Source organism: Bombyx mandarina, chromosome 26 (assembly GCF_030267445.1).
Source record: "Bombyx mandarina strain Sakado chromosome 26, ASM3026744v2".
Classification (NCBI taxonomy): Eukaryota; Metazoa; Arthropoda; class Insecta; order Lepidoptera; family Bombycidae; genus Bombyx; species Bombyx mandarina.
The window spans coordinates 6,165,600-7,191,222 of NC_143232.1; the positions used below are offsets into that span (position 1 = coordinate 6,165,600).

Below are 1,025,623 nucleotides of genomic sequence, written 5' to 3' on the forward strand. Positions count from 1 at the left end.
GTTGAGTCACGTGAGCTCGCCTACACGTTCGCTGAAGTTAGCATAACCCCCCGAGGTTGCTAACAATAGATAGGCAAAAAAAACTCAAAAAAGCCTTTCAAATATGTAATATTTATTGTGTAGAACATCTCGTCCATTTAGGTATTTCAAGATGCTATTGGAGGTAGTTTTCCAATTACAGAGCATAATGCGACTCAGTGGCACACAATGCCGAATTATGCTGAACCTTAATTGGAACGTGAATTAGTTTTCAAACGCATCGGCAGTGTGCGCTAAGTTCAACGTTGAAAAAAAAAATTCATGGAGCTACCTCATTAATGTATAAATAATGTGGTAAACAATAATAATTGGTTGAACTTTTTACGGTTATTTTAAGTAATTTGGATTTTGATTATTTCATTACAATTTTTTTACGTTTTGAGTAATTTTTTTTAAATGAGCCCTAAGAAAATTATATACCTACATACTTTTGAATTGAATCATCTTATCCAGATGATAGTGATGACGATGATTTATCGAGTGCTCCGAGTTTAAATCAATCGATTATTTCATTATCAAGTGATATATTTATTGAAAACATATATGATAATGAAACAGACGAGTTACTTGAGCCATTAATAAAATATCTGATGACAGACAGTACTTTTGAGAGTGCTCGATTGTGCGAAGCGTTGTTGTAGTTGGAACATTCAACGTTGAGCATTATGCCGCATAATGCGCTCTAGTGCTGCAATTGGAAAACTACCGGAGTCTATAAGACAGTTCACAGACAGGAGTTCATAGTGATAGATTCTGCGAGGCACTGCTCTTGCTAGGGCTAGTGTTAGCAAATTCTCTCAGGTGAAGCCCGTGAGCTCACCTACCCGTCCGGACGTAGCTGGAATAGCCTCAGTTCTTGGCAAATAGGTATGAAAAAAAAGGTCGCCGCCGGTCATAGGCAATGCCATAGGTAAGCCGCCCCCTGTACGAGTAAAGAATAAGTCTGACCTGATAAATCTGGTTGATAGCTCAACCAGTGAAATAAAACCTGCTCTCCGAAGTGGACCATGGGATCTGCTATAACTAGACTGCGAATAGCTAAAGTTGAAAATCGACATTTATTTATTGGCCCTATAGGAAGACGCGCATACGGTCCACCTGATAATGAGTGGTTACCGTCGCCCATGGACTTCAGTATGCCAGGGGCAGAGCCAAACTGCTGCCTACCGTTAAGTACTCTCCAGAAGCCTCGTTTGAAGAAGAACATGTAATAGCGCTCGGAAAACACCGTGGAGGGGAGCTCATTCCAAAGCCGGATGGTACGTGGCAAAAAGATCTCTGTGGATGAACGCAGTGACTCCTGGTAGTTTGGATGAACTCTACTCCAGTACGAGCGGTGCTATGGTAAAAACGAGATGATGCTATCATCTCAAACAATTCCTCAGAGCACTCCCCATGGAACATATTGTAGTCGTCCAATTACCGACATTTCGAAAATTCACAATTAAACGAACTGAAAAGGCGCATAGAAAACTTGTGGAATATATATATTTTTTTTTTTTATTGCATAGATGTGTGGACGAGCTCACTGCTCACCTGGTGTTAAGTGGTTACCGGAGCCCATAGACATCTACAACGTAAACGCCGCCACCCACCTTGAGATATGAGTTCCAAGGTCTCAGTATAGTTATGTAGTGTGCAGCTCGCCTAACCTTATATTTGTAACTGCACACACTAAATTATAACAGTATTACATGAATTGTCGACTTGAACAGTTCTCTTTTATTTCACCTACAACACTCCAATACAGTTACAACAACAACAAATACCAGTGTTGTATGCTTTCGTTAAATCGCCCAAAGCTTAGTAGTGTGTTGTTTCTTCATTTTCGCTTAAAGCAGACTCCGAGAGTCAATTTAGAATGAGGAAATATAGTTTGTATAAAATAAAACATTTTTAAATATTTGGTACAGTTTTATTGTATAATTGTCATTACAAAAAAATGTCAAAACTAGCATACAAACAATCACAGTGTAACACTTTCAACGTACAACAACTTAACGTGTAGACCGTTCGCATCGATGTTAAGTGCACACCGATTACTTCGACCAACCAGAGTAGACATTTGCGTGAAATTCATTTAAAAAAATTCATTAAAATCGATATGATTCAAAAATTATCGATAACAGTGACACCTCGCACTTTGTATCTAAATAATTACGCCGCAATTAAAACTAAACATATTCACCGAAGTCTATATACCGTGCTAACTGTACAATTACTAAAGTAAGGTTCTATTTCACTACAATTATGAAATAAAAGTCGATCAGTTTCACAAGGAATCTGTCAAAAATATTTACTAGTACAGCATAGATAATCTAAATTGATTTGAAACAAACTTTAATCAGCTTTATTAATTTCTAAGTAATCGACCGATTGACTTCAAATATCCTTTATTTTTTGCCAGATTTGAGTCTGGTGTATTCTTATTTAAATCAATAATAAATTGCTTTAACACAGATATATTAGAATTGAATTGGCACAGCCTTTGAAACAAATCGACTAAATTATATTGTCGAATTCAAGATGGCGTTTTCTTGATGATGTCTCGATTAAATCGTCTTTCGGTTTTGATTGAGCAGTATTCGGATAACGTTTGATGCAATGCAAGTGAAGTTCGCGGGCGCGGATACAGGAAGGCTCCACTATGGTTGAACACCTTATTGTTACTAAAAATCGTTCAACTAGCAAATAAATTTGTCGATTTTACGTAAACATTCAAACATTGCAAATGCGATATTCAGTCTTGACAATGTTTTATTTATTTACGGTCCTCCGGTAATGGTGAATACTTAAATTACACAATACGAGCTCTGAGAACGCAAACATTTATAAGATTTACATACTTCACTCCGGTCACCGTCCTCGTCGAACCCGTCGCTTGCGACGAAGGGCTCGACGAGCGAATTAACCCACAGACACAGCCCACTGAGTTTCTCGCCGGATCTTCTCAGTGGGTCGCGCTTCCGATCCGGTGGTAGATTCTGCGAAGCACTGCTCTTGCTAGGGCGGTGTTAGCAATTCTCCGGTTTGAGCCCCGCGAGCTCACCTACACAAGCTAGGGTACGCTGAAATAGCATCTCAAGGCTATCAGCACAGGTAGAAAAAAAAAAAAAAAAAAAACGTACTTCACACAATTAAAGAAAAACATCGTCATAAGACGATTGTAATACATATTAGATGGTTCTTTATGACAAAAAAAATATGTAATAAAATGAGCATCTCAAGCTTTTTTTAACGAATTATTACTGAATCTTGTAATGCTATGAAAACTCGTGAAACTTAAAGGAAATTCGACTATAAAATTGTCCCCAAACAAAAACCCTGTATCCGCTCCCGTGTAATTGTGATGGTTCTTCATAAAAACCACACTCGTCTATGGCACCATCTTAATCTATGGTAACTCACGTGTTCAATTATCTCTAACATTTCATGTCGATACAATGTTCCTTATATTACAAAAAAAAAGTCCTTTACCAGTATTATTATCGTATGTATTAAATCCACAACGTGCTTCGTCGCTGCGCCCTGCCTATCAGCCGTTCACATCCCAGTAACGTTTCGATCGTTGAACTAACTTCTAGAACGTTCTATCCGAAATTAAAAAACTAAAAGCGTCGCCCGGGTACCCGCTGAGTACGTGCGTACTCTACAGCTCGTTTATAAATACAGTTCTACTATTTACATTACGACTAAAGTCATTTAAGAGACAAACAGCAGCCTCGCCCGCCAGCCGCCATGCGCTCCCGAATTACTATTAATATAATCCAGTCGAAACACTCACGGGGTAATGTTTCGACTGTGATCATACGGTACATAAGCTAACACCTCACCGCGTCACACAACCGAGTCCGTAGCGCGATCCGTCCAGGATTTCGCATTTAATTCCGTTTGAATTTCAGGATCGTGAGGGTTACGATGAGGAAGAGCGCGATCCAGGCCAACGTCGACACGAAGCCCATGTACACGTCCGAGTCCGTGAAGGGCCAGCCCCGCGTCAGGATGGACCGCAGCGAGTTCGTGGCCAGGGTGAGGGGCAGGCAGAGGGACACGTAGCGCAGGATCCAGGGCATCCCTTCGATGGGCCAGATCACCCCGCTCAGCAGCAGCGTGGGGTAGAACGAACCCAGGGCCAACTGGATCGCGTTCCGCTCTAGCTCGCAGGCAGCCGATATCACGAACCCAAAGCACATGCCGCACAGACCTGAAGAGATAGTGAGATTGAAATGGAAGTCCTATACGCACCTCGAGCACCACAGTCCTCTCGCTACGTACCTTTTTTATTTTTTTTATTGCTTAGATGGGTGTACGAGCTCACAGCCCACCTGGTGTTAAGTGGTTACTGGAGCCCATAGACATCTACAACGTAAATGCGCCACCCACCTTGAGATATAAACGCATTACTGCTTCGCGACAGAAATAGGCAGGCCGGTGGTACTTACCCGCGCGGACTCATAAGAGGTCCTATCGCCAGTAAAAACCTTGTACCTTGTACAGTAAAAACCAGTACCTTGCAGCAAAGTCAGCATGATAACGAAGACGATGTTCCCATTATTCTTGACGCCGAACACCGATATCATGAAGATGAGCACCAGCGCCGTCTGTCCGCACATCACCACGAACTGGGTGACGACGTGCGAGAACAGGATCTCTCCGGGAGACACTCCGGCCACCCAGGATCGGTCCAGGAGACCCTCCATCCGTTCCACGATCAACGCTGACGATGTCAGGGCCACGGCGAGGAAGAATACGATGCTGGAAGACGTCAATATAAATCATACAGTTAATAAACAATACGGTGTTAGGTCAGAGGTCGTCCCGCTGTTCTGACACTGGGTTCGATTCCCGGATGCACTCAACTTTGGGAAATATATTTGATATTCTCTGTGTGTGATTCCGGTACCAACAACAACAGCAGGGAATCGTAGCTTGAAGCCGCATTACGTCAAACATTCATTTCCAACACAGTCTTTTTAAATTAACTGATAAATGAGGCTCTCTCTCTCTCTTTCGCTCTGTCTCTCTCGAGAACTCTCAATTGCCTAACAGTAATCGCCCGTCTAACGAATATAATATTATATTGATATTGTAGCTATGTTTCTATTGTAGGTATTTAATATTTTTCTTCATTATTTAATAATGCGCATAAAGGTTTTTAATAGTCCACTCTCTAAATATTGTTTAGCGATAAAACCGCCTATTGTACAATTATACCTGCCTCTTGTTAATTATGTTTAAGTGTGTAATAAAGTATACTACTATTTTTCCCTATAATAATTCGCTTTGCTGTCATCAATGTGGATGAAAACAGAAGATTTTTGTATAAACAAAACGCAAATAGCTAAATAAATTAAAATTATCATTAAAAGCTTGCAGGCGTCCATTGGTATAGGCTCCTCAAGGTTTAGCACGGTGACCTTCTGCAGGTCGTCGGTTGTCGAAGTGCTCGCTATAACCTCAAAATCCTTCCAGCTGTGCGGTAACTACGGTTCTTTTGAGAATCTCCTCATCCCTGACTCAATCGCTTTTTTTTATTTATTATTTAATTACGGTTACCCTATTCCAGCGTAACCGTAACTAGTAGGTGAGCTCACGGGGCTCAAAACTGACGACGTTGCTAACACGAACCTTAGCAAAAGCCGTGCTTCGCAGAATCTACCACCGAATCGGAAACGCGATCCACTGAGAAAATCCGGCGAGAAACTCAGTGGGCTGTGCCTGAGAGTTAATTTACTCGCGCAAGGAAACTTCAGACATATCCCTTTGTAGATTGCGCTATGAGGTGCCCCGTTAAAAATGCAAAAAGTCAATTTCCGGTAAGCAGCGGCTTGGCTCTGTTGATTGCTGATGTCCATTAGTGACGGTGATCACTCATCATCAGGTGGGTCGTGTGCTTTCTTCTTCTTCTAAATTGTATCACTCTTGACAGAGTGGTCGTGATCGTCATGTAGTGTTGGAAGGGGCAGACTAAATGCGTCTCACGATGTCGCGCCATCTCTCCCTGCTCGAGACCATTCTATTGCACTTATTTAGGGGACCTCCCACTGTTGTTTTAATTTGGCCCACCGCATTGATCGTCGAATGCCTACAAGGGCAATAATAAAAACTAAATGCAGCGTTGTACTCACGTTAATATGACGCCGGGAGCTACGAAGTCTGTGAACGAGGGGTTCTTATTCCCGTATATGGGGTCCATGAAGTCGATCGGGATGTCGCCCAGCTTCGGGTTGTAGTCGCAAGTCTCCAACAGGCCCTGCGGATTGAAGCTCATGGTACACCTGCTGCTAGTGGAGTCCACGGACATCACAGCGAAAATGCCTATACCCACCTAGATACATGAGGTTGTATCTCTCATAAGGCATCGCAAGACTCTTAGGCGCCTACAATGTGACGTCTTTACAAATACCCTCAATTTTACCGTATTAAATTCCACTGTATTGCTTACGTCAGATTTTTATCTTTTGTTTTAAATGATTTGGAAGAATGATCATTATCTCTAACAATATATGAGCATATTATATTGAGCCCGCCCGATATTGACATCAGATTTGAATATTTTCTTTTAATAATTTAGAAAAATAGTCATCGTCTTTAATAATATGAGTATATAGGCATTTTATATTGAGTTCGTCCAATATAATTAATTACATTTTATTGCCTTTGTAGGTAGACGAGCATACGGCCCACCTGATGTGTGGTTACCGTCGCCCTTGGACATCAGCAACGCCAAGTCCCTCCCTACCATAAAGGTGGACGGAGACAACTTTGGTCTTGGGTAGTTCACGACACCAGCGCATTCGACCGACTAGCACTACGTAGGAGACTAGCGGACCCGGCGAACTTTGTTCGTCCACACGGTTTGTTTCAAACACATCAACCGGTCAACTTGTTACAACCGGTTACGTTTGGCTGTCAGTTGCGTTTTTTTATACCACGTTTTATGTCACGTCTCACAGGAACGTGATAAAAAGTAATCCTATGTCCTTCTCCTGGTTCTAAGCTACCTCCCCACCAATTTTCAGCCAAATCAGTTCAGCCGTTCTTGAGTTATAAATAGTGTAACTAAAACGACTTTCTCTTATATATAATATGTAGATTGTGCGCTACAACCCATCAACAACTCTGCGTTACCTTAGCGAAGTCCCTGTACGAGAACTGTATGTCCCGGTTGAGCATAAGTCCGATCTGCTGGTTGGACATGTCCAGCCAGACTTGAACCTCGGACGACGTCACCGTCTCTTCATCGGCCGTGTCAGCTGCGGGGTCATTAAAACATTCAAACATACAGACAATAGGTTTTTGTCATAGGAACACATTTAAGTTAAGGATAACTACTCCAAGTGGCTTCAATCAAGAACCGAACCGGGAATTTGGAGCAGTGATCACTAATTTCCCTTAGATTGGTACATAAATAAATAGTCTAAGTTATTTAACATTTGACGCTGACGAAGGTGATAGGTCGAAGGTCGAAGTTGGTTAACTGGTGGTAGGACCTCTTGTGAGTCCGCGCGGTAAGCAGTTATGCGTTTCAGTTTGAAGGGTGCGGCAGCCTTTGTAACTATTCTGAGACCTTAAAACTTATATCTCAAGGTGGGTGGCGCATTTACTTTGTAGATGTCTATGGGCTCCAGTAACCACTTAACGCCAGGTGGGCTGTGAGCTCGTCCACCCATGTAAGCAACAAAAAATGTAAATTTCTACCCTCCCCCCCCCCAATAGGGGTCTGAAATCTCAAGAGACATGAAAGTGAAGTCTACGAAGTATTAGATGCGAATAATGGCAGGCAACGGTGGCAACGGTAGGAAACGCGTTTTGCCCATTCCTGCCGGGAAACTGAAATGTGTTGGCACTGCAGCTAATATTTCCACCGCTTTTTTTTTATTGCTTAGATGGGTGGACGAGCTCTCAGCCTACCTGGTGTTAAGTGGTTACTGGTTACATAGACATCTACGACGTAACTACGTCACCCACCTAGAGATATAAGTTCTAAGGTCTCAAGTACAGTTACAACGGCTGCCCCACCCTTCAAATCGAAACGCATTACTGCTTCACGGCAGAAATAGGCGGGGTGGTGGTACCTACCCGCGCGGACTCACAAGACGCTTACGTTTAATTTGAACTCTTGTCCATGCTGGATGTAGCTATTCCCGTTGTAATGTCTGTCGGGACCGTTAAGCACAAGGTGGTGGATATGCCCTTAAATTATCGTGTTGGTTGACAGTCACTGCCAAGCCGTTAGATGGTATTAGAGTTAAAATCTTACCCAGAGCCAATCTGGCGACCAAAGAATCCGTATAATTCTCATTGAAGTACAGAGCGCCCCAGGCTTCACCCTGACGGACAGCGTCCAGCGCTGACGACAGATCAGCGTAGTACTCCTTTATCATGTGGTCGCTCAGGTTGTCCAGGTATCGACAGGAGAGGTTCTTCATAGAGCAGGTGTGGTTGTAGGGACAGTCGCCGTCTATTATCCTCACGTCTTCGTTGACTACGGCCTGTTGATGCGATTCGGATTATTGCAGTGGTTTACGACACATCGTTAGTGAGCTCCTTGTGGCTTAAAGTATGATGCGACTGTAGTGGTGATCGCGCTCAACATGTACTCACGAAGGACTTCCACGATGAAGCAATAAAATCGTGCAATAAAAATTAAAATCCCAAGTTTTATAAGTCTTTGTAGTCTCTAGCGTTTCTTTATTAGCTTAAGTTAGTAGACGAGCTCACGGCCCACCTGGCGTTAAGTGATGACCGGATCCCATAGACATCTACAACGTAAATGCCGCCAACCACCTTGAGACATGAGTTCTAAGGTCTCAGTATAGTTACAACGGCTGCCCCACCCTTCAAAGCGAAACACATTACTGCTTCACGGCAGAAATAGGCAGTGCGGTGGTACTTACCCGTGCGGACAAACAAGACGTCCTACCACCAGTAAATGAAGGTTTGAAGAAGAAGACAGTAATTATTCAAATCAACTGAACTCAAGACTAATTTGGCGGACAGGTTTTCTGTCTACCAAGTGCGAGTAGTCACGATAGACTATTCTAGCTTCACCCTGACTTGTGGGCGAGCTCACGAGGCTCAGCCCCAGAGAATCCGCTAATATTACCCCTAGCAAGAGTAGTTCTCGGCTGAATTTACTACCGGATCAGTAATACAGCTCATTGAAAAGATCTGGTGGCTCATGTTGTAATATTTATAGATTCCGATAACCACATAACAGGAGATGGAGGACTGGTTCGTTCTCACAACCATGCAACAAAAGTCGTATTATAAACTCCATTCTTGTGTTCACTAAAGAACTAATAACAAAAATACTCACGATCCGTAGTCCTGTCGGATCCCTTCCGATGGCCAGACAGAAGAGAATGACTTGCATCACTGGGAGAACGAAGATGAACAGCATCACGCCGATGTTCCTCCACATGCGCAGGAAGTTCTTCTGGATCAACGCTTTTATCTTCCCTCTCGACGTCAGCTGGAATGATCACGTAAGCTTTGTAGTAAATGAGCACTCCCTTTTCGCTGTGAAGTAGCCGTGCGGTCCACTCGTGGGTCCACCGGCCGAGTCTTGGGTCTTATGTGTCGTACAGACATACAAACAGTCATGCTATGATTCAGCAGCTGTGAGAGCTCGTTCTGCTGCTAATTCCCTACTTATAGTGTCTGTGTCTTTACTTTATTTCCTTACAAAAATGATTAGTAGGAGTTTTTTAAGGTTTATGGGTGTTTTTTATATATATTTTTTTTTTTTTTTTTTTATTGCTTAGATGGGTGGACGAGCTCACAGCCCACCTGGTGTTAAGTGGTTACTGGAGCCCATAGACATCCACAACGTAAATGCGCCACCCACCTTGAGATATAAGTTCTAAGGTCTCAAGTATAGTTACAACGGCTGCCCCACCCTTCAAACCGAAACGCATTACTGCTTCACGGCAGAAATAGGCAGAGTGGTGGTACCCACCCGCGCGGACTCACAAGAGGATATATTTTATTCCGCTACATGGGTAAAGGACACAGAGCGAATGGCCAGTTGAGTGTTTGAAGGTGAAGAGGAGAAGGGCGGAGCAATAAAACAGAGGATCCCAAGCACCGAGAATCGACAGATTATGGTAGATACCTCAAGCATATCTAAAACACTAAAAATCCGCTCATAAATAAATCATCACCTAAATCACAGTGACTTTACCTAATGGAGAATGTTGGCGCCAGAGTCATGGTCGTTTCTATATGCACTCGTGAGTGTGCGTGAGCATGGTTATGAAGTGTTCTTGCGTGGGCGTGTGCGTGTGTTTGTGTGTGTGTGTGTGAATACGGGATTATTATTGTTGTTGTTAATTGACTTTATACTAACTTCGAGACCGCTGATCTGCTGGCAATGCAAAAACACGAAGAGAAACATTCGCTTTTAAACTTTTCAGATAGTTTTGGATAAATATTTGTTTGTAAATTAGAATCGAACTTACATTGAAACAATTCCCACAGTCTTCGCACTCCGCGGCCACGACCTCCGTGACTTTACCGGGAATCTGAAAATAAATTCACGATAAATCGGTTATTTTTACTAAACACCATTATGTCTACTCCTGCCGACTACCGGTCGCGTTTTAACGCTGGTGACGACGTTCGCGGCGATATCCATGGCCTCTATTAGTTACCGAGCTATAAAAAACGTAATAAGACATTTGGAACTCACGTCTCCGTTAGACCCAGCTCCGTGGTCTACAATGAGCACCTCTTTGGACTGGTGGAAGTTCAGGCCCACGACCTGCCCGTCCTCGGCCGCGTAGGGCGCCTCCTCGCGCTTACACATCTTGTTCAGACCGAGGGCTCCTCCGCCGGTCACGTTTAGTTCCACTACTTGATTCGATTGACCTGAAAAGAAAAACATTACTCGTTCAAGTTACTTAACAAGGTCGGTATTGTATCTATCAAAGTCTATGTTGCTTTTCGATGACAACGAAAACCATATTAGAAACACCATTTTGATGTTTCATAACGATGTTTCTCATTTCTCATAACCATGATCAAAATGATGTTTCTAATGTGAAATTTCTATTTGAAACATGATTTTGACCCCCCTTAAATCGTCGGACTAACTCGAAATTTGGCATACTTATTAAGGACCAAAGACAATTCAATATATATAAAAAATATATTGAAATAATTGAAATCCAACTAAAAAATAAAAAAATATTTTATTGTAAAAAAGCGTGGGTTGCTATTCAGGATATTATCAAAATAACCCTTCTACATACATCTGTTCATAAAATATTTATAACTACTGATACCATGCACCCCACACTTTGTTTTTACAATAAAAACATTTACACTATTTTTAATTCAAATTTATTAAAATTTATTTTATGTTTTTTAGTTGGATTTTCTATAAAAAAAATTTAGTTTTTTTAAACTATTATTTATTATCTAATGTGTTACGTCTGTGATAGAAGAATATTAAATGTAGTTATAGGAAAAGTTAATTTTGTGTTATCGGCCTATCTTAATCGGAAACGGTCCTGGGACTCAATCTAGGAAAAGGAAGCTTAGTTATTATCTCATGTTATTATCTCTGTGGACTCTGGTAACTACTAAAAAACAAGCGGCCTAGGAGAAGGTAAATCAGTTGAATCATACGCACGCGTTGCAAGCAATACCTTCAGGAGTATCCTTTATTTGTCTGCTTAGTGTGAGTTTTTTAACGTTCTCGATAGCGTAAAAGTTAACTCAAATTTGTATGCCGGGTAGGTACCACCACCCCGCCTATTTCTGCCGTGAAGCAGTAATGCGTTTCGGTTTGAAGGGTGGGGCAGCCGTTGTAACTATACTGAGACCTTAGAACTTGTCTCAAGGTGGGTGGCGCATTTACGTTGTAGATGTCTATGGGCTTCAGTAACCACTTAATACCAGGTTGGCTGTGAAATCGTCCACCCGTCAAAGCAATAAAAAAAAAATTGGAACAGCGCCCCTAGCGGCAAACGTAGGCAAACGTTAGGAGAACGTTAAAAACTCGCACAAGTACAATGATTCTCCCGCAGGCTAAATCCTATTCATGTATATTAATACAGTCAAAACCGTTTACTGCGACATCGTTTAATACAACATACCGGTTATAATAACCAAGAACAAAGGTCCCGGCTGAATGCCATATGACCGCCTTATTAAAAATATTGCTTTCTACGACATTGGTAATAACGACATACCTCATAAAACGACCACATTTAACTAATATTTCGGAGAATTAGATCTGTTAGAACGACCGGCTAAGCTGTATTGTAAACAATTTGAATAGGTATCCACATTTGTCTTCAATGGCTTTTAAAATCAGGAAAAAAAACAATAGGATGTAGTTTGTGTAGTAGTGTAGGGTCTTTTCTAATTCTTAGAAACAAAACACGTGCATGCGGTAGGTAGTCAAAGCCCGCTTCTTCATATCTCTTCAGTTAGTTTGTTACTTATCTATACACAAGACGCACCAAAACTTTGTGGAGTTATTCGTGAAACTTTCAAAATGTCCCAAATAAAAATAAAACAAATTAATATTGAAGAAAAAGCGCGTATTATATAAATATATTTTTTCAATACATAATTCCCTATCGATTTGTTTGTACTTGCACGATACACATTAAACATCACCGGTTGTTACGACTATCGGTTTTTACGACTGAATATGAGCAGTCCCTTCGATGTCGTTATAACAGATTTTGACTGTATATACGATTCATTTTGATGTCGTTTTTTGCATCAAAATTCAGTGACTGTACTAAATAAGTTTCAATTTCAAATATACATAATAATATGTAAATCTTATAATATTGTGTAGTACATTTATATGTAGAACAACCTGTTTCAAAATTCAAAGAACATTAAGCAGATAATCATTTATTAAAAACGTTCGAGAAAATTTCCAACACGTGAATGTTTTGTGTCGACAATAATTTACGTAATTCCCCGAGATCGTAGTCTTAATTATACGATACGACACGATATAATATACGATTATCGTACGAAGTCAGACGTCATCATGCACTTTAAGTATTGAATTATTTCTACTTTATGAGTATAAAAAGAACGTGAGAATATTAGAGATTTTTTTTATTCGTTTGATGGGTGGATAAGCTCACAGCCCACTTGATGTTAAGTGGTTACTGGAGCTCATGGACATTTACGACGTAACTACGTCACCCACCTTGAGATATTAGTTCTAAGGTATCAGTATAGTTACAACGGCAGAAATAGGCAGGGCGGTGATACCTACCCGTGCGGATTCACAAGAGATCCTACCACCAATAATTACGCAAATTATAATTTTGCGGGTTTGATTTTTATTACACGATGTTATTCCTTCACCGTGGAAGTCAAATCGTGAACATTTTTTGAGTACGTATACCATTAGAAAAATTGGTACCCGCCTGGGATTCGAACACCGATGCATCGCTCAACACGAATGCACCGGACGTCTTATCTTTTAGGCCACGACGACTTCTAATAATATATTTCGATGTTAAGCTTGTGTGCAATGTTTGAAGCAAAAAATAATTTACATTCCCTTGTTTGTTAATAAGATTCTTATTAATTATATAGTAGGTGTCTATACTTTTTGTTATTGTCAAAAAAACTAAGGATTAGCGTTTTAAAGTTAAGAATTATCAACTTTATAGCGCCAACATTAACCAACTATTTTTTTTCTAAGTATATATTTGGTTATTAATTAATATTTTTCATCATCATCATCATCTCAGCCTGTCCATTGTCCAATGCTGAACATAGGCCTCTCTAAGTGATCTCCAGTGCGGCCGGTCCGTTGCCACCTGCATCCAACGTGACCCAGCGGTTCTTACCAGGTCGTCGGTCCATCTCGTAGGTGGCCGTCCCACACTGCGCTTGCCAGTACGTGGTCTCCACTCGAGGATCTTTCCGCTCTTTAATATTTTTACTAGTATTAAATATGAATTTCGGATTTGTTTAGCAACACTGCCATTATGATCTTGTGACATGAACGCACAATGAGGTTACATGTAATATGGCTTCCGATGTATCCAATTCTAGCAACGTTTCACAAATACGCAGCCTTGTGTTGCGACGTTGCGAGGTGTTGCAAGGCGCGATGCGACGCTCTGCTGCCTTTGCGCTCGATTATCAAACAAATTTATTCTAGTTTCGATTAAAATCATTTTACTATCATAAAAAACTGTACGATATGTCGGAAACAGTAAAATAAAATTAAATACATTAAAATTCAAATGTAATGGTCAAGTTTTCGTAATCCGTAAATGTCGATATACATTTTTATCTTCTAATTGTATAGTCACAGATAGTGTTGGATCGGACGGGCATTGAGATTCGGGAAACATTCGAACTTATTTGCTTGGATTGAGTGATCGGTCATGAGTTGAGGTCGGAGTAGGTGGATTGATTTAAGGTCGTTGACGTCAAACGTAGAGGATAATATGGATATGCCTCCAAAATACCGAAACTTCATGTTTATAGTGATATTTGTTCCGGAATTTTGAAATTAGCATGAATCAGTGTTTAAGGTGAAAAACGTATTAATAATATTAATCTACACTACCAGTGCTAGCGAATGGTGAAAAAAATCAGTATTTTATTTTATACAAAAACACCCTGAAATATCAAACCCGCGTCGTCATGAAGCCTTATGCTTGACTGCTTTTTATCTGAAGGGGCCAGGAACTTTCGTATATACAAACATATGTTGTACGTATGATCGGTTCGTTGACCTAACCGTGCCACTAACCACCACACCGCGCCATCCATTCCCGGTCGCATTAAGGCTTTTAATACGCTTTTATTAGCTTCATACGTATGTTAGTATGTAACGGAATCTTTGAACATGATTCTGACCCTCTTCAAAACGTCGGATTAACTCGAAATTTGGCATAATTATTAAGGACCGATGATAATTCAATATTTTTAACAGTTTGATCCGTTATCCTTACGGATTACGGTTAGGATAATCAGGATTAGCGATTTTTTATTTTCCTGAAACTCGGAGTGTCTGCGTCAAGACCAAGAAGGGAAACTGCCAGGCGCGCGGATCATCTATTTCTCGGATAAGTTATCAAATGATTCAGATGATATTTATGAAAAATTCAATTAAAAAATTCAAAATAAATAATTGTTTAAAAAAATCTAAAAAAAATACGCTTTTATAGAAAATCCAACTAAAAATTAGGAAATAAATTTTAATAAATTTGAATAAAAAATAGTGTAAGAAAAAAATATTTTATTGTAAAAAAAAAGCGTGGGGTGCTTGTCAGGATATTATCAAAATAACTCATATTTGTTCATAATACATTTATAACTATTGATGCCATGCACTCCACGCTTTTTTTTACAATAAAACTCATTTTATATTTAACATTCAAAATCGTGTTTCATTTTCTCGTTTGTTTATGGTGGTTTCAAGTCGACAATTGTCACAAACAAGACTCGATTATATTTATAATATATAAGCCCTCGCTTCGCTTCGGAAACTGTAATTTATTATTGATAGCGGCCCGCTCCGGCTCCGTTCGAGTCTAACAAAAATTTCAACGATATTTGACGTTGTTTTATTTTTTTAAATAAAAGAACACTTATTGCGGCATAACTATAATAGTTAGACATATGCTATCGCGATACTTATTGTAATTAATAATGTGTTCTACAAATTCGTAGTACATTATTTTATCCTATCATCAATAGTTTTCTCAGAGCACGCGGCGTAAAGAATATTTTAGGTAATTTTTTTAAAGCTTGGGTTACATTATTGGAGTTTTAGTAAGGATCCTTAATTTTTTCAAAATAGAATATGGCCTATGTCACTCGGGAACAGTGTAGCTTCCAAATAGTGTTTTTTTTTTTAAATTGGTTCAGTAGCTTCGGAGCCTATTCAATACAAACAAACAAACAAATATTTTCTCTTTATAATATTAGTATAGATTTCTCCACTATTTAATGGATGTTGTGGCGGGTAGCCATCATACAACGCAAGATAATTGACAGATGCCTGAATCTCACTTACGACGTTTTCAAGATAAAGCGCATATATACAAGTTCCGAATCCGAACAACAACATTCGGACCGTCGGTCTACCGAGCAATATCACCCGTTCGGTGGAAGATCTTCCCTTTGTCGTATATCTCCCCAAAATGTTATTATACATATAAACCTTCCTCTTCAATCACTCTATCTATTAAAAAAAATCGCATCAAAATCCGTTGCGTAGTTTTAAAGATTTAAGTATACATACGGACAGATTAGGGACAGAGAAAGCGACTTTGTTTTATAGTATAAAGTAGTGATTTCGGAGGTTGGGAACTATGGTGTTGTGTAGAAACTAGTAGCAATGTGATACGGATCCTAGTGGAAGTAGGTCGAGGAGCCGGATTACCCCTATCTTATGTATCAACAGCCGGACGTAAATCACGTGAGGTCTATCCTAAGATGATATACTGAAAAGTGTCTCATATATCAAAGTTGTTCGCTCACCCTGTTTTCTGGATAGTTTTAGGAAGACATCTTCCAACGATATGCAGCTGTACATTCTAAGTAAGGCCTGTGGGGACTCCTCGGCGAGGAGACGACCGCTCCTCATCAGACCAATCTGAAATAAAACGAAAAATAAAAATTAGGAATATTTTATTATTGAACATGTATTTTCAAGTCAATCGGATGCATAGTTCAGTAGTTATAACGGAACATCCGTAAAAACCACTGTAGATTTATATATTAGTATAGATTGTATAGATGGGTGGACGAGCTCACCGCCCACTTGGTGTTAAGTGGTTACCGGAGCCCATAAACATATACAAGGTAAATGCCGCCACCCACCTTGAGATATGAGTTCTAAGTTCTCAGTATATTTACAACGACTGCCCCACCCTTCAAACCGAAACGCATTACTGCTTCACGGCAGAAATAGGCAGAGTGGTGATACCTACCCGTGCGGACTCACAAGAGGTCCTACCACCAGTAATTACGCAAATTATAATTTTGCGGGTTTCATTTTTATTACACGATGTTATTCCTTCACCGTGGAAGTCAATCGTGAACATTTGTTGAGTACGTATTATATTAGTTAAATTGGTACCCGCCTGCGGGATTCGAACACCGGAGCATCGCTCAACACGAATGCACTGAAAGTATTATCCTTTAGGCCACGACGACTTCAAACATTTTCATCGCCATACGTAAAAAAAACGTTGCTTTGAAGATGTTCACAAATAGGAAGATAAGGTCTGGGTTTAAATTAAAACTAATTAGCAATTTTTTATCTCAATTGTTCTTTTGTTCGTTGGAACGTCACGCAAAAAAAAATATTGTTGTATTCTAAAGAACTTGCGACTTACATTTTAACGGAGGTGTAATTATAAAAACGACCATGTCCGTAAACCAAATAAGGCCAGTATAATGTGAGCTCTCATTTCTAGTCATTTCATAATGTTCATAATCGCAAAAACTTTAATATTTATTTTTGTGTTTTAGAGATCGACCGATATACTATCTTATGCCTCTAATGTTCTGATATATCTTATTACGCAAACATAAATATGTACATGCATTTATTTCGATTCAGAAATGTTAAGATTAAAAATAAAAAATCATCGGTCATTTTATGGTTAATTTTAGCGGAAGATCAAGCACGGAAACTTTTGAATTTCAATACAAAAAAAAAAAAACATCAAGGATACCTACATACATTACGTTATTACTTTTAGCGAAAAAACAACATACCGTATACAAGGCTGATCGCACGACGAATATAAAATGAAACAAAAAATATGTTAATTTCCACGAAAACAGTTGAATAAACTTATCTATAAATATATAAAAATGAATCGCTGTTCGTTAGTCTCGCTAAAACTCGAGAACGGCTAGACCGATTTGGCTAATTTCGGTCTTGAATTATTTGTGGAAGTCCAGAGAAGGTTTAAAAGGTTTAAATAAATATGAAAATGCTCGGATTATAAATAAAAATAACAATCTTGTTTTTCCTTTGATGTATCCCCGTCGGACGGATTCCTTTTGTTTGTTTTAAGTTTATTTTATACAAAAGTTTAGGTCTTTTATTTAACGATTGAAGCACTACGAAGTCTGCCGGGTCAGTTACTAAGCTTATAGATTTGTAATACACAAAAATCGCATGATCATGTCCGTTTGTTTGTTTAAACCGTTTTTTTTTATTGCTGAGTTGGGTGGACTAGCTCACAGCCCACCTGGTGTTAAGGGGTTACTGGAGCCCATAGACATCTACAACGTAAATGCGCCACCCACCTTGAGATATAAGTTCTAAGGTCTCAAGCATAGTTACATTCTGGCATAAAAGCAGGCACAACGATACCACATTGGTGCATGACATGCCAATCCTGCCTGAGCTTTTGAACTATTTGCAGGTGATGAGCTTTTTGGTGCAAGCTTCGTTCGGTGCTTCAGCAAAACAGAACTTGATTGTTGCTACCCGATTACAGTGGATAATAAATAGTTGTATGTCAATTGTAGTTAGCCGTATTGACGACACGCAGAGAAGTTAATTATTAACAATTTACATTTGAGAATCAATTTACTGGTGGTAGGACATTTTGTGAGTCAGCAAGGGTAGGTACCCTGCCTACTTCTGGCGTGAAGCAGTAATACGTTTCAGTTTGAAGGGCAGGGTAGCCGTTGTACTGTTAAAAGTGAGACCTTACCATTCATGTCTTAAGGACCTCTTGTGAGTCCGCACGGGTATGTACCACCCTGCCTCTTTCTGCCGTGAAGCAGTAATGCGTTTCGGTTTGAAGGGTGGGGCAGCCGTTGTAACTATACTGAGACCTTGAACTCATATCTCCCATAACGTCCATGCAATGTATTACAATTAAAATATAGTCAACAGACAAGATCAACGACCTCGTGCTGAAGCGTTCAACAAAATCTGCTGATACATACAACTAGGGAAAGACCAAGTAAGTACCAATTTCTCATTTATTTGTCAACCATTACACATTTATTTTGTTATTAATTATTAAATAACCATTACCGAGTTTTAGTGCTATCAATTTAATTTTGAGAACAGCCTTTTCCTGTCGTCACCATTCAAAATATAAAAAATAAAAGAGAAAATATAACAAGGCGCTAAAGAAGCTGTAGTTGTTATAATAAATAATAAAAAAATTAGGCGAGCGAAACCAGCGGGCAAAGCTTTGTCTCTTAAGCCAGTTCAACTTCGGAGCTCAGACGTCACGTGTACGCGTGGAAAATGCGATGAATTAATTAGCAAAAATATTTAATTTGAAAAACGATTTTATTTTAGAAGCGTCTCAATTAATTCAATTATGTATATCATATAATTTAATGTATGTATATCATTTTATGTGTATGTATATCATTTTACTGGTGGTAGGACCTCTTGTGAGTCCGCACGGGTAGGTACCACCTCCCTGCCTATTTCAGCCGTGAAGCAGTAATGCGTTTCGGTTTGAAGGGTAGGGCAGCCGTTGTAACTATACTGAGACCTTAGAACTTATATCTCAAGGTGCGTGGCGCATTTACGTTGTAGATGTCTATGGGCTCCAGTAACCACTTAACATCAGGTGGGCTGTGAGCTCGTCCAGTCATCTAAGCAATAAAAAAAATCCTTAATCGAATGTTTTTATGATTTTTTGAATCTTCGAGCGACTTTTTTAATTGGCCACTGACTGAGTCAAGCTGACGTTTTCTCTAACAATCTTACTGACGTCAGGATAATGTCACGTACTCTCATCATTTGTATAAAAATGTTATGCTCAATACACGGCTTTGGAATGAGCTCCCCTCCACGGTGTTTCCCGAGCGCTATGACATATCCTTCTTCAAATGAGGCTTGTGAAGAGTACTTAACGGTAGGCAGTGGCTTGGCTCTGCCCCTGGCATTACTGAAGTCCATGTGCGACGGTAACCACTCATTATCAGATGGGCCGTATGCTCGTCTGCCTACTATATTTTTTATATAGCTTAGATGGGTGGATGAGCTGACGCATTACTGCTTCACGGCAGAAACAGGCATTAAAAAAACGTTCTTCTCAAATAATTTTTCCCCCTAGACCCCCCAATTCCCCTATTCCCCCCAAACTGTATCCGGGTAGAATAGAAAGATGACTAAGGCTGACGTTCTCTGAGCATCAAATTTTTTTTAAAGGATTTTATGACCTGGTTACTAAGACTTTTAGGTCATGTCTTAGTTTAATTTATATTTTTATGAAAAATGATATAATAATATGGAGGGATATGAAATGAAGGTGATTAATTTGAGACATTAATCAACTGGGATGAAATTAAATGAAATGAGATGAGTCTGACCATCACAAATACCGATTTAATATTGCTAGCGCGTATACAGCAGTTGTAATTCAATTGACAGTTGAGCAATGGCTTAACAACAGAGGCTCCGTGCTGCTTGTTTTCATCGCGAAGTAATAATGCGATACGTATATGATGGGCTAGGTATACCGACAGACAGAAGCGATTCAATGTTCACTTACGATCTAAAAGGCCGGCATATCATGAACACTAATGAAATGATTGAGGAAGTTTTACGCGTTTTATGTGGTCAGTTAAAAAAAATTAATAGCTAACACAAAAATTAATTAAGTTCTCAATAATTGTAACAACCTATCTTTGTTTGATGTTCTTTTAATTGAATCCATAATTAATTTCAAACTATCGTTTAACGTATTAGGCGCGCCCCGTGGTTCCATCCGTGTTCGATTTGTAATTTTGAAATTATGAAACACGTTGCGTTGTCCCGGTATAACAAACTTACTTGTTGCTGCACGCTCTGAGGGGCGAGCACGAATGACTATCGAAAAAGTATTCGTATTGCTATCGAGAAAAAATGTTATATGAGTTAACTTTTCCGCTATCGACAACGTGAAAAAACTTGAACTAATCACACTGGTCCGTAAATTACCGTCGATTTATACTATACTTAGTCTGGCCATAAATACTGTTACAATTAAAAATAAAAAAAAATTCTATTGCAAATAACTTTTACAGTGTGTTAGTTTAATACATAAATATAAAACAATTTAAAGTATAAAAAGCTTATTCGAAGCGGTCTCCATTGGCTGCAATACAGTTCTTTAAACGTTGAGGTCAGTTATCAATAGAAGCACGCTCTCTTTCCATGGGAAAATTTTTCACTGCCAATCGTACGGATTGTTTTAGGGACTCCAAATTATCATGGTGTTTAGAGCAAGCCGTACTCTCTAAAACTGACCATAAATTATAATCCAGCGGATTAAGATCGGGACTAGACGACGGCCAGTCTTCCGCTCTGATGAAGTCCGAAACGTTCGTTTCCAACCAAGACTGCGTAGACCGAGCTTTATGACCTGGCGCCGAGTCTTGCTGGAAGGACCATTCTTGATTATTGAACATGGTGTTGTTAAGGGGCTTCACTACCTTCTCAAGAATGGTATCTTGATACACTTGTGCCGATGTTTTGATACCTTTTTCACAAAAGTATGGATCAGTCACTCCTTCATAGCTAATACCCCACCAAACCATTACTGAAGTCGGACAGTGCCCACGTTTCACCCTGTCGACTAACTGGGAAGCTTCCTTAGAGCTTTGAGCATAAATAAGGTCATTTTGTTTGTTAAAATGTTGCTCAATCGTAAAAATTTTCTCATCCGTAAACAAACTTTTTCTATGACCTCCCTTTGCGTACCGCTTCAGTAGTTGTTTCGATTTTGCCACCCTATTCTCTTTTAAATTATCAGTTAAGAAATGACCAGTACGTCTCTTATAGGCTGCAAGTCCTAAGTCATCTTTTAAAATACGCGACATGGTTCTAGGTGCTATCTTCATCTCCCGAGATAAAATCTTTTGCTTTCGGACAAGATTTCTTCGAATTCTTTCCCTTCATGCTTTGACCACCTTTTTCGTACGAACACTACGTGAACGGCCAGATCTTTTTCTGTCACAAACAGAGGAGGTCTCATTGCATAGCCCGGTACACAAACATTTTACTAATACCAAGCGTATGGAGAGTTTTAAAAATTGCATTTGGCTTCATACCTACTTTGTGTAATGCAATCACAGCGATTCGGTTCTCTTTATCACCCCACTTCATTTTAATATCGCAAAATATTGTACAATGTATTGGCGCCATAATGAGAAAACTCAATGAGCAATCATATAAAAATGACAGATTCCAAATTCAAATGTAATATTTTGTTTATTATTAATTGTAACAGTATTTATGGCCAGACTAAGTATACAATACATATACAACGCATCGCACCTTTAGAATCAAAGTGGCTTAACTAAATTTTTTATAAATTTCATTTTATACTTCGAACGACCTATGAACATGTATTCTGCGAGTTTGTCCAGAAAAAAAAAAAACTTACTCTTTCCGTCACTTTTAAATCAAGCGATTACCAAAGTATTTTAATCGAAAAACTAAGAAGGGACAATTCTTCAATTACATTTTTGGCGCTAAGCAATAAAAAAAAAGATAGTCGACCACGCCTCTTACGTATTCAAAATAGAATATTAATTTTTGTAACTAAACGTAATTACTTTTCGTTTAGACGCTTGATGACACAGCTCATTTTGAAATTGTTTTCATTGCGTGCACACCGCAACTATCAGATGTGACATTTAAAATGTCATCTATATATTAATACGTGAAGCAAAAACTTTGTACCCCTTTTTACGAAAATTGCGCGGACGGAGGAGTATGAAATTTCCCACACTTATAGAGAATACAGAGAAGGAGTGCACAATTCTAATATTTTTTTTAAATAATGTGTAAAAGATACATTAAATCAATTAAAAAAAACATTACACACACTACATACCATGTATTTGACGCACACACGCATGCATACCTACTATTTATTGTCAAACTTTTGTTCTTCACGTCTGTGGTCAAATTGAGAATAGATTAAATATTGTTTGTCTTTATTAATATTTTTCTTATTTATATTTTTCTATTTCTATTTTTTTGGCGAAATTTGTGATTATAGAAGTATAAAATACAATCATAATAGTGTACAAACTTACAATTCCAATTAGTTAAAGTCGAATTTCGACTACTGCGGGACGTCTAGTTCGATTAGTTAGTACAAGATACTCACGCAGTGCGCCTGCCTGGCCTCCTCAATGTAATGAGTGGTGATAATAACGGTCTTGTCTCCGGAGCTGGTGATCCGAACCAAATGGGTCCAGATCGACTGCCTCAACAGTGGATCCACTCCGACCGTCGGCTCGTCCAAGATCAGGAGTTCGGGGTCGTGCATCAGCGCTACAGCGAACGAGACTCTTCGTTGCTGCCCTCCACTGCGAAACAGGATTTAAATAGAGTAAGCCATACGAGTAGAAGTCGTCGTGGCCTAAAGGATAAAGACGTCCGGTGCATTCGTGTTGAGCGATGCACCAGTGTTCGAATCCCGCAGGCGGGTACCAATTTTTCTAATGAAATACGTACTCAACAAATGTTCACGATTGACTTCCACGGTGAAGGAATTGACATCGTGTAATAAAAATCAAACCCGCAAAAATTATAATTTGCGTAATTACTGGTGGTAGGACCTCTTGTGAGTCCGCACGGGTAGGTACCAGCGCCCTTGCCTATTTCTGCCGTGAAGCAGTAATGTGTTTCACTTTAAAGGGCAGGACAGCCGTTGTAACTATACTGAGATCTTAGAACTGATATCTCAAGGTGAGTGGCGCATTTATGTCGTTGATGTCTATGAGCTCCAGTAACCACTTAACACCAGGTGGGCTGTGAGCTCGTCCACCCATCTAAGCAATAAAAAAAAAGTTTGTAAGAAGACTGAAATAAATATATTTTTTGCTAGGACAAATTTGAACCACTGTCCTGTTTCCGTTGCAAAACAATGCCGTGTTTTCCCTACCTATGCTGATAGCTTTGAGAGACTATTTCAGCTTCTCCTTGACGTGTAGGTGAGCTCACGGGGCTCAAGCCGGGAGTGTTGCTAACACTGGCCCTAGCAAGAGCAGTACTTCGCAGAATCTACCACCGGATCGGAAACGCAACCCACCGAGAAGATCCGGCGAGAAACTCAGTGGGCTGTGTCTTTGTGTTAATTCACTCGTCAACTCGCAAGCAACGGGTTCGACGAGGACTGTGACCGGAAATTGACAGGCTATAGTTTCATCGAATGGGAATATGATTATGAACCGATTTCAGAGTGAGCTGCGTCTCGAGATACCAATATTCATCGGGCGCCATTTAACAATTAATCAAAAGCACAGATTGTCTGGCCCGTCGTGAACTCGATTTATTGACCAGAAGTAAATAAAGGAAAAATCACGTACGGTACTGATGGAATGGTCCGAATGATCGCTACGTGACGTGTTTATACGTTCACTTTACACGGACATGTCAATAATTAGATCGATACCGTGAACGAATTAATTCAATTAATAAAAATATAAATGCCGTATTTTTATAGTACAAATAATAATGTAATACGACGATAATGTACGATAATGTAATACGTAAAATAGTGTAATACGACCACAAACCTTAGTCATGAAACGTATATTTTAGAACAGGATTTATTAAAAAAAAAATTGCTCATATGGGACGAGCTCACAACCCACCTGGTGTTAAGTGGTTACTGGAGCCCATAGACAAAGTAAATGCGGCACCCACCTTGAGATATAAGCTCTAAGGTCTGAGTATAGTTATAACGGCTGCCCCACCATTCAAACCGAAACGCATTACTGCTTCACGGCAGAAATAGGCAGATTGGTGGTGGTACCTATCCGTGCGTACTCACGAGAGGTCCTACCACCAGTAATTACGCAAATTATAATTTTGCGGGTTTTTGATTTTTATTACATGATATCATTCCTTCACCGTGGAAGTCAATCGTGAAGATTTATTAAGTATGTATTTCATTAGAAAAATTGGTACCCGCCTGCGGGATTCGAACACCGGTGCATCGCTCGACACGAATACACCGGGCGTCTTATCCTTTAGGCCACGACGACTTAACGACAGATTTAACTATATATTTTTACACGTATCGCATATTTTTTTATTGTTTGTACAATTTCCTGACACGTCACGTCCGCCAAGGATATGTGTTAGTTTTTTTTACACGAAATTCATATTTACACTGTAGTTTCCTCTGTACATTGAACGTATTTGACCAAAATAATGTTTGTTGAGTACATTTTTTTGTCAGTGTCGTTCGGACGTGCGTCGTTTGGTGATAATTAACGGAAAACATTTGAGGTAAAACGGAGCCATCGTGGTTTGTTCCATGACGAATTATTTGAATATGCAATTTCGAAAAGGGCACCTGTTGCATATTTTGTCAAATACGTTTTTTCATATACATGTAGTTTTGAGGCTTACTCTCTATCCATTTTATAGTAATTCCAGTAATTTTCAATTGCTAATTAACACTAAAATATATCTCAAAATTAATATTTTAAATTTTACACTGATTTAGAAAATATTCAGTTTTTTTTTCATTTCCTGAACATTTTACATTTTCAGAGATGTACCCTTTTCGAAATTGCATATTCATTTGGTTGAAGCATTATTTTAAAAATAATAAATCGTATCAAAACACAATTTTAGGATTGAATAACATGAAAAAGCCCGAGTGAATAAGAAAATTTCTACGTTTTCTCGACTTTATTGATTACATGTTTGTGAGCTTAAGTAGATTATCATATTAAGATTATCATATTTGTAAGCATAAGTAGATTATCATGCATTAATTTAAGATCCTGTTTGTGTGAAAAAATCTTTAGCAGCCCCTATTTATTACGCCAGATCCGATTCTCGATTCTATATTTGTTAATCGATGTGCTTGTGCTTGTCTCGTGTGCATTTCCCAAATTCACACACTAGAAAAAATCATAGCCTCAAGACAGTATTTAAAAGAAATAGTTCAGTTCACACGCAATAATAGCGTAACATTCAGAAGTCTTATATCTCGTTTTCCCGTAGGTAAATTCTATAGATGAACACGTTTGTCTCTTTTTAGTGTCGCTTATTGAGTGTCGTTTCCGTTTCATCGAATTTTAAATCACCACTAAGGTTGTCAGTACAAAAATACTTATCTTATCCGTAGCTACCGAGACCACCAAAGGTTTTTTATTTTTTTATTGCTTAGATGGGTGGACGAGCTCACAGCCCACCTGGATTTAAGTGGTTACTGGAGCCCATAGACATGTATAAATGCGTCACCTACTTTGAGATAAGTTCTAAGGTCTCAGTATAGTTACAACGGCTGCCCCACCCTTCAAACCGAAACGCATTACTGCTTCACGGCAGAAATAGGCAGGGTGGTGGTACCTACCCGTGCGGACTCACAAAAGGTCCTACCACCAGTAAGAATATAGGTATCATTTACGACAAAATGAGGAACACCTGCATTATGTTCTCCAGCGCTATAACACACGTGGCTTAAGAAAAGTAGCGGTTAACGACATCCTAGTCGTGCCACTGACATTAACGGTGTCCATTCCAGCGGCAACCAGCAGTTAAGAACCGAACGCAAACTATCCTTAGATCAAACCATGCGATAGTTTTAGTAACGTTACAAGACTTTCGTTGCCAGATGTCGTGTGTAACATGCTCAAAATGTCGAACGTTTTACGTAATAACACTTTCACATTCATCTCATACACTCTTCAGTTTAGGAACAATGCACGTTTTATTGTATATATGTAACGTTATTAATGGTTCTTTGCGTCTTTGAATTAAGTTTTGTTGTAGTATTATCGAGGCTCTAAGCCACAATGAGTAGTAGTTTGACGGGAGAAATATGAGGGTTGCTACACGTCATACGATCTCATTAGCATATCGTAAGAAGATAAGTGATGTTTAAGCCATTGCATAGCTTTTATCGCGGGCCTTGAGCGCGGCGACCGAATCATGAAATTCCGTAACGAAAAAAACCTTACACCCCTCACTCCGCCTACCATGTAGCTCGCGTTCAACACATTCACACGTTGCGCTTGTGTAGTGTTTGTGAATAAGCGCGTGGCGTGATATCACACTGCATGCGCATCATGAAGTCTGCCCATCTCTCTCTCGCGCGGTCTAGCTTATGAGTGTGAAGGGGACAGTTAAGGTTTTGCTTTTATTAATGTTTAATATAGCGTGGTCTTGTTTTATTATTGTTTTAATATTAAATTATCATTGTCTAATTATAATTGCATAAGTTGATAAAAAATGCTATGCAATAGCTTTACCGCGGCAGTTCCCGAGTGCCTAACGTTTTTTTTTTTTTAATGTTACCCGAACGCCTACAAAAGCAGTTTTTAATTTTCTCGACAAGACCATTCCATCCAATTACTTGTGATGCCGGTGAGTGGTTAGAGCTCACAGGAGGAAACCTATGCGACGGACTAATCAGGCGATATAATACACCTCACTGTATCAATGTACTAGGGCCACTACAGAACAAGGTAGACGATGAGAATACATGAGGCTCGAAATTTATAAATGGAAATTTGCCGGACCGGCACGAGCGTATAATATGCGGCCGGACTTAAACGTGACTCGTCCGCCAGCTATTATATAGAATCGTATTCATATAGAATCGCGTATCATGCTTACATACTTTGTTGCTTCAAAATAGCAAATCATTGTTCGGATTTGCCACTTTCGAGCTTCAGATCGTCTAAATATACTTTCACAAAAACGTTTTCATTGTTCTGTGTGCTTAGCGCGAGTTTTTTAACGTTCACGATAGCGTAAAAGTTAACTCTAAATTGTATGCAGTTGGAACAGCGCCCCTAGCGGCAAACGTAGGCAAACGTTCCAACTCCATACAAATTGGAGTTAACTTTTACGCTATCGAGAACGTTAAAAAACTCGCACTAGGCACACTGTAAGATGATGGGAGGCCAACATGTAACGTTGGAGACGTTAGTTCTAGACTGTACCACGGCCACCACACAAGTAGTCGTGGCCTAAAAGATAAGACGTCCAGTACATTCGTATCTAGCGATGCAACGGTGTTCGAATCCCGCAGATGGGTACCAATTTTTCTAATGAAATACGTACTTAACAAATGTTTACGATTGATTTCCACGATGAAGGAATCACATCGTGTAGTAAAAATCAAACCCGCAAAATTATAATTTGCGTAATCACTGGTGGTAGGACCTCTTGGGAGTCCGCACGGGTAGGTACCACCACCCCGCCTATTTCCGCCGTGAAGCAGTAATGCGTTTCGGATCGAAGGGTGGGGTAGCCGTTGTAACTATACTGAGACCTTAGAACTTATATCTCAAGGTGGGTGGCGCATTTACGTTGTAGATGTCTATGGGCTCCAGTAACCACTTAACACCAGGTGGGCTGTGAGCTCGTCCAACCACTTAAGCAATAAAAAAATAATAAAAAAAAACATTGTGTAATAAAAATCAAACCCGCAGAATTATAATTTGCGTAATTTCTGGTGGTAGGACCTCTTGTGAGTCCGCACGGGTAGGTACCACCACCTTGCCTATTTCTGCCGTAAAGCAGGCTGTGAGCTCGCCCAATAATATAAGCAATAAATAAATAAATCCAACTGCAATGCGTTATCGCTTCGCTGCAAAAACAGATATCTTACAACTAACTTCACCAATAATATTGTCACACAGTAGGTCATTGACGAATCAAACCACTATAATGATTCACACATATTACATTCTAGAATCAAAATAGAATAGTTATTAGAAATAATAGAAATCTATATATATAAAAATGAAACCCGTTTTCCGTTGTCACGACATAACATGAAAACGGCTTGACCGATTTGGCTAATTTAGGTCTTGAATTATTTGTTGAAGTCCAGAGAAGGTTTATATGAAGATAAATATGAAAATGCTCGGAATTAAATAAAAATAACAATTTTGTTTTTCCTTTGATGTGTCCCCCGCCGGACGGATTCCTTTTGTTTTATTTTAAGTTTATCTTAAACAAAAGTTTAGGTCTTTTATTTATCGATTGAGGCAGTACGAAGTCTGCCGGGTCAGCTAGTAGTATAATATATTTAAAAAGGTTTAGCATAATTAGAAAGGTTTAAAATTCGACATGTCACCCCGAACGTCGAGAAAGAGGTAATTTGGTAATTGTCCAGGGAGGAAAAAGAACTAAGCGCAGTTTCGTGTTACCTCATAACTAACAATTTATATAATTTTTTTTTGCTTAGCTTTGTGTCGACAAAGCTCAAGGCCCACCTGGTGTTAAGTGGTTACCGGAGCCCATGGACATCTACAAAGTAAATGCCGCCACCTACCTTGAGACATGAGTTCTAAGGTCTCAGTTTTTATAGTACAACGGCTGCCACACCCTTCAAGCCGAAACGCATTACTGCTTCACGGCCGAAATAAGCAGGGTGGTGGTACCTACCCGTGCGGACTCACAAGAGGTCCTACCACCAGTAATTACGCAAATTATAATTTTGCGGGTTTTACTTTTCCTACACGATGTTATTCCTTCACCGTGGAAGTCAATCCTGAACATTTGTTAAGTACGTATTTCATTAGAAAAATTGGTACCCGCCTGCGGGATTCGAACACCGTTGCATCGCTAGGTACGAATGCACCGGACGTCTTATCCTTTAGGCTACGACAACTTCAAAATATGATGTATGTGTATGGATGTATGTCTGTTTGCCTTCTATGAGTAACCTAACCTAATCTGCTCGTTCGATTGTGATGTGACTTGGTACGGTCATGGTCGCCACTCCAGGGTAGGTCTTCCGCATAGTACAACCAAAGATCGCAAAATGGCGTGCGAGTAGTTTTAAAAAACCAATGTTTTTCATACAATTAGCGGTTATACAACAGAAATGGTCTCCTATTTAGCTTATTCGTCAACGATATTCCCCGGTCGCCGCCGACCCATTTAGCTTTATTCGCCGACGACACGACTGTTTACTATTCTAGTAGAAATAAGTCCCTAATCTCGAAGAAGCTTCAGAGCGCAGCCCTAGCCCTAGGACAGTGGTTCCGAAAATGGCGCATAGACATCAACCCAGCGAAAAGTACTGCGGTGCTATTTCAGAGAGGAAGCTCCACACGGATTTCCTCCCGGATTAGGAGGAGGAATCTCACACCCCCGATTACTCTCTTTAGACAACCCATACCCTGGGCCAGGAAGGTCAAGTACCTGGGCGTTACCCTGGATGCATCGATGACATTCCGCCCGCATATAAAATCAGTCCGTGACCGTGCCGCGTTTATTCTCGGTAGACTCTACCCCATGATCTGTAAGCGGAGTAAAATGTCCCTTCGGAACAAGGTGACACTTTACAAAACTTGCATAAGGCCCGTCATGACTTACGCGAGTGTGGTGTTCGCTCACGCGGCCCGCACACACATAGACACCCTCCAATCCCTACAATCCCGCTTTTGCAGGTTAGCTGTCGGGGCTCCGTGGCTCGTGAGGAACGTTGACCTACACGACGACCTGGGCCTCGAATCAATTCGGAAATACATGAAGTCAGCGTCGGAACGATACTTCGATAAGGCTATGCGTCATGATAATCGCCTTATCGTTGCCGCCGCTGACTACTCCCCGAATCCTGATCATGCAGGAGCCAGTCACCGTCGACGCCCTAGACACGTCCTTACGGATCCATCAGATCCAATAACCTTTGCATTAGATGCCTTCAGCTCTAATACTAGAGGCAGGCTTAGGGACCCCGGTAACCGTACTCGTCGAACTCGACAAAGAGGTCGACGTGCAACCTAAACCATGCATCAGTCCGCTGAGTTTCTCGCCGGATCTTCTCAGCGGGTCGCGATTCCGATCCGGTAGTAGATTCATTCGCGAAACAATTGCTCTTGAGTTGTTAGGTCTCCTTCGGAGGCGCTCGGGCAGTTGTTAGCAAATCCCACCCCTTTTGGCTGAGCCTTTGCTCGCCCACCTGTCCTGGTGAAACTGGAAAGGCCTTCGGGCCACCAGTAAACTTTCAATCATAAAAAAAAAAAAAAAAAAAAAACAGAAATGGTTTCGCTAGCAGATAAAAATGTAGTTAACTAATATCTATATATTAATACGTGAAGCAAAAACTTTGCATCCCTTTTTACGAAAATTGCGCGGACGGAGGAGTATGAAATTTTCCACACTTATAGAGAATATAGAGAAGAAGAGCACAATGCTAATTTTTTTTTTAAATAATGTATAAAAGATACATTAAATCAACAAAGAAAACATAACACACACTACCATGTATTTGACACACACACATATACTCTTTGTTTATTGTCAAACTTTTGTTATTGCTTAAAATCTGTAGTCAATTTGAGAATAGGTTAGTATTGTTTATCTTTAATATTGCGAGTATTTGTCTATAGTGTAGTCTTGGCGAAATCTGTAACAATAGGACCATAATAATGTTGAAACTTATACCTAATTTCAATTAATTATAGTCGAATTTCGACTACTGCGGGACCACTAGTTAAAGACAAACATACAAACACGTTACTTAAGTAGTATGTTTCAATAAATGATATGTTAATTATGACAATAAAACTCTGAGAACGGTTCGTCGAACAACAATTATTATTCTCGTGATCCACTTCAGAAAACTAAATGCCACACCTTTCACATCCTTATTTTTTTAAACGTTGCGACGCGACCGAAAAAAAAGATTATCGTATTTCATGAAATGCTTTAGTTTCCTCATTAAAATCTGCGTAAAGAAGTTTTATTTCGAAATAGTAGGTTCTGTCAATAAATACTCGTAAATATCTTGAATTTCATAGCACAGTTATCGACTAATTCTGAAACTTGGTGGTAGGACGTGAGTTCGCATGGATAGGTACCACCACCCTGTCTATCTCTGCTGTGAAGCAGTAATGCGTTTCGGTTTGAAGGGTGGGACGGCAGTTGTACTGTAAAAACGGAGACCTAAGAATTCAAGGCGACATTTACGTTGTTGATGTCTATGGGCTCCGGCAACCACTTAACACAAGGTGAGCCGTGATCTCATCCACCCATTTAAGCAATAAAAAAAATGTTACTACGATACCAGCGTCCATCAAACTCATTGTTCGCAAAAGTCAGACAACTTTTTCCTGACTACAAAAAAAACGTTCCAAGAACCACCTTGGGGATCACCATGTCCACCAGAATATTAAGGGATCGGGTTCCATAATGCTTACAAATAACAAAGCTAACAAAACTGATAGCCAAATTTAGCAAAAAATTTAAAAACTAATGATTTAAAAAAAAACCATAGCATATTAAAAAAAAAAAACCGAGCTCAGATGAATTCGTGTGACCAATTTGTATTTACATTGTTTTTAAATAATGTTCGACTTGTAGTTTATTTCACGGCTGTTTTGTTCTGTAAGCACGCGTGGAGAGCTAAATCCTTTTGTCTAGAAAATTGGGGACATCGATCTAGATCTGGGCGTTGCATCGTCTAACTAACTTTAGAAGTAGGGAAATAGGATTAGACTATTGTTTCCCCATCGCTGCGACCGAGTTAATTTTTTATTTTTTTTATTGCATATATGGGTGAACAAGCTCACAGCCCACCTGGTTGGTGTTAGTGGTTACCGGAGCCCATAGACATCTACAACGCCACCCATCTCGAGAGTTGAGTTCTAAGATGAGGTCTCAAGTTTTCTTTTAGGCTACGATAACTTCAAAATGACACTTAGCTGAAGTTATTTTAAAAGTCGTCGTGGCCTAAAGGATAAGACGTCCGGTGCATTCGTATATAGCGATGCAACGGTGTTCGAATCCCGCAGGCGGGTACCAATTTTTCTAATGAAATACGTACTCAACAAATGTTCACCATTGACTTCCACGGTGAAGGAATAACATCGTGCAATAAAAATAAAAACCCGCAAAATTATAATTTGCGTAATTACTGGTGGTAGGACCTCTTGTGAGTCCGCACGGGTAGGTACCACCGCCCTGTCTATTTCTGCCGTGAAGCAGTAATGCGTTTCGGTTTGAAGGGTGGGGCAGCCTTGTAACTATACTGAGACCTTACAACTTATATCTCAAGGTGGGTGGCGCATTTACGTTGTAGATGTCTATGGGCTCCAGTAACCACTTAACACCAGGTGGGCTGTGAGCTCGTCCACACATCTAAGCAATAAAAAAAATAAAAAAAAAGTTATGTATTTCTGTCGGTTCCTTCATAGTTCCTTAACTAGTTTTTAATTGCTCCAGATTAGCGCGTTCTTGACGCATCTATTCCTAATGTTTTTACAGAAGCACAAAAACCTAAACTGATATAATCAATCAGTCAGGGTTCAGATTATCCAGTCAAGAGGCAAACCCAGTATAAACAATGTTAATATGATGATAAAACTGCACAATATATGTACAAACACCGCCTTAGAACGAACAAGAAAAGGGGTATATTTGTATGATCTTAATTTTATAAACATGGTGCTTGCTACCGCCTTGAAATATGTAGAACTGAATGAAATTCTAAATCGTGGAAAGAGCCCGTGAAACAAAACTATTTCAATACTGGTGGCACCGAACACGTCAAGGACAGATTTCGTGTATCGCACTGTCACAGTCCTTTACCAATGTTTCTTTTTTTTCGATTTTAAAATTAGATATGGGCCCGTAGAAGCTTGTAGGAACCAAAAATGTCATTTTTGTGTCAAAAATAATTTTGACAAAAATGTTGATTTCTCAAAAATCATTTTTTTTTTTTAAAAAGGGGAGTAGTGATGTAGGGACCAAAAATGTCCCCATAGCAACTAACAATTATATGTATGTGTTAGCGGTAATTATATTGCAATGATGATACGTCAGTCTCGGGATTGTCGGGCTGTCGATAGCACGTTAGGTTGTAATCCCAATATACGTTAGTCACTTAACTGAGCACGTGTCTTGTTAATCCTTGCTCGATATAGAGATTCAAGCTTATAAACAGACAACCAGTAGATAAATATATGTAAGTTAAAAACATAAAAAAAAAACATTTAAAATGAGTACTTTAAAAGTCCCAACCTCAAGTTCTTGACCATTCGGTTCTCGCTGGGCAGGTCCAGAAAGTCTAGCAGGAACCGAAGACGATCCACGATCTCCTTCGTCTCCATGCCGAAGATCCAGCCGAAATACATCATGGTCTCCTTGATGGTGAACTCTCCGTACAGAGCTATCTCCTGAGGCATGTAGCCGACGCGTTTCCCGGGGACACCAGACCCTGAGAGGACGAGGAGATGTTTATTAGCATGTTTTCAGCAGACCAGCCTATGCCTGATTTGTGTTCAACTGGTACTAGTGCCTAGGTTTTTTTTTATTGCTTAGATGGATGGACGAGATCACAGCCCACCTGGTGTCAAGTAGTTACTGGAGCCCATAGACATCTACAACATAAAAGCGCCACCCACCTTGAGATATAAGTTCTAAGATCTCAGTATACTTAAAAATGGCTGCCCTACCCTTCACACCGAAACGCATTACTGCTTCACAGCAGAAATAGGCAGGGCAGTGGTACCTACCCGTGCGGACTCACAAGAGGTCCTACCACCAGTTTGTTTCAGCAGACCAGCCTCTGCCTGATTTAAGTTAAACTGGAACTAGTGCTTAGGAACATTACCAAGTATATATTGCACCTTGAAACAGCTAATGGAAACCTAAGCTGTATTAAAATAACGACTTTGCAACAGGAGCAACTAGAAGGGTATGCCTTTGCGGCCTGAAAATTCGTGCAATAGGTAAACACAGATTCAGAAATTGTAGATGGTATTTGGGAGTTCCGGCCCAGAGGTGCAAGCAGTACTCCACGCGAGGCCGGACTTGAGCTTTATAAAGCAAAAGTCTTTGTCCAGGCGTGAAGTACCGCTTCGCTCTGTTGAGGACTCTCAGCATTTTGGACGCCAACTTGGCTTTGCCTTCCAAATGACTCCAAAATTGGACATCGCTCGAAATGTCGACGCCAAGTATCCCAATACTCGTGAAAGGTTGCAGGGATGCTCTTTGGAATTGCGGTACCATAACAAAGGGGTCCTTCTTAGCTTTTACGGTACCTACTGTCTTGTCTATTTTTACCGCGAAATAGTCAGTCGGTTTGAAGCTCACGCGGACCTATACCACAGGAAGCTCACGCGGACCTATACCACAGAATTGAGACCACAGAATCGTCGTGGCCTAAAGGATAAGACGTCCGGTGCTTTCGTGTTGAGCGATGCACCGGTGTTCGAACCCAAGGCGGGTACCAATTTTTCTAATGAAATACGTACTCAACAAATGTTCACGATTGACTTCCCCGGTGAAGAAATAACATCGTGTAATAAAAATCAAACCCGCAAAATTATAATTTGCGTAATTACTGGTGGTAGGACCTCTCGCGAGTCCGCACAGGTAGGTACCATCACCCTGCCTATTTCTGCCGTAAAGCAGTAATGTGTTTCGGTTTGAAGGGAGGGGTAGCCGTTGTAACTATACTAAGACCTTAGAACTTATATCTCAAGGTGGGTGGCGCATTTACATTGAAAATGTATATGAGAAAATGTATATCCAGTAACCACTTAACACAAGCTGGGCTGTGAGCTCGTCCACCCATCTAAGCAATAAATAAAAAAACCTACTGTTTTGCCTATTTTTACCGCGAAATTGTGTCAGCTTGAAACTCACGCGGACCTATAGGTTCATACCAGCAGGAGTTCGAAGACTATTCCATGGTATATATGGTAGCGATAGCAAGTGGTAGTTTTTACGATCATGATGAATTTTCCACCTTTTGTTCCAGGCTTCCCTCCGAGCACCCATATCTCGCCGCTGTTTAATTTCCGTCTGCCCACGATGCAAGACAGAAGCGTGGTCTTCCCACAGCCCGACGCACCAAGTAGACCGTATCTGAAACAAGAATTAACATAAAATTTAAATTGGTCAATGATTTGAGTATACTTTATAAAAAAATGTTCATTTTGCCGAAAAACTTAGTATTTGTAAAGAAATATGTAGCTTCTATAAGTGTACCAAGGCCGCATTATGCTTTTTCACCTTGAAAGGCAAACGAGTACACGGTCCTCGTGATGGTAAATGGTAATTGTGGTTCATGGACACTATAACAATAATTAGGAACAACTCACACACAGTCATCCGACCCCAATTTAGGATTCCCTGTGTTATAGGAATCAGAGGCTGATAAACATACTTATATAAGTTTAAATATATTCTTATATAGATTTAAAAAAAACACCTAGACAAAGAGCAAACATACCTATTCATCACACAATGTTTGCTCACTGTGGGAATCGAACCTATGACCCCCGGCGCAACAATCAGCGTTAATTACTGCACCACCGGGTCAATCATTGTTAGCAATGTTAGAAATCACGCTACTGCCTATCGCAGAGGACGCTGGGACGAGGAATATAAAAGTTGCACACATTTAATAACACGATTAGCGCGCCACCTGTCTTACGTTAATGGTACTATAAATTATCAACCTTCAACATTCCACGCCTCCAAGCTAGCATATCGTCGTTGTCAAACCAAAATCTGCTATGTGCACTTTTTGAGATATTTACTTTTTGACCTTTTCGTATAGTTCACAGCCCTATCTACCGTATAAAAAAAACTGTTAAGTGTCTATAGCTTTAATATTTATCTATAGCTTTCATTTGATATAGTTCTTAAAAATTCACCTTCATATAAAATATTATACGACCATGTTTTTACTCGTTAATTCAAAATAAAGTTTTTGCACATAGCAGATTTTGATTTGGCAGCGACGATATACAGACGCACGAATAACAAATTTTTCTAAAATCATTGACTACAGACTTCGTCACTCTTTAAATGTGCAATAAAAGTTACAAACTAATCTACAAAAAAACGCGCAAACGAACGAACAAACAAAGCTATTTATATATACGGAATCATTTTAATTCGCACCGCGTATATATGGTGTGATTTTACGAGGCCGCCCACAAAAAACCTACTTTTTTATTTTTATTGCTTAGACGGGTAGACGAGCTCACAGCTCATCTGGTGTTAAGTGGTTACTGGAGCCCATAGACATCTACAACGCAAATGCGCCACCCACCTTGAGATATAAGTTCTAAGATCTCAGTATAGCTACATATATTTTATTTGGTATTTTCTTCGGTTTCCGCGAGTCATCATACAACTACATTACAACTATTTTTATTTGTTTCATTTTGTAATGCTCTGCACAGCCGAGTCAGTTGTTTAAACAATCTGACAAAACCCAAGCTGAAGAAAACAAGTGAATATGCAATTTCGAAAAGGGCACATCTCTGAAAATGTAAAATGTTCAGGAAATGAAAAAATACTGATTATTTTCTAAAGCAGTGTAAAATTTAAAATATTAACTTTTGAAATATATTTTAGTGTTAATTAGCAATTGAAAATTACTGGAATTATTATAAAATGGGTGTAGGTAAGCCTCAAAACTACATGTATATGAAAAAACGTATTCGACAATATATGCGACATGTGCCCTTTTCGAAATTGCATATTCAATTAAATTTTACGTTCGGTGTTCGAGGTCTTTCGAATTAAAAAATATCACAATTTTAATAGAGAAGGTGTATAGTGCTTATCAAACGCCTGGGACCATCTTGTAACGGAAATGAAGAGCCAAACCAAACAAACTGTCAAATATAGGTCTTTCATCGTCGTGGCCTAAAGGATAAGACGTCCGGTGCATTCGTGTGTAGCGATGCACCGGTGTTCGAATCCCGCAGGCGAGTACCAATTTACCTAATGAAATACGTACTTAACAAATGTTCACAGTTGACTTTCATGCTGAAGGAATAACATCGTGTAATGAAAATCAAACCCACAAAACTATAATTTTCGTAATTAATGGTGGTAGGACCTCTTGTGAGTCCGCACGGGCAGGTACCACCCTGCTTCTTTCTGCCGTGAAGCAGTAATGCGTTTCGGTTTGAAGGGCGGGGCAGCCGTTGTAAATATACTGAGACTTTAGAACTCATATCTCAAGGTGGGTAGAGGCATTTACGTTGTAGATGTCTATGGGCTCCAGTAACCACTTAATAGCAGTGAGCTGTGAGCACGCCATATTAGCAATAAAAAAAATAAAAAAACCTGTGAACAAAAAGCTACGGAGGGTGAATGATTAAAAAAACAAGTACCATAATTACTACTACACTTCACATCAATCCAGCACACTTCTGTTTAAAGCTGCTATGTTGATATCATTTCCATTTTCTAGACTAGCCCTATTTCCAACAATAACTTGCTTTTTACAGGAGGACACTTTTTAACTTGCCCCAATACAAAATGGTCCTCCATACAAAAAACATAATGCATTTTTTCTTAAATTAATGCACGGTAGTCTAACCCCCGTGCGTCTTTTTATAAAACTACTACAATATTCATGTGTCGACGAATAACACTTTAGTTGCCCGAAACCTCGAAAGATACATAAAAAAACTCACAAAAATTCACATGTTTTTACCGAGAATAAATAACTATAGAACAACTTCATAATAGTTCCACTACAATAACGTATTAAATCCAATTTATTTAAACTTCAATTGTAAATCTTATCTTGTTTGAAGTAAGGTCGTAGCGATCGACGTTAAATAGAAGGTGGATTTGCGTAATCGTATCGTCCTCGTATTGTTGCAGTAAGCGCGCAGCGGACCGTCACATTCATAGCTGGGTTTTCTTTTTAATCATTCGCGAAGGTGTCTTAATATATGTCGTCCGTGATTCACCACGAAAGCAATCCGACCAATGTAATATGCGCCATTGCTAAAACGTCCTATGTATTTGTATTGTTACGCCGGTAAGAGTAACGTCATCTATCGCCGAATAGTCGAACGAGTATCGAAGGACCTAGTAGCACCTAGAACGATCGAGAAGTACAACACCATCTATTGTCAGATAGTGGAAACTACTACTAGAGATGTGTGGAATATTCTCGATAATTCTAGGGATGAGGTATCGGCTATAAAAGCGTTGCAGAGATGGCACGCAGTCAGTCAGTAATCGGAACTAATCGAAGCGAAACAGCGAACAGATCACCTAAAGTGTTGAGTTGAGTTGAGTGTTTTAAGTGTTCTAAGTGTTGAATACAGTTTTTTAAGTTTTACCTCGGTGGAATTTTATTTATCCCGAACCCCAGTACAGTACTAAGTGATGCGACTACCCCATGTGGGGTCGGGGCAGCATGTCCTTCTTTTCCATTCAGGTTTATCATACATCATCTCTGCACTCACACACTCTTCCCTCGCATATCCTCTTTAACCTAATCCATTCAAGTATTTTTAGAACGGCTTGCTAAAACCAAGCCGAATGTACAGTACAAATAATATGTTCATTTTGCGTCGAACGAAAGAACGGGTCGTTGTACCCCCTGACAGGGGCACGGGACGAACCCCACTGCCCAGGGATGAACTCCCTGCCACTCAGGGCAGGGAGTTCAAAATTCCTAGAATGGGAAAGTTCCATGCTAAAGGCTGATCCATCCTGCTGCAAGAAAGTCGCTATACGTATTGGAACTTCGCACCACACCCTAAATTACTGCCGACATCCAATTCAAAGGCTTTTTATTGTGATGGATATAAATCTGTCGGGTTTCGTCGGAATTATTGGGGATTATGAGAGGGATTTTTTTTTATTTATTGCTTAGATGGGTGGACGAGCTCACAGCCCACCTGGTGTTAAGTGGTTACTGAAGCCCAGAGACATCTACAACGTAAATGCGCCACCCACCTTGAGACATAAGTTCTAAGGTCTCAGTACAGTTACAACGGCTACCCCGCCGAAACGCATTACTGCTTCATGGCAGAAAATAGGCAGGGTGGTGGTACCTACCGGCGCGGACTCACAAGAGGTCCTACCACCAGTAATAGCACCAGGTGTGCATGGACCTACAAACTACACCACCGAATGTTAAATTATTGTTTCTCGTAGAGGTCTCGGTACTAAGAGGAAGCTGCTGCAAATTCTCCAACAATCCTGGCTTCTAATCTAGACCAACACATAGTCATAATTTTTCTTTTCCCCTTTCAACTGTCCTCGACATCAACTGTATTGATGGCTCCCATGTCCATCCACGCTAGTTTAAAAGTACATACATCATTCCAATGCCCCTTATAAATAAAAGCCTTTGTCCTGTTGTAACACAGTCACTAATCTGGCACTATGCCAACTCCCCACAAAAGGTTAAAGAACTTATATTTCTATGCAATTAATGACACGTCGCTTTTGTGTGCGAAATTATTAATAATTGTGTGAAATTCTCTTTGTCTTTGTTTAATGTGACGATGTCTTTGAAACTACACAAATATATTCACAAAGAAGAATAAACTCGTTAGGTTTGACGTAACTTTGAGAGCCATCGTCCGTGAATGACTTCAAAAATTACATGGGAGGGTGAAAGGGCATTTAGATTAAGCGACATTTTTGCAACTTTACAGCAGAGCCATTGAAAGTTTAACATTTTGAAAAAATATTAACAAAAAAACTTCTTCAGCTTAAATGGAGAAAATTTGAAGTTCAATTAAAAACATCGAACTGTTGATGCTAATCTTTATCTTCTTCTTCTATATAACTAGTCAGGTCATAAGTATTGTCACACAGTAAAAACTTTTCTTTTAGAATGCTAGCCACAAAAAAGTTTATTGAATTCGAATTTCGAATTGTTCATGAAAATAAAAAATGTATACTTTTAGAATTTTACTCATTTTTAAATATGGAGTGGACGCTTAAAGAAGACCGTGTTGCAGTTATTGCGTTGCATCGTTGCGGTTACGCGCCAATTCAAATTTTTAACATACTGAAAAATTTGAATATAACCAAAAGATTCGTTTATCGTACCATCAAACGATACAATGAAGACTCTAGTGTAGATGACAGGTCAAGAAGTGGTCGCCCTCGGTCTGTTAGGACTCCAGCAGTGATAAAAGCTGTGAAGGCGCGAATTCAAAGAAATCCCAAACGTAAGCAGAAACTGTTGGCCCTTCAGATGGGGTTAAGCAGAACCACGGTGAAAAGGGTGTTAAATGAAGACTTAGGGCTTCGGGCATATCGAAGAAAAACAGGACATCGTTTGAATGCTCGTCTAATGGACTTGAGACTGAAGAGATGCCGCGCTTTGTTGAAGCAGTACGCGGGAAAAATATATCGGGAAACTATTTTTACGGATGAAAAAATTTTTACCGTAGAAGAGAGCTACAACAAACAAAATGATAAGGTGTACGCACACAGTAGTGAAGAAGCGAGCAACCGTATTCCACGTGTCCAACGAGGTCATTTTCCATCCTCGCTCATGGTATGGTTGGGAGTTTCTTATTGGGGCTTAACAGAGGTACATTTTTGTGAGAAAGGTGTAAAAACGAATGCAGTTGTGTATCAAAATACAGTCCTGACGAACCTTGTGGAACCTGTTTTTCATACCATGTTCAATAACAGGCACTGGGTATTCCAACAAGATTCGGCGCCAGCTCATAGAGCGAAGAGCACACAAGACTGGCTGGCGGCGCGTGAAATCGACTTCATCCGGCACGAAGACTGGCCCTCCTCCAGTCCGGATTTGAATCCGTTAGATTACAAGATATGGCAACACTTAGAGGAAAAGGCGTGCTCAAAGCCTCATCCCAATTTGGAGTCACTCAAGACATCCTTGATTAAGGCAGCCGCCAATATTGACATGGACCTCGTTCGTGCTGCGATAGACGACTGGCCGCGCAGATTAAAGGCCTGTATTCAAAATCACGGAGGTCATTTTGAATAAACTTTAGTGTCATAAGAATCTATGTTTTGTTAAGTTCATTTTGGTATATGAATGGTTACATAATGAATAAACTTGTTTCAATTATTTTACATTAAACATGTGACAGAATTTATGACCTGACTAGGTACTTAGTCTGGCCATAAATACTGTTACAATTAAAAATAAACAAAATATTACATTTGAATTTGGAATCTGTCATTTTTATATGATTGCTCACTGAGTTTTCTCATTTTGGCGCCAATACATTTTATAATATTTTGCGATATTGGAGTGGGGTGATAAAGAGAACCGAACCGCTGTGATTGCATTACACAAAGTAGGTATGGAGTCAAATGCAATTTTTAAAACTCTCCATACGCTTGGTATTAGTAAAATTTTTGTGTACGGGGCTATTAGTAGGTGCAATGAGACCTTCTCTGTTTGTGACAGAAACAGATCTGGCCATCCACGTAGTGTTCGTACGAAAAAGGTGATCAAAGCAGTAAGGGAAAGAATTCGAAGAAATCCTGTCCGAAAGCAAAATATTTTATCTCGGGAGATGAAGATAGCACCTAGAACCATGTCGCGTATTTTAAAAGATGACTTAGGACTTGCAGCCTGTAAGAGACGTACTGGTCATTTCTTAACTGATAATTTAAAAGAGAATAGGGTGGTAAAATCGAAACAACTACTGAAGCGGTACGCAAAGGGAGGTCATAGAAAATTTTTGTTTACGGATGAGAAAATTTTTACAATTGAGCAACATTTTAACAAACAAAATGACCGTATTTATGCTCAAACTCTAAGGAAGCTTCCCAATTAGTCGACAGAGTGCAACGTGGGCTCTATCCGACTTCAGTGATGGTTTGGTGGGGTATTAGCTATGAAGGAGTGACTGAGCCATACTTTTGTGAAAAAGGTATCAAAACATCGGCACAAGTGTATCAAGATACCATTCTTGAGAAGGTAGTGAAGCCCCTTAACAACAACATGTTCAATAATCAAGAATGATCCTTCCAGCAAGACTAGGCGCCAGGTCATAAATCTCGGTCTACGCAGTCTTGGTTGGAAACGAACGTTTCGGACTTCATCAGAGCTGAAGACTGGCCGTCGTCTAGTCCCGATCTTAATCCGCTGGATTATGATTTATGGTCAGTTTTAGAGAGTACGGCTTGCTCTAAACGCCATGATAATTTGGAGTCCCTAAAATAATCCGTACGATTGGCAGTGAAAAATTTTCCCATTGAAAGAGTGCGTGCTTCTATTGATAACTGGCCTCAACGTTTAAAAGACTGTATTGCAGCCAATGGAGACCACTTCGAATAAGCTTTTTATACTTTAAATTGTTTAATTTATTTATTTATTTATTTATTTAATACAAGGAGAACCAACAGCCAACTAACAAAGTATAATAATATAACAAATAATAGAAACAAAAAGCCAATTAAAGGTTCTCACCAATATAAACAAATTAAAAACACTAGAGAAACAAAACCATAGAAACAAAAGAAAATTAAAGACAATCAGCAAGCAAGAAACAACATAAGGAACCAGACTAATTTAAATGTACACTTATGTATAAATGTCACAAATTAATAAAAACTGTTGTGCTACACATCACCGGCACATGGCCCCGCACCCTCTGCCCCCTCATCGCTTACGAAAAATCGGGCACTAAGCTGACGTCTTAGTCCTATGATAGAGGAATAAAATGGGTCTAAATCTAAGAACCTGCCAAGTCTGTTGAGGTCACCACCAACACGTAAAAAGAATGAGTTTTGCCTATAGTTAGTGGAAGCTAGTGGCAAAGAAATTAGATTTCGATGCCTTAAAGATATTCTCTGTGCATTGAAGTCAACTTTGGATAAGAGCTCCGGGCAATCCACCAAACCTTTAACAATCTTTAAATAATATATAATGTCGGAAACCTCACGCCGCAAGTAAAGAGGAAGTAGATGATGTTTTTTACAAAGGTTAGCATAATTATTAGAGTTATAGGCAATATTTAATTTAAAACAAAGGTACTTTATAAAGGAGACTGAAACGATTACATACATTTTTGGGCCCGAATGTAACGTGATGAAACTAATATGAATTAATGGATTCAGATTTATCAGTACCTTGCTGGAAATTATAAAAGTTTTCTCAATCTGAGAGCCGAGTTAATAAAGATTTAGTAAAAGTTAGGTTATGTTACAATCTCTTTAAAAGAGCTGAATAATAACTTATTTAAGCATAAGTAAATGTTTATTATATCCATTGGATAATCCTTTAAATGTCATATTGAATGAATATCAATGATATATATCAGGTATGGAATATGGAATTGCTATCCCACAATTCACACAGCGATCCATAATTTCAACAGTATCCAATGCAACAATTTCAAGTCAAACGTGTGAGCGATCTTCGGTGTCCAGTGTAGAAGCAATTGTCGTACAAGGCTGGCAGAGTTGGAATCCGTAATAATAAAGCAGTGATCGTTGAAAATATAAAAACAGCCCGATAGATACACACTCAAAATGCGTCGAAGATACAAAACGAGTAGAGCAGAAAAAACCAACAAGCGCCAAAAAATAATTGTATAATCTATGAACAAACGTCATGTCAGCTTACTGTCAAAGCTGTCATCAAAAATACAATCAATTTTAATCGATTTGAAATCGATAATCATATTACTTTGTTAAGTAATAATAGACTTTTTCTTCATTTATGTATATAATCGCAATTAAATCTGGCGTATACCGCACTAGTATACAACAAGTATAAATCGCTCATTTAATTACTTTGCATTAATTACCTAGTGCAATGTTTTTCTTTTTATAATCCTGTAATCGATTAATTAAAGCGATCACACCGCTAAACCGACAAAAACTAACTTTCTCATTTTTCTCCGGTCCCAGAAAAAGGATTGAGGTGATTTTTTATATTCTTATATAAAAAAATATGACAAATTTTTTAGACTACATTCCAAGTTATTACATTTTTGGCCCACGATTTTCCGTCTCCTTTACGCTGAATCCTTTCAATTCGTTCTATATAGATATTATATCGAGGATTCCAAACTTGTGAAGCGTAATATTTATGTAATGTTTAATATTTATGTATTAAGCTAACACGCTGTAAAAGTAATAAATTTTATTTGCAATAGAATTTTTTTTTCCTCTGTAACAGTATTTATGGCCAGACTAAGTATGTATATAAAAATGAATTACTGTTCGTTAGTCTCGCTAAAACTCGAGAATGGCTGGACCGATTTGACTAATTTTGGTCTTGAATTATTTGTGCAAGTCCAGAGAAGGTTTAAAAGGTAGGTAATATGAAAATGCTCGGAATTAAATAAAAATAACCATTTTGTTTTTTCTTTGATATGTCCTCCGTCGGACGGATTCCTTTTGTTTGTTTGAAGTTTATTTTATACAAAAGTTTAGGTATTTTATTTATCGATTGAGGCACTAGGAAGTCTGCCGGGTCAGCTAGTCTATTTGATAAGTAATAACAACCCAGAGTTGATGTCTAATAGCTCTTCTTCTTCTTCAGTCTCTGTTCTCGTTATCCGGGGTCGGGTCTTCTCACTCTACGGCGCCAGGCCGATCTGTCCTAGGTTGTCGGTTTTGGCAATTGGGCTTTCTTAAGGTCTTTTTTGATGTTTGACCACCAGGTCGATGGCGGGTGGCCTCTATCTTTCTTTTGTTCTGTTAAACAAATTTTTATCCGAAATCCAGGATGCTGACGTATTTGCCGATAGTTGGGGAAAACTTTTTTCCAAAATAATGTTATTTTTAGCATAATAAATAGTACTTAATGATTTTAATAATGTTTTTTGTGTTAACGAGTCAGGCGTTTTGGTGCAAACTGTAAGCCTGACTTTGTATTGAATGGAATAAATATAAATAAATAAAAGTTTATGTCTAATAGCTAAGAATGATATTTGGATCAAGAGGAAGTTTGATTATACATATTTGTACTTACATGGTGCCTTTAGCGACGGTCATGTTGAGGTTGCTGAGGACGTGGTTGGGCCGTTTGTTAGACCCGTAATGTTTGAAGGCGTGCCGCACGCAGACTGCTTGCTGTCTCTTTTGCCATATCTGTCCAAAAATACGATATTATATCATTGATGTTTTTGATGTAAAAAAAACGTGTCTTCTATAGCGTATCGAGAGCCCCGAAACTGAAGTCTCAGAAGCATAGGAATAGCAGTTATCTAAGCTGGAAATTATCTCCAGTACCAAAACATTCTTTTTTATTGCTTAGATCGATGGACGAGCTCACAGCCCACCTGGTGTTAAATAGTTACTGAAGCCGACATCTACAACATAAATGCCGCCACCCACCTTGAGATATGGGTTCTAAGGTCTCAGTATAGTTACAACGGCTGCCCCGCCCTTCAAACCGAAATGCATTACTACTTTACGGCAGAAATAGGCAGGGTGGTGGTACCTACCCGTGCGGACTCACAAGAGGTCCTACCACCAGTAATAGAAATTTATTGAGTGGCCGTTATTGTCAAAGAGGTATTCCAATTTTGAAACCTTTCGATAATTTTTAAATAAGAATCTTCCAGTTCGCTTAGCGATTAGTAGCGCTGCATCAATCGATCCAAGCCCTAAGGTCACAAAGACATTACCACACACATCAAACACAACAAAAGAATTACAACGACAAACATGATTCTATAAACACACAGCCTGACGAACAATGTGCGTCTTCGTTTTACGATCGCCTTTTACGTGGTAAAGTCTTCATTGAATGAATACTCCGAAACGCGACGTCGCATAGCCTTATACAATGGGACATTGCAACTAATGTCTGGAAAACATTTTAGACATCGACTAACTAACCGCATTTGTTTGAGGGAATATTACTTTCAATAAATTGTGATATTAATTACTTCTGTGTTAGTCTTAGTGATCTCAATCATCTTATGAGTATGCGACACTGGTCTCTGAAACTACCCCCACAGCTCGATCTATATCAATAATAATCTTATATCTTCTTAGCGGGACGCGATTCTGATCCGGTGGTAGATTCTGCGAAGCACTGCTCTTGCAAGGCCTAATGTTAGCAAATTATCTCAGGTTAAGCCCGTGAGCTCACCTACCCGTCCGGTTGGTAGTTGGAATAGCCCCTTAGGCTGCAAATGGGTAGGAAAAAAATCTTCATCTTCAGTCGAAGCAAATTGACGAGTAAAGGCAGAGTGGCTTTTTTGTGACAGAAAGAACCCAATTAAGCACTTCTTGCGAGCGAATATTCCTTGAAAACTATTGTTTTCGTATTTAAGCAATTTGGACAAATTAAGCTTGAAGAAGTAGTAGTTAGTACCTTATTATCCGATCCAGTAACCAAATAACAGGTGAGACATGGAGCTATAGAACAACGACTACTTTACAAACCCACTTTTTTTATACGGCCCACCTGATGGTGAGTGGCTACCGCCGCCCATGGACTTCAGCAATTCCAGGGGCAGAGCCAAGCCGCTGCCTACCGAAATTCACATTCTATGTCCCTCCTCAAAAGGCATTAGGATCGTGTGCCCTTTTATTCACTCCCTCAGTTCTAACTAAAGGCAGAAGTCGAATGCTTTTGTGCGGTCAGCATGAGACAATTCTAATAAATTTATAAAGGCTTCGAGGTAGACTCATTTAAAACTAGTATTATGCGAAATTGATTCTCCCGATTTTTTTAGATATCTTCTTTAATTTTTTTTAATGCAAGAGGTTTAGTGGTAAATATTTTAAGCTTTAAAATGCCTTTCTAAAATGACCTTTAAGTGACTCTCTGTTACTAATTATAGTCACATAATCTGCACCTGCTCTGCTGTTGGTATTTCATAAGGAATTATTAAATAAAACACGAAGGCCAATCGAAACAACTACAGGACCTACGTTATTTTAATTTTATCAAGAACGCCTTCGACTGTCCTTCTCATTGATATTTTATTTATTTGTTTATCACGATGACAGACATGGTGATTTCACTCGCGTCCAACTTTAGAACGAATGAAACACGTTGCATTTTCCCGAATATATAGCTGTTTGTGTCCCTGGTTCAGACTATAAACTATTGTTACGCCGGTAAAAGTAACGCCATCTATTGCCGAATAGTCCAACGAATATTGAAAGATCTAGTGGCATCTGGAACGCTCGAGAAGAACAACTCCATCTATTGTCAGATAGCGGAAACACACATCGAAGCTACTCAACTTGCGCAGAATGTTCTCAATAAATCTAGGGATGAGATATCGACTATAAAAGCTTTTCAGAGATGGCACACAGTCAGTTAGTAATCGGAACTACTCGAAGCAAAACAGCGAACGGATCAACTGAAGCGAAGCGGAAGAAACGAATTGAGATTTTAAAGTGTTAGTGAAGTGTTTTAAATGTTCTAAGTGCTAATAGACTGTTAACTTGTAATTCGGTATGAATTTTATTTATCCCGAACCCCAGCGCGCAACACTATGTTTGTACGAGACTGCATCCAAACCCGTTCTTCTATTGTTCTATTATTGAGAAACAAACATTTAACCTTTCACATTATAACATTAGTATAAGCTGCAGATTTATTGTGCAATAACAGATCAGAAACAGTATAAATTGAATGGTAAAAAAGCGAGATTAGCTCTTGTGTTTTCTTCCAGCAAACCGAAATAGGTTTAGCTAGAAAAATATACAAAAAAAACAACGAAATAAACATTGACATAAGTTACATGTTTCTGTAATGTGTACATTACATGTTATGGTCTAGCAAATATATAATTATCGATAATAGTTTTAGTCAAACATACCGTGCTTTCCTGTTTGTCGATCGATACTGAGAATTGTATCTGGCCTATTTTGGACTCCTTCGCATCGCCGATGGGCGACGGAGGCGAGGTCTCGCTGCGAACAAAAGGAACAAAAAGTTAATATTACATAATAATAATTAACGTGACTACATAATTATTGGAACTAGAGGTCCCGCAGTAGTCGAAATTCGACTATAATTAATTGGAATTGTAAGTTTGTTCAATATTATGGATGTATTTTATACTTCTTTAATCACAAATTTCGCCAAGACTACACTATAGAAAATATTAACAAAGACAAACAATATTTAATCTATTCTCACTTTGACAACAGACGTCAAGAACAAAAATTTGACAATAAATAGTATGCATGCGTGTGTGCGTCAAATACATGGTATGTAGTGTGTGTAATGTTTTCTTTATTGATTTAATGTATCTTTTATGCATTATTTAAAAAAAATATTAGCATTGTGCACTTTTTCTCTATATTTTCTATGAGTGTGGAAAATTTCATACTCCTCCGTCCGCGCAATTTTTTTAAAAAGGGATACAAAATTTTTGCTTCACGTATTAATATATAGATTAGTACTGTTTCTCCCGCATCCGGATATCTGTTCAAACGTCTGCTATCTAATAAGTAAGATGAATTATGCGCTCGTATTAATGATGCCATATTAAATTACTTCGTTGTGCTAGTCGTTAATGACGAAATGACCTGATTAACTGCTATAAGAAGACCTGAATCTAGTGCTTGAAGCTGAGCTTTCGTCGTCAAAGATTTAATTATTAGGTGGTCACATTATTATGTTTAGTGGTTAAAACTGGAGCCTAAGCCCGCCACAAAGTGAGGCGTCTACGTAACTTTGATTGTTGCAGCTTAATTTATACAATAAATTCTATTCTACCCTCCGAGCACGCAAGGCGGCAGTGTGGTATCTATACCTATAAAATGTATTTTCCAGGGTTATGGATGTATATTAAATATATGTATGTGTATAATAAAAATCTTACATATTATATTTCCGTTATCTGGTACTAGTAACAAAAGTTCTTTACGAACTTACCACGGGACCAGTTAACGTGGCGTGATTGTTAGTTTGGAGTTTTGGAGGCAAGGTTAGGAGAGTCTGCTCCGCCGTATTCCAGTGTCGCAAGATGGGCTTCTCAATTTCGAGTAGGGAGAACGAGCACGGAAGACGAACATCGTTGCGGGCGTCCATCAACGTCACTCACTCAAGGAAATGTTGCGAAAGTCGAGAAAATTCTATTGAGCGAAGAGCTACCATCTGATACTTAATACAAGACAGAAATAGCGGGGCCGCCGGGAACTAGGGGCCTGGTCTCTCTGTTACTATTCATGGAGGTATTTAGCCACTGTACCACGCTGGCTAGACGGGTTGGTACAGGGTTTAATTTCGAGTTTTCCTTCTCTGGCACTGATGTCTTGTGCATATTCCCATAGTCGGGTCTTACGACTCCCTGGGATAGTATAGGGTTGGTGACACTCATTCTTACTCCGTCACCACTGGACATCAGTTGGGAGGTCTATATTCAGCAGTGGACAGTAGACAGGCTGAGATGATGATCACTTAATACAAGAAATGGGCATTTCATATGGAAGTCTTCAATCCATATTGAAACAATCTTTGAATATGAGAAAAGTCTCCGCAAGATGGGTGCCGAGAATGTTGACCGACAGTCAGAAACAAAATCGACTTGACTTTTCGAAGATATTACTGGACAAGTTTCTAGAAGATTCAGAAAACTGTTTGTATTGTACTGTATTATTTTATCACAAATTGACCTATCCGTTAGAAATGCTATCTTTCAAGTTTCAACGACCCGACACAAGGCGTCTCAATTAAGAGTGGTACCTCTGGGCCAGTGCGAGAATAATCGCTCAGAAAACAAATAACCACACGATCAAAACAGACACAAGAAGCAATAAAATGTAATTAAGTGACGTTATTCCTTCATCGTGGGAATTAGCGAAATATAATTATTTAGAAATAGCTGGCAACGTTCGATAAAAAAATAACATGACTAATTCGGCCCTGCTAGCTTGACGAGAGCAAACAATTTATTTTTTTCAATACGTAGAACCCGATCGATGGAATTTACCGATACGAAATGAATGAACCGATTAGAAGAAAAAAAAAACAATTTAATTGACTTATTATATCTTGAAACAGGGTTCGGCGAATGTTCTTAACAGTTTGTATAAAAAAAAGATGTCATGGGACACCGGATAGGAATGAAGTTCCTTATTATAAAAATATTAATTTTAAGTTCTATTCGAGGTATAAAGAAAATAATTATTCGGGTATACATTTTTTATTGTGATTTTTTTATTGATAAATAAAAACTACTTTACAAAGTTATCAACATTATTTTATTCATAATGATTTATAAAAAATATATAATAAAAATATATTATCTTTTGTACGTTATTACAAAGTAACTGTGCATTATTAATAAAAATCTTACGTTACGGACGTTTTTTCCCGGCTACACTCTCTACACTCTAGCGTTATATGTCTATGGGCTATGGTAACCACTTAACATCAGGTAGACCGTAAACTGGTTCGCCCGCCTCTATCCAAGAAAGAAAACCGTGGATACTCGATACATCACATTTAGGAAGCCACGTAACTTAATGAATTAGATTATTTGGTTCAGTGTCATGCGTGCCTAATCAAAAGGTCGCAGCGTCGAGTCTGAGCACGTACCATACTTTTTTTAACCTTAATTGAAAGTCACGTTTGCCTAACTTAAAGAATGTTCATTGAAAACGGAGACTTTGATTCATCACAGACTTTTCCCGTGGCTTAGTAAAGCGATCGCTTTGAGACTACGACTGTCATCTATTTTCTTTACGCTAGTGGAAATTGAAAAGTTATTGGTGGTAGGACGTCTTGTGAGTCTACACGGAAAGGTACCACCACCCTGGCTATTTCAGCCGTGAAGCCGTAATGCGTTTCGGTTTGAAGGGTGGGGAAGCCGTTGTAACTATACTGAGACCTTAGAACTCATATCTGAAAGTAGGTGGCGGCGTTTAAGCTATAAATGTCTATGGGTTCCGGTAACTACTTAACACCAGGTGGGCAGAGCTCGTCCACCCATCTATGCAATAAAACAAATAAATTAAAATTATAAAGCTTAGTGCTGCAGTTTTAAGGGTCCCTTTCTAGCGGATATAATGCCTGAACTATCGAATAGGATCTGCGCATTACATATTATTAGGAATAAGAGGAATACGGCTAAACGTAAATTCACTAAACGTGACGTCATTTGAGGCTAAACAGCGGCAATCGATAGACTGTACCATTACTGTACCGGCAAAATTATAATTTACGTAATTACTGGTGGTAGGACCTCTTGTGAGTCCGCACGGTTAGGTACCACCACCCTGGCTATTTCAGCCGTGAAGCAGTAATGCGTTTCGGTTTGAAGGGTGAAGCAGCCGTTGTGACTATACTTGAGACCTTAGAATTTATATCTCAAAGTGGGTGGCAAACGAAAAAAAACAATAAAACGATTAGTGATTAAAGTTTGGATTGACATGAAAAAAAATTGTTGGATGTTTTTCTTTAAGGTAGACGCGACCGTAGTGTACAAATCAAAACTGCTCACAATCGACTGTAATTGAATTTACGAACAAGTACTATTAGCTACTAAATTATCATGCTATGACGAAGCATGCTTCTATCGTACGCAGCTACCCGTCCTAAGTATGGTGGTGTTACGTAAAACTAAGACAGATACGAGCCTATCGTTTCGTCATGAGGCCGTGAACGATATGTCAATATGGAAACTCATTTTGCATTAGTAGCCGATGTATTGTGTGATCGGAATCAAATGAGCCAGCCCACAGAACGCCTTGAGCTAAAATGTGTCTAGCTTTGATAGTATTTAATGTTATGTTTAATTCAACATTCGCAATTAATTTCATCGCAATTATTAGGGTTTAATAGTGGAACACGGTCACTTTCCGCTGTTAGTTAAATGTTTTAAAAAAAAAACATTTCTCAAAACTGTGACTATACTTGAGACCTTAGAACTTATATTTCAAGGTGGGTGGCACATTTACGTTGTAGATTTCTATGGGTTCCAGTAACCACTTACCACCAGGTGGGCTGTGAGCTCGTCCAACTATATAAGTAATAAAAAAAAAAAAAACTGCTCGCAAATACTAATTAATACAGTGGGGATACGCGTTAACAGATATTTTGGAAATCGAAAATAAAATTTGATTAGCGATAGAAAGGAGATTAATTGATAAAAAATCAAACATGAGTCGTCGTGGCCTAAAGGATAAGACGACTGGTGCATTCGTATGTAGCGATGCACCGGTGTTCGAATCCGGCAGGCGGGTACCAATTTATCCAATGAAATACGTACTTAACAAATGTTCACGATTGACTTCCACGGTGAAGAAATAGCATCGTGTTGTAAAAATCAAATCCGCAAAATTACAATTTGCTTAAATATTGGTGGTAGGAACTCTTGTGAGTCCGCATGGATAGGTACCACCCCTGCCTATTTCTGCCGTGAAGCAGTAATGCGTTTCGGTTTGAAGGGTTGGGCAGCCATTGTAATCATACTTAGACCTTAGAACTTATATTTCAAGGTGAGTGGCGCATTTACGTTGTAGATGTCTATGGGCTCCAGTAACCACTTAGCACCAGGTGGGCTGTGAGCTCGTCCACCCTATTCTGTCGCAAAACATACATTATGTACACATTGTTACGTGTCCGACTGTGAGATAGTTCACACTACGCAGCGACATAAATTATCTAGACTCTTCCAAAACTATCAAGTTGAATGTCGCCATTCGGAAAGAATCAGGTTTACATAATGTCTGTTGGAAATAAACTTGTTAAAAACTTTTTTTTTATTTAATTAGGGGCACAGACGAATCAACTTATGACGCAGCTAATATTGAACGATCAGGAGAATTGATAGTCCACGATAACGACCTAGGGACCCATCCTACAATCTGTTACATTTATTCACTAAGTATAGCATAGATATATACAGTCTTCCAACAATATAATGACCAGGAAGTAGCGAAAATAAATTTTTATGTCAACATTATCCTCGACTTTGTCAACCCTGAACACAGGTCACATGGTTCAAAGTCGTGTAATAACAACTATGAAATTAACTAGAAAAAACATACTTAGTTACTAGAGGCATAAATGACGCTATAGTGAACAACGATTGGTTTTAATGGCTTTCAGGTTCACTTAGTTTTTTCCTACTTATTCGCTGGTAGCCTAAAGAATTATTTCAGCTCAGAGAGAACTTTCTAACACTAGCCCTAGCAAGAGCTGTGCTTCGAATCTACCACTGTAACAATAAAACCAGATGTTTCCCATCATTAAGTTAGATCTTTGTCTTGTGATCATGTGTTTTTATCATACTGTCAGTTTTATGTGTCTTTTTTTGGACGTTTTATAATGGAAATCTAATATATTAATACGTGAAGCAAAAACTTTGTATCCCTTTTTACGAAAATTGTGCCGACGGAGGAGAATGAAATTTTCAACACTTATAGAGAATATAGAGAAGTGCACAATGCTAATATTTTTTTTAAATAATGCATAAAAGATACATTAAATCAATAAAGAAAACATTACACACACTACATACCATGTATTTGACGCACACACGCATGCATACTATTTATTGTCAAACTTTTGTTCTTGACGTCTGTTGTCAAATTGAGAATAGATTAAATATTGTTTGCCTTTGTTAATATTTTTTATAGTGTAGTCTTGCGAAATTTGTGATTATAGAAGTATAAAATACAATCACAATAGCGTAAAAACTTACAATTGCAATTAATTATAGTCGAATTTCGACTACTGCGGGACCTCTAGTTAAGTTAGATCTTTGTCTTGTAATCATGTGTTTTTATCATATTGTCAGTTTTATGTGTCTTCTTTTTAGACGTCTTATGAATATTAATGGAAAGAATTCTTAATACATCAAGAACGGTTGCTTCATAGGTAGAAAACTTCGCAGTCTAATGAATATTAAGATCCATGTTCCGAATGATCATTGTTCTATACTCTTCGTATATACTGGGTTACTTATAATATTTTGTATTCAAGCTTAACAATAGTTGCTATGTGTATGTGCATTACTATGATTCTCATGTTGTATTCGTTATTTTAGCTGTTCTACACACACTCATCACTTTTAATTATTATTCTCATAATCCTCTCGCAGGTCTGCTGGGAGAGATTTCTTAAAGAAATAAGCAGTGCCTTTGTACGTAATTTTCCTATTACTCTGTACTAGGTCTTCTTTTTTGTGTGTACATAAAGAAATAAATTAATAAAATAAATAAAATCCATAGAGTTCGCTCCACAGACAGCTCACTTTGATTCACTATTAGATAGAATTAAACGACTAATCAATTTCATACGTGCTTAACATTTATAACCTTTATTTCCATGTCAAAGAGTTCGCAGTTGTGCTCATCGCAAAATGTAGTTTTGCGTTAGTTGATGAAAATAGCGCGCCATCTACCCGTACATTAGTCCAACTATCACAGAAGACATTCTCGTGCCAACGAAACCCAAACAAAGACAAATTCAATTGAAGGCAAACTATTTTGTAGGATCCGAATATAATAGGAACAGCAGTTTGATAAACTGGTATTATATAAATAGAGATAAGGTCTCGTTTATCAGCAGTCTATTCCTATCGGGACCGACGGACGTGGGCGGTGACGATCGCGTTGAAGCTTGTATAAGCGGTTAGCTCCTTGACCTGTGCCGGCAGCGCGTTGAAATGCAATAGCTGATACGCGTTATTGTCAATGTACTATTACTGATATAAGCAGACGAACTCCCGGGGCGATCAAAGTTACAGGTGTAAATCACAACTGAATACCACCATTCATTTTGAAGAATCAGTCGAACTGCTGGTAACTCCTATGTGGGATCACTATACGCTTTAACACGAATAATTATGCAAATTTATATATATCGGCGCAACCCCGCGATTTAGTTCACTAAAATGATTAGAGCTAACTGTTCCCTCAATGTTAAAATTGTTGGATAACTGTTATAAGTTCAACGCAAGTCAACAATTGTTTTATGACGGTATTCAGGAAAATTAATGAACAAACTACCTCACTGTTCTACTACAAATGCGAATTACTTTTGTCGCACAACACATTCCGGCTCGAGCAGTCGAACGGAGCGGAGCTGTCTATTGTTATCGCTGTACACTTGAAATGTAATAAAAGGAATTCATTGGAGAGTGAGTCTTAATTACAGTCACTATGGAAGACAATGATAATGATGAAGAGATTGGCGTCAACAACGCTGACGTCATCATTTTAAAAACACCACGGAACCAGCCAGCTCCGTCATATATATTCCGGGTATTTCACACGATAAGGCTATTTCTTCGTACGTGTCAAATCGTCATTAGGAATATTGTAAAAAAAAATTGTGCATGTCTGCGGTATTCGAACACTGACACAGTCGCATTACTAAAAAGTGCAGTCTCTCTTATCCTTTAGGCCATGACGGCTAGAGTGAAGAGAGATTGGACGGCAGTTGCTATTTAAAAAAGATGCTAGTCAGGATTTTAGAGCGAAATTATACTTTATTTTTTACTGGTGGTAGGACCTCTTGTGAGTCCGCACGGGTAGGTAGCACCACCCTGCCTATTTCTGCCGTGAAGCAGTAATGCGTTTCGGCTTGAAGGGTGGGGCAGCCGTTGTAACTATACTGAGACCTTAGAACTTATATCTCAAGGTGGGTGGCGCATTTACGTCGTAGATGTCTATGGGCTCCAGTAACCACTTAACACCAGTACCCACTTAACTTAACACTAAAAAAAGAAATTGTAATATTGAGCCCTCCTCCTCCTCCTCCTCGCTTCGGTTTCCTCAACGCTGAAGGTCGTGACCACCCTCTCTCAACATGAGTTTATTGTGGAGCCACTCTATGCCATTTTTTCCTATCTGCAGCCGAGTGTAGAGCATCGTGGACTGTGCTCCATCAGTACACAAATTTTCGAGGTAATCAGACGCTTGAATTCCGCGAAAATGACTTTCAAAAAGATTCCATTACACAAAAAACATAGAAGCTAACGAAAGCTTTTTCAAAACCGCTGTTCTGAATCTAAGCACGGCTTGTCAAAAGCAGCACTAACATAATATTCAAAGACACAAGACTATTTAAAACAAAGAGAATGAAAAATTGATTGTACGTGATAGCAACGAATGTGGAATTGCGAATGGTGTCTCTTAGCACACAATGAGAATGACTCAGCTATTTACAACACGTTTGCTGAATTGGCATTGCGTTTTAAAACGATTCTAATTGCTTGCCTCGTTGGTCTGGTGGCTGCGAACAGTTATTGACAACGGGGTCTTGGATTTGATTCGGGATTGTCACTTTAAAGGTAATATGAGATCGGGTTTGACTTCTTGTTTTGTATTCAGTACGGCACTCTATACAGACAGTACATTGGTTTGTTGTGGAAACTCTAAATAAGCTACGGATCTAAGGTGATGCTAAGTGGTACCGGATAAGTATTACAACGTAAATACTTTTCCACGCCTTGTGAATGGAGGCGGAGTCTCAATAAAATTATGTCTAGTTAGCTGATTAGACGAATTCAAGGCCCACTTAGTGTTAAGTGGTTATCGGAGTCCATACACATCTACAATGTGAATGCCGCCACCCACCTTGGGGCATGAGTTCTAAGGTGTCAGTAACAGCTTCACAGCAGAAATAGGCAGGGTGGTGCTACCTACCCGTGCCGACTAGCAAGACGTCGTCCCACCAGTAATTACGCAAATTATAATTGTTATGTGTTGCGGGTTCGATTTGTTAAGTTACGTATTTCATTGGAAAAATTTGGTACTTTCCAGCTCAATTCGCCCACCGGTGCATCGCTAGATACGAATGCACCGGGCGTCTTATCCTTTAGGCCGCGACGACTACAAAACTCAGTTTCGTGGAGGCAATTGGAATTTACGAACGTCTATACAACAAAAAATTCAAGCATTCATTTCTATTTGATACTAGCTGACCCGGCAGACTTTGTAGTGCCTCAATCGATAAATAAAAGACCTAAACTTTTGTATAAAATAAACTTAAAACAAACAAACAATAGGAATCCCTCCGACGGGGGACACCAAAGGCAAAACAAAATTGTTATTTTTATTTAATTCCAAGCATTTTCATATTTATCTACCTTTTAAACTGTCTCTAGACTTCCACAACCAATTCAAGATCAAAGTTAGCCAAATCGGTCCAGCTGTTCTCGAGTTTTAGCGAGACTAACGAACAGCAATTCATTTTTTTATATATAGATAGATTTAGAGGGTAGATACGCAAGACAGAAGAAGATAGATAGCGACGGTTCTATCAACGAGATAGCAGGATGGCTTCGTTCTAAAATCAATACCCGTCCGTACCATACCCTATGGCCCGAACTATTTAGATAAACCTATTGCAGGCGACTACGACAACAGAGTGCATAATTAAGATGTGCGCAAGGAATGAGTTAGCTTAAGGGCCTATTGTCTCAAACACAAACACGGCGTTACAAGGAAATGTCATTGATCGTGTATTGTTTTTGTTTGATTAATGAACTGAAATAAATGCGTTCTTTACACCGCAGGATGAAGAAGGTGTCGCCTTAAATAAAAACTTAAAAACATGACTTTTACTAGTCTGTTTAAATCTTATTTATATTGTACCCATTGATTGTATATAAGATCTACTAGCTTTTGCCTACGACGTTGTCCGCGTGGTATAATTACTTTGGCATAACGCTAAATTTTACCCCCCACTTCATTTACGTAAAGGTGAAAATATTTTCGAATTTCAGAATGTTAATAAGCTATTTAAGCCCTTACTTTGAAACATTCTTTATTGGTGCTCCAATTGTATTGGTTTTACCTTGATGTTATATAGCCTATATCCTTCATCAATAAATGGGCTATCTAAAACTGAAATTTTTTTTAAAATCGGACCAGTAGTTTCTGAGGTTAGCGCGTTCAAACAAACAAACTCTTCAGCTTTATAATATTAGTATAGATAAACATCTAATTTATACTTATTGATATAATTTTAAATAAGACTTCAATAAGTTGCTCTGTAAAACAATGTTTTTTATTTTATTTATTTCAATTTAATAATAAACTAAAAATTTACTACTGTAGCAACGTGGTATTTTTCAATACGGAAAGAAAAAATGTCCAATACCCTCTTATCACACTAAAACAAAGAAACGACATTCAAAATCTATTTCTATGGTAAATTCTTTCAAATTCTACATACAAATTAAGTTTATTGTTTCACACATCGATGTAACGAACATACACACTTTCATTTACATATATGTCATTTTTGTGAATAAACTGTCCGGAATGTTAGTAATAATAATCTTATAGTCAAGTCATTGGCCTCGTTGAAACGTAGTCATGCCAAAAAAGCATGACCTCAAAGATACTATGTATTATTAAATATGATCAAAATATATCTACTAATAACTTTGTTAAAATTGATTTGATTGGACGTCCGAAAAAGGCATGAAGCATGATGAATGAATGATTTTCCTAAGTTTCTGATTTTAATAATCAATAAGAAAAATAAAACTCTTTGGCGTAAGTAAAGGTTTTCACATAAAGAAGAAATAGAGAAGCAGGTTGGTATGGAGAATGAACAGTGCGTGATTGCTCATTTAGTATTCTCGTTCGAAGGGTAAGAGTCCTTAGTACTACACACCTTTTAATTTTTTATTTTTTTATTACTTAGGTGGGTGGACGAGCTCACACCCCACCTGGTGATAAGTGGTTACTGGAGCCCATAGACATCTACAACGTAAATGCGCCACCCACCTTGAGATATAAGTTCTAAGGTCTCAAGTATAGTTACAACGGCTGTCCAACCCTTCAAACCAAAACGCATTACTGCTTCACGGCACCTGACGCTTGGCCCTTGACGCTTGGCTTCAATTAGCAGACCGTTTTAAGGTAGACTTAGTTTTTCTCTTCACTAATCTAGTCCCGGCCAACAATTGAGTCGACTATTATCAAAGCCGGCAATGTGACTTTTGGACAATTATTGGTAAATCAGAAAAACGAATTATTGACTTTGTATTCTATTGGCAGTCACAAAACTCTTCTGAACGACATCTTAGATAAATAACAGGTTAAGTTAATACTTTATTTGATGCAGGTTTTGAACCGTATTCTTTGAAGGAGACGATTATATTCAAATCAGTCTGTATTGCTATATCAATAACATTTTGGCCGTCTGGTGTAGTGGTAAGTGACATGGTCACTACACAAGGGGGTCGCGGGTTCGAATCCCGCCAAGGGAAGATATTTGTATGATAAATATAAATGTATTTTCCAGGGTTATGGATGTATATTAAATATATGTATGTGTATAATAAAAATCTTACATTTATATCCGTTATCTGGTTGGTACCTGTAACACAAGTTCTTTACGAACTTATCACGGGACCAGTTAACGTGGCGTGATTGTTAGTAAATATTTATTATTATTATTATTATTTATTATTTTTTTGTCCAAATGCACAGATTGCCACCTTTGATAATAGACGACTCAATTACAAGAGGCGGCATGTAACAACGTATAGACCGGAGACCGCGATCGACATAATCATTACGCAACCAAAAAATTATCATCGGGTGAACAGTGACATAATGCTGACGAAATTTTAATTACGTCATTCAGTTTTTGAGGCTACACAGCGCTTATTAAAATATATAATTCTTTGTTTTATTTTTAATGGAACTAATGAGGGATAGCACAAGGCTTAAAAAAACACAAAAACGCGAATACTAATCTATAATCTCGAGACGTAAGATTGAAGTTTGTTTTAACTTATCTGCTATAGAGAGAAAGCATGCATTGCATTTCTTTTATTGCTTAACCGTAAAAGGAGCTTACCGGCCACATGATGTTTAGTGTGTGAGTTTAATAGTGAGGTTGTTTATGGTTGTATGTATTGTCCTTTAAAAACCTCATCAGAGTGGTCAATAAAACAATACATAAGGATAAGCATATGTTTAATCACGTCAGCGACCGCGGTGGATCACTTTTGATTTTTATTTTTTATTGCCGCGTAGGCAAACGACCCACCTGATGGTAAGTGGTTACCGTAGCTCATGGACTTCAGCAATGCCAGGGGCAGAGCCCAGCCGCTGCCTACCATTTAATACCGTTAACAAGCCTCGTTTGAAGAAGGACATGTCATAGCGCTCGGGAAACACTGTCGAGGAGAGCTCATTTCAAAGCCGTATGGTACGTGGCGAAGGCTTGTGGAGAGTATTAAACGGTAGGCAGCGGCTTGGCTCTGCCCCTGGCGTTGCTGACGTCCTTGAGCGACGGTAACCACTCACCATCAGGTGGCCGTATGCTCGTCTGCCTGCAAGGGCAATAAAAAAGATATTCCTTTGTCGTGTAACCCCACAAGGTTAATGAATTGCATCTCTGGAGCGCTGTGCTCCCCTGTCCCGGGAAGCCAAACAAAGTATGACAAATGAAGGATTAGATATCAAGGATTAGATATCATCTTTCACGCGCTAGCCCTATATATGTATAACTAAAATTATATTTACAGTGGAGTCTCGCATTTTTATTGTCACTATATTATTTTTGACGTTTCGAATGCTATACCATTTTCGTGGTCACGGACGACCAGTGTCCTTAGTGCGAGTTCTTTAACGTTTTCGATAGCGTAAAAGTTAACTTAAATTTGTATAGAGTTGGAACGTTTGCCTACGTTTGCCGCTAGGGGCGCTGTTCCAACTGCATACACATTAGAGTTAACTTTTACGCTATCGAGAACGTTAACATTACTCGCACTAAGCAAACTGAACTACGGGCTTGTTTTCCGCGGTAGAGCGCTAGTCGTACGAAGCGAGTGTCAGCATGTTTGTGTATTCTTAGAAATGAGTTGCATTTATGCTAAACAATTATAGGTATCTTATTGCTTAACAGAATCTAAGTTAAACGATTTAAAAATCATCATTCATCATTATCCTGCCCTTCTCCCAGTCACGTTGCTGAAGTCCATGGGCGACGGTAACCACTCTTCATCAGGTGGGCCGTCTGCTCGTCTGCCTACAAGGGCAATAAAAAAAAAACCTGGGTTCGGCGCAACATGTTTTCTCCTTCCACACACCTCTATCATATACCATTTCTTCGATCACTCCCCTCTTACACATATCGTCTTTCACGAAATCTATTCATTTCTTCTTAGGTCTACCTCTTCCTCTTCTAATATCTTCTAATATCCATATATTAAATGGGTCGTGGGCTCATGCACCCATCTATCTATCTATCTATCTATACTTATATATAGGTATATAAAAAAGAATTGCTGTTAATTAGTCTCGTTAAAACTCGAGAACGGCTGGACCGATTTGGCTAATTTTGGCCTTAAATTATTTGTGGAAGTCCAGGGAAGGTTTAAAAGGTAGATAAATATGAAAATGCTCGGAATTAAATAAAAATAACCCTTTTGTTTTTCCTTTGATGTGTCCCCCGTCGGACCGATTCCTTTTGTGTGTTTTAAGTTTATTTTATACTAGCGACCCGCCCTCGCTTCGCTTCGGAAACATTAAAACACACATGAAACAAAAAAAATAAAATAAAAAAAGTAGCCTATGTTCATCAGGGACAATGTCGGCTTCTAATGGAAAAAGAATTTTTCAAATCGGTCCAGTAGTTTCGGAGCCTATTCGAAACAAACAAACAAACAAATCTTTCCTCTTTATAATATTAGTATAGACAAAAATTTAGGTCTTTTATTTATCGATTGAGGCACTACGAAGTCTGCCGCGTCAGCTAGCTGTACAATAAAAATTCCAAAATCAAGTAATGAAGAGCACAAACATTACCCAGTGCTTTAAGTTATCTTGAATAACAACAGTTCCACTAAGTGAAGATTAGCATGCGTCCACATTTGAATAAATGAGAACCAATTAATTCATTTAATATTTCCTTGTTTCCTTAATGTTACTGTTCCTTTGTCCGGTATGTTGTATCCTCGTCACATATGGTAGCAAGTGCGTATCCTTACAGTTAAATCAAACCTATTTTGGAAGCTATATTGAGGATAACTATAAAAAGCGTATCCATTGCAGTGATAAAGAAGCAGTAAAAAGCCTTAGATTTAAGATTTTTTTTTAGTTATTGCTTCGAGATCACTAACAACGGGGTCTCGTCAGCCCAGATTGGAACGATTGCATTAGAAATTGCTGCGAGGAAGCTTCTCCTTTCCTTTCCCGTCCGGGTCTAAAGTCACGAACCTAGCTCATAAGGATATTCGACGTTGTATGAAATCGCATTTGAACGAATTAATAATACGATTTTTTTTAATTGCTTAGATGGGTGGACGAGCTCACAGCCCACCTGGTGTTAAGTGGTTAATGGAGCCTATAGACATCTACAACGTAGATGCGCCACCCACCTTGAGATATAAGTTCTAAGGTCTCAAGTATAGTTATAACAGCTGCCTCACCCTTCAAACCGAAACGCATTACTGCTTCACAGCCGAAATAGGCAGGGCGGTGGTACCTATCCGCGCGGACTCACAAGAGGTCCTACCACCAGTAATTACGCAAATTAATTTTGCGGGTTTGATTTTTATTACACAATATTATTCCTTCATCGTGGAAGTCAATCGTGAACATTTGTTAAGTACGTATTTCATTAGAAAAATTGGTACCCGCCTGCGGGATTCGAACACCGGTGCATCGCTTCAACACGAATGCACCGGACGTCTTAACCTTTAGGCCACGACAACTCAAACTGCGAGCAAGATGCTGTTTCACTCTCCCGTTTGGGTCTAAAGCCACGACCGAGCGCATGAGGATATTCGGCTTGGTATGAAATCGTATTGAACGAATTAATAATACGAATTTTATAATTAGAATCGTAGCGACGCGACGCCTCGTACCGTATACGGGAACTGGGTAAGTGTGTCGAGCTATCACATCCGAGGCTTACGCAACGTAACCTTTCCAGTTACGAGCAAATATTTGGCAACGTCAAAAGCGACACGTGCTCCAATCGAAATTCGCGCAGTCGTTTGGCGAAATACACGTGTATAATAATTCTTCTAAAACACGATATTTTACAACACGGTTCCAGTGTAACACGAAAAGAAAAATTTCCCAAAACCCTCTTGTAATTTTTTTTATTTATTGCTTTTTTGTAAGTTCTAAGATCTCAGTATAATTACAACGGCTGCCCTACCCTTCAAACCGAAACGCATTCCTGCTTCGCGGCAGAAATAGGTAAGGCGGTGGTACCTACCCGTGCGGACTCAGGAGAGGTCCTACCACCAGTAATAACACGGTACTTCTACAACACGATAACGAGATTTTTGTTTAAGATTATTAAGGAAATAACATTATGTACTATGATCACGCAATATATTGGATTAACCAAAATTTTCCTGCTCATTTTTTATCTATAATAGGTAAATGAATACATACAAGCACAGTTGAGATGTTTCATTCAGAAAAAATACTCTCCTTTCTGTATTACTGGCTTCTCTTTCTAGTCTCTTTTTAGGACCGTATCTTTTTTTTATTGCTTGGATAAGTGGACGATCTCAAAGCCCACCTGATGTTAAGTGGTTACTGGAGCCCATAGACATCCACAACGTAAATGCACCACCCATCTTGAGACATGAGTTCTAAGGTCTCAATATAGTTACAACGGCTGCCCCACCCTTCGAACCGAAACGCATTACTGCTTCACGGCAGAAATAGGCAGGGCGGTGGTACCTACCCGAGCGGACTCACAAGAAGTCCTACCACCAGTATCTGCCGTGTTATAAGAGGATTTCAATGAGCAACTAAATATCGGTCCGAATTAGTTTCGATAGATTCTTAAGCACCGCATCCAAATTGGTTTGGTCATTACGGCTGTGTACGTGCATTAGAGCAGAGACCAACGGTGTGTTGTCACCCTTTCTATTGTTTACTGAAGGTGGGGCGTTCTGTGAACTCGACCGGATAGGTACCACCACCCTGCCTATTTCGGTCGCGAAGCAGTAATGCGTTGCGGTTTGAAGTGTGAGGCAGCCGTTGTATTATATAAATAATAGTTTAAAAAAACTAACAAAATACGCTTTTATAGAAAATCCAACTAAAAAAAAGAAAATAAATTTTAATAGCAGCAGGCAGCGGCTTGGCTCTGCCCATGGCATTGCTGAAGTCCATGGGCGACGGTAACCACTCATCATCAGGTGGGCCGTATGCTCCTCTGCATAAAAGGGCAATAAAATAAAATAAAAATAAAAAAAATTAATTAAAAATATTATTGTAAGAAAAAAATATTTTATTGTAAAAAAAGCGTGGGGTTATTGTCATCGCTCCTTAATAAGTATACCAAATTTCGAGTCAATCCGACGTTTTGAAGGGGGTCAAAATCATGTTCAAAGATTCCGTTACAAACATACATACGTCTGAAGCTAATAAAAGGGTATTAAAAACTGGGAGTTCGAACTCATGTTTAAAGCTGGGTGGTGGCGTTTTTGATATCTATGGGCCATGGAGCTCATTCGTTCGTCTAGGCAATAAAACTAATGCCTGTAGTGTTTTTTTGCCTCCTAGGTGGGCAGAAGAGCTTAGGCTCACCTGTTGCCAAATCAATATTCCTTGTCGTATGACTCTTATCATAGCGGTCATGGTCGTAATTCAGTATCATTGCTGTGGGCAGATGCTATGTGTCTCACCAGCAACCGCCACTCCTTACAGTTTGTGGTGAGCGTGGAACAGTCATATAAACAACTGACAATCAACCGAGCAATCTTAAAATTGACAAGGACAATTCTGTTATATGTGTAACTCCACTGAGAGATTTAATTTGTATCAAGCGTAACTTGTGGCTGTATCGTCTAGAACAGTACTATGCTATTCCCTTCCGCAGGTGAGGACGTCATGCGTTCCAGTTCGAAGGACAACCGTTATACACTTCAGATTTCGACCTGATTATTCCAGTGCAAGCCGGTTTTCAATCGCCGATACCAGAGCAACAAACAACTGAAATCGCCAATCGCTAACACGCAAACAATCATACAAGTCGTGCCGAAATCTCCAATCAACATTACGTGAACTGTACACTTGTCGTTGGAGAAGAACCAAAGTTGCTGACATAGCCCGTAGGATTAGCACGCTGAAGTGGCAGTGGGCAGGCCACATAGCGCGAAGATCGGACGGCTGGTGGGGCAGAAAGATCCTCGAGTGGAGACCACGTACTGGCAAGCGCAGTGTGGGACGGCCGCCTACGAGATGGACCGACGACCTGGTAAGAACCGCTGGGTCACGTTGGATGCAGGTGGCAACGGACCGGCCGCACTGGAGATCACTTGGAGAGGCCTATGTTCAGCAGTGGACTGATGATGATGATGTCTATCTTTGAATTTATTAAAAAGGTTTTTCGAGAAATAGCTAATATCATCCTCCCTCTGCTACTTCAGATGAGAAGCGAAACATATTGGCCACGAATTACTTACCAATAAATTACATAGGATTTATTATTTGCTTTGAACCAAAACAAACATTTCGTTTGGCATTATAAGACACATTGTTTGATCGTTAAAGTTTACGCAGGTGTAACACGAAATTAACTATAGAAAAACACATGATTTTTATTCTTAGAGGTTATATTATGTGATACGTGGATAGTTACGTAGGTTCGACAGCGCAGAAATGTTGGACGCGTTCAATTAATATTTTATTCTGGTTATTAATTTACTAGTGGTAGGACCTCTTGTGAGTCCGCGCAGGTAGGTACCACCACCCTGCTTATTTCTGCCGTGAAGCAGTAATGCGTTTCGGTTTGAGGGGTGGGGCAGCCGTTGTAACTATACTGAGATCTTAGAACTTATATCTCAAGATGGGTGGCGCATTTACGCTGTAGATGTCTATCGGCTCCAGTAACCACTTAACACCAGGTGGGCTGTGAGCTCGTCCACCCATCAAAGCAATAAAAAAAAACGTGGATTGTTACGTAGGTTCGACAGCGCAGAAATGTTGGACGCGTTCAATTAATATTTTGTTCGGTCTTCACAAGCCGTAGACATAATTGGAATCTTAATCTCTGGTTATATTTACGTCTTCCGTGATTACCACGATAACTGTAAGGTATTCGGAATGAATATGTTAGAGGAAGTCTGAAAGTGGCACCTGTGACAGAGAAGCTGAGGAGTGCGCGTTTGAGATGGTATGGACATGTGATGAGACGAAATGAAAATGAGGTTGGTAAGAGAGCGTTAACTATGAATGTGGAAGGATATAGAGGAAGACCTAATAAGAAATGGATAGACTGTGTGAAAGACGATATGGGTAAGAGGGGAGTGAGCGAAGAAATGGTATATGATAGAAGAGTATGGAAGGAGAAAACATGTTGCGCCGACCCCAGGTGACTGGGAGAAGGACGGGAGAATGATGATGATATATTCGAAATGTTGAAAATAATTGAATATGCAATTTCGAAAAGGACACATCTCTGAAAATGTAAAATGTACAGGAAATGAAAAAAAAAACTGATTATTTTCTAAAACGGTAAAATTTAAAATATTAACTTTTGAGATATATTTTAGTGTTAATCAGCAATTGAAAATTACTGGAATTATTATAAGATGGGTGTAGGTAAGCCTCAAAACTACATGTATATGAAAAAACGTATTTGACAAAATATGCGACATGTGCCCTTTTCGAAATTGCATACTCAATTGTAATGACGTTTAAAAAAGCGAGACTAAACTGTAAAATCAGTTTTAATTACGTTCAATTAAGATTAAAATCACTCGTGCAGAAATGTATCGGAGCTAGTAAAGTGTAAAGTAACGTTCTCCAATCAACGACCACAAATTGTTTCAAACAGACTTCAGAAAAAGCGGAGATACCTTTACCATTTATACCTTAAATGTTTGTTCGCCGATTTGTTTGAAAGGGGCTCCTATTTTGCTAAATGACTACTATTTTTTTTTATTGTTAGATGGGTGGACGAGCTCACAGCCCACCTGGTGTTAAGTGGTTACTAGAGCCCATGGACATCTACAACGTAAATGCGCCACCCACCTTGAGATATAAGTTCTGAGATCTCAGAGGTCCTACCACCAGTGAATTCTCTAACGCTCTCTAAGTAATTTCTCTAACTTCTTCTATGTGTCCACCTTATCCCACTAGGTGGGGTCGGCACAACGAATTATTCTATTCCATTCTCTTCTATCACCCGTAATCTCAACACTCACTCCTCTCTCTCAAATCGTCATTCATCCATCCATGTCTTCTTCGGTACCTCTTCCCTCTCTACCTTGCACTACCATTTCCATACATCTCCTAGTCACATTCATCTCCTCTCTACGCATCACATGTCCATACCACGCTAACCGTCCGCTCTTTATTTTATCAATCACCGGTGCTAATTTCACACTTCCTCTGATATACAATTTTCTCTAACATAAGAAATATATAGAAAAATCATTAGATGCTTGCGTTACTCCTGGCTATCAAGGATTAGTGGTTTTAAATCGAGTAGGTCTCGTGACGTGCTGTTTGCTAGTAATAAATTAGAGTATTCCAAGTGAACTCCCTTCCAAAAGCGTCTTGATATGAGAAATTACGTATCACATAATTAAATCTACTTTTGAGATTTTCCAAGTAGCAATGGCTGGCTTCTCCGCCTATTTCATGTCTCTTTTTATTTTCATAGGCCATTCCAAACAGGTTACGCCTCCCCACAGAACGAACAAGAAGAATGACCAGAAAAACGTTCCAAAGAAAAATACGTGTACACAAAAAACGCGAAACACGTTACAATCTTTTTTGGGCTGTCGGTTAAAAAATGCAAATATTCCACGAATGGTATTTGGCAAGAGAATTTATAATGGCTTCAGACAAGTTATTCAAATGTTTCACAAAACGCGTTGCTAATTGATTATTGCATATACATATGTACATATCGTAAAAAAATAAGTATTTTTCGTGTAACGATTATTAACTGCCTTCGAAGTCAGATAGGCTTGCGGATAATCGTCGATGGCTCACCGAGGCTCATCAATGCAATGTCGGGGGCACAGCTTAACCGTCCACCGCTGAAAGCTCTGCTCAAACATAAATTGACGAAGTATTGGATGTGCCATTCAAGAAATACAATCCAGACAAATAACATTTTAAGGTCGAATCGTCGCGGCCCTATCCAGATTTCGTTTTATGACATATCCTTCTTCAAACGAGGCTTGTGGAGAGTACTTAACAGTAGGAAGCCGTCCACTGAGTTTCTCGCCGGATCTTCACTGTGGGTCACGTTTCCGTTCCGGTGGTAGATTCTGCGAAGCACGGCTCTTGCCAAGGCCAGTGCTAGCAACACCTCCTGGTTTGAGCCTCGAGAGCTCACCTAACCGTCAAGGAGAAGCGGAAATAGCCTCTCAAGGCTATCAGGTTTCACTGGTGGTAGGACCTCTAATAAGTCCGCACGGGTAGGTACCACCACCCCGCCTATTTCTACTGTGAATCAGAAATGCGTTTCGGTTTGAAGGGTAGGGCAGCCGTTGTAACTATACTTGAGACCTTAGAACTTATATCTCGAAATGTCTATGGGCTCCAGTAACCACTTAACACCAGGTGGGCTGTGAGCTCGTTCACCCATCTAAGCAATAAAAAAATAAAAAAAATCAGCATAGGTATGAGAAAAAAAAAGTACGCAGCGGCTTGGCCCTACCCCTGGCATTGCTGACGTCCATGAGCGACGGTAGCCACTCACCGTCAGGTGGGTCGTATGCTCATCTGCCTACAGGGGCATTGCTCTAGTGACGATTGGTCAGATGTGAGAACGGGCATAGCGAGATTATCATATACAATTCCTGAGAGCACCAAATATTCACTAATTACTGGTGGTAGGACCTCTTGTGAGTCCGCACGGGTAGGTACCACCACCCTGCCTATTTCTGCCGTGAAGCAGTAATGCGTTTCAGTTTGAAGGGTGGGGCAGCCGTTGTAACTCTACTGAGGCCTTAGAACTTATATCTCAAGGTGGGTGGCGCATTTAAGCAATAAAAAAGAACATTATTATTTCCTAAGAAGTGTCAATATTATTAATCTTAATCTCTGTGAGCTTTTACGTTTTTCATACATAACACTCTTCCTGGAACACATTAACGGGTTAAAAACCCTCATGGATAAAGTCTTATATCCAATTATAGTTAACTGTCAAGGTTTAAAATATGACCGGTTGGCGTGGGCCGGTGAAGGTGACCTGTTATCGGAGATTTGTTTTCTTTGTACGTCTCAAGCCGATTCTTAATATAGAACTCATCAAGTCTAATCCACCTTGAAAGGGAATGGAATCACAAAATCATTAAAAAACCCTAGTATACCAAGAGTTTTTGGGAATAATGGCGGTACCTTCCCATCCGAGGTCGCGCCCTGCCATTAAAAGTAGCTTTTTTTATTGCTTGATGGGTGGACGAGCTCACATCCCTCCTGGTGTTAAGTGGTTACTGGAGCCCGTAGCCATCTACAACGTAAATACGCCACACACCTTGAGATAAAAGGTCTATGATCTCAGTATAGTTACAACGGCTGCCCCACCCTTCAAACCGAAACGCATTAGGCGGGGCGGTGGTACCTACCCGTGCGGACTCACAAGATGTCCTATCACTACGTAAATGAAGTAGGGGTAAAATTTAGCGTTATGCCAAAGTGACTATTCGACGCGGACTGAGTCGCGGGCAAAAGCTGGTTCTACATAATTGGCATTCGCCCGTGAAGCCCTTTCCCAATATCCGTTCTGATTCGCAGTCGGCACGTACCTAGTCGCCGCCCTTCGAACCTTCTAACGATTATCCGCATCCGGCTCCAACTGCCACTTTACTATTTACAAACTTGAAGTCAATGCGTCATTGTAGAATTCGCAAAGATACCGTAAGATATATCGTCTTTTCGCATTACAAGTGTACAATTTCCAAAAATATTCGAAATTGAGTTAATATGCGTAATCATTTGGTATCTATCACCAGTATTTTCCTCATAAATACTGTGTCAAAAGACCGTAGTTTAGTTTAATTTTTTATTTTTTTAGTTTATCTATGTTTTGACTACTATTAACAAAATTAATACATAATTTTATCTTACTTTAAAAGACAAATAATGTAACTGGTAAAAAATAAAAAATAAATGTCGCAAAAGATGATTAACATAAAAATATAACATGTTAAACCTTTAAAACACTCTCCTGTAGAATTAGTAAGTTTTGAGATTATACAGTTTTAATGCGAGAAAACGATATTATGTATAACGTTTTCTTGGAGATGATACAGTCATTTTAAACATTCATATCTTACGTGTCTACTCTACTCTGCCTCTAATAATTTTGTTTTTATTGGTTAGTCGACTGGATAAACTCACTTGCATTCTTTCTTTTTTTTTTTTTTTCGGGCCGAGTGCCGAACCTCCTACGAGGTCCCCGCGCCTAGGGGTCTGAATTAAATGAATTTTATTTTATTTTTTTATTTTTATACATGTCGTCTTATTGTTTGTTGGTCTCCAGCTGCCAGCGTAACTTGACTGATTTAAAGAAACTCAAAAAAACTGAGCACAGCAAATGTAAAGGTGCGCGTAGTTTGGACGGTTGTAAAAGCGAAGGTGATTCAACCAGGCGTTTACCTTCGGATTGAATCGAGCAGCTGAGGCGAGGGTCGGCGGGCGCGGGCGAGGTTTTCACTAGCCTTGCGCGCAGTTGCGATACAAGTCGAGTTAGCATGCGACACGACGGCTCGACGAAGGTTCCACGCGTTACCACATTAACGCGATGTCGTCACGATCTCATCGAGAGGCTCCAGCACGAGGTAGGAGATATGAGACGAGTTGGTCACCAAGCAACGCGACTGCGGTGTGCCCAGTGAACAAATATCACAAAACAACGAAGAAATTTTATGTGAATTTTTAACAATCGGTTTTTTTTAAATAAATTGTTACTAGAGCCATTAGACATCTCGAGATTTAAGTTCTGAGGCCTCAAGTATAGTTACAGCGGCTGCCCCACCCTTCAAACCGAAACGCGTTACTGCTTCACGGCAGAAATAGGCGGGGTGGTGGTAACTACCCGTGCGGACTCACAAGAGGTTTTTGTATTAAATCATTTATTTTTCTTTTGTTTTTTGTTTAAGCTAATCAATCAAAAATGTACCACCAGTAATTATGCAAATTATAATTTCTGCGGGTTTGATTTTTATTACACGATATTATTCCTTCACCGTGGAAGTCAATCGTGAACATTTGTTGAGTACGTATTTCATTAGATAAATTTGTATCCGCCTGCGGGATTCGAACACCGGTGCATCGCTCAACACAAATGCACTGGACGTCTTATCATTTAGGCAACGACTACTTTCAAAATCACTTTAATTTGTATAGTGATTTATTAGATACGCACTAAAATCTAAACGCACTGCTATATGGCTGTATTTGGTGGAATGGTCGTATCTATCGACCGGTTTGGTAATGACTAAAATACAACATATTTATTTTTTATGATACATTTTTGATTGAATGGCTTAATCAAAAAAAGCAGAAATAAATGATTTAATACAAAAACGAATGTCAATTATTAGTGGTAAGACCTCTTGTGAGTCCACACAGGTAAGTACCACCAGACTATTTCTGCCGTGAAACAGTAATGCGTTTCGGTTTAAAGGGCGGGGTACCCGTTGTACAATTCTGAGACTTTAGAACTCATACCTCAAGGTGGGCGGCGGCATTTACGTTGTAGATGGCTATGAGCTCCAGTAACCACTTAACATCAGGTAGACCATGAGCTCGTCCAACCATCTAATCAATAAAAAATAAATTAAAAAACGGCTGTAATCACTCTAATAATTCTAAAACGGAATGGAGTGAGAAAGATAACTGAATTGCTGTGATAGCATTACACAAAGTAGATTTTGAGCCGAATGCAATTTTTGAAATATTTCATCCTCTACAACGGCGGGTCGGATACAGCCCACTGAGTTTCTCACCGGATCTTCTCAGTGGGTCGCGTTTCCGATCCGGTGGTAGATTCTGTACAGCACTGCTCTTGCCAGGGCCAGTGTTAGCAACACTCCGGTTTGAGCCCCGAGAGTTCACTTACACGCTCAGCATATATAGGAAAAAGCATATATAGAGAGATTTTCTCCTACTTATCCACTGGTAGATTAAGAGGCCGTTCCAGCTACGCCCGGACGGATAGTTGAGCTTACGGGATCAACCTGAGAGAATTTGCTAACACTAGCCCTAGCAAGAGCTAACAGATAGTGAAACGTTTTCTATTTGCGATAAAAAACACTAATGTAAAACTAAATAAACATAAACAAACGCTGCAATGTACAAATGCTTTATGCAATACAACATAAAGACGTTTTTCGTGTAACTATAATATTCATGGTAAGACAAAGTTATTGCTTATTTAAAAAATAACATGAATAATCACTTTAACAGATTACATACAAAATAATAAAATTACATGTGTATTTATTGCTTAGCGTCTCGTAATTACTCAAGTGTTTAAGTAATTATTACGATTTACAAAAAAAACCGCATTTTTTTTACTACAGCATGTTCATTAAAATTAAAAGTTTTTATTATTATTAATCTTCAATTATTATATTTGATGGGTACACGAGTTTTCGGCCCATCTGATATGATGCGGGTGCCTATCTTTACTTATTTATATTGTATGTGATACATTTAGTAGTAGACACAATCTCTTGAAATACAATCTCTGACATAATAGAAAAATTTGCTTTAAGATTCAAAATGACAACTCCTAAAAGACAAACTCTTCAGTTTCCGCACGAGTAAGTACCACCATCTTGTCTAATTCTGCCGTAAAGCAGTTTGAAGGGTGTGAAAGCCGTCATACAACACTGCAGTTATATCTGCTATACAGCTCTCTAGCTTGGCGCTGACCAAGGACTCAGCTGGCTACTACGCAATAAAAAATTAAATCGGAATTATTCACGCACCACCTGTCGTATTTTTTTCCTACCTATGCTGACAGCCTTGAGAGGCTATACCAGCGTTACCCTAGCGTGTAGGTGAGCTCTCGAGACTCAAGCCGGAGGTGTTGCTAACACTGACCCTAGCAAGAGCAGTGCTTCGCATAATCTACCACCGGATCGGAAACGTGACCCACTGAGAAGATCCGGCGAGAAACTCACTGGGCTGTGCCACCCATATGGGTTAGACCACTCGTCGAGCCCATCATCGCAAGCGACGGGTTCAGCTAGAACGATGACCGATGCTTGAGGTACCTTAAAGCACCGTTAATGGATCGGGAGTATCCGTAATGACGTGTTTAGGCCGACGTCGACTGTTTACCATTTGGTTCAAAGGATCGGGTTTGCCTGTCGACGGTTGATCGTGCCACGACAAACTACTCTCATGAAGACACAGACAAATAATCACTTTTATATATTATACTAGCTGACCCGGCAGACTTCGTAGTGCCTCAATCGATAAATAAAAGACCTAAAATTTTGTATAAAATAAACTTAAAACAAACAAAAGGAATCCGTCCGACGGGGACACATCGAAGGAAAAACAAAATTGTTTGTTTTTGTATAATTTGGAGCATTTTCACATTAATTCACCTTTTAAACCTTCTCTGGACTTCCACGAATAATTCAATACCAAAATTAGCCAAATTGGTCCAGCCGTTCTTGAGTTTTAGTGAGAGTAACGAACAGCAATTCATTTTTATATATATAGATGTACAAGGAGGTCAAGGCACTGCTTATGGCGTGCAAACATAGTGATTATAAACAAACACATTATTACAAAACGTCGGAATATGTTTGTAAATGTTTACTCAAAGCTTCGGCGGCTTTAGGCGAACCTACCTACGTAGAATTTAGATACTCTATGACTTACTGTATTGAACTATTGGCCATACTAAAAGCAACGTCCAAAAAGCTTCATCAATCACTTAACTTCATTAACTTAATAATCGCTTAATGAAGTCGTCGTGGCTTAAAGGATAAGACGTCCGGTGCATTCGTGTTGAGCGATGCAACGGTGTTCGAATCCCAGTCGGGTACCAATTTTTGTAATGAATTATGTACTCAACAAATGTTCACGACTGACTTCGACGGTGAAGAAATAACATCGTGTAATAAAATTGAAACCCGCAAAATTATAATTTTCGTAACTACTGGTGGTAGGACCTCTTGTGAGTCCGCGCGGATAGGTACCACCGCCCTGCCTATTTCTGCCGTGAAGCAGTAATGCGTTTCGGTTTGAAGGATGGAGCAGCCGTTGTAACTATACTGAGATCTTAGAACTTATATCTCAAGGTGGGTGGCGCATTTACGTTGTAGATGTCCATGGGCTCCAGTAACAACTTAACACCAGGTGGGCTGTGAGCTCGTCTACCTATCTAAGCAATTAAAAAAAAAACGTGACATGAGCTGTAAGTAGTCCGAACATTTTAGCTCATAAATTAACAGTTGGCACGCTTAATATTACGCTGCTTATGACGTTTCTGCTACTGATTTAATAGCATCGAACCAGTGACCTCGGGATTCAAAGTTTCACTGAGTCACTAGGCGAGTCAGTTACCAGTTTTGGGCAAATAAATGGTCAAAAATAAATCTTCACTTAACTACAAAGCGCGTTGATGTCTTTTATTCGGGAAAATGATTTTTCTGGGCGAACACTAAAAAACTGGAATAGGTTTTTTTTTATTGGACATTTTATATTTATTGAGACATTACAAATGATCAGATAAGTGAGGTATTGCGATGCAGCCAATTACATGACGATTATTACGATAATTATTTTACGACATTTTTTTTGGCTCTACACGGGCGAAGTCACCCCAGTCAACCTCCTAGCTGAGCCCTTGCTCGCCCACTTGTCCTGGTGAAATTAGAAAGGCCTCCGGGTCACCAGTAATCCCCTAATTAAAAAATATCTATACTAATATATAAATCTACAGTGGTTTTTACGGATGTTCCGTTATAACTACTGAACCATGCATCCGATTGACTTGAAACTTGGTATCCATGTAGAAAATACATGTACTTAATTGATAGGCTAATATTTATATGAATGTTGGATTCCCTAATAATAATGTTAATTTTAAATGCCCAGCGAAGGGGGCAAGTACGGCTAGTACTTACATAATAAGACTGTCCTAATAAGATTTTAATACTCAAAGGCTTCGAACCTAAATTAGGTGAGACGGTTAGTTACCACTGAGCTACTTTCCCTATTATAAACGCGATTACATATATTACTTTAATTGTAACCTAGTAATTACAGTACGTGATCATAATCAGAGCGGAGAAATGTATCTCTTTTCATTGCGCAATCATTACGTAAGTCAGAAAGAGAGGGTCGAATGAGTGAACAGCTACGAATGACGCTTTGGTGTACTCAACGATGTTACCCAACTACGACAAAAGAAAAGAAAGGTTTTAGTTTTAGCATTGTTTATTTTTAAAAAAGTAATAGGGACCGACCAAGTCCCTGATGTTAGGCCTTAGATCAAAAAATTACTTTAAATTAAAAAATAGTTCGCCCATCTCTGAGTCGCCCGTGGACATCATCGATGATTAATGCAAACGAAGGATTAATCCTTAGCGGCTTCATTGTGTCCTTAATACTGCTGTGGGCAGTATCACAAACGAAGGAGAAAAAACATCACTCGTCAATATAGAACAAAAATTTTTTGAGTTCGTATCAAACCCACGTAAGCAGCTTCCGTAATAATGTTGACGTGAAATTGGTATTTATTTATTATTATAGCTTAGATGGCTGGACGAGCTCACGGCCCAGCTGGTGTTAAGTGATTACCGGATCCAATAGACATTTACGTAACGTAGCAATGTAACGTAAATGCCTCCACACATCTTGAGATATGAATTGTAAGGTCTCAATTTTTACAGTACAACGGCTGTCCCGCCCTTCAAACCGAAACGCAGTACTGCTTCACGGCAGTAATAGACAGGGCGGTACCTACCCGTGCAGGCTCACAAGAGGTCCTACCACCAGTAATTACGCAAATTATAATTTACCGGGTTTGATTTTTATTAGACGATGTTATTCCTTAACCGTCAATCGTGAACATTTGTTGAGTACGTATTTTATTAGAGAAAATTGGTACCCGCCTGCGGGATTAGAACACCGGTGCATCGCTCAACACGAATGCACGGGACGCCTTATCCTTTAGGCCACGACGACCTGTTTTAATCCGACTAGATACTGATCATGTATTTTATCTTTATTTAAGGAGATTATTCACCTAGTGAATATGCCACTCCACTGTGCAACAAAAGAGAGTAACAAAATAATTATATAAAAAATAAAGAAAACTTTTATCGTCTCTGAAGGCCCACCAAAACTTTTTTATAAAGTTACTTAGCCATTTTTGATTCCGGAAAGGCTAATATACATAATTTGCACATCCAACTTGTCGAAAATCTGTATATTTTGCAAAGAATTGTTGTCTCAAATCATCGTTCCGCGCACACTCCATCATAATGTGAAAAGCATCTTCCAGTACATCACAAACTGAACACTTAGGGTCATGAGCCTTACCCATAAAATGAGCAAATTATTTGAGTGAGATGTGCCCGCAACGAAGTCTGAAAGTAGTCACTAGGGTAGTTCTATTAAAGTTACAAGAATCAAACCACGGCATTTTTCCATGGCAGACTTTGAATTGTTTTGTAAGATACTGATCATGCGATACAAAATCTATGGCATCACAAAGCAAATGCTAACATAAAATGTCTTGAGCAACATTTACACGGAAAAACCGGAATGGGCGGACATGCGTCATTGAAAATATGTTTTTAAAATAGTTATTTTTACCGCGAAATCACTGATGAGCGCTCGCTAGGTATGTCGTCGCGTGACCCGTGGCTGTATCAGACGTAATGACTTCCGTGACCAGTATTTTAGTACTTGTATTTATCGTTGACTCTGGTCTCAAGGATGAACTTGAGATTTGCAAATTATATTCTGTATACACATCAGATAATAAATAAATAAATAAATATTTACTAACAATCACGCCACGTTAGCTGGTCCCGTGATAAGTTCGTAAAGAACTTGTGTTACAGGTACCAGATAACGGATATAAATGTAAGATTTTTATTATACACATACATATATTTAATATACATCCATAACCCTGGAAAAGAAATTTATATTTATCATACAAATATTTTCCCTTAGCGGGATTCGAACCCGCGACCCCCTTGTGTAGTGACCATGTCACTTACCACTACACCAAACGGCTGTTTAGGCCAGACGGCCAGGTAGGATTTATTGCCAGAGCTTACGGGTATGTTATAGTAGTGGATGTGGAATTATTAGCCTATTTTGAGGTTGTGACTATACTGAGACCTTAGAACTTATATCTCAAGCTGGGTGTCGCATTTACGCTGTAGATATCAATGGGCTCCGATAACCACTTAACCCCAGGTGGGCTGTGAGCTCGTCCATCCATCTAAGCAATAAAAAAAGGGTAGGATGACTTTTTTTTTTCAAAGATTACAATTGTGTTTTTTTACACGAGCGTGAAAAGCGACGCGATGTGATTAATTGAATTTTTCCTCTAATACAGAGAAAAACAGCTGCCTATATGAAATAATAACAATTGTACACAAAAAAAGAGTATAATAAATAAAGCATAAAACAGGGATCAAGAGTAGGGAGAGAGAGAGAGACAGACAGAGAGAAGAGTACTGAATGTTTTGATCATTATTTTGTTTTAATAAAACACATTAAATTTCCATATTTTCTTGTTGATGTATGTTTTTATCTCTTCTCTGTGGGGCAGTTTTAGGGTAGGGCAGTAGCGGTTCGCCTTCCCGAAGGCATTATTTAAGGCCGCGACTCAAATCGGTTTGTGCCATTAAAATCATATGGCCTTGACGTGCAACAGGTGCGCATTCACAGTTTTGATTACAATTTAAGGTCACATATGTATTTCCTTAAGATGTAAAGTGTATCTTAAGTTTCACTTGTTAAATAATCAACTCACCCATGGTCATCTGGTCCTTAAATAGTGAATGAATGTGAATCAAGGACTGATTTAAATTATACGTTAATATTTTTTACTGGTGGTAGAACTTCTTGTGAGTCCGCACGGGTAGGTACCACCAACCCGCCTATTTCTGCCGTGAAGCAGTCACGCGTTTCGGTTTGAAGGGCAGGGCAACCGTTGTAACTATACTGAGACCTTAGAACTTATATGTCAAGGTGGGTGGCGCATTTACGTTGTAGATGTTTATGGTCTCCAGTAACCACTTAACACCAGGTGAGCCGTGAGCTGGACGAGCTGGACGAGCCATTTAAGCAATAAATAAAAAATTACAAATCCAGATGAAGAGCAAAATCAACCTGTTTGTCATACGAATGCCTGCCGAATCGCATAATCAAATGAAATTTAATTTCTATTAGATACTAGCTGACCGGCAAACTTCGTAGTGCCTCAATCGATAAATAAAAGACCTAAACTTTTGTATAACATTTTTTTGTTTATTGCTTAGATTGTTGGACGAGCTCACAGCCCACCCAGTGTTAAGTGGTTACTGGAGCCCATAGACATCCACAACGTAAATGCGCCACCTTGAGATTTTTGGAGAGTACTTAAGCAGCGGCTTGGCTCTGCCCCTGGCATTGCTGAAGTCCATGGGCGACAGTAACCACTCACCATCAGGTGGACCGTACGCTCGTCTGCCAACAAGGGCAATAAAAAAAATAACTCAGCCTTCAAGAAACATTCCACATACGTACGTACGATCGAGCAAAATAGCAACCTTGTAACAGCTGTATTTTTTCCGCAATATCCAATAAGAACAACTAGATAAACAAGTTCGCTTTATTAATGTAGTCTACACGTCTTGTATACGATTTAAATAATTACTTTTTCGCCTACTAAATTAATTACAAGCGAACGAACCCCGAGTAGATACTTCGATACGCTACATTCCGGATCGGGTAAAATTATAGTCACTAGAGGTCCCGCAGTAGTCGAAATTCGACTATAATTAATTGGAATTGTAAGTTTGTACACTATTAAGATTATATTCTATACTTCTATAATCACAAATTTCGTCAAGGCTACACTATAAAAAAATATTAATAAAGACAAACAATATTTAATCTATTCTCAATTGGACCGCAGACGTCAAAAACAAAAGTTTGACAATAAATAGTATGCATGCGAGTGTGCGTCAAATACATGGTATGTAGTGTGTGTAATGTTTTCTTTATTGATTTAATGTCTGTTTTATGCATTATTTAAAAAAATATTAGCATTGTGCACTTCTTCTCTATATTCTGTATAAGTGTGGAAAATTTCATACTCCTCCGTCCGCGCAATTTTCGTAAAAAGGGATACAAAGTTTTTGCTTCACGTATTAATATATATATTAGTAGTTGGAACAAAGGAGACCTACTTAATCTATACTAATTTTATAAAGCTGAAGAGTTTGTTTGTTTGAACGCGCTAATCTCAGGCACTACTGGTGCGATTTGAAAAATTATTTTAGTGTTAGATACCTTATTTATTGAGGAAGGGCTAAGGGGAGGAGGCTATATAACATCACCAATACAAGTGGAGCACCAATAAAGAATGTTTCAAAATAGGGGTTTAAATAGCTTCTATAACATTTTATAATTAAAAAATATTTTCACTTTCTACGTAAATAAAGTGGGTGGTAGAATTTAGCGTTATGCCAAAGTAACTATTCCACGCGGACGGAGTCGCGGGCAAAAGCTAGTATAAAATAATATAATAGCTTTTTGATTTTATAGCAATCTTGAAACTCATTTTAGGGCATGTGTGGGAAGATTATCCGCATGTTTACAAGAGATTATCGGAAGAGATCATATATTGTATACAGGGTTAGACATCTCCATGTTATTCGTCTTGAAAGCAGAGATGGCAATAACCAATATCTACATTTTTTTATTTTTTAATGCTTAGATGGTTGGACGAGCTCACAGCTCACCCGGTTTTAAGTGGTTACTGAAACCTATAGACATCTACAACGTAAATGCGCCACCCACCTTGAGATATAAGTTCTAAAGTTTCAAGTATACTTACAACGGCTGCCCAACCCTTCAAGCCGAAACGCATTACTGCTTCACGGCAGAAAATAGGCGGGACGAACTTACACGTATATTATTCACCTACGTGAACCGCTTAAGTAGGAAGCATGTGAACTCGTCTTCCGAACGCTAAACCAGCTTACGAAGATGATACACGGCTTAGTCGACCTAAATACAAGACCACATCCGGCGTCTTACTTATCAACAAGTGGAAAATTATAATCGACGCGCTTGTTAAGTTAAGCAATGCTTCTAATCGAGTTAGCTTATTTGTCACACCGTTGCGTAATGCGAACATTACTCTCACGGAAAACTATAATTAAAGAAGCAGAACTAAAGAGAAAATTTAACTGATTTTTTGCTTTAGATCAAATAATTTGCCTGTTTGATTTTAAGACGTCACTGTAGACGTCATAACGTGAACGCTGTAGCGTCGTATAATAGTGTAACAGGTATAATGTATCTTAAGCGAATCGAAATAGGTTTCATTTTTGAAGTGAAACTTCTTTAGGCGCATGAGGGTAAAATTTTTACAGAACGTCACGCAGGTATGCAACGGAAGTGACATCAAACTACTATTGAAATTAAGTACTTGTCAAATGTCAGTAGTAGTAGTTGTTGTATTTTTCCAACTGGAAAGGCAAATGTATCATACCATACGGCCTAATATTTTATATTTTTTTTGTGAAAAATGTTAATATGAATTGAAATGGAATGAAAATAATTTGGAACATTAATCAAATAGCATGAAATTAAATTAGTAAATTCAATTAGCAAAATATTAGTCATGTACAATTTAGAAATCCAAACATAATGTGACTGTCAACACTGAGGTCTGAGATTGACATTTGACATACTTTTGGCGGGAACATATCTTCCTTTTTCCCTTCCTCTAAGTCTCGGAAATCTAAAGTTTTAGATTTGTATAAATATAAGCAAGACTTATAAATTAGTTCGCCAAAAAAGTTTCACTTCTGACATGTGTACTTTGTACGCACGCACTTTTTTGTTTTGTCCGTACGTCTGTGTAAGTTAATCTCCGAAAGTACTGGATAATTTCATTCGAACAATACCAATGGTTGTCGTATTCATGAATCGATTTCTAATGGAATTCAGTCAGCGTAAGGTCTCTGTCAATATTTACCACGTTTATGATAATTCGTGGGTATATTACATTAAAACGCGAACTTTGTACTGAAGACGTAAATCATTTGCGCAAACCTCGTCCACTTTATGATGCTCTGCAAGAAAATAGCATGTTTCCAAGGTTGACAATGAAAAAAATAATTACTTATTGATGTTGAGCGTCAGTTGTATCCACGTAGATGTATATAAAAATTAGCTTTAGGGACTTTTTGTGCGAATTGTTTTTAATGTTTTAACGAGTGAATGTGCTCACGACTTACCTTGTGTTAAGCGTCTACTGGGGACCATATCAATAACGGAAATGCCGTACACATCTTGAGATATAAATTCTAAGTTATGTATTTATTTTTCAGCGTAACCTTAACTAGTAGGTGAGCTCACAAGGCTCAAACCGGCGTGATGCTAACACTGACCCTAGCAAGAGCACTGCTTCGCAGAATCTACCACCGGATCGGAAACGCGACCCACTTAGAAGATCCGGCGAGAAACTCAGTGGGTACAATGGCAACCGTACTCTCCGAATCGGAAGGCATTGCTGCTTCGTGGCAAAAATAGGCGGGCTGATGGTAAGTCGTGCAACTTCGGAATCCCAGTGTGGCTGTTGGCATTTCTGGAAACGTTTCTGTCACAGAGCCGACAACGGACAGCAGGTGTCGCAACCGTAGTTTCAAGCAATGTGTGTATATAGTTTCGTAACAGCCAGAGCGAAGCGTGGCTCGATTTCACCGATAGATGATATTGCATTTTCTAAGAAATTCGCGAATCGCAGACATAATTTTAAACGCTATTTCTATATGAACTAGCGTGTGATCGTTAGAGTTCTTTTTTTTATTGCTTAATTGGGTGGACGAGCTCACAGTCCACCTGGTGTTAAGTGGTTACTGGAGCCCATATACACCTACAACGTAAATACGCCACCCACCTTGAGATATAAGTTCTAAGGTCTCAGTATAGTTACAACGGCTGCTCCGCCCTTCAAACCGAAACGCATTACTGCTTTACGGCAGAAATAGGCAGGGCGGGTACCTACCCGTGTGGACTCACAAGAGGTCCTGCCATCAGTAAAAAAGGCCTTTACTAAAAGGCCCGTAATCGATTTCATTATTTTTTCCTGGAATTCCCACATTTTTAAGTGTCTATTATATCGCAGGAGAAGTGTGATAAATTTCAACACACGCGATTTATACATCTTATTGGTAACAAAGCCGCATGGAGGAATGTAATCGTAACTAAATTCTAAAGAAACAGTGAAGCTCAAATTCTATATAAAATTTTAGTCTAGCCATTCTTTGGTGGGAACGGAATCCAAAAGGGTAGAGAGCTTCTAAGACTGTCACATTCAAGTGTTCATAAGAATTTGTCAGAACTCACTCTGACTTATTTTACTTTTTACAGCATATAAAAAACAAATTTACTTGGCAGTTCACATTTGTTTTCAAGAAAGGCAAAGGGGGCACTTCCATTTTTATTTATTAGGGCCCGCAAAAGCCGCGTTGCACTATTTTTTCAATTTGACATATTACTATGTCATTTGGCATTAGTTATGGCGCTAAAACTGTGTGTGATTATTGACGTATACGTAACCTTTGCACACAGAAGTAGCTTAGTATTAAATCTATTGATATGCTAATTGGCTTTGTATTTAACGATGCTATATAATTACATTATATAAGTAAATTTTAAACTAAAATAAGAATAATGGTGTACAAAAATAAATGTATGAAGTTTTATTATTTTATTTCGTTGCATTAAGTATTATAAATGTTGAACACAAGAAATATTATATTTAGTTTTTGTCAGCCATTATTAATTTTGACAGTTGATGTATTGTTACGCGGGAAATAACATAGACAAAGAGCATTCGTTTTTCTGATTTAAAAAAAAAGGTTAAGTGCTTCTTCGGTTTGTGTTTTGAAATTTTGTTGTATTATTCGTGTTAGACCGTTTGGCATAGACTATCAGAGGCAAAAGCCCACCGCAGTATAAAGCATTTTCGTATCTAAGCTCTGAAGAGAGGTCTTTCGAAGCGCTCAAAGAAAGGTAGGCAGCGGTTTGGCTCTGCCCCTGGCATTGCTGAAGTCCATGGGCGACGGTAGCCACTCACCATCAGGTGGGCCGTATGCTCGTCTGCCTAAAAGGGCAATAAAAAAATATAAAAAATTGAGTGGAGTTAGTTCAACGAACTCTGGGATCACACTACACTGAAGTAAGTGGTTCCAATTGAAACCGCAGAAATCTATTGCTGTGGTGAATGTCACGATGGTAAAAAAAAGAAGAAAAAAAAAGGCAAATTTTTCTTAAGCTCTCCAGAATACATTTCAACGAATGTATTTTAAAATCATTTAATGAAAAATTACGCATCCCGGTTTCGCTTACGTCCACTTAATACTCTTTTTTATTATTAACTAGCTAACCCGGCACCCTTCGTAGTGCCTCAATCGATAAATAAAAGACACGTCAAGGGGACACATCAAAGGAAAAACAAAATTGTTTGTTTTTATATAATTCCGAGCTTTTTTATATTTTCTCACCTTTTAAACCTTCCCTGGACTTCCACGAATAATTCAAGACCAAAATTAGCCAAATCAGTCCAGTCGTTCTCGAGTTTAGCGAGACTAACGAACAGCAATTCATTTTTATATATAGAGATTATGTTAATACTTTTTCGAGATACAAAATAACCAATTGTATTTAATCTCCTGTTCGTAATAATTACTATCTGTTTGCATAAAATCGTAAGCCCGTTGTGTGATTATTGCGTAAAAGGACAAACCAACAAACCGCTTTCGCATTTAGAATATTAATAATTATATAAGCAGTTGTAATAATTATACTTCACACTAATGTATTTTATATAGTTTAGAGTTTGGAAAATACTCATTACTTTAGAACAGAAGTGGTACTTGTGTGGTTGGTCTTCTATAACTCAACATAAAGGTTCTGATAAAAGACATTAAATGGATAATTCAGGTTAAGACGAGATAAAAAAACAGACTTTTGTAATAAAAAAATTGTAATTCAGTTACTCTATTGGCAACAATTATTACATCTTACAATCATCATCAAATGTAAAGTCCGATGTTTGTCTGTAGACAATTACGCAATAACGAAATAAGAATATGTTGGCATTCTTTAATTTATAACAAAAAGGTCATACTGGGGATAGCATTTAAGCTGGCTGCATACACAACTGCAAACTTGACAAGCAAGCTTGAGAATTTGCATGATTCTGTGCGCGCACGTAGCCAGTTTGGAGTTGTGCAAGTTTGAACAAATATCTGCTCATGCAGGCCTATTAAAGCTACAATTACGTATGCGGCCAGCTTCAGACTAATAATCTTCTTTCCACACTAACTGTTTAATGTTTAACCATGTGAATCTAACGGGAATAATTATTGTAATATCATAACGGAACAAATGTATTTTAATTTAAATAATAATAAGATAGTTGCGTAACGCGAATTTTTATTGGTTAGCAATTTAAAAATGCTAATATCTAGTAGTGAGTATTTTTCAAAGATTGCTCATGGGTGCTCACGGGTGTCTGTTAGCAATTTATTGTGGCTAGTATTGTTAATGTAGGTAATTGGGCCTCACGTTTTTGTGGTTTTCTAACACTAATTACTTTCATGACGTATAACCAATAGAGAGATAGATAGATAATGCTCATATTTGGCTCACAATGGCTCGGCGCTGCTTGATGCTACAAATTTAATTGCATTATCGAAAGTCACGCTTTATTAAAATTCAAAGGCCATTTACCATCGAAACGTCTCGGAGGTCGAAATTAAACCTTAATTTTAAACGCAATAAAACAATATGACTCACATAAAAATCCAACTAAAAATTACTTATTATTATTCTTCACTAATTACATCAATTAATAACTTACTTTATTAGCATCTCGTTTCGTTCTCTCGTTCATACACTGAATCACAGACACAATTACACAATAATAATTATACATACAATAACACTTCACTTATATTTTATATTTTTAATATGTTTTTTTCGAGAATCACGAACTTTCTAATCGTTGTGGTCGCGTACTCCGTAAGAAACATGCGGCTGAGTCCGCGTGCGGCAGTCGACTGACTTGTTTTTTAGGCTACGTGTACGATATTTTTTCTTCGTTTCGTCGCCAGCCAGTTGTCCGACTCCTTGGTCACCGGTCAGTCCGGTATGTCAAGATTGAATGACGCAAGGAGTTTCGGCAATGTTGGCGCGCTTGGGTTTTTTTGGACTAGTTGCCACATTCGACGCGAGCATCGGGTCGGGTTGTAGTACTGCCTGATTTCGATGGATGTTTTTAATATAATTACAGGAATGTACGTATATTGCAAAAAAAAAACCTCATCCTTTTTTTTTGGTAAACTTTTTGTTTGACTTATTGACGTAAAATGAAAAAATGGGGAGGGGAAAACATAAAAAAACTTGCATGATTTCCATGTTACCGTCCTGAATTTACAAAACTTTCATCATCATCATCATTTCAGCCTATCGCCGTCCACTGCTGAACATAGGCCTCTCCAATAGATTTCCAGTGCGACCGGTCCATTGCCACCTGCATCCAACGAGACCCAGCGCTTTTTACTAGGTCGTCGGTCCATCTAGTAGGTGGCCGTCCCACACTGCGCTTGCCAGTACGTGGTCGCCACTCCAGGATCTTTCTGCCCAATCGACCGTCCTCTCTTCGTGCTATGTGGCCGGCCCATTGCCACTTCAGTTCACTAATTCTACGGGCTATGTCAGCAACCTTCGTTCTTCTACGGATCTCCTCATTTCGGATTCGATCACGTAGAGAAATGCCGAGCATAGCCCTCTCCATAGCTCGCTGCGCGACTTTGAGCCTTCTAAAAAGATCCCTAGTGAAGCACCACGTCTCCGAGCCGTAAGTCATCACTGGTAACACACATTGGTTGTACGCCTTTGTCTTAAGGCACTGAGGTATTTTGGACGAGAAGACGTTGTGCAGTTTACCGAACGCTGCCCAGCCGAGTTGGATCTACTGACCCCTCTCTCAAAGTTGGACCTACCTAATCGGACTGACTGTCCTAGGTATATATATTCGTCAACAACTTCAAGAGTAGAACTCCCAACAGTAACTATGGTGGGTGCAACATGGACATTGTACATGATTTTTGTTTTGTCCATGTTCATTTTAAGACCCACTTGTTGAGAAACCCTACTGAGGTCACCGAGCATACGCCCTAAATCTTCCAGCGACTACTACAAAACTTTGTAGAATAGATATTGTAATACCTAGCGTAAAGGGCGCAGCCAAGACTACCTACTTACCTGCCTACTGCCAAGGACCCTATACAAACCTTGTTTGTAGGACATCTACATAGTGGTAGGGAAACACAGTGGAGGGGAGCTTATTCCAGAGACGGATAATAATGCTTGAAGTCATCTTTAAAGTGTCATATATGGGCAAAAGAACGCGATGTTAGATCATAGAACAAATTTTACCAAATGCACAAATTTTCCATATTGACCTGACGTCTAAAATTCAATGAAAATTACGCTTAAATATTCTGTTAGTGTGGCGGGTAGCGCTCACCAAATGACACGAGCGTCGGGGTCACCAGTTTGGGAAGTTTAACTACAAAGGGAAGATCTTCCACCGAGCGGGTGATGTTAGCTCGGTAGACCGACGGTCCGAATGTTGTTGTTCAGAACTTGTATATATTGTAGTGCATCCATAATGTTTGCGACATCTCACACCGATGACTTCTTTGCAATCATGCGGAAGAGAAGTGCATCGTTATTGCGTCAAGTCAGAGACAGTAGAAGCAGTTTTCTGAGAATCATATCGAGCAAGATCGAGGGACTGCTGATTTATTAGCCTTTGCAGCAGGCACTTGAAAGGAAAAAATGTATGTAATGATATTTATGTGTTAGATTTTTTATGTTACTAACATAGATTATAAGTAATTCTTACTAACAAAATGTTATGGTTTTAAAAAAATAAAAAATAAATAAAGTATAAATAAAATAAAGGCAAGCGTATCTTGAAAATGTCGTAAGCGAGATTCAGGCATCTGTCAAATATCTTGCGTTGTATGATGGCTACCCGACACAGTTAGACGTATGGATTCAGTTCGAGCTAATGAATTTTAACAGGTCCACTGTTTACTATCTACACAAAATGATTCTACTGAGGTTTCATAATGCATAAGTGACTCGCGAATAAACTTTTATCTTTCCGCTTGCGCTCGACTTATCTGGGGCAAAAACGTTAATTCACATTTCGTTTGTGTGCGAGAAACGAACATTCGGATACTAAATTGAGATAACGAACGTTTTTTTTTTTATGATTGAAAGATTACTATTGGCCCGAAGGCCTTTCCAGTTTCACCAGGACAGGTGGGCGAGCAAAGGCTCAGCCAGGAGGGGTGGGATTTGCTAACAACTGCCCGAGCGCCTCCGAAAGAGAACTAACAACTCAAGAGCAATTGCTTCGCGAATGAATCTACTACCGGATCGGAATCGCGACCCGCTGAGAAGATCCGGCGAGAAACTCAGCGGGCTGATGCATGGGTCAGACTACACGTCGACCTCTTTGTCGAGTTCGACGAGTACGGTTACCGGGGCCCCTAAGCCTGCTACTAGTGTTAGAGCTGAAGGCGTCTAATGTAAAGGTTATTGGATCTGATGGATCGTAAGGACGTGTCTAGGGCGTCGAAGAAGAGATAACGAACGTCAAATATAAGCAGTGAATGCACTAATCAATTATATGTGTAGTTTAAAACTAAAAGACACGTTTCCATAGCCAGCCGTAGCAATTAGTAGTTAAATCCAATAACCCTTGCATTCGACGCCTTCAGCTCTAGCACTAGGCTTAGGGTCCCCGGTAACCGTACTCGTCGAACTCGGCAAGGGGTTCATCATGCAACCTAACCCATGCCCGCTGAGTTTCTCGCCCGATCTTCTCAGCGGGTCGCGATTCCGATCCGGTAGTAGAATCATTCGCGAAGCAGCTGCTCTTGAGTTGTTAGGTATCCTTTGAAGGCGCTCGGGCAGGTGTTAGCAAATCCCACCCCTCCTGGCTGAGCCTTTGCTTGCCCACCTGTCCTGGTGAAACTAGAAAGGCCACCGGTAATACTTCAAAATAAAAAATTTAAAAAAAAGAAAGGAGTAGTAACATTTTTTTGTTTTTTTATCCTAACGGTACCTATCAGCGCATTAGAGGGAAGTTAAAAAATCATTGTCTTGCAATCGGTCCTTGATGCGTGAGCAAATTTTCAACTTAATCGCAATCGTCTTGAAGACCATGAAAATGACGTTCCAAGATTTATTTGAGAATACGGAGTACATATATGACCAAAGTATTATTAATTTTTTGCATAAAAACACACTGAGCTAATAAAATAGTGTCAAAAAGCGTTATATTTCTTATAATTTCCCCATGAATACTTCATTGCTATGCCTCAACGACCATTTTGAGATAATACTTCTTCTTCTTTCTCTTCTGCTTCTTTTTTTTCCTACCTAAGCTGAGAGCCTTGAGAGGCTATATCAGCGTCGCCTTAACTAGTAGGTGAGCTCACGGGGCTCAAACCTGATGACGTTGCTAACACGAACTTTAGCAAGAGCCGTGCTTCGCAGAATCTACCACCGGGTCGGAAACGCGACCCACTGAAAAGATCCGGCGAGAAACTCAGTGGGCTGCGTCTGAGGGGTGAGATGAGAGGGATGAGAAACAAGTATTAATAGGTCTTTGGAGTTGGAACGTTTGCCTACGTTTGCCACTAGAGGCGCTGTTCCAACTCCATACAAATTTGAGTTAACTTTTACGCTATCGACAACGTTAAAAAACTCGCACTAAGTCGTATGTGACAACGAGAACTTTGAATTATTTCGAAACGTTTTATACGAAGTGATTATTGAACGAAAGCTTAAACCGTAACAGTAGCTTTTATTTATAGATATTGTTGTGACCGAAGTTCCGTTTTATTCGGACGATGAGATCCTTTCGTCTCGAGATCGGGGTCCGTTATCCGATCCGCGATCGCACCAAAACAAAAACACACATTCGAACGAAGTCTCCAAGCTTATGACGCAAATAATGGTCATTCAACTCTGTGAACGTAAAAACTAAATGCGATTAAGGAAAATTTTCATAACAATTTTGTTTATTAAGAGCGTTGTAATGTTTTTAAGTAATGTGTAATTAAAGTAAACTAGAGGTCCCGCACTAGTGGAAATTCGACTATAATTAATTGGAATTGTAAGTTTGTACACTATTATGATTGTATTTTATACTTCTATAATCACAAATTTCGCCAAGACTACACTATAAAAAATATTAACAAAGACAAACCATATTCTATTCTCAATTTGACAACAGACGTCAAAAACAAAAGTTTGACAATAAATAGTATGCATGCGTGTGTGCGTCAAATACATGGTATGTAGTGAGTGTAATGTTTTCTTTATTGATTTAATGTATCTTTTATTCATTATTTAAAAAAAAAATAGCATTGTGCACTTCTTCTCTATATTCTCTATAAGTGTGGAAATTTTCATACTCCTCCGTCCGCGCGATTTTCGTAAAAAGGGATAGGTACAAAGTTTTTGCTTCACGTATTAATATATAGATACATACAGTAAACAAGTAAATGCGTGTAATTTTTTTAATGGAAGCAGCTGGGAGACGCCTATGTGTCACAGGACACGCTGATCACGGAACCGGGAAACCTGATGTATTAGATTTAAGTTCAAACAATTTGCTACTGTATGTAAAATGATTGTTTAGTATCAGCCATATATTTTATTTTTATTTCTTATTGCCTTTGTAGGCAGACGAGCATACGGCCCACCTGATGGTAAGTGGTCACCGTCGCTCATGGACGTCAGTAATGCCAGGGGCAGAGCCAAGCCGCTGCCTACCATAAAGTACTCTCCGCAAGCCTCGTTTGAAGAAGAACATGTCATAGCGCTCGAAAAACATTGTGGAGGGGAGCTCATGCCAAAGCCGGATGGTACGTGGCAAAAAAAGATTTTTTTTATTGCTAGATGGCTGGACGAGCTCACAGCCCACCTGGTGTTAAGTGGTTACTGGAGCCCATAGACATCTACGACGTAAATGCGCCACCCACCTTGAGATATAAGTTCTAAGGTCTCAAGTATAGTTACAACAGCTGCCCCGCCCATCAAACAGAAACGCATTACTGCTTCCCGGCAGAAATAGGCAGGGTGGTGGTACCTACCCCCACGAACTCACAAGAGGTCCTACCACCAGTAATTACGAAAATGATCATTATGCGAGTTCGATTTTTATTACACGATGTTATTCCTTCACTGTGGAAGTCAATCGTGAACATTTGTTGAGTACGTATTTCATTAGAAAAATTGGTACCCGCCTGAGATTCGAACACCGCTGCATCGCTCAACACGAATGCACCGGAATTCTTATCCCTTAGGCCACGACGACTTTATAAACGATTGTATATTGGAATATGAGTTATAAGTCTCCGTTTTTACAGTTGAATTGATGCCCCACTCTTCACACTGCTTTACCACAGAAATAGGCAGGGCGGTGATACCTACCCGTGCGGACTCAGAAGACATCCTACCACCAGTGAGAGCTTTTTTTTTTTTGTTATTGCTTATGTGGATGGACGAGCTCACAGCCCACCTGGTGTTAAGTGGTTACTGGAGCCCATAGACATCTACAACGTAAATGCGCCACCCACCTCGAGATATAAGTTCTAAGATCTCAGTATAGTTACAACGGCTACCCCACCCTTCGAACCGAAACGCATTACTGCTTCACGGCGGAAAATAGGCGGGGTGGTGGTACCTACCCGTGCGGACTCCCAAGAGGTCCTACCACCAGTAAATATCTATTATATATGTATTATGAACTATATCTTTGTGTTTTTATAGCTATGGTTTGCTATCCGCGGCCGCTCACAATGTCACCGGTCGTTTTTAATTAGCACTAGATTATAATTCAATTCGACTTATCTGAACCAGTGTCAGATATGTACATAATCAATGTTATAAATAGTTTTGATTAATTTCTGTTTTGTCTGTTTGACCTCATCGTTCTTGAGGTCGACTACAATCCCATTTCGTTGTTGAGTTTAATATATTCATAACATCAGAACTCGGTTGCTATTTTAAAGGAATTTGAACCTAAAACCGGGGTCATATGGATGCAATGAGTATATTAATTATGTGAGCAAAGTATATAGTATTATTTCAATGACCGAACGAAATGTCAATGGAATATACTGCCATGTTTTTTTTTGAACGAAGTTCGTTATGGGACGATGCGGAGGGGTACCCTAACCGGGAATAAACGTCCGTAACGTTTTTTATTAGTAATGCATACAGTGTACGAATTAACTTTGTAATAACGTACAAAAAATAACATATTTTTATTATAATTTTTTTTGGTAAATCATTGCGAATAAAATAAAGTTGATAGCTTTGTAAAGTGGTTTTTATTTTATTTTTATCAATAAAAAATCATGATAAAAAATATATAATTATACCTCGAATAAAACTTTATATTTTTATAATAAGGAACTTCTTTCCTATCCGGTGTCCCACGACACCACGCATATTTTTTTTGAGCTAGGGTTATAGAGCATGGAAGTCAGTAGAGGTGCTTTTTTTTTCCTACCTAAGCTGATAGCCTTGAGAGGCTATTTCAGTATAACCGTGGCTAGTAGGTGAGCTCACGGGGCTCAAACCTGATGACGATGCTAACACGAACCCTAGCAAGAGCCGTGCTTCGCAGAATCTACCACCGGATCGGAAACGCGACCCACTGGTAGATTCTGCGAAGCACGGCTCTTGCTAGGGTTCGTGTCAGCATCGTCGTCAAGTGCCTTAAATGGGAGACGAATTGAAGAAGTGTTCAAATGTAAGCAACAGATTACAGAACTACTCAAGGACCCATCAATATAGTCCTGTCGCATAAAAATTGCCATGGCTCATCGAAGGGCGTGGCATAAATGTAGCATATGCAAAAGGATTGAAGTATGCAGGGTTGAAAAAAAAAGTAACTTATAATGCTAACTTTGAAATTACACCGCTCATATAGTTTCATTTAAATTCTTGCCAATTGATTACAACCTCAAATAAATGAACCTCAGCTAGCTTTATCCACATCATATTGCACTCCATATTATTTTTCATTTAACTTAATATTTGGAATATTGGGCTGTATGGTGTGACACCTTCGCCCTTCCTGATGGAAAGTGAAACCACTAGTTCATGTAAGTATTACCCACGACTTTTTGGCGGGAACGCCAGGAGTGAAGTTAGATATTTAAGAAAGTAGTCATCATCTATAATCTATAATAATAATAATAATAATATTATAAAGAGGAAAGATTTGTTTGTTTGTTTGTATTGAATAGGCTCCGAAACTGCTGAACCGATTAGAAAAATTCTTTCACTGTTTGGAAGCTACACTATTCCCGAGTGACATAGGCTATATATAATCTTTTTTTTTTTTAATTTGAAATCCTTACTAAAACTCCAATAATGTAACCTAAGGTGTAAAAAAATTACTTAAAATATTATTTACATCGCGACAGCATATGTCTAACTATTATAGTTATGCCGCAATACCAAAGTGTTTTTTTTATATAAAAAAATAAAACAACGTAAAATATCGTTGAAATTTTTGTTAAAGACCCGAGCGGAGACGAGCGGGACGCTATATGATATACATAACACAAGATTTGACAGATGCCTGAATCCAACTAACAACAATATCAAGATAAGTTTGCAAAGTACAAGTTTCGTACAATAACATTCGGTCTGCCGCGCGATTTCACCCGCTCCGGGGATGATCTTCCCATTGTCGTTACCTTCAAAAAACTCAAGCAGGCCCTGCTGTCCCTATCGCTAATTCCCTCAAACACAGCCCACTGAGTTTCTCGCCGGATCTTCTCAGTGGGTCGCGTTTCCGATACGGTGGTAGATTCTGCGAAGCACGGCTCTTGCTAAGGTTCGTGTTAGCAACGTCGTCAGGTTTGAGCCACGTGAGCTCACCTACTAGTTAGGGTTACGCTGATATAGCCTCTCAAGACTATCAGCATAGGTAAGAAACAAAAACGCTAATTGTTTACAATTCTACAATTGTTTAAAATTCTACAATTAGCGAGATTGTAAGCATCGACTCGTTGAAAGTACTCGCGCCCCACCTGTCGCACGAAACCTTTCAGGAATTCCGACTGCAATTTTACCAAATTACATCAGAATCGGTTGAGCGGTTTCGCAATGCGTACATAACAAACGAACAGAGAAGGGTGGGGCAGAATTTGTACTCTAGAACTTTTTTACTGGTGGTCTTGTGAGTCCGCACGGGTAGGTACCACCACCCCGCCTGTTTCTGCCGTGAAGCAGCAATGCGTTTCGGTTTGAAGGGTGGGGCAGCCGCTGTAACTATACTGAGACCTTAGAACTTATATCTCAAGGTGGGTGGCGCATTTACGTCGTAGATGTCTATGTGCTCCAGTAACCACTTAACACCAGGTGGGCTGTGAGCTCGTCCACACATCTAAGCTATATAAAATAAAAATAAAACTGAGTCCTAGAACTCATGCCTCAGGGTGAATGTCGATTAACACATCACTGATTGGTCAAGTTACGCCAACGACTTGGCAATGTGACAATTAAGGTGTACAGCTCCATCTAGCGAAGCGGGGCAACACGATAATATTACTCATTGGACGATTATTAGTTTATTCCCTGCACGCTAGATGGCGCAATCAAGAATCTCTCATTTACGTCCACAGGTGGCGGTATAACCTAATGTTCCCAAAAAGGAAACGACAAAAAATTTACTTACAGCCAGATATACAACACATACAGGTAAATCCTTCGGTTAATAAGCTCTAATTTTGTATAACACGCCACACTCATTTAGGTTACTGGGCTCACTTCACGACCTCTCAGACGCATGCGAAAGTGGTTCTTACGTCACACAGCATCTCATAACGTTTGCATCATCTGGAGGAAGTTATGTATGACCACACTGTTTATTTTGTGTCTTTATATTATTATCAACAAAAAGACTATTGAAACGAGTTACGCATGAGCATAATTGAGTGCAACTATCACGCAATAAATGCTCATTTTGTAACGTATAAGAACATCGTGAATGAGCACACTTCTGGTTGAGCTCTTGCTTTCTGGCTGAGCCCTTGCTCGCCCACCTGTCCTTGTGAAGTCGTCGTGGCCTAAAGGATAAGACGTCCGATGCATTCGTATCGAGCGATGCACAGGTGTTCGAATCTCGTTGGCGGGTACCAATTTTTCTAATGAAATACGTACTCAACAAATGTTCACGATTGACTTCCACGGTGAAGGAATAACATCGTGCAATAAAAATCAAACCCGCAAAATTATAATTTGCGTAATTACTGGTGGTAGGACCTCTTGTGAGTCCGCACGGGTAGGTACCACCGCCCGGCCTATTTCTGCCGTGAAGCAGTAATGCGTTTCGGTTTGAAGGGTGGGGCAGCCGTTGTGACTATACTGAGACCTTAGAACTATATCTCAAGGTGTGTGGCGCATTCACGTTGTAGATGTCTATGGGCTCCAGTAACCACTTAACACCAGGTGGGCTGTGAGCTCGTCCACACATCTAAGGAATAAAAAAATAAAAAACTGGAAAGGCCTCCGGGCTACTAGTAAGCCATCAATAATAAAAAAAAGAATGAGCACACATTTATTGTTAATCCAGAGTTTAATTTTAACCGACTTAAAAAAATGGAAGAGCTTATCAATTAGATTGTACTTTATATGTATGTTATCCTTTTATTTATGACTTTAGAGTATTAAACGGTAGGCAGCGGCTTGGCTCTGCCCCTGGCATTGCTGACGTCCATGAGCGACGGTAACCACTCACCATCAGATGGACCGTGTGCTCGTCGGCTGCCTGCTCGGGCAATAAAAAAATAAAAAAAAGAGTAAGCGATATTGATAATTTTTATTTGAAAGCTAGTGCTTCCCAGGTGATCGCGTTAAATTTTTAAATAAAGATGAACCCAGTACTTTGTAGTGTTATCTTTAATAATACATTTTTAATTGGGTTCTTTTTTTTTACAATCACGCCACGTTAACTGGTCCCGTGATAAGTTCGTAAAGAACTTGTGTTACAGGTACCAGATAACGTATCATACAAATATCGTTCCTTGGCGGGATTCGAACCCGCGACCCCCTTGTGTAGACCATGTCACTTACCACTACACCAAACGGCCGTTAAGTTCGAATTGATGATATTTATTTCGTCTTTTTTTTTTTGTAAAAAAATTGTTTTAGATTCATGTAGAACTGAGCAATTTCGTTCCATGATTAAGCGCATTAAGCGTTGTCGTATATTACTTAATCTATGATTAAGTGGAGTGTTCAAATAATTTCTTTTAGACCAGAAACGCGATGACGTAGTGGAACTAAAAGTAAAAAAAATCACAAATTTGTTAATACTGCGCGCACGCTCAGCTGTGATATAACCCTTCCCCTTCTAAAACAGTAAAAAGTGAGTCCATTGATTTTTTTATTTCAACTCATAACTTCACTTTTCTATACACAAATCTACGCACATTATTTTTGGACTTAATTTCTTTCCCCACCTATGCGCTGGTAGCCTAAGAGGCTATTTCAGCTCAGAGAAAGAATGAGAGAATTTGCTAACACTAGCCTTAGCAAGAGCAGTGCTTCGCAGAATCTACCACCCGATCAAAATCGCGACCCACTGAGAAGTACAAGCAAGAAACTCAGTGCTTTGTGTCTATGGGTTAGTTCGCTCGTCGACAAGACATTTCTCGGACGATAGCGGCTTTGAGTTGCCTCGTCCCGGTCGGTTAAGTAATTATTGGCGGCCACGATAAGAGAGTTTTCATGTCGTATCGCTTTGTCGAAGTAGCGTTCTGGCGCTTCCTTAGGTTTTTTTCTGTTTTTATTGCATAGATGGGTGGACGAACTCACAGCTCATCTGGTGTTAAGTGGTTAGCCCATAGACATCTACAACGTAAATGCCGCCACCCGCCTTGAGTTCTAACGTCTCAGTATAGTTACAACGACTGCCCCGCCTTTAAACTGAAACGCATTACTGCTTCACGACAGAAATAGGTAGGGTGGTGGTACCTACCCGTGCGGACTCACAAGAGGTCCTTCCTACCCACCAGTAATTACGCAATTTATAATTTCGCGGGTTTCATTTTATTACAAAGTGGAATTCGTATTCCTTCACCGTGGAAGTCGATCGTGAACATTTGTTAAGTACGTATTTCATTAGAAAAATTGGTACCCGCCTGCGGGATTCGAACACCGGTGCATCGCTACATACGAATGCACTGGACATTTAGGCCACATCGACTTAAATATTAGTGTAATAATGTACATCTGGAAACCAAACTGTAGGTTTGAGATAATTTGAGCCTAAGTAGTTGCAGAATGACAATTCGAATTTGACGCCCTGACCACAGACTATAGTATAATAACAGATGTTTGTCTGTGTGCGCGCGTAACCGTAAAAACGACGCAATGTGAAAGTTACAATTATCGCTTTAATGACAAACAAAAAAACGGATCGTTTACGTAAAAGTCACGGTCCGCCACGGTGCACCTTAATAAGGATAATGGAATTGAAATAGCTTGATTGCCTCCACCTTTTCGGATGTTATCCATGTACGTAATTATCGCGACTGTTAACACTGGCTTGAAAGAAATCGGCATTTATTTTCGGTTTTAAATCCACTATTTTTTTTAATCCTCAACAGACTTCAGTCTCGGGTTACAATGGGAGTATCACGTCCTTACGGATCCATCAGATCCAATAACCTTTGCATTAGACACTACTGGTGGTAGGACCTCTTGTGAGTCCGCACGGGTAGGTACCAACGCCTTGCCTATTTCTGTCATGAAACAGTAATGCGTTTCGGTTTGAAGGGTGAGGCAGCCGCTGTAACTATACTTGAGACCTTAGAACTTGTATCTCAAGGTGGGTGGCACATTTACGTCTTAGATGTCTATGGGCTCCAGTAACTACTTAACACCAAGTGGGCTGTGAGCTCGTCCACCCATCTAAGAAATAAATAAAAACCTTTAGCTCTAATACTAAGTGTAGGGACCCCGGTAACCGTACTCGTCGAACTCGGCAAAGAGTTCGACGTGCAACCTAATCTAAATATCAGCTTGCTGAGTTTCTCGCCAGATCCTCTCAGCGGGTCGCGATTCTGATCCGGTAGTAGATTCATTCGCGAAAGAGCTACTCTTGAGTTATTAGGTCTCCTTTAGCAAATTCCGCCCCTCATGTCTGAGCCTTTGCTCGCCCACCTGCCCTGGTAAAACTGGGCCACCAGAAAACTCTCAAACATAAACAAAACAATGCGGGTATCGGCGTTCAAATTCTGATGTCTATTAACTATGTAATATGAGAAGGGTTATTACCTCCAACTAGAGGAATAAAAAAAGCTTAATATAAAAGAAACTCACCCCGTAGTCCAGCTAAACATCCGCTTCACTCGCTCAGATTTGAAATCAGTTGGATTCGACATATTTCTATCTGAAATTAAGATACGTATTTGTTAATACAATATACAGTTAAATCAATCAAATCGAGGGGTGAAAGAGTATTAGGCTTAAGCGACATCTCGCATAATACGCAAAAAATTACAATGTTAAAGGTCCCTTTTATTTGATATTAGCGTCAACAACAACTTCAATTATGTTTCCTCATTCAAATAATTTAAAAAGTTTTTTTTCTCATGATATTTTTATTCAAATTTTAAACTTTCAATGGCTCTCCTGTGAAGTTTCAAAAATGTCTCTTAAAATAAATAAGCTTTCGCCCCTCCAAATATCCATATCTAATATTTTTATTCCAGTTTATAGACAGACACCTGGTGTCGATTGTTCTCGGGAGCACTTAGACATTACGACGTAAATGCTGCTACTGACTTCGAGACATGAATTCCAAGTGTGAATAGTTTAACGCCTGCCCCACATTTGATATCGACACGTATGATTACGGCAGAAATAGGTAGAAGAGACTTCGAAATTCAAAACTGGCGACTTTTTTTTATTGCTTAGATGGGTGGACGAGCTCACAGCTCACCTAGTGTTAAGTGGTTACTGGAGCCCATAGACATTTACCTACAACATAAATGCACCACCCACCTTGAGATATAAGTTCTAAGGTCTCAAGTATAGTTACCATGGCTGCCCCACCCTTCAAACCAAAACGCATTACTGCTTCACGGCAAATAGGCAGAAATAATTTTTTTCCCATTACAATATTATTAAATTATTTACATACATTCTTAGTTTTATTTAAATCTGACATTAAACTCTATAAAGATTCCGAGGTTACAATTTACGCACATTTAAACAAAAATTAACTTATTTATTTCCAGTTTATATTCAAAATTATGATTTGGGAAACAAATGTATGCGTTTTATAAAATCGTTATTATATTTTTTGTTCGCTTCTCAATGTACTCTCAAAGGTTCACGACGTGTAAAAAAGTGAATAGATGTATGTTTTTTGTATTCGATTTCCATGAAGTCATAATTGAACCTTCCTTACGATTATCCTCGCGAATTTTCTTTTTGGAACAAAGTTCCTTATGGGACGATGCGGAGGGGTACCCTAACCGAAAAAAAACGTCCGTAACGTAAGATTTTTATTAGTAATGCACACAGTGTACGACTTAACTTTGTAATAGCGTACAAAAAATAACATATTTTTTTTATCATTAATTGACCACGATCTCAGAGCGTTCGTTTGCGCAATACACTAACTCTTATGCGAACAACCGTGAATGAAGTGTACCACAATAAGTTTGCACGTCACCGAATGACCGTGGGTTGTTGCGATACCTCTAGTTTTATTTTCTTTATACCTCGAATAGAACTTATAATTAATATTTTTATAATAAGGAACTTCGTTCCTGTCCGGTGTCCCACGACACCACACATCTTTTTTTTATTACACGTGGCCCGACGAAATCCCTACAACTTGGAAGAACTAATAGCTGTAGGTCACGTGGAAGGAAAGAGAAGTCGAGGAAGATCGCCAACCACATGGACAAATCTATATATTATAATACGTGAAGCAAAAACTTTCTATCCCTTCTTACGAAAATTGCGCGGACGGAGGAGTATGAAATTTTCCACACTTACAGAGAATATAGAGAAGAAGTGCACAATGCTAATAGTTTTTTAAAATATTGCATAAAATATACATTAAATCAATAAAGAAAACATTACACACATTGCAATCCTCCAATCCAATATTTGACGCACACACACATTCATACTATTTATTTATTGTCAAACTTATGTTCTTGACGTCTGTTGTCAAATTGAGAATAAATTAAATATTGTTTGTCTTTATTAATATTTTTCTATAGTGTAATCTTGGCGAAATTTGTGATTATAGAAGTATAATAGTCTTTGAAAATAGAATCTTAATAGTGTACAAACTTATAATTTCAATTAATTATGGTCGAATTTCGACTACTGCGGGACCACTAGTATTGTAAAAGAGGCCAGAAACACCAGCGTCCCGGGCGCCATTAAGCAAGCCGAATGCAGGTGACGTTGGAGGAAGCTGGTGCAGAAACTCGACCAAGGTGATCACGACCCTCAGTAATGAGGAAGCGACGAAGAAGAAGAAGATTTCCTACGTTACGAATACCTTACAGCTTTTGTGAACGATCATAAATTACTCTGTTTGTTACGTCTCACGCCCTAATCACGTACACAATTTGTACGTAATTCGATATAGAAATAAGTTGATAAAGTACCCCTGAGAGAAGACAATATAAACTTAAATCTATCCAAGTTTTATTAAATTTTCCTGCTTCAATAAGGTGGTCTTAAATTTTTGGCCGGCAGTGTACATAGCTAGAGTAAGATTAAGTGACCTTAATCAAAATATTAAAAAAAATACTATTTTTCGAAAAGTGTGTCATGTACTTAAGTATTTGTGAAAAATCATTTGAAGATTTAAATACGTACAAAACTTATGAAATTGAACAATGCAAAAACTTGCGTATCTTAAGTGTATATACGTATTTTTTTCTATTTAAATAAATAATATGTTTAGTTTTGTACCGTTTTATTAAACAATTCGTGTCAATCGTTCTGGTAATAAAAAAGGAGACTGTCTCATTATAATTGAACACGATTCTTATGAGTAAGGGAGTACAAGAAACAAGAAGAAAAATGGCTTCCAGGGCGCTGACCTTTTTTTTTATTGCTTAAATGGGTGGACGAGCTCACAGCCCACCTGGTGTTAAGTGGTTACTGGATCCCATAGACATCTACAACGTAAATGCCCCATCCAACTTGAGATATAAGTTCTAAGGTCTCAGTATAGTTACAACGGCTGCCCCACCCTTCAAACCGAAACGCATTACTGCTTCACGGCCGAAATAGGCGGGGTGGTGGTACCTACCCGTGCGGATTCACAAGAGGTCCTACCACCAGTATCACTGTGGGGTCTCCGTACAATAAATTGTGCAAATTCTTAAAGTAAGATGGTATCCTTCATTACATGTAGGTATGTCATCTGTTAACGTCTTAGACGCATATTTGCTTACAAAAATGATCAGTGTGACACGAAATGTCATCGCAACTAAATTATATGCATTATAAATGTTCAGAGTAGATCCTTCATAACACGTATTTGTCGTGTGCAAACCATTCAAAAATCATTCAGATTATTTATTAAGTATAAATAAATACACATCGACAATGACGGAAGGTCGTTATAAAAACTTGTTTTTGACAAACCACAAACGACAATTTGCGTCTTAAACGATCGTGATAAGGTTGAGAATTTAACACGTTATTGTACTTGGTACCAAAAAAATACACAAAGAAAAAATGTTAAAATTAACTGCAAATTTCATTTTCGTTACCATGTTAGGTCGTTGATGATTATTGAGTTGAGGTTGGGCGAACAATTACGCCACAACTCAGCCCTTCAGATGTTTTTCTTGCCCGCTAATAATTATAGGTGCTGTAACTTTTTTAAGCTAGCTTTAATGATCGGCTCAGTCTGCGTGTATTATGCTCTACCTTCAGCCTATACTACAATTTTTTTTTCCTACCTATGCTGATAGCCTTGAGAGGCTATTTCAGCTTCGCCCTAACGTGTGTAGGTGAGCTCACGGGGCTCAAGCCGGAGTGTTGCTAACACTGGCCCTAGCAAGAGCAGTGCTTCGCAGAATCTACCACCGGATCGGAAACGCGACCCACTGAGAAGATCCGGCGAGAAACTCAGCGGGCTGTGTCTATGGGTTAATTCGCTCGTCGAGCCCTTCGTCGCAAGCGACGGGTTCAACTAAGACGGTGACCGGACTACAATATGATCATCAAGTGTTATACTATAGGGTAGGTATTTTGAGCCTACAAGAGAGGTCATCCTGCCTCTTTTTTCCAAAAAATATTTCTATTTAATGGGCGAGATGGCTACTAATTGTACTGTGTGCTTAGTGCCAGTTTTTTAACGTTTTCGATAGCGTATAAGTTAACTCTCTGTATGGAGTTGGAACGTTTGCCTTCGTTTGCACTAGAGGCGCTGTTCAAACAGCATACAAATTTGCGTTAACTTTTACGCTATCGAGAACGTTAACAAACTCGCACTAAGCACAGACTTAATAAACTTTTGTAAAATATGTGAGTGTTCCACATATCTATAGGATCTTCTTCGATTTTAGTCGTAGTCATAATAATTAAAACTGCTTAACGGTTTTGATCACGCGTATTTTTGTCATTGTTTGTATATTCCTAAATAAATATTTACTAAATGTGACCCCATCGCGCAAGACATTGCCTATCGGAAATGTCGTTGGATAGGACACACTCTACGGCGCAGCGGAGTCAACGCAGCATCAATCGCGTTTGAACAACGTTTGGCAACCGCTTTGCAAGAGAAGAATTGGTCACCCTGTTATAGTCGTCGTGGCCTAACGGATAAGACGTCCGGTGCATTCGTGTTGAGCGATGCACCGGTGTTCGAATCCCGCAGGCGGGTACCAATTTTTCAAATGAAATACGTACTCAACAAATGTTCACGATTGACTTCCACGGTGAAGGAATAACATCGTGTAATAAAAATGAAACCCGCAAAATTATAATTTGCGTAATTACTGGTGGTAGGACCTCTTGTGAGTCCGCGCGGGTGGGTACCACCACCCTGCCTATTTCTGCCGTGAAGCAGTAATGCGTTTCGGTTTGAAGGGTGGGGCAGCCGTCGTTACTATACTTGAGACCTTAGAACTTGTATCTCAAGGTGGGTGGCGCATTTACGTTGTGGATGTCTATGGGCTCCAGTAACCACTTAACATCAGGTGGGCTGTGAGCTCGTCCACCCATCTAAGCAATAAAAAAAAAAAAAAAAAACACTTGGCGACGCACCGTGGAGATGAGGACTGCCGACGTGACCTGGAGTGATGTCAAGGAGCAAGCGCAAGACAGGGTCAAGTGGAGACAGCTTGTGAGGGCCCTATGTATCAGCGGGGCACCCTAGGACTGCTATTACTACAACATTTATTTCCCAGACGTCTCGAATAGTTTACAGTTTCCGTGGTCACGAACGACTAAGGTGTAGTCGTCGTGGCCTAACGGATAAGACGTCCGGTGCATTCGTATATAGCGATGCACCGGTGTTTAAATCCCGCAGGCGAGTACCAATTTATCTAATGAAATACGTACTTAACAATTGTTCACGATTGACTTCCACGGTGAAGGAATAACATCGTGTAATGAAAATCAAATCCGCAAAATTATAATTTCCGTAATTACTGGTGGTAGGACCTCTTGTGAGTCCGCACGGGTAGGTACCACCGCCCCGCCTATTTCTGAGGTGAAGCAGTAATGCGCTTCGGTTTGAAGGGTGGGGAAGCCGTTGTAACTATACTGAGACCTTAGAACTTATATCTCAAGGTGTGTGGCGCATTTACGTTGTAGATGTCTATGGGTTCCAGTAACCACTGAACACCAGGTGGACTGTGAGCTCGTCCACACATCTAAGCAATAAAAAATAAATGAATAAAATCATCAATGACAAATTATAATTTACTATTGGTCGCCCTGTGATCAAAACTCGACCATAATTAATTTAAATTATAAGTTTGAACATTAGTATGGTTCTATTGTCACATTTCTATAAGCATCGTTTCTGTGTATAATAATCATTGTTCTATTTAAAAGAACAGATGTCGCCAAGACTACACTATAGGCAAATAATATTAAAGACAAACAATATTAATATATTCTCAATTTGACCACAGACTTTTGCAATACATACTCTTTTTTTGCGTGTGTGTCAATAACATGGTAGTGTGTGTAATGTTTTTTTATTGATTCAATGTATTTATTATAATAATAAAAAAATATTAGCATTCTGCACTTCTTCTATATATAAACTATAAGTGTGGAAAACTTCATACTCCTCCGTCCACGCAATTTTCGTAAAAAGGGATACAAAGTTTTTGCTTCACGTATTAAATATACTTATGTAGATTATGCAAGATGTCGCCGATGTCGTGTAACGACATGTGTCAGCACGTGTATGTTTATTAGCAGGCTGACATTATTTACAACTAGACAATCTTCACGCTATCTATAAATGGTGTGAACAAAATCGCTCTCAAACGAGACCGAACTTCCTCACGGATCCATCACATCCAAATAACATTAGACGCCTTCAGCTCTAACACTAGGAGCAGGCTTAGGGACTCCGGTAACCGTACTCGTCAAAGAGTTCGACGTGCAACCTAACCCATGCATCAGCTCGCTGAGTTTCTAGCCGGATCTTCTCAGCGGGTCGCGATTCCGATCCGGTAGTAGATTTATCCGCGAAGCAGCTTCTGTTGAGTTGGTAGGTCTCCTTCGGAGGCGCTCGGGCAGCTGTTAGCAAATCCCGCCCCGCCTGGCTGAGCCTTTGCTCGCCCACCTGTCCTGGTGAAACTGGAAAGTCCTCAGGGCCAGTAAAATCTCAACAAAAAAAACAAGACCGAACTGGTACCCTAGTACGGAAACTATTAACATCCAAGGTAGATCACATTGTTATGGAAAAAGGCCTTTAATATTCCGGGCTCGCTGTTCATGTTGTTTATTTCGCGTATTAAATGTTTCCGGTACCATTAACGAGCTAGAGAATCCTAACTTGGGCTCAAGCTTGAAACGTTAATTTTTTTATTGCTTAGATGGACAAACGCGTCCAAGGTCGGATGCCACCACACAATTATTTTTTTTGTTGCTTAGATGGTGGACGAGCTCACAGCCCACCTGGTTACTGAAGCCCATGGACATCTACAACGTTAATACGCCACCCACTTTGAGATATAAGTTCTAAGGTCTCAGTATAGTTACAGCGGCTGCCCCAGCCTTCAAACCGAAACGCATTACTGCTTCACGGCAAAAATAGGCGTGGTGGTGGTACCTACCCGTACGGACTCACAAGAGGTCCTACCACCAGTACATCCTCTCTCTTACCACGCATTCAATTCTCGAACTTATCGTAAGCCATTTAAACGTAACATACAAAATGACAAATGGCCCCCACTTTTATGATCGGATGTGACAAGACAGTTTGAGAGCCACTGAAGCTAATAAAATGATGGCCGACATCTGCATAATAAGTATTTTCGCAATTTGCGTGACTTCTTACAAGGAAATCTGTTGCACGTGTTTATGTTGCTTATTGTGGTAATTCAACGTGAGATTCTTTGTTTTATTTTATAGCCATTCTCGGGTTGATGAGCTGTGGGCCAACCGGTATTGATAGTTTTTCTAAGACTATAGACACCCAAATTAAATTATAGCAACCATCACATCTACACGCATGAAATCTACAACTAAGAAATATTTTTTTCTGAATCAGATCAGAATCACGACGCCATTCCGTCGTGCAAGTTATCGAATGTACTAGCTACCTAGGCATTAAAATTTAAACACCAGTATAAGTCATTTCTTGAAACAGAAGTTAGATAGGTTAGATAGGAGAATCATCATCATCACCAGGACATAGGCATCTCCAATTGCTCACCACTGAGCACGAACCTCGGCTTCTCTAATCCAGCTTTTGCTAATCACCCCAACATAGATCGTCACTCCTTCGAGCTTGAGAACGACCAGGACTAGGTTTCCCAATTCGCGGTCACCACTCAAGAAAACGTTTATACCAACGGTTATCGGTTGTCCGGCTAATATGGCTAATCCATTGCCACTTCAGCTCACTAATCCACTGAGCTATGTCGATAGCTTTGGTTCTCTGTTGGATCACCTCGTTCCGGATTCGATCCTTCAAAGAAACTCCAAGCATAACCCGTGGGGCAGCCGTTGTAACTATACTGAGACCTTAGAACTTATATCTCAAGGTGGGTGGCGCATTTATGTTGTAGATGTCTATGGGCTCCGGTAACCGCTTAACACTAGGTGGGCTGTGAGTTCGTCCACCAATCTAAACAATAAAAAAAAAACATTTGTTCATAGGTCCTTGCTTGGTTTTAGGGCTTTGTTATTTACACCGGAAATATATACGAGACAATAATTTACGTAAATACATCCGAATTTCAATTACTAAATACAATTTTACTGGTGGTAGAACGTCTTGTGAAACCGCACAGGTAGGTACCACCGTCCTGCCTATTTCTGCCGTAAAGCAGTAATGCAGGGTGGGGCAGCCGTTGTACTATAAAAACGGAGACCTTAGAACTCATATCTCAAGGTAGATATCGGCATTTGTAATGTCATTTAACGTTTAAAATCCAGCCAGATTCCACAACACAACCTTGTTCAAACAATGACTTACACGTATGATGAATAATTTAGCAATCACATACGAAACTTGATACGTACACACGTCAATAGAATTATTAATCAGCTGCGCGGAATTGTGAGCGAATCATTGTCGTTGCGTGAACGATATCATTTTTCAACCGATGGTTAAGTGGTTACTGGAGCGTATAGACGTAACGAAATGCTAACCACTTTAGGTGGAACCACCCTTGAGATTGGAAGGAAGGTCTGCTTTGCAGCTGAAATAGGCAGAATGCGGGATTCCGCTCCGTTCCGTTGTCGAGACCACACGCTGTCTGTTGCGCTCCGTAGCCGATGCGAAGTCGATGCGAGTCCCAATAGCCCTACTCCTCCTTCCCTCCTTTTATTAGCCGCAGCTAGGAATGCAAAGTATGAATGGAATGAATGAAAGTACGAGAGGAATAAATGCGAGAACTGGTATGATAAAGAGGCTCGGAATGAATGCGTGACCTAGTTTTTAAGCCCCCTATGGGCAGGAGTATCAACTATAATTAAAATTAAAACAAAAAATGTAAATATGAATCTCTGGCTTTTTTGTTTGCTAGAGGTACGAAAAAAAAAATTAGGCAGAATGCTGGTATGTATGCGGACACACTATATGGCCTACCACCAGAAAAAACCACATCTCGCGATGAAGGCGTAACGTGAAACGTAAAAATTATAAATATACGAAATTATTAATGACTAGCGTCCCGCTCCGGCCTTTCTCGGGTCTTTAACAAATTTTAACGATATTTGACGTTGTTTTATTTTTTTAAATAAAAGAACACTTATTGCGACATAACTACATAGTTAGACATATGCTGTCGTGACACTTTTTGTAAACAATAATGTGTTCTACAAAGTCGTAGTATATTAGTTTATTCTATCATCAATAGTTTTCGCAGGACACGCGATGTAAAGAATATTTTAGGTAATTTTTTACATCTTGGGTTACATTATTGAAGTTTTAATAAGAATCCCTTTTTTTTTCAAAAAAGATTATAGCCTATGTTACTCGGGAATAGTGTAGCTTCCAAACAGTGAAAGAATTTTTCAAATCGGTTCAATAGTTTCGGAGCCTATTCAATAATTAATTAAGCTAATTATTAATACCTTACAAATGTTTTGGTTTATACTGTTAATTTGTAAGTAGACTAATTAAATAAATAAATAAATAAATAAATAAATAAATAAATACAAACAAACAAATCTTTCCTCTTTATAATATTAGTACAGAAGATGTATAGAAATAGTTAGTGCGTATTGTGGGTCGCGCAATGGATTGACTTTTGTTTTACAATACAATTAAGACTTATAAACTCACTAGCTGTACCCGTCCGCTTCGCTGGGCATTTAAAATTAACATTATTATTTCTCACCCCCACAAAGATTCTCATCATTAACGCCCCCGCAACTGGTGTAGGGAGTCCAATACTCATATAAATATTAGCCTATCCATTAAGTACATGTATTTTCTACATGGAGTTTACAAGTCAATCGAATACATGTTTCAGTAGTAATAACGGAACATCCGTAAAAACCACTGTAGATTTATATATTAGTATAGATAGTACGGTAGAAATTAACACACAATAAACTGAAGACAATAAACCAGAATGAAGCTATTTCCATTTTGGACGCGAAAGCGCGGAAAGCTAGTACCTACTTCTATTGCACCGATGGCTCTCGTCACTAGTATCCTCTTACGTTTGCATGAAAAATAAAATACAGGTACCCTTAGATACGCTTCTACAAAGCAAGTACAAATAGGAGAGTAATTTTTCTGTTTTTTTTTTTCCATACCTGTGCTGATAGCCTTGAGAGGCTATTTCAGCTTCGCCCTAACGTTTGTAGGTGAGCTCGCGGGGCTCAACCGGAGAGTTGCTAACACTGACCCTAGCAAGAGCAGTGCTTCGCAGAATCTACCACCGGATCGGAAACGCGACCCACTGAGAAGATCCAGCGAGAAACTCAGTGGGCTGGAATTTTTTTCTGAATAAAACATCTCAACTATTGTATTTTTGTACATAAAAAATAAGCAGTAAAATTTCGGTTATTCCCATACATTGTGTGTCTTTCTATAGTGCGTAACATAATTGTCTAAATAGTTTTAAATAAAAATCTCGTTATCGTGTTTTATTTATTATTTAAGTTTTAACTGATTTTCTTTTAATATTAATAATTAATTGATATTATGAGTCAACTGTAAGAGAGAGATAGAGAGACAGAGAGACAGAGAGACAGAGAAGTCAATATATCCTAATACATGTCTCACTCAGTCTAATGCGCGTGGATAATGCCCTCGCGCTCTTACCCACAGAGGTATTAAATTCATTCAAATAAAAGTAACGACACCCGACGACCATAGGGCCCTCTCAAGTTACCTCCGAAAGGAGCGTATAAGTTTCCACACTTATACGCTCCAGGAGGAGCGCGAACTCCGCGTTGTCATACGTGGAATCCCGAAGGAGCTAGATGCCGATCTCGTCAAGGCAGATCTGATAGAACAAGGCCTACCAGTAAATTCCGTGCACCGCATGCACACCGGCCGCGGTAGGGAGCCATACAATATGGTTTTAGTCGCCCTCCAGCCTACCCCCGAGGGTAAGCAAATTTTTAACATTCGGACCGTCTGTAGGCTCTCCGGTATTGCCGTCGAAGTCCCCCATAAAAAAGGCACTCCTAGTCAGTGCCATAACTGCCAACTGTACGGGCACTCTTCCCGTAACTGTCACGCGCGCCCCCGATGTGTTAAGTGTTTGGGCGATCACGCCACGGCCCTCTGCGCTCGCGACCAAAAAACCGCGACGGAACCGCCTAGCTGTGTCCTGTGCCGAACACAAGGTCACCCCGCGAACTACCGTGGATGCCCCCGAGCTCCAAAAATAAATCGCCGCGTCGCCCGTCAAAACCGCCTCCGAGCTTCCGGCCCAGACATCAAAGCCACGGTACCCTCTGTGCCGAAGGCTAAGCCTGCTTTCGTGCCGGCGTCGGTGCCCAGCGTCTCGGCTTGGGCTAAACCGTTGCCGTACACGAACACGGCTACAACTCTCTCCCCCGCGACTCGTCCCACCCCCGCGATACGTCCCTCCCCCGCGACCTGCCCTCCGACCGCGTCCGAAAATCTCGCTCTAGCGATTGACTTTTTTCAGTCGATCAACTTTGAGCGTGTTAACGCTTTGGGTGACGCCATTCGCGCCGCCTCCACTGCACAACATTTCATCGCCGTTGTGCAAGAATACGCTGACGTATACGCGTCGTTAAATACGTACGTCCTCCCCTCACTCCGCCGGTAATCAATGGCGTACATTAGTAGAATAAAACCCTTATCCGTAACAATAGGATTTTTTAACGCTTACGGTCTCGCAAATCAACGTGATCAGGTTTGTGATTTTTTGCGTGACCATCAAATTGACATTTTCTTAGTGCAGGAGACCCTACTTAAGCCCGCGCGCCGTGACCCTAAAATCGCGAACTATAACATGGTCAGGAACGACAGGCTCTCTGCCCGTGGTGGTGGTACCGTTATTTACTATAGAAGAGCCCTGCATTGCGTCCCGCTCGATCCTCCCGCGCTCGCTAATATCGAAGCATCAGTGTGCCGAATCTCACTGACGGGACACGCGCCGATCGTTATCGCGTCCGTTTATCTTCCACCGGATAAGATCGTTCTAAGCAGTGATATTGAGGCGCTGCTCGGTATGGGGAGCTCTGTCATTCTGGCGGGCGACCTAAATTGTAAACACATCAGGTGGAACTCACACACCACAACCCCGAATGGCAGGCGGCTTGACGCGTTAGTCGATGATCTCGCCTTCGATATCGTCGCTCCGTTAACCCCGACTCACTACCCGCTAAATATCGCGCATCGCCCGGATATACTCGACATAGCGTTATTAAAAAACGTAACTCTGCGCTTACACTCGATCGAAGTAGTTTCAGAGTTAGATTCAGACCACCGTCCCGTCGTCATGAAGCTCGGTCGCGCTCCCGATTCCGTTCCCGTCACGAGGACTGTGGTGGATTGGCACACGCTGGGCATCAGCCTGGCTGAATCTGATCCACCATCGCTCCCGTTTAACCCGGACTCTACCCCGTCTCCTCAGGATACCGCTGAAGCCATAGACATCTTAACATCACACATCACCTCGACATTAGATAGGTCATCGAAACAAGTTGTAGCGGAGGACTTCCTTCACCGCTTCAAATTGTCCGACGATATTAGGGAACTCCTTAGAGCTAAGAACGCCTCGATACGCGCCTACGACAGGTATCCTACCGCGGAAAATCGTATTCGAATGCGTGCCCTACAACGCGACGTAAAGTCTCGCATCGCCGAAGTCCGAGATGCCAGATGGTCTGATTTCTTAGAAGGACTCGCGCCCTCCCAAAGGTCTTACTACCGCTTAGCTCGTTCTCTCAAATCGGATACGGTAGTAACTATGCCCCCCTCGTAGGCCCCTCAGGCCGACTCGCGGCCTTTGATGATGACGAAAAAGCAGAGCTGCTGGCCGATACATTGCAAACCCAGTGCACGCCCAGCACTCAATCCGTGGACCCTGTTCATGTAGAATTAGTAGACAGTGAGGTAGAACGCAGAGCCTCCTTGCCACCCTCGGATGCGTTACCACCCGTCACCCCGATGGAAGTTAAAGACTTGATCAAAGACCTACGTCCTCGCAAGGCTCCCGGTTCCGACGGTATATCTAACCGCGTTATTAAACTTCTACCCGTCCAACTCATCGTGATGTTGGCATCTATTTTCAATGCCGCTATGGCGAACTGTATCTTTCCCGCGGTGTGGAAAGAAGCGGACGTTATCGGCATACATAAACCCGGTAAACCAAAAAATCATCCGACGAGCTACCGCCCGATTAGCCTCCTCATGTCTCTAGGCAAACTGTATGAGCGACTGCTCTACAAGCGCCTCAGAGATTTCGTCTCATCCAAGGGCATTCTCATCGATGAACAATTCGGATTCCGTACAAATCACTCATGCGTTCAACAGGTGCACCGCCTCACGGAGCACATTCTTGTGGGGCTTAATCGACCAAAACCGTTATACACGGGAGCTCTCTTCTTCGACGTCGCAAAAGCGTTCGACAAAGTCTGGCACAATGGTTTGATTTTCAAACTATTCAACATGGGCGTGCCGGATAGTCTCGTGCTCATCATACGGGACTTCTTGTCGAACCGCTCTTTTCGATATCGAGTCGAGGGAACCCGCTCCTCCCCACGACCTCTCACAGCTGGAGTCCCGCAAGGCTCTGTCCTCTCACCCCTCCTATTTAGCTTATTCGTCAACGATATTCCCCGGTCGCCGCCGACCCATTTAGCTTTATTCGCCGACGACACGACTGTTTACTATTCTAGTAGAAATAAGTCCCTAATCGCGAAGAAGCTTCAGAGCGCAGCCCTAGCCCTAGGACAGTGGTTCCGAAAATGGCGCATAGACATCAACCCAGCGAAAAGTACTGCGGTGCTATTTCAGAGGGGAAGCTCCACACGGATTTCCTCCCGGATTAGGAGGAGGAATCTCACACCCCCGATTACTCTCTTTAGACAACCCATACCCTGGGCCAGGAAGGTCAAGTACCTGGGCGTTACCCTGGATGCATCGATGACATTCCGCCCGCATATAAAATCAGTCCGTGACCGTGCCGCGTTTATTCTCGGTAGACTCTACCCCATGATCTGTAAGCGGAGTAAAATGTCCCTTCGGAACAAGGTGACACTTTACAAAACTTGCATAAGGCCCGTCATGACTTACGCGAGTGTGGTGTTCGCTCACGCAGCCCGCACACACATAGACACCCTCCAATCCCTACAATCCCGCTTTTGCAGGTTAGCTGTCGGCGCTCCGTGGTTCGTGAGGAACGTTGACCTACACGACGACCTGGGCCTCGAATCAATTCGGAAATACATGAAGTCAGCGTCGGAACGATACTTCGATAAGGCTATGCGTCATGATAATCGCCTTATCGTTGCCGCCGCTGACTACTCTCCGAATCCTGATCATGCAGGAGCCAGTCACCGTCGACGCCCTAGACACGTCCTTACGGATCCATCAGATCCAATAACCTTTGCATTAGATGCCTTCAGCTCTAATACTAGGGGCAGGCTTAGGGACCCCGGTAACCGTACTCGTCGAACTCGACAAAGAGGTCGACGTGCAACCTAACCCATGCATCAGCCCGCTGAGTTTCTCGCCGGATCTTCTCAGCGGGTCGCGATTCCGATCCGGTAGTAGATTCATTCGCGAAACAATTGCTCTTGAGTTGTTAGGTCTCCTTCGGAGGCGCTCGGGCAGTTGTTAGCAAATCCCACCCCTCTTGGCTGAGCCTTTGCTCGCCCACCTGTCCTGGTGAAACTGGAAAGGCCTTCGGGCCACCAGTAAACTTTCAATCATAAAAAAAAAGGTATTAAATAGAATTTAGGGGATGATTAGCCCTTTAAAGTGTCTGCGAAGCAATTCGGCCGACGGAAAGTGTCTGGGATTATTGGCGACTTATTTTTAAGGATATTGCCTAAAATATACGTAAAAATCAGCTCTCAGAAAATACGTGAAGTAGGTCATGATTTTATGCACCTTGAGTACCTGATACCTGAAAATTGGCCGTCTAAGCAAGGTAGCAGGTAGGTATGCGTTCTTAGTACATACTAACACTACGCAATCGGCCACATTTCGTTCGTCAGAAAATAAGTGACGTCTGGGGGCCCTGGGATCTTACTCTATTAGGTATAAGAGGGGCTTGGCAAGTATTTATTTTCGTGTTAGAGTGGAAGGATTTTATCCTGTACACCTTGTCGCCTTAATTGATGCGGACTTCCAACAGAGAAGATTTTACTATGAGATCAAAGATCCAGTATTAACTAAGAATGTATTTCAATGTCATTAGGTACATTGTGTTGTTTGAAACGATAAAATTGCTGTATTATTCCTTTGACCATTGTCAGACATTCAATGAGATTATAATGAGAGGATAAACTTCTAATTGCAATTTCATAATTGTTGTGATTCAAACCTTGATAATGTTTTTACACACTTATGTTTAATGCTAGAATAATAACAGTAAATTTATTTAGCTATTTCAATGATATTACGCTGAATGGTAGTCGGCAAGGTTGTCGACATCGCCCTAAGAACGTCATTACGGATCCTCCCGATCCATTAACGGTGCTTTTAGGTATCACAAGCACCGGTCACCGTCATCGTCGAACCCGTCGCTTGCGACGAAGGGCTCAGCGAGCGAATTGACCTATAGACACAGCCCAATGAGTTTCTCGCCGGATCTTCTCACTGGGTCGCGTTTCCGATCCGGTGGTAGATTCTGCGAAGCACTGCTCTTGCTAGGGTCAGTGTTAAATTTACAGGGCATTCTACCTCACTTCAATCATCAAACCTCATTGAATCATTAAACTAAAATAAATTAGTATCTTTATATAGTATTTTTGTCATTATATTGTTATATTCTAGATGTTTCGAATACATTACAATTACCGCGGTCGCGCGGACGACCAAGGCGTTATTCGTCGACACTTCGTCTTTTCGCATTGAAAGTGTACAATTTCCTAAAATATTCAAAATTGGGTTAATATGGGGGATCATTTGGTATTGCCAGTAGTTTTCTCATAAATACTGTCAAAAGAGCGTAGTTTAGTTTTTTTTTTTTTTAGTTTACCTATGTTTTGACTACTATTAACAAAATTAATATATAATTATAACTTAACTTAAAAGACAGATAATGTACTGGTAAAAGATAAAAAATAAATGTTGCATCTTTGCAATTAAAATTAAAAAGATCACAATATGTTAAACCTTTAAAACACTCTCCTGTAAAATTTGTAAGTTTTGAGATTATTTAACGCGAGAAGACGACTTTTGACTTCTGTGCTGACTTCGGTCTATTTCAAAAGAAAATATCCACATTACAGACCGCGGTGTATCATCTTCGTACGATTGCCATCATTATTTGAAATGAGTTTACATGTTCAATAGTACAGCTGTGTATTTATCACGGTATGTGCTTGCGACGAACGCCCACTCTTGCGACCTTATTGAGAATAACGATAATTATGTTTACATTTGCAGTCTCGCATTTTTATTGTCATTATTTATTATTTCAGAATTTACCGGTATTTACCGGTACCGATATTTTACGGTTTTCGGGATCACGGATTACTATGCTATTTACGGCAACACCGTAAAAGTAGTTTTGTTTCTGCGACTTGCGAAATCCGGTTAAAACACTTTAAAATAACCATGTTGTGAATTGTACCAGCGATGTGTTAGACTGCCCGACTCTTCAAGCAGCAAGTTCACAGGATATCGGTGCCAACCCGTACGAGCACATGACGTGCCTAATTACTTGACAGGAGATGCAGTGGGTGTTCGAGATTTTGGAGAGATATACGACAAAAGGAAGATCTTCCACCGAGCGGGTGATATTTGCTCGGTAGACCGACGGTCCGAATGTTGTTTTTTTTTTTATCCTACCTAAGCTGATAGCCTTGAGAGGCTATTTCAGCGTCGCCTTAGCTAGTAGGTGAGCTCACGGGGCTCAAACCTGATGACGTTTGCTAACACGAACCCTAGCAAGAGCCGTGCTTCGCAGAATCTACCACCGGGTCGGAAACGCGACCCACTGAGAAGATCCGGCGAGAAACTCAGTGGGCTGTGTCTGAGGGTTGATTTACTCGAGAGAACGATGACCGGTGCTTGAGGTACCTAAAAGCACCATTAGTGGATCGGGAGGAGGACCGAATATTGTTGTTCAGAACTTGTATATCTGCGAGCTTATCTTGAAAATCTAGTAAGCGGGATTTAGGCATCTGTCAAATATCTTCGTGTTCTGTGATGGCTAAACGCCACGCATCAAATTGGTTTAGCAAATTATTCAATTAACGGGTGCATACGCTGTCCGCAATCCAAACAATTCGATGTTATTGCGTAAATAATTTAACAAGCAACTTCCATAATTTTTTTTTGTATCGGATATTGCGCAAAAGTATTCGTTTCACATCATAGTTAATTAACTGCAATGATTTCTGTCTGCAGTTACGAATGGGAGCAAGTCCGGCGATCTGTTTTATAAAACAGCAGAAGATTGATGTTATGAGGATTTCTGTACTTATTTCTTTATTGCTTAGATGGGTGGACGAGCTCGCGGCCCATCTGATGTTAAGCGGTTACCGCAGCCCATAGACATCAACAATGCCGCCTACCTACCTTGAGATATGAGCTCTAAGGTCTCAGTGTAATTACAACGGCTGCCCCGCCCTTCAAACCGAAACGCATTACTGCTTCACGGCAGAAATAGGCAGGGTGGTGGTACCACTTATCCATGCGGATTCAAAACACGTTTTACCACCAGTAATTACGCAAATATAATTTTGCGAGTTTGAATTTTATTACAGCACTAGCTGACCCGGCACACTTCGTAGTGCCTCAATCGATAAATAAAAGATCTAAACTTTTGTATAAAATAAACTTAAAACAAACAGAAGGAATCCGTCCGACGAGGGACACATCAAAGGAAAAACAAAATTGTTGTTTTTATTTAATTCCGAGCATTTTCATATTTATTTACCTTTTAAACCTTCTTTGGATTTTCATAAATAATTAAAGACCAAAATTAGCCAAATCGGTCCAGCCGTTCTCTAGTTTTAGCAAGACTAACGAACAGCAATATATATATATATATAGATGTTATCCCTTCACTGCGGAAATCAATTGTGAACATTTGGTCAAGTAAGAATTTCATTAGAACAATTGGTACCCGCCTGCGGGATTCGAACACCGGTGCATCGCTCAACACGAATTCGCCGGGCGTCTTATCTTTTAAGCTATGACGACTGGTAATACTTAGTACTTGGAAACCAACAAATGCTCATATATGCGTCCGCCTCATTTACTCCCCAATGTAAATCACGTTATTTGAGTACCTGCGTACCATAACGTGATATAGTCATATAATACATTTAAATTTACTAGAGGATTATGATTGTATTTTATACTTCTATAATCACAAATTTCGCCAAGACTACACTATAAAAAATATTAATAAAGAAAAAAAATATTTAATCTATTCTCAATTTGACAACAGACGTCAAGAACAAAAGTTTGACAATAAATATTATGCATGCGTGTGTGCGTCAAATGGTATGTAGTGTGTGTAATGTTTTCTTTATTTATTTAATGTATCTTTTATGCAGTTTTTTAAAAAAATATTAGCATTGTGCACTTCTTCTATATATTCTCTATAAGTGTGGAAAACTTCATACTCCTCCGTCCGCGCAATTTTCGTAAAAAGGGATACAAAGTTTTTGCTTCACGTATTAACATATAGATGCATTTCAATATGAAATTTATTTAAATATATTTATGTCTTTGTTCATTCTAGAGCAGTTAGGATTTTCCAGTTAAGTTTTCATTCGTTCGTAAGGTGAATTCACGAACATGGAAAACGTGAATCGCGCTAACAATAATTTCAAGAAAATTCGCTTTGTAATTTCTCCACATTATGCTCCCTTAAACACAAGCTTACTGAATATTTACTGGTGGTAGGACCTCTTGCGAGTCCGCGGGGAGGTACCACCACCCTGCTTATTTCTGCCGCGAAGCAGTAATGCGTTTCGGTTTGAAGGGTGGGGCAGCCGTTGTAACTATACCTGAGACCTTAGAACTTATGTCTCAAGGTGGGTGGCGCATTTACGTTGTAGATATCTATGGGCTCCAGTAACCATATAACACCAGGTGGGCTGTGAGTTCGTCCACTCATCTAAGCAATAAAAAAAAATACGGTTTACATGATGGATGAAAGGTTATTTGGTTTAAGCGACAATTCGCGTAATACGTGACATTTATCTTTGTAATTAAAGATCCGTTTTATTTTGGTACTAGCTTTTGCCCGCGACTTCGTCCGCTTGGAATAGTTCACAAATAATGCTTTAGAACAAATTTGGTTAGCATAAAAAAACGTTATAGTGAGCCAACCATAATATATAGACATATGCTGTCGCGGACTTATTTTTAGACGTTTAAAAGGGGAACAATTCTGTCATACATTATTTTAGCGAAGCTTTAACCGTTTCTTTAGCGCACGCAGCGGAAGCTCTCAAAAGGTTAAAATAACCCCGATTTTGAAACATTCTTTATTGGTGCTCCGCTTGTATTGGTTTTAGCGTGTTGTTGTATAACCTACAGCCTTTCTCGATAAATGAGCTATCTAACACTGAAAGAATTTTTCAAATCGGACCAGTAGTTCCTGAGATTAGCGCGTTCAAACAAACAAACTCTTCAGCTTAATAGTATTATAAATAGTATATATAATAATAGATACAGTATAGATTAGCATCAACAGTTAGATATTTTTAATTGAACCTCAAATAGCTGAAGAAATTTTGTTATTATGATATTTTTTCTAAATTTTAACCTTTAAATGGCTCTCAGGTAAAGTTGCAAAAATGTCGCTTGATCCAAATATCAAAAAATAAAAAAATACCAAAAATCATCGCTCGATATTTAATTACACATTCAAACTCCCAAATACTATTACGATAAGTTTTGATGGATCAGACCTACTAGAATTTCATTATAAGGAAGTAATTACGTGTACAACTAGAAAAAACTATCTCGAGAAATTGGTAGTAACAATAACACGAATTGTTGTAGCATTTATCTCTGTTAGTACACACCGCTAATGTTGACCCCAACGTCCGCCATTACACAACTATAGACTATGGTACAGATTAAAAAGGATCATAGACAAGTGAAAGGAGGTCCACGTTGTCCGTTACGTAATGCTTCAAACCAGTCTGTTTGTGGAGCGCGTGCTGTATTCTACTTATAAAAACGTGGTTTATATTTTGTTTAACACGTTAGAATAGTAAATATTGTCTATTCTTTCGTGATCGCCTTTATTTTATGAAGCTATTTTTAGAAATCGACTTAGAGGTAGTGGCTAGGCTCTGCTCCTGGCATTGATGACGTCCATGCACGACGGTAACCGCTAGCCATCAGGTGGCCTGTATACTCGTTTGCCTACAAGGGCAATAAAACAAACATCCTGTGAAAAATGTAAAATTATATAGGTGACTAGCTGGCCCGGCAGACTTCGTAGTGCTAAATCGTATCAGTAAATCAGTATCGATAAATAAAAGACCTAAACTTTTGTTTTTGTAACTTAAAACAAACAAAAGGAATCCGTCCGACGGGGGACACATCAAAGGGAAAACAAAATTGTTATTTTTATTTAATTCCAAGCATTTACATATTTATACCTTTTAAGCCTACCTTTCAAGCCTTCTCTGGACTTCCACAAATAATTCAAGATCAAAATCAGCCAAATCGGTCCAGCCGTTCTCGAGTTTTAGCGAGATTAACGAACAACAATTCATTTTTATATATAGGTGATATAAAATATACTTTGATTACTGGTGGTAGGACCTCTCGTGAGTCCGCACGAGTAGGTACCACCACTCCGCCTATTTCTGCCGTGAAGCAGTAATGCGTTTCGGTTGGAAGGGTGGGGCAGCCGTTGTAACTATACTTGAAATCTTAGAACTTATATCTCAAGGTGGGTGGCGCATTTACGTTGTAGATGTCTGTTGGCTCCAGTAACCACTTAACATCAGGTGGGCTGTGAGCTCGTCCACCCAAAGTAGCGCTCATGTTTAGCAACCTATGAGCAAGGCATCTACTTAGCTAATAGTAAAGGAGCTTGCTACTCTTACTCATTTGTTTTGCCAGCGGAGGCTAACATTTTTGCTGCTGGTAAATATTCAACTAAAATTTAAAAAGCAATAAATCAAATATGAAATGAATTATTGAAACAGTTGTTTAAAACAGTTACCTATACTGAGAAAATGGAATAAGGATGTGACACATTTTTCGACAAACCTTAGCTTCGATAAAAGTTTTTGATTTGTCTTTAATTGTGACACCTTTAGCCGTTTTCAGCTTGACCGTGTCCAAAGTGAAACATAAGGTTACGCTTCCTTATAATATCCCCCATGTCATTTTTCACATTTTGTCTAAACTATAACAATCAATCAATCCGAACTCCCGTCGTAGGCATACTAGAGCTAACAAAATTGAAAGTTTACCAACAACATTAATATGCTTTATTTTATTCATTGGGTACCAACATGTTATACATCAGCACAGAAAACAACAGGTAACAAAATATACATTGATCTCACGCTAAACTAACACAATTACAGATATCGACAGGCACCCATGCATGTAGCATTGGTAAAAATAAGCGGTTCATTGTATAATAATAGCAAAAAAAACCATATAAGATTGCATGAAAATTTAACATTATTACACACTAACGACCCGCCTTCGCTTCACTACGGGAACTGTGATCTCTTATTATCTTAATCATGAGTCTATACTCCGGTTCGAATTCTCGATGAGGAACCAACATTTCTAATTGAGCCAGTCAGCGCAAACGTGGCCTAGTTAGTATGGAGGCAATTATGTTTGAATTTTCATGAATTTAAATTTGAGTAGGCAAAAAAACAATACGCGTAAAAATAATGTTTACAAAGCTATCTCTTATGTATGGGTGAAACTTTGGATAGGCCGGTTTTGCATCAAAATTTATTATTTTTTCAATAAATTCCAATATATGTACATATTATAAAGTTGAATATAAAAAATTGTGGGTTAGGCCACTTTTGCGCTGACGGGCACAATTAAATATCTAACAAACGTTTACAACCGACTTCCATAACGTATGAGTGAACAAACCTCGCAAAGAAATGATTGCATGTGTAGCGGTATTATCAGAATGTATTTGACAAAAGCCTGGATCGTATTAACGAAATTTTCATCTCGAAACCTTCCGTATGTACAAGTTCTGAAACATTTCAGCCGGTCTGCCGAGCGAAGCCACCAAGTTTGCCTCTCCCTACACTGATGAGTGGTAGCACTGTGGTACCCTACGATTACTTACCGAAATTCGAACCAGATTTCAATAAAATATCTAGAGGATTTTAGTAGCTCTAGACGGTCATGGCGCGAAAGCATATTTAGATTAGCATATTAGAAAAACATAGGTAGGTACATAAGAAACTATACTTGAGACTTTAGAACTTATGTCTCAAGGTCGCTGGCGCATTTACGTTGTGGATGTCTATGGGCTCCAGTAACCACTTAACACCAGGTGGGCTGTGAAGTCGTCCACCCATTTAAACAATAAAAAAAAACACCCCATCACTCGAGTTCCAGTTTAGACAGTTGTTCTAACTAGCCTCACTATGATCTAGTCTAAAGAACAAACGTGCTAAATGCAAAATAATTTGTAAAAGAGAATGCCATCCCGCCTGTACTGACAATAAAATAGCCAATATTTCACTATTTCAGTCAACCGTTTAGATACGTCGTTACAATAATAGAAGGCATTAATACAAAGGTAAACATCTCTTGTTATTTTATGTAGCAGCAAAATTAATTGCAGAATGTAACAAACAGTCTTAAATCATTCATTTATTATCAAACTGTACAAGTAAACAAACAATAATTCACAGGTGGTTTTTATTAATACCATTGTCAACGGTGACTGGGGCTTGAGGTACCTAAAAGCACCGTTTGTGGATCGGGAGGATACGTAATGACGTGCTTAGGGCGACGTCGACTGTTTACAATTCGGTCCACAACCCATGCATCAGCCCGCTGAGTTTCTCGCCGGATCTTCTCAGCGGGTCGCGATTCCGATCCGGTAGTAGATTCATTCGCGAAACAATTGCTCTTGAGTTGTTAGGTCTCCTTCGGAGGCGCTCGGGCAGTTGTTAGCAAATCCCACCCCTCTTGGCTGAGCCTTTGCTCGCCCACCTGTCCTGGTGAAACTGGAAAGGCCTTCGGGCCACCAGTAAACTTTCAAAAAAAAGGATCGTGTATGTAGTTTTCGGTGGTCACGACAAGAGGGTTTTCCTGTCTTGCCGCCTTCTTAAACTGGCGCACTGATGCCGACTGAAAATACTTTCTGATGCAGTCAAGCTCCAGATCGTCGTGGAGATCCACGTTCCTCATGAATGACGGTTTAATTTTTGGGACGCCCGTTACTCCTTACAAGGACTTGGATTTCATCGAATTGCGACATTAACTAAGTCGTCCATTTTCTTTGATAACTAGCTGTGTCATGAGTTCATCCATTGTTATAGTTTATTTTTGATTGCTTAGATGGGCGGATGAACTCACGGCCCACCGAGTGCTTAGTGTATACCGGAGCCCATAGATAACAACGTAAACGCCGCCACCCACCTTGAGATATGATTTCCTAGTCTCCATTCTTTAATACAACGGCTGCCCTACATAACGAAACGCATTACTGCTTCACGGCAGAAATAGTCCGGGCACCTACCCATGAGGGCTCAGTAGAGGCCTTTCCACCAGTGGTTTAGTTCAGAAAAAGGGGTTTAAATATCTGATGCTATGTGAACATCACGTTCTGTAATGCGTATTCAGATTACAGAAAACGAATACAATCGTATAGAACCAAGGAACGCTGGACCCTTGCATTAGACGCCTTCAGCTCTAGGAGCAGGCTTAGGGACCCCGGTAACCGTACACGTAGAAGTCGGCAAAGAGTTCGACGTGCAACCTAACCCATGAATCAGCCCGCTGAGTTTCTCGCCGGATCTTCTCAGCGGGCCGCGATACCGATCTAGTAGTAAATTAATTCGAAAAAATATTGACCGCGACTGATATTAGTAATCTCAGCAGAACAGATAACTTTTAATCGTGTATACCTTGTGTAATCTATGGCTCACCAAATTCTCCTGTGTTCTGACTTTTTGGCGGGAACGCGAGAAGTGAAGTTGTGTGATTTATTTTATTTTGTCTATTTAGTGTTTCTTCAGGTGTAAATGTGTAATAACGGTGGTTTATTAACTGTTTAGTATCTGTGAAAGTGCACAAATGTGGGAAAATGAAACAAAGCCGCTGAACGTAACTTCTCGGGATCCTCCAAAAAGTCCACTGAAAAAGTCTCAGTAAATGACCACCATTTTACTGAGATGATATTACATCCCATATCATCTCATCTCATTTCATTTAATTTCATCCCAGTTGGCTAATGTCTCAAATTAATCATCTTCATTTCATTTCATTCCACTCCATACATTATTCATAAAAATAAGAATATGAATTAAAAAAGACATGACTTAAAGGTCTTAGTTACCAGGTCATAAAACCACTTTAAAAAAATCCTGTGTTCTAGCTTTTTGGCGGGAACGCGAGAAGTGAAGTTGTACGATTTCTTTTATTTTGTCTATTACTCGCTTGCTCTATTAGTTGCTTTTGAGTTATTAGGTCTCCTTTGGAGACGCTCGGGCAGCTGTTAGCAAATCACGCCCCTACTGGCTGGGCATTTGCTCGCCCACCTGTCCTGGTGAAACTGGAAAGGCCTATGGGCCACCAGTAATCCCTGATCCAAAAAAAAGGAACGCTGCTTCTAATGAAAGCACTAAAAGCTTCGATGTTCAGTTCAAGTGAATGACTTACGTAATGTTTGCAGTAGGTATATGGAATGACACTTACACTTGCGCAACACACGTTCCTACGTCTGAGTTCAGTTCGTGTAATCAAAATCAAACCCGCAAAATTATAATTTGCGTGATTACTGGTGGTAGGACCGTTTGTGAGTCCGCACGGGTAGGTACCACAACCCTGCCTATTTCTGCCGTGAAGCAGTAATGCGTTTCGGTCTGAAGGGCGGGGCAGTCGTTGTAACTATACTTGAGACCTTAGAACTTATATCTCAAGGTGGGTGGCGCATTTACATTGTAGATGTCTATGGGCTCCCTTAACCACTTAACAGCAGGTTGTGAGCTCATCCACTCATCTAAGCAATAAAAATAACTGTTTGTGCTTAATATAACTAAAACAATTGAGTAGCAAAAAATGAGAGTACACACAAGTTATTAATATAAAATACGTCTTATTTATGCGCATCTATCCTCTGGACTATTATCAGAAAATAATTAAATAAAGCAAGTAATAAATCATCATATTATTATGAAAAATCAACGTATTTCGGTAAAAAAAGGATTGAGGCAGCCCTATCTGCAACCTGAATTTCTCCTATGCAGAATAGTTCGTCCTTCGGGTTTTCCCGGCCGCTATCAAATATCTTTTATAAACCGATCCTCACAAATGACCTCAAAATATTGAAAAACTTAAGCCACGGTCTGTTATTACTGAAAAACCGATGTCCATAGGCCACAGAGACCGTTTCCGACCAGGTGGTCCGCTTAAAGCAATAAAACAATTAATCTCTTATCAAACGCCATCAATGGAAATACTTAAACGACACAAGTTCAACACCTTTTTTATTATTCAACAAGGAGGCCGCAAAATATATTTTAATTTTAACATACCAGTTTTTAAAGTAACGGAATAAAATATTCTTACAACATTTTATTAACAAGTTTGTGATTTGTTTAGAAATATTTTAACTATTAACTTAAGGCATTTATCTAGTAGAACTTTGGACACAAAACAGCCAGGTCTGCTGTCAATGGTGGTCAAGGGTGGACGAGCTCACAGCCCACCTGGTGTTAAGTGGTTAATGGAACCCATAGACATAGCGTGCTGGCACCAGGAGGACGGGGCGGCGCGTCGGCGGCTGCGGACTGCAGTGCGGTCCGCACTTTCATCGTCGCTGTCGTCGCCGAACATACTGTGGAAGAGCAACCCGGTCGGCGGTGTATCGCGTTCCGACCCGGCAGGCTGGTTCTGGCCCAACGGGGTATCCCGGAACACCAGCGGCACCGCCCGGGCGGCCTGGTGGGGCCGCCGTACCGCGGAGACCGACGTCGTTGGTCGTCGACTATCGCCTCGACGACCCGTCGGTCGGGCATACTCGGGGTGGCGCCGCATGTCTGGTTGTAGTGTTGACCGCGGGAACCCCCTACTCTGACCGGGTTCTGACCCCGGACGGAGATCGGACGTCGGGTGTAAGAGTGCAGGGGAGTCGTTTAGTGGGTGGGCCCTAAAATCCTTGGTCCCGCGATCTGCTCTCAACACCTGCAGATCGTTGAGTCTCACATACCCAGCGCGCCCCCTAGGCGCGGGGACCTCGGAGGAGGTTCGGCCCCCGGCCCGAAAAAAAAAGAAAACCCAACCGAAACGCATTACTGCTTCACGGCAGAAATAGGCAGGGTGGTGGTACCCACCCGCGCGGACTCACAAGAGGTCCTACCACCAGTAAATATGAAAATGCTCAGAATTAAATAAGAATAACTATTTTGTTTTTCCTTTGATGTGTCCCCCGTCGGACGGATTCCTTTTGTTTGTTTTAAGCTTATCTTATACAAAAGTTTAGGTCTTTTATTTATCGATTGAGGCACTACGAAATCTGCCGGGTCAACTAGTATTTTTAATTAGCTTCGCATTTCACCATTCTGGGTTTTCCTCGATGATTAATATTGAACGGGTACGGCCGGTTTCTTGCGAAAACTAATTTCCTCGCCTGGCTTAGTTCACTTATAATACTTACGACCGACGTTACAAATAGCGGCCATTTTGTAAAAGTATTTTTTTTTATTAGCCTACGAACCAAGAGCATAATGGCACGGTTATTTCTCGTTGTGGAAAGCCGCATAAAACCCTAATATATTTAATGTTTATACCGAATTAATTAACATTGGCAAAAATAAAAATTTTCATTATATATATTATAAAAAATCAATATCTATTAATTTCATAATGTAAGTAGGTAGGTACTTGTGTGAGATCGTCCAAAGTATGTTTATGCAAATTGTTCTTTGTTTATTCTTATGATCATTGAGATTCCGTGTTCGGTACAAAGATTAAATGGTTATGTAAACTACGCTTTTTATATATATTTTTATAGCTTAGATGGGTGGACGAGCTCACAGCCCACCTAGTGTGAAGTGGTTACTGGAGCCCATAGACATCTACAACGTAAATGCGCCACCCACCTTGAGATATAAGTTTTAAGGTATCAAGTATAGTTACAACGGTTGCCCCACCCTTCCAACCGAAACGCATTACTGCTTCACGGCAGAAATAGACGGGGTGATGGTATCTATTCGCGCGGACTCACAAGAGGTCCTACCACCAGTCCACCACCACATAAACAATAATCGGTCTTAACGGTCACAGTTTATTACGTGCTGTGATTATAACATAGTAGTAACAAGACTCAATTTCTATGTACTATCCCGAATGATCAGTCACGTCTTATCTAATATTACTAGTTCATAATTTTCTCACCATCTGTCTATTCACAATTACTTTAGTGCTTACAAGAACCTGGTTAAATGGCAGCAAATTTGATTCGAAATTATTCGATCGGTTATTGCTCAATCAACTGGAAAACCGTGGACCGATTATATTTTACATGATGGATGAGATTGAGCCATGAATAAAGATAATAAGCAACCTGTTTTTTGGTATACTGTTTTCTTTTATCGTAAATAATTAAAGATAATTAAAATACACAGTACAAAAATGTCTATATAACGACAAAAAAAATTGCTTTTTTTTAGCCTGTGTGCTTAGTACGAGTTTTTATGTGTGCTTGTTTTTTACGTGCTCGATATCGTAAAAGTCAACTCAGATTTCCATGGAGTCGGAACGTTTGCCTACGTTTGCCGCTAGGGGCGCTGTTCCAACTCCATACAAATTTGAGTTAAATTTTACGCTATCGAGGACGTTAAAAAACTCTATAAACTTAAACTAAATATACTACGTATTGAACACATGTTCACGAATTACTTCCGCGCTCAAGGAAAGCAACATCGTGCAATAACAATCGAACTCGCAAAAAATATAATTTGCGTAATTACTGGTGGTACGCAGTCTTTTGAGCCTTTTTACCACCGCTCTGCCTATTTCTGCCACGAAGTAATAATGCGTTCGGATTTGAAGTTTAGAGATTTCAACCTCATGCCCACTTAGTGAGCTCTATCATCGACTGTGCAATAAAAAAGGCCAAAGTAATGAAAATCGTTACATTATCATCGACCCTTGATACATGTGAAAATATTCAAGTGGATTATTCAATATTCAAGTCTTGAGGCCGATGAAAATTACTTTTAACGCTTGAATAGCGTTTTAAAAATACAAATAAAAATCTAACAGCCTCTGATCTTACGATAAATTTCTTTCAGTTTGTGCCTCAATTTGGGTTATAAAACTTTAATATGGAATCTACACTAAGCAACATATTCTAAACAACTAGACAACGTTCTGTCTGCTTAGTGCGAGTTTTTAACGTTCTCGATAGCGTAAAAGTTAACTCAAATTTGTATGGAGTCGGAACGTATGCCTACGTTTGCCGCTAGGCGCGCTGTTCCAATTGCATACAAATTTGAGTTAACTTTGAGGCTATCGAGAATGTTAAAAAACTCGCACAAAGCACACTGAACAACATTATCTGACGGGAGCCACGCAGTGAACCAACTCACCGGTTACGGAGATCGTCTGAAAGATTATCGCATAAAACATTAGCACATTCCCGTAAAATATCTGACTGATACTCTCTAGCATAAAATATTAGTGTCCTCTGCGCTAAAGACCAATGGAATAACTTTAAATTAAACACAAAACACAAAAACGCCCTCAAAAAAAGAAGAAAATGTTTAAATTATCTATGCTCCATGTATAATCTGCAATAATAATTATAGTAATAATAGTATATACAAAGTAGTAGTATAGTAAAATCTTAGTAAGATCATAAAAATGTATCTTGAAACTGAGTACAACATAATATTACAACTATTTTATTATTCTGTAGGTCTTTTAATTGCTGTTTTCATTGTGGCAATTCTTACATTTAATTTAATTGTTTATTGTTTCTATTTTTTGTTTTCATTTTTTTTCGAGATTGGCTTATGAATCAACTTTTAATTTGAGATAATTGGATTTGGCTTTTAAATTATTTTTTTCCTGTATTTTTATTACTTTATTTAGTGTTGGCTTAATAGTTATTGCTATGGAACATCTTAAGATACATTTGTAAAGTGGATGTATGTTTCGAAAAAATATGTCAAGTTATTCCTTTTTTATTGAAACTTGGATTGTATGCAACAAGAAATGTTGGAAATGACAACAAAGAGAAGATATTTCACTGAGCAGTTTTAATTACTCCGCAGATCGACGCGGCGACTCTCCGAATGTTGTTGTTCAGAACTTGTTGTTTAAGCAAACTTATTTGTTGTAAAATTGTTGTTAACGAGATTCAGGCATCTGTCAGATATCATGTATTAATGTTAAAATAGATCTTCTCTGAACATCAACTTCCACAATGCCCTTCATGAAGCTAAGGATCGCAGCAGATGAAGAGAAATCATATGGGAGAAACTGTTGCAGCGGGGGAGTCATGACCCTCAGTAACGAGGAAAACGAGGAAGAGGAATATCAAAATAAATTTTAGTAGCACGGCAACTGGTGGTAGGACCTCTTGTGAGTCCGCGCGGGTAGGTACACCACCAGTCTGCCTATTTCTGCCGTAAAGTAGTAATGCGTTTCGGTTTGAAGGGCGGGGCAGCCGCTGTAACTATACTGAGACCTTAGAACTGATATCTCAAGGTGGGTGTCGCATTTACGCTGTAGATGTCTATGGGCTCCAGTAACCACTTAACACCAGGTAGTCTACCCATCTAAGCTATAAAATAATAAACATTTTTAATTTAAAACCTTTTTACTCCTCTGCGGCCTGAGTTCAATAGTTTTCTAGCATGTACTTCGGTTTTCGTCTTAAGAATTCGTAGTTTCGACCCAACCAAACAAAAAAACGTCCGTAGTTATATTATTATATAACTAATATGTATTAAGTAACAACGTAACGTTTTAAGTAAATATTTCCTTCGTATTCTCGATTTAACGTCGCATTTATTATTTACATTTTAGTATTTAAGACGTTTCGAATTCATTACGGTTTTCGTGGTCACAGAGAACGGTGTGCTTAGGGCGAGTTTCTTAACGTTCTCGATAGCGTAAAAGTTAGCTCATATTTGTATGGAATGGGATCGTTTGCCTACCTTTGCCGCTAGGGGCGCTGTTTCAACTGCATACAAATTTGAGTTACTTTTACGCTATGGAGAACGTTAAAAAACTCACACTAAGCACACAGCTGATCGGCACGCGAGAGCGACTCGATCATATTTTGATAACAACTGCTCTTTCTGCTCACGTACAGTTAGATCATTAGGCAGGTAGGTGTTTATATAAGTACAGTATTGTGACTCCGAGACTCTCGTAATTCGAATGGTTTAATGTTATTGCGGGTCGCATAGAGGGCAAGCGTGCCGTGGACAGAACACCAGCCAGTGTTGTGATCAGTGTGCTTAGTGCGAGTTTTTTAACGTTCTCGATAGCGTAAAAGTTAACCCAATTTTGTATGCAATTGGAATAGCGCCCCTAACGGCAAGCGTAGGCAAACGATCCCATTCCATACAAATATGAGTTAACTTTTACGCTATCGAGAACGTTAAATAACTCGCACTAAGCAGACAGATCTAGTAAGGGAAGCACTTGGTGGTAGTCTGTACCATGCGGTCCGTGCCACCCATGATCGAACACAGTGGAGGAACGTCACATGTGGTCGCGATCCTCAGCAGTGAGGTAACGACATAGAAGAGAGAATATGTTATTAAAAACAAATAAAACTTGTGGTAATTCTGCGACGGGACCCTTTGACTATTAAAAAAAAAAAAACGAAACATTCCACAAGATAAGTGATATCCTTAATGTTCGTTCTGAAAACAAGTTCGACGAGTTCTTACATTTAATATTCCTTCACTGATTACCCTAGAATTAATTTTTATTATACTATTATTGTGCTGTTCAATATATTTTTTATAAGTAAATATATTTTCTGTAATCAGTTGCCTGGAAGAAGTCGCTTACAACAACAATACCGCCCATTGTTCTCATTGTTTATTTTTTGTAGTATAAAAATACAGACAGTGAGAACAAAATAAAGTATCATTGTATGTATAAATTAGTACATATTATTATATTACTAATTTTATTACTTTATGAATACAGATATAAAATAATTATTTTTGAGCGTATGCTTAAATTATACTTATACCGTTAATAAAAAATAGCATTTTTGATGTTACTTAAAGATGTTTTTATGTTCCCTGTATCTTCGTAACTGATTTAAAAAAAAAAAAATTATAACACGGTCTGTTTAATAATGAACGTTCGGCGTACGTGTTTAAAATCAAAGTACCTTAACCGGAACCAGAGACGTTACGAATAACTTATTAGAATCATCGGACACAGCACAGCTAGCGCGCGCTCAGTTGGGTCACTTTCTCCTACCAACCTTGATTTCTTGCTAGCGTACGTTAACACCAAAGTTAAACTGATGACATTTTCGTCATTGCAAGAAACTTTTACTTTTTCTCACGAAGAAAGTTTACATTTCAAAATACTTTCCGCGTTCATGTTGGATCAGGAAAAAGAAATTATAACACATATTTTAATTTTTTTGTTATAAATTCCTTCGTTATATTACGTTAAAAAAAAAACTTACCAATTATTTTATTTTTCAAAAATTATCCTTCTTTTTTTTTAAACTTTTATAAAGTCACAGAACACAACACTTGCACAAACAATGTGAAATATCAATCACGTCACATTTAGAAATTAATACCCATATTATTAAACTGTATAATTTAATAATGGGTGAGTGGATTCGCCACGTTCAACGCGGACAGTGGCTACGCCGGTAGTGTTGTATTAACTTAAGACGTTTTCGTGTTTACTATGTTTACACATCAATCAGAGAAACTTGAAATGAATACCCGGACATTTAAAATAGTGCGTAGAATAACGCGTTTCCGCATTGCGCCAATGTTGTTTCAAAACGGCTGAATAATAACAGCCGGATCGCAGTTATTTTGCAATAGTTGTCTTGGCCGTTTTTCGCATTAAGCAAGTACCTAGGTAAACATACCCGTTTAATAATAATCATTTGGAGAAGTTGTATTTTTAACACAACTACGCAAATGGTATGTTTTATTGTGCACTTGTCAAATTAATTCACACATAATATATGTATATTCTTTTTCTATTTTTATTACTAACTTTGCATTGTGTAATTCAACAAAGATATTAAATTGTGCTCGTTTTTTGTCATAGAGTGGACAGGACAACAGTATTAAGATATCACATATCGTCGACGAAGGTACTTAGCTACCTATATTTTATTTGATCTAAACAAAATCTGAAATTATTAAACTATAGAAAGAAATTTTTATACAGAAAATGCTCGGAGAATCGATGATTGAGTACATACTGATGTTTACAGTAACTTGCTAATGTCGTTGATTCAGGCTCAATGGGCTTGGATACAGTTACATGCTTAAGTAGATTTGAAACGAGTCTTCAATGGCAGGCAATTACTTGGCTCTGACTTGCAAAAACAACAATTACACAATTTTATGTGTATACACAATATTATCTATGATTGTACAAAAAATCTGGAGAACAATAAAATACTGTTTTTTAATGTAATGTCTTTTTTTATCCATGAAGGCAAAAGGATATAGCGATAGCTATCATAGAACTTAGGTTCCATGCCTGAATCGCTTTAACGACATTTTTTCTTTTTTACGGATTTTAAACATCAGATACTGTTGATTTAAATTTTTTTATCCTGTATTAAAATTTAAATATTTTTTTTTATAATTGAATGTTTACTGGTGGCCCGAAGGCCTTTCCAGTTTCACCAGGACAGGTGAGCGAGCAAAGGCTCAGCCAGGAGGGGTGGAATTTGCTAACAGCTCGAGCGGTAAAGGACGTGTCTAGAGCGTCGACGGTGACCGGCTTCTGCGTGATCAGGATTCGGAGATTAGTCAGCGGCAACGATAAGGTGATTATCATGACGCATAGCCTTATCGAAGTAACATTCCGACGCTGACTTCGTGTGTTTCGGATCGACTCAAGGTCCAGGTCGTCGTCTATGTCGACGTTCCTCACGAACCACGGAGCTCCGACGGCTAATCTGCAAAAACGAGATTGTAAGGATTAGAGGGTGTCTATGGATGTGCGGGCCGCGTGAGCGAACGCCACACTCCTTCATAGGATTTAAATACTTAAACTCGAATCGTATTTGCTAGTTTTTTCAAATTTTACCTTTAAACCTATCTAATAAACTTAGTTGGTAGAAGAATTGAATAAATGAACAGAATGGGTGCCATCGTCATATCCAAAAGAAGCATAGAATTTATAGGCTATTATCGCCAACTGACCGGAACCGATGGAGACTGACAGTCGACAGCCGAAACTGAGTCACGATCCTCAACAATGAGGGAGCGATGGAGAAGAAGAAGAAGAGGAATCGCCAAACATTTACAAAACTGTTAGGAGTGGCGTTTTGAAACGAAGAGTATTAGGCAAAGAAACGGTAAAAATTGCAGGGGTAGAAGTGGCAAGGCAAGAATTTACCGTGCCCCCTGTCATTTAAGATACATTGTGTAAATTCTTAAATAATGCTGCGAGTTTTTTTTTTCAAGTTTAAAGTAAGTAATGTTGCGAATTATTTAGCGTTAAGTACCTGTAAGCTCGCCCAAGATTATGACAACGTAACAGAATGGTCGGACGTTACTTTTTGGTAATATTTCAAAAAGTCCATTGAAACCATCCTAAGTCCAACTAAGATAGATTTGCAAAAACCAGAGAAGAAACTAAAATTGGTTAGAAGGTCCGGTAATGGATGGCTATGAACGAATTGTAGGAGCTGCGTGTGGAAAATTAGAGCAAAGGCACTGAAAAAGCTAGTAGCTAATCGGGATCTTCCAGAAATTCACTAAAAAGTCTCTGTAAATAACCATAATTTTAATGAGACTATAATTCATCCCAATTAATTAGTCTCAAACTAATCAATTTCATTTCATTTCGATATATATCATTTTTCATAAAACAGAATATACAAGTGATTAGGCAGCCTGGTATGATACTCTTGCCTTTCCAGTTGGTAAAATGAAATTACTAGGTAGTACTGCCTGTCAATGTCATATGTCAAACTCATTTTAGGGTTATGTACCCCATCTTTCTGTTCGCAATAAATTTGTTTACATGTCTGCATATTTCTGTCAATAAATACCTACATGAAAATGGCATTATTTAAATCATTTTTTGCCCGGCAAATGTGTAAGTAAAATGTTCTGAACTTACCCAAACCTCATTCATATTATATACGATGGGTTCATTAAACAGTAATTTTAAGCTTAATGTAGATCTTTCACAACGGGTAAAGCTCAAACTAGAATGCAAGCGCTTAGAGCAGCAGTAGTAAAAACATTTATAATATTCATACAGCTAAAAATTCCAAATTAAGATGTTTAAAAGGAAACATTACATTCTAAAGTAAATGGGTACATTATAATCTAATACATTTTTATACCATTCCTCAGTAAGCACTCATCAGGCAGTACTCTCCACAATCAGGACACAATCCACCAACCTCAAACCAGACCCAGATGCCCCAGTTGAAATGGAAAATCCATTCAAAAAAGAACTGAAACAATGTATACTCTGTAAACTTAATATAGATCCCGATTACAAGAATTACAGATTATTATCGCAATTTCAATCTCCGTACACGGGCAGAATCTACCCGAGGCATATAACCGGTCTATGTAAAAGAAAACAGATGCAAGTGGAGCAGGAAATAACCAAGGCTCAGGATTTAGCCTATATGCCGTACACTTACAAACATAAAATATTTTTGAAAGATCCAAAATTGTTTGACCCTGAAAACCCAGTGCGTTCTCATAGATTTTAATTTTCAATTTTTTAAGTTAATGATATTTAGTTAGTTAATTAGCGTAATAAAATGTTAAAATAAATACTTGTTTTTTTATTTATTATTGCCCAGTAATCAATTGGTATTACATCTAAGATTGAACAAAGCTCAGAACAAAATTAAAAAGCGAAATTTATTTGAGAATTATACTAGAAATCTAGAATTATTTCAATTCATTTAAATGCGGTTCTATAAAAAAAGTAAAATGCCATTCTGGTCATATAGATTGGCTGCAGCTCAGTGCTGGACTTCTGTTTTAAAGAAATTAGAAGGTCAATGGCAGTATGACATTAGTTGAAAAACTCTAATCAGCAACGGTAGTATCACATACTACCACTATCACCACCATAGTAATAAGAAGTCATACTTTAATATGAAAGACAATTATTCTTTAGTAATTATTAATGGAAGCCATTATAATACTTTCATCATCAGGTGTCACAAAGCAGTCATTCTCTGCATCATAACCTACTAAATTCACTGGTATCTTCAAAGCTTTCAGTATCTCTGTGTAATCCATATTACCTTTGTCAGGACATTTCATTTTTATTAAATTCATTAACTCTAGTAATGCATCTTGACATCCTTTCTGCCATCTTTTAATTAAATCTCGTAATTCTTTTGTATCTTCTGTCATTGATTTAGCCAAAAGTTGTTTCTTTTTAGACTCTATCCGCAACTTAAGGTCATCAATATCCTTTTGGGTTATTGAGCCTGTTGATTTAGCCTTTGATGGTTTCATAACTTTATCATATGTTTTACGTATGATGATTGTTTTCTTACTACCCAAATCAAAGTCTTCATCATCATCAGATAGATCCTTAATTTGTGAATTTATTTTTGAAGTCATATTCAGAGTCTTGTTTTTAGTTTTTTGAGATCCAGAGCTTGTATTTTGTGTATCTTTAATTTCTTCGCAGAGTTTTGGTAGTTTAGGCTTACTTTCAATAAAGTCTGCATCATCATAATTATCAAGTAAATGCTTTTCTTTATTCAAGTTTATTAATGGTTCGTCATCAGAATCAAATAAAGTTTGAGATGTTTTTTTGTCATTTTTAGATGTTTTTGTAGTTTGGGCAATAGTCTCATTCTTAAGTAAGCCTTTGAATAAGTTGTTCTGTAAAACTACTATACATTCTTTGGATAAATCATTTGGACTTGAAATTTTCTTTTTTTCTTTTATATCACTATTGTTTATGTTACAGCTACCATTTATTATGGGACGTCCACTACAAGTATTAAACTCAAATTGTGGTGTACTGTCCAAATGACTGGATATCTTCTTCGATTGGTTTTCAGTACAGTTCTCATTGGATACCTGCATTTTACATTTAGATTCTATATTGTCATTACCAGTTTTATTTTTTATTTTTCTCTTAGTTTCATTCATACTTTTAGTTCTACTAAATTTTAATTCATTAGGTGATCCTAATGTTTCATTTTCATCTTGATGCTGATCTTCTTGGTTGGTTTTGTATTTGAATGACTTTCTTTTACCTTTGGATAAATGTGATACTGGTGTAGAAACATCATTTTGATTAGTCTCTTGTTGTTTCTCATTTTCTCTCTTTTCTTTTGGTGTGGATATTATATTTTCTACTTGCTGCTCATTTTCTAAGCAAGAAGCTGCTGAAGTGGCGCTTTGATCATTATTCTCATTTAAAGCTGTTAGTAAAGTTCTAGAGCGTTTTCTAAGAGGCTTTGTAACACATGTGTCAGTTTTGTTGCTTGTATCTATAGAACTACTACAATTAATATTTTTAGAATTATCTTCAGGTGTATCTGATGATCCTTTTCTGTCTTCAATTTTTTTGTTGCTAGATAGAGGTGATATGAAAGGAGAAACTCCACCTTTCTTCCAATTACGGGATAGACCAACTCTTCTGCAGGGCGTAAGTAATGATTTGCTTATACCACCTGGAGTTTTGGGTTTGGGGGAGTCATTATTATTTGACGGTACGGAGTTACTGATGTTCATAATTTCATTAACAGTTTTACATATTTGAATCAAAATTATATCAATGTTAATCGAATTCTTTTAACTGTACTAAATAATATTTACGTCGTACCTATTCTTATAAAGGATTCGCCAATTTTTTCAATGCGCAATATGTAATGTTTACAAAATAACAATTCCTCTCACTACTTTTTACTTCCCAGTTCCCGCTAAAACACAAATTAATAAGGGTGAGACCGATATATTAGTATTCATTATGATATTCGTAATACAGCTTGTATTCGTGTATCGGTAATCCGTCGAATTCTGATATGCTAATATTCCGTATTACTCTATTCATAATATTAGCCACCTCACATCGGTCGGGTTGTATCTATCACTCGAAAATATAGTGGCATTCGCCGTACGTGTCTCGCGGATATCTGTCTATCACATTCATAACAATACTGCATGCGCTAAGAGTAAGTGAGATAAACTACATGTTTACATATTGAGCAATGAAAATAAATACATATCATTATGAGTATAAGGACTATTTTTTAATTCAACTTTTTACATGTCAAAGATGCTAGTGGGAATTTTTAAATGCATTACTTTTTAATGTTTGAACCTTCATTTCTTGATTCAACTAAAGATTCTACTCAAGGCAAAATAGTGCATTTTTACATTTATTTGAATAAAATCGGTGAGCTTTATTTTCATTATTTTAATTTTATTTTCTGTTTCCTTTGAATTAGTTGGTTTTAAAACGATGATTTGAAAAACGAAAGTAGGTACGGTAGTTGACATTATTACCAATTTCATACATTAATTTTTTTTTACACAAAATGTAATACTGCCACAACTAAATTAAGTGTTTTTACGTAATAAATTATGATGACAATATATTTTTGCGGTGGTATTTAATTATCTTCTACGGACTTCTCAAAATTTAAATAAAAGTTTGATTTTTTTGATTTTTTTTTATGAAGTTTGATTTGAATCGAAATGACTTTCTAAACAAACGGTTCGTGGATTATAATATTATAGATGTTGTGTACCCACTAGCCACCTCAGTACCATGTGAGAGGATTTTTTCAAAAAAAATTCAAAAAATTTTTTCAAAATTTAAACTTATTTCTGACCGACGTAACAGGCTTTCGGTAGAAAAAGTAAAAAAAGCTGATATTTTTATGCACCAATAAGAAATAAATAATATTACTAACTTGTTGTTTATATTAATGTACAATGTTGACCAAATTCTGATTTAATAATAATATTAATTTTAATGTACATAATATTACTTGTAAAATATTTAGTGTGAAGTCAAATTCCTAGATACAATATACTATTTATATTATTAACTAGCTGACCCGGCAGACTTCGTAGTGCCTCAATCGATAAATAAAAGACCTAAGCTTTTGTATAAAATAAACTTAAAACAAACAAAAGGAATCCGTCCGACGGGGGGATATCAAAGGAAAAATAAGGAACTTCGTTCCAACAAAATTGTTATTTTTATTTCATTCCGAGCATTTTCATATTTATTTTAACTTTTAAGCCTTCTCTGGACTTCCACAAACAATTCAAGACCAAAATGAGCCAAATCGGTCCAGCCGTTCTCGAGTTTTAGCGAGACTAAGTAACAGCATTTCATTTTTGTATATATAATACCTTAACTAATACGTGAATATCCTGATATCTTAATATACTTCGATAAAACGGATAAACGAGTTAAAATTAATACGGTACGAATACCGTATTAAGTGTATTAATAATCATTAACTTATTTCACGAATACCGTATTAAGTTTAACTCGTTTACCCGTTTTATCGAAGTATATTAAGATATCAGGATATTCACGTATTCGTTAAGGTATTATAATATTACATCATGGATATATTAGTATTCGCTAATATTGATAAATATCGGTATTAACCCATCTTTACAAATTATCCTACCTACACCTACCTACCCACGACAGCTGACAGATAAGTATATACATAGATTACACAGTTTTTTTTGTTAGACAACAGTGTCATCTTATAAAATTTACGTCCATCTCTTCTTTCCATCCGGGCGTATCTGAAATAACCCCCTAAGCTATCAGCGAATAGGTAGAGGAAAAAAACCATAGTATTGCTACTCTTCCATAAAATGCCAACAAAATTGAACGAAAGCTATATTTTTGTACTTTAAATCATAAGTTCTTCTCTTCACTGAAAATATTCAAAGGTTGAAGGCATGTATTCAAATCCAATCAAAAATCAAACTCGCAAAAATATTAATTTGTGTAATTAGTGGTGGAAGCCCGCGTTTTGTGGGTCCGCATGGGTAGATATCAGCACCCTGCCTATTTCCAATGCGAATTGGATGCCAACCAAACCAATAGCGGGGAGAACAAACAGTATATTAAACAATTGAGACTTAGCCATGACTCAAAGTAGGTGGTGAAATCTTTTTTGTTAGCTTAGAAACTAAGAAGAACTCATAGTCACAGTGACATGTTGTGAATTAATTGTAAGTTCAATGTACATTTTGAATAAACACAAACAGGAAACATAAAATAATAGACAGTATTGTAAAATTAAAACTTATTTATTGGAACGAAGTTCCTTACGGCAGGCTTGGAGGGGATAGGGATTTTGCTGCGCGACCGAACTGGAAAAAATGTGATAGTAAAACCGTAAGAAAAAATCCGTGGAAAAAAGTTCGTGGAATAAAACCGTTAAATGAGACGTGCGCAGGCGCGACAGTCGTATACACAAGCGAGTAGTGTATAATACCTTTCTCTTTCTCCCTCTTTCTTTTCGTTCTCTCATCCCTTCTCTCTCTATTTTGTAATTATTTCTATTTCTATGTAATTTTATGTTGTCAAACAAAAATAAAGAGACATATTTTGTTACTTTAATTGATAATTTGAATTACGATTTTATTTTTATTTTACGTAATTTATTATTTCCTAAAATACTGAATTTCCTAAATACTTTCCTGTACTTAAATAAAAACTAATCAGCAAAATTTAAGAGAAAAATCAAGAAAACTAACATAAACTTGAGCACGATTTTTTTTTTGCAAATTGTGTCGATTCTACATTAGCCGAAGGAACTTCGTTCCTACCTGGTGTCCCACGACACCACATCTTTTTTTTTTATAATTTTATATCTATTTAGATCTTGTCAAAGCAAATGAATCTTAATTAATATCCTATACCGCCAGACCGCAATACTTTTCCAGAATGCAACGTATCAAGTTGTATTGATTTCTGTCTTGTAACTGATTACTCTGATTTATACATTTGATAATTGTCGCTTATCTGGTTGATTTAGCGTCTATAAAAGTGCACAAGTTGATAAAATAAAACAAATTGTTAGACAAGGCTTCTCGAGATCTTTTGAAGTGAAAATTTCTTTAGAATCGTTGTGATTTCAAACCGGATGCAACGGCAAAAACGACAGGTAAGAGACACAAACACAAAAATGTGTAGGATGAAGCCAGCAAAGAATGAGACAGAAATATACATACTATTTAATACAGCGCCATCTGTGAGATTTTTTAATACTAACGTGTGTATGAAAGCTCTTGTAGTGAATTTTAAATTTAGGATTATACGTGAAATTAAAATATCAATTCACAGAGGGCGCTACCTTACAATTATTTACTAATGACAAAATTTTACATATACTTATGACGTTTAGGATAATTGTATTTTAATTTTGGAAGGTTTCACTTCTACCACGTGTGAATTGCACACATTTTGTTTTTTTTTTATTGCCAGATGTGTGTTAACTTGTTACCGGATCCCATAGACATCTACAACGTAAATGCCGCCACCCACCTCGAGACATAAGTTCTATGGTCACAGGTTTACAGTACAACGGCTGCCCTACCCTTCAAACTGAAAAGCAATATGTACTTCTTCATGGCAAAAATAGGCAGGGTGATGGTACATGCTCGTGTGAACTCGTAACATATCCTGCCACCAGTAAATCGATCTTTCAATAATCCATCGAACTTTTGGTAAATTCATAAAAAATAATTTTGTCGTATAGAATAATTATGTTCCCTTGGCCTTTTGAATATAATGAATTAAGCATAATGTCAAAATGAAAACAAATACGTCAAACGATCAAAATTTCCATTCACTACTCGGCATTCAAAAGATTATCGTTTGGTGGTATAAATCGACTCGACATAAAAGTAACAAAACAAGTTACGAACGCTAATAATATACGATTGTGCTAGACCGTGAAACCCACGAGTCTAGACCATTTAACGTAGTGTAAATTAAATATTTTTATTGTGATTTAAGCATTACATAATGCCTTTGCTTAGGCTGACGACTGGTACCTTCGGGCAGCTGCGTACGTTTGCTACGTCAGCATCCCTCGCAAAACGTGTTAAGACCTTCGCAGTCTATCGATGGAACCCCGATGAGCCACACAAGAAACCTTATACGCAAAATTTCGAAGTGGATTTGGACGACTGCGCACCCATGGTATTAGACGCTTTGCTGAAGATTAAGAACGAAGTTGACCCAACTCTGACCTTCAGACGTTCATGCCGCGAGGGCGTTTGTGGTTCTTGTGCGATGAATATCGACGGCGTCAACACTTTGGCCTGCATCAGCCATATTGATCAAAACATTTCCAAGCCGACGAAGATTTATCCTCTACCTCACATGTACGTCGTCAAAGACTTGGTCCCCGATCTGACCAACTTTTACCGGCAGTACCAGTCTATTGAGCCATGGCTGCAGCGGGAAAATGAAGCTGTTAAAGGTAAGGAGACTCAATTGCTCCAGGATGTAGAGGACCGCGTCAAGTTGGATGGTCTCTATGAATGTGTGCTATGTGCTTGCTGTTCGACGAGTTGCCCGTCCTACTGGTGGAATGGAGATAAGTACCTAGGCCCTGCTGTCCTCATGCAGGCCTACAGGTGGATCATTGACTCCCGAGATGAAGCCACTGAGAAACGTTTATCAAAACTCAAGGACACATACTCTGTGTACCGTTGCCATACAATCATGAACTGCACTCGCACATGCCCGAAAGGTCTGAACCCAGGCCGGGCCATTGCCCAGATCAAAACCTTACTCTCGGGTATAGTTAAGAAGCAGCCACCTATAATGGATCCTGCTGGCTTGCAGAAGCAGACAGCGAGCAATTAATAAACAAATTGTAAATATGATATTGTAGTTCAAGGGCTGAAATCTTAACTGTAGCTACAATTGAGTGAATGTTAAGGAGTAAGTTTACTAAATATAAAATATGACATTAATGAAAACTGCACAAAGCTAACGAGTGCTCTAATGATGTTGACTTCAACCTATATTATCATTATAAAATATTTCCATTGGTTATCTCTTTACATAAACATCATAAAATTAGAAATTATGTAGTGGTACAAACAAGCTCAGTTGAATGCCATTAAATAATAAAGCTTATTTGATATTATTTTAAACATTAAAATCTCATTTTGGTGTCTGTCCTATGGCCTATGTCATGTACTACCCACCATCTGGTCTGCCTCTTAAAATATATATAAAAATGAAATGAATATAAATTTTTGATGATTATTTATACACAATTTATGAAAAAAGGAATTATATTTATGTGTAAAGATATTTTAATGTTAATGTTCAAGTAAAATTCAATCACTGTTTGAACTAAAATATTTGATTCCCTGAATGACTAATGTAAATGAAAACATTTGAATGTTTGTCTACATCTGTTCAACTCTCAAATTAGTAGCCTAAAATAATGACATAGCACCTCTTAAAGCTGGGAGTATTTTTCTGACACATCTCTTAACATCATATATATTATGATGGCTTCTTTGGTCTTACTTGCCTAATTGAAATGCAGGTTTGAACTGAACAAAAATACCATTTGGATTTTACTGCTGGATTTGGCTTAATAAGAGCTCACAGGATGTCAATCGTAGTAGCCCATGCTTAAGTTGAATATTTTAATATGATATCATTATTTTTAAATATAATATAATTTCGTAGTTGGTAATTATATAGAAATATTATATTAAATAAAACACAATGGACATGAAGATTACAATTTAATGAAAAAAATGTCAATAGTAAAATTAGCAGTATTCCATTCATTTTAATTTACTGGTAGTGGGACACACTGTGAGACCACAAAACTGAACCAATATCCTGCATATTATGATTTGAAGCCATTATATAATACCATTAGACCATAAAATACCCAGTCAGAAGAAAGCTAAATGCATTTCCCTATGTCTATACCACTCGGTACCAGCCCAGAGTTCATACGCCATTTTACATCAAAATCATGTCGTTTAGTAAATTTCATGACAATATACTTTCTCTTGATCTAATTTTCTTATATCAAGTATACAAAGAAATATGTCATTATATTTATGTTAGCACAACATTGTAGTAACATTTATAAAGGGTTGTAATTATCATAAAGTAGTACTTAAATATTTGATAGTTTTGATAAATTGAACCATTTTCAGATATCATAACCGTTGAATAGACAAAAATCAGGATATTGTACCTTATTATACCTTGTAATTGGGAATCTGGACCAAGCTTCAGACGACCCGTCATTGTGTCACGACCCTTGAGGGAATCTTATTTTTAACGGCAAACGTCTACATGATTATGATGATGACAGATTCCTAAATTATGTATATACATTATGAGTGATTTGGAGAATTCCATTCTTCGGACAAATAAATACAGACTCCTATAGGAAAAGTTTTCCTTTATAAAATGAAAATACTTTTTAAAAGCCAGAAACTATTTGTTATAAATATACACGCGAGCAAAAGTTTGGAATCACTTACTTGAAATTGGTTCCGCGTGATCTTGGTTACTAAATAAATTTTTAATTATCATAAAAATTACATAATTTTAAAGGTACAGCTGTCAACTTTAAATTGATACCAAATTCATTTAAATCGAGCCAGTAGTTAAGGAGATATCCCTGATTAAGTGAAGGAGGTAGGAAAACAAAGAAATATGGAAAAAATAATGAATGAACAAAACAACAAAAATTAATAAATAAAAGAAATTATTTAGCCTTAAAATTAAGTATCAGTACCTTGTGTTCCCTTCCCTCGCCCTAATAACTGCTCGAAGACGATTCTTCATACACATGATCAGCTTCTGAATTGATTCTTGTGGGATACCTTCCCACTCGTAAATCAACGCCGATTTCAGCTCATTCAGACATGAAGGAGCAGGAGTTCTGGAACGAAACTTCCTCTTCGGTTCATTCCACATGTGCTCAATGGGATTCAAGTCAGGACTGAGCGCTGGCCAGTCCAATGTGGCGATACCGACTACTTCGAGGTATACAGTTGTTACACGGGCAGTGTGATAACGAGCGTTATCGTGCATAAGGAGGAAGTGATCACCGATATATCCAGCACAGGTAAGGATATGTTCCAGCAGAATATTGGAAATGTACCAGTCCGAAGTTAGACCGCCTCCTCGTCCCCCGGCAGTCACGAAAACAAGCTCGGTTTTACCATCGAAGGAAATGCTGGCCCACATCATACAATGGAGCCCCCTTAAGCCACTGTTTCAGCGAAACAGCACTGCGCAAATCACTCCCCAGGCCGCCTGTAGACCCGACCTCTTCGGTCGCTACCGTGCAAACACATCCTGCTCTCGTCGGAGAACAGGACTTGCCTCTATTGCTCAACCTCCCAATCAAGATGGGTGCGAGCAAATTGAAGGAGTGCTTGTCGGTGAGAGCTACCGTGAGTTTCGAGCCTGTGGGAGGCCTTTTTGGAGTCAGATTCGCTAACTTGAGTCGTCGACGAAGTGTCCACTCGCTGGCTGCTACCCCACGAATGTCTCGGAGCTCGTGTTGGACGTCGACACAATGTAAATGCCGATTTCGAAGAGAGGTTCGCACGATGAAACGGTCATCCCTCTCCGATGTGCACCGGCGCCGTCCAGATCTTAGCCTCGGGATAAAGCCACCAGTCTCCTGAAAGCGCTTGTAAGCTTTCGAAACACAGGACTGGCTTATGTGGAGCCGACGAGCGACAACCCGCTGGCTGAGCCCTTCTTGCAATAGGTCTACGATTTGTGCTGCTTCTGTAGGTGTTGTCTCCATTGTCGTACAAGGTAAAGGATCAAAATTAGCGAAGATGTGTACCCGTCAACGTGTGAAAGTCAACTGATAAAGAAAATCCGATAAAAGGTGCTTTTATAGGGGTCAATAAGTCGCAACTCGCGACGTATCAAGCAATTGAAACACGTCTTTTTCGTTATTCCTTCACTTAATCCGGGATAGCTTCCTAAATACTGGCTTGAATTTAATGAATTTAGTATTAATTTAAAGTTAAGAATTGAACCTTTAAAACGATGTCATTTTTATGATTATTAAAAAAAAAATTAGTACACGAGATCGCGCGGAACTAATTTCAAGTAAGTGATTCCAAACTTTTGCTCGCGAGTGTAGTAGTTATTATCAAACATTTTCTTGTAAAATTACATAGGTAAACGTCACGATTCTCAATAGAATAATTGAAAAAAGTATTATTCAAATAGTATTGTTATAATATGTTGCGCTTTTCACATTATTTATATCGTTTCATTGGGTTTATTAAATAAAAATTGTAATTTACATGTACAGTTCTTTAATAAATGTTATTTATTGAAGAATGCTTTTTTAAATGTTAGAGGTAAGTCAACTCAATTTGGCTCAAATACCAAGCAACTAATTTGATCGCCTCGACATGAGAATGTTATTTAATGAAGAATGCTTTTGTTAAATGTTAGAGGTAAGTCAACTCAATTTGGCTCAAATACCAAGCAACTAATTTGATCGCCTCGACATGACAAAGCGAGTGGTCAAAGATTACTCCTAAGACCTGGCTTCAGCAATAAGCAGATGTATTCGTATATAGATAAGTGTTGCTGACACCTAACGCACGAGAAAATGTTAGCTGTGGACAATTTAATGGTCAACAATAATAATTAATTAACAATAATAAATACAATAATAAGTAAACAATATAATTCTTAAAGAACTGGTATTTCAGTAAAATAATTACTGCATATTGTGAAGTTTGTTATCTAATTTGATATAAATTTATTGTTCATACAAAATATATGTTGAGATGACGGCTGATAGAAGAGAATGGAGGAGAAAAATTAGCTGTGCCGACCCCACTTAGGCAGATAAGGTGGAGAGAAAGAAGAGTTCCTACAAAATACATGTTGAGGTCGTCGTGGCCTAAATGATAAGACGCTGAATTCGTATCGAGCGATGCAACGGTGTTCAAATGCCATAGAGAAATATAAACTTTTCTAATTAAGTAGGTCCCTACTTAACAAATGTTCACGATTGACTTCCACGGTAAAGGAATAAATAACATCTTGTAATAAAAATGAAACCCGCAAAACTATAATTTGCGTAATTACTGGTGGTAGGACCCCTTGTGAGTCCGCACAGGTAGGCACCACCACCCTGCCTATTTCTGCCGTGAAGCAGTAATACGTTTCAGTTTGAAGGGTAGGAAAGCCACTGCTCTGTAAAAACTGAGACTCTAAGCTCATGTCACAAGGTAGGTGTCAGCATTTACGTTGTAGATATCTATGGGCTCCGATATCTACTTAACACCAGGTGGGCCGTGAGCGCGTCCACCTATCTAAGCAATAAAAAATCTATATGTGTACAATGTACATAACATAACACGGCACAACATACATGACAGGAATGTGACCGGTATTCGCGTTGAGATATTTGCCGATAGATGCCAAAAAATGTTCTATTTGGACATAATTAATAACAATAATAATAGAATGAATCTTCAACTATTTTCCATTGCTGCGCCATTTCGAAGCGTTTAAACACTAATTTACGTGGCTCTGATATGAATTGTCAGGTAACATTGAAGTATTTATTACAATTAGTTTAGAATACGAACTAACAGAAATTATTGACCCAGCGGTATTTAATTTTAATTCCTGACGTAGAGAAAAACATTGCAACTATCTTATTATACGAAGATTGAGTACTGATAGAAAGCTTTATTTTTATTTTTATTACAACTAATATTGCAATGGGTCCATTCTTGCAAACTCAGGAGGTGGTGTACCCGAGAATTACCTTCTAAATGTGAGCTTACTCAAATGACGAACATTTATCTTTTGGCTGGTTTTTGTCGAAACTTTCAATAGCTACAAATAACCAAAAGTCAACATTAGTAAATGTGCTCAATTTTGAAGTGGTCCATTTTACTGCCCCTACTAAATATTGGAAAAGAAAAAGAAAAAAAAAGGGGTTACAATAAAACTTTATTAAATAATACTTATTGTTAATAAAAAATTTAATTAACTAATTTAACAATGAAATTACTTCATAAGTCTTCCAACTCTTTTTCTTTACATTTCATAAATAAACCATTTATCTATTTTAACTTATTGCTATCTGTATATATTTTCGATTTAATGATTTCTCTGATCTTGAATGAAATTGTTCCTTCTCGTGGCTATCACAGAATCATAAAACGCGCGGAAATAACTTGCACGCATCGATCGATCATTTACTTCACTTTTATCGCTCTGATCAAACGCCACATGAATTGTATACATTTTATACCTAACTTATGGCGACATGTGTATTTTTTCATATAGATCCCGTAAAACGTTCACTGCTCGTATATAAGTTCGGTAATTATCTAGTTCGCGTTCATGACAATTCTAACCTATAGAAACAGCCCACTGAGTTTCTTGCCGGATCTTCTCAGTGGGTCGCGTTTCCGATCTGGTGGTAGATTCTGCGAAGCACGGCTCTTGCTAGGTCAGGTTAGAGCCCCGTGAGCTCACCTACGCCATCAGTTACGCTGGCATAGCCTCTCAAGTCATCCAGCTTATGTAGGAGAAAAAAAATATTGACAAGATTTGTAGAGCCGATACATGTTTGTTTTGACATTCAGCAAGGATGCAAAAATTCGGGGAAGTTACAAAAAAACTATTTGATTTAAGAGGACTTCACAAAAAACACCCTTTTTCAGTGAACCAATGCAGAAGTCGATAAAGCGATCGTCTTGAGTTAGTTCGACGGACATGAGTTATCCCCGCGAGCTTGTAACCAATATTAATGAATTTGACATTAAATTTAGTAATGATAATTTATTTTCTCCGTTACAAAATAATATAGAGTTGTGGAATATTAAATTCTAAATCCGAATTTATATATGTATATATATTTTTTAAATCGATTCTTATTTATTTAATCAACAAAAAAACGTTCCTTGTCATGACTCCACATTTTATTTCAAAAATAAATCTACAATGCATTACGAGTAATTACTGTACAACACATCTAAGCTGCATTATTACAGAGCTTTGAAGAAATTAAGCATTCACAAATCACGTCATATTCTTTCAAGGCAACATTAACAATCTCAAAACTTTGCTATAACCGTACATTTCACATTACCCAGAAATAAAGAGAAAAAGCCTGATAAAAATAAGCACACAATGTACTGCAATTTTAAATCAATACTTTTGCTTACAATGATAATATTTTTAACCGACTTCAAAAAAGGAGGAGGTTCTCAAGTCGACTGTATGTTTTTTTTGTTTGTTACCTCATAACTTTCGACTGGGTGAATCGATTTTGATGAATCTTTTTTTATTAGAAAGCTGACGCTTCTCGTGTGATCCCATTACAATTTAGTCCAGTTCTGATAATGGTATCCATGAGAAAACCATATAAGTCTTAAATTTGCATTCGTACGTGCGCGACAAATAGATGAATAACTCAATATCACGCCAACCGATTTCGATGATTATTGTTTTTAGTGTATATCAATTTGTTTTGGAATATCTTATTCTTTATATATGAAGTCGGTTTTTGTGAAAGCATGTCTATTTACAATTATTTTTTTCCCCTCTAATAAGGTAGAAGCATTTTACGATTTTCAGCCACGACGAGGACTACATCTGTACTGATACAGACAAATTGAATTGACACTCCGATCTCGGGAGCAAATACCGCGTGATGCCGATATACCTTACCATAGCTAAGTAGTCGTCGTGGCCTAAAGCATAAGACGTCCAGTGCATTCGTATCTAACGATGCACCGGTGTTCGAATCCCGCAGGCGGGTACCAATTTTTCTAATGAAATACGTACTCAACAAATGTTCACGATTGACTTCCACGTTGAATAAAAATCAAACTCGCAAAAATTATAATTTGCGTAATGACTGGTGGTGGGACCTCTTGTGAGTCCGCGCGGGTAGGTACCACCGCCCTGCCTATTTCTGTCGTGAAGCAGTAATGCGTTTCGGTTTGAAGGGTGGGCCAGCCGTTGTAACTGGTAAAGTTGAAGAAGAAAATATATAAACTATAATTTTAAGTAAAATTTCAGTATTGGGGCGGAGTTTTTTTCCGGTGCTCAGGAGTGGCATTAAATTTAAATCCGGCCCTGAATACGAATCTTAAGGTACGACTACAGTTTTAATACACTGCCAGCGGTTTACAAACCGTGAGCATTCGTGAGCACACTTGAAATGTTCTCTCACAAAACTATTTACATTCCTAAAATTTAACTAGTATAGCCATGCAGTATCGCTTCTAACGAAGTGCGCCTTAATTAAACTATCCCATCCATTCCCATCAAATATCAAAAGCAAAATTATTCATAAAATCTCATTTAAACAGATTCACTCGCGGGTAGACTCTTGGACTCTTAATAACGACAATAAATATTATATTTTTTGTACATAAAAATCTGTACGTTAAAATGGGGGCTCATATTAACTCATGCTCACGACGGACTGTGAGCCAATGAACACGAGCAACACGAAATAAATGTTCACAGAGGCTCATCAAATTATAATGAAATCTCAAATATTCGGCAATAATTTTGACGAACCTAATATATTTTTGTAAGTTTTTCTTCGGCCATAATTAAACCTACTCAAGTATGATATACCTACTACCTATAAAACGCATACATTTGTTTGCCAAATCATAATTTTGAATATAAACTGGAAATAAATAAGTTAATTATTGTTTAAATGTGCGAACAATTGTAACCTCGGAATCTTTATAGAGTTTAATGTCAGATTTAAATAAAACTAAGAATGTGTATTTAATAATATTGTAATGGGAAAAAATGTATTTCTGTCTACTATTTCTGCCGTGAAGCAGTAATGCGTTTCGGTTTGAAGGGTGGAGCAGCCGTTGTAACTATACTGAGACCTTAGAACTCATATCTCAAGGCGGCATTTACGTCGTAAATGTCTATGGGCTCCAGTAACCACTTAACACCAGGTGGGCTGTGAGCTCGTCCACCCATCTAACCAATAAAAAATGACGTTTTAAAATTGATAAAAATTTCCGCCGTTTTCCTATGCTTATCGTAAAAAAATATATTAATTAAAATTGGATAATTTTTTCGAATCAAGCAAGGGAGGTTGATTGATGTCTGTGCGTTTTTAATTAGATATTTAAAATAAGAGCGGAACGTGCAGGTTCAAACTTATTCTTTAAATTTAAACCATTTTCCTTAACGAATCAAGTAAACGGTTAATACTGTGAGTACTCGTGAGCATACATTATATCCAGTCTAAAACGCATAAAATTTAAGAAACTTCAACAATATTCACAGTTACAGAGCACTTCAGAAGCTTACCAACCGTGAGTACTCTTGAGCACACGTTGCCTACACACCAAACAGGGAATTTAAGGACATTTCGACACCTGTCATAACGTTAATACCCTGGGTATTCGTTTCCCGGGCGTGAGCTCTCGTGAGCACTCATGAGTATTCACGTTACAAAAAAATGACAAACACTTCACGGTCTTATATTGTTCCTACGAGATAAATAGTGTAGTTTCGGTTTGTAAAGGTCAGTTGTACTGTATCTTTGTATTTTCGCGCGCTGTGTCGTCTTCAATTTTCCGTTGGGCGAATGTAGAGCGTTCTGTTCGTAATTCTCGACCGACTTATCGCTGGACGGGCTGTGGGGCAGATCTGTGAAGGAACAACAACAAAAGGAGATAAACAAACAGTTGTTGTGCCAACCAGAATTGACGAGACTTTTTATAACCGACTGGCTAACCCGGCAGACTTCGTAGTGCCTCAATCGAGAAATAAAAGCCCTAAACTTTTGTATAAAATAAACTTAAAACAAACCAAAGTAATCCGTCTGACGGGGGACACATCAACGGAAAAACAAAATTGTTATTTTTATTCGATTCCGAGCATTTTCATATTTATCTACCTTTTAAACCTTCTCTGGACTTCCACAAATAATTCAAGACCAAAATTAGCCAAATCGGTCCAGCCGTTCTCGAGCTTTAGCGAGACTAACGAACAGCGATTCATTTTTATATATATAGATAGATAAACAAATCACTACTTAGGAACTTTTTAAATTCTGGCATCAGAATGACTACCAGACAACGTAGAAGATGCAGACAATGGTTCATGATGCTAAATCGCATTGTGTGAAAAACATAGTAAAATAGGCCCACTCTTTTTTAAACCTGTAGCATCAGAACTAAACTCATTGTCGAGAATGTTCTAAATAACAATTTGAAATTTAAAGCAGTAATTCTGTCCATTATTAATATACTCATTTACTGTAATATTATATTAATAATCTCATGTTAATCAAGCAAACAACAATTCCTATTTGTCGATACACCCAGCATAATGAATATGAAACTTGCAAAAAACATATCATAATTTATGCAATACCTCGAGATATAAATTTTGAGAAAAGGACCTCAAATCTCAAGGCGGGCTCCACTTAACATCAGGTGGACCATTCGCTCGCAATAACACCCATCTCCGTTGTCATAAGCGTTAACAAATACATTAAAAACTGACTAAATTTATTTGTATTTAGATTTAGTAATTTTTTTCCTCTCTAAGCACTGGTCATTTTGGTAAATACTTTGACATTGGCAAAAACAAAGCATAAGGCGTTGGAGCCAAATTCATTAAAAAAAAAAATTACATTAAATATTTTTCTTACTATTTTTTTTGGGCCGAGGCAGTCCGACTCTCCTCGCTTTGCCCAAATACTTTGATCTCGAGTTGTTCTGCACTCTGTTGTTTGATATATGTTTTTCGGTTTCTAAAACGTATTTACTAAATGAGAACAGCGGTATTTGGACTTGTGGTTAAATGTCAACTAGGATCAATCATAGGGTCACTTTTTTTATGATTGAAGGATCACTGCTGGCCCGGAGGCCTTTTCAGTTTCACCAGGACAGGTGGTCCAGCAAAAGCTCAGCCAGGAGGGGTGGGGGTGCAGCCTATCTCCGCCAAGAAGAAATCATGGGTTCCAGTTTGAAAGACGGACAAGCCAATGCAATTGAAACTTTGGTGTGGCTTTTATAGGTCTCTATCTACATTCCGGTTCTGTCATCTATAGGCTCTGGTAACCCTAAAATACCAAACTGACCATTAAGAGTATATCGCAGACCAGGCCCTGGCTATGAGAAGATTACATTTAGAATCAAACACAAAATATATTCAAAAAGGTAATCCAACTATACAAATTAAATGCTGGGAGTAAAGTGAATTCTATTATAGGAATCAGCGATGGATTCTGGTTTGAAGATTAGGATAACCGTTATAAAATTTAATGGAGACTTCAAACTTTTTTCTCAGAACTCTACAGACTTCAGGAAGCAGTTAGTGTCAGGTTTAGTATAGTGGTGGGTATATAAAATACAATAATACAAGTTCCTTACCCTCAGTTGTGGACGTGATCTGATCGGATTCACTCAGTTTCCTGATCTTGTTTGGCGTCAGAACTTGTGCAGTTATATTCGAAGGGCTCTCCGGTTCCATTTTACGTTTCAAACTGTCACAGAATATGGTCGATTCCTCGTAATAATCGATTTGCGGCATTTTACTCGGCGACTCCATTACGCTGCCCAGTATAATCTCCATTACTTCTTGTCTTGAAGTTCTGTTGACCATCTCCTCTAATTTGGCCGCGTAGTCGCTCGACAACTCGAACGAGCATTCCGATTTCACTGGACTCAAAATAGGCGATCTAGATTTAGATTCGTCAAAATCTATTTTCTCGACTGGCAACACGACTTCGTCTCGCAAATGAACCTCTTTTATTAAATTACTTTTCGGCAATTTTATGTGACCGTTTTTGTGATAATTCACGATCTCGTAATTACCAAAACCCTGTGAGATCTCTTTCAGGATCTTTTCTACGTATCTGTCGCAGTTGATTACGTAGAATTTGTTAATGATCTCTGGTCTCTTCATGTACTTCTTGAGGAACGTGTCGAATTTGTGACGTTCTATTTCCGAATCGTATTTTTCGTGCTCAGCGAAATAATTAAACAGTTCCTCATCTGGTTTACCGCTTGGATCTTCTTCCACGGCATCCTCTTTATTGGAGTCTTCGTTTTCCGACAATTCCTCAGTTATAATGGTGACTTCGAACAGATTCCTCCTGTCGCCATCGTTATTATCAATGATCGAAGTGTCGGAATCATTCTTATATTTCTCATCCAATTTCTCGTTGCTTCCGTATATTTTATCGGTGTTCTTTTCATTGTTAATATTTTTAATTCTCTCGGACGCTCGACTGTATTCCGATATCTCGTTAACTAATTGCGAGAACGGCTTGTTCTCTTCGTATGTTTCGTTTCTCAGCTCTTCAAAATGTTTTATATCCTTTTCTACGTCACTATCATCACTAAGATCGCGTTGCCCGTTGACTTTAGGACATTCAAACCCTTTAAAGCCTTGCTCGTCATCAGGGAAGTCTTTGAGTACGTCAGAATCTTGAGTTGTATTACTATCAGCCTGAGTTTCGTGGTTCACGTTGGTGATGCATGCAAATTCCAGCTCTGGTCCGGGTATGCTCGAGTAGACTTGACTCAGACTTGGTCTTACGTTGGCCTGGAACTCCAGAAGCAGGGCTGCCTCTTGGTTCATCCTACGCTGTTCTTCATCCAAGAATCTCCTCATTTTCATCAATCGTTTGGCTTCCTCTAAATTGGCGGCAAATTTGGGTTTTTTAATTGTCACATCCGGGACGAAGGGCAACCTTGGAACTGGCGTCACAGGAAGCTCGAGACGGTTGTCGACATGCACTGCCGGCTTAAAGCTAGAATTCATTGTGTTGCTTTCGGTGGTTTTAAGGTTTTCTTTATCGCTGGGGCTTGTAGAATCGCCACTGTATGATGTATTATCAGATTTAGACGTGGACCCTTTGGTCTCTTTCTTGCTTTCACTGGACTTGGAACTGGGCGGGTTATGGGAGCCTTTCGATGATGAGCTGCCGTCGTTCGAGTCGCGGTCTGTAGATCTTCTGTTCACATTTCCTCGACCAGACAGGCTGTAGTGGTCGTCGGTATCTTTTTTATCTTTTTTCTTACTTTTTTCATCAGTCTTGCTATCTTTTTCAGTTTTATGAGAACTGCTCTTTCTGTCTTTATCTGAACGATGGGAAGTGGACTTGGAATCTCTCTTATCTCGACTCTTACCATCTTTACTCTTATCAGAACTTTTATCGTTTTTATCTCTTTGACTTGATGATTTCTTCTCGTCGTGTTTACTACTTCTTTGACTAGAGCTTTTGTGAGACTTAGAATCTTTCGAGCTTGAACTTTTGTGAGAGCTCCGATGTTTCGATGAGTCTCTGCTCTCTTTCTTGTCGTTTCTGTCCTTCGATTTCTCTCTCTCTCTGTGACTGGATTTAGATTTACTATCGTCTTTACTCTTTTTATCACTTTTATCGTTCCTGCTGCTGTCTCTAGAGCTGGAATACTTAGAGTCAGATCTTTTGTCTCTGCTGCTAGAGTGCCTGTGGGAATCTCTCGAACGATGTGAACTCTTGTGACTGCTACTCTTCTTCTCTTCCTTTTTCTCCTTTCTTACGTCCTCAGAATTTTCAGTTTCTGGTATTTTATTTTCTACATTAGTTTTACTGTTTGCATCGCTTTCGTAGTCGATCTGAAGGTTGTTGCTGTTTGAACTGTCATCAGACACCGGCGTGTTGAAAGGTTTTATATTAACTTGATTATTGAATTGAAAAGCCAAGTTAGTCTGGTCGCGGTCTGCCTTCTCTGTGTTATCTTTTGAATCCTCATCTGGTTTATGATCTAAGGCGAATCTGAAAGTGCACGGTTCCTTGTTGTCCTCTACCTTTCCGTCTGAATCGTTTTCGAAAGCCTGTTGGGCGTCGCAAGAATTCTCGTTATTCAAATTCCTAATTGGTGTCAATGGGGACATATTTCTGATCAGAGACGCATCGGAACTAGAATCATCGTCATCACTCGCGACAGGTTTGAAATACTCTTTATCTGTCCTATCTACCTCGTCGGACATATCAGTGTGAAACTTAGACGCCTGAATGCTTTCCGGCTCTTTGGGTAGTTCAATTTTGTCTAAATCCAGTTTGGGGGGACTATTTTCGGGTTGCGGTATATTTTCTGGTAATATCTCGTCAGGTAACGGTATGCAACTCTTGTCAATGCTGGTATCCGCTTCAAAAACACACATTTCAATTGTGTTTGGGTATTGAATATTTTTCTCAGTTTCATTATCAGTTCCAAGAGTATTTCCATCTTCGATATCCATTACTTCTTGGGTATCAGTGGCATCTTTGCCATCATCACTATGTACTGACCCAGGACTAACGGCTTCGAGGTCTGTCGGTAGAAGGTTGGTTTTATTCTCTTCATTCAAATCAGGTACTGGCTTCTTTCTGACTATGCCAAGGTAGTTGTAAACTAAATCTTCTACTTGTGGTATAAAAACTGATGCCACCTTTGGGTTGACCACTTGGTCTACTATTCTTTCTACCCCTTGTTCTAAGTAATTGCCACTGAAATTAAATAAGATAAAAATATGAATAAATATTTTATGTAACTACAAACATTAAAAATATATACATGTATTCAATTTCAGTAATTCATAGCTTTTTTATTATTCATCTGCATGTAGTATGGTTTCTATTAATTGAGAGGCGAAGGTTTTTATGGCCCCCTTGGTGTAAAGAGGTTACTAGAGCCCATAAAAATACAAAGTGAAGTTACAATGCTAGGTCTAAATCTCTTAGCATAACAGTTATCCTTTCTTTCAAACCAGAATTTCCTGAGCATTCATCCTACTTGGCAGAAATAGGCAGGGCAGACAAGGAACACAAAGGGCCCTTTCACCTAAAAACATTCAAGAGTTTAAGCTTTGTCTGTGTCTGGTCTAACAGGTATGACACTTAGATTCAAGCATGCATTCAATGCCGTGTAGTAATGTACGGCAATACTTTTTTAGGTTGTCGCAAGAGTAGACATAATTAAAACTTTTAATGTATATTGTATTTTAATTTTGTCATTATATTGTTTCCAACGTATTTAATACATTATAGTTAATTGTCATAGATGGCTACAAAGTAATCATGGTCACGGACAACTGATGAACAAAATGATTATTTATAAATTTGCTGTATTGGAGTGACGTAGGCAAAATAAAAGAGAACTGTTCAAATCGACAATTCGTGTAATACTGTCGTAATTTAGGGTGTGCAGTACAAATACAAACAAAGTACAAAACAAATATAAGGTTAGGCGGGCTGCACACTACATTGCATACAGATGATAGAATATCTAAAGTCCCTTTTTTTTTCTGTCGCCGAGCAGTCTTGCGTTTTAGTATAATGATTGAGATAACCAATAATTAAGGTAATTATGATCTCTTATTTCAATGTGTTTGGCATCATTCACCTTTGTCATGTAGACCTTTTTTGAAAACATAAATGAAATGTTTTTACTTACTCCAAGATATGTTTCCTCAATTTCTCTCTAAGTTGATTCTTGTTCAGGTCGGGTTTCCAGCATTGACGCGATAAGAATGAAGATACAGAACTCTCAACTCGTTGACGAAGATTTTGGTATGCTGGTCTTGTGTCTACATCAGCAATGCAGTCTTTCCGAAACTGTGATAGCAAACAAATTTTATATGGTTGTTGCTTACCTTCAGACATTATTTGTTGACATATCTTTCACACCAAATATATATGCTTTGCTGTCAGCCCAGAATAATAGAAAACTAATAAAAGTAATTTACTTTGGTCAACCATAATGTAAAACGCGAAATTGTTAGTAATGTCATCTTAGCATTTACTACAAAATTCTACATCAATCTTATAGATAAATATCTGAAAAATTCATTTTCCAATGGGGGTCCATTACAACAAAATGTATTTATTTAATTATAATTACCTACCAAAGTCAAAATGTTTTTCATACAAGTAGGTCTTCACAAGTGCCATACCATGTCATAATATAACCAATTTGGAACCCAGTTTTAGCAGTCAGATGATTCAGAGTAAAATCATCATAGCTCACATTTTTCTATATATTATAATATGTGTTACATTACAAAATAGATAAAAAAATTAGAATTTACAATAAGAGAGACTACAACTAGAAGAAACAAATTTGCATTGAGTGCACTAATGAAACACTAAACTATGTTTTTTGACAAATTACCTATTACGGCCTATGTAAATTTTACTGCCAGCCTTGTTTTTGTTTGTAATAAGTGACATGACAATTTTATTTATAACTAGCTGACCTGGCAGACTTCGTAGTGCCTCAATCGATAAATAAAAGACCTAATATTTTGTATAAAATAAACTTAAAACCAACAAAAGGAATCCGTCAGATGGGGGACACATCAAAGGAAAAACAAAATTGTTATTTTTATTCAATTCCGAACATTTTCATATTTATCTACCTTTTAAACCTTCCCTGGACTTCCACAAATAATTCAAGACCAAAATTAAGAAAATCAGTCCAGCCATTCTCAAGTTTTAGCGAGACTAACGAACAGCAATTCATTTTTATATATAGAGATGAAGATGAAGATGATTTGGTGATAACACCGAACAATAAACTAAGTAACCATTTTCTATCTGCAATGTCTTTTATAAGTAATTTGATAACTCCTGTTAACTTTAAACTAAAAGAGAGAATCTCAAATCGATTGAAACACTAAAATTCATTTTACTCAACATGTCTAATTTCTTTAAAAATTGCTTTTCAAGGACTTGAGATACAATTTAGCTGTCATGAAATTTACCAGCTATTGTATTAGTCACGTAAACATTTAATATATTTGTGAATTTTTATAACTCGCAAAAAGATAGCATATTTCGTGTATTAATTGATTTTACATCAATAGAATGGACGTCTGCGAAATGTCAAACTTTACAATAACATTTTACAAAGTATTTTTACTACTTGAGGGTTGAATTAATAATAAAAGTACCGAAAATGTTACCTTTACAAGATGCATATCAAAAATAAATTACCTGATCGAATATTCCTTTAGATTTTAACTCGTAAACTAATTGATCTACAAGTCTCGGGTCACCCGGCATATATTGTAAATGCGTCATTATTGCGCTTTATCTTATATTGGAAATATATAATAAGACATATAGAATTGTTTTATAATTTGTTTTATTAACACTTAACACAGTTAACGTTGTCTGAATAATATATTTTTACGAAATTACAAATGAACGAATACTACTCCTATAGTCAACTGCGGATTTGTAGATTACTATAATTTTTAGAGCATTGACGAATGTTGTAGGGTTTCGACTTGTGAATCAAGCTATTTATCTCGACTAATAAGCTTCGAGTCACAGTTCGATTACAGTTTTGATTAGTTGATTTTGTTTAGACCGGATAGAACTGCAGCTCGATAAAATACGAAAGTAAAAAATAATCGGTTGTCAATTTTATTTTATTCTGTAACTTTTTTTTACATTACGTTCTGATGAGATATAAATTTTCAAAATCAACAATAATAATATTGCTTATTAAGCTTAGAATTTTATACACGATTCCAACATGATCGATGGTTATGCTCTGAGTTTGAGAATTGAGATTATCTTCATCTATCGCACTCATGAATATGAAGTCGTTGTGGCCTTAAGGATAAGACGTCTGGTGCATTCGTATGTAGCGATGCACCGGTGTTCGAATCCCGCAGGCGGGTACCAATTTTTCTAATGAAATACGTACTCAACAAATGTTCACGATTGACTTCCACGGTGAAGGAATAACATCGTGTAATAAAAATCAAACCCGCAAAATTATAATTTGCGTAATCACTGGTGGTAGGACCTCTTGGGAGTCCGCACGGGTAGGTACCACCACCACACCTATTTCCGCCGTGAAGCAGTAATGCGTTTCGGTTCGAAGGGTGGGGTAGCCGTTGTAACTATACTGAGATCTTAGAACTTATATCTCGAGGTGGGTGGCGCATTTACGTTGTGGATGTCTATGGGCTCCAGTAACCACTTAACACCAGGTGGGCTGTGAGCTCGTCCACCAAACTAAGCAATAAAAAAAAAAAAAAAAAAACTCAGTCATCACCCGCTGCCGTAATAAAGTTCACCTTAATGCCTGAGACAACTATGCCCAAAGGAGGTTTGAATAGGGTTTTCAGTTGTGAGTAGTCGTTGCTACTCCACGACTGCTCACAAGGGAAACTAACCCATGTTCATCAATCTATGAAGAAAATAATAAAAAATTTTTTTTGGCCGGCCTCTTGCTAGTAACATTGATAGGTCATGTTAGTTTCACATGACCTGTAGCTCCCAGGGCTCAGCCTGGTACTGCGCTGACACCTGCCCTAACAAGAGCAGTGCTTTGCTGAATCAACAACTGGATCTTTTTTTCACTCTGCCCTTAGCAATGCTGACGTCCAAGGGCGACGTTAACCATTCACCATTAAGTGGGCCGTATGCTCATTTACCCACAAGAAAGAAAAAAAAGTATAAATGTAGGAAACAAACCTAAGCGATTGTGGTTTTTAGGTTGCTTTCAAAAATATCGTGTACATCCGTATTTTACAGGAAATTCCTACCATTTTACCGAGAGTTTATTCCCTGATACCTAGAGTGTTGTCTTAAGTTATCTCATTTAATTCTATATTCTTTCGTTCTACACCCAATTATTTCATTTCACTTTTTTATTTTTTTATTTTTTCCCCCTACCTATGCTGATAGCCTTGAGAGGTTATTTCAGCTTCTCCTTGACGTGTACGCGAGCTCACGGGGCTCAAACCGGAGTGATGTTAACACTGGCCCTAGCAGGAGCAATGTTTCGCGGAATCTACTACAGAATCGGAAACGCGACTCACTAAAAAGATCCGGTGAAAAACTCAGTGGGCTTTTACTTTTCAGACAATAGACGTGGCTTTAACTTAAGATGCAAACGAATTATGAATTATATTCCCTTTGCCTATACGATGGACAAGTTAATAAAAAAAAAATTGCGTCTTGTCAATTTTAAAATGTACCGTAACAGAAAAAACTGTGATGCATATCGTGAAAAAATGACGGTCACAGGAGAAACGTTTGAAAACGATGAACAAATAATAGATAATTTAACAAAACGCGAAATTGAGGAGTATATTGGAGAAGGTAAGTGTATAAATTCAAAATAAGGTACATAATATAATCCGACTGAGAAACGAAACCATTCTTTAAATTTAGCCGCGTTAATATCAGCTGTAATTCAGATCATATTTTTATTAACCTCAGTAATGCATTGTCTATGCTACTTGTTATGAATATGCGATATTAATTTATTAACAAAAATAATGAATAAATTGTCATCTTACACGATAAAAGAGATACACAGGGCGTATCGTGATAAAATACTAACGCCGACAAGTTTTGTTGATTTGTGTCTACAAAAGGCCATACAGAATATCGAATTGAATGCCTTTACCACTATAACTGACGACGAAGCAGAAAGTCACGCAATCGAAAGCGAAAAACGACTTTACGTCGACAGAAAACCGAAGACTCTGGACGGTATTACCATCGGAATAAAAGACAATTTCTGTACTAGTAATATACCGACGACATGCGGCTCAGAAATGCTAAAAAACTTCGTTCCTACATACAACGCTACGGTATACGCAAGATTGAGGAAAGCCGGCGCTTGTTTGGTAGGAAAATGTAATTTAGACGAATTTGCAATGGGCTCCGGTACCATCGATTCCATATTCGGTCCAACCCGGAACCCATGGCAGTACGAAAGAAATAACTGGAAAATAGCTGGTGGCAGCTCTGGTGGAAGCGCTGTTGCCGTGGCCACCGGATCATGCGTAGCCGCAATAGGCTCTGACACTGGTGGTTCAACTAGGAATCCAGCAGCTTTATGTGGTGTTGTTGGGTTAAAACCCTCATATGGCCTGGTGTCACGTTATGGCCTAATACCTTTAGTAAATTCAATGGATGTACCAGGAATACTGACAAGAGATATTGATGATTGTGTTGCCGTATTGAATTCAGTGGCAGGTCCTGATGACTTAGACTCGACGACTATTAAACGAGATTATAAACCAATAGAAATTCAAGATATTGATATGTCATCCGTAAAGATTGGTATACCAAAAGAATATCATTGTGAGGGGATGGATAGGGAAGTAATAGACACGTGGAGCTATGTTAGTGATATACTTGAAAAAGAAAACTGTATTGTAAAACAAGTCTCTTTGCCATATTCCTCAGATTCAATAGTAGTATATTCTATACTGAATCAGTGTGAAGTCGCAAGCAACATGGCCAGATATGATGGTATTGAATATGGTCTTAGAACTGATGAGACATATTCCACAGAAGAATTGTATGCGTCAACGAGGCTACGAGGATTCAGCGAAGTGGTAAGATCTAGGATTTTAACAGGGAACTATTTTCTACTGACGAGAAACTACAACAAATATTTTATTAAAGCTTTGAAACTGCGAAGGCTTATATCAGATGACTTCAATAAAGTTTTCAATGGTGAGGATAAAGTTGATCTTCTATTGACACCAACCACATTGTCTGATGCGCCGTCTTATGAAGATTTCTCATTGAAGAATAATCGTGATCAATGTGCTTTTCAAGATTTTTGCACACAACCAGCAAACATGGCCGGAATACCAGCAGTTTCAATACCGATCAGACTATCTAAAAATGGTCTTCCGTTATCCCTGCAGCTAATGGGGCCGATGTTTTCCGAAGAACTGATGTTAAATGTAGCGAAGAAGATTGAAAGTATTGTGAAATTTCCCAGTTTTGATAACACTACATTAGCTGATAAATTTGTTAAAATATAAAATATTAACAATTTAGTGTAATTTTTTTTTGTTACTACTGAAAACCTGGCATTCGTCACTGTGACCAAATCAAATAAAATAGATACATCAGTTGTAACTACACTCACACCACCAGTTCAGCATTGCCAGTACCGTGCCAGAGACCTTTAAGACCCAATAACAACTGTAGTGTTTTAATTTAATCAAATAAAACCACTTGAAAATTTATGTAACTTGAATAAATAAGTTTGAAATATCCTTTTTTTAGTATGCCAAAAAACACTTTTTAAAGAATGTGTCCTGAATGGCTTCCTTGTTATGACATATTGTAACAATACAGTTTAAAATATATAAATAATTGATATTAAATAATAAAAATATATTTTAAATGCTACAAAATCCTACTTCCCATTCTGTCATGTTCATCCACTATTTCCATAAATGATATGATAAAATAATTAGCTTTTTTTTTTTTTTTTATTGCCCTTGTAGGCAGACGAGCATACGGCCCACCTGATGGTGAGTGGTTACCGTTGCCCATGGACTTCAGCAATGCCAGGGGCAGAACCAAGCCGCTGCCTACCGCTTAATACTCTCCACAAGCCTCGTTTGAAGAAGGACATGTCATAGCGTTCGGGAAACACCGTGGAGGGGAGCTCATTCCATAGCCGGATGGTACGTGGCAAAAAAGATCTCTGGAAACGCACTGTGGATGACCGCAGTGGCTCCAGGTAGTATGGATGAACTCTACTCCGGTGGCGGGCGGTGCGATGGTAAAAACGAGATGCTGGTATCATCTCGAACAATTCCTCAGAGCACTCCCCATGGAACATACGGTACAAAATATAGCTTTCATGTACTTTAGGTTTTCTATAATGCTATGCACAGCCTATCTGATATTAAATGGCCACTGTTGCTCACAAACTTATCCAGGGCACATTTAATTTGCTGGTGCCTTCTGATCTTTACGAACTAAGTTTGAAGGAAAACAAATTGGTGGATGAGTATTGACGATACATCAAGGTTGGGCAGGGTTAGATCATACCAGATTTTGCGAGCATGTGGTAAAAATATGTCTACAAACTCTGTGTGATAAAAATATACAAGATAAATGTTATTATACATAAAAAAACATTTCTTCAAACTTTTCATTCTTTACTCCTAATAATTTCCAGCTAACCTTGCATCAGAAACCCTAGCGAAGCTCAACATACGCATTGACGCATTACCCCAAAAATACCAACAGCTACTCGACAAACTGGCAGCAAGCCAATCATCACTCGGTATAAACCAATTAGATCACGTCTCCATATCCTTAGAGCAAACGAAAGACATTACAGAAAATCTAGAAGATGACTATGAGATTCTGAAACTTAAACACAAAGATCTAGAATTACAGAGAGGGATCGAGAAGAACAAAAAGTTTATCGATGAACTGAGAAGGGAATTGGAAATGTCCAGGGAGTCATTGTCTAATCAAAACCCCGGGCCAGATAATGTCCAGGATTACATAAGACAGCTCAAGCAAAAGGTAGTTTCTTATGAAGAAAGCTGTACTAAGGCAAAGGTTTGTATGCATTATATTAACTAGACGATGACCGGTCTCAAATAGGTGGACGAGCTCACAGCCCACCTGGTGTTAAGTAGTTACTGGAGCCCATAGACATCTACGACGTAAATGCGCCACCCAACCTGAGATAAGTTCTAAGGTCTCGAGTATAGTTACAATGGCTGCCCCACCCTTCAAACCGAAACGCATTACTGCTTCACGGCAGAAATAGGCAGGGTGGTGGTACCTAGCCGTGCGGACTCACAAGAGGTCCTACCACCAGTAAGTCATGTGTTAAGGGGCTGTGACCACATTCACATTATGATATCTATGGGCTCACTTAACCGCTTAATACCAAGCTCGTTGATGTAAACAAACAAAAAAGATAGGGAAATCATTAACTTTTAATATTTTTTTTATTTTTATAATGGCAAAAATATTAATGTCACGAACTAGTAAGTAGTAGGGAGGTATTACAAATGTTATTATTTTTTAGGTTAAATACAATAAGCTGAGCATTCCCGATACTATACTTCCCAAGTCTTTATCAGTTTTGGTGAAGTCACACGAAGCCCTCCTCGAGGAGGCGAGGTCTCTCCGTCAACGCGCTGAAGACATAACCTTCGCGAGAGATGCCATACAGAACTTGCATAGACTGAGAAGATAATTAACCATTATATTGTGTACAATAGATAATTTGATATTATTCCAGTGGCGTAGCGTGGGTGTCAGCCGCCCGGAGTGGAAGACAATTTTGCCGCCCTTTTATTTAGGTATTTCACTTTGATGTATACTATACATTAATTCTAGATTTTTTTTAAATATACAACCATCAATAAAACCTTATTTGGATTGTCAAAGCATCACATACTTCCTTGCTATTATAAAATACGGGGAATCCCCCGAGTTAGTATAGACGGTGTTACTAGTTCAATCGGTTCAAATTTGTAATAGCGATAAAAATATGTAATGGTACAAATATTTTTATTATTTATTGTGAAATTGGGGCTGCAACACCTCCCCCTCCCCCACCACGCTACGCCACTGTATTATTCGAAGTTTCGAATCCGTGCTGAGCCTTTGTGTTCACGCGACTATCAGTCATAGATATTTAAATGTTTCTTCTGTTTCATTGAACTTCCCCTGCCACACCTGGAATCAGATTTGTTCTGAATCCAGTAAATCGTCTTATGATTCATTTGTCGCCCAGATTAAAAAAAAAACGAAACGTCGGAAATTGTCAAAAAGAAATAATAAACACGTTTTTTTTTAAATTGCTTTTCTTTATTCGTCCAAAGATAACATAAAACCCAATATACTATTCAACAAGGTCCGGCTTGTAAAATTGTACGTATTCGTCCGATAGAGAGCCGGTGCTAGTAGATTCGTCGCGATTATATCCCGCACATGGCCACGTGCACACTGAGGCTGTTTGTTCTAGAAATCATAGATAAAATAATGAAGTGCGAGAAAAGACTGAGTGAAAGAGACAGACAGATCTGGCTTACAGTAATGTGTGAGCGAGAACGAATCACCACTAATAAGTGCTAATAGTAGATAAACCGAGAACTATCGCCCGAAGTAGTAATTGAAGACATAAGTGGATGAAGGGGATATGATACTATTTGTTAATTTAGAGAAAACAGGTAACAAACTTTTGTTACCTGTACTTTTTCTTCGTACATAACTCCTTCATCACATGCAATTTCTAAAAATAGCCTTTAAACCTGGAGTGTTAAGGTCTAATATGGTTTATAGGCACATTACACCTCAATTCAATGTAAAATCTCAAAAATTGTACATATTCCCTTCATCCACTCATGTCTTCAATTATTATTACCTACTAAGCTCAACAACAAAACTGGTCGAGGTCGTACTCCCCATTATCAAATGTGGCAACATTATTATTGTCTATGACCGCCTCAAATCATGTATAAATCTTCATCATGTTTCACGGTACACATTATTTTACACGCGTATTTTATTTGAAGTGACATCACTGGAGATTCTCTTTTCGTTAATTTAACAGCAGATTACGTTTCTAAGTTACTATTTATATCAAATGCTACTTTAGATTTACAAAGTGTAGTAAAACGATTTCCTGAGTATTTATCGAGAGGCTGAACCTTAGAGCTCATCATTCGTTATGTTCAAGAAGGAAAGATCTTGCTTAATCTCTATTAAAAAAAAAAACCGTAGTTCGCGGGTCGCGAGATCAACGAACTCAATCACAGACTATTTATTCGTATTACGGTAGCAGGGGTTCGGCTGTATCAATTACACCTTTTCTTTTTAGCACACGTCAAGGAAAGGAAATAAAACCTGACGACGATGCTAACACTAACCCTAGCAAGAGCAGTGCCTCGCTCAATCTACCACCGGATCGGAAACGCGACCCGCTGAAAAGAGAAATTTCGGCGGCTCAGTGGCCCGTGTCTGTGGGCTAATTTACTCGCCGAGCCCTTCGTCGGGTTCGACGAGAACGGTGACCGGTGCTTGAGGTATATAAAAGCACCGTTAATCACCGTGGATCAGGAGGATCCGAAATGACGTCTTGTCGGAAATGCACACACGCCTCAGACGTGGCTTATTGCAGCTAAACTTGAAGAAACTCACCTTTTTTCTTTTCGACATTATGTTCCACGGCTAAGTTCATCGCGTGCTGTCCATCGCCGATTCGACCCCTCAAGCCCCAAACGAATACCTTATTCGGAATCGTATTAATTCCGGCACTCTTCATGGTCTGAAGCGATTTGTCGCGATTTTCAAATGTTTGACAATGTATCTCGGACCTCAGATGACTGTAGTCAGTTTGTGTCGAATGCGTACGACTGTTCACTATTGTTGCCTGATCGAATATTGAAACGATATTAAGAGTGTGCTTTTTTTTCTTCCTACCTAGCTGAGAGCCTTGAGAGGCTATTTCAGCGTAACCTTAACTAGTAGGTGAGCTCACGGTGCTCCAACCTGATAACGTTGCTAACACGAACCCTAGCAAGAGCAGTGCTTCGCAGAATCTACCACCGGATCAGAAACGCGACCCACTGAGAAGATCCGGTGAGAAACTCAGTGGACTGGGTCTGAGGGTTAAGAGTGTGCATAAATAAAAGTGCGGGCAATGGTCTTTACCATATGCGTCTACAGAGCAGAGACGTGGTGCATGAAAAGCCGCGACGGCAAAAAAAAATCGATGGATTTGAAATGTGGGTGTGGCGGAGGATGTTACGAATACCATGGACTGCCATGACAACTAACGAGTCCATTTTAATAAAGCTAAACATCAAAAAAAGGCTTTCTGCCATTTGCCAAGAACGTGTTATGAGCTTCTTCGGACACAGCAGGCGGTCTCCCAGACATGAATTAGAGAAGCTCATAATTTTGGGTCGCATAGAAGGCAAGCGAGCTTTGGGCACGAGCCAGATGGTCAGATCTGGTTAAGAAAGCGGTTGGTGGTAATCAATACTACGCGGTCCGTGTTACCCATGACCGAACACCGTGCAGGAAAGTAACATGTGGTCGCGATCCTCAGCAATAAGGGAACGATATAGAAGAGTGATACATAAATTCTGATTGACATTGACAATTTGATAATTTAATATTGAATGAATACTGTTTACCCATTTGCACGCTCGACGTTTCCACTCCCACAGGTCCCAGGAATAATTCCTCTCGATGTACTCTTCTATCGGATGTGTTACTGTTTGAATGTCCTTATCTGAGACCTTAGCTGTAAGTGATTTATGCAAACCAATTCATTTTTAACTTGTTTAAGTGAATATTAATTTAATTATTTTAGTTTGCGTTATCGTCTATTGATCAGAGTATGGTAATATCATTTCCACTATCACATACATACTTAAACTAGCATGGTTCATATCTAAAGGTTAAAACTGCCTAAAACTAAAACTAAAATTGTGTTAAGTGGGTACATATTAGCTTATTTTTTGAAGTGAAACTTTAGAATCGTTGTGATTTCAAACTCGATGAAACGAAAAAATAAGTCCATAGAGACACAAACACATAAATGTATAGGATTCAACCGGCGAGAGAATGAAATAGAACACATTATATGTGAAGTTAAAATATAAATTCACAGAGGGCGCTACCTCATACTATAAAAGATGATTTACAATTATTTACGAATGACAAAATTTTACATATATTTAGACATTTAGGATAATTGTATTTTAATTTTTGAAGGTTTCACTTCTACCACGTGTGAATTGCACACATGTTTTTTTTTATTGGCGTTATTGTTCGATAGTTTTTCTACGACCTTTGATACGTTTTTACCATGAAGGATATAACTAAGGAGGACCATCTCAGTGTATTAAAAAGTGTCTACTGAAATACAGCCAATTAAGGTGGCGCCATAGTAGCTAGTGGAAGGATTTTAAAATCAGCGTCATAAACTACCACACTTCTCTCTGTTTAAAACTGCTGTATTCATATCATTTCCATTTCCTACACTAGCGCTATTTCGGTGAGTCTTCCAACAACAACTTGTTTGTTTACAGGTGGACAATTTTCAACTTATGCCCTAAGCAAAATGGTGCTCCTTACCTCTAGCCTCCATAGTTTTTGCTCCGTTAAGTAAATGTGTTCAGTGCTGGCTGGAAATACTGTTATTTCATTTATTTAAAAAAAAACCACATTAATAATTAAAAAAAACATACTTTTAGGTTCGTGTTTCGTTATCAGATTATCAATGTCTTTAACGCTAAAAGCATCTTCCACAATATTGAGCAGGTTTATAACATGGGGATTGTTTCTCGCGTATTCCAAAACTTCATTCACGTACCTAAAAATAGTCTGAAATCGCACACTAGCCGAAAGTTATTAACAATGTCAATTGGATCACTTGTCACAGTGACCGAGTTATATCGCGATTAGCAGTTCTTCCTCGTTATCCAGTTGTAGCGCATCCATATCAATATGTTTTCTTGTAAACTTCTTGTACTCGAAATTGTAGAGTCAACTTTACTGGTGGTAGGACCTCTTATGAGTCCGCGCGGGTGGGTACCATCACCCTGCCTATTTCTGCCGTGAAGCAGTAATGCGTTTCGGTTTGAAGGGTGGGGCAGCCGTTGTAAATGTAACTATACTTGAGACCTTAGAACTTATATCTCAGGGTGGGTGGCGTATTTACGTTGTATGTCTATGGGCTCCAGTAACCACTTAACACCAGATGGGCTGTGAGCTCGTCCACTCATCCTATCAATAAAAAAAAGGCTTTTTTACTTTGTTGCCATACCTAATCTTTGGTAAGCTAAAGGGCTATTCCAACTACGGTTTGGTAGGCCCTAGCTAGAGCAGTGCTTTCCTAAATCTACCATCGGATCGGAATCGCGACCCACTGAGAAGATCCGGCGAATTGCTTAGATGGGTGGACGAGCTCACAGCCCACCTGGTGTTAAGTGGTTACTGGAGCCCATAGACATCCACAATGTAAATGCGCCACCCACCTTGAGATATAAGTTCTAAGGTCTCAAGTATAGTTACAGCGGCTGCCCCACCCTTCAAACCGAAACGCATTACTGCTTCACGGCAGAAATAGGCAGGGTGGTGGTACCCACCCGCGCGGACTCACAAGAGGTCCTACCACCAGTAGAACTCAGTGGGTTTGGTCTATAAGATAAGTCGCAGGTCGACTTTTGTTGCATTTGATAAGTTCGATGGGAACGGTGACCGGTGCTTGGAGTGCCTGAAAGAACTAAGACTAGATCTGGAGGATCAGATAAAATGCGCTCAGACTGAACAAATTGGAAATTTTAAAATGTTATTAACACCTGAAATGATTGTAGGTATATAGGCATCTAATGTATCCAAATTATAATAGCAAAGTCGTACCGTTGAGGGTCTTTGCTGAATTTGGCCGCCATTTTGACACTACAGAATCCATAACGTCGTCCCTGACACTTGATGAGACCGATCTTCATATTGCTCGGGATTAAAGCACCCACGCCGAGGCACACGGCACAGAAACCTAGGAACTTAAGTTATTTGGTACATTTAGTAACTGCTTGTATTTTTTCTGTAAGGCCTACGAGCCTTTTCCTTCCAACGGGAGCGTCTTCGCCAATAACAAGTAAGGTAAATAGTCATTGTAGTCAACGATAAGTCATTGTTTCGTAGATGGTGGTAAATACTCCTGCGTGCGCACAATATACCGCAACACTAATAGAAATCTAAATAAGAAAGTATCTCATTAACCTTTACAATACTAGGTACAAAGTAAAATTTGCTTAATTATGTAAGGGGTTTTGTTAAACTTTGGTTAAATGATTCATAAATTTTAATACCTGGACGTATCTATCGTTCGGTGTGGAAAAGCTATCGTACGCGACATAATTCTTCAAAGCACCGAGGGATAATCTGTCTTCCATACTGATGCGCCCACACATGCGTTCCTGTAGGCAACTTTATTTGTAATATTATGTTAAAGTTGATGGTTTAAAATAGTGAAGCAGTTTCGTCAAAACCACTAATATTACATCACTATGTCTATTATTCTTTTGTTTTATTCTGATTGACTTGGGTATTGCAATGGGTAAACTATCTCACAGTCTTGCCACGTACCATCCGGTTAAGCTTTGGAATGAGCTCCCCTCTACGGTGTTTCCCGAACGCTATGACAAATCCTTCTTCAAACAAGACTCGTTGAGAGTACTTAACGGTAGGCAGCAGCTTGGCTCTGCCCTTGGCATTGCTGAAGTCCATGGGCGACGGTAACCACTCACCATTGGGTGGGCCGTATGCTCGTATGCTTACAAGGGCAATAAAGAAAAGTTTACCTGGTGTCATGTGGTTTTCGGAGCCTATGCAATGTGTGTGCCGTCACTCATTTTGAGACTTGTCGAGATCTCAGTTATATTGTTTAACCGTCAACTGTCTTGGCCTAAAGGTTAAGACGCCCGGTTTGTACGTAGGGCGCGATGGCAATGTGCCAGTGTTCGAATCTGTACTGCGGAATTGAATTCTTTTCTCAAGTTCAGTGGCGGCGTTTGCGTTGTAGACGTCTATGGGCTGCGGTAACCACTTAACACCAATTGGGCCGTGAGCTCGTCCAACCACCTGAGCAATAAAAAAAATTGAGATGACGTGGACCGCGGCACCAATGACCTTTGGGCTTACGAACGTACCTGGTCAGAGAGTATCTGTTTGCCACTAAGCATGATATCCAATACGTTGTACGGTATCTTCGTTTGTTCCTGTATGCTAGTCAGAACGGACATGAGACGGTTCGCCGTCGACACCAGGTACATGGTGTTTTGCATGGCTCGCCAAGTCTGCCAGAGCTTGGCGAAGAGTGGCTGTGGTGGAACAAACGAATGAACATTGACTTTAGAGCAATTTTTTCTATGTATTATTTGTATTTGCACCATATTACAATAAGTAGGTACCGCGCGGGTAGGTACCACCACCCTGGTTATTTCTGCCGTGAAGCAGTAATGCGTTTGAAAGGTGGGGCAGCCGTTGTAGCTATACTGAGGTCTTAGAACTTATATCTCAACGTGGGCGGCGCATTTTCGTTGTAGATGTCTATGGGCTCCAGTAACCACTTAACACCAGGAGGGCTCTGAGCTCGTCCACCCACATAAACAATTAAAAAAAAATTGCAAGAAAAGTTGAAAAAATGTTGAAGGGCTTTCTCGCTTTTGTAGCTTTTTTATAAAAATACGTGAGATCGTATTGCTACCCACTCATTCATCACTGGGGGTAAAAGCTACTAAGTTTCTCGCTGAATCTTCTCAGTGGGCGTGATTTTTCAATCAGGTGGTATAGTCAACGAAGCGCTGCTTATCCTAAGCCAGACTCTTTCCAGCTAAGCCCTATGAGTTTAACAATAACAAAAAGGTGAAGCTAGAACAGTCCCCCCGAAGCTACTGACAGCTAAATGGGCAAAAAACTTGTTCCAAGTTATTAAATGAAATATATAATTAAAGGTAAGGAATAACGCACATAGACTGTCACAGTCGGGACGGCGGTTTTATATTTGACGGTATCGTGTAACTCTTCGAGAACTTTCTTCACTCGGTCAACATAATGCGCTCCTCTCTGTAACATCGTTTCCACGTCACACAGCAGCTTCCTAGTGAACACCTCGTACTGTCGATTGAACGCTAACAATTGGAATATTTCATTGTAATCATCACTGAAACACAATACAACAACGATCCATTAACGGTGTTTTCGGTGATCCGGTGGTAGATTCTGTGAAGCACTGCTCTTGCTAGGGTCAGTTTTAGCATCACTCCGGTTTGAGCCCCGTGAGCTCACCTACACACGTTAGGGTGAAGCTGAAGTGGTATTTCGAGGCTATCAGCATAGGTAGAAAAAAAAATACAACAATATTTTGTCAACCGTCTATCCGAAGTGGATACTGACCATAGTGATTGGTTGAAAGTGCCTTACATCTGTTGTGGCTGATCTACGAAGTTTAGAGCATTTTTATTGCTTCTTTTTTCCACTAAGCAATCGTGCATTTTGGCTTGAAGGATAGGACAACTATATTATACAAATATAATTGAGTCCTCAATCCTAGGATTAGGTCTCAAATAGGCGGTATTCATATTGTGGCGTTTACGAGATCCGGTAACTGATTAACATCACGTATGAGCCATGATCTATGAGCTAGTCCTTGTGTTAGCTCATAAAAACTGACACGCTTGTAGTAAACGATATCACGCCATTGTGTATATTTTCTAATTGAAAGAGAGGATATTCTTAGATTTTGTTCAAAGTTTGCGATAAATCTCATAACGTATACTAACTTCGACAGTCCGCTGTTTCTTCTAACATCGATCAATACGTTCCCAGTTTCATCTTGGATCACGACAGTGTCTTCGATGGCCGTGGTGAGCGTGTTGACTCTTTGCATGACAGTTATCAAGGAATTCGACAAGGCCGTCAGGCAAGCCTTACCCGCATCCACCAAGTCAAAAGGCACTAGAAAGAAATAGTACGCGATGCACTTCCGTTAACTTAGAATTGTCTTGGCGTATATTTGGCGAAGTAATCGTGGCTTACACCATAAGACGCCAAGTGCACTCGTACCAAGCGATGAGAATATGCCTGGGTTAAAATCCCGGAGGCAGATAAAAAAGATAAAAAACTGTGCTTGATAGTAGCCATATTAGCCATAGTAGCCATGATGCGCAAGGTTAAGTGTCATCACCCTGCATATTTTTACCCCAACTTATACATCATGGGCAAGGATTTTGGGTGTGGATTCTCGTATCAGGCAAACATGAATATGAATAAGTATATTTGCTCTTTTGTTTAGAATAGTTTAGATTAGGTTAGGTTAGGTGTTTAATTTCTATATTTTCCCTTAATATATAAGTATATTGTTTCTGGGTCCCGTGGTACACAGAGAATCCTACCTTGGGGCCAGATAATTGTGTGTAATTTGTCACAGAATATTTAGTTCTTTATTCACATTATAATATCGACGAGCTTTAGGTATTAGCCACTAAGACCATTTAGGTCGCGAGATACTTTATTAATCGGGAGCAAAAAAAAACACTAATTAACACAGCTTATATAGTCCTTGATCCTTTTCAATGATTGTGTAGGGTCTTAAAACAGTTTGAACTTTGTGCATGCATTCTACTTCTTCTACATTCACCTCAAGGAAATCTTCTCGCGCGCTCAATGATAGTCAACCATAGAGCCAATGATGTCTCCCATTTTTTTTTATTGCTTAGGTGGGTGGAGGAGCTCACAGCCCACCTGGTGTTAAGTGGTTACTGGAGCCCATAGACATCTACAACGTAAATGCGCCACACACCTTGAGATATAGTTCTAAGGTCTCAGTATAGTCACAACGGCTGCCCCACCCTTCAAACCGAAACGCATTACTGCTTCACGGCAGAAATAGGCAGAGTAGTGGTACCTATCCGCGCGGACTCACAAGAGGTCCTACCACCAGTAATCACATCTCTTCCGAAAGAATTCAATTGAAAGACAATTTCTACTTACGATCAGGTATCCCTTCTCCACCTTTCTTGCAGTCTCTATTGAAGATCCTAACTCCCGACACGATCTCCATCAGCTCGTTCAGTTGGGTCAGTTTTTCGTTCCTCGGCAAAGCAATGAACATCTTCAAGTCGTTCCAAGAGAAAACGCTCTCTAAGGCTGCCATCCCTTCCTTTAACGTCTGTAAAATAAGGTAAGTTATGTGCAGAAAAGGTTATGGGTCGTCGGAACTAAGGCGCTTTCGACTAGTCCCACTGGCCAGGCTATAGGCGGCGGTAGTTATTGATGGTATGTCTCTCTTTTACTAATTTTATCATCGAATGTGGACAGAAGCATGTTGATGCTTCTGCCCATCTCAAGACATAAAATTTAAGCCTCAAATTAGAACGTATGATTACTGATTAGTTCCTCTGAGAATCGATAACAATCCCACGCTGTTTATAATACGCTTTTATTAGCTTCATACGTATGTTAGTACGTATGTAACGGAATCTTTGACTGTAATTTTGACCCCCTTCAAAATGTCGGATTAACTCGAAATTTAGCGTACTTAATATTTTAACAGTTAGACCCTTTATTTATTTTCGACAGTCAAAACAACAAATTCATTTAAGCACCTTGTTTTTTTCATTTAGCAAATTGGAAACTGTTGCATTTGCCTGAATTTAAATACAATAATGAATAATTTATGATACACAATGCTACTTAAACTAAAAAATGCAAATAAATAATAGTTTAAAAAAAAAACCTAAAAAACACACTTTTGTAGAAAATCCAACTGAAAAAGAAAGAAAATAAACTTATTGTAAAAAAGCGTGTTTTTTTGTTTTTTTTTTTTAAATATTATTTTTTATAACTTCTCTTAAACCTTTTCCAGTAAATGCTGATTTGCCATTTTCAAAGACTTTGAAAATTAGACAGGCGTTTCGTTATGCAATTTTAGGTCAAATGTAACTACAACTGCCTAATAGGAGAATAACAGTACGAAAAAAAAACCAACGATTATAACTCCTGGGTTACCCAGACCACTAGCGAGTATGATAAATATGGATATTTTCCTGAACAACTTCTTCGTTTGGGCTTCATCATCAGGATTCGGTTCTTCGTCGAGGATTTCGTTAACTAAAGGCCGGAGACAGTTGTCGATGGAGTCCAAGTGTTTGTCGATGAGATTTTGTAGCTTGTCGTAATTAGTTTGAATTGTAAATTGCATCTTTAATGTTTTGATCGACGTGCTGTCACCTAAGGGTGAGAATTACTACTATTTTTTATTTGTTTTTATTACTTAGATGGGTGGACGAGCTTACGGCCCTCCTGGTGTTAAGTGGTTACCGGAGCTCATCATCATCATCATCATCATCATCAGCCTTTATCTGCCCACTGCTGGACATAGGTAGACATTTATAATTATAACGAAAATGCCGCCACCCACCTTGAGACATAAGATCTAAGGTCTCACTTTTAACAGTACAACGGCTGCCCCACTAATCAAACCGAAACGCATTACCTACCCGTTCGAACTCACAAGACGTCCTACCACCAAATTAGTTTTCAAGAAGTCTTAGGGCAGATTATCAGTTCACAAGCAACGGTATCCGCTTACTAATTACTTGTCGACCTGGTTTGGTGTGCGTGATATTCGCCGCTAAACGTGCTTTAACGGATCGGAAACTCGACCCATTGAGAAGATCCGGCGAGAAATTCAGTGGGCTGTGTCTATGGGAGAGCTCTATTGTTCACTTCTTTCGCTACGGTAAGATATGTTACTCTAGGGATCGGCCAAACTCTAAAAAAGGTCCTTAGCTAAAATACAATATTTGTTGGAATACTCACGTATCAGCAGATCGACACAATCACCGACGAAGAACTGTAAATTGTTTCTGTTTATAGTTTTCGTGAACAATTTCCCGTATTTCGGATTTAACAGCAATAAATCGATTAAGTATATGACGAAATCGGGATCCACGGCCACATTTTGCGCTTGGCATTCTCTGGCCACTTCGTTGGCTATGTTTTTCACCACATTTTCATTGCAAGCCATTGTTATTATACAAATAGAAATTCTTATTTTTTTCAATCACAGGTAAAATTTCAATGACTTTTGGTAGATGTTTTGTCAATATTCAAAATGGCGCGTGTCGTCTTGGTCACGGTCATAGAAAATACACTAGTCGTACACTATACATAGTTACGGCCAAAGAGTACATTTTACTATGTCTTATTACTAGTTGTAGGATGTTTCATAAGTCCGCACGGGTAGGTACCACCGCCCTGCCTATATCTGCCGTGAAGCAGTAATTAATGCATTTCGTTTTGAAGGGTGAGGCAGCCGTTGTACTATAAAAACTGAGACGTTTGAAATCTTGTCGCAAGGTAGGTGGCGGCTTTACGTTGTAGATGTCTATGGACTCCGGTAACCATTTAACACTTAGAAGCTGGTAGGCCGTGAGTTCATTCATTCATCTTAGTAATTAAATAAATGACCATCAATTCTACATTTTGGATCACAAACTGGGAATTTTTCATTGTGAAGTCGTCAAAAATTTTTTTTTATTGTCGACAACATTAACACTGATTCTGATGACAATAACATCGGCTACCCCAGGTTACAGTCTATAGCGGTGTTTCCCAACGTGGGACCCACGCGTCACAAGGGCGCAATTTGATAATGAAGGGGGGCAATTGCACTAAATTAATATAGAAAATCTGTATTAAAATGATTTTGAACTTGAATTTCAGTTTTTGATTATGTTCTGAAATATTACCTATTGTGTTTTGATAACAATTTCATAGTGATTTCTTCCTAAAACTAATCATTTATCATTTATGTTTCTAAAGTGAACAAATCAATTTTTTTATATCAAAAATTATGTAGGGGGGCATAAAAATTTTAGAAACGGTACAGTGGGGCATGGCACTAAGGGGAGATTGGGAAAGCTGGTCAATAGTGTAAATGCTACCCGCCACCTCGAGACTGAAAGGTAAAATTTGAGTTGCACTGTGCGTAGTGCAAGTTTTTGGGTTCGAAACTAGAGATTGTGAGAAGGTTGAAGTCCCAGTGTCATATCAGCACTTAAAATCAGAAACAACGTACACTTCGCGACAAAAAATATAAAATATATTGCGTTTTTTTATTGCTTAGGTAGGTGGACGAGCTTACAGCCCACCTGGTGTTAAGTGGTTACTGGAGCCTATACATATCTACAACGTAAATGCGCCACCCACCTTGAGATATAAGTTCTAAGGTTTCAAGTATAGTTACAACGGCTGCCCCACCCTTCGAACCGAAACGCATTACTGCTTCACGGCAGAAATAGGCAGGGTGGTGGTACCTACCCGCGTGGACTCACAAGAGGTCCTACTACTAGTTTTTTTTTTTTCCTACCTATGCTGATAGCCTTGAGAAGCTATTTCAGCTTCACCCTAACGTGTGTAGGTGAGCTCACGGGGCTCAAACCGGAGTGTTTCTAACACTGACCTTAGCAAGAGTAGTGATTCGCAGAATCTACGACCGGATCGGAAACGCGACCCACTGAGAAGATCCGGCGAGAAACTCAGTGGGCTGTGTCTATGGGTTAATTCGCTCGTCGAGCCCTTCGTCGCAAGCCACGGGTTCGACGAGGATGGTGATCGGTGCTTGTGGTGCCTAAAAGCACCGTTAATGGATGGGGAGGATCCGTAATGACGTGTTTTGGGCGACGTCGACTGTTTACCATTCGGTCTACAGGATCGGGTATGTAGTTTCCAGCGGCCACGACAAGAGGGTTCTCATGTCGTGCCGCCTTCTCGAAATGGCGCAATGATGCCACCTTTAGATACTTACTGACAGAGTCGAGCTCCAGGTCATCGTGGAGATCCACGTTCCTCAGGAACCATGGTGCTCCGACGGCTATCCTGCAGAATCGGGATTGAATAACCTGAAGGGGCTTCAAGTTGGTGCGGGCCGCGTGAGCGAACACTACGCTTGCATACGTCATGACGGGGCTACTACTAGTAATAAATGCGTGCATCAGCAAAACTCTTAAACCAAAATTACTTAAATATTACACTACACTAGAACTTTAAGATTTACGTGTGGTTTATCACCTCCATGGATATTTCTGCTACCAATTGTTTGGAAGGTTGCACAGCTTATTATCAGACTTTGAGACTGAGACCTCATGTCTCAAGGTGAGCTGCAGCATTCATGATGCGGTTGACCATTAAATGCTAGATAGAGCTGCACACTTTGAATCAATAAAACAATGTATATTATTGTCTGACAATACTTTATTTATGCACATCAATCAATTATATCGAAATACAAATTACAACACAGTCCTAAAGACGCCATCTTGGGTCATTGGCGCCATAAAAATATTGTTTTCGCTGGCACTCTTGTACGTCAGTGTACGAAAGAGACAAAATACTAGTACAGTCACGACGTTAAGTTTTTTAGACAATATTTATCAAATAAAAATATCTTTAGTCTAAAGCTTATTTAGTAAAAAAACTCAATAAACAGGCTCTCTGTGCGTTGTTTTCGTTTGAAAGTTAGAGAGTGACTAGCTTATCTTATTGAGCGTTTTGACTGAAATAAGCACGCTGCAGATAACCCTACTTAAACATACACTTATCCCCTAAAAGTCTTACAAATCTAAGGCCGTTTTACACGAATCAGCCCATTTCTCTGTGTTCTTAAAATACACGATCGGAATGAGAGCAGCCTAATACAAATGGCCTTCTTTCTTATTCCACGGTAACAGTTTTAAATGTTCCACTCGTGATAAAAATGTATGCGAAATCAGTACAAACTGATGAATATAAGGTAATATTGATTGAGAAAAAAAGGTAATGCCTTAATGAAATTTTGTTTCTGAAATAAATGAATGCAAACAGAACGCGACGGAAAGTCGCAAACGTCGACGGCGCGAAAGGGACAGAGCATCAAATGAATTAAATTGATTTAATGAGGATGCTCTCGACAAACTAATGCAACTAATCTGTACGACAGAGACGACGCTATACAAAACCGAATCGGCGGTCCCTTTCTAAGCATCGACGTGTGTAGTTGCGAGCTGCTTATGAAGGACAAACAGCGACCCTGTCTTCCATCGCAATGCGATAATTACTAAATAAACTAAACTTTAATTACGCAGAGCTACTAATTCACGATTTGATATTGGCTTCCACCAAAAAGTCTGCCTTGCAGAGGCCAAATAGGGAACGCTCATAAAATCCAAACAAATTAAACAAGGCTAATCAATATGACAAGTGTCTACAAAATTTGTGCGATTTTGAAATTTTCAAAGAACATGATATCACCAATACACATGTTGCCCAAATTTTCTGCCGAGTGAAAATACAACAGTGAATAAGAAATGCAATAGCCCAACTCACGGGCAAAGTGAAGTCGCTGACTTTTAGGCCCGACTGTACGCCCCTACCCTAAGACCCGTCAAACAGAGAAGATAATATTTGTTTCAGAAACAATAATACGATCATTAAGAAAAACAAAAAAAAAACAATTATTAAATTTTTACTTAATTCCTAATTAGCTCCGGAGACACGATATGCTGTTACATTATATCACCTCAAGATTTGCTTTTAATTTTAATGATTAATGCAAAACAATTATAAGTCAAAAATGATGTACATCAGAAACAAAGTTTACGAAGAAAATATTACATCACACCTTTAGAATTATAAAGACCCAACTCAAAAAATGTGTTGTGTTGGAAAACATCGATTAAAGTTCTCAAACCGAAAAAACGTAGAGGAAGGGGACGGAGTGAAAGAGACCGATATATAGCTTTGTCGTTTTATAAGCTTATATTTCATATCGTCATATTATTATGATTACTAAAAGTCGCTGAAAAGTCGTGTCGTTCAAGATCATTTTTTGAATTAAAGTCGAAATCCAAATATTTCAAAATGAGTCTCTATAATTTTAAAGGTGCGACATTCCAAAAAAAACCGTTCCGATAAATAGATACCTCTGAGTAATATGTTAGCAAAATGTTCAAAGAAAAAACCTCATCATACAATCATTCAGTAAAAGCGTATGTATAGTTCAGTCCAAGAAATGGGTTTTTAAATATTTCATCATTCCAAAAGCCCTAAATCTTTGTATGCCTATGACCTTGTGCATGTCCTTGTCGCAGATCACAAAGCGCTTATTGTTCGGATCATAAAGGTTACGTTCCTTGATCAGGGCCCACATTCGTTTGACTACCTCGTGCCGGGGCATCTCCTCAGCGCCCATGAGCTCGGACAGAGCGGGCGATAGTTTGTAGGCGCGGGTGTAGCCACTGCCCTTACCTGTACCGCCCGATTTCTTTTTCTCCTGCAATATGTTTGTGGATGATCAAGGCTTGTGGTTAGAGCTTTCATAAAAAAAAATTATTTTTACTGGTGGCCCTGAGGACTTTCCAGTTTCACCAGGACAAGTGGGCGAGCAAAGGCTCAGCTCAAAGGGTGGGATTTGCTAACAACTACCCGAGCGCCTCCGAAGGAGACCTAACAACTCAAGAGTAGCTGCTTCGCGAATGAATCTACTACCGGATCGGAATCGCGACCCGCTGAGAAGATCCGGCGAGAAACTCAGCGGGCTGATGCATGGGTTAGGTTGCACGGCAACCTCTTTGTCGAGTTCGACGAGTAGTTACCGGGGTCCCTAAGCCTGCTCCTAGTGTTAGAGCTGAAGGCGTCTAATGCAAAGGTTATTGGATCTGATGGATCCGTAAGGACGTGTCTAGGGCGTTGACGGTGACTGGCTTCTGCGTGATCAGGATTCGGGGAGTAGTCAGCAGCGGCAACGATAAGGCGATTATCATGACGCTCATAGACATCTACAACGTAAATGCCGCCACCCACCTTGACATGAGTTGTAAGGTCTCACTTTTTTTAACATTACAAAGGCTGCCCCGCTCTTCAAACCGAAACGCATTACTGCTTCACGGCAGAAATAGGCAGGATGGTGGTACCTACCCGTGCGGACTCACAAGACGTCTTACCACCAGTACGGCCCTTCGGATGAGCTGTGGTAAATGCATGCGGGCATCAGCTAGGCCAGCAACCAAACGGCTCAAGTCCCTTTTCAATTTTTATTTATTAAAGTCTGCGTAATTTTTTTTGTTTAGAACTTCAATAAATTACTGCTTCTCGGCTAAAATAGGCAGGTTCGTGGTACCTACCCGTGCGGGCTCATAAGACGTCCTACCATCAGCAATTATGCAAACTATATTTTTTATTGCACGATAGTTTGAAGTCGTCGTGGCCTAATGTTCATGATTGACTTCCACGGTGAAGGAATAATAAGATCGTGTAATAAAAATCAAACCCGCAAAATTATAATTTACGTAATTACTGGTGGTAGGACTCTTGAGTCCGCACGGGTAGGTACCACCATGTTTCGGTTTGTAGGCCGTTGTAACTATACTGAGACCTTAGAAATTACATCTCAAGGTGGGTGGCGCATTTACGTCATAGATGTCCATGGGCTCCAGTAATCACATAACACCAGGTGGGCTATGAGCTCGTCTACGAATGTAAGCAATAAAAATAAAAAACATAGAGGACTCGGTAGAACTTGAACCAGAAGGGCTGTAAGTTCTGATGTAATGGTACAGCACCTTGATTTCTTAGAGCAAAAATATGAAATATCTGATCAACGCACCTTTTTGGGTTTCGCTGTCCCTTTCTTCTTCTTCTCTTCTACTTTCCTCTTCTTACGGGTCGGCTGCGAGATTTAAAGACTTTCAGCAAATAAATTCCTTAATTTATATATCGAGGAGTGAAAGGGTAGAGAAGATTGCACAAAGTGGGAATGAGTTGCTCGCTCCGGGCATTTCAATATTGCAATAATCGTTACATTATAATACTCATTGTAAAAATGAATATTTAAATAAAAATCTAATATCTAATCTATCTAATCTAAACGGCCGTCTAGTGTAGTGGTAAGTGATATGGTCACTACACAAGGGGGTCGCGCGTTCGAATCCCGCCAAGGGAAGATATTTGTATGATCAATATAAATGTCTTTTCCAGGGTAATGGACGTCTATTAAATATATGTATGTGTATAATAAAAATCTTACATATATATCCATTATCTGGTACCTGTAACACAAGTTCTTTACGAACTTATCACGGGACCAGTTAACGTGGCGTGATTGTTAGTAAATATTTATTTATTTATTATTTATTTAATATTAAAAAAAAAAGACATGCCGACTGAGTCTCTTGCCAGTTCTTCTCAGGACGGAGGCTAGTTCTTGTGAATTGGCGGTAGTTCTTTTTGACGTTCAACAAGTATGTACTTTCATTTATGCTGAAGATTTTTTTTTTTTTTTTTTTTATTTGTATTTGGTTAAAGCGTCATTTCACTTAACACGCGACACTTATCTTTGTAATTATTTAAGGGTCCGTTTTATTTTATAGTATTAGTATAGACAATTCGATGTCATTAATTGAACTTCAATGAAGTTTACGTCATTAAAATACCTCAAGAAGTTTTTTTGTTCTGATATTTTTTTCCCAAATTTTAAACTTTACATGGTTCTCCTATAAAGTTGCAGAAATGTAGCCTAAACCAAAATAGAATTTCGCCCCTCGATATAATATGTTATAGCCGTGGACAAATAAAAGCGGACCAAGGACATCATTAAAAAATTACACTTTCAAAACATAAAAAAAATTACATGTATACCAAACAAAAAAAAATTAAAAATTATATACTGAGACCTTAGAACTTATATCTCAAGGTGGGTGGCACATTTACGTTGTAGATGTCTATGGGCTCCAGTAACTACTTAACACCAGGTGGGCTGTGGGCTCATCCACCCATCTAAGCAATAAATTAAAAAATCTGCATTATTATTCTAATCATAATATAGAAAATTACTGATATTATTATATAGGGTAACGTGTCTTCCAAATTAATCTTACGACTTGAAGTACCTAGGTAAATACTGCAGTCTATGAGTGAATTAGTGAGATAATATAGACTCTATACGAATCTGACCAATACAAGCCAAGCGTCTTAATAACGTTTGAATTGAGCATAAAATTAAATTTGATCTATGGTGTTACAAGTGGTATGAAGGCGATTTAGTTTTACCTGAGCGAGTTCCGAAGACCTTTGGGTTCCTAAGAGATCACGTGAAGGATATAACCTGCGTTATTCGAATGCGTTTGAGACTCCAACCTCATGTCTCAAGAGGGGACCTCAAGCATTTGTTTTCTAATGTATGGACTTCGGTAGCCGCTTATAACTTAACGGGCATCAAAGCATCATTGTATCTATTGACATAAAAGGCTGGATGTCGTCAGGATCCGCGGTGTCACGCCATCAAAAAGTATGACTTGACCATTACCATATATTTACTGGTGGTAGGACCTCTTGTGAGTCCGCGCGGGTAGATACCTCCACTCTGCCTATTTCTGCCGTGAAGTAGTAATGCGTTTCGGTTTGAAGGGCGGGGCAGCCGTTGTAACTATACTTGAGACTTTAGAACTTATATCTCAAGGTGGGTGGCGCATTTACGTTGTAGATGTCCATGGGCTCCAGTAACCACTTAACACTAGGTGGGCTGTGAGCTCGTCCACCCACCTAAGCAATAAATAAAAAAAGAATACCTTTCCCCAGTTATCGTCGTCGCTGTCATCAGCCGATTTCTCCTCTTCCTCTGGCTCCTTTTCGTCTTCTTCCTCTTCGGTGTCCCTCTTCTTTTCGTCCATAACCAGTTCGTCCTCGTCGTCAGACTCCATGCTGTTCACGTACGCCATGACCATATCGTCGATCTGCTTCTTCCTGCTGTACAGATCCACTCCTAAATTCTCTTCGAGTTTCTTGATGACCTTCTTCGTTGATGTGTTCGATAGTTCCGCATTCTTCAGAATTTCTGGAGATCAAGTGTTCAAATTTCATTCATAAACTGTTCTGGACTAGATCGGGTTGAGTGATCGGCCTATATAGACTTCACAGAATGTCGGAACCAAACTTGTGACAAGAGGCCTTTTTTATTTATTGCTTAAAGCTTCAATGGTAAAAATGGACGAGCTCACAGCCCACCTGACGTTAAGTGGTTACTGGAGCCCATAGACATCTACAACGTAAATGCGCCACCCACCTTGAGATATAAGTTATATAAGTTCTAAGGTCTCAGTCTAGTTACAACGGCTGCCCGACTCTTCAAACCGAAACGCATTACTGCTTCACGGCAGAAATGGGCGGGGTGGTGGTACCTACCCGTGCGGATTCACAAGAGGTCCTACCACCAGACAAAAGGGCTTGCTTGTGTTAGGGCTAGCTTGCCTTTCGAATTGGAACTCATGAGTACTGCCAACAGCGAGAACATACAGGATGGTAACAACTGTATGTGCGTAAAATCTTAAGGAAAACTTGGATTTGGGAACAGTAGCTTAAAAAATTGAATTAGGGCATAGGAAGTCGGTAGAGAGAATATGGGTTATACTGAAGAGAACGGGTCGAGAATTTGGTAGCATTGTAGGGGAATGATACCCCACCCCGCTTAGCTAGTCAGTCAGTGGTTGACGTGGAGCGATCCACCGCGGTCGCCGACGCGAATAAACATGTAAATATAAGTAATGTTTTATTGCCCACTCCGATGAGGTTTATGGAGGACAACACGCAACACATAACCAACACACACGCCTCTCCCTTCATCTCCCTAAAACCTCACAGAATCATTTTGTGCCAGGAAGTGTATTGTCGAACTCTAGGTTAATCGGAAGACCCTGTCGGTAAATTTGGAATTTTCTCAAGAGCGGCAAATCAACATGTCCTTTGCGTCCCGTGTAGTGACTCTACCATATCTATTCCCTCTAGAAAGGAGTGTATGGAAGTCCGCAGGTATAGTTAATAAGTACCCATATACGCTCCCGTAAAGCATCATTAGGCATCGTGAGTTCTTTTACTACAATACGGTTGATGGCATGAAGACAGAACATACTATTATCTCCATGAGTATTAATATTGGCAAAGAAACTTGTCTTTGTTGAAAGTATTTATTTCGGTTTTGGGGAATCGCGATAAAATTAACCCATTATGCATATTATCGTGACGTATCACTACATCGTATAAAACAAAGTCGCTTTCTCTGTCCCTATATCTGTCTGTCCCTATGTATGCTTAAATATTTAAAACTACGCAACGGATTTTGTTTCGGTGTTTTTTAATGGATAGAGTGATTGAAGAGGAAGGTTTATATGTATAATAACATCCATTAAATGGTGGAGAAATCAATAATAAATTACAGTTTCACAGTGCATATCGAATATGGTTGTTGTCTATCATTTATGTATGAAGCAGTTATTGTCGCTTAGTCACGTTTGCCTTTCAAGCGTCGATATGTGCAAAAACGTAACACTTCAATCATTTACATTTTATAACAAGACTTATATACAGACTAGTTCAGTCAGACCAACAGAAGCAAATGAAAACTACAGAGGAATGTTACATGAAATACTATTATAAACACAAAGCAATCAACAGTAAGAATAAATTTTTAAGATCAAATAAACTATATATTTTTTGAGATATAGGGTAAAACACCCAGTAGTCAGCCTTTTAGTGGGATTCTTAACTTGATTCACCTGTATTTTTAAAAATAAAAGACTTTAAACGAAAAAAAATTTTTTTACAGAAAGTTTGTTTATTATTTTTACTAAAGAGATACAATTTTTTTTTTAATTTTGTTAGAGTTATATAAAAAATCAATATTAAACAAAATATGGCACTTTTTACCGGTAGTCAGCCTCATTTCTCCACAAGTCAGCCATGTCTTACCCAATAGTCAGCCTTTTACTTATTATTGCACGTTGGACATACAAATTCTTTATTATAGACATTTTCATAGTCTTCACTTGCAAATATAGTACATTTTAAATACCACGCAAGACAATTGTCACAACCAATATTTTTTAAGTCGTTTATATCTGTGTCATTAGTCAATTCCTCTTCACATGAATCGCATCTTATTCTGTTTACTGTGCATGTCGTACTTTTCTTCTTACTTATACTTTTTTGGACATCAAAAACTTTTGAGCTTTCCTTTTTTGTAATTCTTCTTCCTTCTTTTGTCTTTCTTCTTCAGTCTTTTTTTAGCTTTCATTCTTTTCTGCTTTTTAATCAATATTTCGTTCTTTTTCTGTTCATGAACATGCTTCGACGCAGTTTATATCTTTTTGCGTATTAAATTCAGATGCTCCTGTTTCCTGGACTTCATGACTTTCTTGCAAGACTTCAAAGTCTGTTATGAATTTGAAGTCATTTAAGGGTACTTCACTTTCGGTTAAATTAATGAAATTATTGTCCAATGTGCAATTCCCTTCAATTGGCAAACTAACATGAAGAATTTCAACTGATTCTGACGCTATTTTTAGAATCAATAGAACTTGAGGTATCGATTTGTACGGCCTGCCTAATTGAATTTACTGTAGAATTTAGGCTTTCAGTACCGACCATATTCTTTGCTCTGTTTAAAACATCGATAGCGATTTTGATTCTCTTAACTCCGGATTTCGTTTAAGAAACGAGTTCCATTTCTTCCCTGGCCTATTATTTACAAATGGGTTAGGTCTGTTTTCTTGGGAAGTAATATTATGGACGGTATAAAGGATCATCACATTTAAAGGGAAGCCACATTCTGCCAAAGCAATGCACCAGTCTTTCAAGGCAGTTTCTTCGTCTTTGGTAAGTACTAAGTCTGATCCCATTTTACGAGGTGCATCTGGGACTCTTAAATGCAGGCGATCTTGTAGAGTCCCTCGTGGTACGCTAAAAACTCGACTAGCTTCTCTAATCTTCATCCCGTTTCTGATCGCGGCCATAGCCTATGACAACTGCTCTTCTTTGTACTGGTGTATTGGTCGTTTCGACATTATGAAACTCTAGAATATAAGATTTTAACTTGATCCTTATTAAAATGCATTAAAGTTCAATATTACACAATAGAACTAACGGCCGACTATAGGAGTTAATAGTCCATTAGTCAGCCCTCAGCATATATTTTACTTTTATACACGGCTGACTACTGGTAAAATAATATTTTGGTCATCTAAGAGTTATATTCAATCCAAAGTAAATAACAAGGACTATTATCTGTGTTAATTTCGACGAATTCTAAGAAAATCGTAAAAAACCAGTAGTCAGCCCCTTGCTGCTGACTTCTGGATCAACCTTAACAAATCGTAACCCAGAAGTCGGCCCCCTAAATTGAAACGAAATAAACATATAGAATGCCTCTAATGCTCAATGTTATCGTAGAAAAAACATTATACAACAACATAACATAAAAATCTACCAGCAATTACAACAAATTCATAGAAAAACTTACCAAAACCTCGAACACGTTTCCTTACGAAAAAAATAGCAAAAGTGACACATCCTGTCCTTTCGTTGGCAGCAGTGGAAATGAACGAGTACAGAGGATCAACCTGTCACGCTATCGGTTCTTAGATGTGCACAGTAACCAACAAGAGAACATAGATTTGATTAAACGTTATTTCAATGGTGTAAGTCCATTTCAACACTATTTATACCAAAATAAAACCTATAAAGGCTGAGTACTGGTGCGGGGCTGACTTCTGGGGGTTTTACCCTATGACTGTTTTATGATTGCATTCAAAAGAAATTTGGGCAATTCGTATGTTAGACAAACTTTACTTTTCGGTCAGCAACAAATATCTTCTACCTATCTGCAGATAAATGTTTGTAAATCACAAAAATGGATTCAAATATATATATGAGATCTTTGAAATATATTTTAACAGGTGCCATATAAGTGTTTTTTTTATGTCAACGTAATATTCAACATTTGATTGTATCAATTAAAAGTTTTCAGATTTTTTTAGTTTTCTTCCTCTGTCAAATTTAGTATCTGTGACAAATTTTTACTTGATACTAGTTGTTTTGAAGAGAAAATCTCAAATTACAGAAAGACCAACAGAACGAACAACAAATTGATCCTGTAATGTTTTGATGTTTCCTTCTGAAAACTAAAACACCAAAAAAACTACTTATATCTCTAAATGCATCCACAGGATTATAATTCCAAGCATCAGAATTAAAATGAAATTCTCTCTCACTGGGTACCACGTTTTTTTTTTATTGCCCTTATACGCATATGAGCATACAGCCCACCTGATGGTAAGTGGTTACCGTCGCCCATGGACTTCAGCAACGTCAGGAGCAAAGCCAAGCCGCTGCCTACCGTTAAGTAAGTAAGGACCAGGTTACAGTTGAGATTTGGGACATCCTGCATACGGTCCACCTGATGGTGAGTGGTTACCGTCGCCCAAGGACGTCAGTAATGTTAGGGGCAGAGTCAAGCTGCTGCCTACCGTAAATATGTAAAACGCCAACAACTGGACAATTAACTTAAACACAAATCATTAAAAAACTGCGTGCAACGGAACGGAAATGGCAGGCAGCATGTATTTAATTTTCTAATATTGCGACCGCAATATCTTTTATTACTTGATAAATAAACATTGTATACACAACATTTTAAATAATAATAATTTTACTATATAATGCGCGCCAATTTAGAACTTTAATACGCATTAAAATACCGCTACAATTTCGGTTCATGTGTGAAATGCTTGGTCAAGGATGACATCAAATAAAAATAAACCATCAATGCAGGGACATAACCAAAAAGAAAGGTAATATCGCAAAGTGTTATAATGGTCCGCATCAACATTTGAAGCAACTTTTTCCCTTGAAATTTTACTTAAAATGCCTTAAAATCAGAACTATTGCTTATTATGGATATCCGTGACTTCTGGTATTTCTGACATCAGCCATTTTTTAAGGCACGCTTTCGTTACTTTCGAGTTATCACGTTTTTCTTCATTACAAAGTGATATTATTTAATTATAAAAAAAACATTACTTACTTTCGATCTCCGTTTTAAGCTTTTCATCACTTATATCACTCATTTTTCTTTGATAATTTTATTTCAGAAAATGTCAGTCAATTCTAATCAGACGAGCAATAATAAACCTACGCGCTAGGTGCTAAAAGGAGACATTACGAATTTAGCTGTAAGCCGATTCGTTCGGAATCACTCGTTTACGGATAACGAGGAGACAACCAATCGGCATCAACTTTGTGTTTGACGATATGTTTATTTATCAACAGACTATGAAAGTGTTGCCGAATGTAGACCTTTTTTTCTCGTATATGAACCGATGAAATGCATCTTGGTGGCTTCTTCTTAATATTTTTTTCAATATGCCAGTTATAGTTCTTTGCGATGCCCTTGTTGCCTGTGTTGATTTTATAAAAAGCTTTGGTGATTATATAATTATGTATACATACATGTTCTTTGACTAGCTGTGCCCGCGACTCCTTTCGCGTGGCATAGCGACTTTGGGCAGCAGTTTTAGGACATAGCTTTTGGTTTAAAAACACCGTCATTTGGATATTTAGAAAAATCTAATTTAAAGTAATGCTTCTCTATACACGACATTAGACGTACAGCCATCGGGGACCAAAGCATACAGGTTGCTAGGATTGCTAAGATACGATAGTGACGAGCTACATAGCCGTGTGACCGAGGTGACTGTGTGAAAAGCAGTTAACACTTAGATCTACACCCACTAATTGTAGCATCTGACCTTGGGCTTTATTTATTATAATCACGAAATATAGGCTCACTGGAAACGCGAATTTTCTCACCTATTTTCACATTCACAGATGTAAAGATCAATTATGCTCCCATTATTTTACATTCAAACGAACACCTTCGCTCCTGGTATTCTTGCTAAAAAGTCACCTCATGCATAAAACACTCAATGTACATAACCAAAGTTTATAACACGAAAGAAATGATAAAATAGTGTCAATTTCATAATATTTACAATTACATTTCTTACAAGCCCATCCTAAATTTTGTACAATGAGCCCTGTTCATGTCCTATCTCGTAAAAAATATTGTTTTTATGAGAAAACTTAAGATTTGGGGCTTTGACAAACATTATTGCCAGACTAATCTGAGCTTAGTGCTTCTGTAGGGTATTTTGTATTTAGTGACGATGTGTCTTGGTTGAATGCTATGGTGAACCTATGATAGACGTCTGTAAATTGATTATAATTATCAGTGGAATATATGAGTGACGCAATCATAACAAATTTACAACATAGCTAATCTTTTAGTTATCTCTGAAGATGGCAAAACGAAAAAAATACAATTGTCATTATGTATTGTATTATGGTTTCAATTTTGTTATAAATTCGTTTCTAAAGCTTGATTTAGAAACTTGACTTGACTTTAGAGACTTGTCATTATCATTAATTGGTTGCTCACAGTGATATTTTTTTTTATAAAATTATTAAATAATTTTACACATACTTGCATTACTCCTCGGTTAGAAAATCTTATACGATATAAGTCTACTTCCAGCTTTGTAGACGATATCAGTGGTGGCTTTTAGTCACCTAATCGACATTGAATGTTGTTTTATAGATTTCAATTAATTTTACATTTCTTTTCTCTGTACCCACATTTTATGAGATATGGTTTGATGTTTCGACATTCTTGTATTGAAAAAATAGTTACCATTAATGTCAGTGTCAAATCACAAATGTTTATCAGACAACATAACCTGGTCGTACGTGTGCCTTGTGGTCTTTTAATTACAATTTAGATTATTTCAGTTTATAAATGAAATAAAATGGCAAAAGTTAAAAACAAGCGCAATTCAGGACTAGCTGATAAAGTTCACAGTAAGAGAAAAGCAGAGATCAACAAAAAGAAAGTCAATCCGTTTGAGGTGCATGTGAATCGTGAAAAAATTAAAGTTTTGGGGAAGAAATCGAAGCATGATAAAGGTTTGCCTGGTGTATCTCGAGCTAAAGCTGTACAGAAGGTAACGCATTATTTACTGTAAAAAAAAAAGCATAAAATACGCTTTTTGTTGAATTTTACTGTCTTGATTCATAAATTCATTTACTGGTGGTAGGACCTCTTGTGAGTCCGCGCGGGTAGGTACCACCACCCTGCCTATTTCTGCCGTGAAGCAGTAATGCGTTTCGGTTTGTTGAGTGGGGCAGCCGTTGTAACTATACTTGAGACCTTAGAACTTACATCTCAAGGTGGGTGGCGCATTTACGTTGTAGTTCTTGTCTATGGGCTCCAGTAATCACTTAACACCACGTGGGCTGTGAGCTCGTCCACCCATCTAAGCAATAAAAAAAATTTATTCTAAATTCAAAAAATCCTAAGTAAAATGCTGAAGAATTTTGAAAAAAAAGTTTTTTATTTACTGCTTAGCAAATGAATTTTAGCTAAGGTGGTAATTTTAATCCCTTTTCAGCTACAGAAAATCAGCTATCTCACAAGGGTGTACTTCAAAATATTTTAATAATGTAACCACAATGATTAATGAACGTTTTAGAGAAAAGAGACATTGGGCACAGAAATGAAGCTGATGAATAAGACAAACACATTTATTGATCGTCGTATTGGTGAGAAAAACAACCAGTTATCGGCTGAAGATAAAATGATTGCGAGGTTTGCCGCTGAAAGAGTGAAACAACACAATAAAAAGAGTATATACAATTTGGCAGATGACGAGATATTAACACATAGGTAAATGTTTTTAGATTTCTGTTTACGTTTTATGATCTGTTGTATTTGACTTAATATCCAGATCGAACTTGAATCCTCATCAAGATGTTAACATTATAATTTTTTTTTAATACTAAATTATTTGATTATGGTTACAGAGGCCAAACGTTGGAGCAAATAGAAAAGTTTGATGATCCAAGATCTGATGATGAAGATGAAGAAGGAAAGGCATATGGTGGACTAGACTGTAAGTTGGTGTAACGACACAGTCATGTGTTAGAAGTGTTTCAAAACTAGGTTCATAAAACATTCCAGACAATGTGTAATGTCCTCTTTTCAGTTTACATTTTAATAGCTTTATATGATATGTAAATTTCAAAGGTTATTGACTGTATTGAATCAATAGGATAAACAATTGATGTTTTAAGTGGTGTTAGCCACACATGAGCTTAATGGCTCCACTACATTGTATAGGGTAACCTGCTCTTTTTTTTTTTTATTGCTTAGATGGTTGTAATTTGCTCTGTCATATGTATCAGAGAACTTGAAGAAATATATTTCTTACAGATGACTTTGTTGCTGAAGGCCACTTTGGTGGAGGAATGCTTTCAAAAACGGACTCCAAAGACGGTGCAAAATCTCACAAAGACTTAATAGAGCAGTTGATAGCAGAGTCAAAAAAAAGGAAGGCAGAGAAGCAGAAAGATAAAGAACAGACTTTAGATTTGACAGAAAAGTTAGATAGTGAATGGAAAGATCTTCAACCGGTTGTTTTTAAGAGACCGAGAGTAGAAGAAGAGTCTGCTATTGATAAAGTGCTGAATAAAGCAGAAAAGAATAGCCAGGATTATGATAAGATGATGAGAGAGTTGAAGTTTGAGAAGAGAGGAACGGTATGTTCATTTATACTTAATGCTGGCAAAGCTAATGTTGATGAGTGATTGGGACTGCATTACCATCACCTGGGCCCAGCCCACTGAGTATCTCGCCGGATCTTCTCAGTGGGCAGCGTTTCCGATCCAGTGGTAGATTTGCGAAGCATTGCTCTTGCTAGGGTTAGTGTTAGTAATGTCGTCAGGTTTGTGCACTGTGAGCTCACCTACTTGTTAAGGCTACGCTGAAATGGTCTTTTAAGGCAATCAGAATTGGGAGGAAAAAAAATCAACTAGACTCTTTCTACAACACCAAAAAAATATATAATAATAACATAGTCAATTTTTTTGTGAATGTAATAAAATTAATTTTACAGCCTTCAGATGCCCTAAAAAGCGACGAGAAACAAGCAAAAGAAGAGAGGGAAAAGTTAGAGCAGTGGGAGAGAGAACGACAACAGAGAATGACGGGAGATGATGAAGTAATACCTGTGAGGGTTAAACAACCTGCTCCTAAACACAGGTGAAATATTCATTGATTGATTACAAATCAGCTATTTGTCTGATATATGTAAGGCCACAATGACATCATGTCTTTTGTGTTTGGTTAGTTAAAATCATGTCAGTCATAAAAACGTTAAATACACATTTTTTTCGAAAAAAAAATTGCCAATCTGCAGTAATGAGTCTTATCCTTTAAGCTATGACAACTTCATGATGATAAACTAGGATCTTCCCTACTGGTGCTGATGTGTATATACCAATATACTTATAAAACAAAACAATAGGTATTTTAGTTGATAACTTAGAGAAACATGTCCAAAGATGTTTGAAAAATTGTTGTGAGAGCCAATGTTCTAATTACAGCAACAAAATCATAGGATAGTTTATATAGTTTGAAGTGAATAAAGAAATATTTTTTAATAAACTTGTCAATAGAAACTTCCAATTAAAATTTAAAAATGCACCTGGATGCCGTTTCTTTTTGTATAATATGTGAGTTCTCACAGGTCAGCCGAGGACCTTGATGACAATTTCGAGTTGGAAGACGAGGCTAGTTTTATGTTGGCGTATGATAAGGATGGAAAACCTTTAGTACCAGAACATATTCTTAAAGATTATTCAGGTGAGCTATGATCTCTTTCTTCTTTAAAATCTTTTTCTTCTCTACCATCTATCTAATCTACAGATTGCTAATATTAAATGCTCATAAAAATCTTACAGTACCAAACGCAAAGCCAAAGTTTGAAGATGGCGTTTCGGATACGTCTGATGAAGAAAACAGTGATGATGCTGATGATGAAAGTAACGGTGATGATGATGGAGATAGCGATGAACAAGAAGTGTCGGATGAAGATGCACCTGAAGAGATTACTGATGATGAAAAACATGTCAACGATACCGACAACAAGGATGCAGCAAAAGAAATAAATGATAACAGAGCTGAGGGAAAGAAACTTGAAGTTGAAAACCTTTCATCACAGTCTGAATCTGAAGAGGACACTGAAGATGAACTAAACGTAAATATAGAAGAGGGAACCAAATTTAAAGAACCCCAAAAAGTTACAACCCAAATTCAAATTAATAATGTTGATACTTCAGAAGACAGCTCAAATGATATCCCAGAATCTAATGACAAACAGAATGTGCTTAAGATAACTGAAAAAAATTGTATATCAAATAATTTTTCAGCTAAATGTAATGGGAATGTAATTAATGAGAACAATCGTAAGAATGTGGATGATCTGAACGCTTTTAATGATTTGAAATCATCTAGTGATGAGAGCGATGACAGTGATGTAGATGATACAGAAATCGGCACTATGTTTGAGAAGAGCAATGAAGGTGAAAGTTTAAAGGTGAGATTATAAATGTAACAAGCTTAGGATTTGATTTCAAAATACTGTTTTAAGATATTCCGAGTACATTTGTACATTTGTAGTCTACATTGGCCAATTCATACTCATTGATTTTGACGATAACTGATGATGGCTACGAGGTGGAAAAATAATATTTTTCTCCTACCTACGCCGAAAGTTCGGTTTTCCTCCCGCTGTACAGGGAAGAAAGTGTAACCCCGGCACAGTACTCCACGAACTTTCGGCCTGGTAGGAGAAAAGATAGTATGTGCACAAAGGGAGAAAAGTAGGACATTTCCTCCCGCGTATTAAAAAAAAGTACTATTTTAATAATTTTTTCAGGAATTATTGTCCGGAAAAACACCTTCACAGCAGTATACAGCCATACAGAAACTGATAAAAACATACGATCCCAGCTTAGGCGAGGAGAACAAAGACAAACTGAGTCGCCTATTCGCTCACTTACTACAACACATCAACGATATTTTTACCAATTTAAAAGACGAAGGCTCCGTTATAAAAGCCTTCCTGATATTCGATAGATTAATACCTCATATGTTTGATCTGGCCAAGCTGAATAAAATTTCAACAAAAAAGTACTTGGTCGATCTGTTGGTAGAAAAGCGAAATAAATATATGAAACGCCCGAAACGCATACCGGATTTGGACACGTTAATATTTTTCAAATTGATCTCGCTGCTGTATCCCACGTCCGACTTCCGGCATCCGGTAACGACGCCATCTTTGTTGTTTATGTCCGAGATTTTGAATCGGTCTAGATTCGACGACGCTTTCTCGATATCAAGGGGATTCTTTGTGACAGCCCTAATTTTAGAATACACTGTTCTGTCAAAACGATTAGTACCGTCTGCGCTGAATTACTTAAGAGGCATTCTATATTATTGTGCGAACACATCAATACTTAATCAAGTACAATTAGTCCCGCCTTTTATGTTACATAAAATGGAGAAGATTCTAAATTTAAACACAGACTGTTCTAAAATGTCGGTCGCGAACAAGATGGCCGCTAAAGATTTGATTCTAGAGAGTGTAGATGATGACTTCAAAATCCGCTGTTTGCTGATCAGTACGGTGATGTTGAAGGAGTTCTTCGACAATTTTAATGAGTTAGAGGCACAGGAATGCATGTTTGAGTATCACATAAAGTTGTTAGCCAGGATCGATACAGAATTGTACCCCAAGAAGGTGGCCAGTGTCGTTTCCGAAGTAAGTCAGTACATGAAAGAGTGCTTAGAAATGAAAACTTACACTCCGTTGTGTAGAGAGAAAAAGAGACCCAAAGCTTTGAGGTTGTATGAACCGGATGTGCAGGAGGTGTAAGTATTTTAAATGCATTTCATAAATTCCTTTGTTGATATTTTTAATTTTTGACGTGACAACGTCTTATAATTCGATGGAGCTGGCTGCACGCACAAAAAAACATAACTCATGCGGCGTTACCTCGCTCCGAGGCGTATTTTCTTATGACGTTGTCACGTTTAACTATCGTCAGTAAACCGAATTTACAGACAACCGATTTTTCATAAATCAAGGAAATATGTCGATTACAGGTAACCATAGATTTTCATTCCTTCTTGATTCATTCATTCCGTCATTCCTTGTTGAAGTTGAGTGTAACTAGGTTTTATTCTCTGATTTAATTTAAACATTATTTATATTATAAAATCATTGTAACAGGGATGATCGTTTTAATTACACAGGCTGTTGTTATCACTGTGAAATTAATCATTTAAATGATGGCCAACAGTTTCACTGGAAGTAAAGGCTCTAAATTATCAAGAGAACAGGCGGAAGCTGCTCGGTTGAAGACTAAACTAAAGAAAGAGATGAAGGGAGCTCTCCGTGAGATCAGAAGAGACAAGTCCTATATAGCTTCTGTTAAGCTAAAGGAGAAGATGCGCAGGTAATGTGTTGGCAAACATATGTTAATATATTCTCTAAAGCAGGGGTTCCCAAACTTATTTTGTCTATTGCCTACTTTGAGAATAAATTCTTTTTAGCGCCTCAATTTTTTTGCCTCTTTAAAAACCACTATAGCGAGAGCTCAGTTGGTGTCTAAGAGTCCTCCTAGATGACAAATCGCCTCCCAAGCCTCTACACAACGCCCCCCTTTTTTTCTGGGTCTCTTAACGCCTCCCTTTCGGCCTGTAACGCCCACAAGGGAGCGTTATCGCCCACTTAGGGAAAGGCTGCTTTAGATATTGTGGGCGACTTAAGAACTTGAATTTGTAACCGGTGTATTTGTATCGAGTGATGTCACTGTCCCAGTGTTGGAGGTACCGCAAGTACCAATTATCCTAAGGAAATACTGAACACAAGTTCACATACAATTTTTTTTATTGCTTAGGCGGGTGGCCGAGCTCACGGCTCACCTGATATTAAGTGGTTACTGGAGCCCATAGACATCTACAACGTAAATAGCGCATCTACCTTGAGATATAAGTTCTAAGGTGTCAGTTTTTACAGTAAAACGCTGCCCCACCCTTCAAACCGAAACTTCCACAATGAAGGATTAATACTGTATAATAATAAATTGGAATCAATAAAATGCTTATAAATAAATTTGCTGAGAGGCAAGTAAGCGGTTTGCATTATATGCACTTGATGTTGTGTACTTTATGTAAAACCGATAACTGATATGGTCCTAGTCTCCGAGTCACATGCGTCAAGTTTGTGTCACGATTCCTTTGAATAATATTAATTAAAATATTGTAATTACAGTGACAATATAAGAAAAGAAAAGGTAAAACAAATCTACAAAGAGGCGGCCATACAACAAGGAGAATTGAATAAGCTGAAGAGAAGTAAATGATGAATATTGGACATTGTCACTGGTGGTAGGACCTCTTGGGAGTCCGCACGGGCAGGTACCACCACCCCGCCTATTTCCGCCGTGAAGCAGTAATGCGTTTCGGTTCGAAGGGTGGGGTAGCCGTTGTAACTATACTGAGACCTTAGAACTTATATCTCGAGGTGGGTGGCGCATTTACGTTGTAGATGTCTATGGGCTCCAGTAACCACTTAACAACTGGTGGGCTGTGAGCTCGTCCATCCATCTAAGCAATAAAAAAAAACATGTACAAAATAATAAAATTGTTTCATAAATTTTGTTTTATTTGGCTATTCACTGAAATCTGGTCTTGAACTTGAGATTGCTTTCACCAACGGCCTGACAACTCAGTACCCTGATACGGTAGCTATTAACAGGTTTCTTAGGACTTTAGAGGGATTTTAATACGGTGAAGCATATGCTCGCGCATTGCCACCTATGGGAGGAAGATGCCATACACTAATCACGTAAATGATTCAACTTGTGGCGTTGGAGCATCGCATCTTGTGGGAGCAGACCCTGACATATGGGAGGAAGCGTTTGTTTACTCAATATGAACCCGTCACCGTGTCGCCCGATTGGTATTCAATCAGTTCATCAGTTTATTCATATCTGATTCTTTTAATTCTAGAGAATCATTGTTAAGCTGCGTGAAACGGATTTTTTTATCAAGTGATCTATATACCAGATGACCAGATGTCACAGTCACAAATCACGTCTATGCATAGACCTCTAAAGTACTTCAGTGCACCAAATTGTATATAATCTATGGATGTACTTATTCCCCATTATAATGCGACTAATTTGAAAACCACTTGTATGAAACTTTGTGGAAGTTCCGTTCGGTTAGCTACTTAATTTACCCGGCTTACAGTTACAACTACAGACCGTTTCAGCCATAGATATACATAAATTTCAGCAACGTCTAGTTTGATTATATTTCATTGTAACATTTCTTCAGTTTTTACCCATAATCCGTTTTAAAGTAAGTACTTAAAGAACAGTAATTTGCCCTTTATAAAATTCTACTTTCGAGAAATACACCGGTGTATTTTAAGATAACAATTATTGCATAATACATCCTCTAACTTTACAAATGATGCTTCACGCTTAAAAATTTGAGTCGACTGTCTTGTAATTACATCACCGCACTGATTTCTAAATTTAAACTGTTCCCCAAGTAAGTGTACTTCTACATTTATCTACATTTAACTTTGTTACCAAATTATCAGAAGTGATAATGTTATCACATAATTTGCTAATCACCGAGAATTTTAAGTTAGAGGTGATAATTAGTAAATTTTAGTACTCGACAACAATTTGCTGCTAATAAATAAGATTTAAAAATGGAAAATTTGGATACAGCTAGGTAAATCAATAGCTTAAATTTTAATTTATTTGTTACAATTTTTAATATAAAAACTAGATGTGACGCGGTACCGCTTTTAATTTTCGATAAATATACAGATTAGTTTGCTTTTATAATTAATTTGATATTCATGACCAAGTTTCACTTTACTACATTTCACTAGTGTGTTTGTTCTATTTATCTAAGAAACAAATAAAAGGCAAAAAAGGACATTTAAGGTTTGGTACCATGAACACGACTTTTTTTTCTTTTTTATCTATTTGTAAACCTTGCCTTTTTAAGGTTATTTGCTTGGCTATTTATCTCTGATATCATATTATATACATATTAGTAACTAAATATATAATTCCTGAAGCCAAAGCGGGAATAAGCTACCCACCTAAATGTAAACAGAACACATTATTAATTTACTACCAATCATAAATACTTGTCTTTTTTGCAATCAAATTTCTTAAGCTCTTATTCTGAATGTAAAGGACATGCCTCACTCTGTGTTGTTTTCATTCTGTCGATTTAGCACTTAAGTTGTTTTCTAAGAGTTTTACATTGGGAGTTAATTATAATACGTTTGGATATGCTAATGTGTTACAGTCTGTACCAGAATGAGTAATGAATAGTTTTAAGCTTCTAGATCAAGACTTAATACTGTTAATCATCAGCCTCCATCACCTATATTTGTTTATCTATAAACTGTTTTGAAGCGATATATCAAAGTTACAATCTGCAAAATAGCTAACAACTAAAAGCTACAGAATATGCACAGAATTGCTTGTTTATTTATATTGGGTTGAAGTGACAAAAAAGGATAGCTCAAGTAACTCAAATTGAAATATTTAAAGAGGTCTTAAATAGTCAAAAAAGGTTTCAACATAAAAAATTTATTTAACTTATTAGTTCCTGAGATGTGTAGTTTTAAAGTTGTAAGATTATGAGATTTTAACGATGTCTTTCGAATTTGAATGTACATTTTTTTCACTCATTGAACTAACAAAGTATTTAACTCTAATGTTCATAAATTGTAACTGCAAACATTCACAGTATAGTGAACCCATCACTGCTATCCAATAAGCACCTTGTAAGTGCCATTACAATGGATAAACTTTTAGAATTTGTATTGATAACCTGCTTGTAACAAATTTCCATGTAGAAATTATGACATACATGTAAAATTTAAATGTGCCATTGTGATCAGACTGTGAAATAAAAAAAATCAAGTATGAAAAATAACTTTCAATGTACTATTCAAATTTAATCTTTAATTTAACAAAAAGTAATTATTTAATTAAATTTCTGACCTTGAAGATATGTATGAATGTATATATCGACGCTTGAAAGTCAAACATGACTAAGCGACAATAACTGCTTTGTACATAAATGATGGGCAACAACCATATTCGATGCGCAAAAAAAAATATATTTCTAGGTCTATTAAAATCATTTCAACCCTACAGCTACTACCTAGATTCTACTACAGCTAGATTCGTTAAAATAAATTTTGTTTTCAGGTATTTCAACTTTAAATTAGTCTACTGTAAAGTTCACGCATTGTCGCTTAGTCACGTTTGCCTTTCAAGCATCGATATAATGAATGTAATAATATGTATATTGCGAAACTTAAGAAAAATAATATTGTAGATGGAGTATTATTTAGTGAATGAAGGCATATTCATAATTAGTTTTCAAAATCTTGACATAGGTAGACTAGAAATCTTTAAGATAATGCTTCGGACCTGCTGGGGCTGTGAGCTTTCATATTCAGGTTAATATATACTTAAATTAAGACTACAATTGGATTAATAAAGTTATTTGTATTCTAGAGATTTCGTAATGGCAAATTGGCCTGCACTCGGTTCGATTATCCTCCCAAATGTCGGTGGATGGGCCAATGGATTGTTCTTTGCCGGTCAAATCCGCAAAGACAGCAGTGAAAAGTCCTGGTATGATGAGTTAAAGAAGCCAAGCTGGACTCCCCCAAAGTGGGTATTTGGTCCAGCTTGGACTGTTCTCTACAGCAGCATGGGATATGCCTCTTACCTCATCTGGGAGGAATGTGATGGTTTTACTGGTGAGTTCTGAATTTGCATAAATTAATATTATAATTGTTATGATAACATGAAGTAAAAAGTTTTTGTAAAATAGTTAATCCGTCATGAAAAGGTCATTCATATGTATACAACGATTTTGAGTATGTCATCTATTCGTAGATGACTCATAGATGAGAAGTAGGCAAAGACAAAAGTACCATACTTTCCCCTGTTTGTTTAGCTTTTCAACATCTTTGGAAATTGTATTATTTTTCATAACATCTGTACAAACCCAAAAGAAAATTCGATACATTTCCATTTAATATAAAATATGAAATTTATCTTAATTATGAGGTTGTTGGTGGTAATGGTAGAATTTTGATCATCAGGTGACCGCTAGTGAATTAAACACTAGTTAAGACTAGTGAAATAATGTAGAACTTAATTTGTCATATTACAGAAGATGCAGTCCTACCTCTCACATTGTACGGAGTACAGCTGCTACTCAACTGGTCTTGGACTCCTATTTTCTTCGGATTGAAGGACTTCAAGCTGGTTGGTTTAATGTTTTTATTTTAATTTTTTTTCTTTAGGATGAAATGTTGCATATATTTAGTCTATTCAGAAATATTTATTGTTAAGATTATATATGGTCTAGGGAACAGTGTGGAAGGCCCATATGCTGGGTGTATGTGGTAGACTGATCTAATTTAACGAGCTATGGATAGGTCTTTCAATCATTACGGCAAGTTGACATGGACCATGGTGTGCTTATACCTGATCCTGAGGACCGAATGGTAAACAGTCGACGTCGTCCTAAACACGTCATTACGGATGATCCAGATCCACTAACGGTGCTTTTAGGTAACTCAAGCACCTGTCATCGTTCTCGTTGAACCCGTCGCTTGCGACGAAGGGCTCGGCGAGTAAACTAACTTATAGACACAGTCTACTGATTTTCTCGCCGGATTTTCTCATTGGGTCGCGTTTCCGATCCGGTGGTAGATTCTGCGAGCATCGCTCTTGCTAGGGCCAGTGTTAGCAACGCCCCCATGTTAGAGTCCCGAGAGCTTACTTTCTCGCCCGGAGAATCTAGCATAACCCCTAGAGGTTACTGGAATAGGTAGGAAAAAAGAAAAAAAAAAGTTGTGAAACAATGGAAATTGTTATCATATTCTTGTGTTTTTTATCAGTATTAAAGATAAAAGAGTGCTTTTACAAGCACTTTCAAATCATCATGACTACATGTGATTTGTAATACAATTTCACTACACAAGAACTTAGGTTTTTCGTTAGGCAGCGGCTTGGCTCTGCCCCTGGCATTGCTGACGTCCATGAGCGACGTTGACCACTTACCATCAGGTGGGCCGTATGCTCGTCTGCCTACAAAGGCAATAAAAAATAATAATAAAAACTTAAAGAAAATGCAATACAGTAGGTAGATTTCAATACAAATAATTTACAAACATTATAAATACAGTAGCAGATACCTATAACATAACTATGATTAGAAACATAAGTGACAGGTCTGTATTATGTCAAAAGTCAAAGCAAATCTGTAAAAAAATTCTGGTAATAGGGTCTGTTGTAAATCTACACTGCTTCTGGTCACTATTCTGATAAAATGGCCATAAGGTAATCGTGATTCCCAGTTTGTGGGGTACGGTGGAGCCAGACCGATGTAATTAGTATGTCACCCTGATGCCAACATTTAAAAGTAGCATAACATATGATAAAACTTGTTCTGTTTCTTTCAGGCATTCATTGAGATCTCAGTGCTGTCCGGGGCAGCAGTGGCAACGACACTGTCATTCGGCAGTGTCAATAAGACAGCCGGTTTGTTACTTGTACCATACTTGGCTTGGCTCGGATATGCCAGCTCCCTTTCTTACTACATCTGGAAGAACAATCCTAAACCGGTGAAGGGACAATAAAGGTACTTCGATATTCAGTTATTTATAATTGTATAAATATTTAACCTGCTTAATTTGGGATACTCATAATTTCTACCACAAAGCAGTAATGTGTTCCGGATTTATGGGTGGGACAAACAACATACAATTAAATTGAGGTTTCAAAATCTAAATAGGTATAGGTGGGACAGAGTCCGCCTGAGTAGGTACCACCGCCCTGCCTATTTCTGCCGTGAAGCAGTAATAACCTGCATAATTTGGGATACTCATGATTTCTACTACAAATCAGTAATGTGTTCCGGATTGATGGGTGGGACAAATATTATACAATGAAATTGAGGTTTCGAACTCTAAATAGGTATAGGTGGGACATCTTGTGAGTCCGCATGAGTAGGTACCACCGCCCTGCCTATTTCTGCCGTGAAGCAGTAATGCGTTTCGGTTTTCAAGGGCGGGGCAGCCTTTGTACTGTTAAAACTGAGACCTTACAACTCATGTCGGAAGGTGGGTGGCGGCATTTACGTTGTAGATGTCTATGGGCTCCGGTAACCACTTAACACCAGGTGAGTGACGCCGTGAGTTCTTCCACCCATATAATTAATAAATAAATAAAAAAACACCTAATACAATAGTCACACAGTAATATTATGTTTTAATATTTTATTTAGTTAATTATGAACTGGGTGGGTGTTGGGTAATAAGTCAGTTCAGTGTGTGTTCTTACAACCTGCACTTAGAAAACGTTATTAAATGCAGAACAAACACCCTCACCACAAACAAAAAAAAAAAGTTTTTTTTTAAATTATAAATGTAAAGCGTATGTACTTTTAATTCCTTAAGTAAATAAGAAGTTTTTTTTTTCAGATCCGGACAATGGAATATTTTGCTTTATGCCTTAAATATAGATGTAAGAAAAGGTATTAATTTCGAACAGATAATAATTCGATTTCATTAAATATCAACTGTTCATAGAAATGTAATTATTATAAATAATGCTGATAATGACTTATTATGGAATTTGCATTTTTGACATTACATTATTAAAATAAATAAAAATATGTAAAAACATGTATATTAACGCTCTGGTGGAGCGTAAGGTGGAGTGTTGTAAGTTTGATATGGGACATGTATCGTTAAACTTTGAATTTTACATTTTGTATATGAAACCGATTCATTATCCATAAAATCAAGTCAAGTGATACAGTCGAAATTTATGCAAAAAAAACAGGACTTCAATATACGAATATCTATTAATTATTGACTGATTATTGACAAATTCTAAGGAATTCTTTGAGAGCATCATGTATTTTTACCAGAGCAAAGTTCATCCTTACTGCCTGGAACACTAAAATGATCGATATTACATTAAAATTAATTTCAAAGTTTTGATTACGGTAAATGTGGAAAATGGAATACATCAATTTTCGAAATCATCAAAGTTTTGTATGCAAAATAAACAATTTATTAATTGTGCTATATATATAATATTTGTGCTTGGGTACACTCAACAAGAAAAGCAACTTGTTCAGGTTAGTAAGATAATAAGAACAAACAAACTTGCAATAAAAAGATAAATGTTATTATGAGCTGTTGCTCGTTGGGATGTAAGACAAGCGAATCGTGTATTTCAAAGAAATTTAAATACTGTTTTCACATTATCTATGTATCGATGCTTAGAGGACTTAAAATATGTGTCAAAAGGAATTTATTCCTCTTATCCACAGAGGTCATTGTTCACCTCTCTCCCCCGGAGTGTTCCCCGAGCTGTGTCACATGTCATGGCTCTTCTTGTGGTACTATTTGTTAACCAATCTGCCCACGATGGCAAAAAACATTAAGAAAGTGTACTTATTTATTTATTTATTTACTACAAGGAGAACCAACAGCCCATTAGACAATAATGTAACAAATAATAGAAACAAAAAGCCAATAAAGGTCCCTCCCCAATATAAACAAATTAAAACAATAGTGAAACAAAAACAGAAACAAAGAAATTAAAAACAATCAGCAAGCAAGAAACAACTTATTATTATTGTGTAATAAAATAACATTGTTGACCTTGTTCGAAATTTGAATTATAAACGTTCGAAATATCAACGGACGTCATTTAAATAATGACGCTATATAGCATGTTGTAGTTTTAGTCAATTGAGTGTCTTCAATAAACTTAATGCACAATTTATTAATATTATAGTATTTAAGCATTCCTATTGCATTTTTCTATCCTTTTATTCTCGTGACTGCTTTTACAGTATTGTAATATTTCATTGATTGTTATTTTTCGAATATACATTTTTATTGTTGATGTTTGTAGGTACTTCAATAAATTTTTAAAAATGAATTTGTGTTTTATTAAAAAGTGGATAAATGTTTGTGACAATTAGCAGCAATTAGAGTTGGTACTAATTTTGTAATCGCCTGGTTATACAGCGAAATTATCAGAATCTTCAGATACGCGATTTGGGTCTAGAAACTACAATTCCTACATTATCTTCCTCCTTTCTGCATCCCCATAACTGATCGGCGAGTTTAAGATTTTAACGAGACTTCTAATGAGGTATCGGAATGCAGTATTAACACCAATGGAATAAGTTTACAGAAACGCGATAATCAGCTTGAGGGCTATGTGAGGTCAATGAACTGTCAATGTCAATGATACACACATTGTCAATTATCGCGGTATTTATCTTCGCCGTTGACTGCTTTCGACTAGACGTCCGATTCTAGTCGAGACGAAGCTATGGAACGATCAAGGGTAACCGTTTCGGATTCCCGGCTCTCGGAGCCTGTCTAGACGTTATCCCTTGTCTTTGGAAAACCCTGTTTGGTCAGAAGCAGCGTGGATCACAGAACGTCACGAACGTGGTCGAAAGCGACTCGGGCGCTCTTTGACAGTATGAAGTGTTGAGGCATTTAAATGAGGCAAGTAAATTAAGTTTCACTTCTCATACGGTTTGCGATGAGTGACCGGTCACCGTTCTTAGTCGAACCCCGTCGCTTGCGACGAAAGGCTCGACGAGCGAATTAACCCATAGACACAGCCCACTGAGTTTCTCGCCGGATATTCTCAGTGGGTCGCGTTTCCGATCCGGTGGTAGATTCTGCGAAGCACTGCTCTTGCTAGGGTCAGTGTTAGCATCACTCCGGTTTGAGCCTCGTGAGCTCACCTACTAGTTAAGGTTACGCTGAAATAGCCTCTCAAGGCTATTAAGCTTAGGTAGGGAAAAAAACTGAATGACGTCTGAACATCGGTCGGATCAAGAACTCATTTATTCCATGTTCATTTTGTTTAGGGCAATCCTAAACATGACACTTTTTAAAAATGTTTTTAGTGTGGCAGCACACCGGTAGGTATGGCAACACAATTAGTGAGTATTAGTAGCTGTTGCACAAAATAATCTGGTCCTGTACGTACACGTGTTATTTGTTTTACATCAAGAGATTTCTCTTGTTTTCTTTCTTGATTTCTCTTCTATTTATTTAAAAACCCTTAGATCTGAATCAAGGTTTTATTGAAGCTAGCACAAAATACAGTTCACGCCCGAAACAAACTTAATATTAAATAAACCGAGATCACGAAACGGTAATTTCTAGAACAATCTATTGAGGCAACGTCAAGGATTAGCTTCGACAGTTTCAACGGCTGCTCGTCGGTGGACCGTCAGAGAAGGATTTGTCACATTAATTTATTCATGATTTGAACTCCAACAATTTGTAAGCGATATTAATCTTGGACCTTTGGTTGTTAATGTGTAGTCATAACTTCATTTACCTAGTCAGATTTAGAATATAGTCTCCTGGTGTACCGGTATTGGAGATTTTGATGACAGCTCCTCACGTGGATTTCTACCGAGAAACGACAAAGGGAAGATCTTCCATTGAGCGGGAGATAATGCTTAATACATAAATATTATAAATGACTAGCTGTACCCGTCCGTTTCGCTGGGCATTTAAAATTAACATTATTATTTCTCACCCCCACAAAGATTCTCACCATTAACGCCCCCGCAACTGGTGTAGGGAGTCCAACACTCATATAAATATCCCTATAAGCCTATCCATTAAGTACATGTATTTTCTACATGGGTACCAAGTTTCAAGTCAATCGGATGCATGGTTCAGTAGTTATAACGGAACATCCGTAAAAACTACTGTAGATTTATAATTATATTAGTATAGATTGCTGGGAACTATTACGAGCCGTAACTAATCGGCAAACATCGGTTTACTTCGGGTGCTGTGCTTCGGCAGAGTCGAGGTGTCATCATCATCATCAGCCTTTATCTGCCCACTGCTGGACATAGGCCTTCCCCAATGCCTTCCACATAATGCGGTCCTCCGCCTTCCGCATCCAACGACTTCCCGCCGTGCGCACTAAGTCGTCAGTCCACCTGGTTGGAGGACGCCCCACGCTCCTTGTCCCCATCCGTGGCCTCCATTCGAGGACTTTCGAGGTGTCATCGCTCGAGTGCAATCGAAACACATTTGTTGTCTGTGTGCTTAGTGCGAGTGTTTTAACGTTCTCGATAGCGTAAAAGTTAACTCATATTTGTATGGAATGGGATACATGCGAATGCGTTTGCCTATCTTTGCCGCTAGGGGCGCTGTTCCAACTGCATACAAAATTGGGCTAACTTTTACGCTATAGAGAACGTTAAAAAACTTTCACTACTAAGCACACTGATTTAGGAAGAGCGAAAACATCTCGGAATTGTCATAGTTTAGTGCTGCGCGATCTCTTCGCACGATTAACTACCATACGCAAGGGCGGATGCAGGGGGGGGGGTCATGACCTCCCCCCCCCCCCCCCGAGCTGGTTCCAGGACCTAGGTGGACCACATATTGAACATAATGATTTTAAGACCACGGTTATGGAATATAAATAAGCTGCCTCATTCCGGGCGTGATAGTGCTTCTCTGGATGTCTTCAAGAGAAGATGACAATATGTACGTGTATATGTACAAGTTATTATGTGTTAAGTTTTTCAAGTGTACAACAAAGAATAAATATGTTTAAGTACAGTACTTACGTACATTAATAAAATACCTACTTTTTACTTGTATCTATTGTTATCAAAATTAAATTATAAGTTTTTGACTTGACCATGACTATGTGACCTTCTCCTGGCACCAAAGCTGGATCCGCCCTTGACCATACGCCCATTATGTCAAGAAATAATGAAGATATCGGCATGTATCTACGGCATGTTTAAATATATTTATAGGTTACCTTGAAAACGACATTTCAAATTTTATCACATTTCATTTATTCTGCATAGAATTCATCTGCTACTAGAGAGCTCTGTTAATTCCTCTTTTGAGCATTCATTTGGGAAAGTATCAGCTCACACCAATGGTGCAATCGTTACGTTTATATCTGACGCAAGTGTAATCACGCTTTTCGGTTTGAAAGATAGATAGCCGTTTTATTAGAATTCCACCTCATGTCTTAAAACACGCGGCAACGTTCTGGACTTACGATGCTCATGTCCTCCAGTAACTACTTAACACCGGAAGAAAATTAAACCAAGTAAATTAAAAAAACACCCTTGACTAGATTACAAAATTTCCAGGCATAGCGCTATAAATTATTTTGAATTGATAGCATAACGTTCATATCGGAACTAGCTCCATGGAACGTAGAAGAATGGAGCACCATCTCAGTGTATTCAAACTGTCCCCTGCCATAGTACAAAGTCGATAGATTAAAAAAAACAGCGCTACAAATTATTAGAGTGGGATATTAAATTAAGAAGAATAGAAAACACTTGCTACGTAAATAGTAATAAAAACAAATAGTTGAGATTTTAAATACGTTACAAATCAAATGCACTCAAGGATTATGAGAAAGTGGAGGAATTTATATACTTGGGGTCGCTGGTCTCTAACAGTGGTAACTGCGAGAAAGAAATCGGACGCCGTATCGGGATGGCTAAAAGTGCTATGACCAGGAAAGGATCCGGAGTTTCTTTGGGCACATAATGCGATCCTCATTGCACAGCCTGGAGAAACTCACAATTATCGGACAAATGGAGGGGAAGCGCGCTAGAGGAAGAGCGCCAGCTAGATGGGTTGACCAACTCAAGGAGGTGACTGGAGGCCAGATATGGGGAGCGGTACATATGGCGCAGAACCGGACCGAGTGGAGAAGATTGACATACAGTCACGATCCTCAGCATTGAGGGAACGACTAGAAAGAAAGAAAGAAAGACAAAACAATACTGAAGCCTGTATGGACCTATGGCATACAGGTATGGGACGCTACCAGTCACAGTAATGTAGAAATACTAGAGCGGTTTTAAAGCAAAACAATGAGAACCACGTTCAACATTCCCCCATACATAAGCAACAAATATGTAGATCTGGATTTGAATCTTAGAACAGTGAAGGAAGAAATTGAAACATACAGCAAGAATTACCAAACACGACTAAACCAACACGTTAATCAGCTAGCTGCAGAGCTGCAGAGGGAGGGCAGCCTAAGATACTCTCGCCTGAAAAGGAGTAGATACCAGACCTAGCAAAAATATTTGCAGATAGGAGATGAGAATGGTACCACTGGGGACACAACTCGGATAACTCAACTTTTCCTGATGAAAATCTGACATCAAATTAGATTATTGTTTTAGAAGAAACAGATTGCTAAGTGGCAGGAAAAAAAAAAAAAAAAAAAAAAATACTGCATTTTTTTAACTACACAAGTCGTGACGCTTACTGGTGGCAGGACCTCTTGTGAGTCCGCACGGATAGGTACCACCGCCCCGCCTATTTCTGCCGTGAAGCAGTAATGCGTTTCGGTTTGAAGGGTGGGGTAGCCGTTGTAACTTTACTGAGATCTTAGAACTTATATCTGAAAGTTTGTGGCACATTTACGTTGTAGATGTCTATGGGCTCCAGTAACCACTTAACACCCAACCATTTCATCCCATAAAAACGGTTATATTCATATCATTTTCTACACTAGCCTTATTTTAGCGATTCTTCCACCAATAATTTTCTGTTTAGAGGTGGATACTTTTTGATCTTGTTTTAAGCTGGCTCTCCTTACTTCTCTGCCTTTCTTTTACCCTCTATAACTTATATAAAGAAAGTACTTGTCCTTAGTTAAAAAAATTCTTCCAAATTTCTCTAACTAACCATAGCGAGCCATTAACCAAAACTGAACGTTTAATTGTGAATTTCCTGTGATCTGTGAAGTCACGCCTAGATAAGGACGGCTAGCGCGCCGAGTTAGTAAACTAATAGAGCACCAAGTCAAATTTTTAGTAAATGCGTTTATGGCATATAATTAATTAGTTTACATGCTGTCGCTATTATGGCTGAGATTAGTTATGTCGGAACTACTCAAGGTAGGTAGTGGCATTTACGTTCTAGATGTCTATGGGCTCCAGTAACCACTGGTGGTTCATCACTGGTGGTAGGACCTCTTGTGAGTCCGCACGGGTAGGTACTACCACCCTGCCTATTTCTGCCGTGAAGCAGTAATGCGTTTTGGTTTGAAGGGTGGGGCAGCTGCTGTCACTATGCTGAGACCTTAGAACTTATCTCAAGGTGTGTGGCGCATTTACGATGTAGATGTCTATGGGCTCCAGTAACCACTTAACACCAGGTGGGCCGTGAGCTCGTCCACTCATCTAAGCAATAAAAAAAACCATGACAGTTGCTATAGACATGGCTTCTTTCAAGAGGTGTAAGATGTGGTAGCAATAGATTTTTGTGCAGTGGTGGTAGAACAAATATTTCAGTATGCCCTAACTTTCGCCCCAAACAGTAAGCATTGACTCTGTTAGCATATTCGGTCATTGCGTCCACGTCTCGGTTTGAATCCCTTTTGATGAAGGTCATGTTTTTGCCGTCGATCACTATTAGCATTCCAATAAATCTGCCTGTCACCCGATTTTCTAGCCGTTGCGTAATCTTCGTCTTCACCACTGTATTTAGGATTAGACAACGTCAACATGTAGCAGACCACATTCTCACGAAAGTGCTATGCGAAGTCTAAATGTGATGTTATCTTTGCCGGTGTTGAGATCTCAGAGAAATGCATCAATATTTGTAAATAGCGGTCTCTAAGGCATGGTCGCGAATTAATCTGCGATGGATCAATAACATGATTCAATAATAATAAATTTTAATAAATTTGAATTAAAAATAGTGTAAGAAAAAATGATTTTATTGTAAAAAGGCGTGGGGTGCTTTTCAGGATATTATCAAAATAACCCTTCTACTCATCTAAATCTGTTCATAAAATATTTATAACTTTATACCATGCACCCTACGCTTTTTTTTTACAATAAAATCATTTTTCTTACACTAATTCAAATTTATTAAAATTTATTTTAAATTTTTTAGTTGGATTTTCTATAAAAGCGTATTTTGTTAGTTTTTTTAAACTATTATTTGTTTTTAATTTTTTAGTTGAATTTCAATTTTTTTAATAATTTTTTTTTCTATTTTTTTTATTTTCAGTTGTCATCGGTCCTTAATAAGTATACCAAATTTCGAGTTAATCCCACATTTTGAAGAGGTCAAAATCATGTTCAAAGATTCCTTTACATACAAAATATGTCTGAAGCTAATAAAAGCGTATTAAAAAATGCAAAATTACTCGTGAGGTATTTACAAGCCCGCATGGCTGGGTAGTTCCTTCTTCCAATTACTGCTTAAAGCGCATACCTAGTTCTCTATGTTCCTCTTGGAATGGTCAAAGAACTTATTAGAGTAATTCGGAAGTCGGCCGTAAATCTCAAGTTGTGTCCCCGCATCCGAATTCACTCCGTTTGTCATTTAATACCAGGTGAATATTAACTGGAATAAGATACCATATCTATCGGTGGGAGGGCGTTTTGTAAGTCCACACAGGTCCGTATGGAACACCTTGCTTACTTATGCCTTGAAGTAGCTAAGGCATTCGAGTTTTAAGGGTGGGTTTGGCGTTGTATTACAGAAATGAGATTTAAAACTCACGTCTCAAGGACGATAGTGGAATTTCCGTGGTTGATGTCTTTTTTTTATTGCTGGTCACCAGAACCCATAAACATCTATAACGTAAATGCTACCACCCACCTCGAGATATGATTTCTAAGGTCTCAGTTTTTACAGTACAACGGCTACTCTTCAAACTGAAACGCATTACCGCTTCACGGCAGAAACAGGCAGGGTGGTGGTACCTACCTACCCGTGCGGACTCACAAGAGGTTCTACCACCAGTACAGGTATGAAAGCTGACAAAAAGAGGAAGTAATTAGCGTACAGCTAGCTCACCAAGATCTACTTAAGGTCAGTAGGTCGTTCCGTGCTCGCGGACAATTTCGCCACAACAAACAATGTGCTTGTGTAGCTCATGTCAAAAAGCAATGACATCTGTTTAGTCAATTATGTAAACGGAATTCGTTCTCGGCTCACCGATCAAGCGTAACTATCGAGCTTTGGACGGTAAACGTTGGGCCTTACTGGAGATATGCTATGGTATAATAATAGCGTAGCAAACATGATGGTGTAGATTGGGAGAGGCCTATGTAGAGCAGTGGACGACTGTGGGCTTGGTGTAGATTGAGAGAGGCCTATGTCCAGCAGTGGACGACTGTGGGCTGTTGATAATGATGATGATGAAACATGACGAATGAATCGTGACTCACTGAGAAGATCCGGCGAGAAACTGAGTAGGGCTATCACCAAATGCACTAACCGTGGATTGAACTGTTCAAAATCCTACGTTAACAGCCCTCATTCCGTACTTTATAAAATTGCGACATATATATGCGATATTATGCTCTCGGAGCTGCTGCTGAAGAAAGATGCTACGCGTACCATGGACTGTCACGAGGACTAGTGAATCAATACTCCAAGAATTCCATATTATAAGGCGCCACTCCACCATTTGGCAAGATTGAACTGTTGACCTACACGACGACTTGGGCCTCGAATCAATCTGGAAATACAGGAAGTCAGCGTCAGAACGGTACTTTGATTAGGCTATGCGTCACGATAATCGCCTTATCGTTGCCGCCGCTGACTACTCCCCGAATTCTGATAATGGAGGAGCCAGTCACCGTCGGCGTCCTAGACACGTTCTTACGGATCCATCAGATACAATTATCTTTGCATTAGACGTCTTCAGCTCTATCAGTAGGAGTAGGCTTAGGAACTCCGGTAACCGTACTCGTCGAACTCGACAAAGAGGTCGACGTGCAACCTAACCTATGCATCAGCCCGCTGAGTTTCTCGCCGGATCTTAGCGGGTCGCGATTCCGATCTGGTAGTAGATTTATTCGCGAAGCAATTGCTCTTGAGTTGTTAGATCTCCTTTGGAGGCGCTCGGGCAGTTGTTAGCAAATCCCACCCCTCCTGGCTGAGTCTTTGCTCGTCCACCTGTCCTGGTGAAACTGAAAAGACCTCCGGGCCACCAGTAATCTTTCAATCATAAAAACAAACGATTGAACTAGTAAGCTGATGTCCTTGAGCAACGATAGGGTTTCATTTCAGGCGCTCGCATACTCATCCGACAATGTGGATAGTAACGAAATACTTACGTTATAGCAAAGCGTAGATCATTTAATGTAATGTCATCCTAAAGGCATTGCATTGGAAATTTCAATAGCGTTCTTGTGAGAAATAGCGTTCATACATGCCATATACGATACAAGCCTTCCTGAATTCAGATCTAGGAGTTTGATATTCCGCATCAAACTCATTTTCGTATCGCATTCGTAATGATACAGTACATAATATATGTTGTTTAGACTATACTGGATCCGAAACAGAGATAATGTTTTTTAAATGGGCACAGGATCTAGTGCTCGTACTTAAATTTTGATTGGATTGAATTGGATTTTCTATAAAAGCGTATTTTGTTAGTTTTTTTAAACTATTATTTATTTTTCATTTTTTAGTTGAATTTAAATTTTATTTATAATTTTTTTAAATTTTTTTTTGATAGTGAATTGTCATCGGTCCTTAATACGTATACCAAATTTCGAGTTAATCCGACGTTTTGAAGGGGGTCAAAATCATGTTCAAAAATTCCGTTATATACTAATTTGATTTCCGTTACATACTAACATACATACGTCTGAAGCTAATAAAAGCGTATTAAAAACAAGAAGTTACAATTTAATAAAAGATATACATGGTAGATTTCAAGTAGAAGATATGGAAAGTACATCAATGTCATTTTTTCAAGGTTTGTAAGTCATGAAACCTTTTTGATGATCGATTTGGCGTAAAGTAATTTTTACAACAGCAATTATCTTTCAAAGTTCTTTATTTCAGACATAGCTTTCGGTCACTTCTCCTGAATCAGGAGGAAATTATGGTCGCCGATGCGCACAGAAATCTGACAGTATATAATGGTGGTGGGCAGAATAAAAACGACTTAAATTACCGACCTTTTGACACAACAGCTCGAAGAAACGATTGGTCACTATCGCAGCATTATAAGTACACTTTTACTTCTATTTCCTATATTCGACCTTTGTTTCACTCTGGGTGATCGGTTCCCAGTTCATCTGCTAACGAAAATCCAATGTTTATATTATAACCGTTCGAGAGCCGCTAGGGTATGTGGTAAAAACCTCTGCTAACAAGGCAATTACGACGCACAAATTAAACCGGGCCATTGTTGGTGTAATTAACGAAACTCGATATATCCCTCAAAACAGGCAACTCCGATGTGAATTTACATTTTGATTGGATTGAAACGTGATGGTCAGACGTTCAGGGTTGCTATGGCAGCTTAGGATATCTAATTGCGTTTAATTCGTAAACAGGGCTTGTCTGTTTGTCTTCTCTGATGATTTGTAGTCCGCTACCGATCTCGTGTTAGTTAGTGTAATATATCCGGTAACAAATGCTGAAGACAGACACATGCAGAATATTGCTAATTATCTAGGAATGTACCATGTGCAGACCAAAGAAGAAAACCAAGTTTTCCCTGAGAAATCCAAGGCCGCGAGTGGCTATTCAGTGAACATATCATTACGGATCCTCCCGATTCATTAACAGTGCTTTAAGGTACCTCAAGCACCGGTCACCATCCTCGCCGAACCCGTCGCTTGCGATGAAGGGCTCGACGAGTAAATTAACCCATAGACACAGCCCACTGAGTTTCTCGCCGGATCTTCTCCGGGTCGTGTTTTTGATCCGGTGGTAAATTCTGCGAAGCACCGCTCTTGCTAGGGCCAATGTTCATACCCCGCGCGCCCCTTTTGCGCGGGGACCTCGTAGGAGGTTCGGCCCTCTTACCCGAAAAAAAAAAAAAAAGGGCCAATGTTAACAGCACTCCCGGTTTGAGCCCCGTGAGCTCACCTACACGTCAAGGAGAAGCTGAAATAGCCTCTCAAGGCTATCAGCATAGGTAGGAAAAAAAGTGGACAATGATCACTTTTTTCTTTTTTTTCCTAGCTTAGCTGATAGCCTTGAGAGGCTATTTCAGCGTAACCTTAACTGGTAGGTGAGCTCACGGGGCTCAAACCTGACGACGTTGCCAACACGAACCCTAGCAAGAGTCTTGCTTCGCAAATCCTACCACCGGATCCGAAACGCGACTCACTGAAAAGATCCGACGAGAAACTCAGTGAGCTGTGTCTGTGGGTTAATTTACTCGCTTACGACGAAGGATTCGACGAGAACGATGACAGGTACTTGAGGTACCTAAAAGCACCGTTAGTGGATCGCGAGGATCCGAAATGACGTGACGATCACGATACTAAACAACAATATCGGGAACTCATTAAAAGTGAATGTCGTGATAAGAATCCGTTAAACTAACAGTATTAGATAGTTTAAAACAATAAGCTATCAGTATCAAGCTACAAAATTACCATAGTATACTTTCGGCAGCCCTGACTCATTCGTCTCTACTGCTTCATCAATAAAGTAATTTGTAATGATCGGGGTTTTGTGGCTAAAAGTAAAAAATATATAAATTTGATAGGTAAACTCAGACTAGTTTTTTTTTTTGCTAAGATGGATGGACGAGCTCACAGCCCACTGGTGTTAAGTGGTTACTGGAGCCCATAGACATCTACGACGTAAATGCCTCACCCACCTTGAAATATAAGTTCTAAAGTCTCAAGTATAGTTACAGCGGTTGCCCCAGCCTTCAAACCGAAACGCATTATTGCTTCACGGAAGAAATAGGTAGGGTGGCGGTACCTACCCGTGCGGACTCACAAGAGCTCCTACCACCGGTCCTACCACCAATGCGATGCTTTTTGTGGAGAAATAGTTAGCTGCCGTTTTACGGCCAAACCTCGGTATACTCATCATGTTCTGTCTGTGGCTATTCAGAAGTTGCTTAAAATCCATCAGTTCATGCTTAGTGGCGATCCTCCTTGCGCCGATAATCCGCAATGCTGATGGTCGTGGCCTCTTCTAATGACTTTCTCCTGGATTATCCTGCGACGCTCCTGCCTATCCTCGGGTGTGTGGATAGCAACGTGGAAAGAAGTGTTGAAAGTGGAGTATATCTGGTTCAATCAGCGCATTGGACTTTTGCCTCTGGGCCTACAGAAGGGGGTTGTAACATAATTATGATTTTAAAATAACGTGGTCACGAACATAACAATTATTAATTAAAAATATCGGGAACTGGTAGGCAGCGGCTTGGCTCTGCCCCTGGCATTGCTCAAGTCCATGGGCGACGGTAACCACTCACCATCAGGTGGGCCGTTTGCTCGTCTGCCTACAAGTGCAATAAAAAAAAAAGAACTCATTTGGTATAATAAACTTGTAAATATCCCGTTTTGCGTAATATTGTTATGGTTTTAATATATTATACAATGACATTATTCATTTTGACATTTGACACTAAGCAATAAAGTTCCTTAATAATGGATATGGAAATGTCACTCGTTTAGTACGATCATTCATTGACAGTTCGGGTGTCATCGTATCCCGATAAAGTTCCAAGTTTTCCCGAAGGTAAATAATTTATAACTACATCTGTAGTCAGTTTGTTGTGTATTTGGGATGATACGTTGAAAGCAGGTGGCCCATCTTATCGTCTTGCCATTTGATTCAGCAAAAAAGAATCATAACGTAATTTAGAATAATTTCGAATCATTTGACGGCCGTCTGGTGTAGTGGTAAGTGACATGGTCACTACATAAGGGGGTCGCGGGTTCGAATCCCGCCAAGGGAAGATATTTGTATGATAAATATAAATGTCTTTTCCAAGGTTATGGATGGAAAAATGTTACATTTATATCCGTTATCTGGTACCTGTAACACAAGTTCTTTACGAACTTATAACGGGACCAGTGAACGTGGCGTGATTGTTTATAAAAAAAAAAAAAAAATTCTATAATGGATTACGGTCCATTTAAATGGTATACTTACTTTATCACTTCTAGAGAAGAGATACTCGAACTTTTCAATTTCATTTCATAACAGATAAAACCTTTACGATTTCAAACTTTAAAATCGATAACCAACTTCCTTTTGTTCAAGTTAAATTGGATGTTGTTAAGCTAAAGGGGACCAACTATTACAAATATTAATTGTAAATTTAATTTAAGCTTCGCAAAAAGCGTTACATTTGTACCCGTGATTTTTTTGTATTTTTTTATTGCTTAGCTCATGGCCCACCTGGTGTTAAGCGGTTACCGGAGCCCATAGACATCTACAACGTAAATGCCGCAACCTACCTTGAGATATAAGTTCTAAGGTCTCAGTATAGTTACAACGGTTGCCCCACCCTTCAAACCGAAACGTATTATTGCTTCATGGCAGAAATACGCTGCGTGGTGGTACCTACCCGCGCGGACTCACAAGAGGTCCTGCCACCAGTGAATTTGTGTTGAGGGTGTTTTGATATTTATTAATAAACAGTGGTCAACGGTACATGGTCGTTTCAATACATAAGGAACTTGGAAAGTCTAACGAAACTTGGAAGTCATGGTTAATGGCGCTAAGAAATTTGTATTGGTCATCCATTTACAAAATTCGGCGTGTAACATTAGCAAATTTAAATAAACTCACGGTTATTCAAAATACAAAATCATTTATTTCAACTTAGATGTCAGTATGACACACTTGTTGAATGTCAAAATATAAATAACGATGTTAACTCTACCACCGGTTCCAAAAAAAAGCCACAGTCCTGAGAAGAACCGGCGAAACAAACTAGGCGGGCTTTTTTTTTTTGTATTTTCTCAAATATTTTCTTTCTTTTAAATAAATTACAATCTTTACAATAAAGGAAAAATAAGTAAAATAATAATAATAATAATAATGAAAAATGAAAAGGCCAGGAGCGAGCGCCTCATTCTCACGTATATATTGTAAGTATGATCTTAGTTGAAGCCAGCATTACAAGGTGACGTCCACTTATCATCATAAAACACGAGTTTTAGAGCTTTCGCTACGAACCTACGCGTTTATTTTCGAACAAGGAATCCTTCAAATGAGAACAATAAATCGATCGAAGTTGATCTTTTTTAAATTTATTTCATATTTTAATATCTTAAATTGGTGTGGGACTTTACAACTCAATTGCTCCTAATTGATAAGAGGAGCTCATTCATAGTCATCGCTGCGTGGTTCATTAGCGCATGGTTGCTCCGCGGCTGACATAAGCAGAATGGTGGTACCTATCCATGCGAGCTCGCAAAATGCCATACCAACCAAAAAAAAAATGATACCGCGGCATTTTCGGATATATATAAATATTGGTTCCTTTTTAGTGAGCATTGTCCAATTGTTTTAAAGTTATTTCAGTCGGGGCATAGAATATAAATACTACAGGAGTTTATTAATTTTAATGGCTTCTTGTGTTTTTAGCCGTAAATAAATTATATGATTCGTTTTCGATTACGATTACTCGTGCAAATGAGATTATAATTATTTCGAGTGACTTTTTTTTTATTGCTTTGATGGATGAGCGAGCTCACAGCCCACCTGGTGTTAAGTGGTTACTGGAGCCCATAGACATCTACAACGTAAATGCGCCACCCACCTCGAGATATAAGTTCTAAGGTCTCAGTATAGTTACAACGGATACCCCCACCCTTCGAACCGAAACGCATTACTGCTTCACGGCGGAAACAGGCGGGGTGGTGGTACCTACCCGTGCGGACTCCCAAGAGGTCCTACCACCAGTGATTACGCAAATTATAATTTTTGCGAGTTCGATTTTTATTACACGATGTTATTCCTTCACCGTGGAAGTCAATCGTGAACATTCGTTGAGTACGTATTTCATTAGAAAAATTGGTACCCGCCTGCGGGATTCGAACACCGTTGCATCGCTACATACGAATGCACCGGACGTCTTATCCTTTAGGCCACGACGACTTCAAAAAAGAGACTGAAAAAAAGTTTCGAACCATAAGTGTATAAGTTAACAAAACTAATCGTAAACAAATCTAATTAAGTCTGATTGATTCTAAGCTCGCGCTTTCGACGATTAAAACGAAAAGTTTCCATTAAAAACAAAGACAGACCCACAACAGAACAAAAACAAAAGAATTTTCATTAGCTTTCGAAAGGACACAGGTGAAAGTTTTTGTTTTTAATCGTAAATATTTGAAGTGCTTTAAATGACAACAAAGACGGCTCGACGGGTCCCGGCCTTGTCCAGAATTCTTTAATTTCGGACCCCAAGTCGAAAGTTTCATGTAATTACGTCCGTTGGCGGTGAAAAATGAAGTGGAAAAGTTTTATGACATTATAAAAACGTATCCGTTATAAAAACGTTCGTGGAAAGAACAGTTTGGTCTCCAGAAAACGTCCAACGGTACGTGGTCTTACGAAACTCGGTCCTCAGCTATCCTCCACTGCTGGTCTATACTCTAACTAGTCTGGCCATAAATACTGTCACATAAAAACTCTTCCTTTTTTCAACTTTTTAATTATTTTGAATTTAGAACACGTACATATATTATTTTAAAAACTTTTTTAGATTTTGCGTCACATATTTTTTTGTGTTCATTATCAAATTAAAAAATGGAATGTGGTGTTAAAGAAAATAGGATAGCAGTGATCGTCTTGCACAAAGTGAGTATGGGGTTGCCGGCCATATTCCAGACACTTCAAAATCTTGGTATCAGCCGTATTTTCGTATGTCGCACTATCAACAGATACAATAACACTTCGTCTGTCGAAGACCAGACAAGATCGGGGCGGCCGCGTGCTGTTAGAGCTACAAAGGCTGATTACAAAACCTAGTCAATATTTGGAAACGGTCAATTTCAGAGGCCAACGTTCAGTGGAAGCTAGTGTGATCTGATTATTAAAATGCTTAGCCTTTTTTAAATTATCGCATTTCATTACACTCTATGGTCCAGCACTGAGGTAAACTGGTATAATTGAGATCCTTAGTCGGCTCAGATTATGTAGATCAGTCTCGTTGAGAGTTTGTAAAACTTTCGTGTATTTCAAAGTGCGTTAATGTATAAGAGCATTAGTTACACGCATTCTTTAAAGAAATGCAATAAATAAGGTGCTCTATTGCATTTTCTCGAGTCTAGATTGAGAGCCACTGGATTCTAAATCACTTTAAAGATCTCAGAAGACAAATTCAAGGTCATCTATCAATACCGAAGGTTTTTCCAACATTAATTAGGGCCGGTCAAGGGTACTTCGGCTTCGAAGGCAGATTTATTTCCAGGCTATCTATCTTAGGTAGTCTAGCTCTAGGTCATCAAGGTCAGAACAAATTTAAAGCTTTATTTGTATTATTTTTAGCTCATGTTAACTAAGACGGCGCCGAAAATGAGCCCTTGTAATTTTAATTCAATTTACGTCTATAATAATCACAAGACTTAACGAGTGTATGGTGTGATGTTTTCCGACCGTACAGAAATATCATTCAAATTAATATTCATATGTTTCAGTAAATAATCATTATAGATTTTATAATTTTAAACACGCTCTAGCTCACAGTGATGTCAGTAAGCGATAGCAGTCCATATAGTTTCATGAAAAATAAAAAAATGATGATCTTTATTGTTCAGAATTTGTGTATATATGTATAATATGCAAGCTCCTCTTGAAAATAGTGTTAGCGCGATTCAGGTTAGGTTATATTCCTTCTAAAATACCATTAAAATGGATAGTGGCTTGGGTATGTCAGGGGCATATTGTAACTTGCGTAATTACTGGTGGTAGAGCCTCTTGTGAGTCCGCACGGGTAGGTATCACCTATTTCTGCCGTGAAGCATTAATGCGTTTCGGTTAGAAGGGTGGGGCAGCCGTTGTAACTATACTGAGAGCTTAGAATCAGAATCTCAAGGTGGGTGGCGCATTTTGTCTATGGGCTCGAGTAACCACTTAACATCAGGTAGGCTGTGAGCTCGTACACTAATCTAAGTAATAAAAAAAAAGCATCCCGACATCATGTACGGCGGTGACCACTTTACTTCAGTTTTGGCATACGCTGTCAGAATGTGCACCATTAGGCTTTCTCTTCTTAGTCGCTTGCATTGTTGGCAGAGTGGTCGTGGTTATCAGTTTGGATGGTGGTGCGCTTCACAAGACGTCGCCATTCCTCGAGGCCTTTCTCGTAGACTCGCTGACGGGACCATTTAGAGCTGCCTTTATTTGATGGGTCCATCGTAACGGTGATCTGCGGTGCGGTTTTGTACCCTCAATCATACTGAGAGTCTTAAAAAGCGCTATTGCATCCAGCAATTCAGTTTCTTAATCAGAAAGGAGTGCTCTTGAAGTCGTCGCTGACGAGACCATTTAGAGCTGCCTTTATTTGATGGGTCCATCGTAACGGTAATCTGCGGTGCGGTTTTGTACCCTCAATCATACTGAGAGTCTTAAAAAGCGCTATTGCATCCAGCAATTCAGTTTCTTAATCAGAAAGGAGTGCTCTTGAAGTCGTCGCTGACGGGACCATTTAGAGCTGCCTTTATTTGATGGGTCCATCGTAACGGTGATCTGCGGTGCGGTTTTGTACCCTCAATCATGCTGAGAGTCTTAAAAGCGCTATTCGTTGTGTAATAAAAATCAAATCCGCAAAATTAATTTGCGTAAGTACTGGTGGTAGGACCTCTTGTGAGTCCGCACGAGTAGGTACCACCGCCCTGCCTATTTCTGCCGTGAAGCAGTAATGCGTTTCGCTTTGAAGGGTGGGGCAGCCGTTGTAACTATATTGAGACCTTAGAACTTGTATCTCAAGGTGGGTGGCGCGTCTACGTTGTAGATGTCTATGGGCTCCAGTAACCACTTAACACTAGGTGGGCTGTGATCTCGTCCACCCATATAAGCAATAAAAAAAAGAATCCAGCAGCTCAGTGTCTTAATCAGAAAACAGTGCTCATGTACCGTATACTGTACTAGTCCACTATCAGTCATATAGCGAACAATAAATTTTAATTATGAACCCTTCGCACGGTCGGGTAAATTGGGTACAGAGCGATTTTGTTTGGCGCGCCTCACACTTGGTTAATTGTTCGATGGCAAGACGCACGCCGTCAGTTCACGTTGAGGATTGTTTATAATTGTATTTTACAGACTGCGGGCTGTCTTCAGATTCAATCACGTTCAGACAGATATCACACGACCGCCCACCACGACTTTATGTGGATTGGGATAGATCCGATAAAAAATCTCTGTTACGTTGCCAATGAAGTTACAATGTTTCTTGTAAATCAAAATAATGATCGATTAAAACTATAATAGTGAATAATAATTAAATTTGCATTGCTCTTGAAATTGAATGCCAGAGCTGTGATGACAAAACTAATACCAGGTAATATTAGTCTCGACTAGATGATGACCGAGCTTTGCTCGGCTTTTTTATTTTTTATAATGCCATCTTGTTTTGTCTTCAAAGCAGTAAAAATAGTATTATTATTCGCCAATAAATGTCGGGAAGAATCATAAATTTGATCATCGATAAAGTTGATTATTGAAAACACGAAAAAAACAGCATTTTCTGAAAATAAATCGTAGCTAGATTGATTTATCGCCCCCGAAATTCTAAATACTAAACTACCCCCCTGTATACTAAATTTTATGAAAATCGTAGGTATATACAAGAATTGCTCGTTTAAAGGTATAAGATAAGATACTTGTGCTTTTGTTTCCTATGAGGGCACTCGCGTGGCCGGACCCTTGGACTATTTCTGGTTCTGGTTTTCCGGTGGCTTCGAGAGAGAAGATGCGTGTGACTAGGAGATAGATGTATGGAAATGGTAGTGCAAGGTGTGTGAATGACGAGAGAGAGGAGTGAGTGTCGAGATGACGGCTGATAGAAGAGAATGGAATAGAAAAAAATCGCTGTGCCGACCCCACCTAGTTAGTGGGATAAGGTGGAGAAAAAGAAGAAGACTTTTTCGGTGGCTCAAGACAAGTACTCCGAGAGGATTATCCGTCGGTGTGCCTACGAAAACCAAACTGTCAACATGCTTTGACAGCACAAGCTTTCACGCCCAATTCAGACTCGCAACAGTTCCTCACAATACCCAAATCTTTGTTATCCTGTAGTCAATTTAAAGTATTTCGCACTACCTTGCGCAATAATATGGCTCCTACGATATAACTGTACAACTTGCTATTTATTTTGTATTTACATATTGCAATTTTTTGTATTTATTTGTATTTATTCGTATGTAAGTCTATCTTACACTTATATAAGTATATATATCATATATAAGTATATATAACCCTGCAGGGTTGTCTAGAAGATATCGTTTTCAGCGATAAGGCCGCCAATTATTGTCACCGTCTATTATTTGTGTTATATGCTTACTCTGTACATGTGGTGTCAAATAAAGAATTATATTATTATTATTATTTCTTAAGTGCTTGCGTCGCATTTAATTACGTTTGCCAGTAAGCCTGTAATATCTTAATAAGCACGTCGGCACCCAAATGGCGGCGTTGTCATTGTTGCGACACGTGTTCATTACGCGTTCTTCGGTGTGCGTTAGTTAATGACATCCGATGTCTGGTCGTGGTGAATGATGCGTCGGATCGGATAGCCAATATTAGCTATTAGTCTATCTATATAGTTCTCAGGGATGAGGTTGGAATGTAGCTTCGTTATATCCAATCCGTTATAACAATAATAATAATAATAATAAGCCATTTATTTCTTGCTTTTACAAAGTTTAAAAAATAATAATAAATATAAATGTATGTATTAGTATTTAGAATGTAAAAGAGAGTTTTGTAATGAAGCAGTAAAATTTAGTTAGCAAGAACCCCGGATTGGGTAAAGGCCTCCTCCAAAGATGCCCAAGCGTCTCTACGTCTCTTCTCTGCTACGTCTACCCAGTTTGGGCCAGCTGTTCGTATAAGATCGTCTTCCCATCTGGTTAGTGGTCTCCCTGTACTTCTCTTGCCCGTTGGGCCGCTCCAAGATGTAACTTTCGCAGTCCACCTCTGGTCTGTATATCTCGCGACATGGCCAGCCCATTTCCATTTTAGTTTTAGTGCATAAGTTAGGGCGTCGGTCGCGTTAGTGGTTTTTCTTATCTTAGTATGTCTTAGTGTTTTTCATGGAACGAGTTTTATTTTTGGTTGACTGTAGTACTTTTCTTCTTTGTAGCAATTTTTTAGTTCTTTCTTGCGGTATTTTATATTTATAATTTCTCTTGTTTATTTTTGCAACTTATAGGTTTTCAGAAATAGCATTGCTGATTTTATCATAACAAGTATTTATCGTTTCGTTTGTTTGGTAGATAACTGCCTCAGATAATTATAGTTTAAGGTTGTCCTTATATTTTTCTATTTCCTTTAGGCTTCTAAGTTGGTATTCTTGTTTATTGGTAAATCGGGCTCTGCTTAGTTTATGTTTAGAGAGCTTTACTGATCCTCTTATTGCACGATGGTCAGATGGGTAGTTCAGGTTCAGAACTTCGAGGTTCTCAAATAATTTTGGTTGGTTTGTGAGAATGTAGTCAATCTCTCTTTTTTTTTTTTTTTTTTGGGTGGACGAGCTCACTGCCCACCTGGTGTTAAGTGGTAACTGGAGCCCATAGACATCTACAACGTAAAATGCGCCACCCATCTTGAGATATAAGTTCTAAGGTCTCAGTATAGTTACAACGGCTACCCCACCCTTCAAACCGAGACGCATTACTGCTTCACGGCAGAAATAGGCAGGGCGGTGGTACCTACCCGTGCGGACTCACAAGAGGTCCTACCACCAGTTATTACGCAAATTATAATTTTGCGGGTTTGACTTTTATTACACGATGTTATTCCTTCACCGTGGAAGTCAATCGTGAACATTTGTTAAGTACGTATTTCATTAGAAAAATTGGTACCCGCCTGCGGGATTCGAACACCGGTGCATCGCAACAACGAATGCACCGGACGTCTTATCCTTTAGGCCACGACGACTTCTCTCTCGTTTTTGTGAAGCCCATTCGGCGAAATCCAAGTCCATTTTCGGTTTGGGTTTTTCTTAAAGCAGGTATTTGTTATTGTCAACTTATGTTCGATCGCAAAGTTCACAAGTTTCTAGCCTCTGCTATTCCTTGTGCCGTGTCCATGTTTTTTCACGACCAAATCTTCGTTTTCTTTAGGCGCTCCTACCTTAGCATTGAAATCGCCCATAAGTATGATATGTGTGTGTGTGTGTGTGTGTGTAGTTGTTAGTGCTTTCTCAATTGACTCATATAATTTGTCAATTTCAGTTTCTTTTGCATCTGTCGTAGGGAAGTAGACTTGCAGAATGGATATCTTATGGTCTCCTATGTTTAAGTTGAGTATAGCTAAGCGCTCTGATATACCAATGAAGCTCTCGATATTGTTTTTTATTGTCTTGTTTATTATGAAGCCCACCCCATATTGTCCTGCTGTCTGTCCCTTGTAGCAGAGTATAAAGTTCTAATGTTCTTTAATTTCACAACCTTGACGTCTTACTTCTGAGATTCCCTTAATGTCATATTTTATAGTACTTAAGCATTTTTCTAATTCCAATAAACGTTCGTATGAAGATAGAGTCTTAACATTGTATGTTAATATTTTTAGTTGATGATTTTGTTTAGTGTTTGTGTTCGTAGGGATTGTGATTTTCTTTGGAGGGTTGTGGTCATAATCCTCCACGGTGCCAATCCGTTACATCCATTAAAAAAGTTGACTTTTTTTTTTCTATGTTGCTTTGATCGGTCGAAGAACTCACGGCTCACCTGGTGTTAAGTGGTTACCGGAGCCCATAAACATCAACAATGTAAATGCCACCTACCTTGAGAAATTGTAAGGTCTCAGTATAGTTACAACGGCTGCCCCGCCCTTCAAACCGAAACGCACCAGTCATTAGCACCAGTCGCTGGCATCAGCCGCTAAAACCAGCCGCTAAAACCAGCCGCTAGCGCCAGCTGCTAGCGCCAGCAACTAGCCCCAGCCGCTAGCACCAGTGGCTAGCTCCAGACGCTAGCTCCAGCAACTAGCCCCAGCCGCTAGCCCCAGCCGCTAGCACTAGCAACTAGCTCCAGCCGCTAGCACCAGCTGCTAGCACCAGCCGCTAGCACCAGCAACTAGCCCCAGACGCTAGCACCAGCAACTGGCCCCAGCCGCTAGCACCAGCATTTAGCACCAGCCGCTAGCACCAGCGACTAGCCCCAGCCGCTAGCACCAGCCGCTAGCACCAGCGTTTAGCAGCAACCGTTAGCACCAGCAACTAGCACCAGCCGCTAGCACTAGCAACTAGCCCCAGCCGCTAGCAGCAACCGCTAGCACCAGCAACTAGCGCCAGCCGCTTGCACCAGCAACTAGTACCAGCCGCTAGCACCAGCCGCTAGCACCAGCCGCTAGCACCAGCAACTAGCACCAGCCGCTAGCACCAGTGGCTAGCTCCAGCCGCTAGCGCCAGCGCTTAGCACCAGCCGCTAGCACCAGCAACTAGCCCCAGCCGCTAGCACCAGCTGCTAGCACCAGCCGCTAGCACCAGCAACTAGCCTCAGCCGCTAGCCCCAGCCGCTAGCACCAGCAACTAACACCAGCCGCTAGCACCAGCAACTAACACCAGCCGCTAGCACCAGCAACTAGCCCCAGCAACTAGCCCCAGCCGCTAGCACCAGCCGCTAGCACTAGCAACTAGCCCCAGCCACTAGCACCAGCAACTAGCCCCAGCAACTAGCCCCAGCCGCTAGCACCAGCAACTAGCACCAGCCGCTATCACCAGCATTTAGCACCAGCCGCTTGTACCAGCCGATAGCACCAGCCGCTAGCTCGAGAAGTACAACGCCATCTATTGTCAGATAGCGGAAACACACAATACTCGAATTTTGTGGAGTATTCGCGACGATTCTAGGGATTTTGTCTCGACTATAAAAGCGTTGCATAGATGGCACGCAGTCAGTCAGTAATCGGAATTACTCGAAGCGAAACAGCGAACGGATCTGAAGCGAATTGAGAATTTTAAAGTGTTTTAAGTGTTCTGAGTGTTAATACAGTGCTAACTTGTAATTCGGTAGAATTTTTATCTATCCCAAGGTAACAATATCATGAGATGAATGGGTATTTTGCTTTAAGACATGTCCTTCTTCAAACAAGGCTTGTGAAGAGTATTAAGCGGTATGCAGCGGCTTGGCTCTGCCCCTGGCATTGCTGTAGTCCATGGGCAACGGTAACTACTCACCATCAGGTGGGCCGTATGCTCGTCTGCCTACAAGGGCAATAAAAAAAAAGAGATATTTCGCTTAATAAGCGACATTTAATTATATCTTTGCTTTTTATTTGGTTTTAGTATCAACAATACGATGTTTTTAATGGAATTTGAATTAAGTTTACCTCATGCAATAACTGAAGAAGTTTGTTTATTATGATATTTTATTCCAAAATTTAAACTTTCTTCAACCAAACAGCCTTTCATCTCTCGATATCTATATACTAATACGTGAAGCAAAAACTTTGTATCCCTTTTTACTAAAATTGCGCGGACGGAGGAGTATGAAATTTTCCACACTTATAGAGAATATAGAGAAGAAGTGCACAATGCTAATTTTTTTTTTAAACAATGCATAAAAGATACATTATATCAATAAAGAAAACATTACACACACTACATACCATCCATATATTTGACGCACACACACATGCATACTATGTCGTCATGTCATATGTTGTCAAAAATTAAGAATAGAATATGTTTTGTCTTTGTTAATATTTTTTATAGTGCAGTCTTGGCGAAATTTGTGATTATAGAAGTATAAAATACATTCATAATAGTGTACAAACATACAATTCCAATTAATTATAGTCGAATTTCGACTACTGCGGGACCTCTAGTAATGGAATAATAGTCATAGCGGAGTATTTCATTAGTGTAGTGTATTACAAATAATTTTGATACAAATTGTGCTCATTACATTCATAAAGTTTGATACAAATACCGAGAATTCTAGGCGCTTTTCAATTCGTATTAATTGGATGTTTTTGTCTAATATCTGTAACTAGTTACGTATGAAATTTATTGTTCTGATTATTAATGATGTGTTATGTAAACTAATTGATTTTGTATATACAAGCTGATATTTGAGTCGACTATTATCAAAGCCGGCAATGTGACTTTTGGACAATTATTGGTAAATCAGAAAAAAGAATTATTGACTTTGTATTCCATTGGCAGTCACAAAACTCTTCTGAACGACATCTTAGATAAATAACAGGTTAAGTTAATACTTTATTTAATGCAGGTTTTGAACCGTATTCTTTGAAGGAGACGATTATATTCAAATCAATCTGTATCAATAACATTTTTTTGTCCAAATGCACAGATTGCCACCTTTGATTAATAGACGACTCATTTATGGGTGTATTGTAGAATTTGACGTTATATTGAGGTACGATATGTGACGCTATCGCAGCCTGTTTTTGCTTTTAAGGAATTCTGAAACAAAACTGTAATTTATAACTAGCCGTACTCGCCCGTTACGCTGGGCATTTAAAATTAATATTATTATTATTATTGTCATTGTTATTAGGGAGTCCAACACTCCTCATATAAATATTAGCCTATCCATTAAGTACATTTATTTTCTACATGGATACCAAGTTTCAAGTCAATCGGATGCATGGTTCAGTAGTTATAACGGAACATCCGTAAAAACCACTGTACTAGAGGTCCCGCAGTAGTCGAAATTCGACTATAATTAATTGGAATTGTAAGTTTGTACACTATTATGATTGTATTTTATAATCACAAATTTCGCCAAGACTACACTATAAAAAATATGAACAAAGACAAACAATATATATCTCAATTTGACAACAGACGTCAAGAACAGAAGTTTGACAATAAATAGTATGCACGCGTGTGTGCGTCAAATACATGGTATGTAGTGTGTGGAATGTTTTCTTTATTGATTTAATGGATATTTTATGAAACTGAAAGTATATGGCGTTCCTAAACGAAGCGAAAAGATCCCGCGGGAGACTTGTAATAAAAACTGCTCGTCAACTCCTAGCGTTTGCGGCTTGTGTTCAGCTCCCTCTAGACCTCCAGTATTTTATCTTCCCGACTAAAATTCCGCTTGGGTCATCGCGTCTGCCGAATTTGTAGTTTGTTTTATTAATTCGATGTACTTTGTTTCTTTCGGTGGATCGTCTTGTGTGTTTATTTGAGTTTTGTTATTTTTTTTATTGCTTAGATGGGGTGGACGAGCTCACAGCCCGCCTGATGTTAAGTGGTTACTGGAGCCCATAGGCATGTACGACGTAAGTGCAGCCACTCACCTTGAGATATGAGTTCCAAGGTCTCAAGTATAGTTACAACGGCAGCCCCACCCTTCAAACCGAAACGCATTACTGCTTCACGGCTGAAATAGGCGGGGCGGTAGTACCTACCCGCGCGGACTTACAAGAGGTTCTACCACTAGTTACAAGTCAGTGTGGTCAACATCGATGTTGTGTCGGAGTCAGTATAATTGTGATGTATGTTTTTGAATTTGATATCTTTTCGAGATCTAGGTGATATATATTATTCAGGTTTGGTCTGTGGTACACCCATAACACGAGATATAGCGTTGACGTTAAATGTGAAAGGATTTTTCAATTATATTCGTCTATTCGGTAAAAATTAGAGGTATAATTATTATTTTTATTGTTGTAGTATTGGGAGCTTATAGACTTCACAATGTGAAACTTGTCAGCGACCGTATGGGATCAGAATACGTACTGCCAGACTATCAAACTACCAGACTACCAGAAATGCCGGCTGGTGATAGTACTATGCCATATTATACTCGAAACTCTGCTGCCCATTTCCCGTTAAATCTCTTAGTCACCATTTACGATATCCACGGGAAGAGATGGATTGGTGGTAGTCTGCCTAGACCTCGACCTTACACAGCTGGTCGGTAACAAAATCGGATATCCGATTGCAACCTTTCAAATCGTTACTTGTTGAAATATGTATCTAGTTCAGCTATAAGTTCTGTTACAAATGAAAGTGCACTTTTTGAAGTGAAAACTTCTTTAGAATCGTTGTGATTTCAAACCGGATGCAACGGAAAAAACGACAGGTAAGAGACACAAATACAAAAATGTGTAGGATGAAGCCAGCAAAGAATGAGACAGAAATATACATACTATTTAATACAGCGCCATCTGTGAGATTTTTTAATACTAACGTGTGTATGAAAGCTCTTGTAGTGAATTTTAATTTAGGATTATACGTGAAATTAAAATATCAATTCACAGAGGGCGCTACCTTACAATTATTTACTAATGACAAAATTTTACATATACTTAAGACGTTTAGGATAAATGTATTTTAATTTTGGAAGGTTTCACTTCTACCGCGTGTGAATTGCACACATTTTGTTTTTTTTAAATGAAGTAATGTAATATTATTAAAATGTATACTTACATGTTTATTAAAGTCTCAGCAAAAAATAAAAAATATTTCTATCCGAAATGGCTTCTGGCCATATTTTTATCTTTATAATTAAAGGTAAGTTTTGTTCGGTATTAGCATCAACAGTTCCATGTTTTTAATTGAACTTAATAGCCAAAGAATTTTTTTGGTTACGATAAATTTTCCAAAATTTAAATTGCTCTTTTGTAAAGTTGCAAAAATATCGCGAAAACCAAATAGTCTTTGACCCCTGGATAAGTGTTTTATTTATTCATTTATTTATTCGTTTGCACCAACAAAGTGATCATCAATGCAAAACATTGACCAACTGACAAAAGTACATGGCAGATGTCACCTCAATTATAGGTGCAATTGACAGTGCATTAACAACAAAAATAAAAAAGTTATATAACTAAGACTTGATTACATTTGATTGATTGCTTAAGATTAATTTATATTTTTTCCCCTCCGGGCGGAAAGTGGCAACTCTCGTCCCGCTGCGCTAAACAAAGTTGCCGCTTTCCGCCTTTATCGGACAAAATAATAGTATACAGCCCTTGGAAAGTAAAAAAGTAAACCTCAGATCACATGTAACTGTTGGCCGAGGCGAGGCTTTTCTTATTTTCATTCCCAAGAGGTGTAATCAACTTTATCGATAATCAACTTTATGACTCTTTCCGACATCTATTGGCGAATAATAATACTATTTTTCATAATTGAGAGCAACTAACAGCTTTAAAGACAAAAAACTGATGGTAGGACCTCTTGTGAGTCCGCGCGGGTACGTACCACCACCCTGCCTATTTCTGCCGGGAAGCAGTAATGCGTTTCGGTTCGAAGGGTGGGTGTAGCCGTTGTAACTTTACTGATACCTTAGAACTTATATCTCGAGGTGGGTGGCGCATTTACGTTGTAGATGTCTATGGGCTCCAGTAACCACTTAACACCAGGTGGGCTGTGAGCTCGTTCACTCATCTAGCAATAAAAAAAAAAGAAAAAAAACACTAAAGCTATTTCAGCAGACGACGTTGTTAAGCCACCCGAAGCCAATGAGTGTTTGGTTTAAGGTTAGACCAAGAAAAATGAATTGTTTATTTATAATATTATTTGTATCTTTTTAACTCACGTGTTCACTTAAAAATGCCTAAACGATTTTGGAATATTTCATCATTTTATCAATATGTAATTCGTATTTAAATATAATTTCCAAAAAACACAATTTATCAAAAAAAAAAAAAACCCAACAAAGCTCAGTCATCGTCTAGTATACTATTATTATTATTATTATTTTATTGCTTAGATGGGTGGACGAGCTCACAGCCCACCTGGTGTTAAGTGGTTACTGGAGCCCATAGACATCTGCGACATAAATGCACCACCCCCACCTTGAGATATAAGTTCTAAGGTCTCACGTATAGTAACAACGGCTGCCCCACCTTTCAAACCGAAACGCATTACTACTTCACGGCAGAAATAGGCGGGGCGGTGGTACCAACCCGTGCGGGCTCACAAGAGGTCCTACCACCAGTAAAAATTGAGAAATGAAACGAAATAATTATCAATTGTTTTAAATGCCAAAGCGTTTTATTTTGTTATTACCTTGAACATACAGTGAATATAGAACATTTAGTAATTTAAATAGCGTCGAGCTAGTATACCTCGGCTGGACGGGACACGGCATTCAGACAACGTGTGTATACGGTCACTGCGCATGTACGCCGGGTCAGAGGCGAGCTCAGCCAGCGCTGCCCTGGACATTGTCTCGTCGAATGGAACCTCAAGGCCTTCGGAGACTCGAGACAGCCAACGGGCCTCCACGCAGCTGAGAAATTTTAATCTACATATTAATACGCGAAGCAATAACTTTGTAGCCCTTTTTACGAAAATTGCGCGGACGGAGGAGTATGAAATTTCCCACACTTATAGAGAATACTAGCTGTACCCGTCCGCTTCGCTGGGCATTTAAAATTAACTTGACTTCCACGGTGAAGGAAAAAAGTCTTCTATATATATAAAAATGAATTGCTGTTCGTTAGTCTCGCTAAAACTCTAGAACGGCTCTACCGATTTGGCTAATTTTGGTCTTGAACTATTTGTGGAAGTCCAGAGAAGGTTTAAAAGGTAGATAAATATGAAAATGCTCGGAACTTGATGTGATATGTCCCCCGTCGGACGGATTCCTTTTGTTTGTTTCAAGTTTATTTTATACAAAAGTTTAGATCTTTTATTTATCGATTGAGGCACTACGAAGTCTGCCGGGTCAGCTAGTTTATACTTATACCTATAAAAATGAATTGCTGTTCGTTAGTCTCGCTAAAACACGAGAACGGCTGGACCGATTTGGCTAATATTGGTCTTGAATTATTTGTGAAAGTCCAGAGAAGGTTTAAAAGGTGGATAAATATGAAAGTGCTCGGAATGAAATAAAAATAACAATTTTGTTTTCCCTTTGATGTGTCCCCCGTCAGACGGATTCCTTTTGTTTGTTTTAAGTTTATCTTATACAAAAGTTTAGGTCTTTTGTTTATCGATTGAGGCACTACGAAGTCTCCCGGGTCAGCTAGTCGTGTAATAAAAATCAAATCCGCAAAAAAACAATTCTAAAAGTGACCTAATGTCTAATGATCTAAGTTGACTCACGCAGGACACGTCTCGGTCGGCACTAGAGTCCCGATCTGGTGTGGCGAGAACAGAGCCGGTGGTTCTAACCTCACCGTGTACCTCTTCAAGCGCGATGAAGTCGATTTCTCCTTCTTCTGCAGAACTCTTTCCTGCATTCATAAAAGTGAATCGCATCATTGACGCTCCCAGAATCAAGTCTTGAAAGTTCCAAGGTATTTTTTTAAATCGTTGAACGATTTTAATCTTGAGGTGTGAAGTCTTTTTTTTATTGCTTAGGTGGGGGATGAGCTCACAGCCCACCTGGTGTTAAGTGGTTACTGGAGCCCATAGACATCTACAACGTAAATGTGCCACAAACTTTCAGATATAAGTTCTAAGATCTCAGTAAAGTTACAACGGCTACCCCACCCTTCAAACCGAAACGCATTACTGCTTCACGGCAGAAATAGGCAGGGTGGTGGTACCTACCCGTTTGGACTCACAATTGGTCCTACCACCAGTAAGAGTCCAAATCTTTGTGGCATCAAGTAACGACTATTCCTACTTACAAACCGGAAATTAGAGTTTCGCGATAGAAATAAGTTGGGCAAGTAACTAATTTTCCACTAGTAACGTCTAAGGGTTGTAATTTCTTAATGATACGGCTGGTTCGTCTTCAGACTTTTGTTACTAGGTGAAGGTATGAAGGTACTTAATATGGATTAGAGCTTTAGAATCGTAAATATAGTGGTACATGTTCAGTCTAGTTTATGAGATTTCTGGTATCTGGGGTTGAATTTTTTTATTGTATTTGTAGGCAGACGAGCATACGGCCCAACTGGTGGCAAGTAGTTATCTAAGCCTAGTCAAGCCGCAGCCTATTGTTTAGTACTCTCCAACAATCTTGCAACACTTACATAATAATAAGCACAGTGTATGTATTCTTTAATTTTTTCATTGATGAGCCGCAGCGACAGATCGAAGGTGTTCAGAGAAGGCTCTTTGTCACCGAGAAGGTTCTGGTAAGGCTCGATACTGCAGTCCAGCATTCTGAATGAAAATTTGAACAATTAATCTTATATCTTTAAAGGAGCAATTCTTGTATATAAATCTATACTAGAGGCCCCGCAGTAGTCGAAATTCGACTATAATTAATTGGAATTGTAAGTTTGTACACTATTATGATTGTATTTTATACTTCTATAATCACAAATTTCGCCAAGGCTACACTATAAAAAAATAAGAATACAGACAAACAATATTTAATCTATTCTCAATTTGACAACAGACGTCAAGAACAAAAGTTTGACAATAAATAGTATGCATGCGTGTGTGCGTCAAATACATGGTATGTAGTGAGTGTAATGTTTTCTTTATTGATTTAATGTAGCTTTTATGCATTATTTTAAAAAAATATTAGCATTGTGCACTTCTTCTCTATATTCTCTATAAGTATGGAAAATTTCATACTCCTCCGTCCGCGCAATTTTCCTAAAAAGGGATACAAAGTTTTTGCTTCACGTATTAATATATAGATTATGCGGCATTTACGTTGTAGATGTCTATGGACTGCGGTAACCGCTTAACACCAGGTGGGCCGTGAGCTCGTTTAACCATCTAAGTGCGGGATTGTTATTTAACACGCGCTGACCAAAATCCATGATTGCGCCGCCGAAATATTTCTTTTTCGGAATTGGACGACGCTATGCAATAAAATTTAGACTTCGAGCTTGTATTTCCAGGTGTTGTTTGTGTTTTTACTATTGAGCCCACTTTGGTAAAGCGGCACTACACGAGAACCCTCTCATCGTGGCCGCCGGTAACTACATTCCCGATCTTGCGGAAAGAATGGAAAGCAGTCGACGTCGCCCCACACACGTCATTTCGGATCCACTAACGGTGCTTTTAGGTACCTCAAGCGCCGGTTAACGTTCTCGTCGAGCCCGGCACCTGCGACGAAGGGCTCGACGAGTAAATTAACCCTCAGACACAGCCCACTGAGTTTCTTGCCGGACCTTCTCAGTGGGTCGCGTTTCCGATCCGGTGGTAGATTCTGCGAAGCACGGCTCTTGCTAGGGTTCGTGTTAGCAACGTCGTCAGGTTTGAGCCCCGTGAGTTCACCTACTAGTTAAGGTGACGCTGATATAGCCTCTCAAGGCTATCAGCTTAGGTAGGAAAAAAAAAACCTATTGAGCACCAGTCGTTCAAGAGCCTTCCATTCTAGAGTAATAAAAAACCGATACAAAGCCCGCAACACAAGATCGTGTTATCCCTGCTATCGAATCGTAATTAACCATAAGACAACAGATTGGTAATCTCCGGCAAACCTTCAGATCGCCCTGGTCAAATTGTAATTATGTTTCAACTGACATTAGGGGCTGTCAGTCTTACGTCATCTAGACGTCATGTGGAGGCGACAGCCGTATTAATTACATGGAATATCATAATTAATAACGTTTATTACGTAATAATATGGGAACAAGTGATAAGGATACACGGCCATTGTTCTGATGATATTAAAATCGCCAATATTTTTTCATTGAATTTTACATACAAATTTTATCGAAATCTTTGAGCATGTTGCAGAAGAACCAATAATATCGTAATAAGACGGACTATCCTATCCTTCTTGTGATGGCAGAAGACTGCGGCTGATGTTAGTCTTCTAAAAACCACAATTTCTTTAAATTTTCATAAATTTCTTGCTTCAAAAGGATGCTTTGCTTGAATGCACATAGAAGAATATATAGTTTACCGACATGCTTCATGGCATCCATATTGTAAATACACACAATATGTTAGTGTAAAACTCGCATAAGAATAGGATATCCACTATAAAAATGAGAGATGGGGCCAGGAATAATTTGGGAATGAAGAACACAATCAATACATCTAACTGCTGGCGCGAATTATGGAAATGTAGCGTTATACGAAGCAATGTCACTTCCGAATATCCATCCATCGATAGCCAATTCATGTTATGTGTTTGTTGAAGTCCACAAAAACCACATCGTGAATGTCCGACGCACGTTGAGATATGAGATGGACGTCTGAACATTTTATTGTACAGCACCATACATTTTTTGCGCTGCGATATAAATAGGGGACATTTTTCGCTATTATTGATTCCATCCGCACTTTTTTTCCCCTACCTACTCTTATACCTTTGGGGGGTTGTATTAGATTCGCAGAATTAGTAGGGGAGCTCACGGGTCTCAAACCTGATGACGTCGCTAACATCAACTCTAGCAAGAGCAGTGCTTCGTAGAATCTACCACCGGATCGGAAACGCGACCCACTGAGAAGATCGGGGGAGAAACTCAGTGGGCTGTGTCTGTGGGTTAATTTGCTGACCGAGCCTTTCGTCGCAAGCAACGGGTTCGACGAGAACGATGACCGGACGCACCCATCCTGCTTATATTGCAGCCGCCAAACAGTCTACATAATTGAGAATCATTTGTTTACCAAAGTTAGGTTTTGTTGGTATATTAAATTTGCATACTCCAGCTTCCGGTGTAATGTTGCATTGTAATCCGTGCATTCTCTGCAGCTGTGTTGAATTAGGTTACATTCAATTTGTGTCCGATAATACGAGCTCCGATGCACGGCATAGATCCATTATCAGGCGACATTGTTTAGTTGATCCAATCAAATTGAAATTGTATTGTTGAATGAGTACGTGACTATATTGTCAAGTGTTGTGTGAAACTATGTAACGTGGTTTAGACGTAATTTTGTGTCAGTTACGCCTTAACTTAGATGTGTTTATTTGCTTTAACGGATTTAAATTAGTTGGGCTTCAAAATTAGGTAGGCCGTGGCATGGCTGTGCTGGAGTTCCAAGCTTTAAAGGTAAGGAAGAATGGGCGAATCCCGTTAGACCTCTTGCAAAATAGTACTGAAAAAGTGATGACGTCATACGACAAAACTTATAACTTTGTTCGTCGATGAGAAAGCCCTCATATGGACTGTATTATTTGGTTAGTTATCTAATAAAGCTGTTTCCCTTTTTTGCCATTTCTAAATTTGTTGACTTCACACGACAGCATAGTTGAGTTACGCTTACCGTTTCGTATCAAGTAGCGCATTATATTATCCGCCCATAAGATTAAAAGGACAACTAAGCTATTGTGATGCACATTTTGCTACAGTATGTACAAAGTAAAATTTTCTTCAATCTTACTTGAAAATGTCACTAATTTTCTCCATTGTACTATCAATAAGCTGTTTTCTTTCGTCATGTTTATCTTTCATCTCATGCGTCTTTGTCATTTGTATTTTTAATTCCTTATTCAGATTGTCCAATTGCTCTTCTCTTTTGCCGCTCATCATGTCATTCCAGTCCCTTCGGTCATCTAGAAGTAATAGCTTTAAAACAACTGTCAATATTCTGTATTTCGAATTTTCAAGAAACTGTGACTGGACCATGGCGTTGGGCTTAGTCAATATCTGATTAGTTCCATCAAAGGCACTTCATATAACTTTGGGCTTTCGGATAGAATGTAAATCTTGGAAAATCGTGACCCAAACCAAGATGTATATGGGCTGTTATTTTCAAACATTGTTAGAGAAATTATGCGAGCCGTTTTGGAAATTTAAAACAATTGCGAAATACAATTTTTTTTAAACTGTAACTGGATAATAGCCCTTGACTTAGTCAATATCTGATTAGTTCCATCAATGGCATTTCATAGAACTTTGAGCTTTCGGATAGAATGTAAATCTTGGAAAATCGTGGCCCAAACCGAAATGTCTATGGGCTCTTATTTTCAAATGTTGTTAAAGAATTTATGCCAGCCGTCTTTGGAAATAAGAAGTAGAGTAGGGTGACATAAAATATTTTAAGTTAGTTGTCGTGTTATTGTTTGCGTCCCTGATAAGTAAGTAATTGTAAAATATAAAGCAATTGTGAATAATATTGAATATTGAACTACAGTGGAGATTTGTTTCAAAATTATTCTCACCAATGTCTCGTCTAAGTTTTGTAACTTCATGACTTAGTACTTGATTTTCTGCGCAGAAATCATTTAAGAGTTTGTAAATCGAAAAGTTTTCTTGTTCTCTCATTTCGAAGTCTTCTATAATATTTTTGATGTCGGTTTCTTTTTTATAGTCCTGTGGAATAACTATAAGTTACTACTGTTTTTCTCCAAAGCCTCACCAATGGTCGTATTGTGTTTTTTTATTTTTTATTTTTTTTATTGCTCAGATGTGTGGATGAGCTTACGGTCCATCTGATTTTAAGTGGTTACTGGAGCCCATGGACATCTACAAAGTAAATGCTGCCACCTACCTTGAGATATGAGTTCTAAGGTCTCAGTAAAGTTACAACGGCTGCCCCACTCTTCAAATCAAAACGATCACTGCGGTGAAACTTCACGTTCAATATTTTGCATTTTTTTAATTGTCGATGTTTTCAATAATTCAGAGTTTTCGTATGTGCATTTGACAATTTGAATTTAATTTACAGCCGTTCACTAATCAGCCCTGTTAATTGTATACAAAGGATTTATTGCTTTCTAATTCGTCCCATTAACGCTTCGATAATCGTATTTCGCTAAGAGTACGCTACATGTGTTTAAATAAACATAGTTTTTAATAAATATAAGTATATAGGTTGAAGTTGTCTTGTTTCGTGTAGTAAAGAACTGTGGATGGAGTTGACACTTTCATAATTGAAAACCGAAAATAGGCTATTAGGAAATTAGTGTTCACTATCATAAGGAAGGACTGTTCACACAGCATTTATAGCTTGGCAATCGAAAAACAACATCATGGATGTGAGATTAAGGAATTTGTGTACACTAAATGCATTATATAATATGTATGGGTTCGAATTTAGTGGAAAAGGGAACAAGGATACTCGACAACCATTCCAGTCTAGTGTAGAAATAAAAAAAATATTACGTATATATCTCTCAGTATCTTTAGATGTCCATGTAAAAGATTGATTTCTTCTTCTTCTTTTAATCTTTTCTCTTCTTCTGCTCTCTCTTCCTGTTTCATGTTTATTCTTTTGAGTCCTTTCTTTGCCAGAAAGTTGTAAAGCTTGATCTCGTTGTCGTAAGCCTTTTTTAGCTCGCGCATTTCCTGGAATTATTTGATGTGGATTTTTAAAATTCATTTTGGATCCGTATATAGTTAAGGTGCAGGGAATACCATACACTACATCAACTAGATGTTCGTACTTTAGTTTAGCTTAGAATAAGTAGTCCCTAACCCTTATACTCCGCGTGTCTTCTGCCCGGAAAAAAATACCCATAGTTTAAAGAAAGTATTTTAAGTCATAAATCCTGTGCATTACACAAGGTACTCTTTTGGCTTGTATAATTTTAGTTCCCCTATTTTTGTAGCAATATATTTAAACAGGAAATATTTGTATATTAAAATTCCAAGTATGCAATTTTGTATGTTTATCGCCTGGATAATTAGCAATAATCTCATGTGTTAAGGAGGGTATTACGATTAAAAAATGTCATCAATAATATATTCCTACTTGAACTTGTAGCATCTGATCCATTTTACCCTTCTCCTGGGTGGACTTCAGCTTGGTGCACCACTCATCTCTTTGGTCATAAGCCAGAGTAGAAGACTCGAAAAGGTCCGTCAGGAATTTCTTCCCCTTACTAAGGGAATTCATCATTTTCGCCCAGTTTTTGTTAAATATCGCCCTGTGAAATATTTATAAATATACTAGCTGACCCGGCAGACTTTGTAGTGCCTCGATCGATAAATAAAAGACCTAAACTTTTGTGTAAAATAAATTTAAAACGACGGGGGACACATCAAATGAAAAACAAAATTGTTATTTTTATTTCATTCCGAGCATTTTCATATTTATCTACCTTTTAAACCTTCCCTGGACTTCCACAAATAATTCTAGACCCTTTGGTCTAGAATTATTTGTGGAACCCGATTTGGTTAACTTTTTAACCAAATCGGTACAGCCGTTTTCGAGTTTTAGCGAGACTAACGAACAGCAATTTATTTTTTGTATATATAGATTAATTCTGAGCATATTCATATTTATCTACCTCTTAAACCTTTTCTGGACTTCCACAAACAATTCAAGATCAAGATTAGCCAAATCAGTCCAGCCGTTCTCGAGTTTTAGCGAGACTATCGAACATCAATTCATTTTTATATATAAGTATATAGATAGAAGATAGATTTTTATACGTAAATCAATTTGAAATTTGTTGAGTATTAAATCGAGCCCAGAGAATCGTGTAAACAAGCTTCTCGCTTACGTTCGCAGGTTTAATGCTCCGTGTCCATTTGGAAAATTCACTCCGCGTATTTACTTGTTGGCCTACGTGTTATAGACGAGCTTTCTCTTTAATTAGTACCGGACTGTAACCGGAGTCCGTGAATACCAAAACATAAAAGAATCTTCAATACGCGAGACAAAAGTTACAGTAATCATAAATCTAGATATCTAAATAAATAAATCTCTATATATAAAAATGAATTGCTGTACGTTATTCTCGCTAAAACTCGAGAATGGCTGAACCGATGTGGCTAATTTTGATCTTGAATTATTTGTGGAAGACCAGAGAAGGTTTCAAAGATAGATAAATATGAAAATGCTCGGAATTAAATAAAAAATAACAATTTTGTTTTTTCTTTGATGTGTCCCCCGTCGGACCGATTCCTTTTGTTTGTTTTAAGTTTATTTTATACAAAAGTTTAGGTCTTTTATTTATCGATTGAGGCACTACGAAGTCTGCCGGGTCAGCTAGTCTAAATAAATAAAATTTAATGTGTATGTTTGCCCTCTCTGCTTTCCTAACTCATTGATCCGATTGTGATTAAATTTGGTACAGTTGTTGTTGGCACTCTAGAGTAAGTTTTTATCAGAATATCATCAAAGTTTGTCGGGTGGCGTGCGAGTAGTATCAAGATATCGATGTTTTTCATTGAATTAGTGATAGTCAGAGCGGAAAGTGACCAGTTTCTTTTGACCTGTTTGTTCGTATTCTACACATTGAGGTGTCGTATATCTTGTCAAGTTGAATCTTTTACCGATCGTTGTTTCTACTTTAATGAATGTTTGTGGCATATTAATACTAACGGAGAACAGATGGTGCGTGAGCTGCTAATAACTATAACCTATAACGAACTGGAAAAGTCTTCAACTGAATTGGATATAATAATATCATCACTACATAGTATAAAACAAAGTCGCTTTCTCTGTCCCTACATCCCTATGTATGCTTAAATCTTTAAAACTACGCAACGGATTTTGATGCGGTTTTTTTAATAGATAGAATGATTGAAGAGGAAGGTTTATATGTATAATAACATCCATTAAATAGTGAAATCTATAATAAATTACAGTTTCCGAAGCGAAGCGAGGGCGGGTCAATTATAATGCAATTAATCATAAAAATGATTAATTGCATTCTCCATGTTAGTAGTACATTAGGTAGTTTAATTGTTTCATGTTTAATGTGATTTCCTTGGTGATTGTGATTTATTGTTACTTCCTTACATTAAAAGTTAGATTGGTTTTCGTTATTGTGCTGTCTTGTCCTATAGTAAAGTTGTAAGGAACATTGTGTACTTAGCACATTTGTCCTGATTAGGTACGCGCGCATGGCTTACGTTACAAGCCAACTTTTTTACTTGTTGTTATTTATTGCGTATCTAATAAATAAAAATAAACATAGTATTATATATCTATACTAACACTAATATAATATTATAAAGAGGAAACATTTGTTTGTTTGTTTGTATTGAAATAGGCTCCGAAACTACTGAACCGATTTGAAAAATTCTTTCCCTGTTTGTAAGCTACACTATCCCCGAGTGACATAGGCTATATTCTTTTTTTTTAAATTAGGGATCCTTACTAAAACTCCAATAATGTAACCCAAGGTGTAAAAAAATTACTTAAAATATTCTTTACATCGCGTGCGCTGCGGAATCTATTGATCATAGAATAAAATAATGTATTATGATTTTGTAGAACACATTATTATTTACAAAAAGTATCGCGATAGCATATGTCTGGCTATTATAGTTATGCCACTACAAGTGTTCTTTTATTTAAAAAAATAAAACGTCAAATATCGTTTCAATGTCTTTTGTTTTGTATGTATGACCTTTTTACGAAAATGAGAAAAATAGAAATAGAAAAATAATAATAAAAAAATTTACATAAAAACAGATATTATTTAAATGAAAATCAAAGTTCATTAAAATAATAATATTCAAACTATCTTTATAATTTTCTATTTTTAGAAACCTGACGCAAATATAAGGGTTAATGTGTGTGTGTGTATTATAATTTTTTATTTTGAAATTTTTGTTAAAGACCTGAGCGAAGCTGGAGTGGGCCGCTAGTCAGGAATAAATGTATTGAAATTGTACCTGTCTTTCAACATATGGCTTATTTCGTCCCTGATCTTTTTGTTTTCAGTCTGGACCAAATTAAATCTGAGCATGGCCGCTTCCAGCTTATTTTCAGTGGCCATCAGCCGTGACTCGCTTTGGGTTCGACGTTCATCCAACTACAAAAAAATCGGTTGTCTGTAAAGTCGGTTTACTGACGATAGTTGAACGTGAAAACGTCATAAGAAAATACTGATGGAATGGTTTCATTTTTCAATTATCGCAATTATCGTTGCTATAAACAATTGACACCACATTCACTTTTCACTGAACTTCATACTTGACAGAAACCATGTAAATGTATTATTGTATAGCAGCTGTCCACGCGGATGCATCGCTCACTCAAGTAGGAGAGAGACAGATGTCGAACGCTGCCGAACGCGGAGGCCTATTGTGCCTCTTTGTCACTCGTTGCGCGCTCTCGCTTGCACTTCAAGCCTTAAATGGAACGCCTCATGAGTCATGTTTTTTCGTGCGTGCAGCCGGCTCCATCGAATTATAAGACGTTGTCAAGTCAAAAACGTAATTCTGATTTAAAAAAATATTTCAGCAAATTATTTGCGCAAGTTCACAATCCCGGTAGCGTTCTTGATTACCTGTCCAGTCGTGGCATTTGTTATTTTCTTCAACTGTAACATCTCGCGGAGATTCTTCTGAAATAATTCTTCTAATTGATGCATTTCGGTCGTGCCCTCTGAAATCGAAGTTCGCTAGAATTATCGAGATGTTTGGAACAAAGATTGAAGCTGGTAGCAACTTTTCTTGTTAAAGATACGTGAACGTTTTTTCTTTTTGCTTAATTACTGGTTGTAGGGCGTGTTGTGAGACTGCACGGTTACTGATTTTGATTACAATATTTCGACCGTATGTCAAGAGAGGGATGATTGAATTCGACGATGTATCTACATACCACCACCCCGCCTATTTCTGCCGTGAAGCAGTAATGCGTTTCGGTTTGAAGGGTGGGGCAGCCGTTGTAGACTATACTGAGACCTTAGAACTTATATCTCAAGGTGTCTGGCGCATTTACGTTGTAGATGTCTATGGGCTCCAGTGACCACTTAACATCAGGTGGGCTGTGAGCTCGTCAACACATCTAAGCATTAAAAAAAATGCGAGTTATGTGACAACTTTGATTAGTAAGCGAATAACCATCTTTCCAAAATTTACTATTCGGAAAAATCCGAACATAGATTCTCATATTTTTTTAATAATTATTTAAAAAGAAATGTCTAACCTTCACTATCAATTTCAGACTTGATCCTCTGCAATAGAGCTCTTTTTAGAGTGCCCTTCATTTTCTTATCTTTCTTCTTGTGCGCACCGGATCTTGCGATCTATTTGAACCACAAAAACATAGTGATACTAGTGAATTTGTATGCAAGATGCGTCCATGATTTTATTTCTTGAATAACAAATATCATGTAATAGCATACATTACAGCCTTACTTGATATTTAACATGCATAAAAAATAATAATTATGAATCTATATATTAATACGTGAAGCAAAAACTTTGTACTCCTTTTTACGAAAATTGCACGGACGGAGGAGTATGAAATTTCCCACACTTATGGAAATATAGAGAAGGAGTGCAGAATGTTAATTTTTAAATTATACGTTAAAAGTACATTAAATCAATAAAAAAAACATTACACACATTACCATGTATTTGACACACACACGCATGCATACTATTTGTTTATTGTCAAACTTTTCTTATTGTTTGTCTTTATTAATATTTGTATATAGTGTAGTCTTGGCGAAATCTGTGATTATAGAAGTATAATAAATAGTCTTTGACAATAGAACCCTAACAACGTTTGAACTAATAATTTCAATTAATTATAGTCGAATTTCGACTAGGTACTGCAGGACCACTACTTTTATTAAAAGGGCTCCTTTACGCGCATTATTTGCTCACTTTTAATTAGTTCAAACATGTCCTCCGTGACGACGGAAACTGCATGTATGAACAAGAAGAACTCACTTTCAAGTCTTTCAGCAAGTTTATGTACTCTCTCTTCAAGGTTCCGAGTAGCATGTCCTGTCTTCGCAGCTGTGGGTGGACTCCTGTAGTCCGATGTAATCTATCTGCTTCTATTACTCGCACCTGAAATTTTCATGAAGACGTTGGCGGCGATAGTGAGATCTAAACATGCGGACTGGTGGTAGGACCTCTTGTGAGTCCGCGCCGGTAGGTACCACCGCCCTGCCTATTTCTGCCGTGAAGCAGTAATGCGTTTCGGTTTGAAGGGTGGGGCAGCCGTTGTAACTGTACTGAGATCTTAGAACTTATATCTCAAGGCGGGTGGCGCATTTACGTTGTAGATGTCTATGGGCTCCAGTAACCACTTAACACCAGGTGGGCTTTGAGCTCATCCACCCACCCAAGCAATAAAAAAAAACTTAGGTCTACTATCAATTAAGTTGAATTTCCACTTGATTGTCGAAATCTTTCGTGGATATATGCTGGTTATGAATTTACGTTACGTCTCAAGATTTGAATCCCCGCTCCTGAAGTCTGGCTCACCCACTGCATTCAGCCCATCATTCTCTGTAAATAATCTATTCATGTTTTGTCGATGTTGAAGTCCTTTAGAGATGGGAATCATCTGAACGTAAATGTCAATATTAAGATTCTTCGATATGTGAACCCTCTATTATTACAATACGCATAACAGCTTTCCTGCTGTACAGACTGGAATGGATCTCCTTCTCGTCAAAAGGTACCGAGTTTTACCTTTAAAACTTCAGTTTTTTACGTTAAGTGGTTACTGGTGACCATAGACATCTAGAACGTAAATGCGCCACCCACCTTGAGATATAAGTTCTAAGTTCTCAGTATAGTTACAACGGCTGCCCTTCAAATCGAAACGCATTACTGCTTCACGGCAGAAATAGGCAGGGTGGTGGTACCTACCCGTGCGGACTCATAAGAGGTCCTACCACCAGTAATTACGCAAATTATAATTTTGCGGGTTTGATTTTTATTACACGATGTTATTCCTTCATCGTGGAAGTCAATCGTGAACATTTGTTAAGTACGTATTTCATTAAAAAAATTGGTACCCGCCTGCGGGATTCGAACACTGTTGTTGCATCGCTAGATACGATTGCACCGGACGTCTTATCCTTTAGGCCACGACGACTTCCAAAGAATCACTCGAGGTACCTGTCTCTGTAGTCTAAAACGTTCGTCTTCCAATTTGTTGAGGATCTCTGTGTCGTTTTTCTCATCTTGACCCCCGGATTCCATATTGCTATAGTATAACGAAATGTAAAATGAATAATTTTGTAAATTTTATAACAATAGCCGCGGCCACCTAGATCTGTTTTTTTTAAAAGGACTGTCTTTGTGCTTTTTGTATCTCCTTTTGAGTTAAGTCATATAATAGGGAATCCTTTTTTCGGACGAATAAAATCGTCCACCCATCTAAGCAATATATATAAAAAAAAACCTTATGGCACGATGCGGAGGGGTAACCTAATCGGGAAAAAACGTCCGTAACGTAAGATTTTTATTACAGTCTTAGTATGATGGCTATACAGTGTCTAATAACCGTCATCTACGTGATGACGGTTATTATTATTATTCATAGAAATAGCTGTTTCTTTGTATATTATTATTATATATTTTTTATAAATCACTGTCAATAAAATAAAGTTGATAACTTTTTAAAGAAGTTTTTTTTTTTTATCAATAAAAAAATCATAATAAAAAAAGTATACCCGTATTATGATTTTCTTTATACCTCGAATAGAACTTAAAATTAATATTTTTATAATAGGGAACTTCGTTCCTATCCGGTGTCCCACGACACCACACAACTATTTTTTATGGGTCGGGGGCCGAACCTCCTTCGAAGTCCCCGCGTCTAGGGGGCACTTGGGGTATAAGGGACGGGATGATCCGCAGACCATAGAGAATCCTGTCCCTATTTTTTAATCTACGAATATTCTCTAGCGATGTTGAGTGGCTTTAGTGATGTATGAATAACACCGTGCACTACAATTAAAAAGCAGCAGTTTGTGTGTTCTCTCTTTGTCAGGGTGTCCATACCTGTACGTGTTCATACGGTGTCCATGTTTATGCAAACAAGTGGGACTTCAGACCCAAGACTCCAGTAACCACTTGACACCAACTAAGTCGCTGGCGTCCACTTCCCTCAAACGTATAGTTGAAGCTTCTCGAGATCATGTCGGTCTTAAGCTTGTTTGTATTTTAAGTTAAAGCCAATAAGTTAAAAAAAGCTCAAAATACGACTAAATTCAAATATAAAATTTTAAGCGTTTTAACACTGAAATAAAAGCAAAAATAAACAAGAAAAGCTCCTACAGTGTAAATTGCAGTCTTGTTGGACACAAACGCTTTCTCAACTTTGTGCCGGCTTTATGATACAGAGTAAATATAGCGGTGGGTGCACTTAAAATAAAATATTGAAATAAATAGGTATTGACGATAAGTGTGGTCTATTAGTTCGAAGAGGAAAGTCAGCCTGAAATTTTATTTTCTTATCTCTCCTCCTCCTCCTTGCGTCGTATTCCTCATTGCTGAGGGTCGTGACCACCCTTTTGTATCACCTTCGCACGCACGATCTTTCTCCATCCATTCTTGTCTCTGGCGGTGTGGAGGGCGTTGTGAAACGTGAAATCAAGAGCGGTGCGGATCTGGTCGGACCAACGTATTGGGTTGCGCCCCCGAGGTCTTTTCCCATCTACCTTACCTGTCACGATGAGCCTCTCGAGATTGCTACCATCCTTCCGTGCGATGTGACCGAAGTATTCAAGAACTTGAAGACACTCGGATGACAGCCGCGAGGAGATTTTGAGTTCTTGCAAAATTGATACGTTGGTCCGAAATGCTGTCCATACGCAGCATCTTTCTCCAGGACCACATCTCAAAGGCGTCAATGCGCCTTACCTCTACTTCCTGTCTTAAGTTGTTTAAGCATGCTGTTAAAGTTTAAGTTTAAGCTATGCTTTATTGTGAGCGTAATGTGGTTTTTGCCGCATAGCAATCTAGTAATCAAACTGTTGACAGTTGTAGTGCCAATGCAATTGCAGCTTGACTCTCTATAGAATTTGAACACTACATTTTAGATCGTGAGCTTGTATGCTTAGTGAAAATAATATTGATAAAATTCAGAAAATCCGAAATAAAGTTACACCTAGTCTCAAAATTGCAATCCTTTAGTTTTGTGTGCGTGTTACTAGAGCACTAAGCAGCGTTGGAGGTTTTTTTTTTGCCTTTGTAGGCAGACGAGCATACAGCCCACCTGATGGTGAGTGGTTACCGTCGCCCATGGACTTCAGCAATGCCGGGGGTAGAGCCAAGCCGCTGCCTACCGCTTAATACTCTCCACAAGTTTGAAGAGCTCCTCGTTAGACTACTGTTATATATTTGAACTAGGGACAAAGAACAATTCCTAAATAAACACCTACAGGGTCCTGCTATCGGAATGTTATTTTTAGAATTTAACTAAAACACGCTTTAGTTCGAATGAAATTTCTTTGTAATAGGTATGTTAGAAGTCGGCGTGGCCTAAAGGATAAGACGTCCGGTGCATTCGTATCGAGCGATGCACCGGTGTTCGAATCCCGCTGGCGGGTACCAATTTTTCTAATGAAATACGTACTTAACAAATGTTCACGATTGACTTCCACGGTGAAGGACATAACACCGTGCAATAAAAATCAAACCCGCAAAATTATAATTTGCGTAATTACTGGTGGTAGGACCTCTTGTGAGTCCGCACGGGTAGGTACCACCGCCCCGCCTATTTCTGCCGTGAAGCAGTAATGCGTTTCGGTTTGAAGGGTGGGGCAGCCGTTGTGACTATACTGATACCCTTAGAACTATATCTCAAGGTGTGTGGCGCATTTACGCTGTAGGTGTCTATGGGCTCCAGTAACCACTTAGCACCAGGTGGGCTGTGAGCTCGTCCAGACATCTAAGCAATAAAAAAAAAAAGGTATCTATTATTTAGCTATGCAGTTGCCGTTCTATAATGCTGGCCATTTGCAAACCTAATTTATGTGTAGGTGGCAATAAATTCAAATAAATTTTATTTTCTAATTAAGTAATTTGGTTATTGATCAGTGTGTTGTTTTCATTGCATTTGTGTATTTATCATCACTAGAGGTCCCACAGTAGTCGAAATTCGACTATAAATAATTGGAATTGTAAGTTTGTACACTATTATGATTGTATTTTATACTTCTATAATCACAAATTTCGCCAAGACTACGCTATAAAAAAATATTAACAAAGACAAACAATATTTAATCCATTCTCAATTTGACAACAGACGCCAAGAACAAAAGTTTGACAATAAATAGTAGCTAAGCAATAAAAAAAAAAAAAAATGCATGCGTGTGTGCGTCAAATACATGGTATGTAGTGTGTGTAATGTTTTCTTTATTCATTTAATGTATCTTTTATGCATTATTTTAAAAAAATATTAGCATTTTGCGCTTCTTCTCTATATTCTCTATAAGTGTGAGAAATTTCATACTCTTCCGTCCGCGCAATTTTCGTAAAAAAGAATACAAAGTTTTTGCTTCACGTATTAATATATAGATTATGGACACGATAAAAATACGAGTAATTATGGAACGCGAGTTCCGTGGCGGTAGCAATACAATAAAAGCGTGGGGTGCATGGTATCAGTAGTTATAAATATTTTATGAACAGATATGAGTAGAAGGGTTATTTTGATAATATCCTGAAAAACACCCCACGCTTTTTTACAATAAAATAATTTTTTCTTAAACTATTTTTAATTCAAATTTATGAAAATTTATTTTTTAATTTTTTTGTTGGATTTTCTATAAAAACGTATTTTCTTATTTTTTTTAAACTATTATTTATTTTTAATTTTTTAGTTGAATTTCGGTTTTTTCAAAATATTCTTTTTCAATTTTTTTTATATTGAATTGTCATCGGTCCTTAATAAGTATACCAAATTCGAGTTAATCCGACGTTTCCAAGGGGGTCAAAATCATATTCAAAGATTCCGTTATATACTAACACACATACGTCTGAAGCTAATAAAAGCGTATTAAAAACAATGACCGTTGGATTTAAAACGTTGTAATCAAGTCTTTCTAATACGAATCTATGAACAAAACTGCTCATAATGTCATAGCCATTTAATTTTAAATTGCATTTGCCCGAAATGTGATCCTGGACAGCAGCAGTATATTGAGCGTTATCGCACACATACGTATGAAGCTAATAAAAGCGTATTAACAAAGAAGATACCGTAATAGTTCAAAAACGTAGAATCATGAAAAATCCATGATAAACTCGAACGCGTCTACTCACACGGAATATGCACGCTTTAAACATATTTTTTCTCCTTTCTTTATTCACAACGTATTGTAATAGTTGCTAGTTTATTAATTTTTGAATCGAAATGTTTTGAAGCTAGTCCGTCTTGTGGTAGAATTTATAATTATGATTTGTAACATCTAATATGCATTACGTAATGCATGAAATGCATTACTGCTTCACGGCAGAAATAGGCGGGGCGGTGGTACCTACCCGTGCGGACTCACAAGAGGTCCTACCACCAGTAATTACGCAAATTATAATTTTGCGGGTTTTGATTTTTATTGCACGATGTTATTCCTTCACCGTGGAAGTCAATCGTGAACATTTGTTGAGTACGTATTTCATTAGAAAAATTGGTACCCGCCTGCGGGATTCGAACACCGGTGCATCGCTCGATACGAATGTACCGGACGTCTTATCCTTTAGGCCACGACGACTTCAATAATAGTAAAGTAATAAACTAAAATTGTAATTTTATAATTAATTAAAAATACTTTTACGGTTTAATACTGCTTTTCGTAATTATAAACCGAATATCCATTCACTTTTAGACGCGAAATCAACATCTGAAGTATATTGTATATAAGAACTATCAATTTCTAATTTTACTGAGTGATATAATTTTGAAAAATACTTCGGTTGATTTGTAAAAATGCACACACGACAAGTCTAGTTTCATAGTAAATTTCTAATGTACATATGTATCTGCTTGTTGACTGTTTTTCTAATGCTAATTGAGGCCGTCAGCGCAAAACTGGCCTAACCCACAATAATATTTCGTATTCGTGCTTATATATTGCAATTTATTAAAAACATAATAAATGTTGATGAAAAACCGGCCTATCCCCATTTTCTCCAATAGACAACAGATTGTTAACATTATTTTTGCGCGTATTATTATTGCTTGCGAAGCAGTCTAAAAGAAAATTCAAACCTCATTATCTCCATACTAACTGTGATAAGCTTAGGCCACTTTTGTGCTGATGGCCTCAATTGTGTTTTTGTGAGCAATAAAAGTATATTCTCTCTCTCTCTCTCTCTCTCTCTCTCTCTCTCTCTCTCTCTCTCTCTACATGTTTTCCAATTCTACGTACAAATTAATTTTATATCTTCATCCCTGTCACTCTGTCACCTTAACCTCTTAAGGAAGCCAATATGACCGGTTTGCGATTTAAAAACTTTGATAGATAACATAATACTGTTACGCCGGTAAGAGTAACGCCATCTATCGCCCAATAGTCGAACGAATATCGAAGGATCTAGTAGCACCTAGAACACTCGAGAAATACAGCGTCATCTATTGTCAGATAGCAGAAACATAATACTCAAAATGTATGGAATATTCTCGATAATTCTAGGGATGTGGTTGGTATCTAAGGCTATAAAAGCGTTGCAGAGATGGCACACAGTCGGTTAGTAATCGGAACTACTCGAAGCGAAACAGCGAACGGATCACCTGAAGCGAAGCGGAACAAGCGAATTGAGAGTTTTAAAGTGTTTGTTGAGTGTTTTAAGTGTTCTAAATGCTAATACAGTGTTACCTTGTAATTCGGTAGAATTTTATTATTATCCCGAGTCCCAGCGCGTAACAATATTACACAGCGGTGTAAATAAAGCCGTGCAGTTCTTTGTCTGAAAAATCCCCTTTCAATGTTTCTCCGCATCGCTTTGATGCAGCCGACGTGTTGCACCACTCCAATTGACTTTTTAAATACCAGATAAAAGCATTGGCAGTTTTTTTTCGACATCATTACGGTGGATTTTCGCTTGCGCTCGATTTTTAACTCTTTATGTACGAGTCGTAGGTCTGAAAATCGTTTGGTCATCTAAATTGAAATTTCTGGACGACTTTTTACCTTCTTATAACATACATTGATTCATTCAAATTGCATTAGCTATTGTTGAATAACTATAATATCTATACTAATATTATAAAGAGGAAAGATTTGATTGTTTGTTTGCATTGAATAGGCTCTGAAACTAATTATTATTAACCGATTTGAAAAATTATTTCGCTGTTGGGAGGCTACTATTTCCGGATGGCATAGACTATATTTTCGTCCTTACGGATGCATTAGATCCAATAACCTTTGCATTAGACGCCTTCAGCTCTAACACTAGGAGCAGGCTTAGAGACCTCGGTAACCGTACTCGTCGAACTCGACAAAGAGTTCGCCGTGCAACCTAACCCATGAATCAGGTCGCTGAGTTTCTCGCCGGATCTTCTCAGCGGGTCGCGATTCCGAACCGGTAGTAGATTCATTCGCGAAGCAGCTACTCTTGAGCTGTTAGGTCTCCTTCGGAGGCGCTCGGGTAGCTGTTAGCAAATCCCACCCCTCCTGGCTGAGCCTTTGCTCGCCCACCTGACCTGGTGAAACTGGAAAGGCCTCCGGGCCACCAGTAATCCTAAAATCATTAAAAAACTATATTTTATTATTTATTTATTATTTTATTTTATTTTCAAAAAAAATACGGATCCCTACTAAAAATCCAATTATGTAACCCAAGGTGTAAAAAAATTCTCTGAAATATTCTGTAAGAGAAGAGTATCTTATTACAGCACAGAGATAGATAGCAGACAAAAAAACTATGTTAATTTCGGTATTTATAACAAAATCTTAAATTCGCAGGATAAAAATCGATCTGGCTTAAAGGATAAGACGTTTGGTGACAAGGCAGGTGCCAATTTTTTAAATGAAATATGTATTTATTTAATCGAAGTCACAAATGACTTCTACAGTGAAGGAATTATAAGATCGTGTAATAAAAATCAAAACCGCAATATTATAATTCGCGTAATTAGTGGTGGTAGGGCGTCTTGTGAGCCCACACGGGTAGGTACCGCCACCCGTCCTATTTCTGCCGTGAAGCAGTAATGCCTTTCGGTTCGGAGATAGAGGCAGTGGTTATACTGTAAAACTGAAACTTAGAGCTCACATTTCATTGCGGGTGTCATAGGTGGCAATTACATTGTTAAACTCTATGGGCTCCGATAACCACTTAATACTAGGTGTGTCGTGAGCTCGTCCACCGATTAAACAATAAAATAAAAAAGGTCATTAATCAAATTGACATCTACATTCATTATTGTTCTATAAATATAACACAAACATATTTTTTTAGCCTTTTTACGTTAAATAAGCATTTGACAATGTACTCAATCTAGCATTTTCTCCAGTGCTACAGATGCCTGAAGCACACGCATGAGACTAAGTATACCTTAAGAGTCGGAATATATTTTATCGAAAAGACTGATCGGTAATCAAACCAGGATTTCAGGGTTACAAGTCAGCACTAACCACACAGTCACTGACCACAAAATAAGCTATCGAAGAACCCATTAAGTTAGAATAAAGTTAAATAATACCATAAATATATATCTAACATTATTGTAGGTATTTGCTATTAGTTATGATTTTTTTCTTCAAATTTATACCAATTTAGTTTAAATAGTCACAACGGTTGTATTGCTCTAGATGTCACATGCAATGCTTGGAATAAGTAAAACTTACATACTCTTAATATATAGTATTACTGTATCATGTTTATGTATTCATTAAGGATTTCTATTTGCTTTATATAATCTGTAGCAGGCTGAAACTCTCACATAATATATTTGAAGCTAATAATACATAGGATGTGAATCTAGAATCTTGTATCATTTAATTCGAAGTTGGTTTAAAGTATTCTTAATATAATGCTGTAATTACATCTACGTTTGTCTGTTGGTTTATTATGTGTTTTTGTTTTTCATTAGTACTAACTAAGATGATGTAAGTGCTAGTTTATAGCTAGTTTTTTCTTCTTGTCTTTACCCCATGTGTGGTCAGGGTACAAAGTTATCTTTTTCCATTCATGTCTATCATACGTCATCTCTAAATGCACATCTTTCATTCGCATATTCTCTTTCATAGAGCACATGTAAGTGTTTTTAGGACGCCACCCAAAAAATAATTAATCCTAGTTTGTGCCATTGAAATTTAAGAAAAAAGGTGTTAAATCAATCTTGTAATGTAGTAAACGTGCTGTGTATAGGATACTTGGATCGGATTCATGTTAAGTTTTGAGCTAGGGAGGCGTAGGGGTCCACGCAGGCGCCACTTCCCGCCATTTTCTCAAATTGGGGATGACAGGGAGAAAATAATTTTGGTGTCGTTAGGAAAACTGTGCGCGTCGGTTCTGATTTATTTGTATGAATGCACAAATACGCAGTCAAAGTTAGAAGTAGGAAGAATGGAGATGGTAGCTTTTTGAGTATCGTTTTTTTTTGTTTTAATATTTTATTTCTTTTTGTAATGTGATTACTTGAATTATGTACTTGGAAGAGTCAAAAGATTTTTCTTTGAAGCCTTAATTTAAATAATTTGGATTTCGAGACTTATTTTGTTCAGTATTGCCTTCAGTAAGATAAATACAAATACTTACTTAACGTTTACCAAATACGGACTTTTTACTGGGTTTTTTTCTAGTCACTCGCAGGTAGCCTAAGGTACTATTCACGCTAAGCCCAGACGGCAAAATGACCTCACGGGCGCAGCTTGAGTAAATTTGCTAACACTAGCCCTAGCAAGAGCAGTGCTTTGCATAATATACCTTCGGAACAGAATCGCGACCCACTGAGAAGATCTGGCGAGAAACTCAGTGGAATACATTTATGGCTTAGTTCTTTTTAGAGCATTTGAATAAAAGTTACTCGCTGACATTTGTTAAAATATTTGTATAAGTGAAAAGGGAAAAAATTCAAAATATATTTTCAGTTTACCGCAAAATTTCCTCAACAACACTTAGAAATTTCCCTCGGAAAAACACAGGAGCTTTTCATTCTAGTCTAGCAACATTCTCACCCCGGTTGACCAGTAGTTTTGGCGGCGTCACCGCGCGCGGACGTCTCCTCACCAAGCCGACAATTTTCGTGTAGCCTGCAGATATTAAAAATAAAACAATGTGTCTTTAATTAACATGTGCTTTATTAGTGAGTGTGTGTGACCTTCGTCGGATGTTGACATGTAAGTGGAATCGTCTAGCCAGACGGATTTTAATTGTAATTTGAATTTGTTAAAATAATGTGAAAACAGATGAAAAATCGTTTTCATGATTTTCTCTGTGAAAAAATATTGGTATTTGGAGAAAAATGATATGTGATGTTCCAGTGTGAGTTTGAACGAAGCGTATTCGGGAAATTCCTTTGAGAATTTATATCTTTTCCAATGATTTTTTAGGAGAAGCGTATCTTTTTTGACCTTGATAAATGTCAGTCGATTTCTTATGAAAATAGTAATAGTGTCTAACATTGATTATTTAGGTCTTAGGATATTCTCAACGAGTACTTTACAGATATTGACCTGCCATGAAAATATGTGCCATCTGCAACTTCGTATGCTTAGATATTAATTTTTTTTTTTGTTTTTTATAAAAGAACCTTGTTGCGTTTTTTTACGAGAATTAAGTCAGCTTAAGTAAAATTAAAGTTACAATTTTTTGGTATTTTTAATAAGTTCGGTACTAGGTTTTGTACAAAGATCGATAAGAAAACGTTTGAGAAGTTAGTGGAACTACATTAAAACATGAAAGGGTAAAATAGGAATGAAAATTATGTCACATATTATTTAAAAATTATCTTTAAAAATTACCCAAATAATCTATATAAATATTGTTTTAAAGGTAATAAATATCCATGATTTTAATTATTCAAAGGAATCTAAAGGTAAAGGTAATTTATTTATTTATTTATTTATTTATTTAATTAGTCTACTTACAAATTAACAGTATAAACCAAAACATTTGTAAGGTATTAGGTAGGTAAGGTATGTAGATAAATACAAATGTATTTTACATGAAACAATCTATACTAATATTATAAAGCTGAAGAGTTTGTTTGTTTGAACGCGCTAATCTCAGGAACTAGTGGTCCGATTTGAAAAATTCTTTCAGTGTTAGATAGCCCATTTATTAAGGAAGCCTATAAGCTATATAACATTACGGTAAGACCAAAACAAGTGAAGCACTAAGAAATAATGTTTCAAAATAGGGGATTAAATAGCTTCCTTAACATTCTATAATTCAAAAATATTTTCACTTTCTTCGTAAAACAAAAATTTAGTAAAATTTAGCGTTATGCCAAAGTAACTATTCCACGCGGACGGAGTCGCGGACAAAAGCTTGTTATTTAATAAAATTATAAATATTCGTCAATGATTTTTTTTGCAATCTAATAAGAAATTTAAATAAAATGCTTATATTATGAAGGAAAAAACAAAAAGTTAATTATAAATTTATTTATACATTCACTACACACATCAAATAAGCAGAGAATATGTAACGTTTGTATCCGCGCTCTTTACCCATTCAGGACGAAGTTAAAGGTAGTTTCTCATTTTAATCGTAAGTAGGTCAGTAAGTTACCTCAATCTGTACAGAGATACAGGAAGAGAAAATGTTACGCGTTAAGCTAATTTTTAAAACTATATATTTTATTATAAACAATAAAATTAACATTTATTATAAAAAAAAGAACACAATATTCCTAACCTAAAAGTACATATTGTTATCCGCAACATGCTTCGTCAGATTACAGAAATTGAGTTATCAGCAACATGCTTCGTCAAAAAGTACAATACTAACTTTCAGCTGCAACTGAACTACTTTAAGCTAATAATTATAAGTGACACTCTGTTCTCACGTTCAAGGTGGCAATTACGTTCGGATGTCCATGGGCCTCACAAACCCTTAAGCACCGTATGGGCCGTGAATTGATTCTGTGTATTTTTATATTACTATTGAGAGGGCTATTTCAGCTTCTTGATGTGTAGGTGAGCTCACGGAGCTCAAACCGGGAGTTTTGCTAACACTGGCCCTACCAAGAGCAGTGCTTCGCACAATCTACCACCAGATCGGAAATGCGACCCACTGAGAAAATTCAGCGAGAAACTCAGTGAGCTCTGGATATTGAAAATCATGTACCTAATATGTGTTTATTAGGAAGTTAATATATAGGGTAGTAATAATTAAATTCATGAAATAAATAATAGTTTAAAAAACTAATAAAATACGCTTTTATGGAAAATCCAACTAAAAATAGAAAATAAATCTTAATAAATTTGAATTAAAAATAGTGTAAGAAAAGATGATTTTATTGTAAAAAAAGCGTGGGGTGCATGGTACCAGTAGTTATAAATACTTTATGAACAGATATGAGTAGAAGGGTTATTTTGATAATATCCTGAAAAGCACCTCACGCTTTTTTACAATAAAGTCATTTTTTCTTACACTATTTTTAATTCAAATTTATTAAGATTTATTTTCTATTTTTAGTTGGTTTTTCTATAAAAGTGTATTTTGTTAGTTTTTTTTAAACTATTATTTATTTTTCATTTTTTAGTTGATTTCAATATTTTCAATTTTTTTTTAAATATTGAATTGTCATCGGTCCTTAATAAGTATACTAAATTTCGAGTTAATCCGACGTTTTGAAGGGGGTCAAAATCATGTTCAAGGATTCCGTTACAAACACACATACGTCTGAAGCTAATAAAAGCGTATTAAAAAGATATGATTAGCGTAATAACTGTTGGCAAGGTTTTGTTGTGAGTCCGCGCGGGAAGTCTAGAATGTACGGAGCTAACCTCACTCTTGGTAACTAAAGTAGGACGAACTAAGAATCACGTCTTTGACACTGAAATATAAATAAGAGACTACTTTTAGTTAATGACTTAGCGGGAAATTGTTAAGGTGTCACTTATATATACTCTATATACTCAGAGTATAAGGAATACTATATATACTCAGAATATAAGGTAAGTTATACTGGTATACTGATGGTAGGACCTCTTGTGAGTCCGCAAGGGTAGGTACCACCACCCTGCCTATTTTTGTCATGAAGCAGTGATGCGTTTCGGTATGAAGGGTGGGGCAGCCGTTGTAACTATACTGAGACCTTAGAACTCGTATCTCAAGTTGCAGCATTTATGTTGTAGATGTCTATGGGCTCCGGTAACCACTTAACACCAGATGGGCTGTGAGCTCGTCCACTCATATAAGCAATAAAAAAAAATTTGTTAAGGTGCCACATTTTTTTTTTATAGCCTTTGTAGGCAGACGAGCATACGGCCCACCTGATGGTGAGTGGTTACCGTCGCCCATGGACTTCAGCAATGCCAGGGGCAGAGCCAAGCCGCTGCCTACCGTTTAATACTCTCCACAAGCCTCGTTTGAAGAAGGACATGTCATAGCGCTCGGGAAACACCGTGGAGGGGAGCTCATTCCATAGCCGGATGGTACGTGGCAAAAAAGACCTCTGGAAACGCACTATGGATGACCGCAGTGGCTCCAGGTAGTATGGTATATACTCAGGGACGTCTTAAACTAGGATGGGGCCCTTGGGCACATAAGAATTTGAGGCCCTTTTGGAAAGTACAAAAAGCGAATTATAATAACATTTTTTTACTGAGTATGAGACCATTTATTATAGGTAACCAAATACAGTATGATATAATATGTCATTAATGATATTAGAATGCTGCTGGTTTTTTGGTTACGATTTCGATAACGGTTTCTTTCGGGATTTCTGTTCAGCAAAATCTTCTATTATAGGCATATCATATTCCTTGTAAATACCTTCTGATTACTGATTTGTGAAAAAAGTGTAATGTGCCCGACAAAAAAGAGAAATTGTTTGTCTTTCGGGGCCCCCTGAGAATGGGGGCCCTGGGAACGGGCCCCGTGTGCCCTTATGGTAAAGACGGTATTGTATATACTGGTTATACTCTATACATACGTAGGTACTTGTAATAATTAAGGGCGTCGTAACCTAAAGGATTGGGGTTCTCGAATCTAGCGGTAGCTATGAATTTTACTAATGACCTACTTAAAACATATTCACGGACAACTTCCGCGACGAAGGAATGATGACATCGGTCGAAAACAAAAATAATCTATACTAATATTATAAAGAGGAAATAATTGTTTGTTTGTTTGTATTGAATAGGCTCCGAAACTACTGAACCGATTTGAAAAATTCTTTCACTGTTTGGAAGCTACACTATTTCCGAGTGACATAGGTTATAATTAGTTTTTTTTTTAATTAGGGATCCTTACTAAAACTCTACATCATTGGAGTTTTTTACACCTAAGTTATAAAAAAGCTACCTAAAATATTCTTTACATCGCGTGCCCTGCGAAAACTATTGATGATGGAATAAAATAATGTACTAGGACTTTATAGAACACATTATTATTTACAAAAAGTGTCGCGACAGCATATATCTAACTATTGTAGTTATGCTGCAATAAGTGTTCTTTTATTTAAAAAAATAAAACGTCAAATATCGCTGAAATTTGTCTTAAAGACCCGAGCGGAGCCGGGGCGGGCCGCTTGTAAAATATAATTTCCGTACTTGTTTATTTACAATTCGTTGTGTGAAAAACGGGATGAGTTAATAGTGTAATTAATTTTTTGTTGCCCTTATTGGGTAAACGAGTATACGGTCCACCTCATGGTAAGTGGTTACCGTCGCTCATAGACGTTAGCAATACCAGGACCAGAGCCAATCTACTGCCTACCGTTAAGTGTAACTATACTGAGACCTTAGAACTTATATCTCAAGGTGGGTGGCGCATTTACGTTGTAGATGTCTATGGGGTCCAGTAACCACTTAACACCAGGTGGGCTGTGAGCTTGTCCACTATTCTAAGCAATAAAAAAATTACAATTATACCTATACCTGCAATTATACCCACGGAGCTATACTAATTTTCTCTAAAATAAAGGCGGCGGATAATATAAAAAAATTACAAGGATTACGATTAATTTATCTCCGCACCTGGTCCACTAAGTCGTACCTTAAAGAAAGCTTAACCCGTAAATACTTGGGTTTCCTTACATTTATCTTTTAATAATGGAATATGTTTATGATGGTGATGATGAAATAATGACTACAACCACTGTGCCAAGAGTGCAAACGACTGAGAATAGGAATGCTTATAAAACATATCGACGCTTGAAAGGCAAACGTGACTAAGCGACAATGACTGCTTTGTACATAAATGATAGGCAATAACCATATTCGATGCGCGAAAAAAATATATTTCTAGGTCTATTAAAATCATTTCAATCCTACAGCTAGATTCGTTAAAATAGATTTTTTTTCAGGTATTTCAACTTTAAATTAGTCTACTGTAAAGTTCACGCATTGTCACTTAGTCACGTTTGCCTTTCAAGCGTCAATATGTATGTCGGAGACGGGCATTAGTTTGGTAGCTAAACGAAACGCAGCACGATTCCCGAGAGATGGCAGCACGATTGCGGTATCGGAACTCTGCTAACTTCGTGCTACGACAGAGCCTAGCCGATGGAGGCGCGTTGACGCCATCACACTTACCAACCAGCCTTCTTGAAGAGCGGTGCCTCCGTCCTAAGAACTACCATATGTTTCGTCTGCTAAGCTCGATCACCCTATTCGCCCCTATGATGTCTAACGATGGTGTTAATAATTGTGGTTTCTCAGACATGTATATATGATCTAACACGTCCTTACGGATTCATCAGATCCAATTACCTTTGCATTAGACGCCTTCAGCTCTAACACTAGGAGCAGGCTTAGGGACCCCGGTAACCGTACTCGTCGAACTCGACAAAGAGGTCGACGTGCAACCTAACCCACGCATCAACCCGCTAAGTTTCTCGCCGGATCTTCTCAGCGGGTCGCGATTCCGATCCGGTAGTAGATTCATTCGCGAAGCAGTTGCTCTTGAGTTGTTAGGTCTCCTTCGGAGGCGCTCGGGCAGCTGTTAGCAAATCCCACCCCTCCTGGCTGAGCTCGCTCCCCTGTCCTGGTGAAACTGGAAAGGCCTACGGGCCACCAGTAATCTTTCAATCATAATATATGATCTAGTGATCAGTTGAAAAAATTTGTGTCGTTGCGTTGAAGATTTTCATGAAAATTTATGTGGCACGGTGTTTATATGTATGATGTTTCAAATTACCGATTTCAAAAAACTGTCGTGAATTTGTTCTATTGAGTAACAAAAAATGTGCGTATCGATTTTAGGATTTTCTTCGGTTTTCTCGAATGGCAGATATAATTAAAATTTCTTTTACATTTTAATCTTACGTTATTTCTTGTCATTATATATTTCTTATGTTTTTACTATACTAAGAAAACTGTAAATAAATCAAAATGTTGTAAAAAATAATCTGTAAAATACTGTAAAAGTAATCGGAAATAGCTTGATGATAATAAAAAATCAAGATGAAACCGTAAAAATAGTTTTAATGACATTCATTTTGTTTTTACCTTTTGTATCAGAGGTTATGTTTAGGTTCTGAATTGGTATTTAATTGCTACGTCATGATGACGTGACCCGCCAATCATGGTAAACGATTTCTCTTGGTCAAGTAACGCTTATTCATTCATTACGGGCAGTTCTCTGAGGGATTATTACGGTAACTTAAAATTCCAGCCTGCTGAGTTCCTCGCCGGATCTTCTCAGCTGCTGTCTTGAGGTCTTTTTCACAAGCGCTCGGGTAGTTGTCAGCAAACTTAAGCCTGGATTCTTGAGTTTGCCGCCTAGTCTTAGCTGCGAAGGCGGTAGTCCCTACAAAAGAAAATAAATAATAGTTTAAAAAAACTAACAAAATACGCTTTTATAGAAAATCCAACAAAATAATAGAAAATAAATTTACAATAAATTTTAATTAAAAATAGTGTAAGAAAAAATTATTTCATCATAAAAAAAAGCGTGGCGTAAGGAATTTCGTTCCAAAACACTTTTCAGAAAAGTCAATACTTGTGCTAAAATTGCATAACTTGCCTTTATCGTGTAACATACCGCAGTCCAGTACACGGGCTTCGAGGGAGTGTTACTTCGTAGTGAAACCGCCGAGTGATATTAAGTGAAACAGGATGTAATTGACCTAACTGAAATGTCTGCTATTCCACGCAACAGGGATTCAACAGACGCACACAGTGTAAACATATCAGTAGGTCAACACGGCGTTACATTTTAGCCTGCGACCGCTGCTTTAAAGCAGACACATATTTTTTAGTTCTTTATCGTTTTGGTCCAAGATTACTTAAATATGGTACTAAAAACCACATTCAGGTTCAGCTGTTGTGGTATCTTAACTGTTAATACATCAATCTTATGTATAGAATACGCTAATTATCTGGATTTTATGTGTAAATATCTAAGAATCATTAAATTCAAAGATCAACCACATATAATTGTTCTATTATCATTACGAAACTTAGTTATTGTGTATGCATCTGATAATAACAATAGTATTGTATACCTACAGTTTTTGCGAGTCGTCGTCGTAAAGTTAAAGTTATTTTTACGGTTTGATTTTGCGTTTGCTATTTGCATTTTAAGATTTTTGATGTTTCGTATACTTTAAGGGTTTTTTGGTGGTCATGGAATACTGAGGTGTACGACGGCATCTGAGTATTGTGACAACTACCGTCAAATTATACACAAAGTTTCTTGACACTTGCGCATTTCACGCAGAAAGATCTAATAGTATTTTTTAAATTGCCCGAGCAGGCAGACGAGCATACGGCCCACCTGATGGTAAGTGGTTACCGTCGCTCATGGACGTCAGCAATGCCAGGGGCAGAGCCAAGCCGCTGCCCACCGCTTAATACTCTCCACAAGCCTTGTTTGAAGAAGGACATGTCATAGCGCTCGGGAAACACCGTAGAGGGGAGCTCATTCCAAAGCCGGATGGTACGTGGTAAATGATCTCTGGAGGCGCACTGTGGATGAACGCAGTTGCTCCAGGTAGTATGGATGAACTCTACTCCGGTGGCGGGCGGTGCGATGGTAAAAACGAGATGACGGCAAATTTGACAGTTTTGAATTATATTTTCAAGTTCATGACAAGAGGATCCCTTGTGTTAGCACTTAATTGGTTACCAGAGTCCATGGACAACACACGTGAGTTGCATGCATTGACGGCTGCTCCTTTACCATTGATACGTGGTAATATTAACACGCTACATTTATTACATTTCGTTATTTAGACGGGCAGTGAAATTTTGTACGACTGTTTGCATTTGAACTATGCACGAATGCACTGAACCAAATCAGGAATTATATCGGGTCTCTAATCCATTCCATTTTGGTTCAGAACTCAATCTCGGTTCGTTTCTTGTTTAGGCTCACAATATTACCGAACTAGATTCTATTTAGGATGACTATGTGACTTCACAGTGTGTTCGACACTGGTTATCTATATATTAATACGTGATGTAGGAATACGACAAAGGGAAGATCTTCCACCGAGCGGGTGATATTGCTCGGTAGACCGACGGTCCGAATGTTGTTGTTCGGAACTTGTATATATGCGCTTTATCTTGAAAATGTCGTAAGCGAGATTCAGGCATCTGTCAATTATCTTGCGTTGTATGATGGCTACCCACCACATCACTCCCCTCCGAGACCGGAGGTCGTGTCATTTTAGTTATCGTTGTCCGTGCTGAGATTAGCTTGCAAGTGCCAGTGCTGCTCGAAGTTTGCGGTGAGTCGAAACTGAGCTTGAATGCTGCGTGATTGTCGTCAGTGCTGCTCGAAGTCTGCGGTGAGTCGAGACTGGGCTTGAATGCTGCGCGATGAGGCAGTGTAGGTGCGTGCCGTAGGGCCAGGAAGCGCGGTGAGTCGGCTGCGATGGTCCTGTTGAGGCTGCGATGCTGGCTTGCTGTGGGACGACTGTCGATGATTTGCTTTTATCTGCGAGAATGCGGGGATTGTGGTAGCCGAAGTTCTTGATGCGCTGATGATGAATCAGAAGGTTGCGATTGTTCCGTCGTAGGTCACCAGTTGTAGGAATACGACAAAGGGAAGATCTTCCACCGAGCGGGTGATATTGCTCGGTAGACCGACGGTCCGAATGTTGTTGTTCGGAACTTGTATATATGCGCTTTATCTTGAAAATGTCGTAAGCGAGATTCAGGCATCTGTCAATTATCTTGTGTTGTATGATGGCTACCCACCACACGTGAAGCAAAAACTTTGTATCCCTTTTTACGAGGGAGTATGAAATTTTCCACACTTATAGAGAACATAGAGAAGGAGTGTTGAATGCTAATATTTTTTTAAAAGAATGCATAAAATATACATTAAATCAATAAAGAAAAATTACACACACTACATACCATGTATTTGACGCACACACGCATGCATTCTATTTATTGTCAAACTTTTGCTATTGACGTCCGTTGTCAAATTGAGAATAGATTAAATTATATTGTTTGTCTTTGTTAATATTTTTTATAGTGTAGTCTTGGCGAAATTTGTGATTATAGAAGTATAAAATACAATCATAATAGTGTACAAACTTACAATTCCAATTAATTATAGTCGAATTTCGACTACTGCGGGACCACTAGTATTAATTTAATATCCGACGGGCATGCAGTGCAGTTCGAGTTACAATGTACGGAGAGGTTTTTTAAGTGAAACTTCTTTAGGCGCGTTGAGAGTAAAATTTAACTCGCGACAGATTCGTTACGGCTAAAGAGAAAAGATACAATTTAGGAAGAGTGAGAGTGAGAAAATAGACAGAGCGTCTCGCAAACCACTCGACCGTGGAGAGAGGGAAAGGCAAAGCGAGTTAGGTCGTTTCTCTTATACACAGCATTCCCTATTACAAGAGAGATTTGATTTAAGGATGAAAAATGAAGAAAACTTCAATACTGCTGCAAAAGAAGTTTCACTTCTTTCAAGTACACCATGTTGCACGTTTGTTATTTTATTATTTTTACTAAACCAAATTAGCACTACACTACAGCAGAGCAGTGGAGTAAAAACTTCAAACTTCTGATCCGAAATTCGATAAGGTAGGAAATGAAAATGTATCTGGAAATTAAGTGAAAATATATTAGTTCACGAAGGTGTTTCGTCATGAATACCCTATGGATGGTAAGTGGCTATTGATGGCCCCTGGCGATGCCAGCGTGGCCACTGCGTCCCGTTCTGAATGTATTTACCCCTAAGTTAAGATAAGATAATATTAAAGTCATTCATCATTAAGTCTTCATTTTATGCATCTTACCTGAATAATTATAGGGAGCTTCGTTTTTTTAATTGTTTCAATGGGTGGATGAGCTCTCGGCCCATCTAGTGTTAATTGGTCATCAGATCCTATGCATATGCCTATTTCTGCCGTAAAGCAGTAATGTTTCGGTTTTAAGGGTGGGGCAGCCGTTGTAACTATACTGAGACCTTAGAACTCATATCTCAAGGTGGGTGGCGTCATTTACATTGTAGATGTCTATGGGCTCCAATAACCACTTAACACCAGGTGGACTGTGAGCTCGACCCATCTAAGTAATAAAAAAACCCGCTGCCTACCGCTCTAAGCCGCTTTCTACAGCTATAAAGCGCTGTCTACCGCTCTATGCAAAAGAAACGCTAGAATTTGCGTATGGATAAGCATTAGTAGACCACGGACGGCTGGACGTAAGTCCCACCTAGCTGGGATCCGCGATCCACCAATTTGTAACCCCTCCGCGAACTAGGTCAAACGTATTAATTACGAGATTATTTTTAAAACCGGGATTCCGTTAACGGACCACTATTAGTTAACAGATAATTATTAAGGTTGCTTAAATTTTATAAAATCCTTTTTCGGATTATTCGATCGTTAAGTCGGTCTGTCTACAACGGCCGTTCGCTAAGAACGAATTATATCGAATATTTTATTTATTTATTTATAACTTTATATACTAGACAGTATACAGGCAGACTTAATGCTATAGACATTATCTGACAGTCTACCTTAGGGGGGTGCAGATATGAAACCTGGTAGGTGTAATGTGATAGTGATATTACTTAAACATTGTGTATATATAACATACATAATATTTATAGATACAAATACTCGTACCTAAATAAATACATATACATAAATATATACATATAAAAATATATATAAATAAATATTATCAATTATTTTTATACGTGTTCAATATTTTAAGTTATGACTTATGAGCTGAAAGTGAGAGCTATGAGTTCTTTAAGAGCACAAGCTTTTTTTTTTTTTTTTTGTCAGGAGGAAATCGCCGGACTTCCGCCCTTCACTGGGGATGGAGGGCGGGGCATGTCGGAGTCGAACCGACTAAAACCTCCTGTCTCTCAACAACCAACGTCCAAACCTCGCATGAGACAAAACTCATGAAAAGGCAAAGGGGGGAAAGTGAAGCGTTTAGTGCGGAGCACATCTCTCCCATCACCCTCCCCCTCGGGACGCCGGACTGGCGGTCGTCGGCGCCACGACCACCAGCCCTCTCGGTCGGCAGGCTATCCGAAGCCCGCCTAGATGGCGCCGGTTAGAATGGTCTATCCTACGGAATACCCCGCTGGGTCAGAACCAGCGTGGGTTGAGGATAGCCGGCCTTCCATCACCCGGATGCTCATGCATAAAACGCGTGCAGAGCAGCTTGCACGTCGTCTTCTTAGGCCCCCTTCGCCGGTCCCCAGGCCGACATATGAGGGGACCCGAAACACTTAGAGGGCCAGGGCTTGGGCGATATCCGCCTCCCTGGCCCCCGCTCGACGGCGGCGGGCCTGTGCGTCTCTCACGCGCCCCGCCGCCTCCTTCTGCGAGATGGTGCACTCGCAGAAGTCGAGCATCGCCTTCCACGACTCGTCGTCGCCGAGCATCGATGCCACAACACTCGGCAACGACAAGTCGTTTCCTATTTTTGCGACGAGGACACGGCGCCACCCCTCCCATGCGGGGCAGGCGACGAGCGTGTGCTCCGCCGTGTCCAAGTCGCAACCACAATGGTGGCACTCTGTTGTCGGCTCGGCTCTGATCCGGTGCAGGAACTCACCGAAGCAACCATGCCCAGTGAGCACCTGCGTGAGCCGGAAAGTGAGGCGTCCTCTGTCACGATTCACCCAGTTCACAAGAACCGGGCGAATCGCCTCGACGGTGCTACGACCAGCCGAAGGATCGGCCAGCCGTCTAGACCATGACTCCAGTACGGACCGCCGAGATTGGGCCCTCCGCGCTCTGACCACACTGGGGCTGGGACGCGCCACGCCCCGTACACGAAGGTCAGCCCGCCACCGATAGTCAGCAGCGAGCGCCTCCGCCTCCAGGACCCAAGGCGGCGTCCCAGCCAGTACACACGCCGCCTCGAAAGAGATGGTGCGATAACCACGGATGACCCTGACCGCGATGGTGCGTTGCGGCCGTTGCAGCAGCTTCGCTACCCCCACGGCCAGGGACTGGCCCCACACGGGCGCCCCGTATAGGGCCATTGATCGCACCACCCCTGTATAGAGACGGCGCGTCACCTGGTCAGGCCCCCCAACATTGGGAAGGAGCCGGCTTAACGCGCCGGCCACCCCCAACAAACGAGGGACCAGATTCTGAAAGTGAGCACGGAAGGTCCAACGACTGTCTAGAATGAGGCCGAGGTACTACAACTGCACCCCGACCCCGATACGGACGCCTCCAACCACGATATGGGCATCGACAGGTGGCACTCTCCGGGGCCTGTGGAACCACATGGCCTCGGATTTACTGAGCGCCACGTCGAGGCCCAATCTCCTGATTTTGCCGACGACATGCGCCACCCCAGCCGTAGCAAGACGGGCAGACTCAGCAAGAGCACAAGCTAAGATAAAAAAAAAAAAAAAAAAAAAAAACATCTCATTTATTAGAATCCAACTAATTGCGTAATTTTGTGAGGGATATGCAATTACTTAATGCAAAAACTTCCACTTTTTATTCGGATAATTGACATGCTCTCTTTCTTTTTGAATTACATAATCTAGTTATACTCAAATCTGGTATTTCTTTTGGGAATATAATTTCAATAAATATTGCATACATTTTTAAAGACACCGTGTCCTTAGGGTGATTAGATGAGAGCATATGCTGATAACCACACAGCATCTGATGGGCAGTGACTTCGTGAATACCCATACCGTAATGTAAGCCGTGACAAAAGATCCAAAGACGTCATGTCGGCTCCTGATCTCGCAATCGGACCGGACGTGATCTTCAACGCAATTATCTATTAATGAGGATGTGTCGATCGTATCGAGTGGACTGTTTGAATACGTCTACACAGCTATTTACTGGTGGTAGGACGTCTTGTGAGTCCGCAAGGGTAGGCACCACCACCCTGCCTATTTCTGGCGTGAAGCAGTAATGCGTTTCGGCTTGAAGGGTGGGGCAGCCGTTGTAACTATACTGAGACCTTAGAATTTACATCTCAAGGTGTGTGGCGCATTTACGTTGTAAATGTCTATGGGCTCCAGTAACCACTTAACACCTGGTGGGCTGTGAGCTCGTCTACCCATCTAAGCAATAAAAAAAAGTAGCGGTCGTAGTAACGTGTATAGAAAGGATATAGAAGTTTTAAGAATTATGGGCCCATTGTTAACCCGCAAGGATAAGGGATTTTTAATTATTACACTTATTTTATGTATACAAGAATAAATAAAAAAAATACTAAAGCACCGGCGTGTGATAGATCGTATGTCGTTTATTTTAATAATATTTGTTCTTATATCAAAAAGGTAAAATAATTTACACATAAAATATTAAAATGATATGTAGTTTGAAAACTCAAAAATAATAATAGTTCAAAAAAACTAACAAAATACTCTTTTAGAAAGACTTAGAAAATCCAACTAAAAAATAGAAAATAAATTTTAATGAATTTGATTTAAAAATAGTGTAAGAAAAAATGTTTTTATTGTAAAAAAAGCGCATACGTACATACGTCTGAAGCTAATAAAAGCGTATTAAAAAGACAAACTCCATTAGTAAACACTGAACTAACAATTGGTTTTTATTTTTTATTTATTCAGTTGATACTGGTCCACTGTATTAGTGCGATGTTATCCAATAATTGTATCGTCAACGATACTTGATGCGTATGCAAATTTTCACGTTAGTCAGACGCTTTGAAGTCGTACAAAAATACAATATATACACACAGCAAACATATCCAGGGACGATATCCCTTTTTTTTTTATAAACAATCACGCCACCTTAACTGGTCCCGTGATAAGTTCGTAAAGAACTTGTGTTACAGGTACCAGATAACGGAAATAAATGTAAGATTTTTATTATACACATACATGTATTTAATATACATCGATAACCCTGGAAAAGACATTTATATTTATCATACAAATATCTTCCCTTGGCGGGATTCGAACCCGCGACCCCCTTGTGTAGTGACTATGTCACTTACCACTACACCAGACGGCCGTTATACATTATGACATAATTGGTTTAAGAGAGCTCTAGCTATTTGAAGTTTAAAATTTGGAAAAAATACAATAACCAAAAAAACTTCTTCAAGTATTTGAATGGGATAAACTTAATTGAAGTTCAATGAAAAATATCGAACTGTTGATGTTAATACCAAATAAAACGGACCTTTAATTAGACAGGCTTTATTCAGGCTTTTCACGTATCGTTTATACATTACTATACTAAGCGTGTTAAAAGCGTGCTAACATCAAAACATTTATATAAATATAAAACTTAGACAAAACTTTAATAAGCAGTTGCGAAATTAGACAGATTACAGTAACATAAGCACTTAGTTTTAATGGTTTAGTTAATTGCCATAAAGACCCACGATTGCTCATAACTGCGGTCACGATTATGTACTGGCAACACTAAGACGCATCTCGCCTAATGTTAAGGTACTTAACTTAATTTGCCTAATCCTCCGAGATAAAGTTTAGAACAAGGATTTGAGTTTTGAGAGAATTTATTTAAGTTTGTAATACTGTATTGTTCTGGCGCCATTCGAGATAACGTATTTTATATTAAGTGGAATAAACCATCTAACTGTTTTCGAAGTGTTGTTTACCTTTAAATAATTATTTAACTTTTGTTAAGAGTCATCTAGAGGTCAAAGTGCAACTTAGTAAATGATTATAACGGAACCGCTACCAGCATGAGGAATATTAATGAAGGCACAGAAAGACAATCTATAGATTTGTCGCGAAAAGCGCGCGAATTACTATTGTGTTATCTGTGCTACCGAAACGCAAAGGAGTCTATCGGATACAACAGTACTGGATTTTTTTTTAATTTGGCTCCAATGCCTTTGGCATTGATTTTGCCAATGTCAAAGTATATACAAAAATGACAGGTGCTTAGAGAGAAAGAAAATTACTAAATACAAATAAGTTTGGTCATTTTTTTCATACGCAAATCTGTGATTTTAAGAGCAGCTCAAACAAATATATATTAGACTAAGTACTTTAAAGATAAATATTATTAGCAGATAAAAATTTACACAGAATAGTTTAGAAAATGAAGAATAGACTAAAGTTAATAAAGAATTAATATTAATAGGCCTGGGAATGTCTTTTGGAAGGATATCACAAAGAGGGGACACGATATTGGGGCAGTCGAAGAAAATGTGATCCAGGGTACTCATCTAATCCACACTCACAAAAAGAAGTACTGGAATTGCCATATTACTTAAAATATCAATACATTGAGAACTAATTTAAACATTTTCAACGTTAGGAAACACAGATTATATTATACGCACTTATTCTCAGATTTCATGTGCGCAATTTTTACTACGATGTTATGATTGAGTCATGATGAGACAAATATTATCTGTTCAAAGAAATCTGAACTAGAATTGATTTCAATGCGCGAGTTTCGTGAGAACCAAGTTTTAACTACGTCCATAGCGGGCTTCTTCGTTTATAACTAATAACTTTACAGTTGACACTTCACTGTGGGGTTGCCAAGTTCGAAATATACTTTTCATGGTTTCATTCATTGAGAGTGTAGAAGTTTTAAGTTACGAGACATCGTGTGAATACTATCTACTAGATTTTTTAAGTTTGTAAGGTTCTGTGTTTTGAAATTTTAAGCTGTATTTTGTGGTGGTTAGAGTGCATTGTTGGTTTGCACGTGTAGGTAAATATATGCGTTCCAGTTTGAAACATAGCCGTTAATGCAGTAGAGATTTTGATGTCAAGTATCAAGATGTGTAGCAGTATTTTTAACACGCGTTAGATTGAGGTATATATTTTCTACACAATTTTTCGACGTGATTTTCAAAGAATTGAATACCTCCGATTAGCTCAGAACCATTCAGAGGTATCAAAGACTGCTTAGAATACAATAATTTTGTTGATTTGTTCCAAAATCCTCGATAGAGTCAAAAGGATGAATGAAAAAAACAAATTAATCATATACAATCCATATCTGCATTGGAAATCTTTCAATCACACACGTAAGTCGAGATTAAAAAAAATGTAGTTCATAATACAAATAAAAAATGCTTTAGAAACAACCGCAGAGCAGAAAAATTTATAGCAACGAAGTCGAGATACGCATAAACACAAATCTTTTATTATGACAGCAAATTAAAAAAAAAAACCAGAGGCTTATTCAGTTTAAAATTTATTATTTGCATTCGCCCCCCCCCCCCTCCCTCACTTCGGTGTCCCGCGCATATTTTAAGTGTAACATGTAAATTTAGCCCGGTTATAATTTCGCGTTTATCACCGTCGTCCGAGGCGAGTCGTCCCCGAGGATAATGCTCGTGAAAATGCCGTAACAATAATTTACCGGGACATCTAAAAAAGGCAATCAAAAATTTCACAGCCGGATGAAGTTTCGTTGAAAAATGCTCCTAGACGGGCAGGTGCGTACTAGGGGATTTTTCAACTGTGGGGTTTGGATCCTTAAAGACAAGAGTAGTATATATATATTATTATATACAGTTCAGTTGGTAAATAGTTTTTATTCCTTTCAATCCTAATACGAGCTCACAGAATAATGACCTAGAAATATAACTCTATGTTGTATAAGTTTAAAGGACCATCATGTTTTAGCTGCAATAGCTGTGGTCATTAGTATTTGATTTATATAAATATTTTTTTAATGGGTAGACGAAGAAACAAGCCTCACCTGTTAACTGGTAACCTCAGACACAGCAGAGAGAATGGCGGTACTCCCCTTGATACATGAGGTCTAAATTTAAATTTTATATTAAAACGACTGTACCACCGTTCAAACAGGATATTGTTACGCGTAACAATACGTTACCCTGGGTATTGTTACGCGCTGGGATTCGAGATAAATAAAACTTCCACCGAAAAATTAAAAGTCTATTCAACACTTAGACCACTTATGGAACACTCTGCAATTCTCAACTTTCTACTTCCGCTTCGCATCAGGTGATCTGTTCGCTGTTTAGCTTCGATTAGATCCAATTACTAACTGCATTCGTGTCATCTCCGTAACCCTTTTATATATGACATTTGTACGACATCTTTCGATTATCGAGAACATTCCGAGTAAGTCCAGTCGTTTCAATATGTGTTTCCACTATTTGATAATAGATGGCGTTACATTTCGCGAGCGCTCTCGTTATTACTAGTTCTTTTGATATTCGTTTTTACTATTCGACGACAGATGGCGTTACTCTGACCAGCGTAACAGCATTATGGCGACCTATTTTACATTTATGTATTTAATTTACTGTTAAGCTAAGCCGAATTAAAATGTCAAATTTGGTACCTACTACAATATTCGAGTGCGTCCCTGTCCGCCTTTCAAACTTATTTATTAAGCACCTGAGTTCAGCCCCCAAACTTCGGGGTTGCCACAACGCGAAAACTCCGAACTTACTTCATTTTATTTTTGCCTCGTTTCTCGTGTGTTTTCAATTTTGTTAATTAAAATTAACTGTCGTACCATTGTTGATGTCCATAGCATAATGTAGTTTGTACTTTGCCTTTTGTATGCCCTCGTGTTGTTAGTAGCATTGTTACAAGCTTTGTGTTACAAGCTTTATACGATTCGTTAGTTTTCTCCCGATGTGTTTTCGTCCTTATCTTTAAGTAGATTTCCAAGTACACTTTGGAGACTTTCCTACATAGAAAATTGGTTTGTCTTAAAACTGATGTTGGGTGTGTTTTTTTGACGTGATAACGTCTTATAATTCGATGGAGTCGGCTGCACGCACGAAAAAACATGACTCATGCGGCGTTACCTCGCACTGAGGCGTTCCATTTAAGGCTTGAAGTGCAAGCGAGAGCGCGCAACGAGCGACAAAGAGGCACTATCGGCCTTCGCGTTCGGCAGCCTTCGACATCTGTCTCTCTCCTACTTGAGTGAGCGATGCATCCGCGTGGACAGCTGCTATACAATAATACATTTACATGTTTTCGTCAAGTATGAACCAATTACCAACCGGGTACCAATTTTTCTTATGAAATATGTACTCAACAACACGATTGACTTCCACGGTGAAGGAATAACATCGTGTAATAAAAATCAAAACCCGCAAAAATAAAAAAAATTACATTGAAACCCATAGTAGTTAGTGTCCGCGTTGTTCAATGAACCGAAAATAAAGGAAAATATAAAAGTAGGAAGACGAATGGTATTGCTACGAAATTGAATCTCACCATTGCTCGCCATAGAATTTGTTTGTGCAGACCCTTCGATTCCCAGGCTCCGTGCTTTGTTACTTACTTACGCTTTTTATTCGGAAGATTTTATTATTTCGGGTATACCGTTGAAATTATAAAACATAATGCGCAAACATAAAAGTTCTATTCGAAGCTCTCGTAACATTTTTAAAGGGAATCAAGTTAGTAGGACAGTTAAATAAATAAATAAATATTTACTAACAATCACGCCACGTTAACTGGTTCCGTGATAAGTTCGTAAAGAACTTGTGTTACGGGTACCAGATAACGGATATAAATGTAAGATTTTTATTATACACATACATATATTTAATATACCTCCATAACCCTGGAAAAGACATTTATATTTATCATACAAATATCTTCCCTTGGCGGGATTCGAACCCGCGATCCCCTTGTGTAGTGACCATGTCACTTACCACTACACCAGACGGCCGTTGGGAGCTTAATGGAATTTGTATTTAACCCTTTGACTGCCATGTAGGTCACCGGTGCCCTACGTGGGATATTGACGTAATTATTTCGACTTCTGTTGTTACTAAGGCGCCGGAATTAACGAATCCGAAGATACTGAGAATGAATCTATTTCAAAGAGACTTAAAGAAAACATACAAATAATAAAAGCCTAAACCATACATTACAATAAGTTAAAGCCTAAAACATACATTAAAAATAAAAAGTTTTTTTATTTATAGCTTAGATGGGTGGACGAGCTCACAGCCCACTTGGTGTTCAGTGGTTACTGGAGCCCATAGGAATCTACAACGAAATACCGCCACCCACCTCGTGATTGGAGTTCTAAGGTCTCAGTATAGTTACAAAGGCTGTCCCACCCTTCAAACCGAAACGCATTACTGCTTCACGACAGATATTGGCAGGGTGGTGGTACCTACCTGTGCGGACTCACAAGAGGCTTCTCTAAGTGACGGGGGTATCTACGAGCGATGTGACCAAAGTACGCGAGAATATGCTGGAAGGAGATAGCGGACAGCCTTGTGGTATTTAGCCTTGAGAGGTTATTTTAGCTTCATCCTAACGTGTGTAGGTGAGCTCACGGGGCTCAAGCCGGAGTGTTGCTAGCACTGACCCTAGCAAACGCGAAGCACTGAAAAGATCCGCTGAGAAACTCAGTGGGCTGTGTTGTGGTAATACCGAGCTCCATCAGAATGGATATGTTGGTTCGGCGTGCAGTCTATCGAATTCGCTACATCCGCCTCCGTACATTGCTGGTCTACAAGAGCTTAAAGTTTTCAAGGGGAATTCAGAGGGGATATGCTGTCTCTTACTCACAACTGTAACTCAATAGTTATTAGTACAGAGTTCTAAAGCTATCAATTGAATTTATTTTTTACTGAAGAGATTAGTTTTTTTAATTAGTAACAATAATAATTCGCCTAATAAGAGGGCACACTATATCAAGCATACGAATTAGTTTCCAATGAACAGAATGCATTTCAATAGAATTGCTTCTATTGTGTGGTACGACGCGATGTACCGGAAATATAAACTTCGAAATTTGGTGGTTCGCCAGTAATGTCAGGAATGGATTCAGTGTGAACGGTGAGTGTACGTGAAATTTCGTGTTCCTTTAATTAAATACACGTATTTATTAGTGTATCGTCGATCGTACAAGAGAGATTGATGCAGCGGAGGAGTCACGACCCTCCGTAATGAGGAGAACGACGCAAGGAGGTGCATTGGTGCGTCAAAAGGCTGGGCTGTCGTATCTGGTTGTTGATTTGTGAACTCCTCAGCACAGTAGTCCGTTGTGGGCAATTAACTTTAGGAAAAGTTGAAGTCTAGTGTTGACTCTTCGCTGTTTTAACTATACAGATGGTCAAACTATTAAACAATCAGGGATTATACTAATAATTTGCAATTTAAAACCAATGGGTGTGTGAGTGACCGCCCCGTGCGATCGCTATCAACCAGAGAACGGGATGACTTGAAGCTCGTCAATAATCTTTAAATTAATAAGTGAAGCAAAAACTTTGTGCCCCTTTTTACGAAAATTGCGCGGACGGAGGAGTATGAAATTTCCCATACTTTTAGAGAATGAGCGATGACCTCTATGTCTGCAGCGAAGCAGTCAAGACGTAGCAGCAGCCGACAAGGGCGAGACAATTGAGACTCCAACTTCCTGTGTTGAGTGATGGGATTAAAACTGGGATGGTATTGAAACTGTGGTATTCAATCTATGTGCTCCGATACAAAGAGTCGAACACGCTCAGCAACCAATAATAAATACTAGTGGTCCCGCAGTAGTCGAAATTCGACTATAATTATTTGAAATTATAAGTTTGGAAATTATTATGGTTCTATTGTCAAAGACTATTATACTTCTATAATTACAAATTTCGCCAAGACTACACTGTAGAAAAATCTTAATAAAGACAAACAATATTTAATCTATTCTCAATTTGACAACAGAAGTCAAGAACAAAAGTTTGACAATAAATAAATAGTATGAATGCGTGTGTGCGTCAAATACATGGTAGTGTGTGTAATGTTTTCTTTATTGATTTAATGTCTTTTTTATGCATTATATTAAAAAAATATTAGCATTGTGTACTTCTTCTCTATATTCTCTATAAGTGTGGGAAATTCCATACTCCTCCGTCCGCGCAATTTTCGTAAAATGGGATACAAAGTTTTTGCTTCACGTATTAATATATAGATGGACTGTAATTAAAGGAAGCTAAGATCAAATATCCCCAGATGAATAGCCTGACAGATTAAATACATGTGGAAAGGGTATATTCTCTAGTATTCCTAGTGTTTTTTATTAGTTTTAATGTTATATTTACAATTAGCGACCCGCCCTGGCTTCGCTTCGGAAACATTAAATTTTATTATTGATAGCTGAGTCCCGCGATGCTACCCGCGGTTATTGTCGTACCGCGGGTGACGCCGCAGGGTGAAGCTAGTCTGAAAAAAGTAAAGCTTAAGTTACTCCTTATATCATCAGCTACCTATCAGTGAAAGTCTCGTCAAAATCAGTCCAGCCGTTTCAGAGATTAGCCGGAACAAACAGACAGACAGACAAAAATTGTAAAAAATGTTATTTTGGTGTATGTGCCATATATATATTCATATGCATGTAGTAAAAAGCGGTTATTTCAATATTACAAACAGACACTCCAATTTTATTTATATGTCTAGATAAAAATAGGTAAGAAGTATTAATGACATATCATGGAGTCTGGTTGCTAGTTTGGTGCAGCCAGACTTGTGAGAATCACTAAACGAACAAATAGTAGTGGTCTCTGAGTATCAGTGTTGCCATTCGTCATACGCGACCGCATATAATTGAATAACTTTTGAAATTGTTGCCAACCTCCGCACGTAAATTTCCTTTGTGTCGTATTCATCTCAATTACATTCTAAATTGATTCTGTTTCTGTTTGTGAAAATGGCTACGTCAGCAGACAACACGGGGCATCTCAAATCGTAAATTTAATTAGTACATTTAAATTATTCAAATTTGTAAAGATTTGGATGGCTCAAATAAACCTAATTGGTTAGTTAAAACATTAGCTACATTTGTAGGTTAGGTGTCATTACAAAAAAAAGGGTGCGTGTACTTATGTACGCGCGTAAGAAGTTATACTTTATTATTATTATTTTTTAATATTAAATAATTAATAATAAATATTTCACGTTAATAATTTAATAATATTTAGTATGAATTATATTAAATAATAATTTTGTCATTTATATTACTAAATAACACATACGGATAGTTAACCTCAATTGTATTGGAGCACTTGTGGGCAACTTCATTTCTGTTAATTTTGTGTCACGGTGCGCGCGCATCGTAAAATTTCACTCTCATCAATTTTTCATAACGCGCCTAAAGAAGTATGACTTCAAAAACAAAAACTATTGTACATTTATTTAAAGTTGTGGTTCCCTGGTTGTCAAAATTCGACTATAATTAATTGAGATTATAAGTTTGTACACTGTTATGATTCTATTGTCATTCTAGTCTATTGTAAGACTATTATACTTCTATAATCACAGATTTCGCCAAGACTACACTTTAGCCAAATATTAATAAAGACAAACAATGTTTAATCTATTCTCAATTTGACCGCAGACTATGAGTAATAAGAAAAGTTTGACAATAAACAAATAGTATGCATGCGTAGGTGTGTCAAATAGATGGTAGTGTGTGTAATCTTTTTTTATTGATTTAATGTATTTTTTATGCATAATTTAAAAAAAAATTAACATTCTGCACTTCTTCTCTATATTCTCTATAAGCGTGGAAAATTTCATACTCCTCCGTCCGCGCAATTTTCGTAAAAAGGGATCCAAAGTTTTTGCTTCACGTATTAATATATAGGTTTATAGTCTTTATAAAAGAATAAACTAGACAATACCAGTAAACCATGTAATTGGTTCACCAAACCTCAGTACCGTATCTGCATTGTTAACTATGTATTGCCATTGACGAACCAATTGTTGATCTTTATGTTTGCCGAATTATTCGGACTCCACAATATACATTTCAATTGCTTTAAATCATGTTTAAAACTTGGTAAATATATATATACATGCTATTGCAACACGAAGTCGTTGTGGCCTAAAGGATAAGACGTCCGGTGCATTCGTATGTAGCGATGCAACGGTGTTCGAATCCCGCAGGCGGGTACCAATTTTTCTAATGAAATACGTACTCAACAAATGTTCACGATTGACTTCCACGGTGAAGGAATAACATCGTGTAATAAAAATCAAACCCGCAAAATTATAACTAGCGTAATCACAGGCGGTAGGCACAGGTAGATACCACCACCCCGCCTATTTCCGCCGTGAAGCAGTAATGCGTTTCGGTTTGAAGGGTGGGGCAGCCGTTGTAATTATACTGAGATCTTAGAACTTATATCTCGAGGTGGGTGGCGCATTTACGTTGTAGATGTCTATGGGCTCCAGTAACCACTTAACTCCAGGTGGGCTGTGAGCTCGTCCATCCATCTAAGCAATAAAAAAATAATTAATTTTATTATGAAAGCAATTTCATTAGTCCATTTGAAAGTGAATACTCAAAAAAAACCCATCTGATCTCAAACTGTGATTCGTAGATTAATTAGCGAGAGACTGAGCCTAATGAAAAACCCATGGGGCATTTTAACAGCCTAATTGCTATTCGTAATTAATACGATTAATTAAATAAAGGGCAAACACGAATTGTCCTGTTTGTTTCGCGTTTTATACTTTAGAAATGTCTTGTTTATATTATATATAGACAATATATAAGCACGAACTCGTAATTACATAAGAAGTGTTGATTTTGAATTTCGGTGGTACGTTTTTGGAGTTAATTTGGAGCAGTGATATGTATTGCATATCACGCACTGCGGTGACGATCTGTGTGACGAAGTGTTTTTTTTATTGCTTAGATGGGTGGACGAGCTCACAGCCCTCCTGGTGTTCGGTTACTGGAGCCCATAGACATCTACGACGTAGATGCGCCACCCACCTTGAGATATAAGTTCTAAGGTCTCAAGTATAGTTACAACGGCTGCCCCACCCTTCAAACCGGAACGGATTACTGCTACACGACAGAAATAGGCAGGGTAGTGGTACCTACCCGTGCGGACTCAGAAGAGGTCCTACTACCAGTAAATGGTCCTACCATGGTCATGTCAGGGCTTCATTCGAGTGGGGCCCTAAAATATCCTTAGGTGCGCGGTCTGCTCTCAACATCTGCAGACTGTCAAGTTTCACATACACCACGTGAGGTTCGGCCCCCTGCACGAAAAAAAAGGGCTTCAGTCGAGCCACTGTGCAGAGCTAAGGTGACCTCTGGAAGCACATTCTTTTAGTCTATGTTGGACGGTTAACTTTGAGGGGATTGGGTTCTGTAGGTGATGAGGGGCTATTTAAAAACATACTACTGCATTATAATTATATTATAGACAGTTTGAACACTGTCACACCATTATAAAATTATTATCTTTATATTTTTATAAAACTCTTACATGTTGCTTTGACCGTGTCTAGATGAGAAGTGCTGACTTTTTCTTACGAGAAGAAAATCATCTGTTTTTTAAACATTTAAAATAATTCTAATATTCGAAATCTGTAATCATGTGTCAAGTGTTGCCTGCCATTACAATTATATTCAAACTCCAACAGTCTACAGCACCTTCAAGCCGGATGAGATCTGACCCCGGGGCGGTTTTACTGTGATTGAGATGACGCAGCCATCGTAAACAATTCCTCAGAGCACTCGTCTTGTGTACCGTGTAAACTACAGTGAGAACTTTAACCTCTCCATAAGCTTGTACTTGTTTATAATTAATCTATATATTAATACGCGAAGCAAAAACTTTGTATCCCTTTTTACGAAAATTGCGCGGACGGAGGAGTATGAAATTTTCCACACTTATAGAGAATATAGAGAAGAAGTGCAAAATGCTAATATTTTTTTAAAATAATGCGTAAAAGATACATTAAATCAATAAATAAAACATTACACACCCTACATACCATGTATTTGACGCACACACGCATGCATACTATTCATTGTCAAACTTTTGTTCTTGACGTCTGTGGTCAAATTGAGAATAGATTAAATATTGTTTGTCTTTATTAATATTTTTTTAATTATTCATATTAGTGTACAAACTTACAATTCCAATTAATTATAGTCGAATCTCAACTACTGCGGGACCTCTAGTACTTAAGTATTCTCCAGTAAAGATTGGCTGAACATCGTCAAGGATAAGAAGAAGTGGTGTACCTTAGAGGAGGCATTTACCCGAAGGGGTTCCATACAGAAATAATGTAAATAATATTAAAATTAATATAAGAAAAAACTAACTTTTTAATCCTAAACTAACTTCTTAATTAACTTTTTAAACTTAAATTTTTACCTTTTAGCTATTTAAAAAAAAAAAAATTAATGTATGTTCAAATTGTTTGTAATTAAGTATTTTTGTGTGGAATAAAGAAAGCTTTATTATTATTTATTATTATATTCTCTAGTACGTAATGAAAAACTACTTATGCGGTTTAATTTCGCGTTTATTACTCTTATTTTATTGTTTTCGTTGTTTGGAGTACTAACTCTTTATTAATTAATTTTTAAAACAAGAAGGTTCTTACTTTGAGTGTAGATACAATGAGGGTTATTACAAAAAAAAAACGAAGTGAAGTGATTTAGATATTTTTTATTATTATTCGAAAGCTGATGCTGATGCTGACCCATTTAAGTATTGTCAAGATCTGACGAGTATTTTTTGAGTTTTCCTTAATAATGCATATTTAAATTATTTCAAATACATTTACGATATTCTCATTCCAATTTTTAATGAAGCTTTAGAAGAATTTAGCTTTTTTTTTAATTTTCAGAATTATTAGTATTTTAGTCGTCTATCTTATTATTATTATTATACCTTTAAACGAGCAATTCTTGTATATTAATATATATATCTGAATCTCGGAAACGGCTCCAACGATTTTCATAAAATTTAATATACAGGGGATTTCGGGGGCGATAAATCGATCTAGCTACGATTTATTTTCAGAAAATGTTGTTTTATTCGTGATTTCAATAATCAACTCTTCGCGACATCTATTGGCGAATAATAATACAATTTTTCTTAATTGAGGGCAACTAACCGCTTTAAAGACACAACAAGATGGCGTTATCAAAAATTTTTTATCAAAGCTCGGTCATCATCTAGTTATTATAATCAACGGAATTACACACAGTATTCAAAAGGTCCGAAATAACAGACCTCAGATTAGGTCGTAAAATTAGTTTGTAATGCGTCTACGACTCGCTAAAAGCGAAGAAATTACGATCTTCTCCAGTATTTTCGTAAGTTACAAAATAGATACAAAAATATACAGCTTAGTCAATCTTATTATTATTGCTTAGTTTGCAATTTCGCATAGAAAAACATAAGGAAATAAATACATGTGTTTGACGGGATTTTCGATCGAGATTTTCGATGACAAATGGGCAGTGTTTTGACTGTACCATTGGCAATACTGACGTCTATACGCGACGATAGCCATTTATCATCGGGTAGGCCATATCCTCTTCTGCTTTCTAAACTAGCTACTTAAATATTTATGACGCTTTGAAATAAATATGAAACATTCTTTATGTTAGAATAAAAATTAAAAATTACATTTCACGGATCCGAATTAATATGGTTGTTTAATAAGGGACCGAACTTTTTCCGATAAAATTCCATGTATCGATACCATTACACGAACCCCGCTGTATCGAGGGGTGGCCCTTGATGACGTAACGAAATTATTTTTCACACAACCCTTATCCATCACCGTGCGAATGGGGTGAAAGTATCACTTACAATAACCGGGGTTCTGTATCATAATAGCGTAATGGACTTATTGAAATTAGCTAGTACTTTATATTGCGCTCTTACCTCAGTAGTGCGTCTTCACATAAAGAAGGCGGCGCAACAAGAGAACCCTCTTGTCGTGGCCGCTGGAAACTACATACCCGATCCTGTAGACCAAATGGTAAACAGTCAGGTCGCCCAAAACACGTCATTACGGATGCTCCCGATCAATTAGCGGTGCTTTTAGGTATCTCAAGCACCGGTCACCGTCTTCGTTGAGCGAATTAACCCACAGACACAGCCTACTGAGTTTCACGCCGGATCTTCTCAGTGGGTCGCGTTTCCGATCCGGTGGTAGAGTCTGCGAAGCACTGCTCTTGCTAGGGTTAGTGTTAGCATCACTCCTACTAGCTAAGGTTACGCTGAAATAGAATCTCAAGGCTATCAGCTTAGGTAGGAAAAAAGGTGCGTGTACTTATGTACGCGCATGCGTGTACTTATGTACGCGCGTAAGAAGTTATACTTTATTTTTATTAAATGTATTTCTTTTTTTTCTTTTTTTTAATCAATTTGAAAAAAAGATGATTAAACAACATCCTCAAACACGCATATTGGGCATCCCTTTTCTTGACATCGTATAAATTCGATAATTCTTGGTACGGTTCGGAAAGATCACCTGCGGCTATATTCAGATTCGCCAAGTTACGTTGGTCGTATTGTTATGAGCGATTTAGTGGGCAACTTCATTTCTGTTAATTTTGTGTCACGGTGCGCGCGCATCGTAAAATTTCACTCTCATCAATTTTTCATAACGCGCCTAAAGAAGTATAACTTCAAAAAAGCGCGTCTCACTGATGTAAGAAGTACCATGTTCGATTCTGGAAATGCACCGCTGTGGCTTGAAGTATTTTATTGACTCTCATACATAGTTAGTACTGTTGACCTATTTGACGTTAAATTTAATTCGTAATCTATATCCTAATTATGGTCTAATATGAACGCCTTCTTTGACGTCTGTTTCTGAATTTACCCCAGAGGCAACTTCTCCCAAATTTTCGAAGAACCCAAATTCTCCTTAAACACCCTAACAAAGTCCCCAACCTGGCAACACTGCGAGGAAACCTAAGAAAACACTATTAATCTCCAACTCAATCTAACAATATCGTTGGGACATATCATGACCGATCGTTTACAGGGCCATCGAATGGAACCCTAAAAAAAGTCCTTTTAAAAAAGACATTCTCCCCGGCCACAAAGCTGAACCGACGGAGACAAATGATTTGCCAAGAGTAATGAGTTAACGTTTATTTCAGACCTAAATTAATGAACAAACCTGTCCGGCGACTTATCGAACACTTTAATGAAACGCCAGAGTCGGATGCGGGTCGTGATTACGTGCCATTAAATTATGTTGCTATGGTTTTTAGGTGTAACATGGCTTCAACAGGTATTTCTCCTGTCTTGTAAGTACCTACTCCTTTTTTTTAAATCACACTCGGTCATCCAGCCCTTATTTTGGATGCGTATTTGGGTACCAGCAACTGACAAGCATAATTATATAATATATTAGCGACCCGCCCTCGCTTCGCTTCGGAAACTGTAATTTATTATTGATTTCTCCACTATTTAATGGATGTTATTATACATATAAACCATTTTCTTTAATCACTCCATCTATTAAAAAAAAACGCATCAAAATCCGTTGCGTAGTTTTAAAGATTTAAGCATACATAGGGACAGACAGATATAGGGATAGAGAAAGCGACTTTGTTTTATACTATAATATAGTGATGACGGACAGGATGGTCCTATCGCGTTTTTAAAATGATTCGCGCGATCGGGATTCCGGAACGCGCAGTTGTCCTCTGACTTCATCACAACAAGATTCGCGCGCTGATTTAAGTTCAATATAAAATAGAAATTTTAGTTTTAATTTGTATCGTCTAGTGCCTAGCGTCGGTTACTCTTTTCAATACGCTTTTATTAGCTTCAGACGTATGTACCTATGTTAGTATGTAATGGAATCTTTGAACATGATTTTGACCCACTTCAAAACGTTGGATTGACTCGAAATTAGGTATACTTATTAAGGACCGATGACAATCCAATATTTAAAAAAAATTGAAAAAAATATATTGAAAAAATTTAAATTGAACTAAAAAATGAAAAATAAATAACAGTTTAAAAAAACTAACAAAATACGTTTTTATAGAAAATCCAACTAAAAAATAGAAAGAAAATAAATTTGAAAAATTGTGGGTGCTTTTCAGGGTATTATCAAAATAAGCCTGTTCTCATATCTGTTCATAAAATATTTATAACTACTGATACAATGCACCCCACGCTTTTTTTACAATAACATCATTATTTCTCACACTATTTTTTGTTCAAATTTATTAAAATTTATTTTCTATTTTTTAGTTGGATTTTCTATAAAAGCGTATTTTGTTAGTTTTTTTAAACTATTATTATATTTTTTTTTTGTTTATATTTTAATATTGTACACATACATCTAAACATTATAAATAATATTCAAATAGTGTGATTGATTTTTACATGTTCCTAGTGAATATTTCCCGCGAATAAGGAGAACAAACCACAGGGTCAAAACACCTTACCTCCGTTGTATGAACGAGTTTTTCTCTCTGGCAAGTTTCCGACACTGGCTGACGAGTAAGGGGAGGTTTTATCAAATCAAATCAAAATTTTTTTATTCAACATAAATGAAATTACATACTTGTTGAACGTCAAAAAGAACTACCGCCAATTCACAAGAACTAGCCTCCGTCCTGAGAAGAACTGGCAAGAAACTCAGCGGGCATGTCTTTTTTTTATTTTATTCAATAATACTTTTTTTTTATATTACTTTTTACAATGATATTATAACGTAACAATTATTACAATATTGAAATGCCCGGAGCGAGCAACTCATTCCCACTTTGTGCAATCTTCTAGATAATCATTGACTTTATAGTAAGCTTTATTGCACAGAAGCTCTTTAATAGTTTTCTTAAACCTATGTATATGTAGGTTCTGAACATCTTGTGGGATTTTGTTGTACAGGCGCACAGTTTAGTTGGTCCAATACCAATGTGGCCCGCACTTGCCGTTCCCAGCGGGTGAGCGGAAGTCCGGCTTTTTCCTCTTGCCGAAAACAAAAATAAAACACGTTTCCATTCCGGACAATTTGTTCACGCGTATAACAATAAAAATGGTAATACATTTTGCGCATGTGATGCTGTTTTACTTTTGTTACGTCATATTCGCTTATTTCCTTTGAAAAATTATCTATGACTATCTGACCCGGCAGACTTCGTAGTGCCTCAATCGATAAATAAAAGGCCTAAACTTTTGTATAAAATAAACTTAAAAGGAATCCGTCCGACGGAGGACACATCAAAGGAATAACAAAATTGTTATTTTTATTTAATTCCGAGCATTTTCATATTTATCTATCTTTTAAACCTTCTCTGGACTTCCACAAATAATTCAAGACCGAAATTAGCTAAATCGGTCCAGCTGCTCTCGAGTTTTAGCGAGACTAACGAACAGCAATTCATTTTTATATAATTATATAGATAGTAGGCATTTGTAATTATATTTCATGTTATTATATTTATGTTTGAAGTCCTCGTGGCCTAAAGGATAAGACGTCCGGTGCATTCGTATCCAGCGGAGCAACGGTGTTCGAATCCCGCAGGCGGGTACCAATTTTTCTAATGAAATACGTACTTAACAAATGTTCACGATTGACTTGCACGGTGAAGGAATAACACCGTGTAATAAAAATCGAACCCCCAAAATTATAATTTGCGTAATTACTGGTGGTAGGACCTCTTGTGAGTCCGCACGGGTAGGTACCACCACCCCGCCTATTTCTGCCGTGAAGTAGTAATGCGTTTCGGTTTGAAGGGTGGGGCAGCCGTTGTAACTATACTGAGATCTTAGAACTTATATCTTAAGGTGGGTGGGGCATTTACGTTGTAGATATCTATGGGTTCCAATAACCACTTATCACCACAGCGAGCTCGTCCACCCATCTAAGCAAAAAAAAAAAAAATTACCGTCATCTCCTACCCGACCTCCTGCAATTGAAGATTTACTGAAAACCGCATTTCGCTGTTATGGGAGGTAATTTATATTACCTAAATACAGTCCTGTAATACGGACATTACCAAAATCGGCTTACAAAAAGTTTTTATTCAATTATCCGTGGTAGGTTTTTGTTGAAACTTATTAAGGATTAAGGACGTTCGATTGATTTAATTGAATTCGACAGAATTAACGAACTTCCTTAGATATACAGGGACTATGTTCTACTCGTAATAAGAGCTCTGGTGAAATCATTAATGAACATTGTTGGATCTTTTTGTATTGCCTAGATGAGTAGAGATGAGCTCATGACCGGGAGGTAATCACAACACCAGGGATGGTGTTGTGATTACAGGAGCCCACAGGCATCAACAACGTAACTACCGCCACCCATCTTGAGATATGATTTCTAAGGTCTCAGTATAGTTACAACGGCTGCCCCACCCTTCAAACTGGTATTACTGCTTAACGGCTGAAATAGGGAGGGTAGTGGTGTCTACCCTTGCAGGCTCACAAGAGGTCCTACCACCAGTAAAAAAAATATTAACATTCTGCACTCTTTCTCTATATCTATATCTATACTAATATTATAAAGAGGAAAGATTTGTTTGTTTGTTTGTTTGTTTCGAATAGGCTCCGAAACTACTGGACCGATTTGAAAAATTCTTTTTCCATTAGAAGCCGACATTGTCCCTGATGAACATAGGCTACTTTTTTTTTTTTTTATTTTTTTTTTTTTTTGGTTTCATTTGTGTTTTAATGTTTCCGAAGCGAAGCGAGGGCGGCTCGCTAGTTCTCTATAAGTATGGGAAATTTTATACTCCTCCGTCCGCACAATGCTTCGCGTATTAATTTATACTTATAGATATAAAAACCCAAAGTATATTAGTTTAAAATCTACAGGCCACGAGTTTTATATACGGAAACAAATTCGCCGTGTTGAGGTCGGAAATGTTGAAGAGCTTTTTCGTGTAAGCTTCCAACAATACGCGCCTCCATGTAACAACCGCTGACAGTTAGCAGACCCTTAACTCTCGCTTTTCTCGGTTAGTTTATCTTTATTATATTAATATTAATTAATCAGCTACGGACGAATGAAAATTAAAATAAAAAAAAGTAAGCAAACTTGTTATATATTTAGAAGTTGTCGTGGCCTAAAGGATAAGACGTTCGGTGCATTCGTGTTGAGCGATGCACTGGTGTTCGAATCCCGCAGGCGGGTACCAATTTTTCTAATGAAATACGTCCTTAACAACTGTTCATGATTGACTTCCACGGTGAAGAAATAGCATCGTGTAATAAAAAACAAACCCGCAAAATTATAATTTGCGTAATTACTGGTGGTAGGACCTCTTGTGAGTCCGCACGGGTAGGTTCCAACTATTACTATCCACGACAAAGGAGTCTGAAAACTATAGTTTTTTTTTATTGCCCTTGTAGGCAGACGAGTATATGGCCCACCTGATGGTGAGTGGTTACTGTCGTTTATGGACGTCAGCAATGTCAGTGGCAGAGCCAAGCCGCTGCCTACAATTAAGTACTCTCCGCAAGCCTCGTTTGAAGAAGGACATGTCTTAGCGCTCGGGAAACACCACTGCAAGCTGCATGTAATTATTATTTTTATCTGTGACGGAACGTAACCGGATGTGTCGTGGCTGCGTTATCGCAACGCAACATCCGGTTATCGTCCGGAACGTGACAGTTCTGTTTTATGTAAATTTCGTTATACCCCCTTTTCTTATTCTTTTTTTGTCCTTACTTTTGTAAGATGAATGTTTTTCAATGGTAATACCTTCATGAACGTTGTTCATTTATTGTTGAAGTGAAAACTTCTTTAGAATCGTTGTGATTTCAAACCGGATGCAACGGAAAAAACGACAGGTAAGAGACACAAATACAAAAATGTGTAGGATGAAGCCAGCAAAGAATGAGACAGAAATATACATACTATTTAATACAGCGCTATCTGTGAGATTTTTTAATACTAACGTGTGTATGAAAGCTCTTGTAGTGAATTTTAATTTAGGATTATACGTGAAATTAAAATATCAATTCACAGAGGGCGCTACCTTACAATTATTTACTAATGACAAAATTTTACATATACTTAAGACGTTTAGGATAATTGTATTTTAATTTTGGAAGGTTTCACTTCTACCGCGTGTGAATTGCACACATGTATTTTTTTTTTATTCTTATCTAGTTCACTTTATGATAAAGATATAGCATATATATACACATGATGTTGAAGTCCCAAGCGATTTGGAACAACAACTCTTCGAATTCAAACTGTCAAGAATTGGAACCGAGAACAACTCTTATCTGTGTTTTAGATAAAAAAAGGTACTACATAAACTTCTTCTTTTTAAAGTCGGTTCATAGATGCGAACCCTCGTCACGTGACGTCACGCTGAATGTATTAAAACTTTAGAAACCGGATTACGAAACGAACGGATGCGAATGAATGATTAAAGAATGATTTACGGACGTAATTGAATGAATGTGTTAGTCTCGGAAGTGAACGATGTTTTTTGGGTTTTTTATTTTATTTTATTCTAGATAATTGGGTTATTTATTAGATTTAAATGGAAGCATGCTTACTCGTTTTGGTGTGATTCAAACAAAATCCAAATAAAACTAATGTTTCTTTGAATATTTGTCTTCTATGTGTTTCTAAGCTAGTATTCAAATTATAATGAAACTTTGGTACAGTTATTGATGAAAATTCATTTTTTAATAAAAAAAATATTGCTTATGTGGGTGACGAGCTCACGGCCCAACTGGTGTTAAGCTGTTACCGGAGTCCATAGACATCTATAACGTAAATGCGCCACCCACCTCGAGATATAAGTAGTAAGGTCTCAGTATAGTTACAACGGCTGCCCCACCATTCAAGCCGAAATGCATTACTGCTTCACGGCAGAAATAGGCGAGGTGGTGGTACCTACCCTTGCGGACTCACAAGAGGTCCTACCACCAGTTACGCACGCATTTACGCATTACGCAGTTACCACGCATTACGCGAAGCAGTAATGCGTTTATATATGTACTTGCTTCGGCAGTACATATACTAAAATTGGAACGATACAGAGAAGATTAGCATGGCCCTGCGCAAGTATGACACGCGAAATCGTGAAGCGTTCCACCTTTTATTTTAATAACATGTACTTTTAGGTTAGGAATATTGTGTTCTTTTTTTTTATGGACTTTAGGGCGGGAACGTGAGGAGTGAAGTTGTGTGATTTGTTTTATTTTGTCTATTTAGTGTTTCTTCGGGTTTAAATGTGTAATAATGGTGGTTTATTAACTGTTTAATATCTGTGAAAGTGCACAAATGTGGGAAAATGAAACAAAGCCGCTGGACGAACTTCTCGGGATCCTCCAAAAAGTCCACTGAAAAAATCTTAGTAAATGACCACCATTTTACTGAGATTATATTTCATCCCATATCATCTTCATTTCATTTCACTCCTTATTATCACTTTTCATAAAATTATGAATAATATAAAATAAAATAAGACATGACTTAAAGGTCTCAGTTACCAGGTCATAAAATATCCTAAAAAAAAATTCTTTTTTTTATAATAAAGTCAATTTGGAAACGAGAGTAGAACTGACAAACGATCTGTTTTAATGCTAAAGGGAGGGTAGTCTTCCAAGCGATCTGCTGTTCCGTTGAAATACATATTGTCCGTGTTGTCTGGCACGCGGCCAAACGTGTTTCGTTTTTGTGTCTCCCCTAAACACCGACTTGCGGTTTCGGACGTCAAGAATTGTAGAACAGCATTTATAGAGTTTTGATGAAATCATTTAATTGAATTTTATAAATCTGTCTAGTACCGGACCCGCCCGGGAAGAAACCTCTGTCTTGCCTAGTTCTATCACGAAGTAAGCGTATGCTATAGCGTTTATACTGGTGGTAGGACCTCTTGTGAGTCCGCACGGGCAGGTATTACCACAATGCGTTTTGGTTTGAAAGGTGGGTTAGCCGTTGGTACTATATTGAGACCTTAGAACTCACATCTCAAGGTGGGTGGCGACATTTACGTTGTAGATGTCTATAGACTCAGGTAGACACTTAACACCAGGTGGACCGTGAGCTCGTCCACCGATTACAGCAATAAAAAAGCAACAACAACAAAAAAAACCTGGAGTATTTTACGTATATCGTAATTTTGGTAACTGTAACTAACTCCTGGGCCACTGAGTCGGTCAGTCCAGATAACATTCCACATATAAGACCATAATGTAGCAGCCAGCCACAGGCTGTCAGCATTCACGTATCCCCTAGTGGTTTTAGATTAGAAAACAAGACCAGGATCGCACTTCCAGAGATGGATGAAAGTTAATGGCAGTCAATTTTGGAGGAATTGCTTACCCATACATTCGGACTTTATACGAAATTTGTCTCTAGATAGAGCCTTAAACAATACTATAAAGTCTATAATGGTAGAAAATCTCGAATCCTATAAATTTCAGCAAATATCATAAAAGATAAATAAGTGGTAACAAATCACGCACGATTGTCCGGCCCCAATTTAGGATTACCTGTGTTATGGATACCAGAGAATTATTATACATACTTACATACGTTTCAATATATTTATATATATGATAGTTAATAAACACACAAACAAAGAGCAAACAAAACTGTTCATCACACGAATGTTTGCCCGACGTGGGAACCGAACCCACGATTTTCGGCGCAATAGTCAGGGGCGCTAACTACGAGTGTGGTTATACTCACCCCAAATTAAATAAAAGTGAAGTTGCATAGTGAGCTTTTGCACTGAATTCGAGCAAAAAAGTAATGAGTTAATAAGTCCATTAGAGTCCCACCATACAGACTTGGCATAGTGGGTAATTCTTTTCAGAATCAATGACTGTCTAATTCTGAAATACAATAATCAATTCTCATTCCTCAAACCTAGTCACGATGATTTCTATTTCGTCTTTTGTTTTTTTTAATAGTGTCTTTATTATGAAGTTACATACTCTGTATTAATAATGCCAGGAGGTTGGATTGCAGAGGTGTTGGTGATAACTTCTATGTGTACCTGTATAGTAAGTATGGATGCAGAGGTATATTTTTTTACTAGTGGTAGGACCACTTGTGAGTCCGCGCGGGTAGGTACCACCACCCTGGCTATTTCTGTCGTGAAGCAGTAATGCGTTTCGGCTTGAAAGGTGGGGTAGCCGTTGTAACTATACTTGAGACCTTAGAACTTATATCTCAAGATTAGTGGCGCATTTACGTTGTGGATGTCTATGGGCTCCAGTAACCACTTAACAACAGGTGGGCTGTGAGCTCGTCCACACATGTTAGCAATAAAAAAATTTCTTGTTTTAAATTTACTTTATCATTTATTATGAGTGGCATTCAGGTTCAACCTTAATAAAATGGACCGGTAATCTTGATTTCCTTTTAGACAGCGCGCATACAAATCCGTTACAATCAGTGCACGGGCCAAGCCAATTAGTCCCTCAGAAAACTTTTCAAAATCCAAGCGTCAGCCAATTCCAGGGCAAAAGTCAAGATTTTTCCCGCAAATGGCTCGCCTTAACTACACCCCTGACGTGGATTAGCGAAAATTTTCAACGTAAAGGCGGTTTCCTTGAAATTAAAATTCTGCGGCACACTCCGGTGAAAGTTGAAATTTGAGTTTTCGAAGTCATTATCTTTCCTCTGACGGTCAGGTTTTCGAAGCAATCTTTCATTTGACATTGGCCATTGACAATGGTTAAGAATGAAATTAGAATTCATGTCCTCATTTACAATTAGCCTAGTTACATTGCGACTGAGATTGCGATCCCAAAATAAAAAACGCGGGAATACTGGGCACGCTCTTTGTGTACGTTGGGGTTTCAATTTATTTGCAACAAAATGTCAAGCTACCATTCAAACTAGAATACACAATAGCTTTGGGTTACGCATAGGCTCAAACACTAGAGCTTTTTAATTTAACTAGTGTACCCGCAGTAGTCGAAATTCGACTATAATTCATTGAACTTATAAGTTTTTACACTATTATGATTCTATTGTCAAAGACTATTATACTTCAAAGTTCAAGACTACGCTTTAGATAAATCAAATATATTAATAAGACAATCTATAAAAGTTTGACAATAAACAAATAATATGCATGAGTATGTGTGTGTCAATTACATGGTGCGTGTGTAATGTTTTTTTTATTGATTTAATGTATATATTTTTTATGCATTATTTAGAAATATATGAACATTCTCCACTCATGCTCTATATCTCCGTAAGTGTGTTAAATTTCATCATTCATTTCTTCCGTCCGCGCAATTTTCGTAAAAAGGGGTACGAAGTTTTTGCTTCACGTGTTAATATATAGATTATTGTACAAAATTTTACTTGTGGTAGGACTTCTTATAAGTCCGCTGGGGTCAGTACCACCATCCCGCCCATTTTTGCCGTGAAGCAGTAATGCGTTTCGGTTTGAAGGGTGGGGCAGCTGTTGTAACTATACTGAGACTTTAGAACTTATATCTCAAGGTACTACGGTTACCAATAATACCCGGCTATAAAAAAGGATAATTATATTTTTTTAAGCTGAACTATCTGCATTACTACCTATACGCCAGGAGTTTTACAGATCAAACAACAGGCTCTAACAACTGCACGCTTGTTTCTTCTCAAATTTTACCTTTAATGTTATTACCAATCATCTTCACCTTCTGTATATTTCGATTTAAGAGGGTTTTTCTCAAATATATTGTAATCTCCAAATGTTCCCAGGTAAGCTGGGCTCAGTGTCATTTAAAACGTCCTTTCCCTGTGCCGTGTACAGAGGAGCTTGTTCTTTACGACTGAAGAGAACGCACGGTGGCCAGGAATGGAATGTCTTTGTGTCAAGCGAAAATATTTGGGTCCTCGCGTATTTTGAATGTTTGGCAATGCGGTTAGTTTAGCTTTATGACTTAGTTTTAGGTTTTGGGTGTTTTGAACACGCATCACTGACATGGGTTTGAGGTATGTTGAACATTTTTAATGCGACTTTTATTGGTCTAGAAGACAAAAGCTTAAAACAATCCTGACATTGGCTGACCCATAAGTTTCACAGCGCATTGCCTGAGACATACGGTTGAAATCTAATTGCATTAATATATCGGCTGTCTGACCCCATAAAGCTTTGCGGTAGTATTTTTGACAAAAAAAAACATATTTTTAGGATCAGAAAATAATAGACTAAATGTGGCAAGAGATAAAACTGAGTGAGGAAACTAAATATTGGCTTTCGTAGGCTTCGTTTATACACCTTTATGGTTAGGGAGGCTTTTGAGATTAGCATAAGGGACCGCAAAGACCGAATTTGTATTTCTTGAATACGGTAATCTGATAGCATATATTGTGATAGTCCTTGAGGCGTTTTGCCAACGTTGATATTGGTATTGCTATCTCATTGTTACTGTATTTGGGGTTCATAGCTTTGTTTGGGTTTTTTGGGGTTAAATGGTAGTAGTAGTAAGGTGAATTAAGCTGAATGTCATATCGGACAGTCTTAGTTATCCACGTAATTGAGGCACAGACTTATCAATGATATTTCTGCAATAAATCATGAGGGTCATACCGTATTTTAGGTATTTCTGTGTATTTCTTTGACTAGTACCTATCAGCACTCATTATCGCGGGTCTATCGTTAATCCTTGATTTTAAAATGTCTTTTCAGTTTTTCTCCAATTTATTTATACAAAGCGTGACCTAGCGTGTCAGGTACTTACACCCAGAGATAACTAATCCACCGATCCAATTTAAATTAGTATCTTATAAGCTTCTGATAACGTCCATGTAAAATTGCCAACTAAAACTGCACCTTATGAATTCAATTCTGCTTCTTTATTCATTTGTCAATTGGAGGCTTCACAATCGCGAACGCTAATTGACGCTGTCGTTATAATCAAGATTCAGTTTGGTAGCCACCCCGTAACCAGTAAACAGACTAATAACTAATACCCAAAGCAACTATTTGAATTATTCATGGAAACAATTGCTGACTCCTAATTAAATTTGTAAGAGGCTAGTGTATCCCGGAGACTTAAGAGATTCATAGGGTGGGCTGCCAAATAATTTGTAGCAGCGACCTGCTGTTGCGCTTAATAAGTAATTCTAGAGTAGTTTCTAAGTTTTTTTTACTTCAGCGGACTTTTTTTTTATTCCTTATATGGGTGGACGAGTTCACAGCCAACCTGGTGTTAAGTGGTTACTGGAGCCCATAGACATCTACAACATAAATGTGCCACCCACCTTGAGATGTAAGTTCTAAGGTCTCAGTATGCTTACAACGGCTGCCCCACCCTTCAAACCGAAACACATTACTGCTTCACGGCAGAAAATAAGCAGGGTGGTGGTACCTACCCGTACGGACTCACAAGAGGTCCCACCAGTAATTACGCAAATTATAATTTTGCGGGTTTGATTTTTATTACACGATGTTATTCCTTAACTGTGGAAGTCAATCGTGAACATTTGTTAAGTACGTTAATAAGTTTGTTCATTAGAAAAATTGGTAACCGCCTGCGGGATTCCAACACCGTTGCATCGCTAGATACGAATGCACCGGACGTCTTATCTTTTAGGCCACGACGACTTTTAAAATAATTGTGATTTAATGTCATAATTAATTCATATTTGTATTAAATCCAGCCTCATTTATTTCTTTATTTAGCCACACGAAACATATTATAAGACGTATTGTTTAGAATGTAAGAAAAGCGGGCACTACAAGAAAATTCGTAGTGGCTATAACTATGGCTATACATATGTTTGGAATAATATATGTTTTTGCAACATCATGCCTTCCTACAACGGTGCGAATGGTGCAGATTTTTGGTATATTAGACGAGTGATAAATTATTAAGAAGCGATTTAATATATTCTTATAAATTTAATAAATTTGACGAAGCTGGAACGCGAAAATTATTTGCGGGTTAATGGATAAGTTGCTTGGTATAACCATTAATGTTTCACTAACTTTTTATACGTACCCTCAAATGACTTCTAAGCAAATGTATTATTAGTAAAGTTAGGTATATGATTAGAAGCTCATTTATTTAAAAAAGAAATTAAAATACTCGTTTTCATTGAATTTACAAAACAAATGCGAAATTAATCTGAGAATGGGTTTTTGATTAAATCCACATCAATTCATATCTTTAATCACAAAACATCAGGACATACTTGAAAAAGAAACTGCTCAAAACCCTAAAAACACCAAAAGCTCAGGATATAAATCCAGAACGCGCTCGATTTCACTTACGAACTAGATCGGGCGGATGCAATGCCTTAATCGCCGTGCAAGCCGGCCCTAAATTAGGAAATAAACCCCACAGTAGCTGTCGACGTGGAATGGATTACGAGAGACCCTTTTTCCAGGGATATATGGATGTAGCAGGATAATATTTTGTTAGCTGTGACTGCAGAAATACATTTCGACACATTAAAATCTCATTTGCATTGAAACTAACTAATAAATTGTATTATTGATAATAAGCATGAAAGTGTTTTGAGTGTGTGGATTTTTTGTCCGAAAATATTAGCGAGTTGTATTTCATTGCACTGATTTAGCAGAAAGCCAAGGTTGTAATTTTAACTTACAAATTCTATCTATCTTCTACCTTTTATTTCATAGACGTCCAATACTGGACATAAGCCTCTGCGTTGCCAAATAATTCTGAATTAATTTAAAATATGTGTATGCCATATTGAATATTAGAGATATTCAAGAGAAAAAAATATATAATTCAGTTGAAACCTCGATCCGTCCTCCAACTCCAAGGCTTGGAAAGCTGCAAAGGGAATTAAACGTGCCCTTTTACGTATATACGTTGCAATAATTCGTGCGCTCCGATAATGTTGAGGTCAACACGTTTTTAATACCTCCGGGAGTCGTCTAATGCTTCAAGGACCCGTTCATATACGACTCTCTTGGTATAATAGTATCCGATTTTAATGTGAATAAAATGTATTTCTAGCGTCGTTTGGTTTGTCAATGGGCTGTAACAGGGTTGATTTATTTTTCGAACTTTGTAAAGTTGTTTTTTGCAATTCGGACAATGTTTTTGGTGTGGTATCATCAACGCACGACGGATGGCGCTTTAGTAATGCTAATAAATTATTGTCAGTCATACAGTGCCTTTATAACTCTAAATAAAATTAGAAATGCTCATTATAAACATGGCCTTATAAATACTGTGAACTAAGCAATTCTGGATATGCAACGAATATGGACGTCGGTTCTCTCCTCTGGAGGGTCGTAAGGCCACTAAGTGAAATCCGAGGAAATCTATTTTTACTGATGCTGTTTAAAAATATCTTTACCCAAAAAAAGATTACTGACTTTTTTCGATTAAGTGAACAGAGGGGCGGCATTGGACATACCCTTTCTTCTTGGTCGTGTCCTTCATCTCTGAAGGTTGTGCCCAAAATTATTTTTTCATCTAATTTGGTTCTAATATCTATGTCTCTAATTTATTCAGAATTTGGCTGCTATTGGACTGTGGGCTTAGGCAGGCCAATAAGTATCGCTACTTGGTCGCACCATCGCCCAGATAATCGGCGACGAGAGCTTTTCCCATTTACTTCGTCCACCATAACCTCCTCCTCCCTGAGTCGCATTCATGTCTGAGGGTCTTGACTATCTCCTCCCATTATCCTTCTCTGGACGATGTTTCGCCATCTTCCTCTGTTCTCGGCGATGTGTATGGCATCGTAGAACTGTGCTATTCAGAGAGGTGCGGATTTGGTCGGACCAGCGCATTGGATTGCGTCATAATCATTTTATCGAAATTATTAGGTTGGCGATACTTGATATAACCAAACTAACCTAGGGTCATTTGGTAGCATATTGTAAAGAGTCGTATCTTAACTGCTAATTGATCGAGGATAGATTTATTTTTTCTCTAAGCGGTCCAGATTAGACGAAGCATCCTTCTAAATCCTTTACTGGTGGTAGGACCTCTCGTGAGTCTGCGGGTGGGTACCACCACTCTACCTATTTCTGACGCGAAGCAGTAATGCGTTTCGGTTTGAAGGGTGGGGCAGCCGTTGTAACTATACGTGAGACCTTAGAACTTATATCTCAAGTCGGTTGGCGCATTAATGTTGTAGATGTCTATGGGCTCCAGTAACCGCTTAACATCAGCTGGGCTGTGAGCTCGTCCACCCATCTAAGCAATAAAAAAATATATATTTAAATTATTTTTGAAAGTTATGCTGCAAATTCTTTCAACATGTGCGTTTTAATTTTACAATTCCCGACGTTTTTCTGAACACGATATGTCTAAATGTTTGTTTATTTATATCATATCGTCTACCGTTTAATAAACTTAAATTGTCATTTAAAAAAACATTAAATTTTAATAGTCTAGACGTGTTAATTTTGCTTATTTCTTAGCTTGGCGTGATTAGCGATTTACCAATCGGAGTATGTTTGTGGAACATACTGGAAACACACAGGGTTTTTTTTAAATTATTTCCTACTATCTTATTTATTTATTACGTAACTATACTTTTGGAGCTGGTTTAAAATGGTACTTTATTCTATATAGTCTACAGTCAGCTCACGGTATGAAAAGACAATACAATTATTATTGAATGTAAGTACGCCCTACCATTGAATTTATAATTAGTGCTGTTTATTAGTTATCACACGAGATGGTCAATTATCGAATGGGCCGTTAATACAACTGCAGATGTACTATATCTATATCTATATAAATGAATTGCTATTCGTTAATCTCGCTAAAGCTCGAGAACGGCTGGACCGATTTGGCTAATTTTGGTCTTGAATTATTTGTGGAAGAACAGAGAAGGCTAAATATAAATAAGATAAATATGAAAGTGCTCGAAATTAATAAAAATAACAATTTTGTTTTTCCTTTGACGTGTCCCCCGTCGGACGGATTCCTTTTGTTTGTTTTAAGTTTATTTTATACAAAAGTTTAGGTCTTTTATTTATCGTTTGAAGCACTAGGAAGTCTGCCGGGTCAGCTAGTAAAATAATAAAATGAAGACGTCACAACCATGAATACGTGCCACGTTATTTTCAAGGGAAAACACTGCGACAGGAAAACTGGTCAAAACAACCCAAGTCTGACGTAATCTCGGCTTCGTAATAAACAAGGCACAATTTCGGGGCTTCTGGGGATGTTCCCGCGGGCATTGTGCTCGGCAGCCTCCAGTTAAACCAAAGATCAGGATTACGAGGCTACGGGGACACCCTATGACACACGAACATTGCTTAATGTGTTTTAAATTTGATCTCAGAGGCGGTAAACGGCTGTGAATGCTGCTCGCTCGCATACACCTATTGCGGGCAGTGAGATATTTTTGTATTAATGTAATTGGGTCTTCAATGATGTCGTTTGCGGTGAGCCTAAAGGGTAAGGCGTCCATATCTAGCGTGTATATCTAGCAATGCAACGGTGTTCGAATCCCGCAGGCGGGTAACTTCTAATGAAATACGTACTTAGCAAAATGTTCACGATTGACTTCCACGGTGAAGGAATAACATCGTGTAATAAAAATCAAAACCCGCAAAATTATAATTTGCATAATTACCACTCCGCACGGGTAGGTACCATCACCTTGCCTATTTCTGCCATGAAGCAGTAATGCGTTTCGGTTTGAAGGGTGGGGCGGAAGTTGTAACTATACTGAGAACTTAGAACTTATATCTCAAGGTGGGTGGTGCATTTACGTTTTAGATGTCTATGAACTCAAGTAACCACTTAACACCGCGTGGGCTGTGAGTTCGTCCACACATCTAAGCGAAAAAAAAGGTCCCGGTAACCATTTATCATGAGATGGACCGCGAATTATCCGTCTTTGCGAGTAACTCATAAACATGTGCCAGGGTTAACGAATAACTTCCTAAAACAAAATGTTTTTACAAATTTTTGATAGATTACATACCTACCGAAAATGTTTTAGGAAAATTATTTGTTTACGTTCAATAAACGTGAAGCTTTAAGCTTTAGTAAGCACCGTTGAACTTAAAGCTGTGTTTATTTGGGATCGCGCTGTTTATTTCTGTTTGTTAGTGTAAGAGAATTTGTATTTGCGTGTGTCGATTGTGGGCAAGACAATATTATTGTAGGTACATGATATCTTTTAGCACGCTTGTAGAAGTATTAGCTCGATATATCTATGTAACAGAATCATTCAAGTTATTATTTACCGGATTCAGGACTCCCGATGAAATTGAAAAAATTGCACACGCAACAAGAGCTTATAACAGTAATATAATCATTTTATTACTTCGACTTTTTTACTTTTTACTGGTGGTAGGTAGGACCCTTTGTGAGTCCGCACGGTTAGGTACCACCCTGCTTATTTCTGCCGTGAAGCAGTAATGCGTTTCAGTTTGGAGGGCGGGGCCGGCGTTCTGCTGTTAACGACCTTATAACTCGTTTCTCGAGGGGAGCATTTAAGTTGTAGATGTCTATGATGGTAAAAACGAGACAATGGTATCATCTCGAAGAATTCCTCAGAGCACTCAGTATATAGGAGGGATTAGGATTTAGAAAGATAACTTGTATGTAGATATATAGAAATTTGTCGCATTTAATTTATGGTCCGCGAAAAATCCAAGAGAATATATTTATTTTTACTGTTCATACGAAAACGCCCAACGATAAGGGCGTTTCACTATGTCACTTGGCACGGCGCCCGCTAGCTAATTTGCCTCTGCAAATTTCGCTGCGTCTAAATGTAACAACTTGTATACCAATATCACATATTGCGTTTCCTGTTCGTTTACGGATTTTTTTGAAGTGAAAACTTCTTTAGAATCGTTGTGATTTCAAACCGGATGCAACGGAAAAAACGACAGGTAAGAGACACAAATACAAAAATGTGTAGGATGAAGCCAGCAAAGAATGAGACAGAAATATGCATACTATTTAATACAGCGCCATCTGTGAGATTTTTTAATACTAACATGTGTATGAAAGCTCTTGTAGTGAATTTTAATTTAGGATTATACGTGAAATTAAAATATCAATTCACAGAGGGCGCTACCTTACAGTTATTTACTAATGACAAAATTTTACATATACTTAAGACGTTTAGGATAATTGTATTTTAATTTTGGAAGGTTTCACTTCTACCACGTGTGAATTGTACACATGTATTTTTTTTTCCGGATATTTATCCGCCTTTCTTCCCGCCAGTCCTATCATTGTAACTCTTATTAGGCTAGGACCCAAAGCGACCACCAAGCGAAAAGGAACGGCAGGGCTTAAAGTTTCCCCAGGGAGAGATAATTTGTCTTAGACCCACAACGAGTCTAATCAGAAGAAACGGGAGAGACAGTGGAAGCTGAAATGGGAAGTACCTACCGTTGTACTTATGATGGCAGTAATAGTTGTGCTAAAACTTCTGATTGCAGGTCAGATTTGAACGCTAAGCACGTTTTTTTTATAGCCATATCAAGTAAATAGGCATACGTCCCACCCCGCCTATTTCTACCGTGAAGCAGCAATGCGTTTCGGCTTGAAGAGTGGGGTAGCCGTTGTAACTATACTGAGACCTTAGAACTTATATCTCAAGGTGGGTGGCGCATTTGCGTTGTAGATGTCTATGGGCTTCAGTAACCACTTAACACCAGGTGGGCTGTGAGCTCGTCCACCCATTTAAGCAATAAAAAAAAATATCTGGTGAGTGGTTTGGAAATTTTCGGAAGCGTTGGAAAATTAGGTCACTTTCGTTAATTTTAAAGCTCCAAAATTCGGTGATAATAATTTTAGATAGAACAAAATCATAACATCACGACATAGTGGCGTCTAAATATGAATCGTGCGGTATACAATTGGGCTTTTAATTCATTAACCACAGAGGAAATCGAGTCGGTATGTTTGCGCGGACAATCCTAGGTCCAATAAAAAACTAACGGTCACAATATCCGAAAACGTGAGGATGGAAATTGAAAACTAAAATAATATCCGGCCCGGGACAAAGGTCGTTGTCTATAAACTTTAGGATACCGTAATACAAGTCATAATGCTACTTAATGAAGTCATGTTTTCATATATATCATTGTCGTATCACTCTTGTCAGAGCGGTCGTGGTCGTCACTCAGTATCATTGCTATGGGCAGATGCTATGCGCCTCACGAGCAATATTATCTGGAACCGCTGCGTTCATCGACAATGCGTTTCCAGAGGTCTTTTTTGCCACGTACCATCCGGCTATAGAATGAGCTCCCCTCCAAGGTGTTTCCCGAGCGCTATGACATGTGCTCCTTCAAAAGAGGCTTGTGGAGAGTATTAAGCGGTAGGCAGCGGCTTGGCTCTACACCTGGCATTGCTGAAGTCCATGGGCGACGGTAACCGTTCACCATCAGGTGGGCCGTATGCTCGTCTGCCTACAAGGGCAATAAGAAAAAAAAATCGCCACTTCTCCCGGTTCGTGGTGAGCCTGGTACATTCATGTAAGCAACCACCACTGCCAACTTGACTTGACATACCCATGTTTTCATAAGTATTGTAAAAATGTATTATTTTTGTATGCGTATTAGTCCAATGGGTACTGGAGGCGGTGAAATGTCTTATGAAGAGTTTCGGTAAAATATTTTATAGCACAGTATTTCTAAAGTTCTAGGACATAGATTTACTTAGATCGACGCAGAAGAGTGCTGTTTATGTTGCTCTACAGTTCTCTCATGCTCTATATTCTCTTCAAGATATTAAGGTCAATGTAATAAAATAATTCTATTGTTGTCGATCCTTGATACGTGTGCAAGTTTTAAAGTTACACGGACCTCTTGAAGTCTGTAAAGGATATTGTGAAAGATTCTTCTTTTTTTTATTGCTTCGTTGCGTGTACGAGCTCACAGCCTACCTGGTGTTAACCTGGAGACCATAGACAATCTACAACGTAAATGCGCCACCCGCCTTGAGATATAAGTTCTAAGATCTCAGTATAGTTACAACGGCTGCCCCACCCTTCAGACCGAAACGCATTACTGCTTCACGGCAGAAATAGGCAGGGTGGTGGTGCCTACCCGCGCGGACTCACAAGAGGTCCTACCACCAGTAATTACGCAAATTATAATTTTTGCGGGTTTGATTTTTATTACACGACTCCTTCACCGTGGAAGTCAATCGTGAACATTTGTTGAGTACGTATTTCATTAGATTCTGATACATTAATGCAGTTCAAGCTAGTGAAAGTGTCTTAATAATTGTCAGGACAAAACTTGAGGATTTTAAAAGATTGATGACTGCACTGACATCTCATCTTGCACGAAATTAATTACGTCTACCAGATTTTTCTAATCTAATCTCTGTGTAATTTCTATTTTGAGTACTAGTGCTATCGATGGATGGACGTCTTCTGAGTCCGCACGGGTAGGACCAACAGAGATAGGACGGGTAGGACCATAGGACCACTCTGCTTATTTCTGCCGTGGAGCATTAATGCGTTTCGGTTTCAAGGGTGGGGCAGCCGTTGTAACTATACTGAGACTTTGGAACTTATATCTCAAGGTGGGTGGCGGTATTTAAGTTGTAGATGTCTATAGGCTCCGGTAACCACTTAACAACAGATGGGCCGTGAGCTCGTCCCCCCATAATAGAAATAAATAAAAAGTATGTCAGTATGTCTATTTCAGTCGCAAAGCAATTATGTCTTAGAGTTTATAGGGTGGTGCAGTCAAGTTGTGGAATCAAGAGGTTCCTCTTAACGTTAATTGCATACCATAAGTAAGTCTGAACGTCAAATGAAAAACATTTATCTTGTTGATAAAGTTGTCTTTTCAAGCTACCTATGATAATTAAAGTAACATTTACCATTTCTAAATACATTTTTTAAGTGAATCGTAGACACAATTACTGTTACAGCTTAATCCCACGACATATCTCAGGATTAAACTTTCGATATTTTGTTCACTGCTCAGTTCTGTTGATTACGTACAACAAATACCTTATAAAAAAAATATGTGTGGTGTCGTGGGACACTGAATAAGAATTCAGTGTCCCACGACACCACACATATTTTTTTTCGTACGTTTTCGTACGTAGTTCCTTATCATAAAAATACTAGCTGACCCGGCAGACTTCGTAGTGCCTAAATCGATAAATAAAATACCTACACTTTTGTATAAAATAAACTTAAAACAAACAAAAGGAATCCCCGTCCGACGGGGGACACGTCAAAGGAAAAACAAAAAATTGTTATTTTTATTTAATTTCAAGCATTTTCATATTTATCTACCTTTTAAACCTTCTCTGGACTTCCAAAAATCATTCAAGATCAAAATTAGCCAAATCGGTCCAGCCGTTCTCGAGTTTTAGCGAGACTAACGAACAGCAATTCATTTTTATATATATAGATTAATTTTAAGTTCTATTCGAGGTATAAAGAAAATAAAACTAAAGGTTTCGCAACAACCCACGGTCATTCGGTAACGTGCCAACTTATTGTGGTACACTTCATTCACAGTTGTTTGTATAAGAGTTAGTGTATTGCGCAAACGAACGCTCTGAGCTTGTGGTCAATGAATGATAAAAAAATATGTTATTTTTGTACGTTATTGCAAAGTTAAGTCGTACACTGTGTGCATTACTAACAAAAATCTTACGTTGCGGACGTTTTTTCCCCCTCCGCATCGTCCCATAAGGAACTTCGTTCCAAAACTAGATTTAATTAAGTTTTGTTTAGTTTTTTAATCATAATTACTCGTAATATTTTGACACATTTTCCGAAAACCTACCGAACCAATAACCGTATTCACCAATTCCTATATTTCGTTTTATCAGAAGCTCATTGAAAAACAAGTCCTTTGTGAATATTCAGCTGCGCAGTGTAATGGCCAGCGCACAGATTGGAAAATAAAACTAAAATATGCATTTATTCTGTTTTTCTCTATTCTTCTTTTATCGTAAAGAGAATTTTCTAAAGCTTCCTTCATGTCCGTGTTTGTGGAGTTGAATTCGTTTGTTTTGTGAAGCGTTCGTGGTCTTATAGGCATTGCTTAGATGGGTGGACGAGATCACAGCCCACCTGGTGTTAAATGGTTACTGGAGTCCATAGACATCCACAACGTGAATGCGCCACCCACCTTGAGATATAAGTTCTAAGGTCTCAGTATAGTTACAACGGCTGCCCCACCCTTCAAACCGAAACGCATTACTGCTTCACGGCAGAAATAGGCAGGGTGATGGAGGGTGATGGTACCCACCCGCGCGAACTCACAAGAGGTCCTACCACCAGTCTGAAGTGTCTCCCCTGACGGAGGTTGGCTGGCCCTTTTTAGGTCCAGCGTCTGGACCTTGTGGTTCCTGGGCTGGAGATCTACGAGATATCCATAGTGTCATACTATAGTTTTAGACTCCTTTGTCTTTGATAGTAATATTTTTTTTATTTATTGCCTAGGTGTGTGGACGAGCTCACAGCCCACCTGGTGTTAAGTGGTTACTGGAACCCGTAGACATCTACAATGTAAATGCGCCACACACCTTGAGATATAAGTTCTAAGGTCTCAGTATAGTTACAACGGCTGCCCCACCCTTCAAACCGAAACGCATTACTGCTTCACGGCAGAAATAGGCGGGGCGGTGGTACCTATCCGTGCGGACTCACAAGAGGTCCTACCACCAGTAAAAAAAAAGTAGTATCAAATAGTTTTTCCCCTAAAAGAAATATAGGGCACGCGAATTGGTTACAAATCAATGTAATTACACGTAACTAAAGATAGGCAGAATGATAAATTGAAAGGTAAAAGCCTGAATTAGATTAGGCAATCTCATTTCAGGAGTGCTGACGTCACTACTGTGAGGTCAAAGGATTTAGCACCTTTAGCGCTGCGGTTCGGAAGCCAATATGTGAATTATTTGCTAGCGGAAATCCTGTATTTCTTAGGCTATATACCAATAAAGAAAGTTTTGTTATTTTTTATATGTTTGATGTAAGAAGCTATAGATTATTCTTGACTGCTCATGTATTAATTCGAAGTAAATATTATGATGAATAATAAGGATGATAAGGAACAGCCTACTTTGGTTTCAATGCTTAATCTTTATATATATACTAGCTTTTGCCCGCGACTCCGTCCGCGTGCATTAGTTACTTTGACATAACGGTAAATTTTACCCCCCACTTCATTTACGTAGAAAGTGAAAATAGTTTGAAATATTCTTTATTGCTGCTCCACTGTTATTGGTCTTATCGTGATGTTATATAGCCTTCCTTAATAAATGAGCTATCTAACACTGAAAGAATTTTTCAAATCGGACCAGTAGTTCCCGAGATTAGCGCGTTCAAACAAACAAACTCTTCAGCTTTATAATATTAATAAAAACAAGTATAGATTTTCTTCTGTGCGTGTGTTTGTCACTGAACTTCCTAAACGGCTGGACCGATTTTAATGAAATTTTCTGTGTACCTTCAGGTGGATTCGAAAACGGTTTAGATTTACAAACCAGCGCGGCAGATGGCGCTGCAGTCGGTATCTAGGTTATTTATCCTTGATAGAAATAATTTATATGGCAAAGCAACGTTTGCCGGGCCAGCTAGTTCAATTATAATGAAATCACCAGTATTTAATTTTGTGTAATCAAAATGTTATATTATCTATTAATTTATTAACAGGCAGTCAATGTAAAGTAGCTGTACGCACTGCTGAGAAACAATTAATTACTTCATTGAGCGATGTATTCTATCAAATTCTTCCTTTATTTAGGTCGTATAAAGAGTCCGCAAAGCAGTAAGCCTGCCTGTTTTACGAAGCAGTGAAATGTTTCGTTTTGAAGGGTCATTGTTATTTTTACTTGTGGTAGGACGTCTTGTGAGTCCGCACGGGTAGCTACTACCACCTATTTCTGCCGTGAAGCAGTAACGCGTTTCGGTTTTAAGGGTGGGGCAGCCGTTGTAACTATACTAAGACCTTACAACTCATATCTCTAGGTAGGTAGTTGCATTTACGTTTAGATATCTATGGGCTCCGGTAATTACTTAACATCAGGTGGGCCGTGAACTCGTTGATCCATCTATGCATTAAAAAAAAAAAATAGCTCCAATATCTCGGATTCAGAGTGATTTATTTATAAGACATTCATTTGAATTGTATGGAAAAATTAAAAATAATTATTCATAAAAGTTGATTTTAATAATATCATTAACAAAAACAATCACTTACCAGCATCAAAAATACCCCTGTCAAGAAGGCAGGGAGATCAAGGCACAGCGGGTTTCCCCTGAGGCCCGATCCTCATGCCGATGCCTCGTAAGGGGTCACGAGAATCCGATGACTACTATCTCATTGCGCCAGGTCATCATTTGACATTTATTGGGGCATTGAACTCTCCTTCTCAAAACCCAAGAAATACATTTAGTGAATAGTTTCAATTTTTTTTCCCTATTACAAGACGCGAATCTACGCGTGCCTGTACAGGTCCCACAGCAGTGATGCAGGTTCAGCTCTGTTTGAGCATGTGCAAGAGGGGACTAACCGCGTGCTTGAGCAGTACCCATCTGCGGAGGTGGTGGTTCTTGGAGACTTTAACGCTCACCACCAAGAGTGGTTGGGGTCCAGAACCACTGACCTCCCGGGTCGGACTGCCTACGATTTCGCCTTGGCCTACGGCTTCTCCCAGCTGGTGACACAGCCCACCCGTGTCCCAGATATCGAGGGGCGCGAGCCTTCTCTGTTGGACCTTCTGCTGACCACGGATCCGGCCGGATACAGTGTGGTGGTCGACGCTCCACTTGGATCGTCTGATCACTGCCTTATCCGTGCTGTTGTACCGCTCTCTCGTCCTGGTCGTCGAACGACGACCGGGTATCGAAGAGTTTGGAAGTATATGTCAGCAGATTGGGATGGATTGCGTGAATTTTACGCATCCTACCCATGGGGGCGGTTCTGCTTTTCCTCTGCTGATCCTGACGTCTGTGCGGGCCGTCTTAAAGACGTGGTGCTCCAGGGGATGGAATTGTTTATTCCATCCTCTGAAGTGCCCGTTGGGGGTCGCAGCAGACCCTGGTATAACAATGCCAGCAGGGATGCTGCACACCTCAAGCGGTCCGCATACGTGGCATGGGATAGTGCCAGGAGACGTCAGGACCCTAACATCTCAGAGGAAAGGCGGAAATATAACGCCGCTTCTAGGTCCTACAAGAAGGTTATTGCCAAGGCGAAGTCGGAGCACGTCGCTAGAGTTGGCGAGCGATTGAAGAGCTATCCCTCCGGGAGCCGTGCTTTTTGGTCGCTCGCCAAGGCTGCAGAAGGAAACTTTTGCAGGTCTAGTCTCCCACCACTGCGCAAGTCCGATGACAATCTGGCCCACAGCGCGAAAGAGAAGGCTGACCTTCTGGTCAAACTCTTCGCCTCGAACTCGACTGTGGACGACGGGGGTGCCACACCACCGAACATCCCTCTGTGTGATAGCTCCCTGCCAGATATCTGCTTCACACAGTGTGCAGTCAGGCGGGAGCTCCTACTCCTGGACGTCCATAAGTCGAGTGGGCCAGACGGCATCCCCGCAGTGGTTTTGAAAACGTGCGCCCCTGAGCTGACACCTGCGCTAACGCGTTTGTATCGCCTCTCTTATTGCACTAACAGGGTTCCGTCTTCATGGAAGACCGCCCACGTCCACCCTATCCCCAAGAAGGGTGACCGGTCAGACCCATCGAGCTACAGGCCTATCGCGATAACTTCCTTGCTTTCCAAGGTGATGGAGCGAATAATTAATACACAGCTCCTGAAGTATCTTGAAGATCGCCAGCTGATCAGTGACCGACAGTACGGTTTCCGTCACGGTCGCTCAGCTGGCGATCTTCTTGTATACCTTACTCACAGGTGGGCTGAAGCCTTGGAGAGCAAGGGCGAGGCTCTTGCTGTGAGCCTTGATATCGCGAAGGCCTTCGACAGGGTCTGGCATAGGGCACTTCTATCGAAGTTACCATCTTACGGAATCCCCGAGGGTCTCTGCAAGTGGATCGCTAGCTTTTTGGATGGGCGGAGCATCACGGTCGTTGTAGACGGTGACTGCTCTGATACCATGACCATTAACGCTGGCGTTCCACAAGGTTCGGTGCTCTCCCCCACGCTTTTCATCCTGTACATCAATGACATGCTGTCTATTGATGGCATGCATTGCTATGCGGATGACAGCACGGGGGATGCGCGATATATCGGCCATCAGAGTCTCTCTCGGAGCATGGTACAAGAGAGACGATCAAAGCTTGTGTCTGAAGTGGAGAACTCTCTGGGGCGAGTCTCCGAATGGGGTGAATTGAACTTGGTTCAATTCAACCCGTTAAAGACACAAGTTTGCGCGTTCACTGCGAAGAAGGACCCCTTTGTCATGGCGCCGCAATTCCAAGGAGTATCCCTGCAACCTTCCGAGAGTATCGGGATACTTGGGGTCGACATTTCGAGCGATGTCCAATTTCGGAGTCATTTGGAAGGCAAAGCCAAGTTGGCGTCCAAAATGCTGGGAGTCCTCAACAGAGCGAAGCGGTGCTTCACGCCTGGACAAAGGCTTTTGCTTTATAAAGCACAAGTCCGGCCTCGCGTGGAGTACTGCTCCCATCTCTGGGCCGGGGCTCCCAAATACCAGCTTCTTCCATTTGACTCCATACAGAGGAGGGCCGTTCGGATTGTCGATAATCCCATTCTCACGGATCGTTTGGAGCCTCTGGGTCTGCGGAGGGACTTCGGTTCCCTCTGTATTTTGTACCGCATGTGCTCTGAGGAATTGTTCGAGATGATGCCAACGTCTCGTTTTTACCATCGCACCGCCCGCCACCGGAGTAAAGTTCATCCATACTACCTGGAGCCACTGCGGTCATCCACAGTGCGTTTCCAGAGATCTTTTTTGCCACGTACCATCCGGCTATGGAATGAGCTCCCCTCCACGGTGTTTCCCGAGCGCTATGACATGTCCTTCTTCAAACGAGGCTTGTGGAGAGTATTAAGCGGTAGGCAGCGGCTTGGCTCTGCCCCTGGCATTGCTGAAGTCCATGGGCGACGGTAACCACTCACCATCAGGTGGGCCGTATGCTCGTCCGCCTACAAGGGCAATAAAAAAAAAAAAAAACCTGTTAAGTGCTTATCACAGCCGATTGTTATTACATCGTGAACGTCACCACTCAGGTTGAGGCTTCAGGTTCAATTTTATATTGTCTTGAGCAGCGACTTTCCCACTCTTCAAACCGGTACCCTTGACTCTTTCTCTGCCAAAACATCCGGTGGTAGAGTCAGCGCAGACTCACGGAAAGTATTAACCTTCAGTGAAATATCTTCTCAGTCGTTTGCACTCTTGGCAGGGTTTTTTTATTGCTTATATGGGTGGACGAGCTCACAGCCCACCTGTTGTTAAGTGGTTACTGGAGCCCATAGACATCTACAACGTAAATGCGCCACCTAAGTATAGCTACAACGGCTGCCCCGCCCTTCAAACCGAACCGCATTACTGCTTCACGGCAGATATAGGCAGGGTGGTGGTACCTACCCGCGCGGACTCAAAAGAGGCCGTTCAATCAGTAATTACGCAAATTATAATTTCGCGGGTTTCATTTTTTATTACACGATGTTATTCCTTCACCGTGGAAGACAATCGTGAACATTTGTTGAGTACGTATTTCATTAGAAAAATTGGTACCCACCTGCGGGATTCGAACACCGGTGTATCGCTCAATACGAATGCACCGGACGTCTTATCCGTTAGGCCACGACGACTGATGTGGTGGTGCGCTTCATCAGACGTCGCCATTCCTGGCGTACCGCGGCCCTTCTTGTACACTCGTTAACGGGACCGTCTAGAGCTGCCTTTATTTGGTCGGTCCATCGTAATGGTGTCACGTCATTTCGGATCCTGCCGATCCACTAACGGTGCTTTTAGGTACCTCAAGCACCGATCATCGTTCTCTCGAGTAAATTAACCCTCAGACACAGCCCACTGAGTTTCTCGCCGGATCTTCTCAGTGGGTCGCGTTTCCGATCTGGTGGTAGATTCTGCGAAGCACGGCTCTTGCTAGGGTTCGTGTTAGCAACGTCGTCAGACTTGAGCCCCGTGAGTTCACCTACTAGTTAAGGTTACGCTGAAATAGCCTCTCAAGGCTATCAGCTTAGGCAGAAAAAGTAATGGTGATTTGCCGCGCGGTATTGTACCTCACAAGTATCATGCCCTCACAAGACGCTCAACTGAGTCATTAATGATGTACCCATAAAACCTTTTTCACGACTTACGATCGTTTCGTTCGAAGTTCAATCCCGCTCCGGACTGATGGAATCTATTTAAGCTTAACGTTGTGCTTTTGAGTGTTCTAAGTCGACAAGTAAAATGCTTTCAGGGGACAAACTTGCCTCTTCTTAATTTGCATTTCTTTCGGTTCGAAGGGACATCGGATTTAATTACAATTGTAAAAAAACTTTGTACTAATGTTTGAAGGGGAATCGTCGGAATATCTTAGGTCTCTTCCTCTAGAGGCGTTCGTCAGAATTAAGTGTAAGTCTTAATCAGTCTCGAAATATAGACTCATGCATTAATTTATTGCCTGTTTTTTATTTATTTATTTTTTATTGACATTTAAAAGAAAAACCATATCCCAATTCTTCAAGATTGTCAACAATAGCTATTAAACAAAAATGTTGCTGGACAATACGAAAATTGTACTAAAATATTTTTTACTTTATAAAAAAGAGGACTTTTCAAAAAAATAATAATGGCAAAAATAAAGCACTAAAGCTCGTCAAATAGGTCACTAAAAAGAAAATCGGTTGATAAATTGACCAGAATTTGATTATTTTTTTGTTTTTATTGCTTAGATGGGTGGACGTGCTTTCAGCCCATCTGGTGTTACTGGATTGGCTACTGGAGCCCATAGATATCTACAACGTAAATGCGCCACCCACCTTGAGATATAAGTTCTAAGGTCTCAACTATAGTTACAACGGCTGCCCCACCCTTCAAACCGAAACGCATTACTGCTTCACGGCAGAAATAGGCAGGGTGGTGGTACCTACCCGTGCGGACTCACAAGAGGTCCTACCACCAGTAATTAGTGAATATTTGGTTATGCCTCGCTATGCCCGTTCTCACATCTGACCAATCGTCACTAGAGCAACGCCCCTGTAGGCAGACGAGCATACGACCCACCTGACAGTGAGTGGCTACCGTCGCTCATAGACGTCAGCAATGCCAGGGGTAGGGCCAAGCCGCTGCCTACCTTTTTTTTTCTCCTACCTATGCTGATTTTTTTAATTTTTTTATTGCTTAGATGGGTGAACGAGCTCACAGCCCACCTGGTGTTAAGTGGTTACTGGAGCCCATAGACATCTCGAGATATAAGTTCTAAGGTCTCAAGTATAGTTACTACGGCTGCCCTACCCTTCAAACCGAAACGCATTACTGCTTCACGGCAGAAATAGGCAGGGTGGTGGTACCCACCCGCGCGGACAAGATGTCCTACCAACGGTAATTATGCAAATTATAAATTTGCGGGTTTGATTTTTATTACATGATGCTATTCCTTCACCGTGGAAATCAATCGTGAGCATTGGTCAAGTACGTATTTCATTAGAAAAATTGGTACCCGCCTGCGGGATTCGACCACCTTCCTTATCCTTTAGGCCACGACGATTTCTAAGATGCCGTACTAAAAACAATTCTTTAACTTTGTTCGAAGAAGGACGTGTCATAGCGCTCAGAGAAATCGGGTGGTTCACTTCAAGGACAGTTGGCTGTGGATCGTGAGCGATTCTACCGACGTGATCCCAATACCCGTCCCACCATCAGATAATTACCTACTTTGATACGGGGCACGTCATTACACGAGACAGGGTCCTGTCCTTTGGAGTTACGCAAAAAAAAAACATCGTGCCCATTCCGGCCCATAAAAATCAATGAAAACAAAATTCCGCACAGAAGTTAAAACGGGAACAGTTCCCGGAAAAAAACCAAATTAAATTCCTAGCGTTTTCAGCTCGGAGTCCGCCTTAACTTACTCGATGGAGTGCAATACTATTCCACCGTAAAACCCTGAAAACATTCGCATTTAGGGGACATCTGAAAAGTTTACACTTAAATTTTATAGACTCGTTTCACGGAATTTGGCTAAGCTTGCAATACTAGCGGAATCCAACTACGAACTCAAAATTTAATTCATTTATATGAACGTAAACATCACTAAAACAGTTTTTTACTGGTGGTAGGACATCTTGTGAGTCCACGCGGGTAGGTACCACCACCCTGCCTATTTCTGCCGTGAAGCAGTAATGCGTTTAGGTTTGAAGGGTGCGGCAGCCGTTGTAACTATACTGAGACCTTAGAACTCATATCTCAAGGTGAGTGGCGGCATTTACGTTGTAGATATCTATGGGCTCCGGTAACTCTATTATTGATTTCTCCATTATTTAATGCATGTTATTATACATATCGACGTTTGAAAGGCAAACGTGACTAAGCGACAATGCGTGAACTTTACAGTAGACTAATTTAAAGTTGAAATACCTGATAAAAATTATATTTTAACAAATCTAGCTGTAGGATTGAAATGATTTTAATAGCCCTAGAAATATATATTTTTTGCGTATCGAATATGGTTATTGCCTATCATTTATGTAAAAAGCAGTTATTGTCGCTTAGTCACGTTTGCCTTTCAAGCGTCGATTTAAACCTTCCTCTTCAACCACTCTATTTATTAAAAAAAAACAGCATCAAAATCCGTTGCGTAGTTTTAAAGATTTAAGCATACATAGAGATATAGGGACAGAGAAAGCGACTTTGTTTTATACTCTGTAGTGTCTATGGATGAAACTAGGGATGGGCCGATTTTGCATCAAAATTTATTATGTTTTAAATAAATTGCAATACATAGGCCCGAATATGAATTGTGGGTTAGGCCACTTTTGCCCTGACGGCCTCATTTATAAGACATTCGTTTGAATTGATTTGTTTTATTCTATGCAATCGTAAATGCGTATAACCAGTGGTAGAGTTTAATCTTAGATTTGTTTGAAGAGTAAGGCGGTTTGTACAACGCAAGATAGAGTCCAAGTTCATGTGCCAAGGTCGACATCGGCATTAAAGTTCTAACGGGTTCCGGCGACCGCTTACAACGAGCTTCGTAAGCTCTTCTCTCTCTGAAAATGCATTGCCCTCATTCACACAGGGCATCAGTAAACATTTCTACCACCCACCTTCTTACGTTGGGATGAACGGAATGCCGCGATGCGTTAAGATAACGCCGTGAATTACTTCAGTTACTTGGCGATAGGCAGCGTATGGGCATTGCTGATAAGCTCATCTGCCTTCCAAAGCAATAACAAAAAATGCCAGCAGATTTCGAGCTTCGGTATCAGGGAATCGAGTAAACTCATACGCCGGGCGTCCCATCCATTAGACCAAGCGACCGTCAAAATGTGATTAAACATTTATTCTCAATTTAAAGTTAAATTTAAAAAAAAAACGTGTGGCACTCGGGGATTGCCGCGGTAAAGCTATTGCATAGCATTTTTATCAACTTATTATTATGCAATTATAATTAGATAATAATAATTTGATATTAAAACAATAATAAAATAAGACCACGCTGTATTTATATACATTAACAAAAACAAAACATTAACTGTCCCCTTCACACTCATAAGCTAAACCGTGCGAGAGAGAGATGGGCAGACTTTTTATGATGCGCATGCAGTGCGACGTCACGCCGCGCGTTTATTACAAACACTACACAAGCGCAACGTGTGAATGTGTTGAACGCGAGCTACATGGTAGGCGGAGTGGGGGTGTTAGGTTTTATTTTCGTTACGGAATTTCTTGATTCGGTCGTCGCGTTCAAAGCCCGCGATAAAAGCTATGCAATAGCTAAAAAATATTTAATAAAATTCAGTATTAAATAAAGTCAGGGAAACGGCACCGATGCGCGAGTGCCCAAGAACCGCCATAAATAGCTCTATTATACGAGGAATTTGTGTTCTTTTATCTCCCGCGTGCATAACTTCGAATACCTCCGTATTAAGGTAAATATTCGAACAATATATTGAACAAAGGGTTGCGTGGCTTAAGGTTGCCACACTCTTTTTAACGGGGCTCTGCAAAGAACCTCACAGAGTTATACGTTGTCTATAATACGTTAATCCCTCTGCTCACTTTGAGAGGTCAAAGCTTCAGTTTTTTTGTAACTGTGACGGCACACCTTACCGGAGAATTTGAAAGGCTCAGTTGTATTGAAATAAAAAATATTCCGATTCCCACCTATCTAATAGGTACAAACAATGACGTCAACATAGAAATAGCTAGAGCGTTCGTCTCTATCTGTTTGCCCACAATAGATTACTTTTGAAATAGAATTTTCATTTTATTACACATGTCACTCACTTGGACTTTTTCTCGAATAAATTATAATGTTTTTTTTTTTGATGGAAGTTTTTTTTCCCTATATCTTGTTCAGAAGAGAGGTTGTGTCACTCTCTCTCTCTCTCTCTCTGTCCTGTTTTTTTTTGTTTTATTTGTTCAACAGATTAATTATTATTGAAATTAATGTGTTATTAATGTTGCAATGCCCCTGCTATTTTGAACAAGACCGTATAGCTAACAAATATTAGTTTCGCGTGAACTTTTCAAGTCTGCCAACCCTAAGGTTTAGGGTCTTTCATTTATTGGTGGTAGGACGTGTTGTAAGGTTGCGGAGATGACTAGCACCAGCCAAGTTATTTTTTATGCGAAGCAGCCTTATGTTCCGGTCCGAGGGGTGCGGCAGCCGATATATAATTTAATTGCGATTTCAACTTATATCTCAAGGTGTACGACAGGATTCATCTTGCGAAGTCTAGCGGCTGCAACCAGCCAAATTAGGTTACGTGGAAGTCGATATTGTCATTGGAACTGTCATACCAACTGTCACCATTACTGGTGGTAGGACCTCTTGTGAGTCCGCGCGGGGGGGTACCACCACCCTGCCTATTTCTACCGTGAAGCAGTAATGCATTTCGGCTTGAAGGGTGGGGTAGCCGTTGTAACTATACTTGAGACCTTAGAACTTATATCTCAAGATGGGTGGCGCATTTACGTTGTGGATGTCTATGGGCTCCAGTAACCATTTAACAGCAGGTGGGCTGTGAGATCGGCCACCTATCTAAGCAATAAAAAAAAACCGTTATTGAAACTAAACAACTTTTGTGGCTTAAGGTAGCTTTTTTCTTTTCTCATTATGCGAAATAGTCGCGGAATACTGAGCCGCTATGAGTAGATATTTGATTATTGTCATATTGTGATGTAAATAAATAATGTAATGTTACTAGAACAAGGTTTTTTTCTTAGATGGATGGGCGAGCTTATGAGATGTAGTCCATAGACATCTACAAAGTAAATGCTGTCACCCACCTTGAGATATGGGTTTTAAGGTCTCAGTATAGTCACGACGGCTGCCTCACCCTTCAAACCGAAACGCATTACTGCTTCACGGCAGAAATAGGCAGGGTGGTGGTACCTACCCGTGCGGACTCAGAAGAGGTCCTACCACCAGTGATTACACAAATTATAATTTAGCGGGATTGATTTTTATTACACGATGTTATTCCTTCACCGTGGAAGTCAATCGTGAACATTTGTTAAGTACGTATTTCATTAGAAAAATTGGTACCCACCTGCGGGATTCGAACACCGGTGCATCGCTACCTACGAATGCACCGGACGTCTTATCCTTTAGGCCACAACGACTTCAAAAATTCAAAAATTCCCTGTAGATTTGTTACAGAGCATTTAGATCTATGCTATGTTGGCTTCATATATTTGTTATTAGCTTCACTTTCATTAATTCTGGTTCCACATTCTCAAGTCTGGCGTCAGTGGTTTGCGAAAGCCCGAATGAGGTTTTCAAAATGTCGGCCTATTTGTCTGGAAGAATATCCTAAAATATTCTGGAAGTTATACAGATCTTAAGTTCCTAACGTTATTCCTACTTGATAGACAATCCTTGGTCTAGTCACTAGATATTAGGAAACGTATTGACGGGATTAAAAATAGCTGCGTTATAAGCGTTACACTAAAATAGCACCTCGTTATAACGCACACAAAAAAAACGCTTTTAGATATCGCGCAATAGAACATTTCGCAATAAAGCATTTATAAATATAGAAAGCGATATCTCGTCAAAGCGTTAGTAAATTGAATGAAAATCATACAAAGAAATATCGTTACTAAAACTTGGGCCTTTGACAAGAAAATTTCATAATAATTGATGTAGCTACTCACAATGTAACGTGATTTACTCGCGGGGCCAAATGTAAAAACGTATTCGGCAAGAAATGCTTTTACATAATTCCGAGTACGTAGGTTGGATTTGAATTGAATGCTGTTGTATTGTGAATACATTTAAATGATGTTAAGGTTTCTAAAGAATTCATTTTTTCACAAGTAAATCTCTACTTTTAACTAAAATTGTAATCTAACGTATTTTCTTTGACTTAAACTGTTTTTTCTTCTTTCTTTCCCCCTGCCTATGCCATTGCCGGTCCCAAGCCCGGATGAGAAAAGAGGAGGGTTGAGTAGAGCTGGACATTCCTACCGTAAATTCGTAAAACGTCAACGCCGAGCACTGGGCGGCGGGAAAAAACCCAGCCCCCGGATCCAACCAGAGACCCGGAGCGGGACCAGTTGCCGTGAAGGACTGAATCCCTTCGAAATACTGATGTGGAAGGACGTGGGAACCCACCACAATTACATCCTAAGAGAGTCATGGACAGAGAAACATTTAAACTGTTTCAAGCCATGAGAAGCCATGACCACGACCCTCAGTAATGAGGAAACCGACGCAAGGAGGATGCTGATAGCCTTGAGAGGCTTTTTCAGCGTAACCTTAACTAGTAGTTGAGCTTACGGGGCTCAAACCTGACAACGTTGCTAACACGAACCCTAGCAAGAGCCGTGCTTCGCAGAATCTACCGCCGGCTTGAAAACGCGACCCACTGAGAAGATCCGGCGAGAAACTCAGTGGGCTGTGTCTGAGGGTTAATTTACACGTCGAGCCCTTCGTCGCAAGCCACGGGTTCTATAGAACGATGACCGGTTTTTTCTTCGACTGTTCTATGAGCAATGTGTCCTGCCCACTGTCACTTCAACGTCGCAATTCTTTGGGCTATGTTGGCTACCATGGTTTTTTTGCGAACCTCCTCATTTTTTTTAAATTTTTTTTATGGGTGGACGAGCTCACGGCCCACTTGATCTTAAATGGTTACTGGAGCCCATGGACATCTACAACGTAAATGCGCCACCCACCTTGAGATATAAGTTCTAAGATCTCAGTATAGTTACAACGGCTACCCCACCCTTCAAACCGAAACGCATTACTGCTTCACGGCAGAAATAGGCAGGGCGGTGGTACCTACCCGCGCGGACTCACAAGAGGTCCTACCACCAGTAAAAATTCAATCATTTGTGATTGGATCTCTCCATTGCTCTTTGGATGACCTTGAGCCTTCTGATGGGTCTTCCATTGTAAGCGACTACTTTAATAGTTTTTTTTTTATTGTTTAGATGTGTGGACGAGCTCACAGCCCAAGGTTTAAGGGTTCTAAGGTTTACTGTTATTTGTATTCGAGAAAATTCTAAAGTGTTCAAAACGTTGGAAATTATACAATCAAATATTAAATATTAAACGCGAGATAAAAACCATAAAAAATTGTATTAATTGTACAATCTACTGTATTAATAAATACTGAAGCTATTTTTTTATGACAATATTATTGAAGTCGTCGTGGCCTAAGGGATAAGACGTCCGGTGCATTCGTGTTGAGCGATGCACCAGTGTTCGAATCCCAGGCGGGTACCAATTTTTCTAATGAAATACGTACTCAACAAATGTTCACGATTGACTTCCACGGTGAAGGAATAACATCGTGTAATAAAAATCAAGCCCGCAAAATTATAATTTGTGTAATTAGTGGTGGTAGGACCCCTTGTGAGTCCGCGCGGGTAGGTACCACCACCCTGCCTATTTCTGCCGTGAAGCAGTAATTCGTTTCGGTTTGAAGGGTAGGGCAGTCGTTGTAACTACTGAGGTCTTAGAACTTATATCTCAAGGTGGGCGGCGCATTTACCTTGTAAATGTCTATGGTCTCCAGTAACCACTTAACACCAGGTGGGCTGTGAGCTCGTCCACCCATCTAAGTAACAAAAAAAAATGTTGTTAGCTGTATTTCATGAGGATATGTTTTGAGTTTGACCCGTTCGACCACCGGACATATTGGATTGAGGTGATCTGGGACGAAAACGCCGGATCAGGGTTGAACCCTAAAGGTTATTGGATAAAAATATAATGAGGTCAGGGCTGTCTCTTCGAATTGGGGGATTGATTTGTAAAACTTACGAGCATTCTTGTTTTGTTTTTCGAAAAAATCATTTGCAATTGTTTACACTGTGAAGTGATTTTTATTTTTATATTTAGGATGAAGAGACCGCGCTGATGATAAAAAAAATTTTCTTACTGATATGGTTGGACGAGCTCACAGCCCGCCTGATATTAAGTGGTTACTGGAGCCCATAGACATCTACAACGTAAATGCGCCACCCACCTTGAGATATAAGTTCTAAGGTGTCAGTATAGTTACAACGTAATTTAAGTATTAAATTATTATTAATTTATTACTATTTTATAATTAAAGTATCGTGAGCTTGTTTCAAACAAATTCTCAACATACCTTGTACAGTATTTATTTATTTTTATTTATTTATTTATATACACACAAAAAAGAAGACATAGTACAGAGTAATAGGAAAATTATGTACAAAGGCTTATTTCTTTAAGAAATCTCTTCCAGCAGATCTGCGAGAGGATTATGAGAATAATAATTAAAAGTAATGAGTGTGTGTAGAACAGCTAAAATAACAAATAAAATATGAGAATTATAGTAATGCACATACACATGCAAGAATTAGTGAACTGAAGTGGCAATGGGCCGGCCACATAGCACGAAGAGAGGACGGTGGATGGGGCAGAAAGATCCTGGAGTGGCGACCACGCACTGGCAAACGCAGTGTGGAACGGCCACCTACTAGATGGACCGACGACCTAGTAAAAAGCGCTGTGTCTCGTTGGATGCAGGTGGCAATGGACCGGTCGCACTGGAAACCTATTGGAGAGGCCTATGTTCAGCAGTGGACGGCGATAGGCTGAAATGATGATGATGATGATGACATAGCAAATATTGTTAAACTTGAATACAAAATATTATAAGTAACACAGTATATAGGAAGAGTATAGAACAATGATCATTCGGTTGATGAGAGATAGAATTGTTTTCGTGTAGATATAAACAATTGATTATGGCTTTTTCCATTTGTTATAATCCTGGAAATCAGGGGGACCTAATGAATGAATTTGAACCTAATTGGGACCTAACGAAGAAGATTTGTTTTAAAAGCGTTACGGTTAGTGATGGCTTGCTGACTTATAAGAAAGAGAAACAAATAAACAAAGAAAAAACGATTTTTTAACCCTTTTATTGCTAAGCTTATTTTCACATATTTTGCAGAAATTGCCAAAGGATTTTTCACAAAAAGTGCTTCGAAAAAACTTTAACTCAGAATACAAAATTCAATGCTAAATTCACAGCAAAATAATTTTAAACAGTTATTTATACATATTATTAACTTATTAAAAACATTGTACATATATGCGTGCGCTAAGATACGTTCGTATAGGTCGATGCCTAATACTTATAATTAATCCGCGCATTAGTCGGTATTCCGTCGCTCCGCATTAATATAGAGTCGATCTATCGACGGTTCGCGTTCAAAGGATTAATATACAGTTCATGGATATGTAAATTAATGATTGTGGGCAATGAAAATTTTTAATAAATAATTTTTTGTAACAAACAGTTCGCTTTGTCGCCTCTTCATTCTAATAGGTCTGGGATTCAGGCTATATTGCTGGAGTCGGAATTTGTTGAAGAAATTTTGAATATCAAAATTTTAAGTCTAAGTTATGTACTGGTTTTGTGTCGTGTTTCAAACACTACATCAATATTGACAACATCTACGCATTTCACGCCCGGTAGATGTGAAACTTTTGGAAGTGTTTCGATCTCATTCTGTCTCAGACTCAATCCCATAGTTGTTTGTGTATGGTTGTCTCTTTTTAACATGTTATTAGCTTGATCTGTATTTGTTTCGGTAACGGAATATTTCAATGTAGAATTTGAAATTGTCAGTATTTCAATATTTTCCAATGTATCAATGAACGAGATAAACATTTAGTAATTCTGTAATTTTCGTCTAATGTCCTGACCAGATCGCCATGATAAGAAAAATACTACATTTTTTTTTCCTTCTGCATCTCTTTCTCTCGTAGGTCAAGTCTGATATACATACATAATACAACTTTTTAGTGTTGACTGTCGCTTTTCGTGTTTCATTTTCATTTCATCCGGCTTCAAACAACAATGGTGTTAAAGAAGTTTTAACGCAAAGAAGTTTTCACTACACAACTAACGTTCAACATTGAATAGTTCCAAGCCAGGATTTACTTTGTTATTGGTACCGGAAACACGAAAAAGGAATTCTAAAATACATTTAACAAAATCATGTTTTCGGATCAGGAATAAAACGATTGTGATGAAGACATTTATAACTGTTTTATATTTCATTATTAACCAGCGACCCGCCCTCGCTTCGCTTCGGAAACATTAAATTTTATTATTAATAGCTGAGTCCCGAGATGTTACCCGCGGTTATTGTCGTACCGCGGGTGATGCCGCGGGGCGAAGCTAGTCTTTAAAAAAGTAGCCTAAGTTACTTCTTATATCATCAGCTACCTATCAGTGAAAGTTTAGTCAAAATCGGTCCAGCCGTTCCAGAGATTAGCCGGAACAAACAGACAGACAGACAGACAAAAATTGTAAAAAATGTTATTTTGGTGTATGTACCGTATATATATTCATATGCATGTAGTAAAAAGCGGTTATTTCAATATTACAAACAGACACTCCAATTTTATTTATATGTATAGATGTATAAATAAGAATAGACATTTTATAGATTTATCCGTAAGAATAGTGAAGTTTCTGAATCAGATTTCAAACCTTCGATAAGTGACAGAAACGTGCGTAAAACAGCTTAAGTTACGCTGCATTTTAAAGACACTTTTATTATAGCGAAAATCAACCGTAGGACTTTAACATTAAGGTTCACGCTTTCCGGTATATTTAGAGGCCTCACGTGTCGAAGTATCTTCCGATTCTACACATTGGTTGAAGGGCAGAGTTTTAGATATTTAAGGGGGCTTAAAAGCTCGTCGCATGTCTCAAGGCAGGCGCTGGTACCTATGGCCGCGAACTATCATAAATAAGATGAGCTTAATTATGTCGGTAAAAAACTTTCAGGAGGCAACCCTAATGCTCGATAGCCTGTAGATTTCCCATTCATCTTGTGTTTCGGGTTGTTGTTTCTGAGCCGTTCCCGGGTAGCGTCAGCGGTAAGCCCGAATAAATGAGGCGGTTAGGGTGCGGCGATATTGCAAGCGGAGAGCGGAGCGGTGAGCGATTCTCATTTATTTATTTTACGATATTGATAGACAATATCACGGTCTAATGTCTAATGCCTAAGTGTATGATGCATGTTGTATGAAGTAGGTTGTACGACGATACTCTGTCTTAAAATTTACTTGCTTTTTTGTAGTTATTAGACAGGAATATGGTTCCTACCCTTTTAGGTATCATACTACATATTACCAGTAGTAAAAAAGGTAGGGCTTAGCGTCGTTAGTTTGAAAGATACAGAATATATTATTAAATTGTAACGTCATAGAATTGTGACTATCGTTTTAATTAAAATTGAATTAAAATATTTAAATAAAACATTAATGCTAGCAACGACATGCGCACTTTGGGGGGAAATGGATGGGCACGCAAGGCCCAAGATCGGCTCGTGCTTGGGAGAGGCCAATGTCCCGCATGGAGTATAATAGGTTGGTCTTTATGGCAATGTGGACCTTATTTAATTTTTGATAAAGTATATTCTACTGCGCTCTTGATCTTCTCATTAGTTGTTAGATACCGCGTCTACCGCGCCGGTTGGTTTTCGGTCGAAGCCGAAATCAACATTGTGATCGTTGTTTGGGTGTAACAGTTTCGTATAGTGTTCTTACCATAGCTTGTCGTATAACCGTTGAACACAGAACCTTCTAGAAAGTTAAATTGTACCGTCACTGTAGTCGGGCAAGCATATGTCCCACCTAAAGGTAATTAATTATTTACTGTCACTCCTCCACTTCAACACTGCTAAGGGTACAGATAAATCGATGCCTAGTGCTGTGGACTCTAACTCAGACTCATTTGACGAATAGAAAACGTTCGAAGAAAGGAAATATCATAGCGCTCTGGAAACACCGTGGAGTGGGAGTTTAATCCAAAGTTGAATGGTATGTGAAAAATCTCAGGAAACGCACTGTGGATAAACCTGGTTCCAGTTAGTGGGTTGAGCTTTGTTCCGGAGCGGATGCGCTGGTAAAAGGCGATAAAGGGATCATCTCGAACAATTCCTCACTCCCCACGGAATATACGTGTAATTAAATTTCCATGGAACTCTTTAAAGTACCCGCTCCGCTTGTGAACATATCCGCTATTTAACATCCATGCTAGATAAAACTATTTTTGAGTTGTAACACTATTGCAATAGTTTTGGGATGATGGCCATTGAAAACCAGGTTTATCTGCTTATCCTTTCAGAGGGAGGGAAACACTTAATATCAATTGTTTTTGCGGGATGGTGACAAAAATGGGAGGTATCTTTTTGTTTTGCTTAAATTTGTGGATTGGCAGATCAGTCTTCTGCCACCTGTTGTGCAGAGGTCGGGTAATCTCATACCTTGAGAAATAAGCTCGAAGCATCTTGTAACTGCCGTGGAGTCTTTTTTTGTAGCGGGTGTACGAGCGGCCCATCTATTATTAAGTGGTAGCTGGAGCCCATAGACATCTACAACGTAAATGACGCCACCCACCTGGAGACATGAGTTGTAACGTCTCAGTTTTAACAAAACAACGGCTGCCCCATCCTTCGACCCGAAACGCTTCTTCACGGTAGAAATAGGCGGGGTGGTGATACTTACCCGTGCGGACTCATAAGACATCCTGCCACTAGTAATTACGCAAATTATAATTTTGCAGGTTTAATTTTTATCCTTCACCGTGGAAGCCAATCGTAAACCATTCATGTTTATTCAATATTTCAATAGAAAAATTGGTACCCGCCTGCGGGATTCGAACACCGGTGCAACGCTCAACACGAATGCACCGGGCGTCTTATCCCTTAGGCCACGACGACTTCAACACAGGAGATTGGGCTCACGGCTCGATAAAATAAAATAAAATAAAGCATGTGCTTCACAAAATTTGTCGCAAGATTTAAGTCCAGACATCGATACGTGTACATCATACTCGTCTCAATTTGTTTAGTAGAACAGAAGTTATCAAGTCAGTTATCAATTATCAATTGTGAGTCCGCGCGGGTAGGTACCACCGCTCTGCTTATTTCTGCCTTGAAGCAGTAATGCGTTTCGGTTTGAAGGGTGGGGCAGCCGTTGTAACTATACTTGAGACCTTAGAACTTATATCTCAAAGTGGGTGGCGCATTTACGTTGTAGATGTCTATGGGCTCCGGTAACCACTTAACACCAGGTGGCCTGTGAGCTCGTCCACCCATCTAAGCAATAATAAAAAAAAAAACATCAGGTTTGATCAAAAATGTAATCGCAGCTAAGTTAGTTCATTACTTCAGTTATTCAATGCGCCTTTGTAACCGGAAAATTGAAATAACAGACGCTTTATAACTCGAAGTGTCAGTGTTGAGTCTTGTCTTGGCTCAGGAGGAGGCGTTCCGCGTTTATCAAATTTTAAATGTTTCTATTCGTTGTATTGACACCATTTTTTTTAATTGAAAACTGGAAAGTCCTGGTATATAATTTCGGTATGTTACAATTTATGTTGCCGCTACTGTTTTGATCGTAAATACTAAATATTGCAAGTACAGATTATTGGTTGTCGAGATCCTTATTAAATTTTCTTTAAAATAAATAGAACACGACGTAATACTATAATTTTTGGATGATAACCAAGAGAAGATAAGCAAAAAAGTAGTTTAAATGTAACTTTAATAATATTTGTATCAGTGAACGTCCGTAGCAGAACATTAATGGTAGCAGTTTCGCTGTAGTATTGTTAAGAGTTGACGATGACTAATTATGAATGCGGCATGCAGCTTAACTGACTACAGAGGAAATAAAAACAAAACCATCATCATCTGCGAAAGATTTCACGTTAAAACAAAAAAAGTTCTGAATATCTGATATAAATTGCTGTATAAATTGCTATCGCTAAGCAGTAGCGCAGTTATACCTTTAAAATTGCTGAAGCCTATGACGACATTTACGCAATAAAAACCTTTCGTTATGTTAATGTTTTTGCTCGATAGACCCAAGTCCTAGTCAAGATATTGTTCGGAATTTTTTTTGCCAGATCAACTTGAAATTAACCAAAACTTAAACCAACACACTCAAATATATTTTTTTAAATACAAAAAAAAAATTAAAATCTATTTTTATCCACAATCCTATGTATACAAATCGTTGTCACCCCGCTTAATCGTAGTCTGAATAAATGATTGTAAATTTGAATTCTAAATTAGTGAAACCCACACACAATTTACATTACTAATGCTTTAAGTAATGGATTGTAGTCACCGGACGAAATTGTTATTTGAGTGCCAGAGATTTCGGGTGGATTGAAAATTGTTTTCATGTTGATGCGGAATGTATTGGAGCGTCTACCGGAACTCAAAACAGGTGGACATGATGTTCTAAGTTTTAGAAGTCTAAGTTTTAGAACGTCTAAGTAGAATATATATTTAAAAATGGAAATTAAACCAGGACCTAAGCTCATTTAGTTCATTGGTTACGAACTGTTTTGTTTAGAAGTTGCTTATTGTAACTTCGAACTTTTTACTAGGAAATTTATTACTAGCGATCCGGTCACCGTCCTCGTCGAACCCGACGCTTGCGACGAAGGGCTCGACGAGCGGATTAACCCACAGACACAGCTCACTGAGTTTCTCGCCGGATCTTCTCAGTGGGTTGCGTTTCCAATCCGGTGGTAGATTCTGCGAAGCACAGCACTGCTCTTGCTAGGGTTACTGTTAGCAACACTCCGGTTTGAGCCCCGTGAGCTCACCTACACACGTTAGGGTGAAGCTGAAATAGCCTCTCAAGGCTATCAGCATAGGTAGGAAAAAAAAAACTGGTGGTAGGATCTCTTGTGAGTCCGCACGGGTAGGTACCACCACCCTGTCTGGAACTCATATCTCAAGGTGGGTGGCGGCAGTTACGTTGTAGATGTCTATGGGCTCCGGTAACCACTTAACACCAGGTGGGCTGTGAGCTCGTCCACCCATCTAAGAAATAATCAAAAAAAACATCCTCAGTAATGGGGGAACGATGAAGAAGAAGTCTCAGTATAGTTACAACGGCTACCCCACCCTTCGAACCGAAACGCATTACTGCTTCACGGCAGAAATAGGCGGGGCGGTGGTACCTACCCGTGCGGACTGCCAAGAGGTACTACCACCAGTAATTACGCAAATTATTATTTTGCGGGTTTGTTTTTTATTACACGATGTTATGTCCTTCACCGTGGAAGTCAATCGTGAACATTTGTTGAGTACGTATTTCATTAGAAAAATTGGTACCCGCCTGCGGGATTCGAACACCGGTGCATCGCTCAACACGAATTCACCGGACGTCTTATCCTTTAGGCCACGACGACTTCGACTTCCTTATGACTTGGAAGAACAGTTGCTGTACAGTTAACTCTTCTACATCATGACTAGTGCGCGCGATTAATGATATAGCAAAGCAATCAACTGCGATTCTTCTTCCCAGCGATCTCTGATTTCCTGAGCCGTCTTAACGCTTCTTAACTGCCGCATTGATCTTGTTTATACGAAGTAGAAATGTTAATACGTTACGCCGAAGCTTCTCGCGGAAGGTTCTCGAATTGTAAATCATTCCGTGAAGTCGGCCGGTTCGAATCCCCTCTTATTTATGGCTCTAGAGGGCCTAGTGGCGATCGTTGTTGTACAACGAATGGGAAGTTAAATAGGGATGTTTGTGAAGGACGTTTTGAATTTTAGGTTTTCACATTTTTAACTCGATCATAATTTTGAATTTTATGTGTTTTTTTTTTAAATTGCGCCACCCACTTTGAGATGTAAGTTCTAAAGTCTCAAGTATAGTTACAACGGCTGCCCCATCCTTCAAACCGAAACGTATTACTGTTTCACGGCAGAAATAGCCAGGGTGGTGGTACTCGTGCGGACTCAAAAGACGTCCTACCACCAGTCTCACCTCGTAGTCTCTCTGGGTTTTTTTTTAAGGATTGAGGGATTACTGGTACCCCGAAGGCCTTTTCAGATTCACCAAGATAGTTGGGCGAGCAAAGGCTCAGCCAGGAGGGGTAGGATTTGCTAACAACTGCCCGAACGCCTCCGAAGAAGACCTAACAACTCAAGAGCAGCTGCTTCGCGAATGAATCTACTACAGGATCGGAATCGCGACCCGCTGAGAAGATCCGGCGAGAAACTCAGCGGGCAAAAACATTAACGGTGTGAAAAGGATACGAACGCATGATCTTTCACGCATTCATCTCAGTAGCCAGCCAACTGAGCTATTTACAAATGGTCTCTCTAGTCTCGATTATGCTGGTATACTGCTACCACCCTGTCTATTTCTGCCGTGAAGCGGTAATGCGTTTCGGTTTGAAGGGCGGGGCAGCCGTTCTAACTATACCTTAGAACTTATATCTCAAGGTGGGTGGCGCATTTAAATTGTAGATGTCTATGGGTTCCAGTAATCACTTAACACCATGTCGGCTGTGAGCACGTTCACCCATTTATGCAATAAAAAAACCTAGCTAATAAGTATGCAAGAATGACTTTAAAGTAACAGAGATATTCACGAGGCTTGTGGAGAGTATTAAGCGGTAGGCAGCGGCTTGGCTCTACCCCTGGCATTGCTGTAGTCCATGGGCGACGGTAACCACTCACCATCAGGTGGGCCGTATGCTCGTCTGCCTACGATAACTGAGATGAAAATCTAGCTCAGGGTGTTATACCTCGTGCTATGAGATTACCGCGGCATGGATTCCGGAGATGTCACAATATGAATGTCTTAACTTACCTTGAGACATAAATTAACGCTAGTTATGATAAGATAATTGACAGATGCCTGAATCTCCCTTAGGGCAATTTGAAGATAGATTTGCATATACATATGCCAGTTTCGAACAATAACATTCGGTCCACCAATTTAATACGAGCAATTTTACCCGCTTGGTGGAAGATCTTCCCTTTATCATTACCCTCCAAATGAGCTTAAAGCCTCAATGGTATTGTTCCACGGCTGTTCTATTATCCAATTTTAACATATGGCTACATCGGGACAGTGAATCGTTCGAATAGTTGATCTATCCATGCCTACGTATAATAGGTATTTGATAATCTATGTTTTGTTTTTAATGATAAAATGCAAATCATAGAACAAAAAAAAAACAGATGAAGTTAAAGGGGAACCAGAAAAGTCTCTCCTGTAGCAGGTTGCAATGGATGTATGTGCCACTGGAAATGTATAATCCACTCTCCTGTCACGTTGCAATGGATATACCACTGGAGATGTAATCCAAGGAGGGTTGACTTCAAGCAAGTGACCCCTCGTAAAAATCATGCCAAATTCATATAGAACATGACAAGAAGACACGCTGCGCCAACCACACATCACGTGGGATAAGTGCCAGAAGAATAAATAATCAGTAAAATCACAATATATATCGTTGTGTTTTTTTTTTAATATCTAAAATTAATGAGTATTTTCTCCAGTTATTGTGTGTCGTAGCCACTAACTAACCTACGTTTATCCAACACGGCGGAAATAATAACAATAACAAAACGTTAGATGAAATCATTTAAACTAAAAATTATTAACTTAAGCCTTAAAAGTAGATTTGATTAGGAATAGATAAGGTTATGTAATATTTTAGGTATTTTTATAAGTACATTTGTACAGCACTCGAAGGCTATTAAGTAATCACTAGAGGTCCCGCAGTAGTCGAAATTCGACTATAATTAATTGTAATTGTAAGTTTGTACACTATTATGATTGTATTTTATACTTCTATAATCACAAATTTCGCCAAGACTACACTATAAAAAATATTAACAAAGACAAACAATATTTAATTTATTCTCAATTTGACAACAGACGTCAAGAACAAAAGTTTGACAATAAATAGTATGCATGCGTGTGAGCGTCAAATACATGGTATGTAGTGTGTGTAATGTTTTCTTTATTGATTGAATGTATCTTTTATGCATTATTTAAAAAAATATTAGCATTGTGCACTTCTTCTCTATATTCTCTATAAGTGTGGAAAATTTCATACTTCTCCGTCCGCGCAATTTTCGTAAAAAGGGATATAAAGTTTTTGCTTCACGTATTAATAGATAGTTATAGATGGTGCTGTCGATAATGGAGACATACATTGATGTTGAAGCAGATGACATCCGCCATGTTTGTGCATATTCTTGCTAAATTAAATAACATAGGAAAGTTATTATAAACTTTAAATGTCGTTTTTTTGTTATCAGGTGAGATACCTATTTTAAGTTCACAGTGTAATTGTACAATTACTCTTGTGTATGTTTTACGTTAATAAAATAATAAACGTTGGTTTTAGAGCAACGCCATTTTTTATTTCAAACTTACAATTCCTTCATTCCCGATCCTGCGGAAAGAATGGAAAGCAGTCGACATCGCCCCAAACACGTCATTTCGGATCCTCCCGATCCACTAACGGTGCTTTTAGGTACCTCAAGCACCGGTCACCGTTTTCGTCGAACCAGTCGCTTGCGACGAAGGGCTCAGACACAGCCTACTGAGTTTCTTCTCAGTGGGTCGCGTTTCCGAACCGGTGGTAGATTCTGCGAAGCACGGCTCTTGCTAGGGTTCGTGTTAGCAATGTCCTCAGGTTTGAGCCCCGTGAGCTCACCTACTAGTTAAGGTTTCGCTGAAATAGCCTCTCAAGGCTATCAGCTTAGGCAGGAAAAAAAAATAAACAATTCCTGGTACAAAATAGAGAAAGTCTTATATGTATTTATGTACGTGTTTAGGTTATTTATGTACATATATCTAGGCAGACATTTACCGCCGGCGTTCCTTAATTTTAAAATTTATAATTCATCCAACATCAAGTCCAAACATTCAAGCTTCCTCGGAAAGAGCACATGAATAATTTCGAGAGCTTTTAAAAACTAAAAACTTTATCGTGTTTGTTTGATACCGCAACAGGTACCAAAGCCGAACGAACGGTCACAAAGCTCCTGAAGTTCGGAAGTCAGTTTTTATGGTCAAATAAGATTTTTAGCTTGCTTGGTATTACGTGGATACTGGAGTCCACTGACAAGTGCGGCTGTCCACTTTCAGATATGAGATCAAAGTCCAAGCTTACCAGAGTACTTACCCTAATTTATTATAACCATAGAACCTTGTGTTTACAAGACATGAGTATAATACATACTTCTTTTAAAGTATTTTTATCTATACTAATATTATAAAGAGGAAAATTTTGTTTGTTTTTTGTATTGAATAGGCTCTGTTTTCAGACTGAACTGATTTGAAAAATTCTTTCACTGTTTGGAAGCTACACTATTCCCGAGTGACATAGGCTATAATCTTTTTTGAAAAAAAAATATTAGGGATCCTTACTAAAACTCCAATGTAACCAAAGGTGTAAAAAAATTACCTAAAATATTGTTCACAGCGCGTGCGCTACGAAAACTATTGATGATAGAATAAAATAATGTACTACGACTTTGTAGAACACATTATTATTTACGAAAAGTGTCATGACAGCATATGTCTGACTATTATAGTTATGCCACAACAAGTGTTTTTTTATTTAAAAAAATAAAACAATGTCAAATATCGTTGAAATTTTAGTCAAAGACCCGAGCGGAGCCGGAGCGGGCCGTTAGTCTTTTATACAAAGCGTATACGTAATATGACAATGCACATCGAGTTAATTATGATAAATTATATAAAGGCATTAAGTTACCTGCAGTCAAACCGTATAAACACCTTCGTGAGGAAATCTTTGTTATCCATTTACAATACTAAGATATAAATAAAAAATATATAGTTTGTATAGGACTGCAAACTTAAATTTCAGGATGGGAAGTGGGATTCACGTTGCTGCGCTTATGGGTATGGGAGCAACATACCACCGAGTGGGCCATCAGCCGTATAAAGTAAATCTAGATTGTGCATGAAAAAAACACATTCCTAAAAATCTGATAAAGCGTTTGGGGTTAAAACCTTAATAAAATGAACTTCAAGTCAAATTTCATCAGAACGGGCTCAATCAAGGCGAGGATGTCGAAAGTTTTCTAGAACCGACAAAGGGTCTGACAAAGGCCGTGACGTCAACACCACCCTTTGCCCTTCTATGGATGAATAGCGATTAAGGCATAGGCTCGAGCGATCTTATCTTGTTTTAGATCCACAGAGCCATTTCCTCGTCTCGAATCAAATCAAAAATATTTTATTCAACATAAATGAAAGTACATACTTCTTGTTGAACGTCAAAAATAACTACCGCTAATTCACAAAAACTAGCCTCCGTCCTGAGAAGAACTGGCAAGAAACTCAGCGGGCATGTCTATTTTCTTTTTTTTTTTAGTATTCGTTGTTTTTTAATAAAAATTTTTACAATGAGTGTTATAACGTAACAATTATTGCAATATTGAAATGCCCGGGACGAGCAACTCATTCCCACTTTGTGGAATCTTCTAGATAATCATTGACTTTATAGTAAACTTTATTGCACAGATGTTTTTTAATAGTTTTCTTAAACCTATGTATATGTAGGTTCTGAACATCTTGTGAGACTTTGTTGTACAGGCGCACAGACAAACACCCGCATGGATTTCGTATCGAGCACCAATGTATTGAGTTAAACGTTAAGCCACTTTGAATGGCCCCAAGTAAGGATTTCCTCATGCATCATAGGCTTGTGGCGGGTAGCCATCATACAACGCAAGATAATCGACAGATGCCTGAATCTCGCTTACGACATTTTCTAGATAAGCCTGCATATATACAAGTTCCGAACAACAACATTCGGACCGTCGGTCTACTCGGTGGAAGATCTTCCCTTTCTCGTTTAATCCTCCCAAAGGATCTTTTTTTTCGGGTCGAGGGCCAAACCTCCTACAAAGTCCCCATGCTTAGGGGGCGCGCGGATTATGTGGGACTTGACGGTGTGCAGATGTTGAGAGCAGACCGCAGTCCCAACGATGTTTTAGGGCATCAAACGACTCCCCTATACATCATAAGCCTAACCAACACATACGAGTATTACAATATTGATATTTTCATACCAGAATGGATTTTTACTTCGCAAAAGAATCAGTTAAATTAGCCCTTGTGTGAACTTGTGTATTCCACCACCAGTTTTTTTCTTACTTGCTAAGAACATGTAACATGAAAATTAAGTAGAAGTGGCTCGAGGAGGATCGATTCGGTTTGAAGGGCGGGGCAGCCGTTGTAACTATACTGAGACCTTAGAATTATATCTCAAGGTGTGTGGCGCATTTACGTTGTAGATGTATATGGGCTCCAGTAACCATTTAACACCAGGTTGGCTGTGAGCTCGTCCACCCATCTAAGCAATAAAAAATAATAATGCAAATGGGCCTTTCTACTTTTACTGTGAAAATCAAACTAAACGCTAACCTGCTATAGTTTGCACCACCCTGCGGAATGTTGGTAGCGACCAGCAATATTAAAATGATAAGTATCTGAGCTCAATATGGTCTCAGTTTCATATTCGGTGAATCGAAGGCGAATATTTAAAATTGGATCGATACGTTTTGCGAAATATTCGAGTTCATTCATTACTCTTTTTATTTTTTATTGGCCGAGCAGGCAGACGAGCATACGGCCCACCTGATGGTGAGTGGTTACCGTCGCCCATGGACTTCAGCAATGCCAGCGGCAGAGCCGAGCCGCTGCCTACCGCTTAATACTCTCCACAAGCCTCGTTTGAAGAAGGACATGTGAAATTACGCTGTGAATTCATGTTTACTATGTTGTGTTGTTTTGTTCAGTTTTCAAATTTATATTAATATTGTTTAGAAACTTTGAACTCACATCTGAAGGGTCCTCCGGAGAAGTTCGTAGCTCCTTCACGAACAAAATTTGGTTATTGGTACCTAAAATTATGAAGACAGTTCAATGTGGACCGCATTTTGTATCATATAGGTAGATTTATCGCATCATAGTACAATTGCGAGAACATCCTTGGCTTATACCATCAGGCTTTTAAATTCCTCCTCCTTCCTAGATAATTACTAGAAGCTGTATGTGAGAGCGTAGATTTATTTATTCAAAGGAAACTTAAAAGAGTTCTGCTGGTACCATTGGTGACATCAGCTTTGATCTCAACGGACCTTCGATGACTGTTAAAAACTGCAACGTGTTACAATGTAGTTCTCAATAGCATTTTCGAGTTATTTATCTATTCTTCATTATACCTGTTCCTTCCAATAAGATAAATAGACCTGAGGCTGTAATAAGCAGCCGAAGCTAATGAGCTCCATTGGCTTAACAAATCGCTAACGTCTACGGTCAACATCATAGAATAGAAAAGCGTAGACTGTTCAAATATTAATACACTTATTTTTATTTTTATTTTTTATTGCTTAGATTACTAGACGAGCTCACAGTCCAACTGGTGTTAAGTGGTTACCGGAGCCTATAGACATCTACAACGTAAATGCGCCGGCCACCTTGAGATATAAGTTCTAAGGTCTCAGTATAGTTACAACGCCTGCCGCACCCTTCAAACCGAAACGCATTACTGCTTCACGGCAGAAATAGGCAGCGTGGTGGTACCTACCCGTGCGGACTTACTAGTGGTCCTACCACCAGTGAAATACCTGATCGTATTCTGAGCCTCCACGGGTAGGTAGTGACTTAAAGCGGCGAAACAGGACTATTTAACTTTGAAGGGTTATCTATGCATGAAATTGACACGCCAGTCTCATGTATCAGGATATATATGTCTTCTTCTTTCTAGTCGTTCCCTCAATCGCTGAGGATCATGACTGTATGCCAATCTTCTCCACTTGGTCTGGTTCTGCGCCATATGTACCGCTCCCTGTATCTGGCCTCCAGTCACCTCCTTGAGTTGGTCCACCCATCTAGCTGGCGCTCTTTCTCTAGCGCGCTTCCCCTCCATTTGTCCGAGAGTGATGAGTTTCTCCAGGCTGTGCAATGGGGATCGCATTATGAGCCCAAAGAAATTCTGTATCCTTTCCTGGCACGTAGTCAGCAGGCGCTTGGTGACTTCAGCTCTTCGAGGATGGAGACATTGGTTGTCATAGCTGTCCAATTAAATATGGACTTATTAAATAGGGAATTTCAGGTGCACAATGAGCTTATCTGTGGACTTAGGGTGGTGAAAGCTGAAATGGAAATAAAGCAAGCATCCTTACTATTGTACTCAAGCTGACAGTATCAGATGTGCTTTTCATACAGAAAATACACATCTTGCTCTCATGATGTTACTGGTATTTGCAGAAAACATATTTTCAAAAAAGATATTTCTCTTCGTAATATATTTTTTTGTAATAAAATTTGTCTGCTTCCACGACAATGCTAGATTGCTTCACACCAGAAATAATAGTCGTACTAAATTGTTCTGGATTGAGGCAGGTCCTACCCTACCAGTAGGTAAGGACCTATTGGGCATTATTGGAGACTGTTGATGGCCAGCTCTTGTGCCTGATAGCTAGTTAAACTATGATCTTGGGAGATCTTCTTTCTACATCCCTCTGTTCTATATTCTAAGATAATACGGCGCTTCAGTCTTTATTACCGAGACCATTGGCTTTCCTAACTCCATTTCGTTTCTTAGACCCCTAAAAATTTAGTCTGTATTGCGATGAACAAAGATTTAGTTACATCTCGCCACTAGAGAGGTATGCAAACTTGACTTTTATGATCATAATCAGAAGGTTGCGTGTTCGTAGCACATAGGAATTCGCAAGTTAAAAGAGAACGTCTAATAGAAGATAGTCCAGTAAACGCACGGTTTTGTAAAAGGTGTTCATGAAATTGTTGTTTAAGCTATTTAGGTCTCTGTCGCATTTCTCCTTGCTTATTCGTTTCGCATATACTTATATATTGATTTTTAATTGCTTAGATTGATGAACGAGTTCACAGCCCATCTAGCGCTAAGTGGTTACCGGAGCCTATGCGCAACAACAACGTTAATCCATCGATCTTGATACATGAGTTTTAAGTTTCGATTGTGGCGTAGCACGATTGCCCTACCCTTAAAATCAGAACGGTGGTAAGGGTGGTGGTTGGTTAAGAGGTAACTGGAGTCTATGGACATTACAGCAGCCTTGTTACCTGAGCCTGAAGTTTCAATTGCATCGTCTTACGCCCGCCAAACTTGAACCCATAACTGTTCAACCAGAGGGATATATATACGATTATGTTAACGGATTCAATGGCGAGGAGTAATAAAGGCAAATGAAGCTGTTTCACGGGACTCGAGTGTGTTTCGCGTTACTGTTCTGTAATTGCACGACTACCTTGCTAATTGAAACCACCGTGAAAAACGTCCTATTCGCACACAACAGCCCCTACTATAGGAACTAGATCGCGGCACTTAAACGAATCTCACGATTGGATCTCGCATGTACCGAATTTTACGATGACGATCCATTACATTTGAATTATCAAGTTGATTGTTCTTTTTTTTATTGCTTAATTGGGTGGACAAGATCACAGCCCACCTAATGTTAAGCAGTTACTGGAGCCCATAGACATCTACAACGTAAATGCGCCATACACCTTGAGATATAAGTTCTAAGGTCTCAGTATAATTACAAAGGCTGCCCCACCCTTAAAACCGAAACGCATTACTGCTTCACGAATCAGAAATAGGTAGGGCGGTGGTACCTTCCCGTGTCAAAAGTTTATAGGCGATATGATACCCAAAATAAGCAAATGTATGGATTTGCTAAAACTATTTGGTATGGTATATTATGCCAAAGCGACTTACACTAGCGCAGAAAGATTTATGAGTGTAGATCACGTACTGGCAAGCGCTGTGTGAGACAGCAACCTAACAGGCGGAAGGACGACCTAGAGAAAATCGCTGGGTCACGTTGAATGCAGGTGACAATGGACCGGCCGCACTGGAGATCGATTAGAGAGGCCTATTTTCACCAGTGAACAGTTAAAGGCTGAGATGTATGTAGATATGACTTGCACTTACCGTTCAAGTGATGACATCGCCACCGTATAGCGCCACCCATGCGTAATCAGAAAAATTGAAGCGCTTTGCTTGGTATTCGCTACAAGATACAATAGCTTCCTTCCAAGCCACACGTTATGCTGTTGACTATAAAGATGTCGACTACAGTATAAAGACAGGGCGGTGGAATCATTGAACTTGATTATTTGCCCGCTTTTTTTCCTTAGTACATTCCCATTTGCGTAATACAAAATGATCCTATCTCATCATCACGACCCTGTTCTGTTACAGCGACTAATACCATCTGCTCGTATCGTGATTAAAATCCCAAAGCCTCATTAAGGCCTTTAAAGTAATGTTACGCGTTGGGGTTCGGGATAAATAAAATTAATAAAATTCTACCGAATTACAAGTTAACACTGTATTCAACACTTAGAACACAAACACTTTAAAACTCTCAATTCGCTTCTTCCGCTTCGCTTCAGGTGATTCGTTCGCTGTTTCGCTTCGAGTAGTTTCTATTACTATATGACTGCGAGCCATCCCTGCAACGCTTTTATAGTCGATACCTCATCCCTAGATTTCTCGAGAACATTCTGGGCAAGTCGAGTAGCTTCGATGTGTGTTTCACCTATCTGACAATAGATGGCGTTGTACTTCTCGAGCGTTCTAGGTGCTACTAGATCCTTCGATAATCGTTCGACTATTCAGCGATAGATGGCGTTACTCTTACCGGCGTAACAATAATAGGAAGTTTATTCAAAAAGCGAGTTGATTTCGAGTTACAATAGTACTGTCTCAAAGGTCCTCGAACTAGGGCGAAAAGAGGTTTTTTTTTCTCTCCTTCAATTTGAAACAGCATCAAATGGACAAATAAAAGAGCACGACTGTCGCAGTTGCCAGGTCCGAGCGTCGCTTTGGTGATTAACGAACTGTTTATATACAGTTTAATGAAGTCGTTGTGACGTGCTACTTCGTGCTGAGAAGGGGTTTTTTATTTCCTACGCTGATTGTCTTGAGAGACTATTTCAGCGTATCCTTAGCTGGTAGGCGAGCTCACGGGGCTCAAACCTGACGATGTTGCTAACACGAACTCTAGCAAGAGCGATGCTTCGCAGAATCTACCACCGGATCGGAAATGCGACCCATTGAGAAGATCCCGCGAGAAACTCAGTGGGCTGTGTCTGTGGGTCAATTTACTCGCTCAGTCCTTCGTCGCAAGCGACGGTTTCGACGAGGACAATGAGCGGAGAGATGCGTAACGGTGTTCTAAATACAAGGACCAGTTGGTGGATGAGAGAAGTGTGAAAGGAGTTTAGCGGTACCACGTTTTTTTATTGATTATGTGGGTTGATGAGCTCACCATCTGTGTTGTGTTAACACAGCCTATAGATATCTACAATGTAAATGCCGCCACCTACCTTGGGATATGAGTTCTATGGTCTCAGTATAGTTGCAACGGCTGCCCCACCCTTTAAACCGAAACGCATTACTGCTTCACGACAGAAATAGGCAGATTTATTGAAACTTTCTGAGAGAACACATAGCGAGACATTTGGTTTAATCGTATTATTTCTTTGCTTGGTTTTTATTTTTTTTTCGTATCGTCAACAACTCCACGTGGCTTGTCGATATAAAAAGAACAAACTAGACCGCAGTATCAATCGGAAAGAAAAGTCGGCCAACTGATAGTAATAGTGATGGGAAAAATCATTATCGATAAATACTCTAATACCTCTTTACTGGTGGTAGGACCTCTTTACTGGTGGTAGGGCCTCTTGTGAGTCCGCGCGGGTAGGTACCACCGCCCTGCCTATTTCTGCCGTGAAGCAGTAATGCGTTTCGGTTTGAAGGGTAGGGCAGCCGTTGTAACTGTACTGAGATCTTAGAACTTATATCTCAAGGTGGGTGGCGCATTTACGTTGTAGATGTCTATGGGTTCCAGTAACCACTTACTACCAGGTGGGCTGTGAGCTCGTCCACACATCTAAGCTTCTTCTTTTTCTCCACCTTATCCCACTATGTGGGGTCGGCACAGCTAATTTTTCTCTTCCATTCTCTTCTATCAGCCGTCATCTCAACACTCACTCCTCTCTCTCTCATATCGTCATTCACACACTCCATCCATGTCTTCTTCGGTCGACCTCTTCCCCCTCTACCTTGCACTACCATTTCCATACATCTCCTAGTCACATGCATCTTCTCTCTACGCATCACATGTCCATACCACGCTAACCGTCTGCTCCTTAATTTGTTGTTTACCGGGGCCACTTTCAAACTTCCTCTGATATACTCATTCTTTATCTTATCCATTCTTGTCACTCCACACATCCATCTCAATATTCGCATCTCTGCCGCATGCACTCCTCTTTCATGCTTAACTTTCGTCGCCCAACACTCAGATCCATACAGCACGACAGGTCTAATGATCGTTTTGTAAATTTTACCCTTGCACACACACACATCTAAGCAATAAAATAAAAAAAAAAATGTTACTTTTTCAATTTCCTCATTAAATCCACTTTTAGTATTTCGTTTCCAATACAGTTTTCATGGTCACGGACGACTGAGCTATTTATTATTTGTTGACGTTTGAGTAATGTGTCAACTATCGTCTGTTTAAAAAATATTCTACTGACATTTACGTTTCTTTGCTCACAGATAGAACTAACAGTATCATTAGATTTTAATTTCCTTTTCGCATTTTACGAATTCCTCTTCGCTTTTGACTTCTGAATTTGTATCATAGTGATTTATGAGTTTTATTTTTTTCGGGTTCGTTCCATTTTGCGCTAATGAAGTAGTTGTCGGATAGGCACGTCCAAATAAAGTTACATAAGGCGAACGTAGCCTAATTCGCAAATCAAAAGGAGTTTTTTTTCCATTTGTATGCAGACGAGCTTACGGCCCACCTGATAGTAGGTGGTTACCGGCGCTTATAGACGTCAGCGATACTAGAACCATAGTCAAGTCAGTGTCTTTCCCACCTGGTGTTAAGTGGTTACTGGAGCCCATAGACATGTACAACGTAAATGCGCCACCCACCTTGAGATATAAGTTCTAAGGTCTCAAGTATAATTTCAACGGCTGCCCCACCCTTCAAACCGAAATGCATTAGTGCTTAACGGAAGAAATACACAGGGTGGTGGTCCTACAACCAGTAACTTTAAACGGTAGGCAGCGGCTTGGCTCTGCCCCTGGCATTGCTGACGTCCATGAGCGACGGTAACCACTCACCATCAGGTGGACCGTATGCTCGTCTGCCTATACGGCAATAAAAAATAAAAAAAAATAACTACGCAAATTATAATTTTGCGGGCTTGATTTTTATTATACGTTGTTATTCCTTTACCGTTGAAGTCAATCGTGAACATTTGTTGAGTATGTATTTCGTTAGAAAAAACTGTCTATAAGTAAGAGTATAAAAGTTGTCAATAGTTGCAGTAGTCCAAACACGATGAAGGATAACCCCTCGAAGTTAATAGCACAGGTAGGCCAAAAAAAGTAGTCCGTAGCTATCTTTGATTTAATCAGATTTTGACCAGACAGACTTTGATTCATTGAATCTTTGATTCATTCAATGCACTGTCGATTGCACCCATAATTGAGATGACATCTGCCATGTACATTGTACATCAAATTTGTCAATGATTTGTGTTGATGATCACTTTGTTGGTGCAACTAAATAAATAAATAAATTACACCAGGGCTTGAGTTACCGCAGTTATATCTTGCTTTTATTGGGTAGCGATCATAGAGTGCAACTTAGATTTTAAAACATAATATGTTATTCAATACAATTGAGAATTTATTCACCTTCATATCAAGCTTCACTTATGATATCTATGGTTTTTTTTTTATTGCCCTTGTATGCAGACGAGCATACGGCCCACCTGATGGTGAGTGGTTATCGTCGCCCATGGACTTCAGCAATGCCGGGGGCAGAGCCAAGCCGCTGCCTACATTTCGCTAATTCGCTAATTACTTATGATTAGGCGGGCCGTGAACTCGTTGGGCTTTCGATATAAAAAAATATTGTATCTACCGTCACGACGTAATTTTGAATTTAATTTTTTTTTATTTGACGCTTTGGGAAATTGTAATATTTATATAATAGTCGAAAACTCTTAAAACCAAAACGCGAAATTAAATTAACAAAAAAAGGTGAAATAAACCGTAAAATACCTTAATGTCTCCGAAAGCCCAAGAAAGTACTAAACAAATAATTATTATGAATTTCTTTTGCGATCACAAATTTCTAAGCAACTCCAACTTAAGACGGGTCCTTTACAAAACCTCTCTTTGTACAAATTAATTAATTTTCGTCGCCTTTGATATCCACAAGCTCTGCAACTCATTAAGGCGATACCTTCAGGAGATTATTACTAAAGTTATCACTCTTCATTTAGACGTAATTAAGTGATTTTTTTAATGTGAAAACATTAAGTCTTTGTTTCTGATAATGGCTTTGCGGATATTCCATGTATAGATGATGTATACGAGCCCTTATTCGCGATAGTGGAGATGGCCAGTGATTTTCTAAACATTAGCGCTAATTTATTTTGCACTCACAATTAGTATAACATGATTATGAAATCAGCTGACGCACGGGGTCAGTGTTCTGTAGTGAGCGAGAAGATAATCGAACCAACCAAAAATGACGTGTTTTTTTGTCAGTTTTTTTTTATTGCTTAGATGGGTGGACCAGCTCACAGCCCACCTGGTGTTAAATGGTTACTGGAGCCCATAGACATCCACTACGTAAATGCGCCACCCACCTTGAGATATTAGTTCCAAGGTCTCAAGCATAGTTACAACGGCTGCCACACCCTTCAAACCGAAACGCATTACTGCTTCACGGCAGAAATAGGCAGGGTGGTGGTATCCACCCGCGCGGACTCACAAGAGGTCCTGCCACCAATAAGTTAATGTCTCCAATTTTTTGAGGGTTATTTAGTAATTTATTCACATTCACACTCATTTCGATTTTATGGAATCCTTATACAGCATCATAGGAAAACATTCTGCGCCGATCCTACAGAATGTAGAATGAAGGCAACAAAAAGAAGAGTAAGATAAGTGGATATTTATAAAAAAATAAATTAAAACCTCCCTAAACAACAAAAATCTATAAGTTATATTGAAATTGTTGTTATAATGTATTTTTCAATGCATTTATTCATTCTATTTTGTTAACTTACTATGCAGCTGTTTGTTGTATTGGAAAAAATAGATAATCGACCACTGGTATATTTTAAAACGAACTAATTATCTCATTAAGATGACAAGTCCGTTACAATGGTCATTTTAATTAATAACACTTAAAACAATTACTTTGAATTTTAGGCAGCGGCTTCGCTGTGCTTCTGTTATTGCTGTATGCCTTTGAGCAACTTTGATTACTTACTATCAGAGAGACCGTACGCTCGTTTTCTAACATTGGCAATGGAAACGAATGAACGAAAACAAAAATTCGAACAAAGTAATATTTTTATCGATAAGTGAGCGCCATACGTGTCCCCTCACTATTTGATAGTTGGCTGCATCGAAAGGCGGTCGGTCAACCCGGTCAATTAATTAGCCGATACACCGCCCAGCTTACAACAGTTCCAACATTTCCATAGCATTTTATTTTATTTATAAACTTAGCTTCAAAGCGCTGTGAAAGCTCTCTGTTTAAGGATTAATGGGTATTTGTCTCGTGAAGCCCCTTTCTCTTAGGCATCGCGGGGAGTTTGTCGTGAGAAAGGTTCAAGATATACTTTTTGTCTTTTAAAAATTGTTCTACGTAAAATGTCTAGCAGAAATAGTTCTATATCGTGTCGTATATCGTGCAATATAAATAGTACGGCCACTTTTGGGTAGGATGTAGGAGCCTTAATTACAAAACATTGGCAACTCATCATCATCTCAAGCTTCTTGGTTCTTACTTAGCTTCTTGCTTACTGCCCAACTCTTCATTAGTGGGTACCGTTAGTAAGTAATACTAGATTTTTACAGTTCAGAGTTCACAGTGTCGTGATAGCGCTGATACAAAAAAATATCTCTCAAATCGGGGATATAAATAGCGGTGTTTTGAGGTGATAAACAAAAAAAAAAGGTGTCGTGGGACACCGGATAGGAACGAAGTTTCTCATTATAAATATATTAATTTTAAGTTCTATTCGAGGTATAAAGAAAATAATTATTCGGGTATACATTTTTTATTATGATTTTCTTATTGATAAAAAAAAAAACTACTTTACAAAGTTATCAATTTTATTTTATTCACAATGATTTATAAAAAATATATAATAAAAAAAAAATATGCTATTTTTTGTACGTGTATTACAAAGTTAAGTCGTACACTGTGTGCATTACTAATAACAATCTTACGTTACGGACGTTTTTTCTCGGTTAGGGTACGCCTCCATAAGGAACTTCGTTCCGAAAATAACGGAATTGGAGACTTGCTCCTCATTTCTTGAGGTCGGTTAAAATATTACCTATTACTATACTATATATCCATATGACCGCGACTGCTCTGCCAAGAGCAACCGACTATGATGATGATGAAAATACTACCTCCGCTTCATTGATCTATTGCTAAGTCATCATGTTGCAGCACCGGACTTCGATTCTTGATTGAAGTCAAATTTTGCTTTTGAAGCTTTGCTATTTATTTTTGTAAATAATAAATAGCTTAGAGCCACTGAATGTGGGACATAAACGGACATCGGCGCTCGTTAGCGAAAATAAAACGGTAGCGATGTTAAAATTAATTCAATAAAACGCGAAATTGAATCGTAAAAGCTGTCTAAATCACATTCCCGACTCTGGTAAGCCGGCTGGTATAGAATAGTGACAAGGTTTAATAAATTTAACTCATTGCAAAGTAGATTGTTTAAGTTTTTTCTCTTACCTAATCGTTGGTAGCCTAAGGATCTATTCTAGATACTATGGAACTGGTGAGCTCACAGGTTCAACCTAAGAAAATTTGCTACATAGCAAGAGCAGTGCTTCGCATTTTCGAATTTACCACCGGATCGGAATCGCGAATTTACCGGGGCCCATAAACATTTACAGCGTAAATGCCGCCGCACACCTTGAGATATGAGTTCTAAGGTCTCAGTATAGTTACAGCGGCTGCCCCGCCCTTAAAACTGAAACGCGTTACTGCTTCACGGCAGAAATAGGCGGGGTGGTGGTACCTACCCGCGCGGACTCACAAGAGGTCCTACCACCAGTAAATATAGAGAGGCTGGTATAAATATAGGCTGGTATAGAATAGTGACAAGATTTAATAAATTTAACTCATTGAAAAGTAGATTGTTTATGTTTTTTCTCTTACCTAATCGTTGGTAGCCTAAGGATCTATTCTAGCTACTATGGGACTGGTAGGTGAGCTCACAAGCTCAATATAAGAAAATTTGATTACACTAGCTTTAGCAAGAGTAGTGCTTCGCAGAATTTACCATCGGATCAGAATCGCGATCCACTGTGAAGATTCGGCGAGATTCTTAAAGGTTTTTTTTTTTTCAACCTAAGCTGATAGCCTTGAGAGGCTATTTCAGCGTAACCTTAACTAGTAGGTGAGCTCACGGGGCTCAAACCTAACGACGTTGCTAACACGAATTTGCCAAGAGCCGTGCTTCGAAGAATCTACCACTGGATCGGAAACGCGACCCACTGAGAAGATCCAGCGAGAAACTCAGTGGGCTGTGTCTGTGGGTTAATTTACTCGTCGAGCCCTTTGTTGCAAGCGACGGGTTCGGTGAGAATGATGACCGGATGGTTTGTGGCTATTGTGCTTAGCGAATCTAAAATCACCGAGAGTAGATCCGGACAATACATGTTTTGATGACATTAAATTTGAGTACATGACAACACATGGCGGTTTTGCGTTGCCTCGTTGACCGGGTTAAATAATAAGTAGTTAAAGGTGGCCACGATAAGTGAGTTATTGTGACGCGCCTCTTTTTCAAAGAAGAGTTCTGACGCTGTCTCTAGACAGCTACGTGTTGTTTACCGCCAACGGATATTGACGGTTTTTGTGCTAACATCATTAGTCAGTGTTCTATTAAAATACATAGTGGAGTATGTACTTTTATTAGTTTAAATACGTGTTTACATTGTATTTGATAGTGACCGTTGAGACGAGATATCGAAATCCGTTTGTCCGGAATATTGTTCCGAACTTGCACAAGTAAAATGTAAGAATGCTTTTAATTTAATATTGCACGGGTGTACGATGCACGTGGTAATCTCTCTCTCTCTCTCTCTCTCTCTCTCTCTCTCTCTCTCTCTCTCTCTCTCTCTCCCTCTCTTTTCCTAGCTATTCAGCCCATATGATGCTGGGGTTAGATTTCCTTCCTTTTCTCCTCCATTTTGTTCTGTCTTCGACATCCTCGTCAGTAGCTTTACATTCCCTCTTGTCCTTCAGCGCTACATCTTTCCACCTTATCTTGGGTGTTCCTCAAGGTCTTTTAGTCCTAAGTTCTTTAGTCTTATTATATAACAATTGAAGCTTTGATCTCGTGTCTGAGAGGGGCGGGGTCATTTAATAATATACCATACAAGAAGTCCATGAACCCATGGAAATGTTTGAATTTATAATTAAGCTAATGTTCAATTGCATGTAACGTTATTTATCCTTGACAACTGCGCAAGACATTAAGATAATGACTTTACCGGTTTTTATAGTTATCGGTTTTGTGCGGGGCGCGCCGACTCTCTTACTCGATTAGTGCAATAATTGATTGCCGGAACTCTGGTTGAGTCGTGTTTTTAAAAATCGATTTTAGTAAAGGGAAAAAAATATTTTGTGATTTTAACTCGATTATCATTTTAATTACCTATGTTGCGATTTTATTGCTTCTTTTGATGTAAAGTTTATCGTGCCTATGCAATAGTGGTATATACAATGAGTTGTAAAAAGAAAATAGTAAGTTGAGTATTAAGACTGTATAACTGGCCAGGCAATGGTTGTATGCTCCTATCTCGATAGTCGCAAGTACACTCAAATAATAAGAGGTGAAAAGATGGGTGATAATGGACAGAGAAAGTGTGAGATAGAGAGAAAGAGAGTCGCATGGATGGGACATAATGCTTTTCCTTACGCGACGATTTCACGCACCAAGAAAAGTTAGTTCTAGAAAAGCATAAATTCTAGATTCTAGAAATTCTTTCCAGATTCTATAAAATGTTCTATAAATTCTAAATTGTAGTTCTAGAGAAATATAAAGTAGAAAAGTACTTATGTATTTATGAGTTCGCAATTAAAGAAACCTATTCTCTCAGGATGAAGTAACCGATTAATTTTTTTGTTTTCCTACCTATGCTAGTAACCTCGAGGGGTTATTCTAGATTCGCCGAGTTAGTAGGTGAGCTCACGGGTTTCAAACCTGACGACGTTGCTAACACGAACCCTAGCAAGAGCCAGCATCCGAAATCAAATAGCCCAAAACCGATAAAATTATTTTCATCAGAACTTTTCAGAAGTCGTCGTGGCCTAAAGGATAAGACGTCCGCTGCATCCGTATCGAGCGATGCACCGGTGTACGGATCCCGCAGGCGGGTACCAATTTTTCTAATGAAATACGTACTCAACAAATGCTCACGATTGACTTCCACGGTGAAGGAATAACATCGTGTAATAAAAATCAAACCCACAAAATGATAATTTGCGTAATTACTGGTGGTACGTCCTCTTGTGAGTCCGCATGGGTAGGTACCACCGCCCCGCCTATTTCTGCCGTGAAGTAGTAATGCATTTCGGTTTGAAGGGTGGGGTAGCCGTTGTAACTATACTGAGATCTTAGAACTTATATCTCAAGGTGGGTGGCGCATTTAAGTTGTAGATGTCCATGGGCTGCAATAACCACTTAACACCAGGTGGGCTGTGAGCTCGTCCACCCATCTAAGCAATAAAAAAAAGCAAAAAAAATGTGTAACGGAAGCTATTTCTGGTTTTCATCTTGTCCTCTCTGGATTCCGGTATAAGGATTCAGATGAGTCAAAGTTGCGCAATTAAACTTCCAATTCTGTCGATATAATGGGACTAGGTTTTGTAGCATCTATTAATTAATTTTACTTTCGACGATCATTCTACTTTACGGGTTCCGTTGTCCGGTGTAGCCGTGGCTTGAACGTAATTAGTAGCTCATCTTGGCCTAAATGATAAGACGCCCAGTGCATTAGTATCGAGTGATGCAACTGTACCAGCGTTCGAATCTCGCAGGCGAGTACAAATTTTTTCAAATGTACTTAACAAATTTTCGCGAATGACTTAAACGATGAAGGAATAACATAAAAACTAACCTACCGAAAATTATAATTTCTGTATTGACTATAGATTTGAGATTTAGACTTCAAGTCTCAAGGAGTGTGGCGTATAGGTACCGTTAACCACTTAACATCGGGTGGGCCGTTAAAGCGGTATTTATTGCCTTGGAATATTATCAAAAACTTATTTCATGTGTTTTATCCACTGTTTTAATTTCATGTTGACGATACCAACAGGCAATCAAATTTTTAAAATGTAATTATAACCATAATTAAATAAAATCGGAAGAGAAAAACATCCGCCATGATCGGAAATGCATGTTACCGGTAATTGTAACCGGTAAAGCGATACCGGATAAACCGGTTCCCTAATTAATGGCCGGTTGTCATTGTTAATTAATTAAAATGTGTTATTTCGTTAGTTATCACGGAAATCACGGGATCATAACAGAGATATTTAATTAACAAAAGGGTTGATTCGTTCCGACTCAATATGTGTATGTTGATAATAAGCGTAGGAAGACCTTTATAATGTACTGGCGGCTCGCTTCGGCTCCGCTCGGGTCTTTAACAAAAATTTCAACGATATTTGACGTTGTTTTATTTTTTTAAACAAAAGAACACTTATTGCGGCATAACTACAATAGTTAGAAATATGCTGTCGTGACACTTTTTGTAAATAATAATTTGTTCTACAAAGTCGTAGTATATTATTTTATTCTATCATCAATAGTTTTCGTAGGGCACGCGATATAAATAATATTTTAGGTAATTTTTAGTAAGGATCCCTAACTTTAAAAAAAAAAATTATAGCCTATGTCACTCGGGAATAGTGTAGCTTCCAAACAGTGAAAGAATTTTTCAATTCGGTTTAGTAGTTTCGGAGCCTATTCAATACAAACAAACAAACAAACAAATCTTTCCTCTTTATAATATTAGTATAGATATAGATATAGAAGTATAGATTAGTTTAGATAATGTTTTCAACGCTTACAAGTTTATGTGGACGAATTGCTTCGAGCACTGGTAGCATGTGAGCCCGATCCGATAAGTACAATGATCTTGGCTATTTCTGTCGCATTACAATAATTGTTGTTTCGATCCCACGGTTTGGCACCGTAACTGCGACAACGGCTTATTATTTCACGGTTTAATAGTCTGGTTGGATCTTAGTGTGAAGCGGGCTGCGAGATCGTTTACAGAACGCGGGTATGCGAATAAATTCAGAGCGACTGAACTGTTGAACATCTTGTGCACTCACTGGTCTTTCCAATCGCTCTCTATGGAGTAAAAACATTTTTTACTGGTGGTAGTACCACTTGTGAGTCCGCGCGGATAGGTACCACCGCCCTGCCTATTTCTGCCGTGAAGCAGTAATGCGTTTCGGTTTGAGGGTAGCCGTTCTATACTGTATACCGTAACTATACTGAGACTTTAGAATTTGTATCTCAAGGTGGGTGGCGCGTCTACGTTGTAGATGTCTATGGGCTCCAGTAACCACTTAACACCAGGTGTGCTGTGAGCTCGTCCATCCATCTAAGCAATAAAAAAAAACAATAAAAGCAGGTGACCAAAACAGAGTTGATGCTTCTGTAATGTAGTGTTGGAGCCGCCTATTAAGGATTCCACGGACAGCCCACCGCACGAACATCTTGGTCCTACAACAGCTTAAAATGTAGGCAAATTTTAATAGTCCAAATAAGGCTCGAAAGGAAATTGGCTAATTTCAAAGTACGGCCAAAGTGCGGCAAATCTGCCGATTTAAAACAAGTTTAGATTTATGAAAAACCGCTGCTCGTAATCGACTTTTTATCGCCAATGTCTCTGGTTGAATTTAACAAATTGTCAACAGAATGATGAGCTGCATTATTGTCAGAATTTTAGCAGGAGAACGCAGGTGATCGACATAGTCCAAAGAGTTCTTAAAGTGAATTGGCTGCGATCAGGTAAATGTGACAAATGACGGATTTATGAAAAGTGACCTGACAATCTAAGAAAGGTATACGATGAATGTGGACTTAGGGTTCTCTTTGTGGTGAACTTCAGGAGACGCTAACATTAAGCAGTTGAGAATCTATATATTAATACGTGAAGCAAAAACTTTGTATCCCTTTTTACGAAAATTGCGCGGACGGAGAAGTATGAAATTTTCCACACTTATAGAGAATATAGAGAAGAAGTGCACAATGCTAATATTTTTTAAAAAGAATGCATAAAAGATACATTAAATCAATAAAGAAAACATTACACACACTACATACCATGTATTTGACGCACACACGCATGCATACTATTTATTGTCAAACTTTTGTTCTTGACGTCAGTTGTCAAATTCAGAATAGATAAAATAATTTTTGTCTTTGTTAATATTTTTATAGTGTAGTCTTGGCCAATGATCGGAGGCGCTGGTGGGACATCACAAGGAGTAAAATCATGTCGAATTATAATGGTCACGACCCTCAGCAGTGAGGAAACGACGCGAGGAGGAGTCTTGGCGAAATTTGTGATTATAGAAGTATAAAATACAATCATAATAGTGTACAAACTTACAATTCCAATTAATTATAGTCGAATTTCGACTACTGCGGGACCTCTAATTTCCATTATTGATTGGTTTTGTCCGCGAATTCGTCCGCATGGAATAATTACTTTGAGATAACGTAAAATTTTACCCGCGATTTCATGTACGCAGAAGGTGAAAATATTTTTGATAGAATGTTAAGGAGCTATTTAAGGCACCAAAATCACGCTTTTTAATCAAACACGACTTCAAAAGCGGAGGTTATCAATTCGACCGCCATTTTTTATCTATGTACATATGTTCACCAATTTCTCGAGAATGCTTGAGCCGATTCTGATAATTCTTTTTGCTTTTTGTACTTTGTTCAAAAGGGTAGACTTACCGAATGGTCCTGTAATTATCAGGATCAGAATCTGATGATGAGATCCTTGACAAATCGAGAAAAATCTACAGGGTTCAACAAAAAAATGGGCTATCGAACACTGAAATAATTTTACAAATAGGACCAGTAGTTCCTGAGTTTAGCGCATTCAGCCAAACAAACTCTTTAGCTTTATAACATTAAGTATAGTTTTATAGGTAATTGATGTTCAGAATTGTTTTCATTGTACAAGTTCATGGTTCTTCTGGTATCGTATGATAACCAGATTACCAGAACCTGTATACGTTATAGCTTGGATGTCGCCACCCACCTCGAGAAATGAGATCCAAGTCTCGATGGTATAGTATAAGAGCTACCTCTTTTCCACCCAATAAACAATGTAATTACAAAAACACTTTAACTATGTTTTTAGCTCTTAAAACTGATTAAAATCTTGGCCACAAAGCCCGGTCTTGGAATAAAGCATCAATTTACGATTAAATTTGATAAAAACGAATATGTCCCATCGATCACCCGCGGCCTGAAGGATTGCCTGGGGATTACGTTGGAGTAATGAGCTGTAGCCCTAAATATGGATCTCTTGCGGGAGGAAAATATAAAAAATAATGCCTATCAGAAATACCAAAAGAATTGGGTTATATAGAACTTATTTTTAATGATGCTTATAGAGTCTTCTGTGTGAGTCGTAAGGTGATAAGGGCTTCAGGTCTATTAGCGGAATAAGTATGTTCAATTTCACATACAAAATTTTATTCTACAAGTACTTATACAAACGTTCAGAAGGTGAGAAACCAAAGCACATCATTTTTTTTTTTTTTTTTAAATAATATTTTTTTAATTCAATGTAAATGAAAGTACATACTTGTTGAACGTCAAACAGAACTGCTGCCAATTCACAAAAACTAGTCTCCGTCCTGAGAAGAACTGGCAAGAAACTCAGCGGGCATGTCTTTTTTTTAAATATTAGATAAACTTTTTAAGGTATTAGATTTTTTTTAAATATTCATTTTTACAAGAGGTATTATAACGTAACAATTATTACACTATTGATATGCCAGGAGCGAGCAACTCATTCCCACTTTGTGCAATCTTCTAGCTAGAGCACAGGTAGATAGTTCAAACCATAATGTAAAGGAAAGTCTAGGCACAGAATAATCTATAAGTTCTATACTGGGTATTAGGAGACCGCTTCCGAAAACAGAAACAGACGATAGTACTAATGACATCTTTGATGATGGAGTTATTTAGACAAATGTTTTTTTTTTTATTGCCTTTGTAGGCAGCCGAGCATACGGCCCACCTGATGGTGAGTGGTTACCGTCGCCCATGGACTTCAGAAATGCCAAGGGCAGAGCCAAGCCGCTGCCTACCGCAAATAAGTATGTTGTAAATAAGTTGTAAATGTTAAGTTGTAAATGTTATAGTTGTAAATGTTATAGTTGTAATAAGTTGTGAATAAGTATTTGTGAGTCTGCACCGCGCCGCGCCCGGGTGTTCGTTGATAAATCGATTTAGCTCTACGATTTATTTTCAGAAAATGTTGTTTTATTCGTGTTTTCAAAAATAACTTTATGACTCTTCCCGACCTCTATTGGCGAATAATAATACTATTTTTCATAATTGAGAGCAACTAGCTGCTTTAAAGACACATCAAGTTCATCGTCTAGTTAGTATTATTCATAAAAAAAAGTAAATAAAATAACACGATAAAGTAAACGTCGATCAAGGATCCTCTAAAGGGAAATATTATCTTATTAGGAGTGCTTCAGAATTTTCCTTGTTTTTTGAATTTTTAATGGATTCTACGAAAACAAACTGAAGCTATGTCTCTTCGGGGTTGTCTCGACGGACGACGGAAACTTCAAATTGCATTATAATAAAATGTAATAGTATGTAATTTAAAATAATTTTAAGTTTATCATTTTTGTTTAACAAAACATTTTGAAGTCGTCGTGGCCTAAAGGATAAGACGTCCGGTGCATTCGTATCTAGCGATGCATCAGTGTTCAAATCCCGCAGGCGGGTATCAATTGTTATGATGAAATACGTACTTTAAAATAATTTATGACGATTGACTTCCACGGTGAAGGAATAGCATCGTGTAATTAAAATAAAACCCGCAAAATTAAAATTTGCGTAATGACTGGCTGCCTCAACATTCAAATCGAAACGCATTACTGCTTCACGGCAGAAATAGGCCGGGTGGTGGGACATATTCGTGCGGATTCACAATAGTCCTACCACCAGTAAAAAAAACCAAATTCTATAATCCTAAATCTTATACCTTTGAACGAGCAATTCTCGTATATATATAATCTGAATCTCGGAAACGGCTCCAACGATTTTCATAAAATTTAGTATGCAGGGGATTTCGGGGGCGATAAATCAATCTAGCTACGATTTGTTTTCAGAAAATGTTGTTTTATTCGTGTTTTCAATAATCAACTCTTCCCGACATCTATTGGCGAATAATAATACTATTTTTCTTAATTCAGGGCAACTAACCGCTTTAAAGACACAACAAGATGGCGTTATCATAAAAAAAACCCGATTCATCATCTAATATGAATAAAGGCAAATCAAGTACGCAGAGTTATAAGCTTAATAAGGCAAATAAAAATAACCCTTCAGATATTAAAAAGATTGGGGATGAAACGAACTGTTAGTCGAACGCTTCCAGCCAAATCATAACTGCATTAAGTTCGAGAGAGCTTTCGTTTTAGCTTTCGTTTTTAATTGATTGATGTTTTTGATCTCGGATCTATTAGACTGAGTGCTCGAAGCTCGCGATTATGTTGATTGAAAGTGATCCGTTTTTTTTTATATATATCAAATTGTTAGTAAGTGCTTTTTAATGGAAGCTTGCCAAAGTGAGCTTGAATTATAATGTGGAGTTTTTTGTTGTCATCGATAGCCTGAAATTGGGTAGTTACTGAAGCCACCCTTTAAATTGAAGCTCACTGTTTCACGGCAGAAATAGGCAGGGTTGTGGTACCAACCCGAGCGGGCTCACAAGTCGTCCTACGACTGGTGATTACGCAAATTAAAATTTACGCGAGTTTCACTTTTGTTACACGAAGCTATTCATTCATCGTAGAAGTCGTCGTACCATTTTAGAACCTTCGTGGCCTAACGGATAAGACGTCCGGTGCATTTGTGTTGAGCGATGCACCGGTGTTCGAATCTCAGGCGGCTACCAATTTTTCTAATGAAATACGTACTTAACAAATGTTCACGATTGACCTCCACGGCGAAGGAATAGCATCGTGTAATAAAAATAAAACCCGCAAAATTCGCGCTCACAGCCCACCTGGTGTTAAGTGGTTACTGGAGCCCATAGACATCTACAACGTAAATGCGCCATCCACCTTGAGATATAAGTTCTAAGGTCTAAGTATAGTTACAACGGCTGCCGGCAACCACCTTGAGATAAAATCGAAATGAATTACTGCTTCACGGCTGAAATAGGCAGGGTGGTGGTACCTACCCGTGCGGACTCACAAGAGGTCCTACCACCAGTGTATCAAATATCTCATATATATATGAGTATTATATCAGTGTCAAATATCTAAAGCAGTAAAATAAGAAAATAGCATCGTTAAACATCAGGCTTTATATTCCTTTACACTATTACTCGTAATGCAAAATTTACAGCAAAACGGTATCCATATAATTATTTATATGTTACAGGTACAACGCGTCACGGCAATTGAGAAAATTACCGGTTTAACACACGCGATCTCATAATAAGATGTTAATGAAACAACATTGAATGGAACAGTTGTTTTTGTAACGAAAGAGCGAAGGCACGGAATAAAGATGTGATTTCAAAAAAAAAAACCAGTGAAATGAAAAATACCGCCAAAAAATACCGGTTTAGCGAGAGGCGGAAGTGCGCACGATGACGTCACAAATCCGGTTAATTGACTGTATAAAGTAAATCTTGTGTTTAATTGTGTTTAGCTTCTTTGTGTGTCGCGGTTTGCGCGTGTGTGCGTTTAGAAAAGTTTTATAATTTTTTTGCGAGTTTCCTTTTTTTGACCGGCCAATTTTTATTTTGATAGCCGGTTGTTTTCTTTCGTCCGTAAAGCAATAATAGTTAAGGTTCGTAATGCAATAATATTCTAACTCGTAGTCGTATTGTACATTAATAATTAGATTCGCGTAGTGTCGTTTACTGTAAAGTCGCTAAAACTCAGAGTTCGGTAAAACGGGTAAAGTAATTTAATGTAAATAGTCGATATTATATAGGCGATTCCGTTCTTATAAAGGGATAAGTTTGGTTGATCCGGTTTTTTTCTCGATACGGACCAAAAAACCGTAAACGGCGAAAACAAAATCGGTAAAATCGAAAAATGGTGTCCAATACCACGGTGCTCACCAGGACTACCATGACCACACTCTTGAATGGCACATTAGGGCTGAACTCAACATACTTGGTCCCCACGTATATGAGCCCTGAAGAGTTTTTGGCGCTGCAGATGACAAACACCTCAGACGCTAACACGACCTTGAACGAAACGCAAGTAAACGTTGTCTTGAAGACGTGGTACCCAAGTGGCTATTCGCCGGCGCACATCATCATAGCCTCAGTTGTAGTAACAGTGTTAATGATAATGGTAGTCGTTGGCAATATGCTCGTTATAATTGCCATTGTAACAGAGAAAGCATTGAAAAACATCCAGAACTGGTTTATCGCGTCCTTAGCGGTATCGGACTTCTTTCTCGGGCTGGTGATAATGCCGTTTTCGCTGGCGAACGAACTGATGGGATACTGGATTTTCGGGTTCTGGTGGTGCGAGATACATTCGGCAATGGACGTGCTGCTTTGCACCGCATCAATCATGAACCTGTGCCTCATTTCGCTGGACCGCTACTGGAGTATAACTCAGGTGAGTGTAAAAAATTTCTCTTAATTTTTTTATCTAGTTCAGACGATAGTTTGTTGAAATGTAAAAAGGGTAATCTATACTAATATATAAATCTAGAATGGTTTTTACGGATGTTCCGTTATAATTACTGAACCATGTATCCGATTGACTTGTAACTTGGTATCCATGTAGAAAATACATGTACTTAGTGGGTAGGCTATTATTTATATGAGTGTTGGACTCTCTACACCAGTTGCGGGGGCGTTAATGATGAGAATCTTTGTGGGGGGTGGTGAGTAATAATAATGTTAATTTTAAATGCCCAACGAAGCGGACGGGTACAGCTAGTATCGGAAACACTAAAAACTTTTTCGTCAAATGAGGGGAACTTTTTAATTTATTTTACATAAATATTATGTACAATGACGAAAAATCATAATATTTTTTCGTTTAATCGACTTTTTTTTTCAAAAATGAAATCAAATCTGAAATTAAGTATATTACTTTGTACAATCATTAACAAATGTTAGAAAAACATTTTTTTTTTAATAATTAGGCGTTATTATTGTTGATTATGTTTTATCATGCTGATCGCTTTTTATGGGCCCTCGTGATCTCTTCGAATTTTACAACAATGTCTGTGTCAATGTCTACAACGTAAAATAGGCGACACTCTATATTTCAAAATTGGATTCATCATTTTCATCTCCATTAGAACTTGGCTATTAAATCATTGGAAAGCCCTCTGCTGCCCGACATAGCCTTATATCCTGTCAGTTAATTGGTGCATGTCGTACGCACACAGGATTTTAGCCTGTAAAACCTGCGTAATACGGTATAGAATCAATTAAAATTAACACTGGCCCGCTGTAATGAAAACTGGTATTGCTGTTTTGTTCACTTTTGTGTTGAATGTGTGCGATATCAGTCATTTTGCTGTCGATCTGTTTGTAAAAGTGGTTGAATTCACTTCAAGTGCATTTTTAACCGGTTTAAAAAGAGGAGGGATGCTATCTCGGTGTACCCATTTTGTTTTGTTTTTTTGCTTAGATGGGTGGACGAACTCACAGCCCACCTGGTTTTAAGTGGTTACTGGAGCCCATAGACATCTACAACGTAAATGCGCCACCCACCTTGAGATATAAGTTCTAAGGTCTCAAGTATAGTTACAACGGCTGCCCACCTTTCAAACCGAAACGCATTACTTACTGCTTCACGGCAGAAATAGGCGGGGTGGTGGTACCTACTCGTGCGGACTCACAAGAGGTCCTACCATCAGTAAAAATGTATGTTTCTACTCTTACTAGTCTACTAACATAGAGGAAAGAACGCATCAATTTACCCTGATGTAAGACGCTTCAAATCTGAAAGCTATTATACCCATTTTTATTTACGAGGTCTTCCTTAAGATCTTTTTAACATGGAAGGTAAGTCCTTTCAAATCGGCGCAACCTCTATTAGTGACAAACAAACAAATAATACGATAAATAATCAAGTAAGCTGATCAGAAACCGTATGAGACTATTGTTGGAGTGATCGTCTGGGTTTCATATGAAAAGATGAAGATTTGCAAGGCTAGTTTTTATTCAAACGGCGATACACATTTTGTGTCAGTGGTCATTGACTAAGCAAGAAGAAAAACACGACATAGGTCTATGGGGACGACCACTACAATTTTATTGACATTGACACATATTAGGCGAGTCATAGCTGTCAGTTGGTTTGATATAAAGATGCATTTAGGAATTAACTATACAATTCTAACAACTATACAACTATACCTTTAAACCGACATATTGTTACAAAACTGATTTCAGAGCCGCCGCAGATTGGATAACCAATTCTAGAATCGGTTTACCGGCTTATTAAAGAACCGGATACCGGTTCGGTGAAACCATAATAGGGACGGCGGGAAAGCGAGTGTTCATGTTTGTTTTTGCTTTGAAGACGTCGGCATGTCAAATGTTCGTATTACGTATCAATTCCGATTTCCAGGAAATACAGCGTGCACATAAACTATCACAGAAATCGAAAATTAAACACACACCAAGTAAACAGCCAAAGATCTCCGAAGAACCTTTTTCCCTCTGTTTGTCAACCGGTTTATTTTCTTGTTTGTTTAGAGCTATTTACAAGCTTCACTGTTATCGATAACAAGAATTCGGAAACATTATTTTTATCTAACGTTGACAAAGACAGTCCAGAAACAATAATATAATAGAAAATGCTATAACAGCAATGTCAGGGGTGCGGCCAAGCCACTACCTATTTGCTACCTTACCTATTTACAACTTACCTTACTATACTTAATAGCTTACCTATTTATAACTGTTATATTATATACTAGCTGACCCGGCAAACATTGTTTTGCTATATAAATTATTTCTAGGAAAGATAAATAACCAAGATACCGATTGCAGTGCCTTCTGCTGGGCTGATTTGTGAATCCAAACCATCCAGAGTGCCACCCAAACGCATACAAAGAAACATTCAAATCGACCCAGCCGCTTAGGAGGAGTTCAGTGACAAACACACGCACAGAAGAAACATCTAATATATAAAATTCTCGTGTCACGGAGTGCGTGATTGAACTCCTCCGAAACGGCTCGACCGATTTTCGTGAATTTTAGCGTGCATATCGGTCAGGATTGAGAATCAAACAACATCCATTTTTCATCCCCCTAAATGTTAAGGGTCCACCCCTAATTTTATTTTTAATTTTTTAGACAAAAATTTTTGTTTTTATTTTTTTATGATGCAGCATACAAAAATACATACAACCCTAAATTTTCACCCCTCTACGATCAACCCCTATTTTTTATTTGTTAATTATATACTATAATTTTTTTGGCAAGATTTTCATTTTTATTTTTATTTTGTCATGAATTAAAATAAAATATCTGATGTAACTTTCAATTTTTTATCCCTCTATGATCAATCCCTAGTTTTTATTTGTTCATTATAAACTTTAATTTTTTTGGCAAATTTTTTTTTTATTTTGTCATGACTTAAAAAAAATCATATTACTCTCAATTTTCACTCTTATACGATCAACCCCTATTTTTCCATCCCGATTTTTATTTTTTTTATTCTATGCACAGATCCGCAATAAGGTTGCAAGATGACAATCAAATATTATAATTGTAGTACGATAAATTCTTATTCAGAGTTTATAATTTCAAGTTCCTTAAATAATGATATTTTTTTTAATTCAATTTGATCTTCCGCCCTAGCTAAGGGATTTTTTTTTTCAATTGCCATAATGTAATTCCGAGCATTTTCATATTTATCTACCTTTTTAACCTTCTCTGGACTTCCACAAATAATTCAAGACCAAAATTAGCCAAATCGGTCCAGCCGTTCTCGAGTTTTAGCGAGACTAACGGACAGTAACTCATTTTTATATATAACTAGGTATAGATAACGCTTTCGATTATAAATATATCCCCGCACAGTTATAGTAGATATTTATTTTTATTGAACTAAATAAATGTTTCCTAGAAATAACACACATGGCAAAACAACGTTTGCCGGGTCAGCTGGTATATTATATAAAGATGCCGTCGCGGACTTTTTTTTTAAACTTTTAAAGGGGGACAATTTTGTCGTAAATTATTCTAGTGAAACTTTAACCGTTTCCGCAGCGCACGCAGCAGAAGCTCTCAAAAGGAAAAAATACCCCGATTTTGAAACATTATTTACTGGTGCTCGGCATAAATTAGTCTCAGCGTGATGTTATATAATTTTTAGCCTTCCTCAATAAATGAGCTATCTGACACTGCAAGAATTTTTCAAATCGGACCAGTAGTTCCTGAGATTAGCGCGTTCAAACAAACAAACAAACAAACAAACTCTTCAGCTTTATAATATTAGTATAGATATACTGTGTATACAAGCTATGAATACTAAAAACATACAGACTAAACCTTATTTAAGATCAACGTTATAATAAATTAACGAAATTTAATTTTCCCTGCCAGCTTTTAATTCAACTATGTGCTCCAGCTTTATCTTGATTTGGCTCCGGTGTGTGACTGCAATGTGTAATAACCCTTAAAATTCGATTAGTAAATGTGTTATTTAATTTAAAAGAGCTTTTATAAGAACGAAGTTAATTGAGAAAAGATAAGCATTGATTTTTTTTTAAATTAATCTTCTTTGGGCCAGATATGGGTTTAGGATTTTAAAAAACGTTTTCATAGCTTTACTTATCTATGAACATATTTGTCTAAAACTTACACCTATAAGGCAATAATTTTATTACTTCAAACGATGATCAAATGCTTGCGAAATTTTCACTTTATACTATCCAGAAATATAGATGGTTTGAGGTTTTGGACGTGACAACGTCTTATAATTCGATGGAGCGGGCTGCACGCACGAAAAAACATGACTCATGCAGCGTTACCTCGCTCTGAGGCGTTCCATTTAAGGCTTGAAGTGCAAGCGAGAGCGCGCAACGAGCGACAAAGAGGCACAATCGGCCTCCGCGTTCGGCAGCGTTCGACATCTGTCTCTCTCCTACTTGAGTGAGCGATGCATCCGCGTAGGCAGCTGCTATACAATAATACATTTACATGTTTTCGTCAAGTATGAAGTTCAGTGAAAAGTGAATGTGGTGTCAATTGTTTCTTCATCTTTCTGGTTGTTCCCTCATTGCTGAGGATCGTGACTGTATGTCAATCTTCTCCACTCGGTCCGGTTCTGCGCCATATGTACCGCTCCCCATATCTGGCCTCCAGTCGCCTCCTTGAGTTGGTCAACCCATCTAGCTGGCGCTCTTCCTCTAGTAACTTTCTTGTTCAGTAAACCGACTTTACAGACAACCGATTTTTTTTTTATATTTCATTAATGTTCTCTTAGCTCGTGTTCTCCGTATCCACTCAAGCGAACTTCAAAGACCGGCTTAGTTTTCACGCGTAGCATACAATGCGTATGTAGTTTACCGACTTCCGTCTCCGGATTAAGACGAAGATGTTTGTCCGAATACGGTATTAGCGACGTTTCAGTCGGTGAGAAACATTCACGGAATAACAAATGAAAATCTTGACACAGTACGAGATTGCGGGTAACGTTTGCAATGGTTAAATTTTGGCTTTTTTTTTGGTGTCAGGCGCAAATCTTCTACCGTGCTACGGGTGTAGGAAACAGATATTTTTTATAACAAAATCATTGACGTTGACTAAAATTGGCTCGTTAATGAATTGACCAGAAGTCTGAGATGTTCATCAAAATGCGCTTTACAGATTATTAGTGTGTGAATAAATAAAATATTAATCATTATCATTAGCAGCCCAAAGTTGTCCACCGTTGGAAATAGGCCTCTCCCGATTTACTTTTCTGATCTTTGGCTCACCTCACATAGTTCTACAAAATATAGGTAACCACGGTAGATACTTTCCTACAAAGTCCCGCGTTGTGTGACCCTGTGTCATATGAGACTAGAAGCCAGTACAAAAAGGAGAGTAATTAAGTTATTGCATAGCTTTTGTCGCGGGCTTTGAGCGCGGCGACCGAACCAAGAAATTCCGTAACGAAAATAAAACCTAACACCCCCATTCCGTCTACCATGTAGCTTACGCTCAACACATTCACACGTTGCGCTTGTGTAGTGTTTGTGAATAAGCGCGCGGCGTGATGTCGCACTGCATGTGCATCATGAAAACTCTGCCCATCTCTCTCTAGCGTGGTCTAGCTTATGAGTGTGAAGGGAACAGTTAATGTTTTGCTTTTATTAATGTTTAATATAGCGTGGCCTTGTTTTATTATTGTTTTAATATTAAATTATCATTGTCTAATTATAATTGCATAAGTTGATAAAAAATGCTTTGCAATAGCTTTACCGCGGCAGTCCCCGAGTGCTACACGTGTTTTTTTTTCTGAAATTAACATCTCAACTACGCCATTTCGCGTGTTCATAGTTCATCATGTAATTTTCTAAATAATTTTAAACGAAAATCTCGATATCGTGTTGTAGGAATACCGTGTTAGAAGAGGGTTTTGCGGATTTTTTCTTTCCGTGTTAGAGTAGAGCCGTGTTGTATAATAGTGTTATAGGAGGGTTACTTGAAGGCGATTGTATGCAGCAGAGATGCGAATGTTGCGATGGATGTGTGGAGTAACGAGAATGGATAGAATACGGCATGAATATGTTAGAAGAAGTCTGCAAGTTATGTGACAGAGAAGTTGAGAAGTGCGCGTTTGGGATGGTTGGACATGTGATGAGACGAAATGGAAATGAGGTTGGTAAGAGAGTGTTAACTATGAATGTGGAAGGATATAGATATACGTGAAAGACGATATGTGTAAGAAGAGAGTGACCGAATAAATAGTTTCAGATAGAGGAGTATGGAACGAGAAAACATGTTGCGCTGACCCCAGGTGACTGGGAGAAGGGCAGGAGAATAAATTACCTAGAGGTTACCTTATTTATATGAACATTTGAGGTAATAAAAACAATTTAATACTCGTTAAGTGAGATTTGCAAGGTTTACCGTCAATATATGTTCGAAAGCTAAAGTTAACTAACAGCATAGCACACGTAAAAATCGTATATAACAATATATAATATTGTTCGCGCCGGTAAGATTAACGCCATATACCGCCAAATAGCTGAAACGAATATCAAAGGACCTAGTAACATCTAGAACGCTCGAGAAGTACAACGCTATCTATTGTCAGATAGCGGAAACACACATCGAAAATACTCGACTTGTGAGGAATGTGCTCGATAATTCTAGGGATGTCGTATCGACTATAAAAGCGTTGCAGAGATGGCACGCAGTCAGTCAGTAATCGGAACTACTCGAAGCGAAACAGCGAACGGATCACCTGACGCGAAGCGGAAGATTTACGCATTGTAAAATGTTCTGCGAGTGTCTTAAGCGTTAAATAGAGTTCTAATGTGTACTTCGGTGGAATTTTTATTTATCCCGAACCCCAGCGCGTAACAATATCCAATGCATTCATATAAAAGATTGTTAATACTGAAGAAGGATGAGATCGTCACTATCGCGCGCAAGGATACGACGCCAGGATAAATAAATAAATAAAAGGGGACATTAAAATTTAGTTTTGCGCCGTATTTCAGTTATCGGTTACGCGAAAGAGGACAGCCTATGTATAATTCAGATGGAACATGCTGTATTTCATTGTACCTCCCTCGAGGTCGTCAAGGAAAAAATATATACCGCGCTATTATTGTTGGTAAAAAGGCGAAAATAAAAGTGGATTCTGTTGGGGGTTTTTTTTAATGTTCTTTCTCGAATAACGCCTTGAAGCTGTCTAGGGTTTTATGAGTTGTGTGTTTTCGGCATGCGTAAATGGAATGAACGAGCTTAAAGAGCGTTTAGTTTTAAGTCGACTTCGACGTGGATATTGTCGCCCGAATTAAGGTGGTTGGACCTTTTGTGAGTTCGCGCGGGGAGGTACCACCGCCATGCCTATTTCTGCCGTGATGCAGTAATGTGTTTCAGTTTGAAGGGTGGGGCAGCCGTTGTAACTATACTGAGACCTTAGAACTGATATGTCAAGGTGAGTGATGCATTTACATCGTAGATGTCTATGGGCTCCAGTAACCATTTAACATCAGGTGGGCTGTGAACGCGTCCATAGCTCTATGCAATAAAAAAATAAAAATAAAAATTGGTCGGTCGGTGATACCCACCCGTGCGGACTCACAAGAGGTCCTACCACCAGTAATTACGCAAATTATAATTTTGCGGGTTTGATTTTTATTACACGATGCTATTCCTTCACCGTGGAAGTCAATCCTGAACATTTGCTAAGTATGTAATTCATTAGAAAAATTGGTTGGGATTCGAACACCGGTGCATCGCTAGATACGAATGCACCGGACGTCTTATCCTTAGGCCACGACGACTTCAAAACTGACTATAGATTTACTAGTATTCTGATCCCGCACGGGTGGCGGCATTTACGTTATAGATGTCTATGGGCTCCGGTAACCACTTAACACCAGGTGGGTCGTGACTTTGTCCACAAACCTAAGATATAAAATGTCCTTCATGTATAGTATATACTAGTATAGAGTATAGCGCGCAGACTGTGGTCAGCTTCGAAAAAAATGCACATGAATTGTGACTTAATTTGCTTGAAAATTAAACTGATTTTGGGATAGTTTTCGATTTTCTTTACGTAAATGATCGATAGGCAAACCGATCACACTGAACCCTAGTTCAAATGCACCGAATTGTTTATTTGATGGATTGAATACCGGCTATTCATAGATCTCTAGCGTAATCAATAAATAGACGTTATCTTATGATGGATCGTATAAATAATTTGGCAGTCAGAAATACGTGCCATCAAGATCTCATTAACGGAATGTACTGTCGGAACTATTACACGCACGATTAGTATCTATACGATTCTGAAGTGATACATATTGAAGGTGGTGTTAATGATTTTCGTGATCGCTGCTACCAAGGATCTAAGGAGAATGTTCTAGAACGTATTTCAGAACAAATAAACCAGTCCGGGAATATTAGGCCCTACCTCGTACATATACTTCTGTTCAAATCAGAACGTGGCACGTGTTTCGCGGCAGATATAAGCTGGTAGTATTCATATGTACGGGTTTTGAAGATGCTGAACCGGAAAAAAAACACGCGTGGCACTCGGGGACTGCTGGTATTAAGCTATTGCATAGCATTTTTTATCAACTTATGCAATCATAATTAGACAATATTAATTTAATATTAAAACAATAATGAAATAAGACCACGTTATATTTATAAACATTAACAAAAGCAAAACAAAACTGTTCCCTTCACACTCATAAGCTACGCGGAGTGGGAGGTATTAGGTTTTATTTTCGTTACGGAATTTCTTGATTCGGTTGCCGCGCTCAAAGCCCGCTCAAAGCTATATACCTAGTCAGGTCATAAATTCTGTCACATGTTTAATGTAAAATAATTGAAACAAGTTTATTCATTATGTAACCATTCATATACCAAAATGAACTTAACAAAACATAGATTCTTATGATACTAAAGTTTATTCAAAATGACCTCCGTGATTTTGAATACAGGCCTTCAATCTGCGCGGCCAGTCGTCTATCGCAGCACGAACGAGGTCCATGTCAATATCGGCGGCTGCCTTAATCAAGGATGTCTTGAGTGACTCCAAATTGGGATGAGGCTTTGAGCACGCCTTTTCCTCCAAGTGTTGCCATATCTTGTAATCTAACGGATTCAAATCTGGTCTGGAGGAGGGCCAGTCTTCGTGCCGGATGAAGTCGATTTCACGCGCCGCTAGCCAGTCTTGTGTGCTCTTCGCTCTATGAGCTGGCGCCGAATCTTGTTGGAATACCCAGTGCCTGTTATTGAACACGGTATGAGAAACAGGTTCCACAAGGTTCGTCAGGACTGTATTTTGATACACAACTGCATTCGTTTTTACACCTTTCTCACAAAAATGTACCTCTGTTAAGCCCCAATAAGAAACTCCCAACCATACCATGAGCGAGGATGGAAAATGACCTCGTTGGACACGCGAAATACGGTTGCTCGCTTCTTCACTATTGTGTGCGTACACCTTATCATTTTGTTTGTTGTAGCTCTCTTCTACGGTAAAAATTTTTTCATCCGAAAAAAGAATTTCCCGATATTTTTTTCCCGCGTACCGCTTCAACAAAGCGCGGCATTTCTTCAGTCTCAGGTCCATTAGACGAGCATTCAAACGATGTCCTGTTTTTCTTCGATATGCCCGAAGCCCTAAGTCTTCATTTAACACCCTTTTCACCGTGGTTCTGCTTAACACCATCTGAAGGGCCAACAGTTTCTGCTTACGTTTGAGATTTCTTTGAATTCGCGCCTTCACAGCTTTTATCACTGCTGCAGTCCTAACAGACCGAGGGCGACCACTTCTTGACCTGTCATCTACACTGGAGTCTTCATTGTATCGTTTGATGGTACGATAAACGAATCTTTTGGTTATATTTAAATTTTTCAGTATGTTAAAAATTTGAATTGGCGCGTAACCGCAACGATGCAACGCAATAACTGCAACACGGTCTCCTTTAAGCGTCCACTCCATATTTAAAAATGAGTAAAAATTCTAAAAGTATACGTTTTTATTTTCATGAACAATTCGAAATTCGAATTCAATAAACTTTTTTGTGGCCAGCATTCTAAAAGAAAAGTTTTTACTGTGTGACAATACTTATGACCTGACTAGGTAATAGCGTAACAGTATAGTATTTTATTAACATTAGGGAGCCATACAACCAAGGGAATATCTTCCACCGAGCTGGTGATGCTTGGTAGAACGACGGTCCGAATGTTGTTGTCCGGAACTTGTATTTAAGTAAGCTCATCTTGAAAATGTCGCTATAGAAATTTAGGTATCTGTCAAATATCTTGTGTTCTGAGCTGCTATGGGTAGATATTTGATTATTGTCCCATGTACTGTGGTGTAAATAAATAATATAATAATACTAGAACAAGTGAAGGGAGTTTCTTGGAATCAGAAGATTCCAGGTTCGAATCCTGGCAGGGTCGCCATGAAGGGAGTTTCTTGTTCGAATGAAAACAACTGTCTTCTCCGAGTGTTGGTGTAATACTCCTTTATTATTACGAATTACATGGCTTATATGTACTATACTACAAAAGCCTTTTTTTTCTCTTCTTAGATGGATAGACGAGCTCACAGCTTACCTAGTGTTAGTGCTTACTTGATATCTTAAAGTACATAGCTATGCATGTCAGTCTCTGGTACCCATAACAAAGGCAATTCTAATTTGAGTTCGAATGGCTGTGCTTTGTTCTCAATTCCAAACTATTCAGAAGCGAATCACGTTAGAGTTTTTCTAGAACGCTTTACGAACGATGCTTGAAGACAAAAAACTTCAGAGGTGTCAAGGGACACCCGGATGGAACGAAGTTCCTTTCGATTAATTAGTGAAGGAATTGTAATTTTTTTTAAAGATATAATAATAAATTACGGCATTATGAAGAAGAAAAAGCCAATACTATGAACTAAATTACTATTGTTGAAACGCTATCTCGAGAAACTGTACTCATTACGCGGACCAATCGGATACGAGCAATGTCACGCGATAAGCGCCTACACGTTGATTGGTCAGAATGACGGATCTAAAAAGTGTCGTGACAACTTTTCGTAAGAATTTTTTCCGCCTAGCCCCCTTTCACAACGCGCGATAAGGAACTTCGTTCCAATTATTTTAAAGTGTCACACAATGTCGTTAGATTTCTGCAGCGCTGCATCTACTGTCGTGCTTACGTCACCGAGAGTTAGCGATTTCAATGGAACCGTTATCTCTGAAACTTACAATGGTTACGTTATATTTTGTAATAAAGAGATCTGAGACACGCGCATTCAATTTTATTTGAACTAGTTTTTGTCTAGTGATCGAAATTTTACGATAGTCAGTGATACCCTGAGATTTTATTTATTGTCTTTGTAAGTAGACGAGCATACGGCCCACCTGATGGTAAGTGGTCACCGTCGCTTATGGACGTCAGCAATGCCAGGGACAGAGCCAAGCCGCTGCTTACAATTAAGTACTCTCCGCAAGCCTCGTTTGAAGAAGGACATGTCATAGCGCTCGGAAAACAACGTGGAGGGGAGCTCATTCCAAAGCCGGATGGTACGTGGCAAAAAATATCTTTGGAAACGCACTGAAAGAATTGGATTCATTTTGAATTCTACAATTTTATTTAAAATACGCTCTTAGCATCAGGTAGATTGAGAGTTTGTTCATACGTATAATGTGAATTAAAAAAAAAAGTTCTAAAAGTCTTAAAATCATTAGTGGCTAAATAGAGAAAAGGAAAACGATTGAGAAAAAGAGGAGAAAATGGTAGTACCCGACGATAAATACTACACATCAGCTTTTGGAAAGATTTTAGTTTCGTAGAGCGCTATCTCTGTCGCACACTAGGTGACCTTCAATAGGTCGAAGTGTGGTATTTATCGCCGGGTACTGTACCTGTTTTTTCTTTACCTTTTGCATAATATATTATATTTGGCTATGTTATATGTATGACGGAAAATCTGGAGCCATGTTGTTTTTAAAAACGATGACTATTTTGATGATTTAACTACTCTTAGTTAAGTAAATAGCAGTACTGCATCCATAAGTCTAATACTCGTAGTAGTATTATACTTACTTAGCTGGTGGTAGGACGTCTTGTGAGTCCGCACGGGTAGGTACCACTACCCCGCCTATTTCTGCCGTGAAGCAGTAATGCGTTTCGGTTTGAAGGGTGGGGCAGCCGTTGTAGCTATACTGAGACTTTAGAACATATCTCAAGGTGGGTGGCGCATTTACGCTGTAGATGTCTATGTGCTCCAGTAACCACTTAAGACCAGGTGGGCTGTGAGCTCGTCCAACCATCTCGCCAATAAAAAAATTTGTATAATATTAGTACAGTAAGAAAGTTGGTTAACTCACAAGGTCCTTGTTGTGCTTTCTAGAGACATGCCCGGTCTAGGGTGAATTCGGAAAACGCATTGATAGGTACCAAGCTACCTATTTTTTACTCGAAGCATGCATGAATACAATTGAGTCTCGACCTTATGTCAGGAGGGCTGTGAGCACGCCTAACAATGGACGATAATAAAAAGATATCTAACATAATATATAATACCTATTCATTATAAATCGGCCGCAGAATTATTGCCGTAATAATTGAAATGGAGTCCATACTTAATGAGATCGATGAGGCAATAATGTATCTGCGATTGGTTTCTCTCGGTCACTAACAAAAGCTTTCGGCAATTGGATGAAATTTTCGTGGGCTCACATTCATTTTAATCATGAATCATGACGAATTGGAAATTAGATTTTACAACAAAAAAATCTCTGTCTAATTTTTTTTCCTACCTATGCTGATAGCCTTGAAATGCTATTTCAACTTCACCCTAACGCTTGTAGGTGAGCTCACGGGACTCAAACCGGAGAGTTGCTAACACTGACCCCAGCAAGACCAGTGCTTCGCAGAATCTACCACCGGATCGGAAACGCGACCCACTGAGAAGATCCGGCGAGAAGCTCAGTGGGCTGTGTATGTGGGTTAATTCGCTCGAGGACAGTGGCCAGTGCTTGTGGTGCCTAAAAGCACCGTTAGTGGATCAGGCTCTGTCTGTGATTGAGGTACCTATGTATAGTTTCGTAGATGTGTATGGTAAAACAGAAGAGTAGTAGCAATAGGAATAAGCACGATTTTTTTATTGCTTAGATGGGTGGACGAGCTCACAGCCCACCTGGTGTTAAGTGGTTACTGGAGCCCATAGACATCTACGACGTAAATGCGCCACCCACCTTGAGATATAAGTTCTAAGGTCTGAAACATAGTTACGACGGCTTACTGTTTACTTACCTTTGGGCTTTTTTTTAGCTATTACTTAACTTTACTTACCTTACTCTTCAGGAGCTGACTAACAATAGGGTGGGTCGGTAGGAATAAAGTAGAAATAAAAAAAACTCAGTATAGTTCATATCAGGTCTCAGTATGGTTACAAAGGCTTACTCTTTACTTATCTTTTAGCTTTTTTTAGCTTTTACTTAGCTTTAATTATCTTACCCTTCAGGAGCTGACTAACAATAGGGTCGGTAGGAATAAAGTAGAAATAAAAAAAAAAACTCAGTATAGTTCATATCAGGTCTCAGTATAGTTACAAAGGCTTACTCTTTACTTATCTTTTAGCTTTTTTTAGATTTTACTTAGATTTACTTATCTTACTCTTCAGGAGCTGATTAACAATAGGGTCGGTAGGAATAAAGTAGAAATAAAAAAAAAACTTATGCTTAAACCGTAAAAATATTTTTAATTTTGTCTGCGAATCCCGTAAACCGAAGATAATATAATACGTATCAATAGTCTTTATGATTTTCTTGAAAAATGTTCCAGTCAAAGATATAGATAGCATGATAAATATTATTAGGCGTCTATTTCACAGGTCGTTAACATGGCTCAGTGAGAAATTGAGCTTTTTAAGTCGTTTCGGAGATTGTGACGTGTATATTAAGAGCACTTACTCATTTTGAATGGTTTTTATATCAAAAGATTCGAGTTTGAAGCCAATTTTGTCGTTTTTAGCGCGCTTTGTGGGAAAGAGACAAAGAGAAGACTTTCTCCCGATCGAGTGTTATTGCCCAGTAGACCGACGATTTTAATGTTGGTATTTCGATTCTACATATCTACATATTTATTTATTTATTTATAACTTTATATGCTTAGTACAGTATAAAGGCGGACTTAATGCCATAGGTATTCTCTGACAGTCTACCTTAGGGGGGTGCAGAGAAGAACCTTGGTAGGTGTAGTGTTATAGTGTTATTAGGTACTTATTAAACATATATATAAACTAGCTGTACCCGTCCGCTTCGCTGGGCATTCAAAATTAACATTATTATTTCTCATCCCCAAAAAGATTCTCATCATTAACGCCCCCGCAACTGGTGTAGGGAGTCCAACTCTCATATAAATATTAGCCTATCCATTAATTACATTTATTTTCTACATGGATACCAAGTTTCAAGTCAATCGGATGCATGGTTCAGTAGTTATAGCGGAACATTCGTAAAACCAATGTAGATTTATATTTTAGTATAGATTATATATTTATGTATATGTATTTATTTAAGTACGGGTATTTGTATCTATAAATATTATGTATGTTATATATACACATATGTTTAAGTAATATCACCTTCACACTACACCTACCAAGGTTCATCTCTGCACTCCCCTAAGGTAGACTTTTAGAGAATGCCTATGGCATTAAGTCCGCCTTTATAGTTTCTAGTATATGAAGTTATAAATAAATAAATATATACATATATAAATAAATATCAATTAGATGACTCTGTTATTTCTCTGAGAAACAGTTCTCGAACCCTTGTCTTAAAAGCTTCACGTGTAGTGGCCGACCTTATTGTACGTAATATATGGAAGTTTATTATGTGAATATCGTCAGCACGATTTAGATTTATGGTAAAGTAGTGACCGAACCTCGTTTCGTTAAGGAAACTGTAATTTATTATTGATCTTATTGAATTTTCTTTTATACAAATCTGGTCCTGACCGTAACGAATACAATAAAAAAGAGCGTAACAAAAAATAATCTAATGTTTCTCTTACATTCATGGTTCACTATTTTGGCGATAATAGCGTACAAATAAAAGATAGATATAATGTTGTCACGGGCTTTTTTGTAGGGCTATTTATGATAAACATTTTCATTGTCTATCTATACTAATATTATAAAGAGGAAAGATTTGTTTGTTTGTTTGTTTCGAGTAGGCTCCGAAACTACTGGACCGATTTGAAAAATTCTTTTTCCATTAGAAGCCGACATTGTCCCTGATGAACATAGGCTACTTTTTTAATTTTTTTTTTATTAATTTTTTTTGGTTTCATGTGTGTTTTAATGTTTCCGAAGCGAAGCGAGGGCGGGTCGCTAGTACTTAATATTATAAAGAGGAAAGATTTGTTTGTTTGTTTGTATTGAATAGGCTCCGAAACTACTGAACCGATTTGAAAAATTCTTTCACTATTTGGAAGCTACACTATTTCCGAGTGACATAGGCTATAATCTTTTTTGGAAAAAAAATAGGGATTCTTACAAAACTCCAATAATGTAACCCAAGGTGTAAAAAAATGCCTAAAATATTCTTTACATCGCGTGTCCTACGAAAACTATTGATGATAGAATAAAATAATCTACTAGGACTTTGTAGAACACATTATTATTTACAAAAAGTGTCGCGACAGCATATGTCTGACTATTATAGTTATGCCGCAATAAGTAATCTTTTATTTAAAAAAATAAAACAACGTCGTTGAAATTTTTTGTTAAAGACCCGAGCGGAGCCGGAGCGGGCCGCTAGTACTTTACATAGATACGTGTAGCTCCAACGATTTTTGCGGCACACGCCAGAATAGCTTTTTTTTTAGTTGCTTAGATGGGTGGACGAGCTCACAGCCCACCTGGTGTTAAGTGGTTACTGGAGCCCATAGACATCTACAACGTAAATGCACCATCCACCCTGAGATATAAGTTCTACGGTCTCAGTATAGTTACAACGGCTACCCCACCCTTCGAACCGAAACGCATTACTGCTTCACGGCGGAAATAGGCGGGGTGGTGGTACCCACCCGCGCGGACTCACAAGAGGTCCTACCACCAGTAATTACGCAAATTATAATTTTGCGGGTTTCATTTTTATTACACGATGTTATTCCTTCACCGTGGAAGTCAATCGTGATCATTTGCTGAGTACGTAGGTATTTCATTAGAAAAATTGGTACCCGCCTGAGATTCGAACATCGGTGCATCGCTCAACGCGAATGCATCGGACGTCTTATCCGTTAGGTCACGACGACTTCAAATAGCTCGCAGATGGTAGATTTTTCTTTCTTACTTGACACTTATTGTTATATTTTGGGTAATTCACACTATATTTTTATAAATTATAGCCTACGTGTTATTCTGATGTAAGCTATATTATTGTAAAGCTTAATCAAAATCCATTCAGTAGTTCTTAGCGTGAAAAGGTAACAAACATACATCCATACATTCTTACAAAATTCTTCGTTTATAATATTAGTTGCTACTAATATTATGTTGTATGTTGTATGATGTTGTTCCCACAGACACAGCAAACTGAGCTTCTCGCCGGATCTTCTCAGTGGGTCGCGCTTTCAATCCGGTGGCAGATTCTGCGAAGCATTGCTCTTGCTAGGGCCAGTGCTAGCAACACTCCTAATTTAAGCCCCGTGAGCTCCCCTACAAGTTAGGGCGAAGCTGAAATAGCCTCTCAAGGCTATCAGCTTAGGTAGGAAAAAAAGCGTGTTTTTTTCTGTCTTTAATCTTTACAAAATATTGACAATATAAGAAATATATAATGGTGTCAAATAATATCAGGTTATTTATTAAATTAAATTAATTAAATTAATGAAATCCTATATAAAGCTATAAATGAAATGTAAAATAGTTCGGTAATCTTTTGCCATTGTTCAGATTCTGAAATGTTTTTTTTATTATTACTTCTCGGTTTCACTTCTGATTAGTTTAGATTAGATTTTAAACTAATTTGAATTTATTTCATAAAGCATATTTTATATCTGGTTCTTCGAATATTGCATTAGATATTAAACTAAGGACATATTGCGTAATATGGTGAATAATGTTAGCAAGAAATAAAAGGTATTTTATTTTATTTATTACTGGTGGTAGGTCCTCTTGTGGGTCCGCGCAGGTCGATACCACCACCCTGCCTATTTCTGCCGTGAAGCAGTAATGCGTTTCGGTTTGGATGGTTGTGCAGCCGTTGTAACTATACTGAGACCTTAGAACTTATATCTCAAGGTGGGTGGCGCATTTACGTTGTAGATGTCCATGGGCTCCATTAGCCACTTGACAGCAGGTGGGCTGTGAGCTCGTCCACCCATCTAAGCCATAAAAAAATATTAACGTTAATAATAAGTTAATACTAAGTTACCAGAGTTAGACAACCCGAACCTGTATGGTATCATAGCCTGGTTGCTGACTTTCCCTGTGTTGCTTCAAGCTACGATTGAGTGAATTGAAGGATCGGTTATTCCCACAATAAAACTCCATGATAACATTTACGGCGGGCGTAAACAGAACTCAGACATAAATATCTTAACTCAGAACAAGATGACATATTTGAATGAATTTGGTAGGCAGCGGCTTGGCTCTGCCCCTGGCATTGCTGAAGTCCATGGGCGACGGTAACCACTCACCATCAGGTGGGCCGTATGCCCGTCTGCCTACAAAGGCAATAAAAAAAAAAAAAAAAAAAAAAAAAAAAAAAAAAAAAAAAAAAAAAAAAAAAAAAAAAAAAAAAATATGGCACCGTAAAAAAAATCTAAATACATAAAATAGACGAATATAAACGCTATAAAAAGTAAAGTGGCCCCAAAACTACATACAGTGTCGTTTAAATGACCGATATTTGACCTCAGGCTCCTAAATATGAGGGTCGTGAAGATTCTCACGGATTTTTCGGTACGGGTCGTTCTCGTAATCTTTACGGCGGAAGACGCCGTGCGCTTGATGTACAGCAGATTGAAATGTTCAACAGAATACATCCAACACATGACTGGTGGTACTTTTACTGGTGGTAGGAAGTCGTCGTGGCCTAAAGGATAAGACGTCCGGTGCATTTGTGTTGAGTGATGCACCGGTGTTCGAATCTCAGGCGGGTACCAATTTTTCTAACGAAATACGTACTCAACAAATGTTCACGATTGACTTCCACGATGACCACTTAACACCAGGTGGACCATGAGCTCACTCACCCGGTTTAGACAGTAAAAAATAATATAGCCAATTTCATTTAGATTTAAAAAAGCGTGTTTTTCTCAACATGCTCGCAATCCTTAAAGCCGGTGTGTATCAGAGTGTTTAGATCATAAACCCTACTTGTAAATATATGAATGCTACCCGACATTGCTCGTAAACGGGTTTATATCATTGAACATCCATCAGCAGATTGACAATGACAGCTGGCAATACATTGGAAGTGGTTTTTAACCACTACTAGTTGTAGCGTTTTTTTCATTTATTGCTTAGATGGGAGGACGAGCTCACAGCCCACCTGGCATTAACTAGTTACTGGAGCCCATAAACATCTACAACGTAAATGCGCCACCGACCTTGAGATATAAGTTCTACGGGCTCAAGTATAGTTACAACGGCTACCCCACCCTTCAAACCGAAGCGCGTTACAGTTACACGGCAGAAATAGGTAGAGTGGTGGTAGATACCAGAGTCTGGCTTATTTCTAGAGCGAAGTAGTAGCTGAGTAGTCATGCCTCAAGGAACAGTGGTTTTAAGTTTGACCTCAACCATAAGTCTGAAGGTAGAACCTCCAATGGCTCTCAGATGGGTCGTGAGCTAGACCTATTACAGCTTATTAGATACCTTAGATTACCAGAAGCCATTGAAATAAAGACATGCCTGCTTTTTATCTTGCCAACCTGTCTTTTCTCTCCTTGAGAGAGTATAAGCTTTCCTACCGGAATCATCTGCGACGTTTTTTTTTATTGCTTAGATGGGTGGACGAGCTCACACCCCGCCTGGTATTAAGTAGTTACTGGAGCCCATAGACATCTACAACGTAAATGCGCCACCCACCTTGAGATATAAGCTCTAAGGTCACAAGAATAGTTACAACGGCTTCCCCGCCCTTCAAACCGAAACGCATTACTGCTTCACGGCAGAAATAGGCAGGGTGGTGGTACCTATCCGTACGGACTCACAAGAGGTCCTACCACCGGGTAAGTAATTTAAACAAATATGATTTCACAGCACTTCCCGCTATCAACAAAACTCATTCTGATACACTAATTAATAACATAAAAACAGAGTTTTAATTTGTATGTTTGTCTTATATGCTAATAAGTTATTGGCAAGGAATGTTTCTGTTATAATACCGTAAACCTAAATATTACTGCGAATGTTTAGCGAATATCTTTGACCCGAAACAACAAAGAGCTTAAAAGATAACCCCTTTCGCGTTATTTTCGAGAACACCCCGCCTCAAGGTAACCGGTAACAGCCACGTTGATGTCCAAAGGCCACATAAAACATCCTCGTAAAGATACCCTCATTAATTCACCATCAGCTGTCGTACGACGTTATAAAATTATTTATGAGCGAATCCAGGCTACGCGGTCATACTTACAGGCCGTGTTTGTGACGTGACTTTGGCTCTGGGTGATACAGCCGTGAAGAACGCCGAGCATGTTGTCTGACATCGTCTCGCGCGAGGTTTTGTTAAGAAGAAGTGTCCATCCACCAAATAGTCGAAATTCTTGTGTTTGGTGATTTAAATGATAATTTATATATTTATCTATACTAATATATAAACCTACAGTGGTTTTTACGAATGTTCCGTTATAACTACTGAACCATGCATCCGATTGACTTGAAACTTGGTATCCAGGTAGAAAATACATGTACTTTATGGATAGGCTAATATTTATATGAGTGTTGGACTTCCTACAACAGTTGCGGGGGCGTTAATGATGAGAATCTTTGTGGGGGTGAGAAATAATAATGTTAATTTTAAATGCCCAGCGAAGCGGACGGGTACAGCTAGTAATTTTGTAAAATCATAATTTAATTATTGATTTAAATTATATGTTTGAACATTATTGTGGTTCTGTTGTCAAATACTTCACTTCTATATTCACAGATTTCGCCAAGGGTACACTATAGATAAATAATATTAAAAACAAACAATATTAATCTATTATCAATTTGACACAGACTTTAAGAATAAACAAAGGAATATGTATGCGGATGTTTGTCAAATACATGGTAGTGTGTGTAATGTTTTTTTTATATTGATTTAACTTATTTTAACAATTGCATTATGAACTCCTGTTCTATATTCTCTATGAGTGTGGGAAATTTCATACTCTACCGTACGCGCAATTTTCGTAAAAATATTTACAAAGTTTTTTCTTTACGTATCAATATATAGATGATGTCCATGATCCAGTCTCTCTGAAATCTCTTTTTAAAATCGCACCACTGGCCATCGAAGTTAAGTTCACGCTGACGAGATCTTAAATAGTGGTATCAATCAAGTCAGAGAATACATATAAACAATACCAAACCAATCAAAAAGCAGCTTAATTTCGCGTTTATTGTTTTCATTTGATAATTTCAAATGTTTTGAATACAGTTTTCGTGGTAGCGGACGATTCAGGTGTTATATTTACTGGTGGTAGGACCTCATGTGAGTCCACACGGGTAGGTACCACCACCTCGCCTATTTCTGCCACGAAGCAGTAATGCGTTTCGACTTGAAGGGTGGGGCAGCCGTTGTAACTATACTGAGACCTTAGAACTTATATGTCAAGGTGGGTGGCGCATTGCGTTGTTAATGTCTATGGGCTCCAGTAACCACTTAAGACCAGGTGGGCTGTGAGCTCGTCCAAGCATCTGCAAAAAACGAAGACCGAATTAAAAAAAATTAGTCGACTTAAGGTATTGGCACAAAGGCATTAATTGTAAATTATAAATAAATAAATATTTACTAACAATCACGCCACGTTAACTGGTCCCGTGATAAGTTCGTAAAGAACTTGTGTTACAGGTACCAGATAACGGAAATAAAATGTAAGATTTTTTATTATACACATACATATATTTAATATACATCCATAACCCTGGAAAACACATTTATATTTATCATACAAATATCTTCCCTTGGCGGGATTCGAACCCGCAACCCCCTTGTGTAGTGACCATGTCACTTACCACTACACCAGACGGCCGTTAAAATGGTAACAAAGAAAATGCCTAGATACTGTTAATAGAAAAAGTAATTGATGAAGCACATTTGAATAATTGATAAGTATATTTAATCTTTATTGAGTCGCTGCCATGTTGACACGACCTTAAAATGAAATATTCAGAGCGGAGTGACACGCTAACGTCCCCAAATGTCCGATGTTTTATAAATAATTGAATACTGATACAGTCGGATGCGAAATAATTAACTTTTTTGTTTGGATTTTTGAGTTAATACATAGATATGAGATTTTAGATTTAGATAAGCATCAGAAGCCTTGTACCGGCGTCTACTTTCTATAATAGGTCCGGTTGCTATAATAAGTACTGTTACGCGCTGGGGTTCGGGATAAATAAAAATTATACCGAAGTACAAATTAAAAATTGTATTCAACATTTAGAACACTTAAAACACTCAAAAAATACTTTAAAATTTTCAATTCGCTTCTTCCGCTTCGCTTCAGGTGATCCGTTCGCTGTTTCGCTTCGAGTATTTCCGATTATTGACTGACTGCGTACCATATCTGCAACGCTTTTATAGCCGATACCACATCCCTAGAATTATCGAGTATATTCCACACATTTCTATTATTGTGCTTCCACTATCTGACAATAGATGGCGTTGTACTTCTCGAGCGTTCTAGGTGCTACTGGATCCTTCGATATTCGTTCTACTTTTCGGCGATATATGGCGTTACTCTTACCGGCGTAACAATACTATTTACCAGCAGCAGCTATCTAGTATCTCCTTTAGCAACTATCCCTAAATTATTTAGACCCCTTTGTAGTAGCAGAATGATCTATCATTTCCATCCTGAATTCTCCGTTGCTTCCCCCCAATCACATGGCTCTACCTATTTCTGCCGAGACCATTCGCGTGCTTCCGTCTGAAGGTTAAATAAGCCGCATTATAATCCCATTGAGACTTAGATGAAATTAGGAGCCGGGTGTAATTTGGGACGGACAAGGAAATTCAACACGGAATTAATTCTGGTCTTCCAAATTTTCTTGTGGCGTTCGCTGGAATAACGTTTTGTTGATTCTTAAAGAAAATTCTTATACGGCAGCCATTAGTACAATTACAAGTGCTTGTGAATTTAGGGACATGTGAGAATCTTCGGGCGTAAGCTAAGTCTGGGCGTAAATGCAGGTAATATGGTAGGATATCAATGGCATTTAAAATGGTACTGCTGGGCGAAACGTCCTAAAGCAGCTTCTGATCAATGAGCGCTTGAAAAGCTATCTATGTAGAATGGGGCAGTTGTCGTCAGCTGAAGTGGCCATTACAGGATAATTTATTATTTATTTAGTATTTATACTTTATTTAAGTTTTTTAAAAAATCATAATATTTTGTTAGTAAAGAAAGAAAGAAAGAAATCATTTATTCGCCAAGCATAGTGAAAATGAGTTATTACATAAGTTAAAAGCAGCGTGTATGCTTTGTCATTATTTGACATGCGAATTTTAGTGCAGTGCAAGATATTATAATATTATATAATTTAGCATTCATTCATCCATAATTCAACTAATAATTAAAAATTCCATTTATTTTCAATGTCGTCCCTATTATCGTATCGTAAGAATTACTTATATTATAATCTATGTTAGTAACTTAAAAATCTAACACCTAAAGTCCAAGTGCCCGCTGCAAAGGCTATTAATCAGCAGTCCTTCGATCTTGCTCGATATGATATTCAGAAGACTGTTGCAAATAAAATACCAGGTATAATCGTATCGAGTGGTGTGACTAGGCCGGTGATTAAATTTCGCAGATACGTGCCAAATTTTATTGGGAAATACGTACCTACTAAGCTGTTCACGAATGCTACATACGACAATATGTAATTCAAATCAGATCGGCTAATATATTAATCTGCGTAATTATTTAGATGTACCTTATTTTAAGGCCGGATAATTACTGCTAGCGTGCATTTTTTTGTCGCAAACCAAACACGTGCTCCGCGACGCGTTTGATTCACAGATTATAAAGTTTCAAAAAGAACGGTGATATTAATGATAAATGGGATAGCTTTGGAACCACATGGAGTGCTCTGAGGAATTGTTCGAGATGATACCGGCATCTCGTTTTTACCATCGCACCGCCCGCCACCGGAGTAGAGTTCATCCATACTACCTGGAGCCACTGCGGTCATCCACAGTGCGTTTCCAGATATCTTTTTTGCCACGTACCATCCGGCTATGGAATGAGCTCCCCCCTCCATGGTGTTTCCCGAGCGCTATGACATGTCCTTCTTCAAACGAGGCTTGTGCGGAGTATTAAGCGGTAGGCAGCGGCTTGGCTCTGCCCCTGGCGTTGCTGAAGTCCATGGGCGACGGTAACCACTCACCATCAGGTGGGCCGTATGCTCGTCTACCTACAAGGGCAATAAAAAAAAATAAAAAATACATAGCAACGGGTGTGCAATAACCAATAATTGTTTGAAAAATAAATTAATAATCTTTAGAAGATTGCTTACAGGTTTGAGTCCTTCTATTAATTTAACCCCAATTATTTAAGATACGGCAGGAACAACTGAAAAAGCTTAAGTTCATACAGTTCTCTCATCTTAAAACAAATATTAAACTATCTTCAAATAGCTTATTACGAAAAAGTTTTCAAGATTATTACTCTGATAGAATTACACAACTAAGCTACTATCGAAACGAGATGTTGTCCAATTAACTAAGCGTTTACAAAAGTTATAATAAATAATATTAACACTTCATCATAAAACTTGGACCAGTCCCATCTTGGAAATTGTTTAACTCGTAAACTTAAGATCTAGACCGGATTCATAGTCAATGATTCGTTCGTTTTAATAACTAAATAAATATAAAAAAGTATTTGTGACTATATTAATTTACTTGACTTCATTTAACATAATAATGGTTTATGAATCGTATTCAATACGGCTATGATGTAAATAAGCGAAAGTGAATACTAAAAATAGGATATAATATGACGACTTTGAGACATGAGGTAAAATGAGGTCTGCAAATCGGAGTTGGTGATTGCTTCGCTAGAAAAATAAGCGGAGAGATTGTACTTATTCGTTCTATACCTCTTTTTGTGGGTACTAGTCGCCTTCGCATTAATGGAATTATGCCGTCGGCTCAGCTCCGATCCGATGACAGTACTACCAGAAGCAATTACGCTCGGTCCCACCCCCTACACTTGCAGGAAGGTAGTTGATGTTGGTCGATCCGATGACAATACTACCAGAAGCAATTACGCTCAGTACCACTTGCAGGAAGGTAGTTGATGTTGGTCGTTTGTTGGTCGTTTTTGGTTTCGTCGTTAACCTCCCAAAGCTGCAATAAAGTCCTTTAAACGTTGAGGCCAGTTATCAATAGAAGCACGCACTCTTTCCATGGGGAAATTTTTCACTGCCAATCGTACGGATTGTTTTAGGGACTGCAAATTATCATGGCGTTTAGAGCACGCCATACTCTCTAAAACTGACCATAAATCATAATCCAGCGGATTAAGATCGGGACTAGACGACGGCCAGTCTTCAGCTCTGATGAAGTCCGAAACGTTCGTTTCCAACCAAGACTGCGTAGACCGAGCTTTATGAGTCGCCGAGTCTTGCTGGAAGGACCATTCTTGATTATTGAACATGGTGTTGTTAAGGGGCTTCACTACCTTCTCAAGAATGGTATCTTGATACACTTGTGCCGATGTTTTGATACCTTTTTCACAAAAGTATGGCTCAGTCACTCCTTCATAGCTAATACCCCACCAAACCATCACTGAAGTCGGATAGTGCCCACTTTCCACTCTATCGACTAATTAGGAAGCTTCCTTAGAGCTTTGAGCATAAATACGGTCATTTTGTTTGTTAAAATGTTGCTCAATTGTAAAAATTGTCTCATCCGTAAACAAAATTTTTCTATGACCTCCCTTTGCGTACCGCTTCAGTAGTTGTTTCGATTTTACCACCCTATTCTCTTTTAAATTATCAGTTAAGAAATGACCAGTACGTCTCTTACAGGCTGCAAGTCCTAAGTCATCTTTTAAAATACGCGACATGGTTCTAGGTGCTATCTTCATCTCCCGAGATAAAATCTTTTGCTTTCGGACAAGATTTCTTCGAATTCTTTCCCTTATTGCTTTGACCACCTTTTTCGTACGAACACTACGTCGAGGGCCAGATCTTTTTCTGTCACAAACAGAGGAGATCTCATTGCACCTATTAATAGCCCGGTACACAAACATTTTACTAATACCCAGCGTATGGAGAGTTTTAAAAATTGTATTTGGCTCCATACCTACTTTGTGTTATGCAATCACAGCGATTCGGTTCTCTTTATCACCCCCCTCCATTTTAATATCGCAAAATATTCTACAAAGTATTAGCGCCAAAATGAGAAAACCAATGAGCAATCATAAAATATAAAAATGACAGATTCAAATTCAAATGTAATATTTTGTTTATTTTTAATTGTAACAGTATTTATGGCCAGACTAAGTACATATTAATGTATGTGTTGTGTCAAATACACGGTAGTATGCGTATTGTTTTTATATATTGATTTAATGTATTTTTTTGCATAATTAAAACACAAAAATTGCATTCTGCACTCCTTCTCTATATTCTCTATAAGTGTGGGAAATTTCAGACTACTCCGTCCGCGCAATTTTCATAATAAGTGGTACAAACGTTTTTGCTTCACGTATTAATATACAGACTAGTGATCGCCCGGTAGTCGAAATTCGACTATAATTAATTGAAATTAAAAGTTTTTACACTATTATGATTCTATTTTCAAAGACTATTCTATAATCACAAATTTCGCCAAGACTACACTATACAAAAATATTAATAAAGACAAACAATATTTAATCTATTCTCAATTTGACAACAGACGTCAAGAACAAAAGTTGGACAATAAATAGTATGCATGCATGTGTGCGTCAACTACATGGTATGTAGTGTATGTAATGTTTTCTTTATTGATTTAATGTATATGTCGGCTCAAATATGACTATTTACCTACTGATCATCAACTAATTACTCTGTGATAAGAAATTGATGTTAAACAGTTCCTTTTATTGTAATTTCAATACTTTAAAACGTGTTTGAAAAACGTGTAAACCCGCTCACGTGTTTGAAAAACGTGTAAACACGCTCACGTGTTTAAAACGTGTCAACACGCTCACGGGTACGAAGCCCCATAAATACGGCCGTGCTGTCTAGCACTGATTGATTCGTGTCCGAGCCGTTGTACTGTACGGATATCTCTGTAACGTTGTTATGCTTCTCGTGCAATATACGAAGTTCTCGTGAAGTTCTCGTGAAGTTTTGTTTCGGAAACCCAAACATGAGTCATTCGTCAAGAAAGTGATGACCGCGACGTCAGCGGTGCTGACGTCACACTTTTTAAAAACACTACGGACGTCCCTACTCCGTCATCAGAAGCGGGATCACACGCCGCCTCCGCTCAGCAACAACCTGGTGACCAGATAACCGTATCGGCGGATAATGACTACCCTCCAGCATCAGCCGATAAGCCTGTACAGTCTGCTTCACAAACCAGCATGGTCGAGCGACGAAATCAACAATCAACTGATCAATGAATACAAAAGATAAGTTTTTATTTTTGATTACTAAAATTTCACCATAAAATTCATCTGAAGACCATGATATCCTTACACAACGAACAACACCTTACACATTCTTATCCCACCTTCAATAAATCTACGAGAACCTCCGAGAAATCTACGAGAACCTCCGAGAAATCTACGAAAACCTCCGAGAACCCTACAATAAAATCGCATTAATAGTCTCAAACTTACATAGTTACAAGTAACGCAAGTATAACAGATGCGCTACTCAGAGAAACTTTTTATTCCTGCAGATCAATGGGAATCAAAGAAAACCTACGAGAATCAACGAGGCTAGTGCAGAGCGTGCACCGCCCAAGTGGGATCACATGCCGCCTCCGCTGAGCAACAACCTGGAGACGGAATCAACAATCAACTGATCAATGAATACAAAAGATAAGTTTTTATTTTTGATTACTAAAATTTCACCACAAAATTCATCTGAAGACCATGATATCCTTACACAACGAACAACACCTTACACATTCTTATCACACCTTCAATAAATCTACGAGAACCTCCGAGAAATCTACGAGAACCTCCGAGAAATCTACGAAAACCTCCGAGAACCCTACAATAAAATCGCATTAATAGTCTCAAACTTACATAGTTACAAGTAACGCAAGTATAACAGATGCGCTACTCAGAGAAACTTTTTATTCCTGCAGATCAATGGGAATCAAAGAAAACCTACGAGAATCAACGAAGCTAGTGCAGAGCGTGCACCGCCCAAGTGGGATCACATGCCGCCTCCGCTGAGCAACAACCTGGAGACCAGATAACCGTATCGGTGGAAGAAGACTACCCACCAGCATCAGCCGATGAACCTCTACCATCTACTTCACAAACCAGGATGGTCGAACAACAAAATCAACAATCTGCATAAGGATAAGTTTTTATTTTTGATTAATAAAATTACGCCACCACATGAGTACCACAGTGTACGCCACCACATGAGTACCACAGTGTACGCCACCACATGAGTACCACAGTGTACGCCACCACATGAGTACCACAGTGTACGCCCACTACATAAGTACCACAGTGTACGCCCACTACATAAGTACCACGGTGTACGCCTACTACATAAGTACCACGGTGTACGTCCACTACATAAGTACCACAGTGTACGTCCACTACATAAGTACCACAGTATACGTCCACTACATAAGTACCACAGTGTACGTCCACTACATAAGTACCACAGTGTACGTCCACTACATAAGTACCACAGTGTACGTCCACTACATAAGTACCACAGTGTACGTCCACTACATAAGTACCACAGTGTACGTCCACTACATAAGTACCACAGTGTACGTCCACTACATAAGTACCACAGTGTACGTCCACTACATAAGTACCACAGTGTACGTCCACTACATAAGTACCACAGTGTACGTCCACTACATAAGTACCACAGTGTACGTCCACTACATAAGTACCACAGTGTACGTCACAATATAAAACTACACACAAAATAAGTTACTTTCAAAGTAACATAAAAAGGTACACAGATACCAATCTCAGAAACAGACATTCCATTGTTTCAGATGGACTCCAAGAACTCTCTGGTGATACACCATACATGGGCGGCTGGTGCAGAGCGCGCACCGCCTGTCAGTATGGCCGTGTCGGCTCAAATATGACTATTTACCTACTGATCATCAACTAATTACTCTGTGATAAGAAATTGATGTTAAACAGTTCCTTTTATTGTAATTTCAATACTTTAAAACGTGTTTGAAAAACGTGTAAACCCGCTCACGTGTTTGAAAAACGTGTAAACACGCTCACGTGTTTAAAACGTGTCAACACGCTCACGGGTACGAAGCCCCATAAATACGGCCGTGCTGTCTAGCACTGATTGATTCGTGTCCGAGCCGTTGTACTGTACGGATATCTCTGTAACGTTGTTATGCTTCTCGTGCAATATACGAAGTTCTCGTGAAGTTCTCGTGAAGTTTTGTTTCGGAAACCCAAACATGAGTCATTCGTCAAGAAAGTGATGACCGCGACGTCAGCGGTGCTGACGTCACACTTTTTAAAAACACTACGGACGTCCCTACTCCGTCATATATTTTATGCATTATTTAAAAAGAATAGTAGCATTCTGCACTCTTCTCTATATTCTCTAAAAGTGTGGAAAATTTCATACTCCTCCATCCGCACAATTTTCGTAATAAGGGGTACAAAGTTTTTGCTTCACGTATTAATATATAGATGACGGTCGCTTCTTTTCGCGCTTATTCGCCTGACGTCGTTGGCTAATAAATAATTCTCAACAGCTCCAAGCGATCGCACTCAGCCTCGACTTCCTTTAGATTTCTTCGCAAGCTTGGTAATGTCAGTACGTTTGGGAAATAACGGGGATGCACCAAGTTTGTCTTGTATTTTATTGCGTCATACGACCACCGGGAAATAAGAGTGTTTCGTAATGAAAGTTGAGGTACAGGTTCGGAAAATGTCCTCAGGATTAGACACATTTGGGGATTATAGAAACATTGTTTCCCTAAAGGTCTATTTCAGCTACGCGTGGACGGGTAAAGCTCTTTTTTTTAAGACAGATTGGATTTTTATTTGAACTAATTGTGTCCATGGTTTACTTATTGCCCTTGTAAGCAGACGAGCATACGGCCCACCTGATGGTGTATGATTACCTTTGCCCATGGACTTCAGCAATGCCAAGGGCAGAGCCAAGCCGCTGCCTACCGCTTAATACTCTCCACAAGCCTCGTTAGAAGAAGGAATGTCATAGCGCTCGGGAAACACCGTGGAGGGGAGCTCATTCCATAGCCGGATGGTAAAATATGGTTACTTAATTAATGCCATTGATAAAAAGTTTCCAGCAACTTTCAGTTGTCTTGATTGAGAGAGAATAAAACGTAAAATACGATTAATTAAACGGGTCGTGAATTTCACAGATACTTAAAGCGGTTTTGAATTAATGGCATATGTCTTCTGGCGTTTATAGCTGCAAAAAGTGTTGATTTACTTGAAATTTTGTATAGTTGTAAAAATAAGATACTAAAATTCAACCGACCTAAACTTAGATTCTCTCCTATCGGTACCATTTTTTTATTTATTGCTTAGATTGGTGGACGAGCTCACAGCCCACCTGATGTTAAGTGGTACTGGAGCCCATAGACATCTACAACGTAAATGCGGCACCCACTTTTAGATATAAGTTCTAAGGTCTCAGTATAGTTACAACGGCTGCCCCACCCTTCAAACCGAAACGCATTACTGCTTCACAGCAGAAATAGGCGGGGCGGTGGTACCTACCCGTGCGGACTCACAAGAGGTCCTACCACCAGTACCAAAAACTTTTATACATTGAAATAAAGTTAAAGATACTTTATGATTTTAATCTGGAGTTTTTTCCTGTAATGTTTTCGAGGTTCTGAATATTTCACAGTTTTCTTGGTCACTGTATTACTACTACTACAAGGCTTTAATTAATGTCCTTAGCACGCAAAAACTGTAGAAAATGGTACACTCAAATAAAGTACATCAAATATTAATGTAGATATTGAATTCGATTGGATATAAAACTTAATTCCATGCTCCGACTGTTAAGGGGCTGTTGGACTAAAGGTACTGTTACACATGCTCATTTCAAGCATGAAAGCATGCTTCTATTGAGTAGTTGCTAGTTAGTAGCATGTGTGTCGGAACGTTGCTCAAAATTAGCATGCTCATTTGGAGTTTGCTTAAAAGTCAACAGGCGTGCGATTTTTGAGCATGCTACCTGTGACGCGGGTGGAAGAGGCGTGCTTTAAGCGCGTCTAAACAGGTTTGCTTATTGAGCATGTTAGTATCGATCAGTCGTTTGCAGAAGGAGCACAATTTCACGCAAAATGTCTCGCTGGGGCGACGAAAAATCGACGCTCAAATTTGTAAATTTATATCAAAATAACGAGTGCTTGTGGTAACCCCGTATGCCGCATTATAAAAATAATGTTGATAGAAATAATGCGTACCAAGACTTATTAACGATTGGATTGCGTTTCGCATGTGTGTATCTTGTTTCTGTATAGCGCTTTTAACTTGAGAGAGTAAACAGTAAATTTAAGCGGTAGCATCCGCATCTTCTACTTGCATTTCAGTAAGCAATTGAGCACTTACTCCAAAGTCCTGTCTTCTAGATATTCAATCACGGACCCAAATCTTTCTGTTTCTTTTCTCTTTTTGCCAAGCTGATACAAGAAGGGCCGCGGTACGCGAGGAATGGCGACGTCTGGTGAAGCGCACCACCAACCAAAGTGATGACCACGACCACTCTGCCAAGAGTGCATACGACTGAGAAGAAGAAGAAGAAGAATTCAGCTCCATACGGATAGCTGTTTGATTGTCCATGACTTTGTTTGAACTGACAGAAAGTGAGAAAGCACGCTTTAAAATGGCATGTGTATTTGGGATGTTTGCTTTGAGCATGCTTATTCAAAGAGCATACTTAAAACTAGCATGCATATTGCTAGCAAATGTAAACTGTTCATAAGCATGCTCGTATGGAGCATACTCAATAGCATGCTTTTTAGCATGACTTTGTTTGAACTGACAGAAAGCATGAAAGCACGCTTTAAAATGGCATGTGTATTTGGGATGTTTGCTTTGAGCATGCTTATTCAAGAGCATACTTAAAACTAGTAGCATGCCTATTGCTAGCAAATTTAAACTGTTTATGCTCGTAGTGAGTATACTCAATAGCTCGCTTTTAAGCATGCTATTTTAGACCATGTGTAACAGTACCTTAATGCGACGAGCTGTGACGTTGTCGTTGTTTGAATTTACGTCGAGCATTTATGCGAATTCGGTCAGTTTCGGATGCGAATTGAGCTGTACGGACCGCAGTCATAACTGCGGCGGGCCGTGCCGGATGTCAGAAACGCCATTTTGAATTTTACATGTCCACCCCTACGAATTATAGTCGATCTTATCTAGAACTAGCGACCCGCCCTCGCTTCGGTTTAACTTTAATTTATTATTGATTTCTGAACTATTTAATGGATGTTATTATACATATAATCCTTCCTCTTCAATCACTCTATCTAATAAAAAAAAGGGTGCGTGTACTTATGTAAGCGCGTAAGAAGTTATACTTTATTTTTATTAAATTTATTTCTTTTTTTTATTTAAATTTTAATCAATTTGAAAAAAATCGATTAAACAACATCCTCAAACACGCATATTGGACATCCCTTTTCTTGACATCGTATAAATTCGGTAATTCTCGGTACGGTTCGGAAAGTTCACCTGCGGCTATATTCAGATTCGCCAAGTTACGTCGGTCGTATTGTAATGAGCGATTTAGTGGGCAACTTCATTCTGTTAATTTTGTGTCACGGTGCGCGCGCATCGTAAAATTTCACTCTCATCAATTTTTCATAACGCGCCTAAAGAAGTATAACTTCAAAAAACCGCATCAAAATCCGTTGCGTAGTTTTAAAGATTTAAGCATACATAGGGATGTAGGGACAGAGAAAGCGACTTTGTTTTATACTATGTAATGATTAAACAGAAAACTGTTTGCATTAAAAAGTTTAAGCGTTGATAATGACGTACAAGAGAGAAAAAGTCACGTCTTTCAATTCTGGTCGTGTCTACGGAGAAAACTTATTTATTCCCAAAAAATATATTTTTTTTTCATTATGTCATTTTCTTTAGTGGCTTTTCTTGGCAGTGTAGCCAGCGATTTGAATGCAGATTTATAACGGTACGACAAATATCCCTGAAAATACAAACAGAGGCTAAATTTAATACTGTATACTTTTATTTACTGGTGGTAGGACCACGGGTAGATACTTCCACCCTGCCTATTTTCGGCCGTGAGGCAGTAATGCGTTTCGGTTTGAAGGGTGGGCAGCCATTGTAACTTTCAAGGTGGGTGCCGCATTTACGTTGCATATGTCTATGGGCTCCAGTAACCACTTAACATCAGGTGGACAGTGAGCTCGTCCACCCATCTAAGCAATAAAAATATATCTATTGAAAATCAGTCTAACGTAATTAAAGAATTGAATTCGCGCGAGGTCAATGGACTCGCAACAATGCCGCCGCGTTTGTGTCGGCAAGTGAGATCGTCGGTTAAGTTTTGTACACCTTACATTGCGGCATTATTACTAACCATCGTTTTTGGATTTGTAGGTCCATAGTCCGTAGTCCATAGATGAGAATCTACCAAGTACCATTTTGCTTGTCGCTTATTCAACCAAACCAAACCTGGTTTAAAACCAAAATAAAATAAATGCATTGAAAAATATAATAGACTAGATGTACCCGTCCGCTTCGCTGGGCATTTAAAATTAACATTATTATTTCTCACCCCCACAAAGATTCTCATCATTAACGTCCCCGCAACTGGTGCAGGGAGTCCAACACTCATATAAACATTAGCCTATCCATTAAGTACATGTATTTTCTACATGGATACCAAGTTTCAAGTCAATCGGATGCATGGTTCAGTAGTTATAACGGAACATCCGTAAAAACTACTGTAGATTTATATTATACTAGAGGTCCCACAGTAGTCGAAATTCGACTATAATCAATTGGAATTGTAAGTTTGTACACTATTATGATTGTATTTTATGCTTCTATTATCACAAATTTCGCCAAGATTACACTATAAAAATTATTTACAAAGACAAACAATATTTAATCTATTCTCAATTTGACAACAGACGTCAAGAACAAAAGTTTGACAGTAAATAGTATGCATGCGTGTGTGCGTCAAATACATGGTATGTAGTGTGTGTAATGTTTTCTTTATTGATTTAATGTATCTCTTTAGCATTATTTAAAAAAAATATTATCATTGTGCACTTCTTCTCTATATTCTGTATAAGTGTGGAAAATTTCATACTCCTCCGTCCGCGCAATTTTCATAAAAAGGGATACAAAGTTTTTGCTTCACGTATTAATATATTATATTAGTCTAAACTACTTCTTTTATTTTAGTATCATTGATATTGAAAACAATGGTAGGGGACGTTCTGCTTTTGACATACCACTCAGAACATCACATTGATTTCCGCGAAAATTAATGCACAAACAAAATTAACATTGCTAATTATTCATGCTATTTTCGCTCTTATGAAACAGCCAATAGAGTTGTGTTCCTGCGTGCGGATGTGCCTCGCTGTTCCGATGTTGAGTCCACTTTGATTTATTGACATTGTTTATTAACACGCACTTTATTGTGTAATATTGTGTTATGTTTGTACAACGATTTTATGAATAAGTGACTTTTTGCTTTTTTTCAGGCTTTTTTTTATTGCTCACATGGGGGACGAGCTCACAGCCCACCTGGTGTTAAGTGGTTACTGGAGCCCATAGACATCTACAGCGTAAATGCGTCGCTCACCTTGAGATATAAGTTCAAAGGTCTCAGTATAGTTACAACGGCTGCCCTACCCGTCAAACCGAAACGCATTACTGCTTCACGGAAGAAATGCCTATTTCTTTTAGGGTGGTGGTACCTAACCATACGGACTCACAAGAGGTCCTACCACCAGTAATTACGCAAATTATAATTTTGCGGGTTTGATTTTTATTACACGTGGAAGTCAATCGTGAACATTTGTTGAGTACGTATTTCAATAAAAAAATTGGTACCCGCCTGAGATTCGAACACCGGTGCATCGTTAAACACGAACGCACCGGACGTCTTTTTATCCTTCAGGCCACGATGACTTCAAGGCTTTCACCCCTAAAAATCCTCGGGCCCGCGGTCTGCTCCCAACATCTGCAGATCGTGAAGACCCACATACCATGCGCGTCCACCAGGCGCGGGGACTTCATAGGAGGTTCGGGCCCCGGCCCGACTGTGTGACCCGGCCCAACTTCATGTGTTCGACTGGCGCCTTCATCTTTAAAGCCCCACAGGCTTCACGTAAAAGATGAACTCCTCACCCGATGTTAAGTAACCATTGTCCACTTCAATCTACCAAGCTCGGGGTCGATTAATAAACTATCGAGAATTCCTGTAGTGTCAGCGCTTTGAAAGCGTCTTTAGTGAACTTTGCTATGAAAGGGTATTGTCCCCAACCCAGTGGCTGTCCCGAGATACCCTCAGACAAAAACTAAATTAATAAACTGACCATCATGTAATTAAACTTTAATTGTGTTCAATTTGATTAATAGATCATTAGCGTTGAGTTATATTTTATGAGCTCTCAAATATTTTAAAGCGTTTCTTAGGGTTTTTGGGACGAGTTACAAAAATTAAGTTCGCAACTTAAATGAGACTTAAATGTTTTGAATTTAAGATTTAATTCAGCTTAAGTAGTTGTAGGCGGTCACTTTACAGAGAATCGATTGAGATGATTCATTTATATTTATTTTTAAACTAGCTGGCCCGGCAAACTTCGTAGTGCCTCAATCGATAAATAAAAGACCTAAACTTTTGTAAAAAATAAACTTAAAACAAACATAAGGAATTCGTCCGACGGGGTATACATCGAAGGAAAAACAAAATTGTTATTTTTATTTAATTCCCGGCATTTTCATATTTATCTTACCTTTTTAAACCTTTTCTGGACTTCCACAAATAATTCAAGACCTAAATTAGCCAAATCGGTCCAGCCGTTCTCGAGCTTTAGCGAGACTAACGAACAGCAATTCATTTTTATATATATAGATTGTGTCTTTGTTAATTGTGTGTGTCCAATTTTACTTTAAGAGTCAAATTATTGTGAATTTACTATTGACATGGAGCACGTTTTCACCACTGAGAAGAATATGTAAGAATTTCGGTGCTTACTCTATTCCAAATATGTACGTCACACAAAATTTACATGAATTTATTGAATCTAAAACCAGAGGGAGCAGCTGCGTCATCGAGTTTTGGATATGGATCTACTCAAACTCTTGCTGTTTGAAGAACAAATTCAATAATTCCGCCTTCCGTCAATATAACAAAAACGATGACTGTATGAGAGCTTACTATTAAGTAAGATGTTTTTAAGTTTGAAAACTTTTTACGAATCCTTTTAAGCTTTCTCGTTTGTCCATTAATACTACATATTAACGGTATTATTTAAGATCTAGAAAGAGAGTAGACAGATTTGTTTGGTCCTAACGTCTTAGCTGTCTTCTGTCAACCCTTGGTCATGATAACAGCACCAATAATCGACCGATATTCACCGAATTTATTCAACATCATTCTCCAGGCCTTCTCCCAGTCGACGCAACATGTTTTCTCCTTCCATACTCTTCTATCATATACCATTTCTTCGCTCACTCCCCTCTTACCCATATCGTCTTTCACGCAATCCATCCATTTCTTCTTAGGTCTACCTCTTCCTCTATATCTTTCCACATTCATAGTTAACATTCTCTTACCAACCTCATTTTCATTTCGCCTCATCACATGTCCATACCATCCTAAACGCGCACTTCTCAGCTTCTCTGCCACAGGTGCTACTTTCAGACTTCCTCTAACATATTCATTCCGTATTCTATCCATTCTCGTTACTCCACACATCCATCGCAACATTCGCATCTCTGCTGCCTTTCATCCATCATCATTCAATTAATTTGAAATAAATGAATTTAATAATAATATAATAGAGTAATCAATGCCTGTAACCTGTTCAAAGACTTTGGTGTTAAAACAAATACCTATTGCATTGTTTTCAATAAAAACTGAATAAATCTCAATAAAGAATAAATGAAATTCATATTTTTTTAACTTAAAAGAATTCGACCCTGAAAAGGTTCAATCGACAAAATTAAAATTAAAACACATTGTGATGAAGTAGATATAAAATTGACCGTCTTTATTCTGAACGATTGAGAGGATTATCTTCATCAATTATCTAATGTGGCTCTAAAGTGAATATAGCATATGAGAGATTAAAATGATAATTATCTTGAAAGCATAAAACAAAGTACTAGTTGACCGTAAGCTCACACAAAGAACTTTCATTAACAAACATCAAATGTCATAAACTTAACAAATGTTCGGTAGTAATTCGCAATACATGGTTTGAATAGGGCCGGTCGTTGTCTTCGAACAATTCCAAAAGCTCGTCCCTACAGGAAAAGCTCTATTTAAGCTCTACATCTATGATCTTATCTCAAAACAGTTTGTACCTCTATAATGGAGTTTTGATTGCTTTCCGTTGCTTTATGTGTAAATAATAGACAAACCTTTTGATCGAGGGCTTTAGAATATTTTGTGAGGATAGGACTGGTTGCCATAAGTTGTTTTGTTAAAAGTTTGAGGCACTAGTGCTTGTACGAAAGGGGAGGGACGAATGAAAGGTGGACAGGGAAATAAAAGTTGAGCTGGTGAGCTCAAGGTACACCTTGCGTTACTGAAGCTCACCGGAATCACAAAGCTCATGGAAGGGGGAAGAAGCAGAATTCCGTTGTCATCTTATCGGAAGTAGGAATTAGAGCAAATTTTATTTTCACGATAACGTCATGTAAAAACTGAGGACGGTAGCAAGAAGGGCTTGGAGCGGCGAAAAGAATTAGCCAGATATTACGGGATGAGCTCGGACAATGCAGGAGAATGTAATAGGTAGAAGAAGCCGATTTGACTTTAAACTTAATGAGAGGCAATATAAGAATAGTATGGATAGACATAGATCATGAAACCTCACCACAACTACTTGGCGATACATCATTTTCCTAGCTATGCTGATAGTCTTGAGAGGCTTAGTAGAGGCATAGTATTAAATTTGGCTTTGATATGGCCATTTGGCACGGCAAGGCGATACATCATGGGTCCCTTCAGTCCTTGGTCGCCGAGAAGTTGAAGTCTAAAAGAATAATGATGATTGTTTTTTGCTTCAAATCGGATAGTATGATAGTCCTAAACGTGACCCTGATTATAGACAAAAACAGCAATGCTGTCAAGCTTTTTAGTGATCTATTATTAGTAAAAACATATTACATTAAACGCAAGCGCTCAATTCGACACGCCGAAGGATATTTCAAGCGATTTTCGTTTTATTTCTCCGCAATTCCCAAGCCACAAGTGCGAGAATGGCGCGCGCGGTGGTTCTCCAAGTACATAGCCTCCCGTAAATATTCTGTATACCGTTGATCAATATGAAATAATTACGTATTCCGATGGTTTGTTTGTGTAAACTTCGTCTTAAATAAGGGAAACAAATCTTGGATGTTACGTTTGCGTTGTACTGGGAGATTTTTATTGCCGTATACATAAATGAAATTACCATAGAAGGTACGTCAGCGAATGGTTTGTAAGATACGTGGTCGCTGTTATTGGTCACATCAGAAATTACTGGTGGTAGGACCTCTTGTGAGTCCGCGCGGGTAGGTACCACCACCCTGCCTATTTCTGCTTACTGGTGGTAGGTCCTCTTGTGAGTCCGGGTAGGTACCACCACTCTGCCTATTTCTGCCGTGAAGCAGTAATGCGTTTCGGTTTAAAGGGCAGGGCAGCCGCTGTAACTATACTGAGACCTTAGAACTTGTATCTCAAGATGGGAGGCGCATTTACGTTGTAGATGTCTATGGGCTCCAGGAACCACTTAAAACCAGGTGGGCTGTGAGCTCGTCCACCACACTAAGCAATAAAAAAAAATATGGCGCAAACCAAACCGAACTGGCGTTCCCACTCTTAAGCCCCTTTTTCATTCCCTTGTAGACAAACAAGCATACGGCTTACCTGGTGTTTGGTGGTTACCGTCGCCCATGGACGTCAGCAATGCTAGGAGCAGAGCTAAGTCGCTGTCTACCGTTAAACCTTGGAGATAACACTATCTACCAATGTTGCTAAATATGGGGGAATTAGGAAGATAAGCAGGTCAATTGAAATAATGATTAATGGTACGGTTGAGCAAACACGCATCTACATCACAAGCAGACTATGTTGCTCTGATTTGAAATTTGGTAACGACCTCTGTATCGCCACCAACATATAATACTTACTTACCAGTAAAATGTTGATTTTTATAAAGGTTTTTGAGGAAGGCTTTTATTGATATTTTGCATTAGATGGGTGCATAATTTCATTGCCCGCTTTGAGTAAAAGGATTATTGGAGTCAATGGATTCAAAATGGCAATTGGGATCTATAATGGCAGGCCCTACCTTCAAACTAGTTTAATTTGCAGCAAAAATAGTCACTATCGAAGTGGATATTAACAAAACCTCCTTCCCAGCCCTTATTATCCCTTGATAAAATGTCTTTCTTCAGATGGCAACTCGACGCTAGTGCCACTGGTATTGCTTATATCTGGACAGTAACCCCGATGTCGTCGAATTAAAGAAAAAAAAGTTTCCGAAAGCTCTCGCTTGGAAAAGCAACAAAAAATGACGAGACTTTCAATTTCGGAAACAGCAAAAAGCCTCCCAGTTGTGGCCCAAACTTTATCACTTACAACAAAAAGCACAAAGCGTTACAGCTCGGAATATTAAACAGTTATCTCAGAGCGAGGTAGTGATTACTCTTATAAATTACAAAGACACGCGCCTCCTGAATGAAAAATGCCGGTTTATGTTCTGTTTTATAGACATATGTATGTATAAATACAACGATTGGTAAATTAAAATATTTTGTTTGTTTCTTATTAGATTTTTAGCAATTACCGGTAGTAGGACATCTTGTGAATCCGCACGGGTAGGTACCACCACCCTGTCTATTTCTGCCGTAATGCGTAATGCGTTTCGGTTTGAAGGGTGGGGCAGTCGTTATAACTATACTGAGACCTTAGAACTAGATATGAGTTGAAGGTGGATGGCGGTATTTACGTTGTAGATGTTTATGGGTTCCAGTAACCACTTAACACCAGGTGGGCTGTGAGCTCGTCCACATATCTAAGCTATAAAAAAATAAAAATTGTTTTGCAACTTTAAGTTTTGTGAACTTTATGCACCAGATGTGTCACTAAGAAGTTCGGTAGGAAGTTATTGATATGGATAGTGCCAGAAAAGTACCAATACTTATGCTTATACTTTAAATGCGTGAGCTCATGATTAGCTTTCAAATAAGCGGTTACACGTGCCTAGATCATCACATCGTAAATAAGACTGACCACCTTGAAACACAAGCAGTAGCAATTAAACAATCTATTCTTATGTGTCAGGTTCCACCAATAAAAAAAATTATTTAGGATGACGTTAAAAGCTGTTTCACGAGCTTTAAAATTTGATTTTCTGAATAAAATCCTGCAGTAACCCTGCATTTTATGCGCTTTTAAGTCATTGCATAGCTTTTATTGCGGGCTTTGAGCGCGGCGACCGAATCAAGAAATTCCGTAACGAAAATAAAACCTAACACCCCCACTCCGCCTACCATGTAGCTCGCGTTCAACACATTTACATGTTGCGCTTGTGTAGTGTTTGTGAATAATTAATGCGCATCATGAAAATTCTGCCCATCTCTCTCTCGCGCGGTCTTGTTTATGAGTGTGAAGGGGACAGTTAATGTTTTGCTTTTGTTAATGTTTATGAATATAGCGTGGTCCTATTTTTTGTTGTTTAAATATTAAACTATTATTGTCTAATTATATTTGCATAAGTTGATAAAAAAATGCTATGCAATAGCTTTACCGCGGCAGTCGCCGAGTGCCACACGTATTTTTTTAGTTTGATTCGTGCTAGAAAAAAACTTCGGCCAAGACTTATTATGTGCTAAATCATCAATACAGCTACGATGTCTTAAAAATTCAGCCGTACCAGGCTCAGTCGCGTCTCATGAGGGCCCATGTCTCAGAAACGACAGTTTATCCCTGTAATTGATTGCTTTTGTTGAAATGTAACAATGAAAATAATAATCCAAGACAAATAAATACTCGATACAAATGACTGAGCATTTCTCAATCTAGCAGAATGTACCAAACTGGATTATGGTTTTGGTTTAAGACAGAAGCGAAACGATTTACTACAATTCTATTATAAGATGTGAGCAGTGGACTATGGTAGATAGAATACTGATGGTAGGGCGTCTTGTGAGGCCGCACGAGTAGTTTTAAATTTTTATTGCATTACACAAAAGTTACACTAATTTTTAAATCAACTTTTTAATAATTATAATTAAAATTAGAATAGGTCTTTACTATCAATTATTGACGCGAGATTCCTTCTCAGTATTATGTAAACTCACGAGGCTTCCTCGTCCAGAATGTCACTCATCAACATCATTCTCCTGCCCTTCTCCCAGTCACCTGGGGTCGGCGCAACATGTTTTCTCCTTCCATACTCCTCTATCATATACCATTTCTTCGCTCACTCCCCTCTTACACATGTCGTTTTTCACGCAATCGATCCATTTCTTCTTAGTTCTACCTCTTCCTCTAACTGACGGCCCTAAAATTTTCACGCTTTACTCTTGTCACTTAAGGCTTTCGATGCGAAAGAGCTTAATCCGAATGGAATTATTTGCGCTGTACCGTAAAGAGAGTCTGGGCATTCGTGACTATGTACTCATTATAGTTCCTATATTATTGCAATAACCTTGTTCACTAAGTATATTTTCCTGTATCAATTTTTAAGGCAGTGTTACATAGATATTTTTACGAGTCTTAGACATAATTAAAAATACTTTTACGGCTTAATCTCGTGATGTTTAATATCATTTTATTATTTCCCAAGTTTTGAATAGTTAACAATTTTCGTGGTCACGGTTCGCGTCAGTAAGATACTTTAAGAAATGCGAGATTAAACCGTAAAAAAATAGTTTTATTTACACAATAGGTATATTTTAACATCTAAATCTACATTTAAATCGGCCGGTAATATTTTGAGAAATGAATTAAAAACGTAAGTTGTTTTTTGAGAATAAAATTTTATGGGAAGGGTGTGGGATCTTTATGCTCTGGGTAAAGGTACTCGTGATGTAAATTAATTATCGTATCCTGAATGAATGAATGAGTGTCACCATCTTGAGACATAATGCTTGAAGTAAAAGAGGTAAAAGAAGTAAATTGTATTAATATAACAGCTTTATCATCGGTTTATATTTATTAGTGCTGGTCCGCAGAAGTAGGCGAGAAGGTGGCATCACAACACGGCTTACCACAGTAATTGCGTTCGTGACTAGTGACGTCATTATGCAATGAATTACCCTCTTTGTCTGGTATGAAACTTAACTAACTTGTTGGTTTGCTGTAGATTAAAACTAATGAAACATACGGATTTTCCGAAATATTTGGCTCTTATCTGAAAACGATGAAAATCTTGCTGATATTTTTAATTTATAAACTAAATGTCGAGGACTATACAGTAGGTAAGGATGTGGCTGTGCTCTTGTTATTTCTAGTGTCAAATTATTTCTCAAAAGACTCTCCATGGAACATATGCTACGAGACACGTAGATCCGAGGTCCCTTCGTAGACCCAGAGCTACAGAAAAGTATGTAGGCCTATAAGCTACAGAAAAGTCCTATATTTTTTATATTTTTTTATTGCTTAGATGGGTGGATGAGCTCACAGCCTACCCGGTTTTAACGAACCTAAAATTCTCAATTCACTTCTTCCGCTTCGCTTCAGGTGATCCGTTCGCTGTTTCGCTTCGAGTAGCTCCGATTACTAACTGACGGCGTAATGGTCTCTACAACGCTTTTTTAGTCGATACGACATCCCTAGATTTCTCGAGAACATTCTGTGCAAGTCGAGTAGCTTCGATGTGTTATTCCGCTATCTGACAATAGATGCCGTTGTACTTCTCGAGCGTTCTCGACGTGCTAGTTCCTTTGATATTCATTTCGGCTATTCGGCGATAGATGTCGTTACTATTATCGGCGTAATTATGGTTCATTGCATTTTAATTAACTCGTAAGCCTGTTTTTGCCCAACCTTTGTTACAATAACTTGCGTTATTGGATTCTCGAATGAGGAAACGTATTTAGTTAGAAGTGAACCAGATTGATTCCCAATAGAATAGTTTAGAGTTCGCATACAGATTGTGGCGGATCGATGCCTTTGTACGCCTTTATCTGACCAGAGCTCAAATATAAATGGACGCGGTCCAAGTCTGAAGATGTAGCGTTTTGATTCGCGAAATACACTTGAGACCAAAATAGTTTGGGAATAGTTTTTGAGTGAATCGTTCTGAGTCAATCTTTTGAGAGAGAGAGAGAGGGGGAGATAGAATATACTTTATTGCACACCAAAACAAAATTAACATGACAAACGACAAGAGTCAACGAGCAGATATATTTGTACAATAGACGGTCTTACCGCTAAAAGCGATCTCTACCAGACAACCGATTTATTTCCAGAAATTCTGAAAAGATCAAGATACAGCAGGTATGTTGCGGTGTACTATTAACAATACTTCTTCTTCTTCTTCCAGTGCCTCTTCAATCCTGAAGGTTGGCCGTTAGCTTCCTGTATTCATTTCTGTTAGCAGCCAGCTGGAACAGCTGTTCGATGTAGGCAATACCGGCCCACTCCCGGATATTCCGGAGCCATGACTTTTTTCTTCGCCCAGCACGTCTTTTTCCATTACATTACCATACATTATTACATCCATACATTATTAAATAATGTTAATTTTTATGTTATTTAATTAAAGTAGGCATCCGTATGGCTTGATATCACCGTCTCGTTTATTTTTGCTACGAAACTAGATTGTATTTGGCGTGATATTGCAAATTCATTGAATCGAAGAGTTTATCCCATTGTAAGGGTCACTTCTTTTTGGAGTCATACACCGCTTACTCTTCCACAGACGCTGTCTATAATCGATTATTGAATTAACACAACAAATAGTATTTTATTTCAGTGACAAACTCTTTTGATTCGTACAGTCTTGAAGCGGCAGAGTGGTATGATATTACTTTCAATAAAAAGTATTTTATGGTCGATTGCGTATGTTTATATTGAACAAGCTGACCCGGCAAACTTCGTAGTGCCTCAATCGATAGATAAAAGACCTAAAATTTTGTATAAAATAAACTTAAAACAAAAAAATAGGAAAAACAGAATTGTTATTTTTATTTAATTCCGAGCAATTTCATATTTCATATTCAGTCTCGCTAAAATGCGAGAACAGCTAGACTGATTTGGTTAATTTTGGTCTTGAATTATTTGTGGAAGTCCAGAGAAGGTTTAAAAGGTAAATAAATATGAAAATGCTCGGAATTTAATAAAAATATCAATTTTGTTGTTCCTTTGATATGTTCCCCGTCGGACGGATTCCTTTAGTTTGCTAAAGTTCCTAAAGTTTACTAGATGATGACCGGTTTTTTATTTTTTGATAATGCCATCATAGTTGTGTCTTTAAAGCGGCTAGTTGCCCTCAATTAAGAAAAATAGTATTATTATTCGCCAATAGATGTCGGGAAGAGTTGATTATTGAAAACACGAATAAAACAACATTTTTTGAAAATAAATCGCATCTAGATCGATTTATCGCCCCCGAAATCACCTGTTTACTCAATTTTATGAAAATCGTTGGAGCCGTTTCTGAGATTCAGATTATATTTAGATACAGATTATTATATAGAAGAATTGCTCGTTTAAAGGTATAAGATAAGATAAGATAAGATTTTATACAAAGTTTAGGTCTTTTATTTATCGACTAGCGACCCGCCCTCGCTTCGCTTCGGAAACATTAAAACACACATGAAGCCAAAAAAATTAAATAAAAAAAAATTAAAAAAAAGTAGCCTATGTTCATCAGGGACAATGTCGGCTTCTAATGGAAAAAGAATTTTTCAAATCGGTCCAGTAGTTTCGGAGCCTATTCGAAACAAACAAACAAACAAATCTTGCCTCTTTATAATATTAGTATAGATATAGATTGAGGCACTACGAACTTTGCCGGGTCAGCTAGTAAGCAATAAAAAACCTCCTCCTTAGTCGGTTTCTTCATTGCTGAAGGTCGTGTTTAGCTTGAAGCACCGATCGATGCACCATGCTTCCCTTTGTCTTCCTGTCCTCGGCGGTCTTTATAGCCTCGGCCATTGGCAGGTCATTGAGTGTCTTTACCAGATCTGACCACCGGGTAGTTGTGCGCCCGCGTGACCCTATCATAGGAAAGTTTAATTAATATTCTAAGTTTCTTGTCACGACTAAGCAACGGATCAGACTTCAATCCCGGGTCTTGATCACGGCTGACCGCTCCCAGACGTAGGACTTAAGGGATTATAATAACTGTACGGGTTTCGGCTTACAATCCCGGTTAGTGGTTACTGTTGTTAGAATTTTGATGTGTTGTAAATCACATAAGGTGCTTAAGGGACCTATGTGCACTTTGAACACCTATGTGCACTTTGGTTAATAAATATTTGTATTAAATAAATGTCTATTTAAAACTATCGAAGGCTTCGTGGAAATTTTCGTGGTCACGACAGGACAAGACAGCATCGACAAGTCGGGTAGTAGATTCTAATTTCTCCAAAAAAAATTTTGTTCGCGATGATGTTCGCTAAAAATCAACTTGTTCAAATACTTCTCTAATTGACAATGTCAGTTTTCATCTATAAATTAATACGTGAAGTAAAAACTTTGTACTCCTTTTTACAAAAATTGCGCGGACGGAGGACTATGAAATTTCCAACACTTAAAGATAATAAATAATATAGAGGAGTATAGAATGCTATTTTTTTAATAAATTAAATCAATACAATAAATACATTAAATCAATAAAAAAAACATTACACACCCAACCATGTATTTGACATACACACGCATGTTATATACTCTTTTGTTTATCGTTAAAGTGTGTGGTCAAATTAAGAATAGATAAAATTGTTTGTTTTTAATATTATTTGTCTAAAGTGTAGCCGTGGCGAAAACTGTCATTAGAGAAGTATAGTCTTTGACAATAGAACCATAATAATGTTCAAACTTATAATTTCAATTAATAATAGCCGAATTTCGACTACTGGGGTGTTAGTACGAGGGCGGCACTGAAAATTTCTGGAATTAACGAAGTGACACAACATTACTATTTAAAAATGTATTTATTGCTTTTCGAAGTATTCTTCGCGAAATTTGACACCTTTTTCCATACGATGGAACCAATCATTGAAGCAACCATTCCATTCGGAAGTTGGGGTCTCCAAAATGGCCGTTTTGTAGGCGTCCACAGCTTCTTCAGGTGATGAAAATCTCTGTTCACGCAATTTATTCTTTATTTTAGGGAAAGTATAGAAATCATTAGGGCTTAGGTCGGGGCTGTACGGCGGATGGTCTAATAATTCTATGTTTTCTTGCTCTAAAAACTCTTTTGTTCTGTGCGCGGTGTGAGAACTCGCATTGTCGTGATGGAGGATGATGCGGCGGTTGCAGTTCTCTTTACGGAGTTCAGAAACGACCTGTGGCAAACAAATGCTAGCATACCATTCTGCATTAACCATTCTTTGTCCCTCAAGAGGAATAGTCGTAACATGGCCGGTTTTGGAGACAAACGTGGCCACCATTTTTTTTGCAACACTCCGTGAACGAACAATTTTTGTTGGCTTTAACTCATTTTCGAACACCCAAACTCGTGACTGGTTTTTTGTTTCGGGTTCGTACGCGTATATCCAGGATTCGTCACCTGATACAATGTTGTATACAGCATTTGAGGATCCTGCGTGGAATCTTTCGAGAGTTCTGACGCACCAAGTAACGCGAGCCGCTTTTTGCTCTTCACAGAGCGAATGCGGTATCCATCGGGAAAACAACTTTTTTACACCTAATTGTTCATGCAAGATTATTTGTATTTGACTCATGCTAATGTCTAAAGTTGCCTGAATTTCACGGTATGTCACATGTCGATCTTCCTCAATCAGCTTACGCACAGCATCAACGTTTTCTTGGGTGACTGCAGTTTTTGGACGACCTTGACGGGGATCATCACTGAGCTTGACACGTCCACGTTGAAACTCAGCAAACCAGCGATAAATTGTGGTTTTGGATGGGGCTTCATCACCAAAAGCAGAAATCATCCGGTTTTTGTGTTAAACCACTTCGAAAGTCATAATAAATCATGGCTCTTGAATTTTCTCGAGTCAATTCCATTTTCTCAACGACTAAACAAGTTTGACAAAACCTCGTGACAAGACCGAGAATATTTTTTAAAATAAATAAATGGTATTCGATTTTTAAAACCAAGGAGTTTTCAATTAAAAATATTTTAATATGACAGGAACAGTGGAAATATTCCATTCCCGATACTTTTAGTGCAGCCTAGTAGTATCAATAAAATCAAATGACGCGACCATTTGAAGAAACCAGATAGCTTATAAATAGATAGATAGCTTAATTTTCACAGCACGCATTATAATTTAAATTAAATTGCCGAGTCAATGACCTCATATGACGCAAGGAACAGGAGCCTACGCCAACTACCGTTACTTTTCTATCGAGTAAGTTCCATTAGTTTTTCAATTTATTACTATACCGGAATTCAAATCCTATAGAAAAGGTACAAATCGGTACATTTTATGGTATTTACAAACTATTTCCACGGTAAAGTTTAACCAGTTCTCTCTCTGTGTTATATTAAAGGTCTATTAAGCCCAATAGACTAAAAATTCATCCACCTTGATATAGCAGATCAATAAAAATTACGATAAAATCTATCCAAAACGCGTGTAAACAGGCACGTATACCTACAATAAGCCGGTAATGATAGTAAATTACGCGAAATCATGTTTTATATACAATAATTGTAGGTTTAACTTTAGCAGTAATAAAAGTTGCCGACTTTCACGAACTTTCGTGAAGGTCACACGAGCTTTTGTATTCGTACTTTTTTATTGTTCACGGATTGCTTACCTGGAGAAATTAACTAGAATAGTTGTTCTAAAGGGCTCACTTCTTACTAAAGGAAAGGTAGGATAGATTCTTCTTCTCAGTCGTGTCACTCTTGACAGAGTGGTCGTGATCGTCATGTAGTGTTGGAAGGGGCAGACTTAATGTGTCTCACGATGTCGCGTCATCTCTCCCTGCTCGAGGCCATTCTACTAATGCGGTGGAGCGACCAAATTAAAATTGCAGTGGGAGGTCCGCTAAATGAGTGCAGTAGGATAGATTATTCGTAACTTATTACTGTTACGCCGGTAAAAGTAACGCCATCTGTCGTCGAATAGCAGAGAAGCATATTTAAAGCACTAGTAAAATCGAGAACACTCGAGAAGTGCAACGCCATCTATTAACACATGGCGGAAACACATATCTAAACGTTTGGCCTTATCTAGAATATTCTCAATAATTCTAGGGATGTCGTATCGACTATAAAGGCGTTGCAGAGATGACACGAAGGCAGTTAGTAATAGTATCTACTCGAAGTGAAACAGCGAACGGATCACCTCTACGTCATCATCTTTCTCGTGCCCTTCTCCCAGTCACCTGGGGTCGGCGCAACATGGTTTCCCTCCATACTTCTCCATACTCCTCCTCCTCCATACTCCTCTATCATATATCATTTCTTCGCTCACTCCCCTCTCATCTTTTTTGTCACGTAACATCCGGCTTTGGAATGAGCTCCCCTCCATGGTGTTTCCCGAGCGCTATGACATATCGTTCTCCAAACGAGGCTTGTGGATAGTACTTAACGCTAGACAGCGGCTTGGCTCTGCCACTGGCATTACTGAAGTCCATGAGTGACAGTAACCACTCACCATCAGGCGGGCCGTGCGCTCGCCTGCCTACAAGGGCAATAAAAAAAATCTTACACATATCGTCTCTCAGACAATCCGTCCATTTTTTCTTAGGTCTACCTCTTCCTCTAAGCTTGCCTACTACGGGTACTTATCTAATGCAAACAAAAACCAAAATAAACAAAAATCGGTACGTAGTAACATGTTCCTACCATTATACCAGACCAAGGGCGATTATCTATGATCAGATGGGCCGTAAGCTCTCCTCATTTGATACGAGAAAAAAATAAGGAAAAACTAACAAAAAAATATGGATAATTGAATTATTCGAACGAATTGAGTACACGTAAATGTATTCTCATATGATTTATTTTTACAAAATATTTGCACAGGTAAAGAAGCCACTGAAAAAAAAAGCGGCACGTACGTTTTAAGAATATTAATTTCTCTTTTTCGTTCGAAGGCAATCCTTTTAAGTAAATACGATGGGGCATTTTGCATTGACGTAACATAGGACGGAATAGAAATACAACATTTTTCTTTTTCATTTATTTTTGCGTTTGTTTAATAATACCTCGTCATTCTCATTCTACCACACTATCCTTATTACTAGGAACGCAGTGGTTTCTCATTAATTCCTTCATTCATGCATTCCCCGAGACCTTTTTTGCCACGTACCATCTGATCATAGAACCAAATTCCTTTATATGGTATTATCTTTCTTCTCGTTTCGGAAGTTTATAAAGAACCCTAAACGATACTATGCCTGAACTATGCCTCTGGTATTTTAGATATCCTTGAGCATCAATGACCACTCAAAATCAAGTATGTCATAGTGAGTTTGTCTTCAATAAAACATAAAGTTATGTTTATCATCTTAACCGAACTTTTCTAGGTTACATTATCTTCAAAGTCGTTATTTGATGCAAAGTATTGTAGTTTTTCAAGCACGAATTACTTACAAGTACTTGCATTTTTGACGCATCGTTTTCTTGAATAATATTCTATTCTGTTTGAATGCTTGCTCGCTGTCATGGCTCGATGACCTGACTGACGATGATTCGTGAGGTGTCTCAACATAGTCTTGAAGTCGTCGTGGCCTAAAGGATAAGACATCCGGTGCATTCATGTGTAGCGATGCACTGGTGTTCGAATCCCGCAGGCGGGTACCAATTTTTATAATGAAATACGTACTCACCAAATGTTCACGATTGACTTCCGCGGTGAAGGAATAACATCGTGTAATAAAAATCAAACCCGCAGAATTATAATTGGCGTAATCACTGGTGCTAGGACCTCTTGGGAGTCCGCACGGGTAGGTACCACCACCCCGCCTATTTCCGCCGTGAAGCAGTAATGCGTTTCGGTTCGAAGGGTGGGGTAGCCGTTGTAACTATACTGAGACCTTAGAACTTATATCTCAAGGTGGGTGGCGCATTTACATTGTAGATGTCTATGGGCTCCAGTAACCACTTAACACCAGGTGGACTGTGAGCTCGTCCACTCATCAAAAAAAAAAAAGCTTCGAGGCACGAGCGCTTTTAAGCCACGCGTTTAAGCTGTTTGCGTGTAATTTCGTTTGCTAGTATGAATACGGTCATAATAGTTACGGTATATCTCGTAGAAGTGTCTCATCCCAAAAACTTCGGTAATTCAATTAGAAATTTGAATAGAAATATTCGATATGATTAAAGCTACTTTTACGCTTTAATTACACGTCTTTTTTATTGTCTATACATTACTTCCGGGGCTTCGAATCCTTTACAGTTTTTGTTGTCACGGACGACTAAAAAATGACTTGAGATTTGAGTGCTTTTTCTTTATTGCTTAGATGGGTAGTCGAGCTCACAGCCCACCTGGTGTTAAGTAGTTACTTGAGCCCATAGACATATACAACGTAAATGCGCCACCCACCTTGAGATATAAGTTCTAAGATCTCAGTATAGTTACAACGGCTACCCCACCCTTCAAACCGAAACGCATTACTGTTTCACGGCAGAAATAGAAATGTAATGCTGACTACCCTCCGTATTCCTCTAAAAATAATATAATGGCAATAAAAAATGCAAAAATTGTTTTGATTATATTCACACGATTACCAATAGCCGCTCCCAGAAATCTTGGCTCGGTCCTACTTCATATATAACGTCCATGGCGTAAGTCTATCGGATTTTTTTGTGGTGAAAGCAACGTTTGTGCGAATTTTGTCGTTCTCCATTTGGATGCCTGTGTGTCGTTGTATTTACTACGTCTGAGTGGTTTAATACGCGACTAGTCTTTCCGCTGGTTGTCAAAGGTGTGTCTTCAGATTACGTTTGGTGTTTGGTGTATTTTGCAGCATTTGTATAAGCTAGTCTAGTTTGGATGCAGTGCTTTTGAATATATTGTAATTTTTAAAAATGTATGGCGCATTTCACTCTGCGCGCGACTTGATATCATTCATAGTTCTTGAAACAGAGAAAGAGACGAGAGATAGGTCTGTTTCTGTTTCTTTGATAGGATTAACCTTCGTTTCCCGGTTTCTACACGTATGGCGTTATATTTAAATAAAGAGGTTTTTCTTTATCTTGACTCAAATTAATAACTTCATGTTCAGACACAAGCTTCCAGATAGCCATGAATTTTGTAATATTTTAAGGAATAGGAAATAAAATATATATCAGTAGTCGATATATTTTTCCAAATTATTTGGGAGATCGAGTGATTTGGAAAATAGTGCTGTCCTAATAGTGTTGTCCTCACTGCCATAGCACAATAACATTTGGCCACACGTTCCATCTACAGTTTGTAGTACTCTACCATCGATTCTGAATGCAGAGTCATCACTGTGAAGGACCGAAAATTCGAAAAACGGCAATCAAAATTTAGAGCTGCCATTATAATAATACTAACTTTAGCACGCAGGGTTGTTCGCATCAAAGTAATTTTTTTCTCTCAGGAATACAATTTTTTCCTCGATGAAAGCTGCCCCATTCCCATTTCCTTATCGATATGTATGTAAAATTTCATGACGGTCGCGTGAGTAGTCAAAAAAGTGTACATTCTTTCAAATTTATATTGTTACAATATACGTATTTCATTTTTATTAAATAGTATTTATATCCACAAAATATATGAGATCAGTGCTCATAATAATATAGCCTGTAGTGATAGGCTTCTTTGATAGTGATAATAATTCAAGTGAACAATAAAGACTAGGAAGCTCTTGGGTTCGTTAATCCATTTTAGCCAATAAATGTTCTTCGATGTTCAGAAATATATTATCTCTAGAACTTTCGCCGTGAGCTTGTTTACATTGTCTTAACGAGAAAAAGACAATTTCGAATATCATCCAAAACATTGTACACATACTAGAATGCGAGACGAAAATTGGAAAAAGCATGCAAGTATTGTACTGTAATGATTCTCCGATATTTTTTCTCTTCGAAAATTAATTCCGCAACACAGAAACCTTTTTGAAAATCCCTCGAGTCCCTTTTTAAGCGATGTCGTAACAAGCGGCCATGCTATGCAAAATATAACCAGCATTTTTGTTATTAAATTTATTAATTTATCACGATCATTGCCCAATGGTGTTGACTCAATCTAGCTCTAGGTTACTTATGACGAAGCTTGTAGCTGAAAGTAAGTATTGTACTTTTTGACGAAGCATATTGCTGATAACTCGGTATCTATAATCTGACGAAGCGGGTTGCGGATAATAATAGTGTTCTTTTAGGTTATTAAACTGCCTTGCATTTTGATTTATATAAATAAAATAATCTAGCTCCTATATTATATAATATCTGTTCAGTATATAATCTGTTCAACTTTGGAATTCACTTCCTCTTAATGTTAGGATAATCACTGATCGCCTAACTTTCAAAATAAAGGTACGCCAACTTTTTCAGGAGAAACTTAAAAACTTAACAATTTGACCTGCAATGTAGTGTGTTCTGTGCAATATACTATTTTCTTGTACTATATATGTGTATGTGGTTCTATTTCTCTGATAAATTTGTTATATTTTTAAGTTGTGTTTAAGTGTGTATATTATTATGAATATGTATGTGAATATGTGAGTATATGATAGAGATTATATATAGATATATGTGTAGATTTTATATTATTATCATGATATAAAATTGTGTACGTTGTTTACGTGATTATATATCTATATATATATACCGTGTATGTGTTTGTATATTGTATAATGTAGTTTGGTTGTTTCACATTAAGCTATGCACCTACCCCAGGATTCTCTACACCTGGTTGACTGGTAGAGAATGCCTCAGGCATTAAGTCCGCCATTGTACTTATGTGCATTACGTTGAATAAATAAATAAATAAATAATAATAATTTCTTGCATGTAACTCACATGCAAGAAATCAATCGTTTAAGACTGCCAATCATTCTAAGCTGCGTAGTACTTTTTTCGTGGCTTGAAGTGTGTGAAAATACGCACCATTCTACTTAATAAACTTCGTTCAACATAGGATTGAGTTTGTGCCATCTGTCAAGGTATGACTGTCATCTCAAACTTTTCAGCTTTGAGTTCACTGGGAAACAATATGTCACGAAGAAATTTTTCATAACGAGCAATACTTGACCATTTGATCAGCCCGTTGATTTTCTCACCGGATCTTCTGAGCGGGTCGCGGTTCCGATCCGGTAGTAGATTAATTCGCGAAGCAGCTACTCTTGAGTTGTTACGTCTCCCTTGGAGGCGCTCGGGTAGCTGTTAGCAAAACTCGCCCCTTCTCGCAGAGCCCTTGTTCGCACACCTGTCCTTGTGAAATTGGAAAGGCCTCCGGGATACCAGAATACCATCAATAATAAAAAAAATGACTATTTGGTTTTATGAAGACACTTTTATTCAATATAATTTAACTATGAATGTGGAAGGCTTTAGAGGAAGAGGTACATCTAAGAAGAAATAGATGGATTGCGTGAAAGATGTGTAAGAGGGGAGTGAGTGAAGAAATGGTATATGATAGAGAGAAGGTATGGGCAGGAGAATGATGATTAATCAGTTTTATTCAATAATCATGCCACTTGGGCTTTTTTGAATGTGAATTTCAAATAATTTGTTTAGTGATTGGAGATCTGTTTTTGTACCCTGAGGACCGGTTTCGATTTCTAGCCAGAGTTATTATCTTTTTTTAAGCTACTTGGCCTCTTGGTCAGCGTTTACTTATTTTTAGCTTCATTGTATATTTTCAATACCCTTAACATAGTAGACATTTCTGGATTTTAGGTTTGTATTGTTTATAAAGAAAAAAAAATGTGTCTTTTGAAGCAAAGTATTTTTGACCCTGTCAAAAAACATGCATATTCTTTTATGTCGTGAAATTTATAAATGTATTGGTTCTTCTATACATAAATAGGTCGTAACTGAAGATCTTAAAGAATGCGTTACGCCGATATGTTTTTGAGTGTACGAACGGGAGGTGGAGCGTTTTTGAACAGATGTTGTTGTTGTTATTGTTTTATATTGTTGTTGTGATGAACAGATTATGTTTTTCATTTGCATGTCTTCAAAATTTTGGTTCAATCACTAGTGACGTGCTAATCTAGTATTGGTAAATACGAAATCAGGACCTGTTGTGAGTCCGCACAGTTAGGTACCACCATCCTGCCGATTTCTGCGGTGAAGCAGTAATGCAATTCGGTTTGAAAGGTGGGGCAGCCGTTGTAACTATATTGAGACTTTAGAACTCATATCTCAAGTTGAGTGGTGGCATTTACGTTATAGATGCTATGGATTCCGGTAATCATTTAACGACAGGAAGGCTGTGAGCTCGTCCACTCATCTATGCAATAAAAAAATAAATAAAAAACATTTTAGATAATCTGTTGTTCCGTGTTTAGTCTTTTTATGTAACGGCTGTCCTATCGTTCGAACCAGAAAGCCTTACTGCTTCGCGGTAGAAACATGCCATAGGACCAATTCATACGGTCCCACAATACGCCCTATCCCAAATAAATGTGGGTAGGCGAAAACTCAGAGCACATAGCTGCCCACTCTCTGGTGCGTCTAGCATCAAAATCATCAACCGACGTAGTCTAATTCAAAATACGGCTCATTTAACAGACCATATTATAAATAGCCCTTGGCAATAATAAGCAAACTTGCATTGGGATTTCGATATTCTTATACGCGGCTCCTTACAAAAGTCACTTTAGGCAGAACGCGGTAAATCAATCCTAAAAATGCCATTACACATTATTTATATCCACCATAAGGGCCCATTCATACTTCCGTGTACCATTAAACATATAAATCATAATAATTTGCCCGCTACGAGAACCGCGGTGACATTCCGGGATCTTTCACACTGAACGGATCCCATCAATCATGGAGATAAATGGACGTCCAGTGAGAATTGTGTGTTTAGGTCTAATCTAAGCTTTGAGATAACAATGCTTGTAGTTTATCTGGAGAGAAGATTCCTCGTTTTGTATACATCCAGTATTAGCTTACAGCAAGTGTTTGGGTTCGATTTGGTTAGCAGAGTTCTGTTGTTCTCGAAGAGTTTGTGGCATCAGGTATATTTGTAAAGCACACAGGGAAACTGTTATTTGTGCGCAAGGATCCTGCTCTATGATTGCGTAATTACTGGTGGTAGGACGTCTTGTGAGTCGGCACGGGTAGGTACCAACATCTTGCCTATTTCTGCCGTGAAGCAGTAACGTGTTTGGGTTTAAAGGGTGGGGCAGCCGTTGTAACTATACTGAGACCTTAGAACTCATATCCCAAGGTAGGTGGCGACTGGTCTATGGTCGACTGGAAGAGAATGCCCATGGCATTAAGTCCGCCTGTGTACAAGTTTTGTTTTGTGCATAAAGTATAAATAAAATAAATAAATAAATAAATAAAAGTAGCTTTCATTATATCGAATGTTTCGAATCGAATAGAAATTGTTTTTTTTTATTGCCTTTGTAGGCAGACGAGCATACGGCCCACCTGATGCTGAGTGGTTACCGTCGCCCATGGACTTCAGCAATACCAGGGGCAGAGCCAAGCCGCTGCCTACCGCTTAATACTCTCCACAAGCCTCGTTTGAAAAAGGACATGTCATAGCGCTCGGGAAACACCGTGGAGGGGAGCTCATTCCATAGCCGGATGGTACGTAGCAAAAAAGATCTCTGGAAACGCACTGTGGATGACCGTAGTGGCTTACATTGTGCATTTTTATGAGTTCCGGTAACGACTTAACATAAGGTAAGCCATGAGCCCAGCGTCAATCCAGTTAAGCAATAAAAAAATGTCAAGTTGTCACTTGTCTGGCTTATTGGATTGAAGCAGTCCCTTCATTTTAGAAACTAATTTCGCTTAACGTTCCAAATTAGGCCAGTACTGAACATCTACATAGAAACAATTAATTTACGTTAGATTATTAAAGTTACAAATATTGAGGTTGGTAAGAAAATGTTAACTATGAATGTTGAAGGATATAGAGGAAGAGGTAGACCTAAGAAGAAATGGATGGATTGCGTGAAAGACGATATGGGTAAGAGGGGAGTGAGCGAAGAAATGGTATATGATAGAAGAGTTAGGAAGGAGAAAACATGTTGCGCCGAACCCAGGTGACTGGGAGAAGGGCAGGAGAATGATGATGAGCATTTTGTTCGATTTTCGAGATTATTTCTTATTTATTTTTTATTGCTTAGATGTGTGGACGAGCTCTCGGCCCACCTTATGTTAATGGGTTACCGGAGCCCATAGTCATCTACAACGTAAATGCCGCCACCCACCTTGAGACATTAGTTGTAAGATCTCAGTTTTTGACAGTACAACGGCTGCCCCGCCCTTCAAACCGAAACGCATTACTGCTTCACGACAGAAATAGGCAGGGTGGTGGTACCTATCCGTGCGGACTCACAATATGTCCCACCACCAGTAGAAGTATGGGTAAGAGGGGAGTGAGCGAAGAAATGGTATATGATAGAAGAGTATGGAAGGAGAAAACATGTTGCGCCGACCCCAGGTAACTGGGAGAAGGGCAGGATAATGATAATGATGATGATATTAAAGTTACAAATATCACTGCAGAATTCGGAGCTATGAAATATCTCGCGAATCATGTAACCGAAAACTGGGTCGCGAGAACAGCCCCCGAGGCCGCAGACTAAAGTTTGTCTAACTCAATACAATCTAGATATGACTAAGCACAGATATCTAGCCTTCGAAGTTAGGAAGTCGAATCTAGGCAAAGATCAGCTTATCTAGTCACATGTGCAACTAAGCACCATCTCGCTGTATGAATAATCGGAGTTGATTTTAGTCACGGAACTTTACTGCCAGCAGTGATAGTGCTGATTAGTGGGATTGGAGTTTTAGTAAGGATTCCTAATTTTTTTTTTTAAATATTATATCCTATGTCACTCGAGAATAGTGTAGCTTCCAAACAGTGAAAAAAATTTTCAAATCGGCTTAGCAGTTTTGGAGCCTATTCAATACAAACAAACAAATCTTTCCTCTTTATAATATTAGTATAGATAATATAGAAAGGAATGGTAAGCGATTTTATGCACCGAAATAAGGAAGCCAATAAATAATAATAAAAAAAAACTAACAAAATGCATGGTATCAGTAGTCATAAATATTTTATGAACAGACATGAGTAGAAGAGTTATTTTGATAATATCCTGAAAAGCACCCCACGCTTTTTTTACAATAAAATCATTTTTTCTTACACTATTTTTAATTCAAATTTATTAAAATTTATTTTCAATTTTTTTGTTGGATTTTCTATAAAAGCGTAATTTGTTATTTTTTTTAAATTATTTTTTATTTTTTAGTTGATTTTTTTTTTTCTTTTTTTTTTTCAATTTCTTTTTTTGAATATTGAATTGTCATCGGTCCTTAATAAATATACTAAATTTCGAGTTAATCCGACGTTTTGAAGGGGGTCAAAATCATGTTCAAAGATTCCGTTACAAACATACATACGTCTGAAGCTAATAAAAACGTGTTAAAAACAATGGCCGTCTTGGATTTAAAAGGTTGTAATCAATAGTCATTCTAATACGAATCCATAAACAAAACTGCTTATAATGTCACAGCCATTTAATTTTAAATGCCCGAAATGGATCGTGACCCTGGACAGTAGCAGTATATTGAGCGTTATCGCAAACACCTTAGTTTCTTTTTCCCAAGCACACATGTGTCTAAACTCGGGGTACCTCTGGCGAATATGACAAGCAGACACTCTCAAATTCATATACGTGTCCCTGGTATAAGCCCGTAGGGTTGCCGAGTATTGCGATTTGTTCTCCTTTTGAGTGACAGACAGCTCTGGGGGAAACTAGAAGAGATTACTCTTGTAGGATTTGATTAAAGAAAAAACCCTTTTTTTATATGTGCTTTTTATAAGATTATTTCACAATAATGTATTATATTCAAGACTAGCTGACCCGGCAGACTTCGTAGTGCCTCAATCGATAAATAAAAGACCTAAACTTTTGTATAAAATAAACTTAATTAAAACTTAGTTAAAACAAACAATCCGTCCGACGGGGGACATATCAAAGGAAAAACAAAATTGTTATTTTTATTTAACTCCGAGCATTTTCATATTTATCTACCTTTTAAACCTTTTCTGGACTTCCACATATAATTCAAGACCAAAATTAGCCAAATCGGTCCACCCGCTCTCGAGTTTTAGCGAGACTAACGGACAGGAATTAATTTTTATTATATTCAAGATTATATTATTATAGTATTATAATAATTGTACTATATAAATACCCTACTATTATACAAGTATAATACTGTATATTAAGCTATGTAATCCTAACTATCTCCTAAAGATATACTTTAAAGTGAAAATTTTTGGCAGTAGTTCAATAATCAATAAGTAAGAGAGTAAAAATAACACTTAAGCTGCATTATTTGGTTTAATTATCCTCATGTAAGCTGTTGGCTTATCTAAAAAAAATGAAGTAATAAGTCTAAATGTATTTCAAAGTACCAGGCTGACATAAACGTAAAGAGTTCCCTTCAAATTCGTTCATTCAGTACTGCCAACTGTTACAAACGAAATATTCTAATGTCAATTCGAAATTTGGATATGACAGATATATTTTTGTCTTCAATAGACAATGTAGAATGAGCAGAGTTCACCTAGTATCGTCTTGACTCACATTGACAAATGAGATGATATTATTGTAATGGAAACTAGATCAACCACTTGTAAAATGTTTCACATCAATCACGTGTTTACACGCAGATTTTGTTTTGCATATTTATACGATTTGACAAAAAAATATCCAAAAGATATTTACGGAAATCCAGAGGCGATCTCAGCCGGGTCAGCTAGTATGAACTAAACGAATTCAGTATTTTAAATTCGAAGAGGTAGAGAGTCTGGAAGTGACGTTTCGATGCATTCAGAATATACTATCGGTTACGTGACGTGATCTCAATATTACAGATCTAAAGAATTTATGGAAGGGGCTTGTGTGGTTGAAATTTTTTGTTAAGTATATCTTTGCTCGCCACTTGTTTCGAACTCTGTGACCCGCGTATAAAAAGAAGCCACAGTGAAACTAAGCAGAAAGGTTCGGAAAGATTTTAGGGTATCAGATAATGAATATGATAATCTCAAATCGGCCAAAAAATTACAAGCAACCCAGTCAGCAAGTATACAACAGGCAGCATTCTATTTTATGAGCTACCACGATATTTATCATACGAAAAGGGACTCATACTATATACTTAAATTCAGAAGCAGGGGATATATAAATACACATATTTTTAGCAACGGCTTAATAATTTAAATAAATTAAAAAAAAATACGAAAGTGGGGACAGACTGCCACGACACTGTTCACGCACCGCCATTTTATACAGTGGCGTTACGGTGTCTACCCTACATTTGTGATATTTATCAAAACAACATTTTATCATAATAATCATAACAATGTCTTAATATTACTAAAGTCGTTATCCGTGACATATTAATTATTATTTTTGACTTAAGAGGGAGTCGCCTCTAACGATATATATAATATACAAACAGGTATGTACAACGAATGTAATGCAAAAGTGGGACTCAGAACGCATGTCTTAAGGTAGCATTTACGTGGTTGATGTCTATCGGCTCCGGTAACCACTTTTCGCCGGGTGGGCCGTTAGCTCGTTCAACTAAAATATATTTACACAGACAAACATTTTTCGCTGGTGGCAGGACCTCTTGTGAGTCCGCACGGGTAGGTACCACCGCCCTGCTTATTTCTCCCGTGAAGCAGTAATGCGTTTCGGTTTGAAGGGCGGGGCAGCCCTTGTAACTATACTGAGACCTTAGAACTTATAGATGTCGATGTCTATGTTGTAGATGTCTATGGACTCCAGTAACCACTTAGCACCAGGTTGGCTGTGAACTCGTCTAGCCATATAAACAATAAAAAAAAAGATACCAACCGTGTAAATTTTCGTAATTTTGAAATTGGATTATTGTCAACAAATATACAACAAATATGCTTTTATTTTAAACGAAACAGAGCTACGGGACATATCTAGTTATAATTAAATTTTAACTCTTGCGTTCAACGTAACCCAATGTCTTCGTGTGGAGAGATGAAAAATTTTTGAAATTCCTCGATAGCGCTCTATAGAGTTTTTCTTTAAAGCGCAAAAGTTGAAAGCTCAGATATTTGTAGAGCTCAATAAAGGTTGCGAATGCTATGTTCATTTTGAAAGCTCCATGATATTTATTGGCATTTGTGTGAACCTCTTATTTTCAGAGGATTATCGTGTGAAGAGTCTTTAAGGCCACTAATTAAAAGACTTTCTAAGATTTTCAAAATTATCTTCCTCATTATCAGATACGATTACTGATGGTAGGACCTTTTGTGAGTCCGCACGGGTAGGTACCACCGCCCTGCCTATTTCTGCCGTGAAGCAGTAATGCGTTGCGGTTTGAAGGGTGGGGTAGTCGTTGTATCTATAGGTCTCACCTTAGAAATTATATCTTAAGGTGGGTGGTGGCATTTCCGTTGTAGATTACTATAAACTCCAGTAACCACTTAACACCAGGTGGGCTGTGAGCTCGTCCATACATCTACACAATAAAAAAAAAACGAAGTGCTGGTAATAAGCGACGTGTAATCTGATAACCACTCACATTAGTTGAAATAGTAATAAGGAACCTTGTGTATGTGTTAACGTTATGGGTATGTAATTTTTTATTGGTGGTAGACGGTAGTGTTACGAGCCCATGGATAGATGTCCTGTTTATCCTTGCCACGAATCGTCCCGTCTTGATGACGGGCCAGATATAGTTCAATGCAATTGTGACTTTGACATATCAACGTGAGTGGAGATATTCTCTACGTGATAACAACTCAGTCATGACATTAACTCCCGATCTATCGGGTAAAGGGAATTTATAATACCTTTTTTATGAATGAGGGGTTACTGGTGGCCCAGATGCCTTTCCAGTTTCATCAGGACAGATGGGCGTGCAAAGGCTCAGTCAGGAGGGGTGGGATTTGATAACAGCTACCCGAGCGCCTCCAAAGGAGACCTAATAACTCAAGAGCAACTGCTTCACGAATGAATCTGCCAACGGATCGGAATCACGACCCGCTGAGAAGATCCGGTGAGAAACTGAGTGGACTGATGTTTAGGTTAGGTTGCACGTCGAACTATTTGCCGAATCTGACAAGTACGGTTACCGGGGTCCGTAAGCCTTCAATGTTTATTACCACGGAGCGATTACTGCTATATTACGCTAGCAATTATTTCTATGCATTTTTTTATCTTAATCTATAATCTATGCATATATATATCTATGCATCGGAGTCTTTCAACATAATTTTCGTTAGCCCGAAGACATCCGACTACTTCGATATTTTACACACGTATCAAGGACCGATGAGACTTCGATAATGTTATTACTCTCATTCAAAATTCTATCCAGGATCACGAGGCTAAAATGATGTTATTAAAAAGGTTTACCTCAACTTTATAATTATTAAGCGTGTTTTTTTCGTTTTTTAACTATTTATAATATGTTTTTTTTGACGTGATAAAGGTCTTATCAATCGATGAACACCGGTTGCATGCACGAAAAAGTGTCACGTTCCGTCTGAGCTTGAGCGTGCAAGCGAGAGCGTGGAACAAAGCGATAGAGAAACACGATCGCCCCAAACATTAATTTATCGAAAAAAATGTAATTTTCTATTCACTCCTTTGTATTATAATTCATAAAAGTATGCAGTTTCTCATCAATGTTTTTTTAAAGACGCTATCCCGTAAAGCTGTCGTCCGATATCCGAAATTACAGACAATCATTTTTTTTATTGCCTTTGTAGGCAGACGAGCATACGAACCACCTGATGGTGAGTGATTACAATCGCCCATGGACGTCAGCAAAAACCGCTGCCTACCGCAAATTTAGTTGTTCCCAAATACTCCATTGATTAACACACAACAAAAACTATAATCAACAAGTCGCTCTCTCTCTCTCTCTGCTTGAAAGGAAATAATCAAATACGAATTCATTTACGAACGCAGCCCGGAGTCACGCTCTTAGTATAACAATATACACGTAATTATTCAGTTGGTCGAATACGCAATCAGTTTCATTCGTGGACTGAAACTTTATGCAGCCTCGCGTTCAAGTGCTCGCAGAATGTTAAGAGTTGATTGGCATTTATTAACCGCGGCTAATCATTAATCTATACTAGAGGTCCCGCAGTAGTCGACTATAATTAATTGGAATCGTAAGTTTGTACACTATTATGATTGTATTTTATACTTCTATAATCACAAATTTCGCCAAGGCTACACTATAAAAAGTAAAAACAAACAATATTTAATCTATTCTCAATTTGACCACAGACGTCAAGAACCAAAGTTTGACAATAAATAGTATGCAGGCGTGTGTGCGTCAAATACATGGTATGTAGTGTGTGTAATGTTTTCTTTATTGATTTAATGTATCTTTTATGCTTTATTTTAAAAAAAAATATTAGCATTGTGCACGTCTTCTCTATATTCTCTATAAGTGTGGAAAATTTCATACTCCTCCGTCCGCGCAATTTTCGTAAAAAGGGATACAAAGTTTTTGCTTCACGTATTAATATATAGATCTACTAGATGATTTTTATTTTTTATTTTTATAACGCCATCTTGTTGTATCTTCAAAGCAGTAAAAATAGTATTATTATTCGCCAATAGATGTCGGGAAGAGCTGATTATTGAAAACACGAATAAAACAACATTTTCTGAAAATAAATCGTAGCTAGATCGATTTATCGCCCCCGAAATCCCCTGTATACTAAATTTTATGAAAATCGTTGGAGCCGTTTACAAGATTCAGATTATATATAACTAGTCAGGTCATAAGTATTGTCACACAGTAAAAACTTTTCTTTTAGAATGCTGGCCACAAAAAAGTTTATTGAATTCGAATTTCGAATTGTTCATGAAAATAAAAATGTATACTTTTAGAATTTTACTCATTTTTAAATATGGAGTGGACGCTTAAAGAAGACCGTGTTGCAGTTATTGCGTTGCATCGTTGCGGTTACGCGCCAATTCAAATTTTTAAGATACTGAAAAATTTGAATATAACCAAAAGATTCGTTTATCGTACCATCAAACGATACAATGAAGACTCTAGTGTAGATGACACCACCATTGTGGTTGCGACTTGGACACGGCGGAGCACACGCTCGTCGCCTGCCCCGCATGGGAGGGGTGGCGCCGTGTCCTTGTCGCAAAAATAGGAAACGACTTGTCGTTGCCGAGTGTTGTGGCATCAATGCTCGGTGACGACGAGTCGTGGAAGGCGATGCTCGACTTCTGCGAGTGCACCATCTCGCAGAAGGAGGCGGCGGGGCGCGTGCGAGACGCGCTGGCCCGCCGCCGTCGAGCGGGGGCCAGGGAGGCGGATTTCGCCCAAGCCCTGGCCCTCTAAGTGTTTCGGGTCTCTCTCACATGTCGGCCTGGGGACCGGCGAAGGGGACCTAAGAAGATGACGTGCAAGCGGCTCTGCACGCGTTTTATGCAAGAGCGTCCGGGTGATGGAAGGCCGGCTATCCTCAACCCACGCTGGTTCTGACCCAGCGGGGTATTCCGAGGGTAGACCATTCTAACCGGTGCCATCTAGGCGGGCTTCGGATAGCCTGCCGACCGAGAGGACTGGTGGTCGTGGCGCCGACGACCGCCAGTCCGGCGTCCCGAGGGGGAGGGTGATGAGAGAGATGTGCTCCGCACTAAACGCTTCACTTTCCCCCCTTTGCCTTTTCATGAGTTCTGTCTCATGCGAGGTTTGGATGCTGGTTGTTGAGCGACAGGAGGTTTTAGTCGGTTCAACTCCGACATGCCCCGCCCTCCATCCCCAGTGGAGGGCGGAAGTCCGGTGATTTCCTCCTGACAAAAAAAAAAAAAAAAAGTGTAGATGACAGGTCAAGAAGTGGTCGCCCTCGGTCTGTTAGGACTCCAGCAGTGATAAAAGCTGTGAAGGCGCGAATTCAAAGAAATCCCAAACGTAATCAGAAACTGTTGGCCCTTCAGATGGGGTTAAGCAGAACCACGGTGAAAAGGGTGTTAAATGAAGACTTAGGGCTTCGGGCATATCGAAGAAAAACAGGACATCGTTTGAATGCTCGTCTAATGGACCTGGAATGAAGAGATGCCGCGCTTTGTTGAAGCGGTACGCGGGAAAAAAATATCGGGAAATTCTTTTTTCGGGTGAAAAAATTTTTACCGTAGAAGAGAGCTACAACAAAAAAAAAGGTTAAGGTGTACGCACACAGTAATGAAGAAGCGAGCAACCGTATTCCGCGTGTCCAACGAGGTCATTTTCCATCCTCGCTCGTGGTATGGTTGGGAGTTTCTTATTGGGGCTTAACAGAGGTACATTTTTGTGAGAAAGGTGTAAAAACGAATGCAGTTGTGTATGAAAATACAGTCCTGATGAACCTTGTGGAACCTGTTTCTCATACCATGTTCAATAACAGGCACTGGGTATTCCAACAAGATTCGGCGCCAGCTCATAGAGCGAAGAGCACACAAGACTGGCTGGCAGCGCGTGAAATCGACTTCATCCGGCACGAAGATTGGCCCTCCTCCAGTCCAGATTTGAATCCCTTAGATTACAAGGTATGGCAACACTTGGAGGAAAAGGCGTGCTCAAAGCCTCATCCCAACTTGGAGTCACTCAAGACATCCTTGATTAAGGCAGCCGCTGATATTGACATGGACCTCGTTCGTGCTGCGATAGACGAGTGGCCGCGCAGATTGAATGCCTGTATTCAAAATCACGAAGGTCATTTTGAATAAACTTTAGTGTCATAAGAATCTATGTTTTGTTAAGTTCGTTTTGGTATATGAATGGTTACATAATGAATAAACTTGTTTCAATTATTTTACATTAAACATGTGACAGAATTTATGACCTGACTAGGTATATATACAAGAATTGCTCGTTTAAAGGTATAAGATTAGCATAGGTTAGACTGGTGTACTCTGGAATTGCTGATTTTGGAGGATTGAGGAATTGCTGATGTCCATTAGAGCTGTGAGCAATCACCAATCGGTTCACGTTGACTTACATACTCTGGTCACTACTTAACGCCAGGAACGTTGAGCTGTCTCAAAGACTCGATCATTCTTCGACAGCGGAATGAAGACGTAAAAGCGTTTTGAATTCACAATTGTAACAAATGTAACTATACTTGAGACCTTAGAACCTATATCTCAAGGTGGGTGGCGCATTTACGTTCTAGATGTCTACGGGCTCCAGTAACCACTTAACAGCAGGTGGGCTGTGAGCTCGTCCACCCATCTAAGCAACAACATCTAAAAAAATAAAAAAGATCGCGAAGGTCCTAGAAAGTTCCACGAGAGTATTAAGTTACGGGAAAACGAAGTATTTCTGGTGATTAAGAGCACAATGATTAATTAATATAGAGAAAAAAAGAGAGGCTTAATACTTTTCAGTTTTCGGGTTTCGCCCTTGTCAGTTAATTCGATTTCCGTCTCGTTTCATGGGTTTTTGCGGAATTCGTCTCGAAAGGAATGTAAATTACTGGTTTCGTCCGTCGTTTTGTTCGGTTCCGCTGTAGGTAGGTAATTCATTTGTTTTTAATCGTGTTCTCATTACGTGGCATATAGATAAATCTTTTTTTTTTTTTTGGAACGAAGTTCCTTAAGGCACGATGCTTAGGGATACCCTACCCGGGAAAAAACGTCCGTAACGTAAGATTTTTATTAGTAATGCACACAGTGTACGACTTAACTTTGTAATAACGTACAAAAAAAAACATTTTTTATCATTAATTGTCCAAAATCTCAGAGCGTTCGTTAGTGCAATACACTAACTCTTATGCAAACAACCGTGAATGAAGTGAACCACAATAAGTTTGCAAGTTACCGAATGACCGTGGGTTGTTGCTAAACCTCCAGTTTTATTTTCTTTATACCTGGAATAGAACTTAAAACTGATATTTTTATAATAAGGAACTTCGGAAACTAAGGAAATCCGGTGTTTTTTGCTTAGATGGGTAAACGAGCTCACAGCCCACCTGCTGTTAAGTGGTTACCGGAGCCCATAGAAATCTACAACGTAAATGCCGCCCGTCACCCACTTTGAGACATGTAAGGTCTCACTTTTAACAGTACAACAGCTGCCCCGCCCTTCAAACCGAAACCCATTACTGCTTCACGGCAGGAATAGGCAGGGTGGTGGTACCTACCCGTGCGGACTCACAAGACGTCCTAACACCAGTAATTACGCAAACTATAATTTTGCAGGTTTGATTTTTATTAAGCGATGTTATTCCTTCACCGTGGAAGTCAATCGTGAACATTTGTTGAGTACATATTTCATTGGAAAAATTAGTACTTGCTGGCAGGATTCGAACACCGGTGCATCGCTACATACGAATGCACCGTACGTCTTATACTTTAGGCCACAACGACTTCTAACATCTGCGACTTCATCCGGTCATCCATCCATTTAACGGCCGTCTGGTGTAGTGGTAAGTGACATGGACACTACACAAGGGGGTCGCGGGTTCGAATCCCGCCAAGGGGAGATATTTGTATGATAAATATAAATGTCTTTTCCAGGGTTATGGATGTATATTAAATATATGTATGTGTATAATAAAAATCTTACATTTATTTCCGTTATCTGGTACCTGTAACACAAGCTCTTTACGAACTTATCACGGGACCAGTTAACGTGGCGTGATTGTTAGTAAATATTTATTTATTTATTATTATTTATTATCCTCATCTGCCTATAAGGGCGTTAAAAAATACAAATTTTAATTTTATAATCATAATTGGAACGAAGTTCCTTACGGCAGGCTTGGAGGGGGATAGGGATTTTGCTGCGCGACCGAACTGAAAAAAATGTGATAGTAAAAACCGTAAGAAAAAGTCCGTGGAATAAAACCGTTAAATGAGACGTGCGCAAGCGCGACAGTCGTATACACAAGCGAGTAGTGTATAATACCTTTCTCTTTCTCCTTCTTTCTTTTCGTTCTCTCATCCCTTCTCTCGTTATTTTGTAATTATTTCTATTTCTATGTAATTTTATGTAGTCAAACAAAAATAAAGAGACATATTTTGTTATTTTAATTGATAATTTGAATTACGATTTATTTTTATTTTACGTAATTTATTATTTCCTAAAATACTGAATTTCCTAAATTCTTTCCTGTACTTCAATAAAAACTAATCTGCAAAATTTAAGAGAAAAATTAAGAAAACCTACATAAAATTGAGCACGATTTTTTTTTGGAAATTGTGTCAATTCTACATTAGCCGAAGGAACTTCGTTCCTACCTGGTGTCCCACGACACCACATCTTTTATTTTTATTTTGTTCAGTTCGACTTTACATATAAGCTATTTTCTCTTTAAGCTAAATTTAATAATTTTCAAGAAAGGCTTCATGAATTAGACTACTCGTAAGTAAGAGCCTAAGTAAATACGTCTTTAACACTTGCATTTATTGATTCTTTGCTTATTATAGCGTTGAAAAATTATGGCAAAATGTGAAAGTTCATTGTAATATCGGTGTTACGTTATGAGCGTGATGGACCTTCGACTAAACTACAATTTAGTCTGTCAATATTAAAAGTGTTTGAGAACGTTATTAAATTTCAAGAAGGCTACGCTGCGAAGTAGTTTCCCTTGGAGTAATTGCGAAATTGGGTTTTAGGAGTGTTTGAATAATAGTAGACCTTCATTTCACCGCAGCTATTGAAGTCTTCGTGGCCTAAGCGATAAGATGCCAGCATTATCGTATCGAGCGACTACGCCGGTGTTCTAATTCCGCAGTAGGGTATATTTGTCATTATCATACTGAGCAAAATCGAGGGACTGCTAATAAGCATTAATAAGACTGCCTTTGCAACAAGCGCTTGGGAAACAAAAATTGTAAGAAATAGTGTAAGTAATAGTTGTGTTAAGTTTTTAAGTTACTAACGTAGATTATAAGTAAGTAAGTAAGTATGTTTATGTACCTAATATTTCTAAGTCATCAATCACATACATAAAACGTTTTTACGAATGATGTCCACGATGAAGCTATCATATCCCGTCAAATTTGTCTAATTACTGCAGGTAGGGATGTACTGCAAGTCAGCGTGGATAAGTACCACCATTCTGGCTATTACTGCCGCGAAATATGTAATTTGCCTCGCATTATTGTGCACTCTTTATACTATACCTATATAACTGAGATTTCAAGTTCATGTCTCGAGGTAGGAGATGTCTATGGGCTTCAGTAATCACTTAGCATCATGTTTAGAGACCCATAGATACATCCCAATATCGCCGGATCTTCTCCATGGGTCGCGATTCCGATCCGGTGATAGAATATGCGAAACTCGGCTCTTGTTGGAGCTAGTGTGAGCAAATTCCCTCAGGTTGAGCCCGCGAGCACACCTATCGATCCGCGCGTAGCTGGAATAGTCTCTTAGGGAACCAACGGTGTTTCCCGAGCGATATGACATGTCCTTCTTCAAACGAGGCTTGTGGATAGTACTTAACGGTAGGCAGTGGCTTGGCTCTGCCCCTGGCATTGCTGAAGTCCATAGGCGACGGTAACTACTCACCATCAGGTGGGCCGTATGCTCGTCAACCTACAAGGGCAATAAAAAAAGATACAAAAAATCAAATATCAACGAACGATAATACCTTAGTTTTTTTTTATTATTTATTAAATGGGTGAACGAGCTCACAGCCCACCTGATGTTAAATGGTTACTGCAGTCCATAGACATCTACAACGTAAACGCACCACTCGCCTTGAGATATAAGTTCTAAAGTCTCAGTATAGTTACAACGGTTAAAATAGTTACAATAGTTACAATAGTTAAAAATAAAAGTCCAGAAAGTGAAACAAACCGAACTTGAGAAATAGATCAGAAAGTTTTTTCCACCTTAAATATTATGAAACATTGTTGGATCCAATTTGTGTTTACAACAAAATTAATAAAACAAAATTTTAAACAAGTCGCGTAAATCATTTACGATTTACACCCTCGCGGGGTCGAGAATTAAGGGTGAGTGTTTCGTAATTAATATTTCATTATAAAATGACTGTTCATTTTGGATTCTTCGAAATCATTTTTGGCGGGTACCATTCGTGGTAATTGACTTTATACAGTTTCCGCTGACAAGACTTTCTTGAAATTTGCGTTGGTCGAGAACCCTGTATCAAGCAGTGGTCTGCAGCGATAATGATATTCCTGAAACTAGAGGTCCCGCAGTAGTCGAAATTCGACTATAATTAATTGGAATTGTAAGTTTGTACACTATTATGAATGTATTTTATACTTTTATAATCACAAATTTCACCAAGATTACATTATAAAAAATAAAGACAAACAATATTTAATCTATTCTCAATTTGACAACAGACGTCAAGAACCAAAGTTTGACAATAAATAGTATGCATGCGTGTGTGCGTCAAATACATGATATGTAGTGTGTGTAATGTTTTCTTTATTGATTTAATGTATCTTTTATGCTTTATTTTTAAAAAATATTAGCATTGTGCACTTCTTCTCTATATTCTCTATAAGTGTGGAAAATTTCATGCTCCTCCGTCCGCGCAATTTTCGTAAAAAGGGATACAAAGTTTTTGCTTCACGTATTAATATACAGATAATTCGAAGGCATCAAAAGGAATTTACTATTACTATCTTTGAATAAGCTTGCCAAATCAATTGGTAAAACTAATTAAAATTGATTAATTCGCGACACGCGATTTGTCGTTATTTAATAATTAATTAAACATATGGCGGTAGGGCATCGTGTGAGTCCGTACGAGTAGGTACCACTACCCGGCCTATTTTCTGCCGTGCAGTAATGCGTTTCGGTTTGAAGGGCGGGGCACCCGTTGTTCTGTAAAAACTCAAACCTTAGAACTCATAATTATCTCAAGGTCTATGGGCTCCTGTAACTACTTAACATCAGGTAGGCCGTGAGGTCGTCATCCTACCTATGCAATAAAAAATATATATTTTAGTCGTGCCGAGGGATTGAAAAGCGGAACCATCTCACCACACGTTGTAGGGCCGCGTGTGGTATTTTATGACTCATTGTAGCTTCCATGATCGGCTGCGTGAGGTAAGGCCTATTTGAACGACATAGACACGGCACAATGGATGTAGTCGCCGGCTTCTATCCGATAAGATTTCGATCTAATGTACGAAGTGGGGTGGTAGCATCCATGTTGTGACGTCTACGGGATTCAGACCGTTAACATATTGTTATGCCGGTAAGAGAAACGCCATCTATCGATACGATAACGAACGGATATAGAAGGATCTAGTAGTATCTAGAACGCTCGAGAAGTACAACGCCATCTATAGTCAGATAGCGGAAATACAATACTCGACATGTGTGGAATATTCTCGATAATTCTAGAGACATGGTATCGGCTATAAAAGCATTACAAAGATGGCACGCAGTCAGTTCGTTATCGGAACTACTCGAAGCGAAACAGCGAACGGATCACCTGAAGCGAAGCGGAAGAAGTGAATTGAGAATTTTAAAGTGTTCGTTGAGTGTTTTAAGTGTTGAATACAGTTTTTAGTTGTACTTTGTGGAACATTTATTTATCCCGAACCACAGAGCGTAACAATATCTAAGAGCTAACAAAGGGAATTTTAATGTATCAATTCACATATCATCGCATGGGCTATGAGTTAAATCGGTGTAGTGCTATAGGCGGTGGAGAAAAGCTTGGATTCTATCCGCGATGAAATAGTCACGAAAATCCATAATGATAGGGCATCATGAAATTAATATAATTTTACAATTGATATTTTTTTCTTTGTAACCAGATTTTTCATTTATCCTTTATTGCCCTAGTAGACAGACGAGCTTACGGTCCATCTGATAGTAAATGGTTACTGTCGCTGATGGACATCAGCAATGCCAGGGATAGAGCAAAGCCGCTGCATACAGTTAAGTACTCTCTCCACTAGCCTCGTTTGAAGAAGGTTAAGAGTCCGCAATGTCCAAATAAGTCTGATATAAATACTTTATTAATGTGTTACAAAATGGCGTGAACTTGACTTGACCTTCGTATCCGTGCCCTAAAAGGGTTACAACAATATATCGAGTATACTGCTTCGGTCCTCTTATTTCGCTTCGAAGAGTGTATGTATTATCAAGTGTAATATATTATGTTGTTCTGTTTGGCGAGAGAGCCCGGTTGGGCGGGACGTCTCTCGCTCGCGATGTCTGAACTTGCAAATGTAAGGCTGGTGTTGCAACGAGAGATCGATTTTTATGTTTTTTTTTTTAAGCTATTGCATACTTTCTATCGCGGGCCTTGAGCGCGGCGACTGAATCAAGAAATTCCGTAACGAAAATAACCTGACACCCCCACTACGCCTACTATGTAGCTCGCGTTCAACACGGCGCTCAAACCGCAGTGATGCTAACACTGACCCTAGCAAGAGCAGTGCTTCGCAGAATCTACTACCGGATCGGAAAAGCGACCCACTGAGAAGATCCGGCGAGAAACTCAGTGGGCTGTGTCTATGGGTTAATTCGCACGTGGAGCTCTTCGTCGTAAGCGACGGGTTCGACGAGGATGGTGACCGGTACTTGTGGTACTTAAAAGCATAGTTAATGGATCGGGAGGATCCGTAATGACGTGTTTTGGGCGACGTCGACTGTTTACCATTCGGTCTACAGGATCGGGTTGGCATTGTTTCCTCTGATATACTCATTCCTTATTTTATCCATTCTTGTAACTCCGTCCTTGGATGTCAGTAATTAAGGTCGAATTTTAATTTTAAATTAGCTTTGTATTCTAAGAGGCATTCTGGAGTATGTTTATATCGTATTGACTCGGAATGCTATTTTAATACTGTGAAGAATAGAGTTCACGTAGCCGCTTAACACTAGATGGTCAGTGAGCTCGTTCACCTATGAAAGCAATAAGCAATGGATTATTGAGCGAACGCACAACACACAGACATATACATATTTGTAGACATTAATTACTACAACTTCTGAACTCATGATAAATATTATAATAATCAAAGAGTAATTTCGTAAATATAATATGTAAAGAAAAACCTTTAGTAATTATTTTTTTTAGATTTTATAAAGAATTTTTCTTCAGTGACATTCAGTGTCATGAAGTGAAGTCTGTCATTCAGGAAAAAGAGAGCTCAGTTTTGTATAGCTTATTAATAATGTTTAATTTTTAATATTAATTTTAAAAGAGATTAAGGGTTTTAAATGTTGTTTTCTTATTACATCACAGAAAACGCAATTAAGTCTTTTATTGTTTCTTCATTCTGAAATACTCCTTATATGTGGTATGTACTGTGTATTTGCCAAAAAATATTGATAATCGCACACTCAGATCCTAGATGGGCCGTCATCCATGATAGGTCCAATGTCTGGAGGTGTGTATCATTCGTTTCGCTTAAAATCTCCAGGAATCACTAATGATCAGCTAGACTTTGAATTCCTTTGACAATCAAATCTATCTATATATATAAAAATGAATTGCTGTTCGTTAGTCTCGCTAAAACTCGAGCACGGCTAGACCGATTTGGCTAACTTTGATCTTGAATTATTCGTGAAAGTCCAGAGAAGGTTTAAAAGGTGAAACAATATGAAAATGAATTATATAAAAACACAGTTTTGTTTTTCCTTTGATGTGTCCCCCGTAGGACGGAATCCTTTTGTTTGCTTATTAAGTTTATCTATACTAATATTATAAAGAGGAAAGATTTGTTTGTTTGTTTGTTTCGAATAGGCTCCGAAACTACTGGACCGATTTGAAAAATTATTTTTCCATTAGAAGCCGACATTGTCCCTGGTGAACATAGGCTACTTTTTTTTTTTTTTGTTTTGTTTCATGTGTGTTTTAATGTTTCCGAAGCGAAGCGAGGGCGGGTCGCTAGTTTTATATAAAAGCTTAGGTCTTTTACTTATCGATTGAGGCACTACGAAGTCTGCCAGGTCAGCTAGTAATATAATAAAAAAACGGTGTATATTTGAAAACAAATTAAAATGTCTCATTGTGCCCCGAACCCGCCTTCGTCTTTCTGTTGCTCGGTTTTTATTCGCTTCGATTGAAATTTATTTGACGCGCCTCTATCTCAACAGTCGACATTAACGCCAGACGATGGTTTATCGATAGCGATTTATGGACTATTTCCCATCCCTAACGAAATTCAACATCGACAAAACAAGAATAAATTATTGACAACCAGGAGCTGATGGCATTGGGTGAGCTAGGGTTCAGGTGCGTGGATTGTAACCTGACAGACAGGTAACATAAATAAATTCGTAACCAGCACAAGAATTCCACAATCAAGTGGAACTTCAACTGTATTACTGGTGGTAGGACCTCTTGTGAGCCGCGCGGGTAGGTACCACCACCCTGCCTATTTCTGCCGTGAAGCAGTAATGCGTTTCGGTTTGAAGGGTGGGGCAGCCTTTGTAACTATACTGAAACCTTAGAACTTATATTTCAAGGTGGGTGGCGCAAATTACGTTGTAGATGTCTATGGGCTCCAGTAACCACTTAACACCAGGTGGGCTGTGAACTGGTCCACACATCTAAGCAATAAAAAAAAAATAAGTAAAATAAGTTGTTGATGTCTATGGACTCCGGTAACCATTTAACACCAGGTAGATCATGAGTCTACCCAATTACGCAAGAGAAAAATAATTACATAGTATCATTTAAAAATTTTAGCTGCAACAGTTTTTTTTTTTTTTAAATAAATAAATAATAAATAAATATTTACTAACAATCACGCCACGTTAACTGGTCCCGTGCTAAGTTCGTAAAGAACTTGTGTTACAGGTACCAGATAACGGAAATAAATTTAAGATTTTTTATTATACACATACACATATTTAATATACATCCATAACCCTGGAAAAGACATTTATATTTATCATACAAATATCTTCCCTTGGCGGGATTGGAACCCGCGACCCCCTTGTGTAGTGACTATGTCACTTACCACTACAGCAGACGGCCGTTGTTTCTAGTTTATCACGCATTACCACCGCTCTTGCTAGTTCTGCCGCGACGCAGTCATTGGTTTCAGGTTATTGTCCTTGTAGGCAGACGTGCATACAGCCCGCTTTATGATTAGTGGTCACCGTTTTTCACGTCACTAATGACAGGAGTCGCTATTTACATAGTCGAAATCAACAAACAACCACTTAATCTATATATTAATACGTGAAGCAAAAACTTTGTACCCCTTTTTACGAAAATTGCGCGGACGGAGGAGTATGAAATTTACCAAAATTATAGAGAATATAGAGAAGGAGTGCAGAATGTTAATATTTTTTTAAATTATGCATAAGTAATTCATTAAATCAATAAAAAAAACATTATACAAAGTACCTACCATGTATTTATTCGACGCACACACGCATGCATACTATTTATTTATAGTCAAACTTTTGTCTTAACGACTGTGGTCAAATTGAGAATAGATTAAATATTGTTTATCTTTATTAATATTTGTCTAAAGTGTAGTCTTGGCGAAATCTGTGAATAAAGAAGTATAATAATCTTTGACAATAGAACCTTAATAATGTTCAAACTTATAATTTCAATTAACTATAGTCGAATTTCGACTACTGCGGGTACCACTACTACTAGGTAAACCGTGAGCTCGTATATAAGTTATTATTAACATTCCCTATACTAGTTACTACAAAGAGAGAGCTACACATTTGAAATTCGCTAATTGGCCTAAGTTTGATTATTACAAATATGTTGCTCGCGAAGTCAGACATGAATAACATCTGTGACATTCCTTTTGTTTATAAACCTCAATTAGTCGAATGTTAATTCAATAGAAAACATCGGGCCCGATACAAGACAATAGATGATACAACACGAATTTCCCTGATACGTAACAATAAGTGTTCCCTAACTCCGAACTACGTGGATACGTAATACCTGGCTGCTCGCGGAGTTTCCAACTCATTCCGGCCCGACTTGGCTACAGAAGTTTCTTTCGGCAAATTCGCAGTTGAGTGACTTGCAGACGTGAAACGAGGACTGTTGTGTGTTTTACGCCTCCTCGGGTTATTGAGTGTTCGCAGGGTTGCCACACAGATAATTTCATTTTTGAAGTGAAGCTTCTTTAGAATAGAATGGTAGGCAACGGCTTGGTTCTACCCCTGGCATTGCTGACGTCCATGAGCGACGGTGACCACTTACCATCAGGTGGGCCGTATGCTCGTCTGCCTACAAAGGCAATAAAAAAAAAAAAAGAATCGTTGTGATTTCAAACTCGATGAAACGAAATGAAACGAAACGAAAAAATAAGTTTGTCGCGATTGGCTTGCCGAAGCGGCTCCGAGCGGCGCCGACAAATCACGAAGCGCTCCACACGGTCTCGCGTCCGCGACTAGTTCACTGTGTTTTTGACATCACGCTGTCGTGGCTCTCGGAGCGCCCTGAGATACTTTTACTTCTATTTAGTTTGTTATCAACAGATGTCGATGCACGTAAATTCAACAATTCCTGAATCGCGGTGACGAGATGTTACACAGTTGATAGACGTTCTCGTATTTCTCTTGCTAAATCATACTTACCTGGCGTAAGGATACCGTTATCATGCAGGTGGTTCTGCCAGAATGAGGCTGCTCCGTTACACTGCGGAGTGGTTGACCCTTGCGACTTTTATATTTTTTTATAAGTTTCACTTCTATCGTGAGTGACTTGCACACACACACTTTTTTCTTTATTGCTTAATTGGGTGGACGATCTCACAGCCCACCTGCTGTTAAGTGGTTACTGGTGCCCAATACCCATAGACATCTACAACGTAAATGCGCCACCCACCTTGAGATATAAGATATGACTAAGCATTTGAGGCTTAAATACATCTGTTCGATATATTTCAGTATTTTCAGATTTAGTACCCAAATTAACACGACCGCTCTCTGTTTAAAAGATACGCTGAATACAAGCGGGGATGCTGTAAACTTCATCTATAAAAATAAAAATAAAAAACGGCGCACGTGCACCTTATGCACGTGAATGAAGTGAAACTTCTTTTTCGATGTGTAGTATTCTAGTTCTCTTCATTTTTCATCCTTAAGTCAGATTGCTCTTGTAGAGAATGCTGTGTATAAGTGATGCGACATCTTCAACATTTATATTATATATTTTTTTAATTAGAGACAAAAAAGCAGTCAGCGGCTTGGCTCTGCTCCTGGCATTGCTGAAGTCTATGGGCGTTGGTAACCACTCACCATCAGGTGGGCCGTATGCACGTCTGCCTACAAAGGCAATAAAAAAAATAAAAATAAAAAAAATGTATATTTTTTTTTAAATACTTCATTAAAGTATTGGACGCTACTCGCTGCTAGCGCTCGCGCTGGCCTGTGACAGGTATACTACGCACGTGAGTTCGAGTGCCATGCATTGACTCTCGCTCTATCTCTTTCTAGTATGGTAGCGTTAAACTTTTAACGCAACCTTGTTGGAAGTCGCATTAGAAGTTACACTTCAAAAGTTGCACTTCAAAGGAAAGTCTTATGCGTGTCAACCCTAAAAACACGACTGGTACTTGTGTATACGATCTAATAGCACGGTTAACTCGTTCCCTGTTATGACATATACTGTGAGTTGTAGGTGACGGTTGGTGGGGGCGGCTCTACCACTTCAGCGTCGATTGATGGCGTACGCTTGTTTGGCGTTGATCAAACTTATAATTCAGTTGGCGTCGAAATGCCGGTTTTGCCGCTAGTCGCTACCTAAACAAAGAATTTTAGTCTCTACCTTCTCTACCGCTGTAACGGTAAAAGTGGATAATTGACAGTCACACCAACCAGTAGCCGCAGTGTTGAAGATGAAACTCCACGTTAATGTTAGGTTTTTCAGGGTGCCATAAAAAAAAGCAGAAGTGCAACTACTTAAACATTTACTGCCTATAGCATATACACACCCACACAAAAATATTTACTGGTGGTAGAACCTCTTGTGAGTCCGCGCGGGTGGGTACCACCGCCCTGTCTATTTCTGTCGTGAAGCAGTAATGCGTTTCGGCTTGAAGGGTGGGGCTACCGTTGTAACTATACTGAGACCTTAGAACTTATATCTCAAGGTGGGTGGCGCATTTACGTTGTGGATGTCTATGGGCTCCAGTAACCACTTAACACCAGGTGGGCTGTGAGATCGTCCACCCATCTATGCAATAAAAAAAATGTAGAATTTATAACGATTTTGCATAAAAATACAGGGGCTTATATTAACAAATGACTTGAAGGTAGCCGAATGATTATGGCGAAAATTTTACGTATTCTATTAGGTATGTGATAAAGAATTATACGTACCTTAAAAAATATGATTCGGAAGAACACTGCCTAGGGTCCTGGGATCCAATGAGAGTTTTCCAGCTCTTTGGCGTGAGATGACAATTAGACGGCACTAAGTCTGCTTCCAGGGCGTCACAGCACGATCCACGGAGTATTCTAACCAAAAAAATAAAGTCACGATAAACGAGACTATTGGAACCCTACAATAAATTAATTATAAACAATAAGTCTCAAGAATCTACAGAGATCAGACAAAGCGATAATTAAATACTTGCCGATAATATAAATCGGGCACTATTAAACAACTTGAATGATGACCATTCACAGCTATTTAAGTGTGTAGGCTAGACCTATCTTGTAACTGTTAAGCGCGGCTTCAGAATGAGTGGCTTTTTTTATGATTGAAGGATTACTGGTGGCCCGGAGGCCTTTCCAGTTTCACCAGGACAGGTGGACGAGCAAAGGCTCAGCCAGGAGGGTGGAATTTGCTAACAGCTACCCGAGCGCCTCCGAAGGAGACCTAACAGCTCAAGAGCAGCTGCTTCGCGAATGAATCTACTACCGGATTGGAATCGCGATCCGCTGAGAAGATCCGGCGAGAAACTCAGCGAGCTGATTCATGGATTAGGTTGCACGGCGAACTCTTTGTCGAGTTCGACGAGTACGGTTACCGGGGTCCCTAAGCCTGCTCCTAGTGTTAGAGCTGAAGGCGTCTAATGCAAAGGTTATTGGATCTGATGGATCCGTAAGGACGTAAATGAGTGACTTTATTGGTTGCACGCTTTTTATACAATCGAGAACAAAATAATTCTAAATCCAGGTGCTGTCAACATTAGGACGCAATTTTACACTGTTACACCGCCTCTAGAGTCTGTATGAATCATCGTTTTCATAATTTTCGCCACCTTATCCCCCTAGGTCCTAATATCCTGAAAAGCACCCCACGTTTTTTTACAATAAAATCATTTTTTCTTACACTATTTGTAATTAAAATTTATTAAAAAAAAAATTCTATTTTTTAGTTGGATTTTCTATAAAAGCGTATTTTATTAGTTTTTTTAAGCTATTATATATTTATCGGCACTTTCATATTGAACTATTGATTCAACTATATTTGTTGTAAAAATTGAAATTCAAAGATTATTTATAATATATCCGAATTCGAGTATCATGTTCGAAGAAAATCCAAAAACAGTTCTTTTTTCCAAACACAATATAAGGTGTGAGTGAAGTTTCCTGTAGAAATGTACAGACGCGCACAGAACACGATTGAAGAAGTATAGCGGTGAAGAGAACTGTAAATTATGAATAATATTTTCACACCACTAAAATTTCCAATCTGCTAATAATCTATATATTAATACGTGAAGCAAAAACGTTGTATCCCTTTTTACGAAAATTGTGCGGACGGAGGAGTATGAAATTCTCCGCACTTATAGAGAATATAGAGAAGAAGTGCACAATGCTAATATTTTTTTTAAATAATGCATAAAAGATACATTAAATCAATAAAGAAAACATTACACACACTACATACCATGTATTTGACGCACACACGCATGCATTCTATTTATTGTCAAACTTTTGTTCTTGACGTCTGTTGTCAAATTGAGATTAAATATTGTTTGTCTTTGTTAATAATTTTTATAGTGTAGTCTTGGCGATATTTGTGATTATAGAAGTATAAAATACAATCATAATAGTGTACAAACTTACAATTCCATTTAATTATAGTCGAATTTCGACTACTGCGGGACCTCTAGTCTATACTAATATATAAATCTACAGTGGTTTTTTACGGATGTTCTGTTATCACTACTGAACCGTGCATCCGATTGACTTGAAACTTGCTATCCAATTGCCTATTTCTGCCGTGAAGCAGTAATGCGTTTCGGTTTGAAGGGTGGGGCAGCCGTTGTAATTATACTTGAGACCTTAGAACTTACATCTCAAGGTGGGTGGCGCATTTACGTTGTCGATGTCTATGGGCTCCAGTAACCACTTAACACCAGGTGGGCTGTGAGCTCTTCCACCTATCTAAACAATAAATAAAAAAAAAGAACCATCAACTCAGGGCAGGTAAGTCATCAAAAGAGACGAATTAATGTATTTCACACGTCTAGCAATAGTCACAGAGCAGCATTATTAGTTTTCAGTCGTAAATTAAAACATGTATAAACAATAAGTATCTAAATGAGCTTGTTTTGAAGGGTTTTTTTGCAAAATATTTAATCATAAGTTTTTTTAATTCTCAACGAAATGCAAACGAATCTGTATTCGTAAAATAAACGCACATAGATATTTCTTCACTTGTCTCTCTCTCTCTCTTCCCAGCTATTTATCCCACATGTTGGTGGGGTCAGTTTTCCTGACTTTACTCCTCCACTTCGCTCTGTCTTCGACATCCTCGTCAGCAACATTGCATTCTCTCTTGTCCTTCAGCACTACGTCCCTCCACCTTGTCTTGGGTCTACCTCTAGGTCTCCGACCGGGGAGGTCGAGCAGTGGCGCCAAATTTCCGACGTAGTCAGGCGGCTTCCTTTTCACGTGACCATACCATCTCAGCCTACTCTCCTGCATCTTGTCGGCGATGTCCCGTACACCTAGACTTCCACGCACGTACTCGTTGCGGGTTTTATCGAGCCTAGTCACGCCGCACATCCACCTCAGCATCTTCATTTCAGCAACTTGAATGGTATGTATGTTCCTTTTAGTTGCCGCCCATGTTTCTTCACTTGTGTATCTGTAAAATATTTTTCGTCATAACACTTTCGTCGCTGACAGTACGCTATGGAAATGATGTTGGAACACAAGCGAAATTGCAGGAGAAACACGGACGCCTGCGGGTTTCGTCCTAACTTATTTTCCATTGCTAACGGGTTTCTTTAACGTTTCCAATGCCGTGTCTGGATTTATGCTTAACTGCAGACACTTGTAGCTCTCTTGAGCTGTAAGCAATAGCTACTTTCGCTGGCAGATTTGGAAAGCTAATGCTCTTTATTGTAGGTAGGCTTGAAGTCGTCGTGGCCTAAATGATAAGACATGTGTCCATACGTGTGTGAGCGATGCTCCGGTATTCGAATCTCAGGCGGGTATCAATTTTTCTAATGAAATACGTACTCAACAAATGTTCACGATTGACTTCCACGGTGAAGGAATAACATCGTGTAATAAAAATCAAACCCGCAAAATTATAATTTGCGTAATTACTGATGGTAGGACCTCTTGTGAGTCCGCGCGGATAGATACCACCGCCCTGCCTATTTCTGCCGTGAAGCAGTAATGCGTTTGAAGAGCGGGGCAACCGTTGTAACTATACTGAGCCCTTAGATCTTATATCTCAAGGTGGATGGCGCATTTACGTTGTAGATTTCTATGGGCTCCAGTAACCACTTAACGCCAGGTGGGCTGTGAGCTCGTCCACCCAACTAAGCAATAACAAAAAAGGTAGGCAAGGCATTTACGTAAAATCGTTTGAAATGCGTGATCTCCCCATGAATAATCCGCGCGATTAATGAATGTTATTGATTCGAATGTGGGGTTCTTTTGAGAGGCCCGCTGCGAATAGCTCCGGTAAAAACATGAAGATTTTTTTAGTAATGGACTCGGCGAGTGTGAAAAATTATTCTAAATTATATTTGTGATAATACATTATTTTGATTGTGGAACATTATTGCCAAAGAGTTTTGTTACGTCACACAATACTTATGTACAGTACGGTGTGACGCTTTTTATTCGCTGGGTATGTGTTTCGTAAATATGTCGCCAATACAGAAACCGCGAATATGGAATGATAATTTATATGTGTGGAATTATAAGGGACACGTTCTAAGATGACAAAATTAAAAAAATAAGTATATGTATACACATGTATAAAAAATTAATCTAATTGAAGTTTTTGAGGATATTTATTTTTTATTTTTTTATTGCTTATATAGGTGGACGAGCTCGCAGCCCTCCTACCTTAAGATATAAATTCTAAGGTCTCAGTATAGTTACAACAGATGCCCCAGCCTTCAAACCGGAACGCATTACTGCTTCACGGCAGAAATAGGCGGGGTGGTGATACCTACCCGTGCGGACTCACAAGACGTCCTGTCACCAGTAAAATCAGTTAATTAATTTATAAAATTATAATAAAAAAATTGATGTGGCAACACATTTTAACTTTTGTTCTGCATAACTATTTTATTACCGAGCAAATCCATACATTAATAACATGATATGAAACAATAATAATTCATCTAACACGCGAACCTACTAACTATATAAAGCATACAATTTAGTTTTCAATGAACAGAATGCATTTAAATAGAATTGTTTCTATTGTTTTTTTTTTTTTTTTTTTTTTTTTTTTTTTTTTTTTTTTTTTTTTTTTTTTTTTTTTTATGATTGAAGGATTACTGGTGGCCCGGAGGCCTTTCCAGTTTCACCAGGACAGATGGGCGAGCAAAGGCTCAGCCAGGAGGGGTGGGATTTGCTAACAGCTACCCGAGCGCCTCCGAAGGAGACCTAACAGCTCAAGAGCAGCTGCTTCGCGAATGAATCTACTACCGGATCGGAATCGCGACCCGCTGAGAAGATCCGGCGAGAAACTCAGCGAGCTGATTCATGGGTTAGGTTGCACGGCGAACTCTTTGTCGAGTTCGACGAGTACGGTTACCGAGGTCCCTAAGCCTGCTCCTAGAGCTGAAGGCGTCTAGTGCAAAGGTTATTGGATCTGAGGGATCCGTAAGGACGTGTCTAGGGCGTCGACGGTGACTGGCTCCTACATGATCAGGATTCGGGGAGTAGTCAGCGGCGGCTACGATAAGGCGATTATCATGACGCATAGCCTTATCGAAGTACCGTTCCGACGCTGACTTCATGTATTTCTGGATAGATTCGAGGCCCAGGTCGTCGTGTAGGTCAACGTTCCTCACGAACCACGGAGCTCCGACGGCTAACCTGCAAAAGCGGGATTGTAGAGATTGAAGGGTGTCTATGTGTGTGCGGGCCGCGTGAGCGAACACCACACTCGCGTAAGTCATGACGGGCCTTATGCAAGTTTTGTAAAGTGTCACCTTGTTCCGAAGGGACATTTTACTCCGCTTACAGATCATGGGGTAGAGTCTACCGAGAATAAACGCGGCACGGTCACGGACTGATTTTATATGCGGGCGGAATGTCATCGATGCATCCAGGGTAACGCCCAGGTACTTGACCTTCCTGGCCCAGGGTATGGATTGACTAAAGAGAGTAATCGGGGGTGTGAGATTCCTCCTCCTAATACGGGAAGAAATCCGTGTGGAGCTTCCCCTCTGAAATAGCACCGCAGTACTTTTCGCTGGGTTGATGTCTATGCGCCATTTTCGGAACCACTGTCCTAGGGCTAGGGCTGCGCTCTGAAGCTTCTTCGCGATTAGGGACTTGTTTCTACTGGAATAGTAAACAGTCGTGTCGTCGGCGAATAAAGCTAAATGGGTCGGCGGCGACCGGGGAATATCGTTAACGAATAAGCTAAATAGGAGGGGTGAGAGGACAGAGCCTTGCGGGACTCCAGCTGTGAGAGGTCGTGCGGAGGAGCGGGTTCCCTCGACTCGATATCGAAAAGAGCGGTTCGACAAGAAGTCCCGTATGATGAGCACGAGACTATCCGGCACGCCCATGTTGAATAGTTTGAAAATCAAACCGTTGTGCCAGACTTTGTCGAACGCTTTTGCGACGTCGAAGAAGAGAGCTCCCGTGTATAACGGTTTTGGTCGATTAAGCCCCACAAGAATGTGCTCCGTGAGGCGGTGCACCTGTTGAACGCATGAGTGATTTGTACGGAATCCGAATTGTTCATCGATGAGAATGCCCTTGGATGAGACGAAGTCTCTGAGGCGTTTGTAGAGCAGACGCTCATACAGTTTGCCTAGAGACATGAGGAGGCTAATCGGGCGGTAGCTCGTCGGATGATTTTTTGGTTTACCGGGTTTATGTATGCCGATAACGTCCGCTTCTTTCCACACCGCGGGAAAGATACAGTTCGCCATAGCGGCATTGAAAATAGATGCCAACATCACGATGAGTTGGACGGGTAGAAGTTTAATAACGCGGTTGGATATACCGTCGGAACCGGGAGCCTTGCGAGGACGTAGGTCTTTGATCAAGTCTTTAACTTCCATCGGGGTGACGGGTGGTAACGCGTCCGAGGGTGGCAAGGAGACTCTGCGTTCTACCTCACTGTCTACAAATTCTACATGAACAGGGTCCACGGATTGAGTGCTGGGCGTGCACTGGGTTTGCAATGTATCGGCCAGCAGCTCTGCTTTTTCATCATCATCGAACGCCGCGAGTCGGCCTGAGGGGCCTACGAGGGGGGGCATAGTTACTACCGTAACCGATTTGAGAGTACGAGCTAAGCGGTAGTAAGACCTTTGAGAGGGCGCGAGTTTTTCTAAGAAATCAGACCATCTGGCATCTCGGACTTCGGCGATGCGAGACTTTACGTCGCGTTGTAGGGCACGCATTCGAATACGATTTTCCGCGGTAGGATACCTGTCGTAGGCGCGTATCGAGGCGTTCTTAGCTCTAAGGAGTTCCCTAATATCGTCGGACAATTTGAAGCGGTGAAGGAAGTCCTCCGCTACAACTTGTTTCGATGACCTATCTAATGTCGAGGTGATGTGTGACGTTAAGATGTCTATGGCTTCAGCGGTATCCTGAGGAGACGGGGTAGAGTCTGGGTTAAACGGGAGCGATGGTGGATCAGATTCAGCCAGGCTGATGCCCAGCGTGTGCCAATCCACCACAGTCCTCGTGACGGGAACGGAATCGGGAGCGCGACCGAGCTTCATAACGACGGGACGGTGGTCTGAATCTAACTCTGAAACTACTTCGATCGAGTGTAAGCGCAGAGTTACGTTTTTTAATAACGCTATGTCGAGTATATCCGGGCGATGCGCGATATTTAGCGGGTAGTGAGTCGGGGTTAGCGGAGCGACGATATCGAAGGCGAGATCATCGACTAACGCGTCAAGTCGCCTGCCATTCGGGGTTGTAGTGTGTGAGTTCCACCTGATGTGTTTACAATTTAGGTCGCCCGCCAGAATGACAGAGCTCCCCATGCCGAGCAGCGCCTCGATATCACTGCTTAGAACGATCTTATCCGGTGGAAGATAAACGGACGCGATAACGATCGGCGCGTGTCCCGTCAGTGAGATTCGGCACACTGATGCTTCGATATTAGCGAGCGCGGGAGGATCGAGCGGGACGCAATGCAGGGCTCTTCTATAGTAAATGACGGTACCACCACCACGAGCAGAGAGCCTGTCGTTCCTGACCATGTTATAGTTCGCGATTTTAGGGTCACGGCGCGCGGGCTTAAGTAGGGTCTCCTGCACTAAAAAGATATCAATTTGATGGTCACGCAAAAAGTCAGAAACCTGATCACGTTGATTTGCGAGACCGTAAGCGTTAAAAAATCCTATTGTTACGGATAGGGGCTTTATTCTACTTATATACGCCATTGATTACCGGCGGAGTGAGGGGAGGACGTACGTATTTAATGACGCGTATACGTCGGCGTATTCTTGCACAACGGCGATAAAGTGTTGTGCAGTGGAGGCAGCGCGAATGGCGTCGCCCAAAGCGTTAACGCGCTCAAAGTTGATCGACTGAAAGAAGTCGATCGCTAAAGCGAGATTATCGGACGCGGTCGGAGGGCAAGTCGCGGGAGAGGGACGAGTCGCGGGGGCGGGACGAATCGCGGAGGAGGGAGTTGTAGCCGTGTTCGTGTACGGCAGCGGTTTCGCCCAGGCCGAGACACTGGGCACCGGCGCCGGAACGAACGCTGGCTTAGCCTGCGACACAGAGGGTGCCGAGGCTTTGATGTCTGGGCCGGAAGCTCGGAGGCGGTTTTGGCGGGCGACGCGTCGATTTATTTTCGGAGCTCGGGGGCATCCGCGGTAATTTGCAGGGTGACCCTGTGTTCGACACAGGACGCAGCTAGGCGGTTCCGTCGCAGTTTTTTGATCGCGAGTGCATAGGGCCGTGGCGTGATCGCCTAAGCACTTGACGCATCGGGGGCGCGCGTGACAGTTACGGGAAGAATGCCCGTATAATTGGCAGTTATGGCACTGGCTAGGTGTGCCTTTCTTGTGTGGGGTTTCGACTGCGATTCCGGAAAGGCTACAGACCGTTCGGATGTTGAATATTTGCTTACCCTCGGGGGTAGGCTGGAGGGCGACGAGAACCATATTATATGGCTCCCTTCCGCGGCCTGTATGCATGCGGTGTACGGAGTTAACCGGTAGGCCTTGTTCGAGAAGGTCGGCCTTAACGAGCTCGGCATCCAACTCTTTAGGGATGCCACGTATAACGGCACGGAGTTCGCGCTCCTCCTGGAGCGTATACGTGTGGAAACTTATACGCTCCTTACGGAGGTAAGAAGAGAGGGCCCTATGGTCGTCGGGTGTTCGAACCTTAATTTGAATGCCGTTCGCGAGGTTACGGGCATTCGTGAAATTGATATTTTTGGCCTTAAGGGCCAGGGAAACTCGTTCCCAAGCTGCCTTCTCTTGAAGGATTACCGGGGGAGGGGTCTGGGTTTTATTTTGTGCCACCGGACGCGGCGACGGAGTGGCACGGGCTAGAGGCGCAACGGGAGTCTGAGGGCGGGGGCGCGACGCGTTCGCGGCTTTGCTAATTTTAGCGGCCGCGGGAGCTCGAGACTCCGCGGCACGCTTCTTACCCTTTTGCACCAGGGTGAATCCATCCGTCGATGAGGCGGGGGCGAGGTCGACCTCCATCTCCGAGTCAGAGTCGGAGGACGAGGAGGCGGGCGCAGGTGACCTACGAGTAGGTGTTTTGGAGGGTGCGACGGAGGCCGCGGATGATCGCGCTGCTGGAACGGTGACCCCGGCGGACGACGCAGCAGTTTTACTCGCCAGTATAGGCGACGCGGGAACGGCAGGCACGACGGAGGCTGCGGTGCTCGATACAGAAGCTTTGCACGCAGGTACAGGCGACGCAGGAGCAGCGAGCTCGGCGGAGTCCACGAGAGGGCTCGCGGTGTGATCGGCCTTGAAGGCCTGAAACTCGGAAGTGAGCTTTGGGTAGCGAAGCCGGAGAAATTCCGCAAATACAGCGTCCATGATGGCTACGTGCCCAGGTGGGGCTACCCTGGGTCTTAGAAAACACTCGCCTTGCGGCGAGGCCCCAACTTCTCGGACCTGAGCGGTTCTATTGAACACAGGTGGCGATGCGGCACGATTACTACAGGACAAAGAAAAAAACACAACAAAACGGAAATAACAAAAAGAAACAAAACAATTAAACACTTCCAGGAAGACAGTTTGTCGGCAGATGTACCACGAACACAGAAATAACAAAAGGAAACAAAACAATTAAAAACTTCCAGAAAAAAAAAAAAAAACACTTGGTCGGCAGATGTACCACGAACACAGGCCGCGCGAACAATGGCCGGGCTAACAAAAGCCGGGCGAACAAAGGCCGGGCAATCGAGTGGTCGATGAGCACGTCCGCACGTGACGGGTGCCTCTATCGGAATGTTTCTATTGTGTGGTACGACGCGATGTATCGGAAATATAAACTTCAATATTTGGTGGTTCGCCAGTAATGTCATGAATGGATTCAGTGTGATCGGTGTGTGTACGTGCAATTTCGTATTCCTTTAATTAAATGTTTGAAGGTTTAGTAAGAATGGAACGTATGAAAAGAGTGTGAAACGGAACGTTAAGATGTGAGTGAGAGAAAACAGAAAGAGAAAAGAGAATGACAGAGAAAAGGAAGATGGCGAAGAAGGTTGAAAAATGAGCAAGGCGTAATAAAAGTGTTGATTTTGTTTTTATGGGTGGCTATTGCTTTATGGGTGGACGAGCTCACGGCCCACCTGGTGTTAAGTGGTTATGGAGCCCTTAGACATCTAGAACGTAAATGCGCCACCCACCTTGAGATATAAGTTCTAAGATTTCAGTAAAGTTACAACGGCTGCCCCACCCTTCAGATCGAAACGCATTACTGCTTCACGGTAGAAATAGGTAAGGCGGTGGTACTTACTCGTGCGGACTCACAAGAGGTCCTACCACCAGTAATTACGCAAATTATAATTTTGCGGGTTTGATTTTTATTACACGATGTTATTCCTTCACCGTGGAAGTCAATCGTGAACATTTGTTGAATACGTATTTCATTAGAAAAATTGGTACCCGCCTGCGGGATTCGAACACTGGCGCATCGCAACAACTAAAGCACCGGACGTTTTATCCTTTAGGCCACGACGACTTCCACTTCCGACAACGACCATATTATTATTATAACAGAAGATTTTGTAACAGTGTAAGTTTTATTTTATGCGCTGCAATTCCTATTCTGTATGTATTTATTGATGCGTCGGTAGGCTGGGCTGTCGCATCTGGTGGTTGATTCTTGAACTCCGAGCGACTGGTGAGCGTTGAGGAATCCTTGAAAAATGTAGATTTCAGTGTTGACTAATCACTATTGGAACGAAGTTCCTTATGTGACGATGCGGAGGGGTACCGTAACCGGGAAAAAACGTCCGTAACGTAATTTTTTTATTAGTAATGCTCGCCGTGTATGACCTAGCTTTGTGATAACGTACAGAAAATAACACATTTTTTATCATTCATTGACCACGATCTTAGAGCGTTCGTTTGCGCAATACACTAACTCTTATGCAAATAACCGTGAATGTAATGTACCACAATAAGTTCGCACGTTACCGAATGACCCTCCAGTGCTATTTTCTTTATACCTCGTATAGAACTTAAAATTAATATTTTTATAATAAGGAAATTCGCTCATATCCGGTGTCCCACGACATCACACAACTTCATTTAATTATACAGACTGTCAAATTACTTAAACTAGAGGTCCCGCAGTAGTCGAAATTCGACTAAAATTAATTGGAATTGTAAGTTTGTACACTATTATGATTGTATTTTATACTTCTATAATCACAAATTTCGCCAAGGCTACACTATAAAAAATATTAACAAAGACAAACCATATTCTATCTCAATTTGACAACAGACGTCAAGAACAAAAGTTTGACAATAAATAGTATGCATGCGTGTGTGCGTCAAATACATGGTATGTAGTGTGTGTAATGTTTTCTTTATTGATTTAATGTATCTTTTATGCATTATTTTAAAAAAATATTAGCATTGTGCACTTCTTATCTATATTCTCTATAAGTTTGGAAAATTTCATACTCATCCGTCCGCGCAATTTTCGTAAAAAGGGATACAAAGTTTTTGCTTCACGTATTAATATATAGATAATCAGGTATTACAGTAACGGTTCGCAAATACATTTCGTCTAAGTCTCAGATTTGGATTCGCGACTTATTTCGCCTTAGTAATACATATTATATTGTGCAAGCTTAAAATAAATCAAAACGGCCGCGAGTATTCAGTCTATAATCACGTAATTATATTTGTGGATTTGCATAACTTGGCACATGAGTGCTCATCATTTATTGCGAACATTTAAACAGATCAAACTTCTTACTGACGGCCGTGGTCCAAGTTAGGCGATGAGGCTAATAGATTTTTTTAAATTAAAATAAATTTTACTTTAAGTAGCCCCTTCGATGTATCTAGTAATTACTACTAATTATTACTACTGAGTTGTCCCCTACTTTGAGTGGTCAGCAATACAGTGGAATACGTCAGTAATTTCCGTATTATTTTGTTCCGATATATTGTCTATTTGCAACTTCAAATTGCGTCCCCTGGATCGTGTAACCTTCCGCCTTATCAACTCATTCATTCATTTAATTACTAAGATTATTCATTTTCTAATTATTAATAAGTTATTTTAATTTTTATGTGTAATATATGTTAGCTCCTAATTAATGATACTGACAAGCCATCTGATTTCCAGCGATGCAATTTCATTAAAAGCTATGAAGTTGATTTAACATGGTTATTTCGCAACCAACCATCGGATGAATTTATTTCTATGTCCAATTTCGACTTTTATTCATATCAGGGGTAAAAAGCCTATTCCTGCCGTGAAACAGTTATGTGTTTCATTTTGAGGGGTGGGACAGCCGTTGTAACTATACTGAGACCTTAGAACTCATATCTTAAGGTGGGTGGCGGCATTTCCGTTGTAAATATCTATGGGCTCCAGTAGCCACTTACACCAGGTGGGCTGTGAGCTCGTTCACTCATCAAAGCAATAAAATAAAATAAAAGTACTTGAGATTAATTTCGTATCGCTTATGTATTGTACCATACAACAAACCGGTAATGTGAGCCAGGGATTTAATGCGAACTGCATCAACTGAGATGCGTCTAACAAGCTGATTCAATTCGCAAGGATGATAATTTTAGTCGTGCAATTTAGTTTACGGTCAGTTATGTCAGAGAAAATCTATATATTAATACGTGAAGCAAAAACTTTGTATGCCTTTTTACTAAAATTGCGCGGACGGAGGAGTATGAAATTTTCCACACTTATAGAGAATATAGAGAAGAAGTGCACAATGCTAATATTTTTTTTAAATAATGCATAAAATATACATTAAATCAATAAAGAAAACATTACACACACTACATACCATGTATTTGACGCACACACGCATGCATACTATTTATTGTCAAGCTTTTGTTCTTGACATCTGTTGTCAAATAGAAATTAAATATTGTTTGTCTTTGTTAACATTTTTTATAAATATTAACAAAGTCTTGGCGAAATTTGTGATAAATAAATAAATATAATAGTGTACAAACTTACAATTCCAATTAATTATAGTCGAATTTCGACTACTGCGGGACCTCTAGTAAATATTATTATACATACTACATATAAGAATCGACTAAGGGTATTATAGATCTTTCAGCGAACATGTGTCATTGTTTACTTAGTCTATTCCTAATGTAATAATAATAGCGGCTTAAAATATATGTGCTCTTGTTTCTTTCTTCTTTTTCTCCACCTTATCCCACTAGGTTGGGTCGGCATAGCTAATTTTTCGCTTTCATTCTCTTCGATGGGCCGTCATCTCAAACTCAGTGGTCTCTCTATCATATCGTCATTCACACACTCCATCCATGTCTTCTTCGGTCGACCTCTTCCCCCTCTACCTTGCACTACTATTTCCATACATCTCCTAGTCACATGCATCTTCTATCTACGCATCACATGTCCATACCACGTTAACTGTCCGCTCTTTAATTTTTAGATTACCGGGGCTACTTTCACACATCCTTCTTTCCATCCTATGTGCTCTTATTTCTGTATTACAATTTTTAGTCACAAGTTGGTTTTATATCGTTAGTTCAAAGACCACCACCCATTGAGAGTTCTAAATCTCAGCTCTACAGTACAACGGCTGTCTCTTCAAATCGGAACGCATTACTGTTTGGCGGCTGAAATAGGCAGGATGGTTGTACTTAACTGTGCGGGCCCATAAGACACCCAGTAACACTACGGATCCCTGCAAATGATAAAATCAGAAATATTATATTATAAGTTGTCTATAGTCCTGTTCTAGCACGCTACATATGTACATACATGGTGTTACAAAACTACCCGTAAAGTCGAAAGGATCTTAAATGGGGCCTTATAACGAGTCCAATGATAATATTTATGAACCGTTATAACGCTGTATAACAAGGGAAAGCAGAATAAAATGGACTAAAATTATAACAGAATGGCAGCCATGTGATGGCAAAAGAAAAATAGGTAGGCAAGCTAGAAAATGGACAGATGATATCAAGATGATTGGAGGTACAATCTGGTCCAGAAAAGCTACTAAAAGAAAAGAATGGAAGCTACTGGAAGAGGCCTATGTGTCACAGAACACGCTGATCACTGAACCGGGAAACCTGATGACATTTAAGTTAAAATAATTTGCTACTGTATGTAAACTCATTGTTTAGTATCAGCAATAAAGGCTATAAAAAAAAACTGTAGAACATACACCCAAAAAATTTAAAAAAAATTATTTTCACTCATGTGCAAACCCTATATCAGTAAAGTTAAAGAGTAAACTACTCTACTGATTCCCTGACATGACATCTTACTAGGGTCGACAAAATTTTTGACTTTGATAATTAATTATATATTTTACGGGATATTTTGTAACACGTTGCTTAATTATATATTTCCTGAAAGTCTTTGATTGGTCTAAACAATCCTGTTTTATAATAGTCACGTATCGCGATGGCCTGCAGAGTCTATCGAGAATCTTGTTGTTCAAGGTAGGGTCAATGGTAAAAGACCTCGTGGACAGGCGTGCCTCAAGCGCTGAACTGATCAACTGAAAGACTTTACCAAAGCCTCACTTAACTGGCGTGCGCTAAGCCCCAGTTCGCGAATCATCGAGAACAACTGTCAAGGCTTTAAGAAACAAGGATTCGATATAACCACGAAAGCTCCGCCAAGAGTAATACATTATTGAAGTCGTTGTGGCTTAAAGGATAAGATGTCCGGTGCATGTGTAGCGATGCATCGGTGTTCGAATCCCGCCGGCAGGTACCAATTTTTCTACTGAAATACGTACTTAATAAATTTTCACGATTCCTGCCACAGTGCAGGAATAGAATCGTGTAATAAAAATCAAACCCGCAAAATTATAAGTTGCATAATTACTGGTGGTGGTGGTCTTGTGTTCGCACGGGTAGGTACCACCGCCCTGCCTATTTCTGCCGTGAAGCAGTAATGCATTTCGATTTGAAGGTCGGGGCAGGCGTTGTACTGTTAAAAAGTGAGACTTTACAGCTCATGTCTCAAGATGGGTGGGACCTTTACATTGTAGATGTCTATGGTCTCCGGTTACCACTTAAGATCAGGTGGGCCGTGAGTGAATATGTTGTATAATAACATAAGTGGTAATCAGAGATCAAATACCACAAAGGCACATGAGTTCTAAATCTCAAATGATTACATAATTGGTGTACGTCAACAAAACGATATCTATAGAAGCAAAATCCATCTAGACTTCATTTATTTTCGTCACATACTCAGTTCGAAATACCATCTGGAACACTAGCGTTTGTTGATCCCAACGCAAATAACCAAGGCAATTTACGTGCTCTATTTCAAGTCTGTCTCCAATGATATTAGTGCAAGATTATGATCCGTATTCAAATTGCATTCAATTTGCAATTTGTAGAAAATAAATTGGGGCCGTCAGCGTAAAAGTGACCTAAGCTTACTAAAGTTATTATTTATTACTGGTGGTAGGACATCTTGTGAGTCCGCGCGGGTAGGTACCACCGCCCTGCCTATTTCTGCCGTGAAGCAGTAATGCGTATCGGTTCGAAGGGTGGGGCAGCCGTTGTAACTATACTGAGACCTCAGAACTATATCTCGAGGTGTGTGGCGCATTTACGCTGCAGATGTCTATGGGCTCCAGTAACCACTTAACACCAGGTGGGCTGTGAGCTTGTCCATCCATCTAAGCAATAAAAAATAAATAAATAAAAGTGCTCAGCGTCCTAACTTCATGCACCGGTATTTGTTAGGGCGGATGCGTACTGCGTTACAACATACTGAAAAGATCATGTGCCTACATCCACTGGCCTTTATCGATATAAATCAGATCCGGAGTTACGATAGAATTAAATATTAATGTTGCCCATTGGCACACACGTCCGGCTGTTTCCTGGAAGTGACGTTTCGATGAGCCCAACGTATGTGTGCGTAGTGAATATTAATGGTTTTCCTTTTGTGTGCTTGGTCGCGAAATCTTAATGCGATTTTTGTGAACTCGTATGGTCGTGACTCGTGGAAAAGCGCTAGTATTTTATATGTTCTTTATTAAGAAGACTATCTAGAGAAGGATACGCTAATTGGACTCTGATATAAATAGATTAAGTTAGAAAAGAACGCGATAATACTTCTACTGCCTGCATCAGTGGTTCATGTAAGTTTTGGCTTTATTATTGATTTATCCATTTCTAACATGACTAAAACCTCGAACTCTAAGTCCGCCTAGACGGTACTGGTACAGCCCATCGAATCAGCCCGTTGAGTTTCTGAGCGAATCTTCTCAGCGAGCTGGTTTCCGATCGGGTGGTAGATGCATTTGCGAAGCAGCTACTTTTGTAATGTTTTTCCTCTGGAGCGCTCAATCAGCTATTAGCAACTTTTACCTCCTTCTGAAAGATCTTTGAGACGTACCAGTTATTCGTTATTCATCCGACTTCGGCTCCGGGGGCGGTGGCCAATAATTTCAGCACTTTTGACAAAGCATACTGTGGCGAGTGAGCAAGTCAACTCGCACATCTCAACACAGCACCGAAATTATACGATTTTGCGTCATTTCAGGTGATCCGAGTGCCGTGTGCAAAGCTAGTTAAACCACGCCCCCTCCACTATGTCGTCGACGCATCTTATTTGTCGAAGTGGTAAAGAGACAAGATGGCCACGCTTTGATCTATTGTTCTTCAGGCGGAGGACATGTTGACTAGTTTTAATATTTACTATAAATACGATTGTGCCGTAATCGTAACACAGACCATTTCTGGAATACTTCACATACGTAAACCCAGAGACACAGCGGAGTTCGGATTCAATTTCAGAAACCTATAATTGAGCAGCACTACACGTGGCGAACTTTTGGAGCTTTTGTAACGACTTTAAAATGGATTAGCAATGAGTTTTCTCTTGTAGTTTTCCTACTTAAGCTGATAGCGTTGAGAGGCTTGAGAGGCTATTTCAGCGTAACCTTAACTAGTAGGTGAGCTCACGGGGCTCAAATCTGATGACGTTACTAACACGAACCCTAGCAAGAGCCGTGCTTCGCAGAATCTACCACCTACCTACCTACCGGATCGGAAACGCGACCCACTGAGAAGATCCGACGAGAAACTCAGTAGGCTGTGTCTGTGGGTTAATTTACTCGTCGAGCCCTTTGTCGCAAGTGACGGGTTCGACGAGAACGATGACCGGGTTCTCTCTAACACTTGCTCGCTTCTATAAGCTGAGGCGTCTGTTATTATTCCGCCACATCCATCACAGGGAAACCACCGGATTGTGTACATATGACAGCCAGCGGGTTACGTAAGCCGCGGCGTATCGATAAATCACGAGAAACAATCCAATGCCCGCAAACTGGGCCTACGGGAGCAATCCGTACGATACGTTTTCACAAAATTAATATTAGCCACAACGTGTTTATAGGTTACGACACGATTTTAATATCGGACACGATTATTTTTCTTAGTTTCTATTCCTTAAGTTATCTTCTTCTTTCTTCTTCTCCATCGCTCCCTGATTACTGAAGATTGTGACTCCGTTTCGGCTTGTCAACTTCCAGCCTCCGTCGGCTCCGGTCAGTTGCCTGGTGTAGTGCAGCGCTAAGTGGTCCGCTGGTTTGTTCGGAGATCTGGTCGGACCTACGTTTGGGGCTCCGGCCTCTAAGACGTTTTCCTTCTACTTTTCCGGTGACCATCAGACGTTCCAAGCTATCTACACTTCTGCGGGCAACGTGGCCAAAGTAGCGCATTATGCGTTGCAGACAGGTGGTAGACAGGCGTTGAGCGTTCTCCATTTTAAGCTGTTGTAGGACCAAGATGTTCGTGCGGGTGGGCTGTCCATGGAATCCTTAATAGGCGGCGCCAACACCATACTTCAAAAGCATCAACTTCACATCAACAAATAAGTTTAAGTTAGAATTATTTCGTCATCATCATCATCATCAACCGCCCACAGTCGTCCACTGCTGAACATAGACCTCTCACAATCTACACCACTTAGCCCGGTCTGGGCATTTCCTCCATGAATTATTTAAGGAATTATTATTTACGTTTCCTGAAGCGTCATACATGAGATATGGGAGTCAATTAGTATTAAAATTGTCTTGAAAATGACGAAATTGTAACGGTAATATCCAAAAGTCAACAAAACAACACCACTGGGGATATGACTATTGTGTTATGTATTTTAAATTTAACATTTAATAAACATTATTCAAATCCACATAAAGTCTTTGAAAAAATAAAAAAAATTAATTTAGATTTTGAATCTAGGTCCCAAGTATAGGTACAACGGCTGCCCCACCCTTCAAACCGAAACGCATTACTGCTTCACGGTAGAAATAGGCATCACTATGATATGTCCTTTTACAGACGAGGCCTGTAGAGAATCCTTCTCTGTAGACCGCGACTTGGCTAATGTAGTCATGTCAGTTGCCATGACATGTGTAATGATAACCAAACTCCACCACGAGAGCCGTATACTCGTCTGTCATTATTGGTAATAAAAATCCTCACATTATTTTATACCATCCGATTATTCGAAAAAATCGTCTCGGACATTATAAATCATTATTCATGTATTACGATGATTCGCAAAACAGAAGAATATGTAAGGTATTGTGTTATCGTAGAGTACGAGGGAATATTGTTATTATTTGTTTTTCTGATAATGTCACGTGGCCCTATTCTTTATTGATCTAATCAAGTACTAGATCGTATTAGGTGATATTGAGCGCCATACTAGATATGGATATTATTGTAATTATTTGCTTATTCAAATTGACCAATTGTAATTTTATCACACTGTTATTATCAATATCACTTGTTTACTTTATGGTACTATTTAGGGGCTTCTTTAACGTCAAATGAGTTGTGCACTCGCTTCTTCCATATCTAAGTTCATAGTCATATTATCATATTGTCTATGTTCTACGGTAGACTTTAAATTTGGCATACATACATGGCTTTTGTCATGTACACTTTTGGCAGTAGGTTGGCATTGCTGACGTCCATGAACGAAGGTAACCACTCACCATCAGATGACTCGTATGCTCGTCTGCCTACAAGGATAATGATAAAAAATATGTGTGGTGTCGTGGGACACCGGAACACCGGATAGGAATTAAGTTCCATATTATAAAAATATTAATTTTAAATTCTATTCGAGGTATAAAGAAAATAATTATTCGGGTGTACATTTTTTATTATGACTTTTTCATTGATAAAAACTAAAAAAAACTACTTTACAAAGCTATCAACTTTATTTTATTCACAATGATTTATAAAAAATCTATAATAATAATATACAAAGAAACAGCTATATGAATAATAATAATAACCGTCATCACTTAGACTAATACATTAGACACTGTATAGCTAAGACTATACATAAATAATAAAAATCTTACGTTACGGACTTTTTTTTTTTTTCGATTAGGGTACCCCTCCGCATCGTCCCATAAGGAGCTTCATTCCAAAAAGCATAATTCTGATTAAGAATTTCTTTACAGGCAGTGGACTACTTGAAGAAAAGAACACCAGCGAGGGCAGCGCTGATGATAGCAGCGGTTTGGCTGATGAGTGCCCTGGTGTGCATTCCTCCACTCCTCGGTTGGAGAGTCAGCAGGCCACTAGAGCAGTTTCCACAATGCAAGGTAAGTTTTTGCGTTAACTTATTCATTACTTAACTGATGCGGAAGGCCTTAAATCAACGCGTTTTTTCGCTGTCGTTTTAAAACGGGTGTGTGTTAATATTGTTATGCGCTGGGGTTCGGGATAAATAAAATTCTACCGAATTACAAGTTAACACTCACTAAGAACACTTAAAACACTTCACAAATACTTTAAAATTCTCAATTCGCTTCAGGTGATTCGTTCGCTGTTTCACTTCGAGTAATTCCGATTACTGACTGACTGAGTCTGACTGCGTGCCATCTCTGCAACGCTTTTATAGCCGATACTACATCCCTAAAATAAAATTATCGAGAATATTTCACACATTTCGAGTATTGTGTTTTCGCTATTTTGACAATAGATGGCGTTGTACTTCTCGAGCGTTACTCTTACCGTCCTAACAATATTGTACCACACTTCAATAGAAGATGGTAAAGATTTAGCTTAGTTTTATGGCTACTTTTCGTTGAAGAGGATGAATGTTCGTACGAGTTTTATGTTTTTAGGTATTTCTGTTCATTGACTATGACGGCAGATTAGCTAGTTATGACATATTGTCATCGCAAGTAGATAATAGCAATGATAGGATGTTGGATATGCCCCTCAAGAAACACCGCGAAAAGTAGGATATTGGCTTGAAACGAACTGGAGATGAACACCGATTTTTGGCTATTGGTGATATGGTAAAAAGGAGGTGACAAGATTCAAGCGATTCATCAGTAAAGTCGCCATTAATTTACGGCAGCGATAAATACAAGAGGAGATAAGACGTGTGCCTATACTTCCTAAATTTAAAAGTTTATTAAAAAAAACACTTGTTAAATACGTTGTAACCATTTGCGTAAGTAAATTAATTGTATTAATATAACCTAATTTAATAATTTATAAGCTATTTTTATATAAAGCGAGTTACCTGCAGTCAAACTGCTAAATGAAAGTTTTATGAATAAATATATTACATACATACATAAAAAATGCACTTAATCTCCGTCGACCAAAGGAGCTTTCAACGATCCGAATTCCGGCAATCGAACGTCATAAGACTATTTAAAAAAAATCTTTCACAATCAAAGCTTACATACCTTAAAAGGTACCAACCAACCTTAAAACTTGAATATAGCTCTGAAGCGTTACCAACATTGTAATCTAGAGATTACATGTTAGAATTATACAGAACCTCCCCGTTGAATTTCGAAGGATAATTCCGCGTGAGATAATTTAGTTAATGGCCTTTGGATTCGTGAATTTTAGGGGTAAAGATTTTTCTTGTCCGTCCCTTTATGGAGTTAGTGAAATGTTGAAAATGTTCGATTAAAAGAATTTGGGGGGAATTAAGTTGAAATTTGACTGACGTATACTCGTAATGTAGACATTGTTTTCGCTCATTCTGGTCCTTTTGCGAGCTTAAGGAATTCTCTCAAATGTAATAACTTCCTTTTTTTTATTGCCCTTGGAGGCAGACCAGCATACGGCCCACCTGATGGTGAGTGGTTACCGTCGCCCATGGACGTCAGCAATGCCAAGGGCAGAGCCAAGCCGCTGCCTACTGTTAAGTGCTCTCCATAAGCCTAGTTTGAAGGAGAATATGTCATAGCACTCGGGAAACACCGTGGAGGGGAGCTCATTTCAAAGCCGGATGGTACGTGGCAAAAAATATATCTGGAAACGCACTGTGGGTGAACGCAGTGGCTCCAGGTAGTATGGAACTCTACTCCGACGGCAGGCGGTGCGATGGTAAAAGCGAGATGATGGGATCATCTCAAACAATTCCTCAGAGCGCTCCATATGGAACAATGCCGGTTTTATGTTAGCTTTATTCTGATAAATGAGTTATCACGTCATTTGACAGTCTCCCTCTGACTCGACTTTGAAGTCAAGGTCTCGGTATCTACCGTCTTCAAATGATCTTAACTACTGCTCTGGTCGACCCCAATTTTTGAGCATTAGCCCAACAAGAATATTTTGCTATTTTGCTTTTTATATATTCTTGAAAAATGGTTTTAAATTTAATAATCAGTTAATGTTAATAGTGTAATAAGTTTTTCTTATTATTTTTTTATTGAATAGATGGATCCATCCATCGTCCACGAATTCACAGCCCCTCTGATGTTAAGCGGTTACTGGAGCTCATAGACATCTTTAACGTAAATGCCGCTACCCACCTTGAAATATGAGTTCGAAGGTCTCAGTATAGTTACAATGGCTGCCCCACCCTTCAAACCGAAATTACTGTTTCACGGCAGAAATAGTCAGGGCGGTGGTACCTACCCGTGTGGACTCACGGACGTCCTACCACCAGTAATTTTATAGTTAATTAGAGTACAAGTTGCCTTAGAGTACGACATTCGTCACTATTACGGTGTAATGTCATTCGGCTTATTACAACCACGAGATATTATACTTCCTAAGTACACAAAAGAAAATAAAGAAAACCTTTCCACCATATTTTACTAAGTAGGTCCGTTTATAAATCACGACGAAATCTTAGTTGACCCCAAATGATAAAATCAGTTCTTAAAAATGAATCCCTTAATTTTGTAGATCAGAATTTCGGTCACGGCTTGAAACTACGAAGTTAAAATTAAAAGTATCACTAATTTATGATAGGTAGATATAATGGAGTGTAGTTGGTTGGCCACGAAGTTAGAGGATATCGATTTTTTCAAAATTTTACAGCGTATGTATGTATGTTTTAATTTGGCGTTTTTAGTGGGCTATAAGAGCATAAGGTACTACCAACGGGACATCATGCTCTGAATTTTGCTACTTTCATTGATACATAAAGGTTAAGTTTCAATCGTACATGATGGTGAGCATTGTGAGTGATTGTTAATTAATTAAATAATTCTCGGTATGCATGCATGGTTCGTGGGTAATTAGAACGATCTATCAAATAATTAAATAAAAATCTACACGCATTCATTGGATGGAAAGAGATCGCTACGGGAATGCGGCGAGGTCAGGGCGAGGTTGGCATCAAACTGGCAAGGTTCAGTCTTCCTGTTGGGTTATTGGTTTCTTGTTGAAAAACAAATTCAATCTAAAGTAGTACAGACTTATTTACTATCTTCAGTTACACAAATACATAACACTCAACTACAATGCGTTTTCTGAAGTGCTGCCACCTAATATCAATATAGTTTTAATTTCCATTTTCATTTTATATTTCGAATACTTCCGTCCAAAAATGAAGTCGATTTACCAAATGAAACTGTTATACTACCGCTCAAATTCAACCGATATCTCACATCATGTTGCCAATCTTCATTGTCGAACGCGCCCAAGTCGGCACGGGCTTATCTTTCCACGACGTATAATTATAAGGGAGGTCCCATCCTTCTAACTTTAAGTCGTAGAAAGACAAACATCATGTGAGATGTCAGCCGCGTTTGATCGTGCGAAGCACTGCTCTTGTTGCTAGGGTTAATGTTAGTAACGTCGTCAGGTTTGAGCCCCGCGAGCTCACCTACTTTGTTTGAGTTACGTTGAAATTGCCTCTCAAGGCCATCAGCTTAGGCAGGAAAAAAAAAACATATCCTTTAAATCGAACTACTAGCTACTTTACATGAGGTAGGCCCGATGTCTCTTAATGCACACCAATGTATTGATGTACGTCGTTCATTTGAACTATAATAATAATTCAAGGAGAAAAAAACAGCTTAAAAATCCCGTCAGCTGTTTTAGTGGCCATACCCGTAAAAGAGATGGTAAATTGCGTTTACGATAAAAATAACTTGATATTCGGTAGCGGCGTGATTTCACGATAAAAACGTCCGAAGCTGGCCGTAAACTGATACTTTTTAATACCACGGTGCACGTAGGAAATACGAAAAGTTCTCGGAAGAAGTTTGTTTTTTATTACTGCACTCGGGCAGATGACCTCACAGCTCATCCAGTGGTCCATGAAGTCCGCAAACCCAAAACCTTGAGACACAAGATCAGAATCTCAAATTTTGTTGTACAGCATACTTGCCGGGAATGTGTTATGTATGAGCTTCTTCGGACACATCATGCGGGTCTCCTAGACATTAATTAGAGAAGCTCATAATTGCGGGTCGCATAGAGGGCAAGCGCGCCGTGGGCAGAACATCAGCCAGATGGTCAGATCTAGCAAGAGAAGCACTTGGTGGTAGTCTGTACCACGCGGTCCATGCCACCCATGATCGAGCACAGTGGAAGAACGTCACATCTGGTTGCGATCCTCAGTAGTGAGGGAACGATATAAAAGAAGAATACTTGCTCTCGCAATGCACATATGTTTTACACGATAGAAATAGGCAGGATCGTAGTTCCTATCAATACGTTTGTTACATAGATTCTGAATTAAAAATAGCTTTAAATTTGCTACATACAATATTCCCACAAAAAACTTAACCAACGCTACTATTAATTTGAAACTAAATCGAACCAAAGGTAACTATTATTGGGTTGATTTTGCATTGATCGCAAAACATAGTCGTAGTTATATGACACGTGAAGCTTTAAAGTCGTCGTGGTCTGAAGGATAAGTTTCTCTAAGTTTTTTTTTGTTTAATTGCTTAGATGGGTGGACGATCTCACAGCCCGCCTAGTGTTAAGTGGTTACTGAAGCCATTAGACATCTACAACGTAAAATGCGCCCCCCACCTTAAAATATAAGTTCTAAGGTCTCAGTATAGTTACAACGGCTGCCCCGCCCTTCAAACCGAAACGCATTACTGCTTCACGGCAGAAATAGGTAGGGTGGTGGTACCTATCCGTGCGGACTCACAAGAGGTCCTGCCACCAGTAAAACCGGTGTACTGATATCGAGCGATGGTGCTGTTTAAATCCCGCAGACAGTTACCAATCGTTTTAGTGGAATACGTACTTGACAAACGACTTCCACGACGAAGCCATAGCATCGTGTAATTAAATCAAACCAGCGAAAATTGTAATAATTGAGACAATAGACCTCAAAACTCAAAGTAGGGGGCTATATTCACGTTCACTTTTCGGTCGTTGATTAGCTAGTTTAAATATGTTACTAGAGGATAACCAAGCTTTGCTCGGTTTTCTTTTTTGATAAATTGTGTTTTTAGAAATTATATTTAAATACGAATTACATATTGATATTATATTATTTGTTAATTTCTTTCAATAAATAAAAAATAGTATATTATGTTTAAGTTGATTATCGATAAAGTTAATTGTTGGAAACACGAATAAAACAACATTTTATAAAAATAAATCGTAGCTAGATCGATTTATCGCCCCCGAAATTCCCTGTATACTGAATTTTATGAAAATCGTTAGAGCCGTTTCCGAGATTAATATAAAGATTAACAGAAGATATAAAAGATAAGATAGATTGTTATAAATAAAATATAATATGCAGTATTCTGAGGAATTGTATGAAACGATCTGGTCATCTCGAGGATACGTGCTTTGAAAGCCATTTATTATCAGATAGGCTGTGAGCTGTTACACCCGACTATACAATAATAGAAGCTGCCACATCTAAACGGTATTTTCAAATACCAATAAGGAATTGGAAAACTATGTTTAAAATTAAAAGTACTTGTTGAGGAAGAGAAGGCGAGCAATGGTGTAAGAAAAATTAATATTTTGAAATAAAGTGGTGCGCTTGTAATTTAGTGCACGTAAAAGAAGTGAAACTTCTTTTCCGGTGTGCAGTATTGTGATTTTCTTCATTTTTCATCCTTAAATAAAATTTATGTTGTAATAGAGAATACTGCGTATAAGAGAAATGACTTAGCTCTCTTTGTCCTTTCCCTCTCTCCACGGTCGAGTGTTTCGCGAGACGCTCTGTCTATTTTCTCACTCACTACTACTACTACTACTGAGCTGGCGCTATGACCCCGAAGTGGGTCTTGGCCTCCGACAATAAACTTTGCCATTCATCCCGGCGCTGCGCAACACCTTGCCAGTCCGACACTTGGAGCTCCCGTAAATTTCCTTCCACAGCGTCACACCAGCGGTACTTGGGCCTCCCTACGTGGCGGCGTCCCTCCGGTACACCCGTGTACACCCGTTTCACAGCCCGATCCTGCTCCATACGTACTACATGTCCGAGCCATCCGAGCCTCCGTGCCTTCATCTCCCCCAGAATATTTGGCTCACCAAAAAGCCTCTCCACATCCTTATTTTTTCGGACGTGCCAAGAACCGTCTTCTTTCCGAACTGGTCCTAGTATTTTTCTCAATACCTTTCGCTCCGTCACGAGAAGTTTTGCCTCTCCTTTCTGTGTGAGCGTCCATGCTTCGCATCCATACAATAGGATCGGTCTGACTACAGTCTTGTATATCCGAATCCTGGTGCGCCTGCTTAGTAGCTTCGAAGAGAGAACCGGGTGTAGGGCTGCACTGCATCGTAGGGTATTTTGTATATGAATTTCGATTTCATCTTCCCTGTCATTAGTGTCTGTTACACTATCTGTTACTCACGCTCTTGCTAAATTGTATCTTTTCTCTCTAGCCGTAACGAATCTGTCGCGAGTCAAAGTTTACTCTCAACGCGCCTAAAGAAGTTTCACTTCAAAAATACGGTAACAAATCTCCATGTCCGCAACTTCGAATGGCACAGACTCAGAACCAACTTGTACCTAACTAATCGGAAACATCTGTTGGCGACAAGACCACAGAGTTAGTGAGCTGAAGTTAGTTTAGCGGAAGACATTAGCAGGTGCGTCTAATGTGTGGAAAACGCGAGTTTAATCACTCACACATTGAACAGGAGTGTTGGTGTCATGGAATACAGTCGTATTTTTGGTATATGTTGCCATATATATATGAACTAGATGAAGCGGGTATCGCACACCCGTGTCTTCTATGATGATTGATTGAATGATTAGCTGACCAAACTACTTGAACGTCTGACCAAAATTACGTAATTACAAATGTTGACTAACTGGAGATTTTTCCTACCTGTTTTTTTGATGTAAAAGTTTTTTTTTTTTATTGCTTAGATGTGTGGACGAGCTCACAGCCCACCTGGTGTTAAGTGGTTACTGGAGCCCATAGACATCTACAACGTAAATGCGCCACACACCTTGAGATATAGTTCTATGGTCTCAGTATAGTCACAACGGCTGCCCCACCCTTCAAACCGAAACGCATTACTGCTTCACGGCAGAAATAGGCGGGGCGGTGGTACCTACCCGTGCGGACTCACAAGAGGTCCTACCACCAGTAATTACGCAAATTATAATTTTGCGGGTTTGAGCTCGTCCACACATCTAAGCAAAAAAAAAAAAAAAAGTCGATGTTTCACATCTGCCAGGCGTCCGTCCCGTGACGGCTCACATTTTTTTTTGTACCACATCGCTAGAGCAGATCATAATTTGTCTGCAAAGCACATTTTTCGTTCAACAGATGGCCAATTGGGCCAAAACATTTTTCGAGCGACAACCGCGTTACGGAAATCGTAGAGAGGGTAGGCCTCCCACAAGGTTAACCGACGGCCTTTTGAAAGGTCTCGGGAACCCGCTGTATGCAGACTGCGTAGGATCTGTCAGAGAGGCCTAAGTCCAGAAGGGAACGTGGGCTGAAAAAGAATTAGCTGGATGAGTTCACGGCCCACCTGGTCTTACGTGGTAACCGGACGTCATAAACTTCAACAACGTAAATACTCACCTTGAGACATTAACATGGGTTCTAAGTCTCAGTTTTTATAGCACAAGAACTGCCCCGCCCTTCAATCCGAAACCGCGTGCTTGCTTCACGGTAGAAACTAGTTGGGGTAGTGGTATCTTTCCGTGCGGGTTAATGCCCCAATATAATTTCTAGTTAATGGCTTTTTCTAGTTAATGGCTAATTCTGCCGTAAAGCAGTAATGCGTTTCGGTCTGAAGGGCGGGGCAGCCGCTGTAACTATACTGAGACCTTAGGACTTCTATCTCAAGGTGGATGGCGCATTTACGTTGTAGATGTCTATGGGCTCCAGTAACCACTAAACACCAGGTGGGCTGTGAGCTCGTCCGCCCATCTAAGCAAAAAAAGGCTCATATTGTACTGTCAACAAAACTACTATAACGCGAAAATCTACTTTAAATTATGAGCTTAAAGTCTACATTGCATTCAGATGGCCTCTTCTAACATATTTTCTTGCATACAACTTCTAAATTCAATTACAAGTAAAGCAGATGCTTTTAATAATTCGAAATTCGTAAATCTTATGCGCAGATCCCACTCTGCCAGTACGTTCCGCCGTTTCCATGAATAATTAGAAATATTCTCAGCTATAAATCTGAAGAATACAAAAGTCCTCTCAAAATATTTGTTTTACTTTCCCCCATTAGCGCTTCTCTTTAAGATTTAAGGCGCAGTTATAATGTAGCCCTTGAATAAACAAGTTTTTATAAATTATTATTTTTAATGATCAATTCAACTTTTTTGTACGGGTGTTTTTTCTTTTTGTTTTCGGCCTCGCATTTAATGTTGGCAAAAAAGGGACTTGTTAATAATAACAATGTTGCTTATGGATTGCAAACCATGAGCACGTCTCAGTATATTCAATTCCTGATTTTTTTTTCTAACTATGCTGATAGCTTTGAGAGGATATATCAGCTTCTCCTTGACGTGTAGGTGAGCTCACGCTCAACCGGGTGTGTTGCTAACACTGGCCCTAGCAAGAACAGCGCAATGCAGAATCTACCACCGGATCGGAAACGCGACCCATTGAGAAGATCCGGCGAGAAACTCAGTAGGCTGTGTCTATGGGTTAATTCACTCGTCGAGCCCTTCGTCGCAAGCGACGGGTCCGACGAGTCCTGATAACACCTCATTGTCCCCATGCGACTGCTTTGACTCGAACGGTAGCAATATTGATTTACGGCTTTTACCCACTTCAAACAACCCTGTAAGTAATCGCTCCATCTGACCAAGAGTCTTCTCCGTGTGGGAGTTATATTTTTCACACGTGCCCTAGTTTAAGACGCGCCCACAATAATAGAAGATGTATAGTGATGCAACTGCAACTAACAGTACTAATTTCAATCGGCTTACTTTGAATAGTTGATATTAGTACTTCATAGAATGATCTGGGAATTAGTATAATATATCGATCTAATAATTTAACGTATATTATTATAAGTGTATTGTCTGCTAAAATGATAAATACAAACGTATTTTGTATTTGAAGAAACAATGATTATTTAATAAGCAATTAAAAAGGCACCATTTTTAATATATTTTTGTGGTAAACAAACTGAACAAAAGTATGATGAAATTTGTTTTAATCAATTTCGATAATTACGATTGGATCTTATAATAATTTCACCTTGATAACGTATTCCGTGGAAATTTCAACCTGTTTCCTTCTCTATTAGAGATGGGAGTTGGCTCGAGAAAATTGAAAGACAGGCAAACAAAATTGATGTAAATATTTCAAAGAACTCAGCTAAATGCACAAATTTTGTGTAACCCAAAAACTTCGGACTAAAATGTAAATACCATGCCTTATCAGATATGCCGTCTCCAAGCGTCATAAATGTGTTCGAAAAATAGGTTTTGATTTCCTAATATTACGCAGTCTTGTAATGAAACAATATCTACTTGTATGTTATTTCAATTGAGAACGATGCCCCAAGATACAATCTGTACCTAATTTCGGAACGCCTGGTTTACTTATCTATATATTAATACGTGAAACAAAAACTTTGTACCCCTTTTTCCCACACTTATGGAGAAGGCGTGCAGAATGCTAATAAAAAAAATTTATTATACCCAAAATACATTAAATCAATACAAGAAACATAACTCACACTACCATGTATTTTACGCACTCACACCCGCATACATACTCTTCGTTTATTGTCAAACTTTTGTTTTTGTTTAAAGTCTGTGGTCAAATTGAGAATAGATTAATATTGTGTTTGTTTAATATTATTTATCTATAATGTAGTCTTGGCGAAATTTGTGATTATAAGAATAATAACTAATAAAATAATATTCTTTTTCAATAGAATCATAACCATTTTTATACTGGTGGTTGGACCTCTTGTTGATATAAACATGTAATTTTAATTATTGAAAAATAGTTTGAACAATTTTAAGCGCGTACTCTAAAATTATTTGTGGTGCGGTAAAGGATGAAAATGTTCTGAATCAGATAGCCGAAGCGTGTCATTGATATTTTCCAAGTCCTCGTCGTCTTCAGTAGTAGGGTCCTTAATGGTCTTTTGAAGTGGCACAGAGGAGGCGACCACTTTACAATAATATCAACAGCTCTGTTACGGTGCAATGGCCGTAAAATAAGCGAAACTCAAAAATGTTTGGGCTTCATTTGGATTCTAATAAAATCTTTTAGCGTTGCGTGTTGTTCGGATAAAATTCTGAATGTGAATAGAATATACGCGACAGTTCCAAATTAATATTAATAAATTGTAATTAAAAACTTTACTTACGGCACTTTTCAGAATATCATTAAAATAACCCTTCTACTCATATCTGTTCATAAAATATTTTTGACTACTGATACCATGCAACCCACGCTTTTTTACAATAAAATAATTTTTTCTTACACTATTTATAATTCAAATTTATTAAAATTTATTTTCTATTTTTTTTAGTTGGATTTTCCATAAAAGCGTATTTTTTTCAGTTTTTTTTAAACTATTACCTATTTATTTTTCATTTTTTAGTTGAATTTCAATTTTTTCAATATATTTTCTTAATATTCAATTGTCATCGGTCCTTAATAAGTATACCAAATTTCGAGTTAATCCGACGTTTTGAAGGGGGTCAAAATCATGTTAAAAGATTCCGTTACATACTAACATACATACGTCTGAAGCTTTCTACGGTGTCAGATTTTTCAATTTTGATAAAATTCAAGAGTTGGTTGAATATTCACTGGTCCACCGTTCCACGAAGGTTGCTCTATCATCCAGTGTATCCATCTTGATTTTACTGGTGGTAGGGTGTCTTATAAGCTCGCAGGGGTAAGTACCACCCTGCCTGTTTCTGCCGTGAAACAGTAATTCGTTTCGGTTTGAAAGGTGGGGCAGCCGTTGTACTGTAAAAACTGAGATTTTAGAACTCATGTCTACATAATAATATGGATGGCGACATATACGTTGCTAACGTCTAAGCAATAAATAAAAATCCATAAGGAACATGGAGGTCTGTGAGAGGTATTTTTATCTTTGAAATATATGTCGAGGGCAAAAGATCTCGCGGACGATCTCCAATACGATGGACCGACCTCATAAAATCTGTTACTCACTCCAACATAAATGTTTGCTCTCACTCTGCGAAACATCGTGGCACATGGCGTCGCATCGCGAGAGCATCGGTATCGCAGGATCCGACTGATGCATGACCACGACACTCAGTCAAGAGTGTACGAATAGGAAGAAAGAAAGAAGATATCGAAATATATACAATGCAATATGTATTCTGAGAATAGAAGCCAGCTGGGGAGGAGATTTCGTCACTAAGCATTTATTTAATTTGTAGAATTACTTTGTAGAATAGAAGTTAGGAGGTTGCTTGTTACAAGCGTACGATCTAGGGCTGAATTCTAACAGAATGCGGTTTAAATGAGAATATTTAAGTTTTCAAAGTTAATTCTTTTTGTGGAAGCTATCGCAAGACCTTAAGCGGTCTGTACGAGTCGCATGCTTGCTCGAATTCCTTCTATTATTACTAAGTTGACTAAGTTATAAGCTGACAGCGGCAGAGGAGTAGCGCGCTTAGGACAACGATTCGGTTATGGATATCGTTACTGCTTAATTAATACGCTTTTATTAGCTTCAGACGTATGTATGTTAGTATGTAACGGAATCTTTGAACATGATTTTGACCCCCTTCAAAACGTCGGATTAACTCGAAATTTGATATACTTATTAAGGACCGACGACAATTCAATGAAAAAATTGAAATTCAACTAAAAATGAAAAATAAATAATAGTTCAAAAAAACTAACAAAATACGCTATTGGTGCTTTTCAGGATAACCCTTCTCTGGGGGTCGCGTTTTCGACCCGGTAGTAGATTCTACAAAGCACTGCTTTTGCTAGGCCAGTGGGTCTACACGCTAGGGTAAAGCTGAAATAGCCTCTCAAGGCTATCAGCATAGGTAGGAAAAAATAACAAGATTTATTCGTCAGCTCGATGGAAGATCTTCCCTTTATCGCATACATACATTTCACAGCAGTTTATCTGGGTGGTTCTGACCCAATATATATTGGAAGTTTAATAATTCGCTTTGAGCTCGTAAATTAAAACGCTTCCACTTAAATAAAAGGCATCGTGCGTTCTTAACGTGCTTCGCCTTAAACGACTCATAATATTCCGTGCTCAGTGGGTACGTGAAATGGGTTGTTGCACTCAAGCCGCCGGTTCACGTCTCGGCGAGCCGCTCCGGAATTTACGTCACGTTTATGTTAAGTGATGTTGATCGTGGATCGTCTTGCGAATCCGCACGGGCTGGTACCACTACTAGTACTAGTAAAGTAGTAATGCCTTCCGCTTCTAAGGGTGGTTTTTTTTATTGCTTATATGGGTGGACGTGCTCACAGCCCACCTGGTGTTAAGTGGTTACTGGTGCCCATAGAAAACACGGCGGAATCAAGAAATTCCGTAACGAAAATAAAACCTAGCACCCCCCACTTCGTCTACCATAAGCTCGTTCAACACATTGCGTTTGTGTAGTTTTTGTGAATAAGCGCGCGGCGTGACGTCGCACTGCATGCGCATCATGAGAAGTCTGTTCATCTCTCTCTCGCGCGGTCTAGCTTATGAGTGTGAAGGGGACAGTTAATGTTTTGCTTTTGTTAATGTTTATAAATATAGCGTGGTCTTATTTTATTATAGTTTTAATATTAAATTATTATTGTCTAAATATAATTGAATATTATAATTGTATAAGTTGATAAAAAATGCTATGCAATAGCTTTACCGCGGCAGTCCCCGAATGTCACACGTGCTTTTTTTGTTTAGCAGAAACCACTTACAATATTACAAAAGTCAAAAGTGGAAATTGTAACATTAAAAATTCTCAGAGGATTTTCAGTTCACTCTGACGAGACGTACTTTGATTTTACGACATTATCTCTACGTCTCGGAATCGTGAATTCCTAAATTCAATTAAAAATTTCTCCCCGACGTGCGTACGGCAATTACCCGGTTTTTCGGGTAATTACCCTAGTTTCGTGGGGGGCTAATACAACTCAGATAATTAATCTCGGGCTATACAAGTTCTCGTTTTTATTAGCCGTGACGAGGATGGATTGATCAAAGTTTTATTTACGTGCGAATCTTAGTTAATAATCGCGAATGAGTTGTTGTGTTTCTGTACGCTGGGGATGTGGAACTTTTGATTTGATTTCGTTGTTTGGTGGCTTAGTGATTCGATGGGACTAGTTATGTGAACGAAAGAAACAATTCTCTTGTTAAGCCCTGAAGAGCCCAAAGCTTTACGAGGATGGAGCTCAACATCGCGCGATTACGAATAGCATAGCATAGCAAAGCATACAATGACATTTTTATAAGCAGGTTGGAAGATGTTGCCTATTTCGAGTCGATAGAAACAAAACAAAAACAGTAAGCTAACTTCGACAAGGGTAGGTACCATCGCCCTGCCTATTTGGCAAATTATTGCCCGTTCCAGTCGAAACAGTAGGACTGAATTTACACAATACATTTAAGATTGAAATCTTTAGTCTCAAAGTGTGTGGTGACATTTACATGGCGATATCTACCGGCTGGCACGTGAGGTCATCTAACATCCTATACCAAAAAAACTCCAGTGATCTTTATATCCTGAACTCCTGTCCCGAATAGCTGATGAAAACAGCGTGTATTTACCAAAGTTTTTTTTATTGCTTAGATGGTTGGACGAGCTCACAGCCCACCTGGTGTTAAGTGGTTACTGAAGCCCATAGACATCCACAACGTAAATGCGCCACCCATCTTGATATATAAGTTCTAAGGTCTCAGTATAGTTACAACGGCTGCCCCACCCTTGAAACCGAAACGCATTACTGCTTCACGGCAGAAATAGGCAGGGCGGTGGTACCCACCCGCGCGGACTCACAAGAGGTCCTACCACCAGTAAGTTACCACCACCAGTTAATGACTGCGTTAACTCAATCATGAATCTCAAGGTCGGCTACAACGTCGATGATCGTGTCCTTCTGGTAACAGGCAACATCCGATAGTGGAGCCCACAATTCTTCTAAGCTTTAAGAGTCGTTTGCCGGTTTTAACTATTTAAAATAAATTAGATTTTTTTACGTAACATCAGAAAATCATCGTCTAAGATATTAGACGATATAAGATAGATATTAAATGAAAATTGCGTATTTAATTTACCAATGTCCTTGTCACACGCGTTAGCATTTCAAATGCTGAAATATCAAGAAATCAATACGAGCAAAAAATTTGATGAGAATCCTTTGAAAAAATTGGGTTTTGATAGTCGCAAATGTATGAAACAGATTTATGAGGCGCTTAAAATATTGATATTGAAACTCGGGTAGATAACAATGATCCTGTCAAATTTAAATCATATTTTATAACCGCTATTCGACTCTTCGAACCGGAATGCGTACCCGGAATGGCGGTACTAACTCGCGCAGGTCCACAACACGTCCGCCAATGAAATTTTATTCGAAATCCGGTACAAAATTAAAACCATTCACAAAATCGATTACGCTCGGTTTTTAAATAACGAAACCCGGCCGAATTCGAATGTAAAACCGGAATTAGCTGAATTATGTAAAGGTACCCGCTTTTTTTGAAGTCCGGTTAAGAATACTTACGTACGTTCGGATCCACCCTCCGATGGGTTCTGTCTTTGGGAAATTAAATCTCTTTTGAGCCTCCTCGAGACTTTACATTTTAATGTGGACGTCTATTACACCGTAGCGAACATTTAAGTGAATTTAAAACAATTAACTTGACTTGATCAATGCGTTTGCAATTTACGTGGTCACGGAAGACCGCGTCAGTTGTGACGCAATGTTTTTCGATTCACGAAAACTGAAAAAAAATACTAGTTTTTTTTTTTTTTTTTTCGGTATGCTTAACATAATATACTTTTAGTTCATTTGACATCGTAGAGGCTTAGGGACCCCGTTAACCGTACCGTGCAAACCTAACCCATGCATCAGCTCGCTGAGTTTCTCGCCGGATCTTCTCAGCGGGTCGCGATTCCGATCCGGTAGTAGATTCATTCGCGAAGCAATTGCTCTTGAGTTGTTAGTTCTCCTTCGGAGGCGCTCGGGCAGCTGTTGGCAAACCCCACCCCTTCTGTCTGAGCCTTTGCTCGCCCACCTGTACTGATGAGACTGGAAAGGCCTCCGGTCCACCAGTAATCGTTCAATCATAAAAAAATTGACATAGTGGTCGAGATGTCGGAGTTTTTCTTTTTCATCATCGTTATGCCATTATCGCATTTCCCAAATGCCCATGTAGAGCTTTAGAGCACAAAGCTTTTTATTCGTTGTACCCGGAGTCCGTAGGAATCACCAACGTAAAGGCAGCTCACTTACCTCAAGGCCTGAGTCTTAGTTTTACAGTACAACTGCTGCCACACCCTTCAAGCCGAAACCCGGACTCATAAGACGTCCTACCACCAATATGAGAACAAAATCATAAAATGCGAAGTAACCGATTTACGTAAATAAAAAAAAATATGTGCGAGTAAGTTATCCTAATGTTATTAAGTAAATATGTTACAATACATTGTGAGTGGAGGTCGGGACTAATGTATTTTCTCGAAAGCCGAAGCGATTGCGACCGGGTCTCCCGTATTAAATGATGTGAGAAAAATTATTGTTTTCTGTCTCGCTCGCTCTCGGGGCCTCTTACTCTCTCCCAATACACTTACGCATGGACGTTATAATGTAGTAACCTTTACATTGTTTGTCTGATTATTGGTGACCTTAACTGGTTGTGGCTCTCGTCGAACCCGTTGCTTGCGACGAAGGGCTCGGCGAGTAAATTAACCCACAGACACAGCCCACTGAGTTTCTCGCCGGATCTTCGCAGTGAGTCGCGTTTCCGACCCGGTGGTAGATTCTGCGAAGCACTGTTCTTACTAGGGTTAGTGTTAGCCACGTCGTTAGGTTTGAGCCCCGTGAGCTCACATACTAGTTAAGGTTATGCTTAAATAGCCTCTCAAGGCTATCAGCTTAGGTAGGAAAAAAAAAGCTACGCTTACTTTTAACGCCTTTGCCGTGTCTGTGTGTCGTGTATAATCTATACTAAGCTAAGCTAATCAACCTGTAATTAAATTTAACCTAATTACTCTGTAATTTTAACATAATCTGTTTCTTAAATTTTTTTACGAAGGAAACATTCTCGCTTCTTTACTTCATATTTTACCAACTTTCTTGTTTCTTTATTTCATTATTTTATAAAAAAAAAAAAAAACATCTCTGAACAATCTATTGTACAAATATAAAAAAAAATCTCGTAAGCAACAAAACGGGATTTTATCGTATAATCAGATACACTTAGTGAAGCGGCCATTGAGAGATTGTACCTATTCATTTTTAAAGTTTTTTAGAAATCAAATTGCATTAACTGGTGGTTTTTACTGGTGGTAGGACCTCTTGTGAGTCCGCACGGGTAGGTACCACCGCCCCGCCTATTTCTAACGTGAAGCAGTAATGCGTTTCGGTTTGAAGGGTGGGGCAGCCGTTGTAACTATACTGAGACCTTAGAACTTATATCTCAAGGTGGGTGGCGCATTCACGTTGTAGATGTCTATGGGCTCCAGTAACCACTTCATATCAGGTGGGCTGTGAGCTCGTCCACCCATCTAAGCAATAAAAAAAAATAAAAAAAGTCTTATTTCCGTTTTCACGTATTTTAATATATTTATATGTAATAAATAAAATATTACGTTAATTTATATTTCCTATATATCGTCCATGGTCTCTCAACGCAATCGCTCACAGTTCGAATTGTTCTGAATCGGCGGTATTCCTTTGATTTGATTCTGTACAGATTGAGGGTACTTCACAATGAGTATATAATGGATACAGCGTAGTCTATAGTAACGCGAGGCTGTCATGAACTTTGAGTAAACGATAATAGAATATTAGGTCAAAGCATCCAGAACTGAAGGCTGTGATGAGTGGAGTTTTAGAGCATTGGTTGAAGGAGTCTAATTGCAGTTCGACTCTTCGGTATGAGCCTTGATATAAAGTGGTCGTGGCCTAAAGGATAAGGCGTCCGGTGCATTCGTATGTAGCGATGCACCGGTGTTCGAATCCCGCCGGCAGGTACTAATTTTTCCAATGAAATACGGCGAAGGAAAATAACATCGTGTAATAAAAATGAAACCCGCAAAAATATAATTTGCGTAATCACTGTTGGTAGGACCTCTTGTGAGTCCGCACGGGTAGGTACCACCACCCTCCTATTTTTGCCGTGAAGCAATAATGCGTTTCTGTTTGAAGGGTGGGGCAGCCGTTGTAACTATACCGAGACCTTAGAACTAATATTTCAAGGTGGGTGACGCATTTACGTTGTAGATGTCTATGGGCTCCAGTAACCACTTAACACCAGGTGGGCTGTGAGCTCGTCCACCCATCTGAGCAATAAAAAAAGAAAAGCATAGCACGTACGTACGTCATATTAATTTTCATAGCTTCCGTTGAAATATTCGTATTGGAGCTATCCTCTCAGGTGGTTGTCGTAAAGGTTCACCGTAGAATGGGCTAAAGCGTTTTTTTGAGGATTACTCCATCGTAATGAGATCCCTTGCCCGTATTTACTGGAGATAAGATGTGTTGTAAGTCCGCACGGATAGGTACGACCATCCTGCCTAGTTTTAATGCGAATAATTAATGCGTTCCAGTTTTAAGGGTGTAACAGCCGTTAAAATATCGAATTGCCACTCTTACTTCATTATCGAGATAGATGGTAGTATCCACCTTGTCTATAAGCTGCGGTAACCACTTAACAGCAGGTGGGCGGTGTGTTCGTTCACCAAACTATGAAATAAAAATACAAAGAATTCTATGTGAGACATTAATATAAAGCATTGCATTTAAAAGAACTTGTGTTGAACGTATAGAATTAAAATCTATCATCCTGTTACGGCTTCAATAGACCGACTGGAACAATGACTCGGTTAATGATACGCACCGGCAAACGGAAACGGAACATTATCGCGGACACGCCAGCTTCCGGTCGACGCCGGAAACAGTTGCGTTAACTGTTTCCGTTTCAGTTTTTCACAGGAAGCACCCTTAATAGTTTCGTGCGACACTACAAATAGGCTAGTGGGGGTAGCAACGGAAATTAACTAATTACCCTTGGTGTCTACTCGTTGATGAATAGACCGACAAGGAAACTGGACTATTACGTGAAATCACTTTTACATACAATAAACTTTTTCTTAATCTATATATATAAAAATGAATTGCTGTTTGTTAGTCTCGCTAAAACTCGAGCACGGCTGGACCGATTTGGCTAATTTTGGTCTTGAATTACTTGTGGAAGTCCAGAGAAGGTTTAAAAGGTAGATAAAATATATAAAAATGCTCGGAATGAAATAAAAATAACAATTTTTGTTTTCCCTTTGATGTGTCCCTCGTTGAACGGATTCCTTTTGTTTGTTTTAAGTTTATCTTATACAAAAGTTTATGTATTTTATTTATCGATTGAGGCAATACAAAGTCTGCCGGGTCAGCTAGTCTATACTAATATTATAAAGCTGAAGAGTTTGTTTGTTTGAACGCGCTAATCTCAGGAACTACTGGTCCGATTTGAAAAATTCTTTCAGTGTTAGATAGCCCATTTATTGAGGAAGGCTATATATAACATCACGCTAAGACCAATACAAGTGGAGCACCAATAAAGAATGTTTCAAAATAGGGGTTTAAATAGCTTCTTAACATTATGTTATTCAAAAATGTTTTCACTTTCTATGTAAATGAAGTGGGTGGTAAAATTTAGCGTTATGCCAAAGTAAGTATTCCACGCGGACGGAGTCGCGGGCAAAAGCTAGTTTTTTTTTTTTTTTTTGCCTTTGTAGGCAGACGAGCATACGGCCCACCTGATGGTGAGTGGTTACCGTCGCCCATGGACTTCAGCAATGCCAAGGGCAGAGCCAAGCCGCTGCCTACCGCTTGATACTTCTAGCTAGTTGCATAATATATGAATGGAAGAGCTCACAGCCCACCTGGTGTTAAGTGCCGTAGTAAGTGCCGCCATCCACCTTGAGATATGAGTTCTAAGGTCTCCGTTACAACAGCTGCCCCACCCTTTAAACCGTCACTCACACGTCACAAGACGTCCTACCACCTGTTATTGATGAACTTTTTTTATTTGGCGATTGTAAAATTAAGCCACCAAGATTATAATAAAGTCAGGGCGATTTTGATTAAAACGCGTAGCTAAGACACAAATTACTATAATTAGAAAATCTGTCCAACGAAAAATATTAATCAGAATTTATCTGAAGGGACAACGCTTTCGCGTCTGTAAGGTGCCCGGCTTATTCGAGACGGGATCTAGGTTTAAAATTCCTTAGACTAATATCTTAGATGGCATAAGAGTGGTTTTATCAAATAGCACCTAATAAATTCAGCATGGAGAATATTCTCTAGCATACAATAAACAGTAAGTAAAGATGTATCAAGGGTGTCAGTGCATTTGGCATCGCAAGCCGATTCACCGTTATTTAGGGGTTGTTTTTAATTTAACCAACGAAGCAGGGGTGTTGGGTGCCAGCTATCTTATACATTTTTTACGTTACATGCCAAGTATTTAATTAGAACATTAACAAAACAATTTTAATGATAAGTTATTTTATATTACCGCAAAGCCAGAGAGCACCCTAAAATTTTTGATGTTTAATTAAGACTATTCTATTTTTGTTCTTATATCTTTATTATTTAGATGAGTGGACGAGATCAGGACCCATCTGGTGTTAAGAGACTACCACCGCCTATGGACATCAACAACGTAGCTACCATCATCCATGAGAAGTAGAAGTGGAAGTATATTTGTTTCATGGCTAAAAGGTCTCTGCCCGTTTTATTTATGGCTTAAGTGGGTGGACGAGCTCACGGCCCACCTGATGTTAAGTGGATACCGGAGCCCATAGACATTTACAACGTAAATGCCGCCACCTACCTTGAGATATGGTACCATTACCATACCATTCTATTATCCTGCACCATTTCTGCCACGATACAGTCAGCGCCATGAAATTGGGCCTTCGAAACAAGTTAGTTAGTTAATTTCCATGGCCACATTCATACTGTAACTATAGGCTTTGACGAGCAATGCTTAATCAACAAAGATTAGTGATTAATTTGATGTATTTTTTTGTTGTTCAGTTAGCAAGTCGTCGTGGCCTAAAGGATAAAACGTCCGGTGCATTCGTATGTAGCGATGCATCGGTGTTCGAATCCCGCAGGCGGGTACCAATTTTTCTAATGAAATACGTACTCAACAAATGTTCACGATTGACTCCCACGGTGAAGGAATAACATCGTGTAATAAAAATCAAACCCGCAAAATTATAATTTGCGTAATCACTTAACATCAGGTGGGCTGTCAGCTCGTCCATCCATCTAAGCAATAAAAAAAAAAAAGTTTTAAAACTTTGTGACATGACTGCAACAAAATTATATGAATATAAGCGTTACTGCGCAACTGATAAGGCACGTATTCGTTTGAGAGTCGAATGCTAGATGCCTTATCCTTTTGTCTAGCGAAATGAAGGTTGGCACGCAGTAATGGTTTATCATCTATTTGGGTTTTGATTTATTGTATCGCTAACGGCGAGGTCGTGGGTTCTAGTCCATTCAGTGATCTGCATTTTCGTATGAAAATTGTTGCATAGAATAACCTCCACAGATGGGTTAGAACATGCTCAATATATGTACATAGTGCTACGCGCTGGGGTTCGGGATAAATAAAATTTACCAAAGTACAACTTAAAACTGTATTCAACACTTAGAGCACTTAAACAGTTCACAAACACTTTAAAACACTCAACAAACACCTTAAAACACCTTAAAAATCCCTAGAATTATCGAGAATATTCCACACATCTCTAGTAGTCGTTTTCGCTATCTGACAATAGATGGCGTTGTACTTCTCGAACGTCCTAGGTGCTAATAGGTCCTTCGATATTCGTTCGACTATTTGGCGATAGATGGCGTTACTCTTACCGGCGTAACAATAATATATAGGCACACGCATAGGTTGGAAAGAGAAAGAGAGAGAGATCATCGAAATCAATACGGCATCAACGGATGTGCTAGGAAGGACAATAAGATATCAAGTTTAATTAATTTAATAACTTGGTTCCAAAAGTATTTTCCATGTGTACCGGTTATTGGTTTAGGTACGTGAACGTACTGTTCACCTTATTTTGGGTGGTTCTTGGCCGCTGAACATCAGTGATGCCAGAGCCATGGCCTATTGTCTGCCACCGAGGACACTTTTCGCTTACCAACAAACTCAATCTTGCTATTGCTGATTCTGAAAGGGGGTTTGGGAGGCTTAACGACGAAAGGAAGATCTTCCACCGAGCGGGTGATAATGCTCGCTAGACCGACGGTCCGAATGTTCTTCTTCGGGGTCGTCGTACTCCCTCACGGGGGCACGGAGCGGGCCTCGGGATAAGACCCACTACCCGGACAGAAGCTCCCTGCCACACAGGGCAGGGGTGATATTAAGCAGGACGAGAATAAAGGGGGGGGGTGCTGTTCCTAGCGTGCACGGCTACACTACATCGACAAACATATATACATATATATAATAACGATGGGCTGGTGGTCCGAATGTTGTTGTTCGGAACTTGTATGTATGCGCTTTATCTTGAAAATGTCGTAAGCGAGATTCAGGCATCTGTCAATTATCTTGCGTTGTATGATGGCTACCCGCCACAGGGGTTTTCATGGGAAGATAATCGCGGGGGGTTTCTACGTTCTTCCACGTCACAATTGCAAGGTAAATTGTGTTAATTTTGAGAAATGGCATATGTATTTTTAGGTGTTTAATACGTCGTTAACCTTGTTCTTTCCTTGGATTTCTTTTGATCTCAATTACAGCTCCCTTGACTGAGTTTCGTCTGACGCACGCTGAGTTACAAAGAGGGTTGTTGAATCTGCGGTAATAACAGTGTTCTATATGCCACACGCCGAACAAAGAATAAGGCCGTCAAATCTGCGAAAGTACTCTATGACAGCCAACCGATTTTCCAGGGGTAAATATTGCAAATCAATAGCCTTTATCAGGGGTCGGGGAGTGTTATTAAATTACCCCAAGCTGTCGGTAATAGGCACCCTTATTTCGGGTTTGAGTTACTCTTTAAGATATCGTAAGTGATACTTTAGTATAATTTGATATACAGGTCTGGTTGGGTACGTGCGGTGTGAATGTCAGATGCGGGTAAGATAAGGCGGCTTTAGGGTAGGGGTTGGTTGATTACCGTTTTTGGGCAATAATCACACGTCGCGATCGTGTAGCTTAGAAGCCACTTTAAGACCACGGATCTTTAAGTTGTTACTGAAAATAGAAAATAGCTATAAAAATCAACGTGGCCTTGAATGATAAGGCCAAACGGATAAATATGTACTACCATTTTGTTTGTTTCTCTACTATGTTACATATGCAATTAATAAAAAAAACATTGTACATCTACTGACCCGGTGATGCTTCTGACTGCTAGGCCAAGGGTTGTGAGTTCGATATCCATATCAGGGAAACATTCATGCGATGATCAGTTTTGTTTCTTCTTTGTCCTGGTATTTAATACATATTATTATATGCTTAAAGACAAACATAAGTATGTATATCCATTTCTGGTTCCCATTTTGTAGGGAATTCTAGTTGTAGCCCGGATGACCGTATATGACTTGACCCCGATTATTATTATTATTTTTCAAATTCAGTTCTACACTTTTCAAATCAAAATCCAACTGAAGCTTTTTATATTTCTATTACTTAAATCGTTTGTATTAATAAAAGAAAGATGCAGCACATGTCCAATATGTAATCTTGAGAAAGCTCGGCAAATCAGAAAGCTGCAGCGTTACATAAAAGCACAATGGCACAGTGAGGTCAACACGATTTATATTAAAGCTCGGATAAGTGGTAACATTCTAAAGCTGATGCGGCATCGGCGGCCATTCATGAGATTGTTTGAGTCATAATTTGAAGAAATCTGTAGCGTCATTGGGAATTTGGATTGATTCATTTTCTAGTTATTGAAACGTTTTAAACTTATGGGTAATAAGGTTGATTATTGATCATTAAAATTTCATAAAATAATTCACTGTGATCGATAGTAGTGCAGAGTGGTTGTCATTGTTTTCTTTTGAATTCTTCGATGGATAAACTAGTGCACGGCTCAAACCTGACGACGTTGGTACATCTCACAATATTTGCTTGATGTGGGAGTCGAACCCACGATCCTCCGTGCAGCGGTCTGAGCTGCGTTACTGAGCTTTCCCAGGACACTTCATTCGACGCGCACTTTCTCAAAGCTTCGATTTCGTACATCTACTTAACGACTGTGGAATTCAGTTTTTTTTTGCTATCTAAGCTGAGAGCCTTGAGAGGCTATTTCAGGCAGTAACCTTAACTAGTGAGCTCAAGGGCTCGAAACTGGCGACGTTGCTAACACGAACCCCAACAAGAGCAGCGCTTCGCAGAATCTACCACCGGATCGGAAACGCGACCCACTGAGAAGATCCGGCGAGAAACTCAGTGGGCTGTGTCTGTGGGTTAGCTTACTCGCCGTGCTCCTCGTACCTAAAAGCACCGTTAGTGGAACGGGAGGATCCGAAATGACGTGCTCAAGGCGCCGTGAAGCATTAATGCGTTTCGGTTTGAAGAGTGGGGTAGCGGTTGTATAATCACTTAGCATCAGGTGGCCGTGAGCTCGTTCACCCATATAAGTAACAAAAAAAAACGATTGAGACTCACCCAAACCACTTGCCCTAAGCACATAAAGGTATCGAGAGCTTTTTCAGGACACTTGGAGAATGAATACTTACTAAGCTTAAAACTGAATTGCACTAATATTTTAACCTGAGACCAGTTTTTATATTTAGCTATTTCAATTGGTATTTTTTTACCACACTCGGTATAAGATTTGGTAATGCTGAGATAATACATGTGACTTTATTAACAACTTGGGTGATTGTATTCACTTTGGGATAACTATTGGTTCCGGATATGACATCAAATAGGTCGAGAGCTTTTATAGTTTTAAAATAATAAAAGCTGCCATTTATAATTTTAATAATCAAATTGTCACACGTACAAATATTAATACAAACTGAGCTATTGTATCAATAAACGAAGGCTTAAATAAATAACATTAGCCAAGTAACAAGACAAAGTTACAAACTTTTGCTTAAGTCGTACTTAAGTCAATAACATAAATTGCCGCCCGCTTGCTAAGTAATTAAGTTACGTATCTAAACCGATGTTATCGTGCGCTTTCCAAGTTCACGAAAAAGTTCAGAAATTAAGCATCTATTTTGGAGCTCTATAACGTAGATGGGTACATTAGAATCGATGAATCCACTTACCATCTGTTGAGTTGTTAGCTATTAATGGCAATGATAACAAAGCAAGGATACTATCTCGTCAACCCATTATGTTTATTGTTGGATCTACTCAGTGGGTCACAATTCCGATCCGGTGGTAGGTTCTGCGAAGCACTACACTAGCTAGGTCTAGTATTAGCAAATTATCTCAGGTTGAGCCCGTGAGCTCATCTATTCTACCACGAAAATCTACAATACCTTAGGCTACCAGCGTATGGGTAGATGAAAAAAAATACACTATCCCGTTTTTTATTTCCTCTTTGTCTACTGTGATTAGTTGAATTAGATCGCGGCTAAAATCGCAGTAACTATTCAAGCTCGTATTTTCTGTTAGATGTATGTATATGTATTTTTGAACCACGTACTTGTCCCCTTTCGAAAAAATATACAAATCATTTTGAAAACTATTAGGTACTGTAAAAACTGAGGCCTTAGAACTCATGTCTCAAGATAGCTAGTCGCATTTACTTTGCAGATGTCATTGATCAGATCATTGTCAGATTGCAGATGTAACCACCTAAAACCAGGTGAGCCGTGGACTCGTCGTCTTCTGATTGAGTGATTGCGTTCGTCGACGTTTGAATGACCATAGTATTTTAATGCGTAGTAAAATCTTGTTGTATTCAATAAGGAAAATTTAAAGGTTGTATTCAATTTAATAAACACAGTCACAAATGTGTCGGTGAACAAACACTTTATGATTTGAATCTGAAATTCAAGGTAGCATTACAGAAGCTAATATAAAAAATTGTTTCGCAAATTCACACGATAATGTTTAAAAGAAAATCGGATATACATTACGTCGTATTTTTGTTGAGCAAATCGGGACTGTAATCCGTTGGGGTACGGGAGCATGCTTACAATACAGTGATCATGATGGATTACCGGGTCCGCGCCCCACTCACTGAGCACAAAGATATAGAGAGGATTGAAGCACCTATTCGCCTGGGCGAGTACGGATGATAGAGTGGGCTTATAGAAAACTAGTTTCATGGCGACGTGACATAAACATAAGTTTTAATGTGTATCAAAATTACTTTTTATTTATTTATTGCTTAGATGGGTGGACGAGCCCACAGCCCACCTGGTGTTAAGTGATTACTGGAGCCCATAGACATCTACAACGTAAATGCGCCACCCATCTTGAGATATAAGTTCTAAGGTCTCAGTATAGTTACAACGGCTGCCCCACCCTTCAAACCGAAACGCATTACTGCTTCACGGCAGAAATAGGCAGAGCGGTGGCACCTACCCGTGCGGACTTACAAGAGGTCCTACCACCAGTAACCGTATATACCACCAGTAAAAGTCTATCAGAGGGAGTGTGAAAGGAGCCGCGGTAATTATCAAATTAAAAAGCGGACGGCTAGCGTGGTATAGACATGTGATGCGTATAGAGAAGATGCATGTGACCAGGAGATGTATGGAAATGGTAGTGCAAGGTAGAGGGAGAAGAGGTCGACCGAAGAAGAAATGGATGGAGTAAGGAGTGAGTGTTGAGATGACGGCTGATAGAAGAGAATGGAAGAGAAAAATTAACTGTGCCAACCCCAACTAGTGGGATAAGGTGGAGACAAAGACGAAGAAAAAGAGTTGCACATGCACTGGTATTTCTAGCTGTGTCGAAAACAATGTAGTGTAATAAAGTCCTAACTATCTGTTAGTATTTCACAAAGTCTTATTACTAGGTCTTGTTACTTTTAGAAGTAATAAGACCTAGTAAGAAGTCTTTGACAGGTCTAGTTTATTTTATCTAACAGTGGGTACTTGACTACAATTTAAGCTGACAAACTGGGTCACACCGTTACCTACACAGACAACCGCATTTACCGTCATGAACGTAAGCAAAGTTTATGTTACCGATGTCTTTAGACGAAATTAGGTTGAGCCCATGAGCTCACCTCATCCACACGTAGCTGGAATAGCCTCCAGGATACCAGCGGAAAGGTAATTAAAAAAATCTATAGACATATACATAGTGCAATTAACTTTAAGACCAAAAGTAAAAGTTTCTTCCTACAAATCAGAACGCATGACTGCTTTATGGCAGAAAAAGATAAGATGGTATGGGGCCATGCGGGTCTACAATACACGGTTTGATTTTACAAGTCCTTCATCGTGGAAGTCATCAGAACATATTTAGATATTTCTTTAGAAGCAATGGTACCTACCTGCACGATTTTCTTCTACGAGTTGCATTAGCTAACCACTTTAATTGAATATGCAATTTCGAAAAGGGCACATGTCGCATATTTTGTCAATTACGTTTTTTCATATACATGTAGCTTTGAGGCTTACCTACATCCATTTTATAATAATTCCAGTAATTTTCAATTGCTAATGAACACTAAAATATATCTCAAAAGTTAATATTTTAAATTTTACACTGCCTTACTGCTTTAGAAAATAATCAGATTTTTTCATTTCCTGAACATATTACATTTTCGAAATTGCATATTCAATTGTTTTTAGGATTTCACGTGAATTCAGTAAAAAATCTTCAAACTGCTACCATCTTAAGGTATCAAATTCGATGCGCGATTTCAAATTTGAAGTTTATGATCTTTGAAGTGCAAAAGTCATTGGACTTTAGAATCGCAGTTAGATAAAGAACTATTCTATGTCTGTTCCAGTCGTTCTAATTCTTGTTAGATATCTCAAAAACGTCATTTAAGTTGTTCGGTTGCCTGATAAATGTGGGTAAGCTGGTTTTTTAAAACAATTTTTGCGTAATTCAGATATTTGTGCGCAGAATCTCACAGTAGGAGCGTTTGAGGTAGGGCGAACTGTAAATCCGCATGGGTGTTCGTATTTTGTCGCGAAGCAGTCATACATTTGGTTTTGATGGGTAAGATTATTGTTTCCCAAGCTTCATGACTTTCGTGCTATATGATTTTGCGCTATCTCTTCCTGTTATTATGTTAGCTATTAAGAAAGCTCTGTAGACTTTAATTAATTTAAAAAAGTTTCATACCATAAAAATAATAGTTTTAAAAAAACTAAAAAAATACGCTTTTATAGAAATTCCAACTAAAAAATAGAAAATAAATTTTAATAAATTTAAATTAAAAACAGTGTAAGAAAAAATGATTTTATTGTAAAAAAAAGCCCATCTGGTGTTAAGTGGTTACTGAAGCCCATAGACATCTACAACGTAAACGCGCCACCCACCTTGAGATATAAGTTCTAAGTTCTCAGTATAGTTACAACGGCTACCCCACCCTTCAAACCGAAACGCATTACTGCTTCACGGCAGAAATAGGCGGGGTGGTGGTACCTACCCGTGCGGACTCACTAGAGGTCATACCCCCAGTTTCTCTGCCAGTCGACCAAAGGTAGTGCAGAGTAAATAGTAGGTTTTAATCTTATATCTCAAGGATTCGGTAACCGCTTAAAACATGATGGTTCGAATGCCTTAACTAAAAAGAGTATTTTGGCTAAGCGAAATGAATTTGTATTTCATGATATGTCCATGCACATCATATCATGAATGTCGCAACCCACTTTGAGGCATGAGGTCCCAATTATATTCGATAAGGCCTCTCCATGCCCCGAAATGAATACAATATTATAAAATACTAGCGACCCGCCCTCGCTTCGCTTCGGAAACATTAAAACACACATGAAACCAAAAAAATAAAATAATTTTTTTTTTTAAAAAAGTAGCCTATGTTCATCAGGGACAATGTCGGCTTCTAATGGAAAAAGATTTTTTCAAATCGGTCCAGTAGTTTCGGAGCCTATTCGAAACAAACAAACAAACAAATCTTTCCTCTTTATAATATTAGTATAGACTAGCTGGGTAGAGCTTCGCTAAGTATTTAAAATTAACATTATTGTTTCTCACCCCCACAAAGATTCTCATCATTAACGCCCCCGCAAATAGTGTAGGTACTCCAACACTCATATGAATATTAGCTTATCCATTAATAACATGTATTTTCTACATGGATACCAAGCTTAAAGTCAATCGGATGCATGGTTCAGTAGTTATAACGGAACATCCGTGAAAACCACTGTAGATTTATATAATAGTATAGATAACAGCTTCGTATCAGCTAATATTACATCCGACGTCAAATTGACAGCGCATTTTGGCACGTCACGAAATAACGACTCGGCATAATTTCGGGGATGGAAACATGCCACAGCTAGCCAGGAAAAGCCAATATAATTCAATCGACACAAGCGAACCGGTTGATTTATCGTAGACATTCAGACGCACTATATATATTTCGGTGTGTCAACATCGGACGTTCACGGGACAGTGGAGAGAGAAATGTATGAAAATGAGTGAAGGAATTTTGCTCTGTCGAAGAATGTCCGGTGTTTTTTTCGCTTGGCTTGAATTTTGTTCGTTCGGGTTTTCGGTTTGCTATATTAGTCTGATGTTGTTGAAGTATTTTTGCTTCAAAGATTTAATACCAACAGCGAGTCGTACTGAATTTCACCGGTCATCGTTCTCGTCGAACCCGCTTGCGACGAAGGGCTCGACGAGTAAATTAACCCTCAGACACAGCCCCCTGAGTTTCTCGCCGGATCTTCTCAGTGGGTCGCGTTTCCGATCCGGTGGTAGATTCTGCGAAGCACGACTCTTGCTAGGGTTCGTGTTAGCAACGTCGCCAGTTTCGAGCCCCGTGAGCTCACTAGTTAAGTTTACTGCCTAAAATAGCCTCTCAAGGCTCTCAGCTTAGATAGCAAAAAAAAAAACTGAATTCCACAGCCGTTAAGTAGATGCACGAAATCGAAGCTGAGAGAAAGTGCGCGTCGAATGAAGTGTCCTGGGAAAGCTCAGGAACGCAGCTCAGACCGCGGCACGGAGGATCGTGGGTTCGACTCCCACATCAGGCAAATATTGTGTGATGAACAGGTTTGTTAGCTAGCTAGGTGACTAAGCGACAATAACTGCTTTGTACATAAATGATAGGCAATAACCATATTCGATGCGCAAAAAAAATATTTCTTGGTCTATTAAAATCATTTCAATCTTACAGCTAGATTCGTTAAAATAGTTTTTATTTCAGGTATTTCAACTTTAAATTAGTCTACTGTAAAGTTCACGCATTGTCGCTTAGTCACGTTTGCCTTTCAAGCGTCGATATGGATATTTTAAAAGGTATGTCAGTATGTCAGTTTCTGGTACTCCAGAGCACAGGGAATCCTAAATTGAAGCAGGATGATCGTGCGTGATTTGTTCTCTGTTACTTATTAGTGATCATTAAATGAGTGTCGTCGACTTCATAGACCAAGAATACAGGCCTCCCTATTGCTTCAAGACCCTTTGACCTGGCGTGTCAGATGGTCTTATTTCTTTTGGCGACAAATAAATATATTGTATACTTTGAAATCCAAGTTTTTTGTCCTGACGAGGAGCCAAAGATATAAAACTATCTATTGATTGATTCTTGATACGCGTGCAGATTCTCGAGTTAATCAAACATTTTAAAGCATCGTGTTGAAACTACTATAAAAGATACGTACGAAGATAGATAAAGATCAACCTAATAAAATTGTATTCAAAAAAGACAATTCCAACGGAACCCAATCAGTACGAAAACATTGCTCATAACAAAAGCATTGATACGTAACAGAGTAGTACTTTTTATGTTTTAAAGATTTAAAAACGGGGCGCTCGCTTGAGTGTAAAAATATCAACGATGAGAGAGGGACCGGCGTCGAGGCTTTGATCTTCGACGGTACTCGGCTTCTCCTTGTTACGAGTGTTGCTGTGTATTCGAAATAACCGGAAAATTAGGGCTTTTGTCGACTGATAGGCGAGACATCCGCAGTTATACCGTAGTTCGATTATAAGTATATCGCATATATGATGCTATACATATGACACTTATATAATTTTTGTTAAAACTGAACTGAATATGAGAAAATACATTTTGCTAGTTACTAATAACTAACAAATAACTAACGTCTCACCAATGAGACGAGAGAGATGTTTGCTTTTACTGATGAAATTTAAAGTTGCAGTTTCAATATTATTTTATTTCTATAGTCTAGCAGAATTATATAAGAATGATATAATAAGATGTGGAATTTTCCAACGATTCTCATGAAAATTTATATAATTTGCATAAGTGACGTTATCGCACCGAATGTGCGATATATTATCTATTACTAGTTGTAGGACCTATTACTGGTGGTAGGACGTCTTGTGAATCCGCACGGGTAGGTATCACCATCCTGCCTATTTCTGCCGTGAAGCAGTAAAGCGTTTTGGTTTGAAGGGTGAGGTAGCCGTTGTAATTATACTGAGACCTTAGGACTTATATCTCAAGGTGGGTGGCGGTGGTGAAGTTGTAGATATTATTATATATGGGCTCCGGTAACCATCTATGCAATAAAAAAAATAATGTTTTAACTTATAAAACTTGAAAAATTGTGTATTTCTTTGTTTATTTGTTCGTGTTTTAATGTTTTTTTTTAATTAAGGTTGTCGAACTTCGTGGTACTTGAGTGATAGTGTCTAAAATAATACCAACAATGTCCGATAGACGGCGTGCGAAAATTTTGAGATTAGAGATTTGGATCCAAAAATTCGTAGGATAGCGTGTTACTGGATTAGTTTTTAGTAAAGTTTTACTGTAACAAAATAGTAGCATTGTAAAAAAAATGATTTTGTCCTTATTCATTTTATATTAAAACATTATATATTTATTGAATGTTTGTTAAGGTTTTGAGCATTGATTGATAATTTTCCGCGTTCCTGAAAACCGAAATGTACTTCAGAAAGGTAAAGTTAAGTATTAAATAAAGTCGGTTATATATTTTGGTCGGCTTATTACCCCACTCATATTAGTACCATAGACCCAGGATATATAGATCAATAAGAATAGCTTATATAGATATGTCAATTTTGCTTCGGTAGCGACTTAACAATAAATGGTCCGTAAGCTCGTTCGTCTGCCACACAAGCGGAATCTAAAATTTAATCATTTAAAAACGAAAATCAGTAAAAAAAAACCGGAAAGTTTTTCTACTACGCCTGGCAACCCGATTTCAGGTAAAAACTTTAGTGATGTAAAGCCTTTACTAATAAGACGGAGATCTCGATGAAAAATTGAAAGAGATTGAAAAAATGTTTGCAGTATAAAACAAACCATCTTGCTATTTAAATAGTTTCTGAGATCTATTTAAATAGTTTCTGAAAAATGTACCTACACGACAAATAATAGTTTTTAGATATTACATGTTTCTTTAATGTAATATTATTGAAGGCGGTAGTTGTAGAGTTAGATTTTTTTTTATTGCCGTTGCAGGCAGACGAGCATACGGCCCACCTGATGGTGAGTGGTCACCGTCGCTCACGGACGTCAGCAATGCCAGTAACTTAATAATAATTGTAAATAGACACGTTTTAACAAAAACGGACTTCAAATAGAAAAAAAAAAGATATTCCAAAACAAATTAATATACACTAAAAACAATAATCATCGAAATCGGTTGGCGTGATATTGAGTTATTCATCTATTTGTTGCGAACGTACTTAATGCAAATTTAAGACTTATATATTTTTCTCATAAATGCCATTATCAGAACTGGACTAAATTGAAATGGGACCACACGGGAAGCGTCAGCTTTCTAATAAAAAAAGAATCATCAAAATCGATTCACCCAGTCGAAAGTTATGAGGTAACAAACTTAAAAAAAACTAGAGTTCCCGCAGTAGTCGAAATTCGACTATAATTAACTGGAATTGTAAGTTTGTACACTATTATGATTGTATTTTATACTTCTATAATCACAAATTTCGGCAAGGCTACTTGACCACAAACGTCAAGAATAAGAGTTTGACAATAAATAGTATGCATGCGTGTGTGCGTCAAATACATGGTATGTAGTGTGTGTAATGTTTTCTTTATTGATTTAATGTATATTTTGTGCATTATTAAAAAAAAAATTAGCATTGTGCGCTTCTTCTCTATATTCTCTATAAGTGTGCAAAAGTTCATACTTCTCTGTCCGCGCAATTTACGTAAAAAGGGATACAAAGTTTTTGCTTCACGTATTAATATATAGACACAGTCGAATTGAGAACCACCTCCTTTTTTGAACTAGGTTAAAAACATTAATACGTAATATTCCCCGATCTGTTATAGTTTGGCAGAGAACACATAACGAACCTAGTAAGTCATATGTCATCGGATGACGTCACCAGTAGGATCGATACGGCAGTCCATATTAGCAGATACCGATGCGTGTCATCCCTATTCTTATTATTACATATCTCAGTGGACGTGATGAATGAGCAGATGTTACTAGAATTCGGCCTGGTGAACTCTTTATTAAGTATGGTTAGTTGATTTCTGTTGTTTTTGGTGAGCATACAAGCTCATAGTCAACGGTTACCGGGGCTCACAGATATTAACAATGTTAATAACGCCACCCAACTTTTACTTTTTTCCACTTTAAGTCGTCGTGGCCTAAAGGATAAGACGTCCGGTGCATTCGTATGTAGCGATGCAACGGTGTTCGAGTCCCGCAGGCGGGTACCAATTTTTCTAATGAAACACGTACTTAACAAATGTTCACGATTGACTTCGACGGTGAAGGAATAACATCGTGTAATAAAAATCAAACCCGCAAAATTATAATTTGTTTAAATTACTTACCTGGTGGTAGGACGTCGTGTGAGTCCGCACGGGTAGGTACCACCGCACCGCCTATTTCTGCCGTGAAGCAGTAATGAGTTTCGATTTAAAGGGCGAGGCAGCCGTTGTAGCTATACTGAGACCTTAGAACTCATCTCAAGGTGGGTGGCGGTATTTACCGTGTAGATGTCTATGAGCTCCAGTATCCATTTAATACCAGGTGGGCTGTGAGCTCGTCCACCCATCTGACAATAAAAAAATTAAAAATATGAGTGGGTCGTGGGACGCCGGATAGCGATTCAGGAATTGTTGAATTTACGTGCAGCGACATCTGTTGATTTTTTTTTATTGCCCTTGTACGCAGACAAGCATACGGCCCACCTGATGGTGAGTGGTTACCGTCGCCCATGGACTTCAGCAATGCCAGGGGCAGAGCCAAGCCGCTGCCTACCGCTTAATACTCTCCACAAGCCTCTTTTAAAGAAGGACATGTCATAGCGCTCGGGAAACACCGTGGAGGGGAGCTCATTCCATAGCCGGATGGTACGTGGCAAAAAATACCTCTGGAAACGCACTGTCGATGACCGCAGTGGCTCCAGGTAGTATGGATGAACTCTACTCCGGTGGCGGGCGGTGCGATGGTGATAACAAACTAAATAGAAAAAAATCTTACGTTACCGACGTTTTTTCCCGATTAGGGTACCCCTCCGCATTGTCCCATAAGGAACTTTGTTTCAAAAAACATTTTTTCTTTTAAATACGATTTCTGAGTTTTGTTGTACAACGGTTCGCTCGATCCTCAAACGCATTATTTCTACGCGGCAGAAATAGGCAGGGTGGTCGTACCTACCCCAGCGAGCTTAGAAAGCGCCCTGGCACCAGTAAATATGTAAATAATTATTATTGCACTTTAGATTTTGCTACACGTTTTTTTTGGAATACTTTATAGTTTTCATTTCGACAATAATAAACGCGAGAAAGTTAAAAGTATTTTTAATTATTCAATTAAATTGTTTGTATCGACTATCAAAATGATATAACTATACATATATATTCGTTTTGAATGAGTTTGGCAAAGACCAATAGAAAGGATGTTATGTTTACAAAAAAAACGAATAATAGTTCTGAAAAAAGAGTTCTTAAAAAAAAACCATAAAACCATCACTTTATTTCACATTCGAGTTAAAGGGATGACGAAGAAGCAGCAAAAAAACGCTTCCGCCAAACAAATTTCGACAAAAAACAAAAGAAAACTCCATCAAACGACACGAGAATCGCATTTTTTCCTCAAATCAAATTAATTTGAATGGGTTTTTCCGTTCGTTCTCTCCGAAAACGTTGCACTATTAAAAAACAAACGTGTGGCACTCGGGAACTGCCGCGGTAAAGCTATTGCATAGCATTTTTATCAACTTATGCAATTATAATTAGACAATGATAATTTAATATTAAAACAATAATCAAACAAGAACACGCTATATTAAACATTAATAAAAGCAAAACCTTAACAGTCCCCTTCACACTCATAAGCTAGACCGCGCGAGAGAGAGATGGGCAGACTTTTCATGATGCGCATGCAGTGTGACGTCACGCCACGCGCTTATTCACAAACACTACACAAGCGCAACGTGTGAATGTGTTGAACGCGAGCAACATGGTAGGCGGAGTGAGGGGTGCAAGGTTTTTTTCGTTACGGAATTTCATGATTACAGTAAGCCGCGCTCAAGGCCCGCGATAAAAGCTATGCAATAGCTTAAAATTCTTTATTAAGTTTAACGTAGATTAATCGGTTTATGATCGAGATGGTTCTTTATTTATTTTTTATTCCTTAGATGGATTGACGAGTTCACGGCCCACTTGATTTTAAGTGGTTACCGGAGCCCATAGACATGTACAATGTAAATACCGTCACCCACCTTGAGACATGAGTTTTAAGGTCTCACTATAGTTACAACGGCTACCCAGCCCTTCAAACCGAAATTCATCACTGCTTCGCGGCAGAAATAAGCAGGGCGGTGGTACTTACCCGTGCGGACTCACAAGAGGTCCTACCACCAGATGGATAGATTCCCATAATACTATTAGTACATTCTATTCTCTGTTTTCTTTTTAGAAGTCATCGGGGCCTAACGGATAAGACATCCGATGCATTCGTGTTGAGCGATGCACCGGTGTTCGAATCTCACGCGGGTACCAATTTTTCTAATGAAATACGTACTCAAAAAATGTTCACGATTGACTTCCACGGTGAAGGAATAGCATCGTGTAATAAAAACGAAACCCGCAAAATTATAATTTGCGTAATTACTGGTGGTAGGTAGGACCTCTTGTGAGTCCGCGCGGGTGGTACCACTACTCTGTCTATTTCTGCCGTGAAGCAGTAATGCGTTTCGGTTTGAAGGGTGGGGCAGCCGTTGTAACTATACTTGAGACCTTAGAACTTCTATCTCAAGGTGGGTGGCGGCATTTACGTTGTATGTTGTCTATGGGCTCCAGTAACCACTTAACACCAGGTGGGCTGTGAGCTCGTCTACCCATCTAAGCAATAAAAAAAAATGACTTAATCGTTTCAATGGTATGATATCGAAAAATGATCGCCTCAAACATCATTACTCGCCGAGCCTCAACCGCGCAACTCTATTTACAGAACGTCAAACTATGCAAACAACCAAACTACCAGAACATTATTAATATTATTTTATCAGAGTCGGAACTAGCACATTACAACGATAGCAAGTTTGACGCTTATAAATTATATAAACAGATTAATAGTTAAACACGTAATCCGCTTAATCAGGCGCTAAACGTTTTCCGATAGTGCAACCGGTATCGATTTGACGTTAAAATCTAATTACGTAATTTATTTGGATTAGTTTTAAATTGATTTTCGTTCGAAGCTCATCAGCATTATGCTCATCGAATTGTAATAGTTTTCGAATGCTTCAGTTTTCATCTCAGCAATTATTAATAACCTCGGTCGCCGAGACTTTTAATAAAATTTTGCTATTGTTACGCCGGTAAGAACAACGCCATCTGTTATCGAGTAACAAAAACGAATATCCAAAGAACTGGTAAAATCGCGAACACTCGAGCGGTACAACGCCATCTATTATTAAATAGTGGAAACTAATTGACCTGTCAGGAATGTTCTTCGATAATTCAAGGGATGTCGTATCGACTATAAAAGCGTTGCAAGGATGACACGTAGGCAGGTAGTAAGCGGTTCTACTCGCGTTTCGGTTCGAAGGGTGGGGCAGCCGCTGTAACTATACTTGAGACCTTAGAATTTATATCTCAAGATGGGTGGCGCATTTACGTTGTAGATGTCTATGGGCTCCAGTAACCACATAACACCAGGTGGCCTGTGAGCTCATCCACCCTTCTAAGCAATAAAAAAAATAGTTTTCGCGAAACACTAAAAGATACAAAGTGAGGTACTTGGACTGGCGTTCTTCGATCGTGCCTGCAACCTTATAACCAAAAAAGCAAATTTTTATCAATGAAATCGTTTTTCAGAACACAATGGACTATCGAGTATCGCATTCAATCTTGAAAGGTATTATTGTAATAATCGACGAACAAAGTTAACAAAATAACGAAATGAAAAGCAGTATTTCATAACGGGGCGTTAAATTGTTCACACCTTTTCATTCTATTCGTTCACAAAGGCTCACCTTCATTTTTCCTTCATTGTTTGGTGTTTATATTAAAATTTGAGAATCATCTGTTATAATGAGTTTCGCGTTGGTCGCGAACGTTGGGCCAATAATGGCAAATATCTGGTAGCGGATACGGTGCGTTTCGCAGATTGAATGGGGATATTTTTTTTAACAACTAAAGACGTATTATTAAGTTTTATTAACGTTATAACCTAATATAATTGTATTTAAGTGAACTTAGTTAGCTAAGTTGATGATGATGTGGTCCACACGGTCCAACGGTATGGAGTAGCTTGGCTATGCCCCTGGAATTGGTGAGGTCCATGGGCGACGGTAACCACTCACTATCCTTGAGGCCGTATGCTCGTCAGCCTACAAGGGCAATAAAAATCAAAACTGTGGAAGAATAATCTGGTTGGTGGTGTATCGCGTTCCGACCCAGCAGGCTGATTCTAACCCAATAGCATTCCCGGAACACCAGCGGCACCGGCCGACGACCACCTTGACGACCCGTCCTTCTGCTCTGTCCAGGCTCTGACCACGGTTAGATATCGGACGTCGATTGAGAGAGTCCAATGGGAGTCCGCCCATTGAGTTTCTCGCCGGATCTTCTCAGTGGGCCGCGTTTCCGATCCGGTGGTAGATTCTACGAAGCACTGCCCTTGCTAGGGCCAATGTTAGCAACATTCCGGTTTGAGCCCCGTCAGCTCGCCTACACGTCAAAGTGAAGCTGAAATAGCCTCCCGAGGCTATCAGCATAAAAAAATTGGAATCGTTTGATGAATAGAGCCCTAAAAGCATCCATGAACCCGCGGTCCACGTGCGTCCACTTTTCATACTCCTTTTTAAATAGCTTGTCAGACAGATGTGCCCACACAACAGTTAATTACTGTTACTATGGCCGCTATGCATGTGTATACCTATGTAGTACCTTCCCAATATCAAACAGCGACTTCTAACGTGAGAGGCGGCACCGCACAGCTAATCCACGAACGCGCTAAGCACTATAATTAGAACTTTCCGACAACGAGTAGTTAGACAAGAGTCGAATCTGCAAAAAGAATGGCCTCGTAAAGTTTCCGTTTCGCGAAGTTTCCGCGAAAGTTCATCTCGGGACCCGCGCGACACTATGTAACAGTTTCTTGTATACAAATAAGGCTTCGAGGCGAATTAATGAACACGAAACTTGTTTTAGTAGTTTAACAAGTTGTCCTTAACGTTGTCCTTAAGGTTTAATGAGAAGCTTTTTTTTGTAAGCTCACGAGGAAGCTTTAGTGGTGCTAGATAGATAACAAGCAAACCCTGCACTAATATCACGTTGGCAGTAAGAAGTGTACGGGCTCATGTGAATTTTACTGGTGGTAGGACCTCTTGTGTGTCCGCGTGGGTAGGTACCACCGCCCTGCCTATTTTTGCCGTGAAGCAGTAATGCGTTTCGGTTTCAAGGGTGGGGCAGCCGTTGTAACTATACTTGAGACCTTAGAACTTATATCTCAAAGTGGGTGGCGCATTTACATTGTAGATGTCTATGGGCTCCAGTAACCACTTAATACCAGGTGGGCTGTGAGCTCGTCCACCCACCTAAGCAATAAAAAAAAACTCGGTCGATTACATTCATGTACCCATAGCTTTAATTATGGCAATGGCTACCGCAGAGTTAGGCTTTATTAAATTTATAGTTCTATGGTCGCTTTTGCCATAACAGATCAAAGTAGTTTTAGTTGCGTGAATACGGCTCATAGTCTATTTCAATGTAGCTTTTTGTTTTTAAATTTTTCATATAAAAATTTTTATGCGTTAATACTAGTTTTAGGTGTCTTTAGATTATAAAAATATATAACGTAGTACCAAGAACAGTAGTGGTGTTACGAAAAGTAGAAAACTTATAAAAATAAAAATATGTTTTGTTATATACGACGGAGGGACTCGTGGTATCAGAGAGGTCCGCTACGCCCGGCTCCTATGCTGATAGACTTGAGGGGCTATATCAGCTTTTCCTTGACATGTAGGTGAGCTCACGGGACTCAAGCCGGAAGTGTTGCTAACACTGGCCCTAACAAGAGCAGTGCTTCGCAGAATCTACTACCGGATCGAAAACGCGACCCACTGAGAAGATCTGGCGAGTACCTCAACGTCTATGGGATAATTCACTCGTCGAGCCCTTCGTCGTAAGCGACGGGTTCGACGAGGAGGTGACCGGTGCTTGTGAGAAACTCTGTGCGTACAATCACTTACTAAGTAAAATACTGTTACACCGGTAAGAGTAACGCCATCTATCGCTGAATAGTCGAACGAATATCGAAGGATCTAATAGCACCTAGAAGGCTCGAGAAGTACAACGCGCGAGAAGTACGAAAATAATATCGTTAAAGATGTGGGGAATATTCTCGATAATTCTAGGGATCAGTTAGAATCGACTATAAAAGCGTTGCAGACATGGCGCGCAGTCAGTCAGTAATCGGAACTACTCGAAGCGAAACAGCGAACGGATCACCTGAAGCGAAACGGAACAAGCGAATTGAGAGTTTTAAGTGTTGAATACAGTTTTAAGTTGTACTCCGGTACAATTTTTATTTATCCCGAACCCCAGCGCGTAACAATACTGTACACTATAAATTTGTATCCATTATTGTATTTTCCATCGCAGCCACGACGCTCTGCCAGAGCCTATTACGGAAATAAACACCCTGATACCATAAAAATAAGTCCCATGAATATCTTCGGTGACGCGAGTTCGAACTAAAAATTTAAACGTCCGAAAAACGCGAAAAAAGTCACGCTCTCAAAAAAAAAAAACGAAAAATTCTAAAAATTACAATCAAAACTTACGAACGATGTTAACAGCTATCGTTCGTTCAATAGAGCGGAATTTCGTTTGAGAGGGGTTCGAATTTAAAAAAAAAAAAAACTCCATATCTACAGGAAAAGCCTTCAGCTGTCTGTGCGTCCGGCGGCGTCGGAAGCTCGCGTCTGAACGGGCGCGTCTCAATTTCAAACTCATTTCCCGTTAGCGACGTAATTCGTTTGAACAAAAACAAAAAAAGCTCGCTGTTTTTACAGGAATGAATACACTTGAAGAAATGCGTCCTATAAGTTCCCGTTAGGTCTGCAACCAACAGTGTGCTCAGCACAGTTTGTATCCAGAGATCGTATTTGCCACGTACCATCCGGATCTGGAATGAATTCCCCACAACGGCGTTTTTCGTGTGCTATAACATATTGTCCTCCTTTAAGGTTTCTTAAAGCCGTCCAAATCAAAAAAGTACGGTACATTCACACGTATTTTCGCGAATGAAAATGTCGATCGCACAAGTGTGAAGTGCCTAGAATGGTTTTATACATAACTAGCCGTGCTCGCCCGCTTGGCTAGGCATTTAAAATTAACATTATTATTTATTGTCATTATTATTAGGAATTCCAACACTCATATAAATATTAGCCTATCCATTAAGTACATGTATTTTCTACATGGATACCAAGTTTCAATTCAATCGGATGCACGGTTCAGTAGTTATAATGGAACATCCGTAAAAACCACTGTAGATTTATATATTAGTATAGATGGTATATAGCTCTTTTTTTTTCGGGTAAGGGGATCGGACCACCAACGAAATATCCGCGCCTAAGGGGGCGCACTGGATATCTTGGACTCGACGGTCTGCATACGTTGGGAGCAGATCGCGGGTCCAAGGATATTTTTAGGCGCCGAACAACTCCCTTTGCACTCTCTAACCCGACGTTAATGGCAGGCAGCGGCTTGGCTCTGCCCCTGGCATTGCTGACGTTCATGAGCAACGGTGACCACTTACCATCAAGTGGACCGTATGCTCGTCTGCCTACAAAGGCAATAAAATAAAACGTCACAGCTCTTATCCTCCGATAAATGTCTTAAAAGTTGACTGGGATATTAAACAGGAAGTCACTAGTTTGGTGTTTGCATGAGTGTACCAAGCTCACCACAAACCGGGAGAAGTGGCGATTCCTCGTGAGGCACATAACATCTGCCCACAGCAATGATACTGAGTGAAGACCACGACCGCTCTGACAAGAGTGATACGACAAAAGAGTAGGATTCTGTAGATTGGTAATGGTATTCTGGTGTCAAATGATGAACTGATGAACCATGACCTTGTACTTACCTCCAACAAATAAAAAAAAGATGTGTGGTATCGTGGGACACCGGATAGGAACGAAGTTCCTTATTATAAAAATATTAATTTTAAGTTCTATCCGAGGTATAAAGAAAATAAAACTGGAGGTTTCGCAACAACCCACGGTCATTCGGTAACATGCGAACTTATTGTGGTACACTTCATTCACGGTTGTTTGCATAAGAGTTAGTGTATTGCGTAAACGAACGCTCTGAGTTCGTGGTCAATGAATGATAAAAAAATATGTTATTTTTGTACGTTATTACAAAGTTAAGTCGTACACTGTGTGCATTACTAATAAAAATCTTACGTTACGGACGCTTTTTCCCGGTTAGCGTACCCCTCCGCATCGTCCTATAAGGAAATTCGTTCCAAAAAAACATAAACCACAGAACAGTTAGTAGTTAGTCTTCTAATTTACATTGCCATTGAGATCTCCGAGGATTGCGTAAGCCAGAGCAGTACATCATCACAGCAGCTGGCTCATTGCCAGTTGTCAAGGTCAACTCCTCGGCTACTGACCGACCCAGGATTTATAGCTGGGATTATAGCAAAAATACGAGAGTTGAAAAAAATAAATCGCGCGTCCTTTTTTTTTTGTTTTTTTTTTCAAGTCACGCTTTCAAAAACGTAAGAAGTTTGTGTTTTAATTCACACTGTGTAAGAGCATAGTACCACTTTCATATAACTACCAGCGACCGGCCCTCGCTTCGCTTCGGAAACATTAAATTTTATTATTGATAGGCTAGTCCTGCCATGTTGCGCACGGTACGACAATAACTGCGGGTGACGCCACGGGGCGAAGCTAGTCTAAAAAAAAGTTTCCTAAGTTACTGCTTATATCATCAGCTACCTATTAGTGAAAGTCTCATCAAAATCGGTCCAGCCGTTCCAGAGATTAGCCGGAACAAACAGACAGATAGACAGACAGACAAAAATTGTAAAAAAATGTTATTTTGGTGTATGTACCGTATATATATTCATATGCATGTAGTAAAAAGCGGTTATTTCAATATTACAAACAGACACTAATTTTATTTATATGTATAGATGAAGACTGCTAAGGCCTTTTTCGTAAAAATAAATTTTAAGAACCCTAATCTTTCTAACATTACAACTAAATGTCTCAAAAATACTTTTCGGAAGGCAGCGGTTTATCTTCCCCTCTGCTATTACCATTGATCATGAGCTTCGGTAACTACTTAATACCAGGTGGGTCATGAACTCATCACATTTTAGAATGATGTTAGGGCGTTATGTGAAACCAGAGCGATTGGTTTCGCTTGGAAAGATAGGGCAGCCGTGATACTGTCAAAATGAGTCTTAGAACTTACGTCTCGAGATGGGCAGCAGCAATGACGTGATTGATGATGTCTATGGGCTCCGGTGACAACTCAACATCAGATGGGCCGCGAGCTCTTCCAGCCTTTTTAGCAAATAAAAAAATCCACGAAGATGATAAATTGTATATTGGTATTGAATAATTGTAAGTTTAATAAAGATTGTTCCACACCGCTCTAACCGCATTACTGGCTCGCGGCAAAGATATGGCCTTCCTGGCTGAGCCCCTCCTGGCTGGGCCTTTGCTCGCATACCTATCCTGGGGAAACTAGAGAGGCCTTCGACCACCAGTAATCACACATTCATAAAAAAAGACGTGTGGTGTCGTGGGACACCGGATAGTAACGAAGTTCCTTAATATAAAAATATTAATTTTATGTTCTATTCGAGGTATAAAGAAAATAATTATTCGGGTGTACATTTTTTATTATGATTTTTTTATTGATAAAAAAAAATGAAAAAACTACTTTACAAAGTTATCAACTTTATTTTATTCACAATGATTTATAAAAAATATATAATAATGATATACAAAGAAACAGCTATTTATATGAATAATAATAAGAGCCGTCATCACTTAGACTATACATTAGACACTGTATAGCCATCGTACTAAGACTGTACATAAATAAAAATCTTACGTTACGGACGGTTTTTTCCCTGTTAGGGTACCCCTCTGCATCGTCCCATAAGGAACTTCGTTCCAAAGCAAGGATATGGAAATATCATTTGGATTGGCTAGCGTAATGTGCTTACGACGCAAATAAATCAACAAACAAATTCAGAACACAATCAGTTGCTCTTTCTAATTAAGCCATCACCATTAGCTGACATGTCATTGTTCCGCACAGGCCATTAACGCAACCATAAGTTCCTTAATGGTCCCGGCAATGTCGGGGATGTTCTTAATAAGAAATTTTATTAACCGCGTGTAAGGAAAATAAGGTTTGCGCTGAAAGAAAACTGCTTAATCCAGGCGTGACTTGGCACCCGGGCTTATTCTTTGTTCCTTTGATTGCAAATTAACTTAAATCAGTTCCAATGAGTTAAGAATCAAGAAAAAATCAAGTGCTTACAAGAAATTTAAACTATCCTAACATTATCAAGGTGAATATTTGTATGTGCGAAATATTTGTTAGTCAATCACATAAAATTACATTTTTTTATTGCTTAGATAGGTGGACGAACTCAAGGCCCACCTGGTGTTAAGTGGTTACCTTAGCCCATAGACATCTACAACGTAAATGCGCCACCCTCCTTCAGATATAAGTTCTAAGGTCTCAGTATAGTTACAACGGCTGCCCCGCCCTTCAAACTGAAAAGCATTACTGCTTCACGGCAGAAATAGGCAGGGCGGTGGTACCTACCCGTGCGGACTCACAAGAGGTCCTACCACCAGTAAACAGTTGGCTAAGTACGTTTGATACTTTTTTATTCAATTAAAATGAATGCTTTACTTATTCGCGATGCAGTCGCGAACGACTTTCGTGTAAATGGCCCGGGACCCCGGCAACAGCTTAACATCCTGTTGCGAATACGCTAAAAGTAAGAATGAAATTGCATACGGAACGTCAGCTCCGAGGCGACAGAGCGTGCAGTTTTCAATCATCGAAAAGTTTATTAACTTGTTCCGATCCAGTTAGCGTCGGGTCGTTGATCATCACAGCGACTGTACTTACAAACGGACAAATCAAATAGCAAATTCTAACAGCACTGTCCACTACTTTTTTACTGGTGGTAGGACCTTTTGTGAGTCCGCACGGGTCACCACCACCCTGCCTGTTTCTACCGTGAAACAGTAATTCGGTTTCGGTTGGAACACTGAGGCAGCCATGGTACTATAAAAACTGAGCCTTAGAGCTCAAGATGGGCGGCAGCAATGACGTGGTTGATGTCTATGGACTCCGCATCAGCATCAGATGGGCCATGAGCTCGTTCACCCTTCTTATCAAATAAAAAAAATGCACGAAGATAAAACACTAATTGTAAGTTTATTAATACTGTCCCACACTGCTTAAACCGCCACGCATTACTGGCTCGCGGCAAAGATATGGATAAAGATAATGCGTTTCGGCTTGAAGGGTGGGGCAGCCGCTGTAACTATACTTGAGACCTTAGAACTTATATCTCAAGGTGGTGGTTTTGTAGTCGTGTGGCCTAAAGGATAAGACGTCCGGTGCATTCGTGTGTAGCGATGCACCGGTGTTCGAATCCCGCAGGCGGTTACTAATTTTTCTAATGAAATACGTACTCAACAAATGTTCACGATTGACTTCCACGGTGAAGGAATAACATCGTGTAATAAAAATCAAACCCGCAAAATTATAATTTGCGTAATCACTGGTGGTAGGACCTCTTGGGAGTCCGCACGGGTAGGTACCACCACCCCGCCTATTTCTGCCGTGAAGCAGTAATGCGTTTCGGTTCGAAGGGTGGGGTAGCCGTTGAAACTATACTGAGACCTTAGAACTTATATCTCAAGGTGGGTGACGCATTTACGTTTTAGATGTCTGTGGGCTCCAGTAACCACTTAACACCAGGTGGGCTGTGATTTTGTCCACCCATCTAAACAATAAAAAAAATTACAATCAATCAATAAACAGGATTTAACGATAATTATTTAAAAGACATTATTACCGATAGCAACTCAAGTTACATTCGGCCCACGGTTTTTCACAGTCTTTTGTTTCCGTACAGCGTTGCAAATAAAGTTTTATCATCCGTAGAGCATTGGGTACGATTACTTTTTATTTCGCGTACGATCGGGAACACGAGGTTCGGGAATCAGTGAGGCGTTGGAGAACAGAACTTGAATTGGTAACATTAAAATCGAGTTAGAAGAGTGGGGGCGCTGTGTTGCAAATCGACGTCATGGTTTTTTTATATTGCCGTAGAGTAGTCACCAATGGACAGCTTATGGACATCAGTAATGTCCGGAATGTTACTACTAACCGATTAGGACTTTTTTCAGACCTCGTTTGAGGAAAGCATCCTAGCGCAGTATTCATTTTCACGTGACACAGCTTATAAGCTTGTATGGGTATTACCGCCCTACCTATTTCCGCCGCGAAGTAATCACGCATTCTAGTTCGAAGGTTAAGACAGTTATACCATACCTAGTATGCCATATCGTTGAAAAATCTACCTCATTTCTTAAGGCTGTTGATACACTTTGTAATGACCATGAGCTCAGACCTATTTTAAAGCGTTTCGACAGTAGTCCTAGTCTAGCCTAGTCGGTCAATATTAACCAGTTCTATATAGCACCAATTGTTAATGTTACTTTGATAAAAAGGTTTTATTTATTTATTGTTAGACGTGTGGACGAGCTCACAGCCCACCTGGTGTTAAGTGGCTACTGGAGCCCATAGACATCTACTACGTAAATGCGCCACGCACCTTGAGATATAAGTTCTAAGGTCTCAGTATAGTCACAACGGCTGCCCCACCCTTCAAACCGAAACGCATTACTGCTTCACGGCAGAAATAAGCGGGGCGGTGGTACCTACCCGTGCAGACTCACAAGAGGTCCTACCACTAGTAGTCAAATCCACTATGTATTTTACAAGTGTTCCATTTAACGAAGCTAATAATATCGTCCTGGTATCTAAATAAAGTAAGCTCGTTGTTTATCGAACACTTTCTATGTACTTTTTTCCGTTTACTGTCGAACGAACGCCTAATATATGAGTATTGTTTTCGAAAATAAGGACTGGAACACATGAATTTTGTTCCGACAAAGCACGAATTAAATCGGATTTCGTTGCTTGTGGAAAAATTTCGCTGACTCGGTCGATTTGTGTTTTAACACTTGTGTTATTTATTATTTTGATTAGTTGGTAGAAAAGGGTATGTTTCCTTTAATGGTATTCACAATCAGGTAAGTGAACTTGAGCACTTGCATAGCCAAGGTGGTGGGTATGGCCTAGAACTTTCCTTAGGCCTTGCTTGAAAAATACGTCCTATTAAATCTAAGAAAAAGAGTTTCAACTTTGTAGTTAAAAACTATTGTAACATTTGGTAATCCACTAAATAAGTGTGACGTCATTTGAGGGCAAAATTAATGACAAGCTTAATCCATTATAGGTATATTAAGACACAGTCACATGTTAAAATTGTGTGATGAAGCAATGCTACAAAAATATCGCCCCTGATCGCCGAAATAATTAAGGCTTTTGTTTTGGACACTGCAGTGCGCAGAGCTGCCCCTATTGCACTATATCTAGAAGTTGTTGTATCTACCGAATGAGCGAAGTCTACCAAACTTTTCTGCCCTAAATCTTTTGTAGGACATGCTACAGAAATTCATCTTTATTTTGTTGCCAAAAATATTGGTGTTTGCGCACTTTCTACCTCACAGATTATCTGATATTATTTGTTTTCTGGACCTTATAGACAACAGCAGACGTGAAATACAACCACCCGTCAAGAGACACAGCAGATAATTGACTTGAGGATGAAATAGTAAGAATGGCCCTGGTGATACCATGACTCTGTTTTTAAACCCCATCTCATAGTCTACACACCAAAGAAAAAAAAGAGAATTCGTACCACCGGACATAAAGCTTCTTGTGTTGGATAAAACTAGGAGTTCGATCAGAGATAAGCTTTTGCATTTGGCGGAAGACTATGTGCTTTTTCGACTGTGCACAGCATTTTGAGATTATAATCAGCTTTGTCGCACTGAGAAATAGATTTCTAGTTTTTAATATTTCACAAAAGTGTAGTGTTTTGTTAGTGATGTTCCATTTTATGATTTTATGATAGCGAATCTTTATTAGATTTTATTTAAGACTAGCCGTACTTCGCTTCGCTGGGCATTTAAAATTAACATTATTATTTATTATCAATATTATTAGGGAGTTCAACACTCATATAAATATTAGTCTATCCATAAAGTACATGTATTTCCTACATTGATACCAAGTTTCAAGTCAATCGGATGCATGGTTCAGTAGTTATAACGGAACATCCGTAAAAACCACTGTAGATTTATATATTTGTATAGATTAGATAAGTAAGATTTTATTTAAATTTGATCTTACTAACAGCGATTCAAGAGCTTTGTTTTAACATGTTGCAATCGGGTTTGATATCGACGCTTGAAAGGCAAACGTGACTAAGCGACAATAACTTCTTTGTATATAAATGATAGGCAATAACCATATTCGATGCGCAAAAGGAAATATATTTCTAGGTCAATTAAAATCATTTCAATCCTACAGCTACTAGCTAGATTCTACTACAGCCAGATTCGTTAAAATACATTTTGTTTTCAGGTATTTCAACTTTAAATAATTAGTCTACTGTAAAGTTCACGCATTGTCATTTAGTCATGTTTGCCTTTCAAACGTCGATATGAAACGTAGCTGATATTTACCCAGCGATATGGCATGACACTATTACGTTGTTACAAGCCTATAACTTTCAAATATAATTTAAGGAAAAAAGCTGCCATAAATCTTGAAAAAAATTCCGACGAGCTTTTTGCCAAAATTCGACATCGTAAACTTTATATAGACGATATCATACTTTATTCCCTTGTAATTTTACCAAAAACAAAAACTGCGTGCGATCTCGCCGAGTTATAACTCATTAGAGAGCAGACAGTCAAATAAAAAGTTTTGGCGTCTGCAAAGGAGATTGCGCGATGAACGATTGGCCTGGTGAGTGGTTCTGCATCACGGGGCCCGGGTTTCCCATCGGAGGCAGCTTCTTTGTTGAAGAAATTCGATATTCGAAGCCTAATTTTGATAGTCTTTGTTTTCATTAATTTCATTTTTCATTTTTTTTTAATTGTTTTTGTTGACTTGTTTTTTCGTTTATTTTAAATATTTTTACTTATTTAAAAAAAACAAATTTATGTGTAATATGAGAAAATATAAAAAAAGAAAGCCCGCTGAGTTTGTTTCGCCGGTTCTTCTCAGGGCTGTGGCTCTTTTTGGAACCGGTGGTAGAGAGGGGTGGTAGTAACATTTTTATTTATATTTTGACATTCGACAAGTGTGTTATGCTGACATCTAAGTTGAAATAAATGATTTTGAATTTGAATTTGAATTTTTGGTGCTCGCACCACAGTGACAAAGCTTTTTTAAGCTGAAATTCACACATCCCACATGTGGGGCTTGATGAGAGCTAGCATGTGTAGTTTCCACAATCCTATTTTAGTCGCGAAGTAGTTATGAGTTCCAACATAAAGTAGATGTATAACAAAACACATTATATATATGTATATATATATATATAAAAACACATTAAATATTGTCCTTCCATTATTAATTTGCATAAATGTACAGAGAACTAGACAAACTGGTCTGTTTATAAATATAAATAAACTTTCCACTCGCTTGATTGCAAGTATCTACTGCACTCATGGACATCTGCTATGATCTATATATTAATACGTGAAGAAAAAACTTTGTACCCCTTTTTACGAAAATTGCGCAGACGGAGGAGTATGAAATTTCTCACACTTATAGAGAATATAGAGAAGGAGTGCACAATGCTAATATTTTTTTTAAATAATGCATAAAAGATATGTACTCTAAGTCAATAAAGAAAACATTACACACACTACCATGTATTTGACACAACACATACAAAAAAATATACTCTTTGTTTACTGTCAATTGTGAAACTTTTGTTATTGTTTAAAGTCTGTGGTTGAATTGAAAATAGATTAATATTGTTTGTCTTTAATATTATTGATCAGTATTGAGCAGTTTTGGAAAATACTGTGGTTATATTATCGAATTATAATATTATTTGACAATAGAACCATAATAATGTTTAAACTTTGGGAGTGCTCTGAGGAATTGTTCGAGATGATACCGACATCTCATTTTTACCATCGCACCGCCCGCCACCGGAGTAGAGTTCATCCATACTACCTGGAACCACTGCAGTCATCCACAGTGCGTTTCCAGAGGTCTTTTTTACCACGTACCATCCGGCTATGGAATGAGCTCCCCTCCACGATGTTTCCCGAGCGCTATGACATGTCCTTCTTCAAACGAGGCTTGTGGAGAGTATTAAGCGGTAGGCAGCGGCTTGGCTCTACCCCTAGCATTGCTGAAGTCCATGGGCGACGGTAACCACTCACCATCAGGTGGGCCGTATGATCGTCTGCCTACAAGGGCAATAAAAAAAAAAACTTATAAATTCAATTAACTATAGTCGAATTTCGACTACTGCGGGGCCATTAGTAAAGATAAAGCCGTAACAACTTATACGTGTCCTTTAACTATTTTATTTTTACATTTAAGATTACACCTATTTTGATTATCAGTATGACTGTTCTAACGAACTAACCGGCATACCCGAGCAGTTATAATAACCTGAATTATTAAAGGGCCTCCGTGGAAATTGAGGTCCATTGAGACGTGACGTCACAAGTCTAAATAACTAAATTCAATTACCGGGACCGAATCTAATCTAACCTTTCCCTTTAAGTAAATTAACATCAACTAATAGAGTCTTATTAGAACCGATTCTACCATTTCATTTTCTGTTTGAGGGGCGGTGTTCTACGGACTTTCCTATCGCACTAAATGGACGGGTTCAGTGATGAGAAGCAGTCATTATGACGTATGGACTACTAATAGTTTTTTTTATAGATGGGTGGACGAGCTCACAACCCACCTGGTGTTAAGGTTATCCAGTAACCACTTAACACCAGGTGGGTTGTGAGCTGGTCCACCCATCTAAGCAATAAATAAAAAATACTACACATCTTCAGTTAAGATCCTTTCAGTCAAAAAGGTCAGTATGGATCTTTGCAGACAGGCCAGAAGGATGAGCCAGACGCTCATGACTCAGTGGAAGCATTACCGACTAATCGAATTTATTAAGAATCACTAAAAATTGAACTTTTCCCTACTTGTCATCCCGAGAAATACTTACGAAAACGTTACCCACTTCTAAAGACCCCTTTTGTTTTACAGTTCATATAATTCTGAGCCTTCGCTCTATCGCGCTAAAGTTTGTTTTTGTTTTATAACTTTGTCACATTTGACGTTTTTGCTGTACACGTATATGTTTGAAACTATGTCGCTTACGGTCTCAAAACTGTGGCGAACATTGAAAGTTTGATCCGTTTGAATCATGATGTATGTTTTGCTGCTAATTCTCGGTTAAACTCGACTTGAGACAATTTCTCACGCATATTACATTAAATTATTACTTAAGTTTAGTTATTCGCACATCCAACTGCTCGCTTCTGTGAGATATTCCTTAATTTCTGTGAGTGTTCAAGAAGATATAGATTGAGGAGCCTCAGAAAGCAAAAGGCACAAGCGGTTGCGTAACACAGGCGTGTAGAAAAGTTCAACTCACACATGAAACACTAGATTACTACACTATTTAGAGACTATTAAAGAACATCTGTGCAATAAAGTTTATTATAAAGTCAATTATTATCTAGAAGATTGCACAAAGTGGGAATGAGTTGCTCGCTCCGGGCATTTCAATATTTTAATAATTGTTACGTTATAATACTCATTGTAAAAATGAATATTTAAAAAAAATCTAATATTTTATTTCATTAATTCTAATATCAAAAATCTAATACTTTTTTTTTTTTTTTAAATCTAATATATTTTTTTATCTAATATAAATAAAAGACATGCCCGCTGAGTTTCTCTTCAATTCTTCTCAGGACGAAAGCTAGTTTTTGTGAATTGGCGGTAGTTCTTTTGACGTTCAAGTATGTACTTTCATTTATGTTGAATAAAATTTTTTTGGATTTGATTTGATTTGATTTGATTTGATTTAGATCTTAAACCGTTTCAAAACGTTGAGAATCCTCAACCAAGTGATTTGGTACTTGAAACCTGGTTAAAGATTCTGCAAGACCGAAATTTGGTCTTGGTCGAGCATTTCTGTCACCTATGCTCATTAGATTAAACGATTTTTTCAAACCAGCCTCTGGATCTACTCTTACAAAAGATATTTTAGTACTCTTTGTTAATTTGCCAGATGTCATCTGAAGAATTTAAATGTGAACTAGTGGTCCCGCATTAGTCGAAATTTGACTATAATTAATTGAAATTAGAAGTTCAAACTAATGTTTGAATTATACCATAAATTATTATGGTTCTTTTGTCAAAGACGATTATAATTCTATAATAAAATCACAGATTTCGCCAAAAGTACACGCATAGGTAAATAATATTAAAGACAAACAATAATAATCTATTCTCAATTTGACCACAGACTTTAAACAATAACAAAAGTTTGACAATTGACAATTAACAAAGAGTATAATATGTATGTGTTGTGTCAAATACATGGTAGTGTGTGTAATGTTTTTTTAAATTGATTTAATGTATTTTTTATGCATATTTAAAAAAGAAATAGCATTCTGCACTCCTCTATATTCTCTATAAGTGTGAAAAAATTCACACTCCTCCGTTCGCGCAATTTCCGTAAAAAGGGGTACAAAGTTTTTGCTTCACGTATTAATATATGGATGTTTGGGTTGATTTCGTTTTCTACTTTTATTTCTATCATAGTGTCATAAAATAGGAGCTAAACGTCAAGACCCGTCTATCTACAATCTGTATGCAGCGTCTCCTCAAGCACTTCGGACACGTGGCCCGACAAAATCCTGAGAACTTGGAAAAATTAATAGTTGTAGGTCACGTGGAAGGAGAGAGAAGTCGAGGAAGATTGCCAACCAGGTGGACGGACATTATCAAGGAGGCCACAAACACCAGCGTCCCGGGCGCCATTAAGCAGGCCGAATGCAGGCAACATTGGAGGAAGCTGGTGCAAAAACTGGACCAAGGTGGTCACGACCCTCAGTAATGAGGAAACAACAAAGAAGAAGAAGAAGAAGTCATAAAATATGTCAAGAAATCAAAATTAGTTTCCCATATTGAATATCTAGAAATCGTATTTATCTGGTACCATTAGGCTCTCGATCCAACATCTTCAGTGTTCAATCTAATTTTGAGCTCAAGGTCGTGTATAGAAAATCTAAGCTCATAATTCAATAATTTCTCGTTTATTTTTCAAGAAAATCCGAGTTTTCGAATCTTTTACAGTTTTTCGTGGTAGTGGATGCCTAAGAGTTATTCATATATTATTATGACTATCTCGCCAACTTTACAAATAAAAGTATTTAAGTAGCTAACAGCAACTTGCTTATTGACAGGTTCGACGTTGGTTACCGTTGATAACCGACGAGGTTATTTGACTTGTTTTAACCTTGACTGTTAGAAGATCGTGCAATTACATTATTCAAGTATTCATTCTTCTCGATTCAAATCAGAGTATTTAAAATGTTTACAGAGTATTTAGATTATGACAAATCTCATAAATTAGTCGACCCCACTGTACCGATTTTTTTTTATTACTTAGATGGGTGGACGAGCTCACAGCCCAGCTGGTTGTTAAGTGGTTACGGGAGCCCATAGACATCTACAACGTAAACGCGCCACCCATCTTGAGATATAAGTTTTAAGGTCTCAGTATAGTTACAGTGGCTGCCCCACCCTTCAAACCGAAGCTTATTGACAAACTGTACTTACACTATGAATTAGTTTTATAATGCTTACAATTAGCAAAAACTGTAGAAATGACTACATTTACGCCACTATTTTTCATTAAATATATCGAAATAAAGCCATGTGATTTTCATGAAAAAGCCACGTCTGTAATAGCGTTCATATTAAGAACTTTTACACGATATGAAATAGAAAAAAAAAAGAAAGAAATCGCTCCCCCCAATACGTTTCTCAATCTGAAACGAAATACGTTTGGTTGTAATGCGAAGAGAGCGTGAATTTTTGTCGCGAACGGGTCACAGATGTTGTCAATATATTATAATACAATACAACCAGCGAATAATAGACAGAAATGAAACTGTGGTACAAGGCGTGAGAGGATATTGAAATTTTAGTTACGTATCTTCAGTTCCTTTCAAAATTGTCTAGTTACCTATCAATATATTTAATAAAGTCTTTAGACACATTGACTGACTTAGAGTTTACAACATAAATCAGTGAGTTGATAATTATAGTTCATATTAATTAAATTAAAATAAAATTTGTAAGATATTCATGTTTTTTTTTTCCTACCTAAGCTCATAGCCTTGAGAGGCTATATCAGCGCAACCTTAACTAGTAGGTGAGCTCACGGGGCTCAAACCTGACGAAGTTGCTAACACGAACCCTAGCAAGAGCCGTGCTTCGCAGAATCTACCACCGGATCGGAAACGCGACCCACTGAGAAGATCCGGCGAGAAACTCAGTGGGCTGTGTCTGAGGGTTAATTTACTCGTCGAGCCCTTCGTCGCAAGCGACGGGTTCGACGAGAACGGTGACCGGAGCTTGAAGTACCTAAAAGCACCGCTAGTGGATCGGGAGGATCCGAAATGACGTGTTTGGGGCGACGTCGACTGCTTTCCATGATACTCTTGAATATATGTATATAAGTCAATAGTAATCGATTCCTATGTTTATAATTTCCTATAGTAATCACATACCATTTGTAGTTGAGTCCTCAGTGCTATTTATTTAAATATGAAATTCGTTTTTATGGCAGTTTATCAAGTTTTTGTCATCTTTATTTGCTTACGTTGAAGGAATTCCGCCCCAGGACTTAAGGGGAGATAAGAAAACGCGGACACAGCGGATTACACAAAAACTCAAATTCAGAGAAATCAAATGATTTCTGAGATGCTATCAATGGAAACTTCCATGTGGCGTGCGGCTTTACCGAAATATATCGTATAGCAACCCGCCCTCGCTTCGCTTCGGAAACATTAAATTGTATTAATGATAAGTGTGTCCCGCGATGCTACCCGCGGTTATTGTCGTACCGCGGGTAACGCCGCAGGGCAAAGCCAGTCTAAAAAAAGAAGCCTAAGTTATTCGTTATATCATCAGCTACCTATCAGTGAAAGTCTCTTCAAGCAATTGGATTGGGTAACCATAATTATGTTTTTTTTTTTATTGCCTTTGCAGGCAGACGAGCGTACGGCCCACCTGATGGTAAGTGGTTATCGTCGCCCATAGACTTCAGCAATGCCAGGAGCAGAGCCAAGCCGCTGCCTACTGCTTAATACTCTCCACTAGCCTCGTTTGAAGAAGGACATGTCATAGCGTTCGGGAAACACCGTGGAGGGGAGCTCATTCCATAGCCGGATGGTACGTGGCAAAAAAGACCTCTGAAAACGCACTGTGGATGACCGCAGTGGCTCCAGGTAGTATGGATGAACTCTACTCCGGAGGCGGGCGGTGCGATAGTAAAAACGAGACGTTGGTATCATCTCGAACAATTCCTCAGAGCACTCCCCATGGAACATGCGGTACAAAATACAGAGGGAACCGAAGTCCCTCCGCAGACCCAGAGGCTCCAAGCGATGCGTGAGATGCGTGGGAATGTTCATGCATTTTCACCATTTGCAATTTGATTAATTGGCCACAGATGCATCACTCTATTAAATCACCCGGGTTACTTCACATTTATCACACAAAATATCTTAGATGTACGAAAAATATACTTTAAGTATAGTTTCGCCACTGTCCGGACCTCTTCTGGCTCGGGCCAAACTAAATCAAGCATTTTTGGAGCTGTAGCATTGGGAGGCGCAGATCGATCGCTCCATTGTATTCAAAGATGCTAGACTTCTTTGTACACGCATCACGATACCTTACACCTGTGAGGAAACCACATTAACCGAACAACGTTTTACGCCACCGTGCGATCTAATTTCGAAAAGTGTCTTTGTCATTCGCACCATTGTGAGGTAAGGCTGTTTTGGTTGACTTTTGTTCAGAATGATTTGTTGCCATCAATCGTGAGGGGAAATTAAATAGGAGTCGAATGTGTTGAATGCTCGGAAATTACGCTAAAGGATTTGTGAGCTGTGTGTTTGAAAATGAAATTATCGGTTCTGTTGAGAGATTTCTGGGTAGCATTAAAGTAATATAACAGCTTACTGTTGAATTATAACTGATAGTAGGACCTCTTGTGAGTCCGCACGGGTAGGTACCACCACCCCGCCTATTTCGGCCGTGAAGCAGTCCTGCGTTTCGGTTTGAAGGGTGGGTTGGCGATGTAACTATACTGAGACCTTAGAACTTTTATCTTTTTTTATTTTATTTTTATTGCTTAGATGGGTGGACGAGCTCACAGCCCACCTGGTGTTAAGTGGTTACTGGAGCCCATAGACATCTACAACGTAAATGCGCCACCCACCTTGAGATATAAGTTCTAAGGTCTCAGTATAGTTACATATCTCAAGGTGGGTGGCGCATTTACGTTGTAGGTGTCTATGGAGTCCAGTAACCACTTAACACCAGGTGGGCTGTGAGCTCGTCCACCCATCTAAGCAATAAAAAATAAAAAAATAAAATTAAAATCGTTCGTACTGTGCCTTAGATTGGTATTGCGATATTTTTGCATGTCAGGTAATATCGATTTTCGAAAACCGTGTAATTAAATTATTGTCATTTCTTACATCTACACTTCAATCTATGTTCATGGTCAACATTCAAAAAGGATTTTTTTATGGCATAGACATTTTAGTATTGTTTGCTTCGGCAGCAGACATACCTTGAGAATAGGCATGATTGCTAGCAACATCAATCTGTAGAAGCAAGACGTTCCTTTAAACCATTGACCTTTAAAAGTTTCCATAATATTCAAACAGCTAAATTTTAACAACGTGAGAATTTCAACGCTATAAAGTTGTGAAAATCTTATAAGCAAAGTACATATTTTTAAGCTCCAGCTGATAACCCGGAAAACTTTTATAGTGTAATGCATGTAGCATGCTTTCAACAACCTTATTTAACACAATTTTCAGAAAGCTCTTAAATATATATTTTTTGTTGTACATTGAGCAAAGGACCAGTACCAATATACTTTTTGCTTCCAGAAGATAAAGGATCTTTGCATTAAAACACCATACTGCAAACATTATTTATTACTTATTTAAGAAAACCAAAGTGTAATATAGTGCTTAAAAGATACCATTGTATAATAGATATAATAAGTGACGTACATTTTTCACTTCCACATTTTACTTGCGTCTCTAATTTCTAATAAATATACTTTAAAATATGTTGTTTTAATAGCAAGCTTTCCTTGTTGTTGGTCCTGGTCAGTGTATTACGGCAAAATAAGAAAATTATCCTAATGTCAGGGGTCATCGATACGTGCAGAACTCTTCAAATCTAAAGGAATTTTTGAAGTATAAGAATATTACGATAAAATATTCAATTACGTGCATAGACAGATACAGGATTTGCTAATAAAAGCCCGTTAAAAACCATGGCCGTGGTTTGGATCTTGGAGGCTGGTAGGAATTTAGGTACCCAATAGGCTCGTGGCCTAAAGTCGTCGTGGCCTAAGAGATAAGACGTCCGGTGCATTCGTGTTGAGCGATGCACCGGTGTTCGAATCCCAGGCGGGTACCAATTTTTCTAATGAATTACGTACTCAACAAATGTTCACGATTGACTTCCACGGTGAAGGAATAACATCGTGTAATAAAAGTGAAACCCGCAAAATTATAATTTGCGTAATTACTGGTGGTAGGACCTCTTGTGAGTCCGCGCGGGTAGGTACCACCGCCCTGCCTATTTCTGCCGTGAAGCAGTAATGCGTTTCGGTTTGAAGGGTAGGGCAGCCGTTGTAACTACACTGAGATCTTAGAACTTATATCTCAAGGTGGGTGGCGCATTTACGTTGTAGATGTCCATGGGCTCCAGTAACCACTTAAAACCAGGTGGGCTGTGAGCTCGTCTACCCATCTAAGCAATAAAAAAAAAAGGCTTGACATTGGTCAATTCACAGTCTGGACGGTATACCATCTTGTAAAATACAGTTGTTTTGTGAGTACCCGCGAAATTCCGTGTCTTTTTTCATTGGGAATTTGACCATATTTAACCTAATGGCTCAAAGCAAGTAGCGAAAATAATTTCTGCTAATCAACCTAAAATATTAAATATCAAATAAACATAATATTTTACCATTGTTCAAAGGACCGCTTCGAAGGAAGGAAATTTTAATAATTAGAAATATTGATTGAATGATTGCTTTAACGTTTTCAAGGAATCGAATGACATTAATACCAGCCTGCACCGCATTAAATGGAAGACTGAAACACGAAACGGCATTCGCTTTGAAATATAACTAATGGATAATAGATTTCCAAGAAAAATTCACAACTTCAGTCTATAATAACGATTATCGGGTTTCCCAGTAAGTCACAGTAAATAAGTTTCAAGCAAATAATTGGTCCAAAATACGTCACCTATGTATGCCTCAGTAAATATGACGATTTCACTTGAATGACCACTGCATTCCATTGACTTCAATGATGTTAACAGTGGCCTCGAAGTTTTGACCACAAACTTCCGATGGCATCTAGGTGCAAGCAGGTAGCGTGAAGATCTTAACCGCCTGGTATTTATTACGTGAGGCACGAATTCGAAGTCTGAGCTGTATAGTACAACGGCTCTATTTTTAAACCGGAAAGCTTGAGACATGCGGCCTTACAATACATTGGACCATAAAGGTCAGAGTTAATCAGTTCATAATTATGGTCTTTTAGTATCTATCACACACGAGAAGAGATGGGTTGGTGCTGTTCTATTGAGAAGTCCACTTCATGTTTCATTTTATACCTCTGAGTGATCTCTATAAGTATTCCTTTTAATACTATATAAACTATTATATGTATGTGTGTATGTATGTATGTATGTGTAATATATACTTTTTGTAACTTAATATAAATTTCATTGCACCTACCACTATCCACTCTGCACTACCTTTAGTTGACTGGTAGATAATGCCTAAGGCATTAAGTCCGCCAATGTAAATTTTACATGAAGTATAATAAATAAATAAGTCTGATCTTCTTCAGTAATCACAACTCTATATACTGCGATAGATAAACTCTAGCCTCGGATAAAAACAGATCCATCTTTTCATTATGAGTATTTCATTTCACCGCCCCTCTACGTGCTTCAGATGCCGGATATTGGTTTATGCAAATGTTCGTAACGCGTTGATGTCCGGATATCGGCGCTTCATCACGCTCTCCCCCCCCCCCTCCCCGCCTCGATCGGTTTTAATTTTGTATCCGGTTTGGATTTTCTCGAGCATTTCCTTTACTCTCAGAGCCGATTATGGTATCTGAATTGTTTTTTTAGCTCAAATATTTTAATATGTCGCACTTTAACTGTTTTTATTAAATAAGATGTATCTGATAGTTTTCTTATTTTTTCTGATTTAAGGCTTATTGCCATGTTTTGGTTGGAAATGCATATGATGAAAAGATAATTATACTCTGAGCTGCTTAAAGAATTTCGTCAGTTAATTGTGTAGGAATTATTACGCGTTACACCTTATAATTCGAACCAGGTTGAAAGAAACAAAACAGCGTAATGCGTAGGTGATCTCACTTTTTTCCTACCTATGCTGATTAACGTGTAGGTGAGCTCACGGGGCTCAAACCGGAGTGTTGCTAACACTGGCCCTAGCAAGAGCCGCGCTTCGCAGAATCTACCACCGGATCGGAAACGCGACCCAATGAAAACATCCAGCGAGTGATCTCACGACTTGATTGGTGTTATATGGCTATAGTAAAGCTCATGGAAATCCAAAGGTATATCCTGCCATTCTTGAGAGATGTTCAAGTAGCCATTGGATTTCAACGGCCGCTCACCGATATGCTAGACCTAGACGTGATGGTAGTATCTATCAGTGGAGACTCGTGTATTAACTTCAATGATTGAGCTAGTAAGAGCACACTGAAGTTCCGATTAAACATAAAATGGTTTTTTTTGCATGCATACAAAACATTGTCAATTTGGCTTCTGATGAATAACTGTAGTTTACATTGATGACGCACTGATCGTCTAGTGTGAAGTCTGCAGTTGCTCCGTCGCAAATCACCGGTCAAATTAAAGTGATTGTGAGCTCGTGATTTAGCTATACAGACCGACGTATACGTATTCGGAATTTGTATTTAACCAAGCTGGTGTTGTTGAAGCCATTCCTACCTTTCTTCCGATTTCTTCTATTTAATTGACAATTACCGCTACGTCAACCATGAAGGGACGCTCTTTCTCATGTACCACGTGTGCTGGAAACACAGATGCAATTACAAGAAGTGCAGCCTCGACCTCAACTAGGGCTCAAACTGGAAACTCGTTGTAATCAATCAGCTTTTAAACCCCAATCAAAGGATTTAAAATCCTTTTTTTTAATAATTAGATGGGTGGTAATACGAGCTTACAGCCCATCCGGCGTTAAGTGCTTACTGGACTTCTACAACGAAAATGCGCCACCGACCTTGAGATATAAGTTCTAACATCTCAGTATAGTTACAACGGCTGCCCCACCCTTCAAACCGAAACGCATTACTGCTTCTCGGCAGAAATAGGCTGGGTAATGGTACCTACACGTGTGGACTCACAATAGGTCTTACCACCAGTAATCCTTACTGTATAATATTAATATGTATACAAAATTTGATTAGCACGCAATCTTAAAGAAAGGCAGGTGCCTAATGGTCTCTAACAAGGCTCCTTACCCCAAACTTCAGACGGTTTTAGATAGCGTGCATTGTGCATTTAAACAATCTTGATTGCCGCAAAGAACTCAATTGGAAGACAATAGCAAAATTCCGATCACTACAAAACAAATTAAACCTGAAATTGCAGCCAGTAGCTAAGAAGTATTTCATTCCATTTATAATTATAATAACAAAATGGGAACTGCGTTATCTGGCCATGGTATTTAAATTTCAAAGCAATCAACCAGTCATTAAAACGAATAGAATCAATAGTAGGTTTTACAACGATTCATTCGAGAGCTCATGAATAGTAATAAACTTAAATCACCATCTGCAAAATTTATTTCAATCCATCTTAACCCTTTTGTTGGGATAACTGTAGAGGCCCGAAACGACCCAGCGCTCACTCAAAGACAACTAAATTTAAACTGCCATTGTTTAAGATACAGAGATTCGGAATGAATTCCTCCTGGGACTCGATTGTGAGGCTGGTAATCCGAAATGACGAGTTTTCTGTTTTGGGTATTTGTGATGTGCGATTTCGTACTCTTGTTGAGAACATTCGCGAATTTAATCGAATCCAATTACTTATTGTTTGGTATAATAATAATAATAATCTCTTCGTTGCCTTCGATTATTTCGATCCAGCCATTTTATAAACGCCTGAGAATGTGGTCCGTAAAATCATAGCTCGCCTTGAGGAATCCAGAACACCGATTTATTATCAAGGAAAATTTTATAAAGTTTAAAGGGTTTTTGGCAGGGCGTTTTACTGAACATACACTGGTTATACCTTTTAAGTTGCTAATATCCATAATCGCACACGTTTCTACATTGTGTTGGCCACGTTTTATTGGTGATACCGAAAATGTAAAAGCCGCCATCCATCTTGAGATATGAGTTATAAGGTCTTAATACAGTACAACAGCTGCCGCGCATTTCCAACCGAAACGCATTGCTGCTTCACGGCAGAAATAGGCAGGGTGACCTTTGATAATAACGACAATAATAAACCATTCGAGTTTGTATGAGAAGAGAACCTTAATTCAGTGGCGTTGGAGCTTCAACGTCCACGACCTATCTAATAAAAGCTCATTTGTGCTTTTTAAAAGCTGCCCTATTGTACGAGCCGAAAGCAATGATGGATTCATAGTAGATATAGACACATTTGTGTATATTGTATTTTCAAACAAATTTAATCAACATTTTTGACGTGAATATAAATAGTATCCTTCGCCATCTATTGTTGCCTGTCCGTCTACAGATCTGCGAAACTGTGAAAATAAATTCCTTTTTATGTCTTTCACGCTATATATGTAATATAGTACGCGTGACAGTGATAGATAGCAAAATAGTGTGAACTCATAATTTTAGAAATAATGTGGTTGAAGGAATCGCGTGAGGAAAAAGTTTAACGTTATTTTGCACCTTTTTCTTGTTAATCCGTACTATTTATAGTTTTAATCTTATATTATAAATTTAAAATTGCGTTTGTTTTTTTGTTTGTCCTTCTTTCACATCGAAACAACGGAGCGAATCAACATGGTTTTTTTTAAAGTATTAGCTAGTCGCTGCAAAACAGAAAGGACCCTCTCGGACCTCGTTTCGAGAAGGATTTGTTATAGCGGTCACGAAGGACCGTAGAAGTTAATGGCAAAACGGGATAGTACGTAGCAAAAAATATCTCTGGAAACATGATTAACTGACGCACCAGCTAGAGGTAGTAGAGACATCTTCCTCAGTGGTAGTTGGTGCGATGTTAGAAAAGTGATGACGGGATCTTTTCCAAAATTTTATCGTGACACACCTTTTTTTTCCCTACTTATGTTGATAGCTTTGTGAGGCTTTATCAGCGTCACCCTAGCGTGTAGGTGAGCTCTCTGGGCTCAAACTAGGAGGTGTTGCTAGCACTGGCCCTAACAAAAGCAGTGCTTCGCAGAACCTACCACCGGATCGGAAACGCGACCCACTGAGAAGATCCGGCGAGAAACTCAGTGGGCTGTGAACACTCCGCATGAAACATACGTTATATATTCGTGAATTCGACGGTTGGCTTCAATAATGACTATGCAATATTACGTTCTATCTATCTAGACTTAAATAATTATGACGATCATTTTTGCCTTAAACAATTGAATGAGGTCACGGCTCATCATCTAACTTTAAGTAATTACCGAGAAGCAGTTTTTTTTATTGCTTAGATGGGTGGACGAGCTCCCAGCCCACCTGGTGTTAAATGGTTACTGGAGTCCATAGACATCTACAACGTAAATGCGCCACCCACCTTGAGATATAAGTTCTAAGATCTCAGTATAGTTACAGCGGCTGCCCTACTCTTCAGACCGAAACGCATTATTGCTTCACGGCAGAAATAGGCAGGGCGGTGGTAGGTACCTACCCGCGCGGACTCACAAGAGGTCCTACCACCAGTATGATGACCACGCTACGCTCATCTGTAAAACACTGCATCTAAACAATAAATTTTATTAGGCAGTAAAAATCTCCAGCAAGCGCGTAGATTAGAATACATTGCGTGTCATGAAAAAGATGCCACTAAATGTTATCTTCGATCAGCGATTTTCCCAAAGATGTCGTAGATATCAGGAATCAATCGAAATCGATTTAATTTCAGTAATAGACCAGGTGCAAGACGTCCTTTTTTTTTTTAATTTAAATTTTAATCAATTTGAAAAAAAATCGATTAAACAACATCCTCAAACACGAATATTGGACATCCCTTTTCTTGACATCGTATAAATTCGGTAATTCTCGGTACGGTTCGGAAAGTTCACCTGCGGCTATATTCAGACTCGCCAAGTTACGTCGGTCGTATTGTAATGAGCGATTTAGTGGACAACTTCATTCTGTTAATTTTGTGTCACGGTGCGCGCGCATCGAAAAATATCACTCTCATCAATTTTTCATAACGCACCTAAAGAAGTATAACTTCAATACAAATCTACAGTGGATTTTACGGATGTTCCGTTATAACTACTGAACCATGCATTCGATTGACTTGAAACTTGGTATCCATGTAGAAAATACATGTACTTAATGGATAGTCTAATTTATTTATATGAGTGTTGGTCTCCCTAATAATAATGACAATAAATAATAATGTTAATTTTAAATGCGCAGCGAAGAGGGCGAGTACGGCTAGTCATTCCTAAAAATGTTTGAAGTCGCATAGCGAATAATGCGAAGTCATTTCTAAAAAGTCGCCGTTAGATTTTTCATTTCACGGTAAACCAAGCTAAGAAGCTGTTGGGACGATTCTATTCCAACCTCCACACGTGTTCTTCATATATAAAACTAAAAGCTATTCACGCGATTGTACGCTTTAATACAATACGTCAAGGGCTAGAATTTCATAACGGGTAGCACAATAACTCTCCCTTCCTCCATTATTTACACAGAAATATATTCTTTAACGGTTACGAAATAAAGCTTGTTATTGCCTAAACGTTCACCGAAGCACGTAGGTAGATGTTTTCCATGATTTACCGAAACGATTCTTAAAGAGCCTCACATAAAGGCTATTATTGTCTGTGCGGTGCAGAATGTGAAATTCAGTAAATTATCTCTTATAGTGCGTTAGAGATTTATTGAGTAAAATAGCTAAGTTTTGTTTACGAGGTCATTTTTTACGTTAAATTATTGAATCTATGTTATACAGGACATTAAAGGCAGTATGTAGAGATTATTCTGTAATAAATATGAATTTTATGGACAAAATACGATATTGAAAGAATGGTTTATTTTGTTTATTACACGATGCTATGTAAGTTTTGAGATTATACAGTTTTAATGCGAGGAGACGATATGTATTAATAATGTATATATGGTGTTTAAGGAAGAGGGTAGTTTACGGAAACCAAAAAACAATTAAAATTTCTATACAAACATTAACAATAACTTACTAAAGATAAACTTTCTATATTCATTTTTATATTAATAAACGGCCGTCTGGTGTAGTGGTAAGTGACATGGTCACTACATAAGGGGGTCGCGGCTTCGAATCCCGCCAAGGGAAGATATTTGTATGATAAATATAAATGTCTTTTCCAGGGTTATGGATGTATATTAAATATATGTATGTGTATAATAAAAATCTCACATTTATTTCCGTTATCTGGTACCTGTAACACAAGCTCTTTACGAACTTATCACGGGACCAGTTAACGTGGCGTGATTGTTAGTAAAATATTATATTATATTATATTATTAATGGCTGCTTCAATGATAGACGAGAACAAAGGTAGACACGGTCGGAAACTAAATATCTTTAGCAGAGAATTCAACCAATTGAATCGGAAGTCATAACTCAGTACCACGCATCACAACAGACCCATTAAATCAGTGCCGTTTTAATAATTTAATATCCTTCGAAACAGCAAAGAAAGCGCTTGTTTCTTAGAAAGCAAGTCGAGTCAAACAAGTCCATTAACCGATGTGACCTGTTCGTTACGAGCTCATTGCGTTCAATTCAAAAAGCATTATCTTTGCAGTCTTTGTAGACTAAGATATTGTTTTTTTTTATTGCTTAAATGGGTTGACGAGCTCACAACCCACCTGGTGTTAAGTGGTACCGGAGCCCATAGACATCTACAACGTAAATGCGCCATCCAACTTGAGATATAAGTTCTAAAGTCTCAGTATAGTTACAACGGCTGCCCTGCCCTTCAAACCGAAACGCATTACTGCTTCGCGGCAGAAATTGGCAGGGCGGTGGTACCTACCCGTGCGGACTCAAAAGAGGTCCTGCCACCAGTAAAAATGTAGAATTAGTATCATTAATTGACTGACCGCGTCGAAATTTCAATTTTGAAACTCCATTTGTCACAAATGACAACATTCATAATTCGAAAGGAAAAAGTAGCGGATTTTCCCGTAATCCATTCGCAGATTTCGAATAAGCTTCATCTCGGAGACAGAATTTTCTCTTTCCTTTGTCTAACCATCTTAATTCAGCGTAAATGAACATTTTACGTATAAAATAAAATTTTAATAAGACGCCTCGCCGGTCGGTTTACTCAGAAATAAAGCCAGAATATCTCGGAGCAAGAATAAACAGGTGGAAAACTTTTGCTACTTCGAATTAAAGGATTTGGAGCGTTAGTAACTGTCAGAGTGAAGCTCGATCCACTTCACTACATAGTATGAAACAAAGTCGCTTTCTCTGTCCCTATATCCCTATGTATGCTTAAATCTTTAAAACTACGCAACGGATTTTGATGCGGCTTTTTTTAATAGATAGAGTGATTGAAGAGGAAGGTTTAAATGTATAATAACATCTATTAAATAGTGGAGAAATCAATAATAAATTACAGTTTCCGAAGCGAAGCGGCGACGAGCGAAGCGGGTCGCTAATAAGTTAATAAATATGATTACATGCTTTGTTACTAAGGTACTTTGAAGTAAAGTAACGTTATTTTATTTTTTTCTATAGATCGTGCATAATAAAAGGAATATTCATAAAATCAAGAGGACATTTTTTAAATGTATTATATTTCACTATGTTATCAGCTGTGTAGTAAATTACGAATTCTACATTAGATTGTGGCTTGCGTGCGGGATCTATTTTACGTTTTAATTTGGATTTCTAAGAACAGGACAGCAAAATTTTGTTTACCTTTTTTGGATTCTTTTAATCTACAAAATTTTCGTTAAATTAAAGAAAAATATCAGAAAAGTCTTTAACGTTTTAAAAATAGACTATCAAATTTGTTTTTATTGTTTCTGAATAAACTCCAAAGTTTGCGGCTTGACATATTTTTATAAAACAATGTGTATAAAAGCTATGTCTTCCTGGCAACGAAAATGAGGATTAGTTGAGAAATAGGGGATTCGATTTCTGTAAATTTAAATTTAAATTTTGTATAATAGAATCTATACTAATCTTTACTGCTACCTATATATACTTCTATACTAACTAGTGGTCCCGCAGTAGTCGAAATTCGACTATAATTAATTGGAATTGTAAGTTTGTACACTATTATGATTGTATTTTATACTTATATAATCTAAAATTTCGTCGAGACTACACTATAAAAAATATTAACAAAGGCAAACAATATTTAATCTATTCTCAATTTGACCACAGACGCCAAGAACAAAAGTTTGACAATAAATAGTATGCATGCGTGTGTGCGTCAAATACATGGTATGTAGTGTGTGTAATATTTTCTTTATTGATTTAATGCATCTTTTATGCATTATCTTAAAAAAATATTAGCATTGTGCTCTTCTTCTCTATATTCTCTATAAGTGTGGAAAATTTCATACTCCTCCGACCGCGCAATTTTCGTAAAAACGTAAAAAGGGATACAAAGTTTTTGCTTCACGTATTAATATATAGATATTATATCTATACTAATATTATAAAGAGGAAAGATTTGTTTGTTTGTTTGTATTAAATAAGCACCGAAACTACTTAACCGATTTGAAAAATTCTTTTACTGTTTGGAAGCTACATTATTCCCGAGTGACATAGGCTAGTATAATCTTTATTGAAAAAATTAAGGATCCTTACTAAAACTCCAATAACGTAACCCGAGGTGTAAAAAACCTACATAAAATATTCTTTACATCGCGTGCCCTGCGAAAACTGTTGATGATAGAATAAAATAATGTACTAAGACTTTGTAGAACACATTATTATTTACAATAAGTGTCGCGACAGCATATATCTAACTATTATAGCTATGCCGCAATATGTGTTCTTTTATTTAAAAAAATAAAACAACGTCAAATATCATTGAAAATTTTGTTAAAGACCCGCGCGGAGCCGGGGCGGGCTGCTATAGAATATAATCTTATACTGTTTCAATAACAGACGTGGACGGGTCAATGAACTTGCAGCTTCAGAAGTCGTCGTGGCCTAGGGGATAAGACGTCCGGTGCATTCGTGTTGAGCGATGCACCGGTGTTCGAATCCCGCAGGCGGGTACCAATTTTTCTAACGAATTACGTACTGAATAAATGTTCACGATTGACTTCCACGATGAAGGAATAACATCGTGTAATAAAAATGAAACCCGCAAAATCATAATTTGCGTAATTACTGGTGGTAGGACCTCTTGTGAGTCCGCGCGGGTAGGTACTACCGCCCTGCCTATTTCTGCCGTGAAGCAGTAATGCGTTTCGGTTTGAAGGGTGGGGCAGCCGTTGTAACTATATTGAGACCTTAAAACTTATATCTCAAGGTGGGTGACGGCATTTACGTCGTAGATGTCTATGGGCTCCAGTAACTATTTAACACCAGTTGGGCTGTGAGAGCGTCCACCCACCTAAGCAATAAAAAAAAAAAAACGTACCGTCACCAAAAAAACCTATACAATTGAGACTCGACCTCATGAGATGAGATACGGCACGTCTCGTTTATTTCAGTTATTTTCATAGTGTTATGTCCTATGGCATTTTGCTATGGGGCAATGCTGCCGATGTCGAAACGATTTTCATCCTGCAGAAGAGGGCTATTCGTGCTATTTATAATATGCACCCGAGGGAATCCTTGAGGGACAAGTTTAAGGAAATCAAAATTCTAACTTTAGCGTTCCAATACATTTTTGAAAATTTATTGTACGTGCGTAAAAACATTGTAGAATTCCCCAGAGTCTGCGATTTGCATAATGTGAACACTAGGAACAAACATAGGCTTGCGTTGCCGGCGGCTCGAATTAAGAAAATAAGCAACTCTTTCAGGGGGCTGGGTGTACAACTTTTCAACAAGATCCCACAAAACGTTCAACTACTACCTGTTCATAGATTTAAGAAAACTGTCAAGGAACGTTTGTGCAACAAGGCATATTATAAAGTTAAGGATTTTTTACTAGATGGCACTACGTGGGAATGAGGCGTTCGCTCCTGGCCTTTTCATTTTTCATTATTATTATTATTTATTTGAATTGTATTTTTTTGACTTGTTTTTCGTATACTGTAAATATGTTTTCTTGTTTAAAAAAAAAAAAGAAAATAGTTGAGAAAATACAAAAAAAAAAAAAAAAGCCCGCTGAGTTTGTTTCGCCGGTTCTTCTCAGGATTGTGGCTTTTTTTGGAACCGGTGGTAGAGTTAACATTTTCTTTTACATTTTGACATTCAACAAGTGTGTTTTTGATGACATCCAAGTTGAAATAAATGATTTTGAATTTGAATTTTGAATTTGAATTTGACATGTCTCAAGGTGATATTGACACGATGTTGTCCATGGACTCCAATAGTTGCTCAACACCAGATCATTAGCTCTTTTATTCATCGATGCAGTAAACGAAGAGCTGTTTCCTTAACATCTCACAATTTTCTAAAATAGAGGAGGTGTCCCTTCCCTTGGGTTTCATTGTAACAGTGTCCATTACGATCGAATATTGCTCACGCAGTCACAGCGGGACGTGCACGTAACTATTCCTTACAAATCGCTAGACTACCGTCCGATGAAACGTTAGTGCTTCGTTTGAATCGAGAAATCCGATTGAACGAGTTACTGGCGCCAGTCACTGCTTACTCGATAACGTGTAATGAAGTTACGTTTCAAAATTCAATGCGTTGTGTCACAGCTTAGCGAAGAAATTAGACTAAGACGAGCAACGATACGACTCAAAATTTTTAATCAAAACATTACAATAATTTATTACATTACAATATTTTTACTGGTGGTAGGACCTCTTGTGAGTCCGCACGGGTAGGTACCACCGCCCCGCCTATTTCTGCCGTGAAGCAGTAATGCGTTTCGGTTTGAAGGGTGGGGCAGCCGTTGTGACTATACTGAGACCTTAGAACTATATCTCAAGGTGTGTGGCGCATTTACGTTGTAGATGTCTATGGGCTCCAGTAACCACTTAACATCAGGTGGGCTGTGAGCTCGTCCACACAGCTAAGCAACAAAAAAATAAAATAATGTACAATGCGTAAGGAATCCAAATACAAATTGATATATTATTGCAAGTATTTATTATTATTAGTAAAATCAATTTATATGTTGAGAATAATTTTAGCTTTTATATTTTAAATTTAGCTTAGCGAAGAAATTAGACTAAGACGAGCAACGGTAAGGGAAAAAATTTAAACAAAACATTATAACGGATATAGATAAGGAATCCAATTACAAGTACTACATTGATATATTATTCTAAGTATTATATATTATATTCTAATTTTATTATAATCAAAGTGATTTTTTTTAACTATTTAGATAGGTGAGCGAGCTCTCGGTCAATCTCGTGTTTAGTGATTACAGGAGCCCATACACATCTACAAATTTACATGCGGCCACCCACTATGAGACATGAGTTCTAAGGTCTCAGCTTTAATAGTACAGCGGCTGCTCTACCCTTCAAACGGAAACACATTACTGCTTCACGGCAGAAATAGGCAGGACGGTGGTACATACTCGTGCGGACTCACAAGACGTCTTACCACCACTGTTTTCATGGCAATTTGCTTTTTCAGCAAAATCATTTACTGTTGACTGCCTTAATTTCTCAATCGAAACTTATAAAAATAACAATATAATTGTCCCAGATACTCCCAGATGTTGAAGAAGTAGAAAAAGGACCCCAATTTGAATGCTCTGTTTCAGTCTTCGTAATACCTATGTAAGTGCTATTCGTTTGATAACAATAATTTAGTATTTATGTTTTAAACACTAATCCACTGGTTGTCTTAATGCAAACGCAGCATATCTCGAGCCGTAAGAAGCCGGGCATCCCCCAGAGGGCGGCACTCCGACCCTTAACACCCTCAGAATACAGAGGAGGCTAATTTTTGTAACCTTTCGCCGTTTAAGCGGTTCATGTACTCTTTATTGACTTTGAAGTGATTTTACGAACGTGTACCAAATTCTATTAAAATTGGTATTCGAATTTTTTACATATTTTCTGAACCTCGTTTTGAAGCTTTGCATTATTTTTTATTTTTTTTTTATTATTGCTTAGGTGCGTGGACGAGCTCACAGCCCACCTGATTTTTAAGTGGTTACTGGAGCCCATAGACATTTACAACATAAATGCGCCATCCACCTTGAGATTTGAGTTCTAAGGTCTCAGTATAGTTACAACAGCTGCCCCACCCTTCAAACCGAAACGCATTACTACTTCACGGCAGAATTAGGCAGGGTTTACAAAGATCTTCTCTGCCTCGTACCATCCAGCTTTGGATTGAGCTACCCACCACGGTGTTTCCCGAGCGCTATGACATGTCCTTCTGCAAACGAGGCTTGTGGATAGTTTATGGTAGGCAGCGGCTTGGCTCTGGCCCTGGCATTGCTGTCGTCCATGAGCGATGGTGACCGCCTACCATCAGATGGGCTATATGCTCGTCTGCCTACAAAGGCAATAAAAAAGAACCTATTTTGTAATAATGTTTGCAGGTTACACCCTAGTTACCTATTCCCCACTAGAATAACGAATGTATTGCGTTTCAAACTAGGATATGTTTACTTTGTAGGATATCTATGGTTGCTTTTGTTTATTGTCTTAGATAAGCAGACATTGGAACCTCTTGTACGTATGCCATTGAAGGAATTCCACAGAGCTTATTTTACGAATGTAGACGAGCATACGTCCCATCTGACAATAAAATATTACAGATGCCCATGGACAGCAGTAGTGACAAGGGCCCAGATGAGCCGCTGCATAGCCCTACGGTTGTGCCCCAAGGCTTTAAATGATACTTTTGAACTTAGAGGAGACTTTTTCACTTATTTATCCAATAACAAGTAAAATATGACCTCATTTTGCACTTCGAATTTTGTGGTCACCGCGTAGAGATACAACCTGAATTCCTTTATCTAGATAGAGACATTGTTTTGTGACTAAAGTGATTTTTGAATTAAAATAAAGATTGGCTGGGGGTATCTCGACCACAAGTGGATGCTAAGGTATCAACAGAATCTTCAAAGATGGAGACTAGAATAGCAATCCCGCACCTTTAGGTATCTAGGTAGGTATCTGACTTCTCCGTGAACGCATTTCTAGATTTTTTTTCTAAAACATTTGTGAATGCTTTGTCGCTATGATAATTGAAAATATATATTTAAATAGAAAAACACTCGACCTTAAAGGCTTCATCAAACAGAAGGCGTACTTTGCGCTGAGTTTTAACGTCGCGCTCTTTTCATGTCACACAAATTGACTAGTTTGTTCCAACACTCCTCCTTGACGCAACGCATTCACCAAATCATAGTGCCTTTCGATAGCAGTGTGAAAAAGTATTAAGATGTCGAGTGATTTAGATGTGGCATTGTATAAGCATGGTTATTTTCTAACTATTTCTATCAATTTTACAACGCCTGACGTCAAAGCGCCCTAACGCCGCGACAGAGCGTTGCGTACTTATAGCGTTAGGGCTCTGTTTGACGGTATGTTACCATAATAGTACAACACATCTCGGCGTCATAGCGCGCCGTCAGTTTAGCGCTCTGACGCGCGCTAATTACGCGTTCGGTTTGACGAAGTCTTAAGTGACTATCGACAAGACGATTCTTCAGGACGAATTCTTCCAAAAAGTCGTAAACTTCGAATTAACCGCATTAGTAGATCAAGAGAGCTGACACAAACATCATCCATACTACCGGTTCTTTTTAACCAACTTCAAAAAAAGGAGGAGGTTCTCAATTCGACTGTTTTTTTATGTTTGTTACCTCATAATTTTTGACTGGGTGAATCGATTTAGATGATTCTTTTTTAATAGAAAGCTGACGCTTCCCGTGTGGACCCATTTCAATTTAGTCCAGTTCTGATAATGGTATCCATGAGAAAACCATATAAGTCTTAACCATATAAGGCATTAATACGTGCGCGACAAATAGATGAATAACTCAATATCACGCCAACCGATTTCGATGATTATTGTTTTTGGTGTGTATTAATATGTTTTGGAATATCTTTTTTTTTCTATTTGAAGTCGGTTTTTGTTAAAGCATGTCTATTTACAATTATCTATACCAACGTGTTATTGGATACCTGTGTATACATATATGGATGTAACGTATATATTTATATATATATATATTATATCTGGAACACAACAACCAACTACCTAAGCACAACATAAATAGAGTAACCGGGAGACGACGATCACAAGTAATTTCAGTACTAAGTTTCCGTAATGTTATTTCTCAGAGGATACGGTATGATTCATAAGATTTAGCGATTTAAAATCAATTTGTTTGTATCGGATACATGTCCTAATTATTTCCTGGGCGACGTGACATGTTCATCTCTGAAAAGGCTCATAAATGTCATATTAGTATTAGTAGCGTCTATTATTAGGTAATTCACATAAATAAATAGTTACTAATTTTTAACAACTTAAATCAGTGATTCTCAAACTTTTTTGGCGTGAAAAACGTTTGACGATTTTAAAATTAGACGCGCACAAAGATACCGATAAGTATACATATATTTTGTTTACTTACCTGTGTAAAAAAGTATGCATGTTAATATTAATATTGGTGGCGCACGTAAAAATTTGTATTTAAGAACCACTGAGCTAGACGTAACTCTCTTTTTTATCGTTTAGATGGGTGGACGAGCTCACAGCCCACTTGATGTTAAGTGGTTACTAAAGCCCATAGATATCTACAACGTAAATGCGCCACCCACCTTGAGATATAAGTTCTAAGATCTCAGTATAGTTACAACGGCTATCCCACCTTTCAAACCGAAACGCATTACTGCTTCACGGCAGAAATAGGCAAGGCGGTGGTACCTACCCGTGCGGACTCTCAAGAGGTCCTACCACCAGTAATTACGCAAATTACAATTTTGCGGGTTTGATTTTTATTACACGATGTGTTTCCTTCACCGTGGAAGTCAATCGTGAACATTTGTTAAGTACGTATTTCATTAGAAAAATTGGTACCCGCCCGCGGGATTCGAACACCGGTGCATCGCTCGATACGAATGCACCGGACGTCTTATCCTTTAGGCCACGACGACTACATAATCTTAATGATTACATACATCTTAATGATTGAAACATTCACGCTTCGATCTCAACACTTGTACCACGTCCCGTTTCAGATCTCGCCCTAAGGCAACCGTTACAGTGTCCTAAACAGTAAAATGCACTCTCATCCCCCGGGGCTCTGTGTTTTCTACTGAACATCAACATTGTCGTTGTACTCGTGTTCCGATCAACAATGTTTCACAAATTTTACGATTTTCTTCCGTTTCTAAATTGATTTTGTTCCTACAAGAGTTATTTTTATTGCATAGATGAGAGGACGAGCTCACAGTCCACCTGGTGTTAAGTACCGGAGCCCATAGACATCTACAATGTAAAGGCCGCCACCCACCTTGAGATATGAATTCTTAGGTCTCAGTATAGTTAGAACGGCTGCCCCGTCCTTCAAACCGAAACGCATTACTGCTTCACGGCTGAAATAGGCGGGGTGGTGGTACCTACCTGTGCGGACTCACAAGACGTCCTACCACCAGGAAAATTAATATTAAAAATTAAACGGTATTAATAAACTTTACAAAACTGAGGTCTTTTTGGTACTCAATGACAGACTGTCACTCCATGACACTGAAGAAAAATCTTTTTTAAAAACTAAAGAGTTTTAAATAATAAATGTTTTCTTTACATATGTATTTACTTTTATGCTAATTTAGAAATCGTCTTTGCCTAAAAAATAAAACGCCGGATGAACTCGTGTATAGTTATTCGACTGTGCCGATGCAAGAAAAAAAACAGATTAAGGGCTTTAAATGGTCTTATTTTATAATACATATAACAGAAAATGGAGTTAGGCCTTTATTGCTTATTCATTCTGAAGTACCCAATATTTTTTTGTTTTTTATAGTATAAGTATATGTTGGCTCACACGTCAATCTCCCGACAGAAACCGGCTGAGAGAAAAATACATTTAAGGAATCCGTTTCATAATAAAATCCGTTCACAGAACCCTTCATCGTTACTATTTTGTTGATATCCTAAAATTTCCCTACACTTTATTCTTGACATGAACACTCTAAGAAAACGTAACGCTTGTGCGTGAATTAGTGAATTAGTAAATACTTCAGTGGTTTCACGAGATTTCCACGATGAAGAAAATCTCATCGAACCCGTCGCTTGCGACGAAGGGCTCGGCGAGTAACCCACAGGCACAGCCCACTGAGTTTCTCACCGGATCTTCTCAGTGGGTTGCGTTTCCGATCCCGTGGTAGATTCTGCGAAGTACTGCTCTTGCTAGGGTTAGTGTTAGCAACGCCCTCAGGTTTGAGCCCCGTGAACTCACCTACTTGTTAGGTTATGCTGATATAGCCTCTCAATATAATAGGCTTAGGTAGGAAAAGAAAAAAAAAAAGGTGAAGAAATATCTTTGAGCACTGCATAAAAGACCAGTGTATAATTGAAAATTATTTGGTAACATACTGTCAAAGTATTTGATATCAAATCATTAAATTTTCTATATCTATCCTCAAATAATAAATTAAACTTTTTGAAGAAGTATACTATCTATTGCAAAGGATGTCGTTTCTGTTGGGGACCTCCTTTGGCATACTTATTTTACCATACCTGACCTCTTGAAGTCCTTATTCTTTCATCACTGATCTTAGCATATGCTCCTCGAAAGAAGCAATCACTTCGGAAGTCAAAATTGGAGATGATTTGTGGGCTCTTTTACTCCCTTTTATTTCCTTTGAAGACAGACTGATAGCAAACGAAACAAATAGAAAATATCTATATATTAATACGTGAAGCAAAAACTGTGTATCCCTTTTTACGAAAATTGCACGGACGGAGGAGTATGAAATTTCCACACTTATACAGAATATAGAGAAGAAGTCCACAATGCTAATATTTTTTTTAAATAATGCATAAAATATACATTAAATCAATAAAGAAAACATTACACACACTACATACCATGTAATTGACGCACACACGCATGCATACTATTTATTGTCCAACTTTTGTTCTTGACGTCTGTGCTCAAATTGAGAACATATTAAATATTGTTTGTCTTAATTAATATTTTTTATAGTGTAACCTTGGCGAAATTTGTGATTATAGAAGTATAAAATACAATCATAATAGTGTACAAACTTAGAATTCCAATTAATTATAGTCGAATTTCGACTACTGCAGGACCTCTAGTTCCTTTTAATTCACAACATACAGAACCCAATGTATTTATACGTCGCATCTGGGAACAACTCGTATATTTTCGTTAAAGTACAACGGTAGTACAGTAAATTAGTTTTGCGAAGGCTCCAAAGGACTGTGATGGATAACCGTCTTCGCGGAGCCGAAGTGAAAATACAAGTATTAAAAAAGAAAACAACTTTTTTTCAACGAATTGATTAAGTGCTAAGATGTCTATGGCTATTTATATACAAGCTCCCTTTTTGTATCTCAATGATAAGATGTCTCAATACAGACAACTATTAGAAATCGAAATGCTTTAAATACGTACCTGTGTCGTGCTCACGAATGACATCTAAGCGGGAAAAGGAAACTTGGACATATTTTTTTGCTTAGATGGGTGGACGAGCTCACAGCCCACCTGGTGTTAGGTGTTTACTGGAGCCCATAGACATCTGCAATGTAAATGCGCAACACACCGTGAGATATAAGTTTTAAGGTCTCAGTATAGTCACAACGGCTGCCCTACCCTTCAAACCGAAACGCATTACTGCTTCACGGCAGAAATAGTCTGAGTGGTGGTGCGTGGTCACATAAGGTCCTACCACTAGTAAAAATTTCGTAAAATTACCATATCGATGGCACCATATGCAGTTCTGAAGAATCTTATAACCCTATATACAAAGCAATTGGAACTGCAAATTCGTGTCTCGGCGAGAATCGCTTATTGGTGCAATATTGTATATATATACACACATGTTTGTAGACAAAGCAGAGGAGCTTTGCAGGAGTATAATGCGTGTAGTTCACATGGCAATTTGGCATCTGGAGACGTGAATTGGGCCGACGATTCAACGTCCAATAAGTCTCTGGTAACCACTTAACATTAGGCGGGCCGTAAAGACGTCCGCTCTTCTTATTTAACTGGTTTTAATTTGTGAGTTAATTCGCGATCCGGTGGTAAATTCTGCGAAGCACTGCTCTTGCTAGGGTCAGTGCTAGCATCACTGCGGTTTGCGCCCCGTGAGCTCACCTACTAGTTAAGATTACGCTGAAATAGCCTCTCAAGGCTATAAGCATAGGTAAGAAAAAAAAAGAGTTAATTCGTTCATTTACGCCTTTTGAAAACCTAATTTTCACAAATGTCTTAAAATAAAATTCAAGTACCGAAAAAAACACCTAACGTTCATAATTTCGTTGTCTTGGTCCCTTATCCTCTCGAAGTCCTTCTGCTCGACAAGCACAAGAATTTCCATCTTGTCCGGTGTTAATTAAACAGAATACCGCCAACGAAGGTTCACGGCAAATACCTAATTACTAATTACCCCTCCATCACAAACGTAATTAATTTTAGCCGTGGTCTAGTGAGTGGTGCGAGGCATAAGCGATCTGAAATTTCGGCCTCTGTAGAGTCTTTGGAGAAATAGTTTATAATCTACCTTACAATCTTCACTAAGTTATGTACGTGATATTTAAATCAAGAATGGAGTTCAAGTTACAGTTCTTTATTCTTTATTTGTACACACAGTTAATATAATACAGTAATTGCGATAAGATATAAAAATGGCGAGCTTAACTCAACAATTGAGTTATCTACCAGCTAACCGTTCTTAAAGAAGGAAAGTTTTACATGAGTGGGTAGATGAGTACAATCAGTAGTATTTAAATATGGCATATATTTACAGAAAACATCAATAATTGCCATTATTATGTGGATTACCTTTTTTTATTGCCCTTGTAGGCATACGAGCATGCGGCCCACCTGATGATGAGTTGTTACCGTCGCCCATGGACTTGAGCAATGCTAGGGGTAGAGCCAAGCGACTGCCTACCGTTAAGTACTCTCCACAAGCCTCGTTTAAAGAAGGATATGTCATAGCGCTCAGAAAACACCGTGGAGGGGAGCTCATTCCAAAGCCGGATGGTACGTGGCAAAAAAGATCTCTGGACACACACTATAAATCTTAATTTATACTTATCTATGCGTATACGTTGCTGTTAGGCCGATTACATAACACATGAAAAATAATAAAAAAATAATTGTTTTAGAAGATTTTTTGCAATTAGTATTAGATAAAGTTAGTTAGCTTAGTGAAAATAGTCAACTGATTAACTGATTTTCATATTGTTCAGAAATGTCCATATATGATATTTTCAAGTCAAAACATAAATCGCTATTGCCTATAGCTTAGAACGAAACCTGCCACTCAAGAGCTGGACCGTAGAAGTTGTATGAAAAAACAGCTTCTCTACTCATCCTTGACATTAATGCTAAAACACATGATGGATTGTGGTATGCGAGATGTACTAATCACATTAATAATTATTTTCCTAATTCCTTTGCCCGTATTATGATGAATAATATGTGCGGGAATAATGAAAATTGCTTTTTCGTTTGTTTGAACAATGATACTTGTAATGAAGCTTATATAGTTTAGACAGAGTTTGAAAGTGCTTTTGGCGCAAATTATTTTAATCGTGTCATGTATGCCATTTCGGATAAGAAATTTATCGAGATTCTTAATTTTAGCTTTGTAGATTTCATACACAATTTAACGTCTTGTTAATTCTCTTTCTTTTTAATGGCAGCTTATGGCTAGCTATTGCTCTTATGGCAAGATTGTGTTAAGCGTAAAATAAAGAATACATTATTTATTTTTTCAGTATCAATAAATCTCCAAACGCTTGAAGGAAGCGACACGTGATGTAGGTGGCTGGCTGGTACTTTGCATAGAGAGTGAGTTTGGCTGTCCAATGAGGTAACGCAGCCAGTATCTTGGGAACTGTGCCTCCTTCAAGTGCATTGGATTTGTTCTACTATATGAATTGATTTGCGTTAAATTACTTTGATTAAAAAAAAATTTCAGAGATAAATATTTGATAAATTTTATTTTTGGCTGGGTGATAGAGAGAACGATGCTTTTGAAATAGTAGAAAAATAATAATATATGCGTTACGTTTTTGCATATCACTGCAAGTACGGGCATAGAGAGACAGCGATGACGCTGGACATCATTCCTTATGCTCTCGTCGCCAATTTTAAAATAAATTTATTTCTTTATATCGTTTTAAAATTAATTGCGACATTGCATAAACAAAACATTACCTTTTAATTTTTTCTGCTTTAAAAATTAATCACGCGATATTGATTTTCATGGGATATGGGAAAAGTTGCTGCACCACACTGGATTTATGTCGCCAGAGACAAAATAAAATGGAAATCTTTGGAGGAGACCTGAGAGGGACCCATGCATATAACATAATTATCCTTAAAAAAATGTAATTGCGTCGATTAAAGGGCTTTTTAATTATATTTTTTTTATTATGGGTTTTCATTCACTATTGTAAGCACGTATACGATTTCAGTATACAAATCAGTATTTATGACATTTTGTTTTTTTTGATAGCGAGCGCTGCTATTAATGTTATTATCGTTGAATTTTCTTCTTTGTTTTTCTCTACTTTATCCCACTAGGTGGGGTTCGCAAAGCTAATTTTTCTCTTCCGTTCTCTTCTACCAGCATAGAATATGAATGAATGATAGAATAGAAAATAGAAGAGAAAAATTAGCTATGATGAGTGAGTATTGAGATGACGGCTGCTTCATCTCAATACTCACTCTTCTCTCTCTCTCTCTCTTCCATCAAGGTCTTCTTCGGTCGACCTCTTCCCCCTCTACCTTGCACTACCATTTCCATAAATCTGCGACTCTGTTGCATCACATGTCCATACAACGCTAGCCCTCCGCACTTATGAATATTTTATTTATTATCTAAGCTAGTTACAGCCGTATGACCTACTCAAACAGTTCTAGAGATTCAGTGATGTTCACACTATTACCTTGTAGATTTGGGTGATAAATTGGCATAGCTTAAAATATAGGTTGTACTAGTCGTTTTTCTTGAGGCTTTTAACCAATACGGTGTAAGCACTAAGTGACAGCCACCTACGTGATATATGTTGGATACAGCGGTTATGGTGCGGCTAATAACAAGGACAGTCAACTATAATTACGAACAATAGGCAGAAAATAATGACTTTTTAGAATGATAACACTTTTTCTTGTTTTGTTTCTAAAGGATTATGACTAATTTAATGATGAGCGAACACTGTCTTAAGCTTATGGTCATCGATAATGTCAAATGACAAATAGCCATGTAACTGCCTACCGCAGAAACCTCTTTTGAAAAGCCATTGGAAGATGGCAATTTCTCAGTGCTTCATTCAAGAACCAGGTGGTTCAAGACAAAAAATATCCTCGGAAATGAGGTAGGGGTAAACGCAATTATTCCAGATAGGGTTTTGTTACAATAGGGGCAGAGTAAAGGGAGGCGATGAGATATTGCATCATCTCTTTCAGTGATAGCAGACTGTCTAATTTATAAAAAACATATTTTAGAATCATCTAAGCCAAGAACTCATTCTCTCACACTCGCGAACAAAAAAATACCCGAAATACGTCACAACATCATTATTCAGTGGAGAGCCAAAACAAAATGTCCAATTAAGTGGATGAGTGCATGTCGTTGAAAGCCGTCCGGTACAGCGGTGTCAGAGATTAATGAACTCTCACAATAATACAGTAAGCAATTCGAGACTGGTTGCATCTTCTAGTAATTTTTCCAGCGGATTAAGTCCTTAGATGTTTAGGAAAAATTTAATGAAAGTACAGATTTTTGGTTAAATTTATATCTAATGATCTGAATGATGTTATTGATTTGATTCGGTGGACAAACCCCACGCCCCTTTCTTTGTTAAGTGGTTGTTTTTGCCACTCCGTTGTCAGACCAGACATCATGAGTATTTCAGTGCAGAATTAGGCAGTTGCGTCTTTGGCCTTTTGTTTTCAATTTCTATTTATAACAGCCTAATATAGATTACCAGTCTGCTACTGATAAGTCTTTAATGTTGGTCATAATGATCATCAGTTCCAGGAGCACAACAAGCGACCATCTACTGCTAAGTACTCTAAAGTAGGGGTAGACACCACCACCCCGCCTATTTCTGCCGTGAAGCAGTAATGCGTTTCGGTTTGAAGGGTGGGGCAGCCGTTGTAACTATACTTGAGACCTTAGAATTTATATCTCAAGGTGGGTGGCGCATTTAAGTTGTAGATGTCTATGGGCTTAACACCAGGTGGGCTGTGAGCTCATTCACCCAACTAAGTAAACGAAATGCGAATGAAAAGAATTTCTCGTGAATATCGGTTTGGAAAATCCAATTTAAATGCTAACCTCAAACCCCGATGTGTTACATTTTCCTAACAATCGCTACATTTACATTATTAACATTCTTATCTTAGCACCCGAAATGGGAGATTGAGGTCATAATATCGCCAATGGTCGATAGTAATCAGATTACGAGGCCTACGTGAGCTCGGTTAAACTGTACCCCGAATTCTGTTTGGCGAGATAACTTGTATCGTCTATCTATACGGGCTGATTGAATAAATAGAGTATCAATGTTGATTCAATTTGACGATTTGCTTACCCTAATGACCTCGGGCAATAAAGGATTACGTTTAGATTGCATTTTGGTTTGAGGGGCAAGATAATGGAAAGATAATGGGTTTTTTGGATTGGATGAAAGGCGATTGCATGCAGCAGAGATGCGAATGTTGCGATGGATGTATGGAGTAACGAGAATGGATAGAATACGGAATGAATATGTTAGAGAAAGTCTGAAAGTGGCACCTGTGACAGAGAAGCTGCGAAGTGCGCGTTTGGGATGGTATGGGCATGTGATGAGACGAAATGAAAATGAGGTTGGTTAGAAAATGTTAACTATGAATGTGGAAGGATATAGAGGAAAGGGTAGACCTAAAAAGAAATGGACGGATTGTGTGAAAGACGATATGGATAAGAGGGGAGTGAGCGAAGAAATGGTATATGATAGAAGACTATGGAAGGAGAAAACATGTTGCGCCGACCCCAGGTGACTGGGAGAAGGGCAGGATAATGATGAATGTTTTTTTTGGATTGGGCAGAAGCTCTTATTCTGTACTCTTAGCGCTTTCTACTCTAAGATTTGGAATTGATGAAAGCTTCAAAAATGTAGATCTGAGTATGATGCCCAGGTGGGCTCGCGTCATGCGCTACCGTCCTCTTGTAACCAGTAACATCGCCATTCATGGAAGAGGAGTTTTATTTACGCACACTACTCTACAAAAGGAATAAAAAATGCCACAGTGCTCTGTAGTTGTTTTATTGTATCCGATATTTGATGGAGGAAAACCGCATCGCATTACTAGTGAAAGACAAACAGCATCCGTGAGTGTAGTGAGCAGTTTGTATGTTACTCACGTCACAACACACGAGAACTTTACAAGGGAGTTCAATTTAGGGAATGTAACATTTTTGAGATTATTTCTCCAAGAGATGAAAGGGGGTCGCGTGAGTGCCTCTCGAGCAATTCTGTCCCAACGAAATGCAGTTATTTATTTCCTGCACGTGCTGTTTAAGTTTTTTTTTTACTTCTTTTATTGCTAAGGATAGTTAGATGATAGTACTGCCCATATAGGGCCAAACAGGATGCGAAGCCATCGTGAAAACTCGACTGCACTCTTTGAGACATTGGATTAAAGTTAATTGAGTTTTATAAACGGATATCATAACTTGCGAAGTGGAAATCAGGACTACTTCGTGCCAGAAATGAATAGGCTGGTTGTTGTGAGCTCTCTGTATGCCATATGGCCATAGAATCTGATAACCAGCCAGTTATATTTTTATTTTATTTTTATTGCTTAGATGAGTGGATGAGCTCACAGCCTACCTTGTATTAATTGGTTACTGGAGCCCATAAACATTTACAACGTAAATGCGCCACCACACCTGAGATATAAGTTTTAAGGTCTGAGTATAGTTACAACGGCTGCCCCACCCTTCAAGCTGAAACGCATTACTGCTTCACGGCAGAAATAGGCGAGATGGTAGTACCTACCCGTGCGGACTCACCCATCAACCCATCTAAGCAATAAATAAATAAAAACCTATTTAATTAGAAGAAATAGTATCTGTTTGCGAGATTTAGACACCGGCTTACAAGTAAATTAGGCGTCTTATGCTTTAGACCAAGTACGACTGCCTGCAAAATGCAAAGGCAAGAGACCGTAAAAAAGTGCATATGAAGGGACTTACACTCAGCATTAGATGGAAATAAGTTGAGGAAGCAACTGCAAAACGTATGGTCATTATACCGAACCAAATAAAGCCAAGCTCGAGTAAATGAAATAAAGCTAGTTCCTCATTTGGGACAGTAGGAAATTGAGTAAGAAAACTTAATATTAATTATCTACCGCCCCAAAGGGAAGTACAATTTCCTGCGTCTTTGTCTTGCTTGCGTATCGCCAATCGAATTTTCTATTATTTAATTTGGGATTTAACTCATTAGCTTATCGTTGTGAATGTTCTTTTGAAATGTCTTTATAATACACAGTTAATGCCGATATTTGTCTGCAAAAGTAAACATCATAATATAATATGTTTCTCTTTGATTTATTTGTACGTATTTTTTTCAGTCGTCGTGGCCTAAAGGATAAGACGTCCGGTGCATTCGTGTTGAGCGATGCACCGGTGTTCGAATCCCGCAGGCGGGTACCAATTTTTCTAATAAAATACGTACTCAACAATTGTTCACGATTGACTTGAAGGAATAACATCGTGTAATAAAAATCAAACCCGCAAAATTATAATTTACGTAATTACTGATGGTAGGACCTCTTGTGAGTCCGCGCTGGTAGGTACCACCGCCTTACCTATTTCTGCCGTGAAGCAGTAATGCGTTTCGGTCTGAAGGGTAGGACAGCCGTTGTAACTTTATTCAGATCTTGGAACTTATATCTCAAGGTGGGTGTCGCATTTACGTTGTAGATGTCTATGGGCTCCAGTAACCACTTAACACCAGGTGGGCTGTGAGCTCGTCCACCCAACTAAGCAAAAAAAAAAAAAAAATTTGAACCGTGTTTAATTAGATAATTAAACACGATGCTCAGATGAGCTGTTTATTTACAGAGAAGCGTAGTAATTTAATAATGCCAGCTAGTTAATATTTATTATAGTAAAAAGGAAAATCTTATTCGCCAACGTTCTTTTGCATTTCTAAACTACTAGAGGTCCCGCAGAAATCGAAATTCGACTATAATTAATTGGAATTGTAAGTTTGAATTATGATTGTATTTTATACTTCTATAATCACAAATTTCGCCAAGACTACACTATAGAAAAATAGAATTAAAGACAAACAATATTTAATTTATTCTCAATGTGACCACAGACGTCAAGAACAAAAGTTTGACAATAAATAGTATGCATGCGTGTGTGCGTCAAATACATGGTATGTAGTGTGTGTAATGTTTTCTTTATTGAGTTAATGTATCTTTTATGCATCATTTTAAAAAAATATTAGCATTGTGCACTTCTTCTCTATATTCTCTATAAGTGTGGAAAATTTCATACTCCTTCGTCCTCGCAATTTTCGTAAAAAGGGATACAAAGTTTTTGCTTGACGTATTAATATATAGATATTTTCGGTTTACCAACAAACATATCGCTACGAAGGAATAAAATGTTTATCGTATAAAATATATCACGTAAAAGATTTAGACGATCGTCTTCCGTGTGTGTTCCTATTGAAAACTGCATTGGTGAGCACTTTGTATTCATAGCTTTATTTGACGTCCGTAGTGTTGGGACATAGCTGTTATCGATAATTTTATATTCATTAATTATTGAAAGGGGTTGATTGGTAAATGTAAGTCGTTAAATCGTCGTCAGTCAAAATGCGATTGGTTGCTTGAAACAATGGATCAGCTGAAATGCTGATGGGTATTGGTAGAAAAGATATTTTTTTTATTGTACTCATAAGTAAACGACCACACGGCCCTCTGGGTGTTAAATTCATAGATATTAATTACAACGTGGGTGCCGTCACTCACAGTCAGACATGAGGTCAAAATCTTAATTGTAGTATGTATGAGTGTTTTTTTTTATTGCTTTGATGGGTGGACGAGTTCACGGCCCACCTGGTTGTTAAGTGGTTACTAGAGCTCATAGTTAGGAGTTCTAAGGTCTCAGTATAGTTACAACGTTTGTTCCGTCCCACCCTTCAAACTGAAACGCATTACTGCTTCACAACAGAAATAGGCAGAGTGGTGGTATCTACCCGTGCGGACTAACAAGTGGTCCTACCATCAGTAATAAAATGTATGTATGCTTCACGATAGAACCTGCCTATGGGAATTTGAATACAGGTATAGTACGGCAGGCAGCGGCTTTGCTGTGCTAACGTCTGCATGAGCGACGGTAGCCACTTACCATCAGGTGGGTGGTATGCTCATCTGCCTACAAGGGTAAAACAAAAAACAAAAAAATAGTCACATACGAGTACACCAATCGCTTAAAGCTTTAGGCCATTCCAACAAGATTTCCTAATACCTTAATACTAGTCAATTTTAAGTTTGAAAAACAAAAAATGTCATACGTAACCAGACTTCATTGAGAACAAACTAACAGGTCCAAACACGTTTACTGCAAGTCTGTTATCAGCAGCCACCGAAGCTCACCAACAAACCAAACATGAGTATCGCGTGATCTGATACCCGGTTTCATGCTATTGCCATTGGCAATACACGTTTTCCAAATTGAACGAAACAGCAGTTAGAATCGGACATCATATTCCACAAGTTTGCTGTAAGCGGCAACTGCTGACTACCATGTTCGACAGTAACCACTTACCCATAGGCCGTATGCTTTTACTGACCGTAGGACCTATTGTGAGTCCACACGGGTAGGTACCACCACCCCGCCTATTTTAGCCGTGAAGTAGTAATACGTTTCGGTTTGAAGGGTGGGGTAGCCGTTGTAACTATACTGAGACCTTAGAACGTATATCTCAAGGTGGGTGGCGCGTTTACGTTGTAGATATCTGTGGGTTCCAGTAACTTAACACCAGGTTGGCTGTGAGCTCGTCCACCCATCTAAGCAATGAACAAAAAATGATTGGATGCTTCTAAAACAATAAAATATATCTAATGTAAGAACCGTGTAAAGGATGTGTCAAAATCAAATTCGCTGACAATTGTTTTTTTTTCTGTAAAGAAAACATGGCTACACATATTGACTTGAATATTAAATACTGGATTCTACTGGAAATTACTCTCGCCCTAGTCTTGGCGGCTCCAGGGAGACCAGAATGTTAAATGATGCGCCTTAAATGGCACAGAGCTTAATCGCGTCCAGAATTACGTATGTGCATTGGGCTGACTTTGAGAAATTGTTGAAGCACTCCCTTAATATATTCGAAGGTTTATAATGAGAGACTTTCGGTGTGAATAACGTCGGCTAATGACCTCTGAATGTTTTATATGCGTTGTTAAGCTTTACTGTGGTTTTGTTACGTAGCTTTGAAGTGGGGACAATGATGAGATTATTGTGCTCTACAGTTTTATGTATATCGTTTTAAAACCGCATTTACAATAGCAAACGACTTAAGCTTTAGGGCTATAGGTAAGCTATTTAATGTCAGTGAGAGACTCAATTTAGCGTTGAAAATCATGAGCGCTCGTGAACATGCGTACAAAAAAGTCGTTTACGACCAACTTCCACGATGAAGATATAACATCGCGTAATATAAAATACTATTTATATATATAAAAATAAATTGCTGTTCGTTAGTGTCGCTAAAAGTCGAGAACGGCTGGACCGATTTGGCTCATTTTGGTCTTGAATTATTTGTGGAAGTCTAGAGAAGGTTTAAAAGGTAGATAAATATGAAAATGGTTGGAATGAAATAAAAATAACAATTTTGTTTTCCCTTTGATGTGTCCCCCGTCGGACGGATTCCTTTTTTTGTTTTAAGCTTATTTTATACAAAAGTTTAGGTCTCTTATTTATCGATTGAGGCACTACGAATTCGGTTTTTTTTTTTTGGTCAGGAGGAAATCGCCGGACTTCCGCCCTTTTCTGGGGATACTGGGCGGGGTATGTCAGAGTCGAACTGACTAAAACCTCCTGTCGCTCAACAACCAACGTCCGAACCTCGCATGAGACAGAACTCATGACAAGGCAAAGGGAGGAAAGTGAAGCGTTTAGTGCGGAGCACATCTCTCCCATCACCCTCCCCCTCGGGACGCCGGACTGGCGGTCGTCGGCGCCACGACCACCAGCCCTCTCGGTCGGCAGACTGTCCGAAGCCCGCCTAGATGGCGCCGGTTAGAGTGGGTTACCCTACGGAATACCCCGCTCGGCCAGAACCAGCGTGAGTCGAGGATAGCCGGCCTTCCATCACCCGGATGCTCATGCGTAAAACGCGTGCAGAGCAGCTTGCACGTCGTCTTCTTAGGCCCCCCTCGCCGGTCCCCAGACCGACATGTGATTTTTTTATTTTATACTAGCCGAGTCAGCTAGTATAAAATAAAAAACGCGAAAATTATAATTTACATAATTGCAGTTACGTATTTGATGGTGGGATGTTTTTTGAGCTAATACGGGGAGATACCATCACCTTGCCTATTTGTGACGCAATGCAGTAATGTAGTCCGGTTTGAAGGGTGGGGCAGCCGTTATACTGTGAAACGGAGAGTTTGTATCCACGTCTCAAGGTGGGCAGAAGCATTCACGTTATTGAGGTCTACGGGCTAAGGTATTAAATATGTAAGTAATATTAAAACGTCAAGTGTAGTAGTAAGTTAAAAAAAAAATTTACTAAATCAATTTGACGCATAGCATTCAATAGGCGAGAGCAGATCAGTTAAAGCTTTGTTATATTCTTCCGTTAAGCTTATAAACTTCGATAAGTTTTACTAAGCTGAACTTCAGACCTCAGTCTTTTGTGGATATGGTCCCTGGTTTAATGCTTAGTTCAAAACTTATTAACTATCATTGATGATACTCCTCAAAAGTACAACACAAAATTAAATGTTTGCATGTAAGGCCTATGTCCAGCAGTGGGCAGATAAAGGCTGATGATGATGATGATGATGATGATGATGTAAAGATAATAATTTATAACTGTAATAAGATAAAATTTATTCAATAACAAAAAGAAAATGTAATTAGTAGTTCTTTTTCATTTATTTATCGATATATCGACAGTTACTATTTATGTGCACAACACTAGGACATGTTTACGCGGCTACCCTAGAAAAGATCAAAATTGATTTATGCTGAAGTATCGGTTTTGTCTTTTGATAGTAAATTTTATTTAGTTATTGCGTAGAGCTGTTATAGTTAGTTAGTCAGTATCTTCTAACTTAATTTTTACGACTCTGTGTTGTTAAGTGGTCACTGGAGTCCATGGACCTCAGAGAGTGATTGACACCACCCACTCGTTGGGTCAAAGTCTTAACTCGTACACTCAACTCTTGTTTTGGATGAAACATGGGTGTAATCTTTGTTATAATTTTAATTTATTTTCCTCACTAATCGAAAGATACTGGATATACTTATTAGCCATTATTAAAAAAAAAACCTATTTACTAGTACTAGAGGTCCCGCAGTAGTCAAAATTCGACTATAATTAATTAGAATTGTAAGTTTGTACACTATTATGATTGTATTTTATACTTCTATAATTACAAATTTCGCCACTATAAAAATATTAACAAAGACAAACAATATTTAATCTATTCTCAATTTGACAACAGACGTCAAGAACAAAAGTTTGACAATAAATAGTATGCATGCGTGTGTGCGTCAAATACATGGTATGTAGTGTGTGTAATGTTTTCTTTATTGATTTAATGTATCTTTTATGCATTATTTTACAAAAATATTAGCATTGTGCACTTCTTCTCTATATTCTCTATAAGTGTGGAAAATTTCATACTCCTCCGTCCGCACAATTTTCGTAAAAAGGGATACAAAGTTTTTGCTTCACGTATTAATATATAGATTATATATGTATATTCTTCAAAATATATTTTAACCCAGCTCCAAGGCTTAGAAGCTTGACTAATTAATGGTAGAAAAAAAATAAACAATTACACAATATTAAAAAAAAGTTTGAATTCAGAAATGACGTCACTGGGATCGGGTTGAACCATTACAGTTCGCGAACTGTATTAAAATCAGTTAAGCCGTTGCTAACCTTTAAACTGTCGTTAAAATATAATTGACTCGGACGATAAGTGCTCCAGTAAAATTTAATGCACACGATTATTCGCGAAATTTCTCGAAGGTTTCACGGATTATTGAATCCGTTATTTTTTGTACGTTTGTCTCGGTGAAATCTTGTTAAATAATACGTGAAGCAAAAACTTTGTACCCCTTTTTACGAAAATTGCGCGGACGGAGGAGTATGAAATTTCTCACTTATAGAGAATATAGAGAAGGAGTGCACAATGCTAATATTTTTTTAAAATAATGGAAAAAAGATACTTTAAATCAATAAAGAAAACATTACACACACTACCATGTATTTGATACAACACATACATAAAATATACTCTTTGTTTAGTGTCAATTGGGAAACTTTTGTTATTGTTTAAAGTCGTGGTCGAATTGAAAATAGATTAATATTGTTTGTCTTTAATATTATTGATCTATAGTGCAGTTTTGGCAAATACTGTGATTATATTATCGAATTATAATAGTGTTTGACAATAGAACCATATTAATGTTTAAACTTATAATTTCAATTAATTATAGTCGAATTTCGACTACTGCGGGGCCACTAGTCTTGTTAAATTCATTCAAGACTGTGGACATAATCTTATACCTTTAAACCAATTCTTGTATATAAATATATATGTATATAATCTGAATCTCGGAAACGGCTCCAACGATTTTTATAAAATTGAGTATACAGGGGATTTCGGGGGCGATAAATCGATCTAGCTACGATTTATTTTCAGAAAATGTTGTTTTAATCGTGTTTTCAATAATCCTCTTCCAGACATCTATTGGCGAATAATAATACTATTTTTAAAGTCACAATAACACTAAAGGTATTTCAGCAGATGGTGTTGTTAAGACAACCGAAAAACACAATTTATCAAAAAAAAAAATCCCAAGCAAAGCTCGGCCATCGTCTAGTGTATTATAATTGTTCATGATGTAACTGGCACACCCTCAAACCTTGATTATAAGCTTTATCATTTCCATACTCTTGATTTATTATGTGTATGTCAGTATGTTAGTTTGTAAGTATGTACATTGATATATAAATCAAATAGTTATTTCGTATTATATGTAAACGGTATATATCTATTTATTGTATGTATATATTTTCTATAATAATGTACTGCCAATAGTACACCGCAACATGCCTGCTATATCTTTATCTTTTCTAGAATTTCTGTAAATTAAACGGTTGTCTCGAAGAGATCGCTTTTCGCTAGCGATAAAACCGCCTAATGTACAATTGTATCTGTTTGTTAATCGTTTTTGAATGTAAATTGTGTTTTGGTGTACATAAAAGTGTATTTTCTCTCTCTCTCTCTCTTTCTTTTTTTTATTTTTTATTTCTTAGATGTGTGGACGAGCTCACAGCCCACCTGGAGTTAAGTGGTTACTGGAGCCCATAGACATCTGCAACGTAAATGCGCCACACACCTTGAGATATAGTTCTAAGGTCTCAGTATAGTCACAACGGCTGCCCCACCCTTTAAACCGAAACGTACTACTGCTTCACGGCAAAATAGGCGGGGCGGTGGTACCTACCCGTGCGGACTCACAAGAGGTCCTACCACCAGTAATTACGCAAATTATAATTTTGCGGGTTTGATTTCTCTCTCAAACATGTGTTTTGAATTATCTAATCAAATAAGATTTATATTGTTTAACGGGACGTATATCAACCAAGCTGTATATATACAAAATAACATTAAAGCTCCAAGCCCATTACTTTCCATAAACAATTACTAAGCTGTCTCGTAGCGGGAAGCTATCGCGCGACGGTAACCGTTGACCGTTACTGTGGCTACGGTCTCGCCGGGCGCTTCCGGCGTCCTACGACAAAACGGCAGCCGTTTCCTGTAGCCGTTTTTCATGTCCAACGTTAGTATGAAAACTTTTATTCATATTTATAATAAGACTCGCGGTTTAATATATACTAGAGGTCCCGCAGTAGTCGAAATTCGACTATAATTAATTGGAATTGTAAGTTTGTACACTATTATGATTGTGTTTTATACTTCTATAATCACAAATTTCACCAAGCCTACACTATAAAAAATATTAACAAAGACAAACAATATTTAATCTATTCTCAATTTGACAACAGACGCCAAGAACAAAAGTTTGACAATAAATAGTATGCATGCGTGTGTGCGTCAAATATATGGTATGTAGTGTGTGTAATGTTTTCTTTATTGATTTAAAGTATCTTTTATGCATTATTTTAAAAAAATATTAGCATTGTGCACTTCTTCTCTATATTCTCTATAAGTGTGGAAAATTTCATACTCCTCCGTCCGCGCAATTTTGGTAAAAAGGATACAAAGTTTTTGCTTCACGTATTAATATATAGATAATACCTATTATATATTTAGTATATAATAGGTATTAACCTACGGGCCAAGCTAGGCATGTTTTAAGGGCTATGTACGACTATGTATCAAGAGATTTAACTTGTACAAATTTTGGTATTTAGATCTAAAAACTAGTTTCGGATATTTTTTTATTGCTTAGATAGCTGGACAAGCTCACAGCCCACTTGGTGTTAAGTGGTTACTGGAGCCCATAGATATTTACAACGCAAATGCGCCACCCATAAGGCGATATAAGTTGTAAGGTCTCAGTATAGTTACAACGGCTGCACCACCCTTCAAGCCGAAACGCATTACTGCTTCACGGCAAAAATATGCGGGGTGGTGGTACCTACCCGTGCGGACTCACAAGAGGTCCTACCACCAGTAATTACGCAAATTATAATTTTGCGGGTTTGATTTTTATTACACGATGTTATTCCTTCACCGTGGAAGTCAATCGTGAACATTTTTTGAGTACGTATTTCATTAGAAAAATTGGTACCCGCCTGAGATTCGAACACCGGCGCATCGCTCAAACACGTATGCACTGGACGTCTTATCCTTTAGGCCACGACGATCTAAAACTTCTAATTAACAGATTTACGATTACGATTGAATTAATAGATCTAAGATTAATATATCTAGAAAAACTAACCCTTCATCAAAAACGTCTAAGCTAGGTTAATGAAATTAAATTCATAATAATTTAATTAAAACTTGAATTAAATTTGTGGAGCTAACCTTGTTTTATATTTTTATTGTGTAATGCTTTCCCGACTATGATTCAGCAAGAGTGTGCGTAAACAAACAAAAAAGATGTTTACATTTACCCGCTGGCAAAAATTTAGTCAGCTATTCGAATTTTGAATCAATCAATAATCAACCTTATGCTTCTATAAATACGGCATATTTCATTTCCTCCACGACACGCTCATGATAATAAACAATAGGCTTTCTTGTGAGACAGTCAAAGAAAATTAACCTTTTTTGTTAACAATATAAGTATTAGCGTAGCAACGTAGCGCTACAGGCTACGAAAAATGGTAGCTAGTGCTACGACATAGCTCGCTACAGAAAATGTTTCACAATCTTGTGTCTTGTGTCACCTGTCTTGCCTTTATATTGTTAAATAATTATAATAATTCACTCGGGTGAATTTTATAAAAATAATGATTAGGAACCGCGGAGGTATTGTAATAGACGTGTAATATTATAATATTATTTACTAAAAATTTCATTAAAAATAACAAAGAATTATGGAAAAAACCGAAATAGTATACCAGTCATAATGAACTAAACAAAAGATTCAGACCCTTCAACTCCATTTTTACCTTTAAACGAGCATTTCTTGAATATATATATATATATATAAGTATAATCTGAATCTCGGATACGGCTCCAACGATTTTCATAAAATTTAGTATACAGAGGATTTCGGGGGCGATAAATCGATCTAGCTACGATTTATTTTCAGAAAATGTTGTTTTATTCGTGTTTTCAATAATCAACTTTATCGATAATCAACTTTATGACTCTTCCCGATATCTATTGGCAAATAATAATACTATTTTTTTTAATTCAGAGCAACTAACTGCTTTAAAGACACAACAAGATGGCGTTATCAAAAAAAAAAAACATCAGTCATCATCTAGTTCTTTTGATGCGCGTGATCCAAACACTCTGACACGTCTAGTATCCTTGAGTTCTCATAACAAATATTTCATAAAAAAAATAATGTAATAACATTTATACAAAATATGAATGTTTCATTTATTTTCTTGAGTAGGTCGAGCACTCTTCGTAGATTTCCCGAGCACTCCGCGTTATGGACCGACTCTGAAGTAACTTAATATCTACATATATGTGAATTGTGTATTTGCTGAATTTCCATGCGAAATTTCCAGGAGATCGTTTTGAAGTAGCGTTGTTTTTCCACTTTTGAAAAACCTGAATTTTTTTTTTTTTTCAATTGATTCTTTCATAGTTTGAATCACTTTGTTCAGGTCACTCTTGAGTGAACAAGCTCACGGCTTCCAGCTTACTGGAGCCTAGAATGTAGAAACCAGTTTGAAGAGTGAGACAATACTTATATGTCGCAGAAAGGGCCGATTGACTTCCACGGTGAAGGAATAAAATCGTGTAGTAAAAATCAAACCCGCAAAATTATAATTTGCATAGTTACTGGTGGTACGACCTCTTGTGAGTCCATATGGGTAGGTACCACCACCCCACCTATTTCTGCCGTGAAGCAGCAATGCGTTTCGGTTTGAAGGGCGGGGCAGCCGTTGTAACTATACTGAGATCGTAGAACTTATATCTCAAGGTGGGTGACGCATTTACGTTGTAGATGTCTATGGGATCCAGTAACCACTTAACACCAGGTGGGCTGTGAGCTCGTCCACCCTTCTAAGCAATAAAGAAATATTTTAAAAAAAATATTTTAAAAAAAATCTTCGTTATTTTTTAGCATAGGGGGCGCACGGTGGGTAATCATGCAAAGAGCTTGCGCAGCACAAAACAATAGTAGTTCTGAGACGTCTTCTCTCCTCCTAAGTCAGACAACGATCATGGGATCTGTCTAATGCGAGGTTTGGACGTTGCTTGTTGAGCGACTTTGTTGCTCTCCGATCGCCATCCCCAGTGGAGGGCGGAAGTCCGGCGATAAAACCAAAAAAAAATTAAAACAAACAACTAATGTGTCTCGATTCCGACGTTTGACGAGTAGTTGCGGCTCGCACCCACTAGATGGCGCGCTTTCGTTTCTTTTATCGTGTCCGGATGCGACATTATACAATACAATTGAAAATTCGACCTCATGTCCACCATGACGGTGGCTTTCACGTAGTCAACTCTAAAGGATCCAACCTATATCCGTAATAAAAAACAATTATTCCATTCAATTAGCTGTAGAACTTTTTTGTTATGATATATTTTCCAAATTTTTAACTTTAAATGGCTCTCCTGTAAAGTAAACCCTCGAATACATTTTAAGCTATAGCATAGCTTTTATCACGGGCTTTGAGCGCGGTGACCGAATCAAGAAATTCCGTAACGAAAGTAAAACCTTACACCCCCACTCCGCCTACCCTGTAGCTCACGTTCAACACATTCACATGTTGCGCTTGTGTAGTGCTTGTGAATAAAAGCGCGGCGTGACGTCGCACTGCATGCGCGTCATGAAAAGTCTGCCCATCTCTCTCTCACGCGGTCTAACTTATGAGTGTGAAGGGGACATCAGGTCACGTAAAAAGAAGCCACTTCACTACGTAGGAAATTTGGCACTACTGCTCGACCTCCCAGACCTAGAGGTAGACCCACCAATCGGAGACATAGAGGTAGACCCACCAATCGGAGACCTAGAGGTAGACCCAAAACAAGGTGGAAAGATGAGACGATGGAAAAAAGGGAATCCAATATTGCTGACGAGGTTGTCAAAAACAGAGCGTAGAGGAGAAATAGAATAGGAAAAGCTGACCACACCACCATGTGGGATAAATAGCTAGGAAGAGAGAAAGTCTTTTAGATCAGTCCATTATATATCACAGTAGTTGGCTTGCGAGAATCGCTAATCAAAGCGAAGCTACTCATTATGTTTTAGATAAAAGCTTGACAGAGCTTCATAATTACCGGAAGTTTTAACACAAAGCGCTTATGAGGTAGTAATGTGGTTGATATAAGCGAATAAAATATATGTCTACATGTTTTGTAGGGCTGTCGATTTATTGTTCTATCGAGTAACTTTGTGCATGAAGCAGCTAAAGTATTCACCATGAACTTAATAGGTAATATCATTACATATGAATGTAATATGTATAATATACTTTTATACTTAATTTATGATATACACGGAATATATAAAATATAAAAAATGTCAAAGTATTATTAGTATTTTTGAAGTTTTGTTTTTAATAATGGGGAACAAAATCACGCCCGGTCATCCGGTCCCAAGTAAGGATTCTTTGTGTTATGGGTACCAGAGACTGACATACTGACACACATATTATGAATGTTTAAATATATACGTGTATATAGAGCATATTTATTTTATTGCTTAGGTGGGTGAACGAGCTCACAGCCCACCTGGTGTTAAGTGGTTACTGGAGCCCATAGACATCTACGACGTAAATGCGCCACCTATATCGAGATATAAGAAAGGTCTCAAGTATAGTTACATACTTAAACAAAGAGCAAACAAATCTTCATCACACAATGTTAGCCCAATGTGGGAATCGAACCCACGACCCTCGGCGCAGCATTCAGATGCGCTAACTATAATGCACCACCGATTCATACTCATGTGTGAATATCTCATTTGTTTCAAATTGTTCAGTCTCCTGTTACCATAGAACTATTTAGTTTTAGAAACGTCTTCATTTCGAGAATGAAGACAAGGCAGTAAGGCTATGATGGTTTAAAAACCAATATTTTCGAATGGAAAAACATCTAACATCTGCCCACGAATGAGTCAAATCTATACAAATTTGCTTTGCAATTGTAGAAAAAGAATCAGCTGGCTAGGTACCGCAACCCTGCCGATGCAGCCATGCATTATTTTAAGGGTGTATTATGTATTTTAAGGGTGGAACTCACGGCCTAATGTCTCAAAGTAGGTAGCAACATTTACGTCATCATATCTGTTGATTCAAGTAAATACTCAACGTTGTGAGTATAAGCGCGATTTCAATTTTACAAAAGGAATTATATTCTTATTTTTATAATGTATTACAGCCCTATTCATGTCGTATCACTGGTTTTCCCTTACACAGGACGTAGCTATTATAACGCCAAGGTAATTGGAGGCTAAGGGCGCCTATTGTGTTGGTTACTCCGTTTAATCGTCGCGAAATACCTTGTTTATTAATCACGTTGTATAATATGTTGTATAATAAATAAAAATGAAACCCGCAAAATTATAATTTGCGTAATTACTGGCGGTAGGACCTCTTGTGAGTCCGCACGGGTAGGTACCACCGCCCTGCCTATTTCTGCCGTGAAGCAGTAATGCGTTTCGGTTTGAAGGGTGGGGCAGCCGTTGTAACTATACTTGAGACCTAAGAACTTATATCTCAAGGTGGGTGGCGCATTTACGTTGTAGATGTCTATGGGCTCCAGTAACCACTTAACATTAGGTGGGCTGTGAGCTCGTCCATCCATCTAAGCAATAAAAAAATGAGTTTTAAGGTCTCAGTATAGTTACAACGGCTCAAACCGAAACGCACTACTGCTTCACGGCAGAATTAGACAGGACGGTGGTACCTACCCGTGCGGACTGACAAGAGGTCCTACTACCAGTCATCAGCCGTCAGCCTCAGACATCAGTTTATTCCAACAGGCACGCCTGAGGTTTTATATTTTTGTGTCAGTGATAATAATGTCATCATTCTAATCTCTGCAGATCTGACGTATGATTTACTCTCGTATAGTAAATAAAGTAGGGCAGACCGAATAAAAGAGACCGACCCTATTCCACTTCGGTTCCATTCCGGTAACACACATATTTTTTTATTGCTTAGATGGGTGTACTTGCTCACAGCCCCCCTGGTGTTAAGTGGTTACTGGAGCCCATAGACATCTACAACGTAAATGCGCCACCCATCTCGAGATATAAGTTCTAAGGTCTCAGTATAGTTACAACGGCTACCCCCACCCTTCGAACCGAAACGCATTACTGCTTCACGGCGGACATATCTCAAAGTCGGTGGTGAAATTTACGTTATAGATGTCTATGAGCTCCGGTAACCACTTAACACCAGGTGGGCTGTGAGCTCGTCCATCCACATAAGCAATAAAAAAATAAAATAAAAAAAATGCATCAGACTAATGACTGCTGGCATTCGAGAATCAACATCACGATAAGGTTTCCTTCACTTTGAAAGTTAAGCACAAGAAAAAATTAAGCACTATCTTTACCTTACTTAATATCGATTACTGTACTATAGGATGATTTGTATACTGGGCTATACTAAGACATATCGCAGGTAGTTTAAAAATGTATGCTTGCCAGACCTCTGACTTTCCACCAGACCAGACCACTAAATTGTGTAGCACTCAATCCCATATTGACCGGATGTCTAGACCTTGAGATGTAGAGCCATATAATAGACCTTCTGCTGAATTCTTTATTGTTCCACGTTAAGCTCGAGAAACATGAATCCTAAATTTTTCATAAGTTGAAATCCTTTGAAAAGCTTTCGGGATTAATTTTTTTTTTCGTTTTAAGAAAATGAGGATAAATGCGAAAGTAATTCTTGAGGATCACTCGCTGGACAAAAGTCGGGTTTTTCAAAGTACCCTCAAAAATAAGACCGGTTAATTATTTCTAAGGTTTCGACTGAATTATTACTCCGAACTTGTTCCTTCAAAAAATTTTTGATGCTTTAAAGCTCCGGCCAAAGAGCTTTTTATGTCTATGTCGCTATTAGTCAGAAATCAATGCAATCCCGCCGGATGTTCGCCTACTGTAAGTACTATTGCGCTTTCAGTTTTGTGAAAGTTTTGAGTTTGAAGAATTACAATTAAAGCTACGTCCTCATCTTTCAAAGCAGACAGTCACTTTGATGTTGTAATATCTATGAGCTCCTCGGGGCTGATTTTGGGAATCCTGAGAAGCCGTGAATAAATCGGCCCATATCGTCTTCATCATCATCATCAGTCCACAGAAGTCCACTGCTGTATATAAGTCTACCCCACGGTTCACCACAATAACTGCTCCGGTAAGCCGCGTACAGTGGATTTCCGGCCCATTTAGACCTATTTAAAAAGTTTGGCTTCGAAGACGAATTCCCTAAACATTTTGTTTACTTAAACTTTCTAATTAGCATTAACCACACTCGACTTCATTAACGTCAAATTATAAATGGAAATACATTTTATAAGCGGGACCTCGTCTCGGCCGCTCCGAATTAACAATAGCCAAGGAACTTTACAAATCCAATGAAGATTCTATCGTTTTAAAGTTAAAATCAAAGTCACTTAGATCCTCCAAGCAAAACGAGACGACTTATTAAGTTACGTTAAAGTTATTGTTCGAAAGCTAGCTGCCATCAATCAAGCGCAACTTGGCCAACTTCAACTTACTTTCTGTTAGATTGGAAAATGTAAGTAATTTAGTTGAAAGCTTTCAAAAGCGTATGTTGGAGCTGTGCTTGTTGACTCAATACGTTGTAATTTACCGCAAGTTAAGAGTTTATTTTAAAGAGGAAAACTTTGTTTTGTTGCCTTTTAATTTGAAATGTATTATTTGAAGTCGTCGTGGCCTAAAGGATAAGACGTCCGGTGCATTCGTGCACCGGCGTTCGAATCCCGCGGGCGGGTACCAATTTTTTTAATGAAATACGTACTTAACAATTGTTCACGATTGACTTCCGCGGTGAAGGAATAACATCGTGTAATAAAAATCAAACCAGCAAAATTATAATTTGCGTAATTACTGGTGGCAATTACTGGTGGGCTACCGCCCTGCATATTTCTGAACTTCTATCTCAAGGTGTGTGGCGCATTTACGTTGTAGATGTCTATGGGTTCCAGTGACCACTTAGCACCAGGGGGGCTGTGAGCTCGTCCACACATCTAGGCAATAAAAGAAATAAAAAAAATGTAATTAAAATGTTAATTTATTATTTCAGGATTTTTACAATTTTCATAGTATCTCTGAGCTAAATTATTCTAGTATAAGTCAAAACTTCCTTCCATTGTTACGTGAGAAATGTGAGTAGTCATTGACAATGTTGTTAAACCGACACATAAGTACTGAAATGTGAATTCCACTGCCTTTTCACATATAAGATTAAAGTCTGTCTTTCAGACCGGCTCTAATGATTGCTTCACGGTAGAAATAGGTAGGATAATGCAATAAAATATACATGATGGTTTGTAATATACAAAAAACCTATGTTTTTTTTTTATTGCTTAGATGGATGGACGAGCTCACAGCCCACCTGGTGTTAAGTGGTCACTGGAGCCCATTGACAGCTACATCGTAAATGCGCCACCCACCTTGAGATATAAGTTCTAAGTTCTCAGTATAGTTACAACGGCTGCCCCACCCTTCAAACCGAAACGCATTACTGCTTCACGGTAGAAATAGGTGGGGTGGTGATATCTACCCGTTCAGACTCACATAAGGTCCTACCACCAATAAGAGTACAGTTAGACATCAATAAACCAGAGCACAATCAACCAAGCCATTTCTACAATAGTTACTTGGTAATAAAAGGGTTAATTTAGCGTAAGCGCTTCAGACTTTCTTTGTAAGCAACTCACAGCGGCGCAAATGTAATCAAAACACACAATGTAAGCAAATAGTTAAATACAATTATCTGTTGGAAGCAGCTGCATACGTCTAAGCTCGTAATTACTAAGCACATTTAGAATGCACAACATTTCACTGTAACCACAATTTCCGGTATTTTGTGGATTTTTCCCGGACAAGATTTATATATTTTTTTCCGCGAATTGTAATAATCATTTCCTTCGCAATCGTTATTTGTCGATTGTAGTCTTTTAATTTTGTGAACGTCATTTAAAACTTCTTCGTTGAACTGTGATTGTGGAAGTGTGATGTGAAAGAGCCACGTTGAATACATGTTTTTTTTATTGCTTAGATGGGTGGACGAGCTCACAGCCCACCTGGTGTTAAGTGGTTACTAGAACCCATAGACATCTACAACGTAAATGCGCCACCCACCTTGAGATATAAGTTTTAAGATCTCAGTATAGTTACAACGGCTGCCCTACCCTTCAGACCGAAACGCATTACTGCTTCACGGCAGAAATATGCAGGGCGGTGGTACCTACCCGCGCGGACTCACAAGAGGTCCTACTATCAGTAAAATGAGTTAAAAACCACACCACACCACATGAGTTTGCGACGCTTCATGTATTTTGCTAAGGTTAGAGGAAGATCATAAGAACTTCAGTATAGTGATTCTTATGGGTCCCAGCTTTAAAAGATGCTATCATAAGAAAGAAAGAAGCTTAGTTTTGTTGTAAAGATATTATGACTAACTGACTGAATGAATGAATGAATGTCGGACTGACTGAATGTCTTAATTCGAGATATACAAATACGAGAAACTCTATATTATTTGCGCGACTTGAGAAACCACCGTGATAAAATTATAATTTGCGTAACTAGTGGCGGTAGGACATCTTGTGAGTCCGCACGGGCTTGAAGGGCGGGGCAGCCGTTGTACTGTTACAAGTGAGACCTTAGAACTCATGTCTACTAAGCAATAAAAAAACCTAATGCCCTAGAAACTTCCACCGCGGCAGATCCGTTTCCCGAGTTTCACTCGCTATTTCTATTGTTAATCGCAACATCGAATCAAAAATGCGATATCTGAGTTTTACTTTAAGAACACTGCGTTGTGTTAAAAAAAATTATTTATCTCATTAAAGATAATAATTTAGACACCCTACTCGGAACGTGGTAAAGAGCTTGCCTCACTCTGAGCTTACAAGCGCGAGGAAATAATTTCGCTTTGTACACGTCACAGACCCGGTGAACTTGCTACACATAATAATATTCTTCGCGCTCCTTGTTTCCGAACTTTTGTTCAGAGCTTCTATCCTGAATATATTTTGAAATTGGAATTCAATATTTTTGTAAGGAAATTTCAAGATAGAGGGCAAGCGTCCCAGAGGACGCAGTCCCACGAGATGGTCGGACCAAATTTGGTCTTGTCTGGACATGAAGCTCCACGATGCCCTTCACGAGGCCAAGGATCGCAGCGGATGGAGAACAATCGCACAAGATCCTACCCATTTCTGCCGTGAAGCAGTAATGCGTTTCGGTTTGAAGGGTGGGGCAGCCCTTGTAACTATACTTGAGACCTTAGAACTTATATCTCAAGGTGGGTGGCGCATTTACGTTGTAGATGTCTATGGGCTATGTTAGTTTGTAAACACAGCATACTCTACAATGTCACTATATATCACATGAATCTGACAGCGCTACACGTAATTCGCTTACTCCTTGCATCGTTCTCCTCATTACTGAGGGTCGTGACTCCTTTGCTGCATCAATTTCTCTTTTTTTTATTGCTGGTTTTATTGGTTAGACGAGCTCACAGCCCACCTGGTGTTAAGTGGTTACTGGAGCCCATATACATCTACGACGTAAATGCGCCACCCTTGAGATATAAGTTCTATGGTCTCAAGTGTAGTTACAACGGCTGCCCCATCCTTCAAACCGAAATGTATTACTGCTTCACGGCAGAAATAGGCAAGACGGTGGTACATACCCGCGCGGACTTACAAGAGGTCCTACCAGTAAAAAAGCGGCTTGAAGGACCACAAAGCAAGATGAACAAAAAAAAATCAAATTAGTTTCGTATCTATGATACTTCAATCCTAACAGACTAAGCTCCGACCTCTGGCGAGAAAATTTAATTAAAAAAAGAACGTTATTGAAAAACAAATATCATTTTACAAAAAAAAAATCGCCGATAAGACACGAATATCATTACGCGGTTTAGCATATTTCATTAACCCCCTGAGTCATATACAAATACTCCTTTGTGCTTCGGGGTCGGGGCACATTCGACCCCCGGCGTGAAGAGGGTTGAGGGTCCAATCGACCTCGCACAATAGGCTGTATTCATTGTGAGCCAACTTGTACGGATGGCAGGAATTTTTGCCTATGAATGCCTGACCCTGCCAGGATTCATTCCCGTTTTATTTATTTTTTTCCTTTTCACGTCCTTTGAGATTTATTTGTGTAGACAATAGAATACGTTGTAAAAAAAAAACACAGACAAATTAAAATGAAGTTGATACATTTTAGTGCACTTTATAGTACACTTCATTCATTAATATTAAATACTAGTTGACCCGGCAGACTTCGCAGTGCCTCAATCGATAAATAAAAGACCCAAACTTTTGTTTAAAATAAACTTAAAACAAACAAAAGGAATCCGTTCCGACGAGGGACACATCAAAGGAAAAACAAAATTGTTATTTTTATTTAATTCCGAGCATTTTCATATTTCTCTATCTTTTAAACCTTCTCTGGACTTCCACAAATAATTCAAGACCAAAATTAGCCAAATCGGTCCAGCCGTTCTCGAGTTTTAGCAAGACTAACGGACAGCAATTCATTTTTGTATTTAAAGATAAGCGTTAATTTTTTTTTATGATTGCAAGATGAATTAAAGTGAATATTTTGATACTTTTTCATGGCACCAGAACGTAGGTTAATGTCGCTCTTACCGATAAAAAAATGAAAGGACACAGCCAAGCTAATACCTACTAAAGTAAATTTTTCTCAAAACTTATTTGGAAATGGATGTGTAGGTACGCTGAAGAAACACCAAAAACGGAAATGACTGTTTAAAAACAGATTTGTTGAAATTTCGCCCTAAAATTTTTAGAACCCGTCATGGCTACAAGGTCACTAACCAACCCCCTGCCAATTAAACAAAATCATTGTACATAAGATCGCATATAAAAATCTGTAAATAATTATTCTCAAATCGACGCTAACCACTTACCATCAGATGGGCTGTATGCTCATCTGCCTACACGGACAATAAAAAAACTCCAGACGCCTAGTATCCACGAATATTGGTGCTATGATTGCCAGAGGATGATACGTCATTAAAGCAATTGTCGAATCATTTATATTGTAACATCTTTACTAATATACTTATATTATATAAATCTACAGTGGTTTTTACGGATGTTCCGTTATAACTACTGAACCGTGCATCCGATTGACTTGAAACTTGGTATCCATGTAGAAAATACATGTACTCAATGGATATGCTAATATTTATATGAGCGTTGGATTCCCTACACCAGTTGCTGGGGCGTTAATCATGAGAATATTTGTGGCGGTGAGCAATAATAATGTTAATTTTAAATGTCCAGCGAAGCATACGGGTACAGCTAGTATATTATATAGGCAGAATCGAAACATTTACCCATGTAAGCTCTTAATATTCCCTACCCACCGCTACGAAGCTGAGTGAAACCGATAAACTGAGAAGTACCAAGAAGTGTTGAAGTAGTTGAACAGGACTTGAGTGGAAAGCGAAGGGTCACTCAAGGTCATTCTGGTCGAGTGCCCTTCTAATATTTAAAGTTTCAATGACCATTGATGTGCGTGTGCTTGATTTATCGTAAGAACTCGAGATGTTTAAGATCGCGCTGTTGATCTTGCCAACTTTAAAAGGCCGATGCTCGTAATTTAGACTTCAATATTAAATTGTGTTTCTTCTAAATAGTATATACTCTATGTAGGTGGTATAGTCTCTATGTATTTCGATATTAAGGTGTTTCTTGTAGATGGTATATACTCTATATAAATGGTATAGTCTCTATCTAATATAGAGTCTATACCATCTACACTGTAGAGTATTCTGAGCTTTTCAACGCGCATTTATTAGCTTGGTATGTATGTGTGTGGAAGGTTTACGACAAAGGGAAGATCTAGGTGATATTGCTCGATAGACCGACGGTCCGAATGTTGTTATTCGGAACTTGTAAATATGCAAGCTTAACTTAAAAATGCCGTAAGCGTGATTCAAGCGTTATCTTGTTTTCTATTATGGCTACCCGCCAAATGTATGCTTGTAGCGGAATCTTTGAACGTTATTCTCATCGACTTCAAGATAGTTTAAATTCGGAATAAAAACCTGAATCGCGCTAACAAGAATTTCAATTCAAACATCATTTTTGGGAGATATTCTTTTTTTAATTAATCAGATACAGGATCAACATAAATTCTTATTAATTGTCTTTTAAACATTACAATATTTATACCTATTTTTTTTGTTTAGTTAAGTTAATATTGTGGCGGGTAGCCATCATACAACGCAAGATATTTGACAGATGCCTGAATCTCGCTTACGACATTTTCAAGATAAAGCGCATATATACAAGTTCCGAACAACAACATTCGGGCCGTCGGTCTACCGAGCAAATATCATCCGCTCGGTGGAAGATCTTCCCTTTGTCCTATATTCCTACAAATATCATTATACATTTTAAATATGAAGTTTATTTTTAAATACTGCTGTTATATCAAAAGTGACAGCCTACCAAATTCTTATGTCAAACTTAATCCATGTACAGGGGCCTTTAAAAATGCAAGCACGGCGTGAAATCTACGACCATTCGCAGTCGCAAATGACACCACTAAGTCAGCGTCTAATAAAATACGATCACCATCAAAAATTCTTTCATGGCGTACAACAGAAGTTGGTATGCACAGTAAATTCTAATAATAAACGTCGTAAAGTTAATATAAGCGCGCTCGAAGCCCGTTATAACGCGCTACTCACAAATACTATAGCGTTATAACTTATAATATAATTGCTGTGCCATTATTTAGAAATATGAGTTTGTTTCTCCGAAGTCGTAACGGGAAGTTTATACGCTGGAAGCGTGATAGATCACAAATGATCAGATCACGGATTCATATTATGACATCGTATTTTGTTTTCCTGTTTTGAGTGCAACATTCGAAACAATAGGACTATTTAAGAAGAAATACATTTTAAATCAGGATTAAGTTTTTTTCGTTACCGTTCACGCACGAAAAAACATGACTCATGCGGCGCTACCTCGCTCTGAGGCGTTCCATTTAAGGCTTGAAGTGCAAGCGAGAGCGCGCAACGAGCGACAAAGAGGCACAATCGGCCTCCGCGCTCAGCAGCGTTCGACATCTGTCTCTCTCCTACTTGAGTGAGCGATGCATCCGCGTGGACAGCTGCTATACAATAATACATTTACATGTTTTCGTCAAGTATGAAGTTCAGTGAAAAGTGAATGTGGTGTCAATTGTTTATAGCAACGATAATTGCGACAATTGAAAAATGAAACCATTCCATCAGTATTTTCTTAAGACGTTGTCACGTTCAACTATCGTCAGTAAACCGACCTTACAGACAACCGATTTTTTTTTGGATCGATTTTCGTATTCACAACTCCTTAGCTATGCAATTGATTTGATTTTTTTCTCATTTGTTTCAGGTAAACGATAAAATTCATCAAAAGAATTAGAACATACATGAAAATTCTAGTGAGTATATTTATAGTTTTAAGAATGAATTTATTTAATAGTAATATTATTTTAAATCAAATGATTAAGTAATCATGTCCTTAAGAACAACAGGCCTGAGAAACTCGCGATAATTGGACCATGTGACTATGCCAGTATTTAAATGGTAAACAACAATACATTTATAAAGAGTATATGAAAGAAAAAAAAAGACATATCTGTCGTATTCACGTACGAGTTATACGATGAAACAATAGCCTTGTATTATAGAAATGAATTCGAAATATTCATATAGTTTACATATTCACTGGTGGGTGAAGTTACTTGGATGGGGGAACCACCACGGCCGTCTGGTGTAGTGGTAAGTGACATGATCACTACACAAGGGGGTCGCGGGTTCGAATCCCGCCAAGGGAAGGTATTTGTAGAAGGTAAATATATGTATGTGTATAATAAAAATCTTACATTTATTTCCGTTATCTGGTACCTGTAACACAAGTTCTTTACGAACTTATCACGGGACCAGTTAACGTGGCGTGATTGTTAGTAAATATTTATTATTACTTATTATTTATCCAGCCTATTTCTCCTCATCATCATATCAGCCTGTCCACTGATGATCATAGGCCTTTCCAGTCGCATCTAACACGACCCAACAATTTTTACTAGGCCGTCGATTGATCTGGTAGATAGCCGTCTATTTCTATAGCCTATTCCTGCTTTAAAACAATCAATCAATCCAGTCCGAAGGGCGGAACTGTCATGAATTAGCCCGCCGATTTAGAAGGCCATTCAAATATTATAATATTTCAATATTGGAAGAAAAAAAGATTCATAATTTTTAAGACAGAAAAACTCCGTATCTGTATGTAGAAGGGATATGCGGAAACAACAATTTGGATCTAGTACATAGGTGGTACATAGTACTGGTGGTAGGACCTCTTGTGAGTCCGCACAGGTAGGTACCACCACCCCGCCTATTTCTGCCGTGAAGCAGTAGTGCGTTTCGGTTTGAAGGGCGGGGCAGCCGTTGTAACTATACTGAGACCTTAGTACTGATATCTCAAGGTGGGTGGCGCATTTACGTCGAAGATGTCTATGGGCTCCAGTAACCACATAACACAAGATGGGCTGTAAGCTCGTCCACCCATCTAAGCAATAAATAAAAAAAGGTCGGATTGGTTCTTCATAATTTCTATACCATTTACAATGCGCCCGTTTTTTTCTTCTATGGCAAAAAAAAAACCATAACCGAATTACACATTTAGTTATAAATTCTTATTGTTACGATTCAAAATACATTAGATTACTTGGATGCAATGTGACGAAAATCAAAATGGACGCAGTATTTCGATTCGTATGACAGAAAAGTAATCGCACCCAATATTGTGCGGATGATAAAACTTTATTTGCGCCGCTACACGAGAACAAAAGATTGTGAAAAACCATTCGCGAAATGTAGCTTCAGTAGCGATGTATTTTTTTTGTAATCATATTTTTCACGTGTGTCCCTTTTTGATTCGCATTCAAAGAGTAATTTTAGTAGGGCGTATTGGGAACAGGCTTGGATATTTCGGCATATCTAGCCTGACGGAGCGCCGGTAGGGATGGCTGAGCGGTAGTTTCCGTCATCACTCGTATTCGGTAGAACACAGTTTATTGCAATAATTTCAATAAAAGTCAATAGCACCTTTTGAATAATCAATATTGAAACTCTCGACACACATTTTTCACAATGACAGTGTAGACCGACAGTTTCGTTCCACATACCGACAGACTGACTGACTGCCAGAGACTCACTGACTGAGACGGACCGACCGTCCGACACGGACTGAATGACTGTCTGACACGGAATGCCCTGACTCTGTCCACGTACCGCCATTTTATACTGTGGCGTTACGGCGTCTACCCTACATTTTGTGATATTTATCAAGAGAACATTTCATCATTTAAAATAATAGTCAAAGCAACGTCTTAATATTACTAAAAGTCGTTATCCACGACAAGCCAATTTTTGCCGCATACATTCCAATCCAAAGGATGGAGCAGTTGTTATACAATGGAGAGTTAGACATTGGATCGGTGAGTAGCAGAATTCACGTTGTTATTACGTCTATAGGCTCCGTAGTCTGCTTGAAACTATATAGACAGTGCGAGGCTAGCTCGTCTAAAGCAAAAAATAAAAGCTACTTAAAAAGCAAATTTAACAAACTTTTTCTCAGATACAAAAATTAAAGTAATGTGTTTTTCTATCTCGGTAAACCCAATCAGGATAAGAAGCGGAGTGAATAAAATTGTTACACAATAATACTTTTTTCCCTGTCTATTTGTTGGTTGGCTAAGGAGCTATTACAGCTACGCGTGGATGGGTAGGTGAGCTCACGGGCTCAATTTTAGAGAATTTGCTAACACTAAACCTAGCAAGAGCAGTGCTTCGCAGAATCTACGGGTTGGAATCGCTACCCACTCATAAGATCTGGATAGTAACTCAGTGGTCTGCTATAACACTGTATAGAAGAGTGGGGCAGCCGTTGTAACTATACTGAGACCTTAGAACTTATATCTCAAGGTGGGTGGCGCATTTATGTTGTAGATGTCTATGGGCTCCAGTAATCACTGAACACTAGGTGGGCTGTGAGCTCGTCCACCGATCTAAGCAATAAAAAAACCATGAGATGTAAGTTCTAAGGTCTCAAGTGTAGGTGTATGCTAATAAAAACACAGAGAAATAGCTTCATTCAAAAAAAATTGCTAATGAAAAGTTATGTTAGCTTTATCGAAGCATAAACGTCGCAGACAAAAGACTGACAGCGCTCACGGGCGACTGGTTCCGCGTATTATAACGTTTTTTTGTTAACTTCTAAACATTTCTACTTTTTTCGTTCTTTTATACTAATAAATGCTAAATGTTAAGCCACGCGGAATTCCTCTTGATTCGGAAGGGACTGTGTCAATCAAACATTGTTTTCGTGTTATTTAGAATTAATTTTATGTTCGTGGTAATTTTAATGATTTCTCATGGTCGTTGTCTGTGATATACAATATCGTTTATAGAATTAAGGTCGCAGTTTTAACAGTACAACGTCTGCCCCAGTCTTCAAACCAAAACGCATTACTACTTGATGGCAGAAAATTGGCAGGATGATGGTACCTACGCGTGCGGACTCACACGATGTTCTACCACCAGTAATTACGCAGATTATAATTTTGCGGGTTTTATTTTACGGGAACGCCTCTGTTGCTGTAGTTGTTAAGAAGCGATGACCGCTTACATCTCCAATTCAGATTTGAAAACTGCTTCTCGCGCCACAAGAACGAAGGTCGATCCTCCCGAAGAATCTGTGTGCCTAAGCACCTAATTCCGGACACATCTTACTTCTTTTCTTCTTCTTCAACCCAGGTCTACTCTAATGCTGAGTGTAGGTCTCTCCACGTGTATTCGATCCCCTTCGGTCTCTTACTTTCCCATCCACTCCCTACCTATATTGACCTGGTCATCGGTCCACCTCATTGGTTGAGTGCCCTTACGACGTCTTGTGTGTTTAGTACAGTACCGGGCGATAAATATTGCACATCGACCGTGGGAAAGAGACGGTCAATGTTTGCTTTGTAGAGCTTTATACCTGTCGCACATTACCTAATTCACATTTAGTCTCCATAGATACCGGATCTTTAGTGTTTCGTCGCCTACAGGGAACGCTATACAACAAAAACAAAATTATACGACTGTCTCTTTCTAAATATCGATGTGCACTATTTATTGCCTGGTACTGTACAAGTTTTTTTACTTATCGATCCCGTAAAAGTTGACGCAAATTTGTATGGAGTTGGAACGTTTACCGCTAGACGCGTTGTTCCAACTCCATACAAATTTGAGTTTACTTTTACGCGATCGTGAAGTTAACAAACTCGCACTAAGCAAACAGTAACTATACTTGAGGCCTTAGAACTTATATCACAAGGTGGGTGGCGCATTCGCGTCGTAGATGTCTATGGCCCCAGTAACCACTTAACAAGGTGGGCTGTGAGCTTGTCTACCCATCTAAACAATAAAAAAAAGTACGTGACCTCCGAACACATGAATACATTTAAAAAACAAAAAAAATACCTTAATTTGGTGAACAATTGAACGCGGGATCGCTATCTCGTTTCTGTTTACGACAATATCTGATTGTTAATTAGAGTAATTAGGGCAATTAGATTTAATGTTCCGTTTTGTAATGCTTCGTTTGGTATCCGATTTTTTTTGTCGCACTAGACGGGTGAACGGCGGGACACACGGGGTGAAACTTTATTTCAATTGTTAGTAAGTTTTTTGATGCGTTTGAGAAAAAAGAACAAGAGTGTATTTTGAGCTCGTGATGATATTGTGGTCGCCTATAATTTCTATTTTATTGTAAAAGTAATGTATTAAATTTCTAGCTATATTTATGTATTATTTATGAGTAAAATTACCAATAAATTACTTTAAGAAACTAAAACTTATTTTATGAGTACACACATCATGGTATATCGTAATGTGATTCGTGTAAATAACATTTTTTTTATAGCTTAGAGGAGTACATGAGCTCACGCCCCCCAACCCCCTCCCGCCGGCATTAAAGAGTTATCGGTGCCCATAAGCATGAACAAAGTTAGTGTGCCACCCACTTTGAGACCTGAGTTTTAAGTCTCACTTTTATAGTACGTCTATCGCACCCTTAAAACCGAGACGCCTTACTGCTTCACGGCAGAAATAGGCAGGGCAATGGTACCTACCCGTGCGGACTCACAAGATATCCTACCACCAGTATTCATTATAAGTGACTGTATTTTACACTAAGCACTGACATTTTTAGTTCTTACTAGCTGACCCGGCAGACTTCGTAGTGCCTCAAACGATAAATAAAAGACCTAATCTTTTGTATTAAATAAACTTAAAGCAAACAAAAGGAATCCGTCCGGCGGGGGACACATCAAAGGAAAAACAAAATTGTTATTTTTATTTAATTCCGAGCATTTTCATATTTATCTACCTTTTAAACCTTCTCTGGATTTCTACAAATAATTCAAGACCAAAATAAGCTAAATCGGTCCAGCCGTTCTCGAGTTTTAGCTAGACTAACGAACAGCAATTCATTTTTATATATATAGATATCTGTATTATTTTTAATATTATTATGAACCCGCAACTGACTTCCCGTTCAATAAAGATCGTTGACCTTGCCCATCAATGGATCAACATATACTTTGTCTTCCATTGCGGGCATAGCACGAACATTCATAAAATATGTTTTTCATAACTATTTTATCGCAATCACTGCTCCATACTAAGGGTTGGAACATTGTCTTAAATACTGCAGTACACTATAACGAAACTCATTGAAAATAATTCGAAGCAAACAAAATAGAAACGGTTCAATTATTGTATTTTAAGCTTCGTTGAGTTAAATCGTGTAATTAATTTGAATTATGTTAATTTATCGCACCGGTTATATGGCGTTGCGTATATAGCTCACCTGTATACTATTACTGTGACATTGCGGCTGTATTTACACCGTTTCGGTACCTAATCAAGAATGTTTGAGACACGCGATTATTCATAAACATCATTTGTTGCTTATTGAATATAAAAATACTAGTGGTCCCGCAGTAGTCGAAATTCGACTATAATTAATTGAAATTATAAGTTTGAATATTATTATGGTTCTATTGTCGAATACTACTAGAATTTTTTAATAATATAATCACAGATTTCTCCAAAACTACACTATAGATAAATAGTATTAAAGACAAACAATATTAATTTATTCTCAGTTTGACCACAGACTTTCAACAATAACAAAAGTTGGACAATAAACGCAGAGTATATGTGTGTGTATATGTGTTGTGTCAAATACATGGTAGTGTGTGTAATGTTTTCTTTATTGATTTAATGTATCTTTTATGCATTATTTAAAAAAATATTAGCATTGTGCACTTCTTCTCTATATTTTCTATAAGTGTGGAAAATTTCATACTCCTCCGTCCGCGCAATTTTCGTAAAAAGGGATACAATATTTTTGCTTCACGTATTAATATATAGATATTAGAATGATCTAATGTTTTAAGTAGGGTACTTAAATCAGGAGGTTGTGTGTGTAATAAAAATGCGACAAAAGCTACGGGTAGGTACCACCACCCTGTTTAATTCTGCCGTGAAGCAGTAATGCGTTTCGGCTTAAAGGGTGGGGCAGCCGTTGTAACTATACTGAGACCTTAGGAACTCATATCTCAAGGTGGGTGGCCGCAGATGTCTATGGGCTTCGGTAACCACTTGACACCACTGATAAAACACGATGTTATTCGTTCACCGTGGAAGTCAATCGTGAACATTTGTTTCTAGTACGTATTTCATTAGAAAAATTGGTATCTGCCTGCGGGATTCGAACACCGGTGCATCGCTCAACACGAATGCACCGGACGTCTTATCCGTTAGGCCACGACGACTTCAAAACAAAGCGATAGTTGCCAATCAATCATTCAATTTCGATTTTTTTTTAAATATGCGTTAAAATGTTTTTTTTACACAAATATTTGCTTACCAAACAAAACCCAAACACAATCAGCACATGTACAAAGCCTTCGTCGAAATGAGACCATTAGACGTATCTTAAAATTATTTCCCGAGATTTTTTTTCTTGTTTAATCCGATCACGTGATCTTCGAATAAAATTGTTTCTGTCGTGTACCGTAAAAGCTTAAGCGTCACTCGTTGGTTTTGCGGTTTTAGATTTTGAAGCGGCCACGTAAGATCCTTAATTGAACGATTCGCATTTGTTTTCGTGTGATGCCTTCGATAGATATGTCCTGAATGTTTGAAATTCGGAGCCGGTGTTTATTTCGAGTGTCGGTAATTCGAAATTCGATTGTTATAAAGTACTGTTACTTTCTGTTACTTTTTTAGTTCGGATATAAATAAATTCTTCTAAAATAATTCAAGATGACCTTTTTTTTTTTTTAACGCTGGTGAATCCATTTACGGATACCCGGTCGAGGGGGGTAACGGACCGGGTTATGTCGGACTCCGGCGCCTCCTGAGAGGAAGAAGGGGAGAAGAGAAGGACCGAGGTCCTTCACCTCCCCCAATTTCTCACAGGAGACTACGCCTTGAAAAAGGCGCGCGAAGCACTTGCCCCGCAGAACGACTACCGACTAAACCCCATCGAGCTCCACCACACCGACTACACGAAACTTACGGTACCGCGATGCGCGCCGAAAGTCTCGCCTTAGGCGGTACCCGTACTGATGTTAAGACGGGATTTCATCCCCGGGAAAATCCCGTAGAACCTCGTCTCGGGAGACACACCGTAAGCGGCGCACAGGAGCCACCTTGCACCGCTTCACCACCGGACCAACAGTCGAGTGCCGGGCGCCCCCGCACCCGGCACTCGATAGTCCCTACGAGGGCTGAGCGGCGGCCTCTCGCACGCGCCGTCCACCCCGCCTTCTGCGCTGAGGAGCCGAAGAGGGATCCCATTCCCTTTCGCGCTCCTCAGCCTCACGAAGCGACATGACCAAGTCACAGAACCCAGCCATGGCCTCCCACGAACTCCGGTCCTCTACCATACGGGCGACGATAGCCCTCAAAGAGAGGTCCTGCCCCAACACCGCGACGAGGTTTCCCCGAGGGCTCCCACCGTGGGCACGCTTCTAGCGCGTGCTGAATTCAAGATGACCTTGCGGGTGATAATTATTGCAAATTATTGGAAAACAGCTTTTACGGTTTGATTCGGACGGAGATCGGATGTCGGGTGTAAGAGTGCAGGGGAGTCGTTTAGTGCGGTAGATCCCTAAATCTCCTTTGGCGCGCGGTTTGCTCCTAACATCAGCAGATCGTCAAGTCCATATACCCCAAGCACCCCCTAGGCGCGGGGACCACGTAGGAGGTTCGGCCCCCGGCTCGAAAAAAAAACCTAATTAACCCTAGATAATTTATTTATTTAAAAAAGTATCCTAGATCTTTGAGTAGACCCTTTGACTGAGAAACACGCAAAACATCTATTCCCACCCAGCCTCGCGAGCTGATACCGACTTCTCGCCTACGGTGTGAGCTGAGGACACCGTTACGCATCGCCTTCTAATTAACCAAAATATTACCTACCCTCCGAAATGAGCAGGTGCACTGGAATTGCTCACATTCTGAGCAACACCGTGTTTAGGAGTCTGAGCAGGTTTATTAATTCACACAAATACTTCTGTAAATTTTTTAGGTAACCTGTTCCATTGGATATCATCAGATCACATCATCACCCTAGAACAGTTCACTGCTAACATGGTCCTCTAGGACATGGTACCGTCCAATTACACGCCCCTGAGCATTTGCGTTGTAGATGTCTATGGGCTCCAGTAACCACTGAACACCAGGTGGGCTGTGAGTTCGCCCATCCATATAAGCAATAAAACAAAAATTATCCTCAGCTAGTCTCATGCAGTACTTACCAGTCTCTCTCCATAGATATCATTAAAAGCATTGGATATCACTAGCAGTAAATTAACAAATTTAAACAACAATACTTAATAATGCTTGTTATACGGTCGTCTCTACCAAGAATCCAGAATTCGTCTTGTAATCAGAAGAGCTATCATCGAAAAAGAAATAAGCGGCACGAATTGTAGGTTTTTTTTTTTTATTGCTTATATGGATGGACGAGCTTACAGCCCACCTGGTGTTAAGTGGTTACTGGAGCCCATAGACATCTACAACGTAAATGCGCCATCCACCTCGAGATATAAGTTCTAAGATCTCAGTATAGTCACAACGGCTACCCCACCCTTCGAACCGAAACGCATTACTGCTTCACGGCGGATATAGGCGGGGTGGTGGTACCTACCCGTGCGGACTCCCAAGAGGTCCTACCACCCGTGAAAAATGTGCGTTAATTTTTTTTACATAATTTACAATGAAGACGCATTAAAGCCTTCTACAGTAACTTAGGGAAACTTTAAACAACTTTTTGCGCTTCGCGGAGCTCGATCGGAAACTTTAAAGTTGATTTTATTAAAATTTTGAAACGAAATAAGCTTTATCATTTCAAGAAGCGAGTTACAACTGAAACTCGAATTAAAACTTGGAGCTTTTCCTCGGTCTGACGTCACCCGGGTATGTGCTAAATAAACGAGCACGTTGGGGCCATTAAAGCAGCGATAAGCAGAGACTTCACTAAGATTCCGGCATTGACTATTACGGACAATAAACCATTTGGCTTTGTTTGAGTTTGGCATTTTTTTTTATTGCATATTACAGAGATTAAGTGCACCTTGGTGACACACTAAAATTTAAAAAACTTATTTTACGATTTTCCAAGTACTTGAATTTTGGTTGTCCTCCACTTGGAGGTAAGTTGTGGGAGTTGAGGTTTTTTTTTTTTTTATTGCCTTTGTAGGCAGACGAGCATACGGCCCACCTGATGGTGAGTGATTACCGTCGCCCATGGACTTCAGCAATGCCAAGGGCAGAGCCAAGCCGCTGCCGACAAAATGATTGGTGATTTATGAGTGTCAATTATATTATTATATTAATAGCAGTAGAGGGGGAAGAGGTCGACCGAAGAAGACATGGGTGGATACTAGAGAGAGAGAGGAGTGAGTGTTGAGCTGACGGCTGATAGAAGAGAATGGAAGAGAACAAATTGCTGTGCCGACCCACCTAGTGGGATAAGGTGAAGAAAAAGAAGAAGAATTATATTATATTAATAGCAAAAATAGACCACGTTATATTTGTTATTCGACGAAAAATCATTAATGTCTTCAAACTTCAACAATTTCCAGATTTATCTTTAATACTGCACTTTAAAAAAAGTAAAAACGGTGCCCCTGTATCGCATTAATTGAATATTGTTTGCTTCAGTGTCGGTGAGTGAATTAAATTCCAAAGACTAACGTCCCGGGTGCTGGTCACAGAACACAGAGGCGTGTGGACGCTTGCTAAAAATGAAACCCTTCTTAGCTTAGCTTTTGGTCTAATCGATACCCAAGCATCTTGAGTGCCAATGATCTCAAATAGGCAGGTACACCACCACCCTCAAAGAAGCAGCCATGCATAATTGTTACAAGGGGCAGATGTTTTCTCGTTTTTGGAAGATAGGGTCTACCTGATGTGGCTGGTTACCGTCGCTTATAGATGATGGATAGATGTCCATGCTGATGCTGACAGAGGCGCAGTCAAGCCGCTGCATAATTGAGAAATCGTTCTCCAGTTTCAATGTGGGTGATAGCTGTCATGTCGCAATGTTTTTGGGGGGTAGGGATTAGTGGTGGCCCTTTCCAGTCGTTACACCGACTTTGAGCTCAAGCGGGTGATGCCAAATTTTGTATTTAGTTACACGCTGTCGCTTGTCTAGCTCGTTTAGTGGCCCGCCCCGGTACCTACATGTACACGTCGAGGTCGGCACTCAGGAATGCAATAAGAACTCAGAGCCACGATGTTAGACGGAAGCGAAAAACCATCTTCCTCTAATGATAATACGAGAACAGCTCTGCACGCGAATTTATATTTTGTTTGTGTGGTTTTTTTTTTTTGTTGTTGGTCGGAATATTTTCGGAATTTTTTCGTTTCTATTATTTTAGGAAGTAAAAGCGATTTACTTTTTAGATAAAAAATGAAGACTGTAACAATATAATACTAGACACACCATGTGGACTTATCTTTGTTAAATTTGTAATCTATATAAGTATATTAGGACGTGAAGCAAAAACTTTGTACCCGTTATTAGGAAAATTGCGCAGACGGAGGATTATGAAATTTCCTACACTTATAGAGAATATAGGGAAGTGACAGAATGCTAATATTTTTTTTTAATAAATCATAAAATATACATTAAATCAATAAAGAAAATATTACACACATACTACATACCATGTATTTGACGCACAAACGCATGCATAATATTTATTGTCAGACTTTTGTTCTTGACGTCTGCGGTCAAATTGAGAATAGATTAAATATTGTTTGTCTTTATTAATATTTTTCTATAGTGTAGTCTTGGCGAAATTTGTGATTATAGAAGTATAATTCTTTGAAAATAGAATCATAATAGTGTACAAACTTATAAATTCAATGAATTAGTCGAATTTCGACTACTGCGGGACCACTAGTCTATATATTAATACGTGAAGCAAAAACTTTGTACCCGTTTTTAGGAAAATTGCGCAGACGGAGGAGTATGAAATTTCCTACACTTATAGAGAATATACGGAAGGTGACAGAATGCTAATTTTTTTTTAAATATAGCTAAAAAAAATACATTAAATCAGTAAATAAAATAAAAATGGTTACACATTGTATTTTTGCGGGATAAGGAGTTGCGTGTGCCACTTTCCGGTACATAAACTAGCAATCGATTTGTAAATTAAGTATCGGTACGTAAAATCGAGAACCAGCGAGCACGCTCTCGCATTTATTACAGCAGATACGCCTAGCGTTACTGGTTCGTGTTATTTAATAATTCAAAATCCAGTTTACGGACTATCTTTGTGCGAAATTTCATTCCAGCCATTTGTGTGACTGAGGAATAAGCATTTAAAAAAAACACCTTTTTTATTTATATTTTACTGGTGGTAGGACCTCTTGTGAGTCCGCACGGGTAGGTACCACCGCCCTGCCTGTTTCTGCCGTGAAGCAGTAATGCGTTTCGGTTTGAAGGGTGGGGCAGCCGTTGTGACTATACTGAGACCTTAGAACTATATCTCAAGGTGTGTGGCGCATTTACGTTGTAGATGTCTATGGGTTCCAGTAACCACTTAACACCAGGTGGGCTGTGAGCTCGTCCACACATCTAGGCAATAAAAAAAAATTGTGTGATGAGCCATAAGCATTAAAAAAAACACATTTATTTATTTATACTAGTGATGATGGATTCGGATAAGCATCTGAAATTGAGACACGCTGTCACTGTTATAATTATAAAAAAAACAACGAACCAATCTTGATCATTCCAGTGTAAACTTTGTGGTTATTATAATTTGTCATGACTGTCTATATGACTATATGACTGATGTCTACATGACTGACTGTGTATTATTCGAAATATCGATTATAATTTTTTTTTTTTTTTAGTTTCACACAACTGGATGAAAACTGCACACATAAACATTGAACTTATGTACATAAAATAAAAAACTTCAGAGGTGTCAAGGGACACCCGGATGGAACGAAGTTCCTTTCGATTAATTAGTGAAGGAATTGTAATTTTTTTTTTAAGATATAATAATAAATTACGGCATTATGAAGAAGAAAAAGACAATACTATGAACTAAATTACTATTGTTGAAACGCTATCTCGAGAAACTGTACTCAATACGCGGACCAATCGGATACGAGCAATGTCACGCGATAAGCGCCTACACGTTGATTGGTCAGAATGACGGATCTAAAAAGTGTCGTGACAACTTTTCGTAAGAATTTATAGCAAAAAGTGTCGTGACAACTTTTCGTAAAAATTTATAGCAAAAAGTGTCGTGACAACTTTTCGTAAGAATTTATAGCAAAAAGTGTCGTGACAACTTTTCGTAAGAATTTATAGCAAAAAGTGTCGTGACAACTTTTCGTAAGAATTTATAGCAAAAAGTGTCGTGACAACTTTTCGTAAGAATTTATAGCAAAAAGTGTCGTGACAACTTTTCGTAAGAATTTATAGCAAAAAGTGTCGTGACAACTTTTCGTAAGAATTTTTTCCGTCTAGCCCCCTTTCACAACGCGCGATAAGGAACTTCGTTCCAATAAATTATAGAATTCACCCTTTTGGGTGTGAACACATCTTGCTTAAGAGCGTTTGTGCTTAAGATAAAAATATCGTTAACTAATATTAAATTAAGACAAAGAAAACAAAAAACTGCATATACAAACTTACAAAAAAAAAAACAATGAAAATAAAAAAATAAAAGAGGGAAATTAATGTTCTATAGAAATAAAAATAAATGTGGTTGGTCTACAGCTCGGTGTGGATCACGGAACTTAATTTTATTTTAAGTGAGGCTAGAGAAGCATGGCAAACAAATATGTCAATTTTTTCACGTATACTATTTGCCAGGGAAGTCATACGATAGACATAATATCGATAATATAGATAATATATCGAACTAATCAATCTATTCGTCGCTATTGGTCACAATCGTTTGTTTGACTCAACGTGATTGTTTTATATTTCAAAATCACAGGGTCAAGATTACTTTTTGCAATACATAAGTACTATAGATATCTGTGTATTTTAATCTTTCCAAATATTTTGGAGCTTCTTGGAGTAGCTATGACATCTCTTTCTCCGAACGAGGTTTACGGACAGTACCCAGCGGCTTGACTGTTTCCTAGCTTTGCTGATGTCCATGGGCGACGGTAATCACTCATCATCAGGTGGGCCCTATGCTCGTCTGCCTACAAGGGCAATAAAAAAAGTTTGAGGTTTTAGGCCAAAATTAGATAAATTTTTTCATGGATTCTTATCCAAAAAATGTGTCGTATTTGAGTACTTTATCTATTGGTATATTTGCAAGCACTATTATCAGTATTAATATAGGGTACTACCTCCTAATACCTAATAGTATTACCTCAAGTTAGAAACAAGTAAAGTTACAAACTTTACGTTCTATTTATTAAAAATATAAACATAAATACGCGTCTGACATACTAGAAAATTGCATGTGAGTACATAGGCGGCACTGAAAATTTCGGGAATTAACGAAGTGACACAACATTACTATTTAAAAATGTATTTATTGCTTTTCGAAGTATTCTCCGCGAAATTTGACACATTGGAACCAATCATTGAAGCAACCATTCCATTCAAAAGTTGGGGTCTCCAAAATGGCCGTTTTGTAGGCGTCCACAGCTTCTTCAGATGATGAAAATCTCTGTCCACGCAATTTATTCTTTATTTTAGGGAAAGTATAGAAATCATTAGGGCTTAGGTTGGGGCTGTACGGCGGATGGTCTAATAATTCTATGTTTTCTTGCTCTAAAAACTCTTTTGTTCTGTGCGCGGTGTGAGAACCCGCATTGTCGTGATGGAGGATGATGCGGCGGTTGCAGTTCTCTTTACGGAGTTCAGAAACGACCTGTGGCAAACAAATGCTAGCATACCATTCTGCATTAACCGTTATTTGTCCCTCAAGAGGAATAGTCGTAACATGGCCGGTTTTGGAGACAAACATGGCCACCATTTTTTTTGCAACACTCCGTGAACGAACAATTTTTGTTGGCTTTAACTCATTTTCGAACACCCAAACTCGTGACTGGTTTTTTTGTTTCGGGTTTGTACGCGTATATCCAGGATTCGTCACCTGATACAATGTTGTATACAGCATTTGAGGATCCTGCGTGGAATCTTTCGAGAGTTCTGACGCACCAAGTAACGCGAGCCGCTTTTTGCTCTTCACAGAGCGAATGCGGTATCCATCGGGAAAACAACTTTTTTACACCTAATTTTTCATGCAAGATTATTTGTATTTGACTCATGCCAATGTCTAAAGTTGCCTGAATTTCGCGGTATGTCACATGCCAATCTTCCTCAATCAGCTTACGCACAGCATCAACGTTTTCTTGGGTGACTGCAGTTTTTGGACGACCTTGACGGGGATCATCACTGAGCTTGACACGTCCACGTTGAAACTCAGCAAACCAGCGATAAATTGTGGTTTTAGATGGGGCTTCATCACCAAATGCAGAAATCATCCGGTCAACACACTGTTTTTGTGTTAAACCACTTCGAAAGTCATAATAAATCATCGCTCTTGAATTTTCTCGAGTCAATTCCATTTTCTCAACGACTAAACAAGTTTGACAAAACCTCGTAACAAGACCAAGAATCTTTTTTTAAATAAATAAATGGTATTCGATTTTTAAAACCAAGGAGTTTTCAATTAAAAAGATTTTAATATGACAAGAACAGTGGAAATATTCCATTCCCGATACTTTTAGTGCAGCCCTCGTATAAGATACTTGATTTACGCTTAATGTAAACCCCACTAAGGAATTGGGAGAACATAATTTCATTGAAATATCTTGGAAACTAAAATATGAGGCTTAAGATTTATCGTAATTAGTTACAAGCATGCAAGTAAATAATGAGATATCGGATCTACTCATAAAACTTTATCTATGTTATAAAGTTAAACGAAAGCTGAGAGTAAATTGATTCCTATTGCTAAGTACAGTCGATGCTAAAAGTGCGATTATATCGAAAATTATTTTTAGAACTGATTAATTTTAGCGTGAGAAACACTTAGGCGTTTTTCTATATGGGATAGCGCTGGAGAGCAATGGAGTGCTGTTTCGAAAGTCTTGTCAGCCTCCAGCTGTCATACCAATGAGTTTCTCGCCGGATTTTGTCAGTGGGTCGCGATTCCTATTCGGTGGTAGATTCTGCTCTTGCTAGGGCTAGTGTTAGCATTTTTTCTCAGGTTGAACCCGTGAGCTCACCTACCCGTCGGGACGTAGCTGGAATAGGCTTCTAGGCTAGCGAATAGTTAGGAAAAAAAATATGGAAGATAGTAGCATTTAAGCCAGGCACGCTTAATCAAACAAGGCAAGTAAAAAATCACTACTTCATAAATTAGATGGCACGTAGATAAAAACGAAGCTGTATTGTTTTAGGAAACTTAGCTAATATAAAGCTTAGCTATAAAACCACCAGCCCCCTATCTTGAGTCATCATAAACCATACTTTTGGTTACTTGATTGAAAACGTAAGTCAAGTCACTTTAAGTTTAAGTTACACAATTAACATATTACAAATGCTAAACACTTTTTTACTCGTCAGTACACAGGGCGGGCGAACTGAAAAGTGATGCAATACATTCTCAAGCGTTCTTTTTGTAAGAAAGAGGCGGACGAACGAACCATACGCACCGTGCACGCGTCAGAAAGAGACAAACACACGTAATCAATACAAATCGTCAGTCGCTCTATGTCTCTTAATTGCTTTTCGGATTCAAATAATTGGTGTCTTAAAACTGAAAGCATAAAGTTGAGAGTGCACTGCAGGGCTTCTGGGCAGCCACGGTAGTAATGAAAGTTAGACTTGTAACTTTTAATTAGTGAGATTTTTTTCTCTCTATTGTTTACTTCAAACACGAGTAAATAGAGTATTCTAGTTACATCTTTTGTTACATTGAAGAGGGGACTCTACGAGTAATAGAAATGAATTATAATAGAAAACAATACTTCAGGCAGATGCATTTAAACAGTGATAGGCAAGTATATTATTCATCATCAGCTTGTCACCTCATTACGGATCCTCCCGATTCATTAACGGTGCTTTTAGGTACCACAAGCACCGGTCACCGTCCCCGTCGAACCCGTCGCTTGCAACGAAGTTCTCGACGAGCGAATTAAGCCATAGACACAGCCCACTGAATTTCTCGCGGGACCATCTCAGTGGGTCACGGTTCCGATCCGGTGGTAGATTCTGCGAAGCACTGCTCTTGCTGAGGTAAGTGTTAGCATCACTCCGGTTTGAGCCCCGTGAGCTCACCTACTAGCTAAGGTTACGCTGAAATAGCCTCTCAAGGGTTAGGTATTAAAAAAAAAAATAGAATGTATCTCTCCACAGCTGGATTAAGTCCAATCCCATAGTCCGCCAGAATGAACAGTCCCGCGTCTTTCGCGTCCAATCTTCTCCAGCATATTGCCGCAAGTCATCGGTTCATCGGGCAAGGAGAAGCCCAGTACTGCGCTTCCAGATCTCCAGTCCAGAACGCGTTGCTTCATCGGCAATCAGTTCGGTGACACGTATGTCCGGCCCATTTCCACTTCAGCTCGTTAATCTTTAGGGCTATGTCAGTCACTTTGGTTCTTCGACGATTTCCTCATTTCTGAGTCGATCCATCAAAGAAACATAGTAACCCCTTTCCATAGGATGCTGAGTGACTTTGAACTTACAGACCAGACCTACGGTCAATGTCCGCGTTTCAGCGCCATATTATTATGTCATAACCGGACAAGTACACAAATTTTTGTCGTTTGTTTATACCGCTAATGTTTGAAGAGTAGTAGAGCAATTACTGAAAACATGGCTTCCACCTGATCATTGTTGTCTGGAATCACAGTTTAGCGTCTATAGGCTTTAGTACGTAATGAAAAGTTGTACTAGAGCTAAATATTAACAAAAAATATATATTATCAGTTGCCACATCCAAAACATTTCTACGCTTAACGTTTTAACCCAAAAACGGTCATGGCTTGCAAACATTTGTTCACGCGTTTTAATATTAAAGTTTCGTGTTTCCATTTATTTTATGTCGCTTTCGACCTCATGTCTGTTTGTTTGTAGACGAAAAAAAAGCACGGCAATATAAGCGCTGTTTATTAAAAAGTTCACGAGAATTTGCATCCGGACTTTTGATGCAAGCTTGAATGTTCTCGTGTCTTTTTTTAAAGCTTATCATTGATTATTAACACTATTAACACTTTTACCGGAGTAGAGTTCATTCATACTACCTGGAGCCACTGCGGTCATCCACAGTGCGTTTCCAGAGGTCTTTTTTGCCACGTACCATCCGGCTATGGAATGAGCTCCCCTCCACGAGTATTTCCCGAGGGCTATGACATGTCCTTCTTCAAACGAGGCTTGTGGAGAGTATTAAGCGGTAGACAGCGGCTTGACTTTGCCCCTGGCATTGCTGAAGTCCATGGGCGACGGTAACCACTCACCATCAGGTGGGTCGTATGCTCGTCTGCCAACAAGGGCAATAAAAACAAATACTTAACAGGGTCTTCCTACTAATTTTACATCTAATCAATTTTCGATATATTGGCATGTTGTAATCACGGGTGGACTGAAGATTGCGGGTAGGATGCTAGAGGCAGACAAACCTGTCTACCATCTTTGCAGTCCACTTCTGGGTCCTACGGTATGACTTTTATTATTTTTATTTTATTGCTTAGATAGGTGGACGAGCTCACAGCCCACTTGGTGTCAAGTAGTTACTGGAGCCCACAGACATCTACAACGTAAATGCGCCACCCACTTTGAGATATAAGGTCTAACGGCTGCCCCACCCTTCAAACCGAAACGCATTACTGCTTCACGGCAGAAATAGGCAGGGTGGTGGTACCTACCTCCGCGGACTTACAAGAAGTCCTACCACCAGTAATTACGCAAATTATAATTTTGCGGGCTTCATTTTTATTACACGATGCTATTCCTTCACCGTGGTAGCCAATCGTGAACATTTGTTGAGTACGTATTTCATTAGAAAAATTGGTACCCGCCTGCGGGATTCGAACACCGGTGCATCGCTCAACACGAATGCACCGGACCTCTCATCCTTTAGGCCACGGCGACTCGCCCCAACAATATATACATACAGCATCGACAGCTTTTTCCAAACACTAAGAACGAATTTTATTGTTGAATGTTGATTAACACAAGAGCTATTTATACATCGTGTTTTTTTTTGGGCAAACAATTTTAATATGGCCAATTTTTTTTTTAACGTCGAAGTATTGGGTTCATTGTACATATAGTGGTCCTGTTTCCTCTCGTGGCGAAACAAATATTTGCATTGCTATAAAAATGTTTCGTATGTCGGCTGCTTCGTTTTCGTGACTTACTAAGCATATGTTCTGGACATGAATAATAGGCTATAAGCCCGTCGTATCTAAATAACTAACGCTAGTAAATAAATATTTAAAAAGAGGACAACAAGTCAAACAAAGGACAACAAAGGACAAAGATCCTAGTAATAAAACTGCGATATTTATCCCATAAAGCTAGCATAAATTACTATAGTTATAGTAACTTGACTCATGACATTATATTGAATTATATGAACATTACAAGAAACTATATTGAATTTCAATTATTTAAATGTAAAAACTACAAGTTCATATTAGCTTTTTATTAGCAAAGCTAGTTAGATAGCTAGTTTTGTTTAAAATCTAATCTTTGCTTCTAAAAGAATATATATAAAAAAAACAGATTTTTTGAAATATTAACTTCTTAAGAGAGCGTAAGGCAATCCGTTACGTAACGCGTTACGGCGCCAGTCTGTCTGCCTTCCCTTTCTCTCTCGCCTACAGCAGCAGTAGTGAGAGCGTATGTAACTCCTAACTGTATATATTTTTCAATTTTCCTTACATTATCATATTCATATGACCAAGCATAGGCATCTACAACGTAAAAGCCGCCAATCACTTATGATAATATGAGTTATAAGGTCTCAGTACAGTAAAACGGCTGCCCCACTTTTCGAACCGAAACGCATTACTGCTTCACGGCAGAAATAGGTAGGGTGGTGATACCTACCCGTGCGGACTCACAAGACGTCCTACCACCAATAAGTTATTAACATTTATAAATAAACATGATTTGTTATATTATAAAAATTAAAGTTAATATAAGATAGAATAACCACTTAAAATAATTTAGCTGTAAATTTAGCATTGATTTTGCATTTTTTTTATTGGGACGAAGTTCCTTACGGCAGGCTTGGAGGAGATAGGGATTTAGTTGCGCGACAGAACTGAAAAAAATGTCATAGTAAAAACCGTAAGAAAAAGTCCGTGGAATAAGACCTTGTTTTCCGCACAGCGATATTTCACGGCGCGATTTTTTTCTCGTAATTTTTTTTTTATACGGATCTTCGTTCCTATCCGGTGTCCCACGACACCACACATCTTTTTTTAAATTAAAGTATTTTGTACGGTTATTATTTTTTTCAAAAAAATCTATCTTTATTCTACAAAATATTCGATAGTAAACTCAGCACTAAAAGGGTTAAAAATAAGGCGGCCGTTAGCAACCTTAGTCGTCCTTAGTCACGAATACACTAATGTTTTTTTTATTATTTTATTGCCCTACATATGAAGACGAGCATACGGCCCACCTGATAGTGAGTGGTTAATGTCGCCTATGGACGTCAGCAATGCCAGGGGCAGAGCCAATTCACTGCCTATTGTAAATCTTAATTCGAAACGTCAGGTATACTAAAATAACAAACGCTAGATTTAACCATCGGGGGCTTCAATTACTTCTATACTAATCTATATATATATAAAAAGGAATTGCTGTTCGTTAGTCTCGCTAAAATTCGAGAACGGCTGGACCGATTTGGCTTATTTTGGTCTTGAATTATTTGTGGAAGTCCAGAGAAGGCTTAAAAGGTTTAGATAAATATGGAAGTGCTCGGAATTAAATAAAAATAACAATTTTGTTTTCCCTTTGATGTGTCCCCCGTCGGACGGATTCCTTTTGTTTGTTTTAAGTTTATTTTATTCAAAAGTTTAGGTCTTTTATTTCTCGATTGAGGCACTACGAAGTCTGCCGGGTCAGCTAGTAATATTATAAAGCTGAAGAATTTGTTTGTTTGAACACGCTAATCTTATGAACTACTGGTCCGATTAGAAAAATTCTTTAAGTTTCAGATAGCCCATTTATTGAGAAAGGCTATAGGCTATATAACATCACGCTAAGACCAATACAAGCGGAGCACCGATAAAGAATGTTTCAAAATCGTTTTTTTTTCTTTTTTGAGAGCTTCCGCTGCGTGCGCTGCAGAAACGGTTAAAGTTTCGCTAAAATAATGTATGACAGAATTGTTCTCCTTTAAAAGATCTAAAAAAAATCCGCGACTGCATATGTCTATATGTTAGGGTTAGCTCACTATAACGTTTTTTGTTTGTTCTAAAATAAAGCATTATATATGAACGAGGACGAAATTTATTTTTTTATTTTTTATTGCTAAGATGGGTGGACGACCTCACAGCCCACCTGGTGTTAAGTGGTTACTGGAGCCCATAGACATCTACAACGTAAAATGCGCCACCCACCTTGAGATATAAGTTCTAAGGGTCTCAGTATAGTAACGAAGTCGCGAAGTCGCGGGAAAAAGCTAGTGTCTATAATAAAGTCGGAGAAATATGTAGCTGTAGCTAGGCGTTGGAGCTTATCCGACCCACTAAATAATCGTACATATTTATATATATACCAGAGCATAACGGTTGACGGCGAGTTGCGTCCGGGCAATAAAAAAACGTTATTCAATTATTTTTAATTACTTGTTTTCGAGGTAATTTAATTCGTACAATAAACAAAAAACCAGAACGGCCATTACGAAACTTGTATATTTCTCGTGTAAATTATAACGCTATTTTTTTTTCTTTTTTAACTAAGCCCTATTAATGAAATATATTTACAAAATACTATATTGGTTTACCGTGTCTTCACTTAATGAATTACTGATTTTAGATTTAAAAAAAACATAACGGCGTGTATTATTAGTTTAGTAAATTAATTATTATTATTAGTTTCTTGATTGTACAAGTTTTGATCAATTCCAACCATTTAAAGCTTATAAAAGTAATGGTTCCTTAGATTTGATAAATTAAAAAAAAAACATTTGTTTATTGCTTAGATGGGTGGATGAGCTAACGGTCAACTTAGTGTTAAGTGGTTACCGGAGCCCATCGACATCTACAACATAAAAGCCGCCACCCACCTTGAGATATGAGTCCTAAGGTCTCAGTTTTTATATTACAACGGTTGCGCCACCCTTCAAACCGAAACGCATTACTGCTTCTCGACAGAAAAGAGCGAGGACTTTGCCTGCGTCGATTATCCATGTGGTCTTATTGAATGGTGGGATATAGCGGAAGAGGTAGACTTAAGGAGAAATGGATGGATTGCGTGAAAGACGTATATGATAGAGGAGTATGGAAGAAGAAAACATGTTTGCGCCGACCCTGGGTGACTAGGATAAGGGCAGGAGAATGATGATGATGCAGCCGTACCTCGTAAATAAAACTGTCAGCTTCATATTGCATGGGTGTTTCTATTAATCACCCCCATTTAAAAATATAAAAAAAACGTGTGGCACTCGGGAACTGGCGCGGTAAAGCTATTGCATAGCATTTTTTATCAACTTATGCAATTATAATTAGACAATGATAATTTAATATTAAAACAATAATAAAACAAGACCACGCTATATTAAACATTAATAAAAGCAAAACATTAACTATCCCCTACACACTCATAAGCTAGACCGCGCGAGAGAGAGATGGGCAGACTTTTCCTGATGCGCATGTAGTGTGACGTCACGCCACGCGCTTATTCACAAACACTACACAAGCGCAACGTGTGAATGTGTTGAACGCGAGTTACATGGTAGGCGGGGTGAGGGGTGTAAAGTTTTTTTCGTTACGGAATTTCATGATTCGGTCGCCGCGCTCAAGGCTCGCGAGAAAAGCTATACAATAGCTTAAAAATACATACAAATAAATACGTTACAAGTGCAAGATGCCAACTTAAATTGCGTTGAAAGATATGTTTAGGAGTGCATTTAGTTAGCTGTCAGCTATTATAGACACGTTTGGTGCAATAGTGTCAGTTTCCATTAGCGAGCTTCTGATGGCAGAGATAATCCATTAACTATTATGTACAGACAGGCGTAAACAACACGCGTCAGGCATTACCATAAAGAGCGTAGCGGCTTTGACTTTTAATAAATTCACAAAAAGGTTTCGCGCCCCTGACTGTGAATTATGACGTGAAACGTGCAGTGTTATTTATTTTGACTTCCCGAAAACGCGTACTAAAAAATGTAAAAGCAGCCAGTAATTTAGTAGTAATATTTGTTGGTTGTGTGCCGGAGTGACTTGAAAGCGCTGACTCATAAATTGGGATCGCAAAACGCATTGACCGCTAAGTTAACAACGAATGAAGCTTATTGCAAAGTGTTCCGTGCTGGATGTCTTGTTGTTCTCTTCAATGAAACGATTTGGCTCGTATTTACAGGTTTATTACAAGATAAAAACTGAAGAACAAATAATCATGAAGTGCAATATGAGTACAGTAGATAATGTAATCGTTAAAGATATATTTGCGTTTGCGATCGCTCGATGAAGTGAAGCTCGATGGTGGGCGAGAATAAAAACTTGTTTTGAGGGGGATTTAGAGATCCTTAACACAAAGCTTATGATAAGTTGCGAGCTCTGACTATACGGAAGCTTTTTCTATTTATTTTATATTTATTGCTTAGATGGGTGGACGAGCTCACAGTCCACCTGATATTAAGTAGCTACCGGAGCCCATACACATTTACAACGTAAAAGCCGTCAACTACCTTGAGATATGAGTTCTAAGGTTTCAGTATAGCTACAACGACTGCCTTAGTAGTTTTTTTTTTCTATCTATTCTAGTGAATTCGAGGGATCATAGACTCGCCGAACGAGGAAGTGAGCTTACGGGGCGCTAATTTGATGAGGTTTCTAACACTAAGCTAGAGCTCCGTGAGCTCACCTGGGTAGGCAAGTAGTTTACGTAGTACTGCGACTGAGTTCAGATACTCCATATGCATCACAACTCGAATTTTGGTACCCACCTCGAGTCACGTCACGGTACGCAGCAAAAATAGGCGGGGCGGTGGTACCTACTTGTACAGACTTACAAGACTTAACCACCAGTAAGTTATTTAAAGCCATATGGGTCGTCAGCCCATTGTCTTATAGAGCGCAACAAAAAATACTACTAGTGCTTCCTTCGACTGGTTCTTCTGATTACAATCTTGAGCACTGGTAGTGAGGCGTGTTGGGAGCCGGTACGCTTCCATCCCACCAGTCTTACAGCATCGTCAACCCCGCAGAGTTCCTTCCACCAGTTCTTTGCGGTACTCGCGTTGGGAGCTGTTGGTAAAAATACATTTCAAATTGATAATCAGCTCACATGTTTTCAGTTTGATCTGAAACTAGGTATGTCTCGCATTATGTAGAAAAAAATTATGTGTGGTGTCGTGGGACATCGGATAGGAACGAAGTTCCTTATTATAAAAATATTAATTTTAAGTTCTATTCGAGGTATAAAGAATATTATTATTCTATTTAATATTATATTCTCTATCTATTATATTATATCTTCTATTCTATTATTCTTATTATTTAATATTATATATTATATAAAAAATATATAATAAGAATATGTTCTTTTTTGTACGCTATTACAAAGTTAAGTCGTACACTGCGTGCATTACTAATAAAAATCTTACGTTACGGACGTTTTTTCACGGTTAGGTTAGGTTAGGTACTCCCCCGCATCGTCCCATAAGGAACTTCGGTCTAAAAACTTTCAATACATACTTAACAAATGTTCACGATTGACTTCCACGGTGAAGGAATAACATCGTGCAATAAAAATCAAACCCGCAAAATTATAATTTGCGTAATTACTGGTGGTAGGACCTCTTGTGAGTCCGCACGGGTAGGTGCCACCGCCCCGCCTATTTCTGCCGTGAAACAGTAATGCGTTTCGGTTTGAAGGGTGGGGCAGCTGTTGTAACTATACTGAGACCTTAGAACTTATATCTCAAGGTGGGTGGCGCATTTACGTTGTAGATGTCTATGGGCTCCGGTAACCAGTTAACACCAGGTGGGCTGTGAGCTCGTCCACCCATCTAAGCAATAGAAAAAAATAAAATTCATATTGACAATCAGCTCATAGTTTTTTCAATTTGATCTGAAACTAAGTATGTCTCGCATTAAGTAGAAAAAAAACCTTCACAGGCCACTTCTAGTTATATACTCTACATTGGTTGAAGTAATAGAAGCAATTAAGACACTAAGAAGAATGCAACAGTTTGGTTCATTACACACGCTACGCTTGATTAGTTCTTACCACATTCAGTCGACCCGCGATCATGGCGCTTGGAGAACCAATTAAGTAAGGGTGTGCTTAATGTGAATAGCCGCGAAAGTTTAAAACGATTCGGAAAATGCTTCATGTCAAGCTGCATCTTCGAAACCGTGCGTATTGTTGCTAATTTAATCTGCAAACAAAATTACAAATCCAATTCGATTATCTATACACATATAAATAAAATTGGAGTGTCTGTTTGCAATATTAAAATAAACGCTTTTTATTACATGCATGTGAATATATATACGATACATACACCAAAATAAAAAAAATTACAATTTTTGTCTGTCTGTCTGTCTGTTTGTTCCGGGTAATCTCTGGAACAGCTGGACCGATTTTGACGAGACTTTCACAGATAGGTAGCTGATGATATAAGGAATAACTTAGGCTACTTTTTTTAGGCTAGCTGCGCCCCGAGGCGTCACCCGCGTTACGACAATAACCGCAGGTAACATCACGGGACTCAGCTATCAATAATAAAATGTAATGTTTCCGAAGCGAAGCGAGGGCGGGTCGCTAGTTTCTATTAAACTAGAAAGGTAGAGAAGACGGCTCATCTGATGCTAAGTAACTACTGTTATGGAATTTTTTATTGCTTAAATAGATAGACGAACTCACGGCCCACTTAATGTTAAGTGGTTAACAGAACCGATGGGTATCAACCACGAAAACACCGCCATCTTGAGACATCAGTCCTAAGTCTCGGTTTTACACTACAATGGCTGCCGTACTCTTCGAACCGAAACGCATTACTGCTTCTCTTTAGGAAAAGGCAGGGTGGTGGTACCTACCCGTGCGGGCTCACAAGACGACCTACCGCCAGTAAATAAATGGTATTGCAATATCGGTTGTCCAATCCTTCAACCAGATCGAAAGGATACGATAATCACACAAAATTATTTTCGTACCTAATGAATGCATTTGCGTTTCCACGAGACCGGAGCTTAAGTGAAAAGCTCCAAGTTAACCCCGGGCATTGAGTAGGGGCGTGTTTGTCGAAACTCGGAATGCTTAAAAGCATAGTTAAAGCAGTTTCATGTTCCTAGAATTGTTTCGGAATTCATAAGCTTGTGTTCACATTGAATGTTTTAAAGTAACAATCCGTATAGTGTTTATGCTGAATTAAAGTTTTGTGAAATTATATATTACTAGCTGACGCGGCAGACTTCGTAGTGCCTCAATCGATAAATAAAAGACCTAAACTTTTGTATAAAATAAACTTAAAACAAACAAAACGAATCCGTCCGACGGAGGACATATCAAAGAAAAAACAAAATTGTTATTTTTATTTAATTCCAAGCATTTTCATATTTATTTACCTTTTAAACCTTCTCTGGACTTCCACAGATAATTCAAGACCAAAATTAGCCAAATCGGTCCAGCCGTTCTTGAGTTTTAGCGAAACTAACGAACAGCAATTCGTTTTTATATAAATTATAGAGATTGGCTAGTGTTTACGTGGTATTTTGTGCTCCAATGCAAACCGCATCTGTAGGGACTAATTGGTTAGACTCGGTTTTTTTAATTAAGTATGATTATACTGTCTTCATTTATCGTTTAATATCTAAAAAAGTTTTCAACATTTTCACGAGATGAAATAATATGATATTAGAGTTTTGAAATCCAACTATTGTATTCTAAATAGAAATAATATTTTTTTTTTTATTTTTTATTGCTTAGATGAATGGGCGAGCTCACAGCCCACCTGGTGTTAAGTGGTTACTGGAGCCCATAGACATCTACAACGTAAATGCGCCACCCACCTCGAGATATAAGTTCTAAGATCTCAGTATAGTTACAACGGCTACCCCACCCTTCGAACCGAAACGCATTACTGCTTCACGGCGGAAATAGGCGGGGTGGTGGTACCTACCCGTGCGGACTCCCAAGAGGTTCTACCACCAGTGATTACGCAAATTATAATTTTGCGGGTTTGATTTTTATTACACGATGTTATTCCTTCACCGTGGAAGTCAATCGTGAACATTTGTTGAGTACGTATTTCATTAGAAAAATTGGTACCCGCCTGCGGGATTCGAACACCGGTGCATCGCTACATACGAATGCACCGGACGTCTTATCCTTTAGGCCACAACGACTTCTCAAAATAAATAAATAATAATAAATTGTGGCAATCAATAACTTTTTTTATTGCCCTTGTGTAGGCAGACGAGCATACGGCCCACCTGATGGTGAGTGGTTACGTTCTGGCTGAAAAATAGGCTGGATTCTGATAGCAATTCGTCATAATATCAATAATATTTTTATATATGGATTAAAACACTTAATTAACTAATAAGTATGATTTAATATGAGCGCGCACTTCACCGAACACTTAGGAAAAAGACAAGAAGGACTTGAGTAAAGAGCGAGATAGCTACATTTTAGAATTACAGGTGTCAAATGCGTTTAGTAATTGGTTTGATATCTCAAAAATATAATAATAATTCATTTATTTATCCGAGAAAATAAAATAAAATCAACAAAGATATTATTCTTACATTCAAAGATGTTACAAACAAAGTAGCCCTTCTCAACTAAGATTATGATATTATTATCTTGATTACGATATAGTTATCCAAGGCTGGTACAACATTATTTGCTGCCCACTACTGGGCTCTCCCAAGACTTGCCATAATGACCCAGTCTGCACTGGTCACGGTTAGCGAATTACCGCGACTTTCAGCAGCTAGTGGTCCGCCTTATGCGAGACCTAACCATGCTGCGTCTTCCGGTGTGAATGTAATGCAATGATGGACCAAATTTTTTTCTTCTTTGTCTCCACCTTATCCCACTAGGTGGGGTCTGTACAGCGAATTTTTCTATTCCATTCTCTTCTATCAGTCGTCATCTCAATACGCACTCCTCTCCTTCTCATATCGTCATTCACACATTCCATACATGTTTTCTTCAGTCGACCTCTTTCCCCTCTACCTTGCACTACCATTTCCATACATCTCCTAGTCACGTGCATCAATGACGAACCAACATGACTACCATTTAAGATAAATACACACTTCTGCATCAGCTAAAGGCTTTAAGCGCTGACGAGACGTGGCCACGAGCGAAAAGCTCACATGCCCAAAGTGTGACTTTCACCTACCAACACACCTTAAGCTAAGATTTTAAAGACTATTTCGAAATAAATACTGCAAATTTCGTATTTTATTAAATCACTAGTTTATTTTTTTTAATCTATATATTAATACGTGAAGCAAAAACTTTGTATCCCTTTTTGCGAAAATTACGCGGACGGAGGAGTATGAAATTTTCCACACTTATAGAGAATATAGAGAAGTGCACAACGCTAATATTTTTTAAAAATAAAGCATAAATGATACATTAAATCAATAAAGAAAACATTACACACACTACATACCATGTATTTGACGCACACACGCATGCATACTATTTATTGTCAAACTTTTGTTCTTGACGTCTGTGGTAAAATTGAGAATAGATTAAATATTGTTTGTCTTTGTTAATATTTTTTATAGTGTAGTCTTGGCGAAATTTGTGATTATAGAAGTATAAAATACAATCATAATAGTGTACAAACTTACAATTCCAATTAATTATAGTCAAATTTCGACTACTGCGGGACCTCTAGTTATAATAATTTTATCGAACAATATGTAGACATCCCTAATTTTAATTCTTTATTAGTATAGCTTTGCCTAACACTAGCACCGTAGTTAGCTTAACTCAAATACTTGAGGATGATGGCTGAGATGCAGCCAGTGAGGCTGGTGTGGCACAATTCAGAAGCGATAGCTATTTGTTTTTTATAAAAAGAATTCCATTGCACTTTATTCTGTGATCAAATCAGGGCCGAGATTGATTTTTCTATTCTCTATTCTATCAGCCCATGGACGTCCACTGCTGGACATAGGCCTCCCCCAAGCCTCGCCACAAAGACCGGTCCTGCGCTGCCTGCATCCAGGAATGCAACAGGAAAAAAGGACTGCAACAGTAAAATTGTTTCGTGTCTAGTTTTGTAGTGGTCGTAGCTAAAACAAAAGACGTCCAGTGTATGCGTATCGAGCGATGCAACTGTGCAGGTTTTCTAATCTATTAGGCTGGTAATAATTTCTCTAATGACGTCCATAATATCTATCTATATTTAAAAAAATATATTGCTGTTCGTTAGTCCCGCTAAAACTCGAGAACGGTTGGACCGATTTGGCTAATTTTGATCTTGAATTATTTGTGGAAGGAAAAGTCTTAAAAAAAAGGTTTAAAAGGTAAAGACAAATATGAAAATGCTCGGAATTCAATAAAAATAACAATTTTGTTTTTCCTTTGATGTGTCCCCGTCGGACGCACTCCTTTTGTTTGTTTTAAGTTTATTTTATACAAAAGTTAGGTCTTTTATTTATCGATTGAGGCACTACAAATTCTGCCGGGTCAGCTAGCTATTTCATAAAAATCAATGAATCATGCGGATTCATTTACGTCAATACATCACCCGATGTCTTACACATAATCCATCCACAGTCCAAAATGTGTTTGAGATTTTCTTAGGTATGTATGTATATAGTGTATTCTTAGGCTGAGCTAAAAATAAAAACATTTGAGTTTAAGACTTAAACCAAACAAAAGCTCTTCTGATAATGACCTAATTTAATTATTGTTATTTTCGTTTATCTTATTGTTCACGACGCAAGAGTAACGCTATCTATCGCCGAATAATCGAACGAATGTCGAAGAATCTAGTAGCACCTAGAACGCTCGAGAAGTACAACGCCATCTATTGTCAGATAGCGGAAACACAATACTCGACTTGTGTGGAATATTCTCGATAATTCTAGGGATGTGGTATCGGCTATAAAAGCGTTGCAGAAATGGCACGCAGTCAGTGAGTAATCGGAACTACTCGAAGCGAAACAGCGAACGGATTACCTGAAGCGAAGCGGAATAAGCGAATTGAGAGTTTGTGAAGTGTTTTAAGTGTTGTAAGTGCTAATGCAGTGTTGACTTGTAGTTCGGTAGATATCTTTTATTTTTATTCCCGAACCCCAGCGCGTACCAATACGTTTGATTTTTGAACAATAGGCTTTGCACTCGCATTGTATGGTCTACGCGACTTTAGTAATCATTTAAAACCAGGCAAATCGGGAGCTAGTATATCCATCTTGTACATTTTTCTTTCTATCTAGATTTAGTCTACTTTAAAAATTAATTTTGTCTTTAGTTAGTATGTAGCTTAGTAAATTAACATTAACAACATTATGAAAATCTAATACAATTTTGCTCAAAGTACTTTTTAGTTAGAGACCAAGAGAAGTTCTGCATTCTAAACCTACGGTAACGTCTTACTAACTTTTATAGTTATCATATTTAAAAATCATATTTAAAATTTTTATATCTATGATATCAAAATACATTATCTTGATCATCATACATTACTTGATCCCCTAGACTTTATATTGTATCGCGGTTTGATGCTGGCAGTGAAAATAATTCAGTTTAGATTGTGAAATTAAAAATGTTTAAAAATCAGTAAGTCATATCTGTAAAACATCAAAACTAGATTAACATCTAGATCAGAACGCAGACATATCTGAATTCAACTGAGGCTCAGTTACTATTTGCATACCAATCGAATGCTATCGTGGACAAATATTGACTGTCCAATACCCCGGGAACATTCTAGATGTGTACAATAGCACCTATGTACTAACTTTAATGGGGTAAAATGCAAATCGGTGAATGGTATATCTGTAGAATTATGATTTCGAGAAGTCATCGTGGTCTAAAGGATAAGACGTCCGGTGCATTCGTATCTAGCGATGCAACGGTGTTCGAATCGAATTTTTCTAATGAAATACGTTCTTGAAAATTGTTCATGATTTATATCCACGGTGAAGGAATAGCATCGTGTAATAAAAATAAAACTCGCAAAAATATATATAATTTGCGTGATTACTGATGGTAGGAGGTTGTGAATCCGCAATGGCTAGGTACCACCGCCCTGCCTATTTCTGCCGTGAAGCAGTAGTGCGTTTCAGTTCGAAGGGTGAGGCAGCCGTTGTAACTATACTTGAGATCTTAGAACTTATATCTCAAGGTGGATGGCGGCTTTTAGGTTGTAGATGTCGATGGGCTCTGGTAACCACTTAACACTTAACAGATAAGCCGTGGGCCCGTCCACCCATCTAAGCAATAAGAAAATAAAAAAGCTATTCTTTTCTTTACTACCGTTGATTGAAGTTTTAACGCACATCGTGTCGTTGTGGCAAATATATAATTATAATGTATCAAAAAACTCATGATTGCTTTTTGGCATAAGTTGGACAATGGTACCACCATTTCCGCCTCCAAACATGTTTTCCAGTTCCAAAAGTACAATATAAATCATACTATACTAAACTATATAATATGTATATGAAAATACTATGAATATATTATGAAACACTATATATGACACTATATGAAACTATACTGAGACCTTAGAACTCATACCATAAGGTGGGTGGCGGCATTTACGTTGTAGATGTCTATGGGTTCCGGTAGCCACTTAACATCAGGTGGGTTTTTATGGGTGGATGAGCTCACAGCCCGCCTGGTGTTAAGCTGTCACTGGAGCCTATCGACATCCACGACGTAAATGCGCCACCCAGCTTGAGATTCTAAGGTCTCAGTTTAGGACTGTGAGCTTGTCCACCCATCTACGCAATTAAAAACCATTTCAATTATAATTGACTGTCTTAGTAGGTAGATGACTGAATGGCGGTGGTATGATATCGGGGGCGTTCTGATATCAATGTCCTTCTGTAACCGCTTCATATCAGATCATCTTTTTGTCGGAAGTAGTAGAAATTAACCGCCGAACACGACTTACCTGAAGCGGTTACTAACCACATCATGCTTTAGAGCATTCCAGCCATATTCACTTATTACAACTATCGTTACAAGCAGATATTCTTTGCGATTCTGGTCAATAATAATATAATATAATACATACTTATATACATTTAAATATACATTTAAAGATAATAGACACCCTTGAAAGTGATCCTGTGCATTGGTCGGTAGAATTGGGATATTTTGTCATTTCTAGCTTTCTCAACAACACATGTGACCAGCAATTCTTAACCAAATCAATGCGCGAACAAAGCGAAAGTTCACGTAAAAGTTCGGAAGCATTCAACTTGACTCATTAAGCTAAGTCGAGAACTGCTCCAACGGTTGCGAGACAACGGGCAAAGTGACACAGTGATGAGAGGTAGCGATTTTTAATACGCTTTTATTAGCTTCAGGCGAATTGTATGTTAGTATGTAACGGAATCTTTAAACATTATTTTGACCCCCTTCAAAACGTTGGATTAACTCGAAATTTGGTATACGTATTCAGGACCAATAACAATTCAATATAAAAAAAAATTTGAAAAAATTGAAATTCAATTAAAAAATTAAAAATAAATAATTATTTAAAAAAACTAACAAAATATGCTTTTATTAGAAAATCCAACTAAAAATAGAAAATAAATTTTAATAAATTTGAATTAAAAATAGTGTGCGAAAAAATTATTTTATTGTAAAAAAAGCGTCAATTTTGCTATAAAAGCGTATTTTGTTAGTTTTTGTTAAACTATTTTGTAAACAAGTTTTCGCAAGGGAAGAGCTATCGCCAGTGTAACGGGCATTGTTACGTGAATGTGGCCTCCAAACCTCAGACCTAAAGCCGAAGTATTAATTTTATATGTCCTTTGCTGGCTCTCCATCCTTCAAAGTCGAACGCATGACTAATTCGCGGCAGACATACATAACATGGTGGCGGTGGTAGTAATTTGGTGATCGCAGTACGCTGATACCAGAGAATCAGAGCCCATTCAATTGTGAACCTTTATCCCACTTTTTACAATATCCATTTTGAAGATCCCCATGTTTTCAGCTGATATTCAAGATCAACCTCACAGAAGCATACGTCTGTTCAAAGCTTCTTATACCTTTGATAGCAGAATTTACGACTTCATCATCTCAAGGGGCTACTAAAGCTCTTAGTCATCACAAATGTAAATATCGGTGTCAAGGATTGTGTTGTGATCACTCACCAATGCCAAACATAGTTTTAATGACAATAATATTGTTAAGAAAGTTTTAACTACGAATGTAGAGCCCAAGGTAGACCTAAGAAGAAATGGATGGATTGCGTGAAAAACGATATGTGTAAGAAAGATGTGAGCGAAGAAATGGTATATGATAGAGGAGTATGGAAAGTGAAAACATGTTACGCCGACCCCAGATGACTGGGAGAAGAGCAGGAGAATGATGCTCGTAAACACAGAAGTATTTTTTTTGTTACCCTTGTAGGCAGACGAACATACGGCCCACCTGATGCTGAGTGGTTACTGTCGCCCATGGACTTCAGCAATGCCAGGAGCAGAGCCAAGCCGCTGCCTACCGTTAAGTGCTCTCCACATGCCTCGTTTCAAGAAGGAAAAAAAAGTCTAACAAAGTAAACAAAAAATTTTCGTCGCCAATGCAACCCGACCCTAACGTTTTAAGGATTAGGGAACAAACTTCAAAATAATAAACATCGGCGGGTTATGGCGGCGTTAATTGCACACAGCGAGTGTCGGACGAATGTTTAATTTAATTAATTCGCTAATCAACTGAAATCACATTAGAATTTCGACTGTGCTTCTGTCGACTTGATGTTTTTGTTTGGAGGCTTGCTCTTAACACAACCGTTGGAGAATGAGGTCGTAGTCTCAAAATACATTAGTGTATTATGAGCATTACATGCCCCAAGAATTAACTAATCACAAGAACTACGTGTAATTTCATAATTGATTCATAACAAAACAGATTCTATTATTATTATTATTTTATTACTTAGATGTGTGGACAAGCTCACAACCCACCCGGTTTTAATCGGTTAATGGAGTCCATAGACATCTTATCTTCTAAGGTCTCAGTATAGTTACAATGGCTGCCCCACCCTTCAAACCGAAACGCATTACTGCTTCGCGGCAGTAATAAGCAGGGTGGTGGTACCTTTTTTTTTTTTTCGGGTGAAAGGCCGAACCTCCTACGAGGTCCCCGCGCAAAAGGGGCGCGCGGGGTATGTGAGACTCTACGATCTGCATGGTGTTGTGAGCAGACCGCGGGCCCAAGGATTTTAGGGCCCACCCACCAAACGACTCCCCTGCACTCTTACACCCGACGTCCGATCCCCTCCGAGGTCAGAACCCGGATGAGGTAGGGGGGTTACCGCGGTCAACACTACAACCAGACGGCGCGGCTCACCCCAAGGACGCCCAGCCGACGGAGCCTTCGAGGCGAATCGAAGGCTCTGAAACGTCGGCCGTCTCGGTACGTCAGCCCGTCGGGCCGCCCAGACGGTGCCGCTGGTGTCCCGGAATACCCCGCTGAACCAGAACCAGCCTGCCGGTTCGGGACGCGATACACCGTCGACCGGTCGCTCTATTTACTCCATGGCAGCGCGCTAGAGTGCTGGTAGCGCGCCGCGCGGCCTCACCCCCTCAGGTCGCCCCTTGACCTTCACCGGGGGGAGTTCGCCTATTACAGGGGCCGAAGTCGGGCAAAAGACCTTCTGCGGCCCCCGGCTCGGCGGCGACGGATAGGTGCGGAGAGGGATGAGCTCTCCCTCTCTCGTTCCGCCGCCTCCTTCTGCGAGATGGTGTACTCGCAGAAGTCGAGCATCGCCTTCCAGGACTCATCGCTGCCGAGCATCGTAGCCACGACAGTCGGCAGCGACAAGTCCGGTCCTATTTGCGAGACAAGGACACGGCATTGCTCCACCCATGCGGGGCAATGTGCGAGCGTATGCTCGACCGTGTCCTCATCGCAGTCACAGTGGTGACACTCCATCGTCGGTTCCCTCCGGGCGACGCGATGCAGGTACCGGCCGAAACACCCATGGCCGGTAAGCATTTGCGTCAACCGGAAGGTGAGACGCCCTTGGTCACGGTTCGCCCATTTCGCGAGGACCGGGCGCACCGCCTCGACGGTCCGGAGACCAGCCGACGGGTCCGACAAGCGGCGAGACCACGCCTCCAACACAGACCGCCGAGATTGGAGCCTCCGCGCTCTAATTGCTCCTTCTCCGGGACGTGGTTCCCCCCTGTCGCGAAGGTCACAACGCCACGCATAATCGGCGGCGAGCCTCCGCCTCCAGGTCCCAGGGAGGCGTCCCGGCGAGAACGCACGCCGCCTCGAAGGAGACGGTGCGGTATCCACGAATCGCCCTGACTGCGATTGCACGCTGCGGGCGCCACAGCGCCACGACGTTTCTGCGAGTCAAGGCACGGCACCACACGGGGGCTCCGTATAATGCAATAGACCGCACCACCCCCACGTAGAGGCGGCGCACCACCGTGTCAGGCCCTCCGACGTTTGGCAAGAGCCGACTCAGTGATCCGGCCGTCGCCATCAGTCGGGGGCCCAACTTCTCGAAATGAGCGCGGAAGTTCCAACGACCAGGGTGGTGGTACCTACCCTTGCGGGCTCAGAAGATTTTTTTATTACTTAGATGGGTGGACGATCTCACACCCCGCCTGGTGTTATATGGTTACTGGAGCCCATAGACATGTGCATACTGGAGCCAATCATCAGTAAATTACAGCCTACTCGCTTAGTGAGCTAGCTACACTCAGATATTTAGGTTGTAATATTGCAAGAGAAGGAAGACAAAGAATTTTCAATTTGTAAAGTTGAAATGAATATGGCCACCAATCGCGAAACTTTGTCTTTGAAACTTGTGGTTGTGGCCCAAAGGATAAGACGGCTGGTGCATTCGCATGTAGCGATGTACCGGTGTTCGAATCCCGCAGGCGGGTACCAATTTTTGTAATGAAATATGTACTTAACAAATGTTCACGATTGACTTCCACGGTGAAGGAATAACATCGTGTAATAAAAATGAAACCCGCAAAATTATAATTTGCGTAATTGCTGGTGGTAGGACTTCTTATGAGCCCGCACGGGTAGGTACCACCGCCCCACCTATTTCTGCCGTGAATCAGTAATGCGTTTCGGTTTGAAATGTGGGGTAGCCGTTGTAAATATACTTGAGACCTTAGAACTTATATCTCAAGGCGGGTGGCGCATTTACGTTGTAGATGTCTATGGGCTCCAGTAACCACTTAACACCAGGTGGGTTCTGAGCTTGTCTAGCCATGTAAGCAATAAAAAAAATAAAAAAATAAAACCTAAAAGAAAGCAATAATTTAGAGCTACAGTTATTTTTCAAGCACTTTTATTGAGCTTTCACGATCATACCGACGTTAGGATAGGTAAAAGACGAGTGAGGATATCTTTTTTATGTTTTCACAGGAAGAAACACTTTCATTACATTCATGTTCTAAAAAAAATAAACATTTCTCCAATGATTTTTTATACAACAGATATGTTATCTTCATAGTAACTGACTCTTCAGATCTGATCGCGCCATATATATCTACATACCTACCGATATAGTGCACACACATGCTGACAAGTAGCATTAATGAAAAGTACAAAAGATGGGATAAGCGCGTGAGTAAAAAAGATGGCTATGATTGGAACGATTGCACTTGTTATTATATTATTACTAGCTGACCCGGCAAACATTGTTTTGCCATATATAAGATTTCTAGGGAATTTCTAGTGTAGAAAAAAAAACTAACTTATTGTAAGTGTGTAAGGATGTGGTAAATGAGTGAAAGAGGTATGTAGTGCTGTGAACGATGAGGGAATATATAATAAAAATAACAAAACCTCATTCAATCACATAATACCTCGTTATAACAAAAAAAAAAGTCCAAATAAAAAAAATATGTTAGGGGTGGACAACCCTAATCACTTAGGGGCATGAAAAATAGATAGTAGCCGATTCTCAGGCTTACTGAAAATGCATAAAAAATTTCATGAGAATCGGTCAAGTGGTTTCGGAGGAGTATGGGAACGAACATTGTGACACGACAATTTTATATATTAGATTGCATTTGTTTAGACGCGACTAAAGACGAAACGTCCCAATTGGCCTGTTTTCGAGTCTTCACTTGACGTGCGCTTGAAACATATCTGCTCCTTTTTACATATAAAATATCATTACATTTCTCACTTTACTTTCGAATGTTTTTAGATAGATCTGCCGGTAACTCAGAGCTGAAGCAATCATTTAAACGTCCCGCCTTCCTCTAACGACTGTGTAAGACAAATTTCAGATGCGGTAATTTGTCAGCGAGTCGTGAATTTCGCAGATGTGGCAATTTATTTTGTTTCAACTCCTGTCGTTATTTAAAAGGGACGTGTGTGAAGTTTTTTTTTTTTTTTTTTTTATGATACTCTACCACGTGTATTCGAAATAGAATGATAATACGATTGTTATTTCTATTAGTTTGTTCTGCTGATAATGTTATTTTTTTGTTGCTTAGGTGGACAAGCTCACAGCCCACCTGATGTCAAGTGATTACCGGAGCCCATTTTAATTTTTTTTATTGCTTAAATGGGTGGACGAGCTTTCAGCCCACTTGGTGTTAAGTGGTTACTGGAGCCCATAGACATCGACGTAAATGCGCCACCCACCATGAGATAAGGTCTCAAGTATAGTTACGAGGGCTGCACTAAAAGTATCGGAAATGGAATATTTCCACTGTTCCTGTCATATTAAAATCTTTTTAATTGAAAACTCCTTGGTTTTAAGAATCGAATACGATTTATTTATTTAAAAAAAGATTCTCGGTCTTGTCACGAGGTTTTGTCAAACTTGTTTAGTCGTTGAGAAAATTGAATTGACTCGAGAAAATTCAAGAGCCATGATTTATTATGACTTTCGAAGTGGTTTAACACAAAAACAGTGTGTTGACCGGATAATTTCTGCATTTGGTGATGAAGCCCCATCCAAAACCACAATTTATTGCTGGTTTGCTGAGTTTCAACGTGGACGTGTCAAGCTCAGTGATGATCCCCGTCAAGGTCGTCCAAAAACTGCAGTCACCCAAGAAAACGTTGATGCTCTGCGTAAGCTGATTGAGGAAGATCGACATGTGACATACCGCGAAATTCAGGCAGCTTTAGACATTGGCATGAGTCAAATACAAATAATCTTGCATGAACAATTAGGTGTAAAAAAGTTGTTTTCCCGATAGATACCGCATTCGCTCTGTGAAGAGCAAAAAGCGGCTCGTGTTACTTGGTGCGTCAGAACTCTCGAAAGATTCCACGCAGGATCCTCAAATGCTGTATACAACATTGTATCAGGTGACGAATCCTGGATATACGCGTACGAACCCGAAACAAAAAACCAGTCACGAGTTTGGGTGTTCGAAAATGAGTTAAAGCCAACAAAAATTGTTCGTTCACGGAGTTTTGCAAAAAAAATGGTGGCCACGTTTATCTCCAAAACCGGCCATGTTACGGCTATTCCTCTTGAGTGACAAAGAACGGTTAATGTAGAATGGTATGCTAGCAATTGTTTGCCACAGGTCGTTTCTGAACTCCGTAAAGAGAACTGCAACCGCCGCATCATCCTCCATCACGACAATGCGAGTTCTCACAACGCGCACAGAACAAAAGAGTTTTTAGAGCAAGAAAACATAGAATTATTAGACCATCCGCCGTACAGCCCCAACCTAAGCCCTAATGATTTCTATACTTTCCCTAAAATAAAGAATAAATTGCGTGGACAGAGATTTTCATCACCTGAAGAAGCTGTGGACGCCTACAAAACGGCCATTTTGGAGACCCCAACTTCCGAATGGAATGGTTGCTTCAATGATTGGTTCCATCGTATGGAAAAATGTGTCAAATTTCGCGGAGAATACTTCGAAAAGCAATAAATACATTTTTAAATAATAATGTTGTGTCGCTTCGTTAATTCCCGAAATTTTCAGTGCCGCCTATGTACAACGGCGGCCCCGCCCTTCAAACCGAAACGCATTACTGCTTCACGGCAGAAATAGGAAGGGTGGTAGTACCTACCCGCGCGGACTCACAAGAAGTCCTACCACCAGTAATATTGACGATGACAACTTAATCAAGGAATTAAAAATTACCGGAGCTCTTTCTGTTTATTTAAGCACTCAATGCCACATCCGAACTGAACGTATAAGTTTTCTAGAGTTAATGTTGCATCAGCAATTTGTCAACGACAGCGGTGGCACCTGGCAGCTTATCAGCTGATAAGTCACCAGCCCACCTTCGAACGCATCGTGAATGTATTAAGGAATGATTTATTGTGTGTTTGCGTGATTCTAAGGATATGATTTACGATCCGAGAAATGATCATTGTCATTTGATTTTGTACAGAAATGAGTTCGTAACTTTTTTTTTAGCGATAAATTCGATATATGTTCAGATCTGTGAATGAAAATCGTTTGAGGCAAGTCAAATGTTCAACTATCACAAAAAATCTTGTATGCAAATAAAACCATAAAATAAATAAAAAATAATAGCAAACTAAATAAAGACCTATGTGCGCCGGTAACAACTTAACACCACGTGAGCCGTGAGCTCGTTCACAAACCCAATCAACAAAAAAGAATAAAAAACTATAAATTTCATCTTGTTTTTTATTTATTTAACTTTTAACTTAATTACCATGACAATATTTAACTTAAATATGAATATATAAAAAAGTGTTATTTTTTGTCATGTTAATACTGTACGGGATATTAGAACGAAGTCATAAAATTATTGCATCGTCATTGGTGCTTGATGCACGCGCAAATTTTCAATTTAATCCGATACTTTGAAGCCGGTTAAAGCTTTCGTTACACACACAAACAAACATTTTTTTATTGCCCTTGTAGGCAGACGAGCATTCGGCCCACCTGATGGTGAGTGGTTACCGTCGCCCATGGACTTCAGCAATGCCAGGGGCAGAGCCAAGCCGCTGCCTTAAGTACTCTCCACAAGCCTCGTTTGAAGAAGGATATGTCATAGCGCTCGGGAAACACCGTGGAGGGGAGCTCATTCTAAAGCCGGATGGTACGTGGCAAAAAAGATCTCTGGAAACGCACTGTGCGTTAATAGCAAGCTTTTTTTTTATTGCCCTTGTAGGCGAAATCGAGATGGGCAAGTTCTTGGCCAGGATGGAGCGCATTAGGAAAGTCCTCGGATTCGCAATAAACAGATCTAAAACAAAGGTCATGATCGTTGATCGCACAGGCAGACTGGAGCTCAGCGGTACACTTAATTTAGAAGTAACGGACAACTTTGTTTAGTCCAACATCAGCAACAATGGCTCTTGTGAACCGGAAATTCGCAGACAGACTGGGATGACAAAAGATGCCATGTCTCAGCTGGACAAAATATGGAAGGACAAAAATATCTCTATGAACACCAAGAGCAACCTAGTCCGCACACTAGTGTTTTCAATATTCATATAAGAATATGTCATAGCGCTCGGGAAACACCGTGGAGGGGAGCTCATTCCAAAGCCGGATGGTACGTGGCAAAAAAGATCTCTGGAAACGCACTGCGTGTTCACACCAAACTGTTAAAAGTGCGCAGACAGTCGACACGCAATATTACATAAAGACATAAATAGTAACTGTCAGTTTTGACACCTGCTTTATCTGTTTGATCATGGTTTGATCGAGCCTCCATTAGTCACTGCCATGAAAAGTTCTCATAAAATATTACACGCCTATCGAGTTGTTCGTTTAGTATATTTATTTTGTCGTCAAAAAGTTTATTTCACTGACCTTGATTCGTAGTTTTCATTCGTTGTCACCTTATAAACGCTTTAGGTAATAATAATTAAGAATAATAATAAGTGGGAATAAAACACGCACGGTCTAACGGTCCCAATTTAGGATTCCCTATGCTATGGGCATCAAAGACTAACAAACATAATTATATACGTTTAAATATATACATATGCACCAGACCACGTGGAAGGTTGCCCGTGCCCATCGACCAAGTCAAGTGAGCAGTTGGCGGTTGTTTGCATGAGTGTACCAGACTCCCCACAAGCTGATAAAAGTGGCGATTACTTGTGAGGCGTATAACAGCTGCCCACAGCAATGATAATGACGATGACGACCGCTCTGACAAGAGTAATACGACAAAGAAGGTGCACATATATAATAAAAGCCCAGATAAAGAGCAAACAAACTTGTTCATCATGTTTGCCCGATGTGGGAATCGAACCCACGACCCTCGGCACAACATTCAGTCATGCTGACTACTGGACCACCGAGTCAGTCAGCTATTGTAGGAATCTTTGAATTTTTTATTGCTTAGAAGGATAGACGACCTAATGGCTCGCCTAGGGTTAAGTGCTTACCAGAATCAACAATGTAAATGCCGCCACACACCTTGAGACATGAGTTCTAAGATCTCAGTTTTTACAGTACAACGACTGCCCCACCCTTCGAACCGAAACGCATTAATGTTTCACGGCAAAAATAAGCAAGATACGACCCGTGCGTGCTCTTAAGACGTCCTAACACCAGAATTGAACCCTTCTTCTTGGTTTTTTTATGTGCAATGATGTATTGTGTTGCATACTATTTTATTTAAGAAAATATTATGTATAAAGCGTTTACAAAAATGCTTGTTTCCACAAAACCAAAATAAAGGACCCGTGCAAGTCACAAAGAATCTTACAAGTTGCACGGCTAACTCCTAATGAGCAGACGCTCGCGACACTGCTCTAGAGACGCTCGTAGCTGTGGCAAGATGGCGGTCGTGCAATTTAATGTCACATATAAAATGTTTGAGAATTGTTAGGTATGTCTGAAAGAATTTGTTTCATATTTAACTGGTATTTGTCCTGTATTCATTATGATGAAACCGTATTGGGGTTAGCAAACAATGCCTACTACGCTTACAAAAACCACTTCCATGATGACGGAATAACAACGCGTAGTAAAAAGAAGATCAGCTTTTTTTTTATTCCTTAGATGGGTGGACGAGCTCACAGCCAACCTGGTGTTAAGTGGTTACAGGAGGTACATCTACAACGTAAATGCACCACCCACCTTGAGATATAAGTTCTAAGATCTCAGTATAGTTACAACGGCTGGCCTACCCTTCAGACCGAAACACGTTACTGCTTCACGTCAGAAATAGGTAAGGCGGTGGTACCTACCCGCGCGGACTCACAAGAGATCCTACCACCAGTAAACTAAATTTAAAAGCATAATTTTCTCGTATATTCAGTACAAAACCCACTTTTTCTTGAATGCGGAAAAGCGCCTAATATATTATTTTTTAATAATGTTCTTAAAGGGAATCATTGGCGAAAATTTACGATAAGGAAATGTGTAAGTTAAATTAAATTAATTAAGCTCTTAGACCGAATCAATGTCGAAAATTTACGAGAAAGAAATTCAGTATTTATATTCTTATACCTTTAAACGAGCAATTCTTGTATATTAATATATATATAATCTGAATCTCGGAAACGGCTCCAACGATCTTCATAAAATTTAGTATACAGGGGATTTCGGGGGCGATAAATCGATCTAGCTACGATTTATTTTCAGAAAATGTGGTTTTATTCGCGTTTTCAATAGTCAACTCCTCCCGACATCTATTGGCGAATAATAATACTATTTTTTCTTAATTGAGGGCAACTAACCGCTTTAAAGGCACAACAAGATGGCGTTATCAAAAAAAAAACAGAGCAAAGCTCGGTCATCATCTAGTTTTTATATTATAAACCGAAAAAAAAAACTCATCGCAGAGATTAAAAAGGAAATTTCTCTTTCACAGTCATCGATTGAAATTCACACTCGAAAGATTCTGAGAGAGATTATTTTCGTTCTTATTATAAAATACGTATTTTAAGATTGTTAACATTTTCTTTAATACTCCTCAGTTGATTTTAGTTTGATTGTAATTAGTTAGAAGATCGCGAATTTTATTTCTTATTATTATTATTGTGTGTATTAAACACTGCCTCGCCTGAGAAGACGGCAGGACACACTCCGGCGAGGTGGGAAACAATCGGCTGGAGCGTTAGGGACTATTGGGCGAGAAACCGGCGAACTATACGGGCATTGTCCAGCAAGACTCCTTTTTGCATTTGGGCCACCACCGACTTTTTCTTGAGACCAAGCCTCTCGAGATGTTTTGAGAGGCTTTTAGGGACCAAACCATTCACCGATACAATTACCGGGATTATTTCTGTAGATACCACCCTCCACATTTCAGCCACCTCGTACGCCAGGTCCAGATATTTGGTCTTTTTATCTGCATCGGCGTGCACAAGGTTCTCGTCGTAGGGAATGGTGATATCCACCAGAAATACCCGAGACTCCATCCGGTCCATCAGCACGATATCATATTTTATTATTATTGGTTGATTTTTATTGAACCTAACAAGTAAATGAATTTACGGTCCACCTGATATTATTCGTAGTGGCCTAAAGGATAAGACGTCCGGTGCCTTCGTATGTAGCGATGCAACGGCGGTGTTCGAATCCGCACTGGCTAGTACCAATTTTTTTAATGAAATACGTACTTAACAAATGTTCACGATTGACTTCCACGGTGAAGGAATAACGCCGTGTAGTAAAAATCAAACCCGCAAATTACAATTTGCGTAATTACTTTTGTGAGTCCGCACGGGTAGGTATCACGCCACCATTTTGGTTTGAAGGGTGGGGCAGCCGTTATAACTATACTGAGACCTTAGAACTCAAGGTGGGTGGCGCATTTACGTTATAGATGTCTATGGGCTCCAGTAACTACTTAATACCAGGTGGGCTGTGAGCTCGTCCACACATCTAATCAATAAAAGATGTGAGATCGTTTCGGTTCGAAGTTTCTTATTACAAAAATATTAATTTTAAGTTATATTAGAGGTATAAAGAGATTAATTATTCGGGTATACATTTTTATTATGATTTTTTTATTGACAAAAATTAAAAAAAAAAAACTTCTTTACAATGTCATCAACTTTATTTTATTGACAATGATTTATTAAAAATATATAATAATAATATACAAGGAAACAGCTATTTATATGAATAATAATAATAACCGTCATCACGTAGACTATACATTAGAAACTGTATAGCCATCATACTAAGACTATACATCAATAATAAAAATCTTACGTTACGGACGTTTTTTCCCGGTTAGGGTACCCCTCCGCATCGTCCCGTAAGGAACTTCGTTCCAATAAAAAAAAAATTGATATAATGAAATAAAAGCACTATAAAGTTGAGCGATACACGTCCCAAGTGAGATATGAGTATAACGAATAAAAAATAATTATCTACAACCTCACAAACGGACATTGTCTGGTGTCTTTGTCTACCACCTGCAGCATTGCAGTCGTGAAGCTCAGCGCACAATCTTAAGATCATCTAACACGTAGACGGTGCTACGTGTTTCCGTAGCCACGTAGACCGTTGCGCTACGTGCTACGAAAATTTGTAATAACAGAGTCGCATGTGAACAATACGAACTAAATTTGTAGGTTTTTTTTTTATTAATATCTTTATATTGTACAGGTTTATTGTCTTATAGATCTTGAATTGTTCATTGAATTGAGTTATAGTACAGGTCATCCTCCTATAACACGATACTTTACAACACGGTTTCGCTCTAACACGAAAATAATAATCATATAACACGGTACTTCTTTTTTTTTAATTGCCTTTGTAGGTAGATGAGCATACGGCCCACCTGATGGTGAGTTGTTACCGTCGTCCATGGACCTCAGCAATGCCAGGGGCAGAGCCAAGCCGCTGCCTACTGCTTAATACTCTCGTTTGAAGAAAGACATGTCATAGCGCTCGGGAAACACCGTGGAGGGGAAGCTCATTCCATAGCCGGATGGTACGTGGCTAAAAAGACCTCTGGAAGCGGACTGTGGATGAATTTAGTGGCTCCAGGTAGTATGGATGAACTCTACTCCAGTGGCGGGCGGTGCGATGGTAAAAACGAGATGACGGTATCATCTCGAACAATTCCTCAGAGCACACCTCTATAACATGATAACGAGATTTTTGTTTAAAATTATTTAGGAAATTACATTATGCACTATGAATACATAATAAATGAGAATAACCGAAAGAATACTGCTATTTTTTTATGTATAATAGATAAATAAAATACATACAGGCATAGTTGAGATGTTTTATTCCAGAAAAAATACTCTCTATTTTGTTCTGGCTTCTAGTCTCAAATAACATGGTTTCACAGATCACGCAACTTTGTAGGAACGTATCTTCCATATTATAGGAGGATTACATTACTGCAGTAAAGTTGATTAGGCCCTACATCTTATAATGCAAGGCATCAAGTCAGGATATCACTCAATATCACTAAATATCTCACTCAACTAATACATTATTGCCTGACTATTGCTGAGTGACAATGAGCACTCGCCATAGGTAAGCCGCGTGCCAACCAATCTACAGTACCAGGCAATAAATATTGCACATCGATAGTTAGAAAGAGACAGTCGTCTAATTTTGATTTTGTTTTAGAGCGTTACCTATGTGTGACGAAACATCAACGATCGGGTATCTATGGAGACTAAATGTCAATTAGGTAATGTGCAACAGATATAACGCTCTACGAAGCAAAAAATAACCGTCTCTTTCCCACGGTCGATGTGCAATATTTATCGCCGGGCACTTTATAAAGGCTATAAAAATATACAAAGTCACATTTCGAGTTTCAGTATTAATCCTTAATTCAATCAATCATCAACGATCGGGTATCTATGGAGACTAAATGTCAATTAGGTAATGTGCAACAGATATAACGCTCTACGAAGCAAAAATTAACTGTCTCTTTCCCACGGTCGATGTGCAATATTTATCGCCGGGCACTGTATAAAGGCTCTAAAAATATACAAAATTACATTTCTATATTAATCCTTAATTAAATCGCACATCAAAGGACATTCAGCGCGGTTAATCGATTGGGAAATGAACACTAAAATCCTATGTAGGTTTAATCGCTTAGGTTGATATTACACTCGCTTGATATTAACCGACCTTATGTGTATTTTTCAAACGTCCATCGCTAAACACAGGCCTTCTCTGAGCCTCGCCACAAGTGATCGGTCAACCAACCGCCTAACGTTTGATATTCCTACTGCATTAATCTACAAAGGTCGAATTATTTCTAATTAAAAACTGTCTCGGCATGATGATTGGACGCTCGGGCGGAAAAGCGAAAAATTATCAATTTTGGTTATGTTATGCCGATTTTTCTCGTACACATTTGAACCAATTGGAAGTCATCGTGACCTAAAGGATAATACGTCCGGTGCTTTCGTATTGAGCGATGCACCGGTGTTCGAATCTCAGGCGGGTACCAATTTTTCTAATGAAATACGTACTAAACAAATGTTCACACGATTGACTTCCACGGTGAAGGAATAACATCGTGTAATAAAAATCAAACCCGTAAAATTATAATTTGCGTAATTACTGGTAGTAGGACCTCCTGTGAATCCGCGCGGGTAGGTACCATTACCCTGCCTATTTCTGCAGTGAAGCAGGAATGCGTCGCGGTTTGAAGGGTGGGGCAGCCGCTCTAATTATACTGAGACCTTAGAACTTATTATATCTCAATATTATATCTCAAGGTGGGTGGCACATTTACATGTAGACATGACGCTGTAAATGTCTATGGGCTCCAGTAACCACTTAACACCAGGTGGACTGTGAGCTCGTCCACCCATATAAGCAATAAAAAAAATTGAGTTTTAAGAACTCATGATAAGCTTACTGATTAAAAAAAAAATAAGCTTTTTAATTTCATCCGCCCAGGTCTCTGGAATGACTAAACAAAACCAGGTTTGGCAGCTACCCAACAGGTCACAGATGTTAGTCCTTCACAGTACACATAAAGGAGCAATTATATTTCCATCAGACTATAATAGACTTTACACCTTAAGAAAAGAGCTTAGTTTGCAAACAATGAACTCCAAATTTTTTTGTATGTGTTTCTGAAATATAATTTTCATTTCATTTTCTATATGTCACAATGTGATCGCGTTATATAAGAGAGAGTCAAACAAGATTAAGTTAATAATTACGAAACTGATTTTATACGGGATTCAATATATGCCGGAGAAGCCACAATTATTAACGTCAGACATCATAGGGGCGAATAGGGTGATCGAGCTAAGAGAAATATTGAGTACACCAATCATGTTTATTGTCTTAGAACAATTTAGAAATCTTCTCTTGACGTTAGCAAACGAAAACGAATGACAGTTTTTAGGACGGAGGCACCGCTCTTCAAGAAGGCTGGTTGGTAAGTGTGATCATAGATTATACACTTAATATATTAGAGATAGATGCGCAACTCTCATTTTTATTTTTGCTTTAGTTAAAGCCCGGTCCAGCAGGCGTCGCTACGGTCGATTATTAGTCTCCCTACCCCCCACCAGGTGGCTTTTTTAGTAATTTTAATATTTTTAATAACTCTCTTTATGAAAAAATCTTATCGTTTAGAATCGCTGAAATTCCCGGTAGTACTTATGAGATATTAAGGAATGTTTGATTGTGTTCAGCATTCTAATCGATAAGATCTTTTCATACAGAGAGAAAACAGTTTTTTAAAATAAAAAGCTGTAATTCTCTGTAAGCTATTTAATTTCCCTATATTACAAACAATTTTCTGTTAAAAGATTGTATGAACGTACAATTGTATAAAATTTCGAATAACAATAACTCCTCTAGATTAATCCTACTAGCGTACTTATTAACATTAAATCGAAAGTTATCTAAAAGTTAATTAAGTCTAGATAATCAAATCATTCAATGTCAATTAAGTCATTTGTGCGAAATATAAACATGTCAGCTTTCCATTACAAACATAGTAGACAATTTGAATTAAATTTAATAAATTTGTTTCTTAACTATAGCAGTTCTTGCTTAAAGTTGATCGTGACAGATCATGACCTTGTATGAAAATATTACATCTATAAACACTACCTATGCTTCGTCATACAATAATTGTCATTTAAACTAGCATTGTAGAGATAATACACACACTAAAGTGAATACTAAATTATTCTTAGCATTCTTATAAACATTTAGAAATTTAAGAAACGATTAACCCACAATCATGTTCATAACATGTGACATTTTGTTCTACACAAACGTTTTGTTGCATGATTTGAAAAACAAAAAAAACAAAAAATGTTTAAAAAATGTAATGATGATTTAAAGTACTCTTAAATATTGATAGTTTGTACTTAATGACGCTTATAGTAATCTTAGACATGATTACAATAGTTATACTTTTATTCCCTATCTAAATTATTTCTATTCTGACGTTTCTGATGCTTTAGCTTTGGTAATACTAGATGAAACAAACAGCAGATTGAAAGAAAATCATCTTAAAGTTAATTACATTCATTACAAACCATTAGTTTGCATTTTGTTACAAAAGAAACTGATGTTCGTTACATGCAATATATGCAATTATAAACATACACATGCAAACATAAAATGTAAATTTATCTTTTAATCCAAATTAAATGTACATTAATATTACATCTAAATAATAAAGGGTTTCGAAAATTTTTATTGCACTCAACAGCAGACGAGCACGCAACCCGGCTCATGATAAGTGGTCACCAGTGCTTATAAACTTCAGCAGTGCCATAGGGGTTGCTGTCTATCACTTAAGTTTTAATAAATTATTAATATACTCAGTCACAAGCATATTGATTTCACATAATGAAAATGTAAGAAACATAATCATGTTTGGGCATTTTCATTTATATCTGCTCATACAGAAAAGACAACTTAGCAAATATATTCCACAGTTAATCTAAATAATTGCAAATAATGCTTTTGAAGACTGCTGACTTTTGATCATTAATTAAGATCATCTTCTCGTAGAATGTACAAAAGGTTATTTACAAAAATTTATATCAGTATTTTCATATATTACTAACTTACTAATTACAACTATTCAAACATAATACTATAACTATAAGAACTAAACAACCTATTTTAAAACAAAATTGGCATCAATCTAGTTCTTATGAACTATTTCAATTATTAATTTATAAATTATAAACATATTTAAAAAAAATTAAGATCCTTGAGAGTTCACGTTCCTTGCTGAATCAGTTTCTCTTCTGAAACGGAGAAACAACATATCTTAAGTATGTAACAAATATTGAAAAAATACGACCATGAAAAATTTAGTGTTAATGTAATCATACTTACAAATTAATATATTACATAACATGTTCTGGTTCAAATATAGTGCATCAATCTTTTCATGTTTCAGACATTTTAGTGCTCCTTATAATTTTTCCATAAAATTTTGTCATTATCAAACCTTTGTCTACAAAAATAAAAACATTATTTTATATTGGGTAGAAGGATGAACGTGGTCACAGGCCACTTGGTGTAACTTGGTTATCAAACACCAGGAAACAAAACGTGAATGCCATCATCTAACTTTGGATGTGAGATCAATTGTGCTGTATTTTATTTAAACAGGAAAGCATGACTAAAAAAAAACTAGTTCGGGCCCACTTGACAATAAGCATATAATACGCTGAGTTGCAAAACATAAATACTTCCACCCACTCGAGACAATTTTATTATCTGAGGTGTGTGTGTGATAGTACGAGACTTAATACAGACTGTTTTGATCAAAACTTAACATATATGATAGCTAGGCAGCAGAAATAGGAAGGACCATTAGTTGGTGCTAATTCATTTAATTATATTATGAATAATATTTATATAAAATAATTCTGTTAGCAAATAATATACCGGGAAAATAGTGTAAACTCACCGTTATCAAGGCATCCGAAATAGCATTTCATTTTCGATCTTCGAGGCATGCTTATTTTTAATAATAAACTTTCTGTAAGAAATGAAAATAGTTACACAGGCTTACGAAACGCTAACGAAGAAAAAAGTATTGGAGCCAAGTTATGTCTAAAGAGAATTCAAAACAGAGTTTCTCAATGTCTAATCGTCTAATATTCTCATAAAGCTAAAAGTTGCTCTAAATTAATACTACAACGTAAAATAACTCACACCAAGACCAAAAAAAAACGATTTAAAAAATTAAAGCGTTACGACATTTTGAAAACTTTTTTTTTTTTTGAGATTGTTTTACGGCCCTGGAATTTTGAAAACTTCAAAGCAGTGTTTCCACTTACGTTTTTTTTACCACATTTTACCCTAGTTTCTTTTGAATTTATCCCTAAAATTTCCTAAACAACTTTCATAAATCCTTTATATAGAAAGCATAAATAAAATACAGAAAATAAACCACAGTATATTATTTAATGTAGGTATATATAATATAAACGCCCCCAGAAGATCATAGATCTATAGGATTAGAATTTTCAAGGAAGTCGACGCATTGCTTTTATATTCTTTTGCTGCACGCAACCTAACACTGTTCGGTTCTAAAATTGAGCAATTGTTTGCTGGCAAAGTTGGGAACTTTCTATGAAGCAAGCCGTTCAGGGTTTCATTAGAAAGCCTGTTTCTTTTGTCAGTTTTTACATTTGAGAATACTGAATAATCTTTCCACCTCATTCTTTGAAGAAGGAACTGCTAGCAAAAGTGAAATGACAATTACAAGGTTTTCGTAAATGAAATTACCATGATAATCTTTCATGGTACATGAAGTACCTGTATATTACAATACGAGTAAGTTCTGGTGACATCAACGAAAATAGGTAAATAAAAATTTGGCGGATTATCCTTATTGGGATTCTGGGGAATCCCTAAGAAAAAAGCAGTGGCTTAATCTATGATTTACTTTACTAGAGGGTTACTGTTGAATCAAACCTTCTTTATAGTTTTTATACACAACTCTGTTTTATTCTTTTACTTGTCAACTCAACTTAATGTCATTCTCTCCATAAAATAAAATGTTCATTGTTTTACTTTAATTATCGTTTATTTTAAAATCCACAACAGTTACTAGTATAGGCTTTGCTTTTTACCCCGAAATATCCTAAATCCTGGTATTTTTTAAATTGTCTTTATCATCCAAAATATCAGCTATTTTTCCCTAAAAAAGGGAGAATTCCCTAAAAGTGGAAGCACTGCTTCAAAGTACGCTAACATTTTTTATTGAGTCAGAACTCGTATCTGCCATCTAGTGAGTTTATTAGTTCATTAAGGCCAAAACGTTTCAAAAATGACCTCGCCGGTTCCTAAAGATGACGCTAGTTGAATGTTCTTTTCCTTTGTATGGGAGTTGCACCCCCCTGAGTGTGATGGCGTCTACGCGCCTCCATCGGCTAGGCTCTGTCGTAGCACGAAGTTAGCAGAGTTCCGACAGTACCGCAATCGTGCTGCCATCTCTCTGGAATCGTGTTGCGTTTCGTTTAGCTACCAAACTAATGACCGTCTCCGACATATATTTTATTAATTATTTTTTATGTCTAATCTTTTTATAAGAAGTTTTAATTTCTACGTATCTGTAGATAAATTTGGTTCACACTTTATTTTGCATCGTAAACTCCATAAGGGTTAGTTTGAGCAGTTGCTTGAGCTGAAACCACCATTTCCGTTATACTCTCTTCTTAGTTGCTTGGTATGTGTTAGTCCAGACCATTTATACTATCAGCACCCTACCTGCTAGAGCTTAAATATAATATAGCATTGAACCCGACTTGTGCAAACATCCGTGCAAACATACATGCGACTACTCATGCATGTACTCGTAAAGTTTACTAAAGAAGTTTTGTTTATTTTTTGCATAAAGCGATCCAGTTAGAAATGATTAAAATAATAAATTCAAGTACAGAGACACGTGTGACGGATCGTTGGCCAGGATTATATTATTAAGATCGTTTCACGGTGGGAGATTAAAGGTTTGCTTCGGTTAAAGGGTTGCCCATTTGGGCGTATGACATGTCCCTTTTCAAACGCGATTTTTAAAGATTATCTGTAGCCGTTCTCGTCTGGCAATATCCGTAAGCAACGGTAGCTACTGATTATGAGTGATCTGTATGAACGTTTGTCATCGAAGCTAATTAGTACTTACTGGCATTGAAGGGACTTTTTTATTGCTTAGATGGGTGGACGAGCTCACAGCCCACCTGGTGTTAAGTGGTTATTAGAGCCCATAGACATCTACAACGTAAATGCGCCACCCACCTTCAGATATAAGTTCTAGGGTCTCAAGTATAGTTACAACGGCTGCCTTCAAACCGAAACGCATTACTGCTTCACGGCAAAAATAGGCAGGGCTGTAGTACCTACTCGTGCAGACTCACATGAGGTCCTACCATCAGTAATTACGCAAATTATAATTTTGATTCATTTTTATTACACGACTTTATTCCTTCGCCGTGGAAATCAATCGCGAACAATTGTTGAGTACGTATTTCATTAGAAAAATTGATACCCGCCTGAGATTCGAACACCGGTGCATCGCTCAACACGTATGCACTGGACGTCTTATCCTTTAGGCCACGACGACTTGTAGAATCTTGTACGTCAGATGCCACAACTCAGTGTGCCTATAAAGCACCTGACCCGCTCGATGGAGATCAAAAATGACCGGAGTATATCCAAAACGCACATGCTACCTTCCACTCAATAGAGTCTAGATCAATAACCGCCTAACAGGAGGTTGGACACGAACTCCTGTCCGATCTAAGCCCATAAAACCTAAATTCAATATTCATTCACCTTTATTTTTAATCCTGATTCCGTCTAGACCTAAATCCAGGCGATATCTTGAGGCAGCACAAAAAAGAGGTGTTCTTAAAGTGATCGGTGACTCGTTTTGTGTTAGCGTTTCAGCTTTTGTTGTCCAACAGATGTTTTCTCGGTACCTTTCGTGATGTTTTATTAAAATATTGTTTGTAGCAAAATATAAGAAAACGGAGGGTGGTTTTTTTTTATCTTTAGATAGCGATTACATCTGAATGACTGAGCCGTATTGTAACTGACCTCGAAGAATGGGTCCGCAGTTTCATTTCTCCGGAAAAACAAACGGAGTATATTATGTGAGTATGTGGTTCTTGTTTAGCATACAGGGCATACAAGAAGACGAAACTCGCACGTGAAGCAGTAATGCGTTTCGGCTTGAAGGGTGGGGCAGCCGTTGTAACTATACTGAGACCTTAGAACTTATATCTCAAGGTGGGTGGCGCATTTACGTTCTAAATGTCTATGGGCTCCAGTAACCACTTAATAACAGGTGGGCTGAGAGCTCGTCCAACAATCTAAGCAATAAAAATAAAAATAGATATGATTCTGTAATTCTTCAAAGTAAAGAAGCAAGCTCCTTTTTAAATGGTAGGTATTGCTTTTGTAGGAAAGAGACTTTTTTCTTGCAGCCCACCAAGAAGCTTGTAGTTGTATGTACGTATGTATGTAATATATTTATTCATAAAAAGTTACACTTTCATTTACAGCATGCCCCGCAAAACTGCTTACGCAGTTTGACTGCAGATAACTCGCTTTATATAATATTACAGAGCTTATAAAATATTAAATTAGGTTATAAATTAATACAATTAATTTACGTAAATTGTTACAACGTATTCAACAAGTGTTTTTTTTATTTATTAAACTTTTAAATTTAGCAAGACTCAAGTCTTATGTTCTCGGGTAAACTATCGAGTAAGTGTGGAACTCGTTTTATTAACGTTCTATCTCCATAGTAATTTTGTACCATGGGTATTTCAAATTTACCAAATTCAAATTCAAATTCAAAATCATTTATTTCAACTTAGATGTCAGTATAACACACTTGTTGAATGCCAAAATATAAATAACAATGTTAACTCTACCACCGGTTCCAAAAAAAGCCACGGTCCTGAGAAGAACCGGCAAAACAAACTCAGCGGGCTTTTTTTTTTTTTTTCTCAAATATTTTCTTCTTTTTTTTTAACCTTTGGACATTGACCTTGTGCCAGTTTTATGTTGCACCAAATTAGTTAAACAATCCTGTTTACTATTATTGTTTACTATGGTTGGAGACTCACTAGCTCTATAACTTAACATACTCCATTATACAGTAGAAAAATCCGAAAAGCTTGTAGCTATCTCACAAGACGTCCTACCTTTAGTTTCAGCGCGGAAGTACTTTTCGGATTTTATTCTTATACGCGATAATAATCCTTCAGTGTTAAATTTGCTAGTCCATAGACTGTTTGTCAAGACAGCGTCATCTAAAGCAAAATTATCCCGGTTTTTTCTTATTGCCCTTGTAGGCAGATGAGTTTATGCTAACCACTTACTTTGGAGAGGCTTAAACGACAAAGGGAAGATCTTCCACCGAGCGGGTGATATTGCTCGGTAGACCGACGGTCCGAATGTTGTTGTTCGGAACTTGTATATATGCAAGCTTATCTTGAAAATGTCGTAAGCGAGATTCAGGCATCTGTCAATTATCTTGCGTTGTATGATGGCTACCCGCCACACTTACCATCAGTTCATCAGTGGTTACCGTCGACCATGGATTTCAGTAATGCTTGGGGCAGAGCCAAGCCGCTGCCTACCGTTAAGTACTCTCCACAAGCCTCGCTTGAAGAAGGACCTCGTCTCGATGATAGAATAAGAGCTATCTTAAACGTATCCTTGAATCACCGAGGACCAAACTGTTAGTTGAATTTGAATAATTTATTTCCAACAAAATAAGTAAGGATCGCGGTGGATTCATTCCAACCCTTACGTAATTCTGGGGTAGGTTAGCATTTCTCCCGGGGGTGTGATAGCGTCTTTTACGAGCTGGGATACGAATGATGTATGAGAATAGTGGTTGTGTTCAATTCATTTTCCCTCACCTGGTTTTAAGAGTTTATGTGTGCTCGGAGATACAGATTAAATTTAATGTAATAATTACGTAATCTCATCATGTCGTTTATGTCATGATCATGTCACACATACTGTGATAAATATCTTCGTGTAGATTTCACTTAAATCCTTTCAGAAAATTTTGCAAATTGCAAATTGAATGTATATGGCTCGGGTAACGCTCAGTATATCTGCTAGGATAAATACCATAGCTTATTTCCTTTATGCTTGATTTTAGGTATCGTCTTCCTCCTTGCGTCGGTTTCCTCATTACTGAGAGTCGTGGTCATGGTCTTGAAACAGTTTGTTTTTTATAATGCACCGCCATCTGTTCCTATCTGCAGCTGAGTGCAGAGCATCGTGCACTGTTGTATCAAGGGCTGCACGAATCTGGTCCGTTCAACGGGTCGAGCTCCTGCCTCTTGGTCGCTTTGCCCTCGACCTTTCCAGTGACCACCAATTTACGTATCGACGGATATATTAATCGATTGCTAGTTTATAGAACAGACTCTGACAGTGAAAAAAATATTATTCTCCACGTGGAATAAATGCTAAGTTTTATTCTTATTTATATAGGGTTTTATTTTTATATTGCTTTAATGCTTGATTGCTTTAACGAGCTCACAGCCCACCTGGTGTTAAGTAGTTACTGGAGCCCATAGACATCTACGACGTAAATGCGCCACCCACCTTGAGATATAAGCTCTAAGGTCTCAAGTATAGTTACAACAGCTGCCCCACCCTTCAAACTGAAACGCATTACTGCTTCACGGCAAAAATTAGCAGGATGATGATACCAACCCGAGCGGACTCACAAGAGGTCCTACCACCAACCAGTATCGTGTTATCACGAGTGGAGACCGCGCGGCGGAAGACGTAACGTGGGACGCCCCCTGGCTAGGTGGTGCGATGACCTCCGCACGGTGGCCGGCAAGAAGTGGATGAGGAGAGCCGTAGACCGGGCTCAGTGGTGTGGATCGGGAAAGGCCTATGTCCAGCAGTGGACGACTGTGGGCTGTTGATGATGATGAGCGTGTCGTGGGATAGCGGATAAGAACGAAGTTACTTATTATAAAAATATTAATTTTAAGTTCTATTCGAGGTATAACGAAAATAATTATTCGGGTATACATTTTTACTATGATTTTTTTATTGATAAAAATTAATTAAAAAAATTACTGTACAAAGTTATCAGCTTTATTTTATTCACAATGATTTATTTTTTATAATATAATATAATAAAAATATGTAATTTTTTGTACGTTATTACAAAGTTAAGTCGTACACTGTGTGCATTACTAATAAAAATCTTACGTTACGGACCTTTTTCTCGGTTAGGGTACCCCTCCGCATCGTCCCATAAGGAACTTCGTTCCATAAGTTTTCGTTATTATAAGTACCTCTTAAATTGAAGGCCTAAAAATTTTACGGACCCGTTAGAAAGAACAACGGACCGAGTATATAAACTTTGTATTAAAAGTATTATAATATTTAGATTACCGTTATTCCTAACCTGTCTTCAAAGAACTTGTTCTATAAAATATTTAATTCGGAACATTTTAACTTTTAACATCCGAATTTCACTTAAACATTGTCTTAACATTCTGCTCGCAAATAATCAAAATTTCAGTCTTAATGTGCCGTTCCGATGTACGCCATTGCGTTTGCAGCAGTAATTTTTATTGATGAAATTTAATTCCAAACTTATTATACACAATTCATTTTATTTGCTACTGAAAAGAGTGCCAATTTTTATTTAAGATTCGATCTACTCTATATACTTATTTACTCGAGATTATATTTCATCCCATGTCATTTCATCTCATTTCATTTCATTTCATTTCATTCACTCCCTATTATTATTTTTCATAAAAATAAGAATATAAATTAAAATAAGACATAACCTAAAAGTTTTAGTTACCAGGTCATAAAATTCCTTTAAAAAATTTGCAATAAAAAACATTCTGGAAGTAGCTTGTTGATGCTAATATCGAAATGTTTTACCTAAGAATTAATGATTAAGAAAAATATATTTTTTTAATAACTGGCAACAAATCACGTATGGTCATCTGGCCCCAAATTAAGATTCTTTGTGTTATGAGTATCAGGGACTGACATACATACTTATAGACGTTTATCTATATACATAATATCGACGCTTGAAAGGCAGACGTGACTAAGCGACAATAACTGCTTTATACATAAATGATAGGCTATAATAACCATATTCGATGCGCAAAAAATATATATTTCTAGGTCTATTAAAACCATTTCAATCCTACAGCTACTAGCTAGATTCTACTACAGCTAGATTCGTTAAAATAAATTTTGTTTTCAGGTATTTCAACTTTAAATTAGGCTACTGTAAAGTTCACGCATTGTCGCTTAGTCACGTTTGCCTTTCAAGCGTCGATATATAGATAATTAATACCCTGACAAAGAGCAAACAAAACTGTTAATCACACGAATGTTCGCCCGATGTGAGAATCGAACCCACGACCCTCGGCACAATAGCCAGGGAAGCTACCTACTTACACCACCTAGTCGATCAATCAGTATTTTAAAAATGACATTTAATCATTTGGAAAATACGCTATCGTATTTTTCGAAACGCTAATTTAGAACACCGCCCAAAGTGCCTAAGGCATTATCTACCTTGTCTACACAAACAGAGGAAGTAAAGGGTGCTTTTGACGGCATCTCAGTTAAACTTTATACTTTTTAATTAGTTTCACACACAAAAACATTAGTGACACTGCGGCCTTAATGTTTTGAGGTTTTATACTTAAGATCCAACACTTGAAATACGTGAAGTCGTCGTGGTCTAAGGGATACGACGTCCGGTGCATTCGTGTTGAGCGATGCAACGGTGTTCGAATCCCGCTGGCGGGTACCAATTTTTCTAATGAAATACGTAATCAACAAATGTTCACGATTGACTTCCACTGTGAAGGAATAACATCGTGTAATAAAAATCAAACCCGCAAAATTATAATTTCATCTTATAATAATCTTATACGTCAGATGCCACAACTCAGTGCTTATTGCCTATAAAGCACGTGACCCGCTCGATGGAGATCAAAAATGACCGAATTATATCCAAAACGCATATGCCGCCTTCCATTCAATAGAGACTAGATCAATAGCCGATTAACAGGAGGTTGGACACGAACTCCGGACACGGACTTGAACACGGATTCGAACACCGTTGCATCGCTCAACACGAATGCACCGGACGTCTTATCCTTTAGGCCGCGACGACTTAAATTCATAGTTCCTTCTACGTTTTTCGGATAATCGCTCGCACTAAAACCTAGGGCTTAGAATACGGCAGACTGATGCCCAGGGCTATAGATACCTTGGCAACATTAGCTCGAGAGATAAAGAACTCGGCGCCGAAGCGGTGGTGCTGACGGCTCCTCGAGAAACTTTAACGAATAAAGTTCGGACCGTGTTAAGGAATTAGGTTCTTCCGCTGACGTGGTCGCGGTTCAAGGCGGAAGAGATCCGCGGTTATCCATATAATATTGATAAGTGAAGCAAAAAATTTGTACCCCTTTTTACGAAAATTGCGCGGACGAAGGAGTATGAATTTTCCCAAACTTATAGATAATGTAAAGAAGGAGTGCAGAATGTTAATATTTTTTTTAATTATGCATAAAAAATACATCAAATAAATAAAAAAAAACATTACACACACTACCATGTATTTGACACACACACACGCATCATACTATTGGTAAACTTTTTGCTTATAGTCTGTGGTCAAATTGAGAATAGATTCAACATTGTTTATCTTTGCGAAACCTGTGATTATAGAGGTATAATAAATAGTCTTTGACAATAGAATCATAATAGTGTACAAACTTATAATCTCAATTAATTATTGTCGAATTTTTACTACCGGGAGACCACTAGTATGTATCAATTCGCTACAAGAATACGTGTCGGTCATGTTCACGACTACACACTCGTTATACGTGAGAAAGTTTTATTTTTTAATTACAAAACTTTGCTAATGAACTTCCGCGTACCGGAAGACGTAGCGTGGGTAGGCCTTCTACAAGATGGCGATCGACAAACTATTGAGGTTCGCGGGGATCCGCTGGATGCAAGCAGCGCACAACTGATCGTTGTGGCGAGGCTTGAGGGAGGCCTATATACAGCAGTGGACGTCTGTGGGCTGATAGAAAAGATGTCCGAAGTATCTGTGTTGTGACATCTGCGGGCTTAAGTATCAACCCTTCAATAAAAGGACACTTAGCACCATAATATTTCAATTCAACAATGTTCTCAATGTTTAAGATATACGGCCACTTACTAACGAGAAATTACCCAAAAATACATAACAATAAATCCTTTACATACACCGCAAGTAACTTATATACACTACACTCACAACTTTGGTTGTTTTAGACGCGTTCGCCGATAGTTTGATCCATACGAGGTTCACAACAAATTGCTAAATAAATTTGGCACTGCAATTCGCTTTTAGATTGGACGCGATCATTGAAATCGACGAAGTACAACGTGGCACTTAGCCCATAACATTAGTTGAGGTTCTCGTCAAATCTTTTCGTGGACCGCGATCTCAAGAGCTCACAAAGCTATTATAGTCCCATGCCAAACTCCACCTTTCTTGCCTAAAATCGGCCTGGCTCGTTCAAGCTCGTAAGCTTGGCTTTCCAAGCAATACCTCTGTCTTAAATAAAAACTTATCTATTCATCTCGTGATGTACACTTAAGATGACCACGAGTCGCCCTAGAAAATAATAAAAACTTATTAGTGCCAGTGATACAACTAAAAATATTATAGATAACAGTGGCACTACTGTTTTTATCGCAACGCTATGTTAGGTAATACCTACTTTCCTCATCATAGTCGGTTACTCTTAGCAGAGCAGTCGTGGTCATGTGGAATTCTTGCTTATTAAAGCCTTGACAGATGTTTTTCATAGTTTGCGAACCGAGGACTGGCGCAAGCACTCGTTAAATGAGGTTTCAGTATGGTCTTTCACCTGATCAGTCCAGCGCATGGGGATTCGTCCACGAGATCTCTTACCATTGACCCTACCCTGAACAACAAGTTTCTCGATAGACTCTGCTGGCCATTTTTTTTACCTACTTTAGGAGACCAATAAACCGTCACGACCGCGAACATATGCGCTAGTTGAGTTATGGGAATGTCTTTTTTCTATTACTGGCAGTCAAACAAATGGCCTTACTATCGCTCGTGAATATTAGAACTAGGTTAATATTAGAACTGAGTACTAGGAGATTAAACAGAATGCTACCGAGAAAGAGTATTCTGAGGTGTAAAAGACAGTTGTAAAAGGACTTGTTCTTGTGCTCTGAGCTGAATGTAAAATCGCTAATCTCTTAGAGCTCAGACCATCTCCCCACCGTCCGCATTGTCGTCGTGAAACACTTTGTTTCTCGCGACCGAAGTTATGAGAGTCGAACGTTGTCGGCGGGAACTTTCTGTTGACATCAGTTCTCGTGTTCACTGGAATTGTATTTGTTTCGATTTTATTCCATTGGGTTAGGTATTATAAGTTTTGCACTAGTTTCTCTCTTCGGATGTCTTTTGAAAATTGTATTTTCTTGCAGACCAGAGCTTGTATGGACGATAACCTCTAGTGATTCTCGTATATAACGTAGATTGGATCAAAATTTCAGATGAGTCTCACTGGTGCTTTGAAGTTTTCATCTTGACAAATGTTGCTGGTTTGGGCGTCTTATGAGCGAATTGGTACCACTATACATATCTGCAGAAAAGCAGTAATGAACTCAAGTTTGAAGATTGGGGCACTATTTTACTATAGAACTGAGAGCTAGAACTCATGTTTCAAGGAGTCTACTTAACGCCAGCCAGGATATACTTAGTCTGGCCATAAATACTGTTTCAAAGGAAAAAAAAATTCTATTGCAAATAACATTTATTACTTTTACAGTGTGTTAGTCTAATACATAAATATAAAACAATTTAAAGTATGAAAAGCTTATTCAAAGTGGTCTCCATTGGCTGCAATACAGTCCTTTAAGCGTTGAGGCCAGTTATCAATAGAAGTACGCACTCTTTACATGGGAAAATTTTTCACTGCCTGTCATTTTGTTTGTTAAAATGTTGCTCAATTGTAAAAAAATTCTCATCCGTAAACAAAATTTTTCTATGACCTCCCTTTGCGTACCGCTTTAGTAGTTGTTTCGATTTTACTACCCTATTCTCTTTTAAATTATCAGTTAAGAAATGACCAGTGCGTCTGTTATAGGCTGCAAGTCCTAAGTCATCTTTTAAAATACGCGACATGGTTCTAGGTGCTATCTTCATCTCCCGAGATAAAATCTTTTGCTTTCGGACAGGATTTCTTCGAATTCTTTCCCTTACTGCTTTGACCACCTTTTTCGTACGAACACTACGTGGACGGCCAAATCTTTTTCTGTCACAAACAGAGGAGGTCTCGTTGCACATATTAATAGCCCGGTACACAAACATTTTACTAATACCAAGCGTATGGAGAGTTTTAAAAATTGCATTTGGCTCCATACCTACTTTTTGTAATGCAATCACAGCGATTCGGTTCTCTTTATCACCCCACTCCATTTTAATATCCCAAAATATTGTACAATGTATTGGCGCCAAAATGAGAAAACTCAATGAGCAATCATATAAAAATGACAGATTCCAAATTCAAATGTAATATTTTGTTTATTTTTAATTAATTGTAACAGTATTTATGGCCAGACTATGTATACACTCTCAGCAAAAAAAAAACGTACATCTCAACACAATTTGCAAAATTTCTTTAATTAGCAAGTACATCAAACATAACTGTGGTTTGATGGAAGAAGTAGGTCTGTGTTACTGAACACTAACCAACAATTTGATCTGTACTGTTGCTGTATGAAGCACAATTCCGAACCCTAATCAAAACTGTTCCACTTTTTTCCTACCTATTCTAGTGACCTCAAGCGGTCATACTAGATTCTCCGAACGAGTGGGTGAGCTAACGGTGCTCTAACCTAGTGATGTTGCTAACACTGGCCCTAGCAAGAGCAGTGCTTTGCAGAGTCTATCACCGGATCGGAAACGCAACCCACTGAGAAGATCCGGCTAGAAACTCAGTTGACTGTGTCTGTGGGTTAATTTACTCGCTGAGCCCTTCATCGCAAGTGACGATTTCGACGAGAACGATGACCGGTGCTTGGGGTACTTAAAAATGCCGTTAGTGGATCGGGAGGATACGAAATGACGTGATTTATTCCACGTTCCGACTATCAGAAGACTATTTGCGCTGTGAGGTACATATCTAATGAGACATAATGACGCTATATTCAGCTGGAACTAGTATCAAAAGATCCCACTGACCTCGATATAATCGACTTATTAATGCAAAGCCCAACCGTAGTAGTGAGTATAGCCAATAAAAGTGATAGATACCCGTGGAAAACTGAAAGATTCTCCGAAAATTCCTGGAAAAAAACCGTAACATAAGCGGGCACTGACGAGTATTGTTGTTTTTTGTTGTTGTCCCGTCACAGCTAAAAGCAAATGGTCGTTAAAAACCCCTTTTAAGGAACGTCTTTCCTGCAGAATTTGTAGGGCTGCCCATCATTCGATTTGATGGTAGCACGAGTAACACAGATTTAAAATACGAAGCCCAATTTTGATTATCACTGACTATTAGTATTATTGGAAAATATCTTTTCGGGATCTGTATGTGCACGTGGTGTGGTTTTCTCAGCCGTAGCACAGGAAGAAATAAACGGCTTAAGGTCATTTAATTTGTCATGCATGCGGTAAATTAACGTTCTCATAATTTGGAAGGTAGTAGTTGGCTAGTGGTCGGGTATATTATAAGCCCCTACTTACCATCTACGATCCTGGAATTTACCATCTTCGGCCACTGAGTCCCACATATTCCGCGGGCCCCGCTAAGCTTGGACCTCGTAGAAGGTTCGGACCAGGGCCTAAATTTTGTTGTATTGAAAACTAGATGTTACCGTGCTCCTTTTTTATGCCACGAAGCAGTTGTGATTTCTTGGATGTAATATAACACAACCGATATTTCCGAATTCCGAATCAAGGTTGATCAGCAGAGTACCACCACCCTGCCTATTTCTGCCGTGAAGCAGTAATGCGTTTCGGTTTGAAGGGTGGGGCAGCCGTTGTAACTTACTTGAGACCTTAGAGGTATCTCAAGGTGGGTGTCGCATTTACGTTGTGGATGTCTATGGGCTCCAGTAACCACTTAACACCAGGTGGGCTGTGAGCTCGTCCAACCATCAAAGCAATAAAAAAAAAAACCAAATTCAGCTTCTATGGATAAATGGAATACCATCAAACACACTATGAGTTTCTCTACTAGATATCGGAAAACAACTTTTGATATGATAACGTCTTATAAATCAATGATCACCGGCTGCACGCACGAAAAAGTGTCACGTTCCACCTGACTCTGAGCGTGCAAGCGAGAGTGTGCAAGTGGAATAAGCGATAGAGCACTATCGGCCCAAGCGTTGGCTTGTGACATATTTACCTCTCTTCTCGCGTGACGTCATAACACATAACTATCGTCCATAAGCCAACTTTACAGAGTTGTCTGTAATGGGTTGCCATTCATTATTTTTTTTGCATAATATTAAGTGATAGAGGGGAAAAGGCCTAGCGGTAGGGGTCCCAAACGATGGTCGGACCAAATAGTGGAGGAACTGGGGATACCTGTCAGGGACGCACTCCACCAAGCTACAAAACGGGATCGATGGAGACAGCTGGTTGATGGAATCCAACGGAGTCTCGATCCTCAGCAGTAAGGAACCGAGCGAAGAGAGAGAGAAGTGATAAGTGTCAACCCTAACCCCAGCAGCCAGTAACCGCAGGAATATAGTGCTCGCTCACGGAACACGGTCGGGGCCCAAATAAAATAGCTACAGTTGAATTAAACTAGTTAAGTTATACGCTGGATAAACGTTAAGTGTTTATTTGTAAGGCGCTCGACTCGGTTCGGTGTTGTTGAATATAAATTATATATTTTTTCTTTAATTAATACAAATTCACTAGGAAAAACATCCAGATTTTTGTTTGACGTTTTCTTAGGTATTCGCGAGTCGTTGCAAGATTAAAAACAGCTCGAGTTTCTTGTTTATTTTTAAGCATTTTTGTTGGATAGAGTCGCGTGTATGTGTAGTATGTTGACGGTATTATGACTGATATAGCTAATGAATGAACGGTATGGCAACGCTTAAAAAACAACATATCGCCTTTTCGCTATAAAAGTGTACAATATCCAAAAATATTCGAAATTGAGTTAATATGCGTAAACATTTGGTATCATCGCCAGTATTTTTCCCATAAATACTGTCAAAAGAGCCTAGTTTAGTTTTTTTTAGTTCACCTATGTTTTGACTACTATTAACAAAATTAATAAATAATTATATCTTACTTTAAAAGACAGATAATGTATTATAACTGGTAAAAAATAAAAGGTAAATGTTGCAAAGATGATGAATATTAAAGATATTACATGTTAAACCTTTAAAACACTCTCCTGTAAAATTAGTAAGTTTTGAAATTATACAGTTTTAATGCGAGAAGACGATATTATATGCATTTCATAATCTATACTACTGAATAACTACTGAACCGTGCATCCGATTGACTTGAAACTTGGTATCCATGTAGAAAATACATGTACTTAATGGATAGGCTAATATTTATATGAGTGTTGGACTCCCTAATAATAATAACAATAAATAACTATGTTAATTTTAAATGCCCAGCGAAGCGAGCGAGTTCGGCTTGTCTATACTAATATTATAAAGAGGAAAGATTTGTTTGTTTGTTTGTTTCGAATAGGCTCCGAAACTACTGGACCGATTTGAAAAATTCTTTTTCCATTAGAAGCCGACATTGTCCCTGATGAACATAGACTACTTTTTTAATTATTTTTTTTAATTATTTTTTTTGGTTTCATGTTTCCGAAGCGAAGCGAGGGCGGGTCGCTAGTGATATATAAATATATTAGATATCAAAGAATTATTCATTTTATTCTCCTATTTTTAAAGAGTCATTTTACGGAATATTCTGATGTTTTTTACTATTATTGCTTAAATGGGTGGACGAGCTCTCGGCCCACCTGGTGTTAAATGGGTAGCGGAGATCGTGGACATCTACAACGCAAATGACGCTACCCACCTTGAGATAGGAGTTCTAAGGTCTCAGTATAATGCAACGGCTGCCCCACCCTTCAAACCAGGCCAACTGGTTGTTAGATTAACTGGTTGTTAGATTATATTAGACTTACGTAACATGACAACAGATTCTATATAGGTACAATCCAAGTTAATAGTTCTTTTTTATCTTTTTTTTGCTTCGTATATTTTTTTCTATTGCCCATAACACATGATAAGTAATCTTAGCTTTGAAATGCAGAACGCAGGTCATTTATTAAGCTTTAAGACAACACGTTTTCAGATGCAACATTAACTTTTCTTTACAATAACGAATAATAATACTGTGAACCGGAATAATGTCTCGTATTCCGATGATAAGGCGGATTTCTTAGGCGTGAGTCAGTTTAAATCTCTTAGCGAAGTGAAATAAAGTGTACATTTCTTGGCGGAGTATCCGGGGAATGTTGATTGCAAGAGCCGGATGGAGCGTCGACAGATCCGCGAGCTCACATCAAAATTAAAGTTTATTAAACTCATTTTACAAGTTGTACGGGGATTTTAAGCTTAAAGTTAATTTATTTTAATTTTCGATTCGAATGAAGCTTTGTCGTTTGGAAACAAGAAAATACGGCTTTTTTTTATTGCTTTTGACGACTCTACGGTCTACCTGGTAGTGGGTAAGATCACTTGTAGTGCGAATCAGTTAATTGGATAAATGTCGAACTTTTTCCACGGTTATAATTTTTGCCTTTTAAGATATTGCATAGCTTTTATCGCGGGCTTTGAGCGCGGCGACCGAATCAAGAAATTCCGTAACGAAAATAAAACCTAACACCCGCACTCTGCCTACCATGTAGCTCGCGCTCAACACATTCACACGTTGCGCTTGTGTAGTGTTTGTGAATAAGCGTGCGGCGTGACGTCGCACTGCATGCGCATCATGAAAAATCTGCCTATTTAAAAAATAATAATAATAATAAAAAAAAGTATAACTTCTTACGCGCGTACATAAGTACACGCACCCTTTTTTTATTGTCCTTATAGGCAGACGAGCACGCGGCCCACCTAATGGTGAGTGATTACCGTCGCCCATGGACATTAGCAATGCCGGGGGCAGAGTCAAGCCGCTGCCTACCGTTAAGTACTTTATGTGATTTCACTGAAAAAATGCTTTATAACTCCTAATAGTTGCTGTAATTTCATTCGCAGTCAAGCCTTTTTGGGGATAGCTGATAAGCCTAATGACGCAAGACTTAAGGTTGAAAATTCAATCGCATTGTATTCCGGCTCTCACCCCTTAAATTATTCGAAACTCCTGAGGAATTTACGGCAATTTCAAAATTCGTCCACTAGAAAATTTACTAGTAGTTCCAATGTTTTTGTTTGAGTTAATATGTAGGTACGTACCTACTGTTACTGGTTTGGACTATAACGACAGGATCCAATAACATTCTAATATATTATTCACAGTTGTTGAGAAGCTCCCGAAAGCCAATAGTAGCAATAAAACATTTAAGAGGACACAAATTCTGTATATTTATTCATCTTTCGTCGCTTTTATAGTTTACTGCTAATAAAAAACAGCTTTTTCGCGTTCCTGCTAGGATATAATCTATCGCGGTCAAATTGAAGAAGGATTGTCTGCCCGTTGAAGATATTTAAAAAAATATGTATCGATAGCACGATGTGTAGCTGATCCTTTATTACATATTTATTTCTCTAGCTACACGTGATCACGTCCCACATGATGTTAAATTGCCACTGGACCACACAGGCGTGAACGTCGCATGAACAGTTCGCAACAGAAATCTGTTTATTTCTGTTCTTATATGTCTTTTTCACCTGTTTATTTACAGTGAAGTTTATCACTCACAATACGAATTACAACAAACAATGAAGGCATATTATAACTTACGAACGTTTAAATTTTTATTTGCAATATGTCAGGATTTCATGATGAAGTCAGTCGTGACCGCCAAGTAAGAGTTTAATTAGAAAAATTCGGTATCTGCTAGCCGGATTCGAACACCCGCACTGTCGCATCGCTAGATACGAATGCATCGGGCGTCTTAACCTTTAGGCCGCGACGACTAATACCAAAGTAGGATATTCTTTGGCAGGAATGTTCCAATTTTATTGGTGGTAGAACCTCTTGTAAGTCCGCGCGGGTAGGTACCACTACCCTGCCTATTTCAGCCGTGAAGCAGTAATGCGTTTCGGTTTAAAGGGTGGGGCAGTCGTAACTAAACAATATTTTTTTTTTCTTTCCATAAATAAATATATTTCTTTTTTTTTTTATTGCCTTTGTAGGCAGACGAGCATACGGCTCACCTGATGGTGAGTGGTTACCGTCCCCCATGGACTTCAGCAATTCCAAGAGCAGAGCCAAGCCGCTGCCTACCGCTTAATACTCTCCACAAGCCTCGTTTGAAGAAGGACATGTCATAGCGCTCGGGAAACACCGTGGAGGGGAGCTCATTCCATAGCCGGATGGTACGTGGCAAAAAAGATCTCTGGAAACGCACTGTGGATGACCGCAGTGGCTCCAGGTAGTATGGATGAACTCTACTCCGGTGGCGGGCGGTGCGGTGGTAAAAACGAGACGTTGGTATCATCTCGAATAATTCCTCAGAGCACTCCCCATGGAACATGCGGTAATTAAACTAGAATTAATATACGGCTTAATATATATGGGCTCTGGTCGTACCTACATTCAGGCGGCTCATACCCGACCGCAATGAATAAAAGGAACGTTACAAGATTCACTTTGGATTGCTCGAATCGCTACCCGCTACATCCATCTTATCTCAAACCGCAGCCCGAGAGGACTCGTAAAAACCGGGTTACGTAAAAACGCTATTTGCAAAATATGAACACCATTAGCGCATTTACTGGTTATTTATGTTGACATATACTCATGATAAAGACAAGTAATTTTTCGTGGAACGGAGATATGATTTAAGCGGATATACCATGGTTACTGAAGACCATATACATCAGAATGAGACACCAGGCTACAGTTACAGTTTTGTTGTTTAACAACTGTCTGGCTATACGAACCCTAACGCTGGACTTCTTCACTGAAGAAATAGAGTGGGTGGTGGTTGTATCTACCCGTTGTATCTAAATTTTGTTTCCCGCCTTTTATGAGTGGCGCCATCTGGTCTAAAGTCGAAGAACTAATTGCTCGAAAATCAAAACGGAGGGTGAAACGGAAAGGCCGCCTCGAATATTATTGTGGGGAGTTGGTGAACAAAAAATGAAAGTGATATTCAAAAATAAACTGTTTTATTACTTATAAAATGAATCATGGAATACAACACTACTCTTACGAGATGAGGGTTCATAAGACCGTAGACGTCCTACCAATATTACAAGCGAGAAAGTTTGTAAGACTGTTTACATGGGTGTATGTTTAGTACTCTTACACGCAAAAACTAATGAGTGGATTTTGATGAAACTTTAGTATAATATAGCTTACACACAGAATAACACATAAATTAGAATTTATAATATAAAGATATATTGTTAATTACTCAAAATATAACGATAAGGTACCAAGTAAGTTGGAAAAAAGTCTGCCATCTTATTTTTATAATTAATATTATAAATTACAGTTACCGAAGCGAAGCGAGGGCGGGTCGCTGGTACAAAATAAATTCCACCACGCACCTTGAGGCATGAGTACTAAGTCTCAGTTAGTACAACGACTACCCCACCCTTCAAGCCCGGATGCATTAATAGGCAGAGTGGCTCACAAGACCCCCAACGTCTGTAATTATGTAACTTATATTATTTACAGGTTTGATTTTTTATTACACGATGCTGCTTTTTTTATCGTGGAGGTCATGTGTAAGCATGAGTTAAGTACAATCACTAGCCCATAGACACAGCCCGCTGAATTTCTCGTCGGATTTTCTCAGTGGGTCGCGATTCCGATACGGTAGTAGATTCTGCGTATCACTGCTCTTGCTAGGGCTAGTGTTAGCAAACTCTTTCAGGTTGAGCCCGGGAGCTCACCTACCCATCCGGGCATAGCTAGAATACCCTCTTAGGCTACCAGTGAATAGGTAGGGAATATTACCGCCTATTTCCGCTCCGCCTATTTCCGCCGTGAAGCAGTAATGCGTTTCGGTTTGAAGGGCGGGGCAGCCGTAGTAACTATACTGAGACATTAGTACTTATATCTCAAGGTGGGTGGCGCATTTACGTTGTAGATGTATATGGGCTCCAGTAACCACTTAACATCAGGTGGGCTGTGAGTTCGTCCACCCATCTAAGCAATAAAAATAAATAAATAAAAGTACATTCATTAGAATTTTGGTAGTAGCCTGCGCGATTCGAACACTGGCACTCTAGTATCGGTCAATACACCAAACGTCTTATCCCTTAGACCACGACGAGTTCTAAATGATAGTAGGTTATCAGACAGGTTCCCTACTTTTTAGAGCTTCGAAGCAAGCCCAATGTAATACCGAAGCTTATATAAGCCAATACGTAAGTACACGCTTGAACGATTGGAGTTGTATAACAAAATTTGATAGAGCAAAACAGGCGTGTTTTGTTTTGATTTGATATATCAAACGTCAATTTCAGATATTGTTTCGTGTTGCGCGTCGGATAATGTAATGGATTCTTCTGTTATTTCTTCCGTTTTCGCGAGACGTAGATATAATTAAGATTACTAGCGGTCACCGGGTAGTCGAAATTCGACTATAACTAATTGAAATTATAAGTTTGTACACTATTATGATTCTATTTTCAAAGACTATTATACTTCTGTAATCAGAAATTTCGCCAAGACTACACTATAGAAAATCTATACTAATATTATAAAGAGGAAAGATTTGTTTGTTTGTTTGTTTCGAATAGGCTCCGAAACTACTGGACCGATTTGAAAAATTCTTTTTCCATTAGAAGCCGACATTGTCCCTTATAGGCTACTTTTTTTTTATTTTTTTTTTATTTTAATTTTTTGGTTTCATGTGTGTTTTAATGTTTCCGAAGCGAAGCGAGGGCGGGTCGCTATTATTAATAAAGACAAACAATTTTTTAATCTATTCTCAATTTGACCACAGACGTCAAGAACAAAAGTTTGACAATAAATAAATAAATAGTATGCATGCGTGTGTGCGACAAATACATAGTAGTGTGTGTAATGTTTTTTTTTTATTGATTTAATGAAATTGTTAGGCATAATTTAAAAAAAATATTAACATTCTGCACTTCTTGTCTATATTCTCTATAAGTGTGGGAAATTTCATACTCCTCCGTCCGCGCAACTTTCGTAAAAAGGGATACAATGTTTTTCCTTCACGTATTAATACATAGATTTTTGAGGTTTAATTTCGGGTTTGTTACTTATGACATTTCGAGAATAGTACAGTTTTCCTGATCATTGAGAACTAGCTGGTTAGCCGTCGGCGATTGCGTGTTGTGCGTATACCGTTAGTTTATTAATAGTTTTTACTTCTTTGCGTACAGATAGAAATAGTGTTACTCAGATACTGTTATCATACGTTCTAGCAGCATGTTTAACTTTTTTTATTTTTATTGCTTAGATGGGTGTACGAGCTCACAGCCCGCCTGGTGTTAAGTGGTTACTGGAGCCCATAGACATCTACAACGTAAATGCGCCACCCACCTTGAGATATAAGCTCTAAGGTCTCAAGTATAGTTACAGCGGCTGCCCCACCCTTCAAACCGAAACGCATTACTGCTTCACGGCAGAAATAGGCAGGGTGTTGGTACCTACCCGCGCGGATTCACAAGAGTTCCTACCACCAGTAAAATATTTGTAGTAATTTTGTTTATGTCAAGCACATGACTAAAGACTTATTCTCGCATTTTCGAATATCAGAAGTTCTGAGTGAGTACTTATAGATTTTTTATTGCCTCGATGACTGTCCGTCCGACTGTTGACCATAATTTATGGACTCCAGCAATGCTAGAAGCACATTGAAGACTCCGCTCACAGCTAATTTCAAGCATATTTCCAACCCCAAGCACAGCTGAAGCAATATCTTCGAAGAACCCACGTAGGTAACCTTGTGAAACAACTTAATTAAAACAAAATACGTATTCAGACGTCCCCTCGTAATTATTTCGAACGGCGAAACATCTACACGCAAATTAATTCACAGCAAAAAAAAAAACATTCACGTAAATTTAGAAATTAACATGACAAAACATTTTATCGTAAGGACAGACTTAATTAAGAGACGAGAGCAAAAATGCCTCCATCCATAATGAGGATTAACGCGATTGCGCTAATTCCCCAACAAACATGAGTAGGTAATTATGTGACCCAGAAAAAGGACTCCGGGGCCGTCGCCACGAGGGCCCATTTAAGGGCTCTAAGGGCACATATCATTTTGCATTACATATTCTCGAATCGTTGAGAATAGAACCCGTATACTCAGATTCACATTGTCAAAAGGCGACCAAGTTTGCCCTTGAAGGCTCCCGCAAAGTTTGGGGGAGATTCAACTATTATAGTTTTTTTTATTGCTTAGATGGATTGGATGGACGAGCTCACAGCCCACCTGGCGTTAAGTGGTTACTGGAGCCCATAAACATCTACAATGTAAATGCGCCACCCACCTTGAAATGTTTACGATTGACTTCCACGGTGAAGGAATACAATAAAAAACAAACCGCAAAATTATAATTTGCGTAATTACTTGTGGTAGGACCTCTTGTGAGTACGCGCGGGTCGGTACCGCCACCCTGCCTATTTCCACCGTGAAGCAGTAGTGCGTTTCGGTTTGAAGGGTGGGGCAGCCGTTGTAACTATACTTGAGACCTTAGAACTTATATCTCAAGGTGGCTGACGCATTTACGTTCTAGATTTCTATGGGCTCCAGTAACCACTTAAAACCAGGTGAGCTGTGAGGTCGTCCACCCATCTAAGCAATAAAAAAAAGATATAAGTTTTAAGGTCTCAGTATAGTTACAACGGCTGCCCCACCCCTCAAACCGAAACGCATTACTGTTTCACGGCAGAAATAGGCAAGGTGGTGGTACCTACCCGTGCAGACCCACAAGACGTCCTACCACCAGTCTCCAACGAGCCGCCACGCACACGTATACAGAGCTCGATACACGCAAGGCTATGAATGACATTACTCGGCTCAAAACACTCGAATCGTAAGGCAATAACAGAATAGTTTGCCCCGAACTTCGCACACGGCTAGATTTATGAGTTTTCTTGTTTTTAGGGTACAATATCGCGATTTCGGAGACGAATCGCGAGCTAATATAACGCTCGTGTTTGTGCAATTGGATTAATTCTGGACGAGAGCACGTCCACGGAGTACGCTACGTTCGTAAATTTACACCTGGCTCTTGAGTTATTCAGTTTTGAGCGTAACGTAATTTTACAAGCATATTTGGTTTGTTAGATGAATTCAAACGTAGGTGTAAAACTGTATTAATGGCTGTCTCTACATTGTGTATCGGTTGTATGTATTCATTACAAATGGTAGGACGACTTGTGAGCTGGCAAGGGTAGGCACGTCAGCCCATAAAATCCATAACAACAGAAAAAGTTGCACTGAATATTCGAAAAAAAAAATTGGACACTGTATTGCAAACAGGATGAGTTAGAACTACATACTGAGAGCAATCGGTTCCATGAATTGATGAGTTTGATGGGCGAACCATCAAGGACCACTTGGTGTTAAGTGGTTTCTGGAGCCCATAGACATCACCAAAGTAAATGGCGTGATCGACCTTGAGATATGAGTTCTAAATGTCAGTTTTACTGTAGTCTTAGTTTAATAGTATACCGGTGGTCCTGTTTTACGCTAGAACGCATCACTGCTGCGCGGCAGAAATTGCCAAGAGGGGGGGTGGCTTAAGTCCCCGTCCGGACTCTCAAGGTGCCCTACGTGCCCCCGCTGACGTCCATGGGCGACAGTAACCACTCACCATCAGTTGGACCGTATGCTCGTCTGCCGACATGGGCAATAAAAAAAAATTAACAGAAAAGTCTAAACACGTGATTAGCTTAAAATAAAAAGTTGCATCCCCAATTATTTTGTGTGGATAAATTGAAAATGTATTTTAATGTTGTGAATAAGGAAGCGGGCTAACCGATTACTGGTTTTTAGTGATTGAAGTACTCAATAATATTATTAAAGGAATCGTCACCCGCCAAGATACGTGAAGTCGACATCTCAATCTATACTAATATATAAATATACAGTGGTTTTTACGGATGATCCGTTATAACTACTGAAACATGCATCCGATTGACTTGAAACTTGGTATCCATGTAAAAAATACATGTACTTAATGGATAGGCTAATATTTATATTAGTGTTGGACTCCCTATACCAGTTGCGAGGGCGTTAATGATGAGAATCTTTGGGGGTGAGAAATAATAATGTTAATTTTAAATGCCCAGCGAAGCGGACGGGTACAGCTAGTTATTATATATAATTTTAATTTACTAAATTATCCTTCAAGCTACGTAGGTATGACGCGAACAACTCTGCGCACAAATATGGGTTGCATCTATCAATAAAACAATTCATATTTATATATAATCTTTGAAATTAATATGTCGTTAACAGTTTTAATATCTCTGCTCTAAGCCAAGCGCTTTTTTATGTGTTAGTTTTCGATTCTATACTAATTTTCGCGACTAATACGAACCTAACAAAACGAATTGCTTTCACGATGAAGGAGTAACATCGTGTAATCAAACGCCCTATTCTCTACATCTCGTTTTCCCATTTCTGTAATCAATAAAGACAAATAATTCCTACAAAACCCAACTATGTTATTCGGTTTCGCACTTACCCCTCGTAGCACGGTCACATGATTAATAACATTGTTTATTATCGCAGGTACGTATTATAATAATACAATTTATAGTTTCAGACATACCTACAGCTCAGTATGTAATTTTATGAAGGTAGTTTAATATGTACTACACTGCTTTATCTGTAATTTTTATTTGTTATAGTTATATTATTATTGTTGTTTATTGGGTTTTTTTGTTCAAAATTTTTAAATTACGACTTGAAATTATTGTTGTAAGGTCATTTGTCGATAGCTCCAACTTTTCAAAAACATTGTAATTTGTTCTAATTTCATGTTAAAGGTTTTTTACGTACATATCCGAACTAGATAAATTATTATTTCCGATTAAGGTTTTATAAGACTTTGTTTGTAGACATTGTGCTAATTAAGATATGTAATAAAATAAGTATAGTAAGGAATACCCTACAACAAGGGTATAAAACCGGCGCGCAGCTCCGTCACGCGCGCATTTTGTCGGTTGACATTCATCGAGAGAACATCGTTCAAAGACTTTAAGTGTTAATTTAGGAAACACGAATTTTATAATAATATTGAGGGTACAGTGCCTATAAATAGCAACGCCTTTGCTCGAAACATTCATTTCATTCGCGAAGCAGCTACTCTTGAGCTGTTAGGTCTCCTTCGGAGGCGCTCGGGTAGCTGTTAGCAAATCCCAACCCTCCTGGCTGAGCCTTTGCTCGCCCACCTGTCCTGGTGAAACTGGAAAGGCCTCCGGGCCACCAGTAATTTTCATTTAAATCGTTTTTCTTCTGAATCCTAAATGTATATATATGTCGAAGACGGTCCTTAGTTTAGTAGCTAAACGACGTCTAAAAACCAAAGGAATTACTATCTTATCTATCTGTATATATAAAAATGAATTGCTGTTCGTTAGTCTCGCTAAAACTCGAGAACAGCTGGATTTGGTTAATTTTGGTCTTGAATTATTTGTGGAAGTCCAGAAAAGGTTTAAAAGTTCGATAAATATGAAAATGCTCGTAATTCAATAAAAATAACAATTTTGTTTTTCCTTTGATGTGTCCCCCGTCCGAGGGATTCCTTTTACTTGTTTTAAGTTTATTTTATACAAAAGTTTAGGTCTTTTATTTATCGATTGAGGCACTACAAAGTCTGCCGGGTCAGCTAGTAATATATAAAAAAAGAGTTTAAGATACTGTCCTTAAAAACGCCTTGCTGAAACTATCCGATCATGCAAATAAAATAAAATAAACACGACACGATGTTAAACGACTGGTAACATGAACCGCTTTGTCAGTTAAACCACGTTCCCTTTGTCGTGGAAAAGGCCGCTGTCATCCACGTTTGACACAAACACGGACAGACTAGTCGGATGATAAAAAAAACTATATGCGAAACGCTCACTAAGCTGATCCGGTCGACTGCGTTTGAGTTTCGTACGCAATCCGAGCGACGACCGATTGTTTTTGAAGTGAAACTTCTTTAGAATCGTTGTGATTTCAAACACGATGAAACGAAAAAATAAGTCCATAGAGACAGATAGTAGTCCACAGAGTAATACAGCGCCATCTATGAGATTTTTTAATACTAACGTGCGTATGAAACCTCTTGTAGTGAATTTTGATTTAGGATTAGGTATACGTGAAGTTAAAATATCAATTCACAGAGGGCGCTACCTCATACTATAAAAGATGATTTCAATTATTTAGTAATGATAAAAAATTTCATATACTTAGACATTTAGGATAATTGTATTTTAATTTTTGAAGGTTTCACTTCTACCACGTGTGAATTGCACACATCTATTTAGCAAAAATAGGCACTTCCTAAAAATCTTTTTCTTAGTCACATACTTTGTTGCTGAAGGTCGTGTCACTGAAAGCCCTTCGTGGCTCTTTGTACCATCAGCTTCCATTTCCCTAGGTTTTCGGCTTCTCTCAGGGCGGTCGCAACAGAGAGTCCAGTGAACGCAGTTACCTGATCTGACCAACGGCCTTGGCAGCCGGCCGGCGGGTCTTTTCCCTCCTACCTTGCCCATCACAGTCAATTTTTCAAGGTTGTCTGGTGGCCGGCGAGCGATGTGACCAAAGTAACCAAGGACCTTCTGGTAGCAAATCGTGGAGAGTCTCGTTTCTACGCGACGTTGCTCGAGGACAGATTTGTTTGTTCTCTTGGAAATCTTATGAAAGCCTAAAGATAGCTATCCAAAAATAGCCATAGCCAGCAGAGTCTATTGAGAAACTTGTTGTTCAGGGTAGGGTCATTGATAAAAGATCTCGTGGACGAAGCTCCATACGCTGGACTGATCAAGTGAAAGACCTTACCAAAACTCCATTTAACGAGGTCGTGCACCAAGCCTCAATTCGCGAACTAACTAAGGAGTTACAACTAAGGAGAATATCTGTAAAGGCTTTAATAAACAAGGATACCACATGACCACGACCGCTCTGCCAAGAGCAACTGACTATGTTGATGAAAAATAGCTATAATACTATATAAGTGCTTTAATTACAAGCCAGCTAGAGCTCACAGCGTCACGTCCCGAAATTCCCATAACGTATAGCGGTAACTACAATTAAACACAATCTTGAGTTCCATTTAAATTTACTTTCGATGGCCGAATCCCGCGATGTTACCCGCAGTTATTTATTGTCGTACCGAGGGTGACGCCGCGGGTGAAGTTAGTCTAAAAAAAGCTTAAGTTACTTCTTATATAATCAGCTACCTATCAGTGAAAGTCCTGTCAAAATCGCTAAAGCCGTTCCAGAGATTAACCGGAACAAACAGACAGACATAATTTAAAAAAAATGTTATTTTGGATATGTGCACTCTAGCGCGCTACCAAGGAGTTACGAAAGAGCGACCGGTTGGCGGTGTATCGCGCCGGGTGAGCCGCGCCGTCTGGTTGTAGTGTTGACCGCGGTAACCCCCCTACCTCATCCGGGTTCTGGCCTCGGATGGGATCGGACGTCGGGTGTAAGAGTGCAGGGGATATGTACTGTGTATATATACTTACGCATTTAGTAAAAAGTGGTTATTTTATTATTACAAACAGACACTCCGATTTTATTTATTCGTATAGATGTTTAGCCCTTGTGTCCGGCAAACCCCGCGCGACCCCTTAGTTGCGGGAGCAGAAGAAAAAACTAACAGAAAAGGTATTAAATTGTTTTTATTTACTTACTTACTTATTACGTTTTAGTTTCAAAACGGAACTGTTGATCACTTCGTGCTAGAAATTAGCACACGACACACGCCATCCCAATAATTAAACTTAAAATAAATGAGTATTTGACTAATGAAGCCGGGAGAAAATTTTACTGATTACCTAAAATTTACAGGAGAATTCCAAAGTTTAATTATCTCGAAAATCTTAAAGTTTGAATTTCAATTACAAATACCAAATTCTCATTAAAACCTTCGCGGTATTTGGTTACGTAATCGTTAGAACTGCCGAAGAACTGAAAGGGTAGTTTATTTTTGTCTTAATACGCGTACGGCACATCTGAAGGAAAACGGTCACGGCCGCTGTGGACATCGATAATACCTGAAACACAGTCGTAGCATTGCCTACCTCATAAAAAGATAATGTCGGAATTTACTGCAAAGTATCCAATGAACTCCTACAAACCAGTACTGTGAGAGTGACCGCTTTGAGCAGTTGTTTGAGATGGTCCCGTCATCTGCTTTTACGCACCACTATATCACCTACCACCAGACCAGAGTTCATCCATAGCATCGAAGAAGTCGTCGTGGCCTAACGGATAAGAAGTCCGGTATATTCATGTTGAGTGATGCACCAGTGTTCGAATCTCAGGCGGGTACCAATTTTTCTAATGAAAAACTTACTCGACAAATGTTCCCGATTTACTTCCACGGTGAAGGAATAATAACATCGTGTAATAAAAATGAAACCCGCAAAATTATAATTTGCGTAACTACAGCTGGTGGTAGGACCTCTTGTGAGTCCGCACGGGTAGGTACCACCACCCCGTCAATTTCTGCCGTGAAGCAGTAATGCGTTTCGGTTTGAAGAGTGGGGCAGCCGTTGTAGCTATACCTCAGAACTTATATCTCAAGATGGGTGGCGCATTTACGTTGTAGATGTCTATGGGCTCCAGTAACCACTTAACACCAGGTGGGCTGTGAGCTCCTCCATCAATCAAAGCAATAAAAAAAGGTAGTATTGAAAGCCGCATACGCTTAGTCTTGTAATACCGACCTGAACGACTTTGTGAGCGGTGAGCCTATTAATACATGGCTAAATTTAATTTCGGTTCGAATACCTCACTTTGAATGCTGTCCTTTTTGGTCGCGTTTTTGGGGTCACGTTCGCATTTTAACATTGCAGCCGACGCCATAAGGGGATTTGCATAATTGCCTTAACTCCAACGAATACACGGACTAGTTTCTGGTGCGGAACTGTATGTAGTTTCATTGCATTTATCAATTGCGCTACGTAGTGTTTCATTCTCTTTTTTTTTTGTTGAGAGATCAGGGCTTTTAGAGAGAAGTTCCTAAAATTACCAACTTCAAAGTTCTTGCTACAAAACGTACTCCTATAATCCCGACGCCCTCAGTTAGGACGGCTTTTGCTCGCCGTTTTAGCTCCTACATGAAACCTTACTTATATAACAGACTCAATAAAAAATACAAAATTCTTAACCTAAATTACGAAGAAATTAAAAGAAAGTTAACAAAAGAACTGCTTAATTGGTCCTACTCTTTTTCGGAGGACTTTCTGAAATGCATTAAGTAACCCTAAACACGTACCTATGGTAAAAATCATTACACCTTTTCTTCCTTTTCTTTATATATATATGTGTATATGTGTGTATGTATATATATATATATATGTGTGTGTATGTTTACATATATATGTATACTATTCGCTTAACTATTTTGATTTACTCGTATATTCAGTACCGTTATTACTAGTTTTAAGATACTCCTGTAAAAAAACTCTCCACGAGACAGGCAGTGCCTAGTGTGGAGAGTTTTTAGCAAACTGTTATGTGTAAATGTTTTCAAGGTTAATAAATAAATTATTATTATAAATTATTATTATTATTATAGTTGGCGCCCCCGACTCTTGACTCAACCACGAACAAATGTGACCTTTAAATGCAGAAATGTAAAGACCAAACTCCGATGCACTGTTTACAGTATATTTATACTATAATAAATCTTAATGTTACGACAGTGGCGTTTAAGATGAAATTTAAAACTGACTGACCGGGTGGTGCAGTAGCGGCCTTATTGTTGCTTTTTTTTCCTACCTAAGCTGGATAGCCTTGAGAGGCTATTTCAGCGTAACCTTAACTAGTAGGTGAGCTCACGGGGCTCGAACCTGGCGACGTTGCTAACACGAACCCTAGCAAGAGCCGTGCTTCGCAGAATCTACCAACGGATCGGAAACGCGACCCACTGAGAAGATCCGGCGAGAAACTCAGTGGACTGTGTCTGTGAGTTAATTTACTCATCGAGCCCTTTGCCGCAAGCGACAGATTCGACGAGGACGGTGACCGGTGCTTGAGGTACCTAAAAGCACCATTAGTGGATCGGGAGGATCCGAAATGACATGTATTGTTGCGCCAAGGGTCGTGGGTTCGATTCCCGCATCGGGATAACATTTGTGTGTTGAACAGGCTTGTTCGCTCTTTATCTAGATTTTTGTTATCTATAATAATATTTAAACGTATATAAGTATGTATGTTAGGCTCTGGTACAGGGAATCCTAATTTGGAGCCGGATGACCATTAGTAATTTGTTCCCAGCTATTTATAACTATCTATTATTCTTATTATTAAAAAAAAAACAATGCAACTCAGTACTAGTGATAGTGCAGAAACTGTTTCCTGACAACCCAGTGCTTCGGTCGCATCTGTATTTTAGAACTATATATAAAAACATCAACTCAATAATGTTAATGTAACGACCTTGATAAATAATCACGTCATCTCTACAATTTACGGCTTGTCTATTTTTAAACTAATAATTTTCTTAATTTTCTAGAACCATCTGAGGTTTTGATAGATTCGGATTACGAGAACATGTAATGTGAGGGCATCCGGTGGAAGCAGCCCATAATCACCCACCACTGGGCTTCTCGCCGTATCTTCTCAGTGAGTCGCGATTCCGATCCGATTGTAGATTCAGCGAAGCATTGCTCTTGCTAGATAAATTCCCTTGAACTGAGCCCCATGAAGAATCCACTAATCTTGGTGAAGCCAGAATAGCTTGAAGTCCCACTATGAAGTCAGTGTGGCTCAAAAGATAAAACGCCCAGTGCATTCGTATTGCACGATGCAACTGTGTCGGTGTTCGAATCCCGCAAGCGGGTACCGATTTTTCTAATGAAATACACACCTAACCATGTTGACGAATGGCTTCCACGATGAAGGAATAACATCGTGTAATAAAAATGAAAGCCGCTAAAATTCTAATCTGCGTAATTACTGGTAGAACGTCTTGTGAGCTGACAAGGGTAGGCATCGCCTATTTCTGCTGTGAAGCAGTAATACATTTCGTTTTGAAGGGTTGGACAGCCATTGTACTCTAAAAATTGAGATATAGAACTCATGACTCAAGGTGGGTGGCGACATTTACCTTGTTCATGTCTATGGGATCCGATACCCATAACACCAAGTGAGCTCTGAGCTCGTCCCCCTCCTCTTCGAGAATAGGTAGCTAAAAAAGGAGTCAGATCATGACAAGAAAATCAAGACAGAACATGTGACAACGCTTTGACCTAAATAGATAGGACAGTAAATACTAGTAGTAGTAATAGGTAGGATAGTAAATACTACTTATTAGATATTATCTACCATTGTGGACTTAGAACGCGGCCCACTATTAGTAATCACGGACCCTACCATACATCTTCAATTTCGATATCTATTCCACAGCATATTACGAATATTTATATGTCGGCCCGCGCCGCCAGGGATGGCTAAGCGGTAGTTTCCATCATCACTCGTATTTGGTTGAACTCAGTTTATAAAAAGTCAATAAAACCTTTTGAATAATAATTATTGAAACTCAACACACACAACTTTCATAATGACAGGATAAACCGACAGTTTCGTTCCACATACCGACAGACAGACTGACTGACTGCGAGAGACTCACTGACTGAGACGGACGGACCGTCTGATACAGACTGAATGACTGTCTGACACGGAATGCCACGACTCCATCCACGTACCGCCATTTTATACTGTGGCGCCACGGAGTCTACCCTACATTTTGTGACATTTATCAAAACAACATTTCATCATTTAAAATAATAGTCAAAACAACGTCTTAATATTAATAAAAGTCGTTAACCACGACATACATAAGTATTTAAAGTATGAATCATTCAAAATTAAATAGTAAACGAGCGACAGTTAAATATTTTATCTTGTACAACCACACAAAAGCTACATTGCATGCATGATTAACATTTAATATTGATATTCAATTATTCAGCACACATGGGTTACACAGTACTGTTTCGATTTGAACAATATTTCCATTGGCAAAACGATAACGTGTATTCGGCACAGCAAAACATTGACTCATATAATTGCTCGGAATACTCCAATCTTATTGTTATGAAGTGTACGAGCAAGGTAATCGTATCGATTGCAACTGAAGGCGAAAGAGTAGTGAATTTTTCGTTTATTTTATAACCGACTAGCGGCCCGCTCCGGCTCCGCTCGGGTCTTTAACAAAAATTTCAACGATATTTGACGTTGTTTTATTTTAAAAAAATAAAATAACACTTTTGCGGCATAACTATATTAGTTAGACATTTGCGGTCGCGACACTTTTTGTAAATAATAATGTGTTCTACAAAGTCGTAGTACATTCTTTTATTCTATCAACAATAGTTTATCGCAGCGCACTCGATGTAAAGAATATTTTAGGTAATTTTTTTACACCTTGGGTTACATTATTGGAGTTTTAGTAAAGATCCCTAATTTTTTCAAAAAAGATTATAGCCTATGTCACTCGGGAATAGTGTAGCTTCCAAACAGTAAAAGATTTTTTCAAATCGGTTCAATAGTTTCGGAGCCTATTCAAAACAAACAAACAAATCTTTCCTCTTTATACTATTAGTATAGACAAGTTAATTAGTACTATGCGGTAGAGTAAAACTATGTTAATTCACCACTCTTTATGACTCAGACAACCTTTCTCGCTATACAACAATTTAACTATTCTTTTCTCGTCTGAATATATAAGATTATTGTCTCTGTCGAATGCTAAGCCGTACAGGTTTTTCACGTTTAAAATTTTCACCATGCCTTCTATAGTCAGTATATAAACCCCGACATTTGTGCATACGTACAACTCACCGTCACCGTCTTCGACAATCTGTCTAACAGTAATTAGATGATTGATCAATTCAAAGAGCATTTCTTTACTGTTATACTTAAATAGGCCGGTCTTATTAGCGAAATATATATAGTTATCGGACGTTACGTGAAAATGGGTCATTTCGATATTCTCAAACTCTTCGACTAGTGGAAATTTTTCATCGATTTCAATATGTAATTTTTGATCTGGATAACTGATGTAGAACAAATTCTTTTTGTAGAACAGCGACCATATATTCTTTCCTTTTTCTTTATAGAAATCGGCTAGTCTGGTCAGCATGTTGTATTTGTATATACCGTCGGTGCCTCCTAGATAAATTTCATCATTAACTTCATCTATCGCAACGGAACATCCGCCTCTTATTCCAGCTATGGTATGTTTCTCGCCGGTATCCAAATTAATGGTCACCAATTGAAAATCTAAATCAGAATATGTTTCAGGGGTTGAGTAACTGAAGAATAAAGAGTTCGTCGACTTGTGAACGTTCAAATTGTACGGTCTTCCGGATTGAGCCCACACAACTTTTTTATCGAACCAATTTTCACCAATTTTCAGGCGATTGCAAGATGTTTCTGGTAAAGTAATGGCCATTGGCATTCTTATTACCAGTAAAGCTATCAACCGTAATAAATTCCTGTAAAAAACGAAAAACGATTGTTAGTTTATTTTTAATATAATTTAAAATATCACCAACCTTTTTAGGTTCATCTATATAATATATAAAAATTGCTGTAGACTCGCTAAAACTCGAAACGGCTGGACCGATGTGGGTAATTTTGGTCTTGAATTATTTGTGGAAGTCCAGAAAAGGTTTAAAAGGTATAAAAATATGAAAATGCTCGGAATTAAATAAAAATAACAATTTTGTTTTCCCTTTGACGTGTCCCCCGTCGGACGGATTACTTTTGTTTGTTTTAAGTTTATTTTATACAAAAGTTTAAAGGTCTTTTACTTATCGATTGAGGCACTATGAAGTCTGCCGGGTCAGCTAGTTAATAATAAAAATGTTTTTTGGATCATTTTCAGGTTTATTACGTACGAACCCTTATAGTGAAAATGTATACAATGAAAACTAATATTTATTTTTATTATTTATTTCGCGATTCATTTTTGTGAACAATATTAACTTGATGAGTTTTTATTGCAGTTTTTAAATGAATTATCCTTTACTCAAGTTAATTGTCATTATCTTTTTACTGATCCACTTTTTATTAGACGCTGTCATTCCTTCATTACGAAATTAATTGATGGGTAAGACTTCTTCCTTAAATTTTCGCCACATGAAGACCTTTTCATTAGATCAACTACAACCAATAAATAAATCTGCTAGTAAATCGGCGTGCTACATCACCTCTCAGCAAATTTAATGTACTAAATAATTAATTATATATCTAAAATTAAAGGTATGTCAAATAAATTTTTAACAGAGCACCCTGTATAAAGTGCTCAGTATCTGGACCGTGTTTTCAATAGAAATTTTGCGACGCGAATGTGATTCTTTAAAAAGCACTAAATAATAATAAACCGAACACAGTTTTGAAGCAACAAATGGAAGAGCAACTGTCTCAATTCCAAGAAGATTAAGGGAGAGGGTCTAATTAAAATATATTTGAGTATTTCAATTAAATAACTCTCAACAGAGATTACTCTTTAGGTGAAAATAATGCTAGCGTCTAGAATCTAGGTTTGGTAATTAAGATTTTCATTTGCTTATGTTTTCTGGCTTTTGAGATCTTGCTGCAATATGAATTTGAAATTCCCAAACACACAACCAAAGCTCCGATGAGAATAAGTTTTCTTAACGGTTATCAATAATTTCTATTTGTCTTAAAATCAACAAAAATACTCCATACAAAAGCGTGGTGCTTTGCGACTCATATACTATACATACGCACTACTGCTTGTAATTCTCGCTTTGATTTCATAAGACCTTTCACTTGTTTGTCAAAGAGAAAAACTGCTTGCAGTTCGGCAACATATTCGCATTCAAAATCTTGTAGTTTGAAATGCCAATTGTTACTAGAATTCTATGTGTCAGATGCCGCGGTTCCTACCTTTATCCTAACAAGCCATCATGGTATTTTCTACAGTGTTCGCGAGTTTTAGACATCATCAACAAGACTTTTATGGTTTAATTCTAAACCATTTCGATCTAAAGCCGCAAGCTTAACAAATCGTCTACAACAATAATTCATCGTCTACAACAATAATTCATTACTCACAATTTAATCTCCATTGCGCCTCGAATACAATTGCGAACAAAAGAACGAATTTAACTAATCATCTCTCTCGTCTGCAGCGCAACAATGGTAGATGTTATTGAACATTGTAACTAATTGTCGGTCTGTTATGATTATGAAGTTTATAATAATAATAATCGGATTGTTTGAGCTCTTGTTTAAATACGTAATGTCGTCAGCTATGCAATAATCAAAAACCGATTTACCATTGGTAAGGTGTCTCGTGGGCCTTTACAGAAAATGTATTCGGTTTCCAAGGAAGGGAAAATCTTCATATTGTACAATTAGGACATTGAGACTTTACACGTGGCGGTATTCAGGTTGTGATGTTCCGGTAACCAATTAACAATAGACGGGCCGTGAGCTCATACATACATATGTGCGTATGACAAAAAAACTTATTCTCATACCTATAAAAATAATGCTTAATATACACTGTTGGTATCTTATCAACAAACATATTAAGAACATTGACCGACAACTGTTACTGTTTAGCAGGGATAATGGCAACCTGCCGAATTATTGTCGATCCTACTACATCCTACAAAGTAATCTAGAAAGTACCTAACTGAGCGAAAACAGAAGCCAACTCACCATTTTCACATCCAACTGAGCAACAAATCTCTCGACCCCAATTTCCGTTCATTAACATTCAACAACGCATCCAAACACTCCTTACTATAATTACTATTCTCCAATCTATAAATAGCGCGTTCGTCTGAATAAATCACTTTATCGTTTTCATCGAATGTAATCCCGAACATATTTTCTACGGCTGCGATCTTTTTAGTTTTAACATAAGGTTTAGCTTCGAGATAAACTCCGTCACTGCCGCAGAAATACACATCTCCGTAGCCGTCTTCGACTATTTGTCTGATTAATACATCATCGTTCAGTATTATAGCGTTTGTTTTTGTTTTTCCAATCTTATATAGGGCCGTTTTGTTTGAAAAATATATGTCATGGTGTTTCGATATGAAGAAATTGTCTATTTCAATGTTAATCGCTTCGGCCACTTTCACGAATACATCGTTTTGATATACATAAAGCTTCTGTTCCGGATACTCGATGTAGTAAAAATTCCTCTTGATAAATATACCCCATATAGATTTACCTTTTTCGGCGAAGAATTCGGCCGATCTCGTGAGAAAATTGTATTTGTATAGACCGTCGTGGCCCCCGAAATATATGTCATCGTTGCTTGAGTCGTATGCTATAGCATAGCCACCGGGGACACCGGCTATGTCCCTACAGACGTTCTTCTCAATATGACAGGCGGTAATGACAAAATCCACTAAAGTTCCATTCTGAATGGTGTGACTGAAGAACAATATCCCAGTATACTTGTGCATCACTAAATTATACGGCCGTCCATAGTTCGAGAAGAGTAGCTTCTTATCGAAGTAAACGTCGTGGAATACGACTCCGTCGCAGCTGACTGTCTCTTCATATACGGAAAGTGATGAAGCCCAGAACGTAGCCAACAAAGTCAATGTCAAGAATACGGATCCTTTCAAAAACTGAAAAATAAATATACAATTAATTGGTTAATAATGACGTTATTTATTCATTTACTGTTTCTACAGTCAAACATACGAATAAGCCCATCGATGGCTGCTATGATAGCCAACGGTTTGGCTCTGCCCAAAGCATTGCTGAAGTCCATGGGCGATGATAGGCGCTCACCATCAGCGGGCCGTATGCTCGTGTGCATACAAGGGCAGTAAAAAATAAATAAAAACTTAAAGGTAAATTTTCGTCAGCAATGCCAGGGACAATGTCAAGCCACTGTCTGCCGCTTAAAATTAAATCAATTTAAATATAGCAACTTATAAATTAAAATAAATCATTTTCATTTTATAAGGATTCATAGAACTTTCTCCGTAAATTTATTTGCTGATCTAAACCTATCTTTCATCATTCAGTGTAGGTAATTTTTCGGTAATATTAAAAAATATATTATGTACTAAACTCCTGATTAAGCTTATGGTCACAGAGATTTACTTTAGTACATACATATTTATTGTTGTTTTTCTATGAAAGTTCACCTAGCGTCTGCTGTGATATTATACCGAAATGTGCATCAAAGTAATTCAAGAAATTAAATCTTAAATTTCACTTACTCTCATTGTGAATCTGACTGTTTCGGATGCCTTAGTTTCTGGGGTCACCGAAGTCTAAAGACAAAATTAATATGACAATAATCTGAAAACAATGAAGCATTATTTTTTTTCAATTATTACTTTTACTACTACTATTTTATTCTGGCCAATCACTATCTTTCTTCTTCTTCTTCTTCTTCTATATATATAAAAATGAATTGCTGTTCGTTAGTCTCGCTAAAACTCAAGAACGGCTGGACCGATTTGGCTAATTTTGGTCTTGAATTTTATTTGTGAAAGCCCAACGAAGGTTTAAAAGGTACATAAATATGAAAATGCTCGGACTTAAATAAAAATAACAATTTTGTTTTCCCTTTGATGTGTCCCCCGTCGGACTGATTCCTTTTGTTTGTTTTAAGTTTATTTTATACAAAAGCTTAGGTTTTTTATTTCTCGATTGAGGCACTACGAAGTCTGCCGGGTCAACTAGGCTCCAATAAAGACCTTTGGACTAAATGTGACCAAGACCCTATCGCGCAAGACATTCCCCATCGGAAATGGCGTTGGATAGGACACACTCTACGACGCAGCGGAGTCAACGCAGCATCAATCGCGTTTGAGTGGTGACCGCTTTGCAGGAGAAGACCTGGTCACCCTGTACACACTTGGCGACGCACCGTGGAGAGTGAGATGAGGACTGCCAACGTGACCTGGAGTGTTGTCAAGAAGCAAGCGCGAGACAGGGTCAAATGGAGACAACTTGTGAGGGCCCTATGTACCAGCGGGGTACCCTACAACACTACTATTTTTGGAACGAAGTTCCTTATGGGACGATGCGGAGGGGTACCCTAACCGGGAAAAATTGTCCGTAACGTAAGATTTTAATTATTTATGTATAGTCTTAGTATGATGACTATACAGTGTCTAATGTATAGTCTACGTGATGACGGTTATTATTACTAAGTTTACATTAATCGGATGTAACTAGAGCTACCGTAGGAGTGTTAAAACAATAGCTTACCTTAAATCAATTAAAATAAAAAGAAACACTAATAAATCAGGTATTAATCAAATGAATAACTAGATATACGAGTAAACTGTCGTATTTCTGTAAGTCGATTATTAATATCGTGGACGTAAATAATGGGAAAGTTAAACAATTGAAGCAACGAATGATATTTATAAACAATAAACAGGACGGGCGTATGTTCGAACGTACAACGCGGGGTTCCGTATTCCGAACAAACATTGACCTATAAATTTTAAAGCAAGTTCCTGATTTTTTTCAATATATTTTCCGGTCACGGAAAACAAACCGTTCGTAACCAAATTTCAGTTTCAAAACTCAATGGATTCAATTTAAAAAAAAAATTATTGCTCTAATCATCATACATGAATTTTTACTGGTGGTAGGACCTTCTGTGAGTCCGCACGGGTAGGTACCACCGCCCCGCCTATTTCTGCCGTGAAGCCGTAATGCGTTTCGGTTTGAAGGGTGGGGTAGCCGTTGTGACAATACAGAGACCTTAGAACTATGTCTCAAGGTGTGTGGCGCATTTACGTTATAGATGTCTATGGGCTCCAGTAACCACTTAACACCAGGTGGGCTGTGAGCTCGTCCACACATCTAAGCAATAAAAAAAATAATGAATTTCTTCCGGAAAATCGCAAGATTCAAACCTGCTTGCTACTCGTACCTCCAGTTTGAGAGCCTTACTGATTATTATATTATGAGCTTAGCGTAGGTATCACCAAATTTGTACTGTGAAACCGTCACACGTTCCTGTTTGAAAGGTGGAAGAGAAGCCTGTAAAGTCAGGAATTTCATTCATTGAGACATGAGATGGCTATCACCTATTCTGGTATCGACTTCTGAATACCGTGAGCCTATCTCATACATGAATTTCTTCGGGAAAATCGCAGAGTGCAATACGATAAATGAGAACTGGGTTAAAGCGTATAGAGCAGTAATATAGTAATTAATAACGAGCAGATAGCTTTTTAATTGTATAACGTGAAAGAAAAAAGATTGGATAGAATATCATTTTTCAAACGTATATTTTACTGTATCAAGCAACATTAACGTGGCATCTCAATTAGTTCTCGAAACAGTTCCAATTCACTTTAGATAGAAAGAATAGTTTATAAGCAAAAATAATCTATAGATAAATAGGTAGAGGCAAAATAGTTAATTGGCATTTTCTGTGTGTCAAGTGCTGGCTTAGATTTTTTTTGTAACAACTATGATGCACTTTATTGCTATCCGTAAAAATCAATTTGGAAATAGCTTTTTTTCTAAATATCAACACTAAAGCAAAGAGGCATTAAACGAAATGAAATTCCATCTTTAGGTATCAGTGATTATGGTTGAATTTAGATAATAGCAAGTACATCAAGATCCCTAGTACCGAGTGTCTTTTCGAAGATGCCTCCGATCGGGAATCGAACCCGTTCCCTGGTATTCTAGTCAGAAGCCCTAGCCATAATCAACGAGTCCAAGACAACCCTTAACATCGTGATGCATGGTTGAAGAAATAGTGAATACGGTCGTACCAGCCCATGCGAACCCACCTCATTAATAGTCAAGATGGGTATTATTGTGGGGGTATCCACCTACTCCTAACCTAAAGACTGAAGCAGCAGGTTTTCTTCTGCCAAATCTCAGTTACATCATAGTTATTCAAGATTTTCTACAATCATTATACATTATTGCAAAAAATAGGCTCGAAGGACCATAAATGAGTTGATGAAGACATTTATTTTTACTGGTAACTTAAGGATGATAATGATGGCATGCGTTTTGTTCAAAGCACTTACTGTTTCTAGTGATGTTAATACTTTAAAAACAGATCATAATTTCTCTTCAAAAATATAATTGTCAGGTCCAAATTAAATTCTATTCCCTAGTCTGGCTGTTCAAAGTTTAAATGATATCTAACGTTTTCATTATGTAAAACAACAAAAGAAAGTATAACCTGAATTTGCTTTCAAATAAAATTGCTCGTTGTGTCGTGCAAAGATGTTTTTGGACATGAAAGAAATGAAGGACGGAAATATCTTTCCACTCTTAAGCACGAATAAAAACTTCATTAATTTGGTCTGAGTGCGTCGCTATAGTTACCGGCTCATTGGCGTTGAATTCTCCTTAAAGCGGTTGGATCTACGCGCGTCACACTCTACACTTATCTCTACGGGATCTATGGCCGCTAGTCCGTTCTAATCTACCCACTACCGAGCCGCAACTGTGTGGTCTCACGACACTCACTCTTAAGTTCTGGTGGTAGGACCTTTTGTCAGTCCGCAAGGGTAGGTACTCTGTCTATTTCTGCCGTGAAACAATAATGCGTTTCGGTTTGAAGGGTGGGGCAGCCATTGTAACTATACTGAGACCTTAGAACTTATATCTCAAGGTGGGTGGCCGCATTTACGTTGTAGATGTCTATGGGCTTCGGTAGCCCCTTAACCAGGTGGGCTGTGAGCAACCATCTATGCAATAAAAAAAGGCCTCATCATCCCACTGCCAGATTTTTTCATTTCGTAACGTCATACCTCACTATTATTCTTCTGTATGGTGCCGTGAACGCAGATCTACGTGTGAGTTTGACAGCTGTATCTCTCCCAAATAGTCTGTGATACTACGTAACCTGTCAAGATGTTAAGTTTCGCCGAAGACAAGCGTCGAAAAGTTACCAAGTAGGTCGTCCGTAGCGAGGGGAGCAGCGAGAGGCGGAAATTTCGCTTGTTTACTAAATAGGCTTCATTTCCTAGTGTCGTAATGCTTCCATTCACCTACCCTCCGGCTCAAAGAGGGGCGACTTTGAAATAAGATATGAAATTCTTAATTTTATTTCAGGGGAATATTAATGGCCGCCTATTGTGTTATGTTATGAACGTAAATGCTATTGTATAATTTAACGTGAAGTTTTTCTTGTGTCAATATAATGTTAGGTTTTTGTGTATTATTATTACATTCTGGAAATAAATGAGAGGTTTTGTTTTCTCCTGAGATTAACAAACGAACGGCCGGTTTATTGAATGTTTAACTTTTCTTTAAGTATTTATTTTACTGGATCTCAAAAAAGTTTCAAATATAGCGTCTCCAACGTTTTCTCTTGTTTTGTGATTGCCAGAAACACACGTACGAGACGATAATAAACACAATCAAAATACCAAATATTTTTTACAAATACATCGACTCATATCATAAATAGAACTTTGGCCATGTTTTTTTTTTTTTTTATTGCTTAGATGTGTGGACGAGCTCACAGCCCACCTGGTGTTAAGTGGTTACTGGAGCTCATAGACATCTACAATGTAAATGCGCCACCCACCTTGAGATATAAGTTCTAAGGTCTCAGTATACTTACAACGGCTGCCCCACCCTTCAAACCGAAACGCATTACTGCTTCACGGCAGAAATAGACAGGGCGGTGGTACCTACCCGCGCGGACTCACAACAGGTCCTACCACCAGTAATTACGCAAATTATAATTTTGCGGGTTTCACTTTTATTACACGATGTTATTCCTTCACCGTGGAAGTCAATCGTGAACATTTGTTGAGTACGTATTTCATTAGAAAAATTGGTACCCGCCTGCGGGATTCGAACACTGGTGCATCGCGCTCAACGCGAATGCACCGGACGTCTTATCCGTTAGACCACGACGACTTCAAATTTACTATAGTAATTAATTTACTTAACTTAATATAGTAATCACAGTCAACCACCACTAAGTCGATGTGGCAATAGAAAGAGATCTTCCTCATTCTAGCCTTTTCCCTGTTAGTGCCAGAGTCCGCTTTCAAAATTAAGCTCCTCTTTGCCCAGTTTTCAGCATCTTTTTGGGTCCATCCTTGCATCCATCCTTATTCTCCTCCAAATCCGCTTTTACTACAACCAACCAGGGTTTCTTGAGTCTACCGCGGGATCTTGGACCGTTGGGATATATTTGAGAGCTAACATAATTAACAATACTAACGTAGCTCACACTTTCGACTAGAAAGCATAATTGTTTCAGGCAGAAAGAGATAAACAATACCAACTGATGCGGAGTGAAACTAAACCCAGCAGTGGGATATTAAAAAAACAAAGACAGCTACATTCCGGAGTCCGTGTGAACCTTATAAACAAGGACACGTTTAAATTGAGTCCCCCAAATATAAGGGCGCGGACTCAAACAGAAATTCCGATACCACACGATTGTTCTTTACATGAGACGCATTCTTACGTTACGGGAGAAAGTTTAAAGCCCCGATTACACCCCATTAACCCGCGAGAGGGTTGTAATGGCACCCATTATGACGCTTGAATCTCTTTCATTATATTTTTCCGCGCGCGGCTCCGACGTACGCAAGTTGAAACACATAGATGAGCGTGTTGCTTTTTTTATATTTGTTATTTTGAAGATCAAAGAAGTATGCTTTTTGTATCAGTCATGTATTTTTTTTAACGAAGAAAATTTATTTATTAAAAAAAATTATTATATTCAATCGTCACGTCCAATCTAGTGATAGTTTTAAAATGTCTATGAGCTCGATTTCAAATTAATTTCACAAATAATAACTGTGTTCTTAAAAATATTAGCTTAAAGTAATTTAATTGGACCATATTAATGTAACTTACAATTGATTCCGCAGTTATTAGATATTTAAGCAGAATATTTCATAATTATGTACCTTTGTATTAAATGAAACATAAGTTCTACAAGCAATTTTTATTGAAAAATAAACGATAGTTAGAATAATAGGTACGTCGCACGTCGACGGATAACGCCTTAATTAAAGAACCAAACCATGGACCGCCTTTCGCACCAACGTGTCTATTCTGAGAGAGCTTCATGTCAAAACCAGACTTTCCACTATGTGCCTTCGTAGGGTGCTGGAATTCTTCGGACATATTGCTCGTAAAGAGGGTCACAATGTTGAACAGCTGATGGTGACAGGAAAGGTAGATGGCAAACGTCCCAGAGGACGCAGTCCCACGAAATGGTCGGACTAAATACGATCTTCTCTAAACATCAACTTCCACAATGCCCTTCATGAAGCTAAGGATCGCAGCAGATCGAGGGAAATCGTACAGGAGAAACTGATGCAGCGTGGGAGTCACGACCCTCAGTAATGAGGAAAACGACGCGAGGAGGAGAAAAGAACCAAAGAAAAAATCAAATAACTTTTCGTACACATATCCTTACTATAGATGGTAGCACTTAGTCGTGTATATATGCATAAGCGGTAGCGTACAGGGGATTTTTTAATTATTTATTGCCCGTGTAGGCAAACAAGCATACGGCCCACCTGATGATGAGTGGTTACCGTCGCCCATGGACTTCATCAATGCCAGGGGCAGAGCCAAGCCACTGCCTACCGTTAAGTACTCTCCACAAGCCTCCTTTGAACAGCCGTGGAGGCGAGCTCATTCCAGAGCCGGATGGTACGTGGCAAAAAAAAAATCTGGAAGCGCACTGTGGATGACCGCAGTGGCTCCAGGTAGTATGGATAAACTCTACTCCGGTGGCGGGCGGTGCGATGGTAAAAACGAGATGATGGTATCATCTCAAGCAATTTCTCAGAGCTCTTCCCAAACGGTACAAAATACAGAGGGAACCGAAGTCCCTTCGCAGACCCAGAGCTTCCAAGAAATCACTACCGTCACGCCATACGACCTAAGTGTGCCCACAGATGCTTCACAACAAAAAAATTCATCATACAAGTCTTCGAACAATAATATACCTTACATTTTAACCAAACTGCTAAGACTATAAGAGAATAGCGAATTACAACGGACCACAAAACATTTCGCTTCACCTCAAACCTCATACAATCGGATCCGCACGTCTTCACTCACATATTCTCGCCGGGAGTAATTCGTATATTGCGGCTTCTGTAACATTGAAACATACTAAATGTGTACAGTCGAGGTGAAAATCTTAACTGACTACCTGTATATCGCGTTTCCGTCTGCGTCATCTATACTCTATACTAATATTATAAAGAGGAAAGATTTGTTTGTTTGTTTGTTTCGAATAGGCTCCGAAACTACTGGACCGATTTGAAAAATTCTTTTTCCATTAGAAGCCGACATTGTCCCTGACGAACATAGGCTACTTTTTTAATTTTTTTATTATTTTTTTTTTTTGGTTTCATGTGTGTTTTAATGTTTCCGAAGCGAAGCGAGGGCGGGTCGCTAGTTTTATATATTGCCGTAGATGGTCAAGCAAATGGTCTTAAGTGTATATGTATGATCTTCAGCCCTTTAATACCCACTGCTGGGCATGGGTCGCCCCTTTTATATGTTCAATTGGTAATAAAGAAAATAGGCCTAAGCGGCGTAGTCCCATGCGCTGTTCCGATCGGATGAAGATGACATTACTGGTGGTAGGACCTCTTGTGAGTCCGCGCGGGCAGGTACCACCACCCTGCTTATTTCTGCCGTGAAGCAATATTACGTTTCGGTTTGAAGGGTGGGGCAGTCGTTGTAACTATACTTGTGATCTTAGAACTTATATCTCAAGGTGGATGGCGGATTTACGTTGTTGATGTCTATGGGCTTCGGTAACCACTTCACGCCAGGTGGGCTGTGAGCTCGTCCAACCATGGAAGCAATAAAAAAATAAAAAATGGACTCCAACTGCAATGTCCGCTACCCACTGTACTGAAGACAGGAAGGAATGGAGGAACATAGTCCCAACAAAAGTGCTTCGTAAAGGTCACGACCTTCAGCACTGAGGAACATGACGCACGGAGGAAGAATGTTCGATCGCTCGACATTCCCCTCCACAATCGCCCCACTCCCATGACAATGAAATCGGTCCACCGCACCATAGGTCTTCCGGCACCTCTACGACTTAATCTTAGCCACCATTCTGTCACTGTCTTACTCCATCTATCATCATTTCGCCTTGGTAAGTGTCCAGCCCAACTCCATTTCAGATCCGCTACTCTTTTACCAACATCTGTAACTTAATTTGGTGTCTAATCTCGGCGTTAAGGACCCGATCCATCAATTGATGCCCAGCATAGAGCATTCTACCGCCCATTATGTTCATAGTTATAAGTTTATATTATACAGCGGCTAACCAACCTCCCACATCGACGATAATGTACCAAAAAGTAAGATCAAATTAAAACTTAGTAATTATTGCGTGTCTCTTCAATAGGGTACAGTACTGTACTTTATTAGAGAGATATAGAATGTTGCTTAGTAATTCGAGTCCCCTAATTGTAAATCATTAAATGGAGAGTAGTTCATGATAACAAGTTTTTATCGATACAAAAATTCAATTGTGATATTTTTTAAATAATCACGCACACAAACCAACACACACCTTAATGATTTATTAGGAACTTCGTTTTTGGAAGCCCAAAGCTTGTTTAAAGTCGATGTTTTAAAAAAAAAAAAAAAAAATGGCGGAGACCAGTGACATATTATCAACGTGAAATTCATCACACTACTTACCTCCTTGTTCATCACAGAAACAGATTAAGGTAACCATAAATAATAAATATACTGAAGCTATGATATTCTAATTGTATTTTGTGAAAATCAGTATTCTTTGTTTGCTATTTTTATTTTGTGTTTTTATAAACAATACTAATAAAAAAGACATAGACTCAGTTCCTATTCTTTACCTTCCTATCAACATTATTTTCACAAAACTCTCAATAATAATATTAATGAGCAGAAAATAACCTACCTTCTTCCGGAGCATGCCAATAAAAAGGGACACAGGGATTATATTTTCAGCTTAGAAATTCGATTTTTGTTGCGCATCCTAGTATGAAAGAACTCACTCACGCGTAATGTTTAAGAGACAAAAAACACAATTTATTACGTGACTGTACTTCAATTTTAAAAAGTTTTTGCACTGATTCGTTCCCCGCGTAAGGCCTTCGTTCGATAACACAAGGAAATAAAGTAAGAAGTGTATTATCGTCAAAAGAAATGTTTTGCCTGTTCACAATTACGGTTATTATAAAAAAAAATCGTATTATTTTGCAAGAACATATTCTTTTTTTTATTTGATTTTATTTTTTATTACTTTGATGGGTGGACGAGCTCACAGCCCATCTGGTGTTAAGTGGTTACTGGAGCCCATAGACATCTACAATGTAATACGCTACCCACCTTGAGATATAAGTTCTAAGGTCTCACCTCTCAGTATAGTTACAACGGCTGCCCCACCCTTCAAACCGAAACGCATTACTGCTTCACGGTAGAAATAGGCGAGGTTGTGGTACCTACCCGTGCGGACTCACAAGAGGTCCTACCACCAGGAAACTCTAACTAACTATTCTTACCTGAATCGGTTTTTTTCCGCAGCAATAAAAGACTTCACTGTTGAAATGATTGCTTATTAATGGCGAACCTAGGGTCGATTTTACATAATGTGTTCATAATGGTGCTTTTATGAGCCCAAAAGGCTAGGCGTCCCTATATCCTGCATATTTCTGTGTGTGTTACAGGCATTTCGGTTTGTTAGGTAGGTACTTACAGTTGAAAAATTAAACTCAAGACCGAGTTTGTTAGGTAGGTACTTACAGTTGAAAAATTAAACTCAAGACCGAAGATTGTTTAAACATGAAGTTTGTATGACTGTTTTTGGAATTTTGAATCACAATAATAATTGTGGCAACACAGTCAATGTAATTCAATCTAAAATTCTGGTCGTGCGTGCACGTGTTGTAACTATATTAAAACAAAATAAAAATAACCTTCTCCCTGAATCTATATATTAATACGTGAAGCAAAAACTTTGTATCCCTTTTTACGAAAATTGCGCGGACGGAGGAGTATGAAATTTTCCACACTTATAGAGAATATAGAGAAGAAGTGCACAATGCTAATATAGTTTTTAAATAATGCATAAAATATATGTTGGCTTGAGGGTAGATATTATCTTGTTGAACACCAAGTAAAACGATGTCACTTTTTGATTCCTGATTTAATCAACAATATGTTATCTTAACAATTCACTTTAACACTTGTCCAACTTTAACCAGTACGTACAACAGTCACTGAATCACACAACGTAACAAGGATATAGTAAGTGCACCAGGCAAACGCAGTCCAACGAATGTTCATTTCAAGGCACGTTCCGCCTTTTTATACTAGCCGGCGCAGCTGGCTTATGAGTCACTTCTGTTGCAGCTGTTGTTTACGAGTGGAACGACACGGCCGGCGCGCCTGGCTTGTGTGAGTCACTCCTATTGCACGTGCTGCATAACATAAATATCGTTAACGCCGTCACGGCCATACTGACGTGCGCTCGCCCTCGTGCGCGCATTCTTATGGTATGTCCGTGAACAACAAACGTGTTCGTTCATCCTGACATTAACGGATGCAACTTAAAACGTGGTCTATGATATTAACAATCTAGTACGGTTCGGTTCGCATAATTCTTCAGAAAATCCTATACTGGCTATAAATAACCTTCAGACTGCTTACATACCTGGGCCAGTTCATTTAAAACTCTTCAGGTATGTAAGTATGTCCCTTTTAACTTAGACCGGAATTGTTATCCCTTCAGTTTTTCGAACTGGACCGGATAATGCTAGACCGAATCGCAATCCCTGTAGCTAATTGTTGTGGCTAATCTGGATGAAAATCCCTATAGCCAAGCCATTGGACCGGACAGACCCTTCAATGACTTCACACTTTTTTTTTTTTTTTTTTCCTCTTTTTTTTTTGCTAGTCCGGATTAACATCTCTCTAGCCACATACAATTCTCTTTTTTTTTTTTCTTTTTTAATCTGCGTGTACGGTAGCGTTTGTTAAAACATTTCTTAAACCAGAACATTTATACGGAATTTCTTCAGAAATAGTGCGAGACCGACCATCGTTTTCTACATTTCCAACACCTGCACCTGAGGTGCCTGAGCTTACAGACATTGTATCACTACCCACAGACTATGTTTGCTGTATCGCTATTTGCGGACAAAAATGTCGCTTCTATTGTCAGTGATAGAGTCGTCATCATTAAGATCAGTTTCACGAACAAGATTAATTAACCCATCTGTGTACGCCGTCACGTCATCGTCACTATAATTTTCAGAAATTTCTAGTAGGCCTGACGGGCCTCGAGGTACTTCGCGTAAGTTTTCATGGGGAACTTTGTACACTAGAACCATTTACATATCTCAACTTATACCTATCGTTTTCCAAAACTGCAGATGATTGAAAGATTACTGGTGGCCCGGAGGCCTTTCCCGCTTCACCAGGACGGGTGGGCGAGCAAAGGCTCAGCCAAGAGGGGTGGGATTTGCTAACAACTGCCCGAGCGCCTCCGCAGGAGACCTAACAACTCAAGAGCAATTGCTTCGCGAATGAATCTACTACCGGATCGGAATCGCGACCCACTGAGAAGATCCGGCGAGAAACTCAGTGGGCTGATGCATGGGTTAGGTTGCACGTCGACCTCTTTGTCGAGTTCGACGAGTACGATTACTGGGGTTCCTCAGCCTGCTCCTAGTGTTAGAGCTGAAGGTATCTAATGCAAGAGTTATTGGATCTGATGGATCCGTAAGGACGTGTCTAGGGTGACTACGGTGACTTGTTCATGAAACCGCTTACTATTGAATAAATTACTATGGCTTTGTTTTATAAGACTACAGTCTGACCCTGAATGGAACATAAAGGGGGAGCCAAAACCACTTATCTGTAACACACTGAAGCTCTGGAACACACGTTGACGTCTCTGGTTGGACCTGCCACAGCACCTGGAGCAGTGTCGTTTTTCTTGTTGTAGCGCATGGAACACCCAGAAGCTACATGGCTCGCATCACCGCACACGTAACAGCCGACTTGCAGGCGAGAGCCGGGCGCCCACGGATGAGGAGGTTGTTCAGGTTTTGCAGGCTGTATTTTTGTGAGGCAAGTAGTAGCTCGAGCCTTAAGCGAATGTGTGAGAGTCAAAATTAAATCGACACCATCCAATACTTCAACTACTTTAAACGGCCCTTTAAACTTCGTATCTAATTTAGTTTGATTATGCTCTTCGTATTAATGTGTGGACGAGCTCACAGCCCACCTTGTGTTAAGTGGTTACTGGAACCCATAGACATCCACAGCGTAAACGCACCACACACCTTGAGATAGAAGTTCTAAGGTCTCAGTATAGTTACAACCGCTGCCCCACCCTTCAAACCGAAAAACACCACTGCTTCACGGCAGAAATAGGCAGGGTGATGGTACCCGTGCGGTCGATGGCACTATACGGAGCACCCGTCTGGTGCCACGTCCTTACCCACGAGAACGTCGCCGCGCTGCGACGCCGGCAGCGCGCGATCGCAGTCAGAGTTATTCAATGATACCTCACAGTCTCCTACGAGGCGGGGCGCCCTAGCGCAAGTGCAGCCGGAGCGCGGGGGCTCCAATATCGGCAGTCCGTGCTGGAGGCGTGGTCTCGTCGTTTGGCGGACCCGTCGGCCGGCCTCCGTACCGTCGAGGCGATCTGCCCGGTTCTCGCGGACTGGGTGGGCCGCGACCGCGGAAGTCTCACCTCCAGCTACCTGTGCAGACTCACAAGACATTTTACCACCATGCAAACTTCTTACCGCAACAAATCTTACCAGCCACCACGCAAACTACAATTTTACGGGTTCCACCTCTCTTACACGATGTTACTCCCACACTGAGGAAGCCAACCGCGAAGACATGTCAAGCACGCACAAGCACGCACTTCACCGGAAAAACCTGCATCCGCCAGCGGCCGCATCGCCAGACACGAACTCACCGGACGTCTTATCTTACAGGTCACGACGACTTCAGATGTGTCAATTTTTCTTCCCCACGGAAACTTGCTTGCTTTCTTGTTTGCTTGCTTGCTGGAGCCCGAAGTCATCGAACGTGTAGTGTTATTGGTATTGAATCGAGTAGATTCTAAAATTTCAGCGACAATTCACAGTCTCATGTCCTGGTTTACTGTACTAGTGCCATGTAACTCTAGCAGTAGTCATTGGCTTAAAAACGATTCGTGTCGGAACTACCCACTCGTCATGACAGATCCATTATTGCGATCGAAGTTTCACTTGAGATTTGCACTTGCCTTAATTTCTTGCAATAGCTTGTTACGTGTTGTATTTCCGTTAGTAAACGCCATGTGATGACGTCGACAGTCAAACTGGGCAACATGAGCCAGAACGTAAGATGTGACGATTTCTTCGTGGCTCAGATCTTCCATCGAGGTAACAGAGACGTTATTACACGACTTACGTATGCTGCATTCACGCTCTTGTGGCGTACCACTACTAGTATTCTGATCTGCATCATGTTTTTTTTTGCTGTACTTCGAACATGTTCAAACACGTCACGCCAGTGAGAGTAGAGTCCCGAATCCCACTTCTGATGTTGGCTTGAGGGTAGATATTATCTTGTTGAACACCAAGTAAAACGATGTCACTTTTTGATTCCTGATTTAATCAACAATATGTTATCTTAACAATTCACTTTAACACTTGTCCAACTTTAACCAGTACGTACAACAGTCACTGAATCACACAACGTAACAAGGATATAGTAAGTGCACCAGGCAAACGCAGTCCAACGAATGTTCATTTCAAGGCACGTTCCGCCTTTTTATACTAGCCGGCGCAGCTGGCTTATGAGTCACTTCTGTTGCAGCTGTTGTTTACGAGTGGAACGACACGGCCGGCGCGCCTGGCTTGTGTGAGTCACTCCTATTGCACGTGCTGCATAACATAAATATCGTTAACGCCGTCATATACATTAAATCAATAAATAAAACATTACACACACTACATACCATGTATTTGACGCACACACGCATGCATACTATTTATTGTCAAACTTTTGTTCTTGACGTCTGTTGTCAAATTGAGAATAGATTAAATATTGTTTGTCTTTGTTAATATTTTTTATAGTGTAGTCTTGGCGAAATTTATGATTATAGAAGTATAAAATACAATCTTATTAGTGTACAAACTTACAATTCCAATTAATTATAGTCGAATTTCGACTACTGCGGAACCTCTAGTATATCTAATTATTGAAGCGACCAGTACAACTTGCAGTCCACGCTCTATACAAAGATCAGATGTATTCGTATTGCAATTCAACTCGGAGACACTTTTAGACTCACCAGGAAGTCTGGGTGAGCTAGGGCTCAGTCAGAAGGAGCTAGGAGCAACTACAAAAGCGCTCCGAAGTGACAGCTTAATAGTGAAAGTTTTTTTTTTATTGCCTTTGTAGGCAGACGGGCATACGGCCCACCTGATGGTGAGTGGTTACCGTCGCCCATGGACTTCAGCAATGCCAGGGGCAGAGCCAAGCCGCTGCCTACCGCTTAATACTCAAAAGTATGTTACAACACTGACAGAGGCAATTGTCAATAGCGCGTTTACCGGATAGAATTCACGACCCGCTGAGAAGATTTTATTTATTTATTTGGGAAACCAACAATAACCAAACAAGTTTCCACCATCACACACTCGTATAAGTAGAAAGTGAACAAAGAAAAAAAAGAGAAATTTATAAATTTAAGTTTACACAAAAAAAAATACCGGAAAGCAAGACAATACATATTTGCTCAAAACTTGTTTAGTTTTAAGAAAAAAATTAGAAACTATTTAGCTCCTAAACCATGTTAATTGTTCTCATATTATATGTTTTTATGTAGTTTATTGATGGATTTTTTCTTTTTAAAAATTTTATCTTGTTTCTTTTTGTTCCTTTTATTTTTTGTTTTTTTCTTTCAGATTTAATTAATTTTATAATCATTTGGTACTAGAACTAGATGTTAGCTGTGATTACCTATAATTAAATGAGCACATGTCATGTTTTGATATTTTTGCACCCTATGTTTAAGCCAGTGTTTCATTAGTTGGTGATCCATTAAATAAATAAATAAATATGTACACTCACTTCAATTTTATGCGTACATGTACATGTGTTTAAATACTTTAAAACATAATAATACATATCGGACCTAAATCACCTTAAAAATATTTAAAAATAGCATTTCTATATGCTACAAGTGACAAACAAAATATGTCAGCATTAGGAGCTTAGTATCATACAACCTACAAGATCCACGGACAAAAGAGGACACGTGAAAGGTCTGTTTAGAACGCGCGAAAATACGACTACATTTAAATGAAATTTTGGAAAGAAGATATCGCGAATCAATCTTATTATTTATTATCTATACTAATATATAAATCTACAGTGGTTTTTACGGATGTTCCGTTATAACTACTGAACCATGCATCCGATTGACTTGAAACTTGGTATCCATGTAGAAAATACATGTACTTAATGGATAGGCTAAGATTTATATGAGTGTTGGACTCCCTACACCAGTTGCGGGGGCTTTAATGATGAGAATCTTTGTGGGGGTGAGAAATAGTAATGTTAATTTTAAATCCCAGCGAAGTGGACGGGTACAGCTAGTTTTATATAAAAACATTTGATCCCTCAGTAGCCTACGATTGACCAGAGAGATAAATGCTGTCGGTTCTGGTGAGTTGAAGCGAAGGCAGCGGTATAGAAGATATTTAACAAAATCGGTTGTCTGTAAAGTTGGTTTACTGACGATAGTTGAACGTGACAACGTCATAAGAAAATACTGATAGAATGGTTTCATTTTTCAATTTTTTTTAATTTTTATTCGCGGAGGCGAGGTTCAAGGCGGAGGCCGATTGTGCCTCTTTGTCGCTCGTTGCGCGCTCTCGCTTTCACTTCAAGCCTTAAATGGAACGCCTCAGAGCGAGGTAACGCCGCACGAGTCATGTTTTTTCGTGCGTGCAGCCGGCTCCATCGAATTATAAGACGTTGTCACGTCAAAAAAAACCCGGCATAAGCTACCTGAACAATACGCCTTATTGTAGGCAGATATGTTTCGCTTGTGTGTTGTTTGTTAATATCACACGTACATACAATATAATAAGGGGTGTTATAAAAATTTACGTGAGCGTAATATTTGTAGAGTTTTGCTTCACGAGAAACCTTCGTACGGGCTTATCTCCGCCATTGCGTGGTTCTATGTTATGTGGCCACGAAATTAAAAACTATTTAAAAACAAAAAAACTAAAATACACAATCATTGGCAATAAATTGGTTTTTCTCTAATAGTATGCACAGAAAAACAGAAGAACAATGTTGCATCTAAACTCTGAATATCGGAAATCTTTAAATACGATCAGGACTCGAACCCGGAACCACGGTAGAGGAATCTAGATCACTAAGAACTCGACCAACGACATAACAATTCTTTTTAATTAATGATCTGTCGCTTTTTTGATAATTTTTTTCATTGCTTAGATGGGTGGACCAAAAATTGGTACCGGCCTGCGGGATTCGAACACCGTTGCATCGCTAGATACGAATGCACCGGCGTCTTATCCTTTAGGCCACGACGACTTCAAAATTGATGTTCTGTTTTCCTTTTAACTTTGACAATGTAACTCTCACAAATAAAAGAAATCAATCAAATAATAACATGACATTTTAATGGAGTTCTTTGGGAAATGCTAATTGGAAAGAGGTATCGCTTAAGAGACAGATCCCACCTGGTTCGAGGTGGGAGTAGGCAGGATGGTGACACTTTGGGAGATTTTACGACGAAAGTAAAGATCTTCCACCGAGCGGGTGATATTTGCTCGGTAGACCGTCGGTCCGAAGGTTGTTGTTCGGAACTTGTATATATGCAAGCTTATCTTGAAAATGTCGTAAGCCTGATTCAGACATCTGTCAGTTATCTTGCGTTGCATGATGGATACCCGCCACAACACCTACCAGAATTCGTTTTACCACGAGATTGTCTCTCTACTACAGAGATAATAAACAAAAATTTGATATGGTTTTAGAATTGAATAAATTGTTTTTGGAGGAATCGACAAAGGCAAGATCTTTCACCGATCCGGTAAAATTTTTCATTAGAATGAGCTCCGAATGCTATCTGAACTTGTATATATGCAACTTATTGGAACTAAGTTCCTTATGGGACGATGCGGAGGGATACCCTAACCGGGAAAAAACGTCCGTAACGTAAGATTTTTATTTATTTATGTATAGTCTTAGTATGATGGCTATACAGTGTCTAAGGTATAGTCTACGTGATGACGGTTAGTATAATTATTCATATAAATAGCTGTTTCTTTGTATATTATTATTATATATATTTTTATAAATCATTTTGAATAAAATAAAGTTGATAACATTGTAAAGGATTTTTTTTTAATAAAAAAATCATAATAAATATGTATACCCGAATTATTATTTTCTTTATACCTGGAACTTAAAATTAATATTTTTATAATTAAGGAACTCCGTATGGAGAGCATATGGACAGTTTTAAAAATTGCATTTGGCTCCATACCTACTTTATGTAATGCAATCACAGCGATTCGGTTCTCTTTATCATCCCACTCCATTTTAATATCGCAAAATATTGTACAATGTATTGGCGCCAAAATGATCTATCCGGTGACTCACGACACCACACATTCCTTTTTTTTTAAATGTTGCTATCGTTAGCGTGTGCATCGAATATCCTGTGTTTTGCGATCCGCCCAATGATTCTTCTTCTTACATATAAAATATCATTGTGCCCGCCACAGTTCAACATACCGAAGCCATACTACTACGTTTTAAGGCAAACGAATTAAATAACGCAATATTCACTTTCGTTCGCTAACTCGAAAACGCTACGCTATCATCTCCGCTGCTCTCGGACCTCGTGGCCAAACGTAACTTGCTCGTAAAACGTACACGTACATTACAGTTTCGAGGTAGACCGTTAAAAATTGTCGTCATGCATCAAGTTACGAAATTCCAGCGTTTTTACTGCAAAATCATGAATTCATAGAGACGCTACAAGATGTCGATTAAAAAATTATCAAGAACAAGTTGTACCGCGCACATCGGAAGGTTCTGTAGTCGAAGGCAGCGGCTCGGCTCTGCTCCCGGCATTGCTGAAGTCCATGGGCGACGGTGACCAGTCACTATGAGGTGGGCCGTATGCCCGTCTGCCTACACGGGAAATAAAAAAAAAAGAATAAAGTCAGAGTGGGTTAAAGTGGTGGTGGTATAAAGCTGCTGTCTGTTCGAACTGGACCGCAGATTCGCGGCAGAAATGGTATGAACAGCAATACATAACTTCACAGACTCCTCGCTTAGTCCTTTGCTTGTCATCGCTTGAATTTCTTTGTAAAAAATTATAATGTTACATCAGAAAGAGTAACGCCATCTATCGTCAAATAGCCGAACGAATATCAAAGGATCTAATAACATCTAGCACGCTCAAGAAGTACAACGCCATCTATTGTCAGATAGCAAAAACACACATCGAAAGTACTCAACTTGAGAAATATTCTCGACGATTCTAGGAATATCGTATCGACAATAAAAGCGTTGTAGAGATGACACACAGTCAGTCAGTAATCGGAACTACTCGAAGCGAAACAGCGAACGGATCACCTGAAGCGAAGCAGAAGTAGCGAGTTGAGAATTTTAAAGTGTTCTGTGTGTGTTCTAAGTGATAAATACAGTTTTGAGTTGTAGGTACTTTGGTGGAACATTTATTTATCCCGAACCCTAGTGCGTAACAATAATATCGACTCGAATTATTTAGACTACAGCACATCACTGCGGCATATAAATAGTAATTTATTTTGTAAATGCGAGTCTATACGTTTCGGAGGTTTTCGCTGAGAGCGGATACCAGTATATATGTATATATATAATATATATCCCTTTTTACTCGTTTGTTCCATAGATTAAGACCAAAAAGCATAGCTATGTTCACATTTATCCTAAATGTAGGGTACCGAATGTATTGCAATTTTGTATCCTGACGATTCTACTTACGGCTAATGTATATTTATGTGGCTCTGTTTATCTCGTGGTTAGAGTTCCTAGCTCCTGCATTGTGGCGTTTAGATTTGAGACTCCGTAAAAGTTTTATCTTTGTTAAATTTCGCATATTGAGGCCGGGTAGACTTATCCTTGTGTCGTCTATACATCCATATAAATAAAATTAGGTGTCTGTTTGTAATATTGAAATAATCGCTTTTTACTACATGCATATCAATAAATATACGGTACATACACCAAAATAACATTTTTTACAATTTTTGTCTGTCTGTCTGTCTGTTTGTTCCGGCTAATTTCTGGAACGGCTGGACTGATTTTGACGAGACTTTCACTGATAGGTAGCTGATGATATAAGGAGTAACTTAGGCAATTTTTTTTAGACTAGCTTCACCCCGCGGCGTCACTCGCGGTACAACAATAACCGAAGCGAAGCGAGGGCGGGTCGCTAGTAGATTTATAGATCTGGCAATCCAGTTCGTTTAAATCTCGTATTTTTAACCGATCTAAAAAAGGAGGAGATTCTCAATTCGATCGTATGTTTTTTTTTTAATAATTGTTACCTCATTACTTTTGACTGGGTGAATCGATTTTGATGATTCTTTTTTTATTAGAAAGCTGACGCTTCCCGTGTGGTCCCATTTAAATTTAGTCCAGTTTTGATAATGGTATCCATGAGAAAATAATATAAGTCTTAAATTTGCATTAAGTACATGCGCGACAAATAGATCAATATCACAATATCACGCCAACCGATTTCGATGATTATTGTTTTTAGTGTATATTAATTTGTTTTGGAATATCTTTTTTTTTTCTATTTGTAGTCGGTTTTTGTTAAAGCATGTCTATTTACAATTATTTTTATTAACCTGAGGATACGGCCCACCCGATGGTGAGTGGTTACCGTCGACTTAGACCACAGCAATACCAGGGGCAAAGCTAAGCCGCTGCCTACTAGGCACTCCTACATAACAGCAGGTGTTTTAGGTCGTGTTCCATAGACATGGTTCTGCATAACACTTCACAATACAGATAAGCATTCCAGCCGTGAATTCATTGGCATTGAAAAACAATAGCGTTATACAATAACGAAATAAGGTTGAAATTGGCACCGCAAAAAACCTATGTGTGCGTTAATATTTTATTTGAATTATTCTGTTTTGATTTATTTCTTCACTCAGAAAAAAGTAGGTGGTCCGAATAGGGTTGTGCCTATTTCAATAGAACACATTCTCGGGTGTAACAAATTGTCTCGCATAGGAATTCATTCGGAGCTTTTTGCGCCAACCCTTTCGCTTAGACGTTTCCCAGTGGCTTCACAGAGATGTAGAATTAATTGTGACGAACTAGATGAGTCATTTTTGATAGCTCGATGAACATAAGTTATATCCTATTCTAGGGAATGCTTTTTATTGGCGCAAAACGATATTTCCATAGAGACCTCTTGTGAGTCCGCGCGGGTAGGTACCACCACCCTGCCTATTTCTGCCGTGAAGCAGTAATGCATTTCGGTTTGAAGGATGTGGCAGTCGTTGTAACTATACTTGAGACCTTAGAACTTATATCTCAAGTCTGGGGGCGCATTTACGTCGTAGATGTCTATGGGCTCCAGTAACCCCTTCGCACCAGGTGGGCTGTGAGCTCGTCCACCCATCTAAGCAATAAAAAAAAAACAGCAGTCGGGGAAGGTTATCCTAGCCCAAGAAGTTCCAGTTTATTAACCATGACGTTTAATATTGTTAACAATAGATTACTTGCTCATCTACACCCAAAAAAAAAACGCAGGCCAACCATTTCCGGACATGAAAACTTACGAAAGCCCTCGAAACATTATGACTCCATTAGACCTATCCTAAATCCAGCTGAAGTGCGTATTCCGAGAGCAATATTCACATCTTACAAACATTTTAGTCGTTAACAAATACCATCTTTGTAATCTATGCTAAGCGTTGATAGCACTCAAGTAAGTAGCCCGTGTCGCTTCCATTAAACCTTAATTCACGCCGGTCCTCAGACATACGGTCGTTTTGTCCGCTCGCAAAAACGGCCCAACTGAATATTAAGAGAAAATTTACATAATTCTCCCGTTAAGTGCGAGTTAGTTTTCGTTTTTTTCCACTCAACGCCACATGTATCCTTTTCGGCGTGCTTCAATTTGGAGATGACCCACGTCATTGAGAGTAGCTTAAAAGCTGCTGCGTGAAAGCTTCGCTCGTAACTGGATTTCTTATTCGATTTTATTTAGCTTACGTAAGCGCGCCTTTAATTTCTTCTTACCTGGGAAAATATCAAGGTCCTTATGATGTTTGCAAATGGTAAAAGACTGAATGGTGACTGACAACTTTGAAAGCTACTTTTGCGATTTAATATCGCGTTTGTTATTATCATTGTATTATTTTCTATGTTTCAAATAATTTACGGTTTTCTTGGGGACGGAAGACTTTGTGATAGTATGCTAATTATGTTTATAACTCAGAAAAACTCGAAAAAATACTAATTTTTTTTCCCTTCGCTGGGAGACTAAGGGGCTATTTCAGCTATGCGCGGACGGATAGGTGGGCTGAACCTGAGGGAGTTTGCTAACACTAACTCTAGCAAGAGCAGTGCTTCGCAGAATCTACCACCGGAACTGAATCGCGACCCACTGAGATGATCCGGCGAGAAACTCAGTGGGCTGTGTCTATATGAAGTCGTCGTGGCCTAAGCGATAAGACGTCCGGTGCATTCGTGTTGAGCGATGCACTGGTGTTCGAATCTCAGGCGGGTACCAATTTTTCTAATGAAATACGTACTCAACAAATGTTCACGATTGACTTCCACGGTGAAGCAATAACATCGTGTAATAAAAACCAAACCCGCAAAATTATAATTTGCGTAATTACTGGTGGTAGGACCTCTTGTGAGTCCGCGTGAGTGGGTACCACCACCCTGTCTATTTCTACCGTGAAGCAGTAATGCGTTTCGGTTTGAAGGGTGGGGCAGCCGTTGTAACTATACTGATACCTTAGAACTCATATCTCAAGGTGGGTAGCGGCATTTACGTTTTAGATGTCTATGGGCTCCAGTAACTACTTACACCAGGTGGGCTGTCAGTTCATCCAACTATCAATGCAAAAAAAAAGGTAGATATTTTAATTTTCGTATCGCTCGCTTTTTGTTCACATAAAATTTCATTTCCTAATCTTTTCGATTTTAATCTTTACCCTTTTATCTTTCTAAAAAAGATAAAGAGAAGAAATGATTCGAGAGGTCGCATTTTTAAACCATAAACAAAATTCGACTTAAACGTCTTACACTTAAACGATGTTTTCCTACACACCAATCACTTAAAGTTCGAATTTCAGGGAATAATTTCCTTGCCATCGTTGATTGAACTCTCAAATAAAGGTTCCCTTTTCAATAATACAGTTCCTCTTCGAGTGGTTTTTTTAACGTAATGTAAAAATAATAAATAATACTGACCCGCCGGTCACTAACGAGTGCTTAATCCGAAAATTGGTTTTCTGTTGAACACACGGATATACATAGAATGGAAGCGATAATTTCGTTATGTTATAAACTTTCCTTCGGCTGGTCGTAGGACCGTCGAGGCGATTCGCCCGGTTCTTGTGAACTGGGTGAATCGTGACAGAGGACGCCTCACTTTCCGGCTCACGCAGGTGCTCACTGGGCATGGTTGCTTCGGTGAGTTCCTGCACCGGATCGGAGCCGAGCCGACGGCAGAGTGCCACCATTGTGGTTGCGACTTGGACACGGCGGAGCACACGCTCGTTGCCTGCCCCGCATGGGAGGGGTGGCGCCGTGTCCTCGTCGCAAAAATAGGAAACGACTTGTCGTTGCCGAGTGTTGTGGCATCGATGCTCGGTGACGACGAGTCGTGGAAGGCGATGCTCGACTTCTGCGAGTGCACCATCTCGCAGAAGGAGGCGGCGGGGCGCGTGAGAGACGCACAGGCCCGCCGCCGTCGAGCGGGGGCCAGGGAGGCGGATCTCGCCCAAGCCCTGGCCCTCTAAGTGTTTCGGGTCTCCCTCACATGTCGGCCTGGGGACCGACGAAGGGGGCCTAAGAAGACGACGTGCAAGCTGCTCTGCACGCGTTTTATGCATGAGCATCCGGGTGATGGAAGGCCGGCTATCCTCAACCCACGCTGGTTCTGACCCAGCGGGGTATTCCGTAGGATAGACCATTCTAACCGGCGCCATCTAGGCGGGCTTCGGATAGCCTGCCGACCGAGAGGGCTGGTGGTCGTGGCGCCGACGACCGCCAGTCCGGCGTCCCGAGGGGGAGGGTGATGGGAGAGATGTGCTCCGCACTAAACGCTTCACCTTCCCCCCTTGCCTTTTCATGAGTTTTGTCTCATGCGAGGTTTGGACGTTGGTTGTTGAGAGACAGGAGGTTTTAGTCGGTTCGACTCCGACATGCCCCGCCCTCCATCCCCAGTGAAGGGCGGAAATCCGGCGATTTCCTCCTGACAAAAAAAAAAAAAAAAAAAAAAAAAAAAAAAAAAAAAAAAAAAAAAAAAAAAAAAAAAAAAAAAAAAAAATGTTATAAACTTAATGAACTCGTCGGGACTTATAAATCAAAACATAAGATGTATAGAGTTTATGGAGTACAGTGTTAATTTCTCAGATAGAAAGAGAGAGAGAGGGAGATAGAGAGAGATAGATAAATTTCTTAGATACCTTATACATGATCGTGATAAACTTTCGCAATCAAGTAATATTACCGTGTGACAAACAAACTTTTCATTGCGAATATAGGATATAAATAATAATAATAAATAACTGTGAACAAATCAAGCACGATCATCCGGCCCCGAATTAAGATTTCTTGTGTTATGAGTATCAGTGATTTATTCTTCGCAGTCGTATGCAGAGTAGTCGTGGTCGTCCCTTCGGGTGGTGGTGCGCTTCACCAGACGTCGCCGTTCCTCCCGTAGGTACCGCGGCCTGTCTTGCGTGGGACCGTTTAGAGCTAGCTGCCTTTATTTGGTCGGTCCATCGTAACTGTGATCTGCTGCGCGGTCTTATACCCTCTATCATGCCCTCACAAGGTGCTCAACTGAGTCGTCACCCCGCCGCGACACATGCCCGAAGATAGTGAGAATGCGGCCCTGAACGATGGAGGATAGTCGCTGCTTGATTCCAAGTTCCCGTAGAATTGACTGATTCGGTCTGAACTCCATCCATGATATTTGCAGCATTCTTCTCCAGCACCACATTTCGAGAGCACCTAACCTCTTTTTCTCACTTTCTCTCAATATCCAGGTCTCAGCAGCATAAAGAAAAATTGGAAGACCATCGCTCTTACAAGTCTGATTTTAGTGGCTTTGGTGATATTTCGATTCCCCCATATTTTCTTCAGCCTGTCCATGGATTACCATGGATAAACATACTTATATAAGTTTAAATACCTAGTCAGGTCATAAATTCTGTCACATGTTTAATGTAAAATAATTGAAACAAGTTTATTCATTATGTAACCATTCATATACCAAAATGAACTTAACAAAACATAGATTCTTATGACACTAAAGTTTATTCAAAATGACCTCCGTGATTTTGAATACAGGCCTTCAATCTGCGCGGCCAGTCGTCTATCGCAGCACGAACGAGGTCCATGTCAATATCGGCGGCTGCCTTAATCAAGGATGTCTTGAGTGACTCCAAATTGGGATGAGGCTTTGAGCACGCCTTTTCCTCCAAGTGTTGCCATATCTTGTAATCTAACGGATTCAAATCTGGACTGGAGGAGGGCCAGTCTTCGTGCCGGATGAAGTCGATTTCACGCGCCGCCAGCCAGTCTTGTGTGCTCTTCGCTCTATGAGCTGGCGCCGAATCTTGTTGGAATACCCAGTGCCTATTATTGAACATGGTATGAGAAACAGGTTCCACAAGGTTCGTCAGGACTGTATTTTGATACACAACTGCATTCGTTTTTACACCTTTCTCACAAAAATGTACCTCTGTTAAGCCCCAATAAGAAACTCCCAACCATACCATGAGCGAGGATGGAAAATGACCTCGTTGGACACGCGGAATACGGTTGCTCGCTTCTTCACTACTGTGTGCGTACACCTTATCATTTTGTTTGTTGTAGCTCTCTTCTACGGTAAAAATTATTTCATCCGAAAAAAGAATTTCCCGATATTTTTTTCCCGCGTACCGCTTCAACAAAGCGCGGCATCTCCTCAGTCTCAGGTCCATTAGACGAACATTCAAACGATGTCCTGTTTTTCTTCGATATGCCCGAAGCCCTAAGTCTTCATTTAACACCCTTTTCACCGTGGTTCTGCTTAACCCCATCTGAAGGGCCAACAGTTTCTGCTTACGTTTGGGATTTCTTTGAATTCGCGCCTTCACAGCTTTTATCACTGCTGGAGTCCTAACAGACCGAGGGCGACCACTTCTTGACCTGTCATCTACACTAGAGTCTTTATAGTATCGTTTGATGGTACGATAAACGAATCTTTTGGTTATATTCAAATTTTTCGGTATGTTAAAAATTTGAATTGGCGCGTAACCGCAACGATGCAACGCAATAACTGCAACACGGTCTTCTTTCAGCGTCCACTCCATATTTAAAAATGAGTAAAATTCTAAAAGTATACATTTTTATTTTCATGAACAATTTGAAATTCGAATTCAATAAACTTTTTTGTGGCCAGCATTCTAAAAGAAAAATTTTTACTGTGTGACAATACTTATGACCTGACTAATTATATACATATATAGATAGTACGCACTCAGACAAAGAGCAAACAAACCTGTTCATCACACGAATGTTTGCCCGACGCGGGAATCGAGCCCACGATCCTTGGGGCAACAATCACTAGCGGTAACTACACCACCGAGTCAGTTCAAAGATAAAGCTATCGCTTCCGTATGAAGCGTATGAAGTAATAAGATCCCGCACTGGTAAGATTCATTCGATCTTCACGTCAGAAATAGGCAGGATTGTAGGACCAACCAGTCGAGCTCACACTATGGTCTGCCGGGGACAAATTAGAACCTCATTTTTATTTCACTACCTAATCGTTGGTAGCCTAAGAGGCTATTCCAACTTCACGCGGATCGGTAGGTAAGCTCACAGGCTCAACCTGAGAGGATTGCAACACTAGCCCTAGCAAGAAAGAACCCGATATCCCGGATTAATACAGATAGAACCCAGATGCTGCTCTCCCGAATTTCGCGAAATCCCCGGGACACAGTTCTTAATAAAACCGCACGTAATAAAACAGCACAACAAAATACATTATATTAAAAGCAAACACGAGATGAAATTCTTAATCAGCATTCGAACAAAAGACGAGCAATGTTTTTCATGAGACCGTATCGAAGTTAAAAAGATTAACATCGGCCTCGCTATATTAACACAGACCTCAGTGAAATATTAACGGAGAATGACAAAAAATATGCAAATTCGAATAAAACGTAAGCCTGCGATATTAAAATTTACATAAAATGAAAAATATTTATGCAAATGACAACTAGCCGACTGACGCGGGTGGCTTCGTCCACGCTGCGGCTCACGAGAAGATTTTTCGCACCCAAAAACGACTTAGAGAAGAAGCTACCATCTTCTTCTACAGATGGTGGTAGGACCTCTTGAGAGTCCGCGTGGGTAGGTACCACCACCCTGCCTATTTCTGCCGTGAAGCAGTAATTCGTTTCGGTTTGAAAGGTGGGGTAGCCGTTGTAACTATACTTGAGACCTTAGAACTTATATCTCAAGGTGGGTGGCGCATTTACGTCGTAGATGTCTATGGCCTCCAGTAACCATTTAACACCAGGATGTCTGTGAACTGGTCCACCCATCTACAGGTTGTCTGTGAACTGGTCCACCCATATAAGATATAAAAAAAAACTGTCTGTCCATAACATATTTTTATAGGATTGAAGGATTACTGGTGGCCCCGAGTTTTTCCAATTTCACCAGGACAGACAGCTTGAACTTAGCCAGAAGAGGTGGGATTTGCTAACAGTGCCTAATATCTGACTCTCAATACTCAGTCTACTTGTGATGACGGCACTAAGAACAGCATCAAGATCTTCGTACTTCGTAAAAGTTACCTATTCCCTCCGGTAACCGTACTCGTCGAACTCGACAAAGAGTTCGACGTGCAACCTAACCCATGAATCAGCTCGCTGAGTTTCTCGCCGGTTATTCTCAGCGGGTCGCGATTCCGATCCGTTAGTAGTGCTCTTGAGTTGTTAGGACTCCTTCGGAGGCGCTCGAGCAGCTGTTAGCAAATCCCACCCCTCCTGGCTGAACTGGAAAGGCCTCCGGGCCAGCGGTAATCCTTCAATCCTAAAAAAACCCACTTACGTTTCGTTGTAAGAACGCTTCAAATATCACCATTTATATTGTGGACTAGCGACCCGCCCTCGGTTCGCTTCGGAAACATTTAATTTTATTATTAATAGCAGAGTCCCGCGATGTTACCCGCGGTTATTTTCGTAACGCGGGTGACGCCGCGGGGCGAAGCTAGTCTAAAAAAGTTACTCTTTAGGTCATCAGCTATCTATCAGTGAAAGTCTCGTCAAAATCGGCCCAATCTTTCCAGAGATTAGCCGGAAAAAACAGACAGACAGACAGACAGACAGACAGACAAAAAATGTTAAAAATGTTATTTGCTGTATGCATATTCTGTATAATATTCATATGCATGTAGTAAAAAGTCGTTATTTCAATGTTACAAACAGACACTCCAATTTTATTTATATGTATAGATTGTTTTTCGTTTGAAAAGTAACCCGAGCAGCGAGCAAATAGAAGATAGCCTTCTTAAAAGAAACACGTTAAGGAAAAAAGAACGAAAATATAGGCGTTGTTTAGATTCAAAATTGTATGGCTCTTCGATTTTACCTTTTGTTTTACTTAACAGTAGGAGAACGTCTGTATGTACAGATAAGCAATAATTTAACTTTTTCATTATCACATACTACACTACATACACTACACTACAGACAAACAATATTAATCTATTCTTAATTTGACCACAGGCTTTAAACACTAACAAAAATTTGACAATAAACCAAATGTCGAACCCTGCATCTACTCTTAGACATAAATAATTTAACCTAAAAGTAAATATTATTATCCGCAACACGCTTTGTCAGATTATAGAAACAGAGTTATCAGCAACATGCTTCGTCTGTATGTAGTAAATGCGGATTTCGACTCTCCTCTATATGATGAGAGTCGAAATCCGCATGATTGAGATTTAATAGAGGAGCTGATTCGGTCGTGACCCGCCAATTCAATCAATAAAAGATCTTAAAATATAAACAATAAAACATACAATAACAAAAACGAAAAGTTCGACGCCCATCTTGAGACGTCAGGTTATAGTCGCATTTCCATTATAATAACGGCCTTATTACTCTTAAAATCGGACTGATTTGGGCTAGAGAGAGAGAGAAAGAGATAGGCATAGAGAGAGAGAGAGAGAGAGAGAAAGTTACATTGCTGTGAATACTGGAATAGTCTTTTTTTTGTCAGGAAGATATCGCTGGACTTACTAGAATAGACTTAGGTTTAATTATAATCATACGATGTCAAAATTAAAACGAGAAAAGAAAAAACTATTTCATAAGAATCCGTCATAAATCACAAAAAAAAGCGCAAGTCTGTTAGAGGACGAAAAAACAGATGAACCTACCCACAAGCACTCCTGTCAGCGAGTGTCATAAGTCATAACTCACCAGAATCCACTTTCGACTTAGTTGTTTACGTCGATAAAATCGAAAATCCTTTGTCACGTCCAGCCGTTGTTATTCTTTATGTACCAGGCCCAACTCTTTGAATTTATTAAATTACTGAGACACACAATTGACATTCAATTTTAATGCGAACTAAGCTCCCATTGTCCAATGGAATAGGGTACGCAATACCCTAATTTGACGAACGAACATAGAATGTTTTATCATAGATTACCTGACCCGGCAGGCTTCGTAGTGCCTCAATCGATAAATAAAAGACCTAAACTTTTGTATAAAATAAACTTAAAACAAACAAAAGGAATCCGTCCGACGGGGACACATCAAAGGAAAAACAAAATTGTTATTTTTATTTAATTCCGAGCATTTTCATATTTATTTACCTTTTCAGCCTTCTCTGGACTTCCACATATAATTCAAGACCAAAATTAGCTAAATCGATCCAGCCGTTCTCGAGTTTTAGCGAGACTAACGAACAGTAATTCATTTTTATAGATACTATAGCTCCCGCAGAAGTCGAAATTCGACTATAATTAATTGGAATTGTAAGGTTGTACACCATTATGATTGTATTTTATACTTCTTTAATCACAAATTTCGCCAAGACTACACTATACAAAATATTAACAAAGACAAACAATATTTAATCTATTCTCAATTTGACATCAGACGCCAAAAACATAAGCTTGACAATAAATAGTATGCATGCGTGTGTGCATCAAATACATGGTATGTAGTGTGTGTAAGTTTTTCTTTATTGATTTAATGTATCTTTTACGCATTATTTTAAAAAAATGTTATCATTGTGCACTTATTCTCTATATTCTCTATAAATGTGGAAAATGTCATACTCCTCCGACCGCGCAATTTTCGTAAAAAGGGATACAAAGTTTTAGCTTCACGTATTAATATACTTATATAGATAGATTTTTCAAAACATTTTTAAATAAACTCCACAGATGAGTTCATAGCCCATGTCATATTAAATAGTTACTGGAACGCATAGATGTCACGATGTGAATGACGCCAGCTACCTTGAGAAATGAATTTAAAGACTCAGCTTAAATTAAGCTTCAACGCATAACAGCTTTATTTTAGGAAAAGGCAGGGCAGCGGTACCTACTTTTGTGGGCTCACAAGATGCCCTACCAATAATATGTAATTTCACTGCTTATATATGACTGGTTCTCTTGTGTAGGGAATATAACATGTGATTTAACCCTGATAATTTATTTTTTAAGACCCTTTGATTAATCCTCCTCCTCCTCGCGTCGCTTTCCTCATTACTGAGGGTCGTGACTCTCCCGTTGCATCAGTTTCTTCCGTACGATTTCCCTCCATCTTCTACGATCCTTAGCTTTGTGGAAGGCATTGTGGAAGTTGATGTCCAGAGAAGATCGTATTTGGACCGACCATCTCGTAGGACTGCGTCCTCTGGGACGTTTGCCATCTACCTTTCCTGTCACCATCAGCTGTTCAAGATTATGACCCTCTTTACGAGCAATATGTCCGAAGAATTCCAGCACCCTACGAAGGCATATAGTGGAAAGTCTGGCTTTGACATGAAGTTGATTAATATATTTGTTTTTTTTATTTATTGCTTAGATGGTGGACGAGCTCACCGCCCACCTGATGTTAAGTGGTTACTGGAACCTATAGACATCTAAGACATAAATGTGCCATCCACCTTGAGATACAAGTTCTAAGGTCTCAAGTGTGGTTACAGCGGCTGCCCCATTCTTCAAACTAAAACGCATTACTGCTTCACGGCAGAAATAGGCGGGGTGGTGGTGCCTACACAAGCGGACTATTTTTTTTTATTATTGAAAGATTACTGGTGGCCCGGAAGCCTTTCCAGTTTCACCAGGACAGGTGGGCGAGCAAAGGCTCAGCCGGAAGGGGTGGGATTTGCTAACAGCTGCCCGAGCGCCTCCGAAGGAGACCTAACAGCTCAAGAGCAGCAGCTTCGCGAATGAATCTACTACCGGATCGGAATCGCGACCTGCTGAGAAGATGATTCATGGGTTAGGCTGCACGTCCGGTACGGTTACCGGGGTCCCTAAGCCTGCTCCTAGTGTTAGAGCTGAGGGCGTCTAATGCAAGGGTTATTGGATCTGATGGAGCCGTAAGGACGTGTCTAGGACGTCGACGGTGACTAGCTTCTGCGTGATCAGGATTCGGGGAGTAGTCAGCGGCGGCAACGATAAGGCAATTATCATGACCCAAGCGGACTCACAAGAGGTCCTACCACCAATCACAATCACTTTGCATTGTGATGACTAAGCATAGATCATTTGATTGCGAGCTCGTGCCAACAATAAATCCTCCTACCAGTAACGCGACATACCAATCTTTCTTATTTATTGCCAACGAGTGGTTCTCATTTTGTCTCGGTGCTGATGGAAGACTATATCACCCGGTCATCATTCTCGTCGAACCCGTCGCTTGCGACGAAGGGCTCGACGAGTAAATTAACTCTCAGACACAGCCCACTGAGCTTCTCGCCGGATCTTCTCAGTGGGTCGCGTTTCCGATCCGGTGGTAGATTCTGCGAAGCACGGCTCTTGCTAGGATTCGTGTTAGCAACGTCGTCAGGTTAGAGCCCCGTGAGCTCACCTACTAGTTAAGGTTACGCTGATATAGCCTCTTAAGGCTATCAGCTTAGGTAGGAAAAAAAAACTACTTCACCAGCGGGGGTTTTTAACGCTCACGAGCGTCCTCTTTGAGTGTTTTATAGGAATTTGGACACATTCTACAAGACATTTCAATCATAGCCCTACACACTAACGCAATATATGTACGTATATTTGTTTCTCAATCGCACGCGAAATGGCGAAAAGGATCTTTATGAAATTTCTCACAAAGATAGTTTATACGTTAGAAGAACACATAGAATACATTTTATCATAGTAAATGACATGACCCGAGCAATGCCGAGTATGTATACGCTATAAAAAATCGACAGTGTATTTCTTAATTTGTGATTTTACGCACCAACTGTCCTTCGAAACGATTCGTATTTTTCCGACCTTCTTTCCTTACGTAATATTTACTAACCTAAGGGCCTATTCCTACTATTCAAGGAGCGGTAGATGAGCCCACGGGCTCTACCTGGGAGAATTGCTATCACTGACCCTAGCAAGAGCAGTGCTTTGCTGAATCTACCAGCGAATCAGAATCGGGACCCGTAGAGAAGATCCGGTGAGAAATTCAGTGGGATATATCTATAGGCTAGCTTTCACATCAAGCTCCACCACTACGACGAGGATGATAACCGATGCTTGAAGAGTCTAAAAATACCGAGGATGTGACAAGATATATCTTGGATGACGGCGACTTTGCGTTGCCCCGTCGCCTGGGTCAGATAAGTAACTAGCGGCAGCCATGATAAAAGGATTATCGTGTCACGCCGCTTTATCAATGTAGCATTCTGATGTTTCCTTAAGATAAATACGTATCGTTTTCCGACCAGAGAATTACAAATCCTTATCTCAGGAAAACGCACTCTGTTTCTTTAACTCGGCTAAAACCCAGGGCACGTCCACTCTGACATGTTTGTTAAAACTAGAAATATTGCGAAGCATAAATTTCGATTTTGCGTCAAATTCAATTCGCCGATTAATAAATCATCGTAGAATTAATTGGATTTACGTCCCTATAAATCAAGTTTACGTTTCGATCGCGTCATTAATTACTATTAGAAAATTAGCTTGAAATTAATTTATTCATTGTTTGAATAGAAGATTTGTTCGGTGTTCCAGAAAATTAGGACTTGCGGAGAAATATCAGAAATGTATAACCCAGGAACAATATAAACATTGAATCAAAATTATACATGTAGGACGCCCAAAAATTACTGGTGGAAGTACGTCTTGTAAGGCAACACACACGGGTAGGTACCACCACGACAGAAATAGGCAGGGCGATGGTACCTACCCATGCCGTGCGGACTCACAAGAGGTCCTACCACCAGTAAAAATCTGTCAAATATTGTTAACGCCTACGAAATTTTACTGAGCAATGTTAAATTTTTATTTATGTTCACCGACACAATTTTTACACACTTCAATTAATGGCCGTGCCAAGCTAACTTGTTCGCAAAGTAAAATTTAACAAAAACCTGTATAAAGAAAATACAAGCACAAAATCGATTGTGGAAGTTTTATTGAAGAGACCCAAGCATCCAACATCTGGCGACCGTCAAAAGAACCTTCAAAATTCTTCGGAAAAGAACATTTTTTCAATCGGATGGTCAAGTCATAGTATCGGTCAGAAACGTATTCGCCGAAACCAGCTGCCGTCCTCAACTGTATCCACGGGATCTTGGAGCTCAAGCCATTGCAGCCATCGCCGGTCATCGATCAGCAATCAGCATCGAGCCGCAGCCCAGGCCAATGCAGCTAAGTGCCCTTCCCATTACTTTCCCGTCTATATAATCACACCAACCTAAATTCCAATATCATTTTTCTTATTTACCCAAATCGATTAGTCTTTACTTGTGCTAATTGTCTTTATACAGTGTTTTTTATGTTTTCAATATAATTTCAATTCATTTTTTTATCATAGTGAGTCTTACCCACATTATAAAAATATTCAAACCAAAAAAGTGTCTTTCTTAATTTTCGTTATTATTTTCTGCATTGAGTAATGATATTTATATTGCTAACAAAGGAAGACAAGCGGACGGCCACCCAACAATAAGCGGGTACTGTCGCTAGTTACAAATTTTGCTAGATAGTTCTTTAAATAACTGAATACCCACTGTGCCTAATTAATTATTTTTTTATCCCTTCTTTCATTGTTGTTTTTGCAATCAATTCACACAATTTAGCCGAACATTCCAGACAAACGGTGCGCCTTCGCACGTTACTTACTGGCTGCGATAAACAAGTTCAGCCCCGGTGTGTCCCAGGGTTCCGAGTGAGAGTGCAGCAGGGCTGGACTCCAGTGCAGGTCACGTCTAGTCGAGGAGCGTGAGATAACTTTAATATTTTTAATTTATTAATTAACTAAACAGATTTTATTCTATTTTTGCATTCATTTCATTATCTGTAGTACTAGACTTTGCTGTTCTTATTGCTTCTTTTACCAGTTACATAGAATAATTATATTAAATTAATTTACAAACTTTTTACTTAATATATTAGAAACTTACAATTTTTATTTATCATGGGAGGTGAAACTAGTGCAAAAGACTCTCAAGATTTGCTGGATCTTTTTGTTAAACGTAGCTCCATAAAGGGGCAAATAACTAAATTTCGGAACTATTTAACTCAAACAAGCTCAAAAGAAACACTAACTTCTCTTGAACTTGCTGAATTGACACTTAAGCTTAGCAAATTTGAGTCACTGTCAAATCGATTTGACGACTTGCAGACTCAGATAGAGGTTTTGAATCGTAGTGATTTGACAAACGAGGTTGATGAGCGAGATGACATTGAGCAGTTATTTATTACAAACATCGTTTCCGCTCAAAGCATTATTAAACAACATCATGCAAGTAAACATGACGAAAGTAATTACAAAGACCTTAACTCTAGTCAGTCATCAGCTCAATCTAATATCGATCATCATGATGTTTTAGGATTTAAATTGCCCCAAATACAAATTGCTAAGTTTGACGGATCATATTTCCGTTGGCTTGAGTTCCGTGACACGTTTCTGAGTTTAATTCATAACAATGAGCGAATTGCTCCAATTCATAAGTTTCATTATTTAATGTCATACTTAACGGGTGATGCAGCACGCGTTATTACTAACTTCGAAGTTTCTAGTTCCAACTATAAAAGTGCTTGGCAATTATTATGCAGTCGTTATGATAATAAGCGTCAATTGATAAATCATCATTTAAATTCATTATTAAATATTCAACAGACATTTCGTGAGTCTGATAGATCTTTAAGATTTATGGTAGATCACATCACTAAGAATTTAAGGGCATTGTCTAGCCTAGGTCAACCTACCGACAAATGGGATGTCCTCATAATTCACATAATGAGCTCAAAGCTGGACAGCCACACTCTTTTGAAATGGGAGGAGTGTCGTGGCGCGTTGGATGATGTACCGAATTTGGAACAATTTTATAAATTTTTAGTCAATCGTGCTGACGTCCTTGAATCTATAAATCGTAATTCGTATAAATCAATGCATTTTAACTTTACTACTTCTAATATTAATAATAAGCAAGATAAGCCATATACAAAATCTTTTGCTTGCACTAGCAATGAAACCACTGCTCCTGCAAATCTTATATCGTGTATAGTGTGTCACCAAGGTCATCGAATCTACGATTGCCCTACCTTCATTAGTAAGAGCGTAGAGGAGCGTATAGCTGAAGTATACAAATTAAAACTATGCACTAATTGTTTGAGGCTAGGTCACAAGGTACAAACTTGTCGTCTCGGTCCGTGTCTTAAGTGCAAAGGAAGACACAATACTCTCATACATAAACCAGTAGATACTGTATCTAACAATATACTCACTTCCAGTGCCTTGTCCGTGCCACACAGCACTGACGATACTATTGTAATTTTTTCTAAACAAAATACAAATCAAGTTTTGTTATCTACAGCCTTAATCGAGGTGGCTAATCCACGGACGAACCAAACAGAAAGAGTTCGGGCCCTATTAGATTCTGGAAGCCAGTCTTCATTCATAACGGAGACACTTAAACAGAAGCTGTGTTTACCGTCAAACTCAAACTGCCTAGTCAACATTATGGGCATAGGCAATCATCATACCGGTAAGGTCACAGAGACCTGTGTGGCGCAATTGAGGTCATTAGTCAACCAGTTCAACGTCACATCAGGCTTTTTAGTATTACCACAAATAACAGGTTACATACCTAAATTACCTATTAATACTACACAAATACAAATACCTAATGGCATCCAATTAGCAGATCCTAACTATCACCAACCAGCGCCGATTGAAATACTCATCGGTGCCGATCTTTTCTGGGAGATTCTTGGCCGCGAGACTCACTCTCTCGGTCCTAATAATCCAAAGTTAAGAAGCTCTCAGTTTGGTTGGATTATTTCGGGTCCTATGACTACAATCACTACGTCACACAAAAACAAAACAATACAATGTAACCATTCCACAATATCAAACAGACTTAATGATGACGTTATTAAAATTCACAATGACCTTACTAAATTCTGGGAACTTGAAGAAGTTCCACTAAGATCCAAATTAAGTGAAAGCGAGAAGGCATGTGAATCTCATTTTCTATCCCACACTTTCCGCTTAGAGTCCGGTAGATTCTCAGTGAGCTTACCTCTAAGGGAATCGCCCAACTGTCTTGGGCAGTCATACAACTTAGCCAAATTACGATTATTGAATTTAGAAAGACGATTCCGAAAGCAACCAGAAGTCAAATCACAATACATACAATTTATGCGCGAATACTCCGAACTAGGTCATCTGTCGGAGTCTCCTATTATAAACCCAAACACTTCTTATTTTTTATGCCACCATGCTGTTTTTAAAGACAGTAGCGAATCGACGAAGATCAGGGTGGTGTTTGATGGCTCTGCTCCTACTTCCTCCGGTTATTCTGTTAATGACCTCCTTTTGGTTGGTCCCAACATACAGGATTCACTTTTCTCCATTCTTATAAGAGCTCGACAGTACAAGTACCTCCTGACCGGTGACGTCGAGAAGATGTACCGCCAGGTCCTAATTAATAAAGAGGATAGAGATCTTCAACTTATATTATGGAGAGAGGATGAAAATACTCCAATCAAGACGTTGCAACTTAATACTATTACTTACGGAATGGCAAGTTCTAGTTATTTGAGTACACGCTGTCTTTGGCAGTTGGGTGAAGACTGCTCAGATCCCCTGATTAAACAAATAATACAACACGACTTTTACATAGATGATCTCATTACAGGAACTAACGATGAAAGTAGTTTGCGTCATATTCATGAAACAGTGTCTGCAGCCCTTCAGAAAGGCTGCTTCAATCTTAGAAAATTCAAAACTAATTTACCAATGATATTAGAAGGGACCACTGCAAGTTCAAGTAATAATTTGATTGTAAGTGAATCTTCTTCAACTTTGGGTATGGGTTGGAATCCATCCACTGACCAGTTGCACTTTCCTTTTAAGGTTTCACCCCTTACTGCTGTTCCTACAAAGCGATTCATACTATCTTCGCTTCTAAAAATTTTCGATCCTTTGGGTTTATTGAGTCCTTGCGTAATAAAGGCTAAAATGCTTTTGCAACAATTGTGGTTGCATAAGCTTGCATGGGATGACCCAATTCCCAATGATATCCAAAGAAATTGGAACAAATTTTCCATAGCTATACCTTCGCTTCTAAATCTTGAGGTACCGAGACGAGTGCTCTGCGATGAACCAATATCTATAGAACTTCATTCCTTTAGTGATGCATCTCAGAATGCATACGGAGCTTGCATCTACCTGCGCTCTGTCAACTCCAATAATGAAGTAACTGTAAGGTTACTGTGTTCCAAATCCAAAGTGGCTCCAATCAAAGCCACTACAATTCCACGGCTGGAGCTCTGTGCCGCTCTATTGGCTGCGAAATTGTGTAAGGCTGTAAGAGACTCATTAAGCTACGAAATACATACCCAGGTACATTGGTGCGATTCAACAATAGTGTTAGGATGGCTCCATAGTAGTTTACAAAATTTGAAAACTTTTGTAGCAAATCGAATTTCTGAGATTTGTGACCTAACTAATCCTGCCTCTTGGCGTCATGTGCCTACATCATCTAACCCGGCTGATCTTATATCTAGAGGTGTCAGTCCCGACCAGCTAAATACCGCGTCGCTGTGGTGGTTGGGCCCGTCGTATCTCTCTGAATCTGAAAGTACCTGGCCTATACTAAAAACTAAAATAAACGTTACAAATTTGCCAGAAACTAAAACTAATTCAACTATAAGTAACTTAACAACTAGTATTGATCCTATTATAATTTTCAAAAACTATTCTAATTTAACTAAATTAAAACGTACAATGGCTTACGTAGTGCGTTTTATAAATAACTTAAAAAAATCTAAAACTAGACTTACCGGTTCTTTATCAGTTGACGAACTAAATAATTCCTTTCTTCAATTATGCCGCTTGTCTCAAAGGGAATCATTTCCGCTTGAGTATGAGTTACTAGCTAACAATAAATCTCTAAGTCCAAAGTCACATATTTTATCATTAACTCCATTCTTTCATAATGAGTTGATTATACGAGTAGGTGGTCGATTGGATGCATCTGATTTTAATTTTGATAAGAAACATCCAGTGCTTTTAGATGCTTCACATCATTTTACGAAACTTTTATTTGAACACGAACACAAGCGCAACCTTCATGCTGGACCACAGTTGTTACTAGCTATAATTCGTGAATTCGTGTGGCCCACTAACGGAAGACAGCTAGCTCGACGTACGTTTCGTAATTGTTTTAAATGTAGACGATTACAAGGACGAACTATGCAGCCCATTATGGGAGACTTACCATCGCAACGCGTTACGCCAAGTTTCCCATTCAAAACTGTGGGTTTAGACTTTGCCGGACCATTCTTTATTGTTAATAGGAAGGGCCGCGGTGCCATTATTATTAAATGTTACCTTTGCCTTTTCATTTGCTTACGTTACAAATGTGTACACCTTGAAGCCGTTAGTGACTTATCAAAAGACGCTTTCCTCATGACATTTCGCAGATTCGTGTCACGCCGGGGCCGGCCAACTGAGGTGTTCTGTGATAACGGACGCAATTTTGTAGCAGGTTCTAAAGAAATTAACCATTTTTTCAAAATAAACTCTAAATCTTTATCTGATTCTGCAAGTGAGGATGGAATAAAATTTGTATTTTCTCCAACTTATGCTCCTCACTTTGGCGGAATCTTTGAGGCCGGAATAAAATCCGCAAAATTTCACATTAAGCGCGTTATGGGTAATTCACACTTAACATTCGAAGAAATATCTACTCTTTTCGCACAAGTAGAGGCTATATTGAATAGCCGTCCATTATGTCCTATGTCACCCTCTCCTGATGACCTCCTTTGCCTGACTCCCGGGAGCTTTCTCATTGGCCGGGCTCTCACTGCTCTTCCTTCGCCTGTGCTGGAAAACTGCAACTACAATAATTTGCAACGCTACGCTCGATTACAGCAAATATATCAACATTTTTGGCAGCGCTGGCAGCGTGAATATATTGCTGAGCTTCAACAACGCCACAAGTGGAAGACCAATTCTTCAAAACCAAATGTAGGAGATTTGGTACTGTTGCAAGAAGATGATGTTCCTCCTCTCTGCTGGAGACTTGGACGCATATCCAGACTATTTTATGGTCCAAATGATGGAGTACCTCGAGTCGCTGACGTCAATACTTCTAGAGGCTGCGTGCGCCGCCCGTTGGTTCGTCTGTGTGCTTTGCCTACCGCAGAAGAACTAGAGGGTTGAAACCCGAAGAATCGACTTTCAACGGGGGGAGGATGTTAACGCCTACGAAATTTTACTGAGCAATGTTAAATTTTTATTTATGTTCACCGACACAATTTTTACACACTTCAATTAATGGCCGTGCCAAGCTAACTTGTTCGCAAAGTAAAATTTAACAAAAACCTGTATAAAGAAAATACAAGCACAAAATCGATTGTGGAAGTTTTATTGAAGAGACCTAAGCATCCAACAAATATTCTGCATGATAGCGACCGCCACAAAAAGATTTGTTGTATTCTGATTTGGATGTCACTCTTCAACACTATCTGTACACAAGAATGCGCCAGTAGCAACACTAGCAAAATTCCGGTAGCGGTAGGCAGCGGCTTGGCTCTGCCACTGGCATTGCTGAAGTCCATGGGCGACGGTAACCACTCATCATCAGGTGGGCCGTATGCTCGTCTGCCTACAAGGGCAATAAAAAAAAATCCTGTAGAACTTTAATGTCGGTTTTCCGTTTCATCGAAATTCAAATTGGTGCTAAAGAAGTCACCACTTCGCTAACTTTTGTCATCCTCGTGGACATGGCAGTATAACTTACGGTCGATTCCCTACACATAACTTTTCTTCGGAACTCTGTTGTTGATAGTTCACTGACCCACTATCGTTTATGTAGGTAAGAGTTTCAACGCGCATCCATATCGAGGGATGAAAAGCCATTTGGTTAAGCGATGTTTCGCTTAAGACGCGACATTTATCATCATCATCATTCTCCTGCCCTTCTCCCAGTCACCTGGGGTCGGCGCAACATGTTTTCTCCTTCCATACTCTTCTATAATATACCATTTCTTCGCTCACTCCCCTCTTACCCATATCGTCTTTCACACAATCTATCCATTTCTTCTTAGGTCTACCTCTTCCTCTATGTCCTTCCACATTCATAGTTAACATTTTCTTACCAACCTCATTATCATTTCGTCTCATCACATGTCCATACCACCCCAAACGCGCACTCCTCAGCTTCTCTGTCACAGGTGCCACTTTCAGACATTTATCTTTGTAATTAAAGGTGCGTTTTATTTGGCATCAGCATCAACAGTTCGATGTTTATAATTTAACTTCAAATAAGTTTACTTTTTTATATTGCTTAGATCGACGAGCTCACAGCCCACCTGGTGTTAAGTGGTTACCGGAGCCCCTAGACATCTACAACGTAAATGCGCCACCCACCTTGAGATATAAGTTCTATGGTCTCAGTATAGTTACAACGGCTGCCCCATCCTTCAAGCCGAAACACATTACTGCGTCACGGCAGAAATAGGCGGGGTGGTGGTACCTACACGTGCGGACTCACAAGAGGTCCTACCACCAGTCAAAATTCCTCCATTCAAATAGCCAAAGAAGTTTTTTGTTATGATATTTTTTTCCAAATTTCACACTTTAAATGGCTCTTCTGTATAGTTGCAAAAATGTCACTTAAACCAAACAGTATTTCACCCCTACATAATGTGTATTTCTTAAAGAATTCCGCCACAGTCACTCAAAAATATAACCGAAGCGAAGCACATATAGCGTTTGTAACAAAACCGCGTAGTGTAAATTTCAGAATTTCTATTCCCTCATTAATCCAGTATTTACTTCGTCGAGGATCATGTAACAGATTTGGATGTGGCAATAATTTTTTTTAAGGATCTGTCAAACTTGTTTTCAAGCGAAAACTCGCCATATATATCCCGCTAAAAATCGAACTAAAAAAAGTATTGTGTATTTGGAACACTTAGGAACACTTTGTTTCTAAAAACAAATACACCATACTTTATTGATCATAATCCACTTCAAACTATCCTTTGCATCGCGCATACAATCCTCATTGGACATTTTGTATATTTTTATCAATAGCTTTGTAGCGAAACGTGAGTTATCTTTTTAGCGCTGTAATTAACATGATTTTAAAGCCTTCTATAAATCTCACATAACTGGGTGAACCCTTAATCATTTGAAATATAGCTAAAAATAAGTTTTTGAAAACTAATCTGCTGAAATATAATTCAAGAATGTCATAAAAAAAAATTGTTGTACAAAAATCCTAACTATTTATCAAATAATTGTAGTTTGTAATTATTATTTATTATTATATTATTATTAATTATATTTGAGCGCGAACCATCGATAAATCGATTTTCTATTACTGCATATAGAGTTACATAGCGTCGGAATACCGATTATTTGTGCAGTTTGATTATAGGCATTAGGTACGGCCGTGTCTTAACGCGTACGTCTATAACGATTTTAATACGTTAATAACATTTATAAATAATCATTTAAAATTATTTTCGTTTTTTTTAAGTTAAATTATTTTATAACATACTTTTTTTCAATAACACTTTAGCAATTTATTCAAAATATATGAAAATAAGGTCGGAACCAAAACGGCTTTAAAAAAATATCAGGTTATAAATATCAATATATTTATTTTTAAAAATTACCGTATCCATTTAAAATACAATTCTTTCGTATCTCTACAGTCGGATTCTCGGCGAAGTAATGTTTACACTTAATATACGCTCCACATTTTAATTTAACGCAAGCCGATCACGGAGCGAACTCCCTACGCGGATGTTCCATAGGAAAAAAACAAGTGTGGCACTCGGGGACTGTCGCGGTAAAGCTATTGCATAACATTTTTTATGCAACTTATGCAATTATAATTAGACAATAATAATTTAATATTAAAACAATAATAACAATAAGACCGGCACTATATTTATAAAGATAAACAAAATCAAAACATTAACTGTCCCCTTCACACTCATAAGCTAGACCGCGCCAGAGAGAGATGGGCAGACTTGTCATGCAGCTTAACGTCACACCGCGCGCTTATTCACAAACACTACACAAGCGCTACGTGTGAATGTGTTGAACGCGAGCTACATGGAAGGTAGAGTGGGGGTGTTAGATTTTATTTTCGTTACGGAATTTCTTGATTCGGTCGCCGCACTTAAAGCCCGCGATAAAAGTTATGCAATAGCTTAAAAATAATTTATGTCACTTCATCTAAGCATATATCTTCATGGTATTGTTGATATAAAGCCCAATTCTGTCGTGATTTTATGGCGCAGATGTGTGATACATCTCACGGCTCACCTGATGGTAAATGGGCGGATAGACTTGCATACGCATTTAGAATACTCCCTATTATTTGTAAAAATATGGTATTCCGTTATCTTCTTATCCGTATCCATGTGGGGTCAGCGCCTGTCCTCCTTTTCCGATCAGACCTGTCATACGTCATATCTGCACTCACACTCTACTCTCGCATATCCTCTTTCACGAAGTCAATCAAAATCTTTTTAAGATGGCCGTTCCTAACATTTCCACCTTCCCTTATCGAATTCCCTTCCCACCCCTCCCGTGTCTTATTCCCTTCTAAATCTCAGCAAGCTTAGTGTCGCGAAACAGATTTTTTTTTATATAATAATATCCACTGTTTCAATCAATCAAACAACTGGCAGTGCTTTGTGTGTTTAGAGTGAGTTTTGTAACGTTCTCGATAGCGTAAAAGTTAACTCGAATTTGTATGGAGTTGGAACCTTTGCCCTACATTTACCGCTAGGGGTGCTGTTCCAACCGCATACTAATTCGAGTTAACATTTACGATATCGACAACGTTAAAAAACTCGCACTAAGCACACTGTCTCTGAATCCCATCACTCATAAAATCAGGAATAATTTGGAAGGTTTTTAATTATTTTGATTCATCGCTGACAGAAATCGATAGTGCTATAATTAATTTTGATCTATAGCCATTGTCCCTGGCAGTAACAGTAGACTATGGTCGATGTAAACAGAAATGAATCCTCCGCCGAACTCACAATGAAGATAATTTCAAAAACGAATGTGTTAATATTAGTAATAAATCTATCTGGCGTCGTGCGTTCGAACAAAAAGAACATCAAACTCAATAAAGGCGGTAAGTTTTAGCTTCCATAAAACTCAAATTGAATGAAAGTATGTCCCACTTTCGGCTGCGCGAGGAAAACTTTCGGAGCGCTTTTTTTTCTTCTTCTTCTGGCCAAACTGAAAAGTCAGATTTGGGGATCCTCGTGTGATTAAAAAATTAAATTCGCGAATCGAAAATATCTAAAAGAACATACCGACGCTTGAAAGGCAAACGTGACTAAGCGACAATAACTGCTTTGTACATAAATGATAGGCAATGATAACCATATTCGATGCACAAAAAATATATATTTCTAGATCTATTAAAATAATTTCAATCCTGCAGCTAGATTCGTTAAAATATAATTTTTTTCAGGTATTTCAACTTTAAATTAGTCTACTGTAAAGTTCACGTATTGTCGCTTAGTCACGTTTGCCTTTCAAGCGTCGATACCTATATACGTTTGAATGAAGTCACTAGCTTTAACGAGCATCTATCCTTCAAAAGGGAACACCTAACTATTGGAACGAAGTTCCTTATGCGGAAGGGAACCCTAGCCGGGAAAAAACGTCCGTAACATAAGATTTTTATTAGTAATGCACACAGTGTACGACTTAACTTTGTAATAACGTATAAAAAAATTACATTTTATTGCTTTATTCCAACATCTGGACCAGGATAAAAGTCTATATACTACATAGTAATAAAATGCGGTCGAAAAAAACCTTTCGCGTGATCTTAACGACATTGAAGATTTGTCCTCATGTGCCGAGGTGTGCGATAGCAATCGCCTTGTGATATCTATCGACTCTGATCATAGTTTCACATAATAGTGCGGTAAGAATTGTCTGGAGGAAAAGAGGAAACCACGAACGACGAACCAGCAGACGAACCCTCCCGTGACGTTTCTGGTCTTTATCAGCGACAATAGTCACTAGCTGTCCCACTCGCCTTCTTCGCCTGATCCTTTTCCCAGAATCGCATTCCTCATGTCTGAGGGTCGTGACCGTCTCCTCCCATTATCATTCTTTGGATGATGTCTCGCCATATTCCTTTGCTCTCGGCGGTGTGTATTTCATCGTAGACTGTGGTATTCAGAGTGGTGCGGATTTGGTCGGACCAGCGCATTGGATTTTTTTACTTTATTGATGCACAAAACAAATTAACATTACAGTACATATTAGCTAAATCGTACAAGCAGTACCTAGATCTAAATTGGATTGCAATCTAAATTTGTGGACTCAGCAAAACCGGCCATGATTGCGGCCATGAGATCTTTTGCCCGTATTCTTGCCAACTACCATCAAGTTCTCAAGATTGTCAATTTTTTCGCCTGATATTGCATCTTAAAACACCCGATATCTTGGCGTTGTCAAAATTTGCGAACTGAAATAAAATGAATTCCCTATAGAACCTCGGGTTGGTCGACTCGCGCTTGCCGCCGCGGAACCGGGTCAAGTCTAGCCGAACTAATAGCGAATCGAAGACCAGATTTTTATATATTTACTGGATTTCCGTCAACGAAACGTGTTCTGTTTGTTTTGTATTAAATTTTCGACATTCCCGTTTTATAATCTTGTTTACGTGAAATCGTGAGAGGGCTAACGCATCGGAGACCGTAAATCGAAATACAATTCGCGACTTATTTACTTAATTATTTAATGATGACCGAGTTTTGCTAGGTTTTTTTTTGATAACGCCATCTTGTTGTGTCTTCAAAGCGGTTAGTTGCCCTCAATTAAGAAAAATAGTATTATCATTCGCCAATAGATGTCGCGGAGAGTTGATTATTGAAAACACGAATAAAACAACATTTTCTGAAAATAAATCGCAGCTAGATCGATTTATCGCCCCCGAAATCCCCTGTATACTAAATTTTATGAAAATCGTTGGAGCCGTTTACGAGATTCAGATTATATATATACAAGAATTGCTCGTTGAAAGGTATAAGATCAGTGCTTTGTACAGAAACAAATTAATAACGGATTCAGTGCTGTTGTATCGAGAACAAGCCGACACGGATGGCCTGCATGAAGTGCTTACTAAGCAAAGCAGTTGTATCTTTCCAGTTAAACAATGCCGGTGATCGTTCTCGTCAAACCCGTCACTTGCAATGGGCTCGACGAGTAAATTAACCCACAGGCACAGCCCACTGAGTTTCTCGCCGGATCTTCTCAGAGGGTCGCGTTTTCGATCCGCTGGTAGATTCTGCGTAGCACGGCTCTTGTTAGGGTTCGTGTTAGCAACGTCGTCAGGTTTAAGCTCCGTGAGCTCACCTACAATTTCGGCGTATCTAGAATAACCCCTTGAGGATACTAGAATAGATAGGAAAAAAAAGAGAGCAGAGAGCCTTTTTCGGATGCTTAGCTCCCTGAGAATGAACTCGTTAGTTCTCATGACAGTCCACGGTATTCGTAGCATCCTCCACCACACCCATAGATCTTCTCAGTGGGTCGCGATTCCAATCCGGTGGTGTCTAGTGTGTGGTGTCTGGTGGCTAGTGTTAGCAAAATCTCTCAGGTTGAGCCCGTGAGCTCACCTACCCATCCGGGTGTAGCTAGAATAGCCTCTTAGGCTGCCCGCGAATAGGGAAAACGTTAGCATGTCATCCCAGGTCGAGACCCGTGAGATCACCTACCAAATCGCGCGTAGTCGGAATAGCCCCTTGAAAAAATCATAACGAAGACGTGACGTCTTTGGGACGGGCTCCCCGAAGCTACCTACCACGACCCTATGACTTCAGATATAAGGAATATTACTAAGTGAGCAAAAATACATCTCCAACAATTGAAGTCGTCGTGGCCTAACGGATAAGACGTCGGGTGCATTCGTGTTGAGCGATGCACCGGTGTTCGAATCCCGCAGGCGGGTACCAATTTTTCTAATGAAATACGTACTCAACAAATGTTCACGATTGATTTCCACGGTGAAGGAATAACATCGTGTAATAAAAATGAAACCCGCAAAATTATAATTTGCGTAATTACTGGTGGACCTCTTGTGAGTCCGCACGGGTAGGTACCACCACCCTGCCTATTTCTGCCGTGAAGCAGTAATGCGTTTCAGTTTGAAGGCTGGGGCAGCCGTTGTAACTATAATTGAGACCTTAGAACTTATATCTCAAGATGGGTGGCGCATTTACGTTGTAGATGTCTATGGGCTCCAGTAACCACTTAACACCAGGTGGGCTGTGAGCTCGTCCAATCATATAAGCAATTTAAAAAAAAAAGTATTGACGTCGCCCTTAGCAATAAATTAGTTGACCTTTCTCCTAATATTAAACTTATAATAATCTTGAAGATCGAAAAAACGTCCAAAGAAATGTTAAAATTATGATTTTCCACATCTCTAGGGGCCTGAGACTTAAAAGACATAAGACCTCGTCAATGATCAAATATCTTTTATTATAAAAATTATTGGAAAATTATCTTTTTCGCATCTCCAAGATTCGATAGATTTAACTTTATCTAGATGATAACTTTATACAATACAATTTCACACATTGTCTCATAACAATAGAGATTTGGAATGAATCAAGATTTCTTCGTGTGAACTTTACCAAGAAAATATAATAACGTTTGATTCCATAATCTTTTCAAAATAATCTTGATCGATATCTCGATAAGTCTTAAGGTCATGAGGTCACCATTAGAGAATGCTATACATTCTTGGATAAATCCTTCAGTGGTCTTCCACGAGACATGTGTCTCAAACTAGGCAGGGTGATGTCATTCTGGGCCCTTACCATACCATCGCAGTCTAAGTGAACTTTATTGAGAATATATAGAACAGATGTTCATTCAAGAAATTAAAATCGATCGCAAATCAAATCAAATCAAATTAACGATAGGTCTTGGCTCTGCCCCTGGCATTACTGAAGTCCATGGGCGACAGTAACCACTCACCATCAGTGGGGCCGTATGCTCGTCTTCCTACAAGGGCAATAATATACAAGCCTACCTACCTAGCCTGCCTAAAATACATATCAAGAGATATGACCATTATAAATGAGCCAACAAAACGTAGTTCGCGATTACGGCTATGCCTCATTCGTTGAGGCCCATTGTCTCCAAACGTTTTATGATCATAAATGGGCAGTTTATTTGAATGTCCATACCGTTCGCGTATTTAACAACGAGTGGTGTGGGATCGTTCGAAGGGCGGTCAGATGTCATAATGTATTAAGCGCTGTGGATGATTTGTGATATGGGTTTTTATTGGTATTTTTGGAGGTTCGACCGCCTTGTTGTCGATCGAAAGGAGTAAATGAATGCCTAATCAGTATTTTTTATGCCTTCAAGAGAATGGAGGAACATCCACACAGAATTACATCTATACTAATATTATAAAGAGGAAAGATTTGTTTGTTTGTTTGTTTGTTTCGAATAGGCTCCGAAACTACTGGACCGATTTGAAAAATTCTTTTTCCATTAGAAGCCGACATTGTCCCTGATGAACATAGGCTACATTTTTTTTTTTTTTGTTTCATGTCTGTTTTAATGTTTCCGAAGCGAAGCGAGGGCGGGTCGCTATTTAAGAATATAATGCTCTTTAAACAATGATTGTCTGTACTTAAAAATTAAAATACAGGCAATGTATCATAACCATAAATCAGTTCACACGTAGATTCCGTGACTTCGTGTCGTTTAAGGGGCCTTGTAAATACCAGATTTTTTTAGAGTAGACAAATTTAATTCCGACGGCTCGCTTCGAAATATTTTTTAATTATCAACTTTGTAACACAACTGACACTCTATGTCTTTAGGCTATCGTATCCATTTAACTGACTAATTATGAACGCCTAGCGAATTATAAATGTTTCAAAAAGCCTGGTCAGTTGTGAAATCATCAAAAGTACTGGCCACTAAGGTTGGTTATAAAAAAAGGGCCGATTTGATTCAATCATTAAGGTTGGTTTAAATTGATCTAAACATTACCTTTTTTTTATTTCTATATAATGGTCAACATAATATCTTCGTCTAAGCCTCAATGCAGTCGGGAAGTTGGCCGTCGAGAATTTTATTTCAAAAGTTCGTTTCAAAGAAATTTAATCTTGAAATCTATTGTGCGTTAACAAAGGACCGTGGGAGCGGAGATAACGGAGTGAAAGCTCATATGAAAAATAGACTCCAGAGATGACCGGTTCAGGAATTAATGAGTGGCTGCGAGAGGTCTTCAAGAATAACTAATTGTAGATCGTGCAAATAAAATTTAAGAAATTCTTTTTTTTTTTTTTTAAGCCATTGCATAGATTTTATCGCGGGTCTCGAGCGCGGCGACCGAGTTCATGAAAATCCGTAACGAAAAAAACCTTACACCCCTCACTCCGCCTACCATGTAGCTCACGTTCAACACATTCACACGTTGTGCTGGTGTAGTGTTTGTGAAAAAGCGCGTGGCGTGACGTCACACTGCATGCGCATCATGAAAAGTCTGCCCATCTCTCTCTCGCGCGGTCTAGCTTATGAGTGTGAAGGGGACAGTTAAGGTTTTGCTTTTACTAATGTTTAATATAGCGTCGTCTTATTTTATTATTGTTTTAATATTAAATTATCATTGTCTAATTATCATTGCATAAGTTGATAAAAAATGCTATGCAATAGCTTTACCGCGGCAGTTCCCGAGTGCCACGCGTTTTTTTTATTGCTAAGATGGGTGCACGATCTCACGGCCCACCTGATGTTAAGTGTTCACTGGAGCCCGTAGACGTCTACAAAGTAAATACCGCCACCCACCTTGAGGTACGAATTGTAAGGTCTCAGTATATTTACAACGGCTGCCCCGCCCTTCAAACCGAAACGCATTACTGCTTCACGTCAGAAATAGGCAGTCCTCCTACCACCAGTAATTACGCAAATTATAATTTTGCGGGTTTGATTTTTATTACACGATGCTATTCGTTCACCGTGGAAGTCAATCGTGAACATTTGTTAAGTACGTATTTCATTAGAAAAATTAGTATCCACCTGCGTGATTCGAACACCGGTGCATCGCTACACACGAATGCACCGGACGTCTTATCCTTTAGGCCACGACGACTTCACTTAAAGCGATACCTCATTCTATATTGGTACACTCGCGAACAACTTTGGTTCTTGAGTGATATGAGATTCTCTTGGTAATTATTAGCATTCACAGTTTCGCGACGATACTTTAGATATATGTCTTATTTTGTTTGTATACATTTTTAATTAGAAATCAGCACGATACCGACATGTCTCTCTTTCGCTACTCAGTATAAAATTTTGGATTTCACGATAGCTCAAGTTTGATAGCATTCTAAAGTATTGTAGAAGGATAATCAGGGTGACGGCGACAATTGAGACACTTTGCATTCACACGAAATAATATATTCTCTTTAATAACACGTCAGGATGGGTAGAATACGAATAGTTTTTTTTTTCCTACCTATGCTGATAGTCTTGAGAGGCTAAATCAGCTTCGCCCTAACGTGTAGGTGAGCTCACGGCGCTCAAACCGGAGTGTTGCTAGCACTGGCCCTAGCAAGAGCAGTGCTTCGCAGAATCTACCACCGGATCAAAAACGCGACCCGTTGAAAAGATCCGGCGAGAAACTCAGTGTGCTGTGTCTGTGGGTTAATTCGCTCGTCGAGCCCTTCGTCGCAAGCGACGGGTTCGACGAAGACAGTAACCGGTGCTCGTGGTACCCAAAAGCACCGTTAATGGATCAGGAGGATCCGTAATGACGCGAATAGAAATATGCTAACCGCGGCTATTTATACAATCATCTTGACCTATTTTAATAAAAATCATCAGTTAATATTAAGTATTGTTTATCTTAATTATTCTGTTGATTATTTACGTACAATTATTATTTATTAATATCGAATTATATAACATAAACAACATTAAAGGCTTATTGCGCCGGAACCTGTCAAGCGGAAGATGCCCATAAAATATTATAAGTAAGAAATATGAATCAACTATTTACTTGACTATAAAATTACTGATTATATTTTATAACAATAATAAGTATTGTCTAATCATTAGGACGTACCTGACCTACTTCGTAAATAACGGCTCACATATTATGTGAGGCCGGAAGTGTTCCTCAATAACAGTATCTAAATTATGACTTTAGTAAGATCTGTAAGGAACTATTCGACTAGCAAAGGTTCGATTTTAATTTGTTTTCTCATAGTCCTTGGCTCTTTCTATTGCTATAAAGAATGACATTTATGTATGTACATCCGAGAATCGGTTCAATCGGAATATATATTTGTTGCAGAATGGACCGATGTCTTCATTACTTTTTGACATTGTATGCTTATGGTGGGTAATCGTGCAAAGAGCTTACGCAGTACGGAACGATGACAGTTCCGAGACGTCTTCACTCCTCCTAAGTCAGGCAACGAATGTGTCTCGATTACACTTTACTGGTGGTAGGACCTCTTGTGAGTCCGCGCGGGTAGGTACCACCACCCTGCCTATTTCTGCCGTGAATGAGTTTCGGTTTGAAGGGTGGGGCAGCAGCTGTAACTATACTTATACTTACAGAATAATACAGAACTTATATCTCTAGGTGGGTGGCGCATTTACGTCGTAGTTGTCTATGGGCTCCAGTAACCACTTAACACCAGGTGGTCTGTGGGCTCGTCCACCCATCTAAGCAACAAAAACAAAAACAAAAAATATTAGTATAGATTATTCTAATTAAACCTAATTATTCTAAAGTTCTGGCTTCTCTTTAGGTCTCAGATGACATCGGCTACGTGGTCTACTCAGCGCTGGGTAGCTTCTACATACCGTCCTGCATTATGGTATTCGTCTACATCAGGATATACTACGCAGCGAAGGCCAGAGCGAGACGGGGCATCAGAAAAAATCCTCGACCGAGACCTGTAAGTATTCCCATTCGCGATAAGGAATTTAGATTATCCTCTAATTATTATTGCTCTCTTATCTTAGTACCTTATAAAGACTGGATGGATAACAGTTGATTCCTAACTTCTTTTGTATCACGCTACTAATATGTTCGCAAACATTTCTGGTGTGAATTTCACGACGGTATTATGGGATGGCAGTTTATATAATCTTAATGGGACAATAAAGAGGGACACGTAGAATAAAGATTCTTGTTGCAAAACAATCATTGCATTTATTAAGTGTATGCACAATTTCCACCACATGCAGTACATAGTCGTCAGCCGAATTCAACTTTGAAAAAAGCTCCGCGATGGTAATGTGTAACGAACCTAAGCTTTTGAAGCTTCTGCAAACAAAAAGCGAACTTGTAGTGGTTTATCGTTCCAACCAATCTAGCGTTAAGCAGATACCAAAGCTCCTAGAAAATATAGTAGAAATAGCTCCACCCATTTCGGGGTGTGAATTTAAGACCTTGACCGTAGAACTGAGGGTTTTTTTTTTTTTGGTCAGGAGGAAATCGCCGGACTTCCGCCCTTTTCTGGGGATACTGGGCGGGGTATGTCAGAGTCGAACTGACTAAAACCTCCTGTCGCTCAACAACCAACGTCCAAACCTCGCATGAGACAGAACTCATGACAAGGCAAAGGGGGGAAAGTGAATGAACTGAGGGTAGATCAATTTTGTTCTTGATTTTTTTTAAGAGATTTTATGACCTGGTAACTAAGACCTTTAAGTCATGTCTTATTTTAATTTTATTTCTTATTTTCATGAAAAATGATTATATGGAGTGAAATGAAATGAAGATGATTAATTTGATACAGTAATCAACTGGGATGAAATAAAATGAAATGAGATGAGATGATATGGGATGAAATATAATCTCAGTAAAATGGTGGTCATTTTCAGTGGACTTTTTGAAGGATCCCGAGAAGTTACGTCCAGCGGCTTTGTTTTGATTTTCCAGAATTTGTGCACTTTCACAGATATTAAACAGTTAATAAGCCACCGTTATTACACATTTAAAACCGAAGAAACACTAAATAGACAAAATAAAACAAATAACACAACTTCACTCCTCGCGTTCCCGCCAAAAAGTCCATTTTGTTCTTGATAATGCCACCAAAAGCGAATTTCGCCGAGTCAGGCCGTACAAACTCTTACAATACAAAAGCTGATATACGGACTTCTTTGCTCCAGAATGATCAGCAGACGAGTTTCAGTAGCGCTCCGAAGGGGACGCGGCCAATGCCCACGACGCATCCCATGCCACAGTGCCATCTAAGCACGAACAATAACGGGTAAGAAAATATTCCCTGCCATGATTGTGCACGGTCAAAAATTATTTTATTCTTGTTATTACAATTGAAAATGTCAAGGTCATCCTCCATGTCAATAGTAGATTAAGTAGTGCAATTTACGTATACCTATATACCTAGTCAGGTCATAAATTCTGTCACATGTTTAATGTAAAATAATTGAAACAAGTTTATTCATTATGTAACCATTCATATACCAAAATGAACTTAACAAAACATAGATTCTTATCACACTAAAGTTTATTCAAAATGACCTCCGTGATTTTGAATACAGGCCTTCAATCTGCGCGGCCAGTCGTCTATCGCAGCACGAACGAGGTCCATGTCAATATCGGCGGCTGCCTTAATCAAGGATGTCTTGAGTGACTCCAAATTGGGATGAGGCTTTGAGCACGCCTTTTCCTCCAAGTTTTGCCATATCTTGTAATCTAACGGATTCAAATCTGGACTGGAAGAGGGCCAGTCTTCGTGCCGGATGAAGTCGATTTCACGCGCCCCCAGCCAGTCTTGTGTGCTCTTCGCTCTATGAGCTGGCGCCGAATCTTGTTGGAATACTCAGTGCCTGTTATTGAACATGGTATGAGAAACAGGTTCCACAAGGTTCGTCAGGACTGTATTTTGATACACAACTGCATTCGTTTTTACACCTTTCTCACAAAAATGTACCTCTGTTAAGCCCCAATAAGAAACTCCCAACCATACCATGAGCGAGGATGGAAAATGACCTCGTTGGACACGCGGAATACGGTTGCTCGCTTCTTCACTACTGTGTGCGTACACCTTATCATTTTGTTTGTTGTAGCTCTCTTCTACGGTAAAAAATTTTTCATCCGAAAAAAAGAATTTCCGGAAATTTTGTTTTTTTTTTTTTTTCCGCGTACCGCTTCAACAAAGCGCGGCATCTCTTCAGTCTCAGGTCCATTAGACGAGCATTCAAACGATGTCCTGTTTTTCTTCGATATGCCCGAAGCCCTAAGTCTTCATTTAACACCCTTTTCACCGTAGTTCTGCTTAACCCCATCTGAAGGACCAACAGTTTCAGCTTACGTTTGGGATTTCTTTGAATTCGCGCCTTCACAGCTTTTATCACTGCTGGAGTCCTAACAGACCGAGGGCGACCACTTCTTGACCTGTCATCTACACATCAAACGATACACTTCATTGTATCGTTTGATGTTACGATAAAGGAATGTTTTGGTTATAATCAAAATTTTTTTTTTTTTTTAGTATGTTAAGAAAAAAATTTGAATTGGCGCGTAACCGCAACGATGCAACGCAATAACTGCAACACGGTCTTCTTTAAGCGTCCACTCCATATTTAAAAATGAGTAAAATTCTAAAAGTATACATTTGTATTTTTCATGAACAATTCGAAATTCGAATTCAAGAAACTTTTTTGTGGCCAGCATTCTAAAAGAAAAGTTTTTACTGTGTGACAATACTTATGACCTGACTAGTTATATGGATATTCCTACTAATATATAAATGTGAATGTAAGTTTGTTTGTTACGCTTTCACGCAAAAAACTACTCAACCGATCATCATGAAACTTTGTACACATATTCTTGGAGGTATTAGAAGTAACATAGGATACTTAATACAAAGGAAATTTTTTTTTTTTTACGAAAATTTAAAAAATTGTTTGTCAAATAATCTCAAAATCTAGCTTCTTCGAAGTCGCGGGTAAAATTTAGCGTTATGCCAAAGTAACTATTCCACGCGGACGAAGTCGCGGGTAAAAGCTAGTATATAATATTTATGTAAAAGTTTTTACTGGTGGTAGGACCTCTTGTGAGTCCGCGCGGGTAGGTACCACCACCCTGCCTATTTCTGCCGTGAAGCAGTAATGCGTTTCTGTTTGAAGAGTGGGGCAGCCGTTGTAACTATACTTGAGACTTTAGAACTTATATCTCAAGGTGGGTGGCGCATTTACGTTATAGATGTCAATGGGCTCCAGTAACTACTCAACACCAGGTGGGCTGTGCGTGTGTATGTCACTGAACTCCTCCTAAACGGCTGGACCGATTTGAATGATTTTTTTTTGTATGCATTTGGGTGGCACCCTGGATGGTTTAGATTCACAAATCAGCCCGGCAGATGGCGCTGCAGTCAGTATATAGGTTATTTATGTAAATAAATAAAATAAAAAAAGTCTAGTTAGAATCTAGATACCACTTTCCAAATAACGTTTCGACTATATAAACTAGCTTGCGGGCTTATCAATTGACCTCTGCACCGAGCTTTTTGGTTGTTTAAATAAGACCCAAGCTTTGAATGTTACAAGCACTTCAGTCCCCAAGGCGCTGGTATAGAACTCTCCAAGCTTTCAAACTTTGGCTTTAGAGGTAGATAAGTACTTTTAACATTATAATAATATAATAACTAGTTTAACGCTTCTAGACTTACTTTGAAATTATTTTATTATGATTTCCCACCATACAGAAATTAAAAAAATAAAACATATTCATAATTCAGTACCTTTGGTGCAATATTGACGCATAACAACAAATTATTAGCGTAATTAATAAAACTAGAGGTCCCGCAGTAGTCGAAATTCGACTATAATTAATTGGAATTGTAAGTTTGTACACTATTATGGTTGTATTTTATACTTCTATAATCACAAATTTTGCCAAGACTACACTATAAAAAATATTAACAAAGACAAACAATATTTAATCTCAATTTGACAACAGACGTCAAGAACAAAAGTTTGACAATAAATAGTATGCATGCGTGTGTGCGTCAAATACATGGTGCGTAGTGTGTGTAATGTTTTCTTTATTGATTTAACGTATCTTTTATGCATTATTTAAAAAATATATTAGCATTGTGCACTTCTTCTCTATATTCTCTATAAGTGTGGAAAATTTCATACTCCTCCGTCCACGCAATTCTCGTAAAAAGGGATACAAAGTTTTTGCTTCACGTATTAATATATAGATGTGAAAAGAGCTTGTCGTGAGCTTTTTGTTGTCTATATTAAATTAATATTACAAATTGATATTTTCAAGGGGAAATGTGTTCACAGTAGGAGCAGTTGCTGTCTCTCTCGCACGGTGGCTTTACTGGTTTTACTGGTGGTAGGACGTCTTGTGAGTCTGCACGGGTAGGTACCACCATCCTGCCTATTTCTGCCGTGAGGCAGTAATGCGTTTCAGTTTGAAGGATGGGGCTGCCGTTGTACTGTAAAAACTGAGAATTTAGAACTATTATCTCAAGGTAGGGGCAGTATTTACGTTGTAGATGTCTATGGGCTCCGGTAACTACTTAACATCAGGTGGCCGTGAGCTCGTCCACCCAACTAAGCAATAATAAAAAATATATAAAAAATCCTACGCTTTAAGCTGGAAAGCATAATTGCTTCACAGCACCCATAGGTGGGAAGGTGGTAGACGGTAGGTACGGATAGTTACTCGGACTGCATTGTAATGACCAGTCATAAATGATCTACTCCAGATAGCAGACAAACTCATAGCCTACCTGATAATAGGCAGCGGCTTGGCTCTGCCCCTGGCATTGCTGACGTCCATGAGCGACGGTGACCACTTACCATCAGGTGGGCCGTATGCTCGTCTCCCTACATAGGCAATAAAAAAAAAAAATAGCTGATATACTAAGGATATACACAAACATATATTTTATAGCTTCAAAGCAAATGCATAACTGCTACGGTAGAAAAAGACGTGGCGGTACCAGATAGTACCAGCAATATTTACGCAAATTTATAAGTACACAGCTTTTATTTTTAACACAATGCAAATAAAGCAAAATATGTATACTGTATGTATGGAAATATGTTTAAAATTCAACCTAATGAATCTTACATTCTCTCATTGTGTGTGCTTATGATGTCAGTTCAATTAAACAATGTTTTCTCGACATTTTTAATCTAACATTCCTTATAAATCTGCAATTACTATCACTTAGTTTTTCTCTAGAATAACCTACAAGACTAGGCCTCATCAATCTCCTCTCGATTCTTTCCAGAGAGAGTCAGATCTCGACCATCGAAGCGCCCCAAGTACAAATACCTACGGTCACGTGCGAACTGGCTTCCGATATATCGACGAGCGAAGCAGGAGACCCAGCTCCACCTCCTCCTGACGAGAGAAAGGACACCTTGAAGGTGAGAACCAAATAAACCACACATCCATATTCCTTGGATCCATTGCACCCGTTACAGTGAAATAGAACACTTTAGTCTATCCTCTGTCGTACTTAAAAACAAGTGAAGAGCCCTTCAATAGTACTCAGCATTATCATCTTAGGCTTTACAACCCAGGGTAGGCCATATCCTAGTCCAGTATGTCTCTCCAGACTGCTCTGCTCAGGGATTTCTCCTTCCAGTTCCTGACACCGATAACTTTGAGGTCGCGCTCCACGCCATCCAACCATCGGAGTTTGGGTCTGCCACGACTTTTGTGGCCCTCTGGTTTGCCGTAGAGCAGTTGTCTTGGCATTCTGGTATTCTCCATTCGAACCACATGTCTTGCCCATCGTAGGCGTCCAATTTTTATAGTTGTTGTGATATTAGGATCTTTGTAAACATCATACAACTCGTGGTTATAGCGCGTCCTCCATATCTCGTTTTCCTGCACAGTACCGAATATCCGTCTTAGGATCTTACGCTCGAACACAAGTAGACGGTTCTCGTCCTTTTCTTCAATAGTATTGCCCACTGAGCTTTTGGCCGGATCTTCGCAGTGGGTCGCTTTTCCGATCCGGTGGTAGATTCTGCGAAGCACTGCTCTTGCTAGGGTCAGTGTTAAGCATCACTCCGGATTCCACCCCGTGAGCTCACCTACTAGCTAAAGTTACGCTGAAATAGCATCTCAAGTCTATCAGCTTAGGTAGGAAAAAGAAAAAAAAGTACCACAACCTTAGTAGGGCTGGCTACGGTTTCGACAACCATGATTTGAAAATCTATCGATTAAAAATTAGCACCTTTTAGGTCACGTGAAAATTTAATGACGTCATTATCATATTCTCCAGGTAGTAACATCAGCTCAAGTAACAAAAAATCCACTCGCGTCCTGTCCACATAGGAGTTCGACGCTATCAGTGAACGGAGAACTGGCTCTGCAGCAGGCGAGGTGTAGAGCGCCCAGTGTTGCCATCGACGCTGACATGGTCTCCGAGATGGAGCCCTCATCGTCAGACTCAGGGGTCGTCAGTCGCTGCGGAGGCGTCAAACCATTAAAGCTTCGTATCTTCAAAAAGACAGACAGAAGACAAGAAAAATCTCAACCTCACAAATCCGAATTAGAGCCAGCATTACCCAAGCCGCACAAACCTCGTGACCCAGAAAGAGAAAAGAAAAGACTGGCCAGAAAAAAAGAGAAACGAGCCACTCTGATCTTAGGTTTAATTATGGGCAGTTTCATAGCTTGCTGGCTGCCATTTTTCTTCCTCTACATCTTGAAAGCCGCTTGCAGAGTCTGCGTGATACCACCAAGTGCTTTCGCCATCGCGTTTTGGTTGGGGTACATGAACTCGGTACTAAATCCGGTCATCTACACGATCTTCAATAAGGATTTTAGGCGAGCGTTTCGGAGGATACTGTTCAAGTGATGTTTGGCCTACCTGTGTTGCTACAGATGCGTCGCCAACAGGATAATGTTGGCCCAACAGCGAGCAACACCGGGCCTTTATAACGTGCGTTGATGGTTTAATTAATTTCAGGACTATAAAAGTGAATTAGGGGTGTCTAACCCTGGCCGGACCATTTCTGTTTTCAACTAGCATTTATTTCTACATGCCGCATTATAATCATTTAACACGTGACGGAGCCCGAGTACGCCCGTCTATGGAAAGATATTTTAACATTTTTCTCTGATACAAAATTAAAATTCACAGAGCAATGGATTTGTCAATGTTGGACAAACATACATCCATTGCTCCGTGAAAGATCGAAATTATGAATTTAGTTCACTAATATTGGGTACTAGCTACTAGGTACTAGTAGTACTAGGTTGTACTACTGGGTACTGATACTAGGCACATCTAGCACGTGCAGTTTTAGATCCTCTATTTATTTTACAACTACTTCAATTATAAATTTGTTTTTTTGTAGATGATCTTAGTTAATATGATTCAATTTCCAAAGAAGTTGATTCCTTGAAACGCAGACAATCCTAATTGATTTAGTTTTTTTTTAAACATATGTTTAGACTTTTTTAAATGTGGAATGTATTGATTGGTCAGTGTAAAAGCAATAAATAAACTTTTTTACTGATAGTTTCAATTATTAGGCCTGTTTAGTGTTTTATGATATTTTGTACATAGTAAGGTTAATTTCTTTGCGAGTTCCACAGGGTCAATTTTCGACTCCATTTTCTTACACACAAAGAGAATTTGGAAAGATTGAAACAAAATAATTCTTTTGGAGGAGGAAAGAATAACAAAAGAGAGAGAAAACATTTGTTTCATCTATGCTAAAGACAACAATTTTTTTATTTCGCAATTTTATTAACAATATATTATAAATATTAAAATTAGGGATCTTTGTACAGCCTTCCCTGTAAAGAAACCCAGCGTCATACAACTACAACGTCCACCATTATCTGAATTATTTTTAATGATATTAGCTATTTTATTATTATTAGATATTAGCTATTTTTGTTTTTCTTTCTTCGAGAAATAGCGAATTCATTTCGCGTTTTGCTTCGACTTATCCTGATGTAGGATGTAGTGTGTACTAATTTGTGGTAACAACTCTATCTGTTACACTATTATGTTTGGATGGCTTACAATAGAAATCTTACTTGAAGTGACGACAATAACTGTACAAAATTTCAACCGAATCGGGGGTAGAAGATGGAGGAACACCAAGAACATTAACTATAATAAATTAAATAGGCTTAAATGACGCCTAGCAAGTTCCTGTCGGGTAAATATGAAATTATACTTGAAGGTTGAATACCTGTGAAGCTACATAGAAAAAATATTGCAGAAATTTAATAAATAAATTTTGAATTTCGTAACTTCTATCTTTAAAAAAAATTGTTGTGCAGAATTACAATGATTTTTCTTGTTCAATTTTTTCAAATACAATTGTAATTACGCGCTCATTTCTTAAACTTTTAGCGAATAATGTTAGTAGATAAATAGTTGGATATCTTTTGTGTGCTTTCTCATTGCGAGCATTCGTAAGCAAACAGAATTCGACGAAGCAGCGGTCGAGCTTTGTAAGCTGTGACATTAGCTTTCGGAACGAAGTTCCTTTTGGGACGATGCGGAGGGGTACCCAAACCGGGAAAAAACGTCCGTAACGTAAGGTTTTTATTAGTAATGTACACAGTGTACGACTCAACTTTGTAATAACGTACAAAAAATAACATATTTTTTATCATTCATTGACCACGATCTCAGAGCGTTCGTTTGCGCAATACACTAACTCTTATGCAAACAACCGTGAATGAAGTGTACCACAATAAGTTCGCACGTTACCGAATGACCCTGGGTTGTTACGAAATCTCCAGTTTTATTTTCTTTATACCTCGAATAGAACTTAAAATTAATATTTTTAAAATAAGGAACTTCGTTCCTATCCGGTGTCCCACGACACCACACAACTTTTTATTATTAAATTCACTGTTTCATTTAGTATTTTTTGTCATTTGCCGTATTAGCTTATTTCTTATACGAATGCTGAGTTCGCAGGAGTATAAGCAAGAACCAAGTTCTCCATCGTTCATTTCAAATTGTTCGCTAACGAATGTTCGCTGTAAGAACACACGAATAAGACGATCATTGGGAATGAATATAATGAATAGAAGCACAGTATTGATGTACGTATGATCGACTAGGTGACGCAGTAGTTAGCGCCTCTGACCGTTGCGCTGAGGGTCGTGGATTCGATTCCAATATACAAATAGTAAATAGAAATATAATACTACATACAAATGTTTGTGATGAACATTTCTGCTTACTTCTTTGTTTGGGTGTTTATTATCTATATATTGCTACGCGCTAGGCTTCGAGATAAATAAATGTTCCACCAAAGTAAAACTTAAAACTGTATTTGTCACTTAGAACAAATACACTTAAAACACTTTATAAACACTTTAATATTCTCAATTAGCTCCATTCGCTTCGCTTCAGGTGATCCATTCGCTGTTTCGCTTCGAATAGTTCCGATTACTGACTAACTGCGTTCCATCTCTACAACGCTTTTATAGCCGATACCACATCCCTAGAATTATCGAGAATATTCCACATAAGTCGAGTATTGTGTTTCCGCTATCTGACAATAGATGGCGTTGTACTTCTCGAGTGCTCTAGATGCTACTAGATCCTTCGATAATCGTTCGGCTATTCGGCGATAGATGGCGTTACTCTTACCGGTGTAACAATGTGTATATGGCGGAGACGGCTGGTTTCACGGTGTTTTTAAAATAATGATATCAGCACCCTCTTCATTATTATCACTGCCTTCCAGAGTGACAGTAATTAAGACTCACTTTTCCAATGAATTCCATTTATTACATTTCAAGTGTACAGCGATAACAACAGAGAGCTCCGCTCCGTTCCGAAAAATTCCGTTCCGAAAAAAAATTCCGGAATTTTTTGTGCAACAATAATGACTCGTATTTATAGTAGAAAGTGGGGGTAGCTTAGTCATGAATTCTCTTGATTACCGTCTCAAACAGTTGTTGACATGCGTAACATTAAGGAAACAGTTAACTTTAACTATTTTTAGTTAACTAAATAGGGACGTTGCGCCGACATGTATATTTAAACATATATCATCTCATCAGTAACCAGTTTATGAGTCTCTGATACTCATAGCACAGGGAATCCTAATTTGAAGCCGGATGACCGTGCGTGATTGATTCCCAGTTGTTATTTGAGTTTATTTGAGAATTCCCTTAGCTTTCGCGAGCGATAGATATAATTAGAACTGACGACGCTTGCAGCTGAAAGTAAGTATTGTACTTTTTGACGAAGCATGTTGCTGATAACTCTATTTCTGTAATCTGACGAAGCATGTTGCGGATAATAACATGTACTTTTAGGTTAGGAATATTGTGTTCTTTTTTTTATAATAAATAAATTATATTATGAGCAATATAATTAGAACTACTTTTACGATTTAGACAAGATTAATTTCGACATATTAGAAATAATTTACAGTTTTAGTAGTTCCAGAAGGCTATGGTGTTTTTCGTCAAAATTGTGATACGCTAAGAGATTTTTGTCAGAAAATTGTTTTTTTTTTACATAAACAATAAATCGAAACGTCAGAAATTATTCGTATCGTATCGTATCGATACAATATCGATCGGATTGTATCTGTCATTATATTCATTCCAATTGGTTAATATAAATAAAGAATTACTGCAAACACTAATGGATTTGAAAAAGTAATAATTCTCAATATTATAGTATCTCGTACTATATAATGTAAATTAATTATTGAAATACTAGCTTGTATTATTTTAAAGTATATTTTTAAATGCACAATGTGATTGTGTTTTTGAGGGAACAACACACATTTCATTCCTCAAATGTAAATACAGTTTTTAAATATTGTTACTCTTTTTTATTTGTTGGTCGTCCAAAAGCATAATCACATAATATGTATCCTAAATAAAATTATACGCTTAAAACGTACAAACATAGATAAGGTTACTTAGAAAAAATATTTATATTATTTGCCTGATTTTAAATCTATGAAATATTCGTTAAATATTTCAGAGATTTGAAAAACAAGAAAAAAAAACAAAAAACACAAATAAATTCATAGCACACGTCTTGCTTGATAAAAAGCAAAACCATTTTCTGTTTATCCTCATTAAATCGTAAATTTGGCAAACCAAAGATATTACGCTGATAATTAATACGGATTAGAAATCCTACTCTATTAAACTTTGAAGCCTAGATTCAAATCCACATCGCAGATTTTTCGTCACGCCAAATTGACCGTGCGCCCATTTGCCGATCTAAGAAAGCTACTAAAATCAATGAATTGCTTCTGTCATTATTACAAAAGCTATTTACGGCAGCACTGTTCAACATTTTGGTTCAAGACTCCTAAATATGAATTCGGAGAAGACATTCGTGAATTGTGCAACTTGATGCACGTGAATGAAGTGAAACTTCTTCTTCGACGTGTAGTATTGTGTTTTTCTTAATTTTTCATCCTTAAATTAGATTAGATGCGACATCTTCAACATTTATATTATTTAGATTTTAAATTATAGATTAAAAAAAAAAACTTATATATTTTTTTAAATACTTCATTAAAATATTGGAGCTACTCGTTGCTAACGCTCGCGCTGGCCTATAACAGGTATACTACGCGCATACGTTCAAGTACCACGTATTCACTCTCGCTCTGTCTCTTTCTATCCATGATGGCGTTAAACGTGTAACGCAACCTTGTTGGAAGTCGCATTAGAAGTTTCACTTCAACAATTTATATCTGCCTGCTGGATTCAAACACCGGCACAGTCTCATCGCTCGATACGAATGCACCGGACGTCTTATCGTTTAGGCTATGACAACTTCAAATATAGCTCATAATATGATTTGAATTGAGATATCAAATTTTGTAGTACATATTTTCAGTGGTTTACTTTATCGTTTCTTTACTGATGTTTTTTTTTTGAGGTTTTTTTCAAATTCATCGAAGAACAAGCTCACGACAATCCAACTTTTGTAAAGTCGTTATCAGAGTCCATAACATGAACGCATTCAGATATGACGTAGAAGTCCCAATTTTATAGCACAACAGCTATGTGCTTAGTGCGAGTTTTTTAACGTTCTAAATAGCGTAAAAGTTAACTCAAATTTGTATGAAGTTGGCACGTTTGCCTACGTTTGCCGCTAGGGGCGCTGTTCCAACTACATACAAATTTGAGTTAACTTTTACGCTATCGAGAACGTTAAATAACTCTCACTAAGCACACTGCTCGTTCGATCCGAAACGCGCCACTGCGTTGCGGCAGAATCAGAAAGGATGTTAGTATCTGTGTAGGCGTAAAATACATCCTACGCTAGCAATGGAAAATTTGCGTCTTTTTTTTTGCTATTAATATACGACATTCTTCTGGGTTGTATGTAAACAAAGTAATTATTGATTTCTCGTAAAAAAAATACTTCCTAATTGTTAATTATGACTGTGCCTCTGTGCCTATTCAAAACGATCACTAATCAATAATAAAATGCAGCTTATTTTTAAGAATTAATTTAAAAAAAAAATTGTAAATAAATTTTTCGATTGATTCAATCAAATTAATCTTTTTTTTTTGTTTTTGTTTTATTAAGTGAGCGCTGGCCGCTGTCGCTAAATAATTTTTTACGTAAATAGTGTACTTAGGTTAATTAATAAATAAAATGGTAATTCACTATGAATTGACCGAACAAAATGAACACCAATTATTTCTTGTAAATTTCTCTAAGTCTTATGAATAATTTTTAGCCGCGTTATATAAAAAAAAAAATTATTGTATACGTCATCAGTAATTTTAGCTGTAAAAGTTCCTTTCTTAATTGTAAATGTAAATACGATAATATATTTAGAAAATATAGTATCACGTAGTTCTGATTTTTAATATACTATACGTAGATATAATATATGATAAATATGTATATATTTCGAATTTGATTTCTTTTACATTCCACGATAATGTTCGTAAAAAAACGCTTAACAAATATAACAGCTAAATAATGCTTACAATAAGATTAATTATATTATTTATCTTAGTATATTTTGATAATTAATCGATTTTTTTGTTATATATACGTACTTCAATTGTAAACCTACGACTGATAATATTATATTAATATCTAAATCAAATCTTTTTCACTGAAATTTTTTAATATTTTTTCTATATAATAAACATTATGTATTTCAATAATATTACGTATACATTTAATACAATAAACAACGACTTAATTCTAAATAATTAGGTATTTCGGATGTACTAAAAAATATATAATATATAATTAAAACATAAACATTTTAATCTTATTAACAGTCGAATAAGTAGGTAATTTTTCTAAAAGTAAAATTGATAAAATCGTAACACCATTGCCATGATGTTTTTTATTAATGTTAGAAATTTTAAACTAAAGATAATGAAAAGGAAGCAATAGCTTAGTAATATTTTTTTCTTCTAATTCTCTATATAGTCTTCCAATGTTGTGTGTGTGTGTGTGTGTGAGTGTGTGATCAACAAAAATGCGACCAAGTACTTTATTTTTAGACGAAAAAAAATACGCGGAGATGCTTTATTTTGTTATAGAGCTTGAACGATAAAGCACCGAGCCCTGAAGCTTTTCGTGAAAGCTCTATAATTTTTATCATTGTTGCCACCACTTTTTTCCGGTATTGCCAGTGCAAAATGTCGTGGCAACGATATACTATTAGTCGTATGTGTGAAATATAAATTAGGAAATTGACTTTTGAGTCGACGATCAAAAAATATATGATAAATGAAAATAAGGTTTTGCTTTTTTTTTCGCTTTAAGCTCTGAAATCGATTGGAGTCGTAGACATATCTGTATTTATGAGAAAGAGCATAGATCACAACATCAATTGTAGGCCTATATTGGTATTATTTTTCGCCATAAACCAGTTTCAAGTCAACGTGATACTGGTCGAAGTCAATCAACGCTGTCTACCAACTCTTAGTAAATTTAACATTTATTTAAGAAACATTTTCAATTTATTGACAAGAAAAACGACCAAAGAAACATATTTGTTTTACCAAAGCATCACCAGGCGCGTAGAAATCGTGACTTAAGCTTGTTATTGTGAACGTAAACAATGAATTAAGATAACAATTGATCCCGAAATGAAGTGATAATTATTAATAAAGTGAAGAAATAAGTGATAATTAAGACCGAACGCACACGCGTCGTGTCTGTCAGACAAGTTTTTTCTTTTCTCACTAACACGAGCGTTAGAAAATAATGATTTCTCAAATCTCAATAGCACAATATACGCAGTGCCTTTTGGCGCGACGCTAATAAAAAATAAACACAAATACGACTCAAAAGTAGACAAATAGATTATTATATGACCCGTGTATCTGTTTAAAGAGATAATAGTTAAATTATTAAGAAGTCTTTAATTGTTATTAATTAAAATTCTCAATACAGGTTTATTGTAAATATTTTCAAATAATGATATTAAAAAACTCACTTATCCAAATGCCACGTTAAGAAAATATTATATATATAGAAAGTTTATTAAATAATCAAATAATATTCAATCGTATTATTATAAGCTAAAATATTATTTAAAGTTGGATTTAAAAAAAAAAGAGATTGTTCATAATAAATATAAAATTGTTCTGTAAATTTTAAAGTACTTACATATTTAGTTTGTAATCAATAATATAATATAAATATGTAAATCTTCTTTATTTAATTCTAAATTAAAAATACTCTAAATAAAAAAGCGTTATGTTTGTAATGTTCTTTATTATATTATCTTCTAAGAGAATATGAATAATTCATTAATGACTCGAAATATAAAATTTGAGGAATATACGAAGTACCAAATATACAAATTTTAATCTTTACTCGATTTTTGTTTTATTAATTTACAACATTAACCCGTAAACAATTCGATTAAGATTTCAACTATTTGCCAGTTACTACCAATTTTTTTTTATTGCTTAGGTGGGTGGACGACCTCACAGCCCACCTGGTGTTAAGTGGTTACTAGAGTCCAAAGACATATATATCGTAAATGCGTCTCCCACCTTGAGATAAGTTCTAAAGTCTCAGTATAGTTACAACGGCTGCCCCACCCTTCAAAACGAAACGCATTACTGCTTCACGGCAGAAATAGGCAGGGTGGTGGTACCTACCCGTGCTGACTCACAAGAGGTCCTACCACCAGTAATGCCTACAGGCATTACGTGTGAATGTCGCAACCCATCCTTCGACATCAGTCCCTGTTGTCTGGTAAAACGGCTATCCTTCAAACTGAAACTCATTGTTGCTTCGCTACAGAAACAAGCAAGAAGACAATACCAGTGAATGGAGCTTCTAGTTCGAATGAAAACAACTGTCTTGTCCAAGTGTTGGTTTAATACTCCTTCTTAATAAAAATTACATGACTTATAATATATGTACTACACTACACCAGTGCGGGACTAAAATATGCCCTACCACCAGAAAATGTGATGGCAAAATGAGCCACTTTGAAAAGGCGGCACGACATGAGAACCCTCTTGTCGTGGCCGCTGGAAGTTACATACCCGACCCTGTAGACCGAATGGTAAACCGTCGACGTCGCCCAAAGCACGTCATTACGGATCCTCCTGATCCATTAACGGTGCTTTTAGGCACCACAAGCACCGGTCACCGTCGCGTTTCCAATCCGGTGGTAGATTCTGCGAAGCACTGCTCTTGCTAGGGTCAGTGTTAGCAACTCCCCGGTTTGAGCCCCGTGAGCTCACCTACAAACGTTAGGGTGAAGCTGAAATAGCCTCTCAAGGCTATCAGCATAGGTAGGAAAAAAAGGCAAAATGACCACTCGAGGAACTCTCCTATCTATATTCCCTGCGAAACTCCTAACTTAAGAAACGCCTCTTAAAAAGAACGGGGTGCTATTCTGGGTAACGCTAAAGTTAAAATTTATTTCGTAATGAAAACCGATCGTAAATACATCACTTTAATTTTGTAAAAATGAACTTTAAGTCGTTCTCATAGGAGCTATTCGCACATGAGCGTATTATGTATGCACACGACACTACGTTAACAATACTAGTGATCCCCTAGTAGTCGAAATTCGATTATAATTAATTGAAATTATTATTTTTCAATATTATTATGATTCTGTTGTTAAATACTATTATAATCATAGATTTCGCCAAGACTACATTAAAGAAAAATAATATTAAAGACCAACTATATTAATCAATTCTCAATTTGACCATAGACTTTGAACAATAACAAAAATTTGACCAACAACAAAGAGTAATAATAATATATACCTATGTGTTGTGTCAAATAGATGGTAAGGTTTGTAATGTATTTTTTATGGAAATTACAAAAAAAATATTAGTATCCTGCACCCCTTCCCTATATTCTCTATAAGTGTGGGAAATTTCATACTCCTCCGTCCACGCAATTTTCGTAAAAACGGGAAAAAGTTTTTGCTTCTCGTACTGATATATATTTATATAACTGGCGACCCGCTCTCGCTTCGCTTCGGACACTGTAATTTATTATTGATTTCTCCACTATTTAATGGATGTTATTCTACATATAAACCTTCCTCATCAATCACTCTATCTATTAAAAAAAACCGCATCAAAATCCGTTGCGTAGTTTTAATGATTTAAGCATACATAGGGACAGACAGATATAGAGACAGAGAACGCGACTTTGTTTTATACTATGTAGTGATAGATCGATTATTTGTCAAGCCGTGCACTTGTCGATATCCGAGAGCGATAGGACCAGTTGATTTGACGCTGAAAACTGAAGAGATCCAAAGCAAAAACAATTTGTGGAGGTAGACAAAGAAAAGTATCAGCGAGTTCCATTTGTAGTCTCACTTCAACAACTTCTTGTAACAGTATAGTGGCGCTACCACAAAACTTAACAAAACACAGACTGAATGTGTACGGACATATGGCTGTACCGTTGAACAAGTAAATATATTATTGAAGCGGCTTAATCCAAAATTCTTGTTTCTCGGTAAACGCCAAATATCTAATTGAAGAATTGTAATTTTTTGTTTTTATTTTAATACTTTAAGCCTTAAAGCACATGTCTTAAAGTTTAAAGCATATATCTTAAAATTTTAAGGTATGAGCTTGATGTAAACGTGATGGAAAGTGTACTTTGTCCTTTTCTAACTAAAATTGAAATTACATTTTTTATATATTTTTTAAGCTATTGCATAGCTTTTATCTCGGGCTTTGAGCGCGGCGACCGAATCAAGAAATTTCGTAACGGAAATAAAGCCTAACACCCCCCACTCCGCCTACCATATAGCTTGCGTTCAACACATTCACACGTTGCGCTTGTGTAGTGTTTTTGAATAAGCGCGCGGTGTGACGTCGCACTGCATGCGTATCATGAAAAGTCTGTCCATCTCTCCCTCTCGCGCTGTCCAGCTTATGAGTATGAAGAGGACAGTTAATATTTTGCTTTTGTTAATGTTTATAATTAAACCGTGGTAACATAGTAATCAAAACTAATATTGCAGCTCAATATTGCGTTTAAGGCTTTACAGCTGCAACTTAGTCACACGTGACCATGAAAACTGTAATGTATTTGACACGTCGGAAATAGTATGACGAAAAAAAATTAATAAATAGTTATAGTTTATGTCCACGGCTCATCGAGATCGAAGGAAACAGTATCGCAAAGATCAAAGCGTCGGGCGGTTTTATTGCTTATATGGGTGGACGAGCTCACAGCCCACCTGGTGTCAAGTGGTTACTGGAGCCCATAGACATCTACAAAGTAAATGCGCCACCCACCATGAGATATAAGTTCTAAGGTCTCAGTATAGTTACAACGGCTGCCCCACCCTTCAAACCGAAACGCATTCAAATGAGGCGAGATTACTTGCCGTCCTATACAGCTGTGTGTACAGCTCATAGCGGGACAAGTCAGCGCGTCATTCCCGTGGGAAATGTCGACTGTAAGTTACATGCAACCTAATTGAAAATACGATTTCGAATTTATGTTCACGTGAAACTAATAAAGTTTGGACATAAGGGCGAATAGCGAGATAGAGAAACGGGATCAGTGAATCTTCTCTGACAATCAAATTTATTTTACAGTAGAGTCATCTCTGACTGACGCACAGTGCTTACTGCCACAACTCTAGAAAGAGTTGTAACTATACTTGAGACCTTAGAACTTATATCTCAAGGTGGGTGGCGCATTTACGTTGTGGATGTCTATGGGCTCCAGTAACCACTTAACACCATGTGGGCTGTGAGCTCTTCCACCCATCTAAGCAATAAAAAAAAGGAGTTCTTATCTTTGGTACTTCCTATAGCTCTACATCACAAGGTGGCTCTTCACCAGTTGCCAAGATCCAACTCTCACCTTTTCGGACATAGCATGCGGTCTCCAAGGCATAGTCTGAAAAAGCTTCTCATTCTTGGTCAGGTGGAGGGGCAACGATCCAAGGACGCTATGAGAACTGTTGAAGGCAGCATCCAAGAGAAGGTCCACGTCGCAGTGGTCCGATCTTACGTGCGGTCGTGATCCTCAGCAATGAAGAAACGACAATGAAGAGTAGCGCCAGTATGTCTTTGCTGGTGGTAGGGAACTTTCTGAGCTCCCTCGCGTAGCAACCACCATTCTGCTTATTTCTGCCGTGAAACAGAATCTTTTTTTATTGCCCGAGCAGGCAGACGAGCATACGGCCCACCTGATGGTAAGTGGTTACCGTGGCTCATGGACGTCAGCAATGCCAGGTTCAGAGCCAAGCCGCTGCCTACCACTTAATACTCTCCACAAGCCTCGTTAGAATAAGGACATGTCATAGCGCTTGGGAAACACCGTGGAGGGGAGCTCATTCCAAAGCCGGGATGGTGCGTGGCAAAAATGATCTCTGGAAACGCACTGTGGATGAACGCAGCGGCTTCAGGTAGTATGGATGAACTCTACTCCGGTGGCGGGCGGTGCGATGGTAAAAACGAGATGATAGTGTCATCTCAAACAATTCCTCAGAGCACTCCCCATGAAATGCGTTTCGGTTTGAAGGGTGGGGCAGTTGTTATACCTACTGTAAAAACGGATACTTCATCTTAAGGTGAGTTGGCGGTATATACGTTCTTAATGTCTATGAACTCTGATAAACACAACACCGAGTGGACTATGAGCTGATCTATCTAACAAATAAATAAAAATAAAAAAGAGATTTTAAAAGCGCTTTCTGCGGCAGGCAAAGACAAGCGGGTACTGGAGCCTATAGACATCTATATGCGCCACCCACGTTGAGATATAAGTTCTAAGGTCTCAGTATAGTTATAACGGCTGTCCCACCCTTCAAACCGAAACGCATTACTGCTTCACGGCAGAAATAGGCAGGGTGGTGGTACCTACCCGTGCGGACTCAAATGTTCCTAACACCAGTACTATAACCCTATATAGTAAGACCTAGAACCCATATAATCTATAAAGAGCCCCTGCAAGTTGGTAAAATAACCTTGACAAGTAACATAGATGATTATAATAAGATCTTAAATAAATAAAAGTTTTTAAAGTGGTTTAATAAGATTAAAATTCAAACCCAGTCTTCAGAGAGTTCTCTTTACTGAAGTGTTGCAAGGATCTTGACCTGATACTGAATAAATACGTAATTATAATTAGCAAGTTTATGAATATTGTGCCAAATAGCAGCCCTGACAAGAAATATTTAAATGAAATGCTCTTTAAAAATCCGAACACTAAAATTAATGCAATCCAAATAATATTGATTGTCATGTCCAATTATTCGTAGATCGTTGTAACGGCACAGATAACTCATTACTCCGGCTACAGATTAGATCTTCATTAGTTAGGCAAAAGCTTAGCAAACTGTCAACTCAAAATTACTAGGTGAACTACTAGTTATGTGCAAAATTGTGTTGTGAATAATTTATTGCATCGTGAAATTACTAAAGTGAGCGATGATAAAAATCGTGTTAAATCTGTGTCATAGAAACTTACACATTAGGTACTTCGAACGGATGAGTCGGCAGGGTAACTATAGTTGTCTTTTTATTCTATTTTAAAGACCGTGATCCGTGATTGATTGCCGTGCCATTGTTGCCAGTTTATAAAAATATTCAATTATTGAATATAAACACATTCGGTTATCTAAAAATTAAATTAGAAGAAATAAGATGAAGTTGATAAATTTGAAACTTTAATCAATTAGTGTGAAATTGAATGAAACGAGACGATATGGGATGAAATAAGCATATGGTCATTATCATAAAACTACTAAAAAATTCCAGCGACACATCTTACCATAGACACAATGTTACATCAATGAAAACTATCCTATTTGAAAAACTAGGCAATCTTGACAAAGTTTTAACATTATGTCAAAAATGATTGTAATTTAGTTACATTTTTCATCACGCAGATATACACTTGACATTGGCGAAATCTAAAAGTAAACGCCATAAACCTAAGAGATAGATAAATAGACATCACGTAGATAAAATTGACGTAAAAGTCATAATATTAAATAGTGCACGATCTAAATCTTCTATACTTAAACAATATAAAATACACATCACTTCTCGGACATTATTGTAACTTGATAGTGAATAAAACAGAATCCCTTTGCTCGAGAAACATTCAAGCAAGAAAAAACATTTTGATTCTACAATAAAAAAAAAACACTTTCAAAATATTCAAATCTCTCAAGGACACGAATCTCAATAAAATCAAATTAAATCAATATGATAATGTTCATTTGAAAAATCAATAATATTAAAAAAAAACCTTTAAATTATCAAATGTGTCTACTTGTTTACATTTTACCTTTGATTGTAAGTCCGTTTTTGTCTTGTGTTCCGTGTTGTGATTGCTGCATGAACTACATTATACCGGAAGAGAGCAAAGAAGGTGAGGTCTCGTGAAAACAAGCAAGCAATTCACATATACGAGCATTTTGATATAGCTTGAAACGATTAATACAACATTACGCAAATACTAAACGAATATTGTATTTAAAGTTTTTGATAATTGAACTAAACCATATGTTTAAATATATTATTTAGTTCGAATAACCTATTGCATTTTATTGATTGCAATAGGTAGTGCTGTGCTTCGATAAAGTCTTCAGTCGTCAAATCAAGGCTACAATAAAAACTGCATTGAAAGACGCAAATTTGTTCGAGAAATATTTAAAAAAAAAACATTGCTTGAGAATTCGCCTCTTATATTTTGAAGTGCAAATGGATCTCGAACAGAATGTGCTGCATTTTCCCGTGCTGCGTGGTTACCTGCCCGTTTCTGCTTAGCCCCATTATAGCTTGCTTCCCGATATTGTGCCCGTGTTTCATAGCTTGCTGCACGATCGAAGATAAAGATGCGACAACTAATTAAATTGGTTTTTCGAAAAATAAACAATTGAGTTATCCTTGTCTTGTTTTATTTTACTTGGTATTTTTTTTATTTATTGTCCTTGAAGGCAGACGAGCGATCATACGGCCCACCTGATGGTGAGTGGTTACCGTCGCCCATGGACTTCAGCAATGCCAGAGGCAGAGCCAAGCCGCTATTGCAAAGTACGGGTAGAACTGGTAGCACATGGATGACCGAGCTTTACTCGGTATTTTTTTTTTTTTTGTAAATTGTGTTTTTTAGAAATTATATTGAAATACGAATTACATATTGATAAAATGATGAAATATGAATAGGATTTTTCGATATTACCTACGGAATAATAAAAAAATATGAATTGGTGCTATTTAAAGAAAAAACCAAAATTATGTATCGATAAAGCTGATTATTGAAAACACGAATAAAACAACATTATCTGAAAATAAATCGTAGCTAGATCGATTTATCGCCCCCTAAATCCCCTGTATACTAAATTATATGAAAATCGTTGGAGCCAGAGAGTTGAAATATAACACAACTCTAAAAAAAAAAATTCGTTCTTTGTCCTAACGTTTATGCTAGGTTTTTCCGGTTAATTATTCACAAAAACGAAAATAAAATACCTTTTCTTGGTATAAAGTTTGCTTTTGTGATAGTTATAGTAATAGTACTCATTTTTCAATTTTTTTTATAAATTCTAATTAATTTTAATACTTTCAAAAAAACCGCGCTATGAGAGTGGGGTGTTTAAGTTTACACAGTGCCACTAGACGGCGCTCGAGTCATAAACAACGATCAGATGTTTTGTACAAGCCCAGAAAAACTTAAAATGTCACGAATGTGTAAATACGATGCTGATGCATTTTGTTTCATGTGTGGTCAATTTATTAAAGCTCAAAAGCAAACTGTTTCATGCCATGTATTTTTTTTCCGTCTAATTACGATCTAAAGTATCATAATTTTATGATTTGCAATCAAAGTCAAATTTGGTGTTGACCCGTGTAATCAATGGTTTTAGCCATTTCCGAGATTCAGATTATATATTTTTAATTTTTTATACATGAATTGCTCGTTTAAAGATATAAGATAAGATTAACGGGAACGTTTTTTTATTGCCGAATTTTATTGCTCGAGTTCTAAGGTCTGCTAACGGCTACCTCACCCCTTAACAGAAACGCATTAACTTCACGGCAGAAATAGACGGGGTGGTGGTATCTACCCGTGCGCACTCACAACATGCCAGTAAAGGCTTCCTTCGTTCTCTATTACCAATACGGTTTTCTGCTTAAAATGACAGTCATTATCAGAAGCGGCTTTGCCTATGGTACCAAGTGTGGGAGAAGCGGTATGAGCGGGCGCCAACCTCAGGACCTTTTTTTTGTTCCTGCCTATGCTGATAGCCTTGAGAGGCAATTTCAGATTCTCCTTGACGTGTAGGTGAGCTCACGGGGCTCTAACCGGGAGTGCTGCTAGCACTGGCCCTAGCAAGAGCAGTGCTTCGTAGAATCTACCACTGGATCGGAAACGCGACCTACTGAGAAAGTCCGACGAGAAACTCAATGGGCCTCGGGACCCTCAATGAACCTGCTACATTTGTACCTATTCCATTTTAAGCACGTTTACTTTTTAGCACTTACTAGAGGGCGCTAGGGTAATGATTCCACACGGGCGCTGCATGGGTTAGAGACCCCTTTAGTCGATACGACCAGTGTGCTTAGTGCAAGTTTTTTAACGTTCTCGATAGCGTAAAAGTTAACTCAGATTTGTATGGAGTTGGAATGTTTGCCTACGTTTGCCGCTAGGGGCGCTGTTCCAACTGCATACAAATTCGATTTACTTTTACGTTATCGAGAGATGTTCGACCAGCCCATACCGTGGGCCCCGAAGGTCAAATATTTAGGCGTCACCCTCGACAGTAGGATGACATTCCGCCCCCACATCAAGACGGTACGCGACCGTGCCGCCTTCATTCTAGGACGTCTCTACCCGATGATATGTAGGCGAAGTAAAATGTCCCTTAGAAATAAGGTGACACTCTACAAAACTTGCATACGCCCCGTCATGACCTATGCAAGTGTAGTGTTCGCTCACGCGGCCCGCATACACTTAAAATCATTCCAAATTATTCAATCCCGTTTTTGCAGGATAGCCGTCGGAGCCCCGTGGTTCGTCAGGAACGTCGACCTCCATGACGACCTGGACTTAGAGTCCATCAGTAAGTATATGCAGTCGGCGTCGATGCGCCACTTCGATAAAGCGGCACGACACGAGAACCCTCTCATCGTGGCCGCCGGTAACTACATTCCCGATCCTGCGGACAAAATGGAAAGCAGTCGACGTCGCCCAAAACACGTCATCTCGGATCCTCCCGATCCACTAACGGTGCTTCTAGGTACTTCAAGCACCGGTCACCGTTCTCGTCGAACCCGTCGCTTGCGACGAAGGGCTCGACGAGTAAATTAACTCTCAGACACAGCCCACTGAGTTTCTCGCCGGATCTTCTCAGTGGGTCGCGTTTCCGATCCGGTGGTAGATTCTGCAAAGCACGGCTCTTGCTAGGATTCGTGTTAGCAACGTCATCAAGTTTGAGCCCCGTGAGCTCACCTACTAAAGTTAGGGTTACGCTGAAATAGCCTCTCAAGGCTCTCAGCTTAGGTAGGAAAAAAAAAAGTTATCGAGATCGTTAAAAAACTCGCACTAAGCAGACTAGTTTTAAGCAGTTACCAGACCCTATAGACATCACCCAGCGATGTCAATGTGACTTAGAACAAAAATCAAACTTTGAAGCATACCTTAGAACCGTTTGGAAAGTTCGACCGACATAATAATATAAGACATAAGAATATACATTAAAAAAACATTTATATATTCGGGAAACGAATAGATTATACCTAGTCTTGCCATAAAAACTGAGACAAAGGAAAAACAAAAAAAATCTATTGCAAATAACATTTATTACTTTTACAGTGTGTTAGTTTAATACATAAATATAAAACAATTTAAAGTATAAAAAGCTTATTCGAAGTGGTCTCCATTGGCTGCAATACAGTCCTTTAAACGTTGAGGCCAGTTATCAATAGAAGCACGCACTCTTTCCATGGGAAAAATTTTCACTGCCGATCGTACGGATTGTTTTAGGGACTCCAAATTATCATGGCGTTTAGAGCAAGCCGTACTCTCTGAAACTGACCATAAATCATAATTCAGCGGATTAAGATCGGGACTAGACGACGGCCAGTCTTCAGCTCTGATGAAGTCCGAAACCTTCGTTTCCAACCAAGACTGCGTAGACCGAGCTTTATGACCTGGCGCCGAGTCTTGCTGGAAGGACCATTCTTGATTATTGAACATGGTGTTGTTAAGGGGCTTCACTACCTTCTCAAGAATGGTATCTTGATACACTTGTGCCGATGTTTTGATACCTTTTTCACAAAAGTATGGCTAAGTCACTCCTTCATCGTGCGGTCCCTCTCGGACGAGGCCGTTTCTCGGGGTGGGGTGGCGCTGGCGGTGTCTCTTGACATCGCCAACGCATTTAACACTGCCCTGGACCGTGATAGGGGGGGCACTGGAGAGGCATGGAGTGCCCCTCTACCTCCGCCGGCTGGTTGGGTCCTATTTGGGGGCCAGGTCGGTCGTATGTACCGGGTACGGTGGGACCCTTCATCGTTTTCCGGTCGTGCGTGGTGTTCCACAGGGGTCGGTTCTCGGCCCCCTCTTGTGGAATATCGGGTACGACTGGGTGCTGAGGGGCGCCCTCCTCCCGGGCCTCCGCGTTATTTGTTACGCGGACGACACGTTGGTCGTGGCCCGGGGGGATGATTATAGGGAGTCTGCCCGTCTCGCCACAGCGGGAGTGGCCCTCGTCGTCGGAAGGATAAAGAGGCTGGGTCTCGACGTGGCGCTCAGTAAATCGGAGGCTCTTTGGTTTCACGGGCCGCGGAGGGCGCCACCCGTTGACACCCACATCGTGGTTGGAGGCGTCCGGATAGGGGTCGGGGTGCAGTTGAAGTACCTCGGCCTCGTGTTGGACAGCCAGTGGGCTTTTCGTGCTCACTTTGCGGAGCTGGTCCCCCGATTGATTGGGACGGCCGGTTCTTTGAGCCGGCTGCTCCCGAATATTGGGGGACCGGATCAGGTTGTGCGCCGCCTCTACGCGGGGGTGGTGCGATCTGTTATGCGGGGTCTCCCGATTAGGTTTTTAAAAAATAATTTTGAAGAAGAGATTTCACTTTTATTGGTTCAATCACACGAACAACTGAATTTTAGTAATTGGAAGAAAGAGATATTGTCTAAGACCGCTCCCGATGGATGATTAAGTACGACTGACTGAGTCTCGGTCGGTAACTATTACTAAGTGACTTCTTACTATGCTTACTCAGCATCAGTGGTTATTAAAAAGGATGTAACATCATTTTAACTAGCATGGGGAGTCTGTAACAGCCCCCCGATTTAGAGTAAACTACACGATTAAATAAGTGAGTTTACGTTATGTTACCCTTAGGATCCAATTCTAAGGGATGGTGGTGGTGTAGCTTTACCCTCTTCTAGTTTAGGGTCTGATTTTTTTATATTTTTTCTAAATCTAATGACGTTTCTCTTTATGCCAACTTTACAGAAAATATAGATTATGAAAATTAAAACTATGAATAAGGTAAACATAATAAAACTAAGATAATAATTTTGATACAATACTATATGTGGCTTCTCTATGATTTCATCGAGGCCTTTTAATATTTCAAGATTATCATAGGCGATTACATCCAAGTCTACATTATTTAAATTTACAATAGGTAATTTAGGTATAATATTATTGTAAGCAATAGAATTAAATCGAGAATCATTTAAGATATTGAACTTAGGAATAATAGGCTTAAGATACATTTTATAATCATTTCGTGACACTAGACGTGTATCCTTACAATAAGCTATGCAACTTGCAGGTAAATATAATATTCCATTACCACTTATATCTATTTCTTTTGACACAGAATTATTAAAGTTACATTCTATATTTATTTTACTCTTTTGAGACATTAAGTACAACCACTTATCGTTACGTAATGGCTGCCATACATTTAAATAACCACGTATAAATTTAGTTTCACATATTTCAGGAACAGTAGTAAGTATCTTAGTGATTAATTCAGTTTCACAGGATGGTGTTGCAGAAGAAGAATATGTTACATAAGTCTTGCACAAATAATGATCCTTATCGATGATTTTGCATGAATTTATTTCGTCTAACTTACAGTATGTTAGTTTATCTTTACTAATGCCGATATACTTGGAGCTCGGTAGAATGGTAGCGTAAGAGTTTGGTGCTTTAATATTGTGGGGGACTGGGAATGGCAAATTATGGTATAAGCTAAGGTCAGTTGTTCTTACGAGTGGAAGACTGATAACAAAAACTATGCTTTCTTTATTAAAATAACTAGATATTTCTGAAATGTTAAGTATAATATGAATATTGTTAAAACTAAGTTGTACTGGTAGTCTTTGAGAATTTGGCAATAGCCTATAGTTATTTGCTAATTCAATGTAGAGTTTTCTAGGACTTAGAATTGTTGGATACAGTAGATTAGATTTACTAAACATAATAGAGTTGATAATATCTTCAACTTTGAAGGATAACGTTAAGAGATTACTTTCTATTATCGAAGTTAATTCGAGTATGCGAGACCTTACAGTTAGTTCTGTAGAGATATGATTAGTAATATTTTTAATTTCTCTCGCAAGGTAAGTAATGGCATTACTTAAGTGTCTTTCATTCTCTACTATGTTACGCAGGGTGCTGTTCATTGATTTTATAGTAGAAGTTGTTATTAATATATTTTCCTTTAGATATTGGGATATTTTCTTTTGATCTGTTTGTACTTCTCTAATAGCGTTATCGTAACGAGCTGCGTCTTCTTCGTTCATTGTTCCAAACAGTTTCTTTGATAAAGTTCCCACAAAACCAAATAGTGCTGAACGTTTATTTTGAACGGTTTGACGAGAGATGATATGTGATACGGATTCGTAATCATGAATTAGATCACTACAGCGAGTAAACAAAGCTTGAAATATATTTTGACATTCTATAACGTCGATAATTATACTTTTCTTACACAATAGCATTGAACTATTTAAGAACAATTGAAGATTATTAATATGCGTATTTAGAAATGATATGTCATATGGAATAATTATATCTAAATAGTTATCGGTAAGACTTAAGGAACCTATGTGATCGAAGTAAACACCAGGATTGTTTTTGAGAGGCTGGATAAATTCTTGTCCCATAATTCCTGACGTGATAAGACTGTAATAAAGAATATTTCTAAAGTAAATCTAAGTACGCTAATAACGAATTTCAAACTAACTATACCTATACTATTATATAAGATTTAGAATATAAAAACTATGAAATAGGACTTACATACTAATAAGTTAGTTATCGCTAGATCTAGAAGCTAATTTCACTTCATCATAATGATGAGTAACGTGACGTCTATTGATTAATAAAGTCAATGTATTACGTCCATTGATTTTAATCACTTTATATGGTCCTTTCCATATAGGTGAGAGAGCTTTGCGAAGACGTAGGTGATTCTTCAAATATACATAGTCACCAATTTGGTATTTCACTAAGCGAGAATGAGTGTCATAATATAATTTGGACCTTTCTTTGGAATTTTGAATGTTTTCAAGAGCTTTATCCCTCGAAAGCTTCATTCGGTGACTTAGTGCTCTGATATATTCTGGGTACGTGTATTCTGTTTTTAATTCGTAAACAGAATCGGGTATATAAGGCTTGTGCCCGAAAAGAAGTTCGTAGGGAGTGAAATTAGTAGTGCAATGTACTGAGCTGTTGTATGCCAACATTGCCGTATATACATACCTGTGCCAATCGGAATGGTTACTGTTTACGTAGGACTTGAGATATTCCTTAAGTGTGGAGTGACTCCGTTCCAGTGCCCCTTGTGTTTGGGGATGGTATGGCGATGACCAAATTTGTTTAATTTTAAGGAACTCGCAAGTTTTCCGAAATAGCTCAGCGGTAAAGTTAGTTCCCTGATCTGTCAAAATAGACTTTGGTATCCCAAAGATGGATATAAAGTGCACCAAGCACTCACAAGTTTCTTCAGCTGTTGCGTTAGATACCGGATATGCAAATGAAAATTTAGTAAGGTCGTCTTGTAGGGTTACTATAAATTTAAGTTTAGTTAATCCTGCTTCCGGCAAGGGACCTACAAGATCTAAGCTAAGTCGTTCAAAAGGCTTAGTTGATGTAGTGGTTATCTGCATCGGGGATTTATTTGACTGTCTGAGAGCTTTGTTAGTCTGGCATTGTATACAACTTTTTATATAATCTTCAACGTCGCTACGCATTCGCTTCCAAAAGTATCTTTCTCGTATTCTATTTAACATTCGTGCTGTACCAAGATGTCCGGCTATAGGGATGTCGTGGTTTTCACGAAGTATTTTAGAGATTTCTGAGGGTGTAGGGTAAATTATATTATTATGATATACGTGAATAGTAATTTGTGTGTCGTTGAAAATGTAACACAGCATGTTATATAATTTGGTCCATATGTGTTTTTCGAAGGGGTTTCGGAAATCAGTGATGGCAATGCTGCTATTAGGTTCCTTTAAGTTTTGTACCAATTCGGATTTTAAATATTGTAGGCTTTCAAAGATATTTTCATATGAACAGTCGTCGAAATGGTATACTTTTGTGAATAAGAAATAGATTTTTCTTCCTTTAAGGTCGTGGGAAAGAGTTTTGTATAAAGTTCTTTCCTGATTTAGTAAAGATTTGTCGTTTTCTAGTTCGCCTAATATGTCTTCGACGAATGGATTTGACTCATCGAGGTCTATCGAAGTAGGTATGACGATGTTTTTACAGTTACTTTTGAGGATGCTGTCGTTGTGTTCTATTATGATAGTGTTACTCTGGAATTTTGAATTAGATGTTATTTTTAGGAATCGACTATAATTTTGTCTTAGAGAACAAGGTGGGGCCGATGTAGGAAGAGATGGGATTGGCGAGGTAGGAGGATTTGGAATGATAGAGTCAGTGGGTCCGGCGGGATTCTGAGCAGGTTCGACGTCATTAAATGTTTCCTCTCCGCGAGGAGGACTGGGGGTTTGAAGCAAGGAATCGTTTCCTTCTAGCAGGTCTACGGAAGGTAATTCATCGGGATCTAAAAAGGGAATATGTACATCGAGGTCTTCTAGGGTAATTGGACTAAATCCGGTAGACAAATTTGGATTCGAGGTCGAAGGAATAGGCTCATCAACTGGTTGGATTGGGTTTACGGGAAATCGAGATAGAGCATCGGCGTTACTGTTAATTTTACCCTTTTTGTATTCGATTTTATAATCAAACTCTTCGAGTTTGAGTCTCCATCTAACCAAACGCGATCCTGGGTCTTTGCAGTTAAATAGCCATTTCAATGGTTTGTGGTCTGTTACTATAGTGAATTTGTGACCATAAAGGTATGGACGAAAGGTTTTTGTACCAAATATAATGGCTAGGCATTCTTTTTCCGTCGTAGAGTAATTTGTTTCAGCTTTATTTAGAGTCCTAGACGCGTAGGCTATTGGACGATCTTTCCCGATATCGCCCTGAGATAGGATTGCGGAAATGGCGTAATTGGAAGCGTCACAGGTGAGTATAAAAGGTTCAGAAAAGTCAGGGTAAATAAGGATAGGAGCAGATATAAGTTTATTTTTTAGTTCATCGAAAGCTTGTTGTTGTTCATTAGACCAGGAGAATTGAATATCTTTTTTGAGTAGAGAAGTTAAGGATTTAGCGATTTTAGAAAAATCTGGAATGAACCGGCGATAGTATGACACTAATCCTAAAAACGACTTAACGTCTTTGGGACATTTTGGTGTAGGGAATTTAGTAACCGCTTCTACCTTTTCCGGATTTGGGCTCACTCCTTTATCACTAATAATATGTCCGAGATAACCAACCTCTTTGCGAAGAAACTCGCACTTGTCGGGCTGAAGTTTTAGGTTGTGTTGGCGAAGTCTTTCAAGGATTTTAGATAGTTTGTCGCAGTGAGAGTTCAAGTCATATGAGTAAACAACTATGTCATCAAGATAAACGTAACAGTGAATACCTTGGAGACCGGCGAGTGCAGTATTCATTAAGCGTTGAAATGTTGCTGGTGCGTTTTTGAGTCCAAAAGGCATGCGATTGAATTGGAAATGCCCTTGTGGTACCGTAAATGCAGTTTTAGGAGCGTCTTTTTCGTTAATAGATATTTGGTGAAATCCTGAGCAGAGGTCTAAGGTGGAAAAGTATTGGCATTTTCCTAATTGGTCTAATATTTCGTTGATTTGTGGTATGGGGTAGCTCTCCCCAATAGTTATATCGTTTAATTTCCTATAGTCTATTACAATTCTCCATTTCTTTTGACCGGAGGAGTCCATTTTTTTTGGGACAATCCATATAGGAAATGACCACGGTGAAGTAGAAGGTTTTATAATATCTTGAGATAGCATTTTAGAAATTTGCGTTTCCACTTCTTTTTTGTGAATTTGTGGAAATCTGTAAGATTTTACATTAATAGGATCGGAGGACGTTGTATTAATTTCATGCTGTAACAAGTTCGTGGTGGACAGTTTGTCATCTGGTAATTGGAATACGTCGGAATAACGAGCACATATATCGAATAATTCTGTCTTTTCTTCGTCGTTCAGATGGTCTACTCTTAATAAATTTAGAACTTGATCCCTCCTAGCAATTGAGGATTTAGAAACATCAGAACTAAAGCTAGGGTTGTCATAATATGTATTTGTGAAATTTACGTCGAAGGGTTGTACATTTACTTTGATATCGGAATTAATGAACTTAGTTTCTTCTGATATGTTTAAAACAGATATGTTAACTCTGTTGTTATTTTTAACTGTAACTACACAGTTCGAGACTAGAAGTGAGTCAGAAATATGTTGATCTATTATAAGTCCTTCACGACAATTGGGGTTATCAACAGTGCATTCTATAATTGTTTCGGATCGAGGTGCAATTTTATAAATTGGATGATTGTATTTTAATTTAACTGTAAAGTGTCTTATACGTAATGTGTCTGAATTATAGTTTATAACGGCGTCTAGATCATTAAGGAGGTCTGTGCCAATTATACCATCGTAATCAAGATCGATTTCTTTAACCACATGAAATTTATATGATATTTCCGACTCATGGTCTTTGAACAGTGGAATCATAAAGTGACCCATGGTCGGTACTGTTGCGTTACTTGTATTTATGCCTTTAAGGTAGATGATTTCATTTTGGAGAGTGGGCAATGTTTTAATTGATTTTGCTTTTATAAGACTAACACAGGAGCCAGTATCGATTAAGAAGGCAAGGTCATGATTATTAAGTCTAGTTGCAATTTTTATGTGTGGTAAATAACGTTTTGATTGATTGGATTTTATTTCGTAAATTTTTGACTTTGAACAACTAGGATATATAGGAGATACGGTAGGAACAACAGGAGTAGTAGTCGTGGCTTGAGTTGATGAAGCAACAGGGGTAAATGAAACATTTGATTCAGCGGATTTGATAGGTTTAGAAGATTTAGTAAATTTAGTCGATTTAGTAGGTTTGGTTGATTCAGTGGATTCGGTGGATTCGGTGGATTCAGTGGATTCAGTGGATTCAGTGGATTCGGTGGATTCAGTGGATTTAGTGGATTCAGTGGATTTAGTAGATTTAGTAGAATTAGTAGATTTAGTAGATTCGGTGGATTTAGTAGAAACAGCGGAAACAGTGAATGTGTTGGTGTCCTTTGTATAAGGGTGGATCGGGTTTAGGCTTTTGGGGCTCACGAGACACCGCCGTGGGCCCGTTACTCGTTTAAATGTTCATCTGTGGGTGTTGTTTGATTGGGGTTAACATAACCGGCATTGTTGTCGTTTACAAAATGAACGCGATTCGGATATCGAGGGGTTCCCTGTGAATAATTAGGATTCGGAGTATATTGCATTCGTCTATCGTTGTTGAATTGTCGCTTGCGGCAGTTTTCTATGGTATGGCCTACATTTTTGCAGTATCTGCAGACAGCGGTGTTTGTTCTGAAATTGGACTGAGGTTGAAACTGAGGCCTCGGAAAAGGTTGACTATTGGTTGGTCTACGCTCCGCATGTGTGCTAGTAGACGGGCCAAACTGTCTTTTAACTGTCATCCCTATAAATTTTTCTTCTGCCGTCGCAAAATTAATCGCTTCATTTAGAGTGGTAGGGTCCCTACATCTGACTACTGTAGCTAATGGGGGTTGTAATCCTATTATGAAAACGTTCAAAGCTAGGTCTTGCATAGCAGCCAGCCGTCCGGCTAACTCGTCCTTTTTCTTTGTCGGTATTGAAATATTTATCTCCGTTAATACTTTAGCGAGACAAGATTCAACCCTTAATGAATATTGGCTTACGGATTCGTTTCGGCCTTGTTTGCATTCTTGAAGGTCTGATAATAAGTATGCATAATGTTTAACGTCTCCAAATTGAGTTTTTAAGAATTCTTCTAACTGTGACCATTTAGTAAATTCTTTGACGGCACATGCCGTTTCCGCTTTGCCCTCTAGGCGGCTGAGTATATATTTTAAGAGAACCTCTGCTTGAGAAGCGGATGCTAGATTTATGGCGTTGCGACAATTATTTAAGAACGGTGTTAGTTTATCTCGTGAACCATCGAAAGTACCGATGAATTTGATAAGGACGTTAAGAGCAATTTCCGACATTGTAACAGATTCTTCTTCTTTAACCTCTCTCTGTTTCGTCATTCAATATATGATTTATGTATATGTTATTCAAATATTTATTTATATTTATGTGACTTAAAATGATTAAAACAAATAAACAGGAAGGAAAAAAAAAGAGAAAAATAATTATAATAATATTCTAAATAAAATTTGAAATTGAAAAAGCACGATGTATAACTTATAGTGGTGAGATTATTACAAGGTTAAAACTTATGGCTATTAAAATTATCTAAAAGGTTCACAATGATTCGCTTGCGGGCGGTCCTTATCGCTTCTAAGAAACTGCAGATTGCATTGAATGTTAGACGCGTGGTTTGAATATTTGTAATACGATATTTTTTATTTTAAATTGCAGGATAATTAGTTATTAATGAATTTATAAAACGAATTAGTGATTATACAATTAAGTCGGTGAATTATCAAGTTCCTTATCTTAGGACTTACAGTACGAGGAGCATCTCGAAGTTGGAGCACGAAGAACTGGGAGACGGGATGATGATGATTTGGTTCTTGAGTAGGACTTCCTTCACGCGATGAGTTTGAATATGTGATAAAATTTGCGCCTTACTTTTCTTCTCACAGGAAACAGCGGAATTTGATATGTAGTTTTCTCACAGGAAACAGTGGAATTTAATGTGTAGTTTTCTCACAGGAAACAGTGGAATTTCAAGAGTCGTTTTTCACAGGAGACAGTGGAATTTGAAGAGTTGTGTTTCACAGGAGACGGTGTAATTTGAGTGTCTTGACAATTTTCTCTTCTATTCTTTCCAGGATACAGTGATTATTTTCTTCTTTTCCTTGTTTCAAGGCTCACCTTCTAGGTACGGCTGCTTTCCAGAATCGCTGTGATGACTTCAGGTACGGAGACGAACCGAGGACCAGGTTTTTTGATCCCTTTCACGCTGCCACCAATGTTATGCGGGGTCTCCCGATTAGGTTTTTAAAAAATAATTTTGAAGAAGAGATTTCACTTTTATTGGTTCAATCACACGAACAACTGAATTTTAGTAATTGGAAGAAAGAGATATTGTCTAAGACCGCTCCCGATGGATGATTAAGTACGACTGACTGAGTCTCGGTCGGTAACTATTACTAAGTGACTTCTTACTATGCTTACTCAGCATCAGTGGTTATTAAAAAGGATGTAACATCATTTTAACTAGCATGGGGAGTCTGTAACAGATCGATGGCCCTGTACGGTGCACCTGTGTGGGCTGAGCCGCGCAACCGGGCCACTATGGCTCGGTTCCTGCGCCGGCCGCAGCGCACCGTTGCCATCAGGGTCATCCGCGGATATCGCACCGTCTCCTTCGAGGCGGTGTGTGTTTTGGCGGGGACGCCGCCATGGGAACTGGAGGCGGAGTCGCTCGCTGCCGACTATCGGTGGCGCAGCGAGCTTCGTGCTCGGGGCGTGGCGCGTCTCCCCGAAAGTGAGCTGCGGGCGCGGAAGGCCCATTCTCGGCGGTCCGTGCTCGAGTCGTGGTCGAGGCGATTGGCCAACCCCACGTGGGGGCTACGGACCGTCGAGGCGGTTTACCCGGTCTTTGATGACTGGGTGAATCGTGGCGAAGGACGTCTCACCTTTCGTCTGGTGCAGGTGCTGACCGGGCACGGATGCTTCGGGAAGTACCTGCGCCGGATAGGGGCTGAGCCGACGACGAGGTGTCACCATTGTGGACAGGACCTGGACACAGCGGAGCATACGCTCGCTGTCTGCCCCGCGTGGGAGGTGCAGCGCCGTGTCCTGGTCGCAAAGATAGGACCTGACTTGTCGCTGCCTGGCGTCGTGGCGTCGATGCTTGGCAGCGATGAGTCATGGAAGGCTATGCTCGACTTCTGCGAGTGCACCATCTCGCAGAAGGAGGCGGCGGGGCGAGTGAGGGAAAGCTCTCCTCACTACGCAGAAACCCGCCGCCGCCGAGCAGGGGGTCGGGACCGGGGTCGTATCCGTGACCTGGCCCCCTAAGAGCTAGGGGTCCCACCCGTTTTGTGCGGGGAGAGACCCAGACGTGGGGTGGCGTGCTTGGCACGCTCACCCGCAATAGGAAGCCGGGTGATGGTAGACCGCGTTCCCCCGACCGCTCTGGGGGAAGGTGTAACGCGGCGCCATCAAAGCGGGCTCTCGGCCCGCTGAACGAGGGAACCGGTGGTCGTGTCGCTGGCGGCCACCGGTCCGGCGTCCGTGGGACGGTGGGATGGATGTAATGTGCTCTGCGTCAACCCTGTCCCGCCGTTTCAATAGCCCCGACTGGGCTCCGGCCCGGTCCGAGGTAGGGCGCCGGTTGTGAGCGGCAGGAGTTTTTAGTGGGTTCAACTCCCACATACTCCACCTGCCGCGCGGGTGGGGATCCGGCGATTTTCTCCTGTGGAAAAAAAAAAAAAAAAAAAGTCACTCCTTCATAGCTAATACCCCACCAAACCATCACTGAAGTCGGATAGTGCCCAAGTTGCACTCTGTCGACTAATTGGGAAGCTTCCTCAGAGCTTTGTGCATAAATACGGTCATTTTGTTTGTTAAAATGTTGCTCAATTATAAAAAAATTCTCATCCGTAAACAACATTTTTCTGCGACCTCCCTTTGCGTACCGCTTCAGTAGTTGTTTCGATTTTACCACCCTATTCTCTTTTAAATTATCAGTTAAGAAATGACCAGTACGTCTCTTATAGGCTGCAAGTCCTAAGTCATCTTTTAAAATACGCGACATGGTTCTAGGTGCTATCTTCATGTCCCGAGATAAAATATTTTGCTTTCGGACAGGATTTCTACGAATTCTTTCCCTTACTGCTTTGACCACCTTTTTCGTACGAACACTACGTGGACGGCCAGAACAGAGGAGGTCTCATTGCAACTATTAATAGCCCCGTACACAAACATTTTACTAATACCAAGCGTATGGAGAGTTTTAAAAATTTCATTTGGCTCCATACCTACTTCGTGTAATACAATCTCAGCGATTCGGTTCTCTTTATCACCCCACTCCATTGTAATATCGCAAAATATTGTACAATGTATTGGCGCCAAAATGAGAAAACTCAATGAGCAATCATATAAAAATGACAGATTCCAAATTCAAACGTAATATTTTGTTTATTTTTAATTGTAACAGTATTTATGGCCAGAATAAGTACATATTTCGTACACGTCATTAATGTTCTAAGCCGTTTGTCCGGCATTGTTATCATGACGGAACTCATATTCCTTAATTAACTTTTTATCGTCTTCATATTTATAAATTAAAAATGCTATTACAAATGTAATGAAAATGAAACACCAATCAATAAACTAATGAAAAAATTTGAAAATAATATTTTTTTAAATTGAATTAATTTTAAATTATTGTATTACTAGCTGACCCGGCAGACTTCGTAGTGCCTCAATCGATAAATAAAAGACAACTTTTGCATAAAGTAAACTTAAAGCAAACAAAAGGAATCCGTCCGAGGGGGGACACAATATCAAAGGGAAAACCTTTTAAACCTTCTCTGGACTTCGACAAATAATTCAAGACCAAAATTAACCAAATCGGTCTAGCCGTTCTCGAGTTTTAGCGAAACTAACGAACAGCAATTCATTTTTATATATATATAGAAGAAGAAGATAATTCGGCGACTTCATAGGTTAGGTACAAGATCCTATTGATATTTATTCAAAAGTATGTCCTGAAATCTGACTCGATGTGTGACAAACTCCGAAACTCTTTAATACCGTTTTCGTATTTCTTCAAGTCTATAACTCTTCACGAGAGCATCGCTAGACTAATTTCTCTCAGAACATTTCACATTCTTATGCAAATTAGATGAAATTCTCGTCGTAAAAAGAACTCCGTAAGGGATGTCACCTGCAGTATTAACATAATGGTTAAATGGGCGCATAGTTTTTAGTTTATCGCGACAACTGCGTCGGGGAAGATCTTCCGAGGATGTCGTCGCTCGGAAGACCGACGGCCCTAATGTCGTTCGAAACTAGCATAGGAAGGACTCAGGGTTTTGTCCTAGTCTGTGCTATGAAACTAAATTGTACTTAATGCTCCATGTTAGTGATATTTGTAAATCGTAAGAGATATAGGCTGGCTTTCATTACTGCGCTGCAGAGACCCAATCGGAATTAGGCTGAACGCCAAAAAGAGATCGCACTGTAAGGAGATATTACGTATTTATTATCTGTGTGCTTAGTACGAGTTTTTTGACGTTCTCGATAGCGTAAAAGTTAACTCAAACGTAGTAAAAGGTATCAAAGTTGAGTTAACTTTTACGCTATCGAGAACGTTTAAAAACTCGCACTAAGCATAATGAGGTCATGTGAGTCTGTATATTTTGCTCATCAAATTGTTTATAAGCTCGACTTGGGTTCACAATAATTTAAATTACCTACTAAAGTGTACAAATGTGAAAAAACGAAATAACGTAGCCTTTCTGGTTCTTCAAAAGAGTCCACTGGAAAATTTTCAATAAACAACCAAATCATCTCATTTCGTGTCATTTTATTTCAACCCAATTGATTGAAGTCTCCAATTAATCAACTTACTCTCATTTCCATTCATGTAATTTTTTATACAACAACAATGGCGTCGATTTTTTTTCTCGTACCTATGTTGATATTCTTGAGAGGCTATATATCAGCGTTATCCTAGCGTGTAGGTCAGGGCTCAAACTGGAGGTGTTGCTAACACTGGCCCTAGCAAGAGCAGTGCTTCGCAGAATCTACCACCGGATCGGAAACGCGATCCACTGAGAAGATCCGGCGAGAAACTCAGTGGGCTGTGTCTATGGGTTATTTTACTCGCTGACCCCTTCGTCGCAAGCCACGGGTTCGGCGAAGACGGTAACCGGTGCTTTAGGTAAGGCATCGCTAGAAGTCAATTGCCGTACTTAAAAAAAGAAGAAGACTAATGCGATTTATTTTTATTCTACATACATTTTTTTAATACTTTTAATAATATTGCGGCCCTGCACTCCTATACTGTATAACCTCCCGCAGTTTAATAGTCTATAATGTGGCATAGTTTAGGCACTTGCTCATAAACTTAACATGTAAAGTTCTTAACATGAAAGTTGATCGAGTTCATATTATATAGCTTTTATCAACTCGAAGTTAGAAAACTAATATTTCCACTTGATCGTAAGAGGAAACTCGTCTTGTATTTTGTATTTAAAAGCGTTGAGCGTTTATTTGACGAATACTTTGTATTCGCCATTTCTTAATTTACAAAAATGTTCGTTCGTTTTAATATTTTGAAGAATACAGCAAATACAATTTGTGAGTGAATCAAAATTCGGGAAACCTGGAAGCTTCTGCTACGGAAACAGTACGATGGTCTGCCTTATCTTAACGTCTAACAAGAGTGTCAGTGTATCGGGTGGTTCCGTGAAGACGTGTCTATGGTTATGTAGAGTAGATGTAAGGAGGACCATCTTGAATAGGGGACAAGTTGAAGCAGTATCCACCCGTAAAGTTGAGATATACGTTCTAAGGTCTCAGTATAGTTACAACGGCTGCCCCATCCTTCAAACTGAAACGCATTACTGCTTCACGGCAGAAATAGGCAGGGTGTTGGTACCCACCCGCGCGGACTTTCAAGAGGTCCTACCACCAGTAATTACGCAAATTATAATTTTGCAGGTTTGATTTTTATTACACGATGTTATTTCTTCACCGTCGCAGGCAATCGTGAACATTTGTTGAGTACGTATTTCATTAGAAAAATTGGTACCCGCCTGCGGGATTCGAACGCCGGTGCATCGCTACATATGCACCGGACGTCTTATCCTTTAGGCCACGAAGACTTGTCAAGACTGTCAATTCCTTCCATTGGCGTAATATTGACAAGTACCTCAGCGCATACCAGTTGAACAGATACAAAATACCCGTGACATATACAATCGCTAATGTTCCTTGGTCTTACTTTTTATCGCGTTCATAACAACAAAAAGCAAATTCGACCCTTATTTATTTCCAACTCGGAAGCCCTTATCAGAATAAGTTTTTCTTTTTTTTTTTAAGGTTGAAAACTTTCCAACATTTGTAACGGAATGTCTTACGTCTGAAAGTTTTCTTGAAGACGAGAGATACGGTTGCTTTTTATTTATTTTTTATTGCTTAGATGTGTGGACGAGGTCACAGCGTACCTGGTGTTAAGTGGTTACTGGAGCCGATAGACATCTACAACGTAAATGCGCCACCCAACTTGAGACATAAGTTCTAAGGTCTCAGTGTAGTTACAACGGCTGCCCCGCCCTTCAAACTGAAACGCATTACTGCTTCACGGCAGAAATAGGCAGGGCGGTGATACCTACCCCTGCGGACTCACAAGAGGTCCTACCACCAGTTCACGTTGTTATGTGACGAAATGACGAAATGCTTAGGGGCCCATCTTCCGAAGTCTGCTGGATGTTTATTGACGACTACGTATGCGGAATCCAACTCCACGTACTTTCTCAGCATCGGTACCTTTCATTGGTATCCTCTGCTTCACGTATGTAAATCTCTACTCACTTCTACCTTCTATCTTGTGTACGTGCATGCCTTGGTAGGCTTGTTGCTTACAGTGTATCTTCTTATACCAGGGGTCGGCAATTTGCGGCTCGCGAGCCACATGTGGCTCTTTAGTTCCTTATGCAAATATTATTTATGTTATAAAACAAAAAATATTTAAAAATTGTTCTGAATTGACTAACAAGGATTGATAAATTAAAGGGCGGACGGTTAGCGTGGTATGGACATGTGATATGTAGAGATGCGATGCATGTGACTAGGAGATGTATGGAAATGGTGGTGCAAGGTAGAGGGGGAAGAGGTCGACCGAAGAGGACATGGATGGAGTGTGTGAATGACAATATGAGAGATAGAGGAGTGAGTGTTGAGATGACGGCTGACAGAGGTGAATAGAATAGAAAAATTCGCTGTGCCGACTCCATATAACGGTAGGCAGCGGCTTGGCTCTGCCCCTGGCATTGCTGACGTCCATGAGCGACGGTAACCACTCACCATCAGGTGGGCCGTATGCTCGTCTGCCTATACGGCAATAAAAAAAAACCTAATGAGATAAGGTGGAGACAAAGAAGAAGAAGATGAAACCAATATTAACACTATTATAGAGCTGGAGCGTCGTGTTTGCAACGTCAAAATTTCGAGAACCAATCGACTGTGGAAATCGTGGTAAAAACCCTTCAAACAATATCGTATTTATGAGCTTAACGAAAATTATCACCGGAAACTTTATTTAACAGATTATATCATCGTCGTAGGGAACGATCCAGTTTACGCGCGTAATACTGGCTTCCTGCAAAATGGACGTGTCGAGTTTACAACGTAATCGTCGACATGATAGCGATAGTTTGAAGGAAACTCGTAAAAACAGCAGAATGCTCGTAAATTTTTATCGTGCGAAAATTCGTTCGAGAAAAGTTTTATAAACTTTAAAAATTTTTCATTGCAAATTGCAAAATGACGTTTAATGTTCTATGTTGTTCGTAGTTTTATTCAAAGGTATTGTTACATTGTATTGAGAGGATAACAATTTAATACAAGCCTAGTTAAAGTTATAAAATCCCGTCACTTTGATTTCTTTAGCGGATTTTTTGATAAAGTAGTTATTCTGAATAAACGCCCGTTCTGAAAAAACACGTCATTTCGCATCCTCCCGAACCACTATCGGTGCTTTTAGGCACTCTAAGCACCGGTCACAGCTTTCATCGAACCCGTCAAATGCGACCAAGAGTTAGTGCAACCTAGCCCATAGACACAACCCTGAGTTTCTGGCCGGATCTTCTCAGTGGGTCGCGATTCCAAATCGAAAGTAAATTCAGCAAAGCACTGCTCTTGCAAGGTCTAACGTTAGTAAGCCCTCCCAAGTTGAGCTCTTACTGAACTGATCACTTACTGAACTGCTCAGTTGGAATAGCCCCTTATGCTACCAACGATTAAGTAAGTAGCAGAAAAAAAAGGTAGTAAACATTGACTAATCTAGTTAAGCTCAAATTAATTTAGATCAATAGAGAAGTAGCTGCAGTATGTACAAATTACACATAAATACCGTCCGATTACATAAGCTCATACCAATTAAATCCTTTTGCTGCTAGACCAGAATTATACACACTAACGTGTATATTGTATAGTGTATGTATATAGTCTGTATTAGAAAGAAAAAAGTAGGTAAACGTCAAAAAAATGTAATTATTAAAAAATATATAAATTATGTAACTCTATTTATAAAGAATTTTTAGAAAAAAAGTTGTGTGAATTGTTTTATTTTGCCCATTGAGGGTTTCTTCAGGTTTAAATAATATATGTAATAAAGGTGGTTTATTAACTGTTTAGTATCTGTGAAAATGCAAAAATGTAGGAAAATGACACAAAGCCGCTGGACGTAGCTTCTCGGGATCTTTCAAGAAGTCCACTGAAAATCTCAGTAAATAACCATCATTTTACTAAGATTATATTTCATCCTATATTATCTCATCTCATTTTTTTTAATTACATTTCAATTCATTTATGTTTCAAAATAATCAACTTCATATCATTTTTCAAGAAAGAGAATAGAATGTAAAATAAATAGGTACAAAAGATTAGGCTGTATGATGTGATACCTTCGCCTTTCCACTTGGAAAAATGGAACCGCTACTGTCAAAAGTGAAGTGTCAGAACTGCGCCAACGAAACGTCAAACTTCGTGAATTGTGATAAATTTCATTCAACATTAAAGTTAAAATTAATAATAATTTAAATTGTTCACAATGCCGGCTAGTACATCGGACATGGAGCCATTAAGAGAAAAAGCCTTCCAGGATTACAGAAAGAAACTCATGGAGCATAAGGAAGTCGAGTCAAGACTCAAAGAAGGCAAGAACATTTTTTGCCGAATCATCAACTCATTATTTTGAGTTTCAGTAATAACTGAACATATTACAGTTCAAATAATTTGGTTCATTTCCTATTTGCATTTTTAATTATTATCAAATATAAATAGGATTTTATTAATAAAACTAAAATATTAATCTTATGCTCTGGTATTTTTTTGACATGAAAAGACAGTTTGACAATAAAACTTAACAAAAGACTATTCCTAGTCAACTCCCCTTTCGTTTATATTCTTAGTTCATTCATTAACCATAATAATATTAAGCTTTAGTTTGTCTTGTCTTTTAACCAACTAACCCCTGTATATATATTGTGTGCGTCTTATTAGTTTTAGGTACATCAACAGCGATCCTGTCATCAAACATTCTTAGCTACTCACTTAATTCTTAGTTACAATCTGTGACCTTGTTCATTCACGAAGCCCGCTATAGAAAGCAGAGTAATACACTTGTCACTTGACATTAGCGAAATCTAAAAGGAAATGCCATAAACCCAATAGATAGATAGATTAGTAGGGGAATCGTAGCAAGAATATGTTCCCTATGAAAAGCTGATCAAAATTGACAATGTAAATTCAAACATTTTCAGGTCGTGACCAACTAAAAGATTTGACCAAACAATATGACAAGAGTGAAAATGATCTGAAAGCCCTACAAAGTGTTGGACAAATAGTTGGAGAAGTCTTGAAACAGCTCACAGAAGAAAAATGTGAGTACTCATACAAAACTAATAAGTTTTTATGTTTGAAACTTTTAAATATCATTGTATCATTTTTGAGCATCAAATATGGTTGTTGCCTATCATTTATGTACAAAGCAGTTATTGTCGCTTAGTCAGGTTTGCCTTTCAAGCTTCAATATGTAGTACTTTTGATTGGAATTTGTTAATTAACTTTAATATATTAAAATCTCTCCAATTCTAGTTATTGTAAAAGCTACTAATGGCCCTCGCTACGTTGTTGGCTGTCGTCGGCAACTTGACAAGAACAAGCTTAAAGGAGGAACACGAGTTGCCCTTGACATGACCACTCTTACAATAATGAGACATCTGCCTAGAGAGGTATGTTAACTAATGCCAATTGTAGATGAACCAAATATTTACCTAAAAAAAAAAGATGCTCAAATTTTTTTACTGACATACAGGTTTTTATTGATTTCCCTAGTGTTTTTTTTGCTGATTTTAGAATCAGTGAATGTAAATTTTCTTTAGTACTTACTAGCGGTCCCGCCCTCGCTTCGCTTCGGAAACTGTAATTTATTATTGATTTCTTCACTATTTAATGGATGTTATTATACATATATACCTTCCTCTTCAATCACTCTATCTATTAAAAAAAAACCGAATCAAAATCCGTTGCGTAGTTTTAAAGATTTAAGCATACATAGGGACAGAGAAAGCAACTTAGTTTTATACTATGTAGTGAAGTGGGGTGGTTCCATTAAGAAGTTTAATTGCTGTATTCGGTGTTGATGTTGATTCTATTTTAGTGTATTCTTCCCTTTATCTTTTTTTTTAGTACATAATCCTTTAAATGTGTATGAAATGTGTATTATTATAACATTTAATTTAATATTTTGATTTTATAAATAATATACTTGCCATCTGTACATAGGTTGATCCCCTAGTTTACAACATGAGTCATGAGGATCCTGGTGATGTGACCTATTCCGCCATAGGAGGTCTTCAAGAACAGATTAGACAGCTGAGAGAGGTATGTTTATAATCAGATATGTCTTATGATATAATCACATAATGATATAATCTTTGTTGAACACAAATGTGTTATTTTCACACAAGTTTATTATGTTCAAGTGAACATAATAACAATTAATATTAAGATCAATGCTGTTAGAAAACCATACTGAAACATAGATAGTCAAGCAAAAAATAAGTACTGATAAGAAGCTTACAAAGCTCTCTGCAACATATTTAAGCTGGATCTATTAATATATGTTTCACGACCATGAGTAACACCATAAATCTGTGGACTGTTGTTAATTTTTTGTTTTTGTTTTTATGTGAGTTCGATTTTGAGTTAATTGTATATTGACGCTTGAAAGGCAAACGTGACTAAGCAACAATAACTGCTTTGTACATAAATGATAGGCAGTAACTATATTCGATGCACAAAAAAAAAATTTCTACGTCGATTCAAATCATTTCAATCCTACAGCTAGATCTGTTAAAATAAAATTTTTTTCAGGTATTACAACTTTAAATTAGTCTACTGTAAAGTTCACGCATTGTCGCTTAGTCACGTTTGCCTTTCAAGCCTCGATATGTGTATCATTGTACACAAAGGCAATTAGTAGCATTGATGTAACAGTTTTCGGTTTCCCCCATCAAGTAAATGATATGTTTACATACAGGTGATTGAACTGCCCCTAATGAACCCAGAGCTGTTTGTTCGAGTCGGTATCACTCCACCCAAAGGATGTTTGCTGTACGGACCTCCTGGTACAGGAAAGACTTTGCTCGCGAGGGCTGTGGCTTCACAGCTCGATGCTAACTTTTTAAAGGTATTTATTGTTTACCAGTCTATAGAGAAAGATAAATAATTTACACTTAAAAGAAATACACATTTCATAAGTTTTAAATTTGAAACTGGGAAATTTAATGGTTAATTGAAATCTGTTCACACACATGGACGACTGCAAAATATTGACTTAAAATAGGACTACCATAATCCTGAGGGGCTTATTAAGTGAATAAGCTATTCATCAGAGAATGGCCATTTAGTGTTTTCTGAGTATTATACCAGTGCACTGCGATGCAATCTGGTGTTTAGTGAGGTGGGTGTACTATCAACATGCATTATGGTCAGATTGTAGTGATGTCCAGAGGCTCTAATAATCACGTGACATCATTTATATAGCCTCAGTTGACAATGCTGTCTTTGCACGTGTTGGTGCAGCCACTCTATCTGCTTCTTCAGACAAAATATATTATCGTTTAAGAAACAAACGTTTCTTAAAACTTTTCCTCAGCAATGTGTAACACTTTATTACTTGTTAAATATATTACATGTATTACTGGTGGTAGACCTCTTGTGAGTCCGCACGAGTAGGTACTGTTACATATGCCCCTCAATAATAACGTAATATAAATAATAATGCCGACTAAGGCATTCTTGAATGCATTATCTCTATATAAAGACGATATATTGCTAAAACGCGGCAGAACAGAGTTGGCTTGAGTAGTGGGAACACACATCATTTATACTACTTCTTTAATGAAATAAACTCGGTGCCAGTCACCGTTTCCTTTTTTAAAAAAGAGCTCCTGGACCCACCCCGTAACAGTACCACCGCCCTACCTATTTCTGCCGTAAAGCAGTAATGCGTTTCGGTTTGAAGGGTGGGGCAGCCGTTGTAACTGTACTGAGACCTTAGAACTTATATCTCAAAGTGTGTACTTACGTTGCAGATGTCTATGGAATCCGTTAACCACTTAACACCAGGTGGGCTGTGAACTCATCCACCCAGTTACGCAATAAAAAAAAACTATGAGCTATGGATCAATTTACATTCCAGGTGGTGTCATCGGCGATTGTTGACAAGTACATCGGTGAATCGGCCCGCCTCATCCGGGAGATGTTCAACTACGCGCGGGATCATCAACCCTGCATCATATTCATGGACGAGATCGATGCCATCGGTGAGTTCCAGTAGCTAATTTGTCCGTGTGCAATAACAGCTGCTTGTGGATGCAACCTCTTAGAGATATCACTGTCAAGAGCTATACATAAAGGTTGAAGTCTATTGTGAAAGGACGGTTTTTTTTTTCCTACCTACGCTGATAGCCTTGAGAGGTTATTTCAGCTTTACCATATCATGTAGGTGAGCTCACGGGGCTCAAACCGGAGTGTTGCTAACACTGGCCCTAGCAAGAGTAGTGCTCTGCCGTATCTACCGCCGGATCGTAAACGCGACCCACTGAGAAGATCCGGCGAGAAACTCAGTGGACTGTGTCTGTGGGTTAATTTACTCATCGAGCCCTTCGTCGCAAGGGACGGGTTCGACGAGAACGGTGATCGGTGCTTGTGGTACCTAAAAGCGCCGTTAATGGATCGCAAAGGACTGTGCTACTGCAGGATGGTGTTTGTAGATAATGCTGCTAGCTGCTAGATAATATAACGACAGGATTTTTTGGGCTGACCTTATTCCAGGACACCACACAGGTACTGGTGGTAGGACCTCTTGTAAGTCCGCGCGGGTAGGTACCACCACCCTGCCTATTTCTGCCGTGAAGCAGTAATGCGTTTCGGTTTGAAGGGCGGGGCAGCCGTTGTAACTATACTTGAGACCTTAGAACTTATATCTCAAGGTGGGTGGCGCATTTACGTTGTAGATGTCTATGGGCTCCAGTAACCACTTAACACCAGGTGGGCTGTGAACTCGTCCAACCATCTAAGCAATAAAAATAAAAATAAAACAATCTCGAGATGAGCGGTGGCGTTCACGTTCTGAAATCTCTGGGATCCAGTAACCTTGAGCTTTACTATACTTAATATTATAGTTTCACCCATACAAAAGTAAGATGAGTGCAGTCAAGTATCACTGGTCATTAATGAGCTATTTATTATATTCGCGCAGGTGGGAGACGTTTTTCCGAAGGCACGAGCGCCGATCGAGAGATCCAACGTACCCTGATGGAGTTGTTGAACCAAATGGATGGTTTCGACTCCTTGGGACAGGTGAAGATCATCATGGCCACCAACCGACCCGACACGCTGGACCCCGCTCTGCTGAGGCCCGGAAGGCTGGACAGGAAAATCGAAATACCCCTGCCCAATGAACAGGCTAGGTGAGTTCAGATAAGGGAAAGCAAAGCGATGCAAGCTATCTAATAATGAAGACGGCTATGTAAATATGAATTCAATACAAGTTTAATTTTATCAATTTGTGTTTTCTGAAAATTTACAAAATCCTTTATTCAAAATAAAATATAGAATAGGTAATATGTTACTGCCATCTACAGGAGCAATGAGAAACTAATCGAAGCGAAGCCATCTGGTGACCGACGCCCGTAAACATTTTTGTTGAGTGCTCGAGTTCTATAGCTACAACTAATTTATGTGTATTATCTATGGTGGTACTTACTCGTGCGGACTCACAAGACGTTCTACCACCTTTTTTTTATATTGCCCTTGTAGGCAGACGAGCGCACGGCCCACCTGATGATGAGTGGTTACCGTCGCCCATGGACTTCAGCAATACCAGGGGCAGAGCCAAGCCGCTGCTGCCTACCGCTACCAGTAAGAAGTCGAGTGTTTCAAAAGCCTGTACACGTTTCAGATTGGAAATCTTGAAGATCCACGCGTCGCCGATCGCCAAGCACGGCGAGATGGACTACGAGGCGGTCGTGAAGCTTTCGGACACGTTCAACGGCGCGGACTTGCGCAACGTCTGCACGGAGGCCGGACTCTTCGCCATCAGGGCCGAGCGGGAGTACATCATACAGGTTCAACCCAAAATAATACCAAATATACTAGTGGTGGGACGTCTCGTGCGTCCGCACGGGTAGGTACCACCGCCCTGCCTGTTTCTGCCGTGAAACAGTAATGCGTTTCGGTATAAAGGGTGGGAAAGCCGTTGTAACTATACTTGAGACCTTAGAACTTATATCTCAAGGTGGGTGGCGCATTTACATTGTAAATGTCTATGGGCTCCAGTAACCACTTAACACCAGGTGGGCTGTGAGCTCGTCCACCCATCTATGCAATAAATAAAAATAAAAGGTACTATAACGTCGAAGTAGCACACTAGAATATCTGTGTACCTTTACCTATTGAATAATGATGAATCTTCTCCATTCCACCTCAGGAGGATCTAATGAAGGCCGTCCGTAAAGTAGCCGACAACAAAAAGCTGGAGAGCAAACTGGACTACAAGCCCGTCTGATTTTAAATTATAATTATCATGTGACTCATTTAAGGGGCGCTAAGAAAAAAGTTTTAGAACCACTGGCTAAATAAGTAATTCATTCGATTCTTCGAACTTCGCTTAAATAAATGCTATGTGAACCAAAATAATTACAACGCTAAATTAATACGCGTTAAATTTAAACAACAATGGGATCTCGAATTGTACACATTGATACAAAATCGGTTTACTGATAACAAAACTTATAACATTTAGGTCCCTAAAACTTGTGAAATTTATTTTAATTGTAATGTAAAGTAAGTAAAATTTAATGGCTTCTGCCTAAATTATGAAAGATTTCTTTTACACGCCTTAAATTATCTCACATGTGTTGAAAAATGTTATCTAGTCATTGGTTCTCAAACTGTTAATCACACCTTAAATGTTTTACTGATAATTATTTTAAGAATGCAGTTTCAATGAACATTTGAAATTCGAAGCACGAAAATGCTGATCATTAGTGTTAATCTTTGTTTTTTTAAACTATACATTAGAAATAAAAAGCTTTCACAGTATATCTGTGCGCGATTAATGTGTAAAGATGTGTAATAAAAAAAATACAAGTTTTGTTTTTGTTTTTATTTATTATAAAATGACATTTATTCGAATTCATTTATAAAACAATATAAATATTACATATAAAAAACATGATTTAACTTAATATTTGAAATATTTCAAACTTATTAACGTACTAGCGACCCGCCCTCACTTCGCTTCGGAAACATTAAAACACACATGAAACAAAAAAAAAATATAAAAAAAAATAAAAAAAAGTAACCTATGTTCATCAGGGACAATGTCGGCTTCTAATGGAAAAAGAATTTTTCAAATCGGTCCAGTAGTTTCGGAGCCTATTCGAAACAAACAAACAAACAAATCTTTCCTCTTTATAATATTAGTATAGATGCATGCAAACAATGTTCTCAGATAATAAAAGTCAACACCCTGTCACCAAGGTATATACAGTCATGAACTGAATACTTAAGGTCCATAGACCACTTGCAAGACTCAGGCTGTGGTGATTAGACGTTCTTGAACAACAATAAATAAATTTACAATTTGTTATATTTTTATGTTGTGTATATGATTATATATGTATGTGAATATACGAGTATATTATAGTGAATATATATAGATATATGTGTAAACTAGATAATATTATTATCATGATATAATATTGTGTACATTGTTGTGTGTTATTTTCGCAATAAGTAATGCACCTACCACAGGACTACACCACCCTTGGTTGACTGATAGAGAATGCCTCAGGTATTAAGTCCAACATTGCACCTTTGTGCATGGAGTTTAATAAATAAATAAATTAGAAACTAGCAAAGAAACATCCCGAGATCCGTCTGAAGATCGATTCGAGCATCCGTCTATAGCTCTTTATTAGTTAACACTAAACATACCATAACAGGTCAAATGATCCATTTTGAACTCTTGCATTGAAAATGCACGTGTCGTCTTATTGCTTTTGCACATTTGACGTCACGAATTTTTCTTACCAATTAATCTACAGTTATTATACTTTTTTTGGTTTGTTTTGTTTATTTTGAGTAATACTTTTTTTTGCGGGATTCGAACACCGATGCATCGCTTCAACACGAATACACCGGACGTCTTATCCTTTAGGCCACTACGACTTCACATACTTGTCGCATCTACCCGCAATGGTAGTAGATACCAGTAAGTGTTGGTATGATTAGTGTTTAAATACAAAAAACAGGTTATTTACCCTGAGTAGGGGGTGGTGCTCACTGGATGAAGTCTGGCAGGGTGCCGCCGCGACGCGCCCTTTCCACGTTCTCGTAGTAGCACGCGAAGTCAACGTAGCCCTTGATGCGCACGTGCTTGTCGTACTGGCGGCCCGGGCACGTGTCGACCGGGGACTCCGGCGAGCTGGACTCCATCTCATCTAAGAGCGTGCTGGACTTGGACTGCACGACCGGATTGAAGCGCACCGAGGCGCTCCTGGGAGGCCCGGGCTCCGCCCCCGCGGCCGCGATGAAGTTAAAGTTCCGTATGAGCAGAGTGACGTGAGTGTTCGATTTGGGCGTGAGGTTGTTCTTGACGCAGTGCGATATGAACTCCTCCTCGATCTCGTGCAGGACCGTTTCGCTGACGGCCTTGAAGTCTGTCTGCTTTCTGAAGTGCTCAACGATCATCTGGGCGAGCTGTTTGTTCGTTTGTTCGCTGCTGCCCCTCGACTCCTGTATGCGTTTGTACACGCCCGCGCTTACTAGGATCAGGAATCTGAAATGTTCTTTTTTTTTTAAGTTATACTTCTTTAGGCGCGTTATGAAAAATTGATGAGAGTGAAATTTTACGATGCGCGCGCACCGTGACATAAAATTAACAGAATGAAGTTGCCCACTAAATCGCTCATTACAATACGACCGACGTAACTTGGAGAGTCTGAATATAGCCGCAGGTGAACTTTCCGAACCGTACCGAGAATTACCGAATTTATACGATGTCAAGAAAAGGGATGTCCAATATGCGTGTCTGAAGATGTTGTTTAATCGATTTTTTTTCAAATTGATTAAAATTTAAATAAATAAAAAAAGAAATAAATTAAAAAAAAATAAAGTATAACTTCTTACGCGCATACATAAATACACGCACCATTTTTTTTATATTTCGTATATTTTCGTACTGACCTGCAGCTGTCGTCCAGGACGATGGGCCCGTGTATCTCCGGGGAGGCCACCACGGGCTCGGACGCGGCCGGACTGATGCTGGGAAACGCTTTGTACAGGCCCTTCACTAAATAATTCCCCAGACATCTGGTCCCGGTTTGGTTGCCGAGGTATTGCGCTGAAGAAACAGAATCGTTCATAATCACTTTAATAACACCCTTTATGCAACAATGTTGTCCAAAAAAAACAGCGCGCGACTAACTCGATGCACGTGAATGAAGTGAAACTTCTTTTTCGATGTTTAGTATTGTGGTTTTCATCATCTTTCATCCTTAAATCAGATTGCTTTCATTTTTTTCTTTTTCCCTACCTAAGCTAATAGCCTTGAGAGGCTATGTCAGCTTCGCCCTAACAAGTAGGTGAGCTCACGGGGCTCAAACTTGACGACGTTGCTAACACTAGCCCTAGCAAGAGCAGTGCTTCCCAGAATCTACCACCGGATCGGATACGCGACCCACTGAGAAGATCCGACGAGAAACAGCATAGGTAGGAAAAAAAACCAATTCACTCTCGCTCTATCTCTCTCTATTCCTATACTATATGCTATTAAATTATAGCGTAGTCTGAAAGCGACTATAATCATTCATGGGTTCGGATTTGAAGTGCGAAAAGAAGGTATTTGAGAAAGAAAAACCTCACCATTCCTCAGTTTATTAACGTCTAAGCCTAGCTGAGACAGTCTGAGCAGCTCGTCTTCGTTGTTGAGACTGTGGTCCACGGTCAGCTGCACGACCCGTAATACCGAGTTATCGTCCGTACGACATAATAGAGCTCTACTTTCACCTGTAAAATTAATAAACATGATGAATACATAAATTGTTCAATAATTTTTTTTTTTGTGTTAGTAACTATGATGGTTCTTGTAAGATAAGATCCCTTCCAGCCCCGTGCCAAAATTGATAAAATTACGATCATCCATTTGCAAAGAACTGCAGGTCTATTGTATTGTATCTGAATAATATCAACTAGTAAGGTGTGTAGATGAATAGAAAAATTTTGATGTATTGATAATGTTAGAAGATCGACTACTTTCCTGAGCTATTGTAAGTGACATATAGCACACTAGAGATAGGGCCCGTAAAGAGCTTGAATCATTCTGAACAATATGATACAAAACGAAAACTATTTAGGGCGAAGCAAAGCATGCAGCACTATTTTGCATATGTTACAAGTTTAAGTACAACTAGATGATGACCGAGCTTTGCTTGGCTTTTTTTTTTTATAACGCCATCTTGTTGTGTCTTTAAAGCAGTAAAAATAGTATAGTAGTAGTATTATTCGCCAATAGATGTCAGGAAGAGTCATAAAGTAAAGTTGATTATTGAAAACACGAACAAAACAACATTTTCTGAAAATAAATCGTAGCCGGATCGATTTATCGCCCCCGAAATCCCCTGTATACTAAATTTTATGAAAATCCTTGGAGCCGTTTCCGAGATTCAGATTCAATGTATATATTGTATATTAATATACAAGAATTGCTCGTTTAAAGGTATAAGATAGTAAGAGCGTCCTTGTGAGGTAGTAAATGGTTTAATAATGGAATTTAATATTTGATAATAATGTTTTTTATGAGAAGATAGCAATAGTCTAGAATAATAGATAGAAGTAATAGATAGTGGTAATAATCTGTGCATTTATTCATCCTTGGTTGGTAATACAACAAGACTCCCTACTCATGTCTCAGTGCGAGACATAGCCCACCTGGTGGTAAGTGGTTACTGGAGCCCATAGAAATCTACAACGCAAATGCACCACCCACCTTCAGATATAAGTTCTAAGGTCCTCAGTATAGTTACAACAGTCAGTATGGTTCACATGATTTTATAGAATCTCGGAGCCACATAACAATATTACTACTGAATTTAATAAGAAAACACTCACCAACATTAGCAACAAATAGTTTATTTTTGTGCACTAAAGCTACGACCACAGTAGCACCTCCGGACAGATGCTGGTCTATTTCTTTTAAACGAGACAATATAATTTGACGATTCTGAAATTGAAATTAAAGCACTTGGATAAAAATCTTCTGACACTAAAACATAAACATCCACATTCTAGCATATAATATGCAGGTTACTAATAACGATAATAATTGTATATGTCGACTTTTGTCCTAAATATTTTTAGATTTTTTAAATATTACTGTACTTTTGAGCAAAGGCAGTGAGAAAATTAAGTAAAAGTATACCTTGTATTTTATGATTAATATACCTTGAATGTAGTTATATAAAAGAATAATCGAAACTGCCAGTACATTCTAATCTTTGTATATACAAAACAAAGAAGAAATCAAAATGAGTACCTGAGTCTCACTAGAAGTCTGCAGCTGATATTGCAAACTAGTTCTTTCTGCTATCATTCCATCATAGTTTTCAATGTATGCTTTCTCAACTGACACAAATGCATTCCTATATAAAAAACAAATTAATATTAATATCTCGACCCATGTTCCATCTTTTATACCATTTACGCTCTATTTGCTCAGAAGCATGTATTTTATTTGCATAATCTATATACAGTCGTGGTCAACTAATTAGGGACATTCAAGATAGTGAAGGGCTATAACCGGTTATGTACATTTAAATACAAAACCCTATTGATTTCTCAGCACCTATTATTTGCATAATGTGGTCCGATTATAATGCTATAAATGGCTGTAAATAAAAGATTTAATAAATAGAAAAAGTATTTAATATCAAAAATTAAACATGTATTAAATATTAAGGTACAATTCTATAGTGGACATTTAATTAAGGACAGTAAAGTATAATAAAAAATACAGTTACACAAAACTTATAATCTTCAGTGTTATAATATCTTTAACAGCTCCATTTTATTACGTGTAAAATCAGTACTCAGTAGCAAAACCTTTGTTAGTAATTACCGCTTGACACCGATGTGGCATAGACATAATCAGTTTCTGACATGTTTCGACAGGAATGTTTGCCCATGCCTCACAAAAAGCTTCATGAAGTTCATCCAAATTTGTATTACGATAAGTGGCAACTTTTTTCTTGATTTCGTGCCAAAGATGCTCAATTGGGTTGAGGTCCGGGCTATTTGCTGGCCAATCTACGACCGATACAAACTGACTGGTAAGAAACGACTTGACTGAATGGGCGGTATGTTTCGGGTCGTTATCCTGCTGAAACGTCCATAAAATAGGGAGATGTTCCTCAGCATAGGGAAGCAAAGTTTTTTCCAATATTGCCTTGTATTGATGTTGGTCTAAGTTACCCTGAACTTTCCTCACAGGTCCCACTCCACGTCCAGAAAATGAACCCCATATTTTAATGTTTCCACCGCCATGTTTCCCCTGTTTTTTTGTGAATCTTGGATTCATTTCCGCTTTTACAGGATACCGTACATATTGCCTTCCATCTGAAGAAATCAAATTAACCTTGGTCTCGTCAGAGAAAAGTACATGTTGCCATTGGGCGTAGGTCCAATGTCCATATTTACGTGCAAATGCCAAACGAGCATTTCTATGTTCTTTCTTCAACAACGGTACTTTGCGAGCCACTCTTCCGAACAACCCTGCTTCTACCAAACGTCGTCGAACGGTCCTCGCAGATACACCGGCTCTTTCGTTTGCCCCGAACAGTTCGTGTTTAATTAAAATAGAGCCTAGAAACGGATCTTTCTTAGCTAACCTGGTTATCATTCTATCTTCTTGCGGAGTCGTTTTTCTCGATCTTTTTGTTCTGGACACATTTAAAGCTGTGTTATAGCGCTTGAAATGTTGCACTGCATTGCATACCATAGTTTTTGAACAATTTAAATGTTGTGCTATCCACCAACCACGCTCGACAAACTTCATGATAATTTTTCGTAGTGTTGGATCGCAACTTTTATTTTTGCCCATTTTTCTTTAAAATAATTCTCAAAACTTAAAATAAAAAATCTGGATTGCCGCCAAAACGACCACTAAACAGTAAGAAAAGAAACAAAAAAGTATTAAAATTCCAATTTTGAAATTAGAACGCAATACCTCAGTGTCCCTAATTAAATGGCCAGCCAGCATTCTTTGAACCAATAGCACTATGATATTGTATCAGCTATACTGTGAAGAGGTTTAATGTTTAAGAAGTTGTTATTGTTTGTATAATCGCGCACATAAATGACTAATTACACTTACATGTAAAAGATATGGAATATTGCTAAGACTCGTTGGAAAATAAAAAAAATATTCACAATTTGGCTTAACTAGAGATTGTCCCTAATTAGTTGACCACGACTGTATATAAAAATGAATTGCTGTTCGTTAGTCTCGCTAAAACTCGAGAACGGCTGGACCGATTTGGCTAATTTTGGTCTTGAATTATTTGTGGAAGTCCAGAGAAGGTTTAAATAGTAGATATATATCATGAAAATGCTCGGAATTAAATAAAAATGACAATTTTGTTTTTCCTTTGATGTGTCCCCTCCCCCGTTGAACGGATTCCTTTTGTTTGTTTTAAGTTTATTTTATACAAAAGTTTAGGTATTTTATTTATTGATTGAGGCACTATGAAGTCTGCCGGGTCAGCTAGTAATTGATAATTTTTCCTATTTGTATAAAGTATATTTCATAAAGCAACAATAGTATCTCTCTTATACAACCTTATTTATTGATGATAAATATATATAGTTTTTACCTAAGCCTGTCTCGTATCTCTTCATCTGTGTTGGCTGAGGGTGGTGGAAATAATATTTCAGCTGCCATTCTTTGCATGATAAGCCTGGCCGCTTCAAGACCATTGTGTGGCTCAAATACTCCATATAAACAACTATAAGAATAACATTTAGTTCAGTTATAAGTTTGTATTTGTATTGAGATAGATTTATTAAGTGAATTTTGATGTAATTTATATTTTTTTTCTATATTAAGGTAAACTTAATGCAAACTTATCTTTAATGTTCTACATTTATTTAAATAAACAAATCAAGAACAACATCAACTGCTAAATCTTTTAAGAGCATTGGTATTAACAATTATTCACTATGCTTTTTTTTTATTGCCCTTGTAGACAGACTAGCATACGGCCCACCTGATGGTGGGTGGTTACCGTCGCCCATGGACTTCAGCAATGCCAACGCAGGGGCACAGCCAAGCCGCTGCCTACCGCAGGTGCAAGATGCCATTTGCAGAAATAGCAATACAAAATATTGTTGAGGACTTGCAACATTTTGTCTTGAGAAAGTTTATATTAAAAGCTCTTGTTTATTTACAAAACTTTAAGGTATACTTGATGAACTTCGGAATTTAACTACGTATTTCGAAATTTAAATGACCGGGTTTTATCTTCACCTATAGTTACATTGGCCGTCATGAATTCTATCTTTGACACAATGAAGACAGAAATAAAGTTAATGTATTTTTTTAACCCTATACTATTGTGACATGGTTAGATATACAAAAGTTATGATAAATTAAACTTACAAGTTATCCTCTGTTTGACAGAAAAAACATAAATAATCATCGTTAGCATTTGAGTGTCCACCGAGTTTTGAAAAATACGAAGCTACACACGTATTCCTGCACTTCGGAAGATCGTCAGTCCACGGCCTTGCTATCATATTGCTAATTTTACCACTAACACCTCAATTCACAGTTCAAATATTACTTTTAGTTTTAATTTCATGGAACAGATCTTTTGTTGAAAAATGACCAAAATTTCTTAATAGAGCTAAGACCAACTTGAGACACCATCAAAACGATTTTTTTAGTTTTAGAGAATGCTAAATTTTGAATCGGTTCTTAATATTGTCACTTTATCATTTTACTTTCATTTTTACACTAGTTGTACGGCACAGTTAAACAAATGAAAGTAACTTATTAAACATTAAGGGTCAGTTAATATTCACAAAATATTAATTATATTTTCTTCGCAAAAGTAAAACTGAATCGAATGACAGGAATCGAATCTATTCCCAAAAACTGAAGGTTCGTCAACTCAACAATCCTTCTGTCGCCCCGTCTTACGTCTTTGCCAGGGGGGTGCAACTCCCATACAAAGGAAAAGAACATTCAACTAGCGTCATCTTTAGGAACCGGCGAGGTCATTTTTGAAACGTTTTGGCCTTAATGAACTAATAAACTCACTAGATGGCAGATACGAGTTCTGACTCAATAAAAAATGTTAGCGTACTTTGAAGCAGTGCTTCCACTTTTAGGGAATTCTCCCTTTTTTAGGGAAAAATAGCTGATATTTTGGATGATAAAGACAATTTAAAAAAATACCAGGATTTAGGATATTTCGGGGTAAAAAGCAAAGCCTATACTAGTAACTGTTGTGAATTTTAAAATAAACGATAATTAAAGTAAAACAATGAACATTTTATTTTATGGAGAGAATGACATTAAGTCGAGTTGAGAAGTAAAAGAATAAAACAGAGTTGTGTATAAAAACTATAAAGAAGGTTTGATTCAACAGTAACCCTCTAGTAAAGTAAATCATAGATTAAGCCACTGCTTTTTTCTTAGGGATTCCCCAGAATCCCAGTAAGTATAATCCGCCAAATTTTTATTTACCTATTTTCGTTGATGTCACCAGAACTTACTTGTATTGTAATATACAGGTACTTCATGTACCATGAAAGATTATCATGGTAATTTCATTTACGAAAACCTTGTAATTGTCATTTCACTTTTGCTAGCAGTTCCTTCTTCAAAGACTGAGGTGGAAAGATTATTCAGTGTTCTCAAATGTAAAAACTGACAAAAGAAAAAGGCTTTCTAATGAAACCCTGAACGGCTTGCTTCATAGAAAGTTCCCAACTTTGCCAGCAAACAATTGCTCAATTTTAGAACCGAACAGTGTTAGGTTGCGTGCAGCAAAAGAATATAAAAGCAATGCGTCGACTTCCTTGAAAATTCTAATCCTATAGATCTATGATCTTCTGGGGGCGTTTATATTATATATACCTACATTAAATAATATACTGTGGTTTATTTTCTGTATTTTATTTATGCTTTCTATATAAAGGATTTATGAAAGTTGTTTAGGAAATTTTAGGGATAAATTCAAAAGAAACTAGGGTAAAATGTGGTAAAAAAAACGTAAGTGGAAACACTGCTTTGAAGTTTTCAAAATTCCAGGGCCGTAAAACAATCTCAAAAAAAAAAAAAGTTTTCAAAATGTCGTACCGGTAAAATGGGGCGATTAGGGATTGACAGGCGAATCGGGAAAAAAACCGGGAAAATCTTTCGACGCTCAATATAAGTTTTACATTCGTTGCAAAATCTTCAATTTTTTGTAGTTTAATAGTAGAATGTTGAAAGTTCACAAAACAACTCTGAATATGCATGATAATAGCTGCTAACTTATAAAAAATCGCGTTTCAAATTAACTTCCTGTGGTGGTCATTATTTTAGTGCTAGAAACTTTTCTCTCTTTTATTTATTTGATAATAATAAAAGACGACTGTGATTTATAAACGTTATTTAGTGTTTGAACCAGCATATATATTAAAGGTTAGTCTCACTAGATATTGGTCTTAATGTATTTGATAAAATAAAAATACATGTAAAAATCTGTTGTTTTTGGGGATATTGGGGACGTCATAGGTACAAATAACAACGAAAAAGGGGTCAATTGGGATGAGAATACGTGAAATGGAAACGACCTAAGTATAAATAGGTACAGGTTTGTAGGGTTGTCTATGTAGTTATAACAATATTTTTTAAATTTGTTGGTAAAAATCTGGTTTATTTGAAGCGAAATTGGGAATAAGTCTTTATTTGAAATAGATAAGCAATTTAATATAAGTAAGTCGATTTTGCAGAGACATGTAACAAGATCAATGAAATCTCAAGGTGGACAAAAATGTCTAAGTAATACATAATAAAATATTTAATATTTGTTCAGAGTGGGGGTATTCATCTGATTAATCCATGGAATAACCGACACACCTAATCTCTTAACCCAGATAGAAATATCAGCACTGTCGATTGCACCTATAATTGAGGTGATGTCTGCCATGTACTTTTGTCAGTTTTTCAATTTTTTTTATTGATGATCACTTTGTTGGTGCAACTAAATAAATAAATAAATTAAAACTATATATAAAAATAAAAGTAGTGCCAACCCTAGCAAATTTCTCATTTCGTCCCAATTAACCGCAATTTTCGGGTAAATAGGGATTAGACCTATTTTTGCATTTTTTGCTTAAACTGGAATGCTAGTTGCATAATTTTAAATTAGACAACAAAGATGCCCCCAAGACTCAATCATTTTGATCCTGATATAGCATTATATACATCAACAACTACCTTAAAATTGCTCATAAAGTTGGAATTTGTCCCTAATCGCCCCATTTTACGGTAACGCTTTAATTTTTTAAATCGTTTTTTTTTTTGTCTTGGTGTGAGTTATTTTACGTTGTAGTATTAATTTAGAGCAACTTTTAGCTTTATGAGAATATTAGACGATTAGACATTGAGAAACTCTGTTTTGAATTCTCTTTAGACATAACTTGGCTCCAATACTTTTTTCTTCGTTAGCGTTTCGTAAGCCTGTGTAACTATTTTCATTTCTTACAGAAAGTTTATTATTAAAAATCAGCATGCCTCGAAGATCAAAAATAAAATGCTATTTCGGATGCCTTGATAACGGTGAGTTTACACTATTTTCCCGGTATATTATTTGCTAACAGAATTATTATTCATAATATAATTAAATGAATTAGCACCAAATAATGGTCCTTCCTATTTTTGCTGCCTAGCTATCATATATGTTAAGTTTTGATCAAAACAGTCTGTATTAAGTCTCGTACTATCACACACACACCTCAGATAATAAAATTGTCTCGAGTGGGTGGAAGTATTTATGTTTTGCAACTCAGCGTATTATATGCTTATTGTCAAGTGGGCCCGAACTAGTTTTTTGGAATGATCAATCAGTCATGCTTTCCTGTTTAAATAAAATACAGCCCAATTGATCTCACATCCAAAGTTAGATGATGGCATTCACGTTTTGTTTCCTGGTGTTTGATAACCAAGTTACACCAAGTGGCCTGTGACCACATTCATCCTTCTACCCAATATAAAATAATGTTTTTATTTTTGTAGACAAAGGTTTGATAATGACAAAATTTTATGGAAAAATTATAAAGAGCACTAAAATGTCTGAAACATGAAAAGATTGATGCACTATATTTGAACCAGAACGTGTTATGTAATATATTAATTTGTAAGTATGATTACATTAACACTAAATTTTTCATGGTCGTATTTTTTCAATATTTGTTACATACTTAAGATACGTTGTTTCTCCGTTTCAGAAGAGAAACTGATTCAGCAAGGAACGTGAACTCTCAAGGATCTTAATTTTTTTTAAATATGTTTATAATTTATAAATTAATAATTGAAATAGTTCCTAAGAACTAGATTGATGCCAATTTTGTTTTAAAATAGGTTGTTTAGTTCTTATAGTTATAGTATTATGTTTGAATAGTTGTAATTAGTAAGTTAGTAATATATGAAAATACTGATATAAATTTTTGTAAATAACCTTTTGTACATTCTACGAGAAGATGATTTTAATTAATGATCAAAAGTCAGCGGTCTTCAAAAGCATTATTTGCAATTATTTAGATTAACTGTGGAATATATTTGCTAAGTTGTCTTTTCTGTATGAGCAGATATAAATGAAAATGCCCAAACATGATTATGTTTCTTACATTTTCATTATGTGAAATCAATATGCTTGTGACTGAGTATATTAATAATTTATTAAAACTTCAGTGATAGACAGCAACCCTTATGGCATTGCTGAAGTTTATAAGCACTGGTGACCACTTATCATGAGCCGGGTTGCGTGTTCGTCTGCTGTTGAGTGCAATAAAAATTTTCGAAACCCTTTCTATTATTTAGATGTAATATTAATGTACATTTAATTTGGATTAAAAGATAAATTTACATTTTATGTTTGCATGTGTATGTTTATAATTCATTTGCATGTAACGAACATCAGTTTCTTTTGTAACAAAATGCAAACTAATGGTTTGTAATGAATGTAATTAACTTTAAGATGATTTTCTTTCAATCTGCTGTTTGTTTCATCTAGTATTACCAAAGCTAAAGCATCAGAAACGTCAGAATAGAAATAATTTAGATAGGGAATAAAAGTATAACTATTGTAATCATGTCTAAGATTACTATAAGCGTCATTAAGTACAAACTATCAATATTTAAGAGTACTTTAAATCATCATTACATTTTTTAAACATTTTTTGTTCTTTTTTGTTTTTCAAATCATGCAACAAAACGTTTGTGCAGAACAAAATGTCACATGTTATGAACATGATTGTGGATTAATCGTTTCTTAAATTTCTAAATGTTTATAAGAATGCTAAGAATAATTTAGTATTCACTTTAGTGTGTGTATTATCTCTACAATGCTAGTTTAAATGACAATTATTGTATGACGAAGCATAGGTAGTGTTTATAGATGTAATATTTTCATACAAGGTCATGATCTGTCACGATCAACTTTAAGCAAGAACTGCTATCGTTAAGAAACAAATTTATTAAATTTAATTCAAATTGTCTACTATGTTTGTAATGGAAAGCTGACATGTTTATATTTCGCACAAATGACTTAATTGACATTGAATGATTTGATTATCTAGACTTAATTAACTTTTAGATAACTTTCGATTTAATGTTAATAAGTACGCTAGTAGGATTAATCTAGAGGAGTTATTGTTATCCGAAATTTTATACAATTGTACGTTCATACAATCTTTTAACAGAAAATTGTTTGTAATATAGGGAAATTAAATAGCTTACAGAGAATTACAGCTTTTTATTTTAAAAAACTGTTTTCTCTCTGTATGAAAAGATCTTATCGATTAGAATGCTGAACACAATCAAACATTCCTTAATAACTCATAAGTACTACCGGGAATTTCAGCGATTCTAAACGATAAGATTTTTTCATAAAGAGAGTTATTAAAAATATTAAAATTACTAAAAAAGCCACCTGGTGGGGGGTAGGGAGACTAATAATCGACCGTAGCGACGCCTGCTGGACCGGGCTTTAACTAAAGCAAAAATAAAAATGAGAGTTGCGCATCTATCTCTAATATATTAAGTGTATAATTATATTAAGTGTATAATCTATGGTCTTTGCAGTTTCTATTTTTATTTTAATCACACTTATTTTTTTCGTTCAAAAATATAAAGTACAATTCTAGAATTCAGAAGTTTTCCTAACACTATTGAAATTTAATAAAAATAGTCGTTAACTATCGTTTGACCAAGACTTAAATTCTTATTTTTGCCTTTTAACAACATAGAAATTAGATGTCAGAAAATCTTTGTTCTATATTTTACCACTTAGTGTTTCGTTTGTTCACATAACTAACGTCCAGCCCAGTTTTTGTTACTAATAGAACACACACGGTAATAGAACACTGGCATGTCAAACTGTATTTGAAGGCAAGTCCCACGCCTTGGTTAGTGATACTCAGAAGGAACAAAGTAAATATTAAGGGACTGTAATGAGACCATTATGGTCTCATTACAGTCTATTAACTCTGTTTATTAACTCTGAACGTCAGCTCATTTTTTATGCATTAAGGCTAAATAATGCATAATATTTTTTTCGTGTTCATGATGCCTTCATTTAATTTTTAAGCCACGATGATTTCATATTTAGTAATTAATCATCGATCGTCATCAATACAGAGCGATGAGACTATGCCGGTGTTCGAATCCCACAGGCAGGTACCAATTTTTCTAATAAAATATCTTATCGTATCATACGAAATGTTCATGTAAGACGGTGTAAGATGGTTCCACGGTGACGGAATAACATCGTGCAATAAAAATCAAAATCCGTAAAAAATATGATTTACGTAATTTCTAGGACGTATGTACGCACTGCCCTGCCCGTGTCGGCGGTGTATCACGTTCCTGCAGGCCGGATCTGACCCAGCGAGGTATCCTAGAACATCAGCGGCATCGCCTGAGCGGCATGGTAGGGTTGTCGTAACGCGGAGACCAGCGTCGTTGGTCGTTGACGATTATCTCGACGACCCGTCGGTCGGGCGTCTTAAGGGCGGCGTCCTGGTCGTAGTATTGACCGCGAGAGCCCTCCTTTGACCGAGTTCTGACCCCGGGCGGAGATCGGACGTCGGGTGTGAGAGTGCAAGGGGAGTCGTTTGGTGTAGTAGAGTCCTAGATATATCCTTGAGCCCGCAGCCTGCCTCCAACATCTGCAGACCATCAAGTCCCCGCGTGCACCTTAGCCGCGGATACCTCATAGGAGGCTCGGCCGTCGTACTGTTAAAGCAGAAACTTAGAATTCATAACTCAAAACGGGTGGCAACATTAACGTGGTTGTTAAGAGCTCCGCCCGGCTCTGTGTGCTTAGTGCGAGTTTTATAACGTTCTCGATAGCGTAAAAGTTAGCTCATATTTGTTTAATAGAATCAGATCGTTTGCTTACGTTTGCCGCTAGGGGCACTGTTCCAACTGCATACAAAATTGAGTTCACTTTTACGCTATCGAGAACGTTAAAAAACTCGCACTAAGCACTCTGGTGACTTCTTATCACGAGGCGGGCCATGAACTTATCTACCTATCCTATCAATAAAAAAAAAATACTTATATTATAGCGGGATTCCTGTCGAAATCTCATTATTGTTTTCGTCTTAAAAATCAGTCCTACGAATATTACTTCGGAACCAATAATGATTTAGCAGTTCTTTCTTATGTCCATCGGAAATAGGCCTGCATAATTTCAAAAATATTTTCTGTTCACATATTTTTATCGATACGACGTGGATGATTAAAATGAATACTAACCAACAACACTATCAGGCCACCCACTCTTAAGCAATCGCAAAAATAAAATAAAATAAATAAATTCATTAAATAGGTAGTGAAACATTACTCTTTATGTACCTACATAACTTAAAAACAATTTGTTTGATGCCTAATTATTCACACTAAAGATTTATAAATTGTAAATGTTAAGGAGTAAGTATATTATTATATTTTTCCTAGTGAATTGCACAGACGGGTTTAAATGTTTCTATCATAATAATAACATATTTATACTTCGATTCTAAAGGACCGCCAAAGTAAAATATAAAAGTACCTATTCAATACAAAAAAGAACAGAAACCTTAACAAAGATGCAACGAATGTGAAAGATAATTCAGTTATTTTCTAAGTTCACAGAAATAGTGCCTCATAATGATGTTGGAGATTCAGTAAGCTCGGTAGGTAGGTACCTACTTTGAGTAGTAAAGATGAAGTCATCTTGCTACTCAATCAGTAGGCGTTCTATTGCTTAATTATGCCTATGCCTACTAAACTATTATAATACCGACAGTCGCGGTTTTATTGCGAAATAGACACGTTTAATTTATAAGGTCATGCTACTATTGTCATGAATATGTATAAAGAAATTTAGTCTTTAAACGATTAAAATAAAGAATTGAATCGTACAATTTTAAATTAGCAAAGGTTGACAAAAAAAAAAAGTGCAATTCACACGTGGTAGAAGTGAAACCTTCAAAAATATTAGCTTCAAGAAGACGAATGTAAAATTTCGGGATGAGGATAATTATAGGTTTTAGTAATGATCAAAGTAATACAAAGTTTGATAATTATGTTTCATTTTATTCGTGTTGATTTACATAGATTTATTCAGAATGTTTTATTTACAAGAGAACCACGAATATAAGAAACACTATATAATGCTTCCCATCTCATTTTCTCCCACGTAAATTTTTATGAATTTATGTGTCATGTCTCTTTTTTTATCGCTTAGACGTGGACGAGGTCACAGCCCACCCGGTGTTAAGTGGTTACTGGAGCCCATAGACACGTACAACGTAAATGCGTCACCCACCTTGAGTTATGAGTTCTCTCAAGTATAGTTACGACGGCTGCCCCACCATTCAAAACGAAACGCATTACTGCATCACGGCAAAAATAGACAGAGTGGTGGTACCCGTGCGGACTCATTAGAGGTCTTACCACCAGTAATTACGCAAATTATAATTTTGCGTTTTTTATTTTTATAACACGATGTTATCCCTTCACCGTGGAAATCAATCGTGAACATTCGTTGAGTGCGTATTTGTCTCCAAGCAATACAATTTTTTAACAAGATAGTGCTCATGAATCTATCACCGCTGAAATGAATACCGCATTCACTGTACCTATATAGCAGAAACGATGTCTGGGAACGTGGATCAGTGGTTGCAGGTAATATACCTATAGGTCAGCTCCAGTGGCGTGCTGTGTGATGTCGAGTATAAAAGAAACAGCGTCAATTGTAATAAGTATAATTACATCATTTTAAATGCAGGTTTGTCCTTTGAAGCAAACACATAAAAGATTTAAACTTTATAGGCCATTTAATAATTGATAAATAAGGTAGTTTCCAATTTAAAAAAATATTTTATTATTTTAGAATACAGGTTTAAAGAAAGTGGCTCTGTGAAAGCACTCTCAGGCAAAATAATTCATTGAACAATAGATTCATAAACTTAAATTAGATTTCTGTAATATTTTTTCAGATATATATTTCAACATTACAATCCATTCTGATTAGTTAAAATTAACACAAGTCATTGATTAAGCAGTTTATATTTTCAGATAGGGTAGAGTGTAAGGATTCTGTGGGCATCAGCTTGGCTGGGCACTGACAGTGCCGATGTTGAAAAACATAGACAAAAGAGCTATTTGCTTACTTTTAAAGGCCAAAATAATTTAAAATTGCAATTAAATACCATCATAAACAAATTATAATCAAATAAAACTCAAACATCCGACCAAAGTTTTATTGTTTAGATAACTTTAAATCTTCAATCATTTACATTTTTTTGCTATTTTTTATATATTTTTATACAATAATTTTAGCTCATCATCTTGAGCTACCTGTGACTAATTTTATAAACCTATGTTTTTTCAACTGATAAAAAACTTGTAAGCAAAATTGGACATGACTAACAATTTTTTCTAGAAAATACTTTACATTTTCAAAAAATGCCTCCTTTATCTTAATACATTCATACCCTTAACTGTTTAATGTCAATTTTAAAACGTTTTGTATTAATTTCTCAACAGTAGGTTTATAACACTTATCTAATGCCTATTTGAGAATCAATATTCCACAATGCTGAAAAGGTTGATGATCTATCAAAAACAATTGCATTTGAATGGGGCTGCACGGTTTCCAGAGCCATCACTTAGAATTAAAAATTTAGTGTCCCCGTACATCACATCACTCTTTCCAAACAAATGCAATACATGATGAAGTTCATACACCCAGGAACGTAATGAAATAAAAGTGAAAATCATTCTTTTGAGACACAGATGGCTTCGGAAACCCTTGACATGTAGGTGAGCAAATTAAAACTATACTTGTGGTTAATTTAATCAGTTTTCTTGTCAGCTTTGGTTTCTGATTCGGGTTTCTTTTCTTTCTCCTTCTCCTTCTCGTTAGTTACAACCTCCTTGGCCTCTTGTTTTGAGGCTTCGTCAAAGTTGCCGACGAGGTTAGGTACCTCGTCGTCTTCCTCGAGTGGCTTCGGCGCGGCAACACTCGACGCAATCCTTTTCAGTCGGTTCAAGCCGTCGGGTCCGAGCTGGCTGAGGATACCCGGGAGCATCTCTGTGGTCTGCTTATTCTCCCCATGTCCGGTAATCGCGAACGTGTTCGCGGCCAGCGACGCTTGTGCCTTCGGGTTGTTAAAGTGTATCACAGTACCGTCCTCTTTGATCATATTTACCTCTTCGATGCCAGGAATTGTGTTCACTGACAACTTTTTGAGCGACGACTGCAGTTTTTTGTCATCTGTGGCCGCAGTAACGTGAACAACCTTCTTCTTGCGTCTCGGTGTGCCCTTACCGCCGATGCGTACTTGCGACTGCAGTTTCTTTAATTTTTCGCTGTTCATTCTGCTGTTTTTAAGCGTAAATTGTGTTAACGTTAAAACGGGGCACTTTTTTATGACGCTATTTAGTTATTACAAGACGCGACAGTACGAGTTTTCCATGTAACTTGATCGTATGCACGTGTTTTGAACACCGGTTAGTTACAAAGGGAAAATGGTGGATTTTGACGAGAAGTTATTTCTGACTTGCAATTTTTGCATATGGCTACAACTGATAAGTTTCATTTCACATTAGTGTGAATGCATTGCTGAGAACATACAATTATTTGTGAATTTGATTTTAGGCTATTTTGTAAGCCAGTCAATATGGATATTTTGAGTTGATATTTTTAAATAATAAATTATAAATACCTTAGAAATTTAATTTAGTAGGTTTCTTTCAGAGGCGTCAACATATTTACGTATAATGGAACAAATAGTGTTGCCAGATCCACGCCTAGTTGAGCGCCATCTAGAATTATTTTTAGGAATGTTCTATAGCTAAAAATATTACTGTATTTGACTACTAGTGTACACTGACAGTGTCACAGATGGCGTTAAAAACCGAAGAAATATAAATTTTAATTTTAGCAACTAGATGTCAGTAAGTAGGTAATTTCTAGGATTTACTTGAGTTTGTTGTTCATAACACATTAACATAACGTAAGACTTGAAAAAGTAGATAGGTAAGTTGAGTTGAAAAATCCATAAAGTTGTTAAAGATTTGATTTTAAGAATGCTTGGTTATTTATTTATTTCTCTAGGGTGCGCGAAACGGCATTCGGACTCACGTTCTATCAATTGCAATCTGTTAACGCAGCCCACATCGTGATGGCTACCATTCATCTTGAGACATAGAGTCTCAACTATACCATGACCATTACCATCAGGGCTGTCGTTGTGACGCAAACTGTTCTCATATTATTATTACTTACCTGATTACATAATAAAGGCAAAAAAAAATTTTTTAAAGTAGTCATTTTATTTCATCAGGCGCGTTTGTTAATAGTTTTATTTAACTAATGAAAGCCACTTGCCAAATTAATTAGGTATCTAGAGATTTTTCTTCTAAATCAAGGCGATCGGTATAGGTCAGGTTATTCGCAATATTCGATAAAAATACACCGGCCACTTAAACCCCAATAGCCAAAGATATAATAATAACTGAAGTGAGGTGATCCGATAAATACAATAAAAGCATAATAATAATTTTAGAAGTCGTCGTGGCCTTAAGGATAAGTCTCCGGTGCTTTCGTGTTGAAGCGATGCACCGGTGTTCGAATCCCGCAGGCAGGTACCAATTTTTCTAACAAAATACGTACTCAACAAATGTTCACGATTGACTTCCACGGTGAAGGAATAACATCGTGTAATAAAAATCAAACCCGCAAAATTATAGTTTGCGTAATTACTGGTGGTAGGACCTATTGTGAGTCCGAGCGGGTAGGTACCACCACCCTGCTTATTTCTGCCGTGAAGCAGTAATGCGTTTCGGTTTGAATGGTGGGGCAGCCGTTGTAACTATACTTGAGATCTTAGAACTTATATCTCAAGGTGGGTGGCGCATTTACGTTGTAGATGTCTATGGGGTCCAGTAACCACTTAACACCAGGCGGACTGTGAGAACGTCCACCCATCGAAGCAATAAAAAAAAAACAGTGCATTTGTCCACATTGACACCTATAATGATCGAGTCAATGGCAATATGACTTTCATTTATTCTTCTCATACTTACTAAATTTGAGCTAAAATTTATATTCCATTTTATATTATATACTAAACAATAACATTATTGTGATGTGTTGGATTCGAAGGATCGTAATGAAAACAAAATCAACCTTTTTTTCATAATCGTTTTTAGAATGCAATGATTTTTGTTGTTATTTTAAAATAGGCAATTTTTACAGATAATGTACCTACTTATAATATTTTGTGACTAATGCATCTGAAGCATTAGTCATTTAAAGCATAAATTAAACTGGAGACTAATCTGTGAATTCGGTTTTAGTGACTCTGTAATCACCATTCAATGTTTTAATCTGATTTTTTCTTCTCTACCCGTTGAATTTTAAATCATAAATACGTAAGATCTTCAACGCGCTATTAAGTCCCGCATTACTACTACTTGAAAATCTTTTAATGTTAGGAAAGTTTATTCTGGAATAAATATTTATCCGCTTTACCAAATGGACTTGGAAATGGATGCGCGTAAAACTGTCAACGCCCGATCATTTTGGCGCGAGAGTGACGTGATGGCGCAGATCCGTAATCAGGAAGCGCTTTGGGGGTCAAAACGTGTTAGAGCCCTCTTCAAAGTGTAAGGTTTGTTGTAAAATAATTAAATTAAATTTAACATGTCACAGTTAAGGCAATTTTCGGATTGACAAATAGCAACATTGTTAGTGGGAGCAATGGCAGTAGTGGGGACGTGACATAATAAAAAAAGTGGTAGTCTGAAAAAACGGGACAGAAAATAGTGTATTGAGTAGTGAGCAGATATCTAAAGATTGTACAAGTGGAGTTACAAATAAAGCAATACAGAATTAAGTGAACTACTGCAATCTGTGTATTATTTCCTGACTGTTGGAAGCGGAGTCCTACAAAAGTAATATGTGCATTGTAGGTATATAAAAGGAATATTTGTCAGTTTGTTTATTAGTAATTTGCGCTTTCACAGCGGGCTTAGGCTATCATAGAAACTCACTAACGTCCAACATGTGTCGTGAGAGTTTTTTATCGAATGAGTGTATTTTATTTAACTTAAATCATTATCATCATCAGAGTCATAGTGAAGCGTGGTCGCATTACCAGACTGGTGGTACCAATGAGCTAACCAATTTGTGATATTTGAAACTCGTCACCAGTAACTACGTAAACAAGATCGTTTCTTTAGTTTCTCAATGGCTATTAAAAATACATGAATATTTTATATTTTATTTTAGAGCAAATTACGCGATTCTGTGCATGTCATGCTAGAAGTCGAATTGGCGTTGTCCATGAGCTCCGCTTACCACTTAGCAGCGTGCGCTGCGGGCTCGTTCACTCATCTACGCATTACAAATAAAAACAACTACTAACTACTATAACATACACTATAGAATTACTATATTTATTTAAAATTAAACTAATATAACTAAAAATAATACATGATTCAATAACAAACCAAAATAACTGCTAATTTCATATTTTCTTTACTGTGTCGATGTCGGTATATATTTGAATGTAGTTTTTTTTATGAAGAAAGGATTACTGGTGGCTGGAGAGCCTTTCCAGCTTCAGCAGGACAGGTGGGCAAGCAAAGGCTCAGCCAGGAGGAGTGGGATTAGCTAACAGCCGCCCGAGCACCTCCGAAGGAAACCTAATAGTTTCGTGAATGCATCTCGAGAAACTCAGCGGGCTGTTGCATGGGTTAGGTTGGACGTCGAACTCTTTGCCAAGTTCGACGAGTACGCTTCGTGGGGTTCCTCAGCCTGCTCTCAGTGTTAGAGCTGAAGGCGTCTAATGCAAGATTTATTAGATCCGATGGATCCGTAAGGACTGAGTCTAGTTGTAAACTTATCGTGTCGTCATCGTTCTTTGAAGTGTGTGAAGTCAATCAGACGACTTAAAGCTAAAAATGACGTTCAAAGATTTCGTTACACACAAACAAACATTCTAATCCAATAGGGGGGGGGGGGGGGGGGGGGGGGGGGTTAAAAACAGTTTTATCGTAATACCCCCCCGGCCGGAGTACGTCCGCGAGTTATTAATAAATTGTTGTTAGTATCCGTTGTTGGTCGCGGCTTATTAACGTATCGATTCGCTAAAACGTTGCACTTAGCGGCGGCGCTGACAGGCGTACAGATGTAGGGAAAAGTTTTCATAATTTTAACCGACTTCGAAACTAAATTTTTGTGTTAGTACTACATGTTGTTAGGTGGTAGAACGTCTTGAGAGTCCGCACGGATAGCTACCATCACTCTGCCTATTTCTGCCGCGAAGCAGTAATGCGTTTCGGTTTGAAAGATAGGACAGACGTTGTACTTTTAATAGTGAGATCTTACAACTCATGTCTAAATGTGGGTGGCGGCATTTACGTTGTAGATGTCTATTGGCTCCGGTAGCCACATAACATCAGGCGAGCCGTGAGCTGAAAACAATAAAAAAAGAGCTCGAAGAGAACCGCTGTGAGCTCGTCCACACAAGACTTACATACTAATCAAATAATACTGGTGAATATTCGTCATATCTTTACTACTAGTATGAATTTTCATATCATATCTCCTAGTCTCCTTTTGTAATTGAGGGCCCATTTTTTTCGGATGATTTTTTTTCTACCAAAGCTGGTTCTACGTAGAGGGTATGCCAGCGTAAGCGAACAAGGAGGTGAGCTCACGGGGCTCTTACCTAAGGACGTTACTGACACTGGCCATAGCAAGAGCCGTGTTTCGCAGAATCTAGCACCGGATCAAAAACACGATGCACTGAGAAGATCCGGCGAGAAACTCAGTGGGCTTACAGTTATCCATCGTCCCCATTGGTTTTTTGCAGTATTTAAGGGTGGGTACGCGTGCTGTTAGAATTGAAACTAGGAACTTCTTTTTAAAAAAACACTTTTAATACTCCCTAGACTAAATTTATAGTATTTATAGGGAAAGTGAGGAAAACTCGGTATACGTCCCACTCCGATGAAAGTCTGACCCGAACTGCTTTAAAAAGCTAGCTAGATATCATCATCGGGAATAAATGCTGATGTTGATGTTTGGTAAGCATTATTGTATGCTATGTAGGGATATAACAGTGCGCAGGCTTAAAACGGGATATAAACTATAAGTCTTAGGTTTTTTTTTAAAACATCCCTAAAGATCATGTTTCAATTTGATTCAGTAAGCGAATTAACATGTAGAGCCGATGTGTAGAGCTATGAAACGCTATTTAGCTTAAGCGACATTTCGCTTGAAACGCGACATTTATCTTTGTAATTAAAGATGCGTTTTATTTGGCATCAGCATCAACAGTTCGATGTTTGTAATTGAACTTCAATTATGTTTACCACATTCAAATAGATGATGATTTTTTTTATCTGTTTGTTATGTTTTGTTTTTAGAAGTTTTAAACTTTAAATGGGTCTCCTATAAAGTTTGAATTTTTTTTCGCTTATATCAAATAGTATTTCATTTATCGATATCTATGCGTCACATGGACGAGGTTTCTGATCGTAATTTAAGTTTTTTTTTTTTTTTTTTTTTTCCTTCTATATTTATCTGCAATCAGATGTGTTGCAAAGGGTTTGAATTATGGATGACATTACATTAAATGTCATCAATTATGTACAGCAGTAAATTTAATTTCTTTGGTCTAAGTCTAAAATTTGTCATCTTTTTAAATGTTTCACATCTCCAGTAGTGTCAAGCAGGGACCTTGCCAATTCGTTTGAGTGATCAACTTTCTTTGTATCTCTTGCTGTTCTTGTTGACTCCCTCTCTAGCAGTCGCCATTTCTAAATATTCGTGAATCTCAGCCGGATCTTCTCAGTGGGTCGCGTTTCCGATCCGGTGGTAGATTCTGCGAAGCATGGGTCTTTCTAGGGTTCGTGTTAGCAACATCGCTCGGTTTGAGCCCCGTGAGCTTACCTACTAGTTAAGGTTACGCTGATATGGTCTCTCTCGAAAAAAAAAAGTGAATCTCACTATTTCTTACAAACCAATGCGCGTTTGAGATAGTTCTAAGAGCAATGTAAGAGCAATCTCTGTAAGACCTCGATATTCGAGTTGCTAGCGGAACCTAACTAATGATTAATAATGACGTATTTCGTTCAAGACTGTACCAGACAACACTGATGCACCTAAATTTAGTTTGTAAAGCATTTATTTATCGCTTTTTTATAACCGTATTTCAGTGTTCGGGCCGTTGATTTTCCGCTTACAGTCGAGTGAAGCGTTTGAGTAATGATTTCATGATGTAATAGTACTTTAGGCGGCGGTTATGGGATCGTAGCTGAGCGAGAAGCGTTTTAAAGAATGTATCGACGGTTGAAAGGATTTTTGTTTTAACTGAAATATGCAATTTGCAACTTTAGAGGAGAGCCATTTATAGTTTAAAATTCGGTAAAAAAAATTAACAAAAAAAACCTCTTCAGCTATTTCAATGGAATAAACTTAAGTAAAGTTCAATTAAAAACATCGAACTGTTGATGCTAATATCAAATAAAACCCACGTTTAATTACAAAGATAAATGTTGTGTATTACGAAGCAGCCTTTTACTCCTCGATACGTTAATTCGCATAATGACTGAATCAATTTAAACATGGTCTTTAGTGATGTTTAAAAAAAATGTAAAGTAAAAATTGTAGTTTATATCCGGTTTTAAGAGTGCGTACACGTATCTACCCTTAAATTCCGCAACAAACTCCGGTCATCGTCCTCGTCGAATCCGTCGCTTGCGACGAAGGGCTCGACGAGTAAATTAACCCACAGACATAGCCCACTGAGTTTCTCGCCGGATCTTCTCAGTGGGTCGCGTTTCCGATCCGGTGGTAGATTCTGCGAAGCACGGCTCTTGCTAGGGTTCGTGTTAGCAACTCTCTTATTCACCATGTCCGTGACGTTATTTGAGCGATGACACGACGAGTTCGACGTAATATCGATCCGGGATAAACTGTTTCGATGTGTTAGTACGTAAATCATGCCGGTTTATTTATAATAATTTAAGTATTTTTTTTAATAATATATTTCGTGGCACGTAAAAAATATATATTTGCGTCACGCTGTTTTCGACGCCGTCCGATTCCCGTACTTCGTGTTTGAAACTATTATGAGATTATGGAGGGTAGAGGTAAAAAGCGCCATCTTGTATAGGGGACTAGTTGAAAAAGTGTCCACATTTAGTAAACAGCAAGCTATAGTTCGAAGACTCACCGAAATAGCGCTAGTGTAAGAAATGGAAATTTTATAATATAGTAATATTTTTTAAACACATTTCTCTTTAAAATCATTCCACTTCCTACAATGGTGCCATCTTAATTAGCTCCCTTTCAGCGGATACTTTTTAATACACTTATATGGTACGGTACTCCTCGCTTCTACCCTCATTAAGAGAAAATTCTGGTTTGACGCAATTCAGAGCCAAACGTCAAATTGTTTTTTTTAGCTTTTAGCTAAAGGAGTTGAGATTTTGGCTGTATGATTAACTACCAATATATCGATGAAACGGCGTAAATTAGTTATTAAATTATGTACGTATTAAAAGATGCAGTAGATATATGTGATTATTTTAAAATTAGATTCCAATTCTCTTGCATGAATATTAGTCTACCAGACCATCCATGACACCGAAAACTGAATGACACGTGACACGTGACACGTGACACGAATATTTTACGTGTCAAATGCAAAAAAATATTTTCCAGTGTTCGGAAGTCCGATTACAGAGATTAAACAGAATTCCCTTTTTATCTGTTAATAGATTTATGAAACTTGGTGTTTTAAGTCACAGTCACAATCATCATTATCCTGCCCTTCTTCCAGTCACCCGGGGCGCAACATGTTTTCTCCTTCCATACTCTTCTATCATATACCATTTCTTCGCTCACTCTTACCCATATCGTCTTTCACGCAATCCATCCATTTCATCTTAGGTCTACCTCTTCCTCTATGACCTTCCACATTCATAGTTAAAGTCACAGTGACAATAAACAGTCAATATTCTAAAGAATATCAAAATTTTAAATTGGAAACAGAAAAACAAAAAACATTTCGAATCTTTTTTTTTTTGGGATTCCGTTGCCCGCCTCCCAATTAATCAGCCCTCGTTTCGGCTGCTTTCTGTCATTTAAACAATTATTAAGTCATCCAATCAAGCTGTCAACGTTTTACTTAAAAAAAAAACTAAACTACGTAATTTATAAATAGTTTACTTAAAAGATCCGTTTTTCTTAGCGTTTTTTAATGTTTTTTTTACGTTTTTAAGTCAAGAATAGTGTTGTATTCGGATGCGTGTCTTTTGGCCATTGTATTCTATTTTGTATCCGTTATCTCGTTAAGTCTAATTAAATTTTACAATACGCTGATTTTATATAACTTGATTGGGCTTGTTTATTGAAAAAACGAACGGAATGTTGCATTTTTTGTTGCCTTAAAATATATAAATTAGATTTAATTGGCACAACCTCATGTAGAAATTACGTTAAGTAAAAGAGTGTAGAGTCTAATTGGGGCCAATTATCGAATGTAATATACAATTACATTACAGGCTAATTAAAATAAATGCAATTTAGTGACTTCGTATGCCTTTAAGATGGGTGTACGTAATGTGTCGTGTATGTTTTGAAGGTGTAATGAGTTTTGAAATTAGTATACTTAATGCTTGCGGGAGCATTAAAAAAGGTGACCTTTCTCCTAATGTGCTATGTGCTAAAGAGTATTTAATTCTAATTGTATAGAGGACAAGTTGAAAAAGTGTCCAAATACAAACAGCAACCTTTAGTTAGAAAACTCACCGAAATAGCGCTAGTGTAGGAAGTGGAAATGATATGAATAGGTAGGTATAGCAGTTTTAAACATAGTGTTAACGGTGCTTTTACGCACCACAAGCACCGGTCACCGTCCTCGTCGAATCTTCCCAGTGGGTCGCGTTTTCGATCCGGTGGTAGATTCTGCGAAGCACTGCTCTTGCTAGGGTCAGTGTTAGCATCACTCCGGTTTGAGCCCCGTGAGCTCACCTACTAGTTAAGGTTACACTGAAATAGCCTCTCAAGGCTATCAGCTTAGGTAGGAAAATTTAGAAACATAGTGAAGTGTGCTGGGTTGTTACTATGTCGCCACCCTGATTTGCTGAGATGGTGCACCTTATTTCTACCCTCTTCTCTTTATAATGAAAAAAGATATATGTACGCGATCTCAATCCTTATAATTAGTTTTGTTATAATTATTATTAACTAACTGTTTTATTTTTTTTATTCCCCTTGTAGGCGGACGAGCATACGGCCCACTTGATGGTGAGTGGTTACCGTCGCCCATGGCCTTCAGCTATGCCAGGGGCAGAGCCAAGCCGCTGCCTACCGTAACTAATGGCGCATACATTAAAACCAATAGTAATTGTTTTAAATCAGTGAATTTATTGACGCAATGTCTGCATTTAAATATAGCTTGTGAAATATTCACGCACAAAACGATGTTTTTATGGCCGGTGTAGTGGTGTACGGCCCATTTGATTGGAAGTAGTTGGCGTCACTTATGGACATCGGTACTGCTCGGGATTCTTGTTTGATGGAAAGTAAAGTAGTATTTGAAATATGTCGGCGTTATTCGTAATATTTCATAAAACTTAATCTGCTATGTCACATGTGACAGTATTAAGCAAAGAAAGCTCATTTAGTTAACTTAGTTCCGTGGATTAAGTTAGATTAGACCACCCGCCGTATTTTAACATCTGCGAGGTATTGCCTTTTGAGCGGTGTTTTTTTTTCTCTCATAAAGCGCTAAGAAACAGATTACTTTTTATATTGCATCTATGTCAGTTCGCATTTTGAGGGTATTTTTTTTTTATAATTTTGGCTTCAACGTCTTAGGCATTGATTTTACTAATGTCACAGTATGCACAAAAATGACAGGTGCTTAGAGAAAAAAATCTAAATACAAATAAATTTGATAAGTTTTTCCAAAATAAGGTTATCTTGTATTTCAGTTTTTTTTTTTTATTTTATTTTTATTGCTTAGATAGGTGGACGAGCTCACAGCCCACCTGCTGTTAAGTGGTTACAGGAGCCCATAGACATCTACAACGTAAATGCGCCACCCACCTCGAGATATAAGTTCTACGGTCTCAGTATAGTTACAACGGCTACCCCACCCTTCGAACCGAAACGCATTACTGCTTCACGGCGGAAATAGGCGGGGTGGTGGTACCTACCCGTGCGGACTCCCAATAGGTCCTACCACCAGTGATTACGCAAATTATAATTTTGCGGATTTGATTTTTATGACACGATGTTATTCCTTCACCGTGGAAGTCAATCGTGAACATTTGTTGAGTACGTATTTCATTAGAAAAATTTCATAAACACATAATGTACTCTAACTCTTAGTTCTTAAGTTCTAAATCATGTTACTATATAACATACTTATTTCCTCATGTTACTAAATCATATGTATATTGTTTACTTTACATCAGATCTTCATTTGGAATTAGAACATTAGTTAATATTGTATTCCTTTCACATTGGTAAAATTCCGTCATTTATTAATTGTGTCCTTACGGATTCTAAATATGTTTACCAATAAGGTTCATAGTCTAAATGACTCATTTACTAATTGTTTAGTAAATACTATTCATGTATAAATTATCTTTCTCCTTGAAACTTAGGAGTTCGTCATCAATCTTCAAGCTCATAACATCGTAACTCTGTCCGTGTAACATCAGATTTTTGTAAAGGATAAATAAATTCAGTGTGTATTAAAATAAGGTTTTTTTTAAAACTACAAAACCGCTCACCGCGTAACAACTACAACACGGTGATGTCTATGGTCTCTTGTAGCCGGTCGTCTAATACAATAATGATAAATAATAATTAATCTCTTAAATTGTTTGATTTCGCGTCGTGCCATACTAAAATCTTAAAACTATCTGAAACGTTCAATATGTTAACACTTCGTGAGCGGCAAAAAAAATATTTAGGGTATTTTTTCGTTTGACAAATTAGTTCCGTGAACGCGACGGTTTTTATGGTGATTGAAAAGTGAAATACATTAACCGGTTGTCAACGAAGACAGATGACGTACTCGACGTTTTGACGTTTGGTGTTTTTTTTTTTTTAAGTCATCCTAAAGTTCGCTGGCTAGACAGCCTGTGGCTATATGACAGGAAATACGTTTCACACAGCATTAATATTAAACGCTAAATGGTGACGTTACAAACGACACGATAATATGGCCATGGATTATAAATAGGTAATTTGGCGTATTGTAAGAACGGTGTTTTTTGTTACCATTACTCCTATTGCTTTTATTTGCCAAAGGGCTTCGACAGTATTTCGCCAGTGCAATAGTTATTTGGCCATGCGCGTTACTTCGGACTAGGTTGGTCTGATTGTCTTCATATCCGCTGCCACAGCGCGTCCCCAGGTCTATTGGAGACGGCCTAACTTCCGCATGCTTAGTGTCGGAACAGTCAATCCAGATATACAAAATACGGTACACTTCTGCCCCTGAAATTGCTGAAGTCCATGGGCGACGGTAACCACTCACCATCAGGTGGGCCGTGCGCTCGTCTAGCTACTAGGGCATTAAAACAAAAAACCCTAAATATTTCGGTCGCCAAATAGGTTCTCACGAGTAATAAAATATGTATTAAAAGTAATTTTACGGTTGGTTCTCTCGTGCTTAATATTAATTAACATTGTATTTTTTTGATCTTCCGAGCACTTTAAGTTTCCGTGGTCACAAAGGACTAAGGTATTAGAACTATATAGTTTAGAAACAACATTGATTTTCTTTCATAATTCAAACAATCCCAAAATACGACCAAAAAGGTTAACAGCGCAAAACACTTTGACGGATTGACGTTTATAAAAAAAAAAAAGAAAAAAAAAACTGCAAACAAAATCGAGAACAATCGGCCGTCGCGTTGTTCGTATTGTTTGTTATAATATAAACATTCGTGTGTGTATTTTCTCGTATTACTGTATATGTTTGTGTGTGTGTCTGTCGTGTTTTTCAATCTACGCCCGTATCGCGGTCCGGGGCAATTTACAAAAACAATATGTAGGTACTTGTACGCGATCTTTTTACGATACTACCAGTGTAATTTGAGCCGTACGATTTTGTTTTCGAAGAATTTTCTTGCTTCTGACAAAATGGACGAAGCGTTGAGCGACAATTGACATACTTAAATATAATTTCACTCTAATATGCACAGCTTTTGTTACTTTTTACGGGAATTAGTATAGCGCGCCCCTCATCATTGCAGTAGAAAAGTTCAAACGTTTCATCCATTGAAAACTTTTGGTACCAACCTACGTTTTTTCGAGATTTACTTCCTTAATGTTCTCAAATTAAAAAATAAACAGCACTATGGTGAACGACTGATTATTATGACATCTCAATACCAGGTCAAGTCTATGCTCAATACGCTGATTGTGTAATCTATGTTTTAGCCCAATGATTTGGAGTTAAAAAGCCAAATCTAAACTAAAGGGCCGGTGATGGCATAATTTTTTTTTTATCGCCACTTTGTTCGAGCAAACAGTTCACCTGAATGCTGACGATGTTAGCGGCACGCGGCTCTGCCTAGTTAGTACCTAATACTACAAGATAAACAAACTACCTTACGCAGATATTAATGAACATTAGATTTATTTTATGAGGTTAATATGTATCCAGTATCAAGTATCAACTCGTATCAACTCGCAAGACTCAATACCGAAGTTAATCTTAAGATTATTAAAAATAACTTTCTTTTTCAGCTAAGATAATATTTAGACCATAGTTAGTTTAAGCAGATGATTTTTGCCACGGCATGTTCTGAGCGTCATCGTGTCTTCTTCAAACGATCTTCAAGTGATGACGTAGGCAACTGGCTAACTAACTGGCTAGTTGGCTTGGCTGTGCATCGTTCATGTCAATGAGAGCTGGATGGGCAATATGCTTGATGGCATAAGTTCATTTATCAAATTCATTCTATAAAATGACGCAATTTATACTAAGAAAAGCTTGTTAATAATAGTCGTAGATGAAAAACGCTGGTGAAAATCTAAGCTATAACCGAAAATATCCGCAGAAAACACAGCCTCTCGGCGAAATATGAATTCGGCTATCTGTTTACATTCAAAGTAACCTCTGACAGAATACAAAAAAAAAAAAGTTATGTATTTATTCTAATTCCACGTTCCCGCGTAATCAAGTCTCAGGTGTCAAAGCAAAATGGACGTCGTTTTTTTTTCGTTCAGAAATCTTTTGGCGCGAATCGATCCGTCGGGACCGATACCACCGGAACGCTTCGTGCTCTTTGAACGAATTTAACCGCCCTCCCTAGATTTACAGCTTATTGCTTTTTATATTTATTTTTAAACCGATTTTCGGGAAATAGTTTTCGACTATGTAAGAGGGAACGGTTTATTGAAACACAAATTGAGGTTGGAACGTATCCCGAAATGGCGATTGACGCGCAATTCGGACTGTGGATTTTGAGGATTTTGTTTACTTTTCTTCGCTTATTTCAACGCGTCTCGAATCGAAGGATTGAATAAATGTTTATATGATATGATGGCGACACAGGCCATGAGGCGACATTTGTGCGGATTGATAATATTCCTTAAAATCAGTATTTACGCAAGTTAATAGATACATTATTGGGGGTTCCATTTTTTACTAGACGACAATTGAGTCGTCTATTATCAAAGGTGGCAATCTGTGCATTTGGACAAAAAAATGTTATTGATATGTCAATACAGATTGATTTGAATATAATCGTCTTCTTCAAAGAATACGGTTCAAAACCTGCATTAAATAAAGGTTAATACTTAACCTGTTATTTATCTAAGATATCGTTCAGAAGAGTTTTGTGACTGCCAATGGAATACAAAGTCAATAATTCGTTTTTCTGATTTACCAGTAATTGTCCAAAAGTCACATTGCCGGCTTTGATAATAGTCGACTCAATTGGTCATGGAAGTTATTCGTGAGTGCGGACCGCGTTTCCCTAAAGTAATTATAGCATTTAAAAAAAACACTTAAATAGTTAACGAACTAATTAAGTTTTTGTTTATTCTGTTGTTCCCGTCTTGAAATCGATGAAAATGACGTTCAATAATTCCGTTACATACGAACGCACATGCTAAGCTAATGCGTGTTAAAAATTGACATACCCGCATCGCTCGATAGGAGCACTTATTGTGTTTTTATTATGTCATGAGAAATATCTCCGGATTCACCGCACACATTCATATCGTTTAGATCCTCTGAATAATTCGATTGAAGAGAATTTTCTTACGCGTTCTCTTTTGAGGCTCTCTTGGATCTTCCTTTATGAGGATTGGTGGATGTTTGTTGTTCCTAAGCGTCAGAAATACAAGACGATTTTAATGAAACTGTACAATGTTTTAAGCTTATGTATCAGAATAGCAAATAAGATATACTATAGTACGATCAACGGACACTAGGTGGCGTTCGAGACAAGATATTGAAGTTTTAAATACATTTGACGGTAGTTATAGGGCCAGACTGGTCATCGTTCTTGTCGAAGGGCTCGACGAGCGAATTAACCCTCAGACACAGCCCACTGAGTTTCTCGCCAGATCTTCTCAGTGGGTCGCGTTTCCGATCCAGTGGTAGATTCTGCGGAGCACGGTTCTTGCTAGGGTTCGTGTTATCAACGCCGTCAGGTTTGAGCCCCGTGAGCTCACCTACAAGCTCGGCAAAAACCCCTCGACGTTACTAGAATAGGTAGGAAAAAAAAGAAGCCAGAATTCACTCGTAACCTAAGCTACAGCATTATATCTATGTCTTTAAAGCACTACCTGGACCCACTGCGGTCATCGACAGTGCGTTTCCAGAGGTATTTTTTGCCACGTACCATCCGGCTATGGAATGAGCTCCCCTCGACGGTGTTTCCCGAGCGCTATGACATGTCCTTCTTCAAACGAGGCTTGTGGAGAGTATTCAGCGGTAGGCAGCGGCTTGACTCGGCCCTTGGCATTGCTGAAGTCCATGGGCGACGGTAACCACTCACCATCAGGTGGGCCGTATGCTCGTCTACCTACAAGGTCAATAAAAAAAAATACATTTTACTGTGTGAGCACTTAGCCGTCCGCGCGTAGCTGAAATAGAAATTAAGCTACCATAGAATAGGTAAGAAAAAAATGACATAATCCAAAGGGGCGCTAATTACTGTCCCGTGGAGTCATTTCGCTTGTATGTTAAATAAATAGCCTCGCTTCTCGACAGTAACGATACGTGTTAAATGAAGAAGCGCGTCATCATGCAATTTAATTTTTTTTATTTTTTTTTTTTTATTGCGTTGGTGGGTGGACAAGCTCACAGCCCACCTGATGTTAAGTGGTTACTGGAGCCCATAGACATCTACAACGTAAATGCGCTACCCACCTTGAGACATAAGTTCTAAGGTCTCAGGTATAGTTACAACGGCATCCCCACCCTTCAAACCGAAACGCATTACTGCTTCACGGCAGAAATAGGCGGGACGGTGGTACCTACCCGTGCGGACTCACAAGAGGTCCTACCACCGGTAATTACGCAAATTATAATTTTGCGGGTTTGATTTTTATTACACGATGTTATTCCTTCACCGTGGAAGTCAATTTGCCTAACAAACACCCAGTCTAATATATGTATTGAACTTCATTATACATCGCCATTCCACTCGTGATGCCTTGAAAATAATCGAATGGATTCGTTCTATTTGGGACTCGGTAATTACTCTCACTTTAAATTGTAATAAAACATTGGTTTTATTGTGATAATAATTAATCATTACAGATTTAAGTCGTCGTGGCCTAAAGGATAAGACGTCCGGTGTACCTATTCATGTTGAGCGATGCACCGGTGTTCGAATCCCGCAGGCGGGTACCAATTTTTCTAATAAAATACGTACTCAACAAATGTTCATGATTGACTTCCACGGTGAGGGATCGTGTAATAAAAATCAAACTCGCCAAATTATAATTTGCGTAATTACTGGCGGTAGGACCTCTGGTGAGTCCAAACGGTTAGGTACCACCGCCCTGCCTGTTTCTGCCGTGAAGCAATAATGCGTTTCGGTTTGAAGGGTGGGGCAGCCGTTGTAACTATATTTGAGACCTTAGAATTTATATCTCAATTGGGTCTGTGAGCTCGTCCATCCATCTAAGCAATAAAAAAAAAATGTAAGTATGATTGAAGTTATCTTTGGAGCATCCAATATTTCATTGACCATAATGAATCTTTTTGTCGTCATTATCTTCGAGTGTGGGCGTACGACCGCCTTGATGATGGGCGATTCCCGTGGCTGATGGCTTTTAGACACAGCTCTCCGAGTTTCTCGCCAGATCTTCTCAGTAGGTCGCAATCCTGATCCGGTGGTAGATTCTGCGAAGCATTGCTCTTGCTAGGGCCAGTGTTAGCAAATTGTCTCAGATTGAGCACGTGGGCTCACCTACCCGTCCGCGCGTAGCTGGAATAGTCCCTTAGTTTACCAAAGAAAAAGTAGGAAACAGATGCTGCTCATCGCTGGGGAATCTCTCGAAATCAAATTTAAGCCATCATAAAACTCAGTGGATGCCATCAAATCCGCCAAATGGTACACAACAACAACATAATCTTAGGAAAAACACTTTTATGAAAAAAGAAACGCTCAGATCACGTCAACAAACCTTTTACATTCGTAACAACGAAAACTCGATTCTAGAACAATATAATTCTGGTGTTATCATAGCCGGTGTACAGTGGAGCAATCCTAATATCGAAAGTCTCTATCTTTTTACGATTTATGATGCCTCCAGCAGATCGTTCGGGCGCCAATAAAACTTGATTGGAAGTGTTATGTTACGCTACGTTTATGGCATTAGCTGCCGTCGAGTAGCTAGGCTTATGTTACACGGTAATCGGGGCTACGTTTCCTGCTCTACCATTGATTGTTTTGTCGAAAGTAATTCTTTTACTGCTAGAAGTATGTATTGCTAGCTAATAGGAGTGGATGTCATCATCCTAGAAGAAGTCCTATTGTTAGGGGGGTTTGGGGTGAATAGACGTTTTGGGTCACAATTCAGACTTAAATCTCTGAAGGTGGTATCCTGAAACTGTTCAACACTATAAGGGCAGTGAATCTGTATGCTGGTCTTTTTTTTCTTCCCTAAGCTGATGGGCTTGAAAGGCCATTTCAGCGCAACCCTAACAACTAGGTGAGATCGCGGGGCTCAACCTGACGATGTTGCGACGTTGTTAACACATGGCCTAGCAAGAGCAGTGCTTCGCAGAATCTACCACCGGATCGGAAACGCGACCCACTGAGAAGATCCGGCGAGAAACTCGGTGGGCTGTGTCTGTGGATCCGTCTGCTGATCAAAAACTACTCGCAGTTTTTCAGAGAGCAGCTTATATTGCTTTTGTTCTATTCGGTTTTTGCAGTCCATAGACAACAGTATGCAGTAGTACAGCCGATTATTTAGAAGCTTGAGTTTTCCTACTCTTTTTTGCCGCATGGACAGAACGTTTCACGACAGAAATAGTTAGGGTATAGTTTGTATGAGTAGGGTTTGGAAGCGAGCGAATGTCATTTTAGACATATCAATTCAAAAATTTTTCCTGTTTTTTTTTAACCGACATCAAAAAAGAAGTAGCTTCTCAATACAATACAATATATTTTTTATGTGTGTTACAACTAAAAGTTTTTTCTGGATGTACCGACTTTAATGCTTTCTATTTGAAAGCGGGTGCTTATCATGGGGTCTAATTTCATAAAGATCTGAAAATTTTCAAGTTACTCTTAAAAACGCATATTTAATTAACTTCAACTCATGATGATGATTTTCTATGTTTTATGTTTTATTTTGTCAATGTATATTTTCTTTTTTGTATAAGTTCCAGTCGTAAGAGTCGATTTATTTAAATTAGAATTTTAGTCTTGGATATTTCTGCTACAATGCAGTCTGTATGCAAACGGATTTGAATGAAAAAATAGAAATATTACGATTAAATCGAAATCCTTTATCTTACGTCCCAAGACGGGTCACTTATTAACAGGTAAGGCTCTTATTTATGGGCTTCAGTAACCGCTTAACATCGTGCGAACCGTGAGCTCGTCCACCCATAATAAAAAAAGACACCATAAGGTATCATTGTATTTAAAAAAAACTACATTCCGAAAAGTGCACATCCATTATTTTGAATCGTCACTTTAATTTTTATTATTATTACAACGAATACGTACCGTAAGTATAATACATTACTGTATTTATTACAAGGGTACCTCCCATTACTGCGAAGGGGTGTGTGGTGGTTGGGACGTGCCTAGGTCGGTTAAACGTGTCATTATTGCGAGCAGTACTTTCGTATACAGGGTGTCGCTAAAAGTTTAGCGCAAATATTTGTCATTCCTGATCCACTAACGGTGCTTTTAGGTACCTCAAGCACCGGTCAGCGTTTTTGTCTCGTTTTTTTTATTCCTACCTAAATTGAGAGCCTTGAGAGGCTATTTCACCGTAACCTTAACTAGTAGGTGAGCTCACGGGGCTCAAACCTGACGATGTTGCTAACACGAACCCTAGCAAGAGCTGTGCTTCGCAGAATCTACCACTGGATCGTAAACGTGACCCACTGAGAAGATCCGGCGAGAAACTCAGTGGGCTGTGTCTGTGGGTTAATTTACTCGCCGAGCCCTTCGTCGCAAGCGACGGGTACTTCAGCCAAAGAGAACGAGAATTAGTTGTAGTCAAGTAAATCTGCATTGTTTAAGTTAACTCCAGAATTACTGGTCAGATCTTGATAGGATTTTAATGAGTCCACAAGAGAAGCAACAGCTTTCAAATAAACAAAAAAAGTCATAATCGATTCACCTAGAAAGTACTGAGGTAATAACACACATAAAAGATACAGTCTAATTGAAGACGTGCTTCTTGTTTTGAAATCGATTGAAAAAGAAGAAGTTTCTAAAGACAAACCGAACCACCCTGTATACAAGTATCTGCATAGCTCGCGTTTTATGTGTGCGGGCTCTTTACACGCTCTCGACCAATAGCTGCGCTTCGTTCTGCGTGTGCGTGACTGCCTTGGGCTGTGACCGACTGAAGGCGTGGATGTTTAAGGGCCAAATTAACTTTCGAACTAAATTCAATATTGTTTCACTTACACTAAAATACTGAAAGCGATTGAAGTTTGTGTGTTTAGAGTTGATTATAGAATAGAAACTGGTCATTGGAATGTGGTCCTTCTGCTACTATAGGCATTGTAACGTTGTCTTTTGGTAATTAAGTCGCTTTAAGACTACGCTATAATATAATAGCATATAGTTCATAGCACAACAATATCGCGCACCATACATTGTTATGGACACGCTCACACTGTACTGTACTATTATTGGCTAAGTATAGACTGCTATACTATATGGCACTATAGTATAGCGTAATCTGAAAGTAGTTTAATGCGCGGAATAATGCCATTGGAAAAAAAATATGGTCATTGTCTCAATTTCTTTTCCCAAGTCTATACTTTATAGAGGAGCGTATGTTTGTTTGTTCGGTAGGATGGCACCAAACATGGCGCTATGTGACAAATCTTTTAATTAATAGTCAAGGAGTTCCTGAGGCCACATAACTTTCGTACTATCCTCCCTTTGTTTTTCCTAGTTTTTTTTTACTTTGACGAGTAAACAAGCTCAGAGACATCAGAATGTGAATCCAGTCACCTATTATGAGATTTCAGGACACTATATGTATAGTGATTATGAAATTTTTGCAAATTTGATTTTTATTGCCAATGTTATTCCTTCAGCGTGGAAGTCAATCATGAACATATTTCGTTAAAAAAATTGTTACCTGTCTGCGGGATTCGAACACCGGCACTGTCTCATTGCTCGATACGAGCTCACCAAGTGTCTTATTCTTTAGGCCACGACGACATTAAAAGCATTTTTTTTTCTTTAAAAACAAAATCAGTTCGACATCTGTCTTCGCCTTAAGCGATCGTGCGCTGGGTAGCTAATTAAAACTATAATGCTGATTTTGCTAACTAATTGAGGCTGAGCTTCCCCCAGCCCACCGTTGGACTGTTTAATTAATGCAGTTCCCAAAATGCTTTCATTTATTGAGAAGAATTTAACAAAGGCACCGATCATTACAGAAAACTTACGTAAGGATCGTCAGTATTAAAGTTTAAAGCGATGAGCTTTTGCAAGAGGTTTTTTATTGATTATTGTGAACGTGCTGATGGCCCTTCTGGTGTTAAGTAGTCATGGGAGTGGAAATAGGTTGCCGGTTGCACGCCGCTGAAGACGATTCTCGGCTTCTCTCAACCAGCTCTTACCAGTCACCTTGCGTAATATTTAAAATATCGAAAATGATGATAAAAGACGCGATATTAAAACTGTCAAAATAGTTTTGTGTCTAATATGCGCGAGGTGTTTGGAAAAACATTTTTTTATTTTTTTATTGCGTAGATGGGAGGACGAGCTTACAGCCCGCCTGGTGATAAGTGGTTACCGGAGCCCATAGATATCTACAACGTAATTGACGTCACTCATCTTGAAATATGAGTTCTAAGGTATTAGTATAGTCACAACGGCTGCCCCACCCTTCAAAGCGAAACGTATTACTGCTTCACGGCAGAAATAGGCAGGGTGGTAGTTAGTATCTTCCTACAGCCGCGCGTTTGACTAGAGAATCGCTGGAAAACGATCCGAGATTTGTGTGACCTCTTTTTCCCTTTCTCTCTCTCCTATGAGAGGCTTATAGGGACAATCCACGGGATAATGTTTAAATAATCAATCTCATTTAACGAAAACAGCTTTTAATTCGGTTGTTAAGTGGTTAAAGGGTCCTAGAGTCATGTAAGATAAGATATTTTGGGGAATGTCCAGCGAAGATACTCAATTGAGGGTGTTTCTTTGGCCTTCTTTATGCAAGCTTGTTAGGAGAGTGTCTTTAGCGCAATTGAGGCCTTTTTCATTGAATATCTTGATAGCTATGACAGTTACGGAGACCAGGACAATGAGTTCTTCTACTTCGGACCGGCACGCTTGAATAGCAAGCAGCCAATTTCGTCTTTTCGCATTAAAAGTGTACAATTTCCAAAAATATTCGAAATTGAGTTAATATGCGGAATCATTTGGTATCACAAGTATTTTTCTCATAAATACTTTCAAAAGAGCGTAGTTTAGTTTTATTTTAATTTTTTTAGTTTACCTATGTTTTGCCTACTATTAACAAAATTAATACATAATTTTATCTTACTTTAAAAGACAGATAATGTAACTGTTAAAAAGTAAAAAAAATATTGTTGCAAAGATGATTAATATTAAAAATGTTACATGTTAAACCTTAAAAACACTCTCCTGTAAAATTAATAAGTTTTGAGATTATACAGTTTTAATGCGAGAAGACGATTTAGGCCTACAATACACTCTAGCACCAAAAACTTTAATACTTATAGTATGACTTCCCTTTAATAAGTTAAATATAAAACAGGTCTTCTTTAGAGACAATTTGCAAATAATATCTGACGCGGACGACATCCAACTGAAAAACAATTATGTAGTGGACTGTATGATTAGGATGGGCAAGGAACTTGATAAATAAACTCGCGAGGATTGCACGTATAAAATTTGTTTATTTTTAAAATTTTATAAATCGCGTACAATAGCACGGATGAAAAGAGAATGACAAAACGAAGACATTCCAAAATTCAAAATTCAAATGTAATGTCAGAAACCGCAACCACAACAATAAAAAAGGTTTTATACCAATTTGGGTACCAATTTGGTTGGGTTTCCAACAACAAATACGAACAAAAGAAAGGTTTGTCAAATATCCAAGTACCTTCAAGTGTTCATCGTATTTTCGGAAAATCAATATACTCATGCTAGAGAGAGAGAGGTGCTGTCTAACTCGCCTGCAGGATAAGGACGGATGAGGGGTTTTCATCCGCAACTGAAACCATTAAGGCGACTAGTTTGAATTTAATCCTTGTCTATAAGACAGTAGAGTAGATTTCTTAAACTACGTGTTTTTGAAACATAATCCACCGGCTTACAATTAAATTTGTATTTTATCGCACACGCCGTTAAGACCAGATTAGTTTGAAGTCAATTTAAAATTGCTACACGATTTTCTAATAGTGATAAATCGTTTTCGATCCTTATTAATTTATTATAAAGCCATTGAGAGTGTAATAAAGTTAGTTGTGGCTCATTAAAATAGTTTATATTTAGTATCCCAGGCATGCGGTGATATCTTGTAATGAAATAACAGTTAGTAATGGAACTGAATTGACCGCACTGTATGGTCTCACCCAGGTTGATGATCGACAATACTTTTTGAGAGAGAAACAAAGATATGGTAGGCAGCGGCTTGGCTCTGCCCCTGGCTGGTAGGCAGCGGCTTGGCTTTGCCCCTGGCTGGTAGGCAGCGGCTTGGCTCTGCCCCTGGCATTACTGACGTCCATGAGCGACGGTGACCACTTACCATCAGGTGGGCCGTATGCTCGTCTGCCTACAAAGGCAATAAAAAAATAAAAAAAAAGTGACAGAGAGATTCTTTATTGTACCTATACCAACAAAAGAAACAATGCGAAACATCAAATATAAAAAAGTACAATTGGCGGTCTTAAGAGTGATCTCTTCTAGACAACCATTAGGTGGAAAAGAATCGTTTGAAAACTCATTACACGCGGTTTACCAATCAATTGCAATATATATATGTAAACACCCACACATACACAATTCCTAACATAAACACATTTGTAAATATACATACAAATACACAATGTAACGTAATCATAATTCTGCTTCTTTAAACATAAATAAGAATAAACAATTTACAATAAACAATAGAGTCGTTCGGATTGTCGATAATCCCATTCTTACGGATCGTTTGGAACCTCTGGGTCTGCGGAGGGACTTCGGTTCCCTCTGTATTTTGTACCGTATGTTCCATGTGGAGTGCTCTGAGGAATTGTTTGAGATGATACCGACATCTCGCTTTTACCATCGCACCGCCCGCCACCGGAGTAGAGTTCATCCATACTACCTGGAGCCACTACGTTCATCCACAGTGCGTTTCCAGAGGTCTTTTTTGCCACGTACCATCCGGTTATGGAATGAGCTCCCCTCCACGGTGTTTCTCGAGCGCTATGACACGTCCTTCTTCAACGGTAGACAGCGGCTTGGCTCTGCCCCTGGCATTGCTGACGTCCATGAGCGACGGTAACCACTCACCATCAGGTGGGCCGTATGCTCGTCTGCCTATACGGCAATAAAAAAAAAAAAAAAAAAAAAAAAAAAAAAAAAAAAAAAAAAAAAAAAAAAAAAATATATATATATATATATATATATATATGTCGGCACAAATATGACTATTTACCTACTGATCATCAACTAATTACTGTGTGATAAGAAATTGATTTTAAACAGTTCCTTTTATTGTAATTTCAATACTTTAAAACGTGTTTGAAAAACGTGTAAACCCGCTCACGTGTTTGAAAAACGTGTAAACACGCTCACGTGTTTAAAACGTGTCAACACGCTCACGGGTACGAAGCCCCATAAATACGGCCGTGCGGTCTAGCACTGACTGATTCGTGTCCGAGCCGTTGTACTGTACGGATATCTCTGTAACGTTGTTATGCTTCTCGTGCAATATACGAAGTTTTCGTGAAGTTCTCGTGAAGTTTTGTTTCGGAAACCCAAACATGAGTCATTCGTCAAGAAAGTAATGACCGCGACGTCGGCGGTGCTGACGTCACACTTTTTACAAACAATACGGACGTCCCTACTCCGTCATCAGAAGCGGGATCACACGCCGCCTCCGCTCAGCAACAACCTGGTGACCAGATAACCGTATCGGCGGATAATGACTACCCTCCAGCATCAGCCGATAAGCCTGTACAGTCTGCTTCAAAAACCAGCATGGTCGAGCGACGGAATCAACAATCAACTGATCAATGAATACAAAAGATAAGTTTTTATTTTTGATTACTAAAATTTCACCACAAAATTCATCTGAAGGCCATGATATCCTTACACAACGAACAACACCTTACACGTTCTTATCCCACCTTCAATAAATCTACGAGAACCTCCGAGAAATCTACGAGAACCTCCGAGAAATCTACGAGAACCTCCGAGAAATCTACGAGAACCTCCGAGAAATCTACGAAAACCTCCGAGAACCCTACAATAAAATCGCATTATAGTCTCAAACTTACATAGTTACAAGTATCGCAAGTATAACAGATGCGCTACTCAGAGAAACTTTTTATTCCTGCAGATCAATGGGAATCAAAGAAAACCTACGAGAATCAACGAGGCTGGTGCAGAGCGCGCACCGCCCAAGTGGGATCACATGCCGCCTCCGCTGAGCAACAACCTGGAGACCAGATAACCGTATCGGCGGAAGAAGACTACCCACCAGCATCAGCCGATGAACCTCTACCATCTACTTCACAAACCAGGATGGTCGAACAACAAAATCAACAATCGGCATAAGGATAAGTTTTTATTTTTGATTAATAAAATTACGCCACCACATGAGTACCACAGTGTACGCCACCACATGAGTACCACAGTGTACGCCACCACATGAGTACCACAGTGTACGCCACCACATGAGTACCACAGTGTACGCCACCAAATGAGTACCACAGTGTACGCCACCACATGAGTACCACAGTGTACGCCCACTACATAAGTACCACAGTGTACGCCCACTACATAAGTACCACAGTGTACGCCCACTGCATAAGTACCACAGTGTACGCCCACTACATAAGTACCACAGTGTACGTCCACTACATAAGTACCACAGTGTACGTCCACTACATAAGTACCACAGTGTACGTCCACTACATAAGTACCACAGTGTACGTCCACTACATAAGTACTACAGTGTACGTCCACTACATAGTACCACAGTGTACGTTCACTACATAGTACCACAGTGTACGTTCACTACATAAGTACCACAGTGTACGTCACAATATAAAACTACACAAAATAAGTTACTTTCAAAGTAACATAAAAAGGTACACAGATACCAATCTCAGAAACAGACATTCCATTGTTTCAGATGAACTCCAAGAACTCTCTGGTGATACACCATACATGGGCGGCTGGTGCAGAGCGCGCACCGTCTGTCAGTATGGCCGTGTCGGCGCAAATATGACTATTTACCTACTGATCATCAACTAATTACTGTGTGATAAGAAATTGATTTTAAACAGTTCCTTTTATTGTAATTTCAATACTTTAAAACGTGTTTGAAAAACGTGTAAACCCGCTCACGTGTTTGAAAAACGTGTAAACACGCTCACGTGTTTAAAACGTGTCAACACGCTCACGGGTACGAAGCCCCATAAATACGGCCGTGCGGTCTAGCACTGACTGATTCGTGTCCGAGCCGTTGTACTGTACGGATATCTCTGTAACGTTGTTATGCTTCTCGTGCAATATACGAAGTTTTCGTGAAGTTCTCGTGAAGTTTTGTTTCGGAAACCCAAACATGAGTCATTCGTCAAGAAAGTAATGACCGCGACGTCGGCGGTGCTGACGTCACACTTTTTACAAACAATACGGACGTCCCTACTCCGTCATATATATATATATATATATATATATAAAACATACTTAAAAATACCTATGAAACATAAATATACAATTGAAGTAAATACCAATTTCAGAATCTACACTAACACAAATTGAACCGCTTAACAGCTAATTGTTTAAGTTCAGTTAAAACTTTGCGCAATTTTTGTATTTCATACTACAATTGGAGTCCAAAAGATGGCGCGTGACTGTAATAATTATTTATTACTGGTGGTAGGACCTCTTGTGAGTCCGCGCGGGTAAGTACCACCGCCCTGCCTATTTCTGCCGTAAAGCAGTAATGCGTTTCGTTCTGAAGGGTAGGGCAGCCGTTGTTACTATACTGAGATCTTAGAACTTATATCTCAAGGTGTGTGGCGCATTTACGTTGCAGATGTCAATGGGCTCCAGTAACCACTTAACACCAGGTGGGCTGGGAGCTCGTCCATCCACCTAAGCAATACAAAAAAAAAAGACTTGTGGCACTCGGGGACTGCCGTGGCAAAGCATTTTTTATCAACTTATGCAAGTACAATTAAGACAATAATAACAATAAGACCACGCTATATTTATAAACATTAACAAAAGCAAAACATTAACTGTCCCCTTCACACTCATAAGCTAGACCGCGTGAGAGAGAGATGGGCAGACTTTTCATGATGCTCATGCAGCGCGACGTCACGCCGCGCGCTTATTCACAAACACTACACCAGCGCAACGTGTGAATGTGTTGAACGCGAGCTACATAGTAGGCGTAGTGAGGGTGTCAGGTTATTTTCGGTACGGAATTTCTTGATTCAGTCGCCGCGTTCAAGGCCCGCGTTAGAAGCTATGCTATGCTTAAAAATTGCGTGTATCAACGATCATTTGTCTGTGATTCCGCAGTCCTTAATAAACTATAAGCTTCATGAATAACTCATTCTGAAAACAAACGTCCAAATCAGAATCGAGGAGGCATTGACGGGGCAAAACAAATCCTTCGGTTGTTATAGCGCTATTCCTATTACGGGCATCGGTAGTATGTATAATGCCCGGGAGCATACGGGCTTTAATACGGCTTCCAAACGCCGCGTCAATTAAGCAATAAAGCCACATTAAATTAGCACAAATTGTTAAACGAATATTGGAACGAAGTTCCTTACGGCAGGCTTGGAGGAGATAGGGATTTTGCTGCGCGACCGAACTGAAAAAATGTAATAGTAAAAACCGTAAGAAAAAGTCCGTGGAATAAGGCCTTGTTTTCCGCACAGCGATATTTCACCGCGCGATTTTTTTCTCGTAATTCTTTTTTTTAATTTTTTTAATTGGAACTTCGTTCCTATCTGGTGTCCCACCACACCACGTATCTTTTTTTATTTGTATAATCTATAGTAATATATAAATCTACAGTGGTTTTTACGGATTTTCCGTTATAACCACTGAACCATGCATGCGATTGACTTGAAACTTGGTATCGATGTAGGAAATACATGTGCTTAATGGATAGATTAATATTTATATGAGTGTTGGACTTCCTAATAATAATGACAATAAAAAATAATGTTTATTTTAAATGCCCAGCGAAGCGGGCGAGTACGGCTAGTTGTACAAGTATTTAATTGTTACCTAGACTTCACCAAGACTTTCTTTTGTCATTTTTTGATTCGAAACAATAGTCCAAACACTATTGCGACTAACTTTTCGAAATGAAAATTTATTTAACATCGTTGTGATTTGAAAGTCGGTGAAACGAAAAACGACAGTAAAAAGAGACAGACACATAAATTTATAAGATTTAACGTGAGAGAAAATGAGATAGGAAACATTGAACAGTGCTTCTTATATTCGTGCTTCTCTTTGTGCTCTGCTTCGTACCTGGCACCCATAGCACACCTGGTGTTGAATGGTTGCTGGAGCCAACGGACATATCATAAATCTCTCCGCCTTGCGACCTTAACAACATTATTTACAGCCTGTGTATTCATGTAAGAACAAAGCGCGTTGTTTGAATTCTGAACGTTAAAAGTGTCAACGAGCGACGTCCACTATGACACTTTCCCTTTTTAAACGGTTTTATTTAGCTCGACCCGTACGGAATTTGTTTTTTCAATTCCAGCCGCCAGCGACACATCGATTTCATCTATACATATAAATAAAATTGGCGTGTCTGTTTGTAATATTGAAATAACCGCTTTTTACTACATGCATATGAATATGTATACGCTACATACACCAAAATAACATTTTTTACAATTTTTGTCTGTCTGTTTGTTAGTTCCGGGTAATCCCTGGAACGACTGGACCGATTTTGACGGGACTTTCACTGATAGGTAGCTAATGATATAAGGAGTAACTTAGACTACTTTTTTTTAAGACTAGCTTCGCCCCGCGGCATCACCCGCGGTACGACAGTAACAGCGGATAACATCGCGGGACTCAGCTATCAATAATTAAGTTTAATGTTTCCGAAGCGAAGCGAGGGCGGGTCGCTATTTCATATATTCATATATCTTTAATTTGTCACATCAGGACTAATAAAGATATCAAGACCAATAAATGCAGTCCACTCTCATTTACCACAACGCAACAGCGTTATCCAATTTATCTCCCGTATGTCCCGGTGTCGTTTACTCCGTCGTCGTCCTGTTGGACCGCGGATAGAGGGTCCTGGACCTCTGGACGAACCGCGTCCGACACTCAAGCGTCGATGCGTATCATACAATGCTGAATTTGGTTAACACGTTCACTGAGCGACCATTTTAGAAGGACCCTGGGCTAGTGCGTAAGATTTTTTTTGTTTTTTTATTGCTTAGATCGGTGGACGAGCTCACAGCCCACCTGGTGTTAAGTGGTTACTGGAGCCCATAGACATCTACAACGTAAATGCGCCACCCGCCTTTAGATATAAGTTCTAAGACCTCAGTATAGTTACAAAGGCTACCCCACCCTTCAAACCGAAATGCATTACTGCTTCACGAAAGAAATAGGCGGGGTGGTGGTACCTACCCGTGCGGACTCACAAGACGTCTTTCTACCAGTAATTACGCAAATTATAATTTTGCGGGTTTGATTTTTATTACACAATGTTATTCCTTCACCGTGGAAGTCAATCGTGAACATTTATTTTGTTGAGTACGTATTTCATTAGAAAAATTGGTACCACAACAGTTATAAAATTCAAACACCGTTGCACCGCTAGATAGGAATGCCTACCGGGCGTCTTATCCTTTGGGCCAGGACGACTTCTATATATCTATCTACAACGCAAATGCAACCTTGAGATACGAGGTCTAAGTCTCAGTTCTATAGTATATACAACGTAGAAGAGTTACCTAACCTTTAAAACTAAAAGTCATTACTGCTTCAGGGCAGAAACAGGCAGGGTGGTGGTACCTACCCGTGCGGACTTACAAGACATCCTACCACCAGTAATCCAGAGGTATTTTTGAGGCCAGATTGCACTTCTTTACAGTGCGTGTAAGACCTGATTCTTCTTCTCAGTCGTTCACTCCTGGCGGAGTGGTCGTGGTTACGTAAGTCTTCATATTTGGTTGCGGCTTTTGAGAGACTTCTCCATCTTTCTCTATTTGTGGCGGTACGTGTACACTCAGTAAGGGAACTTTGGTGTTTTTAGTTATACGGCGATCTTTCCATATTTTTGTGAGCTTTTCCACGGCTGATCGTGTCACGGTACAACGTCTTTTAATTTCTTCTTCGCAACTTCCAGTATTTGTGATTGTGGATCCCAGGTAGATGTAACTCTGGACAACTTCGCAATTTGCTATTTATTGTAAATCAGATCGATTGTTATTCTTACGATCCACCACCATCACTTTAGTTTTATCGCGGTTTATGGCAAGGCCAAAGTCGGAACTAGTTATTTCCAGAAGCGAAAGAAACCGTTCTACGTAAGACCTGATAGGCCTAACCAAAGTCCGTTTTTGAATATACCCATAGCCATAGAAACATGGATACAGTCGTCTCGAGTCGTTGAGGAGAAGAACGCGGTTTTAACTTATCCGACCAAGACGGGTGAACACAAAGCCGCCGTCGCCCGAAACATGTCTTGTCGGATCCCCCGGATTCACTCCCGGTACTTTTAGGCCCCTCAAGCACCGGTCATCATCCTCGCCGATTACGATGAAGAGTTCGATGAGCTAACTAACCCATAGATACAGCCCACTGAGTTTCTCGCCGGATCACAGCTCTTGCTAGGGCTAGTGCTAGTAATTCTCTCAGGTGAGCCCGTGAGCTCACCTACACGCTAGAGTAACACTGTTATAGCCTCTCAAGGCATCAGCACAAGTGGAAAAAGATGCCATATAAACTCACACCCTTTGATTAACTCAATGTTAGTGTTAGCAATTTTTCAGGTTGAGCCTACCCGTCCGGGCGTAGCTGGAATAGCCTCTTAGGCTACTAGCGAATATGTAGGAGGAAAAAAGTGGTTTTAACAACCACGCCAGGGGCTAGTCGCGCATGGGGCTTTAAGATAGCATAACGCAGTCAACGGGTTAAAATCAACGGGTTAAAAACGGACTAGTGAGGTGTTCTTTTTATTTATTTTTATTGCTTAGATAGGTGGACCTGGTGTTAAGTGGTTACTGGAGCCCATAGACATCTACAACGTAAATGCGCCACCCACCTTGAGAAGTTCTAAGGTCTCAAGTATAGTTACAACGGCTGCCCCACCCTTCAAACCGAAACGCATTACTGCTTCACGGCAGAAATAGGCAGGGCAGAAATAATATCGGACTGATTATTCGTCTATTTTTCCGTAAAAATATTTAATAAACAAACACGCGATTAAACCGTAATAGTAATTTTAATTATATCTAGGACTCGCTACAACCGAAGAGAAGTACTAACTCTTTACAAAAAAAAAAACTTAAATGACACAAAATTACTTATTTACCTACCTTTAACAAATAACACGAATAAATTCCTGAGCGTAGCAAAGCGTAGTGAAAAAAAAAAAACTTTCACCCTTAAATAAATTCTGGCAACCCAAAACACATTGTAACTCAATCTAACAAGGCCCGGGGGGTGTGTAAAACAAATCCCATAGACGCGGCGCGAACCCCATCGATTTGCGCACTCCATTATTGTGATTCGATTAAGTGGTAAGTTTGTTTATGGGGGATATTCACCGCTCACGGGACGGACAGTGACGAATGAGAACTGTTTTCTGTTTATTTTTTAGGTTTACTACTATTTCTGCCGCGTTTAACTGACGCTTTTTTTTAAATTTATCGATGCACAAAACAAATTACAATCCTTACAGTACATAATACATTCCATGTATTAGCTACGTCCTAGAAGTAGTATTAAATCTAATCTGGATTGCAATCTAAATAGTATATGTACTGAGCAAGCCCGTATTAATGTACCTGCTACATAGCTATGGCTATTGAAAACAAAATTACAAATTACAAATAAATATTAAACATTACAAATAAAAATAAGCGTTGCCAGGAAAAAAAAAACAAAAACAAAAGAAAAAAAACTTGAAGCAAAAAAGATTTGAAAACAACATATTATATTTCAAGCGGGTACCAATTTTTCTAATGAAATACGTACTCAACTAATGTTCACGATTGACTTTGAAGGAATAACAAACATCATGTAATAAAAAATCAAACCTGCAAAATTAAGTCTGCGCGGATAGGTACCACCGCCCTGCCTATTTCTGCAGTGAAGCAATGCGTTTCAGTTTGAAGGGTGGGGCAGCCGTTGTAACTATACTGAGATCTTAGAACTTATATCTCAAAGTGGGTGGCGCATTTACGTTGTAGATGTCTATAGGCTCCAGTAACCACTTAACACTAGTTGGGCTGTGAGCTCGTCCACTCATCTAAGCAATAAGGTCTCAGTATAGTTACAACGGCTGCTCCACCCTTAAAACTGAAACGCATTACTGCTTCACGGCAGAAATAGGTAGGGTGGTGGTGCCTACCGGCGTGGACTCACAAGAGGTCCTACCACCAGTAATGATAAACCTTAAATGGCTCTTTTGTAATGTGACAAAAATGTCGCTTAAACCAAACAGCCTTTAATTAGGCAAAGTAGCCCGGGTAGGGATGCTCATTTTTGCCGCGAAGCCGATATGCATGGTGCAGTAAAACTGAAAATTTATAATATCTCAAGATGACGGCCTCGATGAATGAGACAAGCGCTTTGTTTTGATTCTCGAGAGTATACTCCGACTCGTGAAATCCACAAGTCAAATTATAACCAGCAAAATTCTGGTTCAAGGTTGTGTAATAATAAACACTTATTTACTCGTAGCGAGCTCACGGGCTCAACTTGAGAAAATTTGCTAACACTGGCCCTAGCAAGAGCAGTGCTTCGCTGAATCTACCACCGGATCGGAAACGCGACCCACTGAGAAGATCCGACGAGCAACCCAGTGGACGGTGTATGGGAAACAACAGCGAGAGCAAAATACCCACGCGCTGTAAGCTCCGTGCACAACGTGCTTCTCCGACGAGCTTCCATCAAGTTGACAAGATAATGCCAGATGCGTAAAGTCGGTTGGTTCCGTTGTAGGTATTCCACGACAAAAACCATTTTACTAATGAAGTGATTCACGCGGTATTTCGGGGATCGACAAAAAAACTATGCGAATTCCGGAGCGAATCAAACGTTTGGTATTTATTTTTGTAGCTTTGTTTTTCTTTATAAGTTTTTAAGGTCCTCAATTTTGATTGTGATAATTTAAGTTTACTACAGTGACGTAATGAAACGTGAGAATGTGTTTGTTTAATCACGCAATGACTGAATGTGATTTCGCACAAAGCTTAAGACCCGGATAATCCGGTCACAGCCGGGTATATCTGCTATAATAATCACGACAGTGTAACCACTGTATTGTATATTGTGTATTGCAAGAAAGGGTAACGCCAGCTTGGAGAAGCTAATGGTGAGTGGGAAGGTAGACGGAAGAAGACCACGAGGTAGAGGCCTGACACGTTGGACTGACGCACTACCCTCGACACCTCAGTTCACGATGCTCTACACTCGGCGGCGATAGACAAATAGCGTGGAATGATCCGGAATAAACTCTTGTTGCGAGGAGGTGGTCACGACCCTCAGTATTGAGGACACCGAAGCAAGAAGAAGAAATATCCACCGGGTTTTACGTGTCAGCGCACCTAAAAATCTGCTTGTTTATGGACTAAAGTGTACCACAAGCATCTCTTCATACGTTTTGATTTTAAATATACAATGTTATTTAAAAACAAACAAATAATTGCTTAGATAGCAACGCGAATTAACTGTTTTTTTTCTTTCTCTTTAATTCTGTTGTTCCCGGTTAGGATATTAGAGTGAGGTTATACAAATCGATTTAACTAGTTAAAACAAAAGTTTCTCGCCGAGTATACATAGTTACAACGGCTGCCCCACCCTTCAAACCGAAACGCATTACTGCTTCAGGGCAGAAATAGGCGGGGCGGTGGTACCTACCCGTGTGGACTCACAAGAGGTCCTACCACTAGTAAACTAAATAAGATCTAAAATGAATAGGCTGGTTTTTCTCAAACTAATCGCTGCTAGCCTTCAGGCTAGTAGGCGAGCTTACGGGGCTCAGCCTGAGAGAGTTTGCCTCGTTAAATCTCTTACCGGATCGGAAATGCGACCCACTGAGAAGATCCGGCGAGAAACTTACTGGGCTACCCTGGACCGCTCTGGAGGCAGTTCGTCTTCATTAATTCAAGATCATAACAAGCGCTGCACGTATTCTCACGAGGCGCTAACTTCGACACTGCAAAAGATAATTGGATATCAACAAAAAAAGGCTTAACCGACAGTCCAACACTATCGTTTAACCAATAGGAATATGAATTACGCATTTCCCTCGCGCGATTCTAAAATCAACGTACGGAAAGACGTTAAAAAAATAATAGCGATTTCAAGTCGGTCAACATAAATCGGAGAATGAAGCGCGGAACAAAAACTGTGTCGTATTTAGAGTTCCTTCTAACTGTAGTGACGTGCAAGGAGATCTCTCGAGGATCACTGTATGAAGAGTGAAAAAAAAACAATATGCTAATATCGAAACTGATTTTTAATTAAAATCATGTGTATGTTTGTAATGTAATGCGTTCTGTTATGATACCCTCTGGTTCCTAGTTTTGCTTTTATCATCACCTTTCCCGAATAGCATCGGCACTTATGATCCTATAATAGAGAACAATCCCTTCCCTACTTAGTCAGTCCTATTCCTAATTCCACACGGCACGGTTGCCGTCATTGTCGTCGTAAAATCTTTATCTATTTCATTAATAAAATCTTTTTTAAAAATATATTTTCTCATTTCCGTATAACAGTTCGAAAATATTATTTTATTTCTATACGTTACATAAATAGAAAACGCCTAATTCCAGTAAACAACAACGTGAAGCAGTAGTGCGTTTCGGTTTGAAGGGTGGGGCAGCCGTTGTAACTATACTTGAGACCTTAGAACTTGTATCTCGAGGTGGGTGGCGCATTTACGTTGTAGATGTCTATGGGCTCCACTAACCATTTAACACCAGGTGGGCTGTGAGCTCGTCCACACAAATTAGCAAAAATAGGGCAAAGGACCCTTCTTCCGATATGAATTGATAGCTCGGACCTCTTAACGCAAAATACTTACCAGTTTCTCAATGGCTCTTTCTAGCCTTAGCAGCGAATAGATAGGAAAAAAGTGAGCTCACGGGCTCAGCCTGTGACAATTTGCTAACACTAGCCCTAGCCAGAGCAGTGCTTCACGGAATCTTCCACCGGACCGGAATCGCGACCCACTGAGAAGATCTGGTGAGAAACTCCGTGGGCTGTGTCTGTGGGTTAGTTATATCGTCGAACTCTTCGTTGTAATCGACGAGCTCGACGAGGACGGTGACCGGTGCTTGAGGGACCTAAAAGCACCGAGAGTGAATCCGGGCGATCCGATAATACATGATTCGGGCGACGGCGGCTTTGCGTTGCCCCGTAGCGGTCAGATAAGTAATTAGCGGCGGCCACGATAGGAGAGTTATCGTATCTTATCGCGTCGCTTTGTCTAAATAGCGTACCGACGCTACTATAAGGTACTACTCGGAATGTATCGGTTCTAGTTTTAGATCGTCGTGTAAGTCGACAGCCTGCAGAAGCAGTATTGGATAACCTGGACGGAGTTTATGTGGGCGCGGGCCGCGTGAACGAACACTACCCTTGAATAAAAACCCTGAAAGGTCATGCGTTCGCAACCTTTCGGGGTTTTTATTTGATAACAACTTGGTTGTTACGTACAATCTATATGTATTAAAATCTGTTTGTGCGTGTTTTATTTACATACCAAAACGCTTAGAATTATTTCGATGAAATTTTCAAGACATCTTCGCATTGTTTAGCAAGTGCTCCTCTACAGTATAATATCGATTACCGGGGCTGAATTTAGCGATTAATGATATAATAATCGAATGTGTTAGCTCCAAAAATCGAACAATTTAATTGAATTATAAGATTCAGGCGTATCTTCTTTTCGGCAGATCGGAGCAGATAAGCTTAGTTCCGATGACGCTTTAAGCCGCTGTGCTGTAATCAAATGACGTAAAATAATTGTACAGAATCATTTCTTAAAGCACCCCTCGCTCCCGACGTGCTCTCATTTAAACTATACAGCGGTATAATGGTACAAATGTCTCGGGCCCATTACAGCGCCCCTGGCGGGTTTTTGTACGCTTCTCACACATTCATGAGCGGCGGACAAGCGTTTTTGACGTGTGGCACAAGGCAAGAGCGCTCGCGTGCAATCATAAGTAGGATTAGCGTAGCACCGATATTCAGGATAAGTTAAAATTTTAGTGCTGTTGTATGTGTAGCTGATGGTGTGTTGTGTGAGTCCAAACCGTGGCTTGCCGAAAAGTGCTTTGAGAACAGCTTGGTGTAAAGCCTAGCGGTTGTTAGTTCGAAGGAATGAATTCTAGATACATACTGCAGGTATCACATACAACAATTAATCTTTCACCGAAGAATTAGTAAAAATGATGCCCGTACGGAATCACAATGCTCCCTACCACCTCCAGCACTATTAAAATTGTATTTGAGAAAACTTTATTTAAATATGACTTAAAGACTGACATTTCCTCATGTCTCCTGTGAGTAGAGATGTAATTTCAAATGTCACCACTTATATTAGCAGGCATATTCCTTCCTAAAATCTAGAAGTAACCTTCTCTTCTTTCTCATCGTTCCCTCACTGCTGTGGATCGCATATGTGACTTTGCATATGTGACTTTCTTCCACAGTGTTCGATCATGGGTGGCATGGACATATAAGTAACGTTATTAAATTATTATTAATTATTATTATTAATTTTGTCGTCATAAATTCGTCTTTGGTGACCTAGTCGGTCTACTCAGTGTCTATTCTCTTTTGGATTCGCCACTTTCACATTCCAAGTTTCTTTATTGCCCCTGTAGGCAGACGAGCATACGGCCCACCTGATGGTGAGTGGTTGCCGTCGCCCATGGACTTCAGCAATGATAAGGGCTAAGGGTTTCAGTATAAGGACTAGAGAAAGGGGGAATTACGGAGAGTCTCCCAAGGATTGTGATTGCTTGACCAGCCCCTATAATTCAAGATAGTAAAAAACCACTCAAACCATGGGTATTGCAATCACAATTTCAGCTATCACATCTTCTAACTTGCGCCACACAACAAATTTATGTATTTATTTATGAAGTTCGCGGTTCTTTGTCGCCTTATACTCCTCTTTGCAACGAGACAGAAATACAACGATTTGTTTGTAGATAATACCTACGCGATTGTTCGCTATTGTAATATTTTTGTTTTTAGATTTTGTTGAAACTGACACAATCCCGTTGCCTATTGGCTGATTGTGTTGAAATTATTTTGTACTTTTACGATCATTAATTTGGTATTCAAATCCTCTCATCGTGGACGCCGGGAACTACATAGCAGATCCTGCGGACCAAATGGAAAACAGTCGACGTCGGCCAAAACACGTCATTTCGGATCCTCCCGATCCACTAACGCTGCTTTTAGGTACTTCAAGCACCGGTCACCGTTCTCGTCGAACCCGTCGCTTCCGACGAAGGGCTCGGCGAATAAATTAACCCACAGACACAGCCCACTGAGTTTCTCGCCGGATCTTCTCAGTGGGTCTCGTTTCCGATCCGGTGGTAGATTCTGCGAAGCACGGCTCTTGCTAGGGCTCGTGTTAGCAACGTCGTCAGGTTTGAGCGCCGTGAACTCACCTACTAGCTCGGCGAATCTAGAATAAACCTTCAAAGTTACTAGAAAATGTAGGGAAAAAATGTATTCAATGGTAGCTAATGCCTATAGGTATAACATTAGTATTCGCAGTCAATCTCGTTCATAGATGAGGTAGAAATCTCAAAGAAAAGCTCACGGTCAATCTGGTGTTGAGGGGTTAATAGAGCCCATGGTCCTCACATAGTGAATAGAATACACCTTGTGACTTGAGGTCTCAACTGTTTAGCAGTTACGGATATTAAAAATAATTTGAGGGTAGTGCGAGGGTAGAGTGTGAGGGTAGATCCGATGTTAATTCTTTATTTATTCCCCTTGTAGGCAGACTAGGATACGGCCCACCTGATGCTGAGTGTTTCCTGTTGCCCATGTACGTCAGCAAGTCTGTATCGTATTAGAAAAATTGGTACCTGTCCGCGGGATTCGAACACCGGCACTGTTGCATCGCTTGATACGAATGCACCGGGCGTCTTATCTGTTAGGCCGCGTCGACTTCAAAGCGTTCTATTTGTGCCTCATTAATTTTGCGAAAAGAAATTCCCAAGCGACTTATCGGATGCCCTTCGAAATCAAAAATTACCGCGAACCCATAAACGAGACCGCGGACACGCAATACACTTAGTCCATAAAATGAATCCAAAAAAAAGGGCTCCGACACCTTCTCCTATTAATATTACACAAATAATAGGTGATTAATCTTTCGGGTCCCAAAAACCGGTTGAATTTACTGCTCCTGTCAAAATAAATATAAGCTGAGATCGCCTTAACAAGATGCTGGTTTGGGGTTCAGCGCGATTTCAACGAAACCATTTATTTTTGAATATTAGTAGAATATTTATTATTGTTTTCAAATGAATAAAATAGAAATACAATAAATAAAAAATAACGATTGCAGTCGTTAAAAAGCAGAATACGAAATTTCATTTATAGTACCTACTCTAAGTTTTCTATTTTTTATTTATTGCATAGATAGGTGGATGAGCTCACAGCCCACCTGGTGCTAAGTGGTTACCAGAGCCCATAGACATCTACAACGTAAATGCCGCCACCCACCTCGAGATGTGAGTTCTAAGGTCTCAGTATAGTTACAAGGGCTGACTCACCCTTCAAACCGAAAGGCATTACTGCTTCACGGCAAAAATAGGCAGGGTGGTGGTACCTACCCACGAGTACTCACAAGAGGTTCTACCACCAGTAATTACGCAAATTCTAATTTTGCGGGTTTGATTTTTATTACACGATATTATTCCTTCACCGTGGAAGTCAATCGTGAACATTTGTTAAGTACGTATTTCATTACAAAAATTGGTACCCGCCTGCGGGATTCCAACACCACTGTATCAGTGCACCGGATGTCTTATTCTTTAGGCCACGAAGACTACTAAATTACCTAAATTTATAATATACAAAATCAATATAGTTCTGTTTGTCCTGTTCTTTCTGTGTCGATACTTTAAGATTGGCAAGATAGTTCCAGAAATTAACGACAGGTGGCAAGCGTGTCGTTTCAAGTCAAGCTGAAAGGGACTAACCAATGATTAATAGATAGATAAAAGAAGAATGTTTTTTTTATCGATTCTAAATACTAAACTCCAAAAGTGTAGGTAATTAAAAAAAACGATATTTACATAAAAAAAATTAAAAATATATACAGTCAAACCTGGATAAGTGAGAGTTCAAGGGAGCACAATCTCATTCTCGCTTATAGAGGTTTCTCACTAACCCGAGTTTCTCGCTAATGCTCACTCTGAATTTCGATTCGCGATTTTCCGCATTCAAATGCATTCACTATTTTAAGTTTATGACTTTAATGACAGTATTTTAATTTTCCGTTTTTACATGATGCAGAACAGAAACAGGACGGTACACAGGCACACGTGTCCATTTGAAAATAATGCGATAAAAGAATACGATAAAATAACAACGTTATTTAGTTCCACGAAATAGAATATGTTCAATATTCACGAGAAAACAATACAAAAACAATGATAAGAAGTTCCACGAAAGTTAAAAATGAGTCATAAAATAGCAGATGTTAAATTTGTAATTTGTTTTGTCATTTGTTCCTCCTAAATAATATAAATAAATAAATAAAGCTCGGCTGTCGCTTATAGAGGTATAGATAGGTAGCAGTCTCACTTACGGAGATCCATGAGGAAAAAACGACTCTCTCTTACAGAGGTTTCTGTTTCTCGCTAGTAGAGGTTTTGGGAGCTTAAAATGACGGGTCCTGGCTATTACTCTCACTTATAGAGTTTTCTTACTTATCCAGTTCTCACTTACCCAGGTTTGACTGTATATTATGCAGAACCCAAACTTGCACTTTAAAATTTTTATATGGCTTATCAGATCCTCACAAAGACCAAATTTAGATGTTTAACAAAACATTACAAAAAGTATACGGAAAGTTTTAATTTTTTTATGTTTTGTTTTTCAAGCCCTGTAAAACTGTTTTTTTTTATTTTTTTTTATTAATTTTATTATTGATCCAACATCGATAGCGACAACGCCTCGTTGTAAAGAAATAATCGTATCCTACAAACATTATTATTTCCTTTGAATTTAAACTCGTGTTTGAGCATTTAGGAGGTCATTTTAAACACAATTCGTTTTACAGATAACGCTTGGAACACAACAGCGGAAAGTTACGACTGAAGCTATATTAATTGAAGATTGCGGTATTTTGGGGTCTAATCTTAAGTGGTGTTAAAGCCTCTTGTGAGCTCACATGAGTAGATAGGTGGTAGATTTGAGATGCATCAGGCGTTGTATTATTGAACGGTTAATTAGAACTTATGTCTCGAGGCAGGTGGCGGCGTTTACTTTGTTGATGTCCATGGGTAGGTAAACACTTAACAGCAGTTTAGGTGTGAGTTTGTTCAGCCATCTAAGCAAATAAAACTAATAAAAACAATAATAGGATCGGTATTTTAAGGTACCTATTTTCCCACGTGAAATCTAATAACGTTATTAAGCCGTATATGCATTCTTACTGGTGGTAGGACCTCTTGTGAGTCCGCGCGGGTAGGTATCACCACCCCGCCTATTTCTGCCGTGAAGCAGTAATGCGTTTCGGTTTGAAGGGTGGGGCAGCCGTTGTAACTATACTTGAGACCTTAGAACTTGTATCTCAAGGTGGGTGACGCATTTACGTTGTGGATGTCTATGGGCTTCAGTAACCACTTAACACCAGGTGGGCTGTGAGCTCGTCCACACATCTAAGCAATAAAAAAAATATACATGGTCGTTGCTTTAATTACGCAATTTTTATTTTTCCTACCTATTCGCTGGCAGCCTATGAGGCTATTCCAGTTACGCCCTAACAGGTTAGTGAGCTGACGGGCTTAATTTGAGAGAATTTACTAACGCTAGCCGACTAGCCGCTAGCCCTACAAAATCAGTGCTTCGCCGAATGTACCACCGGATCGGAAACGCGACCCACTGAGCAGACCCGGCGAGAAACTCAGGGACTAAGTAATAGTGACTTCTCACATTAAATATAAAACGATCTCTATATGTAACGGAATCTCGCAACGTTATTTTCCTCCAACCTCAAAACGTCTGATTACATTGAAAATTTTCTCACATATCAAAATCCAATGATACTGCAATAATGTTTGTGAAAATTACATTTACCTAAATTAACAAAAAAAAGCAATTTTTTTTTATCTTCAGCTTATGGTAGAGCAAGTTTGCATTAAAATAGGTTTTGAAACTAAATTGACACATCACAAGGTACACCTATAAAAGGGTTATTATTTTGAAAAAAAAAAGGCCTTTCTCGTCAATTAAGGCTGGAGAATCTAGAGGTAGGCAACACAGAAATTCGCGATCAAACAATTAACTGCGCCCAAACAAGGCAACCCTCGGTTATTTTAAATAGCTGAATCAATTCATATAAAGTAAACAAACGCAGCGATAATTTAGTGATTTCAAGAAGTGAATTCGTAAAAAGAACTAAACGAATCTAATCATTGGATCGTTCGCTCGCCGTTGTGTCTCATACTTAAATTGATGTTATCAGAGCGTTCCGGGAAGGACATGTGTCGACCAATAAACTAATTGGAGCCGGAATGCTTGAGCAGCGCCCTTAGCTATTTATTTTTATTGATCGGACCGTGTGTATTATGCTTTACAATAAGGTTCTGTGGTGACTGATTTGTTTATTACCAAATTATCGCTTTGAAACGAAATTCGTGGTCACAATTACGTTGTAGTACAAACAGTTACCGTGATTGGCTTGCGGTAGGCATAGGCACAGCATTATACTACCTAGTAGGTAGTCAGTCAATCTCAGCTGCTTTAGAATTATTGGAATCTTGTAAAATCCTGCAAAACGAATATACTTTTATAACTGTACTAGTATCGCCATCTGTCGTCGGATTGCAAAAACGGTAATCGATAACAACAGGAACATTTCTCGAATGTTCCCCAGGTTAGAGCCCCGTCAGCTCACCTATTCGTTATGTGAAGTTAGTATAACCCCTCGAGGTTACTAGAGTAGGTAGGGAAGAAAGAAACGAATGTTCTTTCCTCAGTGTTCCAGTTGTATCGAAAGTGTTCCAGCGGCCCAGAGTCAAGACGATAAAACATTTCAGAATGTTCTAGTTCTATCGAGAATGTTCTAGAAAGGGAACGAATATACCAGCGCGACATAGGCGACATGAAGATACCTCTATTCGAACCGAAGTGACTAGCCAATCGCCTAAGGAAAGCGAAGAAGAGAAGCTAATTGCTATTGCGAAGTCTACTTTAAAATTTAGTTTTAATTAGTCTGGCGATGAGAGTTGTTATTTACCCCAGGTACATCAAAAGTCTGCCGAAGGTTATTGGCCTTAAAACGCCACACTGGCCATTGCGGGCTGGCGAGTCAACTTGTTTCAAGGGTTTTTTTATTTTATTTTTATTTGATTGCCTAGATGTGTGGACGAGCTCACAGCCCACCTGGTGTTAAGTTATTACTGGAACCATAGACATCTACAACGTAAATGCGCCACACACCTTGAGATATAAGTTCTAAGGTCTCAGTATAGTTACAACGGCTGCCCCACCCTTCAAACTGAAACGCATTACTGCTTCACGGTAGAAATAGGCGGGCCGGTGGTACCTACCCGTGCGGACTCACAAGAGGTCCTACCACCAGTAAAATCCCTGGCTACTCACAGAATAAACTGAAGGTTTCGTTAGAGTTTCGAGGGTCCCCAAAAGTCGTAACATGAGGCGTAACAAAACGGACTCTTGGTATTTCTGATTTCGGTATCTTTAAAATATCTTAATTAATTTATATTTAGGATACTAGTTTAGGCGCGTTGCGTTACTCGATTGATCAATCGATTTATATAAGTTGAGTTGAATGTGTTTGCAGCGAGACTGCGGAGGGTTGATTGTTAATGTGATGTTTTTTTTCCTACCTATTCGCTGGTAGTATAAGAGGGCAGCTACGCGCGGACGGGTAGGTGAGCTCACGGGCTCAACCTGAGAGAATTTGCTAATACTAGCCCTACTAAGAGCAGTGCTTCGTTGAATCTACCACCGGATTGGAATCGCGACCCACTGAGAAGATCCGATGAGTAACTGGGTGGGCTAAATGAGATGTTTGGTCAAAGGAAAATGCGCTCATGCAGCTATGTTGGGGAATGTCCTGAGACCGATGCCCTTATTGTATTGATTTAATTTTGGTACTGATTTGGTAGGCAGCGGCTTGGCTCTGCCCCTGGCATTGCTGAAGTCCATGGGCGACGGTAACCACTCACCATCAGGTGGGCCGTATGCTCGACTGCCAATAAAATCAACAAGGGCAAAAAAAATTTAAAATATAATACACGATTTTAAGTCCTATGAATATTTGTACTTGTCCTATGCGATCAGTCTTTGGATTGCAAGACTCGAAATAATAATTCCACATAGTCACTGTTAGGCTTATTATAAGCTGGTCGTAAGTACCGCCATTTTGTCTATTTTTGCCGCGAAACAGACATGGGATCTGGGTCATATAGCCTAATGAAAGTTGCATTAAAGAATAGATTATCGGTCCGCCTAGTCAATTTAAATAGATCTCAACATTTAAAACATGAGAAACAAAAATACATTCCTCACAAATGATTTTGTGTATATCCATAAAACGAATTCTTGTACATAATTAAGTTTCGTGATTAGTTTAATGATATTTAAAAATTAATTCAAACACATCTTCATATTATTATCTCACGTCTAATCGGTGAGCCGGAAAGTGTTTTTTTTTTGTATTTAAACACGAATTTACGTTAGCATTACACATGAAGTTTCTGACCTTTTTAAATTGTCATTAATTAAGCGAAAATAAATCAGCTGTTTTCTCGACGCCATTTTGAATTTTTGTATGTTAGATAAGGAGTATTCGTACAAAAAGTTATGATGTATATTCTTTTGTATTTAATCTATTTCCTAGGCGGAAAATTTAATGCAGTTTATTCTTAAATATTTGTAAATAAATTAATTAATATTAGAGGTATACCTAAATATGTTTAAATACACATATTCAGGGATCAAACATCCGAAAAGATAGACAAACTTATTACTCATAGGCGCGTACGACCTCAGCCTCAGACCTCAGATCCACTGATCAATACAATAAGAGAGGTATTCATAGCCAAGTCCTCCGTATGGTAGCGGGATTACTGCTCTCTGTCCTCCAAATTATACGATGCTCCAAAGTAAGTGCTGACATAAATTGTGCCTTCTGGGCAGACGCAGGACTCCGATCACCCTCTTCGGCCAACTCATACCCTGGGCCAAGAAGGTCTAGTACCTGGGCCTGCACACACAGACAGGAAATCGCCGGACTTCCACCCTTTTCTGGGGATACTGGGCGGGGTATGTCAGAGTCGAACTGACTAAAACCTCCTGTCGCTCAACAACCAACGTCCAAACCTCGCATGAGACAGAACTCATGACAAGGCAAAGGGGGGAAAGTGAAGCGTTTAGTGCGGAGCACATCTCTCCCATCACCCTCCCCCTCGGGACGCCGGACTGGCGGTCGTCGGCGCCACGATCACCAGCCCTCTCGGTCGGCAGACTGTCCGAAGCCCGCCTAGATGGCGCCGGTTAGAGTGGGTTACCCTACGGAATACCCCGCTGGGCCAGAACCAGCGTGGGTCGAGGATAGCCGGCCTTCCATCACCCGGATGATCTTGCGTAAAACGCGTGCAGAGCAGCTTGCACGTCGTCTTCTTAGGCCCCCCTCGCCGGTCCCCAGACCGACATGTGAGGGGGACCCGAAACACTTAGAGGGCCAGGGCTTGGGCGAGATCCGCCTCCCTGGCCCCCACTCGACGACGGGATTGTGCGTCTTTCACGCGCCCCGCCGCCTCCTTCTGCGAGATGGTGCACTCGCAGAAGTCGAGCATCGCCTTCCACGACTCGTCGTCGCCGAGCATCGATGCCACAACACTCAGCAACGACAAGTCGGTTCCTATTTTTGCGACGAAGACACGGCGCCACCCCTCCCATGCGGGGCAGGCGACGAGCGTATTCTCTGCCGTGTCCAAGTCGCAACCACAATGGTGGCACTCTGCCGTCGGCTCGGCTGTGATCCGGTGCAGGAACTCACCGAAACAACCATGCCCAGTGAGCACCTGCGTGAGCCGGAAAGTGAGGCGTCCTCTGTCACGATTCACCCAATCCACAAGGACCGGGCGAATCGCCTCGACGGTCCTACGACCAGCCGAAGGATCAGCCAGCCGTCTGGACCATGACTCCAGCACGGACCGCCGAGATTAGGCCCTCCGCGCTCTGACCGCACTGGGGCTGGGACGCGCCACGCCCCGGGCACGAAGGTCAGCCCGCCACTTATAGTCAGCGGCGAGCGCCTCCGCTTCCAGAACCCATGGTGGCGTCCCAGCCAGTACACACGCCGCCTCAAAGGAGATGGTGCGATAACCACGGATGACCCTGACCGCGATGGTGCGTTGCGGCCGTTGCAGCAGCTTCGCCACCCCCACGGCTAGGGACTGGCCCCACACGGGCGCCCCGTATACCCTACAATCCCTACAATATTAATACCTGGTTTAAACTTCCTTCGTGTGAGGACTATGATAAGTCCGTCTTCAAAGAATGCTTGAGAAGTTCTCAGCGGTAGGCAGCTCCTAGGTTGTGGCCCTGCCGTTGACGTCCGCTAGCGACTGTGATCGCTAACATCAGTTGGCCCTTCTGACAAAAAAATAAAACTCTGAAATGTAATTATGATCAATTCAAAAATGATACGTAATTGAATACAATTACGATGACGTCAATTGCATTTTAATTAAACTTAAACATTTTAATTTATTTCATCTCCTCGTCATTTGCATCGAAAGATAACAAGTGAACGTCAGGGTGAGCATCAACGGACAATTAGCATTCGTCGTCTGTCATTCTCGACTGACAGTTTTGACTGAGGTCTTAATTGAAAGCCAGCGAGAGTCGAGTTAACGTACATATAGTTTTGTTGCTCTGTTTTGATTATGGACTTAATTTAGAGGAACAAAAAACAACGTGAATCCGGCCGCGAAATCGGTTTTAGGATAGCGGCTGACGCTACCCTCAAACTGGAAGGAGTTGTTTGCGGCAGCAGAAATAGGGGATGGTAGTGCTTCTGCAGCCCTACAAAATGCTCTACAGCCCCTAAGCCTTGAATCTTGTGCCTTTTCCTTGCCTTTATCCTTTGGATCAGCGCACCATTTTTTTTTTGTTTATTGCTTAGATGGGTGGACGAGCTCACAGCCCACCTGGTGTTAAGTGGTTACTGGAGCCCATGGACATCTACAACGTAAATGCGCCACCCACCTTGAGATCTAAGTTCTAAGGTCTCAAGTATAGTTACAACGGCTGTCCCACCCTTCAAACCGAAATGCATTACTGCTTCACGGCAGAAATTTAGCGGTAGGCAGCGGCTTGGCTCTGCCCCTGGCATTGCTGAAGTCCATGGGCGCCGATAATCACTCACCATCAGGTGGGCCGTATGCTCGTCTGCCTACAAGGGCAATAAAAAAAAATAGTCAGGGCGGTGGTACCTACCCGTGCGAACTCACAAGAGGTCCTACCACCAGTCCAATGTAATTACTCATCTTCATTCACAAAGTAGAAGATTAAATATTTAATGAATAGAGCCGGTAGGAGCATTCGTGGAATCGCTGCCAACATTGGCCGGGGGTCTACATTCATCATTAAAATTGTGACGAGGAAAGCATTCGGCATAAGCAAACAGGATGACTCGGCAATTAGTAGTTACAGCCTATCATCAAATCGGTTCCGTATATACGATTTTTCTAATAGGTACTATTGAATATAAAGTGGTCGCGCCCTTTTTATAGACACATCATCATCATCATCATCATAATCGGTTGCTTTTGGCAGAGCAGTCGTGGTCATTTGGAATTCTTGCTTATTAAAACCTTGACAGATGTTCTCCATAGTTTGCGAACCGAGGTCTGGCGCACATACTCGATATATAATATTTCTATAGACACAGCCCACTCCTATAGACATAGACCACTGAGTCTCTCGCCGGATCTTCTCAGTGGGTCGCGATTCAGATCCGATGATAAGTGCCTTCGCGAAACAGCTGCCTCTGAGCTATTAGATCCGGTCTGGGGCTGCTAATGTTAGAAAGCCTTTCCATCCTGGCGGAGTTCTCAAGCTTGCCTATCTTTGGCTAAGTAGCAAAGTCTCTGGGACAACAGACAACAACAAAAATAATTAAAAGCCTTAAAATTTGAGCCTCTTAAAAACACCACAAATAAGCTAAGATATCTTAGATTAAACGGAAAAATGAATTAAAGTAACCAATTGATATTATTCTTAGCGTTATTCCTATTGATTCCAACACAAATTTTTATTAAATAAATAGCAGTCCAATTTCGGATAACGTATTTCCTTGTACGACTCGACTTTTTTATTTATTGCCCATTTGGTAGACGAGCATACGGCCCACCTGATGGCGAGTGGTTACCGTCGCCCATGGCCTTCAGCAATGCCAGGGGCAGAGCCAAGCCGCTGCCTACCGAAGACCGGGATGGACTATCCTCATAATATATCCCGACCCATATAACGTGTTGTATCTCCAAGTGGGATTGGTGAATGGGCATCACGGTACGAATTCCGCGACCAACCTTGAGACATGAGGTCGAATCCTCAATCGTTGAACCAAAACGCACGACTATCGTTGTTATCTGAAGCTCCAGATAGAAACTATGGGCTGAGGTTCACGAGCTTTTTTTCTTTTTCTTAGATGGATGGACGAGCTCACAGTCCAACTGGTGTTTACTGTTTAAGTGGTTACGGGAGCCCATAGACATCTATAACGTAAATTCCGTCATCCACCTTGAGATATTAGTTCTTAGGTCTCAGTATAGTTACAACGGCTGCCCCGCCCTTCAAAGCGAAACGCATTACTGCTTCACGGCGGAAATAGGCAAGGCGGTGGTTCTTACCCGTGCGGACTCACAAGGGGTCCTACCACCAGAGTATGGTCACCTGTGGCTTGACTGCTGCTACCAGCAGCTTCCAGCGCTAAGTTTCTCCTAGAGCCTCGACTGTGATTGGCTACTGCCCGACCCAGGATCGACTCTGAACAAAGCCGGTCCACTTCCACAAGATCATAGAAGAAACAACGGAACCCTAAGCACTCCAGCAGGCCCAACGCATTCACAGTCCCCACAAAAACAAACCCGTATCATTAGCCATCATTACCTGCGATACGTGTGTCGTTAATCATTCAATCATTATAATGATGATGAATCCGAGATCAATATCTTCGTTTCAAACAATACGAATATTCGCTGAGTCATTGTTTTAAAATAAAACGCCTCTGCAACTATCAGATAACGTCGAAGACACGAGATAAGTCGCAAGAATTTGAAATGACGAGGGCTGTGTCGAATGTAAATGGCGGAGCTGATAGGAGTTTTTGAAATGCGGTTTGCCGGGAGAACAGGACTGCAGAGCTGTAGTTAGTCTATCAGAGATGAGTTGCGAGTGTCGTGACACCGCGTACCGACTAGTGCTGTGTGTCACGCGTCTAGCTCTATAGCTAGCTAGAGTATTACAGGTCTGAATTAAATGGAACGCGGCTGGGGAGCGAGTGTCGTGAGACCTCGCACAGCCACGCCCTCTTAACAAACACAAAGCCGTGCGTACACAAATGTAATGCCTCAAATTGAGCTGTCAAACAAAAATATACAAAACGTCATCCATTTAACTTATAACCCGTTCAGCGGAGCGATGAACTCAGAACTAATCAAGATTTAAAAAAAAAAAAAAAAGAGACAAGATACAACTCAATAATTCAAGTCGGACTGAAAAAAGTGCTAAATAAACACTCGAAAGCGTGACTCTTAATATCTTTATCCGTTTTAAAATATCAAATTATAATATTAAACACATTGAGATGGGATTCATTTATCTGTGCGATACAATGGCCTCATGCTGGGAGGGAACGAGGCCCGGGGACCAGGCTGCCTCTGGTTGCGTTTAAGATATTTGTATTTTGATTAACAAGGTGATAAACGTGACCGCGTTCGAGTTTCTGAACGTATTTTATGAGCGCGCGTGTAATCTGTGGATTTTTGAATATACCTACATGTTTTTTTTGTTTTTTTTTTTTCATTTTCATACGATGCTAATGAGTTCGATGTTTCGGATGGTGTTTTTAGATGAAATTCCCGCGATGTTTTAAGGTAATGTTTATGTCTTAATGAGACAAACAATCACAGAAAACGTATTTTAAAGCAGTGCTAAAATGAATTTCTAATTGTTTCTTAGTATGTCCTTTGATCGCCAGTCAGACACATACATACTTCTACGGATTTTAAGCGTTTTTAGCTCATTTAGCACTCAAATGTCGATGAAGAATAACACCTTACGTCCACAAAAACTTCTCGAATATAACAATATAATGACAATTAAAAAAAAATGCGAAATTAAATCGAAAAATTAATATTAATTACGTTCTAATTGTTTTTTATAAACAAAAAGTAGGTACTATGAATTAATGTCACTTCCATAATATTATGCGTACACCGGCAATTTATTTATCGTATTCCCGCCACCATACTAGCTGATATTTAACACAAAAGTGACACCCGAATAATTATGTTATATTATTCAAGGGAACGAATTCAAAAAGACGAAGCCACCAGCGCCATTAATAACGGGGTAATGTAATCCAACTCTTACTCGTTATTTAATTTTAATAAATTAAGTCGTTTGCGAGATAATCGCGGCCCGTATGACGCCGTTTTTGTTGACTACAACGAGTCGTGCGTAGGCGATGTGGTATCTTGATAATGTACGCCTACAGAGCATCTTGCCGGATCTTCTCAGGGGATCCCGGTCCCGATGCGGTGATAGATTCTGCGAAGCACTGCTCTTGCTAGCGCTATTGTAAGCAAAGTCTCTCAAATTGAGCCCGTGAATTCACATACCCGTTCGAACGTAGCTGGAATGTTCCCTTAGGCTACCAGTGAATGGGTAGGACTTCGCAGAAAATACCACCGGATCGGAATCGTAACCCATTGAGAAGATCCGGCGAGAAACTCAGTAGGCTCTGTCTACGGGTAATAGCATTGTGTTATAGATATTGTTACGCCGGCAAGAGCAACGCCATCTATCGTCGAAGAGTAAAAACGAATATCAAAAGAACTTGTAAGATCTAGAACGCTCGAGAAGTACAACGCCATCTATTATCAAATAGCGGAAACACATATCGAAACTAGTCGTCTTGTTAAGAATGTTCTCGATAACTGTAAGGATGTCGTATCGACTATGAAAGCGTTGCAGAGATGACACGAAGGCAGCTGGTAAGCGGTTTTAGTCGAAGCGAAACAGCGAACGGATCACCTGAAGCGAAGCGGAAGAAGTGAATTGAGGAAGTGTTCCTTAAGTGTTCAAAGTGCTTAATTAATAGAGTTCTTCGGTAGACGTTTTATTTATCCAGAATCCCAGCGCGTAACATTATAAAGTTGTGATGACCTTTGCTTAATTAGATGGATCATATCAGAAATCCGAACATGTTGCTCTATTAACACATTAATACAGTACAGTAGGCAGCGGCTTGGCTCTGCTCCCGGCATTGCTGAAGTCCATGGGCGACGGTAACCACTTACCATCAGATGGGCCGTACGCTTGTCTGTCTACAAAGGCAATAAAAAAAAACCCACAGACACAGCCCACTGAGTTTCTGATCCGGTGGTAGATTCTTCGAAGCACGGCTCTTGCTAGGGTTCGTGTTAGCAAGGTCGTCAGGTTTGAGCCCCGTGAGCTCACTTACTAGTTAAAGTTACGCTGAAATAGCCAAGCAAGGCTATCAGCTTAGGTAGGAAAAAAAAAAAAAAAGTACAAATAAACTTCAACTTAAGACACGGAGATACGTCGGAATCCTAATTAATATTTGGGTGAAAACGTTCTAGTGGCGTGTCCACATTTTCGGTAATCAACGGTAAAAGTAAATTAGGTATCACTTTATGTAACATGTTTTATTGCCTTCGTACAAAGCTCATTTTAGCTTAAAGGGTTCGTTGGAATTGTCATGATTTCCGTTGATTAATAGGATAATATTGTTACGCGATTATCGCTCTTGCGTCAACTATAAGTCTGAAGTTTGAACAGATAGAAAGATATGGAATTATTGTTATTGCGGTTGTGGTTGTCCGGAAGATGTAGTTTTTGATTATAAGTTCGTTGATTTCCAAACCAGCTTTTCAGGATTTCTGGCGAATGCAAACCGAATTCTAAATTATTATATTGATTTTCAAACGGAAAATACGACGGCATTGTGGATGAAATAGTCCGGGTAAGGGCCGTGGGATCAAATCCTTCTACGTAATATGGAAAACCAGCTCGTAACTGCCCTAGACTTATAAGCACAAATTAAAGCACAAAGCTTTCAATATTGACACCTCATTAGTCATGGTCGTCCAATAAAAGTTGTGATGGATAAAAAAGCTACCGAAAGCTCGTAAGCTCGATAACAACGTCATTAGAGCAAGCTCGACTCAAAAACGGAACGAATAGTCTCCGTAGGTAAAACCCTATTACGGCAACGTGACCATCATTTTAAAATATTTCGAGACATTATTTTTTATACGACTAATGAGAGAGAGAGATAGAGAGGGAGAGCACCTCTCACTTTGGGACATATCTTGAACAATTCAAACCGTAAACGCATTACTGCTTCACGGCAAAAATAGGCAGAGTTGCGCTACCAACACGTAAGACCACAAATGTCCTACCATCATGGAGATCCACGTTCCTTCGGAACCATGGTTCTCCGACGGCTATCCTGCTCAAACGGGATAGAATAACCTGAAGGCTGAAGGGGTTTCAAGTTGGCGCGGGCCGCGTGAGCGAACACTACGCTTGCATACGTCACGACGGGACGTATGCAAGTTTTGTAGAGTGTCACCTTATTTCGAAGGGACAAGTTACTTTGCTTGCAGATCATGGGATAGAGACGTCCTAATATGAAGGCGGCACGGTCACGTGCCGTTTTGATGTGGGGACGGAATGTCATCCCTCTGTCGAGGGTGACGCCTAGATATTTGACCTTCGAGGCCAGCGGTATGGGCTGGCCAAAGAGATTGATGGGGAGGAATATGTAATAACCGGTGTGGGCTGATCGGATACCACTTCCAGATAATCCGGTTAATAAAAAAAAAATATCCTCCGAAAACAAAAACTCATGGTGACAATATTCAAAACAGCGTTGAATAAACATCGTTAACGGTGATAGATACTAGTAGTTATGAAAATAAACGAAATGATCGCGAGCTAACGAGCTGCCATACCGAAAACACTGATATTTAACGTTCTTTTATAATTGTCTGCTATACATTGCTGGCTAGTCTTCTAAGGTGTTTTTTCGCTTTTTTTTAATCGCGTAACAATATTATCCTATTAATCAACGGAAATCATGACAATTCCAACGAACCCTTTAAGCTAAAATGAGCTTTGTACGAAGGCAATAAAACATGTTACATAAAGTGATACCTAATTTACTTTTACCGTTGATTACCGAAAGTGTGGACACGCCACTAGAACGTTTTCACCAAATTTTAATTAAGATTCCGACGTATCTCCGTGTCTTAAGTTGAAGTTTATTTGTACTTTATTTTTTATTTAATTTTTTTTCCTACCTAAACTGATAGCCTTGAGAGGCTATTTCAGCGTAACCTTAGCTAGTAGGTGAGCTCACGGGGCTCAAACCGGAGTGATGCTAACACTGACCCAAGCAAGATCAGTGCTTCGCAGAATCTACCACCGGATCGGAAACGCGACCCACTGAGAAGATCCGGCGAGAAACTATGTGTGTGTCTATGGGTTAATTCGCTCGTCGAGCCCTTCGTCGCAAGCGACGGGTTCGACGAGGACGGTGATCGGTGCTTGTGTTAGCTAAGAGCACCGTTAATGGATCGGGAGCCCAAGGGGTAATTTACACAGTAGCTTTGTGAGTTTCACTCGACCATTAAAATATAAATTTTTTCGAAGTTTCTAGCCGTTTAACCTGAGATAAAAAATTCATGACGTTTTAAAATTAGTGATCGATTTTAAACAAAACGGCTAATTTGCAGACCGATAAACATTAAAAGCAAAACTGGAATCTGTTAAGTAATTGCATTTTTTTTATCATCCAATAACTCTCTGTTGTTAAGCAATGTATAAAATAATTCTATCGTGAAGTAACTTAGAATCATCTCCAGAGTCTACGAATACATAAACATTAGACTGTTTGTTAATTTCTGTTTTTCTTGAAAATTTTGATACATTTTTCTTTAGCTACCGAATTTGATTGCCGGTATGTACCGGCAATGTAAGTCGAGCAATTAATTATTAACTCATACGCACTGGACTTCGGACGTATCCCGCTGTGACGTAATAATTCTTCACTGCATCCCTTTCATATCAATTGAAAATATATTGTATCTGTCCCTTTTTAACGCTGATAAACCGTTTAGCGCTGTGATTGGTTGATAGAGTTCAAAATATTCTAGAATTGATTAATATTTAAATGCAAAAATTTTTATCTTATTGGTAGGCAGCGGCTTGGCTCTGCCCCTGGCATTGCTGAAGTCCATGGGCGACAGTAACCACTCATCATCAGGTGGGCCGTATGCTCGTCTGCCTACAAGGGCAATAAAAAAAAGACCAGTAAGTGTTTTTAAAGTATGAATACACAATGAGTGAGAGCCCATTTCGCATTTGTACTGCCATAACTTAAGATAGTGAAAAGTAGTACAACTGTCATTGTGGACTACATATTTGAGTCCACATAATAGATTAAATCGATGTACTGAGTTTTACATGCCAAACTTATACCGAGAAAGTATCGTTTACCGACAAAGAAGATATTGAAATATCTCAATAAAAAGACCTCAACCGAGGCTTGATGGCGCTGATAACCTGAATCAAGTAAGTGGTGATTTAAAGCAATATGCATTCTCAAAATAAAGACTGCTGTTACAGTGAGTGTACATCGTCGAAGCGAGTCATCGGGTTCCAGTAGTAACATCCAAGAATGGACCAGAAAGAAAATAGACAGATTTGTTTGCTCCTAACATCCTACCTGCAGGCTTCAGTCAACCCGGGTTCGGGACACATGAAACGTTGCTGACATATCGGGAACTTAAGAATGTCGTCTAAAAACCATGGGCTGTGCCCCTGGCAGTGCTGACGTAGTAAACGCATTAAATTAGAAAACGCAGTAAACGATAATAACCACTTACCATCATGTAGGTCGTTTATTCGTCTGCCTATGGAGATAATGAAAAGAATTGTACAATCAAAATGACGCGATACTGACTTGAATTCACAAGCCCTTGAATACATCGTGGTAGTTTCAGCTAAACATTGCTCTTGTTAGTGCAAATGATGATGAAAGTGTCTTAGGTTAAGCTCGCCTATACATCCGATGAAGCCTGAAGCCAGTAGCGAGAGCCCCTCAAGGTTACTAGCAGTGGGTAGGCAAAAATTTTATATACGGGCTCATAGTGTGCTCAAATTGGTACTAAGTCTAGGTTTTAGGATATGCAGTGCTTGTTACGGTCTGTATTCATTATCTCTATTATTTATAGTGTCTACGGACTCCAATACCCACTCAACGGTGAGCGAGTGCTATATATACAAATAAATAAAATTGAAGTGTCTGTTTGTAGTATTGAAATAGTCTCTTTTTACTATATGCATATGAATATATATACGGCACATACACCAAAATAACATTTTTTACAATTTTTTTCTGTATGTCTGTCTGTCTGTTTGTTCCGGCTAATCTCTGGAACGGCTGGACCGATTTTGATGGGACTTTCACTGATAGGTAGCTGATGATATAAGGAGTAGGTAAATTAGGCTATTTTTTTAGACTACGCCCCGCGGCGTCACCCGCGGTACGACAATAGCCGTGGGTAACATCGTGGGACTCAGCTGTCAATAATAAAATTTAATGTTTCCGAAGCGAAGCGAGGGCGGTTCGCTAGTATAAATTTGATTTTAAATTCTATTCGTGTCTAAGCATTCTAAGTTCTGTGCACTGTGTGATCACGGCTCGCGTGTGAAGAGCACAAACTTATGAATTAATTACAAGAACATTCATATTAAAAGGGACGATCGTTATTTATGTATGCTTTATTACGTCCTTATCTTCACGCTTTACGAAGCGGGGTGGGCAAGGAATTTACGATTTTTTTCTTGTATTTTCGAAATAGTATTATGATCGTGGTCTAGGCACATGGAAGCGTCTATGGAATTTTCCAGGTAGATCCTAAACTATCGTCACATCAATGTTTAGGATTTCAATATCTGAACCGTTTGCCTTCGTTCAAAGTTCTAGATATTTTTTTAATGTGTATTCATAATATTTAATACCTACCTACTTTTTTTTAATTAAGCCCTTAATATCGATTAATCTTCAGAAAACATATGTATAGTTAGTAATTTATTACGCAAATTCGTAGTGAATAAATTTTTTTTTTAATTACACGAATTCCTCCATCTTGGAATTCATTCGTGAATATAAGTCAGGTATTTATTTAGTATTTATTATTTGTATTAGGTTTTTTTATGCCACGGGTATTGTCTGACATGCTGACAACAAGGAAAGTGACTGATTCTGTTAAACAAATTGCCTTGCTGCTTATAAGATGCAAACGAAATTTATCTTAAGACACTGCCCACTGCCTCACAGAGAGTAATGCGTGCTTTGATAAAATTCTGTAAAAGCAAAAAAGAGACGCAACACCGTATTCCGATGGAGTTAGAAAGAGACGAACGTATTTCGGACAATTGTTTTAAACTTACACTTTTCATTGGTCGGTTTTGGTTCTTCAATTAGGCCGGAACACTTGTATGGGCCGCGTTGAACTGTAAAGAACGATGCTATGCAAAAATAGACTTTACTGTAGTCGAAATAAAGGGTCTCCTGTATATTGAGTTTTGTTGGAATGCGTGATTGACGTACTCGTGAAAGGATTTTAACGAAAAATGATTTGTTTGAGTATTTCCTTCGAACGAAATGATTGAACAATAGCTGGAAATGCACACTCAGATTGGGGCACACGTCCTGCGTGTTCCTACCACGTTGTCATGTAAATAATATAATTGTAAATAGGCATGCTTTAACAAAAACTGACTTCAAAAACGAAAAAAAAGATATTCCAAAACAAATTAAATAATATACACTAAAAACAATAATCATCGAAATCGGCTGGCGTGATATTGAGTTATTGAGTTATTCATCTACTTGTCGAGCACGTAACTACTTAATGCAAAATTAAGACTTATATGGTTTTCTCGTGGACACCATTATCAGAACTGGACTAAATTGAAATGACACACGGGAAGCGTCAGCTTTCTAATAAAAAAAGATTATTTTTTCCGACGTACTGTCAAATTGAGAACTTCCTCCTTTTTTGAAGTCGGTTAAAAAGCATTAGCTTAGAATAATCAACTTTTATTTTTCTTATATATTCGCTGGTGGATTATGAGGCTATTCCACCTATACTATGTCTGGTAGAGCTTCAAGTATATCGCAAAGCTACTCTTCGTTCGAAACAATACTGAAAGAGCAGCTTTTTTTTTTCTTACCTATGCTGATAGCCTTGAGAGGCTATTTCAGCTTCGCCCTAACATGTAGGTGAGCTCAAGGGGCTCAAACCGGAGTTTTGCTAACACTGGCCCTAGCAAGAGCAGTGCTTCGCAGAATCTACAAACAGATCAGAAACACGACTGAGAAGATCCGGCGAGAAACTCAGTGGTATGTATGGGTTAATTCGCTCGTCGAGCCCTTCGTCGCAAGCGACGGGTTCGACAAGGACGTTGACCGGTGCTTGTGGTACCTAAAAGCACCGTTAATGGACCGAGAGGATCCGTAATGAGGTGTTTTGGGCGACGACGATATTCGACCATTCGGTCTACAGGATCGGGTATGTAGTTTCCAGCGGCCACAACCAAAGTGGCGCAATGATGCCGACTGTAGATACTTACTGACTGAGTTATACCGCAAAGCTACTCTCCCTTCGAAGCAATACTAACAGAGCAGCCGCTAGAGATTACGCTCAAAGGAAATTTCTAGAAAACAAAAGCTTACGAATTTGAAGAACAAAAAAAATCGTTATAATTAAATCGAGTTGTGTGTTATGAGTTAGTAATAGTGCTGGGCTGTGTGTATATCGATGATTAAACGATGCAGGCTTAAATTATTGTGGGGAGAATTAGGGGCACGCCCCGCGTCCGTCGCCGCGGGCGCTAGGGACGGTCGCTCACGGTAAACATAATATCGATACTGATTTTTATCACTTTACCCAAGATCTTCTCATTAGGCGTGAATAAGATTGACCGGCGTCGAACAACTGTGGGCAAATGATGATGACGAATCAGACTTGACAAAACAATGAAGTGTAGTGCCATTATCCTGCCTATTTATGCCGTGAGATGTGCTGATTGCTAGTGTGGAGGGGCAGACAAAGTCGTTGAGGCTTGAACTTGGGAATTTAGGTCAACATCTGTGATATAATAAGACCTCTATGCGGAGTAACATTGATTGTGGTCCATGGCCCCGTCCGCCCGATAGGGTAGAATAGCAATAGATTTTGGCAAGAATATTATAGAATAGGAGTTTTACAAAAACCATATAGGTAAATAATTCCGTTCGTCACTATGTACGCTACGTTTTTATTATACACTAGCTTTTGCCCACGACTTCGTCCGCGTGGAATAGTTCACAAATAAATATGTATATTTTTCAATATTTCTGATAGATTTTCTTAATATTTGTTTCCGTAAGAACCTTGTACAGAGTATTAGAAAACTACAAAAAAAAAATAAGCCAAATCGGTCAAGCCGTTTTCATGTTATGTCGTGACAACGGAAAACGGGTTTCATTTTTATATATATAGATTAATTAGATTATTTTACCTTCTGATCTGATCGGATCCAATCAGAACCCTTTATCCTAATCAACTCAAATACTAGTACTTCAATATAGAGGGGCGAAAGGCAATTTGAAGGCAACGAAGTCGTCGTGGCCTAAAGGATAAGACGTCCGGTGCATTCATGTTGAGCGATGCACCGGTGTTCGATTCTCAGGCGGGTACCAATTTTTCAAATGAAATACGTACTCGACAAATGTTCACGATTGAATTCCACGATGAAGGAATAACATCGTGTAATAAAAATCAAACCCGCAAAATTATAATTTGCGTGATTACTGGTGGTAGGACCTCTTGTGAGTCCACGCGGGTAGGTACCACCACCCTGCCTATTTCAGCCGTGAAGCAGTAATGCGTTTCGGTCTGAAGGGTGGGGCAGCCGTTGATACTTGAGACCTTAGAACTTATATCTCGAGGTGGGTGGCGCATTTACGTTGTAGATGTTTATGGGCACCAGAAACCACTTAACACCAGGTGGGCTGTGAGCTCGTCCACCCATCTAAGCAATAAAAAAAATTGTTTAAGCGACATTTCGCTTAGTACGCGACATTTATTTAATTTGTAATTAAAGGTCCGTTTTATTTGGTATTAGCATGAAAAATTCGATGTTTTTAATTGGACTTTAATTATGTTTATTTCATTTAAATAGTTGAAGAAGTTTCTGTATCATGATATTTTTTTCCAAATTTTAAACTTTGAATGGCTCTCCTGTAAAGTTGCAAAAATGTCGCTCAATACAAATAACCCCCTCGAATATAATAGCAAGCAATAAGATTACCTTTACGAATCAATCTAGGATTCAATATTGAATAATCATAATAAATAATAAATATAAATAAATGTTTAATAACAATCACGCTACGCTAACTGGTAAATGTACTGGTGGTAGGACCTCTTGTGAGTCCGCACGGGTAGGTACCACCGCCCCGCCTATTTCTGCCGTGAAGCAGTAATGCGTTTCGGTTTGAAGGATGGGGCAGCCGTTGTAACTATACTGAGACCTTAGAACTTATATCTCAAGGTGTGTGGCGCATTTACGTTGTAGATGTCTATGGGTTCCAGTAACCACTTACCACCAGGTGGGCTGTGAGCTCGTCCACACATCTACGCAATAAAAAATAAAGATTTTTATTATACACATACATATATTTTAATATTTAATATAAATCCATAACCCTGGAAAAGAGATTTATATTTATCATACAAATATCTTCCCTTGGCGGGATTCGAACCCGCGACCCCCTTGTGTAGTGACCATGTCACTTACCACTGCACCAGACGGCCGTTAAATAATGAATAAAACTATCGATATAAAAGTCACTACAGCATTTTAATTCGGTAACAAGACAGCCGCGTACGATGCTTTCGACTTATTAAGCATTATTATATAAAGTAAATTCAATAATGGTCAACGCTAAAATGTTGTTTACAGATTACGTGTACGTAAATAATCAGAAATAATTTGCAACTTTAACCACATTTAAATAGAACATAAAATTGTATGTACGAATATAATGAATTTTAGCGAAAACAACAAATTTATAAGTGCATTATGATTACGCTTTATATTCGGGTACGTAAGATCGGTTTTGCTTTAACGAATTTGCATATTAATGCGAACGTTGAAAGATAGGGTTAAACCGACCAGTGCTGGGATATTATTTCGTATTATCGATGAAGCTTAATTGTCGATAATTCGGGGTTATGATTCATAATGTGTTCGAAGAAAGTCGTAATTAATAGTTTGATAATATCTGCTCATTGCGACAGTATAGTTAATTGTATGATGCTCTGATACCACGTTGGATTGAAAAGTAATTCTCAATTGCGACAAATTTCACTGGAACATTGTGGCGGCGGGTGGCTTGACATGCGCTTTTCAAAGGTTCTATAATCCGATGGACTAGGCGTCCCATAACTATGAGATCAATAAATACTTACGGGAACTTTACAAAGCCGTTATAAGATGTTAAAAGCACTGTATACAATTAAGCTCTTATTCATGTATCCTTTAAAATCGCTTATTTAGAAGTCGTCGTGGCCTAAAGGATAAGACGTCCAGTGAATTCGTATGTACCAATTTTTCTAGTGAAATACATACGTACTTAACAAATGTTCACGATTGACTTCCACGGTGAAGGAAAATAAAAATGAAACCCGCAAAGCTAACTACAATTTTCGTAATGACTAGCGGTATGACGTCTTGTGAGTCTATACGGGTAGGTACAACACCCAACTGGGGGTTATCTGTGGATAGGTACCATAACCCTGCTTATTTCAGCCGTGAAGCAGTAATGCGTTTCGGTTTGAAAGGTGGGGCAGCCGTTGTAACTATATTGAGACCTTAGAACTCATACCTCAAAGTGGGCGGCGGTATTTACGTTGTAGATGTCTATGGGCTCCGGCACTACTTAACAATAGGTGGACTGTGAGCTCGTCCAATTATCTATGCAATAAAAAATATTTAGTTAGTATTCGTAAGCCATGTATACGGATAAGTACCATCGCCCTGTCTATTCATGCTGCGAAGCAGTAATGCATCACGATTGACCACTGGGCCACTCAAGGAATGTGGGAACTTGACTCAATCAGTAAGTATCTACAGTTGGCATCAATGCGCCACTTTGAGAAGGTGGCACGACACGAAATCCCTCTTGTCGTGGACGCCGAAAATTACATACCCGATCCTCTGGACCGAATAGTAAACAGTCGACGTCGCCCTAAACACGTCATTTCGGATCCTCCCGATCCATTATCGAAGCTTTTAGGTACCACAAGCGCCGGTCACCGTCCTCGCCGAACCCGTCGCTTGCGATGAAGGGCTCAGCGAGTAAATTAACCCACAGACACAGCCCACTGAGTTTCTCGCCGGATCTTCTCGGTGGGTCACGTTTGCAATCCGGTGGTAGATTATGCGAAGCACTGCTCTTGCCAGGGTCAGTGTTAGCAACATACCCGGTTTGATCCCCGAGAACTCGCCTACATGCTAGGTTAACACTGATATAGCCTCTCAAGGCTATATAGGTAGAAAAAAATGCCATATAAACTCACACCCGTTAATTAACTCAATGTTAGCGTTAGCAATTTTTCAGGTTGAGCCCGTGAGCTCACCTACTCGTCCGGACGTAGCTGAAATAGCCTCTTAGACTATCAACGATTAGGTAGGAAAAAAGATAAGTCAAAAAGATAAATCAAAAAGATAAATCATATTAATAGCAATAATCTTAAATTTCCTTATCAAACATAATCCCGTAAAATTTTTACATCAGCCCTTTTCTTGAATACGCTATTAGCATTTTTTTTAAATCATAATGTGCTTTCCTATTAAGGAAAGATTCGCCACAAAAACAAATGTAATTCGAACATACGAAGTTCCCTGTTAACATTAAGGCGGTACGAGAATATTATTTATAATATTAATAACAGGTAATTATACGTTTAAAAGAAATATTTTATGCATAATGATACGATATAAATCTCGTCCGGCTGGCTAGGGATGGTGTCGTCTGTTAAATATTTAAAATATCGATATCGATAATCCTTTTTTTTATATCGACAATACTTTTTTTTTTATTTTGGCTATAAAAAAATACTAAGTGGAAAATAAAATTATCACTCATGATATTATCGATGTTTAATACTTAATTCCATGAACTCAATAACAATTCCCTTTAATTAGGAAACAGCACAGTAAGATGTCATGTAAAAGAAATACTCTAAGCAGATCTGAGCACTGATATTGTCTTCAAGTAAAATTTTACTGTATTGCTTAGATTATTGGACGAGGTCACGACCTACGGACGTTAACAACGTAAATGCAGCCTTCCATATTGAAGCATAAGTTCTAAATCTCTAGTCCTAGAGTAAAACGGCTGCCTCACGTCTAAAATCAAACTTATTACTGCTTGCTTCACGGTAGAAGTAGGCAGAGTTGTAGTTGTTATCCGTGCTGGCTCGTTAGACTTCCTACCACCAGTAAAACAGCTCGCACAAAATTCTATGCCTGCATTTGAAGACCTTACGATACATATAAGGAAGATTTAACAACGGAGGGAAGATCTTCCACCAAGCGGGTGATTTTGCTCGGTAGACCGACGGTCCGAATGTTGTTGTTCGGAACTTGTACATATGCAAACTTATCTTGAAAATGATGTAAGCGAGATTCAGGTATCTGTCAAATATCTTGCGTTGCATGATGGCTACCCACCAAATAAAAACAGCTTGAAATTTGTTAAATTTTAAAACGTCGGTACGTGAACTATAACGCGATACTGCTTCTGATCACGCATCATCATCGCTAACATATAAATAAAATTGTGAGTGTCTATTTTTAATATTGAAATAACCGCTTTTTATTACATGCATATGAATATATGTACGGTACATACACCAAAATAACATTTTTTGTCTGTCTGTTTGTTCCGGCTAATCTTTAGAACGGCTGGACCGATTTTGACGGGACTTTCACTGATAGGTAGCTGGTGATATATATAGTAACTTAGGCTACTTTTTTTAGACTAGTTTCGCCCCACGGCGTCACCCGGTACGGGTACGACAATAACAGCGGGTAACATCGCGGGACTCAGATACTCGTTCATAAAACACAAAACGACTAAAGTGGATGTTTGAAAACGCGCCTAGTTCGCTTTATAACCGCGTTATTCGAGCCAGCCATCGACATCGCATTCAATAAAACATTTCGCGTTTCGATCCGCCCCCGATGATCTCGACAAACACAAATAAAGTGTAAAGAACGTTCGTACCATAACGAAACATTTAAAACAAATAGTTCTCGGAAATTTAACTTTCATAACTCCGCCAAATTGACACCTTGTTTGAGCCGATGCAATTCTCAACAATTTGCAGTGCCCGTAAGTGGCCCATTATTTATACGCAACGTTACAAGACGCAATCAGTTGTCGGATTGTAAGTCTTATCGCGACGGATAAACACCGGTGAGGGCGGCATCGATAATTTTGTTTCGGGCTACGGCGAGGCGAATATCGACTTCGTACACATCTCATCGACAAATTTTTGTTTTCATTTTGTTTTTTTCCCATCACGAATATCAATGGGAATACGTTCGGTTCCAATTATGTGTGCATGCCTTTATTTTGTATCCAACGAGTTCGGGTTTTGAAGTTGTTTTATGTTTTTTTTTTTTTTTACCTTTATTGATACCATTTTATTTACGACCTTTTTTAGTAATACGTTCGGAAATTATGAATTTTAAATTAGACATATTTCATTATTAAGTTTACGATTGTTATTTAGTGTTTTATTTTGAATAAAATATTGTCGTATTAATTGTGTTTACCGTTAGTGGATCGTTCAAAATGATACATTAACTGGCGTCATTAAGTAATGACAGATGTTTCGGTGACAAGTATTTTGCGTGCGACGCCATTTTGATTCATAGTGTTGTGGTTCAGACGATGGCTTTTAGTTTTTTTTTATTTATTAAAAATATTCTGCTGTTTATTATTTAATTGAAATTGCTTTAGTATTGTTTTTCACGAATAAAATACCGCTCAACAACTTTCTTTTTAAATAAAAGTATTAAAACTTAAAAACTCTTGTGTAGTGAAACTAGAATATAATGATGACGTATAACCTAAAATTTGTTTTGATCTTGAATTGAAATACTTCCAAGATCCTTTCTCGTCTCACGGCTGCCTATCAGAGATTGCTGATACAAGTTTTAACTTGCAACGTATTATTTCAATGCATAATCAAGAGCAACGTACTCCACTCTACTTTATTACACTAAAACACGTTAATAACCAATAATAAAATACAAATAAAGCAACGGAGCCTTACCGAGCTCCAACTAATTATCTTACATAATAATACCTACCGCCATTTTGAAATTACAGCACAAAAACCATTTCGTGAGATGCGTTCGCTCACGTTTTTGTACGTAATAAGTTTAAATATTTGTTAACGCAGCCTATACGGTAATAAGCGGCTGAGTTATCGACTGTCGACACGCCCATCGACATGTCGATACTCCTTTAGTGAGGTAGTCGATAATATCGATTTTAATTTGGTTAACGACGTGATGAGATACTGAGGTATTTCGCGGGCATAAATGCGATAAAGAATTAATTTTATCAATACGTATTAATGTTGCGTTGCTTGTATCGATTGATATGAATATGTCGCTTCGAATCTTTTTTATTATTGCTTAGATGGATGGAGGAGCTCACGGCCCACCTGGTGTTAAGTGGTTACTGGAGCCCATAGACATCTACGACGTAAATGCGGCCACCTACCTTGAGATTTCAGTTCTAAGGTCTCAGTTTTGACGGTACAACGGATCCACCCTTAAAACTGGAACACATTACCATTTCACTGCAGAAATAGGCAAGATCGTGGTGACCCGTGCTGACTCACAAGAAGTCCTACCACCAGTAACTCTACCCAGTCTTGGAATAAGTCTCGTCTCTTTGTAAATAGACACGTGTTAATGTGTTCAAAAAGAACTTAATGTCAGAATAACATTGCATAATGAAATTACCCCATCCCCTGACGGGGGCGTATTATGATCAAAAACGAAACGACATTTCTGTTTCCAAAGTCGCATTCGAGAAGCAGTCGGTCCGTTGTAAATTATAATTAAATGTCGGCCGTATCAATATTGTATTCAATGTGTGATATCCATGGATTCAAATAACCAATTTCAAGTGTCCAAATAGAACGATCAACTATATCAAAATGTGTTTGATACGTTTCGATCGTACTGTTTTTTGTCTTTCCTCTACTAGATGGGGTTAGTGAGCACAGCCCACCCGGTGTTGAGTGGTTACTGGAGCCCATAGACATCTACAACGTAAATGCGCCACCCACCTTGAGATATAAGTTCTAAGATCTCAAGTATAGTTACAACGGCTATCCCACCCTTCAAACCGAAACGCATTACTGCTTCGCGGCAGAAATAGGCAGGGCGGTGATACCTATCCGTGCGGACTCACAAGAGGTCCTACCACCAGTATAGGTCCTACCACCAGTATTTGATAGTGCCGTTGTTTAACGAGAGATGTCTCTAGATGCGCCTGTAACAAAACTGTGTCTTATTTAAAAAAAAAGATAAGTCGGTAAAAGAAGATTGCAGTTATTACCTTACGCTTCAGAGCGGTTTCAGTGGGTAAGTACAGTCCTGCTATTGTCTAATCTTCAACTCGAAAAGCAGGATATCGATGCTGGAAAACGAAAACTTTCACAGCACTACCAATAGTTGTGTGAAACACGTGTTTTTATCGATAAATTGACAGCGACGCAAATTCACCATTGATAAACGACTTCCTATTTTTAATTATGTTAATAAAGTTGTATAATGGTTTTTATTTATCGTTTTTATTTTATTATATATCGATAAATCGATATTTATTGAGGTATTTTTTTGATGTTTACGCTGTCTAATTAGTTAGCACACCTGATTCAAGCGTGTCATTAAAATCGTTAATTGGCAACGTGAATGCTAAACGCGAGCGGTCATTACTAACATTTCACACACGTTATAACAGAGACAAGTAATGTGACATCACTATCTCGCCTCCCGCCGCCGGAGCTGAGTGATCCAAACTATCTGGAACTGCTACATTCATCTACAGCATGTTTCCAGAGATATGTTCCAGGCCAGACATCATCCTGCTCTGGAATTAACTCCCCTCATGGTATTTCCCAAGTGCTATGACATGTCCTTCTTAAAATCAAGATTTCGAAGGGTATTCCCACTGGTGGTAGGACCTCTTGTGAGTCCGTACGGGTAGATACCATCACCCTGCCTATTTCTCCCGTGAAGCAGTAATACGTTTCGGTTTGAAGGATGTGGTAGGCGTAGTAATGTAAAAACTGAGAGACCTAAAACTCATATCTCAAGGTAAGTGGCGGCATTTAGTTTGTAGATGTCTATGAGCTCCGCTAACTATTTAACATCAGATGGGCCGTGTGCTCACCTGTCCTGGTGAAACTGGAAAGGCTTTCGGGCCACCAGTAATCCTTCCTTCATAAAAAAAACTATACAGTGCTAGATAGCGATATTGCCGTGCCCCTGGGATTGGTCACTAGAAATTCGTTTGCCTCAGTAACCGCTTATCATCGGGTCTTTGTATTATTGTGTAGATTGGTGGACGAGCTCACGACCCACCTGGTGGCTACCGGATCCCATAGATATTAACATCGGAAATGCCGCCACCCTTCAGACATGAGTACTAAATCGCAGTCTCACACTACAACGGCTGCCGCGTCCTTTAAAACGCAACACGTTAATATTTCTCAGCAGAAATAGGCAGAGTGATGGTACTTGCCTGTGAGGGGTCACAAGACGTACTACCACCAATGAGAAGTTGGAACCTGTGATCGACCAAAGCAGTAAGCATTTTTTCGTGAAATAACAATTAAAAGCCCTACGATCGTACTCTACATGGTGAGACTAATCCAGCTTTATATTCATTCCTCACAGTCATTAGTGGGTGTGTTTCGCCCTGAGCTATATTTGTTAGTTCATTATTTTATGAGGCCCAAAATTGTACGGACCAAGCCTGTTATTTGGGCCGATATCGGTCAATTTGGTCTTTCTCGGTAATGATCCGTTGCCATACATCAAAACCCGATAAATGCTTTCGGATGCAGTTGTTTTCTTTTAACTCTTAGTGGATATTCGAGCATGCAGCGTGCTTGATGTTAAGTTGCGGCCAAATAGACGAAGATGCCTGACATGAGTTCTATCTCCCAAAAGTGTTAAATAAAGATCTTCTTTTGAATAGCAACTCATGATTGGTTCGCGACGGGCATTGACAGAATCCTGACTTCAACGCCCTTTTTTTCTACGTCTAATGCTCTCCACATCATGCTGTCAAACTAGGAGAAGCACAGAATACCATGACGTGGAACTCATCTTCGATAATAGTGGAGGTTTTGTGAAATTTAAAACTCAATAAGAATGTCCGTAACTGTGTTTTGATCCGGGACAAAGGTGATTTATAGACTTTTTGACGAGGGATTGAGCTGGTTCGGAGGAAGAATTTTAATCTATAGCTAATCGTTGATACACATCGATTGATAAAAACTAGAGAAATGTCGTTCAAGTAGCTAGAATTAGTAGATTCCATTTCATTATAAATATGAAATACATATTATAAATAAAGAGTAATTGCAACGTCAAAATATAATAACGAATGTATAGGTACTTTGTAATTTTTTTTTATTATTGCATATATGTGTAGACGAGTTCACAGCCCACCTGGTGTTAAGTAGTTACTGGGGCCCATAGACATCTACAACGTGAATGCGCCACCCACCTTGAGATATAAGTTCTAGGATCTCAGTCTAGTTACAACGGCTGCCCCGCCCTTCAAACCGAAACGAATTACTGCGTCACGGCAGAAATAGGCATTTTTTTGTGTATCTGTTTGTTTATAAACGCAAAGCCCGATTTTGACGCTAATTTCACTGGCCAATAGCTGATATTATAAGGAGTAACTTTTGATATTTTGTAAACAAAACCGATGCACACAGCGAGTATTATTAATTTTTTTTTTTTAAAGGTATTTTATGACCTGGTAACTGAGACCTTTAAGTCATGTCTTATTTTAATTTATAACTATATTTTGATGAAAAGAGATATTATGGAGTGAAATAAATGAAGATGATTAATTTGAGACATTAATCAACTGGGATGAAATTAAATGAAATGAAATGGGATGAAATATAATCTCAGTAAAATGGTGGTCATTTACTAAGATTTTTTCAGTGGACTTTTTGGAGGATCCTGAGAAGTTACGTCCAGCGGCTTAGTTTCATTTTCCCACATTTGTGTACTTTTACAGATATTAAACAGTTAATAAACCACCATTATTACACATTTAAACCCGAATAAACACTAAATAGACAAAATAAAACAAATCACACAACTTCACTCCTCGCGTTCCCGCCAAAAAGTCTATTAATATTATGGTAAAATAATTTCATAGTGGTGTTCATGTTATGTCCACGGGCACACCAGCAGTCCGAGCGTAAGCTTACCCTTACTCGGACACTGATAAAAACCATAATTTGATTGCGCAATGCGATCTACAAAAAGCCTTATCTTACGTCTGGCTCTCCGTCGGTACTTGAGCAATATAAAAAGGAATTTCTATTTGTTAGGCTGTTAATCATGATTAATTTACAGCCGTGGAAACTTGCACTTATTATATATTGATGACTCCCAGCCCTCGAGATCAGGGTTGTCGCGTACTGTAGTTTTAATTAATGTTTTATTTTTTATTGCTATTGCATATATGGATGGATAGGAAATGGGCAGGGTGGTGGTAAATACCAGTGCGGACATATACGAGGTCCTACCACCAGTAAAATTAAAATTTGGGGGATAAAAAACGTAACAAAAACTATACTTCTTTAGTTATTTGAATGGTTTAAACTTAATTGATGCTAATACCAAATAAAACGGACCTTTATTTATAAAGACTAGAGGTCCCGGAGTAGTCGAAATTCGACTATAATCAATTGGAATTGTAAGTTTGTACACTATTATCATTGTATTTTAAACTTCTATAATCACAAATTTCGCCAAGACTACACGATAAAAAATATTAACAAAGATAAACAATATTTAATGTATTCTCAATTTGACAACAGACGTCAAGAACAAAAGTTTGACAATAAATAGTATGATGCGTGTGTGCGTCAAATACATGGTATGTAGTGTGTGTAGTGTTTTCATTATTGATTTAATGTATCTTTTATGGATTATTTTAAAAAAATATAAACATCGTGCACTTCTTCTCTATATTCTCTATAAGTGTAGAGTAGAAAATTTCACACTCCTCCGTCCGCGCAATTAACGTAAAAAGGGATACAAAGTTTTTGCTTTACGTATTAATATATAGATAAATGTCGCGTATTAATTGAAATTACGTTGTATTATACCTACTGAGATCTTAGAATTTATATCTCAAGGTGGGTGGCGCATTTACGTTGTAGACGTCTACGGGCTCCAGTAACCACTCAACACCAGGTGGGCTGTGAGCTCGTTCACCCATTTAAGCAATAAAAAAAAATTACGGTAAGATATTTAAAAATAAAAAAGTCACAGCCCTAATCGAGCCCCGCCTATTAGCTCAGTTCATGCTCGGAGGCGATGTAGAAGCCAATTTGTGAGCGCACACAAGCAAACTCTTATGCCGCCTGCACACACACATACGCGGCTCGATCTACATATAAGGTTTTTTTAATACCAGGGCCTTAAAACAATTAGTCGCCGATATTGAGTGTGTAGGGACGTGCTTTTGCGAATTCGAGACGAAATAAAAACCGCGAAATTCGATTTTGAATTACGCCAAAGTCGACAATTTATGTCAAGTTTTCTATACACATCCATGCAAAAGGTAGTTAATCTAAAAAACGGGCTTATAGGCACTCGATTCGCAGATTTTGTAATATGTACAAAATAAATGTATCGTGAAATTAAAGTTAATCTAATCTTATGCATCAAGTGTTTTTAATGTACTTGTTATTGTTTTTTTTTATTGCATGGATGGGTGGATGAGCTCACGGCCCACCTGGTGTTCAGTGGTTACCGGAGCCCATAGACATCTAAAACGTAAATGCCGTCACATGCCTTGAGACATGAGTTCTAAGGTCTCAGTATAGTTATAACGGCTGCCCCACCCTTCAAACCGAAATGCGTAACTGCTTCACGACAGAAATAGGCGGAGTTGTGGTACCTACCCGTGCGGACTCACCAGAGGTCCTACCGCCTGATATTTATGAGAATCTAGAGATACTAGTCTAATCTAGTCTAGTATTAGTCTAGTCTATAAGTACCTAGACATAATTCGCTCAGTCTCCGAAAAAAAAAACACCACAGGGTCAAGTTCAGGGTGGCTTCATCTACAATGAGCTGTTCTTATCGTTAATGGCCGAAGAGATATCTTAACCAATTTGGCCACATTAGTTGAGTGTTGTGCGTTAGGTCGGACAAAATTGGATGAGCCATTTTAAATTTCAAATCTGTACCAGGCAGGCTTTAATATAGCATTCCCTTCGCGTGTATGTTAATAAAAAATGCAATCACCGGTCACCAGACCAAAGTTTTTGGTAGAAAACACTAATATAAGGAGGCAAACCAAGATGTCACTTGATTCTGAAGACGATTTTCAAACATTCACCGAATAAGAACGTGTCACACCGTAAACATAGCTATTGGACGTGCTTTTTTTCCCAGTAAAAATAAGCTTTAAAACTTAAACAAAGTTTGACCTTCTGTTGAGTACTTCCGGCGTTTTGTTAGCTTAAAGGCCGGCCGATGTTATGTCAAGCTAATGACCAGTTATTCAGGCAAATGTTATTCCAAGCAAATACCAAAGCTTGGAGTGATAAAACTTAAAATTCTTGTTATGTACAAGCTTTGTTGACTGCGTGGTGTTTTTTTTTATTGCTTAGATGGGTGGACGAGCTCACAGCCCACCTGGTGTTGAGTGGTTACTGGAGCCCATAGATATCTACAACGTAAATTCACCACCCATGTTGAGATATAGGTTCTAATATCTCAGTATAGTTACAACGGCTGCCCTACCCTTCAAACCGAAACGCATTACTGCTTCACGGTAGAAATAGGCAGGGTGGTGGCAGAAAAACCAACGACTTGTTCAACACCATTCTATTATACATCCTTAAAGTATACCGTCGACCAATCCGAACTTGCCACGCGCTGATAAATCTCATTTGCAACCAATCAAAATGCCAGATAAATTTCGCGAAAGACACTAAATCTGTTAATTCTTCATGCCCTTCTTCAAACGAGGCCTGTGGAGAGTACTTAACGGTAAGCAGCAGTTTGGCTCTACCTCTGGCATTGCCTAAGACTATGAGCGACGATAACCACATCAGGTGGGCTGTATGCTCGTCTACCTACAAGGGCAATAAAAAAACCATTCTATACCAATACTTGTACTAAACGATGATGATGCTGATGCTGCGATCTCAAGATGCGTCTAATACTTTGGTTGGTTTTTGCAGGTGGTAGGATCTCTTGTGAGACCGCACGGGTAGGCACCATCACCCTGCCTATTTCTACGTTGAAGCAGTAATGCGTTTCGGTTTGAAGGGTGGGGCAGCCGTTGTAACTATACTTGAGACCTTAGAACTTATATTTCAAGGGTTGTGGCGCATTTACGTTGTAGATGTCTATGGGCTCCAGTAACCACTTAAAACCAGATGGGCTGTGAGCTCGTCCACCCATGTAAGCAATAAAAAAAACCGTAAACAACATTTGTATAAATTATTTATTTGCGATGCTAATTGAACTTACTGTATCCCTTGCAATAGGAATGCTGTAGGTATAGCAATTAAGAATCAATAAGAATAAGAATGAATCAGGTACATTAATTAATGTTTAAAGGTCCCAGGATCGCATATTATTGCTTCCATAGACTCTATCCTATTTAAGTCATTTGATTTGGATCTCGCTTACGACATTTTTAAGATAAGCCTGCATATATACCAGCTCCGAACAACAGCATTCGAACCGTCGGTCTACCGAGCAATATCACCCGCTCGGTGGAAGATCTTCCCTTTGTTGTTTTAAGATAATATGAATCAAAATCCCCTCCGGTTCCATGCTTAGTAGGTACTAGAGATCCACAAAGTTGTCACTTAGAGAAACGCAAAAGGTTTTTGCGGAAATTTCTCTCAACAAACGCATCACTTTTTTATTACTTAGGTAGGTGGACGAGCTCATGGCCCACCTGATGTTAAGTGGTTACCGGAGCCCATAGACATCTACAACGTGCTAAAATGCCGCCACCTACCGTGAAATATGAGTTCTGAGGTCTCACTTTTTACAGTACAACGGCTTCAAACCTTCAACCCTTCAAACCGAAACGCATTACTGTTTCACGGCTGAAATAGGTGAGGTGGTGGTACCTACCCGTGCCGACTCACAAGACGTCCTATCACCAGTGACTACGCAAGTAATAATTTTGTGGGCTTGATTTTTATAACACGATGTTATTCCCGTGGAATATCAATCGTGAACATTTGTTAAATACGTATTTCATTAGAAAAATTGGTACCCGCTTGCGGAATTCGAACACCGTTGCATCGCTAGATACAAATGCAGCGGACGTTTTAACCTTTAGGCCACAACGACTTCAAAAATGTCTCTCGTCTGTCATTTTAAAACAATAAATAATTTGAAAGCTACCCAAAACAATTAGAATACTATTGGCGTCCAACAAATAGGGGTGTTCGCCTCATACTCTTTTATTTATCCGAGACACGGTTTGATGAGCGCTCGTAATTCTGGACGATCGTTTTAATTAATGATACTCGGATAAGATATAATTGCTGTGTGTTAATTTTTGTTTTGCGAGCTCGGCAGGTATTATCTTTATATTTATATATTTCTTCTGTTCGTGTGTTTGTCACTGAACTCCTCCTAAACGGCTGGACCGATTTTAATGAATTTTTTTGTATGCGTTTGGGTGGCACCCTGAATGGATTAGATCAAGGGTTCCCAAACTCATTTTGTCTATTGCCCACTTTCAGAACAAAATTGTTTTTAGCGCCCCAATTTTTTCACCTACTTAAAAGCCACTATAGCGAGAGCTCAGGCGGTGTCTAAGAGTCCTCCTAGATGAAATTACAAATTGCCTCCCAAGCCTCTACACAACGCCCCCTTTTTGTCTGGGTCTCTTACCGCCCCCCTTTAGGCCTGTAGTGCCCACAGGGGGGCGTTATCGCCCACTTTGAGAAAGGCTGGCTTAGATTCACAAATCAGCCCTGCAGATAGCGCTGCAGTCGGTATCTAGGATATTTATCTATACTGCAACTAAACGGCTGGATAGATTTGAATGATTTTTTGTGTATGCAGGACAACGTCTGTCGGGTCCGCTAGTTTAGATATAAAATATTAGCCGGAGAAGCGATAACCGTTGAGGTGAACGCGTTCTTGAGTGGAGACCGCGAATTGGTAAGCGTGGTGCTGGACGCCTTGAGGCTCGGTGGAGTGTGCAGGGTGGCTGGCAGGAGCTGGATGATAAAAACCGAGGATCGTGTTTAGTGGCGAACAATGTAGAGGCAGTGGACTGCTATAGCTGATGATGAGAAAATTGCACGAACATGAGTTTTTGGATTCGCTTAAAAGAAAACTTTAGTAGGTACGGGTATTTTTATTACATATTTTTAAAACGCTCTCCCCTCCCCTCGTCGCTTTCCTTATTACTAAGGATCGTGACTTCCCCTCTGCATCATTTTATCCGTTTCCTGCGACTCTTGGCTTCGTGGAACTTGATGTTCAAAGAAGATCGAGTTTGGTCTGATCATATCCTGGATTTTTTTTTGTAGTTTAAATGGGTGGACGAGCTCACAGCCCACCTGGTGTTAAGTGGTTACTAGAGCTCATAGACATCTACAACCTAAATGCGCCACCCACCTTGAGATATAAGTTCTAAGGTGTCAGTATAGTTACAACGGCTGCCCCACCTTTCACACCGAAACGCATTACTGCTTCACGGCAGAAATAGGCAGGGTGGTGGTACCTGCCCGCACGGACTCACAAGAGGTCCTACCACCAGTTAAAAATTGTGTCCTCTAGGACGTTTGCCATCTACCATACTGGTCACCATGAGATATCCACATCTTTCGGGCAACGTGTTTGCAAGTTTTCAGGGCAAGAATTCCAGTACCCTACGAAGGCACTAGATCCTTTAAAAAATTTCTGTATATGTTCTAATGTTAAAACTAATACAATCGCCGTTCGTGGTTTGCACTATCGTGTGTTTAGTGAATGTGGGGCGAATTATAATCGAGCATGTGTAAGATGTATCTTATCTATTTCTATCGCGAATCAATCGTGTGTTAGGATAACATGTTTAAACATCACTCCAACTTCCACCTTATTCTTGAAATTGGAAGGCACAGATTGCTTTGTGCCGGCCACGGACTTCGGAGCTACCTACTAACAGGAATTCCGTAAACGAATTTACATTCTATTCTATTAGCCCACAGACGTCCACTGCTGGACATATACCTCCCCTAAGCCTCGCCACAAAGATCGGTATCAAAATTATTAATACGTATTAAAACAACAATGGGAAATATGAAATTTGGCCCACTAAGTTTCCCGCCGGATCTTAGGAGGTCGCGTTTCCGATCCGGTGGTAGATTCTGCGAAGCACTGTTCTTGCTAGGGCTAGTGTTAGCAACGTCATGAGCCCCGTGAGCTCACCTATACGTTAGGGTTACGCTGACATAGCATCTTAAGGCTATCAGCTTAGAGGTAGATACAAAAAAAAGAAATTTAAATTTTCGTTTCATTTTTTTGTGATGACGTCAAGACATAAGGTTGTAAAAGACATTATAAAACTTTGATTACCTACCTCTAACAGCTTAGATCTTGGCCTACGTATAAAACTTTTGACAATACTCCTGTAGCAAAACGGGTGTCCAAAATCGGGAATTGCTTCTGAGCTCTTTTATTTTATTTTATTACCCTTGTAGGCAGACGAGGCACCTGAGGGTGAGTAGTTACCGTCGCCCATGGACTTCAGCAATGCCAGGGGCAGAGCCAAGCCGCTGCCTACCGCTTAATACTCTCCACAAGCCTCGTTTGAAGAAGGATATGTCATAGCGCTCGGGAAACACCGTGGAGGGGAGCTCATTCCATAGCCGGATGGAACGTAAAACCGTCCCATAAAACCGGATATATTTCGTCAATGCCGGTCATAATCAATTAAACAATTCAGCGACTGTTGCTTTCAATAAACATTAGATCAGTAACTAGCTTAGTGCTCAGAGCAGAGGCGAAACTTCGATAGTCTGGCTGGATAGGCAGTCTTAGTGGGTGGCGGCATTTACGTTGTAGATCTCTAAGAGCTCCGGTAACCACTTAACACCGGGTGCGCTGTGAGCTCGCCAACCCATATATGCAATAAAAAAAATAAAAAAAGGCTAAAGCTAAAACAATTCGCCGCTGTTTCTCATCAAGAACTAACTGTAAAAAACGGCAGACACCTAACCAACAAAAAAAATGAAGACGTCCGAACAACAGTTACACGTATTTTTGTACCTTTTTGCACTGTTCAAACAAACAAACAAACAAACAAACGAAGAAACAAAACCGTTTTTCGTCACACGACTCTGTTGTATTTTTAAATTTGAAAATACCACAACACAGAAATGTAACAGTACGGCGTATTAAAATTATTATGAACTAGCTGACCCAGCAGACTTTGTAGTGCATTAATCGATAAATAAAAGACCTAAACTTTAATTAATTTTGTAGCCAAATCGGTCAAGCCATTCTCGAGTTTTAGCGACACTAACGAACAGCAATTCATTTATATATATATAGATAGCTGTACTGTGTATAAGTTGCCCACCATTAACTTCGACTTTAGTGGAGCAAATAATGTTGCGAATAAAGCCTTGTTTGCACTGTGATTCTTTGTCTCCACCTTATCCCACTAGGTGGGGTAGGCACAGCGAATTTTTCTATTCCATTCTCTTTTTTCAGCTGCCATATAAACACTGACTCCTCTAACTCTCTCATATCGTCATTCAGACACTCCATCCATGTCGTCTTCAGTCGACTTCTTCCCCCTCTACCTTGCACTACCATTTCCATACGTCTCCTAGTCACATGCATCTCCTCTCTACGCATCACATGTCCATACCACGCTAACTGTACGCTCTTAAAAGAACGAAATACGAACCTAACATACAAATAGTGAACAATAAAATTGGCAAAAAATCAAATAAGCCTAAAAAATGTCCCTGACAATGACTCGTCAGGGGAACGCGCATAAATAAATAAATAAAACTATAGGTACGCTCTTTAGTTTGTCAATCACCGAGGCTACTTTCACACTTCCTCTGATATACTCATTTCTTGTTCATTCTTGTCACTCCACACATCCATCTCATCATTCGCATCTCTGATGCATGCATTCCTCTTTCATTCTTTACTTTCGTCACCCAACATTCAGATCCATACAGATCCATACAGATGTTCGCAATACCATCAATTTAATAACTTTAGCTCGTTTTATACAAAATAGTTATGCTAGAGAGCAGTTCCAAAGTATTTTATAGAGATACAACTGTTTTATGTTAAGGTTTCTATAAATATTCCATTCGTAACAGTTATACCTCGGAAAATGAACAAAAGGCAAAAATGTTTAATGACAATAAATGTTTTGACCTTGAAAATAATATTTTTAAAATAAAATAGTCTAAAAACCTGCTCTACTGGATCATCCCGACACGAGACAGCGTACCGCAGACTGATGGACGCCGGAGTGACATTGACGGAGTGTTGCCACGGCCGAAAACTGTCCCCAGAAATCGGGCAAAAAGTACAAATTGAACTCTGGTTCCCAGTCGTGGATTCCTCGCATACCGCCCGCCCCAATTAAGATCCAGTAAGATTGTCGCACACACTTTTTTGTTTCTCGATTAGACTTACCACGAGTTTTGATAAATTATAAGACAGATTCGACGTCGCTTTTAAGGGATAACGATTAAAAAGCTTTAAGGTGTGTACAAGCTATTAGCTTATAAAAAAATATGTTAAGTTCTTTTTTAAAGTTATTATTATAATGTATTGTCTATAGTACACCGCAACATACCTGCTTTATTTTTATATTTTCCAGAATTTCTGTAAATTAAACGGTTGTCTGGAAGAGAGCGATAAGACCGCTTAATGTACAAATGTATCTGCTTTTTTATTGTTTTCTGAATGTAAATTGTGTTTTGGTGTGCAATAAAGTGTATTCTCGTCTCTCTCTCTCTCTCTCTCTCTCTCTCTCTCTCTCTCTCTCTCTCTCTCTCTCTCTCTATTTTAGGTAATTTATACGCAAGTTGATTCGCGAGATAAATAGATGGAACGGTAATAAATATGTGTAGATTTTTTTTACTTCTTTAAGTGTATAAGTTCACGATCTATTCGGTGTAAGTGGTCAGTGGTGCCCACAAATCTGTCAACGGAATGCCACCATGGACTTTAGAGATAAGGTCCAAATCTTATTTCTTTTGTATTATTAACGTTTCAATTCACAAAAACATTAATGCGTCTAAAGTTAGAGCAGCGGCAAAAATGGGTAGCGTGGCAGCATCTCAGTGGTAAGTCGAGCGATGCTACCACTTTTTTATCTACCTGATCATTGATAGCCTAAGGAGTTGTGGTGTGATAAGATATAGGACAAGGATAAATAAGTATTTGAATAGCAAAGACGTGTTTCATATTCGCTGCGGCGTCAATCCTTTATAGAGTTATTCCAACTTCGTGGCGTAAAAAATATATAAACCTGCATACATTTTAATGTATGATTAAAAAAACTAGTGGTCCCTCAGTAGTCGAAATTAGAATATAATTAATTGAAATTATAAGTTTGTACACTATTATGATTCTATTTTCAAAGACTTATACTTCTATAATCACAAATTTCGCCAAGACTACACTATAGAAAAATATTAATAAAGACAAACAATATTTAATCTATTCTCAATTTGACCACAGACGTCAAGAACAAAAGTTTGACAATAAATAAATAGTATGCATGCGTGTGTGCGTCAAATACATGGTATTTGTATTTAGTGTGTGTAATGTTTTCTTTATTGATTTAATGTATTTTTTAGGCATAATTTAAAAAAAATATTAACATTCTGCACTTCTTCTCTATATTCTCTATAAGTGTGGGAAATTTCATACTCCTCCGTCAGCGCAATTTTTGTAAAAAGGGATACAAAGTTTTTCCTTCACGTATTAATATATAGATATGAACATTATTAACGATTACTTAAGCACTTGTCATTAAACATAAATAAAATTCGAATGTTTATCTAAAAGTGGGGTCACCCTACTGCTCCAATACAAATCGACACGGTTTTATTGTATTAAGGATATTTTGTAACACGTCTCCTGATGAAGCGATAGTCACGGCCTTTCGGTTATAATGAGGCTCTCTGCGCGCGATCATGATTATTGTGATTAATTTGCCTACACCTTTATTTAACCTACAAGCCGGACTTACTAGCCGGCTTTACTAACAAAGCCTTATTACGGCCAGTGCTTAGTGCGAGTTATTTCGCTTCAAGATTGCGAACTTAAATTTTATTTTAAACTAGCTGACCCGGCAGACTTCGTAATGCCTCAATCGATGAATAAAAGACCTAAACTTTTGTATAAATAAACTTAAAATAAACAAAAGGAAATTGTTATTTTTATTTAATTCCGAGCATTTTCATATTTATCTACCTTTTAAACCTTCTCTGGACTTCCACAAATAATTCAATACCAAAATTAGCCAAATCGGTCCAGCCGTTCTCGAGTTTTAGCGTGTCTAACGAACAGCAATTAATATTTTTTTTTTTATTTCTTAGATGTGTGGACGAGCTCACAGCCCACCTGGTGTTAAGTGGTTACTGGAGCCCATAGACATCTACAATGTAAATGCGCCACACACCTTGAGATATAGTTCTAAGGTCTCAGTATAGTCACAACGGTTGCCCCGCCCTTCAAACCGAAACGCATTTTTATATAAATAGATTTTAATTTGCGTAATGACTGGTGGTAGGACCTCTTGTGAGTTCGCACGGGTAGGTACCACCACCCCGCCTATTTCTGCCGTGAAGCAGTAATGCGTTTCGGTTTGGAGGGTGGGGCAGTCGTTGCAACTATACTTGCGCCTTAGAATTTATATCTCAAGGTGGGTGGCACATTTACGTCGTAGATGTCTATGGGCTCCAGTAATTAACACCAGGTGGGCTGTGAGCTCGTCCACCCATCTAAGCTATTAAAAACAGCGCCTCTAGCGGCAAACGAAGCAAAGATGTTACAGCTCTATACAAATTAGAGTTTACTTTTACGCGATCGCGAAGTTAAAAAGCTCGCACTAAGCGCACTGATCGGTAAGAAGCTTTCGATGCTTCATTCAAGCTTTAAGCCGTTGTGACGAAAATAAATAATCAAGGAAGTAGGGTTGTATTTCCGAATTTATCTCCACGGCAGAATTATTATTGTCCTTCGTGACTTGTACTCTTAGGGATTGGTGCGATAATTTATTTTCCTACCTATTCGCTGGTAGCCTATGGGGGCTGTTAAGCTTACACAAAAAAAAACAACACAAAACGCACATATTATTATGTACATTAACTTACCCTATAAAACTTAATAATACTCATCGGACTAAATCACCTTATAAAATATATTCCAAAATAGCTTTTCTATATGCTTCATTCAAGTGGCAATCAAAAGATGTCGTCAGCATTAGAGAACTTACATTTAAAAACACGTCCATGAGTTGCTTTTGATTTGTTCGTTTGACTTTTTTCCCTACCTAATCATTGGTAGCCTAAGGGCTATTCCAGCTACGTACGTGACGGGTACGTGAGCTCACGGACTCAACCTGAGTGAATTGCGAACAGCAGCCCTAGAAAGAGTAGCGCTTCGCAACGCACTGAGAAGATACGGCAAGAAACTCAGTGGGCTAATATATATTTATATCAAAGCAAAAGTTACACAAATGAGCTTAACCCACAGACAGAGCTCACTGAGTTTCTCGCCGGATCTTCTCAGTGGGTCGCGTTTCCGATCCGGTGGTAGATTCTGCGAAGAACTGCTCTTGTTAGGGTCAGTGTTAGCAACACTCCCAGTTTGAGCCCCCGTGAGCTCACCTACACGTTAGGGTGAAGCTGAAATAGCCTCTTAAGGCTATCAGCATAGGTAGAAAAAAAATGAGCGTAACAAAAATTCCGAGTTATTTAACTTTAATTTGAATCATTGACTAATAAAATATAAATACTCGTACTGAATTACGACAGGCCACAATTGTAGTCATCTAATGAATTCCGAGTAATATAATGGGGTTGTAATATGTTTATTAAATATCTTAATTGTAATATACCATCGAGATTGACTACCTCTTTCATTTCGGGATACTAATTTAGACGGTGGCGAGCTGTGAATTCGAATATTCACGGTGTAACATTAATATTTCTTGAATTTTATTCGATCTTTTGGCGGGAACGCGTAAATTGAGGTTATGTCACGAGCCACATGCTTAAACTTCGTTGCTGTCCCCGGGCAGAATTAAAAAAATACAATAGTCTGCGTTACGCAATGCCATCCTACGATGCTAAGCAAGCGATGACTTGAAAGAACACTATCGATATATAAGTATATTATTATATAGAGGGGTGAAAGATCATTTGGCTTAAGCGACATTTTGTTATTTGAATGGAGTAAACTTAGTTAAAGTTCAAATAAAAACATCGAACTGTTGATGTTAATACCAAATAATAAAACCTTTACTTATAAAGTCAAATGTCGCGTATTAAGTGAAATGTCGCTCAAACCAACTAGCATTTCAACACTCGATATATTTATGGCCTTTATAGGTACACGAGCATATGGTCCACCTGATGGTGAATATTTACCGTCGCTCATGGAAGTCAGCAACGCCAGGGGCAGAGTCAAATCGCTGCCTACCGTTACCTACCTTTCCGGTAGGCAGCGACGGTAACCACTCACCATCAGGTGGGCCGTATGCTCGTCTGCCTACAAAGGCAATAAAAAAAAAAAAAAACCTAACCGTTATTGGAAAATCTTACGCGACGGTGTGAATCGCATTCGAGTCTCCGAAGGCTCCCGTCGCGGTCGGGCCTAACGAGCCGCCTGTAAAACAATTATTAAGGATTGTAAAAACGCAACAATACCACATTCGATCGGTCGTCGAGAAAGAAACACAAAAAAACACAATAAAAGATTACCTTCATAAATCGTTAGGTTCGGTCATCATACGTGAGAATTTTACCTGTAAAAACTTTATTAAACTTTAATGAGAGCAAAGGATTTTTAGAAGTGTCAGGCAGAGCTTTTGAGGCGGATGCACGACTTAAGGCCATAATTACCCGCCCTACGACGCTTACGACGTCGCCCTAAACACGCCATTAAGGATCCTCCCGATCGATTAACGGTGCTTTTAGGTACCTCAAGCACTGGTCACCGTCCTCGTCGAACCCGTCGCGTGGGACGAAGGGCTCGAGGAGTAACTTAAACCATAGACACAGCCCACTGGGTTTCTCGCCGGATTTTCTCAGTGAGTCGCATTTTCGATCCGGTGGTAGATTCTGCGAAGCACTGCCCTTGCTAGAGCCAGTGTTAGCAACACTCCCAGTTTGAGCCCCGTGGCCTCACATATACATCAAGGAGAAGCTGAAATAGCCTCTCAAGGCTATCAGCATAGGTAGGGCTAGAGGCGTCTCTGGGTAGAACTTTTAATAGGCTACTATAATAGGCCTTTTAACTGGTGATAGGACCTCTTATGAGTCCGCGCAGGTGGGTACCATCACCCTGCTTATTTCTACCGTGAAACAATAATGCGATTCGGTTTGAAGGGTGGGGCAGCCGTTGTAACTATACTTGAGACCTTAGAACTTATATCTCAAAATGGATAGCGCATTTACGTTGTGGATGTCTATGGGCTCCAGTAACCACTCAACACCAGATGTTGCTGCAAGCAATAAAGAAAAAAAAGGCCACGCCGCCAAAATAATCACACAGTCGAAACCCCAAAAGGTGTTGACAGTTTGGTCGCACTTAGGCGGATGATAGATGATCGCTCAATGAATTGAAATCCTAAGACAATTCGTTTATTTTTTTGCGGAAATTATATCCAGCAAGGCTATGCTTTGCTAGCTAGGGGCATAGACAGCCCACCCTTGAACCCCTAGAAGCCCTTAGCCTAGTATAAGAAAACGGTAAAGACTTTTAGGAGCCCACGCTTGAGCTCAAAAGCTCTTTTATTTTATTGCTTAGATGGGTGGACGAGCTCACAGCCCACCTGGTGTTAAGTGGTTACTGGAGCCCATAGACATCTACAATGTCAATGCGCCACCCACCTTGAGATATAAGTTCTAAGGTCTCATGTATAGTTACAACGGCTGCCCCACCCTTCAAACCGAAACGCATTACTGCTTCACGGCAGAAATAGGCAGGGTGGTGGTACCTACCCGCGCGGACTCACAAGAGGCCCTACCACCAGTATTCGCAGCGTTTTTTTGCATCGGGGTTAATCGCACGTTTTAAAGTCGATGTTGTTGACGTTCTGAGGTTCCGTTATACACAAACAGACATATGAAGCTAATCCTTCCTTAGGCCTAGGCAGCAGCACTACGGTTAAGCTGAAGCAGCTTAAAGCCGTGTGAGTTCATGAAATAGGAAAACGAATACAAGCGGCCGCACTTGCGGTTCTTTCCCGCGACTGATTTTAAAACAAATGTTACAATATTATCGCGGAAAAAAACCGCAACAAAATTTTTAATCCATATATGTAACTATAGTTGGACTTACACGCACTATGCGTAGCCACAGGCAGTTTTTTAAAATGTGAAATACATTTGCGAAATTTGGTATCTATGAAGGTAATGTATGGACACACATCGAGCAGAATTTTATAGAAACTGGCTACTGACATTCAATAGAAACTGAAAATTTTCTCTGGATATTATCTCAAATCTTAATACATATTTCTTATGAAGGAAACCTTTCTCAAATATACGGCTGGCAAAGCGGATGGGCCCAAAATTTGTGAAAATTTTCGTTGACATCTTTTTTTCTATTCCTTAGTACCAGACCAACAATACATACTGCTCGGTTGATATCCATCTTCGAACCGTGAAAATCGCGTTCGAATTAGCGGTAAATAATTGTAGTTCATAGCATCATTTTTTTTTATTTTTTTTTTATTTTTTTTTTCTTAGATGAGTGGACGAGCTCACAGCCCACCTGGTGTTAAGTGGTTACTGGAGCCCATAGACATCTACAACGTAAATGCGCCACCCACCTTGAGGTATAAGTTCTAAGGTCTCAATTATAGTTACACGTCTAGCGTCTTAAACGGTTTTCGCGGCTATAGTGGATCCTCCCGATCCACTAACGGTGGTTTTAGGTACCTCAAGCACCGGTCACCGTTCTCGTCGAACCCGTCGCTTGCGACGGAGGGCTCGACGAGTAAATTAGCCCTCAGACACAGCCCACTGAGTTTCTTGCCGGATCTTCTCAGTGGGTCGCGTTTCCGATGCGATGGTAGATTCTGCGAAGCACGGCTCTTGCTAGGGTAAGTGTTAGCAACGTCATCAGGTTTGAGCCCCGTGAGCTCGCCTACTAGTTAAGGTTACGCTGGAATAGCCTCTCAAGGCTATCAAGCTTAGGTGGAAAATAAAGCCGTAGTGCGGCCTAGACCTTAGTCGGTTTCTTCATTACTGAAGGTCGTGTCTACCACATATAGAACGTACAGAAGCAAATAACCGCGTATTAAAGATTACTAGTGGTCGCCCGGTAGTCGAAATTCGACTATAATTAATTGAAATTATAAGTTTGTACACTATTATGATTATATTTTCAAAGACTATTATACTTCTTTAATCACAAATTTCGCCAAGACTACACTATAGAAAAATATTAATAAAGACAAACAATATTTAATCTGTTCTCAATTTGACAACAGACGTCAAGAACAAAAGTTTGACAATAAATAAATAGTATGAATGCGTGTGTGCGTCAAATACACGGTATGTAGTGTGTGTAATGTTTTCTATATTGATTTAATGTATCTTTTATGCATTATCTTAAAAAAATATTAGCATTGTGCACTTCTACTCTGTATTCTGTATAAGTGTGGAAAGTTTCATACTCCTCCGTCCGCGCAATTTTCGTAAAAAGGGATACAAAGTTTTTGCTTCACGTATTAATATATAGAAGATATGTAGTTGAACGTAATCGTCCGATGTTATTGGTCGAAGCAATTCACGTTATGACCCGTTTCCAAACAACGGAAAGGTTAATACCAATAATACGTTGTGTATATTAAAAGAACTACATAATTTATCGCTTCATTTGACGCGTAAACTTGGTATACTTAGTATCACTGAGTTGAAATGTCTAGCGTTACACACTGTCGTAGAGAATAGCGAACTGATCTTTTGATAGTAGATATATTTTGCCTACCGGGTGTAGTGTGCAGCTCACCTAACCTTATATTTGTAACTGCACACACTAAATTATGACAGTATTACACGAATTGTCGACTTGAATAGTTCTCTTTTATTTCACCTACAACACTCCAATACACGGGTCTGGGACTTAAGCGGTAGTCTCCAATGGACATGCTATGGACATGACAATCGAATTTACATTACGTTTAGCGTACGTGAACCTAATTGCTGTTGTTGTTGGTTAAATTTGAATTTTATAATCTCTACATTTACCTACGTGTATTTTTGGAACGAAGTTCTTTATGGGACGATGCGGAGGGGTACCCTAACCGGGAAAAAACGTCCGTAACGTAAGATTTTTATTAATACTGCACACAGTGTACGACTTAACTTTGTAATAATGTGCAAAAAATAACGTATTTTTTTATCATTAATTGACCACGATCTCAGATCGTTAGTTTGCGCAATAAACTAACTCTTATGCAAACAACCGTGAATGAAGTGTACAATAAGTTCGCACTTTACCGAATGACCGTCGGTTGTTGCGAAACCCCCGTTTAATTTTCACACCTCGAATATAACTTAAAATTAATATTTTTATAATAAGGAACTTCGTTCCTATCCGGTGTCCCACGACACCACACATCTTTTTTATTATTATTAAGTTAAATTGTTTTGTGTTTGTGTCCGTGTGTGTCAGTCACATCGCGCGGAGTACGTTCTCGTTCATTTCATTAGCGATCCTGAGCAGATATCATTATTGCGTGGCGCTCATTAGTGTAGTACAGCCTGAGAATTCAGATAAACCTTAGCGGGTCGTGGATTGTGTATAGGTTGACGGTTATCATATATATTTTTGTTGCTTAGATAGATGGACGAGCTCATAGCCCATCTGGTGCTAAGTGGTTACTGGAGTCTATAGACATCTATAATGTAAATGCCACCACCCACCTTGAGATAAGAGTTATAAGGTCTCAGAATAGTTACAACTGCCCCACCCTTCAAATCGAAACGCATTACTGCTTCACGGCAGAAATAAGCAGGGTGGTGGTACCTACCCGTGCGGACTCACAAGAGGCCTACCACCAGTAAAAATCTCTGCTCTGATCCCATACTTCCACAGGAAACACGCGATAATAGAAATATAATCAGACTTGCCTGCTATCGACCCTGTGAGGTGAAATAAGCAGCCGTCGTAGTTCAGACGATATTCCGGCGATCAGATTCATGAAATACGTTAACCCTATGACTGCCATGTAGGTCACCGGTGCCCTATGTGCCGTATTGAAGTATGTAAAGTTACGCGCCGGGGTTCGGAATAAATAAAAATTCTACCGAACTGCAAAATAAAGCTCTATTTAACTTAAAAGACTTAACGAACACTTTAAAATTCTTAATTCACTTCTTCCGCTTCGCTTCAGGTGATCCGTTCGCTGTTTCGCTTTGAGTAGATTTGCCTACTAATTGTCTTCGTGACATCTCTGCAATGCTTTCATAGTCGATACGACGTCCCTAGAATTATCAAGAACAATTTTCACAAGTCGAGTATTTTCGATATGCGTTTACGCCATTTGACAATAGATGGCGTTGTGCTTCTCGAGCGTTCCCGACTTTACTAGTTCCTTTGATATTTGCTTCCGCCATTCGACAACAGATGGCGTTGCTCTTACCGGCGTAACAATAATTATGTCGATGAGCTGGTGGAGGAGTAGACATCTAAAACGTAAATGTCGCCACCCGCCTTGAGATATGGGTTTTAAGTTGCAGTTTTATTATACAACAGCTGCCCCGTCCTACAAACTGAAGCGCATTACTGCTTCACGGCAGATATAGGCAGAGCGGTGCACACTGTATTATTATCGAGATCTAGCAGAACTTAATTCAATCTTGCGTGAATTTATCTTTTTTTAATTTTACGTGTCATAAAATGTTAATATTAGATGTTATTTCGTATTTCTAAATAAATAAATAATATTAATTATTAATAAAAATCGTTTGTTTCTTTATTTTCTTTAAAAATATTATTTTTAGTACTGCAACTTTGTTCTAAATACACAAGAAATATATTTTACACCCCTAAATATATTCTAAAGACTAAAAAAAATTCGCATAACCTTCTACCCATCTTCCTCCGTCGAGTAAGTTTCTTCTCCCATGTTGTATTTTGCACTGTTGATTTGGAAGATAGAAGTGGATCTGAACCTATCAGAAATCGGTTAAGTACGTCTCGATTGGTGTTAATTCTGCTTGTTTTCCTGCTGAAATACTCGCGATTCCTTCTATATTCCTTATTGTTCGCTTCTTGAGCTTCTTCTGCTAATTGGTCTAAAGGTAAAACGCATGTTTCAATTACTTTGTTTTGAGTGTGAGAGGATTTTGTGTATACTAGAAGGCATGTAGTACCAGGAATAATGTACTAAATAAAATTTTCTTGTCTCTTCGGCATATGTCTTGAACTTGTCAGGATCTATTTCTAAGTCGGATGAAAGTGCCTCCAATATAACAGAAATGTTTGATTAAATCCAGATTGATCCCTGTTATGTTCGCATTTTTGCTGTAAGACTACTTATTAACATTTGAAGTGATCGTGGAAGGTTTCTACAGTCCTCTATGTCATAATATTGTAGTATTTTTTCAATAATAAGGTTATTTTGATCTTTTTTTTTATTACTTGAGAACCATATATTAAAAATATCTCGCCTTTTCGTTGCGCTGAAAACAAAAAAAAAAGTATGAGCGGGGCAAATAGGAGCAAGGGATTGCAACTAAATTTCAAAGAACATTAACCGTAGAATGCTATAACAGTGATTTCCCGGTGTATACACTTGCATACATTTTTAAAAGTCAACACTAATACAAAAATAATTTTTTTTTCAAGGACTTCAGCAAAGACGTAGTTATCTAATAACATTTCAATATTATAAGGTTCAAGCTTACCTTAACGTATCCTCGATGATATTACAAACGATAAAAATGACAAAATATAGCACTTTAAACGACAAGAACAGACCTGTTCGCATTCTGCAATCAAGCAAAACTAAACAATACACTCGTGCTAGTACGCATAAGCTATGTTTCGAGACTTCCCCTGTGTTGTATGGTGTTACACACTTATTAATTTTATTTAATATCGATTATTTAGTTATACACCTGTGTAATAAAGGGAGTTTTAGGAATATTTAGAAGAGTATTATTTTTTAATTAAGTTCTGCTAGATCTCGATAATAATACAGTGTGCGGTGGTACCTTCCGGACTTACGGGACGTCCTACCACCAATAACTCAACAGTCAGGTGAAGTATGCTTAATATTATTTGCGAATTAATACAATTTTTTTAAATACATAATTGGACGAAGTTTATCTGCACATTTTAATTTGCCTGTATACAAAACACACTCACTTCACTACGAAAAAAAAAACCAACATAAATAAATAATTACGTGATTAACTTGAATGATCTTTAATAACTTGCTAATCACGGGTCTTGATGCATCGCGGGGCTTATAACGTAATGACGACAGAGCGAGACGGCCGCACGCGCGTGAGCGAGACAAACGTATATCCGTCACATTTGTCTTGTAATAAAATGACTTTGTCGAAGACAGGAGAAAGTATGTTTGAAATTGGTCCAGAAATTACGGGGTTTTGTGCTTGTGGCTCAGTTGCAACAAATCCGCCCACAAGTAATTAAGTCTATAGTTCAAGATTCTTCAAGAATTTTCATACAGCATACCTTCGGATGTGTCTGACATGTATAGACGTCAATTTAGGAGTAGTTAAGCTTTAATACATGACTTTAAAGTCGAGATTCGTTTGGAAGTAGGATGTTGAAGATCGTGTTTTTAAACGCTAATATGGTGTATGATACTAAGTTATCTAATGCTGACGACATCTTTTGTTTGTCACTTGTAGCTTAAAGAAAAGCTATTTTGGGAAATTTATGAGGTGATTTAGTCCGATGAGTATTATTAAGTTATATAGTGTAAGTTGATGTACATAATAATATGTGCGTATTGTGTTGCTTTTTAGTGATTTTTTTTGTAAATTTAAAATTCTAAATTTCTCTTTTTATTTCCTTTCTTCACTCTCTACTTATATGTGATTTTGATGGTGGAAACATGTTTGGTTGTTGTTTTAGCTAAAAATAAATAAATAGTATATGTTTATTTTCTACTGTTAGTTTCCTTAATAAAGTCGTCGAATTAGAAGTCGGCGTGGCCTAAAGGATAAGACGTCCGGTGCATATGTAACGATGCACCGGTGTTCGAATCCCGCAGGCGGGTACAAATTTTTCTAATGAAATACGTACTCAACAAATGTTCACGATTGACTTCCACGGTGAAGGAATAACATCGTGCAATAAAAATCAAATCCGCAAAATTATAATTTGCGTAATCACTGGTGGTAGGACCTCTTGTGAGTCCGCACGGATAGGTACCACCACCCTGCCTATTTCTGCCGTGAAGCAGTAAAGCGTTTCGGTTTGAAGGGAGGGGCAGCCTTTGTAACTACACTGAAACCTTAGAACTTATCTCAAGGTGGGTGGCGCATTTACGTTGTACATGTCTATGGGCTCCAGTAACCACTTAACACCAGGTGGGCTGTGAGCTCGTCCACCCATTTAAGCAATAAAAAAAAAAATATATTGCCGTTATCATCGTTCACAATGAATTTTATACAGATTAGTCACGATCCTATATTTAGTGGACGCGTAATACTGATCATGTATTCAGCCGCCGGTCCGATCATTCTAATGCGTTTCGATAATGGACGTGGAGTGATTATATCGATTTAGGGTTGCGTAAATGTTCCAAGAGCCTTGTGACAGAACGACCTAAGCAGGTCCACGACCATGGAGGGTGGAGGTAAGGAGAACCGTCTCTGTGTCTGAGAAAGTGTCCGCTAAAATCTGCTAAATAAGGGTGGCGCTACAGTAGCAACCGGGTAAATAAAAAAAAAGGCGTTGAATGTTATTAGAATAAGATAGAGAAATAAAAAAGGACGAAAGAATTTTTATAATAGTAAGCACTACAAAATCACAAAAAGTATTTTATTTAAAGCTGATCAGAAAATGCAATCGATGTCTCCAGGTTTTACCACAGCAATAGTTTTAGGTTGTATTGACGAAATTAGTTTGGACTACGTAAACATGTGAGGTCTTGTATATTATACTGCCACTAACTAGGTACTCTAGTCATTAAATATATTAAATTTCCTAATTAAAACTCATCATACTTCAATCAGTTAACAACTGCTCAATTCATATCATACCCTGTGCCTATGCTAGCGCCATTCTAGAGGATTTTTGGACTGTTATTTAGTGCTGAAAGTGGGACACTTTTTCAAGCTTCTCCAACATGAGACGGTTCTCCTTACCTCTACCCTCCATATCCACGACGAGGACTGGTCAGAGATTATCAGTAGCGTCCCCGATCAACAGATGGATCCACTGATTATTGAGGTCTGCAATTGTAGGTTTTTCCCCTAAACACACCTCGCATTCGCATATTTAAAAATTACCAGACCGGCGTTGTGGTGTGAGCCCATTATACCATGATTGTGAGGGTCAAAATTGTTCATTTTTTTATTTATTTCCCCTGTAGGCGGACGAATCATACCGCCAGCCGGTTGGTGAAGCTACCTACCTACCTACCGCCGAGCACTCAATAATGCTTGAAGACCATGTCATAGCGCTCGGGAAACATCAATGAGAAAAGCTCAATCCACTGCCAAGTGGCTGGTCACCGTCCTCATCGACCGGTCACCGTCCTCGGCGAACCCGTCGCCTGCGACGAAGGGCTCGATGAGTGAATTAACCCACAGACACAGCCCACTGAGTTTCTCGCCGGATCTTCTTAGTGGGTCGCGTTTCTGATCCGGTGGTAGATACTGCGAAGCACTCCTATTGCTAGGGCCAATGTTAGCAACACTCCGGTTTGAGCCCCGTAAGCTCACCAACACGTTAGGGTGAAGTTGAAATAGCCTCTCAAGGCTATCAGTATAGGTAGGAAAAGAAAACCGAGTGGTAGGTAACAGAAAATATACTTGAGTATTACTTTATAGTGGAAATCAATCATGAACATTAGTTAAGTGCGTATTTAATTAGAAAAATTGGTACCTGCCTGCGGGATTCGAACATCGGCACTGTCGCATCGCTACACACGAGCTCACCAAGTGTCTTATTCTTTAGGCCACGACGACTTTAAAAGCATTTTTTTTTTTCTCTAAGAACAAATTCAGTTCGACATCTATCTTCGCCTTAAGCGATCGTGCGCTGGGTAGCTAATTAAAACTATAATGCTGATTTTGCTAAATAATTGACGTTGAGCTCCCCACAGCCCACCGTTAGACTATTTATTAAACTGCATGCAGTTCCCAAAATATTTCATTATTAAGAAGAATTAAGGACAAAGACACCGATAATTACATTTCAGTTCTTCTAGAAGACCTACGAAAGAAGTGTTAGTATTAAAATTGAAAGCAATGAGTTTTTATGGAAGTATTTTTCTATTGATTATTATGATTTTTGTGTGGTATGGACATGTGATGCGTAGGGAGAAGATGCATGTGACTAGGAGATGTATGGAAATGGTAGTTCAAGGTAGAGGGGGAAGAGGTCGACCAAAGAAGACATGGATGGAGTGTGTGAATAACGATATGAGAGAGAGAGAGGAGTGAGTGTTGAAATGACGGCTGATAGAAGAGAAAAATTAGCTGTACCGACCCCACCTAGTGGGATAAGGTGAAGAAAAAGAAGAAGACTACGTCGTATAGTTTTTAGTCGTATAATTAAAACTAATCAAGGCACCGTTATCAGTTCGTTCTGTGTGAAATGTAAACTCAAAAATCACGAAATATTTTTTATACAATAATAGACACGGTAGTCACGACAATATTCTAATATTAACGAATAACACCTTAATCGTTCGCGACTTAGAAAACTATAGTGTTCAATCTTATATGTCAGAAACAATATGATGAGGATAAAAAAACGCGAAATTCAACCGTAGTAGTTACAATTTTTTATTATCCCTACCTATTCTGATAGCCTTAAGAGGCTATTTCAGCTTCGCCCTAACATGTAGGTGAGCTCACGGGGCTCAAACCGGAGTGTTGCTAACACTGGCCCTAGCAAGAGCAGTGCTTCGCAGAATCTACCACCGGATCGGAAACGCGACTCACTAAGAAGATCCGGCGAGAAACTCAGTGGGCGTTACAAATATGACTGCTAGATCTGTTTGAGAATGTTCTTTCCCGCCCAACTTCTAATCCTTTAGGTCTCTGTTGCCAGACCACAATAATTCCGGTCATGTCCACCATAAAGCAAGTTCCGATTTCGCCACTTATGACGAGGTAGTTAAAATGTATTATACAAATCAATAAGATTAGAACGATTTTAATTCGAATCTAATTGAAATTCGATTGACGTATATAATAATTTAATGGTCGGTTTTGTGATTTCCTGCGAGCGAGCGTTGCATTGTGCATTGTGATGTGATATCTTAAGATCATGCAGTGTGCACAACGCGTAATTCTACCTCAAATATTAATTTTCATATTTTATCCTATCTACTTAACTAAATGAAATATCAACAATTCTTATGTACAGAATTGAAGAGGAACATTTTGAAATAAAAAGTATTTTAATTTAAAATCACCCAAAATAGTTATTTACAGAAACCATTCAGATTCTTCGCGCTAAAATAATCGAATACCCGTGTATTTTTTTTTTTTAATTCGAACTGAATTCTAGTTTTGGCGCGTAATCACCAAAAAGTATTTAATCTGTATAACGTTCGAAAATGAACAAATGCGTTCGAATTACGTACACAATGTACAATTATTCAAGTAACGTAACTTTAATAAACAACGTTGCATTCAATTCAATAAAGTTTTTAACAAGAACGCTCGGTGTGGTCAAGTAGGGTGTAACGATTCAACTCGCCACCGACGAGACGCTCTTAAACATAACTAATACGTCGTTCGCGTTTTGAATTCAATTAAATCGTGAATGCATCGAATGCACTCGCCCTAAGACGAATGCATTTAAATAATTTCGAATTTAGAGTTGCGGGTTTTCATGGCTGGTTGGAATTTTTTTTGGCGGGATTTAGGAAATTTACTATTTGCGTATCTTACGTAACTCATTTATGATTTTTGGTGCTATATAAAAAAATTAGCTTAAGCTTAATATATGCAGTTTATATTTATGTAAAATTAGGTATGTCAAAAATTACTGCAAGCTTACAATCCGTGGGTAGTATAGTTTTTTTTTTTTTTTGTATAATTAATTCTAACAAGCAACAACATCTCACAACCTTGCGAGATGATGTCGACCTCTTAGATATATAGCATATGAGCTGTTTTCAAATGGAAAACATGAGTGCTTCGCACTAGAAGTAAGCAGAATAGAAGCCTACTCTAACGAGCATAAGATATAACTAACGATCAGCAAGGTTGTTAGTTTTTTTATTTTTATTGTTTAGATGGGTGGACGAGCTCTCAGCCTGGCATTAAGTGGTTTCTGGAGCCCATAGAAATTTACAACGTAAATGCGCCAGCCACCTTGAGATATAAGTTCTAAGATCTCAAGCATAGTCACAACGGGTGTCCCGCCCTTCAAACCGAAACGCATTACTGCTTCACGACAGGTATAGGCAGGGTGGTGGTGCCTACCTGTGCGGACTCACAGGAGGTCCTACCACCAGTACGCACGCCAAGAAGTCCAGCTCACGGCAATCGCTTAATATTTAATGCGATAATCATAAATATATTGTATTTTGTTCTGGTGTGATACCAATCAATTGTCAAAATTTTAAACTTTTATAACTTTCCAAACAAGCACGTCAACAGCAAAAAAAAGTCCCTAAAAAAGTCTATATTAGTAATACAAGCCCTATATTATTATTTTTTGCAGTATTTATAAGAAATTTAAATTGTAAACGGATACTCAAGAACTAGAATATTAAGTGACACTGGCAAATAGGCAAACGGCGCGAATCCATAAACAACAAGAAGGCAGAGATTGAATACTGGCCGTTTAGAATCATTGCCAGCTTTGTGTAATGAGAATATAAAAGTAATACAACGTCCGTGAACACGATATAGTTGTTCGCTACCTTTTTTCAATTGCTCTGGATCGGCACAATGTAATTGCACGACAGATTCGAGAATATACAGCCTATAATTTGGCCTAATTGTGAGATTAATATTTTTTTTTATTGTAATAATTAATGTTTACTTGGGCCTAATATTCTCAGGGTTTCTTGGATAATTTTTTTTTGTTTTTTATTTTAATATATTTATTTTCTTTTTGTTTTGTGTAAAGCTTATGTTTTTAATTAGTTCCGCGTGTGATAGTTCCAGAGACTGCATCTCCCTCTCTATTCATCTTTTGTTTATTGCACGACTGAGAAGAGTAGCTTACGCCCTCGGTGTTGCCAGATGTCCCATCTTAAGAGATCCGGTTGCAATCTCAATTACAGTTCATAACATCTATATCAGTCGGTGACCATGACTGCTAGAAGTAATGCTAGGGATGATTTTATCCACTCTTTATAATTTTAAATAGGACGCTACGAATGCACCAATCCTCTTACTCGAATGGCACTTACTCGAGGCATTATGTCAATATTTGACAAGTATTTGCAACTACTATCATAATACCACAAAATGATGCGAAATTAAACATCAAAGCCAGAGCTTGCGGTTTGTTTTGCCCGGGATCTGGTCTTAAAATTTATAGATACAGAATTTACCCATTTTGTATTTAGACTTGGCACAAAGTTTCACGACCCGTTGCCTGCTGACGTCATCACTCAGATTTCATAGGAAGCCATTGTTACGGATATTAGCAAAAAAAAAAACTAGACGCAAATTTCTTTCGCAAATGGAATATGGCTGTTGTTTGACACGTCAATGAGGTTTTTTTATTAATTTAAATCATCAGATTATTAAATTTACAATTTTTAATTCTGGCTAAAACATAAAACCGAAACGATAAAATCAGTTTCATAAAATTGTTTTGGGGTTTTGGATTTACAACAACAAAAAAACTAGCTATTATTATAAAACCTGGCAGTGAGAAGGGTATGATCGTGGTGACCAGCGTTTGAAAATCCACAGAGATTTTCGAATTTTTTATGATAAACTTACTGTTGTTATTATTATCAGATGCAAATTTGATGTGTATTAAAAATAATATAAAAATTACGCTAAAGCCTATACCATTTTTTTTTATTCTTGAAAGTGTATTATTTAGAAAAAATGCGATTTTACTATTTAAAGTATCAACAATATTTATAGGCTATTCGAATTTATTTACTTACTTTTAAATAAATTTGGCAATTTGCATACAGTGTGTGTAGTTAGCTCTTGTTTTCGTGTTGTTTTCAAATATATATATTGCTGTAACATGTCATAGTGTGTTATAAGAGATTGCTGTACATGCCTGTAACTGGCTTACATACCAGTACTTAATTTTATACATGTTAATTTTAAGCTTGAATGTTTTGTGTGTATTGCTGTTGGTGTGTCTAAATAAATAAATAAATAAATAAATACAGTGTTTATTAAAAAATTTCAATGTAGAATAATTCAATAATTATCCATTATTCCTCTCTCTACCTATCTAATCATCTCTGAGTGCCAAACGAAAGACTAAGCGAGTGAACAAGTTTTTTTTAATACACATTTACAGCTAAATGTTTTTTTGCTTTAATTTTTTATTTTTTTTTATTGCCCTAATTTCATAATTTCAAACGTTTTTTTTTTATAATTGAAGGATTACTGGTGGTCCAGAGGCCTTTTCAATTTCACCAGGACAGGTGGGCGACCAAAGACTCAGCCAGGAGGGGTGGGATTTGCTAACAGTTGCCCGGGCGCCTCCGAAGGAGACCTAACAACTCAAGAGCAGCTGCTTTGCAAATTAATCTACTACCGGACCGGAATCTCGACTCGCTGAGAAGATCCGGCAAGAACCTCAGCGGGCTGATGCATGGGTTATGTTGCACGTCGAACTCTTTGTCGAGGTCGACGAGTACGGTTACCGTGGTCCCTAAGCCTGCTCTTAATGTTAGAGTTAAAGGCGTCAATCACAAACCTTTTAAGAAGGTACTTAGTTCGGTTTACGTTGTCACAAAGAAAACGAAGCGCTCTATATTTTAATTTAATAGATCACAACAAATTTTATTTTCCTGACAACCCTGAAAGCGTCCGCCCCCAACCTTCCTTGTTAACTAAACTGTTATTTTAATTGGTCGTTTAATATTTGGGTTTCCATTTCACACAGAATCTCGAAAGAAACACGCGTCCAACACCCAAAAAAAAAAAATTGAACAAAAACTATTCAAGAATGCGCATCTGTCATTATTCGAATGGTCAGTGTCATTAAACGAAATGATAGATGGTCAATTAACAAAAAAAAGGTTTTTAAATTATCCGTCAAAATTGGCGGTTTTAAATTCAAAATGGCGGGTTTATTGTAATGGTGTTTAACATATTATTATACGATGAAATTAGGATAATATATTTGATTTAATAGCTTTTATTTATATAAATGCTGTCTCTTATCCTGATATATAATTACGGAGAGTAGAGGTAGAGTAGATCTCAGTGTATTAAAAAGCACCCGCTGAAAGGGAGCTAATTAAGGTGGTAGGACCTCTTGTGAGTCCGCGCGGATGGGTACCACCACCCTGCCTATTTCTACCGTGAAGCAGTAATGCGTTTCAGTTTGAAGGGTGATCCCGGATGACTAAGGTTGTTATAAGACTACATTTAAACAATGCGCACCGCACAATGTTGAAGTTTTAATGATGTAAATACGACTAGCGAGTGCCGAAGAAAATACTAGGTATTGAAACAATTAGGGAAGAAAATACTAGATATTGAGATAACTAGCGGTGAAAATACTAGGTATTGAAACAATTAGCGAAGAAAATACTAGGTATTGCAATAACTAGCGAAGAAAATACTAGGTATTGAAATAATTAGCGATGAAAATACCAAGTATTGAAACAATTAGCGAAGAAAATACTAGGTATTGCAATAACTAGCGAAGAAAATACTAGGTATTGAAACAATTAGCGATGAAAATACCAAGTATTGAAACAATTAGCGAAGAAAATACCAAGTATTGAAACAACTAGCGAAGAAAATATTAGGTATTGTATTGATTGTAAAGGGCTTTAGTACAATATATCTAATAGATCATACGGTGGATGTATGTTTGTTGATATGGTTTTTGGTACACCGGATAGGCAAGTTCGTGCTACCAGACCAGGCATAGCTTTATTGGTCAAGTCCCTTATTCCAAAACCAACATCGCCAAACTCCATCTTTTATTACCACATTAAAAGAGTACCACCATCTTAGCGACATATAAAACAATGACCTCGGTGGTAGGTGATGACCACACAAGGACGATATTCAGTATGTATCACCTATGAGTATCTAATCAAAACAGTAACTTTATTTTTTTAAGTGAATATAAACTTTAATTTTGTTTGATTTAAGGACGAGATTCCGTTGGTTGTATTTCGAGGATTTGGCAACAAATTAATCATTATTCAACTTATTCGCTCTAATAAAGATCTTCTGATAAGATTACCGTACGGGCTATGAGATTAGCGTTTTTAATAAGTTACTTTAATTATTTTATGTGTTGGTCAAGTTGTTGGCGTAAATTGAGTAGCAAAATCACGACTGGGTGTTGTTAGAATGGCTTCTTTAGACTACCAGTGAATAGGCAAAATAATAATAATAAAACTTATTATAACCAATAACAATTTATACTCAATAACCTCAATAAAAAATAACAAAACTTATTATATACAATAACTATATAATACTCAATAGGTACCCAATATCTCAGAGTTATTGAAGTACATTTTTGATTATCTTGCCTCGGAGATAATCGAAATATTCATTCGGTCGTATCAGCACAGAATTGCACATTTAAAAAAAAACATTCCACATCCATTGGCCCCCCAAGAGGTCCTACCACCAGTAATTACGCAAATTATAATTTTGCGGGTTTGATTTTTACTAGACGATGTTAATCCTTCGTCGTGGAGGTCAATCGTGAACATTTGTTAAGTACGTAAGTATTTCATTAGATAAATTGGTACCCGACTGTGGGATTCGAGCACCGTTGCATCGCTAGATTCGAGTGCATCGGACGTCTTATCCTTTAGGCCACGACGACGACGAATTATTGACGACTTAATTTCCCGCATTTAAATTAGTTTGTTTCATAAACCTATACAGCCACCGGGTTTCGGTAACACGACCTTTTAGCCTTTAGTTTTTGACTTAGTAAAGCGACAAGAATTTGTACTGTGACTTCAATATTATTTTTGGGAACGCCCAAAAAGCAATGTCGACTTGAAGAAAACGACTCAAACAACATAACTCTTTGCGTTCTCGACAAAAAAGGTTCCGGACCAAAACGTCAAACCTCCTAATTTAATGGCTCCAACAAAAACTCAAATATCAATCAAACAAACACAATCGTTAAAGAACTCAATTAAAACCTGGTCATGCGTAAAACGTAAAATACGACCTCAATATTAACGTTGCTTCCTAGAACGTTCTCGAATAATACTTTACGCTTCTTCAGAACCAACAAAATGTTCCGTGGACCGTATAATGTTGTCATATAGAAATAAAGTGTACTTCTTTTTTGCGTTGAAAATATTAAATTAATATTAACGCGTCCGTGAAAAGGGATTGACACGTTCAACTATATCGATTTCTACTCGATTCAATCACCATTATGTTGCCATTGTGCTTTGACATGAATTTAAATTAACCGATAAACGAACTAATAACGCTTCTGCTACACTAAAAATAACGTATAAAATCCTTTGATCAGTATTTGACTGAGGCTTCAAAACAGAATCGATAGCTCACAGATTACAGTGTGGACTCCACATTTTTTTGTTTTTTTTTTTTATGTCACGCTGTGTGCAACTGCCAGCTTCCAAGAAGGTGTAAAGTGGCTTATTTTGTTATTTATTTTATTGTATTGTTAATAAGCATGCTAAGGGTAACGTTCGCCGGTTCGTAAACTATTATTAAACGGTTATTTTGAACTAAATAGAATATAATGGCCGTGAATAATCGTTGAATGGGGACTCGGCAATCAGCCGCCATTGTTGTTTGACTTTTGACGTCTCCATACACATTGTGTCGCTTCAATTTGAAACGTGAATTTAATTGCGCTCAATCATAATGGAATAAAGATGAAAATCGTTTGACAATGTTGAAATTTATTGATAAATCTAATGTTGAAATAATTTAATACGAATTGGCGCCTTCTAAGAACCTATCGAGTGCAATTTGTTGAATTTCGTAATTTTTTTTCGTTTGGTTTTCTTCTCGTTGAATGTATTTGCTCTCAAGGTGGAGTGGCCTTCTTTCTTGTTAATAATATAATATAATTGTCATTGTGACACATGACGTGTAAGTTTCGCGCCTATTTTCGACAAGAGTTTATATTCTGTGGCAATCTCAATAGGAACAACTCAGCTCTCAGACTCATGTTAATTCAAAGATGATTTCATACATTTTATGTACATTTTATAAATAGATACATTTACGATTATTTTTTTATTTTTGGACCAACAAATTGATGTTTGAAAAATAAAAAAATGCCGAAATATCGATTTGTTTCTGTGATAATACTAATTTAGTAGAAGTTGGTTTTCGGGTGGCACACTCTGGCTCTATCAGGAGTGATGGGGTTTGCTAAGAACTGCCATACTGACTCCGAAGATGTTTGATGAGCGCTTGGAAGATTTAGAGGTCCCTGTTAACTCAGGACTTTACAAAGTCGAGGGCTGCGGAGAAAGGTCATCCGATATCACCAGAAAATCTTTTTTTTTAAGGATTACTGGTGGCCCGGAGGCCTTTTCAGCTTCGACAAGTGGGCGAGCAAAGGCTCAGCTAGGAGAGGTGGGACTTGACAACGGCCGCCCGAGCGCCTCCGAAGGAGATCTAACAAGAAGAGAAGCTGTTTAGCAAGTGAATCTGCAACCGGTTCGGAATCTCGACTCGCTGAGAAGATCCGGCAGTTAACTTGCACGTCGACCTCTTTGTCGAGTTCGACGAGTACGATTACCGGGGTCCCTAAGCCTGCTCCTAATGTTAGAGCGGAAGGCGTCTAATGCAAAAGTTATTGGATCTGATGGATCCGTAAGGACGTGGCCAGAAAGTCTTGCTCGAACAGCGACGAAGGTTTTGATGACGTTTGCGACTGATGGAAGCCCATGAAAAACGTAACGTCATACTTTTGAATCTTTTAATAATTGCCAAAGGAACAAATTTTTGTTATAATTAAGCAAAATTACAAATATATTTTTAAAATACATTCAAGAACACTTTGAATATCTGATTCCTGACGGCAAAGTTAGTCGACAAGCTACTTCTCTTCTTTTAAAAACTCCCATAGACAGCTCTAGTCGCTATAGTGGCTCTTTCACAATACAAGCAGCGCGATTATGGAATTCTTTCCCTCAACCTATTCGTGCTAGTTCCTCTCTAGAAGTTTTTAAGAGTCAAATGAAGAAACATTTCCTGTCACTTTAATCGTATTTAAGTTATTATTTTATGTATTTTTATTTATATGTATTTTTCATTTAATATTAGTTTTTTTTTTTTTTTTTAATGCTTAGGCTAAAAATCATGCTTTAATAGCTCTTATATTGTACACTATTCCCCTCTTATACATCGTATTTCTCTCTGATAATGGTTTGCTGGAAGAAAACTCATGAATGAGTTAAGCTCGCCTTTGTACATAGTATTTAGACATTCTTTAAATCTGTTTTTATTGTATTTTCTTTTTGTGTACAATAAGTATAAAATAAATGAATAAGAACAGATGTAACCATCGAAAATCCACAGACAATAACGTCGAACATTTAATCACCGGCCCCGACCCGTGTCGGACCATAGACAAACCACAAACAAAGACCATTAAACGACCATAAATCTGAGGTCCTACCATAAATTAGGCACGGTCATTATATCCCAAATAATTAGCGAATTCTTGTGTTATGTTTTTATGGGAAATGGCTCTGGTTATAGGATGATCAGGTACGTATTCAAGATGACGAATGGTTTCATCAAAAGTTGAATCCTTTTGAAACTCTTGTTTTAAAGTCTTTAAATAAGTGTATTGATCGGTATGTTATTATATATGCTGACATTAATCACACATACTTAAAGTTTGATGTATATTTTTTTTGTGTTTATGCTTGGTTTTATGTAAAAGTTATCCTTCATTGGTGTTAGCATAGTTATAGTTCTATGAATGCGGTGATTTTCTTTCCTTTGGGAAGGTTTTTACGCCTTTAATTATTTTTTTCAAAATGATTGTAGACACTATGCATACCATTTATTGGAAAATCAATCATATCCATTATTTAATATTATATGTTTTCTTTTCTTCATTATTGAGTAACTTTTATACTTGAAGGTTTGGTCTATTCTGATAGATTACTCCGAAAATTGTTAACGTCCACCGTAATATAGCTTTCTCAGAGCTTTGCTACGTGAAAACGCTGCTTATTGTACAAATTACACCTGAGTATTTTTTTTATTGTTCTTGTAGGCAGATGAGCATACGGCCCACCTGATGGTGAGTGGTTACCGTCGCCCATGGACGTCAACAATGCCAGGGGCAGAGCCAAGCCGCATACCGTAGGTCAACCGTGAGTACCGTACCGTGAGTTAAGTGATGTTAAATATTAATTATATTTTAAAATATATAATACAGTACTGCTCTATCTCTATATATATTGTACTTTGGGGTGACAATAAATTAATTCATAAAGTTTTTAAGCATTTCCTCTGCAGGTATCACCGTCAGGAATGCTGTGGCAGACAGCACTTGAATTTGTGCTAAACCTGACCAATAGTTCTTCGACCGTCATACCGGTCCTTACGATATCTTTAGCTCACCTCCCATCCCACTGAGGGGATTAGACAGACATATAAGAATAATGGATATTCTACATTGAAAATAATTTAATTCCAATAGCCTATAGATATCGCAAATACCACCCATTGTAAAATCGCTATTTTTATTAATAAATAAAACACTTGGTTTGTATTTATTTATATATTTATTAAAAAAAAAAAAACTTATTGTACACCAAAAGAAAATACAATAAAAACAGATTTAAAAGAATGTCTAAATATTATGTACAAAGGCGAGCTTAACTCATTCATGAGTTTTCTTCCAGCAAACCATTAGCAGACAGAATTACGATGTATAAGATGTAAATAGCTAATTCAGTTTTAGCTCACCTGATGTTTTAATTTTTTTTTAATTGCTTTGTTGTGTGTACGAGCTTAAAGCTCACCTGGTGTTAAGTGGTTACCGGAACCCATAGACATCTACAACGTAAATGCGCCACCCATCTTGAGATATAAGTACTAAGGTCTCAGTATAGCTACTACGACTGCCCCACCCTTCAAACCGAAACGCATTACTGCTTCACGGCAGAAATAGGCGGGGCGGTGGTACCTACCCGTGCGGACTCACAAGAGGTCCTACCACCATCTACTACACGTTCAATAAAACAGCTGACTATATTATAAATCTGCCTAAGTCCGTTCCACAATAACCCTCCCCACGGGTGGCAATAACGCCTAGTCCCAACATTACAGTCCCCACAAACGTCAAGCCGGGTTCGGATCTACTGTAATTGTGTAATACAATCGCCTATACAATAGTTAATATATGTATTTATTTAATTACAATTTGACTACCGCAGTTGCGATACAATTAAAGTTATAATTAGTGTTAGCATAGATGTATTTTTTTTTTATGATTGAAGTATTACTGGTGCCCCGGAGGCCTTTTCAGTTTCACCAGGACAGGTGGGCGAGCAAAGGCTCAGTCAGGGGGGGGGGTGGGATTTGCTAACAGCTGCCCGAGCGCCTCCGATGGCGACCTAACAACTCAAGAGTTGTGTTTCTATGAAGGCTGTAGTTTGAGAAGTACATATGTTAAGAACCATTTTTATTGCTTGCGAAAGACGATCTTTTAGTATATCTGTTAATACTAATTATTAACCGAGATATTAACGACGGAAATGCCACCACACACCTTGAGGAATGTTCTAAGTCTCAGTACAGTTACAACGGCTGCCCCACCCTTCAAACCGAAACGCATGACTGCTTCACGGCAGAAATAGGCAGGGCGATGGTACCTAACCGTGTGAAATCACAAGACGCAACACTACCAGTATATAAGACTTTACATAAATACATACACAACAAGCTAACAAAATAGTGTTAAAAAGAGAGGTTATTACTGCTTTTTTTCGTTATTACGGCGTTGGCTTAAGGACCATTGGCCAAAACTAACCGATAACAACGGATCAACCAATACAGATACAAAACGGAACAGAGTTTAGAGACTTTATTAACGAAAACAAAACAAAAACTATAACCCATAAACGAGCTTAATTTATGTTACAAAATCTAAGCTCCAATTCCAGTATTCGTTTTTTTTTTTAAATCTACAAACAACAATATAACGGTCATAATATTAAATAAAACTATACATATTATCTACCGTACGTTGAAGTCTGTGCATGATTATATTATATCCTTCACACTATCTATTACTACTTCAATTATTTTTTTAACAACTAATGAGTTACCTTCATATTGTATCGAAAAGGATCGAATCTGCAATGCGTAGAAAATGAAGGTACTTGCTGATTTGTTTGTTGTTGATGGAAACTGTAAGCTATACGAGATAAAAATATCTATTAAATAATACGTGAAGCAAGAAGCTTTTATAACCCTTTTTACGAAAATTGCGCGGACGGAGGAGTATGAAATTTCCCACACTTATAGAGAATACCTATAGAGAAAAAGTGAGAGAAATGAGAAAAAAAAAATCAATAAAATCAATAAATAAAAAACATTACGCACACTACCATGTATTTAATACACACATACACGCATATATACTCTTTTGTTTATTGTTAAAGTCTCTGGTCAAATTGAGAATAGATTAATATTGTTTGTTATTAATAATATTTGTCTATAATGCAGCCTTAGTGAAAGCTGTAATTATCGAAGTCTTTGACAATATAACAATAATAATGTCCAAACTCATAATTTCAATTAATAATTATGGTCCAACTTCGACCACTGGGCGACCAATAGCAAGTATAATTAGTTATAGCTATGTGTACGAATCCCGAAAACCGAAGGGAGTTCTACTAAGAGAACATTATAATTTAAAAGTCTAGCGTTTTTTTTCTTATGATTAGCTCGATAATGAGGCAAGGGATCTATGCACATACAGACGACAGCACTATCGTTGGTCGCTTCTAAACAGGCGACCGTAAAACACACAAAGGCCCACGTAAATCCTCATCAGGGCCTGAAGCGTCACGCCCACACTTCGGCCGGTACAATAAACTAACACAATCTAACAAGGCGTCGTGGTTGTAACCCGACACTCGGGTACAAGGTGTCCGACTGGGGCGCTTGGTTATAACCGTCCAGCTTACGTTGAGCTTTCAGCTTTTTTGGGCGCGGGAGCTTCGTCGCGTCTCTGGACGAAACTATCTTAATGGCAGCCCTTTTGTTATTAAATCAACTATATAGTTTTTGAGAAGTATTATTTTATAATTCAGTTTTAGTGCTGTACTGTCCTGCTTATATCTGCCGCGAAATTGTCTTGCTGCTGTCGTATTGATCTTCCGTCAATAAAATCTGGAAAAAAATTGACATATGACGTCATCGCCTTTAAACTACGGTCGTGCGAAAGAGATAGCGTGATTTATCAAGCTAAAAAAAAACCTTTTATTACTAGCTGTGGATTTTCTATATAGCCATATAGAAAAAGAAAATATATAAATGATTTGTAAATACCGTGTTTAATTGTATTTATACAAATTACTTTTTTCTCCTACCTACGCCGAAAGTTCGGTTTTCGTCCCTCTGTACAGAGAAGAAAGTGTAACTTTTTCTCCCTGGGTACAAGTGCGCATGCGCGTTAGTGTCTACGTCTGCTCTCACGCACCTAAAATTCTCCGCCATTGTTGTGCTCGGGTAATTTGCAATATTGTGCTTAGTGTAAAAGTGAAATAAACAAAAGACAATAAAATTTAATAGTGAAGTATTAAACAAAGATGAGTTCATCAGACAGTTCCTATTCAATAAGTAGTGGTTTATTTAAAAATTAAAAAACAGTTAAATTGTTTTTTTATGAGTACGACTTGTATGATTTATTAATTTTTAATTTTCCGTGTTTAGTTATACAATAATTAAATGCCTTAACTTTAACAACATATCAGTTTAGGGGCGTCCGCTACAAGATGTCGCTAGTTTCCATACACAAAAAATATTTGTCTTAAAGTATCGCAGTTTCAGAGCCCTGGGTAGAATGAAAGAAAATTGGCGATCAGTCTGTGTTCTGCTCACAATTATTTATTTGATCGTAATTAATCTGGAAAGGTCGAGGGCAAGCGACCAAGAGGCAGGAACCCGACGCGTTGGACGGACCTGATTCGTGCAGCCCTGGATACAACAGTGCACGATGCTCTGCACTCAGCTGCAGATAGGAACAGATGGCGGTGCGTTATAAAAAACAAACTGTTTCAAGGCCATGACCACGACCCTCAGTAATGAGGAAACCGACGCAAGGAGGAGGAATTAATCTAGGATCTATGTTGTGTGTGTCGTCCTTTTTCAAACTCAAAGTATCAAAAACGTTAATTTCTCGCTTGGATCTCTGTTGTCCCACACAGCCCACTGAGTTTCTCGCCGGATCTTCTCAATGGGTCGCGTTTCCGATCCGGTGGTAGATCCCGCGAAGCACTGCTATTGTTAAGGTCAGTGTTAGCATCACTCCGGTTTGAGCCCCGTGAGCTCACCTACTATTTTTTTTTTTTTTTGTATTGCTTTGATGGGTGGACGAGCTCACAGCCCACCTGGTGTTAAGTGGTTACTGAAGCCCACAGACATCTACAACGTAAATGCGCCATCCACCTAAAGATATAAGTTCTAAGATCTCAGTATAGTTACAGCGGCCGCCCTCCAGACCGCAACGCATTACTGCTTCACGGTAGACTACTAGACTACTAGTTAAGGTTACGCTGAAATAGCCTCTCAAGGCTATCAGCATAGGTAGGAGAAAAAAAAAGATCTTTGCATTGAATGCCCGTAATGAGTATTTACGAGCGCGATGATATTGCCGGCCACTTCGACAAGCAGTTCTTTAAAGAAACATTTAAAAGTCTCCCACACAAAAGCGTTTAAATAAAACCAAGAGTTTAGATCTATCATAGCCGCGGCTCCAACAGCAATGGCCGGCTCTGAATAATAGAGACATCACAGCGAACACTACAACTATAAGTTATTCAAATTAACCGTAACACAATACGCGTAGCTCTGGGCGTACGTGCGCTTCGAAGCAGCCATCTTTGAGTGCACCGACTCAGAGTAAGTCGGGGGGTTATTTTGTCAATTTTTTTTTACCACTAACTAGCTGATCCGGCAGACTTCGTAGTTCCTCAATCGATAAATAAAAGACCTAACCTTTTGTATAAAATAAACTTAAAACAAACAAAAGGAATCCGTCCGACGGGGGACACATCAAAGGAAATACAAAATTGTTATTTTTATTTAATTCCAAGAATTTTCATATTTATCTACCTTTTAAACCTTCTCTGGACTTCCACAAATAATTCAAGACCAAAATTAGCCAAATCGGTCCAGCCGTCCTCGAGTGTTAGTGAGACTCACGAACAGCAATTCATTTTTATATACATATATAGTTAATTAATTAATAGAACGGAGTGGAGATAGTCCCTTGTGATATGGATACCGGAACGACTTATTGGCGGGAACGCGAGGAGTAAAGTTGTGTGATTTGTTTTATTTTGTCCATTTAGCGTTTCTTCAGGCTTAAATGTGTAATAACGGTGGTTTATTAATTGTTTAGTATCTGTGAAAGTGCTCAAATGTGAGAAAATGAAACAAAGCCGCTGGACGTAACTTCTCGGGATCCTCTAAAAAGTCCACTGAGAAAGTCTCAGTAAATGACCGAATGAAATTATATTTCATCCCATATCATCTCATCTCATTTCATTTAATTTTATTTCAGTTGATTAATGAACTCCATATTGTCATTTTTATGAAAATAAGAGTTAAAAATTAACATAAGACTGGCCTAAAAATCTAAGCTACAGAGTAGATTATCGCAATCAAACCAGAAGCAACGCATTGACAACGGTAGGCAATGGCTTGGCCCCGCCCCTGGCATCGCTGACGTCCATGGGCGACGGTAACCACTCACCATCAGGTGGTGGTGATGATTGTCTTCCGGTAATAAAAATAATTAAGACAAAAAGTTCAATGGACAGTTTTAGCGCTAAGAGCGACCGCTTCTAGACAACCAGGCACCGGTCACCGTTCTCGTCGAAGCCGTCGCTTACGACGAAGGGCTTGACGAGCGAATTAACCCATAGACACAGCCCACTGAGTTTCTCTCCGGGTCTTCTCAGTGGGTCGCGTTTCCGATCCGGTGGTAGATTCTGCGGAGCACTGCTCTTGCTAGGGCCAGTGTTAGCAACACTCCGGTTTGAGCCCCGTGAGCTACACGTTAAGGCGAAGCTGATATAGTCTCTCAAGGCTATCAGCATAGGTAGGAACAAAAAAGACAACCAACCAACCAATCATCTAAGGAAAGAAATCAATTTTCTCAGTGGTTCGCGTTTCCGATCCGGTGGTAGATTCTACGAAGCCCCACTCTGGTTAGGGCTAGTGTTAGAAACGTCTTAGGGTTAAAGCTCTGTGAGCTCACCTACTCATTCGATGAAACTGGTATGTCTCCTCGAGGTCATTAGAATAGGTACGGAAGAAAAGAAACAGTAATACTTACGGTTTAGTAAGAAATAACACATACTATATAAACATCTATACTAATACTAATACTAATAATATTATAAAGAGGAAATCAAATCAAATCAAATCAAAAAAGTTTTATTCAACATAAATGAAAGTACATACTTGTTGAACGTCAAAAGAATTACCGCCAGGAAAGATTTGTTTGTTTGTTTGTTTCGAATAGGCTCCGAAACTACTGGACCGATTTGAAAAATTCTTTTTCCATTAGAAGCTGACATTGTCCCTGATGAACATAGGCTACTTTTTTTAAATATTTTTTTATTATATTTAGTTTGGTTTCATGTGTGTTTTAATGTTTCCGAAGCGAAGCGAGGGCGGGTCGCTATCAATAATATAATGATAAAATTACAATTTGCACATCTAAAATTACATTTTACAGAAATACATATTATACAAGTTATAAATAAAATATACGGAAGCTACACTAATCAGAAAATTAACTTTAACTCAAATTAAATAAACAAACAATACAATTGATAGAATAAGTAATGTTCTTTAATTAGTCCTTTGTATCATTGGATGGTGATATATATTTTTTTATTGTCCCTGCAGGCTGACGAGTATACGGCCCACATTATGGTGAGTGGTTACATCGCCCATGGACTTCAGCAATGCCAGGGGTAGAGCCAAGTCGCTGCCTACCATTAAGTAATAGAAAATATTTCAAAGTACAGTGTACACTTGCTTCCATCAGGATCCTGTATTTTCAATGCCCAACGTCAAATTTCTCATAGACATTGCTTGTCTACCTATCCGAGTTATTAACACAATATCTGGGTGCTGTAATTCGGGGGGTCATTGTTTTCGTTTTGACCCCCAAAACAAACACCTCAATTCATTTACTTTTTTTTTTAATATTTAAACGTCCTCCTTGTTTAGACGGCGCTTAGCCACTCTTGATTTATACATTATTTTGTTTTATTTATTTTTCAAAAGAATTATTTGTTGTACGTGTTTTTATTTACAGATTTTCTTATCTCGTGAGATGTTGTTTTTTTTTTGACGACAAATCGGAATTCGAACGTTTTAAATTGAGCATTTCTGTAAAGGGCATTCTTGGTCAGGGTATCCAGGCTTTCTAGCTTGGGCAGTTTTGTGGAAGATCGCGCTGAACAAGTCAGTACCTTTGACAAAACCGCCCTGAACTTTGATAAACTGTTAGCAATAGTGTTAATTCTATGAAAGGTTTTTGTGTTTTATTTGACTACTTAGAAATGTTCTGTGTCAAAGCCCGCCATAACTTGAATTAGGCCGCCATCTTTGAAATATGATGCTATACGTCTGCACGTCAATTAATATTATGATAATAATGTAATATCTAATTATTGGTTATTCTAATCCTAATAATTATCTATTCTAATAATCCGTATTTATCCATATTTAAAGATTTAGATTATTTTTATTACCATGCCTTAGATTTACGATAGTTTTTTTTTTTTTTTTAATTAGTTTAAATATCTTTAAAATCGAATAAAGAGATTTTTGTTTTTATGTAGGTACGCGGGTTTTTCGTGACCAGAGATTGAGTCTCTATTAATTGAAAATAAAATCACCTTACAAAAATACCAAAATAACATAATACAATATAATAATATATCTCAATCCAATACTAAAATTACATTTAACGAATTAAAATGGACATCCACAATTTCGATCTTTCTAAGCCTACGTAGCGGAACATACAAAAATAGACCTTAAAATCTGTGTACTAAGCACCACAATGACACTACAAAACAATTTATTTCCTATATACGTTTTCAGAAAAATGTGCAGTATGTCTTTACGCATAGATAATAAATTAGTTTGACGGTGTCCGGACATCAGAGTTCTGGGTATCCCGCGGCGTCGCTCGTCCATTGTCCCACAATTCGGCTACTTCATATCGAGGAATCTAAATGTGAATTATAAAATTGTCTGAATGTAATCATAAAGAGACATAAAAATGGCTATTTCATTAGATTTACGACCAATTCATTATTACCGTTTCTATAGTCTGATACGTTTGAAGTAATTGTTGTTGTAGCTTCCTGTTTCTTTGGGTTATGCTAAGGTGCTGTATGGTTAGTGATGGTATTTGAATAAGTATAGGTACCATACCAATAAGATGTCTTTACTGGTGGCCTCCTGGCTAAATACCATCACTTCGCCTATTTCTACCGTGAAGCAGTAATGCGTTTCGGTTCGAAGGGCGGCGCAGCTGTTGTACTGGAAAATTGAGATTTAGAATTCATGGCTCACAGTGTAAATGACGGCATTTATGTTGTTGAGGTCTACAAGATCCGATCAACGCTTAACACCAGGTGTGACCTCGTCCATTCATCTAAGCAATAAAAAAGTCGCGAGCTTAAGGCGAATGCTTTATATAGGTCTCTTCTTCTTTGACTCCACCTTACCGCACTAGGTGGGGTCGGCACAGCGAATTTTTTGATTCCATTCTCTTCTATCAGCCATCATCTCAACACTCACTCCTCTCTCTCTCTCTCTCTCTCTCTCTCTCTCTCTCTCTCTCTCTCTCTCTCTCTCTGTCTCTCTCTCTCTTATCGTCATTCATGCAGTCTATCCATGTTTTCTTCGGTCGACCTCTTCCACCTCTACCTTGCACTACCGTTTCCATAAATCTCCTAGTCACAAGCGTCAATACTTTTTAAAGGTATATCTATCGTCAATACTTTATATAAGTCAATACTTTATATAGGTTTATATATTCGAAAATGTATATTTTACTAAATGTTTTTGTATAGTTATATGTTTTTGTGAACACGCAATGTAAGATAAAGTTCAAGTGACTCGCAAGGTCATTTGTCTCGTGCAACCTAAGACACGTCATTACGGATCCTCCTGATCCATTAACGGTGCTTTTAGGTACCACAAGCACCGGTCACCGTCCTCGCCGAACCCGTCGCTTGCGACGAAGGACTACGAGTGAATTAACCCACAGACACATACCACTGAGTTTGTCGCCGGATCTTCTCAGTGGGTCGCGTGTCCGATCCGATGGTAGATTCTGCGAAGCACTACTCTTGCTGGGGCCAGTGTTACCAACACTGCGGTTTGAGCCCCGTTAGCTCACCTACATGCCAAGGAGAAGCTGAAATAGCCTCTCACGCCTATTAGCATAGGTAGGGAAAAAAAAGATGACTGTTATAGTTACTAAAGGAATCGTTAACGTTCTTAAGTTCACGTTAACTTTAATCTGGTATTTAATTTCCGATTTGACCGCAAGAGCGTTATTTTTGCAACCTGTATCTATACATATAAATAAAATTGGAGTGTCTGTTTGTAATATTGTAATAACCGCTTTTTACTACATTCATGTGAATATTTATACGGTACATACACCAAAATAATTTTTTTTACAATTTTTGTCGTCTGTCTGTCTGTTTGTTCCGGCTAATCTCAGGAACGGCTGGACCGATTTTGACGGGACTTTCCCTAATAGGTAGCTGATGATATAAGGAGTAACTGAGGCTACTTTTACCAGACTAGCTTTGCCCCGCGGCTTCATCCGCGGTACAACAATAAACGCGGGTAACATCGCGGGACTCAGTTATCAATAATAAAATTTAATATTTCCGAAGCGAAGCGAGGGCGGGTTGCTAGTAGTAAATATAAACATAGAATTGAATTGCTGTTACCTTACGGCAAGTCTGTGACATTAAAATCGCATTCAGCTTCACTGTTCCTTTAAAATCGAGTGTTTAATACAACAGTGATTCAATGCGGCGTGTGATTTTAATGGGCGCAATAACGATTTACTTAACGCACCAGCAAATCACTTGTGTAAACCCCTCGTAGTGTAGAAGTGTTACGTTTTTATTACATGATTTATTTGAAGATCACTAAGCTTAAGTTTTGTAACTTATCGGTATTTACCGGTGGTAGGACCTCTTGTGAGTCCGCGCGGGTAGGTACCACCACCCTATGTAGTGTGTAACACGTTACTTTAGTTGTAGTGTGGGTTATACATACATAGTATTTTGTATTAGGTAGTAAGTCAGTCGGTAATCGACCGTCGATCAAAAAAATTGTTTCCTTTACATAGCCCACACATCACACCTATTTCTGCTGTGAAGCAGTAATGCGTTTCGGTTCCAAGAGTGGAGCAGCCGTTGTAACTATACTTGGGACCTTAGAACTTATATCTTAAGGTGGGTGGCGTTACATCTACAGATGTCTGTGGGCACCAGTAACCACTTAACACCAGGTGAGCTGTGATATATATGTGTGATAATAAATAATGTTAATTTTCAATGCCCAGCGAAGCGGGCGAGTACGGCTAGTGACGTATAAAACTTTTCATTTTTGTTGTTTGGGAAGACAAAAATATAAATTTAACTGTCTATGCTTATAACAATAAAATGCAATTCGTAGAACCAAAATAGAATTAAGTACAAGAAACAGCAATAGAAGAAACAGTAGAGTCCCTCTCGAAGGGATAACAGCAAGAAAAAGATGCGACTAAATAAAAACAGATTAATTGAATAAATAGAAAAATACAAACATAGATTACTCATCAAAGCGATAAAACTAATTGAAATAATTGCTTTGAATCGACAGAAAGCAAATTGCGTAACATAAATTCCTTAAAAACTAGGTAACATTGTCCGAGTGAAATTCTCAAATTGTCACGTCACAATACTTGACGCGATAAAGGGACACGCTAACAATAACCGTGTCACTGTTAACAAAACGCAGAAATCATCCATAGCCAATTCGTGTATACACAAATCAGGAAAAAAAAGATAGACCGCTGACCATAGACGATCTTACAATGCTACAATGGGAAACTAATTGAAGTCGACACTTCAGGATGAAGGGACAGACAAAAAGTCAAACGTGCCAAGGGTGGAGTCACAAAAAATACCAAGACATCTGCCAGATTTGATGGCTTTATACGCTTGAAGAGTGTGCGACATTTTTTCTGTTTTATAGCTATCTCCTCAATCGTGTCACTCTTGGCAGAGTGGTCGTGATCGTCATGTAGTGTTGGAAGGGGCAGACTTGATGCGTCTCACGATGTTCCGCCATCTCTCCCTGCTCGAGGCCATTCCTCTGTACTCATTTAGGGACTCCCACTGCAGTTTTAATTTGGTCGGTCCACCGCATTGGTGACCTTCCGCGCGGTCTTGTACCGTCAACCCTTTCCTGTACAACGAGGTGTTCCATGGACCGGCTATCTCGTCCCGAAACGTGTCCGAAGAAATCCACCATTCGAGACTGTGCTATAGCAAATAGACGCTGCTTGATGCCGAGTTCCTGAAGTATTGAGAGTTTTATAGCTAACAACCTACATATTATTTCTGTTTTATTTGGACCTTGCAAATTGACCATAGCTTCCATATAAACATGGCCTATGTTATTACTAATGACAAATCTTTAATTTTTTACTCGGTGATTTTTCTCTTCCATCTCTTGTGACTTCTGGTTGTTTTTATTTCTGTAGATATAAGATGATCTAGTGACACACACTGTTGTTAAATGTTGTTTTCAGCCCATCACGACCACCACCTCTTTGAGGCTTGAGGTCAAAAATCCAATAAAATTGTATACCACTTGCCCACTCCTTAATCCTGAATGTAGATGATTTCATGGCAAATTCAATTAGCGAAATAGTCAAACCTGATATCAGTGGTATCATGAGTATCTCATGTAAGAGACAATGCATGCTTTGTCCTTGATTTAGGTGTATAATGTTGCACGAATGCTCATATATGCTTTCAATAGCGTGAACAATGGTTGTATTGCCGCAAGCTTCTCTACCAGTGGCTGCTAAGAAAAATCGTCACCAAGTTTTAGCGTAGCAGAATTTTTATCTAACAATAATTTGCGAGCAATTGAGCGTAAACAACCCCTAACATTATACCCCTATTGACGCGTAACCAATCATCCCCTGTTCCAGTTAGGGTAGCACCCGGCATACAGTTACACCGCAATGTGTATTTTACATTAATACATTTTAAAAAATTTTGGAGATTTGGATTATGTCTATCTAAACTTAAACTAATTATATGTTCTATCGCTTTCAAATATTCTAAATTCTAGTCTGTCTGGAGACTATGTAAGATAATCTGGAGTAATGCCAATCTTATCTTACGTCTTCCTCCTGGCAATAATAATATGTTCAAAAAAACCAACACTGATAATATAGCCTGTATTATTGTTTTATTGCATATATGGATGTAAGAACTCTCAGCATACCTGGTGTTAAGTGGTTACCGGAGCCCATAGACATCTACAACGTAAATGCCGCCACCCAAGTTGGGATATGAGCTCTAAGGTCTCAGTATAGTTACAACGGCTGCCCCATCCTTCAAACCGAAACGCATTACTGCTTCACGGCAGAAATAGGCAGGGTGATGATGCCTACCCGTGCGGACTCACAAGAGGTTCTACCACCATAGCCAGCTTGCAACGCATTCGTGTAGTTAGCAAAAAATAATTGCACATCAATTATATTGAAACGTGTTAAGAAGATTTCTACCTTCTTATCTTCTTCTCGCTTCGGTTTCCTCAATACCACATGCCTTTATCTTATTGCCTTTGTAGGCAGACGAGCATATAGCCCTCCTGATTGTGAGTGGTTGCCGTCTCCCATGGAAGTCACCAATGCCAGGGGCAGAGCCAAGCCGCTGCGTACCGTCGGTCGGGCGGTAGCCAGTCTTCTCTGAGAGTGTGACACAGTGTGATTTCTGAATTCACGAACCCATCTAGACTTGGAAGCTTCTGGAAGGTTCTGTCTAATGTAGCATTACGGTGTGACAGGAGTACAGCTAAACGAATGTTTGCATTTAATCACAGGTCGACAGGGAGACGCCCTCGGTCCGATTTCACGATCATTGTAACTAATTTAACGGATTTTCGACTAAAGCTTTGTTAAACGCCGATACAGTGTTTTCGTTTGACGTTTCATCTATTAATTATTGATACGGGGAGCAAAAACTTTGTACCCCTTTTTAAGAAAATTGTGCGGACGGAGGAGCATGAAATTTCCCACACTTATAGAGAATATAGAGGAAGAGTGCAAAATGCTAAATTTTTTTTCTAAAGAATTCATAAAAAATACAGTAAGCCAATAAAGTAAACATTACACACATTAACATGTATTTGACACCAACGCATATACGAGTATACCTACTATTTTGTTTATTGTTAATTGTGGTCAAGTTGAGAATAGATTGATATTGTTTTTCTTTAATATTATTTGTCTATAGTGTAGCCTTAGCGAAATCTGTAAATAAAGAAGTAAAATATTTGACAATAGAACCATAATAATGCTCAAACTTATAATTTAAATTAATAAAAGTCGAATTTCGACTACGGGCGACCACAAGTATTCAACAATAACGTATCTGTGAAGTAACGCGGGCGAGAGATCGCATATAAATTCAATAGTTAATAAATTGCAGTGCTTTTTTTTTAGTTGTCTATGCCCCCCTGGCAACTCTGAGGGGTTATTATGCCTTCACCGGTGGGCGGGTTGATGAGGATCAGCCTAAATGACTTTGCTAACACTGGCTCTAGCAAAAGCCGTGCTCCGCTAAAGCTCTATACCCGATCCTGTGGACCGAATGGTAAACAGTCGACGTCGCCCTAAACACGTCATTACGGATCCTCCCGATCCATTAATGGTGCTTTTAGGTACCTCAAGCATCGGTCACCATCCTCGCCGAATCCATCGCTTGCGATAAAGAGCTCGACGAGTAAATTAACCCATAGACACAGTCCACTGAGTTTCTCGCCGGATCTTCTCAGCGGGTCGCGTTTCCGATCCGGTGGTAGATTTTGCAAAGCACTGCTCTTTCTAGGGCTAGTGTTAGCTAATTCTCTCGGGTTGAGCCCGTGAGCTCACCTACCCGTTCGGATATAGCTGGAATAAACTCTAAGGCTACCCGTGAATAAGTGGGGAAAGTAGCCGATCATGGCCGTGTTTCATTACGTACGTATACGAAAAATGTACATTCACGCTTGTTTGTGAGTTCTGCCAGTTTTATTTATAGACTACTAGCGACCCGTCCTCGCTTCGCTTCGGAAACTGTAATTTATTATTGATTTCTCCACTATTTAATGGATGTTATTATACATATAAACCTTCCTCTTCAATCACTTTATCTATTAAAAAAAACCGCATCAAAATCGGTTGAGTAGTTTTAAAGATTTAAGCATACATAGGGATATAGGGACAGAGAAAGCGACTTTGTTTTATACTATGCAGTGAAGGGTTTGACCTAACGATCTGATATCCTAGATATTTATAAACAAGTAACTGGGAACAAATCACGCATGCAAATCATCCCGCCCCAATTTGGGATTCGCTCTGTTTTGAGGTACCAGAGACTGATAAACATACTTATATGTATTTAAATATATACATATATATAGATAATATACTACCAGACATAGATTAAAAAAAAACACATACACACACAAGTTTTGCCCGATGCGGGAATCGAACCCATGACCCTGAACCTCGGTGCAACAGTCAGGGCCGGTATTGCATTACCGAGTCAGTCTTATATGAAGATATAATTTGTTTTATAACTAATTTATGTAATTAATGTATAATTTATGTATAACTAATTATTTTATAACTAAATTATGTTTTATAACTAATTACTGGTGGAAGGACCTCTTGTGAGTCCGCACGGGTAGGTACCACCACCCCGCCTATTTCTGCCGTGAAGCAGTGATGCGTTTCGGTTTGAAGGGTGGGGCGGCCGTTGTAACTATACTTTAGACCTTAGAACTTATGTCTCAAGGTGGGTGGCGCATCTGCGTTGTAGATGTCTATGGGCTCCAGTAACCACTTAACACCAGGTGGGCTGTGAGCTCGTCCCCCCACCTAAGCGATAAAAAAAAAAAAAAGTTATATGGCCTCCCGAAGCTGGGCAAACTAATTGACTCAAATCTCTCCATCGTGGTAGCGAAACAAACAGTTAACGATCCGACGCTCTTATCGCGTCCACTTAAAACGCCAATAAAAAGACGAAAATTCCCATAACTAACAGTAAAAGCTTTGCCGAAAATGCCAAAAGCGCCGTCTCCTGACCGGTTCGACGGGAAACCGGTGCTTCAGCCGTTTTCCCATGCGAAGCGCAAACGCATACCCATGTTATTGTGGATATGGTTGACTAATAGCGCACATGAGGACTCGCTGAGATGTAAATTACTGAGATAAAGAGTACGTGTAACGTGTTCCTTTGGTTTTTGTGTTAGAAATGAGAATGACTTTTGACTTCCACTTGCTCGGTTCACATGTCTTTTTCTAAGTCTACTTTATTTATCGCATTTTTAAGGCGGACAATGATGAATACAAAATGGTTAGGTATGGTTTTTCGTGGGTGTTTTTTTTTTAAATTTTCAATAGTTAAATGAACTGCGTTTTTAATGATTGAAGCTCATGGACAACATGGCAACATCACCTTTTGAAATAACTATTCGATTTTGCTATGAATAGCTACTGCACCCAATGTTTGCAGTTTGAAATTCAGTTTTAGAAGTGGTCGTGGCCCAAAGGATAAGACGTCCGGTGCATTCGTATCTAGCGATGCAACGATGTTCGAATCCTGCAGGCGGGTACTAATTTTTCTAATGAAATACGTACTTAACAAATGTTCACGATTGACTTCCACGATGAAGGAATAACATCGTGTAATAAAAATCAAACCCACAAAATTATAACTTGCGTAATCACTGGTGGTAGGACCTCTTGTGAGTCCGCACGGGTAGGTACCACCACCCTACCTATTTCTGTCGTGAAGCAGTAATGCGTTTCGGCTTGTAGGGTGGGGCAGCCGTTGTAACTATGCTGAGGCCTTAGAACTCATATCTCAAGGTGGGTGGCGTATTTATGTTGTAGATGTCTATGTGCTTCAGTAACCACTTAATACCAGGTGGGCTGTGAGCTCGTCCACCCAAATAAGCAATAAATAAAAAAGTTTTAAATAATTTGCCTTTTGCGTTTCGGTCACATGTAAGCCTTGCTTATTACGGAACTAAAATTATAATATTTGAAGTTGTCACACGCCACAACGACAATGCGACGTTCCACTGGTTTTCGTTGTGTCGTATTCATTTTTATGTAACAATAAACTAAATAACAATTATCTAATACTAGAGGTCCCGCAGTAGTCGAAATTCGACTATAATTAATTGGAATTGTAAGTTTGTACACTATTATGATTGTATTTTATACTTCTATAATCACAAATTTCGCCAAGACTACACTATAAAAAAATATTAATAAAGACAAACAATATTTAATCTATTCTCAATTTGACAATAGACGTCAAGAACAAAAGTTTGACAATAAATAAATAGTATGCATGCGTGTGTGCGTCAAATACATGGTATGTGGTGTGTGTAATGTTTTCTTTATTGATTTAATGTATTTTTAGGCATAATTTAAAAAAATATTAACATTCTGCACTCCTCTATATTCTCTATAAGTGTGAGAAATTTCATACTCCACCGTCCGCGCAATTTTCGTAAAAAGGGATACAAAGTTTTTCCTTCGTGTATTAATTTATAGATTAAGTTTAGATCAAAATAAGAACAGTTTAGTTTAGTTTAAATGATATCATTGATTATCTTCTAGAGGACACGCAAACCTGTTAAAACGTGCGTTAGGGACATAAGGGAAATAAAAACATAAGTTTGATGTACTTTTGTAGCTTATACTAGTTTACGTTGCACAGGGCCGATGAGCCGACAGCTTGCCTGCTGTTAAGTGGATATCGGTACAATAGATTTAACAATGTGAATGACACTACCTCGACGCATGAGGTCGAGTATCAATTGGGGCCGTCAGCGCAAAACTAGCATTTTTTTATTGCTTAGATGGGTAGACGAGCTCACAGCCCACCTGGTGTTAAGTGGTTACTGGAGCCCATAGACATCTACGACGTAAATTCGCCACCCACCTTGAGATATAAGTTCTAAGATCTCAAGTATAGTTACAACGGCTGCCCCACCCTTCAAACCGAAACGCTTTACTGCTTCACGGCAGAAATAGGCAGAAATAGGTGGTGTGGTTTTAGCGGTAGGCAGCGGCTTGGCTCTGCCCTTGGCATTGCTGAAGTCCATGGGCGACGGTAACCACTCACCATCAGGTGGGCCGTATGCTCGTCTGCCTACAAAGGCAATAAAAAAAAAAAAAACCTACCCGTGCGGACTCACAAGAGGTGTTCCACCAGTAATTACGCAAATTATAATTTTGCGGTTTTGATTTTTATTACACGATGCTATTCCTTGACCGTCATCATCATGATCATCATTATCAGCCTGCGGCAGTCCACTGCTTGACATAGGCCTCCCCCAAAGCTCGTCACTGAACCCGATCTTCGTCTATCATGTTTTTTTTTTCTCTTTTGTTTTAATGTCTCGTAGCGATTTGTTTTTCAGTTAACAATGAGCTATTCCTTTAGCTGATTTTAATCTTAATCTATACTAATATTATAAAGAGGAAAGATTTGTTTGTTTGTTTGTTTCGAATAGGCTCCGAAACTACTGGACCGATTTGAAAAATTCTTTTTCCATTAGAAGCCGACATTGTCCCTGATGAACATAGGCTACTTTTTTTATTATTTTTTTTATTTTATTTTTTTGGTTTCATGTGTGTTTTAATGTTTCCGAAGCGAAGCGAGGGCGGGTCGCTATAGAAGTATAAAATACAATCATAATAGTGTACAAACTTACAATTCCAATTAATTATAGTCGAATTTCGACTACTGCCGGACATCTAGTAGATATATAAACAGAATCAGATGTCCAGTGACACCTTCATCTTTTATTGTTAGATTTAACTTCTGTTCTGTAAGGTAGGCATACTGTGCCTCCTTAATCTAGTAAACTGCACTGCTCCTGTGCCTCCTAGGTCCGACGCCAATTTATTGACGTGTGTCGATAACCTGGCTTGGTATTTTTTGCTGTAAGCTACTATTTCCTTTTTCACTGTGGGAGTATTTAGGTCCATTTGTATGATCTTGTTGCTTATGTAATGCGGTATTCTTAGCATTGTTCTGAAATCATGATACTAATAATAAAATTTACGCATATATCTATTAACAAAGACTCGAGTGTACTCGGACGAACCAGAGACGACACGATGACGTTGCGTAGTGGAGAACCGCTATCTGAGAATTCGTGCTATCTAAATAGTTTCCGAGTAAATCGGTACGTGATGTACGGGGAGAGATTAGCGTCAAATGAGACTGCAACCGGTCCGCGCGACCCGCTTTCGGTTATGTGGAAGAGTTTTCGCGTTTTACTAGAACAATGGTAATTTAAAATGCCGGTTCGGGTTTGTGATGAGCAGTGAAATTTACGAAGGCTTACTGGTGGTAGGACCTCGCGTGTATCCGCACGGGTAGGTATCATCACCCTGCCTATTTCTGCCGTGAAGCAGTTATGCGTTTTGGTTTGAAGGGCAGAACAGCGGTTGTAACTATACTAAGACCTTAGAACTTATATCTCAAGGTGGGTGGCGGCATTTACGTTGTAGATGTCTGTGGGCTCTAGTAACCACTTAAGACCAGGTGGGCTGTGAGCTCGTCCACCCATCTAAGCAATAAAAAAAAAGAACAGACATTAAATACGTTTATTTTCGCGTTTTCGATCCGGTGGTAGATTCTGCGAAGCACGGTTCGCGTTCACAACGTCGTAAGTTTTGAGCCCCGTGAGCTCACTACAGGCTTACGCTGTTACGCTGTCATAGCATCTCAAGGCTATCAGCATAGATAGGGAAAAAAACCCTTTAAAACGAAAAGCATAACGAATCTAGAATAACCCCTCGAGGCTACTAGAATCTAAATATTAATACGTGAAGCAAAAACTTTGTATCCCTTTTTACGAAAATTGCGCGGACGAAGGAGTATGAAATTTTCCACACTTATAGAGAATATAGAGAAGAAGTGCACAATGCTAATATTTTTTAAAAATAATGCATAAAAGATACATTAAATCAATAAAGAAACATTACACACACTACATACCATGTATTTGACGCACACACGCATGCATACTATTTGTTGTCAAACTTTTGTTCTTGACGTCTATTGTCAAATTGAGAATAGATTAAATATTGTTTGTCTTTGTATATTTTTTATAGTGTAGTCTTGGCAAAATTTATGATTATAGAAGTATAAAATACAATCATAATAGTGTACAAACTTACAATTCCAATTAATTATAGTCGAATTTCGACTACTGCGGGACCTCTAGTAGGTAGTAAAAAAGTGTTTAATATATATATATGTATACACTTAAACATATATAAGTATGTATGCTAGTCTTTGGTACCCATAACACGGGGAATCTTAATTTGGAGTCGCATGACCGTGCGTCCTTTGTTCCCGGTTATTTATTATTGCTATTATTATTACATATGACACCATGCATTGAAATGACCACTTAAAATATTGTAGAAATTATTTCTTTCGTTTCGGCAAAAATATTAGTTTTTTCCTATCTATGCTGATGCAAAAAAAAGGCTATTAAGCCTTGAGAGGCTATTTCATCTTCTCCTTGACGTGTAGGTGAACTCACGGGGCTCAAAACGTAGTGTTTCTAACACTGGCCCTAGCAAGAGCAGTGCTTCGCAGAATCTACCACCGAATCGGAAACGCAATCCACTGAGAAGATCTGGCGAGAAACTCAGTGGGCATGTTGGTATAATGATCATTTTAGTTTACTAATAATTGTATTTTATTTTCAAATAATTTTGTTCTGTACCCGTGATTCTCTATTAGCTCTATAGTTATTTGTATATAAATCACCCGTGTTCTATAGACACCTCGTTCATTGCTATTCATGGAGAGCTTCCAAGAACATGGAAACCGCCAGTTAAATAAGCTGGAACGATAAAGACAAACGTTTTAACACTTTTACAAATAATACGACCATTAAACATTTACATAAACTCACAAGTAGTCACGCGCGGACTGAATACACAATATCTATCTGATTCTATGGAAACATTTGTTAGTTGGAGTTAGACGTGAGTGAGCCCGCACGGAATGGTACATACCCGATCCTGTAGACCGAATGGTAAACAGTCGACGTCGCCCTAAACACGTCATTACGGATCCTCCCGATCCATTAACGGTGCTTTTAGGTACCACAAGCACCGGTCACATTCCTCGTCGAACCCGTCGCTTGCGATGAAGGGCTCGACGAGCGAATTAACCCATAGACACAGCCCACTGAGTTTCTCGCTGGATCTACTCAGTCGCGTTTCCAATTCGGTGGTAGATTCTGCGAAGCACTGCTCTTGCTAGGGCCAGTGTTAGCAACACACCCGGTTTGAGTCCCGTGAGCTCACCTACACGTCAAGGAGAAGCTGAAATAGCCTCTCAAGGCTATCAGCATAGGTAGGGAAAAAAAACGGAATGGTATCGGTATACTGCTCGATTCTGCCGCGAAGCCGTCTTGCGTTCCGGTATGGAGAGTGACACAGCTGTTACCTATACGATATTGAGGCTTCGATCCCATGCGTTGAGGTAGCATTCACGTTATAATATCTATAGGCTTCGCTGACGTTAGGAGCCCCTACATCTGCGGAGGCACTTGGGTTCTCGATACGAAGAATATTATCTACCACTGGTAGCAATCAGCTAAAAATTTGCTTACTAAAACCTTAAATGTTCGCATCAAATCTATTGCAGATAGATGGAAAAATTGAAGACTTCTAGTTGAAATTGTTAAAGGAACACATAATTTTCTACGTAATAAATAAAATAAAATTTGAAGATATTAACTTCTCTCTTACTAAGAAAACCGTTCTTATAGTCCAACTAATTCTAAGGTCACTTAACATTCAATGTGCAGCGTAATTCTTGTTATTTTATTAACGATCCAATTCCCCGAGAGTCATTTTTGGTTAAATAATCAAGTTACGTATAGTCTTAACTAGAGAATGATGTTTCTTAAAGATGTGTTCTATGTGTTTTTGGTTAATATTAACCGTTTTATTTCTAGAACAATTAGAAGTAGATTGAGGAAGACATTTTTTGATTTTCTAATGACTGAATATGACGCACGGGGCGTGATGTTTAGTTGAATTAACGAATGTGAACGGTAGGCGTCTCGACGCGTTCATAGACGACCTCACATTCGAAATATTCAACCCCCCGACCCCCACGTGCTATCCGTACAACGCTGCGCGTCGTCCGAGCACAATAGATCTGGCACTGCTGAGGAACGTAACTCTGCGCTTGCGCTCCATCGAGGCAATGTCAGAACTCGACTCAGACCACCGACCTGTCGTCATGCAGCTCGGTCGCCCACTCAACCGCGAACCAGATACGAGGACCATGGTGGATTGGAAGAAGCTGGGCACGTGCTTAGCTGACACCGCTCCACCAATCCTCCCTTGCGGCCCGGATTCAACTCCATCCCCCGAGGACACCGTCGAATCCATAAACATCTTCACTGATCACGTCTCGACGGCGATCATAAGATCCTCGAAACAAGTCGATGTGGAGGACTGCTTCCACCGCATCAGACTTTCCCCCGATCTTAGGGACCTCGTAAGAATTAGAAACGCGGCAATCCGGGCCTACGATCGATATCCCACGGATTCAAACCGGACTCGGATGCGTCGCTTACAGCGGGAGGTCAAATCCCGCTTAAGCGACGCCCGAAACGAAAACTGGGATAGTTATTTAGAAGAACTCGCGCCCACTCACCAAGCATACTGGCGACTAGCTAGGACCCTCAAGTCCGAAACTATCGCCACTATGCCGCCTCTCGTACGCCCCTCAGGCCAATCACCGGCTTACGATGACGATGACAAGGCAGAGTTGCTGGCCGATGCACTGCAAGAGCAGTGCACCACCAGCACTCAACACGCGGACCCCGAACACACCGAGTTCGTCGACAGGGAGGTCGAGCGCAGAGCTTCCCTGCGGCCCTCGGACGCGTTACCCCCCATTACCACTTCCGAGGTCAAAGAGGCGATCGATAGCCTACAACCACGGAAAGCTCCCGGCTCCGACGGCATCCGCAACCGCGCGCTTAAACTGTTACCAGCCCAACTGATAACGATGTTGGCCACCATATTAAATGCTGCTATGACGAACTGCATCTTTCCCGCGGCGTGGAAAGAAGCGGACGTTATCGGCATACACAAGCCGGGCAAACCGAAGAACGAAACCGCGAGTTACCGCCCCATCAGTCTCCTCCCGGCGATAGGCAAACTATACGAACGGCTCCTTCGTAAACGCCTCTGGGACTTCGTATCCGCGAACAAAATTCTGATAGACGAGCAGTTTGGATTTCGCCCCAGACACTCGTGCGTCCATCAAGTGCACCGCCTCACGGAGCACATCTTACTAGGGCTGAACAGGCGGAAACCCATTCCGACAGGAGCCCTCTTCTTCGATATAGCGAAGGCGTTCGACAAAGTCTGGCACAACGGTTTGATATACAAACTGTATAACATGGGAATGCCAGACAGACTCGTGCTCATCATACGAGACTACTTGTCGAACCGTTCGTTCCGATATCTAGTCGAGGGAACGCGTTCCCGGCCCCGTCACGTCACAGCCGGAGTCCCGCAAGGCTCCGCCCTCTCCCCGTTACTATTTAGTTTGTATATCAATGATATACCCCGGTTTCCGGAGACCCATCTGGCGCTCTTCGCCGATGACACCGCCATCTACTACTCGTGTAGGAAGAAGGCGTTGCTTCATCGACGACTTCAGACCGCAGCTACCACCATGGGACAGTGGTTCCGGAAGTGGCGCATCGACATCAACCCCATGAAAAGCACAGCGGTGCTCTTCAAAAGGGGTCGCCCTCCGAACACCACGCTGAGCATCCCCCTCCCGACTAGGCGCGTCAATACCCCCGCCCCCGCCGTTCGCCCGATCACGATGTTCGACCAGCCCATACCGTGGGCCCCGAAGGTCAAATATTTAGGCGTCACCCTCGACAGTAGGATGACATTCCGCCCCCACATCAAGACGGTACGCGACCGTGCCGCCTTCATTCTAGGACGTCTCTACCCGATGATATGTAGGAGAAGTAAAATGTCCCTTAGAAATAAGGTGACACTCTACAAAACTTGCATACGCCCCGTCATGACCTATGCAAGTGTAGTGTTCGCTCACGCGGCCCGCTTACACCTAAAATCATTTCAAATTATTCAATCCCGTTTTTGCAGGATAGCCGTCGGAGCCCCGTGGTTCGTCAGGAATGTCGACCTCCATGACGACCTGGACTTAGAGTCCATCAGTAAGTATCTGCAGTCGGCGTCCATGCGCCACTTCGATAAAGCGGCACGACACGAGAACCCTCTCATCGTGGCCGCCGGAAACTACATTCCCGATCCTGCGGACAGAATGGAAAGCAGTCGACGTCGCCCAAAACACGTCATCTCGGATCCTCCCGATCCACTAACGGTGCTTTTAGGTACTTCAAGCACCGGTCACCGTTCTGGTCGAACCCGTCGCTTGCGACGAAGGGCTCGACGAGTAAATTAACTCTCAGACACAGCCCACTGAGTTTCTCGCCGGATCTTCTCAGTGGGTCGCGTTTCCGATCCGGTGGTAGATTCTGCGAAGCACGGCTCTTGCTAGGGTTCGTGTTAGCAACATCGTCAGGTTGAGCCCCGTGAGCTCACCTACTAAAGTTAGGGTTACGCTGACATAGCCTCTCAAGGCTATCAGCTTAGGTAGGAAAAAAAAAAAAAAAAAGTTTAATTAAAAAACAGTTACTTATAGATTTTTAATTAATGAATAAGCCGTAATGTAATGTAAATTTAGCTTATTTTTTTTCAATTACATAGATGGGTGGAAGAGTTCATAGTCCACCTGGTGTTAAGTGGTTACCGGAACCCATAGACATCTACAACGTAACGCCACCCACCTTGAGATATGAGTTCTAAGGTCTCAGTATAGTTACAACGGCTGCGCCACCCTTCAAACCGAAACGCATTACTGCATCACGGTAGAAATAAGCAGGGTGATGGTACCTACCCGTGCGGACTCACAAGACGTCCTACCACCAGTAAAAGCTAATCTTATAAAGATCTTGGAACGCTAACAATTTTATATCACACAAAAGTCCTTAGTCTGGTCGGTTTAAAAATAAATTTAAGGCCATCACTCATTCGGTAAACATTCAATATAAGTGAACTCCCGATACATTTGATTCTACGAAGGGGAGTTGAAAATTTTAATTGCGTATCACGGTATTTCTTTTACTTGACACTGCATTAGGCTTGCAGTCCAGTACGTAGCAGAGCTATCGACGTGCGACTGAGTGAGTCGAACTATACTGAGATCATAAAATTCATTAGCTTTTGCCCGCGACTCCGTCCGCGTGGAATAGTTACTTTGACATAACGCTAAATTTTACCCCCACTTCATTTACGTAGAAAATGAAAATATCTTTGAATTATTATAGAATGTTAAGGAGCTATTTAAACCCCTATTTTGAAACATTCCTTATTGGTGCTCCAAGACATGCATTTTGTTTAAGAACTGGGCCGACCTCGTCTCCAACTAATATGGCCTATTTGAGAATCGCCTATTTGAGCCTAGTATGTCAATTCTACGTCCAATTTCTGCAGCGAAGCAGCAATAGGCAGTGACGTAGCAGTACCTCTGCTGTTGATCATAAACAATGGTTTTAAAAATGCTTCCTACAGTCAGACACAATAAGGGGCGTTTTTAATAACGTATCTACTCACTCTTCGTTTGGGTTAATAAAGTTAGGCAAATCTAGCCTTTGTTTTTTTGTTTCCCTATCTTATCGTTGGTAGCCTAAGGGGCTATTCCAGTTTCTCGCGGACGGGTAGGTGAGCTCACGGGCTCGACTTGAGAGAATTTGATAGCACTGGCCCTATTAAGAGCATTCAGCATGCTTCGCAAAATCTACCACCGGATCTGAATTGCAACCCACTGAGAAGATCCTGAGGCTGTGTCTATGGGATCATTTTTTTCTTGCTTCCTCTTCAATGACCTATCGACGTATAGCAATTCCTATCTAATAGCTTATTAAAAATACGAACGTTTTAAGTAATTAATAAATATCACTGGTGGTAGAACCTCTTGTGAGTCCGCACGGGTAGGTACCACCACCCCGCTTATTTCTGCCGTGAAGCAGTAATGCGTTTCGGTTTGAAGAGTAGCCGTTGTAACTATACTGAGACCTTAGAACTTATATCTCAAGGTGGGTGGCGCATTTACATTGTAGATATCTATGGGCTCCAGTAACCACTTAACACCAGGTGGACTGTGAGCTCGTCCACCCATCTAAGCAATAAAAAAAAGTAATTCTCTAGCGAATAGAGATGTTGACGTTGATTGATGCGTTGGACTTATTTTTAAGCATTAGTCACCAAGCGAATAAAATAGCGCTACTTAGCTTCGCTTAAGCACTGTACCCGAGCTTAAAACTAACAATGCATGTCGCACATACATTATGGGTTGCCACTAAATTGTAGCACGTGCGTCGAATACCACGGACGGTAACCGTCGCTGGGAGTGGACCACACGTGGATGATGGGTAGCGAAGAACAACCTGCTACAGTGTGCAGTTCACTTTTTTTTCCTACCTAAGCTGATAGCCTTGAGAGGCTATTTCAGCGTAACCTTAACTAGTAGGTGAGCTCACGGGGCTCAAACCGGAGTAATGCTAACACTGACCCTAGCAAGAGCAGTGCTTCGCAGAATCTACCATCGGATCGGAAACGCGACCCACTGAGAAAATCCGGCAAGAAACTCAGTGGGCTGTGTCTGGGGGTTAATTTGCTCGTCGAGCCCTTCGTCGCAAGCGACGGATTCGACGAGGACGGCGACCGGTGCTTGTAGTACTTTAAAAGCACAGCCAATGTATCGGGAGAATCTGTAATGACGTGTTTAGGGCGACGTCCACTGTTTACCATTCGGTCTACAGGATCGGGTATGAACAGTTCACACTGACATCCGTTTGTAAACACATTATGGATTGTTTGCACTTGTATTGTTTGGGCTTACGGGAGCACTCGTCATCAAAAACAATGCAACTGTGGCAGTTAAATCCAGATCATAACACCTTATTTTAAGGAGATATACACCTACCTGTCATATGCTATATATCACTCAATCCGTGCAAGTCCCTCACTTGAAGTATTCAGGAAGGCATTAAAGGAGCACTATCTATCAATTTAGTATTACTTATATGTATTTATTTTATGTATTTCATTATATTATTATATGTACGTGTATGTATATGTTTAAGTTATTTATGTGTGTAATTGTGTATGTATGTATATAGTTTGATATATTATGTATTAGTGTTTATTTTTATTTTTATTGTCTATAGTATCAATAATTAAATTAATTAGATTGTACTCATCTACCCACTAATGTAAAGCTTTCCTTCTTTAAGAACGGTCAGCTGGTAGATAACTCAATTGTTGAGTTAAGCTCGCCATTTTTTATATCTTATCGCAATTACTGTATTATATTAACACTGTGTACAAATAAAGAATAAAGAATGCTTATGGACGATTTTCATTTATTCGCGAAGCAATTGCTCTTGAGTTGTTAGGTCTCCTTCGGAGGCGCTCGGGCAGTTGTTAGCAAATCCCACCCCTCCTGGCTGAGCCTTTGCTCGCCCGTCTGTCCTGGTGAAACTGGAAAGACCTCCGGGCCACCAGTAATCTTTCAATCATAAAAAAGGACGATTTTTGCGGTGTTGGCTTAGTAACTTATAATAACGGTTTGTATTGCCAGACAACGATAATTCCACCACGAGGGATGAATTAAGGGATGGAATCCAAATGAAATCACTTTTGAAGCAAGAATCGTGTAATTCAATATTAAAGTTTGATAAATTTTAGGAAACAATCCGTACTTCGATAATCAATATTAAAAATGTGAGAGCGTGTTTGTTTGTGCTTCTTTCCCGATAGTATTAAGTCAGGGGAGTGAAATAGATCGCAATTAATCCTGAAAAAACATATCTTTCCTACTGGAACACTACACTAACAATGTACCTTGACCTTGAAAACCGCATGTAACAGCTAGTGTAGTTATCCTCCCAATTAACTAACGGTACTTTTAGGTACCCCAAGCTCTGGTCACCGTTCTCGTCGAACCCGTCGCTTGCGACAAAGGTTTCGGCGAGTAAAGTAACCCATAGACACAGCCTACTGAATTTCTCGCCGGATATTCTCAGTCGGTCGCGATTCCGATCTGGTGGTAGATTTTGCGAAGCACTGCTCTTGCTAGAGCCAATGTTAGCAACACTCCGGTTTGAGCCCCGTGAGCTCACCCAATCGTTCAGTTACGCTGGCATAGCCTCTCAAGGATACCAGCTTAGTTAAAAAAAAGTGTAATTACTAAAAGCTGCTTTTACAACACTGCCCTGATTCATCAGTACGATGTAGGTTAATAATATCTCATATTGTATTCTTTCTTCACTCTTTACTGCATTGTTGGAGATAGCGACACTTCTGCAGCCTTCACACTGTTTCTCTTCACTTATCTATTGCTCCCGGGGGTAGCTACGTTTATTGGCATTGAGTGAAATTCGTTAGCGTTTCAGGTATTTATAACGACGCGTTCACGAAGTACCTACACGATTCACGGTTTCTATTTCAACCACGAAGAATCTGCGCCAACATCGCCCAAAACACGTCATTACGTATCCTCTCGATCCATTAACGGTGCTTTTAGGTACCTCAAGCATCGGTCACCGTCCTCGTCGAACCCGTCGCTTGCTCGACTAGTGAATTAACCTATCTATAGACACAGCCGACTAAGTTTCTCGCCGGATCTTCTCAGTGGGTCGCGTTTCCTATCCGGTGGTAGATTCTGCGAAGCACTGCTCTTGCTAGGGCCAATGTTAGCAACACTCCGGCTTGAGCCCCGTGAGCTCACCTACATGTTAGGGCGAAACTGAAATAGCATCTCAAGGCTATCAGCATAGGTAAGATAAAAAAAAAGAGAATCTGCAAGTAGTATAACCATCTCGTAATTTGCGCGGCGTACAACATGATAAATTCTAATAATAGATACATTCTCCATGTGTACGTACCTACATATACGAAACCAATGAACAACAAATGGGTGTGTAAGAAAAAACACCATACCATTACGGGTATCGTACAAAGAAATTTATTGTCAATCACCGGTGGCTTCCGTCAATGATAAAAATGCCTTCTAAAAATCGGACAATAGAATTTTTATTAGAATTCAAATTGAAAAGACGTCGCACTGTGATCATTTTATTGAGGCCCGCTTTAGCCCCGCCCACCGCGGGGAATCGATTCAAGGAAACGATATTTACAGTCCATTCACTGACTGGTCGGGTTTTTATTAACATACAAGCTCGCAGCCTAGTAGTGAGTGAATATTGGAGGTCATAGACGCAATCCGAATACAGTCAACTGCCCTCGGAAGCTAAGTCGAAATGATCACATTAAACATGACTGACATTTCATGTTTTTTTTTGAATCATGGATTACTGGTGGCCCGGAGGCCTTTCCAGTTTCACTAGAATAGGTGGGCAAGCAAAGGCTCAGCCAGGAGGGGATGGGATTTGCTAACAGCTGCCCGAGCGCCTCCAAAGGAGACCTAACAACTCAAGAGCAGCTGTTTCGCGAATGAATCTACTACCGGATCGGAATCGCGACCCGTTGAAAAGATCCGGCGAGAAACTCAGCAGGCTGATGCATGGGTTAGGTTGCACCGGTTACCAGAGTCCCTAAGTCTGGTCTTAGAGCTGAAGGCATCTAATGTAAGAGATATTGGATCTGATAGATCCGTAAGGACGTGCATTCGTACTTCAGACCGTTCGCGACAGGCCTATATAACCTTAATGGTAGTAAGAGAAGTTGTAAGTAATGGCATAGGCACCACCAGCTTGCTGCACCATAAAGCAAGTCCAAGACGGGTGATGGCATTTACGTTGTGGTTTCCACTGGCTCCTATAACAAATCGTTATCAAATGGGTGGTAAATTTATCAGCTCTTCTGCGGAAACATTGCTGTTGTTTACTGATGATAGGATCTCTTGTGAGGCTCCCTGCCTATTTCTACCGCCCTGATTACATTAGTAATGCAGTAATGCATTCCTGTTGTATTCCAAAACTGCCACTTAGAATTCCCACCTTAAAGTGTGGGTAATGAATTAAGTTGATACCTATGGATTGAATAATTAATATTTAAAATATATATATGTAAGCTTGAGGGTAGATATTATCTTGTTGAACACCAAGTAAAACGAAGTCACCTTTGGTTTCTGATTTAATCAACAATATGTTAACTTGACAATTCACTTTAACACTTGTCCAACTTTAACCAGTACGTACAACAGTCACTGAATCACACAACGTAACAACGATATAGTAAGTGCACCGGGCAAACGCAGTCGAACGAATGTTCATTTCAAGGCACGTTCCGCCTTTTTATACTAGCCGGCGCAGCTGGCTTATGAGTCACTTCTGTTGCAGCTGTTGTTTACGAGTGGAACGACACGGCCGGCGCGCCTCGCTTGTGTGAGTCACTCCTATTGCACGTGCTGTATAACATAAATATCGTTAACGCCGTCACGGCCATACTGACGTGCGCTCGTCCTCGTGCGCGCATTCTTATGGTATGTCTGTGAACAACAAACGTGTTCGTTCATCCTGACATTAACGGATGCAACTTAAAACGTGGTCTATGATATTAACAATCTAGTACGGTTCGGTTCGCATAATTCTTCAGAAAATCCTATACTGGCTATAAATAACCTTCAGACTGCTTACATACCTGGGCCAGTTCATTTAAAACTCTTCAGGTATGTAAGTATGTCCCTTTTAACTTAGACCGGAATTGTTATCCCTTCAGTTTTTCGAACTGGACCGGATAATGCTAGACCGAATCGCAATCCCTGTAGCTAATTGTTGTGGCTAATCTGGATGAAAATCCCTATAGCCAAGCCATTGGACCGGACAGACCCTTCAATGACTTCACATCTTTTTTTTTTTTTTTTTTTTTTCCTCTTCTTTTTTTTTTTGCTAGTCCGGATTAACATCTCTCTAGCCACATACAATTCTCTTTTTTTTTTTTTTTTTAATCTGCGTGTACGGTAGCGTTTGTTAAAACATTTCTTAAACCAGAACATTTATACGGAATTTCTTCAGAAATAGTGCGAGACCGACCATCGTTTTCTACATTTCCAACACCTGCACCTGAGGTGCCTGAGCTTACAGACATTGTATCACTACCCACAGACTATGTTTGCTGTATCGCTATTTGCGGACAAAAATGTCGCTTCTATTGTCAGTGATAGAGTCGTCATCATTAAGATCAGTTTCACGAACAAGATTAATTAACCCATCTGTGTACGCCGTCACGTCATCGTCACTATAATTTTCAGAAATTTCTAGTAGGCCTGACGGGCCTCGAGGTACTTCGCGTAAGTTTTCATGGGGAACTTTGTACGCTAGAACCATTTACATATCTCAACTTATACCTATCGTTTTCCAAAACTGCAGATGATTGAAAGATTACTGGTGGCCCGGAGGCCTTTCCTGCTTCACCAGGACGGGTGGGCGAGCAAAGGCTCAGCCAAGAGGGGTGGGATTTGCTAACAACTGCCCGAGCGCCTCCGCAGGAGACCTAACAACTCAAGAGCAATTGCTTCGCGAATGAATCTACTACCGGATCGGAATCGCGACCCACTGAGAAGATCCGGCGAGAAACTCAGTGGGCTGATGCATGGGTTAGGTTGCACGTCGACCTCTTTGTCGAGTTCGACGAGTACGATTACTGGGGTTCCTCAGCCTGCTCCTAGTGTTAGAGCTGAAGGTATCTAATGCAAGAGTTATTGGATCTGATGGATCCGTAAGGACGTGTCTAGGGTGACTACGGTGATTTGTTCATGAAACCGCTTACCATTGAATAAATTACTATGGCTTTGTTTTATAAGACTACAGTCTGACCCTGAATGGAACATAAAGGGGGAGCCAAAACCACTTATCTGTAACACACTGAAGCTCTGGAACACACGTTGACGTCTCTGGTTGGACCTGCCACAGCACCTGGAGCAGTGTCGTTTTTCTTCTTGTAGCGCATGGAACACCCAGAAGCTACATGGCTCGCATCACCGCACACGTAACAGCCGACTTGCAGGCGAGAGCCGGGCGCCCACGGATGAGGAGGTTGTTCAGGTTTTGCAGGCTGTATTTTTGTGAGGCAAGTAGCAGCTCGAGCCTTAAGCGAATGTGTGAGAGTCAAAATTAAATCGACACCATCCAATACTTCAACTACTTTAAACGGCCCTTTAAACTTCGTATCTAATTTAGTTTGATTATGCTCTTCGTATTAATGTGTGGACGAGCTCACAGCCCACCTTGTGTTAAGTGGTTACTGGAACCCATAGACATCCACAGCGTAAACGCACCACACACCTTGAGATAGAAGTTCTAAGGTCTCAGTATAGTTACAACCGCTGCCCCACCCTTCAAACCGAAAAACACCACTGCTTCACGGCAGAAATAGGCAGGGTGATGGTACCCGTGCGGTCGATGGCACTATACGGAGCACCCGTCTGGTGCCACGTCCTTACCCACGAGAACGTCGCCGCGCTGCGACGCCGGCAGCGCGCGATCGCAGTTATTCAATGATACCTCACAGTCTCCTACGAGGCGGCGCGCCCTAGCGCAAGTGCAGCCGTAGCGCGGGGGCTCCAATATCGGCAGTCCGTGCTGGAGGCGTGGTCTCGTCGTTTGGCGGACCCGTCAGCCGGCCTCCGTACCGTCGAGGCGATCTGCCCGGTTCTCGCGGACTGGGTGGGCCGCGACCGCGGAAGTCTCACCTCCGGCTACACGATGTTACTCCCACACTGAGGAAGCCAACCGCGAACACATGTCAAGCACGCACAAGCACGCACTTCACCGGAAAAACCTGCATCCGCCAGCGGAACCCGAACACCGCCGCATCGCCAGACACGAACGCACCGGACGTCTTATCTTACAGGTCACGACGACTTCAGATGTGTCAATTTTTCTTCCCCACGGAAACTTGCTTGCTTTCTTGTTTGCTTGCTTGCTGGAGCCCGAAGTCATCGAACGTGTAGTGTTATTGGTATTGAATCGAGTAGATTCTAAAATTTCAGCGACAATTCACAGTCTCATGTCCTGGTTTACTGTACTAGTGCCATGTAACTCTAGCAGTAGTCATTGGCTTAAAAACGATTCGTGTCGGAACTACCCACTCGTCATGACAGATCCATTATTGCGATCGAAGTTTCACTTGAGATTTGCACTTGCCTTAATTTCTTGCAATAGCTTGTTACGTGTTGTATTTCCGTTAGTAAATGCCATGTGATGAAGTCGACAGTCAAACTGGGCAACATGAGCCAGAACGTAAGATGTGACGATTTCTTCGTGGCTCAGATCTTCCATCGAGGTAACAGAGACGTTATTACACGACTTACGTATGCTGCATTCACGCTCTTGTGGCGTACCACTACTAGTATTCTGATCTGCATCATGTTTTTTTTGCTGTACTTCGAACATGTTCAAACACGTCACGCCAGTGAGAGTAGAGTCCTGATCCCACTTCTGATGTAAGCTTGAGGGTAGATATTATCTTGTTGAACACCAAGTAAAACGAAGTCACCTTTGGTTTCTGATTTAATCAACAATATGTTAACTTGACAATTCACTTTAACACTTGTCCAACTTTAACCAGTACGTACAACAGTCACTGAATCACACAACGTAACAACGATATAGTAAGTGCACCGGGCAAACGCAGTCGAACGAATGTTCATTTCAAGGCACGTTCCGCCTTTTTATACTAGCCGGCGCAGCTGGCTTATGAGTCACTTCTGTTGCAGCTGTTGTTTACGAGTGGAACGACACGGCCGGCGCGCCTCGCTTGTGTGAGTCACTCCTATTGCACGTGCTGTATAACATAAATATCGTTAACGCCGTCATATATATAAACTCTATATATAAAAATTAATTGCTGTTCGTTAGTCTCGCTAAAACTCGAGAACGGCTGCACCGATTTGGTTAATTTTGGACTTGAATTATTTGAGGAAGTCCAGAGAAGGTTTAAAAGGTAGATAAATATGAAAATGTTCGGAATTAAATAAAAATAAAAAATTTGGTTTTCCTTTGATGTGTCCCCGTCGGTCTTTTATTTATCAATTGAGGCACTACGAAGTCTGCCGGGTGAGCTAGTATTTAAAAAAAGACATTCCCGCTGAGTTTCTTGCCAGTTCTTCTCAGGACGGAGGCTAGTTTTTGTGAATTGGCTGTAGTTCTTTTTGACGTTCAACAAGTATGTACTTTCATTTATGTAGAATAAAAATGTTTTGATTTGATTTGATTTAACTTTTAAACGATTTAACACCAGATGACTCGTGATCTCGTTTACACGTGTCTAAGCAAAGAAAAATAATAATCTATCAAATATCTTCCGCTCAGAACGAATCCGCCAACGAATAGCCGGCTTTATTCATCGTCTAAATAATTCCAGCCAATAAAAATCGTATCCGTCCTGTATGAGGACGCGACCGCTTCCAAATCGGCTAATTATATCCCCTACTCCGAGTATACACTTACATAGCGCTCATGTAAATAAAGTAAGCAATAAAATTTGCTAACAAAGAACGGGTGGCATCGACGTTGCATAACAACAGTGAAGTTATTGTTTTTTTTTTTTTTTTTTTTCATTTGTTTTATTAAACTTCAATTTGTACACACACACGTTATTGGTTACAGAACTTTTTATTGGAACGAAGTTCCTTATGGGACGATGCGGAGGGGTACCGTAATCGGAAAAAAACGTCCGTAACGTAAGATTTTTATTAATTATGTATAGTCTTAGTATGATGGCTATACAGTGTCTAATGTATAGTCTACGCGATGACGGTTATTATAATTATTCATATAAATAGCTGTTTCTTTGTATATTATTATTATATAGCTTTTACAAATCATTGCGAAAAAAATAATATTGATAACTTTGTAAAGTAGTTTTTATTTTTTATTTTTATCAATAAAAAAATAATGAAAAATGTATACCCGAATAATTAATTCATTTATACCTCGAATAGAACTTAAAAATAATATTTTTATAATAAGGGACTTCGTTCCTATCCGGTGTCCCACGACACCACACATCTTTTTTTACGATTGAGGGATTACTGGTGGCCCAGAGAACTTTCCAGCTTTACATGACATAAGGACATGACATGTAGGCGAGCAAGGGCTAACCCAGGAGGGGTGGGTTGGAGAACTTCTTGCTTGCTTGCCGATACGTTTGCCGCTAGGCATGCTGTGTGAAACTCTAAATTTGAGTTAACTTTCACGCGATCGAGAAGTAAAAAAACACGCACCAAGCACACTTACTGAATTGATAATATACTCGTGGGTGCCGTGTTTTTTTTTTGTTTTCTTAATAAAAATAAATTCACCTACCAGAACAGTTTCAACACTACGCTTGGTTGATTGCTGGAGAACTCTAGGTGCTTTTAGTGTCTTTAATTATCGGTCAATGTCCTCGATTATGATTTACTACCTATTTGCGGAATTGCGAGCTGATTAGAAACTTTGGCGAGAAATTCACTGGGCTGATGCTATGGATTAAGTATCAAATCGAACTCTTCGTCGAGTACCCAGAGCTATGGTTGCGTGTTATTTATTTATTGCTAAGACGGGTGGACGAGCTCACGGCCCAACTGCTGTTAAGTGGTTACCGGAGCCCATAGACATCTACAATGCAAATGCCGCCACTCACCTTGAGATATATGTTCGAGTGTCTTACTTTTAAATTTTAATTTTAAAGTTTCTAATCATTGTCTTAATTTAATATTAATTTAAAAAAAAATGTATAGTTGTCTTAATTTTAAAGTTTCTACCGCTATTAGTTCTATTAGAAGCGTCAAACAGTAGAATAGATCAGGTGGATAACTAGAAGGTTGCAAACTTTAACTATGAAAACAAGCCTAGTCCTAAATACGATATAACGTCAATTTCTCTTGCATTATGTCGAGACGTCATTTGTAACTTAATATTACGTCATTACCAAATTACTATTCGGTGAAATAATGGGCACTAGGCAATATCGTGTATAGTGTTCCTTACGTATTTTGATTACCAATACGCATTATAAGCTAAAACATTGATCAGTAAACATTTCTCTAAAGTTAATTACAATAAATTATGTTATATGTTTTTTTACCGTGGCTCTTGTTAATGAATTGTATCCGTTATTAATTCAGCTGCTACTGACTGAGTGTTTGTTCGTCTCGTAAAAACTTATTTTATTGTCACACGATCTTCCTCATACTGTTTTGAATGTATTATAAGAGTGAGACGGATCGAAAGTTTGTTCATTTATTTTTGAAGCTTATTTTTATACGCATTTTTTTTATTTTATTGCATAGATGGGTGGACGAGCTCATGGCCCACCTGATGTAAAGTGGTTACCGGAGCCCATAGACCTGTACAACGTAAACGCCGCCACCCACCTTGAGATATGAGTTCTACTGTCTTACTTTTAAATTTTAATTTTAAAGTTTTTAATCTTTGTCTTAATTTAATTTTATTTTTAAAAAAGTGTGTAAGATTGGTCTCATATAGCTACAACGGCTGCCCCGCCCTTCAAACCGAAACGCATTACTGCTTCACGGCAGAAATAGGCAGGGTGGTGGTACCTATACGCGCGGACTCACAAGACGTTCTACCACCCGTAAAAAAATTTACCAGTAAATTTTAAGTAAGTTGGAAGTTTCAGTAATGAGAATCTGGAGTCAACGGTGGTAAAGTCCATTGTCAGCTATGTTATTATGTTACAATAAGTTATTTTTAAAATTTTAGTCTTGAAGTTGGTTACCGTCTGGTGTGGTTACCGTTGATTATGGACTTAATATCGCATGAGAGAAACCAGAAACCAAACAAGTTTCAACCATAAAGACACTACACGAGTCTGTGAACAAAAATAACCGAAATCAACTTAAATTTACTTAAAATATATATTATTGTTAATACCATTAGTAGTATCCTACACATCGGATTCAAAATTAATCAATTACAATATAAAACCGAAAATACATTTATAAATTCAAAAACAAAACATTAGTAAAATATTCGATTTTCTCTAAAAAATATAGGTCGATGCAAAATTGCTTAGCGAGCAAACCCTAGAGTTCGAGCTAGTGTATCAGTATATTGCCCATTAAATTTTTGTATTATCTTATAGACGCCCTGGGAGCGCCGCGGCCCCTGGTGTGAGGGTCGACGCTGGCTGAAATTCTTCGGAAACAATAAAACTAATATATACTTTTGGGAGTAACCACCAAAGAAAGATATTCCTCCAGGCAGGTGGAATGGTCCGAATGTTGTTTTTTTCCTACATATTCTAGTAACCTAGAGGGATTATTCTAGATTCACCGAACTAGTAGGTGAGCTCACGGGGCTCATACCGGAGTGTTGCTAACACTGGCCCTAGCAAGAGCAGTGCTTTGCAGAATCTACCACTGGATCGGAAACGCGACCCACTGAGAAGATCCGGCGAGAAACTCAGTGGGCTGTGTTTGTGCCGAGCCCTTCGTCGCAAGCAACGGGTTCAACAAGAACGATGACCGGCCTAATATTGATGTTCGGAACTCGTATATATGCAAGCTTATCTTGAAAATGTCACTAGCAAGATTCAGACATCTGTCAAATACCTTGTATTCTATGATGGCTACCCGCCACAGACTGATTTTGAGAAGGACTGTTAGATTCATAGGAAATCACACGGAGCCTATCATCGCTGAAAAAAACATGTTGCATCGACCCCAGGTGACTGGGAGAAGGGCAGGAGAATGATGATGATGAATGATAGAATGAAGTGGATGATTGCTGAGGCTGATGATGGGATGATGTGATAATGAAATGAAAAAAAAAATGCGTAATTACTATGAAATTGCGACTAAGACCCCAAGTGTCGAGATGAGTGGCAGTATTCACATCATGAAGCCTATGGGCTCCGGTAACCACCCGGTGAAAGCACCGGTCTACGCAATATTAAGCAGTTTCCGAGGAAACAGTACATTATTGTTACAACTGTCTTTTTACCGCAAAACAGTCAACGGGTCCGCTTTTATGGTTGGAGGAGCCTTTATTATATTAAATATAATAGAAAGTCCATCTGATAGTTCGAGACGAGCCTCTCTTGTCGGGTTATCGAATTAAAACTAAAAGTGACATTATTTTATCAAAACCAGAGCCTTCGAAAAACCGCATATAATCACTACTTTAAAACGAACTAATTTATAATTGAAATTATTATATGCTAGCAATGAACGCCACGCATTCGCCAAGAAATTCAATCGTAACATATATAAAAACTATACGACACGGATCTCTCACTAAATCGGCCATAAAAAAAGCTCTAATGCCCATTAATATGTTGTGAAAAGACATTAATTATGTGAAGCTGGTTTTGTGACAAGATCACAATTTTGTGGGCCTTTATGGTCCGGTATGCGAACTGTTATTTCTGTAAACCTACATTGGACCTAAGCGATCTGTCTGTTTGTCTTTTACGAATATTTGTTGAAGCCAGAATTCTCATCCTACGCAACAGATGTTGTATCATTGACTTGTAGAGACTCCGCAAATATGCTATCCTTCATTGCACACAAGAACTTCTTAGTACCACATATTCATAACATCTGGTATTGAATAGTTCCAGGCCCATAGTTAAGGTAACTTGGTCATGACCTTTAAGATGCGAAGCTGAAGTCTTGATAAATAGTATGAGAACAGACCCGGCCGTATTACGATATCCAATCGTGCGGTATTTTCAACACGCTAATACCAACAGTCATTTTGCTGATTTTCAGACCTAATTTTGAATGTACAATGATATTTGGTACATCCGTGCAAGTCCATTCTATACCCTACCACCTGATTAATAGTCTCGGCTGTTTCCACTCAAACACCTTGGCCCCTCACAAGGGTTCTGATTACATAAATCATTATCTTCGTAAATTAAGATGAATGTCGAGCATAACACATCTTAAATCTTATCCGACTCCTTAAAAGATTAACCAAACATTTGCCCAAAACTTCGAATCTAAAGATCTTTTTCATCATCCACCTTACTCCGCTACTGCTTCTTTTAATGAAAGATATTCTCGGGCGTGTCATTGACAAAGTTGGTGAAGCTAAAAAGATCTAGGGACCACCACCAATCCTTCGATAATTTAACTTTTTTTTTATTGCTTAGATGGATGGACGAGCTCACAACCCAGTTAGTGTTAAGTGGTTACTGGAGCCCATAAACATATACAACGTAAATGCGCCACCCACCTTGAGAATAAGTTCTAAGGTCTCAAGTATAGTTACAACGGCTGCCCCATCCTTAACGAAACATTACTGCTTCACGACAGAAATAGGCAGGGTGGTGGTACCTACCCGCGCGGACTCACAAGAGGTCCTACCACCAGTAAAAAGCTATCTTCCACTGACAAAGTACCTATGCGATAGCTTCCAGCCTTAAAATCTGCAATTAGATCTTCAGGCCTAATCTCCAGTACTAAAATGTACAGAACCACGCCTTCTGATTTAATATCTTTCTTTTTTTTCCTTGTATTATGCATTGAACGTTTTCCGCTTGTTCCCAGTCGTTTGCGCGTGATGTATGAAGTCGCCAGCATGATTTGTATATTACACAACCGATTTAATTACCTTGTTATAATACGCTAGTTATGGTAATTCCTAGCGCAGTTGTACTTAATGAATATTGTAATAATAAGTTGTTTTTGAGCGTGTATACAGATGATCCAGGAATCTTAATACTTTCTAGTTGGACCTTGTGTTAGTCAAAGGCCTGTATATCGGATTTAAATGACGCGTTCTGGTTTGAACAGTCGAAACACTGTTGTCATAAGCCTTTGGGATTTCAATGTATATGGGCGCATTTAAAAACAATTTGTTTTATTGCATTTTTTTTAATTTTTTTTATTGCTTAGAGGGGTTGACGAGCATACAGCCCACCTGGTGTTAGGTGGTTACTGGAGCCCATAGACATCCACAACGTAAATGCGCCACCCACCTTGAGATATAAGTTCTAAGGTCTCAAGTACAGTTACAACGGCTGCCCCACCCTTCAAGCTGAAACGCATTACTGCTTCACGGCAGAAATAAGCAGGGTGGTGGTACCCACCCGCGCGGACTCACAAGAGGTCCTACCACCAGTAAATTCAATGACTAAGCCAACAGTTTCACCAATCACAATTATTTTACTGTCACATTTCGCTACTCGTAAAATCAACGTATCTGTCTACCCCTTAACAAGGACAACGTCGTGAGCTTATGACATACTTCGGCGGTCGAGAGTAATTTGATACTTTTAATGCGACTTTAAGCTGTTCCCAGCTTATTTATTATACGAAACTATCTTGTTTAAATATTTTTCTCTGTCGTTGCATTTTATTTTATCGCATAATTTACGTTTTGCAACTGTCTGTGTGTGTGTGTGTGTGTGTGCGCGTGTGCGTGTGTGTGCGTGTGCGTGTGCGTGTGCGTGTGCGTGTTTGTGTGTGTTAAAACTATAACGAAACAGGCTATTCTAAATATATCAAAGTAAAACACACAAATAAACGCGTACACACCCACACAAACACACATTTGTTATATACGTCGTGGTTAACGACTTTTAGTAATATTAAGACGTTGTTTTGACTATTATTTTAAATGATGAAATGTTGTTTTGATAAATATCACAAAATGTAGGGTAGACTCCGTAACGCCACAGTATAAAATGGCGGTACGTGGACAGAGTCGTGGCACCATTCCGATAGAGGCACCCGTCACGTGCGGACGTGCTCATCGACCACTCGATTGCCCGGCCTTTGTTCGCCCGGCTTTTGTTAGCCCGGCCATTGTTCGCGCGGCCTGTGTTCGTGGTACATCTGCCGACAAACTGTCTTACTGGAAGTGTTTAATTGTTTTGTTTCTTTTTGTTATTTCCGTTTTGTTGTGTTTTTTTCTTTGTCCTGTAGTAATCATGCCGCATCGCCACCTGTGTTCAATAGAACCGCTCAGGTCCGAGAATTTGGGGCCTCGCCGCAAGGCGAGTGTTTTCTAAGACCCAGGGTAGCCCCACCTGGGCACGTAGCCATCATGGACGCTGTATTTGCGGAATTTCTCCGGCTTCGCTACCCAAAGCTCACTTCCGAGTTTCAGACCTTCAAGGCCGATCACACCGCGAGCCCTCTCGTGGACTCCGCCGAGCTCGCTGCTCCTGCGTCGCCTGTACCTGCGTGCAAAGCTTCTGCATCGAGCACCGCAGCCTCCGTCGTGCCTGCCGTTCCCGCGTCGCCTATACTGGCGAGTAAAACTGCTGCGTCGTCCGCCGTGGTCACCGTTCCAGCAGCGCGATCATCCGCGGCCTCCGCCGCACCCTCCAAAACACCTACTCGTAGGTCACCTGCGCCCGCCTCCTCGTCCTCCGACTCTGACTCGGAGATGGAGGTCGACCTCGCCCCCGCCTCATCGACGGATGGATTCACCCTGGTGCAAAAGGGTAAGAAGCGTGCCGCGGAGTCTCGAGCTCCCGCGGCCGCTAAAATTAGCAAAGCCGCGAACGCGTCGCGCCCCCGCCCTCAGACTCCCGTTGCGCCTCCAGCCCGTGCCACTCCGTCGCCGCGTCCGGTGGCACAAAATAAAACCCAGACCCCTCCCCCGGTAATCCTTCAAGAGAAGGCAGCTTGGGAACGAGTTTCCCTGGCCCTTAAGGCCAAAAATATCAATTTCACGAATGCCCGTAACCTCGCGAACGGCATTCAAATTAAGGTTCGAACACCCGACGACCATAGGGCCCTCTCTTCTTACCTCCGTAAGGAGCGTATAAGTTTCCACACGTATACGCTCCAGGAGGAGCGCGAACTCCGTGCCGTTATACGTGGCATCCCTAAAGAGTTGGATGCCGAGCTCGTTAAGGCCGACCTTCTCGAACAAGGCCTACCGGTTAACTCCGTACACCGCATGCATACAGGCCGCGGAAGGGAGCCATATAATATGGTTCTCGTCGCCCTCCAGCCTACCCCCGAGGGTAAGCAAATATTCAACATCCGAACGGTCTGTAGCCTTTCCGGAATCGCAGTCGAAACCCCACACAAGAAAGGCACACCTAGCCAGTGCCATAACTGCCAATTATACGGGCATTCTTCCCGTAACTGTCACGCGCGCCCCCGATGCGTCAAGTGCTTAGGCGATCACGCCACGGCCCTATGCACTCGCGATCAAAAAACCGCGACGGAACCGCCTAGCTGCGTCCTGTGTCGAACACAGGGTCACCCCGCAAATTACCGCGGATGCCCCCGAGCCCCTAAAATAAATCGACGCGTCGCCCGCCAAAACCGCCTCCGAGCTTCCGGCCCAGACATCAAAGCCTCGGCACCCTCTGTGTCGCAGGCTAAGCCAGCGTTCGTTTCGGCGCCGGTGCCCAGTGTCTCGGCCTGGGCGAAACCGCTGCCGTACACGAACACGGCTACAACTCCCTCCTCCGCGATTCGTCCCGCCCCCGCGACTCGTCCCTCTCCCGCGACTTGCCCTCCGACCGCGTCCGACAATCTCGCTTTAGCGATCGACTTTTTTCAGTCGATCAACTTTGATCGCGTTAATGCTTTGGGCGACGCCATTCGCGCCGCCTCCACTGCACAACACTTCATCGCCGTTGTGCAAGAATACGCTGACGTATACGCGTCGTTAAATACGTACGTCCTCCCCTCACTCCGCCGGTAATCAATGGCGTACATAAGTAGAATCAAGCCCCTATCCGTAACGATAGGATTTTTTAACGCTTACGGTCTCGCAAATCAACGTGATCAGGTTTGTGATTTTTTGCGTGACCATCAAATTGACATCGTTTTGGTGCAGGAGACCCTGCTTAAGCCCGCGCGCCGCGACCCTAAAATCGCGAACTACAACATGGTTAGGAACGACAGGCTCACTGCTCGTGGTGGTGGTACCGTCATTTACTATAGAAGAGCCCTGCATTGCGTCCCACTCGACCCCCCCGCGCTTTCTAACATCGAAGCATCAGTATGCCGAATCTCACTGACTGGACACGCGCCGATCGTTATCGCGTCCGTTTATCTTCCACCGGATAAGATCGTTCTAAGCAGTGATATCGAGGCGCTGCTCGGCATGGGGAGCTCTGTCATTCTGGCGGGCGACCTAAATTGTAAACACATCAGGTGGAACTCACACACTACAACCCCGAATGGCAGGCGGCTTGACGCGTTAGTCGATGATCTCGCCTTCGATATCGTCGCTCCGCTAACCCCGACTCACTACCCGCTAAATATCGCACATCGCCCGGATATACTCGACATAGCGTTATTAAAAAACGTAACTCTGCGCTTACACTCGATCGAAGTAGTTTCAGAGTTAGATTCAGACCACCGTCCCGTCGTTATGAAGCTCGGTCGCGCTCCCGATTCCGTTCCCGTCACGAGGACTGTGACTGTGGTGGATTGGCACACGCTGGGCATCAGCCTGGCTGAATCTGATCCACCATCGCTCCCGTTTAACCCAGACTCTACCCCGTCTCCTCAGGATACCGCTGAAGCCATAGACATCTTAACGTCACACATCACCTCGACATTAGATAGGTCATCGAAACAAGTTGTAGCGGAGGACTTCCTTCACCGCTTCAAATTGTCCGACGATATTAGGGAACTCCTTAGAGCTAAGAACGCCTCGATACGCGCCTACGACAGGTATCCTACCGCGGAAAATCGTATTCGAATGCGTGCCCTACAACGCGACGTAAAGTCTCGCATCGCCGAAGTCCGAGATGCCAGATGGTCTGATTTCTTAGAAAGACTCGCGCCCTCTCAAAGGTCTTACTACCGCTTAGCTCGTACTCTCAAATCGGATACGGTAGTAACTATGCCCCCCCTCGCAGGCCCCTCAGGCCGACTCGCGGCGTTCGATGATGATGAAAAAGCAGAGCTGCTGGCCGATACATTGCAAACCCAGTGCACGCCCAGCACTCAATCCGTGGACCCTGTTCATGTAGAATTTGTAGACAGTGAGGTAGAACGCAGAGTCTCCTTGCCACCCTCGGACGCGTTACCACCCGTCACCCCGATGGAAGTTAAAGACTTGATCAAAGACCTACGTCCTCGCAAGGCTCCCGGTTCCGACGGTATATCCAACCGCGTTATTAAACTTCTACCCGTCCAACTCATCGTGATGTTGGCATCTATTTTCAATGCCGCTATGGCGAACTGTATCTTTCCCGCGGTGTGGAAAGAAGCGGACGTTATCGGCATACATAAACCCGGTAAACCAAAAAATCATCCGACGAGCTACCGCCCGATTAGCCTCCTCATGTCTCTAGGCAAACTGTATGAGCGTCTGCTCTACAAACGCCTCAGAGACTTCGTCTCATCCAAGGGCATTCTCATCGATGAACAATTCGGATTCCGTACAAATCACTCATGCGTTCAACAGGTGCACCGCCTCACGGAGCACATTCTTGTGGGGCTTAATCGACCAAAACCGTTATACACGGGAGCTCTCTTCTTCGACGTCGCAAAAGCGTTCGACAAAGTCTGGCACAACGGTTTGATTTTCAAATTATTCAACATGGGCGTGCCGGATAGTCTCGTTCTCATCATACGGGACTTCTTGTCGAACCGCTCTTTTCGATATCGAGTCGAGGGAACCCGCTCCTCCCCACGACCTCTCACAGCTGGAGTCCCGCAAGGCTCTGTCCTCTCACCCCTCCTATTTAGCTTATTCGCTAACGATATTCCCCGGTCGCCGCCGACCCATTTAGCTTTATTCGCCGACGACACGACTGTTTACTATTCCAGTAGAAACAAGTCCCTAAACGCGAAGAAGCTTCAGAGCGCAGCCCTAGCCCTAGGACAGTGGTTCCGAAAATGGCGCATAGACATCAACCCAGCGAAAAGTACTGCGGTGCTATTTCAGAGGGGAAGCTCCACACGGATTTCCTCCCGTATTAGGAGGAGGAATCTCACACCCCCGATTACTCTCTTTAGTCAATCCATACCCTGGGCCAGGAAGGTCAAGTACCTGGGCGTTACCCTGGATGCATCGATGACATTCCGCCCGCATATAAAATCAGTCCGTGACCGTGCTGCGTTTATTCTCGGTAGACTCTACCCTATGATCTGTAAGCGGAGTAAAATGTCCCTTCGGAACAAGGTGACACTTTACAAAACTTGCATAAGGCCCGTCATGACTTACGCGAGTGTGGTGTTCGCTCACGCGGCCCGCACACACATACACACCCTTCAATCTCTACAATCCCGCTTTTGCAGGTTAGCCGTCGGAGCTCCGTGGTTCGTGAGGAACGTTGACCTACACGACGACCTGGGCCTCGAATCTATCCAGAAATACATGAAGTCAGCGTCGGAACGGTACTTCGATAAGGCTATGCGTCATGATAATCGCCTTATCGTAGCCGCCGCTGACTACTCCCCGAATCCTGATCATGCAGGAGCCAGTCACCGTCGACGCCCTAGACACGTCCTTACGGATCCCTCAGATCCAATAACCTTTGCACTAGACGCCTTCAGCTCTAGGAGCAGGCTTAGGGACCTCGGTAACCGTACTCGTCGAACTCGACAAAGAGTTCGCCGTGCAACCTAACCCATGAATCAGCTCGCTGAGTTTCTCGCCGGATCTTCTCAGCGGGTCGCGATTCCGATCCGGTAGTAGATTCATTCGCGAAGCAGCTGCTCTTGAGCTGTTAGGTCTCCTTCGGAGGCGCTCGGGTAGCTGTTAGCAAATCCCACCCCTCCTGGCTGAGCCTTTGCTCGCCCACCTGTCCTGGTGAAACTGGAAAGGCCTCCGGGCCACCAGTAATCCTTCAATCATAAAAAAAAAGAGTCGTGGCATTCCGTGCAGACAGTCATTCAGTCCGTATCGGACGGTCCGTCCGTCTCGGTCAGTGAGTCTCTGACAGTCAGTCAGTCGGTCTGTCGGTTTTATTGACTTTTTATAAACTGAGTTCAACCAAATACGAGTGATGACGGAAACTACCGCTTAGCCATCCCTGGCGCCGCCCCGACATATATAATTAATAATATTGTAGTATAGGTTTGCACGCTTAAAGGGAGAATCCAATCATTGTATTATTTTAACTCGCTTTTGAAAATAAAGTTATTTGTATTTGTATTTATTAATCACAATAATTATTAAATGTACTTTTCGGCTCCTTATCCCACTTTATACAGGATCGGCGAAGCATGTTCTCTTATCATGCTGCATAGGGGATTTGCCAAGAGTTTTACGACTGGCCTGACATCGAAGACATCAAATCTCCTTCGGCTATATCTCTAGTTGTATATCAATTGCGTCGCGCCATGGAGAGAGACATTTTTGTTTCTTCATTTGATGTTACTTTCACTAATGCGTTTTAGGAACTGTCACTTTGTCATCATTAACATTAACACTAAAATTTAAATTTCTAATTACTAAAACATTTAGAGATGTCAACCAAACCCCGCCGCCACCGCCCAAAAAATCAAACCCGCAAATTTATAATTTGCGTAATTACTGGTGGTAGGATCTCTTGTGAGTCCGCACGGGTAGGTACCACCGCCCTGCCTATTTCTGCCGTGAAGCAGTAATGCGTTTCGGTTTGAAGGGCGGGGCGGCCGTTGTCACTATACTGAGACCTTAGAACTTACATCTCAAGGTGGGTGGCGTTGTAGATGTCTATGGGGGTCACTTAACACCAGGTGGGCTGTGAGCTCGTCCACCCATATAAGCAATAAAAAAAAGATGTTCCCTATCATCGGGGTAACATATCGATGTGTGGTTTTTTTTTATAAACGCCAAGCCGATATGTTCATAGAAACACGTCTATATTCCTTAGAACGCGCTACGTCTCTCTGGGACCATAACTCTCGTCCAATTACATTGCAATACAAGCGCTGGTCACTCGCCCACATAAACAAAAGCTTGTTAGCTAAACATGGATCTGAATCAGAGGATAAGAAATATTCTTAGGAACATAACCCGTATTATACATATCGATATTATTGGATACTAGCTGTACTCGCCCTCTTCGCTGGGCATTTAAAATTAACATTATTATTTATTGTCATTATTATTAGGGAGTCCAACACTCATATAAATATTAGTCTATCCATTAAGTACATGTATTTTCTGTCTCAAGTCAATCGGATGCATGGTCCAGTAGTTATAACGGAACGTCCGTAAAAACCACTGTAGATTTATATATTAGTATAGATATAACTCAGAAATGGTATAAGCCTATCCTTTACTGATACAGTTTTAAAATTCGTGATAATAACTACACTTTTGCTATGATGAATGAGTTATGATAGTATATTTTTTTATTAAAAGCCAAGATTCGTTTGAATACGTGGAAGAATTTTTAGGGGAGCGAAGACTATGTAGATTAAAATCGGATTTTTTGTTTCATCGCGTAGAGACGGTCGAACTAGCTCGCGGCTCACCTGATTTTAAGTGGTTTTTAGGAGTCAATGGACATGGCAACGTGAATTCCGCAATGCACTTTGAGACATAAAGTCCAAATCAATTGTTTATCGATTATGCCAAATCGCACATTGTGCAGGTTTAATTTTTGTTATCGATACTAATATTATAAAGCTGAAGAGTTTGTTTGTTTGAACGCGCTAATCTCAGGAACTAATGGTCCGAAAATTCTTTCAGTGTTAGATAGCCTATTTATCAAGGAAAGCTATAGGCTATATAACATCACGCTAAGATTAATACAAGCGGAGCACCGATAAAGAATGTTTCAAAATTGGGGTTATTTTTACCTTTTGAGAGCTTCCGCTGCGTGAGCTGCAGAAACGGTTAAAGTTTCGCTAAAATAATGTACGACAGAATTGTTCCCCTTTAAAAGATCTAAAAAAAAGTCCGCGACAGCATATGTCTATATGTTAAGGTTGGCTCACTATAGCGTTTTTGGAGGCTTTTACAGACGAAAAGAGTTGAGAATGGACCGGTGCGAGACCACGAATATAATTTACACCTAATTAACAATTAAGCATTACGCTTCGGTGCCATTTTTGTGTTAATCGCTTTATAGTTCAAAGCCCATTGAGGTTCTCCCCGGTTTTACTCAGTGGGTCGCGATTCCGATGCGGTATTACCGAGGTGTCTTAGGTTGAGCTAAATGAATGCACCTACCAGTTCGGGCGTAGCTGGAATAGCCTACCTGATAAGCCTTTTTGTTATTGCTTAGATGGGTGGACGAGCTCACAGCCCACCTGGTGTTAAGTGGTTACTGGAGCTCATAGACATCTACAACGCAAATGCACCACCCACCTTGAGATATAAGTTCTAAGGTCTCAGTATACTTACAACGGCTGCCCTACCCTTCAAACCGAAACGCATTACTGCTTCAAGGTAGAAATAGGCAGGGCGGTGGTACCTACCCGTGCGGACTCACAAAAGGTCCTACCACCAGAATATGGATGAGGAGGCTCTTCGGAAGGCCTTTGGAAAATTTTGAAGATAAATAAAAGAGAATTATGAGCGTATGGTCTACCTGATGGTAAGTAACAGACAATAATAGACGCACAGCGGAACCGCTAACTACGTATAAAAAAAATTTCTGAAGTGCTTAATTAATAGAATGCAATAAAATAAAAATATATTTGATAGTTTATAATATAATCCTTAATAAAAGTATCCTCCATTTTTGTCTCTCCCGATACGTCCGTCAGATGTTTATATTAAGCCTGAAATAAGTTATCTCGTTATCATAATCTAACAAAAGATCACAATAGACTGTTACAGCATCGTCAATATATTACTTAGCTTACCACGACCGCTGCGTTTTGATACTTGACCTATGAATTTTATTTGAGGATAATAATAATATTTTTAAAGTCGTTTTAATTTTAGAGGTTGTTTGCTCTATTGCTTATTTGATTTTAATACTTGTTGCATTTCTATTTTACATTATTTGTATAAAACTATAAAAAGTAAGTTTAATAGAAGTAACTATACTTTGTAACTATACTTGAGACCTTAGAACTTATATCTCAAGGTGGTTGGCGCATTTACGTCATAGATGTCTATGGGCTCCAGTACCACTTAACACCAGGTGGGCTGTGAGCTCGTCCACCCATCTAAGCAATAAAAAAATGCATTATTTTACACATTACATTATTTACTCACATTACATCAAGTATCAAAATCGTTTATAGCGCAACGCGGGGTTGAGGTGTTAGCGTGAACGCGCATCGCAGCGGGTGACCCTTCCCCGAACCGACGCAACGGACAGACTCACGGTCGCTGAGCCTAATGTACCTCATTCTTTATAGCATTTGTTGTAACTCTCAAAAATATTTATTACGCCGTATATTAATCTATGGTGTTAAGGCGCGTGTGTTTGTGGGTACGGCTTAAGATGTTTCGAGACTAAGCAAGTCCTATCAGCGGGCAAACTAACTCATAAAACAAATGGTGTCAAACCATTGAAGATGGTACTAACTGGAATAACTATTTAAATCAACCTGTATAACAGCGTGTGTATAAGGCAATTAATTTGCAGTCTCTTCTTCAACCCTTGTCCACTCAATGCTGTGTGCGGGTCTCTGCAAATGCACTGCATTCTTTTTGATCTTCTACCTTTAGCATCCAGTTCCTACCAGCTATTTTGACCAGTCGTCGCCTTCATTGATTGTCTGTCTACGTCACGATGTCCAGTACGAGGTCTCCACTTCAGTACTTTTGTGCCCCACCAATTGTCAATGCGACGGCATACGCGCCCGTACCACATCCACTTTCTCGGAGCAATCGCTTTGGCTATGTCAGTCAAATTTCAGTACCGTGGTATTAAATAAGATTGAAGATACGAAAATATGATAAGTGCATGAATGTTGGTAATTAGGACGTACGTACACTGGAATATATTATGTACAGTACCTGACAATAATCACCGCAGATCGAACTTTCAAAAACCACATTCGGCGAATTTCGCTCTAGCGCTTTTTTTTCTACCTATGCTGATAGCCTTGAGAGGCTATATCAGCGTTACCCTAGCGTATAGGTGAGCTCTCGGGACTCAAACTGGAGTGTTGCTAACACTGGCCCTAACAAGAACAGTATTTCGCAGAATCCAACACCGGATCGGCAACGCGACCTACTTGAGAAAATCCGGCGAGAAACTCAGCGGGCTGTGTCTGTGGGTTAATTTACTCGCCGAGCCCTGCGTCGCAAGCGGATTCGGCGTGGACGCTGACCTGACTCTAACGCTAGCTCTCTTGCACGAAACACTAACAACCAAGCCATAATTAGTAGGTTGGGTTTTTTCAAAGATCGATGTGTAATGTTTATCGTTGGTTACTGTATTATATGAATTCCGCATCTGAGAAGTGACATGTCTAATACACATGATGTTCTACTTCAAACGAATTTTGCAAAAGAGCTTAACATGATATGGACGGCTCAACTAGGCACCATTGCTGACGTTCATGAGCATCGGTGAGCGCTCACCGTCAGGGCTGTATCTTCGTAAAATAAAAGGTAATAAAAATAAACAATTAAAATTAATCAAGTCTCAGAGATGAGGAATCGATTAAATATTTCACAGAATCCCACGGAAGGCGTGATATTGAGTTATCCTCTCGTTCTATAAGTTTACTCATTAAATATGTATAGAGAAAGTGTTTGTACGTTGACATGAATAAAAATTTTGAAGTCATATGCGGATCTTGTTAGTGGATCGTGTTTCCGATCCGGTGGTAGATTCTGCGAAGCACTGCTCTTGCTAGGGCTAGTGTTAGGAACACTCCGGTTTGAGCCCCGTGAGCTCACCTACACGTCAAGGCGAAGCTAAAATAGCCTCTCAAGGCTATCAGCACAGGTAAGAAAAAAGAGAGACCTCAGAACTCATATCTCAAGGTGGGTGGCCGCATTTACGTTGTATATTTTTATGGGCTCCGGTAACCACTTAACATCAGATTAGTTGTAAGCTCGTCCACCCATCTAAGCAATAAAAAAAAACTGAAGCCGATCTTGGTAATGACAACCAAATTTAAAAAGAATAAGAGTCGAAGTCACACCAATAAAACTAGTATCGATGGAACCGATAGATTAAGCAAAACATTGTATATCGTTATTTTTAAAGTTAACGACACTTTCGATTTATTATCGTAAACAGATGCTAATCGCAGTACATATTATGTTTCGTTCGTGTTAATAATAATATACTTATTTGTATATTAATACGTGAAGCAAAAACTTTGTATCCCTTTTTACGAAAATTGCGCGGACGGAGGAGTATGAAATTTTCCACACTTATAGAGAACTAGCTGACCCGGCGAACTTTGTTCCGCCTTAATGTCAATAAATAAGCAGATTTTTTTTATTGGAAAAATAACAAAAAAAATTAAATTTCTACATCAATCATTCATAATTATTTCTGTATTTTAGTACATAGGTTGCTCTTCATTTAAGTACCTTGTGATACACGACATTTTTTGTTTTATTATCAGGCGCAAAAACAAACAACGCAGATGGTCTTCCGACCCGTGAACATGCCGGGTGGCCCATAAGTCCTTTGATATGAAAAAAAAATTATTAAAATAAAACTAATTACATTATGAATTAAATTTTATTTACATAAAAAGCTTAAAAAACGGGAATTATTTTTTGAAAATAACATCTCCTAAATGTAATCCGTTGCGATCACGGCACTCTTGCAAACGACGTCTAAAATTGTCGATGACTGCGCGGCACGTCACTGCTGAAATGCTTGTCATTTCTCTGCGGATGTTTTCTTTTAGGGCCTCAATTGACCGCGGGTTTGTGTCGTATACTTTAGCCTTAAGGTAGCCCCACAAAAAAAATCCATCGGGGTCAGATCTGGACTACGTGGAGGCCAGGAAATGTCTCCTCTCTTAGAGATAACTTTGCCAGGAAAAAGTTGACGGATAACGGGCATAGCAGTGTTAGAGGTGTGAGAAGTGGCCCCATCCTGTTGAAACCACGTCCTGGCATTAAAGCCTGAAAAGTTTTGCAATTCTGGTATGAAAAACTCTTCGATCATAGCCACATATCGCTCCGACGTAACAGTAACTGCGCGCCCTCTGCCATCCTCAAAGAAGTAAGGCCCTAGGATACCATGGGCTGACATAGCGGCCCAAACAGTCACTTTCGGACTATGTAAGGGCTTCTGATGCTTAAGTTTTGGATTGATGGGGCTCCAATAGCGGCAATTTTGTTTACTAACATGCCCGTTAAGATGGAAATGAGCCTCGTCAGAGAACATTATGTTATTGAAGGAAGTAAACCGATTCAACATTTCATTCGCATAATTTTGTCTTTGAATACCGTCAGTTTCCTTTAATTCTTGAACCAACTGAATTTTGTAAGGGTGCATATGTAAATCTTTCTTCAAAATCCGTTGTAACGATGTCCTGGATACGTTTAATGCTCTGGCGCGCTTACGAGTTGACTGTGTCGGATTTTCGCGAATAGACTGTGTCACTGTGTCTATGTTTTGTTCCGTACGTGACGTCCTTGGGCGACCCAACCGCGATTTATCTAACGTCGGACCGGTCTCCTCGAACTTAGCAACCCAGTTCTTAATCGTTTGAAGAGTTGGAGTGTCGTCAAAGTTGTGTAAACCTTTGTGTTCTCGAAATTTACGCCGCGCAACGGTTGCCGAATTGTCGTTTTTATAAAACTCGCGCACACAAAACGCACGGTCCGCTCCGGTAAAACGCTCCATCGCGACTAAATTCCCAGAAACCGAAGTTACTCCCCCCGCTTCCCCTGCACCGCTCACGCGCGCCCTGTTCGTTTTATTCAAATTTTACTTTTCAAAGGACTTATGGGCCACCCTGTATAATTGACCATGGGAAAAACATGAATGTTCTAGATTTAAACCACAAACTTTTAAGGATTGGCCTTGTGATTTGTTGATGGTCATGGCAAATGCAAGACGTATCGGAAATTGAAGTCTTTTAAATTCAAACGGCATATCGGTTGGGATCATCGGTATCCTCGGAATGAGAACTTCCTCACCTTTGAATTTTCCTATCATTATCGTAGCGTAAATTACATTGTTCATCAATTTTCTAACCACCAAACGCGTACCGTTGCACAGTTTTGGTTGGTTTATGTTTCGAAGCATGATTACTACAGAGCCAATCTTTAGGCGTAAATTGTGCGGTGGTAAGCCAGGCACGTCCAAAGAGTTTAAAAATTCAATTGGATAGTTGGTGGCTTCATCTTCATTTGTGACGCAGTCAATAGATTTGAATGAATGCATTGTTCCAATGATCTTATTTTGAATTATGTAGTTTAGGTCATCTACAACTTTATTCTTAGCCGCTAAAATTGCTCGCTCACTCATCCATTCATAATTTTTGTAGTTAGAAATAATTTCTGGAAATACATTGTTGATAAGTTCGTCTTTTGATGAGACAAAATTACAGAAATTATTTGGAAATGATATTAATCCGCTCGATTCATCGACAGGTACTTGACCATTACCGATAGTCAGCAATTGCTCCGAGAAATCTTCAGCAGATGTATCATTAAGCAATGTAACTCTCATGTTTGTTGTCAGTTGCAGTTTCTTCACATGGCGCCATAGATTTGACGATTTGAGGCAAGCGTTTATTTCGTCGGCAGCCGTAGATCTTGGAATTACTGGCAGTATTTGGCGGAAATCGCCAGAAAGTAAAATCATTGCTCCTCCAAAACATCTCGAGTCATTGCGTAAATCTTTTAATGTTCGGTTAAGTGCTTCTAATGCACGTTTATGCGCCATTGTGCATTCGTCCCAGATGATGATTTTCGATACCGCTAAAACTTTGGCCATTGCTGAGTGTTTTGCAATATTATACGTTGGTTCTTCAATAGTTTGAAGATTTAACGGTAATTTGAATGCTGAATGAGCCGTACGGCATCCTTATAACAATATGGCTGCTATTCCAGAAGAAGCAACTGCAACCGCTATGTTAAATCTCGCCCGAACAGTTGCTAAAACTAATGACATGAGGAATGTCTTGCCAGTTCCACCAGGGGCATCTAGGAAATATAAACCACCATTTTCATCATCGATTGCCTTCATTAAAGTATCATAAACTTCCTTTTGTTGGTAATTCAACAGGGGTACATTCGTTTGAACTACTAAATCTAATTCCTGGTGATCATATTCACGTTCCCTTTCCAATTCTCGATTAAATGCGTCATTCATTTCACGATATGGTGCTGGCATTCCTAACCTGATTAATAAATTACCGCACATGAGGTAACACATATCTTCGATCAAGAGTAAAGCACGATTATGTATCTCCTCATTCATCTCAATATCGTGATTTCTGGAACTGGCACGAATTTGATGTAAAATATCTTCTGACATATTAAAATATCTTGTTCTGCGTCGCAAATTATCTATTTGTTGACCTCTGTTGTTCGCTCGACGATTCTGCATTGCCAAACGAGCTGTTTCACGGGCTGCTTCACTTTGCTCTCGTGATTGAGAAGCACGAAGTCGAGCCATACTATCGCGGCGCTGTTCACGTGCAATTTCTTGTTCTTCTTCAGTCCTTTCATTTGCAGTATTTCGCATTCTTCTTGCATCACGGCTTTGTCGGGAAAGATTCGATCGTCTTGGTCGCGGCATTATTAATTAAACTTCACTTCACCTAAAAACTTAAATTTTCAACCATACCGAGTTTATAGTTCACTTCACTGTTTATACGAATGGGCAATTGGGCAATAATGTGAATTATTTATTTAATAGAAATAGTTTTATTATTGATTTCTTACAAATATCAAATTGTCATCCATACGTCATTACATAGCTGTCATTATACGTCAATTTTGTTATTCCAAGTCTGATTCTTTTTTGTTATACCACGTTTTATAGTGACTGACGTTAAATGTCAAGTCACACGGGAATGATGTCGAACGGGATAAAAAGTATCCTATGTCCTTCTCCTGGCTCTAAACTACCTCCCTGCCAATTTTCAGCTAAATCGGTTCAGCCGTTCTTGAGTTATAAGTGAAGTAACTAACACGACTTTCTTTTATATATATAGATATAGAGAAGAAGTGCACAATGCTAATATTTTTTTAAAATAATGCATAAAAGATAATTTAAATCAATAAAGAAATATTACACACACTACATACCATGTATTTGACGTACACACTCATGCATACTATTTAATGTCAAACTTTTGTTCTTGACGTCTGTTGTCAAATAGAGAATAGATTAAATATTGCTTGTCTTTGTTAATATATTTTATAGTGTAGTCTTGGCGTAATTTGTGATTATAGAAGTATAAAATACAATCTTATTAGTGTATAAACTTACAATTCCAATTAATTATAGTCGAATTTCGACTAATGCGGGACCTCTAGTATGTATTAAAAAGTTATATTTTTCGTTTTTATTAGCATGATTTGTATGTTGTCTTAAAAAACTTTCTATCTAGGGCTAGGTGGTTATCAAAGTCTTAATTAACGAGATCTTCCCACGATCCAAGCGCGTAGTGATACTTTTAACTTTTTTTTTATTGCTTTGATTGGTGGACGAGCTCACAGACCACCTGGGGTTAAGTGGTTACCCACCTTGAGATATGAGTTTTAAGGTCTCAGTATAGTTACTGTACAGTATAGTTATTGCATTGGGATGTCCGACCCCACAGACACAGCCCACTGAGTTTCTCGCCGAATCTTCTCAATGGGTCGCGTTTCCGATCCGGTGGTAGATTCTGCGAAGCACTGCTCTTGCTAGGGCCAGTGTCAGCAACACTCCCGGTTTGAGCCACATGAGCACACCTACTCGCCCGGTTACGCTGACATAGGCTCTCAAGGTTATCAGCTTAGGTGGGGAAAAAAAACGAACCTTGTGGCGCAGTGGTCTGTTACCAACAAATCAACCAACCAAACAATTAGAATGACCACTTTGATATCAGACAGCGGACGCTTATGTAAAACAATCCGAAAACCGCAATCAAACAACGACAACCCGTAAAAATATTTAAAACATTTTTATCACTTAAACGTTGGTCAAGTCGATTCGTTAAAATCACCTGCCCGGAAAAGGACGGTGTCATTCAGAAGGTAACATATTTAATCTGTATTAAAATAAGTAATAGTTTATAAAAACTAACAAAATACGCTTTTATAGAAAATGCCAACTAAAAAATAGAGAGGATTTTCAGGATATTATCAAAATAGCCCTTCTATTCATATCAGCTGTTCATAAATATCTATAACTAGCGACCCGCCCTCGCTTCGCTTCGGAAACATTAAAACACACATGAAACAAAAAAAAAATAAAAAAAAAAATAAAAAAAAGTAGCCTATGTTCATCAGGGACAATGTCGGCTTCTAATGGAAAAGGAATTTTTCAAATCGGTCCAGTAGTTTCGGAGCCTATTCGAAACAAACAAACAAACAAATCTTTCCTCTTTATAATATTAGTATAGACTACTGATACCAAGCACCCTACGCTTTTTTTTACAATAAAATCATTTTTTCTTACACTATTTTTAATTCAAATTTATTAAAATTTATTTTCTATTTGTTAGTTGGATTTTCTGTAAAAGCTTATATCGTTAGTTTTTTTAAACTATTATGTATTATTCATTTTTTAATTGAATTTCAATTTTTTCAATTTTTTTTTAATATTAAGTTCTCATCGGTCCTTAATAAGTATACCAAATTTCGAGTTAATCCGACGTTTTGAAGGGGTCAATATCATGTTCAAAGATTCCGTTACATACATACGTCTGAAGCTGATAAAAGCGTATTAGGAGTTGCGTTGTTTGGTCATACGTTTGTATTTCCTTGGATTTCTGGATAAGCGGCTGTGACAATCCAGCTGTGGTCTTCGTTTGTTTGTGTGTGCGTAAAGTGAAACAGAATGGAACTGAGTATTTCTGTCGTAAAGCTGTCACGAGTTTAATTTGGAAATTTATCTTTTTAAAATTGTAATATGTATTTTTTTAAATAACAATCGTAATTGCTATTGTGATAGCTACACTGGTTCAATAGGTGATGCCTGTAAAAACAGTTGCATGATTATAAATAATTAAATAAAAATATGACTGCAATGGATGCTTACGTCCCCAGAAGTCGCTTCTGATTCGGCGGGAAGGACCGTCTTACTGTGTGCGCATGCGCGTGTATACAGTTTCCGGCGATCAATATAAACTATACATAATATATCAATATATAACTTGTCTACGTGGTCATGGCACTTGACATGGCAAAATTGAGAACTCACCAAAAAATCTACAAAGACTCATAATCATCTTTGGTTAATTGGTAGGCATTAAGTCGTTTGTAATACATGAAAGGTAATAAATAAGTTGGATATTATAAATCACGCTGTGTATTTTTATAAATATTATTCCTCGATACATATCTAAATGAATAAAAGATTGAATTTTATAAATACCTAATAGTCGTGCTGTTTCATTCTGATATAACACCGTCCACGCGTCATTAACGTCTAGGCATTGAGTTACACGTTGATTACAACTTTATTGAGCGTCTGATTAAGATAGCCGTCCTTACTTAGCGTCGGTTTGTTTGTCTGTCTGTCTGTCACACGTGTGACCCACTTAAACGATCGTAAATAAACTTCGATGAAGTAGAGTTTCCGAGATTCGATAGATTGACACTAAAATTTCTTAAGTTATAACTGCTTTGCTGCTGCCTTATAGCTTGTTCGGTAGACCGCCGGTCCCAATAGTCCGAATGTTTATTGGTGGTAGGATGTCTGCTGAGTCCGCACGGGCAGGTACCACCACTCTACCTATTTCTGCCGTGAAGCAGTAGTTATTTTCGGTTTGAATGGTGTGGTAGCTATTATACTGTAAAAACTGAGACCTTAGAACTCATAGATTAATGTCTCAAATTAATCATCTTCATTTCATTTCATTTTATTTCATTTCACTCCATATTATCATTTTTCATAAAAATATGAATATAAATAAAAATAAGACATGACTTAAAGGTCTTAGTTACGAGGTCATAAAATCCCTTAAAAAAGAAATAGACAGTGCAATAGTTGACAACATCTTGAAATTAATATTGAGAGGCACTCCATTGATGTTTTACTTATGTAGAAATGTTTTAACTATTTTAATTATACATTAAATCAATTAAAAAAAATAATTAATTAAATACTAAATTAATAATATTAAAATAATATTAATATTAATAAATAATAAGAATAATAATTTAATAACTAAAATATATCATTAAAAGGAGTCCCTTTAGGCAAGGTTCCGAAGATACTGGCAGCGTTCCCCCTTTGAATAGCTAGACTAATTCTTTGTCCAAGGTAGCTGCCAGCTCTTCGGTCTCCTGTGGACTAACCTTTTTGCTATTTCCTTAAAAAGACTTATATTAATTAGAAAAGTAAAAACACAATGAGTAATTTCAAGAAATATGAAATACTTCTTCGTGCTACACTTATATACTTCTACTGCTTCGATAGGCAGCAGCTTGGCCCCTGGCATTGCTGAAGTCCATGGGCGACAGTAACCACTCACCATCAGGTGGGCCGTATGCTCGTCTGCCTAGAAGGGCAATAAAAAAAAATACTAGTATGGTAATTTGTCTGTAAACAACACAAGATCTAAAACTTGATTAAATTTGTTTCATTTTGATTATATTTTTAGCTGGGAAATGATCTGCACCAGATTTGATATAACGAGGCAGCTGGTTTATTTGCGGTAGGACCTCTTGTGAGTCCGCACGAGTAGGTACCACCACCCTGCCTATTTCTGCCGTGAAGCAGTAATGCGTTTCGGTGTGAAGGGCGGGGCAGCCGTTGTCACTACACTGAGACCTTGGAGCTTATACGAGGGCTGCACTAAAAGTATCGGGAATGGAATATTTCCACTGTTCCTGTCATATTAAAATCTTTTTAATTGAAAACTCCTTGGTTTTAAAAATCGAATACCATTTATTTATTTAAAAAAAGATTCTCGGTCTTGTCACGAGGTTTTGTCAAACTTGTTTAGTCGTTGAGAAAATGGAATTGACTCGAGAAAATTCAAGAGCGATGATTTATTATGACTTTCGAAGTGGTTTAACACAAAAACAGTGTGTTGACCGGATGATTTCTGCATTTGGTGACGAAGCCCCATCCAAAACCACAATTTATCGCTGGTTTGCTGAGTTTCAACGTGGACGTGTCAAGCTCAGTGATGATCCCCGTCAAGGTCGTCCAAAAACTGCAGTCACCCAAGAAAACGTTGATGCTGTGCGTAAGCTGATTGAGGAAGATCGACATGTGACATACCGCGAAATTCAGGCAACTTTAGACATTGGCATGAGTTAAATACAAATAATCTTGCATGAACAATTAGGTGTAAAAAAGTTGTTTTCCCGATGGATACCGCATTCGCTCTGTGAAGAGCAAAAAGCGGCTTGCGTTACCTGGTGCGTCAGAACTCTCGAAAGATTCCACGCAGGATCCTCAAATGCTGTATACAACATTGTATCAGGTGACGAATCCTGGATATACGCGTACGAACCCGAAACAAAAAACCAGTCACGAGTTTGGGTGTTCGAAAATGAGTTAAAGCCAACAAAAATTGTTCGTTCACGGAGTGTTGCAAAAAAAATGGTGGCCACGTTTGTCTCCAAAACCGGCCATGTTACGACTATTCCTCTTGAGGGACAAAGAACGGTTAATGCAGAATGGTATGCTAGCATTTGTTTGCCACAGGTCGTTTCTGAACTCCGTAAAGAGAACTGCAACCGCCGCATCATCCTCCATCACGACAATGCGAGTTCTCACACCGCGCACAGAACAAAAGAGTTTTTAGAGCAAGAAAACATAGAATTATTAGACCATCCGCCGTACAGCCCCGACCTAAGCCTAAGATTGATTTCTATACTTTCCCTAAAATAAAGAATAAATTGCGTGGACAGAGATTTTCATCACCTGAAGAAGCTGTGGACGCCTACAAAACGGCCATTTTGGAGACCCCAACTTCCGAATGGTTGCTTCAATGATTGTTTCCATCGTATGGAAAAATGTGTCAAATTTCGCGGAGAATACTTCGAAAAGCAATAAATACATTTTTAAATAGTAATGTTGTGTCACTTCGTTAATTCCCGAAGTTTTCAGTGCCGCCTAGGTATCTCAAGGTGGGTGGCGCATTTACGTTGTAGATGGGCTCCAGTAACCACTTAACACCAGGTGGGCTGTGAGCTCGTCCACCCATCTAAACAATAACAAAAAAAAAACAGTGACATAGTTCAATGACAAGTTCAAAGACTTCGAAGTAAATAAATAGAACTAATGTGGGCAGGTGCGAAATAACAGCGGCTGATGACGGAACGAGATGGAAGATTTACTATACAATACGCGAGAAAGAGAGAGAGACATAAAATCAATACGAAATAAATATTCGATTTGACAGTGTTTATTTTTATTTATTTATAAACTAGCTGACCCGGCAGACTTCGTAATGCCCCAATCGATAAATAAAAGACTTAAACTTTTGTATAAAATAAACTTAAAACAAACAAAAGGAATCCATCCGACGGGAGACACATCAAAAGAAAAACAAAATTGTTATTTTTATTTAATTCCGCGCATTTTCATATTTATTTACCTTTTAAACCTTCTCTAGACTTCCACAAATAATTCAAGACCAAAATTAGCCAAATCGGTCCAGCCGCTCTCGAATTTTAGCGAGACTAACGAACAGCAATTCATTTTTATATATATATAGATGTGGGTCGCGTTTATTGATTAATGAAATAGATGAGGGATTCGGTGGCGCAGGTCCTGGATTCGATATCCACATCCAGCAAACGGTATTGTGACGAAAGGTTTGCTTACTGATTTGCCTGCGGGTTTGATATATATATATTTCTATATATTTAACCATAAAAAATCAACTACCAAGATGGAGACATACGATTTAACCTGTATTTTTTATTATAAATATATAAATTAGAGTTTGAGACAAAAATCCGTATTTTGAAGGTGTCTGATATCAATGATTTCAACTTCTTAGCTCCAATGTATTTGTTTAAAACTTCTTTAAATAATCGTCCTATTTTCAAGAGTCTAATTCAGGTCTAGTGATTTTTTATTTTATTGTTTAGATGGGTAGACGATCTCACAGCCCACCTGGGGTTAAGTGGTTACTGGAGCTGCATTACTGCTTCACGGCAGAAATAGGCAGGGTGGTGGTACTTACCCGTGCGGACTCACAAGAGGTCCTACCACCAGGAATTACGCAAATTATAATTTTGCGGGTTTGATTTTTATTGCACGATGTTATTCTTTCGCCGTAGAAGTCAATCGTGAACATTTGTTGAGTACGTATTTCATTAGAAAAATTGGTACCCGCCTGCGGGATTCGAACACCGGTGCATCGCTAGATACGAATGCACCGGACGTCTTATCCTTGAGGCCACGTTGACTTGGCCTAAAGGATATCGTAGGTATCTTATTATCGATCAAGCTTCCAACTAATTGGTATCCAGTAACCACTTAACGCCAGGTGGCCGTCAGCTCGTACGCCCGTCGCGCATGTTTTTTTTTTTTTATTGCCCTTGTAGGCAGACGAACGAGCATACGGCCCACCTGATGGTGTGTGGTTACCGTCGCCCATGGACTTCAGCAATGCCAGGGGCAGAGCTAAGCCGCTGCCTACCGAGAGCCAAGCCGCTGCCTACCGCTTCGGTGTGGCTTACAGCATTAAAGCCAGTCCCCATAGCGATATTTATCAAGTACACTTTACTAATGAACTGAAGTAAAATAAAATGTTGCATTTTTAACGTACAACATTATCACTCTGACCCGTTTATCGTTTAATTATGAAGCGAAATCACCACATTCAGTCGCCTTTACGAGGACAGAGGATCGTAAAAGGCGACTTTGAGTTGTTGTTATTTATTTTTTTGTATTTATCGAAACATTTATTTGTTGTTAAGGTCGGTGCATACGATAGCTGATGATGTTGCGTTTTGTTTTTTTTTTTTTTACTGAAGTTTATAGACAGGTGATTTGTGGTTCTTCGTGAACACATACTTTTTATTTTAGTCCCTGCCTATGCTGATAACCTTGAGAAGCTATATCAGCTTCTCCTTGACGTGTAGGTGAGCTTACGGGGTTCAAACCGGGTGTGTTGCTAACACTGGGTCTAGCAAGAGCAGTGCTTCGCAGAATCTACCACCGGATCGGAAACGCGACCCACTGAGAAGATCCGGCGAGAAACTCCGTGGGCTGTGTCTATGGGTTAGTTTACTCGTCAAGCCCTTCGTCGCAAGCGACGGGTTGGGCGAGAACGGTAACCGGTGTTTATGGTACTTAAAAGCACCGTTAATGGATCGGGAGGATCCGTAATGACGTGCTTAGGGCGACGTCGACTGTTTACCATTCGGTCTACAGGATCGGGTATGAACACATACTGAGACATGATCGAGGTATCAAACGTAAATAAACTTGATTGCCTAATCTGTAGCTAAAGAAATCGGTAGAATTTTGCAAAAGCTTAGTTTTATGACAATTTGCTAACAATTAATTGACGTTGTTCAATAGCAGCTATTGCCTTTGTAACGTCTGGGAAGCTATTCCCTCAGATTGAGGTCCGTGAGCTCACCTACTCATCCGGGCGTAGCCCTTTAAGCTACCAGCTATATACTTGTGTACTAGTGATCCCGCGGTAGTCGAATTTCGACTATAATTAATTGTAATTATAAGTTTGTACACTATTATGATTCTATTGTCAAAGACTTATACTTCTATAATCACAGATTTCGTCAAGATTACATAAACTATAGACAAATATTAATAAAGACAAACAATATTTAATCTATTCTCAATTTGACCACAGACTGTAAGCAATACGAAAAGTTTGACAATAAACAAATGGCATGCATGCGTGTGTGTGTCAAATACATGGTAGTGTGTTTTATGCATAATTAAAAAATATATAAACATTCTACACTCCTCTATATTCTCTATAAGTGTGGGAAATTACATACTCCTCCGTCCGCGCAATTTTCGTAAAAAGCGGTACAATGTTTTCACATAGATTTTTTGTGTATTTAATTGCATGATTGTAACACAGAAATATGAAAAACTTATCCTTGTCAAAGCTTAGTGCGATTCGGTACGGATATTCATAGCCGCCCCGCCTACTTCTGCCGCGAGGTTTGAACATTGAGGCAGCGTTGTGATTAAGAGAATGATTTCGTTACTCAATCTGTAGTCGCTTTGTATAATAGTATCTGCGAGTTCTGGTACCAACTTCACGATGGCAAGGCTGTCTGCCAGATTACAGCAAAAATATGTACGTAAAATCTCACCACCTGTTTGTTTATACATCTGAATTTTCTATATGGAGTTTCGGAAACTTCAGAGCTGACCACGAAAAACTGCTAGCAGCGACAGTTGAATTAAAAAAATATATCTATGCTTCTATACTAATATTATAAAGAGGAAAGATTTGTTTGTTTGTTTGTATTGAATAGGCTCCGAAACTACTGAACCGATTTGAAAAATTCTTTCACTGTCTGGAAGCTACACTACTCCCGAGTGACATAGGCTATAATCTTTTTTGAAAAAATTAGGGATCCTTACTAAAACTCCAATAATGTAACCCAATGTGTAAAAAATTACCTAAAATATTCTTTACATCGCGTGCCCTACGAAAACTATTCATCATAGAATAAAATAATGTACTACGACTTTGTAGAACACATTATTATTTACGGAAAGTGTCGCGACAGCACATCTCTAACTATTATAGCTATGCCGCAATAAGTGTTATTTCATTTAAAAAAAAAAACAACGTCAAATATCATTGAATTTTTTGTTAAAGACCCGAGCGGAGCCGGAGCGGGCCGCTAGTAAAATATAAAATGCCTATTTTTCTAAAAAACCAATAGGCCGATAGTACATTATATAAATGACGTCAATTAATAACACCTTAGTCGTCCGTGACTCAGAAAACTGTAAAGACATCGAAGCGCAAATAAATAAATAAATATTGTTAATAAAAAACGCGAAATTAAATAGATAGTAAATGTAATTTTTATAATTATAATTTGTTATCTCTACACCAAACCACTGAGCTGTTTGTCTGTGTATCACAACATCTATTGTCCAATAATTGGAGTGTATTTTAGAATCATTAAAAAATTCTTACCTAGTAAAAAACTAAAGCGAATTATTTAAGAAGAACCCAAGGTATTGAATTGAAGCAATTAAAAGCACATTTTATTGAAAAAAAAATACGTAAATAAAATCCGAAACCAGTGTACAACAGTCCTCAAATTAAATTTTATTACAATATTTTAAAAGGCGACAACCAGATAGCTCGTCATACACATAAGAGAGTTATAACAACGCAACAAATTTTACACAAATTTGTTCCTAACCTCAACGCTATAAGGCACGTAATCCCGAACCTAAATGTTGTAGTTACGCGGTTTCTCGTTGAGCTGTAACACGATCCGAATGTGTCGTGTGAGCATTCTGTAAAAAGAACTTAATTTGTATTCTTTATTTAATAACGTAAATTTGTCGTGGTTCAGTGGGAGTATCACCAAAACCATTTTATGACGTCAGTAGTTGATTTTGACGTTACTTCTGGTAGCTACTGGTGGTAGGACCTCTTGTGAGTCCGCGCGGGTGGGTACCACCACCCTGCCTATTTCTGCCGTGAAGCAGTAATGCGTTTCGGTTTGAAGGGTGGGGCAGCCGTTGTAACTATACTTGAGACCTTAAAACTTATATCTCAAGGTGGGTGGCGCATTTAGGTTGTGGATGTCTATGGGCTCCAGTAACCACTTAACACCAGGTGGGCTGTGAGCTCGTCCACCCATCTAAGCAATAAAAAAAAAAGCTACTTCTACTTTACTGGTGGCGGTGGTACACCTCTTGTGAGTCCGCACGTGATCGAGTCTGCCGTGAAGCAGTAATTTGTTTCGGTTTGAAGGGTGGGGCAGCCGTTATAACTATACTGCGACCTTAGAACCAATACCGTCTTTACCATAAGGGCACACGGGGCCCGTGCCCAGGGCCCCCATTCTCAGGGGGCCCCGAAAGACCAATTTCTCTCACACGTTTATTCTCAAAAAAATATTGTCGGGCACATTACACTTTTTTCACAAATCAGTAATCAGAAGGTATTTACAAGGCATATACTATGCCTACAATAGAAGATTTTGTTCAACAGAAATCCCGAAAGAAACCGTTATCGAAATCGTAACCAAAAAACCAGCAGCATTCTAATATCATTAATGACATATTATATCATACTGTATTTGATTACCTATAATAAATGGTCATACTCAGTAAAAAAATCTTATTATAATTCGCTTTTTTACTTTCCAAAAGGGCCTCAAATTCTTGTGTGCCCAAGGGCCCCATCCTAGTTTAAGACGTCCCTCATATCTCAAGGTGGATGGCGCATTTACGTTGTAGATGTCTATGGGCTCCGGTAACCACTTAAGAACTGATGGGCTGTGAGCTCGTCTACCTATCTATGCAAGAAAAAGAAAAAAACGTAGAATTTTCAATATCGTGTCGGTTATATGTTATAACGGTTCCCGATTTAATGTTTTTGAACACATTTTAATTTCCACAGACACAGATGGACTAGTGTTAGCAAATTCTCTCAGGTTGAACCTGTGAGCTCTCCTACCTGTAAGCGCGTAACTAGAATAGGCCCTTAGGTTACCAGCAAAGAGGTAGGAAAACAGTTTCCAAAAGTCAGATCTTTCTATCCTAGCTTTCAGTCCACAGACATGAAAGCTATGGTAGAATGCACACAGGCCTCTCCCAAGCCTCGCTACCACGACCGGCCCTGTGCTACCTCCACCCAGCAGACTCGAGCTACGTTGATCCTTAATCGTGACCTCGTATTTTTACTTTCGAATGCAGTGAACGATGGGACTATCCCACGGTCTGGTGTTGACTGAACTGCGATGAATAGATGGAAATATAGACGAGAATGTAGCTTCTATCGCCGAAGACGCCAGCTGATTGTATGGATGATGTCTTGTTGATACACGATTCATTCCAAGTAGTAACATTTTAAGTAAACACGTCATAACAATTTGTAAGCAAACGCAAGGTAAATACAAAAACACATACTTACTTACCAAGTTTTTATTATTACAGCATATAAATATAAATATAAATAAATATAAATATTTACTAACAATCACGCCACGTTAACTGGTCCCGTGATAAGTTCGTAAAGAACTTGTGTTACAGGTACCAGATAACGGAAATAAATGTAAGATTTTTACTATACACATACATATATTTAATATACATCCATAACCCTGGAAAAGACATTTATATTTATCATACAAATATCTTCCCTTTGCGGGATTCGAACCCGCGACCCCCTTGTGTAGTGACCGTGTCACTTACCACTACACCAGACGGCCGTTATTAAGTTGTTAGCTAGGTGTGGCTTTTTTTCCTACCTATGTTGATAGCCTTGAGAGGCTATTTCAGCTTTTCCTTGACGTGTAGGTGAGCTTACGGAGCTCAAGCCGGGAGTATTGCTAACACTGACCCTGGCAAGAGCCGTGCTTCGCAGAATCTACCACCGGATCGGAAACGCGACCCACTGAGAAAATCCGGCGAGAAACTCAGTGGGCTGTGCCTAAGGGTTCATTCTACTTGTCGATCCCTTCGTCGCAAGCGACGGGTTCGACGAGGACGGTGACCGGATGTAAGTGTCAAATCTCGCCTAGCTACTTTTCTCTTAGATACTAATTAGATATTAGATAAAACGAAATTATACAGAACTGTTCATTAAAAAAGATCGATACTCGAATATTTTAATCGCGAATGATACGCATAAATCGATTTACGCCCACGATGACCGTTTCCGATCCTAAATCGACGCTTTATCGATTTTAATATGGACACTTACAATCGTTAGAACTGGAAAACAAGTATTTACAAGATTCTAGTTTTATTTTTATTTTTTATCAATTTACTTTTACATTCGAAGTTATTTCGTGGGTGTATTTTGTTTTATCGAATTCTGAGGTTTGGATGAAGCGAAAGAAATCTCAAATTTTTAAATAGAGCTTCCTTTGTATTGGTGTTACTGAGCTAATGAGGTCATGTTTGATTTGATGTTAAGGCGGAGTCAAGTCGAGAAAAGGAACCAAAGTATTTTTAAATTGCATTTGTAAGCCGATACTAGCAAGTCGATACTAGCATACTGTCAGCATAGGCCGCGACCCTCAGCATTGAGGATTCTCGATGCAAGGAGGAGTTCTAACATATCACCTGATGATGAGTGGCTACCGTCATGGACTTCAGCACTGCGAGAGGCACAGGCAAGCCGCTGCCTATGGTTGAGTACTCTCCGTAAGACTCGTCTGAAGATGGACCTTTCATGTATGCAGAGTCATTCCAGAGTCGGATGGTAAGTGGCAAAAAATATGTCTCTGGATAAATCTCTGGTTAAGCTCTGCTCTGACGGCGGGCGGTGCGATGGTCAACACGAAAAGATGGGAACATCCTGAAATGGCTGGTTGCACTAGGCCTTCAGGCATTTGCAGGTTACCGTTTTGTGTATAACAAGTGGTCCCCAAATAGTCGAAATTCAACTATAATTAATTGAAATTATTAATTTGAACATTATTATAGTTCTATTGTCAAAAACTATTTATTATACTTCTTTAATCACAGATTTCGCCAAGACTACACTATAGACATTCTCAATTTGACCACAGACTATAAGCAATAACAAAATTTTGACAATAAACCAAGTGTCTAAATCAGAGACCTCTAAAGTAGGGACACGACATATTGTTCTATACGTACAATTGCTTATATAAATAGCACCCATTTTGAAGGCACACACATAAACATATATCTATCTCGTTCTTACTCAGCACTTTAACTCGCAGGAAAACAATATAACAGTATTTCAGTGCGTACATAAAATGAAACATGAATATACGTAAATGTCTAATGAGGCCGAAAATCCGCCATGTTGAGCGCACCAAATGTCATTGTCACGTCAGTTCGGCCGTCTGTTTTGGGTTGTACATTATTTATTGACTTTGATATCGATTTAATATGATTGCTTATATAAAATTTCATTATTTATCATGCTTAAAACATACAAAAATAATAATTAAAACGTATTTTATAGGATCTCAAGAAAGTCGATGCCCCAAAACTATTATCTATGTATATTTAAATTCATTATGGAGCCCTCATCCGAAAAATCGGACACCATTTTTCGGTCGGAATCTATTGATCATGTCACTAATCATAAATACCTCTTTAAAATATGTCATCAAAACATATTTAGACATTCTGTTTAGATATTTCGGGAAAAAGGCTACCGACAAAATATCTTCGGAACTATTTAAATAAAATAGTTTTATTCCGCAGTGAGTAAAACACTATTGTAAACTCGTTAAATATTTAATAATTAAGTGATTTTTTGTGGTCAGATGACGTCACAGTGGCACGAATTTTTTGTTGACGTTTCATTTCCATAGGTTTCACTTCGGTGGTTTCAATACATATTGTGTTGTGTCAAATACATGGTAGTGTTTATAGCTTTTTTTTCTTGATTTAATGTATTTTTATGCTTATTTAAAACAAAATATTAGCATACTGCACTCCTTCTCTATAGTCTCTATAAGTTTGAGAAATTTCATGCTCCTCCGTCCGCGCAATTTGCGTGAAAAGGGGTACAAAGTTTTTGCTTCACGTATTAATATATCTCAAGGTGGGTGGCGTATTTACGTTGTAGATGTCTATGGGCTCCAGTGACCACCACTAATAATATTATGAATAAAATCAATACCTGTCAAAGAGGCTTAGAACAAAACATGTTAAACAGACAAAGATAAAATAGAAAGAGAAAAGAAAAAGACTTCACTAAAGTTAAAAACGCTGTGACTTTTGCTCTAAAACTGAAATGGGTTTTTTTATCCTAGCTATGCTACTGAGACCTAAGGGACTTATATCTCAAGATGGGTGACGCATTTACGTTGTAGCTGCCTATGGGCTCCAGTAACCACTTAACATCAGGTGGGCTGTGAGCTCGTCCACCCAACTAAGAAATAAAAAAAACTTATATTATTAATATAGAGTGTGACACGGCTAATTAAGTAACAGCTTCAGTGACTTCGTATAGTGAACTATTATAGAAATGCTCTCGACAACGTGTTCGCTTCTCGCGAAATGCCTCCCGATTAAAATCGATCGCGAACATATTAAAATAAAATAATATCGAAATCATAACACTTTAGTTTCGTATCGATTCGGTAGTGAGGCTGCAGCTGCGCGCGGACGGTAGTGTTGTACTGTGAGTATATATATTTAATTTTTTTTTCTTTCTCGAATTTAGAGAGAGAGAGAGGGGGAGAGGGAGAGAGAATGAGTATTCTTTATTGTACACCAAAAGAAAATAAACTGCGAAATATTATATACAAAAAAAAAGTACAATGGCGGTCTTATCACTATGAGAGAGCTTTATCGCGGCAGTCCCCGAGTGCCATATGTATTTTATTTTATTAAATTAACAATCTTAAAACAATAGGCGATAAGTGCTATATTTGTTAAAAGTCAACTAGTAATTACATTGTTTTCGTTAGCTCTGATCATAGCGCTTTTGTTCAATTAAGTCGAAGGTTCAAATAACATTTGAAACAGAATTTCTGGAGTGATAATAAAAAAAAGATTATTAGTAATAAATGTATTTTTTTTATTTTATCTTTACGTTCTAGAATAATATTAAAATCAATTGTGCAAAATGCTTGGCCAAGCGCTTGGCCCAACATTTCAGAGTGGGCGCGGTACAACACAGCCGAGCACAAAAAAATCGATTTAAAAATAAATAATCGTTACACACCCGTTCGCGCATTTATTCGAGTTCTTGGTTTTCGTTTTTATTACATTCATAAATTGCGTACAATAATGTGTCTCGTTACTTTTACACGTCGATATTTGATATAAACAAAAAAAAATCACGTTAATATTGTAGGTACTGTTACAAAAATTGTTAGTTGTTTAGAAAATTTGGTTGTCTGTAAAGTCGGTTGATCGACGATAGTTTTACATGATAACGTCATACAGAAAAATTTAATAATTTTATGAATTGAATTGAATTATTATCACTGAACTCTCATTATTTTGTAGCGGCTCGCTCCGGCTCCGCTCGGGTCTTTAACAAAAATTTCAACGATGTATGACGCTGTTTTATTTTTTTAAATAAAAGAACACTTATTGCGGCATAATTATAATAGTTAGATATATGTTGTCGCGACACTTTTTGTAAATAACAATATGCTGTACAAGGTCGTAGAACATTATTTTATTCTATCATCAATAGTTTTCGCAGGGCGCGCGATGTAAAGAATATTTTAGGTAAGTTTTCTTACACCACATTCGCAGCAGAAATAGGCAATGATCGACCTTGAGTTACGACAATATGGCTTACTTTATAGTAAGCAAAGCTTAAATCTTGTTTGTATAATACAGCTCGGGGAACACCGATGATTGACGCGATATATATTTAAACGCACTGTACATAATAGTAAGGGTGAATTGCTTCGATCGCGAATCGTGCCGGGATCAACGAATATGCTGTCACGCGTCAGGGGTTCGTGATAAATAAAACTTGCACCGAAGTATAAATTAAGACACTTAAAACATTTAACGAGCACTTTAAAATTCGCAATTCACTTCATCCGCTTCGCTTCAGGTGATCTGTTCGCTGCTTCGCTTCGAAAAAAACCGATCACTAACTGCCTTAGTATCATCTCTGCAACGCTTTTATAGTCGATACGACATCTCTACGATCATCGAGAACATTCTCGACAAAACCAGTTTCTATATATGTTTCCAATATTTGATAATAGATGGCGCTACTCTACAAGCGGAACAATACTCTTTTACCTTACCAATTACTAAAAGTGTCTTTCACAGTAAATAGTGTGCGCCTCTCCGATACTAGCTCGAATGATTAGTCGGAATCCCCGCGGTAGAAATCACAGAATCAAAGACTTCCTGGACTTAGTAGCTCCAAACAGGGCCCTGAAACTGCGATACTTTAAGACAAATATCGTTTTGTATATAAACTAGCGACATCTTGTAGCGGATGCCCCTAAACTTATATTTTGTTATAGTTAAGGCATTTAATTACTGTACAACTAAACACAGAAAATAAAAAATCATACAAGTCTTTATTTGTTATAGACAAATTGATTAAATTTTATAAATTTGAGATTTCTGAAAATTTACAAAATCCTTCATTAAAAATAAAATATAGGATAGGTAATATGTTACTGCCATCTACAGGAGCAATGAGAAACTAATCGTAGGAAAGCCATCTAGTGGCCGAGACCCGTAAACATTTTTGTTGAGAGTTGCTTATCTATAACTAATTTATGTGTATTATCTATGGTTCCAAAGTATCCCTCAGATTATCAACAATTCACATAGCCTTCTTCGGCACGATATTTAGTAGATAAAAATATGGCGTACATCGCCTTAATGATCGGTACTAATTAAGAAAGAACACAACAAGTAAACCTACGCTAAAATAAAAATGAGACAACAAACTACCAACGTTCGAATGAAAAAAAATATCGATCGAAAACGAGGATAATTATAAAAATTAACATTTTATTGGTCAATTATTTTAAATGATTTTAAACTGTCGACTAACGATCTGCTCTGAGGGAGTGTTATTAAATGCTTTTAACATTAAGTTCTTCCTCTCGAGCTTTACGAGCGACGAAATGTGTATCGATCGTGAAATCGATTTGTTTGTATCGATTTTATTGTATCGCGGCCTGATTAGTGTGTTTTTGATATTGTCATCTGCAATATATCTATAATATATTAATACGTGAAGCAAAAACTTTGTATCCCTTTTTACTAAAATTGCGCGGACGGAGGAGTATATGAAATTTTCCACACTTATAGAGAATATAGAGAAAAAGTGCACAATACTAATATATATTTTTTAATTATGCATAAAAGATACATTAAATCAATAAAGAAAACATTACACACACTACCATGTATTTGACACACACACACACATATATATTATACTCTTTGTTTATTGCACTGAAGTATTGTCAAACTTTTTTTATTGCTTAAAGTCTGTAGTCAAATTGAAAATAGGTTAGTATTGTTTATTTGATTCTTTAAAATTACGAGTATTTGTCTATAGTGTAGTCTTGACGAAATCTGTAACAATAGGACCATAATAATGTTGAAACTTATAATTTCAATTAATTATAGTCGAATTTCGACTACTGCGGGACCAGTAGTTTGTATATAGGGTTTGACCAATACGATTTATGATATGAAATGAAACTAAATATTTAAGCAAGTCTGTTCAAAATTCTATCTGTTCACAAATTTTGAATAAAAAAAACCGTTGTCAATCAAATTTTAAAATAAGCGCCTGTACGGGTAGGTTACCCACCCAAAACAGCTATGCGGTTTTAAAATTAAGAGAACCAAACATAGTAGAAATGTCGACCTCACGTCTCAAGCGTGCTACGGCCTTCAAGCTGTGCTGTCTATGAGTTCCATTAACCATTTATCAACAGGTGGGCCGTAAGCTAGTTTACTCTTCGAGTGTAGTAGTTCGAATTGTCGATAATCCCATTCTCACGGATCGTTTGGAAGCTCTGGATCTGCGGAGGGACTTCGGTTCCCTCTGTATTTTGTACCGTATGTTCCACGGGGAGCTCTGAGAAATTGTTTGAGACGATCCCCTCATCTCCTTTTTATCATCTCACCTCCCGGCATCGGAGCAGAGCTTATCCATATTATCTGGAACCGATGCGTTCATCAACAATGCGTTTCCAGAGGTATTTTTTGCCACGTACCATCCGGCTATGCAATGAGTTCCCCTCCACGGTGTTTCCCGAGCGCTATGACATGTCCTTCTTCAAAAGAGGCTTGTGGAGAGTATTAAGCGGTAGGCAGCGGCTTGGCTCTGCCCCTGGCATTGCTGAAGTCCATGAGGGACAGTAAAGTTCTAAATACTCTGGTTTTTTCATTACAATTTTTTTTCAGGTCTCCGCTTAAGCAAGCTGTTGTGACGTCTAGCTGGTGCAGTTTCAAGTCTTCATTTACAGCTGTAGCGAAAAGCAATCTTATTGAACTTAGCTTTGCAACTGGAGCCCACGTTTCATTGTAATCTATTCCAGGTCTTTGAGTGAATCCTCGTGCAACGAGGCGAGCTTTTTTCATGTGTTTTAATAACATCTTAAAAGTAATTAGCATAGGTTTTTGCTAAAATATTATTTTTGTTTAACTATTTCAGCGTAACGAAAATAAACCAAAGTTCAAAAAAAATCGATTAATAATTAACTTCGTAATAATAGTATATTTAACTTAAATCGATGATATAATATAATCGAAATAATGAACTCAAATCGATATTCAATGTTAAAATCGATACAAACCCAGCACAGCTTAAATAAATATTTCGTTGTTTTTTTTTCCGTACTTGAAGTTCGCCACTGCGTCGTAACATCGCCATTATGTTGGCTGTCCCGTATCAAACGCAACACGAGAATCTTTTTATCTCTTTCCCTCTTGTGTGAGTACGTTCTTGCCATCTCTTTCTGTGGCGAGGCCAATTTGCAGGCATGTTGTTAAGTTGCAATCAATTGCCATGCGCAAACAGACCTATGATATATCCAATTAAGCTGAACTGAATAATAATGGGGCAAATGTATTATTTCGATATTTAAGTAATATAGACCTATTTTATCTTAAATCACTTTAAATTATGTATTTATTTAAGAACCGTAAATTATTAACATTAAAATAAACTTGTATAAATGAAGTAAATTCTTCTACTCAGAGGTAAAATTGCATTAAGAATCGTCCATAAAGTTGCTCTGAAAGCATGTCCGCTGAGCTTATTCCAAACTTAAATAAATTGATCTTTTATCCAAAAAAATTTTTTGTTTTACATTCATCAAGATATCTTTCGCAATATCAACCAATGATTGTCAAATATTGACGCTTCGAACTGAAAACTCTACAATATAATGAGTTTTCTTGAGCGTGTATAAGATATCTCGCAGAAGCTCAGACATTTAGCGCTATACTTTTTATTTAATCTTGTAGTAATAAATAGTTGATCGGCAGCATACATCTACCACCAGATCGGAATCGCGACCCGGCGAAAAGATTCGACGAGTAATACAACGGGCTGGTGCTACAGGTTAGTTGTAATTCAGTGACGTTAGAACTATCATTTTACAGCACAATCATCTGCGAAACTCTTTAATAAATTACAATTGTAATCACTACATAGTATAAAACAAAGTCGCTTTCTCTGTCCCTATATCTGTCTGTCCCTATGTATACTTAAATATTTAAAACTACGCAACGGATTTTGATGCGGTTTCTTTTAATAGATAGAGTGATTGATGAGGAAGGTTTATATGTAGAATAACATCCATTAAATAGTGGAGAAATTAATAATAAATTACAGTTTCCGAAGCGAAGCGAGGGCGGGTTGCTAGTATAAACATATTTATGAAAGATCGGACGGAAAAAAGTCAAAATTTTCCTCAACCGATTTTTTCACAACGCACCTCGGCCCAGGTAACGTGAAGAAACTCAACGTGTACTAAATCTCCGAACAAACACGCTGTTTGCGCTAACACTTGCACACACAGACACTCGCACACACACACAACGAAGATACACAAAAAGTAAAATTTGTTTTTGTTTCGTGTTTTTGTACGCAATTCGCATTTTCAAACTTAGCATATTGGGCTAATTGAAACCTTTATTTTCTTTTATCATATTATACTATCATTTGCGTATTGATATTTAGTTTTAAAACTCAATGAAAACAAAAAAAAGCTTTGTTCTAAGGCTTTTGCGGTCACCTTATATGTTGTAAAAGTGTGTTGAAATTGGGCGTGAGCTCACGGGTTCAACCTGAGAGAATTAGCTAACACTAACTCTAATAAGAGCAGTGCTTCGCTGAATCTACCAGATGATCCGGCGAAAAGCACATTGAGCTGTGTCTATGGGTTAGTTCGCTCGTCAAACTCTTGGTCATAATTCACGAATTCGACAAGGACTGTGACCGGCGTTTGAAGAGCCTAAAAGCACATAACAGTGCTTATGATTACAGGCCCTTTTAAAAATACGCGCGAAAAAAATAAATACCGAAAGATTCAATTTTTGAGTTTTTACTTTTCGTCAAAGAGTTCGACGTGCAACCTAATCCATAGACACAACCTAACATTTTTTTTTATGTTTTGAGAGATTACTGGTGGCCCGGAGGCCTTTTCAGTTTTACCAGAGCAGGCGGGCGAGCAAAGGCTCACCCAGGAAGTGTGGGATTTGCTAACAGCTACCCGAGCGCCTCCAAGGCAGACCTAACAACTCAAGAGTAACTGCTTCGTGAATGAATCTACTACCGGATCGGAATCGCGGCCCGCTGAGAAGATCCGGCGAGAAACTCAGCGGTTCAACCTAAAATCACGAGCCCGCTGAGTTGTTCGCCGGATCTTCTCAGCGGGTCGCGATTTCGATCCGATGGTAGATACATTCGGGCATCAGCTGCCCTTGAGTTGTTAGGTCTGCCTTGGAGGCGCTCGGGTAGCTGTTAGCAAATCCTACCTCTCCTGACTAAGCCTTGGAGTTCACCCACCTCCCCTAACGAATACAGAAAGGTTTTCAGATCACCGATTATTCTTCTACCCTCAGAAATTTTAAATCGTATCTTTTGGATTATTTACTATTCTATTCATTCTCCATCTTGTCTTTTTTTTCCTACCTAAGCCTTGAAAGGCTATTTCAGCGTAACCTTATCTAGTAGGTGAGCACACACCTTGAGATATAAGTTCTAAGGTATCAGTATAGTTACAACGGCTGCCCCACCCTTCAAACCGAAACGCATTACTGCTTCACGGCAAAAATAGGCGGGGCGGTGGTACCTACCCGTGCGGACTCACAAGAGGTCCTACCACCAGTAAATGTGTGATGCTAACACTGACCCTAGTAAGAGCAGTGCTTCGCAGAATCTACCACCGGATCGGAAACGCGACCCACTGAGAAGATCCAGCGAGAAACTCAGTGGGCTGAGATTGTCTTTATATCAGAACAGTCGTTTTAAAAACCCAATTGCGATTTTAACCGCTCTTCCCATAAGTGCCGGTATTCACCTTGTCTTCAGACTTCGGTCGCTTAAAACCAGGTGGGCTGTGAGCTCGGCCGCCGAATTACAGCAATAAATAAAAACAAAAACACCGCCCACAAAATTAACGTTATTTTAATATGAAATTTAATAATGGCTTTTTTCGAGCCTATTCCTAAACAGCGCGGTTGCGTCTAATAGCTCGGCATTTAGCTCGGAAACTCCGAGGGGCGTATTTAAGTAAATTACCCCCGAAATGGGGTTTTAAACACCCACTTATCCCATCAACGAGTGCTGCCCGCTAAATGGGATAAAACGATATTCGAATGTTTCCACGGTGTCACGACATAAAAAATATCGTGCAATCTGTTCTGATCTCGTCAACGATGCTACTCGCATAGTCACACTGTATTTCCTGAAAGATATCTTTTTTGGGACATTTTAATTTTCAATTTTGTTCTGTAAATTTATAATTTTTTATAAACTGGATTTGGAGTCTCCATTTGAGCAAGAATTTGCTTGTGTTTAGGGAAACCGCGAACTGTATGCGAAAACACACACATTTCACACTATGTTCACTGAGAAACAGAAGACAAATGTATGCTTTCAACCTAAAAACCTAAGCTTCCCGCATGAGACACCACGGCACTACGAATATACGAGCTTATTCTAATTAAAAATAAAATAAAGCTTGTGCCCTGTCTATATTATAGCTTTTAGTTACTAATTAAATTTCGTATAAATTAAAATACTTAAAAAAATCCCGGAATTATTTATGAATATGGCATTAGGTTTTATTTTTTATTCCACTACTGTTCTTAAGACCAGAGCCCATAGAGATCATAACGTGAATGCAGCCACCTACTTTAAGACATGACATCTCCATTGTATTGTAGAATGGATGTCCGAACTATCAAACCGAAACTGATTAGTTCATCGCGACAGAAATAAATATTAAGTAGTCCTTAGAATGTGTATTTTCATAGTCACATAGCATTCTCTTATTCATACACATACTCTTATTCTTTTTTGCCTTTCGCGGTTGAGACGATAGGCCCTTGGGACCCTGAAGCAAAGATTTTTTTATCAGAAATCTCCAAACGCTTGAAGAAGGCTACACGTGATGCTAAGGCTGGTTGGTACTTTGCACAGAGAGTGAGTCTGACTGTCCAACGAGGTAACGTAGCCAGTATCTTGGGAACTGTACTTCCTTCAAGCGCATTGGAAGATTTGTCCTACTGCATGAATTGATTTATCTTAAATTATTTATTAGTAAAGATTAATAATTAAGTTACTTAATTTAAACTGTTTAAGTTTTTTTCATAGCTAAGCTAATGTACAATTATTGACGAAAATCAAGACATAGTATAAAACAAAGTCGCTTTCTCTGTCCCTGTAACTGTCTGTCCCTATGTATGCTTAAATCTTTAAAACTATGCAACGGATTTCGATGCGGTTTTTTTAATAGACAGAGTGATTGAAGAGGAAGGTTTATATGTATAATAACATCCATTAAATAGTGGAAAAATCAATAATAAATTACAGTTTCCTAAGCGAAGCGAGGGCGGGACCGCTCAAATTAAAATCGGATCGGATGCCACAACAAAAGAATATTCATTCATTTAACATTGGAAACACTCACCATATTCGTTTGAGCATTCTCTCAATTAACTATGAACATAATTTGGTTTATTCGTTTTTGTGGAATGATTTCGTGGTAATGGCGCCCATCGGATGCTAGTTAACAACGAGAACCGAAGCATCTTTGTTTTAATACGACAGATGTTCCTTTTCGGTTGGAACTGGTAACGTATTCATTCTGTATTACCGAATATAGGTACTACGAAATTTATTAACATTTTGACGGACATAGAATTTTGTTAGCTATAGACCAGCCACTTTGAAATAATTTAAAACAATCTTGAATATTTCATCGGCATCACGTTAGGATTTTCTTTCGTGTAAGCCTTTGCCGGAAACAGACAAAAAAATAGCAATAGAACCTTTTGGCGGGAACACGAGGCGCGAAATTTTGTTGTGTTTTGTTTTGTTTTATTGATCTATTGCTTATTTAATTTTAATAAATAATGGTCGTTTATTAGCTTTTTGGCGTTTGTGTGAATGCATAAATGTGGGAAAGTTATATAAAGCCGATGGACGTTGTTTCTTAGGCTCTCTCAAAATGCCCGCTGAAGTTTAAATAAAATCACAATGTTTTATTAGGACGTAATCACAATATTATTATGATAGTTACGTTTGATAGTTTTCAGAAAGAGAGCATTCGTAAGACTTTCAATTCTGTATTAGATTCTCCTTATCAATATATAAGAGTTATATCCTCTACAAAACTATGCTTGATCTCTTCATAATATTCAGCGGCTTCTCTGAGGCACTGGATCCTCTTACGTTACTCAGGTGAACAAAAGATGAAGACCATTAAAATAATCCCGGGCATGTAACAGTAAACGATATCGATGAGAATCACTAAATGCTCTAATGAATGCGCTTTGATGGGCTGATGTTAGGCGACCGTAATTAATTCTAATGTTCTTTCACATGTTTGACATGTGTCAAACTTGTCAACAAGCAGCCGACAAACTTTAATCTGCGGCCGTCAAATGCATCGTGCCGTTTGTAATATACTGTGTCTCTCCATTTTCGATTGTAAATATGTTTTTTGTTTTTCTCTTTCTGTGATGTTGACCGCGACGTATAACTTAATATATGTTATTAATTACACGTCTTGTTGGCTATTTGAATCGTGGTCCTTGTTTAAGGGTAGCATTACTTAAAAAAATTTTTTTTTTGCATCTACCATATTTTCTATGTATGCAAAGCATATAAGAAGTTGGTAACTAGAATATATCTAGGCTTAATTATAACAAATTAGCTAAAAGAAAATTTTGTTTGTGAAGTCCAAAGTTTTGCGTTCGAAAATATAAATTCTCATTAGCTTATAATCTTGAATCATAAAACCTACCGGGTGAGCTTCGTAACGAAAAAGTGTTACTTCTATTCCAATACTACTCAAAAAAAAACTCTTTATCGATCAAAGAAAAATATAATCAGACTAATTTAATCTCCAAACCAATTTGAGCCTACAATTATTCTCCTTAACTGCCCACAATGTGAAATTGTCGGCACTTCATAGATTAAAGCGATAAACAGCCAACTTACAAAGAAGAAGACAGCACAAATAACATTTAAATTAACCCTTATGACGTTGCGCATAGAGTTAATTTTAACTGTGAGATACGTAAGCCAATCATTGTGTTACGACAAAGGATTATTTAGTTATAATTCGATAATGTATTATCTGTACAGAACTGTCAATCGCCATTACAGAAACGTCACGTTGACAGCCAGTCAGCCAATCGGGGACGCGTTCGATATTTGAGTATTTTGTAACAATTTGGAACGCTAGAAAAATGACAATCTAAAAGAAAAAAATGGCTTCCATTTTTAATATAGAAATTTGAAAACGTTGAAACTAACTCAAGTAAAACAAGTAATGAGGTGTCTTGTGATTCCGCACGAGTCGGTACCACCACTCTGCCTATTTCTGCCGTGAAGCAGTAATGCGTTCCGGTTTGAAGGGTGGGGCAGCCGTTGTACTATAAAAACCAATACCTTAGAACTCATAACTCAAGATAGGCGGCGGCATTTACGTTGTTGATGTCCATGGGCTCCTGTAACCATTTAACACCAGCTGAGCCTTGAGCTCGTCCACCCATCGAAGCAATAAAAAATAACAGACATTTAAAGTGATTTTTTAATTTTTATTTATTCCGCATAATAAAAATTTCCACCCACAGTATCGACATGGTAATGAACCATTATTTAATGATTTATCTTCGAAATCCCTTAATGGCATCTTTTTATCCACTAGACGATTGGACATTCCCTCGTTCCAGAAGTTCAGGAGTAATTGAAACCGGATATCAGGTCGAAATCTCAATACTATTATGCGACAGCCGTCTCGTGGTTCACACCAAAACGCATAGCTTCGCAGTTGGTGGCGGTTTGTGGTATCTACCCTTGCAGATTCACAATATACCTTGCCATCAGCGAAAACCATAAGAAAATTCTAATCACTACATAGTATAAAATAAAGTTTCTTTCTCTCTCCCTGTATCCCTATGTAAGCTTAAATCTTTAAAACTACGCAACGGATTTTGATGCGGTTTCTTTTAGTAGATAGAGTGACTGAATAGGAAGGTTTATATGTATAATAACATCCATTAAATAGTGGAGAAATCAATAATAAATTACAGTTTCCGAAGCGAAGCGAGGGCGGGTCGCTAGTATTCATTGATGTATTAAAAATATATCAATGCTAGTAGTTTATCAAAGAAAGCCAAGCTTGGCGCTACTCACAGAGCGTACTGTCATTGCCATTCAATTACTATATTCTAGCTACTATCAATGATGATTTGTTTAGGCCACAAATGACGTCATGTCTAACGGAGCTGGCTTCAGACGAATCCTAAAAGCTAAAGCGACAATTCTTCCAAAATACGAACCGCCCCATTCTGTATTAGATTAAAATTTTAATCCCCGCAAAAAATGTCAAGAACTTTTGACTTTAACCGGAGAAAAAAAAAGGTATGAATAACACATTACGGAGTAAAGTGCCGCGCTATATCATGCGCGAAACGACAGGATTAGTGCGCAGGTAGCGGGTTCGATAGTCGGGCGGTTCACGGGAAGCGATGCGGGTGGTTTCTCTGTGATAGATTCACAAATAAGATAACAGGGTGAGTAATTGGTTTTTTTTTAGGGTTCCAGTATATACTTTTTTTCCTAGCTAAGCTGGTTTTTTTATCGCTTAGATGGGTGGACGAGCTCACAGCCCACCTGGTGTTAAATGGTTACTGGAGCCCACATACATCTACAACGTAAATGCGCCACCCACCTTGAGATATAAGTTCTAAGACCTCAGTATAGTTACAACGGGTGCCCCACCCCTCAAACCGAAACGCATTACTGCTTCACGGCAGAAATAAGCAGGGCGGTGGTACCCACCCGTGCGGACTCATAAGATGTCCTATGACCAGTAATATAGCCCTAAGGGGTTATACTAGATTCGCAAAACGAGTAGGTGAGCTCACGGGACTCTAACCTGACGACGTTGCTAACACTAGCCCTAGTAAGAGCAGTGCTTCGCAGAATCTACCACCGGATGGGAATCGCGACTCACTGAAAAGATAAGGGGAGAAACTCAGTAAGCCCAGCATAGATCAAACTGCAATGTTGTTCTATACCCAAGCACTTTTTGGTGTTTACCGTCCAGTACTTAATACCCTCAAGGAATTATTCTGGTTTCAGCTTGACTAGTGGAAGAGCTCACGGGGCTCAGTCTGAGAGAATTTCCTAACGCTAGCCCTAACAAGAGCAGTCCTTCACAGAATCCACCACCAGATCGGAATCTTGACCCATTCAGAAGATACGCCGAGAAACTCCTTAGAGAGACCTTAATCTTTAATTTTTATACGGAACCTAAGATATTAAAACCGATTCAATTTTGCGAACGATTCAAACAAAGTTTTAACGCATTTCGCACTTTCCCAAAGTACTCGGACAAGAAGAGATTAAAGTTAATTCTATTTAATTTATTAACGTTTCAATGGTTTTCGTTAATTTCCTCCGCCCGGCTACAGAGAGCTGGTGTCTCTCAGTGGCCGTGAAAGAACATTTAATAAGTTTTGGCTCTACATAAAAAGGGTAACGTTTTGTTGGGCTTCGCTAATAGGCTTACAGCTTTTGGGTTTAAATGGCTTTTTAATTTTAATAGCACTTATTCAAAGAAGCCTTTTTCTGTAGTGAATGCGTCTAGCACTTTTCAAACACGTTTTTCAAAGAGTTTCGCACCGCATAAATCGGTTTTACGATGATTCGTACGTTTTTTTTTTTTTTATTGCTTAAATGGGGTGACGAGCTCATAGCCCACTTGGTGTTAAGTGGTTACTGGAGCCCATAGACATTCAGAACGTAAATGCGCCACCCACCTTGAGATATAAGTTCTAAGGTCTCAAGTATGGTTACAATGGCTGCCTCACCCTTCAAACCGAAACGCATTACTGCTTCACGGCAGAAATAGGCAGGGTGGTGGTACCCACCCGCTCGGACTCACAAGAGGTCCTACCACCAGTAACGTGACAATATTATTATTAATATATTAATAAATCGAACAATATAAATTGATATCAATCAGTTCGTTTAAATCTTAAATTATTCTAACAGTTTTTGGTAGCGTTTTGCGGTAGTGGTTAGTGCCTTAGCAATCTATACTAATATTATAAAGAGGAAAGATTTCTTTGTTTGTTTGTTTCGAATAGGCTCCGAAACTACTGGACCGATTTGAAAAATTATTTTTCCATTAGAAGCCGACATTGTCCCTGATGAACATAGGCTACTTTTTTTATTTTTTTTTTATTTTTTTTGTTTCATGTGTGTTTTAATGTTTCCGAAGCGAAGCGAGGGCGGGTCGCTAGTGTTAAGATACAAATAAAGGGGACTGTATTTTTTGTAGTGTAACTATGATACTATGCCAGGTCGCGGCAAGAAAAGGCAAAGGAACCCGAGGGAAATAGGAACGCTTTGGAGTCGTCCAAATAGCGACTGCTCTAGTACTACGGTACGACTTAAAGAGTGGTGGCCACTTTTTTATTTGCTACGATAGATGGACGAGTTCGTGGCCCACCTGATGTGAAGTTTTTTTTTATTTCTTAGATGGGTGGACGAGCTCACGGCCCACCTGGTGTTAAGTGGTTACCGGAACCCATAGACATCTACAACGTAAATGCAAACGAAACGCATTACTGCTTCACGGTAGAAATAGGCAGGGTGATGGCACCTACCCGCGCGGACTCACAAGACGTCCTACCACCCGTAAAGTGGATGTGGTCACCGGAGCCCAAAGACATCAGCCTGACATCAGCCAGATAAGTATCAGTGGGCTGTGAGCTCGTCCAACCATCTAGGCAATAAAAAAAAGTGATCCAGCCTCACTGGCTCTTAGAAACCACCGACAGAAAACCTATAAGATTAAACAAAAAAGAACCCAATTGCGTTTATAGCAGAGATTCGACTTATAGGACTTATAGGTCTTTTTGAATCAGTTCGTTTACTTTGATGCTTAAGAAGTAACGTCAAGACAGGTCCTTACGGATCCATAAGATGCAATAAGTTTTGCATTAGACGCCTTCAGCTCTAACACTAGGAGCAGGCTTAGGGACCTCGGTAACCGTACTCGTCAAACTCAGCAAAGAGTTCGACGTGCAACCTAACCCATGCATCAGCTCCTTGAGTTTCTCGCCGGATCTTCTCAGCGGGTCCCGATTCCAATCCGGTAGTAGATTCGTTCGCGAAGCAGCTGCTCTTGAGTTGTTAGGTCTCCTTCGGAGGCGCTCGGGTAGCTGTTAGCAAATCCCACCCCTCCTGGCTGAGCCTTTGCTCGCCCACCTGTCCTGGTGAAACTGGAAAGGCCTCCGGGGCACCAGTAATCCTTCAATAATAAAAAGAAGTAACGTCATACGGACGTCCAACACAAAATAAATTGTTTTCCATTTGAATTTGAACAAGTCCATTTTATCCATTACAATCGGAGTTGAATACCGTCGTGTGCACACAAAAGATGTTTTATGACCAATAAAAGTGACGACGCATCGTGAATCACGGCCGGTAACCGTCGCGGCGTTGACACTGTCACTGTCAGTCGTTAACTCGAGACCGTCCTAAGATTATTCACCGATTTCTTAACAAGAATGTTTTGTTATTAGTCAATGAATGTTTTCTTGACGCGATCTAAGGTCCGTTTGCTGAAAGCGCTGCTGTCTGGACAGTGACTGTCCCTATCCCATAAGATACCCGATGTATTCATATAGAATGAAAGAATACTTATTTCTTTAAATCCTCTACTTAAAATAAGCACTTAACATATTCAGGAATGATTTCTGCAATGAAGGAAATAGACATCGTCTAATACATATAAGCCCTTACCGATATTGATTATAACATTTCCGAATCTCTTAGTATCTATATAGAGTAGCCTCTTAGTTTTGTAGCAAAGGGTATTCGACCAACAAGGCCATAGAAAGAACGCTAGCGTCCACCTAGAGATATGTCCAGATATCAGTTGAATTGTGGAACTGTTTCAATTCCGATATAACTAGTCTCAGACCTCAACCCTTTAGACTTCAAATTATGGTCAGTTTTAGGCGACATGGCCTGCTCTAAACGACACGGCGACATTGAGTCTCTTAAGAAATCTTTGGAGCAAGCAGTGGCGAAATTTCCCTTGGAAACAGTACGTAAATCCATAGATTCGTTTCCAAACAGATTAAAAGGGTAGGTACCACCGCCCTGCCTATATCTCCCGTGAAGCAGTAATGCGTTTCGGCTTGAAGGGTGGGGCAGCCGTTGTAACTATACTGAGATCTTAGAACTTATATCTCAAGGTGAGTGGCGCATTTACGTTGTAGATGTCTATGGGCTCCAGAAGCCACTTAACACCAGGTGGGCTGTGAGCTCGTCCACCCATCTAATCAATAAATAAAAAAAATCCGTTGCAACGAGTCAAAGGCTCTCAAACTGTCCGCCATGCGACACATAGTCACGGGCGCAACAAAAAACTTGAGGTGTGAAGTGGAACTCTTTATTTTACAAACCATCGGCTGAGCCTCCAAAGCTGAACAGCTGACCGCTTCGCGGTTGAAACTGATTGAGTGCCCGTGCTGGATACTCCACGCCCTTCCACCAGCAAAGCACAGTAATTATCACAAGTCCGCATTAAATGACAACGTTCATATAACAAAGTCGTAAAACTTAATGCAAACAAAACATGTTTAAACCTTTAAAAATAAACATTTTAGTGCGCATTATCGAGGAGTCGTTTACGGCAATAAAAAAAAAGCTTATATCATTTCTCAACAATGTCTTATTGTTGAATTGTAATGAGGTAAATAAAGTTTTTAAACGTCAATAAACGGAAAACGTGGACTGTGGAAATGCGGAATTCTAAGCGTCTCTGGCCTTGTAGTCTGCAATGATGAGTACGGTATGTTTAGCGCGAGTTTTTTAACGTTGTTGATAACGTAGAAGAACTCAAATTTGTATGTAGATGGAACAGCGCCCCTAGCGACAAACGTAGACAAACGTTCTAACTCTATACAAATTTTGAGTTAGCTTTTACGCTGTAGAAAACGTTAAAAAACTAAGCTTGTTCCTGTCACCAGCAAGGATTCTATTCTATTCTATCAGCCCACAGACACTGCTCGACATAGGCCTCCCACAAGCCTCACCACAATTATCTTGCGCTGCTTGCATCCAGCGGATCTCCGTGAACCTCAATAGGAGGTCGGTCCATCTTGTAAGAGGTTGCTAGGCAACAAATCGTTCTCTTCTCAAGACTACACCTAACAGAGCAGAGCACCTAGTCAATAGTGAACCTGAACATCTAGGTATGATGGCGTTATCAGTGTAAATCGGAGGGTCCATGAGCTTAACTGTACCCCTGACATTGAGGTCTTTCAGCGGTAACCACCAGACGGGGCTGCAAGCTGTCTGTTTACGAAGCTTATTAAAAAAATGTCAATCAATATTTCACTGTAACGCCTTACCGATATTTTGATATGTACTTTTAAATGGCCAATTCGTAGTTTTTCGTTTACTTCAAATAAGAGTAGGTAATGCAGTTCGTCATTATTCTAAACAAAATAGAGATTGTAGCTAGTAGCTGGTGGCGTAGTACTCGTACAAATATTTGACAGATATCTGAATTGCGTTTCATTCCACATGAATCGACATTCACAAGATAAATTTTCATATATGTTTTAAAGTACTCTCTTTTCTATATCGTTCCCTCACTGCTAAGGATTGCGACCACATGTGATGTTCCTCCACAGTGTTCGATCATGGGTGACACGGAACGCATGGTACAGACTACCACCAAGTACTGCTCTTACTATATCTGACCATCTGGCTAGAGTTCTGCCCAGGGCGCGTTTGCCCTCTATGAGACCCGCAATTATAATTAATATAGTACATACTTACACAAATTCCGAACAATGAATTCCGAATAGCATTCGGAGCGTCGGTCTGCCGAGCAATACCACCCTCTCTCCCTTAGACGCAGCCCACAGAGTTTCTCGCCGGATCTTCTAAGTGGGTTGCGTTTCCGATCCGGTGGTAGATTCTGCGAAGCAATGCTCTTGCTAGGGCCAATTTTAACAACAATTCCGGTTTGAGCCCTGTGATTACATTACACGTTACACGTTAGGGTGAAGCTGAAATAGCCTCTCAAGGATAAAAAAAAACACCCTCTCGTCGAAGATCTTTCCTTTGTCGTCACTTTCATCTAACGTTTTTAAAGCGCCCCCACTAGTGCCTACTTTGATTTGCGAATTCAAAGCCTAGTAGCTCTTTCGGATAAAACGGATTTCTGACGTCACTCAAGCAGCTAGTCGTAAAAATCAAATCAAACGAATATACGAGATAATATGTATTATAGCAGTGGTACTCATTGAGAGAGATCACAATTGTAGGATCTTATATAAGCTACATGAAGAATCGCAGCGAAACGTATCGCCTCCTTGTCTGAGGACAAACAAGATGAGGAAAAAAACACTTAAAAAATTCACCAAACTGCCGACTTCGGGGTACCAAATAAAACATAATTTCCATAAACAATATCGAAGGATAATCGATTTATTAACGATTCTGCGCACGCGCCCACTCTGCATTCTCGTGTGTTGCCAGCATTGCATCAATGACGTCACCAAGAAGCTATTTGTGTGGTCCGATTTAAAAAAAAAAACATCATTTGCCCGTCCGTTTTGTATGAAATTTAAATTAATAATGCATTTCCTTTTGTTTTATTAATAGTTCTTAGAGACGCAGCACTGTGTTTAACGCGCTCATCGTAGATTTTTATTGTTTGTATTTAATTTAATAATAATGGTGTATTTAATAATACTGCTATCTCAAGCACTGGAGGATGTGGCGAAGAGATCAGACGACCATGCGCTATTACCAGGTCAGCAGTGGAACGGCTGGGAAAGATTTGGAAGGATAGGAGGATTACCAAGAAGACTAAGGTCAGATTGATGAAATGAATCCACTATGGTCGAATGTACTCGAAGCGCTTCGAACCGCCAGACCTGGAAGCGCATTGCCTGGAGGGCGGTTGTCGGGAGCATGGGCGACCTAACAGATCCTCCTGCATATACAGAATCAGCGCAACCACGACCGCTCTGACAAGAGTGTCCGACTGAGAAAAAGAAGATTTAATAATAATTGACGAGGGTTTTGAAGATCAGTCGAACAAAAACCGTGCACATGTTCTATGGTTTTGGTGGTTCTTCAGACTTCACCCCAATCGCCTTAGACGGTGTAGCCCTGTCAGTGTGCTCCGACTTCAAGTACCTCGGTTCTATACTGCAAAGCGGCGGCAACATAGACCGTGACATAACAAACCTAATAAAAGCTGGTTAGGTGAAATGGCGACAGATCTCTGCAACTAGCTATGACGAGCGCTATGACATGTCCTTCTTGGCTTGTGGCGAGAGTATTAAGTGGTAGACAGCGGCTTGGCTCTGCCCCTGGCATTGCTGAAGTCCATGGGCGACAGAAACCACTCACCATCAGGTGGGCCATATTCTCGTCTTCCTAGAAGGGCAATTAAAAAAAAAACAGCATGCGATCGTAAAATGGCCCTTTAACTCAAGGGGATAATTTACAAAACCATAATTAGACCTGTCATGCTGTATGGATCCGAATGTTGAGTGAGGAAACTAAAGCATGAAAGAGGAGTTGGGATAGATGTGTGGAGTGACAAGAATGGACAGGATAAGGAATGAGTATATCAGAGGAAGTGTGAAAGTAGCTCCGGTGATTGACAAATTAGAGAGCGGACGTTTAGCGTGGTATGGACATGTGATGCGTAGAGAGGAGATGCATGTGACTAGGAGATGTATGGAAATGGTAGTGCAAGGTAGAGGGGGATGAGGTCGACCGAAGAAGACATAGATGAAGCGTGAGAATGATTTATGAGAGAGAGAGAGGAGTGAGTGTTGAGATGACGGCTGATAGAAGAGAACGGAATGGAAAAATTCTCTGTACCGACCTCACCTAGTGGGATAATAAGCTGTTTTAGGGGCGCGATACAGAAAGCAGTTACCCTTGATGCACTGCTTATTGTGAGGAGGTTTCTCACTCTGGAGTCCTAGCCATTGGTGACTGGTATCGTAGACACTGCCATCAGCGGGAATCTATTTTTTGTATAGTGTTTTTTAAAACTGTATTTTAATATTTTTAAAGAAAATTGTGTAATCAATAATATATTAAATAAACATAGTAGAATAATAATAAAATCGTTTATTGCCTTTCAGACAGATTTCGATTATAACCGGTAGATAAACAAAGGAAAAGAAAACGGCAAAAGGGGGTGACTCGCTAATGCAGATGAAAGTGGATGCATCGAACACTATATCAGTTATTACTGGTAGAGCATCTTGTGAGACCACCACCCTGTTTCCTCAGCGAGACAGTAATGCCTTCCGATTTCAAGGGTGGGACAGCCGTTGTACTATAAGACTCAGAATTCACGTCTCTAGGTGGATGGCGGCATTTTCGTTGTCACTATGGTCTTGCTGGATGACGATCCAAAAAGGATGGAGTGACCAAGTGTCCGAGCACCTGGACACGAGACTGTGTCCCCTAAGTGGCTACAATTCACAAAAAAAGGCCACAGGTGGGTCAACAATGACCGATCGATTGAAGGATAAATGTGCTCATAAGCCAGTTTGCTTTTAGATATCGGTGACAATAATATAGCACTAGTGATTGTCTCACACGCCACACCAAAACGTATGAGTGGCTACCTAGAAACAGATTAGAGAAACTTTTTATGATAAACCACCATTTCTACGGGTACACGACCTCTCTCTAACGCTGTTCATTACAAAGAATCTTAATATTTTTTTTATGGCTTAGATGGGTGGACGAGCTCACAGCCCACCTGCTGTTAAGTGGTTACTGGAGCCCATAGACATCCACAACGTAAATGCGCCACCCACCTTGAGATGTTAGTTCTAAGGTCTCAGTATAGTTACAACGGCTTCCCCACCCTTCAAACCGAAACGCATTACTGCTTCACGGCAGAAATCGGCTGGGCGGTGGTACCTACCCGCGCGGATTCACAAGAGGTCCTACCACCAGTAAGAGTAAATGTTATGAATTCGACTCTCTTACACAATATTATAATGTTATATTCTTTGGACACATTACCAGAAAGAGAGGTGATAGTTTAGAACAGCTTCTGGTAACGGGCAAGACAGAAGTCCAATGCGCTGGTGAGAGACAATATTAAAACCGATATAGTGGAAGTCTGGCATTCACAGGTATTGTAATAGGTGCGTTCGTTTGGAGCCTCTGGGTCTGCGGAGGGACTTCGGTTCCCTCTGTATTTTGTACCGCATGTTCCATGGGGAGTGCTCTGAGGAATTGTTCGAGATGATACCAACGTCTCGTTTTTACCATCGCACCGCCCGCCACCGGAGTAGAGTTCATCCATACTACCTGGAGCCACTGCGGTCATCCACAGTGCGTTTCCAGAGATCTTTTTTGCCACGTACCATCCGGCTATGGAATGAGCTCCCCTCCACGGTGTTTCCCGAGCGCTATGACATGTCCTTCTTCAAACGAGGCTTGTGGAGAGTATTAAGCGGTAGGCAGCGGCTTGGCTCTGCCCTTGGCATTGCTGAAGTCCATGGGCGACGGTAACCACTCACCATCAGGTGGGCCGTATGCTCGTCTGCCTAGAAAGGCAATAAAAAAAAAAAGGTGCCTATAGAAAAAAAGAATCGGATATAATTCCGTCACTTGCAATTTTATTATTTACAATCTTTGTATTATCTGCAGATTATCAAAGACTGTTCCGGAAATTTGGTAAAATAAAAATCATGTGTGTGTGTTTTTTTTTATATAATTTATTCAAAATTATATTATTTACCGTTTACATCTCGAAGGTTTCACATATAATACAGCTTCCGAGAGTTGAGGGAGAGTATGTAAAGAGACTATTTTCGAAATATAGTTGAGAATAAGTTTCAAATACTATACTGAGTTCTCGCATCTTTTTATTTATTTACAGTTTGAAATGCTTCAGATAGTTTGCAGGCTTCTCTGTATACAATAAATAAATAAGAGTTTCAACAGTGAAAGCTCTTTAATAATATCTCCTCTAGACTTCAGAAGTTACTATATTATATCGAGGGAGTGACAGGATATTTGGTTTAAGTGACATTTGACATAATACACAACATTTGTCTTTGTAATTAAAGGTGCTTTTTTATTAGGTATTATTAACAACAATTCGATGATTGTAATTAAACTTCAATTAAGTTTTACGTCATTCGAAAAGTCGAGGAAGTTTTTTTTGTTATGATAATTTTTTTTACAAAATTAAATTATATGTCTCTCATGTAAAGTTGCAAAAATTTCCTTTTACCCCTCGATATAATAAAAGATTTAACACGAAAACAGAATTTTCCGCTACACAAGTGTTTAAATCCTGCACAGTCTACACTGTCTGTTTTAGAATGCAGCTTGACAATGACATTGACGGTCGACACTTAGAATCCGTTTAGCAATTATTTATCTACTATTAACGCAGTGGGTAAGTCTAGGTATTTATCGTCAAATGCGTTTCAGATAGCGCTGGCGGCTATAGATCTCACAATCGCTTTATATACTTGAGCATGGAGGATAGATAGTATATAGAACCGTCTCATATGGGAGACAAGTTGGAAAAGCTGTCCAATAACCCAACTAAACCACGCAGCGTAGTATGTGCCGTGATAAAAATGTAGCTGTTTTAACGGGGTTTACAATTTATTAAAATAACTTTTTCTGCAATTCTGTCCTCATATGGGAGACAAGTTGGAAAAGCTGTACAATAGCCCAACTAAACCACGCAGCGTAGTAAGTGGCGTGATAAAAATGTAGCTGTTTTAACGGAGCTTACATTTTATTAAAATAACTTTTATTGTAATCTTGTCCTCATATGGGAGACAAATTGGAAAAGCTGTCCAATAACCCAACTAAACCACGCAGCGTGGTGAGTGCCGTGATAAAGATGTGGCGGTTTTAATGGAGTGAACAATTTATTAACATAACCTTTGCCGCCATCTTTGAAATAGCACCACTAGCTACGGTGGTGCCGCCGTATCTGCTTGCTTTTTAAAGGACACTTGTTAATACAAAAAGAGTGTTTTCCAAACATCTACCCTCCATACATTCGATTTTTATCATTATTTACGTTAAAATTGTCAAATAGCTTTTGAAAATGTCTTATTTTGATGAATAAATACCTCTCAAATATCCTCATGCAGTTGTAAATTCAATGAAAACTTCATAAATGACATTGACCGCTCATATTTTTCATCGACTTTGGTTTTGATTTCAGTTTTTTTTTTTTTCCAGAATTACGTTCAATATTAGCAATATCGTGTCTACAAATTAAAAAATATAATTATGACATTGTCAATAATATAAGATGCGGCTGTCATGTGTTTAGTACATAAATATTGTAACAATAAAGTATATAATCTATTTATCTTCTATTACACAATACATTACCAAATCGAGTGACACACGACAACATAATTAACACGCAAATATTTACATTTAAAAAAAAACGAAAAGTAAAAGCAATTTACATCAATGCTTAAAGTTCACATATATATTTACCATATATTTATTATAAACTTATATTTACATTCACCTATGGCATTCTACTCACGATACAAGGAACATTTTATATTATACATACTTTTGTCTACAAATTTGATAAATCTGTAAGTTTAATTGATTATCTGTTTCTGACAGGCGTTCACAAATTCACTAAGTAGACTTACACTTAGCATCAGACATGTCATTAACACGTGTAATATACAGAGTAAATTCACAATAATATTCGGTTCATCGACAAATATCAAAATTAATAGCCTTTTTTAATATCCAAGGACGAACCGTCTGAAGGTGGCCTAAAGGATAAGACGTCCGGTGCATTCGTATCTAGCGATGCGCCGGTTTTCGTATCCCGCAGGCGGGTACCAATTTTTCTAATCAAATACGTACTTAACAAATGTTCACGATTGACTTCCACGGTGAAGGAATAACATCGTGTAAAAAAAATCTAATCCGCAAAATTATAATTTGCGTAATTATTGGTGGTAGGACCTCTTGTGAGTCCGCACGGATAGGTACCACCACCCCACCTATTTCTGCCGTGAAGCAGTAATGTGTTTCGGTTTGAAGGGCGGGGCAGCCGTTGTAATTATACGGAGACCTTAGAACTCATATCTCAAGGTGGGTGGCGGCATTTACGTTGTAGATAGATGTCTATGGATTCCGGTAACCACTTAACACCAGGCGCGCTGTGAGCTCGTCCACCCATCTAAGCAATAAAAAAAGAAAAAAACTAGCAAGTCTCTTTTATCGTTGATAGTAATAGCATTTAATTAGTTGAGTATAAAACGCAAGATTGAAGTCCTAGCCCAAATCAGATTACGCTCATACCCAGATTGGGCTAGATACCGTCATGTATGGGATAGAAATATGCACAGATTTTATATTAGATTCTGCATTTTGCTAGAAACCGGCCGTTCATCCTCTTTTAATGCTCGACTTAAAAAGCAACAGGGAAACTTGTCTGAACCGACGCGGATGTGATTGTAATAATATAATTAAAATAATATGGTTACCGTATGTTGCAGACGAAACTATGCGACTTGCTTCGCGTTATAAGTACAATAATTCCCCTTATAACACGGTATTCTTATAACGCATTTTCATATTACACGTCTCTACTATAACACGAGTATTCCCCCATATAACGCGAGAATTTCACACGTTATATTTCTGTACTTTTGTGATGATATACACAATAATAATGATCTGTACAATTCATAATTAATTTCGCGTACCTTTTCACATTGTGTCAATTGTGTTGTTATAAAATTGAATTTATTTAATTTATTCAATTTTGTTTTTCTAGTTCTTTTAATCGTAAAAGCATTGGTCATCTTTTATTCATCATCATCATCATCATCATCAGCCTTTATCTGCCCACTGCGGGACATAGGCCTTCCCCAATGCCTTCCACATAATGCGGTCCTCCGCCTTCCGCATCCAACGACTTCCCTGGTACTTCGTCCTGGGTACGACGTTAAACTTCCTAGTAGCCAACCCGCATGCCCAGCGTGGTGACTTAAGGGCACAAACTTCCCAATGACATCTTGTATTATATTTGTTTAAATATTATATTTGTACATATCGCGTTATATGGGGTCATACGAGCGCGTTATGCGAGAGTACTCCTACAACGCGTTTCCTATAACGCGGAACCAATCTACCGTGCTATAGGGGGAATTACTGTTTCATAAGAATATTGTCCCAGAAAACATAAAGCCATTAATTACAACAATATAAATATACAATACGCGACGCCACCACGTATCTTAATTAAATACGAATTATGTAATAAATAAATTTCATTTTCCGTAAAATATTTTCGACGCATATAATATGATAGTTAAGTACCTTATATTAATTTTTACAAACAAACAGGTTCCACTTTTCAATATAAATTAAAGACTAAACTAAACTTATTAATATACACTCCTTACTTTTTATCATTCGAGATGGGCATTTTAATATTTAAATTATTATTTTTTATTATTATATTTATTCATAATTTTCGGTTGACTTGAAAATTACGTGTTTTTTTTTTTGAAGAAATTTCGATTTGAACCTCTGACGTCACATCAACAATATCTGACAAATGACCCACGAAACACTAAACTTAAAATACACTTACTTTGAATTGAATAGTTTTGATTTTTAATTTACTCATTTTGAAACCCAAGGGGGCCTGGAATATTTTTTTAAAATAAAGTTTTTTTCCTATTTTTTTTAATTGGTAAATTATACCCGATATTAATCAGCCAAACTGTTTAACCTTTTTAAATAATACTGAATACTTAAGTTGAGTTATTAACATACTTTTCGTCATTACCAGTGAATATACAAATTAAAAATCATGAAAAACAGCATTGTTAAAATTGCTGATGTTTAACTTACTATAATTTTGCGGTAGATGATGTCAAATTCGATATATGAACTACAGCTGGACTTCTCTTATGAACCCGGTCATCGTTCAGTAAATTAACCCACAGGACACAGCCCACTGAGTTTTTCGCCGGATCTTCTCAGTGGGTCGCGTTTCCGATCCGGTGGTAGATTCTGCGAAACACAGCTCTTGCTAGGGTTCGTGTTAGCAACGTCGTCAGGCATGAGCCCCGTGAGCTCACCTACTAGTTAAGGTTACGCTGAAATAGCCTCTCAAGGCTATCAGCTTAGGTAGGAACAAAAAAAAAACCTTGTGAATATTTGTTAGCACGCCTCTTTAAGTCAGATGAGCTCTCAAGTTATGGTAGGCAGCGGCTAGAACCCCTGGCATTGCTGACGACCATGAGCAACGGTAACTACTCACAATCAAGTATAGAAAGTCTACCTACAAAGGCAATAAAAAAATAATAATAAAAAATTTTTTTTTAGGTTCTCCTCTTTATTGCCCCCTCTCTAAATCCTATAGCCCAGAGTTTCTAAAACAAATGACTTGGCCTACATTCAAAGTCCGTCGCAGGGAAATTCTTTAGCTTTGTGAGCTTGATGAGTTCGTTCCGGGACTGTGCTGTAATTCCAGTAGTGGTTTTACCTTAACGCTCTATTATAAGGGTAATTTGTAATTCGCGTTTCCTGCCTTTGTTTAAGCATGATTTACGAGCCCGAGTATCGATTTCATACGAATCGATTAAAATCATGTTTCGAACCGAATGACGTTGAAACGAGAAATTAATGTTCATATTATGAAAGCGTAAGTGAACTTTTTATTGCTGGTAACATTTTTTCGGTTTTCGTTTCTTTTTTTTTTGTTTTCCTGTTTCGCAACGGAGTTCTGTTTCGTGGCATTGTGTTCGATTTTTTAAGTATTTGAATGCGCATTAAAGTGAAGGACATACCATTGATAAAATAAATTTGAAAGATATTAGTACGTATGTACGAAGAGTCAAGCTTTGTGAATTTATTGATTGTGTTATATTACAAAACTTGTGGAACTAGCGTTCGTATGAAAATGGCCTTAGATATTATAAACACATTATTAAATTAAATTATGTAAAGCTCTCCCTCTTTAAGAACGGTTAGCTGGTAGATAGCTCAGTTGTTGAGTTAAGCTCGCCATTTTATAACTTTTCGCAATTATTGTATTGTATTAACTGTGGGTACAATAAAGAATAAACAGTGCGCTATTTATTATAATCCAACTAAATAATGGTTTGATAGGTCAGACAAATTGAAATTAGAAAAATATTAGTTGGAGAAAAGTAATAGATTATCTATATATTAATACGTGAAGCAAAAGCTTTGTATCCCTTTTTACGAAAATTGCGCGGACGGAGGAGTATGAAATTTTCCACACTTGCAGAGGATATAGAGAAGAAGTGCACAATGCTAATATTTTTTTAAATTAATGCATAAAATATACATTAAATCAATAAAGAAAACATTACACACACTACATACCATGTATTTGACGCACACACGCATGCATGCCATTTATTGTCAAACTTTTGTTCTTGACGTCTGTTGTCATATTGAGAATAGATTAAATATTGTTTATCTTTGTTAATATTTTTTATAGTGTTGTCTTGGCGAAATTTGTGATTATAGAAGTATAAAATAGAATCATAATAGTGTACAAACTTACAATTCCAAGTAATTATAGTTGAATTTCGACTACTGCGGTACCTCTAGTTTTAGAGAAATAATTAAAATTGCATTTATCTTATTTTCATTATTCCACAACGACATTTATATAATTCGGTAACTGGCGTCTTTATAGTACAAAAAATATTTCTAAAGTATTACGAGAGGTTGGTAATAATAAAATAAATATAGGAGACGCGAAATTAAATAATTGTGTTTGATATTTACGTAAAACCGAATGAAATACTTTATTTATCTAACTTAAAATAATCATTTTGTCTGCACAAATGTACACAGATGTTCATACAAAGAGCTACCAGACAACCAACCAAGAATTCTTGCGTCAAACAAACAAAAAAAATCAATAGAAAAATTAACAAAGAGCGAAATCGCGGCGTAAAACCGAATTTCACAGCAGAAATAGGAAAAGCTATTTGAAAAAATATTTAATTACCATTTTGGAATCGATTAATCGGGTAATCGTTAATAAATTATCGATTAGCCGTCCCGATTAGCGGCCTTGTACGGCAATTTACGATGCATTCTCTCGATACATTTTAATTAATCGCTCCGTGATTGATTTTTAAGTCTCCGATTATGCGACATTATTAATTTATTGAAGCAGGCCAGAGATAAGGCTTCGATAACTAAGTACTAGATGATGACCGAGCTTTGTTTGGTTTTTTTTTTTTTTATAACGCCATCTGTTGTGTCTTTAAAGCGGTTAGTTGCCCTCAATTAAGAAAAATAGTATTATTATTCGCCAATAGATGTCAGGAAGAGTTGATTATTGAAAACACGAATAAAACAACATTTTCTGAAAATAAATCGTAGCTAGATCGATTTATCGCCCCCGAAATCCCCTGTATACTAAATTTTATGAAAATCGTTGGAGCCGTTTCCGAGATTCAGATTATTTAAAGGTATAAAGATATTGATACTTTGAGTATATTGATATTGAGACCTTAGAACTTATGTCTCAAGGTGGGTGGCGCATTTACGTTGTAGATGTCTATGGGCTCCAGTAACCACTTAACACCAGGTGGGCTGTGAGCTCGTCCACCCATCTAAGCAATAAAAGAAAAAATTATGAACTTTGAAAATCTAGCGCTAAAAATTCGTGTAGCTCACAACATAAGTCGCTGTGAATAAATTCAGTGTTACTGCTATCAAACGTCGTATTTAAGACTTTGTTAGTTAGTACTATAGAACTCTCCGTCCTTGCCAAAATTTCAATTGACGTCGATGAAAAGATATAATGAGAACGATATTCATTTTAAGATCGAAATCATAGATATTTTCTTGTAGCATTACCATTATCACAATAGCCTTTATCAATGATCACTTTGCAGGAAGTTCATGGAACAAAAGTATAATCATCATTTCAGCCTATCGCCGTCCACTGCTGAACATAGGCCTCTCCAATAGATTTCCAGTGTGACCGGTCCATTGCCACCTGCATCCAACGATGGGGCAAAAAGATCCTGGAGTGGCGACCACGTACTGGCAAGCGCAGTGTGGGACGGCCACCTACTAGATGGACCGACGACCTAGTAAAGTATAATAAATCTATAAATATGTTCTTCCGAAAACACCATAAAAAATCGGTTATATAATAAAACTTTACAGTTTCACAGACGACCGAACGTGACTAGGAAAACTGTAAAGTATTCCAAACATGGGAAATAATATGACTACAGTAAAAAATGCGATATTAAAACCGTAAAAGCGTTTTTAATCAGCTAACTTTAGTTCAAAATGGAAATTGGCTCTATCCGTACACTCGATCAGAGTGTTATAAAGATTACTAGTTACTAAATCTTTTCGAACTTATCGAATGCTTAATAAGAAATAGGTACTGCTCCAAAAACCTCGACGGGCTAGTCCAACAGATCTCCTGAAACATTTTTTGTTTGCTAAATCTCCAAATTACGCTCAATCTGAACAACAAATACCTTCAGCGCGAAATGGGACCGTAAGAAAAATAATCCTATCTATCTACATATTATATAAAAATGAATTGCTGTTCGTTAGTCTCGCCAAAACTCGAGAACTGCTGGACCGATTTGGCTAATTTTGATCTTAAGTTATTTGTCGAAGTCCAGAGAAGGTTTAAAAGGTAGATAAATATGAAAATGCTTAGAATGGTATAAAAATAACAATTTTGTTTTTCGTTTGACGTGTCCCCCGTCGGACGGATTCCTTTTGTTTGTTTTAAGTTTACTTTATACAAAAGTTTAGGTCTTTTATTTATCGATTGAGGCACTACGAAGTCTGCCGGGTCAGCTAGTAGTAGATATATATTACCCTAGCCAGTCTATCCTTAGCGTAAATAAACCACGTTATTTGTTGTCAGCCGTCTTACAAAGATTAGTGGTAATTCCTATCCGGTAGTAGATTGAGCGAAGCACCGCTCTTGCTAGGGCTAATCTTAGCTTTCTTTTTTTCTCCTACCTATTTGCGGGTAGCCTAAAAGGCTATTACAGCTACGCGCGGTCGGGTAGATGAGCTCACGGGCTCAACCTGAGAGAATTTGCTAACACTAGCCCTACTAAGAGCAGTGCCTCGTCGTATCTATCACCGGATCAGAAACGCGACCCACTGAGAAGATCCGATGAGAAACTACTGAATTTACTGGTGGTAGGACCTCTTATGAGTCCGCACGGGTAGGTATCACTATCCTGCCTATTTCTACCGTGAAGCAGTAATCCGTTTCGGGGTGTTTAGAGTGGGGTAGCCGTTGTAACTATACTGAGAACTTGGAACTTATATCTCAAGGTGGGTGGCGCATTTACGTTGTAAATGTCTATAGGCTCCAGTAACCACTTAACACAAGCTCGTCCAACCATCTAAGCAATAAAAAAAACTCAGTGGGCCGTGTCTGTGGGTTAAATGTTAGCAAGTCCTCAAGTTAGACATCTTTTCATAATAGCGAAGCAATCAATATCTTCATAGTTTATTCCTTGCCTATACCTACATAACAATGTTATTGATGTATTCTGTACATTGCGCTTTGGGTTCGCTATCGTCAGCCATAAAAGATTAACAAAACATTTCCTATTACACGATTCAACTTTTTAATTATATACGCCATTAATCATTTAATTTATGTTTGCGCTCACCGTGTCATTCGGTTATGTTCTGTGTCCCATTATGAGGTAAACCATTGTTTGAGTCGTAAAAAAAAAACCATATAATTGACCTCATTACACGGGCGTTTTATGCCCTTAAGCTCGGAGCTTTAGGCTTTGTTTTGTTTCCAGAGCTTTGTGTTTAATTGGCATGAATCAAAGGAGTCTGCTTTTAATGTGTTGTGGTCGGAATGCGTTGCTTTTTTTTGTAATTAGACAAGAGGTATATATCTGTTGTGCCTCGGAATATATCCGCGAAAGCAAACATGTGGCAGTCTATTGATAATTTATTGTCATTGTCAATGACTGGGGGAGTAACTCAACTAACCGAAATTTTAAAAATTAGATCGTTTTCTTATCTTAATTACATAATGTCGTTATTGATGCCTTTTAAAATTGATGTGACGAGTTTGACTTGTTCACAAATATCAACAAACGAATGTTGCCACAACGAAAAAGTCACGCATTACCAGTGTCAAAAAAAAGATAACAATGGTATCGAGCGCTTCAAAGAAAGCATTGAAATTCAAGATCCTTATCTAAAACACCACAAACCCGTAGACAAATAGTCTTAAAGAACAATCGTCCGTATTAAAACAATTTGGTTACGTCCACGGCAATTACCCGACGCGATTCTAACCGGAGATACCTTTTTGAATTCATCTCTTAATAACAGGCCTCCGACATACCTTTCTCGCTCTGACAACGGACCGCTGTATATACGCGTTCCTTTCTATTTGACAGCCCGCTTGAAAACCTCGCTGCGTATCGGTATTTCAAATCTAAAATGTCTAATTATAGCTCCATCGCCCGAGGGGATGGTCGAAAAAGAATAATTTTTAATTAATTTAACCTCAAAACTATTATAATAAAGGCAATTTCGTTATCTAATAAACCGTGAAGCGCTAACGAGGAACCAGGCGCCATTTTGAATGCTGTTAATGTTTAGTCGTTTTTAAATTTAGATAAATTATCGACTTTTTTTTCAATTTTTTTTTACTGCCTTGGCTTTATTTGAAGTTGTAAAAGCGATTCCAATTAGTTTCTGGTGGTTTTTGGGGAGCTCGTTTTGAAATGAACTACAATAAAATTTGAAGTATTTTTATTTAGCTTCACTTTGGAGTTTTGAGATTATTAGATTTAATAAGTGAATTACTGAAGTGATTCTGGGAGATCGATTAAAGGACTAAATATTTATGTAGTGAGTAACGGTAGAAGCAAGCCATTCATAGGAAATACTTTCTTACTTAAAAGAACAATCATGTTTTGTAATCTCATTTAAGTCAAATTTTTCAATTTGTATTTTCACAGATAATATATTGTGATGTGATTTTTTCTTAATTTCCTTTGTAAAAAGAGCATACGATCTACATGAATGGTCACCTTTAGCAATACCAGTGACACTGCCAAGCCGTTGCTTACAGTTTCCAAAGAAACAAATTATTGTGAAATTGAAAACACAATATCATGTTAACCTACTTCAGTTCAAAAATAGATGTAATTAATTATTATGAATGAAAAGGAACGTTCTAAAACTGTTAAAAACAAAGAAACTGAAGATATTAGAACTTACTTACAATTGAATACCTACGAAAAAAAAATTGACGTGTATTTTTTAACAGCTCATAATTTGAGCAAAGGGAACCTCTTAAACTATCCACCGATTGGATTAAGACGCTAAAAATAAATACTAAATTCTAGTTCTATTTACAATATCACTGCACTCCTACGTCTCATTCTCACTCTCACTTAGTTCGTCCATGTCCATGTCGATGAGCTCCTCGTCTTCCTCGTAGGAGTTATTCAGTTGGCTTCCGTCTTCGGGTTTAGAGGAAGAACCGGACTTGCCACTCTTTGCTTCTTCCTCTTGCTGCATACGTTTGTGCTTCGTTCTTCTGTTTTGGAACCAGACTTTTACCTGCAAACAAGAGAGCAGTATGAAAGATTATCTTTGATAGCGATCAATAGAAAAAAAAAGCATACTAAATCTACCGATATTTCTTTGCCACATTTATATTAAAAAAAAAACAATGCCAGACGTGATAACAATAAACGAAATTTATCTACATCGTTTTATTTAAAAAGTATTTTAACCTCCAATAAAAAGTATACTTGGACTGTATATAATCTGTGACCAAATTTCACAGATAATAATGTGACTTTTTGGCGGGAACGCGAGGAGTGAAGTTGTGTGATTTGTTTTATTTTGTCTATTTAGTGTTTCTTCGGGTTTAAATGTGTAATAATGGTGGTTTATTAACTATTTAATATCTGTGAAAGTGCACAAACGTGGGAAAATGAAACAAAGCCTCTGGACGTAACTTCTCGGGATCCTCCAAAAAGTCCACTGAAAAAATCTTAGTAAATGACCACCATTTTACTAAGATTATGTTTCATCCCATATCATGTCATTTCATCCCAATAGATTAATATCTCAAATTAATCATCTTCATTTCATTTCGTTTCACTCCATATTATCATTTTTCATAAAAGTATGAATATAAATTAAAAATAAGACATGACTTAAAGGTCTCAGTTACCAGGTCATAAAATCTCTTAAAAAAAAAAAAAGATAATAATGTCATTTTGTTGTCCTTTTCATAATATTTTTTTTTTATTCATGTTCTTTTTATTTTTTAATATATTTTACAATGTTGTGTATTGGTCGGTCTGATACTGGTGTGCGCGTCACTCCGCAGGTGCCGGCGGCAGATCAGCGCCGCAGTACCGACTGTTTCGTTACTGTTAGGCATTGCTGAGCCGGTAACCGTTTCCAAGCCTCGTTATTTTTGTTATCATTTTCATTTATTTTTTGTACTTAATTTATGTTTGGAATAATGTTTATAGATATTTAGTTTATAGTTATTATTATAGATATTATTATTTCGACTTTTGTAAATCTAAATGACAATCGAAGAAGCGCATTATTGATACATAAACAAACTAGCTAACACAAAAAAAAAACAGAACTAAGTCATCTTTTATTGTTATTTCACGGAACATCAACGCACAATAAAGGGTTGAAGGAAGGAGCCAATAAAAACTATTCATAACTCCCCCCTCATCCATATTTCAGAGGAAATTCCTTTTGTGGAAACATTTTTGGAGCTGCGCACACAAAGCGCGTGTTTCCCGCCCGAAATCCGTCAGCCATTTTGTGAAACGATCCGTGAGCTGTGTAATGGCGCGAACGATGTATCGAATTTGTCGAAAAAAAAATGTGTTTTTTTTTTTGTTCATTCAGTTTTATTAGTTTTACTTGTATTTAGCATTGCCAAAAAAACTACGACAATAGATTGTATTTACTTCGATTTTCGCTAGTTGCAGACGTAATCAGGGTTACTTTTTGGTTTAATCTTAAATATTTTACAGTTTTCGTGGTCACGGACTACTGACCAGCACAAACCTCTAGATCAGTGTTTCCCAACCGTTTTTGTGCCATGCCCTATTGTAACATTCCTAAAATTTGTATGCTCCCCATACATAATTTTAAACATTAAAAAATTTATTTGTTCACTTAAGAAACGCAAATGATATGCTTTAGTAGTTAAATTTTAATACCGATTTTCTGTATTAATTTAGTGCGATTGCCCCTCTTAATTATCAAATTGTCCCCTTGTGGGGCGTGGGCTCCTCTTTGCGAAACACCGCTCTAGATTAAAATGTAAAAATAGTTTAATTGATTTTAGAGAGTACAGTTTTTCCACTCCAACACTACATGACGATTACAATGTATCAAGAGTGATTGAGAATAAGAAGTAATATCGCTCCGTTATTCTGTCGCTTATATCACATTCGTTTAACAACAAATCATTCGTATACATTGAAATTTCGCGCAACACTTAAGCAAGCGCAAAACGATTAAGTTTCATCATTAAAATGACAAAGCCTATGCCGTTGTCATAGCAACAAAAACAACAGTCACACACCTCGCTTTTGAACCAACAAAGAAACAAATAACCAACGCGCAACATCCATTAAGATCGGCTAACAACACACTTAAAATGACCACCTTTATTGTCTCGCTCATAACCCTCGAACTTATATTTAAAGGTAATAAATATTTTAACGGACGTTTTTAAAATAAATCACGCCGTGTTTGCTTGAGCCCTGTCGAGTGCTAGCCTTAGCGTATCGCTTCATAATGACTGGTTTAGCTATTTAACGACACCACTTGCCTACAGCTCGACGGATGATAGGTACAAATACACGGTCGACTATATACCAAGAAACATTCATTTTCACAATGAAATGTCAGTATCGTGTCGTAAAAAGCGAATAAAATAAAAAACGAACTAGTGGTAGGACCTCTTGTGAGGTCCACGGGTAGGTACCACCACCGTACCTATTTCTGCCGTGAAGCAATGCGCTTCGGTTTGAAGGACGGGGCAGCCGTTGTAACTATACGGAGACCTTAGAACTCATATCTCAAGGTGGGTGGCGGCATTTACGTTGTAGATGTCTATGGGCTCTGCTAACCACTTAACAGGAGGTGGGCTGTGAGCTCGTCTACCCATCTAAGCAATAAAAATAAATAAATAAAAAGTTGTTAATAAAGCCCATAGATATACCAAGGACGCTGATATCGCCACCCACGTTAAGACATGAGTTCTAAGTTTCAGTTTTTACAGCGGCCGCCCCAGCCTTCAAACTAGAACTCCCGACTATTTAACTGCTAAAACACATAGGAGTTCGATGTGTGCCCTTAGTGGATAATACATAAAATAAAAACATAGAACTTTCTGGAAACTTCGTTCAAAAACAAATAAATTTTCCCTGTTATCAAAAGCAAGCGATTTTCCCAATTCATATCGTGTAAATAAAATGTAAAAACGTTGTTGATACGTGAACACAATTTCACGGTAATACATCGGGATTTAATGTTATCCAATTTATATTGACTTTTTAATGGAAACATTAATGGAATTTTTGTATTGCACAAACGACTTTATGGTGTATAGGTATAGTAATGACTAGTTGAGTCCCGCGATGTTACCCGCGGTTATTGTCGTACAGCGGGTGACGCCGCGGGGCGAAGCTAGTCTAAAAGAAGTAGCCTAAGTTACTTCTTATATCATCAGCTACCTATCAGTGAAAGTCCCGTCAAAATCAGTCCAGCCGTTCCAGAGATTAGCCGGAACAAACAGACAGACAAAAATTGTAAAAAATGTTATTTTGGTGTATGTACCGTATATATTTTATATTTTTAAGCATGTATGTAGTAAAAAGCGGTTATTTCAATATTACAAATAGACACTTCAATTTTATTTATTTACTAGCTGACCCGGCAGACTTCGTAGCGCCTCAATCGACAAATAAAAGAACTTTTGTATAAAATAAACTTAAAATAAACAAAAGGAATCCGTCCGACGACGGAGACATCAAAGTTAAAACAAAATTTTTATTTTTATTTAATTCCGAGAATTTTCGTATTTATCTACGTTTTAAACCTTCTCTGGACTTCCACAAATAAAATTCAAGACCAAAATTAGCCAAATCGGTCCAGCCGTTCTCGAGTTTTAGCGAGACTAACGAACAGCAATTCATTTTTATATATATAGATTATAGATTACAAGCCGTACTCGCCCGCTTCGCTGGGCATTTAAAATTAACATTATTATTTATTGTCATTATTATTAGGGAGTCCAACACTCATATAAATATTAGCCTATCCATTAAGTACATGTATTTTCTACATGGATACGAAGACTCAAGTCAATCGGATTATGGTTCAGTAGTTATAACGGAACATCCGTAAAAACCACTGTAGATTTATATATTAGTATAGATTTGTTGGACATGACTGTTGTTTGAAATTAAAGCTAAAGTTACCTATTGCCCGTTCGTCAGGGAATTAGTTTCGTACCAAGACGGAAGTCATAATGCAAGGACTCATCCTTGCTCATAGCGCGCGGACGGCAAGCATTTCTAAAATTGAATTTATTTTATCGTCTTTCTCACATTAATTCGTTTTTCTGTTCTTTTCGTGTTTGTTTTTAATAAAGAAATAATGTTTCGTAAATTATTATTAAGAGTTAAAAATTAAATTTAAATTGACCCATTGATTAAAAAGATTGCTTGCTCACTCTTGGCTTAAAGGATAAGACGTCCGGTGCATTCGTATGTAGCACCGGTGTTCGAATCCCGCAGGCGGGTAACAATTTTTCTAATAAAACACGTACTTGACTAATGTTCACGATTGACTTCCACACTGAAGAAATAACATCGTGTAATAAAAATCAAACCCTCAATGATTGTAATCTGCGTAATCACATACACCTAAGTATTGAGTCATAGGACTAGTCTCAAACTGGGTGGCGTAATCTACGTTGTGTTATGTGTAGGTTCCGGTAACCACCTAACATCAAATTGACCGTGAGCTCATTGGCCCGTCTGCTGCTTAATAAAAAAGTCACACATGAATAGGAGAGGGCTGATGATATTTGAAGCCAAGAAGTTATTTTAATAATTTTTTGGGAAATTTAAGCTTTAAATAAATAATAGTTTTCGTGGTCATAATTTGGTAATAATCTTTAATTATTACTAGTGGTCGTCCAGTAATCGAAATTCGACTATAATTATTAATCTCTATATATAAAAATGAATTGCTGTTCGTTAGTCTCGCTAAAACTCGAGAACGGCTTGACTGATTTGGCTAATTTTGGTCTTGAATTATTTATTGGAAGTCCAGGGAAGGTTTAAAAGGTAGATAAATATAAAAATGCTCGGAATTAAATCAAAATAACAATTTTGTTTTTCCTTTGATGTGTCCCCCGTCAGACGGATTCCTTTTGTTTGTTTTAAGTTTATTTTATACAAAAGTTTAGGTCTTTTATTTATCGATTGGGGCACTACGAAGTTTGCCGGGTCAGCTAGTTTAAGTCAGTCAGTCAAAGACTTTATTTCTTTAATCACAGATTTCACCAAGGCCACACTATAGACAAATATTATTAAATTCAAACAATATTAGTTAATCTATTCTCAATTTGATCACAGATTTTATCAATAAACAAAAGAGTAAATCTGCGTGTTTGTGTCCAATGCATGGTAGTGTGTATAATGTTTTTTTTTTAATGATTTAATGTATTTTTTACGCATAATTTTAAAAAAATAAATTAACATTCTGCACTCCTTCTCTATACATATACTCTACATAGTACAAAGTTGCTTTCTCTGTCCCTATATCTGTGCCTATGTATGCTTGAATCTTTAAAACTACGCAACGGATTTTGATGCGGTTTTTTTTATAGATAGAGTGATTGAAGAGGAAGGTTTACATGTATAATAACATCCATTAAATAGTGGAGAAATCAATAATAAATTACAGCTTCCGAAGCGAAGCGAGGGTGGGTCGCTAGTTCTCTATAAGTGCGGGAAATTTCATACTCCTCCGTCTTCGCAATTTCCATCAAAAGGGGTACAAAGTTTGCTTCACGTATTAATATATAGATAAATAAATATCAAACTACAGAAATAAACGGTAGTTTCATTGTGTCAACACTGTGTAATGATATTATAATAAAAATGTTTTATTATTAACGATTTTACAAAGATCAATTTTCTATTAGATTTGATTTAAACGGGCGTTCCCCCATAAATATTTTCAAAGTACATTAACAGTCCATATATTGACAACGAATATCAATTCGGAAGCACCCTACCCCTTGCGAGGGTAATGGAGCATGATAGAAAAGGACGCAAGATTATATTGACACGGGAAAGAACGAAATGCGAAATATTCTTAGTTATTTTTTTTATCAATGAGTTTCACTGGTGGTATTTTGAGTATTCATAGCACCGCCCCGCCTATTTCTGCCGTGAAGCAGTAATGCGTTTAAGTTTGAAGGGCGGGGCGGCCGTTGTACTGTTAAAACTGAGACCTAAGACCTCGTGTCTCAAGGTGTCAGCGTTTACGTTGTTGATGTCCATGGGCGCCGGTAATCACTAAGCACCAGATGGGACGTGTGCTCGTCAAACAAGCGATGCAAAAAAAAATTCCTAGTCTAGTCCTATAGTCGAACGAAATGTCAATGTTGTAAAAATGTTATCGTTAACAAATATGCATGCTGAAGTACGTTGTTAAATTGAAACAACTGTTAAGGATTGTATTTTTTGACTTGTTTTTTCGTGTATAGGAAATATTTTTATTTATTTAAAAAAAAAAAAAAAATTTAGAGAAAAAACAGTTTGCTTCGCCGGTTCTTCTCAGTACTGTGGCTCTTTTTAGAACCGGTGGTAGAGTTAACATTTTTATTTATATTTTGACATTCAACAAGTGTGTTTTGCTGACATGTAAGTTGAAATAAATGATTTTGAATTTGAAATTTGAATTTGACTCGGTTTGCGTGTCGTATCGGTTTAAGAGTTAAGTTCTACTCGATTTCAGCATTCGATTATCATCGACACAACTTAAGAACCGTGGGATTAGTCCCTTAGGTTACCAACGATTAGGCAGGGAAAGAAGTAAATAAAGAAACAACACCGCATGGCTTCTCGGGTTCCTCTAAAGAAGTCTTATTTGTAAGAGCAGCCGTAGTTATACTGTTTCAACTAGCTAGAATATCTAGGCACTGACATGAAGGAGTGTGGGGCTTTAATGACGAAGCAATGATCTTCCTTCGTTTGATATTGCTCGGTAGACCGACGGTCCGAATATTGTTGTTCGGAACTTGTATATGTGTAAGGTTATCTTGAAAACGTAGTATCTACAGTCGGCATCATTGCGCCACTTTGAGAAGGCGGCACGACATGAGAACCCTCTTGACGTGGCCGCTGAGAATTACACACCCGATCCTCTAGACCGAATGGTAAACAGTCGACGCCGTCCTAAACACGTCATTATGGATCCTCCCGATCCATTAACGGTGCCTTTAGGTACCACAAGCACCGGTCACCGTCCTCGTCGAACCCGTCGCTTGCGACGAAGGGCTCGACGAGCGAATAAACCCATAGACACAGCCCACTGAGTTTCTCGCCGGATCTTCTCAGTGGGTCGCATTTCCGATCCGCTGGTAGATTCTTTTTTTTTTTTTTTTTTTTATTGCTTAGATGGATGGACGAGCTCACAGCCCATCTGGTGTTAAGTGGTTACTGGAGCCCATAGACATCTACAACGTAAATGCGCCACCCACCTCGAGATATAAGTTCTAAGGTCTCAGTATAGTTACAACGGCTACCCCACCCTTCGAACCGAAACGCATTACTGCTTCACGGCGGAAATAGGCGGGGTGGTGGTACCTACCCGTGCGGACTCACAAGAGGTCCTACCACCAGTGATTACGCAAATTTTAATTTTGCGGGTTTGGTTTTTATTACACGATGTTATTCCTTCACCGTGGAAGTCAATCGTGAACATTTGTTGAGTACGTATTTCATTAGAAAAATTGGTACCCGCCTGCGGGATTCGAACACCGGTGCATCGCTTCAACACGAATGCACCGGACGTCTTATCCTTTAGGCCACGACGACTTCAAAGCACTGCTCTTGCTAGGGCCAGTGCTAGCAACACTCCGGTTTGAGCCCCGTGAGCTCACCTACATGTTAGAGCGAAGCTGAAATAGCCTCTCAAGGCTATCAGCATAAGTAGGAAAAAAAATTCAAAACGTCATAAGCGAGATTCAAACATCTGTCAAATACCTTGTGTTGTATAATGGCTACCGGCTACACTGTAAATAATCGTCATTTCAATGAAACTTTATTTTATCGCAACTCGTCTCGTTTATTATAATTTCATCTCGAATGGTTATCTTTGCAAAGAAATTGACTACATCTCAAACCGCTCGTAATTATTTTTTTCATTTAAGCTAACAATGGATTGTATAAACTCGAAACAAGCGATGGCACTGCAGGAAAACAATTGCCATACTAGAAAAATATATTATATGTTTACAGAAGGTTCGCTCAATACGGACTCTGATTCAAACTAATTTTGAACTTATATAAAATTAGCAATAAACAAATTATGCTTGTATCATCTAATACTGAAATGTGTATTACGTATAGGCAACGGTTGTACAATCCAATATGATGAGACCTATTAAACGGCGTTTGGAAAGCTAATCCGTAGCTCGTCCCCGGGGCTCCCTGGTAACTGCTCAGACGCCATTCATCACCGGCCGTACAGCTCTCGAGGGAAATGAATGATATCCCGCCCTTTATATCATACAAAAACGATAGGGTTTCATGACTCTGAATGAAATGTATCTCTTTGCAATCTTTATAAAGTTTATATCGACGCTTGAAAGGCAAACGTGACTAAGCGACAATAACTGCTTTGTACATAAATGATAGGCAATAACCATATTCGATGCGAAAAAATATATATTTCTAGGTCTATTAAAATAATTTCAATCCTACAGCTAGATTCGTTAAAATTGATTTTTTTTCAGGTGTTTCAACTTTAAATTAGTCTACTGTAAAGTTCACGCATTGTCGCTTAGTCACGTTTGCCTTTCAAGTGTCGCTATGTAAGTTTTTTTTTTTTATGATTGAGTTACTGATTACTGGTGGCCTGGAGGCCTTTCTAGTTTCACCAGGACAGATGGGCGGGCAAAGGCTCAGCCAGGAGGAGTGCAACTTAACAACAGCCGCCCGAGCGCCTCCAAAGAAGAGACCTAACAACTCAAGAGGTCTCTCCTTTGGAGGTGCTTGGCCGGCTGTTGTCAAGTCCCACCCTGTCACCATTAGAGACATTGATATTAGTTTAAAAATCATACTAAAAGTGCATTTGGTATACGGTTCGCAATTAGTTCAGGGTTCTAGAGAGAAAAAGAGAAAGACAGAGAGAGAGAGAGAGTACACTCTTTTGCACACCAAAACATAACTAACATTGAAAAACAGTCAACAGGCCAGCTTAAATGTTAAACAAGCGATCTTATCACTAAAAAAAACGATATCTTACAGACAATTGTTTTCATCTAGAGAAATTCTGAAAGAAATATACCCAGTACCCAAACATGACTTCCAAACGCTTACTCATATTGGTAAATAATGATGATAAATACATGTATATAGTAAATATGTTTTTTTTTATTGCTTAGATGGGTGGACGAGCTCACAGCCCACCTGGTGTTAAGTGGTTACTGGAGCCCATAGACATCTACAACGTAAATGCGCCACCCACCTTGAGATATAAGTTCTAAGGTCTCAGTATAGTTACAACGGCTGCCCCACCCTTCAAACCGAAACGCTTCACGGCAGAAATAGGCAGGGTGGTAGTACCCGCCTGCGCGGACTCACAAGAGGTCCTACCACCAGTAAAAACGTCCCAAGATCTCTTACCAATCCTGCTGGTAACCATATTTGTGTATCATTTTCCATCTTAATCAAAGAACTTATTACTCATACATTACGAAATAATAGGATACTTTTTACTGCAATGCTCCTATATGAACTGTTAATTTTAATTAAGCACTCATCCAGTCGTAACAACCAGGACGACGCATTAAGCAAACGATTTAACATTTATAACGTTTTGATGCAAATGTTAATGTTCAAAAACTTTCGACCCCATAACACAACAATGACCTTTAATTGGTTTTATGCTCTACACAATGATGCATCTGCCGTTACGACACGGTACTAGCATAAAACGAGCTCCCGCTACCTCAACACAAAGGGACACGGCCGTATCAAGCTAAACTGGTAGCACAATAAAGTCATAAGTCTCCGCAAACAATCGCTTTAATACGAAAAGGGGGATGAATGCCCGTACTAAATAAATAGGGGTCCTATTCACGAGCCCCGAAATGCGATTAAGTACTTATGTACCCGATTATACTCCCCTACGGAGGGTGCGACGGGCTTATACGCAAAACGGCGGGGCGAAGCGAGATAGAAAACAACGCAATTACGCCGAGCGTGAATTGGGCCAAAATTTAAGCGGAAAGCTATTTATCTGTATATTACTTTATTGTGGCATTCAGTGGGAAAGGGACGGGTATACGAGGACGGGGTACGATAAATTGGGGTAGTTAGATCGCGAATATTCTGCGGCTAAACACAGTTCCGGCCGAGCGAGATAAAAGATCGTATCTCGAACGCGCGCGAAAGACACAACACTATTTAAGTCGGTAGTCAAGAAAGATGTCCGCCTGTTAATGTTGGCCTTTGTTAACTGTAATTGGTTACGAGTTGAATTTATTAGTTTAAGTACGTTTTGATTAATGTTTGCTTTAGAAAATTATCGGGTAGAGCTGTTCGTGTTTAGGGAGTTCAGAGCGCGTGGGAGAGATTTCGATGGAGTCTCCGTGATGAGAGCGGGGTATTAGTTTAATAGTTTTTACGTTTCTGGGTTAGTTAAAGCGCGATTTATGGCGGTTTGTGTGCTTAGTGCGAGTTTTTTAACGTTCTCGATCGCGTAAAAGTTAACTTATATTTGTATGGAGTTGGAACAGCGCCCCTAGCGGCAAACGAAGGGAAGCTATTGCAACTCCATACAAATTCTTCATCACTCTCATATACACATATACACTACTCAAGTAACTAAATTTTACTTTGAGAAAGTGTAGCACAGCATAAGCTCTGATGCCATATAATAATTTAGTTCTTAAGGATTCGTGAATACCATAAGATGTGTAGCATAGGAAGCTATTTTCAAGCATTTAAATTACTTGCATGTTCATAGCAAAAAAATACAATCCAATTTGTGCACGGTACATGGAAATTCAAGTACTAATTCGGTTTTAAAAGCGTATCAAACAATGAATGGAATCTGTTCCAATTTGTATGGAGTTGAAACAGCTTCCCTTCGTTTGCCGCTAGGTGCGCTGTTCCAACTCCATACAAATTTGAGTTAACTTTTACGCGATCGAGAATGTTAAAAAACTCGCACTGAGCTCACTGAAACAAACAAAAGACCGGCCAGTGTTGCTCCATTTTAATTATGACACATCTAATATTCAAGATAAAAAGCCACAAGGATTATTATCTCTAAGAATTCGAAACGTTTTTTAAATTCTGAGGAAGAACGGATAAATCAACTTTGCGTTATGAAATATGACCAAAATTACAGTGTGTGTAAAGCTACCGCGATTAAATACACAAATACAGTTAAAAGCCCAATTTCATTGAAAAAATTTTCTAATTTACTTTTCCAGAACTTTGTTTATTGCTCTTGCAGTTAGACGAGCATACGGCCCACCTGATGATGAGTGGTTACCGTCGCCCATGGACTTCAGCAATGCCAGGGGCAGAGCCAAACCGCTGCCTACCGCTACATAATATTGTGTTAATCTGTATTTTATAGTTTTTCAATTATATGACTTTTTTTTAATTTGATGACTGTCAACTAATAACCTTTGTTACATTAAAGTTTATGATCAAACTTAGTGTCCATTTACCGATGTATTGAATTGGTGATAACTTTACTGGTCGAACTGTTTAAGTAAATTAAGATAAGTTACCAGATCTCGAACATTACGAATCTCTGAGTCGTTTAGTGACTAATTAAGAATTTATTACCAAATACATAATTAATTTTGACAGCTTTGACGTTTTGCATGATTCATTGCAAATCTTTGAAAGCTATGATGATAGAGTAATTTCAGAATTCACTAGTATTTGGAAATTACATTTGCACTAAATAAAATTTAATTTAAATTAAAAAATAATAATTTTCTTTTCTATTATTTGATTAATATGGTCACATTTTTAGCGTTGTACACACAGACAAAGTTTAAATAAAATATTTAGAAAAAATCATTTTATTTTCTTTAATTATTATGATTATTGTGGTCGCATTTTTTTAGTGTTGGGCTCACAGACAAAGGCATTAATTCCATTCGGCTTCAGTATTAAATGTTTAGTATATTTTTAAAATACGTTTATTAATATTGACAGAAATGTAGGTGATTTCTTTTTAAATAATTGTTCTTAAAGAATTCTATGAATTTCAAAGACACGAATCCTTATTCTGATACGAAAATTTCAGTTTTTTTTTTTTTTTCGTTAAATTTAAAAACACTTTTAAGCTATTCGCCTGATAAACAAAAGGAATACCACCCTTATTCGCGATCGCAAGGAGACGGGCCGGGAACTCGTCCGTAGAAACGAGTTAGTTCCCTACCTTACAAGCAAACTGAATTCATTTCCGTAACTCGTTAAACTAATATCGGATTCTATTGTGGAACGCGGCCAATGAAATTAATTGTTCTGAACTAGGGAACGGAATTGACGTGGTTCTGCTTAATGCGATTAAAATCTTCAGGATTTATGTTCGACTGAGTGTTATTTGTAGTCTTTTATTGCGTATACTCAAGTCCAACCCGGTATTAGGTGATTACCAAACCTCAAAGACGTCTTTGACTTACCTAACTTGTGATACCTACCTATTTTATTTCTTTTTTTATTTATTTCTTAGATGGGTGGACGAGCTCACAGCCCACCTGATGTTAAGTGGTTACTGGAGCCCATAGACATCCACAACGTCAATGCGCCACCCACCTTGAGATATAAGTTCTAAGGTCTCAAGTAAGTTACAACGGCTGCCCCACCCTTCAAACCGAAACGCATTATTGCTTCACGACAGAAAATAGGCAGGGTGGTGGTACCCACCCGCGCGGTCTCACAAGAGGTCCTACCACCAGTAATTACGCAAATTATAATATTGCGGGTTTCATTTTTATTACACGATGTTATTCCTTCACCGTGTAAGTCAATCGTGAACATTTGTTGAGTACGTATTTCATTAGAAAAATTGGTACCCGCCTGAGATTCGAACACCGGTTGCATCGCTCAACACGAATGCACCGGACGTCTTATCTGTTAGGCCACGACGACTTCATACCTAAATTGTCGCTCAGCGTGCTATGAAAAGGTGTATGCTCGGAGCTTCTTTGATGGATCGAGTCAGAAATGATGAAATCCGTCAAAGAACCAAAGTAAACAACATAGCCCTAAAGATTAGCAAGCTCAAGTGGCAATGGGTCGGACATACGTGTCGCAGAACCGGTGGCCGTTGGAGCAGACGTGTTCTGGACTGGAGACCACGTACCGGTAAGCGCAGCGTTGGGCGTCCCCTTGCCTTTTGGACCAATGACTTGCAGCGATATGCTGGGAGAAATTGGATGCGGAAGGCGGAGGATCGTTCATTGTGGCGGACCATGGGAGAGGCCTACATCCAGCAGTGGAGAGATACAGACTGATGATGAACTTGTAATAGCATCAAGGGGCTATTCTGGCTTCGTCTTGACTAAAATCTACCCTAGCAAAGGTAAGGGTTAGATATACTAGTGGAAATTGAAAATCAATAATTCAAACGGTGGAAAATACGTTTTCCACAAACGCAAATCAAAATTTCCCTAGTGACGTAATATTGGTCGATGACCCGACATACTAATTCTTATTTCGGAGACGGTTCTATGAAAGAAGAACCCACTACAACTGTCAATACGTATGTACATGAAGGATTAATATTATTATATTGTTATTATTACACAGTCGTCCGTATTGGTAATCGATAAAACTCGGTTCGGGAACCGAATTGGTGATGTTAGTTTCGACGGGGACGTAGTGAGGATGTTTTGAATAGACCCCACGCGGGTGGTAAAGCGCAGAATTCACCCTGCTTCTAACAAATTAAACTAAAGTGTATTGGACTTTTTGGACGAAGGTGTGTGAACAGTTTGATTTTGTTTGTTTTTTGTTTTATTTCTTCAAAAAAAAGTCAAAGTATCATCAGCTACCTATCAGTGAAAGTCTCGTCAAAATCGGTCCAACCGTTTCAGAGATTAGTCGGAACAAACAGACAGACAGACAAAAATTGTAAAAAATGTTATTTTGGTGTATTTACCTTATATATATTCATATGCATGTACTAAAAAGCGGTTATTTCAATATTACAAACAGACACTCCAATTTTATTTATATGTATAGATGACAGTAGGCAACGGCTTGGCTTTGCCCCTGGCATCCTGACGTCCATGGGCGACGGTAACCACTTACCATCAGGTGGTCATCGTCTGCCAACAAGGCTAATAAAAAAAATGACCCCCACCATCGCTCGAATGCGGCCCTGTGGAACGGAGCCGCCGAAACATCGAACGAGTGCATTTGGAAAAGCGGATACAAAGCCATTTCCTGTTTCTATTGTCGCATAATGTGCCTACTTCCTCCACGATCGTGTATTTAATAGCTACGATATTTCATAAGGCTATGATGATTTTGATTATCTATATATTAATACGTGAAGGAAAAACCTTGTATCCCTTTTTACGAAAATTGCGCGGACGGAGGAGTGTGAAATTTCCCACACTTATAGAGAATATAGAGAAAGAGTGCAGAATATTAATATTTTTTAAAATTATGCATTAAAAATACATTAAATCAATAAAAAAACATTACACACGCTATCATGTACCTATTTGACGCACACACGCATGCATACTATTTATTTATTGTCAAACTTTTGTTCTTGACGTCTGTTGTCAAATTGAGAATAGATTAAATATTGTTTGTCTTTATTAATATTTTTTATAGTGTAGCCTTGACGAAATTTGTGATTATAGAAGTATAATAGTGTTTGAAAATAGAATCATAATAGTGTACAAGCTTACAATTTCAATTAATTATAGTCGAATTTCGACTACTGCGGGACCTCTAGTGTATATATCAATATGTGAAGCAAAAACTTTGTACCTCTTTTTACGAAAATTGCGCGGACGGAGGATTATGATATTTCCCACACTTATATAGAATATAGGAGGAGGAGTGCAGAATGCTAATATTTTTTGTAAATTATGCATTAAAATACATTAAATCTATATAAAAAGCATTAGGTACATACACTACCATGTATTTGACACAAACACGCATATATAGGTACTCCGTTTTTTATTGTTAAAATCTGTGGTCAAATTCAGAATAGATTAATATTATTTGTCTTTAATCTTATTAATAGTGTATCCTTGACGAAATCTTTGATTATAGAACCATGAATATTATACGTAGAAATGTGACCATAAAACCATAATAATGTTCAAACTTATAACTCAAATTAATTATGATCGAATTTCGACTTCTGGGTTACCAATAGTACATTTAAACTTATAAGTTTACGTTGCCCGTGTTAGTCTAGTATCGAATTATGCATGACAACCATAATGTCCTCCAGGATCGGTGGTCACTCACCGTGAGGAGGGGCACACGGATCCTTTCATAGAAGAAGCTCGGGCTTAATAATCTTCAATAGTCACTCTCTAACCTTCAACGCGATCACTAACGGTACCATAATTTCCATAGGCCTTAGCTTTAGGCACTGTTAATGTTCATGCTTGTCTGCCTTCACAAAATATATTTTAGTCAACATTAAATAATAGTGTTTGGGGGCGAATAATTCGAGGGGGATGACAGCGGGGGGCTGTCTTCACACGCACCCCGCGGGGGGTGTCGATTCATCATACCAGGGTCAATGTGTGAACAAGACTAGTAGGTAGGGTTGTCGCAGCCAATCCTTTTGACAAACATCCACTAGTCACTATTTTATTAGCATCAGTAGGTAAATCTATACTAATATATAAATCAACAGTGGTTTTTACGGATGTTCCGTTATAACTACTGAACCGTGCATCCGATTGACTTGAAACTTAGTATCCATGTAGAAAATACATGTACTTAATGGATAGGCTAATATTTATATGAGTGTTGGACTCCCTACACCAGTTGCGGGGGCGTTAATGATGAGAATCTTTGTGGGGGTGAGAAATAATAATGTTAATTTTAAATGCCCAGCGAAGCGGACGGGTACAGATAGTTCGGTATAAATCTTTGCACCTTCTTAAAAAAATACAAGCCGTAGCTTTAGTCATATTGGCAGATCCCACCTTTCATACTAGGTATCATGAGTGAAACACTCCGGAGAATTCATGGGGACGGTGATCAAAACATAATCTTTAAAGAATCCTCAAACTAATCACAACCTTAAATCAATTTTCGACTAAAACAAGCAAGGTGTTTTTAAAACGAAATATTTAAATACTGATTGCATTGAGAGAGAGAGAGAGAGAGAGAGATCTGACGTCATTGTTTTTGTTTTCTTTCTATGCTGATAGCCTTGAGAGGCTATTACATCTTCTGCTTAACGTGTAGATGGGCTCACGGGACTCAAACCAAGTGTTGCTAATACTGGCCCTAGCAACCGTCATTGTGGTACATCGAGTTAATATCGAATAGATTGTGTGATTATCGAGTGGAAAATTAATGCAAATTAATGCACTATTCTGCTCAATCAGTACACGCGCGCGCAGTGATCTTTAACAAGAAATACATGTAACCTTTCTCTTGACACAGTGCGGTGTTCACGCTGTCGCAACGCGACTTCATTGAATAGGAGTTTTGACCTCCTCCTCATCATCGTTCTCCTGCCCTTCTCTCAGTCTCCTGGGGTCAGCGCAACATGTTTTCTCGTTCCGCACTCCTCTATCATACACCATTTCTTCGCTCACTCCCCTCTTACACATATCGTCTTTCACGCAATCCATCCATTTCTTCTTAGGTCTACCTCTAAAGCCTTCCACATTCATAGTTAAAACTCTCTTAACAATGTCATTGTCATTTCGTCTCATCACATGTCCATACCATCCCAAACGCGCACTTCTCAACTTCTCTGTCACAGGTGCCACTTTCAGACTTCCTCTAACATATTAATTTCTTATTCTATCCATTCTCGTTACTCCACACATCCGTCGCAACATTCGCATCTCTGCTGCATGTAATTTCCTTTCATCCACCAATTTAGTCGTCTAACAAGCTGACCCATACAAGACGGCAGGCCTTATCAAGGTCTTAGATATCTTCGCTTTTAGGGGAAGAGAAATGTGTGAGTCACACGTGGTACCCGTGACCTGCCGCCATTTCATCCATTGGACTTCAGACGGCTTATTAAAAAAAAACCTTATGTAGCTACTGATGCTTAACCTACACTCTTAAGAGATTGAACAATCGATTGCGCTATTTTATGACTGACTGACTATTTTATAACACATTTCTTTAACCAAAACTCGCACTAAGCACACAGCTGTCGATATCGATTAAGTAAATAAACACATTTTTATATCACGAATAAAAAAGTCATCGATCGAGTCGTAATTATACAAAAAAATATATGATTCGACCGCTTCCCAATAATTTTGCTGAAAGCATAGGTCCGGCGGACATTAATATTCGCAACATGTGTGCGCTCACAAGACGTCACACGTGTGTAATTTGTGTAATAACGTTCAATTTGCATTATTTATCTCACAACAGCTTCGAGAGACCCGAATGTGCGGCCATCTTGTATACAAAAATGTATTTTTTAACTCATTGTACGCCCTCTCTAATAGATATCCATCAAGATCTTTAAATTTTTAGGTTGAAAATTTGTATTTTAGACAGACACCTAACAGAGCACCTATCTATTTATCTATCTATCTATCTATCTCTTGGGTTAATGGCGTTTCCTTTTAGATTTCGCCAATGTCAAGTGTGTGTACCTATATGATACTCTGTTTTTTAAAGCGGGCTTCGTGAACGAACAAAACAGAGGACCTACCATTCGAAAACGAGAGACTACAGAAATAACAATGACATTTAATAATGTGAGTTAATTAATAAAAGTACAGACCATAATAAGTCTTAAAAAGGATAAAGGGTTAATTTTCCATCGGCTGTTGTAAATGCTAGAGCGACACTCCAAATGTGCTCCAAAATTACTCGTATTTTTTTTTATTGCCCTTTTAGGCAGACGAGCATACGGCCCACATTATGGTAAGTGGTTACGGTCGCCCATGGACTTCAGAAATGCCAGGAGCAGAGCCAAGTCTACTCTACTACTCTACTACTACTACTACAAGAGTACTCTCCACAAGCCTCGTTTGAAGAAGGACATGTCATAGCGCTCGGAAAACACCGTGGAGGTGAGCTCATTTCAAAACCGGATGGTACGTGGCAAAAAATATCTCTGGAAGCGCACTGTGTATGAACGCAGTGGCTCCAGATAGTATGGATGAACTCTACTCCGATGGCGGGCGGTGCGATGGTAAAAACGAGATGTTGGTATTATCTCAAACAATTCCTCAGAGCACTCCCCATGGAACATACAAAATACAGAGGGAAACGAAAACCCTCCGCACACCCAGAGGTTCCAAACTTATCTTGTATATATGAAAACTTATCTTGAGAATGTTTAGCACGATTCAGATACGTATCAAGTATCTTGTGTTTATATTAGCTGCCAGCTACGCGCTAGTGCGACGGAAAGAAATGTCATTTGGCCGTCACTTTATGGCGGGAACGCGAGGAGTGAAGTTGTGTGATTTGTTTTATTTTGTCTAAGTATTTAGTGTTTCTTCAGGTTTAAATGTGTAATAACGGCGGTTTATTAACTGTTTAATATCTGTGAAAGTGCACAAATGTGGGAAAATGAAATAATGCCACTGAACGTAACTTCTCGGGATCCTCCAAAAAGTCCACTGAAAAAGTCTCAATAAAGAACTAGAAGAAGATTATATTTCATGCCAAATCATCTCATTTCATTTAATGCCATGCCAATTGATTAATGTTTCAAATTAACTTCATTTCATTTCCCTCCATATAATTTTTCATAAAATAGAATAGACAAAAGATTAGGCTATATGGTATGATACCTTTGGCTTTCCTTTTAGAAAAATATATGTTTTATTTATTTTTATTTATTGCTTACATGGATGGACTAGCTGACAGCCCACTTGGTGTTAAGTGGTTACTGGAGCCCATAGACATCTACAACGTAAATTCACCACCCATCTTGAAATATAAGTTCTAAGGTCTCAAGTATAGTTACTAACTACTACTACTGAAGTGTGGAGAAGTTTGGCAATGCGTGCAGTGAAGTCCGGACAAATCTCTATTTTTTAAGTAACAAAAGTCATTATAAACATTATTAATTAACGGTAAATCAATTTGCAATAATACTAAATTATGTTAATACAAATTTATTTCGTCATCTACATAAAGGTTGGTTTCTTCTCGCGCGCAAAATCGTGAAATCTAATCGTAAGCCGACGTAAGCAATATACTGTGCGATCTTCAAGGCTCATTACCCGGTTATTTTGTACGTTAATTATCTATAATTAAGAACGTTGTTACCGGTTAATGATAGCAAAAAAAATATGATGTTTTATCGCACATTTTGCTATAAGGTCGGCGCACACCGGTTTATTGCGATTACCGGCGAGACGCTATGCAGATCTTTTGTCTTTTTTCTTCTTTTTTTGCGTAGATGACTGGACGAGCTCTCACAGCGCACGTTAAGTGGTTACTGGAGTCCATAGACATCTATAACGTAAATGCCGCCACCCACCTTGAGATATGAGTTCTAAGGTCTCAGTATATAATTAGTTACAACGGCTGCCCCACCCTTCAAACCGAAACGCATTACTGTTTCACAGCAGAAATAAGCAGGGCGGTGGTAACTAACTACCCGTGCAGACTCACAAAAAGTCCTACCACCAGTAAGTTTTCTTTAGTATAAGGTTTTAGTGGTGACCCGAAGACCTAACAACTCAAGGTATTAGTGGTGACCCAAAGACCTAACAACTCAAGGTATTAGTGGTGACCCGGAGACCTAACAACTCAAGGGCACCTGGTTCACGACTGAAACTACTACTAATCGCGACCCACTGAGAAGATCCGGCGATAAACTCAGCGGTACGATGTATGGGTTAGGTTTCACCGTTACCAAAGATCTTATGCCTAATCCCAATGCTAGCTACAGCTGTAGGCGCCTAATGGAAATATTAGTGGGATGGATCAGTAAGGACTTGTGCAACGCTAGTCATGTTCGACATTAATGATAGAGTGGTATTTCATTTCTATCAATAAAGAAGATCGCGTTTCTGTCAGAATGCCAAGTTTTTTTTTTTCAATTTTTTTTAAAGATAATGAACAATGGCAAACGTAAGCCCTAACGCACAGACATTAGCTTTTTGTTTGTTTTTAGCGATTTAAGAACGGCGTTATGGTCCGCCTAATTGAAGTGGTTCAGTAACCTTGAGACGTGAGGTCTAAAACTCAAATGCATTGTATAACGGCAGTCGTGTCCTTCAAATACGCAAGTTCAGAATACGATCCATGCAATGTTGCTGTCGATAATGTCGAGGACAGAGAAAAGTGGAGGACTAGAACAGGGAAAGCTGACCCTATCACCATGTGGATAAATAGCTAGGAAGAGAGAGAAAGAGAGAGAGAGAGAGAGAGAGAATACGCTCCACATAAGTGCATATGTGATTGAACCAATAAGAAAAGCCTTCTGTCATATTTCTTCGAAACAGTCAAGTAACTTAGGATTCTTAAATAATATATCACCTCTCACGTCATGTCGGATCCTCCCGATCCACTGTCGGTGCTTCTAGGTACCTCAAGCATATGTCATCGTCCACGTCGGACCTCTACCTTAGTCGCGATTCCCATTCAGTGGTAGATTCTGCGAAGCACTGCTCTTGCTAGGGCCAGTGCTGCTACCAAATTCGCAGGTTAAAGCCCCGTAAGCTCACATACTCGCTCAGTTGAGCTGTCTTAGCCCCCTACGTTACCGGTATGGGTAGGAAAAAAAGAAGGCAATAGTGAACTCTGAACGCAACAGTTCGAATTTAATTATTAAATCTCCATTTGTCTGAAAGTGTATCGCGCACCTTAACTAAATAATAGCCCAGCACTAACTTCCCACCGCGCCCGTAATAACTCGTAGCCGTACCGATATTTTTTTTGCGAACAGTTTCACTAATTAATGAATTGTAATGATTTTCTAATGTTTTGTGTTCATTAACTGGGTGGGTGAGCTCACGCACTTGTTCGTTTCGTTACTGTAGCCCATAGACATCTAAAATTGGATTTCGTCACCCACATTTATCGTGTAAGCAGCGGCAGCGGCTTAGCTCTGCCCCTGGAATTGCTGCCGTCCATGGGCGACAGCAGCCACTCATCATTAGGCGGGCCGTATGATCGTCTGCCTACGAGGGCAATAAAAAACAAAACATTAGGACTTAAGACTGAAGACTTTGTTGCATCGAATTAAAAAAAAACAAATACTCGAGTTTTCGAATGGAAAAAATTATAAGTAAGATAGTTCTCGCAGCAGAAATAAGTAGGCTAGTGGGATATATCCGTACGCGTTTACACTTTACCATCGATAAAGTACTCTAACGTAATAATCCAAAGATGTATTTTACTTAAACATGATGCCGATAAGCCCATGACAGATTTGTCCATCTGACATTGACATTAATTAGCGTCCCTTAAACGTCAAAATGACGTTTCAGTTGATAAACGGCCAGACGTACGTGCGTCCTGTGAAAATTAACGCTTCTTTTTAAATCAATTACTTGCACGCGAGTCGTAATTAATAATTATTGTTTGCTTGCAACGAGAATGACTTGGACATTATATTCGTGGGACTGCATTGAACTAATGAGAGGGATCTTATTAGTGATAGAACGTGGTGTGGCTCGGCAAAGGAAGATGAGCTGTACTTTTTATTCATTGAACTCATTAGACCGGTCCACCTTACGGATCCATCAGATCCAATAACTCTTGCATTAGACGCCTTCAACTCTAACACTAGGAGCAGGCTTAGGGACTCTGGTAATCGTGCTCGTCGAACTCGACAAAGAGGTCGACGTGCAACCTAACCCATGTATCAGCCCGCTGAGTTTCTCGCTGGATCTTCTCAGCGGGTCGCCATTCCGCTCTGGTAGTCGATGCATTCGCGAAGCAGCTACTCTTATGTCGTTAGGTCTCCTCCGGAGGTGCCTGGGCAGCTGTCAGCAAATCCCAACCCTCCTAGCTAAGCATCGCCCACCTGTCCTGGCGAAGCTGGAAAGGCCTTCGGACCACCAGCAATACTTCATTCCCGAAAAAAAAGCAACCACCTAACAGCCTATAGAATAAATATAGTGCTTTTCTTACAATAAAATTATTATTTTTTACACTATTTGTAATTCAAATTTATTAAAACTTTTTAGTTGGATTTTCTATAAAAGCGTATTTTGTTTGTTTTTGAAGCTATTATTTATTTTTAATTTTTAATTTTTTCATAAAAAAAAATTAATATTAAATTGTCATCGGTCCTTAATAAGTATACCAAATTTCGAATTAATCCGACGTTTTGAAGGGGCTCAAAATCATGTTCAAAAATTCCGTTACATACTAACATACATACGTCTGAAGCTAATAGTCAACGAACATTTCATTGTTACTGATAAATTTTTACCCAACGTGTGTCCCTTTAAAGAAAATTTGTGAAATATCGTCACAAATAAAAAGCCTCTGTGATAGATATCCGTTTGCTTTTTTTTTTTAATCCGCATTCCCGTTGCCTCTATCGAATGTTGAGATTTCGCCGCTTCGTCATTATTCCTGCAGCTGGCGTACATGAATAATTAACAGTCGAAAGTAAGTGCGAGTCGACACGTTTTAATACGACATCAATTAATTTAAATAAAAAAATAACGACACAATAAAAATGAAAACACACACAGGTGCAAAATAATCAATTTGATACCACGAACGAATTTACGTAAAATTCACTTGCACATAAATTAACACTGGTTGTTTAGTGTCTGTGGTTCCGTAGTCATTAATTTATCGTATTCAATAACAATGTTATTGGACGGATTCGATTTTTATGTCTCTTGAGTCCACTCCTTTTTGTATTAATGTTACCACATAATTCATATCAAAGGATGAAACGCTACTTGGCTTAAGCGACATTTCGCTTGAAACGCGACATTTATCTTTGTAATTAAAGATGCGTTTTATTTGTTATTAGCATCAACAGTTCGATGTTTTTAATTGAACTTCAATTATGTTTACCCCATTCAAATAGCTAAAGATTTTTTTTGTTATGATATTTTTTCAAATTTTAAACTTTAAATGACTCTCCTGTAGAGTTGCAAAAATGTCGCTTAAACCAATAAATAACCTTTCACCCCCCGATGTGTAACTAACAATACATACTAATTTATTAATATTCGTATGTAATGGATGCTGGAAAAACACGTTCAGAAATTGTTTATTGGTAACCGCTTAACATCAAGTGGACCGAGAAACCGTATGTTCAAAAAATGCACGAAAAAAAAAAATACGAGATGAAAAATGCAATCAAGCTAAATACTAATTACAGTGCACTACGTCATATGTGGCCAATCGTTGTGTATGAGTGTATATAACCTATGATCAGCTTATTGTTTATTTTTGATGTATCCAGCCAAAATTATTTCTCGACAAAATTCAAGCTAAATTACCATTACAGTTCATGACGTCATATGTGGCCAATCTTTGTGTATTAGTGTTATAGCTTATTGTTTATTTTTTATACATCCAGCTAAAATTGTTTACGCGACAATTTCAAAAAGCACAAACTACCTCATGGCTGTAGGTGAAAAACAAATGAATCTAAAGGTTTCTACAAACCGTGCGCGGAACCCTAAATTTCGTTGTTAATGCGTTATAGAAACTAGGCTAAGTACTACAAGCGGCCGCACCCTGCACTCGGACGTACCGACTGCAAAACAAATTATCATTCATTATTGTATACAGTGTATTAAACTTGTAATTTTAGATTATTAAGCTGATCGTTTGATGGATAATTTCGATCTGTTAGTTTAAAAGAAATGTTTATTTTGTTCGTCACCGAAAATATCGTATTTTTTTTTGTATAAATACATGTAATGTTTGTGTGAGTGAAGTTGAAGAGTGAATGGGAATGTCTCGCTATCTCTCTCACACGTTTCTGTTTTTTAATAACCTTCATACCTACTCGTGCACGTCATTTCGGATCCTCCTGATCCACTAACGGTGCTTTTAGGTACCTCAAGCATCGGTCACCGTTCGCGTCAAACCCGTCGCTTGCGACGAAGGGCTCGACGAGTAAACTAACTCACAGACACAGCCCACTGAGTTTCTCGCCGGATCTGCTCAGTGAATCGCGTTTCCGATCCGGTGGTAGATTCTGCGAAGCACTGCTCTTGTTAGGGTCAGTGTTAGCAACTTCGCCAGGTTTGAGTCCCGTGAGCTCACCTACTTGTTCCGTAACGCTAATACAGCCTCTCAAGGATGCTCGTCCTCCTTGCATCGATAATCCTCAATGCTCAGGGTCTAGGTATGCTTTAATAAGTTTTTTCTGAGGTTATCCCGCGCCAGCCCTGCCTATCCTCGGCTGCGGGGATGGCATCATGGACTAAGCTGTTGAGAGCACAGCGTATCTGGTCCGTACCAGTGCTGGCTTTTAATACGGCCTACCACTAATTAAAGTGTTTTATCGCATATTTTTTTATTGCTTAGATGGGTGGACGAGCTCACAGCCCACCTGGTGTTAAGTGGTTACTGGAGCCCATAGACATCCACAACGTAAATGTGCCACCCACCATCCCATCCCATCTTGTGTTAAGGTTACCGGAGCCCATAGACATCTACAACGTAAATGCCGCCACTCACTTAGAGACATAAGCCCTTAGGTCTCACTTTTAGCCTCTTGTGAGTACGCACGGGTAGGCACCACCACCCTGCTTATTTCTGCCATAAAGCAGTAATGCGTTTCGGTTTGAAGTGTAGGGCAGCCGTTGTAACTATAACTGAGACTTTAGGACTTGATTATATTTATTACAGTAATTCATTGTGATGTAAATATAACTACTAACATAGGTCTAAGTCTTACTAACAATTTGTATGAGTCATGGTTACTTGCAATAAAAACATTATTATTATTATATCTCAAGGTGGGTGGTGGTATTTATGCCGTAGATGTCTATGGGCTCCGGTAACCACTTAACAACAGGTGGGCCGTGAGCTCGTCCGCCCACCTAAGCAATAAAAAATAAAATATGTATATTTCGTTCAAAACCAAATGCACGATGCTTCTACAACTTAGCTAAACCTAACCATTCAATCTCCCTGCACAGCCCACCGGTATTTGTTTTTTCAGATGACGAAACACATAGACGTAGTCTTTTACGAGCAAGCACTAAGCTTTCAGTCTATTTCCGCCATTAAAACTGTTAATGTGACCGTTTTAGCGGTATGTTTACGAATTTATGTTTGGAACTCGTAAAATGGCGGCTTCGTTACACAAAATGGCGTTGTTTCGTGTTTAATAATCTAATATGGAGGGTAAGAAGTACGGGGTACCATCTTTTATAGGGAACGAGTTGAAAAAGTGTCCACCTGTTAACAACAAGTTATTATTGGAAGACTATCCGAAGTAGCGCTAGTGTAGGAATTGGAAATTATATGAATATAGCAGTGTTAAATAAACAGACTTGCATACGCCCCGTCATGACCTATGCAAGTGTAGTGTTCGCTCACGCGGCCCGCATACACTTAAAATCATTCCAAATTATTCAATCCCGTTTTTGCAGGATAGCCGTCGGAGCCCCGTGGTTCGTCAGGAACGTCGACCTCCATGACGACCTGGACTTAGAGTCCATCAGTAAGTATCTACAGTCGGCGTCGATGCGCCACTTCGATAAAGCGGCACGACACGAGAACCCTCTCAGCGTGGCCGCCGGTAGCTACATTCCCGATCCTGCGGACAGAATGGAAAGCAGTCGACGTCGCCCAAAACACGTCATCTCGGATCCTCCCGATCCACTAACGGTGCTTCTAGGTACTTCAAGCACCGGTCACCGTTCTCGTCGAACCCGTCGCTTGCGACGAAGGGCTCGACGAGTAAATTAACTCTCAGACACAGCCCACTGAGTTTCTCGCCGGATCTTCTCAGTGGGTCGCGTTTCCGATCCGGTGGTAGATTCTGCGAAGCACGGCTCTTGCTAGGGTTCGTGTTAGCAACGTCATCAGGTTTGAGCCCCGTGAGCTCACCTACAAAAGTTAGGGTTACGCTGACATAGCCTCTCAAGGCTCTCAGCTTAGGTAGAAAAAAAAAAAAAAAAAAAAACAGAGTAAGGGTGTGCTCGGTTGAAAAATAAAATATTTTTCGCGACCAGCTTAGTTAAAAAACATGCAGTATTTAAAACCTCAACTCTTTAGTTTTATTAATATGTAATTAGAGCTCTCTTGGCCCTTCATTACATTTAAATTTCCCGCGCATTTGCTTCGACTATCATAATAGTATTATCTATCACCCCGATAGAAGTTAAAGACTTGATCAAAGACCTACGTCCTCGCAAGGCTCCCGGTTCCGACGGTATATCTAACCGCGTTATTAAACTTCTACCCGTCCAACTCATCGTGATGTTGGCATCTATTTTCAATGCCGCTATGGCGAACTGTATCTTTCCCGCGGTGTGGAAAGAAGCGGACGTTATCGGCATACATAAACCCGGTAAACCAAAAAATCATCCGACGAGCTACCGCCCGATTAGCCTCCTCATGTCTCTAGGCAAACTGTATGAGCGTCTGCTCTACAAACGCCTCAGAGACTTCGTCTCATCCAAGGGCATTCTCATCGATGAACAATTCGGATTCCGTACAAATCACTCATGCGTTCAACAGGTGCACCGCCTCACGGAGCACATTCTTGTGGGGCTTAATCGACCAAAACCGTTATACACGGGAGCTCTCTTCTTCGACGTCGCAAAAGCGTTCGACAAAGTCTGGCACAATGGTTTGATTTTCAAACTATTCAACATGGGCGTGCCGGATAGTCTCGTGCTCATCATACGGGACTTCTTGTCGAACCGCTCTTTTCGATATCGAGTCGAGGGAACCCGCTCCTCCCCACGACCTCTCACAGCTGGAGTCCCGCAAGGCTCTGTCCTCTCACCCCTCCTATTTAGCTTATTCGTCAACGATATTCCCCGGTCGCCGCCGACCCATTTAGCTTTATTCGCCGACGACACGACTGTTTACTATTCTAGTAGAAATAAGTCCCTAATCGCGAAGAAGCTTCAGAGCGCAGCCCTAGCCCTAGGACAGTGGTTCCGAAAATGGCGCATAGACATCAACACAGCGAAAAGTACTGCGGTGCTATTTCAGAGGGGAAGCTCCACACGGATTTCCTCCCGGATTAGGAGGAGGAATCTCACACCCCCGATTACTCTCTTTAGACAACCCATACCCTGGGCCAGGAAGGTCAAGTACCTGGGCGTTACCCTGGATGCATCGATGACATTCCGCCCGCATATAAAATCAGTCCGTGACCGTGCCGCGTTTATTCTCGGTAGACTCTACCCCATGATCTGTAAGCGGAGTAAAATGTCCCTTCGGAACAAGGTGACACTTTACAAAACTTGCATAAGGCCCGTCATGACTTACGCGAGTGTGGTGTTCGCTCACGCGGCCCGCACACACATAGACACCCTCCAATCCCTACAATCCCGCTTTTGCAGGTTAGCTGTCGGGGCTCCGTGGTTCGTGAGGAACGTTGACCTACACGACGACCTGGGCCTCGAATCAATTCGGAAATACATGAAGTCAGCGTCGGAACGATACTTCGATAAGGCTATGCGTCATGATAATCGCCTTATCGTTGCCGCCGCTGACTACTCCCCGAATCCTGATCATGCAGGAGCCAGTCACCGTCGACGCCCTAGACACGTCCTTACGGATCCATCAGATCCAATAACCTTTGCATTAGATGCCTTCAGCTCTAATACTAGGGGCAGGCTTAGGGACCCCGGTAACCGTACTCGTCGAACTCGACAAAGAGGTCGACGTGCAACCTAACCCATGCATCAGCCCGCTGAGTTTCTCGCCGGATCTTCTCAGCGGGTCGCGATTCCGATCCGGTAGTAGATTCATTCGCGAAACAATTGCTCTTGAGTTGTTAGGTCTCCTTCGGAGGCGCTCGGGCAGTTGTTAGCAAATCCCACCCCTCTTGGCTGAGCCTTTGCTCGCCCACCTGTCCTGGTGAAACTGGAAAGGCCTTCGGGCCACCAGTAAAGTTTCAATCATAAAAAAAAAAAAAAAAGTATTATCTATGGTGGAAGCCATTTTCACTCTATAATTGAGATGGAATCAATTGAATTGCTCTCTGGCTTGGAACATTCAAAAAGATAACGTGTTTTCTTAAAAAATTAAAAAACTTGCAGATAAAAAAAAAGGTTGAAGCAATCATTCTTCTTCTTCTTTTTCTCCACCCTATCCCACTAGGTGGGGTCGGCACAGCTAATTTTTCTCTTCCATTCTCTTCTATCAGCCGTCATCTCAACACTCACTCCTCTCTCTCTAATATCGTCATTCACACACTCCATCTATGTCTTCTTCGGTCGACCTCTTCCCCCTCTACCTTGCATTACCATTTCCATACATCTCCTAGTCACATGCATCTTCTCTCATCATCTCTTACTTGGTTTTTTGTTTCATTAACAACACATTACAACTATTTAGGTAGAAAGCGTTTCTTTTCTTCTTAATTTAGTGTCCTACTCTAACAATTTAATGGCGTCGTTTTTAAAATCTCTCCGTACCGCTAATATGGCGCCAACTTAACTGGCTTTCTTTCAGCTGACACTTTTAATATATTGAGGTGGTTCTCCTTACTTCCACCCTCCATATAATCCATTCGATTCTTTATTATCTATGATTCGAAAATAACATACAAATCCAAATATTCGATGAAGTTTTCGCGCGATTCCTACCGTATCCGTCAGAAGAGAAACCTATGAAACTTCAAAATAGATTTATATTACAATCTCAGACTAAAATGCTTAGACTATTTCATATTTTTCACTCTGCGAAAATGTTTTACACGACCAGAATAATGGTTTTTGATCGACTGCGTATGTAGTTTTGGTCTGTGATGAAATCCGAGTCAAAGTTCCGTTATATTTTCTTAGAAGGTTTTTTGTTTGTTCGAAATAAGCAAATCTTTATATTATACTAGAGGTCCCGCAGTAGTCGAAATTCGACTATAATTGATTGGAATTGTAAGTTTGTACACTGTTAAGATTGTATTATATACTTCTATAATCACAAATTTCGCCAAGACTACCCTATAAAAAATATTAACAAAGACAAACAATATTTAATCTATTCTCAATTTGACAACAGACGTCAAGAACAAAAGCTTGACAATAAATAGTATGCATGTGTGTGTACGTCAAATACATGGTATGTAGTGTGTGTAATGTTTTCTTTATTGATTTAATGTAATTTTATGCATTATTTAAACAAAATATTAGCATTGTGCACTTCTTCTCTATATTCTCTATAAGTGTAGAAAATTTCATACTCCTCCGTCCACGCAATTTTCTTAAAAAGGGATACTAAGATTTTGCTTCATGTATTAATATATAGATATATATTTCTTCTGTGCGTGTGTTTGTGACTGAACTCCTCCTAAGCGTGTGGACCGATTTTAATAAATTTTTTTGTATGCGTTTGGGTGGCGCCCTGGACGGTTTAAATTCACAAATCAGCCCGGCAGATAGCGCTGCAGTCGGTATCTAGATTGTTTATCTTTCCTAGAAATAATTTATGTGGCAAAACAACGTTTGCCGGGTCAGCTAGTACTTAATAAAAATTAATATTACGTGAACATTTTAAGTACCACATGCCTGATTAAATATGTATAATACAAAAAAAAAAAACTCCTAATTAAAACTGATAAATTTCAATGACACAAAGACATTGATAAAGTTTTTAAAACAATATAATAATATATTATTGATCTTTAAATTTGTTGTTTAAGCGGCTAATTTAATTATTCTTAATATTATCAGTTGTTTTATCGTTATTTTTTTTGTAATTATAATTTAATTACTTCACGGAATATTTTCGGTTAATTATTTTATTATGAGCGAATATTAAACATATTTTTCGATTGCGCAATATCATTTTGGTTCCGTAATAACGTTTTGTTTTGTTCATAGTTTCAATTGTCAAAGACGTATTTTTGAAGATTGGACACACTCCAATCGTAAATCAAATTTATCTACTACATATAAACATGATTAGAAACTTGTTTTGCGGTTGTGTTTACCCGAAGCTTAAGATGCCAAAATCGCGGGCCTTTTTTTAATTTATTGCTTAGGTGGGTGGACGAGCTCACAGCCCACCTGGTGTTAAGTGTTTACCAGAGCCCATAGACGTCTAAAACGTAAATTTGCCACCCACCTTGAGATATAGTTAGTAGGTCTCAAGTATAGTTACAAAGGCTACCCCGCCCTTCAAACCGAAACGCATTACTGCTTCACGGCAGAAATAGTCAGGGTGGTGGTACCTACCCGTGCGGACTCACAAGAGGTCCTACTACCAGTAAAAGTGGCGTGGATGCGTATATAAATTCCTTAAATAAGTCAGAAAGGTCCTTGTGATACACCTGAATGGGTCAAATGAAAGGAAAGAGGCAGTGAGGAGGCAGTATCCACAGTCCCAGGTGCTGATATGAAATACGCTGCTCGTAAATACTTTTTTTTATGATTGAAGAATTATTGGTGGCCCGGAGGCCTTTCTAGTTTCACCAGGACACATGGGCGAGCAAAGGCTCAATCAGGAGGGCTGGGATTTGCTAACAGCAGCCCGAGCGCCTCTGAAGGAGACCTAACAGCTCAAGAGCAGCTGCTTCGCGAAGGATCGGATTCGCGACCCGCTGAGAAGATCGGGCGAGAAACTCAGCGGGCTGATGCATGGGTTAGGTTGCACGGCGAACTGTTTGCCGAGTTCGACGAGTACGGTTACCGGAGTCCCTAAGCCTGCTCTTAGTGTTAGAACTGAAGGCATCTATTGGATTACATGGATCCGTAAGGACGTGTCTAGGGCGACGACGGTGACTGGCTGGATCCTGCGTGATCAGGATTCGGGGAGAAATCGTAAATGTTAATCCAGGATCTGGAGTTGACGAAACAATACGTAACCAAGACCCGAAGAAGATAACCAAGCCAACTTTGTATTCGTTTTGTTCAGTTTTACAATTTTTAATGACTCGAAGCCTAAAAGTATCTGTAACCATGACTCACTTAGACGATATGATTGTTTTTTTTGTTCCAATAGAGAAACAGTTTATATATTATTATGTACTTTTTTTTTCTGATTCCCCGCTTTTCATACTCACAAAAAGATTTAGTTAAGCTAAAAAAACAAAAAGAAGCAACCCCAAAAGCAAGTGGAAGCGTTGAGAAATCATATTACGATTGCCTCACACCGAACAAAGATAGGGGCTGCTAAAATAATGACGCGCTAACCTCTGATCTAAATAAATTAGCGTTTATCTTAACTTAATATCGTTATTACGGACGACATGTGCTTATTATTTCGAGCCAGTGTCGCTAGATAAATGGTCACCTAGACGACCTCTTGTTACTTAGTCGCGGGCTCTGGGTGACGGACATACATAGAGATATAAGTTTTCAAAACGAAATACACTGGAAAGTAGCACCGCTAACAATAATTTAATCAAATTAACTGTTCTATACTAATATTATAAAGAGGAAAGATTTGTTTGTTTGTTTGTACTACTGTAGGACCTCTTGTGAGTCCGCGCGGGTAGGTACCACCACCCTGCATATTTCTGCCGTGAAGCAGTAATGCGTTTCGGTTTGAAGCGTGGGGCAGCCGTTGTAACTATACTTGAGACCTTAGAACTTATATCTCAAAGTGGGTGGCGCATTTACGTTGTAGATGTCTATGTGCTCCAGTAACCAGTTAACACCAGGTGGGCTGTGAGCTCGTCCACCCACATAAGCAATAAAAAAAAAAGGTAATTTAATTATGATAAATCACTGACTGAATCAGCTGCGGTTATTGTGTGCGTTTTAGTTATTTATCTAATTAAATTAATTTTCAGTAAGCACAATGTCTTTATGCATCTAAAAGCTTAATTGATTTTAAGTGCTTATTTCGAAATTTATAATAGTTTTTATTAAATTTTATTCCATTTGCTAACTTTGAATACGCGGTCCCTCGGGTGGGGGGACGCGTCGATCCCCAGCCCCCCAGCTTCGATATCTGTCCTGCCACTCTATAGCTATGCCATAGGCAATCAGACACTTGCGTAACGAGAGAATAAAACCGTAATTAATTCGTGGAAATATAAACAAAATTTATATTAATTAAATTTGTAATATAAAGTAAATTGCAATTGAATTTTGATTAATCACTGAACCATTTGCGGATATTGTATGCGTTTTAGTTATTCATCTAATTAATTTAATTTTCAGTAAGCACATGTCTTTATACATCTAAAACCTTAATTGATTTTAAGTGCTTATTTCGAAATTTATAGTTTTTATTCAATTTTATTCTAATTGTTAACTTTGAATACGCGGTCCCTCGGGTGGGGGGACGCGTCGATCCCCAGCCCCCCAGCTTCGATATCTGTCCTGCCACTCTATAGCTATGCCTTAGGCAATCAGACACTTGCGTAACGAGAGAATAAAACCGTAATTAATTCGTGGAAATATAAACAAAATTTATATTAATTAAATTTGTAATATAAAGTAAATTGCAATTGAATTTTGATTAATCACTGAACCATTTGCGGATATTGTGTGCATTTTAGTTATTTATTTATCTAATTAATTTAATTTTCAGTAAGCACATGTCTTTATACATCTAAAAGCTTAATTGATTTTAAGTGCTTATTTCGAAATTTATAGTTTTTATTCAATTTTATTCAAATTGTTAACTTTGAATACGCGGTCCCTCGGGTGGGGGGACGCGTCGATCCCCAGCCCCCCCCCAGCTTCGATATCTGTCCTGCCACTCTATAGCTATGCCATAGGCAATCAGACACTTGCGTAACGAGAGAATTAAACCGTAATTAATTCGTGGAAATATAAACAAAATTTATATTAATTAAATTTGTAATTTAAAGTAAATTGCAATTTAATTTTGATAAATCACTGAACCATTTGCGGATATTGTGTGCATTTTAGTTATTTATTTATCTAATTAATTTAATTTTCAGTAAGCACATATCTTTATTTATACATCTAAAATGTTAATTGATTTTAAGTGCTTATTTCGAAATTTATAATAGTTTTTATTAAATTTTATTCAAATTGTTAACTTTGAATACGCGGTCCCTCGGGTGGGGGGACGCGTCGGTCCCCAGCCCCTAGCGTCGATATCAGCCCTGCCAGTCCACAGCTACGCCATAGACAATCAGACACTTGCGTAACGTAAGAATAACACCGTAATTAATTCGTGGAAATATAAACAAAATTTATATTAATTAAATTTGTAATTTAAAGTAAATTGCAATTTAATTTTGATAAATCACTGAACCATTTGCGGATATTGTATGCATTTTAGTTATTCATCTAATTAATTTCATTTTCAGTAAGCACATGTCTTTATACATCTAAAAGCTTAATTGATTTTAAGTGCTTATTTCGAAATTTATAGTTTTTATTCAATTTTATTCAAATTGTTAACTTTGAATACGCGGTCCCTCGGGTGGGGGGACGCGTCGATCCCCAGCCCCCCAGCTTCGATATCTGTCCTGCCACTCTATAGCTATGCCATAGGCAATCAGACACTTGCGTAACGAGAGAATAAAACCGTAATTAATTCGTGGAAATATAAACAAAATTTATATTAATTAAATTTGTAATATAAAGTAAATTGCAATTGAATTTTGATTAATCACTGAACCATTTGCGGATATTGTGTGCATTTTAGTTATTTATTTATCTAATTAATTTAATTTTCAGTAAGCACATGTCTTTATACATCTAAAAGCATAATTGATTTTAAGTGCTTATTTCGAAATTTATAATAGTTTTTATTAAATTTTATTCAAATTGTTAACTTTGAATACGCGGTCCCTCGGGTGGGGGGACGCGTCGATCCCCAGCCCCCAGCGTCGATATCAGCCCTGCCACTCTACAGCTACGCCATAGGCAATCAGACACTTGCGTAACCAGAGAATAACACCGTAATTAATTCGTGGAAACATAAACAAAAATTTATATTAATTAATGCGCGTGACACAAGCGTTACAACAATGTTAAAGGGCAAACTTTGATAAAAATTGTAAGCGATAATAGAAGACACATTTTGATTCGATGTTTTCATTCGTTTTGCGTAATATCCGAATGTAGCTGATTGATTAAGCGGCCGTAATTAATTCTTATGAAACAGAAGCATGTGGTTATGTCCTTGTGGCGGGTAGCCATCATGCAACGCAAGATAATTGACAGATGCCTGAATCTCGCGCACGACATTTTCAAGATAAGCTCGCATAAGTTCCAAACAACAACATTCGGACCGTCGGTCTACCGAGCAATATCACCCGCTCGGTGGAAGATCTTCCCTTTGTCGTAAGCCCCAAATCCTCTTTTTGTGTACATAATACTAATGGATTCAACAGACATTGTCTAAAACACGACTTCATGGAAATGACTCCATAGAGCGCCCTTGTCGTTCAGGGCAAAGTAGAAGGCACCAGACCGCGTGGAAGGTTGCCCGTGCGATCCAACCAACTCAAGTCGGCAGTTGGCGCTTGTTTGCATGAGTGTACCAGGCTCAGCGCAAGCCGGGAGAAGTGGCGATTGCTCGTGAGGCTCATAACATCTGCCCACAGCAATGATACTGGACGACGACCACGACCGCTCTGACAAGAGTGATAAGATATACGAATACAAAACACGACTTCAATCCCAAAAATTTCAAACATTTTATAGAAAGAAAAAAATAATTGCAAATACGTTCTTTTTGGTGGACCGAATTGTGAATCTGAATCGTTCTTGGAATTCTTTTCTTTTATTTAATTTTTTATTGCTTAGATGAGTGGACGAGCTCACAGCCCACCTGGTGTTAAGTGGTTACTGGAGCCCATTGACATATATAACGTAAATGCGTCACCCACCTTGAGATAAGTTACTGCTTCACGGCAGAAATAGGTAGGGTGGTGGCACCTACCCGCGCGGACTCACAAGAACACACACAGAAAAAGATCATCGAATGCAGTAACATCGTTCAAATCATTTAAAAATACTCCCAAACTTCCTGTAGTGCTATGGCAATAAGATATATAAAAAATCGACAATAATAAAACAGAGAAGCAAACAAATTCATAATTATGCATTTTTGTTTAGATTCTTGAGAAAATCAAAGTGTTGACGCTATTAGCAATGATTACATTAAAACCACTCGCTCATCTACCAGAGTAGGCTAATAAACAAATTGACCAAGACAAGGAGGTCCGCACGGGTAGGTACCACCGCCCCGCCTATTTCTGCCGTGAAGCAGTAATGCGTTTCGGTTTGAAGGGTGGGGCAGCCGTTGTGACTATACTGAGCCCTTAGAACTGTATCTCAAGGTGTGTGGCGCATTTACGTTGTAGATGTCTATGGGCTCCAGTAACCACTTAACACCAGGTGACCTGTGAGCTCGTCCACACATCAAAGCAATAAAAACAAAAAAACAAAAAGTATCGCCATTTTGAAAATCATAATGAAATTTGGCGCTGTTTTAATCTTGGGCAATACACCAAAACGGCTGCTTTTTTTCAGTGTACATGTCATAATTAATTCTTTATCGGGTGTTTAATTTTCAAACATTAAGTTTTGAACGCGTACTCTTGACGGAACTAATTATATAATGAAAATATTAAAGAGGCTATCGCCTGTTATTAATGTACTTATCAATTTAAAAACAGTGAGTTATTAAATATTTATTAACCACTAATCATGGAAAAAAAATATCTCTACATATCTTGGACTTCGTAAATTATTTTTCATTTTAGTTCCGCCATTCCGTTTATTTGTGAAGCAAAGGAGTCGTCGGATGTAACGCCTAAACAAGAAATATGTACAAATTCGATCTTATTTTTTTAAGGTGCAGTATTATCTGTGCTGTTTCCATCTCATTTATCCTAGGGACTTTTTGGCGGGAACGCGAGGAGTGAAGTTGTGTGATTTGTTTTATTTTGTCTATTTAGTGTTTCTTCATGTTTAAATGTGTAATAACGGTGGTTTATTAACTGTTTAATATCTGTACAAGTGCGTAAATGTGGGAAAACGAAACAAAGCCGCTGGACGTAGCTTCTCGGGATCCTCCAAAAAGCCCTGTGAAAAAGTCTCAGTAAATAACCACCATTTTACTGAGATTATATTTCATACCATTTCATTTCATTTAATTTCATCCCAGTTGATTAATGTCTCAAATTAATCATCTTCATTTCATTTCACTCCTTAATATCATTTTTCATAAAAATATGAATATAAATTAAAATAAGACATGACTTAAAGGTTTTAGTCACCAGGTCATAAAATCCCTTAAAAAAAATATTTATCCTAGCTCCGCCCTAAGAGAATGCTGTGACATATCTTGAGGCATACTGCTGATTTTTCTAATGAGACCGAGAATAGCACCACCCTATCTCTTCCCGTGGATGTCAGTAAAGGCTATTGAGGTAGGGATTCACTGGTGAATGAGCGGCAGCGTTCTCTGAGCATATATGCATAACAAAATATATAAATAACAGAATATATACGCATATAACATAAACTTGAGACTAGCAACAATGGCAATGCAAAAATATAATTGCCATACTTAAAAAAGAATTAAATGAAATTGACCAGGGCTTTCAATAGGTTAAAGATGGCGCTGACTACAGTGACGCTAAAAATGCTACTTTACCAAATAAAACAATTTCCATTCTCCGGAACTGTTATTAGTAATCTACACATATAAATAAAATTGGAGTGTTTGTTTGTAATAATAAAATAACCACCTTTTACTAAATGTGTAAGTATGTATACACAGTACATATTATACCAATATAACATTTTTTACAATTTTTGTTTATTTTGTCTGTCTGTCTGTTTGTTCCGGTTAATATCTGGAACGGCTGGACCGATTTTGATGAGACTTTCACTAATAGGTAGCTGATGATATAAGGAGTAATTTAGGCTACTTTTTTTAGACTAGCTTTGCCCCGCGGCGTCACCCGCGGTACGACAATAACCGCGGGTAGCATCGCGGGACTCAGCTAAATAATAATAAAATTTAATGATTCCGAAGCGAAGCGAGGGCTGGTCGCTAGTCACAAATAAGTCTTACCTGTGTTTCGGTTAAGCTCAACGCCTGCGCGAGCTGCTTCCTCTCGGCTCCGACCACGTAATGATTCTTCTCGAAGGCGTGCTCGAGCTTGAGGAGCTGAGACGGAGAGAACGCCGTCCGGATCCGCTTCGGTTTCCTGAACGGCTGCAGGAGGAACCCCGGGATGTCTGGACCTAGAATAAAGATTTTCGTTAATAATTGTTATATAATTTATAGTTTCTTAGTTATATATTTTATTTTTATTTTTGTTGTTAATGCACTGTCGATTGCACCTATAATTGAGGTGACATCTGCCATGAACTTTTGTCAATTGTTCAATGTTTTGTATTGATGATCACTTTGTTGGTGCAACTTAATCAATAAATAAATAAATTGTCTTTTGGTATTTATTTATTTGGGAAATCAACAGTACAATATAAACATATAATTATTTAAAAAAATTTAGCTAAAACAATAACCAAACATGTTTCCAACATCAAAATCACATATAAGTAGAAAATGAACAGAGAAGAGAAATTTAGAAAAACAAAAGCAACACAATACGCACATAATATTAAGTTCATCAACTTATACTATAAAACTAAGTAATACTCATCGGACTAAATCACCTTACAAATATTCCAAAATAGCATTTCTCTAAGCTACATGTGACAAGCAAAAGGTATACGGCACTTGAAGACTTTTATTTGAAAAAAGTGGTAAGAATCCGTTGAATTATAGCTTAGCTAGATCCTGATTGGGCAGAAAACGTTGGGCCATAGAAAAGTGCCCAGAAAAAATGAGTAATAAAAAAACACGTGTGGCACTCGGGGACTGCCGCGGTAAAGCTATTGCATAGCATTTTCTTATTAACTTTTGCAATTATAATAAGACAATAATAATTCAATATTAAAACAATAATAAAATAAGATAACGCTATATTTATAAACAATAACAAAGGCAAAACATTAACTGGCCCCTTCACACTCATAAGCTAGACCGCACGAGAGAGAGATGGGCAGACTTTTCATGATGCGACGTCACGCCGCGCGCTTATTCACAAACACTAGGTACACAAGCGCAACGTGTGAACGTGTTGAACGCGAGCTACATAGTGGGGGGAGTTAGGTTTTAATTTCGTTACGAAATTTCTTGATTCGGTCGTCGCGCTCAAAGCCCGCAATAAAAGCTATGCAATATCTTAATATCTTACACGTCTTTGTCTAACCTAGAAAAGTGAATGCAACTGTATTTACGACATTTGAAATATCTTTATAACACATAGCACGTCATAATTCACTAAATATTATATATCTCTAAAACACAACACGTCATATTTCACTTATCCTTAAATGCGCTTAAACGACCCTTTTTTTTGCGTTCACGTACTTACAAGATCCGTAATAAGTTATTGTCGATCACCGCATTCAATTGATTTATCACTAAACGCTGCGAAATTGGTTTTTGTTAAGTTTATAGACGCTAGATCCGTAACAAGGTGTGCCTTCTAAGGGGTTTTACTAACGGCATTAAGTGACAACTCTATTTGGATCAAATGATTGGACAGCATACTTGTAAGACAAACCAGACGCGCTGTATTAGGAGTATGTAGTTTTGCTGGACTCGCAAATCTGCAGCATGAGAGAGTTTCCCGGATGGAGTCAATAGGCCGCATCGGGGTAGCTCAAATAGCTCACTTTAGTGGTGGTTGGACGTCTTTTGAGTCCGCACGGGTAGGTGCCACCACCCTGCCTATTTTTTGAACGGCGGGGCAGCCGTTGTAACTATACCGAGACCTTAGAACTCATATCTCAAGGTGGGTGGTGGCATTTACGCTATAGATGTCTATGGGCTCCGGCAACTTAACACCAGATGGCCTGTGAACTCGTCCACCCAACTGTTCAATGAAAATAAAAATTCGTACTTCGTATAAACTAGAGCCTACACTGCATATTTTTATTACTGTTACAGCGAAATTTTCATTTCTTAATACGTCCGGATTTAATATGTCATGACGTAAATTTGACTTTAATTACAATTTGATTCAATCTTTGTTATAATTTTATGTTTTATTATATTCTAAATAATTTTACTGTAATCCATTCTAGTTGTTAAATATGTAAACCTGTATATAACGATGTTATATTTATAAATACAATGGTAGCTTCCAAAACAAACAGTCGACTCCCAACGACAAAACATTATTAAGAATAAACGGAACTACATTTATTTACAGCTACAAACATTTTACGTAATGATGATGGACGATCCGCTTGATGCTAAACAATATTTAATTCAATTTTAATAGCCGACGTTTCAAGAATAAGTCGTGCTTCACGTTAAGACGTGGTCGCGTGATAAACGACTTTAGTTGGTTCTCATAGTGCTTATTTTTTAATGGTATTAGTTTGAAGATTTTCCTACTTTCATATTGGATAGAATAGAGCAGTGAAGTACGCCCTAAACACGTCAGTACGGATCGTCCCGATCCATTATCGGCGCTTTAAGGTACCTCAAGCACCCGTGCCCGTCCTCGCCGAACCCGTCGCTTGCCACGTGTAAATTAACCCATAGACACAGCCCACTGAGTTCCTCGCCGGATCTTCTCAGTGGGTCGCGGTTCCGATGCGGTGATAGATTCTGCGAAGCACTGCTGTTGCTGGGGCCACTGTTAGCACCACTCCAGTTTGAGCCCCGTGAACTCACCTACACGTCAAGGCTATTACCATAGGTAGAAAAAAAAGTTGGCGCAGTGTTAGTCCGCGCGGGTAATTTCCATCACCTACCTTATTTTTTTGGGTGAAATGACTTATCGACTTGAAGGGTCACAAAATACAATACTAGCTAACTCGGCAGACTTCGTAGTGCTTCAATCGATAAATAAAAGACCTAAACTTTTGTATAAAATAAACTTAAAACAAACAAAAGGAATCCGTCCCACGGGGGACACATCAAAGGAAAAACAAAATTGTTATTTTTATTTCATTCCGAGCAATTTCATATTTATCTACCTTTTAAACCGTATCTGGACTTCCACAAATAATTCAAGACCAAAATTAGCCAAATCAGTCGAGCAGTTCTCGAGTTTTAGCGAGACTAACGAACAGCAATTAATTTTTTATATATAGATAAATAGATAAATGATCTTCGATCAATAATATGATAATCGAGATTCTAACCTCGTGTCTTATGGTGGGTTGCAGCGTCCACATTGTGATATGAATCAAGTGACATAATATGAGATGGTACTAAAAAAAAGGCAATTCCCTAAATTTAGATCTCAAATCATACTCAAAGTTTCTCATACTTTTGATACGCTTTGTACGAATGTAATTATCTTTTATGACGCTCCGTTAGTGAGATATTAAAATTTTAATGTCGGTAGCACGTGTTTACGTTCATATTATGATAGGTTTATTAATAAAAAAGTAATAAGTTTTTTTAAATGGCCTTCGTAGGCATATAGTTATATGAAGTCGTCGTGGCCTAAGGGATAAGACGTCCGGTGCATTCGTGTTGAGCGATGCGCCGGTGTTCGAATCTCAGGCGGGTACCAATTTTTCTAATGTAATATGTACTCGACAAATGTTCACGAATGGCTTCCACGGTGACGGGTTCGAAGCGGACGGTGACCGGTGCTTGTGGTACCAAAAAGCACCGTTATTGGATCGGGAGGATCCGTAATGACGTGTTTAGGGCGACGTCGACTGTTTACCATTCGGTCCACAGGATCGGGTATGTAATTTCCGGCGGCCACGACAAGAGGGTTTTCGTGTCGTGCCGCCTTTTCAAAGTGCATATAACGCCAACAATAATTGCGCAAAAATAATCTTTAGCGATGAACAAAACTAAATATCAGATTTTTCAATTACACAATCTCTGTACCATGAGAGCGACCACACAAAGCTGAACTCGAATTCGCAACTTCTTGGTAGTAAGTGCATACCACTATAAAATGGTAGACAGCGCATTAGCTCCGCCCCTGGCATTTCTGAAGTCTATGGGTGACGGTAATCATTTACTATCAGATAGGCCGTATGCTCATCTGTCTACAAGGGCAACAAAAATAAAAATAAAGGCAATATATGAAGGAGAATATTGAATATATACGCTCCATAGTGAAAACAGCTAACGATGAACAAGCATTACATATTACTAAAATATCACATTTTAATGAAACGGTTATTATAATAACTACTCCTTTATCGCATTATCAATTGAAAAACCTTACCTATGAAGGTTTTACGAGCCATTTTGACGTGGGTGGCCGGTGTTGTAAGTGTTAGAGATTTTACCATTTTAGGAGAAACTTCACTGATTGTGATGCTAATGAAATTTAAATGACATTGATACAAGAAATTGGCTCTCGGGACGAGGGCAAAGTTTTTTCAAATAATTTTTAGATGCATCAGTAACATAGTCAAATATTTCGTTTATTATGGAACATTCTATACCAGACTTTGATTATATGTTAATGTATCAATAACGATTATAATTTACTGGTAGTAGAAAGTCTTGTGATGAAGACGAAGATGACTTTCTTGTGGCAATATCATTAAAATTTTATTCACATAATCAGTGAATTGTTATATTATAATATTTTATGGTAATCCACCCCGCCTAGTTCTGCCGTGAAGCAGTAAAGCGTTTCGGTTTGAAGGGTGGGGCAGCCATTGTTCTGTAAAAACTGAGAACATAAATATTTAAATAAATATTTACTAACAAGATTAGAATTAGAATTGCGTCATTTACGTTGTAGATGTCTATGGGCTCCGGTAACCACTTAACATTAGGTGGACCGAGAGCCCATCCACCCATACCTTCTTCTTCGTCGCTTTCTTCATTGCTGAAGGTCGTGTCCCTGAAACTTGACCGTTGCCTGTCTCGTGAGCTGTTTCCGTCTCGTCCGGTCCTCAGCTGCTCGAATGGCGGTTGCGACTGGCAACCCAGTTAGAGCGGTTACTTGATCACACCAACGGCTAGGTAATCGGCCGCGGGGTCTCTTTCCTTCTACTTTGCCCGTCACAATCACTTTGTCCAAGTTATCTGACTGTCGGCGGGCAATATGACCGAAGTAGCTGAGGATCCTCTGGTAACAGATTGTTGAGAGCCTGACTCGGATGCGAAGCTGATCCAGGATAGATTTATTTGTCCACCCATATAAGCAATAAAAAAGTATAATTATATTGTAGCTCGCATTGTTAATGCATTTCCATAATTAGGTACTGTAGTAGGAGCAATCGAGATAGTCGTAAGCCTGGCGTAAGTGACAAGAGCTATCTGCTCTCATCACCGAATCGAAATACATAAGAATCGTTCAGTTTCGGAGGATGTGATATGTTTTTTATTTTATTCAAATGACCTATTTATTGCTGGTATTAAGGAGTGTTTGAAACCCACAAGAAAAGATACGAATATACTATTTATTTCTGTAATAATCAGTCATGAGTTTGGATTTAAATAACATACAAAACGATTGAAACTTCAAAATAATTTAGCATATTTTTTTTTTAAACATAAATAAAACTGAGTTAATTTGAACTTTATTTGCTTGCAACACCAGTCAAATCGTCACACACATTAACCGCACGCAGTGGCCTTGCAGCCTCGTCCTGTCAAAACTATAACTTAATCACGCGACCATTCTATCGGGAGCCCTCCGACTTCACACAAACAATTTATCGTTACACCCTTTACGAATGTCAAGTTTTAATGGCACTATGATAGCATAATAAATAGCCGACTTAATTTGATAGTGGCACAAGTCGAAATTAACCACGGGCGATTGTCGTTACATCGTTTGCTGTTATAAAAACGAGACAAAATGATTTAGGACCGTTTGTTTCAGGAAATAAGGAGTAGTATGCTTTAACATGCAGATACGAACACCGATTTTTTTTTTCATTATTTTATATTAAGACTAGCGACCCGCCCTCGCTTCGCTTCGGAAACATTAAAACACACATGAAACCAAAAAAATAATTTTTTTTTTTTTTTTAAAAGTAGCCTGTTTTCATCCGGGACAATGTCGGCTTCTAATGGAAAAATAATTTTTCAAATCGGTCCAGTAGTTTCGGAGCCTATTCGAAACAAACAAACAAATCTTTCCTCTTTATAATATTAGTATAGATATATTATTTAAGAATATATTTCAACGATCAAAGACCATATATAGTAACCTTCTTCAGATTTCGCGTGTCGAAGACATGGGAGCTACATTTACGAATTAAGCTGGCATTTTTGGAACGAAGTTCCTTACTGCAGGCTTGGAGGAGATAGGGATTTTGCTGCGCGACCGAACTGAAAAAAATGTGATAGTAAAACCGTAAGAAAAAGTCCGTGTAATAAAACCGTTAAATGAGACGTGCGCAGCCGCGACAGTCGTATATACACAAGCGAGTAGTGTATAATACCTTTCTCTTTCTCCTTCTTTCTTTTAGTTCTCTCATCCCTTCTCTCTCTATTTTGTAATTATTTCTATTTCTATGTAATTTTATGTTGTCAAACAAAAATAAAGAGACATATTTTTATTGTATTTATTTATTTGCGTTTCAAAATACTTCGCAATTTTCGTGGACGCGGACGACTAAGGTGTTATTATTCGACGACATTTGTATACTTTGGTAACAACCACAGTCTATATTTCTATAAGAATATTTCCTAGACCGAACTAATCTGAGATGCGCTAGTTTGTTTGTCATCTTTTTTTTTCCTAGGTAAAAAATCAAGCAGGGACATCGTTGATAAAGAAAGAAAGAAAGAAAGAAATCATTTATTCGCCAAGCATAGTGAAAATGAGTTATTACATAAAGTTAAAAGCAGCGTGTATGCTTTGTCATTATTTGACATGCGAATTTTAGTGCAGTGCAAGATATTATAATATTATATAATTTACCATTCATTCATCCATAATTCAACCAATAATTAAAAATTCCATTTATTTTCAATATCGTCCCTAAGAAAATCATTTATGTGATAATAATTTCCACTAATAAGATTATCTTTTAGTTTTTTCTTAAAATGAAAATCGTCTAAGTCTCTTAATTTCTTTGGTAGTTTATTAAATATCCTATCGCTCATACTATTAACAGCAATTACTGATACACGTTTAATACGAACTGTTTGCATAAAACGTTTTAAACGGACACTTGATGAGGATATAATTGTTATGTGTGCTATTGTAACGAGATTATCGCGTGCGGCGCTAGATGTTACGCGAATTTTAATATTCTCACTGGATACAATGCTATATAGGTACATAACTATATAGCCGTACTCGCCCGCTTCGCTTGGCTTTTAAAATTAGCATTATTATTTATTAACATTATTATTAGGAAGTCCAACACTCATATAAATATTAGCCTATCCATTAAGTACATGTATTTTCTACATGGACACCAAGTTTCAAGTCAATCGGATGCATGGTTCAGTAGTTATAACGGAACATCCGTAAAAACTACTGTAGATTTATATATTAGTATATAGATTATGTAGGATTGGTAAGAACGGAACGTTAACATGTAAGTGAGAGAAAACGGTAAGAAAAGGAAAAGAGAATGATAGAAGAAAAGCAAGATGGCGAAGACGATTGAATGAGCAAGGTGTAAAAAAGATGTCAATTCATTTTTTATTTTAATCACAGAGACGATTTTGGAAGAGAACAATAAAATTGAATCATTTTATTTTATGCGCCACGAACCTAATTCTACAGATATATGTACATATATGTATACAGGGTGTCCCAAAATTCAACGATAACCGGTGTATGGTCGGGTCAATAACTACCCATGGAAAAATAAAATAAAAAACCTGGATTTTTGGGGACACCCTGTATATAGCAATGGAATCGTTTCCGAAACGCCCTCGATGGAGTTAATGATGCGCGAGACATAGACAAGTGACATAACTTTAACAGCTCACTGAGTTTCTCGCCGGATCTTCTTAGTGGGTCGCGATTCCGATCCAGTCGTAGGTTCCTCAAAGCACTGCTCTTGCTAGGGCTGGTGTTAGCAAGACTCAAAGGCTGAGCTCCGTGAGCTCATCTTGGTAGACGAACTCACGGCCCACCTGGTGTTAAGCGGTTACTAGAGCCCATAGACATGTACATCGTAAATTCCGCCACCTACCTTGAGATATAAGTTCTAAGGTCTCAAGTATAGTTACAACGGCTGCCCCACCCTTCAAACCCAAACGCATTAATGCTTCACGGATGAAATAGGCGGTGGTGGTGCCTACCCGGGCAGACTCACAAGACGTCCTACCACCAGTAAATGTGCAAATTATAATTTTGCTGGTTTGATTTTTACTACACGATGCTATTCCTTCACCGTAGAAGTCAATCGTGAACGTTTGCTAAGTACGTATTTCATTAGAAAAATTGGTACCCGCCTGCGGGATTCGAACACCGGTGCATCGCTACACTCAAATGCACCGGATGTCTTATCCTTTAGGCCACGACGACTCTACACATTTGTTGAAACTAGCATAGCCCCTCGAGGTTAACTAGCAATTAATGAATTTTTGGGGAGATATATACGACAAAGGGAAGATCTTCCACCGAGCGGGTGATATTGCTCGGTAGACCGACGGTCCGAATGTTGTTGTTCGGAACTTGTATATATGCGCTTTATCTTGAAAATGTCGTAAGCGAGATTCAGGCATCTGTCAATTATCTTGCGTTGTATGATGCCTACCTGCCACATCACTCCCCTCCGAGACTGGAGGTCGTGTCATTTTTTAGTTAGCGTTGTCCGTGCTGAGATTAGCTTGCAAGGGCCAGTGCTGCTCGAAGCCTGCGGTGAGTCGAGGCTGAGCTTGAATGCTGCGTGCGTGTCACCAGTGCTGCTCGAAGTTTGCAGTGAGTCGAAACTGAGCTGAATGCTGCGTGATTGTCGCCAGTGCTGCTCGAAGTCTGCGGTGAGTCGAGACTGAGCTTGAATGTTGCGTGCGTGTCGTGCGTAGTCCATGTGATGCAGAGCTGCCACGCCGGAGATGTGTGACCCCAAGCGTTGATGATCCGGTCGTGGGCTGCGATGAACTGTAGCGGCGTGATGAGGCAGTGAAGTTGCGTGCCGTAGGACCAGGAAGCGCGGTGAGTCGGCTGCGATGGTCCTGTTGAGGCTGCGATGCTGGCTTGCTGTGGGACGACTGTCAATGACGTGTTTTTATCTGCGAGAATGCGGGGATTGTGGTAGCCGAAGTTCTTGATGCGCTGATGATGAATCAGAAGGTTGCGTGTTCATATCTCGTCGCAGGTCACCAGTTTGGGGAGATATATACGACAAAGGGAAGATCTTCCACCGAGCGGGTGATATTGCTCGGTAGACCGACGGTCCGAATGTTGTTGTTCGGAACTTGTATATATGCGCTTTATCTTGAAAATGTCGTAAGCGAGATTCAGGCATCTGTCAATTATCTTGCGTTGTATGATGGCTACCTGCCACAAATTAATTAATTAACTAACTTTACCGATAAATTATTTCCTTTCACCTGCAGTTGTCATTGAATCATCGCGCGTCCTTAAATTACATATAATCTGACTGTGTATGTATGTATCTGTTTTTTTGTCCAACTACCCGCCGACGAAGCCCATATATGGTACACCGTCATAAATAATATATTGAACTGACCAGATCCGGACCACCCTTGATTCCACCGTCTACAATGCTACCGTTCATCTAGAAGACAACGACTATCACAGAACAAAAGGTCGAAATGAGAGCCTCATCGATTTTTGAAGTCGGCTAAAAATAAACTTACGTAACAATAACCAGGTTTGACATTACACACGAACTCGTCTCAAAATAATGCTGTACTCACTCACAGAACTGACGCTCATTTTGAGCCATATGACGTTATGAAACCTTGTACAAACTAACATTTTTAAGGTATTAAAAAAAAAGAATTAGAATACAAAAAGAACAAAAGAGATACGCCAATCAGATGTTTTTAAATGTTAGGCATAAATTTGTTCAAATTCGTGATCTGAGTACGAAGAAATCCTAAGGAACGGGCGTCAGAAAAACTATAAAAAAAAAAACAATAAATTCATCAACACCAAATAATGACAGTGCCAAGGATTATTTAAAAAAAAAAAATCAACAACAACAACACCGAACCCAAAACCTTTATCTTTGAGATAACCTCACAGAAGTGTCACGAAATACATTAAAAAAATTTTACGATCCCACAAATCGACTTTAGGTTCCACTGACGTAAATACCATTGAATATGACCATAATCGATATAATAATATCGATAATACGATTTTATGAAGAACAAACACGTGGAGTGAGACTTAATAATATATGGTTTTTCGACGTTTTTTTTAGAAAATCGTAACTGCTTCCTCTATTTTATTAAAAAGCAAAGATTAAATGAAAAAGACAGAGGCTTATAGAAAATTTTCACAAATTATAGAATTGTTTATGTATTTGTTACATATGCTAGAAATACCAAACATCATTACTATGTACTATAACATTAAAAAACGTATTTCAATGCTAACAAGTTTTTCTAAACACGCTTTATACTTTACAAAAAATGTCTGTCATATCCTTTGTTTTGTTACCCAAACTCCGTAAGATCCTAGATTACTATTAATTTTAAAAAAGCAAATAGCTAATACTCCAAATATTTCTTCGATTATCTATGGTCGAATTCGGTATTAAAATCCAAATCGATCCGCCATCTTTCACTAAATAATATCTAATGCGATAAAAACAACGTGTTTTTACTTGCTTATCGTATTTTGCATAACTGATGCGAAGATTGATTTTAAGCAATACTAAATCGATCAGCGTAGGTACATCATGGCGGCCGCAGTTGAGATACGGATTAAATATAGCGGATCGGTGGCACAAGTATCCTTGAAACACGGCCTATATCATAATATCAGTCTAACTATACCTAAGTAATAATAGCTATAAGCAAACACATAAAGTAATTACAAACGAATGAATTGATTATTAGCTACCTTGGACAAAGAATTAGTCTAGCTATTGAAAATGGGAACGCTGCCAGACTGCCAGTATCTTCGGAACTTTGCCTAAAGGGACTCCTTTTAATAATATAGTTTAGTTATCAAATTATTATTTATTTCAAATCTTATTAATTACGCAATATTTTCTTAAAAAATAGATACTAAAACACAATTTTTAAAAAATACTATATAAAAATAGTTTGCCGCTGATGGCGGTGTCTACGACACAAGTCACCAGTGGCTAGGACTCCAGAGTGAGAAACCTCCTCACAATGCGCGCTATATCGATATGCTTTCTGTATTAGGCCCCTAACTCAGCTGGATAACAAAAGTTTATTAAGATGTTGATCGAAACTTTTTGCTTACAAGCCGTGTACCGACACAACTATTGGAACAATGATGGTTGAATCAACATGCCATCATAATTGTTATTTTTTTAGGTTTTTAGTTTTAGGTTAATTGTTAGAGTTAATTCTCTCATGTATAGGTAGTTATAATATGTGTATATATATATAAGATACAATTTTATATTATGTGATATTCAATTATAATATTAAAAAAACCGTCATTGTATAATTGAATATCACAGTTCTAAAGTGTCTAAGGTTAAAGAGCTTATCTAAAAAACGAACGAAAATTGTGAATGAATTAATATTTATATTATTTTTTGACGTTTTCCCGCGGTTTCGGTTGTTTTTTTTAACTTAAATCGACGACAGAAATTAAATACAAAATAAAACAATCATGTTTTTTTGCCGTGTTTTCTGTGTTAAACACGAAATGTAAATAAAAAGTACCACAGCCCCATTGTTTCAAAAGATTTGAGTCTGTGTTGAAACTCCTCTATTATAACATGAACTACTAACTAACTTACGCTTCGTAAGGCTATAATTTTAAACACACAAACATGATTAAAATATGATGTAACTATACTTGAGACCTTAGAACTTACATCTCAAGGTGGGTGGCGCATTTATGTTGTAGATGTCTATGGGCTGCAGTAACCACTTAACACCAGGTGGGCTGTGAGCTCGTCCCCCCACCTAAGCAATAAAAAAAATTTTTAGATTGAAAGCTATAAAAAGATAAAATGTATAGGTACCTAGGGAATTAAAAAATACCCGATTTTTATTTCTCATAATAATGCCTAAGACTTGCTAACAGTTACAAAAACGCTAGCGACTTTTAAATAACAGCTATTATTAGGCTGCTACATAATAAATCCTTGATTAACTATTAATTATAAAATGCAAGTCATACACAATAACGTTAATTTGTGATTGACAACTGCGTGAAAACCAATTAAAACGTAATTTAATTAATTAAGTATTACCAATAATTAATTCAATTATTTGGTCATTCGATTAATTGAGACCCCATTCAGGCGAAGGTCTTTTGAATACTTGAAATTAAAAAATGGATTTCTTTTTTCGTTTTAAAGATTGTCACTTGATTATCTGTGTAACGAGCCACAGATTATGTATTCGATTTCTTATGACGTTTTACGTAGGAAAACAGTTTAGGCTGTATAGTGTCCCTCTAGAATAGCGCCACTCCATCTATTCCCCTGGGTGTTGTAAAAATGCGACTTACGAATTCACCAAAGAGTAGGCAGTACCGTTCTCTCAGTATTGTACTAAGTTGTTGTGTCATTTGCTCGTGATGCGGCGTATTGTGAGTCAGCAAGGATATTTCTGCGGCCAAGCCGTCAGCCGTCCGACTTTGAAGACTCAACGGTCAATAGTGATGTAAAACGATTGAGACAGAGACCTCATGTTCCACGGCAGTTGGCGGTGAACTCACTTACTTACATACGCAATAAAAAATGTATTAAGTAATTAACGCCTATTTACAATTAACGTAATAAATGCAACTTCAAGGCACGTCGAAGGCTTGGGTAGCTCATTGTCTAAATGAATATGTCAGACGGTAATCTGTTAATGTAAAAATAAAAATAAATTTGAAAAAAATAAAATACAAATGTCGTTGCCTCTAAAATTCGTAATTAATTCGTAATTAAAATTTTAATTTCATAAAATTAATTATAAATTGAAAACTAAATATTTCCGTCTGACTTCCGCCTTCGCAACAACGCTGCAAGCACAAGCCGAAGAATCTTTCGAAGAAAAGAAGAATATTAACTTATATTATATCTAACATCAAGAACACTCGCGTCATCGAACATGAAGTCACACTTGAAATCACACTTGAAGTCATCGTGGCCTAACGGATAAGACGTCCGGTGCATTCGTGTTGAGCGATGCACCGGTGTTCGAATCTCGGACGGGTACCAATTTTTCTAATGAAATACGTACTCAACAAATATTCACGATTGACTTCCACGGTGAAGGAATAACATCGTGTAATAAAAATGAAACCCGCAAAATTATAATTTGCGTAATTACTGGACCTCTTGTGAGTCCGCGCGGGTGGGTACCACCGCCCTGTCTATTTCTACCGTTAAGCAGTAATGCGTTTCGGTTTGAAAGGTGGGGCAGCCGTTGTAACTATACTGAGACCTTAGAACTTATATCTCGAGGTGGGTGGCGCATTTACGTTGTAGATGTCTGTGGGCTCCAGTAACCAATTAACACCAGGTGGGCTGTGAGCTCGGCCATCCATCTAAGCAATAAAAAAAAAAAGCATAATGCGCTCTTGTGCTGTAATTGGAAAACGGCCGATATTTCACAGATGGTTGAATCGCGCTAACGATATTCGGACCGTCGGTCTACCAAGTAACTTCACTCGCTCGGCTTAAGATCATTGAGACCCTTGGGGGCCAGCCCCAAAAAACGATTATTTTTCTCCCGACCACTTGTTAGATTATCTATGTGCAGATGAGGCAAAGAAAAATAATTGTTAAATTTGTAGATTCACGCTTTTAGTTTTTTTTTTTTAGCAGAGGAATCCATGCACTTATTGCCAGATATTAATAATGTATTAATTATGCTTCAATTGTTCCATAGTTTCCAAATTTCATAATTATATTGGCGATATTTTAAAAATCAAACTCGTGAGTCTGACTAAAATCATATTTTCGTTCCAAAACAATGACATTTTGCATATAATTAATGTTCCTAAAATCCATTACACACATTTAAATAATTACAAAAATTATTTGTTATATGTTAATTTTAATGTGTTTCCATCGAATATTTAAGATTAGATTGTAGTGAAAATATTATTTAATCACATTAATATTAATACAGTTTTAGTTGAAAAGCCAATGTTAAGTTTACGTTAATTTATTGTAATTATGCAGGTTATTATTATGAAAATTACGTTTAATTGTGTGTTAAAGATATGAGTTATAGCGCACGGCCTAGCAAACACAAGGCCGTGTCTTCTATTCTGGTTTTTGTTCTTCGTTTTGCCTATAAAAGCCCGAAAACCCGTTCTTTGAGTTATATTTTTACTGGTCGGTATGGAAACCTTCAATTCTTCCAAAGTAAAGCGCCATTAAGTATTCCGGTAACAGAGGTATGACTTGTCTGAAAAATAGAGATTTCTGTTGTCCAATCTAGGTATTTTTTTCTCTTTTACAAAATGACATGCGGTAGTTTCGTAAAGGTACTGTTGGCAACACCGGTTTTTTTTCCACCTATGCTGACAGCCTTCAAATACTATTACAGCTTTTCCTTGAAGTGTAGGTGAGCTCACGGGGCTGAAACTGGGTGTGTTGCTAACACTGGCCCTAGCAAGAGCAGTGCTTCGCAGAATCTACCACCGGATCGAAAACGCGACCCACTGAGAAGATACGGCGAGAAACTCAGTGGGCTGTGTCTATAGGTTAATTCACTCGTCGAGCCCTTCGTCGCAAGCGACAGGTTCGACGAGGACGGTGACCGGTGCTTGAGGTACCTAAAAGTACCGTCAATGGATCAGGAGGATCCGTAATGACTCAACATTGCGAGAATGGAAGTCTTGTTGTGTCTTACTTTACTAATCCGACCCAGACGACGGGGTGACCCAAAGACCCCGTCGACTGAAAAATGTCATGTCAATAAACCCATTGACATAGCCCACTGAGTTTCTCGCTGGATGGATCGCGATGGTAGATTCGGCGAAGCACTGCTCTTGCTAGGGCTAATGTTAGCAAATTCTCTGCGGTTGAGTCCGTGAACTCACCTACCCGTCCAGACGTAGAGTATATAGCCCATTAGGCTACAAACGAATAAGTAGGGGGAAAAAACTTAAAAAAACTAGTTTTTAAATTCAATTTATAATTGTAATGTTAATGTAGGTAGGCAGCGGCTCGGCTCTGCCCCTGGTATTGCTGACGTCCATGGGCGACGGTAACCACTCACGACTTTTTGGCGGGAACGCGAGGAGTGAAGTCGTGTAATTTGTTTTATTTTGTCTATTTAGTGTTTCTTCAGGTTTAAATGTGTTATAACGGTGGTTTATTAACTGTTTAATATCTGTGAAAGTAGTGCACGAATGTGGGAAAATTAAACAAAGCCGCTGGACGTAACTTCTCGGGATCCTCCAAAAGGTCCACTGAAAAAATCTCAATAAACGACCACCATTTTACTGAGATTATATATCATCCCATACCATCTCATTTCATTTAATTTCATCCCAGTTGATTAATGTCTCAAATTAATCATCTTCATTTCATTTCATTTCACTCCATTTTTCATAAAAATAAGAGTTAAAAATTAAATAAGACTTGACCTAAAAGTCATAGTTACCTGGTCATAAAATTCCTTAAAAAATAACCACTCACCATCAGGTGGGCCGTACCTATGCTCGTCTGCCTAACCGGCAATAAAAAAAAATCTAATTTTATTTTCACACAGCATAATTAATCTCTTCACCGTTACAAAATAACACGCAATGATACACACACACATAGGTACTTAAGTTAGTACCGCTAAAATTTCAACCCACTTTCGTTAGATAAATGGGGGGGGGGGCAAACAAACACATCATTTTTTCGGAGTCGCTTGAAATGACTAGAGAGACAGGTTCAAGTAGTCAGAAACGAACAATGGATGACCGAATTGTAAATAAACACGACAATTAATCATTAACAATAATGTTTTCCGAGCAGCCGCGGCTGCGTTTGTCCGGTGCTCACGACAAAATGGCTGACAGGTTACGTTAGTAATGAAGTGAACAGTAACAAGGGTCCGTTTGGACTATTTTATAGGGCTTATAATTAAGGAACATTTTTTTTTTTTATTGCTTAAATGGGTGGACGATCTCACAGCCCACCTGGTATTAAGTGGTTACTGGAGCCCATAGACATCTACAACGTAAATGCGCCACCCACCTTGAGATATAAGTTCTAAAGTATAGTTATAGTTACAACGGCTGCACCATCCTTCAAGCCGAAACACATTGCTGCTTCACGGCAGAAATAGGCGGGGTGGCGTTACCTACCCGTGTCGGACTCACTAGAGGTCCTACCACCAGTAATAATACAGAAGAAATCAAGAAAACTGTTTTAGTTTTGTAACTATTTTTATTGCATGAATGGGTGCACAAGCTACGGTACCATCTAATTTTAATTGGTTACTGGAGTCCTTAGACATAGCAACGTGAATGACGCCATCAAGTTTTACTTATGAGATTAAAGTCTCAATTATCTTATATAGCGGCTGTACCAGCCTTCAAAGCGGTACCGGATGAATACTCCGCGGCTGAAGCAACCAAGATGGTGGTGTCCTCTCTTAGGGACTTAAAATACGCCCTACCACCAGTATATGGCATTTTACAATGCAAAACATTCATATAACATTCAGAGATCGCCGCTGTCCATTCTCCATTAAATCCCTCAGCCGCCTTTACCACGCCAACGGGAAGCGATAGTGTGATACTATTTTAGGCCATCACACACTCAATAGTACGAAATAGTTATCTGAAAGTCTTCTTCTTGCTTCGGTTTCCTCAATACCACCTCCTCGCAACAAGAAAGCCTATCGTATATTTTTTGTTATTTAAATCGCTTTTTTCAATTTCATGCGTTATAAGTAATCGGTAGGCAGCGGATTGCTAACGATCATTTGCGACGGTGACCACTCATCATCTCAAGTGGGCCGTATGCTCGTCTGCCTACAAGGACAAATAAAGTAAAAAAAGTTAACTGTAAAACACCTTAACATTATGTTGAGGCCGTTTTATTTCGGCATTTTTTTCCGAAATCGAATAAATTTATCGAAATCAGGAAAAGGTCATTTTACTTTTAATTGAAGTTATACAAATAAATTTATAAGTACACAAAACCTCCATCAAAAACTGTTCACATACCCTTACAAGCCCTTTACAAACAGAAGTACAAACTATGAAAAAACAAATAAACCAAATAAACTTTACAACCTACCATTATTGTTCTTTAATACATCAAGCAAAACTACCAACATGGCAACAATAATAAATCGTTGCCTTTAAAAGCCTTCAGTTAATCGTTCCACAACGCTCAACAACAAAGTATACTCAAATTACATCCAATTATAAGCCATTCAATCCTTTTAGTTAGGGAAACATAAAAAAAAAACCATCAAACAACAATCGCAGGTAATTAAGAAGAGAAAAAGCGCGCTCGCGTAAGATTTTGACGTGCAGTGCTACCAACCTTAAAATAATATGAGGTAAAGTGATGTGCAGTACCCGTCAAACTGTCGATTGTTGTTTTTTTTTAATTTAAGAAGACGAAGAATTAGATGAAGAAGAATTAATTTCAATGTAATAATAGTTATCCATCGAAAAAGTCAACGTTACTTTACGGCAGAAGTAGGCAGAATGGTGACTCGTACAGAAGCGCCCGATATATTGATAGTTACTTGAAAAAAATGTTACTTTTTTTGCACTAATTGGTTTTCTGCCCTTCTTTGCCGCGTTTTATTCGAAGCGAAGGTGCCGAACACGAATAATTCTGATTAGCTAATAACTGGACCAACAAAAAATTCTCTTAAAAATTACAACTAGAATATTAGATACCAAATTATTATTGTACATTAAGACTGTCGTATTTTGTTACCGACCACATAACCGCTAGGTACTTTATCAAAATTACTACTATAATAGTAGTCACAGAGTGGCCATAGTTGGTCATACCACGTGAGTTTTAGCTCTAAATAATTTAGCTCCATGACGCGTAAGTGATGAATTAAGATGTTCCAAGAAATCAGAGATAAGCGACACTAACCACGACTCTACAAACAAAATTACAGATCAGACTAAATCTGTTTTTAATTAAATAGAGCTTCATACGTGCTTTTAAGTCTTCGTGACTTTACCACCGATTCGAATTAAAGTTTCAGCTCAGAAGGAAGTACGAGTTTTTTCTTTTCCAAACAATACTTACTGACTGGTGGTAGGACCTCTTGAGAGTCCGCGCGGGTAGGTACCACCGCCCTGCCTATTTCTGCCGTGAAGCAGTAATGCGTTTCGGTTTGAAGGGTGGGGCAGCCGTTGTAACTATACCTTAGAACTTATGTCTCAAGGTGGGTGGCGCATTTACGTTTTAGATGTCTATGGGCTCCAGTAACCACTTAACACCAGGTGGGCTGTGAGCTCGTCCACCCATCTAAGCAATAAAAAAAAATTTAATTACAAAATATTATCAAATCAATAGATACATATACCAGGGATGACTTCAACCATGGAACGAAAAAAGAATAATTAGAATTCTGCATTTATTAATCACTCCGCCAATCAATACAGGGATAGCATTTGTAAGGAACTATATAAGTACTTCAATTATGAGTGATCATTTGTGAACAACCACCGGTCGCGCCAGTAGCTAGTTCAGAACCAGAATGAATTAATCGATTCAAATTTAAACGATCTAGAGGATATATTTCTACGCAATTATCACTGCCTCATCAATTTCGATCGATTAGGACGTATGTAGAGATCGTAGGCAACCAATTTTATGGTAAACGTAATGGTATAATATATTGGTATATTAGATTGATTCTAATAGACACTATTGAAACCCAACCCGGGCCAATCTTTGTTTTGATTTTGTCCGACCACTACGAAACTCCGCAGATTCATCCGCTAAGACAATCTGATTTTTTTTATTGCTTATATGGGTGGACGAACTCACAGACCACATGGTGTTAAGTGGTCGCTGGAGTCCATAGACATCTACGACGTAAAAGCGCCACCCACCTTGAGATATCAGTTGTAAGGACTCAAGTATAGTTACAACGGCTGCCCCACCCTTCAAACCGAAACGCATTATTGCTTCACGGCATAAATAGGCAGGGTGGTGGTACCTACCCGCGCGGACTCACAAGAGGTCCTACCACCAGTAATTACGCAAATTATAATTTTACGGGTTTGTTTTTTATTACACTATGTTATTCCTTCACCGTGGAAGTCAATCGTGAACATTTGTTGAGTACGTAATTCATTACAAAAATTGGTACCCGCCTGTGGGATTCGAACACCCCGTGCATCGCTCGACACGAATACACCGGACGTCTTATCGTTTAGGCCACGATGACTTCGAATTTCCAGAAATTTCACCTTAGCTGTCTACCCATTTCAGAGTTTCGTTTACACACAATACATTTCGACTTTTACAAATATAGATTAAAAGTTTGTGTTAGTCAAAATTCACACACCCATATAAAGACAGCGCTTACACATGTACGACGTAACATTCTACACCGTTTGGCGTGTTTGTATCGCTTAGATAATGACGCATTCTTGAAAAGTGAAATTACAATTAGGTATACAACACAATTGATATTTCGACAAAGCCTCAAGATTTCAGTATTTGCTGAAATGAACTCAGGAAAAGAGTCGATAACGACCCAATTTTCCATTGCTTATCTAGATCAATAACAACAGACTTAAGTCACATTATTGCCTATAAACGAATATCAAGAGTTCATCTGCCATAGACAAAAAATATATTAAATAAGATGCAAACGTAACGACAGATAACAGCCAGTCGATATAACAACATCAAGCTAAAACTCATATTACGCTCATGAATATTGTAATATAACGACAAACGTTTATTTACAGCTGCTATTAACTAATTTAATTAATAAATAAATAATATTCAGAACTGATATTATGGTGCTTGAGCAAGATGTGTTTGCTGCGAAACCGGATTTTTGAACGTATGTATTTAATTTAAAATTCACAATTAATATTTATATAAATATTTGTTTGTCACAGGGGCGACCAGCTCTAGTTTCGCAGGGGTGCAATGCAGGATATTCGGCATTTATGTAATATAATATATTTATGTATGATACACATAAATCTTTCTCTTCAATCACTCTATCTATTGCTGCTTAAAATCAGCGAAATCGACTTCATTTTATTCTATGTAAAGTTTTCTAAGACTAAGTATTCCAATTTATCCATCGCGTTGCCAAATTTCACGATAGGAAGCGGAGTAGCATCCTATTAGAAGCGCACTAAAGCTCCATGACATTCCAATTGTATATAACAATTAAATCTTCGCTCTCACATTCTTGTTAGTTACGATATCCGGGAAACTTAATAACCATGGGATGTGTACTCGAATAGATGAATAAATACAGCGGTCGAGATGCTGTGTTGTATGTAGCAAAAAAAATTGTTCAGAGAAAGGAGCGTTTGAAATGATTTCAGATATTTCCATCCTTTTGTCATTCGTAATTTTAATCGTAAGTGAAAAATCTTAAAAAAAGGTAGCAATAATCGACAAGGTCTCTAAGCACATCACTAAAAAAATTAATCGAAACGATTTCGGCACAACAATGCCTTTTGATAATGGCGGGTTACGGACGAGATGATTAAACTTTTTTTTTCTTTTTCGAAGTGTTAATCCATTTCTATTAAAACTGTTTGGAGTTCATAATAAAATGTAGTTCGAATAATCTATAATCCGTCTATAATAATAAACTGGTGATATTTTGGAAGCGATCTTTTTTAATCTATGCTAGGGCTACCAATACCTTTAATAAAATAATAATTTCGATTGCCAATTAACCAAATTCTACTTATAGTCATGTACCGCTTTTCACACTCAACTGTGTTCAATAAAACAAATTATCTTTCGTATAAACAAACCATTTAAAAAATCTTACATTTCATATAACAAGTTGAAATATTTTGGTTGTTTTTACGCTGTTTTTTAAGATACGTAAATTTATCATATTAAATTATTATGGCATATTAAATTATTATGGCAACGCTTTAACAAAATCTATGATTAAATCACAGCACAGATCTTCAATACAACTCTAATATACCTACATAATATAAATCCAATATTTTTTTATATAGGGGTTATAACGAAAAAGGGATATGAATCGTTTTTTTTATTATTGTAAAAAGGCAAAGGGAACAAGGTGGTGCTGTAGGGCGCATTGTTGACATAGATAATGGCGCGAAATTGATATCGTGCGGTGTCGCTCCCTCCAATTCGATTAAATATGTCGGACGGAATGTAAACAATTGCAATACATTAAATTTATTGATCGTGAAATGTTTTAAGGGCGCGGTGGAAGTAAAAATTTTCTGTTAGTATTTTTAACTGTTTTATTATTATCGAAGCACGCTGGCTACGAACCAAAGTCACAGCAAAACCAATCTGTACTAGCACCCGCCCTCTCTTCGCTTCGGAAACTGTAATTTATTATTGATTTCGCCACTATTTAATGGATGTTATTATACATATAAACCTTAATCTTCAATCACTCTATCTATTAAAAAAAAACGCATCAAAATCCGTTACGTAGTTTTAAAAATGTATGCATACATAGGGGCAGATATAGGGACAGAGAAAGCGACTTTGTTTTATACTATGTAGTGATGTAGTATATGACGGAGAATTTGGAACCATGTTGTTTTTAAAATGATGACGTCAGCGTTGATTGCCTTCCATAGTAACTAAAACTTACCTTTCCAAACAATGCCTTTTATTAAATTTCTAGGGTACCAAAATAGCAACAGAGAGGTCCATCCTTTCAGATGCTAAAGTCATGAATCCTCTTGAATACAATTGTTTACATGCGTAACATTAAGGTCAACTTTAACTAAACTAAACTTTAGGTCGATGTAAAGAAAAATATTTTATTGTGTCAAACCTTTAAAACTCTTTAGTCTTTAAAAAAGATTTTTCATAAATAGATACACTGAGCTGTCTGTCATTAAAAAAAAAAAAGAAGTTCAGTTTTTTATATAATTCAATAATACTATTTAAAAGAATAATTTAAAAAGGAGATTAAAGGCTTTAAATGCTGTTTTCTTATTCGTGTATTTTACAGGAAACCCAATTAATTATTTTATTATCGTTCAATAATTCTAGAATATTTCATATAATTATGTATATCCACATATGTATACAGCTTCAAAACGAGAATACTTACAAAACAAACAAACTCAGTTTGGTGACAAGACCCACGAACATTAAGTTCAGTGTGCTTAGTGCGAGTTTTTTAATACCTGGAACAGCTTCCCTCCGTTTGCCGCTAGGGGCGCTGTTCAAACTCAATACAAATTTGAGTTAACTTTTACGCGATCGAGAAGTTAAAAAAACTCTCACAGAGCAGACAGCTGATATCTCGATTTATCGCAACGACACGTGACCCATTGAATCCAGTTCACGATATTTCGATCGACAATTTATTTACACTACACTATTTTAATTTTTGTATATTATATAGCGTAGACTAAGGCCGGATGCATATTGTACTGTAGTACCTGTTTGGATATGTTTTTTTTTGGATGACAATGTTTTTTTTCCTTCCTATTCGCTGATAGACTAAGAGAATATTCCAACTACGTCCGAACGGGATGTGAGCTAACAGAATCAACCTGAGAGAATTTGCGAACACCAACCCTAGCAAGAGCTAAGCTGAATCTATCACCGGATCGCGACCCACTGAAAAGATCCGGCGAGAAGCTCAGTGGATTGTGTCCATGGGCTAGTTCATAGAACGGTGACCGGTGCTTGAAGAGCCCACGTGTAGATCGCTCATAATACATCTAAAGTGGGTTATGATGCTAATATCTCTGTACACTTTAAGACATGCGGCCTAACAGCATTTCTATACGACTATCCTACTCTTGATATTCGGACTTCGGAGCAAACTTTGTCTAGCCGGTGGTAACCACTAATTCTTTGCCACTACTAGACAAACATGAACGTTTTTTTTTATTGCTTAGCTAGGTGGACGAACTCACGGTAGGCCGTGAAGTAGGCCTGGTGCTAAGTGGTTACCGGAGCCCATGGACAACTACAACGTAAATACCGCCACCCACATTGAGACATGAGTTGTAAGGTCTCAGCTTTAACAGTACAACCTAACCCTTCAAACCGAAACACATCACGGCAGAAATAAACCAATTAATATTTTCATTTAAAAACTCGACAATAAGCCGCAATGTATATTACAATTGCGTTTTCAGTGACAAATATAGGATCCGGCAAATGCAGGTTCGGGCCTTTTTTTTGCTTAGATGGGTGAACGATCTCTCAGCCCACCTGGTGTTAAGTGGTTACCGGAGCCCATAGACATCTACAACGTAAATGCGTCACCCACCTTGAGATATAGGTTCTAAGGTCTCAGTATAGTTACAACGGCTACCACGCCCTTCAAACCGAAACGCATTACTGCTTCACGGCCGAAATAGGCAGGGCGGTGATACCTACCCGCGCGGACTCACAAGAGGTCCTACCATCAATAACGACCTTCCTTCCACCGGACCGGTGACCGACCGGCGACCGGACAACGCGCGCCCGTCCTTAAACAGCACACACAAAACACGAGTCAATGTAAACAAATCGATAAATGTAGTGTATCGAGTCGCCGGTCGACCTATACGAACTCCAGGCGGCTTACATTGTAACTATCAGCACAATACTAATAATTACTGCACTGATAGTTTAATTACTCGTTATTAAGGGTTAGCAACTTGTTGTTCGGGATATGGTCAATGGTAAAAGATCTCGTGAACGAAATCCCATGCGCTAAACTGGTGAGAATCCTCACCAAAACCCAATTTAACGGGTGCGTGCGCCAACCTTGAATTCGCGAATTATGGAGAACACCTATCAATGCTTTGATAAACAAGGATTTCACATGACCACGACTGCTCTGCCAAAAATAACCATCTATGACGATGATTAAGGGTCGTATCGACGCGTTTAAGATGTGATACTGGAGGAAAATGCTCAGAACTAATTGGACTGAACACAGAACTAACGAATCCATTCTTACCGAGTCCAAGATTCCGACGCGGCTCAACACTATATGCGTGCGGAGGAATTTCAAGTTCTTTGGACACATTGCCAGAAAGAGAAGTGACAATTCAGAGAAGCTGCTGGTAAGAGCAAGGTATGCGAAAGAAGGCCAAGAGGCATAAGTCCAATGCGCTGGTCGGACTGGACACGCTTTACTTTCAATACTTCAGTCCACGATGCCTTCCGATGATACGCAGGGCTGGCGCAGGATAATCTATGGGAAAGTTATTAAAAGAGGCCACGACCTTCGACAAGAATCCTCAAATTCGTTTTTTTTTTTTTTTTTAATGCTTAGATGGGTGAACGAGCCCACAGCACACCTGGTGTTAAGTGGTTACTGGAGCCCATAGACATCTACAGCGTAAATGCCACCCACCTTGATATATAACTTCTAAGTTGTCAAGTATAGTTACAACGGCTGCCTAACCCTTCAAACCGAAACGCATTACTGCTTCACGGCAGAAATAGGCAGGATGATTGTACCTACCACAAAAGGTCCTACAAAGGAGAGAAAATCGTTTTGACTAGCGATTGAGCTCTTATGACCGACGGTCCGAAATGCTGTTGCTCGGAACTTGTGGATATGCAAACTTATCTTGAAGATGTCGTTAGCGCGATTCAGGCATCTGTCAAATATCTTGTGTTCTACAATGACTATTGCCACACTAACTAGCTCAATTCAGTAGTGAATAACTAGCGCAATTCTCCTCAATTTTTAATGCGTTTTTAAAGCCCAATTAACTCCAATAACGGTTCATAGAATGCCTTATCATACTCTAGTGAATTAATTAGGTGGATGTCACACGTAACGAAGATAGCTATTAAATGTCTCGTGGAAATTTTAAGGGATCGGTTTTTCGTCACGAAACCCGCGCAAATTAAAACATTTTAAATAAACAGGCAAAATAATAATGAAATCCTTCATTAGTGATGTCTGTTAATGCTTTTATTATCTATAGTTTTTTTTTTTTAACGGACTTCCCAATGCCGACGGATTCGAAAAATATGTAAACTTCAATTATTTTTTGAAAGGTCTCTCTGTTTTTTTTTTATTATTTTAAACAACGTGTCAAATTTTAAATGCGATTTGAAGTTTCTTTTAGTTTAGTGATTTCTCGAAAACAACGTAACGACCTTTTTGTGAACTTTAAAAAAAGATGTACCGCTTGCTGGACAACACTAAGACTTCAAAGGAAAGGCAATTAACATTGAAACAGATAATCCCTTCAAAAGGCACTTTGTTACAAAAACCCGTGCCGAAAAAAAAATGAGGAGACGTTAATATTATTTAAAAAAAAAAAAAAAACTTTCCACAGAGTAACAATAATCCTGTTTGTATTGTTTTTTCTAAGCATTTGACATTTACAAGTCGCGTTCCAGATAACTTGAAGTTTTATCATAATGACCGCTCTAAAGAGATAAGCTACCGCGTTTTTTGTGGCACGAATACTAAGTCTGTCATCGAGATTTAAGATGGCGTGCGCTACTAAAGTGATAAACGAAAACTATAATTACACAGCTTAAAAGTCCACGAATTAACACATGCTTTTTTTTTTGTTTTAATGACGCTATATTCACCAGTCCAATTATTGTATAGTCATTGGTCCTAGCTATTAAGTGTATAATCTATGGGTCCTAGACGCGCCTGCAAATTTTAAAGTTAATCGGATGTCTTGAAGTCGCCGAAAATGACGTACAAAATTTTATTTTTATTTTAATTGCATAGATGGGGGGACGAGCTCACGGCCCACTTGGTGTTCAATGGTTACCGAAACCCATAGACATCTACAACGTAAATGCCGCCACCCACCTCGAGATATGAGTTCTAAGGTCTCAGTATAGTTACAACGGCTGCCCCACCCTTCAAACCAAGATGCATTACTGGTTCAAGGCAATTTTTTTTGAATTTGATAAAAAGTAAGTACACAAGTAAATATATATGTAAAAAAAACGTTATATTGTTTATGCTGTCCCTACCACCGTCGCTAATGGCTAATAACCTCCATAAGTAAATAATATCAACTAATACAAGCTTCGTTTTAAATAATTCACATTAAACGCTACAATTAACTTTGTTTATTACGAATTAATCAAACGCAACTAACTTGCAGTAATAATTATTCATGTAGAATAATAATAAAGTGATTGATATACCCACGATCAACATAATGTATAATTATCTTGTAATATTTATGTTTCCGGAGACCTGATTTCTGTTTCGTACAAAATATTTTTATGCTAAGTTCACGAACGCGGCTTCGTGGCCGTGGACTAAACCACCTATACATCGCGCGGCTGGACAACCTTGCCCAGCGGTGGGATGAAAAAGCAGCCCATTTTTTTTTTTTTATTGCCTTTGTAGGCAGACGAGCATACAGCCCACCAAATGGTAAGTAGTCACCGTCGGTCATGGACGTCAGCAATGCCAGGGGCAGAGCCAAGCCGCTGCCTACCATTAAGTACTCTCCGCAAGACTCATTTGTTTGAAGGATATGTCACATCGCTCGAGAAACACCGTGGAGGGGAGTTCATTCCAAAGCCTATAATATGACCTAATATCTTTCCATGAGGAATTTCATCAAAATCCCTTGAGCAGTTTTAGCGTGACAACGTCCTAGACATTCACTTCAGTATTTACAATGTACAAAAATGTCTATATACGATAATTTTCGGGGTGACACGCAGCGATATGCCGCTTGCAATCTGAACTCTAAGAGTCGGTCATCGTTCTCGTCGAAGCCGTCGCTTGCGTCAAAGGGCTCGACGAGTAAACTAACTCACAGACACAGCCCACTGAGTTTCTTGCCGGATCTTCTCAGCGGGTCGCGTTTCCGATCCAGTGGTAGATTGGATAGCAAGAGCCGTGCTTGTAGAGTCTAGGGTTAGTGTTAGCAACGTCGTCAGGATTGAGCCCCGTGAGCCCACCTACTAGCTCGGCGAATCTAGAATAACCCCTCGAGGTTTCTAGAATACGTAGAAAAAAAAGAACTTTAAAAATATGACGCCAAATAATAATTTAAACTGTTTTTTTTAAGTTTGTTTTAAGATAATTATTTTCTAAAGCCCTTTCAAAGGCCGTGTTTCGAATCGGTTCCCATCGCGGCGTCTACACCCGAAGTCTTCATACAAAACCTTGGCTGTTCTTTACGCGAACAAAAAATAATGACGAACGTGTTATCGATCGAACTTAATAAAGTTTTATACTAATTAAAAGGCTTTAAATAACGTTATAAGTTTGATGACCGTTGCCCATTAGAAGTTAATTAAAAAAAAAAAAACAAAAAAAAACACGTGTTTGCCGCTAATATAACAAGAAGCAATAACCATAATCGGCTGTTGGATTGTTTAAGTCCGTACCGTTTATAACTTAATTATTTTCTAAACTAGTATCAATTTTGTATCCTAGACAATTTACACACGGTATAAAAGGCATAAGTTTATTTAAAAAAAAAAAATAACAAAAAAAACACGTTTTTGTCGCTAACATAACAAAAAGCAATAATCATAGTCGGCTGTTGGATTGTTTAAGTCCGTACCGTTTATAAATTAAATTCATTTCTAATCTATCAAATTCATATCCTAGAGAATTTATACACGGCATAAAGAGCATTTATCCTCCAAAAAACTTTCTACGAAAAGAGGAATTTATGCAAAATCTGTATTTGATAGGTTAAAAAAAATAACATTAAATCAACATAAAAGATTAAGCTAGCTACATTAATATAAATTTTATCGTATAACATTAATATTTTTAAAATTAGATGAGTATATCAAAAAGTGGGACATTTACCCTATTAACATTTTTCTCAATCTAACTTCGAAATTGGTCAGTGGATGAGTTAATTATTATAACTTTTTTTTTTATAACAATCACGCCCCGTCAACTGGTCCCGTGCTAAGTTTGTTAAAGAGCTTGTGTTACAGGTACCAGATAACGGAAATAAATGTAAGATTTTTATTATACACGTACATAATATTTAATCATACAAATATCTTCCCTTGGCGGGATTCGAACCCGCGACTCCCTTGTGTAGTGACCATGTCACTTACCACTACACCAGACGACCGTTAATTATAAACACTTCTAAATACATTTGTACCAACAACATTGAGGACTCACACATTTCAAGTATATATTTTCATCATCATCATCATCATCATCATCATCATCATCATCATCATCATCATCAGTATATATTTCAATTGAAACGAAAAATCAAATAAAACGTATAAAAAATTATATCTATTTCTACCATAATTGTGGAAGCCACCTAAATCTATACAAATAAATAAAATTGGGAGTTTCTGTTTGTAATAATAAAAAAAAACACTTTTTACTAAATGCGTAAGTATGTATACACAATACCAAAGTAACATTTTTGACGGGACTTTCACTGATAGATAGCTGATGATATACGGAGTAACCTATGCTACTTTTTTTAGACTAGCTGTGTCACCCGCGGTAACATCACAGGACTCTGCTAGTTCTAAATAATATATCTCCGTATAAACCGATTTATATAATTTAATATCTTTAAATTCGTGTAAGCTAGATTAATAGAAACTTTTTTTTATTGCATAGATAAGTGGACGAGCAAAGACATCTACAACGTAAATGCCGCCACCCACCTTGAGATATAAGTTCTAAGGTCTCAATATAGTTACAACGGTTGCGCTAACCTTCAAACCGAAACGCATTACTACTTCACAACAATTTTGATTTGATTTGATTTGATTTAAAAGTGCAACTACTATTTGTAAATTCTTTTATTCTATTCTATCAGTCCACAGACGTCCACTGCCGGACATAAGCCTCCCCCAAGCTTCGCCACAGAGATCGGTCCAGCGCTACTTGCGTCCAGCGGATCCCCGCGAGCCTAAATAGTTCAGCAGTCCTTCTTGTGGGAGGCCTACCCACGCTACGTCACTGCCCTAATATGTAAACAGTAGTATTTTGTTTAGTTTCCAGTTGAAGATGAAATCTACATATATAAAAACGAATTGCTGTTCGTTAGTCTCGCTAAAACTCGAGAACGGCTGGACCGATTTAGGTAATCTTGGTCTTGAATTATTTGTAGAAGTCCAGAGAAGGTTTAAAAGGTAGATATGAAATATGAAAATGCTCGGAATTAAATAAAAATAACAATTTTGTTTTTCCTTTGATGTGTCCCCCGTCGGACGGATACCTTTTGTTTTTTTTTAAGTTTATTTTATACAAAAGTTTAGGTCATTTATTTATCGATTGAGGCACTACGAAGTCTGCCGGGTCAGCTAGTTCAAAATAATTTTACGGTTTACTCCCGCGTGCCTTGTATACATTATATCACTGTACAAAACCGTAAAACATTCGGAAAGTCAGAAAATATTCAGACCTAAAATAAACGAGAGGTAAAACTAGTGATAATCATGTTTAACTAGCTGACCCGGACAACGTTGTTTTGCCATATATAAGATTTTTAGGGAATTTCTAGTGTACATAAAAAAATATATAACTTATTTTAAGTGAGTAAGGTTGTGGTAAATCAGTGGAAGAGGCATGTAGCGCTGTGAACGATGAGGGAATATAAAAATAACAAAACCTCATTCAACCACATAATGCCTCAATAAAACAAAAAAAAAAATTGTCCAAAAAATAAAAAAATAATGTTAGGCGTGGACAACCCCTTATCACTTAGGGTATGAAAAATAGATAGTAGCCGATTCTCAGACCTACTGAACACGCATATAAAGTTTCATAAAAATCGGTCAAACCGTTTCAGAGGAGTATGGTAACTAACATTGCGACACGAGAATTTTATATAAAAGATTATATGTATTATGTGAGTCAATGTTACGCATCACACTATCAAACTCTGTTCCCGATAACGGCTGTCCGTTGAAAATTATGCTTAAAATAATTAATAAGAGTAATCTTATCCGTTATCCACAAATTGAATGATTAAATACACAAAATTATTTAAATGTTTGTATTTTTTTTCGTTGGTTTAATTAAATTTCGTACAAGATACCGCGAACATGCGCTTTGTACATGGATGATGTCATGATCTACGTAGCTATCTCGTCACGCGAATAGTGATAATATACATAATTATTTGTAACTAGCGGCCCGCTCCGGCTCCGCTCGGGTCTTTAACTAAAATTTCAACGATATTTGACGTTGTTATATTTTTTTAAATAAAAGAACACTTATATGCGCGGCATAACTATAATAGTTAGACATATACTGTCGCGACATTTTTTGTAAATAATAATGTGTTCTACAAAGTCGTAGTACATTATTTTATTCTATCATCAATAGTTTTCGCAGGGTACGCGATGTAAAGAATATTTTAGGCAATTTTTTTACACCTTGAGTTACATTATTGGAGTTTTAGTAAGGTTCCCTAATTTTTTTCTAAAATGATTATAGCCTATGTCACTCGGGAATAGTGTAGTTTCCAAACAGTGAAAGAATTTTTCAAATCGATTCAGTAGTTTCGAAGCCTATTCAATACAAACAAACAAACAAATCTTTCCTCTTTATAATGTTAGTATAGGTGGTCCGTACAAAAGATAATGCGTGTTTTGTTTCTTCTATAAAATAATCATCCCGGCTTTTATCGGAACGGCGAGCCTCGTTTAGAAAGCTATCTGTATGTTCATGAAATACATTGTTTGGAAACTGCTTACCTCCAGGAAACCTGTGCGGGAACAACCTTCCGTGCCTGTTGATCAGCCAGGGGTAAAGCTGGTAAGACTCTCTGGGTACCGGCCCGGCGGGGTGCGGCGGCGGGTGCGGCGGTAGGGGAGCACCGAAACCTTGCTGCTGATGGGCTAAAGCTGCCGCCAGCGCCGCTCCTTGGAAATGCGCCAAGAACTGATGGTGGTGACTCTGGGCGTCGAGGTACGGAAGCCTCTTCAGCTCCGGTGATGGGAACACGGCGGGCAAAGCGCTCGGCCGGAGCAGGGGACGCGGCGAGGGACTCCTCGGAGAGGCGACCGGCGACGGAGACCCGGGGCTCGCCAGCGGCGGCGACGCCTGCCGCGACCTATCAGAACCGCCAACGATACTGTCTATGCTGAATCCGATTTTCGGCTTCGATGGCACCGCCACCACAGGGGTCGGTGCGAGAGGCATCATGCTTTCACGCACAGCGGGAACGTCACAGAAATACAAATACACCAACTCAGATGCACATGTCACACAGCACAATCCATTGTGACGCGACGCGCGATACGAACGCCGGGGCGGCGCGCGGCCGAGTGAGCTCTCCACCACGAGCCGACGCCCGGACAACGGAAAAAAGAACACTAACGAACATGGACTCCCGCGATCCGATTGGTCCGCTCCCCCCGAGAGGCGGTCGGCAGTCACGAAGCTCCGTTCTTAATTTGAACTCGCGAATCGCTATTGGCGGACTACAGCTAAAAGGTGTTATTCGAATTTGGAACGCTTTCCCGGTGGGCGGTTTAAGTTAAGAGCTCGTGATTTAACCGGCCGTTTATCGTGTTACAACAGATTATTCGGACGCGCCGCGACAAATGGGGCATTTAAATTTTGTCGGTTATGATTCAATTAAGGTGTCGGATTGGGTGGGTTAGGACGCGCGGCTTATTCGATTTGGCGCGGCGGGCACCGGCGCGTTCCTACCGACGCCGTCTTAATACTTTTTAATTAGGTTCGATGCGTTATTAGCTTAGAGTCGCCGGATAATGGTGGAGCCCTCGCTGGCCCCCGCCCCGGGCGTAATTGATTTACCGCGAGCCAACCTCTCCGATACGAGAACCGTGCGCAGATTTTAATCGCAACAATTTACAATATCAACGTCACGGATGCTGTTCTGTGCTGTATGCAATAGAAATTAATTTATGAAATTGAAAAAAGGTTAAAACATAAAGTTAAGGTAGTTTTGACATTCATTTTTATTGTTATTATTATTTTTATTTTATTCCGAAATTTTACTTATTGTTTTTATTTAATTTTAATATTCTACATGAAATGTTAATGAATGTAATATGAATGCAAAATTTTAAGTAATTGAAATAAATAAAAAAATAAAATCTATTTAGATGAACAAACAGTCTCTACAAACTGCATCACAAATAGGTACATACTTATTGAAAAAATAATAATTTCATGGATATTTTCCGCTTTCGTGAAAACAAAACAAATAACGTTGTTTTGTAAATAGTTCTTGGCGTGTTCCATTGATTTTAATTAAAAAAGGGTTACGGACTTTTAATTTCGTTCCGGCGAACGATACCGTTTTTCTCATTTCGCTTTGTGACCGTATTACTTTGTGAGTAATATTAGATCTTAAAATTATTATCGACTATGCAAGTATTCTGACTTCTTTCCTTATTACACGCTTTATATTTTTACTTGTGAATCGAATGAGAGATGAGATGCTACGGAAGCTTTTTTTTTATTGCCCTTGTAGGCAGACGAGCATACGGCCCACCTGATGGTGAGTGGTTACCGTCGCCTATGGACTTCAGTAATGCCAGGGGCAGAGCCAAGCCGCTGCCTACCGAGCCAAGCCGCTGCCTACCTAAGCTGTAACGGATATTATCAACGCCATATTAGTGAAAGAAAAACAAGTAATTGTTGATTTTGTTTTTTTTGTTTTTTAGGCGGAGCTTTTGTTGAACCTGTCTTATCCGGATGATAATAGTCTTGTTTAAAAAACAGATTATTGATTTATTTATTTTTTAGTTTTTTTAGACGGAACTTTTGTTGAATCTAAATTATCCGGATAATAATAGTCTTAATTAATGCGCTTTTCGTCCATCTTTAAAGTTATCAATATTAGCAGACGCTCAAAAGAATATATTAAGGAATTTAAAGCGATTTATTCATTCGCCAGAACTAAGTACACGTGAAGTAAAAAATATATATTTCTACCCTCATTACCATAGGTAATATAACGCGGTTGAAGCAATTGTTAACAACTAGAGGTCCCGCAGTAGTCGAAATTCGACGATAATTAATTGGAATTGTAAGTTTGTACACTTTTATAATCACAAATTTCGCCAAGACTACACAATAAAATATATTAACAAAGACAAACAATATTTAATCTCAGTTTGACAACAGACGTCAAGAACAAAAGTTTGACAATAAATAGTATGCATGCGTGTGTGCGTCAAATACATGGTATGTGTAGTGTGTGTAATGTTTTCTTTATTGATTTAATGTATCTTTTATGCATTATTTTAATAAAATATTAGCATTGTGCACTCCTTCTCTATATCCTCTATAAGTGTGGATAATTTCATACTCCTCCGTCCGCGCAATTTTCGTAAAAAGGGATACAAAGTTTTCGCTTCACGTATTAATATATAGATGCCTATACATACAAATAAAATTATATTAGTATACATTAATATGTATAGGTACATATAGTATATTGTGCTTAAGCCCACATAAGCTTTTGCATTGAATTTCATTTATATCTCACGGCTTAGGTGCCGTTGGCTCGGTGGCGTTGGAAATATCTCGCTATCAGAGTCTAAGGGTGCTTTTAGGTACCACAAGCAGCGGTCACCGTCCT

General features: G+C 38.8%; 22 protein-coding genes, 4 long non-coding RNA genes and 1 other non-coding gene across 36 annotated transcripts; 10 read left to right on the forward strand and 17 right to left on the reverse strand.

Moving 5' to 3' along the window:
- Positions 1–1,932: 1,932 nt before the first annotated feature.
- Positions 1,933–132,430, reverse strand: snu (ABC-type transporter snustorr). Of its 2 annotated transcripts, XM_028172390.2 has the most exons (16): positions 130,099–132,430; positions 98,249–98,318; positions 48,487–48,580; positions 45,672–45,790; positions 35,721–35,839; positions 33,989–34,184; positions 23,148–23,349; positions 16,534–16,648; positions 10,736–10,914; positions 10,506–10,568; positions 9,362–9,517; positions 8,303–8,534; positions 7,171–7,295; positions 6,168–6,292; positions 4,550–4,794; positions 1,933–4,243 (listed from the first exon to the last, which is right to left on the reverse strand). In XM_028172390.2, exons 2-16 carry the CDS (start codon positions 98,308–98,310, stop codon positions 3,921–3,923), a joined length of 2,355 nt encoding a protein of 784 aa, XP_028028191.2. In that variant the 5' UTR covers positions 98,311–98,318; positions 130,099–132,430; the 3' UTR covers positions 1,933–3,920. The 2 variants fall into 2 exon arrangements, with proteins under 2 accessions (XP_028028191.2, XP_028028192.2); XM_028172391.2 differs by lacking the exons at positions 98,249–98,318; positions 130,099–132,430 and adding an exon at positions 85,671–85,910.
- A 149-nt stretch (positions 132,431–132,579) lies between these two features.
- On the forward strand, positions 132,580–133,417 carry mRpS18C (mitochondrial ribosomal protein S18C). The gene is made up of 2 exons (XM_028172373.2): positions 132,580–132,719; positions 132,983–133,417. Exons 1-2 carry the CDS (start codon positions 132,677–132,679, stop codon positions 133,351–133,353), a joined length of 414 nt encoding a protein of 137 aa, XP_028028174.2. The 5' UTR covers positions 132,580–132,676; the 3' UTR covers positions 133,354–133,417.
- LOC114241521 (uncharacterized) lies at positions 133,414–135,749 on the reverse strand. Its single transcript, XM_089738763.1, has one exon. It carries the CDS (start codon positions 135,350–135,352, stop codon positions 133,766–133,768), a length of 1,587 nt encoding a protein of 528 aa, XP_089594889.1. The 5' UTR covers positions 135,353–135,749; the 3' UTR covers positions 133,414–133,765.
- A 3,682-nt stretch (positions 135,750–139,431) lies between these two features.
- On the forward strand, positions 139,432–143,975 carry LOC114241504 (uncharacterized). Its single transcript, XM_089738769.1, has one exon. It carries the CDS (start codon positions 139,632–139,634, stop codon positions 140,478–140,480), a length of 849 nt encoding a protein of 282 aa, XP_089594895.1. The 5' UTR covers positions 139,432–139,631; the 3' UTR covers positions 140,481–143,975.
- A 1,619-nt stretch (positions 143,976–145,594) lies between these two features.
- On the reverse strand, positions 145,595–156,873 carry LOC114241493 (uncharacterized). Of its 2 annotated transcripts, XM_089738759.1 has the most exons (5): positions 156,634–156,873; positions 155,093–155,253; positions 151,040–154,146; positions 150,316–150,417; positions 145,595–149,306 (listed from the first exon to the last, which is right to left on the reverse strand). In XM_089738759.1, the coding sequence occupies exons 1-5, from the start codon at positions 156,718–156,720 to the stop codon at positions 149,128–149,130; spliced, it is 3,636 nt and encodes a 1,211-aa protein (XP_089594885.1). In that variant the 5' UTR covers positions 156,721–156,873; the 3' UTR covers positions 145,595–149,127. The 2 variants fall into 2 exon arrangements, with proteins under 2 accessions (XP_089594885.1, XP_089594886.1); XM_089738760.1 differs by lacking the exon at positions 150,316–150,417.
- Positions 145,595–733,902, reverse strand: LOC149499796 (uncharacterized). The gene is made up of 2 exons (XR_016325483.1): positions 733,842–733,902; positions 145,595–148,457 (listed from the first exon to the last, which is right to left on the reverse strand). It is a non-coding gene; the product is annotated as an uncharacterized LOC149499796 (long non-coding RNA).
- On the forward strand, positions 158,603–163,250 carry LOC114241551 (uncharacterized). Its single transcript, XM_028172410.2, has 3 exons — positions 158,603–158,760; positions 161,603–161,994; positions 162,473–163,250. Exons 1-3 carry the CDS (start codon positions 158,631–158,633, stop codon positions 162,641–162,643), a joined length of 693 nt encoding a protein of 230 aa, XP_028028211.2. The 5' UTR covers positions 158,603–158,630; the 3' UTR covers positions 162,644–163,250.
- On the forward strand, positions 158,777–160,461 carry GatA (glutamyl-tRNA(Gln) amidotransferase subunit A, mitochondrial). Its single transcript, XM_028172409.2, has one exon. It carries the CDS (start codon positions 158,940–158,942, stop codon positions 160,446–160,448), a length of 1,509 nt encoding a protein of 502 aa, XP_028028210.2. The 5' UTR covers positions 158,777–158,939; the 3' UTR covers positions 160,449–160,461.
- Positions 163,244–174,082, reverse strand: LOC114241510 (cilia- and flagella-associated protein 206). The gene is made up of 12 exons (XM_028172357.2): positions 173,791–174,082; positions 172,958–173,199; positions 171,961–172,138; positions 170,751–170,925; positions 169,939–170,131; positions 169,119–169,289; positions 168,279–168,386; positions 167,827–167,969; positions 166,653–166,777; positions 165,594–165,703; positions 164,593–164,824; positions 163,244–163,413 (listed from the first exon to the last, which is right to left on the reverse strand). The coding sequence occupies exons 1-12, from the start codon at positions 173,996–173,998 to the stop codon at positions 163,295–163,297; spliced, it is 2,004 nt and encodes a 667-aa protein (XP_028028158.2). The 5' UTR covers positions 173,999–174,082; the 3' UTR covers positions 163,244–163,294.
- Non2 (upstream activation factor subunit spp27 homolog Non2) lies at positions 176,209–187,102 on the reverse strand. Its single transcript, XM_089738770.1, has 4 exons — positions 186,860–187,102; positions 181,575–181,840; positions 179,615–179,677; positions 176,209–178,282 (listed from the first exon to the last, which is right to left on the reverse strand). Exons 1-4 carry the CDS (start codon positions 186,900–186,902, stop codon positions 178,010–178,012), a joined length of 645 nt encoding a protein of 214 aa, XP_089594896.1. The 5' UTR covers positions 186,903–187,102; the 3' UTR covers positions 176,209–178,009.
- Positions 188,487–195,392, forward strand: l(3)07882 (Nucleolar protein 14 homolog l(3)07882). Its single transcript, XM_028172374.2, has 10 exons — positions 188,487–188,834; positions 189,363–189,556; positions 189,694–189,782; positions 190,103–190,428; positions 190,785–190,930; positions 191,418–191,533; positions 191,632–192,266; positions 192,609–193,603; positions 194,035–194,190; positions 195,009–195,392. Exons 1-10 carry the CDS (start codon positions 188,640–188,642, stop codon positions 195,097–195,099), a joined length of 2,943 nt encoding a protein of 980 aa, XP_028028175.2. The 5' UTR covers positions 188,487–188,639; the 3' UTR covers positions 195,100–195,392.
- Positions 195,821–202,764, forward strand: LOC114241525 (translocator protein). Of its 3 annotated transcripts, none has more exons than XM_028172377.2 (5): positions 195,821–196,102; positions 198,304–198,551; positions 198,971–199,065; positions 200,268–200,446; positions 201,288–202,764. In XM_028172377.2, exons 2-4 carry the CDS (start codon positions 198,314–198,316, stop codon positions 200,442–200,444), a joined length of 510 nt encoding a protein of 169 aa, XP_028028178.1. In that variant the 5' UTR covers positions 195,821–196,102; positions 198,304–198,313; the 3' UTR covers positions 200,445–200,446; positions 201,288–202,764. The 3 variants fall into 3 exon arrangements, with proteins under 3 accessions (XP_028028178.1, XP_028028179.1, XP_089594897.1); XM_028172378.2 differs by having other exon boundaries at positions 195,938–196,297; XM_089738771.1 differs by lacking the exon at positions 195,821–196,102 and adding an exon at positions 196,330–196,486.
- LOC114241452 (uncharacterized) lies at positions 229,813–243,594 on the reverse strand. Its single transcript, XM_089738775.1, has 12 exons — positions 243,357–243,594; positions 242,172–242,294; positions 241,420–241,519; positions 240,779–240,876; positions 240,162–240,301; positions 237,283–237,457; positions 236,694–236,876; positions 235,751–235,901; positions 234,970–235,141; positions 231,705–231,837; positions 230,827–230,957; positions 229,813–230,008 (listed from the first exon to the last, which is right to left on the reverse strand). The coding sequence occupies exons 1-12, from the start codon at positions 243,438–243,440 to the stop codon at positions 229,813–229,815; spliced, it is 1,686 nt and encodes a 561-aa protein (XP_089594901.1). The 5' UTR covers positions 243,441–243,594.
- Octalpha2R (alpha2-adrenergic-like octopamine receptor) lies at positions 252,371–700,457 on the forward strand. Its single transcript, XM_028172359.2, has 7 exons — positions 252,371–252,526; positions 349,587–350,788; positions 447,241–447,384; positions 688,383–688,532; positions 689,755–689,855; positions 693,864–694,002; positions 694,869–700,457. Exons 2-7 carry the CDS (start codon positions 350,252–350,254, stop codon positions 695,445–695,447), a joined length of 1,650 nt encoding a protein of 549 aa, XP_028028160.2. The 5' UTR covers positions 252,371–252,526; positions 349,587–350,251; the 3' UTR covers positions 695,448–700,457.
- LOC114241580 (U6 spliceosomal RNA) lies at positions 286,434–286,539 on the forward strand. The gene has a single exon (XR_003624600.2). It is a non-coding gene; the product is annotated as a U6 spliceosomal RNA (small nuclear RNA).
- LOC149499797 (uncharacterized) lies at positions 585,428–586,683 on the reverse strand (the record flags this gene model as incomplete). Its single annotated transcript, XM_089738741.1, has 1 exon — positions 585,428–586,683. A coding segment is annotated over one exon (735 nt), but the record flags the coding sequence as incomplete, so codon positions are not given.
- On the reverse strand, positions 598,932–601,470 carry LOC149499798 (uncharacterized). Its single transcript, XR_016325473.1, has 4 exons — positions 601,368–601,470; positions 601,120–601,191; positions 600,540–600,660; positions 598,932–600,448 (listed from the first exon to the last, which is right to left on the reverse strand). It is a non-coding gene; the product is annotated as an uncharacterized LOC149499798 (long non-coding RNA).
- On the reverse strand, positions 631,736–635,623 carry LOC149499799 (ommochrome-binding protein-like). Its single transcript, XM_089738838.1, has one exon. The coding sequence runs from the start codon at positions 634,029–634,031 to the stop codon at positions 633,222–633,224; it is 810 nt and encodes a 269-aa protein (XP_089594964.1). The 5' UTR covers positions 634,032–635,623; the 3' UTR covers positions 631,736–633,221.
- On the reverse strand, positions 636,161–637,251 carry LOC149499800 (ommochrome-binding protein-like). The gene has a single exon (XM_089738910.1). It carries the CDS (start codon positions 637,024–637,026, stop codon positions 636,274–636,276), a length of 753 nt encoding a protein of 250 aa, XP_089595036.1. The 5' UTR covers positions 637,027–637,251; the 3' UTR covers positions 636,161–636,273.
- Positions 647,702–651,498, reverse strand: LOC149499801 (uncharacterized). 2 transcript variants are annotated; one of them, XM_089738772.1, is made up of 3 exons: positions 650,086–651,498; positions 649,431–649,663; positions 647,702–647,988 (listed from the first exon to the last, which is right to left on the reverse strand). In XM_089738772.1, exons 1-3 carry the CDS (start codon positions 650,302–650,304, stop codon positions 647,931–647,933), a joined length of 510 nt encoding a protein of 169 aa, XP_089594898.1. In that variant the 5' UTR covers positions 650,305–651,498; the 3' UTR covers positions 647,702–647,930. The 2 variants fall into 2 exon arrangements, with proteins under 2 accessions (XP_089594898.1, XP_089594900.1); XM_089738774.1 differs by having other exon boundaries at positions 647,702–647,991; positions 649,427–649,663.
- LOC149499802 (uncharacterized) lies at positions 720,761–722,859 on the reverse strand. The gene has a single exon (XM_089738814.1). The coding sequence runs from the start codon at positions 721,688–721,690 to the stop codon at positions 720,761–720,763; it is 930 nt and encodes a 309-aa protein (XP_089594940.1). The 5' UTR covers positions 721,691–722,859.
- Rpt4 (Regulatory particle triple-A ATPase 4) lies at positions 730,268–737,016 on the forward strand. Its single transcript, XM_028172402.2, has 9 exons — positions 730,268–730,507; positions 731,114–731,233; positions 731,448–731,584; positions 732,138–732,236; positions 732,895–733,044; positions 734,059–734,182; positions 735,121–735,331; positions 735,823–735,988; positions 736,351–737,016. Exons 1-9 carry the CDS (start codon positions 730,402–730,404, stop codon positions 736,426–736,428), a joined length of 1,191 nt encoding a protein of 396 aa, XP_028028203.1. The 5' UTR covers positions 730,268–730,401; the 3' UTR covers positions 736,429–737,016.
- On the reverse strand, positions 737,014–745,484 carry tab1 (tak1). Of its 3 annotated transcripts, none has more exons than XM_089738767.1 (8): positions 744,580–745,484; positions 743,795–743,926; positions 741,460–741,565; positions 741,036–741,147; positions 739,791–739,934; positions 739,113–739,269; positions 738,188–738,705; positions 737,014–737,157 (listed from the first exon to the last, which is right to left on the reverse strand). In XM_089738767.1, the coding sequence occupies exons 1-7, from the start codon at positions 744,714–744,716 to the stop codon at positions 738,207–738,209; spliced, it is 1,287 nt and encodes a 428-aa protein (XP_089594893.1). In that variant the 5' UTR covers positions 744,717–745,484; the 3' UTR covers positions 737,014–737,157; positions 738,188–738,206. The 3 variants fall into 3 exon arrangements, with proteins under 3 accessions (XP_089594893.1, XP_089594892.1, XP_028028124.2); XM_089738766.1 differs by having other exon boundaries at positions 737,014–737,162; XM_028172323.2 differs by having other exon boundaries at positions 737,014–738,705; positions 744,580–745,483.
- Positions 745,485–746,688: 1,204 nt separating this feature from the next.
- LOC149499803 (uncharacterized) lies at positions 746,689–749,937 on the forward strand. Its single transcript, XR_016325482.1, has 3 exons — positions 746,689–747,753; positions 748,210–748,330; positions 748,422–749,937. It is a non-coding gene; the product is annotated as an uncharacterized LOC149499803 (long non-coding RNA).
- A 3,993-nt stretch (positions 749,938–753,930) lies between these two features.
- bic (bicaudal) lies at positions 753,931–755,481 on the reverse strand. The gene has a single exon (XM_028172416.2). It carries the CDS (start codon positions 755,061–755,063, stop codon positions 754,539–754,541), a length of 525 nt encoding a protein of 174 aa, XP_028028217.1. The 5' UTR covers positions 755,064–755,481; the 3' UTR covers positions 753,931–754,538.
- Positions 755,482–884,141: 128,660 nt separating this feature from the next.
- On the reverse strand, positions 884,142–887,829 carry LOC149499804 (uncharacterized). 3 transcript variants are annotated; one of them, XR_016325481.1, is made up of 3 exons: positions 886,854–887,829; positions 886,712–886,738; positions 884,142–886,107 (listed from the first exon to the last, which is right to left on the reverse strand). It is a non-coding gene; the product is annotated as an uncharacterized LOC149499804 (long non-coding RNA). The 3 variants fall into 3 exon arrangements; XR_016325480.1 differs by having other exon boundaries at positions 886,712–887,829; XR_016325479.1 differs by having other exon boundaries at positions 886,524–887,829.
- Positions 887,830–944,011: 56,182 nt separating this feature from the next.
- Positions 944,012–1,024,629, reverse strand: LOC114241492 (homeotic protein empty spiracles). Its single transcript, XM_028172329.2, has 3 exons — positions 1,022,760–1,024,629; positions 991,924–992,096; positions 944,012–954,922 (listed from the first exon to the last, which is right to left on the reverse strand). Exons 1-3 carry the CDS (start codon positions 1,023,208–1,023,210, stop codon positions 954,731–954,733), a joined length of 816 nt encoding a protein of 271 aa, XP_028028130.1. The 5' UTR covers positions 1,023,211–1,024,629; the 3' UTR covers positions 944,012–954,730.
- Between the last annotated feature and the right edge of the window lie 994 nt (positions 1,024,630–1,025,623).

Excerpts from the sequence above, each read along its gene's own strand:
- GatA (XM_028172409.2), top strand. The coding sequence starts at position 158,940 with ATGAATAAATTGTCATCTTACACGATAAAAGAGATACACAGGGCGTAT.
- LOC114241521 (XM_089738763.1), bottom strand. The coding sequence starts at position 135,352 with ATGAACATCAGTAACTCCGTACCGTCAAATAATAATGACTCCCCCAAA.
- LOC114241452 (XM_089738775.1), bottom strand. The coding sequence starts at position 243,440 with ATGGAATCCGGGGGTCAAGATGAGAAAAACGACACAGAGATCCTCAAC. Across the intron at positions 236,877-237,282 it reads ATCAGATGCTACAAGTTCAA|GAAATGCGCGAGCTAAAAAA; the intron begins GTAGGAATATAT and ends AAATAATTCCAG. Across the intron at positions 235,902-236,693 it reads AGATACTGAGAGATATATAC|GACTATAAAAAAGAAACCGA; the intron begins GTAATATTTTTT and ends GTTATTCCACAG.
- Octalpha2R (XM_028172359.2), top strand. The coding sequence starts at position 350,252 with ATGGTGTCCAATACCACGGTGCTCACCAGGACTACCATGACCACACTC. Across the intron at positions 350,789-447,240 it reads GCTACTGGAGTATAACTCAG|GCAGTGGACTACTTGAAGAA; the intron begins GTGAGTGTAAAA and ends ATTTCTTTACAG. Across the intron at positions 694,003-694,868 it reads AGAGAAAGGACACCTTGAAG|GTAGTAACATCAGCTCAAGT; the intron begins GTGAGAACCAAA and ends CATATTCTCCAG.
- LOC114241504 (XM_089738769.1), top strand. The coding sequence starts at position 139,632 with ATGCCTTTGCTTAGGCTGACGACTGGTACCTTCGGGCAGCTGCGTACG.
- LOC114241525 (XM_089738771.1), top strand. The coding sequence starts at position 196,464 with ATGGAAAATTTGGATACAGCTAG. Across the intron at positions 196,487-198,303 it reads GAAAATTTGGATACAGCTAG|AGATTTCGTAATGGCAAATT; the intron begins GTAAATCAATAG and ends TTTGTATTCTAG. Across the intron at positions 198,552-198,970 it reads GGAATGTGATGGTTTTACTG|AAGATGCAGTCCTACCTCTC; the intron begins GTGAGTTCTGAA and ends GTCATATTACAG.
- Non2 (XM_089738770.1), bottom strand. The coding sequence starts at position 186,902 with ATGAGTGATATAAGTGATGAAAAGCTTAAAACGGAGATCGAAA. Across the intron at positions 179,678-181,574 it reads ACGACGATAACTGGGGAAAG|CCGACCCGTAAGAAGAGGAA; the intron begins GTATTCTTTTTT and ends TAAATCTCGCAG. Across the intron at positions 178,283-179,614 it reads GGACAGCGAAACCCAAAAAG|GAGAAAAAGAAATCGGGCGG; the intron begins GTGCGTTGATCA and ends AACATATTGCAG.
- LOC114241551 (XM_028172410.2), top strand. The coding sequence starts at position 158,631 with ATGTACCGTAACAGAAAAAACTGTGATGCATATCGTGAAAAAATGACG. Across the intron at positions 158,761-161,602 it reads TGAGGAGTATATTGGAGAAG|CTAACCTTGCATCAGAAACC; the intron begins GTAAGTGTATAA and ends AATAATTTCCAG. Across the intron at positions 161,995-162,472 it reads AAAGCTGTACTAAGGCAAAG|GTTAAATACAATAAGCTGAG; the intron begins GTTTGTATGCAT and ends ATTATTTTTTAG.
- Rpt4 (XM_028172402.2), top strand. The coding sequence starts at position 730,402 with ATGCCGGCTAGTACATCGGACATGGAGCCATTAAGAGAAAAAGCCTTC. Across the intron at positions 730,508-731,113 it reads CGAGTCAAGACTCAAAGAAG|GTCGTGACCAACTAAAAGAT; the intron begins GCAAGAACATTT and ends AAACATTTTCAG. Across the intron at positions 731,585-732,137 it reads TGAGACATCTGCCTAGAGAG|GTTGATCCCCTAGTTTACAA; the intron begins GTATGTTAACTA and ends ATCTGTACATAG.
- LOC114241493 (XM_089738759.1), bottom strand. The coding sequence starts at position 156,720 with ATGACGCATTTACAATATATGCCGGGTGACCCGAGACTTGTAGATCAA. Across the intron at positions 150,418-151,039 it reads GATCACGTCCACAACTGAGG|AAACCGAAAAACATATATCA; the intron begins GTAAGGAACTTG and ends AATACGTTTTAG. Across the intron at positions 149,307-150,315 it reads GCCTCGGCCCAAAAAAAATA|ATCTGCCCCACAGCCCGTCC; the intron begins GTAAGAAAAATA and ends GTTCCTTCACAG.
- bic (XM_028172416.2), bottom strand. The coding sequence starts at position 755,063 with ATGAACAGCGAAAAATTAAAGAAACTGCAGTCGCAAGTACGCATCGGC.
- LOC149499802 (XM_089738814.1), bottom strand. The coding sequence starts at position 721,690 with ATGACGAAACAGAGAGAGGTTAAAGAAGAAGAATCTGTTACAATGTCG.
- LOC149499800 (XM_089738910.1), bottom strand. The coding sequence starts at position 637,026 with ATGCACAAGTATACTGGGATATTGTTCTTCAGTCACACCATTCAGAAT.
- LOC149499799 (XM_089738838.1), bottom strand. The coding sequence starts at position 634,031 with ATGCCAATGGCCATTACTTTACCAGAAACATCTTGCAATCGCCTGAAA.
- mRpS18C (XM_028172373.2), top strand. The coding sequence starts at position 132,677 with ATGAAAATGGCATTATTTAAATCATTTTTTGCCCGGCAAATGT. Across the intron at positions 132,720-132,982 it reads ATTTTTTGCCCGGCAAATGT|TAAGCACTCATCAGGCAGTA; the intron begins GTAAGTAAAATG and ends ACCATTCCTCAG.
- snu (XM_028172390.2), bottom strand. The coding sequence starts at position 98,310 with ATGTCGAATCCAACTGATTTCAAATCTGAGCGAGTGAAGCGGATGTTT. Across the intron at positions 35,840-45,671 it reads ACCGTCGCTAAAGGCACCAT|ATACGGTCTACTTGGTGCGT; the intron begins GTAAGTACAAAT and ends TTCTTGTTTCAG. Across the intron at positions 4,244-4,549 it reads CATGCTGACTTTGCTGCAAG|GTCTGTGCGGCATGTGCTTT; the intron begins GTACTGGTTTTT and ends CTATCTCTTCAG.
- LOC114241510 (XM_028172357.2), bottom strand. The coding sequence starts at position 173,998 with ATGGCTTGCAATGAAAATGTGGTGAAAAACATAGCCAACGAAGTGGCC. Across the intron at positions 170,132-170,750 it reads AGAAACAGCGGACTGTCGAA|TGATGATTACAATGAAATAT; the intron begins GTTAGTATACGT and ends ATTGTGTTTCAG. Across the intron at positions 169,290-169,938 it reads TCCCGACTGTGACAGTCTAT|CCACTCTTCGCCAAGCTCTG; the intron begins GTGCGTTATTCC and ends GTTCCACCACAG.
- tab1 (XM_089738767.1), bottom strand. The coding sequence starts at position 744,716 with ATGATAGCAAGGCCGTGGACTGACGATCTTCCGAAGTGCAGGAATACG. Across the intron at positions 743,927-744,579 it reads TGTCAAACAGAGGATAACTT|TTGTTTATATGGAGTATTTG; the intron begins GTAAGTTTAATT and ends TTATTCTTATAG. Across the intron at positions 739,270-739,790 it reads CGTTAATAAACTGAGGAATG|CGCAATACCTCGGCAACCAA; the intron begins GTGAGGTTTTTC and ends CTGTTTCTTCAG.
- LOC149499801 (XM_089738772.1), bottom strand. The coding sequence starts at position 650,304 with ATGTCTTGTGAGTCTGCACAGGTAGCTGGAGGTGAGACTTCCGCGGTC. Across the intron at positions 649,664-650,085 it reads GCCTCGTAGGAGACTGTGAG|GCTCGAGCTACTACTTGCCT; the intron begins GTATCATTGAAT and ends CATTCGCTTAAG. Across the intron at positions 647,989-649,430 it reads AGAGCTTCAGTGTGTTACAG|GTGCAATAGGAGTGACTCAC; the intron begins ATAAGTGGTTTT and ends GTTATGCAGCAC.
- LOC114241492 (XM_028172329.2), bottom strand. The coding sequence starts at position 1,023,210 with ATGATGCCTCTCGCACCGACCCCTGTGGTGGCGGTGCCATCGAAGCCG. Across the intron at positions 992,097-1,022,759 it reads CCCGCACAGGTTTCCTGGAG|GTCCAGACATCCCGGGGTTC; the intron begins GTAAGCAGTTTC and ends TCTTTATTCTAG. Across the intron at positions 954,923-991,923 it reads TGAGCTTAACCGAAACACAG|GTAAAAGTCTGGTTCCAAAA; the intron begins GTAAGACTTATT and ends TCTTGTTTGCAG.